Below are 1092108 nucleotides of genomic sequence, written 5' to 3' on the forward strand. Positions count from 1 at the left end.
GCACGGGAGAGGTCTAGATGACCTACAGAAGGTTTCTCTTCCAACCTAGATATTGTGACTGAGAAAGAACGCTGAACGTGTATTCCAAGCAAGTTTGCCGGCAAACCTGCTGTGTATTTATTCTTGACCAGTCCTACATTTGAGTTTTCGTATTCACAGCTGGGCAAAATAGTCTTTCCTGCAATAGTAAAGTTTAACAACAATAAGCACTGAGGAAAATTTGATTTTTTTCATGTTTATTTTCAAATATTTTCTTTTTTTTTTCCCCAGATTTTTCTCATTTGCCCAGTATGCTTTACCTCCATCTCAACTGCAGATGCAAGAAAGCGGGGTGCCTTATTGCTGTTAATTATTCCTGTTCAGAGCACATCCCACTTTAGACCAGCTGAATAAGCCACGTTTTTTATAGACTTATATTTTAATCCAAGATGAGGAATTTCAATGTTATATGGAAAGACACAGGCAAAGAAGATGAGCCATGCTTTCAGGTACAGAAGAACAACAGCAGATCTCTGTAACAGCGCACCAACCCACAGCACAGGAGTACATTAAGGCTTCTGGAGAAAGTGAATTTACAATTTCCACGGAAATGAAGTACAGACTCTGCAAAATTAACTCATTCATATAGTGTTATCCACTGTAGCTTCTCTGGGGAGGCAAACGCATCCTGCCACGACCTGACAGCATGTCTGAGAGCCTTTAGGTACTCAGCAGCCAAGCTGCACGGGTTTGGTGGGGGACTAAACTCTCACACTATACAAGGTGCACGTCCAAACAGCAACTCACTGGTCTGACAGCCGTCATTTATACCACAACTTCTGAGAAGCTTCCAGAGTTGTCCCTCCCCATATTTCCTTTCCCAACACACAGCCTAAATTTAGCTGAGCTCCAGAGCTCTTCTTTCTGGGGCTCTGAGTGTGTAAGCTACCTGCAGCCATGTTGCTTGATACATGAGATATATAAAAAAATGCATTATTTGGATTATAATCCATAACGAAACTTTTTTTTACAGCCTGTGGAGCTCCTAATGGTGTGTTCAGGAACTCTGTGGAAAAGCATTAAATAAAGTCAGCTGTACAGCAGGTGAAGCAGAAGATTTTTGCACTATACAATTCTCACCCGAAGGCCTGGGTTTACATTTCCTGTAAGGTACATGCATGGATACCCACACATGCAAACCAATTCTGCAACGGAAATATAAAACTGACCCTCCACCACGGATGCTTTTTCCTTTGTACTGCCACTGGATGGGATTTCTCCTTTAAACATACCATATTGCCTGAGGTTACAAAATGGGTCATTAAACAAAGATCCTTTATGGTTTAAGAATGTGGCTTAAGAACCTGTATGGCTTAAGATTCTGGTCAAGGTCACTTCTCTTTTGCAGCTTACCCCAACCTGGCCTTAAACAAACATATTTTGTATTACAATATTTGGCTAATTTCTAACAGTCTGCAAGACTGAAACAATATGGAAAGGCCTGCTCCTCTGTTCCAGGGAGCTGAAGCAGTTCACTGCTAGCAAATACACAATGGACTGTTCTCACAAAAACAAAAAAGTCTTCTGAGCCTCTGTTAAAACTTGTAGTTTGGTTTCTCTTAATGGTTCTGAATTAAAATGTGTAAAGGTTTTAATTGAGCTATAAACTTTTTTTTGGAACGAAGCCAATATTGCCACCTTCTACTAGATGGATTGCTTAAAATTAGAGGCGGGAGTGATGACATTTATGTGCTTCTTCTCCTGTATTAACACTTCGTTTGTTGTGAAGCCTCAACAATCTAAGTCTTAGAGAAAGCCAGCAGTTCAATCCATGCAAAGCGTCTAAACTCTGAGCCTCAGATCCCAGGCTACAGAGTAAAGGGCCATGGCACATGAATCATTCCTTAGGCCAGATTTGGCCCTAATGTCAGATGAAGTCAGTGTGTGTAATAGCTCAACCCAGTAGGTGGTGTAAACTGACACAGCTCTGTTGACATAGCTGCTCTAAAGTGCAGCTGTCATCAGTGGAGTCTACAGGATTTCTAATCTTCTAGAAGACTGCCTTATAACTGTTGTCTGCTTCATTGACTCACAACTACAATTTGGCGAAGCATAGGAGTGCAATTTTGACATCCACCCCTTAAAATCGATTATCTCCTTGCAACAGTGTACAAAACACTGAAACATAAAATATGAGTGAAAAAAAAAACTATACAGCCCTATAATGATATTATTCCAAACATCTATGTTAAGTCTGCGCGTATCCTTTCCATTCCAAATTTGCTATGAACAGCTATCAACAGCCTGCTGGGAGCTGGGAGGGGAAAGATGATAAATGCACACAGCTTTCTTTGTAAGTGGGCAATATAGAGGACATACTGCTGGAATAACACTGGGATCAGCAGTCCTCTGCTTATTGTTGAAGCTTTTCTTGCATGTTTAAAGCACAAGAACCAATGGCAGTAAGTGTTTGACTTATTCTATAACAGCAGTTCAACAATAGCGTTATGTATTTACGTAACTAGGAAAAAAAAAGTAAAAATGTTTAACAACTTTTGAAACTTGTTTGTAGCTACATGGGAAATAGGTTGATGAAAGTTCAGCAGTGAAATAAACAAGCTTTGTTTAAGAAAATAAAGTATATTTGCACAATTTTAAGGGCAGAAATCCTGTTTTAAAGAAAAATAGACACATTAGAACCTGAAGGTACAAAAGGAAAGAATGGCTCCGTGCTTATTCTTTTTTATCTACAGAGATAGAGAGCTCTTGAAATTGTTTGGCCAAAATGTTATCAAAGTCGCTTGCAAGATAATTGCCAGGATGGTTAAATTCAGTATCTTCATTATTGTCCCATGTTCCACAAATTTCATTAATTAGCCAAGTTTGGTTTTTTTCAGAAATCCTAAACCTTTTTTGTTCATGTTTAAACTTTTCTCAGGAAACAGAAGAACTAAAACATTCCCAGAAAAGTATCTTTTGAAGTAGCTCAAGGTCTTGCTTTTAAAAGTTTTCACACCACCCCAGAGCCAGGAGGCCTGCACAGGGCAGTTAACTGACTGGGTAACTACCAACACTTCTACTTTTAATTTTCTTCTAGGAAAATAGGCAATTGCTTCACTTTTTCATTACATCTTTACACTCTCCTGGTATATAACAGCTATGGTGAACTCCGGATTAGTCGTTTCTGGTCACTTTATGATCTGTTGGGTAAAGAAATCTTAAGCCAACAGCCCCTACACATATTTTTATTTCCCAGGAAATGTCTGACCCTGGAATCAATTATTGGTTAATTATTCTATAAATTTAAAACCATATAATTAAAGAGACTCATTGGGCTGGACCACACGACCTGTTCTTAGCTGATTTTTAGGAAGAGCTGTCAAAGCACTGACTTTACCTCTTTCCTAGGCACCCCATGCACATTTGTAGAATTTCAGGTTTTCTATGTGCATATGACCAAGCTGTGAAGATACAGTCCTCTTCTGTCTGTAGTTTTTGAAGTATTTCTGTGCCCCAGGAGGAACAGTCAGTGTCAATTGCAAAGCTGCACCAAGCCTCCTCGTGCTTTATGGGCAGATTTCCTCCTTTGTCCTGCCTAAGGAATCGGCCTCGGCTGCCTGCTCCTTCACTTTTCTGACAGCCTTGAAAAAGTTGTGGGCACTCCCCCCTCCATTCAAGACATAAATCCTACAGACAACCTCACTGTACTTTCTTCATCTTTTCTTTTAAGCTTCACTTCAGCCATGGCAAACAAAAGCACTTAACAATGATTTGGGTTTCTGCAAGTCTTAAGCTTGATTAAGTTTTTACACTTCGTAACACCATAGCGCTGATACCTCTGTAAATAGGAAAGATTCCCTCAATAAGACGTGAGGTATCAGCCCCTTTGTTGAAATTTAAACAGGTCTACAATAAGCACATGAGTGGAAGGTATTAAAAGCCCCCGTCATCTGCTGAAAGGCCCAGTTTCTGTTACCAAGGACTGTTTAGTTTACTGCATTTCAAACCACAGAACAGCAAAAATCCTCTTTTCTCTCCAACATATCCTAAGAGTCGAGGACTAGCACCCAGATGCTGCAGCTCCTGCATGTCCTTTTTAGCCTTTTGTCAGGGATACTGGGCAATAGACACCTTTTACGGAAGCAATTTAGCCTTTTGTTGTCTGCACACTTCACCACCATCTCAGCTATTGAAGCTTCTCTATTTAGAGGGCATGGACTTTCAGACCAATACTTTTCCTCTCACAGCTAACAGGGGAGCCATCTCTCAAGCATTGCCTTTATACTTCTGCCCATCTTCAACCCTCAGCAAAAGGACTAGTATTTAGCAGTTCTCACCTCCCCCCAGCGTTTTTCCCGATTGTTTTTCTCTAAAGCTTGGTGACAGAAAGAACAGTTTTCTTGTTAGCAGCTCAATCACCACGGCCAGAGCTCAACCATATTCCCTCTACCTCACTTTTTTTTTTTTTCTTCCTTTCTTGCCTAGATACAAGCTTCTACAGCACTTTGATACATCCATTTATTTTAGTCTCCCGTGCTCAACCAGCTTTCTGTAATCCTTGCTGGGCAAAAGCATCACAATTACCCTTCCCATTGCACTTCTCTCCTCAGCCTTTGGCTCCCCTCTGCCACTTCTTTTCACTTTCTTTTCTTTAATTCTCATTGTCCATTGCTGTTCAGCATTTCTTGACACATTTTTGTCGGATAAAAATCTCATCTAAGCTCTTAACCTCCTTGTTCTGTAAAAACAAATTAATCCATATAGTGTTGGATGACTTTGAAAGGAATAAAGGCATTTAAATGGGGGGCAGAAGGGTGAGAAGAAAGAGCTTGCTGGTGGCAACTTTTCTTGACCACTGTCTCCAAGGGAAGGAGGAAAGGATCAAACACAGTGATTTTATGCTGCAAAAATATTTTGAGCATTTTCATCTCCATCCCTGGAGGATGGATATTCTGATATATTCTGTTGCACATTGCAATGTATTATCGGTATGCAAATCTTACTATGGAGAGTAGTATTCTGTTATAGTCCACTGGTGAACATGCACTAAAAGCCATCCTTGGCCTGAGTTGCAGAGTATGTGAGTGTGCTAGGGCCATGCCCCAGAATCCCTGATTCTTTTGTTAATGCAGTTAAAGACCATCAATTTTGTCTGGAAATTCCCATTTCAGTCCTTGGTGTTTTGGCCACTTTCTCATTCTCACACAGTTCACCTAGCCTATGCATGATTCCTTGTGTAAAGACAGCAATGTTTTTAAGGAGTTGCAGTATTTTTTGTTTGACCAATTGGTATCTCTAGAAAACATATGATCTTTCAGGAAGTCTTTAATTATTATCTGATTTTTCACAATTTATCTCAAATAAGTAATCCTTTCAGATGTTGCCCCGGTTATATCTTTAGAACATCTTATCTACATTCCTCGTACCATATCAAACACAAACCTTTATGCCTAGAGGAATATGGACAGGCTAAAAAAATATAGTACTTTAAGTGAAAGTGCATTTTTCATGCTTGTATTCAAGGAAGAAGAAAGCATGAGCTGGAAAACAAACTTCCGCTGACTAAACCAGCTTGAAATATTTGTACTTTGCTCTTTGAAAACATGCTGTCAAGAAACACTGACTTAAGGGACATAAGAAGGAAAGAAAAGAGCATTGAAAACTAGATGAGAGGGAAGATGCACACATGAGTAATTTATAGACATATGTTTAGTTTGATGGGCTAGCTTGGATCCAAAATTTCTACATGGCAGTTATTCTGCGGAGAGCTCAGGGTTCTTTGAAATCTGTATGTGGAACGAAGATAATTCATGGTTATATATCGCTATCGCCTCAAAACTGAATATCTCTTGATGTGGCATAAGCATAAAAGCAGACAGAAAGACTCCCTTTGTGATAGTATAAACCAGTTCTGAGTCTGGTAAGGTTGGTGTGCAGACCCATACTGCCATACTTGTGAATATTGCTCTCAGAGGTCATCAGTCAATAGTTCAGTTGGTTTTATTTGGATACTGTTGTGATGTCTGCGTATCTCCTAGCCTTTAATATGCAGCTCTGTGAAGCTGGGGCTTTCCAGAAGAGATAGGTACAAGCAGAAAACAGGAATCCCTTGTTGTAGTGTTTTGAGGCACTTCCATGTCACCTAGGGTCACTGCTTCAGGAATTCTGAACCCATAGGATCACATAAAAACTTGACAATCAATCAGTATTAAACTGTCCTTCTTCAGGGCTCAGCAGCAGATGTCAGAACATCCTGAAACATAAAATTATTTGAAAAGATTTGGATTTTTTTTCCCAAAGAAGCAACACCTGCCTGATAAAAATCATCAGGATACCAGCGTTGAAGGAATACCATGTTGGGGAGGACAGGCTCATGAAACCCTTTCACAAAAGACTCCTTATGCTTTCAAAAACCACATTGAATTGGCACCTGCTATTTCAGAAGAGTTTAGTATCAAGTTACCTTTGTCATTGAGTCTAAATATCAGAGAGTTCATTGCTACAGAGAACTTGCTGGCTATCATCCAGGGAAATTTAATACTTTGAAAATCTAGTTAGATCTTTTGGTGTTTTTTCCTTCATAAAAATCCAGCATAATCACTGCTTTTTCGTAACTTAAACAAGTGCAAATTAAACAATTCACTTCAGATGCTTAGGGTTTTTTTCAGTTTACCACATACATGATTCCCTTGCCCACTCTGGCCTTCCTCAAAGACTTCCATGTAGGGAAAAGCTATGTCATAGTGTTCTCCATTAATCGGGGTTTCAGGTTGGTGCCCGGTGCACAGGAGCCAATGAGCACAGCGTCAAGATCCACCTTCTGACCTTTAATGCAGTTCTGTACAGAAAGGGGTGCCAGGCGATAGTTCGCAAAGCCAACACACCCCCTCAGAGGAGTCATAGGTTTTTGTACAATTTACAACAAAGAAAAAGTTACACAAAACTTGTTCATTGGTCACCTTTCGATTATGTAACTAATACCCTAATACAAAGGTGGTCTGACATTAGCATGTAAGATCTCCTCCCACGGGTGTGATTTTTGCCATGCTAATTAGTCATAGGTTAGTTTAAGTTACCTTTGGGCAACCCCTTTCCCCCTGAACCCATCTCCCTAGGAGGTGATCCATTCTTGTTGGCATCAGCACATTCCTGTGTTGTCTTGTGATTCTTTACATTGGGGACCACAATAGTCTTAAAAGATGTGTGAAAAGTACACTATCTCTCATGAAACATTTGATTTTGAAGTACATTTAAAAATGCAAAGTTCCTCTTGAAATGGAATTATGGCCCTTTTGGAGGTGGGTTGGATTGGACAGATTCAGCTAGAATCACCACCATAAAAGCAGTATTTCTGCTGAACTCCCTGCTTAAAGCAGCTCTGAAAGAGCACAACAAAGAAATAAACACACCTCTTGCTTCAGAAAGTGGTGATTTAAAGCATCTTTCACTCCTTTAAAGCTCAGGTCCATGTAGATTTGAACAGTTCAATGATGTGCAGGGCATCCTTGAGGTTTACCATGTATTAAAGGGAGCAAGGGAGCTCAGTGGCATTTCAGAAATGAGCACATCCTTTTTAAGCAGAGGCTCCAAAATGGACAAGACAGAACATTTTCTATTCTTTGTAATATTCAGCTGCTGAAAGAAACTGTATTTCTTATTGATTTTCATCAACTCCAGTGGGCTCGCAGCTCAAAGCTTGAGCATAAGGGCTATTTTGGAAGCCATTATTAAAAATAATATTCCACAGGAGTGCAAGAATGCATTTCAGATTATTGCAATTATGTATGTCTTTGTGACTCTGTCTGATTTTACTTTCTGCAAAGTCTTTCGCAATTGCATCAGCTCTTGCTTTACTGTAGATTCTGTGCTTTTTTCACAGTTTTGGTGAGTGCTTTTTTCTTTTCAGATCCCATTCCTGGACTCGTGTATTTTGTGGTACTTACAGCTTCATTCAAACAGTGAAAACAACATTCTGGTGTTTATAGCTGTGACTGATGGAAGAAGGTTCAGAAGAGATGGGTCAGGATGATGTGCCTGTGAAACTCAGGGATAATGCAGGGTGTAATTGACTACAGCTGTTGCAAAGAAGCTGACTGTATCTCAGCACAAAGGGGACTGGAGGGTGGCCTTTATTTTAGAGAAACAGTTATCAAGAGTCAAATGGATGAACTCATGGTGTACATGTTTCTCTCTCAGTTCACTAAAAGAGCGTGACTGTCCTGAGTTAGCCACACCAGCAAGGGGGAGTGAATGTGCGGCTCAGCCCAACATGGAGTATAAAACCTGAACTAACAAGAGAGTTTTGAAGAGACCAATGGGCTTGAGCTGGCTTCAACCCACATAGTCTTTCTTGTCAATTGAGGACGCACAGCGTCATGACAATGAGCATATTATAGAGACCAATAATGGGAATCGCCATGGTCTTGTGATTAAACTGTATATTGCAATTGCTATACATTTTGCTAAACGTAACTTACACTGATATTTTGTTATTGTGTTATACTGCCTCTCTTCAGAGATCCTATGTACCATCCAGTTTCTTTAAATAAGTAAATTTGATATTAAACATTATACTCTCCACACATGGAATATCTAAAAGAACCTGGTCAGAAGGTATTGAACTTTGACAATGGCCGTGAATAAACAGCTGAAAAAAAACCCAAAAGGTTTAAAAACAGCTCAAAGGACTTAAAATCTAGAAGAAGCAAACTTTCAAATCCTTTGTTTAAAATGTTGTAGTAATTAAGGTAATTCTGTAATTTTGTAAGGCATGAGTGCTGGTCCCGGTGGAATAATACTGTGCCTGATGGGAGCTGACTTATGGACATGGCATTTTTCCCTCCCTATCTGAAGCAAATAGGAGAGCAGTACATGCCACTTTTTGAATTGACTCTAAGTTATACTATATTTTCGAAGGCACCTTTTACCCCCTTTATATCCACAGTTAAATTGTTCTTGCTTAAATAACAAATGACACAATAACTTTGGATATAAATATATTACTTAGCTAATGTAAGCTGTTTGTCTTATTCCTTGGATAACTAGACCAACTCTAGGCAGATCTAGGTACAACTGGACAGCAACTGCAGCAATTTTTGTGTACAAAGTCTGAAATAAGTTCTGAAGCAAATGCTTCCACATTTCCAAAAGGTAATTTATGGGGAAAATGTCTCTGCATGGCCTTGTGTTATTATTTATTCTTTTGATTTCTTGCCAGGTGATAGGCCATAATTAAAGTAAGTTCTAGCCTATTGTATGGGGGGAGAGCACTTGAGAACCTTGCACTTGATTTATTTTTCACAAGACTGGTAATTAATTCTATTTCCAGTGTAGGTCTTCTGAAAAGAAATATAATAACAATTGAAAGTCTGTTAGACTTTTGGACCAGGTTCTCAGCATCACTCCAGTGGTCAATGGACATGTGCAGAAGAACCTCAGCAGAGGCCTTGCTATCTGTGGCTTGGTTTTCATGTAAACTCACACCTCTATGCCTAGCAACATGTACTGCACAAGGCCTTTTGTCCATTTGATTATTTATAACAATTAAATGGGTTGAATGGGATGAATCCAGTTCTCTCTAAAAAGTGCAATTAAACTAGAAGTGTAATGGAACTAGAGTACTTTTATGTTGGCTTGAGAGTGGAACGTAGCTCCATTCTGCCGTGACCTTTGATTTAGAGTTAGTTCGAATCAATTATATGGCATGACTTGAATTGCTTTCTTGAAAAGAACGTGAAGGAGGCAAAGAAAAATGACTCCCATTCCTCGAAATGCTAGTTTTTGAGACAGCATCACAGATATTTGGACAGTGTTCATTGGCTGTTCCTGCCACACTGCTGCCAGCTATGTACAAGTACATCCTGACACAGAGAGATTGTGATGAGGGAGAATGATGCAAACATCTCTTACAAATATGGTTGCCCAAGGGAGTTAGGCTGCCTATACAGTGGTGGAAGCAGGACTTTGTGTTGCTGACTGTTTCTGAATTGTCATGCCTTAAAAGAAAAAAAGAAGGAAACCAAAGGATGTCATTATGGTCTACTTTCTGCCTCGTTTGTTTATCTGTAGGACAAAACAAGCAACATTGAACTTGAGAAGTTGTCTGGTTTCATTTAAGGAAATCAGACACTCAGCGCCACTTTTACTAAGTAGGTCGGAAAATTCCCCAGGGCATCCAACGTGCATTTTGTGTAAACATGAGTTGGTAGGCAAATGAACAAAAAAAAGGACACAGCAGATTTAGCATTTACATCATGAGCTTTTCTTGGGATTAAAAGGAAACAAGAGAGGCTCTACTACCATCTTAGTTAAATATTCCCCTTCTAGGCTGTGAAAGCGTGTCTCAGAAATCTTGGGCTTTGTAAGCTTAGGTGTAATAGGAGCGTACATTTCTTGAAACTTGGCTCTGTTGCACCTGGCCCCCATTGACACAGGCTTTGGATACCAGCAGCCCAAGTGAGGTAGGCTTGTGTTTGTCCAGATGCTCCTGGGTTGGTAGTGCCTGTTCAGAAGACAGGGCATTAAAAGCCTTCCTGCCCCAAGCTAGGATTCATCAGTCAAAGCTCTCAATCTCTCACACATTGTAGGGATACTTATTGCTAGTAGGTGCAGTTTCTGATACCTTTTCCAACAGCTGGGATTTGTGTGGCTAAACTGATTTCCCTTCTTAGTCCAGAAGACGGTAATGGAAAAGGATTAACAAAATCAATGAGTGAGGTGAATTTCAAACCATGACCTTCCACTCAAAATGTTTCTTCTGATTCGTATGGGCTTAGGTGTGATCTAGTCTGAGTCCAGGTCTTTTTTTGACGTGGGTGCTTGTTTGAGGCTGTGGATTTCATCAGGGAGCAGGGCTTCTGTGGGGAAGGGTTTGCAGAGCTAAACCTAAATCCTGCTTCTTGTTGAGTTGACTCTATAGGATCAGACTAGCTCCCACTGAACCGGAATCTGAGCCAAATCCAATCCAATCCAATCCAATCCAATCCAATCCAATCCAATCCAATCCACTTCTTATTGTGCTCATTGCTTGGTAATTTACAAAGTAATACTGAATAATTAGCCTATTTGACTGTCAGTATTTTGGTTTTGATGTCTAGATTTTTTGTTTGCTTTACACTTTAGTCCTGCTGTGCAGTACCAATCTGAGACGTGCTTGCAGGTTTATTGTATTACTTAGAAACATTGTTTTTCTTCCCACCCCCCCACCCCCCGTACCCCCGCTGGAAAGGTTTCTTAAAAGTGAATTTCTGAGTAATAAAAGTTGTTTGGATTATATTTTGGAGTGTGATACTTTCTCCCCATACATCTAACAAGCATCATCTCTGTAGGTCTTTCAAGTTATGCAAAGAAAGGTAGCAGTTCACAAAAAAAAATACCCCAGTTTAGGAGATCTAGGGGAAAAACCTCGTTTGTTTCTCCATCATTCAGACAGTTTCGTATGTGCTAAAAATCCGAACAAATAAAGAATAATAAATATATAAATATAATAATAAAATAAATATATATAATAATAAAATAAATAAAATTAAAAAAATGCTTTTAAGGCATAGGTAGCATTATTGACAGATTTAATGGTTGGTCCAGAGATCTGAGGGAAGGCTGGAACAGATGTGGAACAAGCCGTGGCCTGCTGGCAGAAGCTTTAAATGTCCATCAGGCTGGACCGGCAGGAGGCTGTCACCTTTTATAGTGTGACAGTAACCTGTTTATGGGTCGGACGGAACACACTGTCCATGACTAAGAGGTTTTGGGAGACATACGGGCGTGTAGTGAATGCAAGAGTTGCCACTCTGCTTGGGGTACAGCGAAGCCTGCTGTTATGCCAGGAGATTTAGGTGTTAGCTTTGCAGACTCTTTCCTACATGCAAACTCATTTGGTAAGCAGATGTGTGACCTGCCAATTGGCTGCATTTCGTATGAGGTGTCACAGAGCAGGAGTCAGGCTATGCTGCTGAGCAGCAGCTGGAAGTGCACATTTCCAAGCTGCACTCCATGTTCACGGGAGCCCCTCTAGAAAAGGCCACTGCAGGAGGGTCATGCCATGCCCCAGCCCCAAACCACATTGCCATGACAGTGTGCTTCACTATGCTCCTGAAAGTAGGTTAATCCTATAACATGTCTCAGAGGAATGTGTTTTGCATGGCTAAAAGATACTGTTGTATTGTTAAAGCAAACCAGTCTTTAAAGGGAATGTGAAGAGGTTATTAGCTTGGCCTCTTTGAAACATGTTTTTGAAAGCAGGTTCAAATAAATGCCAATGCAAAAGGATAACTGAAGGCTCCTGACTTCCCCTTCCTCTCTTGTGAAAGACTGAGAGTACCCCCAGAAGTCTCAAAACCTCATATTCTGAAAACTCTTTTCTTTTTTCTTGTCTCAGCTCTATTATTCAGATACAAATGGCAAAAATATGACACACACACTCACACACACACACAAAAAAGCTACCTCAGGCCCAAAGCAGGCTGCAGAAGGCTTTCTTCTTTGCTGCTCCAAAGACTGCTAGAATCCCACTTGCTCCCTGTAATTCTGCATTTTAACTGTGCCACTTTCTATATCAATTTGCTCAGTTTCAGATGAGGTTGGCCCAAATCAAAGAACGAGGCCCGTGACACATGCTGTTTAAGTTTCACTTTGCATACAGGGAAGTAACTGAACAAGGAACAATTTTGCATAGCTAGGTGCCAGCAGACTTTCCAAAGGTCCCAGCACCTAGGATCGCCAGTAATTCAAAAAGCTGCTGAGACCTTCTGAAATTGTGATGGATTACTTCAGAGCCTGAATACGTGCAAAGTCCTTTGGAACATCCATACCAACAAATTCATTGCACTATTGCACTAAGGTTCATACAGCAATCATTTGTCCCTGAACACATAGTACCTTAATTCCAGTACGGAAAGAGCTAAGATAAGATGTTTCTAGGTTAATGTCCAGGCTTAGTTAATATCTCTATAATAAATTAGATTCCAATTTCTGCTTTTTGCTTGCAACGGATGGTGTACTCTGAAACAGAAGCTTCCTGATTCAGTGAAGCAAGATATGGAACTAATGTTTATAGGCTGCATTGTTGATGTTGGCATAAAGCAAAAGTGTGTCTAGAGAATAGGAACATGCTTTCTTATGATAATGTGGTAGAAATTATTAACCAAAACATGAATATATGTATCATCACCATTTTTGCTTTGAGCAGATCTGCAACATTTTGGACTTTACAGGTGTTCACTACCTGAGGGCAGAATTAATGAAAATACATTCTTTCTTCAATGTGCTTTGGTTTCTTTACGAAAAATTTATGAAGACCCAATTCTCTTAAAAAAGCAGACAAGCATTTTTCCTGACAGTGCCAAATCGCTTATTGCTTCTCTGGTGCTTCTCTTCCACAGCACTCCAGAGGTGAGCTACCAATTTTTTCCATGGCTGTATATTATGAGTCCCTGTATTTTCCTCTTGTCTTTGTTCTTTCACAGATGGAGAAAGGTTTGAAAAATCAAATTCCATTGGCTCTACCTGCATTTGGCAGTGACATATGCATGTTGTTTGGTTGAAGGATACAATTTTTCTTTCTGGCAGACATAAGACAGACTTCAACAGCAAATAGTAGCTATATCCAAACTGTAAGAGTTGAAAGTGAACAGTTTGTTAGTTTATCCTCCTCTTTACACTGAAGAGAAAGAGAGGGTGTGATTGACCAACCTGCAGCTGGTGAAAGTGAAAGCCAAATGTATAATCCTCAACTAAAATCTTTCAGTTGATCAGCTAAAATGTCAGTTGGGGCATGTTAAAGCACTATGTTTCCAGTTTCTGACATAGGCGGTTGCTGAGTTCACATGAGACACTTTCAGCACCAAACAACACAAGCGTGTGTAACCCATGTTACAGGAATGCACAGCTATCTGTAAGATGTCTTGAAGTTGCTTATTTACTAGCATATTTACTACGTATTGTATATAAGAAACACAACCAATATCGCAGCTTCTTGCAGTCTAAAGGCAGTCATGCAAATCCTTCCTACTCTGTGAGGAAATGTAATCTAGCTTTTTTTGCTGATGTGCTGGTTTTGGCTGGGATAGAAGTAATTTTCTTCGTAGTAGCTAGTATGGGGCTATGTTTTGATTTTGTGCTGAAAACTGTGTTCATAATGCAGAGGTGTTTTAGTTACTGCTGAGCAGTGCTTACACAGAGCCAAGGCCTGTTCTGCCTCTCACGCCACATCACCAGCGGGTAGGCTGGGGGTGCACAAGAAGTTGGGAGGGGAAACAGCTGGGACAGCAGATCGCAACTGACCAAACAGGTATTCCATACTATATGACATCAGGCTCAGCATACAAAGCTTAGGGAAGAAGGAAGGGGGGGCGTTTGTCTTCCCAAGTAACTGTTACCCGTGATGGAGCCCTGCTTTCCTGGAGATGGCTGAACACCTGGCTGCCGATGGGAAGTAGTGAATGAATTTCTTGTTTTGCTTTGCTTGTGTGCGCAGCTTTTGCTTTACTTATTAAACTGGTTTTACCTCAACCCACAAGTTTTCTCACTTTTATCCTTCTGATTCTCTCCCCCATCCCACCAGGGGCGAGTGAGTGAGTGGCTGTGTGGTGCTTAGTTGCTGGCCCAAGCAACTGAGTTAAACCATGACAGCTGAGATACAAATTTCAGTTGTGGTGGTGGGCTTTTGTGACAAGGAAACTAAGCCTACAGTTTTCAAAACATACATTTCCCATGATTTTCATGGCATTTCTGTACTTATTACTCCTATTTTTCTTTGAAATCCTAGTTTGACTTCATGGACAGTCCAGCCTGATCTGTCTGGGCTGAGAACTACAACTTAATTACTAGAAGTGAGCAGTTCATCATCACCAAAAATCTATTTTTTTCTTATTAGTATATTTTCCACAAACAAGCTGCAGTTCTCTCTAAATTTTCTCTCTCTAAATGTCATATCCTTTTACAAGCTGCATGACATCAGCATGTCTTGATGTCAGCCATTTACTAGCCTTGTTCTACCAGCATTCTTACTTTCTGGGCATTTAGTATGATGCATGTAAACACAATTTAAAGTTATGCAGGATTTTTCGGCAACCACAGTTTGTTCTGCTCCACCATGTAGGTCAGAAACATAATAGGATTTCGATAATTACCCTACCTTATTGCTAGTAACAAACTATCTGTGTGTTGGATTAGAAATTCATCACATGTCTCTCTAAAATTAAGCAAAGCCTCTAGTGGGACTTAATCTCATCAAAGCTGCAGAGAACTGTTGCCCTGATAAATGAGATCAGTTGAAGGGAGTAGTTAAACTCAAAATCTACTTCAAGAGCTGTCCTCAACAGCTCGGGAAGCCATGTAGTTCTCGTCTCTAGCATGGAACTCCCTCCTCATCATTATAATAGGTAGGGTTGTACCGTTATCCATCAGCTCTGTTCTCATTGACCTGCTAATTGAACTCTTTGCTAAGTGGGAACAAACTAGTAGCTAACCCATAAAATACTAAATGTTCAGAAAGACAACAGGAGAAAATAGATTTTGCCTCAGTAACAGAACTGTAATTAGGCACATTATAACTCCATATCTATTCATAATAAGGACATATAATTACAAGCAAGCTAGGAAATATACCAACTTTCATTTCCAGCCAAGTATCATCAACCAAACATTTTCAATGATGTGCACAAAGAGCAGAAAGACATTTTGTAAGTATTTCCATGTACCTGGGGCATTTCCATGTACCTGGAGCCTTCTGGGCTCTTTCCTGGTTACTTACAGGACATGGATGCTCACAGATGCAGAGTGGACAACATCATTTCTAGTCTGGTGTCCATGCTGTGTTTGTCATTCTTTTCCTCAAGCCATCATTAATAATCTTTGCATGCATTGCTTTACCTCCAACAAATTTAGCAGATGAGTTAAATGTGCAAAGATATGAAGGCCTTGTAAGTTTCATGAAAATAACTATGCCTTTGGTACATGCAAGTCAGCTTTGCATTTTGCAATTTAACACCAAGATCATTGACACATACGCATGGACATTCCAGCTTCCTTGTTTAAGGTGCTTATTCCTTTAAGCAGAAAGTATAATTGTGAAGACCAAGCAAGATTCTCATCAAAGATGAATTGCTATCCAAGTAACTGGCTCCTCTGTCTGCAGCATTTATTCATTTTAAGATGAGAGAGCATCTAGCATAGGTGCATATAGCATAGATGCATCAAGGCACTAGCATACAACCCAGATCGACCCAAGTTTTTTGGCCTCTTCTTACAGAGGATTCTTGTGGAAGTTCTGGTAAAGTGCAGAACCTCTCTGGGCAAGCTTTTTACAAGGAGACACATGAATAAGGTGAGGGGTAATGGGTACAAGTTACTCCTGGGGAGATTCCAATTGGACACAAGAGGAAAATTTTTCACAATGAGAACAATCAGCCATTGGAATAATCTCCCCAGGGAATGGTGGATTCCCCAATATTGGACACTTTAAAGATTCAGCTGAACAGGGTGCCATCTTGTCTAGACCGTGCTTTTGCTAAGAAAGGTTGGACCAGATGATCCTTGAGGTCCCCTCCCACCTGGTAGTCTATGATTCTATGATTCTATGAACGCAGGCATTTTACACTTGTATGCCAAACAAGCCGTTCATCCCACATTTTTTCCCATGGCTGCTAGGTATCTGATTTGCAAGCTTTGCTTACAGTAGGAGGAGCACAGAGAACTTGAATGACTTCCATGTGGCATCCAAGCTTGCGCATCTTGAAAACTTAAGCAATTATGAAAGCTGCTGGCCATAAGAGTACGGCCATATTACTATGTGTTCTCTTATTTGCTGCAAATGAATTACTAACGTGTGCAAACTGATCATGACAAAGAAACCAAAAAACAAAGCAACAAAACTTCAATCCTCCCAGCTCCCCATCTGTAGCAATACAGGGTGATGTCAGGAAATTATATTTCCTGTCCCAAGATGATGCAAATGCATCTAAATACATCAGATCATCTGGGTCAAATCCCAAAGGGCTGGAGGAATGCAAACACCCTCGTGTATGCAGTCTGTGTAGCTACTCACTCCTCCCTCCTTCTCTCTCTGTGCCCCCTGGGGTTACCAAAGGCCATTCCGGCAAGGGTGGGAATGGAGATGCCGATCCCGCACTTCCAGTCCCTGTGAGCTCACCCCTGCACTTGCCTCTAAGAATTCTTTTATCAATCCAGTTTCTCTCTGGCAACATGAAGGTCTGGCTATGACCACTCAGCTATGATTGCTGCTACACTTAGTGTCACCTCCCCTTAGGTCTACTATTGCTTGACCTTAAATTTTCTTATGCAAATTAGTTTGGCAATAAATGTATTTATTGGAAGATAATATTCATGCAAGACCCATAGAACTCAACAAGAAGGGAGTAGGAGGATTCAGCCAGAACATGTATACGTGACTATTTTTCATCTGTCTGCTCTGCCATCAAGGCACCATCAACAATTAAAATCTTGTTGCAGATGTTCATCCTTTGGCGCTGCCTGGCGCCCAGGTGCTGGAGCTAACATCTTTTCAGTTCTTTGTACTTCCACCTCTCACATTTGCCCCCAGATACATGCTCATATTGGTACTGTTTTTCCCTCTGCTACAGAAAATGCAGGTTCCCCTTTTTTGGAGTAGAGATTGACTCCTAGCTACTGTTTGCAATATGCTTTTGAGACGTCTGGAGAAAAGCCAGATTATAAATGCTAAGTATTATTAATTATTTTCTTTGTTATGGCAATATTTTCCCTTCACTTTAAAAAAGGCAGCCACATTTCCCCTCTGAAACAAAAGTTTCCATATTAAATTTATCTATTCTATCTTTAAAAAGTGTCTAACATCCCAAGAAGAAAAAAATAGAAATGTCACCAGCATAAAATACAATTTCTTCTTTGTGGAAAATTTTATCATATTTTATCTGCATAATAAATCTGCATATGCATGGACAAGTATTCATTGTGAAATCATTAAGCCTTCACAGGGTAAAAGGAAATAGAAATAGTTTGAAAAATGAATACAAATACACATGCAATATATGTGTTTTTCCAGCATGATATATGGTATTTTTCTGCTCTGCATTAGTTCAAAATGTGAGCACATTAAGAGCTTAAAGAGTTGGAAGCATTCAAAAATATCCTGATTGGAACCAGAACTAGATCAGAAAGATGAGTGGACTTTGATCTACTGTACCTTGACTCCAGCCAAACTCAATGAGCCTTTTGTGAGATCATTTATAATGCACGCGTAAATCCCTGCTTGCCCGATGCAGTCCCGAGTAGCCAGAATTGCAGATTCCCTATCTGCTTATCATCTCATACAGACCAATTCTTTAGCCATCTTTCACAGAAAAACATTATTTTTCTCATCCCAGATCTTCACAGCATGATTTATTAAGTGTCTCCCATCCTTTAAGCTGTAGCCCTATGTAGTCGTACCGCAGTTGTTATGCAGAAGTGGTTGTACTGAAATATCAGCACCATAACTTATCTAACAGAATGACATCAGTCTCATCTTGTTCTGAACTTTAAACAAAACCTGTCAAACTTGCCAAAAAAATTAGGTCAGCTCTCCAGTTGCAAAAGCCTTTTTAAAGTATTTATAGTGGTGGGAAGGTGTAAGGAGTTCGGGTGTATAAGAATCCCACCTTTTAGTTGCTGTTATATTTGTGTTCAGCGCTCGGATCAAACGTTCACAGTCCCACTGCCCTGGAATGTCTGAGAAGCAATTTATTTTACCTTAGTGATTTTATTTCAAGTACGTGAATATAAAACACACAGGAAGCAATCTACCACCTACTAGGAACAAACAATTTAGAGACAGTCATTCTCAATATCTACAAAAGGTAAGAATGTGCAGGTTATCCTCTAAAATACACTGCCAGCTGTATGAAATTGAGATTCTCTGTGACCTTTTTAGAGCTAAAGGTTTTAACCACCTACAGTAATATGCCACCTGATCTTACACAGGAATATATGCCTAAGATTTTCTAATTATTACTTGTATAGTATTTTAAAAAAACTGCTTTTTTTTTAAGATGCATTTGAAATCTGACCTTGGAATTAACTTGACCTTCAGTATAAACTATCAAGCTGACTTTTCTCGCTGCCTCTGCTGTGTAAATATTGCAAAAGTCTTGTCTGCTCTTGCCCCACACTTGAAGCTCTCTGCTAAGAGATTAGACGTGTACATGCGCTTCTTACTTTTCCTATGGGAAGAAATATGTCTATGAGATAATGAACATGAAAAAAAGCCCTTTGGAGTTTGCAATTCTCAACTCTGCAGCACTGAAAATATTCCCTGGAGCCTATCGTTGCTCAGTGATGCTTGTTGTCCAGTTTAAGAAACCTTTAAGATTCCTATTTTCTGTGCTCAGAACTTTCCACTAATTTTGCAGATCTGCAAGAATATGGATATCAGACTACTTATCTATTAAAGAATTACAGGTGCTAAATACAGTAAACTCTTATTTCACCCAGATAACAAGATAAAGTTTGGTTTGCTACATATATCGCCTGTTGACAGCAGAAAGCACATTATGTTTCAAATGTAGCATTTTTTTATCTACGTGTTCCTGTTTCTTTGAGGATGGAAGAAGTCAAGTACTGGAAGATAACTGCCTTGTTCACAACCATAAGCCTCTTATTTGTCATCCTCTCTTGAAATGTGTTAATACTTTCTCTCATTCTTGCTCCTTCTTTCAGACTTATTTCTCAGAACCATGCAATTCACACCTCATCGGCTGGGTTTCGGACGGAGCTCCTGTTTTGAGGAACTGGTAACACAGTAGAGAGCTCGTGAGTGGAACTACTTTCTGTTATTCCCTCATGGAAAATAGCTCTTACGCTTTCCAGCTCCACAAGGTCTGCCTCATCGCACTGAGGAGACAGACTACAGCCCTTGCATGCAAAGAATGAAGAATAAATGTCACGGGATGTCTTAAAAGTAGTTTGCTCAGGCTTGAGTGCACCAATAGACTCTAACTGCCCTAAAGAGCTCCACACACACTCTCTTCCCCTGGGCCTGTGAACCCCAGTTAAGTACAGTTCCTGGCCTCCAAGCCTAGTCTGAGCTTTGCTGTAGGTGGCTCTGTGCCTGCTCTTGCTCTCTCCTGAGCATGGCTTGCTCACTATTCTTTCTGAGTTGTTCTCAGACCTGTCTTGTCACCTTGCATTTTTCTGAAGGTCACTACCTGTTACTGTCACTGGCTCTGCATAGGTGCTATGGGATTGTGTCCTTGCCATAAGGTAACTATTCCTACATACGGGGTCTCCTAGCTTGTCTTGCTTGGTGGAGCAAGCGGTGATCTCCAATGACAGCTACGAGGTTATCTTCTATTAGTAAATGCCAGCAGTTAATGGCAAAAAGACCTTGCTTTAAGCTAGCAGGTGGGGTTCTTGAAATGTTTTGTATTAGCAGCACTCTAATCGTAATGGTATGTAACTTTAGGTCAGCACATTCTCACTGCATCTCTCTGCGGGTCATCAGGTCCCTTTCACCAGTTGAAATGGGTTGAAAGCACTTTTTAAATTTCTCTTCAGCAGCAGCTTTATTCATTAACTGCTCTGCCCTAATGTTTCACCTTATAGATGCAAGATTACTTTTGTAATATTTGTTTCATTGCTTACAGGTAATACACAAGAGTGAGACTGTCAAGTGGCAAAGAAACTGACTGTTTCCCTGTGCGGGCTGTCAATAAAGGAAGCTCTTTACAGAGCTAGAAAAGCAGCAACCCTGTCTTGATGGAGAAAAAATTCAGGTTTAACCTGGAAGGTGGTTCTTGTGCTAGATACATAGTCACTGATATCTTGATAGTACCATCTGTTTTGTTCACTCTATTTAAAAGCACTGTGAAATCCAGGAATTAATTCTGCACTTCATTATTTAATGGCATTAAAATCCCTTGCTTGACTTGACATCTGCCACCCTTTCAGCGTCTCAGTTGTCTTGTAGCTACAATTATTCTACACGTTTGTCCCCATGTCTTTTCTGCATTTCCCTGTGATTTTGTTCTGAGCAACCAACAAGACCATTTTAAAAGTATTGTACTGATCTATGATGTCCTTTCAGCTGCAAGAAGGGTCACTGCGTGGTGTAAAAACACATTATAAAGTTATGGGACTTGGTTTGAAAACAGATACGGGAGGGAAGCAAGGTAATGTAAGTAAAATCATAAAATGAATTTTATGTATCATTAATTCTGATAACTGATTTTATTACTTTGGAAAATTATTATGGCAGTCCGCTACAAAATACTTAACCTAATTTAAATTTCAGAACACTTTTTTTGGCAAATCACTGTAAGCAATATTTTTAATCAATGGAGTGGAGCTAATTTAGATTTCAGATGCTTCAAAAATGATGAGTTTGCTATGATGAGCTCTTTGTATTTTCTTGATGCTGTATTTTAATGTTGTTACTGGGAGAGGAACTTAAACTGTGACAAGTATATTCTCACTCTGTATGTACAAAAAAAACCCCAAACCCTGAACACAGGTTATAGCAATAGTTTTACAGAAAATACTGTATTTATGTAATGACAGTGACTGAAGTTCAAGAGCTAATTCCTTACCTGCTAACTGAGTTGAAAGTGGATTCAGATCATTTAGGGTCTATCTCCTTTTTCCTATCAGGACTGGCTTACGTCCTAAATTAGAGTAAAGCTTGGGAAATGAGTGTTTTCTCCCTCCATACTAGAAGTGTCTGTCTTCTCCCATTTTCTACCAGAATTGTTCTGGCCAGTGTAAAACAGCAGAAAGCAATAGAGGTAACTTTGAGTCTTCTGTCTTACTTCAGTAGTGATCTTAGTAATGAAATCTTAGTAATGAAAATATTCCTCCTGATACAAGGTGGCAAGGGCACTTCTTTTTAAAACATCACATCCTCATTCATCTATACATTGCCATTTAACCTGAGACTATGTTGTATGATGCTAGCACAGTCCTTACAGATGACTGCAAGACCCTTTGACTTTTTGTATCTCATGAAATATGAGGGCATTTGTATAGAATGTTTTTGTCCCAGGAAGGCAGAGTATTTTCCTGTGTTCTCACTGTGTATGTGGCATCTAGTAAAAGAGTACCCATTTTATAGGAGCAGGCTATTTTTTCTGCCTGTTCAGTGAAAGTCTAGAGCTACTGTTCTGCTTGTTTTCATCTCCTTTCAAATAATTGGGATTACTCCTTTTGTCAGTTCTCCACCCAAATGCTTGGTACTTATATCTAGGATTCTGTGTCCTTGATTTAAATGCTTGTATGAAGAACTGAGTTCCCATACCCCAAAAGATATTTCTTACTAATACTGCTTTTTGACTTCTTTCTTTTGAATGGGCTTTCAGTCATGCAAACATAGGGCAAATCATACCTCTCTTTTAAGGCCAGCTCGAAAACTTACAGATACCTGAAGGATATTAACTGTGGTTTTTAATGGGATTTTTGTATTCAAGGTCAGAACTATTTTCCCTCTATCCTTTGTAGCATCTAAAACATACAGGCCCATATATTTCTGCGGGCTTCTAGAAATGACCTTAATAAATTCCCTATTACCCCTGAGAGGAAGCTGTCTAGCCTGCAGAAAGAATCTCCTTTTTCCCACATTTCTGTACAAACAGTAACTCTTTTGTATGTTTATAACCAATTCAAGGAGAAAGTTCCTGCCTGCAGTTAAAGCTGAACTGAGGTGTTGATTTAAAACAAGGTTCAGCTTTGCCTGACGTAAAGATACTTGGTTTGTCCAGGAACTATGATGCTATAAGCCAGAGACCTCTGCAGCCTACCTATTATAGTTTTAATTTTGTCTGAGGATTTTGGAAAAAAAAATAAAAAATTTGGTTTTCTTTTCTGGGGGGTATGTGGGAAGGAGGATGAGAGTGCTGCAGTTTTTTCTGCTTTTCTCAGGGTATCAAAAGCACATGAGATCAGCACTCCTTGCCATAGCAAATGAAGATAATTAATGGAAAGCTTAGTGTGTAATCACTCGTGCCAGCAGCTCACAGTCCTTGTAAGAAGGACTGCTCTTCTCTAATATACTGCCTGCCACACATCACCTGTATCACTTCATATCAATTTTAGTCTTGGAGGGCAACATATAAACACCGATCAACGTGTTTCATCCAAAATGGATCCATAAAATACATTCCGCTCATATAACTAGTTTTGTTATCGTCACTTCTCTGTAATAAATGCATTCATGGAAAGTGCTTGTGTGTGTGAAAACAAACAAAAAGAACAAAAAAAAGAAAAAAGAAAGAAAAAAAAAGAAAAAAGAAAAAAAGAAAAAAGTGTTAGACTGAGATAGTTATGAGGAAAACTTCAGGAAAATTATCTCCTATCATGCTCAGTTTGTTCTGACAAAATATAAGGCATTCTTTTAGGTGGGGTTTTCTGATTATTAACAAGAGGGCTCAGATTACCCAACACAAACAAGTTGTAGATGAAGTGTCAAAATGAAACTTTGCTCTTCATAAAAAGTCACTGGCTGCCTCACATTCTGTCTTTGATTCAATTACTGGTTTTATGATGAAGATCCAAAGTTTCAATCCAACACTTTCAATGAGGTAAGTAGTAGCACCTAGATTCTGTAGCTTACTTATACCTAGCAGATTTATGATTGTCCACCTTTTCCTGGTGTAGCTTTTGGGCTTTTTAGGCAACTGTTAATATATGGTGAGAAAACATTCTTTTTCTCCACTGTGTTTGTCTAGATGTGGGGTGCTTTTCCTCCAAGCTTTTGGAGGTGAAGAGTCCTCAGTCTACTAAGGAAGGACTGGTATCAACTTCATAGTACACACAGAGGCCAGTGAAGGAGAAAGACGGTTCTGGTCACTGGGGTGCCTTCAGATCCCATGCTGAATGCCCTTGGGAGCAATGTTGAATTTTGACACCAGCTTACTCTCTTACTGTCTGTCTTCCACCCAGATGGCTCAAGGGGCCATGAGGGATCACATAAGAATAGTAATTTCATGCCTGAAGGAATTTAAGGGCATAAGAACCATGCATTGTGCTTGCTGCTACAGAGCTATGGGCTTACCCCTTACTGGATTAATCCTGCTGAACAACTGTGCCTAGGAGCAAGTAGATTTGATGGGTGCCACAATTCTCTTCTGAGGTCCGTTTCAGAACATTATTGCTGTCTTTGCTTTCAGTTAGCTAGCTGTTAGACAACTAAAACAGTACAATGGTTATACCAATGTGAGACCTTCAATTCCTAAGAAATAGGAATTCCTTCCTCCCCTGAGACATAGTGAATCAAAAGGCACCGTAGCTACCAAACAGACTGAAGACTGGATGTACATTGAGATAATTCCATTCTGCCCACTTCCTTTTCCTGGGACGAGTGTAGCCACACAGGAGGAGCGGTGGGAGTAAAGGCATGCCTCTTACTATTCTGCATATGCTTGAATGATATTCTTGGTTGCCTGTGGGGATGGAGCTGAAATTAGACTGTTCAGACATATTTAGTGCACTGGACTCTTTTCTGAAATGCTGGAAGAACCTTAGGCAAGTTGTTCTACCTCTCTGTGCCTCTGAGGCACCTCATGCTCTCTGATTTTTTTTAGAGAAGTGGGATGCATTTCAGGCCAGGGCTAGACTTGACTTTATCCTGTTACAAGTAACCTGTAGGAATCCCCTGCAGGAATCCCTTTCTTTCTGATGAATTACAGGAGCAGAGTAACATTGAACTGTTCATGGATGAAAAACAGGCATTGGAAAATCACACAGAACTTATTGCTGTCTTTATATCTGTTTATTGGTCACTGGAACCATTCCTAGTGCTACCTGGTCACCTCTGCATTCCAAGTTACTTCATAACATCTCAGCGTATCTCCACCCAAAGTAATGAGATGATTTCACCACATTTCTGTCAGCTTACACCAGATGAAGAACTGGACTAGAGATTTTCTTCTTGCCTCTCACCTACAAGCCTCTGGAAAATCTCTTGTTTACAAGTCATGAAGAAACACATAGCCTTGTCACCTCTTTAAATTGCTGATTAGCATAGACAGATGACACTGTGCAAGCAAAAAGGGAATGTTTAATTCCCACTCTTAAAATGATGCAATAGAAATACTGCTTCCATGTGCAAGCTGACTCAGAAAAAAACTTAAAGAATTTTAATTTAATCCTGAACCAGAAATTCTGAAAGCTGGAAACCAAGCCTTGCTGAAAGGCTGTTGAACGGTGACTCTCAGCACTGGAGTTTTAAAGGCAAGTGAGAATTAAGCCCAAGTTCTTCTTTCTCTATCAGCTGGGCTTCTACTGCACAGATCCTCCATGTTACTGAAGTGGTAAACACTCTTAAAAGCAAGAGAAGTTATTTAACCAAATGTTGACTTCAGTCAGAACACTGAAATTCAGATGCAGCCATTTAAATCACTTGCAAGCTCTGTGTTGCCCATGTACCTTTGAAAATCTGTGGCTCAGTACCTGTAGGACAGATTTTTGTCTGACTCAAAAAACATAGTCAATACAATCATGAAGTGAGTGTAGCTGTGTGAATTTACATTTGTGTGTCCCAAACCCTAGCTTTTAAACTTGCCTATTTCAATCAAATTTGACTGAATAGAGGATTCAAAAATTTTGTATTCAGGACAGTTAATTTAGTGACACAAGCACAACTTGAAGTGGTAGCCAAAGTTGATGTCTTTCTCTACCTTGTGCTGGAGGTTTATTACTAGCTGTTGTGGTCCCCAGTGGCATCATAGCTCATTTGAGGAAGCAGAGGTGCTCACTGAATAACCAATGCCTGTGTGCTGCTTGACTGGTACGTTTTTGGGTGAACTATTTCATAACTGCCTCCTCCCGCTAGGAAGCCAAGCAAAAAAGCAGTTTCCTTCTTGATGCATACCACAAATTGTCTACATTAGAAGAGGGTAAACCCTGTTCACTCAACTGATAGTCAACGAAGCATGACAGATCTTAAGCTCAACTTTATATATATTTTTTTTTGAGGTGGTGGTGGGTATACGACAGGGCAACATACTGCAAACTCAGGAACAGGTTGCTGTCATGGGTTTTTGTGAGAGTTGTAATTTAGTCCATCGGCTGCAGTGTTTCCACTCATGTTGGCTAATTCAGCGAGATATACAAAGAGAAAGTGAGGCATCCTCTGTCAAGATGCCACGTCAGTAACATCTTTGGAGATTTGCAGTAGGACCTTGAAGCTGAATGTGAGGATGCACTGTAGTGTGGAACGTTAGGAGAGCAATTCTTATTCCTTCACTCATGACGGTCATTAGAAAATCACTTGCTTTTCTGTTTCTTGTGTGCAGCTGAAGGGCTGGGAAGGATGTCCTGCGTAAGATTCCACAACTGGCAAAAGTCATGGGAGAGGAGTAGATTCACAACAGGTCCATCCCTTAGTGTAATGCTGTATGTTGTTGTAGGTCCTCAAGGTAGTTGTGAGCTAACCAGAAGACCTTTGTGGCATAACACAGCCCAGCAGCTTCTTGCTACAATTCCAGTGTAGTTGCAGTACAGCAGCACTGCCCAAAGTAATTTTCACTGGTAGGTGGGCTATGGAAAAGCCTTTCTGCTTTCTGGGAAAGCAGAAATGCAATAAGCAGTCTAGAAGCTGCTGGTTCCAGCACACCTGAGGCAATATACAAAAGAGATTGCAATCTTCTTGTAGCCTTTCATTGCCTAGACCTGCACCGTTGATTAGGTGTTTTATTTTCATTAGTCTAACACCTTTGTACTCTTCACAGACTTTACCATATTTCCATGTATTGCCATGAGTCAGTTCAAATGCTTAGCTTAATGTCGTGCTGCATCTATGCTTCAATTTACACATCTAGGTATTATTTATCACACATACACTTGTTTTTTTTTTTGTTCTCAGGCTCATTCAGTTTCTATTTTACTTTGGCTTCATCTTCTACCTATTGGCAATCTCCATTGCTTTGCTCCTTCAACAGCCCATTAATGTTTATCCAGAAAGGATTTTGCTTTCTGCCAATTTTTTTTTAATTGCTGAGAGGAAATATAATTTGTCCCCAAAGCCACCATCTAACATTCCACTTAAATGAATGAAAGTACTGTGGACATGAACTGGCTTCCTGGACAGTGCATTTTAGCCTTTGGTTCCTATATTTTCTGAGGGATTTTGTGGAATGATGAACAAGAAAACATAAGTAGGACAAAAGTTGGAGTGTCATCACATTGCTCGCTGTATTGATAAAACTTGGGAAGGCAGACACTAGACATTTTAAACCAATTCAGATTTTGGAAGTGTTTCACCTTGTTGGAAAATTCCATTTCTTTTTTGCTTAGTACAAGCACAACATTTTCACGGAGTGAACCGCAGACTAAAACGCTAAAGATCTGTGTATCCTCTCTGAGTGGAGACAGCTGGCAGTGGAGTTCTTCAGATGTTTTCCATTGACTCTCTCTTCTGAGGAAATTATGATAGTAGCATCTCAGCTCTCCAGGATTCTGTCCTTGCTGCATGCCACGACAAGACCTCCCTCCCCTCTAAACAACGTCTTTTAACCAGACCTGAAAATCACCCACAGTGGCAGCTCCTTTATTGCTTTTAGAAAGTATGAAAATACACATCCTTAAAACGTAGTTCTCCTGGGGTGGTTTGAATAACTTACTTCTACTTTACAAATGGTTTCCAGATAATGAACCACAGGGGAAACACTTTATGCCCTTGATGGCATATCCCTTGCATGCTGTATATCAGCCCTGAGATACATGTCATTTTTTAACAGTATCCCTTGTGTTTAAACTTTCTTCCATACACACACCATTTCCTTATTACTTACTTCTATGGGCAGTGCATCTGTGGTGTCTATTGTGTAGATAAGTGTTTACTATCTCTCTTAATGTGTTTCATTTAGAGTACAACTTTATAGTACATCTCCTTTTTTCTCTCCACTGTCTTACTATTAAAAACTGCTGTTTGGCCTTTGCTCATGCACACATCAATATTCTGCGTTTTTCAGAAAAAGCTTTCCTCCAGTTGTAGTGATCTGCTATTTTTCAATGCATTTTTCTTTCAACACGGTAATTTGGTTTTTGCAAGACTTGGATGAAGGGATAGGTAAAAACACAACTAGATGCAACCTGAGGTGAAGTAGTGAAATATCAGGCCTGTCGTACTACACTAGAAATAATTTTCAGGACTTAAGATCAAAAGTACTTACAAGACTGTTGAAAATGTGAATTGCAGCACAATAATCTCCCTGTGTTTGGGATGAGGTTCCCTCTCACCAAGTGCTGCTGTTTATGTATTAGTAAGTAGCCCACTAATGTGGTCAGCTGAGAGACCAATTAAGTTATCACATATACCTAAGGAAAGTAGTGGTTTGTGTCTGACTCATCCTTGTGACATGAGGAGATCTGAGTCCCCTTACCACCATTTGGGCTCTAACACAAGTGCAAGGGTGGACTGTGGGTTATTATATCTGGGACAAGAATAACTGAATAGTCCACAAAGTATTTCCTGAGCCTTTACAGTTAAGCTACGTAGCCCACTTCATCCTATATGGATAGGGCTTGAATTGCTATCCTGAAAATAGTGGTGGATCAGGACCTGCTGAAGATGCTGTTGGATGTTCAATGCCACAGTGGCAATCTCTAGTATGTTGTTGGGACCAAAACTGTTGCTGAGTCTCTTGGTCATAGCCCACAATTACATCAAGCACATAAGTTACCAAAGAAAGGTAGGGCGGATTTCATGGAATTACTGGCATACCTAATAAAAAAATAGTTACCTACAAAAAACTTGAGTTGCCAGGAATTTGCATATTTGACATATTTGGAGAGAAAAGATCCTTTAATACTTAACAGAAGTAATTATTCATGCTTTGTAACTGAGGCTGAGAATGTATTCTAAATGGTTTAACAGATGCATTACCTTTTACTATTTTGTCAAAAATGACTTCTTTTTAAATAAAGAATGGCACATACCAGAGAAAGTAATACAGATATAGCTAGCCACCTAGGCATTGAGTTCTTTCAGAATAACTGTCTGTATGGAAATATTGAAATACAAATTCTTTTCTTCTGTCTGGTTTGAATCAATTTGCTCAGAACATGTATATTTTTCCAGAAACAGGTGGACAAGGAATGTCTCTCTCTGCTCATCTTCAGTCCTGTGCTGTCTTCCTGCCCTATCACATTATCTTTCCCTGGGGTAGGGCATGCATTCTTGCCTTCCACATCATGGTGCAGTGTTTTGTTTTCCATCAGCATTGTTAGAAAGACCTTAACGTGGGGTATGCCACTTCTTGGGCTGGGCAGTTTTAAAATGCCAGAAGATGCTTTTGACCTGCAGCAACTTCAGAGTCAGCCTTAAACATCAAAAAATAGAACATCCTATTCCACTGTTAAATCTCTCCTGAATGGCTCAAAACCCAATCTGCTCTTTGGCATAAGATAACTCAGGATATTGCTATATTTTGGTAGCAACTGTGAAAATTCAAAGCCAAAGCACTTTCTAGAGAGGTGTAAAGAACTAGCGTTTTGTGGCAACTTTTCTCCCAGTTACTGGTGTGGACACCGAAAAGGATATAACAGATGAAAAACTCAACTACCTACCTGTAGTCAGAACACTTATGTGAGGATGGGGCATGGAATACATAAAAACGGTCTATAGCAATGTTGTGTGTCTGATAGACTGAACCGATCACCGAAACTTATGCTGCACTTATTTCCTAGTAGTACAGGAACACAGTGGTCTAGGGCCTGCCACTTTTGCCATTTGCCTAAAGGAAGTATTTCATCCCCGATTTGTTTTCCTTTGTTTGGAAGACTAGAAAATGCAGGATTAACTTTGTGTTATAGGAGAGCCCTGAGAAGATGAGGTCAAACATACCCGTGTCATCTCACATAAGCAAGAAAGTTTATGAATGGTGACTAAGAGAAGGCTCTGGGGAGACCTTATAGCGGCCTTACATTACCTGAAGGGGGCCTACAGAAATATGGGTAGCGACTCTTTATCAGGGAGTGTAGCGATAGGATGAGGGGTAACAGTTTTAAACTGAAAGAGGGTAGATTTAGATTGGATATCAGGAAGAAATTCTTTACTGTGAGGGTGGTGAGACACTGGAACAGGTTGCCCAGGGAAGCTGTGGATGCCCCATCCCTGGAAGTGTTCAAGGCCAGGCTGGATGGGGCTTTGAGCAGCCTGGTCTAGTGGGAGGTGTCCCTGCCCAGGGCAGGGGGGTTGGAACTAGATGATCTTTAAGGTCCCTTCCAACCCAAACCATTCTATGATTCTGTGAGTACCCAGTTCCTATTAAGTTTGTTTACTTCTGTTTTCAACCTCAGGTTTTGTTTGGACAGGATTTCAGTAAACAACCTAACGGGTGAAGTAATACCCTTTCTGTTTCAGGTTAAGTCAAAATGCTTTAGTCAATAGCTTCCAAGCAGAGTCCAATCCAGCTGCTAGACTGGAGGGTCTTGAGAAGGGTATAAAACAGTCCCTCTGTATCTCGGCACTGTCATTAAACTTTTGCTTCCACATTTTTCTTTAAGACTGTCCAAGCAGCCTTAAAGCACAGCCTGATGGCATGGAGAAAAGGCCAATGCAAGAAGCTCTCCTGGCTGAGGAAGGAGGGTTGCATCGCTTGATGTGTAGACATGCTTTCACGCTCCCTGCCTTTGAATGAAACCAGGAAGGATAACAGCCTGACCACCGACTACACTTCAGATTATTTGCTTGTTCAGTGGCATTAAAGTTCAGCTGACACCTGCTGTGTGAGCAACCAAGGTCTCTAATGCCCATCTCTAAAATGTTCAACTATTTTACTTAATAACAGCCAAGCTCTAGTGCAACTCTCTGGCATACTAGCACAGGCGATTTCAGATAAAGAAGAAATTGGGACTGGCTGATAAAAGCTGATACAGTGAATCAACATCCTCCCCATACAGTGAGCAAAAGGCAAACCACAATTTGCTGCAGATTGCAGTTGGGCTAGAATCCAGTGATCTGTGCCACTTGATAACAGCAGAGATTTGGAGCCAGCTTGTGCTTTTTTTTTCTTTTAAGATGCACTGAATGCTAGTCTGAAAATATTCCATGAGAATACAATTCAGCTAACATATCACTTTGTGATTAATGACTCTTGCATGTTTTTTCCTCTTAAACGGACACATTTTCATGCAGACTATCTCTCTTTAGCCTTCTGTTCCTACTGATACCTCAGCTGAAGTCATAACCCTTTGTTTGTGACATCAACATGGGTTGCTGTGTAGGTGATTATGATGTTAAGGAGAGAACATTATGACTTCAGGTGAGGAATGAACAGCAGGAGCAGACGAAATCATAACTCACAAACATACTGCTTGCATGCAAATACCCCCATTGTCATAACACAAATGTTACAGTGAAAGATTTGCAGAATATGGAACATGCAGGCAGAAAATAATAGTAAGCAGAGTGGCTCCCAAAGTTCTCCAGGAACCATAGGTTATTAAAAAAAAAAAAAGGTAAACATGCATGATTTCTTTGTCTGCATGAGTTGCTAGGGTTTCCTGTTTTGTTTTTTCTTCAGGAAATATCCCTTCCACCCCACTTTTATAGTTTCCAGTGCTTTTCCACTGTTACAGTTTCCACTTCTTAATTGTGTGCTTCAGTCAACAGACAGTTCTATGCGAACACAGCCTGGCTGCTCAAAGTCTGTGTTATACAGTGGAGTTCTTCCTTTGAAATGAAACTTCAGAAACTCAGACAGACTTCAAACAGATGCACACCAGTGTGTTGGCTGTTTGGGCATTCTTGCACTCAGAAGATGCAGGAAATGCAGGAAGGCTGTCAAAATATTTTCAGATGTGTGCTTTTTAAAATGCATCACAGGGGTTTTCTGCAACTGTGATGTACCGGTGAACTGTTATACACCATCTTGTTAATCAGGTAACACAAACAGACCTCTGATACTTGCTTACTTTACTTAGCTGTCATACATTTTTGTTTTTTCTTGATACTATTCTTGCTACTAGTAATAATAGCAACTAGAAAGATCAAGGCTTCGCTTCACTAGATATGGAAAAAAGAATAAATTATTCATTGCTTTAAATAGTTCAAGATTCTGAGGATACCAGAATAGTATTTTAGTAAGAATTTACTACAAAAATAACACCCATTGAGGTTGAGGTTTTCATCATGCCATTCTTACTGTCTTAAATAGGAATCTGTTCAAAACTCTACACAAAACCCAGAAACTAGTTTGTTCGTCAAGGATGAAGGTAAATCAAATCTCTTTAGCGCGAGAAAGCTGGAGAGGGACTTTTTACAAGGGCATGTGAGGGGCAGTGGCTTCGAACTGGAAGAGGGCAGATTCAGATTAGGTATCAGGAAGAAAATTTTTCACTATGAGGGTGGTGAGGCACTGGAACAGGTTGCCCAGGGAAGTTGTGGGTGCCCCATCCCTGGAAGTGTTCAAGGCCAGGTTGGATGGGGCTTTGAGCAGCCTGGTCTAGTGGGAGGTGTCCCTGCCCACGGCAGGGGGGTGGGAGCAAGATGATCTTCAACATCCCTTCCAACCCAAACCATTCTATGATTCTGTGATAGGTGCCATATCTACCTTTGTATTGCCGCAGCTTATTGACCGTATTTCTTATTATCTGTATTGAGTCTTTACTACTTCCTCTTTTGTTTGTCAGTGTTGCCTAGGAGACATTTCTGATTTTGTTACAATAACAACAGTTCTCAAAGTGAAAAGAAAGTTGAAAGGCTTCAGAAGCACACTTTTTAGCACTGATTAGAGATGAGTGTAATTAAAATATTGTTCTTCTCCTTGACCTTGAGTCAAGGTCACTCTTAAAACTACACTGCTAGAAAATCCTGCTGCTGGGGAAATCATCAGAAATGGGGCCTGTTCCCCCTTCACTGTTGGAACAGCAAACACTTTTCTTCCCTCATGTTATTTGGAAAGCTTGCAAGATATTCACAACGAAACTGAAAAATATAGAAAAGTCATCAGTTTTCAGGTATACTTATGATCCCAAAGGTTGGTTGGAGTACAAATGCTTTTATCTTTCACCTGTCCCCTATTTCAGGTGAGCTGAATGTGTTCTCTGGCTTTCTGCATAGTGAAGTGACCCTCTTTTTGCAGCAGTACTCCTTGCTGAGTTTGGCTTTGTCATTCTATGTTTGCTTACACCAGGAACTCTCCCAATTCCTACAGGCTATCGTTAGACAAACAAGGAATAATGCAGAGACCATTTTCCGGTGAACCCAGTAATCTCAGTACTGCTCCACACACTGCAAGACCAAGCCTGAGTGCTGTGCTAGAATGCCTTTAGCTTCCTACTGTTGCGTCACATTACTTTAGATTTTTTTATCTAGCACAGTCAGAAGTATCTCCCTTTCTGGAGGAAAATGCATGATACCTTGGATTCCTTTAGCCATGAAACCTCCAGTATTAACATAACTGGACCTGTGATGCAAAGTATGCTATTGCTTCCTCCAGATGTTAAGATAGCTCTTAATTTCCTTACTCACAGGTCAGAACCCTTTGATGTATCCCAGCAATCACCTGGGAAGTGGGACCTCGTGGGAAATGTAGTTCACATGAGGAGCGCTGGTCACCAAATGAAACAGGTGCCTGAACTATAGCTGCCAGGAGGTACCACAACAGCATTTCAGAATCAGCTGAGGTACAGTTACAGACCAGAACAGATATTTATATTAAGATTGAATTTGTGATTTTATAGAGAATATTCATTACCCAGGGTCACTGGCTTTCTATAATCTATCTACAAAGCTATCACTAAAACCTGATTTGCAAATGACCTACCTGCAAGATTGGACATACAGCAAAAATACTTGCATTTAAAATATATTCAGAGGTGGTTAGCTCGTACTTCCTTTAGCTAAGGAGTATTATCTGCTTGTACAAAGATTTACCAGCCATAGGTGACGGGGATTAGTATATGTGGATGTATTGCACCGCTGGTTTAAATGTTAAATTGATCTCTTCATGGGTGAGTTCAAACTATTTCTGAACTGATTATGAACTACTTTTTTTCTTTAACGGGGTGGGGGGGAAGGGGAAAGCGGGAAGAATGGGGTGGTTATGGCAGTGCCAGTTATGTTTTAGTTGGAAAGCAAGGGAAGATGGCTGCTGTGACTGAGAGGAAAACTTCATCCATCTTGACTGAGCTGGAAATGCTAAGCTCATAATGGAGACAGGACTTATTTAATGAATAACAATATTCTTTCTAATTAAGAGGCCTGATTCAATACTATTTCTGGCTCTGTGTAGCTCTACTAGTTTCTGATGGCCTTTGAATTGTGCAATAGAGAAAACAATGAGCAACTTCCAATTTAAGCAAAGCAGAACTCCCATTCAGCTATAATTTGGCTGTTATTATATGCCTACTAAGTCACACCAAAGGGGCTGAAAACCTTTGCAAAGATTTCCCAGGAGAATCTTGCACCTCTTCTCTGCTGGAGAGAAAACTTCCTTCCTCTAAAAGAAGCAAAGACATCCACAGGCTGAGTGAGAGAGTCCCATAGGACACAAAGAAAGCCAAGACTTATCCCAAGAGCTGCTGGAGGATTAGCGGCTTTTCAAATTGGATCAGTTATTTCAGTGTCTAAACACAGAGATTTTAAGAATGCTTCTTGGCTTTTCTTTTGGCCTTGTATGGCTAAATAGACAAGCAAGCCTAACCAAACAGAGCTGTGGGATAGTTGGACAGCTTTAACAACTGGTCTTGAAACTTCTGGATATAACCCACACAGTGCATCTCCGCTGAACATGGGAGGCCTTTTGGGATGCTTTAAAAACTCATGAGATCAATTTTACTTTATTGTTACTTGGAATTTCCCCCCAAGACTTTAACTTTATCTCCTCATTTTAGTTAGGGTCAGTCAGGTCTATAAATCTGTACAGCCAGGCAAAAACTTGAAGATAAGGGTATGGCATGCTGTACAGTGTGAATTATTAGGCTGGAAATTTCAAACCTGTCCACCGGATTAAGACGTTCAGTTGCTATTAAAACTAATGAGAACTGGATTGCCAGCTCCTCTAGGTAACTTCAGAGACTGCAGCCATAGTACAAAGGAAGGTGACCAGGGATGGTGTGCAAGGGATTTAGAAGCAGGACAAATATTTCTCATAGGACTAGAGCAACCGATGCATGACAAAAAGGGCCTTCTATCCAGGGGAGCAAGGATGAGTTGTATTCTGCAGTTACCAAGTGGACAAAGGGCCTAGCAGGGGGATTTTTTTCACAGAGAACAGATGGAGCCTTTTAGGCAAGTGGCAGGAAAGCAGATAAGTTAAGCAGAGCTGCTTTGTGTCAGCTTCCACGGCACTCAGGGGCAATAGGCAGTAGCAGCAATTAACACAGTAAGCGGGAGGCAGGTGTCAGACTCCACATGAGGCCATGCAAGACTTGCCCCAGGGAGGTCATTTTGAACCTCTTTGCAGCCCAGCCCTGTCACAGTACTGAGATGCTTTCAGGCAACAGTAGGTCTGCCACTTGGTGAACAAATTAAAACCCAAAAGAGTAATTTGTGTTGTGAAAAAGTGTATTTCCATCCCTTCCAGTTATTTCTGTGATATGAGACTTGGGCTGAAGAACAGAACTGAGGCAGGGTAACGCTGATGCTTTTATTTGAACCAGATACCTGTATGCCAAGATAGCCATGTGGAAAAAGAGCTTAACATCTTTAGAAAACAATTGAGGAAAAAATAGACAAAATGTTCTTCCATCTTCAGAATAAAGATGGCTGACCTGTTTTGTCAATAACAATATATTCGAATTCTTTTAGCCATTCATCTTGTTGTGTACGGTGTTTTGTATTTTGTTTGTGGCTATCTGACAGCTACTTTATTGGAAATGCATTTCAGCTTGCCAAATCATGAGCTGGATTGTAAAAAAATCACAAAACAAAGGAGCCTTTTTTCTTGAATTGCTGAATGTTCTCAAACCATTGCTGAGAAAGAAATCCTTATGTAAGAGAGATCCTGGTTTTGTTAAAATTGCTATGTTGACAGGCCCCAGCACTGATCATAAGAGGAAAGTTCTGCTCCATGGTGAATTGTAGGTGAATGTGGAAAGAACTGTAATGTTTTACAATGAAAAAGACACTTAATAAAAAGATAAAAAAACCCCATGTAAATGAAATCTGAAAGGTTTAGAAATATGATTTTTTGAATTAAATGGAGCCTGGCCCCCAAGGATAATGCTTAGACAGTTCCCATGGCATCTAGTTTCCTGCCAGCCTTCAGACAGAACAGAAAAAAACAGGAATAGCATAGCATAGCATAGCATAGCATAGCATAGCATAGCATAGCATAGCATAGCATAGAATCGTTCAGGTGGAAGGGGCGTACAACAATCCCCTAGTCCAACTGCCTGACCACTTCAGGGCTGAACAAAAGTTAAAGGATGTAATTAAGGTCATTGTCCAAATGCCACTTAAACACTCACAGGCATAGGGCATTGACCACCCATCTAGGAAGCCTGTTGCAGTGTTTGATCACCCTGTTTGTAAAGAAATGCTTCCTAAATTGCTTGAGTGCTGTGAGCCTAGGGGCTCAGCCCCAGACCTGTTGACTGTATCATATGTTTTCATTACATGTTATGGAAACCCCTGATCTGGATTTATTAAGTACTAAACTGGACTTAAAATAGCAACTGAACAAAAAGCAGATAGGGCATGGTTTGAAACGCTCACTTTGGACATGTGTGCCTGTGTGAAGCTGATGATAGTCTGTGTCGATCTTACTATATATAGACTTTCATAGCTTCAGGTGGGTCTCTCTCCTTTACATAACAGACTGAGGCTTTGCAGTTCTGGTGCAACCTTCTTTTTTAGTTACTACTAGGGTTTTTTTTGGCCTGAGAACTCAGACATGTGTTTACTAATGTCTGTGATTAGTAATTGTGGATGCGTAGGCAGCAGGCTTCCTATACAGCATCACACCGATGGCATATGGCCTTATTAAGCAATACATGGGCTATTCTGTTCTCTGGATTTATAGCACATGTGTGGTCCTTCAGCTCATGTAGTCTCTCACTAATTGTGTGGGCAATTTAGAGGTTTAAAAGCAGTGGTCCTCATGTGTGCTGGGAGGGGCTATTCCTGTTTTGCAAGAGGATGTTTTGCTTGATGATGTTAGAAATCAGATTTCTCCCCCAAATAAGACAAGGTACAGTGGATACAGCAACTTCCAAAATGGCAATCTTAAAAGATCCTTCTTAGTATTTGGCTTTATGGGTGCTTCATTCTTTGATTTTAAACCTTTCTAGATGCAGACTTAAAACTTCCTTAGTCTTGAGAGGTCTGACATTGTTAAAGCTCCTGGATAAATATGGGATGTTAAAATGAGGCCACATGATTCCCCTTCCCCTTCCATAGGCTGCCCCTAACCAGAGGGTAATATGCCTCTCATGTGGGATGGGCGAATCAGTGTCTCTTGTTCTAGGGCCTCGGTAGGTTGGTTTGTTTCTTAAACAGACTGCTTCATAAAAAATAAAGTGTCTTAGGGAAAACAGCCTGGGACTCGGGATTCACCCTCTCAAGAGGGTGAATTGTCTGTTGAGAAAGGTCGTCCTTGTGATTTCCTTGGCCATATGAATTGTGTTTCCTGTACAATGAAAAAAATTAAGTCACAGTTTGGTGTCCAGAGCCCCTGCCTGGAAGATGAGTGGGGAAATGAATCTATGTATGTTTCCCAAATGTGTTTTCTGATCATTCATTTTGCAGAAGATGGATCCTCCTTTTTCTGTAACAGTTTAGTGATTTCCTGCTGAGTCAAGGTCAAAGAGCGGTGCTGCCTACCTTCTGGAAAGCTTTCAAATCCATGCATTCAAAAAAAGGAGGAGGTGAGGCAGCGCAAGGTATGAGATTCACCTCACTGCCTTCCACTTAAGCAGCAAGTTACCCAGAACTTGCCAATGTGTTGACTGTTTTGAACGTTATTCGAGTGTACTTAGCTCCTATGATATGCTTTGCAAATGCTGCACGTGAGCCTTAAAGTTATGTCCTTTGGTGCCAAAGACACTTGCATTTTCCTCAAAGTGGCAGACAATGAGCACCAAGGAAGTCTAGAGTCTAGTCTAGCATCTTAATCATTACAAATTTGTCCTACATAAAAGTTCTGAACCCCAAAGAGAAAATGAAATGCAAAGGGTCAGGATTCTGTAGATCATTGTGGTACTGCCTTTTGTCAACTGAGAGGAATGTGTTCACCACATGGCTTGAAAATTCAGTGCGACTGTCAGTGTACTCTGCCATGTTAGACATAGTTGCAAATTGTCCTGCATTTCTTTTTCCTGGTTGTAATACTTTTGGATATGCAAAAGGTGTGAGAAGTGCTGATAGTGGAAACAAAGTACATGTTTTCTGATAATTCAAGCCAGTTCTGTGATCAATATGACAATTGGTTTTGTGGCCAATTGACAACAAGAGAGTTGGGATCTATTTAGGGAGAAAATCAATCTTTTAAAAGAGAGCAAGAAGAAATGCAAGTGGCATTTCAGGATTAATCTTTAAAGGATGTATAATAGATCAGTATAATTAAAAATATTGTAACCAATAATCAAAGCAATTACTATACCCTGGCATTTCTCAGTCCTGAGAAACGCCAAGAACTTCTCTAAAAAATAGACACTGCTTATTCCAACTTCCTCCACCTCACCTATTTGTACCGATAATTTAATTTCAAAATAATAGAAGGAAGAAAAACTTCAAGCTAGGTCATGAATTTAATACTTAATAGCTCCCAATAACTAGGAAATACCTGCAGATAACAAGATATACTCAGTGCCCAGCAAATAAAACGGAGTTGTAGAGCAGCCAATCTAATTACTTAAATCTGCCTACCCAGGGAATTCTTCCCCTCCCGCATTAGGATTCTGAGCCGCAGCTGTAGGCTGAGGAGAACAAAGACATGAGATGAGGGGGCAATGAAAGGGAAGTAGGGAAGTATATACAGTTTCTTATTTTGCTGAAGAAAAGGAGGATAATGACATAGTCAGAAGCCACAGAGGTCCATGTGGAAGTTGTATGCTGTCCTTTCTGTGTGACTGCCACTGTGTGCTGCATGCTGTTTTGCATTTCTTTTTGCTGAAAGGCTTGCATGTTTCCTAATGACACCTACTCTGCAGCTGGGCTAGGCAAGGGTGTCACATTAGAAAATTGCCTGTTGTGCAGTGATGGTCTTTGGCCAACTTGTCCTCTATCTACACAGATGGAGTTGTGACAGTTCTTGTCTCTTCCTCTCAAATTTCTCATCACCTCTTTTCAGATACCCTCCATGTTGCCTAAGAAATCCTGTTCCCACTCCCCTCTTGACAAAGAGCAGGTGCAGGCCCTCTGTTCAACCAGAATCCGTGCACTGTATCCTGAATCCATGCATTGTATCTTGCTGCACCTGATTGTCAAGTTGTTGTTAGCATAAAATGCCTATGCTTTGTTTGAATGCTTCTATACAAAGCCCTACAACTTGATAACAAAGCCCTGAGTTGAGGGAGGAGAGACAGGTGTTCACCTTACCGATTTCACTCCTACTAACGGATGAGATACCAAGGGGGCTGTTAGAGGTGTGAGAAAACAGGTCTTTAATCTTCTTTGCAGAAGAGGAGAATGGCTAAGTGAGGTAAAGGCATTTGGAAATTTAAGAAGGTAAAACAAAGGGGGACATGATCCAGAACATGGAAAACAACAGATGTCATCTATTCTAGGACCCAACATTCACTGGACTACATTCCATAAAAAGAGTGCACAGAAACAGCTTTAAGTTCCTATAGTTGTCTTATTGGAACAAGAAATTGGGAAAATTCAAATATGCATTGTGAGATAAGCAAACCTGTCCACTGTTCCTTACGGAAAGGGGTCTTTCTTCATGATTCAAGTCCAGCACAGCAGCTTCCTGTGCAGATCAAATTTCATTCACTGAGTGCACCTAGAGCCTCTAGGAATTTGCTTTTTCTTGTCCACAGACCTGACTGGGCATCTGTTCCTTGCAGCCCACCTAGAGCTCTCTCAAGCAGCTCACCCCTGCACTCTGCCACTAAACATTAATACCAGTGCTTTCAGGCAAAGCAAGTCACCCTTTAGAGAATAGAATCTGTGAAAAGGCAAAACAGGCTTCTGTGCTGCACAAAACAAACCACAAGTGGTGAACTACCAACCCGGGAGCAGAAGCCTGTGTAAGTAGGAAGTTCAGCATAGGTCTGAACGTATTGGATTCATCCATATAGCAGGGATGGCTATATAGAAGAAAGGTCCCTGAAGCCTGAGGAGCACTGTGGACCCAGGGGAGAGTGGCCTGAATGCCTCAAAGCATTGAGCAAGGCTGGGGATTGTGTGTTACTGTCTTTGTGTGAGCCTTATGGCCTCTTCTGCTGGTGCTATCTAAAACAAACACTTGTGTAGTCTTGGTAGACTGGTCCAGCTGTGCGTCCCATGGACTGTCAGAATCTTCCTTCTCTGGAGATATTCAAAACGTGTCTGGGTGCATTCCTGTCCAGCCTGGTCTAGGTGAACCTGCTCTGGCAGGGGGTTGGACTAGATGATCTCCAGAGGTCCCTTCCGAGCCCTACCATTCTGTGTGATTCTGTGTAATCCTCCCTCCTTGATGCTGTTTGTGAGTCTTCTCTTCTCTGATCTAACAAAAAGAGTAGTAGTGACTGTGTGGCATGTGACTCTTGAAAGGAGTTAGACAAGTGAATCATTTTCTGGGGTTAAACTAGTGTATTTCAATGCGTTGGAGCTAGTATTTTCTTTTCCTAGCCAAGTCTTTAACAAACAGAACATGAAACAGCAGGAAAGCTGGCTTCCCACCAAGAATAGGGCTATATAAAGTTCAATATATTTGCAACTTTGTTGCTATTCTAGAATGACAGCACTTCTTCATATATATTACTTCCTTTTAAATAAATAACCTTCCCTTTACATCCTACTTAATTCTGTACGTAAAGGTCTGAATAATATATTACGTCAATTATTTATTAATGTCAAAGTTAATTTTAATAAGTAGATGAAAAGACCAAGTGGTTTCATTTTTTTATGCTTTGCCAGTGGTAAGGATTTTTTAAAAATATTTTTGTTTACAGAAGGAGTTAACATTTTATATAACTGCTTGAAATTTATTGCTCATAGGCTCTGAAATCATTACCATTTTATTGGCAACTGTGTAAAATGCAGAACGTACCTGTGCTGAAGGGTTAGCAAATCATTATGGTTAAAATGACCGAACAAGCTATTCAGCATCATGGCAGGCTTTTCTCAGTCGCACTTCAAAAAGAAATTCTGAAGACCTAAATCTGGTCCTAGAGAGTTGGATGTTGCTTTCTTTTACTCAATCAAGTGGGTGTATTGGTCAAATATCTGAGGATATCAGGAGATTGTGCACTCGGAGGCGAAGCAGCAATGTATACAGGTGTGCTTGCTGCCAGTGATTTTCTTGGTATTGTTGGTGCTTCTGCTTTACTCTGTGCTAGTAGAGGTTTCAGAGCTACGGCAGGACTTGATGCCGGTCTGTTCGTTAACAGCCGACACATGTTGAGCACTGATTACAGTTCAGAGCTGGGAACTGGGCAGAGTATTGAGTGCTAACTACCGGAGTGGAATTGTCATGGCAGATGTTGCATTAACTACCTAGGATTCTTGTAATTTCTGTTTCCCTTTATCAATTCTGGTACCGGGCAAGGGATACTGATTTTTTTTTTTGATTATTTTTTTTCTCCTGCTCTGAATCCACAAAACTTATCGAGGAGCAGAGCCTGTGATTTGTGGCCTCGTTTATAGGTGTGTGCCTATTTAAAATTAATCTCAGCCTGCTTGAGAGGGTTTTGCTTTGGGACGTGGATTCCTTCTTTAACACGCCGAGATCAGAAAGGGTCCTGAGCTGCAGTGGAAGAGCACTAATGCAACGCTGGGAAATCTGGCAGTTTGGTTTTTGGGACTGTGTTGTGTCAGTTTTAGATCCCCTGTGAAGTCCCATCTTAATGGAGCACCTGGACCCTGTACAGCTTCTTGCTGTACAGCCCCAGCTGATGTACAGGATTGCACCACTAACCTTAAGGAGTTTCATTTCACATCCCCGTTTTTCTACTGGGAGCACAGAAAATGCCAGTGTTGCTCTGATCCTCTGCCTGGCAGCGTTCAGTAGCGGAAGATTCAGAGCAAAGTGCATGAAACCTCACAGTTGGGAACTGTGTGATATTGGGTAGTTGATTGAAGGCCTCTGAGACTTATGATGCTAAACTGGTTAAGGACTTGGGAAGTTGGGAAGAATCATACCCTAGAGCCACAAGGTCATTAGCCACATGCGCATGCCTGCACATTTTTATAAGAACCATGAAAAACATAATAAACAGGTATTTTCAAGATATTATTTGTATCTAAAAAGTATTGTTCATAACTAGCTTCTCACTTAAATTGTCTTTCTCACAGCAACGTTGGAGGAAAGTGTTGCGTTTGGTATATATAATGGAATCTGTAGCATTGACTTTTTTAAAGTGCATTCAGATGGTTAAAATCTCATATTAATACCATGGAAATAGCTCAAGACTGTGACCTGCTCTCTCTGCGTGAAACTCTAAAATAGGCGTACATTGCAAGATACTGTTTGTATCCAGTTTTTTCCTTCCTTGGATGGAGAAGGGTGGAGAGAAAACTACCGTTCTTTGAGAAGTAAGGAAGCTAATTGATAACCTTTTTGCCTTCATGGTTCTTGTGTGGAGTCAGCCCCAGGCTGTAGGCAGCAAAAGTGTTTGCCTGATGGGTACTAAGGACCTCTGTGGAATTCACATATCCTGTGAGCAAGTCATGGGTACCATGAGAAAGTTTACCCATAAATTCTTGTCCAGCTGGCAGATCAGTGAGTGTTTAAGCATGAAGGATGAGTAAAAGGTCTCAGTTAAGAATGCGTAACCACTATAGTTGTCATGATTTGGCCAGCCGGTGCTCGTTTGGGCTGGTTGATATGAGATATAAAGAAAATAGGTTAAGGAATGGACTTTTATGAATGTGGTCCTTGAAAAAGGAACAAGGGAGAGCTTGATGGTTCTGTTTGGCATGTCTGCCTTTTTTGTTCAGGCTTGCTGCTTGGATTTTGTCGCTCCATTTATACTGATGTTGCAGAAAGTAATGGTGTATATATATGATCAAAGTATTACTGAGGGATAACCTAGCAACATTTTACAAGTGGCAAATTACTTACACTTCATTTGGTATTGGTTGTAAAAACATTAGTCATGTTGAATTCTTTTGGTATTATTCATTTGAATGTAAGAGATAATACTTCCACCTTAAGCACTGAATAATTTTAAGAGTAGATGAAAGTCATCTAAATATCATCCTTATTGTGTCTCAGTGCTCTATACTCAAAACACAAATGTACAGCAAGGGAGGAAGAATGAGTCTTAACAGTGCTTAGCAGAACAGCACAAAATGTTTTTGCTTTGGATTCAGATGAATCAAATTGAGCTGTTTGTCCTCCTTGTTGATACACAGCCTCAACATGGTATTTCTTTCCTGGAGACTGTTTTTTTTTTGTAATGGGATGCATCTTCACTTAGATGACAGGAGAGATGTCCTAAGATGCTATATGTGACTGTACAGCATGCTGGTATTTCTCCCTGTCAACCAAGGACAACTAATTGGCAAAGCTGTTTTGGCTAAGGTGTCTTACTCAGAAGTAATTTCAAACAAAAAGAATAGAGCGACACAGCCCATTTATGTCTCAGTGTCTTTCCAGTGAATTAACAAGAAATAGTTCCCCTCAAAATAGTTGTTCCTTTCCTGAAAAGCATTCCCACCTCTGGGGATGGTACACGAGCTGCAATGCTGTGTGTGCTTGCCCACTGGGATTCCTAGATCTCATGCTGGTTTATTTCCAAGTGGGATGAAGGGTTTGGCTAGGATTGTCAGATGCTCACATGCCCTGCTGAGACACGCACATGCAGATGATACCCGTCTCCACTTCTCAGTGGACAAGCGAGCGAGAGGACAGCCTTGTGCACCAATTTTCCCTGTGTCCTGCTGCTCGTCTCTGCAATGCATAAAGATGCTTGTTTTAATGAGCAAGAAACGGAAGCGGTGTTGTTGTGAAGAAGGAAAATTCTTCAGGCCTGTACAGATACAAGCTTAAAACTTTGACTAGCTGGGGTATGTCAGGTAACAAATGGGTTTTGTGTGGGCTGGCGGCATAGCAGATCTGCCTGGTTTTCCATTCTGTCACACCTCTGTTACCGCTGCTTTTGTGCATGTCATATCCTAACAACACAGAGCAGCATCAGGTGAGAGCAGGTTTAAGCCACAGCTCAGAATTCTTGAAAACGTGACGTGGGATATGCCAAGGGAAGATGTTCGTATCAGGGTTTGAGGCTCTTCCGTCAGCAAACCGCTAATAGGAGCAGGTGGGCCAGCTTTAGCGTATGCTTTATCCATAATCTCAAGGAGAAAGCTCACTAGACTTTCTTTTGTGCTGTTTCTGACTTGTTACTGTGTTTTTCTCCTCAAGTCTTCAAGAACAAAGCAGTTCTCAAACTTACTACTGACACTTTAGGCACATTTAATTTACAAATACTGTCCAGAGAACCTGCTTATTTGCAGTCAGACTCCAGTAAACTCAGAAACTAATTCATTTAATGCTTAACTTTGACACTAGCAATTTAAACTATTTTTCTTTATATCAGTAATTGACACTGTTTAGGCAGGATGCAGGACAATTAATTTAGACATGCCAATCACTGTAAACATTCTGACATAGCTAATTTAGATAATTTTTGCCTGTTGTACTGCTTTAGGCATGTCTATACGATTACGATAAGTATCTCTTCTTTTGGCTCATATGCTTGCCAGTCTGGAGTGTGATTTACACCAGCAGTGCTCAAACAGACTAGGGTTATTAAGTTTTCCTGGTACATAAACTTTTAGAAACTTGACCCAATTTAACTATTGATTTTCTATTGAAGCATATATGTGCATATTCAAAGTCGTATAAGCATAAGGAAGTGGTGTCATGACTCACACAGCTGGTTAATTTGTTTGCCATTTCTCAACTGGAGAACAAAGATGAACTTGGTATTTTATGGCTAGAATTGCAGTAAATATCCATGGTTGGGGTGAAAAAAACCCCAACACTTTCCTTCTATTGCACTTCATTTGAAGATGCTTCCCTAATTCCCTAGCTCATTGGAGTTTCTACTGGATTGCCTGCTGTTTCCCAGATTCCTAGAGAGAAGAGTGGCAAAGGACAGATATACTAAATCTGTATGTTGTGAGGACATTTCTCAGTTTCTTTTGAGAGCAGGTGCTCGTGGAATTTTTAGGCTAGTAGAGTGGTAATAGGAGTTATTTAGAAAAGCCATCAAGTGTAAAAGCATGTGCTGCTTTATGCCACCTCACATGCTCCAGATATTCTAGCCACATGTCCTGGGACTTGAACAGGGGAGAGGTCTGATCTCTTCATCATGCTCTTGCAGTTTTGGGTTTACAGATAATCTAAAGAGAGATGCTAGCTCAGAGTGTCTCCCTCGGGATATTGAGATTATAAAGGATGTTTGATCTGGGTGTTCCTAGATGTATTAATCTTGTGGGATGTTCAGGGTGAACTTCCTGACGTGGTACTGAAAAGAATCTACAGGGAAGATGGAAGACATTATACTGTGTTTCTTAGTGCACTGGAGGAAAATAAATGGCACGATGCTAAATTAAATAGCCTCAAGGGATGATTGAATATGTAAACTGTAATTTTAGATAGGACCCTCTGTGCCTGGAACACTGGGAGAGGATGCTAAATTAATCACAGGATGAATACTGCCAGTGCCCCGTCTCTTGTCTTTGTTCTTTTATATTCTTTTCAGATACACCATCTAGTTTGCTGTTCTGAATTTTTGGTTGTGAATTTTCTTCAGGTATCCTGTAGGTTCACACATCAAAAGTATTAAAAATAATTGAGTAGAAAAATCTACAAAGTAAACTTGAACTCCATTAATAGGAAATGTACATACCTGGAAATGCAAACGGAAGTAAAGCAACTTTCTTCTTCTTCTGTCATTTTAGAGGATGTCACCACAGTACAGGTTAGTGCATATTTGGGATGTGTCGACGTGTCATGGAAATGCAGAGCTGGATCTATGCAGTTAGTGATTTCACCGGTGTGGTGGGTTAACCTTGCGTAGCTGCTAGATGACCACCAAGCTGCTCTCTCGCTCCCAGTCCTCAGCAAGACAGGGGAGAAAATATGATGGAAAAATTTCTGGGCTGAGATAAGGACAGGGAGATCACTCACCAGTCAGCATCATGGCCAGACTCTCCCCACAGTGAGATGGGGGAGAAAATCAAAAGAGTAAAAGTGAGAAAACTCGTCGGTTGAGATAAAGACAATTTAATAAATAAAGCAAAAGCCGCGCACACAAGCAAAGCAAAACAAGAAATTCATTCACTACTTCCCATTGGCAGGCAGGTGTTCATCTATCTCCAGGAAAGCAGGGCTCCATCACGCATAATGGTTACTTGGGAAGTGTCCTGGTTTGAGGTAAAACAGAACCAATTTTCTGTTTTGTAATTCTACTTTTTAGCTGGGCCTCTTCTAACTGACTAGCCTCTGAAATTAACAGCATATTGTCATAAACTGTTCACTCTCAGAGTGACAAGACCTGATTATACCGAGGAATGGTACGCACAGAGGCTCTTGCTTATACTTATTGCTATAACACCCAAGGTCAGCTCACTTCGCTATTTGCTCCTTTAGAGGATCAGAAGCGGAGAAGCGTAGAGGGGTCCCACCTGCAGGGAGGAGCGGACAGGATGAGTGACCCCAAACTGATCAACAGGGTATTCCATCCCACCTGCATCACACTCAGTAAAAAAGCTAAGGGATCAAAGGGCCAAGTCTCGCTCTCTTTTCTTCTGAGGAGGACCCTGTCTCTTCTTCTGCCTTTGATCCCGATCTGAGCACTCCTGACTCTAGTTCCAGGATTCAGCTCCTGTCCATCGCTGACTCCGGTCTGGGACTTTCCCTGTGTCTGCTGGTGACGCGGTCATCATCCTGGGAGCTGGATATGGTTTTGTATATATTGTATACTTTTAAAAATTTTTATTATTCTATTATTATTTACTATTTCCTTATTTATTATTATTTTCATTAAAGTAGTTTAGTTCTTTTTCTAAACTCTTAAATCTCCTTATCTCTTCCTCTCCTCTCTTTGGAGAGTGGGGGGGAGGGCCATCTGTCATTCTGATTGGCCAATCCAGCCAAAACCACGACAGAAAGACAAACACCATAACTCTGAACGTCCCCCTTTCCTTCTTCCCTAAGATTTGTATGCTCAGCATGACATCATATAGTATGGAATACCTGTTTGGTCAGTTGTGATCTGCTGTCCCAGCTGTGTCCCCTCCCAACTTCTTGTGCACCCCCAGCCTACCCACTGGCGGGGTGGTGTGAGAAGCAGAACAGGCCTTGGCTCTGTGTAAGCACTGCTCAGCAGTAACTAAAACATCTCTGTATTATAAGCACTGCTTCTGTCACAAATCCAAAAACGTAGTCCCATCATAGCTACTATGAAGAAAATTAGCTCTATCTCAACCAAAACCGACACAAATATGTTAGCACAGAGGCACCACCACAGTCACTGATGGGCTCAGCTTTGGGCAGCAACGGGCCTGTTTTGGAAACCACCAGAAATGGCTCTGTCCAACGTGGGGGCAGCTCCTGGTGTCTTCTCACGAAAGCCATCCCTGCAGGACCCTTGTGCTACCAAAACCTGGCCATGTAAACTCAACTGCTTGTTTTCAATTTGAAAAAAAAAAGAAAAGATGAGGTTGGTGAAATAGTGGCATGTAGCAGGAAAAGATTCAAGTTAGAGAGCAAAAGGTAGGTATCAGGGCTTAGAGTGGAAAACATCAGGCCACTGCAAGAGCTGATGATACCTGCTATGCATATGGTCAGTTGCTGAGGGGAGCTGCTCTGAAGCCAGCCCAACATGCAGCACAGCCACAGATCTTGGCAAACAGGGGGTTTTCCTGAAATAGGGAAATGCCAGGAAACCAGAAAGCCCTGCTCACCCTTTAACAGCTCTATATGGCCAGTACAAAAGTCTGATGGAGACTGGAGATTAACAATAGACTATCGTGGACTGAATTAAGTCACGCCATCACTGAGTGCTGCTGTGCTGGACATGCTAGAACTGCAATATGAACTGGAGTCAGATTCCAGGTTGACTCCTAGGATTTTGGAGTTGGGGATACAGAGGATCTGAAGCCAGCTATGCTCCAACTGAGAAAGAGGTATTGGCAGCATATGAAGGAGTTAAAACTGCTTTGGAAATAATTGGTACTGAAGCACATCTCCTCTTAGCACCCTGGTTACCAGTGCTGGGCTGGATGTTCAAGGGTAAAGTTCCTTCTACTCATTATGCCACCGATACTACCTGGAGTAAGTGCATTGCCTTAATCACACAGCGAGGTCAAACAGGAAACCCAAATCATACAGGAATCATAGAATTGATCACAAACTGGGCCAAAGGCAGAGACTTCGCAGTGCCACCAGAAGAGGTGGTGACACATGGTGAGGAGGCCCCACCATATAACAAACTCTCAGATAATGAGAAATGGTATGTTCTGTTCACTGATGGATCTTGTCATATTGTAGGAAAACATCAAAAGTGGAAAGATGCTCTATGAAGTCCTACAGGATGAGTTGCAGAAGCAACTGAAGGAGAAGGTGAATTGAATCAATTTGCAGAGGTAAAAGCCATTCAGCTGGCCTTAGACATTGCTGAACGAGAAAAGTGGCCAATACTCTGTCTCTATACTTACTCATGAATGGTGGCAAATGCTCTGTGGGGATGGTTAAAGCAGCAGAAGCAGAGCAACTGTCAGTGCAGGTGTAAACCCATCTGGGCTGCTGAATTATGGCAAGATATTGCTGACCGGCTAGGGAAGCTACTCATAAAGGTATGTCATGTAGGTGTCACGTACCTACGAGTTAGGCCACTGAGGAACATCAAAATAATCAAGTGGATCAGTCTGGCACAAACCACGACAGGTTACAACAACCCCAAGTGCTACAGGCTTGGGGAAGATTGTCTGGAAAGCTGCCTGTCTTAGAAGGACCTGGGGGTGTTAGTCGACAGCCGGCTGAGTATGAGCCAGCAGTGTGCCCAGGTGGCAAGAAGGCCAACATTATCCTGGCTTGTATCAGAAACTGTGTGGCCATCAGGACTAGGGAAGTGATTGCCCCTTTGTACTTGGCACTGGTGAGACCACATCGCAAATAATCTGTTCAGGTTTGGGCCCCTTACTACAAGAAAGACATTGTGGTGCTGGAGCATGTCCAAAGAAGGGCAACAAAGCTGGTGAAAGGTCTGGAAAACAAGTCCTATGAGGGGCAGATGAGGGAACTAGGGTTGTTTAGCCTGGAGAAAAGGAGCTTCAGGGGGGACCTTATTGCTTTCTACAACTACCTGAAAGGAGGTCGTAGTGAGTTGGGGGTTGAGTTGGCTACTCTTCTCCCAAGTAGCAAGTGATAGGACGAGAGGAAACAGCCTCAAGTTGCACCAGGGGGGGTTTAGGATGGATTTTAGGAAAAAATTCTTCATTGAAAGGATTATCAAGCATTGGAACAGGCTTCCTAGGGAAGTGGTTGAGTCACCATCCCAGGAGGCATTTAAAAGACATGTAGATGTAGTGCTTAGGGACATGGTTTAGTGGTGGTTTTGGCAGTGCTAAGTTTACAGTTGGACTTGATGATCTTAATGGTCTTTTCCAACTTAAATGATTCTATAATTCTTTGATTCTCTTGTAATGCTACACATTCAGTTTGATATTCCAGTAAGAAGTTTGAGAGCTATGTTTCTATATTTAAGGAGATAGAAGAATACTTGTGTTGTAGACTCATGAGATGTATCTTTTATTTATGGTGGCTGTTTCATGTAATCATACGATTCCTGTCACTGGGGCTTTCAGTGAAACAGGCATTGTGAAGCTCAGAATGAAATCAAAACAATGCACATGGTTTGTGCTTGTGTCTGAAAATGAAAGAAAGGAATAATGTATTTTCCTTTAAAATGTCTCATAAAAATGTCTAGGCTTGTCTGACTGGACTGAAATGGTTTCCAGTATAAGAGCCACATAAGCAAAAATGCAGAAGTGAGACTGAAGTCCTGCAAAGAACCCCTGGAACCTGTTGCAGGAACATGATAAGGGGGGAGTTGGGGGAGGAAAAAAAAAAAGAAAAAGGAAAAGAGTTCTGCTTCAAAGAAAAAAGGAGACTCTTGTCTGAAGAATAGCGCAAGAATTGGACCTCATATACACTAAGACAATAGGAGGACAGATATCTTTTATTCTTCCAGGGGTTAAGGCATTTTGACACAGCACAAGGAAGAAGTTTTACATCTCAAGTCTTCTGTTTTTAAAAAAGACAAGGTTAAACCTCTACTTTTAAAAGTTAAGGCTTTGTGGAATATCTTCAGAAATTCTTAAGATACGAGTCATTCAAACTTTTTTTTTTTTTTCTTCCTAGGACTAAGAACTACTTTCACTACTTTCACCTTTCTTTCAGCAGGGAAGCATGTGATATTTCATGATACAGCGGGAAACTTGCTGTTTTTCCCTGAAGATGAATTGAGAAACCACAAACGTCTTTCAGAAGCACCTTATCTTTCAGAAACTGCAAACGTCTATGGCTAAGTATCGTGTACAACTTGCCAGGATATCCATGTTGGCTGTGGGGTTTCCTTCCAGGTCTGTGATGCAGCATTCAGTGATAGTCTTCATATTAGCTTCCAGTTCATCCTGTTTGTTTCTTATACTCCATACGTTAGTGTACAAGCATTTCAGATGTGCTCCTAAACCCGCAGTGCTCCCTGGAGTAGCATAAATGCTCACAGTAGCATTGCTAATTGGTACCATGCCAACCCTTGGGCTACCTTCAGGTCTCATGATGGTATCCCCTCCCCCAATATTTCCAGTCCACTCAATCAGTCCTGCCAATTTTCCAGAAAAGAAGCATTTCCTCCATTGGGACAGGTGAATCCTGTCAGGGCCCAGCATACCTTGTGAATCGAAGGCTCCTCCATGGCTATAAAAACCAAAGTTCTGGTGGAAGCACCAGTCCTGGAGCCAGGCATTGATATTTTGGGCACACCTGTTTCTTCCAATGTCTCTCACCATTACCTGGGAGGATTGAGGAAACACTATTTGTGCTCCTGAATCATAGAATCATATATAATGGTTTAGATCGGAAGGAACCTTAAAGATCATCAAATTCCAACCCCTGTGCCATGGGCAGGGACACCAACCATTAGACCAGGTTGCTCAAAGCCCCATCCAACCTGGTCTTGAACACTTCCAGGGATGGGGCATCTATAACTTCTCTGGACAGTGTCTCACCACCCTCATAGAGAAAAATTTCTTCCTGATAACTAATCCAAATCTCCCCTTTTTCAGTTTAAAATCATTAGCCCTTGTCCACTCACTACACTCGCTGATGAAGAGTCCCCTCCCATCTTTCCTGTAGGCCCCCTTTAGTTACTGAAAGGCTGCTATAAGGTCTCCCCAGAGCCTTCTCTTCTCCTTCTCTTCTCCTCTCTTGCATTCTCTCACAAGTTTGAATGCAAAAGAATAAAAACCTGAATGTTAGGAAAGCCAGAAAAAGAAAAAGGAGGCAGAGGATGTTGAAGGACACTGAATGGAGGTAGGAGGTGCATACCAGGGTGATAAAGGAAGATCTTTCATTCCTTCTGTATTTCGACTCATTGTGACATATTTTTCACTTTTAGACTAGAAGATCTGGTCCGTATTTTCCTTATTAAATGGTATGAAATAATAATTCAGCTCAGCTGGACAGAAAACAAGTCAAACTTTGCAGTGAGAATAGGTTTCCTCTTCCCAGTTTCATGACAAAATGTCTTCTGGCTTTCTTAAGGTGCCCTTTCCATTGCCTTTTCTTGCCTTTAATTTACTGTTGAGGTTGAAGGATGCAGCTGTGTCATTATTTATTTATTTATTCTTCTGGTAAGCAGGCTGTGGGTTATCTGGAATACAGTTCCTACTATGACAGCCATTTTTAATTTCTTTGAGTGAGCAATCTTTCCTCTCTGACACTTATCTGTTTGAAAAATATGATGCAGTTCAATTGAGGAGGCAACATAATTAGTTATGGCACAGCCAGGATCACTAAATTTTTTTAACTTTACACAAACTCAGCTCTCCGATTTTCATACCTATGCATCTTTCCTCACTTATTCAGTCACATTGGAATAAAGTGTCCAGATGTAAACCAATAAATGTCTTTTTGTTTTCATACGATCTCAGTAATCACTTAAATGGTGAGTGTATAACATTTTGCTGTGTTTTTCTCAAAGCTCAGGATTGCTAATTACTGGAATGATGCAAAAATATTTTTTTCTAGATATTTCTGTAGTATGACAGTCTCCTTTGTGTTAGAGGACAGAAAAAAAAAACCTGATTTAAAACCATTCCATCCCAGAAATCTTTGCGGATAAAATAAAGTTTTAAAGAAAAGATGTGCTATTGCATTCAGTGGTTTACATCTAGGAGAGCAAAATAGACTATCTGTGCTATCTACACAAGTTCGTAGGTGGATAAACTGAGAGGAAGTGAGTCACACCAAAGGCTGCTCACTGAAAGTCACAGAGGAATAGGGAATAAGTACCTTTTCACTGATGACCTCCTGACTAAATGTTTTATGCTTCAGGCTACAACGCTCTTCTTGAAAGATGCCTACTCCTACTGCTCAAAAACATGTCTCTGCAATATCGATGAACAGGTGCACTTTGGGATGAACGCATAATATAAACAAGAAACTTATTAGGACAAAACCATTTTAAGGTCTGATTGATCTAGGTAAAAATTGAAGTAAGGGGAGGATGCTGAACAGGACTAATCCATTTCGGTGAATAAGCAAGACAATATTGCTGAAGTTGATAAAGATGGGTCTATATTTAAAGAGATCAGGATTCAGATCACGTTTTGTGACTTATTATGCAGAGAAAATTATTACTGCCCATTAAAGAATTACTTTCATACAAAATGGAAAAGTTGATTAGTGCACCCCAGAGTGGCTAGCTTCTAAAATTATAAAATTAATGAATGTATGAAATATTTCTTTTCACACATAAATATCTGTGAATAGAAATTAATTACCACATGCAATAAAAGTCATTTATTGCACACAGAGGATCAAATATTAAGCATGTGCTGAAGTAAAAAAGTGAGCATTTTCATAGCTTGTGTGTAATTGATTTGGGTTTTTGTTGAACATTTTTGTTACTGTATAAAAAAACATATATCAAACTCAGTAATAAAATAAACTGTCTCTATATTTTCAGTATCTGTGGAAGGTTAATAAAGGAAATCCTTGTTTCTGGAGAGAACCATCTGTAAATGCAATTGACCTCAGATATCATCGTGACTGCAAGAAATCAAGGAAATAAAACATATGCTTAAGAGTTTGCAGGACTGTAGCCTATGCTTCCATCATTATGTAATTTCATGCTATTGGACTGCGAGAGTCCTCCTCAAAGTGCCACTGTGCTTCAAACCATAGACAAGTCCTGAGGTTAGTTTTCAAGGAAAAGTTTCACCAGTGTCTCTGACTACAGTTTATGAATTACTAGTCTGAATCCTTAATGCAATGAAGGGAGAACTAGTATTGCTCGTTGCCTCCTTGCAGGGATGGGAAGATTTTTGGGTACATCTTGTGGTAGTAACAAATTAGGGTAGCAGCTAACAAGAAAATAGATGGCCTGGTGGGAGGTACACTTATGGGACTGGAGCCAGAGGCAGCTGATATATTTTACTTGAAGGTGATTAGGGACCTGTTAACCCACAGGTACTGTGGTGTTCATTGGTGGTGTTGTCAGCAAATGTTACATGTGTTTAAAGGTATACTCCATTGTTTTTCTGGGAATGGCTGGGTACCCTGTGTCAGTGAATGATAAACAGACTCCTTTGAAGCATTTAAACAAGGTTTGTTTTAATTGCAGTAACTGTTCATTATAAATACCCTACAGTACTTTGAATTCAGGTAACTCATTACAGACAGCGGCGGTGTGAGACCTGTTTTCCTGTACCGGTAAAGGGGAAAGGAAACTTGATTCCCACCTACAGAAGCATCACTGTTTCCTGAAAGAAATGCTGTCAAACTTATCAGTTAAATGCCACATTACTACAAATGGTGGAACGATATATTGAAGCAATCAAGAAATTTATGCTGTGCTATTCACAAAAATAGCCTACAATAAGATGCAAACTTCTTATTAGACTATGTAAATGTAACATCAGCAGTGATATTACAGCATATTATTTAAGGTTCTGAAGTACATGTTATACTGGATTCACTTAATGGCTTTGCTATAACATAATGTGAGGAAGAGGACTTGAGTTGAAGTGAGATAGGAAATGGGTTTCCCCTCCGGAGTGTGTGTCTGAAGGAGGGAACCAGCAACTGCCAAAACACAGGGAAAGATCTCTCCCTGGAGTGCCAGAAGCTCGGGGATTGCCATGGTTACTTATTTGCCTTCTAGGAGACTTGATTTCAAACCACAAGTTGCTCAGACAAACCAAGTGCCCAAACCCTCTGTTTTACAACTGTTATTACTTTAATCCCTGGATCATCTGCAGTTGATATTTGCCTCTGACTTTTACTTCAAGCTCAATCTTTGAGAATTCATTTCAACCTAAAGATTTATCAAAGTGGTAGACTTCTACAGTTGCATATCAACAATAAGCAATTTTTTCACAAAATAATCTAATTTCTCACTCATTTTGACAGCTTTGTCAAGTGGAAAAATACCAGAGATGGCAGAAACTAGATTTCAAACCCATGTTTTCCCTTTTTCCTCTCAACTTTTTCTTGGTTTATTTTTTCAAGGGGTGAAACGCTATGCAACCTTGTCTGTTCTTTTTCTCCTTTCGGATCCATTGATAGTCCTGTCCTGCTTTGACTGTTACTCTTACAGTGAACTGATAGCTCTGGGGAGGGGATTTCTTTTAAGCTACATTTATTAAAAAATTAACATCAGCAACCAGGGTATTAAACCTGCTTGGTAAAAACATTACAGTATTCTGTGCCACATGGGGTAGAGAGGGTGCATAGCAAACAAATTCACTCTAAGGGGTAGAGCTAAGCTTTATGAGGCATTGTACAAGTGCCTTAATTTCATGAAGAGAAGTGCCTTAAGTACTGTACAGAGTAGAGTCAGATCCTGGATTTTTATGGTAGTTGTTTTTCTTCTTTGCTTCTTCAAAGGACAGAGTCCTGATAGACATGGATCCTAGAAATGACATAGATCAATAGCTTTAGTAACTGAAGCCTTTCGGGCCCTTTCTAGCAGAAATTCAGGCAGGCTGACCCACTCAGGGCTGGATCAGTGGCACAGGTGCAATTATTATGCTAAAGAGAGAGGTACACACCTGTCCTAGGTGAAAGGCGTCACATCCAATACAAAACCATAGCCTAGTTGTTTTTAGCCAGAAGGATGGCATAGAGCTATATTACAAAGCACGATGTTGAGCTGAATCACAAAACCACTGTCAGGGTCCGTGAGTGAAGATATGACCATGCTGGCCTGCCTGATGATGTAATGCAACTACGAGCACTGCGCAGAAAGAAAAATTGATGTCTGTCCTTAAAATGTGAAGGATTTCAATAACAATGTTGATCTTGGGGGACTGAGCAATTGGGAGAAGAATAATGGAGAACTGTTCTGCTATCAAAAGACCCAACATAGAACCAACATCTGTTTGCTTAGTTGCTTTGTGAAATGTACAGACATAGAACAGTAGAAAACTGTGTGGTTCCAGGTTGTTTCAAGCCATTAGATACTGGTTTGGGACTTTGAAGATTAATATCTCTGAGACGCTGAGAGGACTCAAAAGTACTGGTTAATGCTGCAAGGACCCCTGATTTAGTGAGCGCCACTGGGATGACACACGCTTTTGAAAAGAGGTCGTTTTATAAGAGACACTGTTGCTGACATGCAGCTTCAAAGGGCACTGAAACAGAAACATATATTCTGACTACTCATACTCTCCATGGAAATGCAAAGCCACTGACCTCCTGGAGATGGATTTGGTCCTTCCTTTGGCCTCAGGTTTGTTTGCTATCATCTGGGACAACTTTCAGAGCAGGGCAGCTAAAAGGACCGTCACAGCACCATTAGAAAGGTTTGTACTTGCACAGTGTTTCATATGATAGGGAAAAAAGCTATGTTTACCATTATGGTTTCATATCTGCTAACAGTCCTCTGATCTAATGCTATCCTTTTTTCTGAATCTGGAAATTGTAATTTTTGTCATTTCTTGTTAGAGTGTATGAAATTATGTTTGCATTCAATTATGCACCATATAATTGCACTCTACTAGTAAGATGTGATGCAATACAGATTCCCTTTTACACCCTCCTTTTATTTTTCTGTGAAATGGCCTCACCAAAGGTTCCAGAGCAAAGAGAATCTTAGCCTATTTCACTTGCAGTTGTCTGCTTCTGAAACCTGGAGAGTAACAACCATGCATGATCTGATTAACATCTTGTCAATACCATCTAGCAGTGGCTTTTTCAGTATTTGTGCTTAATCAAATCCAACACGTAAAGTAAAGCTCAGTGAGGGACAATTAAATTCACCTCTGTCTTGCAACCAGCTGCCCTGCAGTGTCCAGCACATCCCAAATGTGAGAATGTCAGCTACCACAGAAGAGAAATACTGTGTAAATTCTTGCGATGGGTCCCATGCTAATGTTGAAAATTCTTCTGGTCAGTACACACTGCTCTGTGTGGAATCTAAATGTGCAGCAGCTGTCAGAAAGAGGGGACAATACAGTGGAGTCCACATTGGATCCTCCTGTGGCTTCCCAAATGGATGTGGACAATATGGATTTCTTCATGTTATCTCCTTTCATTCTGCAGACTGTCTCTTCAGAAAGTCAGAAAGGCTCTAGAAGTTTGGTCTGACAGATTTGAATGGGACTAATTTTTTTAATTGGGTCTGAATAATTCCTGTAGGATGGGTTAAATGAAGGGCTAAAATCTTTACTTAACAAATAGTAAAAGTGTAAGCAATCTCTGACACATGTCATCTCAGACATTCCTGACAAGCCTCTGTGGTGTTATACTTAAATTTTAAAATAATGAATTACTTCAGTACTAATGGACAGGAATTAAAAATGAATAAAATTAATCTTGAGATGGGGAAGGGAATTAGAACAAGCTACTCTAGCCTCCATGGTCATTGCTATTTTATTTTCACCCAACATGCTGCATGGAAATTATTATTTCAAACGTGTGCAGCATTGTCTCTGAAGGCAGCTCTGCATCTCTCTTTTTGAATCTGTGGTATGACTTGAGGCACCTACAAACAAAGAGCTAACAGGCAGCATTGCACATTAATGGTTTGAGAGTATACTCGTCATGGTTACAGTGAAAGTATAGAGAAATCCAAATTTTATTTTAGCTTTTATTATTTGGGCCTGTTTGAAGTTACTCGGTAGCTCTTCCTTTTTCCAGTCCTATAGCAGAGCGTGAGTGCGGTGGGGTTCACTTGCTTCCACTTCCCTGGTTCAGGAGGACTGGCTTCACTGCAGGCTTTGGAGGCATGCTAGGAACTCAGGCTGTGTGTACTGAATCGGTTACCTTGCAGGTAAGTTCTATCATGCATTATGGCATCACACTGGACATGACTACATACGTGTAGTATCAGTAAAGACCCCATGCAGGAGTTTGTCCTGGAATTTGCATATTTGATTGGACTAAATTTTAGAGATGGGTTTTGCTCACTCTTCCTTCCCACTTCAAAGAATTGTGTCTTCATAAAGAACAAGCAATCTTTTGAAGTAGCCTTTTGAATTTTCTAATGTGTTACACTTCTGAAGGAGATGGAGGGACATTGGAAATAGATCACAGCAAAATAATACAATCTATCACAGAAGCAGACACACACAACCATCAAACTTATCTGAAACTTGCAATTCCTAGTCTACTAGTTAAACACTGACTCCAAAGTTAGCAAATAATGCCTCAGAGCATTCTCTGAACCATTCAACATTCAGACTGTGTCTGAATTGTTCAATAGTTCCTTGTTCAATATTTAGGTTCCTTGCTTTGTTGTTTGTTGTTTTTCTTTTCTGTAAGAGCAGGATTTAAAGCACCCTCCTTTTTCAAAGATAAAAACCTTCACACAACACACTGAAGGCATGGAAACTGGAGACCTTTGCTCAATTGTTAAATATGTAGTAAAATTAATAAAAGATGAATTATTTGCCTGCCTGAGCCTCACATAATTACCACCTGTGTTTTTTCCCCTTATGACAACCCCTTAGAGGATTCAATTTTTTTTGTAATAAATTGTAGCATTACCTATCAATTACAGCAAATGTCAGAGTCTCAGACTGGACTTCAGGGTTTGGAGGGAATTACAGTGCAATTTCAATTCTTTACTCAGATCTGAGTCTCTGGTTGGCTATCACATGGCATTGAGCACTGAAGGCAACATGAAGATTGAACCTTCTCCTGAGCCTGGCTTGCCATCTGTTGCAGAGCAAGGAGCATGTTTTTCTTACAGGTGACCTGTTGTCATTTGTGCAAGATATAAGGGCATTTACTTTACGACTGTCTCAATTCCACATTCCTCAAATAACGTTAAAAAATAACCTGTATCTGTCTTGTTTATAAGGGACGTGATATTAAAACAGGTGAAATCAGAATCTGGCCCTTGGTATGGTGTAAAATGTTACAGGTTTCTCATGAGATGTGAAAGTTGCTACGAAGACTGTCCTTCAGAGCATGACCTGACCTTTTCCTTGAGAAATGCTTAGGCAACATATCACTTAAATACTAAATTATAGCTACAGCTAAATTGTGCAGAGCTATTAATTTGGTTGAATGTCTAGTTGACACCAATAAATCTAGTTGACATTATGCGACTCTGATAATAGTCCTTGTTGATGGGTTGCAACAGAAAGGCTCATGAGCTTCTTCATTAAGTCAGTCAGTTAACAAATAAAGCTAAGTAACTTGATTCTGTTCTGCTCAGGTTGTTGCTTCTGCTTGTGCGCTGACTAATGTAAGCCTATTCATTGCAAAGAGATAGAAGACGGGCTTCAAACTCCATTTTGCAATCTGACGCTTATCGCTGTCGAAGAGTCCATATGGCTGTGTGCAAAACATCTTTCTCTGAAGGGGTCTGTTGATACACTTCTTTCATCAGTGAGAATAGTAACTGTATTTTAGTGCTAGAATATCCTTAGGCAAATGTATGTGTTTGACATACTTCATTTGCACAAAGCATTGCATGCTTTAAGACTCTTTGCTGAAACCACCTCCTTACACTTCTCCGTAGCCTGGCTCTGGATGTTGGTTGTGTCTGTTGTCTTGAGGAGTGAAGTTACTTTCCAGGATGGGGATAAACTTGGCATACTAATCTGCACAGCACCTATAAGCTATGGAGGAGTATTTGAGCAATAATTCCCATAGCTGGGACTTCTTAAATTTCCTTCAGTTTTTCATTGCTGCTGTTCTTCTCTATTTTGCTCAGACAAGGCTGTGAAGCAGCTGGGGCATTAGAGATGTCAAAGGAATTAATTTGTTACTTTTTTTCTTTTTCTCTTCTCTTTTCTTCTTTTTTTCCCTCCAGTTATATGAATGCTTGTGCAACGATTTCACTTAGTGGGATGCTGTGGCCTATTTAAGGAAGCAGGATAAAAGATCACTCTGTTTCCCAATTTAAGAGGGCAGGGAAGCGAACTTGAATATACCTATCCTTTAAATCACTCAAGTGCCTGGTTCTGAAAGTAGGATGCAGTAAATGACTAAGACAGCACTGGCACTGGTTTCCTTCTCCTACATTTCCCAATGGCTCAACATGGCAAGCTTGATGCTTGCCTAAAGCTTGCTAGCCTAAAGCAAGAAAAGTGACTTGGTTAGTCAGGCAGTGTATGCCCACCATGTTAGCTTCCACCTTGAAGTTGTGGTCTCCAAGAGAAGAGACCAGAGAAGATAAGTGCTTGGAATTTCTCTACCATCTGCTTCTAAGCTATGTCAAGGTCTGAGACAGTGATAGAAAAATCCCAGGACTTCATCTTTGCTCTCACAAATCCTATCCCTTCCTCTAAATCTCTCTTTTCCTCTAAATCTCTCTCTGTCTGGTCTGGTATAAATTTGAAATTATCTTAGACAAACCTCACAGCCAGTTGTGCTTTGCTCTCTTTCTCCTAACACCACAGCTGCCCAGTCCCCCGGCATGTTGTGCAATGCCCCTGAATACTATATGGTTCATGAATACTATATGGTATGTTGATGGGTGTAGGGGCACAGCATCTGTTCCGTCTCCCTTGAGCCCTACATGGCTACTCCCTCTGTACCTTCTGATAGTGGATATAGTAACACTGAAGCGTGTCAAGGTGGTCTGCTGCTTCTGCCCTTTAAGGAAGCTGTATATTTAGCTCAGCACTTCCACTGAACCTGACTGCCAGCTCTGTGTCTAAGCAGGACACCTTTTTAATCAATCTATTTTTCTTAGTGAGAAGCATTCCCTATTAAGTTTACAAGATGACAAGAAAAACTGATTTATTACCAAAGTTAATGTCATAATTTCTGTGGAGTAAAAGCACTATAGTTAATGCTGTGATGAGGTATCACTAATAGCATTACTAATTATAACTGCTGCAAATTTATAAATAGCAATAGAATATCATAAAGTATGTGAATCATGAAGAGCTAGCTTAATTGTGTCTTACCTTGCTGTCAGCCACATCAAAATTAGACTTAGATTTGCAGTGGTTGGTAGGCATCTCGATCTGCTTCTTGAATTTACTATAGGGCCTTACATTCTTAAAAGGAAGAGACTCCTTTCTTTTCACGAGCATTGCCTCTCCAAATATACTTTATGGAAGCTGCACAGCTTCAAATATGAGATGGAGAATGTATTAAAATGGGGGAGACTAAAATATATCAACTGTGAGGCACTAGAGTGCGGTACTAACAGTTAAAAGCCAAATTGATTCAAAGACACTTCTTTGACTTATACTTAAAATTTCTTATCCATGAAAAACATCAGGTTTTCATTACTTTACACAAATATTTCAATACTGATGCAGGGCAGACATTGTCATTTCTTCCTCTCCTGACTCTGGCCTACAAATGTGGGGATACTTTTTATACATTGGTGTACAGACCAGCTTCTGTCTTACACAGATTCTCTACAATCTTTCATGCCTCACCCCCCATCAGTACCTTTGCCATATTTTATTTCATTCACATGAGAGGCTGTGAATGTGTCTTGAAAACACACTTCCAGATGTGTCTCTTGATCTCAGCAGGATTTCACAAAGAGGCACAGATGCAACTGTGATATCAAGATTGTAATTTGCCAGGCCACTTTTAGAGGTTACTTTAAAATTTGCCCATGGGCTTTGGGATTTATTTAGAGTTGCTGTATAGCCTGTATTGTCTGTAAGCTCCTCAGAGCTAGCAAGGAAGTAGATTGCATGATCATTTACACTGCAAGCACGAAAGGAAATTTAAGACCCTTTCTGTGCACAGCAGGAGCTGGTTGCTGATAAAGAACGTCCAACAAAGAGTTTGGGATGAAGGCTGTATATTACAATCTGAATTTTGGATGATTCCTCTCCTCATCTTTTTTTTTTTTAAATGTCTATTACCTTTAAGTACACTTTCCCAAGGCTTATAATACTTGAATGTCTGTTCTGAGAATAGGTTATGTCTTTAGTATAGTTATTCTTCATTAAAAAAGAAAAAGATATGTGAAAGACAGGTTGGGGCTGCAGTTACGTACTCTGAGGTTACCGTGTATGTTGTTTTAGAGTTAAAATGCATTTCTTTAAAAACATTTGTCTCAATGTTAATGTCAGCCAAGGTATTAACACTAAGACTCCAATTAACTCCAGTCACAATCCAAAATCTTGGCCAAGATGATTTGGAATTATGAAGCAAAAACTGCACTGATGTCTTTGGGCTGCTCTCAAAGAGGTCAAGCAGCCTTTTTAGATAAGGTCCTTCAGTGAATTGACTTCTCCGGTCTAACCCTGAGAAAATCAGTGTAAAGATTCCTGGTGATTTAAGTAGGAGGCATAAAAGGTCTCTCCTACAAATCAACTTTACAGCTCCCAGTTTATGAACTTCCAACCACATATTGCCCTTGTGGTGAACAGAATCTTTAAAGAATCTGATGTTGTCAAATAAACTACATAAAAATAATTTCTGATACAAGTTTTAAAGTTCTTCTGTAAGCCTGAAACATATGTAGTGTATTTGAAAACTTCAGATACTTTTAAGATCCCGTTTCTTCTCTAGCTAAGTTGTCCCAGTTACATACCACTTCCTTTTTCTTCTCCACTGTGCCAGCAGGCAATGGTGTACGTATTCTGTTATTCCATGGGCAAAGGAAACTCCTTTAAATTCAAAGCAGATATGCGTGCTTGTTTCACCCACAAGATTTAAACATTTAAATATAAAATTTTTGTTTGTTTTTAATTAAGAAAATAGGCAATGTAACTTGCTAATATGCTTTACATTGCTAGACATTTTTTTAAAAAATACCATTTATATATATAAGTGCAGGACTATTGTATATCACACTGGAAAACAGAATGAAGTTTTGGTGTACTTCCATCTTTCATCATATGTTGAAGTCATGGAGTTATGAAATTATGGAGTAGATTTTATTATACTACAAAAGAAAAGATTTCAAATAAGCTTCATGGCTAGACATTGATGAAGAAGATTGGACAGTTCATCTATAAATTAAGCTATCAATTTATCTTTCTTAGTTTGACTGCTGTCACTTAAGGATACAGGCTTCCTTAAGCCAAACTGTATAAATAACGCTGCAATATGTTCTGAATTAATGAAAGAATACTTCATTGTCTCAGTTCTGCTGGAGCAGAATTAAAATACATTGCTTTGTAAAAAAGCACTTGGTTTTGGATTTCTGGAATACTTAAAAGTTTTTTGCCTGGGTTTGTTTTTGGGTTTGGTTTTTTTTTTTTTTTTAGCAATAACTTTCAAGATGTTAACAAAATATCTAAAATACAGAAACAGACCTGTCATGTTAGCTATACTGCCCACAGTTTGGGGCAGGCATTTCTGCACTGAAAAAAATATCCTGAACAGTTGTACTGGAGATTGCAGTGTTAAAAATCATGTTCATTTTTTCAAAGTGAACAGAAGTGTAATTTATCTGATTAGAATTATTTGTTATTGAACTATTTGACCTGTATCATCCATATCAACCAGTCCAAAAGAGACTCGTTAACAGCCTGCTACTTCTCAGTCTGAATTCAGTGATGATTACGCTTGTCTTTACTGCTATTGTGCCTAAATCTTGTATTTTACCATAAAGCATGAAGAAAGGGAACTATAGCAAAGTTTCAAACAGCCTGTGCTAAATGATCAGTTAGTATTTTCTTTCAAAGACTGAGATTTTAAATGCATCTATGGTTTCAAAGAGATGACTATGTAATGCATAGATTTAGTTCACAATAAGTTAATTGGTAAACGTCTTTCATATATATTCTGCTTGGTAAGAAGTTCTTACAGATTTTTTGCTTTATTTGTTCCAATACAGCTGTAATTTGATGATATATATATATATATTTAAATTTTTTCACCAAAAAAATTAAAAGAAAACTAAATTAATATTTTGAAAAAGTTCCTAAGGGAAAAAAAGAGAAGACATCTGGGGCAAGCATGGTGTTTGGTATCAGTATGTAATCTGAGCAAAGACTTTCTTTGTAACCTGAAAATTTTGTACTTCTTCACAAAGTTTTTAGTGCTGCTGACTTCAGTAGCTGAACTTGCCCTCCCCACAAGGCTGATATCGTTTTTCATGTAGGCACAGCAAAATATGGCCTGAAAAACCTCAAGCCCAATCAGAACAATACACTTGAGCATGTCACACACACACCCTCCTCTCCCAGTTCCTTGGCACCCCCCACACCATCCCATCCCATCCCATCCCATCCCATCCCATCCCATCCCATCCCATCCTGTTTTACACTCTGATACCCTTCTCCGGGATGAGTCAGGTCACTGTTAAGCACAGCACTTAATGCAAAGTACTCTAAGGTTGCTCTGAACAAGGTGCTCAGTGGGATGGAAAAGATTTCAGGGGCTCGGCAGTCATATGAGTGTCTACTCTTTGTGCCTACTTTGAGCAAACACCTGTGCTTACTAGATACTTGTTTGGACTTTGCTATAGATGCTCTTTGAAAGCAAAAAATGGGAAAAGCATTTTTAAAACCCCCCCGATTATCCTATCAAAACATTTATAAGCATTTGAAGCTTGAGGCTCTGAAAGTATTGTGTGCATGTATTGTGTGCATACTAAAACAAATGTAACTAGATAATTGTAAGCATTATTTTTAGATACTGGTATAGCAGTGTAAGCAGGCATGATACTTAAACACATACCACCTTGAGTGCCTGCTTTTCCATCTGTTCTCTTTGTTTTTCTTCTCCAGTGAATATATTTTGGTGTCTGAAAACCCTGTCCTTGGGTGCATAAAGAATAAAAATCCATGTTTTACTCTAGAACCACTAATCAGCTTGCTGGGATTGAACCAGTCACACTCTCTCCTGGATGCTGTATGCGGAATAAGAAGCAGACTTAGACCACTGGCTGGCTCCTGCTAACCCTGGTGCTACTGACACACAGGCTTTTTTAGTGAGCGGCAGTAGCATCTGAAGAATCATGGAAACATTTGCTCTCTGGCAGATGGGAGCACATGATGAACACCCTTCTTGCCCTGTCCTAGTTATGGGCCTTACAGCAGAGTTTCTAAGAGGAGAATTTAGGCCGAGATGCTGGTATCTGAGGAAAATATGTGGCATGATGGTACAAGGTGGTCTTTGTTGTTTCAGTAACCTCATAGATTTTTTGGAGGTCTCCCTGTGAAGGCTGAAGGTGTGTTTAGATCTCCAGATGCACTTTTAACCTCAGGTACACTTCTGGATTACACAAAAGCCTTTCACACACAATAGGCTGTGAGAAGATGTTGGGAATTTAGAGAGTATCAGAAGGCGTATCTCAGTGACAGCATCCTGGTATCGCTGACAGAGTGCTGCCAAAGCAAGCTGAGGAGCTGGACAAAATGCAATGGCATCAGTGTGTCTCGTTGGATGGTGCCTTAGTGACCCCATCAGGGAGCAACCTGGTCTCAGACCATGCTTCCACATGGCAAATACACCCAGCAGGATGACCTTACAGCCTGGGAAAACCTGAAGCCAGCATTTGAAGAACAATGGAGACTTTTAGAAATGTTGCTTAAAAAAAAAACAAACCAACACAAAATCAACAACAACAAAAACCCCCAAAACTAAAACCAAAAACCTCAACACCCCTGAAAATTAAAAGAAACCACACCCTGCTCAAGTCAGGGAAGTTCAGAAGCATTGCAAATTCAGGGGGAAATAAAAAGCAAAGCCAAACATTTATGAGCTTTGACTATTTCTGGGGGGTGGTTTTGTTTTTCAGTATTTTATGTCACTTGATGATGAGTCAGCAAAAGTGTCAATGCTTAATATGTGAGCTCCTTGGTTGCAGCAAATCTTTTAGGAAAGAGATCATGTTTGAATTGGTGTGAAGGCACAGCTGCACTTAATGGCTTTAGAAGAAAAAAACCAGCATGATATTTATGTCAGTAGTATCATACCCAAACAAACATGTCAATAGCAATAGTGTGAAAAATAATGGAAAAATAATATTAATAATAAAAGTCAAACAGTCCTTTAGAACTGAAAATGAAGTAACTGATTCTTTTTAATTTTTTTTTCTTTTCAATGCCAGAATATTTGTCAAAACTGGCTCATTTTAAAAAAAAAAATGGCACCACCAGCAATTTTTTTTTTTTTTTTGTTAGAAAAACAACAACAATTAGACAAATAGCTGGCTGTCTCAATTCTGAGTGTGGCCTGTTTCTGGTGGTTGCTCATGCCTGGTGCCACCCCCAAGAGCACAAAGACAAGTTCTCCATCTTCTGTACAGGAGAATAATTTTCCTATAGGAGTGAGACCTCTGAGTAACTAAAGTACAGTCAGATCTAAGTCAATGCTCCTGTAGCTAAGTGCTTGCTCTACTCCCAAACCTAACAATATGGTCTATTGTGGAAATGCTTCACCACTCCTTGCTGAAGAAGTTTCTGTAGTGGAGGTTGAAGGTCACTGCCTGTCTACATTGGCTCGACACTTAACTCCTAGGGTAGGCTTGCGAGCAGGTACAGCACCATCTCAGCAGATGGGCACGAGTGAGAGCAGCGTGGAGACCATGTATGTGCACCAGCTAGGGATAATGAGGTCAGAACTGCCAATGGGAAAACTCAAGAGGGCTTTTATCACATAGCTCATGTGATGATAGAGAAGGCATGGGATATCAAGCACTCAGAAGTCAGCTTTTTCTTTGAAGGGACAAATTAATAGTTTCTCTGCTTGTGAGTCTAGAACTGAGAGACTTTAATGTCCAGATTTTGAGGAAATGTCAAAGGGATAGAGTGAAATCTTGGTAGCTTTGACTAGTTATCTCAGAAAAGAGCATCAGAATGAGCTTGTATGGACATATTGTTGATTTTTATATTTCATTGGTTACTCAGCTCAACAAGCTAAATCTTCGATTGTGTGTTATTTTTGCATTGTTTTCCATTGCTAAGCATGTCACAGTGTGTCATCTCAATGCAATAACTGGGCTGTAACACAGGCCAAGTATAGAAGAATATAACAGTTTTCCAGCCAAACCGGAGCTATGAAAGAGCTGCTAAGGCAGAGACCAAAGGAGGCTGCTCCAGAGGAGAAAGTTTGTGAAGGAAGCAGCAAGATAGTGTGATCATCCAGAAAAGAAGCCAACCCAATGGAAACTGAGCAGGGGACGAAATAAAAAACCTGAGATGTCAGGACTGATTTAAACATAATAAATGTTGAGAACAAAGAAGAGAGAGTCTTTTACTTTGTCACGTGCAGGCTAGCATTTTGAGGGTTTCTGTCGTGAAGTTTTCTTTCCTGCAAACAATAGGTCTAAAAATACTTTTAAAGTTCCTGATAAAATGTGAAAAGTGAGCAACAACCGCTTGTAAGTAGGCAGGGGATTTGCATGAGGAGGGGAGATGATCCTCTTTGAAAGACAAGATTTCAAAAGAAGGTGTGTGCATGTGTATCTCCTATTAATTTCAATGGGAAATACAAATATATATCAGGAGAGTATATGCTTGCAAATTTAAAATGGATGTCTGATGCTATAATGCATACAAGGAATCTGATTTATTATATTAGGAGAAAAGCAGCTAGACAAAATTGTAGAAGATTAAACAAATACATTATGTAACTTGACGAATACTCAACAGTATGAAGTTTGTTTATGTGCCTATAGGTCCGATTGGTGCCCAAATATTATGCAAATTTATCTCCTAACACTGTGCCTAGCATAACAATGTATTTTTATTTTGGTGCTTTGCTGCTTTGTACACAGCTTTTGCTGCTCATGCTGTCACACAATAGGTCTTCTAATTGCAGCATGCACTATAATTTAAGCCTTGATTAAAAAAATGCACTCTCTAATGGATCTTTAATGGAGTTCCTCTTTAACGAGGAAAGTAGAAGTGATAATTAATATAGACACAAGAAGGTTTGATCCTTATTTATGTTGAACAATTTTACATGTCTCCAGCTGATACATCCTTAATGTATGACATGCATTTCCAGCCATGCTAAGATACACTCGTACTAACAGGGTAGAGAACAAGAAAGTCTCAGATTTCTTCGGGGAAGATTGTTTCATGGGGTGAGTTGGAGGCAATACCTCTCATGGAGTTAGTAATGTGTGAAAAGAAAGCAACAAAATAAGCTTTCTACTCTGCCTCCTGGCAGATATAGTCACAGTCACACAAATGTGTGGAAGTATGCTCCGATCCAAAGATGGGCTCCTGAGCTGGTCAAGAAATTTGACCTGTTGTTGCCGTGAAAAATGTCAGTAAAGTCTAATACTGTGTTTTGGTCACACCAAGAACTTCCCTTAACAAATTGTATTTTAAGATCAACTTTTAAATTATATTTTTACTTTAAAAATATCTTTCAAATTAAAAAGCAAACAAACAAACAAACAAACAAAAACAGTTCTGGAGGAAAACGCTAGCCAATTGTTAGTTTTTCACCCAACATGTGGAAACACAGGCACGGCAATACTGCGAGGGACTCCTCCTCTCCCTTCAACCTCATGCCTGGCAGTACTGACATTGTGGAGAGATTTCCCAGCAGTTCCTTGTTTGGAGTTGCTGTCTGGTGTAAGCCAATGCATTGCTCACTGCTCAGAGCAGCAGTAGTGAAGGTGAGGATCCATGGGTTTTTTTATATAAGCCCGAGCTTATGATATTTACTCTATTATCATTTATTTGACTTGATACCATGTATAGGTATCTATATATAAAATCTTTAAAACTGTGCTTCTCTCCTTTTTGTTAATACTTTACATCTTTTAAGTCATTCAGACAAGTCAGTAGGGCAGTTTTGAGCATGTTTCACGTGTTCCACTGCTGGACAGCCCCCATGCAGTGAATGGTCCAGAGCTCTTTCTGTTGCCAGGTCTTCTGGTCTCATGCACTGTTCCTTATTGTTATTGCCTGCCTATTAGTTGTCAAGTTGTGAACAAGTCAGCTGCTCCCTACTGAAAAATGAAGGAAGCTTTTACATGACTTTTCATAATTTGCTGGATTTCCACAGGGATTAATATTCCCTGTGACGGTTTGAGCAATGCTTTCCGGATACACTTATCACAGTTATTTCCCCCAGTACCATAGGCATCCTCAGAAGATGTGGGGTGAATAGAGTTATTCGTTGCTATGAACAAAATTCTTCCTATCAATGGAAAAAAATTGTTCACATTCACCTGTGGCTGTTTTCCCCATTTGAGTCTGTGTAATCCTTCCTCAGTCCTGCTTCTCTACAGAGAAGAAAAGCTGTTTATATGAACACCCTGCCCTTTCATAATCGAGACCCGTAGCAACATGCAAACATCCACAACTAAATTAAGGACCTATACTTTAGGGAACAGACCTAATGATTACTAATTCAGGGAACAGATCTAACAAGTACTAATGAGGCTGCCTAACTAAGCAACCCTCTAGTAGGAAGACTTGTGGGTTCTGATTTGTATGTAGCAAGGTTTCAACATAAGGGTACAGTAGCAGCTTAGCATACTGAAGTTGTCACAAATATGTTTGCTCTGTTTTATTTTGGGCCAACAGTACGGGCAGAAGTGAGATGCTTTACCTGAGAAAGACTCTTAATCCAAGGTATGTTTCTTTGCAGACATGAACTGGAAACTGGGGAATCATTCTTCAGAGAATTCCTTCAAGGCAACTTTTGGTGTCTTGGTTTTCCTATTATAGTGTGATTGTGCACCATTTTTTTATATTCTCATTTGGTTATAACTCATTAAAAATATGTGTATGTACATATAAGTGTGTATAAAGGCAGAACACAAAGAATAGGACTGGCGAAGCACTCGCTATTATTCTCTTTATTGCTCTGCTTTTTCCCCTCTGCCCAGCTCCCCATTTTACAGCTCTGCTTTCACCATTCCATCTGTTCCCTAGGATGTCACTGAGAGAAATAAGGTCCCTGGCAGGTTGTCCAGTTTGTCGGTGTTGTGGCATGACTTCTGTATATTTCCTATATAAAGAAGACTGTAAATAAATAAAAAATAATTAAAAAAATCCAATATGTAGATATCAGATGTGTTTCTTAAATCGCTTCCGTCTGGGACTTTGTTATGGGGAATCTCACTTGCAGACACAAGCTTAGATACAACATTCAAACAACCATGAGAGCATCGTTAAATGGATTTCACAACTTTTGAAATTATTTTACCATACTTGTGGCTTACCTTTACTTTCTCTTTGCTATTAAACGGCAAGTTCCTAGAGGTAAAATATTCACGGAAGAGTTAATAAATGTATTTGATGCAAATCTGTAGTCAGATGAATTCATAAATCAGTAACGATGTGATAGCAAATATAACTGCATCCAAATACTGGGATCATAGAATCATAGAATCATAGAATTGCCTAGGTTGGAAGGGACCTTTCAGATCATTGAGTCCAACCATCAGCCTAACATTGACAAAACCATCGCTAAACCACGTCCCTAAGCACCATGTCTACCTGCCTCTTAAATACCTCCAGGGATGGTGTCTCAACCACTTCTCTGGGCAATCTGTTCCAATGTTTGATATCCCTTTCAGTGAAGAAATTTTTCCTAATATCTGATCTGAACCTCCCCTGGTACAACTTGAGACCATTTATGAGGCCATCACTTGTTACCTGGGAGAAGAAACCGATTCCCAACTCTCTACAACCTCCTTTAAGGTGGGTGTAGAGAGAAATTTGGTCTCCCCTCAGCCTCCTTTTCTCCAGGCTAAGCAACCCCAGCTCCCTCAGCTAGGTCTTACTAGCTTACTTGAAGAGCACTTTGCACTTTATGAACTCCCCAGAGGTAGCTCTCCTTAACATTGCTGAGTCTCTCTCGTCTGCCTCTCATTCCCTGCTGGTTACTTAGCAAAGTACCTAAGCATCTAAGACAGTGTTTGCCAGAGATAGCATTCATTTTGTTTTGGCAGCAATACTTCCTCCTTTTCCTTCTTCCTCCAAAGGGAATTTCTTTTTTGCTACTTCAGATCCTTAAATAACCTCTCTGTGCAGGTATTGGCATATGTTATCATCTTAGAAATTGCACTCAGATTTTTCCAGTATTTAATTTTTTCCCTTTCAACCTTGTATTCAAAGTTGGTTATATTTTAGAGGTAGCAAAAATAACAATACTCCCCCTGACCCCCAACTGCTGTTTTTCTATTTTAATGACACAATATTTTTGATCAGAAAAAGACTAATTAGAGCCATTGCTCCCAGGTCTATTACTGCTTTCAGAGAATTTAAGTTACAGGCTTCAGAAGGATGCAGCATACAGAATGGGTAAAAGTTGGTCAAATCAATGAGCACCAGAAAAACATAAATAAATCAATTTGGATTTTTTTTTATAGCTTTATTTTTCATGCCTATAGGACAGGAGATGACTCTCAACTTCTGCATGGAAGGCAGGATTTAATAGAGGCAGGGAGTCTAGGATCTCCGCTGAGCAATTGTGATCACTGTACAATCAGATTTTCCATCATAAGAGCAGGTGACTTCCTTAGGGAAAGTGCAGAGGCAGTGAACTTTGGAAGGACATATTTATAATCTATCAAGATGAAGGAAATGGTTAAGAGCAGAATGAATGGAAAAGTGATTATGGAAAAGGCAAGATGTCAGCAAAATTCAAAAGCATCCTAATGGAAGGTACATTAAAACCGGGAGAGGTGCATTTACATGGCTAACCCCACCCACCCCCCCAAATAATGGGTTTATTTAAGACAAAAGAAATCAGCCTCTTAAAAATTGAATTGAATCGAGTTGAACAGAAATGAATAGAGTAGTTTCAGTTGGAAGTTCAATTGTCCAAATGCCCCTTAAATACTCACAGGCTTGGGAAGTCGACCACCTCTCTAGGAAGCCTGTTCCAGTGTTTGACTACCCTCTCAGTAGAGAAATATTTCCTATTGTCCAGTTTAAATCTTTTCTGGTGCAGCTTTGAACCATTCCCATGTGTCCTATTGCTGGATAGTAGCGAGAAGAAGGAGCTCAGCACCAGCCTCTCCCCTTCCTCAGGAAGCTGTGGAGAGCAATGAAGTCACCCCTCAGCCTCCTTTCCTCCAAACTAGACAAACCCAAAGCCACTCTTCAGCCACTCCTCATAGAACATGCCTTCCAGCCCTTTCACCAGCTTTGTCGCCGTCCTCTGGATGCATTCAAGGACCTTTACATCCCTCTTAAATTGTGGGGCCCAGAACTGCACACAGTACTCAAGGCAAGGCCGCAACAATGCTAAATACAGCAGGATAATCACCTCTTTTGACTGGCTGGTTATACTGTGCTGATGCACCCCAGTATGAGGTTTGCCTTCTTGGCTGCCAGGGCACGCTGCTGACTCAGACTGAGCCTGCTGTCAACCAGCACCCCCAGGTCCCTTTCTGCACGGCTGATCTCCAGCCACTCCTCTCCCAACTTATACTTGTGCCCGGCATCACTCCATCCTAAGTGCAGAATTTGGACTTGTTAAATTTCATCCCATTGATCATGCCAGTATAAGAAGGATAAATTTTACACTGGGAGGTCCCAAATGAGTCTTCAGGATTATTTGTGTGAAACAGCATATTGTTTCAGGTTTTGTACCAGCCCAAATGTTTCAGGAGATGCCTAGGGCAGGAAGCTGGCATCTAACTTACAGGCAGTATACAGTACCCAACAGTCGTATACCAGCTGCTGCGAGCACCTTGAAGTTGCTTATTCTGAGCCAGCTTCACCACAGAGTGCAGGTGGCAGGAGAGAGGAGCAGCAAGCAGACAGACAACATTTGGCATTCAGGCCTCAGTACTGGCCACATTGGAGACTTGAGCAAGGCCAGTTGTTAGCTTGTTCTTACTGCCTGCCTGTTGCCAAGGGCAGATGTCTGCCAAGCCATTGAGGACAAGAGCAGCCAGGAGCTCATCCCACTTTCCCTGTGGAGATGACACGGGCAGGCTGCCAGGTTGATACTGCGATGTGGTGACTCCTGTAGCACTGCAGATATTTCACAGAGGTTCAACATCTCAGTGGTGTGCTACCTAAGTCCAGAGCTGATGTACAGTCTGGAATTCCACGACATGCAGAGCATCAGCAGTAGTTCTTCTGTGAGGCTGTAGGAAAGGGAAGAATGGGCTTTCCTAACCCAAAAATGTTTCAGGAAAACCAGACAAAGTATACATCAGTAAACCAACAAGCACGATAAATATTTATTCTAGTCAGCAAAGACTTCCCACATCATAAGTAGACTAGAAACAGAAATATAGGTTCCTTAACAATGATCTATAGAGAAAATACCAATTAATTATTGGGTTAGCAAGCAGTGAAAAAGTATCATATAGGAAGCATATTGAAGATTTACTAATGACCTGGAAGGGAAACCTGGATGAATTTAGTGAAGATAATAAAGTTTGAGAATGATGCAAAATTACTTCTGAATCTCCTTTCTTCCATACATGCCATAAGCCCAGGAGGCTTGCAGTCTACTCTAGAGGCTAGTATCTCCACAGTTCCCTAGGCTTTGGTTACTGAGCTGCTCAGCTAATGAATCAGCACTTTTGACCCCTCATATGTGAGAGAAACAGTATGGGAACCGCTGTTCTCCCATGCAAGACATTATTCATACATCCTTACTCAGTGGTCACTGCTGAAAAAGGTCACTGCTTCTATTTGTAAGAACTTAGTCTATCAGCTTTATTAAGATCTGGTGCCGCTGTTGCTCCCTAAAGTGTTTTGGCATAAATCCGTGTTTGCACTCTTTAAAATAGTAGGTCTTTGCTATTCAACTAGAATGGGTTAAGGAGCTCTTGTGCTGTTGTATTGGGTGTCTTGGGCTGGTTGTGACTGTCGAGCTGAGCCTGCAGGAGATCCTTCAGCTGATACATCAGCGACTAAATGGGAATTTGCAGAACAACAATAGGTTGCTTCTACTGCACAGAGTACAAAACTTCAAGTGATGCTGTGAGACATGCATAGTTCTGTAGCAGCCTGAAAACACACTACATGGCTGCAAAAACTGCTTCACTTCTGCGATGTTAAGTTTAAGTTTCTATAGGATTCAGACAGGCATTAGTTAGCTTATATTTGCTCTGTGTTTTCAAGCTTATTCCTACAAATAGAAGAACATGTAGCAGGGTTTGTTCTTCATTTTGGTTTGTGTGTGCTGGGTTTTGTCCCCCCCCCAAACAAAACCTAAAATTCTGAAGCAAAATTCTTTGTACTTCTTTACTCTAACACACTTGATAAATGATTATGCAACATATGGCTCATATTAGAGGAAGAAAGTCAAGAGAAGGATGATGAAAATAGCTGGAGAAAAGGGAGCAGTACAGATATTGAAAAGTTTCAGGAAATAATAAGCTTAGAAGGCAGAGCAAAAGGTAACTGGACTGAGATGGTCAAAACTTGAATATGTCATGAAAAATTCTTGGTTCTTTATCTTGTCATGTAGTGACAAAAGGATAGGTATGTATTAAGGAAGACAAGGAGAGTAAAAGCTTCTTTTCAATCAAGCAGCAAGCCTATAGCATCCATAGCTGCTGTGAGTGCTGGAAATAAATTTTAGAGGATTTAATAAGAAATAGCCCCATCTCCTCTACTGCCAAAGCCATTGGTAGTAAACTGAGTTGTATTAAGTTAGAAGTTTTGAGATATAACTGCCCTTTTCAGCACAGTCAATGGATATCAGTTTCTTAATGAGAGTCAGCTGGGTGAACAAAGCATAATATGGTACACTTGAGTCTCATAGTCTTCCTTTTGGTAAATGACCTGTGAGTGTGCTGAAGGTTGTTCTTGCTCAAAACTTAAAAATATCAGTGAACCTTTCTTGAGCCATGGCTCAGCAACAGGTGAACTCAAGTACTCAGACCTTCACCTGCTCTGCCTGCATAATGATCACCTGAATTCTTTCCAAATACAACAGTCAGATTTACGGATGAACATCTGGCTTTCTGCAAATATCCCCATATAACTTCTTTGATTCCAGAATGATAACTGTTAATGAAATTCTTCCAGAAGGTTACTGAAAATACCACCTAAGGAGCTGTCTAACAGCTGTCCTATTCCTTTATTACATCACAGAAATTTGTCAAAATGGGACTGGAAAATGTTACTGACCATAATATGTATAAATTTCCTTGGTTTTATTCAACTTCTACATTTTACGTGAAAAGCGAACTCAGCCCTCCTGTAGCAGGACGCCTCACAGTTTTATTAACTAGAGAGAGATTGACTACAGCTCCCTACAAGTGAAACCCCTCTCTTGTCTCGCTTTCACCCCCACACTTTCTCACGGCTCCTATACAGAGATAAGCAAACACTTGTGTTTGGTGCCCTTTGGATGTTGATCTGAAAAGTAAGCAATATACGTTTGCTGTCAGGGGTTGTCATGAGTAGCCTGAGGACAGCCTGCCTTGGCTGACTTTCCAAAAATGAATTGTCTAAACTAATTTTGCAGGTGCAGCAATTCTGAAAAATTCAAACTCTTTAATTTATCTCTCTGCCGATATTTATTGAAATAGTAATAAGAATACCCTTGTTTTCCAAGTGAAACATTTGTACTCTGTTACTATTATGATATGGGGGCTAAACCGCTTGGTACTTCCTAGCTTGAAGAGGCTATTGAAAAATCCAGGGAAGTCTGGGACACAAAAGTTAGAAATTGTACTAAATGAGTTGCCTTTTGGTGACTGCAGTTCACTGCAAACTGAAGATGGAAAAGTGGCCCCCTTTTGGCCTTTCTGGAAGATATAAGTTATCCTTTATTCAGTTTTTTTTTTTTCCTTTTGTATGATTCAGTTACAACATCCTGAATACATTTTGCAGGACCTAGCAGGAGGAAAGCCAGGTAGAAACATTTATTTTTAAGGTTGGAAGACAGGATTTTCAAAAGCATCTATCTTTTTAATGGGATTTCAGTATCAAATTCCCCTAGGTGTCTTTCACCATCCCACCCAAATACATCTGGTATTCATGGTAAATGAAATTGCAAAACTCACTAATCTTTCAGTTACAGTAGGTGGACTTCTTGGTATCAGAGAGTATGACTATTCCTGTCTCTTTTTTACCTTTGAATTTTCTGACCTTTATTATACTTCACCAGAAGCTCCCCATTACTCCAAAACATAAAAGCAAAGTCCTCAAATGATTACCAAAGTGTGAGTAATTCAGTACACCCTTCCACCTGACATCCACAGAAATAATGAGTTAAAGCGAAGTGGTTACACTCATGGGAAAGTGACAGAGAGGGTATTTGAGCTAGGAAAATATACGATGCCAAGAAATACTTTTCTTTGACACACCAAAGTGCAATATTAATTTAAATTTTCAAACCTCTCTGTTTTAATGATTAGATGATCCCTTGAGGATAGCTCACCTAGAAATCCTACACAGAAGTAGCCTGCTGTCCTTTGTTTGACTTGTTAAAATGCTGATGCTTGCATTTTAAAATATTTCTGATTTGTATATAGAATACCCACTGCATGCTGCTATAGAACTATTGATATTAAAAATAAGCAAGAGATTACACAGGAGAAAAGAGGCAAAAATAGTTAAATAGCTAAAGAATTGCCTCTCCGACCCTATTTAGAATATATGGAATAAAACCCCGTGTCCACTGACCTCCTCCGTTCTCCTGCAGCTCAGAAGATAGTGAGCTATCATTAGTCACGACCTCCATGTCTTTCACAGCACAGCCTTCACCCCAGTACAGAGAACACCCTACCCTCAGAGGTCCGCAGGTAGGGTGAGCTTGGTGCAAGGGTACTACCAAAGCTGAAGTACAGGCATGCACTGGGAATGCAGGGGACCTACAGATCCAGTTAAGGCAATGGCTGCATTCCAGTAATAAGTACAGACATCTGCAGTGCAGGCAGGAGTATTTTGGGGCCCCAAAGCTTTCTTCATTGGCATGTCCTAATGCTTTCCTTAGAACTCTGCTTGAGCACAAGCTAGTTTCCATACAGCTTTGGTTCATGACAGGGACTACGCACGTGGAATTACTGACAACATTCCTGGAAGTTTTGGGTGAAACCTCTCCTCTTGTTCCTGCTTCTGTTGGCCAGTTGATGTCAACAGTGGCTTACAAAGTTTCTGGCAATACTGAAACAAAGGGAACGTCTGGTTTTGCTCCTTTTGTCAAGGCACACTACAAAGTTGTGCATCTTTGTAATGAACTCACAGAATATGCAGAGGAAAGGTGATCAGTTTGGGGGAATACATAAAAATGACAGCTCGATCAAAAGTCATGAGCATACACTAACAGGCAGGCAATGTGACAGAACACTCTGGCCAGAAAGTGGTGGTTTATTGTACAGATACAGTGCATGTCACCTCCCCTTCCCCCCCTCCCTCCCTGAGAGACTTTGTATAGCATCCAGTTGCAGCTTAAAAACCCCACACCTTATTTAATTACTTCCATACATTTTTAGATAACAATTCCTAGCTTTCGGATAGGGAAGATCCTGGGTTTTTTTCTATGAAAAGGGTGAGCCTTTGGGTGAAACTCCAGGAATAATCAAGCTAAACAATAGAGTGAGCACTAGCCTGCAGAATGCATGTGTTATTAAAATATCAGATAATGTATCCCAATCCACCATCTCAGACATACTGAGAGTTCAGGGAAAACTGGTAAATAAAACATGTTCTCTTTTTGTTATTAAATTCTGAACCCTTCGGCATTTTTCTCCCCAGTTCTCTAAGACTGCAAGAATATCACATAGAATTTCACCTGGACATGTTTTTAACAGCTTCATACCCATATTGCATGTGCGTAACTGATTTCCGTGAGAACAGAACACATGCAATGCCTATAAACAGTTGAAAAGAAAATGAATGTAGCTTGTGAAGGGCAAGGGCGTTTGAAGGTACCTGAATTCGGCTTCTCTTAGTTGTCTCTGGAGAATCTAGGAGGACTTAAAAGGACAGTTACACATATGAAACATGAGTAGCTGCTCTAGCTGTTCTCATTGGGGTCTGAACTTTAACTAAGGGTAATAATCATGGGTGAAACGAGGCAAATGAAAATAAGTAAATTCAAATTTAAAAATATTTCTGCAAAAAAGCAGTAGTAATGAGAGTTCCTCTCAAACTTAGAGTTTGCTTTGGAAAAGAAGTCATGAGTGTGGAAAAAGCTGAATCAATTAAATTTCTGTTTTAGAGATGGCTTGTGGTGATAACTTTGCTTTTCTTGCATAATGCATAGCAGGTATCCAAATGGGGCCAAAGTGAAGACAACAAACAGCACTTCTGAAATTTTTTGTCAGAGAAATGTACTTTATAGCTGTATGCCACAGCTTTAGAAATGGAGAGTATTCACGTGGCCTTACATCAAAGATGGCTTACATCTTACCTGGCTAAGGTAGTTAGAGAGTATTCTTAGGCTGCTTCTCTGGCAAATGAAGAGAGAAGAGCTTTTCTGAAATGTCATTCCAGATGACCCAAAATAGACAATTACCTCAGTCCTCCCACTTCCTGAGATGACCCTCTCTCTGCAGGAACTGGTGACGCAGTTTTAGGGAAAGCAGCCAGATGAATCTGGGCGTTGCCGTTATCCTGCTATCTATCCTTCTATATATACATAATGGGTGTAAAATAGGTCCTGGCATGTTGTGATTTGGGCGTTGTGTTTGATTTTACAAGCTTAATATTTGTGTTGTTTGTTCAATTGTTCGATGCAATGCTAAATAAAAAGGGCAGTAACTATCTAAGATTTTTCACATTCTAAGTAGATATTACAACCAGAGAGAGCACATTTTGAATTAAGATTATAATAATCTTTAGCTTTCAAGATGAAATGAAAACCTGCCCAGGGAATCTTTAATGGACACCATTACAAAAGGCATAAAGTGAACATTGCCTTAACTTTAAATTTCCTGCTGAATGTTTACTAGAATTCTGTCAACATATCTTTCATGTTTCCTTGGCTATTTGTTCTGCTCCTTCTTTTTAATAATATCTCAGGAACTTGAAAATGAATTATGTTTTATTATTGAAATGGATTTCCCCTCAGTTTTTTTAATACACACATTTGTTTTTTCTTAAAGTATATCTTCAAAAGTGCCCAGCATCTGGTTACAATTTGGCTAGGGCTTTTTAGGGGGCAAGAAGAGTTATGAAGAACATGTCTGGAAAGCTATAGGGAAGTACAGCATAAATACTTTACAAGCAATGTTTAGGCCAGCTTTCAGACATAAAATAAGAAGGTTCAGACCCTACTCTGACAAGGTTATATACAGAGGTGAACCCTAATCCTATGACAGATTTTATTAAAGTTGAACTTAGTTCTGTGTCTAGGGTGGTTTTGAAATAGTTTTTGATTCTGGATTATTGAAAAAGAAGGAAGAAAGTAAATACACGTAGACAAAAAGGTGCCATATTTGTCAAGGGGATTTGCAAAATGGGCTTCATGAAAGAATATTATTTGTCCAACTAGGAAAAATATCTCCCCTTCTATTTTTCTGCCCTTGTAGGGTACTGTTTTGTGTTTGTAACTGTCATGGTTTCAGCTGGGATGGAGTTAACTTTCTTGTTAGCAGCTGGTGTAGCGTTATGTTTTGGATTTGGGATAAGAAATACTGTGGATAGTGCACTACGTCTTTGGTCGTTGCTAAGCAGTCAAGGCCTTTTCTTCTCCTCACACCGCCCCACAGCAAGCAGGCTAGGAGTGCACAAAAAGTTGGGAGGAGACACAGTTGGGACAGCTGTTCCCAGCTGACCAAATGGATTATCCATACCATGTGACGTCATGCTCAGTCTATAAAGCCGGGGAAAGAAAAAGGAAGGGGAAACATTTGGAGTGACGGCATTTTGTCTTCCCAAGTAACTGTTGTGCGTGATGAAGCCCTGCTTTCCTGGAGATGGCTGAACACCTGCCTGACAATGGGAAGCAGTGAATGAATTTCTTATTTTGCTTTGCTTGCATGTGCAGCTTTTGCTTTACTGATTAAACTGTCTTCATCTCAGCCCACGAGGTTTTCCCCACTTTTACTGTTCTGATTTTCTCCCTCATCACAACTGGGGAGACTGATGTCGGATGTTATTTTGGTGCTTACAGGTCTTATTGCAAAGCAGCTCTCCATCATATTTGAAAGGTCATGGAGAACAGGAGAGGTGCCTGAGGACCGGAGGAAAGCTAATGTCACACCAGTCTTCAAAAAGAGCAAGAAGGAGGACCTAGGAAACTACAAGCCAGTTAGACTCACCTCCATCCCTGGAAAGGTGATGGAACAGGTCATCCTGGATGTCATCTCTAATCACGTAGAGGAAAAGAAGGTTATCAGGACTGGTCAGCATGGAGTGACCAAGGGGAAATCATGCTTGACCGCTCTGATAGCCTTCTAAGATGGCAAGACTGGCTGGGTGGATGAGGGGAGAGCAGTGGACACTGTGTACCTCGACTTCAGCAAGGCCTTTGACACTGTCTCCCATAACATCCTCATAGATAAGCTTAGAAAGTGTGGATTAGATGAGTGGATAGTGAGGTGGATTGAGAACTGGCTGCATGTCAGAGCTCACAGGGTTGTGATCAGCAGCGCAGAGTCCACTTGGAGGCCTGTAACTAGGGGTGTTCCCCAGGGGTCAGTACTGGGTCCAGTCTTGTTCAACATATTCAACGACTTGGATGAGGGGACAGAGTGTACCCTCAGCAAGTTTGCTGATCACACAAAACTGTGAGGAGTGGCTGACACACCGGAAGGCTGTGTTGCCATTTAGCGAGATCTGGAAAGGCTGGAGAGTTGGTCAGAGAGGAACTTAATAAAGTTCAGCAGGGGCAAGTGTAGGGTCCTGCACCTAGGGAGGAATAACCTCATACACCAGTATAGGTTAGGGGCTGACCTGCTGGAGAGCAGCTCTACAGAGAGGGACCTGGGAGTTCTGGTGGACGACAAGTTATCCATGAGCCAGCAATGCGCCCTTGTGGCCAAGGTGGCCAATGGTCTCCTGGGATGCATTAAAAAGATTGTGGTCATCAGGTCGAGGGAGGTCATCCTCCCCCTCTACTCTGGCCTGGTGAGGCCACATCTGGAGTGCTGTGTCCAGTTCTGGGCTTTCCGGTTCAAGAAAGACAGGGAACTATTGGAAAGAGTCCAGCAGAGGGCTACAAAGATGATCAAGGGAATGGAGCATCTCTCTTGTGAAGAAAGGCTGAGAGACCTGTGTCTGTTTAGCCTGGAGAAGAGAAGACTGAGAGGGGATCTCACCAATGCTTATAAATACCTAAAGGGCGGGTGTCAGGAGGATGGGGACAGGCTCTTCTCAGTGGTGCCCAGTGACAGGACAAGGGGCAATGGGCACAAACAGGAACACAGGAAATTCTCTCTCAAAATGACGAGAAACTTCTTTCCTTTGTGGGTGCCGGAGCAGTGGAAGAGGCTTCCCAGAGAGGCTGTGGAATCTCCTTCTCTGGAGATATTTAAAACCTGTTTGGATGCATTCCTGTGCAACCTGCTCTGGATGAACCTGCTTTGGCAGGGGGGTTGGACTAGACGATCTCTGAAGGTCCCTTTCAACCCTTACCATTCTGTGATTGTGTGTGTGAGTGAGTGGATGCATTGTCCTAGCTCCGGGCTGGGATTACACCATGACAGTAACATTGTCCCTTTCATGGTTCTAAACCACTCACTGTCACACAGACCCTTTGTATTTTTTGTTTTTATCCATTTGGAAAAGAACCAGCATTTCCTACCTTCTTCCTGATAATTTGTGAAAAATTATTTAAATGGGAAAAAATGAACTAAAAGCCTAATATTAAGAAGAAGGTACGTTTGAAAACGTATGTCTTCTAAAAGAATAAGATATATATTTTTAGTCACTGGATTGGGACCACAAAATTTGTATTTTTTTAATAATATGATTTTTTTATAACGTGTACTTTAAATCTCTTCTTAAATGGAAATGAGGGTTTAGGTTTTGCAGTTTAATTCATGGGATAGCATGTGATACCTTTGTTGAAATATCTTGAGAATCTCAAGTGCATGTCTGTAGTTGTAGATTCACATCATTCATAAATTTTTCTAAACAAATGGGTCACATCCTAAGGTGCTGTTTGTCAATGAGACAGTATTGGCTTTGATGATGCTCAGAAGGGAAATTGTGCATGATCTGTTCAGGTAAGCGTTCAGTTGGAAGGGACTGCTGTCCTCTTCATTGGATATCATCCTCTATCACATGGAAGCCTTTAGTGAATGCTTTGGAAGAAAAAAAACCCACCTCCAATGTCTCTCTGTAATTCATTTAGCCAAGAGGGTGACATTACATAGTACAGGGAAAGAGTTGTCTTATTTGAGAAGCAAACAGGAATCATTTGTTCCTGGAAGAAAATGTAGATTTCTACTGGTTGTGAATTTTCAGACTAAGTGTGAGACATTCCTGTTGCATGGTCTTTATGCTGGTCCTCTCCACAGGTGAATTTTATCCTTTAAGATTTTGTTCTCTTTTGGATCCAGAGTGTGCTACATTTCTGTACTGTTTTTACTGCCTTTATGTACCTGTGCCATTGGCTGTGCTTTCTTTCTCCTGGTGTGGAGTCAATGAGAGTTGTGGGAGTTGATTTCTGATGCAGGGCCTGGCATGCTGGATCTGTTTCTTGTTGTCAAGAGAAAACGAGGACACACATTACCTGACCGTTTTTATGTAACATTATCATTTATGATTATAAAGGCTTTGCAGTTCCCTGGAGATGGAAGGACATTAAGGCAGTGATAGATGCCCTGGAGTTGTTATTTAACAATTACCAATCATTTGAATGTGCTTATTCCTGAGCATTATAGACAGCTTTTGGGTTTTGTGCTCCAGACAGGCAGAATGTTCCCCTGGCTGAGAACTCCCCAGATGTTTCCTTCCTTTGTTTGGAAAAAGAGAACGCCTCATCTGAGCAGCTATTATGAGACAAGACATTCTATTTAACTGCTATCAGTAAGCAGTGAGGTGGGGTACTTTGAGAGTTTAACCTGGTATCCCAATTGAAGATGCCTGCCTGTTTTGTTTGGCAAAAGGCTCCTAAAGTAGTAGACCCATACAAAAATCGCTTCCCATGAGAGGAATATTTCGCAAGGTCTTTCTCCATGGTAGGGGCCAGGACAGAGGTGAGTTGAAGGAGCTGTTCTAGTTGCCAGGTTGTTTTTTGTATTAAACCTGGAACGAGTTGTCTCCACTGTGGCCCCTGGACAACACCTAGATGATGAATGGAAAGCCTATCATTAGCATCAAAGAACTGGGAAGGGAAAGGGAAATGGTCTACCTATCACTGAGGGACTACAGCGTTGCAAGATACATAGGAAATTTATCCAACAGCTCACACAACATCTGGAGCAGAAATAGAGCACAAATTCAGATCTCCTGAGTCCCAGCCAATAGGTCTGTGCCTGTTGCATAGTGCTATGCACCTTCCCGCTATTAAAAGGTTGCTCCTTGGTTTGCTTCTCGTCACCATGGCAGATTGTGGAATTGCTTTACTACAAAGTGTTGTTAATGAGAATTTATCAGTCTTACCAGGCAAAAGAATTTCTTTGAGGTACAAGTTTCTAAGCATTTCATACATATACATTCCTCAAAACCATGTCCTTCCATACACCTCTTCCCCAGGATGGGAAAGGGGGGGATAGTGTGCTAACAATGCTGGGAATATAGACAACATGTCTTGTGAGTTGTCACAACTGTGCATGCGGCTGGGGAACAGACTTGATGTAATTAAATTTCCCAGATTCCCAGGACTTTGATACCCAAGTGTGTGAATAAAACATAACTCTTAACAAAGTAATGCTTTTGTGAAATAGAGAGAATATAAAGATAAATTGTGGTCCCAGGCCAATTACTTCATTCACATTGTTTCACTCAATTGTGAAGCCCACTGCGTATTCCAGATTAATTGAATATTTGCATCGTTAATTAGAGTCACTATCAGGGAGATTAAACGGCTCTGTTTTTCACAAAGGACAACAACATTGTAAACCTGCCTTTGAAACCACCTCTTATTCTTGACCTTGGCAAAAAAGATAAACACGTATAACATTCACAAGCTACAGCTGACACAGTGCCCATGCAGGTGACAGGATGATGTTGTAAATGTATTGGGGCCATGAAGGGAAGGTGGAAGTGCAAAAATGCAGACACAACCTCAGTGAACAGTGGCTTGTTTTTGTTTATTTTCTTTTTGGTTTGGTGGCCAAATAAAAAACAAACAAACAAACAAAACCAATCAACAAACAAAAGAAGAACGTAAGAAGGAGGAATTAGTTTTACTTGGACTGAAACAGCTATTTTTGGGGGACTTGGACTGAAGTGGGAGAACAATGACAAAAGAAAATACGTATAAATCTGGAAAGTTCTGTTTGACCCAAAAAAAAAGATTTTCAACACCTCCAAATAAAAAAGTACTTTTATAATAAAAAAGGCATGGTTTTTGAAAACCATGAAGGTTTTTGAAAACCAAAAGTCTCAAAGATATAACTTAGTGCCAAAATGAAACAGCCCACTTCAGTTCCTGAACTAAGTCAGAATTGGTGAGAATCACAGAATCAGAGAGTGGTAGGGGTTGGAAGGGACCTCTGGAGATCATCTAGTCCAAGCCCCCTGCCAGAGCAGGGTCACCCAGAGCAGGTTGCACAGGAATGTGTCCAGGTGGGTTTTGAATGCCTCCAGAGACGGAGACTCCACCACCTCTCTGGGCAGCCTGTTCCAGTGCTCTGACACCCTCAAAGTAAAGAAGTTCCTCCTCGTGTTTAGGTGGAACTTCCCATGTTCAAATTTGTGCCCATTACCTCTTGTCCTGTTGCTGGGCACCACTGGAAAGAGCCTGGCCCCATCCTCCTGACACCCACCCTTTAAGCATTTATAAGCATTGATAAGATCCCCTCTCAGTCGTCTTTTTTCCAGACTGAACAGACCCAAGTCCCTCAGCCTTTCTTCATAAGAGAGGTGTTCCAATCTCCTAATCATCTGGGTAGACCTTTACTGTGCCCTCTCCAGCAGTTCCCTGTCCTTCTTGAACTGGGGAGCCCAGAGAAGAAGAACTCATCCAGTTTTAGAACATTCATGCAATTTTCTTTCCTGGCTGTCAGCATTTTTTCCATCAGCAGCATTATAAGATCCCAAATTTCTTGAGTGCCCTACAAGAACCCCCGGGAGAGCCATGCTGTGCACCTCAGACATACTGTGTCCACCTCACCATCCACTTTACCTGGATGTTGACAGAAAGCTCTGCGAAACTGCACCTTCAGACTAGTCCCATTCCCCTGCCTTCAGTGACAAGGGTCTTCCATACCTGTTCCTGTCTTGTCCTGAGAAAATCCTGATTGCCTTGGAAAGCCCAGGGACAAATCAGTCTGCAAAATCCACCTCGACGATGAGAGCCCGGAGCCACTTTATGTACTTTTCAATTTTATTTTCCATGCTTGTGTATAGGCTCTTGCATATGAGAGGACATCTTCCCTTCCTGGTCTACTGATGCTTAAGAAGCTTTGGTAATTTGCATGTGTCTCACACTAAAAGGTTATTTCTCCCTGCCACACAACCTTGAAGTCCGGAACTTGAGGATCAGGTGGTTTCTTGCAAATTGTATTCATTGTTATTTCATTTTTTAATCAAGCAGATTTCTAATTTTGTCATGAAGAAAAAGCTTTTAAAGCCTCCCTCAAGGCACAAAACTCTGAAAGCAATGATAAAGTAAAGCTTTTTTTTCTTTTTAAACATGATTTGTTGAGATAAATGGGTGATTTGCTAAATTTTTATTTTGGAGAGTGTGCTGATGCTGGGAAGTCAGGAGGCAGAGAATAAAAGATCTTTTTTTGCTATGGTTGTTCATCAGAGGAGGAAGAAATAAATGGGATCAATATGGAATTACTCTTTGGAATGTTTATCCATACCTGGTTTTGATGTTCTTTATTAACAGCCACTTTTGTTACAAAACCGAACCACTGCAAACCACTATGAAGTGATCATTAGTAAGGTTAGGCTACTCCTGCAATAACTTCACTGTGAACACTAGGGCTGGGACCTAATACAAGCTGCTAGAGAAACTTAGCCTGAAATAAGGTTTCTCTGCTTGAAAATATTTTCATCTTCTTTTCCATGGAGCATGGTATATGGCAGATGCATCTTTATCAAGCTGTATTAGCTTGGGAAGAAGGGACGAGGAAAAATAGGCCAACACGCTGATACTCACAAGCACATGGTATCTTGTGGAATGATTTACTTTCTTTCCGGCTCAGCTGCAAAACAAACAAAAGCAACCTTCCTAGAAGTGCTTGCTTCTGCACTTTGCTGCCGTGGGTCAGATTAGGCTGGAAAACAAGAATTTCAATTCAGCTCCTACGTTGACTGTATTCTTGTAGGAATAAAGCATATTTCAGGTGTTATACAATCCACTGACTGAAGTACAATTTTGGGGTCAGAAGAAAGTGTCTGAAAATTTACTGAATGGCCTGAAGGAGAAAAGAATGGAAGATGATAACTGGAAGATATATATTATGCAAGGAGTATATTTTGAAGCAGTGGTACCGATAAAGAGATGAGGTGTCACAATTTTGGTCGCTGTGCAGAAATTCCATGGCTAAATCATTGTGCCTTGGGTTTGAAAACCAATACAAAAAGTGAAGAAGTCTTGTTTCCTCCAACTCCGGTTTTGAAGCCAGAAATGGCAGCTCTGAAAAACCGGTGAGTTTGAGACTATGATCGCCGTTAGCCTGTGTAATGATGGGATGGAAGCGCATTCCCATGTGTCAGCACAAGTTATGCTGTTCTGATGACTGAAGCTGTCAGCAAGGACACATTAAGCCAGCTGAGCTAAATATCCTGACTTTCTGCTGTGCTCTTTGTCTCTCTTTGCCAGTGAATTTGGACAGAAATTGTGCAGATGCCAGCAAACAAAAGTGTGCCAGCTTCCCAGCTGGTATGAGCCAGCTTCATTCCCTCGACGCCAATAGCACAGTGCGGATTTACATGAGCACAGTGGCTGGCTTGCAGAAGTTGTTGGTACCTTGAGTGAACTTCTTGGAAAAAGGCTGTACATCAGCTACTCAAAAAAGTTATTTTTAAAGAATAAGAATTTTTTCTTTCAGCATGAAGCTTAGGAAGGAGAGTTTGATGAAAAAGTTTGTTTCACTAGAGAAAAAAGCAATAGCTTTCTTCTAATTGTTAAACCCAATCAAAAGAAAAAAAAGTCCTTTGGTTTTAAATAGAAACTTGAAAAAGGAAGGAAACGAGTCCTTCCTTTTAATCTAATTTAGGCATTAAAAATTTCAGATACTACACTTTCCTTCCCCTCTACTATATGATCTTTACCCTGATTACTGTTAAGGCCACACCTGAAGTACTGTGTCCAGTTCTGGCCTCCCCAGAACAACAGAAACACGGACATACTGGAGTCCAGTGAAGCTCCGCAGAATGATGAAGAGACCAGAGCATCTCTTATATGAGGAAAGGCTGAGAGATCTGGGACTGTTCAGCCTGGAAAAGGGAATGTTTTGGAGGGGATCTTATCAATATGTACAAATACATGGTGGAAGGGTGTAAAGGAGACAAAGCCAGGCTCATTTCAGTGGTGCCCAGTGACAGTACCAGAAGCAATGGGCACAAACTGAAACGCAGGAGATTCCTCCTGAACATCAGGAAGCACTTTTTCACTGTGAGGGTGACCAAGAACTGGCACAGGTTGACCAGAGAGGTTGTGGGGTCTCCATCCTCTGTGATATTCAAAAACTTTCTGGACCTGTTCCTGGGCAACTGGTTCTAGGTGGCCCTGCTAGAGCAACGGGGTTGAAGAAGATGACCTCCAGATGTCCCTTCCAACCTCAACCATTTTGTTATTTTGTGACTACTATTTCCCCACCCTTCCACACACACATACACACACACATGGTATTTTTCACCACTTATCAATTCCTTCTTTTGAAGCAGCAACAAGCCAACACCAGACAGGAAGAGGGACTGAGATAGTGGAATAAGGCAGAGTTGCGCTGAGTACTTGTTATCACTAATGTTGAAAGGCCACTGGCACATGTAATATTTTAGGGGTGTCAGCCTGTTTCAGATTAAACCATTTGTACTCTGATTCACACACATGAGAAGATCTAATGTAATTTTAGCCAGTTCTGGAAGGCTAGGTTCAGTAAGGGCTGGGACACAGGTTATATCCAGCTGCCACAAAAATATATTCTTCAAATGTTGCAGAAGAAACAAATATGCTGAAAGCTGCTTGCTTTCCCCTTTAAAGCTTGAAAAAATAATAATTTCTTACCTATGTGAAATCCAAATCAAGGGAGAATCAGATCAGAGTGACACAAATGTATTTAAATTTAAATTACAAATAACTTCCAGCACTTTCAGAGGTAGTTAAGCTTCCTTGTTTTTCAAAGTAATAAGAGCAGCAAAAGAAGCATAACGTGTAATGGAAACACCTCCTGCCCTGCCACCAACTGGTTTAGCTGCAATTAAGTGTCAGGGGTAGGGACATGTAGTGAGTTACTAGGATAAAAGAAAAGAGCAAAGGAGATGTATCCTGCTGGAGAAGGTAAGGATCTCTTCTCTTTAAGTGCCCCTCTTACACACTGGGTTATGATTTCAAAAGCTTCAAAGGTCAGAGTCTACAATTATCCTTAAGTAAAGCAGAAATCTCTTGATGGAGGGAGGTGAAGGTGTCAAGTTAATGGAGAAACATCAATCCACAAAGCCAGGCTTAATTTGATGGCTACTTTGTTCCCTCCCGCTTCCCAGGAATTTGATGGGTTGGCTTTCTGGCATACGGTTTTACCCTTTATTGGGACAGCTCTTCCTGCAAAAGTTACCTTGGGGTTGTTCACCTGCCCATGACATCGGTTAAGCTCTTCGCAGTTCTTCAGCTCTGCTTTCCTCAAGCATCCAGTAGTAAAGTGACTCAAGAGACTCCAAGCAACAGTTTAGTAGGAATTAAGTGGTAGCCTCAAAGGGTAGAAGTGAGCACCCAGTCTGAAGCACACAGACCCTCAGTGTCTTTGGAGACACCATTCCTCTTGTGTTCCACCTCACTTGAAGCTGAAAAGCAAACCCTTAAACCTGCTGCCTGCTGGTAACTCACTGTGCTCTTTAGACCTTTAGATCTTTAGATGTGTAGCATTGAGTCTTTATACTGCTGGAGTAACTATGACTCTCTTAAGATGGACCATAGTTACTGACTGGGCTGAGTGGCGGGAGCCGCACCTCCATGCGGTCCCACTGGATACCCTTCAGGGTAACCAAGCTGACCTCCTGCCCCAGTGTGGAAGAATTTTAGTTACTTCCTCTCTGTTGAGTGGCTTCACCGACCGGTCGATAGAAATCCCAAAGGTGATACAAATTTCTGGTATTTGTTGCCCAGAGTCCTTTCCCACGGCTATAGTTGGGCTCTGTCTGACAGTTTGTGCGGGGTGCTGTCGAGTGTGGTATACCCTTATTCTTGGATTGGCAAAATGGGTCAGCCAACGCAGATGACTTTCATGTCGGTGGCCACACAAACTAGTCTTATGGACTGGAAAGATAAGGTGGTCACTTATACTGTCAAGGACCACAAGAAACTGGTGGAAGAAGAAGTGGATTTGAGTGGATTGGAGTTTGTTAACTCAGAGATTGGTTACTTTGAGTGATACCATCATGATGGGATAGATGGGATCTCCTAACAATTACAAATGATGACACTCACTGGATGCACAAAGCTACTGGCTATGACTAGGTGCACGGGCCACCTTCATAAAACGTGGGAAAGGAACACATACTCTGGTATGTGCTCGATAAATAGCCACTAACATTCACAAAAGGACATGTGATTCAGAGCCCTAAGTGTTTCAGTATCATCCCACAATTATATAGATCTGTACTTTGTTCTTTCCAGTCTTTTCACAATTTTATCAAAGTATCATGCTAAAAGCTGGTGGCAGTATTTTATATAGGGCCTTAATAGTGCTGGGTGTACTGAAAGGAGTGTGTCACAAGAGATCTGTCTTGTGTCTCGGCCTCCATTTTCATGTTGTATTTTATCACGTTGTTTCATGTTTTCATTAGGTAGCATAATAAAATTAAGCAGATACATTGGGAAGTAGAAACTTTAAAAGCCCTTAAGTGGTTTTGTTTTGAATGAAAAAACATAAGGCGAAGCAATTAATGGTAAGTTTCACACAATGTGAGATAAGTTAGGAAGTTTTTTGATGTACAGATTCATAGGTAACTGTCTTTCAAAGGCAGAACTTGGACAGCAGTTGTACAAAGAGGACAAGACCTTGAAGAAAAGGGAACAGCTAAGTATCTTTCCCTCATCTCTACTTCCTAAACGTAAGAAATTATCTTCCTCCTGATCATGTACTTAAAACACATATAATGTAAGATAGAGGTAAGTTTGTCCTTCTCAACTAGAACAAAAATGCTGATTAAGTGTTACTTTTCAAGAAATTACCATAAGGAGGGTATTTTTCTTCCATTCATAAATGCTGAAGAACAGAAAAGGAAAACAAAAGGGAGTTTTATTTTGCAGGTTTTGTCCTGGTTTGAGGTAGAACAGAACCAACTTTCTGTTCAGTAATTTTACTTCTTAGCTAGGCCTCATCTAACTCTCTGAAATTAACAGCATATTGTGCAGAAAACTGTTCAATCTCAGCGTGATAAGACCAGTGTTTATAGTTAGTGCTAAGAAATGCTATGCAGAGAAGCTCTTGCTTATACTTGTTGCTATAAGAACCAAGGACAGCTAATTTTGTTATTTGCCCCGTTGGAGGGTTGGAAATGGAAAAAATGTAGAGGGGGTCGTACCTGCAGGGAGGAGCAGACAGGACAGGTGACCAAAAACTGACCAACAGGGTATTCCATCCCATCTGCCCCATACTCAGTAGAAAAGCTGAGCGATCAAAGGGTCAGCCCTCTTTCTTCAATGATCGACATCGGAAGAGGACCCTGTCTGTTCATTTGCCCTTAATCCCGATCCATGCGTTCCTGACTCCAGATCTGAAATCCAGTTTCCATTCATTGTTGAGTCCGGTCTGGGACTTCCCCAGTGCCTGACAGTGACATCATCCTGGGAGTTTCGTATGGTTTTGTATGTATTTTATCTATTTCATTATTTCCTTTTTTATTTCATTATTAATATTTCATTAAAGTAGTTTAGTTCCTTCTAAACTTGTAAATCTCTTTATCTCTCCTCCTCCTCTCCTTGGGGTGGAGAGCATCTGTCTTGTCATTGGCCAATTTGTCCTAAACGATGACAGGTTTGCCGATTCAAAGTTTAGTGTAAAGAAAGATAATATTGCCCCACTAAGGCTTAAAATGAAGGTTGTCTATTAAATGCTACTTTTTAATGGATTCTGAAAGAGATGATTGATTTTTTTAAAAGGCTTTGGTTTTGTACAAGTTGTAAGCTCAAGCAAGACACTATATTGCATTTGCAGTTTGAGTTTTAAATATTGAATAACTGTATGTGTACAAGGAATATTAATAGAAAGGATGATTAGGTAATATATTGCAAGCTTAAAGGGAAATTGCTATAATTTTGATGATAATGTGCTGGGTGCCACTGATTTTCTGTAAATGAATTGTAGACAAAGAAAATTAATATAAGCTGCAAACAAGGAGCAAATACAATATTTTGAAAATCTGTAAGTAGATGCAGAGATTTCTTTGAAATGCTCAATGTCCAGCTTTTCCCACTGTAGTGGGAACAGAGCATTCATTAAGAACTGGCTGTTAATTATGGTGACTGAATTATAGGTAATGTCTTTGATGCCTAGAGAGGGTTAATTAGTTAAATTAAAAAGGTTTGAGGAGCTCTAATTTTTACTAGAAGAACCTAGTGGTAGAAGATGTTCTTCGTTTCTCCCTTTCAAAACTTAATCATGATGTAGACTAGCAAGAGCAGAAGGGACACCCTGTTTCTACATAGAGATGAGATTTGAAGGGTAGGTACATGATCCCTGTACTGCAGAGCACAAGTTGATTTGGCTGCATTGCTATAACCTCTCATTCTTTTCCAAACCAAATAGAGAGTCAGTGTGCAGCAAAAAACACTGATGGGCAGGACACAAAAAGGATTTATGCAGAGTCCTTCAAATCCTGGGGTCAGTAACTGTTTTCCCCTAGAATTTCATTGGCGTGCTGCCACTTGTACTTTCATTGGTGATGATTTCTGTTCATTTTTCATGTAACTCACTTTCCAAAGGGGAAGGGGAGGAGGAAAAAAAAAAAAAAAGTAAGGGAAAACTGTGAAAACTGAGCTAGGCTAACATGAATGGCAGCTGTTGAAACGCGAGACGCTAGGGAGGGATCATCAGGGTGAAAGATGCTGTATTTTTACAACCTGATTTTTAGCCCAGCCCGCAGCAGTTCTTGCTGCAAGGGCAAGAGTGAGATATGGAAATCAGTCTTATGTTTCTGTTTTTTTTTTTTTATTCTGTGGGTAAACTTACTCCCAGACATGCAGTTGAAGATAACAATATTTCTTTATACCTCTGGTTCACTTAGGCACAATACCATTCCTCGGTATTCTTAATTCTCTTGCTTCTGGCCCAGGATTTGACATAGCCCAGTGCACTCCATCGCTTTGTATGTCAATCACCATGCTTTGGTAATGCAAGAGTCACCTCAGAGCATGGTTGTGCCTCTGAGCTTAGGAACATCTCTTGAATAACATGGGGCTTCCAGACTGTTTATACACGCCCGATGGTCACCTGACTCAATTCCAGCTTAAGATCAGACTTTCAGCCCTTTATAATTTCACTTTACGCCTAACGGGTGGGTAGAAAAAAAGTGGCCACGTCTGTTCATAAATATTAAATTGAAAGCACATGCAACTAGCTAAGTTAGAGGCTTCCTTACTTCTCTTTCTCCTTTTCTTTTATCCAGTAAAGCCCAGCACTGTTATTTGTGAGGAATAAAGCGTGTCTGAGTTTTCTTATACCCCAGCAACGCACCCAGAAAGTGTGCACAAATATTTTTATGATAAAAACACTTGATGTGCCTGTGTTTGGCAGAATACTATGTCACAGGTTTGTTAGTCGTACACAAATCGCTACATGGAATTTAGGATTCAGCTAGCAGGAGGAAATTAAATGATCTCACTAGAGGCAGAGCCCCTTAAAGGTGAAAAAACCTGATCTGCTGATAGGAGAGTGATGGCATGATAGTAAACAGCAGCGTTGGAATAGCTAGATGTCCCTGGCTTGGTGAGAACTGGCTTTGTATGTTGCGAACAGAAACTGAGGTTATGGGTACTAGTCCTATTTAACTCAACAGTCACTGGGTTCATGGGGACCAGAATTTTATTCTGTTTCTTTTCCTATTGGGAAATTGGACTCTTTATGCAGGCTGTCTGCCTTCTTTGTGGTTAAATGCATTTGTCATTATCTTTGCTTTAAGGAGGAAAATTTTATCCTAAATAATAGGCTGAGGTTATGAATTATGAACTCTATCGGCTAGGACTTTGCTACTCACTTCCATTATAGGATGGACTCTCATCATCTTTCCTTTCCCTGAATTTCAGAAGGTAGAAGACGTCAAAAAAATCTTGGATAAATCCCTACTTGTCTGGCCCAAAAAGCAAACTGTCCAGACTGATAAGAATGATTATGAGTAAAGTCCTTGGTGAATATGAATGAGGTTTGCATTATTCATGATATTTGAATGGTATTATTTAACTGATTATAATTATGCAACAAATTAATTTTTTTTTAATGCAAATTTGCCTAGGGCAACATTTCACAGAATTCTGGCAAATCTGGTTACTGTTAAACTTCAGTTACTGCGACAATATAAAACAGCTCTTTCTGCTCCCAAATTTTTCCTAGTTTGCTGGTACTTTCAATTTGATAAAAAAAAAAAAAGAAAAAAGAAGTATTTAATTGCAGTGAAGACATGGATATAGAAAGCATAAATCCCTGAGCATTTCCCTCATCACTAAGAAATTCAGAGAATTCTTGACTTTTTAGTACTTGTCTCAAGTTGACATTGACACTTATCAACATTTCGTCTTGAATATAGATAGTTATTGCTTGCGTTCTGTATTCCAACAGTTCGTGGGCCTTTCCCTTTGCTTTTCCTAGTTTCTTAAGTATTCTTCTTCCTAATGAATTAAGTTTTGTGTTGTTCTTTGAAATATGAGCAAATTTTCATGTCAGTTCTGAACAGAGTAACAATTTTGCATACGCTGATTTCTGAGTTCTCAGCTTCAGATGCTGTAAAGGAGGTTGTTCTTTCTCAATAGTTGTTCTCTACACTTCTAAATATAAGACATCTTTGGAAGCACCAAGTTACTAGTATTTAAAAAAAAAAAAAAAATAGAATTCTCTCTTATGTAGGTTTGTCACCCTCCATAGCACAGTCCACTGCTCCTCAAATTTGACTTATACCTAAATATCTAAACCACAGCATTCAAGATGAAAATGGTGGATGTTACATGTCAGCTATGTTACAGGATTATGCATAAATCAGATTTTTGTATCTGTGGGGATAATCAGTGATGTCTTCTAAAAAACCGGGATGCTTAGTTTTCCTAGTTCTATTTCTAGCTAGAATAGCAAGCTGATGTTCTCCGTGCCTTGCTGTGTAAGTTTTTCAAGTTTGTCAACCTGTGTGTCAGATTTTGGCATAGGTGGTATCTCATTCATGAATCTAAGAGGAGTTTGCCCATACGCATTTCTCTTCATAGTTTGTATGAGACTGGAGGAACAACTGTTTCTTAAAACTCTGATGAAGATAAACATTTTATAGAATAATAATAATATGCTTGAGCATGTAAGCACTGGTTGGAATTTCTCCTATTTCATTAATGGCTGAAAGGAACTATGATAGCATTGCTGTGTGGCAGCCATTCTGAAATCAGCTGTTGATCATAGACTGCTTCTCAGTTCACAGAAACCACCAAACTTATAACTTAAGTGCTTAAAACTCAGAAGTTTTTGAAACTCGTATACTTATATAAGATGGTTAATTAATTGAAAGACACAGAATCAACTGTTTTACTATTGGTAAATTCAGTGTTAAATAGACATCAGTTTTTAGCTAAAAGAATGATAGAGCAGTTGGTGAAATCTACTGCTACAATGTGTATTTTTGTCTGTCCATTAAAGCCATGTGGGAGCCATGTCATTAGCTGAGTTTTGTAATTTTGAAATGCCTTTTCTTCTGTAGCAGAACAAAAGCTTTTCATGTAAATGGGCATTTGCATGTAAGCACATGCTTTTCATGCCCTCTACAACTACCTGAAAGGAGGTTGGAGAGAGGTGGGTGTTGGCCTCTTCTCCCAGGTGAATAACGACAGGACCAGAGGAAATGGTCTGAAGTTGCGGCAGGGGAGGTTTACATTAGATATTAGGAAGAATGACTTTACTGAAAGAGTGGTCAGGCACTGGAACAGCCTGCCCAGGGAGGTGGTTGAGTCACCATCCCTAGAGGTATTTAAGAAACGTCTAGATGTGGCACTTCAGGGCATGCTCTAGTGGCAGAGATTGTAGGTTTGGTTTTTGTGTGTGTATGGTGGGACTCAATGATCTCAAAGGTCCTTTCCAGCCATGAAGATTCTATGATTCTATGATCCTAAATGTTCCGTTAACTGAAACGTCCCTCAAGTAATGCATTTAGGGTTGAAAAATTAATATATTTCATGTCCTTTTTGAGGCTTATCTTTGTATTTTTTATAAATATGAAGTAAAGAAAATACTGAAATGAAAGGAAATTTTAAAATAGAGGATTAGAATGCTTTGTTCCACAAAGGTCAAAATAAAATGTTTTAACCTATCTAAATATTTTTTTCAATTTTCGTCTCAAAAAATAATTTTCACAAAACACTTTACTTTTGATGAACTGTAATTTTTTATAAAAAATATATTGCAGGAAGAAATGTCTGACTAAATGTGTGTAATGGTAGAAAGATACACAATTTTCACTGCTGTCAATCTGAAGATTTGCACAAATGGTTAAAGGTTAAAAGAACTGATAATTGTCACTGAAGTCAAAGAAGGAAAATGTGCAAAAGCATTGGTATATATCTCAGCAATCACATGTATGGGGAGAGGTGCAGGCCTGAGGGCAGGAGATGAAAAGCCACAGTCAGGAGAAGACCTTTCTGCAGTGAACATTAAATACCAATGTCTAACTTGGTTTCTCTTCATGTAAGGAACATGGAAGCAAAATGTTATTATGCTATATACCATGAGAATGCATTTAACGATCATTCTGTTTTACCCACAATGGTACTGTCCTGGTTCCGGTGGGGATAGGGTTAATTTTCCCTGGTATTCCATGCCATGTGAGCCACGCCCACCCTGAGCTGCCGGGGGAGGGGGCAGGAAGTTGCTGCTTAAAAGCGGGCTGGGGCGTCCCGGGTCCGGCCGGTCGGCGAGCGGCGGGGAGCGGTGGTTCCGTAATCGCGTTTGTATATTCCCCTATCCGTGTTGTTATTGTTGTTGTTTGCCTGTTCCCTTTGCTGTTCTGTTAAACTGCCTTTGTCCCAACCCGAGAGTCTTGCCTTTTCTTACGATCCTTCCTGTATTAGGAAGGCACGTGCGAGCGGCACGTGGTTCTTTGTTGCCATCTGAGGCTAAACCACGACAGGTACTAATTTCATTACACAGGTCCTGGTGTTCTGTTGTGTCAAGGCATTGCGGCACCATCACACAGGTTCCTGTTATTTACTTTTAAAATTTCTTCCAATAGGTAGCATGTCATATGTTCAGATGTGGCAGTACCATGTTAATATGTCATTGCTGTACTTCTCTGGGATTTAAAATAAATTTGTTTCATTTTCCACATAGAAGGAAGAAAGTCCATGGAAGCCTTTTGGAAGATACTAGTCACCACAACCCTGAGACAACCTCTCAAAGCCTTGCTAACATAGCTCTGCCTATCTGACACTGTTCTCAGTCTGGCCACAATGCCAAGAAATAGTTTGTAAAGGTGATAATTAGTCTGGTTTTGGCAAGAAAGCAATTGAGCAAGCTTCAATTAATTTTCAAGCAAGAATTAATTCTGAGTAAGAGTATTTTTTTTCTCTGTCATCACTAAACTAAATAAAACATGGGACCTGGGATCTGATCTGAGAAATGGCAGACAGACCCCAGCTTGGTCCCAAAAAGGTAAGTGAACTTTTTCAAGTCCACTTTACCATTTGCTGTCTCAAATTCCCCAACTGTAATAGGATATATTATTCTAGTCTTCTTTCTTGACGCCATGAATGTAAATGGTTCCACACAAAATAAGTTTTGTTGGCAATTGCCATTACTGAGTGTGTGTGCCACCCATTTCCTTGGCCATACCTACTAGATACTTCCTTACACACTATAAACCTGCCTTCAAAGTTCATTCCAAGATTTAAAAAGGTAGATGGAGTGGTTGGTATGGGCAGTGCACTGGTACATAAGGCACATTGTTTTGGAGAAACCATTCGGGCTTCTCTAGGCATTGAGATTAAACTTTACATATGTATAATTTTACACAAAATGCAAGTTCTTCACTCCAGCTTTGGGAAGAACAACTGCTTGTCTATTTGTGGAGCCCTGGGAAGGAGGTCCATCCTTTCTCCTATCCTGTCCTCTTGGCTTGCTCTCCTGAGACATATAGGTACTGCCCCACTTACCTCCTCTTTTCATGTTTTTAATCTCCTTTTTCTCATTTGCTTTTCAGACTTTTTCATCCTTTACTGTTTACCACTCCTTGCATTCTTCTCTTTTTACCTCATTGTGGGATGTCTATCTCCCTGCTGCACTCCTTTTCTGCCAGCCTTTCTTCTATGTCTTTCCTAACCTTGCAGTCTGAATGACAACTAATAAAACCTAGGAGAAAAGGGGACCCATTTTCAATGGAGGTAAGTTTTTAGCTTGTTAGGACCAATAGGAGAGAGAAGCTGTCTTTATTTAGGGACACAATGAAACCAATGGTGATCTGACCAGATGCTGTTGTGGGAACCATAAGCTAAGTGACTGATGCGAGGTGAGGTGGAAGAAAACTAGCTCAAAAGAGGGAGGGCAAAGCCTTGTCTGCAATTTATTTGCCTTCTGCTTTATTTGTCTTCTGCTTTCACACCTATGAATGAACTAAGTTTGCCTCCTCAGGCTGAAAGCACATCTATTTCCATACATTTTTATTAGACCTGGCGGCTTGTCACTCCAGTGCATCCTTCCGTTGCAGTGCATTACATGGTACAACATAGTAGTTTGATGAAATGAAATGTCAGACCTGCATCAGATATATTTAGAGTTATATATGCCTGTGTCCAGCAGGGGAAAACCACTATTAGATTACAGAGCCATAGGTGATATGCATGGTTATGAATCACTCATTTGCCGAGCCCAGCTCCCTTATTATAATCGGAGGCTCATCTGTGTTGTGGAGGTTCAATGAGGACACAACTATATGACCCTGGTTCACCTCCCTTTTCCTAACTTCCTGCCATTATATTATATTTGTTTTCTCCTATTATTGACAAACTTTACATCTCAAGCATGTAACACTACCATACTCTTTATTTTTTTCATTGTAGTTAAATATTTTTGTTTTGAAGGCAAGTTTGATTTTTGAAAACTTGAGCTGAAAGTATTTGCTTTTTTCCCTATTAGCTTTAACTGTCAGGCTTGCAAGCTTTTGTGAGAAACAGCTGACTGTCTCTCGCTTTCAGAGTGTAAGCAACTCCTTTATTTACTAGGGGTAGATAAAATGTAAATGTACAGAGACTTGTTTTAAAGTTGATTTAGGGTTTTGACCTAAATATTAAAATGTTAATGTGTGTGTGAAAGATCTAAGGCCCAATCCTGAATCATAGAATGGTTTGGGTTGGAAAGGACCTAAAGATCACCTTTTTCCAACCCCCCTGCCATGAGCAGGGCCACGTCCCACTAGACCAGGTTCCTCAAAGCCCCATCCAACCTGGCCTTGAACACTTCCAGGGATGGGGCATCCCTGAATCATATGTATCAGATGTATTATTTCTAGAGGTGGGAGGAGAGGTAGTGATATGTAACACTACTTGGGTGCCTCATTTCACAGTGGCTGCTGGAAGAACTTGTAAGAAAAGAAGCTTGCTGGACCACTTACACAACCTATGATAGAAGTAGAGGGACCTAGGGTTATGGGCAGTGGTCAAGGCATATGAAAAAATCCTTAACTGTGAAAATCTGAGATCCAACAGATAATTTTATTAGATATCCAGGCTTTAAAAAAATTAAGCTATACCTTGCATAGGTATTCCAAAATGTCCAGATCCTACTTAGACAAGCAAAGCTTTCAGATGTAAAAAGATCTTGCAGACCAGACTTTTCATTTATCTACTTATATGTTATCTAAGAACCTTTAGAAATCTGTCTAACTATTTAGGCATCTGTAGCTTGATGACTCTCCAATATCTGACTCTGTCCATCATCAAACTTGCTCCCAGTGTCACCAGCAAATTGAAAACTCTACAGCAGCCTCAAATAACTAAAAAGGAGAATCTTCTAGTAGACTAGCTAGAGAATATCCCTTGACTTTATGACACTCAGGAGGAGGCATATTTTAAAATTTTTGTCATCTGTAAAGTTATGGGAGGTGATTTGGGTTTACAAAATACACACTTTAATTGAATATTTTAACTTTGATAATTATTGACGTTGTATGGGGCAGGTGATACCTTCCAGTGTTTTTCAACTTGATTGAAATTTAGGAATACAAGATATCAACACAGTACTCAGGTGTTTCCCATCTCAGATATAAAGGGTAGATATGTGTAGTTTTTTTTCTTGATAAGCTTACAAATGAGCAAATGCAGCTAGGTTTTTTGAACAGGTGTGAATCACTATTTAGTGGAGTTTTGCCAGCTCTTACTGACTTACTTTCATCACTGTGAAGACCTTTTCAAGTTGCTTTTATAATTAAATACCTTTATTTTTTTTCCCCGTACTCTGTCCCCACAATGCCAACCATGTTTATTTTTCACTTTCCAGAAGACGGCAGCAAAGGGGTGTGCACTATATCTTCCCCCTTAAACTGAGCCTTGATTATTTTCAAGGTTCTGAGTTACACAACATTCGAATGTACCAGAGTGTATAAAACAAGAAACTCAGAGGTACTGTAGCATACCTTGATTATAAACCAAGCTCTGCCCTTTTGGAACCCAAAAATAAGATGCTTTTCAGATTGTGCACCATCAACAATACAGAATTTCACCTGTGGCTGTTCTTTACTTTCAATACCTTTCATTATAATGGTAAAACAGCAGAACTTTAAGTGTATCAACACCAAAGTGGAGCAAACCCCCCTAGTTATCCCTCTTTATTAATGGCAACACATTCTTCAGCGCTCTACATTAAAAGGGTTCTCAATTTATGCATAGAGACAAAGCAAAGGAGCTGGAAGTGGCATCACAGAACCCCACAGTGATTTTTGTACTTCCTCATGCTATCCTGAGAAACATGGATGTTTCATCTCTAAGGTGCACTTTCTTTTCTCTGGAGTGAATGGTTGAAAAGTCCTTTTCTGCAATCATTCATCTTGACTTCGTCAAAGTTGTTATAGAATAGTCAAAACCTGTATAAGAAGAACTAGACAAAGGTGCATCTAAAAGTAAGCATATTCAGAAAAATAAAGCTGCAGGATAGCAAAATTCCAGCATTTTAGCGAGTGCCTGAAATCCTAGCATTTATCATCTTTTCAACTTTGGAACAGTTTAGGTGCTTTTAAAATCATAGAAACATAAAATCATAGAATGGTTAGCGTTTAAGGAACCTTCAAGACCATCTAGTTCCAACCCTCCTGCCATGGGCAGGGACACCGCCCCCTAGACCAGGCTGCTCAAAGCCCCATCCAACCCATTCCTCTTGTAGGCCCCCTTCAGGAAGTGGAAGACCACTATAAGGTCTCCCCAGAGCCTTGTCTTCTCCGGGCTGAACAACCCCAACTCTCTCAGCCTGTCCTGACAGGGGAGGTGATCCAGTCCCCTAATCATCTTTTTGACCCTCCTCTGGACTCACTCCAACAGGTCCATGTCCTTCTTATGTTGGGGACTCCAGAGCTGGACGCAGTACTCCAGGTGGGGTCTCACCAGAGCGGAGTAGAGGAGCAGAATCACCTCCCTCAACCTGCTGGCCACACTTCTTTTGATGCAGCCCAGGATGCAGTTGGCTTTCTGGGTTGCAAGTACGCCATCACCGGCTCATGTTGAGCTTGTCATCCACCAACACCCCCAAGTTCTTCTCCTCAAGGCTGCTCTCAATCCATTTCTGCCCAGCCTGTATTTGTGCTTAGATTTGCCATCTAGATGATAGATGGACAGATTGTTGCATTCACCCCTCCCCTTTTAATTTTAGATAAAATAGTGTAACTCCTTCTAACCTTAAGTTAAAAAAAAATTTAGATTTCAAACTATTTTCTATAGGATGTCTCTGATCATTACATATGTGCTCCCCAGCATCTTATAAAAGTGCATTTATGTATGACTTCTATTCTGAACTGGATTGAGTGCTTTGAAGATGATAAACTTGGGAAGCTGATCTGGAGCACAGTTGCATGGAATTCTATATAAAAAGTGTTACGAAACAAAGCAACTTCATACATGAGACAGAAAAAAAGTGACTCACCTGATTGTCTCTTCTTACAGATGCATACTGCTCACCTCTCCATCATCTTATCTTGGGGAGGAAGCATATATATGACAACATTTAATTTTCCATCATTTCTGCAGAGTCCTTCCAACTGAGAAGCAGGTAAGGACGTCCTTTAATAACAAGTACATTTGTCCACAAATATTTAATTAGATTCATAATGAAAGGTCTTTTTGACCTTTTTGACTATTTTCTGTAAATGTGCAAGTGCAGAATTCTGCTAACATAAATACAGTATTGGTAAACATCAAATATTTAGGTTGCTATTCTTAAATATTTACCAACAGAAGTCACCAACTTTGCTTTGAAGTCAGGTTTGTGAAATTTCCATTTGTGTCATTCTCATTACTCACATAAGCCACAGAATCAAGGAACTGCGTATGAAATCACATAGAAGAAATTATTAACCAAGTAAACAACTGGACATTTTCAAAAGCTGGTTTACCATCGCTACTCCAAAGATATTCAAACAGCTTTGACTATTAAGGTGAGAATTTTTCAGTACGTCTTTTAGCACGTAATGGAGAAAAAAATGGAAAACAAGTTTTATCCAAACCCAAATTGTTTGTTTGTTTGTTTGTTTGTTTTTTGTTTTTCTCAGCTCACAGTATGCGAATGGAATTTACAAACTAAGCTGCTCTGAAATCAGAATAGAAAGGTAGCAAATACATGTTTATTTACCTTCATGCAACTCTAGTGTTCTTTTCATTAAAATGTTTCTCTGCTAAAACTTTCAAGGCAACATAAGGAAGTCAGCTTCCAATTCCATTGAGTCCTTTTAAGACCTAGCATATCTAATACACAGATCTTAAATTCTTGGTGTTTGGTGGCTTATGCCAGTTTTGTATTTTTCCATTAAAAAGAAACAGAAATTGTTTTTAAAGGAGCATGTCACCCTGATTGTCACTGCACAGCTCATAAACCTGTACCTTGTTTTAATTTAGTGTGTCAGAAAATTGCTCATTTGTTCATTATGACACTAATTCATTCAGAACAGTACTTTGTCAGTGAAGCCCAGCTACTATAAAACTATTCATCTCAGACTATCTACTCTCTGGAAAAGCAAGTATATTTCCTTCTCATGAGGCATACCTGGACTAGAATTATGCTGTAAATTGTGTTGGGCTTAGTACCATCCATAACAAGTATTCTTAGAAAGTATGATCTCTCCCTACGCCAATTCATAAGGGTAGATTAGTTTAAAATAATCCTACCAGAGAATTAAAATTTTATCATTGTTTTGGGCTATTTCTTTATAAGTTTTTTTGTTTTCATAGAATAGAATCATAAATTCATAGAGCAGAATCATAGAATGGTTCGGGTTGGAAGGGACTTTATAGATCATCTTGTTCCAACTCCTGTGCCATGGGCAGGGACACCTCCCCCTAGAACAGGTTGCTCAAAGCCCCATCCAGCCTGGCCTTGAACACTTCCAGGGAATGGGCATCCACAGCCTCTCTGAGCAACATGTTCCAGTGTCTCACCACCCTTGCAGTAAAGAATTTCTTCCTAATATCTAATCTAAATCAACCTTCTTTCAGTTTAAAACCGTTACTCTTCATTCTATTGCTACAATCCCTGATAAAGGGTCCCTGCCCATCTCTCCTGTAGGCCCCCTTCAGGAAGTTGAAGACTGTTGTAAGATCTCCCCAGAGCCTTCTCTTCTCCAGGCTGAACAACCCCAACTGTCTCAGCCTGTCTTCACAGGAGAGGTTCTCCAACCCTCTGATCGTCTTCATGGCCCTCCTCTGGACCCGTTCCAACAGGTCCATGTCCTTCTTGTGCTGAGGGCCCCAAAGCTGGACACAGTACTGCAGGTGGGGTCTCACCAGAGAGGAGTAGAGGGGCAGAATCACCTCCCTTGACCAGCTGGCCACCCTTCTTTTGATGCAGCCTAGGGTACAGTCAGCTTTCTGGGCTGCGAGCTTGCATTGCTGGCTCATGTTGAGCTTGTCATCCACCAAAGCCCCCAAGGTGTTGTAGGTGTTTGTAATGAACTGTGATCATGTTTCAAGCTTTTCTGCATCTCCCTAAAGGGTAGTAGTGCTAGGAACTTTTGTGTTTTGGAAGTTAAGATTCTGATGTAGCATCTCCTTGACAGATGCAGTGCTTGTACAATATCTAAGCATCATAAGAAGTATGGTGATATCATAAGAGTTGGCAACACAATAGTGAAGTCATTTCAACAATGCAGTTTTAAGTACGCATTGCATGTAATATAGGCAGGGAAGGTTAGTTACATTCATATAACTTGTCTTGCAACATAATTTACCACCAGTACTCCTCAACAAAACATGTAAATTGGTATACTTTCAAACCCAGCTTGTTTTTCTTAGTTTTACCTCCTCTACTATTAGGTGTATATAAAGATCTGGAAGCAAAATCCCCCTTTCCTAGTTCTTCTCTAAGCATTGCTGTTTTAAATCCAGAAAAACGCTATTGACTTTTGTCGAATTGTTCTGGCTTTACTCCAACACACTGGAGAGCAGAACTAGCCCTTTTCTGGTTTATCTGACCATGGACTGATTAATCTCTTGGACTGTGTCTTCCCAACTGTTAGCCTCTCAGAACACCGCCTTCTGCCAGGATTTCTAGGAACTAATCCTGTTGCACTTGTCGAGCAGCTGAAGACCTTCTCAGCTGTCAGGTTTGCTTCCAATCTATTATTGCACTGTTGTGAAGGCTATGTTCTCCACAGCAGGAGTTCTTGCAGAGTAGAAGAAGTGTTTGTGGGTTTTGCCTATACTGCTGAATACTCACAGCTCTGAGAACTGATAATCCTCCCATTCTGCCACAGAGAAGACGAAGCAGTCAGCACAGATTCCAGTAATAGAAGTGGCAGATTCAGAATGTAGAAAATGCTTCCAACTGGAATAAAAAATAAAATCATCACCCTTTGTGCTTCTTGCTGATATATGAGGTGCTTTGGTTATCTCCTTCATAGTTTTGTTGGAGAAACGTGACATTACTTCTAGAAAAAGAGGCATGGGCTTAAGGCCGACAGACTCATTCTTGACCCTGTTTTCCTCATTTGGAAAGGCACAACTGATGGACGCCCTTGGAGATTGATTAGGACAGCAAGGTGTTTTAGCTGGTGCCATGAGTAAGGTAGAAAGGTTAATGTAAAGAATGGGAAATTGTGATCTTCCCAAAATTTCTTGTCAGTATTTGCTGCTGGTATAACTATGTCTAGTGTTTTTAAAGGCACTGCATTTTCTTTCAACAGGTGCTATATGGAGAATAATTTTTGTAATCTTTGATTTATGCCTTTCAGCTGGATCTGCCTCAGACAACACCGCGCTTATGCAGGATGTGAACCTGTATGAGATTTATTCTGATCTAGGCACACCAGATTATTTGTTATGACACTCTAATCTTGAGGTGAGTTACATGCCCCAAAATATTTTTTGAAAAAAATAAGCTGTTTCTGAGAACCAAAATGCTAAGGAACGAGTGGATGTGTATCAGGATTAAAAACAGTTCTGCTAATATATTTAAATAATTAAATCTTTCCATTTAATTGCTAATGCAAATGTTAATATATTAGTCTGACATTTTAACACTTGTTTACAGAACAGTACTTGTTGAGAAAGCAGGGAAAGGCATTGCTATGCAAATCACATGTGACTTTTAAACAATATGAAAACATTTGCTCATTGAAACATCTGGGCAAATTGGGATGTGAAGTTCTATAGGCAAAGGAGTTGATGCTACAGTGTACGGATTGATGCTGGTTTGATGCAGCCTGCTGTTTTCCCCTGACATAGGAGACAGGGAAGAGGAAACACAATCCTCATTTTAGAGAGGAAAGGTAGGAGGCAGAGATGGATTCTTTACAGAAGGAAAGAGAAAAGGAGATATCAGTATCCTTTCCTATGCAATACCTTTGCTCCCTGTTAGAATATGTGGAACCCACACTGAAGCCTGGTAGTCAACAACTATGGCACGAAAACTGTCATTTTCAATTCAGCGCTTAAAAAGTCATCTATATAGTGTTATTTTAATAGTCTAAAAATACCCACATACTCAAACAACTGCTAATCAGGCAAACTCCTCTTGTCCATTATTCTGGAAGATTAACAGGATTGGTACAAAGTGGCAGCCTTCTTGAAGAATAAAACCCCACCACTCTGTTCCCTGCCAGAGGATGGCCAATTTTGAATTGTTCTTCAATGACGTGAGGCATTGACTACTCTTGTCTAGTCTAGTTCAGCCTGCTACTCTGCAGGAGGCAGACATGGAGGTGTCTAATTCCCCATCTTGCTTAGATAAATGAATCCCCTGGCTTTCTAGTATCTTCTTGCTGAAGTGGGTAATTAAAGGAATGCTGCAACCTCCTCTGTTGCAGGCTTGGGCACTGGTGGTGTACACAGACACATTTGCATCACTTCTATTTCTGTAGAGAATGAGGCAACTATTTTTGTGAATAGTGTCACTTTCTGCCTTTTGTGGAACACAGAATGCATCACTCACTGGGCTGACTGGATAGATCCTGCTAAAAAGCTCTTCTTTGTGTGGACTCCAGTTTCAGTAGCTCTCCCTATGCAGTGCAGTCAGTTGTGGAAACCACAGATCATGAAAGGGTAGTGCTGATAATATTTAGCCCCATTGCATTCTTCTCCTTACCACCATCCATTTTTAGCGTCATTTATCACTCTTCAGCCTAAGAGGTTGCATTGCCTGGTATGCGGAACATCACTGTCAAGCGGATCAAACCTGAATGCAGCCAAAATGAAAGGACAGTCCCAGCCATGAGAGTGCAGCATGGACACACTACAGAAATGCACAATTTCCTAAGTTATGGAATAAATTTTGGATTTGCCTTTAATGATGATTATATAGACTGTTGTTTATCTGTCTTAGAATAGCATCCAGAAATCTCAGTTGGGACTAGAGCCTCTCAGTGACACAGGGAGCACAAACTTCAAGGCAGGTAAAAAAGGTAGCCAAGAGACTTACAGTTGAAGGTAGTGATCAGGGAGCTGCAGGGCTCTGCTATGCTAAATCCAACTTGCTATCTCTACGGCCACATTTTTCTGCAGCTATTTAGACCAACTGTGAAACACGCAAATAACCCCTGGTTTGCCAGGAAGACAAAAGGAAATGCAGTGTTTTCCTTGGAGAACTCTGTGCACTATGAGGGCTGCTATGGGGAAAATTAACTCCATCTCAGCCAGATCCAATACAGGGGTTCACATTTTTGTATTGTTAATTTGTGTCCTTGTGCTTTTGGAAACGTCTTTTCTAAGATTGCTTGCTTTCTTTGGAGGCCAGTTATTTTTCTACTCTCTCAGAGCAATAGATTTCTAACCAGAGGCAGGTTCAAAGTTAAATCCCAGATCCAGTCAATTCCTCAATACTGTGAATACCACAGCATCACAGAATCACAGAATTTTAGGGGTTGGAAGGGACCTTCAGAGATCATCTAGTCCAACCCCCCTGACAAAGCAGGTTCACCTAGAGCAGGCTGGAGAGAAACGCATCCAGGCGGGTTTTAAATATCTCTGGAGAAGGAGACTTCACAATCTCTCTGGGAAGCCTGTTCTAGTGCTCTGGCACCCACAAAGAAGTTTTTCCTCATGTTGAGAGAGAATTTCCTGTGCTCTAGCTTGTGCCCATTGCCCCTTGTCCTGTCACTGGGCACCACTGAGAAGAGCCTGTCCCCATCCTCCTGACACCCGCCCTTTAGGTATTTATAAGCATTGGTGAGATCCCCTCTCAGTCTTCTCGTCTCCAGGCTAAACAGACACAGGTCTCTCAGCCTTTCTTCACAAGAGAGATGCTCCATTCCCTTGATCATCTTTGTAGCCCTCTGCTGGACTCTTTCCAATAGTTCCCTGTCTTTCTTGAACCAGAAAGCCCAGAACTGGACACAGCACTCCAGATGTGGCCTCACCAGGCCAGAGTAGAGGGGGAGGATGACCTCCCTCGACCTGATGACCACAATCTTTTTAATGCATCCCAGGAGACCATTGGCCACCTTGGCCACAACGGCGCATTGCTGGCTCATGGACAACTTGTCGTCCACCAGGACTCCCAGGTCCCTCTCTGTAGAGCTGCTCTCCAGCAGGTCAGCCCCTAACCTGTACTGGTGTATGAGGTTATTCCTCCCCAGGGGCAGCACCCTACACTTGCCCTTGTTGAACTTTATTAGGTTCAGATATTTAATATCTGAATATTATTCTTGTAAATGAGCCTTCCATTTTTGAGTGTATTGAATACACTGATTTCCCAGGTGATTTTCAACAAAAAAACATGAATATGGCAGCTGGTTGGAATCTGTTCCTCAGAGAATTAGTATCTAAATTTGAGCATTACATGACCCAATATTACTTGTTAGCATGATGGTCATTCTGTAGCAGTTCCCAATTCTTGTGCAGTCACAGCAAAAGTGAATTTGCAAATAAGAGCTGGTTTCTTTTCATTCTCTGGGTTGATGGGATGCCAGATTTCAGATTTCAGTGGCATTAGATGGACTGCAATGAAAAACATGTTTTCCTATTAGAAGAACTATCTTCTGTAGCTGTACAAGACAGCAGAAACGTGTTCTCTCATTATCCCTTTCTACAGATAAATGCATGGTGTGTATTCACTAGAGTTTATTCATATTGATTTTTCATTTTATAAATCACGTTAACATTGCAGCACCTTGACAAGCTTACATATTAAAGTACAATATATTAATATTTACTTATTGCCTAAAAGCCACACACAGAGTGTCCTTACTGTCTAATGATATTCAATTAAGGAAAAGAGGTTGAAAAAGGTCATTTCAATGCATTGCAATGGGAATGCATCTGATTTATAGCCCCCAAATTAGAAATCATTATAGTTGTAGTAATACTCTTTCACATTAGCTGTCACACATGGAGAGCAGCTTGGCCAGCAAAGACCCATTTTCTAAAATGGGAGAAGTCAAATGAGCATCTAGCCAAAAGGCAGTTATCAAAATTTGGAAAAAAATCCTCAAGACATCAAGAATGGGGAAGGGAAGCTGTCAAAGGAGTGCAGCAGTCATCGTGCACCCATTTGGACCGAGTAGGGAAAGTTCTTATTCCCAAGATGTTTGTATTAGTTGTAAGCTATGTCTAAAATAACAGAAAACAGATTTTTTTCCCTAGAGCCCGTACTTCACATCTTAGCTGTTTAAGGCAAACCCTTGCAACTGCAGATGCCACAGATGCAGTGGGGATCGATGCACCAAGGGAAGCTAGCCGCAGCGAGTCGGGCTGGAGACCTTCTCCCCTTGTCTTCTGGAGAATCATCTGTCCCTGTCTTTTGTCAAGGGCGGCAGGAGCTTGCCCTGTTTTTACTTGCTCCTTGGTACAAAGAACTGTGCATTCCTTTTACCGGGTGTTTGTGGTCTGGTGGGTGGGGTGTCGTGATCTATTCTATCCTCCCAAGGAGGGCAAGTATGGCAAAAACGCTGTCTTTTGCATTAGTGCATGTGGTGAAGATGTCTGCTAGAACCAAAGATGGCTGTAGAGCTTTCCAATAGCTTTTTTGGACATGAGCTCAAACTATTCCCCCCAACCTGGTCAAATATTTGTATTTTAAAATTACTTGTGGACATGTAAGGTTTATTTTGATACTGTGTTAATGGTTCTGTGAAATGAGTGCTTTACTCTCTGCTTAGAATAATGCGTATCTTCTGGGGAAGCTTATGAGTTTACGTTTTTCAAGTATTAAAGGGTTGCAAATGAAGGAGTAGGATTGAGGTCCTACTTTCATTCTGTGACTTATAGCTATTTGTGTCTATAAATTTGCCAAAATTTCTGCTTCTTTGGTTTTTATATCAGTATTTTTCCCTTTCTTGGTTTCCTTTGCGTAAATGAATGAAAATGTAGTATTAGTGAAATGATGTAAATGGTATTATCCTTGAGAGAATTGTAAAAGGCTTTGGTTGAACAGATGTTGACAGCTCTCAGGATTTCTTAGGGATCTTGAGTTTCCTGCATCCCCATGGTCTGCTCATGACTGTCTCCCTGAGGTCAGGGCTTTGCAAGTCCATGGAATACTGCTAAAAATGGGATAAAGCAGCTGGCCAGAGTACAGTCTAAATCCTAGACAGAGTTGGGACTTTCTTCTACCCTTAGCTGAGATTAACCATACCTGAAGCTTAGGTGTCTAAAATACCAAGTGTCTTAAGCTCCCTCGATAGCTAATTGTCATGGTTTAACACCACCCAGCAACTAAGCACCACGCAGCGGCTCGCTCACTCACCCCCAGTGGGATGGGGGAGAGAATTAGAAGAGTAAAAGTGAGAAAACTCATGGCTGAGATAAAGACAATTTAATAAGTAAAGCAAAAGCTGCGCACGTAAGCAAAGCAAAACAAGGAATTCATTCATTACTTCCCATCAGCAGGTCGGTGTTCAGCCACCTCCAGGAAAGCAGGGCTCCATCACGCTTAACGGTTACTTGAAAAGACAAACACCATAACTCTTAACGTCCCCTCTTCTTTGTTCCCTAAGCTTTGTGTGCTGAGCATGACATCATACAGTATGGAACATCTGTTTGGTCAGTTGCGATCTGCTGTCCCAGCAGTGTCCCCTCCCAGCTTCTTGTGCACCCCCAGCCTACCCACTGGCAGGGTGGTGTGAGAAGCAGAACAGGCCTTGGCTCTGTGTAAGCACTGCTCAGCAATAAATAAAACATCCCTGTGTTATCAACGTTGCTTCCAGCACAAATCCAAAACATAGCCCCATACTAGCTACTATAAAGAAAATTAACTCTATCCCAGTCAAAACCAGCACACTGATGAATTAGAACAAGTTCTGTGTAGAGTGCAATTCCTCCTAACCTTGTCAAGAAACTTGCTTTTCTAGTAAGCGAAGGAAATTTAAAAGCTGAAGTTCAGGGGCAAGAAGCTTTTGCCACTAACTTGGAGAGCACTCTTGCAAAGCAGGTGAAAGGATGAAAAATATGCTTAGGAACAATGCTTTTCACTTAAAAAGTCCTTTCTCCTCTATAAAGCTAAAAGCCCTTTACAGAAATCTGTGATTTTTTTTAAAAACAATGTGTGTACAGACACTAGGAGCAATTTGTACAAAGGCTGTGTTATAGTGGGTAAAATCTACTTATTAAATTGGAGATCAAGCTCTTATTACTAGTTCTGTCACAAATTTTTGGCATCACCTTTGATGGGATATTTGGGGCCACACTCCCTGGAAAGTATACTTCCCACCAAGGCACTTAGATGAAGTGATTAAGGGTTTCTGCTCATTCCCTGCACCCAGCAAGGATTTCTTTAGAAATCTGCTCATGTTATCCTGCTTCCTAAGAAGTAATAACGTGCTTCCTGACCTATGACCTTTCAACTCTCTCTTCTGCTATTGCCTTGCTGGGAAAAAAACCCAAAACTTTTGGGCTGGGACAGTGAGTTTTCGGGCTCTTATTCCTTCATGAATAGGAATAAGTGGGTCCGCAGAGTTTTACTGCAAGTGCTGTCAGCACTTTCTCTCCTTCCTAGATGGATTTTTGTCACAAGTGTTGCATTCCTCGTGTTTTTCTCCGGGAAAGAGATCTTCTGGTCTGGCTACTAAGAGAAGTTACTATTGCCTATATGATCTGTAGTTACCTCTTTGATCACTAGAGGTTGTTATGTACATGCAGGCTTAAAACCTGCCTGCTCTTCAGAGATGCAACAGAAAAGGGATGAGGAATTGAGCGGTTGGGGGAGAGGAAAGGGATTTTGTTCATATAGGCTGGGGAGTCTTGGGACTTGGGTGAATGGTCAATAGTATACTCTGAATCTCATGTTCTTGTCCCATAAGACTGTAAATTCAAGCTCCCTGCCTCTTCGTACACACTTAACTGTGCTGGAGTATAAAGAGACAAGTTATAAACTCAAAACTAGCATCCTTTCTTCTAAAAGACTCTAGATTATTAATAACTTTGTGGGTTTGGAAGGCATTTTCTCTACACTGGACTTTGAAACGTGATGTTTCTTCTCACAAGACTGAAAACATTCTTCTGCAGTCACAATTCCTTTCACAATTTCTGGTTCTTGTGTTGGCCTCCTGCGGAGTCTCCTGGATGAAAAGCAGAGATTCACAGGATGGAATAGTGTTATTTCTGACAAAAATGGTCACTCTTTTTTCTTAACTGACCAACATATTGAACTTTAAATGCCAATTCGAAAACAAACAAACAGACAAACAAACAAAAAACCCCAAGATCAGAGTGGCATACACAGTCATCTTTCCCTTACTAAAACTACAGGTATTAGGTAGTAGAAGGAAATGTGGAGTAATCCTGAATTGAATGGTGACTGAAGAATGCCTACAAAATAAAATAAATCTGGGAGTGAAACAGAGGCATAATTCTTGTCGCCTCCCTCTACCTGTCCTTGGTGAAGTTAAGAGGAAGGAAGAGGACAGGCAGCACTAAATGACAAATTAAAATACTGTAGGCTTCAAGGGACAGATCAGTTTGAACAACACACTGCTGTTTATTAGGGTGCTTGTTTGGAAAGCAAGGAAGGGCATGCAGCCCTAGAGCTTGCCATGTGTCTTTGTGTTATTTTGACCTTGCTCTGGCCAATGGAAAGGGACCACTGTGTAATGAATGGCAGATGCCTGCATTTTGAAGAAGTTTGCAAGCTTCTCTACTATTTTGGTTTTCCTTATAAAGCTCGCCTAGTAGAGGAGCGCATATAAAAGCATGGCAGAATTTAAATGAAAATCCACATTAGTCTATGTGGAGAAGTGTCCTGACTCCCAATCTGAGTAGTAAGGCACTATGCTAAATCAACTAAATTTAGAGTGGGCCTAAAATAATGTAAAAGCATTTTACATTCTTTTTTTGGTTCATTTTTGTTAATGCTCTGAATAATAAATCCCTCCTTTTAATCTTTATGCCGTTAGCTCTTACTTGTTTACCATTTTAAACTTCACAGGTTTTTTTGTGAGGTTTGCTTCTTTAACCATGAAGTAGCCAGGATTTTATGTAATTATGAAGTCCTATGTTTCCTTAGAAAACTGGGACACAGATTTCCCAGGACAAATTAGCAAATAATTAAAATCTTGAGGAAATGAAAACAACAGTGAAGTATTAGCCAACAGGGTTCAGGTTTTTGATATTTTACAGCATTTTGATTTGATTTGTTGTTAAGTATTTCAACTAAGGGATGCTCTGTGCTTAACTCTGTGCTGCTGTGTTGGGGTTTACGAAAGCATATGCAAGAAGAATTGAACTCAATGAGTTCTGCCCTGCATCTTCTGAGGTTACTATATACCCATCTGCTTCATAGTTTGTCATCCCTCTCCTATTCTGTGTTGTTAATTTCTTTGTCCTCCCTTTTCCTTCACTTTAGGCAAACACACCACTGTTTGATACCTCCTGTGCCTCTGCCAGAAGCAGAATGACATATTTGTGCCAGCTTTGCCTTTCCTTGTGTTCTCTTATGTGTCTATAACTCCACAAAATAAAGTTTAAGGTGACCTTTCTTCCTCTTTCCTCTTCCTTGCATGGAACCAAGGTTCTGTTTTCATTAATCTCTACTGTAAAATCTGAATTATGGGAAATTTTGCTGTGGTGTCTCTTGGGAATATTTTTAGTTAAAATGCTGAATTGGGTTTATGTGGAAAGGTTTTTGTAGCAGAAGGGGGCAGCAGGGGTGGCAGAGGACACCAGGATCTGCACCTATTTCCAACAGAGCCAGTTACAGGTGGCTCCAAGACAGTCCTGCCGCTGGCAACAGCTGAGCCCATTAGCAACACTGGTAGCACCTCTGTGATAACATATTTAAGAAAGGGTAAAAACCACTGTGCAACAGCAGCTGGGAGAGAGAAATGAGAAAATGTGAGAGAAACAACTATGCATATGCAGACACCAAGGTCAGTGAAGAAGGAGGAGGTGCTCCAGGCGCCAGAGCAAAGATTACCCTGCAGCCCATGGTGAAGACTGTGATGACGCAGGTTGTCCCCCCTGAAACCCATGGAGGACCACAGTGGAGCAGATATCCAACCTTCAGCCCATAAAGGACCCCATGGCAGAGCAGATGGGTTTGCCCCAAAGGAACCTGTGACCCTGTGGAGGGCCCACACTGGAGCAGGCTCCTGGCAGGAACTGTGGCCTGTGAAAACGAGCCCATGCAGGTTTTCTAGCAGAACTTGTGACTCTGCGGGGGACGGGTACCCACATTGGAGCAGTCCATTCCTGAAGGACTGTACCCCATGGAAAGGATCCACACTGGAGCAGTTCTTGAAGAATTGTAGCCCATGCAAAGGACTCACATTGGAGAAGTTCATGAGGGACTGTATCCTAAGAGAGGGACACTACACTGCAGCAGGGGAAGAACATGAGGAGGAAGAAGCGACAGAGACAATGCATGATGAGCTGACTGCAACCCCCATTTCCCATGCCCCTGCACTTCTTGGGGGAAGAGGTAGAGAAATTGGGAGTGAAGCTGAACCCAGGAAGAAGGGAGAGGTGGGCAGAAGGTGTTTTTTGGATTCATTCTTAGTCTACTCTGTTTGGCAATAAATTAAATTAAATTAATTTCCCCATGTCGGTCCTATTTTGCCCATGATGGTAACTGGTAAGTGATCTTCCTGTCCTTGTCTCAATCCATGAGCTTTTTGTTGTATTTTTCTCCCCCTGTCTAGTTGATGGAGAGGGAGGGATAGAGCAGCTTGGTGGGCACTTTGTGGCCATCCATGGTCAACCCATCACAGATGCCTTGTTCCATTTCTCCACAGGCATCTGCGCTCTGAGATCAGCCTATATGTCTCAAAGTGCATACATCTCCCCACAGATTGGGCTTTCTTTCTGGATGTATAGCCAAGGGAGAAGAAAGACCAAAGACTGGAGACATAAGGCCTCTGAACTACAGTGTCCATATGCATAGGAATAAATTGATGCCTTAAAAGTTCAGACCCCATACAAAACTTCTCATGCTTTGTTTATTCGTGTAGTTTTTCCTTTTTTTGCAGAAAGGAAGCAATTTTGATTTATTATATTTTTACATATTGTATTATGCTGTCTACTTGGTAGTGCTTCATTTCTGTAGAAGCAGGTGCAGTGGAGATCACTATTACAAGACTTAACACTTTGCTGGAGAGTACTCACTGACTGCCTTTTCATCTAATTACCTGTGACCGTCTAGTCTTAATAATTTAAAGAAAGAAAAAGAGAATTTGTCATCCCATTTGGAGAGGGAATAGCTGTCCATGCTTTGCAACTGGCTCTATATTACATGTTAAACCGCTTCACATGAGAAGCAGTTCAAAAGACAGTGAAAGCTAAGGGGTCTCTGAGTGTGTATGTGCATATTACGTATACGTGTCTGAAGTTGGCTTTTATGTCAGAAGTACCTTTCTCCACTAAGGAATCATCATTTCAGTGATCACAGTCTGCCACGTTGAAGGACTGATGTAGAAAAGCCGGCTAAACTGTAACATTAGAAAGCTAAGAAGCAACAAACTGTGCAGAGCAGGCTCAATTACTGACCTTAATTTCTAAACTGTAGTGTCTGTCTAGAAGCATATGAGTGAATTATGAATTATGAACTCAATATATTGTATGAGCGATTTTTGGAAGCTAACTTGTCAAACATCAGTTATGTGTGTTAGTGAGAGGTTTGGATAGGACTCAGTAGCCTTTTTTGTTTTAGTGGAGGAATTTATTGCTCCCATCATGGAAAAAGGGAGCATCCTTAGCTGTAGCATTCAGGTAAGAATGTTGCTGGCCATCTGCTTCAGCCGTGAAAATATGTACCTGAAATTGCATTACAACTTTTAGTTGTCACTGTTCCTTATACTGCGAGACCTCCTTGTTTTAAAGCGTTTTTTAATACCCCAGGTAACCATTGTTGTCAGGAGGTTGAATTAAATGTTTCCTGTATCCTAATAATCTTAGAAAGTCCCCCTGTACTAAATAAAATCCAGCTCACTTTCCTTCCCCCTGAATTACTAATCAAGTTAGTGAAAGGCGAAATGGCTCCAGCTTGCATGGAAAGCTGTAGGGCTTTTGATATGCTGTAAGAGTAGAGGGAAATCTGCTCCAGAAGCCTGATGAAATGAATGCTGATTCACTGTCAGCTTTGATGTCTGTCTGGAAAGGATGGCCTATTCCTTACAAATATTCTTTTTCATCTTCTTTACAACTCCTTTCCCAAAAGTGTGGGTATGCATTCTCAACTGAACGTAATTGAGTTATGGTGACTTAAAAAGTGCCAGCTTGCTGTGGCCGAGCCTTGGTAACCAGCTGCGTGATTATTCTGGTGTTACTCCAATTCCAGAGTAAAATATTGTTAACCCTAATGACTTTACTGTTTTTTGAGATAAATGTAGAATGAATCTACAATATTTCCTTCCTTTTGTGAGTATGGATATCTACATGTATCCTGAGGATGTTTTTATATGACAGTAATGGAGAGGCTGTACAGACCAGGATGGAAAGAAAGGCCTGCAGAACTGCAGAGGGAAAAACACCACTGAGGATACTTATGGGATGCTAAGTCACAGAACTGGGTTCCAGTCACCTACTGCCTCTGCTGGGGGGTGTCATGTTTGCTGCAAGGTCCTCATCAGGATCAGGCTCTAATAGGTTTGATAAGGACGTGGACATTAATCTTGTGCTGCCTTTATCATTCAAGGCGAAAAGCTGGCTTTTTTTTTTTTTTTTCTGGATTAAGTGAGGAGCCAGTGTTTGATATGTAACCCTCTACCTTGAATTTGTCTTCTCCTTTCTTCCCTTTAAATAAATAAATGGCAGCATGGCAATGATAGCACAAAGTGAACGAGTTTCCTTATTTCTTTGCCAAAACTAGGAAGGTGGGAGATCGTAATGCTGGCTGTCATATTTCAAACTGCACAATGGAGCTATTACCAGCCTTGCTGTCCAATGGGTATCTTGCCAGCAGGTGCGGATTTACACTCCTTTAGTGTTTAAAAATGCTATGAACACATTCTTTAATATGCAATTTGGAGTTCATAAACCACTGGGTCATCCACATTCGGCTGCCATGTTCCGTATGTTCTCAGGCTGCCTTCTGCTTCTGTAACTTTCCCATTCTCCTCCCATCCTCACTCCATTTATGTTACATTTTGACCTTCAATGGTTTTTGTCCAAAAAAATATATACAGCTGTCTACCTACCCTAAACTCCTGTTTTACCTTGAGGCAGATATTAATATGCATATGTAATGTATTCCAGGGCTGAGGTTTCTGCATAGTTTATACTCGCAGCTCAACAGTGTTATAGAGCTCTATTTTACAGGGTGCCGACAACTTTATGAGTTTAGTTTAGTTTGTATTCCAAAGCAGTTGCTTAAACCATGAATTTGCTTTGTTTGCTTACAAACAAGCAATTTGTTGTTTAAATGAATCCTTTTTGGCACTTACTGCTACTCCCTTGATACGGGGCGTTTAATGTCTGTCACGAGTTTGTTTTTCTATCAGAAAGCATCATAAGAAAGGTACCACTTCCTTAAAATGATAGAAGCCAAGATTGCTATTATCCCACTGCACATTGCAGCCCCAGCCTTTCAGACACACTTCTACTTACTTAGATAAGTAATCAGATTTCAAGGAGATTATGCATAGGAAAATGATAGTGCACATCTGTGTGTTGGTGTGTTTCAGACTATGATTAGATATCTCTGCAACCAGTGTCATTTTGTTCAGCTCCAGTTGCTGAAGCTGCAGATAATATGAGCTATTTTACATCTAAGTAGAGCAGCAGCTGCACAAGAGCTGCAGGTTTGTTATGAAACAACACTACTGGATACCTTTCTTGTGCACTCACCACATTCAAGAGTTATGAACTTTGCCAAGTATTTAATACTATCAACAAAATCCTGCCCCTAAAGCAGGGAAAATAGTCCTCTGCTTTATGCCTGATGGATTGCATTTCGTTGAATCTGGTATATTAAGGCTTTAAAGGTCAATCAAGCTTTGATTCCGGTATTTTCTTAGCTGCATTGAACACAAGAACTCCCCAAGTACCTTTAGTATTACCACATCTATTGCTGTGGATGGTACAACTGCTTATCAGTAAGAATAATAGAATCAGGTCCTTGGCATTTTGTCTAAAAATAACAAAAAAAATCCAACCACTTTGCATCTTCAAATGTTCTTCCTCAGTCGTTCCTGCATACCAAGCATTAGAAGTATTAAAATTAAGACGACAAAATAACATATTGTGAGTTATCCTAAGACCACCTAATTGCCCAATAAGATGGGTATTTGTAGAACTGGCTTCCATAGAATATAGGACGACAGAAATTGGAACCTTCTGGAAAAGTGCTTTTCCTGTTATGCTGAGTGTTGCTTGTTTTTCTGTCTTCTCCTTATCAATATTAAACATTGAGATGGAGAGGGGGAAAGGCTCTTGACAAAATCACCATGCTGGGTAAAACTGGGGGTCATGCTGAACCTGAGTTAAGGCTCACAGAAGTCTAACAAAAATGCCCATCACTGACCTTTGATAAATTTACTGCTCTGAAAACGGTAAAAGGTTAATTTGGTGTTGTTACATTAGGTCAAACACAATATTGCCTTTCCCCGCTACTTACTTATTCTGAATTGGATTCTGTCTATCTTTCAGCTAGTGTAAACTTGGCATAAACTCTGAATTACTGTTTTGGCTAGCTAATGTCACACTTGTGTTGGATATACCTAATCTAAATCAAATGCATATTGGAAATGCACCTATTGGATACTCACACTTACCAAGGGACAACCTGGGAATGGAACAGATAAAATTGCTTGTTGGCAGTATCAGTCCTTTTCTAAATCAAATAAGCAGGTAATGAAATGACTCAGAAATGTCTGATGATGGGTTTATGCCAGGTTCCAGAGGAGTTACTAAATGCACACCTTTGCAGTCTTTGAATTATTCCCATTCTGTCAAGGCACTGCCTCAGGGTGGGTGAAGTTTTGTTTCACAATATTTTCAGAGTACTAAGCTCCAGGTACTTGCTGACCTGCAAGTTGGTGAAGGAAATCGGAACACACACAGTTGCCTGTGCACTCCTAAATTACTCTGTGCTGCACTGAACAACCCGGGAGATCTCCTGCTCTTTCCCAGCCCCTTCACTGTTTAACACTTTATCCTGTGTTTTCTTGATTATACTGGCACAGTTGTTTGTGCACCTGTATGAAAAACTAGACCCAGGAAATAGATCTCAGTGAAGCAGGGTGAGCAAAGCATGTGAGTGGCTGGGGGGGGGGGCGGGGGGGGGGGAATGTTGCCTCGGTGGTTTTTTTGTTTTTTTTTTTAACTGACCCTGCTTTGAGAAACTTCAGCGGGCTCCCCACCAAAAGTGCAAGTGTCTGAGACCAGAGCTTTGCCGGCTGAGAGAATGAGAAACTAGGGGGCCCTAATGTTGTTTGATGAATGGGAAGCTGAAGATGACTTACGCACTCTCAGCTACAAACACTGATTGTTAAATGCGCTTTGCCTCTAAAGCATCAAAGCTTATTATTAGCTTAAAAACAGATGAGTGACCAGATATATTTTAATGACAGTAAACAATAGGAAGGTGGTGTACACACAACTGAAGCCATTTACAGAAAGTGTATAGGGGGCTCTTAACTTCCTTCTGTCCCTCATTATCAGGAGGTAATGGCAGCTCATACAGCGTTTAGGCAATGAAAGGGATCATTTGAAGGCAAGCTAAAAGTAACCTGCAGCTACCATGAACACTAAAAGAAAGCACTTTTTACTTTCTCACTACTATTAAAAGCTCAGATTTAACTTGAGGGGGGAAAAGGTAATTTTGGAAGCCTGTTTAGCTATTTGCGGCTTGAGAGCTCAGATACAAAGGTATGTTTGTCATTTAATTCTTTCTGCAAGGCTTGCCAAGTACCCTGGGACTTCAGTGAACCGGGGCGGCGGGACGGGGGGGGAGACTTCTTTACTTATGTATATGCTTTAAATTAAAAGTACGAACTGCCAGCAGAATTTTGAAGGCTGGGTACACGACAGGGGTGACGAGCAAATGGTAGAGCACTGCTCATATACACAGTTGAGGACCTTTTTTGTCCCTGGAAAGGTGTGCCCTTATGGAGACTTTGAACAGATAATTTTTGTTTAGGACAACAGGACAACAGCTCCTTGTCCTTTTCCTGAACGCCTGAGTTAAAAGCCTGTTTTATTGTTTCTCCGTTTTGATGTATGCTGAGTATCAGAGTCAGAGCACCTTAGGCAATGTGTGCTTGGCTGCCAATGCAATGAGAAACAGAAGGAACTTTGGAAAAAGCTGAAAAATAAAATCCAACTCGGGAAATTATCTGCTACAAAAGTCACTTCTTCCTTCTTTGTTAGGGTAAAACTGAACTCCTAACGATCTGTTGAAAAACAGAGCAGAACAGAGAGCCCAATCCTAGCAAAGACACAGGCAGGGTCCTGTCGTGCAGGTGGGTGAAGCCAGTCAGGTTTTCTTTGGTAATGATAAGCATAGAAACTACTTCTGTCCTAAGGCTGAAAGCACTCATGTTTCCTCTCTGTGGGGGAAGATATCTAACTCTTCTTTTCTTCCCCTCCCCCTTTTGAAGCTGTTGTTTGAAGTATCCACATGGTGCCTCTTGCCTCTGACATGCCTTGCCGTAGCCTTTGCTGCCTTGGCTGCAGCATCAGTAGCAGTCAGCAGTATTTGCAGGCAGTGAGCCCTCTGCCCTGGCTGCCACGCTGAGGCTGTCTTCTTTTTGGATTCTGACGGATTCCTCAGGTTCGTGTGGGTCGCAGTGCGCGTGCAAGCCCCAAGAAGGTACACCAACTGCATCCCATACAGGTTCCCACAGTTCTCTCAACATAAGAATCCTCCACTTTCCCAGGTGGGGACAAATGCTCTTTCTGTGTTTCCTGAAAGGAAGTAGGAAAAGATTTAATTTCTGCCATTGCAGCTAAACAGGGAGGCCAAGGGTAAGCTCCTGGAGGTCAATGATAATGGCGCCTTTGTATCTTGTTCATAAGCATATCTAACCAACTGGTGGGCAAAGGGATCATAGATCTTTCTTCATTCATCAGGTTTGTATCACTGATCTAAGAAAGCCGTTTTGGTTCCTATGCTTTCAATTACCTGATACGTCATTCTGCTTGCTTTGAGGACACAAGTCACAAAGATATGAAATGAGTTGCCATTGCAAAGTAGGTAATATTACGCCTCTGTTCTGCCTTAATCTTTAGAGAGTATGAGTGTCTTCTGTACCTGGTCTTTGGTTACAACTATCGCAGAGCAAGGCCAGTCATTTCCTACCTATTTGTTTGGGCCTTCTAGCCTGGGCAAGTATTCGTCTGACTCACCCACAAGTGCTACTGCAAGGTACAGTTACTTTACTTCCTTTACAGGAGAAAGTTAGTGACTTGCTTTGTTGCCTTTGTATTGTAAAGGAAATGTACGATGAAGAAAAAAATATATGGTGAAGAACAAGGATATCTAAGAATCAGTGGAACAATTAATAAAGCAGGGATTATCTACAACTTTGTAGCAGTTTACCACATGGTTTCAGAACATTTTTTGTGTGGATTTCTGTGTAACTGTGACTTTGCTTGTTTTTTTCTCCTTTACTTAAACAACGTAGGTTTAAATTACAATTTAGACTAATGTGTGAGTTCTTTCACTTTGTTACAGAGAGCCATGAATGAAAACTAAGTAGCTGGTGAGCAGCTATCATTAATGAGGTCAGAATTCTCAAATGGTCCTTGTTTCCTAGCGGGTAACGGAAGGGAGCGAAATGACAAGAGAAGCTCTGAGAGGTTTGAGTGACTGTAGAAAATTCAGCACAACAAAAAGCTGAGCTCTTGGAACAGGGATAGAAGGAAAATGGGATTAAAGTGCAGACACTTTGCCAGACCTGCATGCTTGTGTCTCAAATGGGGCTTTCATTCATAAATGGACACGGTTATGTATTTATTTGTGCATTTTTCAGAAAAATAATTTGGCTTCAAATTGAATAAATGCTGTAAGTTTGAAAGGGACAGTGGATGATGCAGAATATTTTTTCATATAAACTAGGACAAAAAAAGTACTAAAATCTCAAGATGCTAGCATGTTGAGACAGACAAAAAGCTGTTCCCATCGAGTATAATAGTATTTATTACACTCGATATAATAATCTTTTATTAACTCTCTCTAAACTTTTAATTTGAGGCCCAAGTGAACAAGTGAAGGCACTGGAGAGACATTTTTTTTTTTTTTTTTTTAAGGGGTAAGTGTAGTTTCTCAGGAACAGTTAGGGTAAGATTAAATCTACTTGAAGTCAGTCACTGCTGATGACCTTTAAACTTACAGACATTTGCCTTCATCTTGCTGCTAACCACATTCATGTTGCTTCTGGATTCTAGGCTGAGCAAGCAGTGGGATGTGGCAAAGCAGTAAGAATGAAGAGATGAGTTTTGCTGCTCTTCCATGAAGCATTTCTTCCTCTATGCCTGTACCCAGGTAGAGCTAAGCAGCCAAGGCCTGTCTAACAGGTGACTTGCAGGGTCAAGGTGGCGGTTTTACAACAGTCAAGAGCAGGACTTGCTGAGGATATGCACGTTGTGCAAGATCCTAGCGTTCAGATAAGCATTTGGACAACAGGCTGAACTGAAAGGAGACCCTGTGCACTTTAAGTTGCACAAGAGGCTGTCCTGCAAATGCTGGTTAGGTTTCTACCTCTTTTCTTCAAAGCTGGTGCCTGTTCTTTTTTCTTTTTCCTCTATTTTTAATAGGAAAATACCTAAATAGTTGCATTACCTCAGGAGAACTATGAATAAGATGAGTCAGGATGTGCCAATTTTAATCTGGTTTATTTCATTGTTGTTTCATTCTTCCTCATGGAAAACAGTAATTCTGCTCTTTAGCATCAACATATCAGCTTCCAAGCACTCAGCTCAGAATGAAAGGCATAGATGAAATCTGCAGTTGAAACATGCTGCGAAAGAAATCCAGACCGATTTAAACAGTTCTAGGAAAACTGCCTTTTTCTTGTGCATTAAGCTTTACCAGCTGCAAAGGTCTCCAGTAAGGACACTTAAGGATTCAGTAGTTGCAACTTCAAAGACAGATAGACGTGAGAGCTGAACTATCCATCTCCATGTGCTTCATCTGCAGTTCTGTTTCCCTTTGACATGATATATTAGCATCTAGAGCTGCTAATTGTGCTTTATAAGTGCACGTTGTAACTGATTTGATCTCTCTAATCTTCCCACTGGAGGTTTATGTTCTTACAGTTGTGCTGAATTTCAAATCGGCTACTGTGTGGCTACAGCAAATGATGGGACAGAGACTTCCTATAGGGAACTCTGAACTTTTTAAGAGGCTAGTAAATTGATAAACCAATCTATTGTCTGTGAAAACAACTATTAAACCACAACGTTACTAAAGGATGAGTAGATAGTTTTGTTTCTGTTTTCAGCCTCATCATCAGTTATTCACTGCAAGATTTACATGATTTTTCAAACAAGTTATACTGACATGGCAGGAAAAACACATGGGAGTTGAGCATAGTGCTCATTATCAGTTATTCAACTACACTGTGCTAGCACAGTGACTAACATACTGGGCTGGCATGAGGTCTGCATTTAAATGTTTCATAGAATCATACAATCATGCAGTCATTTAGGTTGGAAAAGACCTCTAAGATCATCGAGTTCAACTGTAAACTGAATACTGCCAAAAGCACCACTAAACCATGTCCCTAAGCACCATGTCTACACATCTTTTAAATACCTCCAGGGATGGTGATTCAACCATTTCCTTGGGAAGACTGTTCCAGTGCTTGATAACCCTTTCGGTGAAGAAATTTTTCCTAATATCCAAATTAAACCTCCCCTGGCACAACTTGATGCCGTTTCCTTTTGTCCTACCCTTGGCTACTTGGGAGAAAAGACTGACACCCATCTCACGACATTCTCCTTTCAGGTAATTGTAGACAGCAATAAGGTCTCCCCTGAACCTTCTTTTCTCCAGACTGAACAGTCACAGATCCCTCAGCCGCTCCTCATAAGTCTTGTGCTCTAGACCCTTCACCAGGTTTGTTGCTCTTCTCTGGACACATTCCAACACCTCAATGTCTTTTTTCTAATGAGGGGCCTAAAACTGAACACAGTATTCAAGGTGGGGCCTCACCAGTGCTGAGTACAAAGGGATAATCACTTCCCTAGTCCTGCTGGCCACACTGTTCCTGATACAGGCCAGGATGCTTCTGGCCTTCTTGGCCACCTGGGCAAACTGCTGGCCCATATTCAGCCGGCTGTTGACCAACACCCCAGGTCCTTTTCTGCAAGGTATCTCTCCAGCCACTCTTCCCCAAGCCTGTAGCACTGCATGGGGTTGTTGTGACCCAAGTGCAGGGCCCGGCACTTGGCCTTGTTAAATCTCATACCATTGGCCTTGCCCCATTGATCCAGTCTGTTCAGATCCCTCTGTAAAGCCTTCCTACCCTCAAGCAGATCAACACTCCTGCCCAACTTGGTGTCATCTGCAAACTTACTGAGAGAGTACTCGATCCTCTCTTCCAGATCATGGATAAAGATATTAAGCAGAACTGGTCCCAATAATGAGGCCTTTCAATACAAGATAATTGATTGTTCTAATACATGTTTATAGAAGAGCCAACACACAATTCTGCATCACTGGCAACTTGTCCTCAGGATGTGAATTGGGGGGTTTTGAAAGCCAAGCTGCTTCCTGTTACAAGTTGGGCTCCATGCCTGCTTGATGGGGTTGTGAGTATGGAGATCTGCTGCTCCCTGTGCTGAGGATGAGCAGAGCTGCAGCACCACAGCTTAGAATGGGAAGTTTCACAGCATCCTCCAAGCTGTGCAGAACCTCCTCCCTGCCAAACTCTGTGTTTATGGAGCCTGTCATTTCAAGGATGCCAAAGATGCTCTCTACGGGTTTTCTTTCTTGTCTTGCAATACATTGGTGGGGTTTAGTATGTGATTTTTTTGCTTGTTGTTGGTTTTTAGTCTTGGTGTTAGTCTTGCTCTTTGACTCCACAGGATCAATCTATGACACCTCTCTCATTCAGATATGAATTTCCCCAGGACTGCTTTGTCCTCAACTAATTTGTATATCCGCAGTACTAACAGGCCAGCAAAGGAGCTTATGCTGTTATAAGCTCATCTGGTCAGTAAGTACTTAATTCCACTGCTGGATCTCTCTTTCATCTTCCCTGAGTTATGCTTACATGAATGCTCATGATAGAGATCTCCAACAAACCAGACAGTAAGTATCAAGGGCTGTTATGCCTACTTGTCACGCATCTCTCTTTTATCAATTTATATCTTCTGAATAGTTTTATTTTACATGTCAATTCAGTTGTACTTGTCACTTCTATGCCTTCTTCATGCACCCTCTATTTTCTCCTATTTATTTTCTCGCCTACCCTAGAATCTTCTTTGTATAAGAAAATATACAGTATCCCTGTCTCTAGTTGTTCAGTTTATGCAGCGTGAAAGAGCTTTTAAGATACTTCGGAACTGTTCAGTGTCTTCTTTTTGTACTAATGGCATGGATAATAAGTGTATATGCGCATCTTAAGCAAATCTAATGATAACGTGGTGTACATAGATATCAATACTATACATGAACAGCCAGATTGTAGGTGTAGCACACAGCTATACAGAATGAAGTTGCAGTTACTGGAGTAATAGTGTTTATTTGTATATCTTAAATCAGGGTTAGGGATTTTGAGTGGAGTTTTCCAGAGGCAACAGTTTTTTTAGCATAAGTGTATTGTGAATAATTTCCTAGGTTATAGATGCTGGGTCATCTGCCTGATATGTCCTCGAGCCTATATGTTTTGTGACTTTGTAAGGTGGTCAGTATTGTCTGTGCTCAGATAACATTTTGCTCTGTTAAAATCTGTTGCAAAAAAATAGTCTGGTTTTGATGGTGTTTGGTGTTTTGTTTTTGTTTGTTTGGTTTTTTTACTAAAGCCTAACAAAGTGAGAATTCACCTTCCACCTCCTGACAAATTAAATATAACCTCTTCTTTCAAAAGATACACCTTAGGAAAAAAATCTCAGAGTGCAATAAAAGTCGATGAAATCCCACCTCAAGAAAGGAAAAACACTTAGGACGGGGAAAATTAGCTACCAAAGGCAGCTAAAATCCTAGAGGTAACCTGAAAATCTGCTAATAATCCTGTGTTTCTGAAGGTTGAAGCTGCTTGACATGTCACTCGATCAAAAGTAATCTATTCTATACTAGGTGAGGCTTCAATGCGAAATCTGCTTCCCAGATGAATTGGACTATCTACTGTGGCTAAGAGGCTGTGTGGAGGGGAAAAATGAGAGAACTTTTTTGATAAAACTCTTAAGCTAGTACTCCTGGTGTGCTGGAGACAGAGCAGAATAGAGGAGAACGTTTTGAATGTCCTAGCAACGCTCCACTTATGCGGTCATACTGTAATCATGGCATTGTATATACATTTATTATTAATTAGGGCTGGCTATATACCATAATTCAGCAGACACTGCCTCCCATTTTTAGTTTTCTCATAAAGGGATAAAAAAAGCTGTATTTCTAGTCCCCATTCTAGTCTCTGCTTTACATATCCTCAGCCAACATGGGTCAGGTGTGCCAGGGGTCTGGAGATAGTACCGAGGACTAGTATCAAAACACTTGGGAGAAAAAGTTGCTTCGAAATACCTGCTTTCCAAGCAGTCCCAAGACTAGAGGTAAAAGTACTTAACCAATAGATCTGGCTTCTTTATTCCCTCTCTACTTGTTTCAGAAATCCAAAAGAGATGCAAAAAGCATCTGGAGAGATTTAAGACTTCTTTTAGCTAAAGAAAGTGAACAAGAACTAGCTAGCTTTTGTAATGCAGGCTGGATTAGCAGTTAGGCCTAAATCAACAAAGCAGATAGAAGGCAGATGAGGCATACCCTACAACACACTTCTGAGTGGCCCAGGAGGGAAATTTTCTTTTGAAAACACACCAAAGGATTTAGGCAAAAGAAGCTTATGTTAGAAAGAGGATAATAGACAGCTGAGAAACTGTTACTTTTTGACAACAACAGGAATTAGTTCATATTTTAGAGACCCTTTTCATTGGGATAAAAATTTGAAAGTTTCAAGGAATCAAACATATGGCATTAAAACAAGGCCAAGACACGGTCACATCCAGACAGGTACTAGGTGTCATTGAGTCATGAACTGGGAGCATGCAAGCGGTGGCAGCAGCTTTCTAAGCTGATACTCGGCAGCAGCTGATCATGTGGTGGTTTGTTCCTGGTCTACTACAGGACAGAATTGAGCTAACACAAAACACAACTGAAAATGAAGGTGCTTAAATGCTTCAAAAATTTTTCCTACTGTTACTAAACTGGGTTGGGTTCCCTTTCTTCTCTGTCCTGACCACTGTTACAGTTTCAGAACAGACTCCCTGAAGCAGTGTGAGTTCACAACTATATGAGTTCTTCCTATTAGCATTTTTGTGTGGATTGCCCTATGAAAATCAGATACATGAGCTAAGTTTTATTTTGTAAAATAAAATGGGAATTATTTCATATCTGTGTGCATATGGATGGGTATTTATATAGACATCTCTATAGATAGGTACACACAGAAAATTAACAGAAGTATTCCTGATGGTACAGGCATTTTTCACTCCTGCTGTGTGTTGATGCCATAAAGCCATAATAAAATATGCATACAAAGAGAAGCCAAGTTTAAATGAAGATTCCAGAGTCATCAGTGATAATCTTCAGATGAATGTTGCACTTAGAGAAAACACGGGTATGCGAGATCACAAATTGTCTGTAAAAGGCCTGATAATACATCATGGTCTCTAAGCCAATCTGGGAAGCCAAACTAAGCATGGATATGAACAGTATAAAAGACTAAATTGAATGAATGAAGAGATGTTATTAAATGTCTGTTTATCTCAAAGAGGCTAGGTATTGAACTACTGTGTCTAAAGTTTTTCTAGCTAATACCTACTGAAGGAGCCCATTTGGAGACAGTGATCTCATAGGCTGTAAAAAAGGCCCTGGGCAGGGAATTTCTGAAGAACAAAATTCCAAAGAAAGATTGGCTCTACTTTGTGGGTTTTTTTAATATTTTTTTTCCTCTAAAAGTCAGTTTATCTGCAACTTGATTCTTCATGGTGTGAGGGAAAGCAACAGATAGTAATTGGTGGTGTCCTTTGGCTTAGCTCTGACTTGTGGGAGGGCATTGTGGAATATGCTCCTACCTGTGACATTTGCTATTGAAGGTCCAAGGACTATTCACTGGCTTCAGGTAGCTGAAGGCATATATCCTCTTGATCTTTAGTGCTCCTAAATCAGCTGTAGTTAGTCGCATGGCATAGTGAAAATGCAAGACCTTGTGGCACAGTGTAATTTGTGTGACGAGGGGAGCTTCTTTGGGGCTCAGGTGGGAGACACTGAAGGTAAGTGTAGATCTTGCCAAGAGTGAGGGAATAGCCTTTATGTTTGTTTTAGAAGCATGTACTAGGTAACCAGATATTTCTGGTAATCACGGGAATACCATCTGGTTCTGTTGCCTTAAACTCCCCAAGGCCTTAATATGAGAGGCTAGTGACTTGTTTGAAGCTCTTAACTAGAGATATTGCATACTCCTGAAGAGGCATGAGAACTAATAGAAGGAGCACTGGATTTCAGGAGAGCTGAGACTATTTCTTGGCCTTATTACTGTCTTAGTACCCGCGTACCTCGTCTTTACTCTGTGCTTCAGTTACCCTACCAGGAAAACCAGTAGAGGCAGCCTCTTTCTATAAAGTCTTTGAACATCTCTTCAAATGAAAGCATCTTCCCAACATCATGCGTTGCATGCAGGTGATAGTGAAGCTGCTCCTTTAAATGTATCCAAGGCAGAATTTCCTGGGTTGTTCCTGTGACATAAAGTCTTCTACAAAAGAGAATGTAAGTGCTCAAATGGGAACACTGCAGAGCCCACTGAGCCAGCAAGGACAGGCATCTCATCCTAGGGTGGCCATCTAAAATAAGTCATCTTACTCCAGCTATGGAAGTAGCAGTTTATCTCCACTGAGTGGAAAGGATTCTAGAGGACTACAGCAGATTCCCAGTGGTGTTTGCCAGTATCACCATTTGTAGCTTTCCACAAGACTCCCCCCTTTACCTAACTCTAGTGCAATCCTCTACTTGTGGCAGTTGTTACTGTTCAGTTTATTCCATCCTAACACGAAAGTCTTGCAATAGGACAGAAATCATGGGACCACTATACTTTGAAGGATCACAATCCTACCCTGTCCCCTTATTTATGCTCTGACTCCAAATGAAGGCTAAACCAAATCTGAAGGAGAAACGTGTAAGTTTTTTTTTTCCTTCTGGGAGGGGAGAAGGGTAAAGACCAAGTTCTAGTGAAATACAGTCAAAAATTTAAATGTATCTAAATACTGAGGGAGTGATTTTTTTGCCACTGTGGGAGTTTTACATATGCATGTCACTACAGATTGTGTTTCCAAGTTCAGCAGTCCCTTACAAACATGCAGAATATAATTTTTTGCACAGTGCTCTGTGATGAAAGATGGAGAATTAAGGAAGTATGTCTGTGTATGTTCTCAGGGCTGTTGTCTGCCTACCAAACCTTATGGATTAGTTGCCAAATGATGCTGCCATTTGATGCCTTAGCTGACTTCATTAAGTGAACAGCAGTTCAGTAGACTTGAGTAGGAACTGTGCATGTGTATATCCTGGGAAAAAATTGTCTCTCAGTCTATCTATCTGAATCCATTCTATCTTCTGCCCTCTTTTCAAACCACAATAAAAAAGTGCATCAGGGACAGTACATATAATATTTTAATACAAAAAAAATCCCTGAATCTGTGGCTTTGTGATCTTTTGCTAAAGTATGGTCTTCAAAAGAAATTAGAATCGATTTCTTTAAATGTCTGTGACAAAAGAAATATGGGTCTTGCATACAGAGGGCTTGGGTCTTCTTTTTCTTATAGCTCTTTTTGTCATTACAAACTATCACTGAAGTTTCTCCTAAATAACTTTAGTAACTATGTTAAAGGTAATTTAGTAGGATCTGTATTACTAACGTGTAATTTTTCCCAGCAGCGTCATTTTAACTTCACCTAAAGCTCAAGACTGCTCCCTTGGGCCTACTGAAGCAAATATTGCTATAGTTTTGACTGTTAAGAGAAAAAAAGAGGAAACGAAAAAAGAGAAAAACCCCACACCAAAAAACATGGAGTTGTCCTTCAGTTTAGTCTTCTAGAAATAGTCTCAGATTTTTATGCAAGTCTGTTCATCTGTAAAGTCTGCTTTACTGCTGACCACTCCAGGCAGTGGTCATTCATCTATAATCAAAATAACAGAAATTGTAACCCTCTCCTTCAAATTTTAAATATGGATGAATTACAGCTCCCCCTTCCATTATGACTTGGTATTTTGGTTTCTCACTTTAAAACAAGTTTGACACCAAGGTCCTCCAAACTCTGCTTTCCTCATGGGCCCCCCCGGTTGACTTGCTGCTTTCCTGTTTGCATGTGGTTGCTCTTACCCTGTGTCTAAACTTGAAGATGTCAAGCATTTTCCCTGTTGGATAAACTGGTTTGCAACAACTTCATAAGCATCATCCTCTCACTGCTGGTGTATTTAGTATGTGCTGCTGCTGGACCCGTTTGGCAGACAACACAGAAGGAGCAGGTGAACAGGATAAACACTGTGAAACATCAGCTGAAGGTGTTCATCAAGTGAAAGTGTTCCTTGGGCTCCTGTGACATGTCCCACTCAGAAAGGAGTGGGGATAAGTGACTCAGATTCGTAAATCCCCAGCGGCGTGGACTAAGGTGAGACAATTCTCAAGAGGGAATTATGCCTTGTGATCCAAACCTGTAGGCAAGGGCCACTTGTGAATGATGTTACACAAAGCTGTGATCATCACTACTGTACTTGTGTTGATGTGCAGGAAAAGCTTTCATTATATTTTACTTTACGACTTGAGCATGGGTTGTTGGCTTTTTTCAGTTATGTTAATGCTCTTTCTATAGGGATTTTAACAATATGCATGTTTGGATTTTATTATGGTGAAGGTAGGCATTTGCACGAACCATTCAGAAAGTTGAGCCATGAATAAAATGCATTTGGTATACATATAGCAACATATCACCTATGTAAATGTTGAGAGTTGTCCCAGTCATTAGAGGCATACTCCTATCGAGAAGACTTTATTGCAGTCAGTGGATTTCACCACAGTCTGTTGTGTACAGTGGTTGGCAAGCATGCTTTAGCACATGTTACCATCTAGAGGTTAAAACAAAACCCAACTTGCAACTAGAGTAGCAAATACACTTCCTAGAGATATGGTAGTAGCAATGAACTTAGCATCTTGAAAGAGCCTTACAAGCATGGATAATTACATTAAAACTCACACCTGTCATACAGCCCAGCACTGATTCTTACCCCATCACCTTTCTTAAACTCCAGAATAAATGTGTCACTAACTTTTACACCTATTCTGAGCTCCGGCGTGAAGGATACTTCATTTAGGAAAGGAGCAAGATCCCAAAGTGAGGACTACCTCACTGGAAATACCCATCAGTCAGACCTTGCTCCTGTAAGCCTGAGGACTGGTAGCTTAAAGGCATCAGCAACTGCTAATCACTGTAGTACAGCAGGGGGAGAGAGTCGGTCTCTGGAGCTTATTATATTGTAAGATATAACAATGCTAATAGTGGCATGTGAAATAGCTAGATGCCAAATCTACGTTAGGATTTACTTGCTTTGTAGGTGTTGAGGGTAGTGCTTCTCAGTATTTTTTTGCCTGTGATTCTAGCGTTAACTGTCAAAGAAAAAAAAAGTCATGTTTTTTAACCATGAATCTCTCAGCCTATGGAGATTTTGCATAGTTTCTTGGAAAGTGGTGCTTGCAAAAAGCCGTAATTTTGGAATGTACATTTTTTTTTCCCTAAGAAATGCCTATACTTGTTGATTGTTGGGGTCGTGGTCAGACCCCACGTCTATTGTTATTAATCACTCAATGAGAAGTAAGGTTAAGTGCTTTAACTGCCTGCAAGTTCTAAATGAGCCTGAACTGATTTTTGTGCAAAATTCTGCTGTGCTCTCAGAGCTAGTTAACTACAGCAGGAGTTGCTGGTTGCTCTGGTGTTTAGAAACAAAACCAATTTTTTTGAACTCTCAAAATTAGGCAAAGAATCATGGATTCATTAGAATAAAGGTGATGCATCATTGCCTTAAGAAAGAAACATAAATAAATAGAGCTGTTTGGAAAAACATGCTTTATCCCCATGGAGAATCTTATGAATGCTTAGTTTTAAGAGGAGGAGGGCTGCTTTAAGGTGACATTTTGAACAGAAGTTATTTTTGATGAAAATCTTTTGAAGCAACTCTACTATATACAGATTTAAAAGCTTTACTTTGTTTTACAATCTTGACTTATGTTGTTTCTGAACTATCCAGTTATCAGATGATAAATATTTTTCATTGCTCCATGGAAGTATAGTCCCGAAGGATTTGTTATGTCTTTGGGTTGTTTTTAGGAATGTTGCGGCTGAATTGTATAATAACCTTAGATTGATACCATGGCTTTCTACAATCAAATACTGTCTTGCTGAATAACTTGGGGTCGGAGTAAAAGCATGCAATAAATTGTAGACTTGCTCTGGCTTTTGCTTTGTCACTTTTGTGCTTGAACGCGTCCTGGAGTTCAGACAGTTGTGTTTGGCAGATTGCTTGTAAAATAGCAACTTGAACAAAATCATCCCAGGCCTCTCTAAGTCAAAATGAGCCCTGGCCACTAGGGAACACTCTGCTCAGTAGGCTGGATAATGCCATTTCACATTGTTCATTGGAGGAAATAGGGAAGGAAGTTAGATACCTTTCAATATCAAACAGCTTTCTAACGGGCATTAAAAACTGCTTTACTAGTTACTGTTCTCTCTTTAGAAAACACTGCTTGATATTTGTAACTGTATCTCTGAATTCTCCATATTTTTAAGGGCTAGATTCTCAGGTCTGCCTACCTGCACTGTTGAATGAGTCATGTAGTCAGTCTGGGAAGACTCTTCTGTTTGGGGTTAAATGCCACGCTTGCTCCGTTTATTGCTACTGTAAGGGATCAATTAAAGAAGTGTAGGATTTACTTTAATCTACACCTGATTCCAGCCCTTAGGTGTGCATGCATTTGGATATTCTTGGGGAGGCCGTACCTAACCTAGCATATAAGAGATTTGAGTGTGAAGTAAAACAGATTTCTATTGTGTTTCCAAATTTGTCTTCTTTGCTAATTAGCTATCCACAGGCAAATTCAGGTAGGACTTAAAGAAAACCCAGAGAAAACCTCAGAGGGTATGACTGTTAGAGAGGCTGTGTCATTCCAGCTAATGAGGGTTTTATTTCCCTCTTTTCCACTTCCTATCCTATTAACTGAACTGTGCTTGTGAATAATGGTTTAAGAAATGGACCTGTACTCAAGTATATCTTGCCAAAAGTAATCCCACTTAGCATACATGAAATGCTGCCTGTTTGGAAGATCACGTTTCTGGATATATATTACTTGGAAGTGTAACAATTACATCTTCAACAATCAGTTACTGCTATGTGGCTGTAATCCTATAACAGACTGACTTCGATGCTGTCTCTTTACATTGCCTGCATACCTGATAGCATGTTGTTTTAAGGCAGCATAGAAGACTAATTGATGTGAAAATGTTTTGGAGTCTTTGATGCTCAAATGGCACACAGAAAATGACCATAAATCTGTCATTGAAACGGACCTTTTTCTTTTTCTTTTTTTTTTTTTTAACAAATAACTATACGATGTGTAAGTGAATTAATTTGGTTTGATGCACTTTTTTTCTTTATGGAACAGCCGTCCATCACCACTAGTGTTATTCAAAGCACTTTTCTGCCAATGAAGCAATAGCATTTCTAGGACTTTCTGATGCTAAGTGACTTGTAAACCAGCTGCACCTAGCACATAGACCATTAAATGGGAGCAGAGATGATGCTGCACTGCAGTAAGAAGTGTACTTTCTTGTGGGATGCCAGCCTGCAGAAGGGAGCCCAGCTGAAAGGTAACCAACTGCAAGAAAACAAGCTGCTGAATAATGCAACGGAGAGAAAAAGCCCAACATGTTTCTTTGCATGTGCCCCAAAACATGGGCACAAAAACTGTTCCCAGCTCCCTCCTTCCTCTTTGGCATCACATGACTTTTTCATGTTAAAGTGTCCCCATCACATCAGCTGAGCCTATATGCTACACTTTGCAGCAACAAGCCGTCTTCTCAAATAGCTCTGTCAATCTGAGATGTGGGGAATAGGCAATATCTTCCTGCAGTTCATGTAGAAAAGACTAGGCATTAAGAGAACCAAGCATACCACTATCCTGATGTGAGAGGCTGTCGTGCCTGCTACTGCTGTTGCAAGTGAGGCACCCATGCGGAGGAGATCCCAAACACGCTGATACTTGTGGCTATGCCTCCCATGCACAGCCGCTCTGAGACATTAATGGCTGGGAATGTTTCCATGTTGCTTGTTTCGAGCAGCTCTTGCAAACTGCAGTCCACTGACTCTGGCGCTGATGGAGTGCATCCTCACTTTCTAGGTTTGACCCAAACTTCCACTGGGGCCTCAGGCATGTCTTTGAGATCCAGATACTTAAAGTATTTGAGGACTTACAGACTTGGGAGAATCTGAGCTCAGTGTTCATCCAGTCTACCTCCCAATTGCACAAGGGCAAAACCAGCTATTGTCTCCCTTTACCTCTCTGGCACAGGTTTTGTAATGCTTGCTGTCATGTGAGGAATCAGTGTAAACTGGAAGCATTTCACTGAGGGGGACTCATAACACTTGCCATTCTCTTCTGCTTGCCAACAGACAGTAACTAATGCTACAGGAGACTGTGCTTTTTCCTGTTGCCTTTGATATTTACTCTGCCTGCACTCCTGCAGCTTCCCCAAGGAGGACAACACACAAACGCATGTTGATTTAGCTTTGACTGTTATATGACAGATTCAAGCAAATATTCAGACTACTTGACTAGTTCCAGATGCAGTGGCTGCCTCCTATTAAAATATATAATCTGCAAATGATCAGTGTGGTATGGAATTGAGTGGGCTGCCTTCCTGGGCTACTATTAGACAATAAAACAATATCTGCAGAAAAAGAAAAAAAAAAGTTGTTTTGGCATTCTCTGCTGTTGTTCTCAGTCTGATATGCTCTTCTCCACATTCAACTCATCTGTCATGAGGTGGCTGCGCAGATTATGACCTTCTATTTCTCTAAGCAGATTTCAGTAGACAACTGCATTAAAAGGCAGTGCAGAAGGTGCATGACATTCCTTTCTGTGTGTTGACTTTAAGAATTAAAAAACAGCAGAACCTTTCCAATACATCTTCAACTAAAGGAAATTGGAATAAAAACACCCCAACTTGCTATGTCTGGAAATCTGGGAGAGAATATGGGCACTATTTCATCCCAGCTACCCTGCTTGCATATTCCATGTTGAGGAGAAGAATGGCCTCTATTCTTTCATTGGATGACTGCATGGAGTTCCCGATACTGGCAAAACCAGTGATCAGCTCTTTAAAAGTCTGTAGCTATGTTTGATGATGGTGAGAACAATCTTGTTCTGCACAATTTACTTGCCAGACATGCCCTTTTGGAGAGCGAAGAAGAAGCCAAACTTTCCTCCAAACACGCATTTTTATACAAAAGCAATATCCATATAGTGATGTAGCTCTCACTGCTCTACTTCTCTATCACCATCAGACCAGGTTGTATCTGACCTTGTAATATTGTAATATCAAACGATGCCAGTCCATACGCTACTTGAAGGATCTCACTTGTTTACTTCCATACAAGGCAAAATACTTGAAAATGGATGTTTGATTTCTGTGGTCATCTGCGCAGATCCATAAGAAAACCTATAGCCCAGCAAGAAATACCTTCTCTAGTGCTCAGAGACAGGAAATGTTTTGCTTACCATGTCAACAGCCCTGCAAAATAGTTTCCAGCATAACTGTGCTCACTCCAGGCATCTCTTGACAAGCAAGAAAAGCTGCAACCTAGAAACCCTACAGAAGGTAGCTGTGCATAAGTATTGGGAGTGGCCAGTTGCTCATTTAGCGTGGCTGGACAAAATGTGACCCTATATAGAAATTATTTATCAGCAAATAGCATTGCTTGAGACCAAATCCCTGCCTTAAAGGAAAGTTAACTTTGGATTGTGTACTAAAGGTACAGCATAGTTATACAAACGTGTTCTGGTTAAAACAACTTCATTGTGAACGTATTTCCAAAAAAATACAGCTTTGTGAATTAAAAAAAAAAAAGGTATTATTCCTAATAACTTTTTCTAAAGGATTTGAAAGGGAGTTGTAGATAATCAGATTGATAATTAACCTCATGTGAATGTAGAATCATAGAATCGTCTAGGTTATAAGGGACCTTTAAGATCATGGAGTTCAACCATTAATGTAACACTCCCGAAAACACCACTAAATCATGTCCCTAAGCACCATGTCTACACATCTTTTAAATACCTCCAGGGATGACGATTCTACCACTTCCTTGGGAAGCCTGTGCCAATGCCTAATAACCCTTTCAATGAAGAAATTTTTCCTAATATCCATCCTAAACACCGCTTGTGACTGGCTACCAACTAGGTTGAACTCCATTCACCACCACTCTCCGGGCCTGGGCCATCCAGCCAGTTTTTAACCCAGCAAAGAGTACTCCTGTCCAAGCCATGGGCAGACACTTTCTCCAAGAGAATGCTGTGGGAAACCGTGTCAAAGGCCTTACTAAAGTCCAGGTAAACAACATCCACAGCCTTTCCCTCATCCACCAAGCGGGTCATTTTGTCATCGAAGGAGATTGGGTTTGACAAGCAGGGCCTGCCTTTCATGAACCCATGCCGACTGGGCCTGATCACCTGGTTGTCCTTCCTGTGCAGCATAACGACACTCAGGATGATCTGTTCCATGACCTTCCCAAGCACTGAGGTCAGACTGACAGGCCTGTAGTTCCCCGAATCCTCCATCTGGCCCTTCTGGAGGATGGCCGTCACATTTGCTAACTTCCAGTCAACTGGGACCTTCCTGGTTAGCTAGGACAGCTGGTAAATGACGGAAAGTGTCTTGGTGAGCACATCCACCAGCTCCCTCAGTACTCTTTGTTGGATCCCATTTGGCCTCATAGACTTGCGTGTTTCTAAGTGCTGTAGAAGGTCCCTCACCATTTCCCCTTGCATTATGGGGGCTTCATTCTGCTGCCTGACCCTGTTTTCTAGCTCAGGGGGCTGGGTACTCGGGGAACAACTGGTCCTACTACTAAAGACTGAGGCAAAGAAGGCATTGAGCACCTCAGCCTTTTTGTCATCCTTTGTCACTGTGTTTCCGCACTGTCTAATAAAAGATGGAGATTAGCCTTAGTCCTCCTTTTATTGATAATGGAGTTATAGAAATATTTATTATTGTCCTTAAGTGCAGAAGACAGATTAATTTCTGGTTGGGCTTTGGCCCTTCTAATTTTTTCCCTACATAGCCTCACAACGTCTGTGTAGTCCTCATGAGTGGCCTGCCCTTTCTTCCAAAGACCATTAACTCTCCTTTTTTCCCTGAGCAGCTCTCTGTTCAGCCAGGCTGGTCTTCTTTCCCAAAGGCTCATTTTTCAGCACATGGCAATGGCCTCCTCCTGTGTCTTAAAAACACAGCTTCTTCCTTCTTGAAGAATGTCCAGCCTTCCTGGACTCCTTTGCCCTTCAGGACTGCCTCCCAGGAGATTCTGTCAACCAGGCTCCTGAATAGACCAAAGTCTGGCCTCCAGAAATCCAAGGTTGCACTTCTGCTGACCCCCCTCCTTGCTTCTCCAAGAATCAAAAACTCTATTATTTCATGATCCCTACGCCCAAGACGTCCTCCAACCATCACATCCCCCACAAGTTCTGTTCTCAAATAACAGGTCCAGCAGGGTGCCTTCCCTAGTTGGCTGTGTCAAGAAGTTATCCTCACACACTCCAGGAACCTCCAAGACTGTCCCTCTCAGCTGTTTTATATTTCCAGCAGATATCTGGTAAGTTGAAGTCCCCCACAAGGAGAATCACTTTTGATCACAAGACTTCTCCCAGCTGCTCATAGAATACGTTATCCGTCTCTTCATCCTGGTTGGGCAGTCTGTAACAGGCTCCTACCATGATATCTGCCTAGTTGTCATTCCCCCTGATTCTTACCCATAAACACTCAACCCTATTATCACCGTCATTAGGTTCTAGACATTCATAACACTCCTTAGCACACAGGGCCACCCCAACGCCTCTCCTTCCTTGCCTTTCCCTTTTGAAGAGTTTATAGCCATCCATGTACTGTGGTCACACTGCTATGCATCAGACTGCAAAGTGATAGGACAGGCAAAATGATGCAGTAGAACACTGGGAGCCCTGGTAACATGTTTCTATTAGATTTCTTAGATCTGAGTTGCCATTTCAGTCCCTTGGCTGGAGAGTGACACAGCACCACTAATTTAATGGAAGCGACATAGATATAAAATGTGAATAAAACAGTGATGAATCAGAGTTATTATTCTATCTAATAAAAGTTGGACTTTATAGTGAGTTTAGGGTTGTTTTTTTTTTTTTGAAGGAGCTCAAGAAATATGCTGTCTGGTTAGTTGGGGAACAAACAAAAGAAGTTGCGTCAGACTGTCCTCTACAACTGGTCTTGAGAGAGTAAATGGTCACATCTAAATGCAAATTTGTACTAAGATAGCTATATTAGGTTAGAAAGACATGTCACTGAAGCAGTGCAACTCTACTGTGTAAGTGGCCTAAATCAGTTTTGAATTTCATCTTGTGATTTTTGGTTTTGAAGAAAATGTTTCCAAGCCAAATCCCACTGTAGCAGTAGTCAGACCCCTCATCAAAGGGAACTGACCTTAATTTCTACAGTATTGCAGGAAGCAGTCACTGTCTGTTAGACCAATACATCCATTTTGAAAATTTGCTGCTCTTGTGTGTCCCTCAGGCCTAGAATCTAGGATGGCCTAGAATCAAATCCTTATCCTGGCACGTGAAGGGGCTGAGCAAGCAGCTGTGTGGGGCTTATCTGCCAACTGGAGTTAAATTACGACAAGAAGGTTTTAAGATATGAAACGCTTTAGGAAGTTCTCATTTGCTTTATGTTTCTCTTGCTACCTGGAGTTACTCCTTGCACCAGCAGCTGGTGTTGATCTAAGTCTGAGCAGCCATGGACCTGTACTACACTCCTTCAGGGGCTGAGACACCTTTTCAGCACGGGAGGTAGTTTTTGTGTGGACCTACTTCAGGAGTGGATTCAGCACCCACCCTTGTGAACATTGTGTGGAATCATCTGAGTCTGCCTGGAGGCAGTTGAAGCAGTTGTGGAAGTGACCCTTTAGCTATATTGAGTTGCCTGTACAACCACACACTCCTCCAGGGCTGCAGGGCTTGGCTCACTTTTATAAATCTCTCTTCTCTTTAGCAGTTAATTTGCTTTTTTTTTCTTCTTTTTTAAGAAAAAGAATAACTACTCCCGAGGAACGGATATGAGCTGAGGCACTCTTACATTTGATTTGGGACCACAGATATTGCACATGAACTTTTTTTCTTTTAAACTACATCACTTCTTAAGCTGAGATAAACTAACAACAACTCGTGTTCAAACAAAGTGTCTATCTCCTGTCTTCTGTTGCTTTGACAGTGAGGTAACTAGGACAGCTTGTGATTGAATAGACAACTGTTGGCTGGGACTTTGAATGGAGCCACCAGCACCTGTCTTCCCCCAGCACAGTCCTCAAAAAGCGGTTGGATGATAATGATTTCCCCTCACAATACCTCTATCTGAACTGCAACCAAACACTCAAAGATGAAAGGTTTCATAGTCTATTACAATTCACTGACCTATCCAGTCCACACATTTAATCTTGCTTTATTGCTCATACTTCCTGCAAGAATATCTGACACCTGAATATTTTTTTACAGTAAATTCACTCGGGGTGGAAAAATGTAGTCCAACATAGTAATGCTGAAAGTATGCTTGATTCAGGATCCTGTAGCACGACTGGAAATTGTCCCTGTCTGTGTTGCTCTTTGATTGTTTTTTAAGTAGGTTCACATAAGCCAATTTCTGCTGGTGTCTCTTGAACTGGATTAGGCTTTGCAGCCGAGCTTCAGCTTAGTAAACTTGATGCTGCGTGTTACAGAGTTTACATACCATTCCATGCATAACCATGTTGCTTTGCATATTCATAGGCTTTAATGCCTTCTGGGGGAGGCAGGGATTTTTATGGAATTGGTGGTATCACAGCTGTCCCAGGACTTGAAATATTTGCTGATCTGAGGTGGTTCTGCAATATCACCAGTATTGGTAAATAATTCAAATTAAAGTACTTTCCTCTACATGTACCAGTATTAAGGAGACTTCATTTACTTTCTTCCAATGGTTTCATTCTGTCCTGTTCTTACCCTGCATTATTCATGTGCAATGTTGCAAATTGCTTCTAGTTCTTACAGCGCTGTTATAAATCATAGGGCCATTTTCTCTGGAGGACTTCAGCCTTAAACTCCACAGCTTGTTTTCAAATGAAAACTATGTTCAATTAAGGTGATTTGTTTGCTGCACAAAAATCTAAGTGTCTCATCCTGCCGTTTATAGAGCGGGAAAACCGAGATGATATAAACACAGCATGAGTATTTCTTGGGTTTTCTGCCTTCACCCTCCACCTATCTCTTTTCTAGACATTTCCAGCTGAGATACAGTCTGCTGGAAGAAGGGTGTGATGACAGTGCTACCAACAGTGTAGTGTCTGAGATGATCTGCTTTTGTAAATTACTATAACACACCACCAGACGTGGTTGCTAGTCTTATTCTATTCACAGAAGTGGAGAAAAGATTAGGATGCATCTTGCACACACTGTCTTGAAGTTAGGTTCCTAAATAAATAACCTTGTTTTCAAGACTGCTTGCTAGATACTAACCAAAGGAAAAGTGGAACAGAAAAAAATGGTCCTTTCACTAATATTGTTGGTGTTGAGGGGAGAAAAAATAAACAAAATCACTTTGAAAGAAGACATTGTCTGCTTTTTTCTGCCTCTTTCACAGGAGAAGTTAGAAGGATATTTGGCAAATGGAAGTTCAGAGTGCTCCAGGGTTTTGTATGCTGGTGGTCTGTTGATTCTTGGTTTTTGGTCTGTTTTGGTCTGTTGATTCTTAAGGTTTCTGCAGGGACTGTCAGTGGCTTAGCTTGTTTTCCTGCTTTGGGCAACTCAGCCCCCTGTGCTGGCCTTGCTATATACCCCTCAGGTAACTTCTGTGTCTCATTCCTGTAAAACTAGCCAGGCTGTCACTGCTCTGCTTCCAGACACAGCCCCTCAAACAAAACTTGTTTGGCTTAAAAAGTTGGAAATTCTCTTTCTGTGAAGAGACCAGGAGGAAAGAAATGGTCTCAGGTTCCAAACTTCCTGACTCAACTACATGTGGTTTGGAGGTGTCTCAAGAAAGGTTGTCCCATAAGGTTTTCTTGCTCAGAAGAGCCACACATCCCTCCCAGGTAGACAAGGGTGTCACTTGAGTGCATACATTCATGTCCCTGCTGTTATTCCATGTTATTCAATGCTGAGTTTGGACATCATTTGTTGCTAGGTGTTGTGAAAGGAGGGGTGAAAGACTCAATCCTGAAGCTGTACCAGCTCGTCCAGAAGGACAAGCAAGGGATGGTGGGGGAAAGAAGAGCTGAGAGGGCACAGAGAGAGTGTATTGACAGTAAAAGGAAGGGAAAATCAGCTCAGAACCCTACTGTAAAAAGGTGTGATGGGATCTGAAAACCCAATTGCAAGGAGGGAATTATGTATGAGGAGGCTGTGAAAGGTCTGCAGAGCAATGACCTTCTACAGAGGTGGCATTTGCATACGCCCTTATGAGAGGAGCAAGGGCACAACTGGATCAGGTAAGGTTGGCATGTTAACAGCAAAGAAATGGGGACAAATGGAGTAGGAAGATTACATTATTGGAGGCGCTAAATACAGAAGTGGATGGTAGGATACAGAAGAGAACGGTGCATGATGGCCAAGTGTATGGACTGAGACATGTTTCTTTCTGTATGCTGGGAGCAGTGTCGCACTTTGGTGTAGCTGTAATGCTCATCACAGTTGCAGTCCTGTTTTCTGCCCCCCCCCCCCGTTTGCTCTGCTTCTTTGAATTTTGCTGTATAAACTCTTTAACTCTTTCACATAAGCAGCCAGCCTGCATCTGGGGAAAATGGAAAGTGCAGCAAACTGAGCTTTACAGCCAGGGATGTTCTTGGATGCTACTTGTACTTTTATCCAATTGTGCAGTGGTCTTTAGCTAATAACAAAACCAAATCACAGCAAAGTTCATTGCTGATGTTGGATAAGGGAACACATCACTCACACGTACAATTTAAAGACTGAAGCTTTTTGGAGATGAAGCAGTGATGCACACAGCGCTGTGGCAATAGAGCTGTTCCAGTACTGTTGCAGCCTGAGTTGCTCCAAATCCTGTTGTGTGCATTTTCAGCTTTAACGCACTGGCATGTACGCCTGGTTACTGTGTGCAAATCTCCAAATGAGAGAGAGTCAATGAAGTCCAGCAAAACCCAACAAAACTGATAAACTCTGGGAGACTTGATAAGGCCATTTGATGTCATAGTCTCAGGAGGACGATTATGGTCTAAGACTAAAAGGAGGGGGTGGGGGAGGGAGTCGGGGTAGAGAAGGAAGATGTGAAAACAGATTGTTGGGGAAATGCACTAATGGGCAAGAGGCTGGCTTATAACTATCCCATAGAATTAGTAGCTTCTGTGTGTAAAAGGAAAGGTAATTAGGGTAATTAGAATCCTGTAGTTAAACTTAAATATGTGTTAGATATATGGAATTTTTATTTTATCTTTCGGCAGATGTGATAGATATTAGCTTAATCTATGCTTCTGTGAAATTTCCCTTTCTAGATGAGCCATGGTGTTTTTTTATATATATATATATTTTTTTTTTATATATATGTACGTACATTATCTCTGTGTGTGTTAAAAATCACTTTGTATTAATGTGACCAAAGCTGCCAAGCTCCAGTCAGAGACTGGAGGAAAATCCATTGGGTGCTAGAGGGAATTTGTAGAAAGCTGAAGGGAATTTCCATGCAGCTAATTGATATAATTGGTTTGCAGGGCAAATAACAAGACAGAAACCACTGTTAATATTTAATGAAGGGTAAAATGTAAGTGTGTTTTATTATCTAAAATAAAAAAAAAGGGGGGGGCGGAATATGTATTTGCCACTAAACTTCTTTTCATACAAGTCTTAAAATTGCTAGTAGGCTGTCCTGGCATGGCACCAGCCAGCAGCCAGGAGCCCACACAGCTGCTCACTCACTCCCCTATCCCACAGAATGGGCAGAAAACAGAAGGAAGACATGTGGCTTGATATAAAGACAGTTTAATAGGGAAAGTGAAAGCTGCACGCACAGACAAAGCAAAATAAGGAATTTATTCAGTGTTTCCCATCATCTGGCAAATGTTTAGCTACTTCCTGGAAAGCTGGGCCTCAGTACGCTGAACTGTTATTTGAGAAGACAAGTGCCATCTCCAAACCGTCCTCCCTCTTCCTCCTTCTTTCCCTGAGATTTCTATGGCTGAGCATGATGTCATATGGTATGTGATATCCCTTTGGTCTGTTGGGGTCAGCTGTCCTGGTTGTGTCCCTTTCAACTTCTTGCCCACTCCCAGCCTACTTACTGGATGGGCAGAATGGGAAAAAGAGAAAACCTCAACACTGTGCAAGCGCTGTTCAGCAATAGCCAAAACACTGGTGTGTTATCAATACTGCTTTAGTCACAATGTTTTGATACAGCACCGTACGGTGAAGAAGATTATTTCCTTCCCAGACAGAGGGGAAAAATGCCTTCTTAAATACTGGAAACTCTCGTTGGGTAAGGAATTATTCTCCCACACCTCTGCACTACACGTCCTCCACTCCTCAGTGTAACATTGCCGTAGATTTGTCCAAAGTAATTGCTGTCAAGGCAAGTGCTAGGTAGGGTCAACGAGAAAGAAGGTTCTGGCTGGGATTACCAAGCAGCACGTTGGATAACTGATTACCTCAGTCAAGGGGAATGAGACTCCTTACCCTGAGGACGACAGCTTGTTATCCTTCTTGCTCCCAGGCAAATCCAGTAAAAAATCACATTTTTCCACTATGATGGAAAGAAAACTCAACTTTATCACTTAGATCCTTGTGGCTTGAAATTCGTCACCAGGCTTGAAATTCGTCACCAACAGTTTCCTTCATTTACAAATGGCAGATCAATATATGGTTGTCACAACATCCTTAGGGAGATGCTCAGTTTGCAAAAGGCTTGTTTTGGCATTGAAGTCACTGGTGGGTTGTGGGGGTGAATTTAGAACACTAAGGGTTGGCATTGTGGGGTAACAGCTAATTGTGCTATTAGTGGAAACTGGGGATCTGCTCTTCATAAGCCTTCTGTCTTGTCAGGACACACAGGGTTTTTTTGGAGACACCAATCCATAGCAGGAGCCTGACTCAGACACCATGTAAATTACCCTCTGTAGGAGTTATTCTCCCCTCAAGCAGGGAGAGACCCTCCCCTCCCAACTTGGGTGGAAGCCTGTGCTTTATTTGTGTTGTGCTAGGTAGAAATAAGTACTGTGTGGCTGTAGTATTTCCTTAAACAGTTTGTGAAACCTCTGACAAAGACGCAACAGCCAGTATTCCCAAGGGGTGTGTATATATGGTTGGTTGGCTTGTTTTATGCAGTGTTAGTCTTTACAGAGCTTTTACAATATTCAGTTAGAAGAGTTTGTGACCTGACTTGACACAATACTTGCCTGCAGGTGAGATTTGGCTCTGGAGCTTTATTTGTAATAGTAAACATATTGCTAGATAGGAGTACTTCTAAACTGACGTATATTCTCCCTTCAAAAAGTATCAATGTCTTCAGCTTTAGACAATTGCCTCTAAAATCTAAAACGTTTGAGCAGGTTCTTCTAATTAAAGGAAAAGTCACTGTCTACCTTCAAGTTTGCTATACAGTTTTGCTTATTCATACTAAAACAATCACTTTTTCTTGTGTTTTGTGAGAACACTCTGTGTTCAGGAAAATAGTTAAGTCTCAAGATATGGGCCAAGGAGAATGACAGAAAACAACAGATTTGCATTAGATATTTGCCCTCAAACTGTGATCTGTGCTGTACTTCTCTTATCCTGATAGTTTTACTGGAATGGCAACTGTAGCTCCACAGCAGAGTTTGGTACATCTCTCTCAAGAATCACTAACTTAAAAAGCAGAGTTTTGTAGCATATCTTTGTTTTAATATGTCGTACATCTTCATGTACTTGTCTATGAATACACACATTATGCTTGTCCTACATATGTAGTTTCAGAACTCACTCACTGACCAAGACAAAGAAAAATTGCCACAAAACCCAAGGACTGGTTCAGCTTTTTCTGTAGCAATGCATGGTTTGAGCACCTTGACCTTCAGGTGCAGAGTATAACTCTCTGACAGGGGAAAAGAAGATAGATGATACAGAAGCCTTGCTGGCTCTCAGCACGTACGTCTATGCACACCATGAAGGTGTGCACTGAAACCTTTAAGCTCCAACTCTTTAAGCACTTAAATTAAACACTGCTGTCCAAAGAGGAAATAATTTCATCATGGCTTTTGACATTTCATATCACATTCATAACTTAAAAGGTGTCTGCTTCCTAACATCAGCCAGAGCACAATCAAGTTTTGTGAAGCCCCCGTGCATAAGCAGTTCTTTTTCCAAGGCAGAAAATACAGCTTTGTACTAAATAATGATGTTAGCTGGCTCCATGATCCCAGGGCAGCGTGATTCTTGCATGCTTTCAAGGATTAGTTGTAAAAATTTGAACTCAGTCCAAGTTCTTTGGAAAACATACCTGGCCTGTCCCTAGCAGAGAATGCTGGATGTAATGATTAAAATTTTGCAGTTGAAGTGTGGGGCTGTATTTCTAGAGAATTTTAAGGTACAAAAAAGGATTTCCAAAATGGGCCAAGGGTCCACCTCCTTTAGGAATCTTGGTGAAGTTGAAGTGCCTGAATGATTTTGGTAATACTGGTAAATGTTCTTGTTCTGACCCCATAAGGTGCCTAGGCTTGCTGAATGTGAGTGCCCTGACACGCAGCAGGCTGTGTGATCAGGCTGCTGCAGCATCTACTGCCAAATGAGCAACACAGTGTTTCTGCCGGGGCTTTGCAAGCTGCTCCAGATGAGGGTTCTGCAGCACTCTGTGCCCTTGCCCAGAAAAGTTGCCCCCATGGGCCTCAGCAGGTCCCTCAAAACAATTCCCGTCCTGCTGCTATGACCCTGAATTGTCCTCAAGAAGCTAACATAGTGTTGTGAGCATCTGTCTCTCCAGTGCTCCTGCATTCTTGTACAAGGTGATTGCCGCTTTCAGGAGATGCAATGTCCCCTTGCTATCAGCTCTCTTCCAAATAAAAGCTCTTGTCAGTTGTTCTGTAGCAGGTGTCAAAGCATTCACTGGCATCCATTGCAAAGGGGAAGTCAAGTCTGAACATGAGTCCAGCCTCTGAGACCGGTCAAGGCAAGCCAAAGACTGCACAAGAGGGCCAGCACAGGAACAGTGGTTGGCAGCACAATACTGATGGCCTGAAACAGCCAATGCGAATGGCTTTGGAAGACCTTCCTATGCTTATGCCCAAAGGAGGCATAAACATACCTGCACAGAAATGCTTCTGGGATGTTTAATGCCATTATTCTACATGATCCTTCTAAGGAAAAAAGGACCAGTCTAGGACAGCTGCCAGAAAAGTAGCATTTCTTCTTCCTTTGTGCAATAGTAACCAAAGGGATACCAGGAGGGCCTATAAGGCAATGGTGCCATTTGATGTCAAGTCGCATAGTCATAAATTTGTGCTACAGATTATCACACGCTCCGGTTCCAAGGCTGCCAGAACTTAAAGGGGAATATTTAGATCTGGTGCATTTCTGCACCACAGGTGGCTTAATGTCCTGCCGGTTATTTTGTCGTCGGAATTTGTTTTTGTCTAAGTGATGACACTACACGGTACACTGGGCCCATAAACACTTGTGAAAAGGTGTTTTGCTTTTTTCACACTGATTTTCTTTCCACCGAGATTCTGTTTGGAAAGATTGGGTGTGAGAGCAAGTGATGGCTGCCTAAGGATATTGTCGTTCTACTTCTAGACCATACTGCAAAGTGGAAGCTTATGCCAAAACTATGAAAACCAATAATCTTCCTTTTATTATATTATAAAACAAACTGTACTAAACACATATCTCCTTTAAAATAAAAGGCACTGTTCTTTATTGCATATTACTAGTAAACCAAACTTCATTAGTTTTATTGCACCATTTTTACCCATTAATATTTAATAACATTTGTTGATGAAGCAAGGGAAGCTAACTAAATTTTTAAATAATTCAGTACTAACTTACTCCCTCTAATATATGAAGATGCTACATTGCTTTCTGGAACATTTTGAGCTGAATTCCTAAAGGCCTTTCAAGATTTTAGTGGGTTGTGTTGAATTCATTTAACTACCAGGTTTTAAGCTTCATTTGAGGCTCACTTTGTGGCTGGAAGAGTCTTCAGAGGGAAAGAAAAATAGAAAACTTTAATGCTCTGTGCCTGTCATTGCCCAGACTCCAAATGCAATTGTGGATCCCTCCATATTGGCTAAGTGGGGAAAAGGAGTCACATCCCCTTTTCTTGTAATAATTTATAAGCTGCTTGGGTTTTGTGATCCACATACTAAAATAATTTTGTAGAGTGGAACTTTCAGAGGAGGAGGACACCAGCATGTCTTGAATAAAAGGAAAAGGTCTGATATCACCAAAACCCCCCTCTTTTCCTGCAGCATGTAGAAGGAAAATAAAGTTTTGTAAAGAAAAAATGTTCTGATGGTGGTGAGTGGGCTTCTTGTCACTAAGTCACTTACGCTGATGAGGATGTCTTCCTAAAAGAGATACACTAGCCACACAGAGCATTTACTGAAAGACTGGTGCATGGAGTTTGCTGAGGAGACAGCCTTTGTTGATTTTCAGAGTGACGATTGTCTACCAACATTGTTTCACCATGAAAATGGCAGCTCTGCCCATTAGAGTATTTTTGGAAGACCAATAAGTATTGTTTACATTTGTAGGAGATGCAGCAAGAGCACCTAGTACTCTGTGGAGAGTTCTGCTCAAAGATGAACTTGAGAGGACCTGATTAAAGAGGGACTGTGTAGATGATGAGAGGGCAGAGGACTCCATGAGGAGAAACAGCAAGAGCCTCACCAATTTGGTTTGGCAAAACAAAGACTGGGGAAACACATTCTAACTTTGTAAATATCTCAGATGGAGCAGCACCAGAGCTTGAGAAAAGCCACTGAAGCCAAAGAGCCAAGCTGTTACAAAAACAAGAGGGTTACCATGAATTTTTGAAGTGCAGAAATTAGGAGAAGGTTCCTGCTATCTCAGTGGCAAGTTTCAGGAAAGGCCACTCAGTGCAAGTACTTGGGACAAAGAAACAAGAGAGTTCTAGGAGTGAGCTTTTTAGACCTTTGAAGAAAATCCTTTGAGATGGGGCTGTCAGTAGAAAGGTGTTGCCCTTCAAAGGAAAGTCTCTTTCAGGTTCATGTTCTCTGTAGTCATGACTCCTTTAGGCCTAGAAACTGTCATATCCAGGCCATGTAGAAGTCAATATAGCTTGTTTACTCATAGTGAAATCTTAACATGAATCCAGATTGAAACCTAAGAGGGAGTAGCTGCATTTCTACCACCGGTTTGCTGCTGTTAGCAGCTTTCTCATTGTTCTGCTCCACTGTTGCACACCATCTCCAGAAGTGATATTGCAGCCTTCAGATTATTGGTTGACTGGCACTGTGATGACACTCCCATAATAACAGTCTTCTGTGGGTGGTAATAGTTTTTGAAATGGTATCATAGCTTAATGATTCAGCAAAACTCGCTAGGATTTTATAGATACCTGGGGTTACGAATGTGTAGCAGGTGCTTCTATTCCAGCTCATTTCACTTTGCAGCAGTGACACAGAGTCTACACTAAAAGTGTTGTTTCTTTGAATCAATTTGCTCAGTCAAACCAATGTTTTCACTAAGAAAACATGTCACACGTGCATTTATTTAAAACAGACCTTGAATGTTCACAGTTTCAAGAAGGTTAATAACATTGGGACTTCTGGAGGATAAAGAAGAACACAGTTCATTTTCTCTCCTAGCTGTCAAATGATGTAAATATAGCTTTGAATTGTGCAATGATTTTGAAGGAAACAGATCGCCTACATATCAACTTTTTACACGATCATGGAATTAGCTCACATCCAGATTTACATTAACCTTCAGTGCAGTTGGTTAGTTCAGGTGATGTTTGCTATTTTCATATACTTAAAAGGATTCCATGGGATTCTAGCTCTTTGAAGGAATTCATTAAAGTATGTAAGAGAAATAAGAGCAGTCTCTCTAATAAGCACCCTCAAATAAGAGGTTATGTACAAATACACCATATTGGTTAAAAAAGGACAATGAAAGAGGTTTTCAAAAACATCTACTTACTTATTAACTCCCTTTTTTAAGGGTTGATCAGCTGGTAAACCCCAAACTTTGCAAATTTGGCACTTCCATGTTGATAACATTTGCCTGTGTATGCTGTTATTTGCATTGTAATCAGTTGTGCTGTTCATTTACAGAACTTGGGTTACAGTACGGCAGGATTTGTACAGCGATAAGCGTACATTTTCCCTACATGTAAAGAAAACAGGGAGGAATACTGAGGTATGTGTGTTTGTGTCTGATTAATAAAAAGGTGATGCTGTGAAAGATTATCACATGCTATGTTGCTATAAATTGGGAACTGTTCTAACCCACTTGCCATTTTTTAACTAAATGTTAACAACACAAGGCTGTTATATTAATTGTTATATTAATTGGCAAAATTGAGTGTATTTTCTGGGCCTGAAGTTAGTTCCTTGGAATCTGATAAACACTTCTAAATTAAAGAAACTGAATTTATATGGACTTGAAGTCACAGAATCACAGAATGGCAGGGGTTGGAAGGGACCTCTGGAGATCATCTAGTCCAACCCCCCTGCCAGAGCAGGGTCACCCAGAGCAGGTTGCACAGGAACACGTCCAGGTGGGTTTTAAATGTCTCCAGAGACGGAGACTCCACCACCTCTCTGGGCAGCCTGTTCCAGGGCTCTGCCAGCTCCTCATGTTGAGATGGAACTTCCTGTGTTTGAGTTTGTGCCCGTTACCCCTTGTCCTGTTGCTGGGCACCACTGCAAAGAGCCTGGCCCCATCCTCCTGACACGCATCCTTTAAGTATTTATAAGCATTGATAAGATCCCCTCTCAGTTGTGTTTTTTCCAGACTAAAGAGACCCAAATCCGTCAGACTTTCCTCATAAGAGAGGTGTTCCAGTCCCCTAATTGTCTTGGTAGCCCTTTGCTGCACCCTCTCCAGCAGTTCCCTGTCCTTCTTGAACCAAGGAGCCCAGAACTGGACACAGGACGCCTGATGCAGCCTCACCAAGGCAGAGTAGAGGGGGAGGATGACCTCCCTCGACCTGCTGGCCACACTTTTCTTGATGCACCCCAGGGTGCCATTGGCTTTTTTGGCCCCAAGGGCACATTGCTGGCTCATGGTCATCCTGTTGTCCACCAGGACTCCCAGGTCTCTTTCCACTGAGCTGCTCTCCAGCAGGTCAGCCCCAACCTGTACTGGTAATTCTGCTTACACTATGACACTGGAATAGGCTGCCCAGTGAGGTGGTGGAGTCACCATCCCTGAATGTGTTTAAGACTCGTTTAGATGTGGTGTTAAGGGATATGGTGTAGGGGAGAACTTTGTAGAATGGAGTTGATGGTTGGACTCAATGATCCCAAGGGTCTTTTCCAACCTAAATGATTCTATGATTCTATATGAAGCCAGTGGCAAATTAACAATTGCCCTTTTGGCATGTAGGCCAAGTCCTGTGTTGTTTAAGAATTCAATATTTATAATACGTACAAAGTATAAATAACTCAGTAATTTTAACAAGTAGTTACCTAATTTCCATGCAGGCAATGTGAGGCCTTTGTCAATGCTTTTGAGTACACTCTTCATCTTCTATCTGTTTAGACAAATTCAAAGCCTTGTGCACTAGAGCTCTGGCTATCCTCTGAGGGTGCTGAAGTAACATTTTCATTTCTGTCAATACAACACATGACAAAGGTACTATAGGTAGCAGCCACTTGCAGCCTATAAGGGTCCTCCACAATAACTCTTCAATGAAACATAAAGTATTAACACAGTTGTGATGCTGAAATGGCTGTGACACCATAAAAACTGAAGAATTAAGTCATAAACTCTATGACTCTCACCTCAGGCTTTTCATTTTCATTATGAGGAGACCCCTTGAATTAAAGTAGTTTGAAATGAACCTCTTCTACATCCAGAAGAGTACATCATCTGGAACTAATGACTACTAGTCTGCTGGATATTGTAACTGCCAAACCTTTCCGACTGAACTCTGGGTCTCTTCAGAGTATATTTTACAGCTGACAGCTAATACAGTCATTGCTTTGCCTATGGTCCAGATCCAGGGCTTTCTATTGAAATGTCCAACCAAGCTCATAAAGGGCCTGCAGATGCATTTGGTGGTGGTTCTTCCAAGCACAAGGGGCAATTTTAGAAATTGGCTTGATAGTGCAGAAAGATTTTATTCAGCATTGCTAATGGAAACAGGTATTTTGACTGATTTTCCTCTGTTTTCTTTTTAGTTACGAAAGAAAATTCTTATACTTTTGAATCAGGAATAAAGGTCTTATCTGCAAAGACACATCCCTCTCCCAAATGGCTGTAACCTGACACAACAAAATAAAAACCTAAAACTAATTCTTTTTTCTATTTTTTTCTAGCATACAATGGTATATATTTGTCACACAATTTGAAAGAAACACTTCTAAAAAGTGATGTTGTCTTAGCGCTTCTAATCCAATAATAAAATTATGCAGGCCCCTCTTTCAGAGGAAGTGATAAATTTCAGCTTATGTGTCTGAAAGCTTTGACAATGAATCTAATATTTGATTAAAGCATCTTAGAGGCAGACGTTTAAGTGCACTGCACAGTGATAAAATAACTGGATGCTTGGGTACAAAGGAGATCAAAAATGGGTTTCTTCTTCAGGGACCTTAACAAATATTGAGTGCTTCTGGAAACATGGCTTCAATGGGAATAGTTAAAGACATTTACCATCTGGCCCATGAATATATACAGATTTCCCTGGGAGACTGGAAAAGTCAGTTTTTCTTCCTGTGTTTGGCTTTGGGTAAGTCCCTGTATTGCTTACTAATGTACTTCCCACCTGCAGAGCCCGGGCAGGGAGAGGGAAATGACAGTTCATTCTCCAAGGGGTGCCAGGGAATTGAGAGTGGTCTTGATCAGCTGGTGTGGTGGTACTATGCATAGGATGACCTAGGACGTGTAGTAGCACAACTGTAGTTTTCAGCTGTGCTGAATTTTGTGTGTTTTCTTCAGAGAGGTGGTGTCCTGCAGGGGAGGTTATGAACAGGCTTGAAGTGTGCTGAATGATGATGTCAGGTGTCCCCTGCACACCACTCAGGTTTTACTTAGTCCACTGGTTACACTACAGATGGACAGCAAAAGCAACTATGACATTTAAGCTCATTTAAGGTGGGAATTTAAAAAAAAAAAATTAAACAATAGTGAGACAAGGTAGCATCTTAATCTTATATACCAGAAAGGAGAGCTGTTAGAAGAGATGAGCCTCTGTGAGTGCTTCAGACCATGCAATACAGAAGAAGGTATAAATGGTGAATGCGAACACAGAGAATTTGCTGTATTGTAGCAGCAAACTGTATCAGTTTTGACCTAGAAAGCGCTGAGGGTCTAGGCACTGCTGTCCGTGGGTACATGAAAGGTAATTGAGTAAAGCAAGCCCACTATTGGCGCACATTATGCACTGCAATGATTTGCATCTTCACTGGAAAAAGCCTGTGAACTGCAAAAGGTTGAAGATCACGCCTGCAGTAGGCATTAGTTAGGTTTAAGAGGGGTCTCAGCCAGGGTTTGACGTGTGCCTGACTCTGTGTTTCCACTTCAGACTCCCCACCTTAGAGCCTTTACACAGACTGCAGCACTCATGTTTTGAAAATCTAGATCTGTGGCCCCTTCCCATCTCATACGTCTTCTTCTTCAGAGCATTTGTGGGTTCAATTTTCCCACGCTGCCCTGCTCCACACCCCGTCCCCAAGATTTACTGCACTGTTACCTCACTCACTGCACATCTGTAGCGAAAATTTCCTTGAATGACAATAGGAAAAGTCAGCAAAAAAAAAAGACTGAAAGTACTGCAAATGTCTCAAGATAAAACAATTTGCTCAGGCTGCAGTTGAATACCTTTAAATTTTCTTTTCAGTATTTATTTAGACTTTCTCCAGTACAGGTTACTATGATGTCCATCTGCACTTTTGCCTCAGCATCCTCGGAAGATCAAGTAGACAGGAGGGATAATACAGATCAGTGTGAAATGCTGGGGACAAACATATCAAGGCTGTGTCCTTCTTTAATTTGGTCAAAACACTGGAATAAGCCTGCCTGAAAACTTTCCACATTTTGCAAACCAGTTTTCACCTGAAATACTGATTTATTTTTTTTTAAGCTAATTTGTACTCAAGAAAATGAGTTCTGAGGTGAGGAGGAGCTTTGGGAGTTTTTGTGTGTGTTTTACAGAATACTTAGTTTGGCGATTTAAGAAAATAAGTATTTTGCCCAGATGTGGCATCCTTGTGCTGTGTTTCCTGGGAGCTACTTTTCTGTTATGTTCCTCATCTTTTTTTCTGATTCAGGCTTCCCCATGAGACTGTTTTTATTGTGTCTGTCTTTTATCCAAATGTCCCATCACTACGTCTGGGATTCTGCCTGCAAGATTCAACAGGGCAAAAGACCTGAGGAAAAAAAAAAACCAGGGCAAGCCATCTTGGTTCATCAGACACCACGTGGCAGCTTTCTGAAATGACCGCTTCAATTTTCAATCTATTCGGGGTTTGCAACTGTCACCGGAAAAAAGAAATGTCAGTTCTGTAGATGGAGAAGCAATAATTATTTTTTCCAAATGCTTTTAGTGATATGAAAGCTGTACAAGTCATTTAAGCCCTTAATATTATTATTTATTTTTTTTCACCTTTCAGAAGATGTCCAATAACTGTGGCAGTCTGGCTGGACCAGATTCATCTCCAAGGAAAAGTGTCGGCAAGCATTTTCCAAAGGCTTTTTTTTTTTTTCTCCCCTGAGAATTTAACGTTTAACACAGACTCATCATTAACTGAAGTCATTTAAAATGAAATGCCAGTAGCAGGGTACTTTTCCCAGTTACCGTAGCAACATCATAGGGCATCAGATGGTGTCAATAAACAAAAATCCACTGAAACTATTTTTTTTTTTGAGCTGTCTCTATTAAGGCAGTTTAGTTTATCTAGGATCAGGTGGTGATGAGTTCAGCTTGTATTTTCGTTCCTTCATGTGACATTTGGTATGTTTGTGCATATGTGTCCCTTGGTGTATATTGACTGCCTACACCTCCCCCTACTCCCTCCAAGGGCGGCTGTGCTAAACCAGTCTGTAAAGGCTCATCAATCCCCCCGCCTTTTGTCTGCCTGCAATCATTGCAGTTCCTCTGCCTGATGACAGGGAATGTCTTCCTGAGGAGAAGGGGGCTGCATTCACCAAGCCTTTTATTTTCCTCTCTGCCACTTAATATTTTATAACCCTTTTTAACAGGACTATGAAGTAGCTGTCTGTGCATTCCTCTGGTCCTCATGTCTCATCAGGTATCCAGGACCCTTTGCTCTCATCCTGACTATGCTTGTTAGGCAAGTGTTTATTTTGGTGCAAGACCACAGACCCACCTCTCCTTCTGGCACACGGAAGAACAAAGATGAAAACACCTGTATAGTTCTCTATAGTTTTCTCCCCTCACTCCCAAGGAATTACCGTCTGGAGGAGTTGAATGAAAGGGGGCTATACCTTATTTCTTGGAAGGGTTTGAGACAAAGTGTCTTTGGTATAAGCCATCTGACAGCATCAGTTCCTATATTGGAAAAGCTGTGCAAATGTTTACAGAAGTGACCTCACGTCTTTTATGAATATTGTCCTTGACCATTAAACGCATCTCACGATACTTAGGGTCCCATGGAAACAGAACTAATTAAAGCAACATTCGCAAAAGCCAGTGTAAATGTCACATTTCAGTGCAAGCATCCAGTACCTGGATACAAAACCATATGCAGAATTTAGACTACTAAAAGAAACAGAGTGATTTCATTTCAATTTTCTGATATACATGATGCTTGGACAAAAAAAAAAATCACGGAATAACTAAAAATGATATGAGTTCTTTATAAATACTAGACGTTATTTAGGATGAAGTGCTTTCCTCCCACTGCCAGAAGGAAATACCAATGTTCAGAAAACCTAATTAGTGATGGGCCACGAGACAGACTTGGTATAGTTCTGTGCCCACCTACTCCCAGATATAAAGTAATTCAGTTGCAAAATCGTGACGCTGAGATCATTTCTTCAGGCTTTCCAGCAGTAGTGCAAAACATTATAATAACTGTGTACAGATAAGCATTGTTTCCTATTTTTCTATTATTTTCCCACCTGTTATACTTCATTATCTGTATTCCAGATGTCAAATTTTCAGCTCATGTGAAATGTATAGCTTCTTTTCCCCCTACTATGCATGTGGGTCTTGAATATATGGGGCAGTATGATCTCTGAGGCAGGGTTTATTTACCAGGATTTATATTCTTACTACCAAAAATTTCAGCTTAAGATTTTTAAGAAGTCCCCCGAAGTACTACCTGAATGGGAAAGATTTGTCCTTTTTGAAAAATAAAATACTTCAGTTTTGTATGCTAGAAGCTAGTCTCATTGTGACATTGATATAAACGGGGAAGAGCTTAAACTGTGCTCTGTTCAGAAGTGTGCATAGCTGCAATAAAATGAGGAACAGTACACAACAGTTGGAAGGAAATTCTCACACAGCAATTGGAAAGAAATCCTTGTAGTTATCGTTATTAGGACTTTGGTTTAGAAATAAAAAAAAAGATCATTTTCCAGGTTAGCCTCTGGATCCCCTGTGAACACTTCTTGCCTGTAGATATATAAACAAGCTTCAACCACAAGCAAATTACCATACTGATAAGGTGGTGTCAAACACTTTGTCACCGAACATTCTGAATTCAATTCAAGTGGTCAGAAGTTGTTCGTGTTTCTGCAGAGAAGTACAACATTATGACTTCAGAAAGTTTGTCGCACTATTGCAAGGCAGAAGAAAGGCTGAATAAACTCATAGTCTGAACTCAAGCTGGATAAAATGCTAAGCAAATTGTTCTTTCCACTGTTAAATTAGCGTTGCTGGTCTGCTCCATTGTAAGTAAAATTGCAAAAGTAGACTGCCTTTTTTTCTTTTTTTTTAATCTGCTTAACTGAAGAAGAAATAAATTCACTTGAGATTTTAGATAGAGTAGTGCAGGGCAGCACTGAAAACTAAGTTTTAATTGTAGCTTAGTTTTATGTTGTAGGTAACTGAGTTAACGGAGACTGTCATTTATTAAATAAAATAATTAGGAGTCAGAGGCCCACAAAATATCACAAAATACTTGAACAAGTAGTCAGTAGCATCCTTACACAGATGTAATAATTTTTTGTCTGGATTATTTTTTCCAAGAGCAGTTAGTGTTTGCTGTAGAATTTACCTCAATAGAAATAAAGATTTTAAGACTTTTTTGTAGCCCAATCATATTACATAAGTATTTTTTTATAGCATAACACATAGATTGAGATAAAACCTTGTTTTAGAAACAAGGTTTTAATTTTGAGTAGCTCAGAGATGGAGTTTCGTGTGTGTTGAATTAATTAATTTCAATAGTTAAAAAAGTTCCAAAGGAAAAAGTTTAAGATTGAAAATAATCTGTAATATACACCTGCATGCTCTCATAATCAATATAAATGTGGTGGTGAAGTAGAGTGGGGATGGCTTTTGCTTGGCATGTAGGAAGACTTACAGCAGTAATCATTTAACAATGCATTGATAGTAATTTTGTGGGTTTATAGTGTATAGGTTTTGAGAAATCAGCACATCCTTCTCAGGTGTGTTATTTGTTATTTTTTTTTTTTTTTCTGTTTTTCTTTTTTTTTTTTTAAAAAACCCCACAGTCGGTTCCTTAATTACATTGTGTTTATTGCATTTCTAGTTCACTGAATATCCCCTTGTTGTTACACTAATAAAGGGCTAAGAGTAGTACAATTCACCTTCTCATAAACATTTTTGGGCAACAAAAATATTGACTGGAGACTAGCAAATGTGACGGCCATCCACAAGAAGGGCCAGATGGACGATCCGGGGAACTACAGTCCTGTCAGTCTGACTTCAGTGCCTGGGAAGGTCATGGAACAGATCATCCTGAGTGTCGTTATGCTGCACAGGAAGGACAACCAGGTGATCAGGCCCAGTCAGCATGGGTTCATGAAAGGCAGGCCCTGCTTGTCAAACCCAATCTCCTTCGATGACAAAATGACCCGCTCGGTGGATGAGGGAAAGGCTGTGGATGTTGTTTACCTGGACTTTAGTAAGGCCTTTGACACAGTTTCCCACAGCATTCTCCTGGAGAAAGTGTCTGCCCATGGCTTGGACAGGAGTACTCTTTGCTGGGTTAAAAACTGGCTGGATGGCCCAGGCCCGGAGAGTGGTGGTGAATGGAGTTCAACCTAGTTGGTGGCCAGTCACAAGTGGTGTTTCCCAGGACTCTGTATTGGATTCTGTTTAATATCTTTATCAATGATCTGGATGAGAGAATCGAGTGCACGCTCAGTAGGTTTGCAGATGACACCAAGTTGGGTGGGAGTGTTGATCTGCTTGAGGGTAGGAAGGCTCTACAGAGCGATCTGGAGAGGCTGGATCGATGGGCCGAGGCCAATGGTATGAGGTTCAACAAGGCCAAGTGCTGGGTCCTGCACTTGGATCACAATAATCCCATGCAGCGCTACAGGCTTGGGGCAGGATGGCTGGAGAGCTGCCTGGCAGAAAAGGACCAGGTCATATTAGTTGACAGCTGGCTGAATATGAGCCAACACTCTGCCCAGGTGGCCAAGAAGGCCAACAGCATCCTGGTCTGTATCAGGAATAGTGTGGTGAGTAGAACTGGGGAAATGATCATCCTTTCGTACTCAGCACTGGTGAGGCCGCACCTTGAGTACTGTCTTCATTTTTGGGCCCCTCAGTACAAAAAAGACATTGAGGTGCTGGAGGTCCAGAGAAGGGCAACAAAGCTGGTGAAGAGTCTGGAATATAAGTCTTATGAGGAGCAGCTGAGGGAGCTGGGATTGTTTAGCCTGGAGAAAAGGAGGCTGAGGGGAGACATTGCTCTTTACAACTGCCTGAAAGTAGGTTGTAGCAAGGTGGGTATCAGGCTCTTCTCCCAAGTAGCAAGTGACAGGAGAAGAGAAAATGGCCACAAGATGCAGCAGGGGAGTGTCTGATTGGATATTAGGAAAATTTTCTTCATTGAAAGGGTTATCAAGCATTGGAACAGCTGCCCAAGGAAGTGGTAGACTTGTAATCCCTGGAGGTATTTAAAAGATGTGTAGACGTGGTGCTTAGGGACATGGTTTAGTGATGGTTTTGGTCAGTGTTAGGTTAATGGTTGGACGGAGTGATCTGAAAGATCCCTTACAACCTAGACAATTCTATGTTTTTATGACTTTGCTCCCACAGTCCCTGCCGTGCAGTCCACCCACTTGAGAGGTATGGGGAGGGAAGCTGCCAGTGGAAACTGAGGCAAAAATGTTGTTGAGTACTTCCACCTTCTCGTCTTTTTTTTTTACCAACTTGCCAGTCTTGCTTATTGAGGGAGTATATTCTTGATATTATCTCAATGCATTTGTATAGTTTCAGAGTAATTTTCTGTAATGTTTATTTTTCACAGCCTTGGGACATAGTGTGAAAATACCTAGGCTGCTTTGAGCAGTATGCCCTCACTGTGTATATTCCTTCTAGTTTGTTCTCCCTTCAACAGAACTTCATCAAACTGCTCTGCCAGTTCATCCCACCTTCACCTAATTTTGCCAGCTGCTTCTAAAATTCATTACAACTTTTTCTAGTGAGTAATCTGAACATTCTGGTCCCATCTGTTTGTGTGATATGACATGACTATGATAAGCAATAACATTTCTATATGGACCTTTGCTGTTAATTTTCCTGTTGGAAGAGGTAATGTAGTACACATGATGGATGATGTGAAGAAAGAGGATGGGGAGAATTTGTTAATTCTTTCTAAAAAAGGAAGAGCTAAGAGTCTTCTAAGAAATAGCTACAGTAAGTTTAAGATGAAGGAAAGGGAACAACTTTTTCTGCACAACATAATATATTTAATCTGTAGAACTCCTTAAAGAGCTCAAGAATAAATTGCTTCGGAGTGTTGTAGTACGCAACCAGTGCCCATGAGCACAGTGATCTGAGGCTTTCTCTCAGGATGATAATAGTAGCTGGTTTTCAGGAGCTGAGATTGCACGAGTGAGGAAGGATCATTCTATGCTTATCTTAAAGACACCACACTGTGTTGGACTGACCTTTGATCCGAACTATTGCAGCTACTCCTGTGTTTTCCCATACTGAACATGGACATTTATATTATATTTCTTTACCTTGGCCTCTGCCTTTTAAAATGGAGGAATGAAGTCATCAAAGTTCCCTTAAAATCTTAAGTTTGAGATGTACGCACAAAGGCCACATAGACGACTACCCACTGCTGTTTAAAAACAAAAAAATCCAAGCCATGAGAATTAGACATATAAGGCAACAAATTATTTCCTGCTTGCACATAATGTTGCAGAAAATGCTCTGAATCATAAAGATGCAGGCCACCAAATTTTTAGCTTCCCAGATTGCTCAGGAAGTGCCACCTGTCATCAGATCTGTTAACATGACGCTGATTGCAGAGGAGCTTTGTTTAACATGAAGATAACAACAACATTTTTCATGATGCAGGACTTCTTCAGGTTGTTATAAAGGATTGTACATTCAAATATGAACGTCCAATGAAAGAGACAGGCTGCATGCATCTTGCAGTTTTCCTATAGGAAGTGCTTTAATTTATTTTGCTAGCCTATAGGCAGTATGAAACTGACAGTATGACTTCATGCCAAGGAAAGTGTTAGTACACGCACATCTCTTCTTATCTTCTTTCCCCAAAGAAATCACTTTAGATGAATGCTGAAATGAATAATTTCAGTGGGGAAACCATTGTAACTGCTAGAAATTAATCTATGTAGACCTATAATTAAATCCTTACTCTGACAGTGAATCTATTTACATTATTTAATGTAAACTAATGGTTTATGGTAGCCATAGGGATAGAACAGGATAACAATGAATATCATATAAGTAATTGTTACAGGCTGTGTGCCTAAATCAAGGTAACTAATTCTTAGTTTAGCTAAAGCTGGAAATTTACAAAATACCACAGACATGAGGCAGGGAGGAGTCAGGAAGACAGTCTGAGTTTTATTCTGCATTTAAAACTGACATTCACCTTTCAGAATACAATGGAAAAACACTATTCCTCCTAAATTTACAGCACTTATCTTCTCAGGGCAGAATGAACTTTAAAAGAATTTACAAGCAAGTTTAGGACTGCAAATTAATTTTCAGTTACCTCTTTTACGAAATTTAGTATCTGTGCTAGTATTTTTTTTTTGTCCTGAAGGTTCTTAGTCAGGGAATAACAAAACCTCTTCAAAATTTTCACACTATAAACATTAATTGAAAATGTTTGTGGAAGCTATATGTGTGGAAATTAATTTGTAATTAAGTGAAATTATCGATGATGATTTCTTGACTCTGTAATGACAGGGTTTAGGAAATATATAATGTCTCCGTAATATGGGGTTTTTACCCTTAATTTACTCTCAACCTTAAAACTATCTTAGCTTTTTTGTGTGGTAATTGGCACTAAGGGGACAATTTGGAGTGCATCATCTAACTGAATTTGATGCAGGTCCTTGTCTCTCTCCCAGTCTCAAAGCCCCAAAACTTCTTTTGGGGTTTTGTAGTAAAGCTGGTCTCTGTATAACACTCCCTCCTGTCCTTTCTTCCCCTAACCAGTCCTAGGATGCAAAGCCATGAGTTCTGCTAGAAGTTGCTATGGAAGCAACTGAATCACAGGCTGAATTTCTTTCGAGTACGTTAACAACAAAATACACTGCTTCTTTCTATGCATAAGCTAGGTGGATCACTTCTATGGCAGACTCCACAGCCAGTTTGTCCACAGTTCTCCCTTGTCCTGCCATGCATCCTTGGGTTAGCTACCTAAAGAGTTCAGAGCTCTAAACTGAGCTTGCACTGATGCACTGAAGGTGCTGTGCCTTTAAACACGTGACTGGCACACAACCAAACCCATTAGGAGGCCAGGTCCATTTGGCTTTCTTGCATACAATGCAAGCCAGGCCCTTTCAGCCTGCCATGCTGAAATGAAGGTGGTCTTTTATGGCTACCCATGGAGAACCTGCCACAGACAAAATAGAGCATGTCTGCTGCTGTGTGCTTCACAAGTCATCATTTGGGTAACAGGAAAAACAGAAAATTAGGAAGGGTCTGGTTGCTCCCAATGAAAAGCTGCAAAGAGTAAGGAGTCTTCTACCATCTAGGAGGAACAGGTTGAGGAAAAGCAGGAGCTACTGTTTCCCCCAGCACCATGGAAACATTTTCTCAGGAAAAGGGGGCTATTAAGGGCACAAAGTTCCTTTGAGATTAACAGGTCCAATTGGTCAGCTTGCTTGATGCACAGTAGTTTCTTCAAGCAATTCTGAGTACTAAAAACTCCAGAATTGCATTGGAAACTTTCCCTCCCTACCAAAAAGACCAGTTTCAATTGGGTCAAAAGGAGGTGGCCTCCAGTGGGAGTTTGAAATAAATTTTTGTTTTCACATACTTGAAATGCTCCAATGTCATGTCTCACCTCCCTGTTAAAGGCCAATACCATAGCACAGATCATTCTCAGCACAGGCATGTTTTACAAGTCCCACATCACTCTGCATCTATGCTATGTGTCACAAAATGCCAAATATAAGGCGCTCTGAATGTTAGATGCATTGCGTTGGTTGCAGTAGAGTACTTGAGGAGCCACTGTGCAAAGCATCTCTAAAGCTTGCCATGGATCATTGTGTCCATGTGCCCTCTATGCATATTTGGAATGGGAGAGCTGTGAAATTGGAGATAATGAGTTATCTTTAGCCCAAAATGCTGTGCCAGTGAAAATAACACATTTGTGAGCTCTATAATGGAGCTGCACCTATCTTTGAAAGAACACAACTTTACATCAGAAGGCTTTGGGCTACAGGAAGACTTGTCCCAAGTCAGCTGAATTAGGCCCCATGAAGAAATTAAACTGGAAAATGCCCTTCTTTCAAATAAAATATAATAACTGTAAGAAGTGGAGTGGCTGTGCTGTGAGGATGGGACAAAGATCAGGGGTGGTTTAATTATGCCATGCCTCAGCCCTCTCTAACGACAGTGATGGAAGCTCATTATGACAGGAAAAACAGAATATGAAAAGCAGGGAAATGGAAATTGCTATATGCAGAATGTATAGAAAGCACCAAATTTTTAATGAATTTAGGGTGTAGTCAGATGTTCACCATCTTACACCACATACTACTCTTTCATTACTAATACTTACAACTCTCAAGGGCTGAAGATCCTCTGTGGAGGACCCTGAGGCATATTGTGACACCAGTAAAGTACAACCCAGTTCTCAGTCTAATTTTGCTATTTTGTCATCTTCCTTTGGAGCTGGCTACCCCACAGTGTGTATATAGGCAGAGGAAGCATGCATTCCCTTATTTCCTTATACATATTTCTGAAACATCCGCTTGTGGCTAACACTGTCAATAAAGTGGCAGTGTCCAGAGGAAGAAGTCTAATTCTCCCTTAGACTGAGGTGTGCTGTGACTCATGGCCAAATAATCTATCTCCAGATGGAGACATGAGATATACATAGAGTCACTGATTCATAGTATCATCTAGGTTGGAAGGGACCTTTAAGATCTTTGAGTCCAACCATCAACCTAACACCGCCAAAACCACCACTAAGCCATGTCCCTAAGCACCACGTCTATCTGTCTTTTAAATACCTCCAGGGATGGCAGATTAATAACAGATTAGTGGAGAAACTCACTTGAGACTAAATGCAGAATGGAAGGCTGCATCAAGTGTATCATATACTGTCCTATCTACATTCCTGTCACAGCTGTAAGAACAGTATTTGAGGAAGACTGTAATTGATGGCTTAAAGAACATAAGTATACTGTCATCTTGTAACTTCCTTATGCATATGCAGTGCTAAGGAATTCCCTAGAGTTTCAATTATTTCAAAACAGAAAAATAATTTGGCTTAAGAAATAAATGTCAAAGCCAGAACGCTGAAGAAATGAGCCAGTTGAAAGTGATGTATAAAAAGCATTCCGAAATTAGGACTTCAGCTTTAGTGAAAAGTTGTCAAAATGCTCTGAAAATTATCCTTGTTGATTCACTCTTATTTCCCCAAAATCTGATTCTTTTCAGTGTGAGTAAAAGCAGTTTCAAAGGAATCCAATGAAAAACTTATGTCAGGCTGTTTCCCTACAACCGTATGATTTTATTCTATATATTTTTGATCCAACAACAGTGACACTTTTGAAATTATGACGTTGGATGAAAAGCGTCATGTTTAGGCTATGAAGGATCTTTGGGTGTCATGTCATATTCTTACATGTCTTTTGTGTTTAGAACTTAGGATTCCTATTTTCAGGAAGGCTAGAAGTGTGCATTCGAAGCCTGACAAAGAAAGCAAGCTGACAGGTTGTCTGAGAGACTTTTAGAGCATTCAGAAAACCTATAAATATTGCTAGGCCTGCAATTAAACTGTGATAGTTAGTGACCCTGGTTTAGCTTTTTCACATTTGGTGTGTCCTTAGCACCTACTCCATCTGACATATGAAATTTTTTGCCACAAAAAGGACAAGTTATGAAAACCCACCACGGAAACTCTTGGATGTGAACCGGTTCAGAGTTTAGAGCTTGATATCACAATCTAAATCTACATCAGGAAGATGGTACAAAAAACATTGGTTTAGAAGAACAATGCAACAAGAAAAATGGGGTTGCCCACAAGGTTGTCAGTACAGCTGAACCCATATTTGACTTACCCTGAAACCTCATATTTTGGTACAAAGCTGAAACAGATTCAGTTCTGGTTTTACATGACTAAACCTATTGAAAGCTTACAAAAGCCAGATGGTCGTGAGCATTAGCCATTCTTAATATGGCAAAAACAATGTGAAGAAAAATAAATTCTGGTATTAGAAACAGACAGCCATTTGTTCATCTTTTCTATATATTCTAATCAGAAGAAGATGTTCTCACTAAAAGCATAGGAGATCTCTTTCTTAGTAGTGTGGGGGGGTTTTGACGTGTACCAGACTATTTCCTCATCTGGAATAGTTCAGTCTGGTTTCCCTAATTTCAGTACTACAAGCAGAGGCAAAAAAGAGTCTTGTGATTCTTTATAGCAGGACATCAAGCTTTCTGTATATGCTGGAGTGCAAACATATGACTGCATGGAAATGAGGCAGTATGTGCTCCAAAACAAAATCTCAGGTGGTGTCAGTAATAGTTGATGGTCAATTTGGTATCTTCAAGTAATCTAGAGATGTATGTAGCTGGCCTTAGGGGTGTTTCTTGCTTAGAAACACCATTGATCATTGCTTTGGATCAGAGGGGCAGAAGATTGCTCAAAAATTGCTTAGGAAATTCAAAAGAAACAAATAACTCCTGCAGAAATGAAGTGGATGAAGACTTCATTTTCCCAGTATTGCAGAGCTGAGCCTTACCAATAAAACAACACCTCTTTTTGTTGGCTTGATCTGAAGTTTTCCAGCAGATCAGACTGTGTGTCAAATTCTGTAGCTGGCTACAAAAACTGCAATAGGCAGTGAGGGAAAATTTTCTAGAAACTGTTAGGTATTTAACTCAATGTCAGCATTTTGGAAAAGTTGGTCTTGGTGGCGTGGTTCTACTGCCAGGTGGCTTCACAGTGAAGCAAACTGGAATAACTTCAAGCAAAAGTATGAATCTAAGTGACTGGGCAGGTGGTGAAAGGAATAAAATGAGATACTTGAAGTAAATAATCTTCCTCTCTCAGTTGTGAGAAGCAAGGTTTAGATTTAACTGATAAACAATGCCAGTAGGAGCGTTACTATTTTTTGGAGATGGTAAGTTTGGTTCGAGGCTCCAAGAGCAAGAGCTGGTTAGTAATTGATGCATGTATAAAATGTTCATTTTGTAAATCTTTCAGTGACAATGGTGAGGAACAGTTGTTTGTACTCACCATGAGGCTTTCCTAGGAAGGTCTCAAGGAGCCTGGCCAGTCTATAATTAAGTTTAGTAGTGGCTTCTGTGCTGCTTAAGAATTTTACTAGCGGAGTAAAAGAAGCATCAAACTGAAATAAAGCAAACATTCTTCTCCTGTCATTATTGCTTCAATATGTAAAGACAGACATGTTTTCAGAAGAGATGGGGACATTGTCAACTGCTTTGTTGTGATCTTAGTATTAGAAGGATAAATCTGGAAAACAGTATAATAATTATTAACGTATGGCTTAGTTGGCTACTTTTGAACAGCATTGTTCTGCTCCTACAGGAAGAAGTTTTCTTTAGATGTTCCACTTCTATGTTGTGGCACTGTTCCGTGGAGATCACAGAGACATGGATAATTATGGCTCTTTCTCTACATTCACAGGGACTACATTCATGCCAGCCATGGAGTCAGCCTTCCTGGGCAGTTAACAGATGCAAAACTCTTGGTATGGGTCTTGAGTAGTAATCGTCCTGTGAGATTAGACTCACCGGGGAAAGGCCAAGCAAGTATACAAGAAAACATGGAAGACGTCTTTGCTGTAATTGGGGCTTTCTTCCCAAACTTCCCCCTCTCCATCTCCTCTCTCCCACCATGTAATAAGGACGCTAGAGAAAGACACATTGTCAGAAGGTACTGTGGATCTTAATTTGTCCCTTAAGGGACAAAGAATTGGGTTCATTTGACGAGGTGGAGTTTTGTGTGTATGAGCCGGTCATCGAGACTTTGTACAGGACATAATTTAACAGCACATAATTTGAACTCAACAGAAACTAGACATTTGAATTAGGTCAGCGGAATGAAAGGCTAAAAGTGCACATTTTTCTTCACTGACAACAAAGGTGTCTAGATCAAAAGTAGATATATGTACCTTTTAAACATATACATGAAGCAAGACAACTTCCACCTACTAAATGCCCTTTTTCTTGGTGGTCATCATTGCCAGTAGGCCCTAGTGGACCTCAAACTAATCCTAAATTACATTACCAGAGAGGAAGAAGATAAAAAAATATCAAAACATGGAATAGAGTTTTCTAAAAATGATTTGCTTGGAACTTATTCTTGGCCTCACTGCCACCATAGGAAGTTTGGACACTGACCTGCTGGGGTCGTTAATTCTCAATGTGTCTGGAGACAGAATGGGTACCCGGCCCTATCTAATCCAGAAGTATCTAATCTAGCTCAGTTTAGTACAGCATATTGCCAGCTATCAGCTGCCAAAGCGAAATTCCATTATATATAGAAGAGAGATGTAAAATTTACCTGTCACTTGAAAAACAGTAGACAAAGGTATCTTACTGCAAGGCCAGTCCTGCTCCCCTCCCGGGTCTGACATTGCTTGTTATTATCAATGCTTTTGATATTTGCCAGCATTTAGCTTACCTGTCCTTGCTGAGCTGGGATTAATTTAGAAGAAAAATGCTACTTAAAGTTTTTTACATAATAAAGTAAATTTTCTATCTCTAATAAAGCACATAGAGTGTAGAAGGGATTTGATAAACAAAAAAATATCAAGGCCAGGAAAATGCTTTACTTGACTCAAGAGAGTGTCAGTGTAGTTTTCTTGGATCACTACCTGAGTCCAAAAAGTCTAGTATTTTGCCCTGGCCAGTCATGACTGTTTCATTGTAGTCTCTAAAAGATGGGGAAGGGCTTATCCCCCGATTCATGATGTTTTTAATGCCTTGTATGGTTTTTTTGTGTTAGAACTTGGGCTCACTTCCACCATTTCTTTCCATTCTTGTTCAGATTATACATAGTGCTTCAATTGGAACTTTTTACTATTAATTCTAGTAGGGTAAATGAACATTAAAATTTCTCTTGATTAAGAAAATGGTCCTATAAAGTTTGGCAGATGGGAAAAGAAAAACGAAACTCTCCTGACAGTTTTTAATGGGTCCACCTTAACAGAGTCTCCAGTAAATAGTTCTCAGCACCTCTCAGCAGTTCAGGGTGTTGTTATCATCCTTGTTTTGCAAGTGGAAACTTTGAAATGCAGAGAGATACCCAAAAGAGAGCACCTGTACTGAGAATAGGTATTAAGACTCCCTGCTTTTTGTTCCTAGTTAATCCAATGGCCCACTAAAATGTGCAGAGTGGACTTGAATTATGTTTACAAAAATTAAGTGTCTGACAAAAATGAAAGTACATAAAAGACATGGGAGGAGTTACAAAAAAAATTGTTAGTCATTGATAGCAGTGAGAGGCTGCAGGATACTGAGATGTCTGAACACTTGGCTTTTCGTGTAATTCATTTGTAGCTCTGATGCTGATTTAAAGCAATAATATTAATAAAAAAATAACAGCCCCTTAAAAAAAAACACAGCAGGCAATGCATAACATTGTCATAAGAAATAATGTGGACTTCTGATTTTAGTCTTGAGCAGGAAGAAGTACCAAGGGAAAGATGTTGTTGCATATATTGGGACAGGGAGTAAAGGGAACGTTCAGGCCTCTCACCTAAGATGTCAAAAACGACAGGAGAATTGAGACAGCAACTAGCAAGTTATATATGGCTATCCTTTCAATGAATGAGGAGTAAGAGCAAGAAGTGTTTTGGGAAGGCTGATGGATGCAATGAGCTATCTGCAAAGTGTTAATTCCCCTGTTATTGAATGGGTGGAGAGGAGAGACTTCTTTTACCTGCGCAGGGTTGTCAGATTTCATCAGGTACATTACAACCCTGATCAGATTCATCAGGTAGAAACTTGATGAATTTTTAGTGGAAGGTGATGGTATTTTTTCCAGTTCTCTTGACCTGGATGACTCTGTTGCCAGTACAGTGAAAACTGTACGGAAAGAACGGCTCTGGTTTCATATAATTTAATAGGCCTGTGAGTTTTAAAAAGAAGTCTAATCTCCAGGGTCATCTTCTGTTGAACATAACAAGCACTAGGGGAAGGAAGCAAGTGATGGGAGGAAGAAAGAAAGTGATGGGAGAAGGAGAGAAGAAACAGAGGGAATAACAAAAGTAAGAAGAATTAAAAGGGAACATCAAGAAGGAGGATGGGTAACTGAGGATACTTTTAGGAGCTCAGGAGACAGGTTGTTCTGAAGAAGAGCAGTAGTTTGCCGTTTTCACGGAATCACAGAATCACGGAATTTCAGAGTTGGAAGGGACCTCTAGAGATCACCTAGTCCAACTCCCTTGCGAAAACAGGATTGCCTAGAGCACATCACTCAGGACTGCATCCAGGCGGGTCTTGAAAGTCTCCAGAGAAGGGGACTCCACAACCTCCCTGGGCAGCCTGTTCCAGTGCCCTGTCACCATCACCATAAAGAAGTTTTTTCTTGTATTTGATCAGAACTTCCTATGTTCCAGCTTGTGCCTGTTACTCCTCATCTTGTTACTGGGAACCACTGAAAAGAGTCTGGCCCCATCCTCCTTAAACCCCCCCTTTAGATACTTGTATGCCATAATAAGGTCTCCCCTCAGCCTTCTCTTCTCCAGGCTAAAGAGTCCCAGCTCCCTCAGCCTTTCCTCATAAGGGAGATGCTCCAATCCCTCAGTCATCTTTGTTGCCCTACGCTGGACTCTCTCCAGCAGTTCCCTGTCTCTCTTGAACTGGGGAGCCCGGAGCTGGACACAGTATTCCAGTTGTGGCCTCACCAGTGCAGAGTAGAGGGGGAGAATGACCTCCCTTGACCTGCTGGCCACACTCTTCCCTATGCAGCCCAGGATTCCATTGGCCTTTTTGGCAACAAGGGCACATTGCTTGCTCATGGATAATTTACTGTCCACCAAGACCCCCAGATCCTTTTCTTCAGAGCTGCTTTCCAGCAGGCCCACCCCTAACCTAGATTGGTGCCTGACATTCTTTCTCCCCAGGTGCAGGACCCTACACTTGTCTTTGTTGAACCTCATTAGGTTCTTCTCTGCCCAGCTCTCCAGCCTGTCTAGGTCACACTGGATGGCAGCACGGCCCTCTGGGGTATCAGCCACCCCACCCAGTTTGGTATCATCAGCAAACTTACTGAGCATACACTCTGTCCCCTCGTCCAGGTTGTTGATGAATATGTTAAACAATACTGGTCCAAGTATTGACACCTGGGGGACACCACTGGTAATTTTGATTTTGATACCTTCTTCTTTCCTGTTGATACTGTGAGTGAAAACATGCTGGAAAGCCTGTGCATAAGCAAGCTGTAGCAAGAGAAGAACAGAGTATGGTAGGCAAAGTACTGATTACCTGTGTCCTGAGAGACTGTTACAAACCTTTCAGTGGGAAAATACCTGCCAAACTTAAAAACTCTCCTCTTCGGTTCTTCTTCTTAGAGGCTGTGCTCAAGACCTGCAGCCCAGACAGCTTGCCTGATCCTGGTCTCAGGACACAAGTTCTGAATGCGTCAGAGGGTTATGAACCACAGCACAATGGCACTCTGTGTTCTTCATCTCTCTGGGACATCTTGGAGCTGAGGCTTGCCAGCATCAGTGGCCAGTAGGGTTTGAATCTATTCAAAATCAGCCTGGATGAAACCGTTCAATTGAGATGTGGAGGCATTGTCCCCCAGGAAAAACAGCTTATGCAAAAGGCTGGAGGTTTGTGTGTATGCTTCTACAAAAAATGATCCCTTTCCTGGGAAAGGGGGAGAGAAATGTTGAATGAATGCACTTTTTGCCACCAAAACAGAAGTAATTTTTCAAAGCTTGTAGCTGTCTTTGACCAAAAGGCTTTTATGGGTGTTTGCCTTTTTGGCAGATGGTAAATACACTGAACAGTTTTATGGGTAATGAAATTCTAAATGTCTACAGATTTAATATTTCTCTTGCTGTTATCAAACTATGATTTCAGGTCAACTTAATGGAAACTAAATGTGATAAGAGTTTTGTACTTGAAGATTAGTGTTGTTATATTGCCTGTGGTTTTCTGTTTCTTTAGACTTTGCTGTTCAGACAGGAAAACAGTGTTGAGTGAATTTAAATTAAGAGGAAATATACCTGCACGGGGTTTAACACGGGGGAAAAAAAAAAAGTGGGGAGAAAATTATTTAATAACTTCATCTATATTAGTGTTTGTGATTGTGCTCTAAAGTTACACTTCCCAGTTCTATCAAGAAAATAAAATAAAATCAAACCGAAAGATTGGCAATGACAGAGCAAGAAAGCAAGATAAATACAACAAGATACAAGCAAGTCTCTTCTAGTACAATTTCTTTAAAGCAGACTGCCGATTTAGATTATTTGTAGGCATCTAGGCATTGAAGCTATCAACACAAATATCTTAATTACTTTACCACAGCTTTTACAAACTACTGCTTCTTCTTTATCTACTTTTTCTTGCAGACATCTTGTTGAACCTTTCCTAACCAATTTACTTTCTACTAGTTTGGAATTCTTCTCGTTTCTAAAAGTTACTCCATTCACTAAAATCGCTTTGCATTAGCCCAGTAAGTTTTTTGTTCTTGGTTCAGTTGTTATTGGAGTGGGAGAAGCTCGTATCTGTGTGGTCCATTCATTAGTCTGAATAAACGAGAAGGAATTTCCTACAGGTGATTTGTGTACCATTATTATTTTCTCTGCTTCAAGTTGTGAACAAATCACAGAAAGAATCAACACATTGGTCATGCAAGCTTATTTCTCCTGCTGAATAGAGGACTGAACAGAGAAAGATTTGTTAGTTCTAACAAACCACCATAGAAGAGAAATAGGTTTTTGGGCCTTGGCTGTTGTGTGCTGAGTTTGTGTGAAAAATCTGACTACTTCACTGAGATGAATAAATAAGGAAAGATTTCAAAGGGGTCTTGGAAGTATTGTTCAGTTTTCAAAAAACAATGTTTATTTCTCTGCGTAACTGTGCAGTGGAATGCTAAAATATTCATGTTCAGTAGAGTTGGTTCAAGAAGATGTTAACTATTTATTGCTTTTGTATATGCCTGTGTAGAGTGTATGTTTTATACTTGAAAAAAAACGTGACAAATGAAATCCTTTTTTTTCTTAAGCATCTTTCTTTAGTGCATTTTTTGTGAGAAAGAAACAAGAATGTGAATATTAGGCAACAAAAATTACATGATCCTCAAAAAAAAGAGAATAAACGAATCAAAATTGTCTTGAAAGTCGCCAGAGAAGGGGACCCCACAACCTCCCTGGGCAGCCTGTTCCAGTGCCCTGTCACCATCACCATAAAGAAGTTTTTTCTTGTATTTGATCAGAACTTCCTATGTTCCAGCTTGTGCCTGTTACTCCTCGTCTTGTTACTGGGAACCACTGAAAAGAGTCTGGCCCCATCCTCCTTAAACCCCCCCTTTAGATACTTGTATGCCATAATAAGGTCTCCCCTCAGCCTTCTCTTCTCCAGGCTAAAGAGTCCCAGCTCCCTCAGCCTTTCCTCATAAGGGAGATGCTCCAATCCCTCAGTCATCTTTGTTGCCCTACGCTGGACTCTGGCTACAAAAGTGAGTTTGCAGTGGAGTGGTGTGCTGTGGTGCAGTGGAGTAATGAAGAAAGTGTCAGAAAAATAAGATTGCTGGCAATGTCAGTCGCTACCTAAATTACTTGATAGCAATCTTCCAGACTTGCAATGTTTTTTATCTCAAAAATGCTTCACCCATCTCGCTTCTAAACAGAATTGTTGCTTCTTTGAAACAGCTCATAGTCATATTAAAAGGTTGCTTAAATGTTTCCAAGCATTAACAGTACTAAGTTCAAAAATTTTTGAGCCATTTTATAGTAAAGAGAGTTTCTTTTCATTCCCAAACCGTGACAGGGCCAGTTGTGTTCCCTCAAGAAATATTTTTGCCAAACTGTAAACAAACAAACCAACCCCTCAAAATCCAAGAGTTCCCGGCATTGAATGACAGCCTTTTTACTTGTTGCCACTGAAAGAAGGCCTGTGGTTCCTGGGGGGGGTCCCAGCTCTGTTGTGTTACCCTGTACTTGGCACATCCAGTGCTGCAAAATATTTTTCCTGCTTTCAAACCACTTAGATGAGTAGTACACATCTCCTTGAATGCACTTAGCTAATGTACCATTAGCCACTGGCATAACTACTGTAGATCAGAAGTGCTTTGAGAATATTGTATCCTATAATATTTGCTCTGACTAGGCTTTTTCAGATTCTGTTTGTGGCTTTCAAGCTGCTCAGGACAAGGAAAGAAACAACCCCCGGTTACATTCAGGACTTTTTGGGTTTTGGAGAGCAGAAGTGTCTCCCTTACTCTGAGGCACCCATTCTGACAAAAAAAAAACCTCCCATCACCCCACCCTAATCACCATTTTCCTATCACTAGTATGGTGCTGATTAGACTTTTTAAGCAAATCTTGTGGTTTCAGCATCTGTGAAAGGAAATTAATTGATGCAGCAGTGCTGGGTTAAGCAACTGAAGCAGCCACAAGGGACTGCCTGGCTCCTAGCTCTCTGTGGAGACAGGAGGAGATCCTCAACAGCTTGTCCACAATAGCTGATGATCTTATCCCTTATGTTTGTGTTTTGCCAAAGCATAAGCCTGTGGGCAAACATAGTCTTTCAGCTTCAGCTGTGCCATGTGAGCAGGGTACTTCATCGAGTTCCTCATGTCTGAAGGAAAGCTCATGTGAGGTTTAGCTAAGGGCTGAAGCATGGGCAATCCTCCTCCTCAGACCAGAAATGCAGCAGTCGCGTGGCAAAACCAGCACTAATCCAGTGTGAACATGACTTTATTTGTTTAAACAGTTTGACTGAACTTGAAGGTCCCTTCCAACTCTAACCATTCTATGATTCTATGACTCTGTAAGCACAGGTGTAATGCCAGATCAGGTCCGCTCAGCTGACGGGGAGCAGTGCTGCGTGACCCAGCAAGATCCTGTTCTGATGCTGAGGAGTTTGTGCCAGGAATAAGGCTGTGATTTTAAAGCCACTGCTGGCCGCATGGTGCAAACGTTATTTTAAATGTAAAACAACCACAGAAATCACTATTTTGTTTTGTGTTTTGGTTTGTTGTTTGGTTCTTGTTTGTTTTGTTTTGTTTTTTCAAAAAAAGCCCTTCTTTGAGGTCAGCTGGAGAATGTTTCTGCTCAGGTTTATCCTGTTTAGATTTTTTGCCAGCCATGAAACTATTTTGTTTTAGATCAGCTGCTTGTTTCACTTCGTTGACATTACTAGGTCATAGGATCTTGAAAGCATTGTCCTGTCAGTTATAGGGAGAACAGCTAAAAGGTGAAAGTTGAGCTCATGCATACAATAGAAAGCTCAAGGCCAGTTCCCAGGTAAAGTACAGTTGCTGACAATTTCCCATTAATAGGCTTTTTTATCACACAAGTCTTGTGTGTATTTTCTCTAACTATGCAGTCAAGTAAAAACTGCAGTCCTGAGCATTTAGTCGGTGGAGTGATTGTCTCTTTGGCACATGACATAGTTAAATTTTGCAGTGGTGTAAAGTTCACATTCTGGGATTATACTACGACTTACGAGAGTATGGGTAATGTGCTTCTTAAGCGATTGCAGTTCAGTTAGAGTTGGTAAGCTCAATATAAATTATAGCCTTCTATGTCTTATCATTTTCCTTTAAATTTTGTTTCCACAAAATATAAGAAGGTTGAACAGTCTTTTCAGAGTCCTCGCTCAACTTCCATTGCCCCTCGCTATAACCAGGTATTTTAACAAAGGCTATAATCAAGAAAATAGAGGTGGTTTGCACAATGCAGCCTCATATATTATTACGTCTCCTTTATGGATAATAAATGTTGACAGGGCCTATAGGCTGTTAGACCCCAGCTACTTCTGTGCCCTGCCTTCTTAAATGTTGTTGGGGATGATCTCCTTGACATGAGATGAGTTCTCTCTTCTGGCAAAGTGTGAACCACACGCAGAAGGAGTGTCTCCTGATGTTGCTCTTCAATGCATCTTTCTTTACTGTTTTACTGTAGTAAAGCATATACAGTGAAGCAGGTATCTGAAAGATAGCAAGGTAAAGTACAGTATTTTTAAAATCAGTTGCATTCCTTAAAGGGAGAGCGTGTGTAATATTGTTCTTTTTTTGCTATAAAACCCTGTAGGCCTTAGGTGTAATAGGCATAATGTTTTGTTTGTTTGTTTGTTTATTCCAGCTATATATTGATAGACTGATTAATTCTCAGAGATGTGGAATTATTTTCAGACCAGACCACAGCTAGCGTAAAAGCGAGCAAGGTCCTGACATCAGTCCAGTTATTCTTGTTTGTGCTGGCCAGGGCACAGCCTGTTGCTCCTGACCTGAGGAAAGGAACTGCATTTTGCACTGGGTGGTGAAATTTGGCTTCACTCCAGATCTGAGAACGTGGCCTGACAATATTCCATAGAAGGTATTTTTTGGCGGAAAAAATTAATCATTTAGGCTTGTCTTAAAATGTTTTGCTAATGGTGTCACTTCAACGTTAACCTTATAACAAATTCATGTCTAACAAAGGAATTGACATGAGAAACTTCTTCAGACTGAAAAATCGATGTTACAATCAACAAGTTTTCAGAATGTTTTCTCTCATCAGAAAGAACAAGAGAATATCTTTTGCTCTGTATTGTTTCAGAAATGTGATGCTCACACCCTCTTTGTCTTATGGTTGAGCTTTTGGATAGAGAGGCAATTTCACTTTCTGGAAAGCTGTAATATTTAATTATGATTAGGAATAACTTGACAACCTGAACCTCTAAAGCCATGAAATAAAGAAAGATCCTATTTTTTTTCCTTTTTTTTCTTTTCTTTTTCTTTTTTTTTTTTCCATCCCAGACAGCCTGATTTCTCAGCAATCTCAGGATTTCTAATGGCTTGGCATTTGATTTCCCTCTCCTCCATCCAGTCATTTTCTTCATGCCATAATTATTCTTGTGTGGAACTACTTCTTTAATATATGATGAACAAGTAAGCTTCACTACTAATCACTGAGCCTTGAAATGTTTCTCTACAGATCATTCCTGCTCTCTCTGCCCCCAATGAACCCATACGCTCAATTTTTCAGTCTCCCTTGCTGAAGCAGAAAGACTGCAATTTACAGGATGATGCTCAGCTCACTGTGGCTCAGGGGCGTAACAACATGGCTTCAAGCAAGGAGCTCTCTGAATCATCCAGCAGCAGCTGGGGAAGTTCTGGTAGTTCCAGTTGTGTGACTGAAATCTAATGACCACGCTCTGAAGCCTTTGGCAGATTGGCTGTGCAGGCTTAATACGGTGTGGTCTCTCTTCCCCCATGGCATGCCTTGTCCTGGCAGTGCCTACCTCTGTGCCATGCTTTCCACCCTTTTGCTCCCACTTGGTAGGACAGGGTAAGTTCTTCAGCCCCTACAGCATGAGGCACCATAGTGGATCTGTAGGATCAGGGCAGGACCAATGCAGAGGTAAATTTTCCTGCCTCTGCCTGCATTGGTTCTTTCCGCCTCTGTCTGAAGGATCTGGTGTTGGCTGTTCTTAAAAAGAAGGGACTGAGCTAGGTGAATGCAGCCTGGCATGTCCTGTGTTCCCAGTCAGCGCTGTTTGTTAATAAACAAAGCGCGAACTGCTGTTTGTTCGCTTTTCACAATGCTTTATTATTTGGGAATGCATTTTTCATGGAGAAAAAAATATTGAAAGCACCTGAGGCATCTAGACAGGCTCAGAACTCCAAAGAAACCTTTTCAAGTAGATGTGCTGCTGGCTGAATCAAATAGAGTGATAGAGATAATATATGTTAAATTATACCACAGAGTGTCCATGCCAGGTTGCCTCCAGGTATTTGGGGAAAAAAACCCCATTCAGTTAAATGCAAACGCGCTTGTGTAGGGGCAATCCATATACCAGGATCCTGCAGATAATGGAGGAAAAGGAAGCACTTGATGGTGTTTAAAGAAGGCGTGTTTTGCTGTGTACATCCTTTGCTGTGTACATGCTTCAGTGTGTTGTGATGGGAGTGTTGTAAACATTTAGAAAGAAAATTCACCATATCTTGACTTCCTGTGAGGCCTTAGCACTGTTTACACCACTCTGAATCAGGTGCCGAGTGCTCACAACAGCCAGACTCCTTCTGCAAAGAGAGGGGTGATGCCTCTTCTGAAGGATGTGCTGATTCCAGGACAAGATGGTTATGTATTCTGGAGGAGGATGGATGCTTTTAGTTGCAAGGACAGTGTACCTGTACTTATCCTCCTGGTATTCCCCTGTCTTAAAAACAAGGTATTTGGAAAAGGAAAACAGAGGTATTCCCAAAAACCTCTATTCTACTTCACTGCAATTTATCCTGAGCCTGCCTTCCTCCTTGTTGTGGTTTAACCTCAGCCAACAGCTAGAACCATGCAGATCCTCACTCACTCCCCCACTTGCAACAGGGGAGAGAATCAGAAGAGTAAAAGTGAGCAAAAACTCATGGGTTGCAATAAAGACAGTTTAATAGGTAGAGCAAAAGCTGCACATGCAAGCAAAACAAAACAAGAATTCATTCACTGCTTCCCATCAGCAGGCAGGTGTTCAGCCACCTCCAGGAAAGCAGGGCTCCATCACGCTTAATGGTTACTTTGAAAGATAAACACCATAACTCCAAACATCTCCCCTTCCTTCTTCTTCCCCCATGACATCATGTGGTATGGAATATCCCTTCTGTCAGTTGCGGTCAGCTGCCCCAGCTGCGTCTCCTACCAACTTTTTGTGCACTCACAGCCTGCTCATTGGCAGGGCAGTATGAGGAGAAAAAAACGCCTGGACTGCTTAGCAACAACTAAAACCACCAGTGTGCTATCATCAGAAGTATTTCTCATCCCAAATCCAAAACATAACACTGTACCAGCTGCTAGTAAAAAAGTTAACTCTATCCCAACTGAAACCACAATACTTCCCAAGTCAGGCAATCAAGGACAGAGTCTGCAGCCCAGGTTGCATCCTGAATGCAGTGAGCAGAACTGGGCAAAGTTGTCATCACATCAAAATTCACTCTGCAAACTGGATCTGTCCTTAGATTTTTTGTATCCTGGAAGCTCAAGTTGAAGTCACTGAAGGGTTAATTGAGGTTGGTTTGGAAAGTATACAGGATCCACATCCCTGTGTAGCCTCAGCCGGATGTTAGGTTAGAGCACATGCTTTGAGTTTTGCTGTCCCAAGAGGGTTTGGAAGCTATGAGCAACATATGAGCTATGAACACAGGCCAGATCAAGATCTTTTTGTTGCATGTGCACTGGGAGATCTACCTCCTCCTCCAGGATAGAAAGAAAGAAAAAAAAAAGAGAAAAATCAATTTTGTGAAATCATGTGTGATTTTTCTCTAGGTTCTGGCTCTGCATCTTTACCTGTTGTAAAGAGTGGTAGACAGCCTTGAATTCTCCATGGATGTGACGATCCAGCAAGAAGTTGTGGTCTTACTGCTACTCTCAGTCACTGTAAAGGAAGTTCTGACATCCGCAGTAAGCACTGGCTTCTGGAGTCCTACTTTCTTGGATCAGTAGGGGGAGAGAAGATTTTCTTACTTTTGGGAGGTAAGTACGTCTGCCCTATGCTCTCACTGATTAGGGCAAGGCTCCAAGCATACAAATCAGAGATGAGACCATGCTTGCGCTAGATCTGGTCAAAAAATGGGCCAGATGGGTTAGGCTGACTGGTGTATGTTGGGGTCAATTTGGGATCAAAGACGAAAGATAGATGAAAATGGAAGACCATCTCAGGAACTACGTGGGGGAGGTGATTGTTTTCATCTCTTTTTTTTTTATTCTGTTTTATTATATCTGAAGGTTTTATGGTTGTGTGCTGACTTTCTCATTGTCTGTAAGAACATGTGTTTTTAAGCAATGTCAGCATTTCTGTACAAGGAATAGAAGTTGATTTTTACTATATGAAATTAATTACAGCAGTAGGATACTGGAGATACAGAGATAAGCAGTGATGTATTTTGGAGATGACTGTGTGAGGAATAGGGAGAGCAAGAACATAGGGGAGCAAGGTTTTTGGACTGAAGCATTTTTCTATTGAAAATGAAAGATTCAGCAGTGTAGTACATGTATATCTAGCAATCTTGCCATACGAAAGGATGTGAAAAGTCAAAATTTTATGTCAACATTAAGTCCAACTTTTTTGAATTGTAATAGAGTTTCATTCTGATGATTCAGAAAAAAACAACAGACAGATCAGTTAAACCAGTAGCACTTAATCATTCACATGAAAATGGAAACCTCACATGAAAATGGAAACCCAAGTGCTGATTCCACTCTTTTTTGTGGAATATGGGAAGGCTTGGGAGCCCTATAAAGGAGCCCAGGAGGGCTAGGCTGTGGAAAGAGCTCTGACTGGAGAGACAAACAGCTTAAGAAAAACATGCCAGGCTTCAAAAGCATTTGGTTCAGCTTAGGCTCATCTGCAGAAAAGTTTTGACTAACTAGAGAGTTATGAGAAAGGGACTGTGTGATCCTGGCAGAAACTGAATGCACACCTACCTTTTTCAGGAAGTACTGTCTTTCTCCTTCTCTACTCTTGCTAGATAATTAAAATACATCTATGAATAAGAAAACTTCTATCTTCCCTGAATAAGAGAAGCCTTGAAGCCCTGGGAAAAGGTATTTAATGCATTTTTGAAAGTATTAAAAAAACTTCCGTAGGATCCAAAGCAATTTTTAACTTGTCAGTGCCTACAGAAGGAGTAAACCTCCAGCTTTTATTTTAGGTTTCCTCAAAATGACTGTCTTCTTGCAGTTATTCAGAGCTCCCAGCAGGATGAGAACCAAAGTTCAGGATGATCGAAAGTTCAGAGTGTCATGAAGGGATGAATAGGGATGCTAGAAGGATATTTGTGGATGACGGTTGATTTGCAATGATGATAATGGTAGGAGATGGTTTAGCTAGCACATAGAAAGTGTTCTGTGGCAAAACCTTGTGGGGCCAGCTTCAACTAAGTGCCATATAAGCTGTCACTCCACCTCTCTGGTTGATTCGCTTTCTCGAGACTGAATTAAACAGCTCTTGGCCTGTACTTCCATTTCTAAGCAGCAAGAGTATTTATGTGGCAGCTTTCAGACTCATCTCCTGCAGCAGGGATAGCCTGTAGGCAGGCTGCCTGTTACGCGGGAGTGTTTTCATCCCAGCAACAGCTCTTGCTGCCAGACAAAGAGCAGTCCCCCATGCTCAGGACTGCACGGAGGCAAGGTGAAATGTGAGTCTTTCCAATCTTGCCAGTCATGGTAATCTCTCAGCGTGTTTGTGCTTACTGACCTGTCTGTGGATCCCAACAGCAGTGTTTCCCCAGCTAGGTGTTTAAATCAGGATTTCAGGCAGGTGAGCTGCAGGTGGCAACCTGGCTAATGAGGTATTTATGTGTGCGTTTTTCAGGAATATCTTTTGTATGCTTATGTTTGATAGGCTGACAGACTGTCTTTTATTACTACAAGTTGCTTTTGCAGTGTTTTGTTTCAGCTATTGTGTCTTACCAAGAAGTTTTTGTCACCTGGCTCAGGAGAGATGGGAACTCTGTTTGAAACAATCTGTGAGAAATACGCTAATAGCCTGATCCAGACTTGGATGCAGATTTTCATTGCTCCAAAAGGCAAACTCCTTTCAAACTGGGGCTTTTGCTCTGTCCTTGAGAGAGACAGGTGCTAGTTACAGAATGCAGATCTGTAGGAAGGTTTTCAACATCCTGCTGTGTGATGGCCTATACCTTGGATTTAATTTCAGGTCACTTTCTAGCACTGGGTATTTCATTTCTCATCTGTCCTATCAGTCCTACTTTACTGTACAATTGTTGATGCCTCTGAAAGCTCCTGCCAACAGTTTGCCATCTGTTTTAAACTAAAACCATTTAGTTTCTCTTGATGTGAGACAAAACCATCTGATATGCAAATATGAACAGTAGGTGGCCAACTTATCTCTATTTAATGTAAATGAAAACTCACAAACAGTATGCAGGGGCTTCGGTAATGTTCTCCATCCATAGACCCTTCCAGAGAGTCTCATTTAAAGCTAAGTGCAGCCAGCTCCTAGATTATGGCTCCTCTCCAGCTCAAGAGACTGCTCTTTCATCATCACCACTGTTCGTTTAAAGTATGCATGAAACTGTGAGAAAACCTTGTTTTCTTATTTGAAAGGATTCTCAGATTTCTTAATTTGTGAGTCTTTAAAATGTTTATCCTTATGCTATTGGATGTTCCTTAAGTGCCCCTGGTGTGAATGGAGAGGGAAATGACTGCTCACTATGCCTCTTACAAGACGAATGAGGGCAGTCAGATGAAATTAGCAGGAGATAGGTTGAAAACAAGCAAGTAGAGGCAGTTCTTGCGTGTGGCACTCCTGGCCAAAGCTTCACTGGCTGGAAAGAGTTTAGGGGATTCAAGTGAAGACAGGAAAAGTTAATGAGGCGAAGTACACCATAAGGGTTTCTAAAACATAAAAACAATGTCCAGCTCAGGAAGCTGGAGTTTGGGGAGCTTATGATAGAAACATTACTGTATGTTTGACTTGTTCTGATATTCCCCCCTAGAATATCTCTTTTGGCCATTCCCAGGATCCAGAGGCCTTTGGTCAGAGCTAGCACAGGCTAGGGTTGCAGGCTGAGATGAAGGGTGAGGCACAGGATTGACTGTGCTTGTGGATGGGCTATGAACATCTTGGTTGGATACAGCATGGAGGGCAGGCATTGATCCTGCTGCTGTAGACATGGACTCCACTATGCCTATGCTACGATCTGGGGAAAGGAAGTTTTCCTTCTGATGAACTGACAGTGACTGCTATGTGATAAAGAAATCCTGTCCAAGCCTTCTTTGACTGAAAGTGATCTCAGCTTTCAAAAGTGCCTTTCATTACTTCAGGCCATTTCTCAAATTAGGGGTCTAAAATGGAGGCAACAGTGAATTACTTTATATCAAAAATACACATTTCAGTTGAGGGGAATCAACATAAAGCAACAGAGAAATCAATAATGATACATCATAAAAGCTAAAACCTGTAGGAACGCTGTTTTCTGGTGATGCTGGATTTTAGCTGAAATAATGACTCACTGTTTGAAGCACTCCAGCACTGGGGAAAAGACCTCAGAGCAGGTCCCAAATTGATTAATTTTGCTGGGCCTCTTAGGTTGGACTCCCTGCTGGTACAGCTGGAACAAGAGGCAGGAGTAAAGAGGAAGGCGAGAAGGGCACTGAGGCAGCTGTGGAGGGAGGAGAGCGAGTTGGGATGCAGTGGCAGGAACTGAGGTGGAAGGTATGGAAGCAAAAGGAGCAACTGCCTAGAAATCTACACAGAAACAGAAAGGTCTTCAGAAACCATGCCAGTTAAGAAAAAAAAAATGTCCTGGAAAAGTAGCTGCATAAGGGAGGAGGCAGACCAGTCTGTAGTGTGTTGCATTGTGATGAAAAAAAAGGCCACAGTCTGCAAGCTCTGGTCACTTAGGAATCAGGTCAGATTTATGGCTTTACAAGCTACTGCCCTCTATGTTTCTGCTATACTTTTTAAAGTGATCTAATGACTTAAGGGAATATTTTTCAAAAGCTATCATTGGGGGATTTGGGAGCATACATCTCACTCCCTCTCAAAGGCTCTTGTGCTCCCACATAAGGCTCTCTTGAAATCTCCCTAGTAACCTTTATTTATAATACAGCTCAATTGTAATAGTCGTATCTTAATTTTTCCCTTTCATTTATGAATTATTAGTGATCATTTTAGCTGCTTGAAAGGTAAAGGGTAATGGTACAAATTGTTTTTCTTCCAAGTTGCATTTTTAGTGTTAGTTCCTAGCCTGCATCTTTCATGATTCCTGGTTTGTGAAATGTAACTGAGTCAGTGAGAGAGAGAAGGAGGGAACAAAGGGAAATGAAAGCTGTGTTTGATCACTATTGGAATATGTATCAATTACGAACCGAATGCTTCTGGCAGCTTCCAAAAAAAAAAAAAGATACACAAAAAGAAATTGTGTTAAGGGAAAGTCATCTGCATTTGCCTTTGAGATCATCGTTAACAATAATGGGCAGAACAAAATAAGGGATTCTCAGGGGAGTATGCGCCTTTCAGAGATAAGGTAATGGTGTTGTATATTGTGAGTGATTACAAGAATTGATGCCTTGATCACAGCACTTCAGAGAAGGCACTAACAAATCAGTGCATTATGCTAACATTTTGAAAAGACTGCTCTATCCACAGGTGCACACATGTTTCTAGAGCAGAATTTTTCTACCTGATCCCTCCTCCTGTTTCTTAATTTTCTCCTAACTTAGTGTGCTTGAAGATGTATTGCTGCCACTGGCACCTAGCAGGTGGAGGAGCAACTGGTGCAGTTCCTAGAACCACTCCTAGTGCAGAGATCCTGCACGAATATGATGTCAGTGTGAAGTTTTCCAATTCAACCCAAAACACACTGGAGGAAAAGGAGAGTGCCTACGCAGGGCAAGGAACTTGCCTTGTTTTATTGGACTGAGAGTCAAGGAGGGGCTGGCCTACAAGTGTGGCTGTATCCAATAGTTTTTAGTTCCAGAACAGGATACCAACTCTAAAAGAAGAGACAAGCACGTGTCAAAGGAGCCTGGATGACAAAGTTTAGTACTGAAAATGTTTTGACTTAGAACTTCGAATACCATGCAATCCTGCTTAAAACAAAGGGAAACTTAATTTTAGTGGGTTTGGGGCTGCAAAATTCCTGCTTTCCAAGACATAATATTTTAGTCAGCTTGGTGGTCACATATTAATTTGCTGGGTTTCCCTTTTGGGAAGAGGACAGATCTTTCCTTACTTCTAAGCATAAAAAGCCAGACTTTTCGGTTGCCTGCAAATCAAGTGTTCTTCAGTCTGGTTAGACCAGTTCATTCCAGGTGAGGATCAGGTCTAGTGACTGTTTTATTTATGACCAACAGCAAAATTTGAAGCCAGTAGGTCTGGTTGCAGCTGGGGGCTGGAGGGGGAGGGGGAAGAAGTGGCTTTCTATTTGTGATGTCAGGTAGCAGCCGAGTCAGCTGTTTCAATATTACACTGTCCCTGGCTCCATGCTGCTCAGAACTGTGGAACGAATAGAGGTGATGAACAATAAATATGTACCAAAACAAAAGCCCCAAAAGTAGTATTGACATGGGCTGCATATCCATATAAAAGCATGGCAGAAGTGTAATCTTATTCTCCTTTATCTTTTGTATTCTGATAGTCTCATTTCTCTTTCCTATCTCATTAAAATTGTATGTTCTATTTTAAAAAACATTCCAAACAGATGAGTCAGCAGCTCACTAACAGTGGGTTTGGTTTGTTGTTTGTTTGTTTGGTGTTTTTCTCTAAGGAGATTCATGATTTTAGTCAGGAAAAAACCAACCAGAACTAATAGCCAAAGTACCACAGCCCAAGTTAAGAATACAAGTAAGAAACAGATTAAGTGGACTAATAGCAAGGAAATTCTTCTCCCTGAACATCTCTTTCAATGCAGAGTCCCAAGTAATCACTTAAAATTCCTACTGCACCCATCCAAAAATACTCATTTTTTAATATTGCACCTTACCTCATCTATTGAACATATTCTTGCCTTCTACTTATGATCCTGAAATTACTTCTCTGTGTAGCCTGTTTGTCATAAATGGTACAAAATACCATTTGGTTTCAGTTTTTGTGTCACGTACTAAAAGCTTCTTATGGTCCTGAACTATTCTCTGCTGCTTAATGATGTCACCTCTTTCTTTTTTTTTTCTTTTTTAACTGAGTTGAGGCACTAAGTTAGCTTTAACATTACTTCTCTTTCCCCTTCAGAAACCAGGGTCTGAAATTTATGCAGACCCTTCTTGATGTAAGGAAATGATTCTCTAAACACTGTTCCACATGTAAAGCTATAAATTTTGAGCACCCACCTCACACCCACTCTGAGAAGCTCCAAGCATTTCTCACTATGATGGTTGCCACTGCATATTTAGCAAGAAACACTCTCCTAAGACCATGCATACTGTTATTGCACTCAAAGTTATTTAAGAATCTAATGGAGCAGGATACTTTTCTCAATTCTCTCTTGCAACTGCTGTCCAGAAAACATATCTACCAAGCAAGACTCCTTTTTTTGAAAGCTCTCTCGGATCATGATGATGTATGCACAGCTGAGGTTTTTAGCCTTTAGAGCTAAGAGACAGCTATACTTCAGAAAATCAGCTTCAGAAGGTGCAGAAAAGCATTAACTCCTTTGGGTGCCTTGCAAGGAGTATGTGTGGGGTCTAGTTGTCCAGACTGTGGGTTTGGCTGAAGCACACTAGATATCCTTTCTTTTCTGAATGTCCAGCTGCCTATTCGATGGAAAGTCGTCTGTGTGTGACATATTGCTCCTCTCTAAGATAGAATCATAGAGTCACAGAACCGTAGAACGGTTTGGTTTGGAAGGGACCTTTAAAGGTCATCTAGTCCAACCACCATGCAATGACAAGGGGCATCTTCAACTGGATCAGGTTTCTCAGAGCCCAGTCCAACCTGGCCTTGAATGTTTCCAGGTATGGGGCATCTCCCACCTCCCTGGGCAACCCGTTCCAGTGTTTCACTATCCCTTATTGTAAAAAAGTTCTCCCTTATATCTAATCTAAATCTACCCTTTTTTAGTTTAAAAACATTACTCCTTGTCCTATCACAACAGGCCCTGCTAAAGTTTGTCCCCATCTTTCCTGCAGGCCCCCTTTAATTACTGAAAGGCTGCAGTAAGGTCTCCGTAGAGCCTTCTCTTCTCCAGGCTGACCAACCCCAACTCTCTCAGCCTGATTTCATAGGAAAGGTGCTCCAGGCCTCTGATCATTTCTGCGGCCCACATCTCGACCAGTTCCAACAGGTCCATGTCTTTCTTATGCCGAGGGCTCCAGAGCTGGAAGCAGTACTCCAGGTTTGGTGTCACCAGAGGGGAGTAGAGAGAGAGAATCACCTCCCTCGACCTGCTGGACGCAATTCTTTTGATGTAGCCCAGGATACGGTTGACTTTCTGGGCTGTGAGCGCAGTGAAGGATGTTGTCCTGTCCCTCAGGCATGTCAACTGCACCACTCAGCTTGGTGTCATCTGCAAACTTGCTGAAGGTGTGCTCAATCCCACTGTCTATGTCATTGATGAAGATATTGAATAGTACAGGTCCTAGTATGGACCCCTGAGGGACACCACTTGCCACCAATCTCCATATAGACATTGAGCTGTTGACCAGTACCCTCTGGATGTGACCATCCAACCAATTCATCATCCACCAAACAGTCCACCCATCAAATCTATATCTCCACAACTTAGAGAGAAGGATGTTGTGGGGAACTGAGTCAAAGCTTTATTGAAGTCCAGATAGACAACATCCGTAGCTCTTTCCTTGTCCACTGATGCAGTCACTCCAACATAGAAGGCCACGAGGTTGGTCAGGCAGGACTTGCCCTTAGTGAAGCAATGCCATCTGTCTCAAATCACCTCCCTGTCCTCCACGTGCCTTAGCATAGCTTCGAGGAGGATCTGTTCCATGATCTTCCCAGGTACAGAGGTGAGGCTGCCAGGTCTGTAGTTGCCAGGGTCCTCCTTTCTACCTTTTTTAAAAATGGGAATGGGTGCAATGTTTCCCTTTTTCCGGCCACCAGAGACTTCACCTGACTGCCATGATTTTTCAAATATCATGGAGAGTGGCTTGGCAACTACATCAGCCAATTCCCTCAGGACACTGTGATGTATCTCATCAAGTCCCATAGACTTCTGTATGTCCAGGTTACTCAGGTGGTCATGAACCTGATCTTCTGTTACAGTGGGAGGGACATCTCTCCCTAAGGCCTGCCTTGCGGTCCACCTACTTGAGAGGTGTGGGGAGAGAGGTGGCCAGTGAAGACTGAAGCAAAAATGTTGTTGAATACCTCCACCTTATCCTAGTCTGTTGTTACCAGTTTGCCAGTCTTGCTCATCAGACATGGTATGCTTTCTTTGACCTTCCTTTTCTGGTTGACATTCCTGTAGAAGGCCTTCTTGCTATTCTTTGTGCCCCTCGCCAACTTCCACTCCACTTGTGCCTTGGCCTTCCTGACCCTGTCCTTACACAACTAGGCAGCGTCCTTGTATTCTTTCCATGATACTTGTCCCTGCTTCCATTGCCTGTGCATCTTTTTGTTGCTTTTTAATTTGAGCAGCAGGTCTTGACTCAGTCAAGCTGGTCTCTTGCCCTCCTTTCCTAATTTTTTACACCTGTGGGATCGAGAGCTCTTGTGCTTTAAGAAAAGTATCCTTAAAGATCTGCCAGCTCTGTTCTGCTCCCTTGCCTCTGAGGGCAGTTTCCCAAGGGGTCCTATTGACTAATTCCTTGAAGAGCTGGAAGTTTGCTTTCCTAAAATTGAGAGTCCTGAGTTAGATAACTTCAGGGCCCTGAATTAGATAATTTCTAATATGTAAGAACCAGTATAAAAAAGGGACATATATATGAAATTGTGTATGTGTGACTACAGTTAGTCTGATTTAATATAAATATGGTCCATGTAATTCATATCTGCTTTAATGCCTGCTATGACTGTTTCTCTACATGTAAATTGAAATAGCCAGTTCTGGAATACCTTTTAATTCACTCTCCTATTCTAGCTGCAAAAATAGTTTAATGATTGGAGTGTGAAAAGCTCTTAATACAGTAGGCTTTATATAAAACCTGTCCAGTTAGCCACTCTGTGAGCAAAGTGGGGTAAAGTACGAGTGCCCTCAGGATGAAGTCCATCTATTTGCCAGTTGGATTTTCAAAGGCACAGGCTGATCGCAAGCTCATCCACCTTTGCCTTGATACAACTTGTGCTGCACTTGAAGCTGCTATTTTGGGATCAACTGCTACTGGTGGATTGATGCAGAAAAGTAACTGGGGGTATTTTGAAAAACCGAGAGTAAAATTTTGCTTTGACTTTGTTCACATGTCTTTTGATCTACTTCAGTCATAGATAAAATCTATACAGATGTCCATGAAAAGCAGGTTTTTAAATAAATGCATTTGACTTGGTAACCATCCCAACATGAGAATAATCAATCATTATATCATCATCCGGTTGGGGAAACTGAATCTGAACTGTGTTACTGTGGTAACTACTCTTGCTGTTTGACTAGGCATTTGGGAATATCACATTTTGGAAAAGACTCTTTGCATCATTTGGGGTCCAAACAAACCTCTTGTTTCCTGTTTAAAAAAGGAGAATTCTTAATTTTAATGTAAATATGCCAAGAGGAATTCTGATGCTACCCTTCTAAAGTGTACTCCACATCACATGTGGTAGGCTAGGACATAATTAATTACAAGTGGAATGTAAAGGAATGGCATGCCAAAAATCTTTAACATAATTCCAAATCATGCTTTATGCCAATCTCACCCCCTGCCAGTATGAGCTGATGTATCCTACGGATGGTGTTTGATGTACTTTGGCACCAGAATGAAACTGTCAGTAGATTTTGGAGATAAAAATGGCAGAACAGGTGCACAGCTCCTAATAGAATTTACCAGCTCCAGGATAACACTTGCTAAGGGTTGTTTGACAACAAAAATCAGTGTGCACTCCAGGAGAGAATGGTAGTGCTATCCAGAGAGGAGACAAAAAATTCAACTCCCAGACCTCTTTCAGCCCTTATTTGTCTGTGAGCAAATTTTCTTATTTTCTTCTTTTTTTTTTTCTTTCTTCCCTACAGCAATCCTTCCTCCTACTCACTTGTCACTTGCCCTGTTATTCCCTGTCCCTGACACTTATCCCTGCCATCCAGCTATGGTGAGAAGGACCACACTGAAGTCTGTAGAGATCTTATTGACTTTGCGAATGGTCAGATCCTTACCAAACCCATATGCCTGGATGAAATAGTCATGATCTGAACCATGCAAAGAGAGTACTGAACCTGAAAATCTGCCCTTTTAAGTGGACAAGCCAGGTAGCAGTGAGCAGCAGAGCTGCTTAAAGTCAGGCTGAGAGCCTGGTTCAAAACTGACTCCTCTGGAGCCCTAACCCCTGCGCTGCACAGTCCTAGCAGACAGTTCAGGCTTCAGGTCAAGCATGCTACTAAGTTAAACATCCTGTCTAAAAATGGAGTTGTTGTTACTGGAGGGGAAGCCATGTAAGTATTTAAGAACGCCTTATCTCCTTTTTGGTTCATGTTGGAGCTCTGTGCTTCGTCCAGAGAAAATGACATATCCCAACACTTCAGCAATAAGACAGCCTGAAGCCCTAGAAGGACCCCAGCATCACCTGCCACAAGGGCATCCTGAGCTTTGACTGATTTAAGATTGCATACAAGGGTAACGTAGACACAAGATATATTTGCCTTGCAAGCCAACAACTTCTTTTCGGTGTAACAGTAGTCTCTATGTACACCAGAAACAATTAGGGATTCCCATCAGTTGCAGACGAGCACTACAAGGCTGTCTTACTACGATTTCCACCACAGTCTCTGTCAGAGGCAGACTGGCTCCATGTTGTGTGTGTGCTAACACCTAAGCTTTAGCTCCCTTTGATTTAATTGGTCCCAGCTCCTGAGGAAATGGGAGGACAGCCCTCTATATGGAGAAGCCCGTGTTGGTATGTGCCATCTTTGCAGCCCTGTGTATGTTCAGAGGCATCTGCAGTTTCTCTTTCTTTAGAGCAGTGCCCACTATTCTTATTGCTGTCACTGTGGTAAACCAGCACCAATAACGATATTCACCCACTTCACAGCCATGACAACTCTGGGAGACTCCGATAAAGACCACGTTTGCCTAATGCTGTCCTCATCTTGTCTGTTTTGGACACCAATTCAGGAAGTTCTCCCCAGCTAAAAAAGGATATACATTTCATATTCCAAGGCTTTCTGAATATAGGTGCTATGATAGTAAAATTACAAAGGAAGAGATAGTTACATGAAAAAAAGCCTTTTATATATTTTGGCTCAGATCAAGTGTTTGTAATGGAGCATCAGCTGGCATAAATTCTTCCAAAAGCATTTTTTGTTTTGTTTTTTTTTGTTTAATACCTGGCAGTACAGGCACATACATTTGTGAGGACCGGGTCCTGTGCTTGGCAGCTGTCAAAACTTAGGCAACTCATTTCACCTCTTACCTTTGAACAGGACCTGTTGAGAGCAAGGATTTTCTTTCCATATGTGTTTTTTGAGTGCCTTAGGGACTGCAGCCTTGACCTTGGGTAGGATTTGACATTCACATCTAGACAGTATGTAATTGCTGTTCTAATAGGAAGAGCTGTCTGGTGCCTTTTTGAACCAAGCAGTCCTCCCCAAGCTAGTGCACCTGTATGAGCTTCTCTAGAAATGCCATAGGTTTCTGTGTGCAGAATAAACTCTGCTCCATTGATTTCAGTAAGGTGATCCGTTCCTTGAAGCGCTACTTTTTAAGGTAACTAAAATAGAGGCTTTGTTATCTAAATTCAAGCATCTAGTTTGACAACAGTGATTACTTTGTTTTACCTCTATCATGAATGTAAAATAGTATGAACTATGTTTAAATAATTGTTTTATGCCTGCTTCACAGTACCTAAGTCTTTAACTAGAAGTATTGACCAACAGGACTCTACAGTGGGACATCACTCTGCTTTAAAGCTATGAGTCCTTCAGAAAGTGATATAGAGTGTCACTATAGGGAGGTTGGGTACTGTAAAGGTAGTAAAGGCTTGATTTAGCTTAGAACTGCACAAATGATATTGCCTTGATAGCTGAGTAGTTGAGGGGCAGCTAATAAAAACAATAACTGGCTGTTCTAATTCTGAACAGGGCACTACCCTAGGAAGAGCTGGAATAGTGGATAAGGACACACACATATCAACAGAGACCAGTCTTTCCAGAATGGACCGTGACACCTTAGAGATCCTTACAAGCCCTTTTTTGAAGGGTATGATAGATAACTATGATGTATCTCCCAAATTACAAGCAAATGTAATCAAGACTATAAGCTTGAGATGACTTTGGTTTTGTACTATATCTGGTTCATTCTCCAAAGCTCCAAGCCTCCTGGACGTATCAAAATATGGAATATCACCTGGCTTGTCTTTCTTTATAACATCAGCAGGTGAGCTCAACTTCTTTGCTTAATTGGCCTCATTGGTGAAAATAGATGTCCAAATTTCTATATGTGAATATGTGTGGCTATAGCTGGGCAGCAACATGTGCTCCCGGTGCCCAGCTAGCCTGAAACTTTACCTTATTGAGCATCACATGGCCCCTGGATCACAAACCACCATCGGTTGCATCCTCGGGAGACACTGCTATGTACTCAGTACTGCTCCTGTCACATATATTCGTAATCCAACTGCTTTAACAGCAATTAAGCTCTGAATTAGGAATTTATGTGAAGAGCTCATGGTAAAAAACTGACAAAGGAGTATGAGTGCTAGTTCTTGTCACCATTTCCTTGCTGTGGGCAACCTTGCTGTCTTCTGGCATTCTCTTGTCCCCATCTTGATGATTGCTGTGTCCAGGCTTTCAGTACAACCGAAATGTAGCCTGATTGCCTATCTCTCTGCAAAGGCACTTCACAGAAGGGAGTGTTTAGGGAACCCCATGCATTCGGACAACTAGGATGCATCTGGTTCCTTACTCAGCTCCAGTATTACCCCTTTGTGTGTGACCTTCAGCCTTATACCTTCTTGTCTCCTATCCAGCAGAGCACTTAAACGCTAGATCTGGGCTCAGTTTTCAGCTGAAGCTTATTTTAATTTAAAACAAAAAAATCTATTTGACAATACTGAAAACTTTCCAGATTTGTCTCAGGTTTGCTGAATTGTTCCCATGAAAAATAAAGGAGAAATAAATGTTAAACTTGTATTTATTTTGTCACTTTTAAGGGTGATGTGTTTATTTCTCTATTCAAAAAAACTGTGTGTGCTGGAGGAGGAGAAAAAAACCTAATGGAAGGTCCTGTATGGAGGACCGGGAGGCAGGTGTCCTCCAAAGAAGGAAGGAGGCAAGCACAAAGGAAGGAAGGAAGGAAGGAGACTGCCTAAAATTTGTATTTTTGCAGGTTTTTTCTATGATGATATGAATAGACAAAAGCATCTCACTCTATCATCTGAGTATTATGTTCAAAAGTACTTTAGAAACATCGGTCAATTTTTTCTTAAGCAGTTTCTGACTAGCATATCTGCCAAAACCTTTTTAATATCCATCTGTTTTCTGAGGCACGTGGAAAAGTATTCTTTTCTCTCCTTCGGCCCAAAAAGAAAGAATCACTCAGCCAGTAGCAGAGCTACCCACACACAACAAAACAAGACTAAATTAACCATTTGGTAATTTGAAACCATGAGTAACAGAGTATGCCAAGACTTCTTAGGCCTGATAAATAATTTATTTTCAATTTAAATTGCATCTCTACTCATAATGTTGTGTCTCTCCACTGACACTGTATAACTGATATTTTGCCTGCTGAGGCAAATCCATCTATTTCTGGTGCTGTTTGTCTTCGCCCTCATTCACCACAGTCGGAGTGACTCAGTGCCGAGTTGCCCTGAATGTAAACAGTATGTCTGCATTCCTGTGTGTTGATGAATTTTTCTGATATGCTGTTGATGTGTTACCTTTCTAGTTGCTGTGGCTAGGCATGTGATTTTATATGCTGTGTTTATGATACCAGCTTGCTCCCACAAGAGTCGATGACAGCCAGAAACAGGGAATGTTGTTTGCATTAAATTAGGACCGTGCTGAAGTCTGTCACTTCATAGAATCATAGAATCATAGAATTGCCTAGGTTGGAAGGGAACTTTCAGATCATCTAGTCCAACCATCGACCTAACTCAGACAAAAAACATCACTAAACCATACTGCTAAGCACTACGTCTGCCTGTCTTTTAAATACCTCCAGGGATAGTGACTCAAACACTTCCTTTGGAAGCCTGTTCTCATGTTTAATAACCCTTTCAGTGTAAAATTTTTTCCTAATCTCCAATCTAATCCTCCCTGGTGCAACTTGAGGCCTTTTCCTCTTGTCCTATCGCCTGTTACTTGGGAGAAGAGACGGACCCCCACCTCCCTACAGCCTCCTTTCAGGTAGTGGTAGAGAGCCATAAGGTCTCCCATCAGCCTCCTTTTCTCCAGGCTAAACAATCCCAGCTGCCTCAGCCACTCCTCGTAAGACTTGTTCTCCAGACACCTCACTATCTTTATTGGCCTTCTCTAGACAGGCTCCAGCACCTCAATGTCTTTCTTGTAGTGAGGGGCCCAAAACTGGACACAGTACTCGAGGTGGGACCTCACCAGTGCCGAGTACAGGGGGACGATCACTTCCCTAGTCCTACTCACCACACTGTTCCTGATACAGGCCAGGATGCTTTTGGCCTTCTTGGCCACCTGGGCACACTGCTGGCTCATATTCAGCTGGCTGCTCACCAACACCCCCAGGTCCTTTTCTGCCAGGCAGCTCTCCAGCCACTCCTCCCCAAGCTTGTAACACTGCATGGGGTTGTTGAATGTTTATGTGGCTCTGGCTCTTGGTGCTCTCTTCATTGAGCGTCTGTTTGAAAAAATGATTGCTCTTGCCACAGATTGATACAGCAGATGTTACACTATGATACTTCAGAGAAGGGGTTCCAGTTCTGCTGGTTTCTAGCATATGACAGTTCCCTGGGGCCACTTTTGGTTTTGATACTCCCAGTCAGCTTTTGGAGTGAGCTTCTTTGCCTTCAAAACAGCTATCAATCAACTGCAATGGCCCTGATGTAATTTTAATCTTTAATGAATATTTCTCCTGCACTGCAATCATTTGGGGAACCAGAGAATCAAAGCTCGAACAAGTAGGAACACACAAGGTGAGGACATTAACCTGGGAGACAGGAAGCCTAGCTTTGGTCCTTGTTCCAGGAACAGTCTTTGCAGTTTGAGTGAAAGTCTCTGGACCAAATGTAAAACAGAAAGGATCCTTGTCCCTTTAGTTTCATTGTCTCCAGGCTTCCACTGTGGCTGAGGGACTGGTCCAGATCATTTGCTCTAGTGCAGCATCACCCTGTGGGAGGCTTCAGTCCTGCATACAGGCAGAACCTAAGAGGATTGGGCACTACGTAGATCAGGTGACAGCTATGCAGAGGTTTGGAGTATGTTGCTGGTCACTAGAGATGGATGTAGGGACATTAGGGAGCAGATGAGTATGTAAGGCAAGCAAGTCAGTTAAGTAATTATAGAAATGTTTTTCCTGTTTTTTAAAATCTTGGCATTGCTACTGTCTTTCAAATATTTGTTTTTTCCCAGGGTATGACTCTTGGGCATCTTTGTTCTGCTGTAGAAGGTTTGCTGCGTGCTGTTTCAGGCTGTTAGGCTATGTTGTGGGCTGGCTTCCTGCATGCTCTGATGTGGTTAGTTTTAATGCTGAGCCTGAGGTTTGTAGGCTCTTTATCAGATTGCCTTTATACATCCTAGATGTGGTACAGGAATGAGTTAAAGGAGACAGGGAAAATGTTCTTTTTCATTCTGACAGGCTGCGAAACACAAAACTAGCATGAGAGTAATCGCAAGAACGGAAAGCTTGCAAAAACACGGTTCCTTGAAACATCACATGGCTTCATCTTTAAAAAAATATTCTATACTGTTTCAGACGAAATTATAATCTGTGCTAGATGTGGATCCGATCTGTGATAACAGATTAACTTTTGCTGGCTTCAGTCATGGGACAGTGTGTTCCCCTGAACTCAGTCCTCATTGCTTTCTTGGCTTCCTGCAGATCTGTAGGAACACATTGAGACACGAGCATTTAGCTGACTGTTCCCAGTCAGAGCATGGGAATGTTTATCTGTGTATTAACACAGGGTGTCATGTTAATCTTCCTGTAGTTTTTCCTCAGCTAGTGATAGCTCCAAATCAGATTATTGTATAAAAATGTACTGCTTTGAAATGTGTCTCTAGATGGTTTATGTTAATTCCATTCTAATGGAGCACAATCAGGCAATCATGATGTTAGCAATTTTCACTGCTTTTATAGAAATTGAAGATAGCTTGGCATGTGCCCAGAAAAATACTTGTCCAAACACAAACAGACATCAGCTCTTACATTCTTGGTAACAATAAATGTTCTACAACCTTTCATAAAAATGTAACACAGTAAGATTATTGAGACACTCATTAGAAATGGCAGTAAATTTGGGGATGAGGAGTGTTTGTTTGTGGGGTTTTTTTACACGTGCAACATGTCTTAATGATGTACTGAGGGTTGTGTAATGATGTTGCTTCAGGAGGGATCTGAAGGGAAGAAGCCTGGATAGTGAAAGAAAATTCTCTTTATGTTGGTTGAGCATTAGAAAACTGAAATAACTCATGAAGCATCTATTAACGCTGAAATAATATCTGGGGATTTTTAAGAGTCTTCAATACCACGTTAGCAGGGGAGAGAATCCAACTCATTGCATTGGTACATAGAACTTCCATGAGACAGTGGATAAATACTATGTACAGAAAATAACACAGTGTAGAAAATAATATTTGATGCTCAAGGTCTGACATTTCCTCAGTCAAAATTCCCAGTGATTTCTAATCAGTTAGCACCTTTAGTTGCAACTCCCACAGGAGTATTAGTGGGAATGCACATTTGTGCTGATGCCACCATACATCTAGGTCTTACACGGCTAGCTATTGCATCCACCTGCCTGCCCAGCCATGTAGTCCCATGCCTTTACCCTCTCCTTTCTCAACCTGACTTAATCTGGCCCAGTCCTGACCCTCAATTCACCAATAACCAATAAAAGCAATAATGTATACACTGACACAATTGCTGTGTGTCTGTGTCTGTGACACAGACGCTCCGTGTCTGCGACACTCAACTTGCATTGCACCCTACATGTGGCTTGGATCCACCCAGGCTCACTCATTTCTACGGCTGCTCTGGGGATGTGTATTGGGTTCACGTGGCAAGGTTGGGGGAGAGGAGCGGGGGCTGCAGGGGTCGCTTCTGTGAGAAGACACTAGGAGCCACCTCCATGTTGGACAGAGTCAGTTCGGTCCCACCACTGCCCAAAGCTCAGCTTATCAGTGATGGTGCTAGTGCCTCTGTGATAACATATATAGGAAAGGGTAAAAACTGCTGTGCAACAGCAGCTGGGAGAGAGGACTGAGAGAAACAACTATGCAGACACCAAAGTCTGTGAAGATGGGAGTGGAGGAGCTGCTTCAAGCTTCAGAGCAGCCCATGGTGCAGACCATAGTGATGCAAGTTGTTTACCTTGCAGCCCGTGGAGGACCACAGTGGAGCAGATATCCATCCTGCACCCCATGGCAGGCCCCATGCTGGAGCAGATGTATGTGCCCCGAAGGAAGCTGTGACACCATGGAAAGCCCACGCTGGAGCAGGCTTCTGGCAGGAGCTGCAGCCCATGGAGAGGAGCCTATGCTGGAGAAGTTTTTCTGGCTGAACCAGTGACCACACAAGGGACCCACACTACAGCAATCCATTCCTGAAGGACTGTACTCCATGGAAAGGACACATGCTGGTGCAGCTTATGAAGAACTGCACCCCACAGGAATGACTAACAATGGAGAAGTTCATGAAGGACTGTCTGCTGTGGGAAGGACCCCACTATGTGGCATGGGAAAAGTGTGAGGAGGAAGAAGTGGCAGAGATGAAGCACGATGAACCGACTGCAACCCCCATTCCCCATCCCCCTGCACTGCCCAGGGGGAGGAAGTAGAGAAGTCAAGAGTGAAATTGAGCCCAGGAAGAAGGAAGGGGTGGGGGGAAGGTGGTTTTGTTCTTATTTCTTATTATTGTGCTCTGATCTGATTACCAATAATTTATATAAATTTCCCCAAGTCAAGTCTCTTTTGCCCATGATAATTACTGTGTGATTGCTCTATCCTGTAGTCAACACATCACAGCATTGTGTCCTTGTTTTGGCATGGGGAAGAGGTGAGATGGAGGTGGAACTCCTTCTCTTAACCAGTCCCATTCTTCAGCAGTTCCAGAGCAATGCTGGCCCTCAGCTGCATCAAGTGTTCAGAAGAAAACAGGAGGAAACTTGCTCCTATGTTGGACAAAGGGATCCCAAATGCTTGGACAGGGAGGAATTTCGGAACCCTTCAGCACTATCTTGAGCTATAGCTACTACCATAGGTGAAGTCCTCCAGGGACAGTCCATGCCTCGTAAAGAGCCTAAACAAATTTATCAGTGGACTGGGGGGATGGGAGGAGGGGGGAGGATCGAGAAATATCCCCCTGCCTGCACTGTCCCTTGAAATGACTAACCTTGATGAGGAAATGCTTGCAGCAGTATGCTCTTTTGATATGGCACTTTCGAAAACTCCATATCCCCCCCGTTACCCGCTGCTACCATGGCCTTTTGAGAAACTACCATATTTCTCCTATGCCCTTTTGTGCTGCTTATCCAGGTCAGAATTTTTTGTTTGTTTGTTTTCATTGTGTTCAAAGATGATGTTTCTTCACCAAGTAAGCAAGAGATAATGGCAATTGTAAAAAAGCTCAATTATGGCAAATTGGGTCTATTTTGCATTTGTTACACGTCAAATTGTCTTGTTTTTACCCATGAGTATCAAGTGGTTTTATTTAATAAAAAATTTAAAACAAGTGCATGAAAAATGTCCATGGAAATATCTTTCAACAGGAAGAAAAATCCACACCATAATTGCAAAGAACTAACTCCAGAGTAAAGCAAGGAATTTTACAGATTCATATCAGCACTTAGTGGTAAACACAGCTTTTGGTTCCCAAGGAAGTAATGGGAATTAAGCACGCAACCTGCTTTTATGTCAATGTATGTTCACATGCTACCACCTTTGTCACTTCACACACTTAAAATAACTTGTAACACAGGTGTCTTGTTTCAAACCCATTTCAAAATGGGGAAACTGAAGCAAAGTGAAAATGAGATGCCACCTATAGTCAGAGAAAGCAAGGATGCACCTGCTGAGGGCACAACCCCAGCAAGTGATGGGAGGAGTTGGCAGAGGTTGGTGCTTAGGTCTTCCATTCAATTCCTCAAGGCAAGGCCCAGGAGAGCTGCATTTTTTTCTATGGGAAGGCTAGAGAATCAGCCTAATAAACCCAGGGTATCCTTAGGAGTAATGCAGAAGCAACTAAGGTTATCCAGATTAAAGTCTATGGCTACATATCTGCTGTCCGGTGTGTGTGAAAGTCAAGAGAAGAAGCTAAGTGTGATTTGATCCAAATGATGAGGTAAGACATGCATATGGATCCTTTAGGCCAACAGACAACAACTTTTTCAGGCTAATACATTATCACTGAAAGGGAGGGAGGCATTAATGAAAAAATTGAACATTTCCCTGTTTTTGCTGTAATTTCATAGTATTTTGCATGAAACACTGGGGTTTGTGTTACTGCAATCAGGGACAAAAGTGATACAAACAACTTGCATCACTTGCTAGTGGCATCCATAGGAAAACAGTTCAGAATGTGTTTCCACAGCTTTTTTATTATGTTCTTTATTCTGGTGATGAGAGGGAAAACTAGACCAGTCTTTCTGCTTGGGCAGATTGGGAATACTTTTAGTATCCCGCAGACGAAAACAGCCACTGACATACACATTGATAGCCATCATGTCTGCAGTCTGTAAGTAAATGTGTGTTACTAACACTAATAGTAACAGGGAATAGATGCAATCTGCATCTGAAAACACCAGTGGGAACCTGGGGCAGTGCTTCGAGATGTGGTCAAGACAATGGATCCATTATATAGCTGGGGAAAAAAAAAAAAAAAAAAAAGAACCTGGGGCTGCTTTCCCTCTTATGTCAGTTCAAACACTTCTTTGGAGACATTTCTCCTTGTGGGAGAACCCGGCTGCCAGGAAGGCCAGAGACCCTGTCAGAGAGGTCATGCTGGAAACAGTAATTTCCTTTTTGATTTTTTCCTCAAACCTCTATTTCCTTGATCTCTGAGAACCTTGTGAAGCCTTCAAGAAATGGAAGCAGAAGGAAACACTGTCCCAAAGCCAAATTTGAGGGTGACAGAATTAAATCAATGAAGTGAGGATGCAGCAGGCTGCAGGCAGTTTGCAGTGACAGAGCAGATAGGCCCAGCCCAGGAACAGACTGTTTAAGGGAAAAAATTATATTGCATTTGACTAGAACTAAACTCCGAAGAGAGAAAAAGATCATTTGGGATACACCCTAGCGGTGGGTTTTGAATACTTCCCTGCCAGGCTGCTGTGGGACCTGCACGCAACTTTTGCTGACAGTTAACATTTTAAGGATTACCCATATAGAAACAAAGAACACCTACATACGGAACACCTTGCCGTAAAAGCACTCTGTGAAATAAAAGGAAAATCTTCACGGTCATTAAGTTTTTCGGAACTGTAGTTAGCACTAGGTCAAGTAGCACAACAGGGAGTAAAAATGTGGCTATCTTTACTTAAGGAAACCAAGACTGTAAGAAAAGGTAGACGTGTAATTCAGAAATTCAGCAATTTTTCAAAACCTTAAGAATGAGGCTCCTCTAATCATCTCAGGAGATCAAACACTTCTAGTCATCATAATTACAGGGTTTTTAATGTTACTATTTTTCTTATTCTTAAATGGACATTGCTTTGCACGGTACAAAATTAAGATTAAAAAACATGAAGAATTGAATCTTCTACGTAGCAGCACCATCCTTATTCCTAAAATGGGGTAAAGGAAATTTAGAAAGTTCAAAGATTCTGATGAGTCAATATGCAAATCCTTTGCAATTAAGTCTTCTCAGAATTAATCTTTAAATTTCATCCCAAATTAGGATGAAAATTCCATTTTTCTCCTGAAGCAAGTGATCTGAAAAATGCTGTTTCAGAAGTTTCAAAAACTATCAGTTACTTATTTTTCTCTTTGAAAGACTGAAACACCTCATCAGTACAAGACATGTGGTATGGGAGATTTTTTTCCCCTTACTTATTCCTTGCAAAAAAAAAAAAAAAAGGCCCTTAATAAAAAGTTATACTTATGTTTCTGCTTGTAATACTGAAAAATATGAACAGCCTATTAAAAACCTTGGCGGCTTTGGAACGTAACTACTCTTTGTTAAAATTACACCTTAATGAACGTTGGTTTGCAGCCTAGAACTGTGTAAAACAATCCCTTTCTCTTAAACACTCCTCACGCCTTTATTCTTTCACAGTCTAAAATTGATGTAAGGGCTAGTACTGATGAAGAAAGAAACTTTATCTCATGGGTCTAGGTGACAGTGAACTTTATGTTCTGAGAGAGAGGTGGAGCAGCAGTGGTTAAGCAGTTCAGAAAAAAACCCAGATACTAAATCAACATTCCCCTTCCCTGTCTGGTGAGCTGGGGAGTTCTTCATGTTGGTTGCTGTAATGTATTTTGCAGATCTCTGTCTTCCCTTGTGGAGAGTATTTATCATGCGTTAATGTGCTAGTAAGGCATTTTGTCTTAAATTGTACAGATTCTAATCACTGCAATTTTTCAACGAATTTCTGAAATTATTTTTTATTACTTCTGTTTTTCCACCCACAGAATAAATGCAGAAACGAATCCAGTTCAAATTCAAATCTTTAAAATCCTTCACTTAACCTCTGAATTGCAAAGAACATGAGGGCTGATTCTTGGCTTGCGTGGATCAGGAAAAACAACACTCCCACCCAAACCAGATCCTTAGTACCAGATATTACCAGTGTACTCACTGAGTGTTCTTGGTGAAATCAGAAGTTACTGAGGCAGAATCCAACCTCTAAAAGGAGAAGTAAAGAGCAACTCAAGTAATTCTGACATGAAAGAATGTCGTCTTGCCTTTCCTAGAGGTCCTTTAGATGTCACAGCAGATTCAATTGTAGCATATGTTCCCATAGTAACTCCATTTTTCTTAGTCAGTTTTGTTTCTGCATACATTTATTAACTTTTTGAGATATAATGCAATGATGATGAAATATATTGCATCATTCAAGCCTAACTGAGGGAGAGGATAAAAAAAATTCAAAAGAAGGTTAAAAAAAAAAAGAGCGAGAGAAAAAGGAGCACAACAAGGCAGTTTTAGGGTTGGGCAGCTTAGACAACAAGGTTTAGAGATAAACATATGTCATAAAGCACTGTGGACCTCCCACCAAGCATTTTTTGATGTGTAAAATTACCAATGGTTAGTGTGGCAGCAAGATAAGTCATTGGTTATAGAAATGGTGGGGTTTTTTAATCTCCATTTCATACGCAAACAGTAGTTGATAGAAAGTAGCGAAGCATATATAGTCTTGCTTTTGGGCTTTGTAGCTCCAGCAACATTGCTTGTCCTTTTCTGCAATTAGTTTCCCCATGCATAGTCTTTCTACACCAAGCTCCTAGCGATGGCCATGCTAGACAGCCACAACAGCCGCATGGTGAGTTAAAGATGACACCAGCATCTGTCAGGGGCAGAGCTCTGCCTCTCTGCTTGAAAGTCCTTTCTACCCCTGGATTGCAGAAGAAAGAAATAGATGTCCCTTGGGATCCTCTTTCGAAGATAACTCTTTCTATGGAAGTAGGAACACAAGGGAGAGGGCCCTTTTCTGGCTATTGCCAGCTGTAACAGAAAGAATACACATACTTGGTTCACATGGTATTATTGTAGCACACAGTACAGTGGATAAAATAGAATAGGACAGATTACGAGTGTGCAGTTTATCCTTCTTTGGGGGCTTAGAATATGAGATGCTGAGATTACATGGAAGCCCATAAAAGTTATATCTTTTTTACTTCATACACCATTAGGTGAGGTCGGTGAAACAAAGTTAATACAATTTAATGAGATACATACATGGCAAGGATAACTCAATCGTCAAGTCACTCCTAGCTGGAAGATAAAATCACGTGTGAAAGTTTAACAAGAATTACCATGGTCTGCAGCATCTCATGCAAATTGAACCTCTGGGGAATTATCAACAACTAGGATTTTCTCTAATCTCGCCGCTGCTTTACTGCGGCAAGATCCAGCATTACCTTGTTAAAGCAGAGAGGGTCAGTTTCGTGTCTGTATTGAGCTTCCTTCTGGAGCTATGTGGAAGACACTCGAGCAGCGTTTCATATTGCTTCATCACCATTGTGTTTGAGTCCTTTCATTGAGGGGGAATGGTTACTTGAACCCAAACACTTTCTACAGCTAAGTCAGCTGGTTAGCATTAGCCATGTCCTCTAGTTCTCCCAGTTTTCTATGAGAGAGAAGAATGACCAATAGTAGTGTGACCCTATGGTGGGCATCTTTTAAGTGCACACTTGCCTCTATGTGTGCACTTAAACCTTAAAGGAAGGTTTCTTGTACTCGGATGTGAAAACACAGAGAGGTTTGATGGTTCCTGGTCTTCCTTGCTAGCCTTTCTCCAAAGGCTGAGGTAGCTCCCAGGATGTCTGGTCTCTCACTCAAATAAGTTTTCCTTTTCTAAGGAATCTAATGGAGCTAAGGTTGCTAAAAGAAATTTTGCACCTGGATGGAACAAATGTGTCTCCAAACTCTCTGTTTGGCATTCTCCAAGTGAATGAGCTGACCTGGTTTTGCTGTCACAGAGCACATAGTCAGTTGGGCTAAAACGAGCAAATTCCTGTTGTTGCTTCAGCTCTGTAGCGTGCAGTGATCCTGACCTTCACTGGTTTGTCAAACAAACACTAACTCCTCGGACTTTAACAACTGCTTCTGTTTCCGCATATCTCCAAAATACTGATGCTTTTGATAAAAAAGGTGGATGCAAAGTATCCAAAGATGGATACAAAAGTATCCATCCAGGCATGCATGCTGCGCTGGGCACTCCACTGGGCATCAGCAAGCAGCCATCAATTGAACATCAATCATCATCACTGCAGCGAGGGAACGTTTTATGGTATACTGTCCTGTTGCTGTGCAAACCCCAGGCCACCCAAGTAACAAAAAACGGAGAACTTACCTAAAATTTTACAATCTTGTGTGGAGGATAGGAAAAAGAGTCATTCATTCATAATCCGGGTGGAAAAGTAATGCAGGGCTTTTGCTTCCTTCTTCGATATCTGTAGAGCTCACTGTCATTTTTAGTGGTTCCTAGAGTCTTTAACAGCTCTAATGACAGAAAAAAAACAAATTCCCTCTGCTCACTTGCCCCCATGTAACATTGCAGGTGTCTACTATAAAGCTATTTATTAGTCACTTCCCTTTCCTCAACTGGGGGGATTTAATAGTGATAGCAAATGGATTCTAAAATCACTGGTTATTAAAAGCACCTGGGTTTTGTTTAATTTTTTATTTTCCCTTTGCACTCGGAGTTTCCAAAGAGTCTTGGATTGTTCTATGTGTCAAAAACAAAATGTAAGGACAAGACATATTTTCTCTCAGAAATAAGTGGATCTGAAAAATTTGCTTGTTTGTATTTGTGAGTTTAATAATGTTCTCTTTCTTTAAGCACTTGTCCATTCAGTTGCAAGGGAACAGGATGTTGTAGCGATGCCAGAATATTTTACCGAAGTACGAAAAATAAGGAAGTGACTTATAGACACCAATAAAATGGCACCCTATTCCCCAAGCTAGCAAACGACATGAATTTCATTAAAATTTATAGATAAACTGGAAAATAAATCTACCTTTACCTGTTGCAGTCTATTAAATTAATTAGGTGCAGAATGGTCCATGCAGATTAGCATCGCCTTCACCCCAAAAGATCTAAAAATAAACACAAGAGGCACCGCATATCCCTTGTATTTGCTAGCAGAACATTGTTCTAGGATGTTTCACTACAAAAAGGAACGTGCATTAGCAGTCAATTACTCATTGCCCCAATTGGTATCCCCAATTTGCCTTGGTTTTCTTGCTCCTCTGTGTTTGTAACAACGCATTCCAATACCATGTGAGTGAGCTGAGGCCATGATTTAGAGCTACAAGTAAAGCTCCCATTTCTGTCTTTCTTGACTAAGGCTTCCTTTCTTGCTAAGGCAGGGTGCAGCAGGGCTTTCATCATTAGCTTCCCAAACACACAGCTGCCCAGGAATTAGTGAGTGGGGCCTGGGAGTAGGGAGATTAGGAATTGTCTCCTACATCCTAACTGGCAGATTAGCCTTGTGTGGCATGCTAACACAAAATACACCCACCACCACCGAAAATGGGGAGCTCTAGGCTCTCAAGGACAGAAGCAGTAGCTTTGAGCTCATCTGCAGCAGCCCAAATACCTCCTACCTTCTGCTGTGGCCACCTTCCTATTTATATCCTTCTCAGTTACTCACAATGTTTGATTATGGTTTTCAGGGAATCATGTATTACAGACAAAGATGCATTAAATTAAAATTACCTTATTTATGTTCTGCGCTTGGTAGCAAGTTTCCATAGCCTGGTCTGTTGATAATGTATTACAAATGACTTCTTTAAGAGATTTTCTAATAAATTATTGGAAAAGGTCGACACATTGACCAATCATTTTACAGTTTTGTGCTTTTAAAATAATTTTCAAAGGGAAAATGGTATTCTGTTGTACCTTAAGTTACTTAAATATTTGTGAAAGGGATTGTAAATCTTTGGGTTCTGTTATACTTGTGTGTTTATATACATACATATCCATATATGTGATTGCTGAGTCCTCCTGTGTCCAGGAAATTACTGCTACAGAATACTGTACTATAAAACAGCATGGAAACACATATAAAGATGTGAATATATATCAGGAAAAAATTAAGCTTGAGACATTTCCATTTATATTTAAGGTTTAAGAATAAAAGCTGAGAAACTCAAATTCTCCCCTAAGGTTTCAAGGCATCACATCTAGATTTACTGGAGCTCACACTTTTATTTCCAATGACTTTCACTCTCGATTAGTAAGATACAGGAAAGCGGTGTTGCGACATTTCTCACACTACTAAAAAGGAAAGATTTTTTGACAGTGGTTTTGTTCTAAACAAGCACGTTTCTAGCCGAGAAACAAATCGGCTTACCTCCACAATCTGGTGCACCAAGGTCTTCAAATTAGACAGAGATAAGTATGCACGGCCAGGCCTCCAGACATTTTCAAAAGCTCACATCAGCCGCTCAGCTTCCTATGAGTTGAAAGGCACTTTACAAAACCACTTCCCACCCCTTGGGACTGACATTGAATCAAAAGGCCAGAGAGTTCGCACACAGCTTGAAAGGCGTTAGGCAGGATGCACTATGAAGCAGACATCATGGCAGAAAAAATCTACCTTCACCTGAAGGGAAAACCTCCTAGAAACTCATACTCTCCTGTATTCGTTGGGAAACTCACTTTTTACCAGGTAAATTGCCAAACCAATTCAATGCCCATGGTACCGCAGCTTCCTTCCTGTGGTTAATGGTTTATTACTGCGGCTAGGGGATCAGGCCCTCTATTATCACTTTTGCATAGCTGCAATATGACATGTAGGTAGAGGAAAAAATGGGTGATTTTATTCCTGCTAAGCATGTGTAAACACTAAGGTCTCTTTGCAAAACTTCTTTCTGATATATTTTTTTAAAAAATATTTCAAATTACATTTGTAACTTATGTCAAGGTAGGTTCTTTGGAGAAGAGCTCTGAATAAATGCTCTTTTGGAAGGAAATCTCATTTGAAAGGGTGCTGGAAGGAATCAGTGGGTGTTTCTTAAGGGTCTGTTCTGTTCTGCCATCTCTGTTATAGCTTTGCATGACTGCTTCTTGCTTCATTATGCAATTGCGTCCAGGTTGTCTCAAATTGCTCCTTTGGTGGTAAAAACTAGCATTGAGCACCATTATGGAAATATTTTAAACATGTTTTTCTGTCAGCTGAAATGGGACCTTTTCACTTTTTGCTCCCTGCACTCCCCACAATTATCCTCTGTTACCAGCCAAGACAAGGAGCAATTTCGACACTGTCTTCCTGGTCACTCACCTGGCCTGTTTTGCTCAGTCGTCATTCTTGTGCCTTAGTTAACATTCATTAGCAGATAATTGTTTCCAGACCAAAGGTGGGTATACTGTAATTAGAATCTTTCTCTCAATTAAGGTTTCATATCCTCTAATGAGTAGGTAGATATGTACACTGCTATGCTCCCTGCATAAATAGGAGTGTTCCTATCCTACCACAGAATAGGCCAATTAGTTTTGCTGGGGGTTTTTTTGTGCGTATGCGTCTGTTTTAATAATGAAGCACCCTCCATGAAATACTTCATTTTCCTGATAATTTTATTTATTGAATGTGCCTTTGCTATCACTTGGCTGTAAAGCGCTCAAACCTTTATCCTTTATCCTGCTGTGCATGTATTTTTTATTATATACTCTGATAGTGCCTACCATGGTAGTGCCATGGATCATGAGTGTGTAGCACACGCTGCCTTGGCAAGTGACCAGAGTTTTGTGCCACAGTACAACAGATGGGAAGGTCACCTTCTCATCTAGCTTCTCACTAGCTGATCTGCAACAGCACTGTAAAATTCAGGGATTTCCCGTCTGTAAGACAAATGTGTCTGTATTATAACATGAGCCTCCTATATGGCAACAACAGAACAGCGATACAGTAGTATGCCGTAAGCTACCCTGAGTTCCTTTTCTTTGTATGGTCAGCACCGACCACATGAGGGACTGAAAGGCGTTACTGAGTGACATTGTTCCAGTTGTTCCTTTGAACGACTTCAAAAAGCCACCGGAGGGGTGGGTGGGGATCCAATCTGCTCGCAAAATAGATCCTTCTAGCAACAGATATGCTTCTTCCCCCAAAGTGTCATCCTCCAGAGACCCAGCTTCAGCAATGTGGGGGTCAGTGCTAGGAAAGTCTTCACAGGCTTAATGTATGTCAGCTTTGAAAGGCTAAAAAATGATCTTAAAACTTTGGGGAAAGCTTCTGCAAACTAATTCCCAGTGCTGCAATAGATCAGACAGAAGTGAATATCCTTAGATATGAGACCTTAAAGCCCTAATCTTTTGAGTATAGAATATTCAATGAAAGCTATTTTAGTTGTTCGGCTAACATCTGTACCATAGGATTTTATTTTAACCTTACACCTGATTGCCATGGGAGTCTGCACATGTTTAAAGTCTTTTTCCAAGTCATGTCAGGCCCTAAAACTTGTGGTGTAATGTTTCAGACTGAGTTTGAATAGGGGTCTCTTGAAAATTTTTGTATGGAAATCTAGCTAAACATACATTGTTTCAAGTGAGCAGGAAATCCCATCCTTCCTTTCTAAACCAGGTTGAGCTATGATTAAAGTGTCCCTATTTGCAGATCCCAGCAAAGGCACTTCTGTGGAAGGGGTGATTAGCTGGGTGTGCTTTAACAACTTTGCAGCTCCATGCAGGTGATGGAATGACGAGGTGCTCTTCCTGGATATCCATTCCTGAGTAAGGGGCAGTTCTTTGGTGAGATCATAAGACAAAACACTTCACTCTTGTCAGGCTGGCCATTTTCAGCAAAAGTTTGTGGTTATATTATTCATTATCTGAATGAAATTAGTGTCTTATCTTGTTTTGGTTTGGTTTGGTTTTTTCCCCCTGGTGTTTCTCAGTGTATGTCATTTGAGTCTATTAGCAGGCAGAGATCAGAGAGATGTGGCAGGGTCCAGAGGCGCTCTGGGGCAATTTAGTCCTCATATGAGCACCAGCTTGAGGTGCACAAGCTGCCCTGGCACACCATGGCACAGCTGGCATTCCAATAAGACTCTGCTCTGTCCTTCTGCTGCCTTCCAAAACTAGGTCTCTCAGGCTGTTGCTTTTATCTGTTTCTGGGAAATTTTCTCAACTGTGTTATCCATTATCCTTCATCAGCATGCAGAAGTGGCATTGTGCCTTAGCACTCAGTAATTTCATTTGCCCCCACTAAGCTCTAGGTGGGAAAGACATGAAACTCATTGTCAAAGCAGATGAAAGCTGTACAGCAGAGTGCCCTTTTAAAGCTCACAGGAACCTGACGGACCAGTTCAGCCCATTTTACTGGGGTACACTCCAGGACAGATCTCGGCAGCTAAGATTCTCCTACTAACCTGATTATCTGTTTATTTTGAACAATATGTGGCTTTGTGCAGCAGAAAAATCAAACAATGAAAGGTGGATGACCCCTCATGAAAGGAATCAGGAGATCCCCTGGAAAGGCTAGACCAGCCCGGTAGTATCCTTAAATCTTACAACTAGTGCAATCATGTCTGTGCTTTAAAATACTGTTGCTTCATGGCTCTTCCCAAGCTTACCTTGGCTTAGTGAATCAAAGAATCACAGAACCATAGGGTTGGAAGGGACCTCTGGAGATCATCTAGTCCAACCCCCCTGCCAAAGCACGTTTACATACAGCAGGTTGCACAGGAACGTGTCCAGGCGGGTTCTGAATGTCTCCAGAGTTGGAGACTCCACCACCTCTCTGGGCAGCCTGTGCCAGTGCTCTGCCACCCTCAAAGTAAAGAAGTTCCTCCTCATGTTTAGGTGGAACTTCCTATGCTCAAGTTTGTGCCCATTACCTCTTGTCCTGTTGCTGGGCACCACTGCAAAGAGCCTGGCCCCATCCTCCTGACACCCAGCCTTTAAGTATTTATAAGCATTGATAAGATCCCCTCTCAGTCGTCTTTTTTCCAGACTAAAAAGACTCAAATCCCCCCGTCTTTCTTCATAACAGAGGTGTTCGAGTCCCCTAATCATCTTGGTAGCCCTTTGCTGTACCCTGTCCTTCCCTGTCCTTCTTGAACCAGGGAGCCCAGAACTGGACTAAGTATTCCAGGTGTGGCCCCACCAAGGCAGAGTAAAGGGGGAGGATGAACGTTCCTTTCATATCCTCACTGGCAGCGCTTCTGGCTCTTTGCAGGATTTAGAGACCTATTTTACTTTCATTGCTTTTCTTTGGTAACTTATATCCTTTCCTAGTATTCAAGTGCTTGACTGGATGCTTAACTATCTTAACTGTTAGGAATGATGCTCCTCTTCTGCAGATACTTCCGAGAGTCATATCAAAGCTGGGCATAGCCAGTGAGAAAGTTTGCTTTTGGCTGAGGTTCTTAATAATGAAACTTAATCTATTCCAGTCTGGTGTGGTGGTCACCAGGTAATCATGTAAACTGATCATTTGGGTCACATAACAAAGCAAGCTGATGGATCCCTTTTACTCTGCAGCTCTGACAAGCCACTGACCCTTAAATAAAGTTGAAAAATATCTTAGGAGAGCAGGTGTGTTGTTTATTTGTTTGGGAACTTTGATCAAAAAGAACCCTGTAGCACTGATACTTCTTTCAATTACTTTTTGCAAAAGAACACATGTTCCTTTGAATGCCATTGATTTGCAACAACATACAAAATGAAATAATTTCGTCAACCATCTTTTCCAGCTTCTGAATGTTTTGCTTAAAAATAAATGGGAATAGCTCGTTTTATCTCAGCTTTTCATTGTCTTGTCTTTTTCTGGAGAAAGAAATTCTAACAAAGGAAAAGCAGATAAAAAGCAAGAGTAAGTAGGTCTTGGCCATCAAAACAAAGTGAGACACATTTAAAGAATGGTTTATGAATTAAAACAGTCTGTGAAAATTTTCCAGCATTGCAAATCATCTTTGAACTGTTAATTTTCCCTATAAAATTTAATTGTCCTTTTTTGCTATCCCTTTTTTCCAGTCAGTGGACACACACAATATCTCTCCTTTTTCTTTGAAGGTAAATAAGGAAAATTGATGTTCTCAGTATTTACCTAGATAGATTTTCAAAAAGTCTTACTGTCCTACAGTTTTTAATGCATAACTGTCACCAGATTAAATAGTATGAAATCTTTATGGAGTTGAAGGTCTGAAGTTACTAAATGGACCATTTAATTAGTCTACTTTTTACTTTAATTTCATATACCACATAAAAAAATAGAAAGGAATGCCGAGACAGAAGTTCTGCTAATGTCAGTGTGAATCACCGCAAATGGATAACATTAAATCCCCTCTCAAATCCCTGATCCTAGAAGCAGTGGCAGAATCAGACCTGACTTCAGCCAGTACTTACCTCAGTTGGGCAGTCTCTCACACGTCCTTCGAATCTGCATCACATTTCTCAACAAGTGCCCTCAAAAATGTTCAATCAGGAAAACAGACAAGCTTGTGTGCGAAAGTGTTGACTGTGATACTCAGTTACTATATGTTCCCTAAGAGAACTCATAAACCACCTCAAGTAGACATTGTTTCTTTTAAATTTATTTTGTTTTTAATACATAAATGCTTTCTGCATGTTTCATGGGCAGCCCTGTGGTCTATCCACCACAGAATTCCTAAATGTATGTTTGCAAGTATCCCAGTGGTATCTCAGGGATGTACGCAACAAGGGAGGCTTTGGTGACTGCCTTAAGAGGTAAATTGTGTCTCCCTCCTGTGCAGATCAGCAAAATTGCAGTGAATTTCTCTGTAATGTAAAGAATTAGCTTGCCATTTCTTCTCTTCTTTAAGAAGCAGAAGTACAACGTTAGTTCCATTTATTACAGCCTGTAAACACTAAAAACGTCCACTTTTAACATATCAGTGCCTCTCTAATGGCTCACTGTAGAAGGAGCTGAAACTATCAATTTGTCTTCCAGCAATTTGCTTTGTAAAGAGAGAATTGATGAGGACTCTCAACAAAGTAGGCAAGCTTGTCTTTTAAAAGACAACTGTCTCTGTCTTCTAATTTTCAGGCCAAATATTTCCTACAGATTAATTTTTTTGAGAGCATCATGACCTTCCAGTGGCATTTATTCTTCATCTATCGTGTTCCTAGCTGAGAGTATAGGAAGGAAAGAAAGAAGGGAGCCACAGAGACCCCCGCTCCTATCCAGTCATGGCTTTCCCCGTCAAGGTTTTAAACGCCACCACTGGTGTGGTGTAAACGCAGGTTCCCTGTCTTTTGTTGTAATGTCGTCACCTAGGTGACTCTCACTACAAGAGAGACATTGATATTCTGGATCGTGTCCAAAGAAGAGCAATGAAGCTGGTGAAGGGTCTAGAGAACAAGTCTGGTGAGGAGCAGCTGAGGGAACTGGGGTTGTTTAGCCTGGAGAAAAGGAGGCTGAGGGGAGACCTTATCGCTGTCTACAACTACCTGAAAGGAGGCTGTAGTGAGGTGGGGGTCCGTCTGTTCTCCTGAGTAATAAGTGATAGGACAAGAGGAAATGGCCTCAAATTGTGCCAGAGGAGGTTCAGATTGGATATTAGGAAAAATTTTTTCATTGAAAGGATTATCAAGCATTGGAACTGGCTGCCCAGGGAAGTGTTTGAGTTACTATCCCTAGAGGTATTTAAAAGGCATGTAGATGTAGTGTTTAGTGGTAACTTGGCAGTGCTAGGTTAGTGGCTGGACTTGATTTTCTTAAAGGTCTTTTTCAACCTAAATGATTCTATGATTCTATGACTCTGCTATCAGTATCTGTGTGCTTTCCTGGGCAGGAACTGCAATCAGTTCACAACACCCAGCCAGAAAGCCAATATGCCCAAAGTTTGAGACCCACGCTAGCTCAGCAGAGCATGCAAAATTAATGCACTGTATCTTGCTGTCCTGTTTCCTGGGAGTGTGCTGTTTGTCAGTGCTAATTACAAAGATGGCAATGCTTGATTCATTGGGAGGTAAGAGAGGCAGATGGCATGTTCCTTTATTAAAAATCAACCCACTCCTCCTATTTGCTGTAGCTCTTTTTGCCTTAATTAGGATTTACATTTTAAATGATCAGGGATCTACTAAGCCAGCATGGTACCTCATTTTCAAGGATATATCTTCAGGTCTCTACCTGAAGGGAGAGTCATGGATTTGTTCCACTTCATGTCGCTTGGTTTAAGAACCCACTGACTTGCTTTATCTCTGCTAACTTCAAAGTTTCCAATTGTATGAATGCAGCCTCCAACTTGGCAAAATGCAAACCCAAAACTTTCAGCTGATTCCAAATGGTATTCAGAGGAAGATGTGGATATACAAAGCTCTGGCTTGCTCAATGGAAGCCTTTAATTAGCCATTAACCAAATATAATCTTTTGATGCCTGGGACCAGGAAGGAAGAGACGGTAAACAAAGCTTTGTAGGCTTGCAGCTTATTCTGGAAATCACTGGAAACACATTTCGTTTCTGTTCTTAAACAGATGCAACAACTTTAGTTATGTCTCAGATATGAGATGCTAAGAGCAACAGGGGATGGTAGGACCATACATCCTCTCTGTGAAGATCAGGTGCAGGACAATAATAAAGGCATAATCAGAGTTATCTTCCTGCTGCTTTCCAATCATCATTCAGCTAATAGGGGCTTTATAGATTAAATAGCAAGTTGCGGCTAAGTTAGGCAAGTGCAACATAAAAAAAAATACTGATGTTTAAAGAAATTCTGTGAACTTAGTCGATGAAGCATAGCATCTCATTCATATTAATCTCCAGCAGAGACCTGGTTGTTCCAGTCACTGATTCAATCATTTTCCTGCCTAAGTATTTAACTTCCCTCTGTGCATTCTTTGTCAAATTCTTCCCTTCAGCATTCACCTCCTTCCTTGCAGGTGTTCCCAAGGTTAAATTCCCAGCCCTGACCCCCTGCTCCTCACGGTAGCTTCTGGGGAAAAAGGGCTTAAGAAAGAAAAAGAAAAAGGTAGCAGCTACAAAAATTGTTACAGAATGCGTACATAAACATATACATATACATACACGTGTATACACACATTTATATTAAAAAATATCTGCAATGTACCATTAACCTCCGCCATCTCTATGTGACAGTGCTCCACCTGCTGGTAGAGGTTGGCAGCATGGTAAAACATTTCTGTGTTTAAAGACTGGTAGTTATGCTCGCTGCAGAAACCCACAGCAGACTGGGCTGTGCTGACAGGAAAGTAGCTGGAAAACCAAGCGTGGTGAAAACTGGGCAACCATGCTGCAGTGAAGAAAGACTAGTGCCCCCACCACTACCCAGTATTTCTGGCTATGTAGGCTATGTACTGGCCATGTAGGATAACGGGGAGACACTCAGAGTGAAGGGCAAGTCTACATTTGGACATCTCTCATGCTCAAGCCCCTTGCTAAATGTTGCCCTAAGCTGACAGCATGAAAATAGGCAACTACCAAGGCTGATAATTGGTATGTGGTATGTTCCCTTGCCTCTTTTGTCAACGACTTTGCTTATGTCCTTATTGTCTTGAGTAAATGTACTTGGGGAAATTTGGGCACGATGTCGTCTTCTCTTCAGACAGTAAGACTGGGAGCAACAACACAAATCTTTTAAAAGGATCACATTCCTTTGAGCAGCTAGCCTGGACCAAACTATGGCTATGGAGGCTCAGTTCTGGTGAAGTTCCAGTTAAGGAGCACATCACTATTAGTTAGTCTGCGCTGCCAACAAGGCTCTGTAATTGCAACTCCACACTCTGACAGAGCAGTAGAAACATCAACTGTTTGTAGCTGTGAACCCCTTTCCTTTGCTGCCTGAGGTACTCAGTTTTCGTCTTTGAACTCTTGGCCATATGAGGATTTTAACTGCAGTCACAGGCTTAGGAAGATTTGTAATTCTGGGAACAGATGCTACAGAAATGTGAGCAGTTTGCAAAGAATCAGGAATTCTAAGAAAAAAAGTTTCTCTGTCTGCCATCCTCCTTTTTAATATCAACTTTCTTGTATGAACTTGCACCAGGGAATTTTTTGTTTTTTATTTATTATTTTGTGAAGAGGAAAGAGATTATACCTGAACAGAAGAAAGAATCGAATTAAATTAGCAAAGATAAAATATTTACTATGGGAAAATGCAAAGCAGGGACAGAAATCAATTGTGATAAGAATTGATATATGAAAAGAACCTCTTAGCCTTGTCAGATACTTTGTGGGAGAAAGCCTTCAGTCAGAAATGTACTGATACTAAATTATGCCTGGATCTGATCTAGTTCTAATAATTGAAAACTCCCACTGGTGGAACAGAACTGGCTTGCTGAATGACCACTAATTTCTCAGACTGGATATTTAAGTAGACAAAGGTGTTGCATGTATCTAATCAGTTTTGTATTTTTATTCTATGTCACTCTACATCCTACAGTGTGTCAGGATTTAAAATTATCACAGCACGCTCTGTGTAGACATGTGTAGGTGAGACGTGCATTTTCTTTAGCACTGAAGCATTTTCTCTTCTGTCTTTGCAGCTGTGATTATTAATTCTGAAAGCAGATTTTCTGAAAGATACATTACAAGTGTCCAGATTAAGCCATTTGTTTGTTTATTTAATACCTTATTAAAACCTCTAGCCTCCAGATTTTGTAGTTCTGTGTCTGTCAGAGAGCTCAGTGTGATTTTGCAGATAAGGCTTGCATGTGAAGAGAAGAATTGTTTCTCGGCTCCTGTTATTTGTGCGTGTGGTTCCGCATCCCCAAAAGAAACACTGCACTCCAGTAACTGTGGTCGCAAACCATCTGAACTGTCTGTGTCTCTTTTTTCTGTTTGAAAGACAAACTGTCTTCTGTTTGAAAGACAAACTGTGCGTTTTGCTTGTGAAATGATTTAAAGAAAAAGGGAGCAGAAATAAGGACTACAGAGAGAATAAAAATCTTGCTCAGGATTATAAATTTTAAATTCTTTAAATATTTTACCTACTGTGACTCCAAGAAAATGTTAAAAATTCAGTAAATAGTTATTACTTCAGGGGAACTTAGTGTTTGTCCTTTTTCTCCCTACTAAGTTGTTTCAAACTTTTCTATGATCTCATGGCTTATTCTTTTTGAGGGCTCTTATTGCACATTGCCCACTGTGGTCACTGGAAATTTTCCAGTGTCACCACTAAGAGTTGGATTTGTCCTTTGTGTCCTGATTCATGGCAATAACATATCATATCTCTGTCACCCTCACTCCCATGAGTACAGAACAGTAGTCCACAGGGAAATTCTGCCGGGAGCACAACAAACACTCCTTCATGCTTTCTGGCACACAGCAGAGCCAAAATAAAATTTAATTGTCAAATATACTTTAAAAATTAAATGTCATTTGCTACTAAACTTTTATTCCAACTTTGATGAGCACAGCTTTCATTATACTCTCAAAGGAATGATTTATGACTCCAAAGAAAGCTTTCTGAAATGGTATTTTTCCACCTTCTCTGCAAAAGAAAGTAACCTAAAGTAAGTAACAGGCATAAAAATGGCACAAACCAGTAGCTTTTCTGCTCACAATGCATGACCCTATGGGTAGGCTTGAGAGGACAGCAAGAATGAATGAGAGGAAAGTTCAGGGAAGTGAGAATTGTGGGCACCTTCTTGGCACATGACTGTTGCCAGGGAGACTGTCTACAGTGTGTGTCTACGGCGTGGTTGGCAGGTGCAAGAAGCCCTGTCCGCTTGATGTACTCCCAGCCTGTACATGGAGGCCTCTCTGGGTGTGACTGGTGCTAAACCAGGTTACCAAATGCAAAATACGTTTCCAATACCACCTGCCACCTGCACCTGGAGAATCACAGTTCTCAGATAAGAAGTTCTCAGAGAATAACCCCGGTCTTGATAGCAGGCTTAAAATTATCCCCCAGATGTAATGAAGCTGTGCCTGTATGTCAGTGGCTCATGCGGCTGGAAGCCTTTCCCACCGAAGGGTGATGCACAAACAAGGCAGAGCATGAGAGGCAGAACATACACCTTCCATCTTGCTTGAATGCTTGGCACTGAAGAGGAAAACACGGCAATGACAGTTTATAAACCTGTGTCTAAAATGTAGATTCAAGTTATGCCTTTGTCGTAGTCTTGAGTGCAATGGGGATTGTGTTAACAAGGGGCAATACTTGTGAAATTACATAACGTACCTTATGCCATGCCCTACACCAGCAGAAGGGGTTTACAATAACACTGTAGTGTATTTGACCCAGGTCAGCTGTCAGGACAGCAATATCACTGACAATTTGTACATTGCTTGCATCTTCCTCCAACATCACCTGCTGGAGATATTAAGGAGGGTGAAGATAGAAAGGCCTCAAACACCTTAGTTCCAGGCTATTGAGTACACCAGTAAGGGCTCAGTTTGTAGCAAAAGCCATAGAGCTGTCTATGTTGGGATACTAAGCTTTGAATTGAACTGAAATGGAGGAACAGCAGCAGGGTATCACATAAAACTGAGATGTTACGTTTCATCCCTTTCCTGCTTCTGCTCAGCAGACCAAATGTGCTCCATTTGTAATTCTGCTATGGCCTCACTGCTGGATGACATGCAGATAATTATCTCTGCTATGAAAGTAACTTGGCCATTTTACTCCATACCTTGGGGAGATGTTGAGGAAAGGGATAGCGCTGCATAATGAGCTTCTCCTGTGGTGCCAGAGGAAAAGGATTCAGAGCTTGAGATGGTCCTGGATGGCTCAGGATGAGAACAGATGCATACCTCCAGGGCTTGCCAAGCTGGAAACTCTCCTCCTTTATCATGGTTCAATGTTCCCCATATGTAACATGCCAAGGCTGCTCAGTTTTATGTTTGCCAGTTGGGAGAGGTGAAGCCACAATTCTCTTTCTGTCTGTGAAGCCTGATCCAAGGTGTTTTACTTTGACTGACAGGATGATAATAGGAGAATGTCCCAGGACAACTGCCATCACTATTGGGTCCACCACAAATACAGTTGTTCTTGTAATTCTGAGCAAGCACTGTCCTGTTTACTGCTCCGTTATGTGCACAACTTCATGTGGCCAGACAGTAGGAATGTTTGATAAGCCTGGCTACTGTACAGCTAGCCAAAACAAGGAACTAGTAAAATGTGTCAATCCAGGCTGCAAGGTTTGAGAGATGCCCAACTTCTAATGTTATGCTATGTCTTAACACACGCATGGCCACTGCTTCAGCTTTGCCCTGACCTCCATCGAACCACCGTGCCATTCTGCGTGCCCCATGAGGAAATTCAGAAAATAAGTGGAAACGTCCATAATATTAGCTTGTATGGAAGTAATCAGGGTAGATCTTACTCCGAATAATTCAAGCTGAACTTGCTGGGGATTATTATGTAAGAGTTTCCATGGCACCACGTGGATGGGAGCGATGATGTGGAGCAGAGTGCCACTGTACCAGCTGAGCTGCAGCAGCCAATGTTACAAAATTATTTTCACACTCTTGAGCCTCTCTGCAGTATGGAGTGGTGTCATTTGTGAGACGGCGCTTGCAGCTGGGAATGTTAGGTGACATTCCTTGTGAATGAGCAGCTAAACAGGGGCCTAGATGGCTTGCTCTCTAGCTCCACATGGCCCACAGCCCCCAGCTCCAAGACAACCCTGTCTAACACTCACTCCAGAGATTCCTATGTTCTTAGAGTTCGCAGAGATAATCCTGCTGCAAGGCATCCCAGCCAACAAACCTCTGTTCCTCATCACAAAAGGTTGCAGCAGGTACACAAGCGTTGACTGTTTCAGCTAAAAATAAATTATTTTGAAAACATAAAGCCACTCCAAGAAACAATTTTCTTCATCCAATATCTGTAAAGTTTTTAAGAGAAGACGTTTCAGTGATTTTTCTCTTCCCTCAGCTGGAATATGGGCAAGTTAAGTTTAAAAAATATTTGAAAAGCTCATTCTTATATTCCTTTTTGCCTCGACTCTTGTCAAGACTTCTTGTTCTTTACATCATACGTGCGTTGTCAGCATTCATTTTTCCTCTAAAATTTTTGAACCATTTTTACCCATCTATTTCGAAACATTGTTTCTCGTGACCTTTGACGTCATGAAACGTAGTTATAGGAAAATAAGGGAAAATAGTACCAACATAGCTGATTCTGAATTTAGTTTTATAAATTCAAAAAATTTGTTAGATAAGATTTAGAGAAACAATCAAACCTTAGTGTCCTTGCCTAAGTAGACTTCCCAGAATCACTGAGGTTCTGATGTTAACTAGATTATCAGGAGAGTAGAGGCCTCAGGGCAGCAACCAATCTTCTTACTGGTAGTAGACCAGTATTTAGTACAATAGGATCCCGCTCATTACTACAATACAAATTTAAGAATCAATTTATTACTGGTAATAATTTTATCATTACTGATATTACATTATTAATATTATAATTCTATCTATCTGAAGTGTCAAAAAATAAAATGGAAATCCTGCATAATTCCACTGTGGAAACCAGTGAAAGCTACAAAATATTACTATTTAATGGCTGTCCTGTGTTGAGCAACACAGGACTAATTTCTCTTCTAATGCTGGCAAAAACTCCATTTTTGGAAGACTGTCTGAATTCATGAAAATATTTACTTTATAGCCAGCTAGGCCATGTGGGATTCAAGGTCTCAGTGTTTCGAGCCTTGCCAGGTGCAGGGATGAGGAGAAGCGAGGCCTGGGCATTTGACCCAGGCTGGCCAACAGGATTATTTCATACCATGAACATAAAATTCGATACAAATTAGAAAGTTTGCTGCATACTTTCTCCCTCCATTCATGGCGGCGGTCCAGAGAACTCCTTGCCCCGGTGCCGGACCCTTGAGCCCTTTCCTCCCTCCCAAAGCCATTGCGCTCGCAGTGTCCGACATTTGCTGTCCACTGCTGGGAGTGCACAGCTTCCTGCTAATGGAATTGGCTGAGTATAATTCTTCTATATCTTATATTAGTATCAGGATTAATACTGGTTCTTTAGTATTATTGTTAATTATTTAGTCTTATCTTATTAAATCTATTTATATTTCAACCCTTGTGTTTCCTTGTTTTCCCCGATTCCCCTTTCCGGGTGGGGAAGGGTCATCAGGTGATAGAATAATTGTCTAAATGACAATAAATTGTTATGGGTTTTCTCAAACCATAACAATGACTTAGAAAGTTTCAGATCATATTCAAAAAGAAATCTTGGTCACTATCTATGGGATGAGTCCCTTGAGTTTCAAAACTACTTTTACTTTGAAGCCACCTTCTACACTGTGATAATACCTTGGTCTTTAAGTATCTAAGAGATCCCAAACTTGAGGAAAGGACTGCTAGTCCTTCAGCATGCCATGAGACAGTATTAGTAATTAAGAGCAATAACGTGTGATGAACAGAAAAGCTTGTTTTCTGTCAGGACACAGCCTCATATTTCTGTGTTCTTCTACTCCAACAAATGATGAATAATTTTTTTTGGTAGCTTCAGAAAATTGCATCCAGTGACAAAGGAGAAGAGAGACTAAACACGAGCTGCAACATACCCAATGTAAAATTATCAATATGAAAATACCAGATATCTGTGCTAAACATAGCATTATCATTTGCAATCAGGACAAACATGACAGCAGTGATATCAAGCAGTTGACAATCATGCTTTGGTTCCAAACCAAAGGAGCTCTTTTCATGATCCACTATTAATATTCAGGGCATGATAAGATTGCACAGCTCAGTGGATTCTTTCGCGGTGGAGTAAGCCTGTCCTGCAGGTGTTTACCACCAAGTATTATCACCACATCTTTAAACACTCCTGCAGTGCTTGCTTTGAGAACAGGAGAAAACGACACACCACCCCTCACATCCCCCACCCTGCTTTGCGTCTTCTTAGAAGTGTGACTGAAGTCACCTGCATCTAAAAGCTGACCTTGCTTATGATCCCTGGGAGTAGGCTTTTTAGCCACAGACATTGGGTCTCTGACCCTGAGGTGATCCACCTAGAAACTTCTGGAAGTTCAATTAAACTGCAGTAGCCCACCTCAGCAAACCTTGTCTCACTGGACAAGGAAGCCAAAGTAGACAGCTCTGTATGTATTTTCCTGTGTGCCTCCATCGTCACTCAGCTTGCTTAAAACTTGCTGGGGGAACAAGTGACAAAGGTCCCCAGCAGACCTATGAAAGCCTAAGCTGGTTGTATATCAGGATGCTCGTTTGTTGCTTATCAGATATGTTCTAGCATTTTTCCTTTGAAAGAGCAATTTCCCAGCTAGGAGCTGAATACTGTCTTAATTAGTAAAAATCACTTGCTTTGAAAATAACAAAAATGTTACCATAATTGTCAAAATGATGGTTCAGTAATTCAGGAATACTTGCTATCTTGCCGGCAGTAAGTTGTGGACCTAATCCAAAGCCCAGGAAGCTCAGCGAGAAGCTTTCTGTTGGCCTCAGCAGGTCTTGAATCAGGATCTTCATTAAGATACAGGAAGAAAACAGCCATCATTGTAGTGCTGAGATGGCATGCATGGATAAAATACAAGTGCTAAAGTTAGTGAAGTGGTTCCTGGATGTAACATGTGAAGTATAATAGCATCTAAAATGGTATATCAATGCAAGACAATATTATTATTCCAGCTATTAGCAATTGGAATTCACAGGCATCCCTACCACATGTTGGATGTGCATTCTGTTTTCTGAGAGCATTTTAAAACTCATTAAAAAGAATATTAAACTAATAATGATAAATGATAAACCAGTTTTCCTTACATTCTGGTTAATCACAAAATCATATCTACCTAGTCTTATAACAAGCAAATTAGTTGAAATGCAAAGTGTCTTCACTGAATAGCCATGTAAGGAAAAAGCTAAAGAGGGAAAGCGGGAGGTAAATCACCTAGTCAGTGCAAAAATATTTAGGTTCACCCTACATGCTGTGCTCCATAATAAAAATGCCACTCCCCCAGCCCCTCAAATATCAGGTGATATCATCTAAAATGCTGAAACAACCACTCATTTTTATACTGGGATTTGGATTTTGGTCTGTACCTTAACACAAGCAATTCCTGCACTGGTGTTCTACTGATTTATGACTGGACTGTTATTTATTTAGTGGAAAGGGGAAAGGATTGTGTCCTACTTCTAAGGAAACAGCAGACAAATCACACCAAAACCTTTTTTGCGATTACTCGGTTACACTTAGCAGTGAAATTAAAATTCAGGAGAAAAGATTTTGATAACTGCTGAAGCAGCATCTTGCTTTTCCAGATGCTCTGCATGAAAGTGACATTCTACACCCCTTAAAATAATACAATGCTGCATTGGCAAGTGATTGAGGACAAAGTTTGCTTATTTAATTAATAGAGGGCTGCACATCATTCAGCAATAAAGCCTGTGCGCGCAGCTCCACTGAAAGTCATATGTGCCTCAAGTAAGGATTATGGAGGATTTAGGTCCTCCTGTCAAACAAAACCCTCATCAGTTGCCATCTCCCATAGCAGAGTCCACAATTTTGAACAAAGGGTGCAAGGGGACTCTCCTGGCTTCACCTGTGGAGAAGAAAAAGAAGTGGCAGACACTGCTACCTTTTAAAGCACAGCAGAGAAGGATGGACCCCATTTAATAAAAAAGAAAATAAGCTCAGATGTTAAAATATGCAAACTGCTGGGAAAAGACAGCTTTGATAAAGTCCAGCCCCCTAGCCACTACCTTTCAGGCCAGTGAGGTTAAAGGCACTCCTGCTTGCTTCCTTTGCCTCTTACAAAAGCAGCTTTATGCCTTGTATCTCCACCAACAATCAGTGGAGAAGTTGGCAAGCTGTCCACAGGCACAAACTCCTAGTGACGGGAGTAGACTTACAGGCAATTCAGAAGAAAGAAGAAAATATGATCAATTCATTTGCAATGGGAGCAATACGTATGTTATGAAATAGTGAAGAACAACCTGAATGCGTGTACAACTTCCATCATAGCTGTATCTACAGCACGTACTTCATACTTCCACACCTATTTCTGTCTAATAAATATCTTCTGTTCTTCTTTTCTTGGCTCCCCTATTTCACTCGCATTTACTGCAGAGTTTGCTTTTAGTTAGTTTTATGTGCTGGGATTTTGAAAGTGGCTTAAGGCTATTGACTTTCAATAGGATTTGGGTAGCTAATTGCCTTCTCCTTTGTACTTCACAAATTCTAGACATAGTTCTTCTGTGAGTTCATTTTAGTCTTTTGTGATTGAATTTCCTGAAACGTTATATCCCTCTTGGAAGGAAGCAAAAAAAAAGTGTCCCTGTTTATTTTTAATGTAAACCGAGGGAAATATTTCGGAAAAAAAAAGAAATCCTTCCTTTAAATGTCCAAAGTTCTTGGTCTCTTATCTTTTTAAGTTAAACAATACAGATGTCAAATGCATTAATTGAAGCCTCCTTGAGATCTTGATTCCAGTCTGGCAGAGGATCTGGGTGATACAGTTTTTCTCTGCAGTCCCTTCTCAGCGTGTGCCATGCAGTGCTGTCTCAGAGACTGTTAAAGGGGTCAGAATGCTAAAAGTTAATAAATATAGTCTTTGGGCTGCCCATTCAGCCAATGTGCTTCTAATTAGAAACTTTTATTTAATTCTTTCACAGCCAACCTAAATAATCCATTGCTATCTATCTGTCAAATTTGACAAGCAGCTTTGACCTCTAGTCATGCAGAGTATCTTTCATCTCACTAGTGGTTAGCTGTGAGTTAAACCCTGCTTACTGCCAATCTCAGAGAGCAAAAAGCAAGAGGCAGTTAGTACAAAACAGAAGCAAATCACTCACCCAACATAGTAGATAGCTCCACTAACAATAAAGGAAAAAATATATGTAATCTATTTAATGGTAGCAGAAGTCTTCCAAAGGCACTCAGAAAGGCAGAGCAAGAGACAGAAAGTGCAGGGAAGAAGCAAACCGCAGCGTAAGCTTTTGTCAACTGCTACCTCAGCAAGAGTGAATCAGTCAGACGCACAACTGAGAGAATCGCACGTAGAAAAAAAACTAGGAGAAACCAGAGGTTGTAGGTAATGGATAAAATGCAGGGGGAGGCGGAGAGAAGCATTAGCCACTGCCTACAGTGTGTCCTTTTCCCTGTTTATCTCTGTCTTTACTGACTGTGTGGACTGTGCCCTGGCTTCCAGCACCTCAGTGGCCCACGCAGCAAGGGATGAGGATAACTGTACAGACTACGTGTGCTGCAAACCATTTTGAAAGTAATTTACGGAGAAGGACACTTCGCTGGAAATGGAAAAGAAGTAGGAATAGAAAAGGAAATAGAATAGTCTGTAGCAGCTTTTTTTGCCCAACCCATTAGTGCTGTGTGACTGTCACTAGGACAAAGGCACCTCCATTAGAGTAGGAATTATTTAAACTCCTCCAAAAAGGTACTAAGTGGAGTTAGCAATTTTTTAAGGTCACACTAGCTTTTGGAGGACTACCTTTGCCTAATAAAAGAAGACTAGACTGCTATTCTGTTAATTAAATTATATAGAGCCTCCAAGATGATTTTATGTCAGCATAACTTGTGTCAGGTTTAAGTTTCCCATTGTTTTGCCTTCAAAACCATCTCCAGACAGGGATCTGCAGAAAAGCTAGTGTACGTGAACCTGTGCCTAGTCAGGGGTATTACTTCTCCTATAACCCAGCTACAGTGACAATACCACTAAAGGATGGGTATGAGCGCTTTATAGATAAGCAAATATTGATGCCAATACTGGCTCCATTTCCCTTCCAGGTTTCCCCGAGTAATGTATCTCAGCATTATCTGTTATAAAATTTGCAGTCACGGCTGCTGGTTCTCAGCTTCCCCAGGCACAAAATGTGACCCTTGCTGATTGAGCTATCAAAGGAACTGCTTTAGACTCTCATGTTTTCAAACCGCTGTGGCACAGGGTCAGGAAATCACCCTTATTAAGCAAAGCCCTGTAGCCCTTTATGACCATGTACTTCTTTCTTGCAAAGGTTTGAAGGTGTATATCTCCAGCAGAACTCTGCAGTTTGAAATAAAGAGCCAGCCTTTGTACGCAGGATTATCACAGGTTTGGAACTCCTGTGAATTGAACCAAGGGAGTAAATTAAATACACACTGAACAGCATTTTACAGACTGAAAATCCTTAGGGCACTAGAAGCTCATTTAGAAAAACAAAAACAACCAACAAGCCCCCCTCCCCAAATACCAGTTAAAAGTCCACTTATATCACAGAATCATAGAATGGTTTGGGTTGGAAGGGACCTTAAAGATCATCTAGTTCCAACCCCCCTGCTATAGGCACAGACAGCTCCCACTAGACCAGGTTGCCCAAAGCCCCATTCAGCATCGCACGTATGGCATCTACCATCTGGGTCCAAATTTAATGTTGACCATGGTACCTTCAAGACCAGGCCATATTAATTTCCATAACTTAAGCTAAGGAGTCATACTGTCCAGCTGTCTTGGGAAAGACATAACGTGGAACATGGGTGAATGCTAGGCTAACCCCTTTCTTGAATCAGAGCCTGTTTAATATACAGGGAAGGACCCACAGTCTCTGCTAAGTAAAGTAAACTACAGAGGAATTGATTGTAAAAAGATCAAAATCAGATATATAATGTATGGCAGATTCGACCTTAATAATATTATTCATGTTGGGAAGAAATAGCCTGAGATGAGAGAAACAACAGCAAAATAATTTTCTGCAAGTGGATATCCCTAGCTTATAAAGCTCACCTTGTTCAAAATGGCATAGAAAATTTAATTACGTTAGTAAGGAGTTTCTGGTAAGTCATTGTATAATCAGGCAAATTTGAGTAGATATGCCAGCAATTACCAGCACAACTGCATTCACAAGTTGCAACTTAATTGTTTTATTGAGTGTCAGTGCTCTATATTTGGGAAACTATTGTGTTTCAGGTAATCATAACATAGTAGCATCACAGAAAGTTAATAACACATACAAGCACACTGTCTTTCTACAGTACTATAATGAGCTATGAGACTAGAAGTAGCTGATCAGCATTTCTTGATTTGTGCTCATGTATTACCATTCCACACGATGCCACTAAAAGTGATTCAGTTTGCTACGGATATGCCCAAGAGGCTTGGTCAGGGGAAACTTCCATCCTCAATACCCTTATCCTCTGCCTCAGTAGCTCAGACCATCTCTTCCTGGAGCTTCACATGTGTCCTCATCCCCACGACAGTTTGGGGCAGAAAAAACATCCCACTAGCACCCTTACTGGGTCCAATGACTCCAGACCAGTCCGTATCTATACGCTGGACTACAGCACTGTGGAGCAAATCTTGTCCTAGAGACTGACAGAGCATGAAAGCCAAGGGCCTGAGGCAGTCCACCACCAGCTCTGGAGTCAGCCCAGCCTGCTTCCTTGGACAGCTGTGCCAGATGTGTTGGAGGAGAGGAGCCTTAGCAAACTCACCTCCTGTAACAAACCGCATGCTCTTGCTTCCCAGCCATTTAAATTTCACTGTCTGGCCTCTCAGATCAACAGCTATGTTGTTGTAGGACCCCATATGTAAGGAAGAGGGAAAACCATTTTTCCTCATGACTAAATGATGGGATTTATCTCAGAACGGGTCTCTGAGGAGGGCGCTGTAAAGACATCCTGTGCTGTTGTGGAATGAGGAAAATCATTCTCAAAGCTGCTTCAAATGTGTAAAGACTGGCAGGAGGGATGCTTGAATTTATAGCTGCTGTTATGGAAGACCCAATAGCATTTCTCATTTGAGGACACCAAGCCTTAAAATGCATTTGAAGCTAAGAAATTCTTTCTACAGGGGGACAAAATGAACTTCAGAAACCTAACTTATTTAGGGCCAGTTAGAAGGTTGAGAAGGCCAAGCCCAAGTCTTCAGTTGCAAGTCACAACCCTATGATTGTCTTAACACCACCATTCCATCAAAGTAAAATTAGCGATCTCCCCTCAGATCAAAAATGTTTCACAGGATCGATTCCTTCCATTTGCCAACAGAACCATTCAGATATAAACCTACTGTAACCAAAAGTCAAACCACCTTAATAACGTGAATTGCTTTAGGTTACTTGTTTCTACCTTTCTCTCTGCTTTACATCTGGACAACCCTCTGAAACCCTCTGAAACTCTGATTTCAACTAGAAATTCTAGCAGTGCCCCCATATAGGCCATGTTGATTTGGAGATTGCAGGAGACAGAGAGGATAAAGTTAATAAAATGGGCAGACTACTAATAGCCACTTGGTGTTATTTAATGTTTCTTCTTTTCAAAAGGGTCGCAAGGATCCTCTTCCAGTTCCCAAACAGGAACTGGACCACAAGTCATTTCAAATATGGCAAATGCTTCTACCATAATTTATTACAGTTCTCCCCCTGTGTGTCATCTCAATATCCCCCAGGTTCCTACAAGTGCCAACAGGCCTTGCCTCTGTCATCTAAGTCCAATGGAAATTTTAAGATGGGATGAGAGGAGATCAGTGTTTATTAGCAGAAATTAATATCTGCCAGAGATCATTTGTGTGGCATGCAGTTCAATCTAGATCACTTAGACCTTACAAAATCCGCCTTATCTTTCTCGTGCTTAATTCAAGTTGCGGTATCACTTATAAAACTGATGTTCTCTTACAGAGGAAATCACGTGTTAAGGGTCAATTTCATGCATTTGTGCCAAATTCAGTCCACTGCTGAAGTGCAGAAAAAATGCAGAAAATTCTTACTGCTGGCTAATAATCACATTGTACTTTACTGAACCATGGCTAGAAATGAACAGATTAATAAATACTCCTAATAGGAATTCAAACCTATAGAAAGCTCTAACTCCTTTCCCAGCCAAAAAACGTAAGGAATAAGAAGGCATTGCCTGTCAACTGATCACCACACAGCTGCTTCTTCATTCCCCGCAACGTGGGGTGGGGAAGATGATCAGAGGGCAAAACCGAGAAAACTCATGGGTTGAGATAAAGACAACTTAATAGGTAAAGCAAAAGTCGTGCATGCAAGCAAAGCAAAATAAGGAAGTCCTTCAGTAATTCCCACTGGCAGGCAGACAGATGCTTAGCCACCCCTAGGAGGGCAGGGCTCCATCACGTGTAACAGATACTCGGGAAGAAATATGCCAAATGTCCCCCCTGTCTCCTTCTTCCCGCCAGCTTTTATTGCTGAGCATGACGTCACATGGTAGTGTATCTCTTTGGTCTGTTGGCGTCAGCTGTTCCAGCTGTGTCCCCTCCCAACTTCTCTTGCACCCTTATCCTACTCATTGGCAGGGTGATGTGAGAAGCAGAAAAAGCCTTGACTCTACGTAAACACTGCTCAGCAACAACTAAACCTTCTCTGTGTTACCAACACTGTTTTCAGTACAAATCCCAAACACAGCCCCACACAAGCTACCATGAAGAAATTTAACTCTTTCATTTAAAAGCAGCATTTCTACTGCTGATTTAAAGTTAGTGACAAACAAACTTCACTTCCATATCCGCTTCTTACTTTTGGGGCTTTAGTTCTTTGAATTTCTTCCATCTAACGAGTTTCTTCATGGTAACAAATTGTGATTGCATCTTTCAACCTACAACCAAATCAAAGTCTAAAGCTGTTTCATCCTTGAGTTAGCACCTAAATAATCTGATTGAATTCTAAGTTAGGAAAAATGATAATGCACATATGTGCATTGTACATTTCTGACCCTACCCAAACATTTCTGCTCTTTATATGCCTGCTACTTATCCAAAATCATACATTATCTTGATGTCAAAAAGCATTTTCATTAAAAATCTGGAACCTGTACTACAGACTTGCCACCCTTGCACCTGCAGGCTGAAATTAAGGTTATTTAAAGTGGTTGAATAATATGACTGGAGATTTTACAAGCAATCAGCAGCAAGTAGGAGGTGTAAATTAGAATGATTATGACACAGATCAGTGTAACTTCTTGTAGTACTCAATTACCAACAGACAAAGTACAATATTTTTTCTGTACTTCTGTCTGCAGAACAGTATCAATAACCTGGCAAAAAATTTATACAGTAAAGAAAGACTGATTGGAAAGATAATTGGAGAGAGAGAAAAATATTAGTAAGATACAAAACCCTCTGCTGTTCGGATATTGATACAAATTTGGTCCAGAGTCAGCTGCCATGGAAATATATTGTCAAGCTAGCAAAGTTCATGGACGTTGTAGTCTCTGGTTTAGTTCCTAGAGGTGAACATGAGGCAGAAACGTGCGCTCACAGCCCAGAAAGCTTGGGCTGCATCAAAAGACACCTATGGCCACCAGGTCGAGGGCGGTGATTCTGTCCCTCTGCTCTGCTCTCATGAGCCCCCACCTGGAGTACTGTGTCCAGCTCTGGTGCCCCCAGCATGAGAAGGACATGGACCTGTTGGAGCAAGTCCACAGAAGGGCCACAAAGATGATCTGAGGGCTGAAGAACCTCCTCTGTGGGGACAGGCTGAGAGACTTGGGGTTTTTCAGCCTGGAGAAGGGAAGGCTCCCAGGAGACCTTATAGCAGCCTTCCAATACTTAAAGGGAGCCTACAGGAAAGACTGGGAGGCAGTCTTTATGTGGGATTGTAGTGACAGGATGAGGGATAACGGTTTTAAACTAGAAGAGGGTAGATTTAGATTGGATATTAGGAAGAAATTCTTTACTGTGAGGGTGGTGAAACATTGGAACACATTGCCCAGGGAAGTCGTGGATGCCCCATCCCTGGAAGTGTTCAAGGCCAAGTTGGCTGGGGCTTTGAGTAACCTGATCTGGTGGAAGGTGTCCCTGCTTACTGCAGGGGGGTTGGACTAGGTGGCCTTTAAAGGTCCTTTCCAAACCAACACATTCTATGATTCTATGATTCTGCGACTCACACAGAAAGTGATGGCTCCAGGCTGACACCAGCCAGAAACAAGACCTTGGGCTTGTAGAAAACAGATAATTCCGTGAAAATATTGCTCTGATATTTCATTCTTTCATGAAAATAGCAGACAAGCTCAGCAGCAGTCAAACCAGCAAATCAGCTTTTAGGAAGTTTTAGGAAAGCAGTAAAACAGGAAAGATAATTATGCCACCATATGTATTCATGATTCTCACACCCTTTTAATACTGTATGCATCTTGGAAATGGTATAAAGTCTGAGAAACTCTGGAGCAGCTCACAAGTAAGGAATGACTGTCTGAGTAGACTAAGTTTCTCCATCCTGGGCAAGAGACAACTGAAGGCAGGTATGTTAGTGATTACAAAACTATGAATAACACAGAGAGGATAGAGAGGGTTTGACTATTCATTCTCTTCCAGTACAGGCATCAAGTGTAATTAAAAAAGGACAGCAAAAGCTACCTACAGCACAAATTAAAAGAGGTGGTTCTTCAGGCAACAAGTAATAGAACTGCCTGTTCAACATCTTTCCAAAGGACGTTGTGGATGAAAGAGGTTTGCGTGAGTTCAAGGGGAGACAGGATGAAAGACTTTTAAGAAAGAACTATGAAGGCGTTTCTAAACAGACAAACACACAAACTATGTCAGGAAATGCCCTGCTCTGCAAGTGCTTCAAGACCAGGGAAGTATCATACGTACTTTTTTGGAGGCAGAAAATGGGATTAGATGGGATCTGTGAGCTGAGCTAGTAGAGCTGTTCTTATCAATGCTTTCCATGTTTTCATTTATCTGAAAATATTTCTTTCCATATAGATATACAGCATGGTTTTGGAGAGTTCAAAGAGCACCTCCCTCAAAAAAGCTACAGGCAATACTCTTCTCCAAGTTTCAAATTAAGCTGTTTTGCAAGGAGATTCCTTTGTCCCGAGCCCTCCCGAACACATCAGTTCCCTAATTTCCTATATGGAATAAATACATTATTTTTATTTATGATGTTGATCCCCTGAGCACTTTGTTCTTCAGATACGGTTCCCTTCCCCTGGGGAGAGGGGGAGAACGACCCCATTTGAGAAGATATAAGGCAATTAAATATTTTGTTCTCACCAGAGGATGGGGTAGGGCTTTTTGCACAGATGAAGAAAAGTTAAATAACAATAATCATTATAATCAAATAAGCTCAGATTTTACTTCAAGCACTTTTCAGAGACTCACTTCTATAACATTTTGCAAGGTTAACAAAACACAACTAGTAGAACTTTTCAATAGCATGGCTTTTCCAGACTTAGAATTTTGACTTGGTACAAGAATATTATGGGAGAGTGTGTTCTTGTTGTAAAGTGAGGGAAAATAGAGTAGATGGATGTCATTAGCTTCTAAATAGCAATGTTCTTTCAGAACATTCCCAGCTTCCAGCTCCTAATGAGATATTCAATACTTAATCTGGGCTCTAAATACAGCATCAGGACAGCAACCAGACATGTAAGACTAAATGTTGTCATGGAAGATTGTCATGTCAGTCATAAACTTCTTCACATGCCTTTTGATCGCGATCCTCTGCTAACTTATCCAGGTTTGATCTGCCATAAAGGTTAATTGAACTCTATATGTTATGAAGAATAAAGGGATCTTAAAATAGTGCCTGTGCCAGTACTGTCAGACATGGGTCCCTTGCTGAAAACTGAGCGGGTATGGTCAAAGCAGAAGACAAAATGAAAAAAAAACCCACAAAAAAAACCCAACAAAACATGGACAAAAAGAGACTCTGGGCCACCACTAGGAAAAAAAGAAAAAGGAAAAAAAAAAAGGCACACCAGAGACGATCAAAAACTTTGCTGGGAGGATGCACAAAAGCTAAAAAGGAAATTTCTACAGGAAATGCAGAACTCACATGCACACAGCCCACCTCTATGAAGACATAATCCTAAACCCACCTGATGTACATATGTTATGGTTTGAGAAAAGCCATAACAATTTATTGTTGTTGAGACAATTATTCTATCACCCAATGACCCCAACCCACCTGGAACGGGGAATCAGGAAAAGCAAGTGTCGTGGTTTAGCCTCAGATGGCAACAAAGAACCACGTGCCGCTCGCACGTGCCTTCCTAATACAGGAAGGATTGTAAGAAAAGGCAAGACTCTTGGGTTGGGACAAAGGCAGTTTAACAGAACAGCAAAGGGAACAGGCAGACGACGACGACGACGACGACGACGACGACGACGACGACAAGCGGAATATACAGACGCGATTATGGAACCACCGCTCCCCGCCGCTCGCCGACCGGCTGGACCCGGGACGCCCCAGCCCGCTTTTAAGCAGCAACTTCCTGTCCCCTCCCCCGGCAGCTCAGGGTGGGCGTGGCTCACATGGCATGGAATACCAGGGAAAATTAACCCTATCCCCACCGGAACCAGGACAGCAAGGAAACACAAGGGTTGAAATATAAATAGATTTAATAAGATAAGACTAAATAATTAACAATAATACTAAAGAAACAGTATTAATCCTGATACTAATATAAGATATAGAAGAATTATACTCAGCCAATTCCAACAGCAGGAAGCTGTGCACTCCCAGCAGTGGACAGCAAACGTCGGACGCTGCGAGTGCTATGGCTTTGGGAGGAAGGGAAGGGCTCCAGGGTCCGGCACCGGGGCAAGGAGTTCTTTGGACTGCTGCTGTGAAGGGACAGAGAGCACTACACAGCAAACTTTCTAATTTATATTTAGTGTGACATTTATGGTATGAAATAATCCTGTTGGCCAGCCTGGGTCAAATGCCCAGGCCTCGCTCCTCCTCATCCCTGCACCTGGCAAGGCTCGAAAACACTGAGACCTTGAATCCCACGTAGCCTAGCTGGCTATAAAGTAAATATTTTCACGAATTCAGACACTAGTGTCTTCTAAAAGTGGAGGTTTTGCCAGCATTAGAAGAAAATTAGTCCTGTGTTGCTCAACCCAGGACAACATAAAGCTTCGCAAGGCTTAGAGACAGCTCTGCTAGTCCGAATACTGCCAGAGACAGGAAGGCAGAGCAGTCCAGATAGACTTGACAGCAGAGGTTAAAGGTAATGGGAACTAATAAATATGTACTTTCTTGTTCATCATCTGATGGATTTCAGCTGAAACGAATAGCGGGATCTTGGTATTTATGAGAAGTTTGGGTGATCTGTGAAATCACTTGTGGAACACAGAAATCACATAGGGAACACAGGAGAAGGATGAGTTTTTCATTGTGACAGATGTGAGTAAACTGCTGTATGACACAGACTTCTGCTGAAATAAAGGTTAATACTGTTAAACTCTGCTGACAAATGTGTGGAATCCTTTAATGTGGTTCTTTATGGTATTCTTTGTTATTTATGTATTTACCTCTCCTTATTTCAGAACTGATTCTAGGGGAAAATTAACAGCCATGATATCTCCTCTTTATATCAAGATGTTCATCCTTGTCTTCTTACGCTGGCTCATGGATTCATGTGATTAGTCGAATAACTTTTGTTTTATCAGTAGAAGTTTTTTTGTATTTTGGTGACAGGATTAAAAACCACCCCACTGACACCAAAAAAAACCCACCTCATCTGAAAATCTGAATAGAGAGACAATAGAGTCCCTGGGCGCGACTATCTAAAAAGCTGTCAGGAAGCATGGCAGTCATATTTTTTAAAATGTCTCCAAAATTTACATATTCTTACTATTTGAAGTACTTAATCTACTGTTTTCAGAATATTTGATGTGGACAAAGTTGCACGCAAGTTTTTTGCAAAAACTATTACAGAAAATTTTCCTGATACCTACACACAGTATTTGCAATTAAGATTACTTTGCACAGAAATTCTGAATGTGCTGCTTTTGCCTAGGACAGAGTTAATTTTCTTCATAGTAGCTTGTATTCTAGTATAGTAGCTAGTTATTCTTTGAAGGCCAGGCCTGCATTATTTATTTCCTTGTGAGTGTGTGAGGCATTCCATTGAAGGCTTGGAGGGCCATCTGACCCTTGTCAGGGAATTTACGGTCCGTCCCTTACAGGGTGCACAAGAAGTTGGGAGGGGACACAACTGGGACAGCTGACCCCAACTGACCAAGGGGATATTCCATGCCATATGATGTCATGCTCAGCATATAAAGCTTAGGGAAGAAGAAGGAAGGAGCGGATATTCTAAGTTACGACATTTTGTCTTTCCAAGTATCTGTTACACGTGATGGAGCCCTGCTTTCCTGGAGCTGGCTAAAAACCTGCCTGCCAATGGGAAGAGGTGAATGAATTCATTGTTTTGCTTTACTTGCATGCACAGTTTTGCTTCACCTATTAAGCTGTCTTTATCTCAACCCATGCATTTTTTCTTTCATTTACTCTTCCGATTCTCTTCCCCATCCCACTGGGGGGAAGTGAGTGAGCAGCTGTGTAGTGCTCAGTTGCCAGCTGGGGTTAAACCATGAATAAGACCGATGTGACACCAGTTGTCACAGTGCCAGGATATGACAACTAAAGCTGATACAGCATAGTATCACTTTCAAGCCAAAGTTTTTGTAGTGATGGAAGAATCTGATCAAGAAACCTGATGAATTGATTCCTTTGTGATACATGGGCAGAGAGTGAAAGCAGCATTACTAGCCATTACTGAAATGAGATTGTGGAGTTAGAGGAGACCAGACAGGAGGGAAAAAGAATGAAATCCAGGAAGTTAAAAAAAGGAGGGGGGTGGGTGGGAGAAGAGAAGGAATGTTAGACAGTTGCTTATTCAAAAAGATATCAGAAAAAAACCGGGGGGGCGGGATGCAACAGAAAAAAAAAAACAACCCAAAACTAATGGAATGAGGAGGAAAAAACCTAGGAAAAAATCATGATCCAAAACAAAAGCTTTTTATTTCTCAGTTTGGGGTTTTCTGGTTTTGTTTGGGGGAGAGTCTTCCTCATTGAGGGAGGGAGTAATGGGAACCACGGGAGTATTTTCGAAAATAGATGCATACAAGTTAGATGATCACAACTATTTCCTAAATAATCCTGGTCTTGCTAGAGCAAAAAGGTAAAGATACATCAACTGTCTTGAATTACAAACATACAAGTCAAATCCAAGACAAATTCACATGGGCGTGTGTTCAGCATGGCTCAAAACTAGGGCTACATCCACCCAGGTGATTCCATCTTTCAAAAAACAACATAACACAGCTCTGGCGTTTCAGGTGATAGTGGGCACAATGAAATTAACTTACCCATTGACAAATGTGGATTCATTTATTCGTTTGACAAAGCAGTATCAGCTGAGAAATAAAATACGGATTTCTTTGTGTCCTCTACCTAGCAAATCATCCTTGGCTCATGAAGTGCCACTGGCATGTGTAGCCAGTGGTTCTCACCAGCTGTCTCAGGCCAGTGGCCACAGAATTGTACAGAAGTCCACTGCAAGTGAGGGCACAGTTCCCCTGGGAAATGGGTAGACTCAAGGGAAATCAATGTCCATCCAGCCAAGACGTGATACACTGAGGGACAGAGATCAAATACATTCTCAGCAGAGAGGCGTAGAATCATAGAATAGTTTGGGTTGGAAGGGACCTTTAAAAGTCATCTAGTCCAACAAACATGCAATGAGCAGGGACATCTTCAACTAGATCAGGTTGCTCAGAACCCCGTCCAACCTGACCTTGAACGCTTCTAGGGATGGGGCGTCTCCCACCTCTCTGAGCAACCTCTTCCAGTGTTTCACCACCCTCATCATAAAAAATTTCCTCCTTATACCAGTCTGAATCTATCCTCTTTTAGTTTAAAACCATTACCCCTTGTCCTATCACAACTGCTAAAATACCCTGCTAAAAAGTTTCCCCCATCTTTCCTGTAGGACCGAAAGGACACTATATGGTATCCCTGGAGCCTTCTCTTCTCCAGGCTGAACAACCCCAACTCTCTCAGCCTGTTCTCGCAGGAGAGATGCTCCAGCCCTCTGATCATTTTTGTAGCTATCCTCTGGACCAGTTCCAGAAGATCCATGTCTTTCCTATGCTGAGGACTCCAGAGCTGGATGCAGTACTCCCGGTAGGGTCTCACGAGAGCAGAGTAGAGGGACAGAATCACCTCCCTCAACCCGCTGGCCACACTGCTTTTGATGCAGCCTAGGATATGGTTGGCCTTCTGCGCTGCGAGCACACATTTCCTGCTCTTGTCTAGCTTTTCATCCACCAGTACCCCCAAGTCCTTCTCGGCAGGGCTGCTCTCAATCCATTCATCCCCCAGTCTGTACTGATACAGGGGGTGACCCCAACCCAGCTGCAGGACCCTGTACTTGGCCTGGTTGAACCTCATGAGGTTCACATGGGCCCACTTCTTGAGCCTGTCCAGGTCCCTCTGGATGGCATTCCATCCCTCAGAATGTCAGCTGTACCACTCATCTTGGTGTTGTCTGCAAACTTGCTAAGGGTGCACTCAATCCTACTGTCCATACGTCACTGATGAAGATATTAAACAGTACTGGTCCTAGTATGGACCCATGAGGGACACCACTTTTCACCCCTTTCCATCTGGACATTGAGGCATTGACCAGTACCCTCTGGATACGACCATCCAACCAATTCCTCATCCACCAAACAGTCCACCCATCAAATCCATATCTCTCCAATTTAGAGAAGGATTTGTGGTGAACCTTGTCAAAGGCCTCATGGAAGTCCAGATAGATGACATCCATAGCTCTTTCCTTGTCCACTAATGTAGTGACTCCATCATAGAAGGCCACTGTGTTGGTCAGGCAGGACTTGCCCTTGGTGAAGGGTCAAACTGTGTGATTTCCAGTGAGGCATCCAGTGCAGAAGAGTTTGTGAAACACATGGACTTGACTCCCAAAAGAGCATAAAAGATAATAAAAAAAAGTCATGAGGGGATGACAATTTTATTACAGTCTAAGCTGACGGAATCTCGCTGCATATCTTAAAATAAAGGTCAGGCTTTCTTTAGCAAACTCTTGAAAAATGTACAAATCAACTAAACATCCTTTATCTCTGTTATCATTTCTATTCTCACAGTAAAAGTAGGAAGGCTGAAAAATAAAATAAACAAATTAAAAAAAAAAAAAAAAAAGAAACAACAAAAAAAGAGCTTCCAAAAAGAAAAGTTGAGAAAGGCTTATCCAGGAGACAGCTTACTATGGAAAACTTATTCACAGTAAATGAACTCAACACACATGCTTGTATTAAAGAATACATTTACTCCATATTCATCAGAGAAATGAAGACAGTGCTACATATTGATTCAATGGAACCAAGGTATACATATAAGATTAAACATAGGTTCAAATACTTTGCTAAATCAGGGCACAGCTTAGGTGTCAAGGAACTGCAGTTCTGCTCTCTCTGTGCTTAGCAAATTTGATAGTGGTGTGCAGGTTACCTGCCTTCCGTGCTTCTCAATTATCAACTGTGGGAGTACCATAGTGTAGCTCTGACATACAGAGAGCTAATGAATACTTCATGAGACTCTCAGTTATTATTTAATCACAACTCCTTTATGAGTTGATGGAATTTGTGTTGACTTGATACAAAGGGAAAATAGCACTGCACTTTCTGAAATGTAATATGAAAACAAAGCTAAAAATAAACTAAGTTAATATTAAAATATGAGAAGTACAGAAGAGAAATATAAAGTGGTGGTTGAAAACTAAACACAGACATTTGAAAGACTTCATCAAAAAGATCAAAGTAAAAGCATAAGAAAAGTGGGCTTTTCTATGGGATGACACTTCTATTCATATTCATGTAGAGGATCAACTCCTTCCATGAATGTCCCATGAAACTACTGATTAATTTCAGAGTCAAGGCTAAAATGAATTGCAAGTAGAATGAATAAGAAAAACATGTAAAAATATGGTCTAAACTGCCCAATATTTTTTCTAAATCTAGGTTTTCTCTAAGAATATTAGCAACAGTATGGAAACTAGAGGTACTCAAAAACAAAGTATTTTCTTTACCTATTAAACTCTTACCATCAAAGTTAACAGCCCAATCAAGATTATTAACTCTAAGGCTAACAATTTAATAATTTAGTTATTTAAATTAATTGGATCCAAGGTTTGTTCTTCCAGACCATTGTTATTATGGCCAGTCTTACGTAGAACCACTCAATACTTCAGATTTCATAACATCCACGTGCCAAGCTCCGATTCACTGTGCTCATATTGAATTATTTAAACTGTTGTAACAGGGCCTGATCTAAAGCCCTTTGAAGTCAATGAAAAGACTCCCACTGACTTCAAAGGACTTTGCATTAGGCCCAGAGTATTTTCTTTGCAAGGCTTTTGTACTTGACAATATCTGATATAGTAAGGAAAGAAAGTGCGAGGAAAATTACTGGCATTCTTAGGAGGTCTTCTTCAGAGAACTAATGTGTGTAGCTAAATATTTCAGGTCGGTCAGTCAGTGGTTAACCCCAAACTGCATTTAATTTAGTGTAGGTCATTCTGAAACAAACAAAAATATATGGCATTTCTTGGCAAAGCTGACAGAATGCTTAGTCTACCCCCCCGCCTCGCCTCTGCCCTGGGTAGTATTTTTTATACTTTCTGGGTTACTTAATTATCTGGATTTTTTTTTATTTTATACAAAGGTAATTTTTAATGAAGAGTTTTAAAAGTAAAAGTGAAAAATTTCATTTCGTGAGTGTCAAATGCAAATATTTTGGAAATAAAAAAATCATTTTGTAAAGAGTGAAAAGTTTTAGATATTCAATAAAATACTTGCCCAAACTTTTTGCCTATTTTTTACACAGATTTTACTTGCATTTGTAAGCAGGTTTGATCTCCCCCAAACTATTCCTATCAGTGAGTTTTTACTGGGTGACAAATATAATGCTTAGCCATAAAAATTCAACAGCCGCTAATTTCAGAGGAAAAAAAACTTGTGCAATTCGCATTGAAATCCTTGCCGGTCTTAATCTTGCTGCCTGTGATAAAGATTTTGAAAATGGTTTCTTTAGACCTGCCCAAGCTCCTATGTATCACACCTGAATTTTATAGCTCTTACATTTCACAGTGAGTCCACCTTTGTTTGAGACCTTTGGAATGTATCAAGCTTTAGCTCCTGTCTTTTCCTTCTTCTAAATTTACATGCAGGATTCACATACAGCATATGCTGAAATATTTAGCAGGTTGTAGCATGGGCTTGTAACCTTCTACCCTATCTGCCTCTTGCCCTATGTGTGGTAAGATGTGTGTCTTAGCCAGAATTAAGAATATTTGACTTCCCTTTTTTCCAGCTAGACCCTCCAAAATCATTTGGAGGGGGTTGTTTACCATGCAGTATACATGCAGTCTTCATAACATTTTCAAGGACATAATTTTTCATTAGCAATTTTCCATTCAGCAACTTCTTTCCACAGGTATGGGCATGTAATTTATCTCTTACGTACAAAATCTTGAGCAAATGCAGGTCAGTTCTTTTGTAATAGTAACAAATAACTTTGCCCTTTTATGTGTGATGTATAATAAAACTATATGGTTCCACTAGATAAATGCCTGAATGAGTCCCTGGTGTTTAGATTAGTGTGCTACAGTTTAAAGGGTGTGATCCAAAGTGTACTGAAGTCAATAGAAATCTTTCATTTCATCATAATGGGCTTTTGATCTGAATTTAACACATCCAACAAATTAATTTCATATACTGTCAATCTGATATTATGGATTAAGTTCTCTAACGAGGAAACTGTGAGCTAACAATTTCAGTTTCCAGTTGTTAAAAGGCTTATGTATAATTTATAATGAAACCATGATTACAAGGCATTTCAAACACGAAGACCCATAGGAATGCAAATTAAGAAAGAGATGTATGTTAAGTACTTCCTAGACCTAGAAAAATAATTTGGATATGTTCCCCCTGTTTTGCAGGCTCTGGAGTCTTCTTCAGTAGTAGGCACTATCATGCAGACCAAATGGCTCAATGACCTCAGTTTACCTCCCCTCCCACAGTAAAGACAACGTCAGATAAAAGGCACCTTTCACAGCACTTGCAAAATAACAGTGAGTCCAGTCAATTCCTTAAAATGAGCAAAGCAGAGAACTGGAAAATGTGGTTATTCAAGGAGTCAACGACCCCGCACACAGTTCCATCCTGGGATTAACTAGTGCCTCCCTTGCTCATGTGTTTAGCACCTTGCAAGTGTGCTGGCTTCCAGCCAACGTGGTGGCCCCTCAACTTGATCACTGACAACAAGAAAACCCCATTGCCAAATTGTTCCTTTAGCACCAGCTGAAGCTGACAGCGTGCTGGAAACCTTCTCTGATAAACAAACAGGCCGTTCTGGTCACCTGACTGGATTGACCCTAACTGATTCATCTACCATGGATTTGAAGATGACAAAAGTTTCAGCTCTTTCATGTATTGATGATATTCTCTGTCCTAAAGGCTGTCAGCTGGAGGGAAATTATCGCAAGCAGCCAACCTGGAATTGCATTTGAGATTGTGGAGGCTGATATTTGTTCCTGATGAGCACCAGAACAGAGCGCACTGATTCATGGAAAACAGAAATGTCATTATCGACAAAGAGCTTCCTCTTCATGCTCAGATACATATACAATTCATCACATATGCACACCACCACCACCACCAATCAGGTATTTGTACACATTGGTAAGATTTCCCCTGGGAATAGGTCTTGATAGCTATATCTACACAGTCAATTTTTCTTGCTCCCTTTTTTGTACTGCAGCCTTATCCTCAGACTGCACTATATGAAGGTCTAATGGGCAAGGCTACATTTTAGCAGATTAAAATCAGTTCCTGCCTCCATTTATAGCTTTGTGGATCATGCTGGGAACTTCACCCCATCTCCATGTTCTTTGCTTTCCCTTTCTGCAATTGGAGAATGAACTGCTTTGGGATTTGGGGCTGAAAAGTGATGAACAACAGTAGAGTATTTGCCCCACATCTGCCTTGTCTGAATAACATCTAGCATATTTACAGAAGACCAGCTGTCATGGAGGTTCTGGGAAACCAAAGAACGTCAAAACATCAGGTTTTTGAGTTGAGGCCTCAGAGGTGTGTAGATTTATCACCTTACTGACTGCATCAAAAATTGGACAAAAGAGTCCACAAAAATAAGGCTGAACCATGAAGAACTCCCTAGTATCTCTAGACCCATCCCTCCTGACAGATGTTTTCTATTGTCAACTTAAAAACCATCTATGTTTTTCCCCTCCTACATCCTGTAGCTTATTACTTGTGTCAGTGTTCCTGGAAATAAAGTTTTTTCTAATATTCAAGTGAAATTTCCATTACTGCAATTGCAGCTTGCAAATCCTTCTCCCATCCATAATGAACAAAGAACAGTCTGTTCTCTTGTTCTTTTGCATATTTTGAAGACAGTTATCATGACTCTTTTTTCCACAGAATTTAGACTTTATCACCTCAGTTCTTTCAGGCTCCTCGGGTGTTTTTGAAGATCTCCTGTCATCCTCTGTCACATCCTGTGCCTTTTTTGAAGAGCAAAGCCCAAAATTTGAACACGCATTTAGACTGGGACCTTGGTGCTACCAAGAAGAATGGAAGATTTACTGAGAATGTTTTCTATATGACAGCCCTTCCTGGAAGTATCAGATGCCTCCTGCCAATAGGACAAAGATGGAGAGCCTTCAAACAGGACGCTCTGGCTCTTGAAGGAGCTATGATATCAGCATGCACACATACTTTCACACATCTACAAGATGGAGAGGATGACAGTTTTCTGAAAATGTATGGGAAGTTGAGTAGAACTTGCTTCTAAAGCAGCATGAATCACTTCTTTTTAAGATGAGTTATCCCTCATCGCTCAGAATTTTATAATGAGATGCATCTCAGTCAGCGCACAAATACAGGTCACCCATCACAGACATCTTCGTCCTTCCTGAAGGAAGAAACACATTCATTATAAGGCAGGTTCATCACCGCCTAGGTAGGCTTGGCAGATCAGCAGCAGAGTGCCCAGCAACACAAACTATGTCACACATTATTTCTATTGTTGTCATAGAGACTACACGGCTCCAAGTAAGCGCAAAAATCATTGTGAGTACAGACAATGAAGCCAGTGGTTAAAATAGATCAGAGCAGGAGTGGGCGCTCACTTGTTTGGGTGGCTGTTTTCAAAGATTTTGATGTCATGTGGCAATGAAGCATCATGCCCTTCTGCAATGACACATGGAGATGAGACCCTATCCATAAAAAAAAACTTGTCTGTGGGTGGGTACATACATACACAGAGAACACAGGGAGTTTTGGTGCTGGTGAAGTTTTATATGGTAATGTTTTCACTTCATCATCCATCAGGTACCAGAATGTGAGCCGAGAGATGAACAAGAACAGAGTTAAGGAAGCAGCAGTGAGCTAGACCTGGCTCTGCCAACTTGTAACATATCAAAAGGTGGTATCCAGTCCAACTTAGTCACTTCCTTGAAAACAGAGAACTCTACAAACTTAATAGTCCACTGTATTTGAGCAGAAGAGGTATTAAGCAATGCCTCACCAGAGCTTCTGGTATCCAGGGGTCCAAAAAGAGAGAATAGCCTGTATTTAATACAGACTTTTTTAATATTTCTTTTTCTTTAAGCTCGGAGCTGTCTAACTTGGTGGTGTTTTCTAGCCCAGTTTTGGACAGCCGGAGCAACAACAGCTTTAACAAAAGTAGTCCTCTCAATAGACATAAAAAGGACCTTGAATCAAACAGTAAATCACGTCTGTACATGCCATTGGCTCTCTGCCTTCAAGGTGTGTCCAGCAGAAAAATTACTTGTCATCTCCAACACCCCCTTAGCTTCTTTAGTAAGAAAACAGCAGCTGAGAGAAACAGGTACAACATCATGGGGGCAAATGGCTTTATCTAAAGGCCATTGCAGGCTATACGGATTCTGTGGATCAAAGACCATGCAGGGAGCCTTCGGTAATTTTCTCAAAACAGTGTCTGTTTTTTCTGTCCTGGATATCTATAAGTACCAGTCTCTGAGTGTAATAAAACTCTCTCAATACATTTAAATAAAAAAATTCCCTCCGTTACTCCTAAAATGCTGCACTTTGGCATTACCATTACAAGGCATCCTCCTCTGGGGTTCAAACCTTTGGTGTGCAATTTGAAGAGTGCTACGAATAGCATTGTAAGTTTGATACTAGATGTATCCTGAGATAGTACTCGTCTCCTGCACACATAGTAAGCCTGGGTCGTAGGATCCACCCTACACACAAACAATTGCACACAGAGCCTCTGGCTGCTCAAGGCCCTTCAGTCTCACAGCATCAGTGTCAATATGCAGTCATCCCAACGCTACCCTACCTATAACAAATTCCTAACCCTGTCAAAAGTAATGTTCCCAACAAAAAATGGGGAAGATAGTAGATTTCTGCATAAAGTGACTATTATCATTTGTCCAGTTAGCTGATAGAGTATCGTAGAACAGCAGTGATGTATTATTGATGATGTAACGTCATAGACCATATCCCTCCTTCAAGCCCAAATATTAAAGAAGCAGTTAGTGCTATTTAGAGGAGCCTTCTGTGTTCCATTGAAAATAATGTCACCTTTCTCATCGCAACCCAAAATCTTGCCTATTCAGGTCCTTATCAACGCCATCATGATTGTGTCTTCATATCATCAAACACTTCAGTTTTTACAATATAGAATCATAGAATAGTTTGGGTTGGAAAGGGACCTTAAAGACCATCTAGTTCCAACCCCCCTGCCGTGGGCAGGGGCACCTCCCACTAGACCAGGCTGCTCAAAGCCTCATCCAGCCTGGCCTTGAACACTTCCAGGGATGGGACATCCACAGCTTCTCTGGGCAACTTGTTCCAGTGCCTCACCACCCTCACAGTAAAGAATTTCTTCCTGATATCCAATCTAAATCTACCCTCTTTCAGTTTGAGTCCGTTACCCCGTGTCCTAAGGGGTGTTCTGCATTTGCATGTTATGAGCAGAAAAGAACCTTCCAGTGAGTGACAGAACAAAACATTGCTTGTTCAAGTAAGGTAGGTTTTCCCTTTCACCCTGGCTGTGAGGATGAGAGGTTGACCCCATCCTCTGCCATCGTAGGAGAAGATCAAGTTCGAGACCACCTGAAGAACCTGAACATGCATGGGATCCTGAGTGCCAGGGTCCTGAGGTAATTGGCTGACATAGCTGCCAAACCACTGTCCCTCATATTTGAAAAGTCATGGCAGTCAGGCAAAGTCCCCAGTGACTGGAGAAAAGGGAAACATCACACACATTTTTTAAAAAGGGTAAAAAGGAAGAACACGGGAACTACTGACCAGTCAGCCTCACCACCATGCGTGGTAAAATCATGGAACAGATTCTCCTGGAAGATATGTCAAAACATATGGAACACAGGGAGGTGATCGATATAACCATATTCATGCAACACAGGATAGTGCAGTGCTATAAATGGAGAGTGGATTAAACAGCAGAAGTAGTGTAGCTTTTCACTGGATCCTAGAAAGAATCTCTCCTTTCATCTCCTTTGTCGTATTCTTATCTAAATATCTGCTGCTCATCAGCAACACACAGGATGAAAACAAGGTTACAGGGCTAGATGGACCTTCTACTGTGAGCCACTCTCATGTGTGAGTAAGCTCATGTTTCTACTCAGGTGCAGAACCATAGCTATATGAGTTCTCAACTTTCAGAGCCAGTAAGAGTACATTGAGCACAAGCTCAGTTGTCTTTGAATCATGAACTGCGGTAGCAGACATGTTCACAACGATCTTCCTGCTCCCTTCTCCCAATATAAGTACAAGTCACGCAGTCCAACTTCTGTTTAAAAAAAAAAAAAAAGAAACGTTAAAAAGATGATTCACACCTATACTGGCAAAATTTGCACTTTAATCTTTTTACCAGAGTAGTGAATCACAGGTTAAAAGCAGAACCTGTACCTGAAAATCTTGTGCTTAGAGTCAGAAGATAAACACAAAGGCACACTGCTTGGCATTTTTTATTCAAAGCTTGGGTAGAAAACTACAGGTGCTAACACCAGTAGCACATAATTCACTCCTGCAGTGATATCGCCTGATTGACAGTCTGCTACTGCATCAAGAAACTTGTTACCTTCAGTTTAACCATATCCTGTTTCCCATTGATCTGCATTTTGGTTTATGAAGGAACATTGTGGCAAAAGCAGTAGTGGTTTATAAAGCTGGTAAAAACAGTGATGATTGCAGTAGGAAAGGAAAAAGGCAAGTTAAAATATTTTCCTGTTGACTGTTTTCTGAAAATAACACTGATATTTTTAAAGGTGAACGCTTCCTATCACCTCTACTTACACGTATCATTATTTGGAAAGGGGAGTGGGAGCTTAAAGCAGAGTGATTGAAGTTTCTGTCAAAATTAAGCAAGTTCAAGTACTGAATAAGGAATTAATTTAGTTCTGATAATATTCAAAAAGGAGGGCAGAATTCAGACTAGCAGACAAGTAGATGTCTTCTGGTAGGGAGATATATAGCACAGCCACTAGAGATCTAAAAAGACTGAGAAAAAAGTGTCCAGTCAAAGGAACAGAAATATTAATGCTGACACCAGAATGAAGTCAACCCTTCCCTTTGGTAGTTTCAGCCATTCTTACAGCCCTTGCTTGCCTGAAAAATTCTCTGTGTATTTTTGAATAGATTTGTTTCAAACCATCTGCTTAAGAGCAGGGGCTAATGAAAAATAGAAACGGCCTTGGAAAAATTAATAGAAGGCATGTGCCATTGAACAAGAAAGGACTGAGCAGCCAGATGGTTGGTGTCAACTCTGACATACAGCTACAGAAACTTGCCTGAATTTCCCTGCAGAGAGAAACGACTAACTATACTGAAACTGGATTATTCTCTCATAGCCTGCGTGTGTTGGAGGGGAAGGAGAAGACGGGCACAGTTCTCCTTAGATTTAAGGTCTGTTGACTGCTTTCAGAGCTTAGCAGAGATTCATAGACTAATCTTCACAAGGTAGATAAGCAGGGTCCAGAGCAGACCATACAGTTCCCAGGAGAAATCAAAGCATCCTCATGATCTGGTCATATTTACCCCGTACTCTCCTTAAGATAAAGGACATTAAGGAGTGGTACAGAAGATGGCTGCTCTTGCTCTGTACCAGATGACAATTCAGCTTTTATATTGGGCCAAATCCTTATTTGGATGCCATTTGAAGCCTTTTTTTGAGAATTTGGGTTGGTTTTTCCTGCAGTGGAAGATCCCTTAAAATTTCCAGTCCTTTTGGCAGAACAATTTCAGAACTAGAACAAGAAGCAGCCCATCACACAGAATACTATTTGTTCTTTAAGCTAGATCTTCCTTTCACTGTTCCCTTGTGTTTGTGGGTTTTTTTTGTTTTGTTTTTTTTTTCTCCAATTCCCAGGCTTCCTTCCTCAGCTCAAAATCGAGGAAAATAGATCCATAACAGAGATATCCTAGACTACAAAATTTGAATCCCAGCATGAGTATTAAAGTACTACAAATCTAAACTGTTGCTGCTACACATTCAAGAATATCCTGTTCTCCCATATGTTTCAATATGAGCATTTACTTTTTCATCTACAAGGTTCTGCCTGAATCTTAAATATCATTCTACAGGGTTCATTTCTGAAATGCAGAATGCAGTCTACTGATCAAATAAATCTTTTGTAACACAATTTTAACTACATATACAATTTTATATAAATATGTAAGAATATATAAATATATAGAGAATCATAGAATCCTTTTGGTTGGAAGGGACCTTTAAGATCATCAAGTCCAGTCGTTAACCTAGCACTGCCAAGTTACCACCAAACCATGAACCTAAGCACTACACCTACATGTCTTTTAAATACCTCCAGGGATGGTGATTCAACCACTTCCCTGGGCAGCCTGTTCCAATGATTGACAACTCTTTTTGTGAACCTGACTCCCACCTCGCTACACCCTCCTTTCAGGTAGTTGTAGAGAGTGGTAAGGTCTCCCCTCAGCCTCCTTTTCTCCAGAGTAAACAATCCCAATTTCCCCAGCTGCTCCTCACCAGACTTGTTCTCTAGATCCTTTACTCTGTTGCTCTTATTTGGACTTTTTTTTGTTTGGTTGGTTTGGTTTTTTTCTTGATACTGAGGCGCTGGAGTGCATCCAAAGAAGTTCTTTACAATGGTGGAAAGGGATGGAGGCTGCACAAGGGAAGGAAGAAAGCTGACTTTGGTGGTAGATGTTAAAGATTTCAGAATGGACAGGATCAAACAACACTATTTGATAAGGTCAGTGCTATCTAAACGAGTAGTACTTGAAAATTCACTTTGACACAAGGAACTCAATGTGCTGAGAAAGCCTTGTTCCAGGAAAGAAAAGAAAACCCATTAACTGTGCGTGCACACACGCATTTGAGTTACCTTTGTCCAACACACTTCAAACACAGATTGTCTGGCCAGCTAGCGTTCACTGTGTATAATTACGCGCCCCTATTTGAATGGGAAATTTTCAATTGTTGTTATAGGAGCTATAAGCTGAAATTTTTACAAAAACATTTTTTGATTCTTATTCCTAGCATGCTGTGAAGTTTTGATTTTTCAACAGACTTGCTACCCTGCATTTTTCAGCTCAGACAAAATTTTTAGAAGAGAAAGACAACAATACTAGTGGATTTTTCTCCAGGCTCTGATTAGTTAACACTCAAGGTTGAGTTATTCTTGAGAAGCTGCTGTTAGCACAAAGCTAAAATTTCTGGAGGATAAGATTACCCTGCATGTAATTGGACCATTCTCTTTCCTGAATTAGTAATATGGCTTTAAATGAAGTACATTAGAGCACAAATAGGAAAAGCAATTATTCTGTCTCCACTGGGAAGCCAAAATGCAAGACCCTGGGCTCACTGCTATCCTTCTGAACACTTAACCTATCCCCTTCAGGCACTAAAAGTCTTACCCACTTTTAAAAATCACAGCAAGTATTTTACAAATCTCTTCAGGATTTCTGCATTCTGTACAATAGCATGGAAGTGGACTTTGCCATGGAGAGAGTAAGCCTAAAGTAAACTGCAAAGATGGATGAATTATGGGATTCTTGGTTTAGATTATCCTCAGCCTGGCTGTGTTTGGAACATGTGGCATTGGAAATGGAGAGAGAAGGAGTAGAAAAGTGAACAGGTACAAGTAATCACGATGAAATTCATGGATAAAATTTCATTCTCAGATAGACTTTTGCAACACCCATAGAATTCTACCAGTGTTGCTAAGCTAAGGTTAATACCATTGCTGGCATAGACTTTCTGGTTTGATCCCATATGTGAGTTAACATTATCAATTTTACCTAGTGATATTTAAATTCAGTATGAAGAGAAAAAGTCTAGTTTATCTGGCATGACAAAATGTAGATTTTTCAAGTGTCATTAAATATACAAACAGCAATACATTAAAAAAGAATTATTTCGAAACACATTTCACCAGAAGGACAGTAGTATCTTACAGCAGTGTATTGGTCTTACATCTTTTTTTCTATTGCCTCACAGATTTTTTTCTAGGTTTGCTCAAGGCATGAGAAAAATGAAAGCCAACTCCACCCTGAGCTCTACCTTCCTCATGTCTCAGTGCGATATCATAACAAATTATTTGGATGAATTAGCTAACAGTCCTCTATTTTTCCCTCTTTGTCAGCCATTCACAGCACACTGCAGACATTTTCTCCTAGATTTGTTCTTGCAAAGCAAGTAAAAGTTTCTGCTCCCAAAGTGAACTCTCTTAGATCAGCAGGATATTTATCATGTGGTTTAGACTACAAAGGCATCTACCATGGGCCAGTTCCCACATCTGAATTTCCTGGTAGGTATTTCCTATAGTAATGTGAGGAGACTTCCAGAAAGCATTTCTAAGCTTTCTAAATTGGATGACTAAATTCAGACAGTGTGATTCTTCTTCCTTTTCTTTCAGCTTCCAGTGTTTACAGTGTAAATTCTGCAAATATATGGGGGTGTGCAGCCACCACTAGGGGAACATCTGGTACAGCAGTGAGAAACAGACAAGGAGAATACAAAGTGGTGAGTCTGAAAGCTGAAATGTCTCCAGAAGTCAAAGGAAGACCTTGCCTGTGAGAGTGAACAAACTTGCACACACACCAGTAGTAGCCAGGCTCAAGCGTCCACCTTAAATAGCATCTCGGGGCTACAGGGATCACTGATCTAAACCAGTGAAACAATTCTGACAGGAATTCTACAGGCAAAAAGTAATACTTCACAACTAAAAGGATACCTGTAAAAGATGAAGAACAACTTGAAAATGTTCTACTGGGAAAATACGGGAATTTTGCAGAGTCCTTTTCCTTTACTGCATGTAAAAATATATTTGAAGCCTGTGAAAGATGAAAAAATTATATTTTTGAAGGGTTTTATTAGAAACAATTTATCAGTTTGCAGCCGCTGGAATTAAAAATTCAGCAAATGCTTATTAACACATAATGAAAATTTGGTGGAACATGAATTAACCACAAATAAAATATTAATAAAGTGTTCATAAACATCACAAAATGGTAGACCATTACCACTGTCCCTTATGAGTCACACATACAGTATAGATAAAAATGTCCTCCTACGCAGCAAGATTTTGGGGAACTGTTCAGATTCTCACTCCATAGGCATTTTAACAAACACCATCTTACTATTCCGAGGAACAGATCATCCTTGAAAAAACACAAACACAGACCCTTCCATAAAACATTTATATATACTTGTTTTCATTTTTCTTCTGGAGGTTTTGGGTCACTGTTCTTTGTGTTCATCTGTTTTGTGTACTACTTTGTACTAGACCAGAATTTTTTTTCTTGAGAAAATGTCCTTCTGTTCAGTTTGGCTATCCAAGTTAATTTGATATAATTATTTTTAAGTTGTGATGTTTGCCTCTCAAGTTATGTGTGAGCAAAGACAAAGTTACAAGTCCTCTTTAAATCTGTACGTTCAGGGACCGTATAAGAAAGTTTGTAGTTTTATGTATATTGTATTCTGGATTCCCAGTAATAATACTTACCATCGCATTCTTTGTATACTTTGTGAACATGAATATCTATTTGGCAGATAAGACTTCCAGACTGTATATGAAGGAACAAAACAGTTAAGTTTGCTCAAGGCTATTGAGCAAAAAGAGTAGAGAAACCACAAGTAGGAAACCCACATTGAGATTCCTGTAATGAATCAGGCAGAGGAAAAAAGTTGACACTGTCCTTCACCCCAGATGAATACACCAGGCACTCGCTAGAATCAGTGTGCCGCTTGCTGTCTAAGTCATTATTAATTACTTATGAAATATGGCACACCTGCAACAGGAAGACAGAAAAAAAAAATCATTCCAAAGCAGTCAGCAGCCCAGCAGTTCAATACCCCCAGGGATATTTGTGCCCTGGCAGTTTTCAGGTGGGTCTGTCATTCCCTCCCCCACCTTACTCCACAGTCCATCACATCCTCCTGAGGAACATGGTGTGGAAATGAAGAACTTCCCTCTAGGAATTTTTTGGTTTGGTGTCATCAAATGAGGTCTCTCTCTCCAAATCGTCCAAATACTCAGGATACGGAGAGACAGAAGTCCAAGTTACAGAAACATCCCAGTCCAACCGCCCAAACTGCTAATGACTTTTGCTGACAAGGCATTATTCATTTCCAGCAACTAAGCCTTACTTCCACTACTGTTTGTCTTCAACACAGTGGAGGATGGAGCTAATCTCTCTTACCTCCTTGCTGGCATGACAAGGAGGAAGGTTGTGCCTGCCAGCATGGTGAAGCAGAAAGCCCAATTCCTGAACAACGCACAGAGGTTTTGGGGAAAGGATGGGCAGGTCATCCAACCAGAAACACCTTCTACAAATCATTTCCTGTGGTTCTATGACCACCAGCAGTTCAGAAATGTTACTCAAAGACCACATTTTTAAACTCCCCTCTCAGCCTTCTTCTGTGAAGGTAAGCAATCTGTAAGACAGGCCCAAGATATAATTTTCGTTACTCTCACAACTTGCGATTATGATACGTGCTTATGCAAGGCACTAATAAAGTACTACTAAGGAACAGTAACGTGTATTTAAACATAAATGCCAGTCATGGGGAACAACAGACAACCTCACAGAGCCAGAGCCCTATGTGGACAGGCATGCCATTGTCACCAGAGACAACACTGTGTGGCAGTCCTATGAAATCATAAGCCACAGGCATGTCTTCTGTGCCATATCATGAAAAGCAAAGACAGACTGGTCACATCAGGCCTTACAAAGATGGACACATGTCTGTTCTTGAAGAGATTGTCTCTACCTGGCCTAGTCACTGGACTCTAAAGCATACCAAGTTCTGATGAAGAAAAAATGTGGGTCCACACTGTGTGGAGGCAAAATCTTAAAACCCTGCTAAATGGTTAAGTGGATCCTTCTGCTGCTGAGGTTTTCCCCAGATTATTCTAAATTATGTTACCAGTTGCCAGGTTTAGTGAAAAATACTGACCATAAATTTGACATTTACAGCAGGAGGAAATTTCAGATTATTGATGTAAACACCTTTCTACACTGAGAAGTAATTTTGTGAATGCATGAGCTATTGCTGTCCGGATTTCGTGAAGAAAATACTATACTGAAGTGGAACCCCCATTTTACTTGCTGTCTTCCTTTTTTTTCCCCTCCACAAATAGTAAAGTTGTTGAACCCTTTGAAGGAGGCTGCTGTCCGTCTGACAATACAGCTGGAAGCGTGCTTTCTCTTTTCAACAAAACTATTGTGGGTAGGTTTTTTTAAACTTTATGAGTTTAGTGGAAAATGCTAAAAGTAATGGGGTAGGGGAAATAGTTTGCTAAAAACAACTGTGTTCTGGTTTTATTTGTCCCTTTCCTCCTTAGCCAATAATTCTTGATAAATATTGTGGGGGCTAAAAATTAAGTTTGTTTCTCTGAATGGGGTCGGTAAAACAAGGAAAGAGGAAGCGATTTCAGTCCTGAAAGATTACTTTCTTTTTGATCCACAAACCAGAGCATTGATGGAAGCAATGGTTTTGGTTTGTCCTTTAAAAACTTTCAGTGAAAAAAATTGTAATAATTCTGACCAGTTCTGCAGTGTACCCAGTTACCACTTCTGCACACGGAGTACAGTAGAGGCATGCATTTGTTGCAGAAATATCTGTACCGTCTGCTACAGGACTCAAGATCTTGTTGGCCCCTAATTGGGGTTTCAGGTTGGTGCCCGGTGCACAGGAGCCAAAGAGCACACAGCGTCAAGATCCACCTTCTGACCTTTAATGCAGTTCTGTACAGAAAGGGGTGCCAGGCGATAGTTCGCAAAGCCAACACACCCCCTCAGAGGAGTCACAGGTTTAAAACAGTTTATAACAAAGAAAAGGTTACACAAAACTTGTTCCTCGGTCATCTTTCAATTATGTAACTAACGTCCTTCTGTGCATGCTCCAATTAGTGGCTACTTCATTATACAAAGGTGGTCTGACATTAGCATGTAAAACCTCCCAGAGGTGTGATTTTTACCATGCTGGTCAGTCTTAGGCTACCCTTGGGCAATCTCTCTTTCCCCTGAACCCATCCCCTGAGGAGCTGATCCATCCTTGTTGGCATTAGCATGCTCCTGTGTTATTTTGCTGTGATTCTTTACATTGAGGACCACAATCTGCCAAGTAAGAGAGGGCATGAGGCTGGGAAAATCACGAGTTTCCTAGACAACAGTCAAGAAAGACTAAAACTCCTAAGATGGCACCTGTGCTATCTTGGAAGAATAGTGATTTTAACATAACTCTTTGTCCTGGTTCTGTTGGGGATAGGGGTAATTTTCCCCAGGCTCCAGCAGGGACACAGGTATTCCATCCCATGTGAACCAGGCCCTGTCTGCAGCCGGGAGCTGCCAGGGAAGGGGGCAGGAAGAAAGGGCTGGAATGTTGAGCAGTGGTACTGCAGTCATGTTTGTACATTCCTCTATCAGTGTTATTGTTGTTGTTTTCCTGTTCCCTTTGCTGTTTTGTTAATGTGCCTTTGTCTCAGCCCACGAGTTTTGCCTTTTTCTCCTGATTCTCCCCCACAGCTGGGGGGTGGGGTGGGGTGGTGAGAGAGCAGCCGCCTGGTTCTTTGTTGCTGTCTAAGGCTAAACCACACACTCTTCCCTTTGGGAGACATCCTTTCATTCTCTGAAGGACCTTCACACCCTCCTTATTCCCAGCACACTAATCAAAATCATTTGTGTTTTACTGGAGTCATTAACATGAATGTCTTCAATGAACAATCCCTCTTTTATCCTATACACTATGTACACTTATTATTAACTTTCAGTTTTATGCTCTGAACAATTCCCCGTCCCTTTTTGCTTTCTTCCCCACCTCCCCCACTCCAGTTATCAAATACATTCTTTTAAGATTATCACTGAGGTAGGCATTTACTGAGCAGAACCCTTCTGTTGCAGTGGAACAGAATAATGAACACCGAGTTATTTGTTTGAACATATAGAGAAGTTTCTCCATCTCTTCTGCATGTGGGTGATTTCCAGTAGTATTAATGGGCATATTGTGAGTGCATTGAAGAGTGACAAGACCCCACGGTCACTCAAATGCTAAGTCTCCCTCAAAACATGCAGAATGCAAAAACCTGTTTAACCCTGTGTTCTGAGCAAATGGATTTCTAAAATGGCCCATAACATGTGCTGCTTAACTGCATGTGGCGGGTTGCGAAGCACTGATCCCATCTTCTGGGTGTTTTACGATCTGGTCTCTGACATTCTTTAAAAATGGTAAAGGGAAAGGGAAAGAAAAAAGAAAGAAAAAAAAATTTAAAAAATGAAGAAGACTCTCCACACATTGTGCTTCTCTGTAGAGAAAATGGTCTTGGGTTTTCTGAACCGTCTTTTCAGGTGCCATTTCCTGAAAGGCACTTATATTGAGGAATTCAAGGAATTATCAAGGAATGCTTTGTATTCACACTAGAAATTGGGAGTTAAGTACTGCTTTATGCATGACTTCCAGTTACTACAGTTATCTAGGAAACTAGACAAACTGTTTTATATGTTCCATGAATGAACTGTTTAGAAATACTGGTTTCTCAGGTGTTTTTCACTTTTTGCAACTGAGATTTTTTTTAACTCTTGCTTTGCTAAAATCCTCAGAGTGCCAGCAGAAATTAACCGAACATTGAATCATTACCCCTTGAGCAACAGAAACTCCTGTGAAAATAAAAGTAGGGACAGTCTAAAATGCAAAATCCAGATCCCGTAAAGGTGTGGTGCTCTACAGAAGATGCTCCCAACAAATTAGAGCAGTAAAGCATGTGGGATCCTGGGTCTTGAGGCATTTAGTCCACTAATATCCTACATACTGGGAGCTTGCTTGGTTTTCTCCTGTCACAGGAGAGCTGTTTTCTTCATTTATCTTCAAGCCAGCCTGTGCTAAAGATGGGAAAGCACGTATGCCTCAAGGAATGGACAGTTTGCTAATTGCCTAGTTAAACAGAACAGAGGTGAACACCTAGTCAGCTAAAAGGGTATTACCACTGCCAAAAAGTTAAGGACGGTAAGTATTCCATGGATAGGAGGTCAACTTTGTTATTTTGGAGCACCCCAGTTAAAACTATTTGATCCAGTAGATTCTAACTGTGTCCTGGTACCACACTGTTAAAGATTACCACTCATAAGCATGGGGGGCCTTAAGGATAAAAAATCACCTTGACATAATGCTTACCTCAATTCATATTAGCATAAAAGAAATTAAAATATTTATTGACAAAATTCCAAATAGAAAGTTCAGTTAACAGAGTTTATGAAGTCTCAGGAAAAGAAACCATAGAGATACTGATCAACTTAGTAGATTTGTCCTAGAGTCTCCCGTACTGTTTATGGTCCTGCTCCTGAACTGTTAGATACTCACAGCTTTCTGATTGCCAGTCTAATTCTCAGCCAGTTCTGCTTCCTTTCACTGTGCTTAGAAAATAAGACTATTAAGAGTTCACTAGTTCTTATACTCCATTTAGATCCTCACCAAGGGGGAAGAGGCATTAAATCAAATAAAAGCTGCTGCTTCTGCCCTCGGCTACCCACTGGCTTAAACCAAGATTAAATACATTGAACGGACCCAGTAGGTACCTTCAACACCTTAGTCCTGTGCTATTAAAAACTGTATTTTCTTTGGCAATACTGACATCCCTCCATGAGTTGAATTGTCAGCAAATTCTTCTTTCACTGAAGGTGACTGTTCACTCACAATACAATGCACACGTTCACTGTCCAAATCCATACCCAAAACAATATGTTTTATCTAAAATTAGATATTTTTTTCTTCTGTCTACAAGCATAAGACAATATGTGTGGCTCATTACTAAATCTTGACAGAAACAAGGCAGGATCAATCAAAACATATGGGATTTTAAAGTGCTTGGGGTGATTTATCCCAAGTACGCTTCTGAAGGATTCTCTTACAGCATGCTATTGTAAATCCAGTAATCCGAAAAGGGATTAGACCAGACAGAGTCACATATCCAGATGAGAAAGGATGATATATAAAGGAATGAAATCAAGAGTCCTGGGTTATTTCAATCCTTTAACATTTACAATTGCTGTACCTCCACTCACCTGTCGGTGAGAAAAAGAAGTAAGCTGTCATCTGAGTCAAAATTTGAATCACATAGGCTTAGTCTATAGATTATTGGTCCTTTATAGGCAACAACCTTTCCAGTGCAGGAGTTTCTCCAAGAGACTTATAAAAGTAAAAACTATAATGGAGTATCAGGGGGATTTCTGCTCCTATATGCACAATGCCGGCAAAGTTCTGTGATGTTCATAATATCTGAAATTACATTGAGAGTTTGAAGCATAAGCATGCCATCTCTGGCATTAAGCAGCAGAAAAAAAGCCAACAAACTCTCTGCCAAATAAGCAAACCTGAAAAATGTAATTCATTCAACTTCAAAATAAACTAAGGTCAATCTACCATCAGTTTGGGACATTAATACATAGGATATGCCTCTGAGTGCATCTAGACTTGCAGTCATATTGCCATTCTGAAGGAGACTGTCATTATAACCCATTCATAATGTCATATATGAAGAATTTTTTTAGAGCAGCTTGGAAATAATTTCCACCTGGAATCTTCAAACTCCTTTGGAAGCATCTCAAACAAGGAACTGTCAGTAGGTATCTAACTTGAGCACTGAAGCACTTGTGTAAGACAACAGAGATAACAATGCAGCCATAAAACTTGAAGTGAAGCCTGATGTTTGCCAGGACTCAGGAGATGCTGCAGCTTTATTGGAAATGCTGTAGAATAGGTGGGCAGCTGGATCTACTAATTATTACTAGTTATACTTCAGAGCATAGAGAATAGAGGAGCAAGTATACAATGTCTACTCATACGGTTCTGATGGTTAGACTATCAGAAATTTCATGTCCAGATGACTAGATAGATTTACCTTCTTTATTTCTTTCTTTTTTTTTTCTTTTTTTTTCTCCAGATACCTACAGAAAGAAAGAGGTGGTAAATACATCAGAAATTAAATAACTTTCATAACATATGAGAAGTTATTTGGAAACATATTAACTATTGCTTGAAGCAGAAAGTTGGAGACCAGAAAAGAACCAACGAAAATCCCAGCCACATTCATAGTGCATGGCAACATCAGTTGGCTTGTTAAAAAAATACCCAAACAAGGCAACTTTAGATAAAGAGTAAGATAGAATCTGATTCCTGCTGAAACCATACTAAGCCATCTGTCTGTATTATTGATGACATGAGTCTAGTCCAAAGAATAAGTGGTGTTAACAAGGCATTTGCAGAACATGAGGAATCTGCCTGGTCATTGGCACTACATGAAGATGTAGAAAGTCATACAACTAATCACTGACTCAATGTTTGGAGGGAGACATCAATAAAGTTGCTTGGAGATACACCTGAGTACCCAGCAAAAGCATTCATTCCAAGAACATAACGACAGCTCGCAAGACACAGTTTTCAACTGGGACAAATAATATACAAATTCACTTTTGAACAATAGAAAAAGAAATGAGAAAGGCTATATGACAAATTTCTAGACACCACATGCGAGTTCATTTATTAACATTTAATCAAGATCACCATGAGGAAAGTGGCCATCCTAAATGATCACATAAAAAAGGTGTGTTAATGGATTTGCTCCCCATAATGGCCACAAAAATTTAAGTCATAATCAATGCAGAAGGTACAAATACTCTTGCCTCTCTTATGGCTTTAGCTAGAGTGTATTTGCCCAATACAGAAATGGTACCTGGATAAGATTCACTAAAATTAATGAATAACTCCTTTCTTTGGGATAAACGTGTAGAACATACATGCTGCATGACTGCCATACCTTTTTGGGGTACAAAATGCCAGCTTTGAAGACAAGAGAAAGGTGGGACCCCTAGAACTGGTGAAAAGAAATCAAACTTGCAATAGGACAAGGGGTAATTGTTTCAAACTAAAAGAAGGTGGATTTAGACTAGATTACAATGAGCGTGCTGAAACACTGGAACAGGTTGTTCAGAGATGTGGGAGATACCCCATCCCTGGAAAATTCAAGGTCAGGTTAGGTGGGGCTCTGAGCAGCCTGATCTAGTTGAAGATGTATGTCCCCGCTCATTGCATGGTCGTCAGACTAGATGACCATTAAATGTCCCTTCCGACCCAAACCATTCTATGATACTATGACATACCAGATCTTGTCCAAAATGGGAAAAGAATAGGAGCTTTTACAGGTTTCTCTTTCACACATTGCAGGAGTTCACTTGCTATCTGTAATCCCATACAAGAACACCAACTGGTGTCACTGAATGACATTATCAATTCTGCAGCAAGGACAAGGAAATTGGCTCCGAACAGCTTCCACCTTGCAAAGGCTGCATATTCTAGCACATACTGCACATGCTGCATGCAAGTCATTCAGCAAGGATGCTCTGCCATGCTCTGTCTAACAAGCTGTGGCTGGGTGAATTGTTGCCAAAAAGAATAATCAGCAAACAGGGACCACCAGCACTGACAGCCATCCCAAAGCTTAACAGATGCAATTCCTGTTGAAGCAATGAATATACATGCTTTGGGAAAGGGTTTGTGCATAGACTGTGAAAGTTACAAAACAGTGATCACCAAAATTTGAGGTTAACTTTTTACTACAGCGTGTAAGATCATTTCAATCAATGTTTAGAGGGAAAAATAAAAGAGAATTATGATTTAATTTAAAATAATCCATATAGGCTGGGATTTACCTCGCTGAACTTTAACTTCAGTTTTTCTTTACAGGCATCAACCCTCTAGATGGTGATTCAGCCCATCTCTGTTGGGAGGGAATGAATCAGCCTCTGGTTTTAGTGCTCTTTCTGCTGATTACAAAGAGATTACTAGATTACTAGTTTATACTTACCACTCTTTTAACACAGGTAAAATTAGATTACATGAATCCTACCCATTCTGTGTTCCAGATACCATCTAGTTCGTCCAACAGTTTTTCATAATGGAAATAGAATAGAACAGAAATAGAATAGAACCATAGAATGGTTTGGGCTGGAAGGGACCTTAAAGATCACCTAGTTCCAACCTCCTTGCCACGGGCAGGGACACCTTCCACTAGATCAAGTTGCTCAAAGCCCCATCCAGCCTGGCCTTGAACACTTCCAGGGATGGGGCAGCCACAACCTCCCTGGGCAACTGTTCCAGTGCCTCACCACCCTCAGTAAAAATTTCTTCCTAATATGTCATCTGAATCTCCTCTCTTTCGGTTTAAAACTGTTCCCCTGTGTCCTATAGCGCAGGATATACTCCCTTACTCCCTCACAAAGAGTCCCCCCTCCATCTTTCCTGTAACACCCCTTTAAGTACTTGAAGGCTGCTATAAGGTCTACCCGGAGCCTTCTCTTCTCCAGGCTGAACAACCCCAACTCTCTCAGCCTGTCTTCACAGGAGAGGTGCTCCAGCCCTCTGATCATCTTCACGGCCCTCTAAATATATAATAAATGATCCATATAAATGTTATGTGCCTACTGCTGTACAGAACCTCTTTGGGACAATAAATGTACACCTTTAGCAGTAAATATATAATTAAACAAATCTATTAAGAAATGAGACTATAAAAATAGGAAACCAAAGATTGTCTCTGCCAATCTATTGTTCTACAAAGTTTACTTTGACTAATAGAAGTTAAGATACACAAAACCTTCAAAGGTATCATGATGACTTGATCTCAGGTGGTACCAACAGATAAAATTTCTGGCCTGGGATCACTGTTTGCTGAAGTACATCAATTCAATAGTGTTTCATCCCCACAGTGAATTTGGGAATCATGAAAGGTGCTTCATTAGTAACCATGGTTGCTGTCTTTCTGGACTCCATCCTCCTTTTCTGCCCCTTTCAAATTAAGAGTTCAAATAAGAGTTCAATAGAAACATTTCCTGTAGGAAGATTGCTAGCACAACCCTAGTAAGTCACCTGTATCACTCACTGCAACTAGAAGGAAGAGTGTGACCTTGAGAAAAGCAAACTTACCATTTTTACCTAGGCAGCAAGCATTGAAAAATACTTTTCCAATTTTTGTCGAGTTCCTTCTTCCCTGAGAGAATTGTTCCCATCTCAATATTTTCCATATTTGTTCAATCAAGTGTAATTTTATCCAGATTTATGGTAAACTAGTTATACTGAGCAGAGCATGATTCTTTTCTCATGGTTTAAAGCATTGCTGATTTTTATCATACACTGCATGTAAAAGAATCATCTTTCTGTTGTGAACATACTCAAGTACTACTTTCTAGTTATTTCCATTTTTCTCCTGTTGTTTAGGACGCAGCTCCTCAAAATGGATGACATTTATTGCCTCTTCTCTTCTAACTTATATTTCTACTTCAGCTGCACCTACTGCTATGGAAATTTAAAACAGCACAGCGAGAAAACGAACCACAATATCTTAAGTTTCCCTGTTACCTCACCTTTTGGGCCTTTCTCTAATTTCTTTACAAAGGGCAGGTCTTTGGATCCATTACTATTATTTAATGGTTTGTACGAAATACGTTCATCATCTCTGAAACTTGTGTCACAAACAAGGTATTCCTTTTTCAAAAAAGTCCTCCTTTAAAAGCTTTTATAATTTTTATTCTTTGAGACAACCCGACATGTAACTATTAGGGAAAAAGCTTGCCACCTATTCCAAAGCTAAAGTAACATAGCAAATGCCATGTCCTCCTAAATTCACATGGCCTGAAAGAGGATGGGATTATGTGGTCACATATATAACCAGCTGTTGTTGTTAAGCAATAGTGTGAGAGTTTGTAGATTTACAAGGGAACTACAAAACAGTCAGTTTCCTCTCTTTCCTTCTGCCCTTACCTCCACTTGAATTCCTCTACTCAGACAATTTTGAACTTGCAATAAGATACGGTGCCCTCCATCTGTGCAGTATGGCTGTAAGAATGTGGGAAGTACACTTATGAAAGCAAATTTCTCTTTAGTCCTTGGGGTTTGGGGTTTTTGTTTGTTTGTTTGAGGAGGTTTTTTTTTGGTGTGGCTTATTTCTGGTTTGTTTTGGTTTTTTTTAAAACCTCCCTGGTTGTTGAGGATGGGGATTACAGTTCCTCTCATGTTTCTGTCCATGTTCAGCTCAAAATTAAAAGTTCCCTTCTAACAAGCCTAAATGTTTTCACTGGAAAACGGTAGTTGTGCTGGACAAAGTTTTCTTTCAGAGGAAAAATGGAAACTGGCAGGTTGCTACCTGCAAGCCTAATCGTTTCTATTATTTTGTCTGTAGACAGACTACCGGAAAGTTCGTGCATGTGTTCTCTCTCTTCCTCTCTTGTAGTTTCCAGGAGAAGATGGAAAAAGGCACATGAAGGAGCACAAAAAGTCATGACTCAGTCTCTTGGAATTTGCCCAGGGATTTTTGTTGCTTGTTGAAGAGTGAAAAGGCAGTAAATTGAAAACTGAAATCTCGATTCTTTTGAAAACTTTCTCCAATTAAAATATGTGTGTGTTTGCTCCTCATGCACATTTGGTGCAATGAGGTGTATTCCTCATGCATTTTGCAATGCAATTTTCCCCTGGAAGCAATTTTCAGTTTCTGGATACCTCAGATATTCGAAGGAGAAAGCAAATCTAATGCCCTTCTCCCTGTTAGTCAACAAAAGCTCTACCTGCCTTTATACATAACTTTTTCAATCAAATGGATTTAGTTGATGGGTGAGAAATTCACCCTGGTGTAATGCCATTACTTCCCTGGAGTTTCTGCAGTATTGAATTTGGCCCCTAGGGATTCATTATTCAGGCTGGCTAAGCAATGCCATTATGCTGCTCTTCAATGTGTATAGTTTAGCCAGTAGTACCTTGGGGATAAGCACAAGTTATTGAATATCATTTGGATGGATTGCTGCATTTTATGAATGACACTATTAATGCGGTCTAGTGAGTATGATCTATACAGTTTGCTAGGCTATCTCCCATTAAGGCCAAAAGAATCAAAAACTAGACAAGTCCCTACAAGCAGCAAGTATTTACAGTATCAGAAATTACATAAGGTTATGTTATTCGCTACATTCAAACTAAACTGTGCATATGTACTTGAGGATAGACTCTATGGTTACTTCAGGGGCAAAGCAATGCTAAAGTGATTGCCTGATGATTTCAGAATAGTTGCTCAAAACTGTACTAATCCATGATGACATAAAATGGAAAAGCATTCCCTTTTTCTCACTCTCTCTGACTACACGCCAACTTCCCCACCTTTAGAAGTTCTTGAAAGATATTTCCATTTGCTTCACTCTGTACTGTTTTTTGCAAAACTTGAAGCTGTGGCAGGCTGACCTTAGAGTTGATTCAGATGTGACGCTGGCATTGCTAGCTCAGGTGGATAGGAATCTATCTAGAGTCATCTAGTTCACTTGAGGTAAATGAATTTTTGATTGAATCATAGAATCATAGAATGGTTTGGGTTGGAAGGGACCTTAAAGATCACCTAGTTCCAACCCGCCTGCCATAGGCAGGGACACCTCCCACTCGACCAGGTGGCTCAGCAGTTTCCTGTGAATCAGAAACTGCGCTAAGTTTCTGTTTTGAGCTATATCTATTTTCTTTTCGCTTGAATGAGGGGTGGAAGAGTTTCTCCTTTAATTATAAACCATATGTAAAATTTTTAATTGATTTGTGGGGATAAATATTTTGGTGGCATTTTTCTAGTCCTGATATACATGCATACTCCGAGCATTTTTTTTATACAGCTGCAACACAGACACACTTCAGCAGGGGCAAGTCCAACCTAGTGGCTTTCAACAATGGAGTGACTACATCAGTGGACAAGGGGAGAGCTGGGGAGGGGCTGTTTGCAAGGGCATGTAGCAATAGGATGAGGGGCAATGGTTTTAAACTAGAGCAGGGTAGGTTTAGATTAGACATTAGGAAGAAGTTCTTTACAATGAGGGTGGTGAGACACTGGCACAGGTTGCCCAGAGAGGTGGTGGAGGCCCCATCCCTGGAGACATTCAAGGCCAGGCTTGAAGAGGCTCTGTGTAACTTGATCTAGTTAAAGAAGTCCCTGCTTACTGCAGGGGGGTTGGACTAGGTGACCTTTAAATGTCCCTTCCAACCCAACACATTCTATGATTCTATGATTCTAAGTATCATACAAGAAAACTTCTGCCCGTAACCCAATCCCTCCCTCTTCTGAAAACAATTCCTATATACTGGATAGCTTCCACAGCAGAATATATGTATCTCAAAGACAGAAAACTGAAAGCAGAAACTATATATTGTAGTCTATTGTTATTATTCTGGGGAAGTAATTATGCTGAGACAGCTAGGTGCTTTCACCTTTCTCTCTTAATATTTCCTGCAAAGAACAGCTTCTCTCTGTTACGCTACCTGTCTAGTGGATAGAGCTAGAACAAGACGTTTAATAAAAATGCCTTTCCAGAGGAAAATGGTTTCTTAAAAAGATACACTTTCTGGTACCTTTTCAGCTTTATACTAATTTAAAGCATTAAATTGTCATATGTATACCACTATACATTAGGAGTATTCATTGCACTGGTGAAATATTAGTTCATATTTGTTTATCTTGCTTCCACACTAATGCTACTAGTAACCTCACAAAGACCTTATAAAAATCTCAAAGATCTTAAGCACCAGAACAACCCAAATTCACAAGTGTTTCAAGAAAATGTTTCCATCATGCAGCTTTAAGCCACTTCTAATCCAATAAATCTACACACCCCAAAGAGGTCTTGCCTTGTCATCCCATTAAACAAAAGGAAGTGTTGCCTTCCAAATCAATGACTAATCATTACATGTCAACTTACCCAAGTTCCTTTATGCAGTCTAGGAAATCTTGCAAACAGCTAGGCCTCCTGAGCATCCAGTTCCTCTTTACATCTGCTGTTGCAGGTCCCAAATTCGACAATCATAGAATGGTTTGGGTTGGAAGGCTCTGGACAGCTTAGTTGGCAGGTGCAACACTATTGGTGCTACAATAAGGATTTGTCTGTATCCACATAACTGTCCTCACAATTCAGGGCTAGATTTAAAAAAAAAACAAAACAAACCAACCATAACCCCAACAAAAACAACAAAACCCAACCTTGCGGAGAATTGATTGTGTCTGCTATTTTGCTTTTTGCTGGAAGAGGCATAATTATTGGAATTTTGATTCATTTTAGTGAATAAAGCAGTGTTATAAAAGTTCCTCACTGATATCAGCTTCTTGCTGTTATCTAAGAAAGGTAAGCTCTGCAAGACATTTTCCATGACTTTTATGCATGTTTTCATGTAAGCCTGGGATTCACTATACATTATCCAAGAAGACTAGTCATCACAGTGCTTTCAAGAAATGGCCTGAATTTTGGCAAGGAAACAACACTTGCAAAGGGGCAGCCACATTTTCAAAAATTTTTGTCCCATAAAATCTTAACATGTCTGGAGAAGGGGAAGGCATGGAAAGGGAGAGAGTTTAAGGAAAGTTATACGATGTAATAATTTTAGCTACACCACATATATACGTGTTCACGTATATATATATAATTCTGAGCTTCAATAGGGCGCAACAGTGAAGGGCCATATGTTTCCCTCATAATCATCACTCACTCACAGCTGGCCTGTGTATTTCCTATAGGGAACCAGTTGTGAAAAAATAAAAATAAAAATTAATTTGTCAAGCAAATTGTGCCATGAAGACGTTGAGCGAAAGTAATCCCCAGAGATTACCGAGCAATGGAATTGGTGTTAATGAAGAAGGATCAGCAAAATAATGTAAATTGTAATAATTTTAATTAAATGAGAAAAGCAGCAAAGACATGTCTGTTACCCAGCGCAACACAGTCCGTTGTGCTAGGAGCAGGATATCCACCCAGTTGCACTTTTCAGCCAAGAATGAAGGTCCCAGGGCCTTATTTCCTATAATGTGGTCCTTCCTGTAGTTTTAACCCTGTGTCCCCTTTCCTAGACATGCCCTGGAAATCTCCCAACAGCAGGGTGCAGAGTTAACTTTGTTTAAAGGCGCATAGAGCCATGTTCCCCTTCAGAGCTATTTTTCCCATTGGCTTGCAAACTTCGGCCACCTCTTTTAATTGTTTGCACTTAAGTGAGGACAGAAACACGCCTTACTGAGCAGAAAAGGAACGTTAAACCTCTGTTGTAATCATACTTATAGTACTGGCAAACACTTACATGCTATATTAGTACTTTCATCTGGCCCCACTTCAGCATCGTGTTGAGGCTGTGGTTCACCCTCAAGAAAGAAGCTAAAGAGATGACCAGCATGGACCAAAACATTGGTCTCACTACATAGGAAAGATCATGGTCAATTCACACGTAACAAGCCATAGCCAGATGGGCTTCAATAGTTTCTGGTGAAAACTTAAACTTATTTTCCTAGAATAATTCAAGAGCTAAGGGATGTTATGCATTTTCTTCCTGTAGTGGCAAAGCTATCCAGGAGGCAACACATTTCAACAAAAGGAGGAGGTCCAATTTTAGTTGCTTGCTCTAGTGTGGATAAATCTGACCCAATGGGACATTAAAATGCAAGGTTTGTTCAATATGCCATACAAGAAAGACTTTTTAGACACAGAATAGCAGTTTAAGTATTCTTTGAAAAATCTGTAGAACCGTTCAATAATAAAATTACAGAGATAAACAATGAATACATAGCCAGGAGGAAAAAGAATTAGAAATATGTGAAAAGGAGCAAAAAACATATTTTCAGATTAGATTTAAAGGAGACAGTAGGGCAGCAAGACAGATACAGACAAGAAGACTGTTAGAGGTAGCCAGTGAAACAAAGAAGAATGCTCCAGCCATAAGTATCCATACTTTTTTCCTTTTACTGTGGGCCCCAAAATGTTTTTTAGAGGCAAAAGCATCCTCATTGCCATTTTGCAGGTGGGCAAACTAAAGCAGACCAATGATGTGAGGTGACTTGCCAAAAACTGATAAGCAGCTGAGTCAGAAGTGAGATACAGGTTACCCTTCCTGAGCCTTCTACTGCCGTGGAGGAAGAGTATAGGGAGAGTTACAAGTCCTCCTCAGATCTACCAGTGGGAAGAATATGAGTGACATATGACTCCTCCCTATCATCTAACCCTGTATCTCAATGCTCTTCCCCTGAACATTTCTCACTGTTCCCAGAAAATACAAGATACCGGGCCGAACAGGTACTTGATCTAATCCAGCTTCTCTTAGGCTGCACTAAGGTAAAGGGCCATTTGTCTGATGCTTTGAGAAATAGGACGGATTCCTCTTAGACATACCTTCTTTAAAGTTTTGAGAGGACAATGTCTGATTACTTCATATTTTAATGACTGCAAATCTCAGAATCTTGAAACCCTTCTATACTGATTTCTGGGAAAGTGCTAGTAACCAGCCTGAGAGAAAAATCAAAACAAACTCCTCATTGCAATAAAAGCAAATATAACACAAATTTTAAAAAATCAGTTCCAATAATGTGACATTTCTACCGTAGTTGTTTATATCCTGTATAAAAGACAAGGCAAATAACATATTTTTTTAATCACCACCAAATAATAATAATTTAAAAAAAAGAAAAAAAGAAAAACTGATTGTGAAAACAAAAGTACTCAAGGGAGCAAAGTGTCAAGGCACAGTTTTCTCATATGAGCTCTGCCAATCTGCACTCCCACTTTCTGGGGCAGCAGATGTTCCTTCTTAACAGGATCTCAAACAAATGGGTAATCTCTCTGGCCTCATCCAAAGCTCACCAAAGGCTATGGAATGCCCTCGTTAGTGTCAGTGATACCTTCGATCATCTTTTTCAAAGCCAGTTTCACAGAGGTGGGACACTGGGGAGGAGAGAAAAGGGCATGGAAGTGTTCATAGTGCTGTACTAATCTGAGAATCTGACTTCTCCATGCAAACCACGTGCTACTGCATACCACTGAGTTCTGAAGGGACCATGTTTTCTGCAAGTCTTGAAACAGTTCTGAAGAACTAGTTCAAGTCTTAGATTGTTGTGGGCAGGTGCACAGCAATATCTTCTTTCAAGGAAATGTGTTAATCTTTCAGCATTGTCCCATACATAATGCACTATAGGTTTTGTGTAAGTCATGCAACATACAGCTTCGTAAAAGAACAGCCCCTTCCCAGAAAACATGTTTCTATATACACATTTTCTATAAGACAATAGAAGTCTTTTCTCAGGTTGGCCACTTCTTATACCCTTCCACATTTACTGAAGGCATTCCACCAAAAACATTTTACTTCCTTTTGTGATTCCATTTAATGTTACAAACTTGAGAAAGCATGTCACCCCTTATTGTGAGATGCATGAAACAGTAACTTTGGTTGATTCTGAAGAGTAAGTCGTAGACTGATCAGTTGGGTCTTTGGTGAAGACAGGACCCTGGAAATAAATCTCACGGTTTCACTAGCTCGCAGGTTTTGGTTGACAAGCCACGGAGTCACTGATGGACTCCAACTCCATTCAGACAGTGGCTGGACTTGCAGCAAGTTTTACTGATGTGTTAGGACAAACCATGCACTCAGAAGACTGAGTGATGTAGGCCATTTCTGGCAGATCATTTATAAAGATGGGGCACTTAACTTCTGTTCCGTGTTTGGATATGGTATTACATCTAACTTAGCTAAACAATCATCCCTAACTAGTCACAGCAAAATGCTTTCTTTATTGTGAATCTCATCCGATAATTTGTTCTCATGCCACTTTCTGGTTCCAGATAGGAGCAAATGCAGTGTTATTACTAAATTTTTCACCTACAGTAGGTGGGTATCTAGGTTTTCATTCACCATAGCCATTGCTACTTTACGTGCCCTTTTGCCCTGATTCTGTACTGCAGGACACAAACAAGGGGCTCTGGCCTCTCTTACTTTGTCTACATACATTTGAAAGCTCTTAAGGAAAAGGCAGTGCTTCTCCAGTCCCTATTCCTCTGCCTCTTTAAGGGCCCCTCCAGCGTTGCTTCCGAGCTGCTGCAGTATGCCTCCCACCCTAATGGTGGCAGAAAAACCCTACGCTTTGCTCCATTGACTGCAACTGAAGCAAACTACATCAGGGGAAAAGTAACAGGACGCATCCTGCCGTAGGGTTTCAAAAAAACAAGCAGAAAACCATCGACAAAGCAAGAGATGCTCAATATACCACTGTAAGGGAAAGACTGAAACTGTTTAATTTAGAGATGAACTCAGAAGTTACATAAAAGACTGAGCTAAATCCATACAGGGTAAAATTAAGAGACCTTATTGCTCATATCCCCCAGAGCAGAAGAAATGCCGTAAAATTGTTAGTCAGTACATTTTACATAGGTAAAGGGAGGGAGGTCTAGTGCTTGTCTTTTGTTTACTTTAAACACAATTCTTTCCTAATCCTTGGAATTCACAGTCAGAAGACTTCTTATTTTTAGCAAGTTCTAACAACAAAACGGAGTCGGTATCTTTGTGGATGCCTCCTGAACAATTATAGTAGATGGGGAATGAAATGAATGTGTTCATGTAACTGACTTAAAGGTAAAAGACTGACTACGTAAATACAGGTGTTTGCTTACAACATGAGTAAAAACTTTGGGCGATATTTTTGAAAATTCACTTTCTTCTAGTAGCAAGTTATAAAATTCCTTTGGCACAGTCAGCTTCTGAGTCAGCCAAAGCTAGTCATGCATCTCCTACACTCATCCTATGGTTACATTATACAATCTGTCAAGTAAAACTAAACTGGTATCAAATCAATCACCTGATCCTAACACAGAAATTGTCAAAAAAAAAAAAGAAAATGAAAACAAAACACTCTTTCTGATTACAAGTAGCAGTCACAAACTCAAGGCCCTGCTATAATAAATCAAATGCGTCATCCTGCATTTCATGGGGCCAGAAAATAACTTTTTTCTTTTTTTTTTTTTTAAGGAAAAAAAAAAGACAGTTTGGCATAAGCAACTTGGGAATCTGGGTTTTTTTTAGACCCACCTATGGTGAAATACAGTCATCATCAACTATCGTTACTAACATTTTCAGTCCTCCTAGTTTATAAGTTTATACATCTGTCAGATCAATTGATGTATTGCAGCAGTGACAGGAGCAACACTGAATTTTCTCATTATGATCAAAATATGCCGAGTGCTTATAACTTACCAAATTTTATACTAAGCCTAAGCTCTTAAAAATGTGTCGATATTATTTATTCTTCAGAAATGCTGAAAATAGAGTAAGGGAGAATCTATGCTAAACTGGAGCTCCTTCACTTCAGTAACAGTAGTACGATACTGCTGCTGTAATCCCTGGGAAGACTCACAGAATTCACAAGTAAGGTTAAGTTGAAGAGAAATTCGAAATGTGTTAAATTGGGTGAAATAAAAAGGCAATGTGCAAAAGAAATCTGTGTCCTCTTGGACGGGTAGTAACCATACTGCCTTAACGCCCGTGCAATAGCTACACGACATGAAACACATTGATCTAAAAAGTTAGTTTAGAGGGGACTTCTGGAGGTAACTTAACCTGACATGCTAGAAATCCCAGGTCAGAATGTTATACGGATTAAAAGTCATATTTTTTTTATTCCTTACAGTTGCTTTTCATCCAGATAACGCTTTTAAAAACATCATCTTCCCTCTTATTTTTTCCTCCATCCTAGTTTTGACTGAGTTTCTACTTCCTTTTCCATATCCCACTCTTTAAAGGTGATAAAAAGGCAAGCAATCCCTTGAAAACGTTATGATTAAAAAGCACATTTGTGAAGTCAGTGGCAAGCAGAAAGCAAAATGGTTGCCACAGAGAGGAACAGTGGCAAGAGAACAGTCAAAAAGGAACAAACCCTGTGGAGAATCAGCTAACTCAAACATACCTGCCACTATACGTTGTCTTAGGATCACTGGGTAGGAAATAGACGTTTGTCTCCAATCACGGCCATAGGCAGTAAGAGCCCCCGTGCAATGCCAAGAGCAGGGGGCTGTAAAGCCGACATCAAAGAGTGCCTCACCTGTGTCTGAAAGCTGCAGACGGGGGTCAGTTCTGTTACTGACGGTGGTGATTTAACACACATGTGTAATTGAAAACACAAATGGGAGCTTGTGTTGTTTGGCTTTAACAGATCCCCTTTTGAGAATGATACCATGTGACTGGACAGAAAGGAATGACACCAATCAACCCTGCGAAGACAGAGTTACAAAATGAGACGGGGAGCAAATACCATTTAAAAAATTGGGGTATGGCTGTGGGGAGGGACTAAGGGACAAAGAGGTGAAGCAGACCATCAAAATAAGGAGAGCCATGAGAACAAACAATGCTTCATTTCCCTGACCGAACAGCACTCCAGGCGGTCAGGACCTTCTTTCCATCCTTACTGAATAGACAAAGCCTCTTGAGGAATTTCTTAAACTATATTAGAAATCAATAAATGCACAAGTGCAGTGTCCTCAGCTGAATGGCAACAGTTTCAGGAGAAACAGACTCCAGAGCTGCCTGGTACATCCAGAACACCCAGCACAAACTCCTGTTTCAGGGACAGGGGCTATCATCTTACATGTAAGAATTCATAAAGCAGCAGATACAATTTGAACCTTAATAATGTCTTTCCTCATCTGTCAGGCAGAACATGTTAAATGCCGCAAGGTTTGAGCGTTTGGAGGAGTGCCAAAGCCTTTACAATTTGATGCTCCTTTGGAAGTGCCACTGTAACTCAGGATCTTTGCCTTCTTAGTAAAGCGGACATTCTTCTTCTAGCCCCAACTAAGGCTGCCGGCCTTCAAGCTTCTGATGGTTATAAGAAGCATAAACTAATTGTGCATGTTGTGCAGAAACATTCCTTTCATTAGAGGGTATAAGACTAGTTGCTACTGCCTAGAGTTCCTAGTTCCTCTTTTGCAGAGTAGTCTCAGGTTCCCCTTCATAATAATGTGTTTTATTTTCTGTGGTTTTATTGTCACCTTTGATTGGTTTGGTCATTGATGTTGCTCAATTAAGATCAATGGCAGTTTCAGCATTACTTTGAACTGCAGCACTCACACACCTAATCTGCAAGCCTCAATTAATCCTTTTTGTAAGCATTTTTCCATACCTCTATGCATTCTTGCTGAACCTCAATTAATTGTGCATTATCCTTTTTGAGATCAAGTATCCAGAACTGAACATAGCTTTTGAAGTAAGGTTGAGCTACTAACATAAAGAATGGCATTTATAATTGTTTCTATATTATTCTTTATCCTCCGGAATCCTCCTATTTTGTTGCCGTCTCTTACCAGAGCTGCAGATCAAGCGAAAGACCAAAAAAAGCCAAAAAAATGTTTTGTTAAATTGTTTTAAGATCTCATTCGTCTAACTGTACCTCATAGCCTACGGCAAAATCTTTATGATTCTGAATTCTTAAAAGCCCCCTAGACAGTAGCCGTATGTAATATTGGTGCAACATTCATTGAGAAGATGGTCAATAGGGTTGTAGAAGCTAACCACAACATTTTGAAATACCATCCCTTGTTCCATATGACTGGTGTAGACACTGCCAAAGGAGAACAGAGTGTAGGAGGAGGATATTCAAAAGCTGTTAGCTTTGGACTAAAATCTGTAAAATCCATTGGGAAGCTCTTTATAACTAGAAGATTCTCCATGCCTAATGCAGGCTTTCAAGACACTTGCCAAACTAACATGCTGCTGGAAAGGGAGGATTTCCTTCCTTGGATTCCTTCCTCTTTCAGGAGAGGGCTGTGTTAAGGTCAGGTAATTTTCAAAATTTAAGCCTACCTTGTGCCTTCTCAAGGGACCATACACAAAAATGCTGCTTCTGAAAAGAAAAGGAAGTCTTCTTTGCCAAGAACTTGAAAGATGTTACTGTGCTGTGGAGGCATTTCAACATCAAGGACCTTCTCCCATCTCCGAGTTTTCCATGAGTGTGAATGCTTGTCTCGTGTCACTAGAGTACTTTGGAGGGGTAAAAGGGACAGGCTGAGTATTCAAATTATTAGCTTTCCCCACAGAAGGGAATTCTTCAAGTATAACTTCCAATGTGTTTCACTTTCTGTTTGTTCATGTTTGAGCTGAATCAATCAAAGTGATGTACACATTTCTGTACCCATGGCTAGCTTTAGAGAAGCCCAGTCCTTTGCCCAGCCCTGCTGGGACTTCGTTTTGTATGCACATTTTATTTTCCTGGAAGTTTGAATCCTCTTTTGTTTGAAATGAACTGTAGGGTTGTGGCAAACCCACTCAGTCCAGCATGAGGTTGGAAACTCCTGCTATCATAGTGCCAAGAGATAATTAACTCAGCAATGTTAACACACATGCTTGGCATGCAGTTATCAGGCTGAATGGTGGGTGGGAACAAAATGTGACAAGATTTCCACCACAGCCATCTACTGACCCCGCCGTCTGCTCTGTCCCAGCTGCCCACGCATCCTCTCTTCCTCTGAAGCCATGGCACCAGTTTGCTTAGATATCAGTGAGCAAAGATGGAAAATGTAGGTGCCAGGAAGCACTATGAGAAACCCATGCAACTGTGCTTCTTCCTCTTCCAGGGCCCCTTTCCTTCCCCTGGCTCTCCAACAGCTATCCACTGCCCAGCTCCCCTTTTCTCTCTGTGTGGACCGGCAGAATCCTGCGGGCTGGTTTCCCACTACCTAGGGAAAACAAATGAATCAGAGAAAGATGCACATGCTGTGAAAGCCTCTATCCTTAAAATGAAAGCTCACTGAAAAGGCCAGCAGAGTGATGTTTCAATGCCTGTGGTTCAAAAGCTCTGAGTTGGAAAGCCACCATATTCCATGTTTGGTGCATTTGGTCAAGGAAGGCTGAAGTGAGTTGTCTAAATTGGAAGAAAACTGTGCACACAGGGAGTCTAAATGGCTTGCAAATATTTCATTATTGACAACATAAAGTGCTCTGTACCTCAGAAGTGGCTGAAATCTACCTGCTTGGAAGAAATGTCTGTGGGGTGTAGTGACTCCACCACAAATCTTTCCTTCAAAGCAGTTCCTTTTAGCCTTCAGTCATGAAGTTCAAAATCCCAAGAGGCCTGCCACTGTGATTGTTGTTAATCATTATTCATTCATCTCTCTACCATCTCTTGCGCTGAAAAAAGGGTTGCCCATTACATGGTGGAAAGTTCAGATGATGGTGCAATTTCTGAGACAGACTCAATGATATAACAGTTACCTGAATGAATATTTTATGCACAGTTACACCTATCTGGAAGATGTTTTATAAAGTAGAAAGGAAGAAGACAATTCCTCAAAAAAAAACCCCAACAACACCGCAACCAAACAAAAACATCCCCGCCCTTAAAAAAACCCCCTGAGTAGCCCAACATATGTCCTCAAGTTAAAGATATTTCATATTATTAATATCGTAGGTTAGATTAATTCTTGTGAGCACGTTAGCTTCTGTAAACAGTCATTATTGTTATATGCTAAATTTTCTAATACATTCCAATTAAACAGCCTCCCAAGGGAATAAAGGGGACACTTTCGTCCTTGGAGGAAAGTAGAACAAGTAAACCAGATTGGAAGTGACATTATGAATCTCAAAACAACAAAATTGTTTAAAAACAGCCCACAACATACTTTCCCTGGTTTGGGAGCAACAGCAAATGAAATATGTTAGCGTCTGTGGAAAAAAAATAATTAACGTAATGCTTCTGAAAAAGCTATGTGAAAAGTAGATTTTAAAAAAACTTAGCAGTCCCATCAATTCTAATGGTAGCTTAATGTATGAACCTGAAATGGCATTGAAACCCTTTGAAAATCCACTTCTAAATGCTGTGTCAGAGATGTTGGGCACAGCTGAGACACAGTGGGAGAGCTGATGATACTGTGGGCTGGGACCTGAGCTTATTACACAACAGTGGGTTCTAATACCTAATTGTTTGCTAAAATTAAATTGTACCTTTAAGGCTAATATTTGTTCTTGAAAGGTTAATATTTAATCTTGGAATACATCCTTGGCTACAGAAGCAATGATTGCTAGTAAACTCCAGGTCTAATTTTAATCAATATTTATTGAAAAAACTTTACAGAACTGTCAGAAATTCATAATATCTCAAAGAAACTGACCCATTCCTATGCATGTGTATTTGGATATTTTAACCCTACAGAACTAATATTTAGTTCTGATAGAAGGAAGGGAGGGAATTTCAAAGTGAAAAGGGAAGAATTAAAATGCAGAAATGGAAATCACTCTGACTTGCATTATGAACAAGGAGGTCAATCTAGTTAGCAGCATCAGTGTGTGCAAGGTTTGGAACAACGGCAAATCTAGTACAGTGCCACTACCTGGAGGGCTAATGCAAAACAGAAGTGAAAAAAAGCCTCCAAGAGTAAATCCACAACCGCCTTCTTCGCAGTGCACCTTCTTTATATACCAAGCAGATACAAACTCCATATTAGCTCTCTCTGTAGTAATATTTGGTTTGGAGTGGGATCAGCAGTATTCCCTAATCCCCATTTTTATTAGTAGTCCACAGAAAAATATCAAAGTGACAATTATGAAGTACTGAACCCCACTACATCAGCAGAAAGTACATCAACATGCCAAGAAACAATTCTTCCCCTAAAGCAATGCTGCTTTGTGTAGGAGACATTTTCTATTCAGGCAGCCTCTTAGAGAACTGGACAGTATTTGGGATAATTCCCAAATATCAAAGACTGCAAAGTAGGCAGAAGTTAAAGAAGACAGTCAGCCAAAATAGTTCTCTCTCTTTAACCCTGAGAAAGAGTCCTTTGAAAAGTGCCAGGGCAGATTCTCTCCATCCTGATTATTTTGAAAAATACTTTGTTCCACCAACTCGACTCGTTGAAATGAAACTGGAAATACTAAGAATCTCCATCAACACTGTTGGGCTGAGGGGAATAAATATGAGAAGGAAGAATGAAAGTCACGTTATAAAGTTTAAAAAAACCAAACACAAACAAACAAAGAAGAAATGAACAGACACAAGATAAATTACATTACAGGGTAAAATAAAATGAAAATCTTCTTTCTTCTCAGTTTTCTTTTCTCCACTTCCTGTACTAACAGCAGAAGGCTGTTTTCCACTCAGAAATGCCTCTTTATAACAAGGCATGTATTAATGTTGAGATCCGATTAGACAACTGTTTTCCCAACATCATTTGGCTTTAGTTAGATTGCTATGGTTTGCTACCCTTCCTATGAAGAAGCACTCTTTTTCCATCATCCATCACCTTCCATACAGTCTGCTCTGTTCTGCCTACCCTGGGCTTAGAAGGAATAATACGAGTAGACCTGGCCATACACCTGCCTTCACTGAGGACCTCCTCACCTGATAATGTGTATACATCTGACAAAACAAGAAGATGTATTTTTCATTCTTTGGAGAAACTAGGACATGTCGAATATTAAAATATTTACTCAGAGCTATGCAAAATAATATTTAAGTATTTGCATCTAATAGCAGAACTCACAGGTTCCACATCGCTCTCTACGACTACCTGAAAGGAGGTTGTAGAAAGATGGGGGTCGGTCTCTTCTCCCAAGTCCCAAGTGACAGGACAAGAGGAAATGGCCTCAAGTCGCACCAGGGGAGGTTTAGATTGGAGATTAGGAAAAATTTCTTCACTGAAAGGAATATCAAACGTTGGAACAGGCTGCCCAGGGAAGTGGTTGAGGCACCATCCCTGGAGGTATTTAAAAGACGGGTAGACATAGTGCTTAGGGACATGGTTTAGTGGTGGTTTTGTCAGTGTTAGCTTGATGGTGGGACTCAATGATCTGAAATGGCCCTTACAGCCTAGACGGTTCTATGATTCTATGATTCTATCTAGAATTGAAATTTTATCCAACATCATCAATAGTGTCATTCATATCAGGTGTTACACACTGTAGTGATTTTCATAGTTTACCAGAAGGCTGGGCGTAGCAATAATTAAAACTTTCCTTTATTTTGATATACTCTTCTTATTTCATGCAAGAGATTTAAAAGAAGCGTTTTTAACAGGAAAGGTGAATGCCTAAACTGAAACTCTTTTCACTTGTTTTCTTTTCCAGACCTGGTAACATTACACTGCCAGTACATCCCCAAACCAAACACAACATCCCTGAAAAATGAAACACGGTCAGGAAGGAGCAACTGTCTGTTACACTTAAGGACAAAAGGAAAACATCATGGTAGGCCTTACTCAAACATCTTCTGCTTGTTCTTCAAAATATGTGATAATTTAGCATGACAAAATTGAGGACTAATAGGATTTTAATGATGCTTCTTTTTATTTGAAAATATTAGTAAAATGGAAAAGTGTTTACCCTTTCTCTTTGGTGAAGTGTATCTTTCTATAACCTTTGGAGACAATACAGCTGTGATTTTTTCAGCGAACATGATTGGTAGTGACAGAATACAGGAATCCTTGGGGTTGGACTGATTGATATAGTGTGAGGTTTAAGAGGAAGAGACTTCTAATGTATGCAGTTAAAACCTACAGCAGCTCTTTTTTCTGTTCTCTCAAATTTTGATAAGGAGAATGTAATAATGCTGTTGTCTGACCTGTGGCTTGGACACAGGGAGAGGGTGGCAGCTCAGTCCCAGCCCACGCTAAATGCTTGAGCTTGATGTTAGGGTATGCTTGCATTTCCATACTCCCGTTTCAAATCCACAAAAGATAGTACAAAAGTAACTAACCAGAAGTTGCTGGTAAAACAAAACAGAATGCAGCTTGCACTGAAGAGGTGAAAAAGGTGTGTGGAAGAGGGCAAGGTGAAAGAATGAATGATAAAATGGAAGGGTGGAAAAGTAAATGCAAAGTATCCGCAGCACCTCCTCATGGTCAAACTGCAGACAGAGCACAGGCTATTACATTAAGTAAAATGCCAATCACATAGTTTTATGCGATCATGTTATTATCATAAAGTTACTGCCTTTCTTGACCAAGTATTCCCAGCAACCGTTGTTCTAGTCTGGACCACGGGAAAGGAGAACTATAGTGACTTTGTAATTTCATATTTATTAGGGTAGCTCTGTTAAGTATGTATAGTTAGAAGGCATCACCCAGGGTAGGCACTCACCAGAGTGGTTTCTTCCCAGAAAATATTGAAATAAAGGAAAAAAAAAAAATCAAAGCGCTGCTTTCAACAACTGATTTCTCTCCAGCAGCAATCAAAACCCTGCAGCCAAATTCCACGAGTACAGGACTTCTCTTTGTTTTTCTACCACGCGGCAGGCTGTCCTATACCAACAAGATCTCCCAACACTCTCATGAAGAGTAGATGACTCCGCCACCCCTTGCTCTGTAACCATTGAAAAAGAATAAGGCAGAAATCTTGTAAAGCAAATGAAAAACTTTTTATTGCTTCACATTCACTTCATTTTTTTTAAGTAGTTAAGGTTTTACCTCTATGCTAATGAACGCTATATAGAGCCACCTGAACATATTTGTAGTTATTTATTAAGTTACCTAACCAAGAAATGAAACTAGCCAAGGTGCCAAATGGTTAGCTAGTCATCAGTTAAATGCTGTCCATGTAGCTAGGGGAGGGGAGTGATGTGGGCAGATTTCTATGCGCAAAGTCCAAATAGAATAAAACTGATCTAGGCATCATTTTGTATATTATCATTTTATTCTTTGCTGGTAAGAAGGATAGCTAGGTGAACTCCACAAAACTTTGCAAACTAGGAATGCTTCTTTGCTTCAGATGTTCAGTGCAGATGGAGGTACATGGGGAGAGATACAGATGCATAAATACATATATACATATAAACTCACAGAGAAAATATACGATGAAGTGATGTGATAGAAAGACCTGAATTCATATGCTCCTTCCAAGAGGCAGACACTAGCAAAGTGGCCATAACATTCCAAACAAGTGTGCACAAATTCCTTATTCCGCATAAGCCTCATTATGAATTCTGTATGTACCATCTATTTACACTTCATGTATTTTAAAGAATTTCAAGAAGTTACAGTTATTATGTGTCCCTCTACCTAATCACCAAGTGCATCTGATACTATCAGCTCAGTTACATTCCCTGCAGCCACTGAAAAATATGTATCCAATATGTTTTATACATCTCCTACTTCTTGACATCTTGCTAATAGGTAATGGTGTGAGTGTACCAAAAGTGATACCTTTGATGCTGATAGGACCTAAATCATATGCAGTGTACTGGCGTGTAGTATACACGTCCACCACCAGTCAGAAATTCCTGCATTTAGGATTTTTGACTTTTGCTCTGTTACTAGGCAAGGAGCAGATTTTGCCTTTCCTGTGGAAAAAAGGAGAGAAATTGTGTCAATTAGAAAGAAACTGCAGTTAGAATTGCTGTGAGGGAAATAGTCTGGGCAGAGTTTAATGAGAAATGTTAAGTGCAATACTTAGTCTGGCCTTGCAGCTCATCACTGCATCACATTCTCAGACACACACACACACACACACTCTGAACCAAAAATGTAAAACGTGGTTCTTAAAATTCTGCATAATTAACATTATTCTTACTTTCAAAATTGTGATAGAAATATTAACGTAGTAAAGATTGCAAAGCAAAGCATTAGACAGTTCAGAAACGTCAGAACTCGCTGGGATTCATTTTACACATGAACAGTCCAGTCCAGTGCTTAATACATGACAACAACCTGTTTGCTAAAACAGCTTGCAGGATCCTAAACTGAGTTTAACAATCGGATGCTCTGAAGTTTTTTAGACAACTTGGGGAAAAATCACCATCTTTTGGAAATGCGTTGCCTCGCAAAAGATGAGTAGATGCTTCTACCATCCTTTTTGTGCTCAGCCATTAAAAAAAAGAGGAATACAACTTATTTCTTCACTTCTGCATCTCCCAGTTGTCCCTCCCCACAATCAAATCAGAAAAATGGGGATGAAATTCTTTCTGGTTTCCATATCCATTGCCGCAGCATCCCCTGGCAGCTCTGAGGAGGAGTAGCCATGAAGCTTTATTCAACCCTGCAAATGTCAAGGTGCCTGTTTTGGGCCACTTGGAGGGGGCTCTCACTCCCCCTTTGCCTGTTCCTGAAGCACTGCTCCTGTGAGTGTCCAGCACGTGCTCAGAGCAGCGACCGTCCTCAGGGGATTTCAGTGCAGCAAAGAAGCAAGATAGATGATTTGTCAGAAACTTTAAACTTGGATACAACTTAAAATTTGCCTAGGGATGACAAAACCTATCTCCCTGAGACCAGACAACCATGCTGCAAGCTCCCTTTGGAAAAAAAAAGCAGTTTTTCCAGAAACAGCTATGACTTTCCAGCAAAAAAAAAGCCAAAGAATGAGCGCTCCCTAGTTTAATTAGCCATTTTAGCCGAGACTTTAAAATAAGGAAAACGTAATAAAAAAGTCAGGCTGAGACAAATGCTTGTAGGAAGTATTGACTGGAAGTATTAAAATATGGCAAAGTTGCATGTAGCTGGGTACAGGCTGCTATAGGGAAAATTGTAAGGTAAAGAGAAGGACTGCTGTACTTGCTGTGTCTTTTTATGGCACCGCTGCCATATGTGCCATGTGTTATAGGCGTTTTAAATAACTATTTACTCTGCACTGTCACCCACAGCAGTCTTGGTTTCTGGAGGCCTCGCAAGCAGGCTCTGTTTTTGTAAGAGCTGTGCAATGGCCGTGTGCGCATCTGTAACCTTTGCAGTCCTGAAATCTCTTAACAACAGTTCCCACGGAGCAAATACATTATTAAAAGTGAAAGGCTGGTTAAAAATACCCAGAGAGTGCAAACCTGCTTATACCGACAGTGTAACGATCTGAAAAACTGGGAATTCCCATTGAAGTAGAGATCTGGCCCCTCAATGTGCAATTTTAGCATCCGAAAATGCTAAATATCCCCAACTAAACAGCTAAAATTCCCCAACTGCTGCCCCTGCTCCCACTGCCGCACCTGCCCCAATGGCACCACCTGCCCCAACCGCTGTACTGACCCCAGCTGCTGCCCAGCAGCCGCCCCAGCTACGCCAGCCCTGCCTGCCACCATCCCAGGTGCCACCAAGGTGCCTGGTCTGGCAGCCCAGCCCAGGGAGAAGGCCAGCCACAGCTCAAAACAGAGCGTGCAGAAGTCACCAGGAGACAGCTTTGCAGCAAAGCAGCAGGCCTCTGGTGTTTCTCCCCTGTGAACGCAGAGTTGCACATTAGGGCAGTCGTGCCGGGTTCCTGCCAGGCTCACCGTCATCCTGCCTTGGCGCCCGTGGGCTGGACGACACAGGCCGCGAGACACGAAGTGAAAGACGGGAATAAGTGGTTTTCCTCGGGGCAGAGAGCTAACGGGGGGGACCGCTGAAGTGCTGTGCCAGGGTCAGCCTAACTTAGTGCATTTGTTAATTTTCTAGCAGCAGCTGTGCGAAAGTGACAGGAAGGTTAAAAGCACGGTGAAGCAATTTAAGGAAGAGACCAAACAAACATCAGAGAGTGATTGTAATTATCTCCAACTTAGACATTATAAATCCAGGAAATTCAAAAGTAAGCTTTAATTTATGTAAGCTGATGTGTGGAAATGCCCTACACCGACAATATAGAAACTGACTGCTTTTACTGCAGCTGTGCAATGACAATTAATGCATAATAGACACTGTGACTTGAGATCAGAACAAAATTACTTTAAATGATACATCAGATTAAAAAAAATATATAATTTTGCCCCATTTTGACTCCAGAGATTTAAATGGAGGCGAATACATAGAACATTTGAAGAAGCTGCATAACAATATTTTTCCTGGCTAAAAAAGTACTGAACCTTAATACTATAGCTATAGGAGAATCCAACTTTAAATTTGTTTTGTCTCATAAATGTGTTACTGTATTCACTTAGAAGTTCACATAAAATTCATTCTTTGCCCAGTCAGTGTTGTAACTCCAAAGAAGAAAGATATGGTCTTCCTCTGTAGTGAAGAGACCAAAACACTGCTTAACATACAAACTCATCTTACCTTAATGAAGAACCAGGACTTTTGTGAAATTCAAAAACAGGAATGAACAGCCACATGAAAAAAAAAGGAGTTCACCTACCTCTGTCCAAATTGGACCTTATCAGCAGTTCCAAAGAGGCATAAGCAAGCTACAAGAACAGGAAATGCAATGGCAAGTGAAATTTAATGTTGACACATTAGCGTATGCAGCAGGAATAATTTGTGTTCCTACGAAGTTTTAAATTTGCTATTTAAACTTAAAAAAAAAAAAAAGGCTCCTACCCAAGAGAAACACAGCTGCAATTTTAAGATATTAAGGAAACCTATTCTCCAAACCCTACACCAGTGGTGGTTCTTCATCAAAGGGGTCACAAAGCACTATATGCAAGGATAGAAACTAACCCTGGAAATAAGAAAGTGTAAATAAATGTCTCTTTAAGGTGAGCCAAACATTCAAGTTGTTAATTTTAGAAAACAAAAATGCAAGATGTGCTGTGCTAAAGGCACCCACAATATCCAAACGTGCTCAGGGTTTTATACGGTATGAACAAAATGTTTTAGAAGGGATATAGGCCTGCCTATCTGGTCATTAGCCTTATTGCCCTCTGAAATGTCAACTAAAAGCTGCTGTTGAGCGGAAATACAAGCCTGGATGGACCAATCACCAGATTCAGCACCACAAGGTGGTGCTCACCTTACCACTGCTTCTCTGTTGTGTTTCTGTGGCATAGTCACCAGTGACCTTTTTTTAAAACCTTTTGTTAAAACCTTTTCTTTGAGGCATAGTAACTTTCTCACCAGCCACATATCCAAATACACCTTACATATGAGATTTCTTGAATTTTGGATGAGAAGGCAAAAAATCTTCTGTAATCATCTTCCATCTAAAGCATGCCTGTAATGGCATGATGCTATCTTGTTCTTATAGTGCAGCCTAATCACAGACCTGTTTATTTCTTAAAGCAAAAAGATCCCGTTACATGACGTAGTGTTACTTAACTTGTTGCACAGGTATATAGCATCAGAAGGGCCCTGTTTTGCAGCCCAGTTGTCTTTTTACTTTTCACCGATTCAGACAACTGTTTCACATGTTCATACAAGACATGAGCATCTTTGGATGTTGGCTTGTATTAGTAACAATCATGGTTGGATAGTTCCTTTTTCTTTCGTATCTGTTGACCAAGGCTATTCTGAAAGTAATAACTTTGCTAAACAAAATATGTCCTCATTTGGAAATTGCTTCTGATGAGGAATTTAATAGAGCTTTCAATGCTATATGTAAAAGAAACTTAAATGACCATGACAAGAGGCACTTGTCTGTAAAATGAGAAACTTGGGTTCAGTTCCCTGCTTTAAATGAAATAAGATTTCTTAGCTTAAGCTCAGATTTATGCTAATACATTCATCTAATCCTCAACTCTAAGGCAAATACCCAGGCTCTCAGTGATGGCTTTCTACCAGTCTCTTAGCTGGATACCAATACCTACACAAAACTACTAAGCTGCCATTAAAACGGGACTCCTGAGAGAAGGCAAGACAGTGAGCACAACACTGCAGTGTCTGGATGGAAAAGAGACATTGCAGGTTGCTTGCCACAGCCTTGTTGACATAGTACGGAACGTGTGTTAGCGCACCCAGGGTTAGAATGAATCAGCACTGCGGCATCAAGACTATATGACTCTCCCCATTAGTGAACACCTGTTGATAACTCAATAGCCTGAAGAACAGTTGAAAAATGAGACTCGGTGCTGGCAGCCAGCACATCTATTAAGCAGTAAATCTTTCATCTTCAGTAGTTATTCAAGGCACTTGCTATTATAGTCTTGTTTACAATGGCTTAGCTCTGTTGATATTTGTGTGTGAGGGGAACATGAGAAACAGAGGAAATGTACTATCATCCTAGAAAACAGAAGGCTGCCTACCTCCATGGCACGTCAAAACTAGGATTAATTACACATCTGTGGAAAAACAATAACAAAACCAACAACTTACCAAAAATTGTTTCTAGTAAAAAAAAGTCCCCCAAAGTTATTTTACATGGAGGACAAAACTGAGAGGCAAAACCAGATACTTCCCACCAGAAGAAAGGATATAGCGTTGATCTAGTCCCCTTCTAGTCCCTGACGAAAGAGAAGTAGACATGTCTCTTTTACTGGGCCCTTTGATGAAAAGCGCTGAAAGGTCTCACTTCAATTATAATGTTGAATGAGAACATATATGAAATCATCTTCAGTTCCCTAGCAATATAAAAGTCCTGTTTACAAGCTTCCTAACCTTGCATTGATGGGTGAGCAGGGAGATGAAAGGCATCTGCACAACTCAACCTATCTGCAAAACTTCATCAGGATGCCTGCAGCCATGTCCAAGAGTAATAAAAGTGCAGTCCAGATATGATATCAAGTTTGAGGTTGCTGTTGCAGCTCTAACCAGATTGAGTTAAATGTAACCAGATTTAATCTCTGAAAATTCTGGACAAGTGTCCAATTGTAAAATTTCACCAGAGCATATTTTGGAGATTTAAAGGAGGGAAATTTATTATAAAGATAGCACTGGCATGTAGGGAGAGGACACTGATGCAGATAGTCAGCAATAATGGCTGTACATCACGATTATATTTGCTTGTGGTTTCCTAAGGCAGTAGGGAATCGTTGGTCCTGTTTTGGAAGCCATCCTGCAAAGGACATAGCCACTAAGTTAATCATGGCCATTACAGACATCATTAACAAGGTCTGAACAGCCGCTGACATGTAGCTCCGTTTAGAAACACAGCACTAAAATAATATCTTGCCTATATGACTTTTTGACAATGCTAGACAACATTGATTATTCTATTTATGCAGTGAAATTAAAAATAAACAAAAATGTTCATAAAGTAATATTTGAACCATTTTTCAAAACTTTATAAAAGTCATAGTTCCAGTTCCCACAGGTAAGTCTCAATGGTAAGTAATACTTAATGGAAAGCTTTGTGCAAACTATCGTGACACCTTCAGATATATCCCTCTTCATTAATTTCTTTTTTTGATAGAAATATTTGCATCCTATATTCAGAGTATGGGCATTTACTTACACTTTGAATGTAGACAGTTTTCCAGAAGCTCCTCATTTCCAACCACCTTTGGACTTTCTCTTTGCCTGTTTGTTCAAATGAAGAACAAGAACACATTTGGAAGCTTCTAAAAATGCCACAAAAAGTAATTATCATTCTCTGGCCAGCTTGAATTGCAAAATAAATTCAGCTTAGATGCAGGTCCAAAAATTAAAAGAATTTGTCTCAAGGGTACTGACAGCACACATAAATACATATGTCTGGTTTAAAGATGCAATTACGAGGCCATGGTTTTTAAACACAGTTTTCAAAGTTTTGGATTAGACCTCTGAATATTTATTTTGTCTACGGAAGATACAGACCCACAGCTCTCACTGTAATGGGGAAATTAAGAGTTTAGGGGAAGGATAAAGTTAGGCAAGAGATTCCACTATGCAAATTCTATAGAAAAGGCAGTGTAAGGAAGCAGCGGTTTCTTCTTCAGCATAGAGTTGTTAGCGGTTGCAAGGGGTCTGCCTGGATGACAAGCAGAGGTCATTAGGATTTCAACACCAAAATAGGAGCGATGGATTCGAAAACTGAAACCACTTACTTAATAAGATCTTTTGAGGTAAAAAAAAATAAAATAAAATAAAATAAAATAAGGAGGGATACAAGGAGAGAGAGTGACAATTAAAAGTTTAGATATTAAAACATGCAGACTCCCTGGTTGACATTTGTAATCATATTTTGAAACCCATCCCAGAGTAATATGTCTATTCATCTGTAGCAAGAGCTGAACATTCAGCTTGGATATGTTTAGGGGTGGTATTTTCAATGTTTTACTGTGTCACTAATTGGCTTTTATTTATTAATCCATTTCTCATATAGCTAATCTTAGAGGAGGAAGCATAATTTTTTCTCTTTTAACTTATTTTATGTTGTGTCACTGAATGTTCTAATTGGATGTGCTTCGCTGAGTAATACAGAACTGAGTTAGGAACAGATTAGTCATGCTGAATATGCTGTTGTAGTCCAGGAAGAGGATGAAACAGTAAGGGTTCAATTTTAACATTTTTATGGCTATTTTTAAAGAAAAATATTCTAAAAGAACATTATAAACTGGTATCCATCCACAAGTTAGTCACTGTGGATAAGGATAAATCTTATCCATGTTCATTTAAATAAGCTCTGGAATCATTGCTAGCAGAAATATGTCTTTTTAGGAATGTATGAAATTAACTATGACCCAGTTGAAATAAATGGATATGGGCCAGTTTTAATAAGTGATTTTGTTCCCTTCTTTCACTTCCATGAAGAAAAGAATTAGGAAGGCAACCAAGAACTTTTTCAAAGATCTCACTAGTTTTAAAATAATACATAACATGACGGAAGGCTTTCTTCATGTAAATTCAGATTTTTATAAAATGCTGTCAAGTAATTTCTCTGTTTACTTCATAAAAGTAAACAATATCATTTAAAAATAACAGGTCGAAAATACTTTGGAAGATTCTTAATGCAATTTCTGTTCCCTTTGTGTAGGATTCATCTCACCTAAGTTTCATCATCTGAAAACGGTGTTTTGTCTCAGCTAGACGCTATTTGGAATTTTGAAAATCATAGAGGCAGCGCAGCCTGCTGAGGTATGATGGATTGTTTTGTCCACAGACTGTAAAGGAAACAACAGAGGGGAACAGTTTGGATAAGGTGCCTAAGATTTTAGACTAATCACATTAAGCAAAAAGAACCCTGTTCTCCCTACAGATGAGAAAAGCCTGCTTTACAGTGCCAAGCAGGTACAAGTGCAGTGCTGTCTTACAGATGTGCATTTATAGAGGAAATTGAATAATCAAATAATAATACAGGAACTTATAAAAGTTCTTGGAAATCATTTTTCAGTCTGTTCTTGTTACAGGAAAGTCTGTTATCTCTAGCCATTTCAAGGCTTTTAGTAATATACAATTTACGGATTGCCTTGGGTCATGAGGATACACACCTTAAAGATAACTAGTGGGAGACCGAATTTAAGGTTACAAGCGTAGGTGAAAGTGTTTTCTTCTGATCTCATTAGATAATGGCCTTCCTCAATTTTGAGACTACCGTCATTTGTGGACACAAAGGCAAAAGCTTTTCTTGGGGAGGGAGATGGATTTGAACACCAGGAGAGTCCTGCTAGGAATAAACTTCTCTTTCCTTCCATACCAAAGGAAAGATTTAAATTGCCCAGCTGCTTAGGTCTGCTCTTCCCATAGGAAACCAGGAAAGACAGTAACCTCCACCAATGAAATGGGCAGCCGCTAGCAAGAAATAGAAATCTCTTCAACCCTTGCAGTCTGCTCTAGAAGAGAAGAAGCGCTCACAGCCCTAGACTAAATGCAGGGTGAAGGAATTCATGGGTAACATGCAACAGAAAGTAAAAGATTCGTGTTCAATGGAACAGACCACATCATCGTAATCTTCCTAAATGTGCCTTCTGTGAGCAGTTGCTGATGGGAGAGATAAACTATATCACAATAGTTGGAACAGTTGATATTACTCATCCACACTTAATTTCTTATTATTTCTTCATAATATTTTGTTGTGTTTCTGAGAGAAGATTCTCAGGCAAGACGAGGGAGTATCAGTCATGGTGTTAAAGGAGAAAAATTGCTAATTACTCTCTTTAAATCCCAATGAATAACATTGAAGTTAATGTTTTTTTAAAACGTTTCCGTAGCTTCATGGCTTATTTAATGATGATTGTATTCTAGTGAATTTTACCATGCTTCTATTTGAGTTTTGACTTAATCATAGAACTATAGAATGGTTTGGTTTGGAAGGGACCTTAAAGATCAGCTAGTTCCAACCCCCCTGCCATGGGCAGAGAAGACTTAGTTTATAACATATCCTCTGGTAACTTCCGTCCAGGAAATTGTGATTCCTAGTGTGAATTGTGAAGTGAAATATAAACTTTTTTTTTTTTTTTTAAAAGAGCAAATGAGCTTTAGGCAAAAAAGAGACAAGAAGTACATTGAAACTAGATGGTTCATAATGAGCCCCAGTCCCTGGAAAAAGCAGAGTGAGGATGTATATACTACCTTCCTTCACATTAGGACCTCTCTAGTAAATTATTATCATCAGACTTAGAAAAGATAGTAAGAAAATTCTAAAAAAGAGCTGGTAAAACTGGGAACATCTGGGCAATACTACCTCCATCCCAGGAAGACAGCAGGTTTTCTGACATTATAAATGAAGATTTCATTAGTACATTAAAATTAACTACACAAGTTCACATTTAGTAGGGTCTCTGGTTCAGTATTTACAAGGCAAAGGTCTTTCGGACTGCATAACTTCCTGTTTTTAGTGGCGATGGGGCACTATAGCCATATTTAACTACATTAATCAAACAACTGTATGTTTGGCTGGGCAACCACACAAATGCTTTGAAACTAATGGGCATGGACAGCTGTCTCAAAGGTTTCTGCAAAACCATGATCCAGGTATGACATTAGGATAGCTTGTTTGCGTAGAAAAGTTGGCAGCTACAGCTACTGCTGGTAAAGAAAAAACAAAACTGATTCTATTTTAGTTATGCCGTTACAATGTCTGCATCAGAAAGTACTATTCTAGAGAAAAAGTCACTCTGTTTGGTAGAAAAAACACTTTACCTCACAAGAATAAAAACAGGCCGACACCTGATTTTCTCAAATTAGAGTGTGAAGGGATTTTCTTGCCACTTTCTCTTTTTTAAAAAAAAAAAAGAAAAAAAAGAAACAAAACAAAGATGTTCTACAAGTTTCATCAGAGGGAATAAAAGAAGAAAGAAGGGGAAAAATCAAATTTCTCTGTGTTCTTGCCCTTGCACCCACACACTAAATAAAGGAATACTGAGTAAAGACAGGTCTAAATCACAGGGGAAAAACATCAGAGACAAAAGAAAATCTTCTGATTGAATTGTAATGTTGCCATTTCCCAAGCCCTTTCTGGAACATTTTGGAATGAAAATGTTTCATTCACTTGTTCTTTGTTTTTGGGGCTTCTTTTGTGTTTGTTTTTTTTGGTTGTTTTTTTTTTTGGGGGGGGGGTAGGTTGTAGGGAAGAAAAAGGACAGCAGTCTGGTGGGAACATTCTTCCTTTGGTGGCTCCAAGCCACTGGGAGCCATGGGGGAATCACAGGTAGAGAGGAGAGAGGAAGTTCTGCCCCAAGTTTAACATGTGCCACCACACGTGTTAATAGCATCCATGGTTATACCCTTCTGGAGGCGGGAGAAGAGTGGGAAAAGCTTGGAAACCCATCTAATGACTGTTGACTAGCCCATGCTGGCTAATTAACAGACAAGCCAGCAGTCTGTTAGAACATAACTTAAGAAGACGCTGTGTGAAGTAAATGTATTTGTTGTGGTAATGAAGTTAGCGGCATTCATTTGATAAGAGGGTCTGTTTGAGGACTGTAAGTCTCCCTGATGACAGCGCAGGTTGGTGGGAGGCTAGAAAAGTACCAAGCTGCTGTTAAGAGTATCTGCTGTTAAGAGGAGCTCTGCCAGGAATAGTTAAGTGTGGGCTGAAGCAATCATGATTCATGATTAACTTATGAGAACTCATCAAAAGTCCTGTGGGCTATCCCTGGACCCCTAGTGTATTCAAAGCCTCTCACAGAAGGTATCTCACAGAAGTCGCTCAGTATGAAAAAGAGTGCTACATAAGGATAGAGAATGATTTCTAAGGGATCTGAATGGGAATTTGATGGAAAGGGCCCTGCGCAATTCTGTGGTTGGTAATACCATTGCTTTTCCCGTGCCCGTGAGATTGGCTTGTTTGCTAAGTCTGCTCAAGCAGGTTAGGATATGGTATGTTTTCAGATACAAAACCCAATTTGAATAACAAATCAGAGTGATTAGGACTCATGAAAAAAATCTTACCTTAACATGCCCAAGAGCAGAGAAATGCTAGGTGTCCTGCCCTTCTCCTCCCATTTCCCTCCTCCCCTGCTGCGGTCAGATGCATGCGAAGAGCAGGCATGGTCAGACAGAGGCTCCGCGTGCATTACCGTGGGAGATGCTCTCAGACTGGGCAATATTCAGGTGGTACAGCAGGAAACAGGAACAGTAGTTTTGATGTAATCATAATCCGTACATTTTCCCTTGAAGCATGAGAATCTGATAATACACAGTGCTTGCTGAGCTTTCCAGTTTGGCCACAGAGCACACAAGGTTTATGTGAATCACTGTCAGAGGGCAAGTTTAAATGGTGATAAGTAGCCTATATGTAAAAGCAGTATTTCTGCATCAAGTAATAATGCTGTGTTTCCTGGGAAATGAGTGGTTGAAATCCATCCCTTGTCACACAGTAACACGCACAATAAATGTAATTTTAAATCCATTATAATGCTGCCAAATACATTAAACAAAAATATACAGAGGATTTATCCACCAGAAGATTTACAGATTTCCTGAGTAGTACATCATTATTGTAACTGTCAATTTGAAAATAAAAATTGTCAAACCATCACTGGAACATAATAAAAGCTGTGACAGAAATACACAATAGCTACTAAGTTTTTTAAAAAATAAAATCCTCAGCAAACCTGCTCTACACACAATTATCACCTCTGTAGACTGCCAAGGAAGCAGTAAAGTAACGAGGATACCAAAAAGAGGAGTGTGGTATCCGACACAGTTCATATCAGCATCACGCCAATTATTACATGTAAGCGCCATTGAAAAGCAGACTGTTGTGCCTTTAATGACGGAATCCAGAGGGGCTAGCATCCAAAAGAGATAAAATCCCAGCTAAAGGATGATCATTAGTTCTCACATTTTTTTGGCTTGGATTTGTATCCCTCACTGGGCTCCTGACTGGTCAGCCTCACGCTTGTTAGCCTCCTTGGTTAAGCTGAGAGAAAGGCAAGAGGTAGTTTTGTCACAGTCTGGAAGTGATTTGTCACATAGCTTTGAGTGAGCCTGTCCTACCTAAAAGCTTACCAGGCTGATGTGTTCAATTCCAGGAAGCCAATCTCATGCCTTTGTTTGATCTGAGAACACTACAATGTCATTTTCACCTTCCACATTCTTAGAGATCCCTCCACCCCATTATTTCCTAGTAGAGGAAAGATTATATTGCAATGCTGTCCCACAAGCCCAGGAATATTGCTCCCTGATTGTCTAGCAATGTAAGCACACCTTTCTTGGCTCCCAAATCTTTCAGGTTCTCCAGAGTTATAAACAGACCCTCCAAGAACATCTGGTAGTTAAAAACAAACAGGCACAAGGCCCACATAAGTGATTCTGTACGTGGTTGATCTGAGATCTAACAGTGTAAGACATATACAGTGCTGTTCTATTTCCCTAACTCATAGTGCCTGGCCATTCTTTGAAGATAGGTGAGGATTTTTGAAGGAGCCTAAGATCATTCACTTTGACATAGCTGCTTCTTTGCATCACATGAGCTGTCTTTCCCAAGAAGCCCAAGCTATCTTCTTCACTAGTTGAGTCAGATCCACTTGCAACAAAAGCATGCCCCACTCTCCTTCCCAGAAGACTGACACCCCTTATCGCTTCTTTGCCATTACACTTTTAAGATGCTACACCAACAGCTGTTTACAAGGAAATTCTTGTGCTGTGGACCTGGTCCTTTGCAGGGAAGGGCTTACCCTGTGCTGTTATCATGTCTCTGCTTCACTGGGCTTCTGCTTGGATGAGAGTCATTTACTCCATTATTCTTCCTGTTAATTACACGTCAACTCTTGGTAAAATTTCACTGACCACAGAAGTAAAAGATAACAGAGAAAGCAGCCAGTGTTCCATTCAAAATGAGAGTTTATAGTTTCACACTTAGAAGCATAAAGAGATCTGAATAGGTGGTTTATTAACAGACCAGGAGGAGTCATAATGAACTCCTAAGTCTGAGAGCTGAAGCAAGACTATCACAGATTAAAAGGAGACCTTTATAAAGGGAGGAAAGTTAACCATTTAAATGACTTGACGGGTGCTATGATTTCTGTGTTGTTTGAAATCTTCATTATAAACTTGCAGTCCTAAAAGATCTATGTTGGGTCCTCTTCTCAGGCTTGTGCTCGGAAGCAAACTATTTCAGGGGAACTTGGTACTAGCGCATCACGTTATAACCTTGAAGAAAATCAACAGCAAAATATAGAGAACCATAGAGAGCTTTTATATTAAATAACTGACCAGACTGAAAGAAAGTAAAGGGACTTGTGTTGGGTCAGTATTTCTGCAAGAGTTTGGAGATTTGGATGTGACGGTCTTCACTCTGGAATTTAATGAAAGCAACGTTAAATTGAGTGTCGCCACCCAATTCCCTGTGTTGGAGATCTGGAGTTTGGAAGTCAGTGACTAAATCCTCATGGGCTTAAATGAAACCTAGTGAAATGTTTTAAGTGACACAAAATAGAGTAGAATTACTGCAGTGTAACAATTCACTGCGTTTAGATTAATGCATTTTAGATAGCATTTGTTGGTGGTGAAGGATGCTGCCATGGTCAGTTCCTGTAGGTCAGCTGATGCACAATATGTCATTAAGCTGTGGTAATTCATTTATGCATCTTCATGCTAAGCTTTTCCCGGCTGTTGGTGTATCCTAGATTATGATCAACTTTGTATTCTTAGACTGCAATAACTGTTTGGTTGCAACTTTATTCAGCTTTGTAAAACACTATTTGGTCTCAATACCATATCTTATTAATCTTTGAACTGTGGTACTCTGAAGACTGACTTGAGATGATGCCCAGAATGTCCTTAGCTGGCCTGATTATTTATTCTTGCCAGACCTGTATCCCAGGCATACATTCCTGTGTATTTCACACTGTTACCTTTACAATATCATTATTTATTAACCCTACTTTACAGATGGTGAATTGAAGTGATGAAGTGATAGTGAGTGTGACTTTGAAGAACTCAGCATACTTACTCCTGCTTCAAAAAGGAAAACTGCAGTAGGTCTGATAACAGAATCAAACTCTCTCAAGCGCAAACACCACTGAAGCCACGCAAGCACCCTCACTTATGTTACTACTCCCTTTTGCACAGGAAAATCCCAAAAGCTGAAGCAATTTTTGCAGTACCAACATAATTTGTCTTTATTTGCACATTGTTGTCCTGTCACTTTTGAAATCCTGGCAGCCAGAAATAAGCATCCTGCTTTGGCTGTGGACATCTGGTCACCCTCGAATGGAGCCAGCAATGCTAATTAATTCTAGCAGTACACAATGCTGTTTTCTGTACTGTCATAATTCACTGAAGGCAGTGAAAGCTATACCCCTCTCTCTGAGGTTTCAAGCAAGCACGTGATTGGAATGTTACTCCATATGTATTTCACGTTCTTCTGTAGCCCTGATTTACCTCAAAGGAAAGTTCAATTGCTCATAATTGGGATAAACATTAGGTTAATATAGCTTGCTGAATAGACCTTTAACCACAACGAAAGCTTAGTATTTACTGAAAACCCCAGCAATTTGGTTTATTGCATTTTAACTGCAAAATAGTTTAAATAAAAGACTACCCTATCTTCACTTTCTTGACACCCACCCCTGCTCCAAAACCTCAAAAACAACTAAAAATCAAAGCCAATATCTTTCAGTTCCAGTAAGGTTTAAATGCCTATTAGGCATCAAATGCCTCTGGAAATACCTGGTTTAATGGAAGCAGTGTTTTAATAAGAAGGGTAGTAAATACTTCACGTCAGCAGAAAAAGGTAGTAATTTGAGAATTCCAATTGCTCTATTTTAGCAGTCTTGGGTTAAAGCGACATTTTCGGTACAGATGCCAATTATTTATGTATTCAGCTTCTTCCATCACTAGATTCATTTCCATTCCAGATTGTTGCATAACGTGCTTTTAAAAGAAAAGTGTAGCTAATGGAACCCAAAGCTGGATGACAACACATGGCTAAGTGAAAATATTACTTCAGTTACAAGAGCGATATAACAGAATATTGCGGGGATGGGGGGGAAGGTTGGGGAGAGGGGGCATGACGACGGGGGGAATCAGTAAACACACCCACAGGCTTAATTCATATGCACACAAGATCATATCATTAAAGATAATTTACTGGCTTTCTAAATTTTCCTGTTGGATACCACCAAGTATTGCAATGGCAGCAGCGAGAGAAGGGTGAGTAATAACTGAACAGTAATTTCCCTAGTGCCTGTAAATAACAAACATTGTTAGCAAATGAGTGATGGAGGTCAATGGGCCATACAGTCATTAGATGGTTTAATGATATGCTGCAGGTTATCTCAGGGCACAGTGCACTAATGACATTCTCAGCCTTCCCTGCAGCAAATAACCTCTGCAACCCAAGATAAGCAGTCACATTGCACAATACAATACAATAGCAAATGACCCCAACAAGAAAATTTCTCTTTTGTTTGACATTTAATGTGCTAGTATCCATCAAAATCTGTCCTGAGAAGAGCGCTGTCCTTCTTCAATCTGTTTTTGCTAACCGAGAAGCTATTAAAGGGCAGAAGCTAAATGTCGTCAGACTTGTGGCTTATGGGTAGAGAGGTAATTGAGTCAGTTGGTGAAGAATATCTAGCATGTAGCAGCTTGTTTTGTTTTCCTAGCTGTTGCTTGGTCCCTGCAAAGGCACAGTCCAAGGAGAAAAAGTATGAACAGTATGGTCTGTTTTGTGCTGGAAGTCATATTAAAAGATCATAGCAGGCCCCATAATCTAAAAGACTTTAAATTTATGAAAACTGATAGGTCACTCGTCAATGGCAGGTTTTAGACTAAGATCATAACCCAAGTTATCTTAGCAGATTTGGCATCAGCGTGTCAGGTACAAAATCACAGAACCACAGAATGGTAGGGGTTGGAAGGGACCTCTGGAGATCATCTAGTCCAACCTCCCTGCCAGAGCAGGTTCACCTAGAGCGGGTTGGACAGGAATCACATCCAGGCAGGTTTTGAATATCTCTAGAGAAGGAGACTTCACCACCCCTTTGAGCAACCTGTTCCAGTGGTCTTTCACCCTCAAAGTAAAAAAGTTTTTCCTTATGTTCAGACGGAACTTTCTGTGTCACAGCTTGTGCCCATTGCCCCTTGTCCTGCCACTGGGCACCACTGAAAAGAGTCTGGCCCCATCCTCTTGACACCCATTCTTTAAATATTTATAAGCATTGATGAGATCCCCTCTCAGTCTTCTCTTCTCGGGGCTAAACAGACCCAGGTCTCTGTCTCTCCTCATAAAAGAGGTGCTCCACTCCCTTCATCATCTCTGTAGCCCTCCACTTCTCTCTCTGTAGTAGTTCATTGTCTTTCTTGTACTGGGGAGCCCAGAACTGGAGACAGTACTCCAGATGTGGCCTCACCAGGGCAGAGTAGAGGGAGAGGATGACCTCCCTCGACCTGCTGGTCACACTCTTTTTAGTTGATCCCAGGATACCATTGGCCTTCTAGGACACAAGGGCACATTGCTGCCTCATGGTCAACTTGTTGTCCACCACGACTCCCAGGTCCTTCTCTGTAGAGCTGCTTTCCAGCAGGTCAACTGGTGCATGGGCTTATTCCTCCCTAGGTGCAGGACCCTCCACTTAACCCTGTTGATGTTCATTAGGTTCCCCTCTAGCCTGTCCAGGTCTTGCGGTGTGGCAACACAGCCTTCCGGTGTGTCAGCCACTGCTCCCAGTTTTGTGTCATCAGCAAACTAGTAGAGGGTACACTCTGTCCTCCCATCCAGGTCACTGATGAATATATTGAACAAGACCAGACCCAGTACTGACCCCTGGGGAACACCCCTAGTCACAGGCCTCCAACTAGACTCTGTGCCGCTGATCACAACCCTCTGAGCTCTGCCATTCAGCCAGTTCTCAATCCACCTCACTGTCCACTCATCTAACCCACATTTCCTAAGCTTAACTATGAGGGTGTTATGGGAGACAGTGTCAAAAGCCTTGCTGAAGTCAAGCTAGACAATGTCCACTGCTCTCCCCTCATCCACTCAGCCAGTCATGCCATCGTAGAAGGTTATCAGATTGGTCAAGCATGATTTCCCCTTGGCGACTCCATGTTGACCACTCACAATAACTTTCTTTTCCTCTGCATGCTTAGAGATGACATCCAGAATTGTTCCATCACCTTTCCAAGGACAGAGGTGAGGCTGACCGGCTTGTAGCTTCTTAGGTCCTCCTTCTTGCTCTTTTTGAAGACTGGTGTGACATTAGCTTTCCTCTGGCCCTCAGGCACCCCTTCTGTTCTCCATGACCTTTTAAAGATGATGGAAAGTGGCTTCCAAATAACATCTGCCAGCTCCCTCAGCACTTGTGGGTGTATCCCATCAGGGCCCATGGATTTGTGGGTGTCAAGTTTGCCTAAATGATCTCTAACCTGATCCTCCTCGATCAAGGAAGGGTCTTCCTTTCTCCAGACTTTAGCAGTAAAGACGGTAGCAAAGAAGGCATTGAGTAACTCCACCTTCTCTGCATACTCCAGGGCATCCACCATCCACCTGCATCCACCAGGGCACCCACTTCATTCACCAGCAGGCCCACATTTTCCCTAGTCTTCCTTTTGCTACTGATGTACTTGAAGAAGCCCTTCTTATTGTCTTTGGCATCCCTTGCCAGATTATTTCTAAGTGGCCCTTAGCCTTCCTCGTTGCATCCCTGCATACTCTGACAACGTTCCTATACTTCTCCCATGTGGCTAGTCCCTTTTTCCACATTCTGATAACTGCCTTCTTCCATCTGAGTTTTTGCAGAAGCTCCTTGTTCATCCATGCAGGTTTCCTGCCTCCTTTGCCTGATTTCTTGCTTCTAGGGATGCACTGACCTTGAGCCTGGAGGAAGTGGTGCTTGAATACTAACCAGCTCTCTTGCACTCCCCTTCCTTCTAGAGCCTTAGTCCATGGGATTCCTCCAAGCAGGTCTTTGAAGAGGCCAGAGGTAGCTCTCCTCAAGTCCAGGGTTGTAATTCTAGTTTTTGCCCTGCTTCTTTCACGCAGGATCCTGAATTCCACTACCTCATGGTCACTGCAGCCAAGGCTGCCCCTAGTCTTCACATTCCCGACCAGTCCTTCCTTGTTTGTTAGTACAAAGTCCAGCAGTGTGCCTCTCCCCATTGATTCCTCCACCACCTGTATCAAAAAGTTATCATCAGTGCTCTGCAGGAACCTCTGGGTCTGTGCATGCCTGGCTGTGTTGCCTTTCCAGCAAATATCAGAGTGGTTGAAGCCCCCAGGGCCTTTGATTGTGGGGCTCTTTCCAGGATTTTGTAGAAGGACTCATCGACTGCCTCTTTCTGATCCAGTGGTCTGTAGTAAACACCCACAAAATGGTAAAGTAACTTCAGTATTACCCCAGAGATGAGCATAATTCAATACCGGGAGCCAGACAGTCAGCCAGGGTAGGGAAACATTGATTTTTTTCAGCCTGATTATAGCATCAGTAACACCATTGTGTGTACATAGACCCCCCCTTGCTTAAACCAGCAGGCCATATACAGCATTTTCTTTTTGTTACTCCTTCTGAGTCAGTACAGAGAGGTGACAGTTCAGACCTTCAATTACTGTGGATGGGATACAGTAAAACTAGAGATGTAAGAGCATGTAAAACAAAGGCATGAATGACACTGTGGCAAAGAAAGGACAAAGGGACAAAGAAGGCATCCCAGACTTGGAGTTTCTCAGGAGAGACACTAAAAATGAAACAGAAAAGACTCTCTTGAATTCTTCCATGACAAGGACATTTTAAGTATAAGTAGTATATCTGCTATTTCATTGATTTAAAGTAAGTTCAACATTTAATTATTTCATAAAACAGTGTTTATTCAGTGTTAACAAGATTTTAATTTAAAGGCAAAAATTTGCAGTAGAAAAAGGGTCTGAGAGCACAAAGGAGATTTGTGGGGGAGTAGAGACTGGAGAAACAACACATAAGTTACAGGAATTCCCTTTTTCTTGTGATGGGAAGGCTAGCCAGCAAGGTCACTTACTTCGTCTGACTTGTATTACCTATTAGTCTATCATTTTTCAGTCTGGTGACCAGTTAACGTGTGACTGCAGTAGCATGAGTTCCTACCTATTATTGCTGCCTCACCACCCAAAAGTAGTAGATATATAGAGCAAGGACATTTAATAAGCTGAAGTCGATGTAAACACATTAAATTTACAATGTCTAAATATGAGACTAAAATTGTAAACTCTGTAATACAATTGTATCAAAGTCTTAAAATGAAAAAGTGATGTTCTGATGACGAAATACAGTCCTTGTTCCCTTTTCAGAACACATAGATACTGTGAATTTCTGTGGCTCAGATTACTAGCAAAGCCAAACAGTGGGTGTTTTCTGCATTACTACCCTCTATTACCATCATCCTGATGAACTATATGAGAAATAATGGACAAAGTTGTAACACACATCTATTTTTGATAAATGGTATGCTAGAAATAGCTGGGAACTATTCACTGCTGGGTGTTCACTGCTGGGAACACCCATGTGCAATTTGCCTGACTTTCTAGGAGAAGGAATGGAGAAAGGCATGTGCACACCCAAAATTTTGCAGACACAGAGTTGGTGAGACAAATACAAAGATGACAAAAATGAAGTGAATTTTTACGTATAATATGGAGCAGACTTGTCCATTTATCAGGCTTCTTGATGGGCAAGTTTTTCAAAGGTCTCAGCATTTAATAGCTCCATTTAGAATAATTGGAACACTTCACTTGATTCACTTGATTTTAACCCTTCAAGAATTTCCTGAAGAACACAAGTAACACTTAACACGTTTTTTTTAATGGTACCAGAGACTGACAGCCCAGCCCATCCTGGGAGCCACTGCATTGCATAAGTGTTCCTATAGCTTTGAAGGCCTTCCTAAACCCTTCCTTTGGCAAAAGTCACGGACATCCCAGCAACAAGATGATACATCCTTTTGTTGATAACTAAATTCATTTTTGCTGCCTTTATTAAAAAAAGGCAGACAAAAGATGCAGAGAAAAGAAACAGAAAATAAATACTTCAGGTGAAATACCGTTTTCTGTATGTGTATGTGTTATAACTGATTTACTTGCATGGAATAAGCACAATCTCTTACTGAGGCCTTTCTCACACCTGTAGTACTTCTCTCTTCTGCTTACATTCTCCAGGGATTCAGCTAGCGCTGCAGTCATATCATGCGGTCTCCTTCAATGAGCACCCACTTCCACAGAAGTCGTAGGAACACCACTCTACTGAAGACCTCGTCTTCCTCAGTCACATTCCATTGACTTGAGCCAAAGTGTACAGAAGTTATTAGAGGAGAACAGACAAATATACGTAGGTCGACAGCACGATCACCCAAGTCTTGTTTCCATAGGCTGACAGGCTACAGAGTTGAAGTCAGGCATCTGAAAGCTAGAAAATGATATATCCTGCAATCTGGGCAAATTGGCTTGAGACTGTAGATTGCAAATATGATTAGTTTGTCCTACTCTTTTTCTTAGCTATTCTGAAATTTTACAATGCAGCACACTGAGACTCCCAATTCACCATTGAAAAACAGAGGCTTTCAATCCACAAAGCACCTTTCCAGGGTTCATTTGTTAAACACACAGCTGGTCACAGCCATCATGAAAGTCTCAGGTTCTTGGGTCTTGCAGGATTAATCCGATTACTTAAAAAACACCTGGGAGCAGATGAGACTGTGATTACCAAAATTAAACACGTGTCATGTTTCTGGGTATGCACTGTCTGTCTCTTGCAAGTGAGATTTCATTCACTCATAGCGCTAATTCCCATTAAAAATAATGACAGCCAGCAAAGACTTGTTGTAAACAAAACATTAATGTACTGCAAGGGGGTTGCCAGCAAATAAAAGAAGGGCTTAAGGCCAGATAGTCTGCAAGAATTAGACTACCTGGTATGGGAGGGGGAGATTTCACATCAGAGGATGAGCAGGGAAGACACCTAGATATGCCAGTCAAAACACCTAGATCTCAGACCCAGGAGAAGCCTGTCGCAGCAGAGATTTTTTCCAGTGTGGTACGCAGAGATGCCACCGAGTTCCCCCTCACCTCTCCCCTCGCACACCTTTCCTCTGAGTTGTTTTTCTGTTTAGCTAGCATAAATCTTTCAGAGGCTTCCAGAGCCATGCCAGATCTCTGCAGAGTGGGACTGTGCCCCTGACGTTGCGGCTCATTTAACACCAGGGTCACTATATTTTGTATATGCAAAAAGTATATGAAGATAAAAGAAAATATGTCCTATGGTACCAGCCAACACCACCTGAAATACAGGTCCATAACATATAACAGGGAAATGAGGTCTCAATTAAAGTGTTTTCCTGAAAATCAAAATTGGAACCCAAATGGGAGGGACCATACACTGTTTTATTGTGTTCTTATTTTGCTGTTAAAAGTTCTAGGAAAAGAAAATTGGATACCCCATTCTCACATCAAACGAATGATGGATAGCCAAGCCAGACAACAGATGACAGCTTCCTGAAAATCAACAAATTATGAAGTGGAATATTTTGCTACTTCTGGTACTTCTGACTCTGATGACTGTTACAGCATGGCTAAGTATGATATTAAAGAGAATGGAGGATCTAAAGTGGTGGAACAGTGAAAAAACAGAAAAAACAGAAAACATAAAGTATGAAGGACCCGGATTCCCAATTCATAAAGAATCTAAAGAAGGGATTTTTGTTTTTTATTGTGAATCGGATAAGGCGAAAGATTTATTGACAACAGAGTCCAGGACTCTTCGGTTCCCCATGTTCTGCCAACAATGGCAGGTGTACAAGGAATGTAAACCAGAAGACACAGAGGCCCCAACACTCGGCTGAAACTGCCGGCAAGATAAGAGCCTGCCTGCCTGGACACAGAAAAAGAATCGAATTAGATGTTAGAAGACCCCAGACCAAAAATCACCATTGGACTAAAAGACGCATGGATAGCCTGTGAAGGGCACGTGAGGGGTGGGTGTACAGATACAACAGTATAATTGCCCAGGGATTTCTTTGGAGGCACCCCACCTGGGCTGTTCTTGCTGCTGTACCTTCTAATTAAATTAATTATTTTATGAAATCCGAGGCCTGAGACTCAGCTGTGGGAAACCTAGGGTCAAGCCTGAAGAAGGAGGAAGCATGCCCAGGAGTAAGTGTGTGTGTGTGTGTGCATGCGCGCGCGCGACACCACCAATGGTGTGTGAATGCTCAGGCAGCTGCTTCTCCTTTAGCATGTCTGGCTTAGCTAGGCTGAGCTGCGGCTGGCGCACAGCACAGCAAAATGGAGCGAGCCTCTGGAGTGCAAGTGGATGTTTCTTATTTCAAACTCTGTCCACAGCCCTAATTGTGTGGAGCAGCCTTAGTTTTTCTGAAGCCCAAATACTGGACTTCACTTAACTCTCCAGCTCCTGAGACTGAAAGGAAAAGAAAAGCCTTAGGCAGAGGTCTGACAAAACCCCACAAGCTTATCCTTATTATTTTGCCTCCTACAAAGCTGAGATCTGTCATATCCGCAGACCTTGAGTTTATTCCATTTAATTACCTGTAAGTACCTCTTCTTAAGTGCTGGAAGTTCCCTCTTTTCTCCCTCCCCTCTTTCTTATTAGCTAGATGAGGCACCAAGTGTAAGGCTCGTTTCAGAAAGGCAGATTCACGTAATGTTCCCTGTTTTTTCCCGTTTTGCATGATGTAATGTGAAACCTATTGAAACAGCCACAGCTTAGTAAGAACAGACACAAGAGGTTTTTGTTTACCCAGTTTGATGACAGCTGCCATTGTGAATGGAAAAGAGGAAAACCCAATATGGATTACACGTGTATGACACAGTAAACAGGGTAGTGTCAACCATAGATGAACCTTCTAATTTGGATGGGACTTGCTACAATGATTTAATGTCCTGCTCTGGAACTTACTCGCTTTTTTATCAAAGCTTTCTTAGCTGCAGGGCTTAATTAACTGGAATTTTATTTTTGGGGGGTGGAGGGATATGAGGAATTGTATTAAATGGGAGTAATTCCCTTTTAAAACCCCTCTTACTCTACAGCAATCGATCACATAATTATGTATAATACATTCTGGTGTAACTCAACCTTTGGCCTGCACTACTCGGGGGAAATTAACCAGCAGAGCTATTCCATAATAACTTCCGTTATTGCTATTTTGGCGTAATTTAACTGTTCTGGAATAACTCCCCAGTGCAGACATTCAGTTCCAGAATAAAAGATACTTTATTCCAGAATAACTACTCTGCTTCCGAGGGGGAAAAATCATTCCAGAATAAAGTCACTTTTATTTCAGAATCATATACACAGGGAGTTATTTGGGCATAGCTCCTCAACAAAGTTATTGTAGTGCCAGTTAATTTTCTCATGTACGCAAAAATGTTAGTAGCCTTCAGCAATGTTATCTCTTATTACACTTATCTGTGTTTACATGATAATCTGCATAAAATTAAGCACTAAGATTTAAATGGAATGTGTTAAACTGTGTGATTTTTTTTTTACCTTGTCTCACACATAGACAGTTCTAATCTGAAGGAAAAATATCTGTTTTACTACTTTCTTCTGCATAAATTGTATGATATAATCTGTCAGTGCAATCTGAAGTTTATTTTCTACAGTTTACAAAAATAGTCAAACAAACAAACCAGTATACATGCACGCAGAAAACTATTTTGGATTTGGAAATTGACATGGTAAACATGTAAAATGACTGCAAAGGCAACTTTAAAGCAATTATATGGAACAGATCCTCCTAGAAGCAAAGGCACGTGGAGGACAGGGAGGTGATTTGAGACAGCCGGCATGGCTTCACCAGGGGCAAGTCCTGCCTGACCAACCTAGTGGCTTTCTACAATGGAGTGACTACATCAGTGGAAAAGGGAAGAGCTACAGATGTCATCTATCTGGATTTCCATAAGGCTCTGACACAGTCTGCCACAACATCCTTCTCTCTAAATTGGAGACATATGGATTTGATGGTTGGACTGTTTGGTGGATGAGGAATTGGTTGGATGATCACATCCAGAGAGTAGTGCTCAGTGGCTCAATGTCCAGATGGAGATCAGTGACGAGTGGTGTCCCTCAGGGGTCGTACTGGGATCAGTACTGTTCAATATTTTCATCAGTGACATATGGACAGTAGGATTGAGTGCACCCTCAGCAAATTTGCAGACAACACCAAGTTGAGTGGTGCAGTTGACATGCCTGAGGGATGGGATGCCATCCAGAGGGACCTGGACAGGCTCAAGAAGTGGGCCCATGTGAACCTCATGAGGTTCAACCAGGCCAAGTGCAGGGTCCTGCACCTGGGTAGGGGCAACCCCCGGTATCAATACAGGCTGGGGGATGGAGGCATAGAGAGCAGCCCTGCCGAGAAGGACTTGGAGGTACTGGTGGATGAAAAGCTGGATGTGAGATGACAATGTGCATTTGCAGCCCAGAAGGCCAACAATATCCTGGACTGCATCCAAAGACAGAATATTGAGGGAGGTGATTCTAACCCTCTACTCCGCTCTGGTGACAACCCACCTGGAATACAGTGTCCGACTCTGGAGGTCTCAGCACAGGAAAGACATGTACCTGTTGGAGCAGGTCCAGAGGACATCCACAAAAATGATCAGAGGACTAGATCACCTCTCCTATGAGGACAGGCTGAGAGAGTTGGAGTTGTTCAGCCTGGAGAAGAGAAGGCTCAGGGGAAACCATATTGCAGCCTTTCAATACTTAAAGGGGGCTTAAAAGAAAGATGGGGAAGGACATTTTAGTAAGTCCTGTAGTGATAGGACAAGGGGTAATAGTTTTAAACTAAAAGAGGGTAGATTCAGATTGGATATAAGGAAGATATTTTTTACGACGAGGGTGGTGAAACACTGGAACAGGTTGCCCAGAGAGGCAGTAGATGCCCCATCCCTGGAAACTTTCAATGTCAGGTTGGTCAGGGCTCTGAACAGACTGATCCAGTTGAAGATGTCCCTGCTTATTGCATGGTGGTTGGACTAGATGGACTTTAAATGTCCCTTCCAACCCAAACTATTCTATGATTGTATATTTCACTTATAGTAAGGCTGCAGTCTGAATGAGCCAGAAATATAAAAACTGAACCTTGGCGACAACATTAATTTGTTGATTTTCCTAAGTGTAAAGAGTAATAATTTGGTCTTCATGTCTGAAGAATTTTTTCAGCAGTATTCACTAACATTTTGGTAGTGTTTTAACCAATGCTATGGCAAAAGTTGAAGTTCCCAGGTTGAGCACTTGATTATAGCTCAGACTACAAAGGACCAGCAGAAGTTTGGAGACACATCCCTTTCCGGTTAGCCAGAGACTTCCTCTGAACTGGTTTGATGTAGAAAGAAACAGTCCCATTCAATCTCAGTCAAATCCTGACTCTGGGCCAAGATGCAAATTAATAGGCATTTCATAAGAACTTTTCAGTTCCCCTAGTTTCAGGGGTGGGAAACTAGACATAAAAGCAAATAAACAAACAAACAAAAATGTTACTTAACCTTAAACAGATTTCTGTCTATATATTCAAACTTTAAATTAAATTAAAAAAAAAAAAAGAAAGAAAATCTCTTAGGTATAACCAATGTTGTTTTGTTTCAGTTCAGATCAGAAAGTGAAGTTGATAAACTAGTATTTATTTGAGGATAGAAATGTTCTTTCACAGTTATTCTGCTGTCTGTGAAAATCATGTACTTTGAGTAGGATCCTGACAGCTTCTGAGCTTCTGTCAGGTATTCAGCACCTGTCAGAAGCAAACCCTTCCGTACTTCTTTTTAATACACAAATTTATATATACTCTATGTTAAGGGAGTTGACAGATAGACAGATTGGTGTGTATTTTGAAGAAATAGTAAATTGTTCTTCGAAAGTGTAGTTAGAGACTACTTTCATGGTCATTAAATCCTATTTTAACTTTATCCAATCATTTTCTTTCATTTCTATCAGAAAGATAGTTTTAGACTGGAAATTGCCCCAATCATGCTGAAAATGAATGCAGATATTTCTGCAAAGCTTGAGGAAAGATATTTGGGATTATTCTGGAATTATTATTAAAAATTTTACCTGGATTTTAATCATCTGTTCTTCAGTTACTTCAAGTTTTCAGTAGCATCACCTTGGGATGAGGTACCTGTATTCAAATGCAGAGATTATATTTAAATTAATTAAGGAGTTGAATCAGATTAGCTGGGGATCTTTTTGAGGAGTTGGCCAATGATTTCAGGGGCAAAATCTCAAGCTGCATGTATGATGCTTACCTTGCTTTTAAGTTTGTCAAGACACAGAGTACACTATTGTCACGTGACAATCTAAGTTGATTTAAAGCACAACCTAGTCTTGGTCTGCAGATGTAATCTAGAGTATGTCTTCTGTACATCTCTCCAGTCTATAAATAAATGTATTAATTCAAAATCCATCTCAAAATGTCTCACCTGGGAACGATGAGATATTGTTAAAAAAAACCCAAACAAACACTTTGGAAGACAGGAGGTTTCCTCTGGATAATCAGTGTAGTTACAGGAGTATGGAAGAATTTATTCATATGGGTATTTAAAACAATTTACATTCCAATCCGTTTCATTCAGAGTTGTTTTCATTTAACAGATGGAGACAGTTTTGCAAACAGTGTTTGCACCTGCAGTGTGAAGTAGCTCTTTTTGGCTATACATTTTGGTGACAGTAGACCTACAAACTGATCTGCATGACATTACTGTGCTGTCTCAGAAGTAACTTTCTGAATGTTAAAAAAGGAAAGCTGACTGAAAAGCCTAATGAAACAATATGATGAGCCACCCTTTTGCCAAATTATATTTTCTATTTTCCACAATGATGGCTGGAACTGACACATTTGTTCTGACTTTAGATATATCATTCAAAATAACCCATTTCTTTTGCCTTTTATTTGTTTTTGTTTTGCCTGAGAATTTTGCATGCCTAATTTCAAATCAGAATTAGTTTTTCTATCCCAGATTTGTCATCATGATAAAATATCATTGTTATTGTAACAGTTTTACTTTAAAGCTGAACTAGAATTCATTACATTTCATAAATCTATATTTTTACAAAGCTTGATGCTAGTTTGCTATACCATAGAATCATAGAATCTTCATGGTTGGAAAGGACCTTTGAGATCATTGAATCCAACCATACACACACAAAAAACAAACCTACAATCTCTGCCACTAGAGCATGCCCTGAAGTGGCACATCTAGACATTTCTTAAATACCTCTAGGGATGGTGACTCAACCACTTCCCCTGGGCAGGCTGTTCCAGTGCCTGACCACTCTTTCAGTAAAGTAATTCTTCCTAATATCTAATCTAAACCTCCCCTGCTGCAACTTCAGACCATTTCCTCTGGTCCTGTCATTATTCACTTGGGAGAAGAGGCCAACACCCACCTCTCCAACCTCCTTTCAGGTAGTTGTAGAGGGCAATGAGGTCTCCCCTCAGCCTCCTCTTCTCCAAGCTAAACATGCCCAGCTCCCTCAGCCTCTGCTCATATGACTTGGTCTCCAGACCCCTCACCAGCCTGGTAGCTCTCCTCTGGACACGCTCCAGCACTTCTATGTCTCTCTTGTACAGAGGGGCCCAGAACTGAACACAGCACTCGAGGTGAGGCCTCACCAGTGCCGAGTACAGAGGCGCGATCGCTTCCCTGCTCCTGCTGGCCACGCTATTCCTGATACAAGCCAGAATGCTGTTGGCCTTCTTGGCCACCTGGGCACAATGCTGGCTCATGTTAAGCTGGCCGTCCACCAGCACCCCCAGGTCCTTTTCTGCCGGGCAGTTTTCCAGCCACTCTTCCCCAAGCCTGTAGCGTTGCTTGGGGTTGTTGTGACCGAAATGCAGGACCCGGCACTTGGCCTTCTTAAACCTCATACAGTTGGCCTTGGCCCATCGGTCCAGCCTGTCCAGGTACCTCTGTAGAGCCATCCTACCCTCAAGCAGATCAACACTCCCACCTAGTTTGGTGTCATCTGCGAACTTACTGAGGGTGCACTCAATCCCCTCATCCAGATCATTGATAAAGATATTAAACAAAACCGGCCCCAAAACTGAGCCCTGAGAGACGCCACTGGTGACCAGCTGCCGAGAAGATTTCACCCCATGAATTAATTAATTATTTTCACCCCATTAATTAAGATTTCACGCAGTAAGAAAAGGTAACAATATTGCATTTATCGAGTATGTGCTATTCACACAGAGAAAATACAAACTTTTAGGGCAAAATGAGTGAATAATCTAAGGCCTTTTAAGGCATTTAGGGCTCTTTTTAGATGTATGTTTGGTAACAGCCCGCTCTGAACAGTGTTCCTGCCATCTGCAGACACATTCCTGCACTCATGCCTGATAAAAGGCACAACCAATCCACAACCCATCTCTTGCAGTAACTTGACTGGGATGTTCCTGTGCATTGCCAAAGATGGCAGAATTGCTGCATTTACACTGCAGACTGATGCTGGTCCTAGAGTGTGGTGTAGTGGTAGAGCAGCCACACATCTTCTTCCAGTGTTTCCTGGCTACAAAAGTGTACTTGTGCTTTATGCTTCCGAGTCCAATGCTTTGTGAAGTGTCGGATTTGCTGTGTGTGAGAATTACCTTCGCAGGAAATCCTGAGAGGTCAGATTTATTGAGTATGTTGCAGTTAACATTTTATTGGAACTTCTGCAAGTCCTGAGTTAAGCCAAAGCTCTGCTGATCTGACAGGTTGATGGGATGCCTGTAATCCCAGACATGTGCCTACATTCCTTCTTCCAACTGGACAAAAATTTCAGCTGGAAAAGAAAAAGATGCCATTTAGAGAAATATAAATGTTCCATAGTAAAAATTGATGGGTTTTTACTATTTGGCAACTCTTTTTCCAGGTCACCATCATTCTTGAAGGCTTTGAGTCGAGTCATGAAATGTACTATAAGTGGGAAACAAAGAGATTTAGTTATACACAGTAAAATGAGGAAAAAAGACATAATTGGGCAAAGAAAGGGAGGAAAAATTACAAACTTACCCAGAGACCAGAAAGGTAAAGCAAACTCCATTCAGACTCTTATAAGAGTGTTCCCTTTCATTTCAATCACTTACAGCTCTCAAGCTTAACCCGCTCACTTGTAGTGCATAGTCGTATGCTCATAGTGCCTGTGGATATCCATGCTCAACGTGTGGGGCTAAAAGCACCTAGGCAGTAAATGTCTGGCTGATTTCTTCATAAGTTCCCCAAAAAATCCTGGCAATAGATATGGGTTATAGTGCTGGTTGATATGGCAGTGCTTATCTAAATTCTCTCCCTAATAGGGGCAGCACTATCCTTGCTCCAGTGGCTGCTTGGGCCAATACTTGCCCCTGGGAGCTCATGGAAGCATAAAGGCACTATAGGTCTCTATGAGGCATTGACAAGCCACGTCGGACAAGCCATAGCTTCTTCAGTCTCACCTGCAAAGCCCAGTGCGATACACTACAGGGTGAAAAACGGAAGAGACTGATCAGGTTTGGACACTGCCCATTGTGAATTTTTTTTCCCTTATACTTTGAAAAGGATTTACAAGAAGTAAATTGAGCAGCTGGCTGGAGCTACATTATCACAGCACTGGGAAATTTGACGGGTATCATCAGATTTTTGTGAACTAATGTCAGGCTTCCTGAGCTTCTGCATTATTTGTACCCTGTGGGAATGCAGCCAATATTGTCTCGGTATCGCTGGAGCAAATTACAGAACAAAACCTGCTGATGATTTCCTGTTTCATACTCCTTATCTGCCACCCTGTTGCCAGTGATTTCATGAAAGAGATATCACAGCCCATCCAGATGCACTGGACACCTGATTGATCCTTCATTACAAGGCACCCCTGTTGCCTGGTCTACTTGCCTTGCCCTTGTATGCATGCATTTTTTTGATTTAAAAAAAAAAGAAATGAAAAAAAAGAGGCTAAGTTTTCAAAGGCACTCAGCATGTGTTTAAGCTTCTAGATAAAGTGTCAGTATTTTCAGGGAGAGTTTGGCTCCTAAAAACTTCCACTAGTCTCCATTAAGCACCCCTAAAAAATTGGGGCCTTGCTGTGGAGAATGATAATTTTTGACATTCTGTTCCTGCATAGTTGAAAACCAGATGTCTCAGACTGTGGAACAACCACCTCCAAATTGTCCCTCTTCCTGCCTAGTGCAAGGACCTTACTTTCACACATGCAATGCACCTGTCCTTGCTTCACATCCTGGCTACCCTGGTGAAATTCAAATGCATATTTCATTTCCCATGTTTCCTCCTGGTGTCTCTCCCCGTGACACTGTGTCATACAAGAGAGTGACACAGAATAATGTGTCATGTCAAATACGTTAAGCATTTTAAGGCATCACAGACCTGGAGGATTTCAGATAAAAAGAAACAATTGTTTGAATCACAAAAAAAAGTTAAAAAAATCCACAGGGAATTTGATATTTATACCTGAACTTTAATGGTGCCTCTGATTTCTGTTTAAAGTGGAGGCATGTGCACAGTTATGGCTGTAACTGCCATCAGCTTTTTAAGAGTGTTGTTTTGAAAGTCAGACTTAACATTGTGTCCTTTGGGGATTTTCCATTCTTTTTTTTCCTATGGACATTGACAATGTCAGCAGGGTTGAGCCAAAAGATATCACTATCTTCTGGTAATTGACTCTCTGCCAAGTGACAGTGAAGTAGGATGTCTTTGATTTTCCTGTTGCTTTAGCTTCATGGCTTCCCTGATTTCATCATTTGTGATGCTGCTGGACACAGTCAGTGCTGAGAGCTGGTCTACAGAGGGGCACTGGAAAGTTCCGTTGAACCACCTAGAGGATTTAACCCAAATTCGTGCAGAGGGATGAAAATCAAAGCCCACCTGATGTGCTATTGAGTCACAAGGATAGGCCAGGAACCTCCCACTACAACTTCCTGTTTCTTTTTGCCAGGCAATTTATTCTCAGAATGCACTAACGACAGTACCGATGTTAATTAGACTAACTAGGAGACAGAGACACATTCTTACACCTTTACTTCTTTTTTTCTGATTTTGGTGTTATTTAATCTGTTGCTCTGATGAAGACTCATTTTTATTGTGTGCTGAAACATGAAGTTCACCACAGAAGTCCACTGCCTAATCATAAGAAAGAGAAGCACTGGGGAGAAGGTAGTGAGGAGAGGCTACAGGGCAGACGCAGAAATCCAGTGGCTGTTTAAATGTGAAAATTAATAGACATTTGAAACAAAAAGATAAAAAAAGAGGACTTGTTAAATTTAGCATTATGAAGTCAGTGCCACTGGATTTTTTTAACAGCCTAGTTTAGGTAAGAAAGAGCAATTCTTTTTATCGGATGTGGGTCCCAGGACTTCCTGCATGACCAGAAAGAATACCTGCTTTGAGAGGTAAGTTTTGTACATGAAAACAAAAGGAAGCAACACTTCAAGCCTTCATAAAAGTTCTGGGACTTTTAAGTCACTCATGCAATGTTTTTACAGGGAGGAAGGGTTTGCAGCACTCGTAATTTAACATCAGTTATGGAAGATTTCTGAGGAGTCATAGAGAAAAGACTCTTAGAAATTCTTGACTGAAGCTTAGGAAAAAAAAGTAAAATGTTGTCAGTCTGCAGAATAGAGACGGATCAGCCTCAACATGTTGGAGAGAAAGCTTGGTGCTCAGTGGACTACATTACCAAATCACAAATCACACAGAGTCAAAGCAAAACGAAGAGCATAGTCCAGCCAAGACTGGACTAGAATAAGGAGTATGAGTGATTGCTTGCTTCCCATTTAGAGCAGAAACATAAGTAGCATCCAATCTTGAGGCAGAGCTAAAAACAAATCTTGAAAAAAGCAAAGGTTCTTGTTTTTGTAGAAAATGGATGGAGGGTGAAAATATGCCTGAAACCAAGCTTCACAGAGACAAAATGTACGGTAGAGGGACAGTAGTCCGCATTAAAAAATTTAGATAGAGGAAAACTGAACTAAATGCAAATCTGGCAATAATAAAGATAAGTTTTCCAGTATATATGCAAATTCCACAGGGAAAAGTCCTAAAATAAACATTTTCAGTATACTTGAAAGTCTGATAACAGGAGAAAAGGTAGGATAAAAACCACAATATAATTTTGTACATATAACTATGCTCAAAAAACCATAAGATCCATGACCCAAGATTGTCAGGGATTTGTATATGTTGCATAAGGATCCTGCAATGTTATCCCGGCTGTCCAGAAACAATGGTGTCAGGGTTCTGATGCATGAAATTGATATTTTCTAGATAATGCATACCAATTATGACAATGTCAGCTAAAGGGTTACAATCTGACAGTTCTGAATCTAAGCATGTTGCAAGGATTGTTATTTTAAATACACTAGTTCAAGCGCAAGATAGCTACAATCTAATAATCTGTTAGGAAAATGATGTCTGAAGTGTTAAAAGATGCTTTTCCTAAAAGTCTGAAAAACAAAGTTCCAGTCTGGTTAGTACTCTAGTTAGTCCTACCAAATCACTGGGCAGCACCTTCGAAATGCACTCTGTCTCTTCCTGAGTTGTTGATAGACAGTTGAGAACTCAGCTACCAGGTAATATGATCACTCATGTGACCATAAAGACTATTGTAACGTTTTATAAACACGAAGAAGAAAAAAGAAGTTGAAAATGGGTTTTGATGAACTGAACATATGAGTCTGCCATTGTACCAGCAGCTGGAATGAAACGTAAGTGTGAATACAGGCACTTCTCCTGGAGATTTGCCTTCTATGTAGGAGTTGCATTTTGAAGAAGGGAAAGAATGGGAAAGGAAGAATGAGAAACACGTTCAGATTCTTCCACCACAGTACACAAAGGGAGATGGACAGCAAGAGTGTGTTTCCTCTGGCCCAGTCTGCCAGCTCAAAAACAGGTTGTCTAGCCTGAAACAGAAAGGATTCATCTACAGTCAGTCCCAGGGAAGTGTGCAAATTAACCTCTGAAGAGAGGCACCTACCAAACTTCCTTGACAATAAATGGGGTCAAGAGGATAGCTCAGATTGCATGCCTAAAATGCAGATGGGTAAAATAAGCTGGGATGGGTCTCATGAGGAGTTTTGAAGATCCAAATCTCATGAAGGGAGCCAAAGTATCAAACAACATTGGCAGAGGTTACTGACCAGGGCAGTATAGGACTAAACCCCGTAAGGTGCATTAGGTATCTATGTGATGAAAGAGACCTATAGAGATGTACCCAAGAGTTCTTAATGCATGAATTATATTGCCTGTACTAGCTTTCGCTGCAAGGGGTAAGCGTAAAATAATTGCCCCGTTAATGGCATAAAAGATTTTGATTTGAGACACTGTTAGAGCTCCAGCTCATTTTATAGGCTCTAGAATAAGTGAAGCAACAGATAATCCTGTTTAGTTATCACGAACAGCGAAGAAACATCTTCAAACCCAGCAAAATCAGTGTTAAACATTAAACATTAAAAAGCTCAAACACATTAAGACTTGGAAGTGCATGCTCTTGGCATTAATGAAATTTTAACTTGTCCCTTTGGAATATTGTGCAATACCAACGTGATTTCAACAAAAGCACTTGAATACCTTTGATCCAGATGAAACAAAACTGTTTTGTTAAAGACTCCATGATTTATTTCCTTGCCTTCCGCTGACATCAGCAAAAAGAAATTATATTGCATGGCTGCTCCAATCATGCATAATCCCACCATGAAACTTCATCTGTGTTTTAAGGAGTTCAGTTTAATTCATAGAATCATGGAATTACCAGGGTTGGAAGGAAACTTTCAGATCATCTAGTCCAACCATCAACCCAACACTGACAAAAAACATCACTAAATCATATTGCTAAGCACTATGTCTACCCATCTTTTAAATACCATGCTGACTGGGCCTAATCACCTAGATGTCCTCCATGTGCCGCATAAGGGCCCTCAGGATGATCTGTTCCATAACCTTCCCAGCCACCAAGGTCAGCCTGACAGGCCCGTAGTTCCCCGGATCCTCCATCTGGCCCATCTTGTGGATGGGGGTCACATTTGCTAGTCTCCAGTCAACTGGGACCTCCCTGGTTTGCCTGGACTGCTGGTAAATGATGGGAAGTGGCTCGGTGAGCATTTCTGCCAGCTCCCTCAGAACCCTTGAGTGGATCCCATCCGGCCCCATAGACTTGTGTATGTCTCAGTGCTGGAGCAGGTCCCTCACCTGTCTCCCTTTGGATTAGCTTCATTCTGCTCCCTGCCCCTATCTACTAGCTCAGGGGTCGGAGTACTGGGGGAACAACCAATTCTACTACTAGAGACTGAGGCAAAGATGATGTTAAGTACCTCAGCCTTCTCCTCATCCTTTGTCACCATGTTACTGCCTTCATCTGATAAAGAGATTCTCCTTAGTCTTCCTTTTATTACTAATGTATTTTTAGAAGCTTTTTTTAATGTTCTTAACATCCAAAGCCAGGTAAAGTTCTAGTTGGACTTTGGCCCCTCTAATTTTCTCCCTATATAGCCTCACAACATCTTTCTAGTCCTCACAAGTGGCCTGCTCTTTCTTCCAAAGACCATAAACTCTCCTTTTTTCCCTGAGTAGCTCTCTGTTCAGCCAGGCCGGTCTTCCCCAGCGGCTCATTTTTCAGCACATGGGAATAGCCTGATCCTGTGCTTTTAAGACTTCCTTCCTGACAAATGTCCAGCCTTCCTGGACACCTTTGCCCTTCGGGACCGCCTCCCAAGGGACTCTGTCAAACAAGCTCCTGAAAAGACCAAAGTCCGCCCTCTGGAAATCCATGGAGGCAGTTCTGCTGACCCCGCTCCTTGCTTCTCTGAGAATCAAAAACTCTATCATTTCATGATTATTGTGCCTAAGACAGCCTCCACAAGCCACATCCCCCACAAGTCCTGATGTTTACAAACAACAGGTCCAGCAGGGCTCCTTCCCTAGTTGGCTCCCTCACCAGATGTGTCAGGAAGTTATCCCCAGCACACTCCAGGAACTTCCTAGACTGTTCCCTCTCAGTTGTATTGTATTCCCAGCAGATATCTGGTAGGTTGAAGTCTCCCACCAGGACAAGGGCTAGTGATCTTGAGACTTCTCCCAGCTGCTTGTAGAATATTTCATCTACATCTGCATCCTGGTTGGGTGGTCTATAACAGACTCCCACCATGATAACAGCCTTGTTGACCCTCCCCCTGACTCTTACCCATAAACACTCCATGCTATTGTCACCATCAGTAACTTCTAGACATTCATAACACTCCCTGGCATACAGGGCCACCCCACCTCCTCTCCTTCCTTGCCTGTCCCTTCTGAAGAGTTTGTAGCTGTCTAATGCAGCGCTCCAGCCGTATGAGTCATCCCACCACTTTTCTGTGATGGTGACTACATCATAGTTTTCCTGCTGCACAATGGCTTCCAGCTCCTCCTGTTTGTTGCCCATGCTGCATGCATTAGTGTAGAATCACTTCAGTTGGGCTGCTGGTCCTCACACCTTTTTGCTGGAAGAAGCCTTAACTCCTGTCCTTTCCCAGGTGCAGTCATAGTTTCTAAGCCATCAATGACCCATCTCTGCTGCTGCATGAATCTCCATCCCCTGCCTTCACTGAGTCAGCAGACCAAGGGACCTCACTGGCATCCTGTCCCACAGACACTGCACACCACCTCCAGGCTTACCTCTAAAGAGCCTGGTTTCATCTCCTTCCCCCTTCAAATCTTGTTTAAAGACCATTCAATGAGCCCTGCCAACTCCCTTGCGAAGATCCGTTTCCCTCTTTGAGACAGTCATAACTCATCCATCTCCAGCAGACCTGGTGTTGTGTAAACCAACCCGTGATCCAAAAACCCAAAGTCCTGCTGCTGACACCAGTCTCGGAGACAGGTATTGATCTGCTGGCTGCTCTTGTTGCTTCTCTCATCCTTCCCTGTGACTGGAATGGCAGAGGAGTGTGCACCTGACCCCTTAACCAGTCGTCCCAAGGCTCAGAAGTCTCTCTTGATCACCCTTGGTTTTCTTGTTAGCAGTTCATCGATGCCTGTCTCAAAAATTAGTAGTGGGTAGTAATCTGAAGGGCTTACCAGGGAGGGAAGTTTTCTCTTTATATCTTTAACCCGGGCCTTCGGGAGGCAGCAGACTTCCCTGAGAAGTGGGTCTGGTCTGCATATCGGGCCTTCTGTGCCCTTCAGGATGGAGTCACCTATGACAATGACCCGTCTTTTTTTCTTAACTGAGATGTTTTGGTATGGGGCATAGTTTGACTTAACCTTGGTGACACCTCTGTGGTCACTGAGTCGTCTTCCTTGTCATGACTGGGTTCCCCTTGCAGAGCCTCATACCTGTTTCGCAAGGTACCTGGCAAGGTGGGGGAGTTGCTGGGCAGACATGCCTGCTTTGCCAGGCAGGAACACCTTCCCATAGCCCCCTATCCTCTAAGTTACCTTGTTTGGTGTGGCAGAGAGAGGACAGCGAATCCTCTGCATCATGTGGCCTTCCTGCCTGTTGGGCCTGGTTCAGGGGAGGTAGGCTGCGACTCCAGCAGTCTATCTCCCTCTCACACGCCCTGGTGGTTCTCAATCTACTTACCTCCCTTTCATTGGAACGTGTAAATTAATGGTTCACTTGTAACACCTTGAAAAACTCATCCTGCGCCAAAAGAATAAGAGCTTCCAGCTTGCAGAGGTTACATTGTGGTTTTATAACCCCAGCCCTTTGTTAAGAACAAAACTCAACTTTACGCTGCCACACGCAAGTGCGTCCAAAGTCTATAGCAAGTTTTCTGTGGTCAGAGTCCACTGCTATGCCCCCTCCCCAAACCTAATCTGAAAGAGTTTGTTTTCTAGAATTCTTTTACTGCCATTGACTGCCTGTGGCATATGCCTTCATTTAATAGCTGTGGCCTCTGTTAACTTTATTTACTTGCCCCTGCAGGTTTGAATGAAGGACCCCTTAAATCTAATTACTTTCTGATGCAGCTTGAATAGTAAATGTGCGGCTGCTAATTGATAGCTCCTTCTCAGTGAGGCTTTGTATCTCATCCTGGCCTGTCCCCTCAGGTGCTCTGGGTAACCTCATTGTTAGGATTGCTGATTCAAATGGAAATGGTTACAGGAAATTCAGATTCGACACTGTACAGTGTAGCCTAGCAAAAGCGATTCGCGTCTAACTTCCAGGTAGGTGTGTTCGGAGGGAAACAAAAAACAGGCGCACACAGATTACATGTGTGAGAGGCTAGATTGTCATTGCCTACCCATCCCTTACAACGTAATCCTGGCTTAAAATAGGTATGGGTGAATTAACCAGAAGTTCAACTGAAGACTGAAGCAGATGCAATCACAAATGCAGGACTCCAGAAGGGTTGTCAAGGGAGCACTGACTAGCATGAAGAACATCAGCATAAACTTTGCCACTAAGTTGAGCAACAATGAGCCCAGATGCTGTAAACAGAACTGTGAAATGATTTTTCCTTCTTTTGAAAAATTCTCAACCACAGACTGCTTTGTTCAATATTAGGATAAACCCAAGCATCACTCCTCTACCCAGGAAGCCAATGAATGGTGTTTCCTACTCTTGCCTTGGATGGGATAGACTGATGTTTAAGGCTTTGGCATGAATCAGGCTTTCAGACATGCGTTACACTTCCTAGAGGAGTGCCCTGACTACATTGGACCTTAGACTGTTCAGGAGCATACAATCATCTCACCAATAGCTCTGGAGCAGGGAAGAACAGTACTGCTCAGACAGAAGGTAAATAAAAATTTAGAGCCCATACAGATGGCCAGGTTTTAGTCCAAAGCGAAATGATCTTGCCAAAACAGAAGTATCCATTATGCATTGTTTAAATAGGAACGCAATATCTGAAGATAAAGTCTTTGCTGCAAGAAGCCTGGGGAATTGTTGCAGTGGCTACTAAGTGATACTGCAGGATATGAGTCAGCAACCAGAGATTTGGATTAAACTCTTCATATGAAGTGCTAAGGAGATGCACTGTGCAGTAGCACGGACAGACTACTTACTTAGGATGCCATTGACTGCTAAAGCACTCAACAGGTTTTCCTTTTGAAAAAAAAAAAAGAGGCATGTGGAAGTTTCTGTATGTGTCACACTTACAGAGAAGCAAGCGTTCATAGATTATTCTTGTATTTTCAAGTTTTGCACTAAATGCTTGATAGGAATACTCTAGGAAAATCAGAAGTGCGTATATAAACCTTATAACTATTTCCAGATGGCCGAAGCTATCATTTCACTTAGAAAACCTATTATGAGTTCTTTGTGTTATTATTCCAACAGATGTAAAATCAACATCATGCTAGGCGCTACACTAGAGAGTATTCAAAGGCAATTGTCCAAAGTTCCTTGGGAGTTTGGCATAAATCGTTCTCTCAAAGAAACGGGAAAAGCTTGTTATTGTGTCATCATGTAAGGAGAAGTCTTGTACTTGTGTCCTGATACTATGATCATAAACTCCAAATCTGTGGCAGTGTACCCATGCAGTTTTGGAATCTGCTTCCTGTACTCTGGAAGTACATAGAGATTTACGTAGCAGCCTTGCTTGTACTGAGTACAACATGCAGCGCTACATGAAATATTTGCGTACCATGGTTTGCTGGAGCAACTGATAAACAACAGCAAGCTTCCATTTGTATATCAGGATTTTCAGTCTTCTGTGCTCGTGTACAGAATATTATTATTGTGCAGGAATTTAAGCAGATGATATTTTCAAACAAAAGCAGTAGCCATACATTCTTGCCAGAGATCAAGATTGGTCAGAAACGAATTCACAGTTTATTACCTTACTTTCTAAACTTTATTAGATGAATTGCCAGGTAGGTTTTGTTGTTTGGGTTTCTTTTTGTTTTGTTTTGTTTTGTTTTGTTTTTTTAAAAAAGCTGTTCTTCAAAAATTCTCTCTTTGCTTTGTAGTTTCAGTGGAGATAAAACAACTGTGTGCATGTATGTTTCTGAATGTGCATCTGTGCTTTTCTAGTTACTGTATTTATTTGTTTTGTTCTTCTATTTCTTCCTTTTTCTTTGCATATTTACCTCCAATGTGATAGAAATTGCTGTGCTCAAACAAACTCTCCCTGTCTGTTTTTCTCAGTTCATTCTTTTCATAATGACCTTAGCATATTTTCTTCTCAGTTGTCATTCCTAAATATTGTTTTCTCTTTCAGGTTCAACTTTTTTGACTTCTTTCCTCCCACCGTCACTTTTATGATTTTTCTTTTAAACCCCATCATAAAAATCTTCCTTTGTTTTCTGTTTTATGTCTCTGTCTCCCCTTTCCTTCTTGTAAAAACACTGCCTGTTTTCTCCGGGAGCCATTAGGTGTTATTTATTGTTGTAATGCTCTATCATTTTGTTTCCTGTACACTATAGCTTTAGATAACAGACAATATGTAAAAAAAATGCATAGTTTCGAAGTATTTAAAGGGAATAAAAGAAAAAATACAACACAAAAATGGGGGAAAATAGACTCTAGTGAACTATATGACAAAGGGCAAATGTTGTTAGCTTATTTTGGTATTGGACCCTACTGAGATCCTACTTTGCTCCACACAACAGCCCTGATAACACAGTGAGCACCCGTGGCTGCGTTCTTGTAGCTGTGTGCATGCTGTGTATACGCTGTGTGTACACCTCTTTGTGAGTCAGGATGGAGGCAGAATGAGAAAAAAAGAGCAACCATTTAGATCAATTTTTACCTCTTACTACAACACTTTTCTTAAAAATATAATGTGAAAATGCAGGTCTGGCCATATAGACAGGAGTCTTTGCAGCATTCAGCCCCTAAAGTCTAGGATTTTAGAGGTCCTGCTGACAGCCTTTCCTCCCGCGCCTCTGGTTTTCAGCTTCTGGTTTCTGGGCTGCTGTTATCACTCAGCCTTTCATTGTACATTTAATATGCTAATAAGGGATTTCTGACATCAATAAATCACAATCACAATAAATCACAGGCATAATCCTGTTGGTCAGAAGACACCTGCCGTATCTGAATTCATTCCTTCCAGTGGCAAATACCTTATCATAATGTGTCATCAGGCCCCGAATGTAATATCTTTATCAGAAACTTAAGTTCTAAGTTGACACCATTTTTTTTGTTATTAATGATCATGTCTGGGTAAACAAGACAGTATTTCAGGTGCATATTCAGCATTCGCAAGGCTGTCTTCTGATTGGTTTATACCATGAACTTACTGGAGACTGATAATCAGAAACAGTGAAAAATGGATAGTCAGATTGGAAAACTAAGATTAAATGCATGTTACATTAAGTGTTTTTTTTATAAAAACAGAGTTTATTCTCAAGCACTAAGCTTAAATAGGGTCAAGAGCTCAAATTGTCGCTTGCCCTCCAGTAAGACCCTATTCTCCAGTTGGGCACATGGAGGTGAATGAATAAATACAATTAACTGAACAGCACAATCCAAAGTAAGTCTGGAGTTTAGCCTCAAGTAAAACATCCACTGAAAACAAAGTGCTACTGCCTGAAGAGTAAATATTAAATAAGATTTTAAAAGAACATTATTTCATTAATATTTTCTGGAATCTAAATGAATACTTTCTAGTAACCAACAGATTAAATATTACATTTCCCAAACTGCTCCACTGCCTGAATGAGTCATTAGATGAAATCATGCATGGCAGTGTACTTCATAAGCTCTTAAACTTTAACTTTCACAGTTTTGTCCAGTGATTGTTTAACATAAAAATGAGAACATCCTTACCCAGAAAGCCTGTGCCCGTTCCTCCACTGCGGTACATCACTTAGCATTAACTTTCCAGGATGACTGCCCAAACCAGTAGGAGAATAGGTCACATTTGTTTTCACTCTCTTTCTCTGGTCAAAGGAATCTTATAGGCTCCTCTGCATAAAGCCAAAAAAAAAAAAGAGTGGAAAATGCCCTTTCACACAGACCACCTCCTTTCTGAAAAGCAGACAGCATGATGGCTTTGCAGCTCTCTTGGTCAATAAAAGACATGCCACTGAACCCCAAGAGGCAAAATAGTAGTTTAATATCCGTCTGCACCTTCTGCACTTTGAGGGAACATACACACTTCAGAGGCATCTGATCCTCTTGTGTGGTAAGGTGGTAAGGGGTTTCTTGGTGGACCTCCCCACGCGAATCCTTGTGGAACATACACAGAGGAGTACCTGATTTCTGGATCAGGTTTAGTTATGAGAAGATAGGTGCCCTTTTCCAACAAATTCATCTTCATTTTCCGTGTAATATCATCCTCTTTTATAGTCCTTTTTATAGTCCTAAATCTGCTCTGTGGAGTCCCGAGTTTCTTCCTTTCTTTCCATGGTGATTGGTATTTTCTGGGATGGAAATTTCAATTGCTGTATTCTCCACTGTCCTGAATCTGCCTTGAGGGTTAAAAGTTCATTAGAAGTACTCTACTGCTTTATGCTAGCTGAGGACCTGACCTGCCTTTAAGAAGTATAAGTTGACAGCAGCCACTCTTTTCAGAAAAAAATAATGAAATTTTTTGTTACCTAGCTGTATACTGTAACGTTCTTTCATTTCTGCAGCTTACACCTAAACATTTAAATTCAACACCCAGCAATAACATAGCCAGTGATACTAAAACACTTTATGTACTCCAAGTAGTCCCTTGGCGTAAATCCTTGAAGGCTCAGAGCCTTAACAAATACAACTGTTGTACATGTGTTGGTTTATAAATTCTGTTTATTACATCTTTGACTGTTTTCCATACTGTCCTCTGCATGCAGAAAAAGATGTTCCCCTATAGCTTGCGCATACTTTGGTCCAGTACTGCTGTAGCAAACTGAAATACTGGAATAGGTTTGGTAGCAGTAAATATTTGATTTTTGTTTTTACAGTGACAACAAACACATTCTAATGAATAATCAAGTAAGCAGATATAACTCATTAGGAGATTTTTTATTATTTTTAGAACGTGCTAATTCTGGATGGATCCTGGCATATAGAACAAGGGAATGCTTTGTAAAATCCTGTGTTATTATAAGAAATATTACTGTTTTTTTCTTCTCACTTGACTTTCTTATTCTCTCTTGAAGTGCAATGCAACATAGTCAAGTAGATTTTTAATCAATGACTAATTACCATTCAGCTTCAATTTAAAAATAAATTGCTTCCCAAACTATTTTTTTTTTGTTTTCCTGGATGACTTTTTCCTTTAAAAAATGGAGGGTTATTTAATTAAACACCACAGGTTTTGCTTTCCAGGTTCTTGTCATTTTTTTTTTGGATGTGATCTTACTTACTGTGGTAACTGGCAATTACTGAGGTAACTGGCAAGCAATCCTGCTACAATAAATCAAAAAGTACAGCTGGGTGCCAAAGAAAACACTTCCAATACGACTCTCCTGCATAGCCACATGATTTTAACTGATATTGACAAGCAGTACATTATATCTTGGGTGAGAAAATTTAGTTGATATTGAATCACACAAAAATGAAAAATAAATGAGAATATTTTTAAAAAAAAATAAAAAAGAAAAATCCCGTTTTTTCAGAGCTCCCAAGGCTTTGGGGGTGACCATTTTTCTACCTTTGCACATTCTACCTTTGCACATCTAACCCAAAGAGATGCATTTGCCCTTTCTGCCAAGAGGGTACCGTGAGCAAGGCACACGATATTTAATAATGTTGGACTCTAACTCTGACCGACTGTTCTGACTTTCTTTTCAAACCACTGCAGGTCCTTCATTCATGAGTGCCTTACACCCTTTGGCAAAGATGAGATGGCTGAATATATGACATCATCGCTGTTAACACCAGGAAACAAAAGAGGTACATTTACATGAGAAAGGTGGCTTTTCTGGAGCAATGAAGGGAGGGAGGGTCGTAGGTTCTTTCCTCTGTTTGCAGGCCATGGATAGTGTTATAAGCTTAGCATGCTTTTTTCTGCGGGCTCACAGTCAGCAAATACAGCACTGGGCACATTGCTGACTACAAAAAGACCATTATCCCCTGATAATAGTTGTGCTGGCTCTGACTTTTGCATGGCACTGGGAGTTCATTTCATGTTCAATGGCTCTCTGAGAGAAGCACAAAACATTCTGCAGCTTCTTTGTATGGATATGTTGGGTGAGGGGAAGGGACCAAGAACAGGGGGAGTTGCATTGGCTACTGCTGCTGTAAACTAGTCTCCCACACACAGCTACTGACTTAATTTGACCTCTTTATGGTAGTAAATGCCATGCACATGCTGTGCAGGAATGAATAGATGAGGCTTTGGATCACAGGATCTCCTCAAAACGCCATGATGACCCCAAATCAAATCCAACATATTACTCCCTGCAGCCCAGGAGGTCCATAGTATACATGACCCTACATCAAAGGGGGACATTTTGGCAATCAAAATATTTCAGAAATCTTGCATTTCTTTTATTTTTTGTAATACAGAGGTGTTGACCCATACAATAGCCTTAAAAAAAAAAAAAAAAACAAAACCACCTAGGAATTTGCTTTTAGTTTGAGAAGAGAAGTCATGATCTGAGATGAGTTATGGATATCTGGAAATATTTTTGAATGGTTGCACAACAAGATATTCTTCTTAGCTTCAGGGAGAAAATAGGAAGCATGCTGTTCCTTGTCATGACTTGTGTGTGACTAGGAGGGAAAGGAGAGCTTTTAGAGATGCTCTGCAGGCTCAGGAAGCACGTTCTCTGGTTGTGGAAATAGACAGAATTTGTGTCATCCCATTCCCTTTCAGCAACATCAGTGTGATTCACTGTTGTACAAGGTGTGTACAAGGACTTGGTAAAATTGCAAAGAGGTACACCTAGGCATTTTCTATAAAGTGACATAGTTAATAGGAAGGACTATACCTCCTCATGAGATTCTAGACGACTCCAGTGCTGTTTCTTTAAAAGCATGTTGAATCGACAGGGCTCTTTAAAGTTCAAATCAGGCTGCTTTAGACCATCAGAAGAGTTAGACTAGTCTCTTCCTGCTTACTCTTACAAGCTGGAAATGTCTCTGTCTTCTTTGACAAAAAAAGTCAAAGGCTTTCCCTAGCGTTTTTACTAGCTAACTGACCAGAGAGCATCCCAGATATTGCTGCATCAGTAAAGTACTCTGAAAGAGACACTGGCATCTTAAAACAAAGGACGTATTTAAATTAAGAGTCAATAGTAATATTCTACTGTAGTGTCTCAATGAAATAAGATCAGTGATTCCTTCCTATGCACAAAAATCCCAAATGGGCCACAAAATCCACTTGATTTACCACTGCACCCGAGGTGACCCTGCCGCAACAAACCAGCACATGTTATTGTTGCTGTAATCATAAGCACAAGACACAGAATGCTTCACAGAGCAGGATATTTATATAACCAATGTGTTCGACCGGCTGCTCAAAAGAGCAGATGAGCACAGCATCAGAAAAACACTGGGTGTGTTTGTATGATATGCCTGTATATGCAGCCAACTCAACACACTCTTCCTCACTTGAACTCAGACAGTCTCCATTATTTATTTATCTAATTATTTATTTATTTTAGCGGCTATTTGACATCCCTTCTTAAGCTTAGAAAATTAAGCCTCCTGCTTCATCATTCAGCTCTCTCCCTGCCATATGGTTGCTCTGATTCATCCCAGACATCAGCTGGTGCAGTGCACAGTTCAGGGATGTTTTAAGTTTTACCATATTTAAGGGCAGGAGGATTTATATGTTGCTCATCTTTTTGATGTTCTGGACTTGGATGCGCCAACTAACAACACTCATTACTGTCTGAATTAATGCTATTTTTTTTCTCTCAGGAGAGCAGTTGATGCAGAAGATGTGAAGGAGAAAATGGGCAAGCACTTACGTTTAGGTTGCTTTTGTAAAAGTATTTCAATTCCAATTCTCCTATGCCCGAGACTGTGAGACTTGTAAATGTAATGCAGCATATTCTCTCTGTTGCAAATTTAACGTAATTCCCTCACAGCAAGTGCAGCTACATTAAGAAAGAATGGACTGTGTTGTGTACAAGTGATTTAAGCTGCAACTGCTGGGGTTTGCTGTTATATTTACTCCCCAGAAAGTTTATCCAAATGTGTTTTGAAATGTAGAAAATAGATGACATTAGACAGCATTATACACTGGCCTGTTCTCTAAGTACCAACAAACCATTCAAACAAAGATCTCTACAGAGGGAAATTCAGGCAGGAAAAGCATTTTTGTGAAGGCACAAGACAGGGCATTCCCACTATGGAGCCTTGATATTCACACTTTCTCTGTTCCCCAAAGGCAAGATAACCCCTCTCTGCCAACCCGCAAGCCTTGAAGCCCAGAACTAATGCTACGACCAAGGCCAACACCAATATCCCCACGTAAGTAGTACTTACTTACCTTTGTGTCCATAGCTGCTTCAGACAAATGTGCACACATCTGCCAGCCACCAAATTCACTGAGAACCAAAATACACTTTACCCAACCCATTACAACAACATCAAGCCAACCATATTGGAGTTTTGACCCATCACTAAACAAACCACAGAGATGAAAAAGAGTAAGTTGGATCAGAACCAAACGAATAAGTACAACCACTGTAAAAACAATATGTATTTTCACTCTATTTAAAAGCATAGGTCACAGAATGCTTTATCCAATGTAACAATTTTTTTCATGTTCAGAAACATTTGCAAAGGGAAGAAATCTATTTTCTGATAAATAAAAACTGTTTGAGTGATCTGACTGATTAACACTGTGTAATGTCTACACAATACTTTTTGCACACATTTGAGCATTTAAAAGGTTTGTGCCTATTAAATTGCATCATTCAAATACGGCCCCGCATGGTCTATAAAATCCATGTAAGACAATAGGAGGCAATTATCAGAGAATTTTATCTCCTTGAGCCTTTTAGAGAGCAGTATAAATGTCAACTTTATAAGTATCTTTGCACTGTTTCAACTAGTAAGATATGATTTTGGATGTCCCTACTTCAAAGGGTAGAACATTTTTTTTCTTTTTCATTGTGTATCCAAGCAGAATAAAAATCTCCAGTCTTTTACCATATAGGATTTACCTTATATAATTGACTCTGTCTTAAAAAGTAGGTCTGCTTCCTAAGCTAGGCAGTAATTGAAGGAGAGGGATGTTGGGGGTTTTGGTGGGGTTTTTTTTGTAGTTATGGATATAGGCAATACAGAGAAGCATACAAGCTCTTCTTCAGGCTTGAAAAAGAAACAGCGATCTTTGGAGTTAAATACAAGCTGACAACAGTTGCTTTGAATTTGTTAATCAGTTAGATCATTTGAGAGAATAGGCAGCTGGTTCCTCAGGAACAGAGGAATGACACCTGCAACAGAAGAGATGATATCTGTCTCCTGTGGGAAAAAGAGATGGGCAATTCATCATCAATTGAACTTGCAGGAATTAATGGGTGTGGGTAAAAGAAGGCGTAATGAGCTATAAAACTAGTATATCTCTACTCATTTCATGATTTCTGGTATCCAATAGCATAATGAATTTTAGTTCCTAGGTATTAATTTTGAAAGTATTTTGCAGGTTTCCCTTGAGGATAAGAACTAAAAAGGCAAAAATGAAATTAATGTTTTGGGAGAAATGTTCTGTCTCAGATTTTTTAGTGTGTCTGTTTTTCATCAATTATTCACTCATTCTGGTGTTTAGTGGTTGTTTGGTTTCACACACGTAATTTTCTGGTGAACAGTTGATGTGCTTGCTAAAGTATATTACATATGGGATGTCTAAGATCTAGGTCTTGTAACGGTCCAGTGGAGGACAAGATATTGTTAACAGTTGAGAAGATGTGTTGGCCGTTCTTACATCTGACGTTCAGCTGCTATTATGAGTCTGTTTAGTATGTGTTGGTCCATAAGAGGGTTGGCTATAGTGGTAAGTTTGGAAAAGATCCATGCTGAGGGTTGGAGGGCTGTTGAAGGAGATGCATCTAGGCAGGGGAACACATACTGCATTTGTAGTGGATTTCACTGAAATACTGTAGATGATAAAGGTGTCATTTATATAGTCTTAGGTACAGCTTAAGCGTAAGTATGCTGGAATCGACATTTAAAATATCTTCTTCAAGGCGGATCATTAAAAGTTTGCTATCTTGCAAGACCTTCAGTGTGATGCACCTGTGCCCTCATTGTCAGATAAGAAAGGTGACTTATATGTGAGAATTAAAAGAAGTTGGCTGATTTGAATTACTGAGGGTTAGTCATTGCACATACTCAGGGTGGTCTTAGAGGCTTCCATGATGTGGAGTGTCAGTATGCAAATAGGTAACATCTGTCACAAGTAGGATGATCCTGGTGAAGTTGGGATTATGTTGTGTGGTTCATGAAGGAAGTCTGCTCTGTCCTGTGGCAAGCATGCCCCTTTGGTGAGCACAGACTGGAGGAGGGAAGGTAAGAGTGCAATGAGTGGGAATGCAAGGTTTCCCTGGAGTACTGGGGACAATATAGGAAGTTTTAGGTGTAGGAGGAGGGGCTACATAAGATGACAGGAAATGCAGCATCTTTTTCAAGTTCCATCGGCCTGATCAATGTTGTCTTTGTGGCTCAAGATGTTAAAGATCTTTATTCATCTGATTGGCTTAATTGCTGTGTAGGGATGGTGTTTTAAGCACTGCTTGGGATTGTTTTCAGAACGAGACTGTGATCCAACTTTTTAATTTTGGGTATTTCAATGTTCATTCTTATCCTAAAGCTATTACTACAGCAGCCCAAGGTGGGATTTCAGCTAGGCTTGTCAATCAGGCTACTTGTACGGACTATGGAGAGAGACATTTACCTGCAGAGGCAGAACCATACCATTCTGTGTAAAGCAGATGGGAAGTACCATTTGGGGATATCTATGGTACTTCCTTAAGTGCCTATAGTTAATTGAAAAGACTCAATTTTCTTGTCAGACATTCTCTTCCCAGCATGCTTCTTCACGAAAAACTAAACTGTTGCTCCTTCACAGGTTGAGATTTACACGTTTCCTTTTCCAATCCATTGGCATGAAAGTGTTTAATGGTGGTACTCCTCCAAGCTCAAAGTGCTATTTCACAAGGAAAGGCAACTGCTCCATGCTTTCTGACAGAAAAGCTCCTAACAGTCCTCCACCAGAAAGTGGACTGAAGAAATACCCACTCACAAAATCTAGTAATTAATTCCTTAGGCTCAGCAGTTTCTGTGGCTCCAGGAGAGTGAATGTTTCCAGTAGAACTCTTTGAGTTAGGCAGTCCATCCACAAATATTTACTAAAGAGGTGTGAGCTGGCACTGGTGTTTCATAGTCAGTCTCTATCCAGATGGTTTTGCTTCAGTCACTGGAGCATGACTGTTGAATTTCTCTTAATTTGCAGCAGCTAGGGCTAAGCTAGGGCAACATAAGCTTCCTGCTCATTCTTTCATCCAGGCTATCAATCCTTGGTCTCACAGCCTGGGCTCAACTATTCCTTTTTCATCACCTTCCCAGCCAAGAGCTTCCTCTTCTGATGGTCTCTCAGGGCTGAGTGAAATTCATCTGGAGTGAGGGAGAAAAAGTATGGGCGTCTAAACACAAGCAGCTCAATCACTCCACTGTCATCCATAATAGATTATGGCAGTGTGATGCCACTGAAATACTGCAGCATAAGCTGCCTAGCTCTGCCCTGTTATCTTGTCTGTACAGTTTGACTGACTGAAGCATTGTCCAGCAACCCTTTTTGGCCATCAAATCAGGCCCTCTGCAGTTTCAGACAGTATTTGATATGCCTAAACTACATTTTTTAGACTTGCCTTCCAAAAAAAGGCAAAAAAACTGACTGTTTCCTTTCAGTGGAAACTGAGATGAAGAGAGACATGTAATCTCAGGAACTGAAAGGCTTTTGAAGGCCCTATAGTCTACCTTAATCCACCTCTGCAGATCATTATCTCTTTTCATGAGTTCATAATCAACAATCACTATTCCTTTAAAAAACTGAGATCCTTTGAAGATAACAATGTCAAAGTAACCTTTATCAACCTAATCTGCATCAAATGCTTACTAAATACCAATAATTTACAAAGCAGAAAAAGCATACTGTACTGTTCCACATCAAATATTTTATAGAAAGACAGTGTATTACCTATTACACCAGCAGTTAGTAAAAAAAAACCATGGAAGTACCTGATGGGCTGTTGACTATCCTGGTATTCTTGTCAATTGGACAGAGATCTGCACGGTGGTGAAAAATGAAAGGTAATCAAACTGCCAACCACAAACAAATTTTGCCAGGTTATCTCACTATTGGTGATCAAGCTGCTAATATAACATGGCGCTTTAGTTCATTAGCAGCGAATATGATACTAATAAGTACCTCAGGCAATTAAAACAAGTGCTGTATTTTGTTAGGTTGCTTGCAATAGGCACTTTGAACAACCTGGTAAGCATCTATTTCATGCAGTCCACATGGTAGTGGCAATGACCCCAGAATGAAAACTGGCTAAATTTTTGGTGCTTGTCATTTTGTTGGCTACAAAATCCTGTCAGGTCTGTGTAAAAATCTGCTGAACACAAAAAAAAAAGGTAGGTGGGCGTTGATAAGAATGGCTTGAAAGCCTGTTAATCTAAAATCCAGATGTTTTTTATTAAAGAATTTAAAAGTATTCTCAAAGCCAACACCAGCTGCAGGTGCTGCTATGCCATAATTGTCTAGATGCTATGGTAACAGACACTGAAAAACGCCGAGACAGATAATTTTACATCACTTTTCTTCCTTTGACCATTACATTCAATTCTGATTCATATGCACCTACCAGCTGATGGTTTAGATTCAAGCTCCAACGAATTTAAAATCTGAAAAAAATCATAGTTAACACATCTGTACTTCACTCAGTTAATACAGAATTGCATGCATTGGATCTCACCAGTTATCATCCCCTTGTCCTCTAATCCAAACACCACTTTTTACAGCTTCAAAGAATCCTCATGAAAAATTTTGATAACTAAGTGTGAAAGAAGACATGATTCTGAGATTAAGCCAAGCGGGTCTTGGAGACCTAGGAACTGTCCTGTCACTGTTCTACTACCAAAAAATATATAAATAAATAAATAAATTTCAAAAGTTAAAAAACCACCCAAAACTTTGCACATGTTCTTCCCTACGTACTCTGGTAGTATCATACAAATATCAAAGATACAAATATCTTGTGTGGCAAGGTAAGGGTTATACATATCTTATTTTGTATGAGGCAAATTACAGGTCAAATAATCCTCTAGCACCCTGCCTTATAGACTCTGACACTAAGCCCATTATCCCTTTAACTTCACTCTACCTCTTGGGAGTAAAGAAAGGCACTGTTAATTCAGTGTTAACCAGATGAGAGCAACGAGGCTGGCTGGCATCTGAGCTCAAACAGGACCGAACAAACCTATCAGCAATGCGGTTAGGTGGCAGCTACAATTTAAATTAGATGAATGCGAAGTGATATGGAGTGAGAGAAAGAGCCTACGTATCTTTCACTCGTTGCTGGGATCTAAATTACCTAGACATTAAAATTACCTAGAGTATTTCAGGAACAGGATCTAGCATTCATTGTTAGCAGGCTAACGTGCTGCTGAGAGTTTAGAACAGGGAAATGATTGGACAAAATAATAAAATTGGCAAGGATTGCTAAAGAAAATATTGGAGCAGGGCTAGGATTTTATAGTTTGGTGATACATTTTTTTACCCCTTGATACTGTACACAGGGTAGTCTGTCTCAGCTCAAAGCTCCGGTGTACCTCAGACAGTAAAGTTTTACATGGACAGGGGATAAGAAAGTGGAAGAGAGATTAAATATTGAGAACAATTAAAATGACCAAGGCTATATAGTTTAGAAGGCAAGAGTTTAAGAAGGACCACCTAAAATAATGGATGGTTTAGGGAAAAGAGATCTAGTACTCCTCCACAGACAGTCCCAGCCCCGTAACACAATTACAAGAGAAAAGTTGATGAAATTGGCAGGCAGAAAATGTGAAATGAACAGAAGGGAAAGTGTCTTAAAGTAGCACATTATCAGCCCATGGAATTCAATGCCACAGGAAGTCATTGAAGAAAAGAGTTTAACAGGATTTTAAGAGGGTTGAGTTATTTATACTGACAAGTAAAAATTTTGTGCTTACGTGAAGTTAGGTCAAAAATGTAAGGGACTTTAACCCTTCACGGGGAAGAAAGCTATGGGTAGAAGCTTGCAGAGAGGCATCCGGATGCTTGAAGCCAAGGGGAATTTTTCCTTCCTTTGAACTTCAGGGATGTCAGATATCAGACTGCGTGTTAGGGCAACCTTCACATTTACAGCTCTCAGGATCTGCTGAGGAAGGAAGCAGGAAAGAAGAGGACACTCTGGCACTTTGCTCAGATTTTGAATGTAGTCAAGATAACATGTAAGATCCTTGTGAGTTCTTCCTAAAGACACCAAAGCTCTGTAGATTTCATACACATGCACCAAAACTCACTGAACACTGTGTGCTTGCCTGTAAAAGCTAGATACCTGCTAACTGGCAATCACAGAATGGTAGGGGTTGGAAGGGACCTCTGGAGATCATCTAGTCCATCCCCCCTGCCAGAGCAGGGTCACCCAGAGCAGGCTGCACAGGAACACGTCCAGGCGGGTTTTGAATGTCTCCAGAGATGGAGACCCCACCACCTCTCTGGGCAGCCTATTCCAGTGCTCAGCCACCCTCAAAGTAAAGAAGTTCCTCCTCATGTTTAGGTGGAACTTCCTATGCTCAAGTTTGTGCCCATCACCTCTTCTCCTGTTGCCAGGCACCACTGCAAAGAGCCTGGCCCCGTCCTCCTGACACGCACCCTTTAAGGATTTATAAGCATTCTTAAGATGCCCCATCAGTCATCTTTTTTCCAGACTGAAATGACCCAAGTCCCTCTTCATAAGAGACGTGTTCTAGTTCCCTAATCGTCTTCATAGCCCTGCTGTCCTTCCCTGCTGTTTCCTCAAGGTATAATCATGTACGCTCAGCTATAACACTGCTACACAGAAAATACTCTGAAGACTAGAAGCCTGGATTATTTTTTTTTAAATGATCTGCAAGAGTAGACACTTGCACACAAAAAATAATTTTGCCAGGTCATGCAACAATGCTGAGAGATTCAACAAAAGGGAGTGAAATTGTCTAAATTTCAAAATTAAAACAACACTTTCCATATTATAGGACTTTGTCCTGAACAACCAAAGCAGTATGATGTTGACTGTCTTAGTAAACCACTCTTTTTCAGCACCTTTCATCTGGGCCTTCAGAAGGAGCCCGCAGATATCCTTTAAAATAGGTAGGTAACTCTGCTAGCACATTGGTCTTGACAACCAGATCTTGAAATGTTCAACCGGGCTTCACATTGTCCAAACAACCCCATGCAAAGCTACAGGCTTGAGGAAGAGTGGCTGGAGAGCTACCTCGCAGAAAAGGACCTGGGGGTGTTCATCAACTGCCAGCTGAATATGAGCCAGCAGTGTGCCCAGGTGGCCAAGAAGGCCAAAAGCATCCTGGCCTGTGTCCGAAATAGTGTGGTGAGAAGGACTAGGGAAGTCATCGTCCCCCTGTACTCGCCACTGGGAGGCCCCACCTCGAGTACTGTGTCCAGTTTTGGGTCCCTCACTACAAGAAAGACAGTGGGGTGCTGAAGTGAGTACAGAGAAGGGCAACAAAGCTGGTGAGGGGTCTGGAAAACAAGTCTTATGAGGAGCGGCTGAGGGAGCTGGGGTTGTTTAGCCTGGAGAAAAGGAGGCTGAGGGGAGACCTTATTGTTCTCTACAAGTACCTGAAAGGAGGTTGTAAAGAGGTCGGGTTGGTCTCTTCTCCCAAGTAACAAGTGACAGGACAAGAGGAAACGGCCTTAAGTTGCACAGGGGAGATTTAGACTGGATATTAGGAAAAATTTCTACGCCGAAAGGGTTATCAAGCTTTGGAACAGGCTGCTCAGGGAAGTGGTAGAATCGTCATCCCTGGAGGTATTTAAAAGCTGGGTAGATATGGTGCTTAGCAACATGGTTTAGTGATGTTTTTGTCAGTGTTAGGTTGATGGTTGGACTAGATGATCTGAAAGGTCCTTTCCAACCTAGACGATTCTATGATTCTATGAAACCAGAGCTAGAGTTTAAGAAGAGAAAAAAAGCCAAAAACCTAACAGGAAGTGTAGATCACTAAACAAAAATCTGCAAATGCAATCAAACTTTTGTTGAGTAGAAGAGATACTCATCCCTGCTCCAGCCATTTTAGTTCATCTAAAAGAACAAGACAGTTCTAAAAGGCTCCAACAATTATCAAAACTATACATAAGAGCAGTAAAGCTGCCCTCTCCCTTGCAGCATCTGGAAGGAAGATATCATAAGACAAATGATTTCCTAAGCATTTCATTAAAATTTTAAACTTTCTGTAGAAAATTACTAGCTTTGAGAAAAATTACAAGAAAAAGCAACTCCACATACACCCCTGTCAGTGAAAAGACATGGCCTATATCCTATTGTTTAGCCTATTTGAGTGGGTTGTGGGAAGTTCAAAGCACTACTCTTCTGAGGTTTCTTCTTTATCTCAGGGAGGTGGCCTTATCAGAGCCCACAGAGATATGTTTGCTTCCCTGGTGGTTCAGTCAATCCATACATCAAGGGGAAAAGGACCAGTTGGCAAGAGTGCTTATGTAGCTTGATGGTTCAGGTACATTTTTCATAGGACTCACATTAAATGATGGATGTGTCCCATATGACCACAGGTCTGATGGGTATTTTGAACTGTACTTTCAAAATTTTGTGAAAAACATGGGAGAGTTTAGATCTTGTTTTGTCAAAATGTAAAGACTGTTGCTTTGTCCACTCTTAAAATGGAGGCAATGATATTGTGACAGCTGCAATGTTTTTAAATATGAGATGGCACTTTTCCTATGCCCTTCTGTGGTGCGATGCTCCTGACCTCAGGTATGGCATGGGACAATGGAAAACGCTTAAATAATATACTTGCACTGCTTGCATAGCTGCATGGACCAACTCCTACAAAGAAACCCGTGATCAGTCACATATAACTATTTGCAGATCACCAACACTTTTGAGACACGTCCAGCTTTGTATGTAAAGGACATACCTATGTCAACCTGCCAGTCATAGATTTGACAGAGAAGATGCAATCCCATAAATAAAGCACCCCAATGCTAACTTGTGGTAGCTCTCGTTGGCTGGTCCAGGGATGCTGTCCAGCGAAGGAGACATCCTTACATCATGACAGAGAATATGGGAGGTCAACAATTTCCCTGACTGTTGCTCATTAGCAGGTAAGATTAATCGTTAATAGGGTTGTATCTTGCCTACTTGGCAAGTAAGCTTTCCCCTTTTCCTTTTCACTCATGCTTAGATTGTTGTGCTCTATTCAGGCTTACTTATACTGATTGATTGTCAATTTACATTATTATAATAAGGTCGGTCATCTTTAGTCCATTGCCGTTTTATCATCCAATATCCAAAGAATGCTTTTTTGTGTGACATCTTCCCAATCTTCACAGGGTATCTTTACAGGGAAAGTCAGTTGCAGTCCCACTCCCAGGGTGTTTGTTGTCTTGGCAAAACCTAACTGCCCACATGACAGGCAGGCTGAAGGAAAGGAACCCGGCAGAAAGCAGTTCTCTGTCCTTCTAAGCTGAAAACTGAGCCTTATGTCAACTACCTGCAATACGGGCAAAGACCATGACAGAGCGTACGTGCTTAGTGCCCCCTCACAGCAGGGAAGGGGACCCACTGTCCACTAGGAAGGAAAATGTCTGCGGGGCATTTCAATGTGGATAGTGATGTAAGAGGAAAATTAACTAAGCAGGCAAGAAACATCTGGATGTGGATCTTTCCTATGCCACTGCATGTCACGCAGGATGGATATGAGACACTGTCATAGTAAATCACCCTGTTTCAGTGTCTTTCAGCTGAGGCCACAAGATTTAAACTGCAAGTTAGAAGGCCTGCATAGATGACTTGCTTGGCAAGCTGCTTCTTGCCTTTTGTTACTGGGTTTATTTTTATAAGATCTGTTTCACTTGATATTCCTCCTAGTATATCAGGTTTCCAAAAGTTAAATGTAACACGTTAGCGCAGATTTTAAAACACATTTGCAAGGTGAATGCTAACCCATTTCAGATTCCTGAGGTGATAAACTTTGTGAATCAATACAAGCTTGGTTGCCTGTGTGGCTTTGCTTTATGGAAACACAATAGTATATCCATAATCATAAGCCTATACCTGATTTAAAAAAGGAAAAAAAATCAAAGAAGGGAAAATAGATGGTGTGGGTGGCAACATGCTACTCTTCTATTGAAATTGTTTCCAAATTGTTGAAATGGCAAAGTATTGTCTCATCTTGTCACATTATTTGTATCACACCTGATGCTTAGCCTATTTTAATGTAGTTTTATTCAGGGTTCTATATTGTTTAGCTTTCGCAAATCAACAGTTATTAGAAAAGGAAAATCAAACTATTGCACACTGTCTCACATTCCATTAATCCAGCTGAAGCCACAGCAAACAGATGCACAGCATGTTATTATACAATTCAAATCATACTTATTTGAATGGAACACTTTCAACAAGAAAGCATTCATAATATCACAACATTGTTGCTGCTATAAGGAAAGGAACTTACTGAAATGCAATGTATTTTTTTTTAAACCAGCTTCAAATAGGTACATAACCCAGTTTAGAAATCCTCCTAGGCAATGTGGCTTACACCATTAGCTGCCTAAATGCCTTTGCACTGTGTTGTTCTGATTCTCAAGAGGTGTCCAATTCCCAATGACATCACTAGGACCAAGGTTCCTATGTAACTGTGAAGGTTCAGGTTTCTGATAGTATAACAATAATACTTTCAGGCCCAAGAGACGTACTTACTACATACACCCTTGTAAAAAAATCTTTGCTCTACCATATCTGCTGCATCTCACAATGGCTTTTGTATTTCCCATACTTGCTCTTAACTTAGGTGTAGATTTAACTCCCGGTGAAATCAGGAAAGCCTAAACTCATACCTAAGGTTAAACACAAGCTAATCTATTCTGAATGAGGAGGGAGCACTGAGTTATGGCATGACAGGGGGATAACTACCCAGCGTGGACTTTGTGGTTTTTCATTTGGGTTTCTAAATTGCTTGGTGCATTGTCAAAGCGTCCCTTTAAGAGCTTTGGAGAATCGTATTTCCCTCTTTTTCAAGAGATTGCTTTGATCAGTTCCTGCGGAGTCCCTCTAACTAAATTCGTGCCTCATTTTAATAAATTTGACATAATAATGTTCTGCAGCTGCACGTAGAAGCCACGGATAAACAGAGCACTGAATTAACAGGCCTCTGAAAACTTCCCAACTAAAATTCTTGACAGATTTTCTCAGTTACAAAAAAAGGTAAAATAAAACACAAAACCCTAATAAAATATCCATCAGTGCTTTATCATGCATTTACAATACAGACACAAACAGGTTTTGTTTTTTCAATCATTCTGACTTTCTCAAAGACATTTCATTGATATTTGACCCTTCTGATGCATATTTAAAGGCACAAATTACCAAGACTTGGGACATTTCTAAATGACAGGGGAACAGCCCGATTAATGCTCATCTTCACACCTACTTGCCAACTACTCAGATACAGAAAAAGGATTTTGGCATGTTAAACAATTAGAGTACACCTTCAGTCAAGATACGAGCCTGTGCCAAGATTGAGGTTCCGACTTGAGCAATACTCTTATATTTAAATATCTTCTTTTATATCATTTGAAAGATTATAGTTCTGACCTGAACCCATCCACTGCCTTTTGTATGTTGCTGAAGATTTCCCAAACTCCTTGCCAGTAATGCCTGATTTCTATGTCTGAGGTCCTTCAGGGTGGTAAGTGCTGTGGTAGATCCGTATTATAGTAAGAAATTAATTTTTCTTCAATTTGGTTAAGGAATTGTGTGAGGAATTACTGTTTTCCCATGAAAAAAAATAGTTTATCAGTTAAATAGAAACTTGCACTAATTACATTTTTAATCAAAATTCATCAGGTTTATGGTAAAAGCTTCATATGTTTCAATTGTAATTGGCTCCGAAAACAAAATAAATTGCTTTCGTTTAAGACTTTTGTAGAGGAAAAACATTACTTCCTAGCCATTTCTAAATTTGCTCCTGATACAATAAGGGAAGTACAAAAGAAATAAAAGCCAAGAGAATACAAAAATCAGCCATTAATAACGCACACGCAATTGCCCCACTGGAAGGAGGAATAACCTAAAAGATGCATGTCAGATTACCTTAGGCACAAACTTGCCAGATATCACAACGACGGGTGTAACATACAAGCCTGTGTAAGAGACTTTGCCACCCTTGCCGACAGTTGCAGTACTTTAATGCAATGTGCTAAATGAAATTTTATGCCCAGAAGATTCAGTTAACTTCTGAGCAATGTGGTCTCAGCAATATTTAAAACTCGCTCTGAAAGTCTCCAGCTGGCAGCTATTTTCCCCTCACCAAATGTATTTCTCTTTTCCACATTTCAGGTCAATTTTCACTTGCCCCTCTACTGTGGTGGGTCGCAGCATGCGAATCTCTCTCCTTTCCTGATCTTCGTCTCCTACACCTCCTCCAGTTTTAGACAAACACGAGCAGCTACCCACTGGCAGCCTTCTCTCCCTTTCCTCTGGCAGAGAACTCCTGCTTTTTTTTTTCCCAGGTATTGCTTGAGTTCAGGAGCCTATGCACTGCACTGTAAAACAGATGTAGGACAATGCCTGAGGCATATAATATGGAGGTATCACGTGTTTTTACGCAGTCAGTCCTACTGTTGTTGTTGCTCCCCTAATGTGTAGTTTCGTTCATATCTACTTTGTTCATCTGTATGGTATTTGTTGTTGTACTCTTCTGCTACATAATAAGAGGTTATGGGGGCACTATGATAACAATTCTCTATATTTCCATGCATATAAAATCGCAATTTTCTTCCGCTGTTCAGAGAGGAAAATTTGTCCCCTACCAGGTCTGGGGACGAATGTTTACCAGCCCCCATAATCCATGCCTACCTATCCTGGCAAGGTCAATTTATGTCTTTATCCTGCAAAAGTAGGTAAACAGTGATTTGGGATCTGCCAGATCAGGGTTCAAAATATGACATCCTAGCCTCTTTGCATAGATATTAAACTTCTTATGAGATAATAGCTAAGAATGGGGATTTGTCTTAGTGTTCTTGCTCAAAGGCTTGATTGCAGCAACTGTTCAGCAACTCAGCAACTGATGTGTGCCAGAGTTGCCTTTGTTTTCCGCCAAGCAGAATTCACTGTTGCATTCACTTGTTCATCAGGATATCCGGAAGCTCCATGTACAGCTTGAGCATATTTGTTCTCTTTGGGCTGGTATATGCTAGGTAAGCATGCAACATTTGTGATGACAGTAGCATTGTGCCTTTAAAATTCCTCTTTAGTTTTCCATTTTCAAAGGAAATGGATTCATTCAAATAAATGGATTATCACAGCCCTTATAAAAGGCTGCGATTTTCAGAAGCACCTAGTTTTGGCCTACATCACCTGTCTGAATTCCAAGGGGAGTCTTCTATTGACATCAGTGCCAGCAGAGTCAGGACAATGATGAATGCTTTGAGAGACACCACATACACACACCTTTATTCAAATGTATTGTGTAACGTTAAACTGAAGGTGCACATATCAGAAGCACTCAGCACCCACAACAGGGAGCAGCTTCTTTAAAAATACAGCCCTTGTCTACAGAAATCAATTATCAGTAATAATAATTGTTAGTACTACTGGAGTGTCTAGATGTTCTTTCCAACACCAAGTCCTATACAATAGGCTCTGCCTGAGCCCCTGTTAAAGATAAGATAAATCTCCTAGGTTCAGTGGCTCAGAATTGGACCCAGAGAAAGAGACAGTCTGTGACTCAAAAAGCTTATCTTCTAAATAAACAAGACAGACAAAGCCCGGCTGAAAACAAATCCATCAAACTTGCAGAGACGCTCAACACTTGCTGGCTTCTGTTCACTGAGCCATGCTAAAACAGGGCTCTGATGCGACTACCTGAGTAACTGAAGAAAGATGTAAGCACAGGGCAGTGTATGTATATGAATCCTTGGTCACTGTTTTTGTGTGCAGAGGTCCAGAAATATTGCATGTCTTTGTCGTGGGCATATGAGGATAGGACTCTGCACCCATCACAAGCCATTAAAAGTAATGTGCTGGGTATTCCGAGATTCACTGACCACTTTTATTAGAATGCTTTTATTTCTTAATTAATATTTTTATTCAAATCCTAGCCGAGTAAATTTTCTTCATCAGCGGCTACATACAGAACATGCCACATTTGAACTTCTAAATGAAACTAGTCTGGCTGATGAAAGCCCCTCTGAACAACAGTCTCAGAGCAAGAAAACAACTGCGATTCTCCCCATACACAGAGATGTTCAGCCTTTTCAAACCTTAATAAGAAAACTCTCTCTAAGCTTTCACCTCCTCTCCCTCTCCTCCTTCAATTTTTAAAAAATTTCTGAGTAAAGAAAGATACTAAAATAAAAGTCTGAGTGTACACTAAAAGAGGGGAAAAAAAACCCACAACAAACTCTGGCACCAGGGAATTTCTCAGCAGAGAGATTTGCTAGGAAAATCTAAACACAGAGAAACCAGTTTCTGGTTATTTTCCCCATCTGAAGGATAACACACTTGCACTTTCACGTTCCTCATTGGCCTCAGGTGGAACAGTTTCACTTCTGGTCAAACTCCAGAAATGTGCTTGAGCTCTCCTTTTCTCAAAGGAAATTTAGAAATATCTCCACTATCACTTTCATTCAGTAGCAGGATGAGTGGTGGCAGGGGAAGAGAGCATTGGCCAGAAGTTCTGGCTTGGTACCGGTCTCTGTGAATAGCTCTTGGTACATCTAGTGACCCTCCCTTTCCTGTCACCCTTCTGCTGGCAACAGAGGGAAAGCAGGTCCCCTGAAGGACAGTTCAGGGCTGCTGAGGTGTGAACTTGGTCTGAACTGCCCTTTCCAGGAGCCTCCATCTCTCTCCACCAACCACAGACAGGCACTGTCGACTAGTAGTCTCTGTGAATATATTGATCTCCCCACAGGAGTCCACAGTCAAGACCCTCAGGGAACCCTGGGCTAGTTGGATCACTGGTGTGACCCCTTAGCGCGGTTTTTATGTCCTACATCCTCACCTCTTTACCAGGTGCCTCTATGGCATATCCCACATTACTGAGGGAATACAACCAATGCGAGGGAACTACAACAAGAGGAAAGCAGCAGATACTGGCATCACACTGCTCTTTCCAGCCCTGTCTTGAGGCCCCTACATTGTACCAGATCAAATCAAGCTCTCCCTTGGGAGAAACAGTCATTAATTTGATGACACTCACACACAAAAGTTCTGGAATCCTAAACAACTCCCCCAGTGCCTCCCCCACAAGCTGAATAATAACCATCTGGTGGAGCAATTTTTAAAAGTACAGATATGCCAGAATTTGCTTGGCAAGGCTTTAATCAAATTGAAGGAGGCAAACCTGCAAACAACAGTCTCCTCCACTCCACAAGCCTGATTCACCCACAGACACCATCCCTCCTGTGCTCTGGAGGAGGCAGGTGTCCTGTGGGGAAAAAACCACCACAGTGTGCAATTGCTTTGTTAAAAATCATACTTACTGGGGAGCAGAATAAATTCCACAGTTACTTGTGTTTCTAGGCATTTCTCAGCTCCCAATTCTTGATTCTGAAAACTTCTTCTACATGTTTGGGTTTTGTTTTTTTTTTGTGTGTGTGTAACTGTAATTGCCAAAAACTCCCCCAGTTTTATTTCAGTTTTGTTTTTCTGTAGCGTATTTGCATTTCAAATTTTTATCCAGTGAAGTGAGTTTCTAGGTGAATATCAACTATTCAGATTTGTAATAGGGATGTTTACATACAAAGTCTTTCTTTGAAAGAGTTTCTTTCACTGTCCCATGTAAAAAAGAATCACTTTTAACCAGTTTGGATCAAGCTCTAGCAGCTGGAAAAGGTGCAGAGGCTCAACAAAATCTACACTGACATCAAGACCTTATGCTTTAGCCTTTGAACAGCTCACACGTAGAGTATTCTGACTTCTTCCCCGGTACTAAGTCCTCTATAGGGAGTATTATAGAGTCATAGTTGCAAAGATGCTCATATGCTCCCAAACCAACTTTGAGAAAGAGAATTATAGCATACTTTGGAGTTACTGAGCCCTCCAGAACTGCTCTGAGGCTCACATGGGTAAGTATCTGTATTTTTTTCTGCTATTGCTTGGTGTTGAGCTGGAACGGGAATACTGTGTTCCTTTAGCTGAATGGGCATGGTCTGTTTTTATGCTGTAATGTCAATGCTGCTAGACTCCTGCCTAGGAACTGGATCCACCCCGGAACTGGAGCTGTCCCGCACTTGGGGAAAGGCATGAGGGTTCATCCACACCACGAACAAAACTCCTTTAGCGTGGCCCAGGGTTTATAGCAATTATCGATCTTCAGTTCAGGTCCTCCCTTTCCAGTCAGTATTTACATTACTGCTGCCGAATGATAGGAAGGGAGCTAGATGAAACCAGTGGCTCCTCTTCAGTAATTGGCAGCATTCAACAAATAAAAGTGTTAGAGAAGTTGTTGTGCTTGGCTGAAGTGTCAAGCTCCCGCCATCTCTTTATCTTGATGATCAATTTGCCACAGTTTACATTTTGAGGATTTTAATCTCTTCCCTACACAAGGGAACCAATATTTCATTTAAGAGAGAGGCCCTTCCTCAACACCCCTCCCACAGCAAGGCGTTGATTTCAATACCACATGTCAGAATTAATCAATCTGGTTTTATTTCAAGGTCAGCTAAAGGAATTTTATTGCATTTGAGTAGAGAATTAATGTTACAGAGCAGTAATAAAATATCCACCCAAAGCAAAAATGCTTTGTCCTCTGGAGTTAATGGAGAGCCTCCAGCAACCTGTGACAGATTTTGCTAATGTTATGCCTAAATTTAAAAGAATGTAGAAATAATTTGACACCTGAATCAGAAAATGGGTTTGCCCCCTTTCCACTTTTTTGCTCAGTTTTGGGAGATGTCTGCTCTGTGTGGGTGGATTGAAAGCCTCTCTTAATATTTAAGTTATATTAAAAGTCTACAAGTAATCTGTGAAATCTTTTCAGTAAGTCAAATGAGTTGGCTCTCATCTTGTTTCACAGAATCACAGAATGGCAGGGGTTGGAAGGGACCTCTGGAGATCATCCAGTCCAAGCCCCCTGCCAGAGCAGGATCACCTAGAGCAGGTTGCACAGGAATGCGTCCAGGCGGCTTCTGAATGTCTCCAGAGACGGAGACTCCACCACCTCTCTGGGCAGCCTGTTCCAGGGCTCTGCCACCCTCAAAGTAAAGAAGTTCCTCCTCATGTTTAAGTGCCAAGTTTGTGCCCATTACCTATTGTCCTGTTGCTGGGCACCACTGAAAAGAGCCTGGCCCCATCCTCCTGACACCCACCCTTTAAGGATTTGTAAGCATTGATAAGATTTCCCCCCAGTCATCTCTTTTCCAGACTGAAGAGACCCAAGTCCCTCAGCCTTTCTTCATAAGAGAGGTGTTCTAGTCTCCTAATCATCTTGGTAGCCCTTTGCTGCACCCTCTCCAGCAGCTCCCTGTCCTTCTTGAACCAGGGAGCCCAGAACTGGACACAGGACTCCAGGCGTGGCCTCACCAAGGCAGAGTAGAGGGGGAGGATGACCTCCCTCGACCTGCTGGCCACACTCTTCTTGATGCACCCCAGGATGCCATTGGCCTTCTTGGCCACGAGGGCACATTGCTGGCTCACGGTCATCCTGTTGTCCACCAGGACTCACAGGTCTCTTTCCACAGAGCTGCTCTCCAGCAGGTCAGCCCCCAACCTGTACTGGTGCATGGGGTCATGCCTTCCCAGGGGCAGCACCCTACACTAGTTCTTGTTGAATTTCACAAGGTTTTTCTCTGCCTAAATCTCCAGCCTGTCCAGCTCTCTCTGTATGGCGGCACAGCCTTCTGGTGTGTCAGCCACTCCTCACAGTTTTGTGTCATCAGCAAACTTGCTGAGGGTGCATTCTATCCCCTCATCCAGGTCATTGATGAATATATTGAACAGGACCCAGTACTGACCCCTGGGGAACACCACTCGTCACTGACCTCCAACTAGACTCTGTGCCCCTAATCACGACCCTCTGAGCTCTGTCTTTCAACCAGCTATCTATCCACCCCACTGTCCATTCATCTAACCCACACTTCCTAAGCTTCCCTATGAGGATGCTGTGGGAGACCATGTCAAAAGCCTTGCTCAAGTCAAGGTAGATCACATCCACTGCCCTGCCCTCAGCTATCCATCTACTCATGCCATCATAGAAGGCTATCAGGTTAGTCAGACATGATTTCCCCTTGGTGAATCCGTGTTGAGTGCTTCTGATAGCTTTCTTTTCCTCCACATGCCTTGAGATGACGCCAGAACGAGCTGTTCCATCATCTTCCCAGGGACGGAGGTGAGACTGACCAGCCTGTGGTTTCCTGGGTCCTCCTTCTTGCCCTTTTTGAAGACTGGAGTGATATTGCTTTTCTCCAGTCCTCAGGCACCTCTCCTGTTCTCCAGGACCTTTCCAAGATGATGGAGAGTGGCCCAGCAATGACTTCTGCCAGCTCCCTCAGCACTCTCAGGTGCATCCCATCAGGACCCATGGACTTGTGAATTTCCAATTGACCTAATTATCTCTCACTTGATCCTCCTCAACCAATGGGGAGTCTTCCTCTTTCCCTGTTACTTTCTCCAAAGTCTGGGACTCCTGAGATCTGGGCCGAGCAGTAAAGACTGAAGCAAAGAAGGCTTTCAGGAACTCTGCCTTCTCCACATCCTCCATCACCATGGCTCCTGTTTCATTCGACAGTGGGCCCACATTTTCTAAAATTTTCCTTTTGCCTCCGATATACTTGAAGAAGCCCTTCCTGTTGAGCTTGACATCCCTTACCAGGTTTAATTCCAAGGAGGCCTTGGCTTTACTCGTTTCATCCCTGTGTGCTCTGGTGGCATTCTTGTAATCTTCTCAAGTGGTCAGTTCCTTCTTTTACATACTGCAAACTTCCTTCTTCCACTTGAGCTTTTTCAGAAGCTCCCTGCTCAACCACGCAGGTCTCCTGCATCCCTTGGCCGATTTCTTGCTCTTAGGGATGCACTGATCCTGAGCTTGGAAAAAGTGGTGTTTGAATACCAACCAGCTCTCTTGAGCCACCCTGCCTTCTAGAGCCCTAGCCTACTGGATCTTCCCAAGCAGTTTCTTGAAGAGGTCAGAGTTATCCCTCCTGAAGTCCAAGGTTGTAATTTTACTTCTTGTTTTGTGAATACCGACCACAATCCTGAACTCTATCTTCTCATGATCACTGCAGCCAAGGCTGCCCCCAACCTTTATGTCCTTCACCAGTCCCTCTGTGTTTGTCAGTACCAGGTCCAGGAGTGCTCCTCTCCTTGTTGGCTCCTGCACCACCTGTGTCAAAAAGTTATCATCAATACACTGGAGGAGCCTCCTGGACTGTGCATGCCTGGCTGTGTTCCCTTCCCAGCAGACCTCAGGGTGATTGGAGTCCCCCATAAGAACCAAGGCCTGCAATTGCAAGGCTACCTTCAGCTGTCTGTAGAAGGCCTCATCAGCTTCCCCATCCTGATCAGGTGGCCTGTAATAAACACCCACAAGTGTCCCTCATATTTGCCTGCCTCTTAATCCTTACCCATAATCTCTCAACCCTCTCTTCATCTGCTCCCAGGGAGAGCTTGATGCATTCCAGTTGTTCTCTCACATAAAGAGCAACTCCACCACCTCACCTCGCTGGCCTGTCTTTCCTGAAAAGGACGTAGCCATCCATGACAGCATTCCAGTCATGCGAGCTGTCCCACCATGTCTCAGTAATTGCAATGAGATCGTGGCCCTGCAACCACGCACAGATCTCCAGCTCTTCCTGCTTACTCCCCATGCTGTGTGCAATGGTGTATAAGCATTTCAGAGAGGGAGTTGTGTGTGTAGTTTTCACCTGTGAGGTGTGGTATGCCTTCTGGCTCCCAGAAATACTGGCACACTCCCCCACAAGTGCTGAGCAACTATGCCTAGGCACCTCACTGGCAAGCCCAGTACCATCCCCACCCCGCTTCGAACCTAGTTTAAAGCTCTCTCAGTGAGCCTGGATAACTCTTGTCCTAGGACCCTTTTCTCCCTGCAAGATAAGCTATTCATGCCTGTTACCAGCAGGCCTGGCATTTTGTAGATCAGACCACGGTCAAAGAACCCAAAGTCCTGCTGACAGCACCAGGCTTGGAGCCATGTATTGATCTGCTGGCTCCTCCTATTTACCCCCTCATCATTCCCCGCAACTGGGGGGGACAGAGGAGAACACAACTTGCACTCCTGATCCCTTGACCAGCCGTCCCACGGTCTTGAAATCTTTCTTCATTGCCCTTGGACTTCTTTTTGCTACCTTGTTGTTGCCTACCTGAAAGACCAAAAGCGGGTAATAATCTGAGGGCTGTACCAGGGAAGGAAGCTTCCTCTTCACGTCCTTGACCCAGGCCCCAGGGAGGCAGCAGGACCCCCCTATGTACTGGGTCCAGCCTGCATATTGGGCCTTCTGCTCCCTTCATCAGGGAGTCACCTATGGCAATGATGTGTCTTTTCTTCTTTAGTGCAGAGATTTTGATGCGGGGCAAGGTCTGACTAGACCTTGCTGACACCTCCAAGGTAGGAGAACTATCATGCTTGTCATCGTCCAGGTTCCCTTGCAGAGCACTGTATCTGTTACACAATGGCACCCGGGAAGATGGGGTGGTTGCCAGGCAGTCCCGAGTGAGGCGCCTGTTGCACCGGGCAGGAACTTCCTGCCATTGCAAGGAATGGCAGTTTCCCCTATTCAATAGCTTAAAAAAAGCTCTATTTGCACAGACAGGAACACAACACATTGAATTTATACTCCTGCAAATTGGGCTGAATTGCTGCACAAGCCCCATCCACCTTGTTCACGTATTTCTGACAGCCAAAGCAGAGAAACTTTTGTTTCAATGCCTTATCTTAACCCCAGAGAACAAAACTTCTCTCACTTTGTATTGTGTAAGTGCCACTATTTCCCAGTTCTGACTCCACAGCCACATCGGGGATGGTGCTGAATGGGAAGATTTTTCCAAGCAATAGGCCATCTGACAGAGTTATCAGGAAACTCCAAGCACATCGTTAACATTTTCTACTAGAAAAGCCTTGACAGTGTCTGTGGTCATTCATCTTTTTCCTTCACCCCACACCCAATTCATCACACCAAATACTCATTCTACTGGGCTGCTAGCTCCTGAGAAAAAACAGGGACAGCCCAGGTTGCTTCAGGAATGTTTTAAATACTTTTCTTACTTGAATGAAGAAAAGGATGTTTTGTTTGAGGAGCTAAAAAGTGAGCAAACATTCCAGGCATCCTAAAAAAAGTTACCAGGCTTTGGTTATGTAAGCTGGGAGCATTCCAGTGAAATCAAGCAAAAATCACCCTTTCTATTTAGCGTTGACATCCCTAACGGAGCGATACTCATATTTTTACAAATGTCTAATGTGACAGAAACTTTCAGGGAGAGATTTACTGGGACTGATTGCAGAACAGGGTAGGAACCTTGCATTACTAAGGTTTTTCCTACTCCTCCCCCATCATACAGCTGTATTCTCAATGTTAAGTGGAGCCAGGTGTTATTAATAGAGCATCTGCCTTGCTAAATGTAAAAGCCCCAAGTGGTTGATGGCCTTTTGCATTGTGTTCTTCATTTTTGTGTTTGCTTACTGTAAGTGGTAAGGGCAAAAACCTTGTAAATATTAAACAATTAAGGTGAAGTTAGAGTAAAAAAAAAAAAGGGGGGGGGCATTTCTTTACAAGATTTGTGTTTGTTTTTTTTTTCTTTAAATATGCTTAGAGGAAATGCTTAAGAACCGGATCCTCCATGTGACGAAGTGCTTTGGGAATTGTTTTGGATAGTGTCTCAAATTTAGCTGAAAGGATTTAGTCTAATTTTCTTATCGGTGGTAGTAGTAGTATTTCACTCTTTTGTTTTTTTCATGTTCTGCTTTAGTTTGAAGTCAGTTGTATCCTTCTCTTAGTCTCATACCAAATCAGATATTCTCCATGTAAGTAGTGCAGTAAAATACTTGAGAGGAAAGCACTTTCCTTCTAGCATTGTTATCTTTCTCCTCCTCTCATGCATATCAGTTATTCTATAGACTGAAAAGAACTTGTGTCCCTGAAAAGTTGAAGGAATTGTATATATGCCATAATATTAATCATCTTTCTAATATTATAATAACATTTGGAGAAACTCCCATAACGCTGGATCACTTATAAAGAATACTAACATAGCCATTTATAAGAGCTTTCATAAACCAGCCTTGTCCAGCCATTAACAAAAACTGAGTACTTGTGCGTGCCATGAATTTGGTCTGCTACAAAAATGTTAGTTTTCATTGACTGATAGGGTATATGATTGAAAAACGTACTTTGTCATAAGAAAACTTATCATGTGAACTAAAGCAATAAGCTTTAAGATGCTTCTCCATAGCTTTGATTTCAGCAATGCATTCAGCAGAACAAGCTCTGAGATGTGTGCTTGAACACTGTTGTGCAATTTGGTATGCTACTTCTATAGAACTTGTTTAGCATAACTTGCTTAACACTAGCTAAATTTGCTGAAGTCTTAGGCCGCAAGCTGTGAACTTTCACCTAGATATGTTGAACTTTTACCTAATTAAGTAAAAGAAGGCCCCAGAGCTGGTTCAAGTTGGAAGATAAGGAAGCTACAATTATCAGCAGAAGCTGCAACCTTAGAGAAAAGAAAAGAAATGGCCCTCCTAGGGAGAATGAAAGGACCCAATGAAGAACGATAGGACCCCAGACCCTGATATTACTATTGGTCTGAACTGTTGTGTGAGGGGTGGGAATTTGGATTGTAAGGGTATAATTGACCAGGGATTTCTTTGCTCAGGTTCTCTCTTTGGAGGCACTCAGCTTGAGCTGTAGTGCTAATAAAAGAGAACTTTATTGAAGAATTTCCTTTTTTAGCTTACAGAATCAGTGGAAACCTAGAGTTGAACCCTGTTATGGTTGCTGGCATGCATAACTTCCATGACAAAACAAAGTTTCCAGTACTACTTCTGGAGCTGGTTGAACCACTGAGCTTCATTAGTGATGTAATTGGTCTCTGGTTCAGATGGAAGAATTGCAGTATTCTATGCAGCATACTAGAGATGACGTTTAAATCAGGTTTCTTAAATATGCACATTTAGTGTACTTAATTGGCTGTAAAATAATTATCTCGTGCTGTATAATTATGTTGTGGCAGGGAGCAAGGCTTCTAAACATCTCAAAGGCAAATGATTACAGACCCAGAATTAAGACATTACTCTTTCCTAAAATATACAGTAAAACAACAGAAGTGTTTTATCCCTGCAGTGAGGCCTTTGCATCAGACTTGAGGCTATATTTAAGAAGATCCTCTTAATGTTTTCTTCCTCTCATTTTCTGCCCTTCCTCATTCCTCATGCAATTTTAATTTAGCAATATAGATGGAAATAAACTTGAAACCATGGGCAGGAATGAGGATTAAAATCCCCATATGGCATTGGTGGCTTCAGCTAGATCAGGGTATCTAAAGCTAGTCATGTGCAAATTTCAGTTGCTCAAAGAAGTAGGCATCTCTTGAGTGTAACTTGGGACATTTGAGTTGGATGGTGAAGGTGGATGATGTGGCAATATCCCTTTGATCACTGATCTGTGGACTGAACAGATTTGAAGATTGTTTGCAGGGAATATAGGAGAGAAATCTGTTTTTCTCTTCTTTGAGAATTTTAGCCTAACCTCTGGGAGGGTGTGGGGTGGAAGTGGGGACGTGACACGTGGTGGGGTGTAGTGTGAGAGGGAGGAAAGATGGGATGGAGAAAGTTGTCTTTTCCCTAAGGAGTTTTCACTGTGTCTTGCCCATGTCCCATGGGGACGGGAGTGGGGGTTGGCGGCTTTCAGGGAAGTGACTTCATGTGCTTGAACAGAAGCACCATTAGCCCTTTTGGCATGGTAGCTGTGCTGCAGACTGAGCTGGGATGTTCAGCAGCACTTTGCGCTTCTTCTCCTATCTGCTTTTCCTGGCTTAGAACAGTCATGGTGTCATTAATCCAATCGCAGTTCCTAGTGAGGAGTCGGACGCTAGGGATCAGAGGAAACACACTGAGAATCAGAAAATAAGTGTTGTCAAAAGCCATTCTTTTTTTCTTGCCTTATTCTCTACTCCCAACCCTCCCCGATTAGCAGTAATTGCATTTTTCTTTTAAATTGGATCCCTCACTTGAGGGCAAAAAAGCCAACCGGGAGCATCAAGCTCAGTTATATTTCACAAAAAATAAAACACACTAGTAGTCTGATTTCCATAGCCCTCCTCCCCATCTGACGTTTTGGCTTATTTGTGAAAGTATCAACCCAAAGCACTGTTTCTTCACATAAGTGTTGCCATATTGACTTCTATAAAAGGTTCATTGTGTCTTGTGTCCCCTAACTGGATGCTTAGGGAGGAGCACAGAGTGGTGAACAACAGTTATATTTCCAACTTGCTTTCCAGCAACAAGCGACACTAGGTCTTTCCAGCTGGAAAGATTGCCTCCGACAGTGTTTCCCAGCAGTCACGTTCTGCAAACCACATCATTCTTAGTCTTGGAAGGTTTTTTGGTGTGATTTGGCCTTCTGCCACCACATGGCAAGGAAGAGCCACCTTGTAACTAACTAGTCTCAAGTTCTGCCTAACAGGGGAATGTGAATTCACGGAGTCAGGTCTGCCTCTGCTTATGATGGGTATATGGGTATCTGCATGCTATCATCACGGTAAGAGGAGAAAATTAGCAGATGAGGCAGTGGGAACAGATGTATTCTAGGTTAGTCTTATCATGAAAATCTGGCACCTCTTTCTTTCCACTCCTGAAAGGCTTGGGAGACATCAGTTTATTAGAGGCAGTGGTGTTCTACTGGGATACTCTGTGCTCGTCATGTGATGGGAACAACTGTCTTTTTTCCATTACAGACCATGGCTGGAGAGAGATCTTTAGCATTGGAACTAGTATTTTTTTAAGTCCCATGTCTGACCTACACTAAGCTACCTTGTTGTGCTTCTAGATGGCTTATTGCTGCACAAAAGAGCATGGGTTGCCTGGCCAAAAGGCTCTTTTTTGGAACAGGAATATGTTATCAATAAATGCAACATTGACATTGAAACCTAACATTATGTTAGTATCGTGCAGCTTTCAGCCCTGAACCAGCGAAAGCGACTCTCCTTTTTCTAGATGTAGAATTGGTGAAAGCTCTCTAAAACCCCTCAGGAGCAGAAACATCTGGAGCTCCACTAAAAATGAGATGTGAGAACTGGAATATTAACAATCCTTTTAAATAGACAAGGATTGCCAAAGGAGAGGAAAACCTGATTTATTTTTTGATTAATAATAAATCATGTTACCCTTTCAGTAGACGTCTTTAATACTTACTATTTGTCACATATCTTAGATAATAGAATACTCCAAATATAGCCCATTAGCTTTAAGTACTGGATGACATTAGCAGAGCTGTCTTTTGTGTGAGAAGAAAAAAACAGGAGACAGATTTGATAAATTATTGGTCATGGAGAATTTGAACAGCCCATCTTCTCCATTCTTCAAATGCAATAAATTTTTTAAGATCAGACTGTACGTCAAATGGAGTTCATAAAGTGGAAAATGACAGTATTTACTTTCATCAAATCAAATGCTGTCAAAATTTATGGCTCTGCACCTCAGAAATCTGTCTGAATGCTACTGCTATTTTGTGTAACACTTTAGTAATGCAAACTAATAGGTCTATAAACCAAGTTATGCCAGCAGAAGTTCTAAAAAAAACAAACAAACAAACCAACCTTAAAAATCCTAAATTCGTAACGTGAAGAAATAGTCTAAGTTTTGACTGCTGCCTAAGGGAAAAGGGTATAACTTTTCATAATTAGCAGAGATGGGAATTTCTTCTAAAGTCAGCTGAGAAACCTGTCTTGTGTCAGGACCATCATATGCCTTGGAATGAGATGCAGTGACTTTAACCATCTTACCAGGCAGACAGCCACATGTAATGGTAATAAAATGGTCCTGTTTCAGTTTTGCCAACATGATACTTCATTGTACTGTACCAGCTGGATTTCTTTAGTATTCATTCAGAAATCACTAGAACAGTAACAGGTATTGTATTCCAATTCCACATTCCAACTACGTTGAGGCAAATTGGGCCTGTTGAGTCCCCAGTCTCATCTTTCTAATTAAAATGGCCTTTTATGTCGTGATAATACAGGCAGTCATCTTCATCCTCCACAAAACATTTTTTGGAGGGGGCTTTTTTTCCCCCTCTGCCTGGCAATGACCAAGACTGTTTGGCATTTACCATGACTTTCCTTTATTACTTTAAGTTCTGTTCTACTTGTCCATGACCATAAAATTTATTCAAAAAGATGGGTTTTAACAGAGGAACATCCAAAAATCCCTCTGCCTGCCTACTCAAGAAAGCATCCAAGTTCACCAGATGCAGTCTCTAATGTCATCATCAGTCCTGAAAATAGGCTTTAGAGACTACTCTTGGAAAGTGCTCACAGCAAAGTGCAGTATTCATAGGTAAGGATTACTGTCCTCTAAGTGCTCATTTTTAAGGATGCCACAAACTTTTATTCTCTTCTCTCTGAAGTCTGGAAATAGATATGTCTACTGCAGGTGCGCTTAGGAGTGAAGCTGCTTTGCCTCTCAGAAAAGCCTGGATGCTCATGGTAATAGCAGAAGCTATGAAATAAACCCCTTGTAAATGGACTGATGCACAGTGGTGGCTCTATCTTCGCCATCTGTCCACAGATCCCCTTATTGCAAATGCCTTGATTGGAAGAATACATCTTGAATACAGGTTCATCTAGTTAAAAATCTCAGGTTTAAGATTAATGCCGTTGTGGGTATTATTCCAATTTACCTCGATAGATTCATCGGCCTGGTAAAACATCAGAAGTCTCAGTTAAAAATCTGTGCCCTATATCACAAGGATAACTTAAATATATAGTCGTCCACACTTGTCAGGAGTTCAGCTACAAAAACAGTCAAGGCTCTTCTGTATTTCCTTCTATAATGTATCGCACTGAGCAGCTGGATACCCTTAAAGGGCTAAATGGTGAGTCAGCTGTAGTTTTTAATACCCAACTCTCTGTCTATATCTCCCATTTCTCTCCTGCAGTCTGTAGTCAGAGCATCTACCCACTATGTGAGCAAAAAGCACCAGGCTGGGTTCTGTGACCTGGCTTTCTCTCCAGTGATGTATACCAATCTGCTACAAGCCCAGAAATGAATCATCCTCTGGCCAAGAGGCAGCAGAAGAAAGACCTGAGCAACTTGAATGAATGCAATAAATTTCAGTGCAGAGCCTCCAGCAGCAATAGATCCCCTTGATGTTAAACAAGAACCGAAGCTTAGTTAGGAAAAACATATTTTTTTTCCTTCCTCTTAAAACTGTTTGGACGGAGGCCCATTTTCTTTTTCTGTGCTCTAGCTAGGAATTCTCAGTTAACATTCTTGCTAGAGGAAATACAGTACCTGCGCTTCCTACTGCTGAAGAGTCTGGGCAGAGATGAGCCACCAGCTCCGCCCACACATATATACACAAATCCGTCTTTAAACTCCCTGTTTAATTTGACTGGTAATCAGTGTGGGTAGTTACCGTCTGATAATTATATGGCACTGAGATGCTGTTAGCCAGATTTCTCCCATTTCAAGACACTTTGTAGAGTTGCGTGATGACAGGCGAGGGATTACAGCCAATCGTGGGCCAGAGAGTGCTTAACTCTAAAAGGAGTCTGACACTTATCGGCAACACAACAGGGCACAGAATTTCAAGTGTGAGCAAATAAGGTTGGGTCCAGAAAATATGGGCCTATGTGATCTAACAGCTTATGTATTTCACCGAGCAGAATGCTGCCATTAATATTTATACACCGGAACTTGATATCTGTGACTCAAGGAAGGACAGCAAGTTTATTACTAATCAGTGAGAAGTGCTGTTTATAGTTCTGCAGAAGCAAAGTAAATGAAATGTCTTCTTTCCACACATGATATTTGACAATAAATAATTATACTTAAGAATGCATATCCTACAAGCTTTGTAAACTAATGCTACATGCAATGCGGACTTTTCTTTTTTATCTTGGGATTAAAATTCAGGTTTTGTGGTGAACTTTCTTAGCAGCGCTGAGTCTCTAACTAAGACAGGGAAAGACTCAAAGCTTAACTTATCAGATCATAACCATGAGAAGAAATTCAAAATGCAGGGAGCTATTGGTGTGATCTGTCCATAGTCCATCAGAATGGGCTTCATGTCCTTATTTCAGAATATGTCAGGAGTGTTTAAAGTATGCATTAATTTCTCAAAACCAAAGCCATCCATGGTGAAATCAGCGTGGCTCACACAGGTCACCGACAGACTACTGGCTATGGATCAAACCTTTCCTCCTCCTTGTAAGTCCAGGGTGTTTCCATCCGTACATCACATATTGTGAAGCTCTACCTTTTCATATCATTAGTACACCTGCAGGAAATTATTTTTGCAATTATCAGATGCTTCAGATTTACTCTGACATTTAATCAACTACAAACACAACTTATTGCTTGGTGTGTTCAAGTGCCATGAACATTATCCTTAAATAGAACATGTCTTGTTTTATGGTTTAATTAGTTACTGTTAAAAGACATTATCTTATTGTATTCATGCTTGTCTAGATTTTCTCTTTGCTGTAATTAGCAGATAAAATACAGGTATGGAATATTAGCAGAAATCAAGTGTGTGTAATTTCATCCATTCTAACAATTTACAATTAAATACATTTTTCTAGGGTAATGAAAGAGTAAGAACAGGTTCTGAAATAATTAGCAGGTTCTGATGTTATCTTAGCGCACGCAGGTGGAGCCAAAGCAAAGAGCATTTTGGTTTTTTAAAAAAAGCACAGCACAACAACTGTTCAGAAGTACAATTGGTTGGCACCCACTACATTTCTCAAATTCCTAGGACTGAAGTTGTGCAAAAGGGAGATACTCTGCTCTTATTTCAATGATGGAACACAATAGGTAGTATTCTGTGCAGTGCTTTATCTTGATTTATATAAATCCACTCCAGCCAACTTTGCGAGAGGGGTCAGGCTTCAACAGTCTTGTCCATCAAGTTTTGCTAGCTGTGTATTTGCTGCTACCTCAACAGTCTGTATAACTTGCAATAATATGATCACTCTCACTGTGCGTAGTAAAGCTGGGAAAGCAAATATTGATCTTCTCTCTTTATTCCAGAGGTGGTATAATATACATTGGAATAGAAAGATTAGGGCTTCATTTCAATAGTTCCTACATGATGTGCTTAAATATAATTGCAACTTAGCCTAGCTGGTCAAAGTGGAGCACAGACTTCTTGTTCTGCCTAGCTCAGTGGTCCTTTGTACTGCAGTCATGGGGGAATCTATGGACTATTTGTAAGCCTTGCAAAAGGCAATTAAAAATAATCTGGTTTTCAGTAAACTAAATTCATTTAACTGTGACCCACATCTCCATTGGAAAATGTAAAGGTATTGCAACTCGGAGATGGAGGAAAACTACATGTCTAATTCAGTATGGTCCTCTTGCAGAATTGCTATCCCTAGAAATTGTTACAACCAGAAGTGCTTTCTGGATTACAACACAGTATGAAGGATGCCTGAAACTTGCTGCCAGTGCAATGCTATAATAATGTTTAAGACACCAAATCATCAAACATGCATTGAGGCTTGAAGGATGTATTCTTTATCACTGAAGACTGAAAATGCAGCTGGGCAAATTCTTTTCAGAAGATAGTAGGCTCAAAAATGTGGTTTCATGAATTTTTGGGCTGAAGTTGACAAATTGTTTTGAGGAAAAATTGTAGGCTGTAACATTAAAGCATTTAAATGTTTTCTGAAGTAGAGTTTTCCACTTTTTATTTGGGAGTGCTGTTCATAAGTCAAAATGGGAAAAAAAATCAACAATCTAAAGCCCTAGGAGAACTTATTTACTTTGAGGCTTGACAACATGTTGCAAATATACTCCACTGTTTCCTGTCGTATTTTTTGGTTTAATAGAAGTTTGTTTTATATTTGCCTAAACCAATACTTTGTTTCTTATTTTACCACCACCTTTTTCCACTCTGTTATTTATTTTCATTCATTTGAGGTTCAAGACCATCTAAGGAACCTGAAGGTACACAAGTCCATGGGACCTGATGAAATCCATCCATGGGTCCTGAGGGAGCTGGTGGATAAAGTTGCTATGCTACTTTCCATTATATTTGAAAATTTGTGGCAATCTGGTGAAGTTCCCACTGACTGGAAAAGGGGAAACATAACCCCCCTTTTTCAAAAAGGGAAAAAAGGAAGATCCATGGAACTACAGGCCAGTCAGTCTCACCTCTGTGCCCAGCAAGATCATGGAGCAGATCCTCCTGGAAACTATAGTGAGGCACATGGAAAATAAGGGGGTGATAGGTGCCAACACAGCTTCACCAAGGGCAAGTCATGCCTAACAAATTTGGAGGCCTTCTACAATGGTGGTACAGCTTTGGTAGGTAAGGAGAGAGCAACAGACATCATCTATCTGAACTTGTGCAAAGCATTTGACACTGTCCTGCATAACATCCTTGTCTCTAAATTGGAAAGATATGAATTTGGTGGATGAAACAGTCGGTGGATAAGGAACTGGCTGGATGGTCGCACTCAAAGGGTTGAGGTCAACAACTCAATGTCCACGTGGAAATAGATATGTCTACTGCAGGGTGGTGGGCCCGTGCAAATCTCATGAAATTCAACCAGGCCAAGTGCAAGGTCCTGCATGTGGGTCACAACAATCCCAAGCATAAATACATGTTGGGTGGAGAATGGATTGAGAGCAGCCCTGAGGAGAAGGTCTTGGGGGTGCTGGTGGATGAGAAGCTCAACATAAGCTGGCAATGTGTGCTCACAGCCCAGAAGGCCAACCGCATGCTGGGCTGCATCAAAAGAAGCGTGGCCAGCAGATCAAGGGAGGTGATTCTGTCCCTCTACTCTGCTCTGGTGAGACCCCACCTGCAGTACTGTGTCCAGCTTTGGAGTCCTCAGCACAAGAAGGACACAGACCTGTTGGAACAGAGGCCACAAAGATGATCAGAAGGATGGAGCACCCATGCTATGAGGACAGGCTGGGAGAGTTGGGGTTGTTCAGCCTGGGGAAGAGAAGGCTCTGGGGAGACCTTATAGCAGCCTTCCAGTACCTAAAGGGGGCCTACAGGAAAGATGGGGAGGGACTCTTTATGAGACATTGTAACGATAGGACAAGGGGTAACAGTTTTAAACTGAAAGAGGGTAGATTTAGATTAGATATTAGGAAGAAATTCTTTACTGTGAGGGTGGTGAGACACTGGAACAGGTTGCCCAGAGAAGTTGTGGATGTCCCATCCCTGGGAAGTGCTCAAGGCCCTGTTGGATGGGACTTTAAGGAAACTGGTCTAGTGGGAGGTGTCCCTGCCCGTGGCAGGGGGGTTGGAACTAGATGATCTTTAAGGTCCCTTCCGACCCAAACCATTCTGTGATTCTGTCATTCTATGATTCTATGATTTCCACTGTCTCCATATTGCAACCAGATTATAAGAGTTTCAAAACCCATCAAGTCACAAATGAAAGTCAAATATGCTAATGCTAACGTTAATCATTTTAAGATGTTTGTAGGCAGGATTAAAATGCAGCAATTCCTTTGACAAAGGAAAAAAGGCTGATCAATCACCGCAGCCAAGCTTATTCACCACCAGCTTTTTTGTAGGGGAAGTGGTTTTTACTCAGCAATATTCTCTCACACATGCAGGCTGGAGACATTCATCACACTGATTTCCTCTCTGTCCCTTTCCTCCTCCAGCTTCCTCCCAGCTCATATCACAGTTCATGGCTGGCTGCAGTGGCTGCGCTCTCCTAAGTCCACATTTATCACTCTCTGACCACCTATTGAAGTTGCTTCTGTAGTCACAATTGAGTTAATAATTACAATCATCTGCGGAAGCACGACTCATCACTGTCCGCTGATCTGAGAATTCACTTGGGAATAACATCCGTAACCAGATCTTCCAGACCATACGTATATAGAAATGCCTCGAACAGTACTTCTCATATACATTTTTCTCTCCCACGGGCATGCTGTTGACCTTCAAGCTCCAGATTAGTTATCTCATTTCAGACTAGTTCTGCATGGTATTTATTTTGCTATGTAGGAGAATGCAGTTTGACCCATCATTGTAGCTCTGATGTAGAAAATAAGCTTTCTTCTTCCTTCCAAAAAGGGAAAAGTCAGATGGGTTTTATTTTGAGAGCTTAATGAAATACATTAAAATAACCTTTAAATAAATACATTTTAAGACTCTGTAAAAAAAATAATAAAAAGCAATGGAGAATACAGTAAGTGGAATATTCTAATTTCAAACTGATTGATTTTGCAGATGTTAACAATCCTTATTGTAACTTAATTAGCCAATTTATTATCCACATTATAAATATCAAGAATCACAAGGATAAGAGCATGGAATCCCTTACAGTCTTGATTACATTCCAGGTTATATTTATTTCTGTCGTTTTAATTTGAGAACTTTGATACAATGATCTTATTAAATCTTACTAAATAAACTGCATATGGATAAAGGGGATATATGCTAGATGATATAAAGATCTTAAGCTCAGTCCTTCTGAAAATAGAATCTCTTCCTAGGTCTTTCAGCCAACTGTCCTAATTCGCAGTTTAGATAGACTAGTTGAGCATCATCAAGATCCTGTATAAGAAGCAATGCACTTTCCATGGAAAGTGCTTACGTGCCTGATGCAAATGCATCTCTCAGTTTTTTAGCAGACTTTTTGTCCTGCAATGAATTGATATTTATGTTGTGCTACTTATCTACTGGCATATAGTAGTTATTTTCTCCTCTTTCATTGCCAAACATGAATTAGATTTTCAGGAGTATCTGTTCGAGCTGGACACCCAGATCGTAAAAAGGGGTTTCAGCAAGACACTCTGCAGAAGATCCTCAGAGATCCTAATACAATCAAAGTGATTCTGAAAACTGCTAATCCAAATAGGCTACAGCTTCTCTGCTTGACCACACAAGTCTCTCGAGTCTTAACAGCTGCATGGTCATGGCAGGTTTATTCTTTCATGCATCTTCTTTTGGAAAACAGCTTTATAAGCAAAAAGTTGCTTGTGCGGGTGTTCAGAGAAATCAAGTATCAGAAATCGGGTATATCACTGCAGTCAGTGTGAGTTTGGGCTTGTGAATGCATAAGGAGCATCTTTCTGCCCTCTTGCTTTAAATTTCCTTTGACAGTATATAGAATAAAACTCATCAATACCCTCAGAAAGCCCCAATGGCAAAGCCACAGGCTTCAACCCATAAAACCCTGCCAGTCTAGTGTCATCTACACAACATCACCAAAGTCTTGTTCTGCTGATTAACTAGTTTATCACTTAAACCAGTCATTTAATAGTTCACAAAAGTCTCTGATAAAATGCTCTGCTTGGAATTATTGTAATTAGGCATATCTGTCATTTTAAATCTGATTCCGCATGCATCTCCAGAGATTTCATCATTCAAAGTAGATCACCAAGTAGCAGGCTGAGTTAATTATTTGAATAGTCTACAATTCAGACACTTAATATTATACCTATGTATTCCCATGTGTGCCTGATTTTTCTGCTCCGGTCCACAGAAGTTTGGCAAAGCTACAGCAAGGCTTTGCTGTTGGTTGTAACTGAACAAGATAAGGGCGCTGTCAATCCGTTGCTGCGGTCTGTGACTTCTTCTGTCCCCAGGTAAAATGGGTAGGCATGGAGACTGTGGGTCTGGGCAGTCAGATCAAGGCACTCAATCAAGAGATGACAAGCTGAGGCTACATGAAGTTGAACCATTACGTTAAATCTCGACTTGTCACTTTTAGCATTGAAAATAAAGGGACTCTATATCTTAGTTGTGGTTCCTATCAACAAATCCAAGATTCCTTCAAGTTTTGAGGGGGAATATTTCGGTCTAGTGGTAGAATCTGGAATTAAAATTCAATCAGATGCCTATGAAAGCAGACACCTAAAGCATTTAACGGAGCTCAGGGAGATCATCACTTAACTCTCTTGTTTAATGGTCTTGCTTGTAATAACGTTCTTTTAGGGAGGAGAACTGATCACCTAAACCAGTTAACCTAATAAACATATGAATCCCTCACTCTTAGTCTGCTAAAGGAAGAAACAACCCAAATGCCCATATCTTTTTTTCCTGAGAAGACATGGACGGGAGAATAGCACTTAAAGATGAAGGACACTGAGATTTTTGGTGATCACAAACCAGCAATATACTGTACAATACTTGGAGGCATGTAAAACTTGCGGATGGCAGGTCAAAAATGGAAGAGAATAATACTTTGAATTTGGTGTCAGTGTACAGATAGATTTGCAAAATGGAGCCTGTCACCTATTAGTGCAATGTGACTTCAAAATGCCATTTTCTTCCTACGTCCCATGTTGTGGAAAACACTGGCAATACTGCATTGTTTCTTGCTTGATGAAGCATTGGGAGCTTTCTGCTTTCTACTATTTATCAGTATGGTCTCATCAGCGCACTCCTTTCTGAGCTCCAATATAGGTAATTGGTTTTCCCTAGTCATTCTGGGCTAAGTCTTACAGCTGTACAGCACCTTGTAGCTGTCAGGATCAGAAAGCCACCGTTTCCATCTTGCTCTCTTGAAGTAGTGTGCAGGCAGCCCAGGTGAGATGCAGACAGCTTTCTCCCTCCCCTTCAGCCAGGTCCTGCCCTTGCATTGGTGGCTGGCAGCACTCTGCCTCCTCACTAATACTCATTGCCACATGTATTGTGTGAAAAGGTTGCTCTAGTTTTGGCACCAAGCAACAAGCAGCAAACTTGATGCCTTCTGATCTGAAAGTGCCCTTGATGATGGACTTCAGAGACCTGTACCTGGCTGTGGTTGCTGTGTCCTGGCACAGGCTCTGCTGCAATCCAGCTACTGCAAGAGGTGGGCAATGCCAAAAACACTGAAAGAGCTGTTGGCACTGTCACTTTGAAAATTTCAGTGTCCTTCCTCTTCCTCACTCTTCTTCCATCTCTTGCTTATAGGAGATACAGCTCTTCCCTCTAGATGCAGATCATTGAGATCAGGAACAGGCAAGGCAGCTCCTGAACTGTACTGAGAAGCTTTGAGTAGGTGGTTCAAGATAGCACTAGAAGACCGAATCCTTTAAAATGGAGGGGACAAATAAGAATGCAGCATCTATTCAAGAAAAGAAAACAACAATCCTCATGATTTTTAAGTCAGTCTTGTGATTTCAGGAGGGAGAAGAGACCTGACCTGTGATTTGTAATGTCTGGAGGTTGCTCCTTGTACTTAACCTTCATTTCCATTAAGAAGAATTTTGTCTTTCAAAAGAAGATATGAAAGATTTCAGTGAATACTTTCACCCACATAATAAAGGTAGTAAAACATTAGGTTCATAAAGGTCCCTGTGCCTTAGCAGAGGAGGAGGGATGGATTTCTATTACTGGCTTTCCCTCCCCTCTCTGCTTTTGAATGAATCACATGCTGACGTAATTTTAACTCAGAAGACACTTGATGAAAGGACAAAGCTTTTGCTGACCCCACTGTGCTTGCAGAATACACTGGACTGACAGAGGCATTACTATTTACAGAGAGGTGGGTGATGCAGTCCACCCCTACAGACTTTAGCAAAAGCTTAGGAATGTTGAAGGGGTACGGAGCAACAGGAGACTCTCCCCCTCATCTGTGCATCTTGGGGTTGGGGGCAAAGAATATGTCTGCCACAGCCTTGTGTGCCCGTTTCATGATCCACAGCGATAGAGCACGAAGGCTAATCTAGGAAACTGCAGAGGGGTCATCGCATCCTCAGCTTGTTTACATGTGTCCGTGGCAACTGTAGCTAATCCTCAAGCAAGCAAGTGCCTGTAATAACCGCTTCCTCATTACAGGGCAAATAGACCATCTTTTATGTTCTCATATGTGAAACTGTATTTTTTAACAAGTATGTAGCATACAATTTTTCCAAGTAGTGATGTGCAGCAGGCAGTTCATTAAGACGTTTGTTAAGATGATCTACTTGTTTGCTGTTGACACCAAGCTGTGTGGTGCAATCAACACACTGGAGGAAAGGGACGCCATCCAGAGGGACCTGGACAGACTCAAGAGGTGGGCCCGTGCAAACCTCATGAAGTTCAACCAGGCCAAGTGCAAGGTCCTGCATGTGGGTCACAACAATCCCAAGCATAAATACAGGTTGGGTGGAGAATGGATTGAGAGCAGCCCTGAGGAGAAGGACTTGGGGGTGCTGGTGGATGAGAAGATCAACATGAGCTGGCAATGCACGCTCACAGCCCAGAAAGCCAACCGCATGCTGGGCTGCATCAAAAGAAACATGGCCAGCAGATCGAGGGAGGTGATTCTGCTCCTCTACTCCACTGTGGTGAGACCCCACCTGGAGTACTGTCTCCAGTTTTGGAGTCCTCAGCACAGGAAGGACATGGACATGCTGGACAGAGCCCAGCGGAGGGCCACAAAGATGATCAGAGGGCTGGAGCAGCTCTCCTATGAAATCAGGCTGAAAGAGTTGGGGTTGTTCAGTCTGGAGAAGAGAAGGCTCTGGGGAGACCTCATAGCAGCCTTCCAGTGCCTAAAGGGGGCCTACAGGAAAGATGGGGAGGGACTCTTTGGCAGAGAGCGTACTGATAGGATGCAGGGTAATGGTTTTAAACTGGAAGAGGGTAGATTTAAATTAGATATTAGGAAGAAATTCTTTACTGTAAGAGTGGTGAGACACTGGAACACATTGCCCAGGGAAGCCGTGGTTGCCCCTTCCCTGGAAGTGTTCAAGGCCAGGTTGTCTGGGGGTTTGAGGAACCTGGTCTAGTGGGAGGTGTCCCTGCCCATGGTAGGGGGGTTGGAACTAGATGGTCTTTAAGGTCCCTTCCAACCCAAACCATTCTATGATTCTATGATTCTATGAAATGCTGGCCAAAATGGAAACCAATGACAGAGTTAAGAGAACACTGTGCAGAGGAATTATCCCAGTCTTTGACGCCTTATTTTTCACCATCTCCCACAAAAAAAAAAAAAAAAAGATTCTATGTTAAGTTTCCTTCGGATAGCTAAATAATTCAGCCTTCCCAAAAGAGGGATGTGATCATCTGAAGCATTTCTATTGCTAAGAGGCTTGCTAACATTAAAACCAAACAGTGCATTCATTGGGCTCCTGCATTTGTTAAGGCATCCTCCCACCATCCTGTGCCTTCTGCGCTCTTGTGAATTGGGTGGAGGTTGAAGCTAATAAGCTCGTCCCATGCCCTGAAGTGCCTGCAAACAGCAAACTAACCATTTCGCCTCTTTGCAAGCTCCCAATAACAGGGCTGTCTAGGTCGGTAAAGTAAAGCTTTGGCTTATCATAATAGGGAGTTTTACCCAAAGTGAACAGAATTGAAAAATACTAGGTATTTATTTCATCAGTCTTACACAAAACAGTCCTGCAGAACTTAAGTGTTCACCGCTCATCTGCAGCTGGACAGAGCTCCATACAGTTCATTCAATCAGCTAATTTAATAGAGAATGAAACTTTTTAAACCACAGTATCAAATGCCAAAAATGTTGAAAAGAAAATGCACAGCATGGGCTGTATAAAAGGGTTACTTAAAGGTAATATAATTTCCCCATACAGTACTGATTTCCATGGCACAGGTTCAAGGAGTTAAATGATGCATGCTTCAAGAAGTGGCAGCTGATCTTTCCAGAGAATAAGTAGGATACTAGGCTTTTAAGACTGCAGAGTTTGCTTGGGTAAGTCTATAATTGAGGAAAAGCACGAGGGGTTAGTAACCTGACTGGTCACCAGGAGCACTTGATAAATGTATATTCCCCACACAGTTTTGCACAAATTTTATATTTCTTCCCTTAATTGGGGGTGGGGACAATCAAGGCATTGTGAACAAAAATGCATTGAGAATAATGCATTTTGGTCCATGTAATGTTTTCCAAAAGATCAGTGATGTTCTCATAATGGATGAAATTTGGACCCATTTCCAATTATTCCCTGCTAGTAAAGGTATTGTATTTCTCTGAGGCTGTTACACACTGACCTGTACTTTTGTCTCCACATATGGTGTCCTTTTTCCAGAGAAACTCAATAGCAGCAGAACACCTTGTGATTGATCTCCTTTGAATGTTAACAAGCAAGGAACATGCCATTAATAAAATCTAAAATATGAAAATCTATCTGTCATCAGTATGATGAATCTAGCCCATAATTCCTCAAATCAAATCCCTCTGTGAAAGCAATGGCTGTTCACAGATCAATTTGTCTGTGGATTCAGAGTAAATCAAAAATGAACTGCCCAGAAGCTAAACTTTGAGTCCATCTAATTGAAAAAACATTCCAGTTGCTAGGTCGGATTATTCACATCAGAGTAAGTGTATGGCTTGCTTAAGCCTGCAGCTGCAGATTGGAGTCACCATTTTTTCAACACACTTTCCAGCAAAAGTGTGTGCTTGGCACGGCTATGGAAATGAGCCATTGCATAAGGAGTGAGTTTGATGCTGACATTTGCTGTATGCCCAACCACGGTATCTGCGGGCTCGCTATCACTTGCTTCTTCAGAGATTTCTTTGTAATGGGGTGTTTTTCTCCCAAGTGGGGGAGGACAAGATCTCTACCTTGCAGTCGTGGGGACAAGCAAGAGATTGGTGAGCTTGAGTGAGATCGTGTCCAAAGGTTGAAATAAAACCGTGTTCTGAAGCCTATTCTGACCCACACAGCAGAAGCTCCCCTACCACTCCAAAGCCAAGGGGCTTAGACTTAGCAGAGAGCCACTAATGACATGTAGCTTACAATTAACAAGCCACTAATGACAGGATTTAAGATCAGAAGGTCTCTTGGGTTACAATTTGTTATGGCTGATTTTTTTTTTGTTGTTGTTTTTTTTCCAGCCAAAAAGAAGACATTAGGAACATTAGGAATATTGCCTTACTTTATTGCCAAAAAAAAGTAATGAAAAAGGGCAATCCACAATAAAGTTCTTTAACCTCTAAACTGATCACAAGCGTTTAATCATCTTTCACCATTCTTGTGCTTTTTCTAAGTGTGGACAGAAGCGTGAAATTCAGTAGATGCACAGGTGGTGATTTTGTTTTATGATGGCTTTCCCCCTCCAGCCCAGGAAGAATTTGGGATCCCAGCACCTATGCTGCCTAAACAGTGCAGGAAGAAAGGCATAAAATTTAAAGCAGAAAAAAACCCTTCGCACCTTTGCTATTAAGAATTAGCTATTGGAAAACAGTGCCCTGGGTTTGTTACAGTAACTCACAGAATCACAGAATCACAGAATGGTAGGGTTTGGAAGGGACCCTCAGAGATCATCTAGTCCAACCCCCCTGCCAGAGCAGGGTCACCCAGAGCAGGCTGCACAGGAACGCGTCCAGGCGGGTTTTGAATGTCTCCAGAGACGGAGACTCCACCACCTCTCTGGGCAAAAACTTTTTCATACAAAACTTAGAAATAACACCATAGGACAGACAGGACTTGCACCTTTGGCACCTGAGCACTCTGCCTGCTATGCCACTCTATCTTCTCCCTCTCCTGCTATTGCCAGTACCTGAGACCTGAATTCCCTTCTGCTAGATGGAAATTTTCAGCAGCTTGGCTACTCTGGTTCAAATAGCCACTTGTCAGGTGATAAGGGGACTTACCACAGGACCAGCCCTCCCTCTCCACCCTCTGCTGCATACCTTTATCAACAGCTCTAACCTCCACACTATTACAGAATTTATGAACTATGTCCCACTTTTGAAGGAAAAGACTGAGCCCAGCATCTTACCCTAAGCATAGGATAGCTTTCCAGCCCCTCTTTCTAGCTTATCAGATGCACCTGATTAAAAAAAGTGTTTTCCTGTCAGTCCCCTCTCTCTGGTATATGGTATTAGATGGTATAAGCATTCCTCATGTATGTTCTCTGTTGAAAATCCTGTACTGAGACATGCAGAGTACTCATCTCTGGTTCCCATCTCAACATTATGGGCATCTGCTCCTGGGGCCTGGCTTTCAAACCCTAAGGTGTTACACAAATGAGCAACTCAAAATTGAAACTACTTTTTTTTGTTCTGCACTTCTCCAGGATCATCCCTCTTTAAACTCAGAGGGGATTTAAGTGTATCTTCATGCTACACTAGCCTGTGCAAAGCCTTCTGTTGTCCTTGCTGCAGCAATGAGTGAGTATGAACAAGCACCTTCTGAGGAACGTGAAGACACCAGATGATACCTGCCTGGTCCAGCTAAGGATCCAGCCCACGATCCCCAGTGACCCACCTACAACAAATTAGGTTGCCTGTGTAGTCCAAGCTAAGCCATGGCTCTTCCTCAGTGTGTGTGTGCAACAGGCAGGGTACCCTGTAGGTCGTCTCATATGGTTGAAGCTGAACTATATCAACCCACACCAGGGGAGTCCTGTCCAGCTACAGCGGTGATTAGCCCCAGAATGGTCTCTGGACTTCGCGATGCCTCTGGCACTTTTGAGCATAAAGTGCTGTTGTCTGGGAGGGAAGAGCTGGCAGGAGAACAGGAAACAGCACTCTGCTGCCTCTGTTTAATCACGACCATATTTTGCTCATTTTCATCTGCAGAAACCATTTAATTCAATATGGATACGCAGCTACAAGCAAGAAGAAATCAGGTTCATATTTTACAGATCAGGCACCAGTGGAACTGTACACTTACTTAACTTCATGAGGATTTCACACATTACCCTGTGCTTGCCGGAAAAAAAGAGAGGGAGAATCCCCAAAATGAAAAGCCAGTGTCCAATTCGGCCATTAAAATCCGGCAGAAAAGCAGAAAAATTTGTACTGCTAAAAATCAGCTGCTAAAGAAAAGAGGAGTAAGGCAGAGGAAAGGAAACCCGAGCCCTGAGAACCAGCTTTCCAAGAGTCCAATGCAACAAAAACAAGTTAAGGAATAAACTTTTACTAGGAGTAGTAAAACCCAAACGTGGCTGATCACGGAAATGCAGGGATTGATAAAGAAAAGTATGTATAAAGACTCTGACCCTGTAGATGAATCACTAACCTTGTGCCGATCAGGGAACACAAGGTACAGCCTTACAAAACCGCTAGTGAAAATGAAACTAGGGCTGCACAAGCTGTGAAGACAAATAAAAGCTTTTGCAGTCTTATAAAGTAGTAATCTTGCTGCGGGAACATTGTAGGCTTTTAAAAACAGGAGGAGTATACAGAACCAGGAATCTCAATGACTTCCTTGCATCTGTGCCCACCAGGGAGATAGATGGGAGAAAGCAGGAATAATTTTGCGGCACACACAGGGAAGGAGAAAAATAACTAACAAGTGAGGAAGGTACCCGAAGAATCAGAAAGGAATTAGGTCAGCCAAAAAAATTTCAGATAGCTTCACTACTTGACAGAAAAGGATCTCAGAAGGAATTAGAACCAAACCATTTGCAGATATTTGCAATGTTTTCATTGATGCTAGCTAGGGACTAGAGAGAAACTAATCTGACACCCCTTGTTTCAGATGGTAACAAGGGAGGAACCATGAAAATACAACCCTTTTTATAAAGGTTAACAGATGTTCTCCAGTGAAATAATTAGCTGATTTTTCTATCTGCTGAGTGGGAAACTGACAGAGAGTGTTCAATTAAGGAAATACAGATTTAACTCTTTATTTTTGTTCCTTAAAAAAAGAAGTCCCACCACAACAAATCTCAAAAAAGTAGAAGTTTTAGGTCAAAATGAAGTTCAATTTTTTTTCTTCAACTGCCTGTCTGCCGTTATTTCAGAAACCTGTCCTCATGGCCCAACCCTGCTTTCAGCTGGGGACTCCAGTGAAGTCACAAATCCACGAGGATGACATCAAATTGTTGCTATGGAAACAATAGCCATGTCACAGATTCAATGTAAGCATTTCACCGAGATTCAGAAGAGGGCAAGAAAGGCTGTGGAAGTGCCAAATCTTACTTGAAAGCATGTCCTTTGTAAACAAGTATATGGAACAGTACTTGAAAGATAACATCAGCACTGTTAACTGGAGACACTTAGATATTTTTAATCTTGATGCCTCCCTAAAATCAAGTAAATGCTTATGAAACCTGACAGAGCCCTGGTTTCTCTCTTTTTTGGGGAACATGAATATCATTGAACTTGTGCTTGAGTCTTACCAGGAGAATGCTTTTTGCACATTGGATCTAAGATCAGATATTGCCTCTGACACATTGCTACCAGTTTTTTGCTTTTATGTTACAATATGTGAGATTTTACTCTAAAATTCAGTTCCTGGCAACACATGGTTTTATGTTAAGATCATAGATTTTGCTTAAAAGACATCTACGGGGAAAAATTTGAAAATATGAACCAAGCATGCCCTGAAGAAAAAAAGGAGAGACTGAAACTTTATTTTTTTTTTTTTTCAAAAGAACTCTTTTGTCTTTTAATTCAGTATAATTTTCTCCATGGCTGGCTTCTGACCTTTTTTTTCTTTGCTGTTGGTAAAACTGCATGTATGGATTAATGCAAAATAGAACTTGAACATTACAAATAACATACCTGCTCTGATTACTTTCAGTCACCAAGAATAGAAGCTGACACTTTCTAATATAGTTGCTCTAACTGCTGCACAAAACTTCGTTGCTTGGTTCTGTCCTGCTGTGTGACTGCTCTAACCTTGTGGGTTTACGTGATATGTAAAAATGTATGTATGAAGCAAAAGAAGAAAAAGAGCAACTTGACAGACATCTGAGCAATAAGCAGTGCTTTACTTGGGACCTTAGTAAGTTAAAAAGAATCTACATTAGCTTTTCTGGCTGCTGCAGAAAAACTTGAAAAAATAGAGCACAGAGCTCACCTGTGGATGGAAGTGATGCTGTTTTTAACTTATGTTTGCACCTTCCATATTTTGGGAACTGACAGAGAAGCAGAGACAAGCCAGCAAAATTTGTAAACCCTAGGGCCCCTTCTGAATGGCAGCGGCTTCCTCTGGTTGCTCTGTAAGAATTAGCACCATCCAAAATCTCCACAGCATCACAAAGAGGTATTAGCTGTCTCCTGCAATGCCTGTCCTGATGGACCCCACAGTGGTCAGCAACAGGGCGATGTACATCGCACCACACCAACATTGCTACCCAGGACTTAGAGCAGGTTGAGAAGCTCTCCCTGCAAAACTTTAAGGAGTGTTGGAGTGGAAAGAGTCATTATTTCATAACAGATTTGTTGTGGATCTAGAAAGTTCCTGTGAATGTTCACTTTTTCAAGAACTAATGTTCCTACCACCCCCAAAATATCCTTCATTCCCTTCATGGTGATGAAAGAGATTGTATTGCTTTACCTTCAGAAACCATGTTGCCATAAGTAGCCCCCTAAGAAAAAGCAGCCTCTGGGTTCTAAAGACTGCTACTCCTATTTAACTATTTAAAGCCTTTTAGGAGTTTCAGTAAAAATTTGGTGAGCTAGACAAAAGCTATCTATTGTAACTACATCACACACAGAGCCTCATTGTTTTTCTCTTCTGCAATATTTTCCCAGGCAGGGTCACAAGAACTTCAGCAGTGAAGCCCACTGGGTTTCAACAGGCTGGTTAAAGCACCCAATGCCAGGCTTTCGTTGTTTTCATTTATATAATAGCTGTTCTCCACTTCCATGCCAGCAGCACTGATACTACCGCACTGCCAGATAATCTTGGCCAGTTACGTTTGAACCTCTCCATACCAGTAGATGGTCTAATCAGGATGGCAGTATGGCACACACTAGTGTGTCCATAACAATTTAGTTTTTGAACAAACTCCACCTTATTCCTTATATATGGATTCTAATCAAAGCAATGGGTGACTTACTCTAACAAGCTGCTATAAAATACCAGTCTAATTAAGCTGAAGCAGGAAGATATTTTCTAAACTTATTAGACTTGTTTACCAGTTTAAGTATGGGGAAAAAAACAAACTCACTCTGAAGGCATCTTCTGCAGTTGGGAGTTCTGCCAACCATGCCATTGGTGAATATGCCAGGAACATATTCCAGCTGTCTATCATTTTAATAAAAAGAATGCCCAGAATGCAAACGGACTGGAAAACTTTATTCTGTGTGCTATGAACACTGCTGAGCTGAGGTTGATATCTGGTTTTCCTCAGAGTTTATTTAAAAAATATCTTTTTTTTCTTTTTCTTTTTAGAAAATTTACTATTAGCCCTCAAATCTATTAATTATTGGCTCAGCTGGTATCTTAGATTTGCTGAAGTCAAATCTTTATTCACTAAACCATAAGGGTACTAGTTTTGCAACATCCCTGGCTATATGCAAAAAGAACAGTAACAGAAACCCCTTGTTTTCCTTTCCCCAGGACTGCTTGAAGACTAAGCATCCTGACAGTCTTTGGAAGAAATACAAAAACAATCACGCAACATGTATCAGAAACTCCAGTCTGCCCATCCAGCAGTAACAAAACAGCCGGGCTCTGGATCCTGGGGAGTACCGCTCCATTGTGGCCGTGCTGGAAGGATCACATAAGAGCAAGTGTCAGATCTGTGGGAGAAGCAAAATCAAGCAGGAGTTATATGGCGAGAATACAGCACACTGGAACGTGGTGAAACATCGTAACTATTAAATAAAAGGCATGTGCAATTTATCTTAAAATTTAATCTGTACAAGGAGCGTTCAGCTCTACTAATTTCTCTCAAAGCCTTGCATTTAAGAGTATGTGTTTAAGTCAGATTTTCCAATGCCAAAAGCAAAAAGTGACATCGTTTCCAGATGTAGATTTTAGTAGATCATGTTTTGAATAATTCAGGGCTGTCAGATCTGAGCAGGCTAGTAATTGAAGTTGTATCAAATACAATTTATTGCCAAATAATACCAGATCTTCAGTGAAAAGCAGAAATCACATCTATTTAACATAGGATTTTTATTCTGTGAATAAGCTTGGAGGTATGGATTGAAAACATCAGATTTTTCTTCCAAATGGAAAAGTTAAAACAAACAAAAAGCAGTTCCAGGGAACATCCTTTATATGTGCTGTATTATTTTTCTCCCCACGTTCCTGTATTTGTTTGTTATTTTCTGTTGGGAAACATATACAAATTGTGCATTTTTCCTAACCTACTCTGCGTAGTCAGAGGAGGCAGACCTGAACATCAGCTGTTTCTATTCAGCTCAGTGCTGCTCAAAATAGGTTACAGCTGTCTATAAACTGAACCATCAGAAATAGGATCTCGGTCCTTTGAAATGTCAGCAGATCAAGTTCACTGCATAAGCAGGAGCCGAACTTTCAGTCCAGAAGGCTGCATCATTGTCAAAAGCTCAAGATTATTTAGGTGAGCTGATTTACTAACATGGCAACTAACAAGATTTGTGCTCCAAAGTTTGATTTATACTTTGGATTCATCTTGTCAGACCAACTGTAAATAATATCTGCTAAGAGCAACATTTCAAATGGTCCATTTTCAGTTTGCTCAGGTTGCTCATAAGCCTTGTAAGGCTACAAGGCGTCTCAAACATCAGACCTAAATTCTGCATTGTCCTGGGCCACCGTGTAGTAAAGCAAAAAGGGATACTGGCAAATGGGATGTGGGTGGCTGGCAAGAATCCGCAAAGGCTAAGCACGTAACCCAGTTTAGGGTATCCCAGCTCACCTGCTCCGTGAGTATCTAACACTGATATCGTGACTTCACTGAAGCCAATGGCAAAATGGTCTTTGGTTTTACCCTAGGGGAGAATAAAATGCAGGCAATCTTCTGAGGTGACTTGGGCAACTTTGTCACATCAGTGCTGAGGCTAAATCAGAGAGCAGAGAAATGCAAAAAAAGAGGCCTTTCTTTCCAAATTCTGTCAGGCAGCTTCACAAAGTTGTTCCTTCACACGTTCACACGCTTTTACTCTTTTATTGTTGAATAAAGCTGAATATCACAATAAAAAAAAAAAAGAAGAAGTGTCGAGATAAAGAATCTTTTGGTTTTTCCTTTCATATTCTAACTTTAAAAGTTGTTGTGAATGTTAATGAATTAATAAAATAGAAACACGTTTTAGAGAGAAGACAGTGCATTTTCAGTAAGGTTTGAAAGTACAAGTAACAGTTCAGGTACATAACATGAACTTAAAGTAATGATCTGCAGACAGCTTCCCACAGGGAAATCAGTGCTATATATAACAAAGCCAGTTTGCTACGTTTTTTTCTGTCTTCAGCGTGCTTGAATAGGTAGAAGTTCATCAGGGCACAAACAGAAAATGTAGCAAGGGCAGACAAAGATCCTCAAACGGCTGCACTGAAAGGCTGCATGTCACGGGACCATGTGTCCCATTTCCTTTCAGATCCAGTGGCAGACTGGGCTAAGCACAGGGTGTGTCTACGCTGCATTTTCATACCTGCGCGGGACTCAAGCTGCCATAAAGAGATGCCACGTTTCTCCAGATGTGTGGCTTCATTTCAGCAGCAGGCAAACACAGGTCCTGTACGCAGCTGCCAGATGCTGCCGAGTTGCAGCAACCCAAAGCCGGAGGAGCTGTGTCACTTCTGAAGTCCGTTCCCATGTAATCAAAAGCAGAGCCAGGGCTCAGCATCCTGGCATCCGCTCTGCAGCACTCCCAGACCCCAGAACAGCTTCCCTAGCAAACCTCAAATCCTCAGTACAAAGGAGCCATTGAAAAGCAAACCATTTTAATCTGTGGGCTAGAAAGACGTTCTGCAGCTGAGCTGACAATTCTTGCTCTTTAGTATTGATTGGATGGTCATTTGTTATAATGATGGCTAAAACAGTCAAGCGGATGCTACAAATACCAGCATTTTGATTTATGAATGTGGAAACCTCTTTGTCTGCATGCTACAGAAGAGTGCAAAGCTTCACAGCCTTTGTTCCCCAAGCAGAGAGGCGCCCAGGCAGATTTTTGGGGAATATTTTTCCATTTGCTTTTTGTGTTGTGAAAACAGAATATTTCACAGACCCATGGCAAATTTGTGAAGGCTAACGATGTGGTGCCAAATGTCTACCCCAGATCTCCACCTGTGGAAGATAACGGCTATACAGTCCATAACCCAGGATAATTCAGCAGGCTTGCTAACTTACCCTCTCAACGGAGGGTGTTTATCCTGCACATGCGGGATCAGTTTTACCTCAAGCAGTTTGGCACAGAAGAGTTGATAAATTCACAGCATGTATTCAAACACTGTTTCAGCAAAACATTTCCACTTTTATTCTGGGGATGCTCAGATGTGGCTAAATAAATCCCCACAAAGTGGAAGAGGAGACAGAGCCATGACGCACACATGAAAGAGAAATCATAGCTGAATCATGCATGATCTTTCAGCTGCATCAAATACCAAGGGCTTGCTCATTGTGCAGTGGAAGGAGAGTCCAGTACACAGGCAAAACGAATGTGGCTGTAACACGAGCAAAGTCTGGGCAATAGTAATGATAAAGACTATGACTAATAAAATGAGACAGTACAAACACGAGTAAGCAAAGTGGTTTTGCTCTGAGCACGATGCTGCTCAGAGAAGCTTCAAAATAGCCCAAGAAGGCTGCAAAGACCTTTGTAGCATAAGGAAGGTAAAAGTACCATTTCATCATGCCAAACCAAGAAAATTACCCCCAAAAATTGAATGTACAGCTCTAATTGATGCAATTGAGAGAGGCAGTGAAGACAATGCGAGTACCTAATGACTGTGGTGGGAGCATCACAATGTAATTGCAATGTACTTTTTTTTGCCACAATGTATCATTACACCACCTCTGTTCCTCTGGAACAAATATATTTATTTGAATTGACGCACACAGATTCCCAAATCCCTTTGTTTCATGCCAAAACCTGCATGCCATCTCCTGTTGTAGTGTCAGGGAGCTGCAGTTGTAGGTAGCTGTGGCTGTAGCACAGTGTTTATTTTCAGCTCCATTTCATATCTGAGCCCCCAAAATCAGGAATTTGATCAGTCTGTTCACTTATCTTAACTGGCCCAGGGAGACCTATGGGGGATGTCCTGCAAGGATGCATAATATTTCTTCCTCAAATACAGGTCCCTTGTGTGTAACAAAACTACCTTAGTTTAAATGCCTGATGCCAAAGCTCCTCAGCGAAGGGGGAAGCTGATTTTTCCCTTTCATCATTTACATGCTTCACCTATCATTTTCATCACGTGTAAAGTGAAGACAATACCTGCCCTCTTCCCAAAGGCATCATTAGACCCAGCTCACTGGTTTCCTCTAAGAGATTCCCCAGATTAAAGTAAAAATGTACAAGTGTACTATTATTTTTATTTCACCACTGTCAAGAAACTACATGCAGTCATAAGACAGATACTGAAGTAAGGAAGAGGCAATATACTCTTCTCTGCCATCTTTTTTTTTTCTGTGATATATGTTCTATAACTCGTCCTGTCTCTGCTAGACACATAGCAGTGTGCCTGCCACTACTGTCCTGTGACATGTTACATCACTAGTGAAGAGATGTGGTTGAATATACCTTGTTTCTTAACATAGTTTCAAACGGAAATATTTTCACCTCTCTTATAGCAGCTTTCCGAAGATTGTTTTTGTTCCTGTTGGGGGAAATAAAAAAGAAAAAGGAGAAAGCTGACAACCTTCCATTTAATTTTTTTTAAAAGAGAAATTGTTAGCTTTTGGGTAAACGTGTTTAAACTCTCCCAAATTATTTCTGCCAAAGCTCTTTTTTCCTGTGAACTTCAAATTTTTTCTTAAAAAGGATTTTAAAAGGCTTTTAAAATAAATTAAAACAAGGAATCAGACAAAAGTGTTCAACCTGCTCTGCTGACCACATATGCGTTACTATTAAAATAAGCAATATGTATTTGTAATGTTCCTTGCTATTTTTCATTAAATCTGTACATGCATTCCAAATTTCAATTTCTTTGGATGAATGGTAGATCTTTCTAAACTTTTTGTATATAAAATTATGGGGAAAAGTAAAATATAAGGAACAAGGAAGTCTCAAGATGCCTATTTCAGCCATTCCCAGAAAGAAATGACAGTAAAATAGGGATTTCCAGCAGAATACAAGCACGAATAAACAGAAACAACTTATTTCCATGGAAACAACTCACCCAAAACCTGGACAAAGGAAGCACGTGAGTGCCTACCTGACTATACATCATCTTTAACATGGAGTCAGCGAGGTGAAGCATCCACTGATGGGATGTGGCTGCCTCCCCAGAGCAGGACCACTGCGGTTCCCCACGCCTCGGAACACGGCCCAAGCATGCAGAGGCAGGCAGATATCTCTATCCCAGTGTCCTAGGCCCATGGAGGGAGGGAATTAATTTGCTGTTGTAAATGGGATGATGGCACTAGGACTATGCCCTTACGTACTTCACTTGTGATTTGGGACAGGGCAGCATGCTTGAAAGATGTATTAATCACTGCAAATCAGCTGCGTGCTTTGCCTTAACAATTTGACACAACCGATAGGGAAAGATGCAACTGTATTGATCACAGCTAAAATGTTACCCACCCCCAGAATGAAGATCACTAGAGTATTTGAATTAAATATTTCCTGCATTAGCACTGTTGTTATTTCCCTCTGAACTGAACTTTTCTGGAAAGCTAGGGGAAACACCAAGGAAACACAATTCATATTGAGAACATGAATACATGCTGTGTTTGAGGGAGACAGAATGCACTTCTTCTGGTCCTTAAAGCAATCTTGAATTTTTAAGAGTTTTTATAGATGGTTTACAAGAGCTGGGTACCAGCAGATCCCACTTGGCAAGGGAGGCTGGCCCGCCCTGTGAGTGGCCTGACGAAAATGAGCTCAGTGTTGGCCAAATGAGGTGTTTTTGAGAATAACAATTTACATACATGTCACAATTTTCTTTTTTAATATAACAAAAACATTTGGAGTGAATATAAGCTGTTCTCTGCATGCATGAGCAGGCTTGGATGTCCACATCTTTTGAGGTACATGCTGAATGAGCCATAGTCTTTCTTTATTCACTGCTTAATAAAAAGCACATAAAGAGCCATATTTCTCCACTTGGACTCCTGCAATGATTGAAAAATGAGGTTAAGCAAGCATGGGGTGAGCTCTGTGATGATTTAGAGGTTGCTACAGACCCAGAAATCTCAGAAGGCCCTGCATTTTTCTCTCCAGATCCACTAAAACGTGAGCCTGCAGTCACCCCATATTAAGGTAGCAGGAGGTGAGAATCCTCCTCCTCTTTAAAATCAGAAAATACCAGAAATGTCCAAAACCTGGCCTCAAGATCACAGATTGCAGATTCAAGCAGGAACGCAGTCACCACCTGGATTCTCCTTGTGGATTACTGCGATTGCCAAGTGTAGAGGGCTTAAATACCTTGCCATGGCCTTTGCGCTAAAAAGACGTGGTTTTTTTTCCAGTTCTGTACTAGAATATGACTTAATCTTTGTGAGATTAATTCTGGATCACTGTGCCCTTGATTACGTAATTTGTCAAGAGGTACTACTTAAGGAACAGAAGGCACTCGGTACAGCTTCTCACATCACAGAGTTCAGCAGCCAAATTCCCAACGCATGCACTGATTTTGTGTCGGCTGAAGGTGACAAAAAAGTGTTACTTCCCGCTTTTGTGTCCAGTTGTGCCCAAGCTGGTCGCTTTGCAGCTGACTGGTTTTCAATGGCCAGGCTGCAGATGACATCTGCATGGTGGAATAGGAGGGGAGGGATGCTTCCTGCTGGGAGGTGCTCTGGGAAGGACATCTTGTAGATTCTGGACTCCTCTGCTTGTCACCACTTGAAGCTACTTGGATTTTGTTGTTCTTAATGATTTCTTGGGCACCCACAACCACAAAACCACAAAATGTGTACATTTTTGAGTGCTGCATCCTTTTCTCATAGCAGGGAAGGCCAGAAAGACATATGAACTGGTCCCATCTACTTTCCAAAATGTGACAACACCTGGCTGTGCTAGGACTCAGAAAAGGATGGAGAATCAGTACATTTGGAGGTCATTTCCTTAGTTTACCCCAGGCTTTCACACATATCCTGACCAAGCAAGCTGCAATGGAAATTAAATACTAAAAGATAGCATGCTTTACTTTCATAGATTTCCAAGAACTTTCCACAGAGAGATAAACATTATCTCCATTTGACCAAGAATGTGGCACTGGGGCACTCAGAGTCTAAGCAGGCAATCCACTTAGCGTTAGCAGCTATTATTACTATTTGTTTTCATATTGTGTCACCGTCACCGGAGACCCATTCCTGGGTCAGCTCCCTAGTCACTGCACAGTTACAAAACTAAATGACAGTTCATGCACAAACAAGCTCATAAGCCAAGAAACGACATGTTTTAACAGAAAATGTATTCAGAAAAGCCTTCTGTCTTTTCTGGTTAGTCAGGAAATGAGGCTTTTTTCCCTCTGTCAAAGGCCTGGTAGGAGTCATCCTTCATTTGGACACATCCGTAACAAACAGCTCTCCTTAAGACTGACCACAGACAATACAGCACAAAATGAAACTGGATGCTGCATTGAAAGCTATTTTAGGGTGCAGGAAGGCAGAGGCATGGCATCAGCCTACCATGCTCCTCACCACTGGGGATGCCCGCAATGGTCTTCTGAGCTCTAAACGTTGAGCTGTCTCAGGCTCATCTCTGCTTTCACCTGTCCAGCCATCATCAGAACAGGGCAGGGAAAAGCAAAAGGAAAGTTACCTACAGTGTCTGCAAGCAGCACTGCGTTGTTTCTCTAGAAGTTAGCAGTAAAACTCTTAATAACACTAGATATGCATATAAGTGCAGGCAGAGTGATATCTCGACATATGTGTGCATTGTGCCAAAAAGAGAGACAAAAAAGAAATCCCAGGTGGCCTTGAAATTACAGAGTATGTGCTGGTGGGAGCTTTTAAATTCCTGTGCAAAATACTTCACATCCTGAACAAAATCATGTCTAAAAATAGGCCCATACAAGATATGCGATGGCATTGCTCTATGTGAGTTCACGTGCATTTGACAAACACAAGAATCACCAAGCAAACTATAGGTGTCACGCAAGATTGTCATGCTCACAATCATTTAGTTTCTGTGACTGATCCAAGCTCAGTTCTTACCCTGGAAGAGAAAACATTGATAGATCTCAGAGCAAAGCAACTGTTTCAATACAGTAAATTGAGTCCAAACATGAAAATAAGATGGAAGACCTATTTTCCAGAGCTGTAGGCACACCTAATTAGAGCTTTCAGCTGCAGACCCCAGAGAATCTAAATGAACGGGGAATGATGTATTACTAGAGGAAGTAAAATAATCTGAGCAGGAAGACAGGGCATAATTTTGTTCTAACAGATTATTTAAAGATATTTAAAGATTATACCAATAGTCAAATGATCTGAAATGCTACCAGTGCAACCAGAAATGTTTAAGCACACTGCTGTATTCTTAGGCACTATAAAATCACAGTGCTAAACAGTGACTTCCCATATGTAAGCCAGCTGGTTTGCACAATTGTTTTAAAGTGCTTGTGACCGTACTTTGCTGTGGTAGGACAAGCTTGCGGTATCTAACAAATGAGAGCTGCAGACCTGCGTGCAACCAACCACTGCAATGAAATGTTTTCAGGTTTTGCATGGACATTGTTTTTGCCCGCAGCTTATTAAGACCACTATAAAATAGTAAGGAGCTATCAACAGTAGAACTATACTTACGGTTGTGACATAGCTCTCTCGCAGGTGACTTTGCTATAGGAATGAGACCTGGTTCTTGTGAATGCAAATGGGGGCTGTTCATGACTTAAAGTGTACATAAAACACTGGGCAAAAGAGACAAGGAAAATACGAATACTCTTTTGACGGATGGGGAAGAGACTATGAACATCCCTATCAGAATCATGAATTCAGCCCCATGATTATGCACTGCAGGAACCAGGGCTCTGTGTTTCACTGAACACAGAGTGACTTATGCGTTACCCTGCCAAAATTCAGAAGGCTGCTGTAGGAGAGGTACCTACAATGGCTGCCTTGCAAGACTTCTCCATCTTACCTTCCCCAACGTTCTAGATATGCAGTAAAGGCAACTAACAACTATCAGCCAGGACAGTCTTGATAATGCTATAAGTTGCAGGTAGAAATGCAAATGGATCACCTGAAATCAATCTATCTGAAATAAAAGTCTGATGAGAAAAACATGGGATAGACACTGATTTCTTCTGACAAGCAGCTAGCACTCAAAGTGGATGGAGTGCTGTCACACAAATAATTAAGAGGAAAGATATTTGCAATAGAAGGAAGACGAAAGTAAGTAGATGGAGCTTTAGTCCATTTTAGAGGGATGACCTAAATAAAAAGAAAAAAGGAAGGTAAATTAAGCTGAAGTGAAAGTCTAAGGGAGAAATGCTGACGCTGATCTATAATTAATAGACTAATACCTTTTAAAGCCAAGAGAGACCAAATAATCATCTAATGGAATGTCCTGCATTACAGCTGTGAGGAGGACAGGGTTTTGAGTTTTTTGACGTTCATCTTTTTTCCCAGTTAAGACCTAAAGCCGAATGTTTGAAAATTCTCCATTAGAGAAAATGCTGAAAAGGTTTGTCTGAACTCAAGAAAATGGATGAAAAAGACATAAAATAATAGAATAGTGGGAATTTGGTTTGATTCACTGATTTTATTTGCAAAAAAAATAAAAGATGGCATCATAGAAGGTAGCATGAAATGCTTTTCAGAATGAAAAGGTGACATCTGCCTTTGAAAACATTAAAATGATGAAATTCAGAATTATGAGGGTTTTTTCCCTGTCAGAGAACATGTGTGAAATTAGCTTATTTGCAGACTACTTTGATTCTTATGAGAATAAATTTTCCCATGAGAAAAGGTGCGACTCAGATTCTTCTAGGCCCATCTTTATCCCACATAGGTCAGGCTAGACAATCCTGCCCAAAGCAGGATTTTAAAAACTCAGGGTAGAAAAGCATCAAGGAATAAAGAATTTACCATATACCATATGCTGCTGGAAAGCCATGACATAGTGGCCATTACTGAAACTTGGTGGGATGATTCCCATGACTGGAATGTAGGGATAGACGGATACGAGCTCTTCAGGAAGGACAGGCAGGGTAGGAGGGGAGGAGGTATTGCCCTGTACATCAGTGACCAGCTAGAATCGATGGAGCTCCACATGGGGAAGGACAAGGAGCTCATTGAGAGCGTATGGGTTGAGATTAAAGGGAAGACAGGGGAAGGCGATGTTACAGTAGGGGTCTGCTACAGGCCACCTGACCAGCAGAGCCAAGCAGATGAGGCCCTCCACAGGCAGTTAGAAGTGGCTTCATGTTCACAGGCCCTGGTCCTCGTGGGGGATTTCAACCACCCTGACATCTGCTGGAGGGACAACACAGCAAGGCACCAGCAATCCAGGATGTTCCTGGAATGCATGGATGACAACTTCCTCCTCCAAATGGTAGAGGAACCAACAAGAAAAGGTGCTATGCTGGACCTCGTTCTCACCAACAGGGAAGGGCTGGTGACCAACGTGAGGTTCAGGGATAACCTTGGCTGCAGTGATCATGAAGCGATAGAATTTAAGATCCTCAGGGCAACTAGGAGGATGTATTCCAAACTTACGACCCTGGACTTTAGGCATGCAGACTTTAATCGCTTCAGGGATCTGCTGGCCAAAGTGCCGTGGGACAAAGCTCTAGAGGGAAGGGGGTCCCAGGACAGCTGGTCAGTATTCAAGGATCACCTTCTCCGTGTCCAGGAGCAAACTATACCAACAAAGAGGAAGGCAGGAAAGAATGCTAGGAGACCTGCCTGGATGAACAGGGAGCTCCTGGACACACTGTCACACAAAGAGAAACTTTATAAGGAGTGGAAGAAAGGACAGCTAGAATGGGGGGCATATAAGGAAGCTGTCCGAACAACAAGAGACCTGGTGAGAAAAGCTAAAGCTCAGTTAGAATTAAATCCAGCCAAGGAGATCAAGGGAAACAGCAAAAATTTCTATACGTACATTAGTGGTAAGAAGAAGACTAGGGAGGGTGTGGGACCCCTCAGAAAGGAAACGGGGGAGCTGGTGACAAGTGATATGGAGATGGCTGAGGTTCTCAACGACTTCTTTTCCTCAGTCTTCACTGGTAAGGGCTCCAGCCACACTCCCGGAGTCACAGAAGATAATGGCAGGGGTTGGACAGAACTGCCCATCGTAAGTGAAGGTAAGGTTCATGACCATCTGATGAACCTGAAAGTGCACAAGTCCATGGGACCTGATGGGATACACGCACGGGTACTGAAGGAACTGGCGGATGAGGTTGCTAAACTGCTCTCTATTCCAAAAGTCATGGCAGTTTGGTGAAGTCCCCACTGACTGGAAAAGGGGAAACATAATCCCCATTTTCAAAAAGGGAAAGAAGGAGGAACCAGGGAACTATAGGCCAGTCAGTCTCACCTCTGCGCCTAGTAAGATTATGGAGCAGATCCTCCTGGAGGCACTGCTGAGGCAGAAGAATAACAAAGAGGTGATTGGGTACAATCAACACGGCTTCACCAAGGGCAAATCGTGCCTGACAAACTTGGTGGCCTTCTATGAGAAGGTCACAATATCAATAGACAAGAGGAGAGCAACTGACATCATTTACCTGGACCTGAGCAAAGCCTTTGACACTGTCCCGCATGACATGCTGGTCTCCAAGCTGATACAATATGGGTTTGATGGACTGACAATTCAGTGGATAAAGCACTGGCTTGACGGCCGCACCCAAAGAGTGGCTGTCAATGGGTCCATGTTCAAGTGGAGGCCAGTGACAAGTGGAGTCCCTCAAGGGTCAGTACTGGGACCGGTCTTGTTTGACATCTTCGTCAGCGACATGGACAGTGGCATAGAGCGCACCCTCAGCAAGTCTGCCGATGACAGCAAGCTGTCTGGGGCAGCTGACACACTGGAGGGAAGAGATGCCATCCAGAGGGACCTGCACAGGCTGGAGAGGTGGGCCCATGCCAACCTCATGAAGTTCAACAAGACCAAGTGCAAGGTCCTCCATCTGGGTCAGGGCAATCCCAAGCACCAATATCGGCTGGGCAGTGACTGGCTTGAGAGCAGCCCTGAAGAAAAGGACTTGGGGGTGCTGGTGGATGAGAGGCTCAACATGAGCCGTCAGCGTGCACTAGCAGCCCAGAAAGCCAATCATATCCTGGGCTGCATCAGGAGAAGCGTGGCCAGCAGGTCGAGGCAGGTGATTCTGCCCCTCTACTCTGCTCTGCTGACACCCCACCTGGAGTACTGCATCCAGCTCTGGGGCTCCCAACATAAGAAGGACATGGACGTGTTGGAGTGGGTCCAGAGGAGGGATACAAAGATGATCAGAGGGCTGAATCACTTCTCCTATGAAGACAGGCTGAGAGAGTTGGGGTTGTTTCAGCCTGGAGAAGCGAAGGCTCTGGGGAGACCTTATAGCAGCTTTCCAGTATTTGAAGGGCACCTACAAGAAAGCTGGAGAGGGACTTTTGACAAGGACAAGTAGTGACAAGAGGAGGGGTAATGGATTAAACTGGAAGAGAGTAGACTTAGATTAGATATTAGGAAGAAATCCTTTACTCTGAGGGTGGTGAGACACTGGAACAGGTTGCCCAGGGAACTTGTTGAGGCCCCATCCCTGGAAGTGTTCAAGGCCAGGCTGGATGGGGCTTAGAGCAGCCTGGTCTAGTGGGAGGTGTCCCTGCCCATGGCAGGGGGGTTGGAACTAGATGATCTTTAAGGTCCCTTCCAACCTAAGCCATTCTATGGTTCTGTGAAATGGTTTTGCTGATGGCTGGGCTGTGCACTGTATTGTTTTCAAGATTATGCCGTGATGAGTCATAGAATATAGCCTCAGCATAGTCCAGAATTACTGGAGGGTGTGGGTTTGGTTTGCCTTTTTTTTCTCCCCTCTCTGTCAAAGACTGGCAGCAATAACCCACCCACAAATTTGTGGAGATGACTGGTGGATGCGAGTGCTGTTGAATCCCCAGAGAAAGCTGAAGCAGCCTGTGGTGGCAAGGAGGGTCAGGAATCACAACACTGAATGTCAGGTCATCTATTGTCCCGTTGTGTGAACAGGTCGCCTCAGGAAGAGGCATTCACAGCAGCAAAGCTTAAAAAAGCTAACAAAGGAGGAGCACCCACACTGGTACTTACTGCACTACACAGGAGAGTAAGTGAGCAGCTTTTAACTCGTAATCCTTGGAAATGCAAAATATGACATTTGCACATTGGAGAATTTAGAGTGAAGGATTGCCTAGAGTTTCTCTGTTTTTGACCCATTCTATAATTAACTGCAATATAAAACGTGTTCCAAAATAATTGCAATCAGGTTAGAAAATGTCAGTTGCTCACCTGTGCATCCTAAAGAAGTGTCTGGGTTGTGCTTTTAAAGCTACATGAAAAGAAACTCAGCTAGAACCTTTTGCAATTCAAAATATTTAGCTGAATGACAAGAAAACCAATCCTTGGTTTATTATTAGACATGATAAAAGATTTCTGAACATACTGGATGTTCATATTTTTCTTCCGCTCTTTTAATGCAGTGCTACTCTGAAAAATGACTTTGTCAAAAAAGTAGCTGAAGCTTTTAAAGTGAGAGGTAGTTGTGGAGATGCAACACAAAATGCCTTGAAGCGGTCTAAAGCTTGGAGATGTGTGCTCTGCTCTTTCTCATTTCCACACCCTTCAAGTATGGCATCAAGTCTGATGTCCAAAAATCGAGGTGCTCAGAATCATTAGTCTCCCCTGAAAATCTGAGCCAGCTTCTCCTTGCTCAGTGTATCTGTCCTTGGTGCACAACCTGTTAAAAACAAAGGCTTATTTCAGACCCTGAAATAAGTTTTACTGGTCCCATTAGCTCCAGAGCATCAACAAAGCAGTGGAAGGGTGAAGTGAATGAACTGGCTTTTTGTGTATGCGTAATCTATTGAGCACACTGCGAAATAGATGAACGACTACTGCTTTTGACTGTGGAGGCTCCTGGTCCTGCCCTTAGCATCAACCAAGACACCAGTTATCACACATCACGAGCAGAATTGCTAAACTCCTGATGGATACCTCAGTGGAAATTTGCTGACAATTGCAATTATTTGCTTCAGAACCCAAAGGCCAAACCGAAACCACATGGCCAGCAGCTCCCGTCCCTAAAGAGATGTGGATGCTAACAGCCTCCCTTCCCAGCTCTGAAAGTCAGGGCAAAGAAACTAAAAAGTGTGATTGTTCGGGAAAGCAGGGGGTATCCCTGACTTTAGGTGGAGGGAACCAGCATCCTAGGACATGCCATGAATCGCATTCACAAGGCAATTAAAAGCAGTCCATGAGACCTGCTGGAAATTCATTACTCATGACGATGTGTGAAAAGGAACAAACAACTGATTCACCAGGAGCAGACTGCTAGTAAGGCAAGCAGCTAAGGAAAAGGAACCCTTTCACTTGTAAAGGGAGCACTTTTGATGCAGGATTAGTAAGATATAATAAACATAGCACTCCAGAACGGTATTTTGTCAGACAATTTTCAGAACTGAATCACATGGTAAGTGGCATGCTTAAGCAGATGCTGGGCAAAATCAAATTAGGGCTGGATTAAAATGGGGCTTTGAAATTATTTTAGTGGTTCTTATTGATTAGGAAATGATATTTTATAGGACAATATTACGTATAATCAAAATGCAGTCATAAAGAAAAAGATATTACTGAGAAATGGTCTTTTATCTTTACAGTAGTTAGTGAAGAAGACTAAAAAGAGTAAAAGTAAGCATCTTTTCCCAAGCATAGGATACTGCTTTCCCTTAATTTTAAGTTATCAAAAGTAAGATAATTTATTCAAACCACCAAGAGCTGTACTCCTCTCCCTTCTTCTGTGTATATTTCTATTGATACAGCTGTGCAATTTCATGCTACTATCTTAAATATTTTTCTGATTTCATTTTAGCAGAGAGGTGCTAAATTCTGTTTCATCACATCTTGTACTCAACAGTCATGTGCTGGATGTATTTGGCTTAATTTTATTAATTTTGAATAATTAACGCTCCAAATCTGGAAGATTTCCCAGGTTACAAATCCACTTAATAGGTGCCTCAGCAAAGGCAGCTCTGATTCGCAGGGACAGTATCACATAGGACGGATCCCTGTGCAACCCCTTTCTGTATGTATGCTCTTGTACCCAGAATTTCAGCTGGCATTCCATAGATCATATTTACCCGCTGAGGAGGAGAAAATATGTCCTCTGATGAGGGAATCCCAGGAACTGACCCATTATGGGAATAATGGTGGGAAAAACACAGGCAGTGGCATAAGTTACTACGTTCAAACAAGGGAAAAGAGATGGTTGAAACTGGCCTGAGAAAGATGGTCCACCTTGCACTGGGAGAACCAATGGTTTTTGCAGATTGCTAGCAAAAGAAAGGTCACAGAGCAAAAATGCTGGTAAAAATGAATTCTGAACTTTCGGAAATTGTTCGTCTAGATGGGTTCTACTCCCTTCCCTCAAGTAGTATGAAAACATCTCATTCAGTAGGATAAAAATTGTTTCATTTTGATAATAGATGAACTACATGATTTATTATCAAAATTATATGCTGGATACATGTGATAAAGGAGGTGTGTAAATTCAATATTATCATGCATATTTTATTATGCTACGCAAGTTGAAATGAACAGAACTGGAAAAGTAGAAACAAAACACATTCACATTATTGAAATGAAACATTCATGCCTTATCAAAACAAAACAAGAAAATAGAAATGGTTCATTTAAACATTTTCCTGTCAAAAAAATAAGCTGAAATTGACATCCTCCCTGAAATGTTTTGATTTTAAAAACATTTCCTTCTTTGCTGGGAAAAAGTGTTCTGCAAAAAAAAAGTCTACCTGCTCTCATTGCCATATACACGCAATCTAGCACTGATGAGAATTTTTTCTAAAATGGAGATCAGTCCTGAGGGATATGACTTGTTCCAAGCCTCTCTACTCCAATTTGGTGATGCAGGCTGAGGCGCTAGCAGCGTCCTCGCGAGAGGTGATTCGCAAAATGGTACACCTGGACCGGTCAGGTTGTGTACCCAGTAGGTCCTTTGCAAATAGCACAAGCAAGGATCTGAGCATAATGCAATGGGAAATTAAAATGACTGCAGGTGAAAGCATTTTAACTGCTCTGAAACTAGCTGACGCTAGTGAGCAGAATATTTTAACATCCACTTAAAAATACATTGCTTTCAAGTTATGGAAAGGCTGGGAGCCCGATTCAAAGCCCTTGGCCTGTTGGTTTCCGTTTCCTGACTTTAAAGGACTTCTCACCCTAAGAAAACAGGATAAAAACACGCACGTTTTTTTATGTGATGCTTGTTCAACCTGCTGCTCCCTTGAAACTGGTCTTCCCCAGTCACATCCTACCAGCCTGAATTCCCCTCCCCTTGGCCCATTAACACCATATAACTATACCTGTTTGAACATGCAGGCTGAATGTCTGAGAGAAAAAATCACTCTGCTTCCCCCAAGGACAAATTTTTCCCAAATTCATCCAGAGAAACAAATTTGACTGAATAAAAATAAGCAGGAGTGCTCTTTGTATGATCTCCATAAATTAGTTTATTTCACACCACTTAGTGCACTTCAGGAACAGGAAAGATGCATGTGCTTTCCTGTCCCTCTGAGGGGGCTTGTAGCTATAATTAAGAGGGTATTATTGCTGAAGTCTAATTACATTCTTTAAAGTGCGCTGATAAGAGCACACAATGAACTGTTTTTAAAACCTGATTCCACCACTGGCCTTGTTTTCCACGCTAAAACCAGCCACCAAACAAAATTTGGTGAAAGCAGATTTCACATAACTTTTTTACTGTTCTTCCCAGTAGGAAATGCAATGGGAGGGAGGACAGGAGGAGAAGTAGGCAGAATTTTAAATGGATTTTTGTGCAATTGAACCACCTTTTGGTGGTTTGGTTTTTTTGGTTTGTCTGTTGGGGTTTTATTCCAGTTAAAGAGCTTTCTCATTTTAGTAACAATGGCTTACATTTCTACTACACTCTCAGTAGGGGCCAGCTGGGTTCATTGCTTGCTGATCCTCATCTGATCACTGCCATCGAAGTCTTCTTTGACCCCTCTTTTGTGTCCGCTAGTGTGATCAGACGGTGAGCAGTTTGAGGCCAGGGCAGCATGCCTCCTTGTTATCCTCTAGCACATAGCATATGAAGACTTTACCCCCGACCAAGGTTTCCAGACACACATCAGAGTACGATAAGTAATTTATACAGCATTTGCCATCCAGATGGATGGTATTCTGCATGTTCATGTGCTTGAACACTAATTCTTTGCATGCATTTTTCTCAGACGTACCCAGGGAGTGTACTGCAGCTTACCTATATTTTCTCTTCTTTTTTTTTTTCCTAATGAAATGGTTTTTTTGACCTTTAAACACTAATGAAGGCAGATGACAAAGTGCACAAAATGTTTGTCTTAATTGTTTCGGGTGATGTGACTTCACTATGAAACTTCTTTCAGAAGCTTAATTACCCCCAGTGCTACATTTACAGCAAAGGGAAGGTATCAAATGAGACAATGAAGGGAGTTCAGTGGTTTTGATCTTATTTTCTGAATTCAGGCGATCTCACGCTCTCGCCATTTATTAATACAGATCATTTCCTCCCATTTCTCACAATTGAATTGAGTCGCTGTTTGCATGCTGATGGGGCAAGTAAGTGGGGAGTTGCATTCGTAGCCACCTGATAATGGATGAGAGCCATTCATTCAGAGGCAGGCAGTTCCTCTGGAGGCCCTGCGACTTGGCAGAATATATTACATTTTTCCAAGATTATTGCACAGCTAATGATTAATATTGCATGCTCTAATGGCCTTTTCAAGGACTGAGAGCGGAGCGGGGAGGGGGGGGGGGACGACTAAGGGATAGCCTCAGAAGACTAATTTCTTATTTGCATGTTGTGATAGAAATGCATAATTGCAAACAGCATTTTGTAACTTGCCAGTATAAAGAAAGGGAAGCCAGTGAGCAATGTGTATCCAGAGGAAATATGTCTTCAGTTGACAAAACCAGCAGAGCCCTGTTGAAATCAATGGGGCTTCGCTGGTTTGCACAGAATCTATGCCAGAAAGCTTACTAGGGAGGTGCAGCAGAGAACTACCATAGGTAAAGCAGTAGTTTTAGCAGGATGGGGAGATACAGACCCTAAATCAAGGCCGGATTGTGGTGTGGATTTTACAGGAATACGCAACTGGAAGAAGAAGAAATTAGGTGCTGTCTGCTCTGCAGTAGCAAAGGAGTGTGCTGCACTCAGTCTGAATGGGAGAGGTGAGGAAGAGCTGGTGGGTCTCTGCCATGGGCTGTAGGGAGCGGACAAAGAGTGTCAGCTGGTTTAGGGTGGCTTTGAAATGTGTTAAAGATGTGTCTAAGACTTCATTGGCCTTCGTAGTCAGCAAAGAGCTCTGCAAAACCCATAGCCGGGGGAAAAGCTGTAGCAGAGTTGAGTGGTGTAGGTGTAAGAGAGGGTTGTTTAGATCATTTCTCAGCCCTTGCCTCTCTGGTGCAGATTGGATCATGTTTTGGCAGTGTCCCAAAGCAAAGCTTTGTGCAAATGCCCCCACATGACTGGACTGGCTTTGGATGGACGTTGGATGGGCTCTCTGCTCTATATGGCTACAGCAGCAACATTTTTGTAACGTGTCTTCTACCTTTCAGGCACAAGAACTTGAACCAAATTCAGATGTGAGCCTAAATAATGTGAGAAAATTTCTAAACTGGTTCACCTCCCCCTTCTTTAGCCTTTCCAGGAGCTGTGCTGTGAGCACTTTTGGCTAGCTGTATATATCATGACTCAAAGTCTGAGGAGCACATCCAAACTGAAACTGATTCCCCCTCTATCCACTCATGTGTCCTCCCAGCTGTGCTAGCTGCAGACAGGTTGTGCTGTTCCTGAGATGCACAAGTTTTTGATGCCCCCTTGTTTTGGCCACTGATTTCTACGCATATTGGGCTTTTGCTTCTTCCACTCCCTTAAATTTGTATACTGCTCCAAGCGACGTTCCCTCTAGGATGATACTGCCAATGTTTTCCGAACTGTCAGAAGGAGAAGGGGTGTGTGTGTGTGCTGTGCTGGTGGTCACTTGGGTCTGTTACAAAGAAATACAAAGGCTTCATGCAGTGCTTACTATCCTTAAGAGATCAGCCTAAATTACACTTAATGTATACAACTGGGATGAATTATTTCCTTACCAATTCCCTCCTATCCAGGTAGGGTTTGGTAACATCTAAACATCTGAGCATCATCATTTATGCTTCACCTGTGCTGCCAGCTCTGAGATGAATGCAAGGCCAGGGAAAAGTAGCCCAACGCTTGCACTTCTTGGTCCTGGCTGAGTTCACTCTTGGCTATACAAGTAGACTCCTGATGGGACTTTTCTTTGTCCAATTTTGCATTTGTTGCATGACAAGTGTATTTCTGCAGGGGTCTGCCTAAATATGATTCATATCCTCCCAGGCTTCATCAAAGCAGATTGCCTAAAGCAAAAAAAGATGCTTAAATATTTTTGTCGAACAAATACGGTAAGGTCACTATACTCGTGAAAAGATGTTCAGTGAGGGCTGGGTTTGGGTTTTGGATTTTATTTTTTAATTAAACCTTCTTTTTTTTTAATGCTGTGGGTCCGATTTTGTCACAGAACTATCAGTCTGGAAATGCATCTTTTTGTATTAGATGCTTAGCTTATTCACTAGTTTATTGTCCCGGAAAGGATGCTGAAAACTTAAGACACTATCAAAAAGACCTAGGGAAAAACTGGTTGTAGCATACAATGAGTCGTTGCAGTTTAACCCCAGTTGGCAAGTAAACACCACGCAGCTGCTCACTCACTCTCCTGTTGGGGTGGGGGGGAGAAGCAGAAAAGTAAAAGTGAGGGAACTTGTGGGTTGAGATTATGAGAGGCCGAACATACGCATGGTGGCACTTATTCCATAATACAAAATATTCTGCTATAAACCCCGAAACAGCTCCAAGGCTGCCAGCAGTAGTGTGTAGGTGGCAACAAACACACACACACACGTTATATGCAATTGTTCTACAAGTGATTCATGGCAGCCAACCTCTTCCCACTGCCCCCTGCTTTTGTAGGTATTTGGCTGCTGACCATTATCTTGAGAATATATGTTCGTCTGACAAAAGTCTAAGTGAGCAAAGGGCTGTGCAATCCTCTGTATGCCCCAAATTCAAGAGGCTACACTGAGATTTCTGGGTAGCTTTTCACAGAATCACAGAGTCACAGAATGGTTTGGGTTGGAAGGGACCTTAAAGATCATCTAGTTCCAACCCCACTGCCATGGGCAGGGACACCTCCCACTAGACCAGGCTGCTCAAAGCCCCATCCAGCCTGGCCTTGAACACCTCCAGAGATGGGGCATTGACAGCTTCTCTGGGCAACCTGTTCCAGTGCCTCACCACCCTCACAGTAAAGAATTTCTTCCTGATATCCAATCTAAATCTACCCTCTCTCAACTTGAGGCCATTACCCCGTGTCCTATCATAACACTCCCTGATAAAGAGTCCCTCCCCATCCTTCCTGTAGGCCCCCTTTAGGTACTGGAAGGCTGCTATAAGGTCTCCCTGGAGCCTTCTCTTCTCCAGGCTGAACAACCCCAAGTCTCTCAGCCTGTCCTCATAGCAGAGGTGCTCCAGCCCTCTGACCATCTTCGTGGCCCTCTGCTGGACCCGTTCCAACAGGTCCATGTCCTTCCTGTGCTGAGGACTCCAGAGCTGGATGCAGTATTCCAGGTGGGGTCTCACCAGAGCAGAGCAGAGGGGCAGAATCACCTCCCTCAATCTGCTGGACACGCTTCTTTTGATGCAGCCCCGCATGAGGTTGGCTTTCTGGGTTGTGAGCACACATTGCCTGCTCATGTTGATCTTCTCATCCACCAGCACCCCCAAGTCCTTCTCCTTAGGGCTGCTCCCAATCCATTCTCCACCCAACCTGTATTTGTGCTTGGGATTGCCACGACCCACGTGCAGGACCTTGCACTTGGCCTGGTGGAACTTCATGAGGTTCACACCAGCCCACCTCTCGAGCCTGTCCAGGTCCCTCTGGATGGCATCCCTTCCCTCCAGTGTGTTGATTGCACCACACAGCTTGGTGTCATTGGCAAATTTGCTGAGGGTGCACTCAATCCCACTGTCCATGTCACCGACAAAGACGCTAAACAGCACTGGTCCCAGTACTGACCCCTGAGGACCGCCACTCGTCACTGTTTTCCACATGGATATTGAGCCAGTGACTGCAACCCTTTCAGTGCCACCATCTAGCCAGTTCCTTATCCACCGAGTGATCAGTCCATCAAATCCACGCTTTTCCAATTTAGAGACCAGGATGTTGTGCGGGACAGTGTGAAATGCTTTGCATAAGTCCAGGTAGATGGCGTCGGTTGCTCTCCCCTTATCTACCAATGCTGTGGCAACATCATAGAAGGACACCAAATTTGTCACTTCCTTCTTCCCCCAGCTTTATATACTAAGCATGATGTCATATGGCATGGAACATTCCCGTGTTCAGCTGTCCCACACCAACTGTCCCAGCTGTGTCTCCTCCCAACCTTTTGTGCACTCCCAGACTACTTGTTGGTGAGGTGGTGTGAGGAGCCTTGTCTGCTTAGCAACAACCAAACCACTAGTGTGCTATCAACACCATTCTCATCGCAAATCCAAAACATTGCACTATGCCAGCTACTAGTAAGAAAATCAATTCTATCCCAGCTGAAACTACGACTTGAATGAACACCAAAAGTTAATGGAGAAACCCATATACCCTGGGACCCTTGGCTTCCTGATAATGTTTCTGTATAGCTAAGCTTGAAAATATTTTTTTTGTTGTTTTTTAAAAATCCACATGCATGAATTGATCACTCTGAGACTGTTGAGTTTACATCAAGGGTAGGACCGTAAACTGGGAACAGTGTTGGCTCACTTCCTCACCATCAATTATCTGGCAAATATGTGGGAAGAGTGAACACTTTCAACAGAAGTTAGATGGGTGAATGGGGGTGGAAAAGGTCACATTCCAGGTGATTTATCTGTAGGAAATAATTCATCTACTTTGTAAAACCACTTCTGCATCTGTCCCTTTGATTGCCAAACTATTAATTCTTTCTAATACAACAGAGAAATGCTTATTTGAAGAAACAAAATAAAGACCTGTTACAGTAGAGCAGAAGGCAGATAATTTAAACATGGAAAAGCTGTGATGTCATGGGAGATGTACAGAAGCATTCCTTTGTTCCTTTGTCCTTCTCCCCTTTGTGGGAACGAGCCAAACCTTAATAGCAAATGTGTTACTTCAGTTTCTAAGTTAGCTATTTGGGAAGGGGTTTTGCACTGTTGGGTGGCTGCCCCAAAATCAGGATTAAGTTAAAGAGATATTAAAATTAAGGGGAAGGAGGGCATAATACGTCTTCCAAGGTGGGTCTGTTCTGTGCAGATCAATAAAGAGGCTTTGTCGGTGTCTGATCACTGGCAGTATTGCACGAGGGAGGAGTGCAGGTCCTCTTCCGACCAATACTAGCAAACTGTGAACAGTACACATTCTTTTGTACTGCATTTACATAGCTTAATGGAGTTTTAAAAGGTCAAAATCCAAGCAGTATACACTTTGGAGCTGTGAACTACATACAATTGTGTTGCTGCATTCTTAATTGCATCTTCAGAGCGGTGGGGGTTTTTTTCTTCATTTTCTAAACTATGGAGCTCTTGGAGATGAGAACTGCCTCTTTGCAGATTTATGAGTTACCATGGGGACAACAGACCCCACAACTCATCCGGCAAGAATGCTTTTAAACCTCTGTCCTCCTTTGCAGAGAAGGTAGTTGTAAATGGAGTAAATGTTCATCACCCCAGTACTAATGACATTGGATAGCATTTGTTTCAGAGTTAGAGGAAAAGAGTGCAAGGAATGGTCCTGGTGGATAATTAAAGACTAAGGTTTGGGTTTCTGTGCACTAAAGCAACCTCTGTTTTATGTTGGTTATAGTAAAAGCTAGCTGAAACATGCTGAGCCTTGTTTTAGACCATGGCTTGGCACCATAAGACCTTTAACGTGCTCTCATGCTGTTACCTCTGGAGGGAAAGGCTTAAGCTAGGCAATCACCAGAGGACAGAGCCACACATACTGAGTTAGAGTATAAAGGCATCAACTACTTTAAAGAGCAGGTGTGCAATGTCCTGTGTTTGCTGTGACTGATCAGGCCATCCTAGAGTTGAGTACACATTGTCTTTTAAACCCTAATTATGGGATGTGTTGTCCTTGCCAAATGACCATGTCCAGCAAGAATGGCACTGCATACAGCAAAATCCCACTCAGCTCTATCAAGTTGTTTCTATCAACTCTTTCCCTGGGCCTAAAACATTTGGTGTATGAGCTAGTAATGAATCAGCAACTCACGTAGATAGGATGTTAGCTCATATTCGTTCTTGCCAATAATCATTAACCTTGTAATTGATTTAGTTCAGCACGGTCTATGCATAGACTACACTATCAGCTCAGAAAAGTCTGCCGTGAAGACTCTACAGCAAGTCAGACAAACCCCCGAGTTATCCCAGTAGGTCTGACAAAGAGATACAGTGACAGAGAGGGCCTGCTGCGTTGTTCATTCCCTTTTCAGCAGTCCCTCACCCCCATAGATTTCTGCCATGGTCAGAGCACAGGTTGCACGTAGGCAGTTGGTGTTGGTCTTTCTCTATTTTTCAAGTAGAAATGAAAATGTGTGCATTTATTACCGGTTTCTCATGACTTGTTGCTTGCTGTTAGAAAATCAGTCAGTGAGATTTCGGCTGTTTATAGTATCTGATCATTTAGGTCACTGACAAATTAATAGTTCATTTCAGCTGCAGGGTTTTGATTGTGTTACTTTGATGACTGTGGGAGCAAAAGGCTGCTTTGTCTTTCTTCAGGAAATATAGGCTGGCTCCTCAGTTCAGGATTTTGACAAATTATCCACAATTTATATGGAGCGTCTTTTGCATCCCTTGCAACTTTTTACTGGCTTTGATGCAGAAAATGCGTTCCTTCAAGTGTTTTTCCTCAGGGAGAAACTGACTTGGGAACAGTCAGTGGAGAATAAGCTGGTTTTGCAGCAAGTCTCAAGCAGCTACATGGGAATAACCATCCTGCTTAATTTCACCATGCTTTTGGAGAGGTATGTGGCTTCCCAGCAGAGCTCATTGCGCATTTGCTATGTCAGGGCTCAGCCACACAACCCTGATAATGCAGCTTATCAATATACTGTGAGTCAGCTGAGGTGCAGTAGCTGCCTATGCAACACCCATAGACCCTGCCAAAGGCAATGTAATGTAACTTAACTTAATTCTTATTCCTTGCAGGCTAAATGAAATCATTTTATTGCATCGGCCATTGGCTAAAAACATGCACACGAGGTTTTCTTTGCAGCTCTGTCCATACACGGTGTCCTGCTAAGGGGTAGTAAATTGAACTCTAGATTAGATCTTCCCAAACTACTTCTTCAGCATATTTTGCAACAGATGTCACAAGGAATTTTGTTCTGTGACATGCAAGGTTTCTTGGTCTAATGCATTACTCCGTAACCTCCTGCTCTAACCAAATAAAATGTGCATTTTATTTTGTGGGAAATGGTGGACAGATGTTTGATGTGAGCTTGCAGGGTGATCCAGGTGTTGAACTGTATCAGTGTTGGTTAAATATGTTGCTGGTTTATTTTTAATTTTATAGCAGTGGAGTAGAACAGAGCTGGCAAAAAAAAAAAAAAAAAAAAAAGAAAAGAAAAAAGGAAAAAGCTGGGGAGGGTGTGAAGTACAGCCATTCAAGTTTGGTTTTATGGTTTTTTTTTAAGACCAGATGAAATGAGAAGGAGGCAAGGGGTGACAAAGGAAGATAACTGGAGGAAAGAGGTTTGTGGACTCCTCATTAACTCACCTTTCATTCATTCCCACCATTGGACTCCCACTACCCTGACTACACCGGGGGTCTGGGATGAGTTGACCCTGGCTGGACATCAGGTGCCCACCAAAGCTGCTCTGTCACTCCCCTCCTCAGCTGCACAGGGGGAGAGAAAATAGAATGAAAAGCTCGTGTGTCAAAGGACTGGGACACCACTCAGTAAGTACCACCACAGGCAAAACAGACTCGACTCGGGGAAAATTAATTGAATCTATTGTCAATTAGAAGTCAGAGTACGGTAATGAGAAATAAAAACTAAATCTTAAAACACATTCCCCCCACCCCTCCCTTTTTCCCAGGCTTAAGTTTACTCCCAATTTCTCTACCTCCTCCCTCCAAGTGACGTAGGGGGATGGGGAATGGGGGTTGCAGTCAGTTCATCACACGTCTCTGTTGCTCGTTCTTCCTCAGGGAGAAGACTCCTCACACTGGAATGTGGAATCCTCATGCTGGACTCCTGCTCCAGCATGGGTTCCCTTCCATGGGGTGCAGCCATTCAGGAACAGACCACTCCAGCGTGCATCCCCCATGGGGTCACAAGTCTTGCCAACAAACCTGCTCCCACGTGGGCTCCCGCATCCCACATGAGTCCACACGTCCTGCCAGGAGTCTGCTCCAGCACAGGCTTCCCACAGGGTCACAGCCTCCTTCAGGCATCCACCTGCTCCTGTGTGGGGTCCTCTACAGGCTGCAGGATGGATATCTGCTCCACCTTTAACCTCCATGGGCTGCAGGGGGACAGCTTGCCTCACCATGGTCTTCACCACAGGCTGCAGGAGAATCTGTGTTCTGGCGCCTGGAGCACCTCCTCCCCTCCTTCTTCACTGACCTTCGTTTCTACATAGTTGTTTCTCTCACTCCTCTCTCCTGGTTGCTGTCATACAGGTTTTTTCTCCCTTCTTAAATGTGTTCTCACAGAGGTGCTACCACCATACATGATGGGCTTGGCCTTGGCCAATGGTGGGTCTGTCTTGGAGCCAGCTGGCATTGGCTCTATCGGACATGAGGGAAGGTTCTAGTAGTTTCTCACAGAAGCCACCCCTGTAGCCTTCCCGCTACCAAAACCTCGCCATGCAAACCCAGTACAGGGTCCTAAAGGAGGCTGTAGCGCTAGGGCATGGCTTATGTGCCTCTGGCCTATTCTTATGGGACCACAGAGAAACGCCCACTGTACCTCCTTACTCCTCTTCCCCTTTTTCTCTCCTGTTGATAATGTGAAATATTTTGCCAAATACAATGAAGAATTGGTGTGCAGAGAAGCAGGTAGGTTACCCCTTCTGCTGGGACATCTAGGCTGGCTTTTCAACCAAGGCTGGAAGGCATCTACTCCTGCTGGGTGCAACTCTCTTCTAGTTCTTCCTTTCCCAAATCAGGATGAAACTTCTCATAAGCTCAGTGAGAACCTGGTGGTGCCAGTGCCAAGAACTTTTCAATGCCTCTCCTTTGCAGGCCATACAAGGGAAAAAGGATGTCACTGCAAAAAAAATTTTTTTCTGTTGTCAAGCTGCTGGAGCTTCAAAGGAGTTCCTTACTGTCTGTGCTTTCATGCAGTTTGATGCCTGTGCTCATGGGGTTTATGTATTAATGCTGCTTGCAGGCAGTCTACAACAGTTATTTAGCTCATTCCACATAGGGCTAAAACCCTCTAAGAAATATAAGACCGTTAGTTACTCTGGCTTAATTCTGCTCAAAAGACCATCTCACAGGATGAGAGTAGAGAGCTCATTAGTTCCTTAGGTCCATGAGATGGCAGGAATTAAGACATGTTGCTCTGCTACCCTCAGCACTATAGAGAGGTAAAGGTAAGAAATGGCCTTTTCTGATCTGTTCTTAGCAAAAAATAATTTTCTAAGCACAAAATAGAAAATATTTCTCTCCTGGTACTTCTGAAAAGTTGGACTTGATGATTTTAAAGGTCTCTTCCAACCAAAATGATTCTATGATTCTATGAATCTATGAAAATGACTAGTGGAAGTCCTGAATTAATGCAATGTAATGAAAGGCAACAGAGCAGTGTAACACATGTCCTCAAATGCCCTTCCAGCAACTTTTTGGAGATCCTAAAATGCTGAAGCTCCAAGCCTCTTAATGTCAACTTCAGCTTCAAAACCACCCCTATTTTGACACTTAAAATGTCAGGTTCTTGCCATCATCTAGCTGTGACTGTGCCATGCCATCATGTCTGAGAAGAGATGGCACATTTCATTCTAAAGACTGCCTTTAATCTACTTACGAAAGGTATGGGTTTTTATCCATTAAGCTATGCTCTGCAATCAGAGCTCTTCAAGAGAAATTTTATTTTTTAATCAATGTTTTGCTCCAAGGACAGGAAGAGTTCAAATAAGTGAACACTCTACTGCTCCTAGATGTCTCCATGTCATCTCCTCTGAAACAAAAGCAATGGGTCTGAGTCATCTTTGCAGTATTCCAGTTTTATGCTGATATCAATGAAGGTAAACAGGATGAAAACAGAGTAATGCAGCAGTGAATTATCTCAGCAAAAAACTTGGGGTCTGCATCCACCTCTGCAATGCTCCATGGAGTACATTGCTGATTAAACTATGTGTGTCATTGCTACCTTAAATTAGTTTTCAGAACTACATGAGGGATAACTTCCTCCTGGTTTTCTTGGGATAGCAAGAAAATGGGAGAGTAAAGGTGCGGTATTGTCCTTATTTATTTTTAATATTTTTTTTCCCTGTGATTTATTATCTGAGACGCTGGATTTTCCCGAGAGCTGCAATTCTTTGACGCACCTATTCAATAGCACCATTTATTCATTTGGGCTGAGAGATCTGAGTTTACAACATCTGATGTTACAGTGAAGTTCTTGCAGGTTTAGGGAGATTGCGAAGTAGGTATTCCTCTCCTGTTAAAAGAATTCTGCTTTCCATGGAGAAAATTTCAGGAACATCTTAGTGTCTGTGTTTTGTAAGCACCTTATTTTTATCAATGCCTGTTGAAAATCATGTAATGGTTTCATATTCTGAATATTGTTTTTTCTGTCTACAAAGGTCGAGGGAGCGATCAGGAGTTATCACATTGCCAGAAGGTATTAAAAATACAGAGGGTATTGAAAAGGGCTCAGTGTAACTACTAGCAGCATATAAAAATGAATAATGTTCAGCTTAATAGTTCTGATGTTGTTTTCATTAGCCTTATCTATGAAAGCTAGAGCAACTGCCTGCCCTGCCAGTTAGCTCTCTCATCTAACCCGACTCACTGCTATTTGTCCTCTCGGCTTGCCCTGGCTTCAGCTTCAATCCCCAGCCTTCCCCAAAGTATCCTGACTTCCAGTTAAATGGGGGGGAAGGAAAAAGAAGAAAAAACAAAAACAAAACCAAAAAAAAACAAAACCAAAACCAGCCTAAAAAAACCCCAAAAAACAGTCAGGAAACTGTTGGAGTCACCTGTGCAATGCTCACGTCATGCAGAGAAATGAGGTTGTTTAGGAGCTTATGTACGGGTTGTGCTCATTCAAAGATGCTCACATGTCCAGCCCATGAAGCATGTTGATCTAAAATCTCTGCCTCTGAACAACAGAGATGATGTAAATTTCAGTGCAAAATGACTGGGAAATGCAGCCAAATACCACTTAATGAATCACCAGTGCAGTCCACCAGTATCACAAACCTATAGCAAAAGTGACTGTCAATTTTTCCCAAATGGCACAAAAATTATGAATGTGGTATTCATAACGTCTCCAAGTAAGTAGTCCTGAGACTGGTGAATATGGGAACAAATACGAGTAGTTTCTGGTTAAATCTCTGCACCAAATATTTAGTTAGACATCTTATTGCAATGTATATGCCTGATAAAATGGATCACAGGGTGTGAGTAGATGACACAGAGCATACTGTCCTCATTGCTCAGCTTGAGAGACACACAGGAAGGTTATTTGGGTTAGAAACTGAGTGAAGCAATCAGCCAGTGATTGGGGAACTGTGTGTTCTTATGTGCTGTCAAACCAAATCTAACCTGCTAAAACTACAAGCAGGGCGGGCAGTGATCTTGCCTGTTAATTCAGTGCCCCTGCTGATGACAAGACACTACTGAAATTCTTTATCTCATCCAAGATGCAATTTTTAAAAAAATATAAACAGAACCCAATCTTCTAAATGAGGGCAAGCCCTAAAAGAAACCCGGGTATTACACTGGGAAATGTTAAGAAACCTTAGTTGAGACAGCACAGATATTTAAAGTGGAGCTTTCTATACCTAGATATAGTTACCAACAGTTACAACAGTCAACGTGTTACCTAAAGCCTTATAGTGTATGTTAGTATGCTTTTTTACAGTAGAAAATATATAAATATGGTCCTTCTCCCTGAGTAATGGAAACAAATGATTTTAAGCATGAGATTAAAGTTTTGGTTTTATACATTCTTGAGATTTTTTTTTTTCTCCTTGAGGGGGCCTAGTTGTGTTGTGGTCAGGTTTTTTTAAATACAGGTGGTGTTACCCATCTTCTGGAACTTAAAAAGAGAAAATGACCTGGAACAATGGAGTGTAACCTGACTGTTTTCATTTCCAAGTCAAACAGGAAGCAAATTTTAATTGACTGCAAGTTACCTACATTTCTAAAAAATCTTTTTATTTGAATAATGCATCTGTTGTTAACACTCATTATCGGTTTTTGTTTTAAAATGTAGATTTGACTCTTTTGACCTGGGAGTTCCTTCTGAAGTCTTCAGTTTCAATTTGGCCGTCTTCGTGTCTGCATTGAGGAAGGAACATAATGGCGAAAACAGGCTTTGAAAAACCTCTCAGTCTTGGTTTTCTGCCCAATGATACACTAGAGGACTTGGCTATATGAATGTGTATGTTCTGGAAACATCAGAGATGAAGAGAAATGGAAATCAGCACTACATTTAGAGGAGGTTTTCCTTCCCTTCAAAAACGCTGCTGTAATATGATCCCCATTTGTTATCATGCCAGTCAGTGTGTATAGGCTATGTCTAGTCTACTTCAACTGGCAGGTCTGAAGAAGGCCTCATACACCGGAGCTATCAAGGCTCAGCTCCTCAAATCTTCATTGAATTGAATTTGATGGATCAGTAATCTCATCTGCTTTTGCAATCCCGTCTGCTTTTGCAAATAGTAAAACTGGAGCCTCTCTAGAAGTATTTTTGAGCTAACTTATGCCTGACCTGTCGACAGTGGGGTCACCTCTGTAGATGGCGTAGATAGCATATATGGAGTAGATGGCATAGTTGGAGGCAGCTGGGGCAGCCCTTTGGTGTTTTGTTCCTGTCTAAATAGCGGGTTCGGGCAACATCATAATTTCCCACAGAACCCGTCCAACAGAAGACTGCTATTTTCACATGAATTTATCTTATGGATCCAGTGGCAATATTCACATGAAACATTCACCGTATGTGTGTGTGGATGGTAGGGAACACTGCTTTTAAGACAAGAAGGAAAAGTGGTGGATGGACAGAGAAGGTTTTAAGATATAGTTTTTTTCCCCATGGGGAAGAACGAATCTTCATTTTGGCTATATTTTCTTTTAAAAAAAAAAAACCTCAAACTTTATAAAATTCAAATTTTCCTTTCTATCATTTTTTGGCCTCCTTATACCTTTTGAAGTTTATCAGCATATTGAAAGATGGAGGCTTTCAAGTGTTTGATGGCTGAGACTACTTTCACTGAAGTCACTAGGAGCTTCATGACTAATTTTAGTAGGGAGGGGGAAGGTGAGCAATCCTTGCCAGCTGACATCAGACAGGGAGCTGAGTACCTCCACGATTGCTCATCTGTTGACAATTCAAGAGTATTTTGCTATCTTTAAATAGATCACATAAAAGGTCGCTTCTAGACATGCCTCTGAAAGCAGGAGGAAACTTGCAAAACATTTCCTTGGCTGCTCTGGTTTTGCTTCTTTACTTGGAAAAACTACCCACAGAAGAAGAGGATAACCAAACACCACAGAAGATAGGAAGCAGTGCTTTGTTTGCTTTAATGCTGGAGCACTCTACAATAAAAAATTATCATCTCCTGAGTCATTCAATACCCATTCTTCCAGTAGCATATACCAAGAGAGCAACTGCACTGCCTGGTGATTATGGTTGTGAAAATAGAGTAAGAAAGCTTTCTTCTTCTTTCTACCCATCTCAGATAACAGGACAGCCATACCATGAGTTGTCCTTGGCTTGAAATGGCTGCTTCTTCCTTCTGGTGAGGAAGATAAAGCCATGGACATCATACTGGGGCATGTGGGAGGCAGAATGCCGCAGGAATAAATGCACTGGCTGCAACCGACGCTGCTGCTGACTTATTGATGCTAGAAAAGCATTGCTGGGGCATGGACTTTGAGGTGCAGCAGACATGGTTAAAGGTGGAGAGGGCAAGGGTGTGCTGAGATGGTAGGCCTGGGGAAAGAGACCAAAGGAAAAGGGACTGTGGGGTCTCCTCTGCCAAGGAGCTGTGGTGCTGCTGGGCTTCCAGACAGAGCATGATGGTTAAGACAGCAGCAGAAACATTCGTTAGAATGACTCTTTTAGCTTTTTGGGCAATTAACCCAATAATTATGCCACTTATTTATTATAATAGCCTACAGTTAATGGATGCTATGCAAGGGAATTAATGACACTAAATTATTTTAAAAATACCCTGAGTATGCCATCTTTTTAAATAATAACGCAGAATGTCTCTGTAGGGTGTTCAAACAAGTTGCAGATTGCTGTGTCAGGGCACCCTGCTATCCAGGCATGCTGACCGCTCTTCAAAAGCCATACTTGCTTCTCAGAAAGTCAAACACACGTTAAGGAAAAATATCTCTTGCCACAGGGCTGGGAGCAGGAGCCCAAGGCTGCCATGTGCACTACCAGAGCAGGGATGCTCTTCAGCTCTGTAGCAACCAGTGCACACCGGTCAAGGCCCTGCCTACTGCTTTGCTTCCATCAACAGCAGGGCAGTACGTTGCTTGTCTCAGCCTTGGCTTGGTTTGTGTCCTGTCTCTTTGTCAGATATAGATGGTGCCTTTGCCTCCGGGCTGTGGCAGGCCTATTTATGATCTGCTCAGCACAGACTGTCAGAGGCAGTTAAGATACCTTCACCCAAGGAAACGCTACTTGTTATTCCCTTGTTATAAAACAAAGGTCATTTGGACTGAAAATACCTCTGTTCCTAGCTGAAGTGGGGGAGCGCTCTGGAAAACTGTCTGCTGAAGCCGTGTAAGGGCCATGGGCGTGGGGAGGGAGCAGAAGCTGGAAGTTACAGCGGCTATCGCCAAAGCACAGATGATGGTGACTGAGTTTGTGTGGATAAATCAAGAAGTGTAACTCTCCAACCCACAGCCAAGGTTTCAGCTGTCTGATCCAAGGCCCCATTTGGTGCGGCGCAGCTCTGTGACTTCATCTGATTTCACTAATTGCCTTTAAGATGTGAGAAAGTCCATGAGCTAAAAGACACGCAAGACAAGAGAAAGGGATAGTCAGCAGGTCCAAGGATTCAAAAGGAGATACACAGCCTTGACAAAGGTATAAAGCTCTAAGGAAAAAAGCAGGGAAGAAGAAGATGGCAATTTGGCGATGTCAAGCATCAGCCTGCCCTCATGGGGCAACATAGACAATACTTTCCCCACCCACTGTGCTAGAAGGGATGCAGCGGCTGCCTCGTTGGGGTGGTGAATGTGCCCATGTTAGCCCATGCTCGACAGCCAGCAGCAGAGCTGCTTCAGCTGTTGTTTCGTTCCCCTACCCCACTGTCCTTACGGCGCTGGTTGTATTTTGCAATCAAATTAGTCCCCATCTCCAGATCCGTGTTCATGCTGACGCAGTAGAGAGGAACAAGTGATTCAGCGGTGGCAGCTTAGTGCTACACTGCTCTTTTCAGATACCCACAGCCTGCGTGAAGGGCTGAAATGCCATGTGAACCCAAAGTAGCTTTACAGAGATGAGGTTGCTCTCAGCAGGGATACAGCTTCGGCATGGTGGTTGTAGAACCTCTGTGCCTCAGGTCAGACCGGGGCAAGGATCTGTGAATTCTGACTCCAACAGTTATGTTAGTACTCAAGTTATGCGTCCTGGCCAACAATGAGTGATTTGCGCTGATTCATATGGAGCAACCTGGCTCCTGGGCAGCTGTGTACCTAAAGCTGCAATATTTACTACCTCCATTAACTGCCTCTATATCAAAGGGGCAGGATAGAGCGCACCTTTACGCATGCCTTAGTTTTGTGATGCTGTGCTGTATTTTTAAAGAAGGACAAGCTGTTCTGTTCTACAAAGCAGCACCTACTGAATGAGAGAAACTAGCCACGTACTTAAAATTAAGTGTGCATGCCTGCCTAATGGTGGCTAAGCTCTAATGGACTGAAAACTGTGTAAACCTGACAAATCCAATAAAATAAAGATAATTATGCCTTCTGTGCCAGGCATTTTTAGAACATGAACAATGTGTGTTCAGGAAGAATAAAGCTTCATTGAAACTACAGGGGAAATAATGGCACCGAGTATTCATGGGGCTGTAACAAAATATTGTTTACAGATCTCCACTGGTTGTGAAATTATCTATACTGAAGAAACTGGATGTACTCTAAACCAAAGATTGAAGGAGCATAAAACATGTAATATTGTAGTTACAAGGCACATAAAATCTTATTGGATCTGTGATAAATATTTGTGCCTGAGCAATTTTACTATTTTACAAACTACTTTCCCTGGGGGATGGTTAAAGAATACAAGGACACCCTATTTATCAGTTTTAAAGTCTAGCAGCTCCCAAGACCTATGACAAGGGTGTAATGTACCTGTTCTCAAAAGTGTCAAATTAATTGTTTAGTTTTGTATTGAAAATATTCTTTTTTGATTAAAGCTGCTATCAGTAGATAGATGTATCATCTCTTGAGCTGCATAAATAAAGGCAGAATAGGTCCCTAAAGCGATGCTCTTTTGAAATTGAAACTGTATATTAAAGAAAACTCCCCAGGGGGGATGGGGAGCCTACAGTGCAGAGTTTAATGGAAATACGGATACTGCATTCGGCTGCAGTACAACAGTTTTGGAAGTTGTCTATGGAACTTGGAATAGGCTGTGTTTACCTGAAAATGCAGGCATGTACTTTGTGAGATTTGGGGATGGGGAAGGAGGGGATTTGAAGCCAGAGATAAGACTCCCTGAGTGGCAATGAAATGTTTTCCTCAATCACGTATTTTAAACTCCATAATATTCTCATCTGGACAAGTAATTATTTTTTTTCTTTTAATCTGGCCTTTTATGCATTTATACTAGTAATTTCTTAGGTATTTTTCTGTGTCCCTCATTGATTGTGCCTGGGTTTAGCCTTTTCCCCCTTCTGAAGAAGTTCCCACTTTTCCTCATGTATGGAAGGAATTTAAAATACTAAAACCAAAATGAATCCTCTCTGAAGATTACTTTCTCTTTTCCTACATCATTTTTTTTTTCAAATCTCAAGCTTTCTCCTAGCTCAACTGTCCAAAGGAAGAGCTTACCTTCCCCTTTTTCTAATAGCATCTTATCTGCCAACTTTCTTTTTTGTTCACTAACCAGTATGGAGGTTTACCCTTTGTTCTTCGAAACAAGTATTTCAATCATTCCTCGTAGAGGTGCTTGCTAATTACCTTTTGGGTCAAACACTGTCAGGATGTCGTTTGCTTATTCGCATTGAGTCATCAGAGTGGTTTCTGAAGAATTCATTTGTAGGAGAAAGCAGAAGAGGCTACTGAGTCACCATATCTGATCTGCCGCCATTATATTGGGGAGGGCAAACACCTCAGAGCCTGGTGCAAATCTCTGTGCTGCTGAACACCTGGCTGACAATATGTAAGAAAACAGAAAGATGAGTTAAAATGGTGTCCATCATTGTGCAGCAGCAGTGCAGGTTTGGTGTAGGGCTGATGCTGTGTGATACAAGGAGCTATCAGTATTGCCTCTCTGAACAAGAGAAATTTTCTATCCACCTATTGGGGAAGGAGGGGGTAACATTTTAAGGAACTGATATATCTGCATGGTTTCATGTTGGATGGTGACGAGCAGCAATATTTCAGGGAAGGTGTTTCTGATTCAGAAGAAAAGCCAGCTGAAAACTCTTGGTGGACGAGAAGCTCAACATGAGCAGGCGATGCGCACTTGCAGCCCAGAAAGCCAACCACATGCTGGGCTGCATCAAAAGAAGCGTGGCCAGCAGATTGAGGGAGGTGATTCTGCCCCTCTGCTCTGCTCTGGTGAGACCCCACCTGGAATACTGCATCCAGCTCTGGAGTCCTCAGCACAGGAAGGACATGGACCTGTTGGAACGGGTCCAGCAGAGGGCCACGAAGATGGTCAGAGGGCTGGAGCACCTCTGCTATGAGGACAGGCTGAGAGACTTGGGGTTGTTCAGCCTGGAGAAGAGAAGGCTCCGGGGAGACCTTAGAGCAGCCTTCCAGTACCTAAAGGGGGCCTACAGGAAGGATGGGGAGGGACTCTTTATCAGGGAGTGTTATGATAGGACACGGGGTAACAGCCTCAAACTGAAAGAGGGTAGATTTAGATTGGATATCAGGAAGAAATTCTTTACTGTGAGGGCAGTGAGGCACTGGAACAGGTTGCCCAGGGAAGCTGCCAATGCCCCATCTCTGGAGGTGTTCAAGGCCAGGCTGGATGGGGCTTTGAGCAGCCTGGTCTAGTGGGAGGTGTCCCTGCCCAGGGCAATGGAGTTGGAACTAGATGATCTTTAAGGTCCCTTCCAACCCAAACCATTCTGTGACTCTGTGATTCTGTGAAAAGCTACCCAGAAATCTCAGCGTAGCCTCTTGAATTTGGGGCATACAGAGGATTGCACGGCCCTTTGCTCACTTAGACTTTTGTCAGATGAACATATATTCTCAAGATAATGGTCAGCAGCCAAATACCTACAAAAGCAGGGGGCAGTGGGAAGAGGTTGGCTGCCATGAATCACTTGTAGAACAATTGCATATAACGTGTGTGTGTGTTTGTTGCCACCTACACACTACTGCTGGCAGCCTTGGAGCTGTTTCGGGGTTTATAGCAGAATATTTTTTTATTATAGAGTAAGTGCCACCACATGTATGTTCAGCCTCTCATTATGCTGAAACTGAAAATGTAGCAAGTGAATTACAATAAGCTAGACCTAGCCAAAATGACCAAGAACAGACGGTTCTTTTGACTAGGTTGATTTTCAGAGTCGTCGATGGGCACAGCCCCACCAAGGCAGTTTTACCCATCTGCTGCAGTGAGATGATTTGGACGGTGAACATGTTTGGAGGGTTAAATGCCAGGGCAGGAAGATCAGTGCCACGCAGCTGTAAATAACTTCACGGTATCCCATCTACTTATGCATCCTTAACCGGCTGATCACTTTCTATTAGTTATCTGGTCAGGGTTGAGATTAAATTAAAAAGCCTTGCAACCCACTGGGACAGCTCTCACAAGCACACAAGTTTCCAAGCAATTTGGCCACTGGGCCACTCTAGGTAGCTCACAGAGGCAGAGAGGTAAATTCAATTACCAGCCCTCTCACCCATTTCATTTCTGGAACAGTGACTTAAATAAACAAGCAGAGGCATCCATAGGTAAAGCTGAAAGCCTGGATTGAATGATCAGACCTGAAGCACATCACATGGTTTTTATTTTTGTGTTGTGCATCATAGCCAAAACTGGATATTTGTTATTTCTTGACTTGTATTGACACATCTCTGGGGAAAGTCCTTGCTTCTAGCTGCTCTTGACAGACATTTAAACTAACAATTTTGCTGTTATCTTCATAACCAGAAAAGAGTAGCCAGAAAGATAAACAGGAGATCTCTAATCACATCCAACAACAGTCTATCTTTCCTGGTCTCTAAGTAGCCTGAGGAAAGAGCAACTGCATTTTGCATCATGTCCTGAAAGCCATCAGTCCATAGCCGCTAAGGAGTGGTGTGAAAAGCTGGTAGTCCATGCCCAGGAAGCAACTAGGTGTCCAGGCTGGACACTTCTGAACAATGCAATCTGTGTAAGGAAGCAGTTCCTTCCTACATCTCAGTTCTCAGGAGCAGGGAGCAGGTTGGCCTCACTTCTCACAGGTTTAACTTGTGCTATATTTGTGCTTTGTCATATATCTACTTGCAGAGAAAAGCGTCAAAATCTGAATTCCCCATATTTCAATGTTTATTAATTCCGTTCACTTTTTTAAAGGCAGTAAATAATAAGTCATAAACTCAAAGAAAAAAGTAATTTTTCAGTTGAAATGTATGCTTTGAGTCAAAATCAAAGGCAGACTGCTAGGCCTACCTTTCATCTGTGCAAAATGTATTACGCCAGCCTAAGTCCTTCCATAATGGAGATGCAGAATTTTCTATCCATTGTCTTCAGCGGGAGAAGGCTGTTTTTTTCAGAGTGCAAAAATGGTTTGCTTTTTGACCTGCAGTGGGCAGACAGGCTTGTACAATCAGTTCTTCGGCTACTAAACTCAACAATCTGCATTAGTTGACACAGTAACAGAAAACAGGCCGGATCCTCCGTCTGGACCTCGGCTCCAATGCAGTCAGTAAAACAAGTCAGATTGCTGTTGGCTGGGGGCCCGACCCCTACCCTTTAAATTGTGCAAAGCCTGAAGTTGAAACATGGTGTTCAGCACTCCCACCCCTTGCTGCAGGAGGGAAGGGCAAGGCTTCTTGGTTTTGTGCCCTTGCTCACCTAGCATCTCTGGGATAAGATTGAGGACCAGTCCTGCTGGTTATTTGCACGCTTAGAGGGAGGGCTGCTTACCATCTTCCCAGTACTGTCTGCAAAGCAGGAAATGCGTCTGTCAAAAATGGGGAAAAACATGAGCGTCATCTGAAGATGATCAACTGCTGGGGCAACACTTTTGTTTGCTATGTGTGTAAACCCAGCAAATACTGACTTCCTGGGCATTTGAGCACGGGGCATCTCCTGTAGCCTACGCACTCCCTGGTCACGTCACAACCTTGTAGGCAGACAGGAGTTCACCCATGAAAGCATTCACTGGGACGCCTGGGCAAGCTGAAGCAAAGGCATAGGGTCCAGTATGCCAAGAAAGACATGTTTGTTCAACCCACAAGGTCGTCACCATGCTCTGTCGTGGAGGTGGGAAATGCTGCTGGTCAGGAAGGCGTTACTGAAGAGACAACGTTAACTGTTGCCTTCCCGGGCGCTTGCAGACAAAATGCCCCTTAGGGCTCCAGCTTCTTGCTGACATGGTTACAGAGTCTCATTGGAGTTACATGGCTTCCTTGATGCTAACTTGGCCAAACTTTTAGTGCTTCCTCTGCTCACACTCTTTCCTAAAGCTCTTATTGAAGGGAGGAGCAAATTAGAAAAAGTTACTGTACAGTAAATTATTTTATTGTGACTATTGCTATCACAATCCCACAGGTAGGTCATCGTTCTGTTAAATTTTTCTGGGAAATTTCTTTGATGAGTTAACTTAGTAGGCACTGTTAAAGGCAAGCTGATGGGAGATCTTGTCCTAAGCATTGCTCTTTCCTGGACAGCAGAAAACAGTTGTGTGGGAACGTAGCAAGAAAATGTGTTGGAAAGAAGGGACTGGGATTTCTTCCCTGCAGAGTATTATGTTCCCATCAGTAATCATTAAGCAGAATATGAGTGTTTTCCTTGGTGCCTTGCAAAATAAAAGAGGGATGTTTTCATCCAGGTTACCAGTGAGAATAAAGGAAGATATGATCATAGCCACCAGTTTTTGAGAACACCTACAACAAGCATAGTGGAAAGATAGAGAATCTGCCACAAAGTCTCATGTAAGAGAGATAGGCCATGCTTAATCAAAGCTGACACAAAATCAAGACTTTTCAAGGCAATACCTGCAGTAAAAGATAAGTATTCAGACACTGTCAGTCTCTGCAAACATCTCCTGGTGCCAGCAGGTAAAAATATTCCCCATCAGCAATATGTGATTTTTATTCCACTGTACATGTCACCAAAAAAACCTTCCTCAAAACTTGGCTGCAGAAATTTCTGAGGAAAAGTGAATTATCCAGTGCTTTAGTTCCACAATACCACCTCCGAGGAAAATCCACATGAGGGTGGGCAGCTGGGGAGAAATTGGGTTTGGAAGGGGAAGTGGGCCGCAGAAAAAAACCTGAGATAGCAAAGCACAATTTAGTAAGGCAGACAAGGTCAATTTTATCTTTTTTTTCTGTACCGGATACCCCCATAGATTTCAGCAGGCTAGCAAAAAAGTGATAAAGAAAAGAATTTGTCCACGACTGAGGACTGAGGGGGGATCTTATCAATGCTTATAAGTCCTTAAAGGGTGGGTGTCAGGAGGATGGGGCCAGGCTCTTTTCAGTGGTGCCCGGCAACAGGACAAGAGCTAAAGGGCACAAACTTGAACGTGGGAAGTTCCATCTCAACATGAGGAGGAACTTCTTTACTTTGAGGGTGGCAGAGCACTGGAACAGGCTGCCCAGAGAGGTGGTGGAGTCTCCGTCTCTGGAGACATTCAAAACCCGCCTGGACACGTTCCTGTGCAACCTGCTCTGGTGACCCTGCTGTGGCAGGGGGGTTGGACTAGATGATCTCCAGAGGTCCCTTCCAACCCCTACCATTCTGTGATTCTGTGATTCTGTGACAATGGCAGGCCTTGGTGTCCAGAAAAGAAGCAGTCAGCTCATCTGAAGACTGAATGCAGTAAATGTAAGCAGTGGTAGGCTGTTTGGGGCAGAGCTAAAATGACTGCTAGAAACTTTTTTTCTTTTTATTCTTCAATAATTGCTTCCAAAGACACATCCTTGAGTGCTTTGGTACTCCCTCATCACTGGGTTAAAATCAACGCATTGATAGAGTGCCAGTTTTGGCATAACAAAGTGCATGTATTGTTCAAAATGCTTATTTTTAAATACTCTATTTAATGGCTGTTTCACATGCCACATGCTGGATAATAATAGGAGAGGACTCCATCGTTTTCAAAAACAAATCAAATAGACCAAACAAATCCCTTTTGGCTACAGAAAGAGCAGTCCAAGAGACCACTATAAATGCATCTATGCTTTAGCTCTATGCTTCCAGACTCATTACTTTGTGTTTTCTCCAATCTTTTGTTTGGCAGCCAGTGCTGCTTTAGCCAAAGCTGTTTGGCTAAAGCATCTTTAACAACGTGGCAGGGACAGTGTCTTTGGTGGTGATTTCCCATGTCCATAGGCTTACCCAGTTTACATACATGGCCACAATTGCTAGTGTTTTCACACCTGTTGGATATCATACGCCTTTGGGGGGTACATAAGCCCATCCCTTTCCCCTAAGGGTTTAGGGAAATGCCTCTGTCCTACTAAGTGGCACACCGGTGTAAATGTTGCCTCCTCAAATGTTGTCCTGGCTCAATGTCAACCTCGACACCTTACCGGTTAATTAAAGTCTTGGGTTGTTGATCCTTTCATCAGCTGCCCACTGCTTCCCCTCCTTTTACTACCTGGCAGCTTTGTCCTGATAGTGGTCATGCGTGCTGTTTTTCACAGTTGGCACATCTTGTCACAGTGCCCCACTTTCTTCTAGTGATTGCTGCTCTCTTGTCTTTCCCGAATAATCCACCAGCAGTTGCTATTTGGGGCATTTCTCTGCAGTTTCATCTGTCTTTCCCAACAGTTCCCTCTTCTGTGAGCTTTCTTGCTCACATACAATTCCCTCTCTCATTTGGGAATTGTTAAAGTTTCCAAAGCTCTGCGCAAACGACAGACTTCTCATCAATACAACGTAAGAAATTTGTTTCTGTTTCTTCCGCTGCTCGATTACTGTCTTGTTTCCTAGAGAAACTGCCTGCTATCTTCTCCTGCCTTGCGTCTCACATATAGGATCATCCTGCTGGCAACACATTTTGGCAACTGCTACCAAAATAAAAAGTTCAAATCTGTTCTTGTGGCATTTTGTCCCTGAAAAAAAAATTAAAATAAAAATTTAAAAATAAAGAAGTTTTTTCCGGACTTTATGTCCATAGTCAGCTCTGCAGAATTGGATGGTACAGTGAAGGTGTCAGAGTCCAGCTCAATATCATCAGAGACTATGTCCTTGTTCTGGTTATTGGCCACATGTACCTAAAAGGGCTAACACCTCAGTCACTGAGCTTCTCAAACTCCCTTTGGTTTTAGTAGCTCACTGATTGGGTTCTCAAAGTGATCTTGCTTTTTGGAAAACAGAGTTGCTAGGTTTGATTTTGGAAACAGCATGTTAAAGTACAAAAGCACCTGATACTTTTATACTCCTTCTCCCTCAGAGGCAGCCCTTGCTTTCTTTCGACGTATAATGGTTGTTTCTCAAAGGGAAATTAAAGATTGTATAACGTGTAATTCATGTGATTCACAAACATTTGCATTTTCCAATTATTTCTACAAAAGCCTGAGATGCTGGATCTGTGGATGTGCTGGGGACCATTCAATTAGCTTCTTTTGTACTATTCAGATGTTAGGCCTCTCATATCATACGTTGCTTGGGGAAAGAGGTATTTTGTCAGCCTCAGACCATCCTTTGAGAAAACAGATCTCTTTCCAGTTCACGAGCTGGAACGGGAAAGTTGGTCATTTCTTTGCACACAGTTACAGCCCAATTGACCTGGGATTCTACCATGCACAGTCTCTGCTTATGGCTTAATTTTAGACCCAGCATCTCGGAAAGATTTAGCATTTGTACTTTTTTTTTTAACAACGGTAACTCTAAATAATTAGACAACACTTGACCCTTGAATGACAACAACCAATGCATTTGGCGCACTTTTCTTCTTCCTTAGATATTTTACTGTACTTTTTACTTCAAAAAGATGTTTGTACCATTTTCGTACCCCAGGTCAGGTGTGTATCTGTCTCCTCGCTCTAAAAACAATATATGATAAAAGTAACTTCAGAAAAAATGCAGAAATGGATTACATACTTTCTTTTTAACAATGATATCTAAATAACATTTAGAAATAAGATATACTAGACATACTTATAAACAGCAATGCCTCTGCTAATGGGAGGTATTGCTCAATGACTGCCTGACCAAGAGGAGATCTGTAGACCCATATACAAATTCTGGTTGTGGGCTTGATGTTCTTTCTGTCTTACTCACCTTTTTCTGTAGAGAAAGTTGTGCCCACCTCCTTGAGCAACAACCGGCTGGGGAAATGTTATTTCCATTCCCCTGGGGAGGAAAATCTTACAATGCGAAACACGTATCAGTAATTTTTGCCATACAGCATGGCAGTTCTTGGCGTGGAAGTCTTCATTGCTAGCATGTAACCTTTGCTGGTCAGTAACTTGACCTAACACTACCTGGGAAATTACATGGCTTTCTAGGTTGTGATTTAGTTCTCAAAAAACTCAGAGTCCCACTTTCAGTCTTCTCCATTCGTAAACTGGCAGCTATATCCCATGCCACATGCAGTGGCAGGTACTTGGCTGTGGACTTGCAACAAAACACTGTATGGTGCTCCCTGGAGCCTCGTAAGCTGCTTGTTGCCTCTGTTTTTCTAGTGTACCGTTCAAATGAGAGCACAAGGGCTGTGATCCACAATCTAGCCCTCAGCCGGCTCTAAACTTTCCCCCTCCCTCAGCAGAGAGCTTGTTGAAGCCACAGGCTGTCAGACTCAATTATTTGCACAGCATCTTAATAGGACTTGCAGTTTTCCTAAAAAAAACAACCCACCAACAACAAAAAATGCCACTAGGGTCAATTGTCCTTTCTTTAAAATTGGTTTCTTGGAATTCATGTCTCCCCAAGAGATTTGAAGCACTCCTGGAATTACTGCATAATCAACTCATATCTTCTCTGGGGACCTCGGTACTATGAAATCAAATAATGTTGTAATCTCGATGTGAAAACCCACTTCAGTCAGCACCTTTGATCTCAAAGGTTTCAGAGCGTCACTGAAAGAATTACTTTGAGCCTGATAGTCTTCTGACCAAATTGCAGCAAGCATTGACTATGATTTCTCCCAAACCTGCAACAAGCAAGAAAGGGCCTGGGCAGATCTTAATGAGAGGCCTCCAAAAAAAGACTCACGTGACACGGGAGAGGTATTTTAGGAATTACTGCTTGCCTCAAGGGCTTTCCAGAGTTGTAGCATGGCAGCGTGGTTTAGTAACTGCAGAGCTAAAGGGATTAGCTTTTAACCTGTTCCACTGCTGCATGTAACCGTGGTCCAGATCATTTGTGCCCTACAGCAGTCCCATGGCCTTATTTGGAAGAGCTAACTGGTATCTTTTCTCTCAAAAGAAGGCTTCCTGTGCAAAATGGACTTTCGTGGGAAGGGCATCGGTCTTGTTTCCCTGGTATTTTTTGGTAAAAAAATGTCACAGGAAAACAAAATAGGTGAAAACACACTTTTTAATTGCTTTGGTCAGTCTTGTCTGTTTTCAGTTTGCTTTTTCATTGGTAACAAAGAAAGCTGTTTTCACTGGCATTTTTTTAAGATGAAAAAAATCCCTATGAAAAATAATTGGTGTTTTTCAACTGCCTACATATAAGAGTCCTATAAACTCTAATCCTGCAGCTGAGGCTATTAACCCATATTTTTGTACCCTAACAAAGCTGTGTTGGAATCAATGGAGTAGAGCAAGTTTGATGGCAAGCATGATTATAAGATCAGTGGCCAATTAAGCAAAAACACAGCTCAAGACTGTTATGATACTGGGAACCAAAGCACTGCTTTCTTAGCTAACACAGATGAATCACTGAAAAAGAATCCACATGGTTCTTTAGAAAGGCACCAAATACCAGTTGTAACATGTTTTAGTGGATCTGTCTGTTTGACGTTTTGCAGTGTTTTCTTAAATGATTATATCTAGAGAATAAAAATACACTGCTGCTTTTTGTTCTCAAGTTGATATCGGGGTGAGAAAAATACTTGGTTTTCATCTCCACCAGCTTTACTGTGCTTTGTAATTGCATCTTGTGCTGTATCAAGGGACGCATTCAGCCTGCCTCGCCAACTAACTTCCACTGAAGTTATGGGAGGTTTTATTTGATTAACGTGCTAGACATAGGAGAACATTTTCATATAATGTCTGTAAGTGTTTCAGCCGCTTCCTTTTGAGTACTCCTTCACGAGTGGTTAATGATAACGATAATCTGATAGATTTTTTTTATGATTATATTTTCCTGTGGAAAGAAAGGCTGGGCAATCATGCCATTCATCTCTGTTCCCTTACTCCCCAAAATTTTTTGACCTTTTTTGATGCCTCTAAAGCAAGCTTGACACAGGGCAGAGTTTTCCGAGCTTTTAATTTTTTGTAGAGTCTGTGGAAGGAGGCAGCTGGACTCTCTGGAAAGGGCTAAATGAAGGTGAATTGGGGATGAGCTGACACTTCGTCAGTCATCAGGGCTATGGCACAGGAGAGAGCCATTAGAAATAATCTGGCTCCAGTTGCAGCTTTTGTTTTCTTGGATACCAAAACCAGTCTGCTCTCAGACACAGAAGCATTAGACGAAGCTCAGGCAACTGCAGAGCCCATGGACAGTACAGCAAATGCTGTGCAATCCACAGGAAAATGTGTTGCACTGGGGTTTTGGGCTCTTTTGGGCTACAGTTGAAAGAGCAAATACCATCCACGCACAGAGAAAAAAAGAGGCCAAGTTATGAAGCTTAGAAAGTGATCAGTAATTCATTAAAGGAGCTCTAAGTGTTATTAACTCTGAAGAAGTCATGATCTATTCATAGATAGTTTTCCAGTACAAAGAGATGAAATACACTGGATAGTTTATCTGTTGTGCGGGAATCCCTTTGTTCTAGCTATTATTTTTGCTATGTAATTTATTTCTCTTTAGTTTACTTTCCCTTTCATACTGTTTCTTTCTTTTTAAGATTATTTCATATTTGGGTTTTTTTCTTATTGTACTGTGTACATAAAAAAAAAAAAATAAAAATAGTGAGATGCTTAAACAGCTCATTAAAACCTGCTTGTAATCCTGTCTGTGACAAAAGCTGCTGCTGTGTTCAATGGCTCAGAATACCACAGCTTTATCAATCTTCTAAAAATCTTGTAAATCACTACTGTGGGCTGTCTCCAGTTTCTTGTAAATCAGGTGAGTTGCAAACCAGATCTCTCGATGAGATTGTCCAGGCACTTTAACTGTCTGTACAGCTTCTGTCTTCATCCACTTCTGTGGTACATAATCACTGCCCTGCATACAGCCAGGACTTTCACTGAATTATTGGAAGGGGAGAGTGAGGCTTTCAAAGACAACATTTTCATGCTTATAAATTTTATTGGTGTCATCTTGTTCACAAGATATATGCAGGTCTCCTACAATATGTGTGACATCCATACCCTGCCTTATAATCACACTGTGCCACAACCATCACAGTGATTAAAGGGATTACTTTCCTTTTTTCTTGTGTGATGAGATTAGAGGAGTTCAGTTAAATGGGAGAAGGGTGATGAAGGAGTGCAGTTATATATCATGATCGGTCTCAGAAGGAGGTCTTTAGAGGAGCCCTCCCTGTGCCCCTGAGGTCTCGAGGAGCAGCATTTCCAAGGCATAAGGGAGAGTGGGCACCCATCTCCCACCCTTTTTCTGGGAGAGCCTAGCACCGAGTCCTGCTTTTGAAGCAGATCTTGTCCTGGAAGAAAGCCTGCAGCAAGACTGCAAAACCTGCCAGACAGATACGACGCAGCCCTGAGGTGATGAGGAACTGGTCTGACGGTGGCACTGGGAGGGGCAGTGGCTGCACCCCACCATGGGATGGGGAATCGTGCCCCGGTAGGAGGCTTCAGGGTAACGCACCTCTCTCCATCCCCTTCCAACCATCTGGTACCTCAGCTCCTCCCACCTTAGTGATGCTGTAACTTTGCTGTTGAGATTCACAGCATTTTCTTTGCTGTTCCCATTTCTAGCCACCCTCCTGCCCCTGCACTGATTCTCCTCTTCAGTGAGTCCATTTGGTTTTAGACAGTGGTTTTGATTGCATCCTTTGGTTATAACAAAATTTCATAGTTATTGTAGTAGTGACAATAATACCCTTTGTGTACCTTCTACCTATAATTATTAAAATAGGATCTGGGGCTGATTCTGACTCTATAAAGAGAGCAGGGTGGTGGTGAAGGGACGCAGCTGCAGGGCCAGACCCGGGTCTTATGGAAGTCCCAGTAGCCTCCAGTGAGTCCATAGTCCTGCTGCATTCCTTCCTCTGAAACTGAGGCTTGAATACACAGATTACTGTGTGCCTCCTGGTCTGTTGCCCCACAGAAACTGTTAGTGACGATAAGCCTATGACTCAAAAAATCACTCAGTTTAAGCTTTGTACATGCCATAGTTTACAGACCCAAAATGGATCACTAAAATACCAGAGCACCGAAGATACGTCTTCAATATCAGAGAGGAAATTCTAAATCGGAGAAGTCACCTTGCCCTTAATGTGTCCTGGTTTTTCCCAGGCACCGGTATGTCTCCCATTAATGTGTGATAGATGGAACAGATGGGCTGCAATGCTTGAGCAGGGAGACGGGTTACAGGGAGGCTGCAAGGCTTCGACTTCAACTTACTTAATACTGTTGGCAATGCTTTAACGCTGCCCCTTAGCTGTGTTGTTCTACAAGGCAGTGAGTCTTTGTAATAATGCCACATCCTAAACTGCTGGAAAAAGGGCATCTACTGCTATGTGGTCTTGGCACTTAGGAAAACATCGTAGTCCTCATAAATAAAGGCACAATGAGACATAACCTGTTTCTTTGAAAGTTTACAGCAGATGAGGATGGCTGGAATCAGAACATCCACTTCTTAAAATCCATGCTTCAGTTTTCTCTTCTGTAGCACCGGACTGGTAACAGCTTTCTGCCTATCAGGGATACTGCAAAGATTAATTACACACTTTCAAATTTACGAGATAATTTAAATGTTATTGTTATTCTAAGTAGCACCGTTTAAACCATAATGCCCCTGGCAAGAATTTAAGTGGCTCTCTACCATCTTAGGCTTGCATTCACTCTTAAGGTAGATCGCCTTTACCATTTCACCCTCATCCCTAACATTGCCAGGCAGGCTACAGCTCTGGTTTTCAAAAGCAACTTTCCGAGTCCTGTTGTTGGCCACAGCAGAGGGAAGGAATTTGGCAGGGAAGAGAGGGACCCTTCTCATCTTCCCCTGTCCAGCCTCTTTTTCCCAGTTTCCCAGGCAGTTTTGCTGCCTAAACTCTATTTCATCCCCGGAGCATATAGAGTGGGATGCGTTTTGCCTCCTCCTGCTAATGAGGATAGCAGAAAAACTTAACGCTACCCCAGAGCCGTGGAAAGGATCTGAGCAGCAGCTGTTCTTGAAGGTGGTGGCTCAGCCCTCTCCCTTTCCGGCGTGTAGAAAACTCGAGAGCATTTTCGTATATCCGCGCGGCCGCTGGCAGCCGGCGAGTTTCTCTCTCGTTACTAGAAATGTTTCGGCAAACTTCCCTTTGAATTTAAAGGAAGGTGTTTTTACTGTGTGCTTTTAATGACTCCCTTGCAACGAGGCCAGACTTGGACTCGGTGATTATTGTCGGGTGCTCCAATGCATTGCCCAGTAGAGGGAGCAGAGGGAGCACCGTCTGCCCGGCTGCCTGCGGACGCTGTACTTTCGCAGGGGCGCTCCGAAAGGCTTCCCCAGCCCAAGCAATCCCAAAGGGTTTCTTCCCAATCCCCTCTGTGGGTCGGCGTGGGTTAGTGTTCCACTGAGCCATGCAGACACAGCGCCCGGGAATGAAGCAGCCTTTGGCCTACCGGGTCCTGCAGGGATGCGGGATCATCAGACGGATGCATCAGCTGCTGGGGTCCAGTGCTTAAAAAGCTTTTCTTAATACCTGCTTGTTTAAATTATATATAATAATTTACCTAATAACATATAACAATAATTTAAATATTTAATCACAGTAGTATATTAATTAAATTAATTCTATAGTAATTACTAATATCCAGCAATTACTATACAATTAATTTAAATAATGTATAATAATAATTACCCTTTGACAAATTTGGGGTTGATTCACGTGGATGGCATCCTGTTTTCCCTAGAGAGCAAACAGTGTGCATGGCTTCACGAGCAGCTGGAACACGCTTAGTTCCGATCCCAGGGACAATTTCCACCCCGTTGTATTTAGTTCTGCATATTGGCCAAGGGATTTGCTGTACCCAGGCCCCCGTGGGGCTGGCAACCCAAAAATTTTTCTGCTTGGGGGCTGGACTTGCTCACTCAAGGTGGGAAGAGCACAGGTAGCCTGCACTGCTCGTGCTACAATAGACAACGTAAGACATAAGCACAAAGTGGAACAGAAAAAGCAAAAATGTCAGTGTCAAAAGGGAACACATAATTTTCTGACTACAGTTAGTGCACACATGCCTTTCACCAGCTTAGTTATGACTGCGCAAGCCGATCTAGGGGCTGTTTTCTAATTAGTTTGTGAAAGGTTATAAAAACCATTAGATACATATCCAGAATATTACTTCACACATTTGCTAAATAGGAAAACTAAAGATAGCATCAGGTTTTCCTGTAAAGCAGTGTGGCCCATACCAACACAAATACCTTCCTGTTACAGTAATGCCAAAATCATTACTGCTATTGTATTTAGACAAATCTCTGACTTCAACATATTTTTCTTTTCTTTTTTTGGAACTTAAGACAATTAGGTAAACGAAGAACATGCTTCTTCCTAAAAACTGTATGTCATGATGAACTGAAAAACTATTGCATATTTTATGCAAAGACATCGAGTGATACAAATACTTTTTGCTCCCTTGCATCATTTTCATGGCTTTAATTTAAAAAATATAATTTTCACTGAAACAAAAGTTCACCCCAAAATTTCAGACTTCCATTTATTTGAAGCAGCAAGGAGGGAATGATTTTTAAGAAGTCCTTCAAAGAATCTCTTTTTCTCTGAGTGACAGCAAAAAGAATAGGTACAACTAAAAATCCCACCCACAACAAATATGGAACAAAAGTTTAAAACCTCCCATTAGGTTCAAGCATCTTTGGATTAGCCCTCAGGGGACGGACTCTGCTCTGACTTGCTCCTCTCTAATTCCAGAGTGATTTGAACAGGAGCTCCTTTGTCCTCTGCAAACTTTAGTAAACAAGCTAATTAATCAGTGAACTAAATGTGGGTTTTTGTTACTAATTTGTTTTATTTCAGGGTAAATATGTATACAAGGTGCAAAGCACTGGACCAGAATAGTTAATGGAAGAGCATATAGGGAATCTAGGCTACGTTTCTATTTGTGTTAAACAACAACAATAATTCAGGAGCGTTTCATACCAGAGACATGCTTATAAATGACTTACACAGGCTGAATCAACTGTTAAAATCAATAGGAACAGAGTATGGAAAAAATCCACGTTATTTCAATTCTAAGAATTACCGGAGAGTTAACCAACCTCTGAAAAAACTGTTATCAGTATCGACACATTTCCAAAGTTTATTCTGATTTTAGCTAAGCCTTATCTTCTGACAAAGAAAGGTTTTGTTGGAAATCTTCCAGTTTGTGCTTCAGGTTATTAGTTTTTTCTTCTTGCTTTTTTTAATGCAATGATTTCTTTGCACACCGCAGTAATTGGAATAGAAGCAAGCGTGTGTTATTCTTCCAGCAGTCATATTCCCTTCAGTGGCTTTCTTTTAAGTAACAAGAGACCACAGCAGTATGAATTAAAAGGCTACACATAGGCACATCGGTCGGCTCTGATGATTTACAGGAGTGGCAGTGAACAACAGGTAGCTTGTTGTGATGGCTCGACTGCCACCGCCACATTGAGACTGAAAGCAAATATATCTGTGCGTTTACAGTTCCTTAAAGATGTATTCTATTTGATCCATAGGCATTGCTTCAGCTTTTTCAAAAGTATCTGATGGAAAATATCTTTGTTCCCCTGAATGGGAGCGGGTTTGCTTTTCGGTTTTCCTTCTCTCCCGGTGCTTTTATTTACAGCCATTTCAAGTCTGAGTTGTCGCAACTGCAACTTGGATGAGACACTTGGGCGTAGCTGAGTTTCTTCAGCTATGGTGTTTTACATGTTTAAAAGCTCCACAGAGCTATCACCTAGAAAATGTACAGTTATTAACAACAGTCTGAGATGTAAAAAAACAATAATCGCAGTAACAACCGGAGCACTGGCCATTAGCACCAGCCAGGGTCTCAACACATGTGACGATCCTTGTATTGGGTTTGCATGGCAAGGTTTTGGTAGCAGGGAAGGGCTACGGGCGCGGCTTCTGTGAGAAGATACTAGAAGCTTCCCCCACATCCGATAGAACCAATGCCAGCCAGCTCCAAGATGGACCCACTGCTGGCCAAGGCCAACGCCATCAGTGATGATGATAGCACCTCTGTGATAACATATTTAAGAAGGGGGAAAAAACACTGTGCAGCAACAGCCAGAAGAGAGGAGAGAGCAACAACTCTGCAGACATCAAGGTCAGTGAAGAAAGAAGGGGAGGAGATGCTCCAGGCGCCAGCGCAGAGATTCTCCTGCAACCCTTGATGAAGAACACGGTGAGGCAGGCTGTCCCCCTGCAGCCCATGGAGGTTAAAGGTGGAGCAGATACCCACCTGCAGCCCATGGAGGATCCCACGCCAGAGCAGATGGATGCCCAAAGGAGGCTGTGACCCCATGGGAAGCCTGCACTGGATCAGGCTCCTGTCAGGACCAGTGGACTTGTGGTGAGAGAAGCCCATGTAGGAGCAGGTTTTCTGGCAGGATTTGTGACCCCATGGGGAACCCATGCTGGAGCAGTCTGATCCTGAAGGACTGTACCCCATGGAAGGGACCCATGCTGGAGCACTTTGTGAAGAAGTGTCTCCCAGGGGAGGGACCCCACGCTGGAGCAGGAGAAGAGCGTGAGGAGTCCTCCTGCTGAGGAGGAAGGAGCAGGAGAAAATGTGTGATGAACTGACCGCAACCCCCATTCCCTATCCCCCTCCACCACTCGGGGGGAGAAGGCATAGAAAATCAGGAGTGAAGTTGAGCCTGGGAAGAAGGGAGGGGTGGGGAGAAGGTGTTTTAAGACTTAGATTTTATTTCTCATCACCCTACTCTGTTTGGATTAATAATAAACTGATTTTCTCCAAGTCAAGTCTCTTTTGCCTGTGGCAGCAATGGCTGAGGGGGTCTCCCTGTCCTTATCTTGACCCACAAGATTTTTGTTGTATTTTCTCTCCCCCTGTGCAGCTGAGGAGGGGAGTGATAGAGCAGCTTTGGTGGGCACCTGACATCCAGCCAAGGTCAACCCACCACAATCCTTCAGGAATTTCCCTTTCTTCATGGCACACGCACGAGTGATTTTTCAGGGCACATGATGCTGCCTGGAAGGTGGAGGCCTGTCCTTTACAATCACAGGAGCTGGCTATTTTTTTTGCTCCGCACGTGGTTTGCTGCCCTGGGGTTCGAGTTGTGTCTGGTGCCACAGATGCAGCAAAGGAAAGCTGGGGAGTTTTGCAACAGGGAGTTTTGCTGTACGCAAAATACAAACTAGAAAGCTTATTAAGCATCACCGAGCTCCCCTCTCGCGTCAGGAGATGTTGGGCCTTTAGCAGAAATAAGCACTCTTCCTGGAAGCGTGATGGCAGATATTTGCTATATGTTCAATTAGAAAACCTTTGGGATCATGAAAACAGCTTTGTGAAAATAAAATCGCAAGCCTTGTTCTCTGCCATGCGACTGCTGGGTGCTTCCTACTGTACTAACACATAGTACAAACACATATGCTGAAGTGAACTGAAGGACACAAATGGAAATAAAAGACATGAAGTTTACTTAGTGATGAGAATTGGCTCCTGGAGCCTACACGCTAAGCACTGGAAACAGCTTGAATCTTCAAAGCCTAAACTGAAAAAACAGTATAGAAGAAGCAGCTGGGGTAGGAAAACAGCAAATCACATAGTTTAGGCTTTAGCCGGCACTGAGGTGTTTGCACACAAATTCTTTGCATCAAACCGGAAAAAAATAAGGAAATTACAGGTATCAAGGGGAAAGCGATACAGCCAAGGGGGAAAGATGTAAAGGTCAGTTTCTTTATGTATTCCTTTTGGGATGGGGGGAGCAAGCTGTTTCATACACATGTGCATGCGTGCATGCATCCCCTTTCTAGTGGTAGAGGTAGAGGAGAGCCTGGGAGGCGAGCACTGACACGGCTCCTCTGCACACTCATCTCTCCCAGGGGAAACCCCTTGGTCCTGGTGCCAATGAGGGAAACGGCCACTGTGGCACTGCTGGGACCAAAGCTCACGGCTCCTCTCTCTCTGAGCTGATACACCTCTGCTTTGTTAAGCACAAAAGCGTTCAGAGCTATGATTTCAAGCTTGACAGTGACCCCTATGAAAACAGGTCAGGTGACTAACTCATCATGAAAAAACATTCTTTGTCCCCCCTTCCTCATCTCATTCTAAATCTGTTTCACGTTTACAGGGGATTAGATACCAACACGCACGTGTGTGATGCCTTGTGTCGTGGACGCAATGAATCCTTCGTTTTCCCCCTTTCCACTTCATCCAAGCTCCATAAAAAGCCTGGGAAGCATTACTTTAACGGTATGATGACAGCTTAATTAGATCAAGACTGCAGTGAAAGGGGGAGCACTGGGATTGGAGGCAATTGTGGATTAGAGTCAGGATGCTTGCTGCTCAGCCTTCTTCCAGCCCACCTACGTAAAAGCAGCTTACGGGTGGCTGCTAGTACTTGCATCTTGTTTTCCTCACAGGTGTTGTGTCCTTTCCAAGGACTAGTAACTGATCTATATGATGGGGTTACAGAGTCAGTCATTTTTTCTTTGCTTTCCCTTCCTGAAGCTTATGATACTAAGGTTTGTGCTCAGTATTATCTGAATGAGCAGCAAAGACTAATAACGCAAATACATCATAGCCATAATCCTAGCCTCACCAAAATTCATAGCGCAACTCCCACTGACTTCAGAGAAAGGCAAGCTGTCACCTTCTACTTCCCATGAAAAAAAGAAGAAAGCCTTAAATTAGGAGGGCTCTGTTTTAAGGACATTTATTCTGCTATGAACAAAATGCCTTTCCCCATGAAGTCCATGGTTAATTAACGTGGAGTCGCAGTTTTGTTGGGAGAGAGATCCACCACGGCTGTTTTACAGCTCTATAGAGTATGAGGGAGAGAAATTAAGTTAGTTGCTATAAGTAATGTCAGGGAGTAAAGTTTAGGGACTTTGACTCCCACTTTTCCACAGGTCTCAGTTTTCAATGACTACCAAGAAATAAAAAAACCCCACACACTTGTTTTTCAGCACTAATTCATGTATGAAGGCGCACTGGTTTCAGTGTGCACACTCTGGAATCCCAGGTGTGGGACATTTTATAGACCTTTTCCCAGTATCTTATTTACAAAGGCTAGTTTTCATCTGGCTAATTAGCCATCTCTTTTAATAAAACACACATTTGCTTATCCTCTGCCTTATTTACTATTCATTACCCTTTGGTTAATACATTTGCTTTGCAGTATTCTCCATTCTTTTGTATTTCTTTCCTAACATTCTGATATAGGCATATATGCAGCTTTTTTAAAGAGTTTGAGTCTGGAGAAAAATCACTGAGACAATAACACTTTTTTGTCTGATGCCACCATCCACTGCATCGTCCCTGCAACACAAATCATCCTCCTTACTGTACCTTATCTTCTAGAATAGACATTAGCTAAAATCTTGCTCTAATTCTTGCATTAGAGAGGAAATATGGTACCAGGAAACACTTTCTTACCTTCAGTATTTCCAGTCTTCTATATTTAGGTCCCCTTTTATTGTAGCGTTGGCTTGCCTGACCTTTAAGGCATTGATTGTCCGTGCACCAGCATCAAGCGGAGAAGTGCTATGCATCCCATATTCCAGATGGACAGCTAAGATACAGAGACTTGCCTAAGGTCACACAGGGCTGCTTGTGGAAGATTAAGGACTTAAACCATAGTCTTTCACACAACAACAAACTACCTCCAGCGCCAGACCCAGCAGACACTTCAGTTTGCTGCCATCGAGGCCACACCTGACTCTTACACAGCCTTTTTCCAGGACACCTCCTGGAAAATTCCCAACTCAATGCCTGGAGTCACCCTACCCTCCCCACTAAACATGTTGTTAACCATTTTAAAAATCAGGTAACAGAAGAAATCCAGGTAATCTTTGATGCAAGTTGGACACATTTTCAGTTGTGACAGGCTGGATTTTCATGTATGTATTGCATTTACGTGGCAAGGTTTTGGTGGCAGAGGGGCTGCAGTGGTGGCTTCTGTGAGAAGACATCAGGAAGCGTCCACATGTTGGACAGAGACAGTGCCAGCTGCCTCCAAGATGGACCCCGACACTGGCCAAAGTTGAGGCCATCAGTGGGCTTGGGGAAATTAATTTCCCTGTCTGTTTTACCCATGACGAGAAACAAGTCTGTTTTTCCCATGACTGTAGTTGCTGAGTGATGTCCCTGTCCTTATCTCCACCCATGAGCTTTTTGTTGTATTTTCTACCCCTATCCAGCTGAAGAAGGGGAGTGATAGAGTGGCTTGGTGGGCACCTAGTGGCCAGCCAGGGTCAACCCATTGCAATGTAATTATCAGTGTAACTTGCTTTGGTGAGACTATCTGCATGGTCTGGGCCTGCATGAGTATCTGGGCCAACATTTGTTCTTCTCTGAGCAAAGATGAAGTTAATTGAATTAACTCTTGTATGGCACATTGCTACTGCTAGAACTGAAAGGAGGGTACAGCCTGTTGAGCTTGTATGATTGCTGCTTTTTGTCTTAATGCCAAGCTCTTGTTTTTACGAAGTTTCCTAGCAAAAAAACCTTAGTGTCAATTCATCTTTTACAGCATCTATTTTTTAAACTCCAATAAACATAGCATAACACAGACAATTAAAATGGGTTACCTACATGAGTGCTCTGGAGGCATTGAACATCAAGTAGTTTGCCTTTGTCACCTCTCTGCCACTGCTGCAAGTCACCCAAATAAGCTTTCCTGTAGCTGAGCTAATGATAAATCTGCAACTCTGAAAGAACAGCTTTCTATCTTTAGGCTTCAGCTATGCTTTTTTTTGTGTGTATAGCCTATTTATGGAATGCTGCTGTTGAACTTGAATGCAAAACAGAAAAGCGTTCTTGCCTAAATTGTCTATAAATACCTTCTGGAGGAGCTTAAGGGGTTTTACTGTCCGGGTTGTGAAGCACTCCGAGTGCTGCTTTGCTCAAGTATTTGTTTATTCCCCATTCAGTATCCATCTTCTGTCTTCAAAAAGTGACCTCCTGAAATGTATATCCCACCCCTTTGTATGAGATTGCTATTTTTATATAACCCCAAGAACGTTGTTGCTGTATGGCCTCCTTGGAGCAAGAATACACAGAAACATGCATGAAAATTACCTTCTTGGCTGTATCAAGGCACAGATGAACATACAGATCTTTTAGAAAACTAACAAAGGAAAGGATTTTAGCTAAAATAATGTTGTAAATCACTAGACTGCATCAGACTAGTCCCATATTCCTGTCTCCAACAGTGGTCAGAATCGAACGAATATGAGGACGATAGAAGAAAATGCACAGCAAAAGTGTTAGTGGTTAACGTGTACCTCGGAAAATTTTTCTCATTCATTAGTCACGGATTCACGCCCTCAGGCAGAAAGGTTTTAAGTGTTTTTTGAACCCCGGGCTTTGGGTTTGTTTTAGGTTTCTTTTTTCCGTTTGACATCCTGTGTAAGCATCTCACCCTCTTCTTGCTGGGTATCACATGTCAACAAGTCGTGTAGGCTGATCACTTAACAAACGTGTAGTTTCTTTTAAGAGTTTTGATTTACCTGTTTTTCTGAATCTTTGAATCTCTTTGGAGCTCGAGTTTTGGAGCTTCAGTGGACCCCTCTATAAAATCAATCACCTTGACTTCCTAGTGCATCCTCCTCTATGGGTTGAAACAGAGAGGGGCAAGGACAAGGCATCCTGCGTAGCTCAATCCAAGTTGCACAGGGCATTATAATTCCTCTGTTCTCCTCCTTGTGATTAGGTTGTATGATGCTAGTGAACACTCCTGTACATTGTGACGGGCTTGTGGCTGTGTTTCAGGGTACTGCCCTCACCAGCCTCCAGCACCACTGAGGGTGTCACAGCTCTTCCAGCTCCTCCTTGAAGACCAAGGACTGGAAGGGCTGCCCGGAGCTGTCATCATAGCTAAGCAGCCAAATCGCAGAGTATACTGTCCCAGTCATGGGGCAAAACTGCAAATATTAGTTTTGGAAAATGCGTGTGGAAATGCAAAATGATATTTACACCCATGCAAATGTATGTGCTTTTCCAGAGGGTATCAAAGTAGTGAAAAACAAACTCTTAATAGGCAAAGACTAAAACAAATTTGCTTTCAAATTTAAGAGAACATTCAAGAGGAGAAAACTGCAGCCTACACTGAGCCTCTTTTGACACCGGAAATATGAATATAGCTTTGACAGCAGTAGTGTAACGTAGTTAAATTTGCCTGAGTAGCCAAACAGAAAATTTCTCAACATAAGTAGAAAATTACAAGTTAAATATGTTAAATTTAACTTTAAATTATCAACTAGCAGCCTTATTCACAGATGATTCACTGGTTTTATCTATTGTAAGTCAGTTGAAAGTCATAGAGTTAATACACCTCCTTTTTACAGGAATATATGGCATTTTGACATTGAGGGGAGGGAACACACCTAAAAATAAGAAATACTTTGCAAAACAAAATTCAGAGCTACTTGAGTGTATAATAGTTTGAGATTTTGTTTCGGTAACGTGTGTATCAATTCTTACTTTTACATTTGTTTAATGTTTCATAATGTGAAATAATTTTCAAGGAAAGCTCCATTCCTGTGAAGTTGAAACAAAACAGGAATTTGTCAAACAAGAACAGTCCTTGGATTGATGCAGCTTAAAGCAGAGTCTGAACAGTCAGAAATCAGCCCCAAGAATGAAATTCCAGCTTCATAAAAAACAGTGGGGAATATGCAATCCAGAAAACATTTCACCCAGTTTTAAAAGGACAAAAATGTTCACTTATGAAATTGTGCAAGAAGCTAAACCGGCTGACATCGCTATCTCTTGGGTCATATTACACTACGGGTTTGTCTGGTTTGGTTTTTTTTCCTCCTAATTCTATACATCTCAAGTCCTGCAAGTACTAAATGGCTTTTGAATACTCTTGTTGATATGGCACTCAAGTCTTTACAGGGTTGGAGGCTGTAAGTAGGGGTGGGCATGGGGGTTTTACCCCTCCAGGATGCCCAGAACAGAGAAAGACATGAAGGCTGAGTCTACCTTGGGGAAAGGTGACAGTAAAAGTGGGGTTTTCACTGAGTGTCACCCACTGCGATTTTGCGTTTCATGGGATGCTTGCAAAGTCAGGCCAAGTTTCTTCCTGCTCATGCTTCATCACTAGAAACAGTGGTTTCGCAACATAAATATTGCCTTCCTTCCAGCAGTAGGATTTTGCAGGTATAAAGGAGAGCAGAATTAAGCCCACTAATAAATCCTCGGTACAAGCCAAAAACCTAGTAGACTTTACCACAGCATTTAAGCAAAAGACAGAGTCTTCTAGTTGGCAGCGGAAGTTGGCTGAACCTTTGTTAATCCTCCCACCAAAAGTGCCAATTTCTGGTAAGGAAATAAAATATTGTATTTATTCCTGTTTATATTCAGAACTCATGTCTAAATTTTGGAGGAATCTCCAGGACTGGAGGACAGAGCAAGTAGTAGTAATAAATAGGCATGAGAGGGTGGGATAAAATTGGGGTACTCAGAATAGCATTACCTGCAGATGATGTCAGGTCTTAACTCTTTAGCTGCTTTTTGATGTGATTTAAATTAGCAACAGAAGTCAGTCTGTTGTTTAGATTCAAGCAGCATGGCTAGTGCCCTCAGGCCCTAGTAGAGGTCATGTACTGAAATGCTTAGACAGACTTAGGCTGCCAGCTCAAGACCAAGGAAATAAAACTCCTGTCTCGAAATGCATCTCTCAGGCACTACGTTACAACAACCTTGTTTGTTTGTTTGTCTGAACTGCTTCGTGTCTAAGCGGGAGGGAGGACATAACCTTTCAGCAAAGGTGTGATGAAATGTATGGGGAACATTTCCTCATGTTTTCAGGGCAGGTGGAAACCAAAAGTCAGATGTGACCCCTAGTCCCCTGCATCCATGCATCCTTCCTCCGCGCATCTCCTCCCCATGGTCCAGGCTCACTTGTCAGAGAGGAAGGGACAGTTCATCCAGCTGATAACGAACGCTCTGTGCTGAAGTTAAGTTGGCCACGGTGTGCAGATGTTATTTCAACGCCTTGGTTCATGCAATTAAATATACACTTTACTGTGCATAATCTGAGCAGTAGGATTGATTTAACATCAGTGTGAGAACCTTAGCTTTCAGTTTTCATGAATTATGTGTGTTTGAATTCTGAACCTTAATGCTGTACTAATGTAGGCATTTGCATTTAATGACACAGCTCAGCTGAATAGGCCTGCCACCTCCTACAGTCTTAAAAGTTTTGGCTCTGTGAAAATCTCCTGCTGAAAATATGAACAACAGCTGGTAGGTTTCCTGACTGAAATGCTATAAGCTTGATCACGAAAAGAGAAAAAACACAGAATCAACAAGATCTTATGAATATTTTGACATAGTTTTATGACCATTTTCTTCATATATTATGCTCCTTGTATCTAGAGTCTAATAAAAGTTAAATAAACCCAAATCTTTTAATATTTATATCAAAGCATAACTACAGAAAGATGCATGACAGAATCACCGGAGATGACAGTAACATAATATTTATCCCAGATTCTTTAAATGTTTGGGGTTTTTTAATAAATTAACCAAACCATGTAGACAGATCTGAAGGAAGATACCAGAAACATTCAAAACAGACTTGCTCTGACAATGGGGTACAGTTGAAGTTACCCTTAACTTTGAGGGGCAGACCCCGATGCCCTTCCTGCTGCTGACATGTGCCTTACTCCATCAATAAGCCTGTTGCTTTCTTCAGAGCTGCTGCAAAGTGTGAGGGTTTCGTTGCTTGAGGTTTCACTGCATTCAAGAAGAGGGTTCGCTAGTGAGGAGGATCACGCCCCAGCATTCAGGGTTTGTGACACCAGGGGAGTGGTCATGCCAACGCTATAGAAACTGGTCTCCTGCCGTGGGAAGAGGGCCACCTCCAGGGAGCGATGTAGAAATCACCATTAACTAGGAGTTAGACTCGTAACAGTGTGCTTGAGATTGCTTTTTGGAGATAGGTCTCTCTCTCAAGTACCTGCAGAAGAAATCAAGGAAGCCTAGTCTCCAGCAAGGCACCACAATTATTTTCCTGGTGCTGCTTGATGTGAACACCACATTCATGACCAAGGACACATTGTCCTAGGTACTTTGGTAACCAGCTCCCGATGACTTCAGCAGGAATGTCCAAGTGTGGTTGAGGATGTGGGAATAAGTTCCCATCACCATCAGTATGGGCATGTAGTCAGACCTATATGAAGGCATTGAAATAATGGAATAATTTATTGTTTCATTCAGTGTGTATTGAATATGGCATTTATACATTTCATAAATTCCAAGAGATTTAAAAATATTTAGTTGAAAGAAAAAAAAAGGTAATTTCAGTAATACATAAGTACAATTTGCTAACTAGTAATTATTTTTGAAAAATATTTGGTCTGGCACATTAATAGTAATTGTACTTCCCCTTAAAATTTTGATCTAAGCATTTCCAAGTTTATCTCAAACTGCTCTAGTCTTGTCTTTAGAAAGTCAATATCAAAAATTTCTTCTTTGTAGAAAAAAAAAAGTAGAATGTCACATCTTTAAAACTGACTTACGTTTTTTTTAATGACTTTGTATTTATCCAAAATTAAAAAAAATCTTTTTCACATGAAAATAGAATTGAGGTTCAAAAATACATTGACTCTAGTTCTATGTTTTTGACAAGCTTTTATAATAAATTATCTTATTATATGCCAAGATTAGTTGCTTTTTAACCTCATAACCACCTGAAACATCTAAATCTTTCACAACAAAGAGAGAGATATAAAGGTGTAAAATGGAAAAAGAAAAACGCAATGCTTAAAGGGATATCAAACCTTTCAGCTTGAGGGTTACACATGGGCATTAAAAAGAATCCAATTAAAACTGAAAACAAGGGTGTATTAAATTGCCCAACTGTAATAAATTCATTATGTATGGATAAAGGAAAACATAACCATTCATAATAAATACATGTGCTTCTTAAGTACAGTTGTTTGTAAAAATAATTAAAGTAGATTATTCTGAGTTTCAGACGCATGTTCTCAGTAGTCCGGTGGATTTAGCAATGCGGAGGTACCAGCACTGCTTGGGGAGGTGGGAGATGTGCAGTAGCAGTAATGCATAACAGGATAATAAACTCATAAAATTTAAGCTTTCTGTCTAAAAACCAGGAAATAAAAGTAGGAATCAGAGTTTTCTCATCGTTAAACTTCAAAGACTGTACCTCACGTTTCTGTGATTTTATAGCTGATCTAAATACTAAATTTAATGCTAGCTTTTAGCTCCCCTCTTGTACCAGCATGATGCAACAACTGGGTTTAGATTTTCCAAAAAATTGATCTCCCTATTTCAGCCTCTAGACAACCAAGTCTTCAAAGTGGCCTATCTCTGGCAGTTCCCCCAAGAGCAAAAGGAGAAAGGAGGAGCCCATTTGTTCCAGATTACTCTTACAAAGCCAAGGTCACCTTCATGCTTCAGCTACATAGTCCAAACTCCAGTAAGAGACACGGTCAACCATAAGGTTAATAAGGTTCATAAGGCTCAGACCTGCCTGTGGAATCACATATGTTAATGTAAATTAATGTTTTTAAAGTACAAGAGAGAAGACTTTGTTTGAATGACCACTGTCATATTTCCTCTTCTCTCCCCAGCTTCAGGAGCTGGTTTTCCCACGGTTGGGAGGAATATAGTTGTTGTTGGTTGTAAGAAGGACATGGTATCAGAAAGACAAAATAAAAAGAAAAAATTAACCAAATGAAAAGTAACCAAAATGACAGTGATCTCACAGGCTAGGAGAGCTACTGAAAATAGCAACTACCTGCAGTCTTTTCACCAAAAGGCTTTGGTTTACTAAGAATAGTGCGTGAAGTATTTGCATGCGGGCAATGTCAGAGGGCAGACTTACACAATGATTGGCATTGCGCAAAGAAGCTGATTCATCAGGGTCTGGTGCATTTTTAAGGAGAAAATCTAGAATGAGTGCCATTATTTCAGAGTACATTTCTCACTCACTGAGTCAAGATTCCCAGGAGCTATGAAAGGCAATCATGCGGTTCTCAAGTGATTGGAAATGTCATTATAATGTAAAATGAAGAAAACTTAATCCTCATCACTTTTTGCACAGCTTTTTTACTGGCTGGACAGATGTTCCTTGTCAGCCTCTTGAAAAATACATGGACCATAATACGGGCTCACAGTGGTCACTGCTAACAGGTGCTGTTAGTCTAAGTATTACTTAAAGGCAACAACAGGAACAGGCAAACTTTTACTCTAAAAAAAATTAAAGCAGATTGCTGGCCAAGTTGAGCGAGGGGTATTCTGAAAAGCAGGAAATGAATAAAAAACCCCTATATTCTCTGCATAGTGGATGGTGTAGATGGTAAACAGCAGTGTTCAGAGATTATCGTAGCCTTTGAAAGAAAGGGCAAAGACAGGGCGTGGGACAAATGGTGCTCTGAATCCTGGTGAAAGGACTTCTAAAATCCTTTGATTCTCATAGCAAGTAACAGTCCCAAGAGCAAGGAAGAGCACAGGCTCCCGATAGGTCGCGAAACACAAATCGCTCTGGGATCTGCATCTCTTTGGGATTTTAATCGGCTGAGTACAACGACCTTCCCAAGGCTGCCTGAAGAGTGGAGCGTGGCATGATGAAATGCATCATTTTAGCTATAGAGCTGGTACCATGAAATTCTGCTTGTGTGTATAGCTCCTCAGATTTTTGCAAAATGCTCTGTTTGGATTTTCTCAATTCCCATTTAAGCCAGCCCAGCCAAACTTCAGAAAAGGAAAGGCTTAAGCCAAAAGCTGCTATGAGACAGGTCCTCTTCTTATAATTCTTACAAGTCTGAGGTCATAGTGATCATCTCCCATTAATTTTTCTATTTACCATTTTTACAGCCCACTACTTGTCAGTCTGATCACCCTTATTAGGCAAGTGTTTGCTTTATTTTGATGAGAACAAACTAAATGCCATTTGACCCCAACTCGGCCACAGTTTTTTGTTGCCATACCTGTTTTGTGACTCTCTTGCGTTGCTTCCCAGGATAGCTCATCAAAACACAAAGGACTAGCTTTGTACAATCAGGACTGTGAATTATTATGTGTGATGTGTATTTTATCTGCAGTAACCCAAAGCCATCACCATTGGTGTACTAAGTCAAATAACGTGGGCTGCCTCTAATTCTTAGAGGGCAGGTATTGACATACCAGAAAACAACCCTACTTTCATAGTGCTAAACCTCAAATTTCTTCTCAGAAAGCCTGGGAATGGATGGCATGGAGAATTAATTTCCCTGTCTGAGAAAGTGCGGTTCTGTGCCACTTTGGGGCAAGTGCAGGGGAGCGGGAAAGTTTGCAGGATTACTTGAGGATAGAGAGTTATTTGCGCTAGGGAAAAAAAGATGTAATGCCTATAAGCAAAAATTGTGTTGCATAAAACAAGCCAGATAGATAGCCTTCAAACCATTGAGGCCGAATCAGAAGTTGTCAAAGTCTCTGTTACCACCTAAGCAATGCCTTCACACATGAGGTGAGGTTCTGCCCTGCAATCTTTGGGGGCAGTCATAAACTCTGGTAAATGCTGGCAACATTAGGATCATCTAATTCCTGCTAGATTATATAAATATATAATAAATGTATATAGACTAGAGGAAGAGAAGAGAAGAGAAGAGAAGAGAAGAGAAGAGAAGAGAAGAGAAGAGAAGAGAAGAGAAGAGAAGAGAAGAGAAGAGAAGTATATATAAATAAAAATGTAATAAAAATCTAATTCCTGCAAGATACAATTCCCGTACTAATCCAAGTATGCTCTTCCCCTTGCCATAATAACAGAGCTGATTTCTTCTATCTAGAATGAATCACTTCTGTGGCAAGCCTGTGGAAACGAGCAGGCTTCTCCAAAGGGGAAAAAAGAAGAAAAAAAAAAAAAAAAAAAAGGGGAATCTTTCTAACAACAAAACAAGTTGAAACCCAAAATCCCGACTTAGGGTATAGTCAGATATTGCTCAATTTTTTGACTACCATGGGAACAGAGCATGAATAAGGACTACACATAGAGCCCAACCTGAATAAACCTTATCGGTAAGGAACAATATGTTTTAAAAAGTGATTGCAAAATGGTAAAACAAGCAGATATTATCACAGATTTTTTACAAGGGAAACATACTTCTTTACATTAGCCTCCCACAGATATTGTCTCAAGTTTGCTAATCTAGGTATGCTTATGGATGCATTTATGGTGTTTCATTTCTTTAGGTGTCTTTATTTTGATGAATTAGTCTTTTGCTGGTAGGCTAACTCTTGACATATTTTTCTTTCTATTTATTTTTATAAAGTCCTCAAATTAGAACAGTCTGAAGGGTTTTTTTCCCCTCATAACTAATTTATTCACGGAAAATTGCAGCTTCCATCAACCCAAGGCTACTCATGAGTTTGCGTAAATTCAGTGAACAGAGACAACTGAATGCCAAGAGGAAAAACTTAAGCACAAGCTAGAGAACTAGAAGAAGACGGTGAAGGTATCCTTTGTAGTCAAGTTCTCAGAGATGCAGTGTTTCAGTCCATCCACTATACAAACAATTTACCAATATGTAAGAATGTAAGAATTGTATCGCAGAAGAACTATAGTATAAAAGAACCAGAGCGTAGGAAAAAGCTGTAGTGCATCTGCCCATCCCTCTAGTATCCTCCCCAATGAAATATGTGTGGGGCAAGCATGATGTGGTGCTTCCCCAGAGCGCTCTCACAGATGCTGCAGGGTGCATTGCTAGACCCGGGGTGGATCACTTGGCATTTACTCTTAGACTCATTGACTCTTGGAGCATTTCTTTTCTTTGAATGTGCCCCATCGCTTTTTCACATGCGTGTAAGTCATCAGCAGCTACACTGCTCTGTGGCCATGACTGTCCCGGTCTAATGCCATGTGCCATGAAGGAGCCCTTCCTTTCTTTGTTTTGAACCTAGTCTTGCCTAGTTTCATTTGATGCCTTCTAGTGCTCAAATTGGAAGAGACAGGGGACATCGATCCCTGTTCCTGTTCTCCACGCCTTCTGGTGATTTTATGGTCCTAAGCCAAATCAGGGGAAAAAAAAAAAAAAAAGAAAAAAAAAGATGCCCTTTGATAGGATGCTTTTTTTACCCACTGCTACACTACAAGGGCTGCACGTACAGAGGGCTTTACAGCAGCCATCTGGGAAGGATTTTCATGACTACTGATGATATGTGGTGAGCCCAGCTGAACTGAAAGGCAATGGGTCTTGCACACGTGTACCCCTAAATAATTTATACGCCCTCTTTTTAATATAAATTCCTCTCAGAATCAAAATGCACAGATTCACCTAAGCCCCACCTGCAGGATTTTATTTTCCCAGTGTTATCTTCATGTGTGCATCTAAGATGGCTAAATCCTTAGACTTTGCTGCTTTCCTAGCTGAGCAGACGGCTGGAGGGTTTTGACATGACCATCCGCAGTTCAGGATTTAATGGCTTCTAGCAGGGAGTTGAAGCAAAATGCCATACTGCACCATTGGTTTCAACTCAGCTCTGACAGTTTGCACAAGCCAAGAATTTGGCCCCAAAGAAGGTGCTTTCTAAATTCATATTTTTCTAAGAGCAGTCATGGAGTATTTGTAAGCCCAGAAAAAGCCTTAAATCAAATGTGAGGGAGTGTCCTTGTTCCTAGACCTCTGTCCCATGTCAGGGAAAGCAGCTTGTAAAAACCTCAAGGGAAAGAAATCACCCCTGTCAGTAAGAGTGGGACATAGTAATATCTCAATGACTCTCCTGTTAAGGACTCTAGGTTTATGCAAATAAGTTATCAATGGAAAATAGCAATGCTTTGGAAATTTTTCCCTAGTCATGAAAAATTAGGTTCTCCTGGCTTTTCTGTTCCTATGTCCAGTGTTTCTCAAAGCACAGTTGCCTTCCAGTTTCTTCAAGTGCATGATCAAATGCCAAGAATTTGGCATTCACTGTGTCCAAGAAGAGCCTGGGTGGGCTCTGGAGAGGTGCCAGAGGCAGCATCTCACTGCCCCTCACACGGGGTAGGATTTTACGCTGTAGGTAGCCACACTGAAACCACTTGCCTTCCAGAGTAAGGAAAGAGGACAATGTGAAAAAAAGTCCTCGTGTAGCTGCAGGACAAGGGTGCTGTGGTCCTTCACGCAGCCAGTCAAGCACCCCCCCACCAGCCTGTCAGCGGGGCAGGAGAGCGGTGATTTGCACGTTGCCTGCAGTCCGGCTCCCCAGCTGCATCCCAGCATGGTCTGCTGCAGAGCCTCAGTGAATCACACCCAGCATCCCTGTAAACATTTCTCTTCGACAACAGCCCTGCAGGCCGCCGCCATGTATTTGCATTACTGTACAAATACTTTCTGTTGTGAACAATGTAAGAAATCATTGCCCATTGTGTTTCAGCTCCTTTAGCATCTTCTGAAAATAGAACATACACTGAAGTAGTGTAACGTTGTGCTACAAGTCTGGGATGGTTTTTTGCTGGTTTTTTTTCTGATTTGTTGTTCTTCCCCCCTACTTTCTCCCCCAACTATTTTCATTCTCTTTCAGTGATCTGCTGGTGAAGCACCTGTCACTGTATAGAACCTTTTGCACCAACATTGCTGTTTCTTAGGCACTTGAAATGAAACATCCTCTTAGCAGAAGTCCGGATTTTGGCTACCAGCTGGCATACAGGAATCGTTCCACGTCCCTGTGAGAGGCAACTCTTTCTGGGGCATGGCAGGGCTACTGTTTAGCAGCATGTGACACTAGGGCAATAAAATAAAAATATTATATTGAGCTGAAAGTGCAGGGTAAGTCCAGATGGGCTGAGTGCAGTAGAGTTCAAAACAAGATTTATTTTTCCCTGTGTGCATCGTGTCAGTTTATGTCGCAGTGGCTTCAGACTTTTTAGTTCACTGAGGAGCCGACTTCCAGTTTCGCTTTTTAATTTATGTATCTGTATTGCTGTAGAAACAGGGATTCCCTTTGGAAATGGCGGCTCCTATTGCTAAAAGCATGACTGCTCTGCAGCCACGTTCAACCCCTACGATGGTGTGTGTGGATTTGTACCACTTACCCCTTCTGCTACAGAAATGAACCAATCCAGCACAACAGTACCTGGGTTGCATGAAGAGGGAGGTCTGGCAGAGATGGAGCAGAAAACCTACCAAAAAGTCTTGCCTTTCTGCTGATAGGGCATGAGTTTGCTAAAAGAAATAGGAAGGACAAAAAAAGGTTTCAAGAAAGAGTCCTGGGAACTAAGAAATGTATGTATTAATATTAGAGAAATATGGGTGGATACAAATCACTGGTTCTGGATCGTCTCAAGGTATTAAGCTGATTTCCCTCCCGCCTCTCAACCCAAGTGATATAAGAGGGGGGAAAAAGAGCTAATTCTGTACTTTTTACACAAGAATCCTTGAAAAATACATTTTGTTTGATCAACTAAAATCATCTTTCTGACAAGAACAAAACCATTAACGACAGAATAGGTATTTTCTTTAAAAAAGTAATAAAAATTAACTTCTCAATAAGAATATTTCAAGAAAAAAAAATCAGCCTGTTTTTCTACTATAGCACAGCAATTACTACTGAAAACTCAAGACCAACCAGGGACTCATCAATATATCAGTGAAAGGTGAATATGGTATTGATTTTCAGAAGGAAAACAAAAGTAAGAGGTGGAAGTGCTTCATAGCAAAATAAATCCTTACAAAAAATGAAAGAGCCAATATCAATGGAGTTATCACTAAACATGTAAAGGTAAAAGAAATGTAGCATCTCTGGCATATCTCATAAAGAATAAATCTCCATGGAGAGATATATATACACACACACATATATAAAAAAGAATTATGAAATCAGTGAGTAAAAGGATTTGGTAAATGCGGTATCATAGGATTTCTTTTTTCACGGACCCCTTTTTTAAAAATATAAACTGATTCACAAACTCTGAAGTAGAGTTATGAATAATACAGAAGCCTGCTGTTTGTGATCACTCATTAGAAGGAAATCAGCTCTCAAACATTGTCAGACTCTTTTATTTCGTTCTCCTGAAATTTTTCTGCTAGATACTTTTTCTGGTTAAGCTTAGTAACAGTCTCATAAATGCTATGCTTTTGACATTTTATGGTTTCTTTATTGGCTTTCTCAAAATATCCACTTAGGATGTAAGGGAGGTGAAACAGTATTGTATCATTTAAGTAACCAATCACATCACAGAAAGTATCAGTCTAGAATGTATTAATGAAATTTGCTAGCAACCCACCTACTAAAACACGTTTGCATTAAGTGTTTCTTGAAAATTTTCAAGTAAGAGACAAATGGGTAACAATCAGACTGTTTGTACATACTTCATGAAGGAAAATAAGATGCAAATTCATTAATAAATTATTCACCAGCTCTGATCTCAAGTGTATTGAGAGCTGGCAAAATGTCCACGGCAAAGGCTAATGCTAAATAACGGTACATAAAACAGAGAGGCACTATCAGGTAGCAATAAGATAGAGATTAGTGGCAGGTCCTGACTCAGTCAACACCCTCATTAATGATCCTAAAGCAGGAGTAAACAGAAACATAATGAAATCTGTGGATAGTTTGGAACAACTGTGCATGCCAGCGTCAAAGAAAGGGGAATAATACAAAAGAAACGAGGTGCATGGATGTCAAATAAAATAACTCTGCACGCTAAAAATAAAACGTGGAAAAATATTCCGTGCATACTTAAGAGGAGAACCACAGGCATGTCTCAGATTAATTTTCCATCAGTCTCCAGGCACCAATAGCCACGTAATCATCAGAGTAGCTCCATAAAAGTCAGTGGAACCACCAGTGAAGACTGAAGGAAGCATGGGCCTGTTTTCACCAGGTGATGAGCACCCCCTTGTTAAGGAGAGTGGCAAAGAGAGCAAAATGAGGTCTTTGGTGCTGCACGGTGAGGTGTACCATTTGTGTTGCAGAGAGGGCGCAGTTCTTCTGACATAACCTGCAGCAAGTCATCATCCTGTGTAAGCCGCCCCATTGATTATACTATCAGAACTTTAAAAAAATCTGTAAAATTGTCGTTTAGATGTTTAGATTTGAGGTGTGGTGAATAAAACCAAAGGTATTTTCATAAATCTGTAGGCTTGAAATGATTCACCTGAAGGTGGTAAATTAGCGAACGACTCACAGAACGCCGCTTGCCCTGGCTGTCCCACACCACATACTGAGAAAAACATTGTTGCTGAGGCCTCAAAGTGCTGTTTTGCCTGCTGTTTTCATTAGAAGCCATTCATGTTTTATTTAGATAGCTCCAATCAATGTGTATCTCTGTTTTATTTTTCAGTTAAACCCTGCCAGCGTAATCAACCTCATCTGCAAATTGTTCTGCATTGTCAGTAAGTGACTGCCTTCCAGTATTGTAAACTTTGTGCAGTTAATTGTTTTAGAGAATAGGGAAATACTTCTTGGTAGCAGAGTAATCATTTACGTGACAATGCGATGGTGCTGTGTTTGTTTTGAATACAAAGTTCATCTCACACAGTTCATTCTGGTATTTTTGCTGTTCGATGCCCTGCAGGTTGTCCTAGCAGGGGAAGCGTAGAGGGGGAAGCACCCACTTTCATTCTTTAAAAGTAGATTGGGGACAAATGGGAATGATCAATCATTTTAGCTGGAAAAACTTGCTCTACTAAGGGATAGGGCCTGGATATGTTATTGGTCAAAAATAGAAAGCAAGTAGTAGGAGTTACTGACTGTTCTCGATGCGGATGGAGCTCGCTGATGGAGCTCCTAAAAGCTGTGTGCTAGCAGCTGTGCTGTTCAACAGGTTTATAACAATTGGTCCTTTTTCAGGCTGTTTAAAATGAAAAGGTCTGATAATTACAAAAAAAAAATGTTTGCCAGGCTAGTGAAAATAAAGGTTGACTTAAGATTTACCAAATTATTTTTGAAGATGGAGAGGCTGGGTAATAAAACGGCGAGTGAAACCCAGTGGAAGCAAATGTAAAGTGAACGCACCTTGGAAAAAGCGATTCAAGGCTCATGAACGAAATGAGCTCTGAGCTGGCTGTACCAGTCAGGAGAAAGACCCTCTGAAAACACCAGCTTAGTGCTGGAAAACTCTGAAAAAAATTGAAGGAGGTCTTAGGGAACAGATCGGGAACAAACAGAAAATACTGTTAAACCCTGCTACAAAACCATAGTTCATCCCCATTTTGGAACACTGCGTGCTGCTCTGGCCCCTTCACCTGCAAACAAAATATGATGAAAAATTCAGAGGAGAGTGACAAAGATGACAAAAGGTGTGGGGCAGTTTCTCCGTGATAAATGAGCGGGTGGGCTATGACTCTTGCTATGGGTCAGATTTGATTCAAAGGAGACAGGGTAGTCTCTGAGGGCCATAGTGCTAGGAGGAGCCAGATGCAGAAGAAACCCACGGGGTTGGTGGGCTGCAGCCCCATGGCTGCTTTTATAGGTGCTCAACATCTGCATGGTCTCAAGGGAGAAACAGAACCAGATTGTGTGGCAGAAATCCAGAGAGCATTACCGAATGTGGAAAAAACCCTCCACGTGTAATTGAGAAAGTCCCTGAAATTAAAATGGGTGGAATAGTACTTGGGAGGCACCGTGAGGGCTCATGCTCTTCTTGTCCCTCCCTAGACGTGTGCTCAGGGGTACAGCTGGAGCGCTTGTGTGGTAGTCGTGGAGGTGTGTGGAAGCTGTTTGCATCCAGAACGTGAACCATATGCTGATTTTAAATCTTCTGAAACTGAGCAGCCTTGTCTGCCTGATCAGAACTTATCTTTAAAAAGATGACCGACTTCTGGGACTTTCTTCTGTCCTTGCTTCCGCCAACCTGAACATGGCTCTTGGGAAGCATTGTGGATTGACAGCTTCAGCAACCAAAAAGAGTAGACATGATAATCACTGTCCGAGAAGGACTGGAAAGAGAAACTGAGAGCTTAATTATGGCTGCAAAGGATTGGGCTCTTTGTACGAGCAATGATAAAATGAAAGTGGAGGAAGGGAAGTACAGAGCATAGGAACTGCAGTCAGGTTCTGGAGACTGTTAGCGGTTCTGTTTATGACCATATCAATACAGCTAGAGATTTTTAAAAGGTGCAACCTAAAAGGCTGCCAAATTATGTACCGTGCATTCTGCAAGAGCCGCAGAATACAAGTAGCTTCAATACAATAATATAGTAATAGGGGATGTGTTGCAATCTTAGTCCAAGTGAGAAACACTAATGTAGAAAAATCCCTTTGAGGTTTTTTGTTGTTGGTTTTGTTGTTGTTAATGGCCATTAAGTATATGCTAGCAGACCCAGCATGGTGACGTTAGAAAGGAAGGAAGGAGACTCTATCATCATGGACAGTTTTTCCACTTCATGTGAATGCCAGACTGAGAATGCAGAAGACAAACATACACGATCGGCAATGAAACAGAAAGTATAATTGCAATTACTTAAACATTACTTACTTGGGAAAACCAGTACAGTACTATGTACATTAGAAACATAAACCATGCACCTTCCCCAAAACAAGTATAAAACATGGTAATAGCATTCAGAGCTCATTGATAGCTGGATCTGAATTGGACCCCCCGGGATGGTGGAGCAGAAGACCTATAACAGCAGTAACAGTGCCCTGTGGTTATTACTAACACACCTATAGAAATGTATACTCGTGTTTAGCATTTATATAGTACAGATAAAAACCTGGCTGGTTTTGATGAACATTGAGAGGTAGCTGTCTGCAACAGAAAGAGATCAAACTTGATGAAGCAGGTGGCCTCTCCTTGCCCAATATTCTTTGCAGAGGAAAGCTATGCATGAAGGGCAGCTAAGTACAGGTATGGCCTGAAGAGCTGAAATGCACACGCCTGCTTTGCCCACTCCGTTCCCTCCAGCTTCTGTGCGCAGAATCAGCTCTGCAGCCATAACAGACAATTCAGCTTAATTGTCCGCTGTTCAGCCCAGAGACGGGGATACACAGGCCCAGGCTGCCAGAGACAAATGAGAGTCGCCACTGGGAGGGTAACATCTTACTGCCCTCCCTGAATCAAACAATAGCTTGCTTTCTTTAGGGAAGACCTTTCTCTTTCAATCCAGGTGTAAAAGTAAACATGCTTTTCTTCAAAGGTGTAAATGAGACCCAGATTTGTAAGATGGGGATGCTCAAGGTCGGAAAAAGAAAAGCCAGTAGTCTGCAGGTGTTTGGTCACGGAGCCAATCTAAAACATATCCATGTGTATGTCAGTCCTTGGAAGGACACCAAGGAGCAGGCAACACTAGAGCTTTTAACCCTCTGAGCTAGAGAACAGCCACTTTCATGATTAAAAGGGAACAACAACACCTCAACTAGTTCATCAATAAGGTCAGCAATCCAGCAGGAATCCTTAGTCCACGATCTTTAACACAGAAGAGCATGAGTGTGAACAGTTAGTAATTAACAGAGATAACAAGGCAAGCAGTGGAAATAAGCAAAAACAAAAAAACCCAAACCCCAAACCCAAAACCCAACCAAACAAAACCCAAACAAACCAACCCCCTTGAAACAATAAAAAAAAGCCCCAACCAAACCAAAAACCAAAAAAACATATATCACAGTGCAGTTGTGTTTTCACTTGGCAGGGGCCAGTGGTGTTACACTGCCCTTAGACGGATCACAAATTTCATGGGTAGACCTCATTCCTCCCTTCTTTGCACACAAATGCTAACCTTCTTCAACATGCAAGTGGACATAAACTACAAAGAATTTTATGGCCTCTATTTAAAAAGGCTATTCTATGGCAGAGTTTCAAAAAGCAGAAGGCAAGTAACTTATAACCTGTATTTGAATTTATGATGCGTAAGTTTTGCTTTGAGGACAAAACTGACACCATCTCCAACTCATTTGTAGCTCAGGGGTTGAACGCTGAAGAAGGAATTTGCTGCTCCTGTTTGTTCCTCCACCTGAGTGTCTTCATAGACTGCAATTCTCCATGGTGTGTAGTACTGAAGAGCACAAAAGTTGAATGAAAGGCAAAATTCCCAAAGCAGTTTGTTTGGAAAATCAGACTTAACTTCTATCATTGTTAATGGTATTTGGGGCGTTGACTGTGACTGGTGAAAAAGCCTGGTGATACAGGACACATCAATTTGACAGTCACTTAACAGGGGCCTGGTATTGGATACCAGTCTCCAAAACATATTGACAGTCACATCTGAGAAACAATTCCAGTGCTTGAACCTTATTCCCTACCTACTGCTCTAAGCATCTCTTCAGTATAATGATATTCATACTCCCCAAATCACTATGCTGCTCTCATCTTGGCTCACCAAGAAGCTTTTGTGTATACTAATCTGTGTGGTATGTCCTATACATTAGGGTGTCTGGCTTAATTTGGAAATCTTCTTAAAATGCATACTTGAATTATTGATTGTACAGCTCAGAAGATGAAATGAGATGGGGTGGATTTTAGAGTTATGAATAATAAACTCCTGCTCAGCCAAAGCTATCGAGTAATGAGTTCAAGCTCAAAGAGATGCTACCATTACACATTTTATACATGTAAATATTAGGCTACCTACAGTCCTTGCTAGATGTTTGTTACTTTTTCTTAATAGTCATGCAGAAATAGGGATTAGTGTGTAAGGGATTTAGGAGCACAATTCCCCCTGGCCTGTGGTGAGATTATGCACTTGAAAACCTCTTTTGAAATCTGCTCCAGATATTGATTGCTGTCAGGTTTCCATTCAGCTGAGTTGGTGTTCCGAAAGGTCCCTGACCCCCTTTTCTTGTGTGCTGGTTGATAACATTTTATAGTCCAGCCTGTTATCCTTCAAGCAAGAAGTTAGGTACACCTTGCTCACTCTTCTTTCCCTTTCAGAATTTGTTTCAGTGAGCCTTTCTCAGTCTCTTTCTTCCCCAGCCCTAATGAGCACAAAACTAATTGGGTTTATCTATAGCCATATTTTTGAACATCCAAGACTACCCAGCACTTGAGTTGCCCTTTTTGCACTGTTACCGTATCAGTACCTTGGTAATGGGGCACTCAGCATTTCACACAGCCCTCAGGTGTGGGCCCACTGGCTCTTTCTGCATTTCAATCATCTCTTCTGATTTCTTCTGTGCCGGTGCTGGTACATCTCAGTGTTTTGTTTGCTTTCTCTTTGGCTGCCAGACACTACGCTAACTATCTGAAGATTAGATCTCCCATTTGTCTCGGATCATTTTCCTGTGACCCTGTCAGAGGAAGCATTAAAAGATTTATAAAATGAATGTGTGAAACAAGGATGTGCCAATCAACCATACAGAAGGGGGTAAAAACATTATTTCAGTGACTGCTGATACAAGTTAAAAGAAAACTAAACTTAATAAAAAATCATTCTACTGATTTCTGAAACGGAGCCCAGGAGGGAGAAAGATCATGGAGGAGACCAAAAAGATCAATTGCATGTCTCTGCACTACAACCCATTTCTTAAAGCCCTGATTTTTTGTATAATCCTTTTGGCTATGTTTTGACACAGTCTTATTTGACTTTTGGGGTTTTTTTCATTAACTTGTATGCATGAGGTACCCACTCAAGACTTCACCTTAAGCATGTTTCACCGAAGCGAGCTTCTGTTGTATTTGGTACAAACCACTTTACCTGATTTTATTATTTGAAATCTTTGAAATTTGTCTTTGCATTATTAATTTATTTCTTTTTGAAACCTGATTTACTTCTAACCATAGCATTTAGTCTTCAAAATAATTAGGATCACTTTACCTCTGCAGTATAACCTCAAGCGAGAAAGTTAATTTCCTATTCAGTTTAGAATTTCACCATTAATACCATGAATACTAAATTCATACCACTGCGGTCGAAGTCCTCGGAGAGCGCCTTTAAAATATCAACTTCTTAGCTGTGATCATTTCCTACTTTTGTTTCACAAATGACTTTAAATCCTCTCCCAGTGTTGCAAGAAGAGTGTTATTTTCCCTTCGTTTCTTGTCTCGATTCTGCCTGCCAGGAGATAGGTGAGATAAGTGGTTACAGATGATATGAGCATCATAGGATAGATGGCGAAGAGTACTGCGAAAGCACCGTGCCCAGCAGTCCTCGAGGGACAATACAATATTTCTGCCAGTAGCTCAAATTTCACTCAAGCCCAGCAAGCAATGTGAACTGGAACCTTACTCTTCTGGACGTCAGCGTAATTCATTCTGCATGCTAACGCTGCGATGGGTGCCAGGGGTGGATTTCCTCCTTTTCTTCATGGGAGATTTTGGTTTGTTGTAGCGTGTAAAGGTTCTGTGGTTCTGGCTGAAGGAGTCATGCTGAATTGCAGTATGCAATATATGGATGGCTTCAAGAGCCCTGTAGATTAAGGCCAATACATTGTTTTCCTAAGGAGTATGGGCACCAAATATCTATGCGGTGTTGTGTTGCTCTTTAATGAAGAACATCTTATTTTCCTGAATGTCACAAGAGTAAATCAACAGGCAGCCCAGAAATTACTGTCCACCTCTTTGGTCCTAAAAGTCATGCTGCCTCTTCTCCTCGTCAACCCCAGCCGCTGCTTTTGCTGTTTATTGGATTTCTCCTGGTTTCCCTGAACTTTTCTGACTTTTACCAGCAGCTGCAACCAATAAACCCCCTTGCTTCCAAATATTCTCCTGGTCCCAGGGAAACCTCTCTGGCGGCATGGCTTATTTTGCTCTGCTATTTCTGCTTCCTGTTGTTTCAGCAGTAACTATGTGGAGGGGCACTTAATGGCTCTTTCCATTTACCCTGGCTGAAACGTACTCAGCACACCCATCTGCTTTAACTTGGCTTCTAGATCAAAGCCCCCCCGCTTTTACAACAGCCAGTTACATCTTCCAGCCTAACTTATCCGCGCACAAAGAGAGGCTTCAGCCTCTATTTGAAAACATAACCAGAGCCAGCTCTGAGAATTCGTGAGCTCAAATTAATGAAAAAAACCCACCCCAAACCAGGTTCTTTTAAGTGACATTCTAGGGACAATTTTTATTTTCTCCCACATTATTTAAGTATTGGAACAACAGAGACAGGTCATGCTTTCCAAACAGTTGAAATCACTTGAAATCGTACAGGAAGGCTGTATTGTTAGGTTTCAATTAAGCTAAATTATTAATGATTTTTGTGTCTAATTGCCTTATTACCTCAACTACAGACAGATTCAGGTCAGCTGTTCAGATAATTCTTATGCAGAGCCATTTTTGCAATCCATGCCTAACCCACCAGTCACCACCAGTCTTCCACCACAGGTTTGCGCACTGAGTGGGGTGGATGCACGTCAAGAGTGGCAGTTTGCTTGGACTGAATGCCACGCTTTCCAGGGCAACATCCTGTCTTGAACATCTGTGCCAGGAAGTCTTCCCATGCCCCTGCTGCCTATGCTTCAGGAAGCATGGAAAGAGCACTACTGCCTACCAAAAGATGTATGCAGCAGGAGTATTTCTGCTATTGAGAGACTGGGAACCCATCTTCCACTGCGCGAGGCACTGGGCTGAATTATACAGGTTGCAAGGAAATATGTCGACTCAAGTCAGGGACCAGATGCCCCGCAGCACTTTCTCTCCATCATGCTCCTCTGACGGTGCCAAGCTACCTACTTCAATGGGCCAGCATGCCATGGCTTAATCTATCCCTGAAGTGGAAAAGTATATTTTGACACTCCATGTTTTCGAAATAATAAAACCCAATTATTTCTTACATTTCCTATGTAATATGAGGGGGGGTGTTTTGTTAGCTTTTTGAAGCTATTCTCTTGCCTAGAAAAATGGTATTCAAATGAAGGTGAAGGTACTTATCAGCAGGAAGAGACTACAAAAGAAGAAAAAAATGTATTAATTGTCCACAAACCAATTATTATAAATCCCCAGAATGCCACTTGTTATAGAAAGAAAACTGAATGTTAATGTAAGAAATGCACCATTAAACTACTGAAAGAGTCTTACCTCTAACCTGTATTTGATCCTTATGAAAACAAAAATTCATGAGAAAAATGCAAGGTATCTTTTAAAACCAGTTTAACTCCAACTGAATCTGCAAAGACTAAAATATTTTGATCAAATTACGTAGGTATGGCAAGACATCTCTCCACAGCAACTGAAACCATGACTCCTTTGGATATTAAAAGCCATCATGCGCTAGTTTTTTTCTTCCACTTGCCAAAGGGTCTTCCCGGTTTCATACAAGCTGCCAGCATAATGGCTGGCCTGACTACATAAGCTAGCCCCAGATGTCAAACTCCCCAAATCAAAGCTGAGTGCTGGGCCATGAGGCACGTGCAGGGAGAAGCAGGATGGGGTGGGAATCTTCTGCCCCTACCTGGGGTGGAAGCAAAGGGTTTTGGCATGCTCAGCCCACCCAGCACGGCTGCTGGCACGAACCATACAGCTTGTGACGATGCTGGGATGAGAGAAGCATTGCACCATCAATCCCAGTTTTAGGTAGTCCTGCCTGGAGCCATGAGGAGATACTTCAGTTTGAAGAAGTGTCTCCTCCTCGTCTTTGGCGCCCAGCAATAGCTGCCTCCGCCCAGCCTGGCTTTTGGGTATCTGCCTCTACCTGCACCTTAAAACTAGCAGTGCTGAGGTTTCCTGTGGTAAAATCCCCGGGTGACTAAATTCTCTAGCAGGTTTGTAGCCAAAGCAAGCAGTGGGACGGAAACACATCTGTCCCCATGCAATGTGCCCCGCTCTGTTGATGGAGAACTTATTCACCCAGGGGCTTTACCAAGGGAAACTGCTAGCTTTCAGACACATGTAGAGGTAGATATCCAAAGTCAGGCTAAGCATACACCTTGGCATTGATTTCTGCTTGTGAACTACTCCTCATTTTGTAATTTTGCTTGAGCCCAGTTTAAACGATCTTGCTGAGGCTTGTGCCTAAAAACGAGCGTGAGAAAAGGCAGCATGCAAAACCATGAGGGTCTGCCCTGGTAGGGTGGGATCTCAGACTGCTTTCTTAAACCAGGGCTGCAGAGGAGATGATGAGGAGGAAGAAGAAAACACAGAATGTGGACTCTGTCAGGGTCTAATTCCGCGTTACTATCTATCATTAGTTTTTAAAGAAATCGGTGAGCTCTGGTTGTGGGGATTTTATGATGGAAATGTGGGTTTATGAGAGATGAGTTGAGTTTTGCTGGATCTATAGCAGGAAGCCTGTGAAGTTTATTTGTATCACTCCACAGCATTTGTTTGTTACAGATGATGTATTTTTGTCATGACAATACTTCACATTGGAAAAAAAAAGAAAAAGGTTGAAAACCAAACAAGCCACATAATACTTGATCATGAAGTAAAGAAAACACTGTGAAATATATTTTGTGTGGGAGAACTGGTTAAAAAAAAAAAAAGCAAGCCTGAGAAACATAAATGTGTACCAATGAACTGGTCCAGATTACATACATCTCTGAGAATAAGTTAATTCATTACAGAATGTACAGAATGTAATGGCTCAGTGACAGTTGTCTATGGAAGTTCATGGAAATCTGAGAGAAAGCAAGAAAGCAAATAGGACACAGATCTTCAGAAAAAAGAAGAAAAAGAAAAAAAAAAAAAGAAAGAAAAAAGAAAAGAATCAGAATCACAGGCAATTACAATTCACTAAACCTAATTTTAGTCCATCATAAAATAATGAAATGATCATTAAAGCTCTGCCTTTACCTGGGGGATAATGGAATAATGAGCAGCAAACGATGCAGGCACCGCAGTGCCAGGGTGGTTATGTGTGACAAACCCTTCTGAAGAAGAAAATGGATTGGGAACCCAAAATACTGGGTGAACACATTCAAATAATAGACCTTGAAACTCTTTGGGGTATTTTTTGTTTTGTTTTGGGGTTTTTTTTGTTGTTGTTGGTGGTGGGTTTTTTTTGTTTTGTTTGTTTGTTTTTTTTCCACTGGAGAAAGTGTTCTGGAAACCTCTAAGGCTGCTTTTTGGTTCTGTTACAGGTTTTCCGGTGTAAAACACAACACTGAATTTGAAGGCCTAAGGGCCAGCCGCCTCTGCAAGCAAAATTACCTGAATGCTGGGGTGATGGATATGGAAAAGAATAGGAGTAGATTATAGAGAGTCTTACAAAATGATAGAGCAGCACAACAAATCAATGCACTTTGGGGTTGCTGGTGCAGGTAAGTTATATCCTTCGACCGCAAAGAATAACTGCTCTTTATGTGATGACACCTGGGATATGGCATTAAATTGCAATACCTCATTACCCGTCCTTACAATCCACGGAAGAATTTGAGGGAATTCATATCCGAAGAGAAAAATTATCAAACTCTCAGAAAGGCTGATACACAAGGAGAGGTTAAGTAGCTTAAATATATAGCTTATCTAATCAATAATTAAGCAAGGGAAGGATAATGGTTTAAAAATATGTAAGAGAGGGATAATTATTTTGGATGATGCATGGTCCCAATTCAGCACAGTGCTTAAACACATGCACGTATCCACCAGCCCTGCTAAACATTGATGCACAAGATTTCAATGGAGCTTAAGCACACACCGAAATTTAGGAATCCGTTGAAATGCTTTGATTAATTGGGACCATAACCACAAGTAATGGTATGAAATTAAGAAATGGAAAAATGTAGGCTGAAGAGCAGGAAAATCTTCCAAATGGCGAGATATATGAGTCTGGGGAGTAATCACTCAAGGGAATTGGTGGAAATCTCATCCCTAGACACCTTTCAAGTTTCACTGGACAAAGTACTAGGAAAATATCCCTTGGGGAATAATCTTGCTGTTGCCTCTGGAGACCACAACTGCATGACCTAATGCAGCTTTTCTGTCTCTAAGTTTTCCTGGGCTGGCTTGCAGCATTAAGCCTCAGACACGATTTTAATGAGCAATGACAGGCTGGTGGCCTATGGAAGCTCTTCCTTGCCTCCCCACACAATTCATTAGGTTTTTTCCATCTTCATTATATGTAATGCTACGAGAGAAAAAAACCAAATCAAAACAAACCCCACAACACCCTAGTGTACTACCCGCTAGTACCCTAATGGTACTTTATCTTTTTTCCACTCACTGACTAAACATTGATTTCATTCTCACCTCTGCATTAAAATTGAGCTTAAAGTTATATAGCAAATCTAATTTCAACTTGTAGGGCTTTGCTTTGTTCCCAGAGCATGTATGGTGAATATCATCGAAGCGGTAATCATATCTTGGAGAATCTCATATCTCTGAGCATCCCAGCAGAGGCAGTATTAAAGATTTGGGGGGGTTGGTGGTTTCTTTTTTTTTTTTTTCTTTCCTCCCTGTTGCCCCTGAAAGAAGGGCTGTTGCAGGGAAGGACTTTCCCAAGCATGGAGTGGTAGATTCTCCGAGGGGAGAAAGATTTTGGTGAGCCAAATGCGAGCCCCAAAACACAATGACTTTTTCATTGCTTTAAAACCTACTTTTTCTTAAAGTAAGCATTTGTAGAAGGCTGTGAATCGGTCACTCAGATTTTGGGGGTATTCTGCAGCCTTGTGGGAAAGGCCAGGTGTTCTCTATCACAACTTTGCAGAGCTCTCCTGGAAACTGAAATAGTTGAGACAGATTTGTTATAAATTTTAGATTTCACCACCACCACCCCTGAAGTTCACCACATTGTTCCTTTATTTTTGCAGTGTCAGTGAGACAGGACCTGATTTTATTATTGGGAAAACAACGTTTCTGTTTATTGGTCTTAATTTTCCACAGCACATCAATGTATCCAGACCAGCAGTTCTTAACCTAAAATATACATTTCTGTGCCTAACTAGTGATGCAGCTAGGAACATGCGTGAGCATCTTCCTGACTCACGGCCCAAGTTAACAAACAAGATCACAGAATCACAGAATGGTAGGTGTTGGAAGGGACCTCTGGAGATCATCTAGTCCAAGCCCCCTGCCAGAGCAGGGTCACCCAGAGCAGGTTGCACAGGAACACGTCCAGGCCGGTTTGGAATGTCTCCAGAGACGGAGACTCCACCACCTCTCTGGGCAGCCTGTTCCAGGGCTCTGCCACCCTCAAAGTAAAGAAGTTCTTCCTCATGTTTAGGTGGAACTTCCTATCCTAGAGTTTGTGCCCGTTATCTCTTGCCTTGTTGCCGGGCACCACTGAAAAGAGGCTGGCCCCATCCTCCCGACATCCACTCTTTAAGGATTTGTAAGCATTGATAAGACCTCTCCTCAGTCTTCTCTTTTCCAGACTGAAGAGACCCAAGTCCCTCAGCCTTTCTTCATAAGAGAGGTGTTCCAGTCCCCTAATCATCTTGGTAGCCCTTTGCTGCACCCTCTCCAGCAGTTCCCTGTCCTTCTTGAACCAGGGAGCCCAGAACTGGACACAGGACTCCAGGCGTGGCCTCACCAAGGCAGAGTAGGGGGGAGGACCTCCCTCGACCTGCTGGCCACACTCTTCTTGATGCACCCCAGGATGCTCTTGGCCTTCTTGGCCACAAGGGCACATTGCTGGCTCATGGTCACCCTGTTGTCCACCAGGACTCCCAGGTCTCTTTCCACAGAGCTGCTCTCCAGCAGGTCAACCCCCAACCTGTACTGGTGCATGGGGTTATTCCTCCCCAGGTGCAGCACCCTACACTTGCCCTTGTTGAATTTCACAAGGTTCCTCTCTGCCCAAATCTCCAACCTGTCCAGCTCTCTCTGTGTGGCGGCACAGCATTCTGGTGTGTCAGCCACCCCCCGCCCCCAGCTTTGTGTCATCAGCAAACTTGCTGAGGGTGCACTCTATCCCCTCATCCAGGTCATTGATGAATATACTGAACAGGAGCCAGTACTGACCCCTGGGGAACACCACTCGTCACTGACCTCCAACTAGACTCTGTGCCCCTAATCATGACCCTCTGAGCTCTGTCTTTCAACCAGTTATCTATCCACCCCACTGTCCATTCATCTAACCCACACTTCCTAAGCTTCCCTATGAGGATGCTGTGGAAGACCATGTCAAAAGCCTTGCTCAAGTCAAGGTAGACCACATCTACCGCCCTCCCCTCTTCTATCCATCCAGTCTTGCCATCATAGAAGGCTATCAGGTTAGTCAGACATGATTTCCCCTTGGTGAATCTGTGTTGAGTACTTCTGATAGCTTTCTTTTCCTCCACATGTCTTGAGATGACGCCAGAACAAGCTGTTCCACCATCTTTCCAGGGATGAGGTGAGGCTGACTGGCCTGTGGTTTCCTGGGTCCTCCTTCTTGCCCTTTTTGAAGACTGGAGTGACATTGCTTTTCTCCAGTCCTCAGGCACCTTGCCTGTTCTCCAGGACCTTTCCAAGATGATGGAGAGTGGCCCAGCAATGACTTTTGCCAGCTGTCAGCACTCTCAGATGCATCCCATCAGGGCCCATGGACTTGTGTATATCTAATTGACCTAATTGATCTCTCACCTGATCCTCCTCAACCAAGGGGAAGTCTTCCTCTTTCCCTGTTACTTTCTCCAAAGCCTGGGACTCCTGAGGGCTGGGCCAAGGAGTAAAGACCAAAGCAAAGAAGTCATTCAGTAATTCCACCTTCTCTATCACCATGGCTCCTGTCTCATTCAACAGTCAGCCCACAACTTCTCTAGATTTCCTTTTGAAGATGAATTAATTCCTTTATTCCACTAAAAATGATGGTCTTGCAAGGTCTCCATCATTGGAGATCCTTAAGAGCTTGTTGGGCAGGATAATAAATGGAATGGGTCTGCCATTGGGGTGGACCAGGTGGCCTAATTTGTGCCATTCCAGTTCTCTTGGGTATAGTTGTTTTTTTTTTACTTTAAAAGTCATGAATGCAGCAGTGTCTCCTCGAATACTTCTGGTAACTGGGTAAACTGTGGCACATTGCATGCGTCAGCACTCAGACGATTGTTTCTGTTTTTTTTTCTTCTTCTCTTCTTTTTTGTTTTGTTTTGTTTTGTTTTGTTTGCTAGAAAGAGTTTTGATTTGTTTGGGACCTTCTCTCCAAAACTAAAAGGAAACAGACAATGCAGTCCAGGAGAAGTGTTTATCATTTTCCAGCCGAGCGCCATTATTTCCAGAGGGCCTTGTAAGCATTTAAGATAAATGTCAAAACAACTGTAGACTCCTTGTCCCCTGTCCTGGATGCCCTTGGCTCTCCGGAGATGAGGGGAATCACATTTCCCACCTCCTGGGGGCCCCAGGGCAGGGACAGAGCGCATCCCCCTGAGGTGCCGAGGCCCATCCCTGGGCTGGGCAACCGGGAGAGGGTCTGTGGCCAGCAGAGAGGTGGCCATTGGGTGCTTGGCTGGGGACAGAAGCCCAAGTGGCTAATTGGGAGGTAGGGGATCCAGTGTGGAACGGTTCCGTGCCCGGTACGCAGGCTGCGATTGGCTGCCCGGGAGGGGAGCAATGGGCAGAGCGGCCAATGGGGAGGTGGAGGATCATTCCGGGAGGGGGCTGCGGGGCAGGTGGTGGTGGGGGCGGGCTGCGGAGTGCTCGGGGGGGCGGCGCGGCGGGAGCCCCTGGCCGGTGCGGTGCGGTGCGGTGCCGGCCGGCTGCTAGGTGGAGCCCGCGTCCGCACAACCCAGATCCGGGCCCTCGCCGCTCCCCCGCCCCTCGGCTCGCCGCCCGCCCGGCTCCGTGCGGCCGCCGCCGGGCAGGGCAGCAACGCCGCGCCGCCCGCCGCCGCCGCCTCCCCGGGCCCCGCTCCCCGCGCCCGGCCCGGCCCTGCGGGAGACGCGGGCGCTGCGGGTCCCGCCGCCCCGGAGCGCCTCCGCCCCCTCCCCGTGTGCGGTGTGCGTGTGTGTGCGCGGTGCCGAGAGCCGAGCCGAGCCGTGCCGGCGGGGCCGCCCGCCCGCCCGCGGCCATGGGGCCCCCCCGCGCCCGCTAGGCATCGCGCGGGGCGCGCCCGCCGAGCCGCCCCCCCTCCGCGCCCGCGGAGCCGCCCCCCCGCCCACCCGCGCCGAGCCGCGCCGGGGCTGGCGGTCTCCGCAGCGGGAGGAGGAGGAGGAGGAAGGATCTGGGGTGCCGGCGGAGCCCGGGGGGCTGAGGACCACCCGCCTCCCTCTGCGCGGGCGCCTTTGTGTCCCCCAGCCCCGGCGGAGCGAGGGGCCGCGGGCAGGGGAGCGGATGCGAAGAGCGGCTGGTGCTGGAGGGGGAAGAGAAAAAGGGGGATGGTGGAAGATTTCTCTCCCTTTTTTTTTTTTTTTTTTTTTTTTTTTTTGGTGGTCTCTTCGGCAGCGGCTGTTCTTCCCCAGCGGCAGCAGCGGCAGCACAGGCAATGACTCTGCCGCATACGAATCGCCTGGCCGGTGGTGCCGGCTCCGGAGACATCACCTTGCTCTGAGGTTGCCCACCTGGAGGAGGTAAATCGGAGCGGGGCTTTCGTCCAGAGGGGTGGGCGACGACGGGGGAGAGGAGGAAGCGATCGCCTCCCCCATCCCCACACACCCTCCGTCCTCCGAGAGGGAGCCTGTGTAGCAGAAGAACACGGCAGAAAAGGAGAGACTTTTTCTTCTTCCTATTTTTTTCCCTTTTTTTTTTTTTTCCCCCAAAATATTGTTTTTTTCCCTCCTTGAGGGACGTTCCCTGCTTCTCATCACCCCCTTTTCCTGCTGGCTGGGGGCTTTAGTAGTGTGGGCCAGGTCTGCTTCCTACCCCCACCCGTGGTTTTAATGGCTGGATTGTGGCGGCAGCTCCCGGCTGCAGGTTGTTGAGGAACTGATGGGGACTTGCATCTCAGGAGCCGGAGGTGACTAAAGGTAACTAACCACCCAACGGATGGATGCTCACCAGCCCGTGTTTGGCCAGCAGTCGCACCCTTGCCCGGTTGCGTCGGTCTGAAGGGTGCCGGCCGCCCTGGGTGCACGCTTGGATTGAATTATTTCATAATAAGGATAGTTTGCCTTCAGGGGGGCTGGATCCTCCAGGTAACGGGGGGGACATCTCTCTGGGTCTGCATGCTGTGGTGGGGCAGGGGACACTGGGGACAAGGGTGTGCTGCTAGTTAGGAAATGCCTTGTAGGCTCTAGCCGGGTTTGGTGGTGGACAGCTAGGGTGGTGAAGGCAGTGGGTAGATGGAGGAGACCTGACAGGTTTTGTTCTTGCTTTCCCTTCTGTTTTTCTGTGAAAGGCATCACGTTGGACTGGTGGGTTTGCTGGTGTTACCCTGAGAAATTCCTGAGTTTCATGTGTGTGTCCCCCCCATTCTCATGCCCGCCCCTTCGTGGATCTGTGTTTCTGTTTAATTGCTGAAGGGTGCCTTGAGAGGCAATGGCTTTCCTGGATAGCAGGAGGCAGGGGGCATGGGTGGGGATGTTGCCGAATTGGGGATCTGCGTTGGGGGTCGCGTGTGTGTGGATGTGGGGTGGTAGGGTAGAGGTCTGCATCCAGCCCAGCGGCCCTGGGTTACAGGTAGGTGCGAGCTTCCCTTTCAATTGCAGCCAGAGAGGGAAACGTACAGACCAGGTAGATGCATTGCTGGAGATGTTCAGAGCTTCCCACCTCCTGCCTGTGAGGTTGCATTTGTCGGCTCTAACAGTGTAGGGCTGGCGTTCACCAGAGGGATTTTTGAGCGAGAGGGCCGGTGTGTAGGGCTGGAGGGAGAAAATTGCCCTTTTTTTTTTTTTTTAATGCCTTTGTTTGTTTTTTTTTTTTAACTCCCGGTTTATTTGCTTGCTTAAATTATTTATTTGCGTTCCCCTTGCAATCATCTTTTGACTGTTTAACTTGGAAACATGGTTGTACGTCTGATGATTGCTCCCTGGCATGAGCTAGAGAGCAGCCCTTTCCTGTTTCCCGGTCTACGGAGCCTACCTTGAGCTGCTGCCCTTTATTGCTAATGAAGATGTAGGTACAGCGCCCCAGAAATGTGCCCTGAGTGCCTGGGGGATTATCTTCAAGGGTCAAATCTGATCAGTAGCCTTGTGTCCAGAGTTGACCATAGAAACAACGCAGCCCCCTCCAACGCATTTAGTTGTGGGGTTTTTCCACCCTTTCCCTTATGGACAAGCAGATGTTTAGTTTTGCAGGAGAGATGGTGAGGTAGGAGAGCAGCCTCTCTTTCTTTCCCTTTCCTGATAGACGTGTGATTCTTCTCTCCGGTAGTTAAAACAACTTGTGTCTGGCCAAAAGCAATTCATTGTTGTCTGCTTGTCACTGTAGCATTCATTGCTTTAGCCAAAACAATTCCCGTCCCTTGTATTTGCTTTCCTGTTTAGATCACTCATTAGGAGGTATTAGCATTTCCACTCTCCCAGTCCTGGTTCCAGGCAGCTAGCTGCTTAGGAGGAGGGTGAGATGCAAAAAAAAAAAAAAAAAAAAAAAAAAGGGGGGGGGTGAAAATGCCATCTGTGTCTTGATATAAGGCAGGTAGGTAGTCTGCTAGTTGCAATTTCTTTCTGTGTTATAGCACTGATTATTCCAGAGCGTTGGATCAAGATTTTCAAAGCTGACCAAAAAAATAATAATAAAAAAAAATCCTTCCTGGAGTTAAAAATAAATTAATTCCATTTTTGTTGTGGAATGCCATCTCTTAAAGAGCGCAGCCAATGCTGCCTGCTCGGTGTTGAGTAGTAGCGTGTGCAATTTATCATCATTTCCAGGGGTTCGTGATATGAACAGGCTTCTACTGGGTATTCATTAGGAAAAAAATCCTTCCACGGAGTTTTTTGTGGGGGCAAACCAGGTGTTGCAGGTTAAAACAGGCTGCTGTCAAAAAGTCTGCAGTTGTCACTTAAGAATACCAGGCAGGGAAGGGAGACAATCTGTGCACCTGTGCTGATGTTGGGTGACAGATTTCAGGTTAGGCTCCACTGTAAAGTCGTATATTTTTCTAAAAGTAAACCAAGTGCTCTCAAATGGCAGGAGTCAGTCCCCCTTGTTGTCGTTCAGGCTGCTCCTGTTCCAGCTGCTTAAGAGTACTTTTTCCTTATTTAGGGTTGGTTTACTATAGTGACTGTTGTCTTGTTACCTGCTAGCAAACGATAAAGTGGATACAGATCTCTGGTGTGTCTGTTTCTGAAAGGACTGAAGTTTTTATACAGCTCATGTTGGCCTGTGAGTTCCGTATGCTTTTTATTATTTAGTAAAATATGAATTTTCCCTTTTTTGGGGGGGCGGGCTGTTGGGAGAGGATATGTTTAATTTTGCATTTAATTCCAGAGCAAGCTAAATGGCAGTGCAGAATGATGACAGTGAAAACACTGAGTCCTGCTTTGTGGGGCAATGAGATTTTAATGGTATTTATTAAGTTCAAGGCTAGCAAGTCCTCTCTCGTATGTTTTGTTTGATGAAAGTAGGAGCTGGGTTTCGGTGTCCTGGTGCCCTCTGAAGATGGTGGAGCAGCTCGTGCCTCAGCCTGACGGCTCGATCCCCCTGCTTTGTTTGCCGCAGCCGGTGCTCGGCCGTGCGTCCCACAGGTTGGGATGCCATGGGGACCGCCTCCCTCCCTGCTGGGGGTGATGTGGTGGAGCTGCTAGGCTTGCCTATCCTGGTGTTAATTGCAGAAAAGATTTTTTTTTTTTTTTTTTTTTTCCCCTCCCCCAGCAGAAAAAAAATTACCATGCCTGCCGGTGCAGAAACGAAGCCGGTGCCCTTTGCTTGGCTGGGAGGGAAACGCGAGCAGGATTGTCGGTGAAGATGCAGGCACGCGATGCGCATCCAGCCGACTGGCTGGTGAGCTGGGTGTCTGCGGGCTGCCCAGTGTTGCAGGGCTGTTATAAAGATAGATAAATAAATAAATAATAAATATTTAGAGGGAGGTGGACCAAATTATTGGCCAGGACTGGAGAGGAATACACACAACCTTTAAGCTTTGGTCAACGCGTCGGTTGGAGGGCCGGATGCTTGCCATCAGGGATTTCACATTCAGAGCATGAGCGTATGCATCATCAACACAAGTAAATGAGATGCACACGGGAGAGTGAAGTCTTTGTAAATGGAGTAGTCCTGGGAACGGGTGATTTATTATTACAGGTTTTAATACTAATAGTGTTGGGACTGGTGTAGATTGACTAGGAAACTATTTCATGCGCGACACAGTATAAAGGATGGGCTGAAGATTGATGAGAGAGCTGGAATTCAGGGAGCAAGAATGGATCAGGGAAAAGCTAAAACATGGAGGATGGGCACGAGGCTTTTTGTGCCTAAAATAAGTTTTCTTTTTCTTTTTTCTTTTTTTTTTTCCTTTGTTTAATTATGTTACTTGGTGGTTGTGGAAACAGCCCGATGCTGTGATTGGAGTGATTTTGGTAAAACTTCTTACTCCTTAGAGCATTCTTGCACATCACAAGAGAGGTTTGGAAGAACAACTCAAGAATTATTATTTTGGAGTGGTGATGATCTAAGTGCCAGGCTTCACAATATTGCTGTATTGCTTGGGACAAAACTGAGACACCAGGACAGCCCTGCAAAATGAAGAAATGTTTTCCTGCCACTTCTCATGATGGGCTGCTTACTGGGGTGGATTGCACTTGGTGAGCATTGAAGTTTTGGAGAGATGTTTACCGTAGTTCATGTGGGCACCCAGTTCTTCCCGGCTGGTCCCTTTCTCATTCAATAGATGCCCTCCTGCTGGGATGTGAATACTAGAAATGCACCATGATGCCACATTTTGAGCGTACATACGTGCTTCAGTCTCTGCTGTGTCTATAGGCAATGCTTTCAGGTGTCTATAAGATGGAGAGATAGAAAATGTGTTATTTGTAACAGTCCACTCTGACGCAGGGTATTTGTAGGAACGTTAAGTGTCCCAGGCAAGGCCGTCTGGCATGCTGGCCTCTGACTGTGTCGTCTCCTAGGGTCATGTCTGCCTTGACAAATCTTTGTCACAGTCCTCACCAGCACTTAATATCAGGCTCTTTAATCCCTGCTTGGGACACATGTGAGTATGTCCTCGTTTTGTAGGAGCTGAGATGCTCCAGCACTCCCTGATCTCATCCTGGTGCCTGCAGGCGTTGGAAGCTCCCAGAGCAGGCTGCTGAAGTAGAAGTAGGAGGAGCTTGCTTTTAAGCATCTACTTTTAATTCTCGGCTACTTTAATGGCAAGGAAACCATCATACTCAAATCTGTGATGCGATTCTATCTAAGACATTATCCCATTGCCTGTTTTTAGCCTCCAAGTTTGTGGTGGAATTCTTGCTCTACATTCCTCACCAGATAATCTCTGCAGCCTGCAGTCTGAAACGCATGTGTCTCCTGCGTGCAAGCTAAGCGTTCATTTTTAAGACAACTTCTCTAAGGACACCTTGACACTATAACTTTTACTTCAGTAGTCTTTTTGGAGAGCTTTCTGATTTTTTTTCCTGGAAGGCAGATGCATTTATCAGTCATTGCACCACGCATCTGTAGCTATAGCTAGTCTTTCCAGGCAATAAAAACTTCATTTTAATTGTGTTCTGGACCACTGTTTTACTTACTGAGCAGTGCTCAACGTGTGACTATTTCCTAGCCTGCCTGAAACCTCTCTTTTCCTCTGGCAGAGAAATGAGGACTGAACCATTTTTAAATGGCCTCTTTCTTTCTGTCTTTTTTTTTCTTTTTCTTTTCTTCCTCTTTTTAAACTTTTCATCTCTTCTTCTTCAGGCCCACTCCCATCCAGGGGAGGTATCACTCTATCTGTGATGAGGTTCCCACTGTAGTCTATGGAGTGCTTACGTTGGCTTCCCTGTGAGGGGAAGGTACTCAAGAATCTCAGATGTGGTATCTTCTTGAAAGATGCTCCAGGATCTCAGGTGTGGTAGCTTTTCAAAAACATTCCCCTGCTTCAGCATCATGTTTCTACTAAATGTGTTGTAATGTCTTTGCCAGAGGTGGCATTTCAGGCTGAACAAAGCTGTGTACGCAGGTGAAGACTTGAAATCTGTGCACACTTTTAACATGCTTATGGAAACAGTTGGAAGTTAAAATCAAGACTCTTCCTTTTGGGACTTGACAGCTTTCGGTTTCAAGGGTCGTGAAATAGATACCATTCTGAAGGAAGCAGAGAAGTGTTTGGAAGCTGTCCTAATTAGTCAATATGAAGTTATATATTTCATTTAAATGCCTAATAGCAATAAACTTTTACAGAGGATCCATTGATGTATGGCTTCACACTACTTTTTTTTTTTTTTTTTTTTAAAGCACCTTGGCCGACGTGAGTAATTACGTAGGAATTATTTTGGTGGTTACAAACCTAATGCTTCAGCAGTCTGTAGCACAGCTGCGATTCATTGCAGCGGATACCTGACAGGGAACACCTTTGAAATACTTTGCACACTGTTTTGAGTAGGTTGGATCCTGGCTTTGCTACTATTAACTTTACTGACTTGATTGCAGTTGCATTGATTCGTACCAAGTAAGGTCATTGATTTTGAACTTCATGACGGAGCTGTGTGTTTCTCAAACTTAAAGTGAAATGTCATAAATACAAAGGATCAACATGAATGTCATCTTACAGCAATGCAAAGTTAAAATGAAGTGAAATAGGACTCTCTGTGCTTTTGTAGAAGTGGTGTTTAAAATGTAATCATGAATCGCCCTACTGCAAAGTCCTGTGCAAAGGTGCCAGTGATGAATAGCTGGGCTCTGAAAAGAGGTCTGGTCTAAACCTGGCACCTTCGGATAAGACTTTAAGTGGTTTTATACCAACGACAACTAATTCACTTGTAACAGTTCATTGCGTGCAATGTGTATGAGTTTTTACAATAAGTCCCTTTCCTACTCTGCAAGAACCAAGAATCTCATTACAGAGGTGAGGACGCTGAATGAATGGACACTGTTTAGAGTTAAAGGGTTAGAAACATTCTGACTGATGCATTCTTAGCGCATTCATTTATTCTATCCAGACACAGACTTATAAATATCATGATTTGGGGAACAGACACAGTTCTGATTTTTTTTTTTTTTTTTTTTGTCAAACTTGGGGAAATGAAGAAGAGGTGTCTAAGAATTGAACCTATACCCGAAACGTATGTACCTGCATCTGTATGTCTGTGTGTGTGCATACATAGGTTTTGGTTGTGAAACGATGGTGCCGATGCATAGAATTGTTTTAATTCTGTTGCTGGAAAAACTTTTCTCCCTATTGATTTTCTGATTCTTTTTTGATTTCTTGAGATGTAGGCGCAGTGGTGGACAATAACAGCAAAATACTTGTGCACGGGCCTGCAGTTTTAAGATTTTGACTGAGTTGCTTGGTTAGTAGTCCAACACCGAAATAAAACAACCACGTTTACAGATCTGCTGAGCAACCACATGTTTTGTCAGAGTTGGTGCTGGGCCTTGCTTATTTGTTGTAGCAGCCTGTTCCCATTCTGAGGTTGCTGATCCCAAGCCTGCCTTAATGACAATTCTTTTTCACTGCCCTCAGCGTGCAGTGAAGAGGAGCGTCACCGCGTTGCAGAAATGTTGTTTGCAGCTTTCTTGGGGATGTCAACATTTTCCTTCAAGCGAGGAGTAGGGGCGTGTTAGAGATAAGTGCGCTAGCTAACTTTGGGCTGATCTAGGTTGGATGGGGAATTTAGCTCAAAAGAGCCCAGCACCGGCGGCTGCCGAGCTGTTGACTCTTTTCTTTTTAACGTGCCCGGTGTGTTGTGTTGGAGGACACTGGGAGAAGAGGGAAGCAAGTGTTAAGCAGAAGCGACACCCTCGTTCTGTTGGATCGGTGGGTCTTGCCGTTTACGAGCCCTGCAGAGGCACTGCGCTGCCTTGCTATTTGCCTTGTTATTCAGGGCCCCGTCGCAAACCAAGCCTTGGCTTAAGCCCGTGAGAATAGGGGAGGGACCCAAGCCCAGTTTTTGATGTTCTGCATGGGTGGGTACCCTGAATACTCAAATGCATTCCAGTGACAGCTGACCCTGTAAGGAGATTTTCAATAGCTCTCTGGGTTTTTTTCTTTTTTTTTTTTCCCTCCTTCCACTCCCCTTCCCCCTTTCTTTTTTTCTTTCTTTTTTTTTTCTTTTTTTTTTTTTCCTGTTCCAAAGACTGCTGGGGGAAAGGGAAGGAAAAAAAAAAAAAGCACCCATCCTAGCTGTCCCTTTGAATAGGTTTCACTGTTGGAGAGCGTTGAGGAGAATTTCAGGGATCACGTTAAACTCTTTCTTTCACGCTGCCTTTGCGTGTGAGTGTTGCTGAGTGACACATCGTCATTTTGAAATGGTGCAAATTCCCATCACTCACTTCAAAGGGGACAAGTTTTTGTTGTTTGGTGGTTTGGTTTTTGTCAGCAAGATGTACGCTGCAGGTTTTGTACCCAGAAATATCTGCCGTGTAATACGAATCCTTATTTGCCACTTTTCGTTTGTGTATTGTTTTGCATCTTTTCGTTCGGGGGTTATTTTTTTTCACTCCCTTTTTTCCCAAAGAAAGAAAAGGCTTTTGGATTCTGCTGTGAATGACTTTTTATGTTAAGGCTATCTGGAGGTACGCAAAACTGGTCTATAATCCTGTAGGAGATGGCTTATCCAGAGAACAGCCGTCCTTGTTTCCAGTACACCACAGATTGCTATATTGGGCATCGCACCACAGCACAACCTCCTTGGAACTGCCTGTATGATCTAGAATGTTGCTCCTTTGGATCTAGGATATTGCAATTGAGGCCTTTAATCATTTGGAAATGTGGTGTATATACCCTGCTTCCTTCTCAGATAAATTATGACGTGACTATTGCACTTGCATCTCTCACAGTACAGACTTCTTTAAGAAAATGTTATTTTGGATTATCTTTAATGGATGCAGGTGTGTGGAGTGGTTGTGTGTCTCTTTTCCCCTCTCTTTTCCTTTCTTTCTTTTTTTTTTTTTTTTAAAAGGACAGTAATATTACAATTGCTGCTTTATTTGGTACGACTCCAAAATGATGCATGTCTCCTTCTGCAAAATTCATCCTGATAGGTATTCGAAATATAGCGATTACGCTGCATAGAGTGATAACTTGTGACCTTTTGACAAGCGATCCGCAATTACAATCGTAATGCACTTTATAGATCTCCTTAAGTAGGTCACCAATTTGCAATGAGTCTTTCTAAAGTCTGTGCGATGCATTTCGATTGCAGGAGTGGGGAACACTTCTCCGTATAACATCACTGATTTTCCAGAGGAGGGCTAAAATACAACAAGGGAATTATACCTGTACGAGTATCCTTGTTTTGACGAGAAATACCAGCGCACATCACGGAGTATGTGAGGGTATTCCCACCTGAGCAGCTCTGTGTTCACAGTGGGGCTGAGAAGTTGGGTAAAACTCAAGCACCAGTAGAAAGATGTTGGCCAGTAGACCCAACCAGTTGTCTACGCCAGCTTAAACTAAGAAGTTGTAATTTTCCCATTCAAGGGGAGAATCTGGACCACTGCTGTGTCTGCGGGGATGTCTGCGGCAGGGAGAATGGGATAGGGTGGGGAATATATCTTAAGAGCTGCCTTGCTGTTTGTCTTCTCCAGCTTTGGGAACAGCAGATGGGGGGTTGTCTTCTCCAATGTCTTTACGCTTGATCGCTCCCTCATCCCATGCGAACGAAGGGCAGACAAGCGTAACCCATGGGCCGGGCTGTGAGGGTGAGGATGCCAGCTTTTGTTTGACCCTTTTCAATCTCTGGACTTGAGCACAGCGAGGGTCCAGGGTTCCTCCCAAGTTCATGTAATTGGGGGGCAAAGCCTATTCCAGCAGTAGTCATTGAGGTAAAGCTGGTGACTTAAATAAATAAAAATTAGTAGACAAAGTAATAGGCAAGTTAGTGAAGAATATCATAGAAGTCTGTTCTGTAGTGATACAGATGTATTTTGCAGTAGGAGTAATGTCATGCTGTGTCTTTGAGCTGGTTCCTCCTCTTGTTACTGCAATAAAATAAATGGCAAAGAGTTTGTTGACCTAGGGGTGCCAAGTCCACTCCTAATTTCTAACTCAAATATGTCTCTGCTGGGCTGCAGTAGGAGCTGTAGTCAAACACCAAGCAGATAATCGCATTGTTTGGTTTTTTCCCTGTAAATCACTTTTCCTTTTATACCATAGACATTTGTGTGGATGGTTACTCGTTGACCACAAAGATGCATTTTTTTGTTGTCTTTCACTTACGTTCTCTATTGAATGAGCAGAGTTATGCAGTTTTGTCTGTCACAGTTGGGTGGGATAGTGCAATGATTTAATTTAAAATGAAAGAGAGATGTCTTCATTTTAGGGAAAACCATGGCTAAGTGTTGAGAGTAAGCAGGTCTAGCCTTTACCAGAAACCCTAATTAGAAGAAATCCCATGTACGGTTGACCTTGACTATTGAGACAACCCTCAAAGAAGAAAGAGCACTAAAAATTAGTATGCTGCCAGTGCTGCACTTTTATTATTTGACGTTATTAAGCAAACTCGGTGTGTATTTCTTTTTTGAAGCGTTTGATTAAATGTGTGATCTTATCTTGGTGAAATGGCCCGCTGGGCTGCAGACAGTGGTGTTCAGAAATGAAATTTGTTTAGAGCCTCTGAACAGACATTTATTCAATGAGACCTTTCTTGAATAATAGATGTGACAGTGAGATAGCTGTGCAACGTGTTTGGGGGTTTGGGCTTTTTTTTTTTTTTGGTGGAGGGAGTTGCAATGTGATCAGGGAGAGAAGACAGCAGAAGCGCACAGGGGTGAGAATAGGATGTAGATGTAGGGAAATTATCGTATGTTGCATAATCAGGCCCCAATTCTGCTAAGAGTTATTTTTGGGTCAGGCTTTGCACACTTTGTGACCTCCCTATTGGCATATTGTTTGGTATACCAAGTGACGCACATACATACCTACCTCTGTATCAGTAACCTTATCATTTAGCTAGAGCTTTTAAGATGCTTATATTTTAATTTTTTCATTTTCACAGAATTTCACGGAATTTTTCAGAGTTGGACGGGACCTCTAGAGATCATCTAGTCCAACTCCCCTGCTAAAGCAGGATTGCCTAGAGCACATCACTCAGGACTGCATCCAGGCGGGTCTTGAAAGTCTCCAGAGAAGGGGACTCCACAGCCTCCCTGGGCAGCCTGTTCCAGTGCTCTGTCACCATCACTGTAAAGAAGTTTTTTCTCATATTTTGTGGAAATAAACCCAAACAAACCCACAAGCAAAAATCTGCAAACAACAAACCAGAGAAGCATGGTAGTTGACTCTTTGGGTCAGTGCTGATGTGCTTAAGCTGTTCTTTGGTTTATAATAGTCCCATCAAATCAGTGAGACGAAGGGAAGGAGGCCAGTCCACGCATAAGGAAGGCAGGCTTCACCAGAGGGTGTTCGCGTTGTGTTGTGTCCAGCAATGAGAAAATGTGAAATGTAGGTAAATATTCTCATCTTCCTTGGTTTTTTTTCATTGGAAGCACAGTGCTTTCTTATTATGTATAGCTACGGTGAGACATTCCACCAGTGAAAAAAGTACCCAAAATGGGACTTACAGTTTTGAAGCGTTATCGGAGATGCAATTGTATATATCTGTTATTCCAGCAAAACAGTCAACTTCATTATAGTTTTCCATGCAGCTCACAGGGATAAGACTTCATTGAATGTGTGGACTGCACAGGATTTTCGGCTGTTGATACACGCCTTGCTTTTCCCAAGATGAAGCTGAGAAGGAACGTGAATGCCTGAAAATGTAATTTTTTAATTATTTATTTTTTTTCCAATGTACTGCGGTGATCTCTGAAGGCGAGAGACAGGAATTTTCTGAGCAGCTTAGTCTTCCTCTGCAAAAGGGCCTTTTTTGTATAGAAAGTTTGCTTTTGAATGAAAGGAGTCCCAGAGCGCCTCTGCTGTAAAACTGCGTTTTGATCAATCCCCACCTGCCCCGCTGCTCCCCTGCATTGTACAGCAGCTGGCTTTACATCAGGTTAGATGGTGATTAAGTGATTTCTCCTTCTAGAGGTAAAACCAAAACCTTCCCTTACAGGAGTCAGGAAAAGATTTGAGCTCCATGCCTTAATGATATGCCGAGGTGCCAATTTAGTCGTCCTTCAGCGTTTGATGTTCCAGCTGCTCATCTTCCCCGCTTTTTGGTTAATGTGGTTGTTTTTCTGAAAAGCTGTACAGCTCTCAGGACTTTTTGATAACTTTTAGTTATGGAGACGTTTTTCTGTCCTGGTGCACAGCTAATCCCACCAGATGCCAAACGCAGATTTGCGAGGCTGGATGTACAGGAATTCATATGTCTAGCAGCCCTGTCTGTTTTTGCCTTGATGCTTACCTGAGCTTGAGGGATAATTTCTGCTTGTGAGGTGATTTGCCTATGTGGTATACTGGGGAATACAACCTGTAAACATGTAGCTTACAGGCATATTTTAAGGAGTTCTTCCATACTTAGATCTGCAGCTGGATTCGAGTCGTCTTCATAGCAGAGACAACAAGCCCAGAGCCATGGGTCAAAGACCAGCAAACGTGATTCTCTTGAGCATCCTAGATGGTGTCCCCAGGGCTGGTTTGGTGCTGAGGGTGGTGAAGCTGCCTGCCATGAAATCATCCCTCTGGGGGATGGTGGTGGGCAGCGGGGAAGGGTAGGGGCAAGGACAGCCATGTTTATAACGGCTTCGTTAGTTGCGCAGGGATGACGGATGTTCTCGGCTCTGGCATGAGCTCAGTGAGGTGCTCAGACGGGCCACGTCTCATCTGGGTACCCGCATGGAAGCTAGGTTATAATCCAGCCTTAAAAAAAAAAAAAAAGACAGACAAACATTTAAAAGTGGTCCTTTCTGCGGATGAAACTAGTGCATGGAAGTACAGCCTGCTAGAAAAAGTAATGGTCTTGTTATGATCTGCTTAAAGTAGAAGTCAGTCAGGAAAACGAAGATGGAAAATTCACCGGACTGAAGTCTACTTGACATCTACTCTTCTTTAGAAGCAACTTGGTCTAAGTAACTCCACGCGTAGTGGTTTCTGACCGGAGTCTGGTAATTTATTTCTGAACTGGGAATGGTAACTTGGTATAATTTTTTTTCTTTTTTTCTTGTATGTAAATGCTGCAGAGCTGTAGCATTTCACCTAATTTTGGACTCTTAATGGGACTCTGAAACGAGAAGAAAAATCCATCACAGATAAATTTCTAGGGTGGCTGTTTAAAAAGGGAGGAAGGATTTTTTGCTAGCATTCTGTTGCTCCTAAAGATAAGCCAATGGTTTTAATTGAAAAAAAAAAAAATCCTCGCCGCACATGCTGGGTGTGCTGGTTGGGTTGGTGCACGCTGTGAAGGCACCACTGATGCTTCCCTTCATGAGAGGTGTGGTGGCCCTTGGCAAAGGTGCGTGGAAGCAGTGCTGCTCCTGTACCAAGAGGTATTTTATGGTCCCGTTTCCCCGTCTGGAAGTCGCCCACGCAGAACTTGAGGACTTTGTGCAGTTGTGTGGGCTTTAAGACTGCAGTTTCTGCTAAAGGTCCCACACGTACTGGTATTCTCAGTGGCAAAAACTAATGCTATGCAAATGCCACAAGGAAGGGAAAGTTCCTCCTTATAACATAACCGTAGGACTCGAGGGAACCCACCTGGCCAGATGTTAGACCAAAGCTATGAGAAGGGGATAGCGCCCACGCTGGAGGCAGCTCAAGGTGTCCTGCTGCAGCTCATCCTAATTTTTCCACTTGGAAATGTTGCTTACTTTCTACTCCTGTTGAATTTTTGCCTAATTTTGCCTACCACGCCTAATTTTTGGCATCTTACAGAGTAAGGGACTGATCACAACTATGCAGTTAGACTCGTGTGCGTTTGTGTGCAGTAATAAGGTTCAAAGGTGGCTGTGCAATTATGTTAAGTTTCCAGCCTCCTTGCTAATTTTCTGCTGATTGAGGGGAGAAATGAAGGATCCCTTTGTGCCCCGACAAGTGTCTTCCCTTCCAGCAAAGCGGGGGCTGACGCCTGGCTACCCCAGCCTTTTCCCCAGCTGGACGCCTACTCTGTTTTCTTACAGTTTCTCCACTTCCCGTTTGCAGATTCATTACGTCAGACACCCAGGGTATGTAAAGATGATCGTTAAAAATAATGATGCATTTACCGAGGCTGTTGTAACGTGGAGCAACTATTTAAATTAAGCAAGAGGACATCTTTCATCAAAAGGCTGAGATAAAATAATAGCAGGAGCGCTGCTTTGTTTAGGGCAGGTCTGTGGTCTCGGTGCCGAGATTTCAGCAGCTGGCAAGACGCTTCATCATCTGGGAAGACGTGCTGGGAGCCACAAAGTAATCACGTCGCATATCTCGACGTTGCCTTGCAGTGTTTGCGCTGCTGTGTTCACCTCTAGGTGCTGTTGTTGTTACATCACGGCAAAAAAGATATTGGCATGTGCCAGTGGAGGAGGATGAGGAGATAGCCTTGTGGCTGCCTCCATTTTCTGGCTGCAATGAGCTTACAAAGGGAGGGGATATTTTTTTTTTTTTTTTTTTTTTGCATTCCCTTTTGCTTTTCTCACCGCCTTGCGTATCAGTTCTCATTTTAGTTACATTTTAGGATATCAGGCCAATCCTGGTTTTTCGTATTGGTATGATTTACTTGTGTCTATGCTGCTCTTGTCAGGTAAGTGTACAGTGAAGAGTCAGTTTTCACTTTTAAACTGAGAAGAAGCCATCTTTCCCTTATTAATTTGGCTTTGGCCAATGCTTTGAAATCTCCGAAGTGATATGGAAATGTCCCTTAGTTTGCGTGCTTGGATGAAGGCCAGCAGAAGTTTTCTTATGTGGGCTCGCTTTGTTTGTTTTCCTCAAAAACTGTGTGTTGATTCAGGCCAGTTGCTGCTGATACAGTCTTTGGACATAGTGTTTGTAGCTAATTAAAAATAGCCACTAATTGAGAGCTGAGTGTTGAATTTCGTTCGCTCGGATGAGAGTTTTCCTGGAAAAGTAAAGAGTGAATCTGCTTGAAGAGGCTTACAAAGATCTACTTCGTTCAATTTTGAGACGCATTTGGGAAGTAATTTATTGATGTTGTATAATATTGCAAAAATATGTGGGAAATAGAAGTTTCTTTAAAAAGTGCAATGTCTTGTCACTTTATTTTACCTATAAGTAATAACTTACAGGTTACGTGCGACTTACACGTGATTAATAGGGCCATCGCCTGCAGGTACCAGCAGCAGAAGTATCGCGTGTCAGCTGAGGAGCGTGGCACGGCGTGATCCCCTCGTGCCACGTGATCCATCTGCTGAACTTCCTTTAGCACTGACCTTTACCGCTCAGCGTCTTTTCTCTTTAGGCAGCTCTGTGTATGCCACTGATTGAAAACGGTGTTTGGACGCTCCCGCGGGAAGTTGCATGTGCACGGTGACTTCACCAAAATCGTGGTGTGCCAAAGCCTGTGAATTTCAGAGATACTTTAGAAGTTGTCGCTGTTCCAGAAATAACACCTGTTATATGCTGCGTATGAAAGGAACAAAGATACAAAACTTCTTTATTTATTAATTCATGCAGAAATAGTGGACGATGCTTGGATCCTACTTGTGTGTAGTTTTTATACTGACAAATGCTTAGCTTTTTCTTATAACTAACCCTGGCTCCAAATTGATTGAGGTTCTGCTGGTTGCTTTTTGATGAGTATGGCGTTCTTGCGAGTTTGCCTCTTTCTCTTCTCCCTGAAATAACTACAGAAAATGATTTGAGCTCGTCGAGTATCTAGGAAAGCAGTCCAGTGAGCAGCCTGCCTGCTCTCCTGGTCCCTGCCTGGTCACCGGGGTGGGCTGAGCTGCGCAGAGCAAGGTGCTGCCACATCCACTGGGGCACGTCTGGTGGTCAGCATCCGCTGGTGGTTTGGCGGAGAGCATCCACTGGGGCACGTCTGGTGGTCAGCTGGCTGGTTGCCGCTGTAGGCTGCTGGCGGATAAGCCTGGGATGGCTAACAGGCTCATTAGCAAGCCTTAATTGCAGTGCAGAAGCGTGGCGCACAGGAAGCAGGGGTTGTTTTGGTGTGTTTGTTTAGCTAATTGACATTTTTTGTAATTGTATTCTTTTATTCTGCCCCCCACTCTTGCTGTGGGATTAACGTGCGTGGCTTTTGTGGTGTTTTGTTTTGATTTTGTGGGGTTTTGTGGGTGGGTTTTGGGGTTTTTGGTTTTTTTTAAAAGGAGAAGGATGAGGTAGGTTCAGTTTTTCTGGCTGAACAGAGATGTCTGTATGCAAGCTAATGAGTTAAACTGGCCTTCTAGCTAATGGTAAGAGGCAGGCACTTCTGTGAGGCATGATTCTTTTCCTTCTCATGTAGACCTTTAAAATAGGTCAGATGAATTGCACCCTAAAAAGCTTATTTCTCTCCACTGTCTGTAAAGGAAGCCTAAGGTGACAAACTCAGATAGAGACATTTACATTGCAGATATCTTAAGATGGAGGAGGTGAATCCCACCCCAGGAAATTACCGTTCTTGGCTTGCAGTGCATTTCCAATTTAAATGTGAGTCTGCGTGATAAGCCAGTACCTGGCGCAGCAAAGCTGATCCAGTGGGAAGTGCATGGGAAGGAACTGAAATGGCCCCTGGTCCTCACAGAGCTTGTGCCCAGAAGGAGCTCTCACTTACTCACAGGAGGACTGCCAAAAGTTGAATCGGTGTAAGGCATGTACCTTAAATATTGCAAAAATAAATGTAAGCGTGGTGGAATACGAGTGATCCCTCCTGTTAGTTTTTGTGCAGTCCTGTACATTGAGAGTGGGACTCCCATCGTGTGCTTTTGTACGTCCATGGCTTTTTTTCCCCAAGAACTTGTAGTAACCTCTACTTTCCCTTTTTCTTTCAAGGACCGAAAGGCAAAAGTCTGTGAAGACGCTGAAAAGGCAGATACTGGGAGATGTGTCTGCCTCGACTTGTGTGGGAGGGCATCCCCTCGGGTAGGAGCCCGTTGGTGGGAGAGGAGCTTCCCAGATTGCAGCCCTAAGTTCCTGGTCCCTGACAAATTAAGGGTTTATCTAACGAAGCTACATCCTATGGTTATGGAGATATCCTCTTAAGAGTCAAAAACCAAAAATGTTTTTTTTTCTATCCTCCTTTCTTGAGTTCCTGAGAGCTGCAGTTTGGACAGATGTTCCAGTGCAAGTTTTGGCTGCTTCCTCTCCACCCTCAAACAAACCCCCTTCCTTTTGCCATCTGTTTCTGTGGCTGTACAGGGAACCAGGCTGGGAAATGAAGCTCTAATTTTAAAATCTACGATGGGTTTGTAGCTCTTGCTGGGCTGTTTTCGCCTGGGATTGGTTTCCTGGCTGGTTTACAGCTGATTTTTCTGTAGCTGCGTGGTAGTAGCACAAGCTGCAGGACAGCGTGGGGAGCGCCGAGCTGCTCAAAATGTGGATGAGGTTTTCTCTGGGGTGTTGGTGGCTCTCCCAACCTTTGCTTTTTTGAAGTGTAGGTGCCTTGAAGGTCAGTCCCCAATGTGTTGACTAAGTCTCTTGCGCTAGGGAACACTGAACATCATATATATATGTGTGTGTATGTGTGTGTATACACACACGTATACATATATACACACACACATAAATACATATATATTACACATGTATATGTGTGTGTTGGAACTTGTACATACAGAAACCTATAGGTCTATAGGTGTGTGTATATATGTATGGTGACTTGCTAAGCAAGGTGTCTTCTCTTCTCTCTCTTCCCACCGTGTCTAATATACTCCAATAAAACAGGACAGAATTGAACCTCAGCATGGTACAAACTCATTTTACAACTTGCACAGAACTTCAGAGAGCGAGAGGAGAGCAAACTGCGTCTTGCATCTTAAAAGCAGAGCTGTATATGCATAGCGCGTGCCCGAATCTATCAATATTGCAGATATGTAGCACTAAATTCACTCACCCCGTTCCTAATTATTTGGTGCTGGTTTCTTCTCTGCACTGTTGGTTTTACATTTTTTTTTTTAAGCAGGTGACTGAATCCTTGAAGAGCCCTTCATTTTGAATTGGATGGAGATGGGGATTTTTTTAGGACTGTACTATAGGAGTAACACACAGGTGGCTGGGTTGTTTGTTTGTTTTTTTTTTTTTTTTTTAACAGCTGGTATCATTTCTGCGATGCCATTGTTTGGATGATTTTGCCCTCATTAGAGGATTAAGGGAAGATTTCTGTTTTCTTTAGTCTTGATGTAAAACGGCGTATGTTACGTGAAATAAAAGGAGAGTTTATAGAGGTATTTAAATACAGAATGTCAGCTAATGATGAAGGAGCATTTAAAACTTCTATTGTTCTGAATAAGTTTTAAATGAACAATGAAATCAAAGCAGATGTTGCTGAGTGGTTACTTCGGTCTGGCTTAAAAATTCAATTTGTGCTTTACAGTCATAATTGTCAGATTAAATTAAAAAATCGAAGGGAAGCTGTGTGGGGTTAGATCCAATAAAAGACTCTGTGTGACTCATTGCCTCAAAATAAGAGAAAAGGGGATAATATAACTTGAAAATTTTAGCCACCTTTGCTGGAGATGACCAATTCTGATTCAGGGGACTGAGAATGTTCTCTTCAGGGTTACTCGATAGCCCGTGGACTTGGTAATTTTTCTTCAAGTCATTGGTTACGAAGCACGTGCATTGATGATGAAACTGTGCGCATGTTTCATTCCAGTGATCTCTCTCAGATTTAGGGCGTTTTTTACAATTGGTTCGTGTCTGTTTACAGCATAGTCCTGTTGATTTGCTCCAGCTGCTGGGTGTTTATCAGTGCCTCAAACATCTTTACTTGCTTTCAGGTCAGCATTATCCCTTACAGTGTCTGAGTGAAGTGCTTTTGCGCAGACCTCCTCCTGAAAATTTCTTGAGCTCGTGAAGACACGCGTGTTCATTTTGAATAAAATTAATTTGCATAAAAAAAACCTCTTTGGGCAATGTGAAGGCTATAACTTTGTAAAGCTCCTGAGTTCAAAATCTGTCTCTGTTCCTTTCCAGGGCAGCACCTGCAGGCAGAGCCAAGGTCCGAGGGATTTAAACGTGGTATTTTAATGATATCTTAGTTGAATCTTCTTTTCAATAATTTTCCTAATATTTGCCAATTTGAAATCTGAACAAATCCTCCTTTTGTTGGAGAAAGCTAGGTTTCTGGTTAGAGCTTGTGGTACACTAGGGGCTCTGGTCAATACAGCTTTAGCATCTGCCTCTGTAAGAAAGGACTGATTGAGCCTGAATAGCATCGAGGCGTTGCGTTATGATCAGCCTTTCCTGCTGAAGGACACACTTGAATAGATAAGTCCAAGCACTGGCTTCTTTCCGATCGTCATTCTGTATTTCTGCGAATCTGCTAGTCTCTTGTCGCGAGAATCTTAAATATTATTTTCATGTAGGCTCGTGTTCCCTCTGGTTTTCCAGCAGCTGTTAATACAAACTGTTCATGAAGCTTCTCTGACTTCTGTGTTGATTTTTTTTTTTAAATTATTGTTTCTTTAAAGGTTTCATTGGTTTTTTTTTGTTTGTTTGTTTTTTTTAGGAAGTATGTAATTTGAAGCTTCATTAATAAAAATGGGGAAAGGTTGGCATACGTATGTGAAAGGATGGTTGTAGCAAAGAACAAGTTTGTTTACAGAACGATGAAAAGTTAGAGGATACATTTCAATAATTGTATCTTAGCAAGACATCAGTCTTCTATAGCTTGGTAAGGTAGTATTTTGGTAGCTTTTTCTATAGGTGGCTCTTTTTTTAAAGCTGAAATTTTGATTATGTGCAGTCTCTAAGATCATACTGCTAGAATACCTTGAATGTTTTTAATATTTGGCCTTTATAGCTTATGTATTCTGGTGAATAGTGTTTAACGCTGCTCAGGAATGGCATATGTGCTTGCTGTTTTCTTGCAGTGATTTATTCTTTATATTTTCACTCTTCTGTTTAAAAACAAAATCTTAAAAGGAGTATGATAATTACCATTTACTAACCTTCATTTGACATTAGTTGTGTTGAAAGCTGGCATCACAAATGCTGTGAGCATTAAGAAATGTTTTAATTAGGTCATTAGATCCTATGTGATTTAGTGATTGCCCAGAGAGAAATGATAACAGGAAGAGGTGTAAATGGTCAGAGTCTTAATTCAACAAAGCATTTATGCAGATGCACTAATAGGGCTTAAATCCTCCCTTGCAGTTGAGTGTAGGCTTCGCTGGGTTTGAGCCTACAGCACATTTCCACCTCGGATGGGGAGGGCTCAGCATCTTGGCAGAAGTGGCTGGTGCAGCGCAGCTGGGGAAGCTGGTGGGTTTCGGTTCCGTGGGCACCTTTTCTGCGTCAGCTGGAGGTGGCGCCGCACGTTGGGAACGTGTGCTTTGGTACGTGTCCCTTTGCTGTGATTTCTTCATTGGGAGTGTTGTTAATCTGTTGGGGGCGGGGGGAAGACAGGGGAAAAAACAAAAGGGGAAAAAAAAAAAATAATAAAAAAGGAGTAGGTAGTAAATTAGTCAATTCTGCCTCAAACTGTAAAATGATGTTTCTCATTTACTGCCCTGAGCTTCAATGGATGCCCTTACTGTGGCAACGTGTGTATTTTTATCAATAGAACAGACCAATTCTCTGTGTTGGGCAAAAGCAAAAATAATAGTTTCCTAAAGGGCCCATTGACTGCCTGGATTTTCCTGTCTTCCCAGTGAATGGCCGGAAATACTGAGTTTGACTTCAGAAGTCAAAAAAACCTTGACATTTGGTTGTGGGGATATTTCTTTGGCCCGATTTACTAAAAAGGGGAAAAGCTTCAACATACTAATTTTTTGAGATGTTTAGTAGCCACAAAACATCATATTGGATTGTACCGTTATTTTTTTTTTTTTTTTAGACCACAGTCAGTAAGATTAGTATTTTATTATATATTCCCGTATATACCACCCTTAAAAAGTGTTTTGCTACAGAAGAAAGCTTATTTAAGGGTTGTTTGGGTTGGTGTGCCCCGCATCGTGCCCTGGTAACTTTTGAATCTGTTCCTGAATTTGATTACGAGAGGAGGAGATACCTCAAATTATTTTTCTTCAAATTCTGTGGAAGTTGGTGCCCAGGTTTTCATAACCTCAGTTTTGGTAGCGTTGTGTTTTTGTTTGGTTTGGTTTCTTTTACAAGCGGAGACTAGTGAGACCTGATTGTCAAATGATGTATTGCGACAGTCCTTATAGCACCTTCAGCAGGGCTGCCGTCTATTTATACCACCTGAAGTCTGGCTTTAATTGATGGATTTTTGTACCTTTTTAAGTGAACATAAATTATATGAATGATTTGCAGTCCAAAGTAATAAAAAATCTGAATTGTCACCATTTCTTTCTAATCATATCACAAGACAGATTCCTGAGTAAAGTATGCACATAAACTTTTAGCCCATTGAAATATGCATATATAATTTAATTTGCATACATTAAATTCTTAGTTTCATTAATGATTTAAGATTCTTTTGCACTTAGAAGGCTCTGTCACATTTTTTGCTTGATTGAATTGCCTATTCTATTTAAATCAGACTTGGTAATATTGCTTGTGCGTTACAGAACAATACTGGTAACTTTGTTAGACCTTTTATCAACATGACTAATTTATTACTGGCCGCAGTGTGTTATTAGTCAGAGATATATTACAGTGCAAGACTTCCCCAGAGTAAAAATTTTAAAGTGCAAGTAAGATGGCAATTGCAGGGGATGTAGCTGAGAAGGGGAAAGAAAAAAACCTTGGCACCTTACATAAAAAGAGCATTTTCATATTAGCATTGTTAAAAAGGCAATAAACTTGATTTCTTGTTACCTTATAAATAAAAATATTAACTGGTATAACAAATACAAAGAGTTTTTTTTTTTTTTTTTTTTCTTTTATGCTACAGCTAAACAATAAACGCAGACTATTTTAAACAAATCTTAAATGGTAGCATGCTAAATGAGTGAGGAGCCTTATTTAGCTGCTGGTTCAATGCTGTATTGGAAGCTGCTGTTGCTCATGGGCTTTTTCATTTTGCTGGCATTGTTTCTTTCTTTTGGAAGGTTGTAGGAGTATTGCCCCAATAAGACAAGCTAATTTTTTATTATTTTTTTTTGAGGTGACCTCCTGTGCCTCATGTTTACCAAGAGGCATCCTTCTGGCACATAGGAAACATGAGTTTTAGAAGGTGGCTCCATAGGAGGCTGTTGCTGTTGTGATGCTGTTGCGTTGCATCTTCTCTTTGTCTACTCAAATTATCCAATTACTAACAGTTTTTTCTCATTTCCTTGGAAACTGGAGTAGTCTGTCTGATTCTCTGATAACTCAATAATCCTATTTCTGGTAAAGATCAGGAAGTGCCAAAAAACTGCATGGGGCACATGCTGACTCTCTGGATGTCTTGTGGTGGGACTTGGCCCTGGTCAGAGTTGACTTTCTCACAAGAGTATCTGAGTTTGGTGCTTTTGGAACTTGGGTGGACTTCCAGGAGTTCCTGACCCACCTTCGCGACATCTCTGCAGTGAAGGCTGGGTAAAGACAGAGCTACTTCAACACCTCCATCTCCTCCTTCACCCATAAATGTAAACGTATTTCACCAGAATGGAACAGCTTACAGAATCCCCATCCAAAATTCAACAAGAAATGTTGAAAACCTAACCCAAGGTGTTAGTGTCTGGGGGCCAAAAATGACCAGGGAGAAAGACAAAGCTGCAGACCAAATAGAAACACCTACTTGTGCAGCACCCGCCTTTCCAGAAATAGGTGTAGAAGACCCCCAAATTCAAGAGAGTCCTTGTCTATTCAGAGCGACTTGATCTGCGGAGCACATGTACCATGGTTTCCAAGTGCTGAAGAAATTAATTGAAGAAGCAACTGGCAAGCAGGGTCTGGGAAGTGGTCTGAAAGTGGCCTTTCATGGAGAGAGGGAAGCTGCTGTGAGGGAGGGCTCTTCCAGGATGAATGGATGGAGGTGCTAGACGGTGGGAAATCCTTTGAAGGAAAAACAAGGACTGGGGACAAAATGTACAGCAACAGGGCTGGGGTAGGAATGGGTTAATCAGGGAGCCCTTTGTATTAGGTCCAGGCATGTGCAGGGTATTTGGTGGGGTTTTATGATCTCAATATTTAAGTCATGGGGTGGATGCTTTTTGCTCTAGGTTTGCATCCCGCTTTTGATCCTTCTTACCTGCCTACTGCGTGTGCTGAAATGGGAAGCAGATCTTCCTGTTCTCTTGGAGAGGTGTTGGTAGTAAAGGATGTAAATGGGCTCTAATTGCCCATGAGGGCCCTGATCCTGTAGGTGCATGTGTTAGGTGTAGAAAAGAGTGGCCCTATTAAGCTTAGGTGGGACACCTTAGCTATTTAAATGTACACTCATAGGTTAATATGCTTGCCTTGGTTTTACCCTTGGTTAGGACTGGTCTCGAGTTTCAGAGGTGCTGTGATTATAGGGAGGCAAGGATTAAAGAAGAAATAGGAGAGAAAGTGGCCAATTACTGAGAACAGAGAAATCGCACAGTGCTGGAAAATGCCCTTTTTACTGGGTATCACGCATTCTCGGAGAACGTACTGACACTTGCTCTTGAGAACTGAGAGTTTGCACTTTGATAGTAATTGAACCAAGGACTAAAATTCCTGCTTTGTTGATTGATTATTTTTTTTTTAATTTTAAACTGATTAATGTTTTCATTTGAATAGCACTGCTGACTCTGCAGAAGATGTGATCTTTTAATTAGCAGATGTCAGGATTAGCATTAGTGTTGAGCTGTAATTAGCATTTGTACACGTAGCAAAAGACCCGGGCTCAGCTTGGCAGCAAGGAGAATGAAATTATAGGTAGTGGTGTAACTTGGCGCTTTCCTGCATATCTGTAATGCTTTGAGGTTTGGGGTTTTTTTTCCCCGAAAAGTGAAACCCACAAGTATGATGATCAAGACGTGAAGTCTAGCGGATTAATTGCTGATAGAAAAATTACGTATAAATTATTGGTATGCGTTCTGCTAGTTAACTTACAAGTGTTGTTGCCTAACAGAATTTAAGATATCTAATTGTCGCCGCTGATGCTCCTAAATTGAAGGCTGCAAAGTGGTAATAGTTTCTTGGCTAGACCGCAGCAGCAGCGTATGTGGACCTGGATGTCTCTGGGAATGGTAGTTTGTGAGTAGAGGAGACCTAGCTGAAGCAGGTGACGTTCTGGGCCCTTAAGAGTCCCACTTCAGATTAATTTAAAGAACAGATGTACGTTGGCTTTATGCTCCTATTTGCAGAAGTGAGGGTTTATGTGAATGGGGCTGTATGTGAACATAGGAGGAAGCAAGAGGCAGTGCATTTATCAGAGGTCAGGGATATACAGAGGGACCCAGGTACAGAGAAAGTAATGAAACCTGGATATCTCCAAGGAAGGAGACTTTTTCTCTCATGCTGGTGAAAAATCAGCATCATCCCAAGTCAATGGAAAGAGAACAGCATTAACTAATGTGGGACTTAAAAACTGATTATCAGTTATTGTGGGGATCTCTATTCAGTAGCATTTTATCCACGTAAAGGAAAATAGTCCTTTTTAATGCTGCCAGGGTAACTGAAGACTGATGATTTCTGTGACCATTAGTGAAATTAGAGAGAACTCAGTGGCTCTGCTTTTTGATACACCAAAGGGGTGGGGGGGTGGGGGAAGTTACTTCATCATAAGCATTTCAGGAACGGAGGTTTAGAGTTTGCAGTTTTGGTGCTTGGAGAAAAAAGGAGCCTTCTGTACACCGCATCTATGATAACGTTCATAATGTTATAATATGAAATGAGTTTGGGGTATTCCCAGGGCTGGATAGGAGAGCAGGATCCTATTCCTGGCTTGTGTGCGCGGGTCATTTCTTTCTGGTTTCGGTTTCCTCATTGCATCTAAACGCGTTTGAAATGGGGTTAATGATTCTGATCACCTTTGTCAAGTGCTCTGGAATTCATGGCTGATAAGTGCTGTATTAGGGTGATGAGTTCTTTCTGGTAGAGCTTCTTTGTGGTTTTAAGCTCTATTTCGGATAAACAGGAGACAAAAAACAGGAGATAAAAAAAAAAAAGACAAGTGTCATGTATATGCAGCTATGAAATGATGCTTTAAAAATTAAAATCTTCTGGGAGAAAATATGGAATTGACCCTCCGATCCACATTTTTTTTTCTATCCCACTTTAAAGCTGAATGTTTACAGGTATCAAAATTTCAATGACAGGCTGCTCCCCTCTTGCATTTTCACCAGGGAGAAATGATAAAGATTTAGCTATCACTTTGCATTTTTAAATAATGCTTGTACGCATAACCACCCCCCCCACACACACACCCCACCATTCTTCCCTTGCATCCAAACCCCTGCTTGGATCTGTGGAAAGAGCCATGAGCGATCCTAGGCGCTTAACATACGTTGTTTTGGGTGGGTTTATATGATTGCGTTTGAATTTCTCTCCGGTGCTTTATTTCTGAAAGGAAGAAGGAACGCTATCAAAGACAAAGGCTTTTCAAGGGGTTGACCTTTCAAAGGAAGAGCGTGGTGCATGCGTAGCCGTGTAAACCCTCAGTAATCATTCCATAAAACAGCATTAAAAGCAACGGTGTGTCTGATTTGTCAAATGAAGAAGTAGTACATCTCACCTTCCAGCTGAATAAATACAGCTCATAGCGGAGGGTAATACTCTCATCATAACATAATTGAAATGATATTATTCCAATGTACAATTCAATAAAACTAACCACAGTAGTGGAGTTATCGATTTAAACTCACTTAAAAGCAGTTCACATATTCAGTTCAAAACATTTCTGATGAATATCAGCTCTGGTAATATGATTTCCTTCATTCAGTAGCAGAAAAGAAGTTTTTATCAGCCTGAAAGATCAGATAAAATGTTAGGAAAAAATTTGATTTTTTTTTTTTTTTTTTTTTGTTCCATTGGCCAGAGCTGAGCAGGCTCCCTCCTTAGCAGCGGGAGCACTTCATTTTTTTCAGTGTATGCATTTCTGGTCCACCTACAGTTTTTAGCATGTTTGGGGGGGGGGGGGAAGGGTTGCTTAATGACACGTGTCCAAAGGCGAGGGGTCCTTTTTTGAACAGCTCAGAACAGCCACCACTAGTTGTAGGCGTGATTATTTGTCATGTAAATGTCTGGCTCCAACCTCCTCTGAACCAGAGGAAAGAGTCTGCAGTAATTACTTGGGTTTTTCCTAGTGTAATTAGCAAGTAATCTGCTGTGACATCTAAGTACAACATATGTAGTCAGCCTGCGAGTAAATATGTTGTTTAGTGAATTGTAAAGCAATGTCGCCCTTTTTCTTTCTTTTTTTTTTTTTAAGTGGTATTGCTTTTGCATACATTGGCTTTCAAGGCTATTTTTTCCCAGCTCATTCTGCTGTGTCCAAAGAAAAGCAACGAAGCTGGTGAGGGGTCTGGAGCACGAGTCTCCTGAGGAGCAACTGAGGGAGCTGGGGTTGTTTAGCCTGGAGAAAAGGAGGCTGAGGGGAGACCTTATCGCTCTCCACAGCTACCTAAAGGAGGCTGTAGCAAGGTGGAGATCAGTCTCTTCTCCCTAGTAACAGGCAATAGGACAAGAGAAAATGGCCTCAAGTTGCACCAGGGGAGGTTTAGACAGGATATTAGGAAAAATTTCTTCACCGAAAGGGTTGTCGATCACTGGAACAGGCTGCCCAGGGGAGTGATGGAGTCACCATCCCTGGAGGGATTTAAGACGTGTGGATGTGGTGCTGAGGGACATGGTTTAGTGGTGGTTTTGGCAGTGCTAGGTTTAGAGTTGAACTCGATGATCTTAAAGACCGTTTCCAACCTAAATGATTCTATGATTCTAAGAGGTCACTGAAACATGAAGATGCAACAGCATAGGTCATTTCACGTGAGGAGAGGTGAAAATGTATGGAAATGGAATTTGCTTCTTCCTCGTGGCAGGATCAATGCTGCAGTCCTGCGGCCAGCATTGCCCTTCTCTTTCTTTCCTGTCATCTTCTTTCATTTCTTCTTTCCTTCCTGTTTTAAATCGACTTTTAAGGGAGCAGCACAGTGATTAATACTTTGAGGATTTAGATCTTGCAGTAAGTTTACTAGTTTGTTAGTTCTCTCTCAGACTCAGCTGTCAGAATAGCTATCGACTGATTGCATACCAGCACTGCTTTTCTTACAGGAGAAAGAGTCTTAGAAAAAATTCCCACGTCAAAGAAAAAAGGGCCCAGTGTGCTTTTTTTTTTTTCCCCCCCCTTCTTCCAGCCCACCCCTTCTTTCAAGAGTTGTGCTTGACCCTCCCCATTTTATATACGGCATTTACCAAAAAGAAAAAAATTCCCCCCCCACCCTGTATGCCCTCCTTGTGCGTATTTGCTCACACGACCGTACTTGTTCTTTGCATACACGCATCCTTCTGCTTTGTGGCGAGTATTTTACAAAACCTCTCGTGGTAGGAGCAAGACAGCTGTATGCCACCTGCTGAGCCGGCCCGAGGTCCTTGCTCTGCCTGAGATGGCTTTGCCACTCTGAACTGAAAATGTGAGACATTCCATGTTGCTCCTGAACGTGATGGCAAGGAAGCGATTGATAGCGATAAGCATGTGACAAAAACTTTACATTTGAGTTAAAGTTTAGTCAAATGTAAGGACTGTATTTTTTCTTGTTTGTAGAGATGCAAACTGTTTTTTTTTCTTTCAGCAGCATGTCTAATTGATTTCTGAGTGAGGAAGAAAATAAAGCTGGAGCTCACAGTGCATGTTATTCCTCCTTGAAATGTTATGAATACTTCAATTTATTATACTGTTCCAGTTATAAGGAGGGCTGTACCCTGAAAAAAACAAGAAATGAACAGTGTCTGCACCTGCTCATGGCAAGACCTTGCTCATCAGGCTGCACCTCATTTTCTTATATCTGTCATTGCATAAATAGCAGGCTGCTTGGGTTGCTGGTACCCTACCTCTGCCAAATATAGCTGCTGCCCCACCTTGTTTGCTCTGCATAGGTCAGGTAATGATGTAAGAAGCTTGGGGAAGGAGAGCTCAAATAATGAGGTAAGGATTGTCCTGGAAATGTCACTTTGTTGGTGGCTGGAGGGGTTCAAGCCCAAAGTCAACATCGTTAACTCAGCTGACCACAAATGTAAGTAACTTGCAGTTAGGAGTGTAACCTTGAGTTTGTTGTAAATGGGATCTTTGATAAGGCTGTTTTGGAAGAGAATTTCCAATTTCATACATGCTATCAGAGCTTGTGGGAACTGTGCAAAAAAGTATTTGAGAATTTTTATGTTACCTCGAGGCGAATTAAATACACGTTTGTCCTTAAATATAAAAGAAAAATTTAATGAACAATGCATTGGGCAGAGTCCTGCTGTAATACGCGGTTCTACGCGGAGTCTGCAAAGATACATCACAAGCAAATTCCTTATCTGTGCTGGCTCCAGCACCGATGCTAAGAGCGGTTGCGTGGGGCACCTCAGCCTAGCCTTGGGTCCGTCCCCAGCCCACCTCTGCTGCCCAAAGGTGCCCCTGAGCTCAGGCCCTTGGGTGCTCCCATTCCAGGATGGCTACAAGACAACGATGAGGCTGTTGCTTAATCTCATCACCCAGGGAAACTTCACTCCCTTGCAAGGAGTCCTTCTGTCCCGGGCATTCCTGCTTCCGGCCCGTTTAACCCCTTCTTGCCCTCTGTGCCAGCTCATTCCTCAGTCAAATTACCACTGCTGAGCCATTACAATTAGAATTTCCCTTTCAGAAGCAACCCTTGCACAGTATTGAGCTGACTGACCGTTCATTTCAGGGGGGAGACCGCACTCCATGCCATACCATCACTATGTTTGACGTCTTGTGTCGAGAATGGAGTTTAAAATGTTGCAGTGCACAGCCCCTTCCTCAGCTGCTGCCTCCTTGATCGTGAAAGTTAGTCTCTCTCAAATAGGAGATTTTTTTTTTTTTTTTTAAAAGAGTTTTCTCAACTGTATGACCTCCCATCAGTTCCTCCTGATTTAGGATTTGCTACAAAGTCAGGAAGAACGTTTTGAACAGCCTGTAGTAATGCTACTGGTGGTACTTACCTGTGCAGCATCCTACCATAATCTCTTGCAAAGGTTTAGATGATTAAAACATACATTCATGGCTGAGCTCAAATGTTGCAAAGTTGCTGAAGTTCGTGGAGCACAATTCGCTTGCTGTCATGTCGTTCAGATTTTTTATGACAAATTTTGTTTTGTTCTAAGTTTGAAATTTTAAAAAGTGCAGCTGATGCGCTGACATCTACTGGCAGCTGCACAACGCGGGACACAAATGCCTGTCTAGCAGCATCCTTGGGAGCCTTTTCACACAGTCGTGCCATGATTCTGCTCTGTAAAAGCAGCCAAAAGCTGGGACTCATTGAAACAATAGCAACAGCAATCAAAATAGAGTCTTTGAGGTTGCACTGCGGGGAAACACTGCTGCAAAAGTAACAGCGCACCCGGGGACTTAAATGGGTTATTTCAGTGTCCCATCAGTTTAGTCTTGTTTATTAACGTGGATGTACAGAAACCATCTTTTGCTTGAGTGAACGAGGGTGATGCTGCAGGATCTCCCTTGGCTTGGAGATGTGGTGTGTCAGGAGCAGAGAGCCGGCAGGTGCCATGGTACTGGAGGGATGGTATCGTGCAACGTCTTCAGCCTCCCGCAAGCCCAGGGGCGAAACAGAAGCAGAAAAGAGCCCTGCAGAAAGAAGCCTGTATAGAGGCGTGAGAATGGTTTACTTGAGAGGTGATCAATGTGCAGAGGAATTAACTGTATCGGGCGAGAGGGACTAAGGTGCAGCTCTCTGAAGGGGGAAGAAAAACTGCATGGATATAAACTGCATGTGTATAAGCAGCGATGGTTCGGCTGTTTTCACCTCCTGGGGCTCAGTTATTTGAGCAGGTGGTGGGAAGAAGCTCTGCTTGCGGCACGGCTGCATGTGCAAATTCATTAGCCTGAGAAAATATCCCCACCCTAACGATACCGGCTCAGTTATTTGAGGAGGAACGCTGACCTTTCCCACATTTCGGTGTGCCGGCCCCTCACAGGAGCAGTCATCTGAAGGGGTGCCGCTCTGCCCTGCCAGGCGAGGCTGGAGGGCTCTTATCTTTTTCCTTCCGCCTCGATAATAGCTCTTGTCATCTTGCCGCGCATGTGGATTTTTACACAAGCTCAGCATGCTTTCTAGCAGACAGCAAAATATTAATTATAATGCTGTAAAAATTAATTGAAACACAGCATAATCTCTGTTAAGTAAGGTCACTGAAATTGTCTTAAAATAGACCCCTCAAGAAATAAGATGAAATCTCTCGATGGAGAAGCTTGGCAGATTTCCTGTGCCAGTCCTCTTGAGATGCTTCCTATTGCCGTTAAAGTGCATTCAGTATTTCTGGATTTTCCCTTAGAGCACCTGCTATTCAGAGCAGCTTTCCTAGCCTGCTCATCTCTGCTAACCCATTAATAGTATTTTCACCTCCCTTGCCCAGGTAGTGGTGATGGGAGCCAAGTACTAACCGGTGGTATCTTTGAGCGTTGACTCCTTGGGAGACGACTTGGACCCATGGAGGACACGGATGGAGATCCAGTCTGGCGGTCCTTTGAGTCCTATCACATATCTAATGCCTGAATTACCTGGGATGATCTTGCAAGGTTTTATAGCAGAGCTGGCACAAAACATTTGGTTGTTAGTGCCTACCCAGTGCGTACAAAACTGGTCCGGCAAAGTGGGTAGAAGGATAAAATCCCACCAGATTCCCAGCGACCCCCTTCCAACTGTTTTATGGTTTTATAGGAATGGCAGCTGTGTCTTTTTCATCCCATCTCAAGCCAGGTTGTACTAAATCTAGTTAGATTTGGAAGCAGAATGCATGGTTATGCTAGAGATTGTTCTTATTGCATTGAATTGGCTATAAATTGCAAAAATAAATATAATAAATGTAATAAGTTTCAGAAACACTTTTTTCTTGTAAATAGAAGGCCCATAACTTCAGTACCACAGTGGGATGCAAGCTGGCATTTTAAGGATGTTGCCAGTGATATGGTTACTTTTAAGAAGTTCAGGCTCCCATGCAGTGTCTTTATTTGCAGAGGCTCCATAAACGGGATCCCTGATGGTTTGCAATTTTGGGTGACACCTGCTGCATTTTATTTTATTTTAAGGTAAGCTGCTTTCTGGAAAGCTAACATCACCTCCTGCAGTCAGAGAAGATCTAACTGGACCAAACAAGCTTACCGACATGTAATAGTGTGACCTTTTTCCAGCTTTGGTTTTCTCTTTCAGTATTGTAAAGTCCTTTTCTCTGACCGGAGATCAATGGCCAGCAGAAATAGTAACCTTCAAGTGTAGGGGAAAGAAAAAGAAAAAAAAAAAAAACAACAAAAAAAAACCAAGAAAGAAAAGAAATCAGAGCTTCAGGTGAGCGAGATGAGAGCACGGAGGGAGGAGCTGCTGTGTTGTCTGGATGCTGTGATGCTCTGTACCTTTCACCCCTGCGCTCCAAAGACAAGGCCTTCTGCAACTGTGGATTTTTTTTTTTTCTTTCCTGTTGACAAAATCTGTGGGGAGGGAATACGTATGTGTGAGTCTAACTGTACTAAAGGCAATGGAAAGAGGTTGCTTGGACATCACAGGTAGGTGTGAAATAAGGCCCCGTGTTAGTGCTTCTAAGGTGCTGGCAGCTGCTTACAAAAGCACATCTGGAAAGCAGGTGGAGAGAAGTGGTTTCTGTAAGCAGGGTCAGAAAAGAAATACCCAGAGTTTTGCAGGACTGGGACTTGCACATTTGGAGCAGAAGACGACTTGAAACACACCCGTAGCATTTAAAAAGAAACGTGGCTAACTTGAGTGATGCCTTTTCTCCTCTTCCCAGAGGGCTACGAATAGGCAAGGCTTTCACCTGTGGGCGGTGCATCAGTGCGCAGCGGTGGGGGAAACGTCCTGTAAGTGCTGGGAATGGGGATTCATAATATTAAAAATGGTGATTAATACCCCTTCCCCCTTCTCACACAGAGCTGGTGGTAAGTAAAAGGCTTACCTTTTACTTGAAGGCTTACCTTTACCTGAAGTAAAAGGGCGTCATTGGGGAGAGGTGGAAGCTCAGACCAGAGGCAGCCTTCACTGGGAATGGTCTCTGCTTTTTGTTTGCTTGGTTTTGTTTTCAATAAATACTTAATGGTTTTGGAAGGTGCCTCCTAAGGGAGAGAGGCATCGTCTGAGTTTTTAATTCACTCAAATGATAGAGCTTTAAGAAAAAGACCTGGGCAGCTTAGCACTTAATGTTTTTCTGTGATCTTGGTTGATGTAAAGATAACTCTGTGTAGTGTGAACTCTAGGCTGCCATGGTCTCTGGGCTCCTGCAGCAGCCAGGGGAGGGAATATGTTGCAAACTGCAGCGATTAATCCCAGCAGTTTGTTAGGCTTCGAGGAGGCATGCCTTGCCATGTAGAAGTTGAAATAACCCGTTGCAGGGGAAATCTGAAAATCAGGTGGCAACCTCCTCTTAGATCTGGCTTCACACAAGGCATCTGAACTACGCTATATCCATCTTTTTAAAATTTGTGGGTGAACTTTGCAAGAAAATAGCGATCAAACTTCGTGTTGTGATGACAAAGGGTGGATCCACTGTCAGAGTGATTAGAGACTCAGGTTATCCCCAGCAATTGCCATGCTGTAAATATTCAGTCCTTCTCCTTACCCTGAAGCCAGCAGCCTATAACCCTTTCTGAGAAGAAATGTGACGAGGTTGTGAGCCAGCAGACCCATTTGGAAATGTATTCTTCCTCTGCTGTTGGGCGTTACAGCACTAAAAATAAATTAAAAGGCTCCATCGTAGGATATTATTACTAGCTTATGATGCAACTTAGCTGCTGATAGACAGTCTATTATAACAATTCCTTCTGGCTGCTGACAGCTCACCAGGTGCTTGGAAATGTCAGCTGCAGCCCCAGGATATATGGAGAGGTTATGGTTTAATTTTCAGGTCTGCCATGCTCTCCGTGGGTGGAGAGTAGCATGGAGTTGGCCCCAGGAGCCTTGCATCCAGCTTGTGTTACTCATTGTTTCCTTTAGCCCCGAATGGTGCTCTTGCAGACCTCGCTGCTCCGTCAGACTGGTGGGTTTTGGTGTGTTATGGTCTCCTGTGCTGATAGTTGCTTTTTTTTGGGCTTTATTGAATCCATCTCAATTTGTTCATATGCTGCCACTCTTTTTTTTTTTTTTTTTTTTTCCCCCCCCTCTTAAGGAGGGGCCTGCCTAGCCTTACTGGTATGTTTGGTAACTGTATAATTAGAAAGCTAAAAATAATGTACCGAAAGCAGCAGTTTCACAGCAGGCATCCCAGTTTGGTGACACTGGGCTCTGACTCATGTTCGCTTTGCTACGAGCCGAGCTGGTTTAAGACAGAGGTGGGCATTGCCTTTCTGAGCAGCTAGCGTTTGCCTGTGCGTGGTGCGGCGTAGCTGAGATCTGGCCATCCAGCCCCAGCTCTGATAACGCCAGCGTGCTGTGGATGGAGATTTATTGCACTCTGTTCATTTAGGATTTATTGTGATGCTTGCCAAAACCCTACCCAGCACGCTAAGTATCTTGGTACGAGCCGTAATGATAAAAATCAATGATACAAATCAAAGAACAAAACTCCCCATCTTTGTCTGACAGCCAGCAGATCTCAGCTCTATCGGCAGCAATGCTTTTATTCTTAAAGATACTGCAAGCAGTATTCTTTTTCTTTTTGTGTCCAGTTAGTATTATTTTCTTCCTTCCATGCAGTGACAGGCCATAAATTCCTCTTTCTCTCTTGGTTTTTATTATTTATTTGTAGTGTGCCAATTCCCAGAATCTGAACCTGAACCAGGACCTGATTAATGCCGGTTCTTTACAGACCCACTGTAAGAGACGAGCTCTCTGAAATACCGAGGAAGCCTGTTTTACCACCTCGCTTTATACTTTGACTATGTGCTGTTCTGGGATAGAGTTTGAATGAAGGAAAATGCAAATTACGAAATAAAGATGTCATACTATGCTGTTGCTCCAGGTGAAACTCCCCTCGTTGCAGGTTTATCATCATTTTATTGTGTGTCTTCCAGTATTCGCTCTTTTTCATCAGGCTCCATCCCTTAGGTTTGTGTGGTCCTAGGCGAATCTCAGCACATTGGTAGCATCACCTCATAACTGCCTGGAAAAGTTTTAATTATAGATCTTAAAAATGGTGGCACCCAAGTACAAGCGGAAAGACTCCCAAAGTTGTTGTCTTTAATTGTCTATTATTCTGTGAATCACTCGCCTGATCTTCTGATTTGTGACCTTCAAGCATTGAACACCTGAGATGCCATCAGGGTGGTCAGAAGTCAGGACTGGCTTTGTATCAGTTTAAATGCACAGAAAGCTCATAGGGCGTAACTTACTTTGTTATTTATCCCCTTTGTTGTCTTTTTAGTCCTCTTTTGGTCACCAAATTCAGTGAACTGCAGAGGAGGGGTAGCTACTTAAAAGTCTGCCTTGTTCTGAATGGTTTCTTTGAAACTTTATTTTGCCTCTTAGGTGAAATAGGGAGTAAATTTACAGCTACAGTTTGTGAGCCATGCTTAGCTCAAATGATAATAAATCGTTAAATGTGCTGGTATTGGCTTTTGAAGGGAAGCAAATGCAGCCCAGTACTTGGACCAGTAAATGGTGAATACTGATAATAAATAAAAATGCATGAGGAACAGGTTTCGGCTGAAGACTTTCAACCTTCATTACAAGTACTTTTTAAAAACTCTGAGACTGGTTTGCTTTGTATATACTCTACTTTTGGACATCCTCGTTTCCCAGTGGATTGACTGGTCCAACGCTCAGAAGATTTGAGGTCATGCCACGAGAGCAGCAGAGCTGCATCTGCCCACTGGACTGGATGTGGAGATACATCGATACATCAATACGTGGATCTGCAGAGCAGGAGGTGGAGGTGGACATGGACCTAAGCAGGCTCTAAAGTGAACTGTGTGGAGTCATCTGCTGGGCTAATGCATCTGCTCTGTGTGTGTCCACAGCACAACCGAGGTGTTGTTCCTGTGTGTAGCTCCATTTCTCCTAGGAGGACGTCCTTAGAAGCATCAGTTTCAGGATAACCTAGTTGTATCAGTGGGTCTCTGGATCCCAAATGTGCTCCTGCATCCCTGTGGGTGTTGTTCCCAGGGAGTTTTGATGACAGCTTTTGGTTTTGCATGCCAGCATGCCAGTTACCCATGGGCTGACCTACAACACTGCTGGCCGTGTTGATCACACGGCTGATGAAGTCGGTGATGGGTGTCACCACAGGCTTAACAGCACAAGATCACATACTGATTTAGGGAAGGACGGGCCCCGAAATGGGGTGGATCCAGCCTCCGCTATTGAGAATAAGGCATGGAGCAAAGACCAGAGGCAAATAGCACAAACCCCGAAACCTGGCAGCTGCCTGGGTTGGCTGAGGCGGTGTTGGGCAGTCCCAGTCCAAGTGCAGCCCAGAGTTTCCCTGCAGGGTAGTGGTGAAGTTGTGTTTTTCCCCTGCATTGGAGGCTGAGCTCACATAGTTATCTTGGAAGGAAAACAGCTGTGTCCTGGCTAAGCTTTTGGGAAGAAAAGGAGGGCTGCCGTGTTAGCTGGAGGTACTCTGGTGGCCAGGGTTGGGTGCTCTGGTTCACAGCACAAAGCCAAAAACTGGCATTTCTGGCCCTGCCATGGTTTGCCTCCAATAAAAGGTAGGAGTTTGAATTTATTCTTGTTAAGTCAGTGAAAGAGGGTATAACTGTTTGCGGGAGGGAGGAAAAGATGTGTGTAGATGCATGTACCTGGGTGGCCATGGGTCACTTCTTCATTGCTAGAGCAGAGTGTGTCTCTTTCACGGTTTTATTAATTTTCTAAATAAAAGCCTACAACATTTTGAAGGAAAGGCTGGGAACGCTGATTTGGTATCTGTATGCCTTCCACATCCACGCTGTGCGCAGACAGTTATATCTTGATATCGCATTTTTAAATTCTAATTCGCGATGCTGTAGATGAGGTGTGGGATGATGGCTGACATTTCAGCTCACTTCGTATCATATTATTTTTAATCAGAAGCTAGTGCTCAACTTTAAATAAATACTGGTGAGTCAACTTCACTGGTCTCGTCTAGTGGTAATAAGGTTTGTGATTTTATTCTTTGCAGCATAATTAATCACAATACCTATAAGTGGCATTTTGACCATTAACATTTGACACTGTAAGCTCATTTGTGGAGAATTCTTAAGGAAAAATGGTATGCAGAAGCGTTTGTTTGTGTCCAGGATGATGTTTGCAATTGACAGGAGTCAAATATTTTGCTGCTCAGGCTGTCGGTGAATTACTGACCTTACAGAAATCAGTGGGATTTTTATGAGTGATTTTGCAGTCTCCGGCCATCCCTGTCCTCCAGTGTCAGCAAGCTCCTTAGAAAAGAGGAAAACTTCAAAAAGAGGACAGTATTGTACCAGAGCTCTAATCAGATTACTAAAACTTGTCCTTCCTACCCTGTTTTCCAAATTAATTTGTAACTAATCTTTTAACAGAACACAAAATCTGGAGGCCACCTGCAAGAATGGGGGTAATTTCCGTTTAATAATATTTTCTCAACAGAGATACAAAAGAAATGCCCTGCAGAGTTAATCACAAATATCCATTGAGAATAAACATGCAAAATGTTACATCAACAGTGTTCCTGCGTATGCAGTGCTCCACGCTCTGCTGCTATTAATAATATGTTCAGAAGGCATGGGTGTGGAAAGGAATGAAGATGTTACATGCGTATATCTATATATTTATATATACCCACCAACTGTATAACCTACATGCTAGACTTTACATAGCACTGTATCAGTTTCATCCTACTGCTGCCTGCAAGACTTCCCTGGACTTAATTACATGCTAGAGGATCTTCCCAGCATCAAATGGTAAATACATTATTAAAAGGAAGAGCTTGGCAGCGGCACAAGCTACAATCAGGAGTGCTAACTATAAAACATTGGGTGATGACTCGTCTTTGCCAAGCTCGTTTGCCACACGTGTGCTCCAGACCATCCTGGCTGCAGGTGGAAATACGGTTAGGTCATCGCAGGGAGGATGGAAGTGTTCGCCACCTGAAGTTTACTTGGATAATAAACAGTTCCCGTACAGAATATCATCCCTATAAGCTGAGTTCTGGGGATTTCCTCAGAAGAGAACCGGTAGCTGCTGTTGCCCCAAGGAGCAGACCGATTTGCTTGTGAGAGCTGGTGAGCAAGCAGCCCGCTTCTCGCTGCGAAGGAAGCGGCGCCGTGAGTTGCTACGGAGAGTTGAACTCCGAAAAAACCGCATTTTTTCATGTCAAAACCGGGTTACTTGGGTTACCTTTGGCACCACAAAGTTGCTTTTGGCCCCTGTCCCCCATTTCCCCTCCCCTCCCCATCTTATTCTGGATAAAACAAGACCCCCTCTGTGGAGGGCGGAAAATACACAGTAATGAAAGCACACCTCTGGGTTCAAACCTGTTCTGTTGGGCTTTTGTTTTTTTTTTCCTTTGCAGTTTTATGAACACCCACGCAGGAGCTCAGCTTTGGGTATATCCTACATAGAGCTCCGTGGGTATCTGCTTTACAGACGGGTGCAGCTCTGGCGGGCTCACGGGGCTGCAACCCTTCTTAAAATATTTTTGGGTGCTTTTATCTGTGACAGGAGTTACCTGGCTTCGAATCCTCTGACAGAGGGAAAATTTCCTGATCCAGCAACTTTTAATGCTTTGCTGCCCTGCTAGTGCGGAGAGTCAGCTTAGATCCCAGCGTGGGGCATTGTAACCGGTGTTTGGCTTCAAGGCAGGAGAGAGGGGCCATCCACATCGTCCTGCCGGCTGCTCCGCGCTCCTGCCTGCCTGCCTGCGTTTTTCCCGCGTTGTTCAGCGTTAGTCAAAACGCAGCGCTTGGAGAACGGCTTCGCTGCACGGTGTGGGAGCCTCCTGCAGCACTCGCGTCAGCTGGGAAGAGCAGCAGCATCCCACCCTGGCTCCGTGCTTGGCGGGTACTCGGGCTAGACTGCCTGTTCGGGATCTTCGGATGGACCTTTACTTGAACACCTTAGTGCCTATAGGCGATGCAGAGAATATATACATACTTCCCACTTCAGCAGCTTGCAGTGATCACATTACTGTTTACATACCTGGGTATGCACGTTGCATATACGCGTTTGCAAAATCTGGGTGCGACCAAAACCGGGACGGTGTTCTCCCTTCCCGGGACATTGTCTTCCCTGTAATAACCACAAATTTGCCTGTTTGCTTTGCAGGTCCCAGGGTGATAACTTGAGACGGTCTCACTTTCTGGGCAATTTGAAATGCTAATGTTAATCAGAAATTTTAAGTGGCTGCTTCTGGGCAAGAGACAGGATGCCAAAATCAACATTTATCCATTAAAGTCAATCTTAATTACAACAAAGCCAAGTATTGTCTGTTCTGACCGCAAGCTTTGCATTGGGTTTCCTTTTTATTTTTTTATTTTTTTTGCCGGTTTATGTCTTTCTAGTGAACCACATTCATGTTTATTTTTTTAAAAAGATATGATTTCTAATGAATATATATTACATATCCTTTTGAGGGGGGCAGGGATTTAGTTTTGCTCAAAATGGAAATCCAGATTCTGTAATATTTTTTTTCTTTTTTTTCCTCAATTTATATTTAGTTTCTCGGTACGGTTCAGTTCTCTTCCTCCTTTTCGTACAGAAATAATAGCTTTTTCAGAGCACTCCGAAATTTCAAGCACGGCTTGAAATGCTGTATCTACCGGCTTGACCAGATTCCTCTTCTTTGTAATCAGCGCAGATGTCATACACCACCTTTCTCCTCTCTGGGTCCGAGGCTACGGTGATTTTAATGGGTTTAAAGACAACTTCAGCATTAATAACAGCAACGTTCATTTATTTCTATTGCTTCTGACAGGTTATGCAGATATTGCAGTTATTGTAACATTGTGCGCGCTTCGGATATCAGATGTCCTTTGATAATTTTACAAGATGTGTTTTGCCTAATTATTTTGTCCCTAATTAATTCAGGCTGTCCTTGCTGTCAGGGCAGTGTGGGGTACACGTGCCGTGGATTGCTGGGAAGGGATTGAAATTCCTGGGCTTGCTGGAGCTTGCAGAAATAGTTCCTTCTTGCCTCGAATATAAACGAGCAGCATCTCTGCTGTCCGCTCCCCGACCCGTCCGGGGTTGCTCGGCTCCTGCTCCCCCTCGGCTTTTCCCAGCCCTCGTGGGACGGTGGCTCTGGGTCCCCCTGCCAGCCATGGGTGACCCCAGGCAATGCCCCTCTCCAGCCCCATCCCTGCCCTCCTGGGGTAAATCCGCAGCTTGTAATGCTGGAGGATTTCCCTTGAAAGGGCTTAAGGAAGGGAAAATGTTGTGGACAGACTGAAAAAGTGGCCCCTTCTTGAGGATTTAATATGTTGACCGCAATCAGCAGTCGGACAGTGTTGCTCTCACTGCATTAGATGGGTTATTCTTGTTTGATACTAGCAAGCACAGTTGAGGTCCTTAAATTCCTGGTTTTTTCTTTTTTGTTTGTATTTTTTTTTTAAATTTTATTTATTTTTTGTATTTCAGACTGCATGGAGCAAAGGATTTATTTAAAAATGCTAACAGAAGTAAGCAAAGAGTAGAAAATGAAATTAAAATGCAATGGAGGCAGAAGCTAAGAAATGAATCAATTTACATGAATGAAAAAAGTGGACTTTTAATTTTTATTTTTTTTTTAATTTTAAGGGCACAAGGTTTTAAATATTTAAAGTGTAAATAGGCAAAAAGAATTCTAAAAAACTTTTAAAGTCTCTCCTCCTTACCAGCGAGGCCGGGCGCAACCAGCTATGCTCGCAAGTTCTTCTGCAGGGGTAAAGTCTGTGGAGAAGGGCTTGGCCCAGGGTGGCCCAGGTTTTATTGTCCCCTAGCACAACACCCGTGTACAAACAAGACTTTGAGCTCTACAGTAATTTCAGGTCTGGGGAACGCAGTAATTACAGGCAGGGAATTGGTATTTCACCAAGTTATTTTCTAATTGTACTCTACTGGACTTGCAGAGTAGATTATTTCCAAGCCAGTTACGCCTAGAAGCTTTCTGTAAGCTCCTGTTTGTGCGTTTGGCAGTAAACTGTATATTTTCCATCTTCTGTATGAGAAACGCATCTTTTGCAGGAGTGTTGTCTCTGCAGGGAAGATGAGCCTTTCTGAAGCTCCGTCCTGGCATCACTGGCAAGGTGCTTTCATGGAGCAGCTCTGAAAAATCACGCCTTTCACTGGTATCAATGTTGGCCTCTCCTCATTTTATCTTTTCACCGTGTCATCACAGAAAGGGGCTGCTGCGGGCCTTTGATGCCAAGCAGGCAATTAAGTACAAGCAGAGGATTGGAAGTTTTGGAGATTTCGATGTCTTGCTCTTAGAATGAATTTCTGAGTAGAAACCATAAACTGGGAGGTGAAGGAGACCGAGGCTGGTACCCAGCGAATCTTAACAAGATTTTGAGGTGAATCTTGAGTTCGGCAAGACCCTTTGCAGCCTTTTGGGCAGATATAGCTCATTTTCTGGAGTAATGCAGAGTGGCTTTTAGATATCCCACATTGCAAGGTGATGCAGCTGGTGCTGTCGCCGTCCTTTGCTCCTGTTTTTACTGATAATCCAAAAGTACTTTTTCTCACGTTTGAGCAAAGTTACGCCGGTTCCTTCTTGCCACTTAACTGGTTTATGCTTTATGGTAGCGTTACATGTCACATAGCATTGATGGTAGGCAGCAGCCCAAGTCACATCCCAGAAGCGCCGTGCTGGAGGGCTGAGGACATGGCACTCACTTGCAACATCAAGAGAAGGTTATTTCTCTTTCTTCTCAGTTTCCTGGGTTTTGCTTCCATCTGAAGATCCTGAGGTAGGCACTGCTGGTGGCTTGACTGCAAATGAAGTCTGTGCTCTGTCATCTGGTCGGTAGGCTGTGCTCCCTAAGTCGCTCTTGAAGGAGATGAAGGTGGTTGTGTGCAGAAACGTTATTTTGCGAGTAAGGAAAATTGTCCCGATCATACTTATCAAGTTTGTTGCTTTTTTGGTCAACCTGAAGCACCATGTATCTTTTTAAAAGGCTGAAATTACTCAAAATAACTGGATTTGTAGTTTTGAGAGTCAGTTGTAAAGTAATTTTGCGGTCATTTTGCTGACTGAGACAGCAGCGTGTTATATTTCTGCTCCTCTTGTCCCTTAAGACCTTCATAAAATGAGATCTTCTACCTCATGAGCCTGTCAAAATGACTCCATTTTAAAGTAAATATGAAGACATCAGTGAACATAATTTTCTTTGAGTTCAGTCCTGGCCTAATGGCTTTGACAGAACATCCAGTTAATTTTGCTCTAGGCTTCTGCTGCAATCTATCCTAAGGAAATTACTGGGGATGATCAGATTTCGTTGTTTGTGAGAGATGAATGCTGCTGAGTTGCTGGTGTGGCCATGAGCTGGGGTCGCCGTTCCAGAGAGCTTGCTGCAAGGTTGCACAGAAGTAGAGGTCCTCCACAGCATTGCAGGTGGGTTTACTAAGACGTGGTCTCTCTGAGTGCGTGTTCCCTGACCAGCAGTAGGTGCGATGCCTCGAGGCCCTCCTTGAGTAGATATGGGGCTGATTCCTCCTTGCTCTGCCAAAAAGCCTTTTATTCGTCCTCCCAGTTCTCAGCTGACAAGCACACCACATTGCATTTAAATACCACATGGGTGAATGTAACACATCGACCATTAAGCCCTTAGGCTAGCCACCATCTCTGTCCCATGTGTGGCATGGTGGAGTCATTGCATTTAGCGCACCATCAGTGCTCTGCAGAGGAGCTGATGCGGAGCTCTCTTGCCCTGGAAATTTTGTCCAGCTCACGGTTAGGTGTTTTGTTAGGTGCTTTGCTTATAACTGTTGGCAAATGAATGAAGGGCTCGGTTACCGTGTTGTTGTAATTAATCCAAACCAGCCTTGTGTTGGCTAGCGTTTGTGCGCTCTTGGGTAGTGGTGCAGCTGTTCAAAGTTTACTGTTTCTTTCAAAAAAACGGCTCAAATCGTGGAAAAAATAGGGAGAAAGCCGCTCCTCTTCATAAATAAAAAATAAAATCAAGTGTGTGTGTGCACAAGAAGCCAGAAAAGTGGAGTATGAGGGGAAAGAAGAAGTAAAGCAATGTCCCTTGCTAACTGCGAGCAGGGCTCATGCAACGAATCCTGACCAAGGCAAATTCTCCCTCCTTTTCTCATTAACACGGCAGAACATGCTGCCTTTCCCCAAACTACTCCTCCTGCGTGAGCTGCGGTATTGCCCGGTACAGAACACAAATACGTAAAATTACTCGGTGTCGGTAGGTTTGAAAACACAGTGTGTTTAGAGTCAAAAAGAATATTCTGAACAAATTGGTACAGGGACTTTGATCTGAAACTGCTGTACTCCTGCATTTTAAAAGCAGTAATTTTGGACGTTGAATCTCAATGTAGTCTTAAAAGAAAAGGGTTGTTTAACCTTAAAAGGAATAAAATGGAGCACAAGTTTACTACCTAGCATCTACTGTCTTTCAGAAGACATATGCTTTGCAATAATGTCGGGGGGGGGTGTTAAATTTTTGTTTTATCATAAAATAATCTTTCTGAGTAAACTGTTTAATCAGGAATGTTGGCAGTATAACATAGAATTCATTTTCTCCAAAATAGGCTTGTTTTTTCCAGGCGGGTACGTCATTGCGCTAAGCCTAAGGAGGCTGGGGGCAAGTTTGGCCGTGCCATTCCCAAATCAAGGATGTTAATGGTGCTGGTCTGAGCCAGCTGAGCCTTGCTGGACTTTTGACCTTATCCATCTCCCTGCATATCTACAGGGCAAGCATTTAGCCAGGAATGCGTCCCGATTTAGAGACAGACAAAGGGCTCCCCCTGGCCCCCCGCCCTATTTACCGCTGTAATTTCAAGAGCACCCCGTTGGTTTGCATCAGCGTCGCACAATGACCGCATCGGTTTTCCAGGAGTCGAACGACTTTATCTTATTAGTTATTGAGGTATTAATCTGTTGCTGCAATCAGTTGTTAGGCGGGATTTGCAGACAGTCCTGACGGTTGGGAAAAACTCAATACGTGCCGTACGCTGATTTTCAGTCCTCCGTGCAAATCACGGGCTTAGCCATATAGGTTGTGCTGACCAGCCAAGTATTTAAATCCTCTCAGCCACAGACAATAGGCCCCATTTAAACACTACGTGTTATGGCGCGCTGACATCTTGCATAGGTATCTTTCTTTTTATCTCAAAGAAAAAACGAAAAAAACCAAAAAACAAACCCAAACAACCTCTTTCGAAATGAATGTTTCCATTTCTTCTTTAGTGGCTATAAAAGAGGATGTTTCAGTGGGAATCTTGCACCGAGGGTTTTTGCGTTAATGAGATTGAGCGAGGAAACGCTGGAATACGTGAGTGAAAATGTTAGCAGAAGTTATAAATTTAGATATTTTACCAAGTATCTTAGTGAGCTTTTTCAGTATTTCTACTGATTTATGTTTCCTTTCTGCTCCCACTTTATTTTCAGTAATGCAAAGAAAAGCATTGCTAGAAAAACAGAAAATGTGGGGTTTTTTTCTTTGTTTTGTATTATTATTTCCATCTCTTCTTTCTTTTTTTTCCTCATCCATTAAATGGCAGGAGCTGAAAGGACCGGTAATTTATCAACTTTGAAAAAGCCTCCTTTAAATAACACAAGAGCTTAATTCTGTATTGCCTTTGGGGAATATTTTTGAAGGTCTGTGGCTAATTCTTGTTGATTTCAGTGGGAAATAGGAGCCTAAACACCTTTTAAAAAATCTTTCTGGTAGCACTTAGGGCACTTTACAAGTCAGTGGGATTTGTGTGCTTATGTCATTTTGAAAATCACATTTAACGGCTTTCGAGGCAGACCCACCATTGGAGGCTAGGGGGATTTGTTTTACCAAGTTGCTTAGGTGCTGCTGATAACCTGAAATGATTGCTGGTTTCCTATTTAAAACATATTAAAGTCTCCTTCCTTTGGCCGAGGATCGTTTTTCACTACCTTTTCTGTTTCCTGGTAGAAAACATGGAGGCCCTTCGTGTTTCTGAGTAAGGAACTGGGCACAAGAAGCTGCTTTTCCCTAAAATGATATAGAAATCTTAATTACAAAGGCTGAGGAGCGGAAAAACATTTTACTGTTAATACAGCCTGTATTATCACTCCTTAGGCAAGCGGGCAGATCAATTCTTATCCGACGTTCGAAATGAATTTGCGCTCGGATTGATCCAAGGCTCTTCTGCGGGGCTGGTCGGAGCCTGCTCCCTGCGAAGGGCTGAGCCTGCCCCTGGCTCCGCTGCTTAAACGCACAGAGGCTGCTGCTGAGCGCCTGGGTCAAGGTATGTCTGCAAAGCCTCCCGGGCAGATCCATCTCCGATTTCCAAATTTCGGGTGGAGCTGCAAGCTTGACATGCATTTTTTCCATCTTTTTTTTTTTTATTTTTTTTTTTTAAATAATATTATTTTTTCATTTGCGCGGACCCATACGTTTTTGGGGCATAGCAGTGTGTTTGAGAAGGGTTTCCTTGGAGAAATGCTGGGCATACTTTTGGAAGAAGGAATGGTGCCTCGTATCGGGAATGTTTTCTGGTTAAGAGTTCTGTGTGAAAATTATTCCTTCCTAAAACAGTCCTCACTTATCCTCTGCTGTCTGCTTTCTGTGTACGGCCTGCTTCCCTGGCCACTGACGGGGTCCAGCCAGAGAAATCATTAAAGAAAGGCTGGATGGGAGATGGATATTTTGAAAATCTGCCCCTAATGTTAGACCATTTAAAAACATACGGCTGAGAAACTGTCTTTTTTGCACCCCCATTAATCTTCAGTTGGGGTTCATTGGGATACCTCCAGCCAGGGTATCAACCCTGGATTGCACCATCTCCTTGAATCACAGCCTTAGTGTGACAATGATTTTAAGCTTACTAGAAGGCTTTAACTGCCTGTAAAAGTATTTTTGAAGCATTGCTTTCCTGGAAGAGAGGTGTACCGATGAGATACTGCCATTGGCTTCATGCGGTGCATCCAGAGGGGGGCCGAAATTTCCTGGTGGTTTGCAATTAAAAGAACTTTATAATAATAAATGCTGGAACAAGCTGAAAAAAAGGTGAAAGATTCAACCTAGAGAGCCTGCTTTGGCTCCTAGGAGAATTTAAACAATTGTTACACCGTAAATTTAGGAATTAGGGGGTTGTTTTCTAAGTACTGCTGCCAGCTAGCTATCATGCTTGGGAATGCTGTAGGAAAGCTTAGGCATTCACCTGCTAAATTTAGCTCTTCTCCAGTCCTCAAGGCTTTTGCTTTCTTTCTCTCTCAAAGCATTTCTGATCAGTTTTTCCTGCCTTAAAATACAGGGCTATGTGTAAGAGAGAATGTAACTCTCCTAAACACACATACATACTTATCCCCCCTCTCACCAACGCTATTTACAGAGATCCTCCAGACCTCGCCAGCCCCTCCGCGCGATTTCTTCAAAGGGGAAAACTTTCAGAGACTTAAATAAATACTTTCTTTGAAATGGTTGTAAAGATAGCAGCTTCTGGAGCAAAGCCCAGCTTTTGCAGGAGTCTGTCGGCCAGGTGTGAGAATCCGTGGGCTGCTGGCCAGTGTCAACCCAATGTATTAGGTCTGCTGGCCAGTGTAAACCTAATAGAGCATCTCTGAGGTCTTGCAGCTTTGAAGTTTGGGGAAGGAGTCCTGACAGCCCCGATGAAGGGGCTCTGAAGGCGGAAACAACCACAATTAGTTTAGGAAGGATTCGCTGGCTTGGCATTTCACCGTGGGATGCTGCCGGCATCTCTGCGGAGAGGCTGTTTGCTGCTGTGCTGAGGGTCCTGATTTCTCTCTTAACTATTATTAAGTCCCAAGTAAGTGTTCAGTGAGCGATTTTTGTGGCACTTCTGGTTGATCTTCCAGACTGGTGGCATCACTCTGATTGCTATGAAATCTCGACTGATAGTATAAGTCTGGTTTAAAATAGCAAAATGCCATTGAATTTAATATGAATATGAAGTCGTATTGATGAAGGCTAAACTACATGGTGGTTTTAGAAAACAGGGCGGATACCTGTTCTGGCGTGAATTGATCTCAAGCTGGTGTAAATTCCCAAGGGTGGCCATTACGTTTATTGCTAAGGTGGGTGATGAGTTCACATGTCATCTGTCTTGCCCTGGGAGCCAAAGGCAATTTGTCCCTCGGGAGCTGGCTTCAGCTCTTCCCCCCCTGCCGTAAAGCTCTGGAGCTGAGCACAGACCCAAGATCTTTCCTGAGTTGGGATGGGTACGGTTTTAGCTGAATCAGACTCTTGTCTCAAACAGTATCACTGGCCATTTCTCCAGCTTTTCTACAGCAGGGAGAGTTTTGAATCAATCTGTTAATTTTGATGTACTGGTACCTTGCCTGTAGTGACATGAACTTTATTGAGTGAGGTTGCTTTTGACTTTCCAATGATTCTTCTTGTTGTCATTAGCCTGTCTGGGTGAATGGAGGAGTTGGCGGCCTTGGCAGATCACCAGCTGTGCTTTTCTGCTCCGTTTGGAGACAGATGCTTGCACCAAGGTGGCTTTTCATTTTTGCTGTTCAACTTGCATGGCGCTCAGGTCCCCAAGTGCTGATACAGTAAATCTTTGCTTAGGTCTGTAGTTTCCTAAACTTGTGTGCCATGCATCATCAGGATGGTGCTAGAGCAATCTGTAAAAGGATGCTTGCTGTGCAGGTAAGCATTTCTTATTTGTGTCTACCATCAAATGAAGTGCAATATTTTCAGATGTTTTACTTTGATGCTAACCATCAATAATGCAATTCATCTTGTAATTTTCCCTACTAAGAAGTAATAGCTCTTCGGTTTAAATACAGTCCTCTCTTGTGACTAATTTGAGTATCAGTTGCCTTTATTTTTATCACTGTCCTCTGATTTACTGTGAAAAGAGGTGGACACCTGAATTTTGGCATGTCTCGGGTTTGAAGCTGCTTAGCTTTCAGATAGTAGCTGGTGATAGTTCTGTCAGACAAACCCTGCTAAAACTTGTTCGTTCCTCAAAATGGAAACACAGACAGCTGATCATTGCTTGTTTGTGACTTGGCCAATTTTTAGAGATGGATTTGTTCTGATTTATTAGCAGTTGTATAATCACTCTCAAAATGTCTGATTATTTATCATTTATAATAGTAATGTTAATAATAATTGTTGTTATTATTATTATTTCTTAATTTAATTCAGTGTTTTATTCATGTTTCTGAATGGCCTGACATCCCTCATGAAGTGTCAACAGAAAATTTAACTCCTAGTCACTGAGGAAGTAATATTACTCTGAAAAAGAAATTGGAGCCTCCCTACCTACAGGAGGAGCCATTTCTTGTCTACCTGCTTATTTCGACCCTCTTTGCTGTCACAGCTGAGCACCTCACAAATTTTGACATCGAAATCTTCCCGTGATGTTGCCTTACAGGTGGGGAGCTGGGGCAGGTTGGTAAAGCCGAGTCGCGCAGGTGCCCTGAGTACATCAGAGCATCTGACTCCCTTCCCGCTTAGCTGTGCACCCCGTGAGCCACGGAAATCGTGTCTATAGTTGTAACATCAGTGTGATGTGGTGCTGGTGGTGGAAAGTGCGATTGGAAAGCTATGCAAGAGCCCTGAACAATTCATTGCATAATTTCATGAGCTCAGGGAGTGGAAATTGAGGGCTCGCCACACTCCAAAGGCTTGGGGTACAAGGAGAAAAAACGTGAAGGAAAAGGAGTCGCTTGATCTGTGCTTCCCCAAGGGCTAATAAAACACTTAAAAATGCTGCCACCTACTTCTCATTGGTGTTCAGCCCCCTTGGCTTTCTAGGAATCTTTTTGCTGGGGTGCAGGTTAGCAAGTGACACTTGCATCCCTGAACCTACCCCTGTTAAGACATCTAATCGTAGTTGTCTGTGTCTGAAGAAGTCATCTAAGAATTTTATTTCCCAGTTAAATGTTATACCTGCTGGATCTGGTCATTTCTTTTCTTAAAATTCCATTAATTTACTAATATCAAAAGGAAATGTTGTTGTGAGACGGGTTTCTGAGTAGCATGGATGTTTTTTCGTTTTGCGTTGCTCATGAAAGTACGCGAAAAGCCGCTTAAGCTGGGCTTGAGTCTCCGTGTGCAATAGAGTTCCCATTCGGATCTCTTTGCACTCCCTTGCAATAAAATCGTTTTATGTTTTCCTTGAGATATTTTCGTTCCTACATGTGGGAAAGATGAATAGGTTATTGAGATTTCATCAGCCCTCACAGTCCCTAAGGAAAGGAGAAAATGATGGAGGCATAGGAGGGAAATGCTATGATCAGAAACACGCTGGACTCTTGAGCAGAACCTCCCAGTAAAGCTTGTTGGTAACCTCCTTCCTCTGCTTTTACGAATATTTAGGGCATGCACCAAACTGTACCATGAGCCAGGAGGATGGGGAGGAGGTGAGGACAGAGAGGGCTTGTTCCCATGGCCCGTTAGCTTAATTGCTGGCTGATGAAGCCGTGTGGGTGAGCAGGCTTGGTAAGGGAAGATCAAAGAAACAAGATTTTAAGGTCAGTGCCGCTTTACCAGCTCCAAGCAAAAACCTCAGCACCGACCAAGGGCTTCTGTTTTCAGGGCCACCTGGGAAATAACGCTGTATTTTTTTTGCACTCCTGGTGGTGGCAGAGCTGGTGGGTACTGGCGGAGGGTTAAATAAACCCTTCCCCACTTTGCCGATCTGAAAGGCTACGGCATTTCTCGTCTAAACTTGTTTGTTCAGGCCCAGTTTTAAGGTGGTTTTGTGTGTTGAACAAAATTGTAATTCCCCAAATTCTAAGCTCAGATGACTAAAGCTGAGTTATAGAAGTCTGCTTTTTAATGTCTTAAGCATGAATAATTTGTATCCAGAGAGAAAGTATTCTAGAAATGCACGTATTTAGGTCAGATACCAGTGAAACACTGATTGTGCTGTGCCGGACAAGATACCTAAATGCTTCGTACCTTGGAGCTGTGCATGGTCCCATGGACCATGCCCCCACTGTGGGCTCCAGGGTGGCCTTTTTGGTGGGTGCTTGAGATGACATGCAGGAAAGGAGTGATTACTCGATTGTTTTGAAGTTTTAAAGTCCCACGTGTACGTGGCTGAGGCATCATTATGATAGGAATCTTGAAAGTATAAGAAGCACGAAGCATGTATTTGTACGAGATGGACAACCTTAAACACTTGTGGTTTAAGGAAGAAGCTGTTTCCAGAATTTGTCTTGATGACCTGCTGTGTAAATATAACATGTAGTTCTAAATATAACATTTTTATAAATGACCATTCCTGTTGCCAGTAATAGGTCTTATGCAGCACATTGCCATGACACCTGACTTGCTAGAAGTAGAAGTTTTTAATAATGTGCAGGTAAAGTTGCTGTTGCATTGCATCTTGTGTTCATTGCCTCCTGGAGTATAAATACACATAATGATTTTGTTTAATGTGACACATCCTGTTTCACCATATTGACATTTCCATTTTAATGCACTATACCTGTCTGGTGAGGCTACCTTTAATGTGCACCACGAGCATAAAAATCATCAGCAGAAAAGAAAAACAGCCCACTTGAAGAAATGATAGCTAATTTAGCATCGTATTACTTCTGGGAAAGTTTTATGCGGGAACAAATGGTGCAGTTTTTCGGAGCGTACACCAAACCTCAAAATGTGTTCTGCAGCCACCGTAATAAAATGGTGATTGGGCCATGGAAAAGATACCGCTTCTCTCAGGAGAGCATTGCTCCGTCTTATTCATGTAGGCTATGGCTGTTTTAAAGCAGATGCAATCACAGGGTGCTGAGGTTAGATTATGCACGGCCACCATTTAGGAGCTGAATTTCGTTCTTTATTAAATTGGGTGGAGCATCTCCAGCCTGAGGCGTGGAGGGAGGCGAGGGAAAGTGTCTAGAGATGCTAGGGGAATAGACCTAGAAATGGCTTGGGGAACAGGTCTCCTGATACAGGGAAGTGCAGCAGAATCCACTGTTTTCGTCAGGGAGCAGAGCTCATTTTGTTGCCTTTTTTTTTTTTTATTTGGCTGTAAAATTTGAGGAGAGGGAGGGGAAAACCAGTGAGATTTTCCTTTTTTTAGTGCTCCTGAAGACTACTGAGAGAGTTCTAACTTGCAACACAAAATTTAATAGACTCCTACTACATAAGGTAAAATACCATCCTTGGGTGTCTTGGAGAAATAAAATCATACTGCCAGGGTATTCCTTCGTGCCGATCATCTATTCCCCCCTCTGCCCTGTGGGCACAGTGTTTGTGTGCTGCAGTACGCAGATTAACTGGAGCTACTGGAGCTTCATTTTGCCCAAAAAACCCATCCGCATCCTCCTACAGAGCCCCGACAAAGTAAATTCATAACGCTTTTTTTTTTTTTTTTTTCCCCCTAGAAGAAGCGGCGATTGTGCTTTGGTGAGTGTAAATAAGAAGTGACATGGTTGGCGGGAGTGGCTGTGAATCGGCCCTTGTCTCCCATTGTGTCCTTCGCCAATTAAAGGTCATGTGCAGGGCACAGCAGCGGGGACATAGGGGCTGAACCTATTGTCCACACATTAATGACCACTGAGATCAGAGGCAGCTGAAAAATTCGGGGGCCAAACTCTGTTCTTGTGTGCTGTCAGGATGAGGGCAGGGCGATGCTGGGAAAGGCACACGAGCGTTCCTGCTTAACGGTGCACGGCGGCCACTGGTGCCCGACTACTGTCTCTGTTACCTTCCTCTGTGTCTCATCGGTGGGATGCTCTCTGGGGCAGGGGCTCCACCTTCCTGTTGGTATCGCTGTGCAGGTGGGATCCTGAAGGTGCTGGGATGATAAGAGCAGATCCACTTTCCAATAGCATGTAACCCCCAGCTTTCTTCCTTCACAGTGTTCCTTTGGATGATGTAAAAGGACTTTAAAAGCAGTTATGGTTTGAAGGTTGTGGCACCCTTGTTGGATGGGCCTTCATTTTAAACATGGCAGAACCAAGTGGAGAGATGTTTTTGCTTCAGCACTTTGAAGTCTCTGCTAAATTTTGGAGTGGGTATGCCATGAGAGCTTAAAATGGCGGTGTGGTCCCAGTGATGCCCAGTGCCAAACTGTGCCCGTGCAGAAATCCCTAATCAATGAAGAATTTTGAGGGGTGCAGTGATTTACCCTGAACTGGGAGGAGGGGTCCTGTTTGGGGGCATCTGCTCCCATGTTTTACTGTTTTACTTGGTGTCAGGTTCCTGCATTGTCAGTATTTCTAGTGTGTTATTTACCACTCTGGCAATATTAGAAAGCAAATAGCGAAAAATTTGTTTCCCCACCGGGGAACCCACATGCCTTTTTGGAGGCTCAATACATAAGATCAGTGGAAATCAGCAGCTAGAATACAGTCACTGCCATGCCATATATCTTTATCCATAAATTACCATTGCTGAAGGCAAAAGGCTAAAATGGGGCTGACAGGGAGGGATAAGTCTGGGACTGAAATTGGGAGTTTTCTTAAACGTAATGCAGAGGTAGACAGCAGAAGGCTTTCCTTTGAAAGTGCAGGATAGGTGGACTCTGACCGCGGTGTTTCCATAGTTTAATCACGCTTGGGCATGATCTTTTGAATTCATAGCCGAGATGGAAGAAGCAATGGTGCAAATGTGCCAGGCAGCAGAATTAATAACAGGAGTTAAATCATATTTCAAGAGATGCCACTACTCGGAAAGCATACTTCTCCAGCCCCTTCAAGCCTGCATTGTTTTGTAGGGGCTTTATTTCATGTTGGGCACGACAATTTGATAGCAGATTTCTTCATCCGATATTCTCTAGGCAACTTTTCAATGTTGCTGTTGTATCTTGTGATTTTTTTGATCATGAATCACATGTTTTGTTTTTTTTTTTAATTCTGGCGCAGATCCTGGAATTGGAATATTTAGTGCTAATTTCAGCATTCATTAAAAAAATAACTTTCAGCAAGAAAATCTAGCACCCAGTGTCAGCGAAGGTGCACTGAAGTCTTTGTAAAAATACGCTGATGAATCTCTCCTGTTCTCCAAATGATACTGCTGCCCAGGGGACTGAAGGAAGCCAGGAACTGAAGATGCTCTTTAGCCACAGGTTCCTGCTGCATTTTTATTGTAGTCTAATCAGTGTTTCCTTGGGGAGGACAGGATGAGCTGATGAGGCACCTGTAGAAATTAATGGCAGGGTGACTTTTTCTTCCAAGTCTGAGTTGCATTCCAAGGTGAAACCCTGGTTCCTTTGAAAGGGTTGCCAAATTCGCATTGACTCGAGGCAGACAGGGTAGCACAAGCAGTTTTTATTGCACTGCTTGCAGCTACGGCGTTATAGCGATTGGCAAAAGAGACACCACAGGCAGTATTGACTTCGGCTGCTGCAGTAGGATATGTGTGCTTTGATATAATGAATGCCTAAATGCCAGAAAAGATAACCGATGTGATTGTCCTGTGCAGGAGTCCTTTATGCTTATCCCTACAAGTGTGTGTCACGGCCAGGTTTTTGGCAGAGCTCATCCCCTGGGCAATGGAACCAGCGGGATGCTAAACCAAACCCTTGCCAGCACTTCAGGCGAGGGTCCCAAAAGGGAGGAGGGAGCAGAGCCAGATCCGTCTCTCGGTGGGTGTCGGTCGCTCACCCCCTCGCCCAAGAGTGCCATCCTTCTGATTAGTGACGCCCGCCTTCGGGGTCAACATCAGCATCGCTCGTGTCTGCTGTCTAATTTCTCATGCTTGACAACCTTCACGGGTGAGCTGGCTTTCCACTCCTTGATCCAGCACGCTTCTTGGTTTATTGCTCACACAACAGAGTCTTTTAATTGAATTTATATTTGTTTGGATAGCACTTGTCAGTGCGGCATGAATCTTCGTCAGGTTCGCTCATCTTTCGCCGAGTTCGTATGTAATCGCCACAGTAAGTGCTCTGAAACTGGAAGGTTTGTTTCCCCTCGAGGGGAAAGGCTTTGGAGCATGGCTGTCTTTTTTTCCCATGCCCATCTAGTGCCTTGCACCATCAAGCTCTTGTCCCATACTGGAGACACCAATAATAAGGTTCTAATTTATTTTTTTTTAATGGAAATTGAGTATTTATTTAAGGGAAATGTAACCGTAGTTATTTCTAACACTGCCAAAGAAGTGAGATAAGCCAAGGGACTGTGGCTGATTGAAACCGGGGGAGGAAGGGGCATTGCACGGTTGGATGCTTCCCCTTTGGACATCGGAGGACCAGAGTCTCCCGTGGAATAAGCAGCTCCCCCTCTCGCAGAGTCTGGGCTGAAAGGCCTTAAGACCTTGAGAATTACTGACACAGGAAACATGGTAACAGTACTGGAAAAGGGATAAAAGAAACAGGACCGTAGTAATTCAGTTAACAATATGTTCGACAGAATACATTCATAACTCTTTCTACTTGGGGACACAATTTGCTTGCTGTATTATGCCAGTAGAGATAACCCTTAATTCCTTTCGTATCCTGTTTTTGAATCATTTTGTTAAACAAAGGCCTTTGAGTCCTCCTTTGTTGCTGAGAACAAATGGTGAGATTTTGGGGACTGTAGCTACTTTTGTTATTCACAAATTCCAGAGCCTTTCAAAATTCTTCATCATTCACATTCTGAGCTTCACCACACAATCATTCATTATGTCAGCAGCTGCCCGGGGAGTCTCACTTCAGCTCATTCAGCCAAATAATAAGCGCTGGGACAACTGCTTCTGCATTAAAATAATAATAAAATAATAAATAGAGGTCCTTGCATGTGCAGAACAATGTGGCTACCTTCTGCTTTTTGACACATCCCTGCCTGGAAGCTGGTGATCGGTTTTGCTCAGCATCTCCGTTGAAATGAAGCTGGGCGCATTCAGGAAATTATCTTTTTTTGAAGGGTGTTTTGATACGGCCAAATACTAAAATTCTGCCCAATTTCTGGACGCATTTTAAACATGTTGTCTTACTTCTCAGACATCTTTTTTACGTTCCGGTCATTTGACAGAAGGATTTGTGGTGCTCACCTGCCATGCCTTTGCAGGTTTATTAGCGTATATGCGTAGAGATGCGGAGATAACACAGCCCAACAAGCAAAGTGGTTATTCGTGATGTGGAAGCGGGATTGCAAATGAGCGACCAGCGCCGTGAGTTTATGGTTTGTGGTGTAACTGTTTTATTTTTCCAAGTGAGTGCATCCAAGGAGCTAATAATAATGTTAGCGTGATGCTTCTTTCTTCATCTTTAATTAGTATGAGGAATGTAGTTTACAAAGTACAGCGGGATTATTCCTTTCGTCTCCTGTGCAAACAGTTTGCACTAGCTTCCTGCGCAGATGTACACAAATATAAACATCCGATCCGAGTGCGAGGTATTGGTGCTGCAGTCTCCCTGGTAGCTGCCTAATCCAAGCTGGCTTTATCCAGATGTTGTGCTGTCCCAAAATCTGAAGTGATATACCCTGGCTGCCCCATCGCCTCGTTCACGTAAGTGGAAGTTACGTCCTGATTGAGCTGAGCAAAGGAAAGCTGCCTATGGCTTTTCGGGCACATATAGCTTTCGATGCCTTGAGACAGGCTGTGTGCGACGTTGCCACCTTTTGCTGAACTCTTCCTGCCTGCACAAAGAGTGCCACATGCAACTGAAAACCGCTATTGATTGTGTGGAAGCAGCTCGCTCTGTTAGAGGAAGTCATTTAGATGTTGTTTATGGGAGATGCGTGGAAGAAAATTTACTAGTTGTTGTTTTGGGTTTTTTTTGGTTTTTTTTAAGTGACGATGAGGACTTGAACACAAGAAGTTCCATCTGAGGGTGGCAGAGCCCTGGAACAGGCTGCCCAGAGAGGTGGCAGAGTCTCCAGCTGTGGAGACATTCAAAACCCGCCTGGACGCGTTCCTGTGCAACCTGCTCTGGGTGACCCTGCTCTGGCAGGGGGTTGGACTAGATGATCTCCAGAGGTCCCTTCCAACCCCTACCATTCTGTGATTCTGTGACTATATGGAAGTGAACAGATGTTCCCCAAAGGCTGACATTAGCCAATAGTGAGACTGTCTGAAAAGGTTCAGTAACGATTTTCTCTCTGAGTATGAATACAAGGTCTGGGCAAAGGTTTCTCATTGTCCCATCCAGCTGGCCTCACTCCTTTTCCTAAATAAACTGGGTAACAGAAAAAGAAAGGGAGAAGAAAAGCATTTAAATTGTGTTTGAGGCTGTTGTTCTTTCTGGTGCAGCGTAAAGAGCTTCTATTTTCAAATGACATGATTTGTTTTTAAATATTAAGTCAGCAACAGGAGCCCCTTGTAACCTGCTGTCTCCTCCGTGCCTTGCAGGCAGAGGTATTGCCGCCTTTCCAGCCCAAAGCTGAGCTTTGATCTGCACAGTCTCCGCCATTTCGTACCATGACCATGCTGTGGCCACTTCATTTTTATGGTCAAGCCCTTTCTTAGCCTATTCTTCTTCCTTTTTCTTGAGTCGAAGGAAATGTCCTCAACTGTTGCCCCTTTGGAGGAGTGGCTGGTTTCCGTACTGCTTAAGGAGCTGCTAGCCCAAGGGAGCACCCTCTTAGATGGCCATCCTGTAGCAACACAACTACCAGTTATTTCCCTGTATGGTTTGTTGGGTTTTTTGGGGGTGGGGGGGTGGAGGTCTGAGCTACGTAAGCCTTTGTGCAACTCTAAACCCAGACAACAGGCTTGTCCCAGCCTTGTGAACCGCATTCCTAAATTGTCACGTAGCAAAGAGCCTTCTCCTCCCTCCTTCCACACCCTCTGTACCCCTCAATTTGGCGCCCAGTCTTACTCCTCCTATTTCCACACCTCCCTGCTTAAACCTCTGCAGAGGCGGCTCTCAGCCTACACCTTCAATAGCTGAAGCATCTCAAGGGGGTATGGTTTTGATGACTTTCAGGTGGCCTGGGCCCCAGCACTTTTCTGAGTGTTTTTCTGCTCTCTTTGTGTCTGTGCCTTTACTGTGGCGCTTGCGGGTGAGGTGGGAAAAGCCCATTTTTGCCCTGGCACTTGCTTGGAAGGGAGTTGGAGAGGTGGTGTGAGTGACGGCTCCTCTTCGGTGAAGTCCACGCTGGGCTTCACCAGTGGAGACAGGCAAAGGGCTCTTCCAGCAGTTTGTCTTTGGGGCAGTCTTTGTGAATCTACATACAACCCCCCTCTTATCTTCTTCAGGACGCCCACGGCATATTGCAAAGTGAGATGGGCTGCAGTCCACATGGACAGATACAAATGTGTCTTGCACTACACCTAGATATGCTCAATAAAAATAGAAAAAGAAAAGAACGAATAAAGGCAATAGATCCTGATGGCAAAAAGTTCCTCTGCAAGATTTTCCACTGATTTTTTTTTCGGGGTTTTGGGTATGAACTTCCTAAAGAACTGAGGTGATGCCTGTCTGTGCCACAGCTTCCCAGGCCTTGCCCAGCACCTTAGTGCAGTTTCAGCGCTGCATCGGCTTGGCAGAGCCTAGTGTGGACACTGTCTGCAGGAGCAGAGGGATGTTCATAGGCTGACGTGTGTTCAATTCACATTCCCAAAGCTGAGGATGCAGGCTGGGCATGAAGAGTAAGGCCTTTGTCTGTGTTACTCAGTTTAATTGCTGGGGCCCTCTTTGCAAAATTAAACACAAGTTAGAAGAGAAGCATAATTACATCTTTACGCAATAGCGGCACAAGTTATGTACAGGCGGTGAGGACAAGCATAATTTCTGCTGGCCTGTGCTCTTGGCAAGCAGTTTGCTTCTTGTACATGCTGGTGGACACCCCTGTTTGGGTCAAATGAATCACTTTCTGGATTCCTCCGACTACATTGGCTCAGTCTCTGCTGACTATAAAAGGAGCCTGGTGAGTATGTAGGCTACTGAAGGCTCCATTTCAGCCACCAGCCCTTGGGCAGCTGAATCTTTTGCCTAAGATTCATTAGCCCAGGAACTGCTGAGAAACGATGGTCTGAATGCCAGGAACAGAGGGGCCTGCTCCATGGCCACCATGCCACCCCAAGAGGTGGAGAGCGAAGTAAGCATGGGGATTGCAGCCCCTCCCATTCCTCCTTGGTGGGCTATGTGGGGCCAGGCTCCCTCCTTTAGCATTTAACCTGCCCAATGGGAAGCTCACCCTGAAACCTGCACAAAGTACCCCAAAATTTGGTTTCCCACGGGCAACCCTACCTGTAAGTCAGGGCCGTGCCCACAGGTCACGTAGAAGGTTTCTCTGTTCACACACTCTCCAGGGTCCCCTATCCTGGGGTTTGGGGCAGCTGTTGCTCCTCGAGAGGGTCTGGGGTTATGATGAGATATGACACAAAATGTAAAAGTGGCAAAGTGTCAGGTTACAGCAACTTTCCCATGAATTAAACTTATTACGGACGCAGGAGCAAATAATGTATCTGCCAGTCTCATCACTAGAATGGACATGCCATAAGCATGCAAGAAAGACATTCTTTAAAGATATGTAAAGATGACTGCATTAAAATCCATACCTGTTCGGTCACAGCACTGCTCATGAGCTATCCTTTGGATTTCGGCAACCTGAGAGCTGCTGGAGAAGTGGTTGAGCATGGGGTAGGGTGGCAAGGAGTGGTTGGTAGCATGTCCCCTGGTTTTCCAGCATCCCTTTTCCCTGACAAGGCAGCAGCTGTTGCTGCTGTGCACAGATGTGGCAAAGTCCTCCAGATAGGGGAGAGCTGCCACGCTGGGGAGCAGCTGCTCTTAAATTCTTACTTTCCTCTGCTGTTTCCCTCAGCTCTGAATCTTACTGATACCTCCTCATACAGTGTCTGCATCTTCCAGCCTTCTCAGCATACTTAATGCTTGTCGGGGAGGCATGTCTATTTTCTTCTTTGAAGATGTGGGAGCTGAAGGCCTTACTCGTATTTTCAGGAGCCTCTCTGCAGTGTTCGGATCCAGTTTAATTTGTCTTTAGTGTGCTGGGTGACCCGTGAAACCCTCTCTTTCCCTGCTCAACCCCTCCGCACACAAGCTCTGAGTTGTCTCCAGATCTCCTGCACCTGATGCATTTTGATGATTTCGGGGCATGAGTTTTCATGTTAGTGGGGAAAAATTCCTTTTAATCTTGTATTTTGCACTTACCAAAGTCAATATTTTTCTCTGTTGCCTGCCTTGGATCTAGATACCAGCCCAGTTAAAAGGTGCCGGTTTGACTTCTTGACTTTTGCAATTTGGTCTTATGGACTTTGATCCTCTCTTCGGTTTCCTACATCTGTTTTTACATTGGATTTATGTGTGCCTCCTATGGCTCAGCCATGGCTGAGAAACTTCACCTACACAGGTGTAGATTTAGTTTTCCTGGTTTTCTGCTTCTTGGTTATGAGGAAACCCCTTTTGTTAGCACAACCGGTGATCTTTGCTAACTTGTTTCATCCAGGGAGGAAAGGCATACCTCCATTACTCTCTCTGTTAATCAAGCATCTTGGCTGTAATTCTGTTTTGCCAGAGAGCACTGTTTTGAGGTAGCACTTCCTGCATCGTGATCTAGAAGCTGCCTGGCCAGGGTTGTGCTTTCAGGTGGCAAAACCCTACTCTTCTAGGGTCTGCACCTTCGTCACGTTCACGTTGGAGTACCTGAGCACACCCATTATCACTGTTTTTACAGATTCTGATCCTTGCTCCGGTACCCTTTGCACATCCTTCTCCTGATCATAAAGTTCTGTTTACAGGTGGCAGATTATTTTTTTCAGAGAGAGAAAGTTATTTTCCTGAGAAGTCGTCCTTATTTTTTTTAAGTGGGAGGTTTGGGGGAGAGATAATTGTTTCACATTCTCTAAAATACCATCATAATCTTTTATTGTTGCAGCTTCACAAAATACTTAAATGTGAATAATCATCTTTCAGTAATCAAGGAGAAAAATGAGTCATTATTTGGGTTAATATATTTTAAACGCTGAAAAAAAGCATGCTTGCCTTTCTGCAATGTGTAGCAATTGCACCTAGGCCTGTTGGACTCCTGCGCACGTTTGGGAGCCCGTCATCCTTCAGAGATGCCTGAAGGATCAGCCCCCTTTTTCCACTATCGGCTATTTGAATTCAAGCACTTTTTTGATTTAAGCAAAGGACAAAACTGGACTAAAACCTTGTTCAGACTGCTTTTTTCTCAGACCAGAGTGGAGCAGCTTTGGCCATAAATCACCCGGAAGGCACTTTGGTTTGACTCCCCATCTCAGTTTTCCTCAACAGAACACGGTAATGGAGGTTTTAATTTTGGCAGTACTCTTGGTTTGACCACATTCCTCTTGCTGCTTTGTTGTCCATCACCAGTGATCTCGGGATGTCCTCAAAGTCAATGCTGGGACACCCTTCGTTGAGTGCTGACTCCTTAGACTGCTTGCTTTCTTCTTAACCTGTTGGTTTGAGTTGTTCCTGAAACTGTGTGTGGTCTCCGCGGGCTGCAGGGTACCATGGAAAGATGCTGTATGTCTGTTTTGTAGGACAAAAGACATTTCTGAAAATGCTGTATGCTCATTTGGCTGAATGAGAAAATACCCTGCGATGGTGGTCTCAAAACAGGTTAACAAGAGAGGAAGTAGGAATTAAACGTATAGATTTCAAAGGAGCAACCTCACCCCACGCTTGCAGTCTGGGGCACTTAACATCCTTCCATTTAACCCGCAGACCTGTATGACCACATTTATTTTATCTGCCTGCATCCAGAGATGGGTGTACTGGCAGGGACTCTGTGATCTTTAGTTTTGCAATTAGCCCCGTCTCTTGCCCTGATGAGATGCTGGCGGCGCATCCCCTCTCCCAGTGTCTGAGTCGGGTATGGAGCTTTCTGGCATCGCCCGCCCAGAGGAAAAGTTGCCGTGTTTTCCCACATCTGTGCCATCCCCTCCCTCCTGACACATTGTCTGATAAGGTAGGTGTAATTTTCTCCCATGACCCTGGTGAAGTCAGTTTAATGTGAGTGGGGGGCTCAGTCGTCAGCCCCTGGTTTATCGTCCATAGTACTTAGAATAACATGACAGCGAGGACAAGGATGAGAGAGCTGCAAGAGCCGCCAAAACCAAGTGGGCAGCTGGGTCAGGACGTGGCCCCGACTGCACACAGCAGTACATAGGACACGCACCCTGGCTATCGATAACCAAAATTGTTTTGTGTCCTGACTTTTAGCGATATATTTTTGTTAAAGGCGTGTTGCTCCGAATGCTCCCTGTTGGCCTGCGTTCCTAACGAAGGCTGTGGCTGGAATCACCTCCCAGTGATGGTACTTTTACTGCTGATTTCAGCATTAAGATAGAATAAGATAATTTTGCAAACCCCCTTCATCGCCAGCGGCACATCTTTAGCATTACTAGGCAAGGTGTACTTTAAGTTGTGATAAGCTTTCTACGTGCAAATAAAGCAAGCAGCAAATTTTTCCTTTCAGTTGTAACAATAGTTTTAGTTGTGTGACTTTGTGTATGTCAATTAAAAAAGCAAACCCATTTCTTCTACTTAGTGTGGAAAGGATGGGAATGCACAGGCTAGTTTAATGCAGATGTCAAAACCTACTGGGGAAAAAAATGGTCACAAAAGAACAATATGTGAGGTCTTCAGGAGACCCAAGCAGGATAAACCAAGCAGCAATATGTTTTAAAGGAAACCTTCTGCACAGGATAACATTCCTCAGTGTGATTATTCTTTGTAAATGACTCTTCTTGCAGTTTGTGGCTTTGTTTAGTATCAGATTGCCTTCATCTTGCGGGCTCGTGCAACTGGAGTTTATCAGGATTGAGTGACATGAAAGTGTTTGCATATTCATAAATTAGTCTTTTTAAGACTTCCCAGTGGGGCTCTTAACTATGCTTAGTCTGTTTATCCACTCAGTCGCTGCTACAGTGTTTTAAAACTTGAAATCATAACCGCATCTGAATTTCACTGTGAAATAAAATATTGTAAGTGAGGACACATGGTAGCAATCAACACACGGTCTTTCAAATGAACCCTTGTGCTGCAGGACGGGAGGCTGTTTCCAGGGAAGTATTGACAGACCCTTGATCAGCTGAAGCCTGGGGCAGTGAAATCCGTGGGTAGGCATGGAGGTTAACGCAGAACAGGTTTGGGAGGTGCTCAGTGCTTCTCAGAGACGGGCCAAATTATTTCAGTATCTTAACCGTAGCCGGCTGAGCTTCATCAGGTGAGCCATAAATCACATCATGGGGAAGGTGCAGAGGTAAAAGCAAGAAGGAGAATCTGCTTAAATTGTGCATCTGGAGCTATCACAGCTTTTTTCAGTCTCCGCATGCCCCTGAGAGCTGATGTTTTGACTGGCACCAAATTTTTCCTGTAGAAACAGGGGTCTTGTTGAATTGTTCCTTTTATCTCACCCCTTCTCATTTTAATACAAGCTTTGGCCAGTCTGTAGGATTGCTGATTGGATTTGTTCAATTAACAGAGACTTTCATGTTCCAGAAATGAAAATTCATATTATTTTTTTTTTTATTTTATTGCTGGATAGCTGAACTGGCTGACTGGAGATGAACTTGTCAGGAGATAAGAAGCAATAGATTAAAGTTAGGAGTCATGGCTGTGATTTTCCAGCGGACCGGAGATCTTGGGGGTCACACTTATTAGAAGTTCAACTTGCGGCTTTTTTTTAGAGAGGTTTCATTTTTAAAGAGCAAGTATGCAGCATTTTAAAAGAAAATATTTTGATGGCAAATTGCTTTGCGTGCTGAAAGGAGCAGTTGTTTTTGAAACAAGCAACTAGATGATTAAAGATACTTGTTAGAGTGGAGAGAAGTTTAAAATTCATAAGATGTGGTGTATTACAATGCTAGAGGGAAGCCCTGGGAAAAGTGCTACACCATAACATAAAGTACTGCAGAATGGAGGAGCTGGCAACAACGGCACAGGAATATTTTTGGAAAAGCCTGCTGTAGCTGGCTGAGGTTAGAAAAGGAGAAGCACCTCGTCTGTTCTTCTTGAGGGCAGAAGGCGACTTGTAAAACTAGCAGGTAAAATTCTCATTTAATATTTTTAATACTTAATAGGAATTCTGTGATTTGTAAAGCTTCAGGCCATGTCTTTTTTTATATACATATATTTTTATTAAATTGAAATTATTTCTGCTTCTAAGCCGCTATGAAGTTCCTTAATTCATTTGGCATGCCTTGGCCGATACAATAGCGGAATAATAAGAGAGACCTCTGATCCTGGTGTGTGCGTATTATACTCTACTGTATAGCAGCCTGCATTTCCTAGCAGTACTCTTATCTTCTTCTCCTTTAAAGTAATACAGTTTAACTTTGCAGGCCCTGTAATTTTCTCTCACTACAGGATACCAATCCCCTGTTTGCAACTCAGATGCATTTTAACACTTTACCCTGTTAGCATGCATCGTTGTTTGAGGACTTGCGTAGAGGCGGGATCCGTAAGCTGAGTCTCTGAAGACTGAATTCACTGTCTTGCTTCAAACATTCAGCACTATTTTTACCGCGGTTACTTTATTTTGGTCCTTGTCTTAGATTTGCTTTTTGACAGATTGAAAAATAGGCAAAAGCGAAAAAAAAAAGAAGAGCATCTTCTTAACAGCTCCCTATTTTTAAATGCTGTTGGTAGTTCTTGTCTTATAGCTAGGTTTGCGTGGGATCATTTAATATTGTTTTCCCCAGAGCACAAAGTTTTATTTCTTTACCCGTTGATGACCAAATTAGGTTTGATTTGATGTTTAACTTACTAAGAGGAATAAGGTTGGAGAGAACACAAAGAAGAATTGAGAACGGTTACAGTTGGGGAAAAAAAAAAAATATGTGTCTGAGGACTTAAATAGCTTAAAGAAAACAAGAAAAAAATAGAAAATGAGAGGATAAAGAGAAACAGCAGGATCTTACGCAGAACATTGAAATGTTCCCATGCGCGTGAGATCCTGCTTCTTGCTTGTGGATGTGGGAAGTCAAGTCAGTACAGCTGCTGATTTGTCAAGGATCAGAATTTCACCTGTTACAGCCGGGAGTTTCTCTTGGTTTATTATTTTCTGTATTAGGCTGGTGTATAGGCTGGGTCTTTTGGTGGGGAGGCAGATGTGTGAAAATCGGTGTCTCCTTGCTACCGGGGAGCTTGTTACAACGTGTAGCGAGCAGTTCAGTGCCTTTGTGAGCAGTTTCATTGTTGCTGAAGTTACATTTTATGTGATTAGATGGGATTTTTAGATGAATCGTTTTCAAGTTTGTCTTCCTTTTTACAAGATGCATTATATTACTGTTCTTTGAGCCCTGTGGAAATTGTAAAATTTCCATAAATAACAGATGCGTAAAAAAAAAAAAAATCATTAAAAAAAGTCAAGAACTCTTGATCTCTACAAGATTAAGCTCTCTGCTGTTGCACACCTGAAAAATGGTCACCCTAAGCAGTTAACTTTTCAGTGCAAACAGACCAAGTCCCACATGTGTGCCTGGTTCTCAGTTTCTCCCCCTCCAAGTAAAATGGATGTTTTGTCCAGGTCGAAGTCCCACGTTCCCAAGCTGGCTTGTCAAATCGTGTGTTTGCACAGCCGCTCCATCTGCAGCAGATTGTCCCGTCCAGAAGGTCTCTGTGGAGATGTGGGAGCATCTGTGCAAGGCTCCGCCTGTCTCTCCACCCCGCTCCCTCCCTCGGCAGTGGCAGCGATGCTGGATCCCAGCATCCACTCTCATGTGCGGAGAAACACAACTACGTATCGCGGGCCGCAGAAGCAAAGGAGAAAACTACTTTTGGTGTAGGTTTCCCCAAAGAAAAGCTCTTTTCCTCGAAGCTGGTGCTCGGCAGAGAGGCCCATGCGACTGTGTGTCCAAAAATGGACCTTCACCTTCTTTTCTTTGCCTCAGAGCTGTTACAGCTTGATATGGATCAAGCCCGGGTCCCTCTTTTAATGCTCTGAAGAAGTAGTGATCCTGTAATATCCGTGACAGTAAGCGTAACTGGGAAAGGAATCCCTCCTTAAGAGCTTTTTTTTTTTTTTTTTCTCTCTTTCCTTTGACTATTTTTAGTTCGTGTTGTATTTCCTCACCTCAAAGGTAGTATTTTTTTCTCAAAAGCATGAAGGGCTAGAAGGGAGAAGCAACGCCTGGCAGCATGGGGTCTACAAGGAGTATAGCATCGCCAGCTGTTCTCCTCATACAAAAGTGGTGCTGGTGTGGGGTCAGGGCTGAAATCTGCGGTGCCTGGCGTGGGTGGAGGTAAAGAAGAGCAGGGGAGCGCGGGGGGACCAGGCACCTGCAGCAGGGAGGGCAGTCATTACCTGGCTCAGAGGATTTTAATTAGGGAAAGATGGGATCAAAGGAAGAGCTGTTCAGGCAAGTGGTCTTTTTTTTTTTTTTTTTTTTTCTTCCAATGCAAAGCGCATCGCCTGAAATAATTTTGGGGTGGAGGAATCAAATGGTAATTTTAATGATGCAGCAAAACGTAATGATTAAATATAGTTCCTCAGGGGCTCCGTTTCATCATAGCATGTACCTTTAAAAACACGGGCTTCAGGGGGTAGAAATTGTAGCATCTCTCTGTGCAGGCTTTTATTTGACATGGTTGGGTAGGCTATTGAATTCCTACTCCCCGCCTTTAGCTTAGCTGTGTACTATATGTTCTCCACAATACCTCAAGCTGAAAATTGATCTCCGGTCAATACTGTGCGATGATTCGAACCACTCCCGTAATCAGCACCGCTCGTTGAATGAAATTCGTCGTGGGAGGCCTGATTATTGTCTCCGTCAGGACTGACCTGACTGAAAGGGCTATCAGACTGTCTGAATTTGGACACTTTGGACAATTGCCATCAGGAATTATCTATGCTCCCAGAAAGGGCTAAATTGAGCAGAGATGAAGTGCTGGTGTTTATTGATTCCTTTTTTTTTTTTTAAAAAAAAAAAATGAAATCCTTTTTTCCGTTTTTTCCTCCGCTCCTCCTGACTAGGTAGAGCAGAGGCAGCTTTAGCTACATGCTGTGGGGGTTGAGATAGCATTGCTGCAGCGAAGATGAGTCTTTTCTGACCCCATGTCAAATTGTCTGCAGTGCGCACTGCAAGATTTCAGGGCTGCTTTTTAAGGAAAAAAAACATTTGTCAAAAATTCTACTGCATGTAAAACAGCCTCATGGTCCTCTTGACTGTCTGCTGTGGTGAAGGTAAAATAGAAACGTGCTGCAGATGGGGCTGAGCACTTATTGGTTTGTGTATTGGCCTCAATACACAAATTATTGATCTGTGGGTACAGGGAAGAGGAGCTGAAGCCTTTGAGTGCCTCCTTAGAGAGAGGTTCACTGTGCAAATGTGGTTTCCATTAGGTTACCGGTTGGGATACCCTCGTCTTACATAATGAAGCTTTCTGGAGCTGTATAAGCAAAAAGGAGATATTACACCAGCACAATGAAAGGCTTATTAGCAGTTAATAATATTTAAACACTTGACACTTGCTTAGATAATGCCTTTTTTTTTTCACTTAACCTTTGTACAGGAGAACAGAAAGTAGGGCAGATTTTTTTTTCTTGCCTCACTGGTGTGGAAATCTCAGTTATGCTGATAACACCTATATTGGGAAACACTGTTTGCTCCCGCAGGAGCGGATGCCACTGGTCTTCATTCATTATCACTATTTTAAATACACTTTAATAAAGTTCAAGTATCATAACTGTATTTACTTCACAGAACGTTTTTAAAGTTAGTGTGGCTCAGGGGATGTCAGGCTTTAATCACAGAAAACCAAAGTAAGGGTCACTGGTGAAATTTCACCACCGTGCAGTGTTGCCTGCCTGCCCAAAGAGCTTTATGCAGTAACAGCTCATGGTCCAGACTCGCTAATGGCATGGTTTTTCTCCCCAGTGGCAGCTCCTTTGCCTCTGACTTGAGGACCTGGACTGAAATCTTAATTCAGTGTAAAGCTCACATCGACGGGTATGGACTTTGCTTCAGCTCCGTTTGATGGAGTGTGGTGGAAGCTTTAAAGGCATTCAGGCCAAAGTCTCTTCACCAAGGGTTGTTGTGCCTGTTTGTCACCAGATAACCTCTCATCTTTTAATAGAGTTAAAGCTTCGTGGGCAGGCTCTACCCTTGCTTAATGCCATGGCATTGTTCCCATTGGCTTCAAAAGGAGGAGGCAGTTAGACTGGGACTCACAAAGGCCCTTAGGAGCCTAAGTCCCATTCATTTCCTGATTTCAGTGGGACTTAAGAGTCCTAAATCCCTTTGTGAATCCAAGCCGTAATGCTCTACTATCTAGGCACAAGCATTAACAAGAGTTCTCTTTTTATCCTCTTAGTATGGTAAGCCTGGAAAGTGGAGCTCCTTATTATCTTCCCTGTGCTCCTGAAATAGTCTGAAAATATGTGTAGCTGTTTAAATATGGAAGTTATCTTCTTACTTGAGTCTGGATTATCTTCTCTTTTCTAGAACTACAAAAACAAACAAGTCTAGATGACCAAGCTCCTTTCTGGGCTGAAACTCTGCAGAATGGGTGTTGGGGTGGAGAATGGGTAACCTGAGTGAAGGGAGAGTAGTACATCATCTCTTTAACCCCTTTCTGTCCTTCTCCCTTTCACCCAGCTTGGCCTTTTGGGATGCATATGAAAATCATCTATGTGACAAACCCTTTCCATACTGGTAGCCATGCTTTGGGAGGGCCCTGTGCCATGACTATCCACAGACCCTGTGTGAAAGCCAGGTACTCGTTGGTGGGGCCATAAGGATCAAACCCTCAGTAAGAAACCTTCATAATACCGTCTTACTGTCATTCTTTAAACACCAAATGAGTTTTTTGCATCTGCTTGCTCATTTCCAAATCTATTGATGATGGGTCTGGTGCTCAGCTGATGCAAATTAGCTTAGCGCTGCTGAAATCAGGTCAGTGGCTGTGTTGATTTATCTCATCTGAGAAGCTGATATAGGCTCTCTGGTTCTTCTCGTGCTAAACTGTTTTTGCTCTGTTGCTGTCTTCATCCCTTCAAGAGCAATGTGAGTCTAGAAATTATTTTGAGTAAAAGAAAGAGTTGTACAATGTGTTATGTCAAAAGTAAATAATGTATAGGCTTACAGAGGATCTAATGATTAGATGTTGGCATATATTCTTGATAGATTAGGAATCCTTATCCCATTAATGGGTCAGCTCTTAGCCTCTGTGATAAATAGCTTTGATTGACAGAAAAGCAAAATGATGAGATGTGTTGTCTTTGCTATGATGATCCTAAGAAACAAGGGATGTCTAGTTCTGATAAATCCTTTCACCAAAGTAAATAAAACACCCAATCGATCTACAGTTAGCACAGGGAACTGCTACAGAGGTGCCGCTCAAATCTTACCATTTACAGCAAAGCGTGTTTGCAGCAGGTAAGACTTTAACTTAACTGATTTTGCGTCCGTTTTCAAATCCATAAAATATAAGGACTCACCATCTTCCACGGTTCCGGAGGGGAACAGGGTAGTAATAGCAGTGAAGTTGATAAGAATAGAGAACAAAGTGTGGTTTTGCATTTAGGGGCCAGGGCTAACGCTTCTGGGCTTAATTCTGCTCCTCCCCTAGCGAGCCAACCTGCTGAGCCAGGACGAGCTTCTCCAGGGAGAAGTGCGACGTTGAGTTTCTTTCTCCTTCTGTGATGGATCACTGGTTTTAATGGCTTATGCCTCGGTTCTCTCTGCAAACTGCGCCCTTCCTGCTTTTGTGGAGTTTTGCTAAAAACGAGTGAGTCCTGAGTGCTGCATGGAGTTTTGTAACTGGAGAGGTATTGATGAGGGGCGTTATCAGAAAGTTTCTCATCCCTTAAGGAACATGTATGGTTGGTATCTGCTTGATTAACTGGTGCATCAGTTGGGCCCTAAAATCCTGAGAGAGGCTCAGAGTGCAGCTCCGATATACTTGTTTGTGTTTTTTTTTCAGGACATTCAGAGGGATGCTTTCCTTTTTCTTGCCAAATTACCAACTTGTGATAGCAGAGAGAGCGGTGTTCCAGGGGGATGCACAAGGTACCTAACCACAGTGTTTAGCAGCGCTGGCCCAGACATCAGAGAGGGGAGGGCTGGCCTTGCGGTGGGCTCCAGACTGCAATTCAGGTGACCTGTGCTTTGCTTGCCATTGATTTTTCATCTGACCTTGCACAAGGCGCGTAACCTCCTCCTGCCCCGGTTGGCCATCTGCACCGCAGGGACAGCGCTACTGCCTCTTTCATGGTCTTTGTCCTCAGACGTATTGAATATATATTGTTCAGGGCAGAAGGGGTTTTACTGTACGCGTGTGTAGTACTTAGCGGGCGGGAGCTTAGGACTCCACTGGGACTTTCGGGTACTATGGTAGTAGTAAAATAATGAATGATATCTTGCACGCTGCTTTCCTCCCACTTTATCACCATTGCCATCCTGACCCTTTTTCTGCCTATAAAGCTACCATATTGGCTTTGAAATGGTGTCCCGTGACCGTTTGTCTGTGCAACAATTGATGGGTGATACGTAGCTTATGCAACCGATGGGCATTTTGCATTTTTACTTCATTGCCAGTTGCAGGTACCTTGATTTGGGAACAATCCCAGTCTGTAAACTTGTTATTTGCTGGAGCTGTATTAAAAAGTCAATGGAGTAGCAGAAAACCTGAAGGAAGAGTAACCTGGCATGCCCTTGAGAAGTTTAAGGTATTACTCCACCACCAGGAATCATTGTTGAAGCTTCCGCAAACTTAGTCACATCCTGGCTTGAACGGATATACTGGAACAAAACCTTAAAATGCTTGCTTGAAAATCTATAATTAGACTTGCTGGGGAATGGTTATAGAATATATTAGACTGAGTGGCTCTTAAATAATTTTTTTTTTTTAAAGCAAATTCATCTGGTTCTCAGAATTGCTTTCTGTAGAAGTGCCAATTGCCACAGCCAGCGGGGCTCCGGTGACTCTCAGGAATGTATCATTTTAAAAGTGATTAGAGATTAATTAAACAGAGCTTCATCACCTGATGAAATAGTTAAAATACACATTTGCTTTATCATAAGTTGGCAATGAAAAGGATGTATATGTTCTCGATGGCCAGAGGCGCTGACATGTATTGTGGAGGCAGCGTGCTGCCCCGTTGACTCTTTGGCAGCTCCTTCAGTTCTTCTCTTCATGACTTTGGTGGTAAGGCAGGAGCACGGCATGGCCGGCTATTGCCTAGGGCATCAGGGAGCTTTTACTCAGGACAGGGAGAATGATCACAGTCCCCTTCCAAGAGACAGCCAAGAATTTTATCTTTGATGTTCCATGGTTTCCTTGGGTAGCAGCTTTTCTCAAACTAGGAGCTTGGATCCGTCTATTTAATCCCAGGGTCTAAAAGATGAAGCTTTTCTTTCCCAAATTAACATAGAAGAAGAAAGAAAAAAAAAAAAAAAATAAGATGCCTTCTGCACGTCTGTGTTTGACTTTCACTGGCAACTTCTCCTTCTCCAACTGTTCGTTGCTAAAACGTGTGCTTGTCGGGGGTGGAGAGCAGGATTGTAAACACATGATGTTCTCCAAACATCAAAGTAAAACTGGCAGCTCCCCCCGCTCCCTGTTTTGAATCACAACTGATTTTTCTTCAGCCTCTTGGAAATACTTTGAAAATCCCTGTTGTATGCCCGTAGAGGATAAGCATAAGATCCTGTGAGCTTACTTAATTCAGTCTTTGTGGCTTGTGTTCAGAATGGTGCTTTAGAACACACCTTCCTTAATTTTTTTATTATTTTATAAAGTAGATATTCCTATTCCACCTTATCCTAGAATTAACAGTGTCTTTGTCGTTAGTGATCAAGATAATTCCAATAATGAAAAATCACACGTATTTTCAAAATGGTTCTATTTCATACTTTCTTTCTTCTTCCCCCACCCCTCTTGTCGGAAGGATTATAAATGTATGAGAAAATGTATGGCTGTTCAGGTCAAATTATCCTTCAGCAACAATTTTTATGTTTTGAATCTTACTCTGATATCCGTATGTCAGAATTTTGGAGGCTCAGCTTTTCTGATCCTGATGTCACTTCATTTTTCGGCTGCAGGAAAATAATTGTAGCCTTCAAAGGCCAGAGACAGCGGAGATGGTTTTGTAAGCGCAGGAAAGATAGCCGGGATGCTCCGTGCATGTTCAGTTTACAGATTGTGTGCTGAGACGGGCAAAGGCACTGGACGTGCCGGCATTCTTGGCGCATCCTTGTGGATACTCTTCACCTTGGCTGGCTTGCTATCCCTAGAGCGTGAGGAACCTCCGTGTGGTCAAGCGTTGTGTACCATGCTGTCGTCAGCGATGCTGCCGCTTCTTTGAATAGCCAAGTGCCGTCCAAAGCGTTGACTTGTGGCAATGCATACCACCAGCTGCATCGAGAAGGCTCCTTTGCCAAAGTGCTGCTCAGGTGTTTCCCATCTCCTGCAGCAAGGAGCTGAGATAGCTGAACTTTTTCCAGGTCTACTGGAAATCCTGTAGGAAAAAAGGTAGAGAGCCCTTGGTGGAAAGTTGTCTGTGATCTTCTGTTGTAGTGGATCAGCATCGTTGTGCTGACCCCGGTTCTTACGGTATGTTCTTTCTATTAAGACCTGAATAACAAAACTGATCTTAGGTGGTTGCAAGATGTTACTGCGCAGTTTATTTCTCCTAACCTACTGGAGTGTATCCTTGCCTGAGGCAATATGCAATGCTGTCAAATTCTCAGAGTAGAGTTGTACCAAACAAAAAAAAAAAAAAAAAAAAAAGGGAAGAACCCCCTTCATGCTTTTTGTTCAGGCCTTAAATGCAGCAAGATGGCAAAGAAATCCAGTATAAACCTTTAGGCAGTCTATGCCTTTATTGCAGCCCCTGAAAATAATCCAGCAAACAAGCATAATTTAGAGTGAATGGTGAAATGCTGTGTTTCTCTTTAGTGAGGCCTCTGCAGCCTTCAAAGACAGGTGAAACGAGTGGTGGAGAGAGGATTTGTGTGTGGTCAAAGGGCCAGCCTTTATCCTAAAAATGACCTGATTGCTGAATTATTTTTTTACCCTAACCAGCTGTTGTTATACCTAGCAGCTTCATATGGACTGGAAGCGTATCTGTTTTTACATTGCTCACTTTGCATTTCCCCTCTGTACTTCAAAGATTTGCTGTATATCACTTTGGTTTTTGCCTCTTCTTCCCACCCCGCCCAGGCAAACAAAAATCCCCAAACCAAGCCATTTTGTCAGGGGTATGAGACTCTCAAGGTCCAGTTGCAGACTTGGCAGTAGAATATCTAAAACTTCTTCTGATTTAATTTTGTGCAATGGTACAATTTAAGTCATGCCTCCTTTTAAGCAAGCATTATGTCATTATGTATCCTAGCCCTAAGCACATTGCATGCCAGGTGTTCTGTGTATACATACATACATATGTATAAGCATATATATATATATATCTGTGTGTGTATATCCACTAGGAAACTTAAGTAAACTATTTACAACAAGGTCCTTAGCTTGCAAAGATATCATGCAGCTAACATTCACTGCACCTGCCTTGGCACATTTGCAAGAGAGCAAGAAATGAGCAGACACCTCGGTGTTTGAGCTTTGTAAAGCGATCTGCCGTCTTTGCTGGCGGCTGTGTTTTGCGAACTCACTTTGGGGCACACCGTACGTCCCTGCTAGTGCTCGCGATGGTGCGGGAGCGGGCACCCAGGGCCCTGTTTTGGGGGGGTCCTGACCTAGGGTGGAGGAGGGAGTTGTCATGTTTGCTTTCAGCTTGTCATGGGATGGGGCCACCTGTAGCCGCCTTTCTCCTCCATGCAAGGTATTGCTTTGAATCGTAGAATCATAGAATGTGTTGGGTTGGAAGGGACCTTTAAAGGTCATCCAGTCCAACCACCCCGCAGTAAGCAGGGACATCTTTAACTAGATCAGGTTGCTCAGAGCCTCATCAAGCCTGGCCTTGAATGTCTCCAGAGATGCGGCCTCCACCACCTCTCTGGGCATCTGGAAGATGTTAGGGTTTTGGGTTTTACATCAGACCAACGCCCTGACTTCTGTTTGCTATATTTCCGAAGAGCATAATGAGTTAAACGCGACCCTGTGTCTTTCTGTAACATGCAAGGAGAGGACTAAAGGGGATTCTCATCTGTACCAAACACCTGGCTGTGTAAAGGAGGCACCAGGGCTCCTCTCCCCTGAAACCTTTCCCTCTCAGCAAGGTTAACCTGCTCAGTAGCTGAAGGTAAATGCTTTCTGAAAGGCTTTCTGAAAGCCAAGTGCTCAAGAAGTTTAAGAAGGGCTGAAATCAGTGGGCTTTGGGCATCTCACCCCTGTCTCTTAGTACTTCTGCATTGCTGTGTAGCCTCACCTCCTGAACTCTGTGCCACCAATCTAAGGAGGGACAATGGATGTTCAGTGAGCAGCTTCACGGTATGTTCTATTCCCTCAGCTGTTGACCTCATATTTTATTCCCTGCAAAGTATTGAAATGCTGAAGATACAGTTATTAACATCATTTTGACTCCTTTGTGCTGTTTGTCGCTGTGCTGCAGAAGCAGCGAATAATTTATTTGCTCCTTACCATTGCAAAATATCTGTCTGTCTATCTATCTGTCTATTTACTTGGGTGACTCTGCAGATGGGGAAGTCAAGGTTGGAGAACTCTACCTGCTGGCTGCAGGTTTGAGGTCAGAGTTGCCCACATAGTGAGCGTGTGTTGCGCTCTGTTTATTCAAAGCACGGGCTCCCCTGCATTCAGTTGTGGTTTTACTTGCGCAAAACTTTTGCAGTGAAGATCTTAGGTTGTCACTTCAGCTGTCCGACAATTTTTATCTTTCTGGAAGTTCAGCTCCCACGTCAGCTTCTCAGATTCACTCCTGTTTGACGAGGGGGCTCAAACCAGAAAAGGATGCTGTTGGTCACCGGGAAGGCATGAATGCTGTCAATGTCTTCTGCCTCAAGGCAACTCAGGTCTTCACAGAACGCTCTTGGAAACGTGTGCATTGAGCAGGAGGACGTGATGCAGAGGGACTGCAAGGGAAGCAGAAAAGTCTTCTGGCAGCATGAGAAATAACCAGCATCCTTCTTACTGGTGCATCCAGTTTGGGAAAGCCAAGTATGAATTAATTTCCTTTCCCAGGGGCTGGAGCAGAGAAACTGGTAGGTCTCCACTGAAGTGTCGGTGGGTGCCCAGTGCCTCCCAGTGCTTACCTGCCATCATCTCGCTGGGGGCTGCCAGCTCTGCCTGCCAGGCTCTGTGTGCCTCCCAGCCCTGCCGTATTCTGCTGAATATGCTTTTTCCTGGTGCAGCTGAGTTCATTTTCCTGCAGCAAAGTCCCTTGTGAGGCTCCTTGCCTCAGGAATTCGGCCGTCAGCCTTCAGGAGATGCTTGCCTGCAGGTTTCAAAAATAGCATCTAATCATCTGCAGGAGCGCGGTGGCTGGGGTAAATGAAGTGTCCCTATGCCTTGGCTCCACCAACTTCAATGGCCAAGCATCACTTCTAGGCACTTCAGTCTTACTTACCTGCATAAAAAATTTAACTGGCACTTAGGGTTCTTGGTTTCTCCAAAGCCTTAAACTGCCTCTGGCTGACTTCCAGCCACAGCAGAGGAAGGGAAGCCTGGCCACGCAGTGCCTGCCCTCCCCGTTGTGCCGACTCTCTCGGGAGGGGAAGGTGTGTTTTGTTCCAGATGCAAACTGGCTCCACGCAGCTTGCCGGGGATGTGTCGCTGCCTTCTACTAGAGTGGAGCAGTTATGTGGGTCTGGTTTCCCCACAGAGGAGTGCAATGCCTCCACTTCCCCATGCCATTAAGTTCTTCCGCCCTGGGAAACAAAATGGCTAAAAGGAACAAAAAGTTTGTGTGGACTTTGGAAGCAAGCCTCTGGTTTGGGGTCCCATTGCTTTCTCTCTTTTCTGCCTTCCTGGTATTTATGGAGAGAGACTTTTTTTATTTTTTTTTCATTGTGGAGGAGGCGGAAAGGGGAGCAAGGCTCCTAAAACATTCATTCCTTCCTCTTAAATATGTGTTCCCTGTGTTGTCTCATTTCCAGGCTTAGGCGTAATGTAGCTATCAAAGCCTCCCCCTTGGCCTCGTCATGCAGCGTAGCATATTTTTGCCCTTAAGCAAAGGAAACAGATGATAAGCTGAAGCTAGCTGTCCTTGTATTGAAAGCACCGGAGCGGGGCCAGCAATCCCTGCTGCCGCGGGTACGTGCCTGCTATGGACGCCTCGCTTTCCATGAATCCGTGCCATGTGCCAGCTGCTTCTTTTCAAGGCCGTGCAATGTCCTAGGAAATTGTGGTGGTGGGGAGATGGTCAATGTACTCTTAGTCCTGCCTCTGCAGTCTGGCGATGAGAAGCGAGAAACTAAAGCCAAGCCAAGAGCGGCTCGTGGACCAAGAGCAAGCAAGTGGGTGCCTCGGCATGAGAAATACTAACCAAGAACAAGCCCTTTAAAAGTGAAATGTCCTCTCTTCCCCAGTCTGGGAGGCTAATGGGCCTTGATATCTGTAAAGGGCTCATAGTCCCCACTGGAAGGTGATCTGTTGTGGCCCTTGTGCTCACTACCACGTGTCCCTTCTCTGCCAGCCTCCCTTCTGGTAGGGAAGAGGCTAGCAGTGCAAAACAACATTATCGTCCTCTATTAAGAAGTGGTTTATCAGTTTAGTTTGCAGGTGGCTGTCGCATTTCAAAGCTTTAGTAGAAGATGACTTGGGCTGGTTTGGAGATCTCCTGTGGTGTTGATTTGTTTGTTGCCTATGCTTGTGCCTCACCTTGCAGGCATCCTGCCATTATGTCCTTGTGAAGCAGTGTTATTCTTCATTTCTTGTAGAGGTGAGAGATGGCATTTTTCTTCCCATTGCTTGTGTGTACACAGTTTCTGGGTTTTCTCTAGTTTTGATAGCAGGAGAAGCGCTGACTGATAGGTACAGACCCCCATCTTAGACTTTACTCCCTTGGAAATGAGTGAGGACCTCTTGCTCTTGACTTCAGAGGGTCCCAAGCAACCTTGGCAGGTGAGAACGCACAAGGTATGGTGCAGGTCAGGTGAGGAAATGGGAGAAAAAGGAGCATTGCTGTATGTTATCTGCAAATCAATGTTGAGAATTTTGTTTTCCTTTTTGAGTGTACAGACAGGTAGCCTGCCTTCACCTTCTGTTTCCAAGAAAATAAGAAGGGGAAACCACTGCATTATAGCAAGAAGGAATGTAGCTGCAGAAGGAGCGCTGAATGCACCCAGCACCATTGTCCTTCATGCCTCCTGGTTGCCTGTTTGACATTTGGAAAGGTTTTTGTGGTCGTATTCCTCACTGAGGATTGATGTTTACAGACGGCACATGAAATCCTGCCACAATGACTTTAATGAGCTCAGGGCGTTGCTCAGAAGGTTTCCTGCCTGCTGTCAAAAATGCCAAGCTCTTGATTGCCCTCAAAGACCTGGAGGTCTTGCAGCGCTTTCAGACTTTCCCACTGTCAAAGTATTCTGGTTAGGAAATACCCCAAAGACAACTTTAGAGCTGTATGACTCTGATTGCAGTACAAGGCTATCAAACAGTTTCTCTCACCCTTTGATTATTATTTTTTTTTCTTTTCCTCTTTTTGTAGAAAAGTGGGCCTTGTGCCCCGCCTCCAGTCTCCAGTTCAAGTCCCACGGGAAACACCAGCAGCATTACTGCTTTCAGAAAGGCAGGTGTGTCCTTTGGTTTGAGAAAGTTCTTGTGAATACATATGACTTTTCTAGGGTCATTAGTGGTTGATTTTTGTGATCCAATCTCCCGTCATAATCAACTGGATTGGGAACTGAGTTGGAGATAGGTTTATATATAAGTTCCTATACATAGATAGGAAAAGTGGGAGTGTCTTGGGAGCGTTGACCTGCTTGGGGTTAGAAAGGCTTTGCAGAGGGATCTGGGCAGGCTGGATCGATGGGCTGAGGCCAATGGTATAAGGTTCAACGAGGCAAGTGCCAGGTCCAGCACTTGGGTCACAACAACCCCATGCAGCACTACAGGCTTGGGGAAGAGCGGCTGGAGAGCTGCCCGTCGGGAAAGGACCTGGGGGTGTTGGTCGACTGCCGGCTGAATATGAGCCAGCAGTGTGCCCAGGTGGCCAAGAAGGCCAGAAGCATCCTGGCTTATATCAGGAATAGTGTGGCCAGCAGGACGAGGGAAACGATCATCCCCCTGTACTCGGCACTGATGGGGCCGCACCTCAAATACTGTGTCCAGTTTTGGCCCCTCACTACAAGAAAGACATTGAGGTCCTGGAGCAGGTCCAGAGAAGGGCAACGAAGCTGGTGATGGGTCTAGAGCACAAGCCTTATCAGGAGTGGCTGAGGGAGCTGGGGTTGTTTAGCCTGGAGAACAGGAGGCTGATGGGAGAGATGTAGAGACCTTATTGCTGTCTACAACTACCTGAAAGGAGGCTGTAGCGAGGTTGGGGTTGGTCTCTTTTGCCAAGTAACAGGCGATAGACAAGAGGAAACAGCCTCAATTTGTGCCAGGGGAGATTTAGATTGGAGATTAAGAAAAATTTCTTCACTGAAAAGTTATTAAGCATTGGAACAGGCTGCCCAGGGAAGTGGTTGAGGCACCATCCCTGGAGGTATTTAAAAGATGGGTAGAGATAGTGCTTAGAGGTGTGGTTTAGTGATGGTTTTTGTCAGAGTTAGGTTGATGGTTGGACTAGATGATCTGAAATGTCCCTTCCAACCTAGGCAATTCCATGATTCTATGAAAAGCGAATATTTGCACAGACATCAGAAACTGTGTTTTCCGTGTCGCAGCAATACTCCTCTTTCCCTATAAAGGAGCCACTCTCATCCCTGATGATGAGAGGTGTAGCGGCTCCTTTCTGTGCTGAATCCGTTGCTGTATTCCTGTTGATGTAGTCAGCAATGTGCAAGACAATTAGACTATTTACTCTCCAAAGTGCTGTGAGGGAGCACTGACTTGTAAGCATCTTTGAGGATAAGCATAAGTACTCTGTTATTGGGGGGAAAAAAAGAGGAGCTGCAAAAATGGCCCAAGAGATCTTATCTGTAAAACACTTTTGTTTATTTGCTTTCCCCCCCCTCGCCATTTAGCTGGATGGAATAGTATTTTATGAGCTGTGTTAACTACGTATTGGCTAAGAATTGACTCTGACTTGGAAACTACTGTGAAACACAGAGATGAGCCAAAGCGGGATCTTACTGCGTGGTGTCCAGAGCTGTTGTTGATCTGAAAGGCTTGCAGCTTGCCAGTGCTCAGGTGGTGGGTGACTCTTGGCTCACCAGGGTGCAGGACTCGAGTCCCGCTGAGGCGTGTAGATACTTGGGAATTAGGGGACCACAGACATGCTGAGGAGGACCACAAATCACGTATTAGCTTGCATTTGCACAGTGCTCCGAAGATGATAAATGTTGCCTAAATGTTCACTTGAACTTCAGCATGAATGAAATCCAATAGAAATTTGGTTTGGACTTTATTTTCAAACAGGTTTTGTGGTGGTTTTCTGGTTTTGATCATTTAAATATTTATGAAAAATATGGGGAAAAGTTTCCATTAAGAAAGAAATCTTGCAGTATTCAATTGACTGTCTTAATATCCAGTTCTGTGGTGTGACTGCAGCACCAAATCCTGCAGATTCCTTTCCCTTTGTGGCTACAGTAGACACATGTGTGTGATGAGACCGAGAAGGGTAATGTTTGCGACAGGACTTACTTCTAGTTCCCCAGCTTTTGGAGTGGGGCACAGACTGACCAGCAATGACTGCACTTGGTATGGTCAGAGCAGTGAGCTGAAATCCTCCTGCTGGTGTTACACGTAAATGCAAAGCATCTGAGCCATCGGTCCCTTCCAGCCTGGAAATGGGAGAATCTGGGCCAGGATTCAGGGGAATGCTGCCCGGAGTTAGGCTTTAAAACACAGCCTCCTGAATCTCAGACGTGCTAAGTCCCCAGCAGCTGCCGCTGATGTTGGAAGCTGGTTTGGGAGCCTTGGCACGCCAGAGGATGGGGCCGCTTTAGCCAGGTGACTAAAAATAGTTGGCTTTAGGACTGATTTTGGGAACCTCAGCCAGTGTTTCTGGGGGCTTTATCTTCTAGCAGCCCAGACCTGTGTTTGCAGCAGTGAGGATGCTGACTGCCTGATCAGGATCTGACATGCAAGGACCTATAGGGTCCTAGCAAATGATAAAAATATATAAGGAGATTTTTTGGATTTTTTCCTCACTCCCAGTAAGCCTTGCTGGATAAGACAGTCCCTCTCAGTTTAATTTCTTTGTGCTCTTCATCCTCCCACTGTGCTGCGCAGAATCTCAGCCTTTAACATTTTTCACCTTGTTGAATTGACTGCGTGTATTAGTAGAGCGAATGAGTCATCTGGCATATTTAAGTGCAAACCTTAGGAGAAGATGGCTCTAGAATTGCCTTTTCTACTGGAAGCTGATAAGCTCATTATATATGTAAAAAAGGCCATGTATATCTGGCAAAGCCAATATAGACTTGGTAGCAAAGACCAGTCTGAAATACAAAATATATGTTACGATGAATTTAAACACCTTCCTAAATCACAGCTATGCCATTTTATTAGACATTCTTTCATAAACTATGAAAGCTTTAGCTATCATATAAATCTGTCTCTTAATAGGCAGCAGTTACATTTCTTTATAATTTATTTCTCTGATACTGCTCAGCAAAAATGCACCTTCCTGGCAACTTGGTTTATATACTACATTTTGTGTATCACACCAAGCCAAAATTTCTTGCCATGTTCTCTCTGCTGCTGCCGTGTGAATAATAGAAATATAATCTAGAGGTTGTGAAGATAGAAAGAAGTCCTTGTGTTGCTGATTCTGAGCAAGGAGATGGGCTCCTGCAAGCAGCTTCTCACGTTTCTCATCTGGGACCACCCACCACTTAGGGTTTGCTTAGTGCTGAGGGCAGCGAGACCTCTTAGAGCGGTTCAGAATGAACATGATAAATATACATCGGCCATTGGGGATTGCTGGTATCTCAGTTCAGACCAGTCACTATCATTTTTATTGCTCTAACACAATGCTTGCTTGAGCCGCTTGTTCCGGACGTGGGAATACGTGTGTGAATGTCTTTGATGAGTGTTCTAGGAAATCCCGGCTGGCAAATACCTCATGAGTTACAATTTGAGGATGTTGAACGTGACTCGTGATGCTGGTCAGGTATGCCTACGGACTGCCTTTCAGGGTGGTTCTCACTTCAGCTGTTACTGCCCCCCCCGCCCCCCAACCACCTGATGTGGAGCAGTGGTTGGCATCTGGGAGCTGCAGTGGGTTTGCCCATCCTTCTTCAGTTTAGGTCACTGGTGCCTCACCACCAATTCCAGTCAATCAAGAAAGTGGTAACCCCCAATCCTAAGTCTACCAAACGTTTTTACATTTTTCTGTCCGGGGTTTTTACTGATAAGTCTAATGCTGGATGAAAACATACCGTCTCTCAATATTCTGCTAAATGGCTAGCACTGGGGTTTTTTTCATACTGTTTAAACAATTATAGCCTCTTTTCATTCATTTGATGGCTTCAACCAATATTCTTGCTCTGGTAAAATATTTTGAACACTGTTTCTCTGTTTATATTTCTCCATATCAACGAAGAAGCACCGTCAGGAATGAGGATAGACAGAGACTTTTCTGTGATGTTCAGCAGCTGATGCTTTTTGGCCAAGTGACCTCTGTAATGGTTCATGCAAAAAGAAGGGAAATTTAAAGCGCCTTTTTTTTTTTTTTTTTTTTGTTCTAATTACTAGAGGTCTGCCTTCCTTTTTTCAGGTCAAACCATTAATAAAATCTCCTTTACCGTGTTAAGGAAAGCCTGAGCAGTGCTCATCGTTTTAAGAGTAGACGATTCCTCTCTTCTATCTAAAAACAAGCCAACTGTGATTAAAACCGTGGTATCCACTGAGACCTCCTTGTGCAAAACTTCCTTAAAGGAGCACCTGAGGAGAGTGCATTTTTTGGCAGTGCCTTTTTTTTTTTTTTTCCTAAATTCAGAAGAGATTAATAATTTATGTGACTTGAGAAAAACGTATCAGCCAAAACCAACATGTCTAGGAAATAGCCAAGTTCTAACTGTCGTCTCCAAATGAGTGCAGTTTTCTAGAAGTTGAAAGGATGTGTAATGTGGGCTTAGAGTGGGTACAGAAATGTCTCCCTGTGGGTTGATGCATTTGTTATCAAGCACCACCACACAAAAAGCTCTGATTTACCCAAAACCAGTGTCTCTGCCAGTTCCTGCAATTGGTTTTCTCACAGCCATCCCATTCAGTATGTCTTTGTAATTTCAATAAGTAATTTAGCTCCTTTAAAAAGTATATGCTTACCTGGAATACTTTCCTGCATTTTTAATTTCCTTTTGCTTGTGTCAGACTACTGATGACATTGCAAAATGAAATGAATATTTGATTGCAGAATTTATAATAAATGCAGGTCTAATTGCTTAAGCCAGTCATGTTTATATATCTGATGCCGTCAAACTTCTTTTGGAAAAATACATCAAGACCCCAGTCTGGCAGGGCTCTTCACCACATCCTTAATTTTCATCTGTGCTAGTTTTACGGATGCTGCTAAGACTCCTCAGTTATTTGAAACTGAGAAGGGGGCTGGCTTGTTTTCCTTCTGCAGCAGAAACGGTAAGGTTTAAGCCCTGTATTAAGGATGGTGTGGCAGCATGTGCCAGCAAATCCCGGTATTTTAGAGCATAGGTAGAGTTAAGCACGTGCCCACACTGTGCAGTTGGATGCTTTGAAATGCTACGTACATGCACCCATCGACTGAATGAGAGAAAAGTGCTACCAGGAGCATCCATCTTGCCTGAGATTCAAGAAGAAGCTGAGAAAGCGGCGTTTTTTGCTATTTGGTCAGGTGTGGCAAATGCAAACAGCAGCTTTGCAACAGAAGGACTCTTCTGTCACGGATATTTGAGCAAGCTATTAAAACACTTATTCTTGTCCTCTCTGTGAAAAATTGTGGCGAGTAGTTGAAAGATGATTTGTTTACGCTGGCTAACTGCAAACAAAACTTTATCGTTTACCTTTTAAAAAATTTAGGGTGAAACCAAGCAAGGAAATTTAAAAAACTAAAAAATAAGCTGTTGAAAAGCAGTGATCTTCTCAAACGTGGAGAGAAAATGCGTGTTAGGGAGAGCTAGTTATGTGCTACCTCTGGGAAACAAACAGCAATGGCAATTAAAATACATTTGTCTGTTCCAAAGGGAAAACCAGCATTGACTTGATTCTTGATTACCCCTTTTTATATCACAATGCACAAGTTGAGGCATTTGTTCTTAATTCCAGAAGTTTTCCTGAAAAGGGAGTATGATACAAATGCTTGGCTGGAGTTGAGCGAGTCGTGGCGCAGCACCGGTTTTAATTGTGTGCCCGTGAGAAGACCCCTCTGGATGATGGGGTGCTGCTTCGCCCGCATGAGGTGGGGTGATGTACGTGAAGGCCAGGCTTGAGTGCCTTCATTAAACCTTTTGCAGGGTGGTGGAGGATAGCTCCTGAGGATTTTAATGGGATTGCAGGTGTGTGACAGATGTTGTTTGGGACACCATGAAAGGTGCCAGCGCCCCACATCAGAAAAGTTTGCTGCACACCTAGAGCAGCTCTGGCTCCCTTTTGGCTCGAGACGTGCCTGACACTTGATCCTGGCGCTGCTAGGAGCCAGGGTCTTTCTGGTTGTAATCTGTTCCACTTTCTGGGGCAAAGAAGAAAATATTTTTAATGTGAAATCCATTTTAAAACACACCAGGAAAAAAAGGACCCTACAGCTGTTTGAAAGCTGTTCGGAAGTATGGCATATTAGAAATAGTCCCAGCTGAAATGGATTAGCAGGCAGAGTTCAAGTGAGGAGGTCAAATGTGTAAACTGAATGCAATTTATCTTGTGGCACTGCAGTTTATCATATGATTGCAGAAATAAAGAAATACCACACGCATGCACATATTCACACCTAATAATTTAAGAATAACTGGAAAAGGTCTTAAAAGACATTAAAAAGGCTTCTGATGACATCATCCTACCTGGGGTAATAAACCAAAGACAGTTGAAGTCAGTTCCAAAATAGCTGTAGCCAGATACGTCTTTATATGCCTGCCTTTATGTATATTTCGTGTCTCAGGAGAAAGGTATTGAACACTAATATTGCATACTAACTGTGTGGGGATACAGTGGTAAGGTTTTTCCTCTCATGGATTTCTTCATGTTACATTTCATTTGGGTTTTTTTTGTTTTTGTTTTTTTTTTTTTTACATTTACAGAACTCCTTGAGTGTCAGGATTAGCTGCATTTATAGATCTTGAAAACTTGTGGGATGGTTTGCCCCTTAGAAAACCGAAAGAAAATTTCGGCAGGGCATTACTGTGCAGTTTCCTTGGAGCCTCTCCTTTCGGGAAAGTTTTATTTTCAACTTTAGGGGGAGCAGGAGGCCTCTCCACCCCCCTGCCCCCCCTCACTCCCCCATAGTTTTCCATAGTTTTTTTCTTTTTTTTTTTTTTTTTTTTTAATCTTCCTTGCTGGTTAGAGGGCTTCTCCCTGAATTTGAATAGCAGACGGTTGGATAGTCGAATTCATGAGGGCATCTGCATAGAGACCCCCTGCTTCCCTGGTGACTCCAGACCCTGGCGGCACAGGACTTTCAAAGCCCATGCTTTGCAGGTGCCAGTGTTGGTGATCCTTCAGTGCGTCGGGACCACACGCAGTATTTTCCTTGACAGGTTGCAAAGCTCATAAAATGAGGTTGTGGAAGCTCGTTTAAAGGTCGTGGAAGATGCTCATGAAAAATCTGGTCATTCTGGGACTTGTAGAATGGAACGCATTGCCTTGAGACAATGCAGCCTGTCAATAACCTTTAGTTCTGCGTTGGATATTAATATCATCCAAGGTTGTGCATGTGTGTGAGTTAATCACGCTCTGATGTGGGAAGGTATTCCTTTGCACTTTGAAATATATTTACTAATGTCACCAAAATAGAAAAGATGATGGGCGTCCTTACGAAGGAGGAACTATGACTGGTGAGGCACTTGGAATTAAAAGGTCAAGACAATTTTGCATTTCAGTCACATTGGATGCTAAGTTTAATGATGAGGACATTTTTTGAAAGATGCTTTAGGTGGCGTAAACTCCAGTGAAGGACGTTAATGTCACGTTAATAATAATTATTTAGAAGTGTGACAAACTCTTCTTGAGCAGCCTCTATTAGGCACAGCCTCAGAAGGAAATTTAAAGTAGAGGGTAATTTCTAGATGCAATTAAAAACTTGTCAGAGTGGAGAAGCAGCCACTTTCTGTCTCACTTTGATTGTAAGCACTGTAATGAAGTGGCTTAGCCTGGCATTTTCCTACCTGCAGCTTGAGCATGGGCAATCGTAGTGCGGTATCTGGCGCAGTTGCATTTCTAATGCATTAAGCTCTGATGTTGTTCTTGGAGGAAAAATACCCCAAACTTGTTTTCTGTGGTAATTTGCTTTTAAGGACTTTTTTTAAACAACTCCGTGAAAGATCAGTGGCCCTTGTTTCATCCATAATCATTTCAAGATGTGATCCATGTAGAAAACTATAGAGTTGGCATGTTTGCAACTTTTCCTTATCCTTGCGTGCCAGTTGCTTGGGGGATAGTAACTGGAGCATGTAGCCCTCCTTCCAGTGTGCCCTCCCAGGCTGCATATTTCTGAACTCCTCCGTTGCTTTTGTCTGCTTATCTTTTATATTATTGAGGAACGTGCAAGAAGTGTCTCGACAACAGCCTCGGGGCTTCTTTGGTTTTAGACCAAAACCATTATACTTTGCTGTTTATGCATCCCCATCCACCACTGCCAGTGACCCCAATCTACTCCTGGCCCGGGCAGCCCCTGTAATCAGGCCATGGATGGACTTTATAATTGTTATCATCTAGCACCAAAGATGAATTTCTATGTCCTCCAGTCTGGTTCTCCCATCTGCATTTCTAAGAGCCATTCACCTCACTTCATGTTAACAAAATCTGGGGTATGACGTCAAGGGGAGATTATTGATGGGGCTGAGATAATTATTGTGTGCTGGTCTCCATGTTTTTATCTTGACGTTTCACACAAGCAGGCCACCCACAGCAACTGTCCCTATCTGTTCTCGATGAAGTTCAGTGAGATCCCCGTAGGACCATCCCTTTGCCAGTGTATTTTCATGGTTCAGGATGCCCTTAGGCTGCAAGCTATGGTGGACCTTCACGAGTGACTCCCCAGCTGTGGTTGACACCAATACAGAGCTGGGCTAGGTGCCATGCAGCTGCTATTTTTGGTTGCAAGTGTCAGGATAGGGCTCCCTGGTGGCCTCTGGTTCATCTTAAGTGCTTGGCGTGTTCCATCACCCAACACATCATGAAACCAGTGACTTAGATTTTAAAGAAAACCGTTTTGGGAAAGGATAGAAATCTATAAACCAAAATTAAAACTAACTGTGGGTTGAACGTGCACACAGGAGAAAGGTTGCATTAACCCTCTTATAGGGGTATTTGAAAAACCCTCATAACATTGAGTTAGCAAGGAAAAAATGGAGCCGTTATGTCCTAAGTTTGGATGCTGGTGTCTGGTGGGATTTTTGCTTTGTGTGTCTTGTTTTGGTAAAGGTTGGAAGAGTTCTAGGGTTGTGTAATGCTGTGCATTTTATGGCACATTTAAATGTCTATAACATAAATAGCTTTACCATCAGAAGGCATGAATGTCAGCCTATTGACACATTATAAAGACACAAATGGAATGTAGCCTGGCAGACTAGTGCTGGTTTTGAGATTTAATAGTACATCTGTATCATTTATCCCAGTGGGAAATAACACAGGATGTTGCCTTGTAATTTTTTACTACTGTATAATAAAATGTACCCATAATAAATGGTGTCTCAGCAAGTAACGCAGCAGATTCTGGATTTTGTCCAGTGTGCCTTTACCACTCTAGGTTAGCTTTGCCTCCCCAACTTTAGGCAACATACAGTTTTTGACTGGACACAAACTGAATGTGGAGCTCTTTAATGTGTTATTTATGTATCTGTATGGAAAGAGACCCTCCTTGTGCCAAATGCATCCCACCTCTTAATTAGCTGGTGTTAGCAGCGTACTGCTTCATTCCTCTCCGAATCACTCACATCCTAAGTTGAACTGTCCTTGAAAGGGTCTGTTCTGTATTTCTGCACTTCAAGAATGTCTTTGCAGGTTGATTGCCTTCCCAAATGTCCTTACTGTGATACACTGTTATGTGCAAGTAGCCTTTTGGTAAAAACTTGAGCAATGATATTTTGTCGAAGCATTATCAGACTCATGCAAATGGAGAGCAGGGATTTGGTGGATTTTAGTTGGTTGAATTTAACTCATCGCCTATTCCCTGCCCGATGCTAATGGGGCATCTTGCACACCTTTTAGCGTGCTTGGGAGGGGATGTGTCCTGCCCGGTGCCGGTCCTTCCCTAGCTGCAGTGTCTGGGCTGTCGCATTGCTGCAGGCTGTGATTTTTTTATTAAAGCCATGAGAAGTCTGAGAAAGGACTCTTAGGCGCTTCTGCAGGGGCCCGATAATACAGAAGGGCTCTACGGGCGCTTTCTAACATCTGGCCCGCGATGTTCCAAGTGAAGAAAAATATGAAAACATTATTTTGCGCGTATGAGAGTACTGCACATTTGTAAAAAGACAATTAACATAGAAATGAGGGAGGCTTTTGATTCATCAAGTAGATTCAGCAGACTGTGTCGTTTCCTTGATTTTCATTTTAATTAGGATTAATCAGTTTTATCTCCTAAGGTCTTTGCTGGGAATTTACACGAAACAGAAGACTTTGGTCAGCGGTGTGCCAGTGTAATAGCCCCTACTTGAAGAAATCCAGCTGTGGCACGTATAGCCAGGATTAGATTTGGCAGGACCCCAGGGTCCCTTCTCCTCTCGCGTTAAGTGCCTTGCTGTTGCAGGGAACCCTCTGGGTCTTCCAATACCAGGGCCTAGGCTTCACGTAGCTGCCTGGTTGCTTGCTTCTAAAACCGCTTGGGACCAGTATTTTGCTTGGAAAAAATATCCCTTTGATGCAGGCTTTAAATAACGGCTGCTCTCTGCTCCACAAACAGGCACAAAAGTCTCGCTTAAGCCCAGCCGCTGCTGTTCCCGACAGCTGGGAGCGAGAGCTGGGCGAGACAAAATGAAGCTGACCTTTTTCTCCTCAAAGTCAATATATTTCACAGAAGCGTATGGGCTTGGATGGAGTTCCAGAGGTTCTGTTTGATATGTTAGAAGTGGAAAATGAGGGAAGTTCTATAGGAAGGAGAGCAGCATCCCAGTGGCCTCGCAGGGGAAGAGGCGAGGTTTAAGTGCGTGTTCTGCATGACGCAGAGCAGAAGCATGACTCCAACACGCCTTAGGTGAGTGTTGCTGTCCTACTGTTAGGCTGTATCCTCTCTTTCTTCTCCCCCCCCCTCTTTTTTGGCATCTTTTTAAAGTCTCTTTCTCATCCCACCGAGGGGGGAAAAATAATCTTTGAAAACTATTACAAAACGAAACGGATCTTTCTGGTTTAGTTGCTAGATGTATTTGTGCGCGAACAAATTTCATCTTGGAAACTAGAGTAATTTGCAAACTTGATGAGCTTTTTATTATGGTTGTTTTTCTGTACCTAAAAAAAAGATGTCTTGCTGTGAAAACTTCCCTGTAACATGCAGGTGAAAATTTAGCTTGTAGCTTGTTTCCTTACTGGAAAGGATATGATTGTTCCAAAATATAGGAAATGTAAATGTTTTCCTATTAATTATAGGAGAGCAAAATTTCATCCATGTGGGCCCTACAACATTAAGTGTCAAGTGTAGGCTTTAAGCTTCTTGTACACTCAAATATCAGATCTGAAAGCCATTAGGCATATGAACAAGAAGAAAACGGAGACAGAAGGCAAAAAATGCTGAAGGGAAAATCCTACTGAACGCCCACAAAGCATTCTCAGGCTCACAGAAATGACCTGCTCCATTTCTGTTACGCAGAAGTGTTAAAAGGAGAGCAGGCGACCCCTCTCCCCCAAATCATTCATCTGTTATGTCTGCAATGTATTTAGACTGAATCCTTTCCCAGATGCTGTGGATCTGTCGGTTCCAGGGGAAATTAATGGGATTTTACCATTTGCTTTGAGGAAGAGAGGACTGGACTTTCTCCTGCTATCTTTGGCAGGAAGGAGCGAGGAGCTTTCCTGTCTGCTTACTTTAAATATTGCGTCTTTTTAAGCGTTTTTGCCAGATAGCCTAATTTGTGTTACTGCAATACACCGTGTTGGAAAATTACAGAGGTTAATGTACAGCACTGTGATACACAACCATAATGGTAGACTCTAATGTTTTTTAAATGGTAAACCAAAGGCATTCGTAATACGAGTTGCAGTGAATTCCCTGCAGTTCTCGACAGAGATTAGTTTAGCATTGCTTTTAATATTTTATGCACTGAAGTTGTTTGCAGAGACTAAAAGCTTCACTCACTTTGCACACCCGTGCTTTGTTCTTTCCTTGTACAAAGCACAACAGAAGCACTCTCTTGCTGATGAATTGCGTGGCAGGAAGTTTTATTAAATTCCAGTTATACCGCCTTGGAAAGATTTTTCTAGTAATCGGTGAAAACAATGTCAGATTTATGGTGTCATAACGGGGCCAGGTAGTTAGAAATCTAACCTTTTGTAATATCACTAGTTGCATATTAATATTTTTAAATATCTAAACCACATAAGAATGACCTAGGAGGTTTTGACTTTAAATGTTACTGTAGAGATTTGACTGTACATAATCCCATTAAAATAGAAAAGTACAAGATAAAACGATCCATTTGCAATTATAATTATGCATATCGAGATTGACCATTCCTTAAAAAATTGGAAGTGCAAGGTGGAGAAGGGCATTTGAGCAATCGCTCTTTTGTTGAAAGCATTGATGGAAGAATAAAAAAATTGAGGGGGATCGATTTGTCAGTAATGTGCACAAAAAAGTATGGGAAGCATTTCTTTGGAAGGTGAGGGGAAGGTAACTCTCTCACCGTCATGGTTAGCTTTCCTTAGAGAGCCACCACAAAAATACATGATCAAACACAGAACACTGTTCTATGAACAGTAGTTCTATGAACTACTTCATCTGCTCTTGACATTTGATAAATAAAGTGTATTAGTTGATCAGCTTAGTATCGGAGAGTCAGCACAGCCTTATGCGTGCTCAACAGAGGAGGTGAGTTTTGTTCTCGCTCTGTCGGTGGTGTGCTGTTTGACCTTGAGCAACTATTTTTTGTCTCTGTGCCTTTCTTTCTGCTAATGCTTGATTGCCTTGTCTTCTTGGAGGATGTGCTCTTCGGGAGAGAGATTTCTTTGCATTGTGTTCTGTGAACAATGAAGGCTGAGCCTAGCCGAAGCCTCTAGGGGCATCTCTAACACGAATTATAATTGTTAGCTTTAATCACTTTCATCAAAAGAGCTTGGTAATGGAGGATGTCAATGTGCGGGATTTGGAGAGATCTGTAGGGTGCATGTTAATTAAGTCACCGTAGGTGAAAGTTGCTGATTTGGTTTCACAGGGCTGATGCAGAGACGCAGAGGCCCAGGAGTGATGCTGTGCTGCTCCATATGGGTTTTCATCTCCAAAAGCGTGACACCGGGTGCTCACTCCTCTACTCGAACAGAGTCAGAAATGAGGTGCTTGGTATGTTTTAGCAAACAAGGCTTTTTCGCAAGCCTCCTGCTGGTTGCCCAAACCTTTGCGTGGCTTTTTTTTTTTTTTTGTGGGTCCCTGTGCTGTGAGCATTAACGACTGAAGTCGGGCCGTTTGGCTTTTTGCAGTGAAGACAGCTGCTCGAGGCTGAGCCATCCCATCTTGATGGATTCTCTTCCCAGCCTTTGCTGTTGCTGAACAGAAAGTGTTTATCGTTGCTCTCCCTAATAGCAGCTTCTGTTTTGGCATGGAGGTGCAGCAGCATGCTGGTTTGCAGATTAATTGCCCTTCTTCTGGCATCTAGTGATGCAGAGCAGTATGCCCTTGTCCTATTTGAGTGGATACATTTCTTACTTACCATAGCAGAGGATTTAGAAATATTTAGCCCTATGAACGCCAGCAGTCATGTTAGTAAGAATGGGCTTTGTGGAAAGATCTATGTTATCCATTTAGCAGTAATCTCTGCAGGTAGAGCTTCAGGGGAATGTGGAATGGAGCAAGGGAGAGAAGGTGATTTCCCTTCTCCATTAGCATCTCAAGTGAAATCACTTGCCAGATTGTCCCAGCAGAGTGCAACTGGGGAAGAACTGGGTAAGAAATGGCAAAAGCTCTCTGAGAAGTCCTGTAGGCTTTAGAGGGGAGCAGGTTAGTCGCGTGGTGTGGAAAGCAGTAAAAGAAAATAAAAGCAAGCTTCCCTTGCATATGGGGCAGGCTCTGTACTGCTGCATTAACAGGAGTCAGAGGTAAAGCAACGTCTCTTTCTTTAGTGTGTTTGTTCTGTCTTTTAGGGCTAACACCAAATCCCTATAGTTTCTGCAGTGCGCCCACTGCCAGCGAGCACTGAATCTCTAGCAAATATTTTGCAAGATCGTTGCCGTGCAGGGATCCCGGTATTGTTCCCTTCTTATTTTAATAAGAACAAGAATTCCCCAAACTACATTTGAAATCTGCATAGAAATAGCATATGGCAGAGGCCAACTCAAGGTTATACGTTTGGCATTTGGGGAGGGAAGGCAAGAAAGTACACTCACATTATGATAAAATAAAGGTGAGCTGGGAGGAGAGCATGTGCTGAATCCTAAAATGACACAGAAGAGCCGTAAACCACTGTATGTTGTGCTATCTCCAGCCTTTTACGCTCCACGCAGAAGTGAAATCTGGGGTATCATAAATGAAACAAAGACCTTGTTTTAATTTAATTTAAAAAGCCATTGCAAATTAATGGGGTAACAAACATTTACTTCTTCAGACTAGGCAAACCACCATTTCTCTGCTCCATACTGCTGCCATCAAATCAGAGTTATTCTCCAAAAGCTTCCTGGAACCAGGTGGAGGTTTTGCTATAAAACATAAGCAGAGTAGTCTAAACAAACGGCATTTTTCCTAGAAATAAAGTATATGGATGCCCTCATGAGGTGTTGCCTGGTCTGCTCTGCACTCGTAAAAGTGTTGTTTTCCTACTGAAACTGTATATATTTGACCAAAATTGAAGGCTGAAAATAGCTAACATCTGGAGACTTTTTCATTTGTACAGTGAGAAATAATAACTGGTCTTACCCTGCGTTTGCCTGTAAATTTTTTTCGATGGTCCAAAACCTGTTTATTGCTTACAGAGGCAATTTTGCTGACAGGCAACCTGGAATAGGTCTCTTTTTCTTCCAGAGCATCCATACTTGCCTATTATAGAGAAATCACTCAAAAAGCAGCATGCATGCTGGACTCTCAAGCCTTGTTTTAAGTTTTAATTTACTTGTCTGACTTCCAGCGTTACTGAATGCAAGCGATTGCTCCTTTAGTACATAAATAAGATGAATTATGTGTTGGCGACCAATGCCTCAGCCTCCTCCTTTTCATACTCTCAGGGGAGTACCTGCCGAGGAGTGCGTAGAGCTGGGGTTAAACTTTCCTTTTTTTTGGCGTGAAAGATTAAAGTAGGGCCGTTCTGGATCAGCTGAGCTGTGAAACCAGAGCCCTAGGACCACTTATTTGGACCGCAAAGTTTTTACGGTATCGGATGGTCCAGGGTGTGGGACCATGGGGCAAAGCTCTGCGGCAGTCCCTGTTGGGAAAGGCTTAGGGACCTGCCACTGCAGCTGGAGGAACTGGCCCCAGTTTAACACTGGTTCCTATTTTAATCAGGCTTTATACTTTTTCATTTAAATGCACTTCTTCCAAATGAAATGACCTGTGTGCTCCCCTACAAGTTGCGGAAAACGAGCTGGGCTTGGAGTTGATGTTGGAAGCAGAATTCAGGCAGGAGGACTCATTGCTATTTCCATTGTGTGGGTTTTTTATTTTATTTTCTAATTGTTTAATTGGAGCGGGATGGGGTCCAGGGTTCCTCTGCCATCCAGCTTGACTCTGACAAAACTGATTCCCACCGAAGTTTCATCTGTAGCAATCCCAACTGTGAAGAGCAATTTTTCATGTGTAATTAATCCTAATAAAACCAACATTTCCAGGAGGCTGACCTGGATCCATGCATTTCATGCTTTTGTCAATTAATGTTACATTTAGCCCTAAACTAACACTGTAGTTAGAAGAAAATCCTGGAGATGTAAGGGGATGGAGGAAATTTAAGATGTAACTGCTGAGGAACAGGAATTAACATCCTTACAATCGTAATGTGTTTTACATCCTTTTCAAACTAGGTATTTCTTCATTATTCTGGTGCAGCAACCTGTAAAAAAAATCTCTGGTAAAACCTCTAGTATAACAATAGTTTATCCAGGTCACACTGGAGTCTGTTATGGTGAAGAGATACTCAGGTACCTGCACGTGAGTTCAATAACTACTTGTATCTCTAAGTTTTTTTTTATAATTTGCAGTTATAGCTTCCACTCACTTTTCATCCAGCCATTGCTGGTTATGTGCTAGTACTTCTTCCCATACAGAGTTGTGCTTTATAGAGATTAAAAATTCTTACAGGCTTTTAAAAATCAGATCTGTTGACCAAAACCAGTTGTTCATCGCTGTATCCTCTGGTGCATGTATAGCAGAAGGTTCACGGGTGCCTAATAAGTCCTCGGAGGCAAGTATAAATGGTTTTTAATTTTTTTCTTTTTCTCTTTGTTTCCAGAAATGCTGAATTCGGTACTCTGCAAAAAATAGTGTGTGGATTTTTAGCACCTGAAGAACAAGAAAAGGTAATTACCGGACCATACAGTCTAGCCTCATTTGTTAGCTGTGCTAAAATATTTAACTGCTCGTCCTGTTCGTGTTGCGTGAGCCTACAGCACCATCTCTGCATATGGGTTTTGTGTATTTTCAGTTATGCAGGCACTGTTTTGTTTTCTTGAGAATGTTCCTTTATGGGAAGGGGGCAGGGGAACTAAAGCAGTAGAGCATGAGAACGCTGAAGCAAAATGGTAGAGAATAGCACTCTGTGAACCTTTTCAGTGCATGTAGAAGTGAAAAAGGTAAAAGAAGGGGGGGGAAAATAATCAAGGATTGTATGTGCTAACACAAAAGGTTGTGGGCTTCCCTATATTTGCAAGACCACCTAGCACAGCCTTGCAGCATGGTGGGCAAGTACTGAAGAAGGCTCAGTGTTCATCAGTGTTACAGCAGCCTCCTCGTGTTTCGGTGACCAAGTAACTTGTGGGGTGGTGCACCCTGCTCCGGAGGTCGTGAGCTCCTCTGCTGCCTGGGAGCCTGCCTCTTGCAATTGAGTCTCTTGATCCTCTTGGGTTGTGACATTTTGCTTGGGCAACGCAGCTCGACAGGGCTATGGCTCGGTTGCTGGTGTTAAACAAAATGCTGTTCATCAAACTTTCATGAGCCGCTTTGCCGGGGGCTGCGTCTTGAAAGCCTAGGCTTCGGAAAGCAGCAAGGAAAGCTGTGCTGCTCCGTACCATTGCCGTCTCCTGTATTTTCTTCCACCTTCTTTCCAAGGCTGAGAGGCGAGCACCCTTGCGGGGCCTTGTGTGGTTTTGCACTTTGCTCCTTTCTGGAGACAAGTGATGTAGAAGTTGGGCAAGGAGGGCATGGCCATGTTGAAGAGTGGTGGTTCTGCTTCAGCTGGTGCAATCTTCCAGCTGTATGGTGACACAGAAGAGGGATCAGGCCCACACGTCTGCCTTAGACCTTGTGTATGGCTTCATTATTACAGTGGGTAACCTAGTGAAATCTACATGAGCCTTTCAGTTAGTGAGCCTTGCAGCTAGTGAGCCTTCCAGTTAGGTTTTTTCTAATCATTAATATAAAAACTTCAAAGTGAGATGTATGTAGATGCCACAGTATGGAGAGCAAAAGGCAAAACATAATGTGAAGGCCTGTACATTTGAGTATATCAAAGCAAGCATAGTGAGATTTGAAAACACAGATGCAAAGAGATACAGATAGGAGATGTTGCAAGGGTCAGGAAAGCTTCTGTGTGGACACGTAACTTGTTCTTATGAGACGCTTCATTTCATCGCTTGGATTTGAAAAATGCATGTGAGTGACATCTTGTGTTCAGTACATCTGCAGTGCCATACTGCCGATAATTAGCACGTGGATTTTAGAGGCGGTATGTAAGCCAAGATGACAAACGCAAACAAATCGTGGGGGGGACCAATGCTGCCTTCTTCATGCATCAGCATTACAATTTGCTGGAAGCCCATCTTCCCACCCTCCAAATGGAAGTGCCATCTCAGTTCTCAGAAGGATGTTGAAACACACTGAAGTGGCTTAAATTTGCAACTTGCTTTGATTCTTTTGAATTTTTTCATGGTGGAATCTGCATGCATCAATTTAATGCAAAAATATGACAGGAGAGGAAAAATAGCAGGTAGAGGGAGAAGCCCTACGAGCAAATAAACACTTGATGAATTAAGTTTTTAGAGAACCACGGTTTCCTGTAGTTTGGGCTCACAGTGTTTTGAATTAGCTTCCATGTGCTAATGATGGGATTTGTTTTGTTGGATGCTTCCATTTAGGATTTACGGTGTCATTTAAAACTCTGTAAAGCTTTATGTTGTCATTGTCTGCCGATTTCTCTGCCCCGGGACTGTCATTTTTGGGCACTTAACGTACAGGAGATGTAGCATAGCTTTACTGGGGACTCAAACAATTCATTGCTTTGAGTATAAGTCTCTTTATCCATGTCAAAAAGAAAGATTGAAAAATCAGATTTCTTTAATTAATTTCCTAAGGGGAATAATGGAAAGGTGGTTTATACCTTTCTCCCCCTCAGTATCCTGCAGATTACAGTAAGACGCGATATGTTGGCAAAGAGAAAGACTGTGCTGCACTGTTGGGTTTCACTGGTATTTCACTACTGTTTTATAAGAAAGTGAAATATTAGTCTAAGTTATCTATGCAATTTAAAATTAGCTCAACAAATCCAATCATTTGTGTTTCTTCATGCTTTTGGTACAGTTGTAAAGAGATTTAAAAAAAAATAAATCAGTATTTCTTTTTGCAAGTAAGAAACTAAAAATACCCCCAGATTCATCACAGCTAAGTGCTTTCCAAGGACTTATAATGAAAGTACCCGTGCTTTAATGCAATGTGGCTCAAACAGGGGAATTATTCCCACTTGGTTTCTTAAAAGCTATAGATATTGTTTAAAAGTTTAAGAATAAGCGATATTGTAAGTAGATAAGGTTATGTATGTAGCAAAGAAACGGCCACTCACGTTGTTATATTCTATATAACGTTTATACACGTTTTAGTGTGTCATTTTTATCAGCTTTGCCTGTTCCCTGAGGTCAGGTGGTTGTACACAATTCTTTTTCAGCCCGTGAAAGGGATCCCACGGAGTCATTTCATTCTGTTGACTGTAAGAGCAGGACAATCGGGAGCTCCGTAATTCCCGCAGACTTCGGCAGCGCCCTTTCCTTCGGTACTGCGTGGCACTAGGTTGCAGTGGCTGGGCTAGGGACGTATCGGACGTATTTCATTGTATTGGAAAGGTGCTGGCTGCTCCACACATGTGCCGTCCCCTCTTACGGGGGTGTGTGTGACCTTGATGGGGATGTTCACCCCCCATGAAATGGGGCGTTTTTGCAGGGGGAGTGGATTTCATGCTGTGCTGCTGTTAGCATCGGTGAGCTCCAGAAATTGAGACTGTGCTTTTATTCCCTGCGTGGCCAAGCTAAAGTAAGAGATCCCAAGGCTCAAGGGCATGAGAAGCACTCGCTTCTTTTGTTCTTGATGCCTTTTTTCTTTTTTTTTTTTTTTTTTTTCTTTTTAACCGACTGGCCATGACATTAAGATTTCTAATTAATTTAGAAACCACAGGCAGTTGAAGAGAGTGAGCAATGTAATAACTGGGCCATGGGGCAGAGTAAAAGCACATCAATTATTCAGGCAGTCGCTGCTGCTTATTCCCTTCCCGGAGCTGGGCTGGCTGTCAGTGTGTGTCAGCGATGCCGCTAATGCCCTTCAGAATTTACATGCATAAACAGTGGCCTTTTAAAATCTGCACGAGGATAACTTCAGCATTTCCAATGATAGCTGCCAGCAGTGCGCTCCGTCTGGCGAGCGCCGGGGGCTCCGACCGGTATTTCGGATGCCTAGTTCAAAACCAGGATCTTGGCAGGCGCGTCCACCGGAAGCCTCTGCCGAGGAGAAGTTGTTCCTCAAAGAGGTTGAGGGGCAGTCCGAGCCATGGGAAGAAAGAAACAGTCCTCCTTTAAAATGCAGATGGTGTCTGGGAGTGTTCTCTCTGGGCTAGTGAAGACCATCATCTCTTACAATGCATCATCACCTCCTGCTGTTTCCATGATGTCCCTCAAGCATGCGGTGCGAGGATGCCACAGGTGCCACTGGGGCTGGACCCGCTGCAGTTACTCTACAGAGATGAGGGGCAGGAAGCATCCTCCTCCTCCTCCTCCTCCTCGCTGCTGTGGCTGTTTCACATCCTGCGCTTTGGCTTAGCAATTGGAAAGTTTGAAAACAAGGAAGCTTTTCTCACTGCAAAGAATTAGATTCGTGGGACTGCGGCAATTGTCTTACATGGGTGCACCGCAGTCTCACGTTAGGGATGCCACAGCAAGCAACACTGATTTCTGTATTGAAACAGCAAGGGGACTGAAATTGGGGAACCTGTTGGATTTTTCTGCCATGGACTACAAGCGGAGCACGAAGCCTTATTTTCCTGGCTGGTTGTCAGGGTTATCTCTGTTGCTGGAGGCAGCCACCTTGGTTTTTAAAAAGTGAACTAATTTGTGAAGGTGACGAAATAAAATGAGCCTCGCTAGTTATGTGTTGTGCCTGCAAAATGACCAGCTTTGGTTCAGAAAACGCTGGCTGTAATTAATGGTGAAAGGCTTTTGTCTCTGATCTGTGTAGCCATTTATGAATCACTTCTCCCTGTGGAAACTTCTAAATCTGTCTCACTGGGGAGCCTGAGGAGGAACAGGTAACATGGATTTGCTTTAATAGCTGCGGTTGTAACTTAAACACTTGAAATGATATTAAGCATCTTTCTCCATTAGCATTTCATGTTGATCCTGATGATATACCAGCCGAGGCTAAGACAGGATCAGCGTTTATTAAATGGAAGAAACTAAACTCTGTAGACAAACGCTTTGGCTAAATAGGGCCTTCATTGCACTGAGAACAAGAATGCAATTAGCGGAAATGTTTGTTTACAAAATCTAATTCCTAGGGAGTACCTTCTCGGATTGCCGCTTACATCTCTCGGGCTGGTTTTGTTGCCAAGCCTTGCAGATTGACGGGTTTTGCAAAGCTGGGTGGTAGCACACTTACAACGGATGGGTCAAACTTTGCGTGGTAAAGCTGAGCCCAGCTGAAGAGCAGGGGCTGTGCTGCAGACGTGCCAGGCTTTATTTGTGCGTTCCCCCCATCTATTTTACAGTTAGGTGCAGTTATTAATAATTATTGGATGTCCCAGATATTAAACCATGCAGGCTGAAGAGAAGCTGGGAACGGTGCAGCACTGAGTGTTGTTATTGCTATCCTCCTGTCCCCAACCTGGAGCCTAAACCAGGGAAATCACAAATGGGTTCTAGCTGGGTGAGGTCATCAGCATGAAGAGCCTTGTCCTCCTGGTTGGCTGAGAAAGGTGGACGCCCTTGGAAGGTGATTTTTGCCCATCCACGATGAGAGTTGTGCTCTGGAAAGGCTGCTTCTCCTCAGGCTACAGAAGGAGCCAACAGGAAATATAACTGCTACAATCCAGGTATTAGGGTTGGGGATTTTTTTTCCAGGTTGGTTTTTTTTTGGGGTGTGTGGGATTTTGGAGTTGTTCTTTTTTTTTTTTTTTTTTTTTTTTTTTTTTTTTAAATTAAGGCCAATAACATGGTTGAGAGGTTATATTTAGGTGAAGCAGGAGACAGGAAAAAACTATTGTAGGGAAATGTAAACATGGCTTGTGGGAGCCAGATGAGAAAACTGATCTTGACAAGAAGAAAACGGCTCATGCCGCTTTTAATATCGGCTGTGCATGAAGAGCGGGGGCTTGGGCTTCATTCTGTGCTTTCGCGCAGGTGATGAAGTGCCGGCGGTGGTGTTCGATTTTGTTGCTGCGTAGGGTTTGTGGAGTGTGAAGGATCAGGCGGTTCGAGCGTGTGTTGATACCAACAAAATAGCACGTATTAATTTTAAGGTGCGTAATAAAACATTGCTTTGCATGCGAGGATATGGCGCAGCAGTATTTATTAGCTCATTTTCTTCTTACTCTGTGCAGTGGCACTACTTTTTTTGCCGTTATTTCCTGTGGCTTCCTTGCAAATGAATAGGGTGTCTGGACTTATCCATCAGGTGACATTGGGCAAGAAAGCATTTCCTGGACATATTTGCCTCGTGTGTCTGGTGGCAAACATTAAACAGTTACCAGAATAATACAATTTCCTCCCCACTTGCTGAATACAGGATAGTAATGGAATAGGCAGTATAATCCGTTTGGCGATGGCTTATAGTCATGTTAAATGACGGGGAACGGACTAATGAAGACCATCCCATTGATGGATAAGGGTTACAATTTACCAGCCCCGCAGTAATTGAAATAAAACAAAGCTGCTTTTGCCTAATCTATGGAGTGGTAGGCGATGCGCAGGTATGTCCATGTGTGTTGTATTGAGTAGGGCTGCAAAGCGAGGGGGTGAGCTCCAGACCACTGTGGGAGGCTGGGATGGGATGGGGCCTCTGCAGAGGCTCCTTATCTGGTTGCAAGAGGTAAAGTCTCAACGTCTTTCAGCTGTCTAAGCTGTGACTTTTTAACAAGCTCGTTGCAGTGTTGTGGGTCTTGCTGCCTCCTCCTGTGCAAATGATGCTCCCTGACCGCGCTTCTCCTCCTTCAGGCAGCGAAAGGGGAATTGCGGGAGTTGATGCAGAGGCTTGCTCCTTGAGAGGGGCTGCACAGGGCGTCCCTAGGGATTCGATGCTAATATAGCATTTAAAACACTGTGTCAGCACTGGAAATGACAAATGCTTTCCTTAATTTGTGAGAAGCATGCCTGATATTATGAGCTTATATGTGCCTGAGAGTCTAGTTTCAAGACAGTACACGGGCCTGTCTCCTATGAAAGCTAATTGCACTATTAGGAGAAGATCTTGCTAACTTAAATAAGACACATTTATTTGTGTCTTAAGAGGATTTTTTTTTCTGAGGTGAAAGAAATCCTGAACGGTGCCAAATTTTATTGGAATCATGTTGTTCTTCCCTGTCCCTTCCTCTCTCCCCGTGTCAAACCTGTTCTGGAAATTGAAAATATTTCATAAGATCGAGGCACACCAATGCAACTGAAGGCAGGCAGCATTTAACTGAGCTGTAGGGAATTCATCGTGCAGATGGCTTGAGGCTGACTTTTCATCCTGTGGGATAGTCAGTAGGAAACAGCATTGCCGACAGGGCTGTATACATTAAAAGTATAGAAAAAACAGGGGAACGGAAAACGCTTTTGCCAAGGTATCTCCCTTTGACCCTGCTCTGCCGTGACTTTAGCAGCCACCCCAGGTGCTATCAAGACTTTGGGGCAGATCAGGGGATTTATTGCTTGGTTCTGCCTTGGGATGGAGGAGAGGACCTGGGGCCAGGGTGACTGCACCTTCCCCAGCACCCCCCTCCTCTTGGCATCCCACGATGCAGATCACCTTCGTCTCCTCTGCACTTCCACAGATAGTTCCACTGCTATTAGGAGCTGGGCCTTGAGGTTTTGTACCAGCGTGATTTGAATTAAGTCTACTTTAGACAAAAGTTTTAAGAGCTCTCTCTCCTCCCTCCCATGCAAAATAAATTGGAGAGTTTAAATGCACTGTGTCTGGCTTGGAGGCATTTCCCTGTGGTTTATTGCTTTGCTTTTATTGATGGGCTCTGTTTGCTCTCACACAAACTGATTAATTTGAACTCGATGATTTGTTTCGCAGAAGTTGTTTGCTTAGGGATGAAGGCCGAATTAAGGAGTTTTTATGGGGTGGAAACTTTAGTTCCAACGGACTTCTTCAGATCTTGGTTCTGCTCCCTGCAAAGTTTGTAGAGACTCAGATAAAGTGGCCCTTGGCCCTGGGAAGATGCAACGTGCCAAGTGGCTGTAGGGAGAGCAGGAGGATACGTTAAATTACAGACAGCTTTTGAAAATTTCAGAATGTCCTGCCGAAGCAAAACGATGGATCTTTTGAAAAATGTAAGATGATCTGATTCTGCTTCTTAATTTCCAAAAATAAGAACAAAATTGGAACAATCATTCCAATTATATTAAAATGCAAAGGTATGCTAAGTACAGCATTAGATATGTATTTTTTCACTATAAATACACCCCCAAGGAATCCTTCTATTTTTAAGATGAACTTGGTATTATGATAATGTAAAAGAAGTCTATAATTTATAATTCCAGTTGGAGGTGAAGAAATTTAACATGTCAGCTTCTCTATTCACAACCCCAGCAGTCAAGACTAACAGGCTGTTCCTTCACCTTCGCTGTCAATCATTTAGAAAGACCAATTATGGATTCATTTAAAAAATACATGTATCAAAAGAAAAAATGCAGCAGAAGAAGGTTGAACACACTAATATTAAAAAAAAAAAAAAAAAAAACAGGTCTGTAAGGGTACATTAAGGCCTACACTGTATAAGCTTCACAGCCAAAACTCTCCAACTATTACTCTGGTGTTTCTGGAGGTGCCATATGTGCTAAGTTCAGAAGTGGTTCTCCACTGTTTGTGTATTGGAAAAGAGCTGGTGACAGCTGACAGTAATTTCTTGTACCATTTAGAAACATTGACTGCCTGGCAGTTTGTTTTTAAAAAAAAAATAGGGAGGAGGTGAAAGATAAAGTCCTATATTGGCATTTGGGTCTTGGTTGTGCAGAACCGTTCAAGGATGCTGAAAAAAAGGCACATTCTGGATGGGTTGAGATTGCTATTGATTTTAAGAATTAGTTTTTGGAGTTTTGAGCCTTAAGATCTCCAGTGCAGCACTTCTTTAGCACTGAATTTAGAGGCGACTGTTTCCTTTTAAGATGTAGGATATAATTGCGTTGACCTCTGTTCCACTAGTACTAAATATTCAACGTGCTCCAAAAAAAATCCACAGAACTGGAACTGGAAAATCAGATTCCTTATTGAGATGCATAAATATAGTCACAGGTCTAGTAATCTTGTTTTAAAGAAGCAGCATTCCTTTGGGGTAAGTTTATTATGACAAAATATACACGACCAAACTTAAATATAGTTAACCTAATATGATCAGACTGATTTGGAGCAGAGGTAGGTCAACACTAAGTGCTTTTGAAAATCTCATCCCAGCTCTCTAGAGATTAAGGCTACGAGTGCAGAGCGTCAGCCTAAGTCATGCTGAAGAGGCAGAAGGGATGCTTCTCAATGGAGAGAGGCTTTAGTTGGAAAGCAGGAGCATGAAACAGAGCGGAGGGGTAAGAAAGATCTGCAACCAGATGGGGAAATATCCAGCTTTGCCCAAGGCATGAGGCTTGGAAGTTAACCAGCTTGGTTGCATCCGTGATTCTCTGCCACCAGCAGTGTGTGTATTTGGGCAGACCCCTTGTTTTTGGGTGCATAGGAGCATCTTCTCCTCTCACATTTTAAGCAGTACTGCTGCACCAAGGGAGCACAGATGAAAACCTTGAGGTTGCCAGCCTGTCGTGGTTTAGCTCCAGCCGGCAACAAAGAACTACAAGGTCGTTGCTCACCCCCTCCACCCCTGGCTGGGATGAGAGGAGAATCAGAGGAAAAAGGCAAAACTCGTGGTCTGAGATAAAGGCAGTTTAACAGAAAAGCAAAGGAAAGAGGAAAACAACAGCAATAATAGTGATAAGGGAATGTACAAAACACGATTGATGTACCACCACTCACCGACTGGACCCAGGAAGCCCCCAACCCGCTCCCAAGCGGCAATTCCTGCCCTTCTCCCCATCACTCATCATCCCTGCCTTCCCCTGTCCTGCTCCCTAGATATCTACTGGACATGGCCTCACATGGTATCGAATGCCCCTTTGGCTAGTCTGGATCAGCTGCCCCTTCCCCTCAGGTTTTACCTTCTCTAAAAAAACAGGTTGTTGCAAAGGCAGTGTCCTTGGGATTTGTAACGCTTGCTGGCATCTTGAGCATGGGAACTCGTTTTTGGTGTACCATACTCATTTTAATACCTGAAAAGTACAGTCCTATTTTAGGCATTTGAGTGAGTAGACTCTTGCTGTTGCACGTGGGAAGAGGCTTGAGGGCTTTCCTCCTGTATCTCTGTGAATAGCACACGTGACTGATTTAGTTGAGGAGTTGAAAACATGAGGTCTAGCGAGGCCGTGGAAAGAGTATCGACACCCTTTGCATGCATGGCTTCCAATTGAAATAACCGGAGCTGTGTTTTTTTGAAGCGTGACCGAGTTTGGCTCCCAGATCATGTGGATGTGGTCAGAGATTTGGCTGGATCCAAGCCATGCAGCATCGGTCCCTTTGCTCATCAATGAGGTGACTTGTTCTAATGCCTCACCCTCAGAAGACCTTGCTCCTCACTAAGCTTCGTGCCCTGCACATCCAGCTGATGGAGGTGCGTCTCCCATCAGTCGTGGTGTCCCAGCATGGGGTGCCTGCAGTTTGCTGATGCCCTGCCTCCTCTCAGCACCAGCTGTATTATTGCAAGCCCCCAGAGGAAGGCATTCTTCCCGGTCTCTATAATATTTAAGAGTCGCTTTGTCCCCCCCTTATAACTCTTGCAGTTTATTTAAGTGACAGACTGGTTCACCGATGAAACTTTCTCTTGGACCACGTGCTTGCAATTTTAAGAGCAATTCCTGCTATTAAAAAAAAGTAAATAAATAAATCTAGCATGAGCAGTAAGTTTAGCCCTTAAACTACAGCAGCACGGTGCCTTTTGGAAAAACACACAGCTGCTTTACTTATAACGTGTGCTTGAGTTAAACCTCCTGGGTTGCTTTCCGTGATCAACGGTTTTATACAGGAACACACACAACTCAGTAAGTCGATCTAAACCTATTGAGGCTTATCCTTTGAGACTGACTTTTGCACATCCATATTATATAGAGCCTGCAAAGGACTGGAAAGACATTTTGTTGGCATCTGTGTATCCCTGGGCTGGGCCTGGCACCTATATATAAGAAAAATCCCTGCAAACACTTAAGGCAGAGGATAGGAAAGGAGCAGTGCATTGAGTAAACAGATGGGATGGGCCGACGTTAAAAGCAGGATGGTTATGGTAAGTGTAATGTGCAGAAGTCACAGTACATCAGCTTGCTAATCAGTGCTGAATGATTTGTAGACATCTCAGCAGAGGTGAGTTTTAAGGAGGTTTGAAGGAGAACGGTGTCACGGCTCTGCAGATTTGTACTTTTCACCTGCAGAAAGAGGGACTCTGGGAGAAGCAGGAAGGTTACTACTCCAGTGCTGCTTTTCTGTGTATTTTTATATGTTCTTCTTTTTCTATCTTCTTTTTCTTATGTATTTTTTCTTTCTTTGGTTTTGTTCTTTTTTTCTTCACGTTCTCTATAGAATCTCTCTAATGAGACAGGGTGATCGCGGGCCCAGATGCCACACTGCAAATGCCAGTTTTTAAACCAGCTGAGAATCTGGCCTGATATTTAGCAGTTGGTTAGTACTTTCATCTTCAAAGTACTGCGCAAACATTAATTAATTCTGCTGGGGAGCGCACAAGAAAGTGCTGCTGGAATAGTTATGCAGACTGCAAAGCTGGGAGAGATGGCAAGGACAGCGTTACTGGGCTTGGGAGGTCTGCACTTACATACATAATTCAGCAAAGGGCCCCACAACAAGTGGTTTAATGGGAGAAAAATCTCCTTTAGGTGCCTGTTTTTCCCACTGACTGCGTGCTTGGTGTTTCAAAAGGAAGAGAGTATCTCCCTGCTGCTGCTGCCCTGCTTGGGGAGATGGGTGAGCTGGGATTTCTGTGCCCACAGCCACCCCTTCAGATGGGTGAGGAGCGTCTGAGGGAACTGGGGTTGTTTAGCCTGGAGAAAAGGAGGCTGAGGGGAGACCTTATCGCTCTCTACAACTACCTGCAAGGAGGGTGTAGAGAGGTGGGTGTCTGTCCCTTTTCCCAAGTAACTAGTGGTAGGACAAGAGGAAACAGCCTCAAGTTGCACCAGGGGAGTTTTAGATTGGATATTAGGAAAAAAATTCTTCACTGAAAGGGTTGTCAAGCATTGGAACAGGCTGTCCAGGGAGTGGTTGAGTATTTAAATACCCTGGAGGTATTTAAAAGACGTGTAGATGTGGCATTTAGGGTCATGGTTTAGTGGTAACTTGGCAGTGCTAGGTTAATGGTTGGATCTCTAACCCCATCCTCCTCAACTAAGGGAAAGCCTTCCTCTCTCCAGACTTCTTCTCTTACCTCCAGGGCCTGGGGTTCCTGAGGGCTGGCCTTAGCAGTAAAGACAGAAGCAAGCGGCATTCTTTGCATCCTCCTTCAGCAGGGCGCCTACCTCATTCAGCAGCGGGCCCACATTTTCCCTAGTCGTCTTTTTGATGCTGATGTACTTGAGGAAGCCCTTCTTATTGTCCTTGACATCCCTTGCCAGATTTAATTCCAAGTGGGCCTTAGCCTTCCTCGTTGCATCCCTGCATACTCTGACAACGTTCCTATACTCCTCCCAAGTGGAATAGTCTTCCCTTTCCCAAATTCTGTAAACTGCCTTCTTCCATCTGAGTTTTTCCAGAAGCTCCTTGCTCATCCATGCAGGTTTCCTGCCTCCTTTGCCTGATTTCTTACTCCTAGGAATGCACTGATCTTGAGCTTAGAGGAAGTGGTGCTTGAATATTAACCAGCTCTCTTGCACCCCCTACCTTCTAGATCCATGGGATTCCTCCAGGTAGGTCTTTCAAGAGGCCAGAGTTAGGTCTCCTGAAGGTCTAGGGTTGTAATTCAAGTTTTTGTCCTGCTCTTCCCACGCAGGATCTTGAACTCCGCCATCTCATGGTCACTGCAGCCAAGGCTGCCCCTAGTCTTCACATCCCTGACCAGTCCTTGTTTGTCAGCACAAGGTCCAGCAGTGCACCTCTCCTCATTGGTTTCTCCACCACATGTGTCAAAAAGTTATCATCAGTGCTCTGCAGGAACCTCTGGGGCTGTGCATACCTGCCTGTGTTGCCTTTCCAGCAAATATCAGGGTGGTTGAAGTCCCCCGTGAGAACCAGGGCCTGTGATTGTGGGGCTCTTTCCAGGAGTTTGTAGAAGGCCTCATTGACTTCCTCTTCCTGATCCAGTGGCCTGTAGTAAACACCTGCAACGGTGTCTCCCATATTAGCCTGCCCCTTAATTCTTACCCATAAGCTCTTGACTCATTCTTCATCCACCTCTAGGCAGAGCTCTCACATAGAGAGCAACTCCACCACCACTCCCTGCTGACCTGTCTTTCCTAAAAAGTACATAGCCATCCATGACAACATTGCAGTCATGTGAGCTATCCCACCATGTCTAGTAATCGCAAGGAGATCATGGCCCTGCAGCTGCATACAGATCTCTAGTTCTTCTTGCTTATTCCCCATGGTATGTGCATCGGTGTAGAGTCATTTCAGAGAGGTAATCAAGCATGCAGGTTTCCCTGGTGGTGCTATCCACCATAGCCATACCACACCCTTGAAGTGGTTGGCCTTCTGGTTCTCCTCTTGGGAACCAGCTAAGGAACATTTGTTGCCACTCTGGTTGGCCTGGCTTATTCCACAATTGGATGTGATGGCATGAGCATTGCCATTTTGGACCTCACCCCCTGAGTCCTTCAGTTTAAAGCCCGCCTCACCAAAATGTATAAATTGCCTGCGGCATGTGCAGATTTGGAGATGCACAGTGCTCCGCTCTGCACTTACACCTCTTTGCATATGCAAAACCATTTTGCCCATGCAGACGTTGGCTTTGGCAGGAGTGAAAAAGCACAGCGGGGCTGCAAAAAGGACAGTGAGAACGCTTTTCATCTGCTCTTAAGGACAGTGTCAGCAGCCTTTGGCGTGGGCTGCGGTAACCTATGCTGGAGAGGAGGAGGAGAGCTCATGGGTTCCCTGCCGCTGGCTCTGCACAGGCAGGACAGCGGCAGCTACGCAGCAGCAGCATTTCAAGCTGGCATGATCGCTGATGTCTTCCAGCTGCACGCCTAACTCCATCTGGTGCGAGGTGATCTATGCCGCCCGTGTTTTGAGACTTGCCTGGACCACCGCTTTTGAGTGAAGATGCAACTCTGCAGTGTTTTAACACTGAATCCACTCAACCAGTCATTATATTATTAAGAGGAGCTTTTAAATGATCACACCTACTGCCGCAGACTTATTAGCCGCGAACCACGCGAGCCTTATGTGACTTGACTAATGCTGTATCAATCAATTCCTGGTTGAAATAGGCATCTAGGGGAGAGGAGGTATGCAATTTGTTGGTATTATGAGGGGGAGTTGGAGTGGTAGCACTGATGGGGCCAAAAGGGAAGGCAGAGGGGTGCTTGATGCCAGAAAATAACACGTCTGCACAGAGATTTTGATGGGTGGATGTTTGTCGGGGATTGGATGTGAATCTGTGCTTTGTTCTGAAAGCTGGAGGTGAGACGTGTCTTCATATTGAGCGGAAACAGGTCTTTGAACAAAAGACAGATTCAGGTTGACAGGATGGGAGCTGGGTTTTGGCTTGACTCTGCTGACCTTGTTCAGATGAGGAGGAGGGGGAAAGCTTTAAACTTCTCGCACAACTCATTTAATAGCACTTAAGGAAATGGCGATTTTTAGAAGCTGTCCAAGTGCACTTAGAAAAAAATATATTTCTCTTAGCTTTTTCAAAATAGGTAGAGAAAATGTTCCTGACTGCAGGTTTGTGTTCATTGAGATCCACAAGTACCTACTGATAGTTCTTCGAATTTATTTTTCAAGTTGGTGAGTTAAGGAGCCGAGGAAAGAGAGATCATGGCTGAGGCAGTTATTTTTCCAGCGAGCATGGTCTTTGCATTTAAGATAGTAAAATTATATCTAGAGCTGCACAGTTTTAATTTCCCCCTCTTCCCAAGACTTCAGTAGACTAACGTGCTCAGAAATATTTCTTTTTAATCTCAAGATACTATGCCTAGGTTTGCATGAAAGGCAAGCCTGGATCTCTTGAGGCTCGCAAGCTGTAATCAGAGATGTTTATCTGAAATGTTAGGGTTCCATCCTATCTTACCATCTCGGGAGTGAAAAAATAAACTTAATGAACCTAGATCAGACAGATTTGTGATGAAGTCCCAAAGAAGAGAGAGGATTTGCAAGTAGCTGTGATTTTGCTGTGTGATTTTAATTTTATGGGCCCCTGTTGTTCAACGTTTTCTTCTGAGTAACTAAGAGTTGCATTAAATATTAAACAAACGGTGTGATGATTCATAAAGAGGGTCATGAGCTCCATATGTGAATTAGAAATTTAATCTCCAGCTGGTTTCACTATAATCCATGTCATATGTCCGGGATCAGAGAACTCCAGTGTCTTCGAATAATTAGTTAGTGATCAAAACAGAAAAAAAAATATTCCATTGAAACAATTTTCTCTTAGAAAAGGCTGTTTCTTCAAAACAAAATTGCTTGTTAAAGCTCATCAATTGTAATGGCATTTTCTTTTGAGTGAAAGTAAGACAAAAATAATTCGGAAAATGTCAGAATGATTACTACTTTTTTTTAGTGTAAAATGACTTTCATTTAAAGTTTATTTAAAGTAACTCTTACTGTGTTTTAATAGGAAAGTGAGGCTTTTTCTTTTCATAGAATGTAACTTATTTTAATTAACCTAAAATGACTTTCTTTCTAGAATGTTGTTTCATCAAAAAGGAAAACTTGATTAGCTTTTTTCTGGTATCTATATATAATTTTAATACTAGTTCAGGTTGGGGGGGGGGGAAAAAGCTCCAAGTCTTTTCTTTGGATTAGGAAATTAATTTTTTCCCTACTTCCCCCTGGAGCCCTGGAAAAATACCTGTCAGCCATTAATCTCTGAGACAAATATGCTGAGGTTTTTCCCAGCCTTGCAGAGATTGCATCCTCCTTAGCATGACAATTATAAGGCGATGCTGGAGGATACCACGTGAGTTAAAAACTTGCCCATCATTTATAGCAGCTGCTCACAACACAAAACACACATATACGCAAAAAAACCTGTCCTGTGCTCATCTGCGGAGTTTCCCAAGATGTTTTCTAATGCTGCAGGTGGGTTTTAGCCGGCACACAGATGCACACATGGAGTTTACATGCTGGCTCAGGTGCATCTTGACTTTGATCAATAAAAGGTTTTTGTTTGGGGCATTTGGAGACTAAGTGTTGAATCTACACTCAAGAAATACTGTGGAGCCAGTGGAAGTGCAGGTCCTGACGTGGTGGGGTAGGTTACTTCATGCATGGCTCTAATTAAGGAGCGTTGCTGTTGCATTTAGTTGGTCAGCTCATGAAGCAGGTCATGGCGTGTGCCTGAACTTAAGCAGCAGGCATATGGATGCACACAGAATTGAAGTTTTAACGTGTATAACCTCTATAGACCTCTGAAAATACAACTGTACTTGGTCTCTTATGGATGAGGGCTGTTTTTCTTGGTGTGTGGCTTGGATGGTACCACTTCGTTCAGAAAGAAGTAAGAAATGATGTTTCCTGTCCCTGTGCCAGGGTGGTAGGATCTGGGAGGTATAGGAGAGCTGGTGGGATGGGATCTGTGGGGTTAGTGGTCCAGTCAGGGCGGGACTATTGTCTTCATGAGACCAACTTGGCGGTGGCTTTGTCTAGCTGTCTCTTAAAAATCTCCAAGGATGGAGATAGCACTGTCTCTCTGATGACCTGTCCCAGGGTATTGATGCTTAAAACAAGAGAAATGTGTAGACTACAGTAAGTTTTGGGGTAGAAAAAATAAGGCCCAATTAAAAAAAAAATAAAAAATCTACATAACTGAGTTAAAAACATGCAATTAGGGAAGCATGCAAATGGTTACGCAAGCCAAAGTTTGGAATCCGATTGTAAATTAGATAGACAGCTGCAGGATATCGGTAGACATATGGCAGGAACGTAAATAGTTTGCTCGCACTTTTGTGACATCCTGGAAAGCTGTGTGTAAACTTTCTGAAGTGAAGAGAGAAAAGATGATTTCCTGGAAAAGAGAGTTTTCAAGAAGAATGATCACTAATAAATAACCTGTGTCCCTCTGGAAGGTGAAAGTTTTATTTTGGCACTCGCTTAAAAAGCAGCCTCTGATTAGACTGCATTTTCTCGTTTGGCTGACGAGCAGCAAGCAAGCTGGTCAAGGTGCTGGTTGCATTGTGTAGCTGGAGCCATCATAGATCACAGCTAGCTCTTCCATGGGATCTGGCTGCTGATTTCAGCATAACCTCCTGGCAGATGCTTTGTGTCTACCAGGATTTAGGGAATATGATAAAGGGAAGGGTAAACAGTTGAGTAATTCAAGAGGGAGTGTCAGATTCCAGAATGTAAATTCGTATGTCAGTGACCAAAACGCCTCATTCTTGCAACAAGCTGAACGCAGGACTTGCCTGCGTACCAGCTGTAGGGGTTTCTGCTACTTATAGCGACCTTTAAAATAATATTCTAGTGGAATGCAATACTGTGAGGCACTAATTTTGCCAGCCAGCAAAGCTGTCTAAATATTTGATGCTCTTTTCGTTAATAGTTGGCCATTGTATGTTTTGCTTTGCATAAGGTGATACTATAGAGGCCATAAAAATTCCCAATCTGAGGACAGCTAACGTTGGTTCTCATATTATCTAAAAAATACAGCAAGAGTAAATCTTGACTAGCATGCTTGATTTCTGGAAGGGTGTCTAGTGACTTACTACTTAAATAATTCTTGTAAAGTTTGTAGTGGGCCAAATTCTGGCCGTGTTGAGGTTAACAGTAGCTACTCTACTTTACTTTGTTGGGATCATTCATCTGCCTTAGGGATGGATTTCAGTCCCATAGCTTGTTAATTGTAATTTTAGTCAAAGGGCCAGGCTTACTTAGCAGCTTGATGTAATTTTTTTTTTTTTTTATTTAAATAAGACAATTTCTGAAGGATGCAAAGAAGCTTTTATGGAGCAGAAGCAGTGAAAGGAGAGCGAGGAAAATCAAAGAAATTCAGACATCAATAATGTTTCAAAAGTACATTTCACAAGGGAGTTTTCCTTAACTGTCCTTCAAAAGTGACATGATGGAAAATTTGGTTATTAATCAATGGTGCTATCCCTCTGTTGGGTTCAAGAACTTTTTTTTTTTTAAATGAAGATTAACATCTGGTTCAGCCTACAAAGAATTTTTAGAATTGTAAAACTTTAAGTAACCATAAATTTTACTTAAGAGTGCGTGGAGGATTAATACGTAAAGAAAAAACACTTCAAGCATTGTTTTTTAAGAGGTGAGCTTAGCCTGTGTAGTCATGGAGTTATGTCACTGGTATATCCTTACCGAATAATTGCAAACATACAGCACAAATCAGTCGCTGGAATCAGCTGACATACAAATGTATTATAGGGTGTTCTGTTACAGCAGAGCTTGAGAATTGCAAAACCAATTTTCCGTAGAAAAATTGCTTTAATACGATCTGAGTGCCGTGATTTGGTTCATTTGAAATGCTGTAAGTCAAGCTGTTTGCTGGTGTTCCTTGCAGGCCTCTGTAATTCTGCATTTATTTAGGCCCAATTTATAATAGAAATTATGCCCAGTGCTTGTAAATAAGAAATGGGAGTGTTTCTTAGGGGGGGTGCGTCTGTATAGTTAACCAGATAATTTTCCACTCGTGAAGTAGGAAGGAGTGGCTCTTATCAACGGTCATTGCTTTCCAAAAGATGAGAAGAGATCTCTGTTTTCTTCCTTATCGCAGCACGTTTCTGATTTGGTTTGCAGGAAGCAGAGGACCTTGCAGTCAGCCCATGGCCATAACGCTGCGGATGGTTTTTTTCCCTTGACTAGACTTTAGTATTTCAGTAGCCCCCAGCTGCTTTCTCAAAACACTTCTGTATTGGTGTTCCACTTTAATAAGTTATGCCCCTGTTAGTTGTGCTGGCACATTTGCCATTTTAATGGCAGGTCATTGGCATTTTAATGACTCTGCAAGCTCAGTTCTGCTCCAAATGAGTCTAGAGAACAACGTGATGGAAATCTCATCATGTCCATGTTTGAAATTATTTGCTATGGGAGACGTACCTGGTAGCATTGGGTTGTTTTCTGACTGTCGAAACCTTGGCGGATTTTGCTGCTGGACGCTGGAAGCTAAATAGGTCAGGAATGTAAGTGGATAAAACATCTTTTCTGCTTCTGGAAAGACTGGTTAATATTTTTGTTGGTGGTTTTCTCTGGGAAGGCTAGATAAAAGTTCGTATAGGTAAAAGAAGCCTGATGCTTTCTTTCAGTCCTATGAAGCCATAAGTAACTGTTATTTTCTACTGTGTGATTCTGCACTTACATGGCTAAATCAAGCACAGCGAGTGGTGAATCACGCCCCGAAAGGATGCTTAGGAACTAATTCCTAAAATACTAAAACCTATTTTTCCCCTGCTCCGGATGGATGGAGCATTCATTCTTTGCATGCCCCATGGGCTTCCCTGTAGTGAGACTTTCCCGTCTTCCCCGTCTCTTGTTTTCCATCAGCGTGGATATTTGGGTCACTATCTCCTCTCTTCTCCTCCCCCATCCCTAACTTCCTTCTCTTCAAATCTGTATCCCTCTGGAGTCCAAGGTGTGACTGACAGGCAGCTCTGTGGAAAAATGAAGTTTTTGTATGAGGTTTTGTTTCAGCAAAACCATTGCTGATTATTACTTGCCTGCTTTAAAGCCCTCTTAAATGTTTTTCTGTGCTTCAGCAAATATGTGTTGTTATATTCTTCTGTCTTTTTCTTTCTCTGTCTTTCTGGTCTGAGTCCCTTTTAGCCGTGCCAAATTGCACCGTGCCACCCCAGGGTCCTGTAGGTTCCATGTCCCATTGGGAGAATTCCCGAGCCCCAGTAAGGAAGATGCTCACCAGTGATGAGATGGTACCTCTCCGCTGGGAGGTACCCGTTTCTGCCTCAGCTCCAGCCATGTCCCATTGGGGCTGCCCTAAGGCTTGTGAGCTGAAACTGTTTTCCAGTAATGCAAAGGTAGAAAGGGAAGGGGATTTGGCTGCTGCAGAAAACGTCAACTTTGCTTTTGGGGGGTGGGAAAAATTAAAAAAAAAAGAAAGACTGCTTATAGTAAAGACCACTCAGAAGAGTTTAACATCGTCAGCTCCAAGGTTGGCTCATGCTGTCCTGAGCTAGGTGGTCTTCCCCAAGTACTGTGTGGCCTTTCCCCCCCCCCAGCTGAGCTCCAGGCTTGACTGCTTTCCGCGAGATGCTTTACAGCTGTGTGACTTCCATGCTGGTAGGTGAGCAAAGAGATGTTTTCTCAAGCGAGCATGGGCTAGAGGAGAAAATGGAGCATTTCAACAACGTGAGAAGCACTGTAGTGGACAAACTGTTTTCCAAGATAGTTTTGACTTCTTTTCAATCTCTTTGAAATAATCCCTTTAGGTTTCCTGGTGGGAATTTTGTTTTTGTTTAATACTTTTTCCTCTTGGAGTTTTGATGAAATGTCAAAATTCATGGAGCTTTTCCAGCTAGCTCAGATTTTGGCCTTCTGGAAAGACCAGAGAAGACATAAAAACAAAGTCCGAGGGCCTGTCTTGCCTTTTTGCAGGCTGGAGGCATAATTTCTAGCTAGAAGATTAAGGATGTAAAACTTTTTACAAGAGCTTAGCATTCAGAAGCTCCTGTTATTCTCACTATTTGTGGCACATTTTGAAAACTGGAGAAGCTGAGAACTGTTAAAAATTTATCCCTGAATTATTCTACCTATTTTAAAAGCCTGGACTTACTTTCTTGAATATTATACTAGCCTGCTGAGAGAGAGAGAAAAAAAAAAAAAATTAGAAAATATCTCCCCCCCGCCCCAATATATAACTCTCTGGAGTGCCAGCTCCTGCTGGCTCGTTGTCTTGATTAACTTACTTTCTGGGTTGGTATAACTGAAGTTTGCATATAAATTACATGTTTACTAATGTACATATTTCTTTTCCATTGTTTTGCATTGACAGAGACTTCACCCTCTGGGCATGCCGTGTTTCACTCTCTCGCGTATCGAGGAAAGCTCTAAAGTCTTTCCCATATTTATTCTCCATTTTAAAATGAAAATGTTACACACCGAAGTTGAGCAGCGCAGCGTTCTTTAATGCAATACGCAGTTTGCGCTCAGATCACTTGCTCCTGTGTATAATTTATACATGAATCATGAATTATGTTTGGATTCTCAGGAAGCAAAAATAAATTGGGTAGAGCCACATCCAATTATGTAATGAATTCCTCACGGTAAAATTTACGGCAGGGATGTTGCACTTTTATCAGTGGAGCACTGATAAAAGATTTCCAAAAGATTTGTTGCAGTATCTCCCGATAAAAATAAACCTCTGTCCATTTTAAGCATAGAAGAGCCATTTTGATTCAAACAATAAAATATTTAAACGTGCATAGGATTGTTTTTCATTGTAGCTTAAGTACCGGTGCGTAGATCAAGGAGGAGAAGAAATACTTGATACAGTCTCACTGAACAAAAGCTCTTTCCCAACATGTTGTAAAGAACCTGCAATATAACTCTTTTCTATGGCTCTAAAAACACTTTCTAGGCTGCATCTAACAGATAATATTTTGAGGAGCTATTTCCTGACCCTGGATTTGACTTCACTGCTGAACCCTGCCTTACCGGCAAAATGTGGCTCGTGAGCTTTTATAAGGTGAGCAAACAACCAGTGGAACTGTGGGAAGCATTGGTAATTTCACCTGTGTTTGTGGCATTGATTTCTTTTAATAGCTTTTTGTTTGTGTTTCCTCCCACATATTTCTCACTGTGACTTGACCTGTTCTTTTATTTGTTTTTTTGGTTCATACTCAAGTAGCTTGGGCTTGGGCTGTGTCATGCAGGTGTTTTTCTGAGCAGGACATCCCTGCTCTTTCCAGTTGGATGTCCTTCTTCAAAACCCATAACCTAAAATCATAGAATAAAAGTATCATAGAACTGTCTACGTCAGAACAGACCTTTAAGATCATGGAGTCCAACCATCAACTTAACACTGCCAATACTATCAGTAAACCACGTCCCTCAGCACCACATCTACATGTTTTTGAAATACCTCCAGGGATGGTGATTCAACCACTTCCCTGTGCAGCCTGTTCCAATGCTTGATAACCCTTTCAGTGAAGAAATTTTTCCTAATCTCTGTCCTAAACCTCCACTGGCACAAATTGAGGCCATTTCCTCTGTCCTATCACTTGGTACTTGGGAGAACAGAACGACCTCCACCTCTCTACAGCCTCCTTTCAGGTAGTTGTAGAGAGCGATAAGGTCTCCCCTCAGCCTCCTTTTCTCCAGGGTAAGCAACCCCAGTTCCTTCAGCCTCATAAGATTTGTGCTCTAGACCCTTCACCAGCTTTGCTGCCCTTCTCTGGACCCAATCCAGCACCTCAATGTCTATCTTGTAGTGAGGGGCCCAAAACTGGACATAGTACTCAAGGAGCGGCCTCGCTAGTGCTGAGTACAGAGGTACAATCACTTCCCTAGTCCTGCTGGCCACTCTGTTTCTGATACAAGCCAGGATGCTTCTGGCCTTCTTGGCCACCTGGGCACAGTGCAGGTCAATCGCCATTTCCCCTTGCATTATGGGGGCTTCATTCTGCTCCCCACCCCTATCTACTAGCTCAGGGGTCTGGGCACTCAGGGAACAATCGATTCTACTACTAAAGACTGAGGCAAAGACGGCATTAAGTACCTCAGCCTTTTCCACATCCTTTGTCACTGTGTTTCTGCCCCCATCTAATAAAGGATGGAGATTAGGTTGATGGTTGGACTAGATGATCAGAAAGGTCCCTTTCAACCTAGGCAATTCTGTGATTCTATGATTACCGTTAGTCCTCCTTTTATTGTTAATGTATTTATAGAAGCTTTTTTATTGTCCTTAACATCAGAAGCCAGATTAGGTTCTAGTTAGGCATAGGGCCTTCTAATTTTCGCCCTATATAGCCTCATGACATCTTTATAGTCCTCATGAGTGCCCTACCCATTCTTCAAAAGACCATAAACTCTCCTTTTTACCCTGAGTTGCGACCTTAGCTCTCTGTTCAGCCATGCCAGTCTTTTTCCCCAACGGCTCATTCAAGACTTCTTCTTGATAAACATCCAGCCTTCCTGGACTCCTTTACTCTTCAGGACTGGCTCCCAAGGAACTCTGTTGACCAGGCTTCTGAAAAGACTAAAGTCCACCCTCCAGAAGTCCATGGTGGCAATTCTGCTGACCCCACTCCTTGCTTCTCTGAGAATCAAAAACACTATCATTTCATGATCGCTGTGCCCAAGACAGCCTCCACAAGTCACATCCCCCACAGATCCTTCTCTCTTTACAAACAACAGGTCCAGCAGCGCTCCTTCCCTAGTTGGCTCCCTCACCAGATGTGTCAGGAAGTTATCCCCAGCACACTCTAGGAACCTCCTAGACTGTTCCCTCTCAGTTGTACTGTATTTCCAGCTGGTGTCTGGTAGGTTGAAGTCCCACATGAGGGCAAGGGCTAGTGATCATGAAACTTCTCCCAGCTGCTTGTAGAATATTTCATCTGCCAAAGCTGCATATCGGTTGGGGAACAGGTAGATACATCTTCTGTTGCTGCAGCTCACATTAGAAAAATTTCATGACAGTGACCAATGACTTGTACCATACAGGCATCAATGGCTGTTAAGGGAACACTTTCCTTTCTTTGTTTTGAATTTCCTGCCTCAGCAAATCTCCATGCAACTTTGCACCAAAAAACCATGTGTCTGCGCGGCAGGGAGGCAGCTTCGGCAGGGGACACAGAATAGCGGCATCCCAAGAGCTTTGCTTAAGCCATGTGCTATCTTCAAAGCTTAGGTTTTATAAAACCAGAAGTCCGGAGATAGGCATTTGAATAAGGAAGATGTTTTATTTTCCTACATGAGTAGAATATCTTAGCAGCTCCCGGGGCTTAATATAATTTCATTGATTAATTTATCTTTTAGATTGACTACAGGAAATGTTGAAGCACATCTATGCAAGAGAAGAGCCTGGCACTTGCACTTCTAATTCCTGACAGTTTTCAGTTTCTTGTGGTGGTTTTAGTTTTGCCAAATGCTTTAAGGGTAAAATCTTGTCCCGCTCTCAAGCTGATGATGGGAGGTTTGCCGCATCTTCCAACAGGCTGAGGATTTCCCTGAATAGGATTAATAGGATTAATGTGCCCTGTTAGAGTTCAAGTTCAGAGTGACAAGGAAAATGCCCTGACTTTACACAAAAGCACCCTCAAGCTCTCGTGCCAAGAGCTCCTGCTTGGCCTGATGTCACCTCTCCTGAAAACACCCACGTGGCCCCCTGAAGGAGGGTGCTGGCTCGTGGCAGTGAGCCATTCTTGCTGCCCTGGTCCACATGGCCATATGGAAAGGTGCAGCAGACGTGGTTAGGGCGACCTCAGAGGTTTCCAACCAGAGAGCATGGCCTAAACAGTCATTTAGGTGACTACAATCTGTGGTTTGCATCAAGGGCTTTATAACAGGAACATTATCAAACTAAAAGGCATGTCTCCTGATGGGCTTTTCCAAAACTCAGACTGAATTATTCGGTTCCCCTGCGTTTCCTTTGGTGATGACACAATTCCAATTTTATCCCATCTGATCAAAGAGATCTTTGACAGGACTGTTCTTCGATACATATCTGGTCCTAATCATACTGAATTTTGTACCAAGTGATTTCCAGCTGGGCAGGTCAGAGTGGAGCTGGTGGGAGCTGGATGCTCATGCTCACAGCTCTGCTCAAACGATGGGCTTGGCTGGAGGAATCCTGAGTGAATGCTTTTTTGGACATCAAAAGCCAAAACAAAGTCAAGCTGAGCTATATAGTTCCTGTGAGCTTACAGCTTTCCCCATAGTCTTAGCTAAGAAAAACTTGATTTTTTTTTTTTCCAAGTGCAAATTCAAGCTGAGACAATAATTAGCATCTTGTTTGTTTGTTTGTCACCTTGAAGGAAGAAAGGTCAAATATAGTCAGCCTGAGAACTACTTTGCCTTTCCCCCTTGAAGCATTTAATTAGATTTCTCATGCAACGTGAAAAAGAGATACTACTTTGAATATGGCAGCCAGAGCTTGCTGGAACGGTTTATCCATTTAAGGCTTTTTTTTTTTTCTTTTGTTTCTTGCTGGCTTCATAGCCCAATTTGTAATTTTTCTGAAAAAGTGACAAGTTTAAACACTTAACCCTTCTTGCAGAGACTAGGCAGTGTTTTTTTCTTTTTTAGAAGGGAAGGCTATAAATCGGCACAATGTACAAGTAAAACACTGCTTTATAAGACAGTAAGAGGCACTTTAGAAAATGCCCAGAATGAAAGTCATATCGTACGCATTTTTTTTTTTTCTCCAGGAATACATACATAAATGCTGTATGCATTTATGCGTCTTTGAAAACGGACTAATGATTTCTTGCGGTTTTTTGCCTGTCTCTCCTGATTTGTTGTGTTGTTTTGTTTTTTTCCTTTTTTCCCTCCCAGAGGACAGGCTTTCTAGATAACTGGAACTGTACATGTTAGGCTGTGAGCTCGGTTCAGTGATTTTTCATGATGGGAAGCAACTGCGAGGAGAAGAGAGGCAGTATGCATTGGTGGATTACAGACCAGGCTTGCTGCGTGTCACAACAGCTGAAAACCCCTGAACATATTTTTTTTTTTTTTTTTTTTTTTTTCCCTTCAGTCATGTCCTGGTTCATTGGAGTTACAGCTGGGAGGGTGCTTCCCCTTATTCTCTCTCCTGCAGTGCAGTGGTCCCTCTGCCTGCGTGGGGGCGGCCACCGATTTTCTTTAAAATCCCGATACAGCTCCTGTCTGCGCCCAATGGACTGAGCTACCCTGTGGGTATCCTTCACCTACGGGTATATACCCATGCACAGTTTCAGGTGTGCATTCAAGTGCACATTTAAACCAAAAAAAAAAAAAGGCCAAAAGAGCAGAGTAGATTTGCAGTATTACCTGTGTCAGGGTATTAAAACTGGAATTTTTCTGAAATTTCTTTCCCCTGTGCGTTGTCCCATCCGTTTTATCTCCCAGACTGGAGTTTGTAACCACTTCTAATCCAGGTCTTTTTGCTGTCATAACTTTTACTAGTAATGCAAAACCGCAGAGAGGATTAGCCAACCTGAACATTTCAAATTTTAAACTTCAGTAAGTCTTGAGTTATAAGTAGGGAGAAAAAGCCTTTCTCAGTCATTTTCAAATCAACTTACTATCTGCCTCACCATACCTTTCTGTCCCCCTCCTGCAGTAAAACTGGTTTGGGTTTGTTGGTTTTTTTTTTTGTTTTTTTTTTTTTTTTTGGTGAATGTAGAATGAAAACCCTTGAAGGGAAAAATCTTGCTCATCCTTCCAGGGCATGGAGAGACAGCAAAGCCTAGAAAATGCCAGGACACAAGGAGGATTTTTCAGTGTCTCCTGCAGGGAGAAATGCTCTTGTGGACCTTCACCATAACCAGTATCTTGCAATCACTAATTGTTCCTTCTTTTAGTTTGGGCACCTATACCTGCTGGATGTAAAGAGGGAAGTGTTGAGGGTCTCAGGATTTAAATCATAGAAGCCACTCCCTGAAGGTGGATACCATTTTACAACGGTACCAAAAAGCCAGCAGATCTCCTCATTCATAGCAAAAGCTGCTTGACGGCGAGTTGCTAAAAAAAAGAGATCATTTTTACGAGAGTTTTGTTTCGATTTGTATACCGAAGTTACATCTGTGAGGATGCAGAGGCATGCAGAATCGATTGAGTCTTTCCCAAAACCTCCTTCATGAATGCAGCAGTACTTGGTGTCAGAAATTAAGACACATACCTTAGCAAATGCCCATGAGCTGGAGTCTGTAAAAATGAAGAGAGGAAGACAGATTTACTGTCACACCTGCAAGGAAAAAAAAAATAAAATTCTTAGATAGTGGGGAAGGTAATAATGGTTATACTGCAGGCAAAATAGTGCCATGGGGTGGTTTGTTTTTTTTTTCAGTGGTGGAAGTATATCAGTTTATTTCTGCATAACACATTTGTATTCACGCTGCTTAACCACACCATTAAAATAGCAATTCAAAAGTCAGTGTTATATTTGAATGTCAGATGATTGAGATTTCAGTTATTTGTTAGCAGAAGGGCTCCAACTGAGAACATTCTGGCCCAGAGTCTCTTAGGTAAGAATAGTCAGTAATGGGCAATTATGGACTGAATGGGGAGGGTTATGTGGTGTTTATTTTATTTGTTTATTCAGAATTATTCAATACTTTTTTTTTTAAAGGCCTTAATTGGTAATTGATTTCTATAAGCATTTTATGTTTGCTCCACTGATCAGTTGTGATCCTTTAAGAGGATGTATGTTGAAGTGCACTTTCTGGTTCTGGCGATGTTTGCCTGTGACTTTGCATTTAATTCCCTACATAGTTAAGTTTAAAGTCACTACAAATGTTTTTCCAAGGAAATTGGAAGAAGATACCATAAAGTATTTGGAGTCATTGAAATTAACTGCAAAAATCATGAAATGGTGTGGTAGAAGTGGTTGGCATGGAAGGTGACTCCAGCTGGTCGTGCCTGCATTTTGGTGATCTTCAGTAACTTCTCAGATTAATGAGGAGGAAAAGTCTATCTGGAGGGGGTAAAAAGTAACTAGAGGAATATCTGGGTAATGTGGACTCATTGACTTGGTTGTGGAATAAAGCATGCGTGTTTGTTACAGCAACCCTTCATCTGGCTTCGACGCAGGTCTTGTTTCTGCTACATCTTGTTCCAAGCGAGAGAATTAAGGAGTCCCACTTACTTGAGTAGGAGTAAGATATTTTAGTAAATAGCTCTCTACTTCATTAAAAGGAGTTCTGCATGTTCAAGAGTAATTTTATTTATTCTAGAGCAAAATGGGGTGCTGAGGAATTTCTTGGCGGTGTGTCAAAAAAAGAGAGGAAGGAGGGTGAGAAACAGTCGTATGCCATCCTTGGTTGTTAGTTCCAGTCAGCTCAAAATGTGCAGATCAATAGCACAAACAAAGAGCCAGATTCAGATGTGGCATATTGTTAGAGGTGCCGCTGTAATTCACTTATGATATATTAAAAAACAGAAACACCTCAAGCTGCATTAGGTGGTGTTGATTGCCAGTTCCCTCCTGCATAAACGCCATTAGGTGCCTAAAGTTACAAATTGCTTTAATAACTTTCACAACTGATTGGTAATCACCCTGCAGTTAATGAAATAGGGAAAACACCTCTCACTAAATGCATTGTCTTCATTTCCTCCTGCATAATTTCCAAGGTGTAGAGATCATTTTCAACAAATCCCACGCTAGAAAGGTCATCTGTTAAGTTTTACTCATATTCATGTTCCTGTTTCCCTTTCTTAGTTCAAAAATATGTATCTCTGAGCCCATTTTCCCATGCCCTGTTGTCCAGTGTGGCCTTGTGCATACGCTTCAGGCTTTGACGGCTGGTCACCTCCAAGGAGATCTTTGCAGCTGAGTTGAAGTGATGCTGAAGACAACTTTGCCAGAGCTCTTCTTGCTGTGTGTCCATCCAGGCGGATGGAGAATCACGCTGGAAACTCCCATAGCAGTGCGCTCACGGCCTTATAAAACCACGTGAGCTGGAGAATCGCAGTTCAGGATAGACTTGTTTGGATGGGGAGCTGTGGGTTTCCTTGTCCTCCCTAAGTGGTAAGAGTTACAGGTATTGGTCTCTGGAAAAGTCCCATAAAATTATATCTTCGTTTAAGGATAAAATTAGTGTCCACTAGCTAATGATGCCGGAATTAAATACATGGCACTGAACTGCGTGCAACACTTTGCCTCTTGCTGTTGCTAGATTTCAGAGGCAATAATGTCCCTTTACAAACATCTGAAGGGAATTTCAAAGGGTGGGGGAGGTTAGAGAAAAGTGCACAGCGGTGTTTTATAGTTGAGATTGCCTATATATTAGACAGCTCTGACAGAGCATGTAATTAATTTTTAAGTGTTTATACTAAAGAATAAATAACTAGTAATACATACGGCACATTATAAATGTTTCAGGTGCACTGTAGTTGGGCTAGATGTTAAGCAATGGCTTTGTTGTGGTTTTGAACAGAGTCAGCGTAGGTAAAACTGGCGATTTAGGGTCAGGTTTTCTCAAGTGCATTTAGCACACATTTAAGGGTGTAAGTAAGGTAGCCTGGTTTTGGAAAAGTCTCAACACCCAGGCTGTGTATCAGCAAAACTCAAGGGCATGGTGGTGGTTTCTTCCATCCTTGCTGTCCTCAAAAAAAAAAAAAAAAAAAAATCAGGTGATTTCTCCAGCGGTCTCTCTGCCGCCAGTTCATATCTAAACAGGTGCTGAGAGCTTTTGAAACTCTGGTCCTTAGCTTTTTATATGATCTATAATTTTATACGCAGTGCATCTGAGGAAGAATACATATGATTCATATACACATACAGGAACTAACACAGAGGGATAATTTTAATATAAATCCCAGTGCTGTCTGTCTGTTATGTTCTGAAATGTTGCATAGAATAATTCAAATATTTATAGATGGTAGTTCAGCTGGTGCTTTGCTTGCAGCATTTGCCTTTTTTCATGTCTCAGTTGAGCCGTTCTTCCTTCCTTCCTCTGCACTGAAAACATTGCCTGTGCCCAGCACTGTCCTGCTTCATCCTCTCAAGCTGTGAAAAACACATCTCGGGGTCTGGGGTCCCATTGTCTGCCCTGGTCAGTGAAGCCGTACCAAGGGCTGCATGTCTTTGCCGTGTGCTCCATTAGGAACGGAGGAGTTTGCTCTGCTTTCTATGGAGTGCGGCCTTTTGGGGCTCCTAAGGCAGAGGAGTTTGTTTAAGGGCTCCTTGTATACAGAAAGTAAGTTATGGCTATGTGAAGTGATGATTAGAAGGGTGTTAACATCTGCGTTTTCATGCCGACCACACACAGTGTCCTGGCCTGGCATTCCCACCCTGGGGGGTTGCTTCGAAGCAGCTTCTTTGCACTGTAAACAAATGCGCTTTTTTTCCTACCAGGGAAGCCCCAAGGTGCCCCAAGAAACTCTTAGGTTTGAAATATGCCTGGAAAGCAAGTCTGATATAATTACCATAGAGATTTGCGTCTGTCATCAGCACTGGGGGCGGTGGAGGGGATTTAATCTACGTGTCTAAAGTTGCCTGTTTAGGAAGTTGCGCATTTTGCGTGATTTTCTTTTTTGCTTGTGCTTTAATTCTTCACTGCCTGGCTGGGAGATAGAGAAGCAGTAAAGGTGTCAACATTGAAAAGCGTGTTATAATATTAAAATGCTATAGTGTCCATTGAACAGATGATGGCAAGAAGTTATTTTAATGGGTTTGTTCAGAATTGTGCTTTCAAAGACTCTTAAATTATTGCAGACTGTGCTGCTGGGATACGTATGGGAAACAGCCATTTTAATTAGGAAGATACGCTTGGAAATAAAAAGTCATTTTTTAAAACTAATTTCCTTTGTGAGTGTTTTACTGACCGCTTGAATTTATTTACCACAGAGACCTTGCGATAAAACAGGTATTTATGGGATAGTTTTTAATTAGAAATAATGGCTGGTAGAGTTAAGTGATTAATCATCTTATCCATATAGGCTGCAGTAGTCCTAGTGAAAGACAATTGTATTGACAGTTTAGAGAGTGATCTAACTGCATGTTTTGTCCTCAAACACCACCACCCCAACCACCACAATGACGTTTTGGCTTGGAAGAGGAGAAATCAGGCTTCTTGCTCTAGTGAACTTCACATGCTGATGACTAAAGAAATGCCCAGCAAAGCTCGGATTTTGGCCTTCTGGATGTCACCGACATTCATAAATAAGAGTAATTAAAAGAGTAATCCAGTGACGTGGCTTTATTTCTGCACGCAAATGGCACTTGGAGGGAGTCAACCGGTGATGACAGATTTATGGTGAGAGTATTCGTGACAGCGGGCTCGCTGCTGAAACGCTTGGGCAGATGCGAGTGAGTATCATTTCAGGAAGGATCAGAGATTTTTAATCAGCCTTTTCTTTCTTGGTTGAGAAGTACGGGGACAGAAATTACAAGAAACCCAACTTAACAGCTTTAATGGCCTCAACAGAAAGAGGGTACGAGTTTGGGGAGCGTAGCACAAGGAGATTTTTGCATGTAATGCCAGTTAGCTTTGTTAAGCTTTGTATTGAGTCATACATTTCCTTTAGCCTCTCTGCCCGAGGAGATTTTTACTCCATATTTCAAAATGCAGAATATAAGAAACAAGAGCCAGCGTGCAGTGCAGTATATACATTTTAGCATGTAAGAAACAAGAGCCAATGCATATCATTTTCCGGAAAGTAATGAAATGTCACGGCAAGTGCATGAAATAAATGCATTTTTATGTACTCATTTTAGAAATCAATGTAGTGATAAGATTCGGCTTTTTATTAAAGAGTCTTTCCAGAACTCTGCGTCCAAGTGTGAGCTGTCTGACTGTCGCTAATGGCTCTACCTGTTTTTTTACTCTGAAGGTATGCTAATTATCTTTACAAGAATCAAGGCACTTTCTTCCTTTTCAGTATCCATAGGAACCCATCGGGGATGAAAAACCCTGACATTTTGATTCCCAGCTTTTGTTTCCCTAATCAAAAATAAAAGGCATAATGGACAAGAAGAAGCAATTTCGTTCAGTCTTCTCATCGCGGCAAGTTTTATGATTAGCCTGAATCCCACTGCATTTTATTAAATTATGCCTCTGTTTGAGTTTGCAGCGTTGCTTCTTCAAGGAGAGCCCACTGCAGCCCAACTTGTAATAATCTGTGTTTTCTCATAAGCTCAGCGTTCACCAAGTGAGCTTGAAATTTCTCACTGGCCTGCTTAATTTCTGAGTTTGGTGCGGAAAACAAATCACCACCTGCCTGTGTGTCCCCCCCCCAACCCCTCTCCCCCTCCGCCCCGGCCCCATCCTGCAGATTTAAGCCCGTCCTTGCTAATGTAGGCAAAAGAGAGGCAGGACCGCATCGCACCCCTCACTGATTTTGTTAACAAAACAGGCTTTGCAAGCCGCTTAAATTCAATTTGCATTTGGAAAATAAGAACACGGTGCAGCACGGTCTGCTGGGAGATTTTTCATGCCGTGCAGGTATATTTTCCGGAGGCGGTAATCAAATATTCTGGTGCCATACACACACGGTTTCTAGTTTAGCTGTGGCCCTTTTCTTTGGGATGAAAGTGAATTACTGTTGTTGCTTGCCTATTGAAGAAGTCTATTCACAGGACAACTGAAATGGTAAGCTGCTCTGAAAGTGCTGTTTATTGACTTGAAAACCAGTTGAAAGGCAGTTTTGTCATCCTCTAAAACTTCATATGGTGGCTCATGTGTACGGCCAAAGCCCCTTTGTCTCTCCCCGAGGGAGACCCGCAGTAGTTGATGCTGAGCCTAAGCCTGCGTGCGAGAGCTGCACCATTGCTGATGGGCTGGGAAGAGATGTACCACGTAGTTCTCATTTCACTGCCTGCTCGTCGGGAAAGAGCTGCAAAATCCCTGGCGTCAGGGTGAATTTGCACAAAAACTGGTGGGATGATTTGGTAGATGTAAAAAAAAAAACAAAAAAAAAACAAAACAAAAAAAACAACAACAAAAAAAGTCTCTGGGTCCATCTAGGTACAACTTAATGCCTGTAATGTTGCTAAGATATTTATGTATTTGTTTTTGTCCTACCTAAGGAGGTTGTCTGTGCCTGCCTGTAATATTTTTTTACTGATTGTAGGCTGAGAACTTTGATTTACCCTTGTAGAAACCTTCCCAGGCTGAATTCTCTGGCACTTCTTTTCTATAAAGAGGTTTTATTTCTTTTAAATAAAATATCTTGAATAGTGCTTTCAACTAAGGGATCCCGCATTTCCAAATGTGCAAGTTTGCTCTTCTCTTCCCCCAGAGCACCCCCAAGTCAGCGTGGAGGTGATCACTGATTTGCGTGGGGGTGAAGGGCAGGTTTTTGTGGCTCCTGGCTGCTCACGTTCACGTGTAGGAGCGAGCGGCCTCACGAGCCACTTTCTTTTCAAAGGTCTTTAGAAAAAGCTGCGAGCCAAGACGTCATTTACTTGTTAAACAGAGATCCTATTTGATAGTTTACAGCCAGCATGTATGAAGTAAGTATGGCTTTCATTAAAGAGGAGACATGTATTTTATCTCAGCTGAGGAATGGGGAAACATGGGCCATAAAGCCAATATTGTAATAGAGTCTCCCTTTTTAATAGCAGGCGGTGTGCTGCACTTCTGAAAAGCCTGGAGTTCTGGGGGCTGAGCTGATCAGAGCTCAGCATGCTTTTTTTTTTCCATGCCTTATAACCCTTGTTAACTTTTCAACTTGTCAAGTACGTGGTGGTTTATGAAATTTTAAAGCTAACAGTGTGCTGTGCGGGGATCACAGTGATACGCTAGACTTTTGAGTGCATCCTGAGATGAATAAATCATGAATAAGTTGCAGAAAGTTGCAATTAAGGAACCCGAACCTGGATGCTTGAAATATTATACCTGGGTTCGTGTGTCTTTAAACGAGAATCAGGGCTGGAAGTGGTCCACACTTGAATTGGAGATCAGCAAAAGGGGGGGAAAAAAACATGTATCTGTGGAACATGTGTTTCTTCCAGGGCAGCAGACTGATAGTTACTGACCTTAAGTGGATTTATTGTTGATGATGGAGTGGATTCCCTTCAGCTCAAATGGGTACACGTGATCCCACTGGAGATGGAAATTTCCTGGTCCGTTTTCCTCCTGAAATGGCTTCCTTATAAATGAAGATAATCCTTCGTTTGATGCTTACTTAGTTGGTGACCTTCCTCTATTTTGCCAAGTCTCTGTAAAGCCGCTGCAGGTTATATTCATTTTTTGCTAGAATCCACTATGGCTTTAGTAGTTACATTGCGACTGTGGGTCAGGCAAGGGTTGCATTAACATTTCATCCCATCCCCAGCTCCCCAGTCGCGTTTGAGTTATTTCTGATTTTCCACAGACTTGAGATGAGCAGCCGAATCGTCTCATGCTTGCATTGCTTCTTATTTTAGCTTTCCCCTTGAAAAAATGTGGAAAAAAAAAAGATCCACCATTATGGCTCTGTGTTTCAAGAGGGTCTCCATGGGAGTCGGGCCTCGTCCGTCAGTAGGGACACCCAGTGATTCACATCTTTGACTTCATGTCCGTCAGTAATCTCCCTGACTTCAACAGGATTACCCAGGTGTTTAAAATAAGGCGGTGTTGTAAAGGTCTGCGGGATTACGAGCCCCGAAAGATCAGTTGTGTGACTAGTCATTGAGATTTTCTTTTAATTTCTCCTTTTATGAGTTTGAAAAGTCAATAAAAAATAACACAAAACACATGCGTGATTAAGGCAGGAGCTTAGCTGCAGCTATGTTGGGAAGTTTGCAGTTAGGGTTTCTGGAGGAACCCTCTCATGTTTTTTTTCTTCCTTAACGTGTTTGCACTATAAAAAAATGTGTATTATGTATCCACATATATGGACTGATAACACTCCATCTAAGGTAATTTTAAACTGAAAACAAACCTATTTGATCAATGTGGCAAGGTCAGGTGGACGCACCGCTTCGCCTTGGTTTCGTGTGGTTTTGTTTTTCTCTCCTCGGTCGTTTCTTGATACTGCTCTTATTGCTGCAGTTTCCAAATAGCTTCCAGCGGTGCACATCTGTATGTGCTCTTTCATCTGCTCCCCAGGGAAAGAAGGATGTGGAGTAGAGTGTTTTGGTTGGGAAGGTTTATATAATCGTGCACATGCCTATGCGAGTAATGTATACGTACGTGCTATACTAGAAAAGGGAAGTGCAAAATTACCCTTACACCCCGAGCTGGAGGTTTGTCCACCCAGAATAGCTGCCAAGAAACTTCTGCCTCCTCGGCAGGCAGAGCTGCCCTAACTGCAAAATGACAGAACCCCAGCACTCCGTGGGTGTCCTGGGTGATCTTTATGATTGTAAGGGGCACTGAGGACCTTTGCTGTAACGGCAGAGTACGTGAGCTCAACTGAAATATTTTTAATTTTCCGCAAGCTGAAAAAGGTTAAAAAATACCAGGTGACCTGTGTTAGTATAGAGTCCCAAGTTTATTCATCCTGCAGTCCTCTGGACCCTTCTTCCGGGTTGTCCTCTGGCTCTGATTGCCTTGTGATGCTATGAATGTCCTGCCACGGTTCCTCCCCTCCAAATGCTAACGGGGGTCCATTTGTAATAGTAAGTAAGGGAAATGTTAATACTAGGAAAAGGTAATTGGAAACAAAATAAAACCACTATGTATTTCATCTTAATTTCCAAAAAATTATTTTAGATTTTTTTTTTTCCCTGTGAAACGTTTTTAAAATTATGTCAATATAAGCCTGCACACAGAACTTCTTTATTTCTGTGAAAACAGTATTTGTCTTGGGGATGGAGGCTCACAACGCTGCAAGATAATACAGAATTTGCCTGTACCTAATTTCTGATTTAAAAAAGAAAAGCTGTCGAAACCAATTGTCAAGATTTGAGGATGCTGGTGACATGAGATATATGTATGCCTTAGACAGACGTCAGCTGGGAAGAAAGAAGAAGAAATATTTTGCTTTTATCAGTTCCCATCAACTTTGCAGCGAGGAGATGTGCGTGCAGTGGTGGCAAACTACTCGGTAGGGATGTAGGAATAGTTCTCTCCCACACGCAGCCCATACAGGAAAGGGAACAGGGGGTCTAGTTTCACATCTCTTCTTCCGTGGTGTTGTTTGTCTCATTTTACTTCAGTTAATAGCGTGCTTGAGCTGGTTTCACTGAGATGTAGCTTTAAGTGGAATAATTTGAGAGTGCCGTCGTTCTGCCCTTGTCTCCTCCTCCTCTCCCCAGCTTTTCAGTAATTTCATCCTGGTTCACATTCATTTGGCGTGCTAATTGTTAGAGTTAAGAAATAAGAGACTTGGCAAGATGCAGAAGAATTAAAGTGATTGCCCTTTTGTCTGCAGAAACAATGGAACCTAATAATTACTGCTGTTATATTTTTGTTGTTAAAACTTCTCTCTCCCACTCTTGGTTTCTGAGACCTCTGTTTTTCCTTTGACAAAAAGCAATCTGATTTGATGTACATACGCAGTACTTCAGGAGCCATCACTCACAGCCACAGCCTTCCCAGCCTCCTATATATTAACAAGCAGATGTGTCATCCTGCAGACTGCTCAATAATAGATCTTTTTAAGAACTGCTTTTCCTCTGTGGAGTTCAGGTACTCCAGAACTAGAATTTAAGCACTGCTTTCATTTTATATAGAGATATCAGGAGATACTCAGCCTAATGTAGAGTTGTATATTTGCATTTGCAGAACATTTTGTCTTCCTTTATTCTCTTTGCAGACACAAGGTTTGGAATGCCAAATAGCTCGTCAAGATATACAGTGTGCAAGGAGAAAATAATGTTAATGTCTATCTGTCTGGGTTTTGTTTTTTTAAAAATCTTCTTCTTACATTGCTTTCAAAGGAGCCTAAGGAGCTCAGAAGTACATGGAACATAGTGGGGTTTTTTTGCTTTTGTATCATTCTTATAAATTTGACACCAAATCTGATAGAGCCGTCCAGCATCTCATCCGTGCTGTTAAATGTACAGAGAAATTACAGCAGCCATCTAAGAAGACATAACTAAAAAAGCCTCAATGAGGTTATGTTTCTTAAAAATGTAAAAAAAAAACAACAACACATTTCTATTTGTTTGGCACACATCTGGACACTGGCTTATGCGTGCACACTCGTTGCTGAGTTACAAGTTTTTAAGTTCCCAAACTGAACACACTGATCACCAGCAGGCTCAGCTGGGGGACACGGGGTGAGCCTCAGTTTTCCTCTCACGTGGACGTTTGCTCCCTGAGGATGCAGGGATGCTGCCCTGGCTGAAGCAACACGTGGATCTCATGGGCTCACTCCAGCAAGCATCCCCCTGGTTTTCCTTTGCTGTCCTCCAAAACCCTTGTCAAGCAGTTTCTCCTGTCCACACGGGCCAGAACCTTGTGGATTTTGATGAAAACCAGAAACGTACCTGTTTTCTATTAATTTGGGCTCCTCCTTCCTCCTGCTGAAAATAAACAGGGCTCTGACTGGCAGGAGGTGACCCAGCTGGAAGAGGGCAAGGACATAAAAATGTGTTGCAGGGGAGGGAGAGGGCTGAGAGCGTCTGGGAATGCCAGCCAGCTCCCACCCCAAGCCCTTTCCCTGGATCCTCAGTGATTTTAAGGGAAATCAGGCTTTCTAGGACTTTTCCAAAATTGCTGTGTAGAGATGACGAGGGGCAAGTTGAAGAAGACGTAAGGCAGGGTAACGACTGCAAAGGTGCTGTAATACAAACAGCAGAGCATGTTATTGTTATTATCCAAATACTATTCAGTTCCTGTAACATCTGGGAGCCCCAGACGTGGACCAGGGCCAGATGTGCTAGGTGCTGTACGACTGCAGAGCAGAGGGGGCACCTGCCCCAGAGCCCCGCCACTGTAAGGTGGTGTTATAGACAGGGTGTTGGGCGGTGGTGGGACAGCAATCCACATCAGTTGTCAGCCTCAGCGCGCCAGAAAGCAAGATCTATTCAAAACCCACTATATAAATGCACTATAGCTGGAAGCAGCGTGGCATGTGTTGATTTTCGTGGCGGTTACAAGGCCAGGGATGTTTTCTTATACCCTCCTCAGCGCACATCTTTGTCTGTGGGACTTCAGAAACAGATGTGGGGGTCTATCTTCTGCGTTGCAGCAAGGGAGGGGTTTAGGGAAGGACCAGAGAGAGGTTTTCAGCAACGCGTGGCTCTTCTCTGCGTGTCAGTGTAACAGAAAGCATCTTTGGCTTTAGAATGTAGAAATTCAGGGAGAAAAGTTGCTGTTAGTGGCAGAGTAGAAGTAGATCTCAGTAGCAGGAGAGGTGATGTTCAAGTTGGAGATAAGCCATGAAAAAAACCACTTTCTGCTAAAAGCACATTGTTTATTCTGGACTTGTGAAGTACAGGTAACAGCGAAAGAAAAACATTGACGTGGGATGTGGTCAAAGCAACAAGGTGCGGAAAGGATCTTCATGGCAGCGTTTTGGAAGAAAACAAATGCGTCAACATGATTTTCTGCAAGGCCACAGGAGAGGGTGTTGCAGTAACCAAAACATGAGTCCTTGCAGAGGAAGGGCTCAAACTGTTTATGGAGCTCTGAGCTCCGTAAGAAAAAGCTGAGTGTCGTCTTGGGCACAGCAAGGAAAATCTGTGCATGTACAGCGTGGCCTTAGTATTCCAGGTGAACCCTGGGTAACTTTACTGTGTCCAGTTCTGGGCTCCCCGGTACAAGGACAGGGAACTGCTGGAGAGGGTGCAGCAAAGGGCTACCAAGATGATTAGGGGACTAGAACACCTCTCTCATGAAGAAAGGCTGCGGGACTTGGGTCTCTTCAGTCTGGAAAAGAGAAGACAGGGGGGACCTTATCAACACTTATAAATCCTTAAAGGGTGGGTGTCAGGCTCTTTGCAGTGGTGCCCAGCAACAGGACAAGAGGTAACAGGCACAAACTTGAGCATAGGAAGTTCCACCTAAACACGAGGAGGAACTTCTTTACTTTGAGGGTGGCAGAGCACTGGCACAGGCTGCCCAGAGAGGTGGTGGAGTCTCTGTCTCTGGAGACATTCCAAACCCGCCTGGACGCGTTCCTGTGCAACCTGCTCTGGGTGACCCTGCTCTGGCAGGGGGTTGGACTAGATGATCTCCGGACGTCCCTTCCAACCCTACCATTCTGTGATTCTGTGACTTGTTGGGACCACGCATAAAGCAGGGCCACAGCAAGGAGGCCAGCAGCGTCCCGGGGGAGTGGAAGGGGAAAGACAAAACTGGGGGGGAGAGGGAGTGAGTGGGGGACAAAACGCCCTCCAGGCTGCTTCTCGCACACAGGTTAATGTTTTTGTAATAAACCATTACTGGGAGGAGGGAAGGCTACATAGCTGGGTTCCCCAGCGCAGGAACAGCATCATTTTGAGCTGCAGGGAGTCTGGTTTTCTGAATTGTGTTATGGCACTCAAGCTGATTTTAACGTGAAATCTTGTGTGCAGCGTGTAGTAGTTCTTGTTTTGTTTAACTCGGTTGTTTTAATTTTTGAGTGAAACACTAGCTTTTAATTATTTTTTCTTTAATGCCTACTAATTAGTCACCCATCCACTTTCGAATGGTGTTTAACAGCTGAATTTTACCTGCCTTTCCCTAGGCAGCAGGCTGATTGGCACCTCTTCCTCTCTCCAGCTGCCAGTGTTCACAAATCATGAAAAAAATCAGTTTATCTATCTTTCTAACCTTCTTTCAAACATAATTGAAAGCAACCAGTGGGTTCAGAGGTACAGGGCGGGGAGGAAAGTCAAATAAGGAGGACCAAAAAAAGGGCAGTTCATTATTCTCTCTTCCTTGGGAGACGTGCAAAAAAAGGTTACACTGCAAAAACTGGGGGAGCTGGAGAAAAATTGCTTTTTGTTTTAAGAAACCTGAACTGTTGCTATGGGGTGAGCTGTTTTTTGGGTTTTTTTGTTTGGTGGTGTCCATCCCCCCCCCCCCCCATTTAATTTTGATGGGGTGGAAGTTCTGCCAAACCTTCAAGGTAATTAATTATATGGTCATGATATTTCTAATTTGATGCGTTTTAAAGCCAAAGGAGCGTTGCCTGCCTTCTGCAACCTGAAGGAAGCTGGCTTGCAGTTGCGAGGGAGGCGTGCGAAGCACCTGGCTTGGTGCAGAGCTTTGGTGTGGAAAGCCTTCTTAAAAATTCCTAATTTATTCTAAACATTGAGTCATTATGTAAATGTTTGTAATTCTGGGCTGCTCTGAGAAGCTTCATTAGGAGGAATACAAGAACGGGAATTAATTTTACTTATGTGTAACGAAGAGTGGACACGTCCTGAGGAAAGGCTGCAAAGTGAAGGAGGGAGGGAGGTGCTTGCTCCTCCTTTACCAGCTCTGTGCGTGAGATACCATTTCACGGGGATTCGCTTCCTTTTTGGTTTTATTTTACAGGGGTACGTGTGGATATATGGCACAAGATTACACTTTTATTGTCTGCAATGAATCCCTTGTAAGGGTAGGACAATGTGGAGGTGTGCAGCCAATGCTGCATTACAGGGAAGCATTAGGGGCCTCTATCTGCACCAGTAATGACCAATTAATGACCACTGAGATAAGCTAAGGAGAAGTCAGGGCTACTTAGAGCTTTAACTCATTATTTCCTGACCACCCACGGACAAAGAGGCCGTTATTTCTATAGTTTTATTTAATGAGTATTTCAGATGAGTATAGGACTCGCTTCATGCTCTGGGGGGGCTGCCTAAACATTTTGCTTCCAGCCAGAAGATACCTTCACATAACTGGAGGAAAATCCCAGATCTCTGTGGTGCCTGGAAGAAGTTTGTTCAGCGGCTGCACAGCTGGGATATTCGGGTAGAATTTCCGAGAGGACTTGGCACCAGCATTGATGTTGGTGCTCTTCAGCCCAATGGCAGTGAAATTTCAGGTGTGCTTCTGCTAATGCCAAATTTGCTGGGCAAAATGAGGCACAGATCATGCCATCTTCACTCTCACAGAGTAGAGTTCACCACTGAAAAGCCCTATAGGTTTTGCTGGGCCAACTCAGTAAGAAAAACAAAGAAATACAGAAGAAGGTGGCAGAAGAGGTGTACTCTCGTGTCTGTTGAACATCAGATTTTCAAACCAACAGTGAAATGGGAAATTCTCGTTTGTTTTAATTATTCAATCTGAGAACCGGGGACTTTGGCTGTTACCCTGGCTCCACTTGAAGCTGTAGGTACATTACCATTTAATGTCCCTAGGGCATACATTGCACTCCATACATTGCGGTTTTTGGGCTTCACGGGGCACCTGGTCTTGTCTCAGAGCTGGATGTTTAATGACTGGTACTAATAAATAAACAATAAAAAAAACCCCAACTAACATTGACCAATCAGGATGGCAGAGAAGGTTTGGAAGGAGAAAAGAAGGCAGGAAAATCTCAAAAGAGTGAAGACAACTGGTGATGCTATTGGCAATGAAGGGAGAAAGGTGGAGAAATCCAGCTTTGATTCACTAAACCCAGTTGCCTTGTTGAATAATAATAATTGCCTCAACCAGCAGTTGTGGATGGGACCTTCAGGAACAAGAGCACAATTTGAGAGAAACAGGTGGCACCTGAGAAAGCTCTTACAGCTGCTGGGACTGAACTGCTGACACTCCAGATACCTAACTTGTGCTAACCGGAATATTCCTCCACATGCTGCTCTTCTGCCTCCATCAGCAGTGGTGGTTGCTGCTACTGGGAGCCATGGGCATGCCCGGGCAGAATGTGTCCTTTGTTTTATAAAATGAAACTCCCATTTTTATTGGTTCCTCCTGTACAGCCACGTGCAATGTGACAGTGTGATCCCGCCGGGTTTTATAGTATGGGCTTCCTTTGTCTGTGTTGGGGGTGGTGGTTATTAATGAGTTCTTCTCTGTGGCTGCAAGGCAGAGTGGTAGGTAAGGTGAATGCTTTTTTGTATTGCCCAGGCATCAAATACGAATGCTTTGTAATAACAGAAAGGAACAGACAGGGGAGCCCTTGTAAATACATTTAGAAGAGGCTGTGGAGGTGATAGAGAAGCAGGTTTATATTTATGGCTTTGGGAGGGAGGGACAATGGCTGCTCCTGTTCCTGCATCTTGGGAACCTTGCTGGGTGTCCGTGCACCCCTCGAACCCACGCAGCACATGCAGGCCTCGGTCCCCTGAAAAGGAAAGGAAAGGAAGGGACAGGGACCACGAAGTCGTTTGCTTTTGGGTGCCACAGCTGCAGGGAGAAGGCAGGGAGGTTCCACTGGCCGGGCAGCCCATGTGTGCCAAATTTGAGCCCCCAGCCCTGCCTTGTTCCTCTGGAAGGAGGCATTATGGCTCCCAGCTGTGTATGGGGAGGAGGAATTTAGCTGTTCTCCTGGCAGGAGGCTGCCAGACTGGATGCCGGAGGGAGTCCTGCTTTGCAGCAGCATGTTGGGGTGTTCCTGTCTGGTGAAGGTGAGAGGGGTCTACTAGGGGTGGGGGGGGTCCTATGGGAGACAGTGGCTTAGTGATTGCTAATGCTAATCAGCAAAAAGAGAAATGTGCTTTTTCAGAATTGTTTTTGTGAGGTCTTTCAGGCTTTCTCCCCCAACAGAAATGGAGTTTTGGTCAGACGAACCTGGTGTGTTTGCAGTATGGCTGTGGGTCCAGGCGCATCAGATGCATCTCTTATGCGTGCCTGGCTGGTGTTTGGGGGGTCCTCTCTGCTCTTCTCTGCTCCTTGATGCTGTCACTGCCTCTCCTTTTGCCTAAAATGCAGATAATGCCTTCAATCACCTTACAAAGGCTTAATGTTCACCTTGGGTATGCAACCCAAGACTGAGCTTTGCCCAAATTTAAAATGCTCTTGAATGAGAATTAATAGCTCTTAAAATGAGTGTCCCTGGGTGTTGGTTGTAACGTTCCTTGGCCAGAGGTGGAAGAGAAATGGGAGATGAGGACTGTATTATTTGCTGCTTCATATTACTGCTCTGTGAGAGGGTTTATAGTGTTTGGTTACTCGGGGAAAAGCAGAGGCAGGACACAAATAGGCTGGGGATAGCTTCGCGTCTCCGAAGCCCTGCCTTCATTATTATGCAGCGCAAGTGGTTGTTGGCACAAGGACAAATTCCACTGTAAATTATGCGCGATTTACATGAGAAGCTCGTTAATTCTCTAACACCGGATTTAGATGGTTTCATTTGTAAAGGGTGTCATTTTAAACACGGCTCAAACATATTTCCCTCTGTCTGCTGACTCAGAGTGTGTGCTGAAAGATGATAAACAGTAAAGTGTGTGTGTGTGTTTATAAATACATGTACACAGACACACACACCACACACATCAAAAAATGGTGTCGATTAGAAGGTACACTCTGTGTTTAGCAATGGTGCCTGCAATACGCAAATTGACTGCCTATTTAATAATTTTACCTGCCTCAACGTTTGCTCGTCATAGAGCTGGCAGGTGTTCTGTGTTGCGCTTATTGATGCAGAGGTAGCACCTTTTCATTTTGATTTTTAGTGTTGAACCTGGCTCCTCACGTGCATTATCTGCTGCTACGGCCCTTGTTTTAAGGGCTTCCCCTTCCTGGGCGAGCCTTTGTGCTGGCCTCAGGAGCGGCAAAACTCGTCCTGAATGAGCGGTAGTGTTCTGCTGGGTTAGGGAATAAGCAGGGTGTCGTCTTTTCTTTTTCCTCATATATTCCTTGTTTTTCCCAACTCTGCCGTAACTCAGAAGTTTGGCTAAAAGAATAGTTGGGTGCAGGGGGGGGAACCAAACAACTCAGTGGAATTACTTTTTTACTGGGTTCTCTGTCTCTTGCTTCAGGATAGATATAGCCGATGGGCACACCAGAAGTAGCTGTTGTTGCAGCTCATATGTTGAGATAATGTAGTCCATACTTTCATTTAATGTTGCTTTTGCATTAAGCAGCATGACCCTTCTGCATTAGCTGAAAGAATTATATGCTTATTTTCAGCTTGTACTTATTGTTTTAATCCAGCATCTGGAGCTACGTGTTCCCTGATATAGGGCTGACGCCGAAATTTGGACGATGGTGTAAGTGTTTTATCATATATTCATGTGCCGTTTGGGTTTAAGTTGCAGCTTATAATTATTTTAAATGGGCAGTTGCTCTTTAGAAAATCTTAAGCTTGACGTAAACAATAAATGCGGGACAAGCTGCCAGACTCACCTTTGAAGTCTCTGGCCTAAGGAAACTGTTCCTTGACATCTCATTACTTTCCTTCTCTTATTAGAAACAAATGTGGACTTCCTACACGTAGATTAAATATGGCATGAATTAAGAAAGCTGAGGTAGATAGCAGCAAAAGAGGAGAAATTATGCTGCGCTCTGCTGTGGTTTTGTTTATCAGGACATAAGTCTGAATTTATTATTTTTTATGACTTGTAAGTTAGCACAAGCAAAGAAAAAGGAACAATATTTTTTTTTTTCCTGTGACTATCAATCTAGTGTCCAATACACATTTAAACAGTTTTGCCCCAGGGAAAAGAAAATGTGCCTGTCTTAAGTAACCTGAATATCCAGAGTGGTGGTTATTCCTCTGCACGTAGCAGGGCTTTCCTTGCTCTGAGTGACGTTTTTGCCATGGCCTGGAGAAAGTGGTTTTGACTCGCAAGGCATGGGGAAGTCGGACCTTCCCTGACCTTTTTTTTTTTTTTTTTTTTTTTTTTTTGGCCCTCGGGCTGAAGCCTTATGTCATGACCTCTCTGCACCACTTGCAAGGAGCGCATAAACATGTTTTCAAAAATAAGAATTCTGATGACGTGGGGTTGTTTTTTTTTGTTTTTTTTTTTCAGCAAAACTTCTTGCGTAGAAGGTCCTTATCTAATTTACTGGAGGAAAAACCCCAAGAAACATTGTGCTGTTGTCTTTTGTCTTCAACAACTTTCTTCTCACCGAGCATCTGAGCAATGTTTTGTCTAATTAACAAGAATTGCAAAGGTAGTGACTATGCCTTTTTTCCACCCTCGCTCTATCTTTCTTGAACTTGAGATGTGTTTGGAAGGAGGAACAATGGGATGCACATGGTTATGGATTGCAAACAGACGGAAATACTGCACCTAACCTCAGCGTTTGGCAGGAGGGAGCACTCTTTAGGTGCATACCCTACATATGAGCTACTGACTGTAAACCCTGTGTTGGCTTGATTGTTTTTCTGTAGCACACCTTCGTTTGGAGACCCAGTGCTCCTGCAGATGTAGTATGAATCCTTATGTTGTTGTTGGTTTAGCTTGGCTAAACTTTAGGTCTCGAAGAGCTTTTTGAAATTATTTCGTGTTGGTTTTTGTTTTTTTTTCTGGGGGAATATGCACAGGTCAGTTTTGAGCTGTCCCAAAATGTTGTACCTTCAGAGGGCACTTGTGATTTCAGCCAGCTGCTCCCTTATCAACTGAGGAGGAGGTCTGCGTCTGGTGCAAATATGTGCAAATATCATGGAAAAAAAAAATTACAGGAGCAGTGCCAGATGATACCACGTGAAAGGCTGATCCCAGCTGTTAATGGCACTGTTCAAACGTCATGTTCTAACACAGTGTTACTTTCCAGCATAGACAAGCCCTCCATGAGATCTCCTTTTCCTTTCCCCAAACCCGTCATGCGATATACTGTCTTTAGTAGAATGTTATAATTCTTTCTGAATATTTATGATAGTTGTATCCATAGTTCAAAATGCAAGCAGAGTAGCTGGTATTTATTTCTTTGTGAGGGTGAAGGTGAGAGGCCCTTTGGTTATATACACTGTTTCCATCGCGAAAAACATACAGCCCTAGGTAGACATGGTGGACAAAAGCTGGGTGGAGAGAGCCTTTTTTGACAGGGACTCTACCGAGGCAGAAAAGAAAAACAAAGATCCCTGGTTTTGTAGGCTTAGAAATCTAGAAAGTAATCCCATTTGGAGAAACATAGTGGAATACAGAAGTGAAAATTCCTCTTATTTCTTTAAGGGAAAGCTCCAAGAGCATTTTTAGCTTATGTTCCAGGTACATAAGAGGCCAGGCCAACTATTTGCCAAAAATAAAATAAAACACTCTGCCAGCAAACTGCTCTCTATGTCTCTGTGTGTGTGTGTATTCATACATACATACGTATTAAAATACGAAAAGTCTTATCCCATCTTTGCAAACTTTTCCATATGGGGATGCTTGGGTTTGGTTTCTGCATGGTGCTGTACATTAGCAGCATGTTATGTAGGTCATTTTGCTCCCAACCAAGGCACTGAAGCAAATCAGCAGCTAATGTTATGCAAAGTGGAATGAGGCGAGTGTGTCACCTGCAATATGACAAGGTATTAACTTCTTAAGTCAGAGAAATGAGCTGGACAGGCTGGAGTTTTAATCTGACTCTTGACTGTTGTGCCAAATAGATTTCAGCTAAGTGAGGCGAATGTTTATAATTAATTTCGGAGTGGCTTAATTTTTATACATTAAGCAAATTGGCATCTTGTTTTAGGCTCTGAAAGAGGGAGGCGACTCGGCATGAGTCTGTGTGCGATTATTTCAAAAGAGTCTGGCTTAGGGACTCTGAAGTTGTGCTTGAGGTTGAGCTGGTTCTCAGCGTCCTCGCTCTCTGGCGTTATCTCCCTCAAACAGCAGCTTCACGGAGAGGCGAAGTCTGAAACCCTGAGATGCACAGCCGAAATTCAAAGGTTGTGAGCCTGCCTCTTTCCTCTTTGTGGTCGTTTGCTGCTGGCGTAACTCTAATGACAGCAGTCATTTAATGAGTGACACCGCTGTAATAAAGACCTGGATACTAGTGGCGTTTGCAATACTGTTTCTCGTCCAGTCTTTGGTTGCTGCTAAAACCTTGCTGTTGGACTCTGCCCACGGTTGGACAAACATTATGTGGCCAACAGCAGTCTTTGTCTTTGGCGCTCGGGGTCCCAATTTATTCTTCTGTCCAAGCAGTAGCCAAACCCAGGGCCACTCAGTTTGCAAGGTCAGACAAAATCTGGTTTAAAGCCGCAGGCAGGAGCTCTTAACGAGCGGTGATGTTAATACACAAAGTGAATGATCAGTTGTTTTAAGCAAATGAAGAATAACTCTTAAAAGGCATGTGGAGACTTAACGCAGCACGTGACAGGCATTGTTGGCCCTTTAGCGATGCTGCGTGCAGTTCTCTGTAGCTTACAGTGTTCCTTGCCTCATCTTCAGTGAACAGTAGCTGTGTTGTACCACTTCTCGCTGGACTCTCTCCTGCGGTTCATGTCTTCTGGTCTGGCCACTCAGAGCAGGTTCATGTTTTATTTCTGAGTTAATGGTTATCTTTCAGATTATTTCTCTGAGGGACTTTCCCAGTAAATTATAAGTAACTTGTGTTTGTCTTTAAAATCTGGTCCCATTGAAGTGGAGAGAGGGCTGAAAATGATTATGGAGGAAAGACGCTAGCTCTTAAAACCCTACAAATGGTGTTTCATTCCCACCCCCCCCTTTTAATTCTTTAAGGATCCCTAAATAGGAACTTTTAAAATCAAAGCAGTAAGGAGCAAAAGCTTGGTGCAGAGTTATGAGCCAGATGTTGGTTGCGGTAACTCAGGTGCACTGTTCCCTAACACCCACTCAGCTTTCCTCGTGGCAGCTCCCCAAAGAGGACCCAGGGGCTGGATGCAAGCTGAGATCAATCCCCAGCCTCTGGCATCTGTTTGCTGAGGGCCGGAGCCGTGCATTGAATTGAAGTTGTGTGAACTGAGAAACGGAGACAACGTGATGTTGGGAGCAAGCCTGGATCTTGGGAACATATTGCTCAAGCAACCAAAAGTGAGGCTGCTATCCTTGTGCCAAACCAAAGTCAAAAGCCATGTGGGTTTTGGAATTTATTTTTTTTTTAAAAAAAACAAAACAGTGTTAAAGAGTAAGCTGTATTTGATGATTGATAACTTGTTGCTCTTGCCCTGCTATTTGTACTCTCAGCTTTGACTTGTGCTGTACCCCGAGGTCTCACATTATAGGGAGCTGTGTGTGCACAGCAGAGAGCCGAAAACTTGACCAAAATATTGATGTCTTGGAGTGCAGGATTGAGGAGTATTTCTGGAACAAGTAGTGCTGCCATGCTTTGTTGGCTCAGGGTGAAAAAAGACGGAGGAGGGATTTTTCTCGTAACAGTTTCTCCTCTGGCTTTTCCAAAGTTTTGCTTGGGACTCTGGCTGGGATAGCTTTGGATGTTGCATTAAGCATTTTAGTTGGGAACTGCACGTAGGTCCTGTTCCATGTCTGTATCTTCGTACGGAGAAAAATTAAGAAACAAAGGAAAAATTGTATTGAACTTTCTTGATTTCTGACTTGAGATGTGGTAGAGCATGGAAGGAGATGCTTTCTGTGTAAAGCAACGGAGGAGAAAGCTGGATGTGGAAGAAAGCCATACTTTTATACTCCCAAGACATAAGACCTTAACTTCCTTTCTTTGCAAAGAAAGAGAGAGGATGGTGGGGGGCAGGCTTAATTCTGGGACATCTGGTCCCAGTGAAGCTCTTGCTGATGATTAGGTCCGTCTTGAAATTGGTCTTTTCAGCAAACACATAATTACTGGGGTTTCATACCTACTTCGAATGGTTAACATATGAGGTCCTTACACATTGTTTTTCTTGCAGCTCATTTTTCCCTATAATGTGACTGTGCAGGATTTAGACACTCAGTTTGTGTTGATGGTGTCTCACCTGATAGTTTTTGGTATAGAAAGGTTAAAGCTGCTTGTGGGCTTGTGAAGACAGAATTATGCTTGAGCTCAGCATTAGTCGTGCTAAGCTGTTTGCAGACTAATTTGGCGCTAAATCTTGACTTCTTTGGTTAACTAGATGCCATCAATTTAGGCAGCTGTATTTGTGCACCTTGCAATCAGGCTGATGAACCAGTCAAAAGACGATGACATCTCAGGGCTTTTCTCCTCAGGTATCTTTTTTTCTTCTCTACACGTGGGCTGGAGGACTGGAAAATATAGCCAAGTGAGCAGAAAATGCAGATTGGCTTCATACTGTTACTGGAGCAAGTATCTTTCTATCGGGGGAAATCTGAAAAATTTAGAATATGCTGTTTGCATTATAAATTCTGCATCTCCTCGCAGGAGGTGAAATAGTGCTCTCCTAGCGTGCCTGGCGAAGGTGATTGTGAAGAGCTGCCTTACACTTGGATTTCTTTTGATACTGGGACTGGATTAAAAAGTTAATAAATGTTACCAGACTTGCACTCTTCTTTTATGTTCGGAAGACGATCAGGCACTGCAGAGGACGGTGTCAAAACTAAATGAAGTTTTATCCATCTCTTGAGCTCAGGCGCTCTTCAGGGAGAGGGTTGTTCATCTTTGTATGGAGGTGGGATCATTTGCTTTCTCATCTGCAGCTGGCTAGGTCACAGTTTTAATGGGAATTGCTAGATTTTATTTTTTTTTTCACAGTTACATTATTTTTGTCGTGAACATGGTTCTTGGTCTGAATTTGGAGCTGAAAACCACTGTCAGGGCAAAGAGTGAACAAACATTCAGGGCATATCATGGTTGATGATCTGATGAAAGAAGTGGGCAGGCATATATACGAGCCCCTATCTCTCAGCTATTTGCATGAACCTAATAAAAAGTTGCTTTGATTTTTTTTTTTTTTTTTCTTTTACCTTTGCTGCTTGTTACTCTAAGGAGCAATATCAAGTACCACAAAACTTCACCTATCAAAAACTGCTACTACTGCTAAAAGTTAAGCCATGGACCTCAGTTGTGAATTTGCTGCATAATTTTTTTGTGAGTTTTTCTTTTTTATTCCTCTCCGTAGCTCAGCCTTATACCCATATGATTATGATATCCATAGGCAGTTATGAGTATCCGGAAGAACAGCGTGTTACTTCTGGTTATTTTTTTTTGATAAAGATCAGTTAAAAATATGTCTACAGCAAGTAAAACAGTCTGCTTTATGACCATCCTGGGATATTCCCCACTCCCCCCGCCCTCCCTTAGTTTTTCTGCAGTGAGATAAGATGGAAGAAAATATCTTTCTAATTTTAAGAGTTAGTTATGACGAACGAGCGTTTATGTTGGCCCTGCACAAGCACAGATGCCACGTGGACCTCCGCGGGAAGTACTTCCGATTACTTTAACGTGGGTGATGCTCACTCAGGTTCAAAAGAGAGCTCCCCTGATTGATATTTTTAATGAGCAAGGGGAGAGCATTAGAACTGTCTGCCTATCTACCTACAAGCCCTCAGGGTAGAGAGCTAAATCACTGCGAAGCATTAGAAGTAGAAGTTATCTAACCAGGCATTTTCTCTGGTGTGTATGATATCCATGTATGTGCATACCACTTTTTTTTTTCCCTATTTCTCTATATTTTTTTACAAAGCAGCATGAATGACTGTGCTCCTGACAGCAGCCTTGAGTAACTCTTGTCTAGCCAACAGCCTGAAAACGATATAGCATGCCCAATTTCCTTGCTGGTTTGAGACACTGAAACAAATTCAGTCTCCTTTACTTTTTTTCTACCCTAAGGACGTGAAAGGGGAGCGTATGTGGAGGAATGAGTGTTTGTGTGCATGGGAATATGATTGTACGTGTCTATTTGTTGTGTGGGATGATAAATGTCCGGGATGACCTGGGACCTGGAAGGGATAGTTGTGACTATGCTACTTTATAATAAACAACAGTAGAAAATCTTTGGTAGCGTAACTTAATGAAATCGAGGAAAATATTGGATTCTGGGTGCTATTTCTAAGTCCTTTTCATCAGAATGGAAGTGGCATAATCAATATGTAGCTCTTTGGCTGTTAACTCTTCAGATTTATCTGAAATCACATTAAATGGAATAGATTTTATTCCTGGCTCAGGCAGAGAGGGTTATATTTAACTGAACTCTCTGGAAGTCAACTATTTGGGAGCTGCCAACTCTTCACAAAATGATGATGCCTGTAGCTGTAACCAAACAAATCATGATACTGTTTCTTTGTCATTACTGTCGCAGGCCCTGCTTTATAATGACCTAAACGCCAGAAGTTCTGGTGGTGTGCATCCTGTTTGCTTTTCCTAATTCTCCCATGGATTCTTTGCCCGTCTGGCCTTGGGCGAGGCTCATCATGCCTTTCCTGTCGTAGGGTATCTTTGCAAGAAACAGCCTCCCTACCAGTGATTTGAAAACCTCTGCTGCAGGCAAAATTGCAGGCCAGTGTTTTGGGAAGGCTGGGGTCTGGACTGAGTTTGCAGCTGCAGGGAGCATCTGTAACCAGGAGAGATGTCAGTGGGAACAGTTGCATTTACCACCACTGCAAATGGCACCCAATGGTTTAAGTTCAATACTCAAACCGAGTCAGTCTGTATCGGCAATGTACGGGTGAGAAGATTACAATAATTATTTCTATTAATTACTGAAAGAGCTATTAATAGATGCATTCGGAAGGCCTTAGAAGCCAACATTGCCTATTGCAAAACACTTTTTTAAAATTATTTTTGTTTCTTGCAAAAAAACCTACCCCACCACACAAACAAAATCCAGACGAAAAACCCTCTTGCGTTCTGGAGATGCTGTCATGAGTGAGGCCTCCTAGGTAGCATCTGTTCACACTTCCCACATATTGTGTAAATATATCTACCTCAAGTATTTAATCTTCCCAGAAGTCATGCTTTCCTCTCTTCTCCAAACAAGAAAGCTGGAATCCTCTCCCTCCTTACGAAGCCCACCTGTAGCTTGGCAGACTACCAGCTTAAGGTTGTTTGGGTTGGATTTGGATTTTTTTTTTTTGATAATGCTCCAATTTTAAATTTTGCGTAAAAGCTGTAAATGTTTCTGGAGTTATGAGTGATCTCATTTCCCTCTTTCCCCTATTCCCCAGGAACATTCCTAATAAGTTACTCAGTCGCTCTCCCTTCTGAACAGGGAGAATTTCAGCCATAAATAAAGCAACACTCAAAACAGTAAATACTGTTTGGACAGCTTGTGCTTGAGGGCTTCCCAAAGGGAAGAAGCTATTTTGTCATAGCAGCGTATCACGGGGCTGTCCGGTGTTGTGCTGGAAGCCGATGATGTCACTTCAGAGCGTGCTGTTCCATGCGCAGAGTGCCTCCAAGTTCCTGCAAGTTGGGTCGTGTTATTTTTTTCCCCAAGAACTCCTGAAAAATTGGCTTGTGGGGTAGCGAAGTAAATCGCGTTGATTAGAGGAGGGGAGGGGGAAAAAGGAAGGGGGACAATGAAAGCCACCAATTACTAATCGGTGCTAAGAAATTCCTCGTTAAGGCTGACACTGCAGCCTTATCTCAGGACTTGGTGGGGGGAAAAAAAATAAATGGCAGGAACATATGTCAATGACAGATTGCCAACCTTAGCATTTAATTCCTGGCATTTTGTGGGTTTATAGGATTTGCTGACAAAAAGATGAGGGGGGAAGGGTTGGATGGGATGTAACTTCCTGAGTGTTCTTCTTGAAGGGAAAAATCTTGACCCATCTTCTTTTATTTGAATATATTGGAAACAGCCTGAACAATTGTAGTTTTTCATTAAATTAAATACCTTTGAGTTATGACACTTTCTCTCCTTTAAAAGCAGTGTCCAAAGCATTGGAGAAGTATGCATAATTAAATGCTTTCCTTATTTTGAACTTCATTAGGAGGCAGTCTGTTTCTGTCTTCATTTGACACTTCTGAGCTATGTAGACTCGTGGTCTGTTAAATTGTGTGTGTTTACAAAGATGTGACTATCCCCAGCCTGCCTGTTCTGCAAAGGTGTATTAAGTGATGTTTTGAAAACTTCTGAGAAGCATGACAGTGAGGATATTAAAAATGAACCCCAGGTGTTTATTTAGACACTAACTAGCCACAGTATATAAAACCGCTGTATATTTCCTCACTTTGCCTTTTTATCTCTAAATCTCTATCTAGCCATTGAAATATCCTTGATCCGAAAGCCTTTAACCTGCTTTTGGCATGGGCCCTCAACAGGGAACCATTTTAAGCAATGCAATTAGAAATCCTGTTGAACTGTTGGGAATTTCATCTGGATAGCTCCGAATATTATACACTGAGTGGGCAACCTGGAGGAAGCTATTAAAACTTTTGCAGGAAAACCACAAAACAATTTGAATGAAAATTATTATTTCCTTTTTTCTTTTTTTTTTGTTTGTTTTGTTTTCCTCTTCAGAGCAATTCCTGGAGGAAGGAGGTGGGGATTAGAGGGCTGCTTTGTTTTTTGCCCTTTTTTTTTTTTTTTTCTTTGAAGGTATGACCTGTTTCTGTCTTGACCGAGGAAGTAGCTTGGGAAAAGGGAATCGCTGCTCCGATATGGGGTTTGACGTGTTTTTGGAAAAGGTTCCTCGCTATGTAAAAGGTCTTTTAATATTCACAGAGGTCCCGGGTCTATTTACGTGTGCGTCAATCTACTCCCATTTTTCTCATTGAGCAAGAGTACACGCTTTTGTGGGTTGGGTGCCAGAGTTTGCAAAGAGCTGGGTTGCAGTTTTTTCCCTTTTGCATCAGCGTCTAAGGAAAAGGCAAAGGCCTTTTCTCTTGGCTGCGTATCATCTCAGTATGTACTTTTGTGAGTTTGTGAGGTCCCCTGGCATTACAGGAGGAATATACAAACTTAATAGTTTTTCTTTTTTTTCCTCTGCTGATGCTGTAAGTTTTGCAGACTATAAACTCCATGCTGGTTATGGTGGGCTCCTCCGAACCTGTGCAAATCTGAGACTACAAAATGTGCCTGGGTCAGAGTTTGTTGATGCACCTTGTAAACTCCGCAGGCAACACTTCCAGTGGAAATTAAAATACTCCACGAGCCCTTTATTTCAGGTTTTATTGAGCCGACGAAGTGCTGTAGCAAAATGATATGTTTTATAATCTCCATGAGTTAGTTGTTCATTTCAGGGCTCATGAAATTTAAAAGCTAGGCAGGCCGGTTGGCAGTACTTGACTAGCCCGTGAGTCTGTCTTTGCAGGTCGAGAGACTTGAAAATCCCCAACAGTGTGTGGTTGTCCATTATAATCTTCATGGATCTGCCATGAAAGGGTTGGGGGAGTTTGCGAAATCCTCTGGTAAACCAGAAGATCATATAACCACACATGGCGTGCCATTTCTTTTGGTGTTCTGTTAGGGTCTTAACATGCTGAAATCCATCCTTTTCTACAAAGCCTGTGGTGAAGGCAAGTGATGTTTTTAATCCTGCTCAGAGGTCCGTGGGTTTATGTCCATGTGCGCCTACCATCTTCTCTGCTTCATTTCACTTGGTTTCCCCAGCAAACATTTTTTTATTATATGTGTCTTTTTTTCCTGTGGATTGGGTGACTTAAGTCTGGTCTTTGGCAAAATGCATCTCTGAGTAGGTAGAAACCCCAAACGAATGGGGTGAAGGTGCCTGTCTCTTCTCTGTAAAACGTGTTTGAACATCACATATGTAAGCATGGACCATGGCGCTGGCGCGTCCAGCCTCGTGGTGTAGATGTGAGTGGAGGAGAGAGAAAAGTGTGCCTTAGTGTGGTCTACTGGACTTGAAGAAAGGCAGTAAAGAAATATTTGCTTGCTTAGCCCTGTGGCAAACCCATGATAAGAAATTGAGAGGTCTGTCCTTTTCGGAACATGTAGGTAGGGGAGTTTGGGGGGTGATTATATGCCTAAATGGCATAAATATAACAAAGTAAACTATCTTGTGGTGCTTTCCTGAACAGTGTTTGTATTTAAGTCTGTAAGTGCTAAAGAACAGGCCTGAAATCCCTTGCTTTCCTTGTTTGGGGCAATGGCAAGGTAGAGTTGCTGCACACAGGGGCTCTACTCTGTAGGTGGGTGCTACCTGGCCCTCCAGGGCAGAGAGATTTAAGCATTTCCAAACTTGATTCTGTTCTGGTATATAATGGTTGCTGTGTTCTTCCCAGAGAAACATCTGCGTGGCTGAAATCTTTGCCTGAGGCCTTCATTAGGATTAGCCAGCAAACGCTCCAGTTTGATCATCGAGGACCAAGTCCAGACTTTTGCAGTGGGATTCTTTCCCTAAGAGACTTGATGGCTTCTCTGGCTTGTGTGCGTGCACAGGCACATATGTACACACATACCTTCTAAATTGTGAATTGTTGTAAATTGTTACCAGCTTTTGAACTTAAGGAGAGGACGGAAGGGCCAAGAAAACCAAAACAGGAGAGGAAAAAGCCCACCCTACCTTTCAAGTATCTCAGGATCTCTTAACAAAACCTGCATGCTTGCAGGGCTCATTTGGCATTAGTGAAGCAGTGACAAATATTTTTGCAGCTGGATTAGTGCTAATGAAATCCATTAGTTTTGGAAGGACCTGTGTGCGGAACTACAAGTTACTTAATTTCAGTCCCTGGATTGCTGGAGAGACCGTGTGGAGGGCTATGGCTAAATGGTTGTCCAGTCCTAATGCTCGGGGCTGGGCATCCACTGTAGGTGACGACTGAAGATAATAGCACGTCTAGACCTCTGGTCTAGCCTAGGGTGGCTGTTTGAATGAAGAGATAATAGATGTTTGAAAGTAGCTTTTTGTTTCCCTTGATGCTATTGTGGCTGGAGCGTGTGGCGTTCTCAGTTAAATGAAGGGATGCGAACATGCCCGAGAGTGTGAGAGAAGTCCAGGAGAGCAACTAATTTTTATTTTCCAGCGTTGAGAACTGACAGATAAACCCTGACGATCCTGCTTTAATCACGAAGGGTTTCACAGCAGCAGAACTGGTCTGTTAGAGGTCCTGGGAAGCAGGACTGGGCAGCTTGCAGTGATCCGTGTCATGGCTTGGTGCCCTTGAAGCCCAATGCACGCAGGTGTGTATGGTGGGGCTGGTGATGGGATAGGGAAGTGAACAGTGTTCAGGAGGAATTATGTCCTTCAGCTGCTTAGCGTGCAAATGATAATTCAGCCTCAATGTAAGTGTCCATGCTTACACCTAAAAATTAATTTCTTGGTGAAAACAGCAAGCCAGGTCAGGTACTTCTTCAGAATTTGATCCTGTTGTATCTCTGGAACGTTATCAGCTCATACCAGGTGGTAGTAGGGTGTTTATTTGTAGAAAGAAAACAACCAGGTTGGAATAGCAGGACTGTTTGGCTCCCTCTCCATCCCTTGCATGTCTTGACTCTTGGTTTGTTGTATGTTTTAGTACTTAAAGGGTTGTGGCTTCAAGTTTGCCTCTGTGCCCTGTAACTGCTGTATGCCCCTTTGGACCATCTGCCTTTAAAGATATTTCCTCTTAAGGATAGTGCCTGTTTTTATTTTAGGTTTTGTTTCCTTTAAACTCCTAAGAGGATCGCACAGATAGCGTTTAATGGATATTTTTTTAATATACATTTATTTTGAGGGAATAATGTAAATGTATGCAAGTAGGATGCTATTGAGCAAGAGCTGTGATGTATTTATATAAAGTAGTAGAACATGGAAGTCTTGATTTATAACACTGAATAGTTAATGGCAATAAGTCATAAATTACAACATCAAGCTTACTGGGTGTTTGAGATCCCTGCTTCATTGTGTGAGTCTGCATAGGAGGATAGTAGGTCTGTTTTTTCCATGTGCACTTTGTGGACTTTAATACGTTTGTTTTACATCACTATGTCAATTCAGTGAGGCAAAAGTAAAAAAAAAAAAAAAAACACTTCAATTTGCGGGTTTTGAAAGCATGGGGAATTTCTTTCCCTCTCTGTCTGTCCCTACCTTCTTCCTCTTTGTTTCTGAAAACAGCCCCGGTACCTGTGCCTGCAGAGTGCTGCACTGGAGGTCCGGCTCTGGGCCATTACTCACTGGTGGCAGCAGTACACAAACGAGGTGATGAGGTAGCTGGAATAGCCAGCAGGATAAATTGCAAGTTGAAGAACTCTTTCCCCCCACCCCCCCTTCTTCCTTAAAGGACGATTTATTATGCAGGTGTCTGTAGGTTTCTTGTGGCTGTAGGGATTTCCAGTCAGTTCCACTGAAAAACATGGAAGGTGGCTGTAAGCTATGCATGGGAAGATGTCTGATATTTATTTATTTATTAGCTTTAGATCTGAAGCTACGCCTGCGAAATCAACATGCTTCTGATCTCCAAAAAATCCCCACTGTTGCCCAAGCCAAGTAGAGAATGGGAGGGAAAATCCGGGTGTCCAGCAGAGAGGGACTGCTCAGGCACTACCAGTCTGACTTTTCTCATGCCCCATTCCTGGATACCACTGACAGCCCTGATGTTGGCATCTGGGGGATGAAAGGCAAAGGCATCTTTGAAGTGTCAGAAAAATAATGCCACAAGGAAGACTTGGGAATTTCTGGTTTATGGAAAATGGAATTATTTGCTTCTGCTCCCCTGAACTGAATTAAAGACCAAGTAAATAAGAACAATGTTGATAACGTGTAAATTATTGTCTCTGGAAGTAGAAAATAAGTATTATAGCAGGCATAGTTAGTGCTGAAAGACCACTGGTGATTGGTAAGCCTTTGAACATTAGAGTAATGGGTGTTATCTAGATAGATAGATGGTTTGCCTTGGCTAATTATTCCGAGGGTGAAGAGGTGACATACAATCAGGAGACGTCAGAAAAGAAAGCATCCACCCTTGAATGGCAAAGGATAATTGTTATAGACACAATTGATAGTGGCCAGTATTGGACTCACACTAATGGCTGCTCAAACTGTTAGATCGGCTCTTTTGTCAGATCTCAGATTTGGTCCGACAGCAGTAAACATCTTCTATCAAAGTGTTAGTTTCTTTTTATTTTTTTTCCCCCCTTCCTGTTCTTTTTTACTCATTTGACAATAATTTACTACCTTGCTTAGCTTTTTAGTCAGTTGTCTCCCACTCCGGAAAGCCAGGTTTCTTAAGTGCTTCTATGATGCCAAGTTAATTGCCCGAAAATAAGTGCTTGAAGATGGATCAAGTATTGTCTCATCAGCATTCAGCATCCCTGCCAGAGCATGGAAGGGGGGGGAAGGGAGGTAACACCAAGAAGGTTTGAAGAAAAGGGATGGGGAACAAAGGAAAGCACGACTGTCCTGCAAATGGCCCTGGCTAGGGTGAGCCAGCAAACCTCTACTTGGATGCGACCGAGTCCCTGCTGTACTCTCGGGCTGTCCTGTGAAATGTCATCAGTGCTGCAGTGTGAACACCGGTGGGATTGATCTCCCGTCCCCAAAAAGGAGAGAGGGGGAGACTGTGCTTTTGAGCAGCATGGGTCTTGGTTCTTTACTAAGGCAAAAGTTGAAGCAGGTACCTACCTATTGAGGCAATGCTTGTGTTACCACTGCTTGGTTTTCTCTGCCTTTTTACAGAGGAAGACGGGGAGTTCCTGACTTGTCATTGTGGTGGGGATGATTTCTAGATAAATGAGCAGTTTCATACGTATGCCTAAAATACGAAGATATACAAGAGTGATTGTACGAGTTAGAAGTGGGGAGAGCAAAGGAAAAATCACAGCTGGCACCTGTGAGTCCGTCTCACCGCTGGTACTTAATGCAGCACGAGACTGGATGTAACGCAGCACATTTTTCTTCTTTTATTGCCATGGGTGATATGCAAAAAAAAAAAGAACAAGAGACATAGCCACTGCAATGAAACCATGCTCGTTTGAGGCAAGACAGGAAGGTTTTTATAGGATAAAGCACCGTGTAACCCCCTTTAGGCTCACAAGGGACTTTGAAGGAGCTGTGGGGATGAGGAGTGGAGATGAATGCCCAACCAACATCAGTAACAGACACTGTGCAGTGACTCAAGTGCAAGTTGAGTCCTGCTGAAACCCCCTGTGCCTCAGTGGTGGGCAGGTGCTGGCAGCTTCTTATGAGAGCATGAAAGTGTTTGGGGTACCCGGCTGTCCAGCCCTGCTTGTCACTTTGAGTTGTGCTCCCCAGATCTGAGGAGAGGAAGGGGACTACCACCTACTTCAGACTTGCCAGCACCGCCAGAGCTTTGCTTTATCCTCCTTTGTCAAATACAGCCGGGGCCGCTCCCTGGGATTTAACAAATCCTCTACTATTTCAGGGCCCCAGGGTATTGGCAGTGCTGTTAGTCCCTCCTGCCCCATTCTTCCTCTGATTGCTTATGCTCGGGTGCATTGGACTCTGCATCCCAAGGGATTTCTTGCAGTTGTCTCTTTCTGGGACACGCTGGACAGACTTGCCCTAATGGTGCGTATGTTCGTGCCAGGCCCCCGTACCTGACCTGAGTGAGTTTCAGTGCCTCTTCTGCTCACCTTTAATCTGGGAGAGCCTCCCTGCTCTGAAGAAGGAGCAGGCTTTTATTCCGGCTCGTGCGTTGTCAGCGGATTTGTTAACTAAGCTTTATATGTAAAACCTTTAATAACTGCGATGTCAGCGCTTTACAAAACCTGCCTGACTTTCACATCCCACTGGCAGGGCTCGCAGTCAGAAGTACTGTTCTTGCACTAGCAAATTTGATATAGGCATGTGAATATATGCATAGCCTATATTAGTCACTTTGGAGAGCGCACACATTATTTTAAAACCTTTTCTACCTTTCAGCCCTCATCTTGATCAGAAACATCGCAGTCCTTTTCTTGATTAGGCAGCACTGGAAGTAAATAATTATAGTGGAAAAGCACTCTGAAAATACTAAATATTGCTTTAATAAGTGCTCTCCATCTACATTTGTGCCTTTTGTCAGGTGTGCAACCCTCGATTAACGTGTCAGCCTTTCTTTACCAGTCATCTGTGAATGTTATCCCACTTATCGCCTGCATTTTCGAAGGACCTGTCACTGCCGTGTCTGTGTAGCTCTTCCATATCTCATTTGCCAAACAGGTTGGGGCTGGCAATAACCAGAAAGGAGTGTAATGAGCCAGAGAGAGCCCAGCATGCCTGGTGCGTATATTCAACAGCAACCTAGGTGATAAATTTGCACGTATACCTTTGTCAGTGCTCAGGCAGAAATGTCAGTTCAATAACATCCCTTCAGGACAATAAGATGGATTTTACATTTATAATGAATGAGATAATTTGATTATTGTTGCTAGCAGCAAAGAGGTTTAGAGATAGTCCAGTTCTCAGCCCTGTGAGAAGCAGAAATGATGAAAGAGACGTTGTGGCATTCCTCAGCGCACATTTGATCCATCAATCACCAAGACAAAGTGTGCACTCCTAAACCATTAAAGTGTGACATCTTCTCCTCAGACTTTTGAGTTTACTGACTTTAAAGCAGCAAGTCAATTAGGAAGCCAAACCTAGGTTGGGAGGAGAGGGGGAGAAGAAAAAACACTATTAAAATACTAACTTAACATGCTTAGGTTTGTTTGATAGGCTAACAGACTGCTAATATTTAATTTAAAAAATCTGGATGCCGTCCAAAGCAAACTTATGAATAGCATAAGTCATATTAAAGCAAACTTTCATTAAGCAACAGCTTTCTCATAATTAGTTTCAACAGAAGGATACGGTTTCAGAGAAACTATGGCATTTCTTTATTTCGGTAACAGAGCTTTCTGCTAAAGGTTATTTCCAGAGGGTTACTCATCGTGTGGTGTGATGAAATAAATGAGGGGACTGATAAGTCTGGAAGAAAACCCAGATCAGGAGCCTAGCTCCTGTTCTCTTCCTGACAGTCCCTTGGACATGAGAGTTGCAATAAAATTTAACCTCTACATGCAGTCATCAGGGGGTACTTCAGGAGTGAAGTGTGTTGGTCACAGTTCCCTGTTGGAAATGCCACTGTTAGTTAGCCTGCCGACGGGGCAGGAGGAGAAGTGCAAAGAAATACAGCGTAGAGTGGTTCTGAAATGAAATTGTCTGCTTAAACGACAGGCCAAGGTAGTCAAATGGATGTATTGGAAATAGCTGCTCGAAGATTCGACTGCTGTGCAAGGTGGTCGCAGCCCTCGCGTGCTTGCACCTCGTCCAGTTATTGCAGTGATGTGTGCTGTGGCCGGCAGCGGATTGTACACGTCCCCGGGGCCAGCTGCACTGAAAGTCATAAAGCTTTGTTATCAGAGATTTTGGCCTGGTGTAGCGTTTATGCTTTTGCCTTTCCTTTCATAAACTTCATGAAGTTAACTGCCGATGAGGGGAGGAACATGCACAGAAATATCCAAAGGGAGTTAGGAGCCAAAATTCTGTTGCCCAAACTGTCCTCGATTCCTTAAATAGAAACACATGATTCCAAAAATACAAAATGTATCCCAAAATAATTAGATAGATGTGATGATGTGTAGTTAGTGACTTTTTTCCTATATTATAATTATTTTAAGTTTGTGCTAAAGTAGTTCTAGCATCGGACCTAGTAAAGGTCTCTGCAATGATGAGGAGCAGGAGAGGTTTTCTTGCTCTTCAGCGTGTGTTTATTTTCAATGTCTGTGCCTTAGAAGCCATAATATGCATGTGTGACAAGTGTTTGTATTTCCTGGGTGAGAGGAATGAGTTGGGGGAGATAAAGAGGTCAGTGGGTGGCGTCAGCAAGAAGTGTCTGAGGTGGCCCTTGTCATGAGTCCCGCAGCTGCTCCTCAGAGGTATGGGAGTTCATGTTCTTGACAGCTTCCCCTCCAAGGTCTTCAGATTGGCTCTTAATTGGCAAGCTCATTAGCAGGCTTGCTAACAGGAGGGAGAGTGAGCCAAATTTGTATTCTGTCAGCACTTGCTGTGAGGAGTCAGTAATCAGATAGCTGCTTTTTTTTTTTTTTTTTAGTGTCTTCTTTGGTGTCTGCTTCTAATGGCTCAGGTTTGTAGGCCTGCTATAAACCCCAATAAATATAACAGCCATTAATAACTGATTGACGAGAGGGATTTATGTAATCATGGGATTACAGATGCTAATTCCTTTCTCCAGTCATGTTCCTGCATTTTATTGATCACGGAACTGGCTGTAAAACTGATTTAAACTAATGGCATGACAATGTAAGGGTGGGTTTAATGCCACTTGGATGCCAAAAGACTGCTTGGGTTGAGTGATGGTTGGGCTGGTTTCACAAACACTTGAAGAGGGAGGTGGGAAATGGTTGTGTGTCCTGAGGGCAGCTTCTCCAGCAGGTGTAGCCCGCTTGCCTAGTAGTCATCTCAGAGGAGGTGGCCATACTGAGCTAGAGTAAGTCTACCTCCTTGCAGTTTTTGCATATCTAAGAGATGTGCTTTGCTTATTTTTCTTTTGTCTCATAAGGCAGTTAGGCTGTTTGAATTTGCTGGTTCCAAATGGGAATTATAAGGGTTTTTAAGCTGGGGAGTGGGTCCAGGGAAAAGGAAGAAGTACTGCCCTTCTAGAAGGGAGATTGTGGCTGGGCTGTGGAGGCTGGAGCTGCTGGGGGCTGTAATTGAAGGTCATAGAGGAGGACTGGGGCTGAGTGATGGTGGGCCAAAATGTCTCCTGCGGTGAGTGTAGGTAGTGGCATATCCCCTCACCGCCTGGCTAAACCTTGGGCCTGGCTTGGCGTGAGGGATCTGTCACATATGGGGCTGTGAGACACCAGTTACAGAAAAGGGGTCACCCAGCCATGACTGTCCCTGCTCCCAAGCTTCTTCATGGCTATTGTCTATGTCTCTTCACCGTGTTTCACCAGCTGGAGTTGCCCTATTAGGTTGGGTCTCTGTCCCCTTCCCCTGGCTGGTGGGTAGTGGCGGGGCTGATTGCAACCAGCTGTCAGCTCTTCCATGTATTTGAAACCCATGTTTGTAAAAACACCTCATGTCTCTTCCGGAAATTACTGAAGAGCGTTTCTTCTGAGGTGCTTACCTGAGTGTCTTTCCCAACTGTCCGGGTCTTTCGCCTGGCATTTGACCTGAATTTTCAGCTGAAAACCAAATTTGTTTTTTCCAAGATGTTAGTGAAATGAATGCCGGCGGCAGGAAAGCTTGCTTTGCTGAGCATGGGATGTTGCTGCATTAGTAAGGTGGAATTACCCCAGGTTGCAGAGGTGCTGTGAGTAGGTATCCAGGAGGGACTGTAAGGCAGCACTTACTGGGCTGGCTTGTTGCTATCCGCTAAAGACCTGCAACTCAAGGTAAAGCGATGAGACCTGAACTGATAAAAATGTATGTCAGCTCATGAATGCTTTAAGTGGGCTGTGGGAAGTGCCTCTAATGAACCGTCTTTTTTCCATCTTAAACAAAATTAAGCTGAAAAAATGCTGAATAGAAAGCCTCAGATGGCGGTGGTCGACAGCCAGTGTTTGTAATGTGAAACGTGCTCCCGATTCCCAAGGCAGAGGATGCAGGTGGTGCCACGTGTGTGATGCCTTTGAATGCCAAATGTGCCAGCTATATCTGAAAAGTATCAAACCCAAAATCTGAGCAGTGGAGAGCGCCTATCACCTCTGTCAGGCAAAATCCTCTGTGAAAGTGGCTGCTGGTAGAAAAACAGACAATACGCAGAGATGAAGTGCTTTTCATCTGTGTTTCTGAACTGGGTGTTTTTCCACAAGCTTAATTTTTTGTTCTTTTTTTCTTGTTCTTTTTTTGTTTTTTTTCCCCCCTCCCCCAGAAAAGCAGCACTGACAGCCACATGGTTACTGTCAATATGAAGAAAACCCAAATAAAAAGTACAAGTGATCTTGCTGTGTTGATGCCCTTACTCTCGTGTTGCAATGCACCGAGCAGAGTGTTTTGTAAAAGGCATGGATGCCACTTTCTGCTGTGCCCTTCCATTAGACAGCAGAAACGATTCCCAGGGGTAGCAGAAACCTTTGCCATCCAACTCTGGGAACAATCGCCCTGTTATGCTATTTTGGTAGGCTTCAAGAAGTTACGCCTTCTAAGAGCAAGGGTTTCTGGACAAGCTATTACCATTTCTGCTCCCACCCACCCTGTTCTTGGCCAGACCATGTCGTCTCTGCTGGGGCTCGGTGAAGGGGTGGGCACAGCTGGAGCGAAGCTGCCCTTCCTCAAAAGGAATCTCGCTTTGTTTCCTTCACAGCTCCACATCTTATGGCCCTCCTGGGGTTTAGTTGCTATAAAAAGTAATATCCCAACTTTGTGTGTCTCTTAATTGTCACTTTCTTTTTTTAATTTACCAGCAGCTCAGAACTGAGTGTTACGACTTAAATGTTGTATCTGGGCTCTTTCAGGGGACAGCATGAATGAGCAGCAGACGCTGGATTAATGCCTTGTCCTAATCTCCTTTTATTTGCAAATATCCAGTTCCTTGCAGATGGCTCTGAACAACAAAAAGCATACACAGCTTGCCTCTGGGGAAAATTAGGTCGTTTGTGGCCATTGCTGTCTGCGTTATAATCCCCGCTGGCAACTTCTTCTTTTGTCACCAGCATGAGGGTTCAGTGGCATTTTGAAGGCAGAGCCTGGCAAGGTGGTATTGGAAGCAGCGTTCCTTTGGGCTCTGAAGCGGGGCAGTGGAAAGAGAAAGGACTTTCTTTAGCGAGCAGGACATTGTGATTTTTCTTCTCATCATCTTTTCACCAGTGCCATGACAAGTGGGTCAGGACACCCAGCTCATGTAAGCATCTCTCCTTGTAGCACGAGATGCTTTCCTGTGGCAGTGGGCTGACTCTGGAGCTAATTTCAAGCCAGACTGTCAGCTCTCCATCTTAGCTGATGTGTGGCAAGGCAGTACTCATTCGTGACTTTGTCCTCAACTTGTCAGAGCGTGATATGAGAAATCAAATTTGATGTGATGAATGAAGGGCAGGGCTGGGCCATAATGACTCTTGCGAATGGTGGGGGGAAAAGCTGCTTATCAGAAGATAATTAATCATGAAAATCAACGGATCAGATTAATCATTGTGGCCTGGCTGTGTCTCAAAGACTGCCAGCAGAAAATGCAAGAAGCTTCCAATGAAGAATAGGCGTTGCAGCAGGAGAGATGAGCCTGAGGTGCTGTATGCGAGCAGAGGTGCTGGGTGGTACTGTAAAAATTTGTCACTGCTAGCTACACAGCAGGAAGATCTTACTGTACATGTCAATGTCACAGTGTTAGCCCAAAGTAAAATGCCTTTCTGTCTCACTATCTAAGAAGGCAGGAAGTTGCAGAAGATAATTAGATACCAACAATATATCACCGGGGTACCCGAGCCAGCTTTCTGGATACTGCCTGTGTAATCTAGAAGCCAGCCTGGTGATTTTTTTTTTTTAGTGGTTTTTTTTTTTTTTTTTTAATGTGGGGAATTTCTTGACTATAAAGGAGATCTCCTTTCGTCTTATCTCTTTGATGGCACTGCTGCCTGTGAGGCTGGGGTGCCAGATCTGCCTGCAAGCCAGTCCCAGGGGCACTGCAGCTGTCGGACCAGCACATGGAGGCAAGCCCTCAGCAGAAAACTGCAGTGGCTGCAGACAATTTGGGAGAGGATCTGATATCTTTGCCTTGGAGTTAACAAAGTCCTTCAGGCCTTCAGTTTTTGGCTGCGTGCCTGTCAGGGCTGGTAGCTCCACTAAAAATAATGGAAAGGTAGGCTTCTCCATCACTTGAACACCTTTAAAGATGGCACTAGTTAGGAAAATTGTTCCTGTAGCAGCTGAAATCATATTGAAAGTCTGTGAAGCACAAACATCCTAGTACTGTAAATTGTAATTATAATTGCAGCGTGAGACCTACTTTTGATGAAGTCTATCATGGCAGTAATAGCAACGAAGCTGTGGCAGGACAAGGCTCCCTTGTCGCTCTTTCTGATACTTCAGTCAGGTTGATTAAACATGCTGCAGGTACGTCGACATGTGTTAGTTGCACCTTTGACAGAAATATGAATGTGCCTTGACGCTCCCGCATTTTTGGAAGTACGCGGTTTATCTTCTTTAAAGCCTAGAAATTGAAACAAGTTGTGTGCATCTTTTTTCCCATTTACAAGCTGATAAAGTCAGTCCAATATATGGGCCCTATCCTAAATCCTCTGCCATCAGTGGATGCTCTACCAGGTACAGGGAGTGACGGGACAGAGCCTGACTCTGGAGAGGAAATGTCTTCTAAAGCAGTGCTTTCAATTTAGCCTTTGCTCCATTTTCCCTTTTTCTGCTTTGTTAGAAGTTGGTTTGTTGTTTTTTGGTTTTGTTTTTTTTTCTTCTGTAATCGTATTGAAATTTGCAACTGTTTTTTCTGTACAATCTGTAGGAAAGCAGCCCAGCCAGATGTGCTCTCATATGCTTGTGCGCCTCTAGCTAGATGGTCCGAGTCATCTGAGTGCCTAGCGCAGGTCTCTGTCTATGCTGGGCTCTCTGACTTTTAGGACAGTAAGGCTGTTTTTGTCAAATAAAAAATTAAATTAAATTTGCTGTTTCCAGATGGCAATTAAGAGATGTCCAGGCATCTCAGGCAGCTGACTTGAGGGTTGTCTCAAAAGAAGTGTGGTTTTTACAGTGTTGAAACAGACTGTACTTATCTCAACTTTACCCGCTTTTTAAAATATTGTGTTCCTATCCCTTTCCTGAAACATCTCCAGCACTTCCACTGTGTCTCTGAATTCAGGATGTTAAAGGAGGCTTTGCAGGTGAATGTCCTCCTTGGAAGGAGATTTTATTTTTTTTGTTTGGTTATGGGGCGTTTTGTAGATTTGTGCAGTGAAGGTTGAATGCCCAGGAGAAAAAAAGGTGTGGTATAGCTTGAAAGGGCATTGATGTTTTGCTGTTAGGTGCTGCTGGGTTCAAGTATTGAGACACACATCCCTGAGTAGCAAGAATATCTCAAACCATGTTGCATGTTGTCTGAGTGGGGGCAAAAAATTGACCTTTGGAAGACTCTGCGTGCTCCTGCTGTGCAGGGTGGGGCTCAGTCCTTTACTGAGGTCCAGCTGATGGCTTGCAAGTGGATTTTTGGGTGGTTTGAGGAGCAGAGGAGGCCTACCTTGTCCCCAAGCCAGCTGGGGTGATGGCAGAATGGGGATTTCCGTTTTTAAAAAGGAGGGGAAAAAGGAAGACCCAGAGAACTACAGGCTAGTCAGTCGCACCTCTGTGCCTGGCAAGATCACGGAGCAGATCCTTCTGGAAACTATACTAAGGCACATGGAAAATAAGGAGGTGATTGGTGACAGCCAACACAGCTTCACCAAAGGCAAATTGTGCCTGACGTATTTGCTGGCCTTTTACGACGGGGTTACAGCATTGATGGACCGGGGAAGAGTAATCGACATCATCTGTGTGGACTTCTGCAAAGCACTTGACACTGACCTGCATGGCATTCTCGTTTCTAAATTGAAGAGACATGGATTTGACTGGTGGACCACTTGGTGGATAAGGAATTGTCTGGATGGCCGCATTCAGAGTTGCGGTCAATGGCTCGATGTCCAAGTGATGTTCCTTAGGGGTCAGTTCTGGGACTCGCGCTGTTTAACATCTTTGTTGGTGACGTGGATAGTGGAAATGAACGCACCCTCAGCAAGTTTGCCCACGACACCAAGCTGTGTGGAGTGGTTGATGGGTGTTGGAGGGAAGGAATGCCATCCAGAGGGACCTGGACAGACTTGAAAGGTGGGCCTGTGCGAACCTCGCGAAGCTCAGCAAGGTGAAGTACAAGGTCCTGCACGTGAGTTGGGGCAATCCCAAGCACAAATACAGGCTGGGCAGAGAATGGATTGAGAGCAGCCCTCGGGAGAAGGACTTGGGGGTGTTGATTGATGAGAAGCTCAACGTGAGCCGGCAATGTGCCCTCACAGCCCAGAAAGCCAGCTGCATCCTGGGCTGTATCAAAAGAAGCATGGCCAGCAGTTCGAGGGAGGTGATTCTGCCCCTCTACTCTGCTCTGGTGAGACCCCACCTGGAGTACTGCTTCCAGCTCTGGGGCCCCCAACGTAAGAAGGACGTGGACCTGTTGGAGCTGGTCCAGAGGAGGGCCAGAAAGTTGATTAGGGGGCTGGAGCACCTCTCTTATGAAGATAGACTGAGAGAGTTAGGGTTGTTCATCCTGGAGAAGGCTCCAGGGAGACCTTTTAGTGGCCTTTCAGTACTTAAAGGGGGCCTACAGGAAAGATGGGTAGGCACTCTTTATCAGGGAGTGTAGCAATAGGACAAGGGGTAATGGCTTTAAACTGCAAGAGGGTAGATTTAGATTAGATATCAGGAAAAAATTCTTTACTGTGAGGGTGGTGAGACACTGGCACAGGTTGCCCAGGGAAGTTGTTGAGGCCTCATCCCTGGAAGTGTTCAAGGCCAGGCTGGATGGGGCTTTGAGCAGCCTGGTCTAGTGGGAGGTGTCCCTGCCCATGGCAGGGACTAGACGGAACGAGATGGTTGGAATTAAATGATCTTTATGGTCCCTTTCAGCCTAAACCATTCTGTGATGATTCTGTTCTATGATTGTCCTAGAGGTTTGTCCCTAGATTAGCAGTGGCAATTTGCTGCAGGGCCAGCCACGGTCTGTAGCCATGTGAGCATTGTTGCTCAAGCAACCATTGTGTTCATTGTCATCTGTGGGAGCGTGTCTGGAGCGGATCGCTGTAGGCCAAGCCTTGCCACTTTGGTGCAATCCCAGCTTTGCCTGTCCCAGAGCTTTTCTGGCGTTACCACCAAGGGATGCACACTCATACTGACCGAAGCTTAGGAAAAGTGCCTTGGCACTGTTGGGTTTTTGGGTTTTGTTTGTGTGGGTTTTTTTGTTGTTTTTTTTTTTTTTGAGCAAACTGCCAGTGTCTAATAATACCAGGGCTGATAAATCTGTAGTTTGGTACAACAGATCAAGGCAGTGCTGCCTGCTCTAAGAATAATGCTGTCTCCAAAGCACATGGAGGAGGATTAAATGGTTTTCCAGCAGCCTGCTGCCATCTGTGCAAACCGTTTCCGAAAATACGCTGGTAAATGCCTGTGGGAAGAGCCGCAAGTCTGGTTGTGTTTGCAAACCGTTATGTTAGTCATTGGTCCTGTCTGCAAGGTTAGAAATCATCAGCCTAAGTGGAAAGACAGCAATAGGAGCCGGGCAGGTACAGAGCGGATGCGTGGGTGCCGACTCTTCAGAGGTGGTGGGGAAGAAGAGGCGGTGAGTGCCAGAGAATTGGGAGATTTTGAATCCTTGCTCAGCAGGGATGCTTCCCAGAACATCAGTGTTGTTAAGCAGAGGTGGGCCATCTTCAAGTAGTGCGGCAGCAGTGTTATTATTAAATGATATCTGTAGAAATGAGAGGCTGTTATTTCTACAAACTCTCTTTCAGCCAGACCCTGCGGTCTCTGCTTGTGTTCAGCAACTTGGTTTTCTGTATCCCATGGGTTTCTGCGAGAGCAATTGTGTGCTAAACCCTGCTCAGCTTGAATATTGGCCGAATAATCTGGTTTTATTACTCCAAGTGTTATATTAAAACTCTGTAATTAAAAGGGGGAGAGGGATCTTCAAAGCATTCTCCTTTTCATATCGTTATCTTGCTCAAGAAATGTATCTGTCTGAGAAAAGCCTTCGTGCTGAAGTGTGCATCTCTGCAGAAAGAAAAACAAATACTGGCTCTGACATAAGCTCCATTCTTCCTTGAGGCCTGTGAGATAGCAGCATAAAATGTGACATTTAACATCAGCCTTTTCTAAAGGCTTCCGGATAATTGTGAAGGATCTCTTTGTTCAGACCAGTCACTTTTCACAGCTCTTCTGCAAAAACTCTGGAGGGGGAGGATCAAGAGCAAGAAACCCTTCCCTCTGGTCTGGGAAACACTGCATTAAGAGGTCTGGTTTTAGCATTTGTCTTACCTCAAAATTGATAAGGTTTCAGCTGTCTTGCTTGTTTTCTTTCCTTTTTGGTAGAAACTGGTGGGTTCATGACCATAAATTCAAAGCTGCTATACTCATGCTTACCGTACTTGAAATGAGTCAGGATTGTGAACAGCCCAGTCCTGCAAAATGATCCATTATTCTGATGACGTCTCCTCATGTGAAGGCAGGGTTAGTCACTGTAGTTTATTTAGTGTCCTGCTGTCAGCTGTCACTAGTTTTGTATGGAAATTGTGAGCTCTTTAAGGTAGGAAGTATCATTGAAGCTACTTGAAGTTATACCACCTAGGGCAGCAGGGCTCTGAGCCAGGACTGAAGTCTTCATATGGCTGAAATAATTCCAGGGAAAATATTTTGTTTTGCAACTGGAAGGCACGAAAAATAAAAAAATAAATAAATCTTTCAATCATGGTAAACCAGTTCTCTCTTGATCATCCCAAGTCCTTTTCTTAAAGATCAGGGACTCAATTTGAAGCTTAGAAGTAAACTAGAATATGCTCTCTTTACAAGAGTGACCTTAAACCAAACATAAAAATTTTAGCGGCATAAGTGGTGAGAAGCATGAGTATGTCACAGTGGCCGGACAAGGCCATATGTTGCAGAGGCATAAGCAAAACACAGGTTCCCAAATCCCAGCTCCTTGTCTTGTCACATGGTCCATGCAACTTCTCATCACCAAGCAGGGTAAGAAGAAAGCTTTGCTTCCGTTGGGATATGACAAGCATCTCGATTTTGCACGCAGTTTAACTTGGAGAAAGAGTTTGCAACTTGCATGTGCTTACTCATTTGGGATCGTGTGCCCTCTCTCTTCCTTTGGAGAATGCTGAATTGCTGTTCTGAATGCTTTGCATGAATGTCAGGTCTTGCTTAATGACTGTACAAAATCATCCATTTATATCTGGCTTCAAGTCGAAGCTGTAAATACTTCTCGGGCACCGTGAGAGAAAGGCGAGGGGGTTATCCCAATTCACAGCCCTCATTGGGGTGGTGCTGACACTTCCCTGAACTTTTCTTGGGGGCTTAAGCTGAATTTCAGATTTGTGATGAAACCTGAATGCAGGTCAGCAACAGTGCTGCCTCAGAGACGGTAACAAAAACCCTTGCTCAGTGCTGTTTATAATCTTTTAATTTGTATTCTGGCCTGCTGTGCTCTCTGGGGGGCTGAAATAATGGTGACCATAACTCAGCCCCCAAGAATGAATCAGTTCCAGCAGGGTCGCTCCCTTCTGTAGCTATTGAGTTCAAATTAAACCATCCCGTTGACCCGTCTTTCCCCTTCTCAGAGAGGCCTTATAACATGGCGCAGACACAGGCAGTGCTTTTAACAACCTGACCGACACAAGTAGGAAGAAATTTCATGTAGTTGTGCTTCCCACTGGAAGGTTCCCAAAGCCGAGGGTCTGGCGGCACTGTACCTTCCCCTCTTACTCCACAGACCATTTCATTGAAATTGATAGGATCTTGGTAGCATGTGTGATGTGAGGGGCTTAAAAATGGAGCAGAAATACTGGTAGGTAATGTGAACAAGGAATAAACTCAAAGCAAGATGGCTGTGGAGTAAGGGGAGCTGTAATCTAGGGGGTCACTTCAGAGCCGGTGATTTCCTCTGTTGACTGTCATGAGTCCCTTAACTTTTCACATGTTTCCATCTTCCAAACGATTGTGTACCTTGCTGGCTTGTTTTATAATACGTAATTGATGGAGAATTATTTGCCTGGCATTTTGGATTTGACCATTACAAGTTTTTACAGCTAGGGGAGACCATTAGCTCATGCATTTTAACCTCCAGCATGTCACAATTTTTTTTTTTTTATTTTATAAGGTGCTTCTCTGTGGGTCCCTGTTGCCTGAGTTTTAGGTAGTTGTATTGCTGTTATCCATGCCCTTGCTTGTACTCAAGAATATGTTATAACTCTTGGATATCTCTGAACAAAGCCATGTCAAGGCACCCTTTCCCTCTTCTCCCCTTAGCATGGTCTCCAGCAGTCCCTGTGCAAGCAGCATGTCTGAGGACGGGTGGTGCCGAGGTCTTGCTTCTCTGGGTATCATCTCTTCCTACATCACTTCCTACAAATAATCTTAATGTGTATGTCTGTCTTTGTTGCTTTTTTTTTTTTCTTTTCTCCTCATCTTTGGTGTTGAACCTTCAGTGCCACGATTGAGGTGCTTTGTCCACTGGTTGCTCAGGGCTGCTTTTGGTCCTATAGTTACTTGCAGCAAAATGCAAGCTTTTTGGATGCATGGGACGTAGGGCAGCAGTGTGTGCCTGCTCTGAGTATTCATCTTCTCTCCCAAGTGACTTTTAAATGTGATTTATACTGTTGTGTGGGTTTTTTTTTAAATAAAGAATAAGGTACATGGCTGTTATTTAGAACTGTTTTTTTTATATATTGTGAATCTATAATATTTTTATAAAACACTTGTATTAGTAGTAATATACACAGGCTGCAGCTAACTGATGGCTGGATATGTAAGAGCTGTCTGCTTCTCACCCAAGAAACCAAAATAAGCTGGGAGGAGGAAATGGAGTTACAGAGCAGGGAAGGGGACTGATTGAGGATTTCGCACCACTCCTGCTGAGTGCAGTTCTTGATTCAGAAATTTAAGGTGTGCTCTCTCATGGCAGCTGTATCTGCAACTAGATACCTGATTCACGGGCAAATTACTGTGAGATACCCTATAGTGGTCTGCAGACACGCATTTGCTGTGGTCCTGCAGGGAATATGAAATAATCTGAGACAGCTTGCTCTGCTGTGAGAGCTATGTCCTGCTTACCATGGAATTAAGTGTTTGCACAGATTTATTGGGAATGCGATATAAGATAACTTGTCTCAGAACACACAGTATTTGGGACAATGCAGTGCTAACTCTGGGTTTATGGGCATGTTGCTGTCATGGGCAGAGTTGTCCTTCTCCTTGCAGGCTATTTCTATTGTTATTTTGGCCCGATTCCCATAGTCTTCCTTTAATTATGGTAGAAGCAATTTGGTCTCAGGAAATAGGGCTTTGTATTGTTAAAATTTATTATTCTAATTAAAAAACTATGATGGCCAAGATAAAGTTAATGTTTCGTGTTTGCAGCTAGGCATCAGTTACCCACTTATTCATATCCATCAGTACTTCTGTGCTGTGGCAGAGCGCAGTTCGGATGAGGCCATAACACAGCACTTGAAAATGATGAGAAAACATCTCCTCAGCCTAAATCCTTGCCTATCTAAGGCAGTTTTGTGATGCTTGGGTGTATTAGCTGTTTTGGCCTTAAGCACAGTTTAATGAGCTGCCTCTTAAGAGAGCAGAGGGTTCCTCTGGCTTTGTTGTGGAGCTCGGTCTCCTCTTGTCGTGTGCTTGCAAGAGAGGACAGTGGCTGGGAAAAAGGTGTTGTGCCTTTACATGCAGGAGTGGTGTCTGCTGATGGCGCAAGCCACAGAAAACATCTGTTCAGAATTGCCTCTTCCAGCAGTTTCATTGTGAAACTCTCTGTATTTGGTATCTTTCTTGAAATCTCAGCTCCTTCAGTCCCATTACTGCATGAGAATCACAGCTTCAGATTTGGTCTGCGAGCTGTGGAGTGAACCAAAAAAATGATCAGACAGCTCTCTGGTGAGGTAAAACATCTCCCCTTCTCCACACCTGAAAAACCTACAAGGTAAAGAACAATCCAGCCAGTCCTTAAGGTTGCGCGTGTATGTGTGTGTATTTTTCTTCTCCTTTAAAAAAAAAAAAAACACCACCAAAATCCTATTTTTTGAGGCAAAGAACAGAAAAAATGGTCTGAAAAACAGAAGCAACTTGGGTACGTTAAGAAATAGCACTGTGGAGAAAGAACAGAGAGTGCAGGTAACATAGGCTGCATTTGACACCCACCGTTGTTGGCTTGGTTTTGGTTTTGTTTTTTTTTTTTTTTTTTTTTATTTTTTCATTTTGGCCCAGCATCAGGCATGGAGGTGCCAGCTCCTGGAACCTGGCCCTTTTGATACTGCAAATTCTTTTTTTCCCTGTCCTGTGTTTGTGCTTCTCTCTGTTGGTATATGTTATAAGCAGGTGAGTGGAAGTGTTGGAGCAGGTAAAAAAAAAAAAAGGTAAGTTGTGAAATTTGGTCTTGTGTTTTTTACTCGGTTGCTCCTGTGTTAGGTGCAATATATGTTGGGTTCCTTTAAACCTGTGTTAAAGTAATAGGAGCTTAAAAAAAATCATGCATGTGTACATGCACACTGTTTACAGTTGGTCAGTAAACCCTGGGGAGAGGAGTTTCATCATCAGCTGGCTGAGATTTTAAAGCCAGCAAATCCCTCCCCTGTGGAGATAAAGCCCTTGTGAACAGTTCATTATCATAGTCCCTGTTTTGCTCCTAAGTTCTTCTTTCCTTCAGAGAAGCACCTACTTAACAATCCTCTTGTGTCAAGGGCCTCAGGAAGATCACTGTATGTTTATGGGCTGTGTGGGCTGGTAGTCGGGAGCAGAGAGAGAAGGATCTGTACGTGCTGGGTGTTCCGCTGCGTGTTGCTGACCATCTTCTCAGCACGTTGAAGTGAGCGTACTATGGGAGGTGACATGTTATTTCCCACCTCTGTGCTAACCAACAGCATCACCATGTGGGGCACTGGGATGGCAGCTTTTGCTTGCCCATTGTATCTGCCTCCTTGCTGGTGGCTGGGATTTGTGTTCTGGGGGGAATAAGCATGGCCTTTTGCACAGCCAAGAAAGAAAAACATTCTTGTTCTTGACCTGCATTGCAGCAGTGCCTGGCAGTTCGCTTTCTCAGCTAATGCTTTGATGTGTATTTTCAGAGCGGCTGTGACACTGTGAATGAAGGACAGTGACTGACCTGAATTTTGGTGGAAAAAATGGGCGGGCATTTTCGTTAAGTGCCAGAAGAAATAGATGATAGACTGGCAAATGATGTTTTATCTTGAGAACCTCACAGCTCTTGTTTCCCTGAACTGCTAGTGTGGTTTCCAGTTGTTTTCCCCCTCCACTGTAATGATAAACTCTTCCAAGGAGGGGGGCAATCATTTCTATGCTGTAGAAAGTGCTAAGATACATTGGTATTTATATAAAGAAGGGATGCTTCACCCTTTTTGTTTTGTATTTTTTGTCTTCCTACCACCCTGACTTAATGAACGCTGTTTCTACAGAGACAGGCTTTTCATTGCACTGTCTTCTGCAGCCATACTTGGACTGGGTAAAAGTTTATAACCTGTTAATAGCGGTTGGGTGAAGACACTGGCTAGGTGTGCTATGTGAAGAGCAGCCTCTTTGCATAGAATCATTTAGGTTGGAAAAGACCATTAAGATCACCGAGTTCAACTCTAAACGTAGCACTGCCAAAACCACCACTAAATCATGTCCCTTGGCACCATATCTACATGTTTTTTAAATATCTCCAGAGATGGTGACACAACCACTTCCCTGGGCAGCCTGTTCCAATGCTTGACATCCCTTTCAGTGAAGAAATTTTTTCTAATATCCAAACTAAACCTTCCCTGGCACAACTTGAGGCCATTTCCTCTTGTCCTATCAGTTGTTACTTGGGAGAAGAGACTGACCCCCACCTTGCGACAGCCTCCTTTCAGGTAGTTGTAGAGAGCAATAAGGTCTCCCCTCAGCCTCCTTTTCTCCAGGCTACGCAACCCCAGTTCCTTCAGCCACTCCTCATAAGACTTGTGCTCTAAACCCTTCGACAGCTTTGTTGCCCTTCTCTGGACATGCTCCAGTATCTCATGTCTTTCTTGTATTGAGGGGCCCAAAACCGAACACAGTATTCGAGGTGAGGCCCCACCAGTGCTGAGTACAGGAGGATGTTCATTTCCCTAGTCCTGCTGGCCACACTGTTCCTGATACAGGCCAGGATGCTGTTGGCCTTCTTGGCCACCTGGGCACACTGCTGGCTCATATTCAGCTGGCAGTTGACCAACACCCCCAGGTCCTTTTCTGCCAGGCAGCTCTCCAGCCACGCTTCCCCAAGCCTGTAGCGCTGCATGGGGTTGTTGTGACCCAAGTGCTGGACCTGGCACTTGGCCTTGTTGAACCGCATACAATTGGCCTCGACCCATCAAACAAGCTTGTCCAGATCGTAGGTACGTTGGTAGCAAAACTGAGGAAAATGCTACCAGTTCCTTCCCTTTTTGCCAACTTAACTTCATCATCTATTCTCTGAGTTTTCTCTTTTGTGAGTAGTGTTGCAAGGCTTCCTCTAGAACATGCCTTCCCAGGGAAAAGGGATAGTTAACTTCTCCCTTCTCCCTTGTCTCCAACCAAATGCCTGTGACTTCACTATTGCAGTCCATCTAATGCTCAGGTGAAGGTGATGCCAGGGTAGCTTCCCCTCAACTTCACATCAGTTAGAGCTGGATGGAGCTGACTTCATTTTTTATCTCTGCTACTTCTCCAAATAGCACGCCAAGCTGTGGGCTTTGTGACCACCTGGGAGCTGAATTCTAACTTGAACTTCCGTCTTTAGCTTGTCAGACTGCAGATTCGTATGGCCAATGGCTACTCCTCCACAGGAAGTGTTGCTTACAGGATGCAAACTCCAAAAGCGGATTTACTGCTGAAAGAGATTTTTCTAAATGATTGAGTCTTCCAATTTTGTTTTCTTATTTCCAAGAACCACATGGGCGTTTAATGCTCTCCCTAGTCCACAGGAAATGAACTCCAGGTTGAATCAAAGGACATCTCATGGAAGCTCTGTCTCTGAAACACTGATGGAAAGTGAATAGCTTCTGCGGTGGGTTTTGTTTTCTTATTATAGCATGCACATCCAAGTCCCTCTTTTTAAAAGAGGGAGTGTTTTTGATGTGCTTGTTTAAGTGCTCCAAACTTCCTCTTTCTCTGAATGCAAAGAAAGAAGCTTCTCTTTGCTGTAGCAGCACTGTTTTTGCTTGTGTAGCTGTGCGTTCCTGTGACATCCTGCCTCGTCCAGTGTTGTACATGGGTGTGCAAACCTGTAGAGAGCTTGCCTGGCTACAGAGAGGACTTCCATTCATCTCCTTTTCTGCTGCTGTCGCCTTTTAGTTGTGTTCTGCCTTTGTAGGTTTTGCTTAGTGTTTGGTATTTCAGGCCAAGAACCGTGCCTTTTAATCCGGCTGCAAATCACTTGGTACTTTTTGAGAACTGTGTAATAGTGATTTGCTGTCAACCTCTCAAAGCTGCAAAGAAAGTTAAAATAAATTACCAGAACAAAGGGTGATCACCTTTTGATGAATAAACTTGCAGGCAGTTAACATAGTAACTATAATGTCTCCAGACATCTGTCCTCTCCCTTTTGCCAGCTCTCCATATGGCACAGAGTTTGTAGGCAGAGAGTAAAAAGGAAATCCCCCATGAAATGTGTTGCTGTGTTTCATGTGACCATTCCCTACGCAGCTGCTGCCATGATCCAGCCCTGAAATTGGCCCCTGTACATACAGAGTGAGGTGGTGCTTCTTCATAATGAAAGCCCTGCAGGACTTCAGAGCCTACAAGATACCTGCTGTCACAGCAGCATCCAACGCTCTGTGAAAGATAAAACTGCTCACGAGCACAACTTCGTCGTAAAGAAGATTTTGCCACTCACGGAGGGAGGGTGCATTGTGGAGAATAGTTAGGATCATCTTTGTACGAAGATAGCTGTTGTCAAGCAGGGCGCTGGGGATATTTATCAATGTATTTTCCTTGTAGTTTTGGAGCTTAGACAGCCAGATAGTCCAAAGACTGATATGGGATACGTTGTGCCTCGAACCCACCGCATCTGCAGGAATAAAAACAGTTTTGAAAGTGGCTTTTGCTGTAAATTCTCATATACTTGGTACACAGCAGGAAGAAAGCTTTAAAAAAAGCCAGAACTAGCCAGGAAAGAATATGTAGTTGATAGGATGGAGAGGGAGGGAGAAGAGAAAAAGAAATAAAAAGCTTGCTTATTGCTTTATTTTTAGTTATTAACATAGAAGAGAAGTTGTCTCTGATGTGCTCTTGCTTGGATGACTTTTGTCACAAGTTTCTCAGGGAACGATGGCAAAAACTACGTCAGAATATGTTTGCGCCCATGTTACACACTTGCTGTTGCAACAAATGTGAGAGTTGTTCTGTTTGTGACTTTGCTCTCTCATTTCCTTAGATCCCGAGCAGTAAAGAGATTGCCAGATTGTCTGATAAATGGTTCTAGGGTAACCTGGTCACAGGGATTTTGTGGGCTCGTGAGGATTAGGGGGTGGGCTATAAACATCTGCTGCTTTTGTGAATTGGCTTCGTCACCCTCTTGTGGCAGTGAGTTCCCTGACTTAGGTGGGATAGGGGGAATTTCTTCAAGATGTTTTGATTTACTGCTTTTTTTACACTGCTGCATGACCCTTGATCTCATCTGGGGGAACGTCAGTGCCCAGGCTATCTGAGTCTCTTTGCACATTTTTACTTAGTCCCTTCACTATTGCTTTGGAGGTGGTGCCTGTTCTAAGTGATGTGCTTCCACCATACACAGAACGTATGGACGCATTCCTGGTGCCTCTAGTTGGTCCTGCTTTGGCGAGCCTGAATCATTGGTTTCCTTTGCACTACTGGGATAAGGAGACTGAATTTGTGCTGAGTTTTGTAGAAGTGAGGAGGCTTCTTGCTAGCATGTAATGTGTTTTCCCCCTTTTGAGATTGCAAAACTGCTTGTTAAATTAGTGCCAACTATTAACTAAAGGAGTGGTGGAGATTTAGTAGGCAACTGTGCTTGTGGCCCTAAACAATGTGTTGGTTTTACACTGACTTTAACAATATGAAAAGAAAGTATTTGCCTGCTGATAACGAAATTAAAGCACTTGGGGGGTGCGTGGAGAAGCAAGGGAGAACGGCAGTAGAAAGGGTGGCAAGAAAATGGAAAAAAAATGACTGCTGGCTGCATTGTAACTGTACTTCTGACCCAAACTTTCTGTATGTCCAGATGTCTGGAGTCCTCCCGTATGTCTTTGAATAGGTCAGCAGTATTATAGGTCAAAATCCAAAAGATTGCTTTTTCCAGCTATTGAGGGGGAAGTATTTGAATCATGAGTCTTTGAGCACAGCTCATTAGTGCAGAGAGGGGATAAAATAAATTGGGGGAGCCATTAACAACAATGATTAAAATTTATCATAGCGGTACCATAATTAGTATCTCAGCTGAACGAGAAGCAAAGTACTCCAAGCCAGTTGTATTAAGTGTTCATTTCTGAGAGGCTGACAAAGATTTATGAGTTCTTTTCTATAAGTCCCATTTAGTCTCTGTAGCGCTACATCTTTTACTGATGCACATAAGAAACAGTTACTGTTAATGGCTGGACCATTTCTCTGAAGGGTATGTTTAAAATCTGATGATTGTGGAGGAGAGGGGGAAGTGTTGCAGACCTCTTGCGAAGGAAGGCTGTGTTGTTTTTAGAGTACTTCTGTAGATGTTGGTTGACTTCCTAAATGCAGCCCGACCTCTCTGCCTGGTGAAGGATGGCAGCCATGTTCTCACCACTCTTTTTGGCCCACTGGGGCGCTTTGGGGCTCCCCAGTGGCTTCAAGTTACTTGATCTTAGGTAATGATTCTTCTGCAAACCATTACTCCTGCCTGCCTGGCCTAAAGGCTGTGTTAGCAATTTAATGGCCTCCTGGGGTGTGCCTAATATGTCCTGGATTGTGGTCTGAAAGCGGCATTTGGGACCTGTGTCTCCTCTCTCAGGTGGCTGGGAACCTCAGCACTGGTTTCCATGGAGAGGCAAAAGTGAGGATGATTTCTTTTTTTTTTTTTGTTTGGTTTTTTTTTTTTTGTTTTTGTAGCATGGGATGGGACTGTTGGAGAAATTGTGCCTGGTCACTGCAGGGCCGCTGGGCCCTGCCAGCAGGTCACTGTGGAGCCTGAGCTGGGGGGCATGGGTGGTGGTGGAGAGTTGCTGCTTGGGGGCCGTCAAAGTGAGGCCTCAGGTCAGGCTTGCCGTGGGGCCTGGGAAGGAGGCCGCGGGGCAGGCCCGGCCCCACACCAACTGGGGTGGGTGGTGCTGCCCCCGCCAGGGCCTCTGTCCTGTCCCCCATGAGAGGAGGGAACAGGGCCGGGGGTGGTGGCCACAGTGCCCAGGCAGGGCTTCCCCTGACATGCTGCTCGGGAGGTGTGTGGGACCTGTGCAGTCCCTTTCTACCCCTGATGCTTCTTCCAAAACTCCCCAATCTCCAACTTGTTAAAGATATCCTTTTTGATGTCCCCACTCTGTGGTAGGAAGGCACTAGTAAGGTAGCCATTCATATTTTTAATTTTTATTGACAAGTATTTTTAAATAAGAGTAAAAATGATTAAAATTTTGTATGAAAAATACTATATATGTATGCAACTTGCATATTTTCAGAAGGAGAAGTACATTTTATTGGTCGGTACTTGCTGCCGCTGTGGTCTTTGAACTTGTAATCTTCCTAAACATCTCCTGACCTTCATAGCTGTCTAGCTGGTATTTATTGTTTTACCGATGTGTTTATCCCCCAGCTCTTTTCTAATCCTGCCCTGGTTTTCACCCTGAGATCAGGGGAGCAATGGGGAGGGAGGGGGAGGTAAGTGCCTCCCTAGAAGCCTTTCACCTGGCTGGGGAGGAAGACTGGGATGCGAGTCTCCAATGGTTGACAGGCTTTTCTGTCTCTAGACGCATGTTCAAATAATCCCATGCATTAATTTTACCTGGTTTTGTCCCCACATAGTGATGTGCTTTGTCTTCACTCCTGTGCGCTCAGCAGGAGCAGTTGTCAGTCAGGCAGAGCATGTCATGAACCCATCCAGGTAGCCTCGCTGAGTTGCCTGGGGTTGTCATAACTAAGTGTTCAGCCTGATAAATCCACAGCAGAATCATTTAAAAAACAATTTTTGTTCTTAACGTAAAGTAATTTAACAAATGTATAATGCAGAACATGTTACCAAGGGTTTTTGTAATTATCCAAGTGTGACTTTAGGTTTTTAGGAAGTATTAATTAGGAGTTTCAGTCTCTGGTTTTCCATTTTACAAGGTGATAGAAATGTTTCAGAAGGTGAAGAAAACAGCGTGGAAGCATGGCTCTGCAGAATCAATAGGTTCACGATGCTGCTCGTTTGGTTAGTGGCTTACCAATACTGGCCCTGAACAGTATTGATTTAGTTTTCTCACTGTTGCTACAGCATAGCTTTGCTTTACACCACAGAGATACAAGTTGCATGTTTTCAGTTTGCAGTGTTTTTCATGGAGGCTGTCTTTGGAATTTCTAGCCTCATGGACACAATTATTGGCTTTGTGAAGATGAGCTCTCGCTTTGCCGGTTATCCCTGCAATCATTTCTGTCTTGCCTCTGATAACCACGCTGTGGTATTCCTGGTTAGTCCTCCAGATGCTGTTTGGTTAAGAAGACAGAGGAACATGGTTTAAGGGTTGGGGTTTGCGGCATTTCATAGGAACTTCGACAATTTAAATTACATCGATGAGATCTAGAGATGCCGAAGGGTTATGAGGAAGGCTTAGTCCTGGTACAGTCTTGAAGTGTGGACTTGTAGGTATTCCCTGAAACTATAAACATGACGATGGCTTCATTAGATAGGGTGAACCAGTCTGACTGACACTTTTACTTAAACTGGATAATATCCTGCTGGTGACTGGAAGATCAGTATTCAGAAATGATTCAAAGGTGCTGGCTGTTTTTGCAAGTAAAGGTAGTGTAATGCTGCAGAGAGGAAGGCACACAGAAGTCCTATGCATCAAAAGTACTATGCTGACTAATTCAGGATTCACCCTTTTTTCTTTTTTTTTTTTTTAACAAAGCTTTAATTCCAGTTATTCCTGACATAAGCTTTTTAGGTCTATAATGTTCACTGGGACAACGCTGCCATGAGTGGTAGGAAAGACTCTGACGCTGCCTCTCCAGTACCAGTCATTTGTAGATGAGAATAGCAAGACCCAGATTAGGTCAGAGAAAGATCAGTGAAAGAACACTTCAGTCTCACACCTGGCTTCTTTGAAAGGTAAACTTTAGTGAATGTGTTTCAAGGCAGGTAGAAAACTAAAGTATGTAGAGGGAGCTGAAACACAAGAGAGTCTCGCAGAGGAAAATGCTTGAACTGATTGTATGGCACTTGAGGGATGGCAATGCTGGAATATACTTTGCTCTCCCATTTCTCTTCCCTACTCACAGCCTTTTTGCTTGAGTAATGCTGAAGTTGGTAGCGATGGACAAAAAGCATATTGCATTCTTAACTGCTGGTACTGGTGAGTTTGCCACCAGAGAGCAGACCCACTGTTTGACTAGCTATTCTGGTTTAATTGTGACTTAACATCTAATTACTCAATAAGGAGACAATAATTCTGGGGAGATTTGTGTTTTCAACTACTTGCCACCCATTAGCTTTCAGTGATGGGCTAGTCTGTACTTCTTCCCTCGGTCTTGTTTTTACCTACAGTAATGAAAGGCTTGGACTTATGGAAATGTTTTTGGGGAAGAAGGCAGTGAGTTTCAGATTGAGCCCAGTGGAGTTGAGGGTCTGGGTCTTTAAGAGGTGAAGGTTGTACAAGCTGAAGTATTATATTTGGTAGCAGGAAAGAGTGCACTTGAAAAAAATGTATGTGGATTTTGCACTGGAGGAGAATGGGGCAGAAAGGACTTGCCCTTTTGCTGAGGAAAGCATGACAGAAATATGATGGGGAACCAGGGTCATGGAGGGCCTTCCAGCACCAGCCTTCATTTGCAGAATGATGGTGATTCCTCCTGGTTCTCCTCTCAGCTCATAGTAGGCTGCCCGGTGGTCTGACCATTTTATGCATCAGTGATCTGAGTCATCACACTGCACAAATATTCTCCACTGAGTAGAGAGAAAATTACTTTAAGTTATTGGCAGTTTTGAGGAGGGAAAAAAATAATCCAGGGAGTACTGTTTTCTCCAAACTCCTTGCTCTTCAGGTGTTGTGGCTTGTAAAGATTTCAGGCTTGTAAAAGCACCTAGTTTTCTTGTATTTGGAGTGAACCATGTTTGTCTCAAAATGGGAGGGTTTTTAAAAAGAAGGACAGTTGTAAAAGGCAAGGAAATTCCCAGAAGTTTCCCAACCTGATTTTTCCCAACAATTTTTCCCAACACCCCTCGTGGGTGAAGACTCAACCCCTGATGTTAGTGGACTTCTCTTTGCCAAGTACTGCCGTCTCCCTCTAGCTGTGACTGAAGCTGCGAGAAGGTGCTTGCTTGGGTTCCCACCCCCCCCCCCCCCGATCCTTCACTCTTACGATCTGAGCCCCACATCAGTGGTTTTAATTCCTAATGTACGGGGAAGAAATCATGCGTAAACTCCATGATAAAGTTCTGAAAGCAAACTGTGTCCCACTTGGGCTCTCCCTACTCTCTCACCCTAAAGCTATCTACACCCTGAAATCTACTGGCATGTAATGCTTTGGCTCTATGCATGTGGATTTCCCAAGCGTTTGATGCTAAACTGTTCCTGGTGATCGCATCCAATTTACAAATGCTATTTCTGTTTTCTTCCCTAATGAGACAGTGCTGTCTGGGATCTTGCGCTGTGGGCTTACGTATGATACACTGCTGAATTATACTGTCTGCATTTTCACTGAATGTATGCTTTGGGTAAAGGCAGTGTCAAATTGTGTGGTCAGCAGGGATGCTGATGCCAGAAAGCAAACTACCCATTCTTGCCCTCAGAAAACATGCTCAGGTCTTCCCTCCCTATTTTTATTACAGTCCAGGCAAAGCCTGAATGGAAAAAATTTTACTTTGGAGAAAATTAATTTTAGGTATTGCTGCTTTTGTTGATGGTCAGTTTGGGTCAACAGAAGGTCTTGACTTTCCTCTTAGCTGAAATAGTTTCCTTCCAATTTAGACATTGCCTCTTTGGGGTCTCTTTGCTTTGGAAGTGAAACTTATGTAAATGTAAGGTAAGTACGGGATGAAAGGATCTTAATGTTTAATTTTTTTTTTTTAAACCATCAGTTGGCTCTGTTACATCTGATAGATTTCCCATCACAGGCGATCTGTGTTCTTGCTTGCTTAGATCCACACTGGTGCCAAGTGCTAAACAATGACACTATCTATCTTTCTGCACAATTTGCCAATTTTGGTTACTTTTGAAGCCCAGTGTTCCTGCTTTACCCTTGTGAATCCTCCCTTATAGGGAGAACAAAATGAACAAAGGAGTGATTGCTTTAGCAAAATGTTTAGGGCTGATTTCTCTTTGTCGTTTATCCTCTTGTTTTATAAACTAGAGTGCTTACTCCTCTTACAGTGAAATAAGTCAAAGTAAAGACGTAGTAAAAAGTTGTCTTTTGTTGTTTACCATGAATGGCTTTTCAGATAATTGAATGAAATACTTTATTGCAGTTCCTCTTCCAGCTATGACCTTAAATAACAAAGGTCTTACTTGCTGTTTGCTAGGCTTAGCATGATGTTTTCAAAGGCCCTCTCTTGGTTGTGGTGCTGCTTACAGAAATCAGTGGGATTTTGCGAGTGACCTCAGATGAGCTAGTGTTAAAGCAGTGCTTTTGAAACCCTCTCCTTCAGAGGATGAGAAAAGTGGCCTTCCTTTCACAGGGAACACTTCAGGAGATACCAAAATTCTCCCTCCTCCTCCCAAAGTGATTTTGCATATCAAACATGCCTACATTTTGGTATTTATAGAGTCCCTTGCAAAATATCAAAACAGACAGGATCATGCATCAGATTAGTTATCTTACCTTATAGTTGCCAGAGGTACTTAATTTCTTCTTTGGAATTGAATGTGATTTCTATAGTTAAATGTTTCTCCTTGACTACTGAGACATCTTGCTTTTTCTAGGTGGAAGTAGCACATTAAGAACAAAATCAGAAGTTTTATATGTACCCCCACAAATAAAGGTGTTCCTGCAAATTTTACAACCATTATACTTGGGGTATATGTAAATGAGACTGTTTACTCTTTCCTTAGAAATAATGAAAACTGAATAATTAAGTTCATTGAAGAGCATCACTGGTACAGCCATCTCATTTCAGTTTGACTGCGTTTGATGGTATTTGATTTTGCCAGATGCCTGTGACTGAGTTACATGTTTACATTGTTTTCTTGATTATTTTAAATTCAATATGTACTTAAAACTTTAAAATGTTAGAGAAGTTCATTGCTCTCATTTGTAGTTTGCCAGACTCAAACATTGTTGTTGAATACGGTCACTCCAGTCCTGCAGTAATTTATCTAAAAGATTAATTTCAATCCCTTTAATTTCAGTTGGAGTCAAGTAGGATTAGGTTTACCTGGGGGGAAAAAGGCACTGAGAAAGTTTCAGGGTTTGATTTGTTGTTTTTTTTCCCTTCCTCCTTCCCCTCCTTCCTTACCTGATACTGCATCATTTTCTGGGACTAGATAACCTTCTGTGGTAATAACTGCCTTCAGTGTTCCTGTGGGTCTTTTAGTGACTGTTACTATGTAATAGGCCATTAAGAAATATGTTTAATTTGAGGCTTACCGAGGCAGGCATGTTTTAGATTGGCAAATTTCAAAACAGGTGTATTTTCTCTTTTGGATGGTTGCTACTGAGCCACAGCTATGAGGCATGAAAATACGGAAAGTATCTCTCATTCCTTACTTATCTGCCCAAAACAATTCTCTTAACCACGTTTGTCCTGATTGTCCTCGCAATTAATTTCTGCAAGAAGGTACTCAAGGAATTAATTAATTTTAGCCTTTCACCCACCCAAACGTTTTACTGTTTAGAAACTTTATAGTACCCTTTAAAAAGTACACGTGCTTACCGGACTTAGTAGCTCTTCTTTTGCAAAAAGCAACTATTTTTGACTCTAAAAATACCTTTTGCAAGAATTAGGGGGCCAGTCCTTTTGGAGAAGAACTGGTCACCATGTAGATCTTGGTGATGCCAGGTTGTGGTGCGAGAGTGGCGGCTTCAGCTGGGAGCTCCTGGTGAAATTCCAGCTGGGTTTAAATATTCTCTTTAGTTAAAATCCCTCTTGTAGTTTCAGCTGTAGATATCTGGCCTTTGTTTCACTTCAAAAGGGAAGAGAGAAGTGTGTGTGATCATATTATATAAATATTTTTTCCATCCGGAGTTCCTAGTATAAAATGTTTCCTTTGTAGTACCCAGAGAAGCATTGACTTTCAGCTGTAGCGCAGTGGTCCGTTCGGATTGCAAATAGCTGTTGTGTATATCTGTATGATGCTCCTCCTTAGGAAGGAGACCAAAGAAGTTGCAGTCTGCCAGCTTGTGTTTGAGGGGGGACTGCTGGCTTGAGGTGTCATCAAAGTACCTTCACACACAGCTGAGCCCTCACATTTTCACTGGACAGGGGTTTAGCAACACCTTACACGTGGTTGGCAGTACTCTTGTCAAGGCAATAAGAGGGATGCTGAGGATATTACCTCCTTTCTATAAGGTTCGACGTGAGCTTTGCTACCCAGTTTGCTAACTGAGCTTCAGTGCTGAAGTAGTAGCTTGGGAAGAGACTGGGTTCGCTGCTAACCTAAAAGATCTCCAAAGTACTCCTTTGGAGAGGGACAAAGCTAAGGCAACTGCACATTACTGGAGGGGGGGAATATTTTCGTCAGAGATTGGGCTGGGGTTCAGTTGCTCTCGTTGGAGGGGCTGCTTCTGCAGGGATTAAGGAAATGTTGAGTATTTACCACTTATTATCGAAGTCAGAGGGAAATAGTCCACTTCCTGGCTGAAGCTTGGTTTCAGAGTTGAAAGGCACACGTGGAAATCACCAGTTGCTCTCTCTACACCTTTATTCTCTGCAAAAGAGTGTTTTCCTCCTGTTCTTTGTTGATTGGATAATATGAGGGAGGAAAGGGGAAGAAAGAAGAAAGCTGTATTTTACTGTGAGAATGCCCAGAACCTTTCATAACTAGGCTTTGGGTTAGATGGTGACCTCTGTTAGCAGAATATAAATAATAACAGAAGTATCTGTGCAGAAAATGAGTGCAATAATTAAATCTCTCTCTTTTTTTTTTTTTCTCCTCTAAAGATCAAAGAGGCTGAACTCTTGATTAATGTGTAACAGAAGTCATTAACATGGTAAAATGTGGAAAAACAGGCTCTTTGTTATTACTACTCAGACATTTGCTGTAGGGAACTGTAAATACTTTCTGTTCTGTTATTTGGCCTATTGCTTTTTCTATTATTCCTTAGTATGTAGCTTATTGAAAAATATAACACCTAGAAATTTAGATATACATGCAGAAGAATAAATGTTGTATCTATTACTTTTTTTTATGATGCAGAATGCTGCTTCTGTGTTACTGTCTTGCTTTCACAAGTCAGTCTATGGTCTGGCTTTGCCTCACTTGCCTGCTCTTTCTGTACTACCTCAAGTGCTGTTTGTTTTTTTTTTCCTAGCAACCCACTGGGCTGCTTTATTGTCTCTGGGTCTAAGAAAAAGATTTTCTTTCTTTCTTTTTCTTTTTTTTTTTTTCCCCACTGTAGGTATGAATGCTTAAGGTTGACTGCTTGTGTTGAAAAATGAGACAAAGTTTCTCTCCAACTAATACTCATTTTTGAGAGTGCCCACAAAAGAATAAATTCTAGCTAAGATTTCTCCAACGCAGTAAGGTCAGGAGTTTTTCATAGATTTTACTTCTATCCAGATTCTTTCTTAATTTGCATAACTTGGTTGAATAATGTAACCCTCCTAATATTTTCCAAGCCACTTACACTTAATTAATCACTTACACTGATCTTCAGCATAAACTTCATTGATTTTATTTCTCATTGAAAACATCAGTAGTAGCAAATATGATCCTATTGGCTCACAGTCTATTAGAAATAAAATTATATTAAATGTCTCATGGGGTGTGAAGAGGTTAAGTCAAGGAGAGTCGTCCGAGAAAGTCATCCTGGTGTAAAACATAAATCTGGTTTATATTTAAACTACATGTCATCCACCAGCCAAAAATAGCAATGATCATTAAAACCCAATTTGCTGCTAAACATTAATAGACATTTATTACATCATAACAGATCTGAAAGACAATTAAACTTAACTTTTTCCTAGATAACTTTCTCATAAAAACACGTTATTCACCTGGCTTTTGCCATTAATCTCATTTGCCAGTGATTTTTGTTTCATTTGATGGCGTGCACGTGTGCATGGAGTTGTATATGTAGGTGATCTCTTCTTGTTATTCTAATTCTTTCAAGAGCAGTACATTTTAAATGAGAAAAGCAATTAACCTTGCTATAGTACCTGTTAATTTCCCAATCAGCACAAAAAGTGAAGGAAATTGCATTTTCTTAGTGCAAAACAAGTAATACCTGTTACCATCCATCTGAGAAAGGAATAGTAAGCAAGAGCAGAATAAAAAAGCCCTGGAGACACATTTTACAGATAGGAGATAGATCACAGCTTTGCTGCTGTTTTCACTGCAATTGCTCAGTCAAGCGGTACTCTTTCCCTTTTTTATTACTACAAATAGTTAGACATGCGAGTAGTGACTGGAGCTGGAGTGAGTCAAAGGCTGAGGAGATCCAGCGTTGTCAAAAGTACTGCTTCCTACCACAAATGCAGCTGTGACCCTGGTATTTCAGTTCGCGCGTTGCTGTCTGTCAGGCCCGGCCGCTGCGGGGCCTGTGAAACAAGCCATCATAGAGGCCAGGCCGCCCGCTTCAGCTCAGCAGCGCTCAATTCTCTGTAGCTGTTGATGTCTTTAACTTTGCTGTTTAACCTCCGTATCCAAAGAGCTGTGGGGCCAACTGGGATGTGAAGGAGTATGCCAAGAGGTAGACATAAGGCAGCCCCTTTCCCCTTTTCTGAATTGCAGGGCCCACAAGAAAGAGTTTCACCATCCTCACGGCAAGCAAGATTCTTCTCTGGCATATGCCACTTTTGGGTAGCAAGCAGCTCTGAAAGCCAGTGCGCCATCCTCCTGTTTCTGGCTGATGTACAGAGAGATGGAGCCCACCCATATGTACTTTGGGCTGCCTCCTGATGAGCTGCAGGCAAATGAGAAATGCCCGCTGCCTGCATTCGCCTGTGCCCCCCAGGAAGAAAACCCACCCCCAAAACCCCATCTTGCTGTGATGGCAAATGGCACTAAACTCCTCTCTCCTTCTATATCTGCAGCTGCTGGACAATTTTGGGCAATGTAAGTTAAAGAGGTCCTTTCCTGTCAGGAAGAGGAAAGGAAGAAAATTAGAGGTGTTATGAAGGAGACAGAGAGAGCGGGAAGAGAGAGATAGGGTGGATAAATGAATACTGAAAATTATTTTAAAGGCTGCATCCAGAGGCATTTAGGAGTATTCTTCCTCTGGTCCCAGTATCACACTTCACTTAAAGATGTGCTACTTGAACTCTCCTGGAATTTTCTGTCATTTCCTTTGGCTAATTTTCTCCTTGGAGACTGTCACTTCCTCAGGTTAAAGCAAGACCCAATGCAGAATCTGTGCTGTCACAATTATAGCCATGGTATGACACTTGAATAAATGGTGCTAGTATGTACGAGAGAGGTGATGCCTCAAAATACAAGCTCTTCTAATGGTAGCGAAGGGAAGTTAAAATTATGCTGACCCTGGTGAGAAGCTTGTCTCCATTTTCAATGCATACACCACACATGTTTTATTTGTCACAGAAGAATTGCCAAAGGCTCTGTAGAATGCAAATACGCATTACAAGAGTATTGTCAAACCCAGGCTTTCAACATCATGAATCATTCACAGAAAAATTATGAGATTTGATTAAAAGTCATGAGAATTTCATATCAAATAAATATGTTGAGTTATGTTTATTTACCACCAGTTTACCAAGGCTCTTAGCTGCATTTGGGTCCTATTTTTCAGCTTTTCTCTGTAAGGAGAAATTTACTTGAAAAGAAAGCTGAAATGTTCATTATTGCAAGGAGCTGCCACATACTGAGAATTTTGCAATGAAATCATAACCGTTGGCAATACCGTGAGGAGTGGTTGCCTATGTATTATTTTCCCTCTATAAACATGTGCTACAAACTAAAATATTTGAGAAAGATGGTGTATTGCATGGGTATAATAAATCTTCAAGAAGGATCTTAACACCTCATCAAAAGTTTGCAGAACGTTGTAATAATTGCTGAATGATGATGAAATAGGATTGTTTCAGGTGGTCAGAAGTTCATGGCGCTATGCGGCTTGTGCGAAGAGCTGCAGAGCTGTTGCATAGCTTTTCCCAAGACTTGTAGGGCTTTTTTCCCCTGGTGGGGTTTCGCATGGTGAAGGGACTGACTTGCTTCTTGCCAGCTGCGAGCTGCTTTAGCAGGTGGTGCTTGACCAGTGAGAGTACCAAGTTTTTCCTAATCAGTTTACAGGAAGCCTGCTGATTGAGGGGTGGTAATGCAACACAAACATTTGCATGTTTTACCACATCCTCAGATGATAACCTGTACCTTTTGAAATTTTGCATGTGTTACCATATGTTTGCATACATGTAGGGACCTTGTGAACGATGTACCTTCCTCTCTTAAATCTGTAACTAAGTAGTTTGCCAAGGATAACCAGCAAGTGCTTAGAAGAAAGGCCTGGAGCATTCAGTAGCTGTGATATTCATGCGTACAATTCGGTACAATCTTTCTAAGCTTCTAAACCATGTTTCCAAGGCTATTCCTTTTCTCTCTGTTCTTTGGCCCCATCCTCCTATGTGAAGTCACAAGATGCGTGAGTAGCTTCACTTTTAGTTTGGTTATCATTTTCTGCTGAAATTGCCTTGATCCTGGATTGAATGGGAAAACCAACAAGCAGCTGATAGTTAAATGATAGTTAAAGTTCCCCTTTTGACCTTTGGAAAAGCACAAAAGCCTCTACTTCACCTACACGGGGAAGGGGGGAGGACGGGGACGGAACCAAACTACTATCTTCAGCTGGTCTGTATTCGGGTGTGCTCTTATCAAAGGCTTGATTAATCTGAAATGAATTGACTCGGTTAACACTTGAGAGTTATGTTGCAGCGAACCCTGTGCTACATCTAAAGAGTTCTTTGTCACTTTGCATTATAGCCTAAACAGGTGGTTGATGAGGCTTGGTTTGAGCTGGCAGGGATTCTTTGTGGCCCCGGCTGCTCCTCTTATGGGGGGAGTGTAAGTAGCGCTGCAGTGATACCTGAGAATCTAGGGTGAGCCCAAACTTATTAGACATTGATGCTTGCTTGTTCTTAAAATTGCTTCTCAGAGTGCTACATAAGATACAAAGGAGGAGTAAAGGACAGAATGGTCTTGGGTTTTCAAACAATGTGGATGAAATGAATGTTAACATACAGGAATGTGCAGTTAGGGGCAGAAGTGCACGTGTTTGTTTTAAACCTTGCTTGGAAATAGAGACTTGGAAATACCTCGTAGTTTTGTGCACATGGGGTGAGAGGATTGAAGAGTTTCCTTCTGAGTTCACAGCCTCGGCAGAGATGTGAGAGAGAACAGGAGCAGTCTGCAGTACAGAAAGAGGACATAGATGTGAGCAGGCTGAACCACAAGTTGGTGAGTTCACTCACCCTAAGAAGCGTCATGGGGTCTCTCACAGTGCATCACATCTAGTAAACTTAAAAACTGAAATGAAGAGCCAAAGGCCATGGCTTGATATTTTGTGAAACAAAAGCCTGTCTTCCTGAACTCTGTGAAAGCTCTGACTTTATGAGCATTTGCAGTATGGGATGAACCGTCTCCTGGGCTAAATGGAGACATAGGTAAAAGTTTACGGACAATTTAGTTTATGTATCTCAGAAACATGTTCCTGACTTCTTCAAAAATGCTCGTGGAAAAATCTGAGCATAAATAACTACATCCCTGCAGTGGTAACTTCAGTGAGTGCCTAGGAGAGAAAGTGCATGTTGTCCTCTTGAAATGCCGGGAGTGCAGCCTGCTCCTGCCCTGCTCCCCCTGTGTTACACTGTCAGTAATGTCTGTGTGACCTTTTACATGGCAGGTTTTGTTGCTGCCACCACAAAGTGACTGTGGAGCCACATCCTAGGTACCTGACAGGGAAAAGGATTTGACATAGGGTAAAGGTGGAAAGAGGAAGGAGGGGCAAAGCTCTTCTTTTTCAGTAATGTTGCAAAAAAATAAACAACAAAAAAAAGTGTTTTGCAGACAACTCATGACCAAATGTATTGCAGCAATTCTTTTGTTTAGCCATTCATAATGGGAGTGGCAATACAGATCATTCTTTTACTGCAAAGAAATTTTCTAACGCTAAATTGCAGTTAATTTAATTTTGCAGAGATTGCATGTTATCTTTTTCCTTGCTGGCGTTATTTATCTTCCCTCTCTTTTCAGTGAAATTCTGAAAATGTTGTCTAGAATAAATTGTCTCGAGTAGCAGGTGCTGAGAATGGGGAATTACATCCGTGGTTCCACCTTGGCCCATCAGCTTTAAAGAGTTTAATTACTTTGAAACTTTTTCCCTTGTAAATAGTGGATTTAATCGATATTTGTTTGAAACATCATGCTTATTTTTTACTTGGTAAGCAACTTCTGCGAAAGGAGTAGATAAGCGCAGGAATCTTTTCTATTAAGAAATATAAAGTAATCCTTGCATTACTGAGTTTTTTTTAAGCTAGTTTTACTATGCACGTTTTCAGGGGTGGGGAAGAAAATTGCTGCAAGTAAAACTGGATAAGAAAAATAGGGCATTTCTATCTTGGTTTTGCTAATGAGCGCCCTTGTAAAACACTCTTGCTCCTCCTGTGACCGTACCCTCAGTCTAGACTGAGGAAGCTAGGCAGCTTTTGCCATGTGAGAAGGGTAGTGTCCGGCTTTGTGCAGGTGCAAAATGCTCATGTTTGGAGGAAGGCAGTAATTAAGTGGATTTATGACAGGTTTGGCATGTGCTGCTCTGAATTCTACTTTGAATTCAAGCTTATCTGTTCACTCACCAGATGAACTGGCTTCCTTTTCTTTTTCACCCTCCCTGTAGACCGTCAACAGATGAGCTCAGAAAATGCTCCATGTGCTGCTTGACATCAACTGCTGAAGAACAGACTTGGGTAGATGTTGAGTTTGTCAGTGTATCCATAATGCTCTTTTATGAACGACGCCTTGATGTATATTTCACTGCTCATCTCTTCACCACAAGGCCTTAGTTTCCTTTAGCTTTCTCCTCTTCTGTTAGTACCACTTGGAGTTGGATTTTTGGGAACTGCCAGCATGCAAATCGGGTTTGGGTGATCCTTGGCTGCAGATCACGAAGGGTGTCGGGGCAGCCCTATGGGCAGAAAGGTCAGTGAGCAAAAGAACTTTCTTTTAAATCAATGCAGGCTTCGACGACTTTGTGGTTCAAGTCCAAACCCTCTTAGGTCAAGTGTAGACCTTAAATTTTTCACTGTGATGGTATATCCCCTTCTTGCATCAGTAAGTGTAACACTGTGCAGTGAACAGTTCACAGATACGTGCTCTAGTTTCTCTCTTTGGCTGTACTTTGTCTGGAGGTAATCCAAAGATTAAGTGAATTTTGTTCTGCAGGCCTCTTTCTGCATCTCATAATGCTGCTTGAGAGGGTTGTGTTACAATTAAGAAAAAGGGTTGCTCTACTCATTTCCTATCTAGCTGTTCCCCTGCAGATCTCCATTTCATAAACACACTATGATTATTTGATTACACGGAACACAAAACCACCCAGAACTTTGCAGCATTATAATGTGTTTGGTTAATATAGGGGTGCCCTGTGTTGTCAAATAACTTCGGCACTTCTCAGAACACGTTGTGGATTTGTTAATAATTGTGCGTGAGCTTAAGCCTAAGGTGTTGAAGTCTTTATAGGAGCAGGCTTAAGGGCAAGGTTGTGCCAGCCAGGGTGTGCAGACATAACCTGACAGGCCGTGTCTCCAGCTTGTTCTACGTTGGCAGGAAGGAAAGTAGGGCTGGGAATATTGGGCCAGATTTACAATTGGCGTTAAATGGTGCATAATGCTGAGCTACTCCTATCATCTCTGTTTTGTACAAGAGCTTTGTGACTGAATAATGCTCTTTCCAGTATGATAAAATGTTTATTTGTGGTTCTGGTGGTTGCAAGACATTAGTTCCCCAACTTAGTGTTTGGACTCTGCAGAAATGAGATGAGTCCTTTTGCATGTTCAGCCCCAGCCTGTGAGACCATAGAAGAAATCCTTGAATCCTGTCATGCAGGAATATGTAGATAGACACAAACAATTTTAAAGGCCACTGTGTAAATATTTTGTTGACAAGTATCCCTTCTTTGGGATAGGTAGCATAATTAATTTGTGACTTCTTCACTTTACACCCAAAACCCTTTTACTCCACCATGATGTTACCTCTTTCTAACAGATTTGTATTATCCAGAACTTGATTCAGTTTAAACAAATACAAATCAGAAAACAAACCTCCATTCCTTCACTGCTGGGCTGAGCTTTTGCTTCAGGGAGGTGTACCTGAGTTTGGATAGCTTTCCCCCATCTCTGTATGCCTTTTCAAATTGTGTAGCTCAAAAAGCTTCTCACTTTTAAAACTTTACAGAGGATGCTGTAGAAAAAGCATGCATAAATAATGGCCAGTGGTGTAGTTTGATGTGTACTGGTAGCCTCCTAAAATATAAATGGAAAACTTGATTGCTGTTTAGAATGTATGACTTAAAATATTCATGAGTCTTGTCCCCCTTTGGAAAACAGGCTTTAAATATTATCAGTGACCATTCTGATTAGTTACAGCTCGAGCGAAGTTTTAATTTCTAGGATGTCTATAAAGAAGCCACTTGACTGCATATTGACCTTGGACTTTTTAGTCACTGCAGTTAGAGAGCTGAGAAAAAGCTTTGGAAACTAAATGCTACATTTGAGTGAACAAATCACAAGGATAGACTGGGGAGGAGAGTAGAGTGGGAGAATAAAATCTTGGCAGTGTAAGCAGATATATTTATCGTAAAAAAAAATGCGGCTTCCTTATGGACTTTGGTTCTGAACAATGTGGGTTTTGATTTAGTTGATCAGCAACGATAGGAGGCAAAACAAAGGCCACTCTGTCATGCTGGAGTTTCAGAAATATACCCACATCACAATGGCATGCAGCACAGTTTTTCATATGTCTTCTGGCTCAAACAGGGTTTTGGGTAAGAACAAAAGTTGGCGAAAACAGCTGCTTTGCTCAGAGAAGAATAACTTCTGTTGATCAGAGATTTTTGGAGAGATTTTTAATTAGACCAGTGCTGCGAAGGCTGCAGAGTCTAGGGAGTTCAAAAACAGATATGCAAAGTACTTTTCAATTCCTCATATTTTATCATCATTTCAAAATCAGTGGGGAGCTAAGTCTCAAACTGATGCCATGGTTTAACTCTGTATAGTCGTTTTTTCCCTGCCAAGTTTGAGTCACTGCGGCCATCTAGCCCCTTCTTGAGAGATTAAAATGTTGGGAAGCTGGAATACTTTCTCCGATTAAATGAGTGAATGTTTCTATTCAAGCATGAATTCAAAGTTCCCGGTGCTTTCCTGTAAACATGTGGGATGGAAGAGACCATTATTTTTAATCCCACGATGAATCCTGCAGAGCTCAACTAGGAGTGAGTGCCTGAGTCACTGCAGTCACTATAGAAGGTAGCTATAGGGAAAGGGTGACTTTTAGGCTGAACTTGGGTTCAAAGCGGGTCCAGATTCAGTGGTTAAAATCCCTACAGGACAACTCAAACCAGGGGATAGAGAGGTTTGTAGGCGTATCGCTGGCAGACATACTCCCAAACCATATTAGTGATCCCACTGCTTGGTATCTTGGCATCAGCCTCAACAGCAGAGCCGTGGGAGAAATGCAAATGGAGTGACAGGTCTTAGCAGAAAATAATAATAAAAAAAAAAATAATGCAATGCCAGGCTACTTGAGGAAGCACTGGGCTCAGTTTCTGCCCAAGTCGCTCAGGACATGTAGCAGATGTTTGCATAGATAATTTTTGGCCAGCCGGTCTACCTGCATTACATACTGCACAGGAGATTAAAGAGAAAGCAGGATTGTTGTCTGGTGTCTTAACCCCTACACTGGGACCAGCCGAGCTGGTGTTGGATGTGTTTACATATACTGATAAAAGGTTTCTGTTTGAACAGAAGGGAGTTTTAACAGGCCAGGGAGTGCAACGCACAACTCTGAGGTGCGTTTTCTCCTAAAGCACTGTGCTTCCCGTGTGTGCTCGCAAGTATGGGCTAGACCAAGTGGCAAAGTGACCTCTCTTGTCAGCAGTTTGCTGACTTGCCAGCACGCTGGGAAGCGTGCTCTTTCAGGAGCTTGCATTTACTCTTTGGCCCCCCTGTATTTGAGGGTTTTGGGTGGAAAAGAAGTGGCTACGTAGAAACGTATTTCTGCGTAAAAGGTTAGCACAGAGCCTAGGCTTCTGTTGGCTTGTGATTTCTAGACACCCAAATGTTTTCAGGAGAGTTGCAGCCTGTTTTAGAAGTCCCATGTAGGTAGGATACCATGCAATACGTATGGACTTGTTTTTTCTAGTCAACTTTGAAGATTGCCGACTCTCTGGACCTGTGGGCATCATTGTTCAAAACTGCTGTCTTAAGCTGTGTTTTGAGAGAGGAAGCAGAGCATCAGTGATGCACAAACTGGCTTTCTGCGCAGGGACAAGTTTTAATTCCTAGTGTACATAGGAATGTGCATCCATCTGAAGGGGCAGGGTGGGGGGGTGAGGGGTGTGTGTGGTGGAAAATGTTTGCCTTTACAGCTGTTGGCAGCAAAGAAACGCAGCAAAACTTTATTGTTTTACTAACTGCATTTTTTTTTTCCTTTCTTATTTGTAGGTCTCAGGCTCTGGATACTGGCTGTGGGATTTTTTTTTTATTATTATTTTTTGATTGTTTTTTTTCCCCTTTTTGGATGTGAATTGAATGCCAACAGTTGAAGTGTTGGAAGCAAGTGCAGGAGGACGCTCACCTTGTTTTGTTTGAACCCTCGTTTGCTGGGATACTTTCAAGCCCTCCTTCACAGTCATGTGGTCATCACAGCTGCTGTTCTTCACAATGCTCTTAACACCGTTAGCCCATGGTGAGTGAGAGATGGTGTAAATTTGCCTGTGGGAAGAGAAAACAGAATAGAAAATAGCAAGGATTTTGCCTATGTCTTTTACCTAATGGTGTGGTTTTTTTCCAGGATGTCGATTTCCTCCCTTCCACCCCAGGTGTTTGAGTTCCCAGGCTACATTGTGACTCGTTAAGTCCTGAAACAAAGAACTCTGGCCACACAAAAAGACTTCTGTTATTGAGTTTAGCTGCTATGTTGAGGCAGGCTGTGTGTCAACTGGGATTGTCTCTCCTGGGCTCTGCACGGAAATGAATTTCCCTTCTGTGAATACTGCTCAGTGAGGGGCTGCACGTCCCCCTTTAGCCACAGCTCCAGAGTAGGATCTCGCTTGCCATCATGTTAGACTGTGATTTCAACCAATTGCAGTGGATGTTTCTGTGCTCCGCCAAAAGACAGAGGGTCTCATAATCTCAAGGACTCTGAGCCGAGAAGAACCAAATCCAGTATAGTTGCCTTAGCCTGGCGTGCTGTGTAACCCACCCAGCCATGTGGAGTCATTAGGCATAGCACCATGCTGCACAGCTAGGATGCATCTAAGAACTGAGCTAGCAGCGCAGGTGTATGAGCTCTAGCAGAAAAACTTGATCTCTTTATTAGCCAAGAGAACGTTTAGTGAAATCTGACATGTTTAATTCTTTGGAGTAAGATTTTGAGGCCTGGGGTTAGTTATCTTGATATGAGAAAGCCAAATGTAGGCCCCAGAAGGAAGTTGCTAGATTTCATAAATGCTGAAGGGTTCAGGAGCTCCTATTTGCAGTGATGGTTGCTAAGTGCTCAGAGCAGAGCTTTGGAAAATCTGGCTGCCTGATTTTCCTGATGCCTAAATGGAAGGTGAGCTCCACCAAGGATCTCGGTTCTCATTTTAATTACGTCAGGTTAATTTTAATTATGACTAGGTCAATGAGAGCATGTCTGTAAATAACACGACTCCCTGCATGTAGGCTGTGGGCACCTGTTTTTAAAATATTCATCAGACTTTTTGTGCTTTACATGCACTGTCAACGTGCTAAGACACTAGAGCAAAATTTTACAGCGAAGAAGGTTAAAAAATGAAATACATGTAATTGGCTGAATATATCTATTTATAGAGTACAACCTGTGTGCTCATATCACTTATAACACCTTTGGGCACAAAGGTTATCCGTACTGTCGTTCTTCAAGCAAAACACTTCCCTGACTTAAAAATTAAAATGAATATTTCAACTGAGCCAACCAATTGGGGTGGAATGAAAGAGCTATTAGGAAAGGTGCTCTCCATTCTTCTCCAGGAAAGTTAAATGGTAAATGTTTTGTAAATCTTTTATAATTAAACAATATTAACAGTTAAAGCAATTAACAATTTAAAAATGCCTCTGGCAGTTCTGTTTTAAATTTGCAGTGCCACTGTAGCTGGAAAATCCTGCTTCATGGTTAGAGTAAATGAAAATGTCACAAGTATCCTAGGAGTCTTATTATGCTACAGATGAGCAAACACCAGAGAAGGAGAAATGAGGTGCCTGGAAATATATTTACCCTTTATGTTCTTCTACAAAGTAAATGTACAGGGAGGCTGCTGTGTTTTTTGTAGTAGTAGTAGTGGTGGTGAGTCTGACCACCACGCATCTAACCAACACACATGTGTTATCTCATGCCTATAAATCACTAGTGAAAGTTGGTAGAGGCTCACAGTCACCTTTGAATGGTGGAGAGTGAAGATCTTTTGGTCTGAGCTAAAGGACGTGGTTTGGTTCTGCCCTGTTTTGATCTCTGAGATTGGCCAGGATGCAGCTACTATCTCAAAACTTTGCCCTGTTACCTTTCTTGGGGGAAGCAGTTACTGTTTGTGTGTCTGGTTGTTCGAGGGTGGTATGTTCCTGATACCAAACGAAGGGAGAAGACTGCCATTTAGCTGTGTGATGTGATGTTTGAAGAGTATGTTTGGTATCAGCTAGCACTGGGCAGTCAAACCTATCCGGTCTCCCATGGGGACTGAAGGACACGTGCATAAAAATCAAAGTTGTATCAAAGGTCGGAATAAATAGTCTGATGGGACTTAAAAGGTTTTGATATCAGAGACTGAATATCTGACGGCTTTCGGGTGCTCTCCCTTACTGCCCCTCTCCCTGCAAGTGCCTGCAGAAGGTTGCCTAAAGCGAATGGCAAGTCGGTATCAATGCAGAGGTTTCTGCTAGCCTGAAGACAGTTATATGTGTGTTTAAAATACATGCCACAGCCTCACCTTGCATATAAAAATAGGCAAGTTAAGCTCCCTCCACCTCCCCGCCTTTTAATAGTCCGCTTTCACTGCATGCGGAAAGCTTTCATATGTTATGCTAAACAGCACTCAAGCATTTGAGTTCCTGTTTTATGGGCTGCAACGACTTCTGTCCTGTAGTCATTGCCAGAGTTGATAGAACTACTTCTACAGACTGACCTTGCTGCATCTCATTTGCTTTTTGAGTTTCCTGACACAGTCCCTTCATCTGTAGTGGTAGCTACATTATAGACAGATTTCTTGGGCCAGTGATCTCATAAATTTGTTGTTGTTTTTTTTGTTGTTGTTGTTCGCTTTGCTACTTTTGGGGTTTTTTTTGAGGGGGCGCTTTTTTTTTTTTAAGCTATCTCATTTCTTGAAGTATATTGTGTGTCTTGGGTTGTGATGACAGGTGTGGAGTCAATGGGAGCATGACTTCAGTGATCTGCAAGGTGAAAAGTAATCTTCCAGGATACTGCCCTGGTACAATGTCATCTTGTTGATAAACTGTAGAAATAATGAAAGGGGAAAAAGTCATGAATCCTTTCAGTTTCTCAGGGATGATGCTAATCGGCTGTATCCTAAACACAGATGCTGTACTGTCTAGTTTTGCTTGGACTGCTCTGAATCGTAGCTCACAAAAACCTGAAACCATGTGAAATACTTGAGATAATAGCAGATCTGAGTAGTGGATGCTTTCTTTACTGTTGCCCTTCACTTGAATGGAAAATAGCTTACAGCTTGCATAGACAACACAACTCAGACAGGTGTGGAAGCCCCCAGAAAGCCATCCTCTCTTCTAAGCTCTGGGAAAGCCTGTAAATCCACCTGTTGGATAAAGCTAAACCTGCTATACAAAATTAGTGAATTAACCAAGTTAGAAAGTGACAATACCAGGGAATAATAAATAAATAAATAAATCGGCAACCACAACAAAAACAAAGGCTTTGTTATCCTTTGCAAGGGCTCTGCTATGCACAGGGCTTCTGTATTCCTGCCTCCTTTTTGTCCCTGTTTGGAAGCTTTTCTCAAAGCATCCAAAGGCCTGGACGTCCAGGAAAGCACTCCTTGGCTTGCATCCTCCCATGTACACCTGAGCAAACTGATCCTCTTTGCCTGTAACGGGTGGATTTCCCAGAGGTGTTTTTGGGAATGAGCAGCTGTTCTCATCTTCCTCAGCCTTCCTCCCCTTGACCCCAAACAAAGCAGATTTCTTTTTGTCCACAAATGAACTCTGTCAAGGTTCACCCGAAATGAGATGGATGTGACAGGCAGCAGCTCAGTTTGTGAGCCTGGAGAGACATACACCTGCTCCGTCACATTGCTGTCATGCTCATGTGTGGCTGAGAGTTGAGATTTAAAACTTCCAGGCTACTGAACAAAAATAATAACAGGAATAAAAGGATTCAGAACTGCATGCTGTTAAGAGCAGGATGGGATACCTGTGATCACTGTGGGGTGAAATTCTGCATGTCTCCAAACAAGTAATTTATTTTAGGCTTTGGAAAAGAGCAGAAGGGTTGAATGCAAAGATCTTTATCTTCCCATCAGATTGTTTTATTATTATTTATTTGAATTTATCTTTTTTTAAGGATTGTATTGTGTGCATAATTTCACGATGGGCAGTGAAGAATGGTTATTTTTTTGTTGTTGTTACTCTAATGCTTTAACAGCCAATCCAGAATAGGACAATGACAATTTATTACCCGGATTAAAGCAATAATCCAAATTGCCCAGTTTCTGCTGGAGACTGTTACAAATGCAATAAAACCAACAGGCATGGCGATCTGCCTGTTTCCTCTCATGCTAAGCTCTCACCCTGCAGTTGTGCTGGGAGAGTGATCTGTCAGCATCCTGGTTCCTGCTTGAGCAAAGCGGGGGTTTGTTCCTCTTTGGTCTTGCAGCTGCTTGGGCTTATTTATTTTTTTTTTATGTTTTAACTCTGTATTTTTAATGGGTTGCAGACTGTTCCCTCCTGATTATCCATGGGGTGGGTTAGTCATTGCTGTGATTACTTTGGTTTCTTAATCTTTTTCTCCACATACAATGTGGTTTTTGGGCCAGAACCACTCACTCACCCAAAGCTAAGCAAAACTGAAGCCAGAATAAGTGAGGCAGTAATATAACCAAAACCTGGCTGAAATTACAAGACAAACAATAGGTATCTGACATTAGAATAGTTTTGCTGCTGCAGCTAAGACAGGCTGGATGAGAGTCATCTGATCCTAGAGCAAGCTGCAGGTGCAGCAAAGGTTTCTTAAACAACTTTGGAGATAGAGCTAAGTTTAAGCGAAGATAGGTTCTAGTTCAAACAAAGCCTGACAAGGCCTTGGAGCATGGTATTGTTATGAAGCTTAAGGCCTACTACTGACAGTTGACAGCACCAAACTGGCAGGGCTACGGTTGCTGCTGGCCCAACTCTGAACTTCCAAAAAACAAGTTGCCTCCAAGAATTTATTTATGCAGAGTTGTGGCGTAGCTGTAAAGTGACCTTCCTGCATTTAGGGACGGATGCCATCTTGTCTTGTCTCTCCGTATGAGAATAGGTCGAGATGGGGCTGAACTAATTTATGGTTTGCAGAGTAGAAAATGAAATTTGAAGTCCTTTTGAGTCATTGCAGCTGCAAGGAAAAGAGCCTAATCTGCTGTCCTGTCCTGACCCTGCGTGCTTCTGCGCCATCTTCCCGATGTTTCTGGGAGACAACTGTGGTGAGGGAGGGCTACGTCTTTGTGAGAAGATGGCGCTCAAAGGTCAAGCTGATCTCTCTAGGCATTAGCAGGTCGCAATGCCGAGCCAGTTTCTGTGGGAACAGTGGAAATATTTATTACTGAACAGCACTGGTAGTTGCCTGGTGACAATGATTCTGTTAAAGCAAGCAGCATTATCTTTCTTGGGGGAATATATGAAGCTAGCAAGCTGGTCCTTGGTGACAGAGTGCTGTTTAATGTGAGCTGAACGTTTGCCTCACTACTATTTTAATACAGTGGAAATACTGTCATTGCTTAAAATACATACTGTGTTTCTTTTATACTTGTACAAGTGTTATGTTAGCTAGTGAATGGTGGATAATTGCCTTTTACTACACTACTCTTCATATAGTCAAAATGAAATACAAGAGACATGTTTTATTAGTTGTGAAATAGCCAAGTTGACTTCCAGGCTTCTGCCTAACTTCATTGTTTTAAAAGATTAATCATCCTTGAAATATTTATAATATTTGCTATTCTTGGCAATTTCTATTACCTGCAGCCGTGCCACCTTTTCCATAGTAGCACAAGTGATGGAGGAAGGCTTTTCCCGGTAAAAGGGGGTGGCTGTTCTATGAATATACTACAGTGTTTTCACTAGCAGCAATGTACTAAAATCAGGAGTATTAAGTTCGCCATCTGATGACTGACCAATCTATAAGCTGATAGAGGGTGAAATTCAACCTTGCAGAGACTCTATACAGCTTTTAATTCTCACTTAAGCCATTAAGCAGTGCAGAGGTCTGTGTGTGGACTCACTTCTTTCATGTCTAAATTTCACATTAAATAAGGAAGGAGATTTTAAGGGAATTTTCTGATAATGTGGTGAGTTGTTGTTTTTTTCTTCAGTGTTTAGTAAGTGTGTCTTCTCATAGTGTCCTCCTGTGTTATGGAGGGAAACAAGATCTTGTACTATTTTTGCCTGCCAGTCATACCAAAGCATGCTTTCCATGGGACATGCAACCCTTAGCTATTGGCACAGCTTTAGTTGCAACAAAGCTGGAGCTATAGGATTTGAATTATAGAAGAAGGCTGGTGACTAGGGCCCAAATTAATGCACGGAAGTTATCCTTTCCTATAGGCTTTCTAATACTTACAACATACAGCAGCAGGGCACGTAGATTTCTTTTTGAGCTACAGCAGTAGAAAAAGTGCTTGCTCTCACAGCAATAGGAAGGGGGGAGTTGTGTTACCCTGCAGGCCCGTAACCTCTGATGCTTGTTTCATTTGTAACCGTTTCCTGACAAGACTGGTTTCTGATCTCTAGTGGCCAACTCTGTGCGCTCTGATTTTTTTTTTTTTTTTTGGTAGTGTTAATTAAGCCGTAAGACCTGACAGCATTTGAATTACAGTGTAGTAATTCATGTCTAGCACATTCAAGCACAAAGATGAAGGCCAAATGGCCTATCTGCAGCTAAGTGTGAATCATTGTACCATAATTTAATTCCCATTATATTTTACTGTGATTATTAAAATGATTTTGTTAGTGAACTTCTTTAAGAAAAGTTACTTTTTAAAAAACAGAACTGAAAAGTACAACACAGATCTTGTCACAAAGAGGGGTAGGTAGCTTTGGGAGATGAGGAGTTTTGTTGAATCTTGAAAAGTTCTATTTCTGCAGTTATTAACCCTAGGTAATGAATGGGTGTTGTGGTGCAGACATCTGCTGTCTAAAAAACTGATGTAACTCTTAACTATTCATTTCATATCAGCTGCCAAGCAGTTGCTAAGTAGGATGACTAGATTTATTTGTTCTGACCTGGTCTTGATTTGATCTGGAAATGTTAGCTTGCAACCAGTCTCTTGAGCCATCTAATCTTTTTCCAGTTCAGGCTATGCAAATGCACATGCCAGACACTCTTATTACGGCTGGCGCGTTTGTTTTCGGTCCTAGTGAGTACTGAGTGAATAGAGAAGATGGGTTGTCTGCGGCAGTGGGGAAGAGCACCAGAGGGCCCAGGCTGGTATGCCTCCTCTGCTGCTGTTGGGAAAAATAAGCCAGCCTGGAAAAGTGGCTTGGGGGGGTACTGGAGAGGAAAAACAAAAGGGCCATGAATACCTTAAAAATCTCAGTATTTCTTTGTCTTTCTACAAACCTCTAATACTCTTTTGTTGAAGACAAAAGGCAAAGCTCGTGCAGTTAAGGCTGCTTAAGGGTTAGCAGAATAAAACCCTCTTCCCAATGAATTATTTTTCAAGACATGAACGAAGAGCACCCGTGTACTTGGCACGTTGTTCATTGAGATGACAGGATGTCTGGGGCAGTGCCTGGCTGTCTCTTTCTCTTGGGATTCAGGAGGATGTTGAATTTATTCATCCACGCTGATCCTGGTGTGTCTCTTCTGCAGTAGTCCCTGGTTTAGCAAGCCCTATTAGATAGTCCTGTCCCCAACTAGTCCTTTTCATAGCTAATTGCAGAGTAAATAAGCAATAGCGATTAAAATTAGGCTCTTTCAAGGGACTTAATCTTTGAATAAGTTTTACTCATGTTCTCAGCAATTTCTAGCTGATCAAGTTATTGATGGGGCCAGGGCTATTTCACTTTTGGTGGATATATGGGCTTTTAGGAATATTATAGCAGCCCAATGAAAACCATGGTAATTTTCCATGTAAGCAGTAAGTGTCTGTGATGTGATTAATGTGGTTTGGCTTTAGTGGTAAATACTTTTTAAAAAAAATAACCAAATGAACAAATTAAAAAAGACCCACCTGACTTTTCCAGGTAAACACATCACAACAATCTCTTTATACATCCTTTTGGTGTTAATAATCCCAAGCAACGGGGACTGAAAAACGTAGCGTGTCAAAGTGACTTATATGGGCATCCCTTAGACAATACCCAGAGGTACCATGGAGCATCAGGAATATTTTCGCATCTGTAGCTATCTCTGTGTGTGAGAAGGACAGCTTGTCGCCTGTCTTCATGGGCATGCAGGGTACTCCAAAGGGACTGGTGTGAGGCAAGCCGAGGTTGAATGAGGCTGGTGCAGTAGAGAGGGAAGCAGAACTAGGCAGCTTCCCTTTCCTCATCCACTGAATAGGGAAGATGATTCTGTACCCATTCCTTGTTTGCTTTCGCTTATTGCATTATTACCTGAATGGGAAAATGGAGATTTATTTGGCTAATTGCTCATCCTACCTAATACTTTGTTAATGCTAAACTTCCAGATAAAGCTTTCATGTGACAGGAAGCTACCAGGGGTTGGAGAGAGCCTACTGTTCTGGGCTGTGTAAAGGGTGTGATGGATGAGGCTGTGCAACTTTTCCTCAATACTTGGAGAAGTGCAGGACCTGAAGACAGCTTCACAGCCAAAGGAGCTACTTAGAGCCACCTTTCCCAGCAGAGCAGGTGGGGAGCTATGGCCAGGTTTTGAAAGCACAAAAGCTTGATGTGCCCATCCTTCCCATGCAGCTGTAACACCTTTCTTCTGGATGTGAATATGCCCACAGATAGGATGTCACTCCTGTTTCTTTTCCTAATAACTTCAGCTAAGCTTAAACCACTTCACTTGGAGAGGAAAAAAAAAAAATTATTTCTGAGGGTTGTCTGGCCCTAGTTCTCGCAACCGTATAAGCTGGGCATGTTCAAGTACTTTAAACTAAAATGAGAAAAGAGTGAGAGTGAGGGAATGAATTATGGCCACCTTCATTCTCGCACCGCCTCCTCAGTTGCTGCTAACCTGCTCCCACAAGATCTGGGCAAATCTGCTGTTTTCCCCTGCTAGCAAGTAAGCACCCTTGGCCCAGCAAGAACAGCAAACAGAAGCTCTTTATTGCAAATGAAACTGCTGATTCCCTAGAAGAAATCTCTAACATCCATTTTATCAACTCTGCAGTCATGTTAAATGAATCCTAGAGCTATCTGTTTATTACCCCACGGCACATTCACTGTTGTTCAGTTGGTTCCTTTAGCGATCATGATTTCTTGAATTGGTTATGCTGTTTGGTAATGTGGTTTTATTTAAATTTGGAAGAGATCTCCTGCTGCTCAATGAGCAACTCATCTGGGAAAGACACTCTGGGAAGGGAAGAAATTAAAAGCATGTTGGAGAGTTCAGAAGCTTTTCCCCACTTTGAATTTCCCTGATTCCAGGAAACTGTTTGGTGCTGGGCAGCCCCTCGAATATCCTTCCCAGTGCCTGGCAGGACTGTCTCTGTTCTCTCATGAATCTGCTCCAAGCTGTGGGATACTCAATGGATTTTTAGCCAACACAACACAGATGCTGCAATTTGCCCATCGCAGAGAGCATAAGACTGGGCAAGTGGGTTTTTAGTTATGGTGCATTATCGAATGCATACTGTAAACTCAAGGAATCGTAATCAGAGCAACATCTACTTTTATTTATTATCCTGTGCTTTTCTGTGTTGGGCTGTTTTCTGCAGTGCCTGATAGTATTGGGTGCCTTGCTAAACATCCTGAGGTGTGAGTTTGTTTCATGTAAGACTCATGGATGCTAAAGATCCTTCTCAGGCAGTCTGTGCATTGGAGTGGGCAGAGGAAGAAGCAAGGGCATCGTCACTTTCTCCTGTGTCATAATCTGTAGAAACAGAGATGCCTGATGGATTTTAGAAGTTCAGTCAAATTGTCAGTTGTTCTTAAATCTCCAGAATGTGGAGCCATAGTAAATGACATTTTAATATTGAGTTTTTAGGGTCTGATCCAAATCCCACAGCAAGTCGGTGACTGCATGTAAATGCACTTTGAATCTGGTCAGCTCAGGCCAGAGGGATTGCTTTGGGGAAAGCGGTGGTGTAACGTGGAAGATATTGTATGTCTTTGTGTAATCTTATCTCAAATCTTAGTGCTTGCAGTGAGTTGACCAGGTTGAGGCCCCCCTGCCCCAAGAGCTCCCATGTTGCGCTGGATCCTTATTCTCTTGGGAGACTGTTCACCTTCAAGCTCTTCTAGGAGCCGTTAGCAGTCATCAGTGCTGCTGATTTAAATGAGGATTTTTTTTTTTTCCCCTCCCTCTGCAGCTCTTGTTGCTGAAGATCTGTCTCCAGTTTTTAATTCACAGTGTTTTGTTTCTATTACTGAAATGCTGGAGGCTGCGGTAAGGGTTGATTTAGTATCAAGAGAGCAGATGACAAAAAGAAAACTAGCTTTGGTATGTCAGCCTTGTGTAATACTCCCCTCTCTATCTGGGTGGAGGGAGAAATGTGCGTGTCAGTTTATAAGCAAGGCAGTTAGACTGACTGTGCTAGTTGCATTGAGTTGGAGTGGGGCTGGGAGCTTAGTTCCTTTGCAGCTCAAGGTGTGGATGAACAAACCCAGGTGGCAGCATCTCTGCAGGCAGGGAAAACCAGGGTGGTGCTTCACAAAGCCAGGGGCTGGTGGTAACCATGCCAGCTGCTGCTTGGCATGCAAGTCTCAAAATACACCCTCTCCCTTCCCCTAGCTCGTCTGCTGGAGGGGAGCATTCGGCACTGGTGCTGACAGTCATTCTTGTGAGCAGGAATCCCCCTTATTCCTCCAGTGGAGGCATGGCTCCATTTTGCAAGACAGATTCATGGCCAAGTCTTATTTATCACTTAAAATAATATTTTGCCAGCATTGCTGCTCGCTTCTATGTGTATGTAATTTGTAGTGTGTTTTAAGAAAGAATGCCGACTTGCAATAGTTGTAAGAAAATCCAGGTCACTGAGTTTATTTTTGTCTGTGTGTATTTTTTTTATATATATATGTGTGTGTGTGCACGCTTTATAAATAATTTTCACACTGTATATATAAATAAACCTATAGAGAGCTGGTCCATCTAAACTTGGAATAATGCAAGGAACTTTTTAAACATGCCTTCATTTCATTGATGTGACTTGAAATCTGGCCTGTCATCGCAATTCATAATCTTACAGGCATATGCAATTAAAAATGTTACTATTAGATATTACTCTGGGGGAATTCTGAGGACTTAGAAATCTAATAATGTTTAGTTGTTTTCCTTAATTTGATTGGAAAAAAATAAATAAATAATTCATCCTGTTGGTCAGATGCCAAATACATAATGAATTTGTATCATCAACAGACACCTTAAGAGTCTCTGAGCCCTGCTGACAAAAGTGCTTGGAAGTCGTGTGTTACAGTATCAACCAGCCATAAAAAAAAAAAAAGCCATCAAACAAAACCCACCCAAAAAAACCCCACTTGCTTACCTTTATGCTCTTATTTGTGAGAAGCTAATTTGGTATGGCCTTAGTATTTCTACCTCTTCCGATACACAGCAGTTGTCGCGAGGCACTGCAAGTACATCCTTGCATCCTGATAGATCCTTGTTTCAGATCGTGTACGTGAATTCATAGGAGCCTTAGATTAAAGGGATGGAAGACAATAAGATGGAGGAGATGAGGCACAAGATGGATGAACCTGTATGCTCTGTTTAGTGTCCCTGGGGAACTGAATTAAAAATGGGGGCGGGAATCCTGTTTAGTAGAAACCCAAATGATTTAGACTCATTTGCTATATGCTGTCATTTGTAGTGCTGGTGCCAGAAACTTCCTAGCAGGCCCCAGAAGGTGGGACTGCTCTATATTGATACCTGTCTGGATGTGGGTTCATGTTTTGTCCTGTGCAGTCCTTGCCCTGGTAATGCTGGCTGTCCCCCATTCACCTATATAATATCTGAGTTCTTCCTGACTTTCTCTCACTAGGTTGTTGAATTGTGGTCTTTCTCCTCTAACCAGCCGGCAGCTCTTGCAAAGCACAGTAACTTAATTATTTAGGGTCTGCACTGATTAGCCTCACATCTTGAGGCTATGCAGATTCTCAGCCATGGAACATCTGGTGACAACCCTGTTTCTTGAGGCTCTAGCCCTTGCACAAATACAGCCTCTTTCTTTTTGGGTAGTAAATATATGACAGATGTGAAATTCTCCAGCTCTTGGGGAATGCTGACATGTTGAACTTCGTTATTCCTCATTGGCCGGTTGGGAAAATGCAATCAAGAATAACTTTTGAGGAGGGCTGGCATATCCAATATCACTCTGGAATGCTATTGTGGTGAGAAGCTTAAAGAAGGAGAAGCTTAGGGCACAGAGAAGTTGCTACAAGAAGATGGTATCAGTCTGTCTAGCGCTCGTGAAAAGTGCATAAAAAAGGATAAACTTTGAAGTCAATAGGAGCTGAGAAGTACAAACCTCTGTGAGAATTAGACTAGCAACCAGTTTATGTGCCAAGACCATTTTAGTACACTTAACAGAATCATAGAATGGTTTAGGTTGGAAGGGACCTTAAAGATCATCTAGTTCCAACCCCCCTGCCATGGGCAGGGACACCTCCTGCTAGACCAGGCTGCTCAAAGCCCCATCCAGCCTGGCCTTGAACACCTCCGGGGAAGGGGCATCCACAGTTTCCCTGGGCAACCTTCACCACAGTGTGTGGTGGGTTTTGGGGGCTGCTTTTTTTTTTTATGGTTTGCACTGGAATATAGCAATCTTGATATCTTGTGCAGATGGTAATTGCAGAGCTGCCAAATATTCCTTAATTTTTATAAATATATTCATAGGTGATGATACAGTAATAATGCTTAAACTACTACAGCATTATGAGTGAATCCAGATATGCATATAAGATGTATAGTAGCCAGATACACTGTCTGTAAAGTAGTAGAAATGCTAGTTAAAGCTGTAGGGGAAAAAGCTGGAAAGTAATAGTGATGCTAGTTAGAGCTGTGGGAGACACATAGCAAAGGTATTTTTTCTGGGGAAGCTTGGGGGAATGTTTGTTAATAAAGCTGAGTATGTGGCTTTGACAACATACAAAAAAAAAATATATATATATTGACTCAGAGTTTGCTGTGATGTCTTGTGGGAGTTGCAAATACCACAGCTTTGTGTTTGTGTTCTTTTGTCCTGGTCAGGCTCCTTGTCTGGAATGTGTTGCCTGGGGTGACCCTCCTTCCCTCAGCAGGCTGAGAGGAGGTGCCAGACGACCATTTAAGTTAAGCTGTGCAAAATGGTGCCCACATAGGCAAACGCTACAAGTTCTTCAGTTTTTGCGTGAAGAGGTTGATCAAGTTCTGCTTTTATTAGATTTCAGAGTTCAAGGCAAAGTTCAGGAGAAAATCATGTAAAGAAAGTGTATGGTGAAAGCTATGTACTTCATGCCAGGAAAACGATGCTATTGTATAGTAGAGAGAGTGAAGGACGTTTCACATTATAAAGATCCTTAAATAACTTACAAACATTATAATCAACTTCCCATTTCCCTCCCTCACCTTCATTCTTTTCCCGTTTCCCAAACAAGGAGTGGAGAACCCAACACCCATTCCCCCACCCCTAAAATACCAAACCCAGCAGATCATCTTGCCTGAGGAGAACTGTCGCTGCTCCTCAGAGACTGTCTCCAGGGTAACTTTGTTTGTGAGGTGCTGCCTTTCAGACTTTGTTCTGGGAAACAAAGCTTTTGCCTTATTCCTTCAAATACGTTGCATTATAATGCTTTGAATACATCTGAGCACTCACTTGAACCCTGCAGAACGCACAAGACTGTCATGCCAAAGTGGGGCAGGATTGAATAGGTGTCAACAGGATGTCTTGCTAGAAAATGTAACTGCTTATGTTTTAAAATAGATGTTCAGTGAAGCAAAATACTGGCTTGAGTACGGAGGTATCTGGTTTAAAAACACAGTCTTTGTTTCAAAAGCTGTGCTGTTCAGAACAGTTCCTCTCTTTGTGTTGTTCCTTGCTGAGTATTAATTGATGGTCAGTTAACTAATTGACTCCCTTTCAAATAGAGAGATACAGTAAATAATTTATTACTTGACTAGGAGGTAATGTGACAGCTGAGATTGTTGGCATGGCACGTGCAATCTGTCCCTTTAGCAGGAAGAAAGCATCTTACTTAACTCTTCCTCTGCAGCTTCAGTGCAGATCAGACATTGACATCAGGAAACTCTTTTCCTGACATACCTGTGTCCAATGCAAAAAGACCTGGAAAGTCAGGAAGCTTGTCTGTCCCTGTACTTCTAGGAAATAGTCTGAAGAGATTTCTGTGGTGGTCCTTGGGGGAGATACTAGTTATGCAAACTTTATAGTTCGAAAAGATAGCTTGTTTCATGGGTAAAGGAAATAATGGGAACTGATTTCTTATTTTGGGTTCTTTCCTTCGCTGGGGAAGCTAGCAGGGTCTGTCTCCAGTGCCAAGCTGCTCGCATCCATGAAACTTGCAGAAATTTAATTATGTATGCTCTCTGTCCTTTTTGCCAGACAGGGTTCCAAATGGACAACAGGCTAAAAGTGGTTAGGGGGATACTGCCCAGCAGACATGGTCTGCAATCTCATATTAGCTTCAATACCCTTGGAGAATGAGCCAAAACAACCTAAAAAATCATCCCTTCTGATACGCAGTTGACTCATTGCTGCCTGCTGTTGCCTTGCGTGGATAGCATCTGCTGGCCCAACAACTTCTCTGCGTTAGCACCGTCAAGAGGAACTGTAGGGGTCATAGTCCTCTCTGTCCTTTGAATGTCAAAAAGTCAGCGTTAAGGGAAATGTGGGCTGGCAGTGTAACCATGGCAGGTTCAGGCTAGCACTGCAGAGACCTCATACAGCCATGTGCTTCACATGACCATTACAGCATGAGTTGTTTTATAGTATTAGCTGCTGATTGCATATAATCTGTCAACAGCACTCAAGGTGGAGCAGAACGAGGATGCTGGGGAAGTCTTTTCATAGAGGTCTATGAGGCAAATGCTACGGCAGCATTAAAATTAATGTAACAGTGCTGTCGAAATGAAACCCTATAGGGTACTATTACAGATAGGGCTTCATTTTCACAAAGTTTCTGGACTTGACACCAGTTTCCTTAATTTGACACCTCTTTGTTCAAACAGAATATCAAAATGGCACTTAAATTACACTGTGAGTGAAGAGCTTAATAATAACCATGCAGTGTAATGTGTTTAAATTAAAGCACAGTGTTGTTTCAGTCTGGGGTTTCAGATTTAACTTTCAAATGCTTTTCATCTCAGTATTGCAAATTTGACAGATGCCTTTTATTGGTAGAAGGTTGTAAAGACTGTTTTCGTTTACCTGACCTGAAGGACACGGAGTTTATTTGTGTTTGGGCGGGAGTTTGCAGCACAGTGAATTAGCAGTAAACTGATACTTCAGTTCTTGAGTTTTTTTTTAAAAAAAATAATTCCTCCTGAGCCTTGAATATTTTTTTTTTTCAGGTACCGTAATGTATTTATACAAAGCATATTTTTTGGTTTTGGTTGGTTTTTTTGTTTTTTTTTTTTTTTCAGACAAAGAAATCCCATTTTCTGTTCAGGAGATCATATGGAAATTTTCACAGACTAATTGGCAACAGTCAAAAAAAAAGAAACAACCCATAAACCAGAATAATGTTCTTTGAGACTGCTTCTGTATTCCTTTTGGATCATAACTTTGCCATAAGCTTCATGTGTGTAGAATGTATCAACGTTGATTTGCAGACACCCGGTGTGCTGTGTACCTTACGGATATGCTTGGTACTACTGGTATTTGTATGCTGTGCTACTTTTATTTTATTCCACCTTTAATTCTGCTGCTAATACAAGCTTAAATCTGCAAAGACAGGAATGAAAAATTGGGAAACTTTAAAATCCACGTGTCCCTTGGCACGGTGAATCTGACTAAATGGCCTCCACTGCTGAGGTGCTATAACTTTATCACACTTGTACTCTAAAGTCTTAAGAGCCAAAGACTGCTTGCTGGATAATTGTAAAGTATCTAGCCCAATGTCTTTGCAGGCGAGGTACTGTCTAAGTACATTTCATTTTTCATTTCATTTAATCTTCCTTGTGCCAACATCTCTTTCTCTCTGTCATTTGTTGCTATTTCCATCTGCTTTGTGGTGGTGGTGAGATCAACTATTTTATCTTCCCTGCAAACATTTCTCCATTAGATTTTTATGGATGCTGTGGTTTCCACTTGACGGCTTCACATGGGGGATTTGCGTGAATGCGTCTGAAATGTGGGCAGCTCTCCTTTTTTGGTAACAATGTAGTATTCTTACATGATACGTACTGAAACTTCAGACTTGGCACTTGTAGATGTGAATGGTATTTTAATAAGTGAAAAGCAGAAGTTAGAGTGAAGAATTTGAGGAGGGAATAGTCATCTGCGTGTCTTAACGCTCCTAACACAGAGTGATTTTTCGCAACTGTGGTTTCAGCTACAATCTCTCCCAAAGGTCACTTAGCTGTGAGAGGGAAGCAAGGAATTGTCACGGTAATGCTGTACATCTGCCTTTGGCAATGCTGCACAGCACCAGCATGAATGGGCACTACACTGGATGCTGGATGGGGATGGATTTCTGAACGTGTCATGATGTGCTTCACGTGGGACCCTTCTTGGTCACTGGGTGCTTGGTCACTTGGGCAATTTCCAGGCAGGGAGAAGGCAAAGAACAGCAACTGTAAAATGCTAGTGCCCTGGCAATCTCTCCCCCTTTTTGCCTGGGCTCAGAGGGTTTATTCGTTGGTTGATTAATCCATTCATTTTCAAAATGGGCTGCCTACTTTCTCTGACTGGTCTTGGATGATGATAAATTGAGGAGGCAGCCCTTCTCAGAATAACACTCTTTTTTGGCATCATTCCTTGCCCTAGGTGATACTTTTCTGCCTGGTGAATAGAATGGTGTTACAAAGTGGTATCTAAAGAGGAGCAACAGCTGGTCTTTGTGTGTGTCACCAGAGATGGGAGAGGCATATGGTATCGAGGATACTCTTGCCAAAGGAACTGAGATAAAAACAGCTAAACCCAACCTTGTTGTTCATTGTATCCTAGTTCCCATTAAAGTCTAAGCTATCCCCTGCTCCCTTGTCACCTTGGTGGAGAATGATTTTTGGGTATGTCCAAGAAAATTGTCCAGGAAAAATATTTGGTTTAGGTAAATTCTGTCCTTAATGTTTTGGTTTGGGTTTTTTTTTTAAGTATTTGCCTAATTTTGTATCAGCTAGTTTAATAGCAACCAGGGTCATCGTCAGAAACAGTGTACGCACATAGATCCCTGCTAAGATGCAAATAGTTCCTGAAACTCTTGACGTTAAAGCAATTCTATAAAAATGCTGAAAACTTTCACAGAGGGAATAATTCACTTGACTCATGATTTAAAAAAAAATATAAAAAATTCCTATTTTGAGGTTTGACATTTTTCCTACTGCAGCATGATTTTTTTCCCATCAGAGCCAGCTGTTGGCTGAGTTTTGGTGGAGACATTCAATATGTGCTTGTTTAGAAAACTCTGTATCATTGTGAGGGCTCCTGGAAACCTCTTACATTTCATTTGCCCTCAGCGGCTGGAGGAAAAAAAAGACCCACATGAAAAATGTGATTTTCATGCTTGATGGCCAGGCCAGAAATTTGAGCAATATAAGAAGAAAAATAGTTATTTCTTTTAAATCATTTGGGGATGGGAGTGTCAATTTTCTAACTAAGAGGAAACTTCTAACCAGGAGGAAAACTCTTGACTAAACCTAGCTCAGATTAAACTATAGTTCATCATGAGTCCAAATTAAATGTTTTATTTTTTCCCTTTTAGATTCTTTTTTTTAATAATGTTTTGGTCTAACATTCTCTACTAGATTACTTAAAAATAAACTTCCAGAAGGTACTTGATGACTTTAGAACTGCTTTTTGGTGACTAGACTATTTAAAGGAAAAAAAAAATAAAATTGCCATGTGTTAGGCAGAAGAAAACCTCACCTCCTGCATCACCTAAGTTGGCATCATTGACTTACATCTTGTGACACTTTATGGAATGCCCTTGTGATATTTAGTGTTTTTCTTAGAAGACCAACTATGTAGAAATAAGTGATTACCTTAGGCTTTCAACTTCTGTTTAAAATTAAAAACCCTGTGTTGCCTTGAATCTACTGCGGGGAGTCTTTTGAAGGCATGACTTAAAGTCGTTGCCTCTCTAAGACAAACAAGAATTTGACTTGGATGACTACAAATAGTGATGTGCGTGTACCTATGAAGTTCTCTCTCGTAGTAGGCTTTGTTTTGCTTTCCCGTTTGTTTTTTTGAGAGATTCATGCTATTTTAACTTTGTGTGCTAAGGGTTGCGGTCAGTGGAGAGAGACTTCTTTCTCTGGAGGCGCTGCTAGTGTCGTTTTTAACCCGAGTTACAGGAGTAATGGATTATGCTGTAAAGGACTCATGAGGTTGATAGTGGATGCAATTAAGTAATAGGAAAATCTCCCTTACAGAGCTAGTAGGACTGGGCTGTTGCATGCACGAATCCGAAGCCTTCACTTACTTTCCGTGCTCCTTGCCTTTTCCGCCATTGCCACTTTCCTACCCTTCTTCAGTGCACCCCTTTCTCTCTTGATAGCTGCTTGTCACTCTTGCTGCTCCTTGAAGGGCTGTTAGTACGCGTGGCAGAAACGTGAGCTGGGTCGGGGGGTGGGACAGCTAGGAAAAGCGATGAGCTTTGAGAGAGATTACAGGGTTTTAAAATAAATTAAAATGAAATGAAATTGCCTGTCTTAGGAGGGCGAGGCAAATGCTTTCAAATTTAGGCCTGTGCTGATGTGGGCAACACTTGAGGAATACATTCAGCTGATTTAACATCACAGGGTAGTTTAGTAAATGAACGCTGCCACCTACTAGTGTTTGATGCCATTTGTTGATGTCAGCACATAGCAGGTTTTGGGGAGCCACAGCAAAGGCACGCAGAAGGTATAAATAACGAGTTGTGGACGGAAGACAACTTTTTTGTCAGCTCAGAGCACGCTACACACTAAAATGCAATAAACAGATTATAATTGGGCAGTAGCTAGAACCAAATACACCTGAGGGGCAGAAGTGAATATTTTTTTTGCTTACTGCGCAGGCTATTTTTCAGTCTTGACTGCTAAGGCTGGTGTGTGCAGAAAGACAGGTTTTACAAGCACAAGAACCGCTCGTGTATCGTGCCAGACTCCTATGGCAAAGAGACAGTAAGCACGCAGGTGCCTTGTCTTGGTGGGCTTCACACTTTATGAGGTGATTTGCCCTTCACTTTTTAATGCTATTCTAAGCCTACTGTAAGACAAAGTTGGTCATAGTGACTTAGCCAGAAGAACGGATGGGGAGCTGCAGAAGGCCCCAAAGGCTTTCCTGACTTACAGTTGTGATCCCCAGTGTTCGTGGGTACCAAAGGTACACAAATGCATCCTTCCATGATAGGCTTGGCTTGATAGTCTTGAAATATCAGTGTCCTCTAATGTAGACCCCCAAACAGTGGGACAGTTCAGTGCAACCAGAAGACTCATGGAAAAATGCAAGCTCTTGGTGCTTAACCAGCTTGGAGGAAAAGAGGTATGAAAGCACCGTTACGTGTACATCAGCACTGAGGAAAGATGACAGAAAGGTAAGGGAGCGTAGCATGTGTGTATTTGTCAACATAGATGTCTCTAGAAGTCTATTATTAATTAGAAAAGTGTTCCACTACAAATTATGAAAATTAGCAGGAGACTGATTTCAGTTTGCTCTCATTAACACTTTAGCATAATGTGCACTTCAGTCAAAGAATGGAACCTTTTTTGTGCCTTTTGAGAGTGCCTCAAAAAGGGCCTTGATTTATACTCTACTTTTTAGCCTAATTAAAACTGATGATTAAAACAGGCAAGTCCCTTAAGATGACTGTGCTAAAGTGTTTTGGTTTTTTTTTTATAAGTTGAATAATGTTTAATTTTCTGGGTAAAACTGTCTGAAAATGGAATTACAGCATCTCATTATGTTTTGTATTTAAACGTAAGTAATTAACATCACCACCGCCACTGATTGTGGATATTATTGTGGAAGACTGTACACAGTTACTGAAATCACATATGAATGACTGTTCAGAAGTGCACAGCCTTAGGCCTCATATCTCCAATACCAAATAACAGGGTGGCAGCCCTCGTCTCTCCTGTCTCACCCAGGAACTCATCAGACCTAACTGTGTGCCTGCGGTGCATTTTGGAGCGTCGATTGCTGTGTGCGTAGAAGTGTCCAACTGGGCTTTATCATTGTTGGGTCAGGTAGCGATGGAAATGAAGGAGGTGCAACAGCAGACGTTGGATGTGACATCTTGTGGCTTTGGTGACTGGATCTTGTGCTATTTCAGGCTAATTGCTGGATTAAAGCTGCCTTTACATGCTGTTTTAGGCCTTGTTATGTTTTTGATAACACTTCTCCACCTCTCGTTTTGGAAATCTCAACTTTGCTATTGCTGTTTGAAAATGAAGCCTTGCTTTTGTCTGTCTGCATTTATGTTTTTTCTGCTTCCACTCTGAGTACAGAGGGGTTTACTCTTGTCGTGGCTTAACCCAGCTGGCCAACTAGAACCACGCAGCCACTTACCCACTTTCTCCTCCCTCCAAGAAGGGGGTGAAAAAAGGAGGGTAAAGGGGGTGGGGTGGGGGGGGGAAGCCTTGTGGGTAGAGTTAAAGACAGTTTAATAGAAACATTAACAGAAAAGGAAAAATAACAATAATAGTAATAATGACACGGGTCACTCATCCCCCAGTGAATTGGCACCATCCCAAACACTGATGGCGGATTCCCGCCCCCCGGCTAACCCCCATTTATATACTGAGCATTATGTCTATGGTATGGAATATTTCATTGGCCATTCCATTGTTCTGTCCATACTTCTAGGGGAAGCTGAAAAAAGTGCTTGAATAGTGTAAATATCACTTAGCAACAACTAAAACCAATAGGTACTATTGACATTTCTTTCACAGCAGTCACCAGAAAGAAAATTAACTCTTTCCCAGCTGAAACCAGGACAACCCTGCATAAGCAGGGCTCAGTCCCTCTTCTGCACGTTCATAAGGGCTGCTCCTTTCAGACAGACTACTCGGAAGAGCAGAGGCTGAGTAGGAGAAGCTGAAATCTTGCGATTGAGGGGACTGACTGTGTGCTGATCTTCCTTCTCCTTGATAGCATTGTTTCCAGCTGCACAGGGTCTGCACAGGGGGCTCTGCACGTGTGTGGCATCTGTGGAGATACATGCATGGGGTGGCAGGAAGCAGGCAGGCCATCGCACATGCTTTCCTCTGTGTTGGTACCACAGCACTCTGCAGAAGTCTTCAGGAATGAGCCCTTAGTGATGGGTTCCCAACCTGTCGATGTTCTACAGTGGGAAAATGTATTTTAAAATGCTGCACTAGCACTCCTGCTTTTTATGCGCTTCTGTTGTATTATTTGAGATGAAGGGCTCTGTTTGGCTGTCACACTTGCAGTGTGTGATTTGGTCTGATTTGATTTTAGTTAGCGATTTAGACAAGCCACATCACGTGGCTTATAGAGACAAGAGACCAGGCAGAGCTCAGTCCTGTGAGGCGCTATAAAGCGTCCTTTGCCAGAAGCAGAGTAATCTCATTGCTGGATGGCTTATATGGGAGCTCTGGGCAGCTCCAGTCTCACAAGATCAAACTCTGTGGATTACAGCCATTATTCCAAATTTTCAAGGCATTGCTCTGGGTCACATTATCTAGGTGTGATGGGGGAAGTGGGTATAGTTTGTGCTTGGGGAAGCAGAGACAAACATTAACTCCTCTACCATTTTATAAAAGCTGTTGCAAACCACGTCTTGCAAAAAACATGCGTGCAAAAAGAGAGGCAATGCAAAAACTGGTGTGGTGGACTGTTAGAGAGCCTGGTGTCCACAGCATCTCCAGTGAAGGAGCAGGGTCTGTATTTAACCCAATGACTGTAAACAGTGCTTTACCATTGTCAAATTACTTCGAGAATTCACCAGGGGAATAAAACCTTAACCTTTTTTGCTGCATTACATGGGGGTGTTTGAAGGATTTTAAATAATGAGAGCTGATGAAAACATTTCCCTTGTATAAACAGAATATAAATGCTGTAAGTGCACGGCTGGTATAATCTTGTGACTGCTTTAGCTTGTCTGCCTGCTTGACTGGGAGCTGTGTTCAACCAGACCCTCCACAGCTCGTCTCTTAGATCCTTTGCTCCCAGAAATTACTGTCTTGTTCAGTCTTGGGCAGGAGTGATCGGATCACTGCTTTTTTTTGAGGACAAGAAACCTATTCTGTGTGCTGCAGGGTCCTACGCTGGCTTTGCCATGGTAGTATCCAAACCCTTGGCAATATTGCAGAGACCGGTATGAGAGTCAGATGCACTCTGCTCTTTGCCCAGCAAATGAACTGTGATGACTGGAGGCCTTGTTCCAGTTTGGTTATACTAGTATTTTCTGCAGCTCTGAGGTGGATGGTGTGGCGAGGCTGTGCACGCAAAGGTAACCCTCCAAAACAGGATGGCTGCCTCCACTTGACTTACAGAATATGGTCCTTGGCCTAAGTCCTTTGTTTTACCTAGATGCTGGGAGAAGGTGGTTGCTGGAGCGGAAACCCATGCCAGGAACAGCACTAACAGTTTGTATATGGATGATCATGTGCTAGTGTTTGTGTCAGTGTCCTGGCCTTGTTTAATTCACTAGTATAACTGCAACCTCAGTGTTGGGATTGATTTTTTTTTTTTTTTGGCAGCATTTGCTTTGTCTTGCATACATTGTATTCTCACAGTGCCCCACATTTGTACATCAGAGGAGCGTGCCTTGGTTTGCACTGATGGTGGCAATTCAGTCGGATTAGACAATCCTGCATCGGTTTAGAGGAGGCCCCACCACTGCACACACAGCACTTGGAGATACTTGGTTTTTACTTCAAAAAACATGTGTGTCCAGTGGTATATCTGGAGGTGGCTCTGCTTTGCTGTGCTCTGCCTGGGTGAGCTGTGCCCTGCAGCTGCTGACTGACAGCTGCTCTGAGGCCTTGGTATGACAGTTGACACTACATCGAGTGGCGCTGAGCCAAAATCCCCAAAGGAGACCAGGAAAGATGATCTGGAGAGCAACTGGTCGCCTGGGTCACTACAAATGCTGTGGAGGTAGGGCCTTGTGGCATCCCTTCGGGGGACTCCCTCTGACAGGGCCCCGTCACTCTTGGGGTTAGCCAGCAAAACTCTCCCCATGGCACAGTTCCCGCTGTCTTCCATGTGAGCACACCTGGGCTACAAAAATGATTAGGGGCTTGGAACACCTCTCTTATGAAGAAAGGCTGTGAAGGATTTGGGTCTCTTCAGTCTGGAAAAAAGACAGCTGAGGGGGGATCTTATCAACGCTTATAAATACCTAAAGGGTGGGTGTCAGGAGGATGGGGCCAGGCTCTTTTCAGTGGTGCCCGGCAACAGGACAAGAGGTAACGGGCACAAACTTGAGCATAGGAAGCTCCACCTAAACATGAGGAGGAACTTCTTTACTTTGAGGGAGGCAGAGCACTGGAACAGGCTGCCCAGAGAGGTGGTGGAGTCTCCGTCTCTGGAGACATTCAGAAACCCACCTGGATGCGTTCCTGGGCAACCTGCTCTATGTGACCTGCTCTGGCAGGGGGGTTGGACAAGATGATCTCCAGTGGTCCCTTCCAACCCTACGATTCTATGGTTCTGTTGAGATGCAAAGGTGAATTTGCTAATGGGCTCTTAGAAAATATTGGGTCAATGTTTAAATAGCTGGTGCTGCTCCGTGATGTGGACAGGGAGGAGGACGGAGCAGGTGATACAGTAAAAGGAATGAAAACACTAATGTGGAAACAGGCTGCCCAGAGAGGTGGTGGAGTCTCCGTCTCTGGGGACATTCAAAACCCGCCTGGACGTGTTCCTGTCCAACCTGCTCTAGGTGAATGTGCTTCGGCAGTGGGGTTGGACTAGATGATCTCTGAGGGTCCCTTCCAACCCTACCATTATGTGATTCTGTAACTTATTTTATTATTTTATTTTTTTTAGAGATGTAACCTGCATGTTTTCACACTTCACTTCCTTGAAAAACAGGTGGGTTTAGCCTTCTGTGCTTAATAGGTTGCACTGAAATGTAGATGTGGGTATCAAATGAAACAGAATCTCTAATTTTGCTTATTTGAATTATTGTTGTTGAAACAAATTATGTTTTCACTCTGTTTTATATCTAAAAGGAAATCTTAATCCCTCATACATTTATCTAAAGCGTAATGGCCTTTTGTTTCTGCTACTCACTCTTCCTTCAGGGGGAAAATAGGTATTAATTCTGCTTAGATTTTTGCAGTTACTTACAGTTTAGTACTCCTTTGTACAGCAAGTGCTGGATTAGCTCAAAGCTCTCGGCTTCATTGTTTGGCACTTTGGGACAGGGAGACGTTCTTTGAATAGGTGTAAATAGCAGTTTATACGCCTGGTAAGTGTCGGGAAGTCTGGATTGCTGGGAAGCAGCTTGTGAAACATGCAGCTTTTTCGGGCTTTGTGGTCGAGAGCCCGTGTTGTGTTGGTGGCGTATCACGTGCATCCACATTGGCTGCTCCTTCTCTTGCCTGCCAGAAGGAGCGAAGGGAGATAACAGAAGGGGAGATAAAATGCATGTCTCTGCTACTCTCTGAATCAGCTTCCTTCACGTGATGTGTGGCTCTTTTGTCTTTAATACGTGGGTCGGATCTCTGGAAGCAACTCACTAGTACCTTACCTCTGACCACATCCCTTCAGACTAGGGATCATGGAGATTTGCTGCCCTCTGAGAGCCGGGGAGCTGTTAGCTGTTGGGAGAACTCAGGCAATGCAGGAAGACCTGGAAGACAGACAAATTCAATTTTGAAAGTGCTAGAAAGTGCCTCCTGTTCTCCTAATAATCTTGCTGTGTGCTTCTGAATACAATTAGTGCAACATTCATAGCTGAAGAAGCAAGTATCTGATGAGAGATTGCTTTCTTTTCCTGTTTTGAAGAAGGCTAATGATTTAATTTTCCTTTCACTGTTCCTATACATGGCAGTTAAATAATTTAGTTGTTTTGCTTCCTTATTGGAGGAAGTCTCTGTTTTGGAAAAATGAGATCTGTTTTTACATTTCATTCTCATAGTAAAAGGAATGTGAAAGGAATTTCACCGAGTCAATGAAAAATAGCTCTATTACAATAGTTACTAAAGGTGAATCTTAAAAATTTATTTTTTTAATGAAGTCATGAAAGGCATTGGCAATATTAACAGTGTGCTTAGGTCTCTTTCTCTCTTTTTTTAATTAAAAATAAATCTTTTGGTTCCATTTATGTTAATGTACTTAGTAAATAATTTGGTGAAGAAAGAGCTGCAGGAACAAGGCTTGGAGTTAACAACCAGAAGGGGAATGCGATGGACTTTATTGTTTTGGAAAGAGTTTTTTTTGTCTTCTAAATGTTAGAAGCTTGCGGTCCTTTAAACAGATCTCCGCACTCAAGGTCACTGTAGACCCTTTCTGCCAGGAGTTAAATGTGCCGTGGATGCTCTGAGACTGTCTTGACATTTTGAGTGAGACACATGAGGATGCTCTCCACATTCACAACACTTGCTGCTTCTCATCAATCTCTTCACTGGCTTTCTCTTTCTTCCTGTGTTTTGGTAGAGATTCTTATTTCCTCCTATTTTATATGCCACTGAATCATTTCTTTGTTCTTCCTTACCTACTCCCCTCTTCTTTCCAGCTGCCTTTAGTGAAAAAAACAAAACAAAACACCTGGATAACTTCTTTTTTCCCTTCTACCTTTTTGCTGTGCCATCAGTCGCTTCTCTTGTCTCCAGGGTGAGCCCTTCCCCTCTCCTGCTTGAACTGTTGATCTTTGTCTCGAGATGTGTCAGAAATTAAGTTCTCTGGGGCACAGAGAGTGTCATCTGTGTCATCGTTATGTGCTTGGAAAGGTGCCACAGACATTTATGGCAATGCAGTTGTAGTGACGGTAACAGGGGAAGAGAACAGCAGAGTGGCTAAACTGCCTTTGCTGAAACTTTGTCCTTTTTTATAGTTTTGATTAAACAGCCTGGATTATGGGGGGAATACTGAAGGTCATTAAAAAAATTCATGAAATGCTGTTCCTTGCATCCCTGCCTAACAAGATCTGATCCTATTGGCATTATATCACTGGCAGGATGCTGGAGTGCCATATTAATGTCAAAAACATTGAGATAAATGACAGCTACATTAATTGGGTAGGCATTTGGGCTCAACTTGAGAGCCTAACATTTTTTTTATAGGTGTGCTTGGGGCAACAGAAGGGTAGTGTGTTGAAAAGTTACTGGGCTCTGATATTAACTGCTAGGTACGTTAATGTGCATGCAAGCATTGCTCTATCTGTAAGGCTTGTATTGCTGAAGAGGGAGTTTAGGGATGCTGCACACATAGCCTGAAAGGAGATAGACTCTCCGCATATATCAGGTTTTTTTCAGCTGCAGTCCCTAAGCACAAGGGGAGCTGTACACAGGCAATATGAGCTGCCTACTGATCAGGCACACAATTCCTACTCAGGCAGGGATTTTTAAGGAGGTTTAAGGGAGCTACAGCTGGATCCAGAAAAGTAATTAAGCAGTTCAGCTGACATTGAAATTCGTGGGAAGTTAGGAAGTAAATAAGATGTCAGAACTCTAGTACTTTTGTGGATATCTATGTTCAGCGTTCAACAGAACAAAAACTTTTTAAAAATGCCAGCTCTAAACTATGCAGGGGTTTGGGTTCTCCTGTAATGCCAGTGTTGTACCAGAGGTTATGATGCAGATGTTTTCTTCGAACTCAGTATTCTCAGCAGGTGACGGAGATGGCGGGCTCTGCCTCCAGAGGCAACGAGGAAGAAAACGCATGCTTTACATCAATTGCTCAGCTCTTAAAGAGACTTGAATATTTGGTTGCTCAGGAATCTGCTGAACAGAAATGCTCTTTTTGATGGTAAAGAGTTCACCTGCTTTGACTAAGTTATTGTGCTGTAACATCTCCTTCCTGATGACAACAATATTGCTAAAAATTCCCGCTAGCAAATTAGACGTAAGAAAGGTGGTTATTCTTCCTCTGCTGTGTTGGGGAAAACACAGCTTTATAAATTTTTTTCTACAGGGATAATTAGTTACACTTGTGCAGCTCCAATAAATGCCATTAAATTACACAGCAACAACAGTGGTTTAATTTGCCCGAAGAACTTCTATTACTTACAATAATGTGCAAAAAAGACATATCTTGGGCTGATCTTCAGGTTCCAGGCTCTCTTCCGGGGGGACCGGCAGTGAGGCATTGTTGTTCTCTGTTTCCACTTTCTGAAAGAACCCCCAAAGCCTGCAGTCTTTGTGTGTATATGCTGTGTGCATTTAATATGGAAATTATGGAGATAATAAAATCAGAGCCCTGCCTTTTTTTCTTTTTTTCTTTCTTTTTTTTTTTTTTTCTTAAACCAAGCTGCTTGTCAGAGTTGAATCACACTGGCAGGCTTCTGCTACAGCCGTGGAGTGAAATTGAAATTGCAGCTGGGTCTTGAGACATGCAGGTTTTTGGAGATAAATGACATTAAGGGGACATTTATCGCCTATCTAATTTTCCACAAGTGGCAGGCAGGATATACTCATTTTAAGCAACACTTGTGCTTCAGATGATTTTATGTGCCACGTAGGTCTTGAATAAAGTTTGAAATCTGTTTGCTTTTTGTTTTATGGTGTTTATTAGTTAACAGGTTGCGATTAATAAAAAGAGGAGTTTTCAGTTGTTCTGCCCTATGCTTAGCTGACAAGAAAGCGTCTGGATTTTGCCTCCGGCAAAGTGCAAACCAGCGAGGGCATTGCAAATGTGTAAGGCAAAGCTTGAAATAATGGGTGATCTGATTTCCCTGAGGAGATTGAAACTGTATCTTTTCTCCCAACAGAAAGCAGGAGACTCACAAGTATGGAGGAGTTAGCTCAAACCGAATGCTTTGGCACAGCCGGTATCATAGATTCATGGTAGTCTCAGGGCTGGAGGGGATGTCGCTGAGCCAAAAGAGAGGTAACCAGCAGGAATATTGAGCCGTGCATTTATTAAAAACAGATTTAATGTGGTGCTCATCACATGAATCACACTGACTGTATCTTCAAAACAATCATAAAAGCAATAATGGCCGTGGGGGGAAACATAGCGGAGAGTTTATCAGCAGTAACATTAATAACCCAGGACTCGGGTTTTCAAGTTGCAATTAGGTGCTCAGGAGCTGTGACCTGCTAAAGTTGCCCGTTACTGTCAATCTGGGGAGCTGACTCCTGTGCCACAGCTCACTGACATCATCCACCCCAAAGGTCGCCTGCAGAAACTGGTCGTCAGATACTCACCGTCAGCTGTGCTTGTGCCGTGTTGCATTTCCCTATATTAAAAAAGGCAATAAATTGTTAATATGACTGTCTTAAATCTAGCTATTCAGCCAGGCTTTAATGGGTGTGATGATCACTACACTTCTGACAACTCGTGCTCCTCAATTTGGCAAACTTTTGAATAGTGGTGTTGTGGTGTCCCCTGTCTTGCAACTTTGCAACTAGGTGAGGTTCCAACGCAGGAAGACATTATTAAACTGTTTGATGTGGGGAAAAAAGCCATTCAGGTAAGGGAATAAAATTCTGCAAGAACCTCCTGGGAGTGTTGTTTTTTTCTCCATATGGTCCTGACGGGGAATGACCAGGTAGATGCTTGCATTTCAGATTTTCCCAGTTGAGTCAGAGTTTGACGGGAGCTGAGAAGGAATATTCTTTTTTCAGATGTCTGGAATGTCAGAAGCGCAGGTTGAAATGGCAGTGGTAATTTTAGCTCAGAGGAAGAAGGTTTTGATGTTTTTGCTGCTATAACTGCTTCACCTGAGTCTGTCTTTTTGTTGTGTTGCATTTGTTGTCAGAGAGGTTACTTTCATCAGAAACCAAGAAAAAAGTAAAAAAAAAAAAAAAAAAAAAATCAGGGATCTCTCTTCCTGTGCCACAGCTAGTTCCTAAAATGTATGACTTACAGCAAGATTTTGCTGTGGGCAATGGGGATTTTTTTCTGATGTTCTCTAAGAAACTGAAATTTATGATGAACATGGTTGTCTTTCTTAAACAGTCTTCTATTTCTCATATTTAACATTCATTAGAGATGGTTTGTTCCATAAAATCCTAATCCTAAAGGAACTCAATAGAGTGTGGCTGTGTTTGTGGCTGCGACAGTGCAGACTCCCATCTGCTGAGAAGAGCCAGAGGAAAAAAGGCTTTTTTGATCATGCCGAAATGGTTTTATGAGGAAAAGCAAGGAAAATTTTCCCATCCTGACTGGAATGCTAGTCTCTCAAATTTAGTCAATGTATAATTTGGGAGTGGGGAAAAGGACATGAGAACTCATCAGTGAAAATATTGGATTTATGGTATTTGGAAGTACCGTGTTTTAATTTCAACTTTTTTTAAACTTGATTGAAAAAAAGATTAATACGTACTTGGAAATGAAAAGGCATTTAAGATTAGTTTAATCTCTTCATTTAGAAGACGTTTAAGTTGGACATTTTGACAATTTGGAAGTTTTTGTTTTATACGCTTTTTTTTCCCAAAAAGATTTCTCAGAATTTCCACTCTTCCCTTGAACAGATTTAGTTTTGACAGATCACCATTTTCAGATGAAAGAACAAGTTTTGTCAGAACATTCCCAGACAGCTCTTCTGGGTGCTATACATACTGCACACCACCAACCTGACAAGCATACTTTCTTAATCCACGTGTGTGTCAAGTAAACCATAAAAACAGGTGCAGGTTATGCTAGAATAAAATTTTAGATTCTGTGGGCTTTTTCTAACTTTTTGGTATTACCAGTAACAGTGCAATTTGAAGATGAACCAGTGATGGATCACAGAACGAAATGTAAAAATAGGTACCCTTTTTTTGTCGTGAGAAAAAATGATGAAATCTGGTAAAGTAGTAGCAAACTTTTTTGTTAGTATATTGTGTTGTCTGTCACAGAACACACACGTTATATTGGGTAACTGGCAAATGATTGTCTGGTGGGAAAAGCATTTGTACGTGTGGCAGGCCTTGTAGGATGCACGCTCACGTTTCGTTCAGAAAAGCTCCTGTCCTCAAAATTGAAATACTGGTGGTGTAGCCTGAACATTTCCTGCTTGTTTTTGAAGTCGGTTCTCGTGGTAGAGTGAAAATGTACTGACTCTTAACCTAGAAATAGTATTTTAAAAGCTGGCTTTAAATCTTCCCTCCCCTCCCTTCCCCCATCCAGAAATAGGTCTTAATACATTCCTTCTGAGTAATGCAAAAGGGCTTTACAAGACACCCCCTTGCAGATGATGTCTTCAAGTGGGTCTACAGGCCTTGCAGGTGAGGATAGCAGAAATACAGCCAGAGGCAGTAACCCATAGGTCTCTGGTAGGCTGGTGCAACCAAGGCTTGGCCTTAGCCATATTCTTCCCTTTGCAGGTAGAAATATAGGGGAAGGCTGATTTCCTCAAACCTTTGCTCACTGGGTCATCTTCTGGATGCGGACTCCAGAGCTAGGCAGCAGTTGCTATTCCAAAAAATGTTGTTCTTGCAGTTGATGGCGCTTTCTGCTCATGCTGGGCTGTCCAGCTGCGCAAGGTGGTCTGCAGCTGCCTGCAGCTCGCTAGCCTTGGGGCTACCCCTCTGTGCGAACTGGCATAGTAAGCAACAGCGCAGATACAGATGCTCCAGTTTTCACTTTAGTGGAAACGTGACAGTTTTTAATCATTGTTCCCCCATCTTTTAAACCACATTGTAGAATGGTGACTAGCAGTAATAGAAGAAAGAAACTTTTCTTTTTTCAAACACGTTGCTTCTCTTCGTCTCAGCATGCAATAACCCTGTCCTGAAAATCTGCGCAGTTTTTTTCCACAGGGTCCTGTGCACCCTCCAAGTCTTGTTGGTCTGTAGATCAGCAGTTCGCTGGCTTGGAAGAACTGTGGGATAGCTGCTAAAGCTTTGGATGACTTCTTGTAGACTAGGATTTTTAGCCCCTAAGTCATTTCGCCCTTGCCTTCATCCAGCGGAGGCAGCTCCTGGGAGCTTGTCCTGCAGACAGCAAGGAGGTGTCATTCATGTAACCTTCATGCCTGAAGGGTGGTGTAGGCACAAATGGTCTGATAACTTGGGGTGGTTGGACTGGCAAATACTGTCCTGGACCAGGCTGGAAGGTAGTGGTTCTCTTGCTTTTGTTTTTCCCTCTTTAATTTTTTAAATATTTTTATTACCACCCCCTACACTAACTTTCAGAGATCACCTTTGTTATTTTTTAGAAGGCCCTAAAATGCCCTAAAATACAATTGTACAGAAACCTCAAGCAGACCGAAAGCTGCAATTCTCATGTTCCTTAGCATAGGAGAGAAGGAGAAAGAGTAATGCAGTAACCAGTTATTCAGGCCTAGATATTATTTTCAGTTGGATGCTGCTGTATGTCATGTGATTTTGGTGACTTCTGCTAAGCAAAGTGACTCTTCTGAGGTTTTATTTTCTTTTAATGCAATAATTTATTGTTTCAGTGACTCTCTTCCTCTGATGGTTCTTTCTTGGCTATGTTATTTGGGGGTCTCGGCAGATACTTTCTGAAATAGCCCCGTGATTGCATCTGTCCAGGCTGTTACTGTATTTCACTACACCTCTCTATTTTCAATGTATTATATATATATTATATCAATATTTAAAGCACTTATAAAATGCCATTATAAATGCTCGGTAAACTTTTTTCCTCTTTTAGTAGGCAACTCTTGAATGGCAGTGTACTGTGTAAAGCAATACCTTGTTAGTTTTATGCAACCTATAGATTTGATTAAAATATGTCAGAAAAGTGCCTTTGGTATGTATGAGGGAGGGAGGGCAAGCCTTTCCTGAATCATTGTGTGGATCTCACGTGAGGCTTGCTGGAAGAAGCCATAAAAGCTGAGTGATGTGTATTATTAGAACCGTGCTAGAGATCATGCGAAAGTGTTTTATTATATTCCAGAAATATTGCATCTTTTTTTTTTTATGGTGGTTTAAAATGGCAAGAAGAAAATGAAGTCTCAAAATTAATTTGACTTTTAAAATGTAACTTTGCCGTGAGCTTACAGTAGGACCAGTAGCACAATTAATTCTTCTTACACAGTGACAGAGCTGTTTGACAGTTGCGCCATCTGGACGGGTGTGGGATAGACTGGATTTGATCAGTATTTATCTTATAATTAACCCCTAGGATGCTGGCCCACATCCAGGAAGAAAGGATTTAGGGGTGGTTGGTTCCTGCAGAGTTGGCAGCAGGGGGTGAACTAGGAAGGGTATTTTGATGACTGGAAGGCAGAGCAAGATCCCGCTGTCACGTGGACTGGCTCTTCTTCTGTTCTTGTGGGATATCCTGAGACTTGAATACAGTTTTTGGATTAATGGCGCATTGCTCATTGCCATATGCACCCACCTATGGGAGCTAGAAGATGGTAGCTTAGCAAAGTAGTGAATACACTGGATTCCTGTGGTGTCTAGAATGGGCGGAGCTGAAACTATAGCTGTTTCTGTGCTGATCAGGTTTCTCTCTTTTGCCTTGTTACTGTTCTTACCAAACAGGTTGGAAGTTAATCATTAGCGAAATCTCTTGAAAGTCAGTGACTTGGTGGGATGCACAAATACAGACCTGTATGTAACAATATGATCCAAATTATGCTTGCATGCGAAACAAGAATAACACTATGTCAAAGCAGAGTATAAGGATGTACTGGAGCTGAGGCCACTAGCCTGCCCCCATATTCACTGCTTTTGTGCGAATGACGAGCCCGGCAATGCTCCTGTGATCACACTTGACTTTGGCGTGTTGGTATCGGAGAGCTGTTTGTTCTGTTTGAATCCTTAGGTTTTAGTGATAGAGGCAGGTAATGTGTGTTGAGTTCCTGTTGAATGTTTCCCTTAGTGACTTTTAGCTTTAGATGGAGGATTAGCATGTGAGATGTGTTCTCCCCTGCTGCTATTGCTCCCTCCCTTCAGTGCTATCACTGAACTCAATGGGAGTTTTAACATAGAGTTCAGGGAAAGCGGTGTTAAGCTGGTTGGAAGCTTTGCAAATCTATTCTTTAGGAAATAACTTTTTACACTGATGCAATGATATCTTATTTAATACAGCAAGGGGGTGCAGGGGAGAGGAAATAAACGTACACATGTACTTCTCCAGGTTTTTCTCTGAATAATAAATAGCTGGGTAGAAGTCAACTTATATTAATTAGCTCTAATTTCCCCTTCTTTCTCACGCTTTTGTTAGGGGAATGCTAGAAGATACCTTACCTTACTCTTTTTTCTGTTCCAAGCAGTAAGAACATCCCTAAGGAAAGCATTACTGGGTCAGGCTGAAGACTTCCTGACCCAGTGTCCTGTCTCCAGCAGTAATTAACAGAAGATGCAATGAAGAGAAAAGTCGTATGAGAATAATGTAATGTCTGTGATTGTTCTCCTGGCATACGTTCTGTTTCTGATGTAAAGACTTTCTAATGCAGAGATAACATCCGGACTGTCAGGTTACAGCCACTGACGGACCTTGTGCTATGTGAACTTTTCTAGTTCTTTTTGAATGTCTCTTTGGCTTCTACATTATCCCGTGGCATTGAGTTCCTAAGGTCATTATATCATTATATGTTAAGTGCAAAAATACATCACTATCCCTGTTTGAACCTTAACACTGGGAGTAGCTTATTGGCTTCCCTCATTTGCGGTATTATGAAAAGTACTAAACAATTATTTCCTATTTACCTTCTTCATACCATTACTGATGTTAGACAAATCAAACGTATCTCTCTGTTGTGTGTTTTCCAAGATGAAGAAGCTGTTTTAGTATATTCTCATCATGCTTGTAAAGAGGATATTTAGCTTTTGCTTGAGTGGAAGCCATCCCACGAAGGGGTGTGCTGTAGTAGCCAGCCTCCAAGTTAATACTAAACTGGGATGCTTCTGTGATGCATCAGTTGTCCCTGAAGATGTGTCTTGCTGTTGTACCTTCATCTCAGGCTGTAGGCTTTTTTTCAGCAAAGGATTTGTGCCTTACATCTGTTCTGCAGAGCTGAACTGCCTCACCTCCTCCTACCTATCAAGTCAATATCTGATCTTTTAGTGACCTTGCTGAAAGCTAGAGGATTTATTAGGAACTTCCTTGATGTGGGAATGCTTGCGAGGGATAGTGCTTAATAACAGGGCTTTGTGCTTTTGGGCATATGCATGTGGGCTGCTTACCTGCATGCCTTGCAGTAGAACGCTGCCTGTGAGTGCTCTGACCGGTCCCAAGGGCTGTCATGGAGGCAAGGGGAGGAGCAAAGTGGTGACTTCCCTTCCCCAAACTTTTCCAGCTCTCAGCTGGCTAGCAAAAACAGCTAAGCTGAGCATCCTGCTTTTGCACAAACTTTCCTTATGACCACTGATGAGATGCTTGGGCTCATGTCAGGTCACTGTAGTAGGTGACCCCATCCTGAAAGGAGCGGGAGGCCTGATATGCAGACCAGACCCACTTCTCAGGGAAGTCTGCTGCCTCCCTGGGGCCCGGGTTAAAGATGTAAAAAGAAAACTTCCCTCCCTGGTAAGCCCTTCAGATTACTACCCACTATTAATTTTTCAGACAGGCATCGATGAACTGATAACAAGAAAACCAAGGGCGATCAAGAGAGACTTCTGAGCCTTGGCACGACTGGTTAAGGGGTCAGGTGCACAAGTAGTGTTCTCCTCTGCCATTCCAGTCACAGGGAAGGATGAGAGAAGCAACAAGAGCAGCCAGCAGATCAATACCTGGCTCCGAGACTGGTGTCAGCAGCAGGACTTTGGGTTTTTGGATCACGGGTTGGTTTACACAGCACCAGGTCTGCTGGAGACGGATGGGGTATGCCTGACTCAAAGAGGGAAAAGGATCTTCGCACAGGAATTGGCAGGGCTCATTGAGCCGTCTTTAAACTAGATTTGAAGGGATAAGGGGATGAAACCAGCAGCAGAGATACGAGGGTCACTGATGGGTTAGAAACTATGACTGCACCTGGGAATGGACAGGTAGGAGTTAAGGCTTCTCCCAGCAAAAAAGTGTGAGGACCAGCAGCCCAACTGAAGTGATTCTAGGCTAATGCACAGAGCATGGGCAACAAACAGGAGGAGCTGGAAGCCATTGTGCAGCAGGAAAACTATGATGTAGTCACCATCACAGAAAAGTGGTGGGATGACTCATACGGCTGGAGCGCTGCATTAGATGGCTACAAACTCTTCAGAAGGGACAGGCAAGGAAGGAGAGGAGGTGGGGTGGCCCTGTATGCCAGGGAGTGTTATGAATGTCTAGAAGTTACTGATGGTGACAATAGCATGGAGTGTTTATGGGGAGGGTCAACAAGGCTGTTATCATGGTGGGAGTCTGTTATAGACCACCCAACCAGGATGCGGAGGTAGATGAAATATTCTACAAGCAGCTGGGAGAAGTCTCAAGATCACTAGCCCTTGTCCTGGTGGGAGACTTCAACCTACCAGATATCTGCTGGGAATACAATACAACTGAGAGGGAACAGTCTAGGAGGTTCCTGGAGTGTGCTGGGGATAACTTCCTGACACATCTGGTGAGGGAGCCAACTAGGGAAGGAGCCCTGCTGGACCTGTTGTTTGTAAACATCAGGACTTGTGGGGGATGTGGCTTGTGGAGGCTGTCTTAGGCACAATAATCATGAAATGATAGAGTTTTTGATTCTCAGAGAAGCAAGGAGCGGGGTCAGCAGAACTGCCTCCATGGATTTCCAGAGGGTGGACTTTGGTCTTTTCAGGAGCTTGTTTGACAGAGTCCCTTGGGAGGCGGTCCCGAAGGGCAAAGGTGTCCAGGAAGGCTGGACATTTGTCAGGAAGGAAGTCTTAAAGGTGCAGGATCAGGCTGTCCCCATGTGCTGAAAAGCAAGCTGTTGGGGGAGAAGATCGGCCTGGCTGAACAGAGAGATATGGTTACAACTCAGGGAAAAAAAAAAGGAGAGCCTTTGGAAAAAGGGGCAGGCCACTCAGGAAGGTTACAAAGATGTTGTAAGGCTATGTAGGGAGAAAATTAGAGGGGCCAAAGCCTAGCTAGAACTTAACCTGTCTTGGGATGTTAAGAACAATAAAAAGAGTTTCTATAAATACATTAGTAACAAAAGGAGGACTCAGGAGAATCTCCATCCTTTATCAGATGAAGGCGGTAACATGGTGACAAAGGATGAGGAGAAGGCTGAGGTACTTAATGCCTTCTTTGCCTCAGTCCCTAGTAGTAGAATTGATTGTTCCCTGAGTACCCAGACCCCTGGGCTAGTAGATACGGGTGGGGAGCAGAATGAAACCCCTGTAATCCAAACGGAGATGGTGAGGGACCTACTCCAACACCTGGACATACACAGGTCTATGGGACTGGATGGGGGAGCCGGCAGAAGTGCTCACTGAGCCACTTCCCATCATTTACCAGCAGTCCACGCAAACCAGGGAGGTCCCAGTTGACTGGAGACTAGCAAATGTGACCCCCATCCACAAGAAGGGCCAGATCTGGGGAACTACAGGCCTGTCAGGCTGACCTTGGTGCCTGGGAAGGTCATGGAACAGATCATCCTGAGGGCCCTTATGTGGCACATGGAGGACAACCAGGTGATCAGGCCCAGTCAGCATGGGTTCATGAAAGGCAGGTCCTGCCTGACAAACCTGATCTCTGTCTATGACAAAGTGACCCGCTTGGTGGATGAGGGAAAGGCTGTGGATGTTGTTTACCTGGACTTCAGTAGGGCCTTTGATATGGTTTCCCACAGCATTCTCCTGGAGAAAGTGTCTGCCCATGGCTTGGACAGGAGTACTCCTTGCTGGGTAAAAAAACTAGCTGGATGGCCCAGGCCCAGAGAGTGGTGGTGAATGGAGTTCAATACAGTTGGTGGGTGGTCACAAGTGGTGTTCCCCAGGGCTCAGTGTTGTGGTCAGTTGTCTTTAATATCGTTATCAATGATCTGGATGAGGGGATTGAGTGCACTCTCAGTAAGTTTGCAGATGACACCAAGTTAGGTGGGAGTGTTGATCTGCTTGAGGGTAGGAAGGTTTTGCAGAGGGATCTGGACAGGCTGGATCAATGCTCCGAGGCCAGTGGTATATGAGGTTCAAGAAGGCCGAGTGCTTGGGGGAAGAGTGGCTGGAGAGCTGCCTGGCAGAAAAGGACCTGGGGGTGTTGGTCAACTGCCAGCTGAATATGAGCCAGCAGTGTGCCCAGGTGGCCAAGAAGGCCAGAAGCATCCTGGCCTGTATCAGAAACAGTGTGGCCGGCAGGACTAGGAAAGTGATTGTCCTCCTGTACTCAGCACTGGTGAGGCCCCATCTCAAGTACTGTGTCCCGTTTTGGGCCCCTCATCACAAAAGAGACATTGAGGTGCATGTCCAGAGAAGGGCAACAAAGCTGTTGAGGGTTCTGGAGAACAAGTCTTGTGACAAGCGGCTGAGGGGCCTGGGGTTGTTTAGCCTGGAGAAAAGGAGGCTGAGGGGAGACCTTATCGCTCTCTACAACTACCTGAAAGGAGGGTGTAGAGAGGTGGGTGGTGGTCTCTTCTCCCGAGTAACAGGCGATAGGACAAGAGGAGATGGCCTCAAGTTGTGCCAGGGGAGGTTTAGACTGGATATTAGGAAAAGTTTCTTCACTGAAAGGTTTATTAAGTGTTGGAAAAGGCTGCCCAGGGAAGTGGTTGATGCACCACCCCTGGAGGTATTTAAAAGATGTGTAGACATAGTGCTTAGAGATGTGGTTTAGTGATGGTTTTTGTCAAGAGTTAGTTTGATGGTTGGACTAGATGATCTGAAAGGTCCCTTTCAACCAAGGAAGTTCTATGATTCCATGATGTATTTCCATGTGTTGAGAGGCCCACTGAGATGGCTGATGAATGGGAACAAGGCGTTTGCGTGCTGCTGTGGCAACAGTGAAGCTACCAGAGATGCTGACAGCTCTGCCACACTGAGGTTCGTAGAGAAGATGCAGCACGGGGGTGAGCACTGGGTTTTGGCTGAAGGCCCAAGTCAGTCCTTGCGCTAAGGTTCATGCCAGTTCTTCTGACCGCTCCTTGTGGAGCTGGCCCATAAGCCCTTCATACCTTGGTGTATAAAGTGAGGACAGAAATACTGTGTGTTCTCTTTCTCATTGCATGGCAGGCAGAAAAATGTGAAATGCGCTCAAACGCTATGGGAACTGAGCCTACGTAAGTGTGTAAAATAGCTTTGACCTAAGGGACTGCGTTTGTCTTCGGACTCTAGTTAAGGTCCTTATGTTGCTCTATCAACATATATGCTGGGAATAAGTCAAGATAACAAGGTCAATATCTAGAGAAATTGAAAACGCCAAACAACCACCAGGTGCTGACATTTGTTTTGAGGAGCTAAAATAAGGTATAATCTGGAAAACTGGAGCAATTGGTGTAGTTACAACTACCTATTTTCTAATCTCTTTCATACCTTACTTCTCTCCATCCTGTTAGAGTGTTGGTGATAGATGACTGCAGGATCGTTGAACAGCCCTTAGTACTGCTGTGAATGGAGCTGCAGTAATTTACCCCTGTATTTTCCGATTTGTTGGTTTTTTTTCCTTTATCATTTGTTCTCTTTCCTTGCTTTGCCCGCTTCCCTTTCTCTTGCCTGCCAGTTTCTTTTGGTTTGAGAGCCACTTGGGCATCTCGGAGAAAGCATTAAAAGCCAGTACTGATTACTTAAGGCATTCTCAACAATCTAAGAGTGGGGGGAAAAGGTCTTAGGACCTTTTCTGTCTAGTTGTTGTCACCACTTTTTTTCGTCAGTTCCCTGTGCCCCTAACCCTGGAGGCCGCACAGGTTTACAGCCACGACAAAAAGAACACCCACCCAGAGCCATAAACCACCTAGCACGTATATGTGAAAGATGTATTGCAGGCTCTTTTGACAGGATTGCAGGAGACATATTTTTATGGTAGCCCCTGTAAGTACGTAGGAGCACTTGCCCTGGGACAATGTGATCACGCCTTCGCTGACATGTAGGAGAAGCTGCAAGACCAGGGCAGGCATTTATGGTGCTTCTTGCTAGTGCTTGCCCAAGCGTTGGCTGTTTTCAGCTTCCTCAGCCTGATGTTGCCCTATGAAATGTAGTGGTCCCCACTCTGTAGTGTGGAGCTGTGCCATGTTAGTGTTGACGAGCTGCCCAACCACCCCCATGCAGGGCCCAGACCTGGGTTTTCCCTGATTTCAGGCAACTGGCTTGTAACAAAGACAGGTCTCTCATAAAAGCAGTGCCAGTGGGATGTTCTGGGTGGTGAGGTCTCTGCTTGTATGGGCAGGGGCTATGTGCAGAACTGCTGTCTCTGTGTGTTTCAGTTGCCACCACCAAGTCATCTAACAACTCTTTTTGCATGTGTGTGCACTTGTATGTACCAACTCTGCCTCCTTTAGCATCGTGTGTTGCTGGGGTGCCGTTCACGGGGGCTCCCAGTACTGTGAGGAGCCCATGCAGCGTGATGGGGAATGTGCCTGCGGAGCAGGAGCGTTTGAGGATGTGTCTCCATCAGCAGCTTTCTGGGTAAAGATTTGGGGAAAATGGATTTATTAATGCAAAAGATAATGTACTGCTAGGTTTGTTTTTTCTTCCATGCCCTTCTCAGAGCTTTGCATTTCTTGTATCCCTTTTTCTTTTTGTTTCTGAAGGAATCTCCATAGCAACCTCCCTGGTATGGGGAGGAAGGAAGCCAGGCTAGGAGAAGCGAGAGAGACAGCCTCTGAACTTGGTCAGGGTGCGTGCTGTAGTTGTAGCTCTGCCTTTGCTAATTCTGTTCCTGAAGTAACTGTTCAAGTTGGGGTATTATCTGGAATATGAAGTGTCAAGTACGGTGGTGCCAATGAGACCCACAAGGGGCAAGAATTACAGCAGTCCTGGTTCAAAGGGACCTCTGGAGGTCTGTAGTTCAACTTCCCACTCAAAGCAGGACTGTTGCCAACAGTACATCAACACGAGAGTGTGATTAACAGGAGAAGAGAAAGAAAACCACTGTCACTATCAAAATAAGTTAAAGAGCTATATGCAAGATCTCAAACATGTGAAAAAACTTTCATTTTGAACAAAATTCCATTGCGGGAGCAGGAAGACGTGAGTCTGTGCACAGACCCAACTGGAGGGTAAAGATAAGAAAACAACCATAAAACTTGCTTCCCAGCTCATGGGAGAACAGTGACCCCAAGGTATGACTGAGAAGCTGTTGCTGGGAACGCTGCCCAAGGCTGCCTGGGGTTTAGGAGTGTCCTTGCCCCAGGCAGAGCAATACTGCTTTTGTTGCCCAGAACCAAAACGTGGGAGAAAGCAGAGTTAACTCCGTTAGATAGATAGCTGACAACTCTGGCTCCAGCACGTAATTTCCAGAGACATTAAAGACTGCCTAGCAGTGAATCTACATGATGTGTGCAGGTTAGAAGGAGGAAAGAAAACTAACTGAAAGACCCAGCGAAGGGCTGAAAACCTAATGCCAGAAGCACACATGGGCTGTAGGGACCCAGAGCGCTGGAGGTACAGACCTACTCTCTCTGTACATGCAGTCCTAGAGGAGGTTGCCAAACACTTGACTGCCATATTTGCAGCTATGCTGTGAGTCAATAGCCCTTTCACTTTGCTCTGGATTGCCAAACCTGCTGCTGTGTAATCTCAGCCACACTGGTAAGTGGAAAATATAAGCCTAGGGAAATATGACCAAGCCTTGGTGAGATAGAGTGCAATCATTCTGTGGCTAGCAGGCAAATGCAAGCGTCTTATGATAACAAGCCCATGCAAGAGGAGAGGTTTTTGCCTGGAGGTTCAGGCAGCTGATGTACAGCAATACCACTTTTGGCGGGGCATGGTTTTAATCCTAGGACAACACTGGAGAATACCCTGGAGCAGGGGGGTAGAGCAGATATCTGGGCCCTGTCCAGTGTTTGAATGTAATATGAGGATGCAAGTGAAGGAGATGAATGTCTACAGGGCCATGTGAGGATAAAAATAAAAAGAAGCCTCTTCTCTCAGCCTTGTCTCCTGCTCCCTCCATTCGTGCAACGCCTGTGTGGCTTCTGAAGCATAAGGTACTGCTAGTGCTGGTGGAGAAATCATTGCATCCCTTGAAACTGCCCCATCCTTGATGGGTGGCTGACAACATCAAGAGAGACAGTTACCAAACGGAGGAGTTGGTCCAGTCCAAGACCATTAAGGAGGATGTAGAAAAGAAACTGTTACCATTGTCAAGGAGAAAAGATACGCTGCTGCTTATGTGCAACAAAAATGACCGCTGCTCTGGGTAATGGCATGCTGACCTGGATGAGTTCCTCACCTTCATGACCTCAGGAAGTTATTATGGTATTTCTGAATGCACTCATGTACAGTGACAAGGCATGAAGATGGTTGTTGACAGCATTCGTATGGCAGGAGCACAAAGATGATGCAGAAAATGGTCACTGGGAAGCACAATGCCAAGGTCTGTGCGATCATAAAGGGGGGAAGATGCAGAGTATGGGCAGGCTTTACCAACAGAGCCAAGCTCTCCACCACTGATAGCCTCCAGCCTCCTCATCTCCTACCTGCTGTCTCTCTGCCCTGGTTCACTTGCTGAAATGATTCAGGGGGAGAAGGAAACAAAAAACAAAAGCCCCCCAAATCACCGTGTGGGATCCAACTATGCTTTTTAGTTGGGCTTAAAGGAAAGGTTTCCTGTAGGTTCTGTTTGTTTATTTAGTTTGCATTGCTGTTTTAAATTTCATTTGAGATATAAAGTATCTTTGCAAGATATTTGTTTTGTTTGGAAGATATTTCAATGGAGCCATGTTGGCTGTGTGTTTAAAAATGAGAGAGATACTGTTTGAATATTATCTTCCAGTTCTGCTGTGCCTTACACTTTGCTTTGTTCAGTGTGGGTCTGGGCAAATAACACATTTGATTGAAACAGCTGCTGCAAACCTCTGCCTACGGCTTTGAAGTTAAGTGAAGTTGTGGCACCTCTTTATTTAATTCTGCTAATAAAGAGAGTTTGACTTTAGAAATATGGTATTTTCATAGAATGGTTAGAGTTGGAAGGGACCTTAAAGATCATCTAGTTCCAGCCCCACTGCCATAGGCAGGGACACCTCCCAGTAGACTAAGTTACTCAAAGCCCCATCCAGCCTGGCCTTGAACACCTCCAGGGATGAGGCCTCAACAGCTTCCCTGGGCAACCTGTTCCAGTGTCTCACCACTCTCACAGTAAAGAATTTCTTCCTGATATCCAATCTAAATCTCCCCTCTTGCAGTTTATAACTGTTACCCCTTGTCTTATTGCTACACTCCCTGATAAAGAGTCCCTCCCCATCTTTCCTGTAAGGCCCCCTTTAAGTACTGGAAGGCCGCTACAAGGTCTCCCTAGAGCCTTCTCCAGGCTGAACAGCCCCAGCTCTCTTAGCTTGTCTTCACAGGAGAAGTGTTTCAGCCCCCTGATCATCTTCATGGCCGTCCTCTGCACTTGCTCCAACAGGTCCGTGTCTTTTTTATATGGGGAGCCCAAGAGCTGGACACAGTACTCCAGGTGGGGTCTCATGAGAGCAGAGTAGAGGAATGCCACTCGTCACTGCTTGACACTTGGACATCAAGCCGTTGACCACAACTCTTTGAGTGCGGCCATCTAGCCAGTTCCTTATCCAGCCAGTGGTCCATCCATCAAATCCATCTCTTTCCTTTTTAGAGACAAGGATGTCATCCAGGACAGTGTCAAATGCTTGCACAACTTCTAGGTAGATGATATCAATTGCTCTTACCTTGCCCACCAGTGCTGTAACGCTGTCATAGAAGGCACGTTGTCATATCCTTGCCTGGCAGAAGATACATGGAAATAAACTCTCATTGTTTACTGGGATCACAGTGCTCTGTGTGCATGCGCTGAACAGGGATGGTGTGATGCAGTAAACATTCACGAAAATGGGATTTGCCCTATAACTGAGAGGCGTTGCCACTATGGAAAAATGATCATTTCTAGGACTGTCTCCATGTGTGACAGGCCATTAACAGGCAACAGTCAGAATGATTTTACATTTGGTCTTGTTTTCTTGTTGCCACGGATGAATGAGGATGGAAGCAGAAAAGGCTGCTTATGAAATGCCTCATGGATGTTCAGCTGGGCCTTTGGAAGTTTTTTCCTCTATGGCTTAAAAGGTGAGGCTTCCTCCCCCCACCCCCCCCAGCATTTTTGGGCTGTCAGGAGCCCTACTGTAGCCTGCATGAGCCTCTGCCAGATCTCTTCTGGTTCTGTCAGGCTTTGTATCTGCTAGGATGGGCCTCTTGCGCAGCACTCTGGCTGATCCTCAAAGTTATCTCTGCAAAGAGAGAAAGGATTGTGTGGTGACAAGACAGGGACCCTGACGTGATGTTTTCCCCTTATGCTCTTGTTATGTTCAGGGACCTCTGAACACACTGCTGAAACTCTCCTGTCTCCTCTGGTGTTGGAGCAAGGACCAGGACTGAACTGGCTTCTAAATTTGTCTCTTGTTGGGCATCCCCTGTGACGCGCGTGCTGTGAGCCATCCCTGCATAGGAAAGAAATGGAAGAGGAGGGGGGGAGCACCTTGCCTTTAAGTTAGAAATGGGACAATGGGTGAAAAAAGTCAGTTTAAACTTGGTGTGACAGTGTGCCTTACAGACAGGTTTTTAGGAGCTTATCTTCCACTTTTTAAATGGCTTATTTGTTTAATTTTAGTCAGTTCAGTGAATTAAACTCTTTCGCTTCACCTCACTTAACTTCTGTGTGCAGAGAGGCCTAAGCAATTGATATGACTTTTGTTTTTTGTGGCTGTTGTTTTCTCAGGCGTGTTTTTGATTACTGTTGTCTCTATTGCAATTACTTGTTCTTCTGCAAAAAGGGGGCAAAGCACTCCTACTCTGTATGTATTTTATTCCTTTGTCCTCATATGCATTAATAAAGAAGGAAGAAAAAAAAAACAACAAAGAAGAAACGGAGGGAAGCAGGGGTCCCTCCTTGCAGACCTTTCTCTCCAAGGGGCTGGGTTCTCATCCATTTCCTAACAGGTATTAAAAGCAGAAAAGCAATGTATTACTTTGGATTTACTCTGGAAGCAGCTGATTTTGAGGTTACAGGAGAGTCATGTCACTGAGCAGCTGAAGAACAGATGATGCTTGCAATACTGCATCTCTGCCATTTCTGTGCTCAGCTTTTGACATAAAGCTCAACTTGTCCAAGGCATGATAATATCCTGGCAAGACACATGTGCTGTTGCGCCTGAGTAACATAAATCTGTAAGTTAACAATGTAGGATTGTTTCGCCAAAGTGACTGTAACCCAAACCCTTTTTTCCCCTTCATTTTTGTCAGCAGCGGTAAACAAACATTTTGGATTTGATTTGTGTAACAATATTATGATGTTCACATCTCATTGTAGGCTTCTCCTGAAGCCTCACTGAGTTCTCCTCATGTGTTCTCCGCAGCCTGTTTATGGTGGTAGTGGGGGAACTGATCGGCATGCTGTCTTTTCCCTGTCTGCTGGTATTAGCATTCGTATCAAAGAAAGCTGTTTGGTTCCCTTTCTCCTGGGCAACTGCAGGAGTCAATCACCGCTCCCTGATGTGAATGGCAACAAAGACAGAGAAACTGTTCATTGATTCAGAGCAAAAGAGCCCAAACGGATGCTTTGATTTCAGAGAAGCTCTGCCCTGTGAGGGATCTGCAAGGTTAGTTTGCCAGTGTTCTTCCAAAATGTGACTCCTGAAGTGTTTTGGCAATAGAATGAAAGATAAGCAAGCAGGCCTAATGGATGATTTTACATTAATAATGATGACTTATAAATGCAACTGTAAGACAAGTGATTTCACGATGAGAGTCAGATCATCATTAAAATACCTAACTCTGTAGAGGGGCTACACTGGTGGTAAATGGGTTATTGACTTTCGGCTCCTATTTTGAGTAAAACTACATATGGGATGTAGGGACTCCAGCAAATCCCAGTGCCTAAGGTGGTAATGTATTCTGTAAATCAATAATATATTAGTAATAAAAATGACCAAAGCATGCATCCGTTAAGGATTCATAATGGAAATTTATTTAGGTTATGTACTGTGCGTATTGATTGCTGCTATTTAAAGATGAAGTATGTCTTTCAAGCAGAGTGCTTATATATGTAGCTGCCTACATTTTTAAATCCATTTATTTTTAATATGAAGATGAACTTAAATAACATGGGGAAATATGTATAAGTAGAAGTCAGTATATTATATTGCAAAACATTATGGGAATATAAGCATACTGAGAAGCCACAAGTAGGTGTCCAAGGTTGCTGAAACCAAAGTATTGGACCTGAGCAAAATAATAAGCAATATACGTAGCAGTCATTGTTTGTAGCTCCAGGCTTCCAGGTAGCTTAAGTTTTTCTTGGCTTTGTGCCTTACCATTGAATTGCTCACCTTTCCATGTTGTGTATGGTGTATAATATAACATAACATGATATAATATAGTAATACTGTGCCCTGCTTTGCCTGAGTGTCAGATTTGTGGTAGAGATTTGTGGTATAGAGCTGCTGGCAGAATGGAGACCCTGCCTCTATGCAGCGCTGCTGGCTCTCTGCAACTCCCCACATCTGGCACAAGCGGCTGCACAGTCAAAGAGGACTTATGGGACCATGTTGGGGTTGGGGACGCCTGCAGCACCGTGACTGGGAAGTAGGATTAGGGAAATAATGCCTCCATCCCATCCCAGTAATATCATATTAGGACCCTAAATGCCTCTGCCATTGATTTGATAATGTAGGGTGTGCGCTGCAAAGACTTTACGTGGCTAATAGCACCTAGAGACCAGTTAATAGGCTTTGCAGAATTATAATAATTTATTAGATAGCCATATTGGAAGTTTGAATTAAAAAACAAAACAAACACACACACACCAAAAAAACCCAACCAAGGTAGACAAACCTGCTAAAAATGTAGTACTATACCTATGCTTTCATCTTTCTAAACTTAAGCTGGCTCACTGGTCCAGGGTCCAATGTGTCTTCAGCAACGAAGAGGTACCTTCTGTAACGATGAATTGTTGAGAAAACAATTCACATGCCATAGCTACAGTCTTTATGTCTCACTGCAGCAAATAAAAACTGTTTTAGATTACACAGATTATGGTTCATTATGAAAACAAAGCAAGCCTCTGACTGAAATCCCATCTGTTGGTTTGCATTAAGCAATTCCCTTCTTCCTCCTTGCTGTCTTTTATTCCTAGGAATTCAAAGAAGCTGTCCTGGAACATTTTTTTGTCTATTCACGACCACTAAATAAAGGCAAGATACAAACCTTCTTTGCATGGATAAGCGCAGCAGGTATCTGCATAAAAGCTGACTGAGGTTTTTTGGTTGTGGGAGGTTTTTTTGTGGGTTTGTTTGTTTGGTTTTTTTTTTTTTAATTCTAAGATAATAAATTCAGCAGGTTCCATGCTGCCAAATGTCCCCCTCTCTTCCTGTTTTCTTTCTCCCAAATCTTCATAGATCTTGTATTTTAATAGATAGGTCTTTGTATTTTAATACAAAGAGACTCCTATGATCAACAAGCCAGGCTGTTTGCACAATAGAGATCTCACCCAGTAATTTGTGAATCAGGCTCCCGTATCTTCTGTTTGAGCTGTAACATATCTTCCAGAAAAATACTCAGTCATGATTTAGGGACTTCAGCTGATAAGGAATACATCATATACCTAAGTGAAGTGTTCCATGGTAAATTACTCCCACTGTTAAAAATATGTACCTTATTTCTAGCTTGAATTTATCGGACTTCAACTTCCAGCTCTTGCATCTCCCTCTCCTTTTTCTGCTAGATTGAAGAGCTCCCTACTCTAAGAAATATCTTCCCTCTGTAGATACCTGCAGACTACAATGGTGTTTTGGACTAGTTAAACAGACTTAGCAGCTTTGGTGTCTCACTTGTAAAACTGGCTTTCCAGACTTTACTCTTTTTTTTAATTCTTTTTTATTAAATTTTCTTAAGTTGTTTTGTAAACCCTCTCAAAGTTTCCAATCTTTTTGAAGTATAGACACCACAATGTACATGTTCTGGTAATGGACTCATTAATACCATATGCAGGGCAATTTCATTTTCCCAATTCTGCTTGTGATTCACCTCCTAATACTCACAGAGATCATGTTTGCCCTTTGAGCCACGGCGTAGCATTCAAATTCTTATCAATCATGAGAACAGTCTTGTTTCAGAGTGGCTGCTTGCGAGGCTCTAGTCTCACATAATGAGCACTTTTTGTATTCCTATGTGGACTCGTATTTGTCTGTGCTAAAGCACGGTCTGCTCAGGCAGGGTATAGATCAATCTGCAAAGCCAACAAGGTCCATGTCATTACTTAACATTTCATCAATTTTTGCGCCGACTGCAAATTTGGCAAGCTTTGAGTTTATTTCCTTTCAGATCATCAAGAAGTGTGTTGAATGATACTGGACTGATGAGGTTCTTGCTGACCTTCCAGAAATGGTTCAGCTGGGATGGCAATTCCAAATTTATATTACTTTTTGAGAAGCAACAGCCAATGCATTTTTTTCTGTGTTCAGGTTTTGGTTACGTTCTGGTTTTACAGCCTTTTTTTTGTTTGTTTGTTTTTAAGGGCTTTCTAGTAGGAATGTGCTAGTGTCCCAAATCGAGTTAAAAAACATCAAGGCGTTCCTAAAAGGGTTGTGGTTTTTTTTCGAAACTTCCAGATAGAAGATATCTAATTCTGTAGAATGAAAAATACTGGGCTGTTAGATATTGTATCTTTGCTAATCTCTGATAGAACAAAAAGTACCTCTTTATCACTGTGAATTATGAATACATCTTTTTGCTTCTTTCAAAATACAGATTGGAGTGAGTTACAGCATATTTGTAGGGGGTTGATGTTGTGCTTGATAACTTTGACCCATATACCTTACTATTTCAAAAATCCTGCTGCTGCTTTAAGAATTTTGCAAGCATAATTTTTCTTAGTCTGATGGCCCACAGTTACTTCATTTGTATTTCGAGCTTTTATTACTGCGTGTTTGTGTTTCCAAACTGTAATTTGTACTTGTTAACTGCATTGCTGCCTTTGTCTCCTTTTTTTTTTTTTTTTTTTTTTTTTTTTAAGTGAGGGTAGACTGTTTAACAAAAGAAGCTTTTTCTCATGATTGCAGAGTTGGTGATTTTGTCATCTGGAAACAGATTTCTCAGTTCACTGTCTGCATTTTTAAGCTTAAATCTTTACTTCTGTTTAATTTTGTGTGAAATATTTTAATCTACAAGGAGCTATACTGGGTAAAAACCTCAAGTATCTATGTTACCAGTCAGGACTGTGATCTTATTTTACTTTCCAAGTTAAAAATTGGTTCGTTGCTACTTCCTCATAGGCATCTGGGGTTTGGTTAGGGTTTTTTTGTTGTGTTTTGTTGTTGTTGTTTGTTTTGTTTGTTTGTGATCAACTTATCTGTTAGAACAGTGTCCTATATGAAACTACCCGGAGGCAGCCTCACTAAAATTTCCTTGATTTTTTTATGGTCAAAAGTGGGCATCAATACTATATTGGTTTTGTCAGTCACTGCATGATATTTCCAGCATGTGCTTCCCTAATAGTAAGGCAATGAAAAACTTGTAAAGAGATATTTAGGAGTTGCTCTTCCTCATCCCTTATCTGAGTTAGGGGCCTTTGGGCAACCTCACATGTGTTAGCACCTCCACCCAAAAGCAATATGGGCAAGTATTGCAGTGCATGAAAAGCTACTTTATTTTCTTCGAGAGGATGGGCTCAACATCAGACTTTCTCAGTGACCTTTGGTATTTCGCCCAGGTGGTTTCCCCCAGCCTGTTTTTTAACCCTACACAGTTTGAGGTGCTTTATTACACAATAATAGGGGGCATGGAAGAACCGCAAGTAGAAAAGTCTGATTTCTTTTATAAAGGTTTTTCCTCATGCTCCAAAAGTGCCCTTGGAGAGCAGTGACAGCAGAATGCTTTCCTTGAATATGAACAGCAAACAAACAATGATGGAAATATGCAACAATTTTATTCTTAGAAAAAGCAGAAAATTCTAGATGTGAAGTATAAATAACTCTAGAAGAACAATGCTTGAAATAGGTATAGAAGGAAACAGGTATTGTAGGTACAGGAAAAAGTGCTTGAAATGGATCCTTTGATAGATACAAGTCTGTTTTTATTTAGAAAGCGCACTTAAATGTACTGTAACGTAATTACTTCAGAAATTTAACTCATGATCTCCCATAAACAATTCTCTGGAAACCTTTCCATGGTGCTTTTTTCAACTCGGAGGAATCCTTCAGAAACCTTTAGGGAGGAAAAAAAATAGAAGGATTTGGCAAGCATTGCAGGTCAGTGCCGGGTGGGTCTGCCTCCCAGTTTTGTTGGAGGGTACCCATGGACTGGGGTCCTGGGGAGTCCTGCCCTGGATGCGACGGCTCCCCAACCTCGCCCATCTGCTGCACTGAAACGATCCGTGTGAAGCATCCTTGACTATCTTCTGTCCTGGGAGGTCAAAGCCTGGGTACTCTCTAAGCCTAAGGTCAGTGTTATTCGAAGTCTCCTAAACCTCCCCTGTCCAACAGGGCTGCTGAGCTGAGGGTGCTGGGTCCTGCGTCTCTTCTCTCTGATCGAGCAAACTGTGTGAGATGTTGTTGCGTGGCTGAGCTGCAGTGCCCAGTGTGCCTGATTAACTTTGGCCTCCCAGTTCTCCAAGGACCTCCTCTCTGTTGTAGCCTTCTGTCCGGGCATCCTCTGGTGTCCCAGCAGCATTCTCTTGTCTGGGGCTTGAAAAAGTCTTGCTCTCTCTGACCCCGTATCAGAGGGATGGAATCTTTCATCAGGTTATTTCATTGAAAACTTTCTTTACCTTTAGCCCTGATACCTCTCTCTGAACAATTAGATCCTGTTTTTCATTGCCAGGCAGATCAGCAAAAGATTTACTTCTTTCATCTGCCTCTTGGAGGAGGAGAATTTGAAACAAGATTAGTGATTGTGTTTAAAAAAAAAAAAAAAAAAAAGGGGTGGGGGTGAAAAGCCTTCCATCCGTCATAGCTGTTTGCAATGGTGTTTTCCTAAAGCAAGTTAGATAATTTTTTTTCTCAACCATATTTTCATTGAACTGGTGAGCGTTGTGCCTTCAAGTATAGTATCTGCATCTGTCTCTTACCCATGTTGCATGGCTATCCTTTTCTGTGCCACCATAGTTCCTGTCTCTAATCTGCACGTATTTCCTCGTCTCTTTAGAGTGTCCTTTGGGGCACAGACCCTCTTTTTATTCAGTCCTGTGCACAGGTGTCTGTGAAGGAGCCCTATGCTTTCCCACAGGACAAGTAATAAATCATGATAGCCAGCGCTGTAGGGAGTTCCATAAAACCGGGTTGCCTTTTAACCAGTACCGTGTTGCTTTTTTACTGAGCACAGTGTCTCTGTGACTATTCATAGTTGTTATTGCTGCTTTTAAAAATGCTTTTTAGACTGTTGTTAACCACTTTTGAAGGCTGGAGTGGAAAACGAGTGGAAACGTGTATCCTGGTGTCCCCTGGTTACTTTAACCTGATATAGTGGGGTGTGGAGGGCAGGATTCAGAGTATTTATTGCAGATAAAAATGTCGTAAGGCGAGTTTGGCCATGCTGCCTTGCCCCAGCTGCCCTGGGTCGGCGATGGCAGTCCTGGTGGTGCTGCAGGATAAGCATCATCTCTCTAGTATGAAGCCCAGGAGCTCTTTGCTCTGTTGCAGGGCTATTTGCCTGTCTCTGGGAGCAGTTAATCTGTTCAGAGCATTTCTGGGAGCCTACAGCTGAGCATTATTTCAGCTTTTTTTTTTGTGGCTCACTTTGAGGTGGGCAGTATTGTGTGTATATGTGTATTATATATACACATACGTATGTATGTTTACAGGGTATTCTGGAGCAATATTTGCACAGGCTGCATTAGGTGGAAAAATAATTAGCCACAGTATTTGCTGTGAGCAGGTGGGTGCAATAGGAAACTTCATCACTCAGGATTTTAGTTGTGTTTCCTAGTAAGTGAACCGTTTTGTGGAGTTAATTCATTAGTTTTAAAGTTTTGCTATTTTCCACTGAGGAGAAGGGGTATCTGCAGGCAAAACTATGTGATTTCCCTGAAAATCTGCTTTTACTTGGAATATATTTCCACCTGGAGCAAGTGTGCACATTTCAGCTCATTCCCTAAATTTAATTCTCTTATTGTTCTTTATTTTTATGATTGGGAAGAAAGTAAACAAAGTTGGCCACTGTTCAGATGAATGTGTATGCTTCTGCAAAGCTCTTTTTAGCTGCTAGTATATTTTAGGTGAAATCCTTGATCTTTTGAGGTTAGAGGGGAGTTACGTCAGACTTGGGGGAGAGTCACGATTCAGAGGGCTGCAAGGAATGGCTTGCCGCAGCCTACTTGTAATTCTTGTTAGCGTTTCAGCAAAAAGGATTGTAGATCTCATGCCTCTGTTTCTGAGATGGAGCTTACAGATGTCATGCTATGGAAATCTTCATCCAGCAGCCGGGGACTGGGTTGTGTTTGTAGAGTACTCGACAGATCTTGCTGATAAGCACCCACTGATTTCTAAAAATCAGCGACCTTTAAGCTGTGCTGAGTAGGGGACCACAAATTTCATCTCGCCATGTAGAAAACGACACTTTCCATTTTGCCTGTTACATATATATCATGCATTTATAGAAGTGTGTATGGATATAGAAAAAAATTATATGTATAATGGACTGCAATTCTGGGAGGAGGCAAGATCTTAAAGCAGTCTCAAGCTTCTTTATAAAACTTTCACAGAGTTATGGCTAGTGGAAAGAACAAATTTTCTGTTGTTATTTATGGCAGAGACTCAAAGGACCTGTGATGTCTAGAACACGAAGAAAAATCACAGTTATTTATTTAACAATCTACAGTTTTGCCATAGTACTTACTGAAGATGGCTAGTCTTCACAGTCTGGGTAATTTCTTGTAAAATTAACTCTAAAGGAGTCATTCTTGGCCTTCGGTGATGTAAAGCAATTGGTTTAACTGATAAATATTTGAAGCCCCATATTTTTATACAGGTGTTTGAATGACAGCCTCTAATACTTGAGGAGAAATTCTTCTCTTTTGCCTGCCTGGCTTTTTCTCTGGGCAGCTCTTCAGATTTCTCACAGTTCTCCTTTCCAGGCAATATAAACTTAAAAATAGATTTACTGCTCCAGTAAATAAGTCCACAAACAGCACAAAGTAGTCCTCACTCTGCTGTTCATCATTTCTTTAATAATGCAGATATTTCTACAAGAGTTTTAATGTTCCCCTTCAGAGGCTATTCAGGGAACTGTAAATCAAAATTAAACTTTAACTTTGAAGAGGTGTTACTCGGTAGGAGTCTATTATTTGCAGTCACTCTGCTCTTCAGCAAAGCTCCAAATACATCCAACTTGTCTTAAAAGGATTTTTGAACCTACTGAGTTCACTGGATCTCTCCCTGACTTCTGGGATTTTTTTTTTTTTGTGTGTGTGTTGGTTTTAGGGTTTTGTTGGTGTTCCCCCTCCCCGCCCATTTTTTTGTCCTATGGTGAGATAGAAGTCAGATCTGGGCTCTGTTGCATGTGGTCATCCTCCATGGCAGACCGTCTCTGACTTTTGAGGATGCATTTGGGTTTTGGTCTCCTCCAGTCTGTCTTTGTCCTGCTTCCTGTAGCTTAGGGCTGCCACCTCACAGTTCACAGAGGTACAAATGATGGAGAAGAGCATATCCTCAGGACTTGGGCAATATCCATCTTGGTGGTATCACTAAATCCTATTGAAGGCCATTCTGATGACGTACCATAAAAACTCTGCTGGTAACAGGAAGGTTGTTCCAGATGTGCATTATTTTAGCAAAGGTAAGAATTTAAGCTAGTGTTTTAAATGGAAACAATAATAAAGTGTAATACTAAATGAATTTATGATTTAATATGAAATCAAAAAATGATAAACAAATTCTTTTTCCTTAATGTTCTTAGACTAAACCCTTTATATTTGTTTACCTAACTTTCTCTATGACTATACCTACTGTGGTGGTTTATAAAAAGTTTTTATCCGAGATTAAAAAAATTAGCCTTACTTTTGCCTACAATAAAAAGCTACAGTCAACTAATATAAAACGGGGCAAATTTTCTTATTAATGAAATTCTACTTGCTTCGCCACATTAATTTGTGCTGCATTGAGTTTGAGACTTCAAGATTGTTCAGCAATGTCAAAGTCAAAGCTTGCCTGTTTTGTTTTGGATTTGGTTGGTTGTTGGTTTGGGTTTTTTTTTTTTTGAGACGGTTAAGTGTCTATTTTAACAACAGTAACTGTGAGTTGGATAAGTGATAAATGGCATGGTTTTCTTTATTGAAGGCCCCAGTGTGGTTTGTGGTATGTGGATTTGTGAAAAGGACTGGTCCCCATGGCACAGAACCTAACGCTTCCTTTATTGAGTACATGAATGTCTCAGTGTTGTGGACCAGGATCTGTAACCCTTATATTTTAAGTAATGTCATTGTTAGGCTGTAGGGCAAGTTTAGCATAGGGGTGGCTATACATCTTATGCACTGCAGTGCAGGGCTTTAACCGCAGGTACTTGCCCTATCTGTGCACTGTTTTCCTACATTGAAAGTTAATTCACGTGAAGGAAGCCTGTGAATTTAAAGAGCAGTCATATCTGAGTATCTTCTTGTGCGTGCCTTTCGTTACAAATGAGATGATCCACTGCAAAGGAAAAGATACTTGGGAATAGTTTTTTCCCATGACGAGGCCTAAATATTAATGTATTTGCATTCAACCTTCCCCTTGGAGACTGTGTTTCATTTGTCTGTTGTTCTTGACTTGTTGCTTCTGCTTTAATTAAATTCATTTAAGTGACATTTAGCTCAGGCTGGGACTGTGCTTCTGACCTCTGATTTGAAGGTAGGTTGTCATGTATTTTTGAAAAGCACATTGAATTCGGGCTCCCTTCCTTCCTTCTAAAAATCTTATGCTTCCTTTCTGTATCCTTAGCAAACCTTTTCTAAGCTGATTCAACTCCACCATCACAGCAGAAATCTCTCTTTTCTCCCCACCCTCCCCCTGGTTTTGTTTCTTGGTGCCTACTGAGTTGACCTGCCTCATGAAGGTGTCGAGGGACCACCAGAACTGTGTGCAGGTCCAGCCTCTGAACCATGGCTGTAGATCGGAGGGCTAGGCTGGGGGAGAAGCAGAACACACTCTCTCCCTTCAACAATAGTGACCCGGTAGGTGAGTGTACCCTGGACCATTGCCCCTTTGGCTGCATGGAGGGTGACCCTTGGTGATGCCTTGCTTTGCAGTGTGCTCTGGTGTAAACATTAGCTGCAGAGGTATTCACCTCTCTGTAAGCAGGGGATTTGTGAAGATGAGGACTTGTTGAAAGAAACATTTGTTGCAATTCTCAGAGTATTTCCCACTAATGAGGCAGTGGCCCAGGAGTCCCAGCAAGAAGATGGGAAGGGAGAAATAGAAAGAAAAAGCAGAATACTGCTGTTGCAGTGCTTGGTCTTGCAGGTCTGCTTCAGTTCAATGCCACGTCTCCCTGGGCCAGCCTGCCGTCTTGCCTCTCCCTTTACATGTCGTCAGTCGCCTCCTACTGTCAGACTGCTCCATTCATAGTTACCATCTGGTGTCTCTGGTCTTGCTCTTTTATCACTTCATCTCCTTTCCTCACAGGGCCTCGCAATGAGCCATTTCCCTGACGAGCACCCATCCGTAGGTGCAAATGCATCGAGTTCACTGTTCTTTCCTCTTTCTGGTGGTCTTCCACCAGTCCTCTTTGCCCATCATCTGTAAATTTCTTTTCTCTTTACCCCTATAGGAAGAGCTAATCTAATACTTACACAGTCTAAGAGAATCTAGTACTCTTTATTAATGAGAAAAGCTTCCCCGTAGTTTGAGCTAGAGTTTGGGAGAGCAAGGGGAGAGAAGGGTATTTACCATCTGAGCACGGCAAGGAGATGAGGAATATCAGTGGTATGAAGCGTGAGCAGCAGAAGTACCTCAGGATGTAGCTGTTTGGTGCTTAATCCTCTGGCTACTGTCCCGGGGCTTTCTAGGCCTCAATGGGAATGGGTAGTGGAAAGGACCAGTTGTTTCTGCATCACCCTTGTGAGATCTGACCTCTAGAGTGTCTAGAAATGTGGAAGAAGGAGGTCTGCCGTAGAAATAAAAGGTACTTTCCAGGAGGCTGGTGCTTGGGGGCAGAGGCTTGCTTCAGAGATGTGCCATTTGGGACTTGGCTAGGCTTTTTATTGTGCTTCTGTTTGCATCCTCGGCTGCATCACCTTGGAAAATGCGCTGTCTGTGTGTGGATTTGGCAGCTGCTATAGAAATACCCCTCTATGTTTACTTACACCTTTCTCCTGTGTCCCCTCTTCATCATGGAGGAGGGTGTCTCATAGAAACATGCTGCTGAACATCTATTGTATTTTCACTCACATAACCTGGGAGCAAATCCCTAACAAGTGTCATTTGAGTGTTATAATGGAGGTAAATTAAGCAATTTATGTCACCATAAGATAGCTGACCTCAACCTCCACGTAAAATGCACAGGGAAGGGTGTAAGGTGGTGGGGTTTTTTAGCTTTTCTTTGGTTGCCACGGCTGGGGTGTGTTGCACAGCATTGTGTTTCTCTTCTGTCTTCTTTTTGTGTACTCCATCTCATCGTATAAGAGGATGCTCCTGCAGTTTGAGAAGTCTGTTCATAGCTGGCTGTTTGCTGAGTAAGGGGGATCTCTGCTTCTGGTGAGGGTGCCCATAGGAAAGCTGCAAATTGTTTTTGATATCTGCTATGAAATAAGAAAGCAAGCCTAAGAGAGCCTGGGGGTAGGTGGGTGGGGGGGTGGGTGGTATTTGACTCACATGGGGAAGCCCAGGCTGAAGCCACATTCCTCACCTTCTGAGGATTATATCTAGTTCTCTTCTTTCCCTAGCAGATTTTGGAGTGCTTAATGGAGAACAGATAAGTTTCACATTGTTATAGATGAGAGAGAAATCAACCGAGGCACAGAGGGGAGAGCCGGGAGTGGAGACCAGCACTGTCCCGCTCCAGCCTTGCACTGCTGATGGCTCCAGCTGGTTGGCCGCACTGGCCGCCTTCAGTCTGCATTTCCTCCCCAGGGGAGCTGCATATGGATGTTGCAAGCGTTTGCTGCAATGTCTTGGCACCAGCCATCGTCTGTAGGATGCACCTTTAACCCCTCTGCAGACTTAGAGTAGAAGAAAGGCGTTTCCACCCTGTCCCCTTGGAAAAGACACAGAGTTCTTTGCTATTTAACTTGTTGTCAGCATATGTAGAGAAAGTGAGGGAGAGGGAATATTTGGATACTAATCAGAAGTTTTCAAAGAAGTTTGGACCAACCAGTTTTTCTAAGCTCGTTACAGAATCACAGAATCTTAGTGGTTGGAAGGGACCTTTGAGATCATCGAGTTAGATGTTAGTTAGAACTACATTGATATTTGTGAGCAATGAAAATACTGGGGAATGAGAATATTGTACATTGGAGAAATGTTTATGGTCGCTATCTTTAACCTGAGTTTTTGTTTGCTACTAATATTGTTGTCGAAATCAGAGGCCAAGTATAATTTGGATTAAGGAAAAGGGAGACAGAAGAAGCACTGAGCTGTGTTTGCACACTGCAAATGAATACACTAATGAGACTTTATGTCTTAATAGGGAAAAGTAGGGCCCTGATTTAGAAAAGCACTTAAGCATGCGCTTCTCTTCAGGGAGTGACAGAATCATATAAGGCCTGTTGACTCAGTGCCCGAAAGGGATTTCAGCTCATACCCATACCTAAGAAGGCTTCAGAATAAGGGGAGAGGGGGATTTTTTTGTTATTACTTTCTGATTTTTTTTTTTTTTTTTTCCCGCAGAGTCAAGGTGAACTGTGGGAATATTAAGTACTGCAAAATTACAAACACAAAGCATTCCTCCAAATTAGTAGGAAACCTCTTCTCCCAGCCTGTTGTGTTCCCTTTGGGAACAGTAAGTCAGGTATTTAGCTGGGCAGACCAAATCATGTGCAGAGCTTGGGAAAATAATTATCTCTACATTTCCAGCTTTTGTTTCACCGCCCTTAAATATGCACCAAAATTTCACTCTGAAAATTCTGAGCCAGAACATCATTTTGCTGGGAAAATTGCATATGAAACCTAATTAAAAGCATCATCCCACACTTTTCTTTTAAAAGTACATCTACTACCATCATGCCTCTAAATGTAACAGAGCTCAACAAGTCTCTAGCAGCCAAGAAGACACGCAATTTAAAGGCTATTTCAGCATTTGATTAAGCACACAATGATAACTACAAGCCCGTGCCCTGCAGGCATGACAAGAGGCAATTATGTTCTGAGGTCAAAAGTGAGGGGGAGAAAAAGCACAAGATTTTGATGACTTACTTAATTTTCCAGCTCCTGAAATTAGCAGAGACAAAGAAGTTCTAAATCGCCCAGATAAAATCCTGTCATTATCTGTTGCCGTTTCACCCTCTGCTCTCACTTTGCCCTGCAGAAGCTCAGGAGGATGATTTTCCACTAAATGGCTGCACTTATAAGACTCAAGTTGGCACGTGTTTAAATGTTAAAAAGAGTGTTTTTCAAAATCTTTAAGTTCTGCCGTCTGTATTTAGATGGCTGTCTGCACATAGGATCCTGGAAAAAGACACCTGTTTTCCAAAGTAGTAAGCAGCCATCAGCTACTCTTTACTTCAAGCCAACAATTAGGTCACTTATTTAGAAGATTAAATAAGGAGCTCAGTGAGAGACTGCAAAGATGGGGAGCTGCTCAAAGAAGAGAGAAGTGTATTAATGAATTAATACAGTCGTGCTGTGTATTTCACAGATGGGCTTTGACGTATCTTATTTCATAGCAAAAGGCAAAAAATCTTTGCTCCTCGCAGGAAAACCAGTAAAAATGTTTAAGTAAGATTATCATATAGGGACGCAACATCAAGAAATGTGCTTACAAGGAGATAAACAGCCAACCTCTAATCTCCCTTTGGAGTATTTATTGCAGCTATCGGGGTAGAAAAAAAACGCTATGCAGAGCAACTGAATCGGAGGATGGCAGGATGGAAAACACGTGCCGTTGCTTTCTCTTGTCATGTTGTATTACAGTATTCAGCTATTCCTACAGTTTGTCCAGAGTGTCACATTTCTTTTATGCTGTATATCCAGGAAATAAATGTTGATTCCATGATACCACATTGAGGTGTCTGTAAGTGAAAGCTGCCCTTCTAATGGTGAGCAGTTGAATGATTATGTGAGAAACAAAAAGGTGAATTGCAGTAAACAGAAAGCCACATCTAGAAATGTTTCCATCTGTCCAGAGCTTCTTTAATGGGAAGTAGAACATGAGCTGTTATTTTTGGGGAGGGGTGTTTGGTTTGGATTTTGTTTTTTTGGCGGGTAAAATTGCATTCATGCAATTTTAGTAGATCAGTGGTGAAAAGTCTCACGTACAGAAGAGATGTCCAAGATACCAGATATGTGCTCTCACACTCGGTACAGAAACATGTTTAACAGTTTTTATTAAACCTCTGTATTTTCATATTAACTGTGAAATCCTCCACCAGAAGCCTGAAGTACTGCATCATCATTGTTGACAGAGTTGCTGTGAGATTAGGATGCTATCTTTGCCCTCATATAAACTTCTAATTTAATAAAACCATATTGCTGGTAGCAGTTCCTAATGTCTTATTTCCAACAGAACACGAGAGTTAAAATTAGCTGCATATGTACAGGATGGCTGTTTGACAAATACACCAAGTTTGTACGAGTGAATTCCCAGACAGTTAATTTTTGTGATTATAAGTGGGGTTTTCTTCAATCATCACGTGTTTAATGTCTGCTTTCTTTGACAATATAGAATAGTTACTGCAGAAAATGCATAGGAATTAATGTCAAAAATATACTTTCTGAAGCATGTGGGTCAGAGGTTTGAGTTGTGTTTTCTGTAGTGGGAACTGTGAAAAGTAAAGCAGTATGAGCAACTGTCTTTGCCATTTCTGTAGCCTACAGTAGTCTTCAAGAGAAAAGGACCCAAATTGACCAAGAACTGGGCCAAACCATAGCCCCAAACAGCTAATATTGACTGTAAACGTCATTTTGCCATTTTCTTTGCAGTTAGTAGGAGTCCTCTAAGCGCATGGCAGGAGGAGGGAGGGCACTTGGCCTGAGTGTTCTGCCAAAAGCTGCTAGAAACCTTCTGCCTCCTGTGTTGCCAATCTGCTCAGGTTTAGTACGGAAGAGGCTTGAAAAGAGAGCTCACCACAGCTCCCTTCCAAAATCAGCAGCCTGGCATCAGAAGTTTTCTGGTCAGCACTGGGCCAGTGAATGCTAAAGGTAACGCAGGCAAATATAAACTTCACCACTGTTGCCACAGGGTCTGTTGTTTGGCAGAGCAGGGGCTGCTGCAGGCGCTTCTGTGGACAGACCCTTTTAAACAGACTTAACACCTCTTGATATTGTTTGTAGGGCAGGCTAAAATTGCTGGGCTTTGCCGACTCTGCTTTTCTGATGGGCTTATCTCTTCGCTCAAATGCTGTCTCTATGTCCCATCATTGTCATTGATTAGTGACATCATCCCTTGTCATTGATTAGTGACGTAAAGCCAAGGGTAAGAACAAGGTATTGCATCGCAGGGCTTTGCGCTTGTCCTCCTTGCTTCCCTTCTCCTGTTACAGGAGAGCTTGGCCACAGTAAGAATTCACTGCATTACACAAATGTATGGTGCAATGTGAGCTCAGGACAAAACCGTTTTTCTGGTCTTGGGGAAGGAGAACGTCTTACATGATCCAAACCCTAAAGCTATGCTAATTGTAGAAGCTATTATTCAAGAGTAAACGCATGTCTGTCTGGGGGGTTTGTCAATTAGTCCACAACTCTGGCGCATCAGTGAGGATCTGATATTACAGTAATCCCTGCAAATTTACAGAAATGGGAATGTTTCTCTGTCCAATAATACAAATCTAAATGAGACAACTGACAATAATAGAAGGCTTCAAGGAAGTTTGAGTAATGTGTTGGATTGCTGCCTGCCAGACAGACGGAAAGAGCAGCCCTGATACAGTTAAGGGGTATACCGAGAAATGTCAGTATGCTTTTATTTCCATAAGCAAATTTGGTGTGTGTGTACCTTGTGGAAGTTTTGTGGGACAAGACAACAGTGCATCAGAAGGGATTTTTGATTTTGGGAAGGGTATTTTGGTGTTTTTATAATGGGGCCAGGGGGGAAAGTGAGTATTTGAAAGATGCTTGGTGTCAGATGGGCCCTGGATCTGTTAGAGGGTTAAACCTTCTCTGACTGCTCTGTGACCATCGCATAGATACAGGCTTAATTTGTATGTTGAGTTTTGTGGCTGGAAGTAGTACAAAATGGAGCCAGAAGGGTACATCATCCCTGCCACTGGAAACCTTTTCGGTGTAAGTTTTCATGCTTGGGGAAAAAGGAAGGGAAGGGGTTGGCTTTTGTTTCAGCTCGTGGCTGGTGCGCTTGGCTGGAAAACAAGTATTCGGTTCCCAGCTTCACCGTGGATTCCCCATGAGATCTTCTGGAAGCCGCAATAACCCTTCTGCGTCTGAGACGAGAATGATGATGCATAGCTCCTTCGTAGGGATATTTGGGGGATTAATACATTCACGTTTGTCAAGCTGTTGCAGATATTTGGATCAAAGAGGCTGTAAAGATGGGAAATATTATTGGTTGTTATCATGTGAGTTTATTTACTGATACTTTAGTGCTTTGATTTCAAGGCATCTCAAAGCGTGTTTTTTTTTTTTTTCTTTTGCAAACTGTAGCATGGATTTCTTTTAAAACAGGTAAGATTTCTGAGAGCTCTTTAAATTAACTTTACAAGTAAGTGACAGTATTGAACATCCAGGCAAATATGATGCAAAGCTGAGATTGAACTTCAGTCACCCGGTGTCCCATATATTGGCCTTTCCATGGAAAAAATGACTGCAGGGCCCAAACTTCAGGACGGTTGCCAGAACCCGCAGGCCATCCCCTGGCATGCTGCAGGCTACAGCAAAAGCCATTAGGCTCATGTTTTCTAAGGACCGAGAAAAGGACGCGGAGCAATGCAGATGTTATGACATCTGCAGTAGGACAGATGCAATCTTGCTGAGCAGGTGGGATCCTGGTGCTTGCATTGCTTGTTGTCAGAAAATTTCCCCCGGTTGATCAGGCACAACGCAGGACTGTAATTTTATATATCAAAGCCAACTAGCTTTTCACCTGGTAAGTAGAAGTAATAACAATGCCATAGTTGGTATTTACCTCTTTCAATGGGAGATTTCTAAAGCCCTGTATAAAAGGGATTATTAGCTTATTTTTGAGATGAGAAAATCAAGTTGCTGAGTGGAGAAGTGATTTCTCTGGGCAGCCAGCCAGCGGGGTGTTGGACCCCATTTCTGCAGACCATATCTCAATGGTACCAAAACTATCTCAGTACAGCACATGGATAAAACCTGCTGCTAAACACTGTTCCACTTTTAATCCTAGCCTCAGTGTGGAAAGTAAATGTTTACTGTGTTTCTGTGTTAATCCTTGCAGCTTTCAGCCGTGCTCCGGTCCCCATGGCTGTAGTCCGAAGGGAACTGTCCTGCGAGAGTTACCCCATAGAGCTTCGCTGCCCGGGAACAGATGTTATCATGATCGAAAGTGCCAACTACGGGAGGACTGATGATAAAATCTGTGACTCTGATCCTGCTCAGATGGAGAATATCCGCTGTTATCTGCCAGATGCCTATAAGATTATGACTCAAAGGTATAGCATTTAATATTCTTTGTTTGCTGACTGCTGGTTTTCTAATCCGGTATGTACACACCAGTTTGTGTGTGTGTTTGCATGGGAAAATGCGGGTACTTAGTCTGTATGTATGTGCACAGAATTACAGCTATCATTGCTAAACTGTGGGTTTAGCAGAGTTTGGTTAGCATCCCGCAATATAAATAACACTTGCTGTAAGTACTACCAATCAGTCATCTTGATACTCACTGTCTCCCAATTTTACCTCTGACATACTTAAATATCAAGGCTCTTACTGAACATGAAGTCTTTCTCAAATGCATATTCACTGTTTTTTGTGCTGTATGCAAAAAAAAAATAATGTTTTGTGTTCAGAACAATGTTTACATTTTTCAAAATACAACGAAAAGTCTCTATCGTTCATCGTGTTGCCAGGCTTAGTTTTAGGGTGGTTCTGAATTGCCAGTCAACTCCCATTTGTTTTGCAGAAGACTTACTAAATTTCTGTATAATAACTATTGCTGTTAAGTGTGGCTACTGCATCTGGAAATAGTAACTGTGATACACTCCATGTAGACTCCTGTATTGGAGAAGCGGGGCCTAACAGTTTATTCCAACCTAGAGGAATCCTAGTTATGGAGAGCCTTTAACTGTTGCTGAATTTTTCAGGGTATTTTCTGGCCCAAGAAGTGTTGTGGGAAGGATTCGTAAGTCACAGCTCTTGACATGTAATTGCATTCAGTACATTTCTCCTAATAACTTCATGTGAATAATTACTCAGTACGTTTGGCTGTTAATTAAATAGTAATAGAAAGTAGTATTTTAGGGTATTAATAATGGTATTGACATAGGCAAAGTGTTGCTAATTGAAGTCATGGTAGCAATGTTTGCATGGTGACCTAATGGCTAAAGCAGTGCAAGGTCTTAATGGAGTATCTTGCTGCTGTTTTCTGTGAGATGCTTTGCACTAAAAATGGAGTTGTGTGAGCAACAGAAAAGAAAGTGTCATCTGTATTTGACATGCTAATGGCTATTTTTGAGCTCCCTTTAGAATTGCTCCACATCAAGGATTTAGATCTCAAAACGCTGAGAGGTCTCATGAAAAATGTCTTTGTCATTGCATATGGCTCCTATGAGGCCATTCTTTAAGCTGAACCTCCTTGCGTAGCTGGTTGAAGTCCTGTTTGTAGGATTGTGCCGGTTACGTTTTCAAGACAAGCAGAAAGGGTAAGAACGTGCCATCAGTTTGTCCCTTGGATTCGGCATGGTTTTAGTGGAATTATTGTAATTCTCCTGTTCAGGTTGTTAGTGGCTTCAAGCAGAAATCCTTAATCCTCTGCATATTGGCAGAATAAAACCATGTCATCCCCTTTGTGGGCTGTTACAAAGTATTAATATTTTTATATATACACCTAGCAGTGCTCTCCAGGCACTAGCTTCCAAGCCAAATGCAGAGCTCTGCAATCTTCTGGTCAGTCCCCACGTGTAGCAAGTTTGCAATAAACGTTAGCCCTTTGGTCAGGGAGGGCACGTAATCGTGTGTGCCCACAGCACTGGGATGAAAACTCACATTGATTACTCGGCTCCAGATACCATCACTGCAGACTCAAAACAGCTTAGCAGAGAGTTAGCAGGGAAGCGCATCTCTGGGGCAAAGCATCTCTGTTTTCCCATTTAGACAGAAAGCGGTGCTGTAGAAGCCGGCCACTGAGGAGGAAATTTCTTGCAAGGGAAAAGCACATCCCTACTGACTGAATATTAATATCTGTGGGGCCTTGCTTGATGCTGTTTATCAGTGAGGAGGCTCAGGAAAGGGTGGTGTCTCTTTCCATTTAAGCCACTTGATGGTCAATTTTCATGAAGTAGCATGCAGTTGTGTTATTAATGGGGTACTGTTGAGTTTCTGGAAAATAAATATTACCTGTTTCTAGTTAAAAGACAGGTTTAAAAGGGGAAAAACACTCTACCTCGCACTTTCATGTCAGTCTCATTTCTTTTTTTAATCTCCATTAATTCAAAGAGTTGAAAGAATTTAAAAATAAAACCATTAAAATGAAATATGTTCTTAAGATGCAAGCCAGTCTGCCAGCTCACAGCTCTGAGTATGCCTTATAGCTGAGCTTCTGAAAAAAAAGTTGTTTAAAAGGAAAATTGTGACAGCCTAGTAGTTGCGGCAGTAACAATGGCATTTTCTTCTGAAAGCTTCTACCTGCAAAATTAATCAGTTCAGCAGTATTTGGGTGGTTTTGCAGATGAAGACAGGCTTTAACACAATGAGCTTGTCTTTGCTAATGCTGCAGGGTGGGGAAGCAGCTACTGGGAACTAAAGATCCTCCTGGCCACGTAACCCGCGTGGTAGTCGAAGCTGTCTGCGTATGGAAAGAAAAAACTACACGCGCAGTGCACGCTTATTATGCATTGATTAATTATTGCATTCGTAAATACACAGTCCCCTTGTACGTTTTATAATACGTTGTCTAACTGCTGGCAGTTTTTAATCAACGACGCTGTACAGCCGACTTGGACACATTATGGCACGGCTGCGGGGAGGGGGAGAGGGAAAGGTGGGAAGAAAAGTATGTGTGAGACAGAGATGTTAGTATGTGAGCTGAGGCTGCGAGCGAGCAGATTTATGGTAGATATTAGTGATTGCTCCCCCACCCCCCAATAAAAATTAAGCTAGCATGTTCCTTTCTTCTGTATGTTTATTTAAATTAATTTTGCAGACGAGTACATGGGGTTATTTTGAAAGGTAAAGGCATAAATCTGATGGTGTGTTTGTGGAGCCCCCTGAGCAGAGGGAACACAAGGAGTTCTTACTGCAAGCCTTGCCCTGAAAATCTCTAAAATCTTTGGAGTATTGCTCTAAGTAAAGAACATTTAAACAGCTTGTAGGGAGCTATTTTATAGGAAATTAAATCTCTGTGGCCTATTTTGTTTTTTAACTTACCAGCTCTTCCTTCAAGCATTCAAGTAGCAGCTGCCCGTAAAAGCTCAGAAAGAGAGCTTTATGTACTGAAGTTTTTCTGATATGATTAGAGAAAAATGTATTTCATAGCATGTTTGCTTTGGAGAAACGTCTTTTCAAGGGCTGTAACAAACAATTAAATTCTAACCGTGCCCATTGTACACTGTGTGCACTGTACCATGGGAGACTTTGCTACGTCCTCCCTTGAGCAACTGTGCCACAGAATTAACATATCATCAGCTCAAACAGCCGGGGTTCTCTGCGAATAATAGAGAAAAGCAGCCTCCTATTCCCCTTAGAGACGCCATTGTTTTTATAGTGCTAACACTGCCATTTAGTCTATTAAAAAAACCCTAAAGAAAAAGAGAAGAAAAAAAAAAAAGGCTTTCAGTGTGTTCTCTTGAATTTCTTGGTGGATGCTTTCCACCAAGGAAATGCCCAGCTCAGGAAGACAAAATCTGTGTATTACTTTTCGTGTGCTGGTGGTTTCACTACAAGTCAGTGGAGCTAGTCGCCTTGTAAAAGGGACACACAAATATAAGGCTGCAACGCTGGCAAGGGAATTAAACATTTAGTTGCCGCCTCCTTGATTCAGACAAATACGCCAGCGTGTGCTTCTTTTTAAGGCATATGCGTTTTGTGAAATGAAGACCTGCCTGTGTACTTTCCTGGGTTGAAGCCAATGGAAGGAAGAAGATGGGGGGGATCAGGTTTTGCATGTATGTTCACAGAACTGTGTGCTTTCGATACGGCCTTTGTGTTTAACTTTGTAATTTTAAACAGTCTGTTTTACTGAGCTCCTTATCCTTTCCTGTAGGCTTTAAACTTGAATGTTAAAATGCGGGGGAAAGTCTGAGTAGCAAAGCTGGCATGTAGGTACGCATACACAGAACAATTGCGGCTTTTTGCCTTAAAGGCAAGATCAAGGTTTTCCTTTTGCTTTCCAGATATTGGAAGTAAAGGGATCCTTGTCTACCCCAACCATTGTCTGCCACTCTTAAGCCAGAGGAAGGAAAGGAGGGATGGAATAATAAGACAAAACCAGCAGGCGTAACAGAGGAGCCAGGGGAGAAATGTTCACAGGTCTCAGCAGCTGTTCCCAAAATCAAAGTAAAATTCCTTCTGCCTTTTCAAAATTTGGAAGCTAGAAAATGTGCAAAGCTCTTGCTGGGGTACTTTCTTGTATCTCTCAGCAGCTTAGAGAGCTCAGTTTGCAAAGGGGGCAGCTTTTGCCTTTTGCCACAGTAGAGCGTTGCAGAGCTTTTATGTGCCACTGTTACTTCTGGCCTGGGGACGAGGGCTGAAAGCTGCTCAGCTCTCTTCTCTTTTCTTCCCTGAAGGGAGCACTGGACCTGTTTTGTGTCCCACAGGCAAGACACCTCTTGCCCAAAGCTTCCCGCTGCTCCCAGGATAGAGAAACTGCGTCTCCTCCAGCGGAGGATGTGCAGCCTGCAGAGTGCAACAGGACGCGTATCCTCTGCTCCACTGCAGCTGGTCACCGTGCTCTCTGCCCCCAGGAGAGCACCTGGTGCGGTGCAGGTCAGGGCCTGGCAGGTGGGCGCTGCAGCTCTGCTGGTCTTCTACACGGGCTGAGCAGATAGACAATTTCTAGTAGCTCTGCAGGAGGCACAGCTGGGAGGTACTAGATGCCCTGCTGGGCTCCAGTTGCTTAGCTGAGCTAGTTTCCTTTAGGTTCAAGTCTAACCTGTGTGGTTTGTCCCTGTTGTTTCAGTGCTGGTGTCATTGATGAAGCCTGCAGGTCAAGACCTAGAGTTTGTTTTTTTGGGGAGAAAAAAAAAAAAAAAAGAAAGAAGTGCAATTAAGAGCATAAGACTGTCGTCAGCTGCTTGACACTCTCAGATTTCCAGTTAGTTTCATCAAAGGGCCTGATCCTTTTATGTCAGGAGGAACACTCACAACTCTCCAGGTAGTTGGAAGGATGGCAGCAGGCAGTTTGCACAGAGTGGCTGAGAACAAAGAAATTGTATGAACCAGCTTGCATTACACCACAAAGATTTTTTCATTTCCTGAAGGGCTGTGCTTTGTTAATGTTTTTGGTTGATGACCTGAAAAATGCAGGAGTCCGAAACGAGTGCCACTATTATTGTAATATTATTGCATTTCATGGTGTGCTGTTATTGATGCTATCAGCACCTGTGATTTTTAAGACACTTCTCAAATGCCAGTGATCTGTTCTTGCAGTGGGAAATAGAGAGGCAGTGTTATCTGTATTTTAGAGATAGGATAATTCACATTAATCATTCATAAAATGGCCACTGGTTTTGATCATACCAATTTTGTGATGTTCTCATAGGGTGTTTTATATTAAGTAGCTTGTGCTGGTGCATGTGGGGACAACATGAAGGACAAGGAGAGCTGCAGACCTGGAGGTCCTGTAATAACAAGGCCATCAAGAGGACTGAATGAGCAGACTTCAGCTGAACTGCAGCACAGTTGTATCAGGCACTACAAAATTAATGGCATATTTCTCAGAAAACAGCCCCCTACTTAGACATTGTCATCACCTCTGACTCAGGTACTTGAATGCCCCATTTGGTAGGAACCCCTCTGCCTTCCCCTGCATCCTGAGTACATTTTGCGAAGACTGCCAAGATACTAATCATTTTTCTAAATTTGTTATCACACAGATGGCATGGGAAGTGCATTTCTGAAGGACTGAGATGTTGCAATGGGAAGCTAGGCTTTTCTCTTTCTGGGAAGTACAAGTCTGGCGCTTTGAGACTGCCACGTGAAAAGCATCAATATGGAAAAATACTAATGTTTCAGTTAAACAGTAGTTTCTGTAACCAGTAGAAATTAACAGGGAATACTGAAGTGCACGTTCCCTGGATTCTAATTTTAAAGGCTAGAAAACAAGCCTTACCACTTGGTTAAACAATCTATTTTCTCACCAGGTGGAAAGATATTTTAAAATGAAGCAAAGTCTACTAATCTCATCTGCACCTTGACCCTGGGACAAGGCCAGACATAATATTCCTAAGGAGTGGGGGGGAGAGAAAAATAACAAAAAAACCTCAAAAAACAATAAGTGCTAGTGGAGCAGTATGCACCGAGCTGTTGAGTCACTCTAAAAAAAGGTTGCTACTTCCCAGCCTGCACAGTCTTAATTTATCCTACCTCTTCCTTTCCTGAAAATGCTGTCAGACCCAAGCAGAGGAGTAAATTCTGAAAGCGACAGCACCCTGGAATTGCCCTGGTACCCTAGTAAATCAGGGCTTGTCAGCCCAAGCATCTCAGCTGGTTGCAGCTGCCATGGTAACAGATGAGGAGGAGGCAGTAGTTTCTGAAGGTAATTAGGTTCCAAGCTGTGGAAGGCTCTGTAGATCAAAACTAATGCTTAAGGCTTCCCCGGGTACCAATTGGTAGCCGTGGCCAGCTATAAAACACCCCAGTCTAAGTAAATAAATAAATAAATAGACAGTTGTGTTGTGCCGTGGCTGCTGGTTTTTGGTTGCCTTTGCGTTATTATTTGCAAATGCGCTGTCATTTGAGAAAATCCAGGCTCGAGCTGAGAAAGAAATGTGCAACTGGCAGCCTCCGTGGCAAAAGGCAAAGGCCTCCTTGAAGTGCGCAGGCTGGAGGAAGCTGGAGGAATTCATCGTTGCTGTTTTCTAAGACCATTTCAGTTTCTCAGCTATTTTCTTTTGTTTCATTTCATCCCCCCCTGCCCCAGCCTTTAACTGACAAAGAGAAGACATGGGATATTGTCCTGGATAAATCATGTCTTGAAGTGGCCTCAGAAGTGCAGAACACATGATGTGCTGAAACCCATGCAGGGAAAATCCAGGTTTATTACTCCATCCATTACTTTACTAGTGTGAAAGGTGGCTGGCTCCAGCCTGTCAGAGGGAAGGGACTGGCCAGCCCTTGGCAGCATGCCGCGTGTAGCTTTTGCCAGTGGGAGAAGACCTGTGTGAAACATGCTCCTGTCATCTGTTTTTTCTGAACGTTTGAGACTTGTTGAGAACAGCAGCTACTAATTTGTACCAGTGTTGAGCAAAGATGGAGACGTTGCTGACAGTGGTGTCCGCCGGTTGAAATGTGTACTGCATTTATTCCCATGTTGCAGGAGGTGGGTGCAAGCACATAGAAAGCCTTCCTGTAACCTGGATCAGGGAAGGTGCAACTCTAGGTCCTTGGGTACTGTTCTCTGCTTTTGCTAACACAAATGTAGTACCATGAAAAGCATTATCTGAGGTGCCTGAAAGCAGAGGTTAAAGCCAGGCATCTGCATGCTGCCCGTGACACCTCCTGCCCGTTGCTTAAATTGCTGAAGCGATGAACATTGAAGATGCTGCTGCTCAGTCTTCCTACATCTTCAGTCCGCCTGAAGGTGACAGCCTTACGAGGCCATCACAGGGCTTGGTCTCCATATGCTTGGTCATTTTGTCATGAGGCTTAAATTCATTTAGAGCATTGCAAGATAGGGTATAAGGTTTATGCAGGCTAAATGGACTCGTACTATCTTAAGATAACAAAGAAAAAAATTGGTTTGAGTAGAAAGATACGTACATGCTGCTTCTCCGGTAAGTCTTCTGGCTAGAAGTACTGGCTAAAGGGCTGTGAGGTAAGATGGCTTTGAAGTAATGCGTCTATATCAGTTTCTTCTGCTTTTTACTTTATTCTTGTACAAAAGAGCTCAGTTAGTCTGTGCCTGGGGTCAAAATTGGGTTTATACGCAGGGGATTGTCTATTCTCCAGGAGATTTCAAAGCTTTCATTCAGCGCATTTTTGGCTGCATCGTTTGTGGAGTCTTTGGAGCTCGAACTCCATGTTCCGTTCCAAGATGTGTAAAACCAGTGCTGGCTTATACCACACCCTCTCTGTGTGTCTGCTTGTACTGCTCTGCAGGGCTGGAAATGCTCGCTGCAGACCTCACTCACCTTTGCACGCTTGCAGTTTGGCATCCATGGTGCAGCTTTGCATTCTGTGTGATCCCTCTGCTGATACCAAATGCAAACAGCCAAAAGATGGGTGTTAGGTGCAAATCATTCCCTTGCTAGTGTCAAGAATATGGACTGACACAGGCAATGTTCCTGGATCATCAGTTCAACACGGTCCTTAAATTTAAGTGTGAGTTTTGTTAGTGGGATGAGCTGAATTTTATTTCAGCCTCTTTGGGGTAAAGAGGGAATGAATGGCTTTTATCGGAAGCAGTGACCCAAGAAAAGGTTTTGCTGCCATTATGATTCAGGAGAAGGTTTTAATATATCAGTACGCGGAGTGCATAAGAGATGCCGGGCTGCATCTGTGATGTAAAGGAAGGGCAGGATATGGAATTTATGATTAGAGCCATCGTCCATGCATTATGCATAAGATAATACGTTGGTGTCAGTTATATACAGTAGAAGCCTTAATTCAGCTGGAGTCCTGCTGACATCGTAAACTGAGAGATAGCGAGTAGTTTATGGGCAGTAGTAGAGCCTCTGGACTGAATTACGGCCTCAGCATTCAGTCCGTTACTGAGAGTTGCAGTTGGTAGTAGGCAATATATTACATGCTTTTACCCAGAGTAGGACTGGTGACAAAGCAGGAAAAACTTTATTGCAGAGACGCTGTGAAGAATGGGAGATGGAATAACAGGAAGAGAACCGTAGAAAACTATAAAACTAATGCAAGGAAAGAAGGGAGGATTTGGAGCTGGCCAGAAGAAAAGCTGCCCATCTCGGGGCAGGACATGGCATCCCTTTGTGGGCAGGGACTGTCTCCGCCACCTCCACGCCTTTTTTTTTATCCTGATCCCTTATAGTTAGAGATGACCTTTCACCCCAGTGACCAAGATTTTTAATATTCTTTCTAGATTTTCTTTGTTAGCATTAATTGCAATTGCTGTATATTCTTGGTGTCCGTATAAATGGTCAAATCCTGTCTGAATCTCATTAAGTCCCTGGTCATGATGACTTCTAGGAGCTAAATCCAGCAGAATAATAGGTTATTGTGTGAAAAAATGATTGCTTTTTGTCATGTTTTAATTTCATTGCTATCCCTTCTCAGACTGTGAAGGCAGAGGCATCCAAGCTACCTTTTCCATTTCTGTTCATTAGCTTGTGTGCATTTGTCATATTGCTTCTAATTTACCTGCTCTCCAAGGGAGAAAGTTATAGTCTTTCAAATATTTCTTCTTAGGGGGGGTTGTTCTGGGCTTCTGTTACGAGTGTGTGAAGTTGCTCATTGTTTTTCCCTGAGTACCCCTTTATACCCGTTACCATGTTTGAGACAAGATGAGCTGTACAGCATTCCAGTTCAGGCTGCATCATCTACTTATGTAAAGGCAAGATGTTGATTTTTTGATTATTAATTGCCTTTTTTTTTTTCCCCCTCTGTGAAGCTTACTCAGATGCTGAAGGTTTTCTTTGTTTTAAGCAAAACCAAAAGGACGGAGGAGGGAGGAAAAAGTTGTTTGTGATTAAATTTGAGAGTTTGAGGCCATTTCTCTTTGGAACGCCTGCTTCCTCTCTTCCTTTCCCCAAGTGGCTTTGAATTACGCAGAACGTCCCATTTTACTCACGAGTATTACAAACCACACAAATATAATTATGTCCTTCCCCAAAATGCCTGTTCTGTTTCTGATAAATTATTAGCTCTCTTGGTCACTTGGAACAGATAGTTCCTCGTAAATGATTGCAGTAGTTCCCAGCTAGCACTGATGGAAAGTAAATTTTGGTTCTCTATGCTAATACTAGAAAATATGTGGAGTAAAATTTAAAAGCAACCATTAGTTTGGAGGGAGCAAGGTTAGTTGTGGAAAAAATATAATGCTTGTTGCAGTTGTCTGGGGTCTGAATCATGCGTATCAGAGCACTATGCTGTCGTCAGGGATGTTGGTGGACTGGAGGTCTGCTCAAGTTGGTACCTGGAGTTATTTTCCCATGGGTAACAGAGAATTGCATGTATGAAGGCAGATGAGTAGTCTTCACTGTTGATATTTGGGGGAGAAGGGGAGAAATCTGTAGGAACCATCTAAAATCTGCCTGTGTCCAAAGTGCTCCTTGGCACCGCTTTTGAATTACTGGCAAGGTTGCCAACAGCTGAACACAGGCATCTAATATCTGAGACACCTTAAAAAAAAAACAAACCCCAAACCCCTTAGCTATACATACACACAAAGAATATAGGTCACCTTCAATGCAGTGGATTAGGCTGAGCTCTGGAAAATCAATTTCAGTTGATTAGTTGCACTTGTAGCTGGATGTAAAGAGTTAAAGACAGGCACCAAACAGTGCAGTCTAATGCCTGTTGTGTCAGACTGTGATCCAGAAAACACTTTGGTGCTTGTGTAATGCTGTGCACGTGACAGGAGCTGTGTCTGAAGCCGGCACAGAGGTAGAAGCGTTCCAGGAGATCTCTGCAAACTTCGTTTTTGTGGCCTGGATGACATCCAAGCAGCAAAAGCACCGGTAGATCATCTCACCAACTTGCTGGAAGTCAAGGGGACCTAAGCAGCCACCTGCTTTGCCGCAAACCGCGTGCCTGAGTGTGTCAGCAAGCCAAGGGTGGATTGCATCCTAGTCACCACTTCCCCCATTTCTAATGACTGCAGTCTTCTATGCCCAGAGGTGGCTGAAGTGAAGCTGAAGTTGTAAACACTTGTCAATTATTTAAAAACCAAAATTGCTCTATAAAGAGCGAAGGGAGAGGAAGAGGATGGAGATTTTCTTTTATAGTGTTTAAAACACACCTCATTGCATCCAGCTTACGGATTCAGTGCCAATTGATGCAGCGTCCCCCAAAGGTGTTTTTTGTTGGGAGACTTTGGGTGGGAGTAGAAACCTCCCATAACTAAAGCATCCTTTAGGAGGACCCATGTATTTGTGCTGGTATTGACAATAGGTGAAGTAAATTCCTTTACGCCGTAACAGCCTTTCTCTGTAGCTTAAATTTCAAGGGTTTAAAACACTTAAAAGCACCCATTGCAGCCAGGGCCTGACTCCCACTGAACTGGCACGAGTCCTGGGTTCCCAATGTCCAGAAATTTCTTTTGGAAATGGAAGTTCACTCTTAAATGGCTCTAGTGCCTTTTAATATTTTGCTTGTGATCTAATTTGGATCTTAAGTATACCAATTTGGAAACAGCCTGCCTGACATCAAGCTCTGAGTTTTTAAACTCATACGGTTTAATAAGATTAACTTGCTGCAGTTCTGATACAGTCTTCAGTGAAAGCTTATTCAAATTAAGAATCAGTCAGAGGAGAAGTAGCCTCAAGCATAAAGTAGGAGTGAGGTGGTGCCAAAAATTGGGGCTCCGAGAGGCTCTGTTGTCTTCACCCTTCAGTGAGAGCGGAAACCTTTAGCTGCCAAATTAATGCACTAAGGGGAAAAAGAAGCATAATTAAGAGATGAAAAACAAATATTCCCTTTTTCAGCTGTCGTCTTTGGAGATGTACATGTATATGAACACGTAGAAACAGATACATAGTTCAAAAACTTTAATTTTTGAGAGTCTAGAATATGTATTAAAATATGTGGGAACTGGGTACTTTCTTACATGTCTGCTTGAATTATCGAGAATAATTCACAAAGTCGAGCATGGCTACTAAAATGAATGAATAAATAAGTGAGTTTGAAGAGCATTCCTGCCAAATCTGTGTTTTGGGGCTCTTCTGCGTGAAAGAATTAATTCATGTTTTTTAATCATGATAGTTTCTTCCAGTGTTTCCTTGCATTTCAGCAGCGGAGCATCTCCACCATGAATTTAATTTCCTCAGCGTTGGTATGGGAAATCCTGATTGTGTAACCTCTTTTGACCCAAGGTTACATCTTAATCCCCTTCCTCCCACGGGGACACCCTCACGTTTGGCAAGTACCATGCGATTTTCAAATGTGTATCGTATTGATAACTTGTACACGGAATCAGGGCCCTTCTGGTTGTGATTTGAATTCTGAGCATGTCGGGCATTTTTTCTTCTTCTGTGAAGAAGCAAATTCTCAGCAGAGTTTCCATGCATAATTTCATTCCACTGTTTCAGCAGGAATAAGGCACCCGTGAAAAAGGAACGTGAAATCAAGAGTCCATCACTTCTTGAATATCGCAGATTTTATGAAGGGTGTTACAGGAAGGAGGGCCTGATAGGACTTTGGTCACAGTGTTGCTCAGTTAGAAGAGAAACAAAGCCACAGTGGTTGTGGTGCTAATTTAAAGACGTGCACTGGCAGCGGGAATGGCTGGAGTGCTTAGCGGTGAGTATGAGGCCCTGGGGTAGATGTTGGGTGATTTTGAAATCCCTGTGCTGTGACAGGAGCCATCGTTATCCATTGGTTACCCAGACGTGGTCCAGGGGAGGTCTTAACTAGAACAAAAATGGTATTGTCAAAACAAAATGTTTTGACCATACAGGAAAATAAAAGATTTTGGGAGACTGAAACTTGCAGGGGTATGTCCTTCGTTACAGTGATAAATGTGTCCTTGTCCTGTCTTCCGCGGCAGTTAAAAATGTACTGAAAAGCAAGATAGCCTTCTGCTGAAGTTGGTTGCCATATGATGTAGCCTGGGTGTCTCTGTATGGATAAAGCTATCGAAGTAATGGCTAATTTGCTTGCAGAGCAATGAGTAGCCAGTAAATTTTCTTTCTGTAGATTGGCAGAAGTGTACAAAATCTAGTTTGGTTACGTTAAGTATTTCTTCTATGCTTTTTTCTTCTTCCAGATGGCTATTGCCAAAATAGACTGTATACAGTGTGATGTTTTAAATATATGCATTTCTTTAATGTGCAACAGTTGGCATGTTTGTATATACATCTAGGTTGACTGCATATATGTAGAGAGGGATGTACGTATGAGAAAGTATAGCAACATGTGCACAGAAAAATAGCAAACGACAGCCTTTTTTTAAGAGGAAACTTCACAATTCTTCCCTTTCGCATACACAAAGAATAGAACTGGTTTAAAATCAAGAGGGAAAGCAGAAGCAACTCACTGTCTCTTCAGAGAATTAAAACCAGTGTTAACATCCAGAAGACCCCAAAGGTGTTGCAGCACGCTAGCAAATGCAGATAGCTTTATAATATATCTGTTTGTTGGTCATCTGTTTTTCTGTGAAACCGCAGAGCAAGCAAGAAAGTTGTGCTGCCCTGGATGTCAGTTAAGCCTGTGCTGCTCCACCACACATAATGCTGAAAAATTGCTGTCTTAATATCCCACACAGGTGTCATGACTTTCAGCTCGGCACCTCCAAACTTTTATGGCTCCTAATCAATGAAGTCACGCTGTGACCATATATCTCGCTTTTGCCCACGGTGTGTAAGATAGTGGTAGGCAAATAGGGTCCAAGGGAGCTGGCTCCATATGCCCAAAAACGTAGCCTTTGACTTCCAACTGCTTAAATTTTTCCATCTTATCCAAGCTTTTTGCTTTATTATCATCTTCTTATCTCATAATTAGGCAGTGGAGAAGGGTGTAACTCTTGCTTTAATATTTTCTGCTTTCTCCTGGCTTTACAGCTGCTGGATTTTTTCTTTCTTCCTAGAAGCTTCTCAGCGTCCTTTTGCTCCCAAGTGATCACTGCGTTTTCTCTGTAACTGAGAAACCTGTGCTGATGTTGCTAATTTCAAAGTAATCCTTATATCTCTTTTTTAATGTGTCTGCACAGACTTTTATTAGACTATGTGGAAGTCCAGGTCCTGAACTGCTCTAGGTGAGCTGCATTTTGGCGGCTGCAGTGGGAGCGTCCTTATTTGCAAGTGCTGAGGATCTGCCATGTTCAATACAGCCTTTGTGTGGCTCCATCAGCAAATGCCTTCTGCTGGGGTAGCACCACCGGGGAGGGCAGTTTCTATTTTCAATTGCTTCCTACGACCAGCATTATAACAGGAAGCAGGTGGGTAGGGTATCTTTGCAGTCAGGTTTGGCACTGAACAGGCAACTTGTATGGGGTATGTTGCGTAACTGGAAAAGAGGGGTATTTCTTTGAGGTTGCACGGTCAACTGCTATGGAATTAAGTTAATATTTTACAGGGCTATTGTTCTGTGGCTGTGGTCAGTCCCTTCGATCTTCTCAGCTCGTAATGAGGTGCGGCCCCTGACTTTTGCTAGACTGCGTGTATGTGGCTCTGCCAGCGGTAGCAGACAAATCCCTGGTCGTATTCCTGGCCTTGGGATGCGCACTGAGATGGCGAAAACCCTGACCGTGGAGGCTCTTCCTGCCATTTCAGCTCAGCTTTGAGTAAGCAGTCATGCTTCGCTGAGGCTCTGAATAACTTGAGATGGTGTGCAAAGCAATCCGAGCAGCAGACCAGGGTGGAAAGTACAAGACTGTATGCACAGGGAGCAAAACCAGGTGAATTTATAGCCTGGGAAGTGTTGCCTGTGGTCAGTGATGTTTCTAACGATGTTTTGGAGCATCACGAGCCTGATTCTTGAGGGTCTGGGGTAATTCAAAGCACTGTTGTGCATTAGTGCCTCAGTGCAACCGAGAATATCTCCTGAGTCACATTGGTCATTCTTGTGAGTGAATGTGTGCAGGATCCAGCCCATCACTTCTGAAGGTCCCTTGCTGCAGATTTCAGGAGGCCACAGAGAGGACAGAGAAAAGAAAGGAATGTGCTGGGTGATAAGGAGAATGAGGAACGTTTTAGAGTGGAACCTTAATTCAAGGAATTGGCTTTTTTCATCATGTGGTAAACTCATTAGTCATGTACAGCGGGGAAGTTGATTTATGGCTGTTAACTATATTGAATTGACGAACGTAGCTTCTTGAAATTTAGTGGCCAGAATTAAGGCCTCTCCAGGCATTAATAGATTAGACCGCTTAAAACAATTTAATTATTTATCCTGTGCAAATGGGATAGGATATTTCTAGAGTGATGCCTGTATTGCTTTAGACATATTTTAGTATACATGTGATTAAAGCTCTGTGTGTAATTCCTACTAATTGACTAATGGCACGAAGTGGTGGAAGATGGGAAGGACCTTGGCTGAGGCTTAAGAATTTTTAATTTGGGGGACTTTGGAGAAGAAAAAACGTAAAAAAAAAAATAATAAATGTATCTGAGTCTGGTTTGAGCTAATTCTCTCTTCCTCTGCTTCTCATAAACTCTGTCAGCATCTGTTTGTAAAGGAGTTAAAGGCGCAAAAAGGGAAGCTATTAATAGCACAGTATGTCTGCATTAAAACACAGTATTATGCACATATACTGCTATTTTTATTGCTGTAGTATGCAGATTGAGTGATGTCCCATCATAGGCTCTGCATATAGATAATTCCCCACCTGGAGACCTTAAAGCATCAGTGTATTTTTTTTGTGAGCGATCATGTCACGCAGTCGTATCATCTCCAAAGGAAATGACTGTGTTGTAAGTGGTTCGTCCTTAAGTGCCATCCTACCCAGAAAGAGAAGGAAATAATTAAGATGACATAAATTATGTAAAACAGACTTGAATAAAGAGTGACAGAAGGGCTGGCTTTGACAGCTGGATGTTAAATGAAATTTGTTTCTGTTGTTATAGATGCATAGACTGTTTTTAAATGTATAATTTATTTAGATTTATTTAAGGGGTAGAGGAAAGAAACAAGAAATCCCTGATGCGGAGAATTGAAATAATGAGTTGTTATACACACATAAATAGTCATTACAAAATATTTTATTGGTCTATTTTTGCTGTATTTATAAGGGCATTTTAAGACTCCTTGAGTCTGCATTTTACATGCACGCAAATACACGCTGCATTTTACCCAGCGATCCTTATTGTGTGCTTAATTGAGTTAATAGCAGAAAGACGTGAATACTCCTGACTGCTCCAGCTTGGCTCTGGGGAGAGAATGAATTTTTCATCTTTTCCAGAAGAGAATTTATCTTGAACGCCTGTATCTCAGACTGTGTTTTATTACTCATACCTTTAAGGAGGGCAAAGCTGTAGGTATGAGAAGGCTTTCTACTCTAAGCCACAAGAGCTTTAGCTATGAAGTTCAAACATCTACAAAGAAGTACTTAAGTTACATTATAAAGAGGGGGGTGGGGGGGGCGGCAGGAGTGGGAACAGGGAATCCTTTGGTTGTGCTTTGTCGATGTGTCCAGCAAGACTGTGGACAAAGGTTTTATACAGTGAGGGGAAGAATGATTTCTTCCGGGTTTGTTAGAACAAGTCATGTCAGAACTCATCTACTATTTGCTCGTGACTTTTCCACTTACGCTATGTGCAAATACATGGTATTGCTATACATTTTAATCTTTATAAGGAAATGATTTTCAAAATTCGGAGTATTCAGCAGCCCATACTGATTTTATGGAGATTAAACTAGAGCAGTGTTTAGGACATGAGTAGTCCTAAAGCAGGCAATTGTGGTAAAATTTGCCTTCAGGGCAAATTCTTGTCTCCTCTCCTCTCTGGTCCTTGCTGTCACTGACTTAGGTTTCACCAGATAAAGTAGCATGGATGTTGTTCTCTATTGTCTGTCTTTGGCATCCTAATATTGTGTTACAGCTCTTGGGCACCCTTGGGGCAAGCGGCAGAGGTTTCTGTTCTCCTAACTGGCTGCCTTGCCAGTGCTATGCTTTTGCTTTTCTTAGTGCAAACACCTTCTGGGGTTTTTAAGGCTTATATATTGGTTTGATGTAGAGATATCTCTCTTTTTCTGCCTGTCTGTGGCATTTACTTTCTGTAAGTTGTTTGGAATGAATTGATGTCACTGATCCTTCTGCTTCTGCTGATCCTTTTTGTTGCAGATATATTTGATGCCTTTGATTGCTGCTGACAGCAGGATTGTCTGATAATGTGTATCTCTGGATGATTTCTTAATTGCCTCTATGGCATCTGCAGTAATATGATCAGGAATTTGTCACTTTGGTTCTGAAGATCATAAAATGTGTGGTTTGCTCACAGGCATTTTGTGGCACTTACAGAGAACTCAGAACTGAACCTCTTTCTTTCCTATTTTTTGTATGTAATTCTGAAGTTGCTCCTACACAGAACAATGGCGCTAATTTGCAGTTTGGTAAGCACACATGCAGAAATGCTGAGGGACGGTAGCATGATTGAAAGCTATGATCCCTTCTCCAGTGCATTCACACCGTTGGCAAGTTGAAGAGAAAAAAAGGGCAGCTTCCCACACCCTCCATTCCTCATCCCAGTCGCACCCAGAAACATGCAGCGTGTGGATCTTTGGGATAATTCCCATTCTCTGTTGTTGTAAAATGGAAAACATATACCTACTCCGGTGAAGAATTAAGTTGCGATAGCGGTATTTGATTGTTGTTTTCCTCTGTTGCCTGTATTGGTTATAGACAGATGAGAATTTCAGCAGGGCAATGGGAACCGAGTTGTATGATCAAAGCCTCTGGCATTTCTTGTGTTCCTACAATTTTGTCTCTTGTGTGCTTTCTCAGAAACAATCTGAAGAAAACATACTTTCCCTCAGTTGAGGTGTACAGTAGATTCTGTTTTCTGAAACAAAGATGCCATTCAGAAAGTCTTTCCTGTGATGAAAAAGTTGATTACCTGTTTGTGCGTCTAGATCAATACCTAGATATACAGGATCGATTGACGTGCAAATGCAGCGTGAGAATTATTATTTAACCATTGTTTGCCCGATTATGTTATTCTTCAATGAAAACTGTTCTTTCAGCTTGTCAAGAGAGGCACCTTGAGATCGCAGCCCTGCACGCAATTCCCACAGGGCGCAAGGGACGACTGTGTTTCTAGTCATGAAATACAGAGACTGTTGGCTGAGACTTTGCCCAGCAGTGCCCTTTCTCCATAAGTAAGTGTGTGCATTTGGGAGAAGCGTGGACCCTTCTCATGACGGAGATAATGACTCTGTAGTAGGTGATCACAAGGAGGGACATCAGTGGCGTTGACAGCAGCAAGAGAGTTTTAGCATCTTCACAGAAGGGAGGGTGACTGAGACCAAACTGGACAGGAAAGCTGGGTGTGACAGGAATCTGCCACATCTTACGTGAAGTTGTAATTTGTCCTTCTCTGTAATGTAAAGGCACCGGGTTTTTGACCTTATGAAATGGCAAGTATTGAATAAAGTAAGGACAGAGCAATTCCTCCTCTGCAAGCCCATTTTAATATGTGCTTTGGATCGATAGAAAGAATGAAACGCTTGTCAGTGCAGAAATTCTGGGAAGAATGTGTTGGGGAGGCTAACATCATAGATACTAGAGGAATATATTTGTCTCTTGGTTCTCTAGAAGCCAAAAGATGGTGTGATTCAACTAACATAATAAAAAAAGTGTACTAGCGGGTCCCATTCAGATTACTGAAGATGCCTTTTGTGTGCTGAATCAATGTTTAGTTGAGCGTTGTGAGCAGGGAGAAGTACCCTGGGTAGCCGTTTGCAACTATTACTGCCAATAACCTTCCATTTCTGTTCCATTTTCTACTTACAGGTTGCTTGATGTGGAAATGGGTGCTATATATTAATTTTGGTGTTAATTTATATGGGACAGGTTACTTGTGAGCAGTAAGTAAAATTCTGTTTCTGAGAACTATTAGGAAGCTCAGTGTTTGTGACATTCTTGTGTATTAAAATACATGGTTACATCAATAGATGCCAAAAAAACACATTGGATGATCTGTAAAGCTCACTTGGTACCCTTTCCACCACTATTTTAAAAAGGTAATGGGAAAGAATGGCAGTGTCTCTATTAGCAGAGTCTTACTTTTAATTAAAAGATGCATCTTTTATATTGTTTAATGGTCTTTCTCTGCATAAAGGTTGGCATCTGTATCAGATAGCTCTTTTGCTTGACAAATACTGTTGCTGTTTAGATAAATTTTGATTGAAAAAAGCCTGCAACATATTGTAAGCACCTTTGAGGGAGAAGAGATGTGCATGAAAGCCTGGTGAACAACTGGATCGTCTTGTGGATGGCTTGGTTTCATTGGTTTGGGTTTTTTTGTGGGTTTTTTGGGGGGATGGGGTGGGGGGTTGCTGGTGTTACCTGCTACATGCTGTGTACTAGCAAACTGAATTTAGAGAATGACGAGAGAGCAAAGCATGCAGCAGGCACAACCTGGAGGAGGACAAATTTGGTCAGTATTAAATGGGCGTGATAGCAGGGAAAGGAAATCTATGTGATAGTTGAGAGAGATTTCTAGGAAAGGATTTTGGAAAAGAGCCTGGAGAGAGGATCTCAGGAAGAAGAGGGGGAAATCTCTTCCCTTCAGTGAGCAGAAGTGCTCACTGATATGGATGCAAACCTTGATGTGGATCATCAGGCATCTAACTCGATGATACTCCATGTCTTCTGGGGCATGGAAGAAAACGGAGGCCATCCCTTACTTCCATCACATCCCAAATTAGACTATGCCCATGGGGGAGATATAATTTAATTATCTCCTAGAACCTTAGTGTTCCCAAGCCACTGGAGTGGCTTCACAAGCATCCCTATGACTTCACTGTGCATTTGTTATCCTGGCCCGCTGTCCTGTCACGCCTCCCGCTTTGCAGTTGATAAGAGCCTCTGCCTTTCCATTTGGTCGATTAAATGTTGTAAATTCTGTGATGAGGGGCAAAGCATTAAATTTCTCGAGCGCGTCTGTGTGTCTTATCGTGGAGCTACTTCTATGTTGTTAACAGCATTTGATTCATACTGAAGGAAAATTGATGACCTGAATCCTCCTCACATAAGAGCTTCATTGTTAACATCTCCTGTTCTCAGTCACCCCCCCATTTTTTTTTTTTTCATGCCTTCCCATTCAATTTATCAAGCATGCTTTCGGCAATCAAAGGCTAGAAAATCGCTTTCATTCTTGAGGAAGATATTCTGTGTCATTTTATCAAGATGCGGATCTCCTAATTCTCTGAAGAAAAGCTAAAGAAGTGGGGCTGTAGCTTAGCACCGTCTCCCAAGTCACGTTAATAGAAGATTGCAGCCAAGGTGACTACAGACTGTTCCCCGTAAAAGGCGGCTCCCTCACGTGCTCAAGGAGCCGTGGGTAAAATAACCTTTCTCATTGCATCAGTGTTCAATGCTGAAATGCACAGAGTCAGCTCTGGCGCGCAGTAGACTGCTCGGGGAGGAGGCTTTGAAATGCCTGACTTCGAAGCTGTAGAAGGGATTGTATGTGGATTTAAAAGAATAAAGGATATCAAGGGAGTTGATAGATGAAAGAAAAAAGGCAATTAAAACTGGTCAGACAGCATCAACCGGAGTTCAAACAACCCTCTCGCTTTACAGAGGGCAGAATTTCAGGTGGATTTTCTAGCCTGGGTTGGCTGGCTCTGTGTGGGCAGTCTGCGTTCATCGTTATTATGAAATATATTTTGTTCGTGCTTGTAAGATCAATTCGAACTCTTTGCTATTGCTTAATACAGCTAGTACTGGTCCCCTGTTTATGTAGACCCCAGTACTGGGATGAGCAGATGTAGGAAAACACAGGAGTAATTAAGGATGCAGTCAGTTGTGGGTGGAATGGACCCACCCTTAGTTTTAAGCGTGTGCTCAGGAAGTGTCTGGAAGACAGACTTGTTTGAGGATGTTTCTTAAATGAGGCTGAATAGGTGAATTATCCAACTGAAAACAACTTCTTTTGCTGTGTGCTTCCAGCGATGATACATGTGACTCTCCAGTGTTTTGAGGGGTTTGGCGTTTACTGTTTGTACAACCTCCACTCTAGATGACGAATGGTAGCATGGTTTTTGGCTCTGTTTTGACAACCAAAAGGGAGAAGGCTGTCATTTTGGAAAGTAGCTTTGTTGGGGAATAGCAATGAGACTGATGATTTTGCTGACTGCCAAACCCTCTGGAGTTGGGCTGGTTCACCCAGCAGCTCTAGACAGGAGCTGAGTGCTTTGGAGAGTTTGGTCCAGGAAACATGACGGTCATTATATCACACAGGATCACAGAATGGTTCAGGTTGGAAAGGACCTCAAAGATCATCTAGTTCCAACCCCCCTGCCAGGGGCAGGGACACCTCCTGCTAGACCAGGCTGCCCAAAGCCTTATCCAGCCTGGCCTTGAACACCTCCAGGGATGGGGCATTGATAACTTGGTCTCTCCCCATCCTTCCTGTAGGCCCCCTTTAGGTACTGGAAGGCAACTATAAGGTCTCCTTGGAGCCTTCTCTTCTCCAGGCTGAACATGTAACATGATGCTAGATATTTCAGATTTACACAAGCAAGATGCACACAATTGCCATTTATTGGAAAAAGGAATGAAAAAAAAATTCATATAAACTTAGTTGAAAACATCTCTCTGCTGGTCACCATTTCAATTTCAGTACAACTGGTAGGTCTGCCTGCTGTATGGCAATTGTAGTGCACAACGGGAAAGGGTAGGATGGTTATTGGATGCCAACACAGTTATGCTAGTAAAAGGGGGAAAAAAGTAAGAAAGAAAAAGGATTAAAAAAAAAAAAGTTACTCCTTCACTATCTAATTTAAATACCTTAATTTATCCCTTGTTTGGCTGCTGTAACCTGGCAGCTTTCACTCTGTGGAAGCTGTTGTCTTTGTAACCCCAGTAGCAGTCAAGATTTGTCTCTCAAATGGTTTCTCTCATTGTCGGCACTTGTCACTGCAGCCCTCCCAGAAAAGCAGGATAAACCCTTTGTAATGAATTATCAGTCACCCTATATAATTTTGTCCTATTTTGTCCTACTCCTCCCCCCCCAGCCTTTGATGCCCTGGGTAGTTCAGACTCTTAACTAGGAATTTCTCTGACACTAATCACCTCCCATCTATCGAGCCATTCCTTCTGATAGGTACTAGAGTTGAATAGCTTGAAGGTGTACGGTATGAAAACCACTTGGAAATAGTCAAAAACTGCATTTGGTGGTTTGCCAGCAGGGAGTTTTGGTGCAGGCCATTTGGGTTTGCCATGGTGATTTTGGAACATTTGCTTTCCTTCTCGTTAGCCAGTTTTGGCTTATGCAAAAGTATTACTGAAATTGCTTTGAGACATTAATTGCATTCACGTTGGGGGAGAGGGGGGAGCATAGAAGATACTGAATAGTCTTCCAGATGCACTTAATATGATAGCAATCTTAAACTAGCAACCTTTTAATTTCTGTAATGCTTTAAATTAAAATAAACCAATGTTGAAGCTTTTTCAGTTAGTGCTGTCACCCTCTTTTGTTTTCTGACAGTCATAACAGGTAGCATATGCTTTCTCCATTAAGATTTCTGTGTTCTTCTTCGGGTTTTTAGATATTTCTTGCTAATTGTTGGTTAAGTTGCTGTGAAGCTCTCTGCAGAATATTCCAGGATCCAGGCTCTGATCCAGTCCATGGTGCTGGCTTGATTTAACCCCTCCACACCACTAATTTATCTTTTCCTTACTGTTTTCAAGATTGCAGAGCTAATTACTTGTAATGCTGGCGAGAGGGGTGTCTTTAGTGTGCGCTAGAGAGCACTTAAAATGGAATTGAGAAAAATTCTCCCTGCTTTCGTTGTCCATGTGCAATATCGCTGCTCTCACAGGTCTCTTTGAAGTATTCTTGCAAACTTCAAGTCAGAACCCAACTATTCCCCATTTTCTCTGCGTGTTTGCCATGTGTTATATATACATATGTCTTTTCCTTCGATGTAGGTCATAAAGCCGAACTGTCAGGTATGTTTTGTTATGAAAGAGTAACTTATTGTAGCAATGAATTGTCTTCACTGAATTCATTTTCACTCCAACGGGTTTTTAGTGAAGGTTTACAGACACTATAGTTCAGGCAGGCAGCCAACGCAGAAGGGATTTCTGTTTGTATTTCTTTATTTCAGTGCCAAAGGAGGATTAGCTTGTGCTGAAAGGGGTAGAGAGGTGAGCTAGAAATGCTTGACCTGGTCTTTACTAGACATTTGCTTGCTCTTTTTTTTTCTTTCTTTTATTTTTTTGAGCATTCTGCAAATCCTTCTTCACGCGTGTGGGCAAGAACAAGTTAAAAACCATGTAGACCTGTGAAAGCTTTACAAATCTCTTTACTAGCTTTATTAAACCAAGCTAAAAGAAACCCCCCGTACCTTTTTTTTTTTTTTTTTTCTTGTATTCCCCTCTGCCCCACACCATTCCCCTACCCCCACAGGATTTGGGGGTTTTCTTTCCAGCCCGCTTGGTACAAGAGACACATTTTCATAGCTCATTAGCTTGCCTTTCCAGCCCCAGCTTGTCAGTACCCCTGACTCTGTGATGTGTTCAGAGCTTTGTTGGGTTGCTTGTGACCGTGTTTGGGTGAGTGCTGCAGATTTTCTGTAACATATCTGGTAATTTACTTGAATGTAGCACGAGCTGGGAAGATGGAAACAAGCCTTTGATCTCTGACATTGGGATATCAGCAGGGGAGAAAATAAAAAACACTTCAGAGTCAAGATGTGTTAAATTAGTTGGAAAGTAAAATGACAGAGAGTTGGCAACAAATACATGCTATAAAATCGCTAACCCTTTGAGTAAAGTATGGGTATTTTCCAGCAGTGGAAAGTAGTTTGCCCTAAAGCTTTTGTCTAAGAAAGTTGGCTAGTAATAGCAAGAGCAAAGGCTTAACATCTCTGTTCTATATTTGAGAACTTCTTTGGGGATACCACAGCATTGTCTTAAGAAAATGGAAGTTGTTAATACAGCCAGAAACTCTTCGCATCTTATTTGGAGTTCTTAACTATTTATTAAAGCTGCATTTCCTATTAATAGCCTATCAGGCTGCCATTTGTGCCAAAAATTCTCCATGCCCCTTTTTATAAATGAGTTTGGTTTCCTAATTCCCTTCCCTGAGCTGCACCGTGAATGTAACGTTTAACAACCAAAACATTGCAGATGTGGACACTGTCAAATGGACTAGCACAGTAAGGCTTTGAAATCTCCTCAGTATTTTGAAGATAATATACAAAGTATAATCAACAAGCTACACTGATCCAAAAAAATCCACCACCCACCAAACCCAAACAAAAAGCTGAAGTGTTTCCATCCTCACCTATCAGCGAGCTGGGAATCCCCCTGCTTAGCACTTTGGAGGAATGCATGCATTGCTGAGATGGTAAACGTGGCCTGTAAGTTAGTTAATTTCTATATATATGGCTTTTGTTGAAGTTTTTGAAATAGCTACTTAACAAGCGTGCATTTAAAACCTTTTGAATCAGTTCCTAGAAGCCTTCCTAGAATCTCTTTCCCGAAGTCAGCTCTCTGGGCAGAGATGACTCATGGTCTAAATAACTTGTGTGTACAGATTTCCTCTGCACAAAATCTGAACAGCGTCTTTTCAGGAGAAGCAGTGGGATGGGTAAATCCTGAATGCATTGCAACAGTGAAATGTGGAACAAAATGGTATCGTTTAAATTTAGGCCAGGAAGCCAGAGCACATCAAGGAGCCACTCTGAATTAAGGCAGATGTGCGGGGTGCGGAGGACGGCAGCCAGGGGCTGGAGGCAGGTGGAAGATCAGGAGTTAAACCACTGAAGTTGTTGCCCCACAGAGGAGTATGTAGGCTGTGGCCATTCTCTGCAAGCGCAGGTGTGGCAGCAGTTTGGATGCACGATTGTTCCTCAATCTGCACACGTTTGTGGTTTTTTTTCCAAGGTTTCCTTTCTTTTTAATAAGATCCAACTCAATTATCGAACTATGGACTTCCTTAAAACCCCACGTGCCTAGATTTCCCAGTAGTCTGACTGGAACACAAATACCTGAGTAATTTAAACAGGTGGCCATTTGCAGCATAATTACTGCGGTTGTTAATGATAAATAACAGGCTTGGTTTGCAAACCCCAAGAATATCTAATTTGTTTGCCTGCCTGCAGTGGATTGTCTTCTGTGCAGAATACAGATGATCCTGCTATTACAAGCCATAAAAATGAAATTATTTTAATTCACCCACCCTAGTCCTGGAAATACTTGCAAGCTATTTGCAGGATCAGGGCCGTCATTTGCTTCGATGAGGGCAACTGGTCTTTACCAGCTTTAATGACGTGCTACTTTTGCAGAGAGGAGAGGAACCTTGGAGCAGCTTTCTGAAGTGTCCAGTGTTAGTGATTCTGTTTTCACCTTTAGCAAACTGGCCTTTTTTTCACCTTAATCTCTAGCTGATGAAGGCATGTAATATTTGACCATTTTGATTTTTAAAACAATATTTTTACACCGCCTATTTAAAAATAATTTTATTTGAGAGAGAAATTTGTGCTCAAAAATATCAGGAAAATGTCCCTTCTTTTTATGTAGTTTTTTTTCTTAAATTAATGTCATGCTTTTAAGGGGATTAACGCATGATGTTCAGGCATCTGTGTTTGGTGGTACTACTCAATTAGTAATCAGCATAGGTTCTTCATAAGGAAAACATGATTCAGGTGAATCATGTTTCCTTTGCAGCCATTTCATTAAAAAACTTATGTCAGAATACTGAAATAACGATTCACTATCTGTACTCTTTATAATCCCAAACACTTCCTCCCTTTTCCTGTATTTCTTAGGTATAATATATAACATGGTGAAGAAATGAAGAATTATTGTTACAGTGAAGAAATAGCCCAGCAAAAATAGTACGATAAAGAAAACATCCCCACCTTACGGTTAATTTGGAGTTAGGGCATGCATCTTTTTCTGCTTACAAATTCCATAATTTTTGGTTGGTTTATATTGTTTCCTACACACAAAAATTATGCAGAATTGAGTAGCGGGAAGTGCATTTACATAAAGCTGTCTTCTCTTTTAAAATACAAAAGCTATGAAACTTGGGCTTTAATGCAGAGTTCGTTCTCATATAAAACTCTCCTTTAAGGTATGGCAGACATTGGAAAAAAAATTACTAATTTTCACTTGATAATTAATCTGAATTTCTGTATCACATCGTAGTACTAATTTTAGTAAGCATATGCTCTATGTATTTGAGACCAAAACTTAAATGTCTTTGCGGTTTCCCTTTGTGTTTATTAAATTCTGTTAACTGTTAAGCACACAAATCCTTTTTCTTTTTCTTTTTTTTTTTTTTTTTTTGCTTTAAGATTATGCATCTGAACAGTTGGTCAAGAAATGTAATAAAAGACTTTGCCTTGCTTTGTATCCTTTACACCATTACAGTTTGATATCTTTGCTACTACAAACTTAGCATTACACAGTCTTCGTTCTAGATGATGAGTTGACAGAGGGAGAGAAAAATTTGGTTACAACTGCATTTTTTAAGTATGCCAGCCAAAAAAGGAGATAGAATTCAGTTGACCGTTAGTATTTTTGTTTTTCAGGGAAGGTCATTTCTTTTCTTTGATCTTTGAAAGCTTGTCTCCCAATAGATACTCTTGGCTGCCTTCTGGGGAGCTTGGAGTTCTAAACCTTTTGTCTGCCTGGAGACATTAAAAGAAAAAAAAAAAAAAACACAAAACAAAAAACCCAAAACAAACATAAAGCAAAAACCCAGCAAAAAAATAACATAGCTTAACATGCAATAGCTGAGCATTCGTGTTAAACCTGCATATATCACAGGAAATGTGCCTTGCAGGAAATCTAATCTAAAAATTTTTAGACAGTTAAATCACAAGCATTTGCTGATACCACATTTGATATATTGCCCATGCTAGTAGCCTCTTCTGTTAGTGAATATAGTCTGTATTTTGAAACTTTCCTACTAATCGGTGATGGTATTAATTCATATTTGGTAGGAAACTGCTGCATGCTGTTTGTTAGAGCTGCTTAACACTGAGGAACGTCAGGGTGGACTTGTAAATAGAGTTGGTAATCCCACTTGGAGTGGGATGTCAATACGATGCAAGAGAGCAGCGTGCAGATGCCTTTGTGGAGAGTTATGCTTTGTTAAATATTTCTGATGTGTTTTGTTACTTGACTAAACTCCCGTTGGGGGAGAACTATGTATTTAAATTCACCTTGCAGTTTGAGCCTGATCTCCTTCTGCTGCATTTGCTCTGCTCGCAGCTTCCAGGCTTCTCCACACCATCAAAGATGTCGAAGTCAAGAATACTAATGATTTAATGTCCGTTGTAGTTGGAAAGCTTTATAGATAGCTATGCCATTATTAATTCTAGCTCCTTGATGTTTTGGGGTTGTTTTTTTTCCACCTGAAGAATATGGTATTTTCCACTTCCATTGGTGACAGTGATGACACCAGCTCACATGCCTCCTTGTCCGTGTCGTTGGCCTATTACTGACCATGTACCCATTTTTAATAGTTCACAGAGTAAATCTCCTGTAGCTTTTGGATGAAGCCGCTTTTGGTTGTATCCAAGCAAGCTGCCATTACAAGCTGCCAGAACTTGGACTGCTTTTGTTGGACATGTTTTGTAATGGCATAAGAGTTTTGGCATGCGATGTTGTAGAGGCTGATTTCAGTCAGTGCTGTCTAAACATACTACATTTCCCATCAATTACACTGCTAAATCTTTGACAGACTCTGCCAATCTTTGGGTAAATGCTTCCCAATTCTTCATTTTGACAGCCAAAGGAGGAGAGGGAAATGAGAACTACTTTGCACAGAATGTCCAATATAGGGTGCGTGTCGAAGTTTTCTTAGCTGACTTTTGCCACAGTTAGGAACTGTATGGTAGGTTTTGGTTGTGGTACAGTCTCTTTAGATGCTTTGCATCAGTATTGTGTTTGATTCTAACTTAACTTAGTAAATCTGTTCTTTCTTTCTAAATGGGTGGTGTATTGGGTTTTATTTTCACTTTTTAACCAAAGAGGTATTTTTTTGATTGAGTGAAAATGAAGACCAATGTCCGTATGAATAGCATCAAGGGTTTCCTTGCCTTGAATCTTAGAGGTACTATACTTTTGTCGCAAGGCATCTTTGAAGGAGCACTTCAGTGATACAGTGCAAGAAGCGTCCAGCTTCCTGTCCATGACTGCTTGATTCTTTCCCGCTCACAGAATCAGATGGATGCTCTGTGGAAGTGAGCGTTTTAATGTACATGAGTTACCTCATTCCTTGCACTTTAAACGCAACATTTTTCTAAATTAGTGGACCCTTTGTGCGTGTGCTGTGCAATTTCACCAGTATCTGTACAGTGTGCATGGCTAAGATTTCTGAACACACAGTAGCTTCAGCTGGGCTACCAAGTGTCTGGGCATCCCTGCATCCAAGATTGTAGATGTACAGGCAGCCCTCAGTCATCCACACACAATTTCAAGGAAACCTGTGCAAAGAGCAAGTCTGATAATGTGCTATTACCCTATTTTCAGTCCTACTCAGAATCCTCTCTTCTTTCATTTGTTGGATGGCATCTTCTTGAGTATGTTATACCTGTACATTAGATGTTTGTGTATGTATATTATATGTTTGTACAGATGTGTGTGTATTTTTATAAGTGTATTTTGAAAACATTGTGTGCATTTATGTACATATGCCTATAGGATGAGTAAAGTTGTGCTTGAAACTAGGAACTTAGTATTAGCATATCCCTGTACATTTTGGTCTGTGTGAATATGTACAGAATTAAATTCTATTATTAGGAATGTGATTTTATACAGATGTGATTAACACCTGAACATAGTCCTTGAAACCTTGTTCCTATTACAGTCATTAACTGTCTATCTGTAGGTACTCGGGAATGATATTTCAATAAGCATAGGCAAGTCATTTGAGGAAACAGGAAAAATAATTAGGGAAAATAAACCTGATTTATTTTATCAAGGCTATACTTTGTTAGTCCTTAAAATAAACATTATTTTCATTGGCTCACTGCAGAGTTAAGTGACCACTAAAGACAGGAGTCAGAACACATTTAACATACTAGTTCATTGCAGCTTTCAGTGCTGCTGTTACTTCCTTTTATGTGAACGCAACAGTTAAACATAGGTAAATTAAGGGAACTGGAGTTGTTTTGAAATGGTTATGCCAAGTGAAAAGACACAGTTTCTTTTTTGGACTTGCCTGAACAGCAGTTTTTCCTTTTTGGATGGAAACCTAGGCCTAGGTCTAACGAAGTGCAACGTAACGCGGGCTCACGGTTCTGGCTGTTCCTTCGCGTTTTGGAGCTCCCTGTGCTCTAGAGACTCAGCTGCAAAAAACACACTGCTCAATTACTAGCTTGTGCAAAATGAAAGGTTAAGACAGTCTTCATGCCTCCCTCCTAGCTATTTGCGTCAGCCTTTGAGACCCCCTCGCTGTCATTTTGCTAAACCGTCACCTTTGGAGGGTGGCCGAGAGGCCAGAACAGGTGGCCTGCCCGAGTCCCTGTGCTGCTGTGGGGTCATCTCTCCAGGACATGCCATCAGGACTCCCGACTCCCTTTGTAGCTCTTGGAATTTTGGGCTGAAGTCTGAGAGGATGTTCCTCCTGTAAATTAATAAGTTGTTACTTGTTTTCAACAACTGAGTGGCTTGAGATTCTTCTTTGGCAAGGATTTTCAGCGTCTGTCCCTCCTGCTCGTCCTTTATTTTTAAATAAATGTTTTCTTTGGGTTTATTTCACGTTAAGGAGTTTGTATTGTGTGTGACAGTCACTTACAGCAAGGGAATTCTGGTTTAATCCCTTAACTATTGTTGAACAGGGAGGGAGCTTGTTCTTTCAAGTTAATGCAGGGAAGCATTAGTGATGATAAAAGGATATATTGTTTAAAAAGGGCTGAGAAAAGCTGCTGTCTGCATTGCTCTTTCCACCTTTCCTTATCCACGGTGGTCTTAGGAGGAGCCTTCACTCCCTCTTTGGGCATGAGGGTCTTCATTGTGTCTGCCCTGTGATGGGCAAGGAAAAGGAGAGAGAACAGAGGGGAGAGAGCTGCTAGCATCCTTTTGGAGCCTGGTTAATGGCTCAATTGAATGGCAGAATCCTGTAATGTACGAAGAGGTTAATTAATGATCTGCACACACAGAGCTGCAGCACTAAAATAGGATTTTCTGCTCTTGATTGTCCACAGTCTTTTTTTTTTTTTTTTAATTATAAGAAGGATGGCACTTCTTGCTCGCTTCCTGCAAGCTTCGATCATGCTATTAATACAGCTTCCTAAATTATGTGCAAAAGCAGCCACAGTCAGTAATTTAGCAATGCAGACGCACGCTCGTGACAATACTGAGCAACACCACAAGCACAATTTGTAATGGTAAAGGGCTAGAGGATGAACTGGAACACGCAGTACGTTTTCAAACCTAAGCCTCTGGTCTTTGAATCAAACTTAAGTTAGCAGATCCTGCGCATCCTTGGATAAGTTTTTGGTAAGACAGCTTTTCAGAGACACAACTGAAGGCTGGGGCCCAATTCACTTTTTCATCTGTGTGGGGGATACAAAAGGAAAGTGATTTAGAATATGGTTTCAAAATGGATTAAAGTTACTTAAAGGGTAGTTACGATTACCTCTGACTATCTATCACCAAGTCAGTGATGGCCAGAAATGAGTTCTCATGCCCCGTGGGTTGCTGATCGACAGAGGAATAAAAGATTAAATGGAAATTGCAATCCATCTGGAAAGGATTTGTTATCACCCAGGATGGACTGGAGTCAACAAGGGATTTTATTAATTCAATTAATAAAATCTTTTCTCTTCTCCTGCTGAAAAAAAAAAGGTTAGATAAGGTGTCTGTCATGGGATTAGAGAGGTTTCTGCAATTTTTCAGTCGTTTGCTTTGAATTAAACAGCATTTGAGCTTTCTTTTGGGGCACTACTGCTCTTCCCACCGCCACCCCCATCTTAGTTTCAGGCTAGACTTTTTTTTCTAATCAGGCCTGGCATGTGCCCCTAATTTGGACTATGTAGAGGCTACTTTTTGTAGATTCTATTTCTGACAGTGTGTTTGGGTGTTTTCCCCCATGTGCCCGTGTCACTGCTTCCCTGCCCTGCTCCTCTCAGGGTCTGATTTGCCCCTCCTGCCTGCTGTATGCCCACGGCTTGGACCTGGCTGGCTCTAGTCACCACAAATCTTACCAGCAGAGTAAGACCCACATGCTAGTCTTTTTAAATACTCAAAGACTTGTGCTTTCTTTTCATTTTGAACTAGCTCCTTATCGGCAGGCACACACCAAACTATCTTAGAGTTGCATTAAGAAGTAGTTTTTTTCACCTAAGGTGAAAGCTTTATTTGTTCCATTTGTAATTAAGTGATTTGTTCCAAACTCATAAATCTCTCCTCCCTCTTTCTTCTACCACTGACTGGCTCATCCTTTCAGCTTCATGTCAGGCACTCCACTCCCTGCTCCCTTTCTAGATCAGATTTCCTTCATTGCCTCCTTTCTTCTTACACCTTGTGGTTTTGGGGTTTTTTTCCTTGTGGGTTTGATTATTTTATTATTTTTTTTTTTAAACTACTCCTTGTGTTCTTCCTAGTAGCCTCCATTTCCACAGTCTTTTTGTGAAGAAGCTGGGTTGCCTTTGTCTCTTTGCTGAGCATCTTCCTGTCAAATCAAAGCTCCTGATTTTTGTCTGGCTCCTGGCCCTACACGATTTTGGCTCTGTTAGTTGCTCGTGGGTAAATTAGCTGGTTCTTCCTTCTCCTCATAGTTCCTTTCCTTTATACATCTCACATGTCCCACATCAATCACCTCGTGCCAGCTTCAGAGGCTGGCAGGAGAAGTTGGCACCTCCGGCTTCCCCCCTCCTCCCAGGCATCCCACTTTTGGACCATTCCTTTATCTCTGCCGGAAGGACTCATGGTTTCTTTTTGTGTGCTTTGTGCTCTCCAGAGCTGACCCACGCCCTCACACACCCTTGGTGCATCGTTCTGCCCAGCAGCTGAGATGTTCCTTCCCCGCTAACTGCATTGATCTGTGTTTAGGTGGTTTTCAGTCTCTCTGCTTCTTCGTGCCTTTCACTTTTTATTGCCTGACTCTTAATTCCTGCTCTAGTTCTCCATTAAATCTCTCCTATCCCCTCACTTCTTCATGAATGTTACTCTGATCCAGATATGGCTGGAAAAAATACATTTAAGCGTCAGGGGGAAATTTGGATCCCCCCCAAAAGAGACTTCCATTATGAGAAGTATTTGGAGGGGACATGGTGGTAGTGCAGGTGGGAGAAGGGGAGGTTAAAATGAGTTTGGAAATCTCAGCCAGCTTTCCGAGATTGGGCACAGTGGCAACACTCCTGAAGATCTCTGTTGCCCTTTTGATCATCAAAAAATATTTAACTCTCACTCTACCTGCCTAGGATTGTGGAAGAGCTTCATCCATTGAAAAGTGCTGGCATTGCCACTGACTTCCCACACCTTTATCCCACCTCTTCTGCAATCCTTAGCCAAGCATGAGTTATACTTAGCAACATTATCCAAACAGGGCTGAGGTTCAGGTAAGCGCTCATGACTTTGTTTGCTTTTTTTTTGTACATTGCTGGTTTGAGATGAGAGAAGTAAAAATGGTTAGGCTCATATAGGCATTCAGAGAAATATGTCTCAGTTCTTAGGAGGTGCTGTTAGGATCCTTGGAGATAAGCTGCAAGCCCACCATCTCATAAACCAATGTTAATGTGTTCTTTTTGCCCTGTTATCCATGAATCACTGTAGTAAGCAGTTTCCAGGTTTGTTTGCTTTTTAGTCAGTCAGGGCCTGCACCCTGTGTGCAACCAGTGGAATCAGCCTTGACTCTTAAGCAGCCTGCTGGCACTATCTGTAGCTAATTAGAAATCTGCTCTTACGGTCAGGTTTTCCTTTCAGAATGTTAATTAATTTTCCAAACCTCTGTTATTTGGAGAAATGGGACCACAGTGGCAAGATAAGGAAGATCTGGCTTCTTTTCCAGCTCTTGTTACACTTCTGGATTCCCATCCTCCTGTGTGCTGATCAGCCCTGCGATAGCTGGGGTGGGGACGTGAGCCAGCTCTGGGAGAAAATGTTCCTGCCTTTCTTCTCTCCGTTTGATATTCTGTGTGTATGTGTCCCCCGCCTTTGCATTCTCTTGCAACATCTAATTGATTCTTTATGAGGCCTCTGTGCTCCATTTCTTTCTGTGTAAAAATGTCAGTGCTGTTCAGCATCGTTGCTCTGTGGCACAAGTCCTTGGGGTCAGGAGACTGACTCTGGGTTCATGTCCTCTCTCTCTTAGCGCTCAAACTCCCTCAAGGCAATCTGTGACCCCTTCTGCCCAAGCAGCCAGGCTCCTCAGGGGGGTTTTGGGGTGTGAGTTGGAGAAGGAAATGCCTGCAGCCTCTATAAATTCTGCATCATGTCACGTTGTTTCTCTCCTTCCACCTGCAAAACAGAGATAACCAGTCTTACCCCATCTGTATCAGAACGGCGTTGAGAGATTTAATTAGCTGCTGACCACAGGGCTTTGAAGGTGTAAGGTATGTCTGAAATATTTTTAAAGGTATTATTAAGATTAGCCTTGCTGAGTTTTGTTCTCTCTCCTGTACAATTACCATGCAGATGTACGCAGTATGTGTGCAGATACGAAATAGTTAAGAGTTCTTGTGTGTCCTTAGAAAAGGCATCCCATTAAAACAAAACAACACATCAAAGTGAATTAAGTCCTTTTGAAATAATCTTTATTACTGTATGTGGTTTAGGACCAGCTGAATCCTCTGAAAAGCCAAAGCAGGGAGCGAGAAAGGGAGAAGGGGAGAGAGAAAGACACTTATTTATGTGAAGTCTGTCCCTCTGTTCGACTTTGTACAGCCAGAAACTGAAAGAAAGGCTTCCCCAGTGTGTCCAAGTTTCTGGTGAATGGCTCCTTTGGGTGCGGAAGTGAGCGCCGCGGATCCTTTCAGCCGAAAGGAACAGTTAATGAGTGTTTCTCTGTTCTGCGCTGCTGGAATGAGACACATCCTTCTTTCTAGGTCACTAAGTTAATCAAGTCAAGGATTTCTGTCCATTGTCCTTCTTATCAGTCACAGCTGCATTTGCATTAGGAAGCTTTCTGTTTCTTTAAGCCTCATTCATGTACTGATTAAATCCCTTTCCAAGTCTGCAGAAGCAAATGCCTAATGCATTATATAGTCATCTCCCAACCCAAGTAAAAACAACATACAGTAGAATATGTTTAAAAGCAGATGAAAGGAGAAAAATCATTGCTTTAATTATCTGATCCTTGGTGATAAAAACATAGGGACAAAACAGGTGGAAGCTTATGTTTCTAACGGGTGATTTTTAACTTGATGCTGGGTAGCATCAACATCAGTGTGCACCCAAACAATCTAAGGTGGGAAGTGAAATTGCTCTTCCTGAATGCTTGAGTAAACATTGCTGCGGCATCTCATAATAGCAGCAGTAGCTGTTGCAATGTATTAGATAATAAATTGGTCCTGGCAGCACGTTTCCAGTTCGCAAGGATGACTGAAGGATAAACTTGAGACAAAAATGCAAAAACCCGACTACGGTTGTAATTGAAATATTGTAGCGCTCGCTTTTAAAAAGGTATCAGTCTGCCTATGGTTATGCTTTGGTTTCCCCACTGATGCGTAGTCTTGATGTTTCGGGGCATAAGCTAAAATATCCATCCTATTGATAATGAGTAGTTTTGGACAAAATAATAAAGATTTCCTTGTCCTCCTGTGATTGCTGTAGCCACATCCCAAAGGGGGCACCTCATTGCTTTTTTTTTTTTTCTTTTTCCTCTGGATCTCCTGAGTTACTGGGAAAAGTTGACCTTAATCTTCTGCCAGTCCAATTCTTGCTTTTAACGGTGTAGGAAAAATGGCCTTGGCCATCTTCTTAACTCTTCTGCGGCTGCTTGTCCATTTTCCAAACCTTCTTTGACAATGTTGGGAGGTTTTGGGGAACAATTCTTAGATTTTTATTTATTTTTTTTTCTTTGTCATAGTACCATCTAGGGTTCCCTGCTCAACGACTGTACTTTACTCTTTCTCATAGATTTTTCTGCAGGTTCCTGCAGGCGCCTCTTACACTGTAAGCAATGCCCTGAAGCTTGGACCTCCTCAGCGTGGTGAGCATGTACAGGTTCAGGTCCTTTGCAGTGTAGGAATGAGTCCCTTTTGCTCCTGTTTTCTTTCACTCTTCTCAGACAAATATTCAGTTCCTCTCAGCCCTGCAGAATTCAAGTGCTGTGTCCTGATCATGCGCCCCCCCCTCAAAAAGCAGCCAAATGAAGGTCAGTGATGCCAACAGGCAGCGGCAGCAGCAGGGTAAACCTCAGAAGTGGCTGCCACAATACCAACGCACTCCCATAAAACATTTTGATTTGATAGTTCATAGTTTTCAAAGGGAAAACAGTGCCTCAAAAAATATTTGTCTGTGACAACTATTTGGATTCAACTCCATTGATAAGAAACAACGTGGTGGTTGTTCCTGTGGATGCATGCGAGTGTGTGAAGAAATGTGGAGACCGGAGCAGCACGGTGTTTGGAGGTAATAGCTCTGCATTCATCAGGGATCAGTAGAAGCTCCATGGGATCTTTGTTGACTGAGACCCGCTAAGCATCTGTCTCACTGAATATGTAAGATAAAACTATTTCAAATCTCCAGTGTACTTAGGAACCGATGGCAGACAAACTACAGATTATTTGAGTGGTTTAATTATTCTTATTATTTGTTCGTGTTAGCCTGTGGTTTCTAGAACTGCACTTTGATTAAAATTCTTTGATTAAACAGATGAGTTGACAAGACAAATGTTCCTCACAGCCCTCTGAAGTGTGGTACAAAATTATGAACCTTTTCCTGCTTCAGTTTTCATTCCTGCTTTCTCTCCCACCCACAGCCAAGTGGATTTAGAATGAATCAATAGGGACCTAGGCACCCTTTGGAGCAGTGTCTCTTATGCAAGAAAGCGGAGCAGCTGTAATTGAAAGAGGGAGAGAATGGAGTTTCTTAGTAGCTCTTGCAGAAGACAATTGTAATTTTTTAATTGGTGAAATAGTTACAGACTTTTTATCTCCCTGTTTAACATCAATAGCCAAAAAGAAAAGAAAAAAATTGAGCAGAGGCCTCGACAAATACAAGCACTCAGTCTCTGTGTTGTTGACGATGCTCAGGCTGCATCTGAACAAAGATGTCCGATTCCCTTTCCATTGCTGTAATCAGGATTTGTCTGAAATGGAGGGCAATACGGGAAAAGGCAGGCTGTGTAAGAGAGGATTTGGAGTGGATGGTGAGGGAGACTCCAGCTTTGTGCCCTTGTAATTATACTGTGAAGTAATACAGAGGGATAGTCTTAAAAGCAGATGTTTAAGAGTATATTGGCACCAGAGGAATCAAAGGCTGAATGGGATTTTCCTGACATGAGGGGGGAGCCTTTGAAAACAACACTGGACACCAATCTGCAGGCTGGTCTGTTTGGACCTTTTTGCCAACACAGTTGGCTAACAGCAGAGGAAGAAGTTGTGCCATGCAACTAGGACTCATAACTTGAACACAGACTTATTAGCAAATGATTTGTTTTACCAGGGTAACCAGTTTTATAGAGAGGATGAGGAAAGCTCTGCCAGCAAAAGCCCTCTCTTATCAGCCTCATTTACTTCACGGTGTTGAGTTGGTTTCGTTTGGATATCGCTATGCCAAAAAGGTTTTTATGAAGCAAGCATTGTTTTTATCATACGCAAATACTAAACCAGAGTCATTATCATTTGTGATACTTTTAACAGAGGCAGTTAAAGCGGTTATCTGACTTTGCTCCCTGTGCAGACCCTGGGCAGAGGCTGGCTCCTCCAGACAAGGTCCTCTCTCTTGGATGGCACAAGGGTCCTGGATGCTTCCCTGATTTAAGAGCATCATTTTGAGCATCAAGGCTATTGCAGAGTCTGCAGGCTAGACTATAAAATCGTCACGTCAGGGCTTGTGTGTCAAATCCAGTGGGTACTTTGATCCCCCAGTGAGGGTGTCTCATTGAACTGAGGTAGTAAAGATAATAGTCCTTGTTGGAAACAGTTAGGTAATAAGAAATCAGGTCAGATTTGATAAGAGTACAGATATAATAAAGTAACATAGTGACGTCAGACCACCAGTGCTGCTGAGAAAATGTGCCATATGGTCCATTATTTACTTTTTCCTCCTAAAATTTATAGGTGAAGGTTCACCAAACAGGAGCAAAGAGCTTTCATTTTGCTGTGAGTGCTCGTCTGCTATTTCGCTTGATGTAACAAGTTCCAGGTGAACAGGCAAAATGACTTTCACTCCCATGGTTTTTTTGGCTACAACCAGGTTTTAACACTTACATCATCACAAGAAAGTGCTGACCATTTATCCCATCCAAGAGTGTCCCCTTTAAAAGGGAACGAACTCCTAAAGTAGCCTGTGACCCAGTTTCTTAGCACTGGGCATCCCAGTACCCCTTAGCAGAAAGGCGGTCACAGGGGCAAAACCACAGTGGGTTCGATTCATTGCAGTGTTCCTGCGCTGGCGGACTGGAATAACTGCTGAAATCAATACTGCTATTCCAGTGTACAAACAGAGCCTTGCTGGGGTGAATGTCTTTCCTTGGAAACAAAGTGGGCATGGATTTACTCACCTAGTTGGTAGTCCTCTTAATTTTACTCATGTGAGTAACTGTTCTTGGCAAGGGTGTAATAGAATCTACACTTGTGGCCTGGAGAAATTTATTAAGCTTTTCCTGTAGAGCTATCTGTGTCTTTTTTCTTTTTCTCCTATTTCCAGTGGAAACTGCCTTGTTTGTCACAGGTCATCCCACATCACTGCAGCTCACCGGGGAACTGGCAGTATTTCAGCTACTTGGGTATGGATGTCGTGGTTTTCTCTCCCTGTTGTTTTGTGGCGTGGCTGATGTTTCTTTGCTTTGTTTGAAGGCAAGGGTTAAGAGGGCAAGATGAGTAAGGCTATGACTGCATGAGATGTAAATGTATCTTGGCTCTTTAGGTGTTAATACCATTCCTGGAGCGGTGTGGAAGTGCTTCAAAGTGGAGCAAAGGGAAAGCGAGGAGGAAGGAGGAGCAGGGGAGGCAGGAGAGAGCAAGGTCAAAACACCAGTAGCTGCCCCTGGCAGCTTTTGGCAGCCTCATCAAAAGCAAAAGACTGAACAGATCTTGAAAATACTGTCCCTAGATGGTAGAAGATGCTGAAAGTTGCTGGAGCAATAGCAGGGTATTTGCGTCCTTGTTGTCATTTCCATTTCATTTTTGCTGATGAAGAGAAGACATGTATTGTCTCCTATTCAAATGGGAGTTACTTGTGTGCTATAGCGGAGCCGTAGGGGTCTCTGAGCTGTCTTTCCAAGGCTTTTACTGGCACTAAATCATCTTTGCAAATATGTATGTTCAAGAAGAGGAGAAAGGGATGTGGCTGGATGTGATTTGTTAGAGACACCAAGGAAAAAGTCTCAAAATGTGATTCTCTGCATCGCAGAGCTGAGTACAGATGTCACTGAAGTTAACGCAAGTGAGTTGTATGATGTTCAAAGAGGAGACAGACCCAGGGTTTTGCTTTGGTAGGCAAATCAGGTCCTGTAAAGGACTGTACCATGGTGGTATGTCCATGCTCCAGATGAGTTAGAAATAGCCTGTGTAAGCCCCAAGGGCCACTCTGCTGAGCTCTCCGTGCACCACGTGGGACACGTGAAGGCTGCAATTATGGGTGCTTGAGTGGAAAGGAAAGGAAGAAAAATGGTAACATCCTGAGGTGAAAAGAGTGTCCCTAAAGCGTTTTAGCCCGCTCTATTCCCCCCCCCCCCTTTCATTCCTAGCGTCGTTTGGAGTTAACTGAAGTTGTGGGTTTAAATGTGTGTAATTTATTCCTGCTCGGAGACTTGTGTTTGGTGTTTTAATGTGCCTTATTCAGTTTTATCATAAGTCAATTAGGAGCAGGTAGAAACTAAACTGATTCTGTTTCTCTTAACCAGGGGTTTGTATCAGCTTAACTCAATTAGTTTAATTAAATCAAACACTACTGCATTCCTCAAACAGCCTTCCAAAAAGGTGTCTGTGCTTGAGCATACGTGTACACAGAAGGTGCACGTGTGCTGAATGTGTGTGCCACTATGTGCAAGCGAGCAACTTTCTAAATATCAACCTGCATAACTGTCTGGGCGTTTATAGGTTGCCAATTACTTCGGTATCGTGTCAAATCGAGAGACGTAAATCCCCCTATAAATTCAGCTCACTGCTTTGGCTGCTTTGCTGACAGAGTAGTAAACAATTTCTATGCAGAGTGCGATTTTCTAGTTTAGGAATGGAGCCACTTAGATTAGAACTCGGCGTTTTAGTGAGAAATGTCTAAAACGTTTACATAACCTATTTACATATGAATACAAACATTACAGGCTTTATATTAACAGCCCTTGTTGTTGCTCATTACTATGCATAGAAAAAGACATCAGCATTTCTAGTAGCATCTACAAAATTATAAATATGTGATAGAGTAATTACTGATTTGGAAATCCAAATTATATTAAAATGATTGTAGCATCTGTGTCTCCAAAAACCTCTCCATTTGTCAAGTCTAATCTTTTATTGCTCAGGCAATAAACATGAGTCGGATGTCTGTTTACACAGTTCTTTACAAATCCCACCCGCACCCCCCACCCTCCCACCCCGCCTTGAAATTTAAAAAGAAAGTGGAGGAAGGAGAGATTTGATGTCACAGTATCTGAAATTGGTCCACAGCTGTTTCTCTCACCTTTTCTTTACCCCACACCCTTAAAAATATGAGACTTGATGGTAGCTCTTGCAGGTTTATATGAAGCAACCAGGAGTTGCCAGGAAGATCATGCTGGGGCTGATGAGATTTTGCTCTAATTGCAAAAACTGCCAAGGAAGTTCCTTCCAAGAAACAGAGGTGTCGGTTTGGGGCTGATCCTTTACTGTTTTTACTGCAGACTGGTTTGAGTCGAACGGTTGTGAAGCTCCTGCAAGCCAGGGAAGCATGTGGTGTGCTCCATGGTATGAGTCAATGAAACTCAAGCTCTGCTGTGGTGACTGTGATGCAAAGTGGAAACCAGGCACAAGTTCTGATGTCCTTGGTCGCACCGGTGCTTTGCTTCCAGAGGAGACCCTCTAGGTCTCAACAGGTTTGGGTAGCAGATTTCACACATCAGTAAATAGTAAAAAAAGTAACTTTTATCTTTTTTTTTTTTTAAATCTGTGACTCTCAAAAGACTATACAGGGAGGTCGGTATAATGCTTCCTGTTTTGTGGAAGAGCAGAGATGGCCCCACATGAGGTGGCTCTTCCTCACAGCAGAAACCACAGTTAGAGGCCCCTTTGCCGCTCCCTATCTGGTCTTCTGGCCGCTAGAAGATGCTGCCCAAGGGAATTTATTCATGCCTTGCTCAACTGTAATTATTTGTAGCAGCATCTGCTCCCAGGTTTTTCAGCCCTGGGCCGAAATTCTGATCAGGCGAATTCGAGGGGAGGTGATTTGCCTAGAAATAATGTGCTCCCTGGATACAGTGGGTCCTGATGTTGTGGGTCCTCTGATAAGCTGAGTGGGGATTGACAGTGTCCCGCTGACCTTTTAAGAAGGTCTTTGAGAACGAGTCCATGTTTTTCACTTTGCCTGGTGATGGGGAGTGAACGCTTCTTCTGAAGCAGTATGTTTTCTCTGGCATGCATTCCCCAGTTTTAGCTGAGCCATCGGCGATTCCCTCCTTGGCTTTAATTACAGCGCTGCCTCTAGTTTTCATCTCTCTTTACACCTTCTGCTGACAACATACAGGGACTTAAAGGCCTGTATATGCATAGTAACAGTTCTGTGAGATGAAATGCTGCTGTATAAATAAAGCATTCATCACACCTGCAAGGGAGGTTTGAATAAAATCCCACATAGTTTTACTGCATGAGCAATGAAAGATTGGAAATGACAAATGGTTTGACAAATGGTGTGCAGTGCATAAATAGCATTATTTATTTACTCAGTCATGTTGAAGTAAGTGAGATGAGGCTTGCTGGCTTTTTGAGAGAGTTGTCAGAGTATTTGTAAAGGCAGAGGCCACAGGATGAAGCCCGAGCCCCTGGCACTAGCAGGTAGGTAGCCGTTAACTGGAAAACTGAAGCGTCTCTTTCCCAGGCTGCGCAGTTGCAGGGAGTGACAGATACGATGAGGCTGGTTGGGACAGAGGGAATTTCCTAGTCGCTCGATACTTTAGGGTTTGCCTGTCAATCTGTTCGCACTAAGCTGTTTCTCAGCACTGTCCATATGCCCGTAATGGCTAATTCAGTGTACTGAGGGGCACTGGCTATTTATACACAACACTTCAAAAAGCCTGGAGTGAGAAGAATGCTGGTAAAGGCACTGATGACATAAGGAAAAGCCTCATCTTCTCAACATTTGAAAAAGAATTTACTTTCCATAGATGCACTGAGAAAAAGAATGAAGAATTTGGATGCCACCTGTGACTTAACAAGCTAGTCTTGTTTACCCTAAGAAAGAAATTAAAATGCTGTCAGTTACCTATTATTTTAACTGCCTTCAGAGTTAGCAGTAGTGAGTATATGGAGAGTTTCTTTAACCTCAAAGCTGAGCTGAGTTGTCCTCATCCCTGACTGCTTACTCTCCAGCACCTCAGATACCATTCACCACTGCTGCTCATTACAGCCAGGCCGCAAAATGGACTACCACAGTATTGCAGGTTTTTAGGTCACCACAATTTTAATGGCATTACATAGAAGTGAATATATCACTTTTTCCATTGCTGCCTTGCCTATACGTTAATTTGTCAAATATTCTCCAAGCCAGATAGAAGCAGAGCTTGCCTGATACTTTATTCTAGCGGTCCAACACACACTACGATGCTATGATGCCATTTTCAGCGCCTACCAAAATGCTTCCTCAATTACTGAGAAAAAGTGGAGCCCGTTGTAAAGAGAAGAGGTTGGACTTCACCACCGTAATGACGTTCTGCTAGAGATGGGAAATAAGGGTGGAATTAAATCCAACTCTTTCAGATCCTGAACAAAATCTGTGATGCTGGACTAGTGCGGGGAGCAGGAACAAAGTAGGTGCAAGGGACATCCCCAGACCAGTATGCTTGGCAGTAACGGTCCTGATGAGGTGCAGGAGCTTCTTGTAATTTTTAAGCCTGGGAGGTGTCACGGTGTTATTAACAGTTAATTTCTGTGAGTTGTTGAGCTGATGCAAGGGCCCCTGTGTCATGAGGCTGGGGGAATCTCTCCTTGGTGGTCCCAGGGGAGTGTGGCTGTCACCCCTGCACCCGTCTTCATCTTCTTGAGAGAATAGGCAGCTTTATAACTATAAATGTTAACAGGGCACGTGTGGAATTAGGTGTGGCAAAAAGTCCAGTAGCAGCTTCATGGTCTCCAGCATCCAGCACAGAGTTCAGTAGGACTAAAAGCCGGTTGGCAAGTTACCCCTTGGCTGGGAAATGCGTCAGGGGCTGGCAAGCGTTGAGAAGTAATTTTCTGGCCATGGTGCCAGTGCTGAAGAATTGCCCGGCCACGGTCTCTGCTTGGTAAGGGACCCTTTTTGGGGTTTCTTCCTTACAGAGAAGACGTTTTCCCATGACCTCACCAAAGCTTCCAGGGTTTGTCTGAGCATTCGTGGTCAGCTCAATGAAAGTCTAAAGGGTCTGGGCAGCTGGTGAGTGGTTTTGTCTGGCTGATTCAGTTTAAGCACTTGCTTTCATTACTTGTATGAGGCTAGGGACACATTTTCCTCCCCAAAATTGGATCTTTTGGTAAGTCAGAGTAGGGAAGCTGTTTGTGTGAGGCCAGGAGAAGACGAGGGCAGGATGAGCATTTTACAGAGGAGGGTGGCGAGGATGTAGTGTGTGGCCGATAATCCTGTAGAGAAGTTGGGCACGGTTTCGATGGAGGAGTGTAGCTGGGTGTGGGTCACATGTATGGGGTGGGCCTTTTTATTAACCATGTTTTAAAATCTTAATACTTGAGGGAGGCTTTGGGGAGTTCCTTGGGTGATGTGACCTGGTGAAACTCTTTGTGTGTTTTCTTAATAGAGGACTATCCTTGATTGTACGCTCCCGCTACCCAGACCCTGTTAATGGTCAGTGGTGCCTGTAAGTGACCTGTTTCCCCACTGAATTCGCTGGGGTGTGGATCAGACCTGTGGGGAGGAACAACGATATGGCCAGCAGTATGTTGTTTTTATTTCCGCGAACAGGTTACTGTTTTCTTCTTGCAGTGAAGCGAACAGCTGATGCCTTCCTTCTGGCAGGGCTGAAGTATTCATGGCCTAGCCCATGATGTGGTTGGGAGTAGACCATATTGCCCAGGTATAGTAGGCTTCATAAAGTAACAGGGCTATGGTCCTCTCCACCTTGGTGGTAGCTAGCAGAGCGAGCTAGCCCGCCTCGAGGAGCATTAAAGCATAAAAATATCCTGTATCTTCTTATCTCTCAAAGGCAACAAGGAAGAATGTGGTCACAGGAGCTACGCTCTCTCGGGGAAACCCTGCTGCCAAATTCGAAAGCTTCACATGGCTGTAGCAGTGTAGCTCCTTGTCATAAAATGGAGGGGTTTATTTGCTTTTATTAAGTAACAGAAGCTTAATTAAGTTTCTCCTGAATGTAATAAAGGGATACAACTAAATGTAGGTCAGTCCCAAGTAATTGTTTCACTGCTTTAGCAGCTGTTCAACTGATGCTCAAGTGTTAAATAAGAATGCTGAAAATTTTAATTTTTTTTTTTTTTTTTTTCTTTTTTAGAGGGGCTAAGTGGTCTGTTTCTCAGGGGACTGTGAGGTTAGCCTTAGCCCTTTGAACCTAATTAATCAATGGCGAGGTTCTCCAAGTGCTGGCTGTGGAATGCTCTTTAATTGCTCACTTGTGCAGTCATTTGTTTTGTTTAACCTGCAACGGATTAAACTCTGTTATAAAGGTCCTTGCTTCTGTCGTAGAACAACTCCAGCCATGCAACAGCAGGCTCTCCACTCAATTCCCGCCCCGCCCCCCCAGGGATACGGCAGGGAGAAAGGGAAGGACGACTCTCCCTACTCCCACTCGCTGCGATGGCTGGACCCACAGGTCCCCCCCATTGCCGTCAGTGAGCTTCCCAGGGCTGCACTCTTGGCAAAGGGAGTATCATTAGTTAATATAACCCAAGAATTCTCCAGATATCTCCCTCGCTTTCTTTCATTAAATGTGAAACTTTAGAGACAGAAACTTTAATGATTTTCTGTGCGTGTGCATGTGTGTAATACTGTATGCTCCGTTGGGACCCCTCCGGCATCCCACGTCTCCGAACAGCTGTCAGGCAGCTCAGATTCTTTTCCAAACTGCCAATCTCCAAAAATATTTCCTCCTCTTCTCGAGTATGGAATTTCGCCCCTGAGTCAGAGGGTCTGCGCAAAGCGATGTCAGGATTCGATGACAAAGTTAAGGCTGCCAAAACATTAGGGCCAGAAATAAGATCTTTTATACCGGTTGGGGGAGAAGAGGGGGAGGGAGGGAGCAGGACTGTGAATTTCCAGGCTACAGCGGGACTCTGCTTTCGCTTCCGGCCTCAGTGAATTGTTTTGAGACAGTGTGTTTCTTGTAATGCTTGCCATTAACATTCATAAGAAAGCTAGATCATTTTAAGATGTTTCAAAAAGGGATGTTAAAATTTATCTTCCTTTTTATTAGATCCACTGCACCAAGGCACCCAGTGGCTTTAGAAATGTAAGTAATGAAAGGCAGAGAACAAATGTGAATTGTAGAATGATTTATGGAGACATCTGATGAATTTATCCTGCATCTTTACCCTTTCATCCATCTCCCTGGACTTCAGCTAGTATGTCTGAGCAGCATCAGTCACATATTTTAAAGTTGGGTTACCAGAGACATGCTCCATGCTCTGGAATGTGGATTTCCCAGTTTCTGCCCCACCTAAGGCTCCCAAGCAATCCCAGGCAGGCAGATTTTTTTTCCACAGAGCTATCTGGGTTGGATTACCAAAGTGGTTAGGCACTCCGTGACACAGCCTGCTGCCTGAAAAATGCTTAATAGCCAGCAGCTTCACTGCTGTCCATGTGAACCAAGGAGTCCCATGCCATGCTCAAACAGCTGAGACTCCTTGTAGCTTCTCCAAGAAGAACCATGCTCTTTGGAAAAATTTAGCTCCGGTGGGAGGCAGAGCCTTTCTGTAAAATTTGGCCTTTGAGTTTAGCCTCCTCAAAGGAAGCTTTCTTATGTACAGTGAGTTTAATTCTATGAGTACAGCATTAGGTAGGCTCTGTAGTATGAAATAGCCAATCCTCCATTAACAAAGTATTTTCTGCATCTTCACAAAGAAGACTCGAGGTTTTGCAGAAGCCCTGTTGCTCTGTTCCTACCAGGTTTTGTCCACAGATGTTCAAAGGCTGTTTCCTATCTGGCTTTTAGTCTTTTTAGACAAATCCGTATGTATTTTATCCGTGTCTTTTAAAGGCAGATAAAGTATGTGTCATGGTTTAACCCCAGCCAGCAAGTAGGACCGTGCAGCTACTCACTCACTCCTCCCGGTTGCGATGGGGGAGAGAATCAGAAGAGTAAAAGTGAGGAAAAACTCTTGGGTTGAGATAAAGAGAGTTTAATAAGTAAAGGAAAAGCCATGCAGACAGGCAAAACAAAACAGGGAATTCATTCATTGGCAGGCATGTGTTCAGCCATCTCCAGGAAAGCACGGCTCCATTGTGCGTAATGGTTATTTGGGAAGACATAACTCTGAACATCCTCCCCTTCCTTCTTCCCCCAGCTTTATATACTGAGCATGGTGTCATATGGTATGGAATATCCCTTTGGTCAGCTGGGGCCAGCTGTCCTGGCTATGTCTCCTCCCAATTTTTTGTGCGCTCGCAGCATGCTCGTGAGCAGCAGAAAAGGCCTTGACTGCTTAGCAGCAACCAACACAAGCTCTCATCCCGAATCCCCCCCCAAACATAGCCCCACTCTGCTGGCAAGAACTCCATCCCAGCTGCACCCATGACAGTATGTAGTGAAGAAGTAGTGTTCCTTTCAGGATGGTGACCAGATAGGGCAGGGCAGGAGAGCTTGTGGGCTTCTATAGCTGAAAACTCAGATAGAAAGACAGACAGATGCATATGCCAAAAACTGCCCCAGGAAGGATAAGTGAGGAGGGAAGGGGGTGGTGGGCGGGCAGGGGTACGTGATCGCTGACTTCCCCCAGCTTCGTGCTGAGCACAGCGTGAGAAAGCCTCCCTGAAGCTGCTGGACAGATGTTCTCAAAAATGCATCCCCCCCCGTCCCCTCCCATGTTGCTGCAGGCAGCCACAGAAAGTCCAGTGCTATGTTTAGACATTTTGAGGAACTTCGCAATGGCGGTTTCAAGTAATATATCTAAGATTAGGCCTTTTTTCATCTGGGTTTTTTTTTATTTTATTTTTTTTTATTACCATTTGCTTCCGTATGTGCTTTGGCTGGGCAATGCTGGGCTGGGATGCATATGAAGGTTTTGTGGCGCTGTGCTTTCTCTTGAGCTTAGAATCAAAGTGCAGACTGCCTTTATTCAAGCTTTAGGCTGAAGATCAAAGAGCCAGAGTTGGCTACATTGGAATAAAATTTTTTAAAAAGTCCCTTTTGAATATCAAAAACGTATTTAGTTCATTTCAGGATTATTTTTTTGAGAAAGTTTGGTTCATTTCTGATTATTATTTGTACTGCTTTAATGCCTGAGGCGCAGACGAGGGCCAAGACTCCTTTGCACAAGGTGCTGGACAAAATTGGGTGCGATTAACAGATGCTATATTAATAGCATACAACCCTGGCAGGCTGTTTGTTTTGCTCACTAATATTATCTTTTTGTCTGAATATGATGCTAAAGGCATAACCTGCCACATGTTGACCTTACGTCTCACTTGTTTGTGAAGATACCCCCCCAGACAAGCGGCTGAGGGGGATTGCTTCCTTAACTAAAATCTATGGACCTTTACTTAAAAATCACCTCGGTATCATGCCATTGGCAAGACTGATGAAGAGAGAGGTTGCTCTGGGTTTTAGAAGCAGTGCTGCATGGATGCCTTTGGTTCACTCCTGAGTTCATCAGGGAGTTGCCCAGCTTTGACCTCCCGTGCCGTTTGGACATACTCACTTTTGTTTCATTCGGTCATTCAATTATTATGTCAAATTTGAGATGGAGTGCAGTACAAATTATTTTGGCCCCAAACCTTTCTTTAACCCTGTTTGCAGAGGTGAAAGGCTAATACGTCAAACCTACCAGCCCATGAATACAGATTACTTTAGCTCGCTTAGAGGCAATATTCTCTAATCTCAGTTTCTCCTTTTGCAGGAATCAGTCAGTGGCTGGGATGGGGGCGTTGGGTGGTGACAGTAAATGGCAGTATTGCGATTATTACGGGCTGCATAATTTTTGTACTTCGAGAAAATGTGACAATTAGTGAAGAGGGATGCAGTGGAGGTAATACCGATTTTTCCTTTAGCAACAGGACAGAAAATGTTTTTTTATTGTTTGGGTTTTTTTTGGGGGGGTTGGTTGTTTTGTTTTGTTTTAAATAGATTTAAAAGGTTTCTAAATGTTTGCATTCAGATTTGCTTTTTCATCAGCCAGTGGTGAGCAGCAGGTTCGTACCTCGTGGTGCTGCAGGGCTGCAGCGCCTTGGTGTCTGGCACAGCAGCGGCTCCCTGTGCTGTGGAGTTGGTGGATGGGTGGGTAATGGCAGACCAAGGGTCTGAACATGCTTCAGAACTGTTGTAGAGAAAATAATCCATTGTCACTTGCTCTGGCTGTCCCAGCTCTGAGTAGCTGCACTAAAGAAGAAGGGAAAAAAACGGGCTTTAACTCGCATTGACTTGGTTAAAATGGCAGTGAAGACAAAGTAACGTGGAGCGCCAGCTGAAATTCAGCCCAGACCTCCTTTAGCCTTTAATTTGACCTCCTAACCCAAATTAAAAGCCAGATTGTTTTCTGTTCACAGTTATTTTAACTAGTGTTAACTCTGGTTAAACTGACGAGCCTTTTATTGGTTGGTTTGTTTTAGGTGTTTACTCTCCTCTCCAGATATCCTGTCAGTGTTTTTTAAAGTGGATTTTTATTAGGGTGCCACAGAAGTTTATGGAGTTGGAAGAAGTAGAGTACCTGTAAAAGGGCAGATGTAGTTCTATAAAAGATGAGCTTTACAGCCTTAAGGCTTGCCTGGTTTGATTTTCACCCCTACGGACCGGTATCCAATAAAAGACGTTAGCCTACATCGCAAACCTGCCTTGCTTGTGTCCTCAGCTCCTTGCAGGTGGAGCAACACCATGGCTGCTTTAGATGTGCTCGGAGCAGGTCTGTTTTCCATGCTGACCCAAACCTTGTGTCCAAATATACCCAATGGCTTGGACAGATCCTTGTTTTGTCGTTCTTGCAGTAACGATGAGTGGTTTTTCCACTAGGCTTGCATTCGGGTTCCCTGTTGCCGCAGGGTTGCGGTACCCAGGCATATTAGCACAAGGCACTTGGCAGGTTTTCCTGCTGGGGTACACGTTTATTGCCTTTGGAGACTTCATCTCCCCTCCTCACTGTGTTAATCACAAAGAGATGGGACAGAAATAAATCCAAGGAAACTATGAAATGTAGGAGACATTACTTGACAAAGCACAGGGGGGAAAAAGCTTTCATTCCTTGGGGGGACCCTCCTTTGGAGGGTGACGATGAGCCAGGACATCGTCACTGTCAGGGTCCTGCCCTAGCCCTCAGCTTCCTGATCTGGAGAGTCCCTGGCAGCACCACGTGCAGGGGTGCCCCAAATTGCCATTAAGTCTGTTAAATCTTGTGAATTTGCTGTTAAATACTTCTTGTTAAATTTTAAGGGCCTTATCAACGAGTTGAAACAGTGTAATTACTTTTCCTTTTTTTCTTCTTTCCTACGTAAAAGTGGTATTTAAATTATTTCCAGGACCTGGTTTCCATCTTGCTTCCAGGCTCTCCGTAATATATCAAGGTAGTCCCCTTAGTGACCTTTACAGCTCGGATTTGGTTTGGCTCTGCAGGATTTTTCTGCTGTTTGGCTGGCTGGGATTTTGGTGTGGTTTTGGTGGTTCGTTTTTCTTCAATTTTGCTTTGCTCAATATAAAATAATAATCAGGGGAATGAAATGGGTTGAGGCTGTAGAAAAAGGACTTTTTTTTTTTTTTTTTTTCCCCCATCAAACATCGTAAGATTTTACAATAACCGTAGCAGTTTAAATGTATCTCGTTGGCATATCTCCACAAAGGCGCTTGGTGAGGCTGCAGTTAGTGCTCTGCCTCTCCGTGTATTAGTTTGATCACATAAGAAGCAGCCTATCTGACAGCTCTAGCACCTGGATAGATAATTAAAACCCGTCAATAAAACAACAAAATGCAGTGTGTAGTGGGACTCGTCTGTGCTAGCATTAAGCACCGCAGATAATTATATTGCAGCAGAGGTTGGAAAGCCAGCTTCTCCGTGCTCTGAAAGATCAATAAAAAGGCCCATTCATAATGAAGAAAATGTTAGGGAAACTGGATTTTCATCTCCCTGTCATTAGATCCTTTGCTTTTAAGGTTTTGCAGAGGCAGAAAAAGATTCTGTTGAGGAATTCTTTGTTTCTGGAAGCTAAACAGGCGGAGGATTTAGCTTTGCTTTTGTGCAGCACATTATTGAAAGCAAATGTGGTGAACCAAAGGCTTTTCTTAGGGCTTGCGGTTCTGTTCTTGCCTCTCCACCCTCTGCTGCCTCCCTTCTCTGCTTGTGGTTTTTTTTTTTTCCCCCCTTCTTTTTCCCCCTTATTAGCAAGCCATCACGTTGACTCCACTTATGAGTGAAATTTGTCTTTGCTTCCTGTTTACTTTCTCCAGGGCATTAATTTTATTTTATTTTATTTTTCTCTTGGCCTTTCCTAAAGGGTTGATTTGGAAATATCACATATTGACAGGGGAAAACCCACTCCTGGCTGACTTATTTGCTGTGACAGCCTCTTTCTTAAAGCAGTCATCCAGAGAGGAGAGTTTTGTGTTCCAGAGAAGGAAAAGGATGTCTTGCAGCATTGCCATGAAGGATAATGAATTAAGTCTGTCTCTTACTGTAAAACCATTAGAAAAGTGTAATAGACCTTGAGAACAAGGCTTAGATATTGATGTCTCGGTTATATTAGTATGCCTAGGCACAGGATGGCTGCCTTGTCTTTGCAGAAAAAAAATGAATTCTATGTAAAGTAGGTGTTTTAGTTGAAAGGGGAGGGAAAGAGTGTCTTTGTTTTTCGGCAGCCGGTGCTCATAAACGCAGCTGAGCCAGTTTGGGTGGCACACGTGGGCTTTAAGAATCCCTTGTTATAAGTTGCTGGAGGTGGAGGGTAGCACCAGCTACCAGCAGGGTTTGTTAGCAGCAGTAAGGGATGGATATGGCAACTCAGTGCTTTCCGTACAAATCCAAGTTCATGGTAACGTAGCCTGAAATTTTCCAATCTTCAAGGTATTTAAGAGCCTAGCCCTAGGCTCTGAGGGTCTGATGGCGGATTCAGAGGGAGCGGGTAGCTTCACCGTTTGTAGTGGATGGCAATATGCCGTGTTCCCGGGAGCTCCCAGCCATGGTGTCGCAGAAGGCATTGCTCCACCTCAGAAGGACTTGACTCTAGAGGATAAGGGCCAGGAGGAAGAGAGCGTGTTGGGGATGAAATGGATGTTTGAGCCTCTAGGCTTGTTGTGGACCTGTGCACGAATTTCTGGCTGCTCTTCTGGCATCCCTAGCAGGACAGGTGCCTGCCACCGCCGTTTTGGCACCCGTTTTTCTTGTCTGGGGCAAATGGTCCCCACCTGGATGATGACCTAGAAGACTTACTGGTATTGTGCCTCTGATGATTAATGCTGAAAGGCTTTTCTTTGGGATTGATCTTTTATTTTGTGCTGCCTTTGCAATTTTGTTCTGGCAAACATATCGCCCCAGACATGTCTAGCCTGACGCTGTTGACATGTCTGTGCTATTAAAGTTTCTGGAAAGGCCTAAAATAAACATCACCTGCCAAACTACTATTTTTTCCTTTCTTTCTCTTTTGGTAAATATATCAACAATGTCAGGATTAGAAAAAATCAAAGATGTCAGAACAGGAATAAGCAGCTGTTTATGTCTTGAAGTGTTTCTGCCTCACTATCACAAGACGACCTTGTCACTTAAAAATCGTAAAAATGTTTCCAGAGAGAAGGGATGGAAGTTTGCTGAAGGGAAATGAAGTTTTGGTCTTGGGTTTTTTTAGTCTGAACAGGGAGTTGCAAGCAGAGTTGAGCCCTGCAGCTGGTTCTGAACTCAAAAGCTTCCTTCAGTCCCACTGCTATAAATGCAAAACAAATGCCACATGAATTATTATTACTGTTTCACATTAAAACTCTTGAAAGTCGTTTTCCACTGGAACTGGGAGAAGTTCTGCAAAAATAATCCATGTTTTCTGTTACAGTGCATGTGTGACACTGGATTGACACCTCTCTTCTAGTATAAATATTTTTCCACATCTGAAAGACAAAACAAGTACCTTAATAAGGGGGAATAAATGTAGCTGGAAAGAAGGCATAAAGAAACCCTTTTTTTTCTTTTTCCTTGTGACTGGGACAATTTTTCCCAGGAGGTGATTTTTCCGCTCCAAAACATATATGTGAATAACATGAACTTCTGTTTATGAGATGCTGGGTGCTTAAAGGCTGCTGAGTACCTCAGACTGATTTTTCGGATGGTTTGGGGTATTCTCTTCTCATGAACATGCAGGAATGTATGTTGCCATCTTTCTCTCAAGTGAAAATGCAGATCTCGGGTTATGCTTTAGTTTCTGATCTCTTGGTTGGTCTAGGTGGGTATGTGCGCCTTGGCAAAACAGATGTGGGGTACAAGCCTTTTCATTGAGCAGACTTGGCACCAACGCGAGCGTTTACAGAGGAACCTGGGCACTGGCAAGTCACATTTTCCATATCTTGCAAAATGGAAAATGCAGCAGGCTTTTTTCCTTGCTAGCCTGAACGCTGTGACAGCATGGCGAGGTATTTCTGGTGAGCTGCGTGGACACTCTTGGTCCAGGCAAAGTGTCCACGAATCTCAGCAGCAATTACGGAGGTGGCCCGAGATGTACAGGATCTCTGAGAAGCAGGCTGTATTGTATCTTCACGTGCCCACCTTGCACTTCAGGGAGTAATGGGGAAAGAGGAACGATTGCCGGGAGCATTAAGGACTTTGAAATAAAACAAACCAACCCCAAACAACAGGATGGCTATAAATTCCTTGTCAATTTCCTGATAAATGGCAATAAAGGGAAGTAAAACCACTTGAGTGGCTCGTTTAATTCCTCTGTGTCTCCAGAACGTTTGCATTAAAATGTGGCACAACTAATAAAATGGCCTGCTTTTTTAATAGGCCTAAAATTGTCTATCCGGTCCCCCAAATTCACAGATTCCTCCCACACTTCTCTTGTTTACTTGTTGTCAGAGCATATGGAGAATGAAAAAATACCCCAGAAGGCCAGGGGTTGCTTAGGAAAGTTGCAGCATGAGGGCGACACAACGGAAAGAGAAGTATTTTCATTTGGAGGATCTGATGAATAATCAGTGCTAGAAATCAGAGGCACTTGTCGAAGGGCGGTAATTAGAGATATAGAAGGGTGTAGGAAAGATTACTGTAGTTTTCTGGAGTACAGTTATGCTAGAGCCAGCGATGCAAACGGTTCCTGCCCTGTTGGAGGGGAATCTAGCAAGATGCAGAGCTGCCGTTTCTAGCTTAAAGCTAAGGGATCTGGGTAGTGTTTCTGCGATTGTCCTGTAGAAGAGACAGATTTACACCTGAGCTGATGCAGTGCTGGTTCTCACTGTGAATTGTAACTCCAGTAGTTAGTAAAGGTCTTTCTTCGAGAAAAGAGGGGAAAAAAGCAAAGAAAACAAAAAAATAAGAAAAAAAAAACCAAACCCCACAACCCTAAAACAAACAAACAAACAAACCCCGAACAAGCAAGGGATTCTTGTTGCATTGACTGGAAAGGTCAATGCCCATCTCTGAGCCTCACAACTCTCAGGAGTTTGGAGCGAGTATTAGTAAGACATACGTGCCAAGAAACCCCAAGATTCAATGTATAATCCAGTGATTTAAAAAGAGGAGCTCGTGGGTTGGTTTGCTGGGAATGGAGTAATACATGATTACATGGGTTTTTTCCCCTCCCTTTTCAAGGCTACAGATGCGTCTTCTTTTACACATCTCCTTTTCTGTGTCATTTCTTGTGTATCACTTAGTGTCACCTGGGCCTTTAATTTGTCCAGAAAGAAATAGGACAAAACTGAAGGGACCAAGAAGTTGTTGTGAAAGTTGGAAAAAAAGTATAAGCAAAAGAACAGAAACCGGAGCTTTAATTATGAGTGTTTTTTACTTCTCTCTCCCCTTAAAATTTTCGCAGCCTGTTGTCCGACTTCAATAGTTGGTTGAACAGATATTAGGTTTTTCCTAAGGTTTTTAGTCCAAACTGACGTCATCCCTTAAGCGTGCTGGAACGGGAACATGCATGTTTCACCCTGGTGTGATAAAAGTAAAATCTAAATGCCAAAGGCCGGACACAGTTTTGCTGCCCATGTGAAATGAGTATGAAAAGGAGAGAAGGTTGAGTTTTTCTGGTTTTGGTGAGGTTTTTTGGTATGAGCACTTTTTTTGCAAATTGTGTGAGGTACTGACACTGCATAGTGTTTGAGCTTTTATTTGGGAGTTTTTCATTTGGTTTTCTGCTGTTTCCTTCCCAGGGTGGTGCAGACAACTTGATCTCATCTTCTTTTGAAGTTTCTGTGCTTGGTAGGCTCAGTTCTTTGCCATCCCTCGATGCAGGGACATGCAAGTGGGCTCAGGAGTTGCTCGTGTTGGGGGGAAAAGCCCACACCAGCACCCTGCGTTTCCCACTCAACCCCTTGTATCATGGTGCTTTTACTCTCTTTGGTGATATCCCAGAAGGCAGCATGCACGTGGGGAGGTTAAAGCTGGTGTTCACGGCCTTTGGCTTCCAAACCAAGTTTTGAAATACCGGTTATGAACCTGGAGCTTTCTAGTTTGCATGTTTTCACTTCTAGCTTTTGTGTCCAAGTTCTTGCATAAAAAAAGAACTGGCCACAAGGAAGTGCTTGGCCATTCAAAGCAAATGTTTCCTTACAGACAGACAGAAAGAAAACATGTGCAGAATGTGTCTGTTCCTCCTCCCACTTCCAGTTCCTCATAATTTTGGATGGTGACTCGTGATTCTGAAATGTCTCTTTGATCCATTGCTCTTATTCTGCGTAATGTGGCCAGGGCTGTCCCTACAGCCAGAGACACTATTGATTAGGCCAGTGCAATTGCTTTTTGAAAGGCACATTGAGCCTAGTAAAGGATTTTTGTTGAAAGTGAAGTTTTGGATGATATTCAAAAGCCTCTCCTGGAAGACTGCCCACTTGCACGGTCCAAGCTACCTGTGATATCCTAGCCAAGCCACCTGTCTGTAAGTAGCAAGGGTGAGGACAACAAAGTTATCCTTTTTGTTAATAAAATTGTTTTTCGGTGTATATGATAAAACTAGTCACTTGCTGTGATAACTGTCGTCTTTCAACTAGAAAACAGAAGAACGTCCCAGCCCTCTGGATGATCTGTTATCCAGCAAAACAGCCTGATGAGCAAGCGTATCAGCTCTTATTAATCTTTCCATAAAATTAAAGAAATTATGGAGCTTAAGGCAGTCACTAATGAATCAATTTTAATTTATGGGCTCAAATAAAATCCTCATTAAGGCTGACAAACTATAGCCTCAGGTAAACATGAAGCATTTTCACTGCAGTGCTAAATAAGTTCTGCACTGGATGGTCACGGCTTCTGCTAGAAGAGCAGGAGGGTCAGGGGTCCCATGTCACATCAGAGGAGGCAGCATCTTGGAGAAAATAAATGCAGTAGTATTGCCCTTAGGAGGTCTCTTTTTGGCATGCAAAAGCATAAAAATCAAAGACTAATTTTTCTTTCTCTTTTTTTCTTTTTTTCTTTAAACAAACAAGCAAAGGATTTTTCTCCATAGAACCGCTGTTTGCTAAGCGTTGGGGTTTTTTTATCCCCAAGATACACAAAAGTTGTACCACGAAAGCACAAGCAAATGTGGGTTTCAACCATAGGCAAATCAGCCACCCGTGGATGGGAGTCATGTGTGCCACAGGGAAAGCATCTCGCAGGGCCCAACTTGCGTGTGCGTGCTCTTAACCTGAAAAATACTTGCTGTAGTGGGCAGAGTCACTTCCTTCTCTGGGCAATTGTACGACAAGATCTTCAGTGAAAACAAAATTTACTTTTGGAAAAAAAATACATTATCTCAGGAGATGCATCTGTGCTGGACTGAATGAATGAATGAATGAAATTGAGCCATTTATAAGTAATGCAATTGTGTTGGCTGTGTATGAAAAACTGCTGGTTTGGTTTTTAGCTTATTTGGTGATTATTTTTTTTTCCACTCAAGTGTTGTTGTTTCTAGTCTTTGCTTTGCGTTAAACAGCATTATTCAACATGACTGCTTTTGTGGGATCACTTTATAAATATTTTGTAAAACATATTTACTATGTCTTCTATAAAATATACAATGATTATTTTTGCCAGGAATGTTGTTGGTTTTGTCTTTGCATTTTGTTTGGTGGGGATCCTGGTGCTTAAGGTTAGTTGAGGTCACTGATGGAGTTTGTGTTTCAAGAATTAGAGCACCACGTACCTGTAGTCATTGTTTTTTAATTTTATATTTTTTTAAATCTTCCTCTCAGTTTGGTTGTAAAGAAATCCCTTCTGGTGCTGTAAGAACTGCTTGCAGGGGAAGGAGTTATGCCACCGTGCCTCTTCTCTTTTGGCAATAAGCTGATGAAGACATCGGTGCTTGCCATCAGCTTTTGCGCACACTCTGGCAAGATTCCTCAGCTGATGCTGAAGTCTGTTGCATCTTCACTCCTGTTGATGCTGGAGTTGACCTCTTGACCTGTACTTCTGTCTGGGCTGTTTTCTGATTCTCTTTTTTCTTGCTTTTCAGATGCAGTAATCGGACCCAATGTGCAGTTGTCGCTGGCCCTGATGTGTTTCCAGACCCTTGCCCCGGGACGTACAAGTACCTGGAAGTGCAGTACGAATGTGTCCCTTACAGTATGTATCTTGATATATTTGTGTTTATTTCTTTAATAGAGATCTGATTTATTGTGGAGACTAGGCCAGCCTTGAGCTTGTCTCTTGTTGCCCAAGGGCAAGTGTACGCTCAGTGACAAACCACGTGCATCATATAAGACTAAGCTGATAATTTATGGAAAATTGTCCTCTGTGCAAGGTTTGTGCTTCGGTTAAAAATATCCTAATAGTCCCCCATGTTTTCCTTGTTGTACGGTGTAACAGGGACATACCACCTTTTGTAAAGCACTTGGGAAGCCCCGTTAGCGAAAGCAGACCAGAAGAATGAAGCACTATCACTAGCTTATAGCTTCGTTTTCCAGGGTTTTATGCTTGTAATCGTATAGCAGTGCGCTTTGACCGACCTACGTCCATGTAATTGGTGACATTTGATAAGTGCCTTAAATACAGTATTGTATTGCCGAGGAGGTAGAAGGCTAATGTTTTGGGAAATTTGATGTTTGATGGTAGAAAATACTAATTCATAAGCTTCCAGTGTTATGAAGGCAAATTACAGGCGAGCCATTTAGCCTGAATTTTTGAGGGTAGAAAGACAGTCATCTGGGATTACAGCAATATGTGTGGAATAGGAAATGTCAGAGCTACAAAAAGTTAAGTGTACCTCAGAATTTTCTTTCTGTAGAAACCAAATCTGTTAGACACAGTTACAGTCCTGCTGTCAAAAATGGCATACCTCAAAAAAGAAATAACAACAGGAATACCAGGAATACACTTTTTATTAGCAGTCGTAAAGGGCTGAGCGGTGAATAACAGCACTATTTCTAGGTTTTCACTTTGAGTAGGCCAAAGCTCATAGCACACCTCTCAAAATAATAAAGCAAGTGTGGGAATGGACATTTTCGAGCCACAGAGTTATATTGAGAGAGCATCAGGAGACTTCAGTTTGCTGAAACCCAGGATTTGGCTCAAGGACTAAGAGCATCTTCTTTGTTGCCTTGAGCACGGGCTGCAGGAGAGCAAAGGTGGCTGAGAAATGACAGGCACACTGTCCAGAGGGGAAGCGAGAACTCACAACCCCTCGGGTGGTCCCTGTCCCTCATGCAGCAGGTGGCCTCCTGCCTGCCGCCGTGGTGTGGAAAGGCTGTGCGGGGTCTTGCTTGTTGTGAAACCGCAAGGTGAGGGATGCAGCTAAGGCCACCTCTCTGAGCAAAGGGGACCCTCTCCGCTGAGAGACTCTGTCTCTGCTGGCAGAGGGCTTGGCATGTCCACATTTGATTTTTCTAACCAAAAATGTGAGGCTTCTAAATGTAGTGATGGAATATGCTTTATGGGGTGAGCTATTAAACCCATGGAAAGAGTGACATCAGGGGCTTAGGGTCTGCCCTTGCAAGCTCGTACCAAATTACCAGTTTGGAGTTTTTCTACTCTAAGTGAGGTCTTTCATTTTATGAATGACACGGTGCATGGGGAGGGTGAGGGGAGATTGGTTTCTACTTATCTTAGCAGGTTGTGTTTCCTTGTGATTTATGATTTGCATGAGGTACGCCGTTCCCTCCTGAGACTGGGCTGGTAAAGCAATCGTCATTACCAGGTATCCCTCCATAGCCTTTGTTGCACATAAAACAAAGAGGAATAGTGGTGCCTTGTGAGAAAGGTAATATGTGAATATTATGCCCTGAGGTGTTAATCGGCCCTGCGTAGAAGATGTAAAATAACTCTTGTGAGAGCTTGCTCAGTACCAAATGTACAGTAGGGATTGAGTATGTTTTAATGATCTGAACGCAGGGAGGAAAACAACGACAACAAGCCACACTGCCTTTGTAATTAAGTTAGTAGCTTTGATGGCTGTTTCCTCTGTTTATGAATGAAATATAGTGCTTCTGTAAGTGGAGTTATGGGGGAGGAAACAAGGGGCAAGAATGTTGTAAAATAGAATCACACCTCCTGGGCTTTTTGTTCTGCATGGACTAGGAAATTTTGGGTCAAATCTTCATGCTTTGTTATTTAGTGTAGCACTAAGTTGGTTGTGTTCAGGCAAACTGTGTCCCTTCATCTGCAGACATGGAAAGGGAAACCTAGGGCTCCTTTTTATTCTTCTCCTACCTCAGTCTCTGCCTGGCTTTGTTACCATCTCCGTTTCTTCCCTCTGAAAATGATCAGCGCAACTTTGCAGACGTTCTTTGCCTGGGCCCCAGGAGTGCCCCACAAGCGAAAGCCATCCAGACGATGAGGAAGGTGTCAGCTCTGGATGCGGAGGTCAACAAGGGTATAGTTGGACCAAAGCTAGGCCTGGTGCATGAAATCTGTTTCCCCTCGATGCCCTCGGTGATGTCTCTGCCGTTTGTTGTGAGTCAGCTGGTCCCCTTGGTTTCTTGTCACTGGGCCCACGTGCTTCAGCCCCTCTAGCCAAATTTAGACTGTTGTCCAAATCTCTTCAGGTGCAGCTTTCTTAGCGTTGCTATGCGCACCCAGCCGCCTTGCCTGATGCTTTGCTGGAGAAGGGGAGTGGGCTCTTTGGGCTCCCAAACACTGGTCACTGCTGGGGAAAACCCTTCCTTGGCCGCTGACATTGACTCGGTGGCTTCACGCACCAAGTCCTTGGTGAACGGTGGTGTGTCTGCCTTACAGCCATCTCCTAAAGAAGCACAGCAGTTGCATAACAAAGGAATTAATATTTCAGCAGGCACTTACACTTGTGTGCAGTTCCAGCTTGCCTCATCTGCTTGGATGGGCTACTCCTTACAGTTTCAAATTATTCCTTGTGGACGGGGAGACAGTTTACCCAAGCACTGGCTGAGCAGCAGAGGGGGAGCATGTGTGCATCTCGAGAGCAGCGTTTAGGAGTCTTCTTTAACAGATGTTGTTAGGGCTGACCTTAGGCGCTTATGCTCAATATAGTGCTAGTGCGTATGCTCCCTCCGAGAAAAATTACAGAAGATTTAAAACTCCATTGGGTAGCCTGCTCCTCTTGCGACTTTTTTTATTTTTTTTTTTTTTTTTTTAACTCTTCCAACACTAACTTGTATAATTTTAAAGAGGAAAGCATCCCCCTTTCCTTTCAGGAGGTAGAAAAACAAACCTCTTCTGACTTCAGTAGCTCATATATTTTAAAGTGTCCTTTATATTACCCTCCACACTACATTCCTGTGTGTTCACTAGAGACGCCCCTGACAGGGAGAGTTTCAGGAGGCTGCAGTTACCCTTGGCATGTGGGGAAGACAGCAGTTGATTATACAGATAGCCCAGTCCTCTCCTTGTTTTCCTGATCCTGTAGTCAGTTTATGTGATGGCAGATGCTGTCTACAAAAACGGTCATTCCAAGGACCTCTGGATTTTTTTATTGCCTTCTGACAATGAAAAGCAAGTGAAAAGCAGGTGAAAAGATACCAGGCCTAATTTGAAAGGCTTCAGTGGCATCAGTTGTCCTATTTTTCTGGTGTCAGAGAAAGTCACCAAGTGAATTTTGTCTTTCTCAAAGCAGGCCTTGGCATTTGCTGTTTATTTCTCTGAAACCTGCTTAAAATACTGCCCCTTTTCTTCCAAAATACTGAACTTGCTACTCCAGTTTTCTTAAACTGAATTTTCTTTAATCGTTACCGACTAAGAGAGCTTATACATGGATTTCTCTTAAATATGTACTACTGCAGACCTGCAGTTTGCCATGGCCAGAGCTGTGGACACGTGGCACGTTGCAGAGAGATGTCTGAAACTGCATTTTAGGCTGTGTTACACTGTGTGTAAATATGAGAAACCTCACTTTGCGAGGGTCCCTTTGTTCCAGTACTCATTTGCTATTTCCTAGTGCATCCCTTCCTTCTCCCCGTCTCCCTTTATGGAGCTCTGTTAAATGGGTAATGGGAACAGCAGTGGTGGAGGTGGTTTTGTGAAGCTAGGTCAGCACTCTCATTGCAGAAACACTTCAGTATCTTCTTCTGGTGCTTGTACAGTCCTGTTGTCATGGTGCCAGTACAGTGTAATTTTTTCTTACTTCACCTTTGGAAAACGGGACTTCCATTTTACTCATCAGCCAGCACAGAAAGCAGATGAGTGATTTATCCAATGCTGTACACAAGACTGGTGACAAGCAAGAGAGTCCAATTTTGCAAGACCAGTGGTGGTGGGAGAGCTGCTGAGCTAGTTGTCATGGTAAGCAGCCAGATTTCCTGTTGATAATCTGATAGATCAGAACCAAGGTGTTGGTTTTCCCTATGCAAATACAGCCTTTGTATGCATGTAACACTTTACAGCTCAAATCATTCCTGCTTTAGTAGTCCTGCATGTGTTTCTGAGATGGATGAAGAGAAAGAACAACCCAGTTGAGGCTGGTGAGCCTTCGCTGTCCTGAGCACGCATGTTCCGTGGGCCACAGCAGCAGCGCTGCCCTTTGCGTGGGACACCCCGAGTCAGAACAGAGGGAGATTTTCCAACATGTGAGCAACTCTCTCCCGCTGGCTTTGAAATTTACGGATTGTCTGTGTTTATATTTTATTTCTGTTTCCAAAAAAGGGTGAGATGAAAGCACAGAGGTATTTTGGAGTGTGTTTTCTGTTCATTTCCCCCTAGAGACAACCGATCAGGCTCCCAAGGACCCAGCGTGGTGTTGGAAAGAGAATTTAGCTAGCTGAATCAAATTTACTTTCAGTTTTTCCTGAGCTCTCGGTTCCCTTACGTTCTAGGTTTTGGAGTTCACAGAATAACCTGTACACTGTTGCCCTTCAGAAATAGTCTGTTTTTTAATAGAGACTTGGAAAATTTAAGGTATAGGGCAAGAAAAAGTGTAAAAAAGGTGGGGGCTCAATGAGGACAAGGCAATTGCTGCATTGATGGAAAGGGTGGCAGCAGCAGGAAGGAGTGAGACGGGTGCCTCGGGCATGGCATAGACCACTGTGATAATAACTTGCCTCACACCCAGGCGACAAATCTTCCATCAGCTTTTAATATTGGGGAGATCTATTCAAAGGGCTGTTTTCCTGCAAGGGAAAAAGGCTTGTGGTTTCCAAGGAAGGATGAATTGTCCTTCCTTTCCATTCTTCTGGGTAAATGGGCTTATAAATGTCACGAAGGCACCGAATATCTTTGATGCTCACAGAGATTTTCCTGCTTCTATAATGCTAACAAGGGGAAGGAAAACATTGCTTGAGCAGCGTTCATCTTTTCCTTTCTCAAGACTTTTTAAATTTGGAACGTGAAATCACATTTCCCAATTGCTGTATTGATGGAAGGAAAGGTCATTTCTTTGCTAGAAATATTCCTTTTATTGCTGACAGAAGAGTTGATGGGCTCACATATCAATAAAAGTGGAGGGATGGCAAGTGTGATGTGGGAACAGAATTCAATAAAGTTTTATTGTATCACAAGTGGACTGAAGTGCATTTAAAAACATTAAACGAAGGCTCCCAATATCTGGTCGGCTGGACCTCAGGGCCAGTGAATAGACAGATAATTGAATAATGACATTTTTAAGAGAATACAAGCACTAGAAAGCAAACTGATATTTTCATTGCTCCAAGATTGCTAGTGGAAAGGGAAAGAGGAGAAAGAAACTAGGAGAAAATTGAAATCTGAAAACTATTTAATGAGACCACTTTTCCCAAGAATGGCATTCTTAATTATTCCCGGAATGCTGTAAGACCATTTTGTGGCCTCCTGTGGCTTTCTCTATGTGCGTTTTCTTGCCACCTTCCCTATCAGTTGAGGAGCAGTGTTTGTCCACCGAGAGCAGTGCTGTGTTTTGTTAAACAAATGGACTTGCAGCTTCTCCATTATTCTTTTGCTCTGTGTTTGGGTTTTGGTTTTGTTTTTTTCTTTTCCCGGGAGAGCTTGGTCCCTTGGGGCCCACTGGTGAAAACGGCAAGTGTTCCCAAGGGGTTAAACCTGGCTTTTGGTGCTTTGGTCAGTAACGAGTGAATTTCCCCCTGAAGCCAGGTGTTGTTTGTTTTATTTAGTTAAATGAATGATTTGTGTGCATGGGTTAGGAACAATACTTAAAAAAACCCAACCAAACAAAGAAACAAAAAAAACCCCACCAGACCTAACTACCCGTTATGATTGTTTCTGAGCAAAGAATCTTTCCTTTGTATCCTGCTGACAAATTGCCTTTCTTCCAAGGCATACAATTTCCTGGGCATTGTGGTCAAAAAAACCCCCTTTTTTTGTATTTGCTGAAATTCCCAGCTTTGCTGTTGGTTCTTTATCCACAGAGGCCAGCAGGACTAGGGAAGTGATTGTACCTCTGTACTCAGCACCGTTGAGGATGCCCGTCGAATACTGTCTTCAGTTTTGGGCCACCAACTACAGGAGGACCAACATTGAGGTGCTGGAGGAGAAGGGCAGCAAAGCTGGTGAGGGGTCTAGAGCACAAGTCTTATGAGGAGCAGCTGAGGGAGCTGGGGTTGTTTACCCTGGAGAAAAGGAGGCTGAGGGGAGACCTTATCACTCTCTACAACTACCTGAAAGGAGGTTGTAGGAGGTTGGGGTCGGTCTCTTCTCCCAAGTAACAAGTGATAGGACAAGAGGAAATGGCCTCAAGTTGTACCAGGGGAGGTTTAGATTGGATATTAAGAAAAATTTCTTCACTGAAAGGGTTATCAATCATTGGAACAGGCTGCCCAGGGGAGTGGTTGAGTCACCGTCCCTGGAGGTATTTAAAAGACATGTAGATGTGGTGCTTAGAGACCTACAGGAAAGATGGGGAGGGACTCTTTTTCAGGGAGTGTAATAATAGGATGAGGGGTAACGGCCTCAAACTGAAAGAGGGTAGATTTAGATTGGGTATCAGGAAGAAATGCTTTACTGTGAGGGTGGTGAGGTACTGGAACAGGTTGCCCAGGGAAGCTGTGGATGCCCCATCCCTGGAAGCGTTCAAGACCAGACTGGATGGGGCTCTGAGCAGCCTGGTCTAGTGGGAGGTGTCCCTGCCCAGGGCAGGGGGGTTGGAACTAGGTGATCTTTAAGGGCCTTTCTAACCCAAACCATTCCATGAGCTGGGGGAAATAACGGTGTTTGAAAACTTTAAAGTAGCCTGAGATGAGGGAAAAAGGACGTTTTTGTGAGACACAGTGAAATATATGACAACATCATTCATTTTTTAATCTGAGATTAGTTTGTTTTAAATTAAAGGAACAAGGTGATTTCACGTGGGTGTGCCTGTAATGCATGCTGGTGTAAAGGTCTACTGCCAGCAGGAGTACTATGGATTTTTTTTCTGAGAAGTTAGATAAATGTTAGGCAATCTCCATAGTGTGAAGGCCGCCACTGCCTGCTCCATCTATTCTGAAAATCTTATCTCCATGCACAACAGGCTGTGCTTGCACGTCTCTCTGAGTCGCACGTGCTATTTTTATCAGAAAACTCACCACAATGGTTCTGCTTAATTGTATATTAGATCTGAAATGCTGCAGGGGGGAAAAGAGTTGGAGTCTCTTACAGCCTGGGCACCTATGAACTTGTCAGCTGATCATGAGGTATTTTATTGCACATTTGCTGTCAAAATTGGTAAGGACATAGTTTGATGGACATGTATTAATACCACTTAGCAAAATAACTTGGTAGCTTACCAGCTGAACAGGTTGTTATGGAAGAGTCATTGCAGTGAGTAAGTGTAACTTCAGTCATATGAATGTTTGAGAGTCACTTTTCTGCCCAACGTATTTAAAAATTGCACTCCTAATTAATTATGAAAGCCTTAAAATGAGGTCTTACATTTAAGTTGGATATCTACAAGCTTTGTAGTTGTTCAAGATCTTGCACTCGAGCACAGTGAACATCAAAGTGTTGCAGGAGGTGGTAGGGGAGAGTTTAATTTGCTCACAAGTAAACAGAAGGATGCCCTACACCCCCATATACTCCTTTTTCTTGGTCCCATTATAAGAGTTTCACTACCTCCAGACTTTTCATTTTTCACTCCAAAGAAAAATACTTTTTTGCGACATTACAAAATGGCTTTTTTTTAACTGAAGGCTGAACTAACCCATTACATCATGAACTATGAGCGGAGCAGCCAACAGCATGCTCTGCTGACAGGCGTCTGAATGGCACGGCGTGTTGGGCTACACGAGGTACAAATCAAACACCCACGGTCTGAACACCAGGTCTTAGGGCGAGAAAGGTGTATCTTTATTGACTCATTTTTTTGAGGCAAATTCAGAACTTCTTTTTCTGTTCATTTGGAAAAACACTGAGCATCTTTTGGACATGTTGGACACATTGAACGTAGGTGAGAGGAACAGCAGAAATGGCATGATTCTTCTGGTGTGAAAGTTTGGGTATTCTGGTGATAGATGTAATTAAGGAGGAGATTGGGTTTTTTTCCCTTCCAATTAATACTTAAGTAGGTGGAAGGTTAAATGGGTACCGGTAGAAATTTGCAAGAGTAGAATTCACAGACTGAAGGGAGTGTGGGGGAGCATGGAAAGCATGACTGTAGTTTGATGATGAGGGTTTTGTTTGTTTGTTTTTTAAGCAAGCGCAGCTGGGAGAAGGATTCTTTCTTTAGAGAATATAAAAAGGTTTCTGTGGTAGAGCAAGAGAGGCAAAATTCACATTTCTATCCTCACCATCACCTCACACTCACAAGTTTGCAGCATGGAGATCCAGACTTTAAGGAAGTCAAAGACTTTACCATAGATATGTTGTGTGTTTCTCACGTTTGCTGTTTTTCTTGATGTAGAGCCCCGACAGCTCTCCTTAGAGCCTCTATAATTGGTTTATTATGGAAGCTGAAAGTGGAAAACTGTGATGAGTAGTGTAACTTATCTCATTTTATGAAGATTATGGATATATGGGAGTAACTTATTTCCTTGTGTGACTTCTGCGCACCATTTATTCCTCTCCAATCTTGTCCCACAGCAGCTGAATTTTTAGTGAGAAAGTGTATATTGTCGGTTTAGGTTTAGCCATTTAAACTAAAAGTTCCTTGAAATCTTTCAGACTGCCTTTGGCCTTTGTGTTCAAATCAAAGGTCATTAAATCCTAGGGAAACTTTCTTTCAGCGTCAGCAAACTTTGGGTCAGGTTCCTGGTAACCCGAGGCTATCTGAAGTCATTAGCTCTTTTCAAGAAATTCATCTTTGTCGCGCCCATTCTAGCATAGTAAATAACTGATACTGTCTCAGCTAAAATGAAAATTGTAACCAATACTGGGCAGAAAAAAGAACAGAATTCTCAATATATTAATAAGCTACAGTCCCCCCAACTTGGCAGCTGATGGTTTCACATCCAAAGCGTGGAGCGTCTTTCTAATGTCTGAAATAGATTTGTGTTTGCTTAACAAAGATGTCGAGAGAACATAGCAGCGTGACCCCTGCAGACATGCTTGTCTGGAGTACCAATGGGAAGAAACCACTGGCTTTAGGTCCTTTGTACCAAGCTGTATTTTTTGTCTCTTTCTGACAGGTCTGCTACTAGATGTTTGCCATCAATTTGCTGTCTAAACATGAGCCCATACTCCCCAGTTGTCTCTGATCAATTCTGTCGTCATTAAGGGGAATGTATTTCTTTCCATCTTTAATAACCTATTGTCTAAATTGTGCTATTGTGCCAAGCACCTTCTGGAGATATTGATATGGATTTCATATATTTTATAACAGATCTTCATGGAGATAATGTATATTTTTCCAGATTTTATTCCTATTATCCTTTCATTTCTCTCACAAGAAGTACTGCAAAGGTTTCTTTCATTGGTGCAAGCAGTGTAAGGAGATTAAGACCATCCTTGCCAGGTGCTATTATAAATCCACAAAAGAAATGAAATACATTTATTGGTTTTTATTCTGGCCAATGGGGAGAACAGAATGTGTGTATCCAGTGGTTAAGTTGAGCATTGAAGTTCATTTCTTCTAGCACATAAGGGAGGAGGGGGGAGTGGGAAATTTGAGTGTATTAAGGCAAATCCCTTTAGTGTGTGAAATATGAAAACACATCTTTCCAGATCTAAAAATACAACTTTGTTGAGGGTTTGCGGTTTTTTTTGTTGGTTTTTTTTTTTTTTTATATTAAAAGGGCTCCCAGGAAGAAAGCCAAATGCATCTGAATGTATTACTTTTTTACTCATTTCCTCCACTTCCCTTGCTAACAATGTTTCCAGTCGACTTTTAATAACAATATAGGCCTGCGTGAAACCGCAGTAGTTGTGTGTACCTCAAACTCTGGCAAAGGATACAGAAACACAGACTGCATAGCATTGGATTTTGGCTAGCTTCTGTCCCTGTTTCCAAGAGGAATTAAATGGGAAGAGGATTTGTGGGAGGCTAAGGCAAAGGGGCCCTCCCCAGGGCATCCTTTTGGGAAAGAAGAAAAAATAAAAAAAAAATCGACTTATGCCTACAGGTTTCCTATCCCAAACCTCACCAAAAAAATGGGATGGTATGTAATTTACCTGGACTGATTGCCAGGCTATGCAGAAATGTTCTTAAGAGTTTTTTGGGGTGTGTCTGGCTTTTCTTTTGGAGGCGGGGGAGGGCATGCGACAACCAATTCAGATTAGAAAAGATTTATTCCAGTTGATTTCCCAGGTTGAATGTATTGCTGAGGGTATAAACTAATCTCCTCCTCCAAAGTCTTTTTCCTCTCCGTGGCTAACTTAAATATATCTAACGTAGCTTTAAAAAGTGCCTTAATCTCATTTATCTTTAATTTCTCTGTTCCGCTCCACAGGCCCACATAAAAGGATTTACATTGGATATTTATCCCTTCGAATATCAAAGCAAATTCCCTTCCAGATCTCAATTTTTACTGATAATCCTCAGAGATGTATAATTTTAATTTACCTTGCAGATGACATCTACCTGGTTTCTCTCTCTGCTTCTATGAAGGTATTATTCAGCAGCACTTCATTAACTCCCTGGGTTTTTTTTTCCCTCTCTCGTGCGTATTGAATGGTGTCTATGAGTGAAACTATTGTCTTGTCCTTTGCTGGAGAGAACACGCTAGTTCAGCAGAGGCTGGGGCTAGCACGTCGCTGCGTAATCCAGCCAAGTCCTTTCTTTTTATCCCAGGAGAGGCAGCGTCGGGCCTTTGTCCTTTTTGCTTTAAAAATTAATAATTGCACATTTTTCAATTTAAGCTCTTGCAAAGACTTGCGGGACCACACAGACGCACCTGAAAGCTTCCAAAATCCTCAGATGTTGAGATTTGCAAAATAACGGTTCTGCTAAACAGAACAGGAGCTATTGCGCTCTGTGGGATTTTGAAAATGAGCCCATTATATTTAGGTGCCCTAATGAAAGCTAAGCTCCCCTGGAAATCTGCCTTTAATGTCCGTATATGAAACACTCTGGAGTTATTCCACCTATGTTACTATTTAAAGGAACAAACTGTGCATTTAATTGCTATTCTGAATGCAGCCTTAAAAGGTGGTTCCCCATTACTGCAGAAAAGGGAAGGGGTGGGGGGGAATGTAAAGTCCACGTAGCAACTGCAGACTTGAGTTTGAAAATTTCACCCTAAGGAGAAGAAGAATCAGGAAACAATGCATAGGTGATGTTGGAGATGTTCTTTATTGGCAAGACTTGGCACAAAATATTGAAATTGTAAGATAAATGACTTCGATATTCTAGCATCACTTGGGAGAGCAGAAGGGAGTGGCTAGGGGCTCTCTTTGGTATAAAAGCACGCTCTATTGCTACTAGTGGTCTTTTTCTTATCATAGGCTGAAATTAGTCCTGGTTCAAGTGTATCCTGTTGCTGCTTTGGGTGTTTATACTTGGGTTCGCAGTGCCTGCAAAAGGAAAGACTGTGAGTCGATACTCAGTATAGAACCGAAAATACGGAGGCATCAGCTACTAAAATGTAGCAGGGAAAATATGGTGGTGTCCAAGTACTACCGCAGGTCCGACATGGCGGGGTGCCTGTGTGGGCAGTGTCTGCAGTATACAGGCACACCCGAATCGGCTTGGATATGGACTAGGAGATGAGAGGCAGAGGCACGAGCCGGAAGGCAGGAATAATTTTACCACGTGAATGCAAGTGCGAGGCACGCTTGTACCCCTGCATTCACTAGGGCTTTTCCCATTGAGGCTGCTGGGATGCTTATACATTGCATGTTTACATTTTATATATGCTACACACAAATAACAGAAGCCTAATTTCAGGGTCACTTTATGTGTTGGGGCTGGGTTTTCGCAGAAGGAACAAATGGGTCTTTGTCCATTTAGAGACTCGCTCAGAAGAGTGAGCATGGGCCATGTACATTTTCAATGAAGTCAATAATTAAATATGTTCCAGATGACTCTGGTGGGGGAGGATATTAGTAATTATCATAAAGTGACAAATCTGCATTCTGTGGCTGGTACTTTGAAAACAAAAAGTCAGTGTTTCAAACAGAAGCCATTAAAAATATGTCCTGGTTCAATTGTCGTGTTTAAGTTAAATTTATGTCTTAAGTTTTGGAGGTTTTTTTTTCAGGTGTGGGGGTTTTTTGTTTGTTTTTTGGTTTTTGGTGGGTTTTTTTTGGTTTGGTTTGGTTTTTTAAACAGGCTTAATAAAGGTATAGTAGTTGTCTTTGAGCACATGCTTTTGATGAGAGCCCATTGAAACATTTGAGAGTTTTCTTGTTGACTTGGAGGGGATTTGGATGCACAGAGTGAAACTGGGCAGTGTTAAAATCAGTGCAGCCTTGGTTATTAAACAGAGGGAGTCTGGGCCTTCAGATTTGTGAGTGGAGAAATTTGTGGTGCATTGATGGTAATAGGGAGAGAGATTTCCAGCGTGAAAGAAAGGCATTTCTTTCTCAAAGAAGGCAGCTCTGTCCTGCCATTTCTTATCAGAGCAAAATTAAATGGCTATCAAAGTCTCAAACCAGTTCTAGAGTATACAAAACATTCAGATTGTTCTTTGATACGAGGAAGATTACAGAGCTGTGGTTCGTATATGCAGGAAGAAGACACGAAAAGCCAAAGCTCCATTAGAGTTGAAACTGGCCAGTGTTGTGTCAGGTAAAAAAATAGGGTTTTTTAAACTATTTTAATAGCAAGAGCAGGTCTAAAGAAAGCATTGGACCAATACTTGTTGAGGACGGTCACCCTGAAAATAGGGATGACAAAAAAGCAGAGGCATTCAATGGTTTCCTCACCTCAGTCTTTAATGATACTCATAGAGGTCGGGCTGCCCAGTCCCCTGAGTTGGAGGACCACAAGTGTGGAAGCAGTGACGTTCCATTTGTGGACACTGAAATTGTAAGGGACCAGCTGTATCAGCTGAATGTTCACAAGTCCATGGGGCCTGATGGGATTCATCCCAGAGTACTGAAGGAGCTAGCGGATGTTATGGCAGGACCTTTCTCAATCACCTACCAAAGGTCTTGAGAGTCTGGGGAGTCCCTGCTGACTGGAAGCTAGCCGATGTTATTCCAGCCTACAAAAAGGGCATGAGGGAAGACCCAGGGGACTGCAGACCTGTTAGTCTAACCTCAGTTCCTGGAAAAATTATGGAGGCAATCATACTGAGTACTATTGAAAGGGCATTTAAAGAATGTCTTTAAATCATCAGGCACAGTCAACATGGTTTCACAAAGGGAAAATCGTGTTTAACTAATTTGATATCCTTCTATGACAAGGTCACCCAGTGGATGAAGGGAAGGCAATAGATGTAGTTTTTCTGAATTTTAGTAAGGCTTTTGATACTGTCCCTCCCAGCATCCTTCTGGACAAGTTGTCAAACACTGGGTTCACAGTGTGCTGGGTGAAGAACTGGATGAAGGGCAGAGCTCAAAGGGTTGTAGTGAATGGGGCTACATCTGGCTGGTGACTGGTCACCAGCAGAGTTCCTCAGGGCTCAATTTTAGGGCCAATTCTATTCAATGTGTTTATCAAAGACCCGTATGCAGGAGTTGAATGCACTATTAGCAGATTTGCTGGTGGTACCAAACTGGGAGGTGCTGTTGAACTCTCTTGAGGGAGAAAAGGCCTTGCAGAGGGATTTAGATAGATTGGAGCAGTGGGCAATGATTAATGGGATGAAAGTTAACAAGAACTACCGCTGGATTCTTTACCTGGGATGGAGTAATGCCAGGCACAAGTATAGACTGGGAGAGGAGTGGCTGGAGAGCAGCCCTGCAGAACAGCCTGTCAGTGTTTAAAAGGCATTTCAACAATGCCCTTGGTAATATGCTTTAAGTTTTGGTCAGCCCTGAATATGTCAGGCAGCTGGACTAGGTGATCGTTTTAGGTCCCTTCCAACTGAAAATATTCTGTCCTATTCCAAAATATGCCTTGTGTATCCTTGCGTTTTAATAGCTCTGTTGACACAGTCGACTGCTCTGCACAGTTGCACAAACATCTAGCAATTTGTTTATTAAGTGTTTAAGGGAAATAATGCCAAATTATAAAACTGATTTTTGCCACGGGAAGATTTCAGTGACTTGATCAATGGGGCTTCCAGAGCACTGTGTGTGAGCCCGGAGACAGTTGGCCATCGTTGGATAAAATGTATGGCAAACAAAGCTCCGAAGAATTGCTTTGCGACACTTCTTCATCTGCACGTCCATACTCATGTTGAAATGGGTTTTCACAGTCAAGCTCAGCCCAAATCTTATCAATTATGAATGGCTGCACCAGATGGTATGTATTATTGTTTTTAAGAATGAGTGATACGTTTCAAATGAGAAACACATGTTGCTCAGCAGCTTTAGCTGCCACTTCTGAGATGGGAACCAACTCCCTGACCTCTTCTTCCCCTCCACTTGTTGGATAACATCCTATTTTAATAACCTGAAAGTGAAGTCCATGAAATATTGCATGATGGAAAGTTGTGAGCAAACATCAATTCCGGTGTAGGAGGATCTTGCTCTTTCTCAGCTTGGTGGGAGCTGCACCTGTCTGGGCAAGGGTGAAATAAGTGTTTGCAGCACAAATATCAATCAGCCTTTCCCAAGGGGCCTTGGGATGGGAAAGTTCTGCAAAACTTCTTATCTGAAGTTTCAAGACTTTTGGTACAAGGTTACTGCAAGGGGTCAGCTGGTAACCTTAGATCAATGTTGATGTTGGTGGGTGATTTTTTAGGTCCCTGGCTTTGCAGAAAATACTGTGTATTCTTTCTGTAAGCCAGTTTTCCTTTCAATCTGCATCTGTCGCATTGCTTTCTTTTAAAAATAAAACAATTGCTCTAAATGCAGCAGGTGAAAGGTTGTTGTGGAATAAAAGCCTGGCTCTCGAAGAGCAAGCCAGATGACAGCAATGCTGTAATTGGTTTGCATCCAGATGATGGCAGCTCAGCAGTCCTCAGAAACTGGGGAAACCGACTCAGAAACCCACAATCTCAGAGACCATGTTCTCTGAGCATGTGCCTATTTTTGCTACAGACATAAAAGTCTATGCACATGCCTTATCTGGAAACAAATAAACTGTGTAAGCGTCTGCAGGATTGGTGCTTAATTTGGTGGAGAACAGCCCATTAAAAATCTTCATCGCTTTTACAAAATATGCTGCAAAACCGTTTTCTGACTATGATGCAAAATACATCATTAAGGCACATGTTACTAGAACAAATGAGCCAAAGGTATTTTGTGATAGTAGCCATTCAAAAATAAAATCACAATCATTTGCTTACTTTCTGATTTATAAAATTGCTACAGTGTCTTGGCGGAAACTGAGAGCAGACATCGTTTATATTCTTTCTCTGGCCTTTTAAAATTCACTCTTAAAATTCATAGCACAGCAAAATATTCATTTCTGTGTCTTTAAAACCAGTCATATTAGTTATTCCCCTGCTGAATTTAGTGCTTATTCAAATGCACTCTCTGTTCTCCTTGAAAAGAAATTTTGGCTCAATTTCTTCAGTGCAAAGCCCGTCCTTAGTGCCTAGATAACACAGTGTTATCTTATTCTGTAATGCTTCACCATACAAAGCAATCTAAACCCAAGGAAGCATGCCAAGAGACACTGGGCAAAAAGCCCTTATGTAAAGTTTGAACTTCTTTCCCTTAACAGTGCAGCATTTACACAGCCCTTTCTTCAAGCAAAGAAAATAAATAAATCAAAACAAAGCTCTAAAGTTAACCAAGAAGTTTCTTAAGCACTACTTTTGATATTTATTTTAGTGGGAAAAATCCATTTTATTTCACTTTCATCAGATTAAATTAGAGGAATTCTGCAGTGCTTTTTGCTAACAGTGGAACAAACTCCTTGTGTCGTGCTGTTGGACAGATCTGGATGTAGTTTCCCATGTAAAGCCTGTTTTTTGTGGTGGGATTTGATGCTCTACGGGTCCTGCCTGATCTTCTACAGCAGCGTGGTGAGAGTCACGCAAGGCCTAAAGGTATTATTTAAGAGTCGTTTAGATGTGGTGTTAGGGGACATGGTGTAGGGGAGAACTTTGTAGAGTGGGGTTGATGGTTGGACTTGATGATCCCAAGGGTCTTTTCCAACCTAAATTATTCTATGATTCTATTTGTCCTAGAGCTCAGGGCAACAAGAGAGGTAGACTTAGATGCCGATGGACAACTTGGCATGTGGTGCACCTCCTGCTACCCAAATCTTGCTGCTTGAAGATGCACAAGATGCATCTTCCTCCTTCTTCTCTCCCACTTGTGAACATCCTCCCCATGATGATGCTTTTGGACCAACACTGAACTACTGTGTTTAATGTGAAGTTTGTTATCTTTGCTGTGCAGTTTGCGGGCTGCATAAATCTGAGCAGGTTGACAGATTCAGTGCAAATCAGGATGTGTGGGAAGGAGCCGCAGGTACCCAAGATTTGCTGTCTGTCTTATGATATCAGCATCCCTGGAAATTAGTTGTATGAATGCCATTAAGCACTGTAGAGATGCGAGCTATCTGCAGAGAGATTATTTATTGTTTTCCTTTTCCTCTGCCTGAATTCAGGGAGGTTTTATTGAAAATTCACCTTTCCTCTCCCTTTCTATTCTCTTTCCACTTCATTTTTTGCATTCCCGCTTACTCTATCATAAATATACCTGCACAGCTGTGACTGTGGCTTTAAAAGCTTCAGCCTCTTAAATCCAAATGCTGTTCTTTGGAGTTGACCTTGTCTTTTCGGAGCAGAGGCTCTCATGGAAGATGAGGCTCTGGGAGGATATCGGCTTGTAGAGCATTGGATTTACTATTAATAAGTCAGTTCAGACTTCTTTTTTTTTTTTTTGGTGAGTTTTTCTCATTATGCCAGCAGAGTCCCAAAATCTGATCGCTCCCAGTAATGCTCACATGGTTTTTCTGGTACTAGCGCTGTGTTTTACTTTGGTCAATCAAGAGGGTCAGGAGGCGAGAGTTTGTCTGGTTTATATCACTGTTTGCCTGAAGTCAAATAGGTAGCCAATTAAGTTTTCCAATATTGAACGAGAATAGAGTGGTATTGTCAGCTCTTCTGCAAATGGATATTAAATTACATGATGTAAAAGTGGCTAAAGATGATTCACAGCAATAATATGACCTAGTTATGTGTTTATTGCATTTAAAAGACAATTGGGGGGTTGATTTCATTGCCAGCTGTGTGGTAGTTAATGATCAGTAAGAAAGCATCAAACTGAGAACAACTTCTGTTTCTAAATACAGCCCGCCGTGCTGAATTTCAGAAGATCCCAGAATGAATTGTGTATGTGTAATGGGTCTAAAAATGAGAAGAAATGCGCTTTTATCAGAGACTAACATGCATATTCACTGTAAAATTACTCTTAACCTACAAACAAAAATCATACACAGAAATGATGGACTTGCTTCTAATGCACATAATTGCTCTCACCTAAAGTTATATGACTCCTGATTAATGCTGGCCATAAACGAATGTCCTAATACAATTTTGAAACCTATGAAATTAGCAGTAGAAGCCAAAATTGTTACTTCCTCTTCAGACCGACATTTTTACTGCAACCATTAGTTTTCAAACACCAGGCAAGCTCTTTACCAGAGTGGTCTGTCCAGTATCACTGTTTTAAAAATTCATTTCCGGAAACAATTGCACATATGATAAACATCAGTTTGAAAATTCAATTTACTGCATAAAGAATTTGGGGACACAGTTTTTCATAAAACAAAATAAGTCAATTAGAATCTTCTTTTCACAGCCTGCAGGTTTTCTTTCAAACGAAATAGCAGTGATTGTTTTTGGTCTATAAAAGCATAGGCATTAAAGCTCCAAAGAATGATGCGCTACAGAAAATGTTGAATTGGAGGTACCTAAGAGAAAATGAATGTTACAGGCTTTTTTCCTTTGATTTTAGGTTTTATTATGTACGTAGCTTGTTAGTTCCATTTAAAGAAATGAATATGCAAATATCTCTTGCTCTAAAACACATTTTATTTGAAAAACCAGAAATTCTTTCACACATTAATTAAAATGTAGCAGCATCCTGACGTCTCTTCACCCAGGGCTGCAGTGGAGACGTTTCTGTGGTGGTATGTGGCAGCTCTGTAAAAAAGCATGGCAAACTGGGTGATGCTCTGGACAGTGTGCAAAGAAAACTCTGGCTTTACTCACTTGTCTTTCTAGTTGGGAAAGACTGCGATATGTGGGCCTGAATTTTGGACCAGTGGATGCTCCAGTTGGGCCTTTTCGGCAGGCTTTCGCCTTCCTTGAAATGGGGATGGAGCAGAAAACAGAATTTTAGCACTGGTGCTTTAACCTTTGAGACATCCTTTTAGCTTAAATCCAAACAAAATTGTATTTTCTCATGGAGGTGTCTGATCCATCATGCTTGTGCAGAGGCAAAGCTTCCTTAGTAGTCCAGTACCTAGTGGAAGAGATTTTCCAACTTCATGGTCTGCCAGACCTCAAACCTAATTGACCTGGACTTAGAAGAAATTGGTATCAAGGAATTGCTGGAAATATAAATATTCTGTTGTGTGTACCTGCAGCATACAATTGAACTAAGAGCGCCAAATGTTTTGGGCTAGGCACACAGAAGTTGTTAAGTGTTTTTAAAAACCTGATCGTGTCTCTGTAAGATTTAGTCTGCAAGAGATGATTGATGTGGCCTTGTTTGATGGTTATCCTGCTAAAGGTGCTGTGCACTGGACATCGCGTACTGCCTGTGCTATTCCTGGCTGCTCAGGCGACTGAATAATTAATTGTAAAAAGATGAGTGAGAAAAATAGCAAGCTTGGCAGGTGAACCTCACGAGGGGAATAATAGATAAAAAAAACCAAACAACTTCTTCCATTTAGTGTGAAGTCATCGTTATTTAGAATATTTGGACACACTTTCTCTTTTTATCCAGAAGAGCTAATCCTTGTCTGTTTCACTGCTAATGGAGCAACGTTTACAAATCCTGTGTCTATTTACTTGGGGTGGAATTTTACCAAATGTATTGATGTTAGGATTTCATTGTCTTTAAGCAAATTGACCAAATAAAATAATAAAAAGCCTATTGATTGCAGGCCCGTGCATCTTTGATAGTAAGTGTAGAAGATGTAAGCTGTTCTGAACTTCTCACAGTAAATTGCCTTTAAAGAATTGGACTTATATCAGCTGAAAGACATAGAAATAGAGTAATGAAACAGGATCTGATTGCTGTTTGTCTGTGTCACATCATTTCTTTCACTTCCTTTTGGATTCCCTGCAAAACATCGGAACTCATCAGTACTAATGATCCCGCTTCAAGGGATGTCACGGCTTGCCATATAGCATCCTAGGGGAAGGCAAGCTCTCCGTGATTATGGAGATCCTTTGGACCAGTTGTGTCTAGATGTTTTATACTTCAGTTGGGAGTGTTGCAATGTAAGGTGTAGGGAGGATAAAACATCCAGGGTTTTTCATCATTCCTGTTTTGCTAATGCCTTGACACCCTTTTCTTGGATTTCTATCATCTGGAAGGAAACAGTCTTGGCTTTATAGTGTGACATTGGTGCTACAGATTGCATTTGTATTCCGTAGGTATGAGATCTCCCTCTCCATTCCTCTGTCTGATGGATATTACTTTTAGAAGAATTAACAGATGGTACTCAACATTCTTCCTGTTTAAATTAGTTTGGTCATAACGTGTCTCTTTGCTCTCCTCTTCCTTCTTCTCTCTTTAAAAAGTCCAGTACAGGACATGGCTGACGTCTGACGTGAACGGAAGGTTTTTTACAGACTGTTGGATATCCAGCCGTCTTTCCCATCTCTAACTCTAATATGTGGAATTAATCTTGGACAAGTTGAAAAGTCACTGCTTCTCCTTTGTTTGCCCTAAAACTGTAGGGCAATAGCCTTTTATGGTGCTATAGATGATTTAAATTTTGGCTCACATTTCCTGAATGTGTGTGGTGCTAGGACTTAATTTTTTACGCTTAACAAAGCTTCATTTATACATGTGTTTGCTTAAATACACACATGTTAAAAAAAAAAAAAAGCCTTGTTTTTAAAGAATTTTCAAGGACTTCAAAATTACTTTTTTTTTTTTTTTTATAAAATAAGGTCTTCCTCTTTCATGTTTTGCTTCAAAACATGCACTGAAAACTGCTGAATGGCGATTTTCACATTCTCCGTGTGGAAACTGTTACGTACAAGAGACCTCAGGTTACAATGTGTAACAGTGTTGAAAATATACTCAGGAATGCTTCATGGAGCTGCGAAATCATTGCTGGATAAAACATTTTAACAGGGAAGTGAAGCTGTAATTGCCAGAAAAGGTCACGATTGCAAACGCTGTGTTGACTGGGTGGGAGCTGGATGAATCCTGACAATCCAGAAGGAAACCGAGTTATGCCCCAACCTGTTGGCTACTATTTTCCGTCCCAGTTTTCCTCTCGTGAAACGTAGTCGTTACGTGGTTAAAGGTTGGAAGACAAAGCAGAAATTCTGATTACAGTCAACAAGCTCAGCACTCTGCACGCTCAAGTCCCTGGCGTGATGATATTGTGTACAGCAGTGCCATTTTCCACTATCGACTTTGTGAGCAGGAGCCTTCCCTGACCTGCTCTATAAATAAAGTCTGTGTTGCATGCAAAGCCCAAAGTCCCCTTTAGATTTATTAACAAAGAAGGCAACAAAAAAATAGCATGCTGAGCTGCTCCTAGGGCTCCTCCCCAAGGACTGCACTGTTCAGAGCTGAAGTCTTCTCTGCACACCAAGTGCTCTCCGTTTATCCTCCTTTGAGCAAAGGCAGCAAGAAGTGCTTTGCAGAGCCACGTAACCCTTTCCTGGAAGGAACTGTCTCATACTGTCTGTCAAGGGAGCTTTGGTGTTTCCTTTCATCTCAGTCCTCACAGTATGGGTACACTAAATGACTTTTTGTGTAATCTATTAGGCAGATTCCTGCTGTTATAGTAGGGAAATTCAAAGTCGAAGGTCCTGTAACAAAGTCGACTCCCAAGCCACTGTGTGCATGTCACAAATGTCGCTGCATTAGGCTACCCTTGCAGTCATGGCCAGGCAGAGCTGAGAGCATAACACAGGGCCTAACTGGCTGCACCCCACTGGTACCTGTCCATCTTGGCATTGATTTTCCTGAAGCACCTAAACATCTCATTGTTCTCTCCCCTGCTGTGGATACCACCCCTGTGTGGTCTCTCAGTGATCCTGAACTCCAGCTCTTGCTGTTGTGCTTTCCACTTTCTTACGGTTCTGGTCTGTGTTTTTTTGAAGGTGGTATCTTGGTGATCCTTGGCCTCCTCTGGCATTGCTAGGAAAGAAAGAAGTAAGGCCTTTATCCAGAGCCACTGCAAACTGGTGCAGCTCTGGTGCTAGATATTAAGCATGTATCCTTCCCCATGACCGAATTGGCATCCGTCGGTCTCGTCTAGCTCTCCAATGTGTGTGTAAGTGCAAAGCCACTTCCAGTTTGACTTCACCTTGCAACCTAAGAGTCTTCTGCTATACAGACATCAGGAATGGGGGAGAAGGAGCATCAGTGAGAGCACTATGTGCCCTGGTGCTCTGTTGTTAGAGATGGGAAGGATGGTGGCACCCTTGGACCATTTGCCAAATGGGCTGTGGCTTCAACCCCATATTGTATGCGGTGCCCATCAAGCAGCATCTCTGTTCCCATCCCCAGCTGCCTACGGCCTCATTCACAATGGGTTACCAGTGGTGACCATGCCAATGGCATCCCAGTAGCTTTGGCTGCTGGAGATGATGGCTGTCACCTCCTCGGCCATCCTCACTCCCGGGATGGGCACTGCCAGCAGGTTCATGCAAAGACAGCTGCCCTGACAACAGGGTGCTGGGGGGAGCTGCTTCTGAGTCTTTGCCAGCATCATGGTGGGTTGAAATGCATCCAGAAGGCGATTGGCACTTTGTCCAGAGCACAGACCATGACCTTTCCTCTTGGGAGCTGACTTGTGTAAAAGAGGAGCAGCTGTGTTGTGCACCAGCTTTAATCTCCTGATGGCTTTCCAAAGTGCAGCCTATTCTACGAGTTTAACCTTGTAATGGCTGAGGCCAGGCCCAGCTCTCACAGGAAGAGAAACAGGCTTTTGATGAGCTGAGGAAGACAGAGGAGCATTTCTTACAAGCTTTTCTCCCTCCTGCTGCTTGATGAATCCAACCACAGGGCTGGATCTATGGGGAGGCTGTCACTAGGAAATGGTTGGGCACTTGGCAGGCCAACACCTGAAAAGGATGCTGTAAGGTAACAAACCTTCTCAGTTCCTTAGAGCAGATCTCCCCATGACCAGACATTCACCACTCTCAATCAGTCTCTGCTGACAGCAGCTGACAGGTATCTAGGCAGGTCGCAAGACAGAGAGAAAATAGCTCCGAGTTCATTGAAAAGACATCAACGTCCAAATCCAACCGCTGCATCCTCTCCCTCAAGCAAACGTGATCTACAGGAGTTCACAATACTGAACCTGTGGGGCCAGAGTAACAGAAAAATCATCTCTTACACCTTGGCGTCTCTCTAAAGGGAGGCTGCCATGCTGTGATCCCCCAACCACCTTTAAAAAGAGCCCGGTGTCCTTGCCTGGCTGCACGCAGCACGCTGGCAGGATGCCGACAGCTGCATTTCCAGTCATCATCCCTCGAGGAAAGCATCCAGGTTCACTCCTTACGCATGCAGGTTTTCCTATTTGATTTTGGGCTACAGTTAAAGCGCTGGAATCCAGACTGGCACCATTTCCCAGCTCTGCCATGACTTCCTTGGGCAAAGCAGGTAATATTTTCCTGCCACTGTTCCCAAATGGGAATCTTAATCAATCTTTAATTAACACTGACTATTTTGTTTGTTTAGCTTGCAAGCCATTGGGAGAGCAGTCTTTTCTCACATTAGCAGTGAACTTCTGCCTATTTCTGCTCTGGCCCTGGGATATTCTATACGATAAGTATCACCAAAAATAACAGAATGTTTTCTCACCTGGATTCTTTGCTGCCATGGCAGTCACACACACAGGGAAAGTGCTGTCATTGGCTTGTTGGTCCACAATTTTGACAAAGTTTTGAATCCCAGCATGCATAACAGGAGCATTTGGAGAAGCACTTTTGCAACATCTGTGAGGCTTGCGATTAAAATAGGATTAAAAGGAACAAAGCAAGGTACATCCATGAGAAAGCCAGACTTGTTCACGGTAAAACCCAATGTTTTAGGGATTTTTTACATTTCATCTACTGTTCCTATTATTTTAATTTTGAACAAGTACAAACAAAATGCTTTTTATTTCTGAAGGCCTTTGCTTAAGAGAATCAGGATGACAAGTTGTGAATGTGTATATATTTTTAAAATTAGTATTTTTTTTCCTGTGAATGTGAGCTGTGAAGTGATTGTTTCATCCCTTTCTTTAGGAAAGTGAGCCTTGTTCTTTTTGGCTGGTATTTTCACTATATATTTGGTTGTGATGCAGTCAGAGATGACCAGAATTGTAAGCAGTGAAGTAAGTTTTCTGAGAAGAACTTAAAATTTCAATTCCAATCCAAAGGGGTGTGTGGCTTTGGATGGAAAGTACAGATAATTTTAATATACTTATTTAGGTGTTGTGTTATTTGGTTTTGTTTTGGTTTTGTTTTTTTTTTTAAACTTACACATAGTTCTCTTACAGCCCCCACTTCCCCCAGAAAACATATAGAGAAGAATAAGAGGAGATTTTAATGTGCTCTTGCTGTTTGTGCTGTGGGTGATTTCTTCTGCCTCCACTCATGCTTCAGGAAGGAACGAGACATGCTTAGCAAATGGAGGTTTATTGTGGGACATAAGGATCTCTGAAGAGCTCTGACGTACTAGACTTGTCATCTCAGTTTTTCATTGAGCGTATTTCTCCTGTCCTGTGTTCCTGCACAGCTGTCTATACGTCAAACACAGTTTCATTTTGCTTAATTCGCTACAGATTGTGCCACAAGCACCTGGTCTGGTTTGCCTCTGACTTCGTTGCGTGACTTGGAGCAAACTGTAAAATCCCTCTTGCCTTTCACCATCCTGAAAAACGGAGTAATAATCCTAAAGAGTTTGTGAATTGAGAATTGCTGTAAGCTAATGAACTAAATAGCTGGCCAGCTGTGCCAGGTCACTGATTGTTGCTCTGCTAGGGTTTCGGGGTGTTGGCATTTGTGTTGACTTCCTTACCTGTAAAACGGAGATATTACTTGCTCAGGTGCGGTTTGGAGGGAGTAGCTGTGTAATACCTATTCTTTTCATTGAATCGAGAGTTCAGAAGCCATCAGTCAAAGGTGTATTTTGCAAACTGTCAGAGAGGTCCATGAAGAGATCTGGAGGCCAGCAGAGCAGGCTGCTTCCAGCTTGCATTTCTTGCCCGTTGGCCATGACAAGAGCAACACCATAGCCTTGCCCAGAAGGTTCTCCATGGCTTAAAAACAGAGGCATCTGCTGGGGTTATGAATTGTTTAGCAGCTCAGCTCAGTAGCAGGGGTTCCTGTAAATCAATCAGTTCTGTCTTTACCTATAGATTTCACAGCTGTCGTGAGGAATGCTGTCTTTGCTGCACAGCTGTGGGAGTGAGAGTGGCAGAAACGCTGGCTGGAAGAGATGGATGTTGCGGTCACGTAAAGAGAGAACAAGAAAGCATGGGCTCTTCTGGATGTGCGTTCACGCAGGAGGGATTTGGGGATTTTTGCAGGGCTGGAGATGGCTTTTCTTCATTCTGATGCACCCTGAAATGCCATGTCCATTTTGTATTCCTTTCCAATGGTGTGTTTCAAGGGCTTGTGCGCTGCTGGTTGAAAACAAGAATCACGTGAGCCAGACCAGCCTGGACATGGCAGCCCAACGGTGGGCTCCTTTGCTGGGAGCCTGGCCTGGGGTCATCCAAACCCTGGTGCACACCAAAGGGCAGGATGGCCCCACCGCTGCTTCCTCCTCCTCCCCTGCCCCCATGTTAGCTGTGCCTCCCAGATGCCTGTGAGACTGAACCTACCTTTTTTCCTTTCTGTATTTGACTGTGACACCAGAACAGGCAGCACCAGCTGCCAAGAGCCCCCAGCACCCCCTTCTTTAGCTTTCAGAGAAGGGCAGTCTCTCAGCCGAAGTAATATGTACACTTTCATAATTTCTCCATGTTTCAGGTCACACACACAGTCTGCTTTTATTAAGAACATTGGTGTTGAACCAAGGTATGGGCCATCTTCTTTCTGAAACTGCTGAGAACCTACTCCCTTTAATCAGACCCCTTTTTTTTAAAAAAATGGGTTAGTCTTCTGCTAATTTAGACTTAAAGATCAGGTCTTCCAACGCAGTCAACCAGGTAGAGCTGTCATGGGGACTTTCTTCTTGTTTTTTTTTTCTTTTGTGCATTAACTCAAAGAGAACATAGTAATGCACTAAAAGTTGTTTAAATTTTTATAAAGTATGTATTTGTGAAATATCATGCCACATGAGCTCCTTCTAGCAGTAGGGTTGCGATGGAGATGCACAACATCCTAGGCTTTCGTAAGCCTGTTGAGGCCAAACAGTTGATTAAACCTTTGTTGGGTTGTGCCTAAGTATGATCTAAATTTTATAATGCTTTGTCACTGCCAGGAACATGTGTTGTTACCATGTGGGTGTTTTGCTGGTCATCAGAAACTGCTGCCTCTCTCTGCGAGGCGAACATAGAAAAAGCAGGCTGGTTTAGCAATGAGGTGAGCTGTGGTGGCTTTTAGTTGAGATGTATGTTGTTGGATGGTCTCCAGGTTGTGCTTCCATACCAGTCTTAATGGTGATGCTTCTTAAACTGTTTCACTTCACATTCTAGCCTGGTGAGGCCTCTTGTCACCAGCCTTAGGTCACCTAATTGTCCTTATTTTTGGTCTAACTCTTTGCAAAAGGGCTTCCCTCCCACCTCCAAGGTTATTTAGTAATTTGGTGGGAAGCTGAATCTTCAAAAACCTCTCCCAGAAGCTGCTGTAACTTATGCTTGTGCTGTTCATGGGCCCAGGCCATGGCACAGTCCCATCAGATCTGTTAGATGGGCCTCCTGAGGGCAGAAGAGAATGGCACGTAATAAAAGGAAAGGGCCGAGTCCTCTGTGCTACCATATCAGGATGGCCCCATCGATGTCCCTCTGGGAACCTCTGGCAACATGATATTTTGATTCTTGTGGTTTTGCCTCATCTAAATTGTCCAAAAGAGATTACAAGAGAAGACAGCATTTACGTGAAGCAGGCATAGCCTTGGTATCTGGCTCTCTCCCCTAGACCTGTCAGGGTCCCTCTTACCCTATTTCCAGATTACTAAAAGCTGGACTGAAAACTGAACCTCGCCCTTAATTCTTTTTCCATTTTGAAGTTAGCAAGATAAATAAGTGTTGTTTTACATAAAAACTAAGCCTTAGCAAAGTAGACAGATTTATTGAATTACCTCATAGCGAAATGAGTGTGTTTCATTGTCACATCATTTTTTTTCACTCTAGCAAGAATTATTTTTTTTTTTTTTTTTTAAATCTATTGATGCCATGGGGAAAATGCTGCATTGGCTATGAAATAGAGAGAGGGCACCACACACTGACCGCTCCAATAATGTGCACCAGTAAATATTGTGCAAGAGCTCAAGGATCCTAATTTTCGCATATATAATATATTAGAAGTTAAGCTGTTGCAAAAGCACACAAAAGACTTCTCTGAACCTTCATAAATTCTTATGCTTTAAATTAGAAATAAAATAGTCTCTTTTTCATTAATGGTGAAAATGATAGGTCTTAGCAGTGCCTGATATTCAGGTCATTGCAAATAGTACCAAATTTTTACGTATTCACCGCATATATTTTATTGCTGTAATTTGTGGTTCTCCCAAGCAGAATAATATTTTTACTTCACTGAATATACCAGTGCAAGTTAAAGGTCTCAGACGTATTCCTTTAAGTTGACAGTTCATTCCAGCTAGGTCCCTGCTTTATATCAGTACTTATTCATTAAAAAAAAAAAAAGAAAAAAAAAAGTATAAAATACAATATCATCCTTCTTAGCCCCGGATTCAAACAGTGGGGAGCCAAATCCTGAAATCCACAAAGTGCTCTCTGTTCACACTTGGGCTCAGAGCATGCATTTGTTGCAAGCTGCTCTCCCTTAATGCGCTCACCTGCGTGCTTGGTTAAGTAAAAACACCCCAGTGCCAAGCTGCCAAGGGCTGCTTGTGTGGCAGGCTGGCTTGCCACAGCCTTGCGGAGAGCACGGCGGGGACCCCCACCTTCATTTCTGCTCCTTGGGCAGCTCTGCAAATACGTGAGCGTTTTCTGCACCGTTTGGTAGGTGGTGATGAATGGTGTGGCAGGGAGACGAGCGAAACAAAGGTGAGGAAGATGCTTGTGCACAGCAGAGAGAGGTTTGCTCAGCTGGGGTTTGAGGACACCCAAACGGTCAGCAGAACCGGCACATTTAATGTTACCTTCTGGTCCGTACCCGGCGAGGAGGCAGCTGTGCCTGTCTGTCTTGCACTGCGCAGGCGGCACGCAATCTCTCCCCAGCACATCTGGAGCACGGGCTGGGGAAAAGGTATGGGAGCCTTTCACAATTCGGCAGGGCATGATCTCCTCTGAAACATCTGCCTCTCAGCTTGTTGACTTTGAGTACTGAGAGCCGGAGCAAAAGAGAAGACTCCTAAGCAGTTTTCTGCTTTAGATGGGATGTGAGTGTCAGACTGCTGCAGAATCGTTTCTTTAGAGTGTTTTGGAAATGCGCCTCAAAGCGTAAGCTGTGCCAGTGCCTTTGCATTATACGTGTGAGTGTATATGCATGTGACACACACTTGGGTTAATTATTTAAATCTTATAATGTTGGAAGTCACTCCTCTGCATATAAGCGCGCATATGTGCGCGCACACACATACAACACACTTGCGTTAATTACTTAAACCTAAAAATGCTAGAAGTCATGCCTTGATTCTTTTTTTTCCCCTTCTTGGTTTTTTTTTTTTCCTAAAGAGCAGATGTTGTTAAAATTTACACCAGATTGTAAAATCTTGTTCCAAAGGACCAGTTCCTGAAGAAGTCTAATGACTCCTTCCCCTGCTCTTTACTTGCTCTCCAGAGTGGTTGCAGTAAAATCCCACCTCTCCAGCTTCTTTGTAGGTGTTCCCCCAATTCAGAGAGGAGAAAACAACTGTGTCAGTTTGTTGTTTGGCTTTGTGGAAATCCTTTTCTGATTTTGATGGGCATTTTACTCCAGCATCCAGTTGGAGACACTTAAGAATAAGTACCGTTGAGGGAGGTAATTGATGCAAAATCCTTCCTTACTGTTTTCTCAATAGCTAAAAAGAAGCGGTGTTTTACCTACCAAAGCGTTATTAAAGGAAACTCAGCCATATCAGCCAGTGTCAGCAATATGCCTTGCAATCAAACAAGAAATATGGTAGATACTCCAAGACATGAGATAACTGCCAAGGCTTATTGCGGAGCAAAGAGCTTTTCAAAAAATGTTTTCTCTGAAGAGCATCAGATTTCACTCACTTCTCACAGCACAGACATGCCTTGGCAATCATGATTACCCTCATTTGGGCCTGTGGAATCCATTATTTTTAGCTAGTCTCGTTGCTGGCAGGATGACAAACAGTTTATTCCTCTTTGGAGAGAAATTGGACCAGAAGACACAGAGCTTTAATTCAGCGTTCCCCCACCTAAGATATTTTTCCTTTCCCACTTATTCCTTAAGGCAAGACACCTAATGTTTGCCTTGATGGTTCTGTCAGGCTCTTGACATCCTGAATTTATCTCATGCCTGGATGAGGACAAATCGTTAATGAACTTCAGGCTTTTGTTCCTTTTAAAGTCAGGCAAAGAGGGTTTACAATTTATCTGGCAAGGAAGATATAAAGAGGTACGCAAATAATAATTATCCTTAATTTAGCTACATTTGCCTAGTTGCCAAGTGATCTTTCCATGCATTTGACATCCCAGGAGGAGGAAGTGGGATGGTTATCCAAGTCCATTTACCTGACCTGGTTACACGTGGGCTGAATGACCAAGGGGAGTAAAGCCTAGACTCAAACTCGCTTACAAGAGGTCTCTGGGGTTAGATTTTACCAGGCAAGCTTGTTTCCCAGACAGCTGTTTTGTTGTGGGGTTTTTAACCCTTCTGTCGGTCTGTCTCTCCATACCCTGTCGCTGAGTGCTCCTGGGCTGAACTGGCAGCACTAGGAATTAGGTGTAACATAGGTTCGTGCCCTGGAAAGCCACACTCAACAACCTTAGAGGATCAAACCCTGCTGCCAGCGCCTCTTGGTTCACCTCTACGTACACAGAAGCCTTTCTTGATGGAGGGGAGCAGCACCTCGATACTCATTTTGCGCCCAGACCTTTTCCAGAGGAGCACCATTAAATGAAAATCTCTTGGAGAATGCTCGGCTGTCTGTCTCTTTTTTTTTTTTTTTTTTTTGTTTCCTTTTCTTTTTAGACCCGGAGCTGGAAGTAATGCACAGTAATGTCTCTCTTCCCCTTTCATAAAGGAGCTCACAGCCTGGATGAGGTTTAATTCACGCCTCCATTGGAGGGACCGGATCTCCACATCTCGCTCGTCCTTGCCGCGGGGCTGTGTTGCAAAAGGCTGGTGCGTGCTGGTGGCTCTTCAGCAGCAGCAGGAGCCAGCTACAGAAAAAACACTGCAGAGGGTCAGCCCTGCAGAGCTTACCTCCCTTTCTGGATCTGCACTTTCACTTTTTTCTTTCTTTTTTCTTTTTTTCCTTTTTATTTTTTTATTATGGGAGAATGATGTCCAGGTGGCTGATTCTGCTGTAATTTAATGGCAGCTCACTCATCTGTTGTTGTGCTGGAAACAGTAAGAGGCCAACTGCCAAGGAAAGTCTGGCTGAATGACTTGTAGCCGTAATTGAATTTCACACAGTACTTGTATGGTCCTTTTTTTTCCCCTCTCGTGCTAACTCATCTTGCTGCTTCTTTTTAATTGATGAATTTAAAAGGAAAATTCTGGTGCACAACAAGTTGACGGTGCTGTAGTGAGTTAAGAAGTTACTGCTTTTTTTGGTATAAACTGGGCAACGGGGGGGTGTGCTACTGGCCGTACGGTCACAGCAGAAAATCTGCCCAGCTCATTTTTCGGCTTGTGAGGGTGGTGAGCAGTGGCCAGTGTTCTGACAAACACTTTGACTAGAATAAGCAACCTCTTTTGTCTCCCAAATTCAGGGATAAATTGTTTTTTTCAGATTGTTTCATCTCTGGAATGGTGCTCTAAACATAAAATCTCATCTACAGAAGAGATTTATACGCATTAAAAAATCAGATATTTCTTCTGAAGATGAACTGTGAATATAACAATACTTGCTGCTTCTTTTTTTTACAGAGCAGTAGATTTCAGGAGTCATTATAACTTAAGTGAATTATCTTTACTTGAGCAAAAAATATTTACCTCTTGGAATAATACATTTGGAAGTGCAGCACAATCGCGTTCAGTATCTGCTGAAGCTGATGAGGTGTCTGCTTCTTCAGAGAAGCCAGTCACTGTGACTGCCGCCTGGAATAATAACAAGAGGAAAGAAGCAAAGAAAGAATAGAAATTATTCACAGAATTTTGGGAAATCTGAATGTTTGCAAAATTGTTGAGAACCGTCTCGCTAATCTCTGCTCTGCACAACGAGCATCAGCCCTTGCAGGGTCGGGCACGCAGCAGGGATTTAACCCCAAAACTCAGAATCCCAAACTTTCATTGGCTTTCTGCAGGGCTGTTTTATTTTTTTTTTTTTTCCCTTAACAAAATATTTAAAGGCATAGTTTTTTTGTGCTTTGGTACCTAAAATTAGGAAATGAGGTAATAATATTTAAACCCCTAGAAAATGGGACTCAAGGGGACAGTGCCATGGAAAAGCATTTGTTATTTCTTGGGCTTGGGGGAAAGTCCATGTGAGGGTTGGGGCCTCTGATGCCTGTCACTCATTATATGAATGTCTAACAAAAAGATGGCTTCCTCCCAAAATAGCCTGAATTTTGATCTATGCTACACAAGGTAATTTTGTAGGAAACTGGAACTTTTTTCATCTCACAGAAACCTCTAGTGGACAAGAGTTAATGTGTATTAGTGGTTTCCTGGGTCCTGATGACTGTAAGTTACACTGATGGGTGTTTTAACATTAATAATCCTTAGTATTATTTTAGTGAACATCTATTAAATTTAGTTATTATGTATTAAAAAAGCAGGCTGAAAGCACTGATGTTTTAAGGAAGCCCAAATTAATGGTTTGAAAGGTTTCACAAATTTATCAGATGAATGGAAATCTAAGGGGGGGCGGGGGGAAATCCACTTACCAAAACCGACAGCTTTGATTTCTGCAGATCTATAGATACCTTATTTAAGGATCTAATTTAGGTTGTGGTTCGTGAAAGCGTTTATGGATTATTGACATTTCCAATCTCTGTACTTCACAGCAAAATTAATTAGGAGGCAATAATTTTGGGAATGTGTTACATGAAGCCATTGTAACGCAAGGTACTTGTAGAGCACCTTCGTTCACTGATGCCTGGGTATTATATGAAAAATGTAATTTGGAAACGGAGCAAGTGAAATTTTTCTTCCCTTTTATTAAATAAAGGATTAGCACTTCATTTGCTGTAAAAGGCAAGCGTTTCTCCTGCGCAATAAATCAAGATATTTTTTTTTTCCCAGCCTTACAGGAGGGAGTATAATGTGCACACAGAGGTATGTACAGTCAAGAAGGAGGAAGTACTCTGTTTACTGAAACCTTAAATTTTCTTGGAAATATAAATAACGTTACAGACTAAGTGGGTCCCACCATTATAATCATTTAAACCTAAAGAAGCTTTAAAACTAAGCTTGCAGAATAGTTTTGGTCTGGTGACGAACTGCTATGGAGAGGCTCAAAGTTGGCATGTGGTTCTTCCGTAGCAGAAATTGGCAGCTGCAAGAAAGTTAATTCATGTCAATATAATTGATAGGAATAGTTTCTTCATTCCTCTGGCTGGAGGTGTCAGGTTGCTCTCAGACTGTAAAGCCAAGCAATGTTAATGGGGTCTTTTCCCTGTTTAAATGCACGTATGCGCATGCCATGGGCACAAGTGAAGATCCCCCAGGTAAAGCAGTAGCAGGGCGCCAAGTCCGGTCTGTTGTGTATTTATTTATTGTACTTTGCCAAAGGAAGCTGGCATTGTTCTTGCTCTGGAAAGGAAGGGAACTTATTTCTGAAGAACCTGTCATATCGGGGGGGAAATAATTAAAAATCGTAGTAAAGTGAGATTAGGTGGCAAAAATGGGAAGATAGCAGCAGTATGTATTTGCAAAGTAGTCTCAAAAAACCTAATTCTTCCAATCTCTGTGCTTGTTCCTGAGCTAAGACTCAAGAGGGCTTCCCCTGTTGCATGTTAAAACTTTTCACATTAAAAGCTCGTAAAATGAGTGCTTCACTGGGGCTAACGGGACTGGAGTTAAATTCTGGCTTGGGGGCAACTTGATGTGGAGGGTGGGGACAGAGGCTGGTCACCGTGTCTTCTGTAGCAAGGACAGTTGCAATTAAGGTACTGAGACCAAAGACCACGTTATTGCTGTTGGTTTTCCTTTGCCTAGAGGAAAAATGTCATCTGACTGCCTGCTGGCTACAGCTTGCTGCAGTGGATGGTGACTGGGTTTCCATTATTAGGGTGTTCGGGGTCTAGTGACCGCCCACCTGTGCACCAGTGGGACCCCAGGCTTTCCTAGAGGGAGTGGGTGGATGAGAGAAATGGTAGCACGTGCTTTGGTTTGTGTCTGTGCTGCACAGAGTGAACGCTGAGCTTGGCTACGTGGTCTCTTGTCATTTTAACTATGTGTCAGGAGAGGAGAAGGGTACCTCTGTAGCATCTTGAACTTTAGGTTGCCAGAACAGCTCGTGTCATACAAATGCCAAGCTAGCTCTCTAACTGTTCTTCTGGGAAACCACATGCAGGGGGTTTGGGTGTTTTTAAGTACAAATTAATAAAAGAAGAGTATTTTCATATTTTCACTCCCTGGATTTAAATATATTTCTTTAAGATTTGCTGCTGCAGAGTTCAGCTTCCCTCAACTGTGCTTCCCTATCGGGATCTGTCTGTGCACCAGCTGTGCTTCCCGACAGTAGAGCACCATGGGTTTGAAACACATACAGGTGTGGTCCTCTTCAGCCTGGCTGGCTGGGTGCTGGGATGGGGAACCAGAGGAACAAGCAAGAAGCTGATGACCCTCCTGCAGTATCTGTCCCCTACTCTCATGTTGCCTCTGATCTTTCAACTGCTGCATTTCCCTCAGGGACCTCAACCAGTTTCTTAATTTTAAATGTTGGTTATTGAAACTGCTCAGGACCTCATGTGCCTTATTACTATTAGCATGATTGGAAATACATCCTACTCAACAGCATTTTTGCCTACACTCTAGAGGACACGGTTTCTCTAGCACTGACTGCGGGTTCCTGTCGTCAGTGATCCACCGCGCTGGACGTGCCCTGCATATGATGCTGCTCTCGCCTGTAGTTGCCTAGACTACTGTCTTCTATTGTGATAGCTAAAAAAGTCTGTTACTGACATGTGCTTTGACGCCCTGAATTTTGAACACCTTTCGTGTTTACTTTAACCTTCTTTTAGTAGAGGAACACTGAGACTTCAGCAGCCAGCTGTGTCTTCAAAAAAGAAGAGCACCTTCATCTCTGTAGCAGCCTCTACATGTGTGCGCTTTGGGGTGCCTTGCTAGGGTTGCAGCTTCCCAAACATGTTCCTGTTCAACCTAAAACCCACAGATTGTGTGTGTATTGGGGAGAAATGTGTAAATTGGGGAAGCTCTCTGCGGGTGATATAGGGAAGCCCTCAAGTCAAAGGTTGAGAGAGTTGTGGGTGCTTTGCTGTTGGCACAAGGCTGGCCAAGGAGCTTGGGGTCTAGGGATTAGAGAAAGTAAAGGTTGTAGATCCCAGCCTGTCCTCATATGAGGAGCCCTGGCACAAGGCACCTTCCAGACGTTGTTTTATTGTTAGAGGGAGCTCAATGCTCTAGTCCAGTGCAACAGGACTCGGGGCCAAATGGTGAGTCAGCTGTGTGGTGGTCACCTTCTTGCACTATGGATCTTGTGTTGGGGCAGGGTACAAGGCCAGTGCTGTGTCTTCTGGAGATGTTTCTCCCTAGCTGGTTCCCTTGAGCCACAACCGCTTTTCAGCTCAACCTCCCCACGCCTCTGATCGAGCTGGTTGGTGGAGGCAAGATGCAGCGGTTAGCCATGTCTGGCATGAAGCACCCTCAGCATTGCTGACACATTGCATCTTGTGCTACTGAGGTCAGCCTCAAAAACCTGTTTTCTTAGTCTTTCTATTTCGTCATTAACTGTATGTTTAATGCTGAGTCTCTGTATATTAAATCAGTTTGACATATGAAGGATAGCAACAGGGAGTAGATGTCACTTATTCTTCTATTAAACATCTGTCCTGGAGAAAAAAAAAACAAACAGCTGGCAAAGTACAGGGCGCAACTTTTTACTTACTTTCACAATTGCCTTTTAACATCCCCCCTACTCAGATAATTTTTTTCCAGGAGTTTTGTGCTCCTGTTGAGGGTTTGAAGCAGTGCCAGGGAGAGAGCTTTCTACAGGACTTTGCCACTGCATGCTTGTGCCTCAAATAGTTGAGTGCAACTCAATGTGGTGGTAAGAAAATGAGCAGTTAATGTTGTTCAAGTGTTAATTGTGCCAGGAATTAAGAGTGTATTTTCAGAGCCTCAACTCAGCAGTACTAAAAGCATTTAATTAATTTGTTTGTGCTATTTCTCTGAATGGGTGGTAGGAATCTGCCTGATCGCTTGGCTCCAGGCGCAGTGGGGGCAGGCTATAGCGGCCGATGATCGCACATCAGCCTCAGTTTTTCTGCCGTCCAAAGAAAGAGGAGAAAATCAGGGTACACGGAAAGTCTTGTTTGTAACTCCCCTCAGACCTGGCAAGTGGTTCTTGATTTTCCTTTGGGCCTGCGGCACTGTTGAAGCCAATGGCACTGGCCTGCAACTGGCATAGGAAACCAAGATAGAATACCCTTGTTCTGCTCCAATGCAGCAATAGCAGGAGCAGAAGAGCTCACTGTAAGAGAAGTAACTGTGTATGCATGCTTCTTCTGTAGATTGGAGTGTGTCCAAAGAAGGGCAACGAAGCTGATGAAGGGTCTAGAGCACAGATCTTATGAGGAGCGGCTGAGGGAGCTGGGGTTGTTTAGCCTGGAGAAGAGGAGGCTGAGGGGAGACCTTATCGCTCTCTACAACTGCCTGAAAGGAGGCTGTAGTGATGTGGGTGTTGGTCTCTTCTCCCAAGTAACAGGCGATAGGACAAGAGGAAATGGCCTTAAGTTGCACCAGGGGAGGTTTAGATTGGATATTGGGAAAAATTTCTTCACCGAAAGGGTTGTCGATCATTGGAACAGGCTGCCCAGGGAATTGGTTGAGTCACCATCCCTGGAGGGATTTAAATGATGTGTAGATGTGGTACTGAGGGACTGACGTGGTTTAGTGGTAACTTGGCAGTACTAGGTTAACAGTTGGACTTGATGATCTTAAAGGTCTTTTCCAACCTAAACAATTCCATGATCCCTGTAGGAAGGTAAGGTGCCTCCTGTGCTCTAAGTAGTATTTAAATTCTGTGGACTAGCACAGGCATTGTAGAGATGTAAAATGGCCTGTTATTGGACAGAATTTTAAAAATTCTTCCAATACTTTATGAAGACAGTTTTGCAGTGATATGTTGCATAATTGAAAGGATAATCAGACCCTAATTAGACCCTTCCTTTTAATGTTGCTTAATGAGCTAAATCCTTCAAGCTTCCCATGCAACTGGTTCGAATAATATGACATCCCAATATAAGCTGAGTAGTTATTGAAATTCAAAAGCATTAAGTCTTAAATTAGCAGGAGAAAAATAGGTATTTGGGATACATACAATGGAAAGCACCATGCATGAGGTCACCAAAACACACACCGTGTCTGGAATTACAAGAGAGCTGGATGTGGCACTGGCCGCTAATAACACAAACGAGCTATTCAGGATAAGGGTAATCAGTGGTTCAGGTCACTCAGCTCGGCTGGTCAGGAATATCTTCTCTTTTGCACAAGCATCTCTCTTCCTGCTTTACAACGCATACGCTGTTGTTCGAGTGCATTACAAAAGCTTTGGCTTGTTTGAAATCGTAAATTACTACCTTCTACGCTGCCAGAGGTACAGTATACCATCAGCCAGAAGAATCCGTGTGAAGCCATACATTTGGGGATCTGTCATGTTGCTTTCTTGCTTTTGTCAGGGACATTTAATGTTTTCCTGAGTACCTTACTTAGCTGTGGCCAGTCACAGTCTGGGACAGGGAGAGCAATTGCTGTGCGGGTTTCTCCAGTTGCTGGGTCTGGTGCCTTTTACCCTTGCTGGCTCTTTCCTGTGCAAAATCAGGTGCTTGCACTGAAATGCATCGTCTCTGCTCCCCAGAGCCCTGACAGCCACATGGTGAAAACATTTCCCTTTAACCTTAACCTGTTATGAGGTAGAAAGGAGCCTGAATCAAAGCCCAGGTAAAAAAAAAAAAAGCTGTTTAAGTTTGGAAACATTTATTTTGGGAGCAGTTGGCTCTGGATGTACACCTCCCCACACGGCAAAGTGCAGATCCACATGTCTAGCCAATGCATTTGCAGTCTTACCCTGAAATTGTTCTTCCATTGAGCCTGCAGCTCCCATCCAAATGAATGAGACTTTTGAATGAACAGGGGTTTGCAGTCCCAGCACCGGAGGACAGTCATTTGGCAAATGTCTCGGTCTGGAAGGGGCCAGAGTGAACTCTGGGCAAGCAAAAACAAAGCGCGCGTGCATACCTTTGCATTCCTGTCTCGCTTCTCTGAACAGAGATCTCTCAGCTGTCAAAACCCAACTGTTTTGCTGGCAAGTTCTCACTTCTCCCTCAGTGATGTTTTATGGGGCCTGTCTTCTCCTACAGCTCCGGGGAAGAGGCCCCGCAGAACGAGCAAAGCCCAGGACTGGGGGTGCAGGAGCTGTTTGGGGCCCCACCATGCTGAAAGAAGAAGGGGTCTGTGCCACCACCGCAGGGGGTGTTTGGATGAGGGCCCCCAAAGCCCTTCGCAGGAGGTTGTTAGCTATAGAATTTGGTACTGAGCATTTAGCAATTAATAAGTGTATTGCATTTATTTATTCTGACTGCAAGGGACTTCGTCTGAAGGGACGCAGCCTCTTCAGCAGCGTTATTATGCATGGTGAATAATTCACATTAAAATACCCAGCAAGTTCTGGGGTTGGGTATTTAAATAGTGCTTAGATATTTTTAACTTGTTAACACTGTAAGTCTTTGGGATCTTATAAATCGTAAGTATTATAATATTTTAAATGTTTTTTTTCCAAGTCCTACTAAAACTTATTTCTCTGAGACATAGGACAGGACTCTGCGAACATCCACCGATGTGCTTCATTTGACTCTCTTAAGTTCTCTATTCATGTCAAAAGGGAATATTCTTCTGCTTAAAGCAGGGATCTCTGTTTTACAGGATTTTGGCGAAATATATGAAGATGTATATTCTATAAAGTTTCTTCCTGGAGTTTTTATTCTATACATAAATCTGTATCAGTCATATTTCACTGTATGGGTGTTTCATTTTGCTCTATGAAACGAGTCCAAGGCTGCTGCTGACGACGTATCTCAAATAGTTCAGGGGGCTTGGTATGTCCCAAGTGTTGGGGTTTTTTTTCCTTCTTAAAGATTTTTGTAAAGTTAAAATTTATCTGTATTTTTTCAGCTTGTCTGCGTATTATATCAGAGGAAAGGGTTTTTTTTATATATATATATATATAAAATGTTCACATACTAAAGTAAATTAATAAAGCTTCCTTTTCATATGAAAGAGGTAAAGAAAACTACCTGGCCAATACAGTACCATTAATCTATTCTCTTTTCTCCTTTCTCTCTTTACCTCTCTCTCTACAATAGAAGTGGAACAAAAAGGTAATTAAATACCTTTCAAATTATATATATTTATTACTTATGTATAGGCTAAGTTATTTAACAGTTTAACGTTTTAGTTGAAATACTTTGTCATTAATTCTCACTACTTTTTTGTTAAAGTTTATTTAGTATCTCTGCTGCTCAACTTCACCAGCTAACTCATTTTTGCTGAAAAGTTTTTACCAGTGCCACTTTTTTTTCATTAAATTTCTATTCAAAGGTTTAGATACTTTCTCCTGCCCAAAGAATTTGCAAAGTGTGCATACATGTGTATGTGCATAAGTATATCTAATTGCCATAAAAGCCTCTTGGAAACGGCACCCCTTTATCAGCAACTCTGGGTGGTTACTTAGACTCCAATAGAGCAATATACTTTTACACCAGTTACTAAATCTGATTTTCCTCCCGTCTCGCTCTCCAGAGGATATTACCAATTTCTGCATTTCTGAAAATAATTGGTTACACTCAAAGCAGGGAGCGCGAACGTGGGATCCCATCTGCCAGCCCCGCACTACCAGCAGCGTGTGATGGGATACCTCTTCATGCCTCCCTGCTGCCCATCCCATCATCATGGTTATTCTACTACTCACGCTCACGGAGATCAGCATTACAAATAACGAACAAACATTCTCCCCCCGAAGTGTGTGCGGTGCCTCCAGGTCAGGAGGATGCTACCAGGGATGATGAGGGCCAAATGAGCCAGTTTTGCTCCTCAGCATCCCTCCTTTTGTCTCCCCATCCAGCTGGCTGGCCTCTTGGCATTGGCATTGCCATGATGCCAAGGTCAGCCAGCCACCGGCCGAGCTTCCTCCCAGGCGCTGGGCATGCCCTGGCCTCTGTCAGCCCCCCTGAAGTCTGAGCAGCAAAGCACACCGGTTAGTCAAATCGCTCCTCTATGCTCCTCTCATGTAACAATAGAAGGTATATGTTTTTAAGTTTGAATTACTACTATATTTAACAGGACATTTTTTAACTGATTAAAATCTAGACCTTGGGTTCCTCTCCAGTGAACTTTATTCTTTTCCTTCCTTCTTTCCTTTCTTCCTTCCTTCCTTCCTTCCTTGTCTTTTCCTTTCAGCATCCATACGTCATTCGTTTTTAATTGTGTGGACTGCATGTTTCGTGTGTCCTGTAGCAGCTTTGAAAGCCTCATTTCTAGTTATACTACAGATCTGTAGACGGGTGTTCCCCCCTGCTCCCTTTGCTTTAAACGCTCTTCTGAGTTGCTAAGGGATTCGTCTCTGCTTTACTGTTGGTACCCTTTAAATATTTAATATCGCTTGGGCTGTAAGGATGGGAATTTCTTTCTCTTATTTCCATTTCTAGGCTGCTCTTCTGTGGGCTGTTCAAATAAATATGTGGATCAATTCCCCGGGAGTTTACCCCTTCACCTAGTAGGTACAGATTCACTGTAGAATATAATCTGGAAATACAAACCCAGAAATCCTTTGGGGGCACATATTCATTTCAGAGTTTACAAAGGCAAGTGGTCCAAGTAAGTACACCTGTAAAAATAGATTTGAAAAGCAATAAGAAAATGAGCCATAGTTGATAGGAAAAGCAGGAAAAATCAGTTTGGTGGAGCAAATCTTGTTCTAGAGATATGGCCAGCAGGAAGGCTAGTCTCCAGCTACAAGGCATTGCTCTTGGGTTTCCTCTGATCTTGAGTGTCCTCTGCTCCAGAACTAGAAGCGGTTGAGAAGTTTGGGCCAGCCACCCCCGGACTGTCATTAACTTTGTGGTTTTGTTTTAAATTCTTTTCCCTTCCGACAGTTTTTCTTTGCCCTGGACTGCTGAAAGGAGTCTACCAGAGCGAACACTTATTCGAATCTGACCACCAGTCTGGTGCCTGGTGCAAGGACCCTCTGCAGGCGTCTGACAAGATCTACTACATGCCCTGGACACCGTACCGGACGGACACGCTGACGGAGTACTCCTCCAAGGACGACTTCATTGCCGGGAGGCCAACCACGACCTACAAACTCCCACACCGGGTGGATGGCACGGGGTTCGTGGTGTACGATGGGGCTTTGTTCTTCAACAAGGAACGAACCAGGAACATAGTCAAGTTTGACTTGCGGACAAGGATAAAAAGCGGGGAGGCTATCATAGCTAATGCAAATTACCATGACACCTCTCCCTACCGCTGGGGAGGGAAGTCTGATATAGACCTGGCTGTGGATGAGAACGGGCTGTGGGTAATCTATGCAACAGAACAAAATAATGGCAAAATAGTCATTAGCCAGTTAAACCCTTACACGTTAAGGATTGAAGGGACGTGGGATACTGCCTATGACAAGAGGTCAGCTTCCAACGCCTTCATGATCTGTGGGATTTTATATGTAGTGAAGTCTGTGTACGAAGATGACGACAATGAAGCCACAGGGAATAAAATAGACTACATATATAACACTGACCAAAGCAAGGATAGCATGGTGGATGTGCCCTTTCCAAACTCCTACCAGTACATTGCTGCTGTGGATTATAATCCCCGGGACAACCTCCTTTATGTATGGAACAACTATCACGTTGTGAAATATTCCTTGGATTTTGGCCCACTGGACAGCAGAGCAGGTAAGAGTTTTAATACGAGCCAAAATTTGAATCAGCCTTTCTATTTTTCTTCCAAATACGGTGTAAAATTGAAGCGCAATCCTGTTTTACTGATCTGCCTGTGTTTCTGTAAATTAAGCCCCACGACAAGACCTGTGATGGATATTAAGACATTAATACGTGCAGTATATTTTTTTTTTTAATCATAGTTTGAAATGAAATAGGGAAAGGAGTGTGCTACCCGTAACTAACCTGAAACAGTCTCCAAAGGTCCACGCTCTTGTTTGCAACACAGAGATAGCACTCTTTTCTTCTTAATTGAATTTTCCTCCGTACATCAGATCATCTTCCCTTCTGCAGGAATTTTGGCAAAACAAAGCGTGGAAGATGCTGTCACTGCAAACAGACGGGGGAAATCTGCCAGCCAGTTTAAATTACTTCATTCCATTAACATGGGGGAGTTTGGGCTGTTGAGGGAAGCCACGGCTAATTGCATACGTGAGCGTACACCTACAAGTGTGTGTCTAGAGTCAGGAGGGGAATTAAGAACAAAATCCTCCAAAATGTTGATTTCTTTCCTTTAAAGTTGCTCTTTTTTTTTTTTTTTTTTTTTTTTTTTTTTTTTTAAAAAAGCATGACTTACTATGCTTTCTCTAAGAGAGAAGCATCTGGCCCCAAGAGGATTCCCAGCTTTTGCGCCTTTTTTCCTGTTAGAAATTATACTGGTAATTGCTTAGTTGAGTTATATTCGCTTAACTTCACCAACTCATTCATAGCTTTGCAAGTATTATGTTCACAGTTACCGCTTTATTAGTAACATGACTTAGCCTAGATTGTGGTCAAACTCACGTGACAGCGCAAGACTTTCCAAACAGCGTTTGCTCAATCATCATAGTTATCAGGTAGTTCGTGTGGCAGACTGCGTACTTCAGAAACGCTTTAAAAGTAAGAGGGAAGGCAGAATTAATATAATTTGGACAGTAAACTATTTGATTTGTAACATGGCTATTCCCCAAACATTCTGTTTTATTAATAAGAAACTCGGGGGTGAATGAGTGGATTCAGGGCTTCAGATTGCAAAAGAGAAGTCGAGAGGTTTCTGTTGCTGAGCTTTTCTTTTTCTTTTCCTGTGAGCAGCCTGTTATCCATGTAAAATTGGATCAAGAGATGCTGAAAGAAACTGTGGATATGAAAATCTGGGGAGGGGTGGAACAAAAGTAGTAAAATGGCAGTGAATTTCTCATTTTTATACAAAAACGTAAGGAAGAGGCGAAGGGAATCTTGAAGAGGCAGATGAACAAAAGCAAGTGACTGTTAAGAGAGGAGCAGGGCCGTTTTCAATGATGTTGACCTCTGCAACATCTCAGATGAGCAAAAAATGAAGTAATACTTCTCATTCTCCCAACTTAATGATGAGCATGTACTTTCTGAGTGGTGGAGTGAAGCAGAGCAATTTGTGAGCTATTGGTTATCCCCGAGGAGTGAAAATCAATTGCTTCCCTTTTATTTCACATAGTTTCTCTCCTTTTAAGTGAAGTATTTCCAGGTATTACAGCAGACTCTCTGCTGCCTTTTTTTCACATGGTGATCACTGTCAGTAATAGCATCTTTAATAAAAAAAAAAAGCCATAATCGGTGAAAACCCCAAATTTTGTACTTCCCTGTAAAAAAGGAAATGGTTCTCCCCTTTCTCCCAGTCTAAGCTGGTGAGATGGGAGAGCAGGTGAAAACCTTGCAGAGGGCTGAAAATCTATGAGGTGCAAGGATTTGATTTGTCCTTATGTCACCCTGGTTTGAAGCCCCTTTAATTTCACTCATGTTTGTATGAGAATTTAAAATCTCCCAGTGCCTCAGATGGAAAGCTGAAGCAGTTTTTGGCTTTTGGGTGGTGGACACGAGAAGGTTAATACGGTGTCAGGGAGCCTGCTGAGCCTTCTCTGATGTTTCTTTCGTGCAATTTTTGATAGCTTTGTAATATGGGCACAAAGCTGAATTATACATGCGTTTTTCTTCTCTGAAAATTGCCGGGATTTCCTTTTTGGCAGAAATGCATAAGGATCCCATTACCTCACTGGTTTATGGGTTAAGAGGACTTTCAAGAGGACTGCTCTGACAGCAAGTGAAATTCTCGATGAGACAGCTCGAATGGGCCGAGGCATTTCAAAGTGAAGAAGAATACCTTTGCACAGGGAGTTTACTGCTCCATTACCTGCGTAGCCTGATTAGCGGGAACGTTATTTTAAGAGTCAAACAGAAGCACTGATTTTGAATTGAGTAGGTGTGCAAGCACCTGATTGACACCAATTTTATTTTTTTTTTTGCAGAGAGGAGCCAGGTCTGCGTAATTCTTTCTCTTCCAAGTTCAGTACAACACATTTTCTGATTAGCACCAAATTTTATGCTGCATTGCTTTATATATAATAATTAATACATGGCTGGCTTAAACCCAGCTCCTCCACCAAAGAGCAGAACAGGAGCCGGTGCTAGGAAAGCAGTGAAGACCCAGGATATTTTTATTGGGTTATTTAGTTGTGGGTTTTTTTGCAGAGTGGATTGCGGATAGGTGTTTCCCCTCCTCTCCTCCAAAATCACCAGTGTTTTCTCTGTTTTGAGCAAGGCAATGTTCAATTCAGCCATTTTCCAGAGGGTTACAGTTTGAGTAGCAAAATATGTAAACAATATCTGCTTAATTAGAAAATAAAAGAACGATTGTAAAATTGATGGGTCGAACAAATTGGTTGTTAAAAAACAATTACGGGTGAAGTTTTGGGAGAAGAGCTCTTAAAACCAAAAATTGATCATAACAAGAAAAGTGATATATTTAACTACCTAAATAGCCAGTAACATATTTGAAATCTCTGGTATCATACATTTCAAGGCTATCTAAAATAAAAAACAGGTGCTGGGGGCTCCAATGCACTTAGAATCAAACCTTTTCATTTTTTTCCCAAACCGTGCAGGGAAAATGGAAGGAGGCGGGAGTCACTTAGCTTACAGGAAAGGCAGGGATCACATCCTCTTGCTCTTCACAGTGATTAAACATTTTCTGTGAGTTGTAATTAGAGGACTGTTTGTGCATGTAGGTTTGGAACATCCTCGCTGGTTTGGAGATCTTCACTGTCGCAGAGCTTCTCTCTCACCCGCTGTTTAAAAAAAATGGGCTTTTACTCCTTGGAGTAAATGAGTGTCAAAACCTGGACTTTCTGTGCTCAGCTTCTGCAGCAGCTGCAGGAACCAGGGAAGACAAAATATTCTGAAGTCTTCAGTGAGGCACAAAGCTGGATTCAACTGATCTAGAAGCAATTCAGGGCTCTTGATTGAATTAAAACCAATTGTTCATTTTTCTCAGAAATGGGAAAAGCTACATTTTAAGGATTTTCCCCACTCAATTTTTGTTTTTTTTTCCTTTTGTCTGGGGTTGTTTTAATTTATCCCAAAAATAGTTTTGAAAGCAAACACTCCTCAGTGCCTGCAAATCCCAGGAAACCTGTCATTAATGTCTACTTTCAAGAAGTGAACTTGAAGATACCAAAAGCCTTTGAAGCATATTTTCTTTGAGCCTTAAAATGAGTTTTTTTGGAGGATGCTTCTCCATATATGCTCCTGAGCTTTTGCATTCTTTGTAGCTGCTTTTGAGTTCGCTAATTTGAAGGGATAGTGAGAATAGCACTGCAAAACTAGCAGTTTTCCATTGCATTCTTCAAGAAACTGAACCCAGAAAAGTGTTCCAGTGTTTTGGGTTTTTTTTATGTGCCCTGCTAGACACGTGCAGAGAGGGAAACGAAAGGCTGTATCAACAGAATGAAAAATTTTCCGCAACCTAATCAGTCTTAATATTCACCAGAGTTACCTGTTTTAATCATCACCCACTTGTGATACAGTCTGCATAAACAAATTCAAGGAAACATCAACAAATCCTCCTCTCCAAAAAGGTAAAGTGCTCCCATCTTGCTTCCCGGCGGCAAGCTGCATACAAACACGCATCTCCCGGCTTTGCATCTCTGCACCTCACCGGGCAGTCGTGGCTCCTGGCTGGGCACCAGTTAGGGGTTCCTGGCCTGCGGGGAGACCAGAAAAAGAAAGTTTTGTCTTTTAAATGCCTGAGGTGCCCCACAGCAGCGCTGGCAGCTCTGGCGCAGGGGCTCGGGATGTGCTGGTTGAGCATTTAGACCAGGAGTAGGGACCGTATCGGTCCTGTAGCTCCGCAGTGAAGAAGTCCAGGGAAGGACTTGAACCAGGATAAGGATCCCTCTGTGCGTGCCTGGGACTTGGATGTCCTGGCAGCCGTTCCCAGTGGCATGGGAAATACAGACCTCCTATTTTTGAGGAGAAGTTTTCAGTTATTTCCAGGAGATCCAGGCGTTACAATATGGGGTGTTTAATAGATGTATGAAGTTAATAAATAAATATGCCCAATACGTAAGGAAGACAGTGATATGATATAAAGCGTCTAATACAGCCTCATTGTGCTTAAGTGGCTTCCATAGATTGCATATTAATATTGTGGACTGCCAGTCCAGTAATCAAATGTGATATGAAGCGTCCATCCATATCTGTGATACTTTAAAAACCTCAGAGTGTGCATGTCAAACTTTTATCATCCACATTTTATTAAATATTGGGGGATGCTCTCTTGACGCGTGATTGCAACCATTTTATTCAGTAAGGGTGGTTGGGTGGTTTGTTGTGTTTGTTTTTTTCCTAAAGCAGTTTTACAATGCAGATAAGGTGAACCCTCTGTCCTTATAATATGCTAATTAAGTGCGTTTGTGTCTTGGGTAAAAGATGTGGCAGTATCATGATGAATAAGAACTTTAAACACATATGACACCTCGTTAAAATGTAATTTTCACATCATAAATCTGAGGCCTTTCCTTTGACAGCTGAGTAATGTGGATAGTGGGCAGAGGATCTTGAACATTTCAAAGCTGTCACGTGCTAATAGGTGGCTGAAAGTGGCTTCCTGCGCTGCTCGCCTTTAGCGCCCCACATCATTGCCTGGGAACCGCCTCAAAAGGGCCGCTGCATCTGAAATCCCACTTGTGCACAGGATATGAATTGCCATCGCTTCGAGATGCCATTGCGATAAGCCACACGTAGTATCTCTGAAGTCAAATTCGGGCTGCATACTTAAAGGCCAGCTGAGCCTTTTTTGATGAGCAGCTTCTCCTGGCGGACAAGGGCCATTTTTAGGGAGCTGCTGAGTGTTTAATTGCGGCTTCTCCTGTGTTTTTATTTTCCAGTTGCTTTCCTCCCATCTAGGAGCATCGCTAGCTCTATTGCTCCTGTTCCTCTTCATTGCTTACAGTGACAGCTGCTGGTTGCTCAGCGTTGCCGGAGGTTTTCAGAGAGACCAGTGCTTGCTTTCAGCAGCCTCTGCTAAACGCATATCGTGACTGGGGCCCTGGCTTTTATCCTCTAATATTTGCCCATATATGCGTGTCCCATTTATTCTATAAATATTTCAGTCCCTTTTTGCTATTTAAGATAGACAGACATGTCTAAGTTTGGAGGTGAAGAACGCAGCACAGAGACTCTTCATCTTTTACAACAAAGCTGGCATCTCAACCTGTATTTGCTGGCCAGCTGGTACCTTAAGCTCAGAAGGGCAGGAGGATATTTCACCTACCTTGGGTACGCTGGCATCCAGAATTGCGTTTGTTCCCCATCTTGAGGACTGATCTGTCTCTTCATTTTTATCCTTTTATAAATTTTCGCTCTTTGCCAAGCAGTGTTTGATTTAAAAAAATGATAAAAAGGTGTCATACCACTGGACACTTCTGAAATGAGGGATCTCTGCTTTTTGTCAGGAAAGCTGGAGTTTGAGCTCTTCTCTCCACCTTCTCACAAAAAAATCCTTAAAAAGTGCGAGATTCCTCAGCTTCAAAATGCTCTCTTTGTGGAGCGTTTCATAAATATTAATACTGTTTGGTTAGCACAGCGGGAGTATCTTCAGTGCCTCTCCAGTACGAATAAATATGTGGTTGCTCCCTCCTCCTAAATAAAAATGTACTTCTCTCAGTAGGACAGTGGAACAGGAGATAGCCTAGCCAAATGGAGGTGGAGGGGCCCATTCTTTCCTCAAGTCACTGCTCCTAATGCAAGGCCCCAGTTTGAGCCAGCCTGAGAAGTTAGTACAGCAGACCTAACCCATCTGGGTGCTAAACTGGGATACTGCTGTATCCTCTTTGGTTGTTACCATTGCAACCCAAACGTGAATCTGCTGCGAGACCTACATGCCATGAAGTCACAGCCAATATCTTTGGGCTGGGGTCCTGTTCCTGTGGGCTTGCAAGGGCGAGTGCTTGGGAACTGGGATGGTGGGCAGCCAGGATGGTTGAAGCAGGGGAAGGGGCAGCAAGAGACAAAATGATGAAGCTACGCTTCGCCTTCAAGCTTCAAAACAAAAGGAAGCCAGAGACTTGGGCACTTCGTAATCCTGTCAAACACCAGGAGGGGGGAAACACCTTGCCAAGAACATGTCTGAAAAGCTTAGGTGGCTGTTCCTGGCAGCAAGCATGGGATGTACTGCTGAAGATAGAGGGTGACTGCACAGGGGGGAAGAAATTAACGGCGTATGAAGGATAGCAGCTTTTTTCTTCTGCAGTATGGTTTTGACTTGAGGAATTGGCCTTGAGTTTGAGGAGTTGTGATTAATTGTCATTTCATTAACTTCAAGACCACCAGCTTGTCACACTGACATCCACCACAGCTTATCAGCCTGATGCATATATAGTGCACCAAACCCCGCTATGAGTGTGCCAGCCCTTTGGGTCTGAGCTGTTTTCCAGAGGCAAGGAGCAAGAGCTGACAATGTAGCAAATGTCCAAGGCCGCCTTTTGCAAGAGAAAGGGGCTGCATTGTGTACCAGAGACAGCTTTGGAGCGTTGGATTTTTCACTCATGGTTTTTAGTGATGAATGCATTGTTTATCCCTTGGCCAGCAGATTTTGCTGTCTTGTGTGCAGTGATGGCAGTCTGCACAGGGTTGGGGGTTTAGCCCAGCAAGAGTCACCAGGATGTTCCATTTTTGAGCTGTTGCCTCTGCCAGCTCCTCCCCTCCCACCCCAAACAGGACTATAACCTGCTAGGCTTCTGCTCAAGGCATTACCCTCTCATTTTAGATTATATTTGCGCAGCTGATTCCTCAAGGCTCGCCGTATGTGGTGCAAACACCTTCTGCTCCCCGTACCTCTGCTCTGGCCTGGCTGCAGAGCCACTAGCCTGGCTTGAGACGTGGGATCCCAGATGCTTTCCAGTGCCAGCTTGGTTTTTTGGTACTGTGTTTTTAAAATGAGCAGCCTTTATTCCCACTCCACATTGAAAATACCTCCACCATGGCAGCTCATGGGTCTGTAGCGCGCTCCTCACTTGTCTGCCACTGATTGTGTTTGTTCTGGAAATGACTACTGTAATATTTTTAGCAGCAGTTATTAAGACTCGTCTCCTGAAGTCTAGTTCAATGTTGTTAATTAACTTCTTCGATGCTGCCAGCATTCTACAGTGCTCCCATTCCAGGTTTTCTTTATTTTTTTTTGACCAATAAAGCCAAGAAAGCAGATATGGATGCCCTGCTATATTCTGCTTTAGAGTCTGAGCAAGCAGAGGATGCACTGGATGCCTTTCATGCTGTTGGCCTTGATACTCGGGTTAAAAAGGAGTAAAAAGCTCTTTAGGAGTAAGCTGCAAAATTACTGAACCTTTACAGGGAGGCTTCACAGAGCCTTCTTTTGACTTCAGGAAAATGTGGTGATTACCCTCAGCATCTCCTCATCCTTCAGATGTGGCAGCGAGTCAACTTTCCAGACTCCTAAGGTATAACTGTGCTGATAAAAAGTATCCAAGGTATATGTGAGGAATGGAGGTGTCAAACTTACCCTCGGAAACCCAGCTGAACTCTTATGTGGTAGGGTTGGATTTGATGGATTGCTTACAGGGAAGGAATTTAGGCTGGAAGTACAAAAAGAATCTTGGTAGCTAGTTTGACGATCTCTGCATTCTGGGAGAAATGGGACCAGCCATGAAGGGCTGTGAAAGGCTAGTTGGTGATGCTGTCAGCAACCTGACAGGAGAAGACAGGTAGATCCCAGAAAAAAAGAGATCATAGGTACTCGGAAGCACACTCAAAGTGTATTTTGGCATTAATAACTATGCTAAATCAAGAAAGTTGGGTTGTGAAATAGACAAGAATGAAACTGTCCGTTTCTTACGGTTGACTGCGGGGTGTGCAAGAGTAAAGGCTGATATATAATGAAAAATCTTCTGGGAAAAAATCCCAAAGTTCATGGAGAGTTTCAGCTTAGCCATTATTCAAAAAAATTCTCTGAAGTTAGTGGGAGTTTGGACTAGGGGCTTCAGGAGCGAGTGCACAGTGAATTTCTGTTTGCCCTGGAAGGAATTGCATTTTGCTAGTGAGAGGCTTTTTGACCTCCTGATTTGTGTCTAAAGCATCCAGAGAGAATAACAAATTGTAAGCTGGAACAAATGGTGAATATCCATACCAATTAGGGTCGCAATATCTGCCCTGCATTTTTATGTTGAAAAGACTTTTTTTTTTGAAGGGTGTACTCATGATTGGAGGGCAAAGCAGAGGATGAAGTCTTAAGTGAAAGACATGTGTCCATTAAAACAATGTAGCGATAGTTCGCTGTAATGGGATTTCTTCACTGTAAATAGGATTTTTGCTTGATTAAAATGTGCTGAGAGGAAACAAGACTTAAGGCAAATTTCACTGAAACATGGAATTTGGTTCAAAAAGACTGGCACTGAATAAGCAAACTGGGCGTTTCATGTTACGTAGCTTCTCGGTTCTGTGTTGTCACAAAGTACCAGCTACTTGAGACTCAAAAGGAAGGCGGCGGGCGGGGGAAGAAGCAAAGAAACATCAGAGATGAAAACTAAAGAAGTTATACACTGGCCATGACAGAAGATGGTCAAATCAGTTGTCTTTATGCCAGTCTGAGCTGGTTTACTGGGGTACCATTCATGCTTCCCTCAAATCGCTGGAATAAATTAACACAGGCATTGGAGATATGAGGCATTAGGCAGCTCAGCAATTCTTTTTCATCTGTCGATGTTTAAGACAGACACAGGGAAAGGGCTTTCTGTGTGCTGCAGGTGGAGAGAGAAAGTAAAGGTGGCATCAACTACAGATATGCCAGCAGAGAAGAAGTCCTTAGTCCGTTCGTAGGGTCTTTTCAACACAGCGTGTGAAGACCACCTTTTGTGACCCTCAAATTCAGTTGCCCCTCTGACTGGGTTAAATTATTCCCTCTATCTAAGGCATGCGTGAAGGATGCTGTGGCTCACTAAGGTCAATCAGCCTGAATTTATGTGATGTTTTGCTCTCTTGTACTGCTGAATTAAGCAAATGACTGGTAATATTAATGTTAAGGCTCCAGAAGGGGGGATATACTGAGAAGTAAAAGAGGGGATTTTTTTTTTTTTTTTTGAGGGAGAAGTAATAAACTGTATTTGCTTGACGGGAGCATATGTATATACTGGAGGGACTGACAGCAATGAATGTTTTTGGCCTTCTCCACATAAGCGCTTGCTTTTTGCACTGGACAGTGACTACCAAGTATTTTCTTGGTGCAATATTGAGTGTGTTACAAGAAATATCCTTGGAGTGACTGGAACAGATTTTATTGATAAAAGCATTGTGTTCTTCACCACGGCAACTGTCAGGATAGGTGGGGAATGGCAGCACCCAAAAACCAAGCCAAGGTGGAAAGTGCTCTGGGATGTTTCTGGTCAACGTGTATAGTTTAAGGTGCAGGTTCATCCAGCGTCGAGTTGGGAGAGGTGCCTCTGCCTGATGCCTTGCTTGTAAATATAAGCTCTCTTTATGCATAAACAAAGCCTCCTCCTGAGCTCAGTGGGCAGTAAATGAAACTTCTGGGTAGCCTAAAACTGCAGAGTCAGAACATGGTGTGTTGTGTAAGGCTGCTGCAATGTGTTCTTCTCATATAAATGAGTTTAAATGACTCTGGTATGAAGAGTAGGACAGAGAATTAAATTAGATTAATAGATTTTTTAAGACCAGAAGGGACCATTAGCTCATTTAGTCTGACCTCTGTAATGCATTCGATTGGATTTCATCCACTTCCTCTTGTACGGAGCCTAATGACTTGACTTAAACTAAAGTGTACCATCCGGAAAGGCACCCAGACAATCAACGCGTCGCTTCATGGCGTGCTTTTCTTGGGTGGATGTTCTCTCCCAATGTTCAAGAGGCAAAATAATATCAATGTTATAAATGTTTTGTTTGTACTGCCCGTTCAGCGAGTCCTTTTAGTGCTTTTTTGCTCCATACATAAAAAGTCAAAAATGTGCTTCTTGAATTGCACTCTGCACCTTGCTCAGACAGTGCTCGGGAGGTTGCCTTCTGTGGGAGTTACTGCTAGGTTTGAGAGTTTTTATTATTTTTTTAAGATGTTAGAACTCTGTTACATGGAGTGGGAAATTCCTGAATAGACCAAGAAAGCAAATAATTCACTAGCAATGAGAAAATACCATTCTGGGCTCTAAAAACACAGAAGCCTTCTACTATCAAATGTGTACTTTATGATGAGTGTCACTAAATGTGTCTGTAAACTCTGATTTTTAATTAGAAGAAATTAGCAGTCTGCAGAGCTTGCATACTGCTCTTTTAATGCCACTTCCATTTTTATGTGAACCAGAGTGGTAGGGAGTGACATTTAAACCTTGGAGATTGTCATCAAGTTCTAATTTTCTCATTGATGAGAACATCTGTCCATTGGAAAGGGCAAAATCTCATTCCAGCAGTTTTTCTATAAGGTATTGGAAGATTTAATTCCAAATGGGTTTTCTGATTGTTGGTTTGGGGGTTTTGTGCCTTTTGTCTCCCACCCTCTTTTTAAAGGAGCCTGTATTTACACTGGGTACAAAAAAAATGGTGATGCAAGGAACTGAACTGTAGAGGATGCAAGAAGCACTTTGCTAAATAACCGTTAATTGCATTAAGAGTGTTGTTACACCAGGTTTTTCATGTCAAAACAATATTTTTACATGAAATCAGGAAAAAAGAGAGGTCGTCAAGTTTTATGAAGTCCCTTAACATGCGTGGCAGAGACTCCGGCCTATCACTAAAGATAACACTTCCCATAGCTGGCATGACTCACTGAAGAGATATCTTCGAGCCTTTTAGTAAAAGTATTTGTTTATTTGTTTGCTTGTTTAGAAACCTCTAAGAAAGTCCTTTGGGTGTTTCCATATGGGATGTTAATATTATCTTTTCCCCTCAGTAACTTTATAAACTTCAGTTGTCATTGGTTCTAGAGATCTGTTTTACCTATCCTGGGCTCGTCGCTTTTATACTACAAGAGATTGATCATTGATTTATTATTTTTTTTTAATTATTACACATTTAACAATAAAACTGAGTCATGTTCTATTCCCAGCTGAGTCTCAAAGGGATGCAACTGTTTCTCATTTTAAAGGGGGGGGGAGAAAAGTAATTAAATTCTAATTATTTTTCCCTTTTGCCCAAATATCTTCACACAGTGCAAATTAAATAAAATTATTTAACCATGACAAGCACTTCTGCCAATTAATCCCTGAGAAGTGAAGCTGGAAAATTTAGGCCACACCAGTCACACACAGATGCCTGGCAAAAAGAAACCCAAAGGAGTCTAAGACAAGCATGAGTTAACCAGCCCAACAGAGCCGTGAATGGGAGTTTAAGTGATAGTGACGTCCGTCCGCAAGCTGATCGGAGCTCTTTGCAGCTTCCCATGTGGTACTCTGAAGAATCTTTTTCCCTTCTGGCTTAATAGCTAAAGATTAATTGAAGTTCAAGAACTCAGTATTTCTAGTAGCCTTTATACTGAAATTTAAGATGGGTAATTTAACTTTGAATTGATTTTTTTTTTCTTCAATTTGAGCTTTTAGTATGTGCATATTTTTATCTTGGCTGTGCTTGGGTTTCCTGAATTACAGGCAAGATTACCAAGAGATATTCATTAGACAAATGTGTTTATTAACAACATAAAGATTGTAGCACTGAATGTCTGGAAACTGGATACAGTTGTTAGAAAAGAAAATATTTCAGGCAATTTCAAAGCATTAAAGAAAAAATTCATCTTGCCTATCTGGATTTTTATGTACCTGGTTTCATTATCTATTGGAAAACACTTGTGCTTTTTGTACAGGCAGTGCTTCAAGGTCAAAGTTAGCCCTGCTTCTGGATTTCAGCAGATTAAAACCCCTGCCTGAAGTCAATGGCCATGTCCCAGGGAAGTGACTCTAATCCGGAAAGACTTTGTCTCATTTCTATAGGGAGGTTCTCGTGTGCAGGCGTCTGGAGGGCCTGTGAGATGGCTGCTGGCTTGGTAAAAGCCATACCTGCATCTCTGAAGTGTTTGTTTAGGCCTATTTGGTATTCAGACTTCATCTTTTAGCAGCTGAAATCAAACATTGAGCATAGAGTCGTCTGAAGCCACTGCTGGAGGAAGTACTATCAACAGTAAGTCATGCACATTTCAGATATAAATATATATGCGTGCGTGTGTGTATATATAGATAGATATTTGCACGTTGATTAGATATATTTGAAAAAGTAGGATTTGCAAGCTGGCTCGGTTGCCAAGGTGATTTAACTAAATATACATTTATTCTCATGGAAGATAGGGATGTACTTGGTAGCTTTTCAGACAGTGGAGGGGTTTTTTTCTCCTTGGATGAAGCTGTCCCAAGCAATGCATATATTCTGATAGATACCAGCATTTGGTAGGCTTCCCTGACTCTACCAGACATCAAGATGTTATGCAGACCTGATTATTTTGATTAATTTGATTCCACTCCAGATACAATATAGGCAATTGGTACATTTTGATCCCTTTATCTATTTTCCCTCCCGTAGGATCATCTAGGCAAGACTAGTTGGGCTTTGGCAGAGCAGTGAAGGTCCTTGGCTCTGTTGGATAACATCAGAGGGACAATACTATGTTTAACAAGAAAGTAATAAGTCCTAAACCAAACCAAAGTGGGGCAGCAAGACTGTGAGGGAATGGTCAGGTTTCCTGAATTAGGCAATTTTCCAATGGTTTGCAGTGAAGGAAAGGCTTGGTCCTAACTCTAACGCCGTTAGGCTGTCTTGATTTGTAGCCAGCGTGTTCTGACTTATAATGTTCCCAAGTACAGTCACTGCTTTGAAGAGGAAAGAACATCAGCCTGATGGAAATTCAGAGGCAGATTTTCGCAGGCAGGAGTAGGGTCATCCAGGTGGCAAATGGGAACAGTTGGGACACTACTGCTTTGAGCTTCCTTCTCTGTTAAGGTCGAAGGGGTTTTTTACCGCCCTGGGGCTTAGATGTAGAAAACTGTAGGTTTACACTACAGCACACCAAACAACTGTCAATAGAATTATTTTTTTTTTAGTTGGAGAATGTGCCATTGATGTACAATCAAAATATTTTGTAGGAACAACTTCTTCTTTTGGCAGGCAAGGATCAAAACAAGCCTTTTGGGTGCTGCTATTGTCATCAGTAATGTTAAATTGTTGTTGTATTATTGTCTTATGGTTACGTTTAACATGGAACTTTTTAGTATTACCCAAGGAAAAAAAAATTAGTTCTATGGAAATGAAAAATTTGGTGACCCTTGAGTCAACATTGTTTGAAAGTCACAATCCTTTAGAAATTTCAGCTTTTTGTTCCAGGTCATAATAAAAATAGATCATTGGACATCAGAGTTTCCTTCGGAAGGCAGGTTTTTCTGACCAGCACTGGTTTGGACTCACGTTATGGCCCCTCAGCCCTGCCAGAGCAACATAAAGCTCATTATCAATTTGAGCCCTGTACCCTGGACTTACTGCATTTTTAGACCAAGCAGAGAAACTGTCGTTAAACTACCTAGGGGGGGTCTAACAAGGAACATTCCCTGTCCTTTTTAGCTGGCCGTATAGCTATTTGTGGCTCACAACTTTCCTCTGCAGGTTGCAAATATTGGAAAATCTTGGCGGTCTCTGCTGAACTGGCCACAGAGAGTCTTAAGTTTGCTGATCACTGGCTAGGAAGATCAATCACACATCCTGCATTTTGCTTTGGGGGAAAAGGACCAAGCGTGCCAAGTGAATTACTGGGTGATTTATTTATTTGCAGTTCTGGGATGGAATCTTTTATCTTCATAAATCTCGCGTTAGGATAGGCATTGTAACTATGCCCAGCGGCGATGTATTTGTCTATATAAAAATCAACGCCTTAACTGTGCATAGGGAGCAAACCTTTGTGTTTTACCCTAGCTGCATTTGATATACAAAGTTAACTAGGATTGTCCAGTGTTTAATTACATACTAAGATGAAGCTGTGCATTTTGTCTGTATTGCTAGATGCAAGGGCTCAGATTCAGCTTCAGGCTTGCAAGAAGGGATTGGTATTTAGCAGGGGGTGCATCGTGTGCCAGATTTTGTGATGGTTGGGTGCATCACACTAACAACAAAACAGTGAGGGGAGCCAGGACATGCATGATGTGGTTGAAAATGTCAAATGCCAGGAGTAGAGGCATGACAGAGAGGTGGCCAGCACAGCTAACTGTGAATATGGCCTTTTCTATGAGGCCGTTGCTTGCTGCAGAGCTAATGCACAGATGACTTTGGTTAAAAGTTAGCCTTGGTGCCTTTCCAGGGTATCTCTCTGAATGAGAGGCAGGGATGGATCCAGGCCCTGCACTGGCCTGAGCTGGGCTGAATGTCTTACTGAATTTCCTGCCTTCTGAGGATCACAGGCGTGCTTTTCCTCTTGATGTCATGGGGCCCTCCTCCTCCAACGGCAGTCTCTCCTGAATGCTTGAATGCTCACTGTTTTCTGGCTAAGTCATAGTTTGCGTCCTCAGACGGTCATGATATTTTCTTATTTCACTGCACCCCACAGTAAGCCTATCGCCTGCTCTTTTCTATCTGTGTTGATGCTGTATTGATAGTATTTTAAATTGAATTTTGGACCTTTGGTCTAAAACTGGGAGATGTGGACCAGATCAAAAAGGGTTTGCAGACATCAAAGTACGTCTACACAATCGCTATCTGACAGCAGCCTATCCTTTGGTTGTACATATTGGTCGGTTCTGATGTTTCCATTGCATTAATTTGTTTGTGACAATTTTCGTCGCTAAAATTTGAGCAGCAGGGCCTCTGACCTCAGATGACTCTAATTTCTTCATCTTGGAGACCTCCTACTCAATAGGAGATCATTACAGATAAGATCAATGACATTTTGGTAGATGATCATCAACCTGGGGAGATTATGACAGAATTGCTAAATTCTCATTAGTCCTGCACCCATTGAAAATATAAGATGCATCAGTTCACTGAATCGTATTATTTTAGTTCAGAAAAGCATCTGGAGGGGACGAACTTTATAAAAAGAGTTGAAGACCCTTACCAGCTTCTGGTGGTCAGACAGTAACGTCAGGTATCTGCTCGTCTTCCCATCTCTCCCTTTTTGCCCAGCTGCCCCTAGGGAAGGAGCCTACCGACAACTGAAAGAGAAGGCCGACATGGATGAGGATTGTTGCTGGTGGCCCATCACTGTGTTGTATTAGAAATCACTGTAAAGTGTCAATTGTTGCCTCCCTGCACAATGGCTTCTTCCCAGCTGGATGCAGTTCATTACCATTTATATTGCTGGTCCTGTCCCAGGCTGGAGAGGGACGGATCTGCAGCTCACATGGAAAGGTGCAGCCCTGCTGAAGGCATCAAAGTTGCAGTCATTTGCACCACCTAAAGATTTGGCCATTTGTCTTGAAACTGGCTTATCATCTCTGCAACCCCAGGGCGTGTTGCTCCTTGCTTGCTTAATTGCCAGTTTAATCAAAACCTGACGTGCTGTTTCAAATATGATTTCTCCCGCTGAACAACTCAAGCTGTCACAGCGTTTCTGTGTGTGTGTCTGGTGTACGCCATGAATAGCTAAAATGTATGGCTCTAATTCGTGGTGCCGTGAGTCCAAGCAGGCTTGAGCTATCCGGGTTCTGTGGCTGTTTAAAGATGTTCCCGTTCCCAACTTATCATTAACCTCCTTGCGGGAGGTTATCCCCAGTGGCGCCAGTAGGACAGAGCACATGAGCGTGCGTCTGCTCCAGCGCAACGTCCAGCAGCCTGACTTTGTTACCGCACCACAAGGGGATTGGGCATCTGGGGCTATGTTCTGCTTTCTTCATTTTCTCAAATGCCCCTCCAAAAATACACATTTTCACAAAGATAGGCTCTATGTTTTGCACTCCGAAGTTAAACTTCAGGGCTGTCACCTGTAGCGTCCGTGTTGTTGAGCTCAGTGATGTTTTTTCCAGAGCCCCAGCCACTGTGATCACAGGATTTTCACTTCTGTTTAAAAGTACGAAAGTCTTCTTGCATTTCTAAGTGGAAAGAGAAGCTTTAAAACACCGTTCCTGAAGACTTTGAGGCATAGCAAGGAAAAGCCTAAATCCGTAATATTTATGATTTCTTGTGGGCTTTTATTTGCTTTCGGCTTACAAGAGCTAGGATGTAATCTCAGAATTTGAGGGTGTCTCTCCTGGCTTGTACGTGCTTGGGGTCGACAGTGAAATGTCTTCTCAGCACTAGATTTTGACCAATGTTATTTCAAGCACCTGTCAAACTGAGGGTTTTTTTCACAGGTTGGTTGGTTTGGGTTTTTTTCTGGTTGTCCGGGGAGCTCTAAGCTTGTTCCAGTCATTTGTAACCTTTGTAATCAGCTTGACTGAGGTACCCAGGTAAAACCTGCCTCCCTGCTCATCCAGCTTGTAAAGCAGAAAGTGCAGGTATCTGCCCTCAATCCACAGCACGGATGTTTTGTTGCCCTCCACTTTTTCTTGCAATCACTCCCTTCTTTTGGCCTCACCCCTTAATAAAACCTTCTAGTGGTTTTTAAACCTCTGCTTATCCTGAGCAGAAAGCCGCTTTTGTGTCAAGTAACAGACAGTTTGCAATCTGGCCTCTCATCTTTATGAATCTAATTCGAGATTTTTGGCTGGCTTCTTGCAAAAGAAAAGCTTTCAGAGGACTTGCTCCCTGAACATAGTGATACAGGATACTATGCCAGGGTCTCCAGCCTGCTGTGAAGGTGAGCAACTCTTGTCCTTTTCGTAGATGAGTCAGGGTTTATCTCTTTTTTTTTTTTTTTTTTCTTTTTTACGGACTTTTTCACACCCCCCCCCTATTTACTGTCCCTCTTTGCTTCTGTTTGATTTGCCTGGAAATAACAACAGCATGATTCCTCAAAACCAGTAACTTGAGAGGGAAGCCCCATCTCTAATTAAGTCATCCCTGGAGGGAAGGACAATGAAAGCTTCAACTCCCACACAAAGAAGTCGCCTGTGCAATGGAGCTTAAACTCGCCGTGAAAGGGTAGACTGGCACAGAGGGCAGCGTGGCCACCTTCCTCAGTGGCGTTCCCCTCTGTCCGCTGGGGCTGTAGAAAGGAGGTGGACTTTTGGCTGAGGCTTGCTCAGGGTACAGCTGGTTTTAAAAAGGTGAGTTTATGCTGCTCTGAAGGTGTCACTGCCACGATGGGTCACAACTGCTTCCACAGCGGAAATATATTTTTTTTTTTTAATCTTGTTTTTTTGTTTTTTTTTCTTTAAGCAGATTGTGGGGCTCCAAGAATCCCTCTGCAGCAAGTGGTCTTGTTTGTAATACAGGTTGCTGAAAGCAAAATACGATCTTCTATCAGATTTGTGTGTACATGCAATTCCTGCTGTAGTGGTCACTGAGCCATTCAACAAATGTTGCTTCAATTGAAACTATCATGTCAATCAGAGCTGGAATGGCTGATATTAGTGAGACTGTGTATTCAATCCCAAGGAGCCAACCCTGCCAGCCCTCCCTTTGAGTGGCACCAAAGCCACTAAATGCTATTAGATATAACCCTAAACAAGAAGGATTAAACAGAGTTGCTCTATCCTTTCCCTGATTCAGGGAAGAGAAGCATTTATCCCTTCTGGGCTCCTCAGCAATGAGATAGTCATTGTCATTGTTCAATGTGAAGCTAATTTTTTAAAAGTTGTGAATCCCACATTGTTCAGATACGTAGTCAGAAGTAATGTTGTTTCGTCTTCCTTGCTTGGGTCGCGAGAGTGTGAAGGAAGAGCTTCATGTCACTGACAGCTGCCAGGTTGGCCAGAGAATTGAAGCTTGAGTTTGTCAGTTCTTTGATCAAAAGATCATTTAAGGAACCCCAATGCAAGGTTACGGGTTAGTGTGTTAGAGGAAGTTTAACTTGGAATGGCGGTCAGGGCTAGCGTATGTGAATGTGTAAATCTGTATGTTTGTTAAAGCAACTAAGGGACTGTAGCTCTAAAGGGAAAAATATATTTCTCTTGCATTGAGGTGTTGGTTGATTGTGTTTCAGAGAGGGTGGAATATATAACTAACGACAATTTGAATATCATCTGTTGCAAAGGAAAATATTCATAACTAAAGCTGTCTGTTAATTTTATAGCAGCATATTTCACTGCAAAGAGCGGGAGCCTGAGGCAGAAAAAGCTGAAAGAGTTTTCGACTGGACTGAAACACACCACCTTTTGGGTGTGCTTTTCAGACCCCATGGTCCCATTTTCAGTCATGCTGTATGGTTCCTGTACTCCTTTTTGGGGCCAGACAGACATATCAGAAACAAGGCAGTGTAACATGCCTCTTCCCCCTGCGTGTATGCAGCTAGATCGATGGGATCAGGAAATTTGGCGGCGCCTCGGGACCCATGCCCCAGCGCTGGCAAGGCAGAGCAGTGCCCTTGCAGACCTGTCTGCTGCCCTTGCAGAGGACAGACATCCAGTGTGACTCATGCAGTGCGAAGGAGGCTTGGGCGAGAATTAATATGTATTATTCAAGAAGTACCAATCAGGATCTTATTGTTCTAGGCAGTGTTCAGACTTAAAATCAAAACTGTCATCCAAAGGCCTACGGTAACATTGTGGCAACTAAGATAAGAATAATCCAGAGATGCACTTGAAGGGTCTTAAAGAATTTAGGTTCTAAACACAGAGTATCTGATACTAAAAAATGATATTTGACCTTGTATGAAATGCCTGGTCTGTAGAATGATGTTAGATGTATGGACCTGTGTTCTGCACACAGTTATTTTGGAGTCAGTGGGCCTGTGCAATTTCAGACCCACTGCAAACTTCTCAGTCCCGGGCCGTGTAGAAAGAAATAAGTGTAGGACGGCGGCATGAAGGGAACGGGTGGTGAAACCTCCTGTGTCGCTCCTGGCTTCCTGAAGCAATGAAAAGGGACGCAATGAACTTTATAGAGTCCATAGCTGACTTCACCAAAACTAAAATTGATAAGCTTCAGACTGAATCAGATCAGGCCAAATCTGATTCAGCTCTAAATCCTTTGAATCTATAAATCAGCAATTCTGCTGCGTGGGTCTTTAAAAAGAAAAATTTTAAAAAATTGGCCACGTTGAACATGAGTTACCCCAGCTGAGTTTGCAGCAGGGAGGTAAAGAGGAAAAATAAACATCACCATGTTTTGATGCTTAGCTGGAAAAATTGTGGCAAAACACCCAACACGCAAGGCAGCGGTTGTTGTGTTGTAAAGCCAGGTTACATGCAAAGGTGAAAAGCGTGCAAAAACAACACAGCCCCAAATTGTCTTTGCAAGGCATTTTTGGGCTGCTTGGCATTGCTTCACCTTATAGGACTGGGGATTTCTGGAGTTCCTGGTTGAGGCAATAGAAAGAGATGCTGTTTTACAGACTGTGACAGGAGCACACTTAATCTTTGCTGTAAAGTGGTAAGAGTGCTCCCAGGATTTGACCATCAAAAATTGTATTCAGAATCATCACTGATGTGGAAAGGTTACAGATATATTCACAGCTAGGGACAAGGTTTAAAAATGCTTAGATTTCATTTTCTTTGGGCTGAGGAGGGGGGAGGTGATTCCTAATGATTATTGAAAAAAATCCCAGTAAGTCTTTCCGTAGATGGCTGATCCAGCAACTTGCCTGTTATTGGCATTGAGATAAACTCAGGCCTAAAAGCTCTGCTTCCAATGCTGTTACTGTCTGCACCCAAAACGTATTGACTCTGCCCTCACCGGCAGTCGGAAAGTCCATATGCAGTTGCTATATGTGAGTTAGGGAAACTGTTGCATTCAGATCCTCTGTCCGTGTGCAATGAGAATAGGTGGGAGACTTTTGAGACCTTCCTTTTCCTCTCACGGATTTCTCCATCCAGCCAGGTTAATGATGAATAGTGTAGGAAAAGTAGGTGGTCTCCCCTCTTCTCCCTCTTCTCTGAGGCTGAACTGAAAACACCAATTCTTTAGGAGGCTTTTGATTGAGAGGGAAAACATGACAACAGAGAGGAGGTCTGTCAGAGTTGGATCAATTTGCCCAAACAGCTCAGTTTTTTCGGCTGACAGCATTTTAGCACTCAGAGGGGAGTTGTCAAAATCTCTCTACAGGCAACCATGTCCTTCATGCTGAGACATACCTTATATTATCTCAAAAAGAATGAAAGAAGTAAAGAAAAATAAGAAAGAAGATGAGGTGACTTAGATTACTGTTCTTTTAGGTCATGGAAAAAATACCCACCCTTGTTTCATTTCTTCATCAAATAACGTAGTGTTAATCTCGTTTACTGCTTGATCACTCACTTTGGGATGGAGTCTGTCCCCTCTTGCAGGGACTCTGCACAGTAGCTGAAGCTTGCCAGCAAGCTGGAAGCAGCGCCAGGCAGGCTGTACTGCCTGTCTCAAGGCTCCCGTTGCAGATCAAAAGAAGTGATTAATGAAGTTAGGGTGCACTGACCCGCTCAGAAAACAAATTATTCATGTCTTTGTACTTCCTTAATGAGAGCAGTTGATAAAAATACCTGTAATGAAGAAGACTGCTTTAGGAATAGTCACAGAAACCCATGGAAGACAGGAGTTAAGGTTTGCACGGTATGTGGTTGTGTGGCCGTGGGAGATGTAGTTCATTAATCTGGATGAGAGGATGCACGTCGGGAGCCAGAGAAGCAGGCCCACGAACTGAAATTGTTTCTTGGAGACTTGCAATGATGAGCTTCTGGAGAGAAACTTGTCTGACGTAGAAGGTGAATGGAGGCGAGGTCTCTCCTGCTCGGGAGGTGGCAGAGGAGAAAGAGAGGATTACAGCAGAGGTATAGGCTGTACCAGGGAGGTACGATGCGGGGATGGAGACCATGCTACTCATGCAGAGACAAACAGGCTGGAAAATAAAGGCAGAATTGGAGGGGACATCTTCTATAGGCTGTCACAAATGGAAGAAAGTAAGAGTGACAAATTCTTGGGCCACATCTCACAATATTTGAAACCACAAGACACTTCAATTACCATCTCCGGGCCGGTGACTCACAGATCTACCTGTCTACTTCGTACGTGTCTCCTACCATGCAATCCAGCATCTCAGCTGATTTCTCTGACAACCCCCCTGGATGTTTTGCCACTGAAATTTAAGCTCAACGTGGCAAGAGTTACTGCTTGATTTCTTCTGTTCCCGCACTGCTCCCCTTTCTGCATGAACAAGAGCGGCACAAGTAACAGAAAGACAGGGCTGTGTCCTAAGCTCTGCCTGTGAGAAGTGAGCGTGCTGTAATGCATTTGGCTTTCATTAAAACCCTTGACCTGGAGTTGTGAGACATAGCTCTGTAAATTATGCTGGCAGGTGGATTAAAAGCTGTCTGAAAGGTGGTGAAGAAAGGATGCAATTGGTGGGAGTCTCCCTGGGGCAAGGAGAGAGTCTGGTGTGGGGATGGAGGGGACGTCCACATACAATGCTGCTACTGTTCCCAGGTGTGGTTTTTCGTTACGGTTAAACTGATAGCTGTCCCCATCCCACCCCTGGCTCTTTCATTCTTGCCCTTTACTTTGCATCAGATCTGTCACTGCCGCCACGGCAGCCTAAATTGGCTCTGCTCATTGAGCCAATGGAAAACTAGTAATTATTGTTTTCAGTGGGTCGTTTTCCATCAGATCAGCTCTTGCTCGCTCTGTGCTTGCATTAATTGCCAGATCTGCTGCAAGGGAGGGGATGGAAATGCCTGGCCGTGTCCCAGGGGAGGGAAGACCGCTGTGAAGTGGGTTAGCTATAACACGAACTGCACCCTTGCTTAAGAGTGCCCAGCTAAGAGAGATGGAGGAGAAAAGAAATGTGGGCAATAGTGAGAGCACAGCAGCAAAGGGCAGGTCCTAAAGGAGCACAGGCAGGGGGAAAAGAGCAAGCAACAGGGGAAAAATAAGGCAGAAACATCTCGAGCAGGGAGGCAGCAGGATTCCTCCCCCCGCCAGGAAAGGGAAAACAAAGATGAAATCTTTTGTCAGCAAGATCTGCTGCTCAGCATCTGGGAGGGAGCGGTGGGCAGCCCCAAGAAGATATGTTTCAAAACAACGTAAGGAACAATTTTGCCTCTGTGGGAGATGGTCTGGGTGGCTTTGGCTAAGTTTCCCCCTGAAAGGTCTTCCTAACTTCTCCATCCGAAGTCTTTTCAGCCTGATCTGAGGCAGAACAGGCTGGGCTTGACCCACTAAGGCAGTTGGAAGCGTCCTGTTTGACTTTTGGGACAAGAGCAGAGTGAGGACAGGAGGAACTGGCACCGCACTCTTCATATCAGATTAAATCTTTGAAAGTTGGCCAAGAAAACCTCCCTGGGCTTTGCCGCTAAACCCGCTCTGGGTGGTTTGTGGTTACCAATATTTGTCAACTGCCCCAGGGCTCTGAGGACTGTGGTGCTGCAAATCTGTCGATCTCCTCTGCACCAAAATCCCTCTCCTCCTCCCCTCTTTTTTCCAGTGCAGGTGACCAGTAAATTGTATTTCATAGCACAGCGAGTGTATCTGGGAGGGGAATAATAATAATACGATGTGTCGTGTTTCTTTCGCCTGCCAGACAAGCTTTTGGGGAGCAAACCTCAAAAAACGTGCAGCCGTGCAGGTCAGCTCCCTGCCCTGGGAAAGCCAGACCTGGACATGGCCTTTCTCCATGTGCTGCCATATGGGGGGAAGGCAGGAGGTCTTTAACATTTTTTAATTGTAATGACATGTATGAAATATTTCCTGGGTTGTTTTCTTCTTCTTCCGTGCTGGCCCTTATACCAGGCTCTAGTATTGCAGGGTAAATTGTGGGATGTGTGCTGGAGGATGCAGAGCATCATTGGAGCCAACATGCTGCTAAATCAAATGTTTTAAGTCCTTAATAGAGGGGCGAGGTTCATCTAAACACAAAAACACAAATTACAATGTTTGCACAGCAAGGCAACGAATCTCAGCGTGACTTGAAGAAGCTGCTTCACCTCTGACTTAGCTGGGGCACGAGTTTCTGAGTCCTAAATGCTCCTTTGAAAATACGCAGCTGCCACTAGGGAAAAGCCTCCAATTCCTTCAGCTGCTATAATACTCAGGCATTTTTAACCCATTCCTTTGGCATTATCTTTGCCTGTAGTTCAAACCTCTCCCAGGCCCTCCTGGGTAACGGCTGTCATGTGAGGGACAGTTTCATCATCGAAGGCGGCCATTTTGGTTTCCTTCCTCTCATGGTTAAGGCTGTTGTTTGTTGTGACGGAATCAAAGCAGGAATAGTATATCGGCAGGAAAGACTAGTCCATTTTATCACGCTTTCTGCTCACACAAGCACTGCTTTTGGATTTTCATTTACTCTAAAATACGAGATGTGTGTGTGACAGGGACTTAGCCAAACGCCTCCCCGGCTCAGTCCTCTCCCTGCATCCTTTATCGAGCTTTCTTCCCCGACTCCAAGGCTTTCATTGCGTTTGGCAAGCCCCCGTGGCGGAGCCCGCAGGTTGCTTTGGTCAGTGCTGGGGAACTCGGCTGCAGCTTGAGACAGGGAGGCGAGAACCCACCTCTGGCATCTCATCTGCAAATTGGTGAGTTTTCGTGTTGACTTCTCTCTTTGGAAGACAGAGAAGCAAAGTGCACATATCAAAGCAGGTTTTTAGTTTAAAAAAAAAAAAGCACAATCCTGCATCTCCTACACTCAGATACTAAATTACCTGTAAGATAAGATGCATGAGCACACAATATTGGCATTTGAAAGGGCTGCTGTTTTATACGTTTTATGACAGCTTCAAAAGCAATGTGTAGCTAAACAACTATAGTATAGAGTTGCAATAGTATAACTTTCCTCCTGTCAAGAACAGTATGGGAGAAGAAACATTTCACAGAATCACAGAATGGTTCAGGTTGGAAGGGACCTTAAAGACAATCTAGTTCCAACGCCCCTGCCACGGGCAGGGACACCTCCCACTAGACCAGGCTGCTCAAAGCCCCATCCAGCCTGGCCTTGAACACCTCCAGGGATGGGGCATCCACAGCCTCCCTGGGCAACCTGTTCCAGTGCCTCACCACCCTCACAGTAAAGAATTTCTTCCTGATACCCAATCTAAGTCTACCCTCTTTCAGTTTGAGGCCGTTACCCCGTGTCCTGTCATAACGCTCCCACGTTATGCTGGCTTTGCACAGGAGCCCTCTCCTCAGCGTGGATTGTAGGCTCTCTGTCAATGCCCATCGAGGCTACTGGATTCAATAACCTCCATATTCAGAAGGCAGCCGGGACCAGGAGCCAGCAGTCCCTCCACGCTTAGCCACACTCGCAGGTACCCTACTTTTTCTGCTGCATTTGCTTTAAGCTTGCGGTGGTTCCGGTATGAAATACAAGAGGCAAAATGGCAAAAGAGCAGAGATAATGCAGTCAGAGAGGGCCTTTTGGAAAAGAGGGTTTTCTTGTGTTCAGAGGCATGCGCAGCTTCGAAGGAGGGACAGGGAAATAACCCTGGGAGGGAGAGAAGAAGAGAGAGCGGATGAGTTACGGCTACACTAAGGAGTTAAAAGGGCAATGAAAGATGAAAGAGAGATGTACAGATGAAAGAGAGATACTCCATAAAAGTCCATGAATAAATGACGCAGTGGACAGAATCAGTGCTAACTCTGACATGTCTGAGGTAGAGAATGGCTTTATAAAAGCTTTATTTAAAAAGAAAGCTTTTAATGCAAAATGAAAAAGGGTGGGGAGTGAGGAAATAATGTTTTGTAAAGATAGTCATTGATGAAAAGCAGAAAAAAAGGCTGCCAGGAGAAGTCTGAATATATGCCGACTAATAGGTCTGAATGAAATGTGTTTAATGGCATGTCAGAAGAGTTTGTTAGCAAACCTACCAGCTTTTTAATTTCTCTCTCCATATGTTTTTATATTTGCCTACATATTATGGAGTTCAAAAAGACTCATGAGTGGAGAAAAAAGGACAACAAAAATATACTGATTTTGGAAATTAAAGAGCATGAGAGTGATGATCCTGGAAATTGCAATCCAACAAAGTGGAATGCAGTCTTCAGTTAGATAATAAATATCATTAGCAGTTAGAGGATTACAGAAATGTGGCCAAAAACTGATGTTGTTTTCTACAGATCAGATCATCACAGACAAACGACTGCTTTTAAAAATGGAATTTTTCAGTTGCATGGGAAAAAAGGCCACAGCATGCAAAATATACTTTATCTGTAAAGATACTAGTAAAATTGTTGGTATGTTTTCCAGGACTTTTCCGTAGAATATATATTCAGCATACCTAGTGTGTGCTCATCCCATTGTTATTAAAAAAAAAAAAACAATACGCGAAGCACTGAAATCAAAGTCTCAGGAATCAATGTGCAGTTTCACGGTTATTAACTTAACTCATTAATGATCCAAGCGAGTGGGTAAGCAGAATGAGGGATTAAGTCATGGAGGTGGCTACGTTTGGAGGTGCTGACAACAAGGGGCGTAGGAGAGGCAGTGCATGGGAACACCAGGTCATCAGAGGTACTAGCACACAATTAAATTAAATCCTCTGCATGCAACGCTAGCTGGGCTGTCTAAGAAGGATCTTAAGAACTGGTGAGCCCATGGAAGACAAAAACATGCCAAAAGACGCCGGAAAATGGGTGGTAAAATGAGCAAGAGGTGCAGTCTGAAAAAAATGTGTTGCAGTGATCGCCTCTGGATGAGGACAGTAAAGAAAGGGGACTTTTGCCCCTTGAGACAAATAGTTTGAAGCATGTTTGTTTGAAAAATATATGTTCTGGTGGTTTCCCATTGCTGTTGCCGGAGCTGGGACAGGCACAGGGGAGAACTGCAATTCAGGTGCACGACTGTCCATGCCCACCATGGTACCATGGGCACTGAGCAAAGGAGCAGTAAGGAGAAGATCAGCCATTCTGGTGATTTTAGTTATCTTCACGGCATTGACGATACCATTGAAGATCACCGGAGCTTTAGGAGGCAAGTCATCAGATGTTTAGGAGGTCTGTCATCACATGTTTTAAAAAGGCTTATTTTTACTCTAGTACTTGTTGGTGTTCTTTCTCTTTGCTTTTGGGGGTTTGAATCTTCCATTGTTGTGTTTTCTCTTCAGGTTTATTCTATAACAGTATACAATAAAATCTCCGAGAAAATGAGCGAGGGCCGCGCAGAAGGGTTTCCTGCGTGCATACATGATGATAGGAGTTGTGCTCTAGAAAAATCAAACGTCACGGGCACGGGAAACTTGGCATAGGGTCAGGAGGAGGTCTGCCCTGTTAGATGCTACAAGAAAGGATCGGGGGGGTGTATGTTTTTACGAGACACAGACGAGACTGCTTTGTTGCTACTTTCCTTGGTTATTCCATGCATTAGTAGGTTTTTTTTCTGTAGTTTTAGATTGTGGCATCTGTAGATGACTAAATCACTTAGGGGCAGATTTTTGAAGATGTGTGGATGTTTATTTTCTGTCTGGGAGCATCCAGATCCCTTAAAAAAAAAAAAAAGTCCCTTAGGCCAAGCTATTATGTTTCCTTCAGTCTTCAAAAAGAATTATTTTTGTTCTTCTAAGTTATTGGCTTTCTAAAATGTGTTGCATCTCTCATGTGTCAGGCCTGAAAGTAATGGCCAGCCAGGCACTTTTTCTAATCTACAAACATCTCTCGTTTCCTCTACCTGAGGAAGGCTGTGTCACCAGGCAGACTTTCAAGGTCATATCTATATTTTGCTCCCAGAATTGCTGCCACTAAACATGCTTCTCCGGAACACGTGCATATGGCCTGGCTACTATGGATGCTGTGTGTTTGTCCTCATTGAGAAAGGCGGCGTGAGGAGAAGACAGGGAGTTTGTAGCTACTTGTGCCACATTTGCTGCTTGCCCCATCTCACCTGAGATGGTTTTGATGCTTATGCAGTGTTGGCCAGACCTAAATCCTTGTGGTATGATACAAAAAAAAAGCAGGCAAGAACTAACCTGCGGTTGTCTTCCAGCATCAGCCCTTGTTGCCCATTACTCCCCCTGCTCTGCTGCTGCCACTCAAGGGGAGCCACGGCCATCAGCCATGTCGGTGGCCGGACCTCGCCAGCAAGAAGAATAAGGGAAACGGAGCCCAGCTTTAGCGATTAGATATGAAATTGGCAACTTCATCACACGTTGCTTTGATGATTATGTTTCATTGCTGTTTACTTTTTTACCTGGGAGACAGCTGCAGGAACACCAGATGGTTATAGTCAGGGTGGGATTCGGAGAAGGCTGTGCAAGCTGTTACAATATGAGACATGCCCAACTTTCCATCAACAACAGAGACATCTTGACCTTTGGTATTTTGTCAGAAGAAATTTTTTTTTTAACAACTGAAAACTGAGCCACTTATTTAAAGAGGTGCAGTTATTTTTGGAGTACCCTGCAAAATTCCTGAAGGACCTGACACCAGCCATTTCCTCTCCTATGGGCACGGGTACCAGGCCAATACTGGTTAATGTGTGAGCAGCTTTTCAGGCCGAAGAGCAGTCAATCAAATAGGCTTGTGGGTTAATAGATGTGCAGTTAGAAAGGGCAGCTTGACAGCTGGAAAGATGGTCACGCAGGCAAGGGAGGCCATGTCCTGCCTCCCAGTGCTGCACTGTTGTCAGCTCAGACCCAACATGCTGGAAAAAAAAGCTGAAGGACCGGGCGATTCGGAGAGGGAGGTGTTGAGTGTTTCTGCCATCTCTTTTTTCATTAAGGCTTTCATGTTCCCCTTTTCAAGTGTTTTTCCGCAGTAGCTGGAAGTGGAGAGAGGGGGATTGGAGTCACTCATTCCTAGAGCTGGAGCTTGAACTAAGCATCTGAAACTGCAAAATTCATGCAAAAGGGACTGGGAGTTGGTGTCACTGGGCAAAACCTGTCCTGTCAGTCCTTGAGACTGACTTGAGCTGCAGCAGAGATATCAGCCTCAAAATCTTGTATAGGTCCATTGGATTAAATTGTGGTTCTAAATGGAGTCAGTGGCAAAACTTGTAATACCGTTAAAGCCAGAAAGACCATTGCTGTGATTCTCTAAACTGGACTCCTGACTCAGAGTTTTATCCGCGTGCTTGTGCACCAGTCCCATTGTTGGGGTTTGCTTCAGGCACCCCCCCTTGCCTCCCTTCCCTCAACCCTCTCAGATGTCACCATTGCCCATAATAGTAAAATCAGAGAAAAAACATGATTCTGTTGATTAACAAGAAGGTTTACAAGGTACCTTGATCCCAAATGTATAATTGGGGCCACAGATAGCAGTGGAGAGACTTTGTTCCTTGTATGGGAAGACCGTGATGAGTCTGAAGAGCGACTAAGATGCCCATGAAAATGCCCATAAAATCGAGCACAGCAGTTGTTTGCTTTGCTTTTTCACAGGGAGAATATTAAAACCCAGAATTTGATTCCTTAGCATTGTGAGACGTGTACAGTCTAACAGAAGTCAAGTTTGATATTTTTTTTGGAAATACCGTGTTTTGCATCAGCAGCAAGCAGATAAAAGCTCTCTGCAACTTGTTTCATTTATCACAAGAGAGCATTTGATGCTGCTGCTTCCTCCATATTAGGTAAAAGCATTTATAAAACATTCATAAACTTCCATAGACATTACTGAATTGTAATGAATGTCTAAACAAACTCACAGATGTTTTGTAGTCTTTTATGTACAGTGCGTGCATCTTCTTCACTCCAGCCTAGACCTTTAAGCCTGCAGAATCATTCTTTTTTTGTATTTGGGATTGCTTGATCCCAAGAAGACCAGGTGATAAAAAAACTTTAAAAAAAAAAAAGCCAAAACCATGTGCTAGCAACGTGCCCATAGGGCAAAAAAGGCCACCAGCCTCCTGGGCTGCATTAAGCAGAGCATAGGCTGTAGGTCAGGGGAGGTGATCCTGCCCCTCTGCTGGGGGCGGTGACGTGTTCCTCAGTATTGGGTCCAGAGACTGGGACTTACTGGAGCCAGTCCAGCAAAGGGCCACAATGATGATTAAGAGATTGAAGCATCTCTATGTGGGGAGAGGCTGAGAGAGCTGGGACTGTCCAATGTGGACCAGGGGATCTTACTGATGCGTATAAATACTTGATGGGGGGAAATAAAGAAGATGGAGCCAGGCTCTTCTGAGAGGCATAAAGTGACAGGACAAGAGGCACAAATTGAAATACAGGAAATTACACTTAAACGTAAGAAAAAGCTTTTTTTTTTTTATGCTGTGAGGGTGTCCAAGCGCTGGTACAGGGGACACTTGCCATGGGCTCTTGTTGCTCTTGGGCTGGACTAGGTGATTTCCAGAGCTCAGTGCCAACCTCAGCTATTTTGCATTTCAGTGGTATCTTTGATGGAGCCAACGGGGAGCCTGTTGTATGGCTATAAGGGCACCGATCCTGCACGTTGAGCAGCTTAGAGTGAGAGCAGACTGTCCGCCTGTTCCTGCTGCAGAACGAAGCAGCTATTAAATGATGGCTTATGCTCACTAATGACATCAAATGGATTTTTAACATGTAAACGAGAAGGGGAAAGTGGGGTAACTTGTTATTAGCTATGGGTTTGCCTGAAGCAGATTTCCCATGTTAAAGCACTTAAAGCAAATATAGAATTTATGATGTGTCGGTAGATTTTAAACCTGAATAACGTCCAGTTGTTGTAATGGCTAATAACGCAAATTATCTGAGTCAGCCTCGGCGTAAAGCGGTAAATATATCCTGCCCATTCAGACAGACTTCTTCCCCACCCCCCACCCCCCCTTTTCCATTAATATTTTATCCCCCTGAAGAGATGTTTTCAACATATTATGCGCACCAGCATACTGCGCTTGTGGTATTCCTGGATGTCATTACAAAGAAGCCCGAAGACTGTACCGCTGCTCTGCTGCCTGTGACGCTAGCTTGGAAATTGCTTGGAGCAACAACAGCAAGTGTCAACAGGGAGCCGTATTAATTATTTGGAATGTGTCTCATAAGAGGAATCAACTGTTTTTATTGCAGCACGAATATTACTTGAAACGGGAAGGTTACTCCAACTGTTATCGTAATCTATGTATCATTAACTTTCCATGTTTAGAAAAAGAGATTAACAACCCTGTAAATTGTTACAGTAAATAGGTGAATTATAACAACATGTTTTTATTATAAATAGAAGTTTCTTGATATAGTTACCTCCAAATTACTGGAGAAGAATTGGGACTTTAGCAACTGGGAAACTGCATGGTGGTGCTGGGAACCAAAAAGCTTCCACCCAGTTGAAAGCAATGCCAAGCTCTGCAAACTGATAGCTGCATCTTCTGCAGGTGGGGAAAACAGATGCAGTTGTACTTCATACCATTCTTCCTTCAAAAATTGCTGTGACACAGAAATGCTTGCTTCCATCTTAGAGTGAGATTAACGGATTTAATGGGCTTCTGTGAAATCACTTGTCTTCTGTGGCATATGGCCTTTTAAGAGAACATCGTGCAAAATGTATGTCGTAGTGGTAAAACAGGTATAACTGAAGTTCAGCACGGTGCCCATGTCTGCATGGAAAAAGCAAAAGAAATGGGAGTGTTACGTACTTTTCGTAAGGTGTCTCCACAAAATGGAAGCTCACTGTGAAAAATACACAATAGAGCAGAATACTTGCAAACCTGTTTTGAATCCAGTGCCGTAAAAGCACTCCGTGTTTATTTATGGCCCTGATAGATCTCTGTAGGAAACAGCGGAACTAAAACACTTATTTGTCCACAGGGCAAGCTCACCATGGGCAGGTTTCTTACATTGCCCCACCGATCCACCTCGATTCGGATCTGGAGAGACCGTCATCCAAGGGTGAGTCATTGACGCAGTCTCCATGCACGTGCATTGTGAACCGGCCATAGGTGTGAGTGCATATCATCCAGTTGCTCATAGGACCTCCACGGTAAAGTTACCACCCTCCATCCAAGGACACTCCTGGGAGCAAATTCATTCCTGCGAGAGAGCTGTATGAGAGATGACCGTGTCCCATGTGCCCCATTACATAGCTTTGAAAATACCATCTTGTTCACAAGCTATTTTGCTCTTCCCACTAGTTTACTTCTGCAGCGATGGGTATACCTTAGGTCCTGCCCTCTGCCTTCCTCCTTTCCTTCCTAATGGTGGCGCACAGGCATGGGGGGCTTGTGGCAGGATGCCCCTCAACTGCCCCTCAGGTGAATTAAGGTACAGAAGTGGTCGTGCAGTGGTTCAGGCCTGGATTCAATCCATGTTGCCGTTGCTTGAGGTTTGTTCTAAAGTTGGTGAGGAAACATGTTCACTCTAGAGGATGACTCGAATTTTAGGTGAGCTGATTGCCCTTGGGAGCAATGCTGGTAGCCGATACGTATGGAGGAGCCCACAACAGCCCTGCTAAGAAAGGTGCCTCTCTTGAATGGTGCGAATAAAGTTATATGAATGTGAGCCCTTGATTTCTCTGCCCCATTTGGAGGATCATCCCTGGCTGTGTTGTGATGAACCCCTAGTGTTTGCTCCTGTGGCGTGGGGAAATGAGCTTGGCCCCAGAGGAAGCATCCGTGCTGGTGCAGGCTTCTTACATCTCCCTTTGCTCCTTCTAATTAGGTTGTCAATATTCAGGTAGGATATCAAAATGACCAGCTTGCCCTTCTTGGAATGGATAATAGCAAAGCGAAAATCAAATGGGTATATGGAGGAATTTCTTGGTCAGCTCCAGAAATATGTATGAACATCAAACAAAGGGAACATAGTAGAAGAAGAGAAGGGGAGGAAGAGGAGTGCCAAAGCGTGTTAGCAGGGAGATGCGCTATAGCTGAGGTTTGCGGTTTTTCCTTCCTCCTGCTCTCCAAAGGGTGCTACAGGGGCTGAAAGGGTATGGGATTGATCTTTGCAGTGACTGACGCTATTCTGCCCCAACACCGTCGGGCTGTGAGTATGTGTTAGCGTGTGCACTTTTTTCTCTAAGCGCTCACAATTGAAAAATGCAATGTGTTAGTGCAAGATTAATCTGGATAGGAACACTGTCATTAAGTAGTACGAAGAAAGCTGTCTTCTATATCTCACTTCGTTACCCATCTCTAATATTCTGGGAGAAAAAAAAAAACGCCTTTGTGTTGGCAAATCGCAGCTGCAACGGCAAACCCTGCTCCTCCAAATGGCCCAAGGACTTTGTGGACTAAATGGAAGTATACTGTTAACGCTCTTGGCGTGAAAGGCTCCCTTAGTTTTGAGTGAGCTTTTCTACCAGCATCCATGGGGGTAGATCTGTAACGTGATTGAGTAAACATCTGCTGGTATTTTTCCTTTTGTAAGTGGGAGCGTGTGTTTTCTTAGCTGATGCAGTAACAATTGCTAAGGAGTTGATTCCTGTTGCACAGAAGCAGCCTCAGCACTATTATTCCTTGGTGGTTCCTCCAGTATCTCTGCAAGGTGGAACCGTATGCTGGGTGGTGGAGCTTGGGTGTGAGGATGCTGGATTCATAGTTCCTCTCTCCAAATCTGGTCTTGTCATGAGTTGGGCTGGTCACGTACAATCTCCTGGCAGTCCACAACCTCCATTCACCTTTAAGTGAACTACCCTGAGATTTGACACATGCATTTGTGATTGTCAGCTGCTTCTAAGTCACTTGAAAACCTCCAGTTCTGTGGTAAAATTTACTACCTTGCTTTTTTAGCAGAGCACTCCAATAAGGCAGACACAGTTAGGATTTCCAGGACCTTCTTGCTCAAGTCTGTTTTTGATGTTGGATGTGATGATTCAGAGCTTGCTTAGAGTAGGTCAATGTAAATCCTTGCTGTGGGGTCTGGAGCAGCCTGTGGAAGACTCAAGGATGCCGGAACAGCGGCAGCCAAAGAAGCTGTGCCTTGCTTTCTCCAAGATAAAAGAACTAAAGACTAAGAAAAATCTTCAGTGATCTGTCGTTCGTGAGGGCATAGCTACCTCTGCAAGATGAATGGCACTGCTGCCAGGAGCAGGGCAAAGTGGGTCAGGCAGAACAGTTGTAGCGCTTGCAGAGAAGGTAAAATGGAGTTTATCCAACATAAACTGCTACACTAACTGCTTCCACCAGGAAGCCTCCAGGTGGAAGGGCTTCCACCCCCCATTTGAGAGATCCTAAAGAAAGAGCTGCTCAGGGTGGAAGGACTGATATTACTGCTGCTATGTGCTGGTAAAAGGACTTGTATCACCTTGTGTAACTTAATAGTAAAGGGTCGGGGAGGCAGCCACCTCTGAAGGCATCAGTCTATTAGCTGGTGACTACTGGGTGTTAAAAACATAGTAATTGTCTCCTGTGGGAAGAGCAAGGCTTTCCTCTGGCCCTGGGATCTGGGACGTGTAGTTCTACTTGCACATCTGCTGCCTCATTTCCAGCCTCAGTGCCCAAAATCCATTAGAGTGTTGTAATAATCATGATTTTTTTTTTTTTTCTAAATGAGGGTTATTAAGTTTTTTTGTTTGGCTGCATTTTCTGACACCTTAGGACACGCTCAGGTCACATTCCAAGCTTCATCCTGTAACTACAAGAGCTGTTTTAAACAAAGGAGGCAAAACCATCTCCTGTCCTGAAGCTCTCATTTGTTCTCCACATTTCCAGTAGCTGGAACTCTAAAAGAAGAGCAGCGTTATGACGGTTGTCATAATCCACTAATGCTGTTGCTTTGATGCTCTTCATTTCCCTTCCGCATTCCCCCTCGCACTGAGCTGAACGCCAGGTGCAGGTCAATGTTGCACTTAGAGTGGCAAAACGAAGAAGCCACTGTACAATTTTGATTGTAATAAATGGAACTAAAGCCAGAGTAGGGATAGAAAAGCATCTTTCCTTCCCCTATTATTAAAAAATGATACAGCTTTAGTGCTCCTGTGGGCTTATGCCGTTGCAATTCTCAACTGGCAGATTTATTTGTAACTGCCTCTGCCTTTTTAAAAATTTTATCACTGGTGACATTTACACACATTGTTTATGCATGCAGGGCATTTTTACCTGCCTTTCAGAGTCCTGGTGCTGGTAGTGAATAAACTCCAGTAGTTTACTAGTACATTAGTGTCATCGTGCATTACAGTGTAATTACTCTGCGCCACTGCTCTGTACAGTAACGTAATAATGACACTGTAAATCACTTAATAGAAATGAGGCCCTGAATCAGCGTTTTTATCAAGACGCTTCTTATTCTCCACCGCTTTTTTAATTCGATGATGTTTTAAAATTAGTTCCCTATACGAAGCACTGTTAACCATTATTTTTGCACCTTCTCTCAGTCTGACGATCTGGATGTGATTACATTATTTTTACGCAACTGTTTACACCATCTTTATGCAGAATAATTCCAGGGGTAGCTGAGACCTCAGGCTGTGATCTAATAGACTGGAGATTAAACCTGTGTTTAAAAATGGATCGCTGGTTACTGACAACAGCAGATGAGGGTGATGCTGATATTCTGGCTCAGAAAGGGATTTTATGGAATTATCATATATAGCAATAAATGAAATTTAGCGTCTGGACTTAAATTCTGCCAGGTGCTAAAACACAGCAAATAAGTGAATTAAACTCACCGAGTCCACACACTAAAACTATTTATAAAGCTTTATAGAAGCAGATTTTAGTGTCTATGTGGAATCATATTAAACATGAAATGTATGCCTTGCGTTTAAAGCTAGGCAGTCTGAAGAGCTCTCCTCCCCTGTTGAGCTAGCATTTTGCAAAGGTTTCCTTCAGAGTTGAAGCTCGGGGAGCAGTTGTCTTGGAGACTGATAAGCTTGAAGTCAGTCCATTTCCAAAACATGAATTGATAAGCAAAACTGTGTATTGGTCCTCAGTTCTAGAAATAAATAGCAAATAAGGGAGGGATGGGAGGTTCTCACCCTTCTGTGCAGATTTCTCTAGCCAGCAAGGTTGGTTTTGGCCCCAGTTAAGGCACTGTGGGTGTTTTTTTCCTGTAAACCTCAGTTGTGAGGTTCAGCCTCTGTAGACACAGAATCTCTCCCTACCCCTTGGGCAGCGTGTTAGGAAGACAGACAGAGGTTTTGCTGAGTTTTCCTCTTTTCTTCTCCAGCTCGGTGGTGTGTCCCTTTGTGCTTTCTTCCTTCAAAAGCTGGATCCATTCTGCCATTTTTCTCCTCCTTTGCATTTGCAGTGTCTGAGGGAGAACTGTTCCTGAACGTCAGAAGCACTGTGAAATCTTATTACCAAAAATAGAGCAGGTTTTTGGGTCTTCATTTTTTTTTTTCTCCCAAAGGTCCCAGAGAGGGTCGATGGCTTTGCCGATGATGTGGGAGGATGTGACAGCCGGGCTCATTGCGCAGCCCCGGTCCTCCTTCCCGGGTCCAGAGAAAGGGGAGCGCCGGGCAGCGAGGCCCAGTGGCGCTCCTTGCCTTAATTCAAGCCGACACATGGGGTCACGCATCTTGTGCTTGCCAGGCCCTGAGACACCAGCTCTCCTGCCTCTCCCTCCCCGGGTGCAGCGCTACGAGAGAGGTGCTGTTCAGGAGTCCCTGCTCTGACCCCATGGTGTCCAGACACCTCCTGTTTCCAGGCTTTTTCATTTTCTCCTTGAGTCCCCCTGGGAAAGCCGTTCCCTCAGCTTGAGAGTCCTTTACAGTGTCCCTCTGCTTCTCTCCAAGGTCTCATTTTTACTCATCCTACTCCTTGCCTTTAGAATTAGTTACAGCTATATGCTTCCAGCTTCTTAAGGTGATACTGTTTTCCTACCCTCCTTCAGGTGGGAGAGTCCAGGGGAGGTGCTAATTCGATGCCTTTGAGCCAAGAGAGGACCATGCACTGGACGCTGGTTGGGGTTCCCCATGCTCAGGACCCATTATTCTCCTTTTCCTTATGCGATGCTGGGGTGCTGCACAGTGTCCTGCTCTTCCTGGGTCGTATACAGGGTCGTCGTCTTTGCTTCTGCTCAGCCTTTTCTCCAAGCATGACTGCTTTCAGGGCTTCCCCTTCTGCCCTAAGCCCACCAGAGGATCTCACTCCCTCCAGGATGGGGTGTGAGTGCTTATTGCAGCAAGCCAGCAACACACATGCAACATTTTCTCGTCCCTTGTGGCTTTTCAGGCAATTAGGGTTATACGAGTCATGCAGGTAACTGGTGTTGCACTGGTTGGATGGGAGATGACTGTTTACCGTACCTGCACAGTCAATGGAAAGGTTTTGCAATGACTAGGAGCTTCACATGTACTGGGAATTTTCATCTGCCTTCTTTTGAAGAGGTCTGTACAGATTTGTCATGTTTTCTGTCGTGATGGGCAGGCTCATTTAAAGCCCTCAGCCTCCAGCCTGGAGATGAGTCTTCAAACAGCTCAGCATGGCGACGGGGTGGGTTTTGGGCAGCGCGGTAGATGCAGAGGCAGGGATGCATTGCCAGGTATGGGGCTCATTTGGGTTGTGAAGACAATGGAGAGGTGAGCTCTGATATAAAGATGCGATGCTTTTTCCAGTGTTATCCAGAGCTCTCTGAAAATCTGTCATCGTGTCTCAGAACCGTGCCAAAATGTCCACCTTCCTGGACTACACTGATTTCTCTGAAGCAGGCAGCTGCTTTAAACGTGCGCCATGCTCCGTATTTATTAATTCCTCATTAGGTACCATGGGTGGTGATAACTAGTATCATAACCAGAGTAGCCAGAGCTCCTGGAAGTCTTGCAGACAGCCTGCAGTCCTCCTGTTTGCTTGTTATCATCAGTGAGGTCCCGCTTTGCATCCTGTAGCTATCCATAGTCAGAAAGAGTTAATTGCATGCTATTCACCGTTTTCTTTTTTACTGTGGTGTTGAATTGTTGCTCTTATTTCCTTGGAATGTGTGTTTTCTTTGCAGAGGGGCACCTCGGGGCATTGCTGTTTATTTATAAGATAACAGCATTTGCTCTAGCAGAAAGCTGGAGCTAACAAAGTCTCTCAAGGAGGAGCGCTAAATCCTGTACGCTGCTGGTGGGAACTGTTCAAAGTATTTACGCTTTAAAATATTGAAGGATTTTTTCTTTTTTTTTTTTTTTTGGAGTGGGGGGGGGAACAGTCTGAGTGATGTTTAACACCTTAACACCTTTTCCATTATTTCTCATCATCTTCAAAAAAAAAAAAAAAAAGCAAAAGTACTTTTTAACTAGTTTTTTTTAACAGCTAGCCGCTGCCTTGTAAAGGAGTTCTGCTATGGAGATCAGCATGAACTGTGATTTAAAGATGCCTTGAAATGTTATTCTTTGTAGGCTGTTTGAAGCTACCATATGACCTGATAAGCTCAAAATGGACATAGACATCTACCCAGGAGATTCTTTTGACAGTGGGTTTCATTTTCCGCTGTACTGAGTCGTACCACTCGCCATCAGCAGGGGAAGTTTTCACCCACCTGACAGTGGCAACAGCTGGAAAGCAGAGTCAGCTGTGGCGGTGCACCCTCAAGCATCACTAATCTAAAGTGAATGTCCTATTACCAGCTTGAAAAAAAGGCTGTTGAACCAATTCAATGTGGAAAAAAGAGCGCAGTGCTGCATACAGCATGAGACCCTTCTCAAACTTTATTTTTTTATCCCTTCTCTGCCAGACTAATTTTTGGCTACACTTCTCTTTCTGAAATATTTATAAGGCAAATAACTGTTTTAAATGAGCAGATGGGGGAGACATAAGACAAGCTGTTAAATTAATAAACATGTGTGGTGCTTTATCAGTAAGGGAGCCCATTTTGGCATTTCTTCTGGATGATTTGTATGGCCTATCACCATTGCACCTGGTGCAGGGACAAGAAATGGGCACTTAATAACCAAACAATGTGCAAACTCCTTCCATTATAACTTCATTATGTCAGATATAATCGTCTATAACTAGATGTCAAATACATAATTTATGTCCAGCTCCCCTGTGGAATAGTGGCCATATGAATGAATGGCCCCATTAATGGGAAGGAGCTTTTACTGTAACTTTTCCCCTCCTGGTACGTGGTCCGTTTTGTCATCTGGTATTAATTCTGAATCATTTCAGGGCTGCAGAAGAATGCCTGTTATGTTTATATTTGTGTAATGGGAGAGGATGGCAAATAAATCATATGTGAGATCATATTTCAGGTCCACTGATTTCCTAAGCCGTGCGCCTGTTTAAAAGAAAATAGGATCGGTCTCCAGCGCTTTGAATGATAGGCATAACTGGCCTTTGTTTTACCCATCTGGGGACTTAAAAATGGCGTATAATGTGAGGCAACACTTCCTGCAGGAGCCCTTTGCCACAGTCAAAGAGCTTAGCCACTGGAAAGTCTTCATCTCCCACTGCAGCGGTGCTGCTTGCATCCTTTGCTGTATGTTGCATCTTCTCTCACATTACGTTATATGGTGCCTATTTATAGAAGTGCTCCATGACATATGTGGTGACGTGAGTCATCATCATCACCTGAAAGGATGGAGGATAAAACAATGATGTCTTTTAGAGGAGTCTTTTGGAAACATAACGTGTGTATTAGAGCAAGACATAAGATATCAGTATGGATATTCACAAATGAAATGGGTACAAATTATGAAATGCCTTTCATACATTTTTCATGATTTAATTTTTTTTTAATATATGGCTTTGTTTTGGGGTTAAAACCCTGGTGGAGAGCAACTCAGTACTCTAAATCTGGAAATACGGTTTGCTAGTAATACAGTTAGGAAGCTGCCTCTGATATAGTGCTATTGGTCTATTATTGGTATATTGTTACTTAATGAGAAAACGTGCTTTATTCTGTTGCAGCTACGGGGGTAATATTTGTTTTATTCTTCCTCAGGTATAAATCTGGATGAAAAATTATCCAGCTAACACCATTTATAATAGTAGATGACTTCTTAGCGTCTGATAGAGTTTCCTATTGCCAGTACAAACTGTGTTTAAGACTAGATAACGAATAGTAAGTTTGCCTAACAAAATACTGAAGGTTCCTAGACTTGTGACTTGGGTTTCCGAGTGGCATGTATGTTAAAGTATTTGCAGTGGTGGAATAACATGTTACTTCTATAGCATCTTCTCCTGGCAAGTATTTTCTTTATTCTTCTCATTCTTTTCATATTTTGTGGTTGTTATTTTTCGCTGTGTTTATGGTGTTACTTAAAGAAAGCAGATCACCCTTATAACAGAAATGTAAAAAAATGTAAATTCTGATTTAAGACGAATTAGGAAAAGCAACTGATAAAGACCTGGGCTATTCAGTGGTGTAGTCTGGCTGCCTTCTGATAAAATGTAGAAGTATCTTACTAGCCAATGAGCAAGTTTAGTGCGCTCTTATTGGAGTTCTTCAGACACAAGCTGTGCGTCTCTAGAAAGGCAGGCAGCCGATTTTCTCATACAAGCAAATCATGTTAGGCTCAATGTACTGCTGTTGACAGCACTGAGTTGAAGAGCTTTGTGTTCATTTGATGGCTCTTCGGCTGTGCAGTGGGATGTTCTGTAGGTAAGCAGGTTTTTACAGCACTTGGCTCTTGGAATCATCTTGGGTTGAATCAAAAACTGTTGGAAACAAGAGATTTCCACCAGAGTCAGTGGTCTGATACTTTCTCAAATGTTTGGGTTTAGAGCCTGCTTTGGCCCTTGAATTTCCTTAAAGTGGGTTGTTGAATTTTGATTCTTCCCTTTGTGTGTTGTTTATTACAGAGGAATCCTAGTGATGTGATGCAGTGCATTCAGAGGGAAATTTATGCTTGTGAATGGGGTACGTGACCCTTGAAATGCGCTTTTGGATATCCTAGCCTTAATAAATGCATACTAAATACTGATTTACAGATAAACATTATGGAGCCCTGTTGCTAAGATTGTAACTTGGCTCCCTCATAAGAGCCCTTATGATTTAAGTCTTTCAGCCAAGTAAATTTGGCTTGATAACTGCAATATTTGCTCAGAAGTCAAGGATTGCTATCCTCTAGCTCTAAATGGTTTGTTATTGCCTTCAGATTGGCTTGATGTAGTTCATTCTCCTTGAAAACTCGCAAGATGCAGTATTTAAAAGATCTTGATTGCCTTTGAGAAGAGATTAAGGTTGGTTAAATGCAATTATAAGGGTTAGAGGGCCAGGGTGTAATAGCCATGGGGCTGTTGGCCAAGGAGCTTTAAGAGATGGAGAGAACTGGCTGGACTTGGGACAAGGAGAAGACTTTGCCCTTACCCAGCTGAGGGTGCTGTTCTTTTTGCAGATATGGTACACGGGGAGTCTTACAGAGGGCTCTAGATTAAGCACGTTAATTTGTAGCAAGTATATCCCTTGTTTCATTGCAGCTGGTTTTTGGAGAAAATTGCTTGTGCTTTCTTCATTAAAAAATGACCGTAATTATGGATGTTCTCATGGCAGTCTCCCCTTTAGATTTTCTTGAAGTCCTGGTTTCATCTTTATTTCATTATGAGCACTGCTTTGTGTGTGTGTGTGTGTACGTGTCTGTATTATGCCCACAAATTTAGTAGTAGACATGCAGCAAAATAATACTGTTACTGAGCAAACAATTACGTTTCATTTTCTGGAATAAAAGGGAATATGTGCCCATAAATCTTCTTCTAAATAATCTGTGTTGGAGATTAAAAAGAAGATGAGGTTTCTAAATTCATGAAGGCCCTTCACAGTGGAATCCTGTGTGCCACTGAAGTGTAACAAGCTTATCTATATTTTATTGTGCTTCTAGATCAAGCTGCATTATTATGGGCTGCATTCCCCTGCCATGATAGCTGTTGCTAAGGAAGATGTACATTATGTTAATATTTTGTGATCATAACTATGCAAGCTGGGTTCTGTACATCGAAGAAGTTAAGGGCGGGGGGAAATGAGGTTAATGCACCATTTTGATTAGAGCCTCCGCAGATTGTCACTCACATTTAGAGGCAAGAAGTAAGCTCGAATTTGAGAAGAATTCACACAGAAAATGGGAGAAAACCAAGCAATTGAAAGAATTTGTTCACTGAACTTTAAAATTGCTCAGCAGTAGGGATCTGGAACTGCTGCTAAGAGAGAATCGGGCAGAAGCAAATGAATGCTTTCACCATACACATTCAGTGAAGAATTTCTCAGCCTGCTCGTGCCTTAATGTGTTTTGATCATGTAAACAGAGCATTCATCCTTAATTACTATTTCCTGACCATTTCCAGTGCTGGTATCTATTATGTGGTTTTGGTTCCTTCTGATTCATTTAGTCGATTCACTAAGAGCTTACAATCAAGTAGTAGCCAGCACAGTACATAAAGTAAAATGGCAAAGTGATGCATTAGCTTCAGTGTATGAAGTCAAAGAAAGAGCCAGAGTCACCAGCAAAATACTGATGTCCATGCTGGTTATTTTAAAAAGTACACTCTACAGACTGTATTGATGAGTATTATAAAAATGTTTACACAACAAGTAAAATAAACAAGGAAAGATCTTGGCATTCCTCCTAAAGGAATGTTCTGAACTGAGTTTCCCCTTTCAAAACTGTTTTCTCATTAATACTGCTGCCAAGGCCTGAAGCAGTCACAGAGAGGGAGGATTGGATGGGTAGGAGCTCGTCTCAATTCTGGCATGCATTGCACCTAACTGATTTGACCAGGACGGTGTCCTCAGGAGGATCCAGGGTTATGGCTGTGGCACCTGAGAATAGAAAATTTTTGCCTCGTACTACTGTCTCTCCCATTTTCAGACATTCAGTGCACCGGAGCTGGGTTTGCACCTGGATCAGGTACAGTGACGATTATCTCCTCTTAATCTCAGCTCCTCAATCAGGGGGGCGCAGAGCGAGCAGCCCACCCAGCTGAGGTCAGTCCTGTTGGCCAGAGCACTGGCAAATGGCAGCCCTTGAGCAGGGCTGGGAAACCTGTCAGGGGCTTGCCAGCATCCGAATTCTGTTAGTGGTTGTTTAACATCAGTTTCAGCCTCTGACCCTGCCATGACGAGCAGAGCTGCTTTTTCTCCCTTCTTCTCTCCCTTTCCGCCTCACCGTCCTTTTTGCTCAAACCTTGTACAATGGGTTCTTTGACCCTTAACAGGGCTTTGGGAAAGTTAATATTACATTTTCCTAGTCAAGGGTGTAATAATTCATGTTATACCTCATTGCACGCACCTGATCATAAAATCCATTGAGAAGCTAAGGTGCCTGGCCTGGGAAGCGTCACTCGCTTGGGCAAATTAAATATGGCATGAGATGAGAGCACAATGGAGGGGTGGGAGGGAAAGGAGTAGCCAGTCCTGGGAGGCAGCGGGTACTTGATACTGGAGGTGTTCATTGCAAAGCGGAAAATGGGAAGAATAAAGAGTGATGAGCCACCAGGATGTAGACTGGGGATGAGGTCAATGGGGGAGAAGTACCAGAGAGTAAAGACAGGCTGCATGGTTTGGGCAGAGAGGATGGGCACAGAGGGCTTGTTGGGCAAGCTGCACAGCTTAGAGTAGAGGAAAGCAAGCCAAGATGGAAGGAAAAAATGTGGGGTTTTTTGTTGTTTTTTTTTTTTTTTTAGAGAATACTTTTATGTAACGTATAGAGAGATTTAAAATCCTTTAGCTTTGGACAGTTAAGACTTCCACTGCCTCCAGCAACTATGCACAGACTAATCACGTAACATTTATATTCCTGGTTTCCTACCCCAGGCACCCGTTCCTATCTGCTTGCTTCTTCCCAGCTTTTGCACCGAGTTGCTGCAATTTAAAGGCAAAAGTCCAGAGCTTTCCATGAGCATCACTTACCACTCCTAACCTGCCCTCTTGGCAGTAACAGAGCTCAACCCGACCCAAATGTCAAGAGCAGCCCAATGTGCAGATTCAACACTTTTTGAATCTGTTGAAGTCTCCTTCTCATCTGGGCCAGCCAGATCTTCATCTCCTGTCCTTTTCAGATCAGCATAGCTGTGGCTGCTGGCTCCCAAGGCCATGGGCAGGGATGTTCCAAGTCCTTGGCCTTTCCATAATCCGCCCACGGTTTTAAAAAGTGTGTGCCCCCTTATGGCCTAAGGTTTGTGCTTATCTTTAAAGCACATTGCTCCTCCACATTGTGTTTGGTTAAATAACCGCAGCTTGGTGTAGATATTTCGCATATAAGCTGACAGGGTTGACATTGTGAGTATTTTGCAATCATTTGTTTAATTAGCTGAAGCTCTCTGGGGAGAAGTTTATGAAATGGCATACTCCCAAATTCTAATTTAAATCTGTTTTGTTTTGGTTTGTTTTTTTTTTGATGGAGGGCTCGTAATGCAAAGCATTAAAAAAAGGTACAAGTGAATGGAAAGCAACAAATACCCTTCTGTTAATGGGCAGTGCCTCAGTAACAAACTTGCCCAAATACAGAAAGGAAATTACACTGGGTAAAATGACCTACAAGAGGGGAAATTGGAATTAAGTCTGCGCAGCTGTCTTGTCTTTTTTCTTTTTTTTTTCTAACCTGTACTTCCCCTCTGTTTTCTTTTAGTGCAATGCTTAATTAAGCTTCTCCTTTGTTTGGAGGTTAATTCCTTTTCTAATCTACAGCTATTTTTACAAAGGTGTTCATTACTGGAGCGAACAAAGGCTGGAGATTAGAGAATGGCAGGTGCTGAGCCTCGTTTAGTGGGAAGGGATTTTTTGCTTACAACGAAATCTCGAGGCCCCACTTTCAGACGCAGGGTTTCTGTGTCAACTCTTCTCTGCTTTCAGTGAAATGGTTCCTGGGAGGAAGCTGAAGTTTCTGCTGTAGCACCGGGGCTGTGCTGTCCTGTCTGCTCGCTTAATGCACTTAGCGCCCTTTGTACTCCGCAGACCTTTAAACTCCCATCTGACTGTACACAGGGACCACTGGTTTCTCTTTTGATATTTACCTGCCCATTGAAATCTCTGAGAAATTAAGGTCCTAAATATTTAATGACATCCAACTTGATCTTTGCAAGTCCCCATGGAGCAGCAAGCTCCTGCACACGTGGTCACAGTATGCGCTCATCGCTCAAGGTAGGCTCTCCGGCTTGCTGGCATGGCGATGCTCAGAGTACCTGGAGTCTCTGATGCTTTGCTGTAGCATTTGTAAAGCATGCAGAGCACACATTAATCGTATAAAAGTATCTATATTGCAAGAAACTAGGATAGCAATGCTAAATTTTGCTGCTGAGCTGCAGTGCTGGGCAGAGCGGGCAGCATTGATGGAGCAGGGGCTGGCTCGGCACAAGATTTTCAGTCTGTCTCACTTGCATCTCATGCTTACCCTGTCAAATGGAACTGAACACAAGAGCAAGAGCTAAAACAGCTTTTGGAGGGATAAAGCCTGTGGAGAACCCAAAGAAATGACAGAATGTCCTAATAGTTAAAAGCAGGATCCCTCTTACTCGGTATAGTCCTGTTAGGAGCAATGTGGTGGGCCACATCTCCAGGCACTGTTCTGCTCACGCAGTCCTTCGCTATCCCGTGGCATGATATTAATAAAGGGTCACTCCCTCTAAACAATGGGAAAAGTTGGGCATGACCTAGGAGCCATTGCTTGTCATCCAGAAACCAGCTTTTATTGTTATGTTTCCTTGTTCTGGTTGTATGATTAGTCATTTCATGCGTTCACACATATATCTAGTTTCTGTAGAAAGTGATTTTTTTAACTGTGGTACCCTCTAACCTTGTGGCTATTTATTTCATGTACTATTCTGAGAAATGAGAAACCGTCTTTTTGGTTCTGTAGAAGCTCCAGGTTTGCACGAAAAGAGAAAAGGCGATTGTGGAGCTAGTCGATTATTGCTGACACGCAGCATAATGAACGTGCAAATATTTCTGAAATCAGCAGCTAATGACAGAAATGCATGTCCTGTCCTTTCCACGCAGAAAAGAAATCGGATTATACTTCAAAATACATTTTGTTTGTTGTGCTCTCTAGGCACCGTTGCTGGTTACCTGCACATGTGAGTAAAACATTTTGCACTTTCTGATTTTTATTTTCTTTTCCAGAAGAATTGTCAAGATAAGAAATGGCACAAACAGCTCAAGAAGTAGCTAGTGAAATAAGCTGTTTTGTTTGCACAGATGATTGCAAATTGGATCCAGAAAACGTGCTCCCAGAGTTGTGGGTTTGGGTTTTAAGAGAACACTGCCATGGGAGGGAGGGAAAGCGTGGTAGTGCAAAGCATTTTACCCCTATTTGTAGCTGCCTCAAAGCTACAAGTCCTGCAAAAATTCAACAGAAGTGGAAAAGAAGAAAAATGTGCAAGGAAAGGCAACATAGGGGAAAACAAAGAGCTCTGTGAACAGCTAATTAGTACAGATTGCATTCAGCTGTGCAAGAGGTGCTGGGAAGATACTGAGCATGTTACGTGAGTAGCGAGGATGGAGGAACGGAGATGCATGCTGAGCGAGGTAGATTCTCCCACCCACTGAAATTGCGTCTTTGAGCATTTCCAAACATAAAGGTTGCTTTTCCAAGGTGACTTTCTTGTCCAAAATGCTTTCTCATTGCTGGGTTGCTTTAAGAAATAGTAGTGCCTGTCCTCCTGCCTTGGCAGGTCAGCATGGTAGTGTCCCTCTCTGGTAGCTCGCACTCGAAAAATGCAAGTAGGTTCAGGCCAAATAGCAAAGCACTTGCGTTGCTGCAGGCGCTGCTCTTTGTGATTCTGAGTGGGCTCTGAACAGGTGTACAGACTTGCACCTGGCATGCCTGGAAAGGGCTCTCATTCAGGTCAAAAACACTTGTCAAATACCTGTCTTCTGACTACCTTGGGACCCAGAGGTTGATGCAAGGTGAGGACGGGTTGCATCCATGAGTTTCAGCTCTGGGCACTTGGCTACTGTGTCTTGTGAAGGGCGTGAGCGTTAGTTTCTGGCTACCTGGTGGTGTTTGAAGTGTATCCGCCACCTGGCACCTCCCTGTTTCGAGAACAGCAGGATGGGGTAAGACCAGTCATCCATCTACAGCTTGCTAGAAAAGATAGAGCAGAAGGGACTCCTAGTGAAGAGCTATAGTTACAGTCCTGGGTTTTTTCTCTAGCCAAATCCCAGCGGAGATGTCGTGGTATTTCTAGGCTGCTTTTTTTGATCCGCACTTCCAGCCCAATCCCCAACGTATTGTTCAGGTAGAGCTTCATCCCAGAGGTGCTGACCATCCCTGGAGTAGTGCAGCCCAGGGGAGAGAGTGGTCTGGGAGTATCTCAGCCTTCAAGTTATTATTTGGATGTGTAGCAAAACCATCCTCTGCCCCCAAACCCTCACCCCTCGGAGGGCCCCAGCATATAAAAGAGGATCTCTTTGACTTCAACGCCAAAGAGATGTAAGCAATGAGCAGCTTTTATTGACCATAACTGCACTTGAATTAACTAGATGCCTGTGTAGCTGGTGGCTCCTGCAGCCTGACATCCCTCCTGCAGCACTGGAAACCTCATTGCTTTGCCTTGCAATGGTTCCTGTGCCAGGAAGCTTCAGAGGGCACAGCTCTCTTGGCATAACTCTAAAATAGTTTGGCAAGTAAGCTCTGGAGGCTTAAACTCTTGCCCCATCTGGGATACCTAATGATCTAGCTACCTGTGCTCTTTGATCTTCCCCTTGTTCTGTGATTTTGGCAGAGTTATCATTTGTTCACACACATACCCACACCCTCCGCTCCCCACGCCCCGCCCCCTCCCCCCCCCCCCCCCAAAAAAAAAAAAGGGAGGGGGGAGGAAGGACTATAAGAAGGAAAAACAAAGAAGGAAGAGGACTGGAAGCACTCCCTGCAATTTGCAGGCAGGACTGACATGCAGCCTTGGCTCTGCTCTTTGTGTCCTCAGGGTGGTAGTGCAGCTACTGCTTCCCCATGCCTTGCTGGCTGGTGGGGAGGAGGAGGCAAGTCGTACATTTAATTTGCTACTTAGAGGTTTGTTTTAACCTGCATCCCTGTATTTAAATGATATGGATGTATCTGCTCGTGGACTTTGTTTCCTGAAGCTGTGTCAGGGCGGCCAGAGCCAGCTGTGAAGGTGACTTTTTTGTGATACCGTGCTAGATGAGAGGGTTCGGAGTTGGGGACTGCAAATCACTGTCAGATCAGTAAGGATTTATCGAAAATCTCTTCTGCCACTCTATTGCAGCCTCAGGAGACAGGGCAGGGCTTCTGTGGGCCGCTGGCCTAAAGCTGCACAGGTAAAGAATAAAGAAAAAATATATAGGGAACCTTTACTAGGTCCAAAGATATTAAGATTTTTTCTTCTGTGTTCACTTAAAGGCCAATGCAATTTATCAGAAATATTTAAAGAAGCTGCTATTATTGACTGGATAGCTGAGAGTTCTCTGCAGAGCACTTTTCAAAAGGCAAAGATGCTTCACACAGTTACAGCAACATCCCCAAGCAAGGGTGAACCACAGCCATCCCCAGGGTAGTTATTGAGGCTGTATCCCTCAATGCTTCTTTTGTCCTTAAACTTCTTTTGTCAAGGTTTGTTCTCAACGCTGGTGTGCTGCTATTCTGAAAAGTGTGGCGTTACAGGAAAAGATAATCATGTAGTGGGATTTTAGGTGTTGCAAAAGGGAGTGTAGTACATGATCCACTTAAAATGATGAGTATAGCTAACAGTCGCAGAATTTTACAGTGCACAGACCATAATATACTGCAGGGCATCCGTCTTTAGCAGGAGGGGTTCAAATCTGTGGAGCTTTTCAGCCGTCATCTATGAAATCACTTTAGCGCTTGGGTTTTTCATTTGGCTTTCTCCTCTATTTGATTGTGGCCATGTTTGAATAATGTCAGAGCGGAAATTGGTTTTATTGGACTTAATTTTGTCCACAGCAAGATGTACATTGCCTTGAAATATGATATAATTCCCAAGCAGAAGGAGATGGGCTTCTCTTCAAGTCAGACCTCGGCTCTGGTGTCTTGGTTTTTAATACACTGGGCTGCGAAGTAGCAGGAAACGGTGGAAATTGCACGGTGGAAGTGGGTTTAAATGGCAGTAATCTCTACCCTTGCTTTAGGGAGAGAGCTGTAAATTGCAGCTCTCTCTTGGCTCTTGCCCTAATGCAGGTTGTTGCTCTTCTTTTGTTTGATGGTATTTCACCTTTTCTTTAAGTGGACGAAGGTAAAAAAAAAAATAGAGGGAAGAGACAGTTATACAGCATTGTGGAAAAAAAAGAAAAGGGTCCGTCCAAACACCCCATATTGTTGGATGTAGTTACTTCTTGGATAGAAAAAACTCCTTCTAAGGGTGGATGCACACAGATGGAGATACTGGCTGTGAGTGAGGGATAGCTGAAGTCTTCGATTGAAAGCAGTTGAGTGAAAAAAAAAAAAAAAAAACAACAAAAATAAACAAAGAAACATGATGCAAAATCTCCCAAAGCCCTGAAATCACGCATGGCTCATCCAGCAGCTGCACTCCAGGTTGGAGCTTCCCAGCTGCCACACTTTTATGTTAAAAACCAAAACAGGAATCTCAGCCATGTGAAGAACTATTTAAGTAAAAAAAAAAAAAAAGGTTTTGCTCACATTTTCTGGTTGCCATGGTTTTTGGAGAATGTGGTATTCGCTGCGTTCTAGATATCAAATATAGATATAGCTAATTTCACCTGGAAGAGTGGTGGGATTTCTGTTCTTTTTAAAGTGAAGATTTTGTCTGTTCTCGACCTACGGTTTCTGGGGGACTGCTTGTTTGTTTATGGGTTTCCTGCGCATGCATGTAAAAATGACACTGAATAAGATCAAGAGTGAGTCTGTTGGGCCCCGCTTAATAATGCTGGGCTTTAGCAGGTGTAGCTTTGTAGGAACTCAGTGCAGTGTGTGCCCATATCAAAGATAAAAGGCGGTGAGCCAATTTTTGGCTAAGAGTCGCTGCTTTCTCAGCAAACAGATTCATCAGCTACCCAGTGAGGGTGATCTGACAGTGATACAAACCCCCAGAGCCTGAGTTTTTGGACAGGGGCTGGAATGGTATCAGCTGGTTCCCGGGGAGGTCAGAGCAGGTGATGCCACAATGCCTTCTTGCTTTAAAAGTCTGCAAAGCAGAGCAAGAAGTAGACTTTCCATTTGTGTTTTTGAAGAGGGGTGGTTTATTCAAGCGTGCACAGTGTAATGGCATTGCACTGCGCTGCGTTATCCTTGCTGGTTTGGTAGGAAATGAAATTTCCCGTTTCCTCCTCTTAGCAGTACTTGGGATTTGGTGCATTTTTGAACTGTGGATATATTCAGCCTCAAAGGGATTTTGCATTTGCACATGGGAATAGCTGTCTTGTCATAGTGATCGTGGCCCTAAAATTTGCCATTAGCTATGAAAAGAAGATTGCCTCATAGCTGCATGCACATTTTATGAAGCTGTTTCTCTTACCCTACACAGTGGGGTTTTTCTGGGGGGGGGAAATTCTAACTAGGATCCAGGAGAGGCTGTGCAAGTCAGAACATGGCTTTGTTCGCTCTGTGTTCAATCTCCCCTTGAGCTCAGTGCAGTTCGTCACTAATCCAGTTGGATTTGAGCTGCAGGCTGTAATGTACCAAGAGAAATGTATAGTGGGGTACAGGTCTTACTGGGTGAGAAATGTGAAAGAAAAAGGCTGTTCCAGCACAGAACTGCAACTGATACTGATGCTTCTCCTTCCTTTCTCTAAAGAGATCCTGGTGGTCACACACCACTTTAAATGGGAAAAATTGGGGGCAGGGGTGGAAAGGGAAACACAGTTTACTGGAGACGAGGTAGTACGTATCGCTGCGTGTTATCTGGAGACAGCAGTGGGGATAAAAAATTCATTTCATTTTTAGTTTTGCTGAATATTCCTTTTCTCTGCTAAAAGACACATTTTCTTTTGCCTTTGACACCTGTAGCCATTTGCCGCACCAGTGGAAATGGGAGGGTAAAAATATCCCTATGATAATTTGGTAGTACTTTACACCAACTGTGCCGTCACTTTGCACAGGCATAAAAATGAATAGACGAGGTACAGAAAATCAGTCTGTAAATCCGTAAAAATCGTGGGTTTTCTGCATCCACTGATTTTTCATTGTCTGTATTCATTAACAGAGAGGAAAATGGATGAATTAGTGCTCAGTTCCAGGCAGCTGTTCATCTAACTTCCCCAAGCTGCACATGCTGAGGGTGTTTAGGATATTTTCACTTGCAAATAAATAATAAAAAAACCCAGCTTCTGTTATCTCTTCCACTTTCTATGAAGCCTTCTGAGGCCAGGGAGCCCACTGGTGCTTTTGTGCTTCCCTGAAGCCCGGCTCTGATTGCATGGCTGCCTATGAACAAAGATTTTGTATCAAAGAGTGGCTTTTGCAGGGTTCCTTCCACTTCTCCGAACGGTTCCCAGACCTCAGCCACCAACTCTTGTGTTGGGGCGCATATTTTCCATTAGTAACAGCCCGGGAGGAGCTCCACTTGCTGTGTTGGTCCTGCTGGAGTGCATGCAAAAATAGCCTCGAGGTTGACAACAGGGAGTTTTTGAACTTGGAAGAGCAATGGGAAAGCTTTGAGCCCACTGTGGCAGCATAGTAAAAGGACCGTGAGTCGCATCCGTCACTTACTGAGAGGTAGAAAGGCTTGATTTATTTTAATAGAAGCTATCGTGCTCGTCCTGCATGCTTACAAGGATGGGGAAGGCTGTGGATTAGACAGCCTTTGGCAGGAGATCTGTAAATTCATAGCCCGTGGGCAGAAAGGATTTGGAGGAGGGTTGGGGGTGTCCCACTGCCCCAGGCACAGCTGGTGGAAGAAGCCAAGAACCCAGGCAAAAGCCGGCTTGCACTCAAGTACCTGGGAGCATGCTGAAAGGAGGGTGGAAGGAAGCTGTACGTGACTTCGGAAGATGAGCGGCCCTGCCAGCAGAGCCAGGCACGAGGGGCCAGATCGGGCAGGAGACCGAAGAGAGGCAGCCAGAAGAGGGGCAGATGCTTGAATCCGCCCAGAAAACACAACTGAGTAGTTTGGGATACAGATGGCATGTCAGAGAGAAAGGCTGCATAGATTATTAATACGGTGGGTGGCTTTCTTGGGAAGGGGACTTCTTAAGCTGTTACTTTTCTCCCTTTCTGCGTCTCGATGCTGCTGATTATGAGGAGAAGAGGATTATTATACATATTAGCTATTTAGACACTAGAGATAACTCACAATGCTGAAAACTGAACTTATCTCTGATTAAAATTTAATTGCTCCCAAGCTTCCACTAGTTACTTGCATTAAGTTTCACACCATCGGAAAGTGCTCATCAACCAGTGTTGGATTTAACAGGAATTTGGCAGATGTTAGTGAAGTGCTGGAGGAAATCCAAACCACAAGATCTGCGGCATATCGTATGTTTGAAAATTTGTTGGCAGCTGAAAGAAAAATCACAAACCTGGAAATAGCAAGAACTGGACACGGATCTCTTCTCATCAAACAGCCAAAAGGTCGGATTGTCACCTCCAGCACCTGGAAGGCCAGCATGGGTCAAGATGTGCTGTGTGTCAGGTGTCTCGATGAAGTGTAAAAGCAACAGATACTATATTACTGGCTTTTAGAGTGCTTTATGTGAGGAACATTGGTATCTCCATGGAAATCTTGAGAAAAAAAAAAAACAAAACCAGCCTGCTCTGAGGCAATTTAGCAAATTAGCTGTATTTTATAAAACTTAGGTTTTCATTGCAGATTTTCCTTCCTCTTGAGGACATTTATTCAGAAACAGGGTCCTTGTTCAGTAAGAGACTAATTTATTTCTGTTGTGTATTTCCTTCCTATTGCTCTCTGTCCGTGGCATTGTAACCTGCAGCACTGCTTAGCTTTTTGTCGCCAGGATCTGCTCCTGGTGCAAGGAGAGAACAAGCACGAGTATCTAACAAGGTTCGAGAACGCTTGATCCATTTTTTCGTATCAATGTATCAGTGGGTAGTATTGTGGTAACCTCAACAGCTGTGAGACTACAGAGGGAGAAGATGCCTCTTTTAGACAGACAGGAGCTGAATTAAAATTTAGGATGGTACAAGTCCTTTTCAAAGAAATGCTTAGTAGTGTTTAAAAAGAAATTTAACACACTTTGTGATTTAGTATATCTCATGTTTTAATGCATGCAAGTATCTTGACAGTGGTTGTGGCAGGAGCTTGTATGGAAAAAAGTAAATCTCACCTTAAGCCTTTTTCAATTGAAACAGTGTTTGGTGGAGTTTGCGCGAAAGATTAAGTCTGATTCACCCCTTGTTGTGGCTGAGCTGATGGGCACAGAGATAGAGCAGGGCCTGCCTTGTGCTATTGCGGCATTTGATCCCTTATATATGATTTCATTTGTTCTCTAGTGTATAGCAAAATGCGTTTCATGTGCTCTCCTCCTCTGTAACGGGACCTGGAGCCGGCAGATCTCTGTTGCGAGGTAGAGACTGCTTGGGAGAGAGGCTGAATCCCTGTGTTAATCCTGCCTCATCTTTTGGTGCTGATCTGGCTTTTTTTCATCTCCTGGGGAGGATGTGAGCAAATGAGGGTTTAAAAATTTGGGTCTGTGGCTGGGAAACGAGTTCAGCCCACGCTAGGCCCTTAAGCGTTGCCTTAAATAACCTTAAGCCTAGGCTTAAAAGCTGTGCTGAATTGGGGACTATATGCTGCCATGCTCTGCACTACCAGGCTAACAAGTTTAGTCTGTGGTGGTCTGTTTCCGTAAGTTATGTCTTGTATTATTACTGATAATTAATACACTTTTAATAGAAAAAAGGCAAACCAAAATACTTCAAAAAGTATCAATCCCTTTCAGTTCCAGATGCAAAACCTGTCAGTGCTCCATTTCACATAGTATTTTCTGAAGATTTATAGAGTACATTTTGCAAGGCAATTCAGAAATACATGGATAGAAATTCTATTTCCAGCACTGAAACTTGTTCAAAAGCTGATAAGAAAAGAGATATTTCTTTTCGAGCACCAAAGGCAATCGATTTTAAGCTTGAAGAGTGACGTAGGAGGCATAAGGTACGTGTAGGCTGTTGCGGGGCTCTTTGCCAGCAAGTGGGGAGAAATAGGGCAGCACAGGCTCTCTTCACGTTTTTCAGAGCAAATCTGAAGCAGATGTTCCTTAGCCCTGAGACACTACTCTAACCACAAGCACTAATCTAAACTGATCGTAATAAAGGCTGACCCTGCTTCTAGCTCTGTCCGGCAAAGGCAAGGAGATGTGTACAGAGGTAGCAAACCATGGGAGGGATTTCAGCCATCTTGAGCTGTGTAAAGAGCGATGGGCTAAACCATCCTTTGGGTTCCCTCTGCCGTCGAGGGAGAGGGGCACCACCAGGTTGAGATTTGGAAGAGCACATGCCAAAATTGAGCATCGTGCAGATGCGTGAAGAGGATTTACTGGGAATTATAGGTATTTGAGGTGTGTTGTAAATATAGCAGTCAATGCTTGGCAGGGTGCCCTCAGGATTTCCCAATTAGCTTGAGTGAAATGAGGGCCTTATTCTTTTAGGGTTTTCTTAGATCTGGCCTCACGTCTGCGACTTCATTAGATTGGACTCCCGAGCCAGTACTGAGTCTGTGCTATGGGAAGATGAAACTCGGAGAGAAAGACTGAGACCCCTAAAAAACCTGATAGTCAAAAGGCCAGTGCTTTTTTAAGGCAGTGGGAGATACTGCTTTCTTAGTACTTTTAAAAATCAGGCCACTTGTTCAGAGACTAACATTGGGATCCTGTTTATGAAAGCCTTGACCTAAATGTCTTATCCATTGTGCTTGCCTTTTTTTTTTTTTTTCCCCTATGGGAAAGATAACGAAGTGCAAAACATTAATGGAAAGGGAGGCTGGCAAAGTCCTGTTTGACCCACTCGTAAGGGCACAGGCCGCACAGGATTCAGTCCCTACTGCTGGGCACAGCCCATTCCTCTTGCACTGCCCCTGCCATTTTGCTCTCAGTGGGACAATGGTTCCACTCAGTGGAATAATGGAACATGAACTCCTTCACTGACCCGTGGAGCAGGAGCTCCCTGAAGAGCATGCACTTGACTCTTCCTCTCTCAGCACATCTCTGTCACAATTTGTTGTCGTTCTCAGGACAATATTCGGGTAGCTGCCCCACTTTTCAAGGGCTGAAATATTTTTCTAGCTCTCCATATCTCTTTCCATCCTTGGCCTACCAGCTTGAGTATAAAATGGGCCTTTCTTTACCTTAAGAGCTCTTGGAGGATGCTGTGGTATGTTGGGTGTGCGATCTTCTCCAACACCTCGTGCTACCTCCAGCATCATAGGCCTGGAATAAATATCCAGCTGCTCTTCCTGTAACCTAAAGCTTGAAATTTGTAACTGAAAGTGTGAACGCAGTAAGACAAATCCTTACCTGTGTCTCCTGCTGAGTGCCCAAATGATGGACCGTGTTCACAAAATCATTACTATCATCATTTGCACCATTGCCACGTGCTGGCTACGCATCTGCCACAGTTCGCCTAACCTTGGCCACCAAGGATGATGTAGACTGAATATGTATTTCACAGAGAAAACTGAGGATGCCCCGCAACAAGGAAGGTTTAAACAGGGCTTTGTTGTGCTCCCATCTTGCTGCGTGGCAGAGAGAGATGGGCGGTGGGGGAAATTTTGCTTACACAGCTGTTACATTGTCAACAATCAGTTGGAAAGTTTTGTTCGATGAAATGTATTCTGGACTATGAAGGATGCCCTTGGCTTCAAGATAGGTTATTAGAGGATCAAGTGTCTCATAATTTCCTTTTTTCCATTATGCTTGGTTATTGTTGGCAAAACCAGGTCTTTGCCTACAGTTCTGATGGAGCACACGTGACTGAAAAAAGCTCAAATCACAAACATTTTTATGGGTATCAATTTTAGTTTCACTTGTCTTTTTTTAAAAAATCACTTTTAAAGAACACCAGTTATATTGAGACAGGTGTTTTGAGTGCAAATCTTCTATCATGTCCTTTTTCATGTGCTGTCTGATCAGACGCCGTTAATTCTAATTGTAATTTGTTTCGCGGTAGAACAAGACTATATACAAATATATACACACAAAGACGAGCGGTTCTGGGGGTGGGGAAATGGATGTTGTTTCCACCCTGCAATCAGACTGTAGCACTACCCCGCTGGTTATGGCTCTCCAAAGGTGGAGGAAGTGGTAATTGAGCAAATATCACCACTGGGATGTGGCACATCAGCCAGAAAGGCTTTTTTTTCCTCCACTCCCTTTACCCTGCTGCGTTTGGTTCTGCAGAAGGAAAGATGTTGATAAATGTTAGAAAATGCCTGGGATGTTACGAGCTTAATGGCGCTCAGTGCTCAGGTGGGCATCCTTGGTCCATTAGATCCCTATCTGGAATATAAAAAGGTTTGTCAGGAGAATTTGAGACACGTGCTGTGGATCCACAGCCCTGGGCAGAAGGGCCCTATAGCTGCCCCTCCTGCACAGATGCACCTAAGAAAAGCAATTTCTAAAATCCCGTGGCTCTAACAGAGCAGTCGAGCCGTGGTGTTCCCAAGGGGTCTGCAAGCAGATGAGGGGCAAGACCTGGCTCGAACAGAAGATACCACTGAAGCTAATCTGGGGCTTTGTTGGGCTGCCCCCTTTTCCAGGGCTGCCCTGCAGCCCTGGCAGCACTATAGAATGAGTTGATGGGCGAGTGATGGTGGTGGTGAGCTCCTGCCGCGGTGAAGTCATGGAGCTGCTGCAGGTCTGCTCCATCGCTATCGTGTCCTCTGGGTATGGTCACTGCAGGGTTAGCAGGGAGCGATCTCCCACTCCTCTCAGGTCTCATTTTTCCTCTCTCTGATAGGATAACCCTAACTGGTAACATCCTGCATCTCCAAGGTAATCCTTAAAATACATTATAAATGACAGCTGAAGGCACCACCTCACACTGTAAGTTATGGCCACTGGACTCTTTTGGGGAGGGCGGGGAGGGAAGGTCAGATGTCAAGTCCAGGAGGTATCCAAAATTGTTGACATTGGGAGTATCCTTGGGTTTGGAGTTAAGGGAACAGAAACTGAGGGGCAGGCATGAGGTTGAGGAAAGCTCCATGTCAAGATGCGTTTACCAGAAGAGGGTCTTCTGGGAAAGAAAAGTAAGTGGAAAACAATGGAGAAATAAAACTGGAAAGAGCAGCTGGCTACTCAAGGGGCAGATAATAGAAGTGGTTTGCAGGAAATGTCAGGTGAGACAGGCAGGGATAAGTTTTGGAACTGACCCGGGAGAAGGAAAGGAGCTAAAAATAGTGATTTAAGATCCCCTTTAGTGGAGATGAGCCAGCACTGTGCCCAGAGAGCTGTAATGCAGGTTCCACGTGAATGAGATTTTATTCAACATGTAGGGAGAGCAATCTGGGTAAGAGGGAGATTGGGGGAGTTCTGAACGTTGGGCTGAAATTTCAGCAGGGATCCTATCACCTGCGAGGGCTCGGCTTCTCCGGCACAATGTTTCTGTTGGCTGATGAAGGCAATCTAGCACCGCATTTCCCACTTGGAGGATCCCTGCAGAGAAACTCTCTGAGCGAAAAACGTTCAGTGACACTGGCTTAGCTTGTGCTGCTTTCATCCAGCCATTGGGCTTTAAGATTCAGATACTATCAAAAGGGAAAAAGCAACCTAGAAAGGCCCAACTTAATTGTAGGAGAAAGGAATTGTTAAGCCATGTTGATCCTTGTGCTTAGCTTTATTCTCATTTTACACCCTCTTGCATCCTTTTTCCCTCGTTCCCCGTCTCTGCCCCACCTCATTCAACATGCTCTCAGGCTGGCCTGGCTCAGTTCTGCCGTGGTTTTGTTTTTCATTTAGGCAAACACCACGGTGTGGACTTGCCTTAGCTTGAAAAAATGGGACACATCATTTTCTGTTACATTGTTATCAGAGTCCTGCACGGTTCAGCTGGCAACCAGATTGTCAAACATCCCTGAACAGTATTTGCTCGGCGTGCGAGACAGAAAAGAAATCTTAATATCTGCTTTTAGATTCAGTTCCTTCCTTATGTGTTGTTTTCTTTGCACACGCTTAAAATTTCTTTTCTATTAGACCATATTCAGCCCAAGTTGCTTAGTAAGATTTGTTATCCAGTAAGTGGAGTGAGCTTGCTCATGTTTAAAAGTTGGCTGGCTTGAGAGCTGATTTTTCTCCTTATCTTTGCCTCTTTCCCTCAGTGGTGATGAATGGCAGTGAATAGTACCTTCTCTGGGGAGCAAACATCCCCGTCCCTACCCAAAACAGCAGCCGCTTGTGGACTGAAAGCCATGTACGGCAAATAATTGTCAGGTCAGCATGCCCTGGTAGGTACCAGTGTCTTGCAGGCTGCTCTTACAGATACTCTTGAGTCTCTTCAGTACTGGATACGCTTTGCTATTTCTGAAGACAAAACCTCAGCTGGGGAACATAATTCGCGTTGCTGCCCCTGGAGCTGGAAATGATGCATGTTGCTGAAATAAAGTTGCATTTCCCTTAGTTACAACCCGTTGCCTCATTGGAGTCTGTTTGACCAGGCATCTCGGTCTCTATGAGATTTCTGTGCGCTCTGCCCTGAACAAGAGCTGCAGACAGCGATGGTTTAACTGAATCAGTGTCACTGTTTTAGCTCAAATATGAAGTTTAATAAGGGAAAATAACAGCTTAATTTGGAGAGGCATCTCGTAGGCCAGGGGGACTGACCTTGTACGAGTGACTGCTGCCAAGAGCATTAGGGAGTTGTATGTTGTATTCAGAAATGTACTGTGGGCATGCTGAGCTTGGCGCAGAAGATGGGAAGAGCGGTCCCTTCAGTCCAATACCTTGTTGGAGCTTCAGACTTTGCAGACAGAGATTCCTTGGGGAATAACCTGGGTCAAGAGAAGGGCTCGTTCTTTTGCATTAGCCAGTAATTTCCTCATACAATAACACAGGAGGATCAAAGCCTTCCCCATCCGCCTCTTGTTTTGCTGTAATCCTGAGCACATCTCGGCACCTCCCAGGAGTGTGTTGTGGACTGTGAGGAATGATGTCCTCTGCAGGAGGAGAAGGAAATAAGGACATTGCGTTACCTGGTTGGGGTGGAGTTTTCCCCTGCCTCTCCCCACCAGTCTGTGCTTAGCATCTATACTGTAGCTCTGGATTTTCTGGTTATCCATGGAAAGGCTTAAGCCTTTCTCAGCACCAACTAAGCATCCCAAGGAAAGGAGAGCAAATAGTTGAGAAGCTTGCAGTTTCTTTTGTGCCCCAGAGATTTGCTGTAAGAGACACTTCATTTTTCAGGAGACAAAGTCAGAAGTTGCCTGCTGTTGGGTGGCACGATTTCCAGCTGAGGCTTGGTCATGGAAATGTTGATATAGTAAATGTGATGGTGTTGCAGGAGTGTGCAGGCTCCTGCTGTTGGCAGAGTTGTGAAACACCTCCAAAGACCACGTTAGGTCTTGGGCAAATTGAACGGCTTTTGATGCTACCTTTTCCTGTCCATAGACTAGCTGACTCAGATTCTTGAATCAAATCCTTCTCTTTTTCTCTCTCTTTAAGCAGTCATATTTTTCTCTGCCTTAGAACAATCTCTGCAGCAGCTGAATAGAGCAGGCGAGACGCTTGCCACTGTAGTGCTTACACTTGTAATTTCTATTTTGCTGAGCAGCTCCAGGTAGGCATGCCAAGGAGCCCTGTGTCTCTGATGAGTGGTCAGTCAGGCTCTAGCCTCTTAAAAAAAAAAATAATTGTCTAATATTGATTTGAAGGTTCAAACATTTCTCGATGTGCTTAGTACTGACCACTAGGGTCTATCCCTTCCCATCTCGAGCCTGACTACCATACTAGAAAGTCTGTTATTTTCTTCAATTCCAAATGAGTTCAGTGTTGTGCTCTGTTTTTTTTAGTATTCCTGGCCTGACAGATTTCCTCTCATTATAAATTATTCTGTCTGCCTCAGCTGCATGGTTTTTCTCATTTACATTTAAGATAATGGAAGAAGAGTTGCTTTTGATGACATAAGTGAGCTGGATTTTGGGTTAGCGTTATTATAAAATGAGAATTCTGGCTCGATAATGTAAAATATTAGGGATTTTGAGGTTTTCAGTACCTGTAAAGCACTGCAATGACTAGAAAAACTAATACACGTCTTCCCTGCAAATTGATGAAAGTTCTTGATGCATGCACGCAATATGAAAGGCTCAAGGCTAATAACATTGCAGGTTTCAACACATGTACTAAATGGCCTTCTGTACAATATTTACAAAACAAAAACATTTCAACATGTTTGACAGGGAAGAGGGGGAAAATTAATAATCACTGTAGACTTGTGCATTTATTTTATGTTACCTGTGAGAGCTGTAAAATGGGGTTTAGACTGTGTGATAGAGGCATACAGCAGCTCGTTAGCCCTGTATTGAAGCAGTAGTTTTATCCTATACTTAAAGTAGTATATATAAGGGTCTCTGCTGTATTTCAGAATCAGATACAAATTGCTTGACTCTTTTTTTTTCTTTCTTGTTTTTTTTTTGTTATGCTTTTGAATCTTGAAGTCATATGAAGAAACATTCACATTTAGCTAGACAGTAGGTATATTTTTTAAGATATGTGCATTTGACCAGGTCAGACTTTCTCTTGTCTCTCCTCTCTCTCCACTTTTTTCACATGTTGAATATATGTATCTTTTCTTTTTTTCCTTATGAGAGACATGATTCTTTTGTTCAAAGTATCACGTTTATACTTTGCAGTGACATCAGGTACTTAATATTATGGGTGTATGTATTATATAAAGGCAAGGAGATTACACAGCTTAAAAATCTCTCAAGGATACAATTGACTTTTTTCATTTCTGCGTCATCATATCTGCTTTTCTTTAACATTTTCCAACTTGCTCAGATTCTGCTGATGCTCCTGGGGATCCACAATGACTTTGTTGGTAGCCCAAGTGGATGAGGTGGAGTTTAGGCTTCCAGGTCAAGAGGACATTATGGAAAATCCCTATTCTGGCACAGCAGCACGGGTGTTCCTCTGTGCATTTGATGCCTCTGGTTTGGACCAGTAATTCCCCATGGCACATAAACTTTAGCACCTGACTACATGCAAAACCATGTGCCGAACCTGGGGAGGCAGGCATACAGCTTCAACCTAAAATATATTGCTTTTCAGCACTACTATTCACTTTCTTGTAGGTTTTTTTTATGTCTTTCTCTTCTGTGGGCCCAATTCAAAGTCCTACAAGGTCAATGGGTATATTCTTCCGCTTCACAAGAAGAAACATGCTTACGTTGCAGCGTGCTGGTCTGAACTAGCCATTAACAAGAATAATCTGAAAGCTGACAGATGTAAAGCTAGAAATCAGCGTTGAAGGTTTTTCCACCTTGGGCTTATGTATTGTCATCTTGTCATCAGCCTCGGGGTAAGAGTTTGAAACTACTTCTCAGTCAAAGCTGACTACGTGAGAGCTGGTAGCCCTTAGCGGTGCAGAGCCAAACAAGTTAGGTTAAACCTCCTTTTCAGACTTTTCGATGCTGTTCCTTCCTACCATTCAGCCTTCTGCTGTGACTTTTCAACTGAGATGACTAGCCATGGCAATGTCTTCAGCCCTGGAGCCTTCAGGCTGGAGATCTTTGCCATCTCCTTGAGATGCTGAGGCATGTGAATACGTATTCAGCATCACTACCAACACCCCAATGTCCTGCCTCAGCCAAAACATAGCTTCTGGGACATGAGTGAGGGATGCTTGCACATCAGGCTTGTTAGGACATCACCATGGACTTGGTAGTGTACCAAGTTGCCTGTGTCCATAAGTACGGAAGTCCAGTATGAAAACGGGATATTCTTGAAAGTGTTTCACCTTAAAACGCTCTGTATATTGCACAGTTTGTTTATTTGTTATAAATCTGCTTCACTGAAGCAAATGTGGTTTTTGTAATAATAATGATGTTCTCATTGTTAAAGCCTTCCACAGAATATCAGATATCTAGAAAAAAAATTTAGATGCCAGTCCTGTAGTTAAGCATTATCTGGGCAGATCGCTGAGTCAACATGAATACAGCTATTAGAATTGAGCTTTACAAAATATTGATGTTTCTAGATAAGTAATAAAGAGTTTTGGAAGGGAGCTAAACAGTGTTTTATGCTTTTTCAGGGAAACTGTTTTATTTCTGAAAGCAGCTGAGTATTGATATTCTTACAATGGAGTTTTGTCAGCTTCTTAGATAGGCTTATGTGATTTTTTTATTATTTTTTTTTTCTGTTACCCCACCCTCCTTTCCATCTTGTCACTCCAGGGGAAGAAAGCAAACCGCTGGCAAGTTTGGGGAGAGGGTTGAGCTAATCTGAGCTGCAAAATGAGATGTGGCTGAGAGGCCGAGGCTGTGCCTGCCCTCTGATTTACAGGAGGGGTCTTGACAGCACATCCAAGGTGCACCAGAGCATGCTCAAAGGATGAGAAAAGACAGCCTTTCTCAGCATTTCCCTATTTCTGCTCGTTTCAATGGTCAGCTCTCTCCATAGTTTAGGCTGGTTTTCTTGTAGGAGGAAGAATAAATAGAATAAATAAATAACATAGAAGGCAATGCAGTCAGAGACTAAGTGGAGGAGCCAGTGCCCTGTAAGGAGAAATCACTTTGGCACCTTTGGAGAAGGATTTGTTTTTTTGAATCAGATTTGAAATAGCCAGTGCGTTGTAGCAAGAGGAGAAAATGGATGGGTTTGGTCAAAGACAAAAGTTGAGCTTTTGCTGGCAAGTTTATCATTCCTGTTGCTCTAGAGGATGCTAAAAGTACAGTACACCTACTGCACAGACAGCAGGCCCTGCCTTCATGTCTCCGATTCATGTATGGGAATGCAGAATGACCTGCACGCTAGTAAAGTCAATCCTTACACTAGTTAGAGAAAGAAGGCTATAAGCAACCCTAACTACACCCTTGATATTTTGCATTTTATTCCGTTTCCTCTTTTTGATTTCAGCCGGCCAGCCCACTCACAGAGTGTGTTTGCACTTAAAACACTGGGCATCGGGGCTGATTTGGAAGCCCAGCAAAGGTACACGAAACCAGGAGGGACCTCAAATCCTGAGCCTCAGGGCAGCTGGCATGAAGGGACGGCACACGCAGTGTAAGGGGAGGTGCACAGTAAACACAAAAAGCAGCCTTTGTGATTTTAATCTGCCAAACCAGACAAGAGGAAGCCGGGCAAGGCAACTTTCCACCCACCTCTGCCCTACACCTCTTGCACACGTGTACTGTGGGGCCAGGGAGCTGATTTCTTGTAGTTGCAGTGTGTTGTCTCCTTGGGTTTGGTTGTACTATGCCCTCTTCCTCACGATAACAGCATAACACAATCAGGTTTTAAATATTAATACGGAGATCACAGGAGTATAGCTTGGAAGCACCAAATCACTGAGAATTGAAAAGTCTAATCTGTCCTTTTGAAAGCTGTCCAATTTCTTTTTTATTTACAGCATTTGAACCATTTCACAAATTGGAAAGCAACCATCTAGCCATTTCACAGTCAGATTATGGCATGTTTAAAAGAGTCCAAGGCATTTATCCGAATGCAATTGGCCATCTTGCTGACTAACATCTAGATTGGAGATATTATACATGCAGATGAACAGAGACCATTTGAAGATGATAGTTTTCTCTTATTAAAGTTGTGTTTGTAGCTTGCAACTGAAGAAATGTTTCAGATAGTGATATAAGCTGACTGCCTTTGGCCCTCGGAAGCACTTGTCATGTTGATTGGATAGATCAGAAAACGCTAGGGCGTGAATAGTCATTTTATGACTCCTGCACTTGCTTCCATTCATCGCAAATGCAGAGGTGGAGAACTGCTGGAGAAGGACCGGCTCCATCTGGCACTGCTTCTGCAGAGCGCATGCAAGTTGTTCAATTAAAGATGCAGAAGTGCAGGCAAAAGGCAAGAAACACACATTAGATGAAGCAACATCTGTTGCCAAACGGACCTGAAAAATTGTTTTTCCCTCTTAGTAGCTATGCATGAGCTTGTTCTGCACAGAAACTGAAAGGTACGTTTCAGCTTCCATGGATAAAACATACACGTGTTTTAATTAGAAGGTAAAAAAAAAAAAAAAAAAAAACCACAAAAAACGCCAACAAACCAAACCTACAAACCTAGCGGTCTCAGCCTCCAGTAAATCTCTTGAAGCTGTAAGCATAGTGCTCACGTGTTTGCACTCTAACATGGTCTGAATGAAAAACTGACAGCACCTGTTATTGAAATCAAAAGTGATTTCTCTAACAATGGGATACTGGGGAATTCCTACCGGGCTTCTCTTTAATAGAGTATGAAGGATTCAGGTTGGAAGACAGTGCATAAGATCTGCACCACTGGCTCTGATGGATGTGAATCACGCCAGGGGACAGAGATTGTTTAAGAGGTTAGAAGTTCACTCCATACATTCAGTAATAATATGCAGCTGGTACGCCCTTAAAAGAGATTGTGTGGTTCCCCCCTCTCCCCCCCTGCCCTGTGTGAAATAGCATGTGGACTGAAAAAAAAAAAAAAAGTAGTCGGATTTTATACGTTCAAATCCAGAAATTCAAAATAACTGCAACCACATTTGACGGTATTTTTGAGAACTAGAGCGATTTGAAGCTAGATTGCCTAAAAATACTAAAAATATCTCTTGAACCGAACTCTTAAACCTATTAGATTAGTTCATTTATAATAAATCCTGATCTACTCTCTATTAGATCATCTCTTCTGTAATCTTTTCCTGTTTACCAGGCCTCCTGTGGGCATAGTTCATCTGCATTTCTGCATTTCTCAAAGCATTGCAGCATGATGTTGAAAAAATGCTCAATTTTTATGTCTTGCGCACAGCAGTGCAGTCAAATTTCTGCCTGAACATTCAGAATCTGTTGCAAAGTCTGGAAAGAGCAATATGGCATCAATGCCCTCTTTGGATGGGCGACGAAGGGTACGAGAGGTTCACGAAGGTGGATTTGGCAGAGGTCCTGGGTAGGAAAACAAGGCTAAGACTTTAGGAATTGTCTCCTGATAGAAGAGGACGATGGCAAAGGCAACAGCTGATGCTCCTGTGCCATTTAATTTCCTAGTACTGCTAGATATGCTGATGCGCTGTAACCCCGTGCTTATGACAGTTAAAACGTTGTCTGATGTCTCTGAAGTTACACATTTTAAGTGGGATCCAGTCATTTCTTAGAGAAGAATTGGTCAGAGAGGAAAAGAAGAAAAGAAGAAAGTAGCTGCTTTTATTCAAATGCAACTACATTAGGAACCTGACACGAAGAGCTTTTGGGAGCCAGAAAAAATATTAAGCACTCACACACACACACACAAAAAGCCCCCACAAAAACATAAAAGTTGATATTTCACAAAAAAAAAACCCCGGCCAGGCTGCTGTTTGGGTTCTTTTTTTTTCAGGCAAAACCTGGAAGTTTGCAGTAACAGTTAGAATGGTTTTGATGAAACAACCTTTCCGTAGCAATCCGGTGTGTGTAATGAACAGTTGATCATTGTCAGAAATGTTAAGTTTTGATTCAAAAGGGCTTTGGTAGACAAGTTTTTTTGCCTGTTGGAAATTGGTCCCATGTGGTGACTGCTTTGAATGTATTAATTGTTTTTCTGAGAGTTGTGGTGCAGCGAGAAAGGAAGAGTTGGGGCAGATTGACTGGGCTTGAGCCTGTTGCGATGATTTTGCACAGTTCAGTTCTCATTCTTTGTTGTTTAATGTTAAATGCTCAAACAGAGATTCAGAGGAAAAAACCCAGCGTGTTAAGTGATTCCAGCTTGAAGTGCATTGAAACATTGCACCATGTCTTGGACCACAGCTGTAGGTTTCCTCCTACTACAGGGAACTCAACATCTGGCCCATATCCATCGCAGCATCTGCCCAGGCCCAGCAGAATAGTCACATGTGGGCAGGGTAGCCTCGGGCACGAAAACTGATTCCCAACTGGAAGAGGTAGAAAAAAAATATCCAGAAATGGTTTTTCCATTTGGCATCAGTCCACAAGGAAATGGACCTTTCTTCTCTCAGATGCAGCGTCCTCCTCCTCTGCTATTTCAGATGGTAGGAAAAAGAAGAGTATGTATCATACTTTGTATGACTTTTTTGGGGCGCGGGACTACATGCAGTTGTGTTGTTGAAGACAACGGGTTGTGTTGAACACTCTGGGGCCATCGCATATCTAATCTTTTCTTCCCACCTATGGTTTTTGCAAGCCTTTTGTCACTCTCACTCCATAAAGCTCCAACAACAAAAAACACAACCTCAACCCCTCCAAAAGCAGCCTGTGAACTTTTATGTTCACACACGATTCTGGCTCAGCTTCCCCAAATAACGGCATGCACGAGCACAGGGGAGAGCTGTTCAGATGTTTGATGTGAGGCCTGCTTGGCCTTCGCCTGCAGTAAATATAAATCATAGTTTCTCTCAAACACGTGGAAGGAGCTGAACATAATTTAGGGGCTAATCTCACCTTGTTGATTCTCCAGCTCCTGGGTGGCACTGGCATGTGGCTTTTGGTCTTCCAGCAGACATCCCACATGAGACAGTTTTGCAGGGTGATGTCTTTTGCAGTGTGGACTCAGTATAATTAGTGACTGGTTTGATGGATACCTGCTTATACAGCTCTTAGGGAAGGTACCAGGTGTGCAAGGCTCAACCTAGGTGCGCCTTGACTTCGGTCATCCTTTTCTGTCACCTTACAGGGAGTTTCGTGAAAAGCCACATACACAAAAAAAAAAAAAAAAAAAACAAAAGGCAAAAGAAAATAGGATTATATTTATTTTCAAATATTTTTTTTCCAGGGAGTTTCAGAAGAAACGTTCTGAAATGCATTTGAAAATGCCTGAAGAAAGCTAATTCCCATGAGATACATTTATGTGACAGGGAAGAGAAAAACAGCTGTGATATAATCGTCCAGCTGTATTAGGTTTGGGTTTTTTTGTGCTGCTTCTTTCAAGACATGCCTAAACCTTCTTATTTGCTATGTAAATACAACTTGCAATATCTTTCAGTATAAGAAGAAATGATAAAAGGGGATGCTGTAAGCAAAGGATGTGGTTGCCAAATACAAAAAGGACAAAACTAGCAGAGAGGGAGGGAGGGAGGGAGGGAAGAACCTTCAGATTCTGTGTTTCTCGCAGCCGTTCAGAAACAAGCAATGCTCCATTTGTCTCAATGCGGCAGCAACACGTGTAAATAATTGTGAACGCAGTCCAGACGTGCTCAAGAGGGCACTTGGGTTGCTGTATCCTCCCAAAGATGTTGAATGCCTTGGCTTTGTTGTACTTCGGTTGCTTGAGCATTGCAGCAGCTGCAGTGCGGGGAGCAGGTACCAGCTCTTGGCCGCCGGCTCCCCGGCACATCTGCTTGAGCGTCAGGCTTGGGAATGCAAAACTTGATGGAGAGTGAAGTCATTATAGTTTGCTTGGACCTTGCACATGAAACTTGGAGTGTGGCCTCTCCTTCCCATTACATGAGTGAATACTGGCTTGTAGCACATAGCCATCAGCCTCAACCTTTGGATTGCAACCCCTGGGGGAGGGCTTGACGGATGTCTTCTGTCATCTGTTACCTAGCAAAAGCCGGCAAACCTCACCCAGGAAATCTCGTCTGCAATTTCTGCTCGAGGGGCACCCGGTTATCTTCGTTCATGGGACATGACATCTCTTAAAACGTATTTTCAGTTATTGAGGACACCAGGTCATAGGCTGGATACTTAGGTGCCAGAAGAAAAAAATGAGAGACAAGGTAGCCTGGTAGTGATCACGAACAGTCTTGCTTGCGATCAAAGCTGCTTTTGTGATAGGAGAACTCTAGTCAGAGTCAAAGCAGTTTCCCATGTCTGGGAGCACCAGGAGGAGGTGAGCAGAGCGGACGGTGAGGTGAGATGACATGTGTACTGGGTTTTCCTGGTGGCAGATACAAAGCGCTGGTTCTAGGCCAGTTGTGCGCTTCTCTTGTTATGCCAGGAAAGGGGAAAAGAAGGAAATGGGGGGGGACACCTTATTTATTTAAGATTTTTCCCTCTGAGCAAATTCTTCCCATGATTTGCCTTCAGTCAAGCAAAATTCCTCCTCCAGAGGCCTGAGCTCTCTGTAAAGGTTGTGAAATGAAAGCAAGAAGGAAAAACACCTAACAATTTCTTTTTCTTGGTAGTCAACATGCCAGGAGTAGAGTGAGGTTCCTCTGGGAGTTGCGATTACTCCCCTGTGGATGCTGGAAGTGTTTTGGCGTTTTTTTAATAGCGGCAGCTCTAGTCTGAATGATGGTGAAACTTAGTCTTCTGCTATTGGTGCCAGCTCTCTAGATAAAGCAGGGAAGAAAAAAGTGAAGTATCACTTTGGGGGGTTTCTGGAGAAGAAGTGTTTCCACAGCTGCAGTTTGCTTTCTTGGGAGCGCTGTGAAAATACCTATCTCAGCGCTGTGCTTTGTGGGATCGAAGTCTTGGATTTGAAACCTAGGAGTAAAAACTGAGTCTTACCCAAAAGCTGTATTTACACTCTTGATATGGCAACACATGGTAAAAACAAGTAGTAAAAGTAAAAGAATCAAGATTATACATTTCTAGTTGTAATGGCATTGATGATTTTTAAAGGTTACTGCTTGTCTGTGAGCAAAGATTGTATCATGAAGTATTATCAGAAGAATCCTTCTGTTAAAGCGATGGTGCAGTGCTGCTTTTTTTTAACAGTGAGTTAAAAATTCACAGTTTATTGGCAGTCTGAGTTAATCTGGAGGTTTGATCTCTGTTCTGTGCTGTAGGATTTAGGTAATTTTGCACAGGTTGCAGTCTCTTCGTGGTTTTGCTTGGATTTGAGAATCATTTATATGTAAATGACCCTGATCTCTTGTTCTTTTCCTTCTTACCAATTAACTTTGTTTTAAAGCACCCAGTTGTGTGAGCAAAATCGGCAAGCGGTGCTGCCTGGGGCCGGTGAAACTGGGTGGTGTTAGCATGGTGATCATGTTCACTGGAGCTCATTACCAAATTGACTCGTTGAATAATCAGACCTTTGAACTGAGTTCAGTGGTACCCCATCCATCTCACTCCGTTAGGCCGCTTCGAGGCAGCCCTTTTGTGTCTTCTTATAATTTGTCCTGTGTAAACAGTGGAGGTGCTTATTTTGAAAAGCAGCAAGGAAACCCAGGTAAAGAAAAAAAGTTGGAAGAACAAGCCCTGAAAGAGATTTTGACGCTATTGCCAAGGAGTTTATGAAAGATAAAACGTCTAATTTTTTTATGGCTAAAGGAAAATGCCATTACTTCCCTTGTGCCTAGCTGCTACAGTAAACTTGCCAGAGCCATTCCAAAGACAACACGCCATGAGATATTCAATGATTGTCAATGAAAATTAGGCGCAAAAATGCAGCACCCCTGTGTGTGGATCAAGGGGAGCTCCTGGGTGCTCAGTATATGTTTCTATATGCTCACAAATTACTGTAAGAATTATTTTAAAGGGCGTTTGCTAGTTTTGGCTTTGAAATTGCATCTGCTGTGTCTGCTCGGTACCTCTCCGCCTGTAGTGCACAGCATAGGTCATTTTGCAAATGCAAAATAACTTGTTATTACATGAGTAAATGGGAAATTTTCTGCAAGTTGTTGTCTACCGGGCTAATCGTTATTATGAAGAAATAAAATACATATTCGTGGCAAGAGCTGCTGTAGTAAAAACAGATAATGTTTGCCACAGGTCTCTACAAGTTTTAATCCTTCCTGTAACGTCAGATGGAAATCGTTGCTTGGTGATCTAGCACAGCTTTGAGCTGAAGAAATCTCTCAATGACTGCAGAATTTTGTATTGTATTTTTTTTGAGTTCATTCAAGCTCAGAGCTCATAGTGGAAGGGAGGTGGCACGAGAAGGCTGGAAAATTTGATCAATGAGCTCAGGAGACCTGATTTCAGATCAGTGTCCTGGTGCTCAGGTGGTTTAGTGCCTGTTGCGCTATTGCTCACCTTTTTGGAGACAGGGGGAAGAAGATAATCCCATTTGCTGAGAAACGGTAGAGCTGGGATTTTTAAACTGAACACTTTCTTGAAAAATACTGATCCCTCAGAAAATTATGTTTATGATGCTGTTGAGTTTTAAAGGTTGAGGAGAGGATGTCTCAGGCTTGGAGTAAAATTACCTAAAACCAGAGCAAGCGTGTGCTTCAACTGCCATGTTATTTATTGCGCTGGAGCAGGAGAATTGCTCACAGCACCATGGGCTTAAATTACTTAAATAACAAAAAAAAAAGAAAAACACCTTTCAGAATGGAAAAGCTCCTATTTTGCACTAAAGGCAGGCATCTCTCTGCTTGAAGTAGGTTGACTTGAATGAACTCCAATGATGGCAATATCATTTGTGCAATCACTCATATTGCACAAATACTGAGTGTGGTCTGCTTCACTGGACCTGGAGGAGAGCACAGTCTCTGCTCTCAGGAGCTTGCAGGATGAGCCTGCTCCTACAGCTGGGTAGTTAAGAGGCTGCTCCTCGGGGTGACAGGGTGATTCGCACATTTAATTTTAATTTCTAGCTAGGCTGGAGTTCACACATGTCTGTCTTTCATGTAGAAACTCCAATACATGTGGCTGGACATGGAGCACCTGTGATTCTGAAGGGTTTTGGGATGCTGGAAGAAGTGGGATGGTAGGGAGATGTTGTGGCATGGGAATTAAAGAGAGGATGGTATCAGACAAGCCTGTTCATATAGTCTTCTTACCTGCCTTTCCCAGACAACCCCAGTGTTTCTCCAGGCAGGGATTGAGGTGGCAATTGTGAATATCTGGCATTTAATTGGAGTAAAAGTGTTGTGTTGAGAGAAGCAGGAGGGTGCTTATCTTTGTGAGAGGCAAAGAAGATGGGAGAAGCAGGCTTCTTCACAAGCTGTACACTTCTAGCAGGGGTGATGAGGGAGCAACTGAAGGCCGGTCTCAGTTTCCCCACCTGAGATTTCAGGTCAAGCCATAAAGAAATCCACGCGAAATTCCAATCTTTGCAAGAACCTTGGTCTAAATAGGAGGCAAACTAATGTAATTATAGGGTGGGCATCCCTCAATATTCACCACACACAGTACTTAGCGCAGCTACTGCAAGCTGTAGGATAGGTGAATGCATTTCTAAAGCAGGTTTCCACCTCTTGCTGCTCGACCGCTCATCGCAGGTTTTAAATGAAATAGCCTGTTGAGCCTTAAACTCTCGAGGATTCGGCTGGGCTGAGGTGTGTCTTTGCATATGCCACGTGGCCTGCAGCTCGAGAGCCAAGCGCTGCCGTTGGAAAGAGACAGCAAGGCATGAAGCTGAGAAAAAAGGAAGGGCTAGCTCCGGAGAACAGCCTTGCATTCATCCCTCTGTGCACTGCTGTTTCAAGGATGGATTTGTGGTGTGGGGTTTTTTGTGTGGTTTTTTTTTTTTTTTTTTTTTTTTTATTACACCGTGGAAAATGTTTTTCTACCCAAACCAGCTGGGTCTTCAGCAACACTAAAAAATTAAAAGCACTTCTGTGCTAGGTGTTCCCTAAAAGATGGAAAATAAGATTTTTGCATTAAAATGCCAAGAAGAAAAATGGTGAGGGCATAAAATGCTGCTTTATTTTCATCAGATGCTAGTGCTTTTGGAAAATCGGTTATGCTCCAGCAGTCGTTACCCCCCTGTGTGCTTCTCTCGCTGTGTGCTCCAGCTTCTCTCTGAAAGGTGGCTGTGCAGCAAGCCTTGCATTAGTTGTAGCTCCAACTACACCCTCCAGGCCACCATAGTCAGCAGAGAGGACGTCCTCGGGATGTAGGCTTGCATCCCTTTTTTTCCTTCTTCTCTTTAATCAACTCTGCCTTTATTTCAGGAGTATCAACATCGGGGGCTCTGGGCCCGGGGAGCACCACCGCCAGCACCACGCCACGGGTGGCCACCAGCAGCACTGGCCGTCCCACCACCACCTCGGCCTCAGGCAGGAGGAACAGGAGCACCAGTACGCCATCGCCCATGGCCGACATCCCCGATGAAATGACCACGCACCTCCCACCCGCCTCCTCCCAGCTGCCACCGGCCGGCGCGGAGAGCTGTGACCCCATGGAAGCCCGCGATATTATGTGGTCTCGGACTCGGCAAGGCCAGGTGGCGAAGCAGCCATGTCCCATGGGCTCGATAGGTGAGTTGAGGGGTGGGAGGACACGGTCAGCTGTCTCCGTTTGCCCATGGGACGTTGTGAGTGGGCATGCAGATTTCCCATGGGCCCCTGTGGCACATGTGCTTTCATCAGTGAAGCACGCTGATGCCTTCTGCCAGGTCTCTATTGCCTTGGTGAAGTATGTCAAGCAGGCGGCCTGGGCCAAAGCCTCAATATGCTGAGCACGTTGTGCAGGATTTTTGGCGTTCCAAGCTCTGGCCGAAGAAGAGTACAAGCCGACCACCTTGTGGGGTTGAGCTTGATGTTCTATAAGAGCCTCTGCCTCTAGAAGCTATGTATGATGCTTTTGCCTGTATTTGTAGCCCCTAGGCTCATTGACTGATGTGTTGATGGCTGATGCTTTGCTTGTCTGGGCGGGGAGGGCAGAGGAAGTAAAACTTACATTTTGAAGCTCTGTGCTGCACATTTCGAAGGCTGTGGCCTTTGGGGCACAGGTATTCCCAGATCAAACTCCTGAACCAGCATGAGTGATTTTTCAAATTGCAGCCAGCATCCAGTGTGATCATCAGCGAAAGCAGGGGGGAAAACACAGCCAAGTCTTTCAAATGTTTTCTTGTTTGTTGGATTTTGCTCCTTTTCTTCTACTCTTTCCTCCCAGTTGTTTTCGTCCAAAAGGTTGCTTTTGGAAATTTTCTGTCCAAATTAAAACACGGTTGAATGAAGAATGAGTTTTGGCATATGGTTCAGTTTGCTGTATTTTAACAAAAGCAGTCTTCCAAAAGTATTTGTTTTTCAAGCTAGTCTTGGTGTCCAGCCCCAAGAACCCGCTTGCCAAGACGAAATCAGAAGGTGGAGGAAATTGCCTGAAAATAAGGGCTGGAGGGATCTGGCTTGCAGAGGAGACTCCCTGTTAATTCTCCGCTCCATTGCCCTGGAGAGCCATTCACACCTGTGTATACGAATACAGACTCTCTCTTGAATTTGGTGAGGTCAGACTGATAAAATACACGTTAAGTATGAGGGGCATGGAAAGACGTCAGTGGTGAGAATAAGTAAAGAACATTTTGGCTCTCTTTCACAGCCCCACTTGGTCAAATTAATGCAAAAAGTATCATGTGGTTCCCAGAGAGAGGGGAAAGGATAGTCTGAACTGAAGCTGTGGAAAAGGAAAGAAAAGATAAAAAAGGAAAATGAAGGTTGGATGCAGGGAGCCCTTTTCTAAGCAGAAGAGCTTAAGGACTGGATGAAAATAGCTAAGAAAAAATAACCAAACCCCAACTTGTTGATAGGGGATGGCAATAAGCCTTTCCCGTCTCTAATTTCAGTGATTCATGTGACTTGTTAAAAGCTGTGGTATATTAGCAGTGGGCCTCTTCCAACTCCCTTTGAAAGCATGAGCAAACTCTCACTGGTTTTAATCGGCACTACCATCAGACCTAGCCTGTAATTCACTCCTCTGATGAAAAGTTCGGCTCTGCAGGGCAGAGCACTTTATAGGATGCAGTCTTTAATCTAGTGTACTGGCTTTCTTGCTTTTTAAAGATCTTTAACTGCACCATTTTGGATGCATTTCTCTTTGTTTGGAAGGGTCTGAGGCGCTTTGCTGTCTTTTGCAGGAGGGATCTGGGTGGCCCTTGCCAAACAAAGCTCTCATCTACAGTCCCTCTCGCTGGTTGGGGATGGACAGTAAAGCCCAGCTTTACAACTTGGCGTTCGTAGCATTTAAACTTTTGTGTTTCTCCACCCAAATGGTTTAATGATGATTCAGAGCAGTAAAATCTTCGTGAAGCAGCAAGGAAATCGAGGCGCAGGGTCTGATCCTGGGGCGCCAGCGCAGAGCTCTCGAGGTGCTGGCTCAGTGTTTGAGATCCAGCTTCAATTTCTTAGACCCTGGCAGCTTTCCTGCCTGGCCTAAAGCAAAGCCCTCTGTCCATAGTCTCCATTTGGCTCATATCCCTGCACTTCCTCATGGGTCTTTTGTCTTAAAGCTCCTAAGCACTAAGATGATGGGAGATTGGGACACTGAGATGACCGAGAAATGTCCTACCAAGGTCCTGAGCACTAATAAGCTCCCAGGCTTTGCATGTGGTGTCCATCGTTGTGAAATGAAGCCTATGGCATGGGGTCCTGGGAGCAAAATGCAATCAATAACACTGAACAGAGTGGCTTTCCTCTTCCAGGTGTTGCAACTTTCAGATGTCTTGCACCAGATGGGATCTGGGAGCCCCAAGGACCTGATCTCAGCAACTGCTCTTCTCCCTGGATCAACCACATCACTCAGAAGGTAAAACCCTTCCCATGTGTTGACCACACCAAGTGTACGTACTGACCTTCCTGAGCTCCCTGGCTGTTTTCACAACAGGGGGCCCAAAGTGACCAACAGTCACACATAAAGCATAAGCCATCCATAGTAGCCAGGAATTGCAAGGAGAAAGCAAGACTGTAAAAAGCTGATGGACATTAAGGCAGAGAGGGTGAGAGAAAGGCAAATGAGAGGGACTGGAGAGTGGAATTAAACTCGAGTGAATGACAGTTCCTGTTTGTGGCAAGAAGAGGAGGAAGAGGGAGGGTGGACATATGTAAAATGCTGACTTATTGCAAAAGGAAACTTTCCCTTTCACACATCCCCAAGGATTTTCTCACGCCACACAAGCACAGGATAAATCCTTTAGTTGAGAAATCTTTACCAAAGAAAGGCAGGCTCAATATGAAATGTTTGCATTGCGCTTCCTACTTTCTGTTTTTAACTTCTGCCCAAATTGTAAAAGAACTGATGGGATAGAAAACAATGCCACAGTAATGCATATCTTTTGACTCTGAAGTCCCTTGATGAATGTTTTGTAGCACTTCATCATTTATCAGTGTTAAAAGTGCATTAACATGTGACAATAGAAGTTCAAGACAAGCAGAGCTTATTTGGTAGCAATATGTTGAACGTTTTTGTTATTAATGCACAGTGGTGCTTTCAGCTGATTTCATTACAAACAGAGACCAGATGTGTGTTTACGCCACAGAGTCTGTGGGCTGAATCCTTATTATAGCAATTTGTGGGGATTTATTTGCTCCTTTAGCCAGAGCGAGCAAGTCACAGCGTTGTGGGCTAGCTGTGCTGCTGCGTGGTAGCAGCACTGCACTCCCAGAGGGCCAGTGCTCGCTGGTCAACGGGATGGGGTGACCCTACAGAAGACACTCTTTGACTTTCTCCTCCCTGTCCCCCATCTTAACTGAGGCTCAACAACCTGTGAATCGCGAGCACAGAATCACAGAATGGTTTGGGTTGGAAGGGACCTTAAAGATCATCTAGTTCCAACCCCCTGCCCTGGGCAGGGACACCTCCCACTAGACCAGGCTGCCCAAAGCTCCATCCAGCCTGGCCTTGAACACCTCCAGGGATGGGGCATTGACAGCTTCCCTGGGCAACCTGTTCCAGTGCCTCACCACCCTTACCGTAAATAATTTCTTCCTGATATCCAATCTAAATTTACTCTCTTTCAGTTTGAGGCCGTTACCCCGTGTCCTATCATAACACTCCCTGATAAAGATCCCCTCCCCATCCTTCCTGTAGGCCCCCTTCAGGTACTGAAAGGCTGCTATAAGGTCTCCCCAGAGCCTTCTCTTCTCCAGGATTCTCCAAGCGAGCATGTACACCCCTGATCATCCCTATCTCACTTCACCTGTATTTGTACGTGTCCCTCCCCAAAGACAAGGGAAGACATCAGTTAAGGTGGAGCTGCTGTGACATGGTCCTTTTGTCCCACGTGGGAGGGCGGGCATCTCTCCTGCCATACGCTCAGCTAGCTGATGAATAAAGACTGCCTTTGCTGGCATTAGCAGCTGTGCAGCTCTTGTTTTGTGACCCACGTACTTATCCTGGAGGGGTTAATATTACTTACTCTAGCCATAATTCACCCAGACAGCTGGGAGACCTCTTGCTGCTCGGTGAAGATGGCTAGGCCGTTAGCCATTAGCAGAGAGAAATAATAGCGTGCACTGATGAAATCTCCATCAAGGTTAGGCTTATTTTATTTGAAACTCCAGCTATCATTTGCGTAACAAATGAGCCCCATTTAATTTGTTACGCGCTTTCAAAGCAGGCTAAAATTGAAGAGCCAGGTTTTCAGAAATGCCCAGCAGGTTACAATTGGGACTGGATTGTTATCGTTTTTTATATTGTTATTATTTTTTCTGGAGGAATTTAGTTATGTTCAGCTTTGGGAACCTTCCACCAGTCAGTGGAAAGACTAGGGTGATCTGCCAAATGACTCTGGATCTAAACTTTTGATGTCTGAGTGGGAGGAGATCCACTGGGATCTTGGGATATGTGGCTCAACCTCTATGGAGTGCTGCTACAAAACCTCAATACTTTACAGGAGTGACTTTTGAGGGGAAAGCCCTGCCAGGCTTGCCTGGGGGCTTGTGTTGGGGGTTGCATTCAGTAGGATCCTTACAGTAAACACAGTTTTAAATTACTTATGAAATAATCGACAGCCACTTGGTTTCCCTGCCCAAGCATGAGGCTTGGAAATCATCGCTGGGCTTAGAGATTGGACTGATTTATCCATAAATCAGGCACTGGTTTCTCACATCCCTGCCATGGACAGGACACTTCCCTGCCCTAAGCTTGCAGTTTTGCTCCAGCACCTCTCTGAAGCTGAAAGAGGAGCCTTCCTCCTCTAAGCCAAGCCAGCTCTTCTTCTTGCTGCTGTAAGGGCAGCTAGTGGAAGCAGTAAGCCAGCCATGCCGTGAGGACACGCTCAGCTCCCTAGCGTCCCCAGCGCTCGGGTCCTCCTTGGCCACCCATCCCACAGCATCCACAGCTGCAGCACAGCTTACAGTATGGGTAGAAACGCTTATTTGACAGCCAGGGTTCATACCTGCTCGGTGTATCTTCGTTCCTAATATGCTTTGTCTCCCAAAAATCCCCTCTTCTGTCACCTGCTGGGTCCAAGCTGCTCAGGAAGAAGGGTGATGGGTCCCCTGGAGGGATTTCAGCCGAGCCAGAGAGGATGGTACGGAAATGCTGCGCTTGTTTTCATGTCCCTGTGGTGAAGTAAGGATTATTACTTGCTGCTTTTCTTTCTCCTGCTGTGCTCAGACCGTACATTGGGTGTTTGCCTCCTTGCATCACGGTATTAGGTTTTACAACCCTCTATTAGCTTCCATTAGAGTTATTGTTCTTGATGGAAGATCAGAACAAATGTCCGCTTCAGCAATTCATTGGCCTCCTGACATTTACTTTAACTTTATTGTTGGTGCCTACCATGCCCTTGTAACGTAGCGGGAGAATAAACTTGCCAGCGCGATTGAATTATGCACTGCTACCTGGGTTATTTCTAGAGTCGCGCAGTAAAAGGAAGCAAAAAGGTCAGCTTTGGATACATTGTATCATCCTGATTGTGAGGTCATACATTCAGTCTCAGCCTGTTTGTTTTACCTCCTCCTTTCATCAGTACCGTCCTTGGCGCAGCGTGTGACTTGCCTGAAAATGCCTTTTCCTTGCCATGGCTTTCAGTTGTGGGTGCTTACTGGGAGGGGAGGCACTGCTGCGCTCAGCCTCTGAAAGACAGGAGGCCTTTTTTTGTAGCAGAAAAGAAAGCGTTGTGTCCTCCGTGAATGCACGAAAAGCCTCAAGCTGTAAATCTAAAGCATGTGCCACCCATGTTCGTGTTGTCCACCTGAACAGCCTAGATGATACAGTCACAAAGAGCAGATAAACCGTAGCGTTCGAAGTACCTTCATCAGGTCTTGTAGGGCTGCCTGGGTGTGTCGGGCAGAGGGAGTGGGATTTTGTGGAGGACATCACCGCATCATCGTATCCAGGCCTGAGGGTGAAGTTGCGGTCCTGATGACACCACGATGAAATCTTCTGTCCAGATGCTTTTGACAGTCTGTTTCCAGAGCAACATAATGTACTGGATGGAGCAGGTGTTTCAGCACATTCTTTCCCTTCCCAGGATCTTTCTTATTTCTTCTAATTTTTCTTTCCTAAATACCTCTTTTCTGCAGTTTCTCTGATTTTTATTCTATTGTCCTCTTCTGCAGTCTGTTCTTATTGAGAAAAGAAGGGCTGAAACAATGAACGGTGTTGCAGGAGGGTCATTGTTACTCTTTCCAGACAAAGCTCCCTGCTTTTTTTCCTTGGCATATATGAAACAGGCAGGAATATATACCCTCTCCAACAAGTATTATTTCACAGTCTTTACAGTCATGAGAAGACACAAGATACTGGTACAAACTCGGTAGCTATTAGCAAAGTGTTGCGCAGCGTGATTTCAGGTATGCCAATGCTCATTTGTAAATCTGGCCTGAATCCTGTCAGTATGCGCAAACAGAAGAGGGAAGCAATTTTTTTGACAGAGCTAGAAAACTATGTTTTGTGTGTTGGCATTTTTGGCAGGAAACATTTTTTCTGGCCTTCAAATTAGCATTCCAAGACTAGATTTAATCAATTTGTAAAAGGGAAAAAAAAACAACCAGAAAAACCAAAAATCACCCAAAGCAACAAGAAAACCAATTTGGTTTGAACAGAATGTTTTCTTTTATCCCAGAATCCTTTTTGGTTTTTAAATAACATTTTTTTCATAATCAAGATAGAAAATTTAAAAAAAAAAATTAGTTTCAAATCAGAGAGATGTATTATTTTTAATTCCTTTGATTGCTGTTGAGCCAGTCAGTAGAAAGCTCTGTTACTTGCACATTTTTTCCCTACTTCTTGCTTGCCTCTCAATGACAGCTTGACCCTTGAAGAACCTCCAAGGATTTTTCCTGTGCTCCCATGTGACCCATGTTAGTGTTTGGGTTTAAAAGTTTTGAAAGAAATGTTGCTGGTCTTCCAGGCAGCCATAATGAAGAGGAAGACGTGGAAAGGTCCCTTATTGAAGGGAAGTAAGTTAGTAATGCGTCTTCTTGGGCAGCAGTGAGCTTTGCTGAGCATTTCATAGAATTAACCAAAAAAGCGGCTCAGTCCTTTTGTTGTACGAGACCAGACATATCTCTTAGGCCTGGAATATTCAGCCAGCATTTGGAACTGATCACAGAAGTTGTGTTTGATGGGGCTACATAGGAGAGACCTGAATTTCAGTGGAAAATGCTCAGAAGAATTGGGGAAATTAGCATTAACATGTTATACAACCATCATTTTGGATATCTCTTGCATTATGCACACAGGCAGGATGGGAAGTGTCTCAGCACTGTTGTAGTGACTTGTAGATGCATTTTCTGCATGAGAAATAATAGGTTTGGAAATAAGTGTCAGTGCTAGGAAATAGCTTCATCACCTGTCAACCAGACACATTGTCCCAAGGGAATGGCACAGCTCTGTGTTTTCAGGAAACCTGGGTGTGTGAAATGAGTTTGGGTAAATACTTCTATGTCCCAGGAGTTCACATATTTTGCATTTTAATGTGCCTTTTCTCAGGCATTTCTTCCATTGTTGCCTGTTTTGGGGGGTTAATTTGGTCACACTAGGAATCCTTAGATTTGCAGTTTTTAGGATCAGTCCAAGATAAAAGGAAAAAGGTTTATTAGCAACTATCCCGCACCACTTTTGCAGGCAAGTAGGAACAATGGCAGCTGCAGTTGGATATAACGAGAGGCTTATTACAGGAAAAGAAGACTCCTGGGTTTGCCTTTGTAGCTCTGAGTATGCCAGTTTGCACAGGTGCATGGTCCAAGAGAAATTGTACGCTTCAGATACTGGGTAGCAGGGTTTTATTCTAATGTATCTGTAAAAAAATCTTGCTTTCATGCAGTTTTCTGCAGGGCTTACAGAAACACCATGTGTCATGATACATGCTAAGCTCCAGCGATGAACTGCAGGAAAACGTTGAAATTGATTTCTTTATGTAAAGGGATTTCATGCAGTCATTCTTTAAAGTTCTGGGTACCAACAAAGGAGGTCAAAATTCGGCCTCTGTGCTGGTGTGTGGATTTCTTCAGCTGCTTAGGAGAGCAGGCAGCTCTAAGAATAGGATCTGGTTTCTATGGCATTAGAATCATAGAATCGTTAGGGTTAGAAGGGACCTTAAAGATCATCTAGTTCCAACCCCCCTGCCATGGGCAGGGACACCTCCCACTTGATCAGGTTGCTCAGAGCCCCGTCCAGCCTGGCCTTAAAAACTTCCAGGGATGGGGCTTCCACCACCTCTCTGGGCAACCTGTTCCAGTGTCTCACCACCCTCATGGTGAAGAACTTCTTCCTAACGTCCAGTCTGAATCGTCCCATCTCTAGTTTTAATCCATTCCCTCTAGTCCTACCATTACCCGACATCCTAAAAAGTCCCTCACCAGCTTTCTTGTAGGCCCCCTTAAGATGCTGGTAGGCCACTATAAGGTCTCCTCGGAGCCTTCTCTTCTCCAGACTGAACAACCCCAACTCTCTCAGTCTGTCTTCATAGGAGAGGTGCTCCAGCCCTCTGATCATCCTTGTGGCCCTTCTCTGGACACGTTCCAGCACGTCGATATCCCTCTTGTAGTAGCGGCTCCAGAATTGGATGCAGTACTCCAGGTGGGGTCTCACGAGAGTGGAGTAGAGGGGGAGAATCACCTCCCTCAACCTGCTGGCCATGCTTCTCCACTCCTTAGCCTTGTGTGTAACAAAGAAGAAATAATTCAGTTTCTGAATATATGTTATCATTGCTCTAATGGGAAGAACAACACATTATCTCCTTTATTTATCTTATCTGTATCATCATATGCTTTAATTCTCTGAAGATGAGCATATGAACATCTTCAGTTAGATTTCATTAAATCAGATGGCTGTTGCTGTCAAATTGATGGAAGTAAGTTATTCATTTATAACTCAGCTAATTGATTTACAGAGAGGTAGAAGCTCAGCCTGCAGTCTTTCCCTAGAATCTCGCTTTTATAGTAAGCACCAGAAATGGAGGGAACAAGAGAAATATCTGATTGCTAACTGTTGGAAGATAAGACAATTGGAAATTTCGTAAGAAGAACCCAGTGGAGTTGGTCATTGAGCCCAACAGAGAAGTGGGAGCTTCATTTAAATCTCATCCTGTGTAATCTCTCCTTCTCCCTGGTATATTCCCCATAGATACGCATTCCAGATCGCAGAGTGGTACATAACTTAAAAAAGACCAGCAACCTGCAATAGTATTTTTGTAGTGTGTTGCTTGTAGAAAGGAGATGGGACCAGCTGCCCTGTCGCCAATCCCCACAGCGTAGAAGAGGAAAGGGGCACCAGACAGGGAAAGCAAAACAGAGCAAGAAAGGGGGAAAAGCCCCAGGAGGAAAGAGAGAGTTTCCCAGATAATTGCACAGTGAATTTCGCTGCAGGTGATTCGTGAGTTTTATGACTTAACTAGACAATAAAAGTCCTTTAATAGAAGATTCAGCTGAACAGCCTACTTGGTTTTCCCTTCCAGCGGGCCTCTGCTTGAAGCCTTAAGCCTTTTGCTCCTGAGCTATTACACTTTTGTGTGCTGAGAATCACTAGCCTCATTACAGATGTAGTAGTGGCTAGTGTGGTAAGGAGCACATCTCCCGCCTGCAAATACTAAGTGGTAAATTAGCACCTGATTATTAAATCCACGTGGTGGGAATTCTGAACTTTTTTCTCCTGTTCATCTGGGTTATGTCATCTGGTTTTGTTCCTTTCACAAGGGACTTTTTTTGCACAGGATTTGTAACAAAAATCATCTCTTTGCTGTCATATAATCTTTTGGAATTAGAAACTGCTCTTTCTTGACAGGAGAGACTATCTACACGGTTTGTTTTTTCCCAAGGGCATAGATAATGTAATGGGACAAGCTAACTGAAGGCCTCCTTAGCATGGTGCATCCCATGGAAAGCAATGTCGTCTTTGGTTGCGTCTGCTGCAGTGCAAAGAAGCAGCTGCCCCTCAATTCCAGCCGTGCCCTGTGAGAAGATCAGGAATTGTTGTGTTGAAGCCCACATGGTGACTGTAGCTGGAAAAAACACTTGCGTTTAAACCATACTCAAACACTGTACATAAAGACCTTTGCTGTAGTTTCCTTCTTGGGAACTCCTTCTCTTCCTGTCTTCTTTTATTCTCCTCTCCTTCTTGCAGGGAGTTGACTTACTTAACACTGGGGGGCTGGAAGGGACTGGAGTAACATCATACTAAGGGCTGGGGATAACCTTTTCCTCTGCTTTCTCCATTGCAGATGAAGTCAGGGGAGATGGCTGCCAACATTGCCCGGGAGCTTGCAGAGCACACAAAAAACCACTTGTACGCTGGCGACATCACGTACTCTGTGTCCGCCATGGTCCAGCTGGTGAACTTGCTTGACGTGCAGCTCCGAAACCTGACTCCGGGTGGGAAGGACAGTGCTGCCCGCAGCTTAAATAAGGTAAAAACAAAGGGGCTCGGGAAGGGATAGGAGGCTGAAGAAGGTTTGGCTCTCCCTGGAGAGCTATTATAAATGTCTTTCTGAACGACTGCCATTTTAGGGCAGTGATTCTTTCGTAGTATACAAGAGTACCTAGCAGTTTTTTGTTTACAGTGTATTTTATTCTCCTGAGAAACGAAACAGTTGTAAATGCCAAGTGTACTATTGGTGCTGGGAAATGTATACCCTTAGATGCGTAGATATATGAACTCCAGGTACTTCATCGTGGTCTCAGCTCTCATAGCTCAGTATGAGAATAACTCGAGTGATGCCACGGCAGTTATTTTGGACTTGTGCCAGCGTGAATGAGACCAGAATTTTGTCCAGCATTTCCAGTGTTGAATCTGTCTGTGAAATGCCATGTAATGTGATCCAGAAAATCTGAATATTTAAAGCCCCAAGAGACAGAGTCTGGATTTTGATTTTTTTCATCTTCTAATATTACAAGATGCTGATGTGAAGGTCAAATGAACACTTTTATGCATTAATATTCACAAATAAAAGCAGACAGAAACATTTATTTACGCTGGAGACACATTTACCGAAGGCACAGAAGATACCATCACGTTTACGCTTAAGGTCTTCAGGATGGTTTAGTGCTAGAGGACCTTTTTAGCGATGACCCGTGACTTAGCCCAGAAGCACCTTACTGCATGGTGATGGTGTGGTTTCTGTGCCCACTGTTTGAGAAGAATTATTAGTCCTCCTGTCACTTCCAGAATTAAGTGGAATTGCTACATACTAAAGCTGCTAGAAGTTGCCAGTCATGGGAGGAAATACGGGCTGTGGAGTCTGTAAGAATACATTTTAAGGTGAGGGTTTTCTTGGTCCAAGGCCCTCTTCATCTCTCATTCTCATGTAAACACGTAGGATAGGATTTATATAGCATTCAGATGGTGAATTCTGTGTGCCTGGTCATCAGAACAAACTGCAGCTGAACCCTGTGGCTATGAGCACATGGTTATATTGGCCACCTAGTTAAAATAAGACAAAGAATTTTGTTCTCAGTTGTGTAGCTGGCTCTGACAGCCCTGGCATCCATGTAAGTGACAATAGAACTTGGTTCCAAGGTTATACAGGGAACAAATGATCCCAGCTAAGCCTGAAATTTCTTGCGCGACTTCTGAAGAGAAATACTTTTCATAGAAGTAACATTGTCTTTTTTCTTGTAAGTTATTATTGTAGACTTATGCTGTTATAAATGCAAAGGGCATCCGGATTGTTTAATATTTACAGCCCCATGGGAATTGAACTCCTGCATCTCATGTGCTTTGCATGTGCTGTGAATTAGGTTATCTTGATGCTTTTAATTAGTGCTGCTTCCAGCTATTTTATAACAATGTAGGTAATAATTGTATTAACTGTTACATCAGCATAACATTATTTGTTATAATCATACCATGGTTCTTTGTTTGAAACGATGGTGATGTCTGACAATATCAGGTAAAACCCAGCAATTAATGTCACCTACTAACGGGTTTCATGGTTGTAGTCTGCTTGCTCTTTGGAATATACCCTAGCCACACCCAACATTTTGTCACTTCAGCTTTGCAAGCACATATTTTTCATCTTTTTATATCCCACCTTCCAATATTTGTTTCGATTACCTGAAATGGGGTTGTATCACAAGGGCAGGTATGAGTTACCAAGGGGAGGGGAGGACTGGGTAAGGCAGAGCTCCTCGGCTCAGCTGTCACTCCTGGGGTCCCCCTCGCAGGTTCCCCCCTCTCCCCCTGCCCCCCGCCATCAGCTTTGCACAAGCAGCTCATACAAATCAATTGCACTCCGCATTAAAATTCTGAACCGTGCGGAGTCCTGCAAAACAGCGATGCGAGTCAGTGATCCAAATGACAGGCTTGGTAATTTACTTGCTCTCATTCCCCACTTAATTCTTTAGAAGAGCAACTGCTCTGTGTTCATTTAAGAATGCATGAATTCAACTTGGAAGTAGTATTGGGCAAACAAAAGGCAGCAGTTACCACTCCATTTTCCCCTTCAGTGATCAAGAGTATTTCAAAAAAAAAAAAGGGGGGGGGGGAAGTAATTTGCAAAGAGTTTTATGTAGTGCTGTTTCGTCAGAAAGAAGTAAAGTAAGCACTAGCCATTAAATATTCTTTTAATCATTAAAGGAAATTTTAAGGGGATCTGAAAGTAATCACCTGTGCTGTTTTGTACTGATTTTTTTACAAGCTGATATACAATGAATTGAAATAAACTGGCATAATCAGAATTTTTAACAGCCGTCATCTTTCAGAAGCCACTTTCCTGTCACTAAAAGCTTTATGCTTTCCACTGGATCAGGCTTAATTAAGGTAATAATTGTTCTATTGCAGACTGGCAAGACCCCCGAGTGGATAGCTCTGTAATTTTCAGCAAGGCTTTCTTTGATCTCCATTTGTTTCTGTAAAGTCTTCGCACTGGCCAAGTTTACCCAGAGGAAGATTTCTACTGTTACAAATTGATGAATTAGAAATTGAAATTAGGCATTGCATGATACCTGGGTGTATTCTGTTTATTTCAGAGCCTCAAAACTCTTGGGGACAAATTTGGCTCTCAGCCGTACTAATGGGATTGCACTGCTGCGCGTTGAGAGCGCAAGTTACCCCAAATCTCTATTGATGTGCAATTTCCAACCCAGGCACATCAGCAAAAACAAACCCAGCCAAGCCAGCAGCTCTGAGCAGCCTGATTTTGCGAGATTTAGTTGTACCGATGCAGAGCTCGCCAATTCTAGCTCGCTGCTGCAGACTGCCTGCAAAGTCCCGGGGAGGTAAATAAGCACTTCTTTGGATTTTGTGACACGCTGAAGTGTGGCAGGCAGGAGGCATGCAAACGCATATCAAAGTGCAGTCCTAAACGTGGATTCTAAGGAAAAAGGTGGGATTCTTTGTGGAAAAGCTATTCAGCATATAAAGCATTTAGGCCTAGGAATTACAAAGGAAAGCACAACTTGGTATGAGAGGACTGGAAAATGCATTCCTGGAGAAGCAGCTTAATCCAAAGGGGAGAGAATGACCTCAACTGGAAATATTACATCGGATTCCCATTTCATTGTTACATCCTCTTCAGTGGCCCTTTACACTATCAGGAGGCCTGGGCAATGCTCTCTCCTTCAGTGCAATGTGCAATCACACTCGATCCCACTCGGCTGAGCTGGCTTAAAGCAAGCTCACAGCAGTGAAGCTGGAACTCTATAGTTTTGCCTTTAGCCAGGGACCTGAGCAGGTGTATCAGGATGGGTCCATACAGGTTCATCCTGTATCAGGGCACAGTCCTGCATACGTCTTGCTCCCTGGAGTTGGTCCTGCTCATCCAAAGCTTGGTTATACCTCACTGCGCCATCAGCACTGTCTGACTGCAGAGCCCATGCTCCTCTTCTGTAAATAACCATCAGCCCTATCCTTTCCAGCCTTGTTTGACGTGGAAATACCATGTGTGATCTCCAAGCTGTAAGGAAAACATCATCTCTTGAGCATCTCTACTTGACTTCAGTATCTCCTACCATCTAACAGCTGCTCTTGCAAAGTTGCTAGTGTGTGCTTTATTTCACTGAAAAAGGACTAACCCATATTTCTGGAGCCTGTCCTTCCAGCCTTCCACTGCCGCCTAACTTGCACTCTTCCTTTGATTTGGTTGGTTTTCAGGAGCTGTTAAAGAGAGAAATGAGGTTTTTTTCATAGGCATTTTCTTCAGTTTTTTTCCCTTTGTTCTATCACTAACTTGTTTTTTCTATTCCGTCTTTAATCTGCTGTCTTTATGGACTCAGCTTCAGAAAAGGGAGCGCTCTTGCAGGGCCTATGTCCAGGTATTTCTTGTGTTTTTAATACATGTGTCCAGTTGTTTGAATGACCGTGAAGTGGGTCTTGTCTCTGTGAATAATCTGATTATTACCATCTTTGTGGCAGCAAGTACTAAGGTTAAGGTTACAGGATAATAATTTCATTCTTCTTCTCTGCCCACCTGCCCCGTTGCTCTATGACTTGACAAAAATTTGGGGCAAAATCTCTGAACCAGAACGTGGGGAAAAAACACAGATCTGACAAGATGCATCCGGCCATCAGAATAAGCAGGACAGTATGGGTACATGCAAGTAAAGAATGTAAAACTCCTGCTCGTGGAGGTGTCTCCAGACCAGCTGGGTTTCGCTTACGACATGTCACTCATGTAATTGCCACCTGCATTTCCTTAGTTGTCTTTATTCCCCTCTTACACTTGCAAATTTAGAAACAATTTGAAATGGCAACACTCGGCATGAGGGAGGAGGTAAGATCGCAATGAAATGCAGAGTGTCCTCACAGAGGAACGCAGGGAGGAGGAGAGTGCTGCAAACTAAATATAGGATTAGGAACATAATGTCCCATAAAGTTCACCCAGCTATGGCCCGACTTTTGTAGGCTTACATTGTGTTTTACACGAACAAAGTCAAGCCCCAGCGTTTCGGAAAGACCTGCTTGTAGGCTTTTCAAGAGTGGGACCTCGGGTTATGTTATTTATCCTGTCACCTTGCCTTATAGCATTTGCTCCACTGACTTTTATATAAACCTGTTCGTATACTATGGGTGAGTTAATGCTGCTTTAAGAAATGTGAATGTTTTACCTTCTGATTTCTGTCTTGTGCTTATGAACATTAATGTTGTCCCTACGGGTGGTTGATTGTTACTTATATCTGTATATATAACATGCAGAGGTGTAAAAATGAACCCTGTGTTTCTGGAGGGGGCTGTCTATACCAGAGTTTTCCTGCAAAATTCAACTTCCCTGCAGTCAGTATTGACTTTATTTTGTGAGCGCATATTTCGTTTAGCATGTGGGATTAGATGGTTTAGATCTCTAGGACTTTAACAATGAAACAGTACCCCTCTGTGCTGGTAGGCTGTCTGTCTTCCCTTTGGATACGGTGGTGAGCGGAAGTCACCTTTTCCATTCTGTATACATTAGTGGATAAAGATGAGTTATGGAGTTACACATCCCTTGTCTGGTGTGAATTCCCTTAAGATGCCAGAGAAAGTAACTAGCATTTGAAGGAATTTAGGAAATTTTACCTTGCAACACTCACTCCCAAGCTAGTTGTCTTGTCTACAGATTCCACTGGAAACATGGAGAGGCTGGTTTGACCATGGGCTACACAATCATGTTGGGGATCTTGGGTACCATCTGACCTGTAGTTGTCCTTTCCACTCTGCAGTGGAAAGGTGTGCTCTACAGACCCAATGCATGCTCTTGGTTGCTTTGTCTTCTTTCAAACAGTAGTAGTGAATAGTGAGTTTAATATGCTCTCCAGAAAGCCTGGCATTGATAGAATAAAGCCTGATTATTCTGCACAAACCTCGCCTTACCCTTAATTTCAAGGACTTCTTCACTTTCACTTGGAAAGGCTACTTGTGTGCTTAAACAGTAATCATGTGCCTACCTCTTTAGTAGACAAAAAGTGATGAGAGGTCATTGCCTGAGCTGTTTAGTATAAATGTGGACAAAGCTGGTAAATATACTGAAGAGGACAGTCCTGTAATGGAGGGCTTGAAGAATGAATTGGGTGACCTAATTGAACCTTTAGAGCTCTGCTTTGTATTATATGGAGGTAAAGTAATGTATCTGGACATATTTTCATACAGTATGTTTCCATTTGGAAAATCATGTAGCTAAAGTAATCAAAAAATCTTGTGAGTGAAAGTTTGTGGTAGCAATTAAATGTTACTGCAGATATTCCTGTTACAGGCCACTTATCCTTTACCAGGCAGTAAAATGTCTGGGCCGGCTAAGTCAATTTAGCAGAATTTTTTCAACAAGCCTTAAATAGTGAAATCCTGGACTTTTTGAAGTCAATGGGAGATGGGAAGTCACTGGGAAATATGCCACTGATGGCAGAGAAATAGAGTGTTCAATCTTGCTGACATGATCTCCTTGTGCTGATCCCATTGTTGTGAAGAACATCCATGGCTGAATTTGGCTCACAGGGCTCAAAGTGTACCTTCAGTCCAGTGCTCCCTAGACAAAGGAAAGTATGGTACAAAGTTTAGGTGAGAAATGTCCAGCAATTATATATATCAAAAGTGCAATTGAGAAAAGGTGGATTTTGGGGAGGAAGAGCATGACTTGAGAAGATAACAGTTGCCAGATTTAGTCTTACTGTTTTCTTTGGGCTGACAAATTTAAGTAGTCATGACAGAGCCCCTGTAGCGATTGGGTGGAAAATCCTCTTGAACCAAATTTAAATTAATATAAATAAGTATGTAAAACCGATCTGGAAATTTTGCGAGTTATTCAAATACGAGACTGGGAATGCCGTATCAGATTATCATCACATCTCGCTGGGTAACTTTATAATTAAAACAAATATTGATTTAATTTGCGCAGTGTCACAATATTTGTTGAGTTAAAAGTTCAGGGATTTTATTTACTGGAGACATAGGTTACAAATGCTGCTCCTTTAATTGCAAGTGTGGTAAATGATCTTTTTAGTCTCAAAAATCCAACAAGAACCAACCCAACAGGTGATGTGATAAGTACATATTAATACAATGACTGGACAATTGCTGGGAGATCTTTCAGTCACGGTGATATTCAAGAAACTGGGCTGTAAAGATATTTGAGAAACATATGGACTGTAATTCATGATACTAAGAGTCAACTTAGGCTGAGCTGACCAAGGTGAATATCCAAGATGGATGGAGTGAGTTGCCTCGGAAAGGTGCTCCGTTAGCTAAGGAGAGCTTGGCCCTGATGCGTGGCTTTTTGGAGAGCAGAGATCTATATCTCTCACGCCCGCCTTTCTGCAGTGCACTGTTCTTGCACTCTATTTTGGGAAAGGGATGGAAGAGTCATCGTGTGGAAGAATGAGTCACAATGGGTGACGCATTTGATTAGCATAGCTTCGTTTGGTGACTGGTGTATGTGACGTAAGCCGGTATGAATTTTCTGTAATTTTTTCAGAATTGATATTTGTTCATTTTCCGAAGGCATTTCTTCTTAAACTGAAGCACTGGACTTGTAGAAAACACAATACGTTTGTCTTTTGGGGGCTGTGAAACTGGGTTTGGTGTTACAGATTTCTTCCATGCCCTTCAGCAAGTGGCACATGCTCATTATTTCTTAGCTCCTCAACTTAAAATGCCATGGGTATGATTCGCTTGGCCTCTGGGAAAGGAGGAGGGGTAATAAAGAAAAAAAAAAAAAAAAAAAGGCTTGAGTGCTCAGCTATTGCGGTAAGTAAGGCCATATTAACAAACTTAAAAAAAAAATAGAGAATTTTGCTGTAAGATTTAGTGGCTGGAAACAGAAGCTTTAATAAAGGCTCATACCACGTCTGGGCATGTAGAGTTTTTGTCACACACATGCACCTGATTGGAAAATCTGAGCTCGCCTCCTTGCTTCACTTGGATTTGTGGGCTGGAACTCTCTCTGGGGCACCATGAGGCCGATGAATTTCCCTGTGGGGCCAGCCAGTGGCTTCTTCCCATTTGCATGCTGCATGCATGCTGCATTTGGGATGCAGATCTCAGAAGACAAAATCTTCACAGCATTCCTATTCATGTTGTTGTTGGGTTTTTTTTATTTATTTATTTTTTAAAGCCAGTCTCTGTGGCTTCTAAGCAGGAGGCTGGTGAATACAATAGATAGCCTGAGTGGCAGCTTTGTGGGAAGGGTGGAAGGGAGGCAGCAAAGTGTTGCTTTTGCAGCATTTTCCTGGTCTAATGATGTTTACTGCTCTGGTTCCTGCCGTCTTCTGGGCTGTGCTGTAAATCAGCTTACCCTTTTTTGTAATTCTGTGTTTGTCTGTACGGCAAATGGGTAAGAATATGGAGGTGCCACCCGCTCTGTGAAGATGACAAGAGCTTCTGGGTGCAGGTGTCATCGGAGCCACCGATGAGCCGATGCAGATTCCAGGTAGCGCAGACAGTGGTGGGTGGTTGCAGTCAGAGTTGTCCTTCTGGTTCTTCTGGAAGTTTTCTGAATGCTTCGTGCTTGTAATGTGGGCTGTTTGAATTGCTGTACTAAGCAAAAAATGAAAGGCTTTCCTCAGAGGATTCAAGGCATTAAGTTTAGAGCAGAGTAGAAGAGACTGTTTTTTTTCTTTGCTAACCTAGTAGCTCTCAGCAGATAAAAGGTGCATCTGGGATTTAGCCAGTACTATTTAAAGCGGATTAATTCTGTTTGTCCCACTTCTCTCTGGCTTGCATGGCTGGTCCCAACTTCCATGAAGACTAAACGAAAGAAACTTGTAGCTCTGAGAGGGAGCATAAATTGAATTATGCTGTGTTTATTTGTGTTCTTGTTGTGCCTGTGACAAGAAAGACTCTAACCTCCGTTTATATAGAAAGGGGCAAATTAATGAGGATTTTCAAGTTCCTTGTTTGGTCATTTAATTGGCTGTATGACAAAGAGCTCCGCAGTGCGTGTCAAACAACTTTCAGGGTCCTCTAATGATTTGCGCATTGCTCGACTCCTGATGCTGTTCTGCAGGGCCTGTCAGGCGAGGTATCGTTGTTAAAGTGGCTGGAATAAATTGGCTAGCAGTGTGCATACAATGTCGTATATTAACTATAGCTACAGGGAGTACTTTTAGCAGCTTTTTCAAGAGATCGAGATGTTTGCCCATCAGCATCAAAGTGCCCCAAACTTTCATTTAATATAATTAAAAGGACATCTGAAAGAAGTGTGACTCACAGTGGGGTTCTGTGGTTTGGTAGCCCTTTGTTAAAACTCTGTGAACTTAATATACTTCACAGCTTGAGAAACCTGCACTTGATTTGTGTCAGCAAGAGCGAAACTAGAAATCCCCACCCTGCGTGTTTCTGCCTTGGTGAGCCCGTTGTTAGGGGAGAGGAGGATCAAAGTAGCAGCCTTTGGTTTCTCACCAGGCTCCAAAATTCTTCGCATAAATGTTAAAGAAGGAAGGTGACCACGTATTCCTCTGCCTACAACTGAGCTACATCTATGGTTCTGTGCCCCCATGTAACGTAGCAAAACTGAGAAAAAAAATCATAGCTTTTTCTGCATTGCTATGTGCTTACTCTCTGCTTTAGGCTGAATCAGTCCTGGAATCTGGTGGCGCTGGTAAAAAGTCTCAATATAGATTGCCGCGGAGGTCAGTGGGAGATATCCCTTTGATTTGGACCATTGAAAGAAGGGATGAGTCTCATGGGCTCCCTAGGAGTTCCCTTAAAGGCTGTGGATAGTCTGTCAAAGAGGAATTTCCCGTTTGCAAGCCATTTCCCTTTCTTGCTACAGCTTTGCTCACTTCCCCAGTGTGATTACCGTAGCGGTTGCTTGTATAGTCTCAAATCCCGAACAGTAGGACAGCAAGTACAGATGATTCATAAATGCAGTTCTCAGCTTACTCTGCGGGGAAGATCTCATTAGATGAAATAGATCGTATGTTATTTCCTTCTTCCCAATCAATTCCTTTTATTTCAGTCCTACAGATGCCTTCTGACCTTAAAATATTCTTCCTCGTATACTAAGCAAAGCAAAACCATAACCTGTAATTTGTAACCTTGTTCTGTTTCTCAGATCTCCTATTTTTTTGTGTGCTCTCATTAGGAGATTATTGGTAGTTCAAGGCCAAGACTGCAAACCTTGCATGCCGAGTGCAAGATCATTAATTCCATGGTTAAGCATTTTGTAGATGGCCTAATTTTAATAAAGGTCAGTGCCTTTCTTCTCACTGCAGTGTGTTCTCAGCGCCACTGAAATTCAGGCCATTTCTGAGTCAGTAGAGTTCCAGTAGCCACAGCATAAATATTTGCTGTAGAGTTGAAAAGAGAAGGTTGCATGCTCCTTCTTGAGAGCCTTTGATCTCAATCTGTGGGGCAATTTTAGAAATTCCTCTGTGAGGTCGGAGGAGGATCTTCTCTTGCCTTTGCCATGAGTAGTAGGTTTTGACTCAGTTTGCCAAAACTGATACCACCGGTTGCCAATCACTACTCTGGTACTAGATGTAGGCTAGTGTTTCTGGCTTAGTTATGAAGGCAGAAGCGGAAATTAGCAATAGATATTCTAAAGATTTATTTATTTTTAAGTACCCATTGAGGTTCAGCTAGTTTCAGTCTAAATATGCGTTTGTCCAATTCATTGAATATTATAATTGGTTTGTAATGACCTTATTGCTTTGTAAAAAGGCTTAGACAGTGGCTGGGCTTCCCTGTGAGAAATTGCCTCCAGTGTGCTTACTTATGCTTTGACCACAGACAAATTTTAATTTTGAATTAAAAGAATAAATGATAAGGTGAAAAAACGTCTGAGAGTCAAGAGTCTTGTCAGACAGATTTGAAGGCACTTCTCAGCTAAGAAGTAGGATTTAATGCCATAATTTAGCCAAAATGACGTTTTCCATGTTTATGAAGCTGAAGAAATAACTCGAAGTCCCACAGAGTGGATGACTGTTCCGGTTTGATGACCCCTGTGTAGTGGGATCGGGGTGCTGTTTATTTACCACTCTAAAAAGACACCTCATTTCCTGAGCTGGTCCCATTCAATGCAATAACCTTGCCAGAAGCGGCTCCTTGCATGCCCGGTTCCACGCTTTCATGCTGGTCCTCTTCTGCAGGGCCCATTCTGGCTGCACCGGGTACATTCAGAGTTAATGGGAGCTTCTCTTGTACTGGTGCTTTTTCTGGTGAGAGGCAAGAATTACACAGCTTCCAGCAGAACTTGCCATCAATGGCATTAATTGTGCCTTCAACTCAATTAGTCCGAAGGCTTGCAAATATTGATAGCTTAAGAAAAGGTTTTGTTTTAGCACTGGGTGTTTCATATGAATACAGAGCAAAACCAGGTGTTCTTGAGCAAGGAAGCAGGGAAGCTTTTTTAAAGAACCACCACTTTCCAGCAGGAAAAAGGGAAAAAGAACACAATGTGATCATTGAACCATATCCACATTTCAGTGCATCTGCTGTCTGACAGGTTTTTCGTTTTCACTGTGCACTGTGGACCTGAAAGGGGTTTTGTGCTTTTTTTCTCCACTGATTTGCTGTAAAACCTCAAGCTGCTATTCAAAAGTGGGCTAGTAATGTTTTTGCATGCTTCAAATGAAGATAATGTTGCGCTCGTATTGGAGCAGTACCTGGAGACCTCAGGCAGGACCAGAACCTCAAGACGATAAGCTCAGCCCGAGGCTGTGTCTGTGCGATTGCACTCTACAGTCTGAGCGCTGCTGTCCTCAGAAAGGGTGAGCAGACCTTTTTTGATGAGGCTGTGCCAGTGAACACCTTTGGAACAGGTGTAACTGTACAAGCACTGCTTGTTTCGTGCACCAGCCGTGATTTTAGTCTACCGATGCAAAGCACAGCCTTGTTGCTGTAGCTCCTTCTATCCTAATTTTGAAAGTGCATTGCAGGAAATGTTCCTGTGAGATCAAGGAAGACAAGTATGAGCAGTATGAAAAAAGGGCTTTAAAAGTTAAAAAAAAAATGATACATTTTAATTAGAGATGTCGTTGCATAGGTGATGCTTTAATGCCGCGTGCCACTGTCCTCATTCTCCCAAAGCTGTTATCAGAGGTAAGATCTTGATGTAGGTTCCATGTGAAATAATGTATGTGGTGTGTTCAGTCTCCTCTTAAGGAGGTGCTCCTTTGTAAGGAAGGACAGACTGCATATTTGAAAATTACTCAGCATAAGGATTCAACCAATATTGCCTGTAGGGCCTGCTGGTATTCACTGCCATGAAGCAATGTTTTCTCCAGTCGTAAGTTTGTTGGGGTTTTTGTTCTTCCATCAGCTGCTTTGCAAGAGGCCAAAATGAACAGTAGAGGTTTAGAGAGGTCCTAACTCTAGGAGAGCTGCTGGTTTTCTAAGGTTAGGGTTGCTGCACTTAAGCACCATGGCACAATGCAGTCTGGTCCCAAATTTGGCTGTGAGATGAGTATGTCTAACATCTCTTAGTGATTTCCAGTGTTGACTCCCAATTAAAGACAGATTTTACATTACAGAAGTCAAAGAGCAGTGCCTTGGATGTTGGTATGGTGAGAGATAAACAAATGGATGTGGTATCACTGGATATATGCTCCACTCCTAGGTTTAAACTGTGTGTCACATAGCCAGATATTCTTACCAGACATTTCTATCGGTGGAGAAGCTGAAAGTAAACAAACAAGCAAAATTCAGTTTTACAGAATGAAGCAGCTGTCGCAAAGGAAATCAATGCGATATGTACAATTGGCCTTTTAGTGATGTATGATTACTGTAAGACTCCTAATTAGTTGCCTTTTGACAATACATCTTTTAATACCAATTTGTAAGTGTCTGAGAAAGAAGGTTTACATTTTGTTTCTGTTTTGTAACCTCAGGACAAAATCAAGAAACCATGAGCATATGCCCTTATTCGGGGGAAAAATGTACACTCCGTGGTGCTATATAACCGCATAATGAAAGGGATCACCATCACGGGATTTGTCCTTTATGCTTGGCAAGTTCTTGCTCTTCTCTCAATGTCCGATTGTAGCCACTGCTGGAGTCATAAAAGGTCCACTGAGTCTAATATTCGATTCTCTTTACGTGCTCATATTAAGGGGTTTGGCTTTGCATGTATAGGTACCCTGATATCAGAGACAGCATACAGTAACACCTACGTATCTCAGGATAGAAAGGCAGATGGAAAGTCTTCCTTCTTGGCTCCCTTCTACCATGCCTTTCTTCCCTTGTTTGATCTTAGGCTACAAACAAGCAAGCTATGCCTTGTGAAAGCTTTCCCTTGATGTCATTTGAGTGACATTTGTCCTTCCCCTGGGCATATGTGTGCTTCTGCTGCCTGTTCAATAAGCCCTAGCAACCGTGGCATGGATTTGGTGCCATACTGTGGGCGACATTGAGGTATGCTTGGGCTCCAAGCCCCGCATTTTTATTTTGCATGTGGCTTGCAGGGACGCTTTGGAAATTGTTCCCCGAGTTGAGCTGCATTTGGAAGAGGGATCAGGCAGGGGAAGAGAAGAAAACCACAGCAGAGGAACTCCTTTAGCTTGGAAAACAAGGATAGGGTCTTCGGGGAGGTAGACATGCAGCATCCTTTAATAGGTGTTGGGTTCTTCAGGGATAGGATTAATCTCACATGACTTTGGGCACCTGACTGGGGATAGTGCTTGCTGTAGTTCCTTCTGCTTTCAGTGGGGAGAGAAAGCAGAGAGCATCTGGGCTCCCGACTTGGCTGCATGTTAAATTCTTGAAGTGAGGTGGGGTGAAACTAGTTCAGAACTTTGCTAGCTCCCACTGAAAGTCCTCACCTTTATCAGGATCACCAGGGATCTCAGATAAAACCTATCACGCCATCAGCTCCCAAGCACGCCTGTCTCATGCCTTCTTCATTTCAAAAGTCCTTTGTCAGGGCTAACCCTCCTTCTGCTGATCACTGAGAGGCTTTTGCGGGAGCTTGGCATTGCTGTTTCTTCTGTGCTGGAGCTTCATCAGACCACAAAGTCATTGGAGCAGGTGCCAAACCCACCTAAACCGTGACAGCTCAGCTTAAATGTAAAGACACAGGCCAGTTCTTGTCCCTTGTGCCTGCCTTCCTACACTTCCCACTCCCCTGCCCAACTTTTCCCAGTTGGCATCTCTGTCTCAAGAGACACTGTTGCTTTAACAGCTGTTTTGTTTCATTTAAACACCTACCTCAGCTCCCGTCCAAAATGCAAACATTTCATTAGCACCTCATCTCCTTGGCTTCAGCCCGCAGCACTCAGCCATAATGAAGTGCTGCACTCATAAATATAATGCGGGGAACACTTGATTAATGCACTGAGACAGGTGAGGGGAATGACCCTCTGGGAAAAACCATGGGCTAAATACGTCTTGGATGTAATGCCAATGAAGACAGTCTCCCAGCTTTGTTCAGACACGCGCTAAGGACCTGACTCAAAGTCCTTGGAAATCTTTCTGGAACTTTTGCGTCAGACCCCAGATCCAAAGTGATGTGAAGGGGCTGGTTTCAGGTTAGTCACTTCATGAGGATGGATGCTCACCAGCACCGTGTCCACTGGGTGGGGCGTTCACATTTTGCAGGAGGCGGCACATTATGCCTTATGGGTGTTCTCTCTCAAACTTTGCACGCATACATGCACACACATTTTTAAAAATATATTTAAAATAAAAAATGCAGTAGCTAGAACACTTTTTCTGGGTAAAAATCCTTGCAGCAGATGCGTAACGCAAATATTTCAGCATGTTTCATGTTTTGACAAATAGGCATTCCCTTTCTGTCCAGAGCCAGGAGCTGGATCTACTGCAAAGACTCTATCCCCCGTTCAGATATTGATAAAAGTATCCAGGATGTTGTTTTAACAGAGATTTAAAGACACCATTAGTAGCTGAGCTAAATGGAAGTAAGGCAAATTGTAGTCGGTGTGATAACATTGAAAGGGGAGAAAAATCCTCATTTTCTGCTTTCCATGAATAAAAGAACTTTGCAAGAAAACACTGTGTTGTGTAGAATTTGCACAGCAAAATAGTCAAGCTTTTTGGTCACTGGAGAAGAATACTACCTCCTTTTTGCCTGTAAAAAGATAAGCTACCAAAGTAAACTACAGAATTTTATTAAGAGCTGGAGATCAGGCTTCCAGATTATAAAACACCAAAACAACCCCACTTAAATGCTATGGATTTTTAGTATTTCTTCTTGACTACTAAAGTCAACCAGCTTTTTGTGTGCACATATTAAATGTGTTAAAGATGATTTTTAGACTATTTAGGAAAATCAGTTTAATAATCAGTTTAAGAAATTTATTTATGGTTAATAAGTTCCACTTAACAGCAAATGAGAAAGGGATTCCAGTCCTGGATTGTAAAGGCTTGACAGCAAAATGATTTCTGCATAGCTCTAGAGGACAAGATTGTCACCTATTTTGGTTTGCTTCGGTGGTTGAAGCGTGAGTTACTCCATACTTTGGGAAACCAAGCTGTAAGGTTGTCTAATAATGTCTAGAAATGTTGTCTAATAGAGTGACCGGGGCAGTAGCTGCCAGGGCAGGGAAGATCTGTTTAAGGTACAGGAGAGGTTTGGCACAAGAACAAATGAGTTAATTGATCATTAATAAAGGTAGGTTGGCGAGTACAGAGCTTTGTACTGTCAGAGGAGCCTGATTCTGGCTCAGTCTTCCAAGAGGAACCATGGTGGTATGAGAAACCTTCCAACCTCAAGGATATTTAGGACTAAGATGTACATGGCAACATCTCAGTGAAATGTCTTTGCTGGGATTAAAAGCATCAGCAGTGGCAGGTCTATCTGTCTTTGCTTCCCCTTGAACCCTGCCACAATTGAAATTTTTTTGAAGGTCACCTGGATATAGCAATAAAACAAAATTCTGGTTTGATGTGATTATATTCTCCCATTGCACATTTGTATCTGACCATGGCTGGTGAGTGAGTCTGGATGCCCCACACTCTCTGTGCCACGTGTTGCCATTGTAACACTCCTCCTGAGGGCTCTGCTATGAGAAAGGGCCATGCCATTATCTTCTTTTCACACGTCATGTTGTGCAGGAAGGTTTAGAAACACTGTCAGGAGTAAATACTGAAGTATTTCCATGAAAGTGACCCCTTGGGGCATCCTTTAGGCTTGCAACATGTTGAAATCCCATGGGACTGTCCTTGCTTTGCATGAAAGAGGTGTGGGTCTGATGCCTACGTATTCATCGTGCAGAAATAGATGAAGAACAGCAGCTTCATCCTAAAGGAAAGGTTGGTTTCTTCAGTCAGCTTAGCTGGCTGTGGAGGTGTTTCTTTGTGGGGCAGGCCTGCCTGGTGGCTAGACGCTAACCAACAGAAAAAAGCACGATCAAAGTATCTTTTTTTTTTTTTCCCCTTTTCCTCTGCACAAGGAGTTCTACCAACTGGTACAGCTGGTCTCATTAAAAAACGCTAGCTGGAAGGTAGTTGAGTCAGCTCTGGTTAGTAACTGAGAGGGAATTTTAGGCTGAGCAAAACCTTCAGGTTGGGTAAGCTCTACTGCTGTAATTTTGCAATCATGAGGCCAGCGTGGTTTCGTGTGATCCTGGATGCGCATCCAGATTAACCTGTGGGAAGTTCTCCACGGGAGAGCTCTTTGTGCGTGGCAGCCCAGGGCAGAAGGTGCGCCGCAGGAGGGACTGAAGTTGTTACTGCGGGGCTGACTCCTTCCTGAACGGAGTGATTTGAAATGTAGTGTCTTAACTAAATCTCTACAGGCACCTGCTGCTTCTCTGGATGAAGTGGCGCAACTCAACTAATCTCTGTCTTCATGACTGCTTGCCAGAGGTTATGTGGTGGGAAACGCTCAAGGAGCACAGCCCTTGCAGATATTAAATACCTTCCTTGGGTGCCCCAGCCCTGCTCTTGAATTCTGGTGCTGCAGGGAGCAGCAACCTGCTTCACAGATGGGTTTTGAAATCTATTTTCCTGCACATTTCCTTAATGATTTCCTCATCTCCCTTCCACCCCTGCGAGCCCTAATTCCTTCTTACTCCAAGCCCAGAGCTGCTGATCATGGAAGCAGAAAAGCGCTATTCCCAGCCTGCATTTAGAATAAAATCAACATTTCTTCCCTCTCCGTTCTGATGGGATAAATGATGCCTAACTCCATTGCAGGCTGCCCCATTGGGTGGGGAAATGAGATGGTGTCCTCTCCCTAGATATTGATATGTGTGGAGGATGGGACTGAGCATATGTCAGAGGTCTTGATGGTGCTTTAGGTTCTCTGGAGCCCTTTCTCACTTGATCCCTCTCCTTTGCAGGCCATGGTGGAGACAGTGAACAACCTCCTGCAGCCACAGGCTCTGAATGCGTGGAGGGACCTGAATGCAAGCGAACAGCAGCGCGCAGCCACCAAGTTACTCGACACTGTGGAGGACAGTGCCTTCGTGCTGGCTGATAACCTGCTGAAGACAGACATCGTCCGGGAAAATACTGACAATATCCGTAAGGGACAGATCCCATAAATACCGAGAGCAGCCGGAGGGAGAGTAAAGGCTGGGAAATCTGGCTCTGGTCTTGGCCCCTAGGTTAACTGGGGAGCAATTTGTTAGATATGTCTTAGTCCTTTATCTGAAGGACTTAAAAGTCTTTCCAAAAAAGCCTAAAGGAATAAGGCAGCTCTCTACCCTTGAAATCCCATTGAAAATGAGCACCTAACCTGCCTTTATTAGTCCTGTTTTGAGGGCAAAATCTGCGCTAGAGCAATGAGAGCACAGCCTCACAGGGAGATTGTTCATCGTAATGCAATTGTGTTTCATTTCATACAAATTTGTGTCTTTATTTGGCTGATTGTTGATTTTAATTAAAAAACAAGCATGATGGAAAGCACCAGCACTCCCACTGTGCATATGTAAAATGAGAACAACTCTTCTTTCTATTTCCATGAATACAGATCCTGAGCACTGTTAACATCTACGGAAAGCACCAATCGCCAGTGGCAAAGAAGTAGCATTTTCAAATTTTCATTTTAACCATTGTCCTTAATATCCTGAGGTTCTTGTTTACAAGAACTGGTTGTATTTGTCTTCCACGGAGAGTAAAATTTATTTGCCTTTTTTTTTTCTTTTAATTAAGTTTAAAACTTCTTCAGGGCAAAGATTTAAAAAGAAATAGGAGCCCAAACAGAGTCTAGCATGAAACATTGTAAGTTGATTCCTCTGCTCTCAGATGGTCTGGAACACCATTTTGTAGCTTTGAAGTATCATATCGAAGATGATTTCGGTAGAGATTTTTCTTAGTGTCGGTCTCTCTTGCAAACAGAGCTGGAAGTTGCGAGACTTAGCACAGATGGAAATCTGGAAGATCTGAAGTTTCCCCAGAACATGGGCCATGGGAGCGCCATTCAGCTGTCAGCAAATACCTTGAAACAAAATGGTCGAAACGGTAGGTTTAATCGCTATGTTAATATCTAAATTAACAGTAGCATCAGTTGCTCATGCCCTTGACTGTAAGCTAAGTTGGCTGACTGGGAAGGTATTATATTGCTAAGTGATTCACAGCCTTCAAAAGTATGACGTGCTGGTAAAAATACATCAGATCCTTGAATGATGTGGCTGTTGGGGCACAGCTCTGAGTCCAGAGAAGCGCTTTTAGCTGCTGTTGTCTGCAGTAGGAGGCTTCAGGTGGGATAAGAGGCTTGTTTAAGTAAACTGCTTCACAGTGGGGCACTATACAAATATCTGAAAAGGGAGGGGGAAGGAACAATAGTAGCAAATATTAATAATGCACCAACATGGCAGAAAAGGTTGATTAAATGTTATGAGTCTAAATCTTCAGTGCCTTTCTCTCTGAAGCTTATGAACCTCCTGATACAGCATAAATTAAAGATGATGTTATATGTGGATGGTCTTCATGCTGCCAAGCCATTTATTTCCAGAATAGGAATTTGAGAAGACACATTTGTTGGTCTCTACAGCCCTGCTATAGACCAACTTCGAACTCCCAGGCTTTCTACTAATGGGCCTAACACGCTTCTATTTCTGAGTTCCTTTAAAATTTAACCTGTATGCAGGGGAAGGCACTCTAGTATGGGCTTTGGTCACTGCAGGCAAAACAGGGAGAGATAGGGCAGTACTACAGCCAGACCAGATGCATTAAAACCGCCAAAATGGCAGTTAAAACTGCCAAAAATTTCTGACAACTGTTGAGAGAAACGTTTAGTCTGGTGGTTCAGAAAGAAAGTTTTGCCATTGGCTTCCTTGGTGGGGTTTGGTATCTTTGTGCGCAGGATTTAAAGAGAAGTATTTCTTTTAGAGACACTGTAAAACCCAAGATGCGTAGCAAAACTCCAGGCAGGAGTTTCAGTCCGGTGGTGAGCTTTGGAGATTTGTAGGGAAAGAGAAACTGTGTCAGCAGTGAGGAAGGGGAATTCTGTATTTCTAAACACGGTGTCACTGGAGTTCTGGTCAAATCAGGAGAATCCCATCAATTTGCATCAGGTTGGCAGCCACCTGGAGGTCACCAAAGAGCTAGAAATAGAATTATAGTAGAAGGATTGAGGTTGGGAGGGACCTTTGGAGTCATCAGTGCTTCACCTTCCTCAGAAGCTGGGGTGATTCCTATAGAAACAAAAAAATACCTTCCCACAATGAATACATATAAAGCCAAACTGATCACATTCAATTCTTATTTATAGCCTGTGAAATAATGTGCAAAACAGAAGGCAAACTGGATGGTTTCAGTTAAAAACAGTTGGCTGGTAGCCTGGGCTTTCTGCAGGCTCCCTAATGGTGGTTTTTTGTGGAAGAAGGGGCTATCTGATTGGCAAATTAAGAAAAGAAATATATATTATTAATGGAATTTCTGCAGTTTTGTTTTACTCTTCATGTGAGATTGGAATTGTGTTGGAAAGTTTTGGATTCCTTCTCCCAGATTTGTCCTCACACTTTTCTGAGGTAGTCTTAATTTATTAATGGACTCTAATTATAGTTTTATACTGCATCTGTGCGACCCACCAGAACGGAACATGTTTCCCAAGCATAGCCTGGAGAACAAAGTGTTATGTCAGATGGGAAATGGACCACCTGGCCTCTTTTCTCTGGAGCCAGTTACACCCACTGACGCCAAAAATAAACCCACCTTCTCTGTCTGTCTTCCACTGGTCTGTTTGCACATAGAAGTTTGTTTTGAGAGAGGCAGCGCTGCCCTGCTTATCCATGGACCGCTTGTGCACCTCATGGTGCTCATTGGGATTGGCAGGAGGAGGCGAGTTCTCATATGCCATATCTTGGTCCTTTCACATTTTCTCAGAGAAGTTTTAAAGTTGGTTCAGAGAAGAGATTTGTCATCTAAAAAAAAAAAAAAAAAAAAACAAACTACTGAGATAACCTGGATACATAACCTCTTACTGCTCTTCTAGGTGAAATCAGGGTAGCTTTTGTGCTGTACAACAACCTGGGCACCTATCTCTCCACGGAGAACGCCAGCATGAAGCTGGGAACAGAAGCAATGTCAACTAATCACTCTGTCATTGTCAACTCCCCTGTCATCACAGCAGCAATAAACAAAGAGTTCAGCAATAAGGTTTACCTAGCTGATCCCGTGGTGTTTACTGTCAAGCACATCAAGGTGAGTGAGCTCAAAAAGTGTTTCTTTTTTTTCCAATTTCTAAAACAAAGTGATGCAAAAGTTGGCTGATGTGAGGCCCCCAACAGTCCTTGATTAGATTTTGAATTATACATTTGTTCCTTTGCACTTTGTGTTACTTATGGAGAATGTCTCTTTTACATTACATTAATAAAAGTAAAGAAAGAGTCAGCTTTGAGCTGATGCCCATTGCTCAGTTGCTGACACACGTCATTCTGTAATTAAAAACTACCAATATATTAGAAAAGACCATAATATTATTTTATCATGGTGGCAGGGGATATTAGGAGAAAGTGGAATTACAGTGAAAGAGGACAGCTAGTCCTCCTGTTAGCCAAGCACAGTCATTACAAAAGTTGATTGCTTAAAGCAATTAATTTCTCTGCTCTGCAATGCAAATGAAGCAATCTGGTTTTGAAGAGCTGGATTTAGTCTATGGCTGAAATTAATCAAGAACAAAGAACTAAGTTTGCATTAGCAAAGAGAGCAGCAACAGTCTAACTTTCTCTGGCTATACGGCAAGTAATACTTGACTTATAAACCACTGCTGATTGTTTATCCAAAATTAAAGGGTGAGAGTTACAAAGTGCCTCTGGGAAAAAAAAAATAGCGCATTTAGAAATCTCTGAAACCCTATCATTTTTATTGCATTTATTAATTTCTTCCCTGCAGCAGTCAGAAGAAAATTTCAATCCAAACTGTTCATTCTGGAGCTATACAAAGCGTACAATGACAGGGTATTGGTCTACCCAGGGATGTCGCCTCCTGACAACTAACAAGACACACACGACATGCTCCTGCAATCACCTAACCAACTTTGCAGTCCTGATGGCACACGTGGAAGTTAAGGTAGGTGTTGCAGATTCAGAGGCTGCCCATGCACTGGGCAGGAAAAGTGGCCGATGTGACACCATTTTGTTACTGCAAATGGAGCTGAGCAGGGAAATCGCTGTGTGACAGTAGCTCTAACAGTAGAAACCATCTGGTGTAAATCTTCCTTCTGTTGTATGGTGAAACAGGAGATAGTCACACCAATGCAAAGCCTGTCTAGAGCTCCTGGCATGGGCAGCTCTCAGCTGAGGACGATGAGTGAGCAGAAGTAGCTGTTGCCACATACTTTGCTTACCGGTGCAGAACATCTCCTGGCTGGGTCCTTACTTGTGGGGTCCTCAGTGTGCCACCAGGGAGTAGTGAGCACCCTGGGTGGTGGGATGGAAGCATGCAGAGCTTGTGTCGTGGGGTGCAAGTTGTGTGTCCTGCTTATAGCAGCTGCAGATACACTGCCACACATGTTTGTGTAAGGTGCGTGTGTGGAGCCAAAAGTATTTTCCAGTTTCCAACTAGGGAAAAAGGATACATTCTCTGTGTCTCACTATGTTACAGCGACCTACACGTAAAAGGGAAGTTCGTTATACCATCCTGCATAGACTGCAGTACATCTGCCCGCGGCCAGTAGGTGATCAGCTAGTTCCGTTGCCTGCATTTAGGTCCATGAGGTAATTCTGGCTTCCCACATGACTATCCCTGCGGGAGCTAAAGAAATACTCCTGAAAGTAGTGTTCCTCATGGTGGCAGTGGCTTGGGAAGTGAAGTGCACATTTCAGATTTTATTCAAGAGCAGGAGAATGGTTGAGATGGTCCTCCATTTCCTGAGCTGTCTTCACTGTCTTTGGTTGAGAACAGTCTCAGCTGCCGTAGAAAGAAGAGGAGAAGTCCCTGTTGCCCAAAAGACTTTGGCCTAGTGATTTTCTGCGTTGCAGTGTCTCTGTTTCGTGTGCCTGGCAGTGCAGCATAATCCACGGTTCTGAGCTAGATATGAATCTGGCAGCTTCCATGCAGACAGAACATTTCAGAGCCACTTCCATGGCTGCATAACCACAAAAGCTGTTATGGTTTTAAAAGACCTTTTCTCAAATAGTCTTCCAGTGTCACTCTTTTGTATATTTTTGTTTCACTTGATAATCTGAAGAGGAATGTGAAGAGCTGCAATAAAAATACATATTAAAGCACCGTCATGCATGAACAAAGCTCTGCAAAAAAAGAAACGGGAGCCTGGCAACACATTTGCCACAACAACTGGGTCTAGCTGAGAGGGGCATGATAGGTATCCTGCTGCTGCAGGATGATATGTCCGTTGTATTCTGCAGGAGTCACTACCGGTCCAGGAGACATGCCATTAAATGGCTGTGGCATTATCCTGGGAGATGTCTGAAGAAATTGCCTATTCAGACCACATGTTTGCAAGTTAATGGCATTCTGCAGTCCGGGTCTATTTTTGCCAGTTTCCTAGAACCGCTTGAATTTTCCAAAGAAATGTGTGTTTGACTCATTGTCCCCTGCCTGGAGTTAACAGATATACCTAAGTCACTGAAATCAGAGGTTGCACCTGGGAAATGCAGATAGCTTTCCACTCTGCTGATGTGAATGTGGGCGATCCCTACTGCGCGGTGCAGATACAAGCTAGCACCAAACAAGCCTCTTCCCAAACTGCAAGTAGGTCAGCCTTGTCTGCGCAGCATTTCACCCAAACCTCATTAGACCGGTAGTGCTGGTGTTATCTCATCTTGCAGAAAGAGCATGTGAGACCCTTGCTTACCCATGCTCAGCCAACAGTTTGGAAAGAGCTACAGCTGGAAGCTTCCCAAGTGCCAAGCCAGTGTGCTATTAGCCAGTGGGTGTTTCTGGGTGTTAACGAGTGCCCTCAAGACTTTCAGGTCATGTTTTATCATTTGGCTGCAGACAAAGTATCATTACTGTAGGAGCCAAATTGGCTCCACTTTGTTGAGTCTGATGCAACTGGACAGCTTCCTGGCATGGCCGCTTTAGTGATCATCCCTGTCTGAGGGTGAAGGCAGGTGTGTACCCTGCAAACATCTGCAACTCTTCCCTCCAGCTGCTCATCACCTTGCTCTTCCGGGCAGCACCATCCCACTCCGGTCTGCTGGTGGAGCTGGCCATGTGGCTCTTGGCAGATCCGGGAGGTGGCTTATATGACATTCCTTATGCTGTTGCAATGAGTTGAGTTTAAAGTCTTGGCAGCAGAATACCTGCTGGTTTGGAAAGGTGGAGGTTTAAAAATAAATGTGGGTTGTTGTCGTTCACTGACTCACATTCATCTCTTGTAGGCACGCTTTTGGGCCATTTTGTTGACTCATGTCTTGTACAAAAAGGCATTTCTTGCCTCAAAGGCCTTCTAGTCTTCTTGGAGGTGAAATGATCTTTGGGGAAAGGATGTTGCATGCTTGTGCGGGATCTCTTACAGCAGTGTTCTGGCCAGTGACTAGAATTCCTAAAGAGGACTGTTGTACACACAATGATTAATAATATTCTGGGAGTTTTGCAACAGAAACAATTTTCTCCTATAATTGAGATCTTTAGCTTACTGACTTCAGTTTGTTGGACTTTTGGATCTGTAGGAAGCATCCTTTTGTGTAATGAGTATCCACATCTCCCTAACTAATGAGACCGAACACCAGGCATCGTGAGGAGCGGACATCGGAGTCCAGCTCCTTAATCAAAAGCCGGTACCAATTTGACAAGTGTCACTTCTGGTCCCGAATGATCTCCCTCCCTGGTAGCATGGCAAAAGAGCGTGTTCTCCGGAGGGGACCTTGGTGGCTGCTCTGTGAGTTACATTCTGGGATTTAATTATTAGCAGAGCGTATGTGGCAAGGCGGAGCTGGAAGGTAGCGCTGCTGAGGAGGTGATTGATAGCCGTCTGGCTCTCTAGCGTGAAACAGCAATATGTCTTTGTCCGAAGGGGCAGAAAATGACATTGGCTGACCATGGTGGCAGGGATTTATTGGTGTGCTTCAAGAGTGGAAGCTGCTGGGATCGGTTCCAGTCTTAATAGGACAGTACCTGATTAAGAGGAGGAGATTTTAATTTGAAGATGCCTTCTGCCTGTTCAATTACTTGGGCCCAGAGTTTCATATTCACCCATATATTTCAGTGGGGTAAATAAGAGTGACCAAGACCAAGAGCCTGCTGTGCACACAAGCAAGATGTATAGCTGCTGGGAAGAGCGATGGACCCGCACCCTCAGGTACCCCTCCAGCTGTTGTCAAAGCCCAGCTAGCATGGGGAGAGGACAGCAGGAGCGTAATGACCTGTGAGCTGGACCTCGCTGATGCATCCTCCTGGCAAGGGATGACCTTACAGACCTGCAGTGTTGGTTGCCCTTTCAGTCAATTTACCAGGAAAAATGAGAACCTCCTTTTGGAGAGAGATTTTAAGACTTGGAAACAAACCACTTTTTTACATCAGCTAAGAAGCTCATTTGACTTGTGTTGTGGGAAAATTATTACAGTCTTATAGATATCTTGTTAAATTATGAACACAGATGAGATCTATGTTAAATATCTATCTATTGTTTGTATGAGTAGGGTATTTGTCATGACCCTGAAATGCTGTAAAAACATGGTAGTTCCCATGCCGTGGGACAAAGCCCATAGTTAAATAAGCCATTCTACCTATATAATTGCTGCAGAATTATTCAAAATTTACAAGCTGTTTTTCGTACAAGCTGTTGCTTTGCATCATATTAATTATAGCAGTTGCATCTCAAATGTACCATGGGAAAAATATGCAGCTGGAAAACAAGTTCAGAGCTGGTGGGAAAATGCAATTAAAAAACCCACCCAAAACAGAATAAGCAAAGGTACCTCAGGGTAGTTAAATGTTGCTTATCAGTATGTAGTGAATGAGAGAGCTTACTTTTCTTTAAAAATAAATAACTAAACAAAACAAGAGAGAAAGGGAGAAAAAAAGAAAGGTGTTTTAACTGTAGCAATTAATCGGAAGCTTTTACATGTTATTCTATACCACAGACACATTACACCGTGCTAATTATTTGGGGAATGGAAGTGTAAGGCAAGCTAAGAAGAGAAAGGAATAAAAATATATGAAGTCTGAATAGAATGCAGCGGTCCGTTGCCTAAAGCAATACAGCCATTTCGGATATAAAGAGCAAGCTGAAGTTATTGCAGTGCTGGCTTACCCATATATTAGCACTTGTGGGATTGAACAGCAGTGAGTGAAAGCAGAAGTGGGTGCAGGATTGCAAAAGCACCCGAACTGCAGAAGTAAATTACTGAAACCGCTATGTGATGAATTTTGCCAGACAAATAATTTCGTACCATCAAAGGGGTTAATTCTCAACAACAACAAAAAAAAAATTGCACATTGCAAAAAGTAACTTATTCTAATATGTTATTAAATAAGAACTGTTTTAATTAAGCAGAAAAGTTATTAAATGTGCTTGTCTTCAATGAGATTTTAAAATTCAAAATACAGCCGTATTTGAGCTTGGGTTAGGAAGAGAAATCTGTAATCATGCCGACGAGTTCGATTCAGAGTTGTACCTGGTAGCAGTCCTTGAGATTTTTGTCTAGGTAGTCACACCAGGAAGTTCCTTGAGTTCCCCAAGTTCCCCAGTTTGACGCACATTGTTTTGGGTTGAGCCCTAGTTGTGTCTTAATGTTTCTAGTTCTGCTGGGTTTGACGTCTTGCTGGTCCTTGTCTGAGCATTCACTGAAGCATTGACCCAGACCTTCTCAGCTGGCCACTTTTGAGTGTCCAACCTGAAAGCATCTAGAGCCTGGCTTCAGAAAGATGTACTCCAAGCCCTTGAATTTGCAGTTTCTTAGCTCAGCGCTTACGAGTGTCAAAAATTTGAGCACACAGCAGCTTATTAGCCACAGCTTGCTTTCCCACCAGTCCAACAGGTACATTTGCTATTTGCTTAGCATCGCCCTTCTTGACTCTGCAATCTGCAAGCCGGGGCTAGTTGCACAGTCGGCAGCATGAGAACAGTATGACTCTGCAGGGTTTCCTGGTCCTCTGTCCTAAAATGTGCAATTCAGGTAGCTCCCATTTGCAAGTTCTAAGCCTTACCCTATTTCTTGCTGCCCCCTTCCTTTCTGGCAGAGAGCAGGGCGAATGCGATGACCAAAGTGAAGGTAGTGGCTGTGGTGTGGTGGAGCCATGTCCCAGCTGTCTCCTGGCGGCAGGCTGGGTAAGACCATCGGTGCGACAGCAGAAGTTGATGATGCTGTGACCAGATTTTTTTCTGGGAACTCAAATTAACAAGCCAGCATCTTGGCTGGGCAGATGTCTACACTGAGTTTGGCACGACCGCCATAGCTCATTTCTCGGGTTGGAGATGCCTTATGAGTAAGCAGAGCTGTGCTACTTTACTAAATCCAACAAAGCACGGGAGGGCAAGATGATGGATACAGTTAATGTCCTGAGCCTCTCCTCCTCTCCACAACTGAATCTCACCTCAACTGCATTTCAGTTGCAGCGGTGTCAGTGAGTGCAATGGAAACTCTGGGCTCTTGCCACACGCCGTATCCACAGTAGCGTTTGTAACACATGGTAAGGTGAGGTCTGTACCCATTTCTCTGTGCACACCTGCCCCTGTATCACTTTATTTTGGCCATGGGGGTTTCTGCAGCTTGCACTGGCTGCTGCTTCTGGCAGTCACTGGAAGGCTGTCGCATTTTGGGCAGAAGTTTGTGGGAAAGGGTTATGATGGGAGGCCTTCATCTTGCCGAGGAAGGCAGAGGAGGAGGAAGATGGTCTGTGTGGCCCATGCAGAATATGAAGGCAGCTTTGAGGACTAAGGAAAGGAGAGAAAAGGTGGCTAAACCACCTTGTAGGAGTGCTTTTGAGTCAGAGCCTTATTTTAAGTGGCCATAGCCAGAAGGTGATGATGTTGCACAGGGGCTTCAGGTAGGAATTCAAATACGACTTTCTCCAAGCTCAGGATTGGTGCATCCCTAAGAGCAAGAAATTAGGCAAGGGAAACAGGAGACCTGCATCGTTGAGCAGGGAGCTTCTGAAAAACCTCAAGTGGAAGAAGGAAGTTTGCAGTATGTGGAAGAAGGGACTGACCACTTAGGAAGATTTCAGGAACGCTGTCAGAGCGTAGCGTGCAGGGATGAAATGAGGAAAGCCAACGCCCCCTTGGAATTAAACCTGGCAAGGGATGTCAAGCTCAACAGGAAGGGTTTCTTCAAGTATATCGGAGGCAAAAGGAAAATTTTAGAAAATGTAGGCCCACTGTTGAATGATACAGGAGCCATGGTGACGGAGGATGCAGAGAAGACAGAGTTACTGAATGCTTTCTTTTCTTCAGTCTTTACTGCTCGGCCCAGCCCTCAGGAGTCCCAGACTTTGGAGAAAGTAACAGGAAAAGTCTGGATGAAGGAAGATTTCGCCTTGGTTGAGGAGGATGGAGTTAGAGATCAATTAAGTAAACTGGATATCCACAAGTCCATGGGTCCTGGTGGGATGCACCCGAGAGTGCTGAGGGAGCTTGCGGAAGTCATTGCTGGGCCACTCTCCATCATCTTGGAAAGGTCCTGGAGAACAGGCAAGGTGCCTGAGGACTGGAGAAAAGCCAGTGTCACTCCAGTCTTCAAAAAGGGCAAGAAGGAGGACCCCGGAAACCACAGACCGGTCAGCCTCACCTCCATCCCTGGAAAGATGATGGAACAGCTCGTTCTTAAAGCGTGTGGAGGAAAAGAAAGCTATCAGAAGTACTCAACACAGATTCACCAAGAGGAAATCATGTCTGACTAACCTGATAGCCTTCTATGATGGCATGACTGGATGGATAGCTGAGGGGAGGGCAGTAGATGTGGTCTACCTTGACTTGAGCAAGACGTTTGACATGGTCTCCCACAGCATCCTCATAGGGAAGCTTAGGAAGTGTGGGATAGATGAATGGACAGTGGGGTGGATTGGATAGATAACTGGTTGAAAGACAGAGCTCAGAGGGTCGTGATTAGGGGCACAGAGTCTAGTTGGAGGTCAGTGACGAGTGGTGTTCCCCAGGGGTCAGTACTGGGTCCTGTTCAATATATTCATCAATGACCTGGATGAGGGGATAGAATGCACCCTCAGCAAGTTTGCTGATGATGCAAAACTGGGAGGGGTGGCTGACACACCGGAAGGCTGTGCCGCCATACAGAGAGACCTGGACAGGCTGGAGATTTGGACAGAGAGGAACCTTGTGAAATTCAACAAGGGCAAGTGTAGGGTGCTGCCCCTGGGGAGGAATAACCCCATGCACCAGTACAGGTTGGGGGCTGACCTGCTGGAGAGCAGCTCTGTGGAAAGAGACCTGTGAGTCCTGGTGGACAACAGGATGACCATGAGCCAGCAATGTGCCCTCATGGCCAAGAAGGCCAGTGGCATCCTGGGGTGCATCAAGAAGAGTGTGGCCAGCAGGTCGAGGGAGGTCATCCTCCCCCTCTACTCTGCCTTGGTGAGGCCACACCTGGAGTCCTGTGTCCAGTTCTGGGCTCCCTGGTTCAAGAAGGACAGGGAGCTGCTGGAGAGGGTGCAGCAAAGGGCTACCAAGATGATTAGGGGACTGGCACATCTCTTTTATGAGGAAAGGCTGCAGGACTTGGGTCTCTTTAGTCTGGAAAAAAGATGACTGAGGGGGAATCTTATCAACACTTATAAATACCTAAAGGGTGGGTGTCAGGAGGATGGGGCCAGGCTCTTTTCAGTGGTGCCCAGTGACAGGACAAGAGGTAACGGGCACAAACTTGAGCATAGGGAATTCCACCTAAACATGAGGAGGAACTTCTTTACTTTGAGGGTGGCAGAGCCCTGGAACAGGCTGCCCAGAGAGGTGGTGGAGTCTCCGTCTCTGGAGACATTCAAAACCCACCTGGATGCGTTCCTGTGCAACCTGCTCTGGGTGACTCTGCTCTGGCAGGGGGGTTGGACTAGATGATCTCCAGAGGTCCCTTCCAAGCCCTATCATTCTGTGATTCTGGGAATTAAGCTCCCTTTATTCCTGGGTTAGGACCTGGTGGTGCCCTTGACAGCATCACCTTTGAAGAGCACAGAAGGGATATGTACCAGGTCCACGGGCGCTGTGTCCACAGTGGAGCAGAGCTGCCTGCCTCCCTTGGTACATCCTTGGGGAAGAGGGAGAGTATGGGTGGTAAAGCAATGGGATCCCCCCAACACATCTCCCTCTTGGCCACAGAGGGGAAAAAGCCCTCTCGAAACCTCTCATGCCTGCATAGCCATGGCAGGCAATGCCATTAGCCTGCCCAGGTGCACTGCAGGAGCACTTGGGATTTCCTCCCAGCCCCTGTAGCCCAGCTGATGCTTTTGGCATATCTACAAAACCATTTGCTTCTTAAGGAGCCCTTTGCACTTAGCCATGAGGCAGTACAGCCAGGTCATAGCAGTTATCCTCTCTCAACACCAGCGATGAGGGAAAAAGGGCAAAGGGAACCCACATGAGCCCAGATAGCTACAGATCCGAGGAGCAGTATCAGCAACTCACAGGAGTTCAAACCTGTCCCACTTGGGTCTCTGCCCAGCCCAGCACACTGCCAGCTCCCACTGGGCACCGAGCGGTCATATCTGAGCTAGCCGATGACACTGTGTTTTTATTTACTGCTTGCTTATTCCTCCACCCACAAAACATAATACTCTTTCCATTCCTGGAAGGACAGATTAGGCAAAGGAATGTGTCCTGTGCTGTTGGCAGCTTGGTTTGGCTGCGTTTTCTTCTACTGATGTTTTTAATAAGGGAGGAAATGGCTGTTCATCTCAGGGAAAGCCATTCTGTCATAAGCTGACATTCCCTGGGATTTGTTTTTATTAGCTCAGCTTTGGTGTACAGGCGCTGCCAAAGCTCCTCATTGATTTTCCCAGCCTGGACAATATCTAGGCTGCCTGCTCACCCTGCTGTGGTTGCTACCAGGGCTCCTGTAACTCCTCCTGCACAGGTTTCCGTCAGCTCTCCTCCTGCCGCTCCTGGCCCCACCGGAGCAAAAGTGGGACTTTATTCCAAAGCCAGGGAGATCTTCTTTCACTGGGCTTTGGGTCAGGTTCATGCCTAAATCGTGAATGCAAAATGTACTTAATATAGAAACCCTTTCACTGAAGCGGGTTATTTTATTTCTTTCAGTTACTCAATAAGTCATTCCTGTGTTGAAAATAACTTGTGTGTCAGCTTACCTGCAACACCAGCATAGCTTAGCGGTAACAAAACTCAGTGGCTTGCATGCTGGGCCATGTAGGACTGGTCTTGACAGCCATGGTGCATTTGGGCAAGGAGCACTTTGATTGATGCTATCAGGAAGTTGTCCCTTGGACTGACGGCTGGTATCTCCCATGGGCTCTTCCGGTTTCCCAGGTCTTTGAGGAGATTATCAAGAAGCAAGAGTTGACCGTTATCAATACACTGCTGGGGTTTTTTGTGTTTTGCATGCCTGAGGGACCCGAGGGCTTGCAGGGTGCTGGAAGGATATCATTAGCACGTACGTCAAAGCTATTTTGTCCTAAGTCTTGAAGAGTGCTGGGCAGAGTAAAGAGAAAATTGGCTCCTCTTGTATGTCTCTGGGGTTGAGGGACCAGGCTCGGAGACTGTGAGCAACTCAGGTATAAAATCCCAGTGTGCTGTTTATCATACTTAACCCTGGAATGCCACGTACCGACTGTGTAAACCAGGTACGTTGCTCCCTTATTTGTCAAGTAGCGATTGGGTGATGGCAAGGATAATCTCATGGCACTGAGGAGCTATTACCATGGTTCCTCCTTTGCCCATACTGTTCTGCTTTGTGGCCTGTGGCGGCACAGTATTTTACAAGTTTCAATCTCCAGTAAAATCAAGTTTCTTGTTGTTGGACTCACTGGTGTAAAAGCTCTGGATGTGCCTGGCCTGGGGGCAGTTGGGACTGCCATGGGAAGGATGGTAGTTCTTACCAACTCCTCTCTGACCCATCAGATCTGCTGTGGCACCTGAAATTGGGGATCCCAAACAGGACAGAGTGCACCCAGCCTTTGAAATCCAGCTTGTTTCTTCTCTTGGACTTTACTAGAAAAGCTACAAATACATATTTTTTTTCCCTGGGGTGTTTTAAAATTGCTCTTGTTCCCAGTTTATTGTTATTATTCCGTTTTGTTTGTTCTTTTGTGAGTTTGTTGAGGGAGGTTGTAATTACGCAGAAGTTGTTTCCCAGCACTCCAGGGATGGATGTTATGTACATAAAATCAGTATTATCATTATGATTAATACTAAAAAGAAGAGTAGTAAGAGCGATAATAATAATACAGCAATGAAGTCTGCGTTTCTTGCTAAGCATGGTGAGCTTCATGGGCAAGCAGCCCTTCCCTGAGGAACACCATGAACCTAGATGGAAGGATCCCTCGCCCGGACCAAAACCACCCCTAGTTCCTGCATTTTGTCTTAGAGTTAGCAGAGTTATGGTTTCATGATAGAGGTACAGGAGCTGAGACCTGTAAGATTCATCTCATGTAGGGGAAGAAGCCCTTGGAGAGCTTTCCCTGTGCCAGGGTAACTTTGTCTTGGGATATATGAACCTGCATCATTGGTAACATCTGGATGGGATGGATGCAGCTGGCCAAAATCTGCCTGGTTTCTTTCTCCTTTCATCCACCTGCATTAGCTGCCTTGCCCGGCTTGTCCAGCCCAAGAGCTCTTGGTCACTTCAGCCTGGGAGGACAATCAGATCAGGTGAGCTGGCGGGATTGTTCAGGGAGATGCTCTCCTGCCGTTCCCCAGCAGCCGCAGATGAAAGAAAGAATGATTTGCAAGGTGCAAGGTTTGCATTAACATTTTTTCACACTGAGTTAAGAGGGATGGATGAGCTGGAATGACACTGAGATAAAGCAATGCGCAGCCGCCAGGAAAATGATGTGTGCTTCATCTTCTCAGTTTTCTTGGTACTGCTGGAGGAGCTGGAATAGGAATTTCTGTCATGTTCTACAGTAAGCACACAATGATTTTTTGCCTCCCTGTTGGAGTTGCGATCCCTAGTTCCTTAGATACTGGAAATACTCAGGAAGAGCTGCAGGAGCTTTTGGGGAAAGGAGCCCTCATCTCTCCACCTCCAAGTCTCCCTGGAAACAAAACTTCCAGCATGGAAGAGATGGAGGGAAAAGTCACTCCCCATCCTCCATTATCATTTGATGCCTATCACTCATACTGATAAAGGCAAAGAGCTGAAAGGTTTGAGTTGTTTCTCATGGGTGCTGACATAGCAAAGTGTATACTAGGAAAGGCCTGACATTTGATGTGGCTTTATCATTGGCAAGCAGGCAAGGAAAATGGATAAATTAATCACCTTTTCCCTCCATCTGTCATAAGCTTTTATCCCCCAGGGAAGAAAATGTTGCCAGTTTGTCCCGGCTTTTTGAAGTGTGACACTATTGTATTTGCCAGCCTACATAATGCCTAAGTCATCAAAATGCCAGAAGCGGAGGGGAACGTGAATACGGCTTATAACACAGACTGGTGGACTACAGAGCAGGGTTTCAGGCCTCTCTGGTCTTTTTAAAAAAAACCCAGAGATTTCCAGCCAATCTTTCCTTCAACTCATTGACTCTAACCACTTAGCCCTGAGCAGCCATCCTGTGACTCACCATGTATTTCTCATTTCTTATTTACATTTTACTAAGTAACGATATCTCTAATTTCACCGCATCTGGTGGAAGCTTGGGGAGTTACGGGCGAGTTTTACAGCCTGAATAAGGAGTAAGGTGGTGGGATACCTTCAGCGTCAGGGTCCCAGCACCCTCCTCCTCTTTCTGGGAGGAAGATGCAGCGTAAACCCAGGAGCAATCCAGCAGTGTTTTATCAGCAGAGCCAGGGCACACCTGTGCTGCCCCTCGCAAGACTTTGTTGTTGTGTCGCCTAACTTTGCCACCGCAATAGCCATGTTTGCATGGCTTTGGGGTAAAACCATGTTACAAGTTCATCACAAGGAATCACTCGTTTTCCAAGCTGTCTTAAAATCACTGTTCTGTTACAGTTTAAAAGTAAATTTGTGTTAAAAGATCTGTCTTTTTTTTTTTTTTCTGGGTAGCATTCTAGGGATCAATCTGGCTTCCCAGGAGTTTTAAAATAGAGCTCCAGGGTTTGAAAAAGAAAAATCAAATTTTATTTCTCCTTCCCCAGTGAAAAAACCTAACCTAAGACATTTAAGTGATCTCTGTCTGTCCAAAGCCTCCAAGCTCCTACGCCTTTGTGAACGTTTAAAGAGAGTCTTTTTTTCCTCTATTGGTAAATGGTTGTAATCTCCTTGGTGTTGGTAGCAGGAAACATTTTTACACTTGAATGACAGTGTTTGATGGTTCTTTATACTATGTATTCACTCCTTTGCCTTGTTTGTGAAAGATGGAGCTGCACGCAAGGCTGGCTATGACATCTCAGTATTTTCAACAACAGCATCGTTGTTCCTAGGATAGTTTGGGGTCTGAGTCTCTTCAGGGCACCTACAGCTTGGCAGAAGCTTTGGAGTCTGTGTTTCAGGTTGCAGGTTTCTTGATGCAGGATTGAAATCTAGGTCCATTTAGTCTTTTTGCTACAGGTCCATTGCGCCACAGCTTGGTCAGCGGATGCAAATATTTGGGGAAGGGTCTCAGACAACCTCACTTTGTGTCTGGGTTGGATTAGAAGTCATGCAGCATAGAACTAATGATTTTTTTTGGTTTTATCTCCAGCACAGCGATGCAGTCCATGACCTGCTCCTGGACTTTATCACGTGGGTTGGCATCCTGCTCTCACTGGTCTGCCTTCTGATCTGCATCTTCACCTTCTGCTTCTTCCGTGGGCTGCAGAGTGACCGCAACACGATTCACAAGAACTTGTGCATCAGCCTCTTTGTGGCAGAACTCCTCTTCCTCATCGGCATCAACCGAACTGACCAGCCGGTAAGAACCAAACCACTTTCTGCTCCTGCCACAGGCTTTCATCTCAGTGCGTATGGGATGTTTGACCGTGCAGTGAGATACATTCCAGCGCTGCCTTAGTTCCGTGCATGTGTCCTCACAGGGTTGGGCCCCGGTTGTTAACTGGGAGTCAAATGCTGATGCCTGCTGTGATTTCAGAGGCATATGTGCATTGTTTGTAAATAACGCACGCGTGGATGTTTAATAAGCAGGTTGTAAAAATGCATTTATACTATGTGCATCTTTATATGTTTATTTTCCAGATTGTGTACATACCTACCTTTGTATCTTCGAATATAATCTGTATATGCAGAGATGTGTCTATTTTAAAATAGTTCACGCACATTTTCCAAGTGAAAAAGAAGTTCTTCCTTTGGGGAGAAGGGAAGATAAGAACTCCCTTATTCTTACTAAACTCGCAGTAAGAGTAATCCAGAGTGTTGCATTAATTCTGCACGGTACAAACACCTTTCCTTGCTCTTTTCAATCCGCACGCAGATTGCCTGTGCCGTCTTTGCTGCCCTCCTGCACTTCTTCTTCCTGGCGGCTTTCACCTGGATGTTCCTGGAGGGGGTGCAGCTCTACATCATGCTGGTGGAGGTTTTCGAGAGCGAACACTCCCGGAGGAAGTACTTCTATTTGGTTGGCTATGGCATGCCTGCACTGATTGTGGCCGTATCAGCAGCGGTGGACTACCGGAGCTACGGCACAGACAAAGTGTGAGTGGGGCTTGGCACTGCTTGGATCTGGTCAGGAGGAATGGGAGTGGGGATGACAAAGGGAAGTGAAGAACCCAGGGACCTGTCAGGCAAAGGAGCCTTATGCAGGGAGAGCTCAGCCAGGAGGCATGCATTGCCTTATCTCTGTGTCTCCAACGCAGTCCGTGATGATACAGGACAAATTCCTCACTATGAAATGGTTTGCAAAGGTATTTTCTTGGGGAAGTCAGTCGGGGAGAATTTTATCACATCATTGCATAACATAAGCAGAGGTGGCTGTCCCAAGTACAGCTTGGTACTGTATCAGCAAGGTCATCCTTCTCTAACCAAAGAGTATTTCTCATGTGGATGATGAAACACAGCTTTCTTCCCCTTTTTTATGTGTTCTATCAAATTAACAGAGCCTGCAAGCAAAATAGGTGGTGACTGTGGAGTGCTCTAGACTCTTCGCAAATCGGAACAGCTACATCATTTATCATTATGAATATTCTTAAATGTTTTCAGTGTTGCTGAAGCTGGTATCAAAGCACAATTTAGATGATCATGCAACACCGTCTAATGGAAAACAAAGGGGAAATCGAGCCTTTGATTTTCTTTGCCAGCTTTGTTACAGTAGCACTAACAATGTGTTTTTATTGACTCTTTTATTATTTTTTTTTTGCTTCCCCTTGTCAGGCTGCCTTTCTCCTGTCATTTTAACTGAGCTAAGGGCTCAATCTGAAGGCATACATAGCAATGAGCTGGTGGCATTTTTAAAGCTCTTTTTTAGCATAGATTGGGTCAGGCCATGATTAACAGTTAATATTCTGTTAAATTCAACTGTAGAATTTTTGCCTGAAACCTTTTTGGTATAGATGAACCTGATTCCTTGCAGAAGTAAATCTGTAGAGCAGTAGAGCTACTCGTGATCCATTACCGTGCCAGCAGGTAGGCTTGGATCCCAGCTGGATATTTGCATCGTGTTCCTCCCATGAGTAGGAGAATAGCAACCTGAATTTGTGTAAGTGTCATACTTTGTGGAAAGGAAATGGCCCCCACAGATAAAGGTAGGAGGGAGTAAGTTTTCAAGGAACTCTACCAATTTATCCAAAGTAGTTTGACCGACTTTGACAGGCCTAGTGGGCTAAGAATAAGTAACACAACAGCTGATTACAGTTTCTGGAGCAGGCTGTTTCCATCAGCTGCCACCTGCTTTCTGCCCCAACAAACTTTTCTGTTCACATCCGCTCTTGAGTGTTTTATAAGCTCCCATTGAATCAAGTATTGAAACATTCTCCCTTGTCCCTTTAGACAATTCTTTTCTTACTGTGGTGTTTCTGTGGAGGACCTATCTCTTCACTGTGGCCTACATGGGGCATGTTGAGTGTCAAACATGTTATAGCCAAAAGACCGTGAGTCCAGCTCCCTGGAAAGCCATCTGTGTCCACACTGGTCTGGTTTGCCATCTGGTGTTCTAGTGGCTGCCTTCCCCGCTGTTCAACCTGTGACTTCTGCAACGTTACTGTTGTAGGGATTTTAGCACCAGAGCAGTCCGTTTGACTTCTCTCTCAACATTTTGGGCTGCCTACCAAGAAAACCCAGCATTGCAACTGGTTTGCGATGAAAGCTATCACCAACTGTGTTCTTTTACAGTGCTCTATAGCTGTTGGGTGTTGAAAATGTCTTACTTCATTCCCTTGTAGTAAAAGGACATCCCTGAGCCCAGGGCATTGCTTTGGATGTGAGACAGCAGTTGATTTGCATCTGCCCTCATCTTTGCAAAGTCCCTCATGATGCTCTGTAGGGACAACCAGAGTACCAGTGTCGGTTGTGGGAGCTGCAGCTGTGCTGCTGCGGCATGCAGCAGGCTGGCTGTAGAGCGTGGGAACATACAGCACCTAACCTCAGCTCCCATAAAGCACCATGGCAGCTCTGCATTGCTGAAACGCTTCCGCTCCTTTTAAATGAATATATGGATCTTTCTGAAGCACAGCAAAATAAAGGTATTCCATGGGATACGCTGGCTTTTCCCAAGAGGCCTTGGATGCTCAAATGTTTCCATGGCATGGGAGGTACAGGCAGAAAGGTTGGCTAAAATTTGCTGAAGGCGAACAACAAAACTTTGCTATCTTTGTGTTGTGGAGGCAGCAGTCCTGTGTCTGTGCCAGTAAAATCTCTCTCCCTCCCCACAGCATAAAGTAGTATTTTTAATGATTAAACATGTATATACAATATTTTACAAATAAATATTTGCAGAGCCTTAAATATTTATTTATAATCTCTAATCCCAGAGTGCACAATTTTATCACATTCTCGTAGTGGAAAATAAAAACCATACAATATGTTTTGTATAACTATCATGCTCCATCTGGTTGATGGATGATGATGTATTTTTCTGTATAATGTTATTAGAAGGGTAGAACTGATTAGAATTTGTAGTGAACTATATGCCAGGCATACATAATTTGATTGCAAGAAGTTGCTTGGTTTTGCCGGGTTTTGTAAAACATCCTCTGGAATATATTACTTGCCTCCCTCCATTATTTATTGCATTTGTTTAAGCAGGACTTATGGAGCTGTTAGTGTTATTTGTTTTTTGCTTGGCATTTGGTGCCACCGTTCATACATCTCAGAATGATTTCTTAGACACCCAGTGTAGGTTTTCTTGATTTCATTTGCCTTTCTAAATCCAACCCTCCTGTAACACATGCCCGGCTTACATAGCCAGGAACAGGCAGTTGTTCCTCTCTCTGTTTCTTTGCTTATCAGTTGGTGCTTGTAATTTTCTGAAGCATTCTATGTCCTAGTATTCATATTGGCATTTTGGAGTAGCTGCCCAGTAAGGATGCCCAGTAAAGATACCCTCTTATACTTAATTATTCCAGGGATAGGAATTTATCCTTTTCCTTTTACCATTTTTTTGTTTAAGAGCAGTTCAAACTACTCATATTAGGAGACTAATTTGTTTTTACAACCAAGCAGCAGCGTAATGATGCCACTAATTCCATTGGTGATTCCGTCCCTTTCAGGCCGGCAGGGACTATTCACGTGAGCAAGCTGAGCCGTGTTTTGCCCTTTCCCCCAGATAAATCAGAAATGTTGCATCTCACCTTGTTCTGATTGTAATTTCTAAAATAAAGGTGAAAAGCAGGAAGCCCCACTGTAGACAGTGTGGTCCCCCAACATTGCCAAGGCGATTCTGGCGATGCTCACCTGAACTTCCAAGTCAACGTTTCTTACGGGCCACGTCTTCTGCTGCAGAGTCTTAGATGGCCACGTCTCAGGTTTTGCTGCAACAAAGAAGATACTGTGATTGCAGTTTTAAAAAGTTACATCATTTGCCTTGTCCTGTGTGTTAACCGAATCCATCCATCTCCTGGCCGAATCTGGTGTTAAGCATTATGGTGGGCAATGCTGCAAAATGCAGAGGGAAAATAGCATTTGCGGTTGTTGTTAGTGTTTGAAAGTAACTTGTGTCTAAAATTCAGTAAAAGCTGGATTAAGACTTTAGCAGCCTCCCTTTGAGAGGACTCACTCAAGTAGCAGGCTGTCCAAAATCGACAGCAAGATTTCCATATTCCCGTATTGTCCTGGGTTTCATATCAATGCCTCTTACGAATCTCAGAGGTAAGCAGCTATACTTTGAATGGTTCAATATATTTTAGAAAATGTACTTGTAGGTATATTTGTCCAGTGGTGATCAAATTCATTGTGACACGAATCTCTGTATTGTTTCTCCTCCCCCCTCCCTCCTTTTGGTATGCTATAAAGCAGGATACACATGGTAAGCAATCCAGCTGTCAGAAAGCAAAATGAAAGCCCAGTGTATGTACACAGCCTCCATCAGCCAGTCGCCGACATTTTATGCATGTTAATGTTGCTGCGAAAATAGCTTCTAACAATACGGTCTGTCTTGGGTGGCTCCACTGAACTTGTTTTATTTTCAGTGCTCGTGCTGGGTGATTGGAGGAGGAAGCGTGAGCAATGTGGACGCTGGACTGCGTTAAGCAGAACCTATCTTGCGCCCTTGAAAGGCACGTCTTGTGCATACATATCCCGTTACTGCACCCAGACAAGGAGCCTGTAGAGCCACATGAAACAAACCGCTGATCTCCCATGAACAACATGAGATGTTTAGGGCTCTTCAAATTTTATGGTCCAATGGCAGCTAATGATTGTTTATTGGTTATATTTAATGCACACCAGGGATAGTTTAGTATTTGATTTCTCCTCATGCGGAAAATAGAGTAAACTCTTTGTAGTCTTTATTACTTGGGAAAAGCGTTAGGTGAATATAGCGACTTGTCACTGTGGAAGAGGAGGAAATTAAAAAGTAAAGGAAAGCAGCACCACGGAGCTCGTTACGAGCACTGAATACGCTGGTGTGACTCTTGAAAGAAGCAATGGGGTTTTGAGCAGCGTTCCCCGCTTCCGCAGACTTCCAGATAATCCGCTCTGCCTTGTACTGAGCCCTGAAGCAGCTCGTTTGCTTAATGGCAGCGGAGTCTAAACTTGTAATGTGGCGAGTCCGTGTTCACCGTGCAGCTGCGCATGGGGGGTCAGAAGTAACTCAGCAGCCCAAGATTAGCAGCTTTGGGAAGTGAGTTGCCTGATTGCTTCCTTGTTTTGAGGAGCTCATTTATGCAGCTCATTGTGCGTGTGGGTTTTTGTCTTTTAAGGGAAGAAAAGCTCAGTGTGGTACTTGTCTGATTAGCAATTTACAGCTCCTCAATGCAATTGGCGGGATGCCTGTGTTTTGATGTTTTGGTCTTAATTTGCATTTTTAATGAGGTATGACTTAAACAGGTTCAAAGTTGCATCTCTTCCTGATGACCACAAAAAAAGGGCTTTTTAAAGTCCCTCTGTGGATTAGAGGCAGTCTTGCAGCTTTCCGTTTAGTCGCCCGAGACTGAGTGTCATACATGGCTTTGTAGAAAGCCGATTTTTCTATTCAAACAAATAGAAAGTGACATCACGTTCTTTAAAGCGTGCAGAGAGGCAAAAAAAGCCTTCCCTGGTTTTAACAAGCTGTACACTTGCTTAGATGAAGCCATCTCTCGTTGGAAGGGGACCCTTTTGCTCCATGCCTGGCCCCTGCTTCTCCTGAGGTCAGGACCTGGCTCCTCGGCTGTTTCCCATCCGCAGCATCCATCTCTTGTCACTAAATTGTGCTCCACAACTGAAGAGACAGATTTTTTAGGGGAACAGGGTGGAAAATTTCATCCATTTGGCTGGCTGGAAAGGAAACCAGTTGCTGTGTGCTTCTTTGCTCAGCCCAGCAGGACTTTTCCCTCGTGCCGTATTTCAGCTTTCGCTGATTTTCCCCGTGTCCCAATCTATATGCATTCAAAACCAGCTGCATCGGATACAACCATATGGCTGGCCATCGTGCTTTAAGGAGTAAAGAGAGGGTTTATGTCTTTCCTCTTCCCTGGGCTTTCCAGGAGCTGGCTAGCTCTTTGTGCTGAAGGAAAATCAAGTTGCTTGGCAATTAAAATACACTGTGCTCCCACTACTCCTGTGCAGCAGGGGCTGGGGGATGTTTTGAATGTTAAACTGTTTTGGTTTTTTTTTCAATTAAAAAAAAAAACAAAACCAACCCTCTGAGTCCTCTCCCACACACCAGCGCTCTTATTATCCGTAGAAAAAAGTTGTGGGGCTGCGTATTCCCTGATTTATATGTGGCAGCTGAGGCATAAGCACTACCTTTTTCCTATGGGATGGGGTAGGTTTGAAATGCTGTGTGATGTGTGAGCTGCGGCTATGCAGATGTCTTTTTTTCAGGGATGGTTGGAAGGACTTTTTACAGGGACTTCATTATCCTTGAAACCTCTATTCCTCTGTCAAATCTAGTTGCAATTGTGCGACATTTCAGACGTTATTATGGGTGATACACAGATGTCATGATCGCATAAACCCTTTCCTGTAGGAAATCAGACTCAAATAGTTTCTAGTCACTTGTGTTGTTCCATTACCAGCTGCATCTAAATCACCTTGAACTTCAGCAGCCGCAGAGGAAACAAGATTTCCCTGCAATCGCTCTGAAAGCTTCTGTTTGCCTCTCGCATTAAGATTTTGATGCTGTCACATGAAGATTTTGGATGAACAGCTGCAGAGGCAGTTCAGGAGTGACCGTCATGGAACTGACGGTATTTTAATTTGTGACAAATAGCGGTACAGTCATATATATATATGTTGAAACACCTTCAACGTTGACGAGACCTGAAATTTATATGGTCAGGGAGGGAAGTGAGAAGCTTTATCTACATCTTTGAATTTATTCGTATCTTGGCTTCTCCCAGGCATAGAGGTTCAGGGCATGTTTTATTCTCTCAGCAGGCAGCTCCTGCTAATCTCTTCCACGGGACTGCTGGCACGGACCTTTCTGCCTGTTGCAGAGTCCATTGAAAGAGAAAAAACATTCAGCATGCGCACTAGAGCTGTCACTCGTGAGAACTGCTTTCTCTTCCACCAGGATAAATTCATATATACAGTTCCTGTCGCATGCCTAATTATGAAATTCCATTGGATGTTTAGTATAAGAGTGGTTTTATGCTTTCTTAGTCCTCTGTGTATTAACGGAGCTGTGATTTGCAGCGTTGCAAACACGACAAGATATTATTATTTTAAACATCGTGCAAAACTTTCTTGGAATTTATATTCGTCTGTCTTGTAACCAGTCACTTCCATTTTATCTTCCTGTCGCCTGGAATGAACTAGGAATGGAAATGTAATTTCCCAGGGGCCTTAAAAAATGTGGGGAGTATTAAATGCGGTTGAAATTAAGCGATTAATAATTTAGTTTTAGGCCATGAATCAACTTCATGTGATAGCGAAGACCATATGCAACCCTTGAAACATTAGTGGAAACAAAACACTCCGGAGGTTCAGGGAAATAAAACCCTCTAAAGGGGAAGTTGCTGAACCTAATTAAACCTCAGCCTTCTGTTATCCAAATTGTGCTTCCTATTTGCACCAAATTTGCTCTGATCTGCTTGCCGGAGAAATGTCATCTCGCCTGACAGTTGACAGACAGCTTGTGTTGTGTCAGAGCCGGAGAGGGAAGAGGAGCTTAAAGCAAAGAAAAAGCTCCATGGATGCTCATCGGACCCCTTCCTTAAAAAACCCCACAGTTTTAAGGTTTTTTCCCGACAGATGCAGAAATCCTTAGTAACTAGGCCTTGTGCCATTTTCTCCCTGCTTCCTCCAGAGGTAATTATCTTACTCCATCAATAGCGCTGTCAGAAATTGGACACATAATTCAGCATTTAAATGAACAAGCAATGTAATATTTCCTGTCTCCCACCGGCGTGTTTTGCAGCTCACATTCTTCTCTGTCACTCGCTCAGTCTTGATGTATGTCCTGGGTGCAGTCCTTGAATGCCTTCTCTCCCCTGTGTTTCATTACAGATGTTGGCTCCGACTTGACACCTACTTCATTTGGAGCTTTATAGGACCGGCGACCTTGATAATTATGGTAAGAACTCCTAATTAACTACCCCATCTCTCAGGTCAAGAAATAAAACTTTTGCTGTCCCTTTACTCTTTATCTTTAATTTACACAGATTAATTTGAGAAAGGCATGTTCTTCTTTGACCCCACCTGGCACAAGCAATTAGACCCTCATTATGAGAGGCTCTTGGCATTACAAAATAGTTGATCAAAATGGGCCAGGGAGCTTTGGAACAGGCACCTGCAGAGTTTGGTTTCTACCACTGGACATTTAGAAGTGACAAACTCTATTTTGATGCCCCTGATCGCCCCCCACCCCTTCTTTTGAATTCCAGACCGAAGCTTTGCACCGATCATGCAAAAAAAGGGAATTATGGGGTGGGGGGAATGAAATGAAGTCCAAACTGGAAGAAAGATTTGATGGGGGATTTTCCTCCCTGGCAGAAGTTGAAGGTTGTGTGACTTCACAGTTAGCACGTTGCCAGCGTATCAGCTAACACAGCAACAAGGTAGAGAACCCAACTTTGGAGGCAGCTGGAGTTCTCTTGTACTTTAATCGCTACAATATGGCTTAAATAAACCATCCTTTGTTTTGAATAGACTACAGTTTGGCTAACGCAGCAAACCAGGCGCTCTCACTTCAATGCAGACATTGTCCCTGCTTCTCCTGCTTCTCCTGCAACTGGGGGTCGTTTCAGCAGCCTTCCACATCAGGGAGGCAGCCACACCACCAGCTACAACTGCTGGGTTTTTTCCCCCTTAAGTAATTCATTCATAAAAAGATATCTTCCCTTTTTGATTATGTCTCAAACCCTGGCCTGGGCTTCTGGGGGGAACTCCTTTCCCGGAATTGGCAGCCTTGAAACACCATTGGATCTTTTATGCAACAAACCAAACTCTTTTTCCTTTTTATTTTTCAACTTTGTATTATGCTGAGCATTTTCTGCAGTCCTGATTTCCCTGCCCATCTCCCCCGTTACACCGTATTTAAAAGATACATTCACAGAAAAAGATGCTTTTTTGCTTCATTACAATGGAGCTGTCTAAGCAAGGTGCTTGGTATGACTTTTCACAACTGATCTCTCAGACACCGAACAGTCATTACAGTAAATATTTTCAGTTTTCCATAATGCCATTTGAAGTAGAGTTGATGTTGGAACCAGCCCCGTATCAGTAACATACGCAGCGCTACAGCTTTGGTAGCGCCGTGGCATCACCAATCCTGCAGTCTACAGGCCAGCACGCCTTATAAAATACTTGGCAATTTTCTGTGACCCAGTCGCTATAAAACTGTAGCGAGAGCTAATTTCCTACAGCAACTCATCTGCTACAGAGAAGCAGCTGACTTGACTTTCTCCCCATCACGTTGTGCCGTGTCACGTAACCCTTTTTTTTTTTTTTCTTCTTTCCCCCACTTTGCAGCTTAATGTCATCTTCCTTGGGATCGCTCTCTATAAAATGTTCCATCATACTGCCATACTGAAACCTGAATCTGGATGTCTTGACAATATCAAGTAAGTGATTAGTTTTTTTTCTTTCTCTCTGCCTGTTTCTGTCTTCCGCCGTTTGTGCCCCATTCCTCTCTGAGGAGCATACAGGGGAACCAACTCTGCCAGCAGCAGTAATAACCAGGGGCAATATGTTGGGTTATGGCACTGCAGAGTGGTTTCTGATGGGTACCAAAAAATGGCTGATGATGAAGCACTGTCTTTATCGGGATTTGGTTGCCAGCGGTGGTATTTTCCATTCGATTTTGTGTGAAAGAAGCAAAGTTGCATTTGCTGTCCTTGAAGCAGGTAACCTCCTAGTCCCTTCACGTAAAAGGAAATCATGCCCGATAATTACTGGCTAATTATTGCAGTCTCTACAGGGAAGGTGTTGAAATTGTTGATCATTACTATTTTCCTGTGCTCTGAGGGTGGCAGCCTTACTTCTTTTCTGTTTGTTTTGGCCCCTGACAGATTTAATGACCCAAATTCTCCCCAGAATCTGATTAGTTTCAGCAAAGTTACCAGGAGCTTACCTGGGGGTGCCCACATCAGAGGATGTGCGTGCCAGCCAAGGCATGTTTTGCCCTTGGACTCAGTTAAGGTCTGAGCCTGGGCATCTTACTGTCTAGTGAGCTGCTTCATTATATTGATAGAATATTAGTCTCCATCAGTGCTTGTTTATTCAAGTACCTCTGGCTTTAATTACTCGCTTCAAAAATACAAGTGGGATTTCAGGTGCAGTGCACGATAAGATGGGGAGCCTGCTAATTAATAAAAGCATCTAATGAACTTCAGGAGAAGGAAATTGTTGGGAGTCAGCGCTTTGCTGCCTGCCCAGGAAAGGAGAGCGTCGGGCGACACGGCTGGAAGTTGGTTCTCCCCTCTCTTCCATGGTGGGAGCAGGAGAAGAGTCGCGGGGGGAGCTCGTTACGAGATGACTGAATTGCACAGTTGCAAGACATTTCTCAGCAAGGTTATTGTTCTTACTGCTGAGCCACTCTCGCGGATGCAGCTTTAATTTAAACTAGGTCAGTCCCTTAAAACTTCCCCAGCAGGCAAGGCTTGCAGCGCTGCTGACGTGCCACGACCTGGCACAGTCCTTCAGGTGAAGTTTCAGTTTTTTAGGTGCAGCTTCTTCTTCAGGGGTTGGGAGGAAAGGAGACCAGAGCCTGTACAAATGTAGGAGACGTGAGGTTGGGGACCTGTACGGTCTGTCCCCGACAAGGTTGTGGGCAGGCTGCTCTGCGGTGTGCCTCTGTTTCTCCTGCCATCGCTTAGCTATAAGATGAAACTGGAGGAGCAGTCCCTCCTGGATGGCCAGAACTGATGCCAGCGTGATAGTCTTTCAGTCAGTCTTGGATGAGGCGTTTAAGGAGTGGGACATTTAATATGACTACTCGTCATGCATTAATGCTATGGGATTGCTCGCTGAGAACAGTCTTTCTAGGGTTACCCACACAAAATCTGTCTAGAAAGCCTTGCAGTGTGACATTTAAATTAAAAACTGGGGGGGGGGCACAACAGAGCCCTTATAATTAAAGCAGAAATAATAATTGCCTACTGAATAATCTTGCTTGTGCTAATCTCTAGTATCTTTGTTTGAAATGCCAGGAATTTCTACAACCAGTTACATCAATTATAATGTCATTGTAAAATATATTATAGGTTCTTTGGCAGATGAGTGTCTATTCCTGATTTGACTTCATTAAAATGTTTTGAAAACACAAGCAATTAAAATACTTTTAAGTATGTTGCTGATACCCTTCCAAATGTGTTGCTTTGTTAGAAATTATTTTTTTATGCTTGAAAAAATAAGAGAAACATAATATAAAGTGGGGAAGACCCCTAGCTCACCCTAGGAATTTTATCAAAACAAGAATTTCAGGAGGGACTTGATTGTAATTTCTGAATCCCTAAGGAGGACAAAGTCAAGTCTCTAAATCCACGGCATGTGTTGTCTCATTATCGGATACACTTGAGTTAGGAGAAAGTGCAGATTTTTAACAGAGAAGGGAATTCACCTTTGAGGGAGCTTTCCGAGGGATGTGAGTGGCTTGCAATCTCTGGAAAACTTTTAGTTAAGATCATTGTCATCTTCTGGGTAAAATCGTAGTCTTTGTCCATGTGAGATCGTGGTCTTCTTCCAAAGTCATTGGCTCTAACTCAGTTGCAAAATATGGATGTGGTACAGCAGCTCTGGAATAAAAAGCCACAGACCACGTTATTTCACAGGTGACCGGGAAGATCCTTTCTGAGCTTATCTCCGTGGGTCTATATGCTTGGTGAGAAGACACCCAGATCCGTTTCTCAAGACACGTGCTGCCTTTGCTGGCTCTCAGCGTGCTCCTAGAGCCCTGCATCTTGTCTTACCAGTTTATGTTTAAAACAGCAAACCAAACGGAGGGCCTGCACTGGAGGGCCTCTTGCTACCATCTGCGTGTGACAGCTTTACGGCACATGGGGAGCTGAATGGGAGTTTGTTCTCCCCGTTCATTTCCTAGCACTGCTCTGTGTTAGGCTGTGGTGAAGCTCTCGCAACATAAATCCTGAGCCTGTTCAACAACAGCAAAATACTCGATTCCCTATGGCAACGTAAAAATAAAGGCCATAAAATATTTTAATAGGCTGTTAATAAGCGCCCCTGCAATCTGGTGCTTGCCTATGTCACTTTAAAGGTTAGAAATACATTATGAAGTATAGAAAATAGAGAGCCAAATAACTCCACTTAAATTAATGAACTTGATAAGGGATCAGGTGTCACCTGGGATACCTTTAATTACTGCACCAACAGAAAAGCCATTCAAAGGGCAGTGCCTGAACCAGATGCTGTGTGGCTGAAAGATTTGTAGGCACTGTGCAAAGTTGTAAAAATAAACTTCCCCAACCTTCAGGAACAGTCCCTGTATTATTGTGCCAGCATGAGAGAATCTGACATTCCCGCAGTGGAGCACTGGTTACCTAGGGGTTACCCAGCAAGAGATTTGGTGAGTGCAGAGCGGGTTTATTTTTCACCCACATTAACTTTTCCGGCTTAGCCCAGCACTTTCGAGAGGGAAGTAGGGTAGCCACATGTTTGGTCCTTCCCTTTGTGCTGAAAGCATCCTTCCTTTATGGCAGGTTGGTACTGAGCCGATTCAGTAGGTTGCGCCCGCTGAGACAGCGAGGTTCATGCTCTAGTCCTGCTTTTGAGACATGTAGCCAGGAGACGATGTGAGCTCACGTACGTGGGATATGTTGTTCGGAGCTGCAAGAGTTTCTGTGCCTGCCGCTGATGCCAGGAGGACAGACTAGCTCCCATTTCACAACAGGTACCATCACCAAGAGTAGCATCCTTTTACCTAGGACTTTTTGAAAAAGTTCAGTTTGATTTCTTCCTTCAGTACGACTAAACAGAAATTTTACGGGTTCACCCACACTGGGGATCTCTTCTGCCTTTTAAAGATCTCTTTAGTATGAAGTGACACAGACGTGGATGCCGAAATGGCTGCCTCTTGGGTGGTGCATGTAGCTTCTGCCCATGCCTCCCCAAACACAGGGTGAGAGGGGATTTTTCTTCCCAGCCTTTTCCAATGGCTGTTTCTGGGTGCTCAAGGTCCACTGTAGCCATTGCGTTTTCATTTTTTTGCAGCTTGTTGACAAACATAAGTGAGCAGAGATGGGCAGTGAGGGGCATCGTTTAAGCTTTGGTAGCTCCGCCCACATGACTTGTATCTCGCTCATGGCCCATCTGAGAATGTCAGGGGGATGCAAAGGGTGCATGAAATTGCTCATGAGCACAAACTGATTCACTGTCAGCAAATGTACCCAGGAGGGCGTTGTTTCGGAGGATTGCTTCCCCCGGCCCTCACGAGCTCGCAGGGAAGACAGATCTTTCAAGCCAGGGACTACGCAAGCTTTTTGGATGGCAAAAGCCTGCTGTGCTGCTTGCATCCACAGCCTGCGAGGTGGAGACTATAGGCATATCAGTGCGGTATTGATGCACTCTTGCTAGCAGATGGCTCTTTGCGAGGACGTGTTACCAGCTGGAATACTTTAGAGCAGCTGTGAGGCTGTTCTACCGGAGGTTGCTGCCTTGTGGAGTGATTTCTGGAGTCGAGCAGCTCGAAGTCTCTCCTTCGCACTTTTCCATTGTGCCGGGTAGATGTTAGATGTGTGAAAAGTCTCAGACTGTCATAGACAGGAGTACACTGAATCTTTTTTATATTCACATTCCTGTGGGAAGCCTTATGTGACAAAGGAAAATACAGCTATATGTGAATAGTCCAGCATGGTTCTTCAGTTTTCCATCCATCAACTCCTTCCCAGGTGATCAGGCATGTACTGTGGCTGCTTGTGGTCCTCGCACACCAGGTTTTCATTGACCCGTGCCAGATGGTGCAGCATGACAAACCATCCATGTGTTTGCAGATGCCCCCATTCTCTGTGCAAAGCGGAGGGTTTCAGATGAACCCCCTCCCCAAATGCCTTTGCATTGTGCAGGAGTTCTGCAGTGCTTGTTCTGCAGCCATTGAAATACTACTCATTGGAGTCATTGTGGCATTAGTAGAGGGAAGAAAAGAGGGGCTACACTGCTGGTAATCCAGATGTGCTCTTCACCATATCTGCTGAAATCTGGGGTCCCGTCTTTGCTGTACGCTGTTATTGTGCACAATGTGGTGCGTCTTAGTTACTGACATGGAAAACTGGTAGAAAATTGGGTGAGGAAGGCGGTTATTGATTTAACAAAAGACAAGTCCTGTAGGTGGATTGAAAGGATTCATCAACAGGGCTGAGTAGCTGCTGCGCCTGAACTTACACAGGACTTCTCCAAATGGCCAGAGGGGAGAGGGTGAAACCTCCTTTCTCCTAGCAGAGACCAGAAGCCATCCTTTCTCTTCCTTACAGACGTAACCTTTCCTTTGAAGTTCCCGTGGGCGCCTGTCCCCTCTCCCCCTGGCGCTGCCTGGCTGCGGTTGGGTTTGTTAGCATTTCCCCCGGCCAGACCAGACTTCCTGACATTCTTCTGCGCTGCAGTATGTGGCAACGAGATTTTATTTTATTTACTTTGGAAGGGCAATGCGTCGGCCATAGCTGCCAAGTGCAGTTGTGGACCCACTAGAAAGAAGGCAGGAAACCAAGGGCTTTGTCGGCTCGCTTCTCTTTTTGTCCAATTTTATTGCATTATTGTTTTAGCCAGGGCATAGCTTGGCTTGTGCCGTTGGCCACCTGGATGCTCTTTAGAAAGCACAATTCATGGGGACCTCTTCTGAGAGGAGCGTGTCAGGTTTGTTGGAAAAGCTCATCCAGTGCAATAGAAACCCACCTGAAAGTCATCCTGGAAATTTAATTGTCTTTCTTTTAGACAGGGAGACCCAGAGTCTTAGCTGGGAGCTCCTTTTGTTGCTGAAGAGGCACTATTAATTAGGGACCTTGAGATAGTTTAATCCTGGCATTAATCACTGTAGTCTTGTTACAGCTTTCTTCCCTCTTGTGGAAACCTACTCCCATCCCATCTTCTGAACAATAGAATAAGTACTATATTAAAAACCTGAAATACCCTGGAAAAAAAGTTATTTATTCCGAACACACAGGAGAGAATGTTTTTAGGTCTTGTGGCCGGATTCATGAGAACACACACTGAAATCCCATTAATGGGGATAATGCAGATATGTCCTGCACTGCAGCCTTCAGAAATCAATCCCCAAATGACCAAAACAAGCCCCCCTCCTCTCGCCGGCTGCCATGGGAGCTTCAAATGGTCTGGGGCTAAAGGCACACAACCCCGATTTAATGGATGAATAAAAAAAGTGTATGTTCTCCCAAGTTTCTGACTTTAAACAAAACTCATACCGTATTCCTTTATACTGGGTTATTACTTTATTTTTTTTCATGGGAGGCTCTTGCTCACGGGCATGCAGAAATAAATCTGAGAATGTGCAACCTAAAAGCTAAAATTAGAAGATAAACGCAAAGACTCAACGTTGATTATTACTATGTAAAACCTCGCAAAGCCCAGTCCGGGCTCCTTTAGGGAGTCTGGCCCAGGCTGGGGGAGGTGAGGAGTGAGGAGCGTCAGGCACAAAACTGAGAAGCCCCTCTTGAAAATATGCCTGCTTTACAAACCATTGCCATATCCTGCTCTTCCCATATGTTGTATGGGTGTAAGTGATTATCTGCTCATTTTCTTACTTCAACATATGTATTTTATTTAAAGAGACGTGACTAATCCCAGCCCCCAGATTAGCTTGTTGTTTCAGTCCTGTGGGTTTTCTTAAGTCATAAAAAAATCCTCAGAGTTAGGTAGAAAATTGAAAACAAAGGTTAAATAGAACTTCCAAAAATCATCTGCGGAAATGTTTAAATTAAACCCTTGATTTAACACAGCGGTATTGTGCTGGCAGGAACGGAGGTTTACCAGTTTAGTTTTATTTACTCAGCTGATTGAAATGCAGAAAAAGTAAACATCCTGGGTTTGGTGCAGGGAGGAACAAGTTAGACTTTTGAAAATGCAAGTTTTCTGCTTCTTCGGTAGAAAGAGCTTACGTTACCAATACAGAACAATAATTTAGCATGTATCCTTTTACTAAGAGAAGATTAATTCATGCTTTATTCTAGCCATTTTAGAAACAAGTGAAACTAGGGAGACAAGAAGGATTATTTACAACTTGTTCTATTGAGATTTGAATTTATCTATTGGTTTCCAGATCTTTTTTGTTTAATCGTAAGACGCTCCATCTTGGAAATAGTTCGTGATGCCAAAGGGTCTGGAATTGAATATTGCATTGGGTTCAGCCAGGGGACTTGACTTGTAGAACAGCAGCACTTTAATCCTTCTGGGTTCACAGTTGCTTGGGGAGCGCACAGCAAGGACGCAGTACAACGAAGAGGTCCAGCTCTTGGGAGCATGCCCAGCACAGCGCTTGGGCCCAGAAGGCCCAATCCTCTATCGTCAGCGATCTCAGTTCCCAGCGAAGTAAGGGCTGGGGGTCAGTGGCAACGTGCAGGCTCCTTTCTTGGAGCAGCAAGCAGGGAAAGGAGGTTACGTGCACCTGTGCATCTTCGAGGAGGTGCGTGGGTTGGCGTGAGTGGTGGAAAGGACGAGGTACAAAGGGTTCGAAACACAAGGTAATGAACGCAAACAGTTACAGGAGCCACAGTGAACCTCTGTTAAACATGGCCTGAAATCCTGGCTGGCCATTACCTATAACTTATAATGTTAAATAAAATAGCAGTGCCTGTAAAGAATGAGCTTTCTGTTAAGATTTTCATACAACCCTACTAACAAAATAGAAAGACTAACTGAGCGGGCTCTTCAAGAATAGGGCATTGAAAATCTCTCCTCCTCAGCCAGCTGTGCTATAGGCAGCATTTTTTGACTCCTCTGACTTCTGGGGACACCAGGCTCAGAGCACAAGCAGCTTCAGCGATGCCTTTTGGAGAGGAATCATCCCTGGATTCCCACTCTGCAAAAGGATAATTTGATCCTAGGGAACAAAAAGAGCCCCCAAGCCAGTGTTTGGGTCTGGATGAGCTCGGATGAGAAAGGAAGTGTCTGTTTTAACAGTGCTTGGGACATGCAGGCAGCACGTTCTCTGTCACCAGATAACTTGACAGGAGTGTTTTACCAGGGTGACCAAACGATCTGTGTAATTCTGAAAATCTATGATCTTTGTGTCTCATATGGCCTTGAGAGAGTATCATGCCTTCACAAGCCCAACAGTCAGCTTAGCATCTCCCTGGATCCTGTGTAAGAAAGCACCATGCTTCCCAGTCCCCCGGGCAGCTCACTGCTGCTCCTATACAGCCTTCATCTGCATCTCTGCATGAGCAAACTTTGAACAGGCAGCCGAAAGCAAACCCAGAACAATCATTTGGAGTTGGCACAAAATGAAGTATTTACAAGCTTCCCACCAAGAAAAGATATGGCACATTTGTATTTTGCCAGAGTGCAGACTGTGTGAGCACCTCGGAGGCAGAAACCCTGCCGATGCTGAAAAAACGTGAGATTGCGTTTCTGTCTGGGTGCCTTTTTTGCCCAGTGACGCTGATGGCAGCATCTGATTTTGTTTGTTGCAATCTGCTGCTGTTTGAGTTTTTCACAGAAGGGTTGGGTTAATATCTGACTCTTTTGGCTTTGGGTTTTGCTTGTTTATCTATGTTTTTTGTGATGGCTGCAGTAATGTTGAATGGTGATTGTAAAGCACTAATCTTCCCACTGACAGGTGTTGTCCTTTCTGAATTTATAAAAAAAAAAAAATCAATCAGCAGTTATTGATTTGAGAGAGTGTCCTGGAAGATATTAAATACCTAAGGTCTTTCTGTGAGCCCATAAATCATTATTATTGTTTTAAAAGGCCATACATTTTAAGTATTTTGTCAGCAAGCCCTGCTGGTGCTATTTGGATAATACAAATGTGTCTAAAGGCTTTCCTGAATCTGCATTGTGTGGAAACAATCAGATATGTGGTTACACATCAGTGTGGTTTGAATAATCGTGCCATGCCTTTGCAAAGTTAGGAGCAAGGAAATAAACAGGGTAAGCAATTCTGAGGGTAATTAATTACTTACAGAAAATGAGACGAGCTTAACAGAATTGCTCTTTCCAATTGCAATAATTAAGAACAAATCTCAGAAAGCAGGCCATGACTTCCCTGGATGAGTTGAGGGGGAAAGGGATGATGCTTTGCCTTTGGCAGAAAAAAATCAGGCATAGGTTGCCCCAAATCCTGGGCTTGGGTGTCACGCAGGACCAAGGAAGGTTTGGCCTCATTTGTCTGGATAAAATCTTCAGAGCTGCTGGTGGAAGTCAGAAGTGGCTTTAAATCTATGTAAAACTTCCCTTATGCCAGGAGGTAGGACCCCAACCTTTACATATCTCCAAGGCATGTAAAGCCAGGGGTTTCTTCTACAAATGAAGCTGTGACAGGCCCGCTGGCCCCCATGGTGGTTACAGAAGTCTTCCCGGGACTAGCTACCTCCTGTCAAAGACAATGCAGGAGCCAGAAGGTGAGGCTGGGAAAGCTGTGTGATGAACACCAGCAGCCTAAGGAAGGCGATTAGGAAGACATTTGGCTTCATGCCATCAAGGTGGTAACTTTGTCACGAAATGTGAAGGCAAAATCCTTTAAGCACTCCTTTATTGCTTGCAATTGATTTTTCTCACCATGAAGACGTTCCTTCACTAATTACCGATGAACCCGTTTGCTTTATGAGGGCAGTGCTGGACTTTCCAACTCCTTCCTGTAGATTTTCAGCAGTTCGATAAATCAATCTTTTCTAATCCTTGAAATTTGAAAAAAAAAAAAAAAAAAAAGGGGGTGGGGAGAAGAAAACAAACATCCCTACTGCCTCGTATTGGCAGGCAGTGGGGAGACACAATACCATGCTTTATTTTGTGTCTCATGCTTGCCTGCAGGAAATGTCTGTCTCTCTGCTTTATTTGCGCCATATTAAAATGAATTCCACAGGTCTTTCCGAATGCTTTCGAGGGGGCACATCATCCATCTATTTTTATTTGGGTTTCATCACCTGTAACAGCTACTAAAGGTCCTGTGTACTCACTTTGACGTTTTTGCTGGCTAGCCAAACTGTTATTTTGGGGCCCGAGCACTGAGCCCATGTGCTTACTGAGCCTTTTCCTGCTATCGGAGAGATGGGAAAATACTTTGAATTGTCAAAAGAGCAATAAATTCGAGTTAGATAAAGTTAAACCATAAAGGGTTGAATAAACCTAACACCTAAAGTTGATCAGTTACGTAGGGTTTTATTCAAGGCACAGTTTTACTCTAAATGTGGCTCAAAACCTACACTTTGCTAAATATCAAAAATAAAAAAAGTAAACTCTTTTCAGAATGTAAAAAGACCATTAGTCTTTTTAAATGAGGCAAATAGCTGCTTTTTGATAACAGGCTTTCTCTGTTCAGCAGCATTTTAGAACCAATCTGTGTGTGAAGGTAAATTCTTGCCTTACTTTTCCTGCTGAAAAAAAAAAGGAAGGCTTTAGCAATCCAGGATATTGGTAATGAACATACATGGGAGCGATTTGCACCGTATAAGTTGCAAATTGTCTGTGCCTCTGTATTGGGCTGTCAGTGTATATTCTGGCAATTTGGTTGCCTTGTGTCAAAAAGATACATCTTGGGGTTTTAAAAGGATAGGCAGAGCAAAAGGGGGTTCCGAGCTTAGGACACATTGGTCTTGAAATTCCTTAAGGATCTAAATAGGGATATAAGTAGCTAATTTTAGTAACTTTTTTAAAAACTATTGGTCTGGAAATATCACAGGAATATAGAAGGTAATATGAACATTCCTTTCTCGTCATTGAAGGAGAAAGTACTCTGGGAAATTGAAAGACATCTAACTTAAATAAGATTTTGAAAGAGTTTTACGTGATGTGTAATTAACCTTAAGAAGTCTTTGCCCCAAGGTAAAGTCAGGGCTTTTTTAAGATTAGAAAATGAATTAGGTATTTATATGGATTGGTAGACCATCCACTATCCATCATCTGGTCTGCAAAGAAACACAGGGGAGGTGAGGTAAGATTTCACAGGTTAAAGGAATAACGCAACCACTAAAGATCGGCTTTTTAACTTCAGGTATTTGGAAGTGAAGCCCCCGCCTGAGCCATCATTCATGTTTCCTCCACAGTCAGTAGAGCAAGATATTTCTTCAGGAAATGGTGGAGCCTCACCTGCCTTAAATACCTGTTCGTGTAGGGAATAAATTGCTCTTTCAGGGTACCAGTCTTCCGTTAACTATTGAGGGATCAGAGTCACATAGTTTAAATTCAATGGGCTGTATCCCTTATTGCTAGGAGTCGGAAGAATTTATCCAAATCTGGAGAAAGCACTTTAGATCTAGCATCTTGAGCTGTGCTAGGCTAGGTTTTCCAATGATTTCTGCTTCAACTGTTTATTGCTTATACTGCTAGTGAATATAATCTCAGTTTTCCAGTTAGCAGCTCCATTTTCCTGTGAGCTAAGGCTCTTCCAAGGCTTTTCTCTTGTCTAAGTGATGGTTTTTATGTATTGCAGATAATGACACAGTATTACTGCAGCACTGATAGGTTTCACAGACTTTACCAGGGGAAAAAAACCCATTCTGGAGTAATTTTTGTCAGGCACGAATTGTTGCTAACACAAGAGTTAAGCTTCTTACAACAGCTGAATTGGTAAAATGAAAAAGAATGATCTGTATTTCATGAGGGATATAAGAAACTAAGTCTTACGGGCCCTATGTGTAGAGATCTGAAGTGTTTGGGAGTTAGGCATCTTTCTTTGAAAATCTCACTTCTTTAGGCACTTACTTGCTTTGGAGAGTGGGTCCTAGGCACATCCGGGTTGGAAATGGGGTACAAACTGCTCAGGTCTTTCGGACGGTTTTCTCCTGAGCTACTTTGAAGTGCTGGCATCAAGCTAAAGGCAATCCAAGTTTACCGATTTCGTGTTTTGTCTGTACAAAGATGAAACGGAGTCTTCAGCTGCCTCGAAGAAAGGCTGTTACAGATCACTGAAAAACTTCATGAGGGTCTGCATAGCAGCAACAAAGTAAAAAATTTCCCTAATTCTCTCTTTTTTAAGCTATCACCAGCGACATTTCAACAGTAAATTTTTACCATAAAACCTGAGTGCTTGTGAACACAAGTAATAGAAATTCATGCTCTGCTTCCGCCCACATTGCTGGGCTGGAAGGTCCAGACTGTCTCACATCTTCGTTTACTTTAATTGCATCACAGGGGAGCTGCAGGTCCTGCGGTGCTAGACATGCCACGAGCACAGCAGGAGCCTGCCCCGATGATCTTGCAGGCCAAGTGGATGAGAGGGCAAGGAGAAGCAGAGGGATTTGACCAACATCATGTTACACAGCTGGGATGGGCTGGAGATCCCTGTTGGCGCAGCTGAGGGGGGAGCCGTTTAATACCAATGGCTTTTCTGTGTTCCTGGTACCTCCCCAGATGCGTTGTAGATGCAGAGGTCACACTCTCTCAGCCTATGTTTTGCTAAGCCAGAGGAGCTGAGCTTTCCTTGCTGTGTCTTGGAAGCAGAGACTCAGTTCCCTGCATCAAGCCACCTCCTCTGCCCTTGCTTCCTCCTTCCATCCTCATCCTGATATGCTTTGTGCTTTCCCTGTGAGTTGTTAGATATTGCCTTTGAGTGCCCTAAGGTAGCTCAGATGTCCTCGTGCAGCCGGCAGATGTGGCACAAGATCTAAGGCAATCAGCTGTCAGAGTGGCAGCTGATGGCCAGGGGGGAATCCCTGCAGGGATGGCAGCCAGGGAAGCTGAAGGGGGTTGTTGGATGCTGGAGAGGAGCTGCAGAGAGCTGTCGATGGCTGAGGGTGGATGGAGATGGAGGCAAGGAGGGCTACAGCCAGGAATGCTGTAGTTGCTCGAGCTGAGATAGCACGGCTTACCTGTCAGTGACAAGGGGACAGCTACCTTGTCCTTCATGGTGTGTCCTCTACTTGTATCTCGCTGCTCAGAGTGGGGATAGGGCAAGTGTTAAGAGTGTGGCCAGATCTAGCCCATTTGACAACTTTCCCAAAGATTCCAGGTGACCATGCCAGGGCAAAGCTGGGACTGGCAGCGTCGCTGCCTCTTCTGTCGCAGCCAAGGACAAGGTGGGGAGAAAATGGGAATGTTTTGCACAATATACATGTGTGAAAACACTTTCGTCCTATGAGGACTAAATCCAGCTCCCATTGACGCTCGGATGGCCTCTCTGTGGCTTCAGGTGCATGTGAATGGTGTAGAAGTTGCCCCTACATGGCTTTAGCCATTGAGAGGAGAAAACATAAAGCCTCATCTAGGACGATACCTAGAGTCCCTCTCAGTCAGAAGTTACTGGTGAAAATCATTTGGCTTTAACACAGCTTCCTTCTAACTCGGGCTGAAGCGGGTCCCCTCCAAGTGGAGTGTTTTGTTTAGCAGAGGGTATAGCTTGACAGGTTGCCAGTATTGACCAAAGGAGGTCTCAGCAGGGTGGCCTGGCCCCAGCTGTGCTGGCAGGGGTAATGAGATTAACATATTGAGCCAGCCTCCATCTCTGACGCCCATGGTGGCTGCTGCAAGGGATCGCAGGTTCCAAAGCTCCATGCCAGCAGGGAGAGGAGGCCTGGGAGGTGGCCTGCCCACCCCATGTGTTGCACATCACCTGCTGTGCAGGCAGAGTTAGGCACACAGCCTGTCCCAGAAGGTCAAGGAGACTCTCCTAGAAAAATGGCTTCGACTAACCTTGTGTCCCCATAGTGGCAGGAGCTCATTTTCAGTCCATCTTGGCTTCTTCACTGCAGCAAGCTGCTTTGTGCTCTTGCTTGGCAGAGTCCTTTCTTTGTCCTTCCCTGTGAAATGGGAGTAAATGGGTCAGTGCTTTCTGTCACCCAAGGCTTTAGCAGATCCTAATGCCATTATCTCAAAAAGACGATAATGCTGCAGTCCGGTTCCTAAGTTGGCAGCTTGGGAGTTACACTTATGAAAAAGTAAACAGCAATAAAGAGGTTCCTGTAATACATTACAACGCTGTAGATGGAGAATGCTGGAGGCACGGTGAAGTTTTGCCGCCTGGACGCATGAAAGCCTTCTGTGGTGGCTATGCTGGAGTTTCAAACCTTGTCTTCTCAGGAGATACCCATGATTTTTGAAAGAAATTTCAAAATGAATTGGCGGTTGCGTGATCAGAGCTAGGAGGGGTAGCTGCAGCTGGCAGCTAACGATGCTCCCTTCTGTGCATGAAGCCAGCGTCCTCCGTCGTGTTTCAGTTCCCTGGGGCGGTGGGCCAGGCTGGCTGGTCTGTACAAGATGCACCTGATGCCTGGCCGCCTTTGGTTTTGGTGATGGCTCGTGGGAAAAGGGAGGGGGACTAGCAGTAAGCTATATTCTCTATGTCGTTATATTTCTAATGTTGGTGTTCTTGTCTTTATGTCTATGCATTCTTTAGCTATGAGGATAACAGACCCTTCATCAAGTAAGAATGACCTGAATGGCTGATAAATTTCATTTATCAGTGTGGTCTCATGAACCAGCTGTCAGATCAATATTGAAAAATCATTAAAGCTTCTGTCATTCGCATTTGAGGCAGAAGAGCAAACTGTGCAGGAAAACGGTCAGGCATACAGCTAACGTGCAGAGTAAATGTGCTGCATATGTATTGCCAGCCAGTTGTCACCGCATTGGCTTTATATTCTTTGATTGGACATTACTTGAATTCAAGGTGGACGTTCCCAAGTTAATCCTGTGCAGTACAGACTTGTTACAATAACCACGCACTGGCCCACTGTGCTGTGTCACTGAGAGTGCTTTATGGTAATATAAATAGAGAAGTAAATTTTCAGAAAGGTGCATGGGTGGTAATTCCCACCATTCCCATTCTAGTTAATGGGAGCAGTGCAAGCAAATCTGTGTTTGGTGCATTGGAGACTGTCTCCTGACTCATTGGAGTACCTAATTGTCCCTAATTGTAAATTTCTGATTTTCAGTTACACCAAAATGTGAGCGGTTTTGTTTCTTTATTGCTATAAAATTGCGCTATGGAAAAGAACAAATGTGAAAAAACAACAGCAAGTCTGTACAAAAAGCAAAACAAAAAACCAAAAGCTGCACCAAAATTAACCTCCAAAGAAAGCCAAAAATGTCTAGAAATTACATGCCTTAGGGCATGTGTGTTTTTTCTCCTGCACCCAAAAAGTAACGTGCAGTACCACGAAATACAAGCAAATCAACTTCACAGTAGACTTTCAGTTTGTTCTTCTGGTGAAGAGTCCTTTGTGTTCATTCTTGCAGCATCATTCCCATGTTCTCTTTCATCGCTTGGTTCTTTTTTGTTCTGCGGATACGGGATGGAGCTATTCAAAGTAATCTCAATGCCCTCTTTATCTCCAGGTCTTGTTTTCTGAAGCACAACACTGTAACGTGTGCAGTTTGCACTGTTGAGGGTCTTCTACCCCTTCTACCCCACAGATTCCTTGCCATCACTGAAGGTAGCATATTTCCACTAAATAACTATTTCGCTTCTGCACACCTCTGCAGCCAAAGGCTTTTTAATCGGGTTCAAGAATTGGCTGTGCTTCAGAGCAGAATAGTTTTCTGATGTCCTAGGAATTGTGCTTAAAAGATTCCGTAAACGCAGGAAGCTTTTAATTGTGGAAGGGAAGAGAAGGGGGAGAAAAAAAGTGTTTCCCACTTCATTTGTTGTTCTTTTTTCAAGGAAAAAAATTATTTGCGTTTTTCAAATTGGCTTGCAATTAAGATGATAATGTGCTCTCACTGATGGTGGAATCTTGGAGAGAAAAATATACCAAGTGGCTAAAGCTGTAAACTGTATCTAGTGGCTACCTTTCTGAAGGATTTTGAGAGTGCATTTTCAGTTTGCATCATGCTAAATATTTATTAGCAGGATTGACTGGAAATGCTTCAAAGGAGCTGTTCTGGTCTGCTAGATACATAATAGTGACTTTTAAAGAACTGCCTTAATAAGCGGTTACCTTAGGGAGCTCTTCTGGTTGTGTGGTTAAATAATACATATTTTATAAACTTCAGTGGAAGACTTAACGCCGTATTTTCGTTGTAATACCTAAAGAAAAAAAAAAAAAAAACAAGAGAAAACATGAATACAACATCGGTGTGCTTCTGTTTGTGATCAGCCCCGATAAAAGGAAAAGGATTCGAGGCTGCAGCTGCCATAGAGTCTCCATAGTGGAGACAGCCTGCCTGACCTCTGCAGGACTTATTTTTCCCCCAAGCTGCTGCTGCTTCATCTTTCTCCCCCTTGCCCCGTGCTCTGCTTAGCAGGTGGAAGGCCAAATATGCCCAGACCCTGGCCAAGTTTCTATAAGGCTGAAGTGGCTTAGAAACGTGGGCAGGTCCTTGTCCCTGTGAGCCTTTCTGCAGCACCTTACGGTGCTTTGGGTGGGCAAGGAAGCAGAGGTGCTGGCTGGCTGCAGGCTTTGGGGAACTGAAGGGTTAAACGGTGAGGAAGAGGTGCAAAGATTGGGTATTGTTGCATTCATTTTTATGATGTTACACCAAATGATACCGGAGGAAAACAGAGGAATATCAAGGCCTTGAGGGTAAGGGCAAAGGGATGCTCATGGTCCTGTTTGCTACACACTTCCCGCTGTGCTTCCCAGCTGAAAGTTGACTCCTTCCCCTGTGCAGCAGCAACTCCTTTGACGCTGTAGGTAATTTATCACGTGAAAACTAGGGAGATGCCTAAGAGCAGGACCCAGTTCCTATCCTGCTTGTCACAGTTCACCTCATGTCCTGGTATTGGAAGATCAGTCTCTGAGAAGTTAATTTAGCAGATGACTAAATATTATTTAGCAGGGTAACACGGAATACTTCTGCCATCCCAGCAGAGCTTCCAGCTTTCCTGAAAGTGCACTGTAAAAAATAACATACAGCAGCCATCCCATGTCCCCAACTCTGTCTGTCCAAGCAGAAAGTCACTGGGAGAGAGCAAGCGGAATCTGCAGGCTACCCATATTTGACCAACTTGACCAACATTTGGGGCCAAGCGGTGGCTGCACCCCTACTCCCGCTTCCCTCCCGGGGTGGAGCAAAGCGATAATCTTAGTTTTGCAGCCGATGCGAAGAAGGATTGCCCCTCCCTTTCTCTGAGCAGGAGTGTGGCAGCAGCTACTGTTTTAGCAAATGTGGTTTGTGGGCGCCTATACGTGTATATATACATTTCCCCTCGTCGTAGGGTGGAAGAAGTGTGAAGCAGCATCGCAGAGAGCCTCCTTGTGCAGAGCCGATCTGGCAAGCGGTGAGGGCTTGCCCACCTGCTTGTAGCTGTTTATTGGGCTTACAGGCATATGGGAGACTAGCTAAAATGCAGCAATACATGTGTCTTGGTGTTAAGCGTAAAGAAGCTAATCCAGCTGGCACTCCTGCCCTAGTGAAACCAGTGGACACTAAAAAAAGTGATGTTGAGAGTTGTTGTTTTGGTTGATTTGTTTTCTTTTCCTGACATTTCCAGAAATAGCATCTACATGTCATTTACATAGACACTGCTTTTACATTTAAAAAAAAAAAAAAAAAAAAAAACGAAACGTTGTGGTTACAAATATGCTTTGGTTGTGATAAATTTCTATGCTCGTAACATTTCCATTTCTGTATATTTCCTCAAGCTTGAAGATTTGTAAACTGCATCCAGCTTGAAGACAAAAACCCCTATGACTCATTTTGATATGCTGTTTTCTTTTTGCTAAAACCACGGGCAAAGTCTTCCTGCTTCTAGACCTGCGACGCCTTTTGTAGATGAAAAACCAATCCCTTTCTTTTTTCTTTTTTTTTTTTTTTGTTTCTACTAACAGGTCCTGGGTTATAGGTGCAATAGCCCTACTCTGCCTATTAGGACTGACCTGGGCATTCGGACTCATGTATATTAATGAAAGCACAGTCATCATGGCGTATCTCTTCACCATATTCAATTCTCTGCAGGGAATGTTTATATTCATTTTCCATTGTGTCCTCCAGAAAAAGGTAAGACAGACGGTTCCCAGCGGCAAAAGAGGTGGTAACAGGGTGTTTTGTTGCCTAACAACCGCAGCGTAACATATCTGTGTGCCCTGAATTCGTCTCACGCAGATTTATCTCTGTGCACCTAATAAGGGTGGTATTTAGACTGGAAACCGGCAAGATGCAGGGGAATGAGGTGATAACGAAGATATGTGGCAGTGGCATTTCAGCAGCCGGGATGCTGGCGATGAGCGTGTCGGAGGCAAGGGAAAAGACAGCTGTCAGTTTGCAGGGCTTTACGGTAGCAAACCTGTAAAAAGGCTTTGCCTGCTATCCGCCAGATTCTCCTTTCCCATATGCCAGTGTGAGACGGGAGCAACTCCACCAGCATCCAGAGTGTCCGCGTGACTGAGTGCTCACAGCAAAATGGGGCTTTACATCCCCATTTGCAGCCCCTGCAGGAAATCACCCCTTTCTATAGCAGCATATATGAGTTGATGGTACGTAGCAGGGGCTGCTTCCGCGGCTTTTTTAAGAACTGAAGGACCTGCGCTCTGCAACAGTTCGTTGGCCTTTGTATTGCGTGGTCCTAACATGGGCTTTTGGAAGTCTTCCTCAAAGCAAGCACCGTAAGTGCTTCTTGGTGGAACTTGAAGTATGCCCCAATTAACATTTGCAAGAGAACACTGGAGTAACTTAGATAAACTCTGGGGGGAAAAAATATCCAAATAAAAATCTCTATGTCTATACGTAGATCAAACTTACAGCGTCTGATGATCAGTAATAAATATTTTTAAGAACTGTTTTGTTTTCCACTGAAATTCAGTAGCACCGAGCTCTCCAATTCTGTGTATGTCTGCTAATAATTTTTTTTCTGTACATCTTGGTTTCAAAAGACAGTTTCTTTCTCCAATATAAACATAGGGAAGAGTTTATAGATTAATACACCTGGATCCCCGTTTCTCAGTGTAACCAGTGGCTTTTGGTGAAATGGCTTACTGGGTAAAGTCAGGGCCATGTTGAGGTCTGTTATCCGTCTGAGAGCCCTGGGCTTGCTCCTCTGTTACCCACATTTTCCTGTACAGGGAAAGGAGATCTGATCTATGAAAATATAAGCCAAATTCATGGTAGCAAGCGGATGCCTCTGGAAGGATCTACAGAGCTGTGCAGAAATGTCATTCTTCAAACCAAAGGAAGACTTCTGGGGTTCAGAGTTTCATCCTTGTCATTTAATCTCAAATTTGCGCATCTTAAAAAGCTTAAAAGCGTTACCTAGATGCAACTGCCTGCTGATGATCCCAAAACTTTCAGCAAGAAAGTTCCCGGGCAAGATGATAATAAGCACGTTGGAAGCATCACTGTCACTAATTAACCCTGCAGGTGCCACTTTGACAAGGAGTTTGAATTTCTGCACCATTCTCACTAGTCGATCCTCTCGCCTCCAATGCACGTCCCAAAGGGTCAGTCCCTAACCCAGCATCCCAGCACGGCATCGCAGCCTCCTTGGCTATTGGAGTGCCCACTCGGCATGGAAGAACCATTCTCCTTTCTGCCTCAAGACAGTCTACGCCCTTAAATGATCATTGATGACTGTGGGATCGCTGCTGATTTATGGCTGCATAGAGGGAAGGAGAATGCAGCTGGTACCTTGCTGTGGGGTGGATGCCCCTCTGACCCAAGAGCTGAGGGAGGAATTATTTGAGAGGAGGGAAGAAAAAAAATCCTTTCCTTTCCTATCTATCATGGACTAGAAAATCAGCAAAAAGCTGCAGAGAGGCAAGCAGTGGGTGGCTAATTAAAGCAATTGAATTATTTTCTCTCAGCAAAGGATTGATTAGGCACTCGAGCATATTGGGCACTCATGGTATTGTGTTTGTCTCAAGCGCTTAAGGAAGAGCCTAATGAAAAAGCTGTAATTTGCTATTTAAACAGTTGTTTCACAGAGTTTTGAAATGCTCATAGACAGTCTGGCAAAATTTCACAGCTAACCATGTGCTCTGAGGAGCCTCAACTAGTGTTTTGGACATGCATACAATTTTTTTTTTATTCTTTTTGTCAATGGGCAGCGTGACCTGCTTTTGGCTTTTCAGTACATTTTCGGTCTTGTCCCATCTGTTTTCTGGGTACTTCTGCCCATAAAAAAATCACACCTGAAGCTCAGTCAAAGCTCAAATCCTGCCCTGGCACAAGTCAACATAGTTCCCCTGAAGCAAAAGAGGTGGCACAGCTTTACTCCAGGCAAGGGATTGGCCTGGTTTGACTGCAGTGCCCATTTAACACATGACTGGCTTGCACGGTGCTGTGGGAAAGTAGGCTTCAGTCAACGCTGTGCGCTGGGAGTATAATCTCTAGGGCTGCTGGCTCTACAGTTTGCTCAAATTTCAATTTGCTTGCAAGAAATAATAATAATAAAATAAAAATAAAAATCAATAGCTCTTATATGTTTCTTTTGGAATTTTTCTTCTTAGTCCCCTGCCAGAAGCAATAACTTTTAGTACCTTGATGAGCCAATATGCTAGATTATATCAAATCTGTGAGGATATTAATTTTCAGTCATAAATAGTGTATCTGTAGTTTCTCCCGTGCTCCTTCGATGTGCCGCAGAGGAAGCTACAACTGACTGGTGTCAACGAGCAGCTTTGCTGCATAAAAGTGGTCCCTTAAGCCGTTGTAAATGGTGAGCTCACATATTGAGAGCGTTCAGCTGCAAGGTGTAATAGGCTTCTCCCCCATGTACTGCAACAGCTATCATTTTAATGAACCACTGAGGAAAAATCAGGGGCCATGTTGAAAATCGGAAGGCGGTGGGTTGGAGGAGGAGCTGCCCACTAACTGCTGTTGCTCTTTCCTTGGCTAGGTACGTAAAGAGTATGGAAAATGCCTGCGCACGCATTGTTGTAGTGGGAAAAGTACAGACAGCTCTATCGGCTCAGGAAAAACCTCGGGGTCACGGACACCTGGAAGATATTCCACAGGCTCACAGGTAACATGCACTCCTTGTCCTCGCCTCAATGCTTTGTACCATTGTGCCGATACCCTTTGCGGCTATGCCGGGAGGGAAGCTCCTCTCGGCACCAAAGGAGCTACCTTAGGGGTCTCACCAGTGCACGTGCAGAGATTTCCTTTCCTCCTGGACCTGAGTTCAACACAGTAGCTTCCTTGGGGTGTGATCGCAATTAATGCCTCTCCAAGAACCTTCTAAATAATTGTGATGAGAATAAAAAGTCCACATTTGCCTTCCAGAGGCAGGTGGGTGGTCATCACCTGAGCTGCCCTGCCTGCTCTCCATGGGAATCAGGAGCTGGGAGCATTTTGTCAGCTATGCTACATCCCAGTACGTCCTTTAATAATGATCTGAAGGTTGTTGTCGCTTCTATTGCTATGTACAGGAATGATGCTATAACAACCACGCAACTTCCTAAAAACAGACTACAAGAGTCTTGCGATAGCCTTCACAGAGAAAGGGCTTGCTTTCTGGCATTCAGTGGTTTGATCAATTCCTTGCCTCACTCAATTTGCTTTAGCTTATAGACCTCTAAGGAGAATGTATTGGGGTCAGATTATTTTATTAAGTTAGTGGATTCGTTGCGCTTTGGTCACCTGAAAATTCAGGTTTTGTGTCATTTGTGCACGTAGCAATTTTGAAGCTGACTTGTACATACAGTTGCAGATTTATGGACAAACAGTTCATATAAAATGAGGAAGCTTACTTCTTAATCAATAGAAACCAAACACGAATTTATTCAGTATTACTAATGGAAGTAATTATACATGACAGTTCCACTATTAAATTATGAAAGACATGCAAGGAGTAACAGTTTATAACCTCCCAGGAAAACCTAATTTGTGATTTATGTCTTGGAGCAGATTATTATTTATTTTCAACGGTTTCCAAGATGTCATCCAAGAACTCCGCTTTGGCATTCATGTAGGTCTGGATGTTACGCAGGGAAAATAACAGCAACAGAATATGGAACCTCTCTCCAGTAGGCCATCAAATCCCACAGTAATCAATAATGTCCAAAACTCACTATAGCTAGCAACATTTGGGTGGCTGATTTGAAGGCCTTTTTATGTAATTTAGCTACTGGGTAGGTGCCCTCCTGTCTGAGAAGAGTTGACTTTAATGGGCCTTGCCTCTTGGCAGTCTCAGCACAAGAAAACAAGCCCTTTTGAGGGTAAACTGAGTCTCCTGGCAGCAGTCCACTCATTGCAGGCGAGGTTTGAGGTTCCAAGGAAGATTATTTCCAGCAGAAGATTGCCCTTAGATGGATGGAAGCGCCCGAGACCTGTTGTAGGCAGAAGAAACCTCACACAGGTGATGGAGAGTAGATGGAGATCAGTCTTGAGTTGTTGAAAGCATCTGACTCCTAACTTTTGAATAGAGAAGTCCATAAGGAGAACTCCTACAATCCCTTTTTTCTCTGAAAAGCACTTAGGAAACAGAACAATTAATCCACAATGGATCATGTCAGAGAAATACAATAGATTAAATGTCCAGGTGAAAAATAATTGCTCTAAAAGTGCATGCACCTATGTCACATTGTGCTTTCATTTATAGAGGGCTAATGCATAATTAGCAGGTGCCATTACTACATAGTTGATGAGTGGACTAGGAAGCACTTTTTGGCTATAAAAACATGGGTAAGCCCTAGAAGATCTCTCATGGCTAAGAGCCCACTACAGGAAGCACTGGATTTTTGACAATTAGGAAAAACATGGTCTATCGCAGTGGGAACCAGCCTTCCCATTCCCCCAGACCACCTAGCACCACTTTCACACAGCCATGGGACACGTCCATCATACCCTGAGAGGTGAGGTGAGGGAGAGTTTCCCCTGGACACCTGGGCCCCTTAGTCATCTTCACATGGGGATTGTGGTTGAACTGCTCACAAGATACGTATTGGCTGATTTTTTGGTCTTTTGCAAGGTCTAGTCGGGGAGGAGCGAGAGGGTGGCTTAAAAGCCACAGAAGTAGATAGTCCGCAACATATTTGAGAAACAACACAGAAGGCCAACGTTTTTGGGACGTTGTTTCCCCAGCAGCAGAAGCTATACCATAGATGGCAAAACCATCACAGATTTTTCAGTAGGGGAACAGAAGTCATTCATTTGTGGGGGATTTTTTCCCTTGATCTTCCCCAAGATGGGTAGTAGCTATAGAATACTTCTGTTCATTCAGGGACACCAAGACATAGATCGAGTCTTCTTTTACTCTTCACAAAAAATAAGACATCGGCTATCTGAGATAGTAAGGGAAGCATGCGTGCTTCTGTGTGTAAGTTATTTTTCTGTTATTTGGTACTGTATTGATAAATCTGTAGCTTGCACAAGTCTGGGTTTCTCTTTTTAATTAGGATGTAAGCAATCCAATTACGCTCTTCTTTGAGATAGGCGTTTGTGTTACGAAGGCAGGCAGGCAGGGTCTGGCATGCATGAGGCAAGGGTTATAGCAAAACAGCAACCGCTTGCTTACAGCTGTCTAGAAACAAGTCTCATCCTGAGCTAGATATGCCAATAGCCGTCTTTAGTGAGGCAGAAAGAAACCTATCTGCAGCTGCTAAAAATTCATTACCTGCTGTGGTTCAATCCCCCTTCAGAGCCGGATTCGTAGGATGTGGAATGACACAGTTCGAAAGCAGTCCGAGTCTTCCTTTATTACTGGAGATATAAACAGTTCAGCTTCACTCAACAGAGGTAATTATAAACTATTTTTCATATTTCTAATTCTTGTGATGGCTTTAAGGATTCTGAAACGTGTTGCCCCTTTCTCCCCCTTGCCCCTCTCCTCCTCACCTCGAACGACACTGGACCCACATAAGAAATGTTACAGTGATAACTGGGAGAAGGTTGTGTGGTTGTTGCCTTTTTTTCCTTTTCTTTCTTTATTTTTACACATGCATTTTCAAGAATTGTCATTTCTGGAAGGGGATTAGGAAAAGCAAAAAAGATAAATTAAATGAAGTTGAAAAGAAATGTCCCCTTTCCCTCAGCAAACTGCTAGTGCCAGAAGCTGCTGAGGTGTCAGGCCTCGTTGCTGATGGGGAGAATGGTCCATTACAGCACTGTACAGCCTGTGTTAAGCATCACGGGAGTCCTGATTGTCCTTGGTATGTAGCAATACTGTCATCTTTGTGGAAGCAAAAATGAACAGCAGAGCATAGATGTAAGAAAAAACTGGGCTTGGAACAAAATTGTCTGCATTGATGTTAATATACCTAGTTTGAAGAACTGACTGATGTGAACTTTATAGACATCTGCGGAGGAAAGGCTATCAGAAATGTATATGCCAAATAAAATGTGGTGCCTGGCACAGGAGGAAATCTGAACAGCTTTTTTACAAAAAGTCTTTTTCAAGGAGTTGCAGGAAAACGACGGTAAGGGAATACCAGAAAAAGAGATTGGTTTCTTTTTCCTCCAGTACAATTATTTTATGGTTTAGCCTTGAGCAACCAGATGCCAAATTCTGTTTTGTGTATCTGCCCAGTTGATGCTGGACTTAAGAGGGGGCAGAATTGGGATTACTGGGCCCAGCTGTTCTCTCATGATGGTGAAAATCAAAAGTATTTCCAGTCCTATGGTTGGACTGCAAAGCTCAGCTGAGAATTGAGTTGGGACTTTGGTTCTTATTCAGTCTTTATTCACCCAGAATTCCCACTGATTTTAGGGTGGGTTTTGCCTGAGGAGAGGCTTGAAGGATTTTGACTCTGCTGTTAGTAATATTGACTACTGAGTGCTGGGGAACTAGAGGTATACAATTCAGCTCTCTGAACATTATAAATCAGCAAAAAGGGCAAGACAGTGTAGTTAACATGGAGATGTATTTTTCTCCCTCAGCCCACTTCGGTGGTTTTTGTGCCAGGATATTTTCAGTTTGCACTGAAAATTCATTGATAAAGATGGCCGTAAGATGCTGTTCCTGCAAATGCCTGATTTATCCACATGCGTTGGCCTCACATCTCTCTCTGGTTTTGCATCAAAGACTGGAGAGCTACAGACAGGCTTCTCTGGGGCTAATTTAGAGGGGGGTTGGTTGTTGCACAAAGGTTACGGCAAGAACCACTGTTTCCATCGGCCACCCATCGCTCCGTCTCGGCAGCAAACCAAAATGTGTTATGCATGAAATGTTCGCTCCTTTAGTTAGCACAGAAGTTGACTTGCTCTCCGATGCAGCTGAGGCTACAAAAGGAAATGCTTTAGCAAACAGGATCTTCTGGTCTCGTCGGCAGAAGAAAGGCATCTCTCCTTTTTCAGTTTAGGCTTTTTTTTTTTTTCCCCGTGCAAAGAAAGAAGGGAGTATGACCATAAATTGGGAAAGCTGGGAAGAGGTTTCAAGTGGGCCATCTTCATCCCAGTGTGGTGAGAGCCTGTTACTAGATGTGTCTGTTATTTAAAGGTCAGTTGGGAAATGAACTGCCAGGGGAGGCATCTTCAAAGTGGATTTCATCCAGCTATTTTCCTTGTGTAACATCAGGTGAGATGAATCACCATAAGGGCCTGAATCTCAGAACTCCAGAAGCAGCCTGATAACTGTCTTGGAAGGGAAGCCTTTTAGGTGGGACATTTAAGTGACTTGAATAAGTTGTACTATTGTACAGGGGTATCCTTCCTCTTTTTCAGGTGGGCAGGCACAATATTTGTTTGTTGTTTTTTTTTTCTTTTCTGGTAGGCAGAAGTATCTGCAAAATGGAGGTTAAAACATTTCTTTGGGAGTTAGCATCTCCAAAGCAGCAGGTGGTCAGTTCTGCTAGGAAAATATACCTGACATCAACAGTAATCCCAACTGCATGGGGCCCCAGATATTTCACGCTTTATCCTGTTTATTCCAGCTGAAAAGAAACGTTCATGGTCTTAGGGCTTTGCATAGAGCATAAGTTCTTTCTTCGATCTCTGCAGCTCCAGCTGCAGCCTGAACAGACCAGTGGGGCAATGTGGTTTTCACAGTTCTTGTCTTCCTCTTAATATTTTAATATATATCAAGCTTGAAAGGAGCTGTTTTATTAATGTTTTATTTACAAGTGTGCAATAAAAGCATAAAGTGCAAGCCTTGAATTGTATGGTTAGTAACTTTCCCTCCCCGAGGTTGATACAATAAGCTCACATACCTTTTCAGAAGTCCTTCTCCAGCCCTCTCAGCCTAGACACCTTTTTGCATCAAAGTATCCGTATTATCCCAAATGAAACGTTCTTTGTGTGCTGGTATTTTTCACAGAGCCTTCAGACAGCAGTCTCCTTTCTAAAACAGGGAGAAAAAGATCCTTTCTCCCCAAAGTTGCCCCATCCTCCAGGTCCTGGCCCGACTCCACTTCTCCGTGTCCTGGGCCAGCGCTGAGTTTTCATGTTTCTGTCATGGGAGCAGAAAGCAGTGAGGCATCCTCCAACTGGGGTACATTCTCATTTAAGACCTTTTTCCCCTGATCACATTCACAGTCCCCTGCTGCTTGATACCATCCCAGGCAAGACTGCTCTAGCTATCCTATGGAATCTCTCTGTACCATCCCATCCCCTCTTCTTCCTCCATGAAGCTCCTGGGCATCAGGCTGGGATATGGTGTCTGTGTTACTGCATCCCTCCTTTAGACGTGTAACTATGCCTTTTTCTAATTTAGCAGATATCGCACTGCTTGTGGCTTTTTTCAGCTCCAGATTGTCTTTTCTCTACTTTCTCTCCCCCCACCCCCCAAAGTAATTGGCCATAATGTTATTTTTCTTATTCTCATTTATCATACCAGGAATTTCAGGCATAACCCCAAACTTGCCTGACATAATGTGTTCTGTAATGAAAACTATACTCACTCTTGACTCCTAAGACATGCATAACCATTTCAGGTATTTCTTGAAGGTAACGTCTAATTATGGATTAGTCCAAAATGTTTCAGGCTTTGTTTTCCTTTACTGCTTGTTATGGTTTAGTAATGGTGTGAATTTGGGGTTGTTATACCACTGAAGTCAGGAGGAAGGGAACAGAATCTGGCCATGGATTTCCTCTTCTACTGTCGAATGAGGAGCATGCCAGTCCACTCCATTGTCATGGACTCTGTTTCAGGATCCAGGGGAATTCCTGCTCCCTTGCACTCCCACTCTGCAACCTTGCCCAATTTTTCCCACCACGGGTCTGGCTGGATATTTCTGCCATCTATTTCACATCCACCCCATGCTCTACGTTTCTTTTCCCAGTGCTGAAAATTTACAGGTGTGCAAAAGCTGAACCAAGCTGGTTACCTCGTGAGTAGAAAAAAGAAGTCTCCCTTTGCCTGTAGGGTGTTTGGTGTAAGTGGCAGGCACTCGCAGGCACGTGGATGCAATGCTGAAAGACTGGACTAAAAGGGATGCATGTAGAATGGACTGCTTGCCAAAACTTACTACTATGAAGGCTGAAAAATAGAACGTATGAAAGAAAGCAACAGACAGTTTTCCTTTGTGTTACATTCATGAGGAGAAAGCAGAGCGGGTCACTACTTGGTTGTAACAGCAGATTTTTTAGTACTTGGGCTAAGGACGGTTTTTTTAAAAGAGCTATATATTAAAAGCAGTTAACAGCAATTACTCTTATTCCGATTCTGCTGTACTCGTGCTTTGGTAATCTAATCATGGACCTGTGCTGTACCCGCGGACGGAGCCATCAAGGGAGGTTGGGATGTCTGTCAGCATGGTGCTGGTGGGAAGAGGAGCGGATGGCAGGGGACGGCTGTAAGCATGAGCACTGCTGGGCTCTCATGGTGCAGCACGGCACCGGGCTTTGGGTACATCCAAGCGGCCACCTCAGGAGCATGAGGGACAGGGCTGTTTGCACCTTCGGCGAAACAGCAATGCAACTCCAGCTTATTGTTATCTGTGTCTTAGGTGAGAGGTAATACAGTAATTACTGTCTCCTTTTGGATATGAGACAACTAGGAGAAAAAAAAAAATCATCATGAACTATATGATACTTTGTTACCCTTCAGGTTTTCAAGTTGCAGGGGGGGATTTTTTTTTTTTTTCTAGAGGAAAAATGGAAGTTATCTGTAAAAGAAAGGAGTGTTTCTTGTTCTGGTGAGGCTCGAGAGCAGCAGAGACAAAGAAGAGTTTGTCCCTGGTATGAGACAGTGCTTTGTTAGAGAAAACGCACTGATGAGCTATGTATATCCATTCGAGTTAGCAGATAAAAGGAACTGTATCTTCATTCATGGCAAACGCTTCCTATATCTTAATGGTTTTTCCCTCTTTGGGGAAATAAATTTGAAAATAGAAACTACTCCAGAAGTCTGTAGTGTGGGTCAAGTGCTGTACTCCCGCTGTGGTGCTCTGAATCTTGACTTACAAACTAGACAGCAAGTTCAATAGTTTATTGCAGTAACAGTCCTGCTGTACAAACAGGAGTATGTGCACCTTTTGGCTATATGCATATGTCCCCTCGCCCTCAAAGCACTGCACACCGTTGCCATCGCGCGGAGGTCTCCTGGAGGGATTCCTTGGTGATCTGCATTGCTGCTCCACTTGTTTGAAGGACAAGAAACATCAGGGAGCTGTAAGAGCAGAGCTGTTTCATGAGGAAGAAGAGCTAGGAGCTTGAGGAGGAGTCTAGCATGGTCCCACAGGGGCTTAAGCCAGCAGGTAGAGCTGGGTGCTGATAGCAGGGTCCCTCTACAGCCCTGGACGAGGTGAGGGGATGAACCAAGTCCAGCCCAGAGCAGCAGGAGATGTTGGCAGAGATAGGGCTGGAAACCGGGCTACAGCCCAGGTCTAAGGCCTGGTCAGTAGACAGGCACAAGGCAAGGACTGGGTGGCCAGGGCCGAGCAGGGGCTGTGGGTCCCCAGTGGGTCTCACTGGGACCCCTGAGGCCTATTGGGGTCATCAGAACCCCGGCAGCTGGAGCAGGATTGGAGCCCAGGACCTCTGGCAGCTCTTACTGCAGGATGGTGAGTCTTAAATATGAGTTCATCCTTGTGGCCCTAAGGATCCATTCATGAGGGAGCACACCCTTGCCATCAGTCATCACAAAGCCCCAAGATCCCCAGTGCTGGCACACCAGATATTATTCCTGGCTACAAAGGCCATATTCATTCCCTGTTTGTTCCCATGCAAATGGGCTGAAATGGGAAATGGGAATGAGGGTGTTGTTTGTCCCTGCCCCTTGCTTTTTATTCCCAAATGCATAAGTGTTGTTGCACATCTCAGCTTCTAAGTAGCGCTCCAGAATAAATACTTGATTTCCCTTTGCTTTATTATTTCTCCCCTGCGTTTTTATATCAACCACAAAGACTTAATGTGAAACGTACGCAGGAAAAAGGGAAATTATTGCTACTGTTTTCAGAGATAATCAGTTTAATGTCAAATTCATGTGGATTTCTTCATAATGAACCGAACAAATTGAGCTCAAATTCAAACAGTGGGAATCTGAGTCAGAGAGGAAAATTAAAATGAAGAACATTAATATCCTGATTTCTAACCCAACTGAGACCTGATTGTTTCCTAAATGAAATCTCCCATCAAATTCCTCCCACCCACCCAAAAATATAATTAAGCTGTGATTTCCAGGCTGAAATTGTATCTGCGCTGTTAACTCAGCAGGGACGACTGTGTATGTTGCAGGGAGGGTGAGCGAAGTTTTAAATTATCTTCAGGTGGCCGTATTATCCTGCATTTTCAGGAAGCAGTTATTTAGAAAACACAGTAGAAGGTGAAATTCTTCCTTTGGTAGGAGACTGTCACTCGAGAAGACGGGAGCAGCGGGCTAGCACTGGGACCCTGCAGCCAGTCAAGTTTAGGTTGCTGTCCCCAAATCTTCCCTTTCCGCTCAGAGACAGGGGCTGCCATATGCGTCTCAGTGGTGCGAGATGAAGATGCTTGGGTCTAGCTGTCTGCAGGGGTGGTGGGTGTCATGGTCCGGACATAACTTGGCAATGCAGCAGTGGAAATAGGGTAGACTTTAGTGTGATTAAAAGGAGAGACAAGCAGAGGAGGAGGAAAACAAAGAAAGCAAAGGAAAGAGCAAAATGGAAAAAGGAAAATCAAGTCAAGATTCCCACGGGGATCTCAATCCCCATCCCTGGTACACTTCAAAGAGCAATTGCTGCTCATTTTAGCTCATTTGTGACGCTGACCCTTTGCTGCCAGTGCAGCGGTGCAGATACAGCGGAGAACGGGTGGAAATTTGGACCATAGAAGCACTACGGTTGTCATACATCAGTCTTTCTCAAGATGTTCGTTCACTCCTTGATGGATTGATGTGACCGGTGTGACAGTCAGATTTCTCCTGAATTTATGTTGCATATAAAACAAATAGCAAGCAGCCAAGCTCTGGGTGAGGTGGAAAGGCCTCTCTCTCTATTTGTCTTGATAGGATATTCGGAGGGCACCATCAACTGATCTATCACAGTCTGTCTAAACACTTCTTACCTGCCCTGAGTAACACCTGCAGCTCTTTTTGTGGCTTAAAGATATTAGAGAATAAATACCTTCTGTGTTTTCTTTCCATTTGCTTTTGGTTTACGGTTGGCAGCAAACAGTGTCCCAGTTTTGCCTGTGAAGTCAGTCAGTTTTCACATCATGTCTTTCAGAAAGATGGTTTTATGGTGTGGGGATCTTTGCATTTCAAATTAGCAGGTTGTGGCTGTATGAACATGCAAGTTGGCAGACAGAGTTAGTGATGACCACTGCAATTTTTAAACACATTTTCAAGTTTGCCAGATCACTCTTTTTTTCTTTTATTCTTGTTGTGGTAGTGGGGTAGGCAGGTTCAGCGCAGCAGACTCCCAGGGTGTCCAAGGTGCCTGCAGTTGCTTTCCTTGTTCATGAATGCATTTGTAGATGTGTAGAGGGAACTCGCTGAAATATTCCTGGGTGTAAAAATACTTTGCTTTGTTTTTTTTTCTCTGAGCACTAACCAGTTCAAAAATAATTGGACTACAGAAAAGTATCTGCCTCCTGCAGACACTTTGCTCTTGTGAGTACCATCACTGCGTGACTGGGGATGTGGTGTGGAGCAAGAGGTGCGTCTCAATCTGAGCTCCCCCTGGAGATGCTTTAAATTCTTTGTGCTCTGTTTTCAGTGATGCTTACGGTTTTCTGGAAGTAAATGCAGAGGACTTCTCAAAGTTGAGCCCAGGATGGCCCTGATAAGGGGTAGCAGCCTCTGTGACCATTCAGACACTGATGATGGTCATAGAATCACAGAATCATAGAATTGTTAAGGTTGGAAGGGACGTTAAAGATCATCTAGTTCCAACCCCCCTGCCGTGGGTAGGGACATCTCCCACTTGATCACATTGCTCAGAGCCCCGTCCAGCCTGGCCTTAAAAACTTCCAGTGATGGGGCTTCCACCACCTCTCTGGGCAACCTGTTCCAGTGTCTCACCACCCTCATGGTGAAGAATTTCTTCCTAACGTCCGGTCTGAATCATCCCATCTCTATTTTTAATCCATTCCCTCTAGTCCTACCATTACCCAACATCCTAAAAAGTCCCTCACCAGCTTTCTTGTAGGCCCCCTTAAGATGCTGGTAGGCCACTATAAGGTCTCCTCGGAGCCTTCTTTTCTCCAGACTGAATAACCCCAACTCTCTCAGTCTGTCCTCATAGTCATTTTGTCATTATCATTGCGTTAAATCTAAGACATGGCACTTTCTCCCAGAAGCTATCCTTTTTGCAGAGTGCTGAGAAGTGTCGATGCTTGCTCACCATTACTGAGTCAGCAGGGGCAAGGTGCTGTATGAACCTGAGGGAGGCAGCGATCCTTGCCTTCGAGCATCTCCCTTCCCACTGGCTAGCAAAGCCCTCAGTCCTGGGAAATTTAGACTTTGTTTCAAGGGATTCATCAGTTCTGGAGCCTGGAGGCCTCTGGCTTAGCCACAAACAGCAATTCCACTCTCCCCCAGCCTCTGGAGTACAATTAGAAGTTCAGTTTCTATTCCTTTTCAGTCCAGGCTGCCACTTGAGAAAAGGGGTAATGGTTTTCAGAGGTGCGTAAGTGTCCCCTGGCTGTTTGGTGGAAATCAAGGGGCCAGAAGCAGGGTGAGAGTCCCTGGTGGCACCTCTCTCATAATCTAGAGCAAGCCTGCAGGCTGTTTTCTGGCATCTCATCCAGCCACAGTTTCTTGAGCGCTGCAGCTTCTGCTCTTCACCAGGGAGATCAGTGTTCAAGAGTGCTTGCTGTCCCTGTGCCATGGATGCTTGTAGCAGTGCCCGCAACACCAAGGAGAGCCTGCAAAAGAAATAGCACGGTCGATTTATATCAGGACTGTGAAACTACCATTTTACCCAGTGCAGGAGGCTGTTCTTTTACCTCCCTATCTTACCACCGCTGGCATTTTCCTGATGAAGCTCTTTGGTTTCATCCCCCATTCATTCCCTTCTGCTTCTTCTGTTCCCTGTTGTGACTGCTACAGACCACACACATCCTCCCCCGGCCCCATGGATACCCCTGCCTGGGGCCCATCACCCAGATGAAGGGCATATTTGGAGGGAGCAGTCCACATGCAGTTGCACCGCATCAGCCAGGAGGGATTGCTGTTTGCAAGCTGTAAATCTCTGCAGCCCTGTTAAGCGACTGTTGGTTTGGCTAAAGGTCAGCATCTGGCCTCAAAATGACCCATCCTGATAATCACATATGAAGTAGAGAGAAATTCCAGGTAGATAACAACAGAGGAGTATTTTCTGTTTGTAAGGGAAACTCAGCATCCTTTTGGGCTAGCAAATTGTCTCTGATGATTTTTTCTTTTTTCCTCTTTTTATTTTCAATCAGTTGTACGTTTTGTGCCAGGAAAACTATGATTTTCTGCATCAAGGATCAAAACTTAGGGACTTTAACTCCTATTTCTGCCTACGTGCAAAATGAATCCCATTGTCGATTGTCTTCTGGTTTATTTTGCCTCTCTGCTGCCTGGGACTGAGTTAGCTGAGATTTGTTGCAGGGATTTCAGTGAGTGACGTGACATTCTTCCTTTGGGAGACACGATGAACTGGCTTTGATTTCAGGATTGACAGCCATATAATTGGAAGTTCAGTCATTAGGTGGATCAGATTTAAAGAGGAAAAGCAAGGGCAAGGCAATTTCTGAAATCAGAGCAGGCTTTGGGGAGTATTAGATTCAGCAGAGTATTGCTGCAGAGCAATATTAATATGATGACTGTGAAGGAGGAAGGAAGAAAGCATGGCTGCTTATATAGATTCCTGTAAGTATGGTCCAATTTCTACCGTAGGCAGGGCTCTTCACGTGTCTCGAGCAGGAGCTCAGGTGTAGTGAGAAATAAGCATAAGTAGGAACAATTAGGGAAAATGCATGTTTCTATAGTCAAGGTACAATGAGGTATAAACCTTTGGAAGGGGTAGTGGTGGTAAAAAAAAAAAAAAAAGTCCCAAAGTCCCATCCTGGGACACCGTTTCTGCTCCAGGCAGTTCAGAAGGAATCAGCAAGTGGGCAAATATTTATAAATTGGTGTAGACTAGCTGTTTCGAACATGGCCTGCAGATTATAATCCAGCAGAGGTTTGTCATCTAAAATCATTGCAGAAGAAAGGCAGGAAAAAAGGGGCAAAGAAATACTTTCCCTCCCCTGTCTCTGCATAAAAGCATGGGACGTTTCATTTGGCAGAAGATGGCCCAGAGCTTAACAACCTCATTTGCTGCAACTCCATTTCGCTGCAGTCAGTATTAATAGCTTCTCAATGAATAGATTAGATGCTGCAAGTGACAACAAACCTATTTGAGAGAAATTTAATAGGGAGGTTTATTGAAGTTTATTAACTGAATCCTGTTGGCTATTATATGAACACAGCTCGATAAATCTAAACGTCAGAGCATTTGTTGGAGGGAACCTGGAAAAATGCTGAAAATACCTGTTGTCCTCCAGCAAATATGCATGATTTCACTTTTCATAATTGCATTAATCATTGGAATAAATTGCAAACGAACACATGGAAAACCAGGATTCTTGAAATACTTGAAAATTCCACCTGTAACACAGAAGAGGACACTACTGAATGCTGGTAAGGAAAGTCACAAAGATGACTAGAACTTTGACTCCTGCAAACCTACTTTGAATGTATTTTTTTTCCAGCGTAAAGTGGAATAAGGAAGTTAATGCTCAGTGATGTACAGAACCAGCCAGACTTTACAAACTGAAATCAGTGCAGAGAGGCTATTTCAGTAACATTCGAGTTAAGGAGATGAGTTATTTACTACAGTTAGGGTAAGGCAGCGTATGTTGTGGGGCTTTTTTTAACGGAAACTTAGAAGAGGACTCATCTCTAACCATATCATTGGTGTCTGGGCTAAACTGTGCTCCCTGGTAGCTCAGGCATCACAGTACCTTCAGGGAATGGTCCATGTGCTGTCTGGCTGTTGCTTGTCTCTGCAGGGTGGTCTGAAGCGAAGTATATGAAGTGCGAGAAGTTGAGGGGCTTGATTCATGGTGGCTGTGAACAGCAAGACGAGTTGGGTGCTTCAGGAGGCAGAGCGGGTAGGAGTACAGCACCGTGCCCAAGCCCCGCAGAAAGGGAGCTGCATAGTTGGCAAAATGAGGAGAAAACAGAAAGATTAAGGTTGACTGAAAACACAGCAGTACATGCTTTCATCATTGTTTATTTCTTATGAAAACAAACCAAAAAGAGCCCAATAAAAACGATATTTTGGGACTGCTGGGTCAGAGGCAATGAAACATTTTGTTGCGACTTAGATGTGCTTTTTCTAAGCTATTTATTTTTGTTCCTACTGTAATGAAAAAATGACATCATATGAAAAAGTCAAAGTCAGCTTTCATGCAAACCACTCCTTTGGAACAAAAAGTGAAAACATTTCATTTGGAAAATACTGATTTTTGTATAGACATTTTTGAAGCATTCAGCTGATTCACTAGTTCGACTGATGACATTTGTTAACTGGTTTAGTCTCCTTTCTCAGCAAAACTGCAATTCTGGCACGTCTGCTGGGCGGTGGGGGAAATCTTCCCATCCTCAGTGAGTTTCCGCTCTGCTAAAATGCACATAGCAAGGATAGAGCTGATTTTGGCATGTGATTGAAAAGACCTGAAGCCAAAGAAGATACCCAGGGGCGTTGTTACCTATGTGGACAGATGATCCCAGCTCAAGCAGTGCTGCTAAAGCCTTTTCAGCCTGGTAGAGCCATGCTTAATGACATTATTTTTCAGAAAGTCTGGAGGAGCAGTTGGATCCATTTCCCTTCCTGTTGGATAGACCATGCAGATGATGGAAGTTAACCTAAATGCCTTTGTGTGGCTTTGTCAGCCAACTGTCCACAAGAAATTCTTTTAATTTTGTTCCTGAATGATGCAGTCTAGAGCATGGCAACACGTGCTTGTCATCGTAATTTTCACCCTTTGCTTTCAGGAAGTGGATAAATCATACTCGTGTTTAACAAGGTGCAGTTTTCCCTCACAGTTGTAACACCAAACTCTTCGAAAAATCATTTCTACGTTCAGTGTTGCCCTGCATCAATGACATCAATTTCTATCTTAGAAAGGGAAGATAAAGGTACCCTTTGGTTGCATACTGTCATTACGATAATACCTACTTTCATAGGCACACAAAACAGCTAACTGTAGCCATCTGAGTCCTCTGCGTGTGGTTACAGTGATGGTAAAAATTGGGGGATTTTCGTTTTCTTTGTCCTGGTTTGTTTCCCTGTCAGATTTTCTCAGTTTGCAAGTCAAAAGCGCAACCCTCCAGATCTTGCCCTGCACTCTGAGCACCCCTTGCCTTCTCATAGCCTTTTAAACCTGGTAAGGCAGGCTGGATCTTCAGTACTTGCTTCACAAGGATCCCCAATGCTGTGGGAGGGACAGGAGCATCTGCATGTTACCTGGCTAGTACTTGTCTTCCGTAAAGAGCATCGCTCCTTTCTCCTTGTGATTACAGTCTGTAAATCCTTCACTTGAGGAAATCCAGCATCAGGAAACCTTGAACTGAGAACACAAACCTGAATTGGAACGTCACTTTGGATATCGGAGCTGGCCTGGTAGCTGTGTTTTGTGATGAACTTTAATCTTTGGTTGAATATCAGTGGAAATAGGGGGACTTGGGACTGTAGTTATGTCCGTGTGGTTGTAGAGAATATTTTTGTAGGGGCGTGAGTTCTGCTGTTAGATATGTTTACTGGTTGTGATGATCTCATTGCACTGAACAAGGATGTGCTCAGGTGAACCTGTGGGTTTGAAGCCTCATCTTTTTTCTAACCCAAAATTCATGCTCTCACATGTACACAGCACAATAGGGGTTTGGAAACAATGCATTTGCTTTCAGTAGGGTGTCTTTGACTAGCAGAACCAAGAGTGTTTCGACACAGCCGAGTGGAAGGCAGTCACCCTAACTAAAGCAGATAAAGAGTGGTGGCGGTGTGCTGGGCTCAGGTGCTTTGAGAGACAGCAAAGGAGGGATTTGTATAGGGCAAGTTATTGCTGAAATGTAGGGAAGCAAGGATGACAGAGGGCTGTGGGAGTTGCTGGGAGAAATCGGTGTCACGCCACAGATGCTGAGAGCCGAGGATCCAGCCGTAAGTGAATAAATAAAAATCAACAATGAACAACTGCTTGCTGAGGATATTAGGCACATCGCCAACACCGACCAGACAGCTGCCGAGGGCCACATCCCAAGAGTGCTCTGCTGGGGAGGAGATTCAGGACAGTCGACAGGAACCCGCAGCCCTGCTCTTTCTGCTTTTTGGGACCCCAGACACACATTGACCTTTGCAGTCGCAACCCTGGCACCCGGCCTTTGCTGTGTACCCATACACAGGGCTGTAGAATAATCCTCTTTGCTTTCTCTCGTGGTATTTTGGGAGAGCGTGCCGCTTTGATCCCGTGCTTGCTTTATTGGGATTTTGTTGGCCATTTATTACCAAGGTCATTTTCATGCAAACGGGGTCATAGTTTGGTAGCCTACCTGCTCCTTCTGCTTGTGCCTCGTCTGCAGACCTAATCCGCTCTTTCTAATAGCCCCGGTGGTTGCTATAGCGATGATAAAGTGTTATGAAAAAGGCAGGATTATACTTAAAAGTATGGCTGGTGTTACTTCTTTCTTTCTCCCTCACGGGAAGGAGAAACCCAATAATGGGGATTTGTTTGTTGTGTTATTGTTTTATCTAAAGCTTTGACTGTAGGCTCCCCGGAGCCTGAATGCAGTCCTTCTCTCTCAGCATCCTTTGAGGCTGGGAATGTTGCAGCCCTAAAGCAGTTAGGGAGTAACAAAAGCCCAAATTAATGTATAAAAGGTACATATCGTTTTGCTTTTAAGATGCCAAATGTTACATTTACCGTGACCTTCAGAGAGTGACGTTTGCCGTGGCCAGCCCACTGTGATGGGAATGTGCTGTAGAGTGTTTAGGGCCCAGTTGGGTTTCTGAAAGTATTGAAAGGCAGCTGAACGTATTAGCAGTAGGTTTGTTTTGGATTTGCATCAGGAGAATTACTCAGCACTGCCATCAAAAGTGGGCATTTTGATCAGCAAATTAAAAAATCTTAATGCCCTCAGCAATCAAGGGAGAAGAAGGCAGAAGATGCAGTATTTTTCCTTAGTAGCTGCATCCAGGAATGAGTGACTATTTTGTTGTACTAAGCCCCCTCTTCTATACACCCGAGAGAGCAAAAATGACTTATTCTGTATTTTCAACTTTATGCCAAGTTTATAGTCAGAATCATGTATCTGCATTTAAAGTTGCCAGAAACTACATAGTTTGTAACGGCCCGAAAAAGCCAGGTTTGTGTGAATTTAGCTTGTCTCAGAGCCCACCACCCTGGCGAACGTAGGCAAGCGAAACGTTAAGTGCTGACACAGATTGGTCCCTTCTCTCTTGTCACATTGTGAGAGCATCCCCCATGCGAAACAGCTCGACCTCCCCAGCCGTGGCGGGATCAGCTTGTTCCCGCCTGCTAGGGATTGCTAGACAAGATCAGACGGGGGGTATTCTGAGTGAGATGCTTTTTCTGGCAGTTGCCATTTAAAGACACCTCAAGGTAAAGCGTTCAAAACCATGTGGCGGGTATATTCTTCTCCGTATCAGATCTCATAGGGACTGAGTTGGAGATTGGGTTAAATCTCAAATGGGAGGATTATATCACTTCTGAATTTAGGGCTGGCATTAACTCTGGGCATTCCCATTACCTGTATAAAAGCGAGTCCCTTTTTGAATCTTTTATGGCCCAGCTTGATTAAAAGTGGGATGAAAGCAGAAAAAATTTTAATGGACTTAGTACTCACGCTGGTATCAAACTAGTGCAAAAAGAGAAGTGGTTCCTACAGTCCCTCATGCAAGATGTACGTGAGATTGATGGAAAATACATTACCAGAAAGAAAGAATTGACTCATTGACCTATTAGTTACATTCAAGGTTGCTTAGTTAAGCGTTCATATAATGTTTTCTTACAGGAGACAGCTTTGTTTCCTTATTTCCAAACACAGCAGCTCATCTTGCTTTCCATCAGCATAGCCAAAAATATCAGGTGAGAGAAAACAAGTCTTTTTTTTACAGCTGCATGTGTCGAGGAGCCTCCCTGGCATGCAGCCCCCATACAGCACTGCCTTCTACTTTGTCCTGTGCTCAAAAGACCAATTAAATGATCTGCTAATGCCATACACCTGGGGCTGGGAAGGGCTGGGGGAGGATGAGGGAGAGGCAGGAGAGTGGTCTGCTCTCTCCTGTACCTGCGCAGACACAGAGAATCGCCGTCCCGTGAAATGGAGCCAGCCCAGCATACAAGCACCAGAGGAGGCAGCTCTGGAGGCCTCCACCTAGTCTTAGGTTTGGCCAGTTTTTGTTTTTTTAAAAAATAATCAGTAGGCGTGATCTTTCGAAGAGCTCGCTGCTAAGGGGATTTGTACCAGCCAGAGGCCCTTGGGGCTTATATATCCTCAGCAACTCCATCCAAAAAAAAAAAAAAACAAAGAAGGGGATAGAAAATTCAGGTAATGAGTTGCAGAGAAGAGATTGTACCTAGCACCCCACATGCCTCACAAAGACTGCCTCTGCCATGCCGTGGGGCCACTTCCACCCCTAAAAGAGGCAGATGGGGTGTCTGTGCCCCAGCCGTCGATGGAGGCGTCCCTGCCAGAGTTACTGGGCTTGGGGATTGGCTTTTCAGTTGCTTGTCTGGGTTGGGGCTATCAGATGTTGGTGACAGCTGACCAAGTGACCAATCAGGTGACTTGAGCCCTCTCCTGGCTAGCTCTAGTTACCCCACCAAAGACTTGCTTTCCTGGCAGAAAGGTTTTGTCTTAACAGTTTTGCCCTGGAGGTAAAAACCATGGTGTGTCCTTGAGTATTTCTGGTCTTGATCTCTACTGATGAAGTGGGAATAGCCCTGCGGGCAAGTTTTTGAGTCAATCGTCTCTTTGAATCCCAGAGAAGATTTGAAGCAAGGGCTTAATGGGTTTTTTGGTCCTGTAGGCCAACTGAAAGGTGGGGGAAGGCTTTGCTTCATGGGTTGATGCTTGCAATAGGAATCAAGGTAGGTCTTGGCAGCCACCTGCCAAGCCTGATGATCCTGAAAAGCACAAGTCCAGAGGCTGCAACTCCAAGGTATGAACCAACGCAGGAGGACAACTGCTGTCTGAGTGCTTGGAAACGACAGCAAAGAGGTCTGGGAGTAGGGAAACAAGGTGTTTGTGGGGCAAACAGAGAGCCTTGAAATGTACATCTCTGTGGCCGCGCTTGCTCCTGATAGAAATGCCTGATGGAGCCATGGTGCTCTTGCCTTCAAGGGTGGATTCGGGTGGTTGTGGATGTGCTTGACAGTGGTACCAGAGCAGTAGCTGAAGTGAAACTCGCCTTCTTAGACATGAGAAACAGCTGCTCTCTGATAAGTGCCAAGAGCCTTTGGAGAGGCTGCATTCTCTATCCTTTCTTTTTAATTCTGCTTCTTCGATTTTAGATGTGTTGCGGAGGACTAGGAAAAGAGATCCTAGCCCATAGTGGGAGTTGAATGTGCTGTTTTCTGTTAGTCATTATAATATTTTTTTTTTTATTCATTTGGCACTTCCCGGAGAGTTTTTCCCCCCAACATTGTGTAGGCTGCCATCTATCTTTCTTTTTAGCAAGCATGTGGGCATAGCCTTGCTTACACTCTGAGCGACTGGGGAACCACCATAAATGTAGCTTCTCCGCTTTCCGATACATTTTCTTTTGCATTGGTTTGGATTTGTGCATCGTCAGTAACATCTGTTCTGCTTTAGTGGCATACAGTTTTCCGAGTCTAATTAGCTGGCTGCTTGTAATCAGGACTATTTCAACTGTTGTCATTCTGAATGTTCTTTTTCCCTTTTTTTTAATACCACATTTGCCTGATTGACCTTTTTTTGTTGTTTTTTTTTCTCTGTCTTTCTATCGGGCTGCTCCAGGAGCCATGGCTAATCATCTTATAACCAATGCTCTGCTTCGTCCTCATGGCACTAACAACCCTTATAATACATTGCTCGGGGAATCGGCGGTCTATAACAACCCTTCTGTCAGCATGTACAACGCACAAGGTGTGCTGGAGTTTCTCTCTAATTTTTCTAGTGAGAATTCCATTTTCTGTGGCTTATTTTGGCCCATTTATTTCTTTTTTTTTTCTTCCTTTTTCTTTTTTTTTTCCTCCCCACGCACACACACTTTGTTTTTTTTGGAACTGGGCACAAAAAAAAAAAAAAAAGATCCCCTCTCCTTCCTTTCATTTCAATGCATCTTTCCATTTCCCGGAGGCTTTTTTCCATGAGCGATCAAATTCACTTTGAGAGACCCTCGTCAGTTCTACTCAAAGCATTCATAGTGGTTTTGATTTTGATTATTTTTTTTCCCAATCTCCTCTCTTTTGTATTGTTTTTGGTCTTGTGTGTGTATTTTGTTGGATGTATGCATTCCTCTCTTTGTTGTCAGCGCATTTCCTTGTTAAACCATTCATTTCAGAAACAGGAACACCTTTGAAGGTAAGTGAAGCTAAAATGGCCTTTGCCACCAAAGCTGCTCTCGTTTGAAATGGCATAGAGAAATGTGGTCAGCAGCGCACCAGCTTGCGCAGGAAAAAAAAATGCAAAATAAAGGAAAACTGCCCTTGATCTCTAAGTAAAATGACAGCTGAAGAGAGGAGCGTAGGTCGGCTCCCAAGAGCAGAGCTTAGGTATTGTAAGAAATGTTTTGCCGTTTGCATGAATACATTTTGTATGTGCTATTAGAAAGCAAAAAAAAAAAAAAAAAAAAGTAGAAAAAGGTGTAGGTGAACTAGAAGCTCTTGCATATCCTCCTTTCAGCAATGGAAAATGACCAGGTGGAGTCAGTTGTACCTAACAGGGGTTTCCACTGTAGAAATCAGTCTCTTGTCACCTCCGTGTTTGTCTCTGCTCTGGCTGTGGGAAGGGACCATGTTTGTAAGCTGATGTCCTGATGGTCACTAGTGAGGGAGAGCAGATGCGTTTAAGCAGGACCTGAGGAGGAGCTGGGGAGCGTGGAGCTCTGACAGCTCCTGTCTGTTGGTGGCTCCGTCCTGCTCTGCCACTTCTGTGGGGGGTTTTTTCATATTTTTTTTTCCTTCTGGTTCGCTTGCAAGGTAGCTGAAGCATTACAGAGTAACGCTGCGTTCAAGCACAATTATGTCAGCACTCTGTCAGCTCTCCACTCCCAATGAAGACATCCCTTTCCAGTAAAGGAAGGGAAAATAATGATGGTTGTAACGCAAGCAGGAAAACCGCCTATGTGCTATACGGCAGCACACAGTTTATGATAGGTAGTGAACTCTATCACTAGGGTATTTTCATTCAAAGCACATGGAAAGCACGTGTTTGAACTTTTTTGCTGTTCATTAATTTCCTAAACTATGCTAACTTTATGCAATAAATTTGCTTCCACGAATGCTTTTTAAAAAACCTGTTTAACATGAAACGCTCTGAATTATAAGAACTTCAGTGTACCACAAATTTCAAAATGAGCTTTGATGTTCTGTATAGTTTTTTGCACGATAACATTGAGGTTTGGGGGCCTTTTAAATCAAGTGGCAGCAGGTAATGCTGGGTCAGCATTTGGCTTAAGAGAAGTCCTGATGTTCAGGTCTGGGTTCCTCAAACTGAACCCAAGTGATTTGGGCAGAAATGTGACAAAAAGGTTTTATGTGCATTTTAGTAATCTTGTGTTCTTATAGTTTTTAAGACTGACCTCACAGTATTTTATTTGGTTACCTGAGTATTTTATTCCACAAAAATAGTGTAATTGATTTGCAAGTGCTATTCAGTGCAACGCAGCCAGATGGATAATAGAGAAACCTACCCGGTATTCATCCATGGCAGACGAAGAGACTGGGACAAGTAAAGATCCCATTTAAGCCCCTGGAGCTTTGCCATGGACTTCAGAGGGAGCAGAACCCGACACATTCTTTTCAGGAGGCTGCAAGTTAATTAATGACCATAGACCTGGTATAGCTATTGCTTTTCAAACTGGTTGCTCTCCCTGGACAGTTACAAACTGTGAATATTAGGAGATCCCGCAGCAGAAGTGAAGGCTGGCAAAACCAGCCAGGCCTAATGGCCTCGGTGGTTCTTTGGGATTTAAGGATGCTGCACCAGCAGGCACGCTGAAGTGATGATAGTGCATTGTAAAAGTAGACGCCGTCACCATCTCTGGGAGTGCCTTGGCTGGGATCGGTGTGTGGTGAGAGCATTGCTACTTAATGTCATCCAACTAACTCATTCCGCATCACTAAGGCTATGATTTTTTTTGCACCTTCATCTACCACTTCTGGTGCCGGCCATTGACAGGGACAGAACACTCTAAGAAGCCTGGGGCCTGAATCCGGTCCACCCCTTCCTTTCCCCTTCCCCAGTTACATGTTTTAAAATACCCTCTCTGCTCAAGCCCAAGCTGCCCCATCTGCAGTAGAGAGTCACCAGGGGCCGGGAACCCTAAAAAAATCCCTTGGAAAGAGGCGGGGAATCAGACCCTAAAAGGCCAAAGTCCCGTTTCCTGGTGGCGAAAGCGATTTCTTGATGGGACACAGAGCATAGAGGAAGGAGGAGATGGTAGGTGAGGGGGTCTGGCACCCCGTAGCACATGCCAAGTACTCGCCGCTATTGGCAGCTGACGGACATACACTGGCTCGGTCTCTTGGACGCAGGATTTTCTTGAAACGGCCTAACTGCTTTCCTAAGAGCTAATTTTAAGAGAAGGCGGCAGTTCCATTAACGAGCTCTGGTTAAACCCCAGCGTGCCACAGACCATTGCAAAGTGGGAAGCTGAGAGTTATCACTGGCTCTTCATCTTCATCTCTGGCTCTTCTTGTTTTAAGCCTTTCTTCTCAATAGCTTCATTTAGCGATGCCATTATTCGAACTACCTTTCCTCTTACATTTTTTTTTGCGAAGTCCATGTAGTTTGCCACGTGTTCGGTTAAAAAAAGAGCAGACTTACTTACCAAAGTTTGTAAACTGCCAGCAGCCCTGTGATGAGCAAAGTCATACTCTTACAAAGCACTGTTGCAAAGGATGGACGGCAAAACATTTTTAGCAAGGAAACGGATTTTGGTTTCAACTGCCAGGGGTTATTATAACTAACAGTAAGTAAAGCCATTCATTTTAAGACTTTGGAAGTGACGTTGACAGTGCCTGCCTTTCCAAGCATGACTGTTACCAGCTTTAGACTTAAACTTCCAGGCATTATTTCTTGATTTGTGTTGCACGCTGAACTTTTTCTAATGGCATTGGAAAACATTTTAAATGTGATATTTTTTTAAAATAAAAATGTAGTCTATTGAATATTGCGCGTAAAATAATTTTTATGTCTAAAATGTCAATATTTTTAACCTGAAATAAACCATGTAACAAATTCGTGTATTCTGGGCAGTGGAAATTATTTCCGTTAACTCTCTTTTCTGCATATCATCAACTTGCTTTTTACTCATGTTTCTCCTACTGTCGCTGTAAGCTTACTTGTTGTTTTTTCTTTCCTTTTCTTCATGCTGTCGTTTAGAGCCCTACAGAGAGACAAGTATGGGAGTAAAGCTAAACATTGCATATCAAATGTAATTTTTTTTAGTTCACTTTTATTGCATCACATATAGATGACGTAGTTAATAAAGGAAATTCATCTCACAGTTTTGAAATCAAAAGAATATGAATATACATATGTATATATATACGTGTATGCGTGTGTATGTGTGTGTATATATATATGTATGTGTACATATATATATATATAGATGAGAGTAGGTGATGCTTTCTTTGTTTATTTCTCATTTTTGTGGTATTGTTTACCCAGGGTAGTTTCTCATACAGCTGTGCGTATGATTTTTTTTTTTTGAATGTCACATTTTTATTTGCGAGGTCATGGCATTTTTATACGGCGTGTTTCATTGCAGACCCCACCCTGTTCTCACCTGCGATGCCTCCATTTTGTTTCCCTACTAAACCCCAACTCTATGCATTGGCTGCAGAAGTGCAGCACTCGGCCCCTCAATGCATACGTTACTTAATGTGACCATCAGGCAGATGCTGTTATACCCCTCATCCATTACATATGGTCCTCCCCCCAAACTGCTCACTTTTCATTTTGCCCCAAGCATTTTGACTGGGTTGGAGAGCTTCCACCATGAAAATCAATGGGTTTGCTCTATGTCTGTGATGGCTAGTTGATTTTTTTGGCAAAGCTCCCTCATTTGTTGGGAAACCCGGGGTATGGCAGCCCCCTCTAAGCTTCAGAAACCTAAAAAGTGACCAACACATTTGGGGCATTTCACTCAAAAGGAAGAAGAGAGCCTGCAGTAGTGCTTTCCAGCCCTTGACACGCAGCAACTACTCCATCGCAGACATGGACTGAATCTTGTATTTTCGGAAGGTACACATGCCATGTTCTAAGCATGGTATGAGCAACTGTTCATCTGAAATGGTCATCTAAAGGCTCCTCTAATCCACCGCAGCTTGCTGGGAGCTGCTTACCGTTTTTCGGTAATGCCTGAAGCCCTTAGCTGAAAGGTCGATACATTATTTCATGCATCCCCATGCCTGCACTCCTTCCAAGGACACCAGTAATCCCAAAAAAGAAAGTGTGGGGGCTGAACTTTGAAAAAAAAAGAAAAAACAAAAAAAACCAAAACTGCTGGGCCTGTTTTTCTTCTCCCTCGCCCAGTCGTGCTGTGTTGCTCTCAAAGCGCTTCCCCGCCATCTCCCATAGTGTGTTGTGAAAGAGCTGAGCTCCAGCCTTACGCTGACAGTGTTGAGACACCTGCGGAGATGCGACAGGCAGTTAGTTGGGGAGCACCCTGAGACCCCGTTACTCCTCGCAGGTTCCCCTGAGCCCACTGTACCGTGGCAGTGATGGTACCTGCTGTACCTTCCACTGAACCCTCTGCAAGTGAAATGGGAGCTATTTTTAAAGGCTTTGCGAGACCCCACAGCGGCTGCCTCCAACACGATTGTATTAGAAAATCCCCACCCGGCCAGTGGGGAGTAAATAATTTTGGCCGTGGCCTTGTGCCGGGAGAGGTAAGGCAATTAGCCTTGTTCCAAAAAAACGCGTGGGCCAGGAAGCACTTTGTGCGTCCGCCTTGCTAATCTCCGAATCCCATCATTCAGGCCTTATGCCTTTCCCCTGGCAGCCTGCCCAGCAAAAGGGGAGAGCGGACTTATTTTTTTTCCTCTAGGAAGGACATGCTCCCAAACAAAGCGAGGGTAATGATTAACCTGGGCTGCGAATACTTTTCCCTCAGCTGGGGGAAATTGCTCCCTTCCTCCAAAGCGCCTGGAGCCAGGGCAACTGGGACCAGCCCAGGATCACCTATTTCTCAGCTCCCCCTGGAATACATAGAGCAAAGTGCAAGAGCCGTAGCAGGTACCGGCCAGGAGAGGTTATTCCTTCCTGCTGGCTATTGCCGCATCAAGTCACATACTTGATGGTGCTTTCCATTTTTTCGGTGGGAAGACCTTAAGCCGGTTAGCTGGAGCTGCGCCCTCCTATTTTGGCCGCGACGCTCTCCTTGCTGCCGAGCCCCAGCAGCCACGGCAGCCTAGGAAGGGGGTTTGAGTGCGCACGTCCCGCGTGAGTGTCCTGTTTGTACAAGTCACCCTCTCTTGTGTAATGTTTTTCAGAGGGGCTTCTGAACAATGCCAGGGATACAAGTGTCACGGATACTCTACCACTGAATGGTAATCACGGCAACAGCTACAGCATCGCCAGCGGCGAGTACCTCAGCAACTGCGTGCAAATCCTTGACCGTGGGTATAACCACACCGAGAATGCCCTCGAGAAAAAAATCCTGAAGGAACTCACCTCCAACTACATCCCTTCCTACCTGAACAACCACGAGCGCTCCAGCGAGCAGAGCCGCAACCTGATGAACAAACTCGTCAACAGTGTGGGCGGCGGGAGCGAGGATGACGCCATCGTGCTGGACGATGCCACTTCCTTCACCCACGAGGAGAGCCTGGGCCTGGAGCTCATCCACGAGGAGTCGGACGCCCCGCTGCTGCCCCCCCGGGTGTACTCAGCGGACAACCACCAGCCTCACCTCTACAGCCGGCGGCGCATCCCGCAAGACAACAGTGAGAGCTTTTTCCCCTTGCTGACCAACGAGCACACGGACGACCTTCAATCGCCCAACAGGGATTCTCTCTACACCAGTATGCCCGCGCTGGCCGGCATGCCCATGACGGAAAGCGTCACCGCCAGCACCCAGACCGATCCCCCGCCGGCCAAAAGCGGCGGCGGCGACGCCGACGATGTTTACTACAAAAGCATGCCCAACCTTGGCTCCAGAAACCACGTCCATCAGCTACACACTTACTACCAGCTAGGTCGAGGCAGCAGCGACGGTTTTATAGTCCCACCAAACAAAGAGGGAACCCCCCCGGACGGCAATGCAAAAGGACCCGCTCATTTGGTCACTAGTCTATAGAAGATTCAGCAAAAATTAAGCAAAGAGACAACAAAAAGCCCCTCCATAACACTCAGTTTACTGGTCTGAGTTAATCCAAACAGTGGTAATATTGTGTGCACTCCTAAATCTTCATGCTGTTCAAAAGGAAACTCTCGGACTTTTTTTACTGGAATTTTTAGGCCAGCCCGGAGAGGACAGTAACTGCTGCCCACCCCACCCCACCCCCCCGCCCCTTTCTCCTCCTCTCCTCCTTCCCTCCAGACAGACTTCATTATGTTAATGAAAGAGATAGATAATGGCACACTTTGTGGCCTTCTCAAGTTATGCCGTGTTTGTTTAAACAATCCTTGATGCTGTGTTGCTCTTAATACTGAGGACCTGATTTAAGAGGGGGGGGAAAAAAAAAGCAAAGAAAAAAAAAAGGCCAAAAATGTGCATTTGAAACTAGTAGCGATGATGCATCTAGGTGGGAGCGCCGCACAAAAACAAGCTAGCAAAACTCTTTCTTACCAATCCAGATCACGTCATGGGTTTTGGTCACTCACAACTTGGTTTCACCGCAGCACCCTTTGCTGCGGGAGCAAACAAAACAAAAACAAATTAATGAGATGGAAGGGAGTCCTAGAATTCTGTGCTAAAGGCATATTTTATGTTTTACTGTATTAACGGATGATAAAAACTAATGGCAGAAAAAGAGAAGCGAACAATTTCTATGTAATGTACAGATGCTAGCATTGCACATATAGTCTGCTTTCTGTTCCTCCAGAACTTGCGTCCCTGTTAATGTAGTGAAAAAAAAAAAAAAAAAAAGAACTTTTTTCTGTTGTGCTGGTCTTGTAAGTTTGTCTACCAGTAGGAGCAAGGGTTTTCATAACTCCTCCTTTTCTTTTTTTTCTTTAATTTTGTTTTGCCTCTTCCACTGCCTCTCCCCTCCATCCCCTCCCCGTCCTGGTAAAAAAAAAAAAATCTCACTGGGCAAAAAAAGAGTGAACATCACTTTCTAAGAACCATTTTAGTAACGCCATCACCATTTCTTTTCAGCCAAGGCAGTCTTTTTATTTCCTCGCTGTGTAACTTTCTTCAGCCAGCGTATTGCCGCAGACCTTTTGGCAGACAAGAGCAGGGCAAACTTCCCCGTTGACAGTGCACAACCGATCGCGAAGATAATCCTGTGAAGCGTCTTTGGTGAGCAGCCCCTCACCCAGGCCATAGGGTGGCATCCAGGAGCTGAGAGGTGGTTTTTTTGTAGTCGTAGTGGGGGCTTCTACAGGAGACGGCCATTTCCCTGGAGGAGCAAAGGGCCTTCATGGCTCCGTCTGGTCCCCGGTTTAGGCACTTGTACTGCAGTGGTTAAGAAGAAAATTGATTGACGCATAGTGAGCTATAAAGTACTTTGCAGTGATTTAAAACTTTAAAACAAACAAACAAAAAAAAATCTTCTGTTCATTATTTTTCCTAACAGGAAATTTATTTATTTGACAGGATTTTTAAGTAACATAGGCTTTCTGGAGGTAAATTAGCAGCACGGAGTATGAATTCTTTTTTTTCTTTTTCTTTTTTTTTTTTTATTTATGATCCATTTTGTACGGTCTCAACAGTTGAATGACCTCATTACTAATATTTGTTGTAAAAGTGAAGCTTGTTTGCCAACCAATAAACAACTGATCACGATTTAGAAGATACTGTATGTATGTACTGTACGATTAATCTCTCTTTTTTTTGCTGTTGTTGTTCCTCTCTCCATTACTGTCTTCAGTACGAGTCTCCACTCCTTTATGGCATGGGTGAGCAATGCCAAAGAAAGGAGGCCTAAGCTGAGCAATTTAAGCACAAAGGTTATGCAGCCACGGCTGACTAGAAATATCAGGCTAGCAGTACTTGTTTAGGGGCGAGAACAACGCTGGCCGACATTTGTTGCAGGTGATTCTAGGTCTGTTTTGTGCCTACTGTGTAAACTAGCCGACGACACGCGGATGATTTGAGTATAGTATTTCATGTGTCGTACCTTTTAATCATTGTAATGATTTCCTTTTTTTTAATTATTTTTAATTTTTTTTTTTAATTTTGGTTCTTCTGAGATTAAAAACTGCTGGTAGCATGTCAAAGAGTAAAAGAAGTCCCCGTTAGGCCTCCTCGGTCGTTGTTTGCTGTCTCTTTATTTTCTTGCTCTGGGCATATGCAAAGTGCCATCGCCGTCCTCGGCCATATCATCCTTCCCGTCCCGCCACTGCCGATGGCCCGATGGCGTTTCACTGCTTTCCTCCAGCCTCCTCCTTCAAATCACATGGGGGCAATTCGTATTCATCGTCAGGATATAGAAAGCCACAAAATAGACTAGAAAGGTCAACAATGAAAATAACTGCCTCTGGACGTGCTCGGTACCAATTTTTTGGTACGTGATTTTTCACAAAGCCCTCCCATGCCTTGGGCTTTGGGGTCTGGTGCTGCTTCCATCTAAGCTGCCTCCATCCGACTCCCATCAAGCTGGGTAAAAGCCAAAAGATTTGGAGCAGGCAGTGATGCCTGTGTTAGACAAGATATTCCCAGTGATGGAGGATAAATGTAGCAGCGGAGCAGCTCCGCTTCGTCTCGGGGTTGTCCCGGCGTGGGGTGATGCTTCTGGGTGCTGCTCAGCAGGGGCTTGTCAGGGAGAGAGAACCAGGGGTTGGTGGTAGTTGGTGGTATTCGTGGCCTACAAAGAGTCTGGTTTGAGTCGCCTGAGTCCTTCCTGCAGCCAAGGACTCAGGCCAAAACATCCCAGGGAGAAAACTTCATTTCCGACCAAGCACTGATCACAGCTGTGCCTCTTGCTGGGTCTAGGTTTCGGCAAGAGAGCATTTCCCATCGGGAGACTGGGAATCACCTGCCTTCATAGCAAAACAGCCACTGGCCAGCCGGGTCAAGCTCTTGCACTAAATACTCCCTCCCTGTTTCCTTTTATTTTCCATGGCAGCAGCGATGGAGCTGGGGGGTGCGTGGTAGACCTATGCCTCCAGGCAAAGCAAGCCTTTCTGACGCAGGTGGTCATACCAGTCCATGTACCAGCCCAACGGAGGCTGCTGAGGCTTGAAATACTTGAAGTACCTCTTATTTTGGAGAAAGCAAAAACTCTTTTACTGTATTAAGATTAAAAAAAAAAAATAGTTTTCCAGGGATATGGTGGGATTAAATTCGTGCAGAGGGTGAGATACACCATGGCAAATATTGTCATGATAAAATGGGAGGCAGGTGATCAACACTGGCATTTACCAGGGTGCCTGAAACTAGGCAAGGACAAACCGGTGGTGGATTTACTATGGGATGATTGTGTCTTACTGAAAAATCTTTGACTTCCTTTACTCCGAATGTTCGCTCTTCCGCAGCCTTTCTGCGTATTTTGGATTTGTCAGCAGACAGGCTGGTTTTCCCCTTTTCTCCATCCCTTCTCACTGGAGCTTCTCTCTGCCAGCCTATTGTGCCTATTAGCACTTTGATTGCAAAAGCCTCTGTTTATTTTCAAGCTGGTTACTTCCATCCCCAGGCTGTTCTGGCACCACAGGATTCACTGTTGGTGCTTCATATAGCTTTGGAAATAGCTGAATCACAAAACAGAGGAGAAATAGATATTATTAATTATATTAAGCCAAAAATGGTTTACGACTGTAATGTAGTTTGAGGAGGAAGCAGGATAGGGATTTTTTTTGTCATTTTTTTTCCCCTTGAAAACAGGCTTTTGTTGCATCAGATTATGGGCATGGTGAAGGTTTCTGCTTGTCGATAAGTAGCTCGGTAGATACAGTTCTTATGCGACGGGCAATGTAGCGGTATCTTCTGTGCAGCCTGTGAAACTCAAGTCAATGTTAAGTCCTTGGTGCCTAAAATGCTCCTGGGGTAGGAGGGAGAACTACAGAACTTCTAAGGCATTTTTTAATGCTGAGCCAAGGCGGAGATGTGAGAAAACGAGCAGCTTGATGAAGAGGCAGTAGCGATTATGGTATTAAATCCATAACTATGCTTGGGGCACATAACTTTGCAAGCTGGGTTGAAGGGGATAATCAGCCCTGTAGTGGAGGCACCTTCTTTTTTCGAGCTTTGTTTAACAAAAAAAAAAGGTTCTTTTAAAAGCGAACAGATTTGCCTTATAGGGAGAAGATTAAAGCTTCATCGTTCAACTGCAATAAGCATCCTGCTTTCAATGAAAACCAAACAGAATAGGGGCAAACAGGCAGTGCTCGGTCTGACGAAAATATCACCCTGATACATAGACCCCCCCTTTCTGAAACCTGGGGCCACCTTTGTGAGGCACGGCTTGCCAGGCGTGTTTGGAGTGGGGACTGTCAATGTCAATCTCTTGCTTGAGGCGTCCTTTTGGAAAGTCTTGCTTGCAGGCGAGAAGAAGGGGATGGAGAAGTGTGAGGCTCCATGCCTTGCGTTTTCCTGGAAATCATCTTGGGATGCTCTGCCAGTTGTGAATCCCTTTTTTCCCTCACCTCTTCTAATTTGTGCGGGACTGGATTATTTTTCCTGTGCAATCCCATCGCAGGCTGCCCCATAACAAGCTGATGTACCAGTTTACCGTGCCATTGCTATGCTTTCTACTGCTTAAGGATGCTTTGGCTCCAATGGGCAACGCCTGCCCATTTTCTGCGAGAGCCATAAGAGATTGTAAAGATCTCCCCAAAATATGTGAAGGAGGGACACAAGAGGAAAGACTTGCCAAGAAAGACTACGTAGGCTGGAGGGTTGCTGGGGATGGGGTGTATTTGTCACAGCTTTGGAGGCCCTGTGTAGGCAATATTACTTACCACGGTGCGGCTCCTTTCTGCCTGTTGGTTGCATTTAATTCCCTGAAATCTGTGGTTGTTAACCAATGTTTTTCCTTCCTCCCTGCCCCCAGGCAATGAGCAGTGAGATGCTTCAGAGGGCTGGGGGAAATGGTGGTGGCGGTGGGAGGCGCTGAGCTCCAGAGGGTCCTTGCGTGTGTCTCTGTGTGTCCCTATTGCCTGCACCCCTCTTCCCTCTTCTCTGGTGAGCTGGCCTCTCTCTCACACCCCCCCATATGCTCTTGATCTTATGAAGAATACAATACCCTGCAGACTTGCCTAGACAACAGGGATAAAAAGATAGCTCTTCTTATTAAAAAGCTATCTCAGGAAAGCCTGAGAGCACCAGCTTGGTCATCTGTCACACCCTGATCTCCTCCTTACATTTAGAAAGAAAAGTCCTTTAGTTATAGCTGCCTGCTGCATTCAGCTAGACTCTATGCAAATTTTATTTAATGAATATTTTAGGGTTTAAATAGTCTGTGCTCATGAACATTATATATGTGTCATGTCGTCGCAGGCGCTCTGGTAGCAGCGTGGAGAACATCCTGCAGCGTAAAGCTGAAACCAGACAAAATCGCTCGCAGGGAAGGCAGCGGTGGTCGCGTTAGCAGTGGTGTCCTCAGCAGGGACATGGGCAGCGTGGCCGGGGGAGAGCACCCAAAGGGGTGCCCCTGGGGGGGGCAGCGGCACCCCCCACCCTGCACCGAGCATCGTTTTGTTCAGCACAGGCAGCTGGCGTGGGGTCAGTTTTGCTCTTCCAAGGGCTTTGGCAAGCCGTAGGGATGCACGGATCACACACCAGGTCATACGTCATCCCAGTTCAGGAGGGATGGTCTGTTTAATGCTGAAATATTGAGGCTAGCCAGGATAGCTTGGAAATCTTCCTTTTTCACATCAGAATAGCTTTTCACAGGTGCTTACTGTTTATTGTACTTGGTACGCCAGACAGATGGTGATAGTCTTCTCCAGCAAAATGCCAACAAGAAAAAAAAGATCACTGTAGCTATTTGCTGTCTTTTTATTTCTTTATCCTCCACCGTTTTTCTTTTCATATAGTTCTACTACTTAAATACGCTGTACATGTGTAAAAAGTGAAGCTAAAACCTCAATAAATAAAAAAAGTATTGGTATACAGAGCAGTTACTATGTGCTGGAAGCAAATGCTTGATATTTTGACAGCGTTGCTTAAAAGCCCAAACAGAAACTTAAAAGGCACAAGCATAACTGCTGCGCAACCTCCTCAGCTGGTGTGCATGGGAACACTTGTACGGATGACCCGGTATCTCCGACTGCCACTTATAATCGACTGCATCTTATGTTACGACTTTGGAAAGGTTATTTCCCACAGCAGGATGCTCGATGGGTAAATTATGGCTATAATAAAACTGTTTTCAGCCTGTCTTCTCCCACTTCTCTCAAAGGCATCTCAGGCTGAGTTTAATTTGGGTCCCCTATGGCAGAGAAGCTCAATGCAGGCGGGAGCCCTGCAGGCTCTGTGTCCCATCGGCACCAAAGGCAGCTCGTGCCTTTCGATGGGCACGAGCCTGCGGTAACATCCGCTGATAAACGTTTTGGGGGGATGGATGTTGAAAACCAAGCGGTCAATGAGGGCAGAGGGTTCCTGAGCACGCCTCTCAGGAAGCAGCAGCCCCTCACCCCAGGCTTTTCCTAACACTTGGTTGCTCAAAAGCAGCAAGGGGGGGTGGGAAAATGGACTTTGGGCGGGGAGAAATAAAAGAAAAAGACCCTCATTTCTGGCAAGGCTTCATCCTTCGGCAAAATGTGCCAAAAGCAGTTTCTCAGGCACTTTCTGTAGGCAGCCGGAGAGAGGTGTGGGGTGGTCGGGGATTAGCCAGCGTGGAACAGGACACTGATTTGAGGCAGGCTGAAGCCTTGATGCAGCTTTCGGGTGCCTGCTCTGGCCAGCCCCTGCTTTCCTCGCCTTAAAAAGACAGGAAAGAAGGTTTTATGGTTTGCCCCCAAGGACCTCAGCAGCGCTTTTTTGGGAGGGTCCCTCCCTGATGAATAGATGAGCTGCTTTCGGTGCAAGTGCCTCGGCCCTGCTCTTTGGTCACCTCACCCTCCTCCTTGCTTGCGATGCTGCCATTCATACATACAGATAAAAGGTCTCATTGCCTAAGCCGCTGTTGATATCAGCCAGAAAGAGTGCTTCATGTTAAATAGGTGGGATTTTGGATTATTTTTTTTTCCCCGAGTTACACTGGGCACCCAGGCATTTTCAGCTGCCGGCAGTTTGCGCTGCAAGGCAAAGCGGCCTGCCGAGCTAGCGGCAGCGGAAACGAAAGGAGAAAATGCATCCCGCTGCTTGGAAAAAAAAAAAAGAGATGAGCAACAAGGAAAGGATGAAAGTCCCTCCTCTTCAGAAAAAAAAAAAAAACAAAAACCCAACCAACAGCCAAAACAGCCAAGCTGGGAAATGGCCGAAAAGTTGCCGGGTCTGCCCCCTACGCTTTCCCTGCAATATTTTCTGCCCTGCCGTTGCAGAGCAGCACAGATTTGCTGGCCTTTGGGCGGGTGGGAGATGGGGTGAAATGATTTACACTTAGAAAATGGCTCCAGAAAAACTCTTAGTTCTTCTTGAATGTGTCTAGCCTGTCTTAACCTCTCCCTGAAAGATTATTTATACAAAAGCCTGCATGTGTTCACCCCAAATGGCACGTCGCTGCCTCTTCCCAGTCTCCATGTGTAAAAGGAGGCGTTTTCCTCCCTGGGGCTGCAGTGATTATAGAGGCAGCTGTAAAGCAGAGCACTCAGGATGTGAAGTGCCCTTCAGATAATGTCTGATAGCAAAACAAATCTGTTTACTCTGCAGTCATTTATACTGACTATTTATTATTAAGGGGTGGGGGCGAACCGCAAAAGATGCAGTTTGCTCAGAAAAGCCCTGTTGGGCTGGTACAAGCTGGTGGCTGCAGCTCGGCTCCGGGCCCTACTTGCTTGAGCTGTGCTAAACCCAGAGGAGCAAAGAGGCACCTCGGCGTCACCCTTCATCCGGACACCGGTGGCTGATGCTGCCATTCCTCACGCCATGTAACAGGACACTGGCTCATGTGGGGACAAAGCCAGGCAGATCTGTACCACCGGCTTCAGCAAAAAGGGTGGAAGGATGTTCCCAATGGGATGCTGATCCATAAACACAGCCACCTGCTCTGAGCACATCTTCCCTTTTGAGGCAAGCCCGGGCAACCTGTGCTTTGTTTGAGGGTGGAAATGGTCTTAAAAACAGCTGGTAGATGCTGCAGGGTCCTTTGGGGCTTTACCTGTTCTCCCCTTGTTTTCCACAGAAAGCGGAAGGACGCCCAAGCAGGAGCCGGTCTTCAGGCGAGTCACCATGGAAGACAGTGTCATCTAGCGCCCGGGGCACCCGACGAGCCTGCCCCGGTGGGCCCACGCCGGTGCGCCGCCTCAGCTCCTCTGTGCCTCGGTTTACCCGTCCCTCACTTGGGATCGCGTGACGGCAGGGGCTGGAGAAATGAACCTCGACCAAAACCCTCGGCAAACCCTTGCGTCCCCAAGGAGAAAACAGCCCGGCTGAGCTTCCTGCTGCCCCCTGCATGGCAGTGCCCTGGGAAGTGCCCTCACCACTTGGTCGGTCACTTTTTTTTTTTTTTAAGATGAGAAGAACGGGTGAAAAATACCTTTTGTAATAAGAGATGAGTTTCCTCTGCTCCAAACATTGGCTTTGCAACTTGAAAACACTTAAAAGACGGCTGAGTGTGCTTAAGCCCCCATCCTGAGCCCTTCTCTGTGCTCACAAGCTGGGCTGTATAAAGGCGACCCTGCCGGATCCAGGTCCCTGTTGTAACTACAGACCTGGCTGTGCAGAGACATAATGAGGGAAAAAAAAGAGGGACAAAGAAATAGTCCTTACACCAGAAGAAGCTAAACTTGCCGGCAGAGTACTGTCAAGTGAAGCTGTCGCTTGTAAATAGGGACCAGCGCACGTGTCCGGCAGCGGCTCCGCTTGGCAAAAGCTTCTGGGGGAAAAGCTGCTCAGATTTTATTGTCTTGTGTAAATAGAGATATTTTTTTGGAAAAAATGAGCCTTAGTATCTTGAAGATTGCGTTTCTCAATCAGCTCAGCTGGGGATGGATATACGGGAAATCACAGCATCTGGCCAGTGGAGGCTGGTGTTGGATCTTTCAGCCAAGCTGTGCCGCCGCGGCAGGGGCAGGAGGCACCTGAAAGACAACGGACATGTCCAGCAAAGGACTCGGCAGATGTTTCTCCTTTGTTCCCGTAAACAGGGTGGACTCACTGGGCCCATGGTCTCCGCTGGTGTAAATACTGAGCTACAGCCCACAGAGGAGTGGGGCTGCTTGGTGCAGGTGTGGGGAGGGTGGGATGGGCAGAAATCACTAGAGGGTCACAAATCCCATCAGTGTGGTTCCCCCGAGGCTTTTAGCATTAATTAAAAAAAAAAAAAGAAAAAAAAAAAGAAAAAAAAAAGAAAAGAAACCTTGAAGACTTGTTAATGGTGTTGGGCCAACTGTTTGGCTGGGTAAATGGAGGCACGCATAGACATCAGTGTTCATGGCAGCCAGCGCCTCTACGTGCAGTTCTCCTTGGCATGTGTGCAAATGTGTGTGCAAGACCGTGCCCTGCGCGGGTGGCTGCCAACCAGCGCTGGGCCCCGTGCCTGTGTAGCCGTGTCCCCAAGAGAAGCAGAGAGGATATGGATGTGTGTGTTGTACTCGCCTTTATATGCCTAGACGCATTTGAGAAGTGGTAACGCAGCTGGGTCCAGCTTTATTAGCATGAGTGCAGAGCAGTGTCCGCATCTCTCCGGGGAACAAGGCACGGCGGGCCGGGGGGGCAGCGTTAGCTGGGCGAAAGCAAATAAATCTCTGCTCCTCGTTGAATCGTCACCTGCTGTCCCCGCTCTGTCACAATAGCAGCCACCCGCAAACACTCCCAGCAGAGCAGGGCGCCGCTCGGGCACGGGGGTTTGCAGGATGCGGGGCTGCTGCAGCGGGGTACCTGATGGAAACAGGAGAGGAGCTTTGGGGTTTCAACGTCATCCTTCACAACTCAAAGCTTGCTTACGGATTCATGCAGCGGAGGGAAATTAGAAAAAAAACCCTGGAATTAGAAATTTAAATAGAAAAAAAAAAACAGACTTAAGAAAAAGAAGATACTCTTGAAAATGAGCCAAAATAACTTTCTCTAGACATAAGAGTCTCTCTTCAGCCTGGCATTTTGAAAGGAAGCAGGGCCAAGTGGAAGAGTCCCCTCCCCATTAAAAAGCCAGATAGCATAAACCAGCTATTGCACATATTTAGCATAATATTGGGGGCAAAGCCCCTATACCTATGCAAGGAAAGGCCGGTGGGCAATCAATAGAAATTGGAAGCTGCCCCAAAGCACCAAGAGGTTTGGGCATCCGGAGTGGTAATTCGCTTGCAGAGGTTCAAGGTGAGCAGCAGGGATGGTCCATTCCTCTTGGGTACTTGAATACCTCTGTCATCCAGTTCTGTGGGGCTGCTGTTACCATTAACACCTAACAACTGCCAGTGCCAAGTGATTATTTATCAAACCATTTAGTTATTTATCAAACCAGTGCACAGGAGACGCCGTGTTTTTGTCTGCCACATGTGGACAACTCTTCCTTTGGCCAGTTCTCCAGCCTTGTATGGTGACCCCAGGCAAGGTGGACATCCTCTTGGGGAGACTCAGGTTTCCTCCCCGGTGAAGGCTGTCAGCATTTTTTTTTCCAGGGAAAAAAAAATAATGAAAAATATGAACAACCCACCCCGCCTTTATGTCAGAAATTTCCTTAAAATCAGACGGTATATTAAGCAAATAAATACCCCCCAAAAGTTTGAAAGGTCATGATCTTTCATAGTCATGAGGAGACCATCCTTATGGTTTCTAGAACCCCAAAGTGCAGTGTAAATCCGCAGCCTGGGGTTGCCTGACCCTGGGGAGGTCTGGGGTACTGCATGGGATGAAATGGGGGGGCTGCAATTTTGCAAGCAGAAATTCCATTTTTTTCACTAGAATGCAGGAAAGCAGAAACACCCTGGGTTGGATGGAGTCTTTTCTCATTAGAGCCCTCACTATTAGTTTCTCTCCCTGGACAATCCCATCATCCCACACCTTAAACTCTTACCATTATGTCTAGAGGAGTTATTCTTGGAGGCATTTATGACAGCCCTCAATGTCTCTCTCTCTCCCTTTCTCAACCCCAAAGAGGTTGAGACCTGGTAACTAATGGTGACGGTTGTAAAGACGAGCCAGACCACCCCAAGTCCTAATAACAATGATGAATCCTGTCCTCTGCCTCCTATCGATGGCACACAGGTTACCCGCGGAGGTGAGCAGATGGAGGAGGGGAAGGCAGATACTCACCGAAGAGCAGGTCCCGGAAGTGCCGTTACCAAACCCACCCAGCCCCGGGCGTCCCTGGGGCAGAGTTTTGATTTAATCCGGCCCCAAGTCAATAGTGATTGAGATTTCGCCTGCTTTCCATATCTTAACTGGACTTCCTTACTCCTCAGGCATGGAATTAATCTTAATACATTGTAATTACTGTACTGCTGGTGATGAACCGGTATGAAAAGCTATCACGGAGAGCATTAATAAAATGTACATTATGAAAAAGAACTCGGCATTGTCTGAAATTAATAACGCACCAAATTTTTCTCATCCGTGCCTGCTCATTACAGGCCTGCCCTTGAGTTTTCTATTAAAATCACTTATTCAAATTACTTGTATAGCTGTGTTCGGCATGAAGTTATGTGCTGTAGGTTTGCATCCCAGTTAGATATACCGCATGAGGACTTATTAATCTGTTACGTCTTTCAGGCATTGATTTTAGTGACATTTATATAACGCCGGTACGACTGAAACGAACTGATTGATTCATGCGTATGGATTAGTTTGCCTAAGACTTTAAGGCTAGGTAGCTTTATCATGCACTGTAACACCAGAATTCATCACTGTATTATTTACGAGAGACTGAACTGGCTGCATCTCAATAACTGAAGAGATCTTCACTGTTTTATTTATGTATAAATGTTTACTTAATCAGCCACCAATTTTGTTTAGCAGAATTTGTTAGCAAACCGAAATTGTAAGCGATAACGTGGTTTCTATTTTAAAATTTATAGGCTTTCATCTATAGCCAAATCCAAGATTTCCAAAGTGTCTTTGTCTACTGGCAATCAACAAGCTCTCTTGTATATGCTTTCTGATAATTGCAATTAGCTGCTGCAATATTTCACATAAAAAAAAAATAATAATACAACCCTAATGCAGGAGATCTGAGTAGTAGTGTGTCAAAGCCAGCGTGAATATCCCGATACTCAGAAACGTTGCTGCAAGTTTAACAAAGCAACACGGAGGCACCAGCCAGCGCGGAGGCAGGAGCCCCGCGGCTTGAGATGCGGCGGGCGCCACCGGCTGCGGCTTTGCGCTGCATCGAGGGGCAGGAAGATGCCACCGGCCGATGCCCAGGGAGCAAGTAATGCCAGTCTGCACGGCCTGGCCCATGGACACGCCAGCACGGTGAGTTCTGCTGCCTCCTCTTATGACAAAAGCCCAATTCCAGATAAAATGAAGTGAAGCTGTGTTGCATGGGCTCTATCCCCTGCGACAGCTTGAGGGAAACCTGGTCCGAGGGGACGAGGAAAGCATCTGCTCCCTGTGCGCTGAAGCTGGGAAAGTAGCCAGGCTACAATGTGGGTTTAAGGGAATAACACTCCGAGTAGGCTTAATCCCAGGCTCCCACTTGACGGCACGGGTTTGGTTTGGACCACACTGCTTCTCCCGGGGACCAAGGAATAAAAAGACTAAAAGGATTTATTAAATGAAAGAGGAGATTTTTCTGTTAGGAGCCATTTAGAAATATTTTTAGTGCAGCGGCACATAAGAAGTGACATGTTAGAGGCATATAAAATTATAAGTAGTGTCCAGAGAAGGTGAGCTGAGTGCTGCAGTTCACTGTAGGTGATAGAGCAAGTGGCACTATGTGGGGAAACGAAGAGTTGAAGTCTTAAATCTAGTTAAGGCAATGCTTCATTACCCAACATGGGATTAATCCACGGATTCCCTGACCCAATACACCGGTAAAATGATGTACAATGAGCTTCAGTAAAATATTATACCTTTTTACAGTTTAAAGAAATAAAAGGGGGGGGAAAAAAAAGCAAAAAAAAAAAAAAAGCTAAAAAAAAAAGAGAGCCTGGCATATACGGGCTCTTGTTGCAGGGTCGGAAATAATTGCTAGCTCCCTGAGGAACCAAAGAAACACCCCTGCTGAGTCTTCAGCCATACTTCGCACTGTTGTGATTTTTTCTTAACCTTTTTTTTTTTTTTAGGTAAAAAATTACAATGGCATTAGGTTTGCCTGGGAAATGGCTTACCAGCTGGCAGTGCTAAAAGGGGAGTAAATCTTGCGTGTCAGCACCCTGGGCTGTAGCTTCAAGACATGGGCTTGTGAGAGGGGGATGCTGGAGGGTGCCTGCGCCTCGCCGCCATTGAACCAACCTCCGCAGAGCTGTTAAGAGGTAGCTCGCAGCACGTGGGTAACATCGCTGATGCTGTATTTCCGTGGCCAGTGCATGGCTTGTAAGGGCAAGCCTCGCATCTCTCCATTGGGCAAACCAAGAAGGGCCACCGCCGTTCTGCCTTGAATCCACTTTGCGCTCCAGCTCGTTAATATTTAAAGCCAAGCACATCCCCCGTATTATAAGTGACGTTATTCGTCACTTTTGTTGGACAGCTTGTGATTGTGATCTAATGCAAGAGGCCCTAAATGGGGTTTTGTGGGCTTGGTTTTGTTTTTTTTTTTACACACAGTGACACAAAATTAATCAAAAACATCAGTATAAGCTAAAAATTCAGTGATGCTTTATGAGCTATTTATATAAGAGGCAGCTCATACATGCACCAATTTTGTGGCTTGTAGGCTTCAGGGCAGATGCTAAAACCCACCATCCTCAAGTATGCCGTGGGCCCATTTTGACCTGAGGCCATGGTGATGTACCAAACCAGAGTCCTGGAGCTGAGAGGCGTTATCCCCTCTGAGAAGGACTGTAGCTGTTGGGTTAGACATGCCTTTGGGATGCTCGCAACCGAGCTCCCACCATTTCTTCTCATCTAGCTTCTTGTCTCTTAACTGTGACTTCATAACCTGCCGGTTTGTTCGTCACTCATTTAGGACAATTAGGAGGTGCACCCGACAAGGGCTAAAAAATAAAAAAAAGTAGTAACAACATAAGTATGTTTTATGAAGGCTAGGAGCTGCTATAATCGGCTCTCTGCCTGCCTGGATATTAACTCTGGTCCCTAATCGGAGAAGTGACCACGGCACATCTGGGTGTTGCTTGGAGGCCCCTTAGCAAGCCCAGCGGGATGCTCACGATGGTTTCCTCTATGCAGACCAAAGCGATGAAGCTGATAGTGCTTGCAGCGAATTTATAGCTCCTGGCTGAACTGGCAACTAACTTTTAGGAAGATGCTTCAAGGCTGACTCCAGTTTTTGAGGAATGAGGAGCCTGTTGGACCCCTTAGTGAGCTGCCCCACGTGCTGACAGTGTCTGCTGACGTGCAAGTGCTGCAGTTTGCCTCGTGTCTCAGCAATTAGATTTTATTTCCTGCCTTTTGCCCTGTTTATCCATGCTAATATCTCTCCTAGATCTTTTTTGGATAACACCTGCTGTGTAGGAAGGTATAAAATTGTAGGAAAGGCTGAAAATTTGTCACAGTAATGTCACCGAAACGGTCTCGACTAAAAGGTGTTGATGCAGGAGTTTGGTTTTTTTCCTCAAGCTTCCCTCCATGCATATGAGCTTTTACTTATGTTTCAAAAGAAAATGAAGGCACGTCTTATCTTTTTAAGCTGTAAAGCTAAAAATGAAGCTGTTGTGTGCATGCTTCCTTCTGCTTGGATGCACTAGCTGGCATCTGCTGCTGTGGGGAGCTGAAGTCACCGACGGCGAGGCTGAATTCAGCCTATCCAGGGTGTGTTTTGAAGGGGCATAAATCAACATGTGCAAGGCGGTGCGTGGGGCAAGGGTAGCTGACCCTCATGCTGATGTGCTCTGCTTAGAGCTTTGCTGTCCAGGGAATGCAGCTGCTGCACAAAAAGGTCTTAGAAAACCTAGTTTTCCTTGCGAGATCCTTTATTAGCCTTACATATGTGTTATTGTATGGATTCGCCAGGGTTAAGAGCTCCAGTGTGCCCTCCCGCTAAGCACCACCCAGGAGGACCGGTGGCTGCCCGCTGCTCTGTACCTGCGCTGAATACTAAGCAGCTTCCCAAATGCAATGAGGCTGTTATGGCTGAACAGCTTCACCATGTGCCGGCTGCACAGACATCCAGCAAAGAAATCAAAGGCATGATGTCACCAGTATTTCTTATCTAAAATTAAATATCTGTCTTAGGTCCCCAGACATGCAGAGACTTTGTATTAGAAACATATACTGAGAGTTCAAACTCTGAGTCATCTCATATATATTTCACTCAAGCCAAGGGAATAGCAAAGAGAATAGACCTGCAAAAGAGCAATTCTCTATTCTAGCAAGATGAGGGAGGAAAAACTGTTCAGGGGAAATACTAATGGGTTCACAAGCAAAAAATCTTGCCAATGGAATTGTGGCTCTAATATTCTATACCTTTGTAGTAAAGCTGTGATTTGCTGCGGGAAGTGCAGCAGAGAATAAATGGGTCAACTCATGCTCATTAACAGCGGAGACAGAGCGAGTGGCATTTAAAACAAGCCCACTCGGAGGGAAGGAGAAATAATGATTTATTCTGAAGTCGTAAAATGTTTGTTGTCGCAATTAGCCTTTCAAGAGCAAGTGTCAGCAGTGTGCGGTGCCGCCAGCTGGGCAGGGTCAGGCCAAGCTTTGGGCGTCCCAGGGGCTGCATTTCTGCTGCAGCTCTCCACGGCATCGCTGGGCATGTGAGCTGGACGATGGTGTGCCCTTTTCCAGCGTGCGCCACAAGTGTTTCAGTGCCGCCACCAGGGGCTAAAATATGAGACATGATGCTGGAGATTATGTGTCCCCATCTATGCTAAGGCATAAATCGTGCCAGGCTCGGTGTCACCTTATTCGCATGTCAGCGGCTCCTCTCGGGTGCAGTGAATGTCTCTGGATCAGGAGTGCTGTTCCTTTAGGGAGAGGATATTTGGGTGGGTGATCAAAGAGGACTTTTAAGACTTTTCCCCCTTTTGCCTCCTTATTATCCCCTTACTGGCCCCTATTTATCTCCCAGCTCCATGGTGGCTCACCTTCCCTCCCTGATCTCATGCCGTGCTGTTCATTTGCTTCCCACCTGGGCAAGTTCATGTGTTGTGGGCACATCCTAGCTCATAAATATTTTTCTCCAAGGGAGCGAGAGATGCTCCTTACTCAACAGAAAGGTTTTCTCCTCCTACGTGCGTTTCAGGCTGTTGAAGCGCAGGGAGGAGCTGTGCACTGGGCTCCCTTGGGATCTGGTGGTGCAGCCCATATAGGGAGGCACGGGGCAGGAGGTAGCACAGGAGCATCTCTGGAGCCACAGGGGATAAAATGCCTGCCATACGCTATTCTCCAGCTTTTACTGGATTATAGCCCAGGCCTGAGGCCCAACAGATGCACTGTCAAGTATGAAGTATTGGCCCAAGATTCGTGCTGGCTCCATAAAGGGAGCCAATTCCCTTCCGTAATGTGCAGTCATTGCATTGAATAAAAATCATTATTACACATCTTGGAATCTAATTACTTTATTGCACATTGTGTATACACTCTAATAGTCAGTACTAATAGCCAGTAATACACCATTCCACTGAAAATACTATTGCCGTCAATTTTACTTTCATATTTTCTTGGTTTACCCCAAAGAGCATGCTTCGGCAGGTGGATTGAGTGACGAGACCTTACAAGGGTTGCAACACCCCACAGTTCCTATCACAGCTGGGAACGTGTGAAGGGGGATGCTCCTCGTGAGGGTTACCAATGCTGTCTTGAGATGGGTTCAAAACCAGCTGGGCTCAATTGCCCTTGAAAGTGTTCCTTATCTTCACTGATTGTAGATCCTTGGGCACCTGTGTTCTTAGCAGTTGAAACCAGATGAGCTGAAATGCCTCCACCTCTCTGGTGTTGTGGTGTGGAGGAGAAGGAGGATAGGTGTTCCTTAGGCTTATTTCACACGTATATACTTGCATATGACTGTGATTTTGATCACACTGAGGTCGTCCTAACCAGTGCTAGAGCCTAGGCAATGGGACCTGGACTCAGCCGAGGACGCAAGGTAACTTTCCAATTAGACCAATGATGAGAGCAAAAGCAGGAGGAAAAGCAGCAGAACTGACATCTGAAATGTTGAGCTGAGGGGGATTTAGGTCTCAAAGAGTATTTTCAGTTCTTTGCTTCCCTACCACTAACTTCTCATTGTAAAGCTCGTCTGAGGAATACAAGCTGCTGGTGCTAGCCTGCTGGTCTTTTGTCCTTGCTGCTGTCCTTGTAAGCTGTCACACAAATGTGGTACAAGCCCTTTTTAGTAGTGGAAGAGATGAAGAGGGGCTCTTTAAACACCTCAACATCTCTGAGGGGGTAGGTGAAGAGTTACCAGCCGTTGCAATGCTGTTTGCAATGTGCCCTGAATCCATCAGCTGAAGAAATCACATTAGGAGATGAGGAGAGACAGTTTTAGGGGTCATGATGATCTTCTGGAGATCCCTTCTTTTCAAGTGTGACAAATGAGCCTGGGGCTTGGCCACTGGAGAAAATTAAATGAAATGGGAAAATATCAGAGCATGGACTGAGAAAGAAGTATTACTTTGTATTTCCTTTCCTAGATGATTCAGACGTTGGAAGATGCTTTCCTGCTGTCCCCATCGCAACCTCTTCAGAAGGAAAGGTCGTGAGCCTGCGGTGTTTTGGTATGTCTTTACTTCTAAATGAAATGAGATGCCAAAAGCTAGCCCCTGAACAACATGTAACCATTTGCAGGGGAAAACCTGGTACTCCTTGAGTCTCCTGAAATGCCCATTTGCTGAGCCAAAGGTTGTTTAGGGTCCTAGTGCTGGGAGCTAAGAATAGCTGGTTCATCGCTGCTTCTAATGTGCCATGGAAGCTCCATGTGAGGTTGGTCCCTGGCATGGGGCGGGCACAGGTTTGGCTTTTTCACAGTGTAGATCTTATTTTACATTGGGTAGCACAGTGTGTTCCGGGAACCCGCCTCCGTAGGATCACCTGTCTCTCAGTCCAGCACGCAAAGCATCAAATAGGCTATGCAAAGTCCCAGCCGCTGTCCTGCCCCTCCTTCAGGGGCATCCATCCACATTTATCACTGAAGCATCTTGTACAACAACACTGATTCGTCTAGCCTGCTCACGGCCTGCCTGGAAGTGGCCCACGTATTAGCTTTTGCCTGTCTGTCTTGTTCAAAGAAACTCCGTCAGGAGACAGGTATGTCTGCAGAGCACCTGTGGATCAAAATGTGTAATTCCCACCACAGTGTTCAGACTGTAGAGGACCCCTCTCTTTCTAATACTGCAAACTGCGCGTACAGTTGTGTTGAGAAAATACTTTGTGGTAGCCAGTGGGGTATGAAATGCGTTCTGGCTATAGATATTATATTTCTAGGCTTTCTACCCTGCCACAGGATTCTCATGGAAATAGCTTTGGGGGAGCAGAAGCAGGTGGAGAAAAGGTGCTGAGATGAAGGAAATTATGGGGGATTATCAAGGGAGAGGAAAGTATTTATCTCTACTGTAGGAATCTCACCAGCTATCAGACTGCATCAGGGAAAAGAGATGTGGGCAGGTAAGATTTAATTCTTCCAGCCACTGAATATTTTTTTTTTAATCACTGTGAGCTTGTAATAAGTTAATTAAAATCTTGGTTAACTATTCAGCAGTCCTCCAGTGGGAAGGTGTGTGTGAACTTAATTGTGTCCTCTTGGCCCCCTGAATTCCTGTTCTGCATACACATTTCATGTTGAAGATGCCACCATTCCTTTTCTGTTTCCTGCCAGTCGCAGAAATCACAGCGCTCTGTCTCTGGTAGCTGTCTGGCAATCCTTCCTTCAGGAGGTGCTTGTCCTCTGGTTTCATTTTTTCCTTCCCTCTCTTGGACAAAAGTCTGGAGAAAAGAGCACCGCCAAAAACTATACATGTAAAAAATCAAAGTGAAATTGTGAGGCAATGAGGAGGAAGGTGACAGAGGAGGAATAGGAGGAAAACACCACAAGCAATCTTATCTTCCTTTCCTGTGGGGTAAGAAGGTCAAGCTTCCTCAGCACACCGCTGAGTGCTAGTTATAGCTGTCAAGTTTGTATTGAACCTACTACCTGATTTTTCCCCATAGTAAATTACTGTGGAAGTCAACAATATTTCTGCCTTTATTGCAGAATCGTGGCTATCGGATACAGAACAGACAAAAGGGTCGCCTTGATAAAGGCCTCTCTCCCGCTGGAATGATTTATGAGCAGTGTCATGTTTCCAGGTCCTGTTGTAGCAGGTATCGCGGGAAGGAGTCTGGCCTTGGTCTCCCCTGGCCTGAAACAGAGGTGTGAATATTGCTTGTGGACAAACAGGGGCTTCCTGAGTCTGTTTAACTTCATAAATCATCTGGACTGGGATGCAGCAGCCAACACCAGTCAGTCCGAGCAGCAGATGTGCAGAGCACAGAGGCTGCTAAACTCCCAGGGTCTGGGAAGGGTCAGGAGACCTGGAGTCACTGCTTGGTGTACGACTGGTGTGCAACGGTAACACCTTACAGGCAGGCATCTTTTTTTTTTTTTTTTTTTTTTCTTCTTTAAATCACCTGTTGATTGATCTTGCTTACCCTAATGGCTAACAATGTGCTGTGAGTGGAGCCAAACTGCCTCGCTAATGAACTAGATTAGATTGAAGAGTTTGTACAGACCACAACCTTGCCATATACCTTGTGCCCTCTCCCTCCTTCACTACCATGTCCTTTAGTGATTGTGAGCTTTCTTATTAGTTTCTAGCTTTTTTTTGGGGGGGGGGATAATTCCAATTATTCTCCCATCCAGCAGGTGCAATTCAACCCTCGTAGAAAGTTTGGTATCCTGCCAGTCCCAAATTTCAGTGGCGTTCTTCACTTACGTTCTGATGCTGAGGAATGGTGACGCTCCAAAACTTTGCAGAATACCCTAGCTGCTGTGAAATGCTGCCATGTGGTATGAATGGCAATCCTCTTCCGTTGATAACTGTTTCAGTGTTTAGAGGAAAAACAAGAAAAATCCAGGCCCCCACTAGAAATGTGAACCTATTGAGGAACTGATGAAATCTCCCTGTTTGGAGACTCACAGATGCCATTCTGTTGGGAGTGCACCAAGGCTGACATAAAATCCCTTTGGATAAGACTCAGTAAACATCTGGTACCTTTTTATAAAAATAAAAACTATCATTGTTGTAGGCCTTGTTGTCTGCCCGTGCTGGTGCCTGCGAGGTCTAATTAGTTGACAAGTGACAAAAGTGGCTACTGTAGCGAAGGGGAGGAAGGATGCCAGGATCATTAGATGGGTTGGATAAGAGCCACGGAAGCCAGCAGGTGATGGATGCAGGAAAGGTGTATTATCCCCCGCTTTGTTACAGATGCGGGGATATGAAGAAACAAGGCAAACTGATAAAGCAAAGGCGCAATGTTTTGCTATTCATCTTATGTAAAATTGGATCTGCGGTCTTCTGTGAGCAGGATGGTTAGGTTCTTTAACAGCTGTTCAGTGCAAAAAAAAACCTCTGACCTTCAGCCTTTATTGAGCACCACACAATGCTTCTGAAAATAAGATGGAGAGGACTTGCACCTGAGTTTAGCATGAGTAAGATTTGTAAAAACTTGTGGCGCTGATGTAGCTGTATTCTTGTTTGCCGTCAGTGATGAAATCCTCGCTGACAGTAAGCGAAAGCTGAATTGGGTCAAGGCGGAGGGGAATGCCCTTGGGTTTTATAAGCAAGTCTAGGGGACAGGGCCATTAGCTGTGGACAGCAATAGCCAACCACCTGCTTTGCTTGGGTCTTTTCCTTCAATTGTTGCTTATTCCTAAATTAATAAATTTATTTTCCATATAATTATGTAAATATAATATATTAAAGATGTTGCCGCATCCTTTCAGGCAAAGAGGAGATCTGGGCACCTCAGAAAGCTTTCCAGATCTGGGGTGGACTGGTTCAGCTGGTACCTACCTCTCTGTCAGTGTGATGACTACACTCTGACCATCTATGCCAGGGCAGAGCTGGCATTGCCAGCTACCCAGGGATGCCCAACACGTGTGAAGCTGCGGGTTCAGGTGCCGTATGTCAAGTCTTTTGACTGTGCCAGTCCCAATGTTTGATTTTTTCAATACTGGATCTGTGCCCTGGCTGAGCTCTGCTTGGCTCTTAGCTTAGTTATGTCACCGGAGGTAGGTAGTGTTCATGTATGGATTTGAAAAAGCATTTTTTAGAAGCATTTTAGCACTTCTTAGCACATTACTGTAGATTTGTTTCAAGGAATTAGATCCTCTTCATTTTTCTTGGCTCCTCTTGAACAGTTAACATTGAGGCGGTAACAAGGTGAGTCTTGGGGACAGAGTAACGGTGGGTAATGTGCATATCTCTTGGTCTGTGTTTTCCAGCACTCATACCAAGATTGCAATACTTTTTCCTGGTGTTCCTATGCAAATTCACTGGTAGGTTCAGAGATTTCACAGCCGTTGGTCTCATACCTACAGCAACATCTGGGTCGTCATTGCTAGACTCCCCAGACCATGCTGCAGAATTGGATTTGGTTTGTGTTGAAGTCACCCTGAATCACAATTACCGATGGGAAGGAGCAGGTACATAAAAACAGTTGCGAATAAAGTTGCATAAAGGGGATGATGAGAAGTGAACATGAAATCACCGCGTTATCTGCCATCAGATTCAAAGCCAAGGGCTACATTTGTTTACCCATATAGTCAATAGTCATCTCCCATCTCCCCATTGCTCCATAGGGAGGGCATGCTGTGGACAGTAAGGAAAATCCCAGCAGGGACAGGGAAACAGCATCTCCCTCTCCTCCTGTAAATCAGAAATAACCTCACTAAAATCAAACAGAGTTCTCCAGGATAAAACTCTGAATGAAAAAAGGAAAGGTTTCTCTCTCATTTTCTCCTGTCTGGGGCACCATGAAATATACATTTTTGAGTTTAAAATTATGCTAACCTTAAAACTGTGTCCAATATTTTTAAAAAAATTATGTAGACTCCAAGTTCATGTTTTGGCAGCCAGTTAAGTGGCCTGATTTGGGTTTGGTCTGATAAATGGGGGCAAAAGAAGCAATTGAATCTCCACACCCAGAAACTCCACACGTTGCTCCAGATCTTGGTTTAGTCAATCCTTTCTGAACAAAATGAGTGACATTTAGTGAAGCGCGCTCTGCCGGAGACATTACTCTGAAATTATAGGGCAGCCAGAGGAGCAGGGGAGAGGGAGATGGATGGAAGCGGGTAAAACACATTCAAATCTTTTAAAAGAAAGGCTTTGTTCTTTGAGAACAACAACAATAATACCTTTCCACGATACTCAACTGTCTTTAATGCTTCAGTCCCTTTATTCCCTTTGGAAGCCGGGGAAATACAAAACCCAAACAAGGCGACAACACAACACTCTTTGTCTTTGTTTTCTTACAACGCAACACAATTCAAGGGCAGAACACTTAAATTTTGATTTTTAAGATCACAGCAAATGAGGGGCCATCATCTTTACATTCCTGGCATGATCTGCTTCTCAAATGAAAAGCCAGGATAATGATTATTATTTAAAGACAACAAGGATGACAAAGGCAAAGTAAATGCAGAAAAAAAATTATCCTGGCACCACCTGCATGTTTGTACATGTATATGTGTACATAAAAAAAGAAAAACCTACTGAGTTATTGAATGCAAATGAGACTGGCAAGAAGTGTTTTTCCCCAAGCCGTTGCATATTCCGCAATCCTGTCACGAAAATGTCTTTCCTCCCACCTCTGACTTTCTATTGTTGCTTTTCAACCAAAACAAAGTGAAAGGAGATGAAAAGATTGAAGAGGAAAAGGTAAGTTATTTTCAAAGGTAATTTCTGTCGGGTTTGTTTTTTTTTTATTAATCGTGTGCTGGCATGGTGACAAAAGTTACCAATGTGTGCCCAGAATGATATTTGGTGAATTATTTTACTATTTTTTTTTTCATAGAATCGCAGACTCACGGAATGATTCGGGTTGGAAGGGACCTTAAAGATCATCTGCCCTGGGCAGGGACACCTCCCACTAGACCAGGCTGCTCAAAGCCCCATCCAGCCTGGCCTTGAACACTTCCAGGGATGGGGCATCCACAACCTCTCTGGGCAACCTGTTCCAGTGCCTCACCACCCTCACAGTAAAGAATTTCTTCCTAATATCCAATCTAAATCTACCCTCTTTCAGTTTGAGGCCGTTACCCCATGTCCTATCACTACACTCCCTGATACAGAGTCCCTCCCCATCCTTCCTGTAGGCCCCCTTCAGGTACTGGAAGGCTGCTATAAGGTCTCCCTGAAGCCTCCTCTCCTGCAGGCTGAACAACCCCAACTCTCTCAGCCTGTCCTCATAGCAGAGGTGCTCCGGCCCTCTCATCATCAATTAGTTAAATAAGAGCAATGTTTGTAACACAAGAATGCCTCTTTCCCAATTTCAGAAGAGAAGAGATCCCTTTTGGATGTCCTGGATGGTACAAAGTGTCCAGCCTCCTCGCACAGCCCTGCATGCTTCAGAAACAGGGCAAGCAGCAGAAGCGATGCCATAATATTGGTAGAGGCATGAGGTGAGCAACCCCAAAACTGAGCCAGCTGCTCAGCCTGGCTGTGCTTGTGAGTGTGTATGGGATACCCAGCTAAAACCCGGCTCAGTGCAGGATTAATCCCTGTAACAGTACCTTCTGTTTCTTATCCAGTGAGTTTTGCAAGCAGCACCTAAACGAGCTAGCTGCTGGCACACACATCATTTGCAAACACACTAGTTTTATTTCCTTTTGTTCCAGTGCATATTTTATAAGCTTATCTTATTTTGGAAAAGTTTGCCCTAAATGGTGCTTTTTGTCTTCACACATGTTGCAGCTGCGAACGCAGGCAGGGTTGTACTGTGGAAGAAATGTTCCACACAATTTTTTTATTATTTTTTTTTTTTTACACATGAGGAATACTTTCTCCCAGATTCTTAATCTTTTTCCCCATTTCTTCTAAGCAAATGCTTGCTTACCAAGAACTGCCACGGTCTGATACTTACATAGACAATTGTGCCAGAAAGAAATACAATTGTACTTTCTTCTGCTTTGGTGTATGGTTGTGCAAAACAGGCGCGTGCACCTCCGTGGGCTTGAGGTTTTTATGTGCAAATAGAGGTCTTGGTTGACTGCCCCAAAGCCTAAAATCCCACAGAAATCAAAAGAACGGAAGAGCATCCTTGAAGCGAGATGTGCTAAAGCAATTTCCTTAACAGCAGCTGCAGTTTCCAAGCTTTCTCGGCTACAACCACCTACAAGTTCACCCCTGGGACTTCACAGGTTTGGCCATTTGTGGTTTGAAATCTCACCCTGGAAAGCTGCCATCTTCCGTATGCAAACAGAAGGTGCGGGAGGCAATGGCGCTGCTTTGGGGTGTCGATGTGACCCCACCAAACACCCTTGAGCGTTTGCTCATGACAGAGGAGCTGCACTCACACGGACCCTCCCTTACTTAGCCACGACGGTGTCTGTATCTCCACCGCCACGCGGAACTCTTGCCCTTCCAGCAGACACGCTGGCAAAGAGCCTGTCCCCCTCCCTGAAGTACGTTTCGCGCTCTGGTTTGAAGCCCGGGTTGCAATGCTGGAGTAGCAAAGCAGGAATTGCTCTCATGGGACACAGAGCGTGGTTCGCTGGCGCACCAGCAAGTGCATCGATACCACCCAGATCACCCCAAAATTACCTACGCTGAAGAAAAAGGACTGTGCAGGTTTGGAGCCGAGCTGCTAGAAAGGCCTGCTTTAAAGACCAGGCAATGATGAAACGTTTGGATACAAAATCAAATGCAAGGCTCCCGTGATGGTGGGGATCAGCTCACCTTTGTAATAGGAAGCCACCTCACTTTCTGCTGGTGTTGATCACGGGAACCCTACTTGCCCATAGTTTTTCTCAAAGAAACGCGGCACATCCAATTAACAGCCTCAGTCCATCAGAGTTTTACACATGTTCATGCCTTAAAGAATGTGTAACAGCATTTTATAACAATATCTAACAGAGATTAGGCCTAGAAAAGAATTTAGTGTAATCCTGTTATATAAAATCAAGGATATTTTGCAGGCTATACATCAAATGCTCCCCACAATAGAAAGCTCCTTCATTACCTTGTAAGCCAGATAAACACTCCACAAAAGCTTAACTATAAGGTATATGTTGTGATAAATAATACGCAAATCAAAATTTAATTGCTAGCAGCCCACCAATTTGCTTGCGGTCATGCAACCTCCCGTTTTTCCACGACTGAGCATGCGCAAAGCTTTTAGAAACTCCATGCATTAAAAGTGCAATTATGGAAACAATTCATAATCAATACATGGTTATTAGGGTAACCTGCATATATGGAATATTTTATAGCAATTGTAATCCCAACAGTCCTTTCTGAGAGCAAAATTTGCATCGTGGTTATTCCCTTTCAGGTTTCAGTCCCAGCAGTGCCACCTACTGCTGAGATAACTTTGAAAGCTGAGTTTATTATTTCCTATTTCCTTGGGGGAAAATTTTCAGAGACCATTATCCGCAGGTGGAAGACAACCTCACAGGAGGCAAAAAAAAAAAAAAAAAGCAAAAGCTCAGCATTCTCTGACTAAAATTTCCCCACCTATACATGACTGAAACCAAGCGTTATCCTGATCACTCCTCATTCTCTCATGGTAATTCATTACTCAGCTGGTGGGAATTGTCCCAGCTCCGGTGAATACCATGGAGTTATACCAGCTGCTATGAGCTGAACTTCTGGCCCAGAATTGTTAAGAAAAAGGTATGCAGAATTACTTTTTTTTATTTTGGAAATAAAAATAAATTACTTCTGCCTACAAAACCTACAGCCTTGCTTATTTCTCAGTGATGGGAGGTTAGTTCACTCTTCTAAGAACAATTATTAAGTAATCTGGTTAGTGAAGGATGTGAAGGACAGCTGAGGTAGGATCTCAGCACCTCTGGTATAAGTGCAAGGGATGTGGAGGTTCTGGTATGGTTTTACCAGACCACCACTGGCAAGGGACAAGGTACCAAGGATAGGCTTTAAGATCCTGAAAACATGGGAAAACTACCAAAACAGTGTTTGTTTGGAAACAATCTGATATTTTTTTCAGGTAAAAATGCATCCTCCTCAGGTGGTACCTTGGAGGTGTTTGTGTCTCATTCTTCTCCAGTGCCACATCTCCCTCCTATGAAATTAGCCTATGGGCTGGACTACTTCCTCCAGGATGACAGCTTCCAAGCCAAAAGGGATATTTGGTTCTGCTCCAGGAAGTTCAGTGTGGCCAAGGAGCTTTGGCTGTGGGGAAGAAAGGTACAAAGCGCTGTGGCGTACCGAAGGCCAAGGCTTAGGATTGCTTCCAGCAGGGCACTTAATACAGGGTAAGGAATGGAAGTGAATAAGCATTTCTTGGCTGAGAATGTCTATTTTGCAACCTGTTTTGCTATTAAAATAAGCTTCGAAGTAGCACCATTCTGGAATTCATTTATATCTTTGTTTAAGTGAAGAGAGATATTTCTCCAGTGTTACCTTCACAGCATACTACAGGTGAGGTGAAGTCCCACTGAACCTGGCAGATGATCCTTGTTTAGGAAGAAGAGGGGAGCTGTATTTTGCAATAAGTTGGCTGTAAGAGCAAGACTGTGATCCGAGACAGGGTCACCTGAAAGGCTGGAGAGACGGTAAGTGATTTGGGTGAAGAGGTTTGGCTGGGAGCTGATGGCAAATACTGGGGGGTGGTTAGTATTTGGCAGGGCTGCATTATTTACAAGCAGATAGCGACTGAGAAGAGAGGAACAAAACTGTGGAAGCAGTGCGAAGAGCACAGATAGCCTGACTGCAAGAGGAAGCCCAGAGAGAGGATGCTGTGGGGTAGAGGGCTCAGCAAAGAAAATCTTGAAAGTTGTCAAAAACCCTTGATTTTCCTCCCTGATGTATCCTTATTACCTGTCACAGCAAGAAAGGCACAAGAAGAGATGGAGATGGCCAGGCACCACCAGCAAAGCCCGAGCCTTTCACAGAGGGTGTTGTGGGCAGGCAGGAGGCACAAGCGAGCAGGACTGGGGGCGATTGCACAGTGAACGTGCGTGCAGAAGAGGGAAGTATCTCCTTTGAGGTAAGGGCTGTGAAGAGAAGAGGCACCGTTGTTTCTGTAAGATGAGTAGTGGAAACCTTGGGGTGGGGACAGGAATAATTATTGTCGTTAGATGCAGCCAAACACTGCTAAGGCGGTACCTGCCTTAATCCAACCCAGCCGTGATGCTGCGGGCTGAGCCCTGCTTTACTGCACGGGGGTGATGCTGGGAAGGCCCAGCGCAGCGCCGGTTGCCTGCTCCCTTCCCGCTTGCTGTTGGCCTGTTTGTTGGTGTTTCTATTACAACCCTGCGGATCATCACCGTGGGATCTCCCTGGTCTGGCCCATCACCTCATGGCTTTCTCAGTGAAGCCTCTTCTAGAGGAAGATGTATGACCCAGTAGGATTGCAGGTTACTGCAGCTCGTCACAGTCATTGCCACTACCTCTGGCTGGTTTTGTTGTTGTTTGGTTTTGGTTTGGTTTGTTTGTGTTGTTTTTTTTTAATGCGATGTGGCAGTGTAATTTACAGTAGACTACCTCATTGCATGAGGGGGGGCTGCGGTGTTTGCAGCCTGCTATGAACTGCCCTAAAGCTGTGTGTTATACCCTGAAAATGTGCCTGAACCAGGCTTTATTCTCATCTGACTTTGCTTACGTTTGATTTCAACTGGAAGTAAATTTTGTCGGCCCTCCCTTTTTATTCAGCACCTGAATTTCCTAAGACCCAGCTATAGGGTTTGTTTGTTGTTGGTTTGTTTTTTTTAGGTTGCCTGTCCGTAACTCTAAGTACTCAATGTTTTCTACACCCAGCTCTCCAATTTGACATCTGGGACTTCTTTACTACCACTTCTCTATGCAGATTTTATAATTTTAATTTCGTCTTTCCCCCAAAGTATCAGGGCAAAACAATAAGATAGGAACAAGGAGAACATTTGTCCTACAGGATAAACTTTTGGTAATATATATGTTGGGCTTTATGCAAATCTCTATGAACTACGTGTTTCTTCCCACTTTAGCAAGCACCCTCTATCACAAGCCAAAAAAATAATTTCATGAAGAATAGTTAACGGTCGGTTGTCATTTTGAATTAGAATCATAGAATGTGTTGGGTTGGAAGGGACCTTTAAAGGTCACCTAGTCCAACCCCCTGCAGTAAGCAGGGACATCTTCAACTAGATCAGGTTGCTCAGAGCCTCATCAAGCCTGGTCTTGAATGTCTGCAGGGATGGGGCCTCCACCACCTCTCTGGGCAACCTGTTCCAGTGTTTCACCAGCCTCATTGTAAAGAACTTCTTCCTAATGTCTAATCTAAACCGACCCTGCTCCGGTTTAAAACCATGGCCCCTTGTCCTATCGCTGGACTTTGATGTCAATGTGACTTTTTTTTTTTTTTTGTAGGTGGGCAGAGATGGATGAGGTGGAACAGGAGAGACATGGAGGGTTCCCACTATCACTGAAAGCACCCAAATTAGGAGCCTGGGACAACGCTGGGTGCATTGACCATTTTCAGAGGATCCTCACCTCCCAGTAGGGACCACAAAGCCTGGGATGGTGAGGCTGCTGTTTTACACAACCCAGTGCAATGGGAAGAGGCTGTCTGCTGGGAAATTCATTGATGTTCCAGACCGATGTCCCCTCACCCACCCTGACAGGAACAGGTGATGTGCACCCCAAAGGTGCTTTTTCTGGACTGTCTGGGTGTCAGCTAGACTGCTTATCCTTCCAGTCAAATTAGTCCATTGCATTTCTCAAATGCACATCCAAGACCCTGCATTTCCCAAATGAAAAAAAAAGAAAAGAAAAAAGGGTTAACGGGGGAACTCTTTTCTGGGCTTCTTACAAGAGCGATTCCAGCACCGAGTGAAAAATAAACTTTAAAGCACAATTTGCTACTGTCCTTTCAGATCTGCTCATTTGGCCCTGGCTAAATGTTTCAACCCAAAATGTCTCCAGCTGCTCCCTTGCCTGTGAGAGAACTTGAATTTCAAAACACCCCCTCCAAACACCCCGTGTCTTTGCTGGGAGCCCAGCTCCAGTCTGTGGGATTAAATCTGGACGTTATTAAATTTTGCTGATCGGTGACAGAAGTGCCTTCAGAAAGCAGTGCTGAGCAGCTGGTTAATATTGGTTTTGTGGTGATAGGGAGGCAAATGTCTTTTGCATTGGCTAGAAAAAGTAGTTTGTGTCATTCCTAGAAGCACTTTATTGTGAAAACACAGCTCGGAGTCATTCTTTACAGGCTGGTTGCCAAAACTTCAGCAGAAACAGAAAAGCTTGAAAATAATTAGCTAGACTGTCTCTAGCAGGTGTCACTTTGGAATTCATTGCAGATGATAATCCTCAAAAACTGCAGAGAGGTGATCTGATGGGACAAAATATGTCCACTATTCGCATATTCCTTTACAAGCAACTGCTCTACTTGCTAATGCACCAGCTCTGATTGATAGGAAGAAACTTGACAAAAACATCTGCAATTTCAACTACAGGGTAAAGAAAGAATAAATTGCTCTTTTTAACTTGGGCGGGGGGGGGGGGGGGAGGTTGGGGAGAAGAATCCCCCCTGCCCCCAAACAAATCAATAGGATGTCTTGAATCAGGAAAGGATGCTGCGTAATTGGAATGCAGATCCTGCATGAAACCCTGATTCTAGCATGAGGTATTTAATACTTTCTGCCACAATAAAAGAAGAGAATTAATGGACTCAGTGGGAAATCTAGATGGCATTTAGCTCTGAATCAGACTATTATTTTACACTTGGCATTGATAGGAGTCAAAATGAGGCCACAAGCCCAAGACTTTCTCAGCTCCTTGTGAGAGCCAATTCCCTTTATATTCCCGTGTTCCCTACTTGGAGGCTTCCCTTTCTCCAGTTTTCAATCACAGCGGCAGCAAACTGAAGTAATACATTATGAAGCCACTTCAGGCTAAATGTGGGTAAAAAATGCATGCATTTTCTCTCTTTTTAAATATATGCCTATTGCACATACATGTAAGATGTAGCTGACAGATCATAAAATATATGGTAAAAAGGCAGATGTTTATTACATAAAATTTATCCTATGAATGCATGTTTTATCAAAATGTGCTGCTTGTCCTATATAGGAAGGATTTCTTTTCTCAGTGCTTTGATTTTTAAGGCATGCATGTGTATTTGGGGTAAATTAAATGACGAAAAGATCTCAACAAATTTTTGCCCTTTCTAGGGACAAAAAGCTGGTAAATTTTTGCAATGCCTTTTTTTTTGTTTGTTTGTTTGTTTGTGTTTTTTTTTCTTTTCCCACGATTAAAAGAGCCTGTAAGAAGTGGGGCAGGTAAGGAAAGCTTATGAGTAAAAACCACATGGGCAACTCTCCAAATCCATCCTAGAGTTTATTTCCAAGGGGGGGGATTTATTTAGAAGGCTTATTGATCATCAGCCGTCTCAGAAGCCATCACTGCAGTGGTCCTCAGGACTCCTTGGATGTATCAAAAAGAGCTTTGCTGTTGTTGCTCTCCAATCTTAGTGTTTTGCTGACTGTAAACCACATAATACTGCATGTAGAAGCCATTATTTATAAACGTGTGACTGATGAGTCCTCATGATACCTCCAAAAGTGGATGTATAAAGTTATGAATATCTTGCTCCAAGCCAAATGGTGAGCTAGGAGCAGAAATGAGGCTGGGATTCAAGAGTGCTCAGTTCCCACGTCTTTCATACAAATCCTATCTTACAAAGATGAGGTGTGAGAGCAACAGCGCAATGAAAAAAATGCTGCTGATGATCACCAGGTGCTGGTTATTCATTCAGATGCTATTCTGGATGCCTCCCTTCAAGTGATCTGGCATCCCTGTTGTCTGAAATACCTAAAGGTTGACCTCGACATTTGCAAACCAAGTTGTAGAGCAAGTCAACAGCAACGCTCTCGACAGATCACCAGATCTCTGGGGAGTGCAACAATGCTTGGTTCAGTACCAGAGGGAAAAGGTACCCTCCAGCAAAACCAGATAATGTGCAGTAGGAAAACAAATAGGAACCCTACTGCTGGAGGTCTTGTCAGAGAAAGGTAGAAAGGTCTGTGGGTCTGCCCTGGGGAACACAGTACCATATGAGCAGCTCCTTGGCTTTGGGCTCACTGGCCAGTTTCATTGTGGCCATATTTTTCCCTTTCACTAGCTTGAAAACAGATGTCAAGAGAGAGAGAGAGATGAGAAAATCAGTTTGAGAAAGACTTTCGAGGTCTTGAGAAAGACTTTCTCTTCCCCAGAGCAAATGCTCGTAACAGGGGATTGCTTTGTGATATTGCTGGAGCTGCTGAGACATTTACAGGCTAGGGAAACCCCATGTGAGTACCAAGAGGAATGGCTCAGCTGTAGGGCTCATGTAACTCAGGGCGGGCTGGCTCATTTCAGACCTGCGGTGTTGTATTTCAGAAGTCAATCACACTCTGCAGAGGCTTGAGCTTAGCTTGGCAGAAGAAGAATGCTTTTGTCCCCTCTATCTTCTCTCCAAGATGACCTTTAACTTTGTAATCTGATGGGCTCGAGGGTCTGATAATCTCAGATTTGTTGGTAGTGGATATCATGTGTTGGCAATCCCCATTTTTAAAATAATTGTGCTGAAGCACAGATAAGCTATTGTCTCCAACTATCAGGTTTTAATAAAGCCAGGGTATGAGAGGGCGAGGATCCAAGCCAATTATAACCTAATTGACCCTCCTAAGCCTTCTTTCTTATCTAAAAGCTCATTCTTTGCCAGTCAGGCTCGTGATATCTGTGGGTTGGAAAGAGTAATTTTTAATGACCCATTATCTACAGCATTCCTGATTCAGACAAATAAATGCAGGCATCCACCTCTAGATGGATGACTGGTTTAGTTGCAGTGGTCATAATTGGTCAATTAGGGAGAAGCAATCTGCTAAAGCCAGCAAAATGAACATGAGATGGAGGGAGGCTGAGCACAGGATTTACCTTGACAGAGGAAGCAATTTAAACTAAGGGAACCCACTGTTGCCTATTTAATACTCCATGGAGTATGAAAAGGCTTTCCAGAAATAATTGTCCTCCATATATATTGTTGTAACAAGGAAAAATTAAGTTGCTGGCAAACTGAAATCACCATTTTTCTGTAAGTTTTGATGGCTCATTTGGCATTGCGTCTTGGAAGCCCAAGAGCGGAGAAGTAATGCTGATCGGCTCAGGGGTGGGTGGCCTGCGAGCATGCTGCCAGCACATCTTGCTGGCTAAATCAGGGAAGGGGCATCCAGAACCCTCACAGTTCCTTGTATTTTTTGTCTTGTGTCCAGCAGTGCTACAAAAGGGTTCAGACAAGAAAGGACATGGGAACATGTCTCCTGTGGCATAATGAGGAATACCATACAGCAGCTCAGGCAGAGAAGGAATTGGAGAACGACATTGGGAGCAGGTAGATGAATCCATCCAAAGGGCATACAGTGGCTTGGCTGGATACATGATGTGAATTGAGAAGAACAGATTTGCTTCTTGCTTCTGAGCAGGAATACAAATGAGAAAATCAATTCCTACTACTTCCCCCTCTTAAGGACTGAAACAGGACACAGTGCGCTGCTCCACCGAAAGCAGGGCAGACCCAGCATAGCAGTCAAGCTTGCTGGGGACTTCAGAAAGTCTATTCATTAGACTCGCTTGCTGGTTTCTCATCATGGAGGTTTGCTCTGATTTTGCTCTTCTTGCTCCCATGGGTTCTGCTGGTGGTGGGCGGCCATTTTGAATCATTGACCCCTAGATGGCTGGAGCAAACATCTGCCTTTCCTGCAGACAAAGTTGCTTTTGGGGCCAGGACTGCATCGTAAGGAAGAGCCTTGCCCTCAGCCAAACCTTTCACTGTTGCATTTAGGGGATGGAGTGGAAAAGGAGCTTTAGTCCGTGTATTCCCAGCTTCTGCTTGAAGCCTCCCTGTAGAGGGGTCTCTCTTTTGCTGTTGACTAGAGAGGGCACCTTGGGAGATGGACTTTTACAGAGATTGAGTTAGGAATGTAGAGTTGGAAATGCAACTATCTCAGCTTGCTGTCAGCAAAGAAAACACCTTACACCACACACCAGTAGGCAACTGCCATAGCCATGAATCCACATCCTATTCTTTTCTGGTGAGACCTCTCCTCTGAAGTCTTTAGGTGACTGCAGCAAGTACATACAGACCTTGCATCTCCCCCGACTGCCTCTCTCCCGAGATGTAGATGTCCCTTAGTGTCGGTGCAGCAGGCGGCTGACAAGCACATGGCAGTGGCAGCACACTAGCAGGGCAACATCAGTCCTCTAGAAAAAGCCTGGGTGCTCGTGACCCTGACACAACACGCAAGAGGTCTGTGGCAAAGCAAGACCCCTTAGTGCTGCTGCAAAAGGGCTGATCTGTCCCATATGTCCCTCCCTGAGCATTTGCAGAGTGAACAGAACGGCTCTATCTTTTTGGACAAATAGCTCAAAGGCTTAGTGTTCCTCACCCTACCCACAGTGACACAAGGGGGAATCACGTGTGCATATGCTCATCTACGTGCATGCATGCGTGTACCTACAGAAAAACTTGCAGGATTTCTGCTGCCAGCTTTCGGGTAGCATCCCGGGGGGCCTTGTCAGGTGGTGCTTCCTCTTCTGTTTGTTGGCTTGAGAGCTATAACCTTTTCCATTCCTGACTGGTTTCAACACCTGCATTTCCAAATGAGCCCCATGCTGTTTCGTGCCCAGCGCTATTTGGGCCAGGCAAGCTATCACATTGGGGTCACAGTCAGGGAGGTGATTTGGTGCCATTGCCTGCAATATTTAGCAGAACCCAGCTGCAGCTCGCAATAAAAGACATCCCTTTCTCCCTTCTTTCTCCCACCCCAGCCCTCAAAATACACTATTTCCACAAAGCATGTGGAAGAGCTCCGTAGGGAGTGAACAAGAAGGGGGTGGCAGGTGTCACATCTTTGTGTCTTTGAAAACATCTTTGGGATTTTTTTTTTAATTTTTTTTTTGTCTCTTTACCATTTATATCCCATGCTCGATTCTAATTTCCGCAAGTGTATTTGCTTTTGCCCATCTCTACGTGCGCTCCGTGTCTGGTGGAGGGAAATGGGCTAACCCTTTCTGGCCATCAGCAAAAATCAGAATCAATGATTCTATTAAATGGAAATAATATGGTTGTTGACAGGAGGAGCTGCATACATTGCCCTAGGTGCCAGCCTGCAGCAAGGCGTGTGCTTTGGGACACTGGCAGGGCTCACCCACCCTGATGGCAAACATGGTCTCCTAGAACTCAGCAGCAATTTTGCTGCTCCATCCTGAAACTTTGGCTTCTGCAGTTTCTCCTGCCATATTTTGGCAAAGCTGTACCAAGCCCCTACGCCATGTGCAGAAAATTGCCAGGACCCCATGGCATTAATAACCCCTAATTGCCTATTCCAGCCTCACCTAGGTCCCCACCTGCAGCACCCGCCCACAGCACCCATTTAAGTCCTGGCCGTGGCTGAGGGTGCTGGGAAGCAGGTGTGTGCTGGAGAATGGTTTATGGTGCCAGCAGAGCCCGTGGGGGTAAGTACTTGCCTTTCCTTAGGCATTATGCAGGTTGAGTGGGGTTAAAGAGAAGGTGTCTTTGCTCCTGCTTGTGGTGGGGTCAGAGTGTGTAAGTCAACACTGATAGCCTGAGCCTTTGGTCTGCTGCTTGCAAAACTAGCAAAAATTTAAGTAGTAGCTTCTTTGTCCCAGGTTCATAGTGAGCAGTGTTTTGTTTATGAGCATGATGTGATGTATTGTGGTGTTTATGTGACACACAAATCATTTGCAAGTGTTTACTCATTGCTTCAGTGTGCTTGTCGGGGGGGAATCTGAGCCCCTTGGGAAGCTACTTTTTCTTTCTCAACCCTTTTCTGCCTCCCTAGTTTGTGTCCCGCTCCTCAAAACCCCTTAGAGGGAGTCATCTCAGACAATTCTCACAGTAAGGGAGCAAGGAGTTGGCTCATTGCCTTGCTTGCATCTGCATTGCACTCCTCTACAAAGCTGAAAACGCGCACCTTCCTCTCCCAAGCCCACTCCCTGCCTTGCATTTGTTACTCTTAATGTCGCTCTACCTGATTTCTATCCTCCTGAAACAATGCTCAGTGCTTCCAGCCAAGGTAACTGGCTGCCAGGCTGCCTTGGCGTAATCATTCCCTGCATTTCTCAAGTCTGCAATACAATCTCCAGGGAGGACAAGCTGGTTTTTCACCCTTTGGGGTCCGAGATCAGAGGAGTTAACTGCCTGTTAACTGTAGGGCAGTGGTGGAAGATTTGGTGCTGTGATGAGAAATTAGATTAGGAGGTAGGGCAAAGGAGGGGGTGGTTGCTGTCTAAAATATGGCACTTGAATTTTTATCCCTGTAATGGATAATCCAGACTGAAGTAGACTCGTTCCCAAAAGGCAGCAAAATAAGGTGGGTTTCCCAAGCCTTTTTATGTTGACCTGGATCGCGAGCACAGAGCAGCACTCATTGATACCCCTGCTTGTGCTGTCTGCGGGGACGGAGGCTGCTGGTCTGAATCAGATCCCAGCTCTGCCCATCCCATGCTCATCCCTCTGACGAGCACCAGCTCAAGATGCTTCAAAGGAGCATGCAGTCAGCAGCTGGTGTTAGTCAAGAGTAATCCTACCCTATGGGAAAGGGAGGGGGAAAAAAATAATCTACTTGACATAGGTGAAATAGAGCAACTTCTGCAGGAGGTAGTCCCAGACTGGGCCCAGCACAGAGGGAAAAGTGGCAAACAAGCCCAGAAATCAAAGTCATGGAGCAGAACAAATGCAAATGTATGTGTCAGGAGAGTCTTGGTGTTTCAAAAGGGTGCAGCTAACTAATGTAGGTTTCCCCTGCATACATATGTATTTATTTAGCTACAAAGGTAGAAGAGGTGATGTTCTCTTTTTCCACAGTGTGGCCTACCTACGGTATTCAATAATGTAATATTAGCGAAAAGCCTTTAGCATGGTCTTTAATAAAATACCCCGACCTGACAGGTAGGTTATGGACTATTATAAAGCTGTTAGATTTAATATGAATCTTCTTGGCAATCGCTGGTATTCATCACATTTTCATGAGTAGCGAACGGCTGTAGATATTGCCAGATGTGGTCTCAGAGTGGAGAGCAACTGAGATAAAAATTGCAAAAACAGCTAAATGCTGGATGGGCTGAAATCCCACTTCCAATCAGATCCAGGGCATGCCATGAAAAGATTTAGTAAGCGACCTACCAGTGGTTTAAAAGTCTCCTGAGCAGTTTGCCCAGCTGCCTTGGGAGAAAGAGGAGTGGGCAGAAACTGGATAATCTGATCTATATATTAATTTTATCACAGAGATTACTTTAAATCCTGAAGCAGGAGATTATATAACCCTGTAGTATTTACGGTTGCAACTCTGGAGGGCCACACAAGCGCCTGATCCCAGGACTCACTGATTTTGTTTTGACTTTATTAACATCTTACTGTACCCAGCATTCTAACTCTTTGCACTGTATGACATGCTGCTTTCTTGTGCTGCCTTTGATTTTAGCATTTCCTGATCTTATTCTGTGCAATTTTGGAAAAAAAAATAATCTCATTTCTAACTTCCCTGGCACATAGTTTGGTTAGTCCCCATTGCTCTTTGGTGGAGGAGAGTGAAGGGCTGCTGTGAACTTCCCTGTTCTCTTTTCTGTAACTCCACAGCTTCCAGCTTCAGAGCTTAAATTTATTTTGCAGTTGTGCCCAGAGATGTCCCCTGTGAAAGCCTTAGCATCGTTGTTCTAGGTACTGTAAAAACACAAATAGTAAACCCCGTGTCTACGAGAATGGGAGCTGTGGGGCTCCTAAATAGAAGGGACAGATTTTCGGAGAGGGGCTGTGCTAAAGTAGCTCCCGCTGGTGTCAGTGGAAGACACGCACTCTTGCAAATCACAAAGCAAACACACAACCTGTGATTCTACTGTGCTGCGATCCTTTTTTGTTTGTTTTGTTTGTTTGTTTTTTAATAGACGGTACTAGTGCACAGCCTCCCTGCTGAGCAATCCTGTTGTCCAGGCTTGTGCTATTGAGTTTTGCCTTCACTGGTTGGCCCCTACACCCCATGTTTCCATACGTCTACTGCGAGCCGTGAACACTGTTGTTGCCTCTTTCCAAGCTTCTGAATCAAACTAAAGGGTAATTTGAGCATCGAGGGGAATGAACACATTTGGGGTGAGAGACAATAAATAAGCGATGACTAAAACAGTCAAGGAGTCTTTTGGCAAATTGGTGGCATTTGCCAAAAAACTTTGGTAACCGGACTAAGGTACTCTCTGACAAATAACATCCTAAAGAAAGCACCTAAATATGCCGCGTGGACAACGTTAGGTCAACTTGAAAGAGTTACCATCTAATCGCAGATTTGGTTTCCTTGATTGACAGACAATTTTCAAAAAGAGTGCGGTTTGTCAAGAAGTCATTCCCTTCTTCTTCCAGAAATCTCTCTTTGAAACCAGGGCAGGCAATTTCCTGCCTGTGATGGCATTCAAGACACGAGATACCCTTGTCTTTGACAGCAAAGGACGCTGGTTTCATTTGAGCTTTTTCCCTTATCACTGACAACAATAAAATTGTCAAGTGTGTGATTTGAAACGTCAAATTCAGTATGAACTTTTTGTGTAAGCAAGGGACATTGGACATAATAACTTTTTTCTCCCATCTGTACTGATGTATGGGACGTACAAATTGACAGATGATAAAGATTGGCTGATGTATGTGTATAGCAACTTATGTATAAACTAGCCACAGACCAACAAGGTTATAATGAAGTAATCTTTTGAATTTATTAATAAATTTCCCTTTGTCAGCATTGGTCCAAGGTAATGATGTGATGCTTCTTAGCAGCACAGACAGAGGAAGACTTCACAGCTGAGGAAGTGCCCATTTTAATTGCAGCGTGGAAATACTGTCTGTCAGATCATGGTAGCATTATTTTATATTTATGGAGAAGCTGGATGCTTTTGAACCTGACCCAAAACCCCAAAGCTGTCTCTCTCCATTCTGAACAAATCAATCATGTTGATCAATTGATGATGCTGAGCATTTTAGTTTCTGAGTGCCTAAACAGTGAGATTTGAAAGTCACCTGGAATTTGCTAGTTTTAGATTTGCTAATTTGAATACAAAGTCTGTGTGTTGCGTAGAGAAAAATGACATCTTTAGATAGCCTTCCTTAGATAGCCTTCCAAATAGTGGCCTCAAACTTCACTTTGTCGGAGTGCAAGTCCTGCAAGGTGTGGATGAGCTGGTTCATCAAGAGGAGAGTGGACTTTGCCCTGTGAGCCATGACTTCAGTGTGTCTTCTGTCAAATTGCTAGCCTTTGTGTGATGCGTATCGCTGTACTACAGCTGTGGCTAGGTGAACTGTAACATTAATTTTTAACGCTGCGGTTGAGTCCTTAGAAGGTTTTAGCTTGTCAGGAGTGTGACATACTTTTCAAAGTTTTGTCTTTGTTTCCTTTTAAAAGGAAAGAGTCATTGTCACACAACCACACCTCAATACCTTTTAAAGCGAGTCTTTATTATGGGAATTATCTCAAACTCCAAGTATTAGTCTGTAGAATGAGAGCGCACAAATCCTTAAGCCAAAGTCACTTGTCAGGAACAGGGACACAGCACAAAGCAAATAAGGAGCAGAGCTTATTTCAGCTACTTGAGACCTTAAAAAGCTCAGAGGAAAACTAAACAGACACACTTTTAAATGCGATAAACTCATGGCAGTGCATGGTGGTCACTCTCTGTGCCTGTGCTTTTACCCCCACGAAGTAAAATGCCCTGTATTTTACCTCTACCGCCGGGGTCGAGTGCAGGTGTGTGCATGGTCGGTTATAGAGGTGGAGCTGATTGATGGCAATTTGTTGTGTTGCCATAACCCAGTTGCACTCAACAGTGTGCCTTCACCCAAAGCTTGACCAAAGGCAATCAGCAGTACCAGGAGGGGAGTGGGTGACGCTGCCACGCTGAGCTGCTCCGAAACCCATGGGGTCCTACAGAGGTCACTCGGAAACATCAGTCATTTTTATGTTAGCAAGCAACAGCCCCCAGCCCAGAAAAGTGTATCGGTTTTATCTTCCAGCCCTCTTTCCACTCTTAAGTTACTACTATTTCCAGCCCCCGCAGAGCAAAAATACATGGCAGTATGATTTTCTTATAAGAGCAATTTAACTTTTGGCGCTGAGTGGTAACGTTCTCAACTGAATTACAGGCAAAAGCCTGAACCTAACAGGGTATTTATTTTACTTAGCAAAAATTAACCAACAGTAAAAGTATAGTTGCCGCCATTGGAAATATGACTGTTTGAATAAAAGTTATGGCAATAGTAAGATTCAGCTATGGTATGTTAATTTGAATCTGCAGTAAATCTGTCAAGATTGCAAGTCAGTTTAAGAGCTAAAATATAATTGTTGTAAAACACCGAACTGCAATTTATATGTATTTTTCCAAACCACTCGTGGGCTAGCAATATTTCAGTTCTGTAATCACAATTTGAACCTTTTAAAAGGTTTTTTTTATACAAGTCAGCAGAAGTAGTATTTTATTACTTTTCTTTCTGTAGGATTCTTTGAATGCAACACGCTTTTGGGAAGGAAAATGGTCTGGGTTTAAAAATCAGCACTGACTACCTTACAGTTTCTTCTCTTTTCTGAAAGATAGAGATGTCTGAATGTGCAATGAATAATTTCTCAATCAATTTGGAGCTCGATGAAAATGACTGTCAAAGTGGGGCTATGTTAGATTTCAGGTGCCATTTGACCCTGCAAACATGCTTTCTGTAATGATATGCTGTGATGGCAGGTAGATACGATTTTTTTAAAAAATAAAAAATCCATTAGTAACCTGAATATATTTTTTTAAAAATAAGCTTGCCTGTATTATCATATAATCCTGTAAGCTGCTTTCAACTTGATTACATACTTAAATTAGTGCTTTAGACTGTCAGCTGTCAGTCCCAGGCACCTTCAGGTGTGCTTTTCCACGGCAGACACCTTGACTGTTACTCAGTTTGCTACCTGTCTTCTTGGATGGGCTGTGACGGTCACTGAGAAAGCAGAGGAGGGGACATGAAGCACAATACCTGCATCGTGCTTTGAACATCTGGCTTATATTACGGTTAGGAGGTGATCCTCATATTGTCATTTGAAAGCTGGCAACACATCTGAGGAGAGGTATGTGAGCATCAGTCCCCAGATGAAACTCTAAGGTGCATTCCCATTAAACCTGTCTTTGGCCGGGTTTCCAAGAGAAATGTGTTTTTATACTGCCTGCCACCCTCAAAAAACCAAACCAACCAACCACCACCACCCTCCAAAAAAAAAAAAACCCAAACCAAAACAAACCCAAAATGGAACGAAAACATAGGTACCTTTTAAAAGGTACCTTTTAAGTTTTAAGTCCTGACTGTTGGTCAACGTACACACAAATAATAACACAAAGGAGATTCTCTGTCAGCTTTTAGAGCAAAAGCATCCGCTTGGGGCAAAGATATAAAGAATTGAATATTGTCCACTAGCAGGCAGATTTCCTGGAGAGAACTCCCCAGGGGCCAAGTGCCCTTACTAGGAGATAAACTCATCAGGCAAGCTTTATGGGGACTGATGATTTTGGGTAAGTCCTTATGGGTTAGGGCTGAAATCTGAGTCCTCAGTATCTCATGTACTCTCTGGTCACACTTGGGCTGCAGCAGGCTCCTGAGAGGGGTTATTGCAGAGGGCATGGTGTTGTCTTGACAGGAGCTTCTCTGGAGGTGCCCTGGGAGCCACTCAAAGAAAAAGAAAAAGGCAGCCTGTTCATTTGTCCTTATTAGGAATTCTTTTTTGAAAGCACGTAAAGCTTCGCTGTTCCAGAGGAAAGTTACGTCTGCTGATTGAGGAGAGGAGGGAAAGCGATAGTAAAAGTTACTCGGTTGAGGCTAACGTAGCCTTTCTAGTTGTGCAGTCAGATGAGTCTGAGAGATTAAAAGGAGAGAGAAAAAAGGATGCTCCACAAGCTTAAGAAAAGGATAAATATCCCTTTGTACTCATTATTTTGCTACTTTTTTTTGCATTTTGCTTTTTAAATTTTGGGGTATTTTTAAAGCATTAAGGGAAAGGGGACTTGACGATTCTTTGGCAGATACAGGACAAGGCTGAATTAGTGCAGTGAGGCCATTGGTCATCTGCATAGTCTGGGCTGCTGTGATTTTCAAAGCTAACACACTTCACATTAATACGTTTTGATGGCCAGAGTCTGCACAAAAAATAATGAGAACCAGGGAGAATTTTTTTTATTTACTTGTTACTTTTGTTGAAGTGTGGCATTTCCCGCTTCCTTCAAGGAAGGGGCCAGGTGTTGCTTGCATTAAGGTGATGGCCCTCCATCTTTACCTCTGGGCAAAGAGGATTCAGAAATTAGCCTGTCCCAGAGCATTTAAAGTCCAAGCAGATAGGGAAAAATCACCTCAGAGTCAGGAGTTTATAGGGAAGCAGAGGCAGAGTGTGAGGAATAGAGTCCCAGTAGCAGTCCCCACTGGCCCCATATCCAAATGAGGGACTTTCTGGAATCCGAAGCGCAGATGATCCTTGCCTCGCCTTTAATATCACATTGCTCTTTCCCTGATCATGAAATTCCTCTTGCTTAAAGTCTAGTGCCCATAAACTTAGCAGTTTACTCTCTACAGACACACGTAAGACCCTGTCTCTGGGCCCTGGCAGGGTACCAAGGGTGTGCCACGATCATGCCCTGTGCGTCCTCTCCACCAGCAGGAAGGGCAGGTACCTGCAAGGACATGGGCCACTGACCCTAGTTCAGCACCTGAACTCGTGCCTGCTGAGAACCGCTTTTCTGATTGTGTATCTTTTCCAAAGTAGAGAGATTGCTGCATATAATGGGAGAAAAAGCCTTTCAGATCCTGTTTGATGCGGTCTTTGAGTTTCAAAATCAAGACATCATCTAGCTGTCAGCAAAGACAGCACAAAACTTGCAGGAGAATCCTCTTTGGTTGCTATTTCCCTGTAACAAGAAGATGACAAGAAAGAAGAAAAGGCATTTTATTGTGAAGTCTCTCAGGCTTGCAAATGCTCTCCGCCGTCTACGCGCGTTCTTTTGTTTGCATTGTGCTTGGCTTGGCAGGAGCCTGCTTTATTATCCTTCCCGATCCCGTTTCCTCTCCTGCTCCAAAGAAACACTGCAACCCCTGTTAAGAGCGAGGTGCAAGGAGGGGGGGCAGGTGTACAAAGCCTTCTTCCTTCTGCGCTTGGGCAGAGGAGAGAAAGCAAGCCAAGAGAGGCTGCAGTCATGTGTGCTCATCCTGCACGGATTGGGAAAGATGGAGAGTGATGGGGCCCGAAAGCACTTGAGGGAAAGGAAACACCTTCATGAGACAGACATGGGACATGCGTAATGACACCATGAGACATAGTCCCGGCAGCGACCCACTCTTAAGAAAGTGCTGAGCGCTTTGTAGGTGCTGAGCTGCAGACAGCAATCAGGACGGTCTGCTTGTTAAATGCTGAGGGCTGCAGCAAGAGGCTGACCAGTCGCCTCTTCCCCTGAGCACTCTGGAAAAGCACACAACAGCAGCTGCCCTGTCTTGCCTTTTTTTCTACTTTTTATTACGGTTTGCTTTTACGTGAGGTACCACGCTGCTTTCCATCCCGCGACTGCACAGGTGAGGCATTGGCAGGGCTGGAGGTCACAGATGAAGCAGTCAGCTCTGCCGTCCCATCATGCAGGAGCGATGCCTCCAGAAACCCCTTTCCTGCCTGTTCGGCCGGACAGGGCTGAAGTAATTTCCCTCTAAATATAGCTCTGCTCATGTGGTGGAGCCGAGCTCCGCTGGCATAGCAAAGCACAAGCAAAGGGAAAGCCAGATGGCTGATTCACGCTGAAAGGCAGCATGAGGGAGTAGAGAAAACAGGCAATAACTTGGCACAGTTGCCAATTTTTTGGATGCCTCGGAGAAGGCATTTTACCTTTCTGTGCCACCCTCTCCACTTACCCTTAGCTTTTCAAGGTTCTTTTCAGATGGTGATACCTACTTGTCAGGGACCGTATCCCCCAAAAGGGAACAATCCCAGCACACAAACTTTAGGCATGTAATATGTGGCATTTAATCAAAGAAAGGCGGTAAGTTCATCCTCTTGGAAACGCAAATCATCCATCTCTGACTATAGCAAGCCTTGGCAGGTAAGTGTGGTGGTGACTTCACTCATTTGTACCAGATCTGTGTGCTGGAGGATCTCTTTGCTGTATATAGGATTATGCTTCCCTTTAATCGGCTGGGGAACACAAGGCCATGTTTATTTTGGTTTTATGAGGACAGACAGCACCTGATCCAGCAAACAGTTGCATAGATCAGAGCTATACCTGTGTGGGTTTGTGGATTTTTTGGGGGGAAGTTTGTTTTGGTTTTGCGAGTGTGGACCAGCAAGTAGGCAGTTAACGACTCCGGGCTTAGTGCCATTTTTGACTGAGTAGTAAATAAAGGTTTTCCCTCTTCTGGAGCCACAGGTGTGACACACAGGTATTTCTTAGAGCAGATGCTGATATGTGTTTCCTGCTCCTGAAGAGAATGGGTGGGTGGATTTGATCTCTGTTTAAGACTCAAAAATTTGTATATTTTATACTTTACTTTCCTCTGACCTTACCTGAGACCTCAGGCACTTCCCAGCCATTCCTTTTTCCACCCACTCTGCCTGGAGGCAAGTTTTTGGAGTCCCTTCAGCCTGCCTGCCAGAAGCAGCAATGGCTTTTTCTGTCCCCTGCTTCTCAAGCCAGAGACTCTCTCCAGGTCTAGATGTGCTGATTGCCTGTCCTGCCTATGGCTGCAGCTCTGTTTCTAGAACTGAAGCTTCTAAGGATTGCAGCGTAGTAGTATAGCTCTAATTACTTATTTCTTGCACAGTAAGTTAGACTGCTGGTCTGTCTGTGGCTGGCTTGCATGTGCTGGGGATGGGGACAAGAGAGCTGGAGGGATGCAGCGACTCCTCACTGCATGTTCTTATGACGGAAAGAGGAGGAGATGGCACTTAGACAAGAAAGTTTCTATATCTGCGCTCAAGACTTGCCCGGACTGTTGTGTTGCTCAGGCCAGGTCCTTTCATCTGCCTTAGCACATGTTAGCTTTGAAGCTGCTGCGAGAAAAAGTAAAGGGCCAAACATCTACTAGTCTGAGTGCACTTAGAAAACTACACTGTGCCACCAAACTGTAGGAAAAAGGTTGAATTGCAAAAGTAAGAGGTAGACTCAAAACATTTTGAAGCTTTTTTATTCAAACAGCAGCAGCAGCAGTGAGTGTATTGAGGAAACCATTGAGAAAGTGGAAAACAATATCTCAGCCCTTTGTTACCCTCCTCATCCTAAAACACACACAGGTATTCCTTCCAGTGTACGTGTGATTCCTATTTGCTGTGAGTGGAGAAACTAGAGCCACGCTGTGGCACAGGCTTCGGGTCACACAGACAGCCTTACGGGTGACAAGCGAAGTGCAAACATTTCAAGTTAACACCTTCTTTGTTTGCAGAGAACACACAAGTCAGTTGGCAGAAGAACTAAGTGGCACTGTGGTGCCGAGCACCCACAACCAAAGCGAGACAAAAGGTATGCCTGAAACCTCTGCTAATAATACATGGTAAACTGAAGCTGAGATTTGTCCTAGGCTGGGGAAAAAGAGCGCAGTTAGTTATTGCCTGCTTGCTGCACAGCCACCAGAACCATAGGTGGGACATTAAAGTAACTCCAGCTTCAGGGCTGCAAGGTTTGCTGGCTTGTTATTAAAGCACAGCAGATGAGATGAACCCCCCCCAAAACTGGGGATAGATTTTAAAAAAAAAAATAGAACTTCAAAGTCTTTTAAGCATCTGAATGGAAGTAGCCATCACGACTTGGAAACCTGATTTAGTAACAAGAGGAAAGGTATAGGGAAAAGTGACACAAACCTGAAGCTTACAACAGACAGTTCAATGTTATAAGGATTTCATCTGTATTGCCACAAGATTGTGTCAATGTGTTCAGGCCATCCCTAGTTAGATCCTTGCGGTCCCTCGGATCCTTCCCATGCCTCTGGGATGGTATGAGTAGCAGCCGTCTTGTATTTGTTTGCCAAGCTGCACTAGTTCAGATCTGGCTCATGGCAATGAGTATGTGTTTGCTTTTCCTTAGCCATGCATTAAGGAAGACGTGCGGGCAGAAACAGGGTGATACTGCAATGAAGCCCCAAAAAAGATACCCAGACTGCCTCAAGAGGGCCGGCACAGAGGCAGTTGTGTAGAAATGGGATGTGCTGTGGGTACAGACAGAAAAACTGTCTTCAAATACTCTGGAGTAGGGAGCAATCTTGCTGGCTCACTAGCTGATTAAATGAAACATGGACTTTCTGCAGGAAAATGGGGCCTTTGAGAGGTTCCTAGTGTGCTAGCTGCTGTAGGTTATTGGACTATATTTAAGCAGAGTCCAGAAGTACAGTTTGCTGACTTGTCTGGCTGCTGAAGCTAGCCTTTCTGATGACCTCTGGGCATCTTGGACCAGCCCCTCCGTGCCCTTCTCCTAGCAGCAGGAAGCTGATTACACCACAGAGTATCTCTGCCACCCTCCTTGGAATGGAAGGGGAATGTAAAAATCTCCTCTGAGGCTTGCACTCCCCTGCCTCCTGAGCACAGAAAAATTAGTGGGATTTTAGACTCCTAAATCCCAGAGAGTTTGAAACCTCACGTCCCCGCGCAAAAGATTGACTTGGTTATTTGAAGAGAGTCAGACTACCAGCCTCCTGCAATCCCTGCAGGAGGAAATAGCTTCAGTATTGCTTGCTTTATTCATCTGCCATGCTGAGTTAGGAAGGGCTGAGCACAGGGCTTGCGAGGCAGGATCCAGGCTGTGCTCAGGCGTCCTGCTCCAGCTGCAGCTTTATGGGTGAAGCCATTCATTCCCCCGTCCTGGGCTCTCTCCTCTCTCTTTACCTCTTGCTGCCAGGCATCATTCTTTTCATACATCCAACACAACCACGGTGTAATTGCAGCCAGTCTGGTTTAGTAAAAGGAGGAGCAGACCAGGATTAACCCATTTACCTGGTCAGTCTCTGCTGCCCCAGCCTGGAACTGTTTTGGGGAATGACGATTTGAGATTGCTGGCAAAAGCAAAGGAGCTTGGGGACAAGCTGTGTGTGGGGGTAGCCCAATGCTGTCCGGGTCTGGACATAAGCAGACCCCCCCCCCTTCACCCAGAGCTGCTGAACAGGAGTTTCAAACCAGGTGCTGTTGTGGATTCGCATCCTCCAGCAAGTTAGCATGGAGAAGATGCGTGAGGGACATCAACCTTGAGATACGCACGTTGTGGGTTAAAATGCTACCATCTCGCAGAGCAGAGCATGTAAAGCGTGCACATCTGGAACGTGTGGGAGCTGTGCAGGCTGTAATTATAGATATATGGCACACCAGGTTGCTGTGCTGGCTGCTGGGCTGTTGGAATTGTTTGAGCCTGGACTAACTTTGGAGTGAATCATGGTGTTAACGATGCACTTTTTTTACAATGAAGGAAGAATCCTATTGTCCTTTCTTCTTTGTTTCAGTATGGTTTTGCTTTACATCTGTTGAATATTATTATTTTTGTCTCCAGTTCATATTAATTTTTGCAAATTGGTCCCTGCAGTGAGAGCCTGTATAAAGGTATTGTGCCACATCTTCTAAGCCTGCCTTAATGTCCCTGCATTTATCTTTTGAAGCTAATAATTAAAAGGGAAAAAATGCTGTCTGTGGATTTCTGTCACGATGCCAGCTGAGTCCGTTTTCTCTCTTGTTGGTAGCTATCTGATCTGACTTGCACCCATAACAGACTGTGTTAGGGGGGAAAAAGTGTCACTGCTTTTATTTCATGTCTGGCCTGATGAGAATAGTAATGAGAATGGCAAAGCAGTTGCATCCCCAGCTAGCCAGCTACAAAGCAGGCAGGCTGAGTCCTCAATGTACTGTCGATTCCATGTGTTGTGTAGGCAATTAACACTGATGCTGAAATAATTAATAATGAGAAAACGTCAAAGGGTTTGGGTGCCTCAGTTCAAATGAGTGCCAGAAGCTCAGATTGTTACCCAGGCTTCTCTAGGAGTTTGAATAGATCTTATAACCAGCTTTTTGATGCTGCAAACCACAAAAAGCTGGGGCTTCCACCCCAAGTTTCACAAGTTCAGACCCCTAAAAAGCTCTAGGACACCTTTTTATGGAGAATAAGCATTTCTCTTCCATCTAATATGAGCTGGTTTGTAAGTATCTCATCAAAAGACTTATAATTGTTCTACTTTAGATGTGCTGCATGGGTTTATTTATAAAAGGTTAACAGTCACAAGTTCTGCATTTTTAAAGTAATGATTGAATTCTTTTTAGGGTGATCTCTGGAGAAGGCACAAGTACGGGGGAGGAGGTTGGCAGTGATGCCGCAAGTAAAACTTGCCATCCAAGGCAGCATCTCGATTCCCATATTTTGCACCTTGAGGACAAAATTAGTCTATATATTTTATGGAATTATGTCTATTGAGCCTGCCTTGATAGTAACTGCATTTCTTTGAATGGACCAGAGAAACACCTGCAACTAAAATGTCCAAAGAAAACAGGCATGTATCACTTGAAAACAAGAAAAAAACCAAAGAACAAAAAAACCAAAACAACAACAACAAAACAAACAAAAAAACAAAACAAAACAAAACAAAAGAAACCCCCCAGCTTTAGATACAAGTCTGGCCTGGCTTGATCCCACCAGCTGTTTGGTCCTTCTGAAGTCAATTATAGAGTGTCCATGGTCAGTGCTGGAATTAGATGCATTGGTTGCCACTTTGCTACCTCCAGCCAGAGATGCTGGCCCTTGTGAAGTCCATTCTGCTACAGGCTCACATGGCTTGCAGGACTTGCAGGGTGGAAGACTTGTCTATTTCTAAAACTGGAGAGCAAAATTACGTGCATCTACTTATATTTAGCCTGACAAGTGTGTTTAGTTGCTTCAAATTGGAGATACTTGAAAAAGCTAAGTGGGATGTCTAATATACTTCTCTAGCACTGCTCCTTTGCATCTTGCTTGATTGGACTAGATCTGGTTATATGCGCAGCAGTATTTTAGGTCCTGTTCTACAATCGTAAACATCTATTTTTCCTATAGAGGAATGCAAGTCACCATGTTAACGACCAAACAGTCCGTCAAGTGCAAAAAGGGGTGAAAAAACAGAACTGAGCAGCGTGAGAGTCATTTAAGGGAAGGCACTTTAGGAAACACTCACAGTGTGTGGAGCGTGGCACAGAAATGCGGCTGGTGGGCCACAGTGCAGACTTTCTTCCTGCATGTCTGTCTTCAGAATGTATTTACATGCATGGTAGTACATGTGTGCTTTAAAAAGTTTCTTACTGACAAGAATAGTTAAGTTTTAAAATAAAAAATATGAACCAAAGAGAATGAAAGTAGTCAACGTTTTATTATCTAAAGAGAACTTTGATGTAGAAAAGTCACATACAACCCAAATCATCTATTAAATTTACCTCATCTGTGGCCTGCTTGATTTCAAAGGCCTTTGAGTAGACTTCTACAAAGAAAGTTTTGAAAGTTCTTGCATTATAGTTAGCATTTAAAAAATCATGACTTATTTATTTTTTAATAACTACGCATACCCCTTGCCTCTTTCTAAGGTAGCAAACCAAACATCTGGCTTTTAGGTTCAGTCATGCTGGATCATGATCAAAGGGAAAGGTTGCCAATTAACCCCCCATGATCTCTCTGCCATGTGCGTTTGATGCCATCTTTTTTCCATTTGATTTATTTCATCTAAGCTTGATATTAAATCTCTTACCAAATTCAGATTTGCCATGGCTTTCCCATTGCTCTGACAGCACATCAAAGCTCCAGAGGACCCAGAAGGTTGAATTAGCCACTGTCTGAGTCTTCACCGAGCTGCTCTGAGAGATGTATCTGTGTAAGGAAAAAAGGGAATAGATGATATCTCTGCACTGAAACTTTCAGAAAAGTTAAATGGGTATAAGGTAAGACGGAGCTAAATTTAAACAAGAAGTACTGTGCGAGAGTGAGTTACATACAATAAAGAGGGGTTGTATACTTTATAGAAAATTTGCTAGAAAATAAGCAGCAACAAAGAGCTAGAATAATTTGGAATATTTTCAGTATATATTTCAGCAAAATGGGACACATTATGTTACTAATGGTAATATACTTGCTATTTGTATTAAAATAGCAACGTTAGAAAAGTAGGGAGGAGCAACAAGGCACTGTAAAAACTGCACTCTATTGTCATTGCTATTATGATCATTAGTTACTTTTAAAGCAAATGGGCAAACGTTTTCTTAAGTCCGTCTCAGGGAACTAAGCTACTGCCAAGAGCAGGCAGCAGTACGGAAACCATGAAGCTGGTGCTTGAGAGGAAGAGGGGAACAGTTTACATAGCAATAAAAAAAAGAACATGAACTTAGTCCTCGGGGATTCAAACGGCTTTGTCTCTGTACAAGACTGGCTTGACAACATCAGCCCAACAGAACTGCACCATGATGGTGCCCCTTCAGATAACTTCATCCCCAAGGATGAGTTATTTGCTGTTACGAGGCTGCTCACTGCAGTGTGAGGAGCACCAACCAGAGATAAACGAGCTTGATTTGGTCCTATGCCATCCTCATTATGATCGTGACAATAGCCAGTGGGCTGGGCAGGGCTTTGCTGTCACTATCTAGGGCAACTCTCCACATTTCCTCTGTGAAGACATAGGTAGTGTCAGATGCTCTGATGCCTGTATAATTTCATCTAGTCTACTTTGTACGATAAGGGGTGATTTGGTACAAAATCTTGTGTCTAGCAGTTGAAATTAGGATTATATCCCAAGGGTTGATCAACAGTCAAGGAAGACTGGTACAAACCTTTGGACCTGTGCCATGCATGGCTAGATGCTTTTTCAGTTTCTCCTTCGAACACAACTGCCACCTCTTGGTGAGCCAAGTCACAATTTTTCCGCTCAGGAGATCTCGGAATCCTTTCAGAAATGGAGTGCAGTCTCAACATGAGAAGAAAAGAGTGAAGGGAGGGAGCTGTGATTTGCTGAAAGGATGAGCCAAGCTGTGGGGGTGAGGAAATCCTTTGGGACCTTGAGTTGGAACTATATAGGATGGGAAGAATTATCTGTAACAGCAGTGTAGATTTATTAACCATTCCTTACAAAGGCAATTGTACAAAATAATAAAGCATAATACACTGTCACTGGAAGGATGTTTCTCAAAAAGAAAAAAAAAAAAAGGACTCATATCTGAAAAAGAAGGAGAGAGTCAGAGGAGAGTAATATAAAATATAGAGCCAAACATGGTCACTCTCACAGCAATGGTCTGATGGAGAAAGAAAAAATACTGTAAGAAATATTGCATGTGTTCGGTGACAGTCATGTTGCTTAAGAAGGTGACTGACATGAGAGTTTTGACCCGTGTTTTGTTCTCTTGGCTTGTATTTGAGTCGTGCCATGTGGCCAGATATGAAGGCTGTTGTGAAGAGGAAGGAGGTCAGCTGCCTCTATATGGTGGATGGGACAGTTTTAAATTGCAACAAGAGGAATTCAGGTTAGGCACAAAGAAAACATGTCTAACAGCTGGCTAGTACTGCCCTGGACTTGAGCCATCTGCGGAGATCTTGGATTCTGCAGCCTGAGGTCTTGCTCACTCAGGTATGTTTAAGTGCATGTGTAAATCTAAGTATGTAAATTACACCATTTGTTTTCAGTGTGTAATGAATCTAAGAATGTTTATTACCTACAGCTTTTGAAGTCTGGGCATTTACTGACATAGTTGCCGTCAAATTTAGGCTTGTGTGGGTGGAAAGGCAAATGCTGAGATTGAAATGTATTGTTTTTCAAGAGCTGATTGGCATTATGGGCCAGCAATGGCCAATATTATATCAGTAGTTACTTAAAAAAAAAAAAAAGAAACCCAAAACAAAACCAAACAAAAAAACCCCAAACGAAAAAACCCACAACACCTAAAACACACTTATGATACTCGTCAATGTCCAAAACTGGTGTAGGAATGTGCAGAGAAGATGCACAAGGATTTTTGAACTCCCATCTCTGGCATTTGGAGTTCAGTTTTTCCCTAATGTGCTTATTCCGTGCCAGCAGAAACTGTTCTGGTTCCTTTCCTTGAAAAAGATATTGAAAAAGTCCTTTTTCTATGTACCCTGAGATTGTGTTCAGCTGTACAGCTATTGTCGTACACTAAATCTTACCTGCATCACCATCTGTTGTATTTTTGTCGTAGCACACTAACTCTTACCTACATCACCATCTTCCTCTCTAAATACTTCTTTCCTGTCCCCTGCTTTATTTATATTGGCTCTTGCATCACATGAATGAATGTCTCTCAAAACTTCCTGTTAACAATAAGTGTCTCCAGATAGTTTATCTTTGGACAAACCGACCTCCATGGTTGGACCATCAAGTTTTGTTCCATAGAGGCATCAGAAATTATGTGCTATTTAATGGTGAAATGGGCTTTGCTCTTTGTTCACCATTTTTGGGCCAGATTCATTTGTCCTTTACGATGGAGCGCTGAAATGGTGGATCTGAAAGCCAGAATAGAGCTAGTATCATACACTGAGCCCCTTTCAAAACACAGGGCAGAAAATTTCATCCTGCTACTCTTGTCAGTGCACCTGGCAACCTTTTCTTTACCTAAAACATAATTTCCATGAAGATCAATAGTCCTGATTATATGAATTTAAAAGGAGAGAAGTCACAGTATTTTCTGACATGTCTGCTGCTTACTGGTTCTTGCCATTAAAAATCTTGTGCTTTACTTTTAGTTGACCGGTTCCAGCTTTGATTTCAACCATGAATACTCTTACTGCTTTGTCTTTGAATTGAGGGAAAAAAAAAAAAAAAAGTTTATTGCTCAAATGCCTTTTCCAGTCTTTCAACAAAACCAAGCCACTCAGAGCAGATGAAAAAACACCCTAAAACAGTAACAGAGGAATGAAGCCCAGTTAATCACCCACAGCACCTCCAGTGCATGTGTCCCCAACAAGCACAGGAACACATGGGAAGGCTTTCAGAAGCGGAAGTTATGGGAGGTTTAAGTTGCCCTTGGTTATTCCCTCTGCCATTTTCTCCTCTGGATCCAAGCAGGGAGAAAGGAGGGCACCTGGGGAAAATGGGATGGGAATTTGGTGGTGGGTAGAGGCACAGCAGTAGGGCTGAGCACTTAAAAAGCGTGGGAGTTGTCCTGCGTAGCCAGACTGTTTTCCCATAGCAAAACTCTGAAGGCAGTATTAAAGTTGGTTACAGAAATACAGATACTTAGAGCTCGGTTTTCAAAATCAGGTTCTTAATTCAGCAATTAAACACCTGCACACTGATTAGTTATTCAGAAAGCTTGTTGGCACTTACCTCTTTCAGTGGGTGTCAAGTGCCAATTTTAGGTCTAAGTGCAGATGTAGGTGCATGAACAGAGGGTTCCGAGATTGGAAACCAGGCTCTTAACAACAACAGGTTCATCTGCCTGTGACTCCTCTGCACTGCACAGTAAAATCAGCTGAGCATAAATGGGGAGAAGGCAGGGAATAAGGAGCATGAACCACCTAATAGCTGCTGTTATGAAACTGTCAGACAATGACTTGCCGCCTGACAAGGAAAATACTGTTCTGCTGAACAGGGCAGCAGGCTCTTCAGCTCCAAATTTATGATATTTCCTTGCTTTGCTTCCTTTTTGATTTCTGAACTATTTTCCAGTGCCTTCACCTGCAGATCGAGCATGTCCTATAACAGAGTATGGCACCTTCTGAACCCAAAGAAGCTGGCCGCTGTTTGACACCTTTCTTCTCCCATGGGGTAGAGGCAGTGTGTTAAGAGGCACCAATGTACTCTACCTACCGAAGGAGGAGAGAACAGAAAGCCTGAACGCTGCAGTCTGAAGGAACAGAAGAAAAGAGCGTAAGAAAAGACCGGCTGCAAAATGAGACGTGGAAGGCAGCAGGGCAAACACAGCTCCTGTCATCAGGTTTCTCCCTGATCTGGGGACAGATGGCCTACCATTTCTAGCTTGTGCTTCAAGATCCCCTAGGAGATGTGATCATGTATTTTCTTTAAATCCAGGCTGACACGCCGATAGTGTGAGCTACATATATCACAGAATCAAGGTATGGATTTCTGCCTTATTCAATGTAAACCCAAAAAGAAAGGCAGCCTTGTCAGCCTTGCGCTAATATCTGTTGGAACACGTCTTGGGCAAAGGAAAGAAATCAGGTTTAGGTTGTGAAAGTCTGTGTGTGTGGCGGGGGCTGTATTTCTGCACATACTTAGCCAGACGCTGACTGAGAAAAAGCAGCAATATTTACAGTATGTAAGTCTCAGGGCAGGGACAAAATGCCATAAACATATTTGTGCAGAACCTGATAGAAGAGGCAGAAGAAAAAACCAACCAACCAAACAAAAGAGCTCAACCTGCTATAAAGAGCCTTGCAAAAGCCAGTAAATGACGATAGCTCCTCTCCACAGAAAATTCAGCTCTTAAAATGAAAGCCCCTTTTCAACCAGAGCAGTGTTCCTCATCGGGATGAACAAAAGGTTGGGGTTTAGCCTGAAATTTGGCCTCAAAAGACAAATTTCCTGCAGTCTTAAAGGGGAGAGGAAGCGCTCTGGCAGCGCACTGTCGAAAGTGGTGAGACCCCAGCTTCTCATTGCCCATGGGTGGGAGAAGGATGGGGAGAGCTAATGGGCTTCCCACTAGCAAAGGGAGTGATGCTGCCTCCCAAATAACAGAGCATCATAGTTTGTAAAGCTGCCTGAGTTAGTCCTGGCCTCAGCAGAGGTGGTTCAACAGTGACGCGCTAGGAAGATTGAAGCATCACAAAGAAAATGCTGCTTGGGCACTGTGGGTAGCTGCAGCTCCGGTATTGTGTGTGGAGCCTTGCCACCTCTTCTGAGGATTGCAAAGGTGAAGGCTGTTGTCCTGTAGGGTCAAGATTTAGAGTTTTAAAAGCTGATAGTCATCTGTCTGTCGGCAGCATTTGTCAAAGCAACATCTAGCATGCAGAACCAGTCCATGCCAGAGCCAACAGACCTTCATTTTCGTTTAGCAACCCTTTTCTCCTGCAGTGGGGGGGCAAATTTAACAGGAAGACCTCTTTACCTCTCCTTTGCTGTTCATTTGGTTACTCTTCCCTACCCTCTTGTCTGTTTCTTGCTTCTGCTTTGAGTCTTGACACTAGCAGGCACCCAAAGCTGATGGGGACCAAAATTTTGTTCTTTGCAAATACATGGCGAGAAACCACACCCAGGTGGATTGGTGGAAAGTGGTCTAAGTTTATCACAGAATCATAGAATTGTTAGGGTTGGAAGGGACCTTAAAGATCATCTAGTTCCAACCCCCCTGCCATGGGCAGGGACACCTCCCACTAGATCAGGTTACTCAGAGCCCCGTCCAGCCTGGCCTTAAAAACTTCCAGGGATGGGGCTTCCACCACCTCTCTGGGCAACCTGTTCCAGTGTCTCACCACCCTCATGGTGAAGAACTTCTTCCTAACGTCTGATCTGAATTGACCCATCTCTAGTTTTAATCCATTCCCTCTAGTCCTACCATTACCCGACATCCTATAAAGTCCCTCACCAGCTTTCCTGTAGGCCCAGTATCTTAGCAATGCCAAAAAATGATGTTGCCAACAACAGAGCCCCAATGTGCCTGACTGCAACGTACCTCTTGTGGGAGCACTCTCTTTATTCAGAGAGTTTGTGCTCAAAGCAGGAAAGGGTGGGAGAGGAGATAGACTAATTTACGCAGAATCACTGCAGAGTTAGAGCATTTGTTTCTGTTTGGACTCAGGTCTTTCTCCAAATTGCATAACTTATCCTAGAAAAAGGATCACCTCCTTGTCCTGTGTCATGCTGGTGCTGCTGAGCCTTGAGTAGGTGTCCTTTCATTTAGGGCTGTTGGTGCAACAAACCTTTAATGATTTAGTGGCTGGGAGTTTAAAAAAAAAAAAAAAAAAAAAGCCCTCAGTTCTTAGACTGCTTGTTAAATCCCACCATAGCTAAATAACATCTGGCTTTCTATAAATACGGCAAGCCAGTCATTAACAGTGTGACTATTCACTGTTTACAGAGCTGCATTTGAAAAGAACCAAAATGCAAAGTATTCATTGAAGTTTGCAGAGCATCTGCCCGCAATAGACTTTTGATAAACCCAGCCTTACACTCCAGTCATCTTTATATTTCAGTATTTGGATATCTTGTGTACGAGTAGCTGTCTTATTTTCCAGAGTCATAGACATGTTACTGATACAGGCAATGTGGGAGTTTCTAACGTACTCAGAAATTTCTTGTGTACAGAACAACAGCCTTGGACCCCAGCTTCTATTTAGATATGTGCAGGCAGTCCATCAGACCCAGTTGGCCTTTTATCCCAGTAAAGCCCTTTGCTGGATCAGGACAAATAAACACAAGTAGTGTATTACATCAGGGATTTCATCTTAGTTCTAAGAAACATCTCAGTTGTCATCATATCGCAAATCCCAGCTTCTCAATTCTGTGTGGAGAGAGTCAGGACAAGGTCCTCCTGTAAAAGAGGGGATCTCCATCCACTGAGGCAGACCTTCTTTATAATCCACAGGACTTGTGGCGTGCAGTTAATCCACTGACACTGCAGCCCCTCCAGGAGTGTGCTGCCCAGCCAGACCATTGCAAATAGGTATTTCAAACCAGGCTTTTTTGCACGTGCTGGAAGTAATGAAGCCTGGTTTCCACTGCCTTTTTCCTGTGCAGATAGGCTTATGCTTAATAAAGCTCATTAGATGTTTCCCCAGGGGCTAAAGAGAGAGAGAGGAATTTTTCCCTACCTACAACTCAACTCTGTCACACATGCATAGGATCTAAGTGCCTGTGAGAGATCCGTCTGTTGTGTTTAGATTAAAATTGCCAGAGAGGTTAAAAAGCGGCCTTTGGGTGGAAAAGCAGGGGTACACAGAGCGAGATCCCTTAACTATCCCTTCCAGAGAAAAATCAGACTGGAGGGGGATGTTTGCAGCCAATGCCAGAAGTGCCGGGCGCCGGGGCACTGTCCCTGTGCGGTGACTCGGCACTGGTTTCCCTCTCAGGGGGGCTGCTACACTAATGATATTCCCCAGCAGGATGCTCCACAGGAGGTGGCACAGGAGGGCCGGAGTAATCTCTTTTTGCTGCGAGAAACGCCAGAGAGCTGGAGAGGCTCCTAGCTGCTCCTGCAAAGGTACGTTCACCCGTGTAAATATGGGCAGCCTCCTGCATGTGTTGTAATTATGCTTCAAAAAATGGCTTTTAAGGCACTTGAAAAGCTGTTTCTAGCCGTTTCCTCTTCATTGTGAATAGACATGGGGGTGGATCCTTGCAGCTGTTTCTGGCTGCTTCGTGTTGCTCTCGTCGGTCTGACCACCTCTGCTGTAGCATCGGTGGCAGGAGTGAGGAGGGAGCCCCTCTGAAGGAGCGTGAATCGTTTTGCAAGGCATCAGGGAATGGATGGGCGTGAGCTCTGCTGCACCACGCTACTGAAGCACAGAAAGAATCTGAGATTCTGGCTATTGGGTTTGGGGTGGTTTGTGGTTTTTTTGTTTTGGTTTTTTTTTTTTTTGAGTCTTATACTGCCATCCGTGTTTTCTGAGCATCTTCCATACGACAACAAGCAGTAATTCTAATTCATGATTGTATGGAGTCTGTTAATTAAATATCCTTCAGGACTGTACCATCTCAGGGCCATAGTTTTCAGTATCACAATGGTAGTGCCAGGCAGAAAATGCCTCATTTCTGGTGGAAGCTGCCAGTGATGTGTTTTCTGATGGTATGGAACTGGGAAGAATACGATCATGAAGTATGTCTCCCAGGTGGTATTGTGGCAACATTGCCAGTCTGTCCACACACACTCCAATACATACAGCCTGAAAACTTTTGAAGCTTTTAAGAAAAAGATTCCTAGAAACTCTCCTCAGTAGAAATAAAAACAAACAAACAAAGGTTCAAAAGGAAAAAAATAAAAATGGGTTATACCCATCCACAAAATCTGCACAACAGATCTCCTGGGCACAGTATGTTCATGGGGTGGGAGCTGTAGAGAATATGCTGCTTGAATCGCTGCTTTTGCTACTTTTCCTTAATCAGCACCTCTCTTCTGTATTGTAGCTTGATGGAAGAATCACTGAAGATGCTGACAAACATTGTACCAACTTCAAGAATCCGTGGATCAGGTAATGCAGCCTCCAAAGCACCTACGGTTTGGACATCCCATCTCAGGTAAGTCCTGGGGGGGGTTACTGCCACTGTGGATAGGCAGGAAGAAGATCACATACATTGCTTTCTTCCTGGGATGCCCAGTGCAGCAGTGTAACGGGAGTACACCCTCCTGCTTCGTGTGAGTCTAGCAAGGAAAAAGTGGGACAACTCTGAGTGGCCCTGGGAGGAGATAGGTCAATTTATTTAACCTGTACTTGCCCTTGGCTATGTCATGGGCCATGATATGGTAGAGAATGTGCCCACAAACCGAGCTTGTATAGGCTATGCTCTCCTCTTGCACTGCGTTCAAGCAGGCAGACGCGGTACAGGCTGAACGCTTTGAAACTCAGCTCAGTATTAGCAAGTGCTAAAAAATGCGCACTACTTAAATATTGTCAGTGGATCAAGGAAAGCTGTCAAAAATCAGTGTAACTTTTGATGTTTAAAACGGTAATGGTAGAAGTTATTGCAGTTTTATGCATTTGAGAGCATGTTTTTGCCTGTATTTTAATTTATTTATTGATTTATTTCAGTGCCAGTGTGCTTTATTATGGGAAGTTTATGTCATCTTTAAAGTAAAACATGCTAAGGAAGATATATTTTAAATTAAACAGGAAATAGGCATATAGTGATAAAAACAAGTAACTGAGGGTGTTTATGAAGAGCTGCCTTCAGCTTGTGGGGTTATGTACATAAAACACACAAGCAAAGTGTCTTGTTGAAACCTTCATGCCGTACATCTAGCCTAGAGGGCGAGAGACAAGAAATTGCCAAATTAGGAAGGAGGCAGTTTGCTTCCTCAAATTAGGAGAAGGAAGAACAATCTGGATTTGAGATCTATGCGCCATATTCTTTAAGGAAGGGGAGATATAAGCACAAGGGGAGTTTATTATGCATTTTCAGGGCTGGAAGAGACCCTCACACCCCATCCCCAGGCTGACCTTATACATAAGAGAGCTTGGAAAGACTTTAGTGTTGAGTATGTCTTATGGTTTTCAGCAGTCATTGAAGGATTTAAGGAGCACAGGTCCCACCTGAAGCGAACGATACCCTGAGGCAGTGGCTGAGATGTAACTGTGCACAGAGAGCCGTAGCCACAGCCCCAGGGCCCGTCACCTCCACAGCAAAAACAGGCTGTTAAAATCAGAGCACCAGCCGCAACTCGCTCCTCTCCATGGACTGACACTCAACGCCAGCCGAAACACACTCCCCGCAGCACCTGCATACTAAATCCCCAGGAAAGCATGGCTGCTTGCTTGCTTTTTTTTTTTTTTTTTAATTTCCCAGAGATCGGTGGGACACTCCCAGCCCCGGATGATTTAAATCTTCAACTGAGGCATGAATGCAGGACAGGAGAGGAATGAAATAAAGCATGCAAGGGAGAGAAGTGCAGGCTGGCTCTCCTCTGCATTGGGGCAGCATCTCCGGCGGGCTCCCGGGGGCACATCCCAGTGTGGCACAGCCCACTGTGGCCGGCTGGCCTGCAAAAGTTGCACACACTTGCAGGACATGACAAAAAAATTCCTCTCTTTTTCTGAGAGCTCCCTCCCCTCCACGAAGCGCGCCACGGTTGTGTCACCCTTGCAGAGGGGCATAGCCACTTCATGGGGACGGAATCACAGAATGGTAGGGGTTGGAAGGGACCTCTGGAGATCATCTAGTCCAACCCCCCTGCCAGAGCAGGGTCACCCAGAGCAGGTTGCACAGGAACGCATCCAGGCAGGTTTTGAATGTCTCCAGAGACGGAGACTCCACCACCTCTCTGGGCAGCCTGTGCCAGTGCATCTGCAAACCACCCCGACTACTAGCTCTATGTAACCAACTGGGGATAAAACTAACTAAATGCTGGACATCTTCCTGAGCTTAATCGATCCCTCTAAAACAGGGAAGCCCAGAAATATATCTGGTATAGTAATATATTGCAGGAAACGTTCTTCAGTCTGAATTTAAAACATGGCCCGGAAGAAAGGCTTTTATTTTACTGCTGGCATAAGCTCTGGAATGACTTTAAAGTGCATTTTATCTGGTCTTTCTAATATATAAACTTCTAATTAGTCATAATCAATGTAAGTGGGGAGAAGTGTCTCAGAGCACCGCCATATAAAATGAGAGTTGCATCCCTGACCTATGCCAGCCTTAGGGAGGAGATGACAGTGGCTGGTAAATGTAGGTCTTGTAATATGAAATAGCAAACTAAGTGATTAGTAATTATTGTTGCTAGTAAAATACACCCTGAAATTGGTGCTTTATTGTGTTAATAAATTTTTGGCTGGCTTTCCTCTGTAAATATTATAGCCTAACCATGTTGAGAGGCTTTTCCAGCCATAAAAAAGCAGGCTGAACATGACATTGGGTCCCACCTTAGAAGGAAGGGAGCACTTTTGCCCAGGCAATTAGTTTCCCTATTAAAGCGCAACTCCATTGCTTCATTCCTCACATAAACACTTGCTGGAATGCAAAGCTGGTACTAAACTGATGGGACTGTGCTGCACTACTGGTGTGTGAGCCCAAACTGCCAAAGAAAAGACTCCATTTAACTTCAGAAGTCCTTGGCCCTGGCCAAAATGGTAGGAGCTATCTCCCCTTGTATAAGCTGTCTAGTAATACTCTAGACCCTGGGCATTTAAGCTCCCTCCATGTTTAATGCAAAGTGCAAGGCACCTCTACAGAGCAATTAGTGGACAGCCAAAGGTATGCCCTATATCAACAGGGGCACAATTTGAACTCAAAAGTAGGTGGCTTTGTTTGGGTGGTAATACGTGGAGCATGACTGGCCCATTCAGGTCCCTCTTCCCTTGTTTGCTGGCTTGTTTTTCACTAGCATCAGGAATCGGAGGTGATCCGTCCACAGCACAGTTATCATACAAGGGACAGACTCCTTTTGGGACAAGTACTGAGAGAAAATGCTCAAAGAAGCATGAGAAGATATTCCTGTTTTATTTCTACAGAGCTGTGCCTCATCAAATCCCTCAGATCCTCCTTCAGAAAACCGGGATCCTGGTGAGATATATACTAGCCTAAACCACGAGCCTCTGTATGTGTGTGAGTGTGTATTCAAAACAGATTTTGGAGGAAAATGAGTCATCATTCAATTTGCAGTTTTTGTTAACTTTGCAAAGAGAAAATGTAGGGCCTGCATAATGCACTGTACAGACAAGGGATGGAGGATAAAGAGTGAAATCGGGTGTGAAGGCACCTACCCCAACATCATGGAGCGAGGCACAGCAGAGCCGTGGGGAAAATTCAGTGGGGGTGGAGTGGAGGAAAAGCAGCTCAATGAGAAAAATATATCCCCTCCTTTTTTTTCCCCCCCCTAAAGTTAAAGCTACCTGGCATAGTACTAGGCACTTTTCCAAATGAGTGTTGTTATAAATAGTGCTCTGCATTGCAGCCTTCACATATGACTGACTGTGTCTGCCTGCAGACAGCAAAGTGTGTCTCCATTTATCGCCTCACTTTCTTACCTTGGTTCATCACCTTAATTTGCCACTGTTACCTGGGAGCTGACAGCTTCCAATTACAGTCACATTTGCAATGCCAATAGAAAACATCAGGGCCCAGTTTTCAAAGGTTTGGTCTATTCTTTCCTGAACAAGTGTTCTCCCTGCAGTCCACTCAACAGCTTGTTTCTGAGATTGTGATCTCTTTCACAGATGTGGTTTGAACTATTAAATGCTATAGTGTAGTGTAACCTGTGCGGAACCAATGGAGTTCCCACTAGAAGTGTTAAATAGAGTTACCAGAGATTCCAGGTGCTACTTGGATGTTTTATGCATTTATACAAATAAAATGACCTTTAAAATTGGATCAAAGTTTTCTTTAATGCTTTTCTCTAAAACAAATTTATTGGAGATTTTTGCAGGTATAAGCTACTGAATTGCTCATTGTAAAGTGGTTCAGTGAGTGTCACACTGATATGGAGACAGATGTGGAAAGAAATGATGGAGAAGTCAAGGCTGGTGGTGAGTGAGGTGGATCAGAGAAAAGCATATGGGAACTGCTGTTGCTGAGGAAGGCAAGTACAAAGCTTCCCAGACAGATGAGCTGCCTTTCTCCCGCCTGCCCCTTCCTATGCTGTCCAGACACTGCAGGACTTGACACCGGGAAGACAGATCTTCCAGTTCCCTATTCCCAAACTCAGTCTTTCTGCCCCCTCAACCAGCTTCTAAATAGGAATGAACAAGGGAAGGGAAAGACGTTGTTAATTGGAGAGCGGCTCCCCAAAGGGGCTCAGCATCACAAGCTGTAGGGAAGCTGGCGAAGCATCTTGGGGGTGCTCTGAAGAACAAAGATGCCCCTGGGGAAGGCATTTATGGGACATCAAAAGTGATTTGTATTGTTCAAGCTGGCTGAAGATGGATCTCAGAGCTGATCCTCAGCTTCCCTGTTGTCAGACCACTGTGTCATCCTTTGTGGCCCCAGGGCATCAACCAAGCAGGCTACCTCCAATACATGAGCTTCTGCATCCGAATGATCGTTTTTTTTTCTTTTTCAAAGTGCTAAGTAGAAGATGGAGCTAAAGGAGAGACCAAGGGACACCCGGATGCGACCATGGAACACGTTAAACAAGCTGTCTCAAATTCACTGCCAGCTCAATTGAAATCCTGCAGGTAATGGAGATGAGAGAACCAGACTCATTTTCCCATTTGTGCTGGTTTTGGCTGGGGTACAGCTAATTTTCTTCATAGTAGCTAGTATGGAGCTATGTTTTGGATCTGTGCTAGAAACAGTGTTGATAACACGGGGATGTTTTAGTTATTGCTGAGCAGCACTTACAGAGCCAAGGTCTTTTCTGCTCCTCACACCACCCTGCCAGTGACTAGGCTGGGAGTGCACAAAAAGTTGGGAGAAGACACAGCTGGGACATCTGACCCCAACTGACCATATGACATCATGCTCAGTATATAAAGCTGGGGACAAGAAGAGGGAAGGGGGTGACTTTCAGAGTTATGGCATTTGTCTTCCCAAGTAACCGTTGTGTGTGATGGAGCCCTGCTTTGCTGGAGATGGCTGAACACCTGCCTGCCAATGGGAAGTGGTGAATGAACTCCTTGTTTTGCTTTGTTTGCGTCCACAGCTTTTTCTTGACTTATTAAACTGTCTTTATCTCATCACATGAGTTTTCTCACTTTTATTCTTCTGATTCTCTCCCCCATCCCAGTGGGGAGAAGTGACCGAGAGTCTGTGTGGTGGTTAATTGCTGGCTGGGGTTAAACTATGACACCATTCAAATATATGACAGTGGATAGAAATGAAGTCTCTCCCGCATTACTCCTCAGCTGCTAATGCTGCCCACTGACAACAGATGCCACAGTTAGAAGGACACAGCCCAGGAAGAGAGGCTAGCGCATCTGCCACCTCCTGCTTTGTGTCTTTGATTCAAGCTGCACCCATCCCTCCTTTTTGTAGCTAGTGGCCAGTAGAACAAAGCGCTGCCTCTCTACTCTGTGTAGGCTGAAAACCACTGGCGGTACCTGGAAGGAAACAAAACCAACAGTGAAACAAATCCCTCTTCCCAGGAGCGGGGCTACTAGAGAGTGCTGGTCTCCCCCTGAAGTGAGTGGAGCATCACTGATCTGGGAGAAGTTGCACTGGCCATGTCAGGGCAGTCTGGAGTTTCTGCTGGGCCTTTCTTATTGCACCTTCATTTCCCCTGTTAGCAGCAGGCTTGAGAAGGAACCTCAGTGTACATCCTTGGATCAGAGGCCATGACCCATTACTTGGTACTGCTTCACGAGATTAAGTAGAATTTCTTTGGGTACTTAAACAGGGACAAGTCACAGGAAGCTGTGTGGTGTTCTATCCTGCTGGGATCTGAATGCAAATAGGTTCTGCTTTTTTATCTCAGGATCACCTTTAAAATACAGTATAAAGGGCAATTCTGTCCTCCTTTCAAAGGAATTAAGCTTTTTTGTGATGTAAGAGTTTGAGAAGAAAGCAGGAAGGGACTGGTGGGACTGTGTGTTCCAGAAGTCATCTACTCCAGGTAGCTCCCTGTTGTAGTTAAGACAGTTAGATTAAGCTAGTTTGGTTTTTTGCTACGCTAGTTGTCATAGAGAATTGCTCCCAGCCCTGAGGACCCATCCTTTTGGATGCAGAGAGGAGCTACAGTAGTGTTTCTCCAGCCTTATGAGCACAGTGACCGGTTATTCCCAAGCAAGGTGGGCCAGGCAGCAGTGCCAGTGTAACCACAGGGTGGATTTCAGGATGGGCAGGACTATGTAAGCATGCCGCAGCCCCATTGCCCAAGTGCAGAATTGCCATCCCTGAAGTTTCATGCGCAGATGCTTACAAACACCCAAGACGCTGTTTTTCAATGTGCAGAAAAGACTAGTCTCACCTGGTTTGTCTCCATTATGAAAAACAATGAGGGAAGAGGAGGTGCCTTCCTTCAGGCACTGGGTTCCTAAGACAGAAGACTCTGCAAAGGGTAGGACCGACTCACCTCTGTGTATGGTTTTTGAGAATATTTTCCTCTGTGGTGCGGCTGGGGCTGTCGCAGGCTGCACCACAAGCGTATTTGCTGTTTCCCATCTAAATGTCATGCAGCATGGATAAATAACAAGCAGAGACACCTGTGTCTGCACTTCAGTTGATCATTTTCCTAATTATATGACATATTTAGGTGGGCCAAAACATACTAAAACAACCACTTAATGGGAAGCTGGTTAGACTTCTGTGACTGACTTGCTAATAAAATCGCTGTGCACTTAGTACATTGCCGAAGACCCCAAAGCACCTATTGGATTTTGAGCCTGATCCTCTCTTCTCTTGCGTTGACCCCCATCAGTCAGTGCCCATACATAAAGGTTAGGAGGAGGTAAGTCATTAGGGATGGACTGGGGAGATAAATTGTAGGTGAAATGCCCTAAGACAGCTTGGGTCACCTTATTGCAGTTGCACAGCACCGCTGGCTGGAAAAAGCAGGGAATAAGGAGTGTAAATCTTGGGACTTCCTAGGGTGCTGCTGCCCAGTACTTGAATCTGACTACCTATGAGCTGGAAACCAGTTTGACAGTAGGATGAAGGGCACAGCACAAGGAAAGAACAAAGCACTTTTGAAGCAGAATGCCTTAAAAAAAATGTTTCCGAGTTACCTGGCAGGTTGAAGTACTGTGCCTTTCTTTTATGAGCCATGGAAACAAGATAAAAATAAACTACGAATGCAGCCCTCTGAAATTGTTGGAAGCTGCAAAATGCAAACAAACATGCAGAACTGGGGGAAATAAAATATCACAAATGTGTGTGAAGGAACAGTTTCCTAAGGCACCTTTGTTCTTGCCCGCGCACGATAAATTGCAGTCCTTTCCATCACCTCTGATGACGAAGAGAGAGCACAAGAGAGACCATTACAGGGACTGCAAATGGGCAGGGAGGAACACAGATCTTGCAGATACTTACCAGCAATATGTGGGAGGAGTGGGGGGAAGAGAGAATTCTGGGAAGGTTTCAATGTGTGCTTTCGTCATGATTTCTACACGTACGTTGCTGAGCATCCTGTTGTGCCAAGGTGTTTCCATTGTCTCACAGCCCTTTATGACTCACATCTGTGCTACGCAGGTTTTATGTTTTGAAGAGCCATGAGATCTAATGAGAACTTTTTCCATCTCCGGTGCCCAGTGGTTACTGGATAGAAATGGTGCTTATACATTCGTATCAATGAATTGTAGAGAGTTCCAATATATAGAAGCCCATAGGGGAAGATAAAAGATATAAAATGTAAATTATTTCACAGCAAAATTCCAGTACTGTTACCCTGCTGTCAAGAAACTTTTAGGTGTGGTCTTTGAGGGCACCATTGGTTTTACTGCAAGGGGCTGCAAGCACAACATGCATGTGCATATTTTCAGCACAGTCTTGCATGTTTTAAACAACTTCAAGGAAGCAAAATATCTGCAGAATTGAAAAGTGAGATAGAGCACCTCTGAATCACTTGTGTTTGAACAGAGAAAAAGAAGCCTGGTGGTTTCTTGATCTACCGAAGGTTTATTGTGTTCCTTCTCCTGGACCACTTGGAAATGGTAAGAGGTATTCCAGGATGTCCCAGACCTCCCACGGACACAGACAATTGCTTCAGGAGTTCAACATCATCAGTTAAACCACGGCAGTGAGCTCTTTGTAGCCTCATTGCTGCAAGCAGCAGGGGGAAGTTGAGAGATGTTGGCTCTTAGGACACAAGGCACAGACCAACTCCAAGATTGCAAGATTAAAAAAAAAAAAAAAAAAAAAAAGGCAAAGCAAGTGGGGAGGGAGGGAGGTAGAGCTTCAAATCTGTATATCAGAAATGAAGCACAGCAGTAGGAATTACTTTCTGACAGCAGTTGACTCTTTAATGTCCTAATTCACCCAGTTATTTAGATGCCTAACTCCCATTAATTTAAAAAGACTTGACAGGCTACCCTTTTATCTCTCTTTTTTTTTTTTTTTTTGCATTAATTTCTCACCTGTGCAAAGAGGGAATAATAGCTTTCTTTTACAGGGGTGACACGAGGATAAACATATTAAAGGCTGTGAGGCTTGGTTAGGGCACAGAGGGAAGGACAGAGCAAGCTCATTGCACATCAACAAGTGTGTGAGCTGTCAAGATGGTTTGAGAGCAGAAATGCAAGGATCCAGTCTGTGTGCAAGAGGAGGAAAATAATTTGCATCAAGTTACAAGAAATATTCATCTGCTGTTCACAGCTCAAATGAAAATTTAAAGTATACACTCAAACATGAGGTAGGTGCTGTTAATTTTTTCTTAATTCAGAGGTTAGCATTTCTCATATGGTTTATCTTCATAGAACTGACCCTGCTGGCTCAGTGCCATACCACGCCAGTTTATAGGTACCATCAAAATGTAAAACTCATTAAAACGTATTTTGCAGCTGTTTTTCATCTCTGACAGTCAAACCAAGCACAAAATCAGCCCAGACTCGCCCCATGTGTGTCACTGAAGTCCTTTGCCAGGTGCCATCATGAAGCTAATCAGAAAAACCTTCGTCTTTTCCTTTGCCTCCCTTACGGCCATACAGAGAAAAGGCACTGGCAGAAGCCTCAGCTGTCACAAGCGCTGCTTTGACGGTTTCAGTTGTTTTCAATAACCATTGATTAGAGCTTCCCTTCTGCTGAGGTCGGGCAGCACACCTATTTCTTCACACTGTGCCCCATCCTGGGGTTGGTAATAGCCCTCAGAGAGTTAGGGTAAGTCAGTGCTTAGCACGGTGAACCCAGGAGCAAGTATGGTGAGATGCAGAATCTTTCTTACACGCAATATACTTTTGTAGATTTGTTCTTCCTCTTCTTCCTGGAATTAGGATTTTTTTTAATGTGTGGTTGTTGTTTTTTTTATGTCCTTTCAGAGGTTATGGAGGTTTTTGTCTTCTTTCAAAGCGTGAACTACTGGATTCTGTTAAAGGCAGGTTCTTGGCATCACTGGACCTTTGAATCAGGTATGACAAATTCTTCATGATGTAAAAGTAAATTGTACTGGGGTAGAGAATAAGACTATATTTGTTATTCTAGACTTTGTACCTCTTTCTCCACCGGTTTTATTTCATTGACCCCTTCACACCTGCTCTTGATACTTACCCTCGTAGGAAGAGAATTACTCTCTTTCTCTCTCCTTTGAGCTTTGCAATGCCTAAGAAGCAATGCAGAGGCTAAACTGGAAACTTTAAATATCAGTTATACCTTTACTGCTGAAATAAAGCTGCCTGTGAACGGTCATGTTTTGGTTTTTTTTTTTACTGCTAATAGGAAAAGAATGTCTTGTGGTTTTTAATTAACACTGCTCTTGATTTATCATTATTTCAACTGGATAGCCTTGGGATGAATTTAACCCCTTGCTCTTCTGGAAGCAGTTTAAGTGACTTAGCCTTGTTCAAGTGCATAGGATGAATTGTTGGCTCAGGTTTTTCAAAGGACAGGCCTGTTGGTGGAGGATGCTGCCTCAGTGCTACTGAAATCCAATAGGATTTGGGTATCGCTCGCCCTTGGGGTCAGACTCTGATTATTGCAGTAATGGGTAGCAATTACCAGGCTTGCAGTAAGTTGCAGAGGTCTATCATCTGAGAGTTTTGATTGCCCAGAGCAAGAATGAATTGCATTTTTTGACCCATTAGTGATCTCCAATTTTATGCAATGTATTGCTGCTTAATTCACTTATTGAGGTTAATATTGAAAAGCTTTGCTTACTCTGAATACTTTTCCTATTAACATTTGCAATTAACAACAGTGCAGTAGGGAGAAATGAAAGATCAATAAAGTCTCTCTTATCTTTTCATATCCACCTTGTAGGTGAATTTCTGTTCCCTAAAAGGGCCATGGTGTTGGCTTCATTTTGGAGATGGGTTTTTTTGAGGCTGCTTGGCAGCTTTCCACTGCTTGTGTGTCAGATTTGATCACTAATTCCTACCTATGTCAAAGGTTAATGCAGAACTGTTAAGTGTGTAATTGTGCCTTATTGAGGAAAGGGGTCAAATAGGTTTATAGGGATGAATCTCTATTGATTGCTAGGAGTATTTAAAATAATTGGACTCAAGCAATCAGATTATACAATTATGACTATGAGATGGGGCTGTATGGGGTAACTTACACGCTTGACATAGATTGCATCTGATCCATGCTCCTTTTGCCTTTAATATGCTGGATTTTGACTCGTTTCCTTATTAAAACTGAGACTACTTAGAACAAGTTTTAGCCACTGGTATATAAAACTGACTAGAAATTCATACGATAATATCCAGTGAATGCATGGAGAAATGTGCTTTCATTTATGAATGATGGAATAAAGAGGGTGTTACAAGATGTAACGTTGCAGACTGGATGACAAACAGAATGCACGTACCTCCTGTCCTCATAACTATTTGCTGAAGGGATGTAAAAAAATAAAAAACACAAAACAAACAAACAAAAAACCAACAAACCCACATGGGGAATTATGAACCACCTAAGTCAAAGGAACCCAGTGCAGAAATAGCTTTACCTCTTGGAGAGGAGAGATCTACAGTAATACCCACCAGAGGTAACCTTGAGAAACCTACAGGCTCCATAGTGTTCCCCACATATTTCTGCAGACATTTCAGAATGCAACAAGTGTGGTCAGCAGCTAGGAAGACCCAAAGCTTTGGGGCCCTCCTAGCCAGGAGGCTGCTTTTACACTGTAGGAAGGAAACTCAAATACATGACTCCAAATTGTTGGCATCAAAGACCAGTAACACAGAGAGCCCAAAAGGCATTGTTTTTGCGGCCATGTCACTCTTGCCCTGTTCTCCTGATTCCATGAGGACCAGTTTGCTGTTCACAACTTCAAGTTCCAGTTTAAAATGGGCTGTTGCTTCTGGGAGATATGCAGGGCTACAGTTCTGGGGTAGCAAGCAAAACCCTCTTGCTCTGCATTAAGAAACAGCACAGAAATTCATCTTGCTAAGACTTTCAAGGAAGCAGTCAAGTTGTTTCTTAACAAATCTGTTTGTTTAAATTGTTCTTAAGGATTCAAAGTTCCCCCTACTTTACAGGTTACGCTATGAGAAGCATTTACGTTTATACACTTCTGCATTTGTACGCTTCTGCAAATAAGCTGCAGCTGTTACCACATAATGTAAAGTGAATGCACATGCCATAACCCAAGACATCATGAGCCACAAAATCTGCTCAGTTAGTTAAAACAAGAGGACAATAATACTTTGAGACATTTTGGAAAATGCTTTGAGACAAATCAGCACAGTAACTTTTGTCCTGTGTATCTTGAAGAGTGTAAGAATGGCCCTACTGAGACAGACCATAGGTCCACCTGGCCCAGTGTCCCAATTTCAAAGGAGTCGGGAAAAGAGGATGAAGAATAAGGCTTGCATACAGTGGTGTCTTCCCATCTCATGCACTAACACTTAAGACCAAAAGCCAGAAGTTCTCTTGAGATCTCCAGGTTTAATAGTTGTAACTTGATGGTAGTCAGTGCTACGTGACAAAAGCTGCTTTGTTGTACATGTGTATTTCAAGGAGCTACTTTCCTTATTGTGTGAAGTTTTCTGGAAAAAAAAAAAATAAAAATGTAGAAACACCTCCCAAATCTGGCTGCAAGTCAGACTCCAAGTTCATTGCCATTGAAAGAAAGATGGCATGAAACAATGTGGGCTTTTGGGTCAGGAAAGGGGAAGAATGAGCTTCCTGATGTATTTTTAAATTGGCATTACCATAATCAGCACTGTTAGTACAATTTGGAGGTGAATAGTTCACTTATCCCTGCCCTCCAAGCACTTTTTTTTTTTCTTAGTCCAGACCCACATAGTTAATTGTAATGTGCCATCCTTTTGAATGCATGGCTCATTGAAGGAAACTGTGGCAGCCACAGACTGCAAGCACGGGAGTGGGATGTTCTGCTTAACACAGTACTGGAAAGGTTAAGGCTGTTGACACTTTAATGTTATTAATTAGGTTTTAAAAAGCTTACAGGCCATTATGCTGGAGGAGGGGCAGAAAATTCCTATATCTCTTAGCATGGTTATTTCAGCCCTGCCATGGACGCAGAAAGTTAACAATTTACACTGTGTTATCTTCATAGGGAGAAACACTTTCTTTGAATGAAAGTTTGGATGCTGCAAGTTCAGGCTTTCCACATGCACAGCCCCCAGTTACCACCAGCCCTGTGCTCGCCCTTAGAAACAGTTGTAAAAGCTACAATGGGATAAAGAAAAATGTTCTCTCTTCCTTTTGTGGCTTGCAAAATGTTTTACCAACACTTGAAAATTACCTTCTTCATATAGTAAAGATTTAAGTGCTGGTTTTAGAGCCGGGTGAATGAAGGAGAGGAATGGAGGGGCTCTTCCCATCCTCTTGCAGATCCACTTTACCCCTTTTCAGCCCTGCTGACCCGAGGCTCCTGGGAAGAGCTGAAATCCTTCACTGGTAGTCTCTCAGTGAAAGCAGTTTTTCTTGCACAATATCTTAAGGTTTTGACTGAGAAGCAATTGAGGTCACACCCGTGCTGGCAATTAGAAACTGATTTTCAAATCATCCAAGAGCAGGGGCTTGCCAACCCTCATTAAGGCGGCCTTTCCCAGTGCTGCTGAACTCCTGGGTTTCAGGGTTCATCCCCATGCCCTGCCACCATCCACTTGTATTGTCTTTGGAGGTAACAAGGGAGAGAGGCTTGAGGGTTGCAGGACTCAAGCCCACCCAGTCAGACGGTGGGCACCTTGCAATGCCCTCTTCTCCTGTGTTGTCTGTGCATAAAGGCAAACGTGGGGGAGAGAGTCCCTTGAGGACCTCTACAAAAGAGCCTGGGATGTGACCTAGTGCTGTGCTGAAGGGGAGCAGGGAAAGGCAAACTTGCCCAGTGCAACTGCCTTTGGGGAGAGACACAGCAAGGGTTGAAGGGGTATAGGCTGCTTTGTGGGGATGCTACAGCTGAAGGACAACCTCCCTGGGAGGCAACGTGACCTGGAGCTTTGCTGTGGCGCTATGGTTCTCTGTGCTTGCAAAGATGCCTCTGGTAAGCACCCCGTGGCTCGCGTTGGCAAGCCTGTGAGTATTTTTTGATTAAGCAAGACCCATTTACTCCTTTCACAGAATGGCTCAGCAAGGAAGGATAGGGCCAAATTGCTATTGAACTGAATGAGGACCGTGAGACGCTCTTCTATGCTTTGTATTAAGAGATTAGTGATTTATAAGGCATATTAGATCATACTGTGGCCAGTTGCTTTATTACTTCAGAGCTGGTCAAAGATATCTTCTCTGGAAGCCAGTTTTCTCTCTTCTTTTTCCTTCTGAAATAATGGATGTTTAAAAAAGAAAAATTGAAATTTATTCTGAAAGTTATCCCATTATCAAAAGGCCCCAGTTCCTCTGAAACACCCATGAAGCGTTCTCATGGGTGTGTGTTACACTTCATCCCTGGTGCCAGCGCTCGGAGCACCTGTAGCGCAGGACCTCTCTCTGCTAAGTGCTGTTCAAAGGCAGAATAAAAGGACAGTGTCTGCTACGGTGACCTTAAATCCCACACTCTTTGTCTTAATCTTGCTTGGTATTTTGAGTCCTGCGGCAGATTTTGTGACACAGGTGCTGTCGAGTTGCTACCATTGAGAGGTTTCTGCAGCAAGTGAGCTTTCATTCACAATGCTGTATTAATTGCTATTATGTTTTGCTTTCTGGTTGCAGCGCGTCAGTAATCTGCTACTTACAAATGTCTACTCCCTAGGGAGAAAATAAATCACATGTATTTTTTGGAACAAATGCTGGTTCAATACTTAGGAAATGCATTTGGTAATAATATTGGCTGTAATCCCCCTGAGAGAAATTAATTATAAACATGTAGCAAGGTAATCAGGAAGCTGTTCTTGCTGTGACATTGAGCAAAGAACACCAAAGTGAGCAGAAAGGTTGGCCTGAATTAAAACCGCAGCATGCCATGTTTCCAGAGGCCAGGTGGTATACAAGGCTGCTCGCGGGAGCCCTCGATACAGGGTCTGGGGAAGGGGGTTGGGGGCACAGGAAGGGACCGTTGGCTTGGGCAAAATAAGGAATTATAGCATGATGTTGTTATAAAATGACTGCTGATGTGTCAGTCCAAAGATACAGACTGCTCCTGATAAGGTGGTGGATGCTGCTCTTGAATTACACGTGTGCCTAAATGCCTGTGCTCGCTTGCGAGGAAAAATTCTCCTGGGTAATGAGAGAGAGTGGAACACCTCAAGGGTTAAAGTAGAGTCATGATCAACAGCAATGTGTTGTTGCACTGCTCTTGTTGTGCAGCAACCTCCTTGCTCTCCTCTTTCCATTCATCCCTGGTACCTCGCAGATCCCCCTCCACTCTTACCATCTTCTCTTTGCATCTCTCCTCTCCTGAAGCTTTCCTTCCTGGGTGGTTGAAGGACTGAGTTTTGTTTTGCCTTCTCTTTGGCCTTTCTCACTCAACATTTCCCAGCACTGTAATACCAATTTATTCACCAGTAAACCACAAATGATTTTGTTGGAGCAATTTCACATGTGGGCAAAGAAAAAAAAAAATCTTTTCTGAAAAAAAATCTTTTCTGCTTCTATTGCCGTTCTTTATTTGGTTTGGGTTCTTTATTCGAAGCTGGAACTGTTCGGATGTGTGGAATATTAGAAGGATGTCCATATACATTAGATTAATGGGCTAAGCATAAGGGAGTTTGGTAAAAGTATAGGAGAAATGCAGCTTATCCCATGACGTAAGCTTACTCTACCCCCCAGCCACCCGAGCACAAGGAGCGGATCTCTGTGCTAAAAACCGCCACTGTTTAACTTATCAGAGGAACACTTTCTAGCCTGAGAAAGTGAGAGATACAAGAGAGATGAAAGTATAGGGGGGGAACTTAGAGCAGCAGATGGAGCAAGGCTGGGGGGATGGCAGCTCCGGCTCAGCCCCCACATAGCTGTAAATATTCTCTCACCAAACTCCTTGCAAATGGCTGTAATGTTCACTTGCAGGTAGTTACTGCAAGTGACCTAAGTGGCTTTCTGCAACATTTAAGCCCTTTCTTAAAGCTTCCAACTCCATTTTTATTGGCTGTTTTTTATATATGTTGTCCAGCTATTCTTGCCCTCAGTCTTTATATAACTCTTCTTTTGCTTCATTCTTTTCCATCTCACCTCTGGGCAATTACATCTATTATCTTAAAATGTCTTTTGTGAGATTAGAAGGATGTAGGAGAAAGAAAAAACAGTTCAAAGAGAAGCAAAGAATAACAAAATCAAGATACCGCTGCTGTCTTTCAAGCAATGACAACGTTGCCATTTCCCCCCCTTTATTTTTAAGAGATCAGAGCTGAAAGTACTGATGATGCAAAGACTCGCGTGCATCTAGCTTTTTTAAGTAGTCACATCAACATAATTTGAATCACTTGCACTCAATGTATTTCTGTTGCTTTTAAATAGACCAGTGTCCTTTGGAAAAATCATCACATCTTACATGGTTCATTCTTCCAGTTATCTGTATAGGAGGTCCCATTTTTCCTTTGAAATATGTTGTGGAATGAAAATTCAAGGCTAAAATCCTTCAAGAAATGTAATTTGCTATGGTTGAACGGCTGGCTTCTAATACGATGACTCCTTTCATGTCTGAGGTCAGTAACTTGGTAACACATGCCATCCCTGATCTCCAGAAAGTACCTAATGTACATGCTCCTCAGAGGCTGGAAAAAACCCTAAGGTCTGTGTTCAAGGTACAAGAGTAAAAATCTGACGCCGGTGTTGCAAGATGCTAGCTTCTATCTTTTTCATTTAGTGGAGTCCCCAGATTGCCAGATCTCCCTGAAGGTTTGATATTGTCTGCTCTTCTCTATTTAAAAAGGCCTGGATGTGAAGAAATCCCCTACACCATTGCATCCTCCTCCTCTGCTTCAGCTCCAAGTATTAGCAAAGGGCTGGAGACCACCAGGCAGTTTGGTTTGGGTCCGGGCTGACAGGCATCTGGCATGCACGGGGTGAGGCAACAGTGTCAGAAAGGGGAAATGGAACGTGTCAGGATGCTGGAGGTGCCGGGATGCTGGTGGGTTCATTATTATTAGTTTTGTATCCCCACGAGCCTGCTTTCCATGAATATTTGATAAAGCCTGAGAAGGTCATTACAGCTTGTTTACTCTCCATATGGCATTTCTGCATGTCCCTGCTCTCCCTCTGTGTGCATGGGATTTTATTTTTTTTTTTTTATCCTTTAGCCCATGGCGCTTGGCCAGATCCCCCTCTTTCCTTGCCTGATTGATTCGGAAGGGGGAGGGCAGGAATAAAAGAAAGAGGTTTTTATTATTCATCGCAAGTGAAAAGCTCTATGTACTTTGAGCAAGTCTGAGGGGGATGCTTTCCCATATTTTGTGTTTGTGTGTGTGTGAGTCATTATGGAAACCCAATTACCCAAGAATGGGTTTCTGAATACCCTAGATGGCCTGTTTACGCTTCAGTGGGTTTTGCCAGTGCAGGCACATGAGCTGAGTTAGGCTGGCAACCCCCTCGAGGAGAAGTAAGCTTATTCAGCAGGGAGTTACTAGCCAGTACAGATTAAAGCTGTTGCCTGGATGGAACGTTAAGCTTGCAATAGGAGTTTTGCAGGGGTAATTGTCTCTGATATTGGATGGAAAAACCTGGCTGTGCTCAACTTTCCTATGCCTCTGTCCCGTGCAGTCCGAGCTCTGATAACTCGTGTGTGAGATGAAACAGCTCTGGGCTGTGGTCCATGGTTGACAAGACCTGGTGGGTTGGGACATTGCAGCCCACAGAAGTTACTGGCCTTGGAGCAAAGTGGGCAGAAAGGGCCTTTGCCCCAACCCAGGGTCTGGTGCAGCAGTTGATGTCCCCATAAGGTGGATTTGTGTTACCAGTGTGACTGATGGGCTATCGCAGCTCCTCTTCCCACATCTCGTGTGGGTTTCATAGGCTTAAGTGACATGTTAACAAAGCGCTGGCAGTGGTGCGAACTTCAGCACAGAAGTTGCTTGCTCAGTGAACCGGAATCTAAGCCCTGGCTTGGATTTTGTAGTCTCGTTCAGTCTGTGGCCATGGCTTGACAGTGCATTAATTATGCACAATGCATAGTTTATATGCATTAGGTAATCTCTGTTACTGATAAAGAAAAAATCTTTTGGTGTTCCTTATATGAGTGATGAAGCTGAGGCAGAGTGTGGTAATTCAGACCAGCTAAATGAGTCGTTCTTCTGTCATTAAAAATCCACTGTCTTTTGGTGCAGCTGAAGAACCAACACGAACTTAATGGAAACAGTTTCAGTATTTTCCTGTGCTGCTGTCTGAGATTAACTCCTGGAATAGAAAGCCCTTCTACCATGTGGTGTATCAGGTGCTCCCTGGCTCTTAGTGGTGCCAGCCTTGCTCCCTGCCTCCTGCTGTTTATCTACACAGGGTAATGAAGGCAGAAAGTCTTTTCTGCTGTCTTGGGAGATGTGGTTCGGAACTGACCAAGTGACTGACGCCTACCTAGGCTGCTGGGTAAATCTTCCAATGTTAAAAATTAGGAGCGGGCTTATGTACTTTAGCTAATGGGAGAGCAGCTGAGAGCTTTCATGAACACTGTCCTTCTCTCACTTATATCCTTGTCCTCCTTAAACTGTAGCCGCATCTGCATCTCATCTTAATCTTTTGACACAAGCTCTCCGGAGAAACATGATGTGCTGGCACAGTGCTTGGCATGCTGCAGTGCACATGCATGGGCTGTCACTGTGACACCAATACCCATTACCATGACACGAATACCCACCACTGCCATGGATAACACTGGGAGGTATAGAGATGAGAGAAACCATTTTTGCAATTACTACTGTTTTTCTCTCCCCATCATCAGGTTTGGAAGGCAGAAGACACTGGGTACAGAGGTACAGACTCTTAATAAACTGTGATAGTTTTAATAGATTTAAACATGCTCTGTAGATTTTCCCTAAGGGAATTGCTCACAAGGACTAAAGATGATTAATATGAGAATTTAGCCGGTCAAAACAGATGGTGCAGCAAAAGGCTCAAAAGTGTTTCATGTGTTTCAAAACTGCTCTTATTTGGTGCTAATGGAGAGTCTGCGATCTCCTTGTGTGTTAACTCTCCCCTGATTCTGCAGAGTTCTTCTGTGCCCTGCTCTCCCCCTTCCTTCTCCTCACTAGGAAAAGTGATGTCCCCAGAGCACGTTAGCTACTGTGTGATGACCAGTTGAGTAAAATAAGATAGCCTGTAGTTTTTAACAGACATAATGATCTACTGATGTGCAGAACTCATGACTTGCCTTGTCTTTGCTAACCTGGCTTTAGCACTTGGCCAAAGCCACGCTTTTCTCCTAAAAGCACATTTGTTGGGGTGTGTGCTGTCAGGATTTTTTCCAGCTAAAACAGTCTCACGCGTGCGACTTCCCTTCAATCATCCTTGCTTGCACGGCACCACTGATGCAGGAGCAGGGATGGGGCCCAGCATCCCTGTACCAGATCTGCACAAGAACAAGACAGTTGCAAGGGGAGGACAGGGACAGCAGTCACTCTCTAAAATCAAGTTCTCACCTTGCTGAAATGCCTAAGATAGTTTGTCCTTTACCCCCTGCTTCATGTCTTCCTAATGCACCAGGCATGTGTTAAGCCCTCTGTTCCTGGTGTTAATACAAGTTTTGTTATCACTTTTCAACAGATCTGGCTCATGCCCATGCCTGCTGTCTAAAAAAAAAAAATAAAAAAAAAAAAATGCAATGATGGCACCATGGGCCAGCTCCTAAACGCCCTGCCAGCTCCTGAAGTCGAGTCACAGCAGTCACCCGGCTCAGCCCTGGTAGCTCTGCCAAGTCACTGGCATGGAAGTTGGTGCTGCCCTGGGCACTGCGGCAGGCCAAAGCTATCCCACCGCTCCTTGGGGAATCCTGGTTGTTCTCTTCTATAGCTGTCTAAATTGGAGCACAGCTGAAAGGAGAAAAAGGCACCAGGAAGGTCTTCTCTCCTTCCTGAGCAAACAGCACCATAAGAAGAGCTGTGCTGTGGGCTAAAGAGGCAACTTGAAGCCAGGAGTACACCAGGGATTGGGCTGGTCAAAATGACCTTTGGGTCTCCACATCATTGGCCTGACACAATCGAAATGACACAAACAAGCATTTCTTGATTTAATTGTATTTTTTTTATTTATGTGGGTGCTTGGGTGTGCTTGGCATGCCCTGGTCTCTGGGAAGGGAGTAAAGAATTTTACCAGTGGTTTCAATGGGAATCAAGAGAGAACAGCACAAAGTAAGCGCCTTTGAAAATCCTACTTTCGGTTTGCTTTTCAATGCTAACATAGAAGAGATGTACCTCCTGTGTCAGCTAGAGTTTTGTAAAGGATGACAGACGATACCAAGATCAGATGTTGGGTTTTACAAAGACTTGGGGTTGTTTTCTTTCTTTCCGCACAATTAGTCATTGCGAGCTGTCCACGCCAGAGAGCAATGAATTAATTTTTTCCTCAAAGATCATGCTTTAATACTGAACTAAATAAAAAACCAATTAAGTACCAGATGACTGTGACAAGGCTAGATTTTTTTCTGACCAATATTTGAACACTAGAAAGAATTGTTGGAGAAAAGAATTATTCAATTCCAAAGTGTCCTCATTTCTAGTATTTAATTAAGTGATGTTCTAAATGATATCATATCTTTACAGCAGAATAGGGCAGGGAAAAAAAAATTCCTCTATTCACTGCCGTGAATATCTCTGCTAATTAGAGGAACAGTACTTTTATGTTGTAAGTATTATCTTGTGTTGTAGAGACTCTTCCCTGTCTTATGTCTGCTGAGAGGAGAAAAAAATGTCTGAGTAAACGGGCAGGAACAGGCACAGAAGATCCACTGCCATTTATTTTTATTCACAAGGCATTGGTCCATTCTATAACTCAACTCAGATGCTCTGTCTCTGAATACTCATACCTAGGCACTTCAGTTTCCTGACGCTACAAAGCCCGAGCAGTGTTGGTGTGTGGCTGGATTTTTGGGTTTGTTTTTATGAAGGTCTATCAGATGGCAATCACACTGGGGAGAGACAGTGAAAGGTAGCTCGTGCTTCTCCAGGCTGCTGCTAACTAAAGGGCCAAAACTGTCCCCCTTGGTGCAGAAAAGCACATAAAGATGCAGTGCTGGGGGCTCCCTCTTCATTCTTGCCCAATGATGCCTCGTGCTGGCGTGCAAAGCTGTGTGGAGGCCTTGGTGGAGCCAACACGAGTGTGGTGCAACTTGCAGAAGGTGCTAGGACGAGGCGCGCACCAGCACAAGCCAGGCTGTGCTCATGGTCACCCAAAGGGCCGGGAGAGGTGAGCCGTGGAGCTGTGTGCCCTGCCGAGGCCCCGCCATCCTGAGCCTCAGAAGCTGCAGCTTAAGGCAGAGGCATTTTTTCCAAACTTGTACCATTAACTATGCCACTAATAAATAAGATTCTTAGTGCAGTCTGTGACCGCATCCTAGGGAGCAAATTGATTATGTTTTTATTACTTTAGAATACCAATAGTAACTCACCCCATACGCTTCTGCTTGGGGAAATCTCTAATGAGTTGCTGTTCAAATCTCCTTGAAAGCAGTGGATGTAGAATAAAACAGATAAGCTGGAGGGTGTGATAGACAGTCAGTTGTGATGGATTGCTGGCAATAGGATCACCTCTTAGACCTAAACTTGGACCTGGAGGCAAGTCAGACGGTTGCTGGAAAAGATGACAGAGGTTCGTCTACTCACTGCTCAGTTTAATCACTCTTGCAAAACTCCCTGACGTTATCATGAAACTTTGTGTGATTTGATTACGTTAATGAATTGCTCTTGCCTGCAGCTGCTAGTCAGCAAGAGGACGTTCAGTCTTGTGTTCACCCCCTTATGTGCTCTTGATATTTTTTCCCCAGATATTGCGTGTTTCTTCTAATCAACAAGACAATTTCCTCTAAATGTTACTCAGATGAGATTCCTCAGCGCAAATAATCGGTGTGAGCTGTGGTTGCTGTGCAGGTGGGGAGGCAGAGGGGTGCGGGGATGCTCTCTCCAGCTCCCCTCCTGCTGGGCACGGACTCAGAGAGCCCCCAGCAACTGCTGGTCAAGGAAGAAGGGAAGAGAGAGAGTTTTGGCAAGGAGGGTGAGCTGGTGGAGGTGACACTGATGCTATATTTCCCATGAGCGCTGCACAAATGTGCCCATCTGAGCTTTCTGCAGTGGTTGCAGTCAGGTCAGAGCTAGCCAGGCTCATCCTGACTTGGGATTTCTGGTTAGAAGGGAAGACCTTAAACTTTTGCTGGCTATCCCCCAAGATTGGCTTTGAAATTACTTGCAGAATGGAGGGAAAGACAATATTTTTGTTTTTCAGGGGAGGCTGATTCTTTGGTACTCTTTTAGGTCATCATCCCTGCTTTTTTCCCCAAATAAGTTTGTCAAGGGCATCCAGAATTGTCAAATTGGAGCCTAAGCAAATAGTAATAATAAAAGGGATTATGCAGACAATAATCATACTTTATAAAACTTTCTGTTCCATAGTATAAGATTATTTGTGACTGATATTTTTTTTTTTTAAGTACTAAGCAGATGCTCCACTGTAATGAGAGGAAACAGAAGTGGAAAACGAGGAGGCTCATAGTTAAACAAACGAACAGATGCAGGGAGTGGAAAACAACAAGGTAAACAAATGAATTCTTTGAGTAAACAAGCTAAAACAAATAGAGAAACCCCACAAACAGTCAGCCTGCACCAATCTGGAGCTGGGATTAATCACCTCCCCCAAATTTTTCACAGAATGTTTTAAATGGAAGTTGAAAATGAACTTTTCTAGCAATTTTGCAGTTTACCTGTGTGTGGAAACCCCTGCCACGGCCCCAGTGCTGGTGCTCACCTCAGAGCCCCAGACAGGGTTGCGAATGATGCTCACTGTTGCCTTCCCCCCACCCCTACCAAGGGAAACAAGGCAGGGGAAGGCAGGACACGTGCTGAAAGTGTTACCCAGACTCCCTAGAAGAGCCAGAAAAGGGACTTGTGTTCTGCTGGTTACTCCAAAAATGCAGCTTCCCTCACATGTGGAGACCCTCTGTACGCTATCTCACCCTTCATCCTAGGAGACATACATCACATACTCATTAGAGACCCATACATGTGTAGTTTTTCTAGCCTGCACCAGATAGGTACTCCACACAGATGTGGACATAGGCATTGGTGCTTCTCCTGGGGTGTACAGAGGAGCAGGAGAGGGGAGAGGGTGAGATTGGAAAGATGGAGGTGAGCCCAGGCAAGGCAATATGGCAACGGGACCATCTCGAGCCTGGCCCCGTGAAAGAAAGAGGGAGTGGCAGAAGCGCTATTTCAAACTGGGCAGGAAAGTCTAGATGAAGCTGGAAAGGAAGGGCAGCTTGCCTCTTGATAGGTGTTAAAACCCTGGTCGGTGCAAAATACCAAGCTTGGGCAGTTCCTCATTCAGAGGGACTGGCTCTGGGAATTTGGATGTGACAGCCTTTCTCCCCACATTTGCATGTCAGCTGGTGCAAATTGCTTTTCTTTCCTCTCCAGCCTCTGCTTGGCCTTTCCTTCCACCTCTGCTTAAATGTGCATCTGCACGGAAAGGAGCTGGACCAGAGGCCTTTCCGGATCTGCTGTTTTGCAGAGCCACCCTCCTGGCGAACAGACGCTGCTCTGTTCTTCTCCATTGAGGGGCTTTGCGTAGCACACAGACAGTATTTAGCGAAAACAAGCCCCAAACACAGCTGCTGGTGCATCTGAAAGGGGGATCAGTGTTAAGCATCACACCACTGACTCTGCTTTCTTCTTCCTCGATGTCCCCACTGCCTGGCGTCTCCCCTTGCAAAGCCGGGGTCCAGCCCCGTCTTGTCTCCCCTTGCAAAGCCGGGGTCCAGCCCCATCTGGGCAGGCTCAGCCTGGCGATGATGTGGCCACATCCCCTGCCTCAGGGGTAGCTGTGGTAACAGCAAGCAGAGAGAAAGGGAATGGTGAGCGCTAATCCACACCTTGGCTGTTGGTTAACCCAGGGATGTGTGGCCTTTTCTGCTAGAAAATCCTTGAGTAAAGAGCACATGTTGTAAATGGCTGATGAATTTTGCTCCCTGACGTTTCTGTGATAAGGAAAAGACAGGCAGCCCCTGATTTCTGAAAAACATTTAGACACTTTTGCAAGTTCTTACATATTTTTAACTCTGTATCTCATTACCTGCTTTTTGAACAAGGTTATTATTCATTCTCTATAATACTCCTCCCCTCTCCCTGTCATCATTTATCCTTCTTAATTAACAAATGACATCAATTAAAATGTCAAATAAACTCCACACAGAACATGCCAAAGCCACGCTCTGTCGTATGTCGAAATGAGAACATCCCCTCACGGCTCAGCAGGGACAAGGATAGAAAAATCTTGTCTGAAATGCAATTACTTGCAAGCCCTGTCTGTAAGTAAGGATGGCATTTGTCTTGCACAGAGGAGCAGACCTGACAGCTGCAAAGCTTTCTTCTGAAGATCTGCCCAATTTAGAGGGCTGGCTGCTTGGGGTAGGAAACAGCTCATTGCGTGGGATTTATCTTAGATTATTTTAGCCATCTGGCCCCGGGGTTGGTCAGTGCTGGGTATCTGGACTCCCTTGAGAGTCATCAAGAGCTGAGGAGGAGAGAAGAGCATTACCAGAGCGTGATGCAAATCCCTGCATTACGTGCCTATTTTGGGATAGGATGAATCACCCTCTCCTGCATAGATGCAGGTAGCTCTGGAGGGCAATGAAGCCTGCCTGAGCCCTGAATCTCCCCTGAGTGCAGTGTACCTGGGTGACTGCTGTGACCAGGTAGTTAATTTTTTGACAGCTGAAATTAGCTGAGATGTTCTTGCAGTGTTTAGTGCGGCGCGAGGGCAGGCTGACTCTTCGTCAGGGGGCTCTTCAGGATGCTTAATCAAAATACATCACGGCGAAGGGCATTTAGAGGACATGACCATCACTTTCTAGGAACAAACACTACTCATTCACTAGGCCTTAATGGTACAAGCCCTTCACTGTGAACATGCTGCTTATTTCGGGTCCATTGTATGAGACAAGCTGTAATTTTGACTCAGGTGGATGCAGGAAAAATACAATTTGTATAGCCCAAACAGGCAGGTAATGTTCTTCCCTCAAACATTAATTCACAATGTAACTCAAAGTAAGTCTCTCACCCCCGCTTACCTGTGCCCCTGCTTTCCCAGGCAGTCTGCAGAAAAGTTTTACCAGTTTGGCATGTACCTGTTGACAATTAGGTCTTTGGATCGTGAATGTTACTTAAGAGCTGAGGTCAGGGACTCAAACCCTGCTATACCAGAGGCTGTGAAAAATACACAGTAACAAAAGAGTTTGGAGAGGCTTTTGGAAGTGAAGGCACCGTGCAAAACTGGTAAGACTGGTAAGGTCGATAGTTGTTCAAATATACATCTGTGTAACCCAATGCAAGCTGCCAGCTGGTGGTCACAGCAACACCTTCCTCCTCGGTAAGGTTTTTGTGCTCTCTATGCCTATCACTGTTGTACCGTGGTGCCAGTGCTCGGAAATCCTGCAAGACAATCCTCTCCCTGCTACAGCGAGTCCAAAAGTAGGATGCAGTTTTCCATGTCCTGGGCAGTGAAATAAGACCAGGAAGAAATCCTTCCCCTGTAAAACACAAACTGTCAGATGACATGGCTCTTGCTTCTCCCAACCAAAGGGCAGGCACAACTGCAGGGCAGTGTTTGGACTTTAATACCGACTTATCAGAGAAAATCTAAAGCTCAATAATTACTTTTTTTAAAACCTCAAGTGCGGTTAATCTGATGCACATGCACCTCAAGGGGCTCCTGTGGCATTAAGCCAAGGTCAGAGAAGCTTTTTCAAGAGAGGCTGATGGTTGGGTTTTTTTTTTTTTTTTTATCTTGATTCAAATTTGGTAATGGCAGTGGGTGCACCTTGTGGCCTGCTGTTACTGCCTTTGTCTTCAAGACCTCCCTTCAGTCTGCGTCTCTTGTTTAGTGAAGTTTGACTTGGCTGAGGCACTCAGATCTTGAGGAGGCATAGGATAAATATAAGGCAGCGTTTGCACTCGCTGGGATAAAATACCTCTGGGCAACTTCAACATCTGTTCATTTCTTAAACGATGCACCCACACACAACCTGTTTCCAGTAGGTGAAAGCCTAGGAATTAGGAAATCTGGGTTTGTTTAGTTAATTCATTCAATAAGACCTTTGTTTAAGAAGGTATGTCCACTTGGCAAAATACTGAAGTTTATAGTTCAAAATCAAGCAAAAGCTGAAATCCTACTGAAGATAAAAGGATTTGTTAGTTGTGTAATGGTAGCTTTGTGCTTAAATATTTAGCTAACAAGAGTGGTATTAAGCAGATGCTTATGTGACTTTCTTGAATGGAAACCTGAGAGGGTATTGCAATAGGGAAATGTCCTGAATCCAGGTTGATAAGACGTCTGAAGCACTGGGAGGATGTGGCTGGCTGGCTGTGAGTGGCTGCAGATGACATTTTGCCAATCGGGGTGACTCAAAGCCTTTTTTTGTCTGCAGGATGTGAAAAACATATTGGAAACAACAGCCCTGCATGGGGTTTAAAAAACCTTCAAACCTTTTCACGTATACTTAGGGGCTCTAAAGTGACTGTTGCCAGTAAGGAAAGAGGTCTCGGAGCTTCAACATCTGCTCAGTCCTTGTTAGTAGTTATGTTAAAAATTATTAGGGAAAGAGAACAGAAAATACCTCCAGGCTGCTGTTTAAATGCGTGGTGTTTTTACATCTTGAGCGCTGCGTGCAATTCCAGTTTGTCTAGCTCAAAAATGATCTAGCAGAGCTGGGCAACCTCCAAAGCAAGGCAATAAGGATTACCAGTAGCATGGAATGATTTTCTATAAGGCATGATTAAATGGCCTAAGGCTCTTTTGTGTGGAAAAAAAGGTGTCTGGGAGGACACGCAAGGGAAACCTATGGAAATGTGAGTTTGGTGGAGAGGGGGAAGTCGATTGTTTCTGTAAGTCAGTAGCCAGGAACATCAAATGAAATTATCGAGTGGTAGATTCTGTACAAAGAAAGGTAGCCTTTTTTTTTTTTTTCTTTCCTCAAAGTGGTAAATTATGCTACCAAAGTCACTGCCAAAATGGAACTAGATCTTGAATCACCTTTCAAGCTGGGGGGGGAGCGAGCACAAAAGCTTTTCATAGGGGAGGAGCCTCTAATCCATCAGAAAAGGTCACAAAAATATCCTAAAGCACCTAGGAAAGATCTTTTTCAGTTAACAAATTGAGTCCTTGCTGTCATAGAAAGTAAGTCTTGTAATCTTTCCCATAGATTTAGGAATACCCCTATTAAAACTAGTTAACGCTTTCCTCACCTCTTCTTCTGGCTGGAAATCTGTCATTGACAAATATGAGCCATCTTCTAACTGCCAGCCTTAATTTATTTGTAACTTAGTTAAATATATTTGTTCTTGTACCAGCCTTAGCCCTCAGCTTGAGAGGCTTTTCTTTCTCCCTGGTGTTTATTACCCTCATATATTTTGTAAAATTGCAGGGAACCATTTATGGTTAACTAGTCCCTATCCTCGCCTCAAAGCCAACCCAGTCATTCTGATAAAATTCCTGATTGATATTTGTGTAACCCGTTTGTGAAGACGTTGAGCAGTGGAAACATCCACGCTGCCCACGGTGGATGCATGCTAGTATTTTGTTTCTCCACCTTTGCATCCAGGAACAGAAAATGTGCTGCTTCATTCTTAATATCAAACGAGGGAATTAAAAAGGAATGAAGAAGAAAGAAAAAGCTTACACTCTAGTCATCTAGGCAAACCAAGCAGGAATAAATACCTAAAAGAAGCAGTCAGAAGGGTCAAATTCTTGGATTATAGCGTAAATGCTTCAAGTAGAAGCTCAGAGTAAATGAGTATTGCCCATTAGAAAAAAAAAAAAATTAAAAGGATTGCTGTCAAAAAGTGTAGTAAAAGAAGCCACTAAGGAAAGACAAATGATGTTATAATACACATGCACGCACACAAAAAGACATGCTCAAATTCTGGAAAGTTAAATGCTAAACCCTAATGAAGTTTAAAAAAAAAAAAAAAAAAAAAAAAAGAAAAAACGAGGGTGGGGAAGGGGTGATTAGGAATCAACAAAATTCCGTGGTAGTTACATGCTATTCCAGAAACACAAAACTAAAATTGCCAGTGAAGTGCTGAAGAACCTAAGTGACCGGCTGATAAAATAGTAGACAGAATTCAGTGTCAATAAATGCAAAGTAATACAATGGAGAATGGTGCTAAGTATGCGTACATAAGGTGTTTAAATGAACTCTCTTCCAGGAAAGACATGCTGAAATTATTATGGTTAGCTCAACAAAAACAACAGCCAAGTTTTGTTGTTTGGTTTTTTCCCCCCCCCCTCCTTTCTCCTGCTAAAAGAAGTGTTGTAATATCTTTTTTGAGAAGGCTATTGATCCAGCTAGGTCTTAAGCTCCTTCCTTCAATTTCCTCTGCTTCATAAGAGTGCGGACTTGTGGTAGTTTTAGTGCCTTTGTGTCTAGGACAGGTTTGCATCTTCCTCACTCAAAACACTGAGCACTCCAATCCAGCTGACCTCCACGATTATTTTCCCTGGTTTATCAAAATTTGCTGGTCTGGATCTGGAAACAGAAAACTGCAGGTGTCAAACTGAAACACTCCATCTGGGCACTGTAAGTAATTAACCAAGGGAAGAATTTGCCCAAAGGTGACAGCATATTGTCCTTCATGTCAAGTTTTTCAAGTGAGATTGAACCCCTCCAGCTGTAAGGTCAGTGCTGGTTCAGACGGGGGATGTTCGGCTTGACGGTGGCTGAATTCCTCTGCTCCGCACTACTCACCTCAGCGCTCCTCCTGCCTCTTTCTTTACCATCCTCTTTACTGTACGTGCACTTGTCCCTGACAAAACACTGCATGAAACGTATTGCATTTACTAATTAGAGTAGCAGTTACTAATTAAGTTTAAATTCCAATGTACCAATCAAATTTTATTTCCTAATTGTGCTACATTATCACTAATTAGAATAGCAGTTTTTACTTAATGGATTATATTTAAATTAAGATGTCTCCATCCAATGTTTTTTCCTACTTACATTTTAACTAATTGGTACTGCAATTATTAAGTTACGTTTAAATTGAAATATATCAGGCTTGTAGGGAATCATATGATAGTTTGCTTACGTCTGTATGATACTAGTAGGAATGATTAAGATACAGTCCAGTTAATTAGTTCTGGAATCAAAATAATTTCATAACTGAGTGTATGGTACTCCCTTGCCACATTATTAAGGAGGAGCTTATTATGGGCTCAGCAGAAATTTAACATGGTTATTGGTACTAATCAGCTCAGATTTAATCTGCAAACATTTAGGCCCAGGTTCAGGAGGGCATTTAAACATATACCTATATTTAAGCATGTTCTTAATGGTTTCCCCTACACTCCTGAATCAAAGTCTTTTGTTTCCTGTTTGTCAACATTTATAATATCTTTTTGTGACAGCTAATAGAAAAAGGCCCTTGAAGATGTATTGACAGTGCTTTACCCTATTCTGCAATACCGTCCAAACTGATGGTGATGCTACACAAGGACAATTGCCTAGCACTGACAATTAGCAAAGAAGTAGACAGCGGCCTTAAATCACAGATATGCATCAAGATCCAGCACAGGAGCTTACTACCAAGCTAGCTAGAGCACAGGGAGGGAATCATTGCTGGCTAAAGGAGTTGTGATTCCTGCTTTCTGCTGATGGGTGACCTTAAAGCGGCATGGGGGGAAAGGATTTCAGATTGCAGCAAATGCCATGACCTGGGGGTTTTAATGCCACAGCCCTTCAGAAAAGCAAGTACAGCATGCAAGCTTTGTGCCACGCTTGCCCTTCCTTCCTGAGCGCCCACAAACCCTCACTGGTACCACCCGCTTCCGCTTGCTGAGACCGCTGGACTCTGCACTAGGGAGCAGTGGGCAAGGGGATGAAGAAGGAGGAGGAAGCTAAGGAGCTGCAGCCTTGCAAAATCCCTGTATATTGTTCTTTTTGGTGCCATAATGAACTTAAAGTGGAGCGGGGTGGCTTTTGATAGATACATATATATATGTGTGTGTGTATATATATACACACACCTTATTTGTAGACACATGCCAGATCCTGTGTCCATTCACACCCACACACGCTGTGGTGCCTACAAACCAGAGGAGCAAGAGCAGATGAGTCTTGTCTGCTGTCTTTGACAAAATCAGTTGTGCACAGATGGTAGGGAGATGTTACCTTCTGCATCCTTCAGCCCCAGCTTGGTCACATTTAGAAGCTGCAGAACGTTCCTATGGAAACTCTGCCTTTTGTTTTTGTAACCCAACATATAAATCAGGGCTGCTTGAAAGCTGTCAGGCAGCATTGTAACAGCAGCAAATATCTGGGAAAAGAAGTCTGTAATGATTTACTACCCATTCCAGGGTTGCAATATTACCAGGAGTGGGCAGGGGGGGATGTGTGTGTGGGGGGGGCAATATAATGATCTAACTGATCTGTAACAGGTTAACAACCTTCCCAATAACGGGTGATATTTAAAAGAAACCAGCTAGATAAAATAAATAAATAAAGGCAGGAGGTAAAATGAGGGTTAAATTAGGAGGAAGGCTTACTGGTGCTTCACGAACAGAAGGGCCCATTAAAAATGAGATTAAAGTGCAAAGTTTTGAATTTGAGATTTTAAAATTGTTTTGAGGTTTTAAAAATATTTCAGCAACATCACCTCACCTCTATGTAAGTAAATGAGAGGATGAATTTCAGAAATGGTACATGTTCAGTAATGCCTTCCTCTCCCCTCCCGGCCCATACTTTTTGAGCAGACTGGCCCATACAGGAGCAGACTGGAACTCCAGAGAAATCCATCTCCACTTAGGGGATCTGAGTCCTTTCAAAAAGCCTGCACAATTTAAGGATAAGTGCAAAAGAAAATATAACGGAAAATCAGATTGTCCTCACATTAAACAAGATCTGAATTTTGGAAGTCCCATAACAGTCAATGTCATCAAAAGCTCCTACAGCATTGAAAAAGAACAGAAAACGTCAATGGAAAACTACTTAATTGAGGCAGAAGGATCAGCCTGAGAGGTAGGAGATGACAAGCCATGCCAGCAATGTATGTTTGAGACACTGTGTCCTTCATCGTAATGCAGCTATAGACATGAAGGCAGATGCTGTATGATTATTCTTTAACAGCGACATAACTATGAGGGGATTATATCTTTTTTTCTTTCTAATTTACTCTGACTTAGTAAAACCGTGTTCCTCCAGGCCCTGCTGAGTCTTTTCCCCAAAAAACTTTGGCAGAGCATAGTTGCTTTTGACTGAAATGCTGAACCCAGCTGAGATTCATGGGCAGGCAAATTTCTCAAAGTTGGGTCAGCTCTTGAATGAACGCTACAAATCTGCCACCAAGTGAAGGCACAAGGGATGCAAGTGTTTGTGGGCTACTCATAATTAATATAGGGTGTATGCTTTATCCTCAAAATACCTGCATTTCATTCATAAGCCTGCTGGCTTAATAAACCATAGAAACAGGTGGACACCTTGGGTTGGATACCCAATTGGTATAAATGCATGGAGCTATGCTGATTTACTGCAGCTGAGAAGCTGGTGCCTGCACTCTGTCCTAGAAATGATTTCATGGTCTGCAATTCAATAACCACCCTTGATGCTTACAGGACGTGCCTTCAGCTAAACTGTATAGGGATCAGTAGGAACGCTTCTGATTGAGTTGGTCTCAGCCAGAATATGATGTCATGTCACACCATAACGTTTTTGAGCTATGTACTGCTTTGAGTGATGCTTCAGCATCTTTCTGTTTTCTTAAACTCATGGGGTTTAGCACCTTAGACGTGTAAAAAAAAAAAAAAAAAAAAAAAAAAAAAAGGCAGCTTCAGACCCTAGCCCTCTGAGTTGCAGTCATCCAGGGTGAAAAATTGCCCTAATTCAGACTAAGGAATAGAAAGAAGACTTTGTGTAGCCTAGATGAATGCTGTAGCCATAAGGCTGCATGCAGGAAAAGCTTAAATTTTGTTTGGGGTAAGGGGAGGAATCCAAAACTATGGGATTCGGTTATTGCAAAAAATATCCAATGGGGCTTGGTTTATGCTCCATACTACAGCTTAAAACTTTCAGAGCTACCATGAAATATAAACAGACTTGTTGTCTGGTCAGCTTTATATTCAAAGTGTTATCTAAATCTAGTGTACCACAGTGCACTTACATTCTTTCATAAACACATGGAAGGCACAACTGAGCATTAACAGAATGAAATCAGTAGGGGGAAACATTACTGTAAAAGGACTGATTGCAGAATCTGGACTTTAACGTATTATTTCTCTTCTCAGTAATTTAAAAAGTAAAAAAAAAAAAAATACACAAAGCACCACGTGTGTGTGTAACTATAACTGTGACAAACTAGTTAACAAATACCAACTCCTCAGTTTCCTTGAGTTAGACAGACTGAGTTTATACCAAATTTTATTTAGCTGTGATTCTGGTAGAGAAATGTCTTATTATCCCCCTCTGAAATTTCTCCAGCACAGCCCCCACCCCCCACAGATGGGAATTCATTTGCTAAAAGGAGAGTTGGCAGCAAAGACCATCCTGAGCTCTGTGGGCTGTGTCTCTTCAGGAGACAGGATTATTGCAAACACTCCCTCTGCGCTAAGATATTTAAACAGTCTTCCCGGCAATGTTAAAAATGTATTATGATTATGAAATATAACTATACAATGACTTTCACATTTAAAAAGCAACAGAACGTTTTCCAGCTGTGGTCACCACAGTGTCTCAGAGTATGATATCACTCTGAGCATTTATTTCTGGAGGCAAAAATATTTCTGCCTCCCTCACTCCCTTCCAAAGCATTCCCCTCCACACCCAATGGGCTCTGTTTGAGGCAAGTACCCTTCATTGCTGGTTAGCTTCTCAAACTTGCTGAGAAATCCAGACCCAGAAGGCGGTCCCGCACAGGTGAAAATCCTCCCTTTGCCTTCACATGGATGAGACACATTCGTAGGTATCCTGGACACCTGCAGTACTGTTTCAACTCTACTGGATTTCCTAGCGAAACCCAACTGATAGATAAAACCATGCAAAAGGTCCAATCTAGACAAAAATCTCCAGGGCGGTTTCGCTGAAGGTAAGAGAAATATTCTTCATGTGAATGTAGCAAACACCTGCCGACTTCCCAACTGAGCAGCAGGCCATGAAGCAAGCATCGCTCGGAAAAGTGGAGGTGTATATAAGTGTCAGAATGAGAGGTGAGAGATATAAACAGCTTTCGTACATGTGGGACTGGAAAACAGCTGAATAAAACAAACTCAACATGAGCGCCAGCATGGTTTTCTGCCCAGCAAAATGCAAAGCCATGTGTGTAGAGCGAAAGAAAATGGCCTCACTGATTTCTAGAGCCGAAAGAAAAGCTAACAGGAGAAGGAAAGGAAGGTGAGTTGGGAGCAGAAGCTACTGGATGCTGCCAAGCTCTTCCAGACCAGGAAGGCCGTGAGAAGATATGGGACCAGAATAAGAGTTATCTTCAGTCAAAACTCAGAGGAACAGCAACATAATTCTGTGGACTGAAATGCAACCGAAGCAACACAGCCTGGCCCTGTCGGGTCAGTTCCTTTGCTGTCATGAATAATAAATGTTCTCTCCAAAGTGCTCAGAAGCCACCCTCTTACGCCTTGATTTACAAAACTACAAAGAACATAGCTTAAAAATGTGGTCTTTCTTGTCCATTGGAAGCCTGACACAACATCTCCTGTCAAGAGCCAAGAGCAGTTTCTCTTGGCTGCTTAACCCACTACTTGGCTGTAACTGCATCTCTGTAGATCACTCTTTATTCTTGCCTTCTCCTGGTGAAGGCTTGTTCTTTCTGATGACTGGCTTACCTGTGTATTATTTTGGACTCATTTATAATGTATTCTCTATGGTTTCTTTTCATCTGGAGTTGCTTCTGAGTGTATGTTTGCCTTGCTCCTTGATTGATGGTCTTTGAATGTCCCTGACCATTGGACTACCTTCAGGCCATCCTTCTTGCTCAGGCTCCTGGCCTCAGCTGCACCTTGGTCAAGGTATTGGGTTCTCTTCTGGGTTAAAAAGTCCTCACTCAGCTGCAGTCACTTGACTCTTCTCAGTATGTCTGCCTGACAATGATCCTGACTGCAAAACTCCAGAAGCCATATTGACTAAAATGGGTCAAAAGAAGGGAGCAGAAAAACGAGGGGCACCTGCAGTAGTTAGGAATTAGATGAAAGGCCCATATGATTCAAGAATATGCATCCTTATCTTCCTTCTAGCTCTCAGTTCTGGCAAACAGTGTGTATAACTGAGTCTCAGCAGTGAAAAACCTGAGCATTTTTCTGTGTCATCCTGTGCTTGTTAATGCAACCCTTGAGCTTTGAATGTTATGATTATTTATTATTAAGCTAAGAAAAACATTGCGTGAGTCTGTCAGACTTTCAGGAATAGCTTGCACTCTTGCACATGCCTTTCCCTTATGTACAGTTTGGCACCTTTGAATGCATTGTGTTTGCCTGTGTTTACTTAAACTGAGAAGCTTAAAGAAATGCGCAAACAGTCACGGGGAAAAAAGAAACCAGTTATTTATAGTACGAAGCAGTTAATCTTACAGGATGGTTATAAGTATGTTCTGTAGCTCCCGAATCCTGCAAGCGCTTAAGGGTGTCCTGCACCTAGCACGTTAGGTGAGGGGTGCTCTTGGCCCAGATTCAGGCATGTCATCAAGGTCATCTTTGAAAGGACACTTGTGCTCAGAACAGTTGTGTGAGCTATGAGCCTGGGCTCAGGCATTGCTGGATGTACCTTCGGATCATCTAAGACCCATCTGGCTGCCTGGGCACAGCTGGCAACTTCATATGGTACCAGGACAGTAAGCCTGTAGGGAGGAGAGGGCGCCCTTCTACATGATCTGGATAGACAAGACAGTCCACAGACTGCAGAAGGACTATCTGTGTCACCTGAAGGTGTCTGTGCGGTGATGTTCGCAGCAAGGAGACTTAGCTGTTGGGGCACAGGGTGACATCATGCTGCCAAAAAGCCAAACATTATAGGTAACTTCTGAGTTTCGAGAAGAGGATATTTATGATAAGAAATAAATCTACAGAGACTTTATAGCAAGTGCTCATTAATTCTGCCAGGTTAGTTAGGTTCTAGCCACCAGGGATTTTTTCCTACTTTTTTTCTGTGTTATTCCCCCTTCCTGCACAAATTTGTCTTTTATGGTGAGAAATGTTTTGCTGGGATGATTTTCGGCAGCTCTACACATGTGTGCTGAAGGGGAATTACTGTTGAACTGATCATGTTAGCGCTATGAAGAAATACTGATGCTGACCGACACTTTGATGTGCTAAACTAAATCCCAGGGGGCACAGGTACCAAGAAGAGCCCTGCAAAAACACAGCAGGCAGATATTCATAATCGTCCAGAATATTTATTGTAATAAATCAATATTTGATTAGCAACAAATATTTCTTCTGATCTCTCTCTTGTTTCATAAGACTGAAAACAAAGGTAGGATGGGATTTGTCAAAGCTCCCTGCACTAGACTCATTAATCTCTTTTTGGGATCAATGGTAAAATGCCCTGTAGCGCTACTGGGAAGTGAGTTATGCCAACAGTAAGCACTTTTTAAGCCTATTGACTATAGCTCCTAGGACAATGTAGGACTTGGTGCTGGGTTTTGCCAACGGGTGTCAGTTGTGGCTTGATTTCATAGTGCCTGGAAAGTTGATAAAATATTTGAGAGAAACACCAAAACAGCATTAGGAAATACTTTTACCAGGATAGCAGAGTGGAAGTTGTTTTCAGCTTTTCACAACATATAACTATGCATTTGTGACACATCTTGACCCATGTGAAGACCTATAGATGTTCATTGTTACATGAGATAGCTGTAGCAAATTTTCAAACTTGCCACGCGACCATATCGTGAGCCTGTGATTGGTTCCACAATGGACTCATCTCTAAGATGGGTTTTCCCGAAATGTGTCTTGAAAGGAGCGGATCCCAGACACATCTTAGGGCTTTTGTTCTCAGCATTCGGGCTTTGTTAGACGTGGACCTACAACTGTGGTGTTTTAGAGGAAAAAAATTCAATAAACAAGGCTTATTAAAATATTTCTGCCACGGATAGGGTGTCCTTGCAGAGGGTTTCCTTTCTGACCAGCAACTTTTTGTTGCTTTCTGGTTGCAAAAAGAACTGCAGAGTCCCTTTCTGCATCTAAAAAAAAAAAAAAAAAAAAAATTATTTTTTTTTTCTTTATCGCTTCAGTGTGTCCTGGACTCTCCCTGCTACCCAGGACTCAGCCTGCCACTACCTCTTTGCCCTGTGACAGCAACTCCTTGCTGGCCATGCTCAGACCTTTTCAAACAGGGAGGAAAGGCTCAGAGAAGATCATGTGTGTCTTAGGAAAAGCGCACGTCCCTCTTTGCTTCCCAATATCAGCTTTTTGGAAGATTGAGGGTAATGAAAACAATCCTAACCGATGTTATCCATTGCAGATCTACTCACAGTGAGCAACAGGTTTAACTGGCTTAGCTGCAGTTTGTTCATTCATCAGTTATCTAGGAGAGATTTTGACTGCTCGAGGACTAATGGTTGTCGTATGTGAAGGTATTTCAGTCCAACTTCTGCCTCATAACTAATGGTTCAAATATCCTTTATATAGCTAGCTGTTTTGTAGTTTGTGATGAGTTGTATGGTGCCTCTTTTCCTTCTCTTTCTAGACAGATGCAATTTTTTGAGTTAAGAAAAGGATGTAAATAATACCCATGTAAAAGCTTCTGCCACAAATACTCATGGTTGCAAAAATGTTCACAGCGTTTTTATTTCTTACGTGCTGCTGATCAACTTACTGTTTGCATTAATAAAAACTAGACACAAAAGATTTGGAAGCAAATTCAGAGATTTATTCCAGCAAATATTAGCCCATTCTCTCTCTCTCTCTTTTTTTTTTTTTAAAAAAAAAAAAATACTCTCCCTGTCAAGTCCTAACCACAGCTCCAGAAGATGAAGCAGGCTATTTTAAAATAATTAAAAGTTTCTGCCTTTGCATGACTTCTATTGACACCACATCTGCTTGAATGTGGTAGGAACCAGCTCGAAGCCAATTAAAAGGAGATGGGTGCATCGTACAACTCTCTCCCCTCTTGGTGAACTTTTGACCGGGAGGGCACTATATTGATGAATTTCATTTCTTCCTAATCTGCTTGTACTCTGCTTGATAGCTTGGAGCTTTGCTCTCTTCTGTTTCAGTACAATGACCCTGCTCTTGAGAAAGCTGCGAGTTGGAAGCAAAGCAAAGATTTCAAGTTATTACAAGATGTTGAACACACGGATCTCTTCTTGTCTATCTGCGAGATGTTGCCTCAAAGTTGAGAAAGGCTCTCACCCCATAGAAGAAGAAATAATAAGGCATTATTTCACAGCTTTTAAGGCAGTAACAAAGAAACAGCGTTTCACTCAGCACTACACAGCTAGAGTCAGTCCTTCAGGGTGAGTGTATGGAAAGGAATGAACTAGCTACAGGCAGGGGTTGTGGTAGTGAAAAATGTGTGTGCTATGTGGCTTTCAAAAGCTGGCCTTCAGGCAGGTGCTCACTGGCTGAGAGGAATACAGTTTACTTATCTTTCAGGAGAAAATTAGAGCAACAAAAGTTGATCTTACACAGAGCTACAAGGAAAATCCTGACACCTACACCTTCATACGGGAAAAGTCCTTTGCCATTCAAAGACTGTACATTCAGGATCTAAGTGACAGGTGGAAGTAACGTTACAAAACTAGTACACCATGAATTTCCATTTCCTTAGGAATTTAATATTTATAAAGTGGCTTAGCTTTGAATTGCTATGACAGTATCGCAGCATTAAAGACTTGGCTGTCCTGATAATATAAATGTAACTGCTTTCCTCAAGAGCATCTTTGACTAGTACCTGTTCCAGTCTATTTTAATTTTTGTTTAATCATGACCCTCTCCACACATACAGAATGTATCTTTGTGGCATGGAAAGGAAGTAAGTATGACCTTTATAAAATAAAAAAGTGTGCATCGCTACTGCAACAAAGAGTAAGTGTAGATGAAATACAGATACTTGTATTTACACGACATCTGGAAGACAAATACTGACCAGATCTTTTTATCACTACTGCACCACTCCAAGTTAATTGGAAAGACAGAAGGACATCACAGAATCTCATCAAAGAGATTTTGAGATGTCAGTCTGAGTTTCTAAACTTACAGTGAATTTGGCATCTAATTTTTTTTACCTAGTCTTTTGGAGTTTCAAGATAATAGAAAAGAAATAATGGAATGGATAGGATAATTTAGGAATAAATTGTGTTTGAAACCGTATTATCAAATAAATCACCCTCTGTGGGAGAAAACAATAGAGTGGGACCTTGACTTTACGGGTTGGATAAAGATAAGTATTCAGACTGAGACAACTAAAGCTTAGGAAGATAATAGCTTGTCCATCAGGGGCAATGTTGCCAATTAATGTTAATAGCAGCATATAGATCTCCTCAGTGTTGCCGTTGGGCATGCTGGGAATATTGTTAACACCAGCGTGGCCATCTGTTATTAAGGAATTGGAGGAGCAAGAGGAAATAAGAAGGAGCACAAGAGAGGGAGCATCAACCTCTCGCTGGAGATGAAATGGTTTCCTCTTATTTAAACAAGCGGCTTTTTTTCAGGTCTGAAACAGAACAAGTGTATCTCCTCCACAAGCACACCACATTTTGAAACCCAAGAAGAGTTATTTTATCAACAGGAAAGCATCATTTATGCTCCTTACTACACATGGTTTGAATAGTTCGTTAATGTTACTACTTCTTCCTTGTAACTCCATTTTTGTTTCATATAAAGACAACCATCTTTTCCTCACCTGGACATCTCCACATCTTCATAAAAGGAAAAAAAATGGATAATGACAAGGACGCTATGATTTGACGAAGGCTTATCATTATCTTAGCTCAGCTAAATTTGAAACAGTAGCTCTGTTTGAAACTAAAGGAAAAAGATCTTCCATAAAGTTCATTCTAGATAAGGGAAGGTTGTGCCCAGACCTAGTTACTAGGACTGATTGAAAAAGTATTTGGGTTTTTTGTTGCTTTTTTTTCTTTCCCAGCAGAGATGATTTTTCCCCCAGTGGAAATCTGAGTATTAGAATATTCTAGTGGAAAAGAGAAATATTTTGGCTTAAACCCATAAAGATATTAATTTAGAAATACTTCTATTTTGCCTTGTGGAATTTGCAAATCTGGGCTAAACAGGAAATATCAGACACCCAAATTACCTGGCTCGATCCACTTAGCCACCCTGGATGACTTAGGGAGGGACAGTGGTATCATGAGAATCCTGACCTTGGTGGGTGCATCATAAAAACTAGCTTAGAGCCTTTTCTGTAGAAGAAAATGACAACCCATATCATCCCAACCATGGGGTGCCAAAAAACATATCAAAATCATTGCCAAACACACACACACATTTTCTGGTTTGATTAAAACACCTAGTTTTCACTGCCTGATTTCTCCATTGGAAAAAAAAAAAAAGAAAGAAAAATTCAGGGAGAACTAGGCACTATTTGTGAGGAATAACACCTACTTTAGTTATTCAAGTGATACATGTAGGAGCTTTTGCATTTCTTATTATCTGATCGAGGTAGAAATACCAAGAGAAGACTAACAGAACATGCCTTTTATCAGTATTGTAGCAGCTGCAACAGCATTGCAAAAGCAGGGGAGAGTCTTTGAGTGCTGTCATGCTGTCAATAAAGTCTTTTCATCTCAAGCCTGCACTGACGGAGACCTTCTGACTTCTACAACAATTTTGTCGAAAGGCACGTCCAAAATAAGACTTAGGATTTATGTTTTCTTGAAGAATTCATGTGACTGCTGGTTTCAATTCCCTCCCAAAACCAAGGTTAACAACTGAAAAGGATTCCAGCTAAGGAATTTTAAGCACTCTCAATAGTCTTGTGAAAATAAGCAAGCTGAGAACTAACAGCATGCATTCCGGTTAACAAAGGTAAATGCATTGGCCGGGCAGATAGAGTAATGGTGAGAGGTGCTCTCATTTGTAGGCTGCTCCTGGCCTTCAGCATCCAAAAGTCAATCAAGACTGGCTAGGGGGTGGCTGGGATGTTCTTTTTCTCCACAGGCTCTGTCTTTCCTTCTCCCATGTAGCTGTCCTTGTGCAGATGGAAGCTCTGACTGCAAGCGGATGGTTTTGCAGAGATGGCAGTGAGTGTGTGTTTGTAGAGCTCTGTGGCCTCACCCTTCCACTGCTAGATCTAGTGACGGGCAGATTTGTGCAACCACCAGCAAAAGGCAAGGTCTGCCAAAAGATCACTTAGAAGCTCTTCTTAGCGTATGTCCTTTTTAATAAGTCTTAAAAGGAAATTAATTTTGTAGGGTGCTGACTACAAGTGTAGGAAGATTGAGCATGTCCACTCACACCACTAATGTGAGCAGCGCCAATCAATGACGTGGCTAATTGGCTTCCCAGCCCATCGCTTAGCCTTTCTGGTAGGTAAGGCTCTCCTCCATCCTCCTGCTATTACCCTGTTCTGAGTTTCATTTCTCGTCTCCGGTTTGTGAACAACGGTTGCATCATTCCATCATAACAACAGTTAATTAGGAATGAAAACTCACCCAAATCAATTACAACAAATCAAATTACTCTTAGGACAAAAATGCGGCAGTGAATATTGCAGTAAAATATATGAGAAACACCTCTTGCCAGTTCAGTATTTATAGTGGCCAGCAGCCACTGTAAATTCCCCAGTATAACAGGAAACAAACAGCATGTGTGAAATGATCTCATCTCTTCAGGGTGCTGATTTTATGAGCAGGTCTGTTGGTGCTTATCTTCAGACATGTAGATAGATCTACTGAACATAGTGGGCTTTGGTTCCTGAGACAGCAGGGAGAGAAGAGCCCTGAATAAAGATAGAAGGGGAAAAAAAAAGGAAAAGAAAGCAGAAAACTGGCTGTAAAAAAAAGAACAATTGGGGGGGGAAAGATCCTTTTGTTTTGTGGTTTTTTGTTGTTCTCCCCCCCACCTTGTGAATGAAACGTGCTGGCTTGTACTAGTGCTATATTTTGCAAGCAAACTGTGTCCTTGGTGTTCTCCTGTTTGCCTGGGAATCATCCAGAAGGCCAAAGCGGCCCATCGGCATGGAACAGTGCAGGTATGTTCCTGTACACTGCTGTCAGACTGCATGTGTGACTGAGAGAGGTCCCAGCAAGGCTTGGGAAGTGAGGGGAAGGGGCAAGCTCAGGCTTGAGTCAGGAATGAGTGTTTTGGAGAACCATGGTCTATGAAATGCAGCAGAGAGGTGACAGAGAAAATGGAAATGCGCCAGTGCTTTGAGCCATAGGGACTCATTAGCACTGTTAACAGGACACAGGATGTAACGTAAGGATTTAGAGTTAGGTCTATGCTCAAGGTAACGCATGGTATGAAGTATGCCGACTATTCAGGTCACCTGTAGGCTTTTATCCACTGTCCTGGTTTGAGCCACACAGGATTATTTTCTCTTTCAATAATTTTATTTTTCAGTAAGGTCTCTTCTAATGCTAGGGAAAACTGCATTTTTAGAAGGTTCTAGTGTTTGAATTTGAGTAAATATTTACTTTATAGCCAGCTATGGTATGCGGGTTTCAAGGTCTCTGTATTTTCAAGTTTAGACAGGTGCAAGGACGAGGAGGAGCGAGACCCAGGCACTTAACCCAAGCTGGCCAACAGGATTATTTCAATATAAATTGGAAAGTTTGCTGAGCAGTTTTCTTTTCTATAATGGCTGGGATCCCAAGAACTTCTTTCCCTGGTGCCGGACCCCTGAGCCCTTCCCTTCCTCCTGAAGCCATAGCACTCACAGTGTCCAACATTTGCTGCCCACTGCTGGGAGTGCACAGCTTCCTGCTAATAGAATGGGCTGAGTATAATCTTCATATGTTTTATATTTGTATTGGGATCAATATTGGCTCTTTGGTATTATTAATCCTAATTATTTAGGCTTATTCTACTAAATCTGTTTATATTTCAACCCTTGGGTTTCCCTGTTTTTCCCAATTCCCCTTCCCATGTGGGGAGAGGTCATCAGGTGACAGAATAATTATCTAAATGACAATAAATTGTTGTGGATTCTTCAAACCATAACATCCATACAGAAGTACAACCACCAGGAGGTAAGAAGAAAAAAAAAAGTTTTAACCTACTTTACTGATTTCTGGATTCCCCACTGCCCTCCTCTGAAGGAAGAAAAGGCAAAGAAAGACACAGGAAAGATGAACAGAGCTCCCTGCAGGAGCCAGGTGAGTTTGGGCAACAGTGGAGATACAGGGACAAGGGAATGGAAGAAACTGAGCTGCCTCCTGCAAGGGCCTAAGGTGATGCTGGGATGCCAGGAATGGCTGCGGGGTGCTCATGAGTGCTGGTGCAGAAACATTGGGGTTTATACCTGCAGATATGATAGCTGTGTGACAATGTGCCCTCGTGGCCAAGAAGGCCAGTGGCATCCTGGGGAGCATCAAGAAAAGCATGGCCAGCAGGTCAAGGGAGGTCATCCTCCCCCTCTACTCTGCCTTGGTGAGGCCACACCTGGAGTCCTGTGTCCAGTTCTGGGCTCCCCAGTTCAAGAAGGACAGGGAGCTGCTGGAGAGGGTGCAGCAAAGGGCTACTAAGATGATTAGGGGACTGGAACACCTCTCTTATGAAGAAAGGCTGAAGGATTTGGGTCTCTTCAGTCTGGAAAAAAGACGAATGAGGCAGGATCTTATCAATGCTTATAAATACCTAAAGTCTGGCTGTCAGCAGGATGGGGCCAGGCTCTTTTCAGTGGTGCCCAGCAACAGGGCAAGAGATAACAGGCACAAACTTGAGCATAGGAAGTTCTACCTAAACATGAGGAGGAACTTCTTTACCTTGAGGGTGGCAGAGCACTGGCACAGGCTGCCCAGAGAGGTGGTGGAGTCTCCATCTCTGGAGACATTCAAAACCCGCCTGGATGCGTTCATGTGCAACCTGCTCTGGGTGACCCTGCTGTGGCAGGGGGGTTGGACTAGATGATCTCCAGAGGTCCCTTCCAATCCCTATCATTCTGTGATTCTGTGAATTAAGCTCCCTTTATTCCTGGATTAGGACCTGGTGGTGCCCTTGACAGCATCACCTTTGAAGAGCACAGAAGGGATATGTACTAGGTCCATGGGTGCTGTGTCCACTGTGGAGCAGAGCTGCCTAGATGATCTCCAGAGGTCCCTTCCAACCCCTACCATTCTGTGATACCACAGGGAATTTCTGAAGCTTTTTACCAGGACTGTGTTCTTAGCAGCGCTGAAAATACAGCTAGACTAGAGCAGACGACAACAAGTATAAATCAACAGAGGGCAACTAATTAACAACAGTGAGGGACTCAGTCCAGTGTTTCAGCTGTTGTAAGGTGCTGTGGTTGTTCTAGTCAGGGGGGTTGAGACTTGGTGATGAATTTAAACTATTTTAAAGATTTCTTTGTTTTAGGATGTCTGCTGTAATGGGCTGGTCTGACCAGACAGGCTCTCTGAAGAGTAAATGGATGTGTGTGGATATGCGTACGTGGGGGGAAAATAATCTTTCCCTAAAGAGAAGGATGCTGAAAAATACTTTTTTTAAGTCTCTATGTTGAGGTTGAGGCTGGTATGAAATTGCCTTCTATGTCTGACTCCCTCCTGTCCTTCCCCAAGAACATCTGTCCAAACTGCCAGTTTCAGATACATTTGAGTGAGGTAGCAGATGCCTTAGGATGCTGGTTTCAGGAGACCTGGGGCCCAAGTAGAGAGAGGAGAACAGTGTTATGCTTTCTTTGGAGCACGTGCCTTGTAGTATACCAAAGAATCAAGTCATGAAGTAAGGCCCTGTTGTCTCTCCTTCCCAGACACAAGTGGAGGAAGTTCCTCTTTTCTTAGGGAAAAGACCAGGATTAAAATGAGTATGCTGGAAAAGGTGTGGCTCATCTGCCCCAGGGTTTCTTGCCATGGCTGAGGGAAGGTGGGAAAGGATGCCTGACTTTACTTGAACAGTAATGCCTGAGAGCCTCAGACAAAGCTCTAATTTTTTTTATTTTAATTACTAGTTAAACTAAGGATGGCTACATGTTTCAGAATACTTTGAGCATCCTTTTAGGAAATGTGTTTACAGAGGACAGGTTGTTTTACAGGTTGGTTTGTTTTTTTTTTTAATGAGATACAGAGGAGCAGTGTCCAAAGGATGAGATATGCTGGGGATTTTGAAGTGCAGTTGGACTGAATGCCAGCAATTCTCACAAGTGCAGTCCCTAAATGCACATAAATGATTGTGGAAGAACTTCAGACTAATGAACACAAAGTGCTTGCTTGTTTCTTTTTTTATAAACAAAGGACACTGAAGGAAAATTAACATGATTGGGGAAAATAAGAAGATGAACTTGAATACCTTGCTGCAGTAAATGAATTTTGTCAGCTTTAATGTATGTGCCAGTGACACTTCAGGTATAAATGAGGACTTGAGAAGCTCTTAAATCTGAAGATGGAAGCTGATGAAACGTGATACTCTTCCTGTATTTAAACTAGGTTTAGCAACTACTAGGTGATCACTTAAACCCTCGCTGATTCATCGTTTCTGTGGCATATTAGTCCTTAATTTCTCTAGCTATTTTGAAGGAATTTATTGTTATTGTCCTGTTAAGCAGCTTCACTGAATTATTTTTGGGTCTGCTTTGTTATCTTTGGATGCAGGTACAAATCAAAATCTCTGCATGAAGAGAAAAGATGACCATATTTTGCAGACACCAAACAAATAGAAAGAAAACTCATCTTCAGTATAAACATTTCAAAGTTATTTCATAATAACTCTCTTTGGTAAAACAATGAAACAAGACAACTCAAAATATTGTATTACACACACTTCCCCTGCATGATACCTTTATGGAGAACTGGTGGTTACTGAAGATTTTCCAGGCCTGTTCTATTAAGTTCAGTTTGGGTTTCACTGATTGTGAGGCTTTGTTTTTCACAGATATTTTCTCTGCATTCATAACACTATTCGTGTCTCTGAGGTGAGACAGGGAGGTGGTAAATATCTGGCACAGCCTAAATGACTGCACTGTTTGTTGGTACAGAATAAAAGCCTGAAGGTTTTCAGCATGCAGTGAATAGATCAATGTGTATTAGGAGCAGAAAGAACCTCCCTGGTTATCCAGGCTCAGCCCTGCAGGCTGCAAGTTGTGAGTGACTGAGCTACCTGTCCTTGTGATTGGACTTATTTTCCCCTCTTGCAATTAAGTCAGGGTACAGCAATATTTGAAAGCGTGGTACTGTTTCACTGCTTTGTGGAGACAAATGCATGTAAGTTGAATGAGGGTGTGTTTGGGCAGCCTCCTCAGGCTGCAGATGCTGTACACAGATATCACAGTCTCCCCTGTTCAATGCCTTCTCCCACCTGGACATCTCTGTATCCTCTGCCCTGCTTCAACCAAGAGAACGGCGGTTTGCAACGGGTGGCTATTCAACCTGTGCTTAACTACAGTATTGACTTTGGCCGAGAGAGGCCAGAGAGTACTCATCTCATGTGAGTGGCCCAGTTGGCAGATCTGAAGGTGTATAGTCCACAGCAGGGAGCAGCAGTGGCTGCCCCGATGAGGAGCAAGAGGGTAGGAGAAGGGCTGTAACCTTTCCAGATAGCAGAGCTGCTGCTGGGAACAGATGTGCAAATAAGTCCCGGTGCCGTGGGCCATGTTCACCCTTCTTTTGAGGTAATCAACAGTGCATACCCAACACAAAGCAATTTTTTATTTCAGCATGCACAAATTTGCCAACCAAGAGGACAAAGGGAAACTTCCCCTAATAAATCCTTACCTAGGAGCAGGATTTGTCTAAGGCACTGGCCTACTGTCTCCAGAGAAGCATACCTCCTGCCCAGGTGATAAAAATACAGGGTTAATTCCCAATACAGCGCTTAGCCCACTGTTTAGACCTGAAGCACTTATTATTAGGTCCTTTAATCTACATATGAAAGTGGGGCTGTCCATTTAGAAACTGCAAATTCTTTGGCTTTGAATGTCTACCTCTTAGGACAGAGGATTTCTTCCCTCTACCCACCAGCTTTCTGATCCCTGCACATTGCTGTCTTCCAGGAGAGCTGGTTGAAATGTTAAGTTGCTGAAAATAAAGGAGGGGATAGTTCTGCTACTTGGCACAGGCTATAGGTTTCTGTCCAACTTACGCTTCATGCTGTCAAGGGAAGTTGCAGCAGGTAACCTTTGCCTGTGTGACAGAAAGCTGGGGGGGCCAAGATGCTCTTGGGACCAGATGCATCCAACCGGAGCGCCAAAATTAACCGAGGATTTTCACCTTGCACTCTCTGTACGTGGCTCTCCTGATGCTGTAGAGAGAGCTTAAAGCTAGGCTAGATCAACTGGGCTTTGGGAGAGCCAAGGTTTCATGCTGAGCCCAGCACAGGGCACACGAGCACCACGTTCTTTGCTCTGTAGCCCATTTCTAATTACTAGAGCCATTCACTCCTCCTAAGCTACTTATTAAAATAATTAGCTTAGAGCTCCTCTGTTACAGACTAGTCCTAGAAGAAGTCTTTTATTTGCAGTTGCTTAACATTAACAAACAAATTGCCTGTCCCTGTGCAATGATAATCTAATGACAAGGAGAGCATTTGCCATAAACTAGTTCTGTACTGGTTGCTTTCAGTAAGGCTTCTATCAGATGAAAAGATGAAATGAGGTTTTGCTCTGTCAGCGGGAGTGGGTAACAGAAACTGGCTTGTAAACAATGAACAATTATGCTGGGGATTAACTTCCAAGGAGAGGACAGACTCTTTCAGAATATAACCAGGCGGAAATTAATGCCAGGCAAATGCATAAGGTTTCTCACAACCACATCCAAATCAACCAGAAGGCTTGGTTTCCCTTGTCTGCTTTGCAGTTGAGCTAGAAGTTTGTACTTTCTTCCAGCAAAATTTTAATTTGTCAAGTCCCTGCTCAGTATAAGCACATGGATTTTATGGCCTTCATAGTGCTGCTGTCGCTTTTTTTTTCTTTTTCTGAGAGTGGTAGAAAAAGGAAAATAGTGAAAAAGGAGGCTAATTAGAGAAAAAGGGCTTAGTCTGGAAGCCACAGGTACCTCTTTTATAAGCTTTTGTTGAGCTTTTGCCCACAGTAAATTTATACAAGCTTTGGATAGACGGTAAATCTCTGTTTGCTATGGCCTGCTTTAAATGGGGAGCTTTCAGCACTGCACTGCTGACAGCTAAGGGCACAGATGAGGTAATAAAACCAACAAGTCCTGGGAAATGCCCACTCAGCTGGGAGAAACATTTCCTTGGATCCCTTGTTTTTTTGTATCCATGTAAAATAGCATTTATTGTTTCACTAAGATGCTTGGTAGCTACATCACTGTGGGTTGAAGAAGGGCTATTACGAGGTTTGATTCCTCAGCTCTGCTGCCTTCTGTCTTGCCAGTCAGTCATTTCAGATCTCTTTCAAAAAGACGGGCATTTATTATCACAATTTCATCTTGCAGGTCCTGGCCAGCCTACTTCTGGAAGGTTTCATTGAAGAGAATTGAATGCTGATTGAACTGATCCGCCTGAATTAAATGAAGCGTGACCTGTATACACCTGTCAATTGGATGGCAGTCACTTAGGTGAATTACTATTAAAAAGGTAAAAATCAAAGCAATGCAATCACATTTAAAAATTGTGGTTGTGTTTGATGGAGGTATCTAATTAGATGACCAGAATGTAGTGTTGTGGCTTGCACAATGCTGAGACTGACCCTGACAGCCCCACTTTTCAACAGGGTCAGTTTGCATTGATTGTGATGGGTGTATGGGTTCCTCTCTGGCGCAGGCTCACCAAAGAGGGCTGCCAGTGGCAGGGCAAATCGTAATGTCCCCCTGCTGCTTGCTAGCAGCAGCATGTGTGCTTTTACCCCACTGGGGACAGGAATCATCTGTCATGATCTCCAACCTCAAACCCAAGGCTACATCTTCACCTACCCTGGCCAAACTACACAGCAAACACTTGATCTGGAGAGATGAGAAATGCCTTTCATTTGCAGGGGCTTCAGCTGGATGCTGGATGTATGGCCCAACATATATTTCTGCCTAGACCTCAGTTGCTTAGGAAAAAAGCCTGCTAAGGCTCTTACCCAATACCAGTCACAGTCTAGCAGCTCTGGCACTAACATTTAGAGAGCAAGGGAATTACCTACCTAAAAAGCACTGTGAAAATCTGGTCACATACGTCTTGTGTTATATACCCAAGAACTAAGACACAATTAGTGAATGCTTAGTGTCTCTTCATCTCCATACCATCACTGTAAAAGTGGAGTAAATTGCACCTGCTGGATGAGGATGCACGGCTTGCTTGAAAAGGGTATGAGATCTCTGTGAGAAGGTTTGTGTTAAATTTGTTATGCCTCTCAGCAAATGTGCTGGAGTTGCAAGGGAAGCAGTCTTGGCATAGGATGGGATGGATCAATGGCACTTCCCCCATCTTGTGCCACTGAAGAACTGGAAAATTGATTCTGTCTGGAGAAAAAAACAAACAAAAAACCAAAAATATCCCTGCTAAATACTGAAATCCACCCTCATTATTAGGATGGCAGTAATACCGGCTCCCAGGTAAACCTGAATACTGAAGAAAAGCTTAGCCACTGAACTTCGGCCCTCCACTGATATGAAGGAGTAAATTTCCTTTATGAATGACCAGAATGGCTGTGTTTCTCTGAGACAACAGAGATGGCAGTGTTCCCCATGAAGAAAGCGGATTTAGCATGGCGCTTATTTTACTGAAATACTGTGCTCTTTCAAAAAGTCTGCAGGTCAGGCTTGAGCCTGAAAAGCAGATGTGGTAGACAGATAAATGAAACAGAGATAGCAAAGAGCTCAACGGTAACAGATGGGCTGAGCCCAGGCTCTGGAGGCAATTCAAGAGAAATAATCAGGTTGAAAAGTTGAACTAATGAAGACTTCTTGGAGATGCAGACAAAACTAGGGTCAATCAATATTTTTCTTTCTTTTAAAATGAAAAATTCAATTAAGATTTCCATACCTTAAAAAGAAAAAAAAAAAAGCAGCTGTTCTGGCAGTTCCTGTTTCTTTTTTTAAAATGAAACCTCTTCATCTGAGCACAGCATTGTAACTACTGTAATTCCAAAAAACATTTGCAGAAATGTTTGTAAGGTCTCAACAGACTGGAGGCAAAATTGATCTGGGGAAATGACAAATGGCTGTTAATCCAGAAAACTCTGGCCCTTTAATGAAATGACTTAAAGGGCAGCACAAGAAAAGATGATCAAAGGCAGATCCTTTCTTAGTAACTACAAATGCGGAGAAAAGATAAGAAGAGCGAACAAGTGTCTGATTGCCTTTTACAATGAGATTATTACTCTGTGTGATCATTAGATATGAATGAGGTCTTTTAATCACTGTAGCTAGGTCTGGTCATCCCGACTGAGTGAATTCTAACAGAGGTGTTAGTGTAATTTATTTAATATTAATAAATATATTCCCTCTCTCTCCAAGTAACTCACTATCTGTTTGACTTGCAGTCTTGGCAGAGCAATGGGATGATGTTTGTCAGCTTTTGGTGATTTTCTTTGCTTAGTGAATGAAAGACAACACCCTTGCCTCTGAAATTTATGGCAGAGATGCAATTTACACTTTCATCATTGAGTTACCCTGTGCAAAGCTTGTCCTTTATCCCTCGCTTTCTTTAATTGTGCATTTGCTACAAGACGGTTTGAAAACTTGAATCCTGAGACATGCCTATATCCCAAGGGTCAGGGAGTAATCCCAGTTTGTGGAGTCATGGGATTACACTGCTGTTTCTGTTTGACTTTGAGGAGATACAATAAGTTCCTAGCTCTCATGTTTGTGCTGGAAGCCTTAAAAAAAATCAGTATGTAAGTACATCAATTATTTCTTCCGAAGATTGCAGGCAGCCTGAAACCATAATTCTGAAAGTGGAACTTTCCTTCTGTATTTTTAATAACATGTCAAAACAATAATGGGGATATATTGGAGGGGGAGAAGGAGGAGAGGAGGCAGCTTCTTAACTTTAGCACCTGAGATGGAAATAATAATCTGGGCAAGTAAGAGATCACACTTAAGCCGGTGGAAGTAAAACTGGACACCAGGCATGATGTAAACTGATGCCAAAGTGGCAGCTGGGTTTCCAAGCCACCAGCAGTGTGGTCCAATGTGAAAAGAAGATATAGGGACTTTATGTATTCCTTGCTGGCTCAGCTGAACCCCTAAATAGCTAACTTTTCTTGGCTTTCAATTTACCATCGTAGGCTGCTGTTCACAGTTGGGCTCTGTCACACTGTTAACTACTGGTGTCTCGGGCACTACTGGGTTTCTAGGTGCTATGGGGCCCTGCTCCATTCTCAGATTTCCACTTTGCAGCTGCTCAGCTACTCCCTACAACTGGCTACTCCAGAATCTCTTCGAACCATCTTGGGTTAGTGTGTATTTCTGTATCTGGACATTTCTGATGTATATGACAACATAAGTGTCTTGGGCCTCTGATAGATGACAGACATGCTGGTTATTAATTTTTTACCCATCTGCTATTCAGTTTCATTTTCAAATGCCTCATTACATCAGTTGCACAGCCACACTAATTAGACATGATACTTCTCAAGGTTTCTGAGCGTTGCTTCGGCCTACTCCACTTCACTGAAGAATCTCTCTCTTATCACACCAATCTCACTGCTGCCTTCCCTGCAACTACCTTCAGTATTTCCTGCGCTTCCCAGTCCCAACCGGGCACCGAACTTGAACCTACCTCTGTCCTGTAGTGGAACTGAGTGAGGGATATAATGGACATGGTCTCTGCATTATTGGCATTTGACATTTTATGATAACAGCTCCCTCTCTCAGCTACCAGAAGGCACTTGAATAATAATACTGAAAAAAGAGTCATCCCCACTGAAAACCTGCAAAATGATCCTAATAAAATCAGTAATGAGATCTAGTATCAAAATAACACACATCCATCTCCTACATACAGATAAAATGCTGACCTCCATTGACACAGTGGATGCCAAATTCATTCCATGCGGTGTCTTGAAGACTGACCTTAGAGCATTATCTGCCCCTTTTCTTAGGGTAGTGGTCCTCATGTGTTAATTCTTTTGAAGCACCAGCCCAGAAAGTGAAAATGTTGTGAAAGAAATGCAATACGTAAGTGCTCACTTGATTTAAGGTGCAGAACACAGAAATTATGGGATTCTGGATACTGCTTAATTAAAAGGATTACTGGCAGCAGTGGAGGAATTTCCAATCTTAATTGAAAAATCAAATATACTGGTGGACAGAAGTATTTTTCTATCATAAAAACTAATAGCAGCTCTCTTGCTTTACCTGACAGTTTGTCTTTGCCTCCTAATTGTGTTATTTTGCATGAATATGCAGAAATAGTTTCACTGCTGAACACAAAGTTGCCATATAGGTTTGCTAAGTATTCACAGTATAAAATAGCATAGATAGTGGAACCCTATTGATCACATACCATAAAACAATTATTTCTGCCTCCAGATGACAGTGGAAAGTGATTATTCTGGGAAGGGACACTGTGACCTCAGAGATCATAGTCATATCGCAGCATTTGGAACCGGATTTTCTATTATGGTTATATTTTTCTCCCTGAAGTCAAAATCATTCAATCTTAATTCATAAATAATAATTATTTCCCTACCGATTATGTTTTAACACACATTCTCTGAGCTATGTACACTAAAGCAGACCTTGCAAATGCATTTAAGTGTGACACGTCTACAATATCAAAAGCTACAATCAAACAAACAAAAAAGTTGCTTTAGCTGTTTGCCCTCACATAAAGTAGACTGCGTTAGAATTGGACTTCAGTATCTCTGGATGGCTATTATTGAAGCCATACAGGAAAGTGAGAGGTCTAAATCCATCAGATGGTTTTGGAAGCCGAAAAGAATCTCAGAAGTGTGAGGCTGAGTTCAGACCCAGCTCAGGGGTTTATGTTGTTCATCCACTCGTGGAGCAGCCCAACTTTGGATGCAATGAGATGGATCTTTTGTATATCAGCATCAGGAACTGAGCCAAGGAGGGCTAAACCTGAGAGTACCTGCACATGAACCAACAGAATATCATGCTGATCAATGCAGCAATGCCGTGTCCATTGCCCAGTCCACAGAAGGTGACACTTCGCTGCACCCTCTATAACAAGAGGGCAGGGAAAACCATTTGTGCCATGACCTCTGTGCATTGTAGTGTTCAAAGTGAGGACGGACATGTGTTTCTAATCATAAATTTCTGATGTAGCCATTTTTGTATGTATTATTGGGACAGCTTGAAGGAAAATAGCGGGTGATGCGCTGTATCTGAATGTCACCTGCTTCTGGGATGCTGCTTTTATCCTGTCGTCTCATGGTCATTTTCCCTTTATTTTCTTCCATGTGGTTTTACATGCTGTCTTTACATCCTGCAATTTAGGTCTAGCTCAGTTATCAAGAAAAATTTAAGTTCTGCTTCTTGATCAACAATTTTAGTCATGTTCAGCTCTCAGCAACTGCTATTATTTCTAGTTGCATTTATTGTTATAACTAGATTTATTCATATTTTCTAATAAACTGGAAATAAAGATTTCTTACATTTCCTTGTAAAAACCCTAAGAGGTGCAGCTTGAGTCTCTGTAAAATACATGAAATGAGAAAATACTTAATCTCTGGATGCAGCAGCCAACATAGTGTGAAATTCAACTCTGTAATGGCAACAACATAATTCCATAACATTCCCACTCTTTATATAGATAAGCTTTTTAGCTACAGTTCTGTTCTAGTTATGCCAAAATCATGTTGTTCTAATTTCTGTTAATGGAATGGCTAACTTTCCAATTGAGTTTTGTTTTTGTTAATTAGAATACTGCTGCTAGGTTTGGAGCAGTAGGGTCTGGGAACCGTTGCAATAGCAGATAAAATTTCCCTTTCCTGAAGAAACACTGCTAATGTTTTACTTTTGGAAGAAATTCACCCAACCAGGAGTGGCAGGAGTGAAATGAATAAACCACATGAAACAAAATGAGTCAAATTAAATTAATGACTTAGAAGTAATAGGTGGGAGGAAAAACACTTCTTTTCTGTGATTGTGAGTGTGTCTCAAGCTTCCCTGTGGAGCTGTGAGCACAAGCGGATGGGGATGGACATGAAGGCTGAGCGCTGCTTTTCCAGGTGTGCTCGGTTCCCAAAGGCTACAGCTCACCCTTTTGTTATGCCTGGAAGATGCAGAAGATGCACATTCCCAAACCGGCAGCATTTCCTCTTGGAATACAGAATGAAGGTTTTCAATAATGTAAAAAGGAAATTAATTTCAGGTCATTTCAACGCAAAACCAAACAAATGCAGCTCTTAAGGAACTGGGTACCTCTAGCAGAGTTCTTTTTGCCTAGAGTTATCCAGATAACAAGGCTCATCTGACCTTCCACTGAAATTCTTATTTGTGGATGTCTACCTTGGAATAAACAAATTTGTGAGTAGCAGAACTGATGAAACCCTATCTCCTATGATTTTTTTTTACCTCCTCTCTGGCTGCCCTGCATTATAAATAAGTTAAGCTTCTTTACAGACCTCTCTTTAATGCTAGGTAATGCATTATGTAGCAAAGGCTATGATTCAGCTACAGCATTGCCCTTACTGATTGCTTCACTTGATCTTTCTGGTGGTCAGCTGGTGTCAATCATGATGTGAAACAGCTGCGTATTCCTCTCCTTTATTTTAGAGAGAGCACCACACAGATGCTAGTTTTAGTGAAATCTAGGAGTGAACTGTTCTACTGTTCTCAAATGTTATCTCTTTCTTTTTTTTCTTTTTTTTTTTTGTGCTGGAAAATCAAAAATAGCATTGGATAAATTGGATGGGATCATTTCAGAAGTGTAACTACATTACAAGGAGTTTGTAGTTATCCCAGTGACAGCAGAAAATGCCAAATAGCTCTCACTCCACTGCATAACACAGTATAAGATCTGTACTAATGCTGAGACAAAAGTTCTCATAGGTAAAAAGCTCCTCAGTCTCTAAAATATGTGACAGTGCTTCATAACCAGCTCTGTGACTCCTGTGGACTTTGAGATGATTGGATTAATCTAAGATCTTTGCTCTTCATCCGACGCCACCAGGTAAAGTGAAATATAGTATAGATTTGTATTTGATGCAAAGGAGGATATGCCTGAATTAACTCAATAAATCTGAATCTAGCATACGAATCAGGTTTACTGTAAAATAAAACTAGGTATCAGTGCTCTTAGCTGTTAATTTTAATTGATGAAGGTAATACATCGGATTTTAATGTCATTTCTGCATCCTGCGGTGGGATTTTTTTAGGTCTCTTCGATAGCTCCTTGCTGCTTGGTCTCTCCTAAGCTCAGCTCTTTGGCCTACAGAAATGATTTGAAGAGCTCTAATTAATTTATTGTGCGGGAGCAACAGTGTTATTGTATCTGTACACTCTTGCAAACAGCTCCTGAAAGCTTGGCTTAGCTTGGAGTCCTTTAGTATTAGCCCCTCTGCTGTTTGCTGTTAAAGTGCCTGTTGCTGTCTCCAAGGCTGAAGCACGGTTTTCTCACTGGGGCTGGAAATTGGAAAAGTTGAAGGACAGGTTTTCTTTGTCTCTAGACCTTTGTCTCCCCCTGTCCTGGTGCCGGCGGGGATAGGATTAATTTTCCGCAGGCTCCGGCAGGGACACGGGTATCCCACCCCGTGTGAGCCGTGCCCAGGCTGGAGCCGGGAGCTGCCGGGGGAGGGCGCAGGAAGTCGCCGCTTGGAGCGGGCTGGGGCGTCCCGGGGCCGGTGGGTGAGCGGTGGTACCGTCATCGGGTTTGTCATTTTCCTCTATCCCTGTTATTGCAGTTGTTTTCCTGTTCCCTTTGCTGTTCCGTTAAACTGCCTTTGTCTCAAGCCACGAGTTTTGCCTTTTTCTTGCGATTCTCCCCCCACGGCTGCGGGGGAGTGTGAGACAGCGGCCGCCTGGTTCTTTGTTGCTGGCTGAGGCTAAACCGTGCCACCCCGAAGTTGCTCTTGATGTCTTCCCTCATTTTCCGCTGTGTTTTGACCTCTCCATCGCTTTGCTTGAAAGCTGCAGGTGTTGTTTGTCCCTCCTCCCAGAAGTTCAGCTTTCTTTCACGCCAGCTACCAGTTTAGCAGAAGTGCGCCTTGACATTTAAAACTATTTCTGTTTCTTGGCCCTGGCTGTGTCCGTGATTTGTTGACTCATTCCTCTTCGCAAACTCTATGATCTAGTGATGAAGTGAAGGTAACTGCCATAGGCTTTAGTTTGGTCTGTTTTATGGAGGGAGAGGTAAGGGCTGTTGGGCTCAAAAGGAGAATAAATGTACCTATATCTTGAGATTAACTTAGTCCAGAACATGTTTTTTATGATTTGTTATTGTGACAATTCAATCTGTAAGCACTACCTGAACTACCCGTACTGTCTGAAGTGGAGGAAAGTGCTCCTGATCTCTGCCTGTGTCAGAATCCCACTTCATCCTGCACGTTACACTGGGAAAGCCCTGAAGACTAGGGCAGAGGCAAATGTGTGTTCACTTCTGGGGCAGAGCCTTAACGGTGAGATCATAGAATGTGTTGGGTGGAAGGGACCTTTAAAGGTCATCTAGTCCAACCCCAAGATGGCAATATGTGATTGTGACTGACCAGTAAACCCCTACAGTGGAGGAAGGGACATGTGCCTGTGAAACTCGGGGGTAATGCAGAGTATGACTGACCACAGCTGTAGCAAAGAAAGCTTACTTCATCTCAACACGAAGGGGATCAGAGGGGGTCTTCGTTTCAGTCAAACAGCTACCAACAGTGGATCAATTGCTGGTGTATTTCTCCCTGAGCTCATTAAGAGTGGGACTGTCTCCCTCAGACAGCCAGACCAGCACGGGGGAAGTGAATCTGTGGCTCAGCCCAACATCTAGTAAAAAAACCTAGACAACTAGCAAAACAATTCTGAAGAGAACAATGAGTTTGAGCTGGCTCCAACCCACATATTCCTTCCCGGTGACTGAGGATGCCCAGTGTCATGATGATCTGTGTATTACCGAGACCAGTAGTGGGAATGATGTTGGTATTGTGTGTGTATTGCAATTGCTATATTTTGCGAAGTGTAACCTAATTTGTATTATGTTTTCAGTATATTTTGTATCACTGCACTAAATCAGAAATCCCACGTAACATCAACTATCTTCAAACAAGTAAATTTGATATTAAGCATTACACCCACCATGTGTGGACTATCTAAAAAAATGTGGTCTGACACAAAAAAAAAAAAAAAGAAAAAGAAAAAAAAGAGGGCATAGGACTCTGACAGTGAAGGGTAGATACTGCTATAAGACTTGAGAATTCAAGTTTATTCTTGCTTCTGCCACTGAAGCACTCTATAACCTTGGGCATGTCACTTTCCCTCTCTTTCCTTTTGTGTTTTTTAGCTCTTAGTTTTGTCACAGGATAATTCTGGTAATATCCCAGATATTGCCTAAACCAGCCTAGCTAATTTAACTATACTTATAATCTGCATACCTTAGGGAAACACAAACATAATGGTATAAAATTGTTTGTATCGGCGCAGCTGGACCTGTGTGAAGATTTATGCTAGCCTGGCTATATAGGCAAAAGTCATATTTCTAAGTGACATGTTTTATAAAGCCTGTCTTCACGGTATAGCAGTAGTGTCTAGGATAGTAACACTGAGTACAGGTTGTTCATCACCAGCTAGATCGTGTGCTTTTTGTTCAGAAGGCTGTTTAGGTAGTAACAAGTCATGTACCCTTCCCACTTTATCCTCGTGAGCCTGCAGGTTACTGCTGCTGTTGTGCTCTACAGCTTCCAAGCCCTTCTACGCAGTCACCTTCTCTGAAATAGATGGATTTTCAGCTCGCTGGCAGAGTTTATGTGCAAAATTGGTGGTGTAGTGTTGCCAGTCAGACCTGTTGCTGAGAGCTGACAAAGCAAAAGTCACTCCGTTTGCTGTTTTCCTTTTACCTATATGCCCTGCAATGCAGGATCAGGATTTAGCCTTAACAATAAGTTCACAGTGATCTCATTCTGGAATTTTCTTGATTTCATATGGGAATGGACGAAAGCCAAGTTTGATCTCTAACTCCATGCAACATGAGATACAGGAAATTTCTTTTTCTTCCCGTTGGGGACAAGCTAAGAGGATCCGATATCACATGTGTAGGATGCCTAATTAATTTAATGGGGAAAGCTAAGCAGGGCTGTGTTTAGAATAAGAGACTTGCATAGATGAGACTTGCAATGTGCACACCTCATGGTTAAAGATGGTGCGTTCCTTTAAGGGCTTGCATACAACGTTAATTTAAGTACTCAAATTGATATATAAGTGGGAGGCAAAGGGGCACCAAGTTCTCTTACTGTGTCTTCGGCTGATACAATATAGTAGCTGGATACATCCTAGAAACTTATAATTAAAGGTCTCTGCAGAATATATGAAGGTTCTGCTTGAGCTTCCTGCATAATTCTCAGTGAAAGGAGAGGAAAAATTCCTTTGAAAATACATGAGGCAGTGAATCTGTCCTCTCTGTGTGCTAGAGCTCCAGCAGAGCTGCCGAGGCATGATGTCGTTGAAGGGATGTAATACTTGAAGTGCAGCATGATCAAATAAAATATGCAGAAACCAAGCACAGCCTTAGGCTCATTTCATTTTAAGCAAACAAATAAAAAACTGTAAGGGCTGATCAGGCAGTTGGAAATGGCACAGGGAAAATGGCACGGAGACAAAAGCAAACCTTTGATTCAGGAATTTGAGGTACCCAGAAGTAACTTCTGTGGCAACGGTAGGGCATGGATTTCACTTGACTCAAGCTTATGGACCACCCTCTGTGGTGGCCTCTGTGTTTTTGGGGCTGCATGTTATCCAAAGATGTCTGCTCAGCCCATGGTCTTTCAAATTTATCAGTACGGGTAGACCTGGGTGCCTGTAAAGAAGCTCTTTTGCATCTGTTAGGGCTGCTTGCAGGTGTAGCATTACTGTGTGCCTCTGTTCGTCCATTGTAAAGAAGGAAGGCATAAATGAAGCTCCATGGAGTCATTTGCACCTGCCAGAACATCCCTAATTGTAACTGTGAACTGATCTCCAACATTGGTGCCGTACCAGCAGGTGCAGTCTCTCTGTCATTTTTGAGCTCAGAGGGGAAGCGTGTGCTTCTGGTGGACCCCTTGGAGGCCCTTTGTGATCCCTTGCCATCTTCCTGTTTTTCTCCTCCATGCGTGCCTGCCATCCAGAAAGCAAATGCAGAAGGTACAGTTAGGCCTGTGGTAGTGAGCAAAAAAGGTACCTTCACCAAGTGCAAACTGGTCTTATGGTTTGGCCTGTCCCCCTACCACACTCCTCAAGTTTGTGGCTTAAAAGAATTGCCTCGTGTAGTCTTGTTGTCTTGTAGTTCCTTTGCTCTGATGAGCTTTCTTGTCCACCAGCCTTTCTGGATCAGAATGTTGTCTTTCATCTTCAACAGAAACTGGATAGATTAATTAATGTCTCAAAACAAGTAAGCTTCTTTTATTTCTCCCTCCAGCCCCCCCTCCCCGCCCACCCCCAGCCAGTTACTTGGAGCTTTTCCAGGAGTGGAAGCTCCTCCAGTTATTAAATCTTTTCGTGCTGATCAAGGTTTCCCGTCTTTGTGTAGTAGGATGCAAAGCTGGGAATAGAAGATTGTTCCTACCAATTTCTGTTTGATCTTCTCTTTACCACGCTGCCATTAAAAGACTTTCACCATCCCCGCAGTTGGCTACAGTATAAAATCACCTGCTACTCATAGTGCTCTGCTGTTCTTTCCCAGTTTTCTGCGTCTTTTTTCTATATAGTCAGCAATGGGTAGAGTTGGTTCAGCCCAGGAAGTTGTTGGGCTGGAAAACTAGAGTAAAGACTTTTTCCCATACAGGCACAGAGGATAGGGACATTGTTTTCCGAGCTTTTCATTTGATCTGTCTCTACCCGAGAAGATGGTAAAGGAATCCCAAATCCACATTTCCCAGCCTGCTGGCTGTGTAAGAAGTGGTAAAACATGTTTTCCTGGTACCAAAGAACTTCAAAACTGCTGGGCGTTTTTAAATCACATGCTGCTGATCCTCTTTCCCCAAGTGAAATAGTAGCACTTCCCACTTTGTAGACAATGGGAGTCTTATCACTGCTGCATTCAAAGCAGAGTTATGCCAAAGCTGAGCTGTTTTGAAAATCCCTCCTTGACCTCCTAAACTTTAATCTCCTGGTCTTGCAAGTAATGCCCCATACATCCCTTCAGCCCCTCTCTTGCTTTGGAAGAAGTGATACTTTCGAGTAAGCTTGTGCCGCAAACAGAGAGTGGTGTGGGGATGAGCGAGGACGGCTTACATGGACTCAGAAGTCACCTTTTCATTTTTTCACTGTATCGTCATAGTAATAACAATCTGCCCTTCGCGTAGTCAAAAATGATCACTGTGTGCTAGCTATACTTTACAGAGAAACATGTCACATTGTTTATCTGTAAGGAAGACAAGACATGAGAAATAATCACAGTGACTTGAAAAACTGAAAACACAATTTTGTGCACGGTGCCATTTCTGGTTTGCATTTCACTGTGTACCAATGACAGGAAAAAAAGACATAATTAATGCCATAAAGCACGGACTTCCAATCCCTTGAGAAACACAGCAACTCCTTGTAGAGTTTTAGTTGACATGGTGATATTTAAAAGTAGCAATATAGGATGCTAGAAGCCATGGTAACTCTTACTGTACAGAGATACTATAATGTAAAGGGCCCTGTCGTGGCTCGTTGACAACAAGGCTGGAATCTACAGTCTTTGGCTATAAAAGCCACAGGTTCAGTGGCTAAAATAATTGTTCTGTTACGCAAGCAGATGCATCAGCCTCTGCATGTGTGGGGGACATGCACTTTGAGTGGGGACAGTGTGTTACGACTCTAAAGCGGGCATGGCTTGCTCCCATCCCAGGACCGGAGAAGCAGTAGGCTTTGGTCTGTCTCTCGCTGCTGATCTGCAGCTGACAGCCTGCGAATTGCCCCGGTTTCTTTTCCTCACCTCCAAGCCCCCAGGGCCCACAGGCAAGGCTTTGGAATGGGATGTTAGCTCTGTCAGGTTTTAGAGAAACAGGAGAAAATGGAGAAGTTGTGTGGCGATATTGGAGCTGCCCTGCTGGGAAGCACTTGCGATGTGAAAGGCTGTCAGGGGCAGATGGTATTAGCTACCTGGCTGCCTGTTGCTGTGCACATGAGAATTACCTGTGTGGCCCAGTGCTGCCCTTCTGCAAGCTGCTATCACAGGGGTCAGTCCACTGACGTACCAGCTACATCTTGTGGAGGAAGGTGGTCTGCCAGGTGGTGCAGCAGGGTGCAAATCTGGAGTCCTGAGCTCTATGCCGAGCTCCCCTAGAGACTTACAGCGTTGTGTGGCTTTCTGTTCTCTGCTTGGGTCAGGATTGTACCCTGGCTCCATTGAAAGGGGCCAGGCTTTCAGCCAGAGATGTTTGCAGCGGGGATTCTGTCTCAGAGTGCTATGCAAACATTTACTGGGGGCCTGATCTTGCTCGGAGCTTCTAGATGCTAAAGCAATATAAAGGTTAGTAATAATAACTCATTACGGCCGGAGTAGCAAAGCTGTTCTCACGGAAGGTCCTAGAAGAAATCCTCCCTGAGGTGAAGAGTTAATGCAGAGCTGCACTTTCACACCAGTTTCTGGTGGACTTGGGCAACCAGTAATTTATTTCCAACCCTTAAAGCCAGGCTGTGCTGAGACTTCACAGGTGTCCTTCTGTAGCCTGAGAGAAAACTGTATTGTCTCAGTTGTTGTGGTGTTTCCTGCTTTGAGAAAGGTGGCTTTTCCCCCCCCCCCAAAAAAAGTACTCAAACAAAGCTGAGTGGCATTAGTGTTTTTTTGTCACTTTTTCTGGTGAATGGATAAATGCCGTAATTCCGGATTTTAAGGCTTAACATCAGTCTGAAGCTACAATGACAATACGAAAAACATCAATAGTTTTCCAAGTTTAGAGAGAAACGACAGTTTAGGATTACTGCCTCTTTTTTTCTGTTTCCTTGTTTGTTTTAGACATACCAAAACTGGTTAGATGTTCCCAACAAATATGAATCAACCTCTGAAGTTTGTCCAAACCTATAGTGGTGGTGGGCTTCATACTGGTGATCCAATGACCAAAGAGATTCATGATGTAAACCTCATAGGGGATTTTTTGCCTGCGGTGGTCTCTTAAGGTGCATATTTTACTGTGCAGATAACCTGTATTTGTGTGCTGTTGTCATGGTTGCATAGGTATGGACTTTCCTGTTCTGCAAGACAGAGAGGAGAGTTAACAGCATGTCACTGAGCAGGTATTATCACACAGGGACATATGCCTGCTAACACAGTGGGACCCTGCTCTTCCTTTTTTTTTCCCCAGCCCATTTTCTCCATTTCTGTGCTCTCATTTTAATCTATGTTGCACGTTCCCTGTGGGGAGCTCCTAAACTATTTACCACTGACCTAAGTGTTGACATTGGTAAGAACGTTATGACTGAGATAAACAGAAAAGCTAGACTGGTGCACAGGGCTTTTGACAATCCACCTTGCATCACCCTACTCCATTTCAGTATAAATCCATACATGGTTTCCCAGGCTTTTTTCTCCTTGCATCATTTCATACCAATCTCCTTTTCCTCTGCAATATTTATGTCCATGAATCTCTAGCCCTTTGACTTTCTTTTATCTTCTACTTCTCAGGGTTCTTTACTGATGTATGTCTTTCCTTATGTTCACGTATGCTTTTATGGGGGAGATTGGGTCAGGAAGCACAGTCTAGGTCAGAAGAAGGGGAAACATTAGAGGACAACTGAGGAACCATGAAGATCCTAGGCTGAACCTAGACCTCTAGAGCTGCAGATACCACTTCTGTCCTCATGATCGTGGATGGTCTTGAGCAAACAGCTGAGGGTCAGTGAACCATTAGACTCCTCTGTCACCACCTATAAATCAATGACGCTGCGTAGTGAGGCACCCGGTGAGTAACAGTGCTGCCAATGATTTCTCTGTCCGGACTCTTTAAGCAATTTTGGTTTGGCTCTTTGTAACAAAGTAAGTGTGACTATAGCAGGACCTGGCAACGTGTAGTGTCCTGTGTTGACATGGGTAAGGTAGCTAGTGAAGATGCACCAGCGAGGACACTATTGGCCAGGGTACAAATGCTTTTAGTGAGCTGGATATGTATTTTGGTGACTAAGGTGGCTGCCCCAGTGTGACTAGCCAGCAAGGCACTTACTGGTTTCTGAGACAAAAACCATCCTGCTCTGGGAGTATGTGAGCTTGAAATGCTGCGGTGAAGGAGCAAGAGGTGGAGATTTAGAGCAAGTGCTGAAAGCCTTCCTGGTTTCCCTTTTAAATTCGTACCTGGCTAATGTGCCAAAGCCTACCTTGCTGCTATTGTCTCCCTGCTGTATCTCTCAAGGCAGCACAGGGATGTTGGCATTTGCTGCCAAGGTGCCTCTGCTTTGCTGTGTAAATACATTCCTACTGTCTCTGGGGATGTATAGCTTTAAGAACTTGGTTTTCTTTGGGTTAGCAAAGAAAGTAATGGGAGTAGCTGTGTCCTGCTGAGACTTTAAGCAGAATGGAGAGAGACAGAAAGCAATTATTCAAGTTAGAATGTGTGCAGAGCACTTTTATTGTTGTTATTTATTGTTTTATGGTCACGCAAGTTGTGCTGTGCTTCAGAGGAGGCAAAGCAAGCCATTGGCACAGCTTGTGTAAATCACCGCAGCTCCATGACACCACTGGATTTACACCAGCCTGCTTTTGCTGCATCCTGGCCCTCGGTTTCTGCCTCAAAAGACTGCCGTGTGCATTTGAAATGTGAAAAATTGGGACAGCAGGTGTGATAAGTAACAAAGAGGGGACGTGAAGGAAGGAAGCAACCAGGCTGGCTGCCTGATGCAAGAAGAGATGCTGGGTGGATGGGCAGAGCACAGAGATAATATCCTCTCTTCTCCTCTTTTATGTCTGAAAAGCTTTGATAAACATTTTGATAGTATTCTGACTAATGCTTACATTGTGAGAAGGAAATGCACTGGGAGGCAGGGCATGTTTGAAAGCTTTGGGGTGAAAACAGCTTAAAAATTCCTGTTTGCATCAAAATAAGGTGGTTTTTCTTCTTCTCTACCGGCTTGATGGCTAGGTGTTTCATGTCATTTATTTGAAGGGTAGGATATTTAGTGGGCAGAAGTGTTTTTCTCTTTTTAGGATTTTTTTTATTTAAACTTCATTTTTTACATCTCCCCTGTTGCAAGATGTGGTCCAAGTATCCCCTTGTGCGGCTTTACACAAATGGCAGCTCTTGCAATGCATGCAGGTTCAATGGGAGACTGCTAACCTGTTGGGTTCAGCCATGCTTTAGAAACAGGCATAGGACAGACAATGTTTAGCATTTTCCTTTTCTCTTTATGAGCTGGGTAAAGATAGCCTTGCAGCCTTTTTCGGTGGTGGTTTTCTCCATTCACATCTTAATGCTGAAGAAGAATATTTCCCAGGGCAGGGAAGTGAAACTATGAAAAACCATGGACGTGGTACTACAGAGAGGGTGAGAAGTTGTGTGAAAAGGGCATTTTTAGGAGGGATGTATGTGAGGATTTCATTAATTAATTTAGTAATTATTTTATTTATTCTGGATGTTGGTTTTTTTTAGGGGGGAAATGTAGCATGCCACTTCATCTCACTTCTGGAAGTTTCCCGTTACCCTTCAGGACCCACAGGACACTGGTCCCTGGTGACGGCCCTGCTAGTGGCCTGGCCCAGGGCAGGTGAAGGGGAGAGCCATGCCAGGCCAGCCCGTGTTGCTGGCCCTCGTCATGCTTGCTCCCGTCTGTGGCCCGGCCACCTGTTTGCTCTTGCTGTTGTTTCCCATGGAGGACTCATGGAGTCACACCCATAGAGTGTGGTGGGGACCCCTCCTTGGATGGAGGGAGAGTCGCCAGGTGGCGTTTGCCTGGCTTTCTGCTAGCAGGTGCCCCTGCAGTTATTGCAGGGAGACCATGGAAGAAGCGAGTTATGTGCGTTGGCCTTTTTGAGGGGTATGGTGGTGTTTGGGTTTTTTGGTGGTTTTCTTTTTTTGTTTTCTTTTTTTTTTTTTCCCCTTGCAGAAGCCAAAGCCGCCATCGCTATCAAGATATGTAGAATAATGAGACAAGGTGGTTTACAGTATCTAATCCATATTCATTTTCATGGTTTTAAAATGAGGTTAACCTTTATAATTAGCAAATTAAGGCTTTTAACAATCATCACCCCAGAGAAAAGGGACTCCTGTAAAAAAACCAACCAAATCCTAATCTTGCTTCTTTATATATTCTACACTAACTTCTTTTGCATATTTGGTTTGCTGCTGACTTCATAACCCATACCTGGTGATGTGCCCTGCTGTACCATCGGGCAGTTTCCTTTCAGGAGGCTATTGTGTAAAATGTTTCTCTGACATCAGCAGTATAGCCGTGGCTGTGTTGCTGTAAATCACCTTGTGGGTGCTTATCAGTGTGTTCACTGCCAAAATAAATCTGGCAAGCCTTCTAACTAACCCAGTTTAACAAGCTGTGATATCTGTATTTTCCACTGTAGCTGTTAACATAACTTGTAACTTGTTCACTTGTAACTTGTTCATTTAGCTCGGTTATTGTAGCTTGTGCATTTAAACTAATGCTGTATCTGTATCTCTGCAGTCTCAGTACTGACAATGAGCTAACTCTCTTAAGTCATGCTAAGCCCTCTTAGGCTTCAGACCTAAAAATATCCTACTTGCATTTTTACAAAGTGAAAGTTATAACTCTTCCAAGCCTAATCTTCAGTTTAACTATGCAAAGTTTTGAAGAGCTGTAGGGAAAGATACAGACGCTCTCACGGAATTGCAAATTTCTTTTATCCTAATAAAAACCCAAAAAAAACCCACAAAAAACCCCACCACCCAAAACTCATTGATCTGCATGGAGAAATGTTTATTCTTGCACTTTTTGTAAAGCAGAAACTTCAGCCTTTCAAAGTGTATCAAAAACTGGAGAAAGTATTAGGTGAAACAGTGTTTCGGTCAGTGGAGAGAGAGGGGAAATGATGCATTTTACCAAAACCAAAAAGCAAATACTTCTCAGAGGAGAGAAAAATATTTTGAAAAGAAAAGTCAAAATACTCCATTTTTTTAAGTGGTTTGTTTGACCACTTTCATTTCCACTTTTACCCAGCCCATACCTGTTGGCTAAATTTAATTTGTGCTTGCAAACGCTCCCAGAGAAACCAGAACTATATTTTAAATTTGTTTTTCTTGGTAGTTGACTTTATATTCACATGAAGACTGTTGTGGATCAATTATTAGCATAACAGAGCTCAGGCATGACCTCCAGAAATATGCTCTAAAACTGAAATTTGCTCTGCATTTGAGCCCTCTGCATCATCAAAAGAAAAGGGAGTCCCTCCCTAGTCCTGGCTTCTTCCCCAACATCTTTATTATGAATGTTTCTGTCCCGGCATGAGTGCTGTGTGGCTGTACGTGCGGGACTGGGTAACAATGCAGTGGACAGACCCTTTCTTTTAGAATCATAGAATTACAGAACAGCCCAGGTTGGAAGGGACCTTGAAAGATCATCTTGTCCATACCTTTGTGGGAAAGGGAGCCTAGTTGAGATTTTTCTAGCGTGCTGCCCGATTGCATATTGAAAACCTCCAGCGATGGACACACTGACATGTCCCTGGGGAGGCTGATTGAGTGTTGCTCTGTAAAAAATTTCTTGTATCAAGATGGAACCTCTCCCAATGCAACCTGTAACTCTTGCCCCTTGTCTTCTCCGTGTGGCTCCTTGTGCCAGATTGTTTCCCTGTTGAGTGCATCCTTGCAGGAAACTAGGTGCTTATATCAACATGCTTTGAGGATAAGAGTGAGTTGATGGGAAGGGAGGACACCTCGGGCACCTTTGCAGTAGTGGCACTGCTTCATTTTATGGGCTGTCTGTCTGACGTTTTCTGCAAGATGGAAGAGGCCAGTGGCCAGCAGGTGGGAGGAGCCTGACTTGTATTTGGGGTCCTTCTGCCATGTTACTTGTGGCTGCCATGGTGCTTTTGGCTCCCTGTCCATTGCTTCCCACATTGCATATAAACACGTTGCCAGGCAGAGAGAATATTGCCAGATATTGCAGGTGGAGTTTGTGGCTAGTATCGTGGAGCTTGGATGACGCTGTAGGAAGCCTAGAAAAAATGGCACAGCTCAGGGAGAAGCGGAGCTAATGAACTAAGTTTCCTATGGGTTTGTGTCTTGAGGCACATCTCATATAGGTTCGCTGGGCCCTGGTCAGGGGGAGCGTTCATGGTACAGCCTTTCCCCTGGCCAGGGTTTTAAACAGCCTCTTCGCTCACCTTGCTGCAGCAAAAACCACAAACATTTCTTGTGAAAAACATGAATGTTTTTGAGGGCTCTTCCTTCCTGCCAAATGCAGCTGAAAGTGGCTAATGAGCTCAGAGTTAGCAGAGGGAGGCAGAAAGGCACATACAGAGCATATAACTGGTTTGGAAACCAAACTACAAACCTAACTCTTGGTGAGCACAACCATGTGAAGTGAGGAGCTGGATTGCCAGCGGGGGCGGGAGGAGGGTGAGAAGGTTCTTATCCTAGCCTTGCATGTGGGTGCCTCGTCGGTGGGTGGGAAACTCTTAAAATTCAGCTTTGATTGGGAATTTAAATCAGTTATTAGAAAAAGACTGCTATTTTAAAACTGCTTTGCTCCCTCTTCTGTCCCGTGGTATGACTAAGGGACCTTGAGAGGAAAATAGAGAGTTGGATTCTCGGATATTAAAAGCTCCCTGAGGCTGTCAGCATTTCAGGGCCCTGATGCCAGCAGGGCTTCCAAATTGATTTAGAATCAAATGAAATAGTGGGGGGCGGGGGGGGGAGGGAGAGGAGGAGGCATAAATATTTTTCTCTTGCTAATTTATTTTCCCCTCTCATGCATGAGCTAATACGATGGAAGGCAGTGCGGCTAAAATGAGTGCATTCCTTGGGCGCCGTGTGCTGTGTTGCTCAGAGTTTATGGGTGGAAATTGCTCGTCGGCCTGGTGGGCCAGTCCGTTCCTTCCCCTCGCTGTATCACCACTAGGCGGTACCAGGGGTAGGCCGCCCCTGGGGTGGCTAATGCCAACACGGTGGACTAATGAATGCCAATCTAGTCAGATAGTGCAGAGAGCGAGGGCCGAGCTCTGCACCTGCTTTCGCCATCATGACTGTGGTTCAGAGCCTGCACCTGTAAGAGGGAGGGTTGTCACCCCGTCCGGGGGGAGGAGCAGCAAAATGGCTGACTTCCAGCAGGATGCGCCATGGGATCTGCTGCTTCCTTCGGGCAGCAAGAGGGCTGCTCAGGGGAGGTGCACCCCTGGAAGAGGCTTCACTTCTTACTTCTCCTTTCACACTTGGTCTCAGAGACCCTCAGTGTTGCACCTTTACCTTGTCTCCAGTATGTTACCATGTGTTTCTTTTTAAGTTAAAACAAATATTGTAATGCAGTCCTAGCTGTGAAGTGCTTTGTATTATCCCATTGTGCGCCTCTCCTGCAGAGGCTTCTTTCTCCCTGGCCTGCATGTTCTAAATGAAACTCTCATTTTGATGCATCTTCCATCTGCTTAAGTGTTGGCCATAAATAACAACATATTACAAAATTGCCTTCTTGTCAACACACAGATTGTTTATGTGTCATTTCCTCTATCCTTTGTGTTGCTGTAACTTCCTAGGGAAGGAGGATTTATTGGTATAGCAACATTTGGGAATGAAACCAAATCCTATGGGGGTATGAAATAAATATCGTCAATTTTTGGTACTACATTTTTATTTACTTTTTACAAAACGTCTTCTTTCCTTGACGGCTTTGTATCTCGCCATGTGGCATCCACTAGCTTTGCAATATCATCTGTTATTTAGGGTCTTATATTTCCAGAGTATGTTTGCAAGCTGAGTGTGGAACTGTGAACCACAGTCCCACAGAATTTTCGACTGAAAGCTAATCTTGAATTTCTACTTGCTGAAAGCTAATCTTGAATTCCCACAGCCTCATTTTGGTGTCATGTTGAAAGAAGGGCTTTATCAATTAAAAATGCAGGTGGGAGGTTGATCAAAAGTCACGTGAGGCAAGAAACAGAAGTTTCTGTTGGTTATTTTTTTTTTTTTTGAAATCACGTAGGCTATAAATAAGTACCCTTGGCTTAAGTACTGCATTTCCTGCGCCAGTAAATTGCTAAAGGCCTTCTATTCAGCAGGTAGTGCGCATTCTTGCACAAAGGCTTCCTTTCCTGGTGGCTGACTGGGCCTGGCTATTTGGGGACCAGCCGATACGGCTGCTGTTCGGAGTCTGAGCGCAGATTTTCACAGAAGCGTACAGTTCTCATATTGGGCACTGCTGGAATTTTGTTCCCTCGTTGGAGATGCTGCGCTATCGTTATAAATGCTGTTGAGGGCCTGTGTTGTTGTAGTGATAAGTGCCCTTGTCCCGAAGAGGTTTGCTAGAGATGCAGCAGATACAATGTGGGCGCAGGCTTAGGCCATGAGGATGGTGGAGGTGGAGAGCCGCGTCTCAGTGGCCGCTCCTTGTGGCCCTGGGCCAGCAGCAGCAGAGCTGCCCTTGGTGCAAGATAGTGCTTTTCCACGTGTTTGTTTTGTAAAAGTAAAACTTTCCGAATTTTTACTTGCTGAGGATAAGTAGGTGTGTGCTAAAGCTCACCCTACACGTAGTAATGCATGTCCAAGCAGAGTTACTTCGAAATTGAAATGCTTGTTTTGGACCGTCTTTCTCCCTTTTGTACAAGGGTGTTATATCCCTGCCCCCCAGAGGAATGGGCCTGTACCATATAGGCCAGGCATTTGCTTTTTAGAGAAAGGGCCTCATCTAAGCAACAAATGCTCCTGGCTCCAGACTACTGAGTTGAACCGGGAGAATTTTGATGATGATTCAAGAGCAAAATCTCTGCTGAGCAAGGCCTGCTGCCACTTCTCTTTAGACATAAGTCAACTCTGAGATATACCGCTAGCTGTTTTACAACAACATATGTGACAAATTCCCAGAATTTGCTGCTCTAAGTTTTCCAGAGGGGCAGGATTTGGACTGCTTGTTTGCCTTCAGGTTTATTAAATCCTTTGGAGAACTGACAGCATGGATCGCTTCTTTTTTTTTTTTTTTTTTTTTTTTTTAAATTGTTTCCTTAATCTTCATTGAGCTTTTTTGGCTTTAGTGATGCTACATTTTTACAAGTATCGCTGGTGAATTTTGTGATGTAGAGAGCATTGGCTTAACTCTCTTTCTGTTCAGATCTGCAGTAAACCTCCCAGAAAATCCCACTCTTCGTTTCCCGTACCTCGAGTCAGAGCTTGTATACATAGATTTACTTTTTCTTACATGCATGAATTAGTTCCTTAAATAGAGTTGACACTTGTCTTCCTTGGAGAGGAGGCTAGAAGGCATCAGGCTGCTGGGAAGGTGGAAGGTCACCATAGGGCTCTGCAGAGTGCAGGGAGGGAATGTGCAATTTGGCCTCGGCTGTGACAGGTGGACACACTGTAGGGACCCCAAGGCTCATGTAGAATTTGCAGTGAGCCCTGGAGGTGTGGTACAAACTCTGTGCGGAAGACATGCAGTGCAGGCAAAGCAAGCAAGGGGGATTGTTTATGATCTGCTTCTCTTCAGATTTTTTTTATTCCTTCAAATGAAGAATTTGACTGGCTCTCCTTATTTCTGATGAAAATTTGGCTTTTGAAATTTAAAGATCTCTTCAAATATCTAAACATGTTTTGTCTTTTCAGGGTGTTTGTTGCTTAAAAGCAGAACAAAAACTGCTAGTTGCAGTATGTTTATAACATAAAACGGCTCTATTTTATTCCAACTATAAATTTAATTTTGTCTTATGGGAACAGATTTCGTAACTGAGCTTATGCTGACCAGAAAGTAAGTAGTATTAATCGTAAAAAGCCAAACCCTGATGATCAAATTTCTTTGTTAACAATAGTGAAAATATTGTAGTTGTAAATAGGATTGATTTTTATTTTTTTTCCCAAAAAAATATTATTTCAGTGCCTGCTTAATCTTGTATTATTATTTCAGTGCCTGCTTAACCTTACACTGGGATTCTAGGGAGATATATTACCATTGCTAGGTATATTTCTCCATTTAAGGTTAGTGGTAATTATCAGAATATTAACATTTTAAAAATAAGCTTCCTTTTAAAAAGAGAGTGAAAAACACCCATTATACTCCACAACTGTAGTGGAAGGCACAGGAATTTGTAGGTTTATGTTTCTGAAAGAAAAAGTTAAGAAAAAGTATTCCAACAGAAAAGAACTTTCTGGTCAGGATCTGAAGTCCCCAGGGCTGTTCTGTAATCAGAGGTCAGGCAAACATTGATCAGGAATGATAGGCAAAACCGGACTTGCCTTGAGGTGGGAGTTGGCCCTGTAACTTCTTGAAGTCGTTTCCATCCCTGTTGGTATATGATAGTTACACGAAATATGGACTTTTCTTCCTGCCAGCTGTTGCTTCTCATTGGATATATGTGATTTTTGCCTGCCTATAGAGGGAATGAGCTGTGTGCTTTATAAACTGAGGACCCATTTAAGGAGAAAAAAAAAGAAAAAAGGATAAACTTACCAAATGATGGACAGTTATAAAGCTCTCTGATTATAGATGTGTTTACATCGATCGTTTGTCCTTTTCTACATATATGTTCTCATAGGGCTTTAGCTACATGATCATGTTTTGTGTTTTTCCTGTAGGATCCCTGTCTCAGCCTGAGCAGAGGGTGGCAGTGCTTCCAGAACTGGTAGCTGTTGGTTGTACTTCACTCTCAGAGTCAGTCCCTGTACATTTTCTGCTGCACACTGTATCTTGCTCTGAAGGTAAGGTATGTTTATTTTCAAATAGATATTTCCAGTGTTGCTTCCTAAAGTAATACTGAATATTCTGTTAACTGGATTGTCACTGCGCACCTCACTGCTTCATTCTGTAGCTGAGATGCAGTCAGAGTGGGGGGCAGGCTAGAATCAGTACAAATGTCCGTTTATTGTCTCAATTCAGTCATTTGGCTGCATGAATTCTTCTTTCCTTCTGTGGTGTCAAACTACAGTCTCTAGACATCAGCAGCAGTTTTGAGCGCTTGCTGCTCTTTGACAAGGTGGTTCAACCTGGGTATTCAGAAAATGAGGAACACACTGTTAAAGATCATGCAAAACTTGATGGTTGCCATGATAAAATGAAAATTTAGTGTCCCGAGCTGTTGCCTTCGTGCTATCTTTTTCTTGCCACAAATGTCCAATGGGCCAAAAATAAAAGACCTGTGACGTGGGTCCTGTTTGTTTCATTTTCCTTGTAGTTCTGAAATGTGGCTCAAGGGGAAAGGGTAGTATTGATGTGTGCCATTTCTTGGGGTGGTTGTTCATAGCCACACATCAGTACAGCAAAGTCGCAGACTCTGAAGCAAAGCATGGGGAATACATTTGAAATGTTTCCTGGTGTAACTAGTTTTCAGTACATCTTATATTAGATTTGCTAACAAGTCTCTGCCCAGGGTTAGCTCCATAGTTGTTGGTTTTTTGTTAGCTACCCTCTGTTGGGTGTTCGACTCTATGGGGAACAGTGGTATTAGCATGGCGCCTTGTCCTGTGTAGTTCATGAAAGAGTGCCCTTTCTGAAGTGAGACTGCAGGTTCTCTTACTAGTGTGACTAGGTTCTGCTCAGCTGTCTTCTTGAGCAGAGCTTTTTTCCACAAGCTGTTATTCTGTGCTTCATTTCCTGTGTTCTGTTCATTGAGGTTTACCTGTATTTTCATGGGTGGTCAGGGTTCGACCCTCCTACTCCTGCAGTTTAAGTTCCTGCATGATAATGAAAACTAACCTAATTGCACTTTTCCTGCCTCAGGATGGAGTCAGACACAGTTCTGAGGTCCATTTCAAGCATCTTTTATGTATAGCTATGAAACCTAGGGTGCTAAGAACAGTGAGGCCATCCCCAGTGTAGCAACTAACAATTTTGACTTGGTAATTTCTGTAAAACAGTGAGTTATCAGAGACTTTGACCTGTCTATTTTCTTTAAATTGGTTCTATCTTGGAGAAATATACATAAAAGAGCCAGCTCCTTTACATTTGTGCACAGAGACACCTCTTAACATAATGTAGACTGTGCTGTTTCATAGTACAAAAAATTCATAGATTGCTGCCTTCAATAAAGCTGTTGCTTTATTGAAGTCTATTTAGATCTTTGAAGTCTATTGCTATTCTGCACGTGGGTTACTGGCTGAACCTGATGCTTGCTAGCAGATTCCCTCCTACCTCTGCATGCTTTGCCGTCTTCCCACTTAGTGAAGTTATGTTTCTGTATGATAATGCTTCATGCGTGGTATTTTTCATCAGTATGTGGTGGGCTGCTTTACAAGAGAAGTCTGAATCTTTGTTCCCCTCTATTGTATGGAAAGCTGAATTGCGGGGCTGTGAAATGCTTAGTACGAGGTCTGTCACAGTGTGGCAAAACCTGAGGTTTAAAAAACAGCTTGCCAGACAATGTGTCTCCGGAGTATTTTGTGTGGAGTTCCTGGCCTTTTAAAAGTCTTGGTAATGCAAAGCACAAGTAAGCTCCTGCTCTTCTTAGTATCTGACAACTAAGGAGCTCTATTGCTGCTTTCCCCTCTTATGTGTATCAGTGTCACAAATAAAGAGGAGAGTAGAGGACCAGGAGCCAAGGCTGGGTACGCTGTGAACGTGAGCAAAACCAGGTTTCTCTGTTACATTGATTTCCAGATAGCCAAACAATTGACTTCAGGACTTCAGAAAACTGTTGCTGTCGTCTTTTGACACTTCAGAAATGGCTTCACAAGAGACATTATCATTGGAGCATTTGATAGATGTATGATCTTCACTTATGGACTACTGATGCGTACAATATGAAAGATGAATTTTCTGCTCAGCCACTCCCCAGCTTATTGTAGTAGAAAATTGTGCTTGGCATTACGCTGTTTCTTTTGCTGTACATTATGTGTTATATTTCTAGTGCTTGAATTAGGGTTACAAATTTCCAGAGTTGTGCGATGACAGCATAACCTTGGAATTATTTTAAGACAGCATGGCAGGTAATAGAGGCCCCAAATTTATATTTGGTAATAAAAAAATAACCTCTATAAAATTTAATATGGACATAGAAATATTATTATGACTTTGCAAATCATTGCAATGGAAAAATTCCCCTGTAAGGCTTTCTGTCCAAAGGCAACACTTAGCAGTGGTGGTGTCCTCACTCAGGTTAAATGTGCCATTGTAGTTTTCTGTCTTACAGGGTGATGGTAACGGAAGGAAGTGGTAAAAAAATCAAATTTGATTTTTATTGTTGGCTTAGTTTCAACAATCTAGGAAGTTATTAATAACTGCAGCTGTTTGAATAATTTATAAGATGTATCTCAGTGTTTTTTCACATTAATTATTTGATCATTTCCCCTGCTTATTGTTGTTTGTAATTACAGTGGTGCCTAGAGGATCAAATTAAGATGAGGGACTCTTACTCTATATGCTAAGATGTAGTTCTTTCCTAAAGAAGTTTCAATCTAAGTTCCTTGCGATAAAGAGAGGGGAAAGATAAACAGTTTGCTCGGAGTAATAGCAAAGTCTCTGACAGAGCGCAGTTGATATCTTTTTGGAGTCTTACCCCAACCCCTTGTCTGTTGGGCCCATAATTTATCTAACTGTGGTGACATGCTCTCCCTCTCTCTTCACATATGATATGACACAGACTAT

The 1092108-nt window shown here is 42.7% G+C and overlaps 1 protein-coding gene across 23 annotated transcripts; it reads left to right on the forward strand.

Moving 5' to 3' along the window:
- The first annotated feature begins 445628 nt into the window (after nt 1-445628).
- Nucleotides 445629-970612, forward strand: ADGRL3 (adhesion G protein-coupled receptor L3). 23 transcript variants are annotated; one of them, XM_063335273.1, is made up of 28 exons: nt 445629-446430; nt 537154-537220; nt 632219-632462; nt 693026-693046; nt 693783-693996; nt 749529-749638; nt 787815-787829; nt 789603-790403; nt 821369-821449; nt 861156-861461; nt 863621-863724; nt 871586-871771; nt 875577-875615; nt 888507-888690; nt 889507-889629; nt 891605-891813; nt 892504-892680; nt 905338-905547; nt 906064-906284; nt 913674-913740; nt 915138-915229; nt 929119-929145; nt 932495-932663; nt 935497-935622; nt 938240-938336; nt 954964-955092; nt 958555-958606; nt 960669-960878. In XM_063335273.1, the coding sequence occupies exons 3-28, from the start codon at nt 632408-632410 to the stop codon at nt 960727-960729; spliced, it is 3876 nt and encodes a 1291-aa protein (XP_063191343.1). In that variant the 5' UTR covers nt 445629-446430; nt 537154-537220; nt 632219-632407; the 3' UTR covers nt 960730-960878. The 23 variants fall into 23 exon arrangements, with proteins under 23 accessions (XP_063191343.1, XP_063191346.1, XP_063191347.1 ...); XM_063335255.1 differs by having other exon boundaries at nt 445632-446430; nt 892507-892680; nt 958555-958572; nt 960669-967878; XM_063335254.1 differs by having other exon boundaries at nt 445633-446430; nt 958555-958572; nt 960669-967875.
- The last annotated feature ends 121496 nt before the right edge of the window (nt 970613-1092108 follow it).

The sequence above is a fragment of the Chroicocephalus ridibundus genome, chromosome 5, assembly GCF_963924245.1.
Source record: "Chroicocephalus ridibundus chromosome 5, bChrRid1.1, whole genome shotgun sequence".
Taxonomy (NCBI): domain Eukaryota; kingdom Metazoa; phylum Chordata; class Aves; order Charadriiformes; family Laridae; genus Chroicocephalus; species Chroicocephalus ridibundus.

Excerpts from the sequence above, each read along its gene's own strand:
- ADGRL3 (XM_063335254.1), top strand. The coding sequence starts at position 632,408 with ATGTGGTCATCACAGCTGCTGTTCTTCACAATGCTCTTAACACCGTTA. Across the intron at positions 906,285-913,673 it reads AGCTACGGCACAGACAAAGT|ATGTTGGCTCCGACTTGACA; the intron begins GTGAGTGGGGCT and ends GTTTCATTACAG. Across the intron at positions 915,230-929,118 it reads GGATGTCTTGACAATATCAA|CTATGAGGATAACAGACCCT; the intron begins GTAAGTGATTAG and ends TGCATTCTTTAG.